Source organism: Rhinolophus sinicus, chromosome 4 (assembly GCF_057876585.1).
Source record: "Rhinolophus sinicus isolate RSI-liver-muscle chromosome 4, RSI-T2T, whole genome shotgun sequence".
Classification (NCBI taxonomy): Eukaryota; Metazoa; Chordata; class Mammalia; order Chiroptera; family Rhinolophidae; genus Rhinolophus; species Rhinolophus sinicus.
Window position 1 is genome coordinate 20,690,823 of NC_142504.1, and position 1,153,433 is coordinate 21,844,255.

The window sequence follows — 1,153,433 nt, forward strand, 5'->3', positions numbered from 1 at the left end:
TCCTGCTATCTTATTTTCCAGTCAATGCCTCAACTCTACTGAGACTTTCAAACCACTGACCTTACTTAACTTCTGTTGTCCACCATTCACCCTCACCACCATGTTCATTTTCCTCCTTATCTGGTTAGACTTCAGGGTCCATCATTATATTCACTTCCTTGTAAGTACTTTCAGACACGTGTCCCTTTTTCCCTCCAACATACCCCCCTCGTTTATTAGTCTTCTCTGGCTACCTAATGAAATACCATAGGCTGGGGAGCTGAAACAACAGAAACGTATTTCTTTAGTTCTGGAGACTGGAAGTTGAGATTAAGGTCTGGCAGGGTTTGGTCTCTATTGAAAGCACTCTTCCTGGCTTGCAGATGTCCACCTTTTCCCTAGAGTTGTCACATGACCTTTCTTCTGAGTGCACACTCATGATAGCAGAGAGAGAGAGAGAGAGAGAGAGAGAGAGAGAGAGAGAGAGAGAGAGAGAGAGAGAACTAACTCTGGTGTCTCTTCCTCATCTTATAAGAGCACCAGCCCTATCAGATTAGGGTCCTAGTCCTATGACCTCCTGTAATATTTATCACTTCCTCAGAGGCACTTTCTCCAAATACAGTCATATTGGGAGGTAGGAATTCAACATATAATTTTTTTTTGGGGGGGCACAAACATCCAGTCCATAATATACTTTCAGTCATTTTGTCACTTCTTTCCTTCAACATACTCTCCTAGTACAACACTGATCAAATACAACTCACATCTGCTCTTTCCCGTACCTAAGGACATACGAAATCCACATGACTGGTCTTCTTTGCAATTCATGATTACATGGGCTCTTCATGATGCCCAGCAATCATACTGTATTCCTGAGTCAATTAACTCTCTAAATCTTCTACCTTCTCTTTCTTCAAATCTCCATTAACCCATTTACTATTTACCCCTTGCTGATGACTTTGCTTCTTCTTATTTCCACTGAGAAAATAGGAACAGTGAGAATAAAAATTCCTCATTCTCCCATAATATAATCTTCCCATCTACTCCCACCAGTCCCTGATCCTATCTACCAGCATCTAATTCCCCATGTATTTTATCAAACCCCCTTGGACCTATTCAAGGACATCTCACCCACAATTTTCCTCTCTCTCTCTTTCTCACTCTCTCTCTCTCTTTCTCTCTCTCTCTGGTATCATCAGTTTTTTCTTATATTGGATTGTCGCCACCAGAACAAAAACATATTTAAGTCTTTCCTCTTAATAAAAACAAAACAAATAAAATAATAGTATTATACTATAATGCTATAATGTAACATACAAGACATAAAAATCATATATGCAAATAATGTGATAAACTCATACATTTTGTTACTTATTTAATCCTAATATCTGAGGGCAGATAGTATTATCCCATTTCATAAATGAGAAAATTGAGGCATAGAAAGATTAAAGAACTCACTTCAGGTTTATAACAAGCAAGTGACAGTACTGGGATTCCATCCCAGACAGGCTGGCTCCTAAGAACAGGTGCATTTAATAAAAACAAGCATTCAAGACTACCCACATTGCACGACCTGGCCTCAGCTCCATCTTGTACCACGCTCCACTTTTTTCTCCACCCCAGCCACACTGGCCTTTTGATTCCTCCAGTGTGCCCTGCTTGCTCTGGCCACAGTCCTCTGCACATGTTCCTCGTTCGGTGTGGCATGTTTTCCATTTACCTATCCCCTTCCTTTACCTGGATAACGCTTCCTTCTCTGCTCATTTCAGCTCCAACATCACTTTGGCAGGGAAGCCATCCCGAGCCCAGGCAGGTCACTATCAGGTTCCTCTGTTTACATTCTTATCGATCTGCCAGCCCTTGTTTCTGAGACCCTGTCTTAGTTTGTAATAATACATCTCCTAGGGTGATTATTTGTTTTTATTATTTCTTGATTATTGTGATTCATATGATTCGTGTCCAAACCCCCACTCTCCACAGCTGGGGCACCGCATTACGACGTGGTCACCATTTTATCATCTGTACTTACATAGTGCTTGGCACATGGCCAGTGATCAGTAGCGAATGACACAGTAAGTTTATGAATAGGTATCACCATGGCTTTTATGCCTGTGGCCATTCCTTCGCTCTGACCTGCAGCCCTGCTTTCTGTGGGAGGTTGCCTACTAGACTTGGTGGCATCGTCTTTCCTAGAAAAACATAAAATAATCTATTCCTTACAATTAATAGAGTCTTTGATTCAATGAACTATTGCGGGAAGTCCTTTAAAATGACATTATCATTCTTACAGAAATATCTGACTTTCACCTCTGGACCTTTCAACAAAGAGTTTGTTTTATAGTTTTCTGTATCCCTTATTATCTGGCACAAAAATTTACTGTATATGATATATTGCTTGAACCAAGATTTTCCTTGGCTCAAGAATATATACTCGTATACCTTCAATGAATATTTTTCAATGAGCATTCTTAATAAGTAATTTGCTGTATTTTCAAAGAACTTAATAATCTATTAGCCTCACAAAATTTAACTATTAAAAAACCTGTGTATATACCACATCTTCTTTATCCAACAGTCTATTGAAGGACACTTTGGGTGTTTCCATGTCTTGGCCACCGTAAATAATACTGCAGTGAACAATGGAGTACCTAAATCTTTACAGATAAATGTTTTCTGATTTTTTTGGTAGATACCCAGAAAAGGGATTGCTGAGTCATATGGGAATTCTATTCTTAATTTTTTGAGGAACCTCCATATTGTTTTCCATAGTGGTGATACTCTGCCATTAGAAAAGATGAAATACTGCCATTTGGGACAACACAGATGGACCTTAAGATTATTATGCTCAACAAAATAAGTCAGACAGAAAAAGTGGAGAACCATACGACTTCATTTATATGTGGGATATAAAACTGAAAGCACAAAGGAACAAGAAAACCAAGCAAAAACTCATAGACACAGACAACAGTTTGGTGGTAAATACACAGGGTAAGTGGGGGAAATGGGGAGGCAAAATATATGGTAATGGAAGGAGAACTGACTCTGGGTGGAAAGCACACAATACTTGTTGATGATGTATTACAGAAATATACACTTGAAACCTATATAATTTTACTAACCACGGTCACCCTAATAAATTTAATTAAAAACAATTTTAAAAATTATATAGTAAAAAAAAAAGAAAGAAAACATGTATAAAATAAGGGATTCAGTGGCTGTTTATTATTTTATTATCTAATATTAACAATAACAATCCTTTTCATTTTGTGAAAAAAAATTGTTTTCTCAAACTTTGTAGTGTGTATGATGTTCCTATTTAATGTCTTCTATTAATAATATATGAGCATCTCAGACTATAGAAGTAAAACCTACAAATGTTATATGCTTTCATATAATTCTGAATGTTTTACTCCTTTACTCTGGTTTATATTTTATTCAAAGTTATGAAGACCAAGCAGTTAACCTAAACAAATGCACAGGAAAGTACTTTCCTGTGGGTTACATCAATTTAACAATGATGCAATTTTTATCTTAATATTCTGATTTTTGAAATATCTTTCCAAGTTTTAAATTCTCTTTGGTCATGAACATCACTAATCATACAGCTTTGGCAGTATTTTAACATCACTAAGAGTAACAATGAATGTTTCACGTACTGAGTGTGCTCACATCCCTATTTTTGTTGTTGTTGTTGTTTAGATTACTGTTATTGATGTTTCTCCCCGAGAAGTGTATTTTCTGATGCCATCATATGTGGAAATGCAAAAGACTGTTTGCTCCCCATAGATGGCCAGGTGACATCCAGGAAAGGGAATCTAGGACTTTGTCTATATGTAAAAATGAATTTGAATGAGAGGGAAGGGGATCCGATTATTTAAACTAGTCTGTTTTCAGAACGAATGAATTTCTGTTTTCTGGACAAATTTATCAAAATGTCAAACTTATTTGTGTATCTCTTATATGCATAGTCAAACCCTCCCTAAGAAAGTAGAGGGCAAGCAGTAAGCACATCACTACACCTACTTTAAAGGTTCATTTATTTACTCTAACTGACCGAAGTTCAAATTCCTCTACATAAGCTCAATTTACTGCCATGGCACTGATGGGAACTGAAAATTTGAAAAGTACAAAATAATCTGCTTATTTTACTTGTTGCATTCACTAAGATGGTCTCATGGACAGCAGAAATGTGCGTTTTCATTTCTCTAACATCCCCATGGCCAAGTAGGTATTCAGTGGATAGTAAGAATCATTAGTAATTCCAACTATTAGAATAAATTAGGTTTCAGAAATCATGGAAAATAGGGTCTAACCATCACTGAAGAGAGTGATGTAGAAAGTCAAGAACACACTATATAACAGAATTGGCCAAAACATACAGAATCCAAAAGAGAAAAGCTAAAAATATAAACTCTCAAAAACATTAAGCAATGAACTACAGCTTAAACTACTCGTAATATCCAGTAGTCCAGTTAGCCACTTACTAATTCAGATTTATTTATTCTTTATAAAAATGTAACTGCAGTGCAGTATAGAAAGTCTATGTGATATTTATAAACTGACAAGAGATTGTGTTTCTTTGTTAGAAGTAGTTGATTAAATATTAAATTTTTTCCTTAATTTTTAAAACGTAACTCTATTTTGGGAAGCTACAAGAATAAAAACAAAGAAATCTCTCCTGCTAAAAAATGTTTTATATATAGCTGCCCCTTCCAAAGACAAATCGAGCATGTCAGACCAGTTGATTGGGATTCTGTTTTTAAAATTTCTCTTTTAGAGCAACACTAATTTAGAGCTCAGTAATTACCTCACAATGCTTAATATTACCACTAAAGTATTTCCAAATATACCAAAGTATCAATCCTCAATGAAATAATATGCATCAAAACCAAGCCCAGAATGGAAAAAGTCTATAGCATGTATTCCCAAGTAAAGATGTGATGGTTGAATTATTATTTGAAATACATTTGCATTTGCTGCACTGAAAAGTCATATGCAATGATTTATATGCTTGAAATATTTCACTGAAGACAAAATCCCAGGTACCTCTAATTCATATTGATGCATTATCAATTTTGAATTTGACATAAGGAAACATTCCTTTACCTACCTACATAGATAGATAGATAGATAGATAGATAGATAGATAGATAGATAGATGATAGATTTTTAAAAAAAATAGTTGGAAATATTTTAACCTACTTTGATATCCAATAACTATAATTATCAAATATATTGGTGCAAAAGCTATTTGATGCTACTAATAAAAAATGCTGAAATCAGCCAGAACCTCCAATTTACACGACTATGCAAGAATAGCACAATTTATCTCGTAACAAATCAGTATGTTCCTAGGTGCCCTTCCTAACATCTCAACAAATGTGCTTGCCAAGTATACAAGTCTTCTACCTGATGATAGATCAAAAGAGTAATGAAAACAAAGCATGCATTAGTTGGTTTTACATATTTTAAAAATTATTTATAGTAATAAATTCTGGTTATGTATATTAAGTTGTAGAGGTTATGAAGTCAGAAACATGGTAAAGACAATGCTTTCAAAATATGTAATTGGATAGAAGATCCTAATGTTCTAATATACTAAATTTAAGTTTTAAAAATCATTACTTGGAAATAATTGTGCTGTTTGTTGGATCCTGTTTAGGTTTTTCGTTGGTGTTTTGTTTTGGAGGAGGTAGATAGGTAATGATATTTGTCATAATAAGAATTAAAATATAAATAATACTGCTCATTTTTCCACATTAAGTACATCATTTATAAGAATTCCCTCCCCCTTTAAGGTAACATTGAATAAGGTAAAAATATCCACCAAAATTCTCTATCCCCTTGTGGGACACTTATGATGGTTCATTTGAACTTGACTCAACTCTGCTTCCCCATCCAAAATGGTGCTGGTTCCACTCAATGTAATGGTATGAGAGTCCATTCTTTTGGCTAAAGAAATTGGAAATTGTTCAGTGGAATTAATTGCTCAGTGTCTTTGTTGATATCACTGGAGTTTAAAATCTTAAGGTAAGATCATAAATGGAAGTTGAGCGAATGCTACCTTCCACTCCTATCACTCTGGTAATGGATTTGGGGATTTAGGTAATCAGAAACCAACTCAGGGACAGAGAAAGTAAAACAGATATTGACTCCTGCCTTACTTCCCCATTTCTGTTTACCCTGTAAGAAGGAGCTTATACAACAATTGGTTCAAACTCCACTTTTCAGGAATAGCTCAAACATAGCAATATTGTTAATGAACTGTTAAATAATGTGTAATCTCAAGCTGACCATTATGGATATGACACAGCTAATCATGTGTTCAACATGCCTTATAGAATAGGCCCCCCTTATCTGTGGTGGCCATGTTCTAAGAGCCTAGTGGATGCCTAAAACCACAGATAATACCAAACCCTATATACATCATGTTTTTTTCCTATATATATAAAGTTATGATAAAGTTTATAATCCATTTATAAATTAGGGACAGTAAGAGATTAAGAATAACTAATAATAAAATAGAGAAATTATAACAAAATGCTGTAATAAATATTCTATCTCTCGCTAGCTCTCAAAAGGTCTTACTGCATTGTGCTCACCTTTTCGCTGAAAGAAAACACTTCATGGCTTCTCTTTGGCATATCTAACTTGCCAGCATCACTATTCTTGTGCTTTGGGAACATTATGAAGTAAAATAAGGGTTACTTGAACACAAGCACTGTGATATCAGGACAGTTGATGTGATAACTGAGACAGCTACTAAATAACTAGTGGGCAGGTATCATATACAGTATGGATTTACTGGACAAAGGGATGATTCACATTCCAGGCAGGAAGGAGCATAAAGAATGGTGTGAGACATCATCGCTCTACTTAGAACGGCACATAATTTAAAACTTCTAAATTGTTTCATTTCTGGAATTTTCCGTTTAATATTTTCAGATTATGGTTCACTACGGGTAACTGAAATGACAGAAAGCGAAATGAGGAAGGGGACATTACTCTACCAGCTCCCATTCAAAGTTCCTATTAAATAGTAACTGCAGATCTTTGGTGTATTCTGAGGTCTTCCTCTTCAGCTATACTAATATCTGTGATGAAAAATAGTTCCACATAATTTATAGTATGACAACAATAATGTGAAAGTAGAACATTCTCTTTCCCAGCTTTAATTTCTTGCAATAAAATCTTACTTAGAAGTAAAAGAAATTCATTAGGTCCATTAAACATCTTAAATAGTGGTTTGCCCTACTATGTCAGTCTTTAAGAAAAAGAGAGGATCAAGTTATCTCTTCTTAGGGGATCTAATACTGACCAATGCTAGACTTTATCCACTTGTGCTCAATTACACGAATCTTTAAGAAATACCATATAATAATTTTATTGTTAATTCTCTCTATGAAAACACGAAATCTAGTTTTGCGATTCTTTCTTAAAGGAAGAAATTGAACAGGAATATGAGGGTAAAATACTATCACACAGAACAACTGAACACTGTTAACAGATACCTCCTAATGATATTTGAACCATTTGCAAAATTTGACATTCAGATTAGTAAATCAAGTCTTTTGGGTTGCCCATCACTGCAATTCATGAGGAGACATAATATTTTGGAATAAGCTAATATGGTCTTTAAAACTAGTTAACTTCAGCCTTAAAAAAAGGGCTTTCTAAAAAGACAGTTTGCTTTAGAATCAATGCTATTAATCACAGCTTCTAAGGGGAAGCAACTTCACAAAGGAAGTTTGTCTCTCACATACTAGAATCTGGGAGGCTAAAGGAAGTAGGGAGATTTGCCAAGAAAACAATAAGGGACATATGGGAATACCATCTTGTTTCTTTGAGTGAGCTCAAGGGAGCCAGGAAAACAGGAGCCCAGCATTAGCAGTATAACTGAATGGTGGACCCCAAAGCATGTGCACAGCTGCCAACCCTTCTCTCTGAAGAATCCAGAAGGAAGGAGCTTGATGACAGCACTGGAAAACAGTTCTTAGGGAGCCTGGCATCTGGGTCCCTAATGCCTAAAGCCTTGAGCCTGGCAAAGATGTGGCTGTAGGTAGGAACAAACACATTCATGAAAAGCCAGTATCCTGGTGGAAAGGAGACAGGGCATTTGATGTACTTATATTACACATAATTTGACTTGAATCCTGTATAAAAAATAATAACAATGGATCCACTATGAAGTTTTTGTTGTGTGTATGTATGTGTGTCGGGGGTTGGAGGGGGGAAGAGATCATCAGGATGTGGCTCTTGCTAAGGCAATAATAACCCACAGAAAGCAATTTGTTTATTTTATCAATCAGTGGTTTCAGTGGACAAAAGAGCCAACATTTTAATTCCCTGAATTTTTTGAAACATGACTGGTTTTTGGACCACACTGACCGAAAAAAATCAGGTATTTTTCATCATGTAAAAAGAGCCTCAGTATAAAAAATTTCTGAAAAAAAAATAAGTAGGGCAAAAACATTTTTGCTTTTTTTGCTTTTGCTTTTTTTTAAGAACAAGAAAAAAAACATTTTAAGACAGATGATCATAGTCTTCTGTGAAGATAACAGCACAAAGTAATAGTATGACATTATAATAATAGCAATTATAATATTGTTATAATAATAGTAAGATAATAGTAATGACCAAGACCTGAGCATAGATAATACAGGTGAAAAAGATTATAGCAATAAATGTGCCATGGTAAGATCACTTTTGTCATTATTCTCACATCTAACTACAGCAGATTTGCATTCAATCAATGGTGGCTCTAATATTCTTGGAATCTTTTGGTACATATATACAGTTATTCAATTAGATATATGAAATGAAAAATTTTAAGAGTAGTAATGTACATTTTATAACTATTATCAAAATGTCTGGGTTTTTAGATAGGTGATTTTTAACTTTGCCTGTATTATTCTTACTCTACTTATAAAATTTCTTCTTCCATTAAATTCTAGTTCTTCATGGTTGTACACTATAACAAGAACAGCTACCAACAATTAATTGAGTTGGTCAATTCAGTCAAAAGTAGGCAACTGAAGAAAAATTTCCAACAAAGAAATTAAATTATGTAGATTATGTACATAATAGCACCCTGTAGAAAGAACACTAAATCAATTGACCAGACTTTTAATTTTACAAGTTCATGTGTGTGTGTGTGTGTGTGTGTGTGTGTAATTTATTGCCATATAAAATTACAAAGGTGTAAAATACTTATGTTCTCCAAGTGTGTATGATATGTGTGATTTGGATACTGGTATCAGAAAGCAAAACAATGTCTTTTGCAGAAATTGAAACAAAAACGCAAGGAAACATCTGCATTATACATAAACCAGCAGGTATCAAATTTAAAGCTATCAAAGATAAAAAAACAAACATAAATTAGTTGGAAGATTTTTTTTGTATTATGTAACATTTATTATATACTTTAAATATCAAGGTGAAAATATAGCAGTAGAAAACCCTGTAAATAAATGCTAACTTGGAGACTGAAATTTATTTCAGGAAGCAGTCTTTCCCATCTTAGTTATTTTAAAAATATCACCAGGACTTTGACTAAGAGTATAAAGTAGGTATCAATGACTGAGAAAAGCTCAGCAAGGTTTAAAAGGAAGAGAGGTGTAGATAGTTAGATTCTGAGGGCAGATGCAACAATTTTTAGTCAGTATGAGCTAAACCACATACGAGTAATGAAATCTGGGCAGTCCAAAGCCAAGAACCAGATGCAGAGGCTGGAAATAGGCAGATCCAATTACCATGGAGCAGGCAGTTAAAACTACAAACTAGAAATTGAAATATTAGCCGTCAGAAAAGCAGATGGGCAGAATAAAAACCTAGAAGGAAGCAGATTGTGCAATGGGATCATGACAGGCAGGCCAACTAGGCAACAGGTCTTAGTTCCTGAGCTAAGAATCTGAGCAATAGGTAGGTTCACCTTTGACCTAATCTAAGAGTTTTAAAGTATTTGGATATTTGCCATTTCTCAAAGGTATAAAAACAGTTTATAAGTAGACTAATTTAAAAGTTTCCAGAAAAAGTTGGAGCACTTGGTACAATACGAGATGAGGTCAGGAAAAAGGCAGTTTCCCACAAGAGTAAACATATAACTGCCAAAGTTTCTCCCTTTGTCTGATGTTTGGATAGCCATTCAGAGTGGCTGTGCAGAGCGTATGTATATAAGTAACGTATTTGCCCTTTCTTATTTAAGTTGAATAATCAAATAGAGAAATAAGTCAATGTGCCCCACTTCTAATCATTGGCATTTGTTCCTTACAAGTATGAAATAAAATTTGAAACACAAGAGAACGTCAACATCCTCTCAAAAATATATTTATTGTCGAGATCCACACTTGATTTAGAAGAAAAAAAGTATGTACAAAACTTTAGTCCTACAAAAGTAACAATAAAGTACAGAATAAACCAAAAAACCATGTTTTTCTTTAAGTCATTAAAGAGTATTGGACATAAAGAAATTTTAAAAGAATTAAACCCCAGAGAAACAAATCCTTTCTAGCCTCTACTTGTTTTTTAAATACAATGCCTACAATATAATCAAATATTACAAGACATGCAAAGAAGCAAAATAATGAGTCATAATCAAGTAAAAAATAAGGTAATAGAAACATACTCACAAGTGATTTGGATATAAGAATTACCAGTTAAAGGTCTTTAAATGATTATGACAGACATCTTAAAGAATCTATGAGAAAAGATGGTGAAGAGAGATATAATGGTGAAGAGAAGGAACATTTCACAAGAGATCTGGAAAGTATAGAAATAACTAAACAGGAATCTTAAAAGTGTACACTACACTGTGTGAAATAAATAAATAAATAAATAAATAAATAAATAATATATATATATGCATATATATGTATATATATATATATATATATCTCCATATATATATATATATATAAATAAATCCCATATATATATATGATATTAATATATATGATTAATCATATATATATATGATTAATGGCAGCTTGGACACAACAGAAAACAAAAAGAATGAACTTGAAAATAGGTCAAGAGAAATTATCCAAATAGAAGTACAGAGAAGAAAAAAAGACTGAAGAAAACGAACAGTGGGTGTCCCCAGTGTCCACAGTGTGAAGTAATCAAATAAACATATAATTGGATTCTAAGAAACAGAGGACATAGAGAATGGGGTAGAATAAGGCATGTACAGAAATAATAAACTTATCCAGATTTTATCAAACATAGCAAGCCACTGACACAAGCAGCTCAGTGAACTCCAAGCACGATAAAAACAGAAAAAAAAACATACCTAATCACAAAACTACTAAAAAAAAAGAATTCAAGAATAAAAAGTCTTAAAGACAGAGAGAGAAAAGATGCACTAAATCATTAAATAAAGAGGTCAATGACAGCTGATTTCTAATCATCAAACAAAAGGAAAAGAGATAATGCTGGAAGGATACCTCTAAAGTTTGAAATAATGGTCAACACAGAATTCTAATCAAATATCATTCAAAGATTAAAGGAAAATTATTTTTCTTATAAACAAAAGATGAATTTGTTGCTAATGGAAATGCAATACAAAGAATGTTGAATGGAAATTCTTCAGACTAATAGGAAATGATACCAGATGGAAGCCTGGATCTACCCCCACATAAATATAGAGCACTAGAAAGATCTCTCTCTTTCATACAAACATACAAACATATAAATATTTGAACCTGTTTCAAAACTTTCAACTATTATAGTAAAAATAATGATAATTTATTATGGAGATCTATAACATGTGTAAAAGTAACATGTATGATAAAATTAATACAGAGGGTAGGGAGAGGTAAAAAGAATCAAACTGTTATTAAGTTTCAATAAATATAAAATAATACAACTCATATAAAATATATTTTATGACTGATTACAGAAAGATATATGGAAAAAAAATCCCCAAACAGACACTAAGTAACACAATTCTAAATAACTCAAGTGTCAAAGAAGAAGTCAAATGGGAAACGATATTTTGAACATAATGAAAATAAAAGCAGAAGATGCCAAAATTATAGGATGCACCTAAGTAGTATTTAGAAAAAAAAAAAATAGTTTATAATACTGTTTTGAATACTGGAAATTTACTTAGAAAGTAGTTTTCAGGTGCTCTTACTATATAAAAAAAAAGGCAACGAGGTGAGGAGGAAATGAATAAATTAACTTGATTGTAGTAACCACTTCACTATGTATACTCGTATGTATAGCAAATCATCATGTGGTACACCTTAAATGTATATACAAATCACCACTATCAGGAGTGAGAGACATGGCAAAACTACAGATAAAATAGTAATTACTTTAGAGAATCATTTGCTATTTTCTTATAAAGCAACATATAGACTCAACCTATAATTCAGTTATTTCTCTCCTAGACATTTACCCATGAGAAATAAAAATATATGTCCTAAAAACACTTAGAAAAGTATCCTCATAGCAACTTTATTTATAATATTTCAAAACTTTATTCATAGGTGTCCAAAAATTGCATAATATTCATAAAATAGACTACTGAACTATAAAAGTTAACAAGCTACACGATACACGCAATAGCGTGGATGTATCTCAAAAACATTATATTAAGTGAAAAAAGCCACACAGAAAAGTCTCCAGACTGTATACTGCCATATATATATATATATATATATATATATATATATATATATATATATATATATATACACATACATACATACACTTCTGTAATAGGAAAAATTAGGTGACTGAAAAAAATCAAATCATTGCTTGCCTGTGCTTGAGAGCAACTACCAAGGGGCACGATGGAACTTTCTGGGGTGATTTAAACATTTTATAACTGTGGTGGTAGCCAGGTGTAGACGTTTGTCAAAAGATGTACCTTTAAAAATCTGTATATTCTATTCATGTACATATCTTGATTAAATAATAAATTCCATTATCTAATTTTGAAAAATCTCAAGTGATTCCTAAACAACTTACAGACATAAATGGTGAGAATATTCAAGGAATTTCAGGAACTAAGGGAAGCAGGAGTCCCCCAAAAGAGGTCCATGTCCTGATCCCCAGACTCTGTGAATGTTACCTTGAATGGCAAAAGAGCCTTTACAGATATGATTAAGATCAAGGCCCTGGAGACAGAAAGGGTACCCAGCTTTGTGCAGGCGTTCCCATTCAAATCATATGCATTCTGAAAATGTGAGAACCTTTCCGAGCTGTGGCCAAGGAGAGATGCAATGACTGAAAATGGTCAAAAAAAATGAGAGCCTGAGAAGGGTTCTATGCCCTCTTGCTGGCTCTGAGACGTATAGGCTATGTTCAAAGAGCAGACCTAGGCCTCTGGGACCTCAGAGCAGCCCCCAGCTGATAGCTAGCCAGAAAATGGAGGCTTCAGTGCTTCGACCACATGGAAATGAATTCTGCCAACACCAGATTCAGCAATGTAACTGTACAGGGCTCACTGGGCTAAAATCAAGGTGTCAGCAGGGCTGCAGAGAGACCTGCATAGTTCTTCTTACCTCCAGGACTGAAAATAATAAATTCGTGTTGTCTTCAGCCATTAAATTTGTGGTAACTTGTTACAGAAGCAACAGAAAACTAATACACTAGTATAACAAATGGGCTGTATTAGGAATGGTATAAAAAGGAAATAGCGTGATTTTTCACACAGCACTAAGCTTTCTTTAGTCTGATATATTCCATAGGTTTTCAGATAACTTTCAGCTATAGGAACAGTCTCGTCTTCAGATGTTAAAAAGTTCAATTCAGTCTATTTAAACTCTTCAGTGTCACATCTAAAGCTTTCCCCCCTCTGACCTGCTGACCCACAGAATCAGACACCAGCAGTGGGCAACTATGGTGTCTATATCTATGTGTGCTGGGGGAGGAAGCTAAGAAGTCTATAGTTTATACTTTTTCCTTTCTTGGAAAGGAAAAAGCATCACCTTCAGGGATGCTTCCACTCTGGAGAGTGGAAAAATAAAAAGGGTAACGACTTTGGATTAGCAGTGCAATCCACAGATCACTTTTGGTTCTTCAAATGCTCTCTGTCATGGTAGGAATTCAAACATTGTCCCTCTTTAACTGGGGGCATTCACAAGTTTCTCAGAGACACTGTCAGTGACCCACGGTCTGCAAAGTTCACTGAGGCTGGCAATGCACTTGTTGGCACACATTGCAATATCTCATCAGCTCTTTCACACATCTCAAGTCTCCTTGTACTGGAAGAGGTCGGGGATGTTGTTTGCAATGAGAGGTAAACCTCTTTGGTGAGATCCTTTCAAAATGATTAAAATATGGCTCCCACTGAAAGTGGATGTCTACTGCCCAACAAGGAAAGGAAAAACAACTCTTGTCCCACCAATAGAGTCAGTTCCAGGGAGGTCGCTCACCCCTCTCGCTCTTCAACTGGCTGGCCCACACGGCAGTTTCAGCCAGCTTTCCACTTTGCACTCTCCAGGTGACAAACTCAGGCACTCTTCTGTCTTACATAGGTCAAGCCTTCTAGTGAATTCTTTTATGCCCCACCCTGGAAGTAGCCTAGAGTGATCCTACAAATTTCTGCAACTCGACACACATCAAGCGAAGGACTGAGAAGCCACTCCTCCCTTCTGCGGACGTAAGTGGTTTCTCTGGACACCTTCTCCTTCTCCTAAACATTTGGCTTAGGCTGGGAGAAAGCTCAGGAACAGAGAACAGCCAGAATACATCAAGTTCTTTTAAAGAAGCTTCGATCAAGCACGTAACTATTATCTCGTCTTTTGTTATATAAACTGGATTAAGGAAGATAATCACAAGCTCATTTGACTATCTTTTAATAAATTCCCTCAAATGGTGTCTATCATACATTATTAACATCTGCTGTCCTCAGCTTGAGACCTTCATCAAAACTGGAGTCAGTACAAATATTCCATTCCATACCTTACTTGTTGTCCCATTTTGGGATAAACAATAGTATAACATTTTAAGAAAGGCCAAATTGGTGGCAAAATGCATTTAAAGTGACAATGCTATGTAATGTGTGTGTGTGTGTGTGTGTGTGTGTGTGTGTGTGTGTGTGTGTTTTACATCCATTATCTGGCCGTTGACTCACTCTCTAACATCAGCTCCTACTAGCTACTGGAAGATAACTCAGATCCAGATACACTAGCCTTCTTGTAGTTCCTTAAACATGTCAAGACTTGTTTACTCCACCCTGTAAGAAAGAGTCTGCATTTGCTTTTTCTTTTGTATAGAATATTCTTCCCCCACATCTCTACATGATTATTTTCTTTTTTCATTCAGCTCAAATCTCTACCTATCTGTAAAATCTTCCTGACAACCTAAGCTACCAGATCTACCACTCTCCCTAAATTTCCCTCTAATTTTCTCAGGCGTTAATTTTCACCAATAGCATGTATTTTTACCTGAACTTCTATCATATGTATATTTGTTTATCTATTTATCCTTCTCCATGAGCACACCTAATTTCTCTGTCTTGGTATTTGCAGTATTTATCGTAGTTCCTGGTACATAATAGGTGCTTAATAAATATTTACTTTATAAATTAATAATTAATAATGGAAATCAGCAACGTTAATTTCAGCCTGATGCAGGTGACTTATCACAAAGTATCATCACAGGGCTGCATTACATTTTTGTTTTGCTAATATGTATTTTAAACCATTTTGAATTAGGAAAATCTACTATGAGACACATGGTAAGCAAAATACAGAATACCAAAGCCAAGAAGAAGACATTAAAAGCAATCAGAGAGAAAAAAACATCTATAAGGAATGACATTTATATTGGCAACCGATATTTTCCTTATCAAAACTGGAAGCCAGAAAAGCATGAAGAATCCTCAACGTGCTGAGAGAAACTGTCAAATTTGGACTGTGTACTTAACAGGACTATCTTTCAAGAATGAGGGCTAAAAGATATCATAGATAAACAAAAATGGAGAAACCATCACTAAGGAAACTTCTAAAAAATGTACTGGAAGAAAGAAAACAATCCCAGAATGGAGGTTTCAAACACAAAGATAAATGGTGACTAAGCAAAATAAGTATGTGGGCAAGTATAGAGAAACAGTAATAGTTTAAAATAGTAATGTCTCGTTAGTGATATATTTTTTTAAAAGACAGAGCTAAAATACTGAATTATAGTAGCATATAAGTTAGGATAGGATAACTGCCTTTATAACCTTCTAAAGTTCTTCTACTGTGAGTGAGGAGAATAAAGAGAGTGATTCAATTTTAAATAGTAGTTACTAAAACAATAGAAATAATGTGTGTATTGTCACAAAAGCTAAAGGTAAGAGAATGAGAAAAAAAAATTCTACTGAAAACAAAGCAAGTGGTGAGTGAAGGAAAGAAGACACACAAATAGTAGGATAAAGAGAAAAAAAATATGATGATAGAAACATATTTGTGTATACTACCAATCATAAGAAATAGAAATGAACTCCCCAGTTAAAATATATAGTAAAATTAGAAAAGAAAACCCAGCCATGAGCTATTCATAAGACACAGATCTAATATATAATAAAGAGAAAGTCTGCAAGTAAACGGATGGTAAAAGAACTAGGCAAATACTGGAAAAGGAAAAAAAAAAAAGAAACTAGCAATGGTACATGGAAAATTTTACTTGTGACAATTATTAAATATTAATAAAAGGTTTAAGAACAATATAACAAACTTATCTATATCTGAGAACAGATGTTTGTTAGAAGTGGGCATTTTACACCCACAAGATTGGCAAACATTTTAAAAAATCAAAAAATGGTACACATAGGCAAGAATGAAGAGGACTGGGAATTTTTATGTGCTACTTGGGGGCAGTTTGAAATTGGCACAATGACTGGTATTTTTTCTCTGTGTCATCTTTTTTTGTTGTTGTTGTTCCTCTATTCCTCCATTACTACCTTCTTTTAATTTAAATAGATATTCTCTAGTGTACCATTTTATTTCCTTGTCATTTCTTTTATTTTTTAGTTATTTTCTTACTGGTTGCTCAGTGGATTATAATTAACACCTTAACTTTCAACAATCTAGCTCAAACATGAACCAAATATCAACAGTATCCAAAAAACATCATGTGCTGTTATATAACTCCACTCCTAATGCCCTCCTTTGTGCAGTTATCGTCCTAAAAATTAATTCTGTATGCACTGTGTGCCATCAACACAGATTCATGGTTATTGTTTGATGAAGTTATCTTTTCATCTGAGAGCAAAAAAAGAGTTACAAACAAAAAAATACTATTGTAGTACATTTATGTTTATTTATATAGTTAATTTTACTGGTGCTTTTTATTTTTTCATGGGGATTCATGTGTTTTTTTTGCACGTCTGATAATTTTATATTGAAAACTGAGCATTTTAAATAATACAAGATGGCCATTTTGGAAATCAGATTTTCACCCCTTCCCAGGGTTTGCTGTTGTTTTGTTTGTTTATTGGCTTTTCTGAACTAATTCTATAAAGTTGGTATTCTATGTTGACTATGACACAGAAGTATTTGCTTGGTTAATTTAGTGGTCAGTTAATGACTGGACAGAGATTTCCTTAAATGCCTGGAATCAATAGTCCGTAGCCTTTTTCAAAGGAGGGAGGGAGAGAGGGAGGGAGGGAGAGGGAGAGGGAGGAGGAGAGGGAGGGGAAGGGGAGGGGAGGGGAGGGGAGGGGAGGGGGAGGGGGAGGGGGAGGGGGAGGGGGAGGGAGAGTTTGGGCACATTTTCAATATTCAGCCAGGCAGCTGACAACTCCACGTTGGCTTTCACTTCCATTTGAGCAGAACCTCAAACTAAGTGAGATGAGAGCTTAGGGCCTACTCTGGTCTGTCCTAGTGTTAACACATCAACCCTATCACACATGGGGCCTTAGAAATCTGATGGGGCATTTCATAACCCCACATCTTATGCACATCTCATTCTGCAGTTTTCCCTTTGAAGCTTTTGGTTAGTCTACTGTTTTCCCCACTGTTATTCAGTACTTCAGGCAGCCACGAAGCTAATCAGTTGCCTTTAATTTTTTTCAACAAATGCTTCTGGGGGAAAAGGCTTTTCATGTTTGGTGAACTCTAAGTTAGGTCAAATAAAGACAGTCTTGCAAGTGGGGTGTTGTGCTGAAGCACCAGAAAGGACAAATAATGGCAGTTCACTGCAAATGAGGCTTTGAAGACGCTCCAAACTCATGCTGCCCCCCTGGAGACTGCTCAGTTCTTAGGGTTCAGTGAGAATGTAGGCTGCTAGTTCTTCAGGCTAGTGTGGAACTAGAAAGGGTAAGATGAGAAAAGGGTGAATTGAAACACCACAAAGCTCACTGTTTCTACCAAGATTCAGCCGGTTTTGTTTTGAATACATGCTTCTTGAGTTGTTGCAAGCTTTTGGTTAATTCCCAGAGTTAAAAAATTTATCCTGACAAATGTTTGCCACTTTTGTCATTAATTTTATAAAGAAAAGAATTTTCAGAGGTTTAAATTGCCATTTTTGCTGATGTCTTTGTGGCAAAATGAATTTGGAATTCTACTTTGCATTACTTACCGAAATGTATTATGTTTCTAGCCTAGGAGCTTGCCAGTTTATTCATAGTTATGCCACAGGGAAAGAACATGCATATTCAAGAGTGTTCACAGCAGCATTGTTCAAAAGAGTGAAAACCTGGAAACAACTAAAATGTTCCACAGAAGAATGAATAAACAAATTATAAAGTATTACCAGGGAATACTTTATAGCAATGAAAATGCATGGATTACAGCTATATAAATTCATGTGGATAAATCCTTATAACATGATTTTAAGTGGGGGGAAAGAAATTTGACGAATAATACATTCAATAAGATTCAGGTTTTATAAAGGTCTGAAATATATGATTAAAACTATTAAATAAAGGGAAGGGAATGATTTTAAAAGGCAATAGATAAATGATTACTCCTGGGTCAAAAAGATAGGAAAGAGATAAATATGGACAGAACTTTAATTAATGTTAGCAAAGTACTATTTCTTCAGTTGGAGGGAGTGTTCATAGGTATTTATTTTATTATTATGCTTTGTAAGTTATTAATGTCACCTCTTGTCTTTTTTGTATGTATTAAATGTTTTCTAGTAATAGAAAAGAGAGAATATAGACCATTTGAAAGAGGTTGCTTTCACACTTTTTCTCTTACATATTTGTGCTACCTTTACAAATTACTTCTAGAATAGTTGAAAGAGAACATAAGATTGCTACAGGCTTTGACATTTATTTATGTTTATTAAAAATATAGCCAACATATAACATTGTACCAGTTTCAGGTGTATGTCATAGCTATTCAACATGTATATACCTGAAGAACGGATCACCATGGTAAGTCTAGCAACCAACCATCTGACACTGTACCACGCTATCACAATATTTTTGACTATATTCCCCATACATTACATCCCCATGACTTACCTGGAAATTTGGACCTTTTATTGCCCTTTACCTTTATCCGCTCTTTTTAAATTTTTAAAGTTCACATTCAATATTATTTTATACTAATTTCAGGTATACAGCATAGTGGTTAGAAATTTGTATAATGTAAGAAGCAATCCCCCTGACTAGTCCAGTACCCATCTGACACTATATATATTTATTACCATATTATTCACTATATTCTCTATGCTTTACTTTACATCCCCATGACTATTTTGTAAATACCAATTTGTACTTCTTAATCCCTTCACCTTTTCCACTCTGTCTCCAACACCCCTCCCATCTATCACCCCAATAAATCTAGTACCCATTGATACCATAGTTATCACAATATTATTGACTGTATTCCTTGTGCTATACCCTACACCCCCATGACTACTTTGTAACAACCAGTTTGTACTTCTTAATCCCTTCTACTTTTTTACCCACCCCTCAACCTCCCTCCCATCTGGCAAGCATCAAAGTGTTCTCTGTATCTATGAGTTTGTTTCTGTTTTGTTTGTTTTTTTGTTCTTCAGATTCCGTATGTAAGCAAAATCGCATTGCATCTGTTTTTCGCTGTGTGACATATTCCACTCAGCACAACACCCTCCAGGTCCATCCTTGCCGTCGCAGATGGTAAGAACCCAGTCCCTTCCATAGCCGAGCAATAGTCCATCGTATATATGTATGAACTCCTCTTTATTCATTCATCCATCAACGGAAACCCAGGCTGCGCAGCAATGAATATTTGGATGCATATATCCCTTTGAAGTAGCATTTTGTGTTATCTTTTGATCTGAAGTGAGTCTCTTATAGGCAGTGTATGTAAGGATTTTGTTTTCTTATCCATTCAGCCCTCCTATGGTTTTGACTGGAGCATTTAATTCATTTACATTGAAAGTAATTGATAGATAAGTAGTTATTGCCATTTTATTATTCATATTACTTATTTTTGTTAAATTTTTATTTATTATTTATTAATTTAGTCTTAAAGAAGTCCCTCTAAGTTTTCTTGTAATACTGGTTTGGTGGTGATGAACTTCTTTAACTTGTTCTTGTCTAGGAAGCTCTATGTCTCTCCTTCAATTTTAAATGATAGCCTTGCTGGGTGGAGTGCCCTTGGTTGTAGGTCCTTGCTTTTCATCACTTTCAATATGTATTGCCAATCCCCTCTGGTCTGTAAAGTTTCTGTTGAAAAATCAGCTGACAGACGTATGGGAGTTCCCTTGTAAGTAACTAGTTGCCTTTTTCTTGCTGCCTTTAGGATTCTCTTTGTCTTTAACCTTTGCTATTTTAATTATAATGTGTCTTGGTGTGGGCCTGTTTGGATTCAACTTATTTGGGACTTTCTGCAGTTCCTAGGCTTCTACATCTATTTATTTCACCAGGTTAGGGAAGTTTTCCATCATTATTTCTTACAACAGGTTTTCAATTCCTTGTTCTTTCTCTTCTCCTTCTGGTGCCCCTATGATGTGAATGTTGTTATGCTTGATGTTATCCTAGCGGACCCTTAACTATCCTCAGTTTTTAAAATTCTTTTTTTCTTTTTGCTCCTCTGACTGGGTGTTTTCTGCTACCTTGTCTTCCAAATCACTGATTCGAGCCTTTACTTCATTTAGTCTGCTGGTGATTCCTTCTAGAGCATTCTTCATTTCAGTTATTGTGTTCTTCATTTCTGACTGGCTATTTTGATGGTTTCTATGTCCTTTTCATGTTTGTTATCTCTTTGTTGAAGTTCTAAGTTCCTTGACTATCCTTATAACTGGTGTTTTGAACTCTGCCTCTGGTAGGTTGCTTGCCTCCATTTCGTTTAGTTCTTTTTCTGGATTTTTTCTCCTGTTCTTTCATTTGGGATGAATTTCTTTGTTTTCTCATTTTGGCTGCCTCTGTGTGTTTGTTTCTATATATTAGGCAGATCTTCTATGTTTTCTAGTCTTGCCAGGTGCTCTTATGTGGTAGTAGGTGCCCTATGGTGCCCAGTGGCAAGTCTCCCTTGTCACCTGTACTAGGCGTTCCAGGAGGGTCCCTTGTGTGGGTTGTGTGTGCCTTCCTGTTATAGTTGAGCCTTGATTGTTAATGGCATGTCAGCAGTTGGGATTGATCCTCAGGCTGACTGACTGTGGGGTTTGGCCATGTCCACAGCTTATGGGCTGCTGTGCAAGGGGCTTAGCCCATGGAGCAGGATTCATCTCAGCTGGCTCTGGTGCCTGTTGAGACCACCCTTCAGTTGTGCCACTGGTGGGGCTAACTGGGTGTGCTCTGCTGTGGTCTGAAGCCAATCTCCAGGTGTATTGTTTCTGGGGTCTCCTGGTAAGAGCTCTGGCGCAGGCCAAGGTCAGCACTGCCTATGACCGACCAGGGACTTACCTGGTAGGAGCTACAAAGCAATACACAGCTGGCTGCTGCTTGTGCTGGACCTGGGGGCATGTGGGAAAGGCCACAATATGAACTGAGGATGGCTGCCACCAGGACCAGGTCTAGGGTAGCTCCGCAAAAAGACAGCGCAGTCTGAGGTCTGCTGCTACCTGCCAGCTCCTACAAGATTCAGCCACTGATAAAGCCTCCAGTGGTAAGGAGTTGGATGTGGCAGTGTCTCAGGGAGTCACCATGGTGAAGTTAAGCGAGCTCACCAGTCCAAATCAGGTTCAAATTTGCCTATTGAGCATGGCGGGGGGCTCAATACAGAAAAGATGGTACCTGCCTGCCTGCTGCACAGAAAAGGGACCCCACATAGGGAAAACGGCAACTCTTCCTCCAGTCCTTGTTCTGAAGCCACACAACTCAGTGTCTCCCTGTATATCTCCAACACCCCCCATACCACTGGTCCCCCATCAGAGCCCACGGTGAGTGCTTGCAAGCAAGTGAGTCTTTTCACAGGCCCTTTAAGAAAATGTCTGGGTTTCCTGTATAGGCTTTGCCATTTATTAAACCGTGTGCAGGAATTTAAAAAGTTACTTGATGTCTCTGAGCCTGTATCCTATTGGTGGTACTTACTTCAAAGGCCACTGTGAGAATAACGGTAAATTACAAGTAAACTAACCAGTTTGTAGGAGGTACTCAATAGCAGGTATCACTGTGTTTCCCCAAAAATAAGACCTTGCTGGACCATCAGCTCTAATGCGTCTTTTAGAGCAAAAATTAATGTAAGACCCGGTACTGAATTATATTATATTATATTATATTATATTATATTATATTATATTATATTATATTATATTATACCTGGTTTTATGTTATATTAAAGTAAGACCGGGATTTATATTATATTATATACAACCCGGTATTATATAATATGTTATGTTACGTTATATTATATTATATTATATTTTACCCAGTCTTATATTATATTAAAATAAGACTGGGTCTTATATTAATTTTTGCTCCAAAAGATGCATTAGAGCTGATGGTCCGGTTAGGTCTTATTTTCGGGGAAACATGGTATTTAAGGTATACAGCATGATATTTTGCACCACATTTTGAACCAACTATTGAACCATTTATAACTTGAAAAAAAGGTTTGTCTTTTAGAGATATTTCTATTTCTACACAAAGTTTTAAAAAGGTACTGCAGAATAATAGAACTATTTTGAGATAACTATTCTTCCAATTATTGTTTCCAACACACGAAACATTTCAGCATTTTCAGAATATGTGTGTTCCTTAGAAATACAATCTGAGAAATAGCCCATTTGGGCATCTGTATATTTGAGAAATTTCCACTTGTGTGGGTTTTTAAAAAATACCTTGTTGCAAACCTAGAAAACTTGAAAGCCCCCATAATTTTTACTGAACTCCATTGAGCATGTCCATTCTGTACCAAAAAGACAGTAATTCACTGTCTTAGTTTGCCGCACAGGGTCTATTTAAGCATCAACATGAGACCCACTCCCTGTGCCTGGTTAATTCTAATTCTTCAGTCCATCAGTACCCTCAGGTGAAGAAAAGTCAAAAGTTAGGGAAGTGGTCACGATCAAGTTCAGCATCAAGCACAAATCCCAGGTAATCAAATTTGTCTTTGGCATTTTCCTTTTTTGTGCCCATTTCTTATCTCCTAGGCCCCCATCTTCTGAGTTCTGTGACCTCCCTCTATGACCAATTTCTCATGTCTCAGTTTAGCATTCCATCTAAGCCCACCCTATTTGAAATACAGCTCTTAATTCTCTATTTTCCGAGCTAAACTAGTATAGTCTCACAAAATGCAGTGTTATAATATGCCAATGTTGTTTCATTAAGTTATTGATTTACCAGGAGAATGGAGGCATGTGAGAACTGAATGCAGATGCAGAACATGATAAATGAAACACTAAAGGTTTCTCATGTTACATTTCTTATTAGAGAATAACTTACCAATGTCCTCAAATAAGCTTCCCTATTTTATTCCTAGATCTGAATGAAGTGATTCCACAGAGAGTTAATGCTTTTATCCAGCAGGTTATACTGGAGTCTGGGACAGGTAGACACTGAGTACTATTTTTGATTAGCTAGAGGTCCCTAAACATGGCTCTATACCTCAGTTCTTCACTGTGGCCACAAATCATTTGTAACCGCTACCTTTCCCAAATGGCATTCTCATAGGTGACTTCAAATTATTAGCAACTGCAGGGTTCGGTCTCTTAGCCTGTGAGCATCGGTGTCTTTGTTGAGATCTTGCCTGTCTTGGGCTTTTACTTTAGGCTTAACAATCAGAAAGATAAACCAGCTGCAAAATCGGAATACTCACCCAAGTAAGTAGAAATTAATTTTGGAATATCTACTATTTGGTGTGCCATAGAGTGTATTACTGAGAATCAGATCCACTTTTCATTTTCAAATAGCTCAGAATGTCTGCACCATGCATGACTTTTAACACGGTTAATTCCACCCTGCTGATCCTACAGAACAAGAAACTGGGGCCCAGAAAAGTTAAGTGATATGCCACAAATGACATAGAATTTAAGTGGCAGAGCCTGGACTAAGATTTCTTGACTCTTAAGCCGGCTCTTTTTCTCTATTCTTCTCTTCTTTTTTTAACCAACCATACCTGTTGATTTCTCAACAAAGGGGAGTAAAAACCATTTGTACGAATCCTGTTCTTAACATAAATAGCCAATGTTAGTACAGCTGGTGATCAGCATGTCCAAATTATATGTTATAGACACTTTGTTTGTAATTGGCTATTTTAAATGACTACCTCCTAAACATCAGAATTAGGTTTTCATTCAACACTCTTCATACACACATTTGGCAAGTCTACATTCTGTGAGGCTAATAATGATGATGATTTTGAATAATATGTGGGCATGCTACTTGAGAAGGTTTCTGAATTATTGATTAAATTTCCACAAAACCAAAAACATTAGAAATTGTGAATGCTAACATACTCATTATTCTTTGTTATGAAGTGGGTTGATGCCAGCACAGTTTTAAAAAAATACTGTAATACTGTGGCCTGGCTATTGTCTGTCATTTGAATTCTTTTGAAAATGAACCCTCAAACATTATTCTTTAAAAAAGTCAATTTATTCCAGTGCTACAAGTGACATACTCCAAAAGAAAGAATTATTGTTCAGGAACTATGGGGAGGCAGCCAAAACCTCTCCATAAGGCTGAGTCCTTTTCTCTTTTCAATAGCTCATTACCAAAGGTAAAGACTGAGTAGTAAACACATTAACGGTCCCATAAATCCGGAGATGAGTAATTAATGTCTTGATGCTAATCATGTCATCTGCACATAAGGCATACGCCAGGGGTGCCAAAAAATATATATACATACAACTTGCATTCATCTTTTGTTATCAGTATATATTATTACAATTTTAATACAGTTTTCCTTTCATTTTTTTGGCACACTCAATATTTTAGGAAAGGAAAAAAACTGTATTAAAATTGGTATACTCAATACATACCGATAACAAAAGATGAATACGTCACGTTTGACGTCTGCAATTACAAGAGGTGCTCAAAGTGGTTACCATTAGTGTCCAGACACTTTTAATTAGGCAAACCACTGCTTGAGCAACGTTGACCAAAGTGTCCACTTGTATACATGTTTTTGGCACCCCCAGTATGTATACATTTTTTGGCACCCTCTGTATATATGTATTTTATATCTAGCCCACTTTACCCAAATTATATTTCTGTAGATTCTGACTTCTTAAAGAGTTACAGCAACAACTTCAGGGATAGACAATACATTATAAAGTACACATTCTTAACCTGCATGTTTAATCACAAATAGAACAGGCAGGTGTAACTTAATAAACATTCATTAGACATAAAGAAAAATAATCCTCATTAGACTCTATTTTAGATTAACAAAACTCACAGTGTCTGTGTTGTTGATCATGATATATTTCCCTTCAGCTCAACAACTGCTAACAATACCAAATCAATAACCACCCAGATTTCATTATGAAGTGTGCAAACTACTACATTAAAAAGCCACGTTAGCACCAAGAAAATTTACTAGGCAAATAGTCTCAAGATGCACATGGCATACCTTTAAATAGCACTGTTAAAATATCAAATAAAATGTCATCATCTATCAGGTCTCTGGCTTTTATAAATTGTTTAGACTGGGAAACTTTGGATTTGGACATTGTTCTTTTCATGTGATGTAGAAAAGAAGAGACCGTAAAAAGAAAAGAACAATAAAGCGTAGCTCATTTTTGAAGTTCTTTCGTGGAAAAACATACTCTGGATCATTACCCTTCTAATCAACAATTTCCTTCTTCCTCCCAATCCTTCCCGTCTGGTATTTACCTTTCTCCCCCATCCCCCCTTCTCTCTGGGTGGTATTCTGAGCTTATACATAGTACTCAGTAATCATATTTTTTAAATCGCTTCAAAAGAGAATCCCAGGAGGGCATGACAGATATGTATGTACTGAGTATTTTTAACCTGGACCATAGCTTTTACTCACTATTTCTATACTCTTAAAAACACACCAGTGTGGCTTGACCGCAGAGTTCCCCCAAAGAGAGGAAGGCCCTTCGAGCAGGATCAGCTACTACCTACCTACAGACTAGTTATTATCACACCTTAGTGGCCATTTCCCTGCCCTCTTCCCTCCACCCCTTTCCTTTTATTACCACACCACACTCCCCACAATTCCCAAACAACAACATCTCTGTTTCAGTTTCTTCTCTGGATTTCCCACACTTAATGCAACCCAGACCTCACCTTCAGCTCTCCTGAGGCCACTTTGGAAGCCAGCTCGATGACACAGCCAACAGCCATGCGTGCAGCACCGGACGAGTGCAGCTCATTCCAAATGGTGTCACTGTCCACCTGAGCAAACAGTCAGCAGAGCCCGCAGAAAGAGAGGGAGAAAGACAAGGAGAAGGAGTAGATGAAAGAAGGGAGGACGGGGGAGGGGAGTGGCAGAGAGGGGAAGAGAAAGAAAGCAAATTTGTGAGGAAGGGCTGGCAGGGTAACAGCCTATGTACAATAACATTAGTCTTCCGTCTTGGCCAGCTGAAAAGGCCTTCTGGACATAGCTTTGCTTATATTTTTTCTCTACACTGACTTCTCCAATGGAAACACATTCCTGCCATGCCTCACTGCCATTCCCTGTTTAGATTTCTCATTACAAACAGCATTACATAGGCAGGATCTGGCGTGCTTACAGGCCTGCTAGAAACCAGGCCCCCGTAGTACATAGAGTAACAACTAACAGCACTTAGCTATACATAAAAATCGGATTTGCAAGTGCTAGAGGGGGAAAATTCGAATACCTTTCTGGCTGCAGATTTACAAAGGGCCAAAGACAATTATCAGGCAGGTAGCAGTAGCAGTCAGTGAGTAGGAAGCAGCAACCACAGTTAGGTTCTCCAAGCAAATGGAAGGAGTGTGTGGTCCTCACTCACTCACAGCATTAAACAGTCACAACGTTCAGCTGCAGGGAGCAATTTGATTTCCAAAGTAGAAGGTTAAAATTTTAACATTTTGTACAGTAATCTTAGTGCAAATTGGTATTATTAAAACTGGAGAGGACATTAAAATACATGGTTGCTTCTTTACTAGAGAACAAAGCATGAACCAATATTTTGGATTCAGCTTTATTAAATGCTGTTTACTCCTTCTCATGCATGCAGTAAGAGAACATATATAACAAGGACAAGAAAACTGCAATGGCGGTGGTTTATAATCATCATATATGTTACATGTTTTTATGTATAAAATATGTCATAGTACATAAATAACAGTATCAAATAGAAGTCTCTAATTTTAGGACACATAAATTACTTCGAGCGCTATGAAATAGTAAAATTTCTGACTGCAAATATCAAGACTTCTCAAATGGGTCAAAGAAGGGAAATCCCACCCAAAATAAAGATTTATTTTAAAAGAATTAAAGAGGACTAATGACATGAAACAAATATAATGACTAACAATAACACACATTTACAGTGCACTAAGTATTTAAGCATTTTCACATGCCTTTTCTCATGAAAAACTTACCAACTTAAATTGTGTCAAGAACAATGAATAAATAAAAATAAATGAGAATAAACAAATGCATAAATAAATAGAAAATTAAGTTCCTTTCAACAACAGCATAGTGGAATTAAACTGTCTGAGTTTTCACTAAATTATGGTTTTACCACTGGAACCTAAATGACAGTGGGCAACTAATGAATGAATGCCTCTGTGCCTTGGTTCCCTTACTTGTGAAATGGCAAATTTTCATAGTACCATCCGCATATGATTTTGGTGAGGATTAAATAAGTGACAAGCAAATGTTAGCTACTACTAATGTAGCTGCTAATACACGCATTCTGTAAAGCCTTGCACATAGTAGAGGCCTACTAAGTGTTTACCGCATGAGCACACTGCGGCTTAGAACACCTACTGAGCTGGGCCACGGACTCTCACGCTGACCTTTGACCCTAACAGCCTATGTCTTTCTACCACATTCCTGAAATGACCTTTGCTTCCTAAGGACATCCAGCCAGTCAGAGTCAACACCACCATGGTGAACATCATCAGCTAAAAAGTGCAAGAATCATCAAATGGACACTTGAACCGAATCATGTGCCCTCTAAATTGAAAGTTTTATTTTTTGCTGCACGAATACAAATTGTTATTTGAGCTTCATGTGGATATACCTTTGTGGAAGACGGTTGCATAAGTTGAAAAATAAAAACCAACATTTACCTTGCATTGCATAGTTTTTAACCAATTTTCAACCATTACAGAGCTATAGGTGCCACAGAAAGTCCTCCTTAATCCGATTTAAAATTACTGGGAAGGCAAGTAAACATAAAATAAATCAATAAATCCCAAAAGACTTAATGGTGACTCTATGGGATGTATCGTCCAACATTTATTTACTTATATTTGAACATGAAAAACAGTTTATCTAAATACCACTTCAACCTATGTTCTATGTACGTTTCATTTGTAACTAAATAGTAATAATGATCAAGGTTTGTGGCGACAATCTATTTTAAATGGGTAGTTGTATTCAATTCTGAATTTATTAACAGGTTTGTCTTGGATCAAGCTGCCATAACAAAATACCACAGAACGGGTGGCTTAAACAACAAAAATGTATTTCTCACAGCTCTGGAGGCTGGAGACCCAAGATCAGGTTGCCAGCCAATTCTGTTTCTGTTTGAAATTCTGGTTCAATTATCTTCCCGGCTTGCACATGACTGACTCCTCTCTATGTCCTCACATGGCCTTTCCTTGGTGAGTGATATATAGGGAGACATACCTGTCTCTCTTCCTCTTCTGATTAGGCCACCAGTTTTATCAAATTAAGACCTTACCCTTATGACCTTATTTAACCTTAATTACTTTCTAAAAGTCTTATAAAATTCAATCATATATGGGGTAGGGATTCAACATATGAATTTTGGGGGGGCACAATTCAGTCCACAGCAAGGTTATACCCCAGAAAGTTCATAAGTCAATTTATAAGCATATTTTCCCAAGATATTGTATTCCAATGGTGTTTCAGGGCCATTAACTACCAAAATTAGCCATCAAAGGCTACCCATATGTATTTGCTGGGTTACTTTCTAATAACAGCTCCCATGGTTTAACAACAACAAAAAAGATACATGGCTCATGAACTCTCCTTGGATATAAAAGATTGCTAAATCCACTTTCTGCCATTTTCAGTGGCAAAAAGTATTTCTCCTCTCCTTATGTTCCTTTTATTGGTTGGAGAGATTGCCGAAAACCTTTCCCTATATTAGTGCTAACATCAAGAAAAAAACCTTCATACGAGAGCTCTGACTTCAACGGCTGCAAGACTTCATGACAGTAAGAAACAACTCTAGATAAGAGAGGATGGTTGACTCCATAAATTGATAGTGAATCCTGGCATGGAGTAGGATACTGAGAGGCTAGAAAGGAAGGAAAAAGAGCAAGAAGGGTTCCATTGAGATGAATATATGTAAACAGGGGTAAAGAGCAGAGATGGCAATACAATAATGGTAGAAGTAGAGACGAGACGGGCTTAGAACTGTAAGAAGACTGGTGCTCTAGCATTTGGAAGTTGCAGGTATTAATAGAAAGATTGAGAGAGTGGCACGGAGTTGGTTCTGGATATGGGCGATAATGTAAATTGTAACAGATTACGCCAGGAAAGGGGAAAGAAATGGCAGTGGAACAGAAAGCAACCTGCTGACTACTCTAGCTGGTACTAAAACCTTGCCCAAGTTCTTAAGACATGCAAAGCAAATTCTGAAAACCAGAATTACTATAATTTGAACAACAAAAAAAAGTCAATAAGTCAATGTGCTTTTATGTTTTTTATTTCCATGAACCACATTTATTCCTCCTTGGCCTGCCCGCCAGTTCATTCTTCTGCCTGGAGAGAGGAAGGGGAGAGAGGAGAGGGAAGAAAGAGAGGGGAGAGAGGAGAGAGAGAAGAGGGAGAAGAGAGAAAAGTGAGAGGAGAGAGAAGAGTGAAAAGAGAGAGGAGAGAGAGATGTGTACACATGCACGTGCGTTAGGAGGCAGTGGTACATGAGCTGAAAGGGAGATAAGGATTGATATAAAAGAAATATAAAGAAATTGACATTCGAAATAGGATTTTCCATCAATGCACCCCAAAATCCAGAGTTAGTGGTGAGGGAGGATTTTTTCCCCCAAGGCCTTTACATGTCAAGAACTAAGCCTGGTGGTCTCAGATTATAGTCCTATGTTAGTGATAGCATCAAGACAATGATAGCTCAGTGATGAGACTCTCAAAATACGACAGCCAGGCACAGGGCTTGCTGACCTAGCTTATAGATAGGATATAATGAGAGGAAGAAAAAGCTAAAAGCCATCCCCCTGATCCTGAGCAATTGGACAAAGGCAAACCAAAGAGGTACAACAGAAGCAGGGAAAGCAGAGAGTGATAAATGAGCAAATCCCAGAAAGAGGAAATTACGTTAGGTAAACTGACAAAATAATAAGCAAGCCTTATTTACTTACACTTGGGACTTTTGCAATCCATGTCTAAATTAAACTGTAAGCACCCCATAAAAAAGTCTGTGAGGTAGTGTGAAACCTAAATGGAAGGTCATACTGAAGCTTTCCTAAGGTGCTCTGATATCCCGTGGGGTACAAATGGAAGCCTCAAGTTCCCCTAATCCTCCAAAATATGCCATGGGAGAGCCTCTGCTTGAGTAACTAAGTGTAGTTAGGGTCAAGTGGAGTCCAGAGCAGAAGCTGAAGGGTGACCCCAGTACCAAGGAGAGCCAAGATGAGACCGCTGGAGCCTGGGAACCCCACAAAGCTCCATCTTGCAGTGACATCAGAAACTGGGAGAAAATCAGCTGCTGACCTCAGCTTGAAATGCTGGGAGATCAGGAACAATCAGGAACAATCATGAGGTTGCCATGGAAACCTGAACAGCACGAGTACCCAAGGATCCCATCAGGACTCTATCCTTCCCTAATGATATCTTGGGAGAGCAAGCTGAGAGACCGAGCAATTACCTAAACAGGCTGTGTCCAACCACAAGTTGATCTTACAGACAGACTTTTAAAACTGAAAGGAACCTATGGCTCAAAGAGACTGACGTATTATTAATTGCAGAGATGATTAGCATAATGAAGAGAAAAAAGAAAGAGCATATTTATCACACATATGAGTGAGCCTTGGTAATTTTATGTTCCATTTTCAAGGTCAGAAATTTACTCTGCTGTGATGACAGGAAAAATATTCTAGCCAGGATCCTGGGCAGAAGTCCCCAAGGATATGCTGCATACATGGCTAGTGATATATAATTGTATTTTGGAATTAATGTGGAAACATGCAACTTACTGCCCCCCTCAGAATTCATCTGGAATGTTTACCAAGCTTTTCCTTATATACTATTCTAAAAATCAGTATGCTTTCAACTTCCAAATATCTCTGACAACGTAACTAATGTACAAAACATGAAGGCAGCTTTAGTAGTCTGCTGAGTAACTGTCCACAGAGGCCTTGTTTTAGTGCCAGAATTAAAATCTATCAATCTGGAAATAATCCCCCAAAAATTCAACTCACTTGATAAATATGTAGGAGGGTCTGGACCTAACATGTGTCCAAAACTGGGGATCAGAAATGTTAGGTGAAGCTGTCCCACAAAAAGTCTTCCTGTGTGAGGAACCAAGCAAATGTGGTGAGACAGGGTGGAAAAATGCTTTAGAACTGAGAATTATACAAGCTTGGCCCACAAGGAAGATTTAGTCAGCAGAGGAGGAGGTGCAATTCTGATGAGAACGCAAGAGTCTGGCACTGAGATCCAGCTAGCCCATGCTCTCAGAGACGCATGTTATTTACTGGGGTAGAACAGGATAAAGAGATAGAGAAGTAATTAAAACCGAAATAGGCAGTACATTTTTAAATCTGTAAAAAATAAAATAAAAAAAGGAAAAAAAAAGAAAAGAAAAAAGAAAAAGAAATTGAAGTAGAACACTTTCGTAGTAATTTGAAAAAAATAGAGCAGAAAGAGGCACAGTTTCCACTTCATTACGGAGCTCAGAGAATGCAGGACAACTGGCAACATGACAACCCCAGAATAATTAGCAGAGGCCTGCAGGACTCAGCGATTCTAAAAAGTAAACAAACATACAAACAAGGAGAAAAAGAAAGAAAATAACAGGAATGATGGGGACAGGAAGAAGTCCAGCAATTCAGAAACATCTAGCAATTATTCATACTACTCATTATCTGAAGCACCAAAAATAATTAGGAAGCCACTTGCTCTACTGAGACATGGAAGAACTGTTATATGAGGGAGAGTAAGAACCGAAAAAGCACTAGTTACAACCTGGCCACTAGATACTATTAACTGCATCTGAAAGAACACCAGGTTGCAATCTCTCTTACTATTAGTGAAAGACAATAAAGGATAATAATAACTAAGAAGGACTGCTGAAGCAAACATGACTAACCAATGGAAGAAATGTGATTTTATTCACTCGAAGTCATGGCTGAATGAAATTCAGTTAATAAAGACAGTAATAGGAAACTAATATGGACATTTCAGATTTTCAGTTTTATTATTATATTATATATTCTCCCACTCTATAAGGTTCTTGTCTTTATTATTTACAAATAATAATTTAATTTTAGTTATCACCTCATAATTACAGAGTGCTTATTAAGATCCAGGCACTGAACAAAGCTCTTTGCCTATATAAACTCACACACGTTTTATAACAACCATTGACACAGATGCTATTAGTAAGCAGTTTTACATATGAAACTCAGAGAGGTTATTCAGCTGGAAATCAGTGGAGTTGGAATGACAACCCAGAGGAATGAGTAGGAGCTCTTTACCCATACTGATTTTTATGCTAGTACATCATATTTGTAGAATGAAGTTTTCCTAATGAAATAAATCATCTGAGACATATATGAATGTTTTATCTTTCAAGTAACTGAAACTCTACCATGTAAAATTTTCTAAAATATTCAAAAAATTCAAATGCTACAAGGTGTATCTAGTTGGACTAGTGGGATTTTTGCCAAGTTTGTAATTTGTTTGCCATTCTTCTCATTCAGTGGTTCTCAGTGGGGATGGTTTTGTCCCCTGGGGGCTATTAGGCTATTTTTGGTAGCCAACACGGAGGGGACAGATGTGTTCCTGCCTTCTCTTGGGCAGGACACCAGAAAAGCTGTTAAACATCTTACAATGCAACAGGAGAGTATAACAAAGAATTACCTGGCCAAAAAAATGTCAGTAATGCTAAGGTTGAGAAATCCTGCCCTAGAAATATTGAGAACCATACAAATAACAGTGCCTCCTTCTTCATATTGGCTGCTAGAAATTCCAAAGCCAAATTTGCGGCCCTTCTCCAGTAAATGTAATAGTTACTACAGCACACACTTGGTAGACTAAATTCATTCCTGGCTCCTTGTATTTTCATTTTTGAATGATTACCACACCTACTTTATAAACACACGCGCGCGCGTGCGCACACACACTACTACATATTTGCTTATTTTGAAAGCTGCTTCAAATCCTTTATGGAACATGGCAATACTAAAAAGAAAATAGAAAGAAGGAATGAGAAGCAAAAAGAGAAAGCAGAGAGAGAGAGAGAGCCCAGAGAGTGCGGATGGGGAAAGGAGAGAGAAGTAACAAGGAGAAAAACACTTTATATTTTCATTGTTACTTTTTTAAAGTTGTGCTGTCTCTCTTGCTTTTTATTTGGAAAACAACCAAGAATAATTATTTTCAACATTGTTCTTTTTTTTGAATTTCTCCAAATAATGTTGTCTACTGAATAGAATCAACACTAATATAAATTTATTTTTAAGAACTGTTCTGCGCTTTTCAGTTTCTTAAGTTTCACAGATGTTAATGACAAAGCCAGGAATAAAACCTTTCAGAGTTCTCACTTTTTTTTCCCTCCAATCTCAACTTATCTTTCCTTAATACATCAAAGAACAAGACTACAATTTTTTTTAATGACTTCAAAAAGGAAATAATTATATAATGTTGGTGGCAAAATAAAAGATCAAGGACATCGTGTGATTATTGGTATCTATACGAAAAATGGAAAAAAAAAAGCAAAAAAAAGGAAGGAACAAAAGAGACAATTTCTACCTATTGAAAGCCAGGTCCCTGAGAAACAGCAGTCCCTGAGAGGGTTCCGTTTGTCCCTGCACACAGGGAAGGGTGGGAGGACATGACAGCCTCCTGCCTTTGAGTAGCCATGATTTATTTTGTTAAGTGGAAACACGTAAGTGACATTCTGAGTATATCCACCCTTCCAAATGTTCACTTCCTTTGAAACAGATTCTGAGCATCTGAGAGGTGGGTACGATATTTCAAAAGCCATTGTTTTCACAGTTTATTTGCTCCATTGTGAATTAGGGGCATGAAATTAAATGACCACAGATGTGTGATCTGGATTTTGTAAGAAATGAAGACGTTTCCTGAGTGCCCTCTCACCTGCTGCCTCTTATTCAGAAGCCTCTGTGCTTCTGATAAACTTTTGGGTTATCACCCGATGGTCTTCAGTGTTTTGGGATTTTTTATTTACTCTGAGAATGGCCACATAAAAATAGATGGCAAAATAAAAGTATGACACACACTACAAAAAATAATCTGAGTTCCAAGTAAGTTAATCATCCAAAGTTAGGTATGTCACTGGATAATATACATTGGCATATAATTTATGGTTTAAAAAACAGCAATAACAATAGCAATCTCCTTAAATATTCCCTCAGATCTGTAGAAGGTATAACTTACTGTTAACTAGGGTGTAAAGAATTTTCTTGGTGTTAAAGGGATTGATGACCAAAGTAGACAAAGAGTCTATGAACAGAGACAAAGTGAGAAAAACCTTGGAGAGACCTGGTACAGGTTAGGGCTAAAATAGTAGTCGTAGGTTCAAATGACTCCAGAAGTCCAACTGGCAATAGGGCTGTAATATATGGTAAAGAAAATGAGGTGGGGCGCTAGGTGCAATTTTTCAATCGTAAATATTGAGAATTCATTTAAAAAAAAATGTTCAGCCAAGTTCAAATGAAACCTATGTTTCTTCAAGATGGCTCCTGGGCTTCCAGGGTGTAACTTCTGTTGTCCAGTAGTGACTTATTTTCACACAAAGTTTAAAAATTCTAAAGCAGGAAAGGGCAACAAGTGTCTCAGAGGAACTACAATAATAAACAGCCTAACTTAAGAAGAGTTAGTCTTATCCTCAGGTAGGGCACCTGAGTGTGTAACTACATGGGGTGTGTTTATAAAGGATTCTAGCCCACGCCTGAGGGAAACACTAGAGCAAGGATGCTCAGGTTAACATCTCAAGCCAAAGTCAAAAAATACTCACAAGCACTGCAGAGAATTTCATGGTACTATAAAAATTTGTTATTTGAGAAAATATATAGTGGTGAAAATCATAATGAATTCAGCAATGATTTTTAAATCCATTTGAAGTATATTAATTGCAGCAATACCTACATGCATTTGAAAATGTAGCCCCATATTTTTAAGACGTAACATGTATTCAGTCCATGGACAATTTTGGGTGTGCATATGAATTCATGGGCATCTTGTAATTAATAACTTCACAGCCCTCTAGCAGTTTGTGAACACAAGTTAAGAACAATTGTTCTAAATATGCTCCACTGTTTAGGGCATAGACAGCTGCAAAGAATAATGTACTCCCTCTAATAATAAGAAAAATGCTGAATAAACATTACTGGGGGGCCATTCGGGAGCTGAGGTCACAGGCAATCAAATAACCTGTTGTCTAACACTTTCACTGGATTCTTGAAAGGAGGAAAGAGAGAGAAAAGAAGGCAGAAGAAATATTTAAGAGACAATGACTGAGAATTTCTCAAAAATAGTGAAACAACAGATCTAAAATATTCAAAGCCTAACTAGAAAAAAACCCAAAAGATTAATTACACAAATGAGAAAACCATATCAAGACATGTTACAGTCAAACTCCTAAAACTCAACAAAAATTCTTAAAGGCAGTCAGAGCAAGAGACACATTACATAAAGCTGAACAAAGACAGGAAGGTAGTAGATTCCTTAGTAGAAACGATTCAAGCTAGAAGACAACGGAATGACATTTTTAAAGTTAGCAAAGAAAAAAAAAAAAATAGACATCCCTGAAAAAGACATCCCTGAATTGTACATTAGTAAAAATACCTTTTAAAAATTACTTTGAGACAAAATTAAAGATTTTTCCGAAAAATAATAGCTGTGCTATCTATTGTATTGCCATCAAACCTGAGTTACCAAAAAACAAACAAACAAACAAACAAAAACAAAAACCAAAAACAAAAACAAACAAAAAAAACAGTAAAGGAAATCATTTAGGAAAAACAGTGTAATACCAGACAGAAACTTGGATTGATACAAAGAAAGGAAGAGTGCTACAAATGACAATAATGAAGACATGTATAGTGACTTTTTTCTTATTTTCATTCCCTTTAAAAAGATAATTGACTGCCTAAAAGCAAAAATAATAAAAATTTGTTGTGGGGTTTATGGTACATGTAAAAGTCAAATGTCTGACCACAAAAAGACAGAAGACTTCAAATAAATTGCTGTAAGATTCTTACACATGAAGCAGTATAGCATTACTTGAAGGCAGACAGTGATAAGTATTGAATAGTGTAAATGTTAGAGAAACCACTAAAAAAATAAAGAGGTACCACTAATAAGACAATAGTGGAAACAAATGAAATAATTTTTTAAAATATTCAATCCAAAAGAAGCAGAAAAAGATAAAATGGAAAAACCAACCATCCAACCAAACAACCCCCCCCATGGCACAAATATAAAACTAACAAGATGACATACTTAAATGTAACCACATCAAGAACCACTAGTCCAGAACCCGCTATTCAAAGTGTCCACAGGGTTTCCCATCCACAGATAAAGACAAGCAAGATAAACACAAGCAAACTTTCATAGCAATCTGTTTAGAATAATTTTTTACCTGTTGAATCTAATTAAAATAATTGAGTTTTTTATTGTATATGGTTTTGTATCTCATTTTTAGTAATTCTGTTTTACAAAGTATTTTACAAAGTATTGCTTTACAATAGGAAATGAAACATGAACAAACAAAATCTCTGCATCACCACACCATAATTTGAGAGCATTAATTTCCTAGAGAAAGTACTTTCCTTCCAAATTATACAAAGAAAGAACTCTATTTGGGTAAGAAAGGGGAAAAAAAGAAAGGTGAAGCTAGAGGTAAAATTAGGATGTGTTAAGAGTTTTGTTAATAAATTAGCCTTCTCAAAAGGAGTTGTACCAAGAGACAATGACTACTAATAATTTGTCTAAGTAGTACATCAATAGTTTGTACCTAGAGACTTCTACAACCCCGCACTTAGAGAAGTTTTCAGGCTTCCTGATAAACTTCAGAATAGGTATCCCAAGTAACCAATCTTTGAACAAAGTTTCCTCCACTTTACCCCAATCCTTTGGCTGGTAGCCTTGGCAAGGTGTCATCAACCTTTAGTGCAATAACACCTTATTTATTTTTGTTCACTTGAGACTTACAGACCTTGAAAACTACCTCTTCCACTTACAAGCCGAGCAAACTTAGGCAAGTTCATTAACTACTCCAAACCTTAAGAAAAACGGAGATAATATTTACCTTCCTCATAAGATTATTATTAGCATTAAATTAGTCAATTGATGTAAAGTACTTAACATAGTACAACACAATGGTGAAGTAGTAAGTGCTCAGTAAATGTAACCTATGAAAGAAATCATCCCAAAGTTTTGGTTCCAACCTTACTTTCTATTCCATAGCACATCAAAAACAAAATCATATGTGATAATGCTGGAAGCCAGAAACTATCTCCAATCAGAAAGCTACTTTTTTTTTTTTTTTTTAAGCTACATATGGATCTAGTTCAAATAGAGTTTCCTGAATGAATGTGGGCCTTTTCCAAGCACATCCAGCATAACTCAATCATTGGCACCCGAAACAAAGCTAATGCTCTCAAAAGCTACACATGATAGAAATTAAGCTACCTGTACTGAAAGTGGATGTGAAAGTATTTAAAAGGGAAACAGAATGACTTAAACGAAAAGGAATTTAGGCACAGGCTCCTTTGTAGAATCTAAGCCCAGCTTGTTGATTCCTTTCGGAAATATTCCCAGAGTTAAATGTAATACTATTGTGCCTGTTAACAGAACAGGCTTCACATGCTCTGTGCATGGCTCACATGGTGCACGATTCTTCCTCGGATGCCTTGAATATTTCACCCTGAAAGTTGGGAACCAAAACTGCTCAGTTAGTACTAAGTGGTTTAGTAAGCTCTTGCTTCTAGGCTATCCCGCCGCTACGGCTATGGGGCATATCTGAATAATTGAGTTTAAACTTAAATAATGATCAGATGCCCCTAGAAACCTCCTGACAGACACCAGACTCAACAAAGAAACCGGTTTTTCATCACAGTACTGATTTGGGGCCATTTTAACCATGTTGTATAAAAGTTGAACTGTAAAAGAAATGAAATCTCTTCAACTTTTATATCACATTAGGTAAAGCATATTTCTTAAATGAATTGTATATTGTGGAACAGATATTTGTGCATACAGCATCTTGATTTGGTAACTTAGAAATTACTGAATATTTTTTAAATCACTGAAATCATTTTAGTTTGATTTAATTTAATTTCTGAGAAATTTTAGTTTTAGTTTTTCTACATCGCTTATTCAGTTTTAAGCTTTATATAGTATGTATAAGGGTGCCTGCAAACCAAATTTCTTACTTGTTTAGGGAAACAGAATAATTATTTTTTTCCACTTATGAGGTATTTGAGAAGCTTAATCAGTATTTTTTTTTTCATCCAACTTCCACTCTTATAGCTAGAGTTGAAATTTCCAGTAGATACCTTCTATCTGAGAACAGTGTGAGAGTAGGACAGATTCAGAGAGGGGAAATCCTAATTTATTAGTAAATTCAGGGCAAATGTTAGTAAAGTCAAATTTATTACCCAAAGAAAGCAAAAAATAAATATCTTTGGTCAGCATCTAAAGAAAGACATAGGGGGCAGAATGGGGCACCTAATGAGTGCTGGATTCTGTGTTAAACACTTTACAAACATTACCCAATTTATTTTCCATGACAGCTTAATAAATGTACTACTTAGTCACTTTTACAGAAGAGGAAACTGAACTTCAGAGAGGTTAAGTATCTTGAACAAAGCTACATAGCTGATAAGGCACAGAGCTGGATATTAATCCAAGTCAACACCAGACATGGATATTATTATGTACTGAATTATATTCTCCCTGAATTCAAATGTTGAAGTCCAGTGTGACTGTATTTGTGATAGGGCCTTTAAAAAGGTAACTAAAGTTCAATTAGGTCATAAGGGTGGGGCCCTAATCCAATATGACTGCTGTCCTTCTAAGAAGAAGAAAAGATACCAGAGATATACACACAGAGGCCACGTGAGGACATAGGGAGAAGGCAGCCATCTGCAAGCCAAGGACCGAGGCCTCACTAGAAATCAACCCTGCCAGCACCGTGAGAACATACATTTCTGTTTGAGCCACCCAGTCTATGGTATATTTTATGGCAGCTGGATCAACTGATACACATATGAACTTTAAAAAGATTTTCTATATTGTTTGTTCTATAGATCTCTTTTTAATGATATACCATGAAAGCTAGTGTTAAGTGCTGTGAGTACAGGGCAATGAGTGTCTGTATCTTCAGGGTCTGACACATCATAGATGCTTAACAATTTTTTTGCCAAGGGAATGAATTAATTAATGTGAACAAATGCATTATACAGTGACATATTTCTTGTTCTAATGTGTTTAAAAAATCTAAGATATGAAATAAAAGTCTCTCCCCCATTCAGGCGCTGCAATACACACATAATTTGTAAAGAACCCTTCTCTCTTCTTCAGTTAGAACCACACCTAGACCTGCAGCTTTCATTTGCCAGCATCAGGTGCCTCCTTTCCCTGGCTTGGGAGTTAGCAACATCTAGAGCGCCCCTAGCACCCTGGACCTCTGTTGTCATTGTTCACCCCTACCCCTTATAAAAATTTCCCTGCCCTCTAACTGTCTGCCCAAAGGAGATAGATTGCATTCTAAGTCTTAGTCAGCAGATCCCCAAGAATGCCCCATTTGATTCCCAAAGAGCATGACAAAGCACATTTCACTGATTACCTCTATTCCATAGAAGTGAAGAAACTGAGGCCCAGAGAAAATAAATGATTTGCCCATTCAAGGTCATACAGGGTCTTGCCACTCAAAGCTTGGTCCATGAATGAGCAGCACTGACATCGCATGGGTGTTTGTGAAACATGCAAAATCTCAGGCCCCACCCAGTTCTGTTGAATCAGAATCTATACTTTGAGTTGGAGAAACACTTCTGAAGCAATGACAGTGTGGAGGCGACGAATCCAAAAGTTCTAATTTCCAAATCATGGTTCTTTGCCCATGTGCTTCATCACAGTGGCTTCTGAAAACAATGCCCCTTGCCCTCCTTACTAGTCTCCCCAAGGTGCCATGATTCTAATAATGGTAGAACATCACTGGGATAGGTACATCAGATGAGACCTCAGGGTTTCAGAGCTTTGAAGAGCTTGTAAATCATACCCTTGAGACAGCAGCCTATTTATTGTCTGCAAAACCAGACCTAATGAGGGCCACCTGTCCGAGTGGGGAAATGTCCAGTCTCTACACACACGGTTGCCATTGATAACCTACCCCACTATGTTTGGTCCTTACTATCATGCAATAAGAGGCCTGATTATCTCTCTCTTACAGATAAAGAAACTGAGGCTCAGAGAAGTGAAATAATTATTAATACTTTGCATTGCTGGCTTCTCTGACTCTAGGGCTGGGCAGAGGACACATTCCCTAAAATTATTAAACTGCTCAGGGACAGTTCTGTAGTTACTTAGGTAGCGACACTTCAAAAACTCGACAGCCCTCTGTAACTCCAGGGGACCATCACTTTTTCCCCCCTGTAGGATAATGATGAGAGTCATCTTTCTGGGCTGAGGACCTATGGCATTCTTTATTGTGTTCTTCTTCAGTTGGCTCTGCAGCCTGTAACAATGGGTGTTCTCCCTTCTCCCGTGTGATACAAGATGCCAGCTCTTTGAATGTATATATTCATTTCATGTTAGATGTTCTGCTGAAACCCTGAGACCTTTGAAATGGAGCTGGGATGGATTTATGATGACAATGGGTGGGTGAACCCACATGCTTTCTCTCTTTTGTTCAGTTCTGGGAGGAACACATAAATGACAGCCTATTCCCTTGGGATCACTTGTAGGTTATAATGCCCACACCTTAGCTTCTTTAGTCATGGTGAGATGAAAAAGAAACAGGGCAGCTCCAGGGAGGACCTTCAGATTCCAAGTAAAAGCATGGATATGATGAATGAATACTGTGACCAATATTCCATATGGAAGGAAGGCGTGAACTATTAATGCAGCAGCTGGAGGAGACCAGGGGCCATGCCACGTACGCTAATGCTCTACTACAAACCCCCTTGCACTGTGATCGACGGCTTTCTGGCAGCTCTATAGACCTTCCATGTGCAAGTTACTCTTCATCTTCAAAAAAAAAAAAAAAAAATAACCCTTTGCTATTTATGTTCTTGTAACAAGAATAAATAGAGGAACATGTTTGTTGTGACAAAGTGTTACACTTTGAGAATGGAAGAATCCTTGCTGAAGATACTGGTAGACTTAAGGATTTGCCAAATAATATATGGATTCCTGTGGGTTACGTGGTCAGTCAAGGAATTTACGAGTCCCCATTGTTGTTATTCGCAGTTCCAGTGACCTGCTGGCCAATCCTACCAAGACTGAGTTAGAGATGAAGCCAAGTAATACCATTTCTGTATTTTCCTACTGTTTCTTCATTTAATCTGATGTACATCTTGTGTAAATGGTATTTTGTAATATGCTGACCCTTTTATTCTTTAGACAGAACCCCATTCCTACCAAAAGCAGCTTAATAAAATGAACTCTGACTCGGTGTGTGAAATGAAATTCTCTCTAACTTATCCCACAGTGGTTTGGTCCAATGGCAGAGATTTTTCAGTGTTGTAGTTAGGGTTGAAATGCTGTGTACAGCTGTATAATTTTTTACCCCAAATGAATGATGTCTGAGTACATGGATTTAATATTTTACAGGAATTTCAATAAGGTAGAGAATACTTTTGGCAAAAGAAACAACAGTGCTTTCTTATGGCTAGGGTTATTCTTGTTTGGGGAAGGAGTTTTGAAAATCTCATAAGTGAGGTTGAAATTACGGCGAGTTGTGTGTATGCAGTATTGTGATTAAGAGCTTGGTAATGAGGAGATTTCTACTACACCACCTACTAATTGTGTGACTTGAACAACTTACTCCCTTCTCTGAGCCTCAGTTGCCTTTTTTGAGGATAGAAGCCTCAGCTACACCTTCAGTAGTAATAAAGCTCCTGGAATTGTGGTAAGGATTAAAAGCAGTAAAGTAGATTATCATTGGAAGCTGCATGTAGAGAATAGTTACTCTCTGATGTGAGGCTATAAATCAGCCCACTTATATGAGACCCAATAGGGTATGTCTTAATGGATTCTCTAGGCCCCTGCCTAGGCCAAAGGCCCTCTACCTAACAGACAATCCCATCGTTATTTTCAGTCCTTTGGACACCATTAGGGTCAAAGTTAAAAACCATTATTTTACTAATATGGTTAAAGTACAGCCCTAAGTAACTTAGCTGGCATTTTTTATTGATTTACTTCACTTAAGATTAAAGATACTGATGATCAGAAACTGACAGTTACTAGTAAGAAAAGTTCCTGGAATTCAGATTCCAAAGTTTGCGTCCCTTGCATTTTACACATATGCAACATGCAATTGACCGTGAAGAAATTGAGAAGTCACCATTTTTGGTCCATGCACTAATCAAACAGGATCGAAAATCAAGTACCTTGAATCTTTCAGCTCAGATATAAATCAGCAGGGACCATCCAGAGACAAATGAGCCCAAAATATAACAGTGTCATTCAAAAAGCCACTAAAATGCACTGGGAAATGTCACAGAAAATGTCAGGGTATTTTTGTTATACTTGAATATGGGCAGGTATTAGAATGCTGTACCTAGTTTGCAGCTGTACAATTTATACAGGAATCTAGGTACAAATAATGTCACCAGGGACTGGGAACTCCAAAGCATATACTGCTGCTACAATCTGGAACCACCCAGAAGTCTCATAGCCCAGGACCTGTTACTGAGTCCCAGATCTCAGAGTCTTTTGAACTGTGCCCCCACCCTCAAGTTCCTCTGGACCGCCAAGGTCAGATCTTAAGTGAAGTCTCAGGATCTCAGGTTGTGCCTGTAAATCCAGCTTGCCTGCCCCAGCACCACCACATCTAAATCCAGGAGTCAAAAAGGAGGCCAAGACTACGCATGTTCCAAGCATGCTTGGGAACGGCGTATGGTCCCTTGAAAGCTAAGAGCTCTCCACCCTTCCTCGGGAATCTTCATCCCTGAATCCCCCTACCTAGTACCCTCACCCTCCTTTCCCAGACCCTTTAAGACTTTACTGTTTACTAATTCCCCAGAATGGGGAAAAGGTATCTTTAAAGCATAAGATTGTCCTTCTTCATTCCTTGGCCAAAGAATAAAGTTTCTGACTTGCTTTACAAAACAAAAAAGAAAGAAGGAAAGGAGACCATGAGATGTCTGTGTGTTCTGGGTAGAACAACCCTAACGCCAGCTGTTCATATCTTCATGGGCGGGAGTGAAGATGGGGACTCAGAACTCTGAGCAGTCCTGACAAGCCCCTTCAAACCACCGGAACTGTAATTGCTTCCCCATCATCCTGCTTTGGACCCTCAGTATGCATCTCATTATTCCCTGGATCCCACTGTAAGTCAGTCCCACAAGAAGCCCAGACTCCCAGATGATCCCTCACCCATCAGTTCTAATCTTCAAAAGGCAACATTTACCAACAACACCAGGTCTGTCCCCTAGCCCGACCAGACTCCATCTCCCACTTCCCTTGCTTTCTTTTCTCCAGAACATTCCTGACACACACATATATTTAAACTAATGTGTATCTGCGTATCTGTCTCCTCCACCAGAATATCAGTTCCATCAGTATAGAATTTTTTGTTTGGTTCAGTGCTGTACCTGCAGTTCCTGGCATATAAGAAGCACTCAATAGTTACTGTATAAATAAATGAATAAATAAGTGCAAGAATGAATGAATTCTGCCCCAAGCTGTGGTAGCCACCAGAAGCTGGGAGTGTACTATACAGGCACTAGTATACACCGATTAGCATTTGGCATTTTACTCCTTTCCTACTTGCTATTAATGGAATAATGGACTCATGCTGGATACTGAACTTGATAACTCTCAGGATAAAGATTTGATGCCTCTGTCAAAGACAGCTGAGATAAAAAGGCTATTTTGTAGAAATGTTTCATTCCAAAAAATGACTGAATCATTCTCACATAAGACTCCAGATACTCTGATTACCTTCAATTAGTATCTCTATTAACTCCCAGGTCTTTCTCACTAAAGTTGATGAATAGAAACAGAAGATTTACACAGAGAAGAGGTGATATGAATAATAAGAGATATGAGTGGGAATCGAAAAGGGAAAAACAGACAAACATCGAAATGTAAGAGAAAAACATGAGGCTAGAGATTGTTTCATACTTAGCATATAGGAGTCTCTCAATACCTGTTTATTTAATAAATGAATGAATGGCTGTTGAAGTGTCTGAAGGACAGACGTGTTAAGTAAAAAACAGTGATCTCTTTAGTAGCAAAGAATTTCACTACCTGCAGGTCTTGTTTTTTTCTATTTCTTTGAAAGATCGCTGATAAACTGATAAAGGATCATTTTGAGAGGTTTTTACAGATGTTATAAAGGATATGTAGATACATGTCCATAGTAAATATTAATTAGAGACCATATAAATATTATTTAGAATATGGTAACAGAATAAATTAACCAAATGATTTTGGATACATATCATTCTAAATGTATGAGTCTTTTAATAGTCTTATTAGTCTTCATAAAAACAATGACTCAGTGTGTGCTTTGTTTCTAAGATAAGTTAGTCACTGCTTAGTATTTATATATGTTACTTATTATTTTATATTTAAAAATAAGACATTGCACAGTAATAATGATGCGCTGGCCTAGGAGTCAAGAACTATGGGTTCTCCTTGGGGGTTCGGAATAATTAACTCCTAGGGACTCGGCTGAGAACTGGCTGCTATGTCTTATCTGATATTTAGTAGTTACACCTCACTGAACTTTCTGTTAATATGCTTCACAATGACAACACCAATAATGATATGCCAATATTATGTATTCAATATTAATTTGTTACAAGGATGAACATCTGGATCTGGAATTATCCAGGGGTAGAACTACAACAAAGGGAAAAGGTAAGGGAAGTTTTTCACATTAAAATGAAAGGCTGAGGTTGGGCTGGATTTAGCTGCGTTTCAGGCTGCAGAACATAGAAGCTGTCCCAAGATTCCTTTTCTTAGATAATTCCCATTTCCTACATTTTTTTGACCCTAAGGGTTTATGTTTTCTTCATAGTCAGAAGTGGCAATCATTAGATGGTTGTATATTCAGATTTCCTTAAGTACGTTTAAATTTCTCAGAGTTTTTGTTTCATAGAACCGTAGATTTCCTGAGTCAGGTAGAAGCTTCAAGTTCACCAAATCCAACTGCAGAATCTAACTTGCTGATTTCAGCAACTGCAGAATCTAAAGTGCAATTTCTTCTTGTCTGAATGTTTATAACCAAGACACATAGGCAAGTGGAGAAAATTATTATAGAACAAAGAAAAATGACAGAACAAGAAAGTTCAGAAATGGACCTGTTTTCTTCTTCCCTGCTATTGACATTATTTTGGTTGATACATAGCACATATATATATATTTTTATAGATATTGTGGTCCTGAGCATGTAAAAAAACACATGCATAAAGCTTTGATGATTATTTCATTTTGGACAACAGAAGAATTTTAGTAGCTGTGTTATATTTGTGTTTATTTTCAATAAGAAAATGAAGATGCAATTTCAAAATGCATACTGTTGTCCTTAGCCATAATGTAGAAGCAACTGTAATTGAATTGCACATAAGATGCTACAGCTAAGTGAATTAAGGAGGAAATTAACGTTTTCATTTCCAAGTTTCCTCTTCTCTGCAACGGACATCAGACACTTAAAGGTTCTATAAAATTTTACATTTTATAGTAAATACAGAGTAACGTATACATGTTTATCTCTGTGGGGAATGTTGTCTACATCCCTACAACTATTAATATTATTTGAGTACACACAATTAGCAAAAACCTATGCAATACTGGAAACTCCCTTGGTTATTTAGAAGGAATTCCCTGTCTTGCATAATATTTTGTACTGTTTTCCAACTCTGGTGCAATGGGATCTTCTTGTGGAATCCACAGCATGAAACAAAATTCTTAGTTTCATTCAGGTGGTTTATCTGTTTTACTTTTTCCAGGTGCCGTAGGGTGTTCCTGCTAGTATCATTTGCATCAAGTTGGAAACTAATGAAAATCCAAAAACAGTTATGAGGGGGAGATGAGGAAAGGAGAGCTTCTGAATCAGGGTGGATCCTCTCATTGTGCTGGAGGGAAGAGGACTGTGGTGTATCTTTGACAACAGCAGTGGAGGAAATGAAGCACTGATTGCAAGCCAGGTTTGAGCTGAGCATTAATATGAGGGAAATCAGCATCATCCTGATTACTGCATGTGAGAAACAGATGCCACTACCTCCTCTTTCTGTGGACCTAACAAAAGGCATTGTGCCTGCTCAGGGAAACAGGTGGGGATAACTTAGGCTACATATACTTCTGATAAAATGAGGGGGGGTCCCAAGTCATTATCAAAGCTTTAGGAACACTCAATTTTTGGCAGAAGCATTAGGTTTTTGCTTTAGACTTTGTTGGAAGGAAAAAATAATTCCCTATTAATCGGCAATTGCTTAGTGCAATTGTCACAAACACGGTGTGTTTGTATAGCCCCAACTGCTAGTGCTCCGATGCCTGCCCTAAGCCCTCACACACCAACTCACACAAACACATTCATTCTCAGTTGTGTTGGAAGACTTTGCTTATGTCTGCTTGTAAGCCCCACACACAACCTTTCTTTCTTTCCTGTTCCGGAAGTGCCCTCTTCTGTGCTCCTGTAGCACAACACTTATCCAAATCAGCCCAATGAAAAGACTATGAAAAACTGAGAAAAGACGGTCTTATCTCATTCGTCTTTGCATTCCTCCACCTTGCTGAACCATTGGCAACAAATCTTATTTTTCCTGCTCTTTACTTCTCTTGTGATGGCATATGCTGTGCCTTCTAAAATACTGATTTGGTTTCCAAGAAAACCTTTGTAAGTAACATGTATTAACCAAACCTATCTGTTACATTGAATTTAACTATACAACCATAGATTTAGTCATAAAATAAATCATTCCCTGATATTATAATACAATAGAGAAAGTCAAAGCAGTCCTTTGAAGGATTGGCCACTAGAACTTTTTTTTACTGTTACTGGGGAGAATAAATGTGGAGGACCAATATGGTATATTAAATGGAAAAATAATATGAAGGTATAAATGTAGCATAAAATAAAAGAATTTTCTTCTGAATATATATGCACATATATAATATTTATATATGTATACTTTATATATCAGAGGGGAGAGTTCACATTTTAAATCTGACAGAATGAAAGAAAATTTGAGACATTTCATCCAAACCTGCCTCCTGTACCGTGAGTATAGTTAGTATAAAACTGAAATGTCTGCTGAAACCTCAGAGCAATTCAAATGAGTCTTAAATTACCTCCCCACAATCACCTAATTCTTTTCCCATCTCCCCCTCCCCAAATCATAAAAACGACATCCCTAACCCCCAGCGTGTGTCAGAGCTAGGTGTAATCCAACAGAATATGGACAGAGGAAAAGTTGGTAAGAAAAAGCCCGCTTCGTGTTCACAGAGTGAGTGAGTCGCTGCTGGAGAAAGGGCCTTGATGAAACCTCACAGAGCCTCATTTCTGGCACATCTTTGACCAGTTAGGCTGGCGCAGATTCTGCCCGTGGTCTGCAATTCCTAGACCCTCCTAGGGAATTGTTCTGCCTCTTCCACAGCTCCTCCTCCTCCAATCAAGGGTCTGACACTGCCCATTGACCACATTTAGTTTTCTGCCTTTTGGCACTAGGAGATTGTCTGTTGCAGGATAAAAGTGGAATTCTCTGCTGTCTGCAAGGCTTTCCCCAGGGAACAGAGCATGAAACCCAAACTTATATATAAAATCATATCCTGTTTGCAAACATCATATTCCCTTTGCTGCTCACTAATCTGGTCCTGTAAACCCCAGCACAGCTTGAGAACCCATTCCTCATCTAAACAAATGCCATAAGCCCCTTTATACTTTTACAACCATGTCAAAAAATAATATTGCCTGCCAATAGTGATGTGATTGGAGTTGCCTCCTCCGAGCCATAAAAGAAGTACAGAGTCTGTTATCAATTTCTCTAAGTGTATCAGGGGAATTATGGGTCGATTCAGTTCCAAGTTATAAATGACAACTCAAAAGCCGCAGAAGCGTTTGAAGCTGGGAGCTGATGACGACATTATCATAAAAGCCTGCTCGTCCTTGCTTTTGTGGGTTTTTTTGTGGCCTATCAAGTGAAGAGGGAAAAATAAGGCTGAGAAATGACTTCAAGATTTCTTCACACAGCAGCAGGTCAGATGGCCAGGAAAATGATCACTATTTTTAGTGCTATACCCTGAGGAGCGAGAACTAAAGTGGTCCTGCACTGGCTTTTGTTTGCAGAGTCCCTTAATTATCTGTTTCACTATATGATGACCAAGTCCTGGGATTTGGTAAAATGCTCTCTTCAACTGGTGCATTTTCTTGCAGTGCAATCACACAGTAATAAGAAATGAGTCATGCCATAGTAACTAAGCAAAATGAGAACCAAACACAAAGGAATTTGGAAACCTTGAGATGGCTGCTCAAAATGCAACTCAGGGGAGTCCAATTTAAAGCACCTTAAATACTGTTCACCCATTGAGCTACGTGAACAGCACTGCCAGATTATCACCTGGAATTTTGGGGGGAAATTTCTGATTTTGTAATGTCCCAGATAGTCTCCTCAAAAGCCAATTAATCTTCATCATTGAGTAAATATTAATATACAATAAACCCATCTCTTAGGAAGGTATATGTTCTAAGTGACTGGAATTTAACAATTGAGGAGCATTAAGAATTTTAGAATTTAAACCAGTGGGTCCACCTTAGATAATTTGAACCAGAAGTGTACCTGAAGACAAAAGCAATTTCAGTGGTTTCCAAGCTCATTAGGACAACCCCCCTATTGCCAAGTTGGGCCACTCCAAGTTCATACTGGTTCTTTTATATACTTAACGTCTCTAGGACTGTCCTGGAGGTAAAAATTGAGACTAGTACAAATCTAGAGGACCCAGAGTGTCTCTTAGGACTTAAATCAAAGCCAAAGATCTTAGGGGGCAAGATGGTACCTTACTATCTAAGAATACAATTTGGTTCCTGAAAAAAAGGAGTGAATCAAACTAATACTCTAGAGTGTCAAGGACAAGCATGTATTCTCTCTCTCTCTCTCTCTCTCTCTCTCTCTCTCTCTCTCTCTCTCTCTCTCTCAAATACTCACCTAGACCTACATGAACACCATCAGAAGACCTATAGGCCAATTTGATAAAGAGAGTTGCCTCTCTCCAACCCTTTCCAGCATTAATGGAGTCAAGCTAATCCAGTCTTCCTCCTCTTGCCTCTGCTTGCCCAAACTACATTTATCCACCACCACTGCTGTCACCATCAGGATTAGGTCACTGTTTAAGGACGCTATTAAGGACTTACTCTATGACACTCTATGCCAGAAGTAGCATTCACCATTCATTGGGTCCTTCTGAGAGGTTACTAGAGCAGTTCTGGCTAAAGATAAAAAATCACCTTGGTACAGAAGTAGAACAGTTGAGTATAGTTACTTTGTATTCAAAGTACAGTGAGTTATAGGCACAGCCCAGTTCAGACTTGGGAGGTGGGTCCTAGGGAGCTGTCCTCATTCCAACTCTGGGTCATGAAGTAAATGTACTTGTAAATGAGTGGGGGTTTGATGACCACCACTCTTTCAACAGTTTTGATTTCCTCCCCATCATCATACCCACTAAGTAGTTCTTAGCTTTGTTTTATTCTTTGCTTCATTTGCAGGTAATCAGCCATTCTCTTAAAATGGCCACTTGGGATGGTAGAAAATAAGTTCAAAGCCAGTGAAACCCATTTAAAAAGTCAGTTTGTCCTCTGCTTTCTAGAATGATTTTGTAAGTTCCTGGCTTCACGGGACGTTTGCTAAAAAATAGCAAGGCTTAATGTGGGAGTGGTGATTGTCCTGTGCTGGGGGTCAAAAAGCAAAGCTCACTGGCAAGCTGCCACACAGGGGACCACACTACATTAGCCACGTGGCTACACTGCTAGACTCCAGGGACTGTGGTTAGCCTGCTGCAGCTGAAAGCCATAGAAGGACCTAAAATGCTCTTTTGGAACTCCTCCACACGGACACACACGTCATCCTCACACTTTCAGCCTTTCACCCTTCACTGTGTGACTTCAGGAAAACAACCTCACTTCTCTGAGGTTATTTTGCAGGGTTCTCACCTGCAAAATGTTGTTAATAATAATGATTATTTTACCAAGTTATGAACCTCTGTTGTATGCTGATAAACTGTCAAGTCCAAACATATTGGTTGCAGTTGCCATTCCTATTTCTAGAGGGCAGAATCACGGGTAAAGGAATAGAAAGTCTATTCCTGATCAATCCAGCATCAAAAAAATGAAAGAATTAGCTGAAAATATATGGGAATTCCCTGTATAAACTTTAGTTATAGCAAAATATTGCCTAAAACATGACATACATAGGACCGGTTTTGTTTTTTCCCTTCAATATCCAAGAAACCTAATTGACTTAAATTCCTTAGTACTTGGAAACCTGATCTAGAATTATGTTGTCCTAACATGAGTTAGCACTTAGTTCTACAGGATGATGGTTTATTACTGTTAAGGGTTAACTTTAAATAGATTGCAGGCTATAGGGTATGTTCTAATCATCCACAAAAATGTAGACATTTTTCTTCATATGTCGCTGGATTTGAACAAATTTGTCCTTGCAATGTGGTATAAATATCCTGGGTCAAAAAGGCTTTGTTAATTATCGAAGACAAAATGGCCCCAAGGGGTTCACAAACAAAACATCCCACAATGCAAAGCGCTTTGTGAAGTTTATGCCGTTTTCATCAGGAGTATAATGTATGTGCATACTCAGTGTGACTCTACTGAAAATTGAATTCTGCTACAAAACTGTATTAAACCCTCTCATATTACCTGTTCTCCAGCTATATAAATATCTAGCAAAGCCAGCTTTGTGAACATGTGAACTGTGCAGTCACACAGCACCCTATAGTTAGATATGCCCTATACTTGGTTTAATTCACTATTGTTACCATCTTGAAATTCCTAAGTTTTGAACAAGTGGATCTGAGTTTTCATTTGGCATTGCGCCCTACAAATTATGTAGCCAGTCCTGAAGTCTAGTATAACGTTTACTGAGAAACAACTTTACACATAATTGAATAGATAAATCAAAGGAGATATTTTTGCAAGTTATTGTTTAAAAGCAGTAAACAAACTCATACTTACCCCAAGTCCACCACAGGGTAATGAAGAAAAAAACTTTTGAGAGGCATCACCTACACAATTAGAAAACATGAAAAAAATATATAAATTGGGAATATATCATTTTTTACATTTTAAATATTAATATTACTAAAAACTAATTTATACTTTTTCGATAAGTGTTTATTAACATATATTATGTCACATGGTATTTATCATTTAAGTCAGGAGGAAACTGATCAAATTTCAGACAGATAAGAGCTCAAAGCAAATGAATGAAAGTATTATTACATGTAGAGTCTATTGCCCTACATGAATACCTATGAAATTTGAGGCTCGAGATTTGTTTTAACTGCCCTAACATTGTATATTACAATCTTTTATATTTATAATTTATTATGAATAATTCAGTTATTCACTGTGTAATCCTCTAATGTGATGTGCTGACCTACAAGATTCATGAAATATATTGTCATTTTTTAAGCATTTCAAATATTAACATGTCTATTTAAATATATAAATTTATTTTTAATTTCTACTTCAGATATAGCTAAAGCCAAATATACTATAAGCCTCTGAAATATTCACAGTTTTTTAAACAAACAGGTCACAACACACTACAAAGAGGATACCACTATTTGGAGTTCTATATAATACAAATATAAATATCTTCTTTAAAATATATGCCAAAATCTTCCTTGTGATTGTCTCTTAGAATTGATATTTCATGGAATTTTTAATCATTTTGTTTACCTGCACTTTTATTTTCTACATTATCTACTACATGAATAGAGAAAACAAAAATGACTACTCCTAAATGTCTAAGACTAAAATCTGCCTTACAAAGTAACTAAAGGGAAAGTCAGTTGGCATTTCTATATCATAGTCAAATGGTTATGAAGCGACTCATATGGGTCATTCAAGAGATTAGTGGTAGAAACAGGTACAAACCTGCATTTCACCTATCCCAATTCATTTGTTCTACTGATGATCAATGAAATAATAATGAAAATTGAAAACAGGTTTGTTGTGGAATTCACATGCCACGTCAGTAAAAGTCTAAACAGATTTTAATGTCATGGAAAACAGTTTACTTGGAAAACAATAAATTGTATGAGTTGATTTTCCAGATGCAATTGCTAACAGATGGAAAATGATACAGGAAAATTTAGGTACAAACAAAATAATAAGATATTATATATGAGGATCTTCACGGAAAAAATAAGAAGTCAACAACAAAAAACAAGTCAAGAAAACATATTAAAACTGAAATACTAACATCAGTAAAAGATACATAAAAAAAAGTTTACGGATAGTTTGGGGAGGGGTAAAGTTTCCTAAGTTGTTGATCATAACAAAGATATTTCTGTATTACTGAATATTTTACAAGGATGACTTCATTTGTCATATGTAAAATTAAAATATATAATATTGTATATTTTAATGTCTGAACTCTTCACCCATAGTCAGTGAAAAGGGATAAATATTACAATGCAATACAGTGATTTTTAAATTTTAATTAAGCTGTAAGAGAATAAAGAAAATAAATACTATGCTGCTAAAGAACTGTATTTAGTAATTTTTACATAATACAAAAGAGCCAAATAACTAATGATTTAAATTTAGTAGTGTGTAAAAAATTTTAATTAGCTGAATTGACTGGATTTTTAAAAATAATGTTATATTGCCTTATCCATGAAGTGAGATCTGGCTAGTAACAAGAAAATGAAAACTGGTAGTAAGAAAGACAGGAATATTAATGCTAAGGAAAACCTCGTACCAGAAATGATTGGAGAGAATGTTTTTCAAGTGTCACCTTACAGGGTCTAGAGTATTTAAAGAGATAAATGGTGCCCATTTCATTTTCAAATCTAATTATTTTATAAGCTATAGATACCTTTCAAGATACAAAGACTAATAGGTCTGGTCATAACAAACTTTCATTTAAATCCTTCCTCCTAACTCTAGAACATAACTATGAAGAGTAGTACTATCAATTAAACTCGGAAATTTCATACAATTGAATGAATTTAAATTTAACGTGTGTGCCCACTGACTCCCCCACCCCCAATCTGAGTTGAAAGGGAATGGGGGAGGTAGAGGGAGCTACAGAAGTGAAAGAAAGGGAAAAAGAAAAATATCTTGATGGGAATGAATTTTTATACATTTATACATGGCAGCTTCAATCTGTTTTTTTAGATATAAACAAAAAGCAAGCCCCCAAAATTCAAATTTCATAAAGAATAGAAGAAGTATGAAAAGTTAAAAGAATGGGATTATGCACTTAAAACTAGAATCAAGGAAAAGCCGCTAAGTTTCCGGATTCACATGAGAAAGTGAAGTAGTTCAGAAGTGTTTTCAAAGTTGAATTTTGTACTTGACATCAAGACCTAACAACTCAACATCCTTGTTTATCTTTACATAGGAGCGTGCACACAATATTGAAACTGTTGCACTGATCCCTGACAGGTGCCTATGGAACTCCACATATGTATCTAAACCTAATTCTAAAATCATCAATTGTATGAATATTATCCCACATTAAATACTCAAAACTAATGAGGTAAGTGACCAATTTATTTGGATTAAAAGTTTTAAAAAATTAAATTATTGGTACTTGGTGCTTTCATCAAAGTACCAGAAGGATTGTCTACATGAAAAGGATTGTCCAAGGTCTAAATAATACATTGGAATTCATTTTTAAATCATCAAATTAAAAAAAAAAATATATATATATATATATATATATATATATATATATATAATATTTTGAGAAAATCTGTTTTGTTCAAGCATGAAATTTCATTAATAATGGTGGTATTGCCATGTTTCATAAGTAAACAGTTCAAAGTTGTCAAAGTTTGAACTTCATTTCTCTTACAAATATATCTTTTCTCTTAAAATGTGGAATAATGGTGGTTTTGGAACCTCTCTCGGACACCTACCTGTAAGTTCATCCCAATTAAATCCAAAATACCTTATCCTATGGCTAGGCTGATCTATAGTTTGAGACCACAGTTAAAAAAAAAAAAAAAAAAAAAAAAAAAAGGGCGGGCAGGAGAGGTTAGCTACTTGTTTTCTCGTAACTAAATTAAAAAATAATCAAAATGAACATAGTTTCCTATCTTTAAGTGTGTGAGTACTCTGACCTCATCAAACCATGAAAGTTAATGTCTGGTTTACTTTATCTTTGGGTAAACCATGTGGGACTATTAATTCATGTAAAAATAAGGACATTTATTATATACTGTGTCCCCCTCAAAATAAGACCTAGCCAGACAATCAGCTCTACTGCGTCTTTTGGGGCAAAAATTAATGTAAGACCCGGTCTTATATGGTCTTATATAAGACCCAGTCTTACAGTAAAATAATGGTCTTACATTAATTTTTGCTCCAAAAGACCCGGTCTTATAGTAAAATAAGGGTCTTACATTAATTTTTGCTCCAAAAGACGCATGCTTAGAGCTGATTGTCCGGCTAGGTCTTATTTTCGGGGACACACGGTAGTATCCTCAGCAAACAAAGTACTTTATGCAAAGAATCTGCATGTACAGAGATTGATTCAACAGAAAGAAAAAAAATAGAGTATACATGTTTATACTGGCTTATTTGCCTTTATATTAATATATGATTTAATTCTATAGAGATTGTTTTTCATCAAATTTTTATAACGTTTTCTAAAAACAGAGTAATCTTTACGTGTTACCCTTTCTATTTCTTCCCAGACTCCCACTATATCCCATGCATGCATGTGTGTGCACATATACACACTCACCCATATGCCTTTCTTTCATAAATTGAGGGACGCCTGCCATTGCTTTTTAAAAGGTAGATTGTAAGCATTATATTGGGTAACTGTTAATTTCCCCTTATTATTGATTTCCAAGATGCCTGCCTACTACATGTCATATACTTACTTTTGAATTGTTTAGGACCAGTTAACATAGAATTATTTTGAAACAATATTTGAATTATGTGAGAGAGTCCAATGAAATGGAACTGACACAATAGGTTTAGTTGAAAGAAAGGGACAAGAATAAGTCCTAAAATGCCTTTTCTTAGTTAAAATACTTTAAAAAATAACCTTTTGGCATACATCACCATGTCATGCATTGTTATTCCATTATAAAAAGTTATTAATAAACTTGATATAATAGAATTGTTTCAGCTAAAATAGGTCTTGTAATGAACTTTTTCCAAAATCTGTTATTTCTCTCATGTTAAGTTTATATAAAGCTGTGCAACATTTATTTTACCTTGAAATCTGATGGCAAAGGTTTGAAAAATCACACATTAACTCAAAATTATGTTTATTAGTTTTCTATTTCTGCCATTTACTTTACTATTTAATTCCACATTTAAGTCATGCATTGAAATGATTACATTAAAATTTAAAACAAATTTTACTATAAAATGCAGTATGCTAGGCATAGTAATAAGGAGTTTTCACTTAAAATAAGATATTCTGTGCCCTCTGCCTGTTAAGGTCATAGGGAAAAAAAAAAGAACCGAACAACACAAAACAAATGGAAAAGATGAAGATAAATTTGCATAAAGAATGTAAAAACATTTTTTTCTTTTAATTGAAACATGTAAGAGAACATACTCAATAATACAATTCTTCCAGTAGGCTAAAACACGGTGAACAAATGCTATTCCAATAAAGATTCATTTAAAAGAAAACATCATGGAACTCACATGGCTATTTTTTCTAATGCAAGATCGTTTTAATCTACATTGGCTACTATTGTAAACGACTCATTCCACAGAGCAATGCTGATGGAAAAGCTGATTTGTTGTCACACTGCTTGCCAAGTATTCTGAACTGACACTAGCCTTGACAAATGACAGTGCTGGAATGTGCTGTTCTCAGTAGAATGGAGGCCCATACAGACCTAGCAGTGTCCTGGGGTCCAGCTTCTGTCCGTCCAGGGGGTTGGTGCCATACAACAGTGAGTGATGTTCAGAATGAACAAGCTGTATTTCCTCCAGGCTGGCTTTTCGACCTTGAATTCGCTGAAAGAAAACAGCAGAAGCTTACAGTACTCCACTGACAACATTTAGAAGAAAATAAGGCCCCAAGTCACATTGAAGATGATTAATAATGGGCTGAGTTTCATCGTGTAGGAATGTGACACTGATTTGCTTAGTAAAGTACCATAATAATATTTGAAAAATGAACGCACGCAAGGTTCAGAACCAATGGATTGCTTATCTCTAAATGAGCAATTGACATAAAGCATATTCTCCTCTGGCATAAAAAAGAAATGTATACCAAAGAAACTAACAGTTAAGTCCTTTGTAAAAGTATCAACTTAGAAACAAATATGGTCTACTGTTTAGCTAAGAAGTAAATTCACTGAAATCTTACTTTACACTCAACTGAAGAAGTTGTTGAAATAAATTACTTATTGTTTCTTAAAGGACTTAAATACCAATACATTTTAATATATTTGATTGTAACAAATATGCTGGTCACTTCACGTGTGTGCACCTCACAGCAGTGTTAATCTAGACCAATGTTTCTCAAAGTGTGTGTTACGGGATCAGTGAGCGCCCAGGAACTGTTTACGAACGGTCTGTGATGAGGTCTGCATAGAAATTCAGAGTCAATGTTTAGAACCTCTTATGGTAATTTAACAGAGTATTTGTATGCCTGTTGAATCTAATATCCTATATCATATCTTCAGTGTTATTTCACTTTGGTAGTATTTCATTTTAACGTATTTTATAAAAGCATTCGGCTGTAACAGAAGGGAAATTAAAAACCTGCTACTTAACCAGAGATAGTTTGAGACACTAGACTCGGTCAATATTTTTACACACGTGCTAGGCAGAGACTTTCACTTCAGCTAAGAATGGTCCATCAACATAGACAAAACTGTACATAAACCTTGGTCAGTCAATATGCAAAGCGTTCTTCTAGTCACATTTCTCAGTTGGCACATTTGAGAGCCCAATCAATATCATGCTGGTGTATGAAGTTAATTAGCCTTACTTTTGAAAACTGCTGTGTTTCCTAAAATTACCTAGACCGTATTAATATTTCAGTTAAAATATGTATCACAACAAAGTACTTGTAAAGTAATATATTAGGAAAGAACTATGTACAGTGAAATTCAAAGAGAAATTGTTCAGGGAATGCTCTTCTGCCCTGTTCCTGACCAGGGAATCACGAGCTGACAAGGAAACATCAGGTGACAACACCACCTCTCTCAGGACAAGGACAATTCCCTATTCAAGTTCCCTAATTTAAGGGGCTATGGCTGCTGTTCATGTGTGGTTCACTGACGGAGCAGGCCAGGAAACCTCAATATACTGCTGCTTCTTGGGGGTTTACTGGGTAGAGAGCAGAGCTGCACTTGTCACTGAAAATAAATCACGTAACAGTGAGAGAGGAATCATGGGAGACCTGACAGGTAACAGGTCAAGGTAACAAGAGTGACAGAAAACAAAAACTTCTTGACACTGTGCCATTATGTGTCACAGAAACAAACAAATGCTTATGGAATTTTCTTTGTCATAGCATTGAAGTTCCCTCTTTTGGATACCCAATTTACATTTCTCAAAACACGAAAACACACTTTAGAGAACTTATTTCCAGGTACGTGCTGAAGACTAAAGCAAATTTAGTGATGGCCATCTGGTCAGCCATTGCTCTGGTCAACAAATAAACATGTCATTGACCTAGATGGCTTAATGGTAAACATTACATTTGGAAACATTTATGGAATACCAGAATAACCAAAGAAATAGAATGGCAAGTAATGAGATAAAATTAGGAAGAGAAAGTTCAAAGTCAATATTAAAGGGAAACATTCAAATTGTGCGATTTCAGCTGGTGGAAAATCCCCCAAGATAAACAGTGGTAACTCCATGGTCTGAGTCATCTAAAATTGGAATGAAAACAGCACTGGAAACCAGACTGTGGCAACCAGTCTTAGTCTGGCAGAATAATGAACACCATGAAATAATAGGGCTTCCAGTTCTCATGTCTATGAATCTATGAAATCCACAGCCACTAATATTTCATATGCTGATACACTGAAACATCTATCTATATCTTAAACAATGTCAGTTGTATAGCTAATAGTCACACCCTCATTTTGACTGAGATCGTAAAGCTTCATCTATAGTTTCCCTATGTCCTTTTCTATATATATTTTCTCAGCTCTAAATCGAAGTTTTGCCTCTGGTATGATGTCAAATACCATTCATAAGAAATGCATCTTTATGTTTTCATAAACTAGTCATATATATTTACAACTATACATTCCATGCTTATCCCAACTCCTTTTTCCTTTTCCTACAATCCCACTAGCATTCAGACTGAATAATCAACCACATGAAAATCTGCTAACAAGATTCAATTATTGACAGCAGTGCAAGTGCTTATAAATCAGAAGAGGACGCCTGCTGAATCTCAGTTATCCCCTTACGTAATAGCAGTTAAGCGACAGTAAGGACAGAGCTTCTGGCCCCGCCCGTGTAGCCTTTACTTATTCTGAGAGAATTCCATTCTAGTCCTCCCATCACTATTAAAATGTAACACAGTTCATACGTTTTCACTGTGATTTCTATTCCCCCCATCCCCCTACTTCCTTGACTCCCAGGAAGTATTTTACACTGGCTCTTTTTATTATTATAGAATATATTTCCTTAAAGAAAAAAATTACACTAAATATAAGGAATACTTATTCTTAACAATTACCTCTGTCTCAATGAGTGCTGGAGAATTAGACCCACATACAGGATATACATGTCTACAGAAAGAGAACAGTGAAGAAAACAATTCAATATGAAAAATGTTTCTACCTGGAAAAGGGATCTGGAGAAAGCATGTTTTGAGATTTATATCTCATAGGGGCACTGCTATGGGAACCGGGAGGATGACTAAGCTAAAAATTCTGAAATGGCAACAGCTTTCCTTCTTTCTGAAACTCATATATCTCCTGGAGTAGTTCCGTCTTACCTCACTTGTATCACATGTCTTCCATTTGTCAATTTCACTTTTTTTTTTCCTTTCCAATTGAGGTCTCCAACAGTTCTCATTTTCTGGTATTATCATCAGTGATTTATTATGTTATGTGTTTATGCTTAAATATAGATATTTTCATTTAATCCCGTCCCATATTTTCTATTTCCTGTGTACCCTTTATTCCTTCATTTCTCTCTCATGATGCTCTGGAGTCAAAAGTCAGCAGCATAATGAGTCACAAAATAGGATAAAGTGCTCCGATAACCATAATTTAGGGCGATACTGATTTCCGTTCTCAGAGATAGTTTGCAGGATATCTATCTCAAGTCATCTATGATTCTGACCAAAAGGATTTTTGAGAATTCTGAGTATATTTGGAAATGCAGTGCATTTAAGAGACGGCATTCATTTGGGTATTTCTTGAGATCTCACTTGAGATCCAAATATAGGTCTTAAATACCTTGCTAATATAGGCCTAGGAAAGAAAGTGTCTAGTTCTACTTTCATGTTCTTCATAAAGAAACCCTGCAATGTAGGGTGTGTGTGTTACTATCTTTTCATTCTCTGACTCGCATGTGGGCAGTTTCTTCCCTAAAAGGAACTAATGCACACTGAGTACCTACTCTGTGCTAAGCACCTGAGGAATATGATCTAATTTAGTTCAGAACCCAGTCTACACTCAGGTCTGAAGTTTGACTAATGTCATTTCAAATGACTATATCATTGAGTCACACAACACACCATGGTTCTTTCCTAAAGAAATAGTCTTTCTGAAATAAAGCCCGTTAATGCAACCTGATTAGAGAAGGAATGTTCTGAACATGATCAACAAAGTTATACTGTGACAGGATGAAATGCAGCCTACCCACACCCACCCACACACAGAGCACACACACGGTATAGATTCTTTTTTCTTTTTTTTTTTCCTGCCAAGGAGCAGAGGGAAAAGGAAACAGTTCTATTCCTTCCCCTCCTGTGTTCAAAGCCTGGATTGAGGCCAGTGTCCTAATCAGTTCTCATTGGCCCTGGAGGAATCAGAACCTTTTGTAAAATATAATAAAGGGCATAAAATCATGATAAAATGCATGAAAAAGCAGTGCCTTTGGTTAGGGAACTAGAAATAATTTAGCAGAACAGATGGATTGCATTGGTTTGGTCTTATTGAGGACATGAAAGGGCTCATTTTGTGGCAGTTCCAAACTAAGAAAATGTCCAACTTAAATTTGACAAGTCAAAGTACCTGCCTCTGCTGGGGGAGACCCCATTTTCTTTAATCATTTTCAAAGTGGTGACATATTAGGCAAGAATTTCCACTGAAATATCTCATTTTCTGAAAATATTTCATCCAGTGTCCCTAAATAGAAGGATGCGTTTTGGTGGGTTTTTTTTTTTTTTTTTTTTCCTTTCAAAAACCCACAGGGCTGCAGACTTACTGAATTAAAGAATCATAAATGACCTAGGAGTGTTAAAGTTACCCTTTGTTACAAATTCCATAGTTGACATTTAATGAATTAGTTCACGGCCTGTTCATTATTCCTGATACACTTTACTCTCTTAAACAAATAAAAAAAATCTGATCTTATGCTCATGCCCAAGTATATCTACTGGAGTTGTCAAATGCTACAACCAATTGGTTTTTATTACATAAAAGAGCGCTTCTATCCCCTCCCCCCAACTGCATTCTCACCTTCCCTAGATCCTTCATCTTCTAACAATCTGCTCTCCTCAGAGTTTTTTCTTATAAAGAAAGGGGAGTAAAAAAAGGAAGGATGTAAGCAACCCCAACAAGGCTTTGGTCCTTTCCGTGGGTCACATGGAAAGAAAGTGAATTAAAATTAGGAGCCCTGAATTCTGGGTTCCGACTCTCGTGTGTCCTTCACAGGCCCGTAAGCCAGACCTGAGGTACCTTTCTGGATTATTGCTTCTTCATTTATAAACATAAGGAGGTTTGACCAAGTTATTTCGAACCACTCCCCCTCCCTGGCCCTAAAATAATAAGATTCTATATGAAATAACCTTATACACAATAAAAATTCAATAAAATATCCTTTATTTTGATTTATAGATTTGCCTTAGGCAAGCAAATATAATAACTGAAGTGATAAATTATTATGGGTTGAGTGAGGCAAGAGAGGAGATCTGACTCAGAGTGTTCTCAGAAAGACTAACTGTTCTTTGAAGCCCATTTTTATATGCTTAATTATAATTTAAAATAAAGAGTAATTTTCAAACTCATATTCCAAGTCAGTGACAACTTCAAAATAACGAGCACATCCCTCAATTTTTATTTATTTATTTTTTGTAATGTATGTAACTTCTGAGTCCATGCCACTCTTATTGCTCAGGGAAATGCTTACTTCTGTTATTCTCCCATCTCCACATAGTTGACTCCATTCACCTATTTGTCTCTGCCTCATTAAGCTTATGAAGTCAAATCTTCATAAACTTAAGAAGCTGAGTTTCTGTGGCAGTGATTTTTGACACTGGAATCAGCTGCGGAAGTTTAAAAAGAATCAATGCCTGGGTCCTACCTCCAGAGCTTTTGAATAACTTAGTCTGGGTGAAGACTGGGCATTCAGACACTTCCAACCACCCAGGGGATTGTAATGGGCAGCCTAGGTCGAGAACCACATGTTAGAGGAACCTGTCCATTCTTCCTGTTCATAATTCAAGATACTGACACTGTACTGACCAACGTTTGGGACTACAATTTAAATAAATGGTTGGCACAGAGACGGTTGGGAAGTAAAAAAGGTCTACCGTATTTCCCCAAAAATAAGACCCAGCTGGACAATCAGCTCTAATGCATCTGTTGCAGCAAAAATTAATATATAAGCCCAAGGCTGGGTCTTATATAACATAGGACGAGGTATTATATTAATTTTTGCTCCAAAACACGCATTTTAGAGCTGATTGTCCGGCTAGGTCTTATTTTCAGGGAAACACGGTATCTGATCTTCAAAATGACAAGTGCTGTCTACTTGCATGTAATACTGTTTGGCTCAATCATTACAATTTATTTTAAAATATTTCACGGCATAGAGCAATTTCAAAGGCACTTTAGAAACAGCAAATCCCATTCAATAAAAGTGGTAAAAGCACATGTACTATATATTTTTTAAAGTTTTATTTTCATCCATTTCAAATCATTATGCTCATCAGGTAGTTACAAGGAAAGGTTATCCCTTAGTGTAACTGCTCAACTTTCACAATTTTTATGCAACTGAGTCTCCTACACTGTAATTATTTTTTAAAACAACATTGTAAATGAACATTTTAAAGGTTTATGTTAAATCACTGCTTTTTAAAAAATAATAACCATGCATAAAATAAATTTTGTCACAATATTTTGTGTTACTTCAGCATTATGATTTTCTGATGGTTGAAAAATATAACTACTTGTTTTTGTTAATAAGCATTTTGTTAAAAAGTTGCTGTTTAAAAAGAAAATCCTGTATCACTTTCCAAATGGACTCAGAAGGGCAGTGTGTCTTATTTCCTGTCATTGGTTGTTTTCCATATTAATTCTTCCTTTTTTGCAGAAATAAAAACAAAAAAATTCCTAATCATCTTAATTCTGATTACAGGCTGCACAACGATTTTAAACGTATTTTTCTGCCTGGGTCCACACTACTGTGATATGCAAATGTCTTTCAGAATAATGACATATTGTACCCTGGTTTACTCATCACATCTAGATCATTTGTACTGCTTCCCAAGGCTGCTATATCCTTAGAGACCATTCACAAGACTCCTTGTTTAAACTGCTTTGCAGTTAGATTCTAAGACACAACGGCTTTTTTTTCAAACTAAACAAAACAGTAAGCTGTTATGTGCTGCCATCTAGTTAGATTACTCTATAAAACAAATGTTTAATTGAATTTCCATTAACTTACAGTATTCAGTGCTTTGTATTATTGACGTCAGAAACCTGAACATTCCGAACGTGTTTCTCCAAAGGATACTGTATTTCTTTATTTAGATTTGCAAAAGGTATTTTAAAATCACCTGTGTGTGACGGGAAAGTGTGCTGGGCACCCTACTCCTGAGCATTTTGGCTTCTTAAGATTTCACACTAAACTTTTCTCACTGAAACTGTTGAGAAGTCACAGAAGGGCAACAGTAGCTTGGTTTTGTGTCCCAGAACTGTTTTGAAATTACTTTGTGTTAAAACATTTCAGCACAGTATGTTGCTTATGGTTTTTACTTATGAATTAAGCGAAACAAACTTATTCAATACTAGTCACAAAGAGGCAATACAAATTCTACATAATGTGTAATCCAACAAAAGCAAAATTATAAAATATTATTCTCAAAACAAATGTGAGAGCAAGCAAATGTCTGTGGGTGGCTTGGTTGGGCTGAGAGTCATGAGCACGTCTGGAAAAACAACTGCAAGTGCATTTCTAACAGGCTATGGGTCAATATCTGCAATTTTTTTCAGCACAGAAGAGCACATCCTTTTCTTCAGGGGGGCTCACACACACCTTGGAAACCTAGCGACCTAAGCCAAGCGCTTGTTCTTGAAGAGACAAAATGACCCCTCTAGATCTATTTCTTACGGTGACAAGAAAGCTACTGGTTTTGCTTTTCGCTCCCAAAGGAATCACTAAACTAAGTATGAATGATTCAACAAGGGAAACATTAAGTGGTATTGGCATGAAGGAGTACTAAGCACCTCAATTTTTTAAAAACAGTGCCACGTCATGCCAAAAGAAGTTAACCCATGAAACCACTGTAATCTAATATGTGGACTAATGTTTGCTCTGGCTGCTAATCAGGAACTAGTGAGCACAGCCAATTTACACTATAGCTTACAAACTAAAAGCAATGTGTTTACTACAACAGCCTAAAAATTTTGTCTACTCTCAACCAAAGTGTTACGTTCCAAATGAACTCCTTAGCCAGCTAATTTCATACAATATTAGAGCTGGAAGAGATCCTCGCAAATATCCTAACACCCTCATTTTACACATGGGAAAACCAAAGATCAGTAAGGTTAAATGATTTGACAAAAGTACACAAGTAATTAATGGCGGGACTAAGGTCAAATCTAATGTTGAACAATAACCTTTGAAGAGTCCATTTTGATTAATTTTCTACACTGCTAAAGGAAATGATACAATACATGAGTTTGATTTGTGGATTAGTCTATTGTTTTGAGACAACTGAGCTCTTTTAATGTTTTCAAATTGCTACCTTTTTTCCTATAATATCATTGTTCAATTGCAACATTAAAAACTACTCTGTTGGTTAAGGAAAGCTGACTCTTCTCTGTATGCCCGCAGAATCAAGACTCCCATTTTGTCCCAGGAACATGAAAAAAGACAGAGGGAAGGAGGGCAAGATCTGCAACATGAGGTCTGGGATACTTCCTCCTTTGCACTCTGACATGTGGTATCTCTTCCTCCTCCTGTTGCTCAGAGGGCCCCTCTGATGCTGTTAAGACTATGGAGGCTGCTGACCACTGTCTTTCCCATTTTATTTCCCCCAGCTCAGTCAATAAGAGTCATTAAAGTCATTGCAATATAAAACTAGTGATGCAAAATCCCTCAGGAATTTGTAACTATATACTCATATTTATTTGTGTGATGATGTGATTGTTTGTTGATCCCACCAGATGGTAACCTCCTTGAAGGCAGGAGATGCATCTTCTCAGCATTATATCTACAGTTCCTAACACAGAAGCCTAGAAAATTCAAATTCTTGATAAATACTATTGAATAGATAATCACTGCTTTCAAAGTGGGGTGCCCAGATCAGCAGTATTAGGACTGTCCAGACACATGTTAGCAATACGAATTCTTAGACCCCACTCCTATTGAACTATAACTCCGGGGTTGGAGCCCAGCAATCTGTTTTTTAACATCCCCACAGATGATTCTGATATATGCTAACATTTGAGCACCACTATAATCAATAAATGAATGCCATTTATCGAGCCATAGGTTTCTGCTTGCTGGCCAGGTATATGTCCACAGAGCTCTGTCACCTCCTTTTCTAAAGGCACAGGTTGATCCCTAACTATGGGTGGCTACACAGATCGGGCAGGAAAATAGCGTTCAGAGACGGCATGTTGCTATCTGGATATTGGGAAACAATACATTGACCTAGCTTGTCTGTGTTATATCTTATTTAATTATATCCTTTTCTACAAACTCTATTGAAAGTATTCAGTTGAGTCCTTATTTCTCACCACCAAGAGAGGACTTTGCCCACACTGCTTAAGAGAGAGTGATAAGCTAGACACGAAGGCTGGTATTCATATCCCTGGAGTCCCAGACGCATAGATTTTACCTTCGCAGGAATACTTTCTATAGACATAATCAAGGAAGAGAGCTGGACTTGAACATCTTGATAGTCTTAACTGCACAATTTAGAAAGGCAGGCCTGATTCTCCTTAAGTCCTTGGGCCATCATGGTAAATATTCATTCACATCCAAGCAGGAACCTAACTTCTCTTGAACTGAAAGTCTAGTTCAATTGGAAGATATGGTCATTGGCCTTGATCTCCTTAGAAGGCTCATAAACTGTAACCAGGAAGCCCATTAGCAAAGGAACTTTCTTGCCTTCTCAACCACATAATGCATCCCCATGTACCTGACCACTTGCCATTTATGGTGTGCTTTTCTCTTGGCTTTTCAACAACTGCTTGTAATGAGTTTTGGTGAATTGCTGAAACATTTGTGGTATATTGCTGGGTTTGTTTGTTTTTTCCCATAGCAACCGAAATTTTCAAAATAATTTAGCCTGAGATAGAAAGGTTAATTAGCATCCTTGCAGGAGAGTTTAATAACATATTAATAAACGTGTATGTTAGAACACGTGAAATCAAAAACTTTGAAAGAAAATCCATAACAAACATGTATCAATTGTTTCAGTTGTGCTTACTGGGGAGAGTACTGGCTAAGGGAATAAAGTCTACTACTTCTGAGTGGGTTTTAACTGCTTTCTAATAATCTCTGCATGGTCTCTTTTTATTTCATTTCCTCCCCTACTCTTCTAGTAGAAACAATCAAGAAGAGAGAATAAGTTATGTTTCTTTTGGCACTAGGTTGTACCTTATATAGAACCTGAAAGTCTCTACAAAAGGATAACACTTGTTTAGTTAATAATCACTTCCAAAAATTTCCACTTTCAATATTCCTAAAATCATTCACACAGACGCAAAGGGGCATTAAATTCCTAGGTGTCTTAAAGTTAATTTTTTAAAAATGGTTTTATGAATTCCATTTCATGTTTTGCATTAGGTTAGCATAAAGTTATAGATATTTGATAATACAGGAGCAAAGAAACACATATTTCACCACTTTTTAAGAAAGCAAACACCTGGTGAACTGTTTTCAAACTACGTTAAGAAAAAGCGTATTCCGTTTGCTTTATTGCGGAGTTTTGGGTCAGACTTTTGTGCTTAGTCTTCATTACGAGCAAATATGCTGATCTGGGCTTTCAAGTACATTATTTGTTAATTGTGTGATTGTTTGCCAGAGAGACTCTTATTTAGCTTCCTGGTCTGGGGCTAGACTCACTTATTCTCGTCAACCCCACAGTGCTTCTGACATTTCACCCTGGGTCTGCTAACACATCAATCAATGTGTTGTATAAATTAACTTTTATGGTTTCAAATAATACACAACTGAAATAATGTGATGTATGAGGAACTGAAAAGGAAGGCTGATCAGAAAGGGATGATAACAGACAGATTTTAAGACCAGTGTGGACCATATTACATCCCATTTATTTCTGCACTTTGCTCCTTTCATAAACAGTGCTGCTTTCGATCTGTTAGATTCCTACCAGATTTAAGGAATGCCACATTCTAACAATGTCCTTGAAGGCTGTGACCCGTCACTTTTAATTTGAGTGGTGGGGTAAGGCTCCAAGATGTAACAAAGACCTGAAAGTTAAAAAAATGTAAATAGCAACATCTCAGCTGGCAAAAGCACAGAAAGATTGCCAAGCTGGGAAACACGTATGGTAGATGCAAAGGTGAGATAGGGACGTTCACATGAGTAAATGTCCATTAAGACCAGTCCACCACAAACAAGTCCCCTTGTTGGTTTATGTACTCTATGTGAGATTGTGTAGACAACAGAGTGGTTGGGTCTCCAAACTGCATTATAACAACCATGAAACTTTTAAGATAACACTAAAATTTACCAAAGAATATGAAAGCCCTCTGCCATATAATATGGATGCTACCAATAAAAGATGAATAATAGACTTTCACTCAGGAAAGAATCAGAGAAATACATCTAGCTCAAGTTCTTTCACTTTGGAGTTTCTAGGTAAAATATACAGGTAGTCAAGGGCAGAATGTGAAATATTAAAAACATGCGATAATTCAATTACAAACATGTAATAAAACTTTTGAAAATCATCTGTAGACACCGCTCTGGTATATTCATTCACAATCCCAACTGCTGAATGACCCTTATTCAGCATTAAGGGTCATTATCTATGTTTTCATGTAAAGAAAATAACCACTTAGTTCCCCTGTAAGATGAGATATATTATTCATCTTCAAAAGAGAAAAATGAATAAAGAAAACGTATCCTTAGAAATGAACGCACTGAATGAATAACTGCATCTTCAAAACTCAGTTACTTTCAGTAGTTTGCAGAGAAGGATTAGATTGATGTAACTCACGCTACGAAATACAGGCAAGTATTTGCCTCTAAGAAACATTCTGTATGCTTCGGCATTTCTATTTCAAATGAAATATTTTACAGGTTCACTTTAAGCTAAATTGGCTTTGAATAGGAATTTTTCTTGATTACATTTTGGGCTGCCAAAAATAAAATAATTCAAAAGTAGTCACAAGAGATTGCTTCTTTATTTTATCAAAGAATAGTAAATTTAATAGGGTCTTAGTATATCAGTTTCCTCATGACACAGCTATAATCAAAATATTATCCATTCAATGTCTCCCCAAACTGGTGAAAACTACATTGGATTCCCTTCATTGATCTGCAAAGGACAACAGAACCAAATAGCAACATGAATAAATTGTCACTCTGTTAGAACAGGGACGATAGTTGTATTGTGAAATTCTGTGATTCTAGAACACATCTGGAACATAATATAGACCCAGGAAAAAATACTTTTGATCAATACATGTAGAAGTAATGTGATAAAATATACGGGGAATATTTTTCTTTTAAAAATGTTCAGACTCAAATATAGAATGTTAAAGGATCTTAGGCAACAATCAACCATTATACCAACTAAATCAACAGCTGCTGGATGTTATATATTTTGCACATTTGAAAATGGGAGACTTTCCAATTTTCACTTTTATATTTAACCTTTGAAAGAATAAACAAACAGATTTTTCTAAATGAAAAATGGAATTAATCAGGAATTTACAGAAATGAGCATAAGGAAATATTGATAAAAGTATTCAGACCTCTACTATAAAAACAGAGAAACAGCCACTCCAAGAAAGAGAAGTGACTATTATTGGTAACAGGACAGTTAATCTTTTCAATCTATTCATTTCCTTGAGACAAAACTGGCATATATCTGAGTTCAGAGTATAGCTGATAACAAGAAATACCAACTACGTAGCACTTAATATTTTGTGAAGTTTCTCAGACAACTGACTCAATAAATGATACCTATTTGGAAATGCTAGTATGCGTACAAAAAAAAAAATGCTGCAATAATAGTGCACACACACATCAGACAGCTGTCGTTCAGTCCATCAGACCATCAACACTGACTACCTACTGTGTGTCCAACCCAGAGTCAGATCCTAAGTTCTGTGCTACTAGTGCCTACGACGGCTCATCAATCATGGTGTTTGTGCTACAGAGTTAACATTTTTCTACGACTACTCAAATGAATACTGGCCTCTTTACATGATTTATTTAAGTAAGTAAAAGAGTGTGGCCAATTCAGGATTACCTCACATTTACTCAGCAGCCCAGTTTCTTGCAGCCGTGACCAGATGCTCTGTATTCGTCCAGCATGCTCAGGGTGGGTGGTGGAATTGCCACAAATGCACTGGTGTTTCAGCATCAGAGGGTCATAGGCAATTCCTTCAGGACAAAGAAAATAGCACACACTACTAAGTAACGATACAAGTTAGATGACAATATGATTACTCAAAACAAGGCCTTCTTTTTAAAATAAATTTACAAATAGAGAAATAATACATAGCCACAAATTCCCAGGAGCACATAAGAACTATTTAGTCCTGTATAATTGTGTGTGTGTGCGTGTGTGTGTGTGTGTGTGTCGGGGGTGCCAAAAAAATGAATACACATGACTTGTTTTCATCTTTTGTTATTGGTATATATTGAGTATTACAATTTTAATACAGTTTTTTTTCCTTTCTTAAAGTATGTATACATTTTTTTGGTACACTCTGTATACATGCGAAAAAATCAACCCACGGATTAATCAGTATTCAGACCCTACCTTGGTAAATCTTTAAAGTCCATGAACAGTAATATTTTAAGAAACTTTAATTTTAAGAAAGTTTAATTAATTAATGCATTTTATTCTCCCTGTGACTTAAGAGTATGCTGGAAGACTGTTAAGAGGAGGAAATATTTATCTCTGGGTATATTAAAATCACACTGAAGAATGCCATATGTATTTTGAAACTATGTGGTAAAAATTATGTCTAAACAACATATCATTTTGCTGGTCCAAATAATATCCATTCTTAAGACTCACAGGCCTTCAAAATCCATGCCTAGACCCGACTCTCACATTTTCATCCTCAGTGCTGAGCTTTCTCCTGAGCAGTACACTTGCACACTGTCTATGCAACTGACTACTCCAAATCTCCATTTGGATGTCTCATACTTTTCATAAAGTGAGAATGTCTCAGATTTGAGTTCATGATCTTAAACCACACACACAGTGTTCCTCATTTCAGTATAGGACACTGTGAACCACCATTGCTCATGTGAGAAATCAGTGTCCTCGACAGTCTCTGTCCAATGAACCAACAAGCAGTGTCTATTTTCCCTCCAAAATACACCTTGAATTACTCACTTCTCTCCAACGCCTAAACCATACCCAATCCAAGGTAAGTTTATCTCTCATCTGAACTCCTGAGATAGACTTGTAACTGGCTACCTGACTTTCGCTCTATTCCATTTGTCATGCAATAGTACAATGGCTACTTTTGCTTAAATCCTTTGATGATTTCACTGATGAGATTACATATCCTCAAGGTCAGTATACACAGGCCCCTCCCCTTCTTTCCAGCTTTATCTCACACACCTCCTTCTCTTGATCTCTATTTCTCCCACAAAGGCTTACTTTCCATTCTACAAAAAGACCAAAACCATACCAGCCTTGGGATCTTCATACATGCTGTTCCACCTATGCCAAAAATTCTCCCTTCCAGCCCTCATTTGGCTAATTCTTGCTCATTCTTCAAGGCTGTTTTAATGTCATTTCCTCGACAAAGCATTCATTGAGATCTCTAAATTAGGTCTCCTACTATATGCTTTCCTGGCATCTTCTTCAGAGCATTTATCACTATTACGTAATTGTACTATCTTGTTAATTGTACATTTCTTCACTATCTGGTAAGATCTATGAAAGCACAGACTAGAGTTGTATTGTTTACCTCTGAACTCTTAGTGTCTATTAACATGCCTGGAATATAGTATTTTTAATGAATAAATGAAAAACATAAATAAATGAATAGATGCAAGAACTAGATCAGAAATTTCCCTTATAAAGACTTCCTCGATGAACCTAACTGGTACATATCCTTGAACTCATGAAGTTTTTGTAGCCTTACTTCTTTAAGACAGTATCTTTTATTTTGTATGTCTTATCTTCCTATTGACAAGTACCTCTAATACAGGCTTTTATTTTACTCAGCTTTATTCTATGTGGCATTTTGAAAAAAAAGGAGATGAATAAATATTTTAAAATAAAGTCAAAATGAAGACATGATGGAAGGCAGAAAGGAAAACAGGAAGGCATAAAAAGTAACATTCAAAATATAAAGATATATAGGATATGTCTTCACAATTCAGATATACGAAGAATTTATGAGTTGTTATTCCATAACAGAAACTGTTTAACATATTTCAACTAGTTTCATACTACATAAAATAGAAGCTATAATGATAATGAGAAAACAAAAATTATAGCATCTCCCTCATTTTGAAAACATATCCTTCAAGAGTAGAGATTCTAATCAATAAGTTTCTTAACGTTTTCACTATTTCATCTCTTGACATATCTAACTTTACCCCATAGTAATTGTTCCTCCTTTAACAACATTTTCTCTATAAACCACTGCCAAAAAAAATTATGAAACAGGTTATAGTAGCTGGAAGTTACTGCCAAGTATCTGGAGATTATAATACAAAGTCTAGGAGCTCTTGGAAAGACATTTGAATTTAAGGGGAAATAAATAAAGTCTGGAACCCTAAACCTCCACTTACTCATCTTAATGATGTAGCAATGAGGTGTTAACAGGTAGACTGCAAGGTGAGACTTTAACCTCATCCTTCATCTCCATTCCTTTCCTATTTCTCTTTCTTTCTTCTCTTTTCTTTTCTTTTTTCTTTTTTTTTTTCCTCTCAGAAACAAAGACTTATAGGGTGAGAAACAATCCTGCTCTTCTCTTTGGGATTCATATGGAATTCTACTTTTCTTTGACCCTTTCTGCCCCACTGGTTACTACTTGTGACATAAACCAATGGATCAATCTCTCTCTTGATCAATGGGACAAGAGTTAAAATTAGGATTGGGGAAAATACACAAGAGTCTTAACATTAAGTCTTTACTTGCATTTCAAATCCTAGTAGTTTATTTTCTACCCAAAAAAAAAAAAAGTCAAAAAATTTTTATGTATTTTTTTAGATTAGCTTAGATTTTGTGCTTTCTGTGGCTTTCAGTTTTAATAAATGAGATAAGTATTTGAAGCACCCGAATTATTTTTAATGGCTTTCACAAATGTTGGTTTAGTGTGAGCACTGATTCTATTTCACATTACACTGACTAAAGACACAATGTTACAAAGAAATAATTTACTCACAGATTACATAAAGTAACAACCCAGTGTTGGGAGAAAGAAGGCCTTAAATTGTACTGGGTCATAGGAAAGATAAAGCCAATCAAATTTATTTGCCATTAAATTCTTCATTCAGTGAATCCCATTTGGCACAGACAAGCACAATTATACCATCTACTGTCAATGTCCCGTTGTGAAGCCATTGCCAAGCCTCATCTCTGTTAGGAATAGCTGAGTAGAAGAGATGCCTAAGATAAAATGCATTGCCCTTCCCTTAGTTATCAGAGGACATACGAGTATGCATGCCACGCTTTGGCTTTAAACAGAATGAAAAAAGCACCTCTTAAATAAAATATTATTACTCAAATTTCAGTATAACCTCAAATCTATTTGCATATGTGGCAACCTGACTCTACAGCACATGTTCTTCATTGTCCTAAGGCAGCTGCATGGCCACATGCTCTGCCTGTCTGTCCTAGAAATACCTGCACCGGGCTCGCTATAGGATCACCAGGCGGTAGCTACACATCAGTCTCTCTTTCTTGGTCCGTTCAAGTCCTCACAGGAAACAGACTAGCAACTTCCTCTTTCAACAACTGACTGAACTCAGACATTTTCCTCTTGCAACATTGTTCCTTCCAAAGGTAAGGAGGTGTGGCTACTCCAGTTGGCTGCTGAGAATCACATGGAAGGTAAAGGTTTGAATGGTGTGCCTTGGAAATTATGTGAGTTTAATATTAAATAACTTTTAAGTTGTGCGGAAAAGTATGGTTCTTACAGAATGCACAGAAGCAAATTTCCTACCTTTATAACGTATTTGTTTTTTCTTCCTACTTTTTAGTGGAACAACGTGTGAGATTGTCTTTTGGAAAAAAAACTTAAGTATTCCCGAAGAACATACTTGAAAGTCACTTATCATTTTTTTTTTTTTAACGTATCTATAACAAACAGATATTGGAGTCAAAAAAAGGAGTTTAATGCTTAAAAATATTTGTTTTCAAACATACTACAAATGAAAGCCTTAACAGTTCACCTGTAAAGTCAAGATCATTAGAAATACTAAAATAAGTTTTGAGATCAGGTGGATTATAAGAGTAAGCAGGTTACAGGGGACATTTAAGTTTGGATTAAAACCAGAATATGTGAAGTAGTAAAGTAAAAACTGTGCATTTCAGTTCTTTTGGATTTGTAAAAATACTAAATAAAAGTTACCAACCAAATATGTTTTTAATCCCAATGACAGTGGAGGGGCTTTTAGCTGATACATAAATTACATACTATGCATGATTTTAAAAAAAATTACTGAGCTTTTTTATTTTAAGAATTCAAATGTTAGGATGTAACATTTTTAAGGTGAAATAATATAATAGGCAGGGTTTTCTCCATTAAAGTATATAACCTTGAAATCACTTATTTATCCCTTAACCAGAATAATTAAAAAGTAACTTTTACTTTCAATGTTTTTAGATTTGAATTAGTAAATACATAAGTATTTGTGACTATATTTATATATATACACTATACAAAATTATTTGTTGATTCAACTAAAATTTATTGAATGCCTATTAAGTACAAAATCTAGTTTTTTAAATGTAAGTTTATATAATCTCTCATTTAGGTAAGAAATGTGCCTCATCAAGTCCATTAAATATAAAAATAATCTCAAGTTAATTTCCGTGTTCGGGTTTGAAGTATAAACTCTGACAAATACTAGGATACTGACATTAAGAGAAAGAAATTAGTCTGAAATGACCAGTCTTTATATTGAATGATTAGATCATATTTATGTCATGCTTCTGTTATTAGGTTTGCAGTTTCCCCTTTCACCTGGATTCTGCTAAGGTCTAAAAACCCTGTGCATTTGGCAGTGTTGTTTCTCAAACTTGCAGGATCGTTCTAATATTCAGAGATCTTGCTTCATTCATATTGAAGGAACATATAAAAGCAGAGGAAACCAAAGCATGTCAGAAAAGAGCCTCTCTTCTTAACCAAAAAAGAAACTCTATCAGCAGGATTATTAGAATAGTAGGCAGCAGCATATGTGGGAACAGTATTGCAAAACTTTAGGTAAGCTCACTTTTAAATTAAGGAAATGCTTCTGAGTGAATGGAATTGGCATTAGGATAGGATGGTTGTGACTCTGTGCTCTCTGAAAACTTAAGGCTGACTAAAAAACACTTTAAGGAGAAAGAATTGAGAACTATTTGATTCTTAAAGGCTATGCTCTGCTACCTACAAAAAACATTCCTCTCCATCACATATCAGGCTTTGAGCAAAAACTCCTGAAGCTCAGGGATAGAACCAGGCATGATTGATCCAAGCGGCTTCCTCTGCAACCGGCCTGTAGTCCTGGGTCATCTGAGATACTGGGGCAGGTTTGCTCTGCTCCACAAAACAGGGATCAGAGGCAGTGGCTAATGTGGTAAAAGAAATACATCCAAATATACCCAGCCTGTAGCTCCTAGTATGGAATGTCGGCCTGTGGTATAACACATTGTAAAAAGTAGCTCCTATGCATACTTTTTAAAGATGTCTGTCAAAGTTAAATAACTCGGCCATTTCATTCATTGATTTCTAAATAAAAGATGATATCACGGCTTAGGAATGTGATTACAGAAAAAATATTTTCCAAGCATCAAGAGTTGCAGGAGGTCACAGAAGTCACAAAAACAAACTGAATCTTGAAAATCGATTCAAATATAAATCAGATAACCTATGAGAGTCTATGGGGAAGGTACATATGGATGCTCCCCTCGCTGCATCCAAGTTATGAGTACCTTAGAGCTGCAGTATCTTTTATTTGATCAGCCACAGTTTGAGAGCATGGAACAAGAACGGGGTCCAACAGATAGAAAGAAGTATTTACAGCACAGTTCCTTTGTAGAGGGAATAGGACCCCTGTTTTGTGTGTTCCAGACTTGACCTTCCTCTGACCTTGGAACTATCTGGTTTGTTTTCCTCTGTAGCCAGGTTGTTAAATATCAAACACAGATGTAAGCAAAGGAATCGGTTGGCCAAATAGCCTACCCAGAGGTGCCATAATGTATGGAAATGGAACTAACGTATGTAGAATTAAGCCAGGCTTGCTTGGCACAATTGTGTCTCATGAGCCATTTGTATGGGAAATAGAAGAAAACAATTAAAACAAAACAAGTAAAACAAACTGGGGGAGGGGCACTCTTTAGATTCAAACGAAGCTGAGCATTATACATTTCCTAGTGGCCAGGGCTACCAAAAGGAAGAGACTGAGGAACACTGCTAAAAAATAGAGGGATTTTTGTTTCCAAAAGGGACCAATGCACCTGTTGATGTGTTTTCCAGGCCCTTGAATGATAACAATTTATGAGGCTATTAATGCTAAGCCCAAGATTTATCAGATGTGCTGTTTGTCTTGTGGCCAATATAACCTCATAAAATGTAGGTTGCACTGGGTTAAAATGGAGCGTTCTGCTATTGGAGTTATTCAGAGCATTTAAATCAGTTAATCCTACAAGAACGGTACATTTAGCCTGCCTATTAGGGAGAGTCTTTAGGGATTCCTACCAGTTGCAGAGCCAGGCTGGAGGGGGTGGTCCATTACTGGGTGATGCAAAATGGAGGCAGCAGGGGAGGAATGAGTCCTGGAGACATGATGATGTTTCTCTAATCCATCCATGCCAACCACAGCCAGCTGAGCTTGGCACACCGAGAGTGCACGTGTGTGCTGGGGTTCCAGGAAGGGCTGCTGCCAAGAAAAGAGCACAGTAGAAAGAAATGTGAGACAAGCACTGAGGAAGACACTGAGAATGACACGTCAACAAATTAAGTTCATCAGGTCAGCGACATAATAAACGTTGTGAAGGAAAAAGAAAAAAAAAATAGAGAAAGGGGGAGAAAAAACAAGATCTAGTCAATAAATCCATTCAACAGATGTTTTCACACTGACAGCCAGGCCTGCCTAAGGAGGAGGTGATGGCAGGAGGCCTGTCAGTTTGAACTGATTGAAAGAAACAGACCTTTAACCTCAAGAGGAACATCGACGTAGCCTCATTTCCTAGCTTGGTACCAACGTTCTAAATACAGCCCCAGAATTCTTGTAACACAAAGTGGGAGAACAACTCATTTGCTTTCAAACTGTCAATGAGGCTCTATTCTGAAAATTGGATCTTGATTTTGGTTCAGTAACATTGTTAATGAAATGTGTGAGATCCTAACAATTACCAATTAAAGGAATCTATCTTGACACACCTTTCAGTCTTCTTATCATGGTATAGGACAATGAATTTTTCATAGGTTGTATGGTATAATCTCAATGCTATAAAAATTATTAGTTTCCTTTAAAGAGTAGTAAATATATCTCAGTGATTAAACAGTGTTGTCGTTCTGAAGTTACTGAATCAAATAACCAGAGTTTGGAAGCTTCTGGAAGATTCACTTAGTCTATTCCTCTGTCTCCAGAAAAGACAATTTCTAAAACTCAGATAAGCAGCTAATTTTAACTATCAATACTACACAGTGAATATTTCCTCTCTGTTCAACATCAGGGAATTCATAAACTTTGTCTTGTTTTTTTTTTTTTTTTTTTTTTATGTTTCTTTCATTTTTAACACGGAAAATAAGTGAATAGTGATAAAAAAAGATGATCATCACATGCTTTGTAGGAGGAAACTGATACTCCAAAAAGTTACCAAAGTCTTTTAAATACAAGTCTAATTCCTATAATTTAAAAAATGCACATGCCCTTCTGCTTTCATCTACCTGGCTAGCATTTACTTTCAAGACTTGATGCAAACGTCACCTGTCCTTCATGAGGCCTTGCTGTAAACTTCCTGCTAGGTTAGGTGTTCCCTTAACACCCAACCTATGCTATTATGCCATCCTCATCTTGTGTTTCTGGCACCAGGCTTGGTGGTACAAATTACTGTGTACAAATTACTCACATATTGAGAATGCTAACAAATCTACATACAATACAACTGTACTCAATGCATATTAACTCGTTTTATGTCATTGTACTTTTCTCCATATGTGAGTTACTGGTACATATAAAGAAAAGAGTTATAATTCTAAGTATATATTTAGTTATAGATCATAGGCAGAGATTTCTCAATTTAGAAAAATATTAAGAATTATTTAAAATTAGCTTTAAATAGGTTATAATTAATGTATAGGTTATTACTTCTGAATTGATCTGCAGAATAACTGAACTGTCAGTCAACTGGAAGGCATCTGTCACATACTCAGGCTTTGGGCATTTGTTCTGATGATTAGGACAGCTTGCTCAAGATCTCGTTCTAGTTATAATAGTTTTAACACTTTTACAAGAGTCTAAATCTCTTGTTTTCTTGTCTCCATGTCAAATTCCCTGAGGATACACCAGTAAGATTGACACAGTCCCTCTTCTCACAGGTCTTACAATCAGAGAGAATACAAATATATAATTATGACTTTGGGAGTTTTCTTTCAGGAAAAGGCAGCTTTTCTGCATATTATCTAAAACACATGGGTAAATATGTATCTGAATGATTGTAATATCCATTCCTGTCTCTCCCCACTGTAATCTCCTTTTTAACCATCATCTAAACAAATGCAAAAGGCCTCTAACTGACCACTATTCCTTCCTGCAAGAATTTTCTTCTTGGAGTTCCCCCCTCCCACCTCCCGGAAGGAAAAAATTGACATAATAGTCCCTGAAGGTAAACTAAACTTTGAAGAACCTCCTCAGCCTGTCATTTGGTCTCCCCTTCACCTGAGACCAACCTGCAACTTCAGCCTTAGATCTATTCCTTTTCTAGGTTCTAGCCAAAATATCCATCTACTGCATAACAAATATCATCTGAGGGTTGCATTACTATTTTCATAAACGCTGGGCACTTTTGCCTTTTTGGGCCCCTTCCTCCATAAAAAAAATAAATAAATAAATAAATAAATAAAATAAAATAAATTACATGTTATGCTTCCATTGGCATACACTGGATTCATTACTGCATATTCAGTATTATAATATTCATTTTCTTCTGATCAAAAATTAAAATTTTAAATGTTTCGTGGAGCACTGAAAGTATTCTGGGCTCTGGGCGCAGTGTTTACACTGCACCTAATGGTTCTGTTGGCCTGATGATCCACGCTTCTGCCAATCTGTTTTTTCCGTATCACAGCCTCTAGGTGTGTCTATGAAACTGCACATTTAGCACTTATACACATCCTCAAAGGTCCCCTTCATATTTTACATAGAACCTTCTATGAGGTTCCACATTAAATCTGTTTTCACTTTCCATTAAATTCCCATCACACTGTTTTGCTCTCCTTTTCGCTGTCATAATCTGTTCTATATTAGACTTACTGCAGGCAATAACCACTTACTGAGTTCATATTTGGTACCAAACACATCATTGGTATGGTGAGCCTGTTTTATGTTGTCTAGTGAGAACACAGATCAATATTTCTAAGAAAAATATAATTATGAATATAATGAGTGCTGCATAGGAAAAATGCAGAATGGCATGAAAAACCATGAAGAAGAACCGGATGTAGAGGTTGAGGGAATTTCCATCTAAGAAAGTGATGTTTAATTTGAAATGTGAAGGAAAAATTGAATTAGCCAGGGGAAGAGTGTGGGGGAGCTCTAGATACATTGTGTGTGTGCGTGTGTGTACAAGTGAAATTATCTTTCCATATATAATACTGAAAGATTTTTAAACCAGAGGCTGTATCTGACTCATCTACGAACTTATTTTCTGCTGCCTTTTATATCTTTTCTTATACTTCCTCAAAGCAATATAATTATTTGTGCATTAAGAATAATTTGGAAATTAAAGGTCACATTTTTTTTCAATAACAAAACCATGTTCTAGCTGCGTAGGGTTACTAAATGTTTTATCTCTCAACAAACAGCTCAACATTATAAGTGCTTCATGTTAATAACAGCAAAGTCTTCCTTCTTTCTTAATAGTGCATATTTATCGCTTTAGTTGGGCTTCACATGAACCCTTCGAGATAATGTAATCACAGTTTGCTAATTGATAAGCATGATACAAATGTTATATTTTAACACAGAACTTCACAACCAGGTAAGCAAAATACTGCTTATCCAGTTTCTATTAGGAATATGGCAAGAGAGAAATCACTACTTATTCAATAGCAGTTATCTATTGATCACATATAAGTGTCCATCCACTATCTATTGTGCACACAGAACGAAACAGATCCTATGCTGGATTGTATAGAAAGGAAAGTGAATTAAGCATGGCTCCTGATCTGGTGGGTTGACAACCCAAATTCAAGCACTTTTTCCCTCGTTAGTAAGTTTCATAAGGGTATGAGCTTTGCCCACTGACTCATATATTCCCAAGCAATGTTTCACACAAAGCAGGTGTTAAAATATATATATATGCTGAATAAATAAATGAATGGAAAGGAGATACACAGTCATCCTTAAGATCTCACTATGAAAATAAGATAAAACAAGAAAGCATGTTATAAGCAATCATAATATAAAAGAACCAAGGAATGGCTAATGAAGAATATAAGAAAATAGAGATCAGACAAAAAAATTATCAAAGGATAATCCTCTGAAATTATTGTGTGTTAGAGCCAAGAGATAATGAAGGAAATGAGTGATTTGAGGATAATTTTTTCTTCGTACTTTTATGCAGTTTCCAAATTTCCTGCATATCATCTATATTAAAACTTTAAAATGGTAAATGTTGTTTAAAATAAACAGTTGAACCTTTCAAACACTTCATTAGGACAGATTCATAATCATTAGACCTAAGAGCAGACATGAGTCAAATATTTTTTAACCTTCTGCCAAGAAAAGGACTATAGAATTGAGAAGGGTTTATTCACTTTTAAGAGTGAATAAGTATACGCTTTTACAAATTATGGTTTTAATGCATTGGTAAAATCTTAACAATTCAGTAAGGTACATATTGTTATGGTGCATATCAGTCACCAAAGTATCACAAAATGGTAGGCCACTTTTATTTCAGATGGATATTACGCCTCACCAATAAAAAGCACCCATCTTGAGTTTTAAAGTTGAGATAATGTTTTTCTGTTAGACCTGGAATTGAAGTGTTTCACTAAAACATTTTTTTCTATTAGAAAATTTAAGGAGCATTTTGACCACTGTTATATTCCATACTTCTAACAAAGTACAAAAGTGCATGTTTCTCTCTTGCATTGTCAGAAAAACCAATTGTCAAATAGTTCAGAACCTATTGTTATTAAAAATTAGATGGCTACCCAAATTAACCTTTCATCTATTGAGTGCCATTGGAAAATGTGTTATCCCATTAAGTAAATAATAAACATACCCTCCACCCAGAAAAGCATTTTTTTATTCAAATATCTTATAAATATACAATATTTAGTCTGTTCCTTATGCATACGTTAGTCTTTCTTTTTTCCAGGTGATTTAATTGGAGGCTTTTTTTTGATTGGTTACTTTGCCAAACTGTCATTCAGGTAAATTTGCTCAGGTTACTGAGATGCAGAAGACAATCTTTTCTTATATGAAATGGTCTAAGGCCACTATGCCTGAACATCATCTGTCTTCTCCCACTGATAAAAACCAAATTACTTTCATGGGAGAGTTATTACTATACACCTATTTTATAAATTCTTCAATGATGCCTAGTAAGACATCAACGTCACTGGGGCCCAGAGCTTTCTAAGTTGTAGGGGACAGGCATTGCAATCTATTTGCAAAGTAAGTAGGAATAAGTTTTGAAGTTCTCTGTATGACAAGCATGATGTTCTTGCACAGAGTGAAATATTTATTTGGAGGTGACATGCTGATGGAGATTATGAGGTGATCAGGTCCCTGGACTAAGGAGACTTCAAAGTTCCATTATTATTATTATTATTATTATTATTATTATTATTATTATTTTGTAATAGCAGTCATTTTTGGTTTTGTTTCTGTTTTGTTTTGTTTTACTTTCTTGTTGCCACTGCTTAGGGACCTAATTTGCGGCTTCTGACTTTTCCCTTTGTTCTGGATGGTTACATGTGCTTCCAGACTTGTGGGTGGTTACTCATCGTGTGCTATAATCAATATCACCACACAATGTCAGCAAGATCAAATACAGAAATCATCAATTATAGCGTTTAATCTTTGAAATAATTATTGGACGTAGTATAATAAAGGATATGAGCAGCTAAAAGTAAAAGGAAAAATATCATGAAAAGTAATTAGAGAAAAAATAAACTTCCATTTCTAAAGCCATTTCTTCAAGTATATGTTCCTCCTTGTTTGAAGTTATAAGCAAACTGAATTTTCTTTTTGGTTTGCAGTGTTTCGAATTTCAGAAGTCTTGCTTTTATAGAAAATTATACTCGTAAATATGCCTAAGATTATCTTCTAAGATGCCAAAGGCTAGTGGGAATTTACAAGTTCTAAAGTCTTTGTATTATTCAGGATGAGTGTAGAAATATTGGTTGATTTTAGACTTTTTAAAGCTAAACATGCATGTATCATTTAAAAGTAACAAATAAAGAGAAATAATGTGCATAACTTTAAAGTGGACAAAATATTTTGAAAGAGAAGCAAAACCAGAAGCAATTTATCTAAAAATAAATGGAGAAAAAATAATAAAGCAGTTTCTGAAAATGCTGAATACAATTTACAAAATAAGATTCTAGAAACAAATCCCTATATGTCACTAAACACAGTTGATATAAATGTACTCAATTTACCAGTTAAAAAATGGAGACAGTCAAATTAAATTTAAAAAATAGAAAGTCTATATTCTTTGGCATAGCAAGATTAAGTTAAAAGGTTTTCTATAAAGACACATAAGGCAAATACTAATCAAAACAAACAAACAAGCAAACAAGCTACTAGGAAGTAAAAGCCTTGTGCAGCTATGGTAAAAACGGGCAAAATAAACTTTAGGTGAAAACTATTAGAGACCATACAAGGGTACCTATAAAATAAGTAATACAGAAGTTCAAATAACCAAAAATTTTTTTTCCTAAGGCTCAGAATGCAAAAAAGCATACCTTAGCAGAACTATAAAGAAAAGCTGAAAAATCCTCATCATGGAAGGGGTTATAACAAATTTATAACAAAATTATTGAGGTTACAAATAATTTAAACAACACAATTCACTAGCTTTGAGATGTATTGAATTTTTTAGCCAATAACCATCCATATATTTCAAGCATGCATGTACGAATTACAAAATTGACCAATACAACAAAGCAAGCGTCAACAAATTTTTAAAATTGAATATTTACAATGGAATATTATTATTTAGTTCAAGAAAAAAGGAAAACCTGATATGTGCTCTAACATGGATGAACCTTGAAGACCCTATGCTACGTGAAATAAACCAGTAACAAAGAACAAATATTATGTGATTCCACTTATATGACATATCTAAAGTAGTTCAATTCATAGAGACAGAAAATAGGATGGTGGCTGCCAAGGGCTGAGAAGAGGGGGAAATGAAGGGTTATTGTTTAATAGGTACAGAGTTTCAATTTGGGGAGACGGAAAGTTTCTGCAGGTGGATGGTGGGGATGGTTATGTAACAATATGACTATACTTAATGCCACTGAACTGTATACTTAAAAATGGTTGAAGTGGTAAAATTTTTGTCATATATATTTTACTGAAAAAAGATGAATTAATATACAGATCACGTACTCTGACTACATTATAGTCAAAAATGTAAAGTAAGTAGATGAACAGATACACTATATTCTGTGATAGAATCAATATCATAAAGATAACAGCTCTTCCCAAATTAATCTATAATTTCTGGAATATTTCAGCTGATTCTAAATTTTGTATAGGAGAGCAAAGGCAGAGAATGGCCAAAAGAATTTTTAAATAAAGAACATGTGGAAGAGATAAGCCCAACCAGATCTATACACACTAAAAACTTATTTGTTTAGGACAATAGAGTATTATACAAGAATGGATTAATGGACTAGAGAGCTGAGAACAGACCCATGAGTATATGGAAACTTGATATATAATAGAGATGACCTACAGAGTAGCAGGTAAATAAGGGATGTCATTAAATGATGCTGGGAAAACTGGTTATCCGTAAGGGGAAAGATGAATTTAGGTACCTACCTAATGCTACCTGCAAAAAACAAATGAAAGTGGATTCAAAACGGAAATGTAAAATGAATAATTTAAAAATTTTTAGGAAAAAATGTGGGTAATATTCTAAAATTTAGAAAGGAAAATAATTCAAATATTTCTATGTATTATAGCCAGAAAAATGCAAGCTAGAAACTGGGGGTAAGTACTTTCCAAATATAACATAAACAGTGTTTAATGTCTACAATACACAGCTTCTAAAAATAAACAGGAACAAAAAATGTACCAAAAGTACAAACAGAAAATTCCCAGTTAATGAAATATTTCAATAAGCCAACAAATATATGAATAGAAACAACCTCACTGGTAATCAAGAAACTGCAAATTAAAACCAACATGAGATACCATTTTATATTCATTAGACTGATCAGAAATTTAAGACTCATAATACCAAGCATTAGTGTAAATATGGAGCAAGAGAAACTCATAAACTGCTTATAGGAGAATAAATTGTTATATCCACTTTAAAGAACAACCCACCGATATTTAGTAAAAGTAAAGATGAATAGTAAAACCACAGTAAAAATTGGGAGTGAAAAAACTTATCAAAAGAATATATGAAAAAAACTAAATTTAAAAATATGCAAATGAATATCATATTGTTTAAATATAAACTAATGTAATAAAAATATAAGAAACTACATTGGGAAAATAAAAAGCAAATTCTGAAGAGAAGGAATGGAAGACAAAACAGGAGAGAGATACATCAAGTAAATAAAAAAATAACCCACAGATCAGAGAAAATATTTGCAAACCATATATCTGATAAGATACTTATCAGTACCCAACATATATAAAGAATTCTTACACTTCAATAATCAAAAGACAGCCTAATTTTAAAATGAGTGAAGTTTCTGAATAAACATTTCTCTAAAACAGCTACACAAATGGTCAATAAACACGGAAAAAAAAGATGATCAACATCATTAATCATCAGGAATTTGCAAATCAAAACTACATGAGCTATAACTTCACACCGATTTGAAGGATTTAAAATAAAAAAAGAGAGCTAACAGCAAGTGTTAGAGATAACAGCATCCTTAGTGACAATGTGGGGAAACTGGAACATTCATAAGTTGTAGGTGAGAAGGTAAAATGACGCAGCCACTTTGAAAAACAGCGTAGCAGTTCCTCTAAAAATTCAACATAGAGAGATCATATGTTCAGCAATTTCAATAATATGTATATAAGTAAGAGAAATGAAAATATATGTCCCACAAAAACTTGTACATGAATTTTCATAGCAACTATTTTCATAGCAACTATTCATAATAGCCCAAAGTAGAAACAACCCAAATGGCCATCAACTGAAGGGTAAATAAAATATGGTGTGATCTATATAATGGGATATTACCCAGTTTTTACAAAGTAAGTTTTTGTTTGTTTTATTTTGTTTATTCATAAATATACAATCATATTTGCTATTTTCAGGGGAGACAAGCATTAAATTGTACACTGATAAAATACAGATACCTAAAATTGCATAAAACTCAAAATATCACCTTAGAATAAATTTTAGTGAATTTTTAAATTTAAATTTAAAAATCCATAAACCTATCTATTATGTCAAGGTCACAAATCAAACAACCTAAGAGACCAGCAGCTCCTCACAGGGCACATCCTGGAGGCCAACAATGGGTGCCGCCGTCCTGGTGGCTAAATGTGCCCTACAGAAAGGCTGTTGTAAACTGTTGAAGCCAAACATTTAACAACATACAGTTGACCTGACAAAAAGGAGGAGGTAAATCTTAGGTGCTGGAGAACTTGGTTAATCAGGTTATTGGCAAAGAAAAAGAGGGCACAAGCAGAAGCTTCCAGAAGCAAGTGGAACTACATGTATGAGAGCCTCTGACCTACCTGTCAGCATCCCCGTGGTCGGTGTGCACAGCTCCCTGGAAATCGGAGGTCAAGAAGCAAACAGCTCAAGTCCCTGCCAGACCCCCAGACCCTGACAGTCCCTGCAAGCTGAGACAGATCTGTCCTCAAAGCATGTGGATCAGTTTCTAAAGGAATCCTAGTTGCTTCATTGTCGTGTCAGGTGGGCAGAGCCCATGCTGGTTGAGTGTGAAATCTCAAACCTCCCAGAAATGTTAGAGAAATGCACAGTGACACCAGCCAGCCAGCGAGAAAGAGGGGGATGTTCGTAATTCCCTGTGAACACAGCGTGGTCAATGTGACCCGTTATTTCGGTTCCAGAAGCGAGGTGGTCAGGCCTCAGGCTGTGACCTCCATCCCAGGTGAGGCAAACTCACCGTGGACGCCAGCTCTGCCATGAATACATGCGTGGATGGAACAGGCAAAACTTAGACTTCCCTTAAAATGATTTAAGAACTCAATCCAAAATGTAGCAACACTTGTAGATATTTCTGAAAAGTAAAAACATTGGGTAGCCTATCCATATGGGAAAGAGGAATACAAAGACCTGTCGCCTGGAAAATACAAACTGAGAAGCCTGTCCCAGGCCCGGGTCAGGCCGGGGAGCCTGGCTCTGAAGCAGGCCTGGTTTTGGAGCAGCAGTCCCGGCAGCAACGAGCAAGCGGAGGCCTCGGAGGCAGAGAAACCTGTAAACGTTCACACCTGGGAGGTGTGATTCCCGACCTGCAGACCAGGACCTGGAGAGCCAGCAGGTGACCAAGCGGGCACGAAGCCACTGGCGGCAGGGGAGGCCTGGGTTTCTTCCATTTATGTAGCCCCAGGAACGCTGCCGTCGATGATCTTCGGTGATTGAAAGGAGCGTCTGCCTCAGGCCGCAGCACCACTTGGGGAAACGCAGTGGAAGCCCCCACACAGCCAGCACACCTCCTCCGTGGGGACGCCGGCCTCACACAGTTGGGCCCCTCTTTCGTGTCCAGTCAGAGGTAAAAAAGGATTCACACCCCACTCTCTAGATAAACTGACAAAAGCAGGTTTCTTCTCCAGGCCTCACTTCCTCACCATGGCGGTTCGTCGCATGTTGGGAAAAAGGAAACCATCTCTTCCGCTGTCTGCACTGCTCCTCACCTCCTTGAACCCCGTCCTTGCAGAATGTTGACTCTCTCTCTGGGCTCACTGGTCGTGCCCTCAGGGCTGCTGTGCAGCTCCTTGGAAAGCACGGAGGAGCTCGGCCTGGTCTTCTTTCCCGTTGTTGTAGGAAGAGCCGATGCTGACCAGCTGCTCAAACTTCCAGCCACGGTGGACGCCACTTGCTGTCTCATTCTAGAATTTTGTCCTAAACTTCAGTGAGGCAATACTGTAAAATTCTGCTTCCTCCAACACTCCTTCCTCTGCAAGGTCATTGTTGACCCGCTTTCCGAGACTCTGAGAGATCAGGATTGGCCCAAGACAGGCAGGGTTTCTGTTGATTAAATGCTAGGCACCTGCTGCATCCCTGTCCGAGTCCAGGTGCGGGTCAGCCTGGCAGTAACCGGTAGAGGATGGATTTCCGGTCCTGCGCAGCATCTGCGCGGTGGTGAGGAGGTGCCCACTGGCTACAGGGAAAGGGATCCACTCCTACAAGCTGCTGGGCCAGGGCAAGCAGCCCCCAGCCCGCTCCAGGCAAGGGTGGGAACTGCAGCTACTATTCACAGTAATTCTCTGCTAGGATCCTAGCAAGCACCCGCCCACCACACCCCAGCACCTTTCCCCCATTTTGCCCCCCATCCTCCGAACCCCGTCACATCCTGCGGAAAACACTGCACCACAGAGAACAGGTTGGTGGTTGGGAGGGTGGGGGGCAAAATGGGTTAAGGTGCACAAAAGGTACAAATTTCCAGTTTTAAAATAATTAAGTCTTGGGGATGTAATGTACAGATGAGTATAGTTAATAACACTGTATTGTATATTGGAAAGAAAAAAAAGTAATGAAGCACTGATAACATGCTACAACATGGATAAACCATGGAAAATAATATGCTAAGTGAAAGAAGAAAGTCACAAAAGACCTTACATTGCACTATTCTATTTACACAAAATGTCCAGAATAGACAAATTTGTGGAGAAAGAAAGTAAATTACTGGCTCCCTTGAGTTGAGGCCGGGGCAGCAGGGAATTATTGGTAGTGGGCACAGCGTTTTTTTGGGGGGTGATGAAACGTTCTAAAATTGACTGTTGATGGTTACACAACTGTGTGAATATACTAAAAACTATTGAGTTGTACACTGAAATGAGTCAGCCGTATGGTATGTGAGTTATACCTCAAGAAAGCTGTAAAAACTAACACTTTTTTCATCATAGTACAAAGGGTTTTTATCCCATTAAATCACAAGATAAAATTTATTTACAAATAATGTTTATTTCACTTTTTGCCTCATCTTTCTTAATTTCTGTTTTTTGTACATGTTTTGTAACATAGAATACACTGATGTAGTACACATATAATTTGTAAACATATATTTTATATCTGTTTATATGTCTATATAATGATTATGTATAGATAAGTACATCCTAAACTATTTTTATTGCTTGTGATTTAAAAAAAAAATGTAGGGGCTGGCCGGTGGCTCAGGCGGTTGGAGCTCCGTGCTCCTAACTCCGAAGGCTGCTGGTTATTCCCACATAGGCTCTCAAACACAAGGTTCCCGGTTCAACTCCTTGAGTCCCGCAAGGGATGGTGGACTCCGCCCTCTGCAACTAAGATTAAACATGGCACCTTGAGCTAAGCTGCTGTTGAGCTCTCGGATGGCTCAGTTGGTTGGAGCACTGTCCTCTCAACCACAAGGTTTCCAGTTCAACTCTTCGACTCCTGCAAGGGATGGTGAGCTGCGCCCCCTGAAACTAGCAATGGCAACTGGACATGGAGCTGAGCTGCACCCTCCACAACTAAGATTGAAAGGACAACAACTTAACTTGGAGAAAAAAAAAAAGTCCTGGAAGTACTACACACTGTTCCCCAATAAAGTCCTATTCCCCTTCCCCAATTAAAAAGCAAAAATTGTAAACCAATGCATAAGAGTTGGAAGGTGAAGTGCTTTTATTAAAGTATAATTTTGGTAAGATACAGGGTACCTTTAAAAAATATGTAAGACTGTTTATCATACCTCCTCTCCCATAGCAAAGGACAGTATTTCCGAATACCAGTATGTAAGAGTGGCACACAGTCCAGGAGAAGCAGGATTAACAGGTTTGTGCTCACCAACAGGAAGCACACACTATTTCTCTACTAACCTTCCCAGAGCTAAGCTGTGGCCTCCAGTAGCAGAGGCCGGGCTCAAGGTAGGTGAATGATTACTTCCATGTACTCACTGGTAGCTTCCAGTGAGGTCAGTCAGTCCCACTCCCTTCTTCTCAAGTTCTTCTCATTCTAAACTAGAGTCTTTGTCTAGCACATTTTTCATGCCCACAAACAGTATACAAAAAAGCACAAAGGAAAGGTAAAATTGTATGTATCAAAAATTATCCTCATTTTCCAATCATGAGGAATCTATAAACAACAGTATGACTCACAAGGCAGGACTGTGGGTTGCTAAACACTACAGAGCTGTCAGCTAAAGCATCACCAGCAAAATCAGAGGAATTGGTTTCAAGTGTAACTAGTGTTTATATATGTGTACAGTGGGAGTGTGTGGTGTGTAGTTAACCCGTGATTCTGGATTGAGGCTTAGAGGTTTGTTTTAATACTGTAAAACTGAATCTATTTAGCAAAATTGTTCCTCAATTGGGTAGACTGTCGGTAAAAGTTACTATCTATATGTAGAGTATCTAAATAGCTTCTGATGCACTTATTAGATATCCTCAGATATAAGAGTTCCAGGGGAAAATGAATTACTAATTCCGTTGCACTATACTTCTTTATTTGTGAAAGTGTGGTTGCTTTAGAAATGTTTCAGATCCAGCCACTTTGGAGCACTCTTGGAAAATGACCACTTTAAACCAGTGGAGATTTCACTCCACTACCGCATACAAAAGAAACCACATTCAACTTTTGAAATTAAATAAGTAGTCCACAATGAGTAATTTTTCCCAATTATAAAAGAAAGAAAACAAGTTATATTTTTGTTCCTTTATTTGCTTTTCAGCTTCTACATTTTTACAGTTGCCTGTAGGAAAAAAAAAATGTTCAAGAGAGTGGGTTGAAATTATTTTAATTACATAACAGCCCAGAGGAAGATGAAATTGTGCAATGGCCTCGACTAGCATCCTCTGTCTGGTTGGTAGCCAGTGAACAGGACAGCATGAACAATAGTGCTCTGGTCTAGAAATAATAGCCTGAAGATAAAGGGAGTAAAAGGGGTTTCTTTTGACTATGATGAATCTTTTGAACACTTCCTTTATTCCTCCCCTTTGATAAAGTCCAGATATAAAACAAATCATAATGAGAGAGATGACAAGCAATATAAATCATTTCTATTTAAGACACATGAATTAGATGGATTTATCTTAAATAGGTGTTCTCAGTCTAGGATCTCGGGAAGAATTCTTGTGGATATAAAACTCCTGAAATTGTTTTAGAATTCTTGTGGATATAAAACTACTGAAATTGTGTGCAAAGTTGTATGGGTATGTGCATCAGTGAATTTTCTGGAGATACAGTCCACACCTTTCATCAACGAAGTCCTTAATTAAAAAAAAAAATGTTATGAACCGCAGCTCTCAAGGAAAAAAAATGCAGTAATTGGCCAAAATAATATCCCACCAATTACAACTTTTAGTTTTCTCTATTAATAATTAAAGTTTTAACAATGACAATATGTTGTGAATGGATTTTTCTTTTTTAATCCCAAAGGTTCAAACATGTCATAAATTGGGTCACATGAGTAGGATCAGAAATCTTGCAGAATCAGGCTAGAAGTTTTGTATCCTCTCCTCTCAGCCCAAGAAAGCTTCTTACTAAAAACTCAACATTAGCAGAATCACTATATCTCACTACCAGTCTCCAGATCCATTTGTTTGTGTGCACATTACCAACCATGTCAAATTCCAGAAAATGTGTGACTTTATGTCCATTTCCCCCTTTCTCCCAAAGTACACATGGGTCAAAGGCAAGATATTCCAAGCAAGTCTCTTTTGTCACTGACTTAGAAGAGAATTACGAATAGCTAGCTCCCTGCTAAAATATTTGGCTAACAAAGAAAGAATATAGTTTAACCTGTATTCCTTTTGACATTTAACCACAAGCTTCCTCTTAAAAAGCAAAGTTTTTTGCTTAAAATAGACAAGTGTTAAAGGAAGCACACAGCTCAACTCGTAGCATGTAAGAAAACATTCGAAGTAGAATAAACACTTGTCACCGTGGGTCGAACTGAAATTTGCTGTTTCCTCCACAACCAGATCTTTAACAATAATCCTAGCGTACATTTGCTAAGATGAATGTAACATAATACACCTCAAAATGCTATGTTTAATTTTCGAAAGGAATGCCTTTGTAAATATTGCCTCAAACCTAAAAATAACTATCACATAAAAGGCCATTGTAATTTAAAACAACTCTGTAATTATTTCTTGACTTTGGTGGGATTGAATTAATTAATTAATTTGTTCATTCATTGACTGTATTAAGAGTCTATTAGGTGTTAGGCACCACCAGAAACTAGAAGATAACAATGGTTAACAAAAGTGATATGGTTACTCCCCTGTAGAGTTTATAGTCATCAAAGTTCTGCGCAAATAAACAAAAAAGCAACTGAGGGAAGGGCTGTGAAAAGGTGATATCTGGCCTTAATTTAAGAGTCAAGAAAAGCTGCTCCAAGGAAGGGATACTTGAGCCAAAAGATGAAGGATGAGAAGGATTTAAGGTGACAAAGAGAGGAAGAAGAATGTTGCATGGGGAGGAGACAGAATGTTCAGAATAGCATGCACCAGGTACCCTGAAGGTAGGTACCCTGAAGGTAGGGTACCTGGTAAGTACCACAGTACAGGCACAGGGCTGCATGGCTATTCATAACAAGAGGAGGCTTCTGAGGTTGAATTCCAGGTGAAGCAGAAAGAGCCTGTAGACTGAGACCTTGCAGATTGTGCCTCCTGTCTAAAGAGGTTGAATCTCAATCCTAAGAGTGATAGCAACTCAATGAATAGTTTTAACTCCCAAGAGTTTAGGCCTGGGGATTGGACATTAGGTGGGGTTGATAAGAACAGATTTGTATTTTGAAATGATCATTCCAGCAGAATAATAACACATATTTTATGCAGGGTAAATGACTTAATCATCAAGCACCTTCCTAAGCACACTAAATAAAACTATTTTTTAAAAATATGTAAAAATTATATAATGGTGCCTGGCATAGATTCAGCACTGTACAATGTTAGTTGTAGTATAATTGTTTGGTCAGTTTCACTGGAGTATATCAGCAATATCAGACATCATTTGGAATTAATTCTTTAACCTTATAATGTGAAATTAATAAGTAAGACAATGTTAACTGCACTTTTATTGAAATTCTTAGTGTTCACCTTTTTTTTTCTTTACAATTGATCTTCAATGAGTCTCTCTTCCTTGAGATTGTTCTATTTGTCACACTACTGCATTTAAAATGTTTATTGATCTGCATTTACGCATTCCTACCTCCATGAACACAGACCAATAGATTTATTTTTAAAATTCAAAAGGGAATACCACTGTAACTCAGTATTAGCAAATGAACCTTAAAATATCTACAAAGAACAAATGGATAATATTATCAGACAATGCTTAACAGTTTAAGATCTTGTCTGGTATTATTTTGTTTTAGTATAACGGATTCATGCTAAACAGAATGTGCAAAAACAAAGTAAAATTCACTAAAATAAGTCCCTTGCTTACATGAATAAACTCTTCAGTTTAAAACTTATTTTATCTCTCTGAAAAATACAAAATAATATTATGGTTATGCACATAATAGTATTTATTCAAAGGGTATCAAAAATTGATATTGCAAAATTATATTTACAATATAAACTTGATAATATTCAATACATATGAATATTAAAAGTGGTTCTGTTCAATTATCACCAAACGTACTATATTTGATTTATAACATATCAATGAATCTGCAATACCTAGTGTTTACTGGTGTTATTTTTCATCTGCTTGGTTCCTCAGCAAAAGAAATAAATAGCAATAACAGTTCTCATCATTATGAGATGGTAAGTTTGTTATTAGTTATACCTTAAAATTTTAAATAGAAGCTATTTTTAAATTCACAGAAAAGAGGCATTATTATGAACTTACAGAATAGGTAAATATGGCATTCCACAATAGCCCTATGGACTACTATTAGCCTGTCCGACAATTGTTCCACATGCCATAGCCCAGCCCTTGTCCAGAACATCAAGTCTAAAGTAAGGTTGATGGATGAGGGTGCAACAGATGAGGGAGAAGAAAACTGAAAGTGGTTAATGAAAGACCTTGTTAACTATTTTTAGGAGTTTCAACTTCATTCTGAAGATAATGCCCGTATAGATAATGCTGACATATTTTAAGGAGTTGACAAGCATGATTATATTTGAGTTTAAAGAGGATCAAATGCTTCAGTTTAGTTGATTGGGATTCAAAGATTGGTCATTGGCATAGTTGATGAGTCATGACCAGTGTGTCATTGGATGAGTTACTTATCCTTCATCCTGCCCACTTGTCCCCTATCTCCATTGGACATTTGCATGGTTTATATGGCATCTATTTGTGTTGTTTGGTGAAGGAAAAAGGAAGAATTCTGGTGAGATAGGAGAGAAGAGATGAGAAAAGAGAGGAGGAACAGAGAGGAGTGAAAAAGTCTGGCCCCAGGGAGTGGTTATTTGAGCTGCAAGAGGCCAGGCCTTCCCTAAAATGTGAAAGAGCTGTTTTTATATGAGAATTAGGGTACAAACACTTCTTTTGTACTTCCTGTGGGAAAATAGGTCACAGAGTTTGAAGGAGGACATTCTTTTCATTTCTGGCAGAAGATATCATTGAGGACTAAAGGCAATGAACGGCCATTTGGCATGCTGAGGATTGTAAAGCTTTGAGAACCTAGGAGGCAACCAAAGTGTGGGCGGTAGTGATAGGCACGGCAGATCATGGCAGGTGTTGGCGGTTCTCAAATGGACACAGACTCGTTTCTGAACACACGTGAGACTCCCTCAAGGAACACACAGAAGTACTTGAGAGGCAGTGAATCGGTTCTTTTTCCAGAATAATGGCGTTAAGGACTATCATGACAGTGGAAAGTGGATAATCGATGCTAATGTGACCTAATTCATAATCACATGGCTTACAAATGGACCCAAAGAATCAGACTACCAGAGACAGGGGTCTCTGCAGCAATCTGGTTGACACTAGTCAGAGCCAGGATTGCAGCAGTGGTTCGAAGAGAGGAAGATGGACTGATGATACATTTAGAAGACAGAATCAACATAATTTGAAGAATTAGGAAGATGTTCTCTACTGGGGGGCAATCAGGAAAAATGATGAAAAGCATGGGTTCTGACATCAAACTGCTTTGGGCTTATTACGCCCCAGCTATACAATGATAAGCAAATCATTTAATTTTCTGAAACCTCAGTTGTCCCATTATTTTGAGTTTTTAAATTTTGAATAAAAATTGTATCTACAGCATAGAGATTTTTGTCAAATTTCAATGAGATGATCCCCTAAAAATATTTAGCATGGGGCAGGGCATATTCTAGTCACTGGGAACAAGTTAACAACTATTACTATATGTGCAGAGAGTATCCAGCTAGAAAGTAAACCAAATCATTAATTTTAAAAAGTCCTATTTGTATGTAAATTTGAAATGTATGTTATTTAAGAATATTAGTTTAAAATACATACTTATTTATATGTAGAAATATATGCATTTACATACATGTGTACACTTGGCTAATCTTTACCCTAAATAGTAAAGCAATCAAATGTGCTACATGGACTTTTTTCTCTATTCCATGTGCTTTTTGTTGTTATTTAAACTCAGTGGCTTTCCTCGTTAGAAGCACAGCACATCATTTTTCACTTCACTTAACTCATCAAAGAGCATTTTATGGACATTCAACTCCTAGATATGAATGCTAGTCATCTGTTAGATAAACAGATGTTTCAACATAGAAACTATCTCCAATATGCTAACTACTGATGGGATCATGTTTTTAAATATTTAATCTTCTTTAGGATTTGATTATGCTTGAATTTTCATACCAGAATACGTATGTGTGTGTATATATATATGTATATGTATACACATATGTATATGTTTATATATATGCATGTGTATGTGTGTGTTGTGTACATCTGTGCATGTGCATGTGTGTATAAGCTTGTGAAAATAAAAGATAAAAGTTTGAAAGCGAGATTATAAATGTGCATTCAGGATTTTTAGATAATTAAATAGATATAAAAGTAATATAAGATGAAATATTAACAAATGGTGATAACAAATATTCAAACCCTTTTTCTATTTCTCAGGAGGGCCCTGGCAGAACCCTAACATAAATCTTGGAATATGGTAAGGAATAGAATCACAGAGCAAGGAAAGTTCCCTATTATTTGTAAGACAATCCCTTCAATTCCCCCATTCGCTTCTAAACTTATGAGGGAGAGGAGTACATCAGTCTTGTTCACCATTAGATTCCCCAATCACAGATACAAGCACATTGTAGACCTCAATAAATGTCTGTGGAATGAGTGAATTAAACTATAATATTTGGGGTTTCTAAAACTCTGAGATATATTCTTTAATTTTAATCTAGTTCTTTATTTTATTTTCAGCCCTATGCCTTTTTTGTTGTTGTTTTTAAAATTATTTTTTAATTTTTCAATTACAATTGACATTCAATATTATTTTATATTAGTTTCAGGTGTGCAGCATAGTGGTTAGACATTTATATAATTTATGAAGTGATCCCTATGATTAGTCTGGTACCCACCTGGCACTATACATAGTTATTACCATATTATTGACTATACTCCCTATGCTGTACTCTACATCCCTGTGACTATTTTGTAACTACCAATTTGTACTTCTGAATCCCTTCACCCTTTCACCCAGCCTCATAGCTCCTTTCCCTTCTGGCAAACTTCAGCTTGTTCCCTGCATCTCTGAGTCTGTTTCTGGTTTTGTTGTTGTTTAGATTCCACATTTAAGTGAGATCATATGGTAACTTAGCTCTTTAAAAAAATTTTTATTCGCATTTCTCTGATTATTAGTGATGTTGAACATTTTTTCATATGTTTATTGGCCATTTGTATGTCTTCTTTGGAGAAATGTCTATTCAGGAACTATGCCCATTTTTCAATTGGATTGTTTGTTTTTTTGTCGTTGTTGAGTTGTATGAGTTCCTTATATATTTTGGATTTTAGCCCCTTATCGGACACAATGTTTGCAAGAATCTTCTCCCATTCGGTTGGTTGTCTCTGTATTTTGTTGATGGTTTCTTTTGCTGTGCAGAAGCTTTTTAGTTTGATATAGTGCCATTCATTTATTTAGCTTTTAATTCCTTGCCTTATATAGATGATTGGATAAAGAAGTTGTGGTATATATACACAATGGAATACTATCCTGCCATAAGAAAAAATGAAATAGTACCATTTGCAACAACGTGGCTAGATCTTGAGATTATCATGCTGAGCGAAATAAGTCAGACAGAAAAAGTCCAGAACCATATGACTTCACTGATACGTGGTATATAAAACTGAAAACAACAAAAGAACAAGACAAACAAATGAAGAAACAAAAACTCATAAACACAGACAACAGTTTAGTGGTCACCAGAGGATAAAGGGGGAGGGAGGTGGTAGATGAGGGTAAGGGGGATCCAATATATGATGGAAAGAGAACTGACTCTGGGTTGTGAATACACAATGTGATATACAGATGATGAAATACAGAATTGTAAATCTGAAATCTATGTAACTTTACTAACAATTGTCACCCCAATAAACTTGAATAACAAAAAAAATTTTTTAGTAGATCTAATTTAACCTCTTTCCCAATGAGAATTTTTTTGTGTGTGTAATTCAAGTTTATTGGGGTGACAGTTGTTAGTAAATTTACGTAGATTTCAGGCATACAATTCTGTATTACATAATGTATAAATCACATTGTGTGTTCACCATCCAGAGTCAGTTTTCTTTCTATCACCATATATTGGATCCCCTTAACCCTCATCTATGACCCTTCTCCCCCCTTACCCTCTGGTAACCATTAAACTATTGTCTGTGTCTATGAGTTTTTGTTTCTTCATTTGTTTGTCTTGTTCTTTTGTTGTTTTCAGTTTTATATACCACGTATCAGTGAAATCATATGGTTCTGGAACTTTTCTGTCTGACTTATTTCACTCAGCATGATAATCTCAAGATCCACCCATGTTATCGCAAATGGTAAATTTTTTAATGCAAAAGTGACTTGTTCATGATATAGAGCAATTAAGCTTCTGGTATTGAAACAAGGATCAATGTTCTGTTTGCTTGGATGGTAGTCCGTTTTAACAGCTACATTATTAATAATGCTTCAAATTATATACCTGTAGGGGTATGTATGTGTACACGTGTGTGTGCACGTGTGTGTATGTGTGTGTGTGTAGAGAGAGAAAGATTGATAGAGTACTTTACTTTAATCTACATGAAATTTTTGTTTTGTTTTGTGAGAGTTTCTGTGTTCCACATATGACCAGAAGGTGTGCTTTCACTGTCCAGTGACCATTCTAGCTTGGAGAGACCATAGAGACACTGGCTGACCTACACCTCTTACCTCCAACTAGTAATCTTTCATCCCTAGAATTTCACCCCCATGCTTAGCTGAAACCTCTCATTATTCAAATTCTCTCACTCCCTGTCTCCCATTCCTTTGGCTTGTAGACCTCATTGTGACTTCATTTCCTTCAGCTCTCTTCTGGCTTTATTTCTGTCCCTTTCTAGCATAAACTCCATTGTTTATCACTTCAAACACTCAAAAGAATGGTGTCTCTGCAGGGCCTCCCCCCAAATCTGCAACCTTCTGATGAGTCTCATTACTTGCGTTCTTTATTTTACAATTCATGTTGCATAGTGCTGTAAGAAAAAACCATGTGGATACAGAAATAGGTGCCCTTCATTAAAAATTCAGTCTTCAGCCTCAGCTGGCCTCTCAAGTCAGCTGGACAATCTGTCTGTGGGTCCCAAGTCCCCTTCCTCCCTCTCTCCCCTTAGTAGCCCTTCCAAATCCCCATCATTCTCTGTAAACCCTTGACCCCAATCAGCAAATGACCTCACCTTCCACTTCACAAAGGAAATAGAGGCCAACAGACAGCTCCTCCCTCAACTTCCTGCCCCCTCCTCTACATTCTTATCAGCACCCACATCCATCCTTACCTCTTTTCCTCATTTTTCAGTTGAAGTGATGTCTCTCCTCTTAGCCAAAGCTAATCCCACCACCTGTGATCTGGATTCCATCCCCTCCCGCTCCCTCAGGGATGTACTCCATCAATCATCCATGCTCCTGTATCTTCAACCTCTCGCAGTGTACTGGCTCTCTCCCCTCAACATACAAAAATGTTCTCATTGCTTCCAACTCAAATACACACACACACACACACACACACACACACACACACACACACACACTCTCTCTCTCTCTCCTTTTCCCTCCTTGTATGCTCTTCAAGTTACTGCCAAAACTTTCTCTTTTCTTTCTCAGTCAAGCCTCTTAAAAAAAAGGGTTTCCTCCGATTTTATTTGGAGAATAAAGATTTTCAAAGAAGAAACTAATAATTGCCCATTATGTATACCACTCAGGGATGACAACTGTTAATTTCTTGGTTTTGCTGATTTAGTTTTGTTTTTCTCTGCCTATAAAAAATATTGGTTATTGTATTGCATAAAAGTTTGCATCTTGTTTTTTCCATTTACTGTGACATTTTTCCAGTGTTAATCTCCCCTCAGAAACATGTCTGTTATTGCTTGTATAGTGTTACATTCTATTTGTCACAATTTAAATACATTCTTTATTAGACTATTTTGAGTCTAATAAACATGCTCCCTAAAGATAAATCAGTACTTTTTCTCTCCTCCCATTCAATTCTCTGCCTAAGACAATCTATCTTCTACCTCCTTCACTTGAGATTCCTTATTAAAGTTACCAATGACTCTTCAGCAATGTTAAAAAGACTTTTCTGGTTTATCTCCCTCAGCTTCTCTGAGGTACTTGACATTGTTAGTGATTCTCACTTTCTACTCTGGCTTCCAATTTCCTTAGAAAGAATCCATCTCCCTGCTTTCCACCCTCTAGTTCCTCCCTATCATTCCCTTTGAACATTCTTCTTCCTGGCCTTGCCTTTGAAAGTTGGCTTTCCTGGAGCTCCATCCTTAGGTCTTGGCTCTATTTCCATACTTTCTTCCTGGGGGTAACCAATACCTCATCCTTCACTGGTTTCCAACCTGGACACCCAGCCTAGCTTATCTCCTCCGGGGAGACTTTCCTATTTCTCAGTCATGCACTCTGGATTCTTATTCCTTTTCTAAGCTCATATGACATCCTATTCCTAACTCTTATTGTGACATACATCACTGTTATTTAAATTGTTGGTGACTTGTCCTTCTCTTCACAAGGTTTCTCAACCGGAGCATTGCTGACATTTTGGGCCAGGTAATTCTTGGTTGTGGGGCTCTGTCCTGTGTATTGCAGGATGTTGAGCAGCATCCTTCACCTCTACTAACTAGATGTCAGTAGCACCCCAGCTGTGATAACCAAAAATGTCTGAAGACATTGTCAAGTTCCCTAGATACAAAATCCCGTGTTTCCCCGAAAATAAGACGTAGCCGGACCATCAGCTCTAATGTGTCTTTTGGAGCAAAAATTAATATGAGACCTGGTATTATATTATATTATATTATATTATATTATATTATATTATATTATATTATTATATTATGTTATATTATATTATACCTGGCCTTATATTATTTAAGACTGGGTATTATATTATATTAAAGACCAGGTCTTATATTAATTTTTGCTCCAAAAAACGCATTAGAGCTGATGATCCGGCTAGGTCTTATTTTCGGGAAAACACGGTATTAGTTTCAGGTTAAAGTGTAAGCTTTTTGCCCACCACCCAGCCCAGTGTCCAGAATATAAATGGTGTCAAATGAAGCAGTGGGCCAAATTGCAAAGTAAAACTTGGAAAAATAAAAATTATTAGGAATAGGCTGTTTTCATAAAAACATTCCATTTTTAATCTCAACCATCAAGCACATATTATATTACTCACAAGTTTCCTTGATCCATGATAGGTATTAAAAATCAACGAAGTCCTTAACCTCAAGGAGTTTACAGTTTTGGAGAAAAGAAATACGTCAGACATGTCATCAGCAAGCATAAGGAAACTTAATTATACAAATGAAATGTTTAGATTTGCTGTGACAATTTGGAAATTATATTACTACTCAGGAAAAGGAAAGCAAAAACAGGAAACTTTTCAGAGGCGCTAGATCTTTTGGCACAAAGGCAAGAGGGATGAGACGTTTCCCAATCATAAGGGAAAAGACTGGAAAAGGTTTCATTGAAACAGATGAGTAAGGATTTAGGTCTCCAATGACAGAAGTCTGCCCAGAAATCAATGAGATTATTTCTTTCAACTATAGATTTAACTTAGCTACTGAGTATAGGTTCATGTTTTGCTCCAGTGAAATATGTTCTAATGCCTAGAAGTCTAAAATGCTTTAAATAACAGTTGACCCTTGAAAACTTGAGTTTGAACTGTTCAGGTACACTTAATGTAGGTTTTTTTCAATAAATTTACAGTTGACTTTCCACATACGGGGATTCCAACTGCAGATCAAAAACCGTATTTTTGATCTATGGTTGGGAATCTGTGGATGTGGAGGGCTGACTGTATGCATTGTTCTAGGCCATTTTATATAGAGGACTTGAACATCTGTGGAGTTTGGTAGTCATGGGAAGTCCTGGAACCAATCCCCTGTAAATATTGAGGAACTGTAAAGTTTTGGGGAAGTCAGAAGTCTTAAGCAGATTTTCTACTGCGCAGGATCAGTGCCCCTAACCCCCACTTTGTTCAAGACAAGAATCAACTACAATTCAATTCATTTAATAAACTGGATATATATATTCAGTTGGAATACACGATGTAAACCCATTTAGATAAGCAGATGTGAGCAAATGAGAGGGGTCATGGACACAGCATCTCAGTGATCCTCAGTGGGGGTGAATTTTGCACACCACAGGACATTCAACAATGTCTAGAGACATTTTTGGTTGTCCCAACTGGTGAAGGGGTAAGGAGGGGGGTGCTACTGGCATCCATTAGGGAGGAGTGAGAGATGCTGCTAAAATACTAAAAACGCACAGGAGAGCCCCCACATAACAAAGAATTATTGAGCTGACATTTTTGAATGTCAATAGTGCTGAGGTTGGGAAACCCTGTTGGATCCCATGTTTATAGTCCAGAACACCTATCTGCATGTTAAAGGATCTGGGCTCCTGTAGTAAAAGAAATAAATAAGTAAATAAATAAACATTTACTTTATGTCTTTAAGCACAGGATCTCACTAAACTATTTTATCATGAGCCCTGACAATATATTTAATACATTGGGTGAAACACATTGAATAAAATAAATGTATATTATTAAAAATAATTTTACCTTCTTATTTATTTTTTAAAGTGACTACTAGAAAATATAAAATCATATATGTAGACTCCATTATATTTCTGTTGGACAGTGCTGATCTATCCATTTCTTCATATCATTAAAAATAGTACTTCATTTTCTGTACAATGTTGAAATCCCTTTTTAACCAATGGTAATTGATATTTTATTCCTCTTTTCCCCTCTGTCTTAATTTATTATACTGTCATTCAGTATTAAACTGCTCGACATAGGTAGACTGTATGGACTTTAAAATATATATATATTATCCAGTCTGTGTTTATTCAAGAGAATACCTCTCCTGCTGCCCGGATGTTTAATGTGAGATTTAGTGTTTTATCAACTATTGAAATCACTGATGTTTAGAGTTCGAGCAAATTCTTGACTTTAAACTTGTTCCAATCCTATTTTTGAAGTAACTAAAAGGAATAGAATATAAAGGCCAAAGCAGATGAGAATGTCATTTGAGAATGTCCAATTGTCACCCAAGCATGTGGCTGTCAATGAGAATGTGTCAGTCATTTAAGGAGAATTCAGACTTACAAATTCAATTAAGTACTTAGAGCCACTTTTTAAAAATTTGAAGGAAAAATGGCTTGCAATAAAGCTTTTTGTTATACATGGAAGAATGCTGAATCTTAAAATTACAAAAGGTAAGGGAGAGCTCACAATACATCTAATATTTCTAAACGAGGAAAAATCCAAAATCTTCCAAAGTCAACAAGTCACGGAAGAAGAAGCTCGTGAGCTGAAGTGGAGGTAGCATAAGAGATGCACTTTTGGGAATCTGAGACTCCCCTTTTCCATGTGTGACAACCTAAATCTTGCTAAGGCTGTGCGTGTAGGCAGGCCAGGGAGAGAACACCATTGGGTCCTAATTACAGCAAGGACACGCCTGGGCTCTCGAAGAGGATTTAACAGCTGACAGTAGCAGGGTATCCTTCTTGTTTTGAAAGGATATTTTTGACATTGCTTTTCGCCCAGCCACCCTCCTCCCCTCACCCAGGAGTGGCAGGGATGCCACATTTGTCAAGCAGTGCAAGGTCAGGACTTGGCCTAGGATTGGTGGTGGGAATATGCAAAAGGAAGTGGCTAAAATTAGTAATGGTAAATGTACACCTGTGTTGTGGAGACGGAGGCAATGGAGGAGCACCTCCTGATCACACTTGTATTGCTCTGTCTGGAGGAAGAAATAGGAACATAATAACACTGCCCAGGAGCGGAGCGGGGTCTGGGACAGTGAATAGCACAGTTTTCTTCCCTTTTTATTTACTTTTTTTTTTTCAGACCTGTCTGCTACTTAATCACACTGCATTGTTTTCTCCCCAACGCTTTCAATTTGGAATCTTTTGTAAATACCCTATAATATTTCATCCATTAGCTCACTCTGTCTTAAAACACTGGGTAATATTTAAAAGATGGAATTGGGAACATACCAGTTTGTGCCTTTATGTAGAAGACTTGGGCAAGAGATTCAAACAGAGGAACGCAAACATTGATTTGCTCTAACATATCTTTGTCTTCTTAAAAATCAGTTATTAATTTGCATAACTGAGCATCTGACAATGGACTTTTACCCTTATTGTGACTTTTGATGTATTTTATTTATTTCAAAAATTAATTATTTGGGGAAATGGTGTATCCTGATATATGAATAGCAATAATAATGTGATGAAAATAGGAAGTCAGAAATATAATTACATTACAGCTTACAAAATACCATAATGTTTTTAATTTTTTGTTTGTTTGTTTCCTCTGAGCTTCTATTCAGAAATAAAACATTTAAAGTATGGGTTATATTGAATGGACATTAGAAAATCTTTTATTAAGAAAAAAATACGTAACATACTCAGAGTATCTAGTTTTCTTTGATTCAGTTTAGAGAGGTTTTAGGGAAGAGTAAAATGAACCAGGTTTTGAAGATGAGGTCATTGTAACAGATGTTATCTGCCATATGATGTGTAATATTTTCTTGAATTCTTACAGCATTTGTTGTTCAAATGGAATAAGTGTAGGATTCATACAATATGTGTAGATTTCAAAATACGTAATTGTCATTCAAATGGAATAAATTTAGGATTCATCTGGGATGTGAGGATTTCAAAAGACGTAATTTTTGTTTACTTTTGCAGCAGGAAGTACAAAGCTTACAATGGGATGTTTAAAGTTAGGCAGCAGTTTAGTAAATGTTAGGACAAAACCACAGTTTTCGTTGCAAAGAATAAAATGCGGGCAGAAATTTTTGATAAATGTCAGAGTGAAATGTTAATTCTAATTGTTCTGTGGAGTTGTCCTTGATTTGTGACAGGTTTGTTACTATGCAGATTTCCGAGCTGCCACCACCCATGTGGGGATTTCACCCTGTGAAGTTACCCAGATACACCCTCTTCTCCATCTCACCTCTTTATTCCTAATTAGCTTGTCCCTGGGTTCTCTCAGGGTAGCCTTATGGTTGTCCTGAAGTGTTTTTGATTCTGACCCACTGGCAAATTAAGCATCTAATGTTTAGCAAAAACACAAATTGAAATCACAGAAATGGTAAGGCCTTGCAGGCAGCACCCCAGTCGCTGACTTTCCTCCTGCTCACCCATCTACTTTCTGGAGGTGCTGCAAGCACCAGCGTATCCATGAACTCACTTAAGGTTTGGTGTTAGTATTTTAAGTTCTCATCATGGCCCCAGAGTGCCTTTTTCTTAAAGCAATAATAGCACTAGGGTCTGGCAGAGCAATCTGGTTATTAGTATGCAGTGAAATGATCAGGTCTCTGAAAACACAGACAAGAGGAAAATTGGAGAGAGGAGGAAACAACCATGAAAAGATGGATCTGGCACGGGTGCCAATAGTCTGTCCCTCTACTTGGGCCTATGACATTCAAACGAATCCAGAATCGCAATTTCAGTCTCCTTCCTTGCTCCCAAACTGCCCCATGAGCAACTTGTCAGGAAGGTTTCAACTGCTTTTAGTAGTTGAAGTAAATAGTAAGAAAACAAGTGAAAAAGAGAGGAGGAAAGGCAATAACACTGAGACTTTCTACATACCCTTTAAGTACTTAACTCCACTACATCCCTATGGAAACACATAGAATTGGAGGATTTTGCTCAAGGTTTCACAGTAACATTAGAGCCAGAATTGTAACCCAAGTCTGCGTCCAGTATGTATGCTTCTATCTCTATGCACTCTACAGATGGATTTATGGGAAATCATACCTATATGTAGGATACTACTGATGTGTGGGAATCTGGAATATCTTTGGAACTTGATAGATGTTCCCTATCTATTTCATATATGAACTATTGAGTGATGCCTTTATCTACAAATTACCCAAGGTTTTATCTTCCCAACATGGGAACAATATTTGTAATTGATTCTTATTTTAAAAAATTAAAAATTTGAAACAGTATTGCATTTTATGTTAGGCAAAACATGTAGTGTGTGTGTGTGTGTGTGTGTGTGTATACACACGCATAAAATCTATCTAAGAGCTGCTAATAAAATGATTTATCTTTAATAAACTGCCTTCATCTGAAACTAGATGTAAATACTAATTAGTTGAGTTTCATAGTACTAGTTTACAATAAATTGTTATTTTTTAAACAGATGGCATAACAGGATAAATTGTTGTGATAAATAAGAGAATTAAAAATGTCTTTTTGGCATGCCAGATCACCGTTGTGTTAAAACACATGCATTCATTATTCTCCTAAATATCTCAGATGACTAGAATGATAGCCTATAAAGCTGGGAGAAAGTCCAATTCTCTCACAGGGTTGGGTTTCTTGTTTTGTTTTGTTTTTGCTTAAAGAGAAAAAACACTACGTTATGTTTCTTTAAAAAACAAACAAACAAGTTTCTATATATTCAGGTTTATTGATCCTAATATGAATTTTGCAGAAACACACATGTAACAATTACTAAAATTTTGAAATTAAATCTTCTGTTTGTCTAATTGATACGGATTTGAGAAATTAGAGCGATGGTGATGGTATAATGTAGCTGCAAGTGTTCCCACTAATCATTCCTTTTTATACACATGTCTTTAAGCAGTCCCCTCTCATGGGGACTCTGAGCTGGGCCATGTGATATGTTTTGACCAATGAGATAATCAATAGCAAGCTTGACAGAAGCAGACACTTGAACAGTACTTGCCCACTTGGGCATGCCCCTTCTGGTTACTGCAAACCCTTGTACCACACTAGGAGCACACCAGGCCTACTCCCCTGGGAGATGAAAGACCACACACAGAAAGGACCCCAGCATTCCCAGCCATGCCAGCTTCCCCGACATGTGACAGAGGCCATCCTAGACTATTCTGCCTTACCTGAGCTGGCTTAGAACAGGAGAACCACCACCTCATCAGCAGATGCATGAGAAACAACACATCTTTATTGTTTTAAGCCACTGTGTTTTAAGCTGGTTTGTTACAGAGCAAAATGTAACCCACTCAATATCATTCCTGCAAAACTGGAACTATAAATCCAGCTAAGGCTTAGAGTGATTTAAAATTTTTACTAGCACACAGAACTAAAAGACAGCCTCAGCCCTGATTTCATCTTGATAAACAGATTAGCTATTGCAGTTATTTTCAGGAAACTAAACTCTAGAAAGGCAATCCTGCTGTCACCAATCTTCATGTAAAAGGCTGCAGGGGACAATGAAGGGTAACAGGGGTGTCAACATAATAAAGACAAGGCAGCTCATTCATAAGACTCCTGTGCGTTTCACAGAAATCCAAAGACTTCAAAAATTCTCCACCACCGTCACCCCCACCGCCACACACACACACACACACACACACACACACACAGAGTTGTGCAAGGAGAGGAAACATTCAAATTCCCTAACTGCTCTAAGACCTCAAAATTTTCACAAATGTTACCTCTCCAAAAAGGAGACTTTTTTTTCCTTTTTCTAGAAGCTTCCAATTCCAGGACAAGTTTGCCTGTTACTCTATCACCATCATCTATGAGACCTATTTTCTTAAGTAGGTATTCCTTTTTAAAATATACATGTACCTTTTTAATATATACCCATTTTCTTAAATAGGTATTAATTTTAAGGTATTCCAGTTATTCCAGAAAAATATGGTTTTGAAGAATAGTCAGTAACATGGAACAATGCTAAACTACATGTAGAAAAAAGCACTGTACAAGATTGTACATTTAATGAACTCAATTTTGTAAGAATTCTATATATTTTATATATAAAATAAACAAAAATAAAGACTTTAAAGAAAATGTATCCAAATAGTAAGGGACTTAAATGGAATTAGAGAATAATTTTATTTTCTAGTTTTAATCATCAGCAGATTTCAAATATATTAAAAAAATAAATTAGCATAAACTGGAAATCAATGGGGGAGCATCTAATATATATAAAATAATATTCTAAAAACTAGGGGGGAAAAATCAAGAAATATAGATAATTGTGGACAGTGAACATTCCCAGGAGTGGGTGTTCATTACAGTAGTAAAAGTATGTATATATTTTATATAAATAAATACATAGAGTGATAGATGAAATTGCATGCCATTCAAGTACTTCTCAATTTTGTAATCATGTTCTCCTATATCGATTTGTTTTAATATACTCTTCTTCCTTGCATTAAGAAATCCTCGCTGGAAATACATCAAATTACTTCACAGTTTTCTTCAGTATTCTATGTTACTTCTGTCTCCCTCCCACCATATCTCTTTTTCTTTGAAGACTCTAATACACAGAGAAGGTAAAAAATTATTTAAAAGCAACTCAATCCTTGTAATGTTTGGAAATGCTACCCATTACCCAGAATTCCAGTCTAAGCCAATATCCTAGAAATACATCCCTGTAGTCCCCTGCTATTAACGATGCAGAATACTTAAAACATAATGGTATTGAGAAATGCAATTTAAAATAAGACATGAATCAGAAGTCCAGGGTCTCAGTAGTTGCCCCAGTTTACAGTTATGTTAGGGGATAGAATCTGCATATTTGAGACTCTGAATCATTCCAGTGCCACTCATTTGTGTATGCTTTTTAGGTCGCAGAGATGAACAGATTCTGAAGATGAATTCATGGGCACTGTCAAAAAGTAATCCCCCCAAAGGTGTAAATGGAAGTTTATTTTTCCCCAATAGACAGGATGACTTTATGAAGCTTGTTGCTAACCTTTTCAGCCTTGCGACATGACAGAGTGTACCCTTTCTTGCTGAAATATATTTTGTAAATAAAATGTGACTTGGATTTTTAACAACTAATATGATTCAAGAATAATGACTATTGTAACAGGAAAGCAAAAAACAAAACAAAAAAAACACAAAAAAACCCAAAAACAGAAATCAGAATTGCCTCCTCCCTGAATGCAATATCCACCTATTACTGACCACTGTGACCTTTCTGGGAAAAGTCACTTCCATTGGATAGGGCAGTGGCCGCAAGGCAGCGAAACACCACTCGGAGTAATTCTTTACAGATGCCAGGAACCGGAAGTTTCAAGGGAAAAATGAAAGCCATTCACTCTTCCAATGACATAGGCCTTTGATACCACAAAGCCATTTGGGCTGAGAGCTCCAAGGTCAGGAAGGCACATAAAGATTGGTGATTAGAGAAATACTATATCAGCAAAGTGTGGCAAGCTATTAAAAGAAACTATAGCTTTTATGATTGTGTCGCTGAAGCTCCCCAGGGCTATTTGTATTAGATATTGAGTTAAGCATAACCTATTTAGTCCCAGCATTCCAGAAAACATTTTGATGTCAGCTACTGCAGGAAAGTAAACACAAAGCAAAGGAGGAAACAGAGCTGATCTCGAACAGATAAAAATAGTGTAATTTAATTTTCTGAACCAGGGCGTTTTAGAGCATTAAGAATGAGGAATTTTAGAAAGGTCCTTTCAACTTGAAAATAAAGTTTATTTAGCCGTTTGGTGGAGGGGGAGAGAAGGAACAAAGGGCTTACTTATATTACTATCAATTCCTTGAGCATATTTTAACGTCTGATTAAAACATATTTTTAATGTAATTAGCGAAATGTTCCCAGGGTTATAATCTGCATTTATGATAATGGATACGTTTCCCCTCTTCCTCTCATGACTTCATAATCCTATAATTTTTGCTCATGCATCTTTTCCTAGTAGGTCTAATCTTCGCATTATTCATGATGTCATTGGTTTATGAAGTGTTTAGGGTTCACCACACAATTCCATGACTACCCCATCCCCATTTTTTTTTTTTTTTTTAAGACAAGGCTTTAACACTGACCACACTCACCATGTGATATCCAACCCTAAAATGAAAATGTGTTGAGCATACCAAAAAATCTGTTTCCTTCCATTTTGAACCAGAGAAAGGAATGCTTGAACTCTGAACTCCTGGCTGCTCCCAAGATCCCTGAGAGGAATTTCCTCACAGGTTCAGTGACGACTGAGCAAAACTTGGTGACTCGGGGGACAGATAATAGCCATCTGAACACATTAGGAAGATCGATGTCTAAAAGATTAACCACTTTAAATAGTGTTAATGTATGTGGCATTGCAATTGAAAGAAGATGGAAAGGGACAGTATCTTTACCTAAAAATTTAGATGTTAGCCAAAGGAAGAAATATTTGCCATAACTGCAAAACAGCAAGGTAATTTGAGAAAGAGACAGAGAGAGTCTAGAAGGAAACATGCAAAAATGTTAACAGTATTTGCTTTGGGGTGGTGGCATTATGGGTGATTTTTCACCTGGTTTTTATACTCGTTTGTTTTTGCCAATTTTCTGCAATGATTAAAATGGAGGAAACACATCAATGGGTGGGAAAGCATGTAGGCCTTTCTAATGTGAAAGACGCCAATGAGCCCATCTCCCACAGACCAGGATTTGTCCTTAGGAAACTCTGCCTTGACTTCATCTCAGGGAAACTGCTGCAGGATTTACCGGCTGCTGCAGGGAAACTGCTAGACCCTTTTTAGAAGGAGATTCTTTGTAATTCAGTATTTGGGACTTTGAACGCATTCCTCAGGCCCTCTTTCATTCTTAGCCCAACTCTAAGAACTTGCATTTGTGTCTTCTCTAGCAAAGAAACTCTCCTGTTTTCTCTTATTCACTTCTCAAAAAGTTGGTTTTGTTTGTTTGTTTGTGGGAAGAATGAGAACTCCAACAAATATTTTGTAGTCATATCTCTTGCCCGAGGCTGATGATGTTCAATGAGTGTGCGATGATTGTTACTGCCTCTGCTCTGTGTGATCACTGCCAAATGGTTGTTGCATGTTGTGAATACCACAAACAACTGTACGGCCATACAATTCCTCATTCAGGTAATAATCAGAATGACCTCAGGTCAATCAGAATAATGCTCATATAACTATAATATAACTATATAATATATAAGATGTTCTGTTATACTATGTAATAATTAACAACATATAATTATAGTTATATAACTATGCCACTGTAATATGCTGTTACATCTTGGGTGAAGTTTGAGATAACTTAATTATAATTGCACAGCCAATCTATTTTAGTGATTAGTTTGAAGTGAAAGCCTGTTTGATTTAAAGACATTATCATTTTGGAATACCATGTAAGTGTATCTAGTGAATGGTTACTATCTGATTGAAAATACTAAGGAAAAGACAAAAAATTATATTAAAAATTAAAGCATCTATCACACTTTAACTATATGTGTTACAAAAAGCAGGATAGTTTTATGACAAAAAATAGTATAGATTCTAACTTTCAAAAATAAAGTAACAGAATGCACTCAGCAAAGTTGTCACATGTGAAATGGTCACAGAAAAAAGTTACCATTTAGGTACAATATATGCAAAACACTAGAAAGAAAACAGATAGAAATGTGAGAGAAAACTGAGATATCCTGTAGGTACTGGATTTTCTCAAGAACAGGAACAGTTCCTAAAGTTGTGTGCCTTTTATTTTTCCTTTTTTTCTTGTTTTTTGGTTGTTGTTGAAGTTCAGGTGAGGATAAGCTTCTGTTGGATAGTCATAAACCACCCATTCATTCTAAATTCAGAACACTAAGGAACACAAACCTGACATCAAGGTCAAAATAAATCCTGTATCTCTAATATTGGCAACATTTTGAAAACTCCAGAAAGATTATCACGCAAACCGTCTACTCAGTCTTTCACCATAGCTCTCTAAATTCCATGCTGCTCATTGAAAAGTATCACCAGGCTGTATAACAGGCTCCTTCTGTGTATCTCAAGAAGCATACACTCTTTCAAAAATCAATCTACTAAATGTGAAGTAAACATGGACTGTGTTGTCTAAACACAATCCTCATCTATTGTTGCAATTTTTATGTAGACAGTATTTGGTAAATAGCATGGCAGAAAAGATAGGGAAACATAGAACTCCCCATGATTCCAATATTTCCACCATGTGCATTTTCTTATGTTCCTTCCCTCAATAGTCCACATAAAGACATAACATGATTCTTCTTTAATCTGAGTGGTACCCAAGGTACATCTGCAGATGTAATTGCTAATAGTGCCACCATTTTTGCCCTATCACCCTAAGCAACACCTGTTCAGTTCCAAGACTGAGTTTCCTCCAGTCATCTTGGCTCAAGAGATCCAGTCTCAAGACGTACTAAAGTGTGTGACTTTGTTTAGAACAACGCTTATGTCTCAATTATGTCCTTGCTAATTCCATACAGCGACCTTCAAACTAAATGCAATTAAGCTTCCTTACATGAGGCCTCAACAAAGCTAAGGGTTTTAATAAAATACAAACAAAATGTCACCCTCATGCCTATGTAAATTAGAGAAAACAAGGAGTAGAAGGGAGGAAATATCAAATACATTTTCTTTTATTAATACTTTTAAATAGCAAAGAAACTCTCCCAAGGATATTGCTTCTTTGAAGATAAAGTACCATTTGCATAAATCGGACGGGCCTCTTGAATGCAGTTTTCATTATCTTGACTTCCAAGTGACTGATGTCAAGATCAAGGGAGTCAATCAGAGTAGATACACTCCAGGACACCCCAGAGAAATAAATCAGCCCATCCTCTCCATCCAGGAGTGTTCCGCTCGCTTCATGCAGGGGATTTGTGAGTCTCCTTTCTGAAGCAGGCGGCCAAGTTCCATTATTGTGAGGACTGACTCTCATTCCTTAGAAGTCTCTCATTCTTTAAGTTAATTGGGGTCCCCTGCATCGGTTATCTAATAGGCTAATGAAGTTTGGAGATAAACCAGTTCTTGACCATTTCTTGCCCTCTGAACACTCCCAGGACACTAACCCCATTCATCCTTTTATCTCATTATGTTAAAGAGAGAAAATTAACTCTGAAGAAAATGAGATAACAACCCCTTGGGTGTTAGGTGAATGTGGTATGGGTCTTGTGAGGAAGAGAGATCACCACATTCATTAGATTCTACATGACAATTGATTCTGCCTCCTCACCCATTTTCTCCCATCTACACTTGCATTTTGCCCATGGAGGGTCTGTTCCTTGGCCTTTACAGCCTCAGTTATCCAATTTGTTGAATGATGCAGCAGGTTACCCAGTCATTATAGGTGTGGGTGAATTAAAAAATGTCATCATTTGGTCTTTATTTCACAAGCTTGACTTAATGCTGTTTTCACTTGCAAAATACAAATGTGAAAACTATAATTTATTATGGTACTAGCAATTCAAGATGTTTTGCTTGGATCCTGTGTGTGTAATTGGTTACCAACATTCCAGCTGGTTTTGCTTTAGTTGGCTACTAGTTTACTACCCTCAATTTCATTCTCTAAATCTGTGTTTAAAAACAACTTAACGACACTTTGATTCTGTTTGGAAATGCAGCTATGAGTTCTTCTTACTAATGCATAGCAACATTTTAAATGTGGGTTATAAAATGTCATTCTAAGGCAGATGACAAGATGCAGATGACTTATTTAGTGATTCTTTAATTTTACACGTACAATTTGTTAGAGTAGATATCAGAGGCTGGGTCACTTCAGAAGTACATGAAGAGCTTATTTCAACTACAGACACTGAAGTGGCCTTGAAATCCCAGTCTCCTTGAAGTCATGAAATATGTACGAGAACCAGTCTTTCTGCTCAAGGAACAGCCCCTACTGGACAACCAATCAATTTGTGTTGCTGTAAGACTAACAGCATGTATTCTTTCTCATTTTTCTCCTTCTGTCTTCTCCCTATGGGGGTGGGGAAGTATTTTTAACTTTGCTCTTTAAAAATTAAGTCACATTCTTTTCTCATATCAAATACTTAGTTGAAACAGATATATCACAATAATCCTATATAGATATATTGACATTAATTTATACAAAATACTATGTTTACTCAATAATTCAATTAAAAGTTTTACATTTAATCTGTTCTCCCATTCAAGGGTGTTTTTTCCAGTACACAATAATCAAAGAATGATGTTAATTGCAATAAATGTAGCTCAAAATTCTGTTAGGAAAATGTTGCAATAAACTGGATAGAACGCTAGAAACAAAGATATTTTTGTTTGATTTGATTGTCTCTCCTTTAAACAAATAAGTGTCAGATATGACCCTTATCACAATTTATTTGTTTCCTGTGTGTCCCAGAGCTTTAATAATGTCTATTGATCTAGTTTTCATTCTTAGCTAATATTTAAAAATAAACTATGTTATGTATATTTTGCCTCCATAAAAGAATTAAAAAGTCCGCCCCCAAATTAGTATACAAAACATCACATTGAAAATGTATTTATCACTAGCTAGTGAATATAGCTATTTTCTTTCTCTGTAAATATCTAACTAGAATGTAGGATTTTTTTCTCTAAAAAGTGGTAGGAAAAAATTCATTATTTGCCAGTACTCAAATGATGCACTTTCTTTGTAAACTATAAAAAGCTACTTCTATAAATTGCTTGCAAAATAAACCAGATTGCCAGTTCTGGATGCTTTAAGTGCCCCTTTTTATGTATGGGACCAACAAACAACTGAACATAGCCACACCAGCTGAGAAAGTGTGGTGTATACTAATCAGATCTTCATTAGCTTTTTGTGGCCCACAAACTCTTTTTAAACAGAGATGAACAAGGAATGCCAACTTGGTCTAAGATAAATGGACTTAGACCCAAGTCTTCTTTTTCCCACATATCACAAAAAGAGTTAAGAGAGATAGTTTGCTATAGGTTACACTTCAGTTCAGTTATGTTACCTAAAGGCTAGAATGGGAGGAGCTTAGCGTTCTAGGTCAGTGTTTCAAAAAGTATGTTCCCTAGAACAGTAACATTTAAAAAATATCATGGTCATATTTTTTAATGTCAGGTTAAACAACATAAATAAATTGATTTGTTGGACTTACCAGAATCATCAATTTCCTAAAGTATATTGGGTATCTCCAAAAAGCTTTCACAGAATGCAGTGTCTAAAATTCATCAGACTAGAGAATATCTCTCTGACTGATGTTTCAAAAACCACAGTCTGGAAAATTCTAAGGTCAACCAGCCTTTCCATTTCTATGTGTGCTTAAGGAAAGTGATTCTTCATTCATTTTCAACTTACAGTTACCATACTAAGCACAGATCTGAAATATTCCTTCTTCTAAAGCTGACCATCGACCTCAGGAGATAGATGTTATCAACTCTATCTCATAGAGGAGGAAGTCATGACTCAAGAGTTTAAGAGGTCTCAGGACAAATGAGTGACTGACCCAGGACTCAAACACAACGTGTGCTCACTGCAAAGGGCACCATCTTTTTCAGTGAAAAAGAACTGTTCTCTTTTGGTGAAACTCTTCAGTGGCTTCTCTGGTGTGTCTTGTTCATGTAACCTGGTTGGCACCAAGATGGTTTACCCTGCAATGGCAATCCTGATCATTTGATCTTTTACCACTGCAGACTATGTTATCCTGAATTCTCTCTAGCATGGAAATATTAGCACATTTGATGATACTTTTATTTAGAACACTATCCATTGTAAAGGTCTGCCATTTATAACACACAGAGTGAGATGGGGGATGCATAAATGTGAAAATACTAATCAATGATAAATCTGGAAACAACCAAAAGAAATTTATGTTAAAAAGCAGTTGAAGATCAGCATTCATGTCACAGGTAATCTATGTCTTCCTCTGTAAACCTACAAGCCAAACACTACCAAGCCAGAAACCACCAAGCAACTCCTTCCGTCACACAGAAACAAGATATTAATAGCCCATGGGAAAATCTACATATAATTTAGTTGCTGTTCATTTCAGCCCTTCTACTCTTTGGTACTGAAATGAATATAAGATAAGAAAGAGCAATACAAAGAAACTAACAAACCCATCTGATAAATTTTGGGGAATAAATCAAATTTCTGGATCATCTCCTATTAGCATTAATTGGGACGTATTTTTTTTCTTACATTGCAGAGATGCTCGCTCGCTCTCTCTCTCTCTCTCTCTCTTTCTTTCTTTCTTTCTTTCCTTTTTTTAAATCAGGAAACAAAAAATAACCCTGACATGCAGAAAATGAGTTTGGGTCCACAAATTGAACTGAACGGTTTAATGTTTCTCAAATCTCCTAGAAGTCCTATCTCAAACATGTTCCCTCCCCGCCATTAATTATGTAGGTTCCATTCACAAACAAGAAAAGACCTTCTACACATGAGTAAGTATTCCAAACCAAATAAAATAAGCATTTTTCTCAGAATTCTCCAAGATAGAATTCCACAAGAGTAATTCTGAAATAAATATGCATTAAATAAATATCAAATAATATCAGTATTGTTTTGTGTGTTTGCCCTATAATTCCTTAGTAGGAAACTATAATCACACAGTACAAGATCACATGGAAATATGCCTTTTCCATGAGTAAGGACAGGCAAATTCCCAAAAGGACATTAAACATTTATATTATCAAACCTGACATTTTTTTTCTTTTTAAATTTTATTAAATTTATTGGGGTGATATTGGTTAATAAAATTACATAGGTTTCAAGTGTACAATTCTATAATACATCATCTGTATATTGCATCGGGTGTTCTTTCAATAGAAAAAAGGTACAATGCCAAAATATGCTAACTATATACTGTATGTCTTGTTTGCAAGATTAGTTTATTACCTTATCTTTGTTCAGTTTTAAAGATCAGTTTCTCTCTAAATAAATACAACTGTTCCTTCTCTAGGAAGAAATAAACGTGTAATGCATATCATAGCAATATTTTTTGAATAAGTGGTACTTTAGCAATTTGACGGTGAAAACAGAAGGTGCTTTTCCACTTTCAGAACAAGAAGAACACGAAAAGAGAACCAAGTGAAGAAGAAAACTTGGATGTAGACCTCTCCTAACAGTACAGAAATAAATGCCGGAAGGGAATTTTGTTCCACAAGAGAAGGATTGGCTAAAACGTTATGCTCACAGCCCCCTTTTCAGCCTTAATCTGCAAAGGAGAGTCAAACTTTAAAGATGCCATTTTCCAGTCACAACAAAAGTAAAATGCCCCAATAGTCTTATCAGACAATCTATGAACAGCTGTGGGATATGACTTGCAAATATTTGAGTTTCATAAACGCAAATTGCAGCTCTCTGCATCTTGGCATATTAATGACCAGTAACGTCTCCTTGCTAGGTATACTCAAAAACTAAAAGCACTTCAGTTCGCAGCTAGCTTTCTTGAATATGCAGTATGAATGAAAAAACCCTTCAGTTACCATCAGATAAGGGAACTCTTGCAGAAAGGGATGAGAAACAGGCAGCAACGTGCTGGCTGGGATGGAACCCGCAGGGTTGCCTATCATGCCTGGTGCCTCATTCCAGTCCCTGCTTCTATGCCTTTCTCAAGCATGCTCAGGCCATTTGATGAAATACCACTGTTTGATGCCCATCAGTCTTGATTTAAGGTGATAAAACTACCCACGAAAGAATGTCTTAACAACATTATAATGGAATTTGTGTCCTCCCTTGTATGATATATACAAGAATGCAATTCCTTAATAAAGGAATTACTCCCTTTAACGGGACGATGTGGATTATTCCCTCTCCCTAGATACAGTTAGCAAGTACATTCAAAATGCTTATTTTAAGTCAGCGATAGCCACAGAAAAATATAGCACCAACCAAATCGATGATATCCTGCTTAAATCAAAGGAAACTAGGCTGCTCACGGTCCTAATGGCAGTAAGCAAAACATGGACCGTAAATCCATCATGCTAAGCATTAAACCTGACTGCGATCCCTGATTGCACAAAATTCACTAGCACCAACATTGCTGTCAAACCATAAACCAACAAAAGCTTTACCCTTAGTGTGAAAATCTCTCAAAGGATATCGGGCACTGTTGTTTAGTTAGAGCACTTTCAATACATTTCTAAAACATTTTTGATGGGATCCTTTTCTTATAATTATTTTTCTTCCCCTCTGAATTTGAATCATTTTACTCTGACCATTTAGATTCTCTGCAGCAATTACCACTGACCTTGGTGACATTGCTTCTCAGCCACGTCCTACTAAAAATCCTACTAGAAAATTCAAACTTTCTGAATTTTGAAAATTGTAAGGCTGGACTTAAGGCCTGAAATCTCTGTGCTGCCTCCCGTGTCTTAGTTTAAACTCACTATTGATTCCATAGTGAGACAGGAAAATGTATTCATTGGGAATGTCTTACAATGTGTAGAAGAGAAAATTCCTAAAAATCCGAATTAAATATATATATATATATATATATATATATATATATATATATATATATATATATATATATATATTTTGCCCCTGAGGTTAGCAGGCTCTAGCAATACAATTTTGGCTGTTAATGGTATGTGTTTATGATGCTATTTTTCAATAAGTCTTCTGTGAACTGTATTTTTAATTTAGCTGCTCCTACATAATAGTTTTAATTTATGTGAGAGAATATAGGTTTAGAAACAATAAAATGAAATCACGTTTCAAGCAGACTAGAATTGAGTCTTCCCTTAAGTTAGACTACCTTCTCCTTACTTTATCTAAGCCAGTGATGTTTTAATTTATTTCAAAGGAAAATAGTCTGTGCCAGGTAGCTAACAACAGTCCAAGTGTCTCATGGAAAGATATTTACTTGTCTTAACCTTTTTTTGCAACTGTTAGGGTCCTTGTCATTTTGACTTCCTTTCAGCTAGTGACCTTTGCCCTGTTCCAATTTAAAGATAAACTAAAAGGCATTTCCCCTGAATGTGTGCTCCTTCTAGATTTTCTGTGGAAGTAGTAAGATTTCATTTTCTACCCAATTACCTCGTATTTGAACGGGTATGTAATTGTGTATTAAAAGAAGGAAGTTCAGAAAGAAGTAAACAGGAAAAAAATGATGTGCTAAGTCTAAGACTAAGCCCAGAATTCAATATCAAAATAAGAAAAGGAAAACTATGAGAAATTACAAATAACTTTTGTTACAAGAAAAGAAATTACAAGAAACTTTTCATGAGTTAGCTTTTATCAACAATATATGTGGTCATAGGTGATAACATTTCCAAAACAAATGACTTAAACAAGTAACTGAAATTGGAATTAAGCAAATCATCTTTTGCACATTTGCATATTATTCATAAAATATGAATATAAATGTGGTAGAAATGCAGCATTCATTATTTAGAAGTTTACAGACAAGCATTTCCTATGCCACTGGGAAGCTTTATATAACAGCATTTTTCCTTAGCTTTTCTTGCTGTCTGAGATATGATACTTCTTGGTGTTGCCTTCGAAATCCTATTGTTTACTACTTTTGTTGATAACAAGCTAAGAGGATTAATAATAGAGTAATACCAAAATGATGACTAGAAAAATAGAATATACACACACGTGAGTATGCGTGTGTGTATGTGTATGTATACATACATAAGCTCATATATATACATATATATTTCAAGTTCTATAGGTTATTTTTCAGGTTTCCATGCTTTTAGTTAGCTTATAAAGGGAAATCTGAGCCACCTCACTCCTTTACACATTACATTATGGCAAATCTCTATAAAGTAAAAAGAATATCTAACTAGATTTTATAGTAGATAATGGGGAAAATTTATTAAGTAAGGCTAAAATGTTCTTTATTACAAGAGATCATACCTCACCATACAATGGAGGAAAGTGTCTCCCTTGTGAGAAAACATAATAAAATACACCCATCTAACTAGCTGTGAAACCCTGAAGAAATACACAGCTTCCTCTCTCCCTCCCTTTCTGAATTCCTATTTATTTTGAGTCAGGCTATCTTAGGCCATTAATTAACCTTCAGGCCCTTGAGGTCACCTCCTTGGATCTGTTCTCTATATACTGAAAAGTTTTATTTCTCAGCGAGCATTAAAGCTACCTAAATATTGACTATATTGACAAAATAATGATGTATTATATATACTGAAATGCCGTGAGTTGTAAAAATGAAAGAATACAAAAGTCACTAAAATAATTTTGAATAGTGCAGGTGTTATTTACTCCAATACAGAAATTTCTCTCAATAAGACATCTATGATAGTCTCAATTATAAGGTAATATTGTTGCAAATTAAATCTTACACATTTCAATATCTGTTGTTTCTGCACTCTTAAAATAGTCTGTGGTTTTGCATGGGAATATACATAAAGGAAACCAGAATGACCAGTGAGTTGAATGGAAGGTTTATTTAAATTATATCTACTTAAAACAATTGAGCTAGTGCTACTTACTAGCTCATATATTGAACAGTTTATTGCCTGTGTTGGAAAATGTGAGTATTTTTACATATAAAGGACAAAGGATTCCAACCTTTCTTGTAAACCTAGTGTTTTACTATAAACAGAAAAAAGGAAATTATTTTGTATAAACGTTAGTATACAGAATTAAAACTGCACAATTCACTGGGCAGGTAGAGAATAGGTGAGCCAACTGCAAAGAAGTTATGCCAAGGTAAGTATTTAAATTTGTGCTTTTATATATACTAAGAGGCAAAGAAAATGAACATATATTGTAAATCAAAAACGAATTTAGTAAATAAATTAAATCTGACATCAAGTGTGAAAAGTAAGCATTGAAGAGTTGAGGATCCATTAAGGACATTTTGCAATGTCTTCTAAACCATGACCATTGAGGTTTATGAACTAGAGTTAAGTAGAAGAATTAAAAGTTGGTAAAGAATGTATTTAGTATGAAGAGACAATGCAGGGCCACAACTGTGAAGCCATTCTTACAATGGCTTCCTGACTCTTACTCGTTTCCGTTTTTCACTTTGACTTTACCTTCTACAAATGCTAGCACATTCTCATCAAAATAATTGGGAGGAGTAAGAAACAGATGGTTGAAAATTTAACACAGTAGTAAATTGGTTTCTGATGTGCAGATGATGGAAGTATATTTTGAATTTACTCAATGGTCTCTATTATAACATTACCACAAATTGGCTGTGGTAATAACATTACCAAAGATTGGCTGTGAGACTCCAAGCCATCTCTCAACCTCTCTGGATTTGGACTGGAGTTGGAATCTGAGCTCTACCATTTCCTAGATATATGACTTTAAGCAACTGTTTCACTATTCTGAAGGCTCCATTGCTTCATCTATAACTAAAGATGATGATTAAATGATACAATATATGTAAATTGCTGAGCATGGTGTTTGGCATTTGATTAACTCTCAATACATAATACCTTTATTGTTGTTATTGTCATGATCAAATATCCTTGCCAATAATAAATTTTGCCATTATGTACTATTTTTATACTGCTTTTATTAAACTTTATATATTGGTATTCACAATTTTTAGACATATTTTATGATTAACTTAGTTGGATTATTTTCACTCATGAAATCGAAAATTTTGTCAGCCCCCTCCCCTCGTCCTCACCACCCCACATCTCCTTTAGGGGGAAATCTATTTGTCTATTCTGCTTCAAAATAGTAAGTAAGCATTCACTTAACATTTCTTTTAACATTCAACACTTTTTCTTTTTTTTTGACCAGTTAGAATTTTGAAGGAAACCATATGAAAGTAAAAGAAAAAAAGAAAAAGAAGTTTTAAAAATAAGATGGGACATTCAACATTAGTCTATCTGTCTGATAGCTGTCAATAAAAGTACAAAACTTTATCATGTTTATATGTCAGGTTGGGTTACGTATATACTCATACATATATAGACATATACATACATACCTACATATGTTTGTGTGTGTATATATATATATATGATTACTTTATAAGCCAACTGCCCTTCAGGGTAGGAAATAAGAGTCCCAAGTCATTAAAAAATAACCAATCCATATCAGCTTTTAGGACCTTGATCTTATTAAGAGATGCATCATTTAAAAATTGGATATTTGCTCAAAGGAAAAGCACAATTATTAGTACATAGCTCAAAAGATGCCTTTAATCATCTAAAAAGTATTAGTTTCTGTGTTAATCAAGACCCTTTCAGTAATTTATTATAGCTTTGATAAAAGTTCTTAGTTGCCAATAAAATTTATTGAAATTGTTTTTCTGATCCTCATGAGTTAGTAATTACTACTCTCTTATTTTAGAGTAAATAAAACTTTAAAATTAAAAAGAGCTCCATAATCAAAGACAACAAAAGTAAGAATAGTCACATGGGCTTACATCAAACTTAAAAACTTCAGTGCAGTAAAGGAAATAATGAGTGAAAAAGTAATCTATGTACAGAATGAGAGAAAATATTTTCAAATCATATGTCAAATAAGGGATCAACATCCAAAATATAAGGACTCCTATAACTCAATATCAACAACAAAAAATACAACCTGATTAAGAAATGGGCAAAGGACTTAAATAGACATTTCTCCAAAGAAATATACAAATTGCCAGAAAGCATATAATGATTAATATCACAAATCATCAGGGAAATGCAAATCAAAACCACATGAGACATCACCTCATACCTGATATATGAACTATCAAAATAAACAAACAGGCAAACAAAAATAACAAATGCTGGCAAGGATGTGGATAAATAAGCACATTTGTGCACTGTTATCAGGAATGTAAAACACGGTGCATCCATTATGGAGAACAATATGGAGGTTCCTCAAAAAAAATAAAATTGTCCTATGATCCAGTTCTTGGTATGTATCCAAAACAGTTGGAAACAGGATCTCAAAGAGATAATTGCATACCCAGGTTCATTGTAGCACTACTCATAATAGCCAAGAGGTAAATGTAACCTAAATGTTTATCGATGGGTGAATGGATAAAGAAAATGTGTGTGTGTATACAATGGTATATTATTCAACCCAAAAAGGATGGAAATCAACATTAAGTGGATACTACTTCATGCTAAAATCATTGTGTGATTGTATGTGTGTGCCCTTAGAAAAACCACACTTTAAACATACATTTAAAAGAAAATGAAAATTAATCATATATAAAAAAAAATCTATATAATACAATGAGTCTGAAAATAGATACAATGATTGGATATTTAAGTGTAATTATATTGAGGAATTGAGGATGAAAATCATTAGAAGATAAAAGCATAGCTTTCACTTTGTTGTTGATGTTTGTTTGCCCTTAAACAAAACATAAAATCCATGCAGCTCCTGGGTCCCTAATAAGACTCATACTTTGCATGGCCGGTGGCAGCCATATGAACTATGAGGTCTTTATAAATGCCAGTATTATGAATGTAACTATGTTTAAGAATTATGTTGGTTAAGAGATTTACATATTTCAATTTGAATTTCCTTTTCTGTTGCCCCTTAACGTTTTTAAAATTACAAATGGATCAAAGGTAAGGCTCTTATTTGCAAATGCTATCCAAGTCCAAGCTGCAAAAATTCTCTTAAAAATTCCTAATATATTGAAAAGTAATACATCTAATAGCTTTAGAACAAAGATGAGACCAATTGTCATTTATTCAGTGTATGCCCTATGGTTGCTCCAAAGGTCAAGAGATGTCAGAGGGTAGGGGCTGTATCTTGGCTCCTAGTACCACGGTGCATGCTGACTAGATGTTCTGTCTCAGTGCACTAACAGCACACGCAAATCCTCTTGAAGTTCTAAACTGTGCATGTGTCTAACTTAATTAACTCTTTGCTGTGTTAATTGATTTCAAGATTTTTTCCAAAATGGCAAAAACGTTAAGAATGTCAAATCTGGGACAATCTCATTTTAAATGTAGATATTAAAATAAGTTTATTATCTTGGACAACTCACTTTGACTCAGGGAAGTTGTTGTTAATTCAGCTGGAAATTTAGGCAGAAGTCCTCATTGCAAATCAGATTCCTAAATTGCAGAATGTATTTGTTAATCTCTGTTTCTGTTCAAATATTTTTCACCAATGTTAAAGCTTGAAAAAATATTAGTACTATAATAGTGACTTACATATGATTAAAGAGAATTATTAAACTTTGAACATATCAATTAAAAATTAAAAGAGAAAATTTTGACCTTGAAAGAAAGATTAATATGTGGGGAACAATTCTTAAAGTGACTAAACATGTTAACCACTTTCTATGAAATCAAAACAAAACTGAAATATTCTTACCCAAAACATCAAATGAAATCTCTTCTTCAATAATAAATTTACTAAAAGATTTAGAGATTTGTCGAGATGAAGAAAATCACATTAAATATATACATGAACCAAAAAAAAAGGAGGCTTGATTTAAAATAACAGTTTGTCAGGGGTGGTCGGTTAGCTCAGTTGGTTAGAGCGTGGTGCTAGTAACACCAAGGTTGCCAATTCGATACCCACATGGGCCACTGTGAGCTGTGCCCTCCTTAAAAAACAAATAAAATAAAATAAATAAATGACAGTTTCTCAGCTACCTAAGTTAGGGTTAAAATGATACAATGATGATTATCTTGAGTTTCTACTAAAAAACTTAGTAACAAACAACTAAAATTTTCTGATTAGAAAATAACAATATTCTCAACACCACATTAAGCCACAAAGAGCAACAGCTCTTCTTCAGATCCTCAATATTTATTTTTTACCTTCTCAAGGCCAAAATGTCATCTTTTTTTGTAAAAGAAAATGAAAGCCAAATGGTAAAAATGCAAAGATTTGGTTAAACAAACAGTCAGAATTTCAGTGGTTTTATCTGCAGCATGCCCAGCAACCAAACAAAGCCACGATATTGTCCATCTCTTTGACAGACAAAGAGCCTCAGAGGTCCAAAGTGACATGCCCGAAGGCTGGCACGTGATTGGGCTAATTAAATTAAATAGCAGGAAACAGCTTTTCCATTTGCCACTGCCTGGCCACACACAAACTGTAACAGTAAATCTTTTATACTAGTCAAGGAAAAAATGTAACCATTAAAAATATACAGTATCAACACACCATCCAAGAATCAGAAGCTGTATATCCACATAAACTCCCTGGGACTGCACTTCAATGCCAAATGTCTAAGAACTTCCTAATTCACTTTAGGAGCCATCCAAAAGCCCATGGCAATTAAATAGGATGAAAAAAAAAAAGCTCCCCCACCCCTCAAGCATTACCAACACTTTAACTTAAGCCAATATTCTTAGTGCATTGAGGACACAATTCTACACCGAATTTAATCAAAACCTCAACACTTCTGAATTGAAGTTAAAATAAAATTTATTGCTCATTTCCCACTACTTTTATATCTTACCCCTTCCCATCCCCCAACTGAAAATTAAGAGGTAAACTGAAAAAATGCATAAAGCCTTTGGAATGTCTTAAGCAAACTCTTCTCCTATGCTCCCCATAATTTCTTACCCAATAACAGAATTTTCTGTAAGTTTGCTACTGTAGTTCTAGGCTTTTGTTTAACATAACATTATTTTAAATACATCCATACTTCATATTTCTACAAGAATTTCCCTGGGTTAGTAGGTACTTACTCATTTGTATTAATTATGGTTTTCATTAGCATTGATTTCTAATGTAAAGAACAGAGACTATGAAATAGTAACTGTCATTTTAGATAAAGTATTATGATGGAAAAATAGAGACAAGGAAACTGCTTTCTTAAGGATCTCAAAATAGAAGATTGCAAGATAATTTTAACTTAGAGACACAGCAGATTCAGAATCAGTGCATACCATGGCTTATCTGTTTAAACAGAAATGTATAATACAACATACATTGAATATGTAATATACAAAATATAAGCAGTATTCAATCTTTTTAAGTAAAAATTACATTTATGGTAGCCAGTTTTCCAATGTTATAAATATTCCCTATTCATGCTTTTCTAACTTGAGTTTAAGAATTTTAAGTAGATTTATTATTTCTTACTGTACAAAAGAGTTGATTGAACTAATGGACCATGATTTAATAAAATTATAGTATATATAATCTTTTACTACAAAAACACACCCAATTCATAGGGGTTCAATATTACTCAGAAAAAGAGAGAGAGAGAGACAATATCTAACTTTTTAAACAGATTAGAAAGGTTTTGAAAGTCAATATTACTGTTTTTTACTGGGTTTATTCCATGTAATTGTAGGACCAAATATCAACCAATATACATGGGTCAGCAATGCCTGTTCAGTCTGTGTTTGTGTACTACGCCAGAAACCAATAAGCAATTATTACTGTTTGTTTGCCCATGTCTGCTGTCAACATTAATATTTGATTGTAAAGATAACCAAAATCCAACAAATTCAAAGTCTAGGAGAAAACAGTCAAGCCACATAGAATAACTGACTTGACAGGAGCCAGTAAGTGACCAGCTTCAAACATGAAGCCAGTCTTAAGAGTGAGCTGAGCCAGCTCTTCTCCCCATCCTGCCCTCCCCAATGGATATATTTATCTCTTCACACCTTTACTGAATCCTCATTTGTGCTCCGTGGCCCTAGGCAAAAACTGATAAATCCCTGTGGTCATCCATCCCTGTAAACACCCAGGACATTCAATAGAGGCCCAGAGAACTCATGGATAAGGAGAGGAGAGAGGGGAGAGGGGAGAGGGGAGAGGGGAGAGGGGAGAGGGGAGAGAGGAATGGTTGAGAGTCAAGGCTACTATAGACCTGCCCTAAAACTTAAAATCAAGTCTTGAAAGTTTCAATGTGATCAATAATCTTTAAAGAAAGACAACAAATTTAAATTGTCTGCTATCTAATAAATATTTACTAGACAGTAAAAGGGGCTGGAAAATAATAACAATACTCAAGAGAAAAATTAAGCACTGATAGCAGACACAGAAATGGCAGAAACAAGAGAGTCAATAGTAAAGGATGTTAAAATGAATATTATAAATATATTCAAGGATTTAAAGGAAAACATGTATATAAGGAGGATATAGATGGAAAATATATAAAAGAACCAAATGAAATAAGCCCCTAGGTATAAAAAATACAGTATCTTAAATAAATAAATTTTGGACGTGAATAAAAGAAGTTTATCCACCAGAAAAAAAGATGATAGCAATAGAAACTATTCAAATTGAAAGAGAGAGAAGAAGAAGAAAAAATGTACAGAGATTTACAAACCAGTGAGACAATATCAAGTTGTCTACCCCAGGTGTAATTGGAGTCCCAAAAGAAAAGGACAAAAACTCACATTTTCCAAAAATTTAAAAAGTGGAAACCGACACATACACGAAGCTCAGTGAACCAAAGCAGGATACAAAGAAAACTGCATTAAGGCAAATAATAACAAGTTTCTGAAAACCAGTGATAAGAAAATCTTAAAAACAAGTAGAGGAAAAATACACCACCTGATTTTAAGACTTGCTATAAAATAATAGTAATCCACATTCAATGGTACTGGTGCAAAGTTAGACATATAGAGCAATGGAATAAAAGAGTTCGGAAATTTGCTTACACACATGTTCAACTGATTTCTAAAAATGGCAACAGAATAATTAAAAGGAACAAGGATAATCTTTTCAAAAACTGGTACTGAAAAATTTGGGTATCTGTGTAAGATAATGAACCACAGCCTTTCTTCACATCATGCACAAAATCATTGGTTCAAAATGGCTTTGCCTTGAATGTAAAAACTAAACTAGAAGAAGAAATGGAAGTAAATCTGTAATGCGTGGTGTCAAGCGGGGTCTCTGGTCCCGCTCCCCACATAAGAACGCAGGACATGGTGAGCTGATGGCCATCGAATCACAGTTGATGGCCATTTACTACCTGAGCCAGCACCTTTCTATGTGAGGCCGAGAGCCTGGAAACTGCTCTCTGGGGCTCTGTCCCCACAAAATCTTTCTTAGGTGGGACACTAAAGCACTAACCATTGAAGAAAAAAATCAATACAATCGGATCCATCAAAATTAAAACATTGTGCTCTTCAAAATAAAAGACAAGCTATGGGCTAGGTGAAAATATTTGCAACACATAGTATATGTAGAAATGGATTGAATCCAGAATCTATGTTACTCCTGTAATTAATAATAGAAAGCAGACATCCAATCCAAAAATGGGCAACGTAGCTGAATCAACAATTTACTAAGGAAGATATACAAATGATCTGTAAGCACATGAAAAGATGACATCAGGGAAGCACAATATAAAACCACAATGAGACTCTACTACACATCCACTAGAATGCATAAAATTTAAAAAATATCTGACAATACCGAGTGTTGGTAACAGGAACTCTAAATACAATGTAGATGAGAATGTAAAATAACTATCAATCCAAAGTAATTTGGCAGTTTCTCACAAAGTTAAACAAATACTTTAGCATACAACTCAACAGTTACACTTCTAGGTATTTACCCCAAAGAAATAAAGACAAATAGACAATGTCTACCTAGACTGGTATTGAATATTCATAGCAGCTTTACTCATAATCACCCACACCTGGAAATAACCAACATTTCCATCAAGAGATGAATGTTTAAACAAATTGTGGCATATCCATATAATGGGACACTACCCAGCAATAAAAAAGACCACATTACTGAGACACACTTGGATGGATCTGGAAGCATTTTCTGACTGAAGAAAAAAAAAAAAAATCAAAATCCAGACAGAAAATATCACTGACACTTTTTACATGGCTGATATATATGAGATTCTAGAAAAATAAAAACTAATGCACAGCGACAGAAAACCGATGAATGATTGCCTTGAGCTTAGTGGAGAGTGGAGGGTGGGACTTGATTAAAAAGGAGCAGGAGGGAACTCTTTGGATATAAATATTCTATATCCAGGTTGTGATGTATACATTTGTCAATATTCATCAAACTGTACATATATAATGAGTGGATTTTTGTATGTGAATTATATTTCAAAAAAAGTAGATTAAAAAAGTAAGATTTAAGGAGATAAAGTAACCGAAGTAAAAATCTCATTTCTAAATTTGAATTCAAATTATTATGGGGGGCTAAAACCTAGGGCATTAGATTTGGACTTTATTGAATCCCTAGAAGAGCTTCTTTCTGGGAATTTTTTTTTTTTTTTTTTTTTTTTTTTTTTTTTTTTTTACCTATTTCCATATCTAGAAGAATATTATATTGAGAAATAACCAACCAGTGTCATATATAAAGGTATAAAATATACGGAGATGCTTAAAGTTTGTATGAAGTAAAGAAAATTTAAAAAATAAAGGAATCACTTGAATATATTTTCACCAGTTTGTCAGATGATTCAACTAATAAATATCAAACCATTTAAAATATGCACCAGAACATTGTTAAATTTACTTTAATTCATAAAGTATAAAGAGGGATTTGATATCACCACCATCATGACAAAACATATGTAAGATACTGAAAATGTAAAATAGGCTTATTCTTTGCTGTGTTAAATGAAGGTAGTAGAGAGAGGGCTGATGGCTATTCAAAATTAGTGAGCAATTTACTTAAAATCAAGAAATCATTGCAGGATTTCTTGTTCCCAGATGGAAGTACCATAATTTAATATTCACCATCCTGGGGACAGAAAAAACCCTTCCCACCTCCCCTCATCCCGCGCCAAAAAAAAAAAAAAAAAAAGATTTTCAGTGCTTCTGTCAAAAAGCAAAGACACGGAAAAGTTGAGTACAGACAGTCCCGATTTACGATGATTTGACTTACGATTTTTTGACTTTACGATGCTGCGAAAGCGATATGAATTCAGTAGAAACCGTTGTTCAAATTCTGATTGTTTCCTCGGCTAGAGATAGGCAATAGGGTACACTCTCACGCGATACTGGGCGAGAGACATGAATACCGGGGTAAACAACCGATGCTCTACACTGTAGTATTAAATGCATTTTCGACTTATCGCTGCTGTTTTCAACTTATGATGAGTTTACCGGGACCTCATCCTGGTAAATCAAAGAGTGTCTGCACTTACTTATTTCATGCTGACTCCAAAGACAGGCAGAGCCCATGCAACTGTTAAAAGAAAAATCCCTTGTAGGCTACAAGGGAGGCCAGTTTTCTGATTGACAGCCTTGCTGCTGATAATGGGGTGGGAATGAACTTGAGAGGACAGCGGGGCTTAGATAGAACTTATCCGAAGATTCTCTTCCTGATCAGTATATTTTTCTAAATATATTCTTTAGCATGAAGATCACTAGGTTGATCATTCATACCTAGAGTTGGTTTAAATTGGACGAATCCTTAGTTGAAATCTGATTTTTAAAAAAATGGGCTTCATTTTATGGGAGGTAAAGGAGATGGAAGGCAAATGAGTGGAGAGGAGGAAGAGAAGTAATGTATTCCCAGGATCTCCCAAAGATCATCTCAACCTGGGTATCGCCCTAGGAGACAGCGAGAAAGGGTTACAGATGAGTCAATGCTGACAGCCACCTGCAGTAACTTAGTCTGTACACATACTGGCATTTTCTGTGTGTGTTGGGACATGAAAAGGTAGGGAAGCACTGTCCTAGGATGGATTTTTATTGACTGAAAAGCAAGTTATTCATTATTAACAAGAGAAACTGAGTGTGAGAAACGTTCCTACCAAGGAGAAGTTACTCAAGTCCCAAGTTCTTAGTAATGTTGTTAATACTGACATTTATAGCAATTGCTAACTTGTACCCTGCACCAAATCTGCTACCACATATTATATTATTTACATACATGAATCCATTGAAACCTCACAACACCCCAACAACAAAATAATGCAATTGTTAATCACCTTTAACAAATGAGTAAACTGAGGATTGGTAGAATTAAGTAATTTGCTTCAGGTGGAGTTGCTAATGGATGAAGTAGAAACTCCTGAAGTCCAACTATAGAATCAGCATCATAACCACTAACAGATACATCTGTAAGGCAGTTCCACACAAAGACAAGAGGCCACTGTTCAAGTTTGATGCATACGTAGTCAAAACAACACATTAATTTCCATGTTCAGTAATGGTTTTCTTTATTTAAATATGCATAAAATGAAATCAATTAACTTTTTAAGATTAATATGAATCATTTTGTCTTCTTTCCCAGCTCCAACTTTCAAAAATTATCTATAGAATACATGGATATAAAAAAATATGCTAAAGAGACCATGAAAATTATCTGATGCTGTAATTTTATCTAAAACGTGTCAGATAGTACAATCGAAGTAATAAGCAAAGATTCATATAGAATATAAATTACGAAAAATCAATCGAGTCTTGGTAACATTCAATTATAAATGCATCAAGAAAAACATTTCCATCATTTACCCCTGGCTGAAAATGAAAATTAAATAGCCACTATTATTACTAGAGTGAGTGTAAAGAAAATATTACTAATGCGGACATGCAGTACAAGAAACAGTGCCAAACAAGAAAAACGATTCTTCATTTCACACAGAAAACAAAAGTGAGCTTATAATCATCATATGGAAGAAAGTGTACTTTAGCCATTAAGAAATCTGAATAAGAGAAATGTGAAACAAAAATCATTCAAAAGAAGTTGAATTGAGCACTTCACACAGTCGTTGTGTGGTGCTAGGAACACTGTATATTATATTTCCCCTGGCTTCAAAAGGCAAAAAAGACATAGTAACACACAGGTAATGAAAAAAAAAATTACATGGTAAAGTGTATGGAACTGATTCCAAGTTGATTGACGAGTTCAGATGGCATAAAGGAGAAAAGAAGAAAATAATTTGGAAAAGGAAGTTACAGGATTTCCACATAGGGAGAAAAGCGAGATGAAACCCATGAGTTTGGAGCCCCAAGTTGAAAATTTGCTACACATGTTAAGTCATTAAGTTAGATTGGGAGGGATGAGTGCTTGGTCAGAGAATAAAGGTCAAATTATGACGGCTGAAACAGCGGTGTCATTCAGATGAAACAATTCAGAAGATATTGTAGGTTCGCCATAAAGGATGGAACAATGATATTGGTATTTTACAGTAAGTTAATTGAATTAGTATACAGATCACACTGAGGTGGAAAGAGGCTATTGCAATGATAAAAGAACAAATTCATTTTAGTATTAAGGTAGTGACTAGGGAAAGCAAAGCCAAAGATAAAGTGATATGATGGCTTGAAATCAGGAATAGGAGTACCATTTGCTTATAAGAGATAAAGAAGAGGAGACAATCAAAGAGGAATTCATAGTTATCCGGTGTCTAAATGGTGGTTCCATTGACAGAAAAAGAAGAGCTCGAAAAAAACAGCATGTTTTTCAGATGGTGAATTTACTAATATTGAGATGACTGCGAAGCATTAAGTGAATTGTCCTTATGACTGATAGTATTAATAAAACTTAATAGACTTTGAGTTGCCTTTAAGGTACAAAACAAAGAGATATTTAAACTCCTAAACCCTTAAGATGCCGCAGATCTCTTTCAACACTAAAATTTTATGCCTCTATGTTAGATTAAGTAACAGCAATAGAAAGATACTGGCAAGAGCAAATATTCATTTGTTCAGGTTTTATAGCTCACTTCTTTCCAAAGTGATGTAGTGAGAGGTCTATTAACATAATATAAAATGAGAGAAAGATGATCTAAAGCAGCATTCTACAGTAGAAAATATGTGAGCCACAAAAGGAAGCCACATACCTAATCTTAAATTTTCTAATAGTCATTAAAAAAGTAAAAGAAAGCAGGTAAGATTTTAATAATGTTATATAACCTAATCTATTTAAAATATTATCATTTTAATATGTAATCAATATACATCTTTGTTACTTCGATATTAATATACATTTTATACTATGTCTTTGAAATCTGGTGAGTGTTTACACTTAAAACATAACTCAATTCGTACCAGTCACATTTTAAATTCTCAATAGATAGATACACGTGGCTACCAGTTTGGACGGTACATATAGGGATCTTCGCAGAAATTCTGTCAACAGAGGCACAAAGTTCAAAGCAAAGACACGAACATTAGTTCAACATAAAACTTAAGTGCAAAGTAGGCATAAATAGAAATGAGTAACCAGGGTAAAATTTTAAAGCCATATAAATGAAAAATAACTCCGATTTAGTTTGTAAAAGTCACCAGAAAATAAAGGCATTAAAAAAAAATAAACTTAATGTTTTCTTCAGTTTATATTAGGTATAATAAACATCAATATTGTAGCATTTAATTGATTCATTGAGAAGAAAAAATCAAAATAAAAAGCTAGGAAGCAATAAGAAGCAGCGAAACAAAAGGCAGAAAAGCAAGACCAAAATCAACTAGAAATAAAGAAAACAAAGCTGATGCATGAGAAAATAGAGTCCACCAATTAAGTTCTGATCGCATTAAAAATCACTCAAATGGAGAGAAGAATATTAAAACAAAAATGTATATAACTCAAAATGGATCAAAGACCTAAAAGTAAATGCTAAAATTATAAAACTCTTACAAGGAAACATAGGGGTAAATCTTTGTGACATTGGATTAGGCAACTGTTTCCTAAACATGACACTAAAAGTGTAAGCAATAAAAGAAAAAAAAAATAGATAAACCTAGACTTTAACAAAATGTAAAGTGTTTGTGCATCAAAGGACACTATCAAGAAAATGAAAGACTACCCCACACAATGGGAAAAAAATATTTGCAACTCATATATCTGATAATGGTCTTGTATCCAGCATATATTTAAATACTCTTTGCAACTCAACAACAAAAAGACTAGCAAGCCAATTTAAAAATGGGCAAAGGACTTCAACAGACATTTCTCCAAAGATGTACAAATGTCCAATAAGTAAATGAAAAGATGTTGAATACCATTAGTCATTAGTAAGACAGAAATCAAAACAATAGGCTAGTACTTCACATCCACTAGGCTAGCTACAAAAAAAAAAAAAAAAAAAAAAGAAAAATAAAAGAAAAATAACAAGTGTTGGAGATGATGTGGAGAATTGGAACCCCTCATACATTGCTAGTGGGAATGTAAAATAGGCCACTGTGTTAAACAAGTTGGCGATTCCTCAAAAGTTAAACAGAGTCACCATATGATCCAGCAATTTCACTCCTAACTAGGTATATACAAAAGAGAACTAAAGACATACGTTAACACAAAACTTGTACAGGAATGTTCAGAGCATCATTACTCATAATAGCCTCAAAATGAAAACAGTCCAAGTGTCCATCAACTCATCAATGGATAAACAAAATATAGTATATTCATACCATGGCATATTATTCAGCCATAAAAAGAATGAAGTACTGATACATGCTATCATGTGGACGAACCTTGAAAACGCTATGCAAAGTGAAAGAAGCCAGACACACAAAAGGGCACATAATGTATGATTTCACTTATATGAATTGTCCACAATACATAAATCCACAGAGACATAAAGTAAATTAGTAGTTGCCAAAGGGTGGGGTGGGGTGAGGAATGGGGAGTGACTGCTTAGTTGGTACAGGATCTCTTTGAGTTGATGAAAATGTTCTGGAATTAGACAGTTGTATGGCTGCAGTCGTATGAATATACTACAACCACTGAACTGTACACTTGAAAATGATTAAAATGGTGAATTTTATGTTATATGAACTTCATCTCAATTAAAAAAAAAAACACAATGTACAACAAGTAGCTGAGAAATGGGGAAGAAAAATAGTTTGCCAAGTGTTGGTGAATTAATACTCTACAAACACACTAAGAAATTATTTCTATTAGAAGAGAAAAATAAGCAAAAAAGGACAAATATTATGAAAGAAATAATAGCAATAAACACAGTGAGAATAATCTATAGTTGAGTTAAAATGCAGATGGAACAGAAAAATATACAAGAAATGTGAGAGAGTCTATTTTGGAAACTATGAATTAGAGAACCCAAGACTCTTAGGTAAAAGCTATGAAAAATCAGGCCATATTTCAGGAAGTGGTTTAGGGCTCCTGGCCATCTCCAGAACACCGTTTCTGAATCATATTCTCCCAAAGGGCTTGAAAAATGTAGATTCCTGGGCTTCCTGTCAGGACAACAGAATCAGAACCCCTGGGGGGTGTGGTCAGAATCTGAATTGTCAACAGCTTCCTTCAAGGGGATTTCTATGCACCTTTCAATTGGAAAACCACCTAGGAAGGCTAGCACAAATGTCCCTATTTTCTTTTTCACAACATTTTATACAGACTATTATAGTTCAAAATAATTATCAAGTGCTTCCTGGATAGGTCAAAAAGTTTTTAAAAAGGCAACATCCTAATAGCTTAGAAATTGGAGTCTCTTAGTCTTGGTTTGGAAATCAAGGTAAAAAGTACTGAAGAAGAGCTATAAGCTAATTGAAATCTTTTCTCGTTCTCTCCCAGCGCAGTCTCTCTTTTTCTTTCCATCCCAGGACTGTCTCTGGTCAGAAACAAGAAACTCACAAATTTTCATGATTCAAAATGTTGCACATAACGTATACAAGAATTAGATCTCTCATCTGTGATTTAGAAAGAGTCCTACTAATCTCTTAACTTATAGCAAGGTTTAAAAGAGAAAATTGATTCAAAACAGTTTGGAAAGGTGGATGGGCAGTGGGAGAGAGAGAGACAGAGAGGGAGAGGGGGAGGGAGAGGGGGAGAGAGAGAGAGAGAGAGAGAGAGAGAGAGAGAGAGAGAGAGAGAGACAGAGAGAGACAGAGAGAGACAGAGAGAGAGAGAGAGAGAGAGAGAGAGAGAGAGAGAGACAGAGAGACAGAGAGACAGAGAGGAAGAGAGAGAGAGAGAGAGAGAGAGAGAGAGAGAGAGAGGAAATGAGTCAAAGTATCAATGAATTAATGAACTAGCACATGAAAAAATAATTGTTGCACAAGTATAGCATGGTGGTAAAGTTTGAGCACAAGTACTCTCCAGTTCTTGAATGCCTGGGTTTAAACCAGAGCTACACTTTCACTGACTGGGTAACCTTGATCTTATTTAACTTCTCTGTGCTCCAGTGCCCTCATCTCTGCAATAGGACAATAATTACCTACCCATAAGGTTGTTGTGAGGACTAAATGAATAGATGTAAAGTGCTTAAAACAATACATGCTACATTGTATGTTTGCAATAGTCGAAAAGTCTTCTTTGTAAATCCAGATGGTCTCCTAAAGCTTCCTTGTCTAAACCCTACAGTTTATTAAGCCTTAAAGAAGTGATTATAAAATGAGAGTAGAAACTCTTTAAATTGTTAAGTTCTTAGAAGTTACATTCGCAATATCCTGTTTTATTTGCCTGATTTCTTTGGTCGCCCTCCCGTACTTTCCCTTTAAAATTATCAGTTATAAAGGGAATTTACCTCTCAAACTCCTTCTCTTGCATTCCAAGTCTCTGATTATAATTGGTTACAATTTGAAGATCTCAATTATTTATCATTGTTAACCCACAATTATATACCTACAATTACATGCTTCCATTATTTTGAAAAAAAAAAAAAAAATCACAAAGAAATGCCAAATTAAAAAAAAAATACTGTTGTCTTCCTATGTAACTATTGAGCAGGTTTCAAAAAAAATGTTTAGTGTCTGAATTCCTTTTTTACATCCTTTAGAACAAAAATAATTATGAAACAAAAATTTCTTAAAAACTGTCTTTCTAAGATCCATGAAAAGTAGAAATCTCCATTTCAACATCCACCTTCATGAAGGAGAAGGCCGCTTTTTACTGCCAGAAGAGAAAAATCCGATTGTTATTTATTTCCAGTGCTGACAAAAACTATTTTCCTGAAGAAAAAGTTTCTAACATGCAATTTTGCTTTTCCTTAAAACAGCCACTTCACACTTTGGAGATCAGCTATACAGCATACAACCGTTACCTAACTGATTCCTCCAACTCTTTCTGAGGATCCCTAGTACCAAGTTAATCTTGTAATTTTTATAGTCCAAAGGCAATTTTCAGGATATTATGACTAGAATCAATGGTATTTCCACAATTTGGACCAACTTATCAAATTTATGGCATGATGGAATGTAATCCCTTTTGTAACAATCAATATTAGCTCCTGTATTAACAATCTAGTGCCATATTATTGTGACTTAGAGTAACTTTAATTTGTATGACTCTATTAAAGTTTATATTAAGGGAATCAAAGAATACAAAACAAATATGTGTAACCTACTGAACCAAATACACAGTAACACACTATGAAATATTGACTGATAAGTTTGGCTAGCAACTGGCTATAAGAGAAACAAGGTACCCCAAAGCCTATGTGATGTGTATGACCCAATTCTGTTTATCTGAGTCAGGCTCCTTATTTTTCACACTAGTATTATAATAAGTGTTTCCATATAAGAGGCGGTCATTTAATTTCTCTTTTCTCTTTAAATTTCTGTACTGTCCATTTATACTTGTAGGTCAGGCTCTCAGAGTTAATAGATAACACTATCACAATACATGGAAAATTACTCATTTTAACATTTGTTGAGTGCTTGTTATATTCAAGGGATTATATTAACCTTTTTAAAAATAATTTTTTAAGTTGTTCAAAATTAGGACCTGACATCTATTTATATAAAATTTTATATGCAGAAGTTAACATCAAAGATGATAACATATCATGATAAAGGCCACACTGGGGAAATGAAATGCAAAAATTTTATATATGTGTTTGCTAGTTGATAATGGCTATGTAAATAGTTTAAATTCATTATTGTTGGATTTATTTTTTTTTTAAATGGTATTAGAACTGCTGAAAATCTCTTTATTTTCTCATTTCAACAAAGAATGGTGATATATTTTGGTATAAGAGACCTAGTGCAGGAGCTTCAAATTCGATTATATATATCAAGTTTACACAAAGCCATATGTATGAAAGGGGATCTTTTAAAAAAAACTTTATTTGAGAAAGGAAGAGACTTATAACAGAAGGCAAGAAGAGAAACATACAAACAATATATTTACAACACAAAACAAGAGATCACCTTTAAGGGTGTAAATTATAATAAATACAGTAGATTTTAAAAGAGACAATTATCAATTAGTTCTAAGATTAAGTCCAGCTTTTATTTTCACTGGTTCCAGGTAGTTTATTAATTAAATTCAAAGACTATCAAATTCAAACAATTAATGTCCACCAACTGTACTGATGAAGCTCTCTCAAATGACATTATAAAAAATAGTTTTTTGTTTGTGATTACATATCTTTGAAGTGATATTAATATTATACAAAAGCCTGCTCAGCCACATGTTCCTCCCCAAATAAAATGTATTTTAAAAGATGCACTATCCCTTTTTTATGAGATTGAAAAAAAGACTTTATAAAGAAAATGTATATTTATGAGATGGAAAAAATATACAATTTTATGTTAGAAATGCCATATTTTAAATGCAAAACAACTGAAAAACAGTCATTTTAATCTGAAGGAATAGACTAACCAAAATATGTTGGTAATAGGAAGTGTTGCCTATTACAGCTATTTGTCAAATTATCAGGACTTTCATTATATGGAAAAATTTTAAACTTTCTAACGTCTAGTTATGTTAATTTAATTTGAATGGAGACTTTTTAAAAAAGGATAATGTATCTTTAGCAGTAACCTTTTTTAAGAAATATTTTTTAAATGTCACAGCAAAATGTAAACAATACATGCCAATAACATATATTTGTACAATGTCTACATTTGGCAAAACCGCTGTATCTCCTTTGAAACAGGATACTACACCTTAAAATACCTCCGATTTAGAAATATAAATATTTTAATAGAAAAACTTCACAAAGATTCTAGGTCAATTTGGATTATCCATATTAAAGGGGTCTTAATACAACGAATCTTTAACTAGCTTAACAAAAGTAAACCCATAAACCAAGGTAAACATATCAAAAGGGAGTATGAAGGAAATGTTCCAGTGAAAAGCTTCCTTAACAATTTCCCTACTTGTGGTGTTATTTTCTTAGACAATAAATCAATTCATAGAGTGCCCTTTAAAAACCGAACGAGTAAAACACTATCCTCCGTTTTTTTTGTTTTTTTTTCCCTACATTCCCCAGTACATGAATCACTTGGACTTCCTGTTTCCACAAGGCATTTCCTGTTCAGCCTCATAGAATCAGCTTTCTGTAGAACAGCAGGAACCTGACAAAGAACTGACTTAAATAAACAGAGTCTTCTGTTGCCTTCAAAGTTATTTGTATTTCATAGCATCAAAGGACACAGTCCTTCTGAAGGTGCATTATGTACAGGTAGATTCTTTTGTTAAACCTAGCTTTCCTAATTTTTTATTTGCCAGAAAGGTATGGCATATGCCGTGTCATTATGGAATTATATTTAAGAGATCCTAGGGGTGATGATTATAAAATATGATACACCTTCTTTTCAACATGATTTTGACTTCATAGCAGAAAATAATCATACTGTTAACTGTGTTTTCTACAAATGTAGATACAACATAGTATCTGATTAGACCATAAAGCTGCACGTTACTTCTTGCCGATATTTGCATCTGCTTCATTTGATGTGTTTTCATAGACAATGTCATCAAATAAAACAAGATAAAAGTAAAATGAACAGTGCCAGGTGAGACATAATGCAATATTTAAAATAGTACTGTACTTTGCATCTATATATTGAAAACCACCTCTATTCCTAATATTTTCAACTGCAATCTATACAGTGACCTAGGAGTATTGGCATGGGAGCCATAACATTTCACTTAACAAAAATGAGAAAGGAAGGAAGGGGAAGACTACCTTTAACAGTGTTCAAGACTGTAGTATGATACATTATGTACAATGATGTGAAAATTGAATTCTACATATCAAAACAAATCAAGAACTAATAGAATGTTTCATTGATCAGACTGGGAAATTATATCCAGCAGTCAGTGATCTCAACAGATAAAACTAAAACAAACAAACAAACAAACAAACAAAAAACCCAGTGAGTTCGTTTTCCTTAGAAGTAATTGGTGTGACAGGCTTTGGGATGATTTAAAGCCCATTAATTACTTGGATACTTAATGTAGTATAATTTAAGTGTAACAGGTATTTCCTTACCAGTGGAGTTTCAATGAAACCTTGATATCTACATAGAGATCATTATATAGAGAGATCTCTATATAGATATATCTGCATTAGTTAGAATCCTTAAACACTAAAATCAAATCATTCAGAGATATAAACAGATATCCATTAACCAAAACCTGCAGTGCATTCCATATTCAGATAATGACTTTAATTACAAATCCTGGAGCTAAATCTTTGCCTATTACCTGTTGCATAAAAGCAGCCTGCTCCCCAGATTCCATTTCCTGGATCTGAGCATCTTCATCACTGTCCACTGGTTCCTCCTTGACCTTCACAGCCCCAACTTGTCCCCGTGTGTCATCCACACAAGCACTGCTGTCGCTCCTAGTGCTGTTGCCACTAGAGGGCGCTCTGTCTTCCTGCATCGCCTGGTCCCCCTGAAGCTCTTCCTCTGCTTCCTCGAGGTGACTGCCTGGTTGCTTCAGTTGTTCAATAGATTTCGAAAGCAGCTAGAAGAGAGCGTTCAGGGGTTCAAAATTCAATAGTTTTCGGTGGTAACAGAGCAGCAAAACACACTTTGATCTCTAATGACTCTTTAACTCACTTAAAAATGGTGGAGAAGAGATAAATAAAATTTTTCTATGGAAACCATTAAACTTTCACAAGGTCAGGTTGTACTGAGTCAATTTAATCCAAATAAGCCTGAGAAATTTTTTTCTCAAAAGAGGAAATATAATGGAGACAATGCAAAGGTAATGAAAAATTTCCAAAAATCTCATTTTTCAACAAATGTCAACCACTATAAAAGACAGAAGCACAAATGCTAATAGTCCTTCTTGTCTATAGAATGTTCCTGTATCTAAATGGTCAAATGACAAAATATCTTCTTATCTATACTTGTAAAACATGCAAATATTGATTTTGAAATTCTGAAGTTTAAAAAGATGCAGGACTTAAAAAACGTTTGACAGCACTAAAAATATTTTATGAATATATCCAAAAGGAAATTAAATATTAGGAGAAAAAAAGAAATTATTTATTCACTTGAAAATTATTATTTAGACCTTTTATCTTGTAAATTAAATCATACTTAATCTTCAGAAGTGTATGAATTAACTGCTCATAAATTAACAAAGATAACTGAAAATATACCTAAATTAAACAATAGCATAAAATAGTATACAAGCTCAATACATGGGGAAAAATTCTCAAGATGAGTTTATCTCACACAGGCCTTTTGTTTTGACAGTGACCCTATTGACATCATCTGCAGATCTTGAACTGCTTTCAAAAGTGCTTCGTTTTCTGCTGAGTCAGTGCCCATGGAAGCAACATGCCAATTTTTGTAAAAAGCAGCATACTTAGAATACCACCACTAAAATCATAAACACAGATTTTTCTATGTAAAATTCAAGTTTACCTCCCACTCACACCTATATTTTTAAAACTCAATGCATGCACATAAGTTATTCAAACTTTGAAGAGCGATTTAACCTCTTCAGTTTGAGAGACTTTCCTCCAGTCCAGACAACCTCAAATGGCCCAGCACAGTCTGCGGAAGCCCTTCACTTTCACTGTAGGTAGAATTATTGTGAGTTTTCATTCACTTGTTCAATAAATATTTACTGAGTGCCAACTATGTTCAAGACACCATTCTAAGGGTTGGGAAAACAGCCATTGCCCTGCCCTCGTGGCACTTACAGGTTAGTGTGTTAGAAAGGCACCAAATTGATAAATAAACTCATTCTTCTTTTTAAGTATGGTATATGAAAAAAGGAAAGAAACACAGTTTGTTAGAAGAGAATACATATACTAGTTGGCATAGGAGTGGAATGTAGATTGTTAAGGAAGGTTTCACTGAGGAAGTGCTACGTGTAGGCTGAGACAGGAAAGATGAAGGATGGAAAGCAATAGACAGATGTGTGTGAGGGGTGGAAATAAAGGTCAAGAGCATTTCTGGCAGAAGGCATGGTGTGTAGACTAGAAAAGGAGCTCGGCACATTTAGGCCGGCACATTTGAGTTTTGTTGTGAAACTGAAAGACCAGTGGGGTCGGAGCACAGAAAGACAGGGAGTATGCTGGAAGATGATGTTGGATAGAGTGACACAGGTTATAATACATTTGGGTTGAGAATAAGATTTTAGCAAAATAACATATAACTTAGCGTAAACTATATATAAGACCTAAACATCACCAATCCTAAGGGAGACATGATCAAGCTAAGAGATTATATACCAATCAAAATTCCTATCAAAATGAAGAAGGCAATTTAAATATCAATTTCCTTTGGGCCTACCCTCTAACTTCTATTGTTCCTGGGCAGTCATCATAAGGAGGACATTTATCCCAGCATGCTTTAAATGTCATTAAGTACTTTTTCGAAAACCTTCTACAGAACTTTTGTACTGATTCTGAATGCTCCTCAGCTCTTTATGTCTTAAAGACAAAATACGTCGCACACTGCTGAGATTTTGGAGAAGAGAGACAATGTAACATTCCTGAACTTTGACTACACAATTGCGGAATCCCATTTCACTGGCTGTTGGAAAAAGAATACGTAACACCACAGAAATAAAACAGGATTTTAATGGAAAAGTCCCAGTTTTGGCTGGGACACCAAGAATAAGGACACTGGGTGACAAACATCCACTCATTCTTCAGAGAGAGAGATCAGTCAGTCCCGTAATTCTTACCTCCATCAACCACTTCAGACAACATACAAGAACAGGTTAGAGAATCTCGTGGAGAGAAAGGCATTTATCTACAAAAAGGTATTAGTCAGGTGAAGGAGGCTGCAGGAGCCCTTCAGAGGGACTGTCGGCGAGGAGATTGCTGCTATTCATTTTCTGTAAGGATGCTTGCTAAGCTGGAGAAACTCTCCCTCTCACTATTGAAGCTTAGTTCGGCAAATTCCATGGGAGCTAGATTGCATCAGAGTTGGTGGGCCAATGATACTTGTGAGTCAGACACCTCTGAGAGGTGTTCAAAATATCTTGCCTATGAGAGCCTCTATAAGGACAAGAGAAAAAAATTATACGGGGTTTGTGGTCACAGCACAGGAACTCAAGGCCATTCATGAAAGGTCAGTCAGAGAGCACATGACCAGGGTCCAGGAAATGCCATGTCAAAAGTCCTTGCATACTAAAGGTGACTCTGCATCTTATTCAGCTTCTAGATGCCTGAACACAGGAGGATTTAATAACCAAGAGGAAGCTACAAATACCATCTGCTAAGTAAAAAGACCTTTGTGTTGCTATTCCTGTCCTTCCCAGTCCCAGTTCCACCATGGCCTCTCACTGCCTTGACCTCCTAATATCTAGGAGTCTTGTCCTCTGCTCTACCTCAGCTTTCAGTACCATGATCACGCCCTAGACCTGGTCTTTATCCGTAACTGTATACTCTCCTAAATATGAGTTTCAAACATCATTCCTTTCTTCTGGCTCATCCTCAGAATATTCTGACTCCAACCATCCCTCATCTCTAGAAGGTCCTCCATGCGATTGGGTAACTAACTGGTTGGCTATTGAGCCAACCACATTCTCACTGCCCATCGCCCAACCCCCTCTTCTCTTACTTTCCTCCTTCCCGGACTAGGTTCAATTCTCCATCATTAAAAATCACTCCCTTACTTTATCTTCAATTCCCCTGCCGTTTTCAAAACTAAGACTTCCAAACTTGATTAATACTAAATCTCTGCCAAACCCAAGCAGGTGAGTAAGCAAGGAAACAAATAAACGATCTGCAATCATACTGAATGTTTCTCTTCAAATTCATGACCGTAACCCTCAAATGGGACTTTATGCTACCTCTACCTGGCAATCCTACTTCATTTCTCTAATTTACTCCCCCTTTTGCAATGACTATTTCAAACTACCTCCTCTCTCCTCAGATCTCTAATATCCAGACCTTTTCCTCAGTCCCTGCTGATACCTTTGCTTCTTATTTCCCTGAGAAAATAGAAGCATCAGCAGAGAAACTCAACTGTCCCTTTCACCCTTTCTCCCGTTACAATGAAAGCAGTGTTTGCACTCCTATCTCAGTCAATCCCTTGGCTTAATGCCCTGATCTTATCAACTCCTGCAATTACCCACTCTGTTGTCCGTCACACATTTCCCTCTCTGCTGGAGTATTCTCGTTTGTACGCTTTCAGTATTATCATCTGTCTTAAATATAACCTCCCTTGACACCCCCAAAAACCATTACGTACATTCCTTCACAACAAAACTCCTTGAATTGTCTCTTTTCATTGTCTTCATTTTTCTTTTCTCATTTGCTTTAGAATTCACAACACCTAGGCTTTCATCCCCACTATTTAACCAAAATCTCTCGTTACAAAAGTCAATAATGACTGCATAAATGTCAAATCCAATGGCAATTTAAATAGACTATTAATACATGTCAGTGAGGGTGAAGCATTTTAGAAAGGAAAACAAGACAAAATCATAGCATCTTTGAAAGTAAGAGATTAATATTACTAGTGTTGGTGCAGCCAAAGGCCAGACAAACTATGTGTGAATTTACTGGAATACAATTTCCCAAAGATAGCAAGTGTGTCCAAGAAAATCTCTAACACTGACAAAATGCTGAGTGTTCACAGAATATATCATATGTACATTTTAACAGAAAACCTTCTAAAATCCAACATGTTAATATATTTCTGAGGTCACTGAAGTACCCCAAAATCACATCATTTCATCGATGAATCAAATTTGGTCAGTATTTACAACCTCACTGACATAGATACGTATATGAAATTGTATATATAGTTTTAGTGTGCAGTACAGAAACAATGCCATTTGTTCCAGTCAGTTTCTTTGGCGACATCTACACTTCTGATGAACTAAGGGAAACACAAGGGAGAAAAATGCCAGAATGAATAATGCTGTGATAACTGAACAAGAAGTCCGAATGGCAAAATGATCTTCTTCCAAGGGCAGAATTCCTTCAAGGTTTGTAAAAGAAATGTAAAACAGTAACTTACGAGGGGAGATCATATAAGCATAAAATATTGGAGTTGGAAATTTCTAATAACATTCTTCAAACCCTTGTTTTGGGAGGAAGGAATTCCATGCCCAAGAAAAGTAAATCGTCTCCAAAACAGAATAGAAACTTTTATACCCTTCCACTCTGCATTCTCCTCTGAAACAGCTATATTCTGATGACAAGTGAATTAATATAAACAATTCTGAGGTCTCCCCTGAGCTCCAAACGTGCATATTCAGCTGCTTACTTAACGCCGTTGCTTAGATCTAGAATATCTAATAGCTATCATAAACTTTAAATAGCTGAATGAGAACCTTTATCCCCAGTCCACTCGAATGTATTGATCACCTAATTTTTCTCATCTGAGTGAACAGTTACCCAATTGCATGAATCAACAATCTAGGATTTATCCCAGTTTCTCTCCCACTCATCTTTTTTTCATAAATACCTGAAAACTTAATGTTGAGTAGCAATGCTTTGACACTTTTCTTCCCAGGTTATGAAGGGAATGACTACGTCTGCAGGAACAATAACCACCACTTATTCACCATCTCGGGAATCAAATGTGCTCTTTGTTAAGTTTCACAAAACATAAAAGAGATAAATGTGACCTCCTGGAGCTGGTATTGCAAAACATAAATGCATAGAGGAAGTTAACCTGCACTTCTTATTTTCTTTTAGGTATTTGACTCAAGCTGTTTTTGTTTAAACAGTCCAATTGGCCAGAGTGGAAAAATTAGCAATTAACATCAGCAAGGAAAATCTACAAACAAAAGTCATAGGAAACCTGCCTGCCAGGTTTGTCTTAGTTCAGACGTTTAAAATAGGAAGTTACTCGGTGATATTTGTAAATTTCTAATGTTTTTACTAAGAAAGTCAGTATGCGGATGATGTAGTGCTCTTTGTGTTTTTGAACTACAAACATGACCATCACGAACAGGGCTAACCCTTTTTGAATTTGTACCGTCGCTGAGTGGCCAGCTGCAGGGAAGAGCTGTCTGCTTATTCTCAGTGGGGTAGCAGGGTCTCTCTTGGGTTGAACATCTGGAGGTGATCCCCCAGCAAAGCTGAACTGTTGCCTGGCTGGCTAGAAAACACAAGACGAAACATCTGTGTGACAGATAAATGTGCAAGTCTGCGTGAATCTCGGCTGAGACCCCATCTGTAAAACACACGGCTTGTCACTCGTCTGACACCAGGTGAGTTACTTTGGTGGGGAACCCAGCTGAGAGGAAGAAACTGATGGCTGGCAGCATGTCCTGCCCCTTTTATCTGTGCTCGTACTCATCTGTCAGTGTGTCTCTGTATTCTCCATGCTACCGTCCAGCAATAGTACAAATACCAAGAACGCTGCCGGCGTCTATGACCATTCTGGGTTTGTAACACACCCACTTCCACACACTCAGAGATAGTCTATAGGCCAGAGAGCATGATATTTTATCCAAATTTCTAACATCTTCAGGTATTACAACTCAGCGCTTCCATTCTTATCAACCCCTGGCAGGGTCACGATTTATAGCCAAGTCCGTAATTGCAATGTTTTATATTCCATGTTAAAATCCTATGTTCTAGTGGCAAATGCTATAAAATTAAATAAATATTTAAAGGTGGTGCTGCTCATCTTTACATATTAACCACTTAAGCTCATTTCTGTGTAAGTTACAATGTTTGATAAATGTCTAGAAGTCAACACAGCATAAGTGCTTTTGAATGAAATATCTTTCAATTCTATTTTTTTTACTTTTGCCACCGAAAGCCTTCATTCCCCACAAATATCATCAGATTCTGAGTGGCAACTAAGAACAGGAGTGTGTAAGGAGTAAATCTGTTGCTGACAGACATCTGAGTTTCTGAAATTATCAACAAACAATTAAGCACAAATATTTGAATGGGATTATCTAATTATGCAAAATGACCTTCAACCCAACTCATCACTTTCTTACTTTGCCTCAGATTTTAATGCAGATTTTACTTGGAGAATGGCAATAGCACAAGTTTTTTCTTTTCTTTTCTTTTAAATTAATGTAAAATTCTTCCCTTGGAAAATAAAACCTTTCCCTTAAGCTCCAAGGAAACTAGATTTAAAAATAATGATATAATTCTGTCTCAATTCACAAACAGATTAGGTATATACCAACTGTTCTGAAAAACAACATAGAGAGCTTGGAAGGCTTTCAAATCAAGAGGTCTACTTAGAAAAGAAGCACTCTGCCTCAAGCCAAAATAGTCCATGCTATTTCACTTCTTTGCATTTAAGAAAATAATCAAAGATACCAAAATTAAATAGGAAAATTAAGAGAGAAAGACATTCTATGTATTGGTTCATTACTCACATAAACTAAAAATCTAAACTGAAAAAAAAAAATCCTTTCTTTACCAATATTGAAGATACATAAAATTAATCTAGGGACCAAGTAAATTCTTAATAAAAGCTTGTTTACAATTCTAAATGATTGTCTAAAACAATGCCTGCAATTAAAACAGCCTTTCTCTGGCTCTCAAACATTCTAATATTTCAGCAACTTAAGTGTTCACTTCTGGAAAGGAGAATGAAAATTTCCTCCTCTCAGCTAGTTTGAGAAAGTTTACCTTTCATTCATTCTACAATTTTTATTGAGCAGTGTCTATATGCCAGCCCCCGGGGAAGAGAGCGGTCAATTAGGCAAGCTCTCAGTGGGGTCAGCAGAAAATAAGCAATCGAAGACTGGAACTAAATGTGATCGAGAATGATGGGGAGGGGTGAGTGTCTGTGTCTAATGTGTCTGGGCTGGGAAGGCTTCTCTGAAGAGGTGAGGTTTGAGCTGAGAGAGACGCCAACACCAAGATGGAGTCATGAAGAGGCCTCGAGGTCGAACATTCCACACAGATCTGTGGCTAGCACAACCCCTGCAGATGGAACGAGATTCCCACAGACCAGAGAGGCCAATGTGGCTGGAGCTTGGGAAAGAAGGGAAGGGAGTAGGGGATGAGATCAATCTGAGGGATAAGAGCCAGACCGGGACAGTCACGTGGGCCACATGAAGATGTTTATATCTTATCTGAGAAACAATAAGGGACAAGTGAGGGGGACAAAAGTGGAAACAGGAAGACTGACCTTTCAGTACTTAAATTCCTCAGCAAGAGAACAAGGATTATTAGGGACTTTCTTTACCTAGTATACAAAGGAGCTATTTTTCCTTCTTTTACACACTATGTAATTTTACGTCCTTTTGTATTACCTAATAGGACTTTCCTCTGATAATCTCCTTTCTTATTTTCAGTTGACAATACACTTTCTTTTCAAGTTTTCTTTCCTTGCTCTTTAATGGTAACGGAGAGAGGTACAGTGAGGAAAGGCATCTTTATTATTATTATATTTTTTTTAGCTAAGTCTTGGTGACTTCAGACTGTGTCTCAGAATGGCGAAGATCTCACAGCCAGTGAACTTCAAGTCACTTGACTGATAAATACCTCCTGTTCTCCCCATGGATCAATCCCTTGCTTTGGTAAACTGGACAGCAGTGTAAGCCCTGTTTAAAAGGCACAACCAAGAGTAAACCCCAAACGATAATTGCCACGTGGACATGTGGGCCCACGGTGACCAGACTTTTACATTTTTCAGACAATGCCAGAAATCTAGATTTGCATTTAAAATATTTTCATTGTTTAAGAGTCACCAACAATTCAAATGCCTTTTCAGACACCAGGCAGGCCAAAGATGGCAGTTCAATGGGATGGATTAACTGCATAGAAAGCCGGTTTGTGAACGTTGAAAATCATCCCTATGTCCCGTCTTGATTGACCACCCTATGGTTTAAATCATTTAGGGCTGATGTCTGCATGCTCTTAAAATACACCATCGTTCATCGTTGTGATTTGTTCTACGTTCCCTACATGGTAAACAATCCAACGAGTTTCCCAGGGGGTGGAGGTAGGGACTGACTACAAAGGAGCAGCACAGGCAATTTTGCAAGTTGAAGGAACTGTTTTATATCTTGACTGTGGTAATTATGATGGCAATAGGCATTTGTCAAAGTTCACTGAACTGTACGGCAAAAGGAATAAATTTTACTGTGTGTAAATTATACATCAATAAAAAGTCAATAACTAACCACAATATTGTTCCAAAGAGAAAACAAGGTCAGCTTCATGATGAATACAAAGACATAAGAGAGAGCTGGAGCAAAGTTTAGTGGTTTGATTTACAACAAAGTAGCTTGATACAATACTTGAGACACGTAGGAAATGTGTGCCTTGGAAATAGTCTAGCCCTTCCAGACAACCATTTTCATTAACAAACTAAAAAAAAAAAATCGAACTATTAGTGCTATATAAGACTATAAATACTGACTTAGATTTCAGTACTGCTTACCACGTCTACAAAGCACTTTTGGTACATCCTTTCATGAAAGCCTCACTAGAAACCTCTAAATGTGCACATTCGAGAATTCTTGGACAAAGATGTTCGAAATTTCGACCAAAGATGCAAAACTAATAAATAATTGTGCAGAACCTCAGAAATTTCTCTTGGAAAGGCTATCAAGCATCCTTGATTTTGCAATTCAAATGAGCTATGTATTATGTGGAACTATCTTTGAATAGAATTATCTATTTACAGGTCTATGAGACCATTCAAGGCAAAGAACACACTTTCTCTATTTTCATTTCCGGTATGCAGTATAATGGTTGCAAATAAATCTTTGTGGAACACCATCAGTTACTCCATACCAGAAATCAAGTGAGATTTTATTGCTGGTTGAGACAACTAAATTGATAACAAGAGAGCAACAGTACATTCAGGATATGGAAGCATAGCCCTGGGTACAATTCTGAGTGCAGGAATCGGAATACTCGAGGCCATATGACATTCCAGGGTCACTATAATCCCTCAAATTTCAAAAGGATTTAGGGAAAGGGCAGAAAGATACAGGGAGAAAAAAAATCTAAAAATAGGGAACTTATAAGCAACCAAAATCTTTAACAAACAGACTGCTACACATTGGTGGTTTTCATGTCTACACATCATTTAGCTGTATTAAAAATTCCTTACTAAGGCTTAATTATTTCATTCTGTCAAATGAAACTATTTGTCAAGGTTGGGAAACAACCAAATTATTTAGCTTCCCTCTCCCTTTGAACTGCCTGGAATCAACATCAGTCAAACTACTCACATGGTTTAATTCCCCAGATATTTTTCTTTCCCCTATTTTCTTACCTCATAGTCATGTCCAACTATTGTTTTTCTCATTCAGTAAAAGCGTCTCTGACTAGATTAACAGTGCAGAGTGAAAAGGAAAGGTCGAGGTCCTTTCCCTTCGTCTTCAAGTTATGAAAGCAGCACTGGGAACGTTTATGAATGTTACACATTAATCCACTGAAATGGTCATTTAGTTTCTTTTACAAACACAGGATTTCATCACATCTAATAATAAAGCAACAAGCCATTTTCTGTATATTATAAACCATCAACTTGTAATTATATAGTGAAATGCTTCTATATGAATTCTCTGTGCTGATGTAAGCTGGTATTGCAGCATAAGTGGTTTTTTTGAAGCGCACTACATACCTACACGGATCTATTTACATTGGGCTAATCATGTCAAAATAGCATCTATTTAAGGGTAAAGTCAAAGTTTCTTTTATAAACCTCTATAGATAGATAAATAATCTAGAAGCCTTTTTACTGTTATAAAATTAAGACTGTCTTTCAGTGCTAGCTAAAGTTTTTGGACATACTATCCATCTAATGGGCAAAATGTAATCCGAAATTGGTGATTAAAGACTCTGCATGGAAACAAGCTGTCAAATGGATAGAGAGAAATTAAACCTGACAACAGTAATGCCTACTTTCTAAATGAAAGCCCAGTTCAAGTTTCTACTCATCCATTTTTCAAAACTTAAAACAAGGCATTTTCCAACCACCCATAGATGAGATGCCAAGATTTGCATTTCAGTTGAACTTGATGAAGTCAGTAGACTTTCAGCTTTAGACTTGCCCAAAACTCCTGTGAGAAGATGTTTGCCCAATCTAAAATCATGGCAATGTTACAGGAGAGAAAGGGATGAAATGTGGCCTGGCTGTTTTTGGTTCTATACTGCATTCACGTCGCACTGTTGGGAAGCCTTATAATCCAAAAGGATATCTCAATGTCCCACTGTCAGGTCCATGAAAAAAAAGAAAAAGTCTTCCAAGTTAGTAAATGCATGGAAAGTTGGGAAGAAGGGTCAGGAGAAAGGATTTCTTCATTCATCCCGGTTGGTTTCTTCAACCAACACCAAAAAAAAAAAAAAAAGTGACCTGCCTTTTAGATTTGTTTGCTTGCTTTGTTTTCAATTGTAAGTTTTCTACTTTTTGGCAAAAATAAAATTAGGAAACCCTTGTCTCCTGCTCCAGTGATAAAAACACTGAAATCATAAGCATGAGTGTAATTTAAGGACAGGCTTTTGTCTCATACATCCTATGTTGGAATTCCAGCTTGGTCAATTGCTGGTCCTGTCACCTTTGTCAACTTACTTGAGTCCATTCAAATTGACTTTCTTGATATTAAGAAAACAAACAAACAGTGAGTTGTTATGTTTGAGGAGATAATATAAGAGCGCTATTAGGTTGGTGCAAAAGTAATTGCGGTTTTTGCAATTATTTTTAACCTTTTAAACCGCAATTACTTTTATACCAACCTAATAGCATGGTATCTGAGCTCATAGTAGATCCTACATATAAGAGGGAGCTGGTATTACTTAAATGATCCTATACCTATGGTACCTATGGAGAAGGTGCTGAGAACATGGATTGTGCATAAAAGGAGGGAAAGATACACTAGGAGAAATAGGTGCAGCAAAAAAAGCAAAGATTGGTACACACTCCTCATCAAATTATACTCAAAATTGAATCTTCCCACAGGTAAGCCATTCACAGAATTACCTTTAGTAAAATAAAGCTCATACGAAGTGTTTACTTGTTTAATAATATGAAGTGTGACTCAGAAAAATGTAAACCTCTTGGAATGTACATATCTTAGTTGTTCTTGAAATTAATCTTCTTGGGAAAATACACACTTTGATTAATAGTGCACAAAATACCTTTATTTTATAACTGCCTTCAGGTATACTTTATAAGAAAAAAAATTGCGGTTAAAAAAAAAAAGGCAGTCAAAAAATACACACACACACATACACACACACGCACACACACGCTACATGCTATGTTTGTATGTGACCACAGGCATGAAAGAATTACTCTCCTGGATTGCTGTGGATGGATTACCGGGGACAAGGAGTGGGTATGAATCATGAAGGGTTATGGAGAATACGTAACATTTATGTTAGAAATTATGTCAAGAAAAGGAATAAAGGAATACAACAGATACTACTCACATAACGAGTCAAATTCTCTTCTAAAACCTAATGAAAGCTCCACATTTGCTCTGTTCCAGCATTTGAGCATAATTATATTCATTCCTTGCTTGTCAGACATAATATCTACCTGTTTTAATAAGGGCAACACAGGACATCTGCTTGGCCTCTCCTTTACTGGTCTTGTCTTAGATATATTTTTATTATGATAAAATAGCACTCATGTCAAAATGCCTAAGTATCATAGTAATAAATATATAATAAATACTTATATCTAGAGTGAACCTTGACATATATAAGATATCATCTCATGATTTATGTGGGTTTTTTTAAAAGTGTTGGCTGATATCCAGTCATAGGAATGCATAAGATATTTATCACAGAGCATATTAGAAAGAAAAAAACAAAGAAAGAGAAAGAGACACAAAAGAAAAGATATAAAACAGACAAGATATTCCAGAGAAGTAACTAAACAAGTCTCAAGTCATTTCCTCAAAGAAAAGTTCCTTCATCATGTCCCCTATCCTAATATTTCACACACTGTATTGCTGTTTACTTGAATATTTCACTCCCCCACTCCCCAGACTGCAAGCTCCACCGGGACGTTGTTTTCTTAGTGCCTACAATAGTGTCTGGCACAAAGTAAGAGTGCAATAGGATTTGCTAAATGAATATGTACAAGCACAACTCTGTATTTCATTCAAATAAGTACTGAATGAAGAAAGAAGTTTCTTAAAATTTCTGCTCATATGGATTTGGTAGAATGAATATGAAAAACACAGGTATTAGCAAAGGTGTTATAATTCTAGTTAAAATAGAAACTATTAGTCATGAATCAATGTTATTCTATTAATATTGTAACAGTGAAATAATTCAAAGGATAATGTCACTGGGCAGGGGGCAGAGATCTATGACAAATTATCTCATTACAAAAATGCCTGAAGATACTTTGGAAAATTTCTGTATTTCATTCATATAGTGATGTGACTAGAGATTTGCCTTTCTATTAAATAGGTAGTAGTCAGAATACTTCAAAAATTATAAAAAATATCCAAGTGACTGTGGTGTATTTTGTTTTCATTAATCATAGTTTTATTTTACCAGAAAATCTGGGGAATATTTAAACTCGAAATCGGCTCAGACGAAAATTGTCAATACCCTCTTTCTTTTTTATTTGCTCTTTTCTATTTATGAAGAAAATTCTATTCTAGAAACCATTTTTTCCCCCAATGAAAATCCAAAAGATATTGGCAAAAGCAACAGTCTTCTTTTGATACTATAATAAAGAAACTACTGGCTTTTTTAAAAGGCTCACAAGTCATCATTGCATGAGTGTACCATATATTGGCACCAGAAATTGTTTAATGCATTTCTTAATCTTTTAAATGTCTCATAAAACTAAAAGAACAAATGTTGTAAGCCATGATTTTCTTATGGTTAAGGTTCCCAAAACACTTTCAGTGAAAGTAGAATATTCATACCGTTGAGCAGAGCTAAATTATTCTGACAAGATTTTCACTCACCCATCTAGCTTGCCTCATTGTGTGAATATAATACAAACGCTATACAAACCCACCCTAAGGATATTTCTGCTAAGCTATAGAGTACTTACACCATAATTATATGAGGCAAGTAATTCCTACAACACACAAGTTTCCCATGTAAATGTCATTGTTAATCAGGCAACAAGGAGGTAAATTATTTAGTATGATTAACAACATTTATACACTGTATACGTAGTTAAAACAAGCATGAATGACAGCTAAATGCATTCAAACTACGGCAAGATATGAGAAAGTCTTCAAATTTTAATAAGTAAATCACTGTATAAACTACGCTCTGAAAAGCATAGTTTTCCTTCTAATTCTTCTAAAGATTATTAGCAATTCAAATATATCATTAAAATTTCCATATCGGAAGGACAATTATATTTAATATGATGCAGGTTTAGAGAGAAACCTACTGATTTTTTTCTTTCTTGTCACTCCATTTTTTGCTTCCCTAAATTCCTTGGGAAAAAAAACAAAACAAAAAAAGTTAAGGGAATAAAAGGAAAAGATATTTTAAAATATGCCATTTGCACACCTATGTCTTCATGTGCTCATGTTTCCTGCTATCTTAAGTACCTATCTCAAGAGCAGAGACCATGTTTTTATGATACCAACTATTTGGCTCCAGTTTGAATGGATTCTATATAGGTTCATCCAAGATAACAGGAAAAAATGACAAGGTTTCTGTGGTTATTTCTCATTAGCGGGTATTCTAAATGGCTATAGTATACATAAATATATTATTATACAGAAACTTGGTAGCTTGGACCAATCTAAGTTATGGCCCTCACCTAGTGTGAAATAAATGTTTTCATCACCTCACAAGGAAGGGTGAACTGTAGCAATTTGTTTCTTGACGGTTCCATTGTGAATACTTTAGAATAGGACAGAGGTTTAATAGTTCTTTAATAAGCTTCTTCTCTGTTCCCTTAGACAATTGAGGGCAGGTGAAATATTTTCAAAATCTGGAGAATACCCAATGTGTATATGCCATCTTGATTAAACATATGGAATACATACTTGGAGAAAAGCCAACTGGAGATTTCCTTGAGTAATCTAAACACCCAAACTGAGAGAGGTTAATACATAAAGATCAGCTTTGTACTTTGAAGTTTTCTGGACTTCATTTTGCCTAATTAAGACAAGATTTAATAATCAAACCACTGTACAAACATGTACCTAAAAGTGTAGGTTTGTTTCTAATTTGGGGAAGAATTTTTAACAGATTCCAAGGAATCAGCTCCCCATGGGGGAAGGTCTCTGATAAGATTTGCCTTTCTCATTGTTAAAATGGAAATACCTGCTTTTCATCTGAGTTTCTTCTATGTGACTGAGATTTGCATCACCTGTCAAAATCTCAAGGGGGGGGGGGGGAAGACACTAAAATGTAGATTCTGATACTCACATACCATCTGACTGAAAAAGTGGCAGCTCTAGGACAGAAAACATATATTCCAAAATATTCTTAAAGGTATTCATAAGAATCTAACAAACCTAATTTCAGATCAAAATGTTATAAGGCAAAAAGTAGGGTTCCCAGTTTTTCCTTCCACATACATTTTTCTCCCTAGACATTTTTCAAGAATACCTGGCAGTTTTAAGCAATGCTGAGAGACCACAAAACAAACCTAACTCTACCATAATACAGCAAACATATGCAGACTCACATTCAAGTCAACAATATTAAACACCATTGTACAAGGAATTTGGCTCTCTTATGATGAGGCTGATTTGATAGAAAATAATTTGATAAATTTAGAGAAATGCTGTGGCAATAAAATAGGCATTAATCTGATGCTATATAAAGAGTTTGCAATATAATGAAATATGGTCTGCAGTATAGAGAAAGGTGGCAGGCAAGGCAGTTGCCACCGCCATCCCTCCACACCAGCCCCAATCCCACACACATCATGTTTGAGAGCATCAAAAGACTGAGCTGAAAGAATTCCTTTTCAGTAGATTGATCTTCAGTCCATGCTCCCTTCATGGCTCTGCCTTGTAAGGGGGAGGCCACAGAGAAGAGAAAAACTCTAGGCCCGCCCACAATAAGGTGAGCGCATGATAAAGATTCCATTTCCTACGGCTACTTTTGCCCAGGAGGTTTTGCTTTGTTTATGTCACAATAAAAACATTTTAATACTAAGCCAATTTTTAGCTTTATATAAGTAAATAGGACATCACTTCTCAATATAATGCCTCTGTAAGATACTTGTAGGTGATACAGTAACAAAGGAGAGTGGACAGAATCTTGATACTCAGAATCTCAACATTTTCCAGGAATGGGAAGATTCTGCTTTGTAAGCCTCCTCACAGAGGGTAACAGCAAAACCGTACAGATGAGTTTTGCTTACATATTCAATGAAAATGCTTTACCAGTCTGTCTGATACTGTTATGTTGTAATCAGTGTTTCTTTGTGGTTGCCTCAGCAGGAGAGCTTCTAAGGATGTGGTGTGATACAGACATTCAGACATTCGCTGCCTTTTTCGGCCACAGTAAGGCTGCCGGAAAGAAATTATCACAAGTTTCTGAGAAACTGTTTTAAACCCTGGAGTGAGTGGGGCACAGTAAAAAGTAAATATAACATGGTTGCATCCAAGTTGCTGAAAATACCTTGTTGGCTATAACCTTGGCATATCGGCCGGCACCTGTGCAAACTTTTTGAGATGTCAATCTACCACATTCAACACTGCTGTAAGCCTTTTCTGCAATCCCGAAAAATGAGGCTATGCTCACATGTGCCTGTATGTGCTTATGTATGAAAACAGGCGCTCAGTCATAAAAGACCTTGCTCATCTCTAATCGCAGTTTGGCTACAAACATCCGGTGAATGTAATGATGGTGAAAACCCTGACACTACGATGGTGTCCTCGACCCTGACAGCAGGGCTAGGATGGCAAAGTCCTTTGGACTGCGATATATACCACCAGGCTCCTTCTGCATGCCCAGATCAGTGAAGAGAACCCCAATTTCCACACAGGTGGTGATGACAGTGTGACTTGATTGGGGGGCTTACTTTGTTCATGTGGATCTGCTGCTGGTATTGCTTCTGCTTCTCCAAGAACTGTTGGTGCTGCTGCTGGATGACCAGCTGAGCCAACGTGCTCTGAGGCAACGGTGCAGACTGGGTTCGATTCAGGGGTCTGTGACGGGGCAACTTGTGGGTTCCTCGGATGCCAGGTGAAATTCTCTCTTTTGTGGCCAAGGGAGACTGAGGATGTAAGGGAACTCCACCTGAAAAAAATGCACACACACACACACACACACACACACACACACTTAATTTAACAAGAAGCCACAGAAAACAGATATATGGGATACATTTTATGAGAAATAGTGATTCTACCAGGTAAACATCAGAAGAAGGCTAGGTTGGATGGCGTGAAGGCAGAAGTGCCAAAGCATTAGATAGGCATGTGTCTTACCAACAACTCACTGGTAGTCCACTTCGGTATATATAAAGGTTAAATAAGGTGAGGTTCCCGCACCCCCCCCCTGCCCCCACACCCATGGATCTAGAGGAATAAATAAGGGTAATAGCCATTCCCACAGCACCAGGTATCAGGGAAACCCTTGTATGACATGGTAAATCTTTACAAGGGTCTTGAGTTAAAAAGACATTACATTGGATCACTATCAAAATAAAAGCCCCCCAAAAGACTGACAAACGGTGCCCTTATTAATTACCAGCCACAAGAAGCTTTTGCTGTCGCATTTGTTCTTTCAATAATAAATGCTGCAGGAGTGCTTGATGGCTGCTGTTCGGCTTTCCCTCTAAAGCGACATGGGGGTGGCTTGAAGACGCCGGGATGCTGCCCCCGTACTGCCCAGGCAGAGGGATTCCTTGCCTGAGTGTCTGGGTCTCACACTTCTGTTTGTCTTTGAGCGAATTTGAAGCCTGTGTCAAGAAATAATAAAGATGTTAATTATCTTTCATCCATGTGGGTCATTGCATCTGTACATTATTAGATTAATTTTTATTCCATAGCACCTCACCAAAAAAAAAAAAAAAGAAAAAAAAAGAAAAAAAAGAAAACAACCATCTTACCAATGGCTGAGTATGGAAAATTATTAACAGCAAGACTTTTAAACTAACTGAATTAACAAAGGAGATATAAAAATAGAGTTGAAGCACTGGAGACAATCTACTATTGGGTAGTATTGTACTGAACTCAATAAAAAGATTTTTTAACATTAAAATGATGCTAATTTTAGGTTTAATAACTGGGAACTTCATTTCTGAAATATTTCAATATACTGCTGAAATAAAAGGTACACTGGAGAAGTAAAATTTATTCAAATTGCTGAACTAACAACTATGTCATACTGATTAAGAAGCTAAGGATAAAATGGTCTGAATTTTGGAGTCTTAAGCATAAGAAACAACCCAGCCTGTCTCTACATGTCCTCTAATAAGTTCACAGAGCTGTAAGTTTCCTATTTAATTTTTAAAACAAAATTATTCGGATAACTCAAGGAGAGGTTGCATAAAATATGCAGGGATTTGATTTAAACATGCATTTTCTCTTAATTCATACAGATCCCCAAATCACCAAATATTGAAAATGACACTCCAGATACTTTTGTTTAATAAAATAAACTACGAGTGAAATTAGATCAAATGAAAATGCTATTAAGAACTTGAAAAGTATGATAACAGTAATAAGGCAATAACAATTATATCATCAATAGTAATAATGAATTATCCTATTCAAAGAATTTAATGAATGGTGGTCATTTTAGTATTACAAAAGCAGAAGTCTAATACCTCAAAATTATGTGGCATGTTTCTTTTCAAAACTCATGTTTCATCTTTCAAAATTACTGTGCACCAGGGAAGCAAAGCAATTTTCAGTGATGGAGAAATTAAAGGACAAAGAGGTAAATGGTTTGTCTTAGTCACACAGCAAGTCAATGCAATGTTTAACCTAGAAGTGATTCCTTCTTCTGGCCTCTTTTCCTTAAAATTTCCCACTACTCAGTGGGGAAATGAAATATTAGACATCCCTTTGCCAAAGCAATGCTAAACTTGAAAAATTAATTGTGATGGCCTCATCCACACCAAAATGGAAGTAAAGAAAAATGAAACTTCAATCCAAACCACACTGGTTTATGCATCCAATAGTACCAAATTGTATTACCATCGAAACATTAAATGGTCTGGCTTTAGCACTTGGTCCTTTGAGAAAAAAATTCTCCCTGACCACATTAAAAGTGGTATATGTTTGCGTTAGCGGCTAGGAGTGAGTTAGAGCATGCGAAAAGGAGTGGATATAAAATGCCTATTCATGTGTCATAAGAAGTTTTTGTGGTAGTATTTACTAATCATCAGGAGAGATAGGAAAAAAATGGTATAAAATAAAAATAATTTTTAATAAGTGAATATTTGAAAATATCATCCATGGATATTTATGTTTAGTTTCATCCCTAATTCCTTATTTTCTTTTTGCTAGAACCAATTGTTTACAAATGTTTCATGTGTAATTTCAAGGGCATAGTTGAATTTGGTATTTTTAAGCCTTTCTTCTTCTATCCCCAGATATAAAACAACATTCAAATTTTGCTTTCTCCTCACTGGTATAAAATTACTATATCATATAACATTCTACTCTGTTAGAAACACCAAATATATACTAAGATACCTCTTAGATTGATTTTATAATATGTATTGAACACAACCATAAAATTTCTCAGGTAAAAATGTCACTATAGGCATGCTTATACATAAATTAGCGTACCATATACAGGTCTTATATTCTGAAAATAAATTAGTCACAAAATGATCAACTCTTTATAATTTCCTGATGTGGGCATATTGTAAAAGATGTGAATTTGACAAGCTGTACTCAGTGGAAGATTTGCTGCTAAAGACTGGTAAAATTAGTGCCAAGGGTTAGGACGAATCTCTGTTTAAACCTAATGTATCACATGACCTTTGCATAAAGTACAATTTAATTTACTATCATTTCACAGATGAATTATTCTAGGTAAAGCTTACAAATCTTTTACAATGACTAAAATTTATATTATTTTAGGGAATATGTATAAAATAATTATTGCTATCTTCTGCTAGTAGGACAATGACCTCCAAAAGACCCTATTTCAGTTGTCAGGACTCTTAAAGTAATTCATTCACTTTGAATCTCCTGGGAAGAGTTTAGTATTGTTCTTAGAGAGGTTTTCCAGATACATATTCTTCAGTACCACAGAGTCAGTAACTTAAACTCCCCAAATAAAGACATTCACAAAATAAATTCTATAAACATATGCTTCTGTGCTTTAGATAAGAAGCTACACCTCTCAGCACTGGCCTGGGTTGAGCTGCAGGGTTACTACTTACAGGTTGAGTGATCTTGGATTTTTGGACATTCCTGTTCTCAGCTTCTTCTATCAAAACATGGCCTGTAATCTCTGTTTCATGGGATGGTTGTGTGGAACTAATAAAATAATATATCTGGAAAGTGCTTTCTCTTTTACAAGCTATGAAGCATTACATAAATGTTAGTTATTATTTTTATATATTATTATGTGAACCAGTATAACCCTTTAATTTGAAAGGATTTTACTGAATATCTTTGAACAACCCAGTAAACAGCGAAGGAGAACAGACTCTACCAAGTTTCTCTGAAGTCTAAATATACCAGAAATGAGAGTTCCCTTGTGAAAATATCACTTGGATTGGTTTAGGCTGTTGCTGTATAAAGACTTACATTGAGTTGGGCTGGCACTGCTGGAAGTCCCAAAGTTATATTGGGTAAAGAGGGAGAGGTATACAGACTTAGCAGGTTCATGGAATCTTCGTGAATTAGAATGCGTTGCTGTGAGACCATGTGCTGTAAGAAGAAGAAAAAAAAAGAAAAAGAAAAAAAATGAAAGGGCAGTCTCCAAATATTACAATATCACAAATTTTCTGTAAAATGCTCATATTTCAGACAATAGGTTTTATAAGATAATAATTAGTCAAAATATTTTTAGGTATTTTAATTATTTTATAATTTCTGCATCCAAATAGTATATGTAAAAGTTAAATTAAAATTTTCTTCATTAGACATAAGTATACAATCTGAAGACAGGGCTTCTACGTTCATTTTGCAAAATTCATTTTTAAATTTCTAGCTTTATGGACCAAACTCAGTGTGTTTGTCATCAATTAGTAAAGTAAATTGATTAATTCTTGTGAGTATATATACTATTTTGTATTACTGAGAGATAAATATGCTTATACTGCTGTTGTCATCATTATCTTCATATGGGTTAAACATCATTTTACTGATGAGAAAACTCATGCAAAGAAATCCTAGATTAAATATCACCACATAGGATTTCTATAATAAACAATACCTTTTTAAATATAAACTATAAATAGACAACTCTGTGTTTTTTTAAGGTCATTCATATTCAGAAACTGAAGTAAATGTTAACATGTTATGAGCTCCCTGTGCCACAATAGCCTTCATTTACACTGAAATACCTGGAACATTTTGGTATCACAGTGCTTTTTACAACAAATACCTTTTTTTAAATCCAATACTAAGAGTCATGTTTTCCCACATGTGGCCTAATAGGGTTGCTTGAATTACATTTTCTGTTTAATTCTTGCTTCCCTCCCAGAACTCTTATACAATAAGAGTTACAAAGGTCTTATTAGACTAAGGAACTCTGGCCTGATATGGTTCCCAAGGGAACAACATCCCTGAAAAAGAATACTCCATGTAACAGTATGACACAGTGACTGCTTTCTTCCCAAACAAAAAGCATATGGGACTCCAATAATAGACCACCTCCAAGAGGGATATTGCACACACGGGCTTTGACTAAAGTAAATATAATAACTTGTCAAGCATGTTTGGGGGAGCTGTAGATTTTCCCCTGGACAAACCTGGGATATCAATTAACTGGGGAAAATATCATGTGCTAATACAATGCCAGCTCAGAATGTCACTGAAGAGTGATGCGCCACCAAAACACAGGATGTTATTCCAAAACATCACCTCAATCATACGTTTGTTTGGAGATGAGTCACAGTCTTACCATAATAAAAGCAGAAGGTTAATGTGGATTTTTGTCATTGAAACTTGGAATTCCAAGCTAACTCAGCTTTTGTTTTTTCTCAAGAGAACAAGTTGGATATTTGTGCATGAAAATCAAGAGTTATACTGAAATTTTTAACATTATGTTGAGGTTACATGCAACCCTTTACAAAGTTGTCTAAAACACCATATCATGAAGATTGTTGGAAAGGATTTTATCATTACAATGGGTGAGATTGCAATTTTATTTTAGGGTTTATCCCCAACAGTTGCATATTTGCTCTAATTAAAAAGATAAACTACTGCTTTGCTTACACTAATATACTTTCAACATCTGGTTCCCAATTTTAAGTATGGAATACATATCTGAACAAGAAAAGAATGTATGAGGAAATAAAAAAATATTTTAACTAGCTTACTGGCAGCAAGTGATAATTTATAATAAAGGGATATTTCATTCACTTCTCTGTTTCAAAGATGAAGAGAAACAAATGTGGGAAATATGCACTTTAAACTATGTATAATATTCATTCAAGGTTGTGTCTGCTTCTCACAGCACGGTGGGAATGACGGCAAAAGTTACCGCAGACCTCACAAAAGAGGTTATCTTTGTTTCCCAGACAGAACTTCTGTGATGTCCTCCTACTGCATCACGGGAAGCAAACCTACACTCCAGTAAGAACAATGTTTCTTCTCAGATGTAATGATGGCAGAAACACACTGGCTACTCGCACAGGCTTTGATCAAAGTGAAGGGATTTGGAAATACTCTTACTATGGGATTTCAGACCCCTGTAGTTTCATATCAAAATTGAGTGGCTCCATTTCCTATGACAGTGTGTTGATTTCTAGCACCTACCATGTGCCAGGATCTGCGTCAGAGATTTTTTTGGACAGAAACCTATTTCTCATAGATAATCTCCAGCTATCGTTATGCTCATGTTATGAAGAAACTTAGTGATTTCTCCAGTTCTAGTTCCCAATGGGATCCACAATAACACTTTTAAACAGATCAAGGTTATATGATTTGCTGTCAGGCACTGCTGCAGAAGCTACGCACCACCACTCTGCAGCTATTATTGAAGGAGAAGGGAACCATAAAAAAGTGTGGACAAGGGGGAAGCTTTAGAAGGAGAAGCAGCAAAATCAGGCCCTGAAGCTTATGGAGAAGAATAAAAGTGTGCAACTGGGAGTCCGCTGACCTGAAGAAAAGCAAAAGTCCTGGTGACAGTAGACACGAGGACCTTTAAGTCATGGAGTCAACTCCAAAGGAAGCAAGGGAAGTCCTGAGTCCCCCTCGTTCACTAGGTATAGTTGGTTCTCCCCACAGAGGCCAACTGGTATAGTATCCAATTAGAACGTCAGTGACTAGGATGTTACTTAGTTTATTCCCGTTGATTACAGATAAACTGGCACAGCATTTATGTAGACTTCCAATGGCTATTATTGCAAATAACACACCTAAAAACAAAAACGTTTTCCCCAAACTACCTTCTTTACATCGAACTTTCTTCAATTTCGCTTTTTGATGGGAGCAGTCTATCAGCTTCAGGTTAATGTGTCTTAATAAGAACCTGGGCCTGTATTCTATGTTGCTTAAAAGAATGCAGGCACAGTGGAAAACCAGAAAAACAGGTGGTGAGAGCTAGTAGTACCATTTCACTCAGACAATGGAAGATCCGGACCAGTATTCTTGCGATGCTGGACAGTGACGCTACCTTGGCATTGTGGTGAGCTCACAGGTATTTCCTGAAAAACCAGGATTTCTGCAGAACGCAGTTTTAAAACTGATCCAGACTTTAAATCAGTGCTATGCTAAGACGCCAGCATTTCACATCTTAGAACATGGGGAAGATGGTTTTAATTTGAAAATTTTCAGAACCAGAAACTATTGCTGTCATAAGATGAAATGGAAATATTAAATGTATAAATGGATATCACTTAATATTCACCAAACAATAAATTAAGTTAGATTAACAGTGTGATATTGGGTGGTAGGTGTACAAACATGTCCTAAACTACACGAGTTCAACATGCAATTCAGGTACACAGAAAAGTAGAGAACTAGTGACCTGTAATCATTACTATAATTAGAGCAGGGTTAAAACACGTCAGTGGCACAGAGGAGGGTGTCAGTTTTAAACCATGCTTTGATGCGTAGCTAGTATTTCACCAGAAAGAGCATGATGTTGGGAAGAGGGATATGACTGAGCCAGATGTTGCAGCAGAGGAGACAAACACATGTTTTAATAATGGCCTTCAAATTTAATTATATTTCTCACCATCACAGCAATTGGAAGCCATTCTTATGGATAATATGAGCAATTCAATGAATAAAATACACATAAACTGAAAAATTATATGTCTCTCAATAGAGCTATTTATTTTGCCACTAAAATCAAGGAGTTATTAGTAGCAATCAAAAGATTCAGAATGTCTTATACAATAGACACTGGCAAAAATTAGAAAAAATGGCAATGTCAAATGTTACAGAGATTTTAAAAAAGGTAAAAACTATCACACATTGCTGGTGGGACTGTAGACTGGTATAGTAATACTGGTGAACAACTGAGCGTTATAAACCAAAATAATTACACTATACACTGTGGGGGTTCAGAACAAGTCATCCCAAGATGTGCCTCTCTGGTATGCAGATTGTTTTGAGCTAAAGGCAACTTTAGCTGAAAGCTCAAGAGAAACTTCTGTCTCTCCCTTAACTAACCTAGAACTTGAATTAGGGGCCCTGCCTGTAATAAGAGATTATCAGAGATAACCTCTTTTGACCTATCTATAGGGCAGGGCAAACTTCTACTTACTAAGCATCTGCTCTTCTTACGATCCTGCAGGGAACCTTTGAAGCCCCCAAGGTGCATGACCTCATCCCTAGCTCCGGATGTTTTATATATCTCATCACCCTTCCGATCTCTGAACTTCTCATGAATGTGGGGTCTCTGATGCTCTCATGTATGTGGGGTTTCCATATATATATATATATATATATATATATATATATATATATATATATATATATATGTACTAAATTTGGTTAATTTCTCTTATTAATCTGTCTCATGTCTATTTGATTTTTTGATCAGCAAGAAGAACTTTGAGGGTAGTGGAACGTTTGGCCCTTGCCCACAATACCATGACCCAGTGATTCTTCTGCTGGGCATTATGTCTTCAAGAAATTCTCTTCCTAAGCTTATGGGGTGATGTCCATGGGTATACTGGGGGTGCCAAAAAATGTATACAAGTGGACATTTTGGTCAGTGTTGCTCAATCAGTAGTTCGCCGTAGTCAGAAGTGTCTGGACACTGATGGTAACCACTTTGAGCACCTCTTGTAATTGCAGGAATCAAACATGACTTGTATTCATCTTTTGCTATCAGTATATATTGAGTATTACAATTTTAATACAGTTTGCCTTTCTTAACATGTGTATACGTTTTTTTGGCACCCTCTGTATATTAAAGACTTTTTGGTGGTTAGTAAGAACTGGAGGCCACTGAGTCATCAGCTGGAAAATGGATAGGTAAAATGGAACAGTGCCCACGATGGACTGTTCCGGTGATTAAAAGCAAACTATTAGGTATTGCACCCGTAATGACATGACTAGATTTAAAAACTTATACTTAGTGATAAAATAAGAAATGGAATGAGATTGATAAAATTCATGGGCACAAAGCAAAAAACACATACAATGTAAGAACCCATGCTAACAAAAATACAGGAGAAAATGACTGCTTATGGGGGCAAGGAAAACAGAAGTGGGGATAAAAGATACAGAGGAAAAGATCAAGGAAAGAAGGAAAGAAGAAAGGAACGGAAGGAGGGAAAAAGAGAGGAAGGGAGGGAAGGAGGGAGGGAGATACCTTTTTTCTTTAGATGACAAAGGACCCTTGTCAATACTAGTTATGTAAATAATCACATACTTTTAAAGAAGCTCACAGAAAAAGTGGGTGCAGAATTGTCAGTTTATTGCATGTTCAAAATTACCTACAGTATGCATGAGCATTAGAAAAGGAACATAGGAATCTACGGAGTTTTGGTGAAAAGCTGTCTGAACTAGTGAAAAGAAGTGCAGACGAAACGTTTTACATCTGAGCTCTACTCACTGGCTTTAACTCTGGGCAGCTGCCTACCTTCCTTGGACATCAGATCCTTCAGCCTAAGACTGAAGCATCTCTGACTAGCTCCATCAGGTAATGATTGTGTGTATCGGAACAGCATCCCAGAACATGTGCTTGTAAACCTCAGTCTGCTTTGGCTTTAAAAGGTCCCAATCCCCAAATCGAGACTATCTAAAAAGAAGAGAGCCACATTAAAACCAAACAAATCTCTTAATCTTTTAATGTTTGCCTAGGGCTTTAGTTCTATTTTTCAAGGTAGTATTTATTTTCTACTCTCCGTTCAGACAGCAGATAGAAAATTAAAATCGCCACGTGATGAAGACATTTTTTAGGCAGTAAAAGTCTGTTGTTTTTATTTTTTTCTGGACACCCAAGAATGTATTACTATAAAATGATTTGGAGACAAAAATTATGCGACAAGGCTTCCTTTGCATTTAAAAGGCCCTGATGTTTTGTTAAAGATCTTGCTTTACTATACTGACTCATATTATTCCTAGTAAATGATTCTTTGATTATAGCAACCTCCCTTTCCCCCAGGCTGGGGAAAGCATTTTTATTTGCTGCCATCTAAAACCACAGCCATACACCCACTCAGAAGGGAGCATAGCATTTACAACAAATGTCACAACTATTATGAAACAATAGGTAGATGAGTCATGTGAGACTGGGGAAAAACAAGTGACATTTCAGATGATTTTAGAGTACCGAAACTTATGATTAGAATCCTTTTTAAAAAATTGTTTGTATCTGCTGGAAAAATTATTTTAAAAAATAGCACAGCAGAGCCAGCCACTAATGTTCAACTAGAAATAAACCAGCTGCTTGGCTACTGTTAAAATAGCTATCAAATAAATCTACCACATCTAAAATAATGGTGTTGATATTCATGGAAACATATTTGAACCCACAAGCCCACAGTATTAACAACAGATTAACTGGATAGGTAAAGACATCTCTGACTGGAGTTGGAAATAGAAACTCCTGAGGTTTCAGCTCACCAACCAAGTTTACAAAGGAGTTAAAGCAAGTAGCTCCAACAATCTGAGTTCAGGACTGAACACAGACGTAAGACATAGAAGAAATGGAACAGAAGTGGTTAGAAACCCTGGAGACTGACTCTCACATGAGATGTGCTGTCTTGCAGACAAACACGCTAATGAGTTTTCCCTGTTAGGAGTCAATATTGCTAACAACAAAAATGAATTTGCTTTGTGCTTTCAATTTACCACCTGCCTTACAAACACTGATTCCTCACAACAAAGCTGTCGGGGGAGGGGGTAATTATTATTACCTTTCACTAGATAAGGAATCTGAGGTTCAGGTCAAGTTTAATGACTTAACCAATGACGACAAAGCAGTTGGTTTTGGATCCAGGTTCCTGGGGAGCCTTCTGAACGCAAGACCCATACAGTAGAATTAGCTGTGCTGTTCCCTTATCCTGAACTTATGAGTGACTTCTCCTGCTACTTATGTCTTAATCTTTATCTAAATTATGCAGGGCATGTGAATCACAAATAGAATATTTTCTTTTTGCCTGCACCTCTATATCAGCCTGAAATCCAGCCTTACTTTCCTATTTCCCATTTGGAGGGGAGTAGAATCTCATTCATTTACGTGGACTCTGAAATAATTAGGTGACATGCTTTTCTACTTCCAAGTCACAGAATTCAAATGTCCACTGTTATACTATTTTAAAATGAAAACTTACCTGTGCTAGTGAAATAAAGATAGTAAAATAAGCCTATTTTGTAAAAGGTGAAGGATGCAACCAACTTGGTGTTCGAAAGTGTAGTTAAGAATGTAGTAATAACCCCCAAAATATTGTTTGATATGAAATTACATGCAATGATTAATCTTTAGAAGATGTCTGTAAAAATCATACTAAATTCAAAATGACTGTTAATCAAGAATTGAAAATAGTTTTTTCCTCTTTTCGCTAGTGTAAGTGGAAGCATTTAGTGTTACAAAGCTAGGATGTTAATTTGCTGTCAGTTTCAGTCTGACTTCTGCTGTCTCCTTACCTCTCCAGTATGAATTACACTAGAGACCTCTGTAACTGCAGTACAGCAGAAAACCACATGTTAGCCATCAGGGTTGAATTTTTTGTTCTGGGCCACAGAGAGGCTACCCATCAGTGCATAAAGGTCTGCCCACCTGGCCTTTTGGATCATAGTTCAGGCACACAATTAATTCATTATGAGCTAAGTCACTGCTTGCTTTTGAACTAGTCTTTCCAGCTTCGGAGGTGAACGTCCTGTCACTGACCTGAAGAAATACCTCTACTCTTTCAAACTCCATTAAATCACATTTCCTTCTGTTTTCTTTTTTTTAATGATTGGGTGAAAGGAAAGGTTTGTAGTGACAGAATATGCTCAACAATTAACTAAAAAGCTAGGGCATCTAAACAGATATTTGTGACAGTAAAGCTCTTAGGAATATAAAACAGATTGAAACAATATAAGCCAATTCCTTTACTTTATATTCTCCACTGTACAAGTTGGGTCTTTAAAGTCACAATCTGCGACACTGAATTTAATTTAACAGATCATAAAATGCTTAAAGTGAAGAGAAAATCTCTCCTTTTCCATTTATTTCCAATCTTACAAAGGTTGTACTAAGTACTGTATGCATATATATGTATTTATAATGAACGAATATATATATATATAAAACTTCTTTTTTAGTAACAAACCATGTCACCACCCTTTTTCCTCCCTCCTGAGAGATAACCACCATGCTAAATTTTGTATTCACTCCCTTGCCTTTTAAAAATATACTTTCACTACATATGTTTTCCCGATCAAAATACTGTGCTGCTGTTTCTGAACGTATAAAATACTATCATGCCATAAAGTGGTCTTCTGCACCTTTTTGCACTAACAATGAATTTCTAAGAATTATACATGCTGTTGAATGTAGTTTAGTGTGTTATTTTCATTTTCCAAGTATATAAAATTCATCCAGGGTCAATTTATAACCCAGATCCTTTAGTGTTTCTGCTATTACTGAGAATCACATTCTTCAAACTGAGAAGAAATGGAAATCTAAAGTTGTTCTTTTCCTAGAAATTGACTAAAGGGTTGCAGAAAACTGACCAATGTGGAGATATAATTGCACTAACAGAAATACAATACCTATAACCAATAATCCAAGAATCCTGCTTACGTCTACAGACACAAATAAATGTGAAGTATTTATTCCATCAGGTATCATGTTTTAGAAAGGATAATGAAAAACACAAAGATGGACGAAGTATGGTAAGAAACAGGAAGTACATGAAGAACCTGGAGATAATGTAGAGGCCTGAATTGTTACTCTTCTAATCGTTGAAAGATGGTTTTAAGCAAGAGAGCATGTATCTATCTAGTTTGCTCATTTTCCTTGGAAAATTGAGGGAAAACATTTAAATCTAGACTGAAGGTGTATCTCCCTACATGGGATTTATATTTGCTTTTTCCAGAGCTGTAGGGGAACTTCAAATCTGGGGCACTTTAAACCTAATTAATAGTTTGAAATTATGTAGGTTTGGGCTACAACCCATGCAAGGAATAGCTTCTGGTTATAACTTGTCAGGGAGAGATTCTGCCCTGCTTTGGTCCTCATCAAGACATCTCTGGGGGTGGGGGTGATTCACCAATGTAGCATAGATATGGGCCTTTGGGATTCCTGTTTAACGTGTGGAGGGTTCCTTATTAGCGTATCCTCCTTGGTCAGTACTGGGCTTTGGTTTCTGTCTCCTGAGTTTTGTGAGGCCCTGAGTTTTGTGAGGCCCTGAGAGCCAATACTCAAAGTTCAAGTGAACAAATGTCCTCAGAGCAAAAGTGACTTACTGGCTCATCAGGGATCTGGGTTTCTGTCATCTATTTTATTTTAGCCTGATAATTGTATAATTTATAATTGATTATAAATGTGCCATGTGTGTATGAGAGGGAGGAAGGGAAAGAGGGATGGAAGAAAAGAGAGAAAAAGGGAGGGAGGGAGGGAGGGGGCGACAGGGGGAGAGAGAGAGAGAGAATACAGAGACATAGACTAGACTGTGGCATAAGGTACAGAAAATATTTCTGTCAGTCAAATTCATCCAAACTTTGTAAATAAAATCAAGTTTAGTCAATTCCACCATTATAAATCTATAGGAAAATTAACTAAGAACAGGTGGCTTTAAACTTCAATTCAGTTGTTTTAGGGTATTAATGGAGGAGGATATGATTTTTTAAAAGAATCAAAACATTAAGCGTCTTACCTCAGCATGAGGAGTAGGTGGCAAAACCGAAGTCTCATTTTCAGTAACATTTCCCGTTGGCCCATTGTTTGGTGAACTTGGACCAGACCCCGGAGAACTGCTGCTGACTGAGGATTCTGAAAAACATTGTGAAGTACAAATATATTCATAAAAAACATACAAAGGTGAACGTTAGTTAACACTCTAAGTAACATATAGCATTGGATACTGTTTTTACTCCATAACTGAATAAATGACAAGTACTGTTTCACTAAATAAAAAGAACTGTGAAAATTTTGGAAACATTTCACCTTTGTGGTCTCATCCTTTTTATCTTTCCCTTCTCCAAATCATTCAATATTGTGACATCAAGTATCATTTTTAGGTAGAATACTCTCATGAAAGTTATATTTCTGTCCTATACCTGTCATAAATTCCAGCCTGAATCCCTTTGGAACGCTGGATATTTTTAATCTCTCTTTATATATGCATCAGTTTCAATGTATTCCAATATTAAATGTGCCCTGTTTGTCTTGGTTTATCACTACCCTTCGAGTTATTCTCACTTCCTTCTTTATCCCAAATCTAATCAGTTACTAACTAGGTCATTTCATTTTTTTCTTTACATTACCTCACATCTACTTCTAAGATGGACAGTTTCAAAGTTTATTTGGGATCTAAAAAATTTGAATCTGAGAGACAGACTCACGGGAAGACCTGAACTGTGCTCCAGGGAAGACAAAAACAGCTGGAGCTTATAAAGGCAAAAACCACCAACTGGAACAAAAGAAACTTTTCCCTTTGGCAACTAACAGGGTGTGGATGACTGGTTCAAAAAGATCTGGTTAGGTCCAGGTGATGAAACTCTGAGGTAAGAGGGAGAGGAGCAAGTCCCAGGATGTACTTCTAGGGCAACACATAAGTCCAAAAGTCCAAACCTCACCAGGGTACAGATGTGTGTAAGTATGACTTCCCTATTGCCCTCCAGACTCCATTTTAGGGCCCCCTAATATTAGCACTCCATTTTACTACGGTCCTTTCTGTGCTGCACACTCAAATTTAAATCACCTACTCTTCATAAGTGCCACTTTCCCATTTTATGCTTTTTTATCTACTTTTTCCTCCACCTATTTCATTGCAAGTCCAGTCCAACTTCTCAGCTCAAAGCCTGGCTCACGTATCGTCTGTTTCCCAGTGTATGGGAATTTCCAATTTCCAGGCAATATTTGCTTGCACTCCCTTGGAACACTTATAACTTCCAACTTTCTATTATAAATATTTCTCTACTCAGAAGTGCCATGCCAATGGGAAGAACATGAGATTGGTGACAGAATTTTGATCCTGCCACCTACTTGCTGCAGGATTTCATCAACTCATTGGTATCAAAAAATTCTTAAAAACATCTTGCTCACTACCTTTCTGTTTATAGATCTTGCATACATTTTGATTAATCTGCTTTTTACCTTTGCCTCTATCTTCATTACTTTTCTCTTAACGAAGGAAGTGCACATTTAAAAAAAACAAAAAAAATTCTCCTAAGAGCTTCTTTCCCCTGCCTGGCTCCTAATGCTTGTCTTTCTTGTATGACTAACTACTGATTTCCCATCAATGTCTTATTTCCATATCCTATCTTAAAACACAAAACAAAACAAACAAACAAACATTGTTTTAAACATTCTGTCTTGTTCATTTAAAGTCATATTATTTATATAATTTATGTGGTACTCAGACAGAAATATTTCCTTATGTAGAAATCACCATATGAGCACTAGAATTCTGTAACTACCATAACAGAAATCTTCAATATCACACTGGAAAGCGTCTGGAAGAAGAAGTAGCAACTGATTTTCTGGAAACTCTGAACAAAATCTCAGAAAAGAAATGATACTGCAACTGGGGCTTGAATAAAAGTAGTTGTTAAATGTGGGGACAGTGGAGAGGGGAGAGCGGTAAAGAAGGCACAGCAGCTAGAGGGACAGGCCAAGGCTTAGAATTTTCAAATAACATGGCTTTGGTGGGGAGAACAGCAGAAAACTTTTGAATTTGAAAATGAGAAAGATGGCAGGCAAGTGGTTTCCATGTCAACTGTTAGGAGGAGAGAGGTGGCGTGGATTTGAGAAAAAGCAAATTTGAAAAAAGCAGACATTGAACCTGTGAAAATGGGGAAGAGAGATATCGAGGTGAGAGAAAAGCAATAGCAATTGAACTGCTAAAATGCAATGATGGTGTCTGACTAGACTGCAAAAATAATCAGTATTAAGATCCAGAGCTCATCCAATTACATGAGAGCTGGCAAAGAAACGACGAGGAGTGCAGGTGAAGAAAGCTGTGTGTCCAGTAGTTTAGATCCTCTAAAGACATTTAGAATAAGTGCAATGAACCAGTTAAAAATATCTACCAAAGCCTCACAAGTCCCAGCTCATTGACCAGAAATGTGTGTCTAATAAAAATGCAAGCCTTTCTTTGAATATGCATTATTTCCTCAGATGACAAGGGGAGTCATTACCTCACAAAATTAGGAAGAGGAAAACATGATATTTCAAAAGCAAAGAAACTTGAGTAAAACTCTAGCAAATTATAACCTTTAAAAATGAGAATCATTGCTAAGATATGTATTGAGCTAAATTTCACTGCAATTTAGTAAGAAAGAAAGAGTGATTGTGGAGAAAATGTTCAAGAAAAGACATTAATAGGAAAATAAAAGAGAACATTAGGATAAATAAAATATGACTTTAGATAATAAGATTCTAAAGCAAAAACAAAGCACTGCATATGGTTTTCTATTTTCTGTTATGAGAGAGAGCCTACTTTCTCCAATTAAAAAAAATCAACTATATCTATTTATGTTAGACATTTGGTATGTTCATTATTCTTTACATTCATTAAAACAGATTCACTCCCCAACTCTCCTCACCCACCAGGGACCTCTATTATGAAAAATTACTTAAAATTTTTACTTAAATACAAACATGTTTCTTGGGGTAAAAAAGTCTTAACTCTAAATTTAGAATTTATTTGACCTAAATTAGTGATATTTGATACTGGAAAATAAATACAAACTCTAAGAAAATAATTTGTGTTTATTTATTTAATATTTCTTATCCTTCAAGGAAAAATACTAATTTTCCCACTAATACTTTTTTTCAGATAAACACACTAATCTGTCAGAGTTGCATAGGATAGTAAATGTTTTTTGTTCCTAAATAACCTGTCAAACTAATAAGTTGCATGACTGTTCTATACTTCTCTACCTCAGCCTCCACAGTTGTCCCCATATTGTCTCCCTAAACCAGATACTATCATGTCAAATGAGATAGAGAAAACAAATAATGTTTTAAAATCTGCTAAGGATAAGATCTCATGTTGGAGAAATTATGTATCAAATGACTACATTGGTATAAGCACAACTTTCTTTGAGAATGGAGAAAAATGTTTGCAGATTACCATTTCTTTATCGAAGCAATCCAAGGAAATGACCAGCTACAATGCATCGTTCTAAGTAGGTACTCAATAAACAGTAGTCGGTATTGTTTTGACTAGCTTTTTAAGTTCTTGTATCCCTAGGTCTTCTCTAATTTCACACCAGGTACAACTGGGACTAGGGGGCTTTGTAAGACATCAGGTTGAATTTCCTAACCTGTTCACCCCACTACTAACCTGGCAGCTAAAAAAAATAAGAACTCTTCCATTTGAGACTAGTGAAAATGACAGATTCTTTCCCTTCATAAAAGGCAATATATCCCCCTCCTGCCATAAGTCCCAGTTCACTAGTAAACACATAATGTCATTTATGAGTTCTGTAAATTTGTTGAAAAGTCAAGGTTTTGCTGTTCCATGTAGTTTAATTTTCCCAGATGTATTTTGTGCATTCATGTCTGAGTATGGGGGAAGTGTTCTTCTTGGACCTCCCTCTGCTCATTTCTCATCAAATTTCATTAAAAGTTATATTTTCCTGGTTGGCATTCCCAAAATGGACTGCCTGTTTCTGAAAAGATTAAGATGAGCTTTGGCATTCCCTAGTTATGCCTAGATTGACACAGTTCTGTTTTTCATTCATTTCCTGTTTAATACAGTGGGTGAATGCATGGCAGAGTTTACTGAACTACTTGTGAGTTTTCAATATCATTTCCGCTCAAGAAATGTGTCTCCTCAAAAGAACTTTTAATATGCAATAGGCATATTTATTCTAAACTATTTTTTTTGCATTCCGACTACCAGGATTTTTCAGTGTTGGCTGCCCAGTCCTCAATTACCTGTCACCTCAAACATTCGCTTCTTGAATGAAGTGACATTTCCATCCTTCCGCCTGAGTAAGGGGCTGCTTCTCCTCTCTGCCACTTTCTGTTTTAACCTGGACCGCACCTTCAAGTTGGGCTCAGAGGCTGGGGATTGAGACAAAGAAAATAGATAAAAATTAAAAATAGAGAGCCAATTGCTCCTGTGTATAAAAAAAAATGGCTCACACTTTTCTTGGTCCCTTCTCATTTCAAATGAAAACCTCAAGCATGTAAATAAGGCATTAACTCTAAATTAATTAAACAGACAAATATAGTCATTATTTTTATAAAAATGTTTGAAATGCTTTTCTACTTCTCTAAATGTAAAGTGAAAAAGAAGTAAAAATATAAGGTTTCTACTTATTTTATCTAGCAGAATTGGGATTGTTAATGGGAAGTTTAATCACTAAATATGTTTGGGTCAGAGTGGATTTATTATACTTCATTGTCAGTCCATTTAATTCTTTCAAGGGTGAAACCCAACAACCACAAAAACAGTACCCTAATGTGAATTTTAGAGACTCTGGCCTGACTTATGGTAGTAAGAAGACACCCTGATAGCATATAATTTATGTCTTAATTATGATTTCTGGAATATTTGTCAGTAGTTTCTAACCTGAGGTCCTGAGAAAATATACTCAGCATAATAACAGCAAACCAAATAGAATCATTATGAATAAACCTTTCTATACACTGAGTGTGCAATCAACTAGAAAGGAAGGGTGGCCAAGACTTAGAATTGAAAGTTCTGAGTTAGGTCGTATGTTCCAAAAAATCAAATGTGTATTATTCACACATGTGTTGTTATTTCTTTGGTTAAACTATTCTAAATACTGATGCTCTATAATTAGCCATTATTTATTAGATTTTTAAGTAATTGCACTGTAGAAGAATGGAAACACTGGACTGAGTTTCTTTGTAGTAGATATCAATAACAATGATGGTGGTGGTGGTGGTGATGATAATGATTATGGAAAGGATGTTTCTGATGATAGCTAACCTTTATATAGTGATTGCTATGTGCCACTACTGTTCTATGCACTTTGTCAATATTAAATTGTTTAGCCATAAAAAAATATGTGGGATAGATTCTATTTATACCCTGATTATATCAATGAGGGAACCAAAACACAGAGAGAGGGTAAGTAACTTGCCCAAGGTCATATAAATCAAAAGGGATGAAGTCAGGATCCGTACCCAGGTAGTCTAGTTCAAGTCTAGTCTTCTAAATAATGAAAATATTGCTCCTCTACCTTATGTATGAACACTATAACAATTATAAAATTGTTTTTTTCAAAGCATTATTAATCATCTATGTCACATAATGATATACGGTAGCTAGAAATTTTGATCAGTGAAAACGCTTTCTTTGAACGAGTTTTACATTATGTCAGATTACAAAAAGTATCAAAAGTAGAACTTAAAAAATGTATTTATTCATCTATTTATTTATTTTGTTCTTAGAGTTCAAATATCTATCCTTTTGTTTGTTCTTTTTCTTTTCTTTTCCCCTTGCCTTCAGCTTTACCTTGGACTGAGAAAGCTTGCATTCTAGGTTTTCTTGGAACTGGAAGGGTCAATAGGAATTTGAAAGAAATATCCAATTACAGAAAACAAAACAAATTAATTTTTCCATGTTGTACAACTGATTTTGTGCTTGAAAACAACGAAAAGTAAAAATGGAGTCCTAAAAATACTGTAGAAGTAGGAAATGGGGGGTGAGGGGGTGGGCAGACATTAGGATGAAAAACAAAAAGCTCAATGATTACACACCTGAAATGTATCCCTTCCTGAGCCTCCCACTTCAAGGGAAGAAGGCAAACAGTGGGGGAAGGATTAAGGTTCTTGCCCAGACCTTCCAGGAGTGTCAACCCCCTTTATCTTAGTGGATAGTGAATTTGAATTACTAGCATCCAACTCACCCAGGATTAAAGGGAGAAAATGGTACTGTGTTAATTTACTTAGATTTTTTTCCTGCTGTATATATTTATTTCAAAATTCCTTTAAAAACATGAATTTTGTCTCTGAAAAGCTATAGGTTAATAACTATATCCACTTAAAACCAAGAAACGAAAAAACGAAGCATCGCTAACTATATTGGTCTCTGTTGTTGCCTTGCTTATAACCCTAAGACAAAAAACACAGATTCTCAGGCTTCGATCTAGGCATGACTTTATGACGAAACCTAACGGATTAAGCATGACAGACTGGCTGCCCAGAGGGAGTAGGTCTGTTGATTGATCACTTCAAAAGGTGGAGTAGAAAAGGCACTGCATTTTCAGGGGGAAGATGTAGAGTTGAGTCCCCATGGCACCACTTCCCTGCTATGGGATTTTCAGTGAGACTCTAGTGCTTTCTGAGACTGACTCTTTATTTGTGAAACTTGAAAGTCTAATATCTTCCTTATTTCACAGAGCTGTGACCACTGGATTAAATACCTGAGAATATCTGTGAAGATCTGGGTGAATGCAAAAGGGAAGAAGAGGTTCAGAGAATTTTTACTATTGCTACTACTGTTAAGGCTGACACAGCCAGCAGCTAGCAATGACCAAGCCAGTACTGGGCCCCTAATCTCCTGATTGTCAGTCCAATCTTCCTCCCTCTCCTAACATATTGCACCAGCTGGGGCCGAGTTTCCATAATCAAGACAAAAATGTGCCAACAGCTTGGAAAAACAGCATACGCCATTTAAACATTCTACATGAAACCTAGAATTCTATAAGTTTTTCAGGAGAAAAAAATGACTTTTTAGGTCAGCAGACAGCTTTTATTCTTACCTTCGTCTATTTGAGAATGGGCTGGATATATATATCGTTTCCCCGAAAATAAGACCTAGCTGGACAATTAGCTCTAATGCGTCTTTTGGAGCAAAAATTAATATAAGACCCAGGATTATATTATATTATAATATATTATATAAGAGCCAGCCTTATAGTATAGTAAATATATTACATTATATATATTATATAAGAGCCGGCCTTATAATATAGTAAATATATTATATTATAATATATTATGTAAGAGCCGGCCTTATATTGTAGTAAAATAATAAGACCCGGTCTTATTTTACTATAATATAAGGCCGGCTCTTATATAATATATTATAATATAATATAATATAATCCTGGGTCTTACATTAATTTTTGCTCCAAAAGACACATTAGAGCTGATTGTCCAGCTAGGTCTTATTTTCAGGGAAACACGGTAGCTCTTAAATTTCTTTCCGTGGTCAACATAAAAAAAGTGATCACCAGATTGGGCAGGAGAACTGGTCTTGCATCTGTCAGCTACTAAAATCAATAACCTTGAATAATGCATAGTCTCGTGAACTTCAGTTCATTCATGCAAGTTAGCTTGAGTCCTACCTTTGCAGTGTATGTCAATAGATGTGCATTCAAATGCCTGCTCCATGCATCAGTTATTTGACTTTGGATAAATTACTTTATATCTGTAAACCTCAGTTTCTCATGTTAAAATTCGGGACAGTTTTTATTTATTTATTTTCTCCATTTGTCCCAACAGATTCCATTTTCTTTCTTTCTTTCGCTGAGCCCCTGGAGGCTGAATCCTAGCGTTGCATCACTCCTGTCCTTTGCTGGTGGGATTTCATTTGAGCTCAACTTACTGGTAGGACTGGCGAGTGAGCAAAGGATTAAGGAGGGGAGGGGCCAGGTATCCTATGGTCTCTGTGCTACAGTGCTGCATCATGGGTTATAGCTTTGTCTCTTCCTGTTTCATCTACCTCTGGAGGCCCTCGGCCCAAGCTAGATGGCTCTAGCTTTCCCTGCACTCCTGGAACACTATTTCCTTTCCTTGCTCCTTCAGCCCTAGAGGTGGGAATGGCTTCCTGCTACTATTGTCTGCATGCATCAATGTCCCTAAGCAGTTGTAAGTAGTCCCTTCATTAAAAATCTATGACCTTGGGTGGCCAGTTAGCTCAACTGGTTAGAGCGAGGTGCTGATAACACCAAGGTTGCCAGTTCGATCCCTGCATGGGCCACTGTGAGACTGCACCCTCCTTAAAACAATAAAAAAATAAAAAGTCTATGACCTATACTGTGTAGGTTCTGTTTTCTGCCAAGGGTCTGATTAACACAGTCCTACATATTTTGCAAAGTTATTACAGAATCAAGTGAAATAGTGTCTAGTAGAATATAAACTGGTGGTTCTCAACCTGCAAAAACTGTGACCACAAAGGACATTTGTCAATGACTGGAGTTATTTTTTATTGTAAGTATGGGGAGTTGTTAATGGAATTTAGAGGGCAGAGGTCAGAGTTTTTTTCTAAACATCTTATAATGCACAGTACAGCCTCCACAACAAAAAACTATCTGGACCCAAATGTCAATATTGCCAAGTGTGGGGTAAGCTATCAGTAAATGGCAGTTGTTAATTGGGATGATCAAAGGAGATAAAAATATCTGTTAGACATTTTCAAGGGGATGTAAAAAAGAGTGAAGGAAGAAAGGAAAGATTATCAGAAATCAGAGAGTGCTATAAGTAGCTTGAAAATACTAAATATTTCAATACATTTTCTACTTAGAAATTTATTTTAAAACATTTTTAATACCATTGTTATTTCTAAAGAAAGCAAAGCTAGTCAACTTCTATTGATTATAGAGATATTCAGAAAGATGTAATTTCTCAACTTTGGGAAGGATATTATTTGAGGCATCGTAACATTTTTTTCCTTTATTAATTGAGGACATAGCTTTTAAAAACCAGGAGTTATTGATATTCTATGAAGTACAATATAAATTTATGTTCTCAAAATGTATTATATACAACTTTTCTAAGTAAAATTCCATACCCACTGGTTCTAGCAAAAACTTTTACCTGTATTTCAATACTGGTTTTGAGTCACCAGAGGATATTAGTATGTCAGTGGTGAGGGCGAAGGTTGAAATGATAGACAACCATCATTTAGTCCTTGCTATGCTTTATAAACTCACTCCTAACGTTTCAGAAGCCCACACACCAAAGCTCAACATGATATGTACCCAAGCAGTAGAATTAATAACCTATTGTGCTGACTAAGTTTGCAGTTCGAGACAATTCCATTTTTTCACGCTCTGATCTCCCTAAAGTTTGAAGATTTCCATTCCAGTGACTTACTAATGGAATGCAAATCCTCAAGAGCCCAGAAAGAGATCACTAACTGGGGAGATATTCTGCTTGTATTTGAACATATTTCATGCCTAGTTGCACTAATTGCCTTTCTATTTTTACTCCACACCCATCACTCTCTACATCTCAATTAATCACAGAAACAGAAGCAAAGCTTTTTAGTGTGTGTGCCCATCTAAATGTACTTGTCTGCTGAGATGGAAACCCTGCATGAAAAATTGATGATCATTTACATGAAACAATCAATATAAAATAAAGAGGAGAACAGAACAAAAACCTTTTTCTCTTTTTACTTAAAAGAAAAAAGTGAACAAAAGGAAACCAAAAATGTGAAGAATGCCTCATAAGATAAATGTATTTCAAATCACTCTTCTCACACTCATCTCCATGGTACAGAATGCACTTCGGTGTAACAGGGTATGAAAATAAACAACATCAAAGAAATAGTACAGTTAGGTAGCAGAAACGCAGGTTAAAAAATTTGGATTCTAAGGCACATTAAATGACAAGGGGTACACTTGTCATTTCACTAAGAGATTGGTATGTATGAGTGTCATTTTCACACATGTACAAATACATATAGACACAAAAACTATCTTTTGTAGAAACAAGCACTTCTCTGACACAAATAGACCCGATTCAGATTTCAACGCTAACTTTTTCATGTATTAACTGCAACCCTGGGTGAGCTGCTTTATTTTCGTGAATCATTTGATCATCTATGATAGAGCAGTAAATGCCTACCAAGAAATGCCTACCAAAGATTAAAGAGGTGTCATCAAGTTCCTAGCTCAACTGACTATCAAAAAACAAGTTGTTCCACAGATATTAAATAGATAAATGTTTAAGGCAGTCCACATATAAGATTAAGGAACTTAAAAATAAAACAAAACAGGGGTGGCAGGTTAGCTCAGTTGGTTAGAGCGTGGTGCTGATAACACCAAGGTTGCTGGTTCGATCCCCACATGGGCCACTGTGAGCTGCACCCTCCTTAATAAATAAATAAATAAATAAATAAATAAATAAATAAATAAATAAATAAAATAAAAAGCAAATAAAACAAACAAAGTAAAAAGCTAAGTAGAGGGACAGAGGAGAAGGCTGCAATGGGACAACTCCCTTTGCCTAGTGCAATATTAACCTATAACAACAAAAATAACAATAGTCCTTCTGATCTATTACTCAGTATATTTAAAACACTTTTGGGTTAATAACCGACTTTACATGTTTTCCTCACTTTTTTAACTCTCCTATTTATAATTTATGCTCTATTTAGTTCTGTATCTTAAATGCATCACTATCTACTAAAAATGGTTACCTCCAGTGTGTGTTTTGTCTCTGTTCACTTTTCATGCTAAATTATGAGTACTCTCTACACCAATAACTTAGACAAAAATTCAAATTCATATCGTGGTATATAGAAATTCTTCATTCTCATTGGATATGACCGTAGGAGAAAAGGAATAAGTTTCCATTGAATTATTAAGATTACTAATTATCAATCAAGATTAAGAACTAGATTAATGTATCTTTATGTTAATACTTGGATATTCAACAATTCCACGTGTAGTTCATGTCTAGCCCTATAATCATAGGTGGTAATGCCTTTATCACCAACCTCAGATCCCTTGTCTGCCATTATCTGTTTTACCCTGTTATACTAGATATCTGTTCTTTTGTCCACCCAGCCTCTCTCTCTCCTGGATTTCTCCTTCTATCTCTTACCCATACGGCTACTTTAGGAGCTGCCATATTTTAATACTGTCACTTGGAACCAAGCACAGATAATCTATCACCCATTTACTCTACTCTGAATGTCCTTTATGAAGATTAGGTTTCCTGGAATAGTTCCTGCCCAAGTCACTTATCTGTTTTAGGCTAATACTATAGTAATCCATGTCATGTGTGAACTGTTCAGTCATATAATCATTATAATTATGAAAAAAACACTTTGGGGATACAGTAAATTATCTAATCTAGGTGATCTAAAGATACAGGTAACTCTAAAATTTCCATAATCAGACAAAAGCTATGTATTTTCAAAACTATGTATTTTCAGAATAATACAATATACAACCTATGGTTTTCCTTGGTTTGGATAATATGAATTTTTTTTTGTTATAAGTCAGATTTTACACATTCTGATATCGAGGAACAAAACTTCTAACCTAACTCTAATTATAACCATTTAATAATATGTAATTCATATATAACAGTTTTTTAAAAAATCACTTCTTTGGGAATTTTAGCTTCTAATAACTAGCTACATTTATGGTAATATATGAATGCAATTTCCTGGAGAAATTACAATACTGTTCTTTTTGATTCAGTAATACTTCTGTAAACATCTGTCCATCCTCTTATTGAGAATATACCAATTATGTCTATTTGTTAAAAGATAATTCTTTTGCAAAAAGCATATTAGTAAATATTACTCACGTTACTTAATTTACAGTTTGTTCATCTGAAAAGTGTTTATTTTATAAGAACATTTATTGCTTTCTTCGGATTATGTAAGTCATGCGTGCTCAGAATTTTTAGAAATGGGACAAATTGAGTATATCCTGTTTAAATGTTTCTTCTCTGTTTTATATGAAAAGTATTTGAAAATGAGAATCATATTTATGATCATATCCTGTTTGTTCACTAAATAAGGTATTATGAGTCCTTTCCCAGACAATTATATATTCTTTAAAATGATCCTATTTATTCTGTTTTTCATCAGCCTCAGATCCCTTCTCTGGTACTGTTTATTCTTCCCTGCTATACTAGGTAGCTGTTGCTTTACCCACCCAGTCTCTCTCTCTCTCTCTCTCTCTCTCTCTCTCTCTCTCTCTCTCTCTCTCTCTCTCTCCTGGATTTTTCCCTCTGTCTAGGCTCAATTTATTATGAATTATTAATCTTTTCCCAAGCAATTATATATCCTTTTAAAAATGTTATGTGGATATACAATATATTATGACACATTTACAGGTGAATACACAATATTTTATTTAAGCATTTGATAACACTGGACATTTAGGTGATCTATGTGTTGCTTTGAAAGAGAGAACATTGGCACATATGACCGTGAATCTATATGTGGATTTGTATTTCCTTTCATTAGTGTAAATGGGAATTTGATTCTTACGTTTGTCATACGTGAAAATGACCACAGAAACAACTACCTTCTTATGATTAGAAAAAAACAAACAAACACAAAAACAATGAGCATGCAGGGCAGGGTATTACAGAGTCCTGGGAAACAGCTCAGAGCAGTATAGAAAACAACATGGACGTCCTTGGTCAAGGTGCGTAGTGTGCAATGGGAGGGTTGTTAGCTCTGAGCAGACATTTTCCCCTTAGTATCCGTGGATGTCTCATCTCATGAACCAGAGCAGGGACCCATAAAGCCCAAAGGCCTATGAGAGGGCACTCAACTTCCTCAATCCAACAGCAGTCTCTATGCTGAATACTGTTTCCTCTTCTTCACCAGTGTTTCTTCAGAGTGCCCGCAGCTCAGCTGGTTTTGTCAGCACTCAGTAAAGAGTTTATTGAATGAATGAAGGAAGGAACGAATGCACAAATTACTACTTTTTTTTTTTTTTAATACGAGGACAAATGGAGAGGGAAATAACTATTTTCTTAGACTTTTTTAGGACACTTAAAGTACAAATTACCATTTTTAACAGATAAGATACTTTATAATCAAGCACTGTGATTCTGGACAGAAACAAATTATGTGTGATGAAATATTTCATCACTATAGCTAAAATTTAAACTTTTTATTTAGTTGGTTCCATTGTTTAATTAAATTCAATTAAGAGCTATTGAATAACAATACTGAGAACCAAGGTTGCAAGTTCCATGAAGATTGGGAATGTGTGGGAAACGTGCCCAGTTATGCTTCCATTATTTATTTAGCACTTATGCAGGGCCTACTACATAGAATAAATCTGTAGTTATTCAATGAATGAATCAATCACTGGGAAAGAGATGTGTTAATGTTGAGGCATCTGTCTCAGAGATAGGATAGAGAGCCTTTTTCTCCTAGGTACTCATAGTCTAGCAAGAGTGAATAATATATATACTAACTGTGATCAATGCCATGTGGTAAGTAGCGTGTTGTGGCTGTTAAGACTGAGATTCACTTGGTTTGAGGGGAAATCCTGGAGGCTGAGTGAGATTCTGACAAGTAGAGATAGGAGGGAAGTACAGTTCTAATAGAGGAAATCACCGTGTCCAGGGGAAGGTGCTGGCAAATTCAAGGAATAGAAATTAAATATGTTAGCAGGGTGGGGGAGGGATATGGAATGAAAGCTAGGGCTTCAAAGATAAATATCAAGCAAAACTGAGCTAAATTATGCAACACTAACAGAGGCTATTCAATCTGTATCTATAATACAAACTCCCTCTCTCTTCTGGCTTTCTTCTCAGCATGTAGACATGCTCAGATCTTTCCCATTCAAATAAAAATAAGCCCTCCTGCGATATAGATATTATTGGCTGCTGTCTGCATTTATACATTAATTCACAGTCAAGTTTTCAAAGTAGCCTTACACTTGAAACCACTACTTCCTCACCTAAAACCACTGCAATATGGCTCTCACCCTCACTGTTTCACTGAAATTACCACACAGAGCACTAAGAACAGTAAATGTAATAGTTAATTTTATGTCTAATCACAGTACTGAGCAACTACATAGACTTATGGTGGGTCTTACTAAACAGTTGTTGAATGAATAAATGCATGCTTGCATATGTCCATGCATGAAGGAAAACTTACATTAAAAGGCTGGTTTCAAATGTTGAGAAGAGAACTAGCTGAACTTCAACTTCTCTAATTTCTAAGAATTTCTTGTTGTTGAATGTATGGCAAGAGGTCTCCTATAGCAGATGTGGAATGGAGAAGGCATTTCATTTGTCTGGCAAGCATCAAAAATACAATGTTTGGGAGTCAAGGAAATCCATATCCCGTATAGTCTAGAATACTTTCATACGTTAATTCCTTTATATGCTTTAATTTCTCTAATATAATTTTTTTAACTTAAGATAAATTTGGAAGGTCTACATTTTGAAAATACAGCAACATTTTGAATGATCACTTCAATAAAATAAACTAGTTTAGGAGCATATTTCAGTTTTCTTCAATTTAGTTTCTAACATATTTTTTTAGCCTAAAGCCTAGGGGTTTATAATAAAGTCTTCTGAGCTAGTATTTCACAACTCGAATAACACGCTACTATTGTGGGAGTCTGAATTTAGAGATATATTTCCATCTTTTTCTTCTAAAAATCCTCTTTACTTCTAAAATCCTATACTTATATTCAGAATTAATACTCAATTCTATTAATCTTCTTTCAGTCATGAACTAATTCCTACCTATGCATGAAAAAAAATTACACCACGTATTTTACAGTTTTATTTATCTCGTCTATTAGATGTATCTTGTATATACTCTTTTAAATAGTATTATTTGTAGGTGTAAATGTTTTTAACATACTCTGTACCCAGATACTTCAGAGCTACACGTGTAAACATAGCTGTGAACTGATTTCACAACAGGGTGAGGACCATCCTGGTGGGTGATCACGGTCAGGCCTGGTGCAGCTCAGTGTTTGACACACATGCTGGGACAGCACACACTTACCCATACCGAAAAAAATTAATAACTGTCACCTGATAATTTCCTGGATATCAGCATAAATCTAACCTTTATTGCACTTATTTGTGCTCTCAGCATGATCCTCACCTGGTTACATTCATAAGAGTCTGGAGTTGTTTTCCAGTCTGGACTCAAATAGAAATGTGTGATTGGGGTAAAACATTCTTCAGTGTTTCTACAACTCAATTTTCTTGCCTGTAAATGTGGACAATTGATACCCTTTTCTCCTGACTTTAAAGCGTTCAGAGTATCAATAGATTGATATGCAATAAATATGCCGTGTTTTCCCAAAAATAAGACCTAGCCGGACCATCAGCTCTAATGCATCTTTTGGAGCAAAAATTAATATAAGACTTGATCTTATATAACATTATATTATATAAGACCTGGTATTATATTATATTACATTACATTACATTATACCCAGTCTTATATTAAAATAAGACCTGTCTTATATTAATTTTTGCTCCAAAAGATGCTGATGTTCCGGCTAGGTCTTATTTTCGGGGAAACACAGTAGTAAATCACGGTCTAATTTTAAATGTCATAAAACTTACTTTCTTCAAATATGTGACTTCCAACATTTTGTTTCTGGTGTTTAGCTGACAATTTTCATTTCATTCCCATAAAATTATAAAATCATTCCTAGCTTGTTTCATTTGTTTTCTTCTTACTTGGCCAGTTTACAGACATCCAAGAGCAGTCTCTTTCCTACAAAATACTACTGCAAATTAAGTTCTTAAAAATTAAGTTCTTAAAGAATCTTCCTATATTTTTAAATACTTAAAGAGATGTATGGTAGCTCCAATTTTATTCTATATATTTATTCCATATATTTATCTACGTAAGAGAAATTTCTTCAGTGCCTATTGTGAGCTCTCTGAAGATGCTGGAGTGTAATAACAAAGCAGCTATGGATTTTATCCTCAAGTATTTCTAAGCTAAGTAGAGAATTTTAATTTTAGTATAGACATATATGCCCAGGAATATGTCCTGGTATATTTGAGCATATATATTTGGCATAAAGAATGCAGTGACTATTTAGGGTAGCCTGGTGGGTGACAGAAAGGCATGAAGTAAAGCTTAACAGAGGGGAAGTATGTATCAGCTGAGCATTTAAAGACGAGTATAAACTATTCCAGCATACTCTTTAGGAAGAACAAGTACCATTTGAAAAAGCAGGTGTGAATGGCTTTGTGTGAGTGTGAAACAGAAAGAATTGTACATGAACTTGCAACTTGCTGTACTGCTAGGACAAAGGGATATGAATGGTGGAGTTGGAGAAAATCAGGGAGAGCTAGGGAGGGAGGGAGGAAAAGAGGAAGGGAGGGACGGAAGGAGGAAAGAGTTGGGCATACCATGGAAGGACTTTAGCCATATATATGATAGGAGAGGTATTAAATAATTCTTAAGTAGGAGAGTAGGAAGATTAGATTTAAATTTTAAAATGACAGAAGTTTGACTGGACAGGGGTATGGTAGAATCAGAGAATGGTCAGTAACTGGAATGGGACTTGAACTAAATAGGTATTGAAATACAATAGAAGGCATGATGAGAAAGAGAAGGTTTAAGAGTAAGCAATGACTGAATATCTGATGAGATGAAGGAGAACCATTAGCCCAATGGGACTCCCAGATTTCTGGATTAGGTCACTATGTAGAAGGTGGTACCACTAGTCCCTTTAGGGACTCCCATTTTCCAGCTTAGTTGGTGGCTTTCTGGTAAATCTTATCATGTCAATCTATTTATTTAAGGTTTAATTACTGCTACTTAGAACTGTTATCTGCTTCAATATAATTTTAGGTACTACCACTAGTGTATTTGGTCCTTCAAAACCCCTCAGATACTTCCAGTTGTCATAAATCAACAGTACCAATGACAAAATGTCAGTTGACTTCTGGTCAACAGGAGTTCATCTTCCACCCAGCTCAAATGCCACCCTGCTTCCTGTTCTTCTGTTCCTATTTCTAACATTCCAAGTCATTTGGGCAAGTCTTGTTGTTATTCATTTCCATTTGCAAGTTCTGATTTTGTAAACTTTATGGTTTGGGAATGTTCCTGGCAATTCGTTTCTGCTTTAACAGAATTCATAGCTTTACTATCTTTAGCATACATTTTTTATAATACATATTTATAAGGAAAAACTATTATCTATTTTAGGCTGATGTAAAAGGCGATACTTTGCCTCTGAATTTATAAAGGTCATCCCAGAGCCCTTCTCTAAACAGACCTTCAGTTAATTACTGTCTATTTAGCCAACTTTCTCTGGATGATTGTATCAATAAATTAAAATAAAACTTCACATAAAATGCTAAAGGAGTAGTAAGCCAAAGTACCCTACAGAAAATATCATCTTAAGAAAAACTCTTAATAAAAGCAGTTGAGGTAGGCAGAATGCCCCTTCTTCCCCAAAGATGTCTATGTCCTACCCCTCAGAATTTGTGACTATTATTTTACATGGTAGAAAGGCAATATAAGTTGCAGATGGATTTAAGATTGCTAATCAGCTAATTTAAAAATAAAGAGGTTATCCTGGATTATCCTGGTGGGCTCAATATAATCACAAGAGTCCTTTAAAAATATGGAAGAGGGAGGCCTCAGAGTGAGTGCTAGAGTGACGCAGTGTGAGGCAGACTCAACTATTCTTTGTTGATTTTGAAGACGGAAAAGGGGTTACAAGACAGAGAAAATGGGCAGTCCTCAGAATATGGAAAATGCAAGTAACCGGAATTGCCCCTAGAGCCTCCAGAAAGGAACACAGCCTTGCTGACACCTCAATTTTAGCCCAGTGAGACCCATTTTGGACTTCTGACCTCCAGTACAGTAAGATAATAAATATGTGTTATTTTAAGCCACTAAGTTTGCGGTAATTTATTACAGGAGCCATAGGAACCCAAATACAGCTGTCCAATGAATTCCAAAGTTGGCACCGCTTTGGAAACCTGAATATTCTGAAATACTGGTTCTGATGAGATCAGGTTTTACTGTGCTATGTTTTTATTGTATTATTTTTTAGGTAAGGAAGTAGGATATTAAAGAAAACTATTAATAATATATGCACATCACTTAGCAAAAATAACAGGACAACAATTTACTTAAAATTAGTATGTACCACTTTCTCAGATTTAATTTTCTATAAAAAGTAAAGGTTTTTATTAATATGTTTGCTTATTTGTAAAAAGATCCAAAGGAGAAAAAATATAGTTTTTTTCTTTTAAAATTTTCTGCTAAAGTTCCGTAAGGATGTAAATTAAGGATCATTTAACCCTAAAATGCTGAGTACTTTGTACATATTAAATAGCCACCTAAGCAAGCAATTTCCAAAACTCATTCAAGTGGGACCTTTTTACTCTTTTTTTCTAACTGATTCTATTTGAGATATTAAATTATTAAGCCAAATAAGAACTGTATGATAAGGCCCATTTCTAAGAACAATTTCCCTTTTTAGTGAAATTTAACTAAAAGGAGGGAAAAAAGAAAACAGTTTAAACCTCTAATTAACCATTTTCAAACTGTAGTTAATTAAAATAGTTTTGCTTTCACATATGATCTTTATGGTAAGAGATACAATTCCAGTCTCCTACAACTTAATCAGCTAAATATAAAATGTAACCTTCCATCTGGTAAATCAATTTAACAGACATAATTGTGCCCCACCATAACTCAATAAGACACTGAGGAAAACCATTGAAATGCTATTTCCTTTTCTTTAGAAGAGAATTATGTACAATTTCAGCATGCTTTGCATTTCTAAAAGCTAAAGTCAACAGGGAAGTATCACTCTCCTTTACATGAGTTTCCCATGAGAAAATCAACAGTAAAGTATAAAGCTTTTGCTGTTATTCATGAAACACTCCATAATACTAACTTGGCTTTAACCAGAACATATTATTTGGCAGCTAAAACCTTTAATTAGAGTTGTGGTTTGAACAGATTTTCACTGAATTTATATTCTATAGAGGCTCAAAGAACAACGTTGTTTTTCTAGCCACTTTATTCTATTTCAGGTGGCTAGGGGTGGAGAAAAAAAAGACTGTTGCTCTGATTCTTATTTTATTGGCTTTAATTATGATTCAATATTTCTGAGTGAGTACTAATAGCAGTTAGAAGACAAGAAGAGAAGAATGAGACACCCCTTTAACAAACAGTCACTGAGCACTTGCTGTGCCCAAGATTGTATACTAGGTATTATGGAAGAAAAAATACATCTGAAAAGATGATTCCTACTTTAAAAACAAGAAAGAGCTGGTGGGGAAAAGATAGTAATTTGGTGATGGACTAGACAAGAAGAAAGAGACGATGATGGAGCCAAAGTGGAATCTAGCTGTTCCAATAGGCACGAAAAACAGGGTTTCAGGGAGAGACTGGGGAGGAGAAGGAGGAAGTAAGGGGAGACAAAGGAAGGAGGAGATGAGATCATTTGTAAGAAACGGGGCAGTTACCAGACCAGCCAGAACCAGATTTTGGTGACTAAGAACAGATCCGGAACGCCATCTTGCCCCTCAAGCTAAACTTCAGTTACTTGTAATGGGTTATAATACTATTTGCATTGAGGGCAGGAAAATATCTCCACCCCCTCTGTCTGTCGCCATGATAGTTCCAACAAGGGCCAAGTTCAAGAACAAGGGAATCCCACATCCTGACAGGGAAAAGTAGTCAGGGAGGACCCACTTAGGAATGCCTATAACACCACCCCTAAATCTTGAATATTTCCCGCTCTCATTCTAATAAAATCCTAAGCCTCTTTGTTCTTCTGGGCAGTTGCTTTTCTCCTGGTCTGCCCATTTTCACACTGTTTTGGGAATGTACTCTCTTCCTTTCTTTTAATAAATCCACTGCTTGATTGGCTTTGCTTGCTTGGCTTATTCGGTGCATCCTTGAATTTTTTCCTGTAACAATACCAAGAACCCGTTTTTCTTCGGCAACAAAATGATCAAACCTGCTTGACTGGGCAAGACGTATTAGCAGAAATGAGGAAATCAGGAGGAGCGAGACTTGAGGTGGAAGATGAGAGGGTCAACTTTAAAACCCAGTAAGTTAAAATAATTGCAGACACCTTAGAAAGGTCAGTCTGGAGTCACTGAAAGGGTTGAATATCAGCGATATGGATTTAGACTACAAATAAAAGAACTTAAAAAATATGAAGATGGTCCTGCTGAGTGTTCATTGTATGAATGAGAAAGTTGGGTCAACCCCTACCATCAGAGCTACCTACTGATTAGATTGAATAAGAACAAGAATTAAAGCCTTTAAGATGGTGATGATAATTAAAACAATGGAACAACATGCAGAGAAGAGATAAATAAACTTTTAAAATGTTATATTTCATAGGCTGCAGATGTAAAGAAAGCATAGTGGAAAAAAAGGGAAAGCAGATGAATGGGAGTACAGCGCATAAAGTTAAAATTTAAAGGAGGAAGAATTGGTCAATGGGGTCAAAAGACATAAAAGGTAAAGAAAAAAAAAAAAGAACCCTGAGAAAAATCCACTGATTTGGGATTTGTAAGCAATTGGTGTCCTTTGGAATACTGTTACAGAAGAGAAAATAGGACTGAATGAGATGATACACATTTCTATAACATCATAACCTACCGGAATAACTAAGGTAGAATAGATCCTTAATAAATGTTATTCTAAACTCAATCATCTGGGTGATGATAGAACAGGCTCAAATTTTGACAACCAAAGGAGGATAAAAAACTAGATAACCATTTAAATGAATTTTATTTCTTTTTCATTATTATTATTATTATTATTATTACTTTTTTTTTAAGGTGAGGGATCGATTTTGAGTGTTGAAATTTGATTTGAGCTTGGTAGATGAAAGGCTTAGGAGATCCTTGCATTTGGGGGATAACTAAGCAAAGCCTCTGAGAAGCAGACACTGACTTCTTGAAAGCAAAGATGGTCTCTTAATCAACTCTATGTTCTCAGAGCAATCAGATTTTCTGGCCCAGAGTGAGGAATAAAATTTTGCTCTGAGATCCCTCCTCTCCCACCTCATTCAGCAAAACTGAAAGAGACAACTTGGAAAACTATGTCTTTCTTTGGAACAGCTTAAATTAGAAGAATGTTAATGCTAATGCTAATGAAACTCTGATAAAAATGACAAAACTTAAACTGATCTTTCCAATATAAAAATATTGCAATCTTCATTGTGTGAAGCAGCAGAAATGAAGCCTATAGTGTCAGAGGAAAATGGCTCCTTGACCACTCATCTCAATCTCTGAACTCTTATTCAACCCTCCCTCACCTTTAATTTCCTTCTAATTACAAATTAAGTATATGCAACATTTTCTACTACTATACATTTCAATATACTTTCCACCAACAAGTTTTAAAACTACTTCCTTCTAATCAGCCTGAAGTTTCAACCTTTAACATACTGAGGTTTTTCTTGAAACTCAAAAGTTCACTGTAAACTACATTTCCTGATTTTGTCTTTTACATTTTCCTCTTAGATTCTGCACCTTAGCAAAGAAGAGAGATCTAATAGTTATGGTCTTTTCTCATGTGGCAGCATCTCCATTCCCTTCTATGATGGAGTATTTTCCTATGTTCTCATATCATTCATCTCTAGGATTCATCCAGTACTACCTTTGGATTACAGAATAATATCGAATGTCAACTATAATTAAATATATATATATATATATATATATATATATATATATATATATGCCAAAAATGTATACATTTGACTTGTATTCTTTTGTTATCAGTATAGATTATTACAATTTTAATACAGTTTTTTCCTTTCTTAAAATGTGCATACTTTTTCTGGAGATATATACATATATATATATGTGGATATATATATATATATATATATATATATATATATATATATATATATACACACACGGGATGTGGAGTACAGCATAGGGAAGATAGTCAATGGTATTGTAACAGCTATATACGACGTCAGAGGGGTAGTAGATTGGGGGGAAGGGTTATCACTTTGTGAGGGCTACAAGTGTCTATTACATTGCTTTGTACACCTGACACCTGAAACTAATTTAAAAAAGGGAAAATATTACAATGTTTCCAATGCCTATCCTTGAAATATCTAAAATCTCTTTTCTCTTTTTACCTTCTGTAGCACAGAGCTCTTCATCACTGAACTCTCTGCCTCCTTACCTTCTTTCCTACCCAGTCCTCCCTGAGACTTCGCATGTCTCTAAACATTCACACTCATATCCTCAATCCTTCTCTGTGCCTCTCTGCCTCTCTCTCTCTCTCTCTCTCTCTCTCTCTCTCTCTCTCTCTCTCTCTCTCTCTCTCACACACACACACACACACACACACACACACACACACACACACACACATCTTTCTCTTCTAAAGGACTCAAAAACTCTCAAACCTTATTAAATTTCGATGTGACTCCAAGCAAACTCCTTTCTAAACTTTCGGTCTGTTTACCTAAACTACAAGTAATAAATTTTTTTCTGAAGCTGGAAGGAATCACCTTCTGCAACATGTTCAAATCAATTGTTTTTATTATTCTTTCCATCCCCATTGGAACTCACAGTGTAATGCTAATGCCCACACATTTTGGTGTCAGAAAAATTGGAAATTAGAATTCCACCTCTGTTTTTTACTAACTGTTAACTTGGATACATTCATAAGCTCTTTAACTGTTATTTTTTACATTTAGAAAGCTAGTTAGCTAAGCTCTCTACTTTCCATGCTCTTCTTTTATCCAGATTGGCACACAATAACCAAGATATATCTTTATAAAGCTTTTATTGTTTCATGTTAATCTCACACATAAAAATATATTGCACTGACTTCTTTGCTCCTCTAGTTATATCAGATTTCAAGAGAAAGTGAATTTCTGCAAACTGGGTCTCCTATGGGCTTCCACGATCTTTGCTACTGTATCTAGCTAAAATTTCTCTCAGCTGTCTAAGGTAAGTCCTCTGCACCTTATGAGGTTCACTCTTTATCACATTGCCTTTCTCACTTCTCCCTAACTCTTCACCTAGCCATTGTTCAAGACAGATTGTGAACTCATTCTTTACACTGAGACTTTCCTCATATTCTAGCCTTCACTCTTTGTTTATAAAACTCTAAAGAACTTAAAAATCTTTCAAAACATTAGCATCTTAATCATATAATATTCTATACCTATATCAAATCTTTCGGGGAATAAGATGGATAATGATTTTAAAAAATCAAATGAATACCTAAACAATCATACCTTCTATTTGTATTTATTGTGTTTTTGCAAATAGACTAATTATCATGAAACCAGAAAATTGATTTAATATACTATCTGAATTTAAAAAAAAATAGTACAATACTGAGCAATAAGAGGAACCATGAAAACATTTTTGGAGTTTTCTAAGTATAATTTTTATACTTTTAAAAATCATAAAATTTTTGAATTCTGGCATTACTAAGTATTCTTTAGGAAAATTTCACTTTGAACATATGTCCATTCAAGAAATATCATATACGCCCATGATTTGAGGTTTTCTTTTTTCCTGTTCTTGATAAAATTACAATGGCAATCTTGTAATTTCATTACGTTATGTTATCTATAAAGGAATTTGAAGATGCTTTCAAGAAATAGCATAAACTGGGATTTTAAACCCATAAAGGTTCATTAAACCGATGATAATTTAGGTTCTAGGGATATAGACATCTTTTCATTCACTGTAGTTAAAGGTGGAAAGTGAAAATAATTCTATAGAGTAGATAGAGTTCCAACCAGAAAACATACTGCTGGAAATCTATCCTATAAAAGTAATGAGCAATTTGATCAAAGGTGAACTTTTATAATGTTTACTGCAAAATCATTTTAAATAGCAGACACTGGAAATACTTTAAATGTCCAACATTAGATGTCTGCAAAGAAATTATAGCAAAGTTGTATAATAAGCTATTATTTACCCATTAAAATGACATTGGAGATTCATACTTGATATTAAAAGACATCAAAAAGTGAATGTTATCCTTAATGATACCAAGATAGAAATCACTGTTGTTTCTATTTTTTTATTTATATAATTTTTCTACAATTAATGTAAATTCCTTTTCAATAAAAAAAAACTGTAAAATTTATATTTATTATAATATACAACTAAGGAAAATCTCTGTGTAGGCTAAGGATAGTTACTTCTCCTGAGCCAACTGAATAGCTTAGTTTCTGACAGAGCAAGAAGAAAAATATAAATAATCATATAGCTGTAGTAAATAAGCATATTATTTCTTTAAGAAAGACAAACGTTATCCTAGAAAGAAATCCACAGGGAAATTATTTTATATGTATTTATATGTAATGGTAAAAGAAAACATAATGGATGAATCTTTAAGAAACATTTTTTAAAGCTGGAGAAACATTCTTCATTTTTTTTTCTAACTATATTATAAAATAATAATAAATTTAAAAAGTAAAATACCTTCTATATGGACTACTTAAGAACATATAAAATTTGTCTACTAAATCTTGTGTATTATCCACAAGCTTATCTACCCCCCTAAGGAAATCTAGCAGATTTGAAAAATAATATTTTCTTGTATAGTGACTACAAAGTATCATATTTTGGCACTAATTTTACATTTATAGTTTCTCAGAATTCTGTCACTGATCAACATATTAGCTTATATTTTTGTGGCAAACATATTTGGAAGAACCAAATTAAAATGACGATTTTTACTTTTGGAATATTTTATTTGTAAAACAGACTAAAGATTTACAAGCAGAAAGAATGCATCAATTTGTGGTTTTAAATAATTTGCTTTCAATGGAAAGTGTCTGTAATTGTATTTGGACTTATAAAGAATAATCCAAACTCATGTTATTTCTAAAATATTTAGAACATTAATCATCATTGCACCACAGTTAAATTATAAATGATACCATCTAAATTGTTATAATTCACTACTTTTATTAGGATGGATCAACATGGTGCTTTAACTTTAGCAAATTGCCTTTTTCAATGATACTGGATATGATTTATTTATGTATAAAATATAGGGGTTCTGAAATAAAACTCCATGTTTTCAAACCTGGCATTGCACTTATTGCTCATATAAATGAGACTGAGGAAAATTACTAGGCTCTCTTTGTTGCCTGGTCTATAAAACTGATGGGAAATAATAAGACGTATTTCAAACGCTGTTGTATGGAGTAAATGAGATATATAGCAAGATGCTTAAAATGGTATGTATCACATAGTAACCACCATATAGATAAATCTAACTAGCTGTTAACATTAAATTTCTTCAAATTATTATTTAATAAACATATTTAAAATACATACACATTTAAATATTCCTGCCAGTGGTAAACTCAAAATCCCATTTATTTCTGACCAACTCTCACAGCAAGGTAATTTGCTGCTCTCTTGTTTATCAGCGCTTCTCTGTAGAGCAACAAAACCTCTGGAGTTGGTAAACATCACAATAATGTAATTAATTTATCATTATATTTATCTTAATAGCATATTTTTTGCTCTCAAAACATGATTTTTATCACAAAGTTCTCAGTGCATTTCACTGGCAAATATTCATTTCATCAACTTTGCGTGATAATTCCCTATAATGTTTCACAATATGAGGAATGTGATATGAATCTACTGTGTTGTAAGCAGCATTTTAAAATAAAATAAATATAATATAGTAGGAAAGAAACACATGATAAAGGTATTGTGAATTTTGATTTTCTTTTTCAGGTATGTGTATGTGTTACACATTATGTGGTAGTTGGTCATAGCCAAAAAAAACGAAAGACACTCATATATTACATAAAAATACATACTGTGATCTCCATTGTTGAAGCCACAAAAATAAAGCACAAATCCTGCCACTTGAGTAAATTTCATTATGACAGAGGGGCAGTGTGCACATGGGAATAACTATAGGGCAAAAGCAAATTAAGATAGCTGAACTGTAAGAGAATTCCACATCACTGCTTCAGGGCAGGGAAGGTAGCAAATTTGGAAGATCTTCCCATAAGCTACAATGCTTCCGAAGACTTTGGAAGAATAAGTAGGCAAATGAGAGCTGAAGAGCCCACTGTGGAAAGGCCCAGAGCATGTGTAAAAATCCGCACAAAATTTTGAACAAGAGGATCAGAGCTGCCCTTTAGAAGGATGAATGCTAGTCAGCTTCATTCTCAGTTCACTTCATTCAAGAACTAAGGTAAATTCCACCCAAACTTCCTGGGTGGGCAAGTGACACAGGCTGCCAGCACCTCCCCACAGGATAACTGATCTCTCTGTGAGTGAGTGAATCAGGGTTGGTATACGACCCAAGCTGTTCAAGAGAGTTAGTCCTGGGAATTTATCAGAACTGTAATGAGGGGAAAGTGCTCATTTTTTGCTGTTCTTGTTAAGCAGTGAAGAGGTTAAGTCCAGGGATGTATTGATTATCTTAGTCACCATTTGGAGAGAGCATTACCATATATCAAGTCCAACAGAAACAGGATGGGACCTCATACTTCTAATAACAACATGTGAACACACTGAACTATTATACCTGGACACTTGGAAAATTCAGTTAAATGAACCCCTCTAAATCCCTTCCTTTTTTTTTTTAATTAAGCAGATTTGTATTGGTTTCTTGCTGCTTAAAAATGAAGAGTCCTGAAACATATAATTCTGCTCAGACATTTTATCTTCTTTGGGTGATGTGATGATGTCTAAACTCAGAGGGAAGAGTTTGCTGTGATTGATTAGTGATGTCTGCCTTGGGCACTGACTGGAGGGATTGTGTAGAGGCACTCAGGCCAGGTCATACATGCGCCTGCCTAAGTCTATACCTGTCTGTCCTATGTGATAGCCACTAGCTAGCTCCATGTGGATATTTAGATTTAAATTAATTAAAATGTGTCCACCAAAATTTATTGCCTCAGGCACATGAGCCACAATGTGCGTTCAATTTCAGGTGACTACATCTTCATAGTAGCTACTGAGTCGGACGCTGCAGATAATGAAGTTTTCCATCATTACAGAAAATTCTATTGGGCAGTACTCGTCTATACTATTTTCAAAGAACCACGTATGTGTGTATAGCTGTGGCAGACTAATAAATTCTCTCTGAGAGGATTTATTCTGTTACCTATTTTAAACTACGTCTAATAAAATTATAATAGATAATTCCAATTAAATATGCTGAACACTTATAACTAAAAAATGAATAGCTCCATGTCTTACCTGCGTTCTTCAGGTGGTGTGAAGCTTTGCTTTCTGGAAATGAGAAATAGTAGTTCCTCAAGAAGTAAGGTAGGTCGAGTGCTAAATTCTATTAACTTTCAATCAAGCTTTTCAAAACCTACTTCACTATGAAGACAGTGAACTCCTTAATGGCAAAGTCCTTTTTTACTCATATTGATCTGTTTAATACCCACTTATAGGCCCAGCACAAAGTGTGTGGTTTGTCAGATAAGGAATGAAGATGTTACAAATACTATCTTCAATGATATTTTTATTATCCAGTTGGGAAGAACAAGATAAAAACAACAGTATGAAATATAATATCTAATAACTGACATGATTGCCAGCTTTTATAGCAAAAATTACAATGATATGGGATACAGATAAGGAAAGTATCAGAATGACAGTTTTATGAAAGAATGACTTGTGAATTTATCTAGTATATGGATAAGTGATAATGAGTGGAAGAATCAGTATAAATATTGAAATAAAAAAAGCTCAAAAGCAAATAGTTTTATAAAACAGTAGATTGGTAGACAGAAATAAAAAATAACACTGTATAGGTAAATCAAGACCACTTATTGAAGAATCTAGCATGCCAGGATAAACTCTTATGTGCTGCCTTAAATACAAAGAAGGTTTCTGAGCAAACAGATAATGGCTTCCCCCAGATTTTTTTACCATAAAGGACACTTAAGCGTCAAAGTAACTCAGTGGATGGCTGAAAATTTTAAAGAAAATATAATCACAAATATTTCATTATCTATTTTGTTATCTTTTAATTTACTTCATTAGCTATGTCTAGAGATATATATGTGCATATATTTGTGTGGAATATTTTCCCAGTGTTTCAAGTTATATAATTATGAATAGTACAAATTAGGAGTCATTTTTCAATCATTCTCATGATTATACAACAGATGGCCGAAGGCTTTTAAAGTCTTAATTATTATTTTTTGCCAATTTCTCATTCCAATCTCATCTAAAGTGTCCTGCCTATTTCTAATTGAACATTTTATGGGGAGTGAAAAGTATGTCATTAGACTTTCCTACAGTTAATTAAAATGAATTTGAGATACAATTATACAAAAGCACCATCGTTTATTTCTTATTTATATAGTCTTCAAATCATTAACATTTTATCTTACTTTTCATGAAGCATGATGATATATTTTCTATTAGACTTATACTCAATATGAGGGATCATTTGGTCCAAATCTTTCATTTAACTGAGAAATCAAAGATCCAGTATCATAAAATGCTATATTCAAGGTGATATACTGGGGGTGCCAAAAAAATATATACACATGACTTGTATTCATCTTTTGTTATTGGTATATATTGAGTATTACAATTTTAATACAGTTTTCTTTTTCCTTTCTTAAAATGAGTATACATTCTTTTGGTATCCTCTGTATCAGTAACAGGGTTAAGACCACAACTCTAGACTCCTTTTGTCATTCCAATTCGTCTACAATTATCCCATGTGGCTACTATTAATAATTCCTACCACTAATAGCCCACTATTATTCTCAGTAATTCATACTGGCAATATGTATTGAGACTGTTTTATATATCAGGCACTGGGCTAGGCCCTTTCATGTACTACCTCTATTGTTTACAATAATCATTCAAGGCAAATCTTTTCCCTACTTGACACTTGAAAAACATGAGGCTCAGAGGAGTCCTGTAACTTGTCTAAGGTCACATAGCTCTAACTGGCAGTACCACATCAGAATTTCTCAGCCAGATCTAACTGCAAACTATAAGATTCTTTTTCCACACTTTGTCTTTCTAGGCTATATTAGCTTTTTCACTCTAGTTACCCCCACAAGCAAATAACTTGAGTTGGATTTTCAAAGTTCTTAGAAGTCTGATTATCACATAAGTCTCAATTTATACTTGCTCTTAACTTCAACTAGTTATCATATATATTGTATATATAATCTGTGAGACCAGTTTCTCATTTATTGAATTCCGAAACTTAAACCATTTTGTTCCTTGGTTCTAACTAGCCATACCTAACCTCTGAATAAAAATGTATATGTATATATATATATATACATATCTCAGGAACATTACTTTCTATTATGCTTTTTATAATTGTTAAATGAAAAATTAGATATTACAAGTTTGTGTTCTTTATCACAAGCAATCTTACTATTCTAAACCATTTAATTCTCCAGTAAATACTACAGTAATTTATCAATTGTAACATGCACACCACTAAGAAAAAAATTGCAAACAAACAAAACACATTGCTAGTTAAACTATGAAATATCCATTAGACATACTCAGATTTCATATTTGTTTGTTTGAAAAATGAGCATCTTAAAATTCAAACAAATATGGTAGTTTAAAATGGTTAACTTTTTATAATCTAAATGGTTAAATATATCAAAAAGGCTTCTTTTAAAAATCAAATTATCTATGTAAAAATTAAAAAGGAGCTAAAATTTCTAATTTGGGGGAAGTCAAAGAAAGATTCGTTTGTTTTTTTAATCTCTAGTGTTTGATATAAATCTCTAGTGTTTTATATAAGAAAAGTAGAAAAACAGTCCTATAATTCCCAAGTCTTGCTTATGTAGTAGTTTATATGCTGTTCCAACCCAATATCTCATCAAACTTATTTTCAAAGCAGCAAAAACCAGTGGAGTGTTGATTTCCATTAGGGAAAAGAGAAAGATGACATAGAGAAGAGAGCACGGAATAAAATACCATAGAATGAATCATTAGGCAAAGACTTTAGCACAAAGTATTACGTTCCTTCCAAAATATGATATAAAATGGTTTCGGTCTATTCTATCTCTGTTACAGCTTTTTTTAGCACATGTATTTGTTAGTCATGACCAAGCTGAGCAGAGAGTCAAATAATTGATGTTAATCTTTTAGAAGACATCTATTAAATTAATTAATAGGAATTATATTTTTTAAATATGAATTTGTCATCTCAAAAAGTTCAAAAGATTGTGTTTTGAAATATTATATAAAATATTTTACAAGTTTAAAAGTCAATGGCAGGTTTCTGGTATCAGCTCCAATATGTGAAGGGCTTAGAAATCTTTACTCCCATCCTCACCACAAGAAAAAAAGTAAATTGAAAAGCAAAGCAATTTTCTTAGATTCATCAGAGAATTGAGGTCTCAAAGCAAATCATCACCCCAAAACCGAGAGAGAGAAAAATACAGAAAATCACAGCTGAGATCACATTGGGAACAGAGGCCACTGAGTCATTAACTGATAGGAACACTTAAATGTTAATTTGACGAATTGCTGGAGGCTGAGCATGGATAAGCTTGAGAGTTAAAAACTCTAGGGTCCCAATCTCAGTGGGGACCCTACACATTCATGGGTTTTACTTACAGGAACCCAACCAGGTTCTCTCAGTGAAAATCAGTGAAAAATCCTCTCCGTAAGTGAGGCTAGAAAGTAGGGATGTAGGATGGGAGAAAAGTAGCCATTTGGAAATATGTTCAGGAGAAAAGTCACAATTTTAAAATATACCCAGGGCATTATACATAACAAAAACCTGGTCTCAAAGGGAAGATTTTTACCAGAGCTTTATCTGAACTGGGTGGAAGGGCAACTAGTCAACTGCAGCCCCTTCTAGCTTTCCTGTCTCACTTAAGGGGAGGATAAAGAGAAGCCAAGAAACAGTCCTGGAGACCACAGACCACAGATAAAAGCCCACTAAAAAACTGAGATTTAATCCTAACATTATAGAACAATACCCACCCATGACATCTTATGAAAACATCTACAGGGTTCCAGCACAATAACAGTGGATTACAACTGAGAGGGTTGCAAGACACACAGACTCTCTTTATGAAGATGTTCTTAGGGAAATTCCAAGAAAACGGGAAAAAAGCAAAAAAACAAAACAAAAAGAAACTAAAGGAAACTAAAGCCTCTGGAACCTACAGGCATAACAAACATTGAACATAGATCAGTTCCAGCCACATTAACATAAAATGTCACACCAAAAGCCTAACCACTCCATTTCTGTTTTCTAATATATCATATCTAGATTTAAAAAAAAACCAAAACTGCGAAGCACACCAAAAGGCAAGGGAAAGCAAGTGTCTGAAGAGTATCAGACGAGCATCAGATCAGACTCAGATAGACAAAGATTTTGGAAATATCAGAGAAGTTAAAATAACTATAAGTAATATATTAGGGTCTTTAATGGAAATAGTTGACAACATGCAATAATATATAGGTGAACATAAGCAAAGAAATAGATATGCTAAGGAAGAAACAAAGGAAATACTTGAAATCAAAGGCATAGAAATGAAGGATGCCTTTGATGACTCATCAGTTGATTGGATATAGCTGAGGAAAGAAGCAATGACCCTGAAGATATGTCAATAGAAACTTCCCAAGTTGAAAGGCAAAGAAACAAAGAAACAAGTACTCCAGAAATCTTGAACAATTATCAAAGATGTAATATATGCATGATGGGAATCTCAGAATAACAAGAAGATAAAGAAGCTAGAGAATATTTGAATAATGGTTGGAACCCACAGATACAGGGATCTCAGGGAACATGAAGCAGTATAAATACCAAAAACACCTAGGCATATCATATTCGACTACAGAAAACCAAAGGTGAGGAGAATATCATCAAAGAAACCAGAGGATATAGAAAGCAACTTGCCTACAGAGTAACAAGGCTAATAATTGTATCAAATTTCTTGTCAGAAATCATGCAAACAATAAGACAGTATAGTGAAGTGTTTACAGCGATACAAGAAAACAAAACCAGCAACCAAGATTTCTGTATTCAGAGAAATTCTCCTTTGAACATGAAGTAGAAATAAATATTTTCTCAAACAAAAACGAAGGAAATTTGTTGCTAGTGGACATGCCTTGCAAGAAATATTAAAAGAAGTTCTTCAGCAAGGAAGAAAAGGATATAGATCAAAAACCCAAATCTATATAATGAAAGGAATAAGTGAAGATACAATAAAGTATTTTATTTTTCTTATTTTAACAGATCGAATAGGTTATTGAAAATAATATTAAGAATATACTGTGTGAGAGTAGCTTATGGAAAAGTGAAATTAAAAACAGAAATATTACAAAGGATGGAGAGAGGAATTGGGGATACTTTGTTATAAGGTACCTATACCCATAAAGCAATATAGTATTACTTGAAAGTGGAGGTAGATTAGCTGTAAATATACACTTTAAACTCTAAGGAAACCACAAAAATAAAATTTTAAAGATGTACTATTGATATGCAAAGACAGTAGAGAACATAGAGTCATATAAAATGCTCAATTAAAACCAGAGAAGGCAGAAAGAGAAAGGATGATAAAAAAAGTAAACAGAGAGTATGTACTATGATTAGAAAACAGTTACAAATATAGTAGATATTAATCTAACTATACCAATAACCGCTTTAAATGTGAACGCTCTACTACACCAATTAAAAGAGACTGTCATAATGGGTTCAAACAAAGAAACAAACAATCAAAAAACCAAGACTCAACTCTGTGTTGCCTATAAGAAAACAATTTTAAATATAAAGACACAGATAGGTTAAAAGTAAACGGATAGAGAAAAACATTCCATGATAACCCTAGGACACTACCAATTAAAACCACAATGAGAAATCATGATATACCAATTAAAATAGTTAAAAATCCAAGAAACTGACACTGAAAATACCAAGTGCTGGTGAGTACATGGAGCAACAGAAACTCTAATCCACTGCTGGTGAGCGTGAAACATGGTACAGCCACTCCAGAAGGTAGTTTGGCAGTTTCTTACAAAATAAAACATACTCTAACAGTAAGATCTAGCTATCACATTCCTAAGTATTTACCTAATTAGTTGAAAATCTGTAGCCACACAAAAATCTACATGCAACTATTTATTAACAGCTTTATAATTACTAAAACTTGGAAGGAACCAAGATGTCTCTCAACAGGTAAGTGGATAAACAAACTGTGCTTCATCCATATAATGCAGTATTATTCAATGATAAAAAGAAATGAGCTTTTAAGCCACAAAAAGACATGGAGTAATCTTAAATGCATATGGACAAGTGAAAAAAGCCAGTCTGAAAAGGCTCCGTAGAGGATGATCCAACTATATGACATTCTGCAGAAGGTAAAACTATAGAGACAGTGTAAATATAAATGGTTACCAGGCGTTGGTCAGGGGGAGGGATGAATAGATGGAGCACAGAGGATTTTTAGGGCCGTGAAACTATGCTGCATTATACTGTAATAGTGGATACATGACTCAACATTACACATTTGTCAAAATCTATACTTTACAACACAACGAGTCAACCTTTATGTAAATTATGGACTACATTACTAATGTTATCAATAGTGGTTCATTAGTTGTACCAAATGTAGCACACTAAAGCAAGATATTAATAAGAGCAGGGACTCTGGGGAAGAGAGGAGAGTGATTTGGGTACCCTCCACTATCTGTTCCATTTTTCTGTACATCTAAAAACTGTTTGAGAAATTAAAGTCTATGAATTTAAAAATGAAGTCAAGGGCAGAAATTAGAACTCAGTTTGGCCCTAGTGAGCACAGAGAATCAATGAGAGTTCCTTCTATGGTAAAAGACAGAAACGAGTCTGCTGCTACTTTTGGACTCCATCCTGGGCTCTGAAATGCCAGGCTCTGTTCCCTTCTCGCCATTAGCATTGCAAGTTACACATAGCTTAAAATAAAAATGTTTTCATTTTCTCTTCCATGTACTTGTTCTAACAATAAAGGTGACAATGTGAGACCGTACAAAGACTTTCCACACCAGCAAGAGATTTAGTTTTAACCCGATGAAAATAAATGAAACCCAATTCCTTATCAACTAGAAACTTAAAGTTAAGATAAGCACTCCCGAAATCCCAGGTAGGATCCTAAGGGCACTCCATGCATTACTTAATTGAATCCTCAAAATAACTGTATGAACCAAGGGCAATAATTATTCCCACTTTGCAGATGAGGCAAATTGCGGCCTAAAGAGGTTAAATAAATCTCACAAGACAGAGGATCCAGATTTCAAACCGGCCGACAGATTCAAAGCCTGTGTGACTATGCCATGGTGCTTCTCAATTCTGGGAAAACTGGTATAAGTTTATCACAAAGAGTGTATTTCAATAACATTAAGCAAGAATCACCACAACAGTAGGACTAAGAGCACTAAGATATATAAAAGTGCTCCAGTTTTTTGTCAATCAGGAATAAGACTGAGTGAATAGTTTTATAAGCAGAAGTGCTGTCTGTGCAGATATGTGTGTGTGGGTCCATGTGTGTACATACATGTCTGTTTGTGTAGTAAAATGAGAAAGACACAGAACTAGAGAGAGAAAAAGAAGAGAGAAAGATTTTAAAATATAAAAAAAAAAGGTCTCCTTAATTCTGGATTATAATATTGAACAGGTCACCGAAGTACCACGGCATAACTTCTAACTGCTATACTGAGGGAGATTTATAAAGCTACAAATCTCATCTCTGTCTTCTTTCCAATTTACTCAGTGTGGAAAATGACATTGGCCTTCTAAAGCCTTATGTTTGGACCCCTTCCATCTTTGAGTCTCATGCTAGTGTTCCTGACCATTAAAACGAATACTTCAGTGGGGCTGGAACAGTGCTAGTAGCCCAAGCCAAGCTTTATATGGCTTGTGCACTTGAAGAGGTTCATCTTGCCAGCAAGCTGACTTTGTTCAGAAGTATTAAATGGAAAGACTATAACATTCAAAGAAAGGCAAAGTTCACTGGGTAAGACCCCAATCATACAATGGAGCACAAAACCTCCAGAACTTTCACCGTAATGTTTTATGAAACATATGCACACATTCACTGGAACAGAAGCCAATTCAAGTGGTTTGGAAGGTCAGTTCTCAGTCACCACATATGCACTATCTCTGTGAGAAATGTATACTATTTCAAAAGCGTCTGGACCCAGAAGCTTCCTTTCCCAATTGTATAGTTTATTATCAGTTCAGCACTGTACTACATAGATTAAAAAAAAAAAAAAAAAAGTCACCTACTACAACACAATATAATTTGCTGCCAAACCATAACATTCAGTAAAATATTCCAAATTTCAGTATCAACACATCCTTGTGTCATAGAATAAAAGGAATCACAGAGTCTAATTTTAAAAGGAAGTGCTACTTTAAGTGTGGGCAACAAATATAAAACTTAAAAACAATTATTCTCAACTTCACAACCAAGTATGAGAACCTTTGATGTTCATTGTTGTAAAAGAAGCAAAAAACTCAATTCCTACATTTCAAAGAAAAGTGATTCAGAAATGGGTCTGATTAGAGCCAACTATAGGTATTATTCTGATGTTTCCAAAATGCTCAAATTCTGTGAGGAACTATGATTCTCTTAAGGGGAAGGAAGTAAAGGTCCGCTTTGCATGACAAAGGTCAGATTTCTGCAGGCAAATGAGACTTCTCTGGTTGACTGTTCCTAGATTGCCATTGTCTGGCTGGGTCCTAAGAGGTCAAGAGAGATTCCAAATAGTGTTCACTGCTGAAGGGACACCCCTGGGGCCACTTGTTAGGGTCATTAAGATTGTCTTACTCTGGTTGCAGCTTTACTTCCTTACATCTTTCTTATACACATTGGCAATTGGTTACTAACTTAGTTTAAAAAGAAACTGAAAGTAGTAGTATATGCAAATCAAAAGATGGAATCCACTTACCGAACAACTCTTTTAAATCTAAGATTCAGTTCAACGAAATTCAAGTAGACCACAGGGGATGATAATCAGGCCCCAATGGGAAAGCTTGACTCTATCACTGCTGTCCTGGTATTTACATGATATGACCAACGCCACTACTCTAGATTTCATTTAATGTAACTTTATGTGTAAATTATCTTAAACAGTCTCCCCAGTCATCACATATGTTTAATTATGGTAATTTTGTTCACTTTCTTTTGTAATAACTATGCAGTCCTAAAATACAACAAACATAGAAGTAAAAATTATTATTTGTCTGTATTTCCTGGCTCTTCTATTTAGTGCAAATATACATCTAAATTTTTCTCACAGTGGATTGGAAAAACACCAAATAGATAATATTTATCAAAGTTGGAAGAGTTCTGCCTATTTGTAATTAATGAAGGGTATCTCTAAGTATTTTAGATAATGTGTGGAAAACATCTGTATTTAATTATAGCATATTTCTTTAGACAAATGGAAATTGAATTAAGGAATATTTTGAAACCTCTACAAATATGTAAAAGTATTAAAGGTTGTTCAAGAACTTTATTGGTACAATGCTAGAAAATGTTTGGTTTTTATGGATCAACAACCTGAAACTTCAAAAGTATCAGATTTTCAATATAAAGGGAAGAAATTGGAAATACTGCGCAAACACAGAAAATAGAAAAGATAAAGGCTGTATCTTTTCCCTGTTATTATACATCATAGAGATACAGAAAATGTCTTTCAGATTCGTACAGATTTGAATAAAATTCTGTAACATATATCCTGAGCAGGATTTCTCTTTGAATCTTGTTGTGGATTGAGAATTTCTCTAAGAATAAATTAACAGCTTGCTATTCATTCTTTACAGAGAAAAAATCCTAAACTGTTCTCATGGAAACAGTGGGACACAAAGAATGGGTTTTTAGTACTTGTCCTACAGTATTGAAAAGGAGTCAGATTTGCTTTCTAGATGCTGACTGGTTCCAAATGCCACTTCTTCTCAAAATCAGTGTCATTTCTGCAGTCAGTTTTCAATCTCCCAGTGGTAAGAATATATTCAAAGGCTGTGTGCACAGCAGGGTAGACGTCTTTCTTTGTGAATGTAACTATATCACTCATCAGTAACCTCCTGCCATAAGGGGACCTGTGTTTTCTTTCCTTTTAGTGACTCTGTGGGCTCTTGAATGCCAGTTACTGCCCTGAGACCTGGGGCAATATTCGCATAATCTCTGTCAATAGTTCCTACACATGCCATTGGTGCAACTGAATGTCAAGACTGCAGGTCAAAGACCGCACATTCTAAAATTCATGTCCTTTATGGATCAATTTTCATAAACTATACTCGATGTTTTGGAAATACATGGAAGCGCACTCTGCTTTCTTCCTTTTATCCCAGAGAAGTTTATTTATATAAAAGGCAATCTGATTTGTAGATAATAGTGTGAAATTCTGATACAATACATAAAACTCATTCTTCCTCTTGCACACCCTTTTTGAAGCATTTTACGTCTTGAAGCATTTTACTATACCTATCGTCTTGTAGTAGAAAAACACAGACATCTTTGGGCTATTAAAAGAAAAGGTCATGGATTGCTTTGTAATACTTGACTGTAGGTAACACATTCTTACTCATTTTTAAATCTTCAGTATGCTACAGGTAAATTATATGACAGAAAATAACTTGAGCATGTGTTTTTATAATCTATATCCATTTCAGTTATTCACAATTGCTTGGGAAAATGAATATAATTATTTGAAATCATAAACAAATTACATAGATCTATACTTCTTCAAGTAGACGAGTAAAGTACAATGGATCAAACTATCTTCTCTGAATACCTTGTCAGATCAATTGTGGATATAATTTTTTTTTTCTTTTTAATTTACAACTTTCTCTAAAGAGCCAGATTTGGAAAACATCATAAGATTTAGAACACAATGTATACACAGGCTATTATTTATGCTTATATCTTGATAAAGTTTAAATATACTTATTGTAGAGGAAAGAGCATATAACATGTAAAATACCGGGGGTGCCAAAAAAAAAAAGTATACACATGACTTGATTTCATCTTTTGTTATCGGGATATATTATTACCATTTTAATACAGTTTTTTCCTTTCTTAAAATGTGTATACATTTTTTTGGCATCCTCTGTAGATAGCATAAGGCTGAAATAGGAGACGATGGGAAAACAAACACAGGCCTTAAAGCCACAGGGCTGCTTACTAAATTCCAAATAGAAGCTTCATTGCCCCAATTCCCCTAAGCAAATTTTCATAGAATTACACGAGATTATTAGGTATAAAACTTCACTCTGAGTTCTCCTACAATGAGTGAGACATTAGGCAAGTCACTTACTCAGAAGGTAGCTTTGGCGTTATCTGTTTTCACCTCTTAAACAATTAAAATTTAAGATTTTTAGAATGTGTGAGGAAAAATAAGTTATTCCCATTTTTGTACGAAATGATTGAGGCTCAATAGAAAAATTAGATAAATGGTGACAATGATAGAATTCCTCATTAATGGAGAAAATTTAAATTTCTTGAGAAATCAAATTTCTATTTTTCATAATTCTCCTGTTTACTGTTAATAAGCTAGTTCGTCTAAAATCCATACATGATAAACTTTGAAGTTAAAAAGGTACTTGGATTATATACTGAATACACGGATATAGACCCAGAGGGTGTGTGTGTGTGTGTGTGTGTGTGTGTGTGTGTGTGTACCCCTCCCCCCCACATATCTGTTCATGCTGAGGGCAGGGGTGCACGGGGCATATCAGCTATGACTCACATCCTCTGACGTTCCTCTAGAGGCATGGCAAAATGAAACTACAGGTATGTTATGGAACAGCAAGTGGAATCTTCTTGTTTCACCAACTTACCAGTTTTTCGAAGTGGGAAATCGTCCTTTGCATCTTGTGCTCCTGGTAATGTGTATTTGTAGGATGGAGATGTTCCACTCAGGGGTGGAGAGCTTTGATCCAATGACGTGTGGTGGGCAGCCCTACAAAAGAGAAGAGGGTTCACCTTTGGCTCCAGAGTTTTACTGCACGGTGGTCAGCAATAATCAGACACACGTGCTGCACACGTGTGTCAGCTGTGTTTATGTTTAGTGTGTACAAACCACAGCCTCCCGTGACCAAGTTCACTTCAGCGGTATGTTACTGAATGATGTGGGATTCCCAAGCATGCCCACTGGATGTTTGGTTACACAAGTTACACAGAAAGTGTGTGTTACGAAAAGAGAGAATTCACCAAGAGCCTGAGTTTTGAAAATGAGACTATTGTGTATGCTTTCCTTAAGGGCCATGCTAGTGAAAAAGTCATCATCTGAAACTTTTTTAGTCAACAGTGTAGAACAACCAAGGTAAAAGTAAACTTATAGAAGGATTTCATTTTAAAAAATTGCTAGATCGCACATGAAAGTACCTCGTATGAGGGTGGCTTTTCTGCTAAAGAAAACTCACCAGCCTCAGGTCCCCTGACTGCGACGGCAGTTCCAGGGTAAAGACTGGAGATAACATCGTTATTCCGTATGAAACTAATTTCTCAAAATATTTTCTCTTTCCTACATAAATCCAGTGAAGGAGATGTGACTGCACTACTGGAGAATAATTTACAGAACTGAACAGAGACTAGCCAGCAGGTAGAAACGTCTATAATTATTATATATGAAGAAAACAATAGGTAGGGCATGGTATCACCACCAAGGTGATTACCAGTATTATTTGAGTCACACATTCTCAAGAATTACCTGATTTAGAATATTTCATCTAGCCATAACTGGCAAAAAAAGTATTAAATTCAGATTCCATAAGTTAATGATTTACAGTTGTCTGGAGTTGGACCCTGCTGAATTGAGATTCAGTACAAAAAAAGGATTGCTAAGTAACTTTTGAGAGTCATGATTAATAAAGCCAAGGGAACAGCTAAAGAATTTTCAGCTGACTAGTTGTTTGTATGTAGTTGTTTCACATTTAAAAAAAAAAAAAAAGGTATTATCTCTTCTGCAAACAGGCTTTAACTTAGAATGTGAACTGGTTATAAATTATGTATGTAATTTTAGGTAATAAAACAGTAGTTTTCAAAATACTTTGTGATGCTGATTGAACATTTGAAAATTTTCTTCAGGGACTGGTTTCTCAAGTGAACTGACATGCATGATAGAAATTATGTAAACCATTAAAAAGTATTTACGTAGCATTCTGGAATTTGCCTCAGTTACCTTCTTTATGGGATTTAGAGAAGGGCAGATACTTATAAAATAGAATTGTAAGTATAATAACAGTTTAAATAGAACTCCTGAGATACCTACAATTTCAGTGTACCAGTGTAATCAGATATTTTACTCTCTTACCTTTATGATGTGAGGGATTAAAACATATGTAAGTTTAAAATCCTATGGTAATTCAGCAAACATTTATAAAATGAGAGAAATGAAACTATTATCTATTAGTCTATTATCCAAACATGCTTTGCCTATCAGTTTTTGTCCTGATTTTTAAAAATACCACACCCTTTATATTTTATAGAAAGAAGAATTGTATATTGCATAGTATCTCATTCCTGGACTTAGGGAAACATGGTTCCAAAAACTGTAATACTACAGTGTATAATTTTATCAGCTTGTGTATCAGAAGCCAATCTACTCTCATTTTACAGGGTGGAAAGAAATAAGGTGATATGGTCAGGGTTAAACTAGTTACTGAAGACTTGGATTTATTTAGTTAGTTACCTCCCTTCTCTTATGCCTTCTCTTATGTTTCCTTCCCTTGTCTTCCTTCTTTTTTTTTTTTTTTTTTTTTTTTTGTCTTAAATGAAAAATCTTCTGGCCTTTTAAAAATAGCTCAAATCTCCATCTTATATCAAGCCAAGTAAAATACAATCTCAACCTGCCAAATCTTCAGAAATTATTGTAAAGATATCAGATGCACCATCTGAGAATAGAAAAATGCAAAATACAGATCAATTTCTACACCCTACCCCACATTTGTCAAAGTTACTCATTCAGCAAGAACATATATCCTTCCTGACCCACAAGATGGTACCTGCTAACATTTATTAAGCCCTGTTCTCTCTTACACCCTTTACCATATTATTTCATAGGACCTTTCCAGAAAGCCTAGAGAGCTGGTACTGTTATTTTTCCCTTCTTACAGAGAAGGAAACTAGATGTTAGAGAAGTCAAGGACCTTGCCCACAGCCACAGAGCTGAGAACTGGCAAGCCCCAGATCTGTGCACAGCTGAACACATGCAACCTGTGTTCTTTACCCCAGTAATGAAAATAGCCAAACACTGAACATACGTGTACCAGAGCTTGGGATGGCGGCTCACGGAATGATTTTTTCCATTAGTTGGAGTGTCTTTCGTTGCTGATTTGCTCAACAGGAATTCTTGAAGCTTCTGCTTTACTTCTGTACTTGCCACTGCCCCTTAAACACACACATATAGAAACAGATGTTCATTTGGGGTTTTGTCCTTTCATGACTCTAAAATATTTAACAAAACTTAAGAAGTAGCACAACTGGACACAGCATAGGAAATTTTTCTTATTAAAAGAAGAAACCAGAGTCTAAACAGGCTTTAGAAAATGGCATAGTAATGTTTTGTAATTACGATTAAAACGTCAATTTTCAAAAGAGCTTTGATCATTTTTTTAAACTGCATTTTTTTGTTTTTTGTTTTTGTTTTTTTCAGAAAGAGGCATCCTAGAATTAATACTAATTTTTTCTAAGTTTTAAAAAAATACTGCTGAGGAACAAAACACTACGTTTAACAAGTCAAGACATCTTGGGGAACCATATAAGCAATTAAACACATTAAATGATGTTTTCTGAATCACTATTTTGAAAAACTTTAAAAAACATTTTTTTAAGCATTAAACAAGTAAATATTGCTGACAATCCCAGTTCGTATCACCCAATTTTAAATTTAAAATTTTGCTACATCTTGATTTTGAACTGACCTCATACAGGGGAATTATTTGGATCTGTCTCCCTCTTGTGGATAGTTTTTTATTTTTTTTTACAAATGTTCTGCCTTAAATCTTCCCAAAGTCTTGGTACTCAAACATTAAACGGAGGCAAGGCTTGACTTACAGAACAATTATTACCTGAGCCAGATCAAGCCACAAGGTTTGATCGACAAATATGGTGAATGTTTAAATTAAAAGAAAAATTTTTATTACAGTAAAAGACACATTGCTCCAATTTCCCTCAAAATACTCGTCCTCGCTTCGAACACACTTATCCCATCGTTCCTGCCACTTTCTGAAGCTGTTCTGAAGTCCTCTTTCGTGAGTGTCTTTAGTTGCGCTGTTGTAGCTGTCTCGATGTCCTGAATCGATTAAAAAACTTTACCTTTCATGGTGATTTTGACTTTGGGGAAGAGCCACCGGTTGGCACCAGTGAATAAGGTGGATGAGGACACACCGTAATGATTTTATTTGACAGAAATCGCCATGTACCAGAAGCAATGTGTGACATGAAGCACTATCATGATGGAGGATGAAATAAAGACACTCACAAAAGAGGACTTCCAGAACTGCTTCAGAAAGTGGCACGAACGATGGGATAAGTGTGTTTGAAGCGAGGGGGAGTATTTTGTGGGGGATTCATGGCAATGTGTCTTTTACTGTAATAATTTTTCTTTTTGGTAAACATTCACTGTATTTTTTTAAATCACACCTACAATAGTGAGGAAATGTGGAAGTAAGGTTATTATTAAACAGTATGGCATAGCTAGATTGCTGTACTATAATATTATTTTTAAAATTTGAAACAACAGAAATTAGTATCTTTGCCAAACAATGCTATGTTTACTTCCTGAGATACTTTGCAGACTGAATGCAGAGAGCTGATACATGAAGTCAAAGCTTTCCATTTGGGGCTGTAATTCATTCATTTAGTTAAATGCAGACAATTTTGACAAGTTTAATTCCACTTTTTATTAGGCTTCTTTCTGCATGGCGATCCGCTAGCGATGAGGGAAGAGAGTCCAAGTGTTACCCTGGTGCCTCTTACTTTCTCGTCCTCTATCCTTGCCTCTGAGAGGAGGAAGTTGCTGCTCTCTGCGATGCCTCTCCACTTCCTGTTCTTGCCTCTGCTGCTCCAGTTTCTGCTCCTTTTCTAGGAGTTCTTGTTGCTGTTTTATGGCTAGAAGTTCCTGTTGCAACTTGCGAGAAGAGAAAGACATGAGAGTGTGCAATTTCTTCAGGCTTCAAAGTTATCACAGACCAAATCAAAATGTTATGAGCTTTTGGAACTTGTTTGTATGTAGTTTACATTTTTACCCACTTTTCTGGTAAATTATTGAAATCTAAAGACAACCAACTAACACCATAGGTGGTCTTAATGTCACCCATAAGCCAGTTTTTAGGTGGCTTCATTACCTGTTCCGCCAGTCAAAAATCATTACCAAATTCACTCAGATCTTTAGTTCCCTGAGTAACTTTTCTTTGTAATCTGAAATATATGAAAGAGGCAAAGGCAGGAACTGCTCAGAAGTCTATTATACCAAGTCTCTCTTATTATAAATAAGCAATTAAAATCTTCATTTCTTATCCCAAGAAATGGTATGAAAATCGTCAAACTTAATAGAATAGTGATAAATGATACAATTTTGGGGACGTCTACCTGAAATAGAATGAATTGTTAACAATTTCAAAACCTTACAGAGAAGGTTCTCAATAGATTAATGCAATCTGTATATCCATAATAGGCCCTTTTCTCAAAACAGCAAAAGTCTGGTTTGTTCATCCAGCACACAAAAACCTTCAGGTTAGAGAGATTGGTCAAAAAGAAATCACTTCCATTAAACAGCACTTTGATGCACTGTTGTTTGTTTGTCTGCATCCCTTGAATTTACTTCCAAACAATGAATAACATAAATATGAACCATTCTTAATAACCATTGCAAGATATCAGTTTTCTCTTAGACTAAGAAATAGACATCAATAAAAAATGTTAAATGTGCTCACTGAGGGATAACTAAAGACTCTGATTTCTACTTAGATTCTGGCATTACTAGATATGAGATCTAGACAACTTACTAAACTAAGCAGAGCCTTGGTACCTCATATGTAAGACAGATAAATAATTGCCCTCACACATCATGTCCATAATGTACATGAAATTTAATTTGTAAGTTTGAACCATACTCATTTTAAGTAGTATTACTATTTTTAACTCTCAATAGTAATGCAGTTAGTACAATTTTCTGTTTATATTAGATAAGTACCTAAAACTACAAAATTTATGCTCAGAAGTAATAGAATAAAAATAAAAGGCTTTGTGGAATGGCATCACAGTTACTCTGGAGCAACAGGAAGCCAACTCTGTATGTTAACCATGATAGCCTCACCACTTCCAGAAGGATATGGTTAGAAGCATTTCTGGTTACTCTCCATATTAAAATCTTTGGTATTTTGGCTTTGATACACTAGTCCTGCATTGGGTGTTTTAAAATATTCCATTGCAACAGAAAAATTCATAACTTTGCTTAAACTCTGCCTTAAGTGTTAATTCTATACAAATATTAGGATCGGTCAGATGAATTCAGTGCTTCACCCAAAGCACCCAAAATTTAAATGGAATTGAAATTTAGTCTATCTTAGAATCTAGAAACAGACAATTTAATTTCCATAACTACCCTTCATTATCAAAGATTGAAGGAATGAAGTTGGGAAAAATAGAAAGAAACAAAATTTCACCCCTCCAGTTTCAGATGTTTTGGTCTGGGGGACAGGCAGGAAGATGTGACAGCTTTGGAGACAGATAAGGTGGGACTACAACTACTGGAACCACCACTTACTAGCTGTGTGTCCTTGGACAAGTTAAAGTATTTCTCTCTGCCTCAGCTAACTAGGCGGAAAAATGGGTAATAATATCTGACTCACCTACTGTAAGTAAAGCATAATGCATTGCGTCTTCCCCATGAAAAGAAAATCTAAATGAATGTTAAAAGCATCAATTTGTAGCCTTACTCATAAAAAATGTAAAACAATTTTAAAAAACAAAAACAATTTCTTAAAACTTAAAATGAAATTTTAAGTATGTCTTTAGTGTCTGAGAAAACAACTTATTATTTTGGAAAATCATTTCAAAATCTAAATTTCCCTTTTAGCTACTTCAGAATCTTTTTTTTATCTCAAGAACCTCCTCTTTTCCAATATTTTCCAGATGTCAGTAAATCTACTATGTTATTTTGTTTGGGCCAAATTAACAATGACCTACTTGCTACCATTAAGTTTTAAGTAAAATGAAATAATAAATTACTTTAAAATTTGTATATTGCTTTTACAATTACAAAAGGCATCATCAAACATAAATGAAAACAAGTATTTAAAGAAAGCAGTAACTTCTCAATACTGCCCTCTGTTCAGGGCAACACGACTCACCTACCACAGCAAAATGAACCATACAGGTACTTAAATCTTAAAGTATGGGGAAGAACATAAATTTCACTCATTATCACTGCCATCCTAACTTGCCTAGAATGAATAAGGAGATCTGGACATCAATGTTCCTATTATTGTTTAAAAGGTCAAATAATAATGCTTCTGAATCACTCAAAAATATGCATAAACTAAGCAAAGTTTTCCTGTAATACAAAATATAACCATGAACTACTGATTCCATATGAGACATAAAACAAATTTTTACTCTTATTTTTAAGGCCTCTTTTAGATCAATAAACTACAAGAGATCTTTCAGTAAAGTTCACCAGTAAAAGAAATAAACTATTATAGTTTATATTATGCATCAAAGAATGTTTTTTGGAAAATAAGATAAAATGGGCCTTTTAGTCTAAGAAAATGTCTTATAAAACAAGGAACATAAGAAAATAGTTTTACCTTCTCAGGCACTGTAATATTAGTGTGGCAAAATTTTATAATAGTAACATAGATTAGTTATTTATATTAACTCCATAGAAATGTGTTTGTGTTTGATAGGCAAGTGAGCAAAAGATCAGTGTCTGTAATACAATATAATATGATATAACATTGGAAAGTTAGTAAATTAACATTTAATATTTAAAAAATAGTATTAGTAAATTAACATTTAAGTCATTTTGAAGGTGTTGGATATAATATGAATTTTTATTATAAATATTTGCTGCTCTATAGTAATAAATTCAAATTAGACATCTACTTAATCAGACCAAAATCTCTTTGTTTTAAATGTCTTTGTAAAGAAGTTGAAAGACATTTTATAAATAAAACTAAAGTAATACTTATCTCTGAGGATACAAGAGAAGAAATAGATACATAGACACATCTAAAATGATCTGAGAAGAAAATAGTCCATCGTCAAAACGTCTAGGACATGGACATATTTCTCCTAGGGTAATTTAAACAACTTGGGTCTCAAATAGTCAACTATTCCCAAAATTCTTTCAATAAATTATTATTTATAGTCTATTAGACTCATATAAAATACTGAAAATATTTGCCCCTGATAATATTTTCTTCATATATAATTCTCTTGAGCTTTTTATGTTATTATTTTGAATGCACACATTATAACGTCTTTTCCATAAGAAATATTGGGGGGGGGAGAGGAAGGCTCTTGCTTCATATAAACTGACTAATTTGTCCCTTCTGATAAATGCTATAAGCAGATTCTTTATAAACAAAATGGGTCTTCCCAGGCTCATGGTTCTTCTTGGTGGAGAGTAGATGTGACAAATAAACAAAATCATATGGAAGAGAATCTAAAAAAAGTGTGGGAAGTTACTATTCCCCAGTATAGAAGCTGTAAATTGAAGGATAAAAGAGTGGTAGAGACCCCCCCAAGAATCAAAACAGATTTTTAGCCAGTATTACCTACCCAAGATTTTTTGGTTTACCACCTACCCAAGGTTTTCACCAACCAGTACAACCACCACTTCCTTCAAGCCATACATGTTATGGGGGAATCCAACTTCCCCATGTTAATCAGTGAGCCTTCCCCCAGGGCTCCTCCTTAGGCCCTTGTCAGGTCCAGGCTCCCTGAGGGAAAAGGTCAGAGGCAAGGAGACATTTGCTACCTTGATGTGCTCCTGAAGCTGAGCCTGGTGCTGCCGTGTCAAGTTCTCATGCTGTTTCTGAAACTCTGCAATCAGGAGCTGCTTCTGGATTTGCTGCTGCTGCTGGATGAGGAGTAACTCCTGCTGCAGCTGCTTCTCACGGACCACAGGGTCCACCACGGGCATCATCATCCTGAGGTCTGTCCTTAGATCTAAAGGTGAGATGGGCTCCAGGCCCACAGGGACCTCTGACTTCACATCCACTGGGAAAACAGGAAGAAGAAAAAAAAAAGGGGGGGAGAGAATAAAGGATAGGAAATTAGGACATTGACATGGACCCACACAAAAAAGACACTATACCCTTTACAACAAATTTTTCATCAACAAATATAGTCATTTTTTTACAATGATGATAAAAAATCATCTGTATAGCAATTTTGATAAAATGGACCTAATTTTTACCCAGCCATAGGTACTCTGCCTTGAAACTTCCACAGTTCCCTTTTCCAAAGAGACTCCAATTATTCACTGGTATCCAAGTCGTTTATAAAACTTATCCCCCTGGACCACTTGACAAAAGTCAAGTCAAAGTAGGGCCAAAAATGCAACTCTCCTGAGGGAAAAGATGTCATGTTATCACAGGGAACTTCTAACACAACTAAATTTGTACCCTTACAAACATATTTGTTTGTAATCAAAGTCAGTAATACAAGTGACATGTATTATGTCATAACTCTTTTAAACTAAATATAATTTAGTCAACTACATTTATCAAGAACATTGCATTTCCTGGCATCAGTCAAGGAGGTGGGGTTCAGTAGTAAACAAAAGGTAAAAATTCCAGCCCTCACAGAGTGTGTCATCTAGTATTGGAGTTTTAATTATATTAGTCTCTGAACCTAATAGCAAAGACTGGTGATATACAGAGCAGAAGATGGTTGCATTTTGGGTGGAAATATGAATAATTTTCCCCCTTCTATGTTCCTGTATTTTTCCAAATTGCATCTCATGCTTTGACTACTACTGTAAAGTAATTTAGATTTCCAGATTCCAGGTCGGGGACTACAAAGTTAATATTCCATGCGGATTTAATAAGAGCTGTTTTCAGAGGTTCAGAAATCCTGTCTCTAAGAAGTTAAGGCTGTGGACAGTACATGAAACATTAAGGTCCTTGCTTAGCATTTGAATTGTGGGTGTGTGCCTGTGAGTGGTGGAAGGGTCCGGGCTGGTATCAGTCTTGAGTTGCTAACACTGATTAGTTTTCAATGTATTGATCAGAAGCTTGCATTGCTGGTAATGGCATTTTAATGAAAATTGTAAAACAATGTACTAATAAACCAAAGTTTGGTAGACACTATCTTCTAAAACATATTATTTGTGAAAGGAAAGCTTTTAATTGAGCCAAGTTTGAAATTAAATGAAAAGGATGGCCTGTAAGAGTTCTAGTTGCAGTGTCCAATGCAGAATTTTCAATCAAGGCATCAGAGTAACATGAGATTTTGAGCATTAATTTATAGAGTTGGCGTAATTCCAACCAAAAGCAATGGCTGTTAATGATATATTTCATTTTTACATTAAAAAGGCCAAACTGCAGCTTCCAGTTTTTACATGAAAATCCCAATAAACAAATATCAAAATTTAACCCTATAAAGACAAATATAAGATTTCGAGAGACCCTGGGACCTCCTCTTGCCGGTATTCTTATTATCCATAAACTGTAAACATCAAACCCCTAACCCCCTCCCCCGCAAAAAAAAAAAAAAGATAAGGAAAAAATTCCCATAACGCTCCAAAACAGCTATTGTAAACCTCAAAGGGTAATTTGACTTCTTAACCTGCTATCCCAACAGAAATGATTGTGTCTAACTGCTTGCCTTTGTTCAAAGACTAATCACTAAATTGTGAAAAATCACCCTCAACTTACAAAAACTGCTCTTGATTATAAATAATTGCCCAAGACTGAGAGAAAGCGGCAGGCAAGATCCCAGTCTTTCATCCAATTTATTCAGCAGCAATCCACATTCCATTTGTCTAGACTAAATATAGCAGCGTTTATACAAGAAATCAATAGTGCTTGCAGAGAGAAGAGCGAAGGCATGAATATTTCATCAAATTCCGAGAGAAATGGTAATCAGCAAACTGATGGTTCTGTGTAGGTCATCTCTGGCCTGCTGGATTAGTGCCTGTTACTGGGACAATAGCTCATCTCGGGGTAATCAGAATCAGATCATAGTCATTCTTTCTATTTTTAACATTAATTGCATTGTGGGTGACAAAGACTCATCGTATTCCAAAAGGAATGATGGATTTTTCTTACATCTTCTGTGACAGGCTAATAAGCCTCCCGAGGAGCAATAATAGTAACACAACACCAGGACTGAGTTTCAACAAGTTACAGTCCCTTTCATATCACAGAATGTGAAAGAAAGGGCATTGTCCACAGCTGCTGTATTATCATAATTAGAAATAATCAACTTACAAGGAATATTTAACAACCAGTTTTAACAGTAGGGAAATGGAGCCATCCCTGCTCACAACATTTCTTATCTAGGAACATGCAAATTCCTTACAAATTACTTAGAACAGGTGGTTAGTGACACATAAGTTAGAAGGAAGTTGATGACAACAAACATTAGTGCTCGCATTGGTTCTAAATGAATCATGTTTTCTTAACAGATCGCAAGACCTCATAACTTTTTTTGGACTTACCCAGTTTGAGATTTCAAATACATGCCAACATATACATGTTATATTATTATCCTAATACCAAAGTCCATTCAGAACCTTTCCACATTATATATTAACTAGTCTTGATTACCACTTTACAAAGTCCTATTCATTCTTTCTTCAGTGTCTTTCTTAATTGTTCTTCAATAGTTATTCCTTCTTCTGTTTAGCATTTACTAACTCATGCATTTTTTTTAGAAATAGTTTTTAATGGACATAGAAACAACAACTCCCATATCAAAATTTAAATCTCAGATCATACAGATGTTTATTTAAGCCACATATATACTTGTTCCGTTGTCACTACATTTCTGTGACAAAAACATTGCAAAAGAAAAAAAAAAGAAACACTGGGGGAAAAATTTTCTGTGACAAATGTTTTTCTATTAAATACCAAGATCATTAAAGAGTTAATTCAAGAATACTAAGGATAACCTAGTAGCCTTAAAGTGTTTCTTAATTCTTCACTTTAGATGCTGTTATTTCTATTAGATTGGTGCAAAAGTAATTGCGGTTTTTGCAATTTTTTTTTTTTTTAACCTTTTAAACTGCAATTACTTTTGCACCAAACTAATAGCACAGGTAAGTAGGAACACATTTCCTGTGTTCAAAAGCACGCATCTTTGGGTGCTACTTTATCAGCTGGTTTACAAACAAGAAGACATCCATTTTAAGAATGTTTTAAGTGAACAACTTGCAAGGCCCATGGATGGAAAAATTCTAGGAATGCAGAATTTTGATCCTTTACAACTATCACAGTTATGTCAGAAGACTGCTCATGATGTTTCTTTGAAATGAGACCTCAAAGCAGTACAGTGAAAAATACAGGTTTTCACAAAAAATTGCCATAGGCACAATCTCACCACCAATTTGTGTCAATTTAATCAAAAATTGAAACTTGAAAAACTGCACAAAAACTGGAACCATGTTTCACTATCTCAGTTAATTTTTGTAGTTACAGCAGCCACAACTTGGGACATAGCATCACCAATGCCTCCCTGAGCCAGTTTCTGTGGAAATTAAGTTCTTTATACCAAGGAAAAGGTTGTCCACAACCATTGGCAAGAGGGCGTATGAACAACAATTTCTACATCTGGGGAGAAACAAATGTTGCTCTGATTATCTGTTCAGCTTCTTCTGTTCCTGCTTTCAGGCACAGAAATCTGTGAGAGTTTGAGGCTGCTGACTCTGCCCACTGGAGAAAGCTGTCTGCTGTTCTGTTTTCTGCTTTAACATTGTCCAGTCACCTGTGTAGTTATATTGGTAGTTCAGGGTTCAGAAAAGAATGTGGAATAGCTGTGTCAGACACATGGAATCAGGACTTCCAAAAGTGTAGCCTTCAATCATAGTTTAAGCTACATGGCAAATTCTATGGAACTTCATCTGAAACTTCAGCAGGAATAGACATCTTTCACTCATCTTTCCATATTTGTTTCTTTTTTGCAGCCTTTGCCAGGACAGGCTGGTTCTGTGAAAATACACTAATATGTATCTTAATGATACCACAGCATCTCTGAAACTCTGCTCAGTACCGACATGTGCACGGATGCTGGCTTCTCAGAGAGTGCCAAAGAGATCACCATCTTCTATGTATCGTATGTACTTATGAGGAAGTTCCATCGTTTCTGAACCTTCTGGCCAAACCAGAACCAATAAGGAATAACAAAGTGACACTTTGTTTATCTGGTTTACCTGGTTACTGTCTCTGTGTATTAAACGCTGTACGCACACATGCAATTATACTGATCGTCTGGTAACTAACATAAATACAGTTTTCACTGTGAGCCTTGAACAGAAATTGAAGAGGTCTTGAGGGCTGTGTGGACGAAGATTCATAAGCAGCACATTATCGTCTTTGTCTTAATCATGTTACGCTAAGTGCGGTATGTCAATCTCACCTTGAAGAATCTTAACAGTTTGCTCTGGTCCAGCAACAAGGGAAACCTAGTTTTCCTGACTACCACTTCATTACCTCTTCCTCATCATTGGTTATGTGGATCGCTGGAGAGTTTTTCAGGGCGACTACATGGGCTTCGGGAAATAAACGGAACTTAAGTCTTCATGAAGTTGATTTAATTTCATCTAAATCGCCTTGATATTTCCTTTTCTGAAATCCTGCCACCACCTGCCATCCCACGTCCCCTTTTTAACACTGACTTAGATCTGAACACATACAATTTTCTAATTTTATTTACATTTGTATTCTTTATATCCTGTTGGTTATATCATAGCATAAAGCTAACGGAGGACAGAGCCTTGCCTGATGCCTGTTTGTATCTTGTTCCTCTCGTCTTTTGTCTCCTAACTACACTGCAGCACAAATTCTTAAGTATTACACCATGTAAAGAAAGCATCAGAGACAGTGTAGCACTGTAAGTATCTAAAATGACATTGAAGTCATTGTTTTTATCGTACCATCAGGTTGATATATGTTCCATTCAGCAAATATTTGTAAAGCCCTATTAAATGCCAAAACAGTTTTCAGTCAGCAAGAGAAGTACTGAACAGTCTTGAAGGAACTCATACTCTGATGCAGAAGAGCAACTCATCAACCTATGGAGAAAACACGATGCATTAAGGCAATGATGCCGGTGCTGCAGAATTCCACCCAGGCCCTCTTCTATTTTCTCTCCAGGTTTCTCCATGGTGATCTCTTCCATCCCCAGGACTTCATTTGCTTCCTATATGGTGAAAATTGTATCTCCTGCCTCAATATGCAGTCTAAATTGGTGAGCCATGTGTATAATTACTCCTAGCACTCTCCACTTAGCTGTCTTATACTATTCTTTCTCCTACAGTATGTCTGGTCTCAATTATTGCAGCCAGAGGAGAACATGGAACTGATATTTGATTCCTCTCTCTCCTGTTTATTATCCATATCCACTCGACAGCAATGATCTGTTCTATTCTTACTCTTATTCAAATATGTATTTTTTGAATGTTACTTTTATTCAAATGTTTTTTTTGCATTCATAACGATCTCTCCACGACCACTGCGTGTTTTACTAAAGCAGTCCTTCCTCCCTTTCCTGGCTACAACCCAGCAGTGGAACCCCAACCTTGACCGTGGCCAGTCTGGCCTGCCCCTCTATGCTGCGCTTTCTCCTTGTGTTTCCAGCCTCTACACCATCTACTCTCCCTACACATGAGTCACACTGATCTTCCTTCAGCTCCTTAAACACACCAGGCTCTCTTACGGCTCCACGATTCTTCACATATGTCACTTCCTAAAATCTAATCCCACCCCATTTTTCTAGACTGCCTCTTACTTATCCTCCATATCTTAGCTAAAAATGACTTGATGTAGGATGTGTATCTGACTGCGTTTTCATCTTACACCTTGCAATTCTTTCCATAACATTGATTTAACTGTCTCTCTTTCATCATGATTCTAAGTTCCGTGAGAGGAGGGACTAATTTTCAGATCTCAAAAATTTTTCTACTTATGGTGTCATTTCACATTTCCCAGACCCCAATGTACATCTTAAAACGCAGTGTGCTGAGAAGGGACAACCACCACTGGGTAAAATAAAACGTACCCATCCATGCTGTTTACCTCAGTAGGGGGATCACCAAGCACAGGCTACAATCCTGAATTATCTAAACAATAAGGTGAGTTTCATGAATGATTACACCATGTAAGATTATTGGAAAATCAGACCAGAACTCATCATCTGTAAGCAAATAATTTTTTTTTTAAATCTCCAATTTTAAAATCAAGGACTAAATTAGTAAATGTAAACAGGAAAGGATAAATCCTCTTAAAGTGATTTAATCAAAATTCTTTAATATGTTATCTAAAATAACCAATAATTGATTTAAAATAAAATGCTGAAGCACTTGTTATTGAAGGCTCTTCATTGAAATGTGTAGTATTATTTGTCTTGGAAAGTACTTTTTTTTTTTTTTTCCTGAAAAAAGTAAATCAATACATTTAAATGTGCCTAACATCAAAAAGAGAAATGGGAAAACAAATAATACAACCCCAGTTTGATGACAATACTACCCAAATTTCACTTCAGTAATACAAATATTCTTAGCAGATTTTCCACTATTAATATTTATGATTTCACCATCATGAAAATAAAAAGAAATTAGTAAGTTCTCAAACATGAAAAGCATAATTTTTATAACCATAATTATTTAAATTGATTAGTCCAGAAATATAATTCTCCCTCAAAGTGATTCTGTTCAAGTTATACATGTCTTTAGTTTCTTTAAAGTGCACTAATACATGGCATAAATGAAAAGAAAATAAATGCAAGAAGCAATCTGGGCTTTGATTTACTATTCTCTTATTTCCCAGGGGTCTGAACAGGAAACAAAAATAACCACAAATGACTAAAATATCAGTAGGCCTTGAAATATCAACATTTAAGTTAAAGAAAGCTAACTTTTTAATCAAAGCCTTACTATTTTGATTTGCTTAATTCAAATTCCCTCTCTGCAAATATGCTTTTGAATTAAGCAGTCATAACAAACCATAACACAAACATGAATTGCCAACTCATTTGTAATACCCACTTAGGTCTAAAGCACTGCAGTGTTTGCTAGTTCTTTACTATTTGAGAACCAAGTGAAAGCTTCATTGAGCTTCTTGCAGTATGGAAACAAAACCAAGCCAATTTGTGTGACTTCAAGGTAATAGGAGCTAAGATCCTAATCCATATTATTTTGTAATTTGAGAGAAAAATTTAATCTGATATAATGATACCTGTAACTGAAACCTTCGGTAGATGCAAAATTTTAGAGTTTTGAAATAGGAAATATAGGTATTAATCTTTTCAAAAGTTATTTGTTTAGCCACACAGAGCACTTTTGATCTGGGATCTAAAGCAAAATGGATTCTATAAGAACTACAGTGAAGGTGGGACAAACTGTCTCCTTCCCCACATTTTTTCCTACAACTTATATTTCTTCTATGTTACAGACAAGTACTAAGTTACTACTATTTGCAAATGGCTAACAAAACTGACTTCTCATTATGAAAACCTAATGTTTGAGGCAGAGAATTACTTTCTCACTCCAGAATCTTATCCATCACCTGACATGTAACATAAATTTAATTAATAAATTTAAGTTTAATGAATGTTGGTAAAACAAATTCACTCTCTTAGCAGATATCTCTCTCTCTCCCAGACTCATTTCTGAACACATCACGTTTGTTTATTCAGCAAATAAGTTTTTTGCAAAGAATATGTTATCAGTCTTCTATCAGGAACCCTTGTTTGCAGAAGTACCTAACTGTGTTCTGTTTTGATAAGGAAAAAAGAGCTCTTACTGGTTCTTGTGTCCTGCCAGCAAGAAAAAATTAACTTTAACAAATAAAAAACATTTCAATATTTTCTGAAAGCTTCATTGCTTAATATAGTCAAGACAATGGCATATGTGAAAAGGTACAGGAAAGTTGGGGGAGAAAAAAAGCAGAAATGCCATTCATGATGCTTCCTTCCTTTTCCTCTTCGATTCAAACGTGTCTTTTCCTTTTCTACCCTTTAATCGTCAGTCCTGAAAAATGGGAATAAGACTTCAAACAATGCACTTTTTTTCCCCCTCCAGACCTCAGTTGTTTTCTAAGTTCAGAGGAAATCTTTACTACAAAACAAAAAGTCTTAAAGTCCCACTAAAACCTTCGAATATAGGATTGCACTGGCTTTTAAAAAGCAAAAACATTTCTTGAAACAGCTAGGCACTTTCTTCAAATAAAACCTTATAGAAATGTCTACTTACCATATTATACACCTGAAACCAATATAATATTGTATGTTAGCTGTAATTGAAAAATAAAAAAAATATTTAAAAATTAAAAAAAAATTAAAATATTTTTTAAAAATCTTATGAATAGTCCCAACATATAAAACTAATACGAGTGTAACTAACTATTAAGGAGAAACTGATGTTCCCACTCACTCATTTGCTCTGTGGCCTCTTCCCATCGGAATTCAGAGTCCATGGGATTCAGTTTGAAAATCACTGCTCTAACTCCATTATTTCTTTATTTTTCAAATTCAAAACTGAGGCAAATTACGTTACTGCTCATTCAAAGAACAATGCATTACTGTTTCATGGAATTATGGAAATTTGGAAGTTTTGAAATGGAAATCATTAATAAAGTTTCACTTCATACATACAATTTTGAGGGAAAAGTGTTAACAAATAAAAATTCACCTAACGTTGTATAATTTCAAACCTTGCCAGACAAATTCATTGGCACCTGTGTTTATGTTATTGCCACATGGTGGCACCACTTTTTGCTCATAAGTAGAAATACCCACTATCCTTTTCAGGAAGAGATTTGGATATATGTTTTAAAATAATTATGCAAGCTTGAAATTATGCAAAGTTTTCAGGGTTTGAACATTCAAATAAAATGTGACTTCCCTGTGCCAATTCTAAATTTGGCTTTCTAAACCTGGGTAAGAACAAAGACTAATACCATAATGTTGGTCGGTGTGGAGAATTATTTTATTTTCATTTCAATTATGGAGCCAATACCAATACGACACTTATTATGTGCCAGACATTGTTCTGAACGCTTTATAAAACAAACGTTAATTCATTTATTTTTCTTTATAACACCATGAGGTTGTACTCTCTGGTAACCTATGGGGTAGACACAATTATGATCTTCATTCACAGGTGAGGAAAATGGAGGCTGCAGAGGAACCTGGCCAAGGTCACAAAGCTACTAAGTAGTTAGTACAATAGGAATTAGCACACACACCATCCAGCTCCAGAGTCCATGATTTCAGATACTCTACTCTTATTGTTGAGGTCTACACAATAGGTATCTGATTTAATTTCTGTGCAATTCCCCTTGGAGTATGCCTTCATATAAATGAGTTTGCAAAGTTGTCGTTAGAATAATACTACACATTTTTATGTTTAGAGGTAAAGAGAATCATTTACTTATAATTGCCAACATATACCAGAGAGAGGTGTATAATGGAACACATTTCTGCATATTTTGAGACATTTGAGTATTTTCAGGTGAGTTCAAAGCATCTTTCCTAACGTGTGTGTTTCAATGCTCTTTTAGGAATGCTGTCCTTAGGGATTGCAATTTTGGTATTTCATCCTTATCCTTTTCTTTTAGTTACAGAAAATTCTGTAGGGTTTAGACAACTCTTTAAATTCATCTTATTCTCCAATCTGAATCTATTAACTCAGGCAAAGACTGCCGAATAATGAAGTCATCGTTAGTACTTGATTAACTAAATCCCACTGGACTGTGTCAGAGGTAGAGAGCCTGAATCATAATTAACTGTAAACAGTGTTAATGAGGTTTGAATGTGTTGTTTATAAATTGTTAGATGACTTTTTTTAATTGAAGAAAGGAAGTAGTAACAAAAAGGAAGAGACAGCTGTTTTTTGACAATAGAAGAAAAGATTTGACAGGATAGAATGTGGTGGTTTATTTTTTTCTTATTTCAGGGCTTTGTTTTTTTTTGGGTTTTTTTTTTTGTTCATGATTCCCTGTGCATTATGAGAGATGATCACTAGCCATCAAGGCATAATTTGTTAAGTAAGTGGAAAGGTCTACCTCAAAGAAGAGCCTAAAGTGGTTGGAAATCTAATTTTTAAAAAATAAGCAAATAAATAGAAATCAAATTTTCTTTATCTGTGCATTCATTAAAGACATTCATAATTTGGCATAAGAAAATGTAATAATTTTTCTCAGTGGCTTGTCTTTAATTAGACTGTCATTAAAATTTCTATTTCTGGTAGAATTCGTAGTATCTGTTTATAGAACTAGCCTGTATTCAAAGAGCTGTCAGCCTTACAAAATGCTTCTCAATATTTTAAGCATAGCTTTGAGATGATCAGTCTATAATTTGAAGTGGTACAATTTGTACAAACAAAAGTACCGTGTTTCCCTGAAAATAAGACCTAACCGGAAAATAAGCCCTAGCATGATTTTTTAGGAGGACATCCCCTGAACATAAGCCCTAATGTGTCTTTTGGAGCGAAACTTAATATAAGACCCGGTCTTATTTTCGGGAAAACACGGTATAATAAATTATTTAAAATACTAAAAATGAACTGAACTCTAGAGTAGGAGTCAGCAAAACTACAATTCACAGGACAATCCAGCCTCCCAGTTTTTCTTGTTGGTTTTTTTTAACTGCTTGCTACTTAAGAATGATTTTAACATTTTTAAATGGTTAAAATAGAAAAGAAAAAGAAAACAGATTTCACGACATGTGAAAATTATAGGAAATTGAAATTTCAGTGTACATAAATAAAGTTTTATTGGAACACAGTATTACCCATGGCTGCTTTTGCTCTACATAATCAGAGTTGAGTGTGACAGAGGCAGAATGGCCTGCAAAGCCTAACATATTTACTATCTGCCCCTTACAGAAAAAGTCTGCCAGACCCTGCTGTAGAGAATCTACAGCCAATTTTTACCCTCACACAGTGACGCTTCTCTATGAAAATCAAATTTCCAAGCCACATCTCTACTCTCTACTGTACAGGCTTAATGTAGAAGATTAAAAATAACCGTAATTTATTTCAGCTGGAATAAAACATAATTAGGAAGCAGATTATGCTGACAAGGGAAACACCATGTAAAAGAAGCTCTAAGTATTTTAATTGGATTGATTCATTAAGTTTAGACTTTGTTGCTAGCTCTTTGCATTAAGGTGTAAACTGGAAAACAAAACTATACATAAGAATGATGGCATTTTTAATGGAACAATATGTGCTGAGCACGCGCTACCATTTTTTGCATGGATTTGTTTCATTTAATAGAACAGTCTTATCATTATTCCCATTTCACAGGTGAGGATATGGCACATTAGACAGGTTAGTGTTAATTTTTCCAAAGTCACATACATATCTTTTTTTAAGTGCTATGTTTATCTTGCTTACTTAAAATCATGGTAATTAGTAATTTAGAATGATGTCAACAAAGGCACGGTACCATATTCCATACTAAGAGATTCAGGTGGGTTCTCCTAATGTATCTCTTTCCCATGAGGCAGGGATAAAACACCTTACAGGAAACTAGATCTAGAACAAGTATTTGTTCAATTGGAATTTCTTTTAGTAAAATAGATACAGACTGCTCCCATCTGTGTAGGAATTGCTTATAATTCCATATATATTCTGAATGTAGATTTATATATAAATGACATAAATTATATATATAAATAATATAATATATATACCCCAAAGGCCAGTGCATCTTATGGAACTCAACATTTGAATGGGTTTAGGGAAGGAATGTTTGGAAATTACAGGATATTGTGTTTATTTGACATTAAAATTTTTGTTAATAATGTGTGGGTTGATTTAGTTCATACTGAAAATTTTAAAACCTTGAGGTTTTAAAGAAGCATCACTTGTACCTCAAAGCTACAATAATACAACTACAAGGTTGACTATTATACCCTAGTGATAGATCTGCAGCCAAACCACTAAATATATTTGGTGCCTCAAACAAAATAGCCCTAGTAGTTAGGCATTGTAAGGAAAAAAAAAAGAAAAAAGAAAAAAAAAAAGCCTTATGGAAAAAAATAGTTACCCAAATGTTCTTCCAGATATTAATGTAATTTTAAATTAATGTAACCCAAGATCATAGGAAATACACTGCTAAACATAGAGCTTAGCAAAGCCATTCTGAATCCAATGGTTTCAATTTTATTTTCCACAGAATTTATAATATAACTTAGATCAGACCAGTAGAGATTCAGCAGCTTGAGAACTCATTTGTTATACAAAAGTTTAAGGTCTAGTTTTCTTTTCTTTTTTTTAATGTTTTAAACCAATGGTTTGGAATTTGTAATTCTCAAAATGAAAAGTAAATATTATCTTAAACGAAAGAAATAAGGGAAAACAAAAAAATATTCCTGTGTCCTAAGAGAAATCGACTCGCATGGGGGTTATTCAGGTTTCATCTCCCTGCCTAGGAAGGAGGAGGAGTGAGGAGATAAAACCCCCTGTAATTCCTTAGGTCAGTAAAGAAATTCAATTGGCTACATTTGGCATGTTTCTGTTAGACTTACGTAGGCTGTTCAACTGATTTTATTCCTGTCAAGGTAAATTTGGCAGGATGCAGGATTTAGTCAAAGCCAAGGTTCAGAAATTTCTGGGCATGTCTGGAGAGCAGGTGGGGCTGGCACAGCAGATGTCCATTTGCATAAATGACTAAGGCACCTCCTAAGAAAAACTCACCTTCAGCAAAGAGGAAGCCAGACCTGACACACTTGACCTGATCACTAAGCCTCAGAGCCTGAGTGAGTCTGATTCTGAATACACAGTGCATCCCTCCTCTGTCCACTCTGACCTCCAGGTCCCAGGGTACAAACCTAGTTTCCACTTTCTAAGGTAGGCTGAAAAAGCTTTCACCAATCTCATCAGTATCGTCATATTGTTAAAACCAAGCCTTTGTCTTACTTGATTCTCTTAGTATCATGGGACACAGTTGTTTTAGAAAACAAAAAATGAATAAATTAATCTATCTAATCATCTTCTTTCAATCACTGGCTAATGTTCAATATCCTGACAAAAGACAGAAGCAGAACCTGGCAGAAAAACCTGAGTCCCCAGCTCTAATTGTTATCACTTCACTTCTGCGGGCCTTGGGTTCCTCATGTATAAAACAAATCAAACAAAGAGGCTGAATGTTAGCCTTCATTGAACTGTCCGGGTAAATCAATAACCAAGCAGGTTCTGACCATAGAGAAAGCAAGGGGTTCCAGGAGGGAAGTCAGAGACTCCCACCCAATAAGAGAAAGTAACAGAGAATGGAAATCAGGAACCCTTTTAGAAAAGCTTTATCTAATTAAAAATTACCCCAAAGAAGGCTTTACCTGAGAGATAAAATTCAGTTATGGTCAAAAGGTTTTATCCCTTAATTGTGTTGTTTGGAAACTTCTCCTCAAACCTTCCATTATAAACAGCAAAATAGTACATTCCATTTTCTGTTTCAATGAAAATATATCTTTTGGCACAATAGTTGTTTCTCGGTGGGGGGGAACAAACAAAAACATCTACATTTTGTAATTCATCATGTATGAAAATGAAAATAAACATTTTTCCTTAGTGGCAAAGTGCTACTATAGAGCAATACAATACCCAATTTGAGAAAAATCAGAAATATTATCTGATCCCATGAAAGGTGATGGATATTCAAAGACACCCACATTGCTTAATAACGTAACAGAAAGTTGCCAGTAATTAGAAACAAGAAAACCAACCAAAGTTGAAAAGTAAAACTGAAAAATAATTACCCACAATTTAAATATCTCAGAATTCCCTTTTTTGGTTAACACAATATTACTTGCAAAGGCCTATTTAACTAAATTAAGCCACATGAACAATTTATTTTTATTATTTCAGTGCATTCAGATATGAACTGGATCTCCCTTTTTTCTGGTTAAAAAGTCTCCCCCCGCCCCCTTATTTTCTACAGAAGTACCCGATATTGTCCAAAGCATTTGGTCCTGTTCAATAGTTAAATAACTCTTTTTCTCCCCCTTACTCTAGTTTGGCTTCAAGTCAATACTGTTTTTCTCATTCCAACTGTTTTGGACATATGCCGGCTCAACCAACAATGGTAAACACAGCAAGCTGTCTCTGATATAGTGTTGATTAAGTCATCTTGTGAACAGAGTTTGGATGTTAAGACGCTAGGAAAAAAACTTACTTTCAACAATTCTCCCTTTGAAAAATATTTGGATTCTCAATCTTAAATTAGATGATAAACAAACCATGGGATACTTGAAAAAAATACATTCATTGACTGTTGGCCTAGGAATGGAAGCTACAAAGAACACTAAGACATAGTCCTTATAGTCATGGATTTTACAGTTCAAACGGATAAGGGGAAGCATAGGGAACAGTGGAGCTCAAAGATGAGCTTACAAATAACTTTCTAGGGAATGGCACTTGCTATGTCTTAAAGGAAAAAAAGGTACAGAATTGAAACTGTGAATACTATGAATTGTATTTTAATATCTCATTAGTAAAATAATAGCACAAAGGTCTACTTAACCAAAATAATTAGAAATAGAGACCCATTGAACAACATAAGCATGTGGTACAAAATAATTGGGATATAAATATTGTAGTGTACCTAATTGTTATTCAGAGTGAAAGAATTATTTTTAAAAACTGGCATCTTAGATTCTGCTTTTCTACATTAGAATTGAGCACTTATTTTTCACTTAGCTTAGATTACTATATGCCAGCTTCCCCTCGTTATGCTAAAACCATATTGTAAAATAAAGCCAGAAATACAATTCGTTTAAAGTATACATATATTCTTGGAAGCTTAAGAGGAATAGGCATACCAGAAAAAAAAAAGTGACTTCAAACTTGAGAAAACTGTAATATCACATGTATTTATCACCAAATTAATACTATTCATAATTTGACAGACAGAAAGCAAAACAGATTAATTTATAATCATGGGCAAATTTTTTTCAGTTATATTCTTCTAGATTAACTCAGTTTTCTTATTTCTTAACTATGCAGACCCTGTAAATAGAAAGGTAAGGAGTAATAAGTAGTTGTTATCAAAAGATTTACAATCTAAGCAGGGTGGGAATCTAAGGGAAAACATGGCGAGAAAACATAACAAAAAGTATAAAATACGATAACGGCTATACCAACTATTTGAATAGATAATTAGCAAAGTTGATAGGTGCCAAGTTTTGAGAATTTTCTCTATGAAATGTACTGTACAAAGCAGCTTAAATACACTATGGGATCACAGAAACAGGAAAATTTACTTCTGAAGGGGTCATAAGAAAGACTTTGGGAAACAGCTAAAAAGCTAACAGCAAAAGCAAAAGAAGACAGTAAAAAGATAATCATCGAATAATTAAGGCTAGCAAACACAAGAAAGAAAGGTAAATTTAAGAGACATCTTCAAGGTATAGTCAGCAAGATTTGAAGACCAATTGGATGAAACAAGCAGGAATTATTATTTTTTTTTAAATCACTGATTATTTAGATTATGGTAGCACTGTTATAGCAACACTGAACTATTTCATTAATTGTAAAGTCGGGGGAAAAGAACACACAATTTTTTTCTTGAAGAGGCAAAATCTTGTGACAGAAAAAAAAATGGGAGCATGTAAATGGCAATTAACTATTTTATTAGTCATCACAAAATTTTTCTAACTGTACAAAACCACATTATAATATTTTAGAACTCCTTGGAAGCTTTTGATCAGTAAATACAATCCAACTAAGTAAAAGGTGAATAAAACATGACCTACATCTAAAAGAAGTAGCATTCTCTTTTAAATTAAAAAAAAAAACAAAAAAAAAAAACTGCAATACTTCTACAGTGAAATTATAAATAATTTTGGAAGGAAATTAAAGGAGATCTAAATAAATGGAAAGACATCACAGGTTCACAGATACTCTCCAAATTGATCCACAGATTCAATACAATCCCTATCAAATGCCCAGTTTTGCTTTGTTTGTTTTGCAGATATTGACAAGCTGATCTTAAAAGTCATATGGAAATGGAAGGGACCCAGAATAGCCAATACAATTCTGAAAAGGAAAAACAATATGGAGGAGTCACATTTCTTGATCTCAAAATTTACTACAAAACTACAAAAATGAAGACAGTGAAGTACTAGCATAAGGACAGATACAGAGCTCAATGAAATAGAACCAAGTTAGAAACAAAGCCTTACATTTATGGCCAATTGTTTTTTGACAATAGTGTTAAGACAATTCAATATGGGAAAATAAATAGTCTTTTCAACAAATGACGCTAAGACAACTAGATACCTAGACGCAAAAATGAAGCTGGAATCCCACCTTCCACCATACACAAAAAAATTAACTCAAAATGGATCATAAACGTAAATGTAGAGCTAAAATGATAAAATTCTTAGAAGACAGCATAGCAGTAAATCCTTGTGACCTTGGATTAGGCAATGGTTTCTTAGATAAAAATCAAAAGCACAAAGTGACAAAGAAAAACAGATAAATTGGTCTACACCAAAATTAACTTTTGTGCTGAAAATGATAACATCTATCCACACAATGAAACAAAATATTTACACATCATATATCTGATAAAGGTCTAGCATTCAGTATACATATAAAAGTATAAGAGTATATAAACTTGTTTTAATTTTATTTTTTATATTAGTTTCAGGTATAGAAAACAACATGATTAGACATTTTCACCCCTCACAAAGTGATCACCCAGCCCCAAGTCTACTACCCCTCTGACATCATATATAGCTGTTACAATACTTTGACTATATTCCCTATGCTGTGCTTTACATCCCGTGAATATATATATTAACATATATATGTATATACACTTAATTATACTTGACAGTCAATGTTATTCTACTTCAGCTTCAGGTGTGTATAGTCTATGAAATGGCATCTACAGTCTATGAAATGATCCCCCTGTTAAGTCCACTCAACAACAAAAATACAAACAACCCAATTTAAAAAATGGCCAAAGGACTTGAAAAGACATTTCTTCAAAAAAGATATATACAAATGACCAATAAGCACTTGAAAAGTTACTCAACATCATTAGTCTTCAGGGAAAGGCCATTCAAAACCACAATGAGATACCACTTCACAACTCACCAGAATGGCTGTAATCAAAAAGATATTATAACAAGTGCTGACAAGCACTTATGACCCAACTATTCCACTCCTAGATGTATACAAGACTAACGAAAGGCACATCCACACAAAAACTTGTACATAAATGTTCATATCTTGTTATGTATTATCTATTCTAGTGAATAAATAATCGATCAAAATAAATATAGGAAAATACAAGATTTGGGTCATCTTGGCCCTTTTTAAGTAACTAAACATATATCTAAGCTTATATTAAGGTAGTGCAGCCAGCATTACTGCCTCTGACAAACAAAGACAAAACAAATAGACCTTAGAATGTGATATTTGAATGAAAAAGCATCTCACAGACGGCATAAAAGTTAAAAAAAAAAAAGTTTTATTTCCAAAGCTGTTACTATGTAGTTGTCTCTATTTTGGCTGAGGCCTCAAGAAAACAGGCGTCAACTACTCCCACATTCTAGAGCACACATGCAGGATGGCAAAGGAATAAATTGAAAACTCATGTGGGGACCCTTGGCTCCTCAACACTCAAAGGTATAAAAGAACTGCAGTAAAACTGGCCAAGGAGTTGGAGCAAAGGTATGGAGAATTTCTTGAGGGAGAGTGTCAATGTGTCCCCCATCCCCACCTCCTCCTCCTTAGTGATGCCAGGCTTCCTAGTCCCTCATCTTAAGATTAATGAGAAGGGCTTCAGAGAACACATGCAGAGAACGGATAAGTTTCTTGAAGTTTTACAGACAGGGTGGACTGGTTTCTGACTCAAGTCTGAGAAATCTGAAGGATGACAGCCAAGGCTGAGTAGGTAATTGAATGGACTTGGGAAGAGATGACGAACCGGATGAGCTCGTCTAAGGTGTGGGTGTATCATGTCGCCCAGATTTAGGCCAGAGAAGAAAGAGAATGACAAGACTGACTTGGGACTGTGTTAGAATCTGCCCATGAGGGACACCTGATTGGTCAAGGAACCTTCTGCAGGAATATTCCAGAGGTGTACAAGTTGATGTGCAAAGTGTGAAGGAGCAGTTATAACTGGCCAGTTGGGGAGTACTTCACTTAGCTCAGGGAACTGTGGGTGAGTGAACCCTAATAAGTACCCAAAGGAAAAGAGCCAGCTTTAATTATTTTTCCGAGGCAGCTCACAGGAAAATCTAACACATAATACCTCTCCTGCCTCCTCACTGCACCCCAACTTCACACTGTTATGAAGCTGGTGGAGGAGGGATAGAAGCCAAAATTTGGGGAAATTAGGGAAGTTGACCATGCCTTTCTTTCCAATTTCAGGCTTATCCATGCAGCTGATATGAGAAACTTTTCCTTTGAATCAAGTTTGAGTGTTATATCAATAAATACTAAACAGAAACAATTTAGGGTTAAAGTGCCTTGAGGACTTTTAATGATCGGAGCGTGACCAGAAAAGTCATGGGACCTACAGTTCATACTCTGTTGGGACAGACGTCTCCTCCACTACTAGTTTGAATGGTGAGAGAGGAAAGAGATTCAAATTGGTTTTCAATTGGCACCCTGCAAATCTTACCTTTAATATAAAAGTTAGAATAGTTGTGAATAAAACAAATTAGCCCAAAGAGGGAATAAATCTACACATGATCTTGGTGTTATCAGAACCAAGCATCAGTGTGTTAGGCAAGGCACAACCTCCGTCTCCACACCTGTAGAGCGTGGTGTATAAATTTAGGGGATTAGTTCTGAAATTTAGTCTTGAAATGAGCCCTAATGTATAGCTCGTAAATGATGGCAAAATTCTCAGGATGTCATTCTTGTCACTTTTTATCCCTTGTATCTCTCCAGTTCCTTCACTTACCAAGGCCTATGGAAGAAAATCAATAATTGGAAATGCACTACACCTATGAATTATATGTGTATTTAATTTTAGTGGTAGGGATGAGTGTGTTCTGTGAAGATTCTGAAAATGAAATACGTGAAACAAAAGAAGAATAACGATGAATGATTGGGACAGAAAAGAGTACTGATTACATGAAGTTCTACATGGCCAAGATTGTATCCAATAATTTTGGTTTGTTATGAAAAGAAATGCTTTCTTTATCTGGGTGCCAAAGTTCAACAACAAATCTAAAAATATTCTTTAAACAGCTTTTAAATACGTTTAAAGTGTTTGTGTCTGTTTATTCCAGGTGTCGCATGTTGTTAAAATTTTTGTAATGCTAGACTCTTTCACGTTCAGCAGGTGGTAGGCACACTTTTAAAAATAAAAACAAAGGCAAGTAAATGCTGAAACATAATTAAATGTTTATTAAACTCATAATATGCCAAAAGCCTATTGTAAACTGATAATGTGTGTGTAAATAAATAAAATTTTCTCGTTTTTGTTTGAAATTCTAAAATTAACGGTATGTTCATGGCAAAATACTTCCAGAATATAAAGGATAAAACAGAAGATCAAAATTCCTTTCTCACTCCTTACCTCCTACCACTACTCCTAGAGGAAATTCCTATTAACCGTTTCTGTGTGTTCTTCATACGGTCTATCTCTCATGAGATGTTACGTTTCTGTCTCTGTGTATTATGAACAAAACAGATACCATTGCTGAAATGAAGAACATGCATAAGAATTATATATTTATTTTCACTTTTAATAAAGAAAAGTTAGGAAAGATGACTGCAAAATACACCAGGAAGATTTAGATTAGATATAAAGAAAACCTCACCACCTTGCCATTGCTTTAAAGTTGTCAAAGCCCCAGGATAAAACACTGAAAGTGTTTGCAGAATCTCCTTTGACCTACATCTGCTTTTTAAATTTTAAGTCAGTATCACATGGAGAATAGATCTAGAATGTTGAACTAATAGGACTCCAAAATAGCTTCTTCTGGGTTTAAAAATAACCATAATCATACTATTCCTAAAGTAGCTGGGAATTTGAGCACAGAATATCCTCTTAACTTAAAACTAAAATGTTAATGAAATCCATTAAAAATTCTTCTTGAAAGTATTGGATTCCCTAATTTTCTACTATTATCTGGTAGACTTTTCTCATAAGACAATCACAAGCCCTCTGAATAAACAGTAATGTTAATAGCTTTCTGAATTTACCATCTAAGAAGTAAATAAATATGGTTAAACCAAAAAGAAATCAAACTGTTTATTTGATTTATTTAATCACTTCAAAGAATGATTTATCACATTACCCCTAAAACCAATCTATATAAGGTAGAATCCAATTAGTTTTCTGCTGAATTATGTAGCATCACCAGTGATTTAACAAACACATGAAAATGTGTGGGGAAACACTGAGAAACAGAAGTTTTATTGAGTTAAATATTAAGATAAGTGACAGTAAATTTTAAAATATTCCATTTACTTCCAGAGGAATATTTTTCCATATGTGGAATTTGGCTGCTGACTTCAACATTGGAATGAGACAGAAATCAGGGAACCTAATTAAAGAGCTGAGAGAACATCTGGAAAGTCAGTAAATATTACTTAGATAGCAAAGATGCTTTGGACTTTTGATCACATATGATATTGCTGTCATAAGAGAATTTAACCTTCTTCCAACTTTTGACCCAAAGATAAGACAACAGTCAATTTTAGGTATCTCTTCTCTCACATTTCTTACTTCTGAATTCCAGGACCCAAGTGTATGTTCTATGTGTAACTGTTGAATGAACAATTTAATGAAAAGTAATATTAAGGAACCTACCTTTATGCTGAATTTATACAATTTTTATAACCACTTTTACCTATAAGAAGTTTGTAGACACTTACTCTACCCTTACAGAAGGCATAATATAATCCCCTCTGAACATGTATTTCTAGCATGAAGCATTGTTTTTATTTAAATAAAGTCATTATTTGCAACTATAAATTTTTTGAATTGCCTGAAAAAATATCCTAAAATTTTTGAAACACATACTAGAGCTTTCTAACAGAATTTTTGATAATATACATTTTCTCCAAATAAAAACTATTATATACTAATTATAGAAAAATAAAACAAATGTAAAAAAATAAAAGAAAACCACAGGATTTTACCATCTAGAAACAATACCTGTGACATCTACTTTTAGAGTACATAATGAAACCAAACTATATAAATGATTTTTTCACCCTGCTCTTTTCACTGAATATTATGATAGAAATATTTTATCATGCTATTAAAACTTCTCATATATGCTGTCTTTAAGTGTAATGCAATAATCTATAATGTAGACCAATAATATTTAACCATTATGTAACTGTTGCACAATTATGTAACTGTTGTTTACAATTCCTTGTTTTTTGTTTTTTTAACGACCTTTATTATTACACCTGTATATGGGTATTGTACAAAGTTAGAAAAAAAATAAATGAAAAATCAGAAAAGTATTAAAGTCAATTCCTAACACACAGAAGTTTCCATGGTTAAGATCTTAATATATCCTGCTGGATCTTTTATAGATACAGTAGTTTCCCCTTATCTGCGGTTTTGCTTTCTGAGATTTCAGTTATCCGCGGACAATGCAGTCCGAAAATATTAAATAGAAAATTCCAGAAATGAGCAATTCATAAAGTTCAGTGAGCTGTTCTGAGGACTGTGAAGAAATCTCACGCCATCCTACTCCGCCTTCCTCTGTCCTACCTGGGATGTGAATGATCCCTTTATCCAGTGCATGCACATTGTATGTGCTCCTTGACTGTTAGGCACTTACGTAGTAGCTATCTTGATTATCAAATTGACTATCAAGGTATCGCAATGCTTGCATTCCAGTAATACTTATTTTACTTAATAATGACCCCAAAGCATAAGAGTAATGATGCTGGCAGTTTGAATATGCCAAAGAGAAGCCATAAAGTACTTGTTTTGTATCATCAGGTCAACAGTGGCCTGCCCCTACGTCACAATACTTATATCATTCACCTCCCTGCATCTCATCCTGTAGGCATTGATTACCTCACATCATCACAAGAAGAAGGGTAGGTGCAGTACAGTAAGATATTTTGAGAGAGAGACCACATTCACATAACTTTTATAATAGTACATTGTTATAATTGTTCTATTACTAGTTATTTTTGTTAATCTCTTATTGTGCCTAATGTATAAATTAAGCTTTATCACAGGTATGTATATACAGGAAAAAAAACGGTATATATAGGGTCACTACTATCCTCGGCTTCGGGTATCCACTAGGGGTTCTGAAAGTATCCTCCGTGAATAAAGGAGGGCTAGTGTATACATTATCTGTATGTATTTGCATGTGTTTATGTGTGCTAAAATGAGATAATATACTTATCATTTTGTAGCTATATAATTTTTCTGGGTTAACAATCTCCATGTTTCTTTTTCAGAATAAATATATTTCCATCTAAAAGGCAGATCGTATGCACACTAAATTCCCCCAATTGTCTACTAGAATTAGTTTGTTGAAAATTAGTAAAGTCCCATTTTTATTATCCAGACTTGAAGATTTTCCAGCATTTTGGTATCAGTAACAGTGCTGAAATGGAGACTTTTGTGCATAAGCTTTTTCTATAATTAGACTTGTTTCCTTAGGAGAGGTTCCCAGAAATGGAATTAATGAATCAAATGCCATGAACTTGTAAATCTCCTGATACCTACTGCCAAATGACTTTCCAAAAGCATTGTAGCAAATTCCATTTCCAACAGCAGGGCATGAGAATTTTCTTAAAATGAGCACAGTTACACATTACAGGAGACTTATGAACACAATTTTAATTTGATGTCAAGAAACAATGAAACTATGCAACCGCATGGGCTTCCATGTTTTATCTGCCAAGTTCAAGTTAGTTTATTAAACATGTACTACATAGGTAGAATTTAGGTGGGAAAGATGTAGAGCATAGTTTCCACCCGCAATGAACATACAATCTACTGAGCAGCTGCCACTGATTCGTAACAGATGATGTCAATATAATGCTGGAAAACGATAGAAATGTGACCAAGGATTTGTAAGAACAAATATAGGGATCATCCAACACAGTCTGAGAAAAGACAAAGTTAATGAAGGCTTCTTGGAAGCTATAACACTGTAGTTTTGATTAGGTCGGAGTTAGCCAGGAGGATAAAAAGTAGGGAGAAAAAAAGAACATTGTCAAAGTTGAGAATCAGCATGAGCTTCAAGAGCAATCTGTAAGATAACTTGGTATAAATAGGGGTAACTGACCCCACCTTTTTTCAACGTTATGATATGTATCATTCCTTAACACTGTTTCAACAAGAGAGTTCTATAACGACTTCCTCTCCATGCAGAGTATACTTTGGCCCTCCCTACTGTTCTCAGCAGGAAAGGATGCAGTTAGCCTCTTTAGGGGACATTTGATAAATACATGACTATATTTCTCATTGTCACAATAACTAATGGTACTACTGACATTCTGTGGTCAGGAGGCAAGGATGCCTAACTCCCAGCAATACGCTGAACATTCCCACACAACAAAGAAGTGTCCTGTTTAAAATGCCAATAGCACCCCACCCTCCCTTCTTAAAAAATACTGAGCCAGACTGTAAGTTCCTTGAGAAAAAGATGGTATTTTACACATCTGTTCTCCTCATCACACCTAGAACACATGGAAGTTAAATATGTAATAAATATACACGGAATACCTCTTTGATAGATTAAAATGAAAATTAATAAAATTTCAAAAATAAATAGAATATTCAAAGCGCTTCTCTCACTATCTTATTATTCACGCACCCCCATGAGGGGCACCAGAATATGGTGAGGCTATAAACCACCAGTCTGTGAAATAAAATCAGTGTCAGCCACCTATCTAATTGTTTACATTGGCAGAGAAGGCAGATCAGCTTTAATTCCCTCTATCACTTGCCACGGGGCGAAAAACTTCCTAGAGACATTCAAGATCCGTGAAAACTTATTTTTAAATAATCGTGGCTCTAAACCCCCTACCAATGGGCACCTGGCATTGAAGCGTAATCTTCTGAAGTTTATGACCTAACAGATTATGGAAAGAGCAGAATAAAATGATAAGTTCAGAAAAGTACAGTTTGTTCTTAATTGTTTTATTAGACTTTTTGAAGTCGCAGCATGTATTACCTTTACAAGTTTCTTCTGAAAACAAAATTGCCATGATTTGTTTTTTACTAAATCTTTACACACCATTAACACACAGTCATTTAGCCTTTAAGACAACCATCCTGATCTTGGAGAAAAAACACCCTAAAACATAGGGTTCTTAAGATTTTTATTTTACAATAAAACAGGCCACAGGCAAATAAACACAGTTCTGAGTTAAAAGTGGCTGGAGCATTAGGTTTCAGAATTATCGTAAAACAGGAAGGTTGTGAGGGTGTAACATAGGATGAAAGCAGCCCTAAGCCTGGAGCCTTCCTGCTGATGCGGGCCATGCCAAAATATACAATGGTGTACACACAACATAAATACACACAAAGGTGCACACACTCAATACTCAAAGGGTAACTTATGAGGGATAGCTATTATCTTTCGAGAAGTGCAGTTTAAAGTAGAAGATAACAAAATAAAGGGTTCAAAGAGTTAATGCAACTACTTTTGAAAATAATATGCTGCCAGGACATTTGGATTAGAAATGGTTTTCAAGCATATGCAGATTAGCAGTTTCTATTAAGGCAATGCCATCTGGGAGAATGATCTCTCCTTGATGATAATTCTGCAAACACACAAACACACACACACACACACACACACACACACACACACACACACACATACACACACACGCCTGGAGAAAGTTGTACCTCCAATTTTAGTGTCGAGTTTCTCTCTGAACAATTGCTTCAAAACCACACCTCGTGGAAAAAGCTAAATATCTGCATTTGTAAATATGGCTCAAAATACACGTTGTGGTAAAGAAAATATATACATGGTGGTCAAGACTGCTGTACCTACAGTTATAGCCACATTCCAATAAAAGGAGTGGGAGAATATTCCAAATGGAGGGAGCAGTTAAATCACTCACCAGAAAAATAAAGAAAACCGGGTCATTATTTTTCCTTCCCTGCAATAAAGAAGCAGCTTCTGCTTAGTTTGGAACAGTCACTGTAAAAAGGGAAGCTTGTGTTTATTTAGCTTTGTTCTTCTCAGCAGTCCAGTTCATTAGGGTTTATAGATTTTGTTTTGTTTTGTTTTTTTGTTTTGGTTTTGTTTTGTTTTACTTTGTTACAGTAATTTGTGGGTACTGTAAAGCGTACCTGTAAGGTAGCAACTAAAAAGAATGCCCTGCAGATTAGAAGCAAAAGGCCACATACATACATACAAAATAACATGCAAATTAATTTCAAGATATTTTGCAGGCTCAAAAAATTTAGCCTTTTTCCTAGATAGCCCTTTTTCCTGTCTTTTTTTCTGACCTAGCCCTTTTCCTAGATAGCAAAATTGCATTACTAAAAATTCATATTATATTTGATATCCTTGAATAAAATATATGGAAAAATTCAATAAGAAGAGTGTAAACTTCCATATATTAGTCACTGCTTGAAATTTTTAATCAAAGTTATTATAAAGGATTATTTGATAATTCTAGGTCAAATGCTTAACCTTTTAACATACACAGACGAAAGAGAAAATGTAGCACAAAAAAGTGTTATTTATAAAAGATGCTAATAACAAACATGATCATAATAAAGATAAGAAGCCTAATTTATTTTTCCTCAAATGATTACACATAAAATATATTTCAGTTTAGCCTCCTAGAGTAAGTGTAATGGGTACCTTACCAAGACACTATACCATCAATTACCGTAAATAAGGGGTCAAATAAATACAGAATCACCATAGAAAAACTATTAACACCTAACCTCGTCCTGAAAGCAATTTAAATCGATGTTGATTCACTGTTTGAAACTTGAGCAACAAAAACCCAACGAATTTGGCATGATTAATTTTCAACAAAAAGTGATTTCGTTTCCCAGTATAAAAATAGAATTAAAAAAATAGGGGTGCAGCAAGATTTGAATCAAATCCCACCCACTTGCACTGATGGTAATAGGTATATTTTAACAATTGGATCCCCTTAGATTGGATCCCAAGTGATTCTTCACTTGGTTTAGAGGACACTACACTCTTTAATTTCCTTCTACTGGACTGGCTGCTGTTTCTTGTTCCTATTTAAAGGTTCCTTTTCCCCTCCCTGATGTCTTAATTCTGGAGTTTGCAGGGTTTATTCCTTGGTCCTTTACTCTATCGACAGTGACTCCCTTGGTGAACGCATCTAATCTGGTCATAAATATCACCGAATGTTGGCAGCTCCAAAATATTTCCCTCCGTTTTGGACCTCTCTCCTGAATCGTCGACTCACATAGCCACCTGCTGACAAGCACTGTCTACTGGCACGTCTAAAATATATCTCAAAATTACTATGATTAAAAATGAGCTCTTGATTTCCCCTCCTCTGCCCCAACTGTACTTGTCTTCATATTCATTGCTGGTAACTCTCTCCTTCCTGTTGTACACACCAAAAACTGTGGAGGCACTCTCTACATCTAATTAATAAGGAAATCCTTCGGGTGCTATCTTCAAAATACTGTATCCTGATTTTTTTATTTTTTTTTTGGTATCAATAATATGACCAATTCTGTAACTCCACCTCTATCATTGTCGTGTAAGCCCATGGCTTTCCCAAAGAGGTTACCATGGTCCTAAACTACCTCAGATCACATTGATCCTCTGAGGCAAACCCTACAACAGCTGGCCATTTTGTTCAGAGTAAGTCAAGACCCTCAGAAGCCCTGTCTGATCAAACCTTTCTTTTCCTCTCTGACTCCCTGTCCAGTTAATCTCATCTCACTGACTCTGCTCTCGCCACACTGGCCTTCCTGCTATTCATTTAACATTCCAGGCACCTTCCACCCTCGTTCCCAGAAAACTCTTCCCTCAGATCAATTTGTGGCTAAGTCCCTTACCTCCTCACACAGTTTCTCACACCATATTTTGTTTGAAAATTACAGCTTTCCTTTTATCCCCACTCCACACCTCCCATCTGCTTAGCTTTTTCTTTTTCTCCAGAGAACCTACTAACTTATAACATATGTATTATGTCTATTTTATTTATGACTCCCCTTTTGGGCTGTAAGATTTAGGAGAGCAGCAATTTTTGTCTGCTTTGTTCACGGGTACATGCCAAGTCACACAGAATAATACCTGGCCCATAGCAGATACTCAATACATACTTATAGAATAGAATGAATGGAACAGAATAGGTTGGGAAATGACAGAATAAAACAGAATGAGATGAAATCGAATCAAATAGAATAGGACAGAACAGAATAGAATGGTAGGGCAACTGCCTATTCTGGTTTGGTACCTATTTCACTTAATATCACTGATTCTGTTTTTGTTTATAATCTGTTGGAAAAAAAATCTGAGTACCAAAAGAACAGTAAGATAGCTATGATATGATCTGGACTTTTCAAAGTAGCCATACAAATTATAATCACAATAAAATTAATTAACTAATGGTACAAAATATTGTCTTTCTAAAAACAAACAAATGAAAAAAAGGCATTAGGAAGAAGGCCAGAACCAGTGGAGACGTATTTCTAAATGAGAAAAGTAAGAAATCTTAAAATCCTACACAGAAAGAGACAAATGATTTTGGCCAGAGTAAAATGCCTACACTTCCCATTAACTGCAAAGTAACGCTTTTCCAATGAGCAATAGTGTGTGTGCAAATTATGGCTTAAAATCTCTTCTATTTTGAAGTAATTTTAGAGTCACAGAGAATTGCACAAAAAGTACAGAGAGGAACCCTGTGTACTCTTTATGCAGTTCTCCCCAATGGTTACATCTTACATAATTATAGTATACTATCAAAACCAGGGCAGTGAACATTGATATTATATTACATACGCGTAAATGGAATCATATAGAACATGTGTGACCTTTTGAGATTGGGTTTTTTCACTCAGTGTAATGCTCTTGAAATCCATCCACATTGTTGCCTATATCAACAGTTCATTTATTTCTATTGCTGTGTTGTATCCCATGGTATGAACATATCACACAGTTTGTTTAATCATTCAGTTAGTTTAGTCATTGAGGGACATTATGGAGGTTTACTGTTTTGAGCTATTACAAATAGTTACAATAAATAATTGTGCACAGTTTTTATATGTGTGTGGACATAAGTTTTAATTTCTCTGGGATAAATTTCCAGAAGTGCAATTGTTGGGTCATACAAAAAGTGTATTTTTATATTTATTAGGAAAAAAAATCCTGTTTCTCAGAGTTCAGTATCATTTTACATTCCCATCAGCAATGTATGCGTGATCCGATTTCTCTGCATCCTTGTCAGCATTTGGTATTGTCACTATTTTTAATTTTAGCTGTTCTAATAGGTGCATGTTGATATCTCATTGTGGTTTTAATTTCATTTCCCTGATGGCTAATGATTTTAAACATCACTTCATGTGCTTTCTTGCTATTTGTCTATCTTCCTCAGTGAAATGCTTCATTTCTTTTGCAGTGTTCTAATTGGACTATTTGTTTTTTGTTGTTGGTTTTTTTACACTATTGAATTTTGAGAGTTACTTACACATGCTATCTGAGTCTTTTGTTATATATGTAGTTGCAAAAGTGTGTCTATTTTATATAGTCAGGGTTTCACTCATGGACTCATAATACATACACGTATTAAAGCAATAAACCCAAGAGCTCATTACACAACAGATACAACAATATTGAAATGACAGAAATTCCTCTTTTTTTGTTGTTCTTGCCTTTAGTTTGTCAGTGTCCACTCTGCTAGTTCTTTAATCGTTCTCTGCTTCCTCAGAAAAAAAATTTAAATAAAAAACTAAATTTTAAAATAAAACTCTATTTAAATGCACATCACACGTTCATTCACGCACACTGATTCCGTAGATTCCCAAGTGTATATCATTATAAACCCATACCACTCCTCACCCCTTCACCCCCACACACAGACATCCTACACGGTATTCCCAGCTTTTAAATGAATGGATCAAAAGCCTCCTGGTCAAATTTTGTCCTTTTGTCACTTGTTAGAACATGAACCCATGGATTCCCTGTTAATATATTTCTTGTCGGTCATAAAAAAAGAATGAAATCTTACCATTTTCAACAACATGGATGGACCCACAGGGTATTATGCTAAGTGAAATAAGTCAGACAGAGAAACACAAATACCATATGATTTCACTTATATGTGGAATCTAGAAAACAAAACAAATTAACACAGTAAACAAAACAGAAACAGACTCATAGATACAGAGAACAAACTGGTGGTTACCAGAAAAGGGAGCGGTTGAAGGGCGAGGAGATAGATGAAGGGGATTAAGAGGTACAAACTGCCAGTTATAAAATAAATAAGTCATGGGGCTGTAATGTACAGCATAGGAAATGTAGTTAATAATAAGGTAATAACTTTGTATGGTGACCGATGGTAACTATACTTATCATGGGGATCATTTTGTAATGTATATACATATTGAATCACTATGATGCAACCCGAAACTAATATGTCAATTATATGTCAATAAAAATAATACATATATATTTGTAAGGTTCAACAGTAATTTCTATTTTACTAAAAATTAAACTTACTCTCTTACTATATGTGATAAATACCTCACGTTCTTTTTGATAAATTAAATTAAGAGTGTTCATTTACGTGAATCCTTTGACACAAAATTAAAACCTGTCTACATTACCAAGTTATGTAATGTTTATGAGTGGGGCTCCAGCCCCTTTGTTTTCCCTAAATTTCTTTTAAATGTTAGGTCTTCTGATCTTTCAATCATGCTACTCATTATCACCAGTTACAGAAATACCATCATCATTGTTATTAGTGTCAATTCAAGGAAATGGAACCCATGCAAATTACTTCAAAGAATAAAATTATTATGGCAGAATTAGTTAGAGAAGTGTTGGAAGAGATGAAAGCAAAACAGAGGAAGGTGAGGTAACCCAGAGATTTAACAAGTGCTACTTGCTGCAAAGATTGGAGACCTCAGAAGCTGAGTTTGGCAGGATGGAGCTAGAAAGCCAGAAGGCCACCAAGGTGCCACCCTTATGGGCAACAAGGCCAGGGCTGTGAGATTCGATTTGGGGCTATGGAGAAAATGCAGTCATTTGGACAGATATGGAGCTATTACAGTGTGACCATCGGGGGAAGGGCTGCCAGGAGACCAGGTGGGACAGAGTAGGGAAAGGGGTGCCTTTCAATCTCCACCCAGTACTTCCCATGGGCTGAACCTAAGAAAGAAACAGTTGGCAAAGGAGCCTGGGAAATGGTGTTTGGCAACATCAACCACATGCAAAGCAGAACACAGCAGAGGAAGGGCAGAGACTGACCAACAAAATTGTGATCAGGGTTAATATACGGTAAACGGAGCTGAGGAAGTGAAGTCAGCCAGATTTCACAGTCAGGCTGCATTTTAGCAAGTCTGTAAAAAGCTCTGGTCCAAGTTAGAACTACTATATAAATTTAACTTTATTGATTATCTTGGAATATGATTATCCACGGGGCCTATGACCTCACATTCTTCTGGACTAGTTGTAACAACTGAGCATGACCAAGGAATGCACAACTGGGCAGACGTTTCAATGTGAACACTCTCAAGCTCCCACTGGAATGTGCCCCTGGTGACACTGGGATTCTCCAACTCTGTTCCTGCTGAGGCATTTTCTGTGATGTGTTTACATTTTATAATGCCCTACTGCTTTACACCATTCAGGGGGAAACTAGTACCAACAAAACTGAAATCTTGTATCTTTTAAAATGGTGCTATATTTGATCAGCTTTGTTCTAGGTTGTGAAAGTCCAACAAAGGAATACAAAAACGTGGAAGAAAGGTACCAGCACAGGTCAGGTTGAAAGAGAAGAGGAAGCCCCAATCTACTTAATATCTCTTCCGATGCCAGGTACGGTGCTGGGTACTTGCCATCAGCTAAACTCATCTAATTCTTACAACTCTGGGAGGTAAGAATTCTTATTTCAAGTTTACAGAGGACAAAACTAAGAATTAAAGAGGCTAATCACCTTGCTGAAAATGTCCTTCAGGGAGGGTGGTAGGCAGAGGATTGTTTAGATTCCTTCCTAAAAGCCTACTTCTTTCTGCTACACCAAGAATGTTTCGCTAAGGTTGTACTCTTAATTCATATTCTTATACAGAAAATATTCATTTTTACTTGAAACAAAGTAAAATTACCAAACCTAAGGAGAACATCTCTTTCTAGTATCTATGTAATAACTAGGCAAGGGCATATAGTGCTTGGCAAAAGGGACAGGAAGAAAAAGCAGCCAAAAATTTAGGAGATATTCAAATTGTTCCCTCTTACATATTCCTACAGAATAAGATCACAGTTGTGTTGATATGCATAATAGAAGTGAGAAAAGAAATTTGTATTGGTAAAAAAAAAATTGTAGTGGTAATCAGAGGAAGTCAACTTGAAAGTACTAAAATCAAGACATTATAGTCTTAGCATAAGTGCTATGATAGAGGTAGCCATTTGGCAATAACCTCCATAATGCAAACCCATTGGTAAATTCTTAATGCATTTGACTCAGATGATCACCTGCCCCTTCTTAAAACACTGACTTTCCCTGGGGTTCTACTATTCCCAACTCTCCTGTTTTTCTTATTTACCACCCCTTCTCAACCTTTTGTTAAATCCTCTTTCTGCTCTCTAAATGGTGGAATGGCCCAGAGCTCAGATCTTGTTTCTTCATAGTCTACGCTCATAGCCATATTAGTGGCCATAGCAGTACTGTCACTTTAACTGCAATCTATATGGTGATGACGCAAGTCGGTGTCTGGCTGGCATTTCACACCTAACACAGCCAAAACCCAACAGCATGTTCTTCTTCCTAAACATGCCTTTCCCCTAGTGTTAACCATGTCAGTAAGTGTCACCAAAATCCATCCAATTTCTCAGACCTAACATTTCAAGAGCTACTCCAAAAAAAGAAAAAAATCTAAGAAATCTGGTCAACTCTACCTTCAAAGTATCTTTCATATCTGATCAAGTCTACCTATCCCCACTGGTGTCACCTAGAACGAAGCCATCATTCCTTCACTTAACCACTATCACATCTTCTAACCGATTGTCTTGCTTCCACCTTTACTTCTACAATGCCTTCTCCACATCGCAACAAGGTTTGGTTTTAAAACTTAAATAACATTATGTGCCTCCCCTGCTGAAAATCACACTTAGAATAAAATTCAAAGATCTTAATGTGGCCTTCAGGACACTCTAGATCCGACATGTAGATGCTCCGCTGGTCTCATTTCTCACTGATATTCTCTCAACACCCGTCTCATAAACCCAATTTCCACTGCTGGAATATACTAAGCACGTCCAGGGCTTTATGTGGGCTGTTCCATATGCCTGGAATGTTTTTCCAGATATTTATGTTGCTTGAGAAGTAAACCAGAATAAGTTGCCATCAGACATGACTCTTTATATAAAAATTATTTTGAGCCGAAGGCAATTAAGAAGCAACCAGGGCAGGAAAAGCTCTCTCTACCCCGCCCTTTTTCTGCATAAAGGCAGGGTATAAATTCTCCTTTTACTGGAAACAGACGCTTATACCCCAAAGACAGGGCCAGAGGAATCTGCAAACAAACCTTTCTCCATTAGTTTCCTCTCATAGATTTACCTTCCCACAGTTTGTGGCCCTCAAAAGCCTAAAATTACTTTCCTTTGCCCTGTCATTTCTCTACAAATTTACTATTGTTCTTTGTTGAAGATACTAAATAAGCCGGAGTTCTAAGTCAACACTTGGAGTTTTTATTTGTAAAGGTTTCCCCCACATGATATGCACTGCATCCATTAATAAGCTGTTTGTCTCTTGGGACTCTATAAGAGTCCCAGCTGAAAACCGAAGATGGGTAGAAGTAAAGTTTTAACTCCCCTATACTTCCTCACTGGCTCTTCCAGGTCCTGCTCAAAATCACCACTTACGACAAATTTATTTTTTATGGTTTACTTGTTTACATTCCATCTTTTCCACTGAAGCGCAGACCCCATGAGAGCAGAAAACAGAAAATTTTGACTTATTTTTTTCTTTTTTTTATGCTCACCAAGACTATAGCCAGTACTTAACACAGCATCTGGCATTTAGTAGTAGCTCAATACATATTTGTTGAATACATGAATAGCACAGTAGATGAATGCATGCATGCAGGAATGAATGAATGAATGAATGAATGAATGAATGAATAGGTCTGTATGCTGTGCCACAAGAGTACACAGGGACAAAACATGCAAGAATAAGTGGGGTCCCGATGGTTAAGAAAAACTTCCTAGAGCAGCTGATGCTTTAGCCTGTTCTTGAGGAGAAGACAAAAGCAGAAATAGAAGAACAAGACTCCAAGATCAGAAAATTTGGGTTGCTGAGTCAAAACTCAGAAGGGTAAAGGAGCAAAGTTTATTCAGGAAACTCTAAAGCCGTCAGCAGAGCTGGGTCACTGGGCAGCCATTTTTTGTCTCTACAACATGCAATTCACCGTTCAACTGTCCATGATACAATCTTCGATGTCACTGTTTAATACAGATGCATACCCCTCTATTTATGGTGTATCACAATCTCATAAGGTGGGAAAGGGGAAGAAAGCCTAAGGAAAATAAATGGCTAGGTAAGTAGGAAGGGTTTGACAAAAAAATAACTTAAAAAAGTGAGTGTTTATGTGTGTATTCTCCTGCCTACCTAAAGATTTTTTAATATCATCGTGAAAGTGATGGGGGCATTTTGAACCAAGAATTACCATGGTTACAGCATTTTCCCTAGTTTATAAATATTATTGAACATGTGATCGCTACATATTGCATGATATAAATACACCATCAGTTATTTCATCATGCTCCTATTAGGTTACTTATTTTTGCCATCACATATAACAGAGAAATCAACATACTTCTTTATTAATTTTTTGAGCCTATCTACTCTCTTAGGATTAGTGGACATTTGGTCCTGTGTAAAACAACCACTGAGACATTTGGTCCATGACAAGAGGTCCTTGAAATTTGGTCCTATCCAAAACGTCCGTGAGTGTATTTGGTCCACACCAAATGGTCCTTGAGATTTGGTCCTGTCAAAAACATTCATGCGTAGATTAACATCCCTGGGTTCAAATAACCCATAACGTTTATTTATACTTTTGGTTTATAGGACTGATACATAAAAAAGACTATCATGTTTCATTTGGTCCAATAATTGTGTGTGGCTGTATTGCCAATAATAACCCTTCTTGCCTTGGAAGACTAGCTGATAATGGCACATGATCAAAGATCTTTTGGCATGAACCAAATGTCTCCTTGGACATTCTGGACAGAATCAAATGTCCTTCAAGCCTCCCTTAGGATACATTTCTAGAACTAGATTTACTCTTAAAGGCTATAAATATTTTAAAGCTCTGATACATACTTCCAAATGATCCTCTGGAAAGCGTATAGCTGCGCATTCTCCCAACACAGTGTATTAGTGCCTTTTTACACTGTTATCAATTTTAAATATTTTAAAAACCTTTCCAAATTTAATAGATTGAAATAGTACATCATAATGCTATCTTGTATTTTATTATTAATGATGTTGAATATCATTTCATGTATTTACTATCACTTGCATATCTCCCTTTTTAAATTGTCTGCATACATCCTCTGGAAAGAAGAATCTTAAGAGTTTCTTGTATCGTATGAATACTGCTAACATTTAACAATATTCCTTTATTATGGCAAACATTTATTAACTTAAGCACACTACGTGCCTCAAGTGTTCCAAATGGTTCATATGTATTAGTTCATTTAATGCTCACAACAGTCATATGAAGGAGGTTTTATTAATATATTTACTTACCAGTAAAAAAACTGAGGGATAGAGAAGTCAGTAACTTGATCAAATTACACAGCTATTAAAGGAGGGACGTAAGGTTTTCCCTCAGACACACTCTTAACTTCTCTAAAGGAGAAGATTTGAGTTGGAAGTGAGTTTAGTGTTTGCACATGTTGACTTTCGTAAGCCTATGGAACATTTAAGTTAGTGGTTCTCAACTGGGGATTGAATTATCTTACAGGGGTCATTTGGCAACTTTTGGAGACATATTTGATTGTCACAACTGAGAGGAAGGACTTGTCTTGTACCTAATGTGTAGAGGCCAGGGAGGCTGCTGCACATTCTACAATACAGAGCATATCCTCCACACATACAACAAAGAATCGGCCAGCCCCAAATGTTAATAATGCTGAGGCTGAAAAACCCTCGATCTCAATGGACGTGTTCAATATGGCATTTGGAACTCAGAAAAGTGGTCTAGGCCAGAGAGAAAGATTTGGTATAAACAATATAGAAGCACACTATAAATGGATTACATTTTCATGGATGGCTGTGAACATATGCTGTTATCTACATCTCCGCTCACTGGCAGCTTGTATCAAATTTATTATTAAACTTTCAGAATTAAATTGACTCTAAAAACTGAACATTTAGCCACATATAATACATTTCAAGAGCCCCCTTGTTTTTTAGTAATTGTACAGAGAAATTAGAATTTCTGTTTTTGTTCCAACAAAAATAATGCAAAACAAAATCCCATGTAATTAATTACTGTGTTTGTCACCAAAATACTTGCAAGCAAATGGGATCATTGCTGAATAACACAAAACAAAATATTTCAGACAAATTAGGCAATTCTGACAATAGGAAAACACAAAATTAAGGAAATAACACATTAGAATTCCAAGAGCATCATCGACAGACAATTAAGCGACAATCAAAAGCATTGGCTAATAAGCTAATAATAAAGGACTATTCCCATATCTATGGACATCGCAAGATGTACATGGTGGTTCAGAGAGGTTCTTCAGGAACTGAAGTGCTCCTTTTGCTATTTTGGAATCTTGGCTAGCATGCCAGGTTGCCAAGGTCACGTTCTGCTGGCAGGAGGCAAAGTGAAAGGCACTCATCCATGCACATAAGCAAGGGGCAGGGTGCCAGGGAGGGCATGGCAAAGGCTATTTGCTTCCAGAAAGGGGGAAAAGAAAAGTGTTTTATGACTAGTTGTATTTTAAATCAGGTTTTTAGAAATATCAGGGTTTCTTGATATTTGAAACATTTTATGCTTATTTCCAGCTGAAAACTGGAACAACCATGACTGTCAGTGCCATGTGTTTCAGTGAGATGGAACGTGAGCTCTGGAGTCAAGACTCCTGGATTCAAATCCTGGCTCTGCTACTTGTAAGTTGTATGATCTGAGGCACTTTGTTTAACTGCTCCATGACTCAGTTTCTTTATCTCTAAAACCTCTCTCCTGGGGTTCTTGCAAGAGTCTTGTTGGTTAACACATGTAAAGCCTTTATAAGTGTTTTACTTCACTTAAATACTCATTAATATTGGGTACTGTAATGTAATTTTTGTCTTAGTCTGCTTGGGCTGTTACAACAAAATATCACAAACTGGGTGATTTCAATAACAAACATTTATCTCTCATAGCTCTGAAGGCTGAGAACAAGGTGACAGTGTCTGGTGAAAGCTGTCTTCCTGATCTGAAGAAGGTTGCTTTCTTCTTTTCCCCTCACATGGTAGAGAGAGAAAGGGCACTAATCCCATTGTAAGGGCCCCTCCCTTGGGACCTCATCTAAATCCACTTACCTCATACGAGTCCAACCTTATAATAAGGCCTTCAACATATGGATTTTGGGGGGATACAAACATTTAGTTTGTAACAATTTTGAAACCAAAGAAAATATTGTGGTGTTTAAATAATAAATTTTGAAACAGAAAAGAAATACATTGTGGTTTTTAAACTATTAATACAATAGTCTTAAATAACAAAGTAATCTCAAGTTCTACACACCTCCTTCATGGAAATTCCTTATTCATCCAACCATGTTTACATCGCCTCAGAACTTATGTCATCATAATTCACTTTGCTAATACAGTCCTGATATTATCTTGAAATACTACGTAAATATTTCATGCCATTTAATTTCCCATATGCCCATGCTGATTCCTCATAAGAATTTTTTTTTATAGTATGTGCTTTCCTGTCTTGAAATAACAACTTGTTTTAACGTCTAGTACACATCAAGTTCTTGTGTATCTCCAAGTCTTAGCAGTGTCAAACACATCATTGGGATTCAATGAGTATTTGTTAAATGAAAGAACAAAAATATTTAAGAACCTTTTGTTGATTTGATAACAGGGTTATATATGAGAAACAAGGCTCTAACTTCATAGTCTAGAAATACTTTTTCTTGTACCTTATTATATTTGTCTTACTTTGCTTTTTTTTCATTTTTTTAAATTGACATGCAGTAAAATTGACTCTTTTGGTATACGTGTCTATGAATTTTAACACATGCATAGATTAATATAACACAATCAGAATACAAAACAGGTCTATCACCACCTCCCTACCCCTCAAAGAAAATAATAATAATTCTCGTTTGCTCCACTCACTGGCAACCACTGAACTGTTCTGTCACCATAAGTTTTACTTTTTAACATTAAACAAAATTTTAGCTTTTTATTTTGCAATATTAGATTTGCAAAAAAAGCTGTCAATGTAATACATCAAGTTCCTCTATAAGCTTCCCCTGGCTTCCCCTAATGTTAGCATCTTCCATAGCCTTTTTTAAGTTTTAAGACATTTCTCAAAACTAAGAAATTAACATGGATACAATACTATGAACTATATACTACAGATTTTTTTTGGATTTCATCAGTTTCCTATTAGCATCCTTTTTACCGATCCAAGATCCAATCCGGGGTCCCACACTGCATTTAGTGGCTGTGTCTCCTTAATCTCTAACTACAGGTGACAGTTTCTGGTCTTTCCTGATTGTTCATGACCTTCACACTATTTGAAGATTAATGCTAAAGTATTTTGTAGAATTTTCCTCAATTTTGGTTTGTATGTGGTATTTGCATTATTAGCCTGAGGATATGAATTTTGGGGAAGAACGCAAAGAGGTGCAATGCCCTTCTCGTCACCTCCGCGTAAGAACAGCAGATCCCTTCACATATCACTGGTGCAGTTCATCTTGGTCTCTAGGTGAAAGAGCTTTGTGCCAGGTTTCTCCACTGTAATAACTGTTTTCTCCTGTCTATACTCCATTCATTAAGTCGCTAACTTCCAGTTATTACTATGACTAGATTATTGCAAGCATAATTTATCCACAATTCTATTCTGGGAAAGGTGCTTTCCATTTATTCCTCATCGCATACATAAGACAAGTCTTATCATCTTGATTTTATAAGGGAATTGGGGCTCATGGGAATTAAACAGTGCTTAATTATTAAGAGGTAAAAGTAAAATTCAAATCCACGAATATATGATGCCCAACACATGCAGTCCGTTTACGAGCCTGCCCATATTCATCCACCCAAAATAAATGTCAATGAAACTGAAGCACTAAATTCCTGTCCATTTCTAAGTGTGCAACTCACATATTTTACCTTTGTGCCTTAACACACCAACATACTTGAACCAGTGTGTTTATTTCATTCGGCTGTGGCTGAGCTGTGTCATAATTAGCAAACTGAGAGGAGACAGGATCTGTCATTAATGGGGATATGAGGCAGCGTAAACAAATATTACCAAGTGCAGAAAGAGGGGGACTAAAGGGAAAGTGAGAGCCCATGGGAGAAATACATGCATGACCAGAAAAGAAATTCAGAGGGTTAACACCAGAGAAGTATACAAAAAACAATGGCAGAAAACAGTCATGGAAAAAGTTAGCATAGTTCTCCTCTTTCCATACAATCAAGGCTATAGGGGAAAATGGGTGGCCTCCTGCAAAATAACTCCATGGTAACTTGCTGAGCAAAGCCCAGAACGGAGATCATTCTCCACATTGAGAACAACACTGCCTAAAAGTTAAGTAGGGACTGAAGGTGTCGCCAATCCGCTGAAGGCTTAGGAAAGATGCTGGTCCACCTCTTCACCCTGTGGTCCAAACTGAAATGCTCAGGTGTAGGATATGGGCATTTTCAAGAGTGGTAATGTCCGTGGGCACTGAATGGTTAAAAAACTCAGATATTATCCTCAATCTCCTAGCCCTTAACTTTTTTCCTCCATAACTTTTAGGTCAGCTTGGATTGGGATATTTGTAGTCTCTTCTATATGCAAAGTCCAAGGCTTTCCTCATATTTAAGGGAATTTCCTGGGCCTTATAGGATTATGGGTACTTCTGGCTTTAACTTCCTGTCTCCACTAAATTATTATTTTCTGCTCTGCATTTTTCACTTTTATCCATGCCCTGGCATTGATCCTTTTGTTAACATTAAAAAAAAAAAAAATTATCCTTTTGATCGCTATAAAAATAAACCCACTTATTTGTGGCCTTTTTGTGGGAATTTAATTTTATTATAGAGTTGGGGATGAAGAATAGAGCATAAACACTATAAAATATGAATGTGTGACAAGTCTGCCTTTTAAGTTCATTGGCTTCTTCCTCTCATTACTTTTCCATATGTTCTCGTTCCTATTCCACGCCTTTTTATTCAGTTCCATTTCTCTAGGAACAACAATAACAAATAAATGTATCCCAGTGTCCTACCAGAGATTCGGCTCTCTCCGAAACCTGTCCAAAAAATCCATCCCTCAATCTCTTCCACCGTTTTCAGGTGGGAGATAGGTAGCAGGAAGAGGAAGCAGAGACAAACTCATTCCGATGACACTTAAAATTTTAGCTCTACAATCATTCCTGTCAATTTCTGTAGTAGAGTGGAAGTATGTTTTGTCCCATATTTCATATAATCCCAGGAGGGTTAGAAGAATGTGGAAATATGTTAGCAATCACGATATCCTAGTAAACTAGTTTCCAGAAGAAGCTAGGGAGAGTGCACACAGATATAAACATAGTATTCCACGTCAGCATTTATTGCAGTATGTGTGTGCATTATTTTTTAATTGTGGAGATTGCTAAGAGTAGTAACTATGTGATTAACTGCACTAATATTTTCACTAGTAAATTCCCATGAATTTACGGAGATTTAAGTAGGACTTTTATTGAACACTAGTAAGTTAAAGATCTCCCATTTTCTTAAAATACTACAACATTCACACGTTTTAATTAGCACAATAATACCTTGGATAAACAGAATATATTGAATGGAACTTAATGTTTCCGCAGTGAATGTGAGTCACCCTGAAAATTAAATATTTCATCTGTGTACAAAACACTGTCCTATTGAGGGAGATATAATGTATAATTGTTCCCAAAATCTAAGTGGTCCTTTCTTAGTTTGGGTTCCCCTAAACGAAGGCAAAAATTTTAGTGCAAACGTGGTTTATTTGGGAGATGAGTCTACCAAACACTAAGAGGAGAGTGGGGAAATAAGACAGTAAAGGAAGGCAGCCAAGACAAAAGCAAATTACCACTGTGGACAACTGGAACCTCATCTCCCTGGGGACCTCTGGTCGCCAGTGCACAACACATTCTTTAGACTTAACTCGACCAAGGGGCAAGGAAGCTGGGATATTTACACATCAACTCCTGTCAGTCACTGGTTGCAGGCTCCTTTCCGGTGGCATTAATTCTCTGGCATGTCTGCCCTGTCCTGCACCTATAATAGGCATTTGGTGTCGACTTGGGCTACCAGAGAAAGCCTTCAGGCAAAGAAAGTTCTCTACGGGCAAGAGCCAAACCAGAGAACATAAAAATGATGGAGCCCCAGGAGATTTGGGTGGGGTACCTACAGCTTCTGCTCTAAGTTCCTAAGAGGAATATGAGTTCCTGTGTTTACCATTTCTAGTTCTCCTGCCTGTGCCTTTTGGTGGTTGAGCATGTCTTAGGTTGTTTCTTGCCTCTGGTAGGCTTTCCTCTTCTTTTCTTGTGATTTGTTTTCTAACTTCTGTGTATTTGTAACACACATTTCAAAAGCTACTGTAATTGGTTATGAAATAGAAGTAAATGTTTTTTTTGCTTAAGGCCCTTATAGCCCATCCTCAGAGAAACATTTGCAGATTCAAATGTAATTTTGTATTGTTTCAAAGACGTTTCTTATACTTTCTCTGTTGTGGCATTTGTTACCAGTAAAATAAGACCGCTGGAAAGCTGAGTTCTGGACAGATGAGCTATTATTAAAGAAATGAAATTATGTAGATATGAATATATCATTGATACAGATCACAAATGTGCATCACAAATTTTAATTTTTATTTAAAATTATCAGGTCCCTGGTCATAACGGGCTTCTTCAGTAGTCTATTTTAGGAAATTCTTGAAAAGGTTCCAGTATTATCTTAAAATACCTCATGTTACAAATAATAAGAAAAAGATCAATAGTAGTATTGATAATATTAATCTGGGTACATGTGGCATGGGTACAGTCATGGGTGTATATTTTATGTGTATGGGGGGAAACCTCGTCATCGCCCTGGGCAAGGAAACAATACATAAGGCTTAAAATTTATAAACTAAGAATTTTTATGTGAGTATATTATTTAGACATATTAAAGTAAAAGACCAGAAGAAAGAACAATAACTGATGAAGGTCATTGCCTCTATGACCTGGAAAAAGAAATTGGAGACAGAGCAGAGGACTGCGATTTTCATTATACAAATTTTTGACTTTTTAAACTAAATTTATACTTTGCTTTTATTTAAAAACCTATATAGAAGTAATATATAACATTTAAATAATTCTACTTGTTAGAGAGAACCATAAATTCAAGATGGTGTTTAAGGCCTGGACAGCTCTCACTCTAATTAACGTCAGAGTTGAGAGAGAGAAGGAATAAAATGTATGTTTATGATAGTCCATAAAAATTGTATTAATTAAAGAATGCACAAATTAATTTTCAGAATTGGTATATTGTGAATAATTAGACCACTTCTCTTCCCATCCCTGTATTCTGAAATAATCAAATATTCTAATGTAGCTTTAGAAATAGACATTTACAAGCGCTTGTGATCTCACTGTAGACAACAATATTCTTGGATATTGTGGCTGAAATGTGATAATCAATATGGAAGTGTTTTAGTTCTTCAAATACAAAGAACACAACAAATGCTTTGGGCAAGAAAAATCTATTTTACAATATTTTCTTTCAGAATTATCAGTATTTTGACAAAACATAGAGTTCACTTTTTCATCAGGCATCAACTTTTTAAAACATTTCCTTTACTTGTTTGTATTGAAATGTAGTTCAGTATAACTCAGCAGAAGTGCGGTTCTGGGGGGTTAAAGGCATTGAGTTTTGCTTACACAAGCACTCAGAGACAGGATTACATTTGTATAGTTGATGAATCAGGAAGGAAAGTATGAAGGCAACACATTTTCTTTTTTTTCCTTCCCATTTCCTTATTTGTAAGAAATTCATCAATTTGTCTATTAAAGACTGTCAAAAAGCAACACAGACCCCATGCATTAATGCTAGGGTTGTGTGATTTTTTTTTTTTTCTCATAGGAAAATTTGACTTTCTTTTAAGTTTTTTTAAGAATCCATTTCTTATTTGGTTCTTAATTACATGCACATCAAGCGAAGAACCTGAAGAAATTAAATTAAGACAAATCATTTAACAATTTCCTCTGGTTTATCTCATGTGGTTTAACTTCTTATTTTCTTAACTAAAATAGTAATTTGAGTCTAACCACATTCCTTAATAAAGCACATTTATATGATGTTTTCAGTTTGCTAGTCTATTGCACTGTAGTCTTACATATATTTCAAATCTGCAATATACCTCCATAAACCGAAGGCCAGTGAAGAACCTTAGTATTCCTTAGTTTACTGAGCACTAATAAAAATTTAAGATACTGATGATGATAATAATAATAATAGTAAGTGGGAAAAAACTGAGAACAGTAATGTAACTGATATATATTATGAAGTGGAGGAGGAAAGGAAAATTAATGTTATTCTCATTACCACGCAACAAGTCAATAGACAATGTTTAAGGTAAATAAATCAAGTATCTTATTTAAAGATATAGAGGTTGTCACTAGAAGTATAAAGGTCAGAAATTGTTAAAATTGACTAAAATGGGAAGCAGGACCAGCAGTAAGGTGAAGTGGGAGAGAGAGCAGTTTCTTTTCCTTGTAAGCCTTTCTATACTGATTGATTTGATTTTTTAAGACTACATGTCTATATTTAAACTCCCAACACTGTTACATGTTATGTATATGCATTTTATTTTTACACACACACACACACACACACACACACACACACACACACGTATATATAGATGTATATATGTATATGTACAACTAAGCACCAGATACTTTTATAAACATGAAATATATCTTTAGAATTTTGTGACATTAGGTAGGGGAAATCCCTCAGAAAGCTGGGTGCACCCAGATGGTGAGTTTACAATGCATGACCAATACCCTATTTCTGATCTTTGAAAAAAAAAAAGTTAATAAATGTAAAATAAGAAACTTCACACCCTTTCAGAGACTTCTCACCAAGCATTTCTTTTTTTATTTTCCTAGAAGATTTTGCATTAGATGAAAACTCCCTGCTGTTTCACTAAATGTACAAATCGCTTGTTGGAGCCATGCAGCAAAAATGACTTTTAGCAAGTGCATCATTTTTTGCTCAACACTGGTATGTAAAAACATTGGAACGGTCATGGAGTTGGCTAACTTCACATGAGGGAGTCGCCCTCAGACCTCCAAGCAGCTTCCATAGGATGATAAGAATGTGCTTTCAGGTAGAATATACATTATTTTACAATTGTGCTACCCTTAAAGCACTAAATGTCTATTTCTAAAAAAAAATAATTGAACATACAAGGTGCTATATAGAGGATGTACTATAGAATTGCATACTTGAGACCTATGGAATTTTACTGACCATTGTCACCCTAATAAATTTTAATTAAAAAAAAAACAATAATTAGAATATAAATTAGATCAACTTTTATAGGTAAGAAATGTGGCAAATGGAGTAAAATGAATTTTATAATCATATTAAAAAGATAAACGTCATGGCAAATCATGTACCACACCAGGTCAATGGAAGCCAGGTGAAGGTTTAAAAACTTGGTGAATCCAACTAGTCCAAGTCTCTTTTCTCAACAATATAAAAAAAGCACTTCTTTTTTACCTAAAAAAAAACAACTGGAAAAAAAAAGAAAAAAAAAAAGACCTTTGCATAATATAAACTACATAATGGTTATAAGCATTAATGTGTATAACGCACACAACTATCAGTTCCTTTTCTTTTTTTAAGTGAAAGTCACCATTTGAAGCTTCTTAAATTTCTTTAACAAACCTAGGAACCGGTCTACTAACTTTCTCAATCTGCATTGGCATCTACATTGGAAATCTATAGGGGCATTCACATGTTAACTACCAATTCCTCCAAATGAAGTGTTTGATGGAAACTTCGAATTGACTAAAGTAATATCTCTGTCCTCACTCTGGTCTGGACCCTCTCCCCCGACCGCTTTTTATTGGTGGATTTCCTACCACATCTGATTTGCTTTTAGGTCCTATGCCAACTGATGACCTTAAGGAGGATAAAGAAGGAAAAGAAAGGGGAGGGAGATGAGCGGTATCTATTCCTGAAAGTTTACCTCAAAGCCACTTCACCATTACTCAAACCAATTTTTTTTTTTTTTTTTTTTTTTTTTTTTTTTTTTTACTTTCTGGTTATTTCCTGTCTCCTATTATTAATTTTATTCTTGGCTACAGAAAATTTTTACTCAGTGCTATTCTGCTTAGCTGTCTGAAACCCCCTTATGCTGGGTCATATAAGACAAAAAGCTTTATACCCAGACAAACATTTGGAATTCAAGAGATTCACAAATGGAAGGATGAAGACAAAAAGCAAGAACGTAGACGTGTAATACAAAAACTGTACAAAAACTCTGATGACTGAAATAGCTATTTTACCTCAGGTTCTTTACTTATGTGGTTCCTTTGGCAATATATACCATTCCAAAAATACACACTCTAGAGTAGGCAGGAAATTGCTGAATTCAAAGGGAAAAACAACAGAACAGAAAAGTATTACCTTCCAATGCTTCATATGCTGAACGATGATAATCTATATTCCATGGTAAATCCTCATTCTCATTGATTCCTATCTTTTTGTGTAGCTATCACTACCATAACATGTATTATTAATCTTATTAGTGCAAAGTCATTTATAAATTGTAACCATTCTATAACTTTTAGGAGTGACTTCCTAGAATAAAACTCTCCCCAAAGGGAATGCTCCAGTATATAATTGAGAGCATAAGTCATTTTTAATGCTCTATTAGAGATCACTGAAAAGTAAGTGCAAAGGCAAAGAAGAATAAACATTAATATTATAAATCATATCTCAGAATTTTAAGTAAAGGACCAAAAAGTCCACTTGGTTTGAAGACCTAAAGGAGAATTTATTTCATTTCCTTCATTAGGCTTATGAACATAGAGTTGATCCTTGAACAACTCAAGGGGTAGGGGCACTGAACCCCACACAATCGAAAATCCATGTATAGCTTTTTATTCCCCCAAAAGTTAGTTGTCCCTCAGTATCCGTGGGGGGATTGGTTCCAGGACCCTCCACAGATACCCAAATGCACTGATGTTCAAGTCCCCTACATAAAATGTCAATGCACACAGTCAGCCCTCTTTATCTGCAGACTCCCAACTATGGACAGAAAACAGCACAAGCATTTATTAAAAAGATTCTGCATATAAATGGACCCACGCAGTCAAAGGGTCAACTGTACTGGTTTATCTTAATATTTTTTTGTTTCCACTTACATATAATATGCTGTACTACACTTCTATTATACTGTACAAGTATTTACCATTGCTACTTATCAGATGCCAAAATATACTTTCTGAAAAGCAATCAATTTGACTTAAAATTATTTTAGAGAACCACTCATGGAAACTATTCTGTATAGAAGACAGTTTCCATTAAATGATTTTAGAGTAACTTTTTAGTCACAATTATTTATTATTATCTTCTACATAGAGACATACACAAGAAAAACATGCCAGTAAATTCATTTAAATTCCACATGAATATATTATTTCAGGAAATTCATAGATCGGCTCCCTAAAGGTATTTATTTTAATTTGATCAAACTTTTCTCTAAAAATTATTTTCCCGAAGTCATTACCAAATTTTGTGCAAAATATCAGACTTTTTATCTTAATTACAATTCTCAGAAGACTTTTGCATTGTGAACCTTAATTTAGAGAAAACCAAAACAGAAATTTTTCTTCCAGTATCATCACAAATCTAACTACCTCATTGAGCAACAATATTTCTTTCAGTGACTTTTAAATCTAATTTTGTGATATTACCCAGAGATGCCCAACAATTTTACAATGCTTCAAAAATTTTTTTTCAACATTAATTTACTTAATTAGACATAGTCCACATAGCAGAAGGAGAGGGAGGCAAAACAGGAAGAACAAAGATGGCAAAATTTACATCATTCAGCTTTAACTAAAATTACGCAAAAGACATGCAAGTTTCACTCTCCAACAAATTTTTCTCAAAAATGAGTATAAGGTATAGTTTCAAAGAGTAAAATAAAATACCAAAACCACTACCACTTTCTACCCCTTTCTTTTAATGTTATTCCATGTTTTTCTTAACTATAGTTCTAGAAAACAGGGCCAGACTGAGAATCACATGGAAATGATCTTTCACTATCAAATCCATGTGAATTTCTATTCAACCTCAAGAATTCTTCCACTCACCATTCTTTTAAAAGTTCATCTTTTTCCTTATTAAATCATTTTATATTGCTGACTTTTATTGTCATAATATCTAGACTGTAGATTATTGCTCTACATTCTGGCTTACCGTTCTTTCAAATAAATTTTTGCTGAATTTCTTATTGACTAGACAGAACATTTTTCAAAGCTCCGCGTAAGACCCTCTTTGCCTTTGAATCAGTTACTATACTCCATGCTCCTGACTGACCCTGTGTATCCATTTCTGTCAGGCTGTACTTCAGGATACTGTTAAGATATATAGTTGAGTGTTTTTCTTTTTAAGTCGTGTAGGCTATCCTCAGCTACAGATCCTTTGTACTACAAATAGAACTGATGCAGTTAATTGAAGGCTTCCTGCTGCTGTGTGTAGTCAGCTACAGAGATAGTTTGAAATTTCAGTCAGTTCTTGTAACACTGAGCCAAAGTTTAATTTTCTCTGACACCTTCATGAGATTAACTTTGATAATATGTTTGGTGACACACTGACAAGAATCGGCTTTTCCCACTTTTTTACACCTATTGTATTACACCTAGTACTAGAGTCTGAGTCCTTAGATGAAGATACAGACCAGTAATAAACATAGCGTCAGTTGAAATAGCTCTGACAAAAATTTGCCCTGCCCATAAAATACCATTCTGCTAATATTTTACTACCTTTACATGTGGTGGCCATTGCGTGCTAATAGTTTACTGGATAATATTCACAATATGCTCCTTTTGGCTGCGGGGAGCGGTCGGTGGGAGGATTGATGCATCAGTACAGGACAAATATGATTCAAGACACAAGAATTCTCAAATGTCATCTTAAAAGTGCTGCTATGTAACTCCTCCGAAAAATATTATGTATCTCAAAGTTCATATCATAATCCATGATATACGTTGGAAACCTTTCCCATGAAGATTGCAAGCTTCTTCTGGGAAGTGCTTCTTAATGAACCCCCCACAGAGTTTCATCTGGAGCAGAACAATTGTTGAGTAACATGCAAAGAGACAACATGGAAAAACTGCAGGACCTTACATTGTAGGTGGTGACGGAATATGAACTGCTGGAGAGATAGGACGGGCAGTGAGGACTCAGAGTCAGAGGAGCCAGAAATCATACGCAGAAGTAAAAGATGCCTGTAGAACAACAACCCAGGAGCGGTACATTCTCAAAGTGAGACGGACCCAAGGCCAAGATTCCCAGTACCAGAGAACAGGCTGTGGGCATCTTACTGTGCTCTGCAAGGCCAGACTTACCTTCCAGGAAACAAAGTCCTATTTTCAAAGAGCAATCCTACCTTCATTAAGCCATTAATATATTCTATTTCAGTAGCATTTCTAATTTTAAATGACACCGTACATTACCCGTGAAAAAGAAATATATATCCCTATATATATTCCTATATAAATACAGTAGCTTAAAAAAGGCAAAAAAAAAAAAAAAAAAATTCAGTGTTTACAAAAACATGAACTGGGCAAAATGGTTTAGAATGAACATTATTTAATACCCATATTAATTATTTTACTAAAACCTGAAGAGGAATTAGAGGATTATAGTTTATCAGACAGAATTATATTTATTTTCTGAAGACTCCTAAAATTTCATGGGTAGTGTATTAAAAACATTACATTAAATTAGGAAAAACAACTTTCCTTCTGTAGTATACACTTTTCTATTTTTAGTTCATACATATTTAAATCACTCAATTTCATTACAATCTTCTTCTACCCAACATCTTTAACGCAAACATTCCATGTATACTTTTAATGAGGTGTTGGGATGGTAATATTCTATTAAGCAGTGCCATAATTTGTGTCTACTGACTCCGATTCCCTCTCGCCCCCACCATCTCTCTCCCCCTGCTTCTCTCACACAGAGAGAAAAAGAGGACATATGCCTACCCTCTTAATCTTCCTCTTTCATCAAGCAATAACTTCATTTTCAATTATATTAATACTTTTTAAAATTTTATGCTCTTAACTTTAGGCTTAAATATCTTTAAGTCACAATCCATAATACGCTGCTCTCCTAAATCCAAGCATTGTACAAGTTGTGTACTTCCCGTAACTTGGACAAACTACTAATAACCCTGTCCAGTATAACTCGGATCGCAGGCCTCATCACAAAGTAGATAGCTGAAGCAATTTCAGTCCCTTCAAATGAGAAAAGGCAGTAGTTTACATCTGAAGTTCACAACTGACTAGTAATTCTGAGTTTAAAATCCCTGTGCATCTTAAGACTATAGTTAAGAATTTTCTTCAAGTATGAAAAAAATTGTTAACTTTCCGTCCTCAAAGGAATACACAGCTGTTAATTCCATATGTATTATCCTTCTTGTATTCAATACATGTGTGAATATATGTATACATGTAGAGGACTGTTATATGTGCATGAAGGTCCAATTTCCACCTATCTTTTACTTGAGAAATAATTGACATATATCACTGTATAAGGTTAACATGTGCCTCATGATGGTTTGATTTACATATACTATGGAATGCTTACCATAATAGGTTTAGTCAACATCCATCATTTCATACAGATACAATAAGAAGAAAAGAAAAAACTATCCTTATAATGAGAACTCTAAAGATCTACTCGTAACAACTTTCCTATATAACATAGAGCAGTGTTAACTACAGTCATGATGTTGTACATGAGATCCTGGTACTTATTTATCTTATAACTGGAAGTTTGTACCTTGTAACCATCTTCCTCCGATCAATTACCCCTCCTCCCACTCCATAAATCGTTCTTCATTTAAGTTGTTCAGTCTCTCTGAGCTCAATTTCCTCACTTTTAACCACCTCCAAGGAGGGCCCTTGAGAGGAACAAATGAAATAGCATACAACGAAAGTGCATAGCACTTCATTGACACTCATGCAACAGTACTATTTTTTAAGACACATCCTTGTTACTGTTTCGTTACTGCATCTAAAAGGTCTAAATAAAAAATTAGATGGGGCAAGAAATAAGAGACATGTTGTGTTTGTTTATAACCTGTCTTTCTCCTTTTAGTATTAGCAAATTAATTTATAATACATCTGAGAGAAAGCTATGATACGATGTCCTGTCGAGTAGGCCTGGGAAGAATCTGACTGGGAATAAATGATCAATCCTTGGGATAAAGGGAAGAAATGAAAATGTGGCCAGACGGCTGGGAGTGAGTCCTGAGTGCATTGTTAAAAAGGTCTAACTCCTCAGAATTTCCCAGGCTGGAGCCTTACCCCTGAAGTTCTCTACATCCTTATCGCTTCTCTGTGAAAATGTCCATCCTTTTATCTAAAGATGTAATCAGATACCTTATAATTTAAAATCTTTCAGTGTGTGGTTGTTACTTCTGAATGGCCCTAAGTGTTTTTGTGTTCTTGGAGGAGCCATTCACAGAGAGGCAATCTCTCTATAAATGAACAGATTTCCCCATGTGGGCTGTAATATATGCATAACACATTTCTCTCGGTGTTAATTTTGGTCTAACATCCTCCTGGTGGCCTTGATTACCTTGGAGACTCACATCCTGTCTTCTGTGTACATGTAGTTGTTAGTCACTTCTACTGAGTTGTCTCACCACCATTTCTCAAGAATGGTAACAGAAGACACAATATTTCAAAAACTGATTTTTCCTTTCAACAAGTATTTATTCACTCTCCTGTTTCAAGGAAATTTGCTAAGGCTTAGTTGAATCTCGAGCTCATGTAAAACAGAAAAATTCTGTTTAATGGTCCAGCTAACTTTTCAGTAAAAATAACTGGAACCATTTTAGGATGTTAATAAGTTTTATTTTGACTTATAAGTAAATTTCTTAATATAAGTTACATTTAACTTGTTTTATTATCCTTTTTCTTAAAAACTGAAAATCCTAGACTATTGTTTATGATCAGTCATATTATTGCTAGGGCTGCAACTCAAACACCATGTGAATCAAAAGTATCCTGAGAAAGTAACAGCACACAAATAAACATGGTGACACAGTGTGGCAATAACTGTCATGTGGGGTAGCACATTAAAGGTGAAAAGTTACAGTAATAATTTTTAATTGGCATTATTGGAGGCTTTATCCACTTTGCTTACTTTATTCACGGCGTGCTAATCAAATAGATGTACGACGGGGCACTGATTCCATGTAAACAATCTATGATGTTATAAATCTCAAGGCATCTACTTACGCTAGGTATCTCCCTTCGGGAAGTAAATGAAACTAGAAGTGTTTTGCTCTTAAAATCTGTACCCTGGTAGATAAGATCCAACACAGAATCAAACATCCCATTTAACTTTTCCAATGCCATGTTTCCAAAAGGAAATTACGTTTAATCCGTCCATTCAAAATGCAAAAAGCAAGACATCCAAGAATGAGATTTCCAGCAGAATGTAATTTTAAAGACATGATCCCCCCCCATCCCCCCATTACTGGAGATATCAAACATTTTAAAAGCCTGTTCTTTCATAATTGGATTCCAGATCATTATTTTTTTGGCCAAAAAGAAAAGTTTTCTGAATTCTTAAAATAACTAGGCAAGATTTCAAATCAAATTATCCAATTTCAAAGCTCTATTTTTCTCTCCCAAATGCCTGTTAGAAAGGACTGCCGATGACTAAGCTTTGTGTCATTCTCATGGCTTTATTAGGAGAATGTTCTAAGTCCTTCACTTTCTATGTAATCAGAACTATAATTTCTTCAGGTTATTTTAAGACCCAGCTATGGCTAAAGCAGGAAACTCAATTTTATTCTGAGCACTAGACATGTCGACACAGCAGAGCAAGGCTCCAGCTATCTGGGCTATCTTCTTTCAGAAACCCTCTTGCTTGGTGTGGGACGAAGGCTCTAGGCTAGTTGTACTCCACTCTGTGGATATCAGGTAACTCTTTCCAACACATTGAGGGTAGTAGGACTGTTATTTTAGAAAATGTGTGTTGACATATCATCACTCTACAAATGAAGAGCTTACTTGCCCAGAGAGTACTACTTACTCTTCCTAGCATGAATTTGAAAATCATATTCAACAGAAGGGCAGTTGAGAAACCCAGGTGCCAGAAACATTTGATAAAAAAGCAGAACAGAAAGCTCTAACTACATATGTCTACTTAGTTCATCACACTCCCTTAGAATTTTATAACTTAATTAACCAACTCTATTTAAGCAGGCTGGTTGCCTCTAATTATGCTAAAAAAATTTTCTGTGCTGCAAAGTGATATTAATAGTGAGTGACATTTCTGCAAGTAACAGGTAACCCACTTCTATAATCATGAGCTTTATCTAAAGTAAAGGAAGGAGATGAAGACAGTATAATAAACTGTAACTAAAATTTATCTGCAAGAGGTGGTCTTCAGAATGAAAATAAAAACATAGCATCAGTACCTTAGGTTTTTGATCTATATCAAAAAGGCTCTCCTAGACATGTGTAACTATCTTATTACTGAAGTAAATTTATTGATACTTTGAATTTTAAATTAACACCATGACAAAAAAAAAAATACTTTCTTGCTTTAAATGTATATATTATAGCTCTAACAAATTTATCTTTAACTATTTTTCATGCAAGTGTTTTTTCTTTACATTAAAATACTTATTTACTACTTTTCTACTTGTCTTATAATATGAAAATAACATCATAGATCTATTAGCTATTTGTCATCACACGCACACACACACAAACACACACACACACACACACACACAGAGGGCGCAAAAAAAAGTATACATATTTTAAGAAAGAAAAACACTGTACTAAAATTATACTGATGGTAACCACTTTGAGCACTTCTTGTACTTGCAGAAGTCAAATGTGACTTGTATTCATCTTTTCTTATCAGTATATATTGAGTATTACAATTTTAATACAGTTTTTTCCCTTTCTTAAACTGTCTATACATTTTTTGGCACCCTGTGTGTGTGTGTGTGTGTGTGTGTGTTTGTGTGTGTGTGTGTGCATTTATATATTTTGAGTTTTTTTCCACTCAATCATATATCTAGTCCATTGTTCCATGCTAATATATTCAGTCATTGCTTATTAATTTTAATGACTATAATATAGCACTTCAGAGTAGGATTATGGCTATTGATCTTTGTATTGTCTGATATTTAAATCACCTTCAATTTTTCATTACTACAAATAATGCTGCAAGTAAATATCGTAGTATGCAAATTCTTGTGCATTGGTGCAAGTATTTTGGTACAGCATTTAAAGGAATTATTGAATTGCAGAGCATATACTTTTTAAATTTTTATGTACTCAAATTATGCTTGTCCAAAATTTCACCAGTAAGTTCTTCCACTAATATATAAGGGTGCCTTTTTCCTTCAAACCCTAATCAACACTGGGTATTATGAGTTTTTTTTCTACTTTTACTAATATAATTGATACAAAAATAGCATCTCACTAATGTATTAATCGTGACTTAGATTGATCATCTACTCATTTATTTATTGGCCATTTGGGGTTCTTTCTCTGTGAAGGTGGTGTTCTTACTTTTGACCATCTTTCCACTGAGTTATTTTTCTTAGTGATTTATAGTCTGTGTTTATACTTACAGATATTAACTTCTTAAATGTTTGATACAAGGTAACTATTTTCCTTCTGTCATTTGTCACATAATTTGTTTCTGACTTAGAATGCCAAGTCAAACATCACTCTTTTTTAACTCTCTCTAGATAAGATTACACGGACAGAGATCTTTCCTAGAATGAGTCCTGATGACCTCACGCAGAAGCTCATTAATATAAATAGAAATATTTTTCCCAAGGCATAATAATATCTAAAGTATAATTTTCTCCTAGCATCTTTTTTATTTAGGTCTGTGAAGTAGGGGCCCTCAAAGCCAAGCCTTAAGTTCATTGTACATCAAGTGTGTCTTAATCACTTAATAGAGAAAACAACTGTGTGCAAAACTAATAAACCAGGCCCTGGGCTTATGGATACAAAGATTCACTTTCCATCACAGGGTAGCTTTAAGGGTCAGGGGACACATCCCACAGTCTCACATACTTATCTCAATTCATATGGGAATAAACATTTTGGATGACTAAAGTTATATCTTAAAATATTTTTAAATTATATTTTACTATTTTATGGGACTTTTTTCAAAATAGATTGTCATATCCTGGCTTTTAAAGATACCCACAAAAGGAGGACACAGGGTCATCAGTGGTCCCATCATTTATGGCACTAGGACACAGTGGTTCCCTTAGGGCTTGTTAGGCACAACGGTGGCCCTTATGGAATTAAGCTGCTTTTTGGTTTTAGTTCTGCCTTCACTTTTTCACTACTAGGGAGGGAGGTACTTCTTGCTTGCTACTGGGGATTGTGGCTTGCTACTGGGTAAGGCTAGTTCTAATACCTTCCCCTGCCTTTAATGTGTGCCTATTGACCAGGGGGTTGAGAACCCAAAGAGCCAAATGTGTTATCTAAAAACAACAAAAATCATTTTATTAAAATGATCACTTACATTTATTGGAGTCACAAATTTCCTTGAGAATTAGACATAGACTAGATAGTCTCTCAAGCAAAATGTGCGTGTACACAAATATATTATTGTGCAGATCATTCCATAGGATTCAGAAACTGCCTCAAGCCCATTCACAAATCCCTCGGGCTCTCCAGGTCGTTTTTTTTTTTGGTGGGGATTCACTTCAAACTTTTGATTTTGGTTCATATACAAGAGGTTCCCAAAGAACTGTGTCATTAATAGAAAGAAGTACTGACTGTGTCATTAATAGAAGTCAGTGTAGTTAGAGAAGACATCCCAATAAAATCAACTACTGGGGGAGACAGTAAACCAACAAATGAAAGATTATGTGAAATCATAATGAATAGTGCCCTTTTAAATTCTCAATCAAAGCACACAAATATGTGATGACTTGTCTATGGTACAATTTCCTCATGTTGTTTCAATAGAGTAAACAATAAGAACTATATGTGTGAACACTGTAAATGTGGGCATGTGAGTGTGAGGACTAAGAAGGGAAAGTGAAGAGGATCATTTGTATTTTTGAAACAAAAAATTGTACTTCAGCCAGAAGAGCTGTCATTTAAATGACAACTTCAGAAGTATAGTCAGAAGATTCTTCTCCTCACTGCCCTGTTTCTCATCAAATCAGTATTAAAAGCTCACTTGCATTCCTATTGTCATAATCCAGGCAGGAAACAAATGGATGAGAATGGGGGGAAAAGAAACAAGAACTAAAGCCCTCTTCTTTAACGAAGGTACCCTGGCTTCACTTGTACTCCTCTGCCTACAACAGCTCGTCCCTAAAGGTTCACAAGTGATCAAATCAGCAATGAGAAAAGCCTGGTTGAAAACAAGAGAACACCAAAGGCACGATGCAATGCGTGAAAGAAAACAGCTAACTCTTTAGAACAAATGTATAGAAGAACTAGGACACCTGTTGTGCTATTCGCTGAAAGCAGCAGAGAGGAGAAATGGAGGGGAGGAAATAACTCAAAGCATCTCTGAATCTTTAGTCCATTCACTTCCCATCGATGTTCTGGGTTCTCACCACGTGCAAGCCTTACATGAACCTCCAAGTAAGGAAACCAAGCATTCTCAGAACTCATTTTCATCATGCATTGTGAACTCTTATCACTCATAGAAACGGAGGCAGGCAACTCATTTTCTAGTCTCTAAAATCAGGTTATCGGTGGGACCTCCAAATAGACAGTGACAGTTGTCGATAGAAGTCTCAAGGCTAAGGAGTGAGGCTGGGGTTTGAGCTGGAAAATTGTGAGTTACCAGCATAGAGCTGGTAACTGAAGCTGAGTGAAGATGAGGTCACTGCAAAATGCATCAATAATAACAACGTTCTAAAAAGTTCCTGAGGAAGGCAGAATCGTAAGATGGTTTACATGACGTTCTCTACCTGGTGTTATCCCCATGATTGTGTTAGTTACCTGGCAATGGAATTTGCAGATGTAATTAAGGTGTGCTACTAATTAAGGGGATGTTACTAATCAGTTGATTTTAAGATATTATCCATGTGGGCCTAACTTAATTGTATGGGACGCTTTAAAAGAAGAGAGTTTTCTCTGGATGGTGGAAGAAGAAATGAAAGAAATGTGAGGCTTAAGAGGGATTCAATGAGAGAGTGTTTCTTCATTGCTGAAGTGGAGGGACCCATATGAAAGCACCTAAGAGCAGTGAGAATGAACCAAGCTGACAGCCAACAAAAAAACAGGGGCATATGTCCTATCACTCCAAGAAATGCTATCTTGCCGACAACATAAATGAGCTTGAAAAGGACTCAGAGCTCTGATGCCAAGTGGATTTCAGCCCCAGCCAAGTGGATTTCAGCCTTGGGAGATCCAATGACCCAGCTAGCCCATGTCTAGAATCTTCGCCCTCAGAAACTGAGAAATGTTTTTTTTGGGGAAAAAAGGAAACAAGCAAGATCAGATAGAAAACAGTGACCTGAGGTGATCATGAAGTTAAAGCCCATAAAGAGACATCAATGCCCATAGCGCTTAGAGCTCTTCACGTCGTAACTTTTCCAAATGTATTTGTCTGTAAACATTAGAAAGTGAATTTTGCTATGGGGGAAGTCACCAGTGTTGAGCCAAGAAAATGGGAATCAGACTAAATATTCATGTTTATTGAAAGAGAAATCAGAACTTTAGAGAATGCTGATGTTAGTCTTTTAAACTAATCTTTACATAATAACTTTTTATTACTATGACATAAGATGTTTGATTTTTCATCTAAGCCAGGTAAGATGCTCAATTTAGTATGAGCCTAGAATCTGAACTTGACACACATAAGAACGTTTTGTGGAGCTGTTTTCTGAAGCGGGTGGTGGAGGAAAGTTGAGTTGGGCTTTTCTTGATAGTTTTCAGATAAATAGGATACTGAGTAGGATAATAAGGCAATGTTCTTTTTTCTGGAAGATAGAACCCTAATAACATCAGGTATCAACAAAATACTAGCAACCCAACCATTTGGTCTCTTATTGGCCAAACGACATTTTCTATGTGTATGAGTTTAGTTAATATAGTTTACTCAGAAGAAATCCTTCCTAAGGGGCCATTAATGCTCATTTTAGAAGCCCAAGGAACAAGCTTGATCATCTAATTTTTTTTTCACTAACTACACTGTGCATAATAAATTAGGATAACAGAATGTGGCCCACTAGAAAGAGGCCTGCAGGAGGATAAAGAGTTTAAAGCACAGCTGCAAATGCCATTTTTGTCTGAAGGAAACAGCCTAAAAAATTCTTAAGTGTCACTGAAGGATCTCCATATTTGAATTATGACATAGTTAATAGTCATAAAAATAAAATGTACCCTTAATAAAAGCATCATGGAAAATGAAGAGAAGCTCTTCCTTACTTCTTTTAAATCAAGGGTTGGCTTTTAAAATGTATTCTTCATATATCTTTACACTTAAATAACGCAGTGCAAGGTGCCTAGAAACAAAGTGCAAAGGTATGTGCACGGTTAAAATATCAGCTGCAGTAAGTGAACAATTTTCAATTCATTAATTCACTTACTGATTCCACAAACATTCATTGAGCAATTATTATGTCAGGCATTCTTCTAGGTCTTAGCTTTGCTTATTTGAATTTGCTTGTTTTAATTAATTCAGGGATTTTTATTTTATAGATATTTTCCTTAAATGTCAATGAATGTGTTCAGGGATATTTTGTTCTCCAAAATTATAATGCATTTTTATCTCGTCCACAAAATATAAGGCTGATTAGCATCATTCTATTAACTGACTACAAATTTTGGTCTACAAAATTGTAGCCTGCAGGGTCCAATATAACTAGAACTCGATCTCTGTGCTGCGTGCTAATACGTAGCCCCAGATTATGTCTAACACCGTGGAGTTAGAAATCTTTGCAAACTGGCTTTTACCAACTATCCAAGTTGCTAAAAAATGTTTCATTCTCAGAATACTGAATATTTGTGAATGACTGATGTGTTTTTGGCAAAGAAGTGAATACTTCAGTAAGGCACACTATATTCAGCAATGAAATACACTTAACATATGAAAGAAACATTTCCATGCATTACATTTCAAAAGATTGGAATGAGAAAGAAGGAAAAAATACTGTTGCTATCTTGATTGCAACATGTAGTTTTGGCATCATTTAAATATCACCCACAGTAGGTGTAAAACCCAATACAATATGACTTTAGAATCAATAACCAATACAACCTTTCTCTCTTTTTAAATTCTAACCATTTTAACTAAAAACTGGGGTTTAGAAAAAATTGTGGATAAAAAAAATTCCTAAGGATTCTGCTGTACTTATTCCAAAATACTGTTTTTATGAAGAAAATTATTTTGATTTAAATAAATTGTGGGGTAAAAAACAGCTGGAAATGACTCCTTATCTGTTTAGCAGCTGACTTGCAGCAATTAATTATTTTAATTGGCAATATTTATTGAAGTATTTGACTAAACTTTTTGGTTATTTATAATAATTTCTGTTATAGCATTATTGAAAATGAAATTTCTGTTATACTTTAGTCCAAAATAAGAACTAGTTTTTTAAAAGTCAAATATATGGAGATGGAAGGAGAACTGACTGTGGGTGGTAAGCACACAATATATTATAGATGTATTATAGATGATGTGTTATAGAATTGTACACTTGAAAACCTATGTAATTTTATTAACCATTGTCACTCCAATAAATTTAATTTAAAAAAAAGTGAAATGCAATTCTGAATTAGATCTAGAAAATTCCAGTGCATATACTAGACAGAGAGAGAAAAAAATGAACACTGGTGACAAAACCCTGTCTTTCTGATTAACAGTAAAGTTATAATCTGCATCACTAAAATGGAAATAAATAACGGGTTCTAAACTATAATGTAGTTTAGTACATAGTCACATTTTTCCTTCTATTTTTGTTAGAAAAATGCCATGACTCTTACTACAGAGAAATAAAATTAATTCAATTATAATTGTAATACATCATTATATATGAACCCACACACAGGCATACATATGTGTATGTGGAGAGATGGATTTTGATTGCTTCAAAGTATCAAATTAAGCTAGATAAATCATAACAATTACTGAATAGTTCTTTGGAAGCAGGTGTGACTGTAATGGTTGGGGAAACGGTAAGACATTCAACACCAATCAGATATAGCACAAGCTTCAGAATACAGTTAAAATAAACTAGAGCAGAATGAGTTTCTAAGCCTAAAATATGTAGCATTATAAACGGACATGATCAGTGCAACCTATTACTGTAGCAATTTGCTCATCAAATCAAAATTTCTTGGTGTACCAGAAAGCTACAACGCTGTTTTAGGCAATTAGAAAGGTGCATCACTGACATTTTTACAGCTGGTGGGGATCCTGATAGTAATCTAGGCAACTCCCCTCCTGATTTACAGATGCCAAGAGAAGACAACTAAATTACCTACCTTTACACAAGCGGTGGCAACCCCTGAGCCAACACTCCCATAAGGTATATGACAAGGTCTGACAAATAAGTTTGCGAATTCATCCTAGAAAAAGTACTGCATACCTCATTGCTGAATGTCACTAGTCACCTTCGAAGTACTCCCCTTGGGAAGTTATGTATGGACACCAGCACCTAGTCCACCCTTCAAAGCAATTTCGGAACTCTTTTTCTGGAATGGACATCAGGGCTGTCATCGTATTACCCTTGATGTCCTGAATGTAATAAAAATATCTTCCTTTCAATATTTCCTTTATCTTCAAGTAAAGGAAGAAGTCACTGGGGGCCAGATCAGGTGAGTAGGGAGGGTGTTCCTATACAGCTATTTGTTTACTGGCTAAAAATTCCCTCACAGACAGTGCCATGTGAGCTGGTGCATTGTCGTGATGCAAGAGCCATGAATTGTTGGTAAAAAGTTCAGGTCGTCTAACTTTCTCACGCAGCCTTTTCAGTACTTCCAAACAGTAAACGTAGTTAGCTGTTGTCCAGTTGGCACAAATTCATAATGAATTATCCCTCTGGTATCAAAAAAGTTTAACAAAAGCTTTGCAACAAGTTTGCGAACTTAATTGTCAAACGTCATAAGCTCCCTGAGATCAAAGGCTGGTGTTTTCTTCACCAATTTCGTTATTCCTAAATATTTCAGTACCTTTACAAGGTTCATAAAAACATGAATGAACAGACACACCCAATTTTCCTGACTCCATATCTACTATGCCACACACCTCTTAAAACTGTCCTTGTATGCACTGGAATTAGAATTACCGTCTGTACATTTCTGGTATGCATGGAAAAATAAAAAGATAAAGAAACTTCCTTTCCTTTAGCATGTGAATGCTGCTTTCTAAAGACCAACAGCAGATACTGATGAATGGCACTGAAGAGCTTGTGAAATCCTATATTAAGAATGTGAAAAAAAATATGTCATTTTAAGTTGGTTGCAAAAGACAGTTTGGATGCAATATTCTAGCGGCCCAGGCTTAACCATTCATCTTTCCTCTGTTTTGTTGAAAATGCCACACTAGCCTTCATTCTGAAAACAAACACATTTTGGACATACGGGCCTTTGCACTGGCTGTTCCTTCTGTATGGAATGCCTTTCCCTAGACCTTTGCATGGCTGGGCTCTTCTCGTCTCTCAGGTCTCCACTTAAAAGTTACTTCCTGGTTGGTCTTTTTAGACAACACTCAGCAGCTACTATTTGGTTAGGCCTTAGTACAGTGTTATCTACCTTTCTTTCTTGACTGAATTATCACCCCTCTATGTCATTCAACGGTTCTCTTAAATCCGCAACTTCTATTTAAATTAATCTACAATCATCTTTTGAAAATTGGTGAGCTATATAAACACTGAGTAGTTCTGTCACCTAATGTAGCTAAACTTAACTAAAAATCCTTCCCATACTTTCATAAAATTCCTTCCCATTCCTCTATAAAATACAAGACCCTACGTGCATGATGCAGAAGCTTAAATTGTAACTTGTCCAACTGGATAACAACAACAGTACTATAAAAATGGATATATGAGTACATCCTTTGACCATGAGTTTACAAATTGAATTATTAGTTGTTCCCAAACCATTTAATTAATAGTCTGTCCTCTGACAAATGATTTGTGATGCAACTGTGTCATATACGAAGTTATTAAAAATAACTGTATTCTGATCCTCTGATCTACTTGCCTGGGTTTCTGCCCAAACCAAACCCAACAATCATTATTAATATAACACTGTATGCCATGAGAGCTATCCTTCTCATTTGTTGTTTTATAAAATTGCCGTTTGTGCACACTTACTCTTACCTGTGAATTTTAGAATCAGTATGCCATATTCCCTGATAGATTCTGGCGGAATTTTAACTGAATTTGGACTAATATATAATACATCTGTAAAGTACAGAAGAAATTGGTATCAAGCTATATGAAGCAGGGGACTGAATGCTGGTGGAAATGCAGTAAAAGTGAGATTCACTTTTTACTATATAATACCATTAAATACATTTGACTTTTATATTGTAAGTGAATTACCAATTTTTTAAAGAAAATTAGCTGTTCTAAAGACAAAGAGATTCCTAGATTAATTTGCGAATAACTGACCTTTTAAGGATGTAGTTGTCTTATTGATGGACAACGCATCTCTCAAATTTTCTTCAAGATTTCTTATAGCACGCCCTTTAATACTTTTATCAATTTCTCCATAAACGTTTCAATTGCTATTGTAACTGGTACCCTTTCCTTTTTTGTAATTACATTTGTGTTTTGTTATTTCTGGTATTAAGAAACCCTTTCAGTTTTTTTTGTTTGTTTGTTTTTGTTTTTTTATGTTGCACTGACTTGTACTGAGCAATCTGAATGAACTCTATTTGTTCAATTGGTTTCTCCTCCTTTCAAAATCTTGTATCTCTTACTGAATGTTCACGTCTTAAAAACATTAAATAGAGTCTCCAAAGACAAAGTTCCCAACATTAAAAAGAATGTGTTTTAATTTTACTACTAAATATGAAGTTTCAGATAGGACTGTGGTTGATAACACATACTTTCTTCTTCTATTTTTAGTTTAATAATAGTTTCTATCCTGGAAAGACACTGCATTTTATTGAATGTTTTTCTGCATCTAATGAGATGATCACACTATTTTCTTCATTTAATCTGTTAACAGGGTGACATTCACTGAAAGACTTTTTCTCCCTCTAAGCGTTTTGGCATTCCTGGGATTATCTATCCATAAAACAAAACCCAAATGGCTAATAACACATGAACCATTCAACCCCACCAGTAATCAGGGAAATTCACATAAAAAAGTAATGCTATGCCATTTTTCATTTCTCAATTTGGCAAAAATATCTAAAGTTGGACAATATCCAATGATAGCAGGGATTGTGGAAAAATGGCTTTCACATATATGACTGGTGAAATATAAAGATAACCTCTACTACATACTGGTTTAGTGCCCAAGGAACTTGACTGAGCAGTAGATAATGCAACACAGAAATGCTCTCTCCCTGTCTACAAGGCACTTTAATATATTTTCTAGTCATCTGAAAATGAACTCATATAAAGTTTTCTAGACTTATGTCTATATTCAGATTTACAACTATCTGCTGAAGAGAGAGAGAGAGAGAGAGAGAGAGAGAGAAAGAGAGAGAGAGGTATCATTGATCTTTCCAGGTCAATGATGTAGGAGAATTTCTATTTAGTTATTGGGATAATGGATAGTGAGAATTGACTCTTGATTAAAATCCGAAGGAAGTGATTTTAATCTAGGGACATTGTTTTTAACATGTTTAATCCTCAGTTGCCTGAGGTTTTTTTCCTATTATTTTCCTTCTCATAATATGCAAATTAGGTTGATATTCAGATAATTTTTGTAATATTTTTTTTTCATGTTCAACTTTCAGAAAAGAACACAAATGAGTGATTCCAATTAACTGAGTGTATAGCTCCAAAAATTATAATTCTCTGGAAATGGGCTTGAACTAACTCATTTCCTGGTAATGCTTAAAATAAGAATGAGAAGCTTCTAAATCCACAGCCAACCAATCTTGATTTGTTCCATCTCAATATGATTATTTCAGCTGTTAGAACCTTACCTTAGACTCACAATGACGAGAAAACACAATTGGCAGCATTTGCAAAGTCACTGAAAGAACACTGACATTCATTCATTCCCTGTACTCTGACAAGCTGAATCCAACAGCGATGCTGCAAAATTGGGTTTTATAATCCAACTCCTTTCTTGGCCCATACTTACATTATTAACTAAGTCAATTAATTTTCTGTGTCTTAATGCTCTTAATTTATCCTAATTTGTGCTTAGTTTTAAGAATAAAACAGCAAAAATGACGATATATATATATGTATATGTGTATATATATATGTGTATATATGTATATGTATGTATATACATATGTGTGTGTGTATATACATATGTACCTACTTATATACGCTATTCTCTTCACCATTCCTCCCCCATTTGTACATAAATATGTTTATTTCATTCTTCTCCTTGAATAGCTGTGCATACAGATTGATTCAATCCTTCCATCTGTTTTTCCTTAATTCTCACTCTGTGAATTCCCTATTCTAACATTTTACTTTAGATAATTTTTTTTAAATACTGATACCCTTGGCATTCAAAATGTGATTTAAAGTGTTTACCAAAAGATCTTCTCTCATTGCCCCTTTCTCAAATAACATAGCCAATTAAATTATGACTAAATAAATGTAGATGAACTCTAAATAGCAATCTGAGGTGTAGAACTGTTTCAAACTGATATTATTGTTAACCAAAACATCCATCCATTTTTGTCCTTTATGTAAGAAAACTGTCTCTACACAAAAATATCACCAAGAGAAAAATAGGATTACGTGTGAATGGTGTTTGAACAATAAAAAATACACCTGTAATCATGTGCACAACCAAATTTATTCTTTTCCTTGTATAAAAAAAGTATGCCTTTATATTCAGGCAGTCTTAAATTAGCTATTTCACACCTAACATTTTGAATGCTGACACATACATCATGAAATTTCTACTGGCATTATTCATTGAAAAATTGAGTCAAAGAAGAATATTCCAAAATTCCCTTTGTTAATAATTAAAACATTTAAAGAGTCATATACATATTGTCAAAGCACCCGAGGTCATTCTTGACTTTCACTCTATAATGAATGGCTTTAATGTCCAGTCTAAGGCTCTAACATCCCCCAAAGTCTGTATTTTTCAAATTTACAATGGAACTGAGGACTTATTTCCTGCATAAAAGAAGGAACCATTTCCACACACAAAAATGTGTGTGTGTGTGTGTGTGTGTGTGTGTGTGTATGTGTGTGTGTAAAGAGAGAGAGAAAGAGACAGAGAGAGAGAGAGACTTTGTGCACTCCTACTGTACTCTTCAATCACTCATTCATTTATTTAAAAATAGTCCCAGGGATCAATTATGTGCTAAGCACTGTAGGGAATAAAAATAGAAGTAAAACAGGATCCTTTTCCTCTTGGAGCTTATAATATAACTAATTGGGGGGATGGGGAACAGGAACATAAATAACCACAGTGTAAGCCAGAAAATGGGAATGTTCTAAGAGCGTAATAAAGGTCTAGGAGGGAGGGGGCAGGGGAGGGAGGGAAAGAAATATAATGGGGAAGTGTTTCAGGGGATTGGGGGGCGGGGGCAATTTGGAGACATTTGAACTGAGCTTTGTAAGGGCAGAGGGTATTTTAGAAAAAGGAAGTAATTAAGTATTAGTTCATGTACATATATATATATATGCATATATATGTATATATGCATATATATATATGAATAAAACAGATAAACAACTAATCTAGCTTAAAAATACAGCTAAGTACTCAATAAATATTAACAGAGGGAGACAATCTTTGGGGGAAAATGGTAACTATTAAACTATTTTCCTCAAGCTACACTGTGAATCCAACAAAGCATGTTGGTCAGGGGTTTGTTCAGCTCAGTCCCACCCAGTGTTCTCGAAGCTCTAGAAAAATCGTAGCTGACAGTCTTCCCCTGGCTCCCTTGCCTACCTGCTGATAAAGGCTTCCCCATCCCTTCCACAGGGCAGAAGTCAGTGGAGACTAAAATAGCCCCAGAACACTTCCTGCTCTATTCTACTTGTGTGCTCATTCCATTTGACTGAGACCACTTGGAATGTTGAGGGAAAACCCCATGAGGCATCAAGCATGTGAGATAATGTCAGTCCCTCAAAAATGTTTGTCCATCCTACTATATGTATCCCTCATTGTTCCCTATCCATGAGAAAGCAGAACATATGGGGAAAATAGCTCTTAGCCGTCACACTGCTGTTTCTCCTTTTTTAAAAAAACAGACCTATGCCTACGTGAAATACTTCCTTACTCCACTACTGCAACAATTTGTCACAAATCTACCCACTCTCCAACACAACGAAGACTATGCATTCTAAACATTTTGTTTGGAAGTTACAGTTCTACAGCCATCTAAAAGAGTTGCTTTTTAACCCATGATTGCCCTAAATTAAATACCTGGCATATTGTAGGTTCTCAATAAATATCTGTGTAATGAATACTGTATTTTATAAAAGTGTCCAATATTGGGTTTATGAGAAAATGTCCTCAGACTTCTAACTTCAGCAGATGAGGAATTACTGTTCCCCTTCTTTTTAGTCCCCAAGGGAGGAGGAATTATTTTGGTTTCACTAAACTACTAGGAAGGGTCATACTTCTTAGATAAGAAGTTTCAGCATAGTTGAGATTAGAGTTGGAGTAAGGTGCCAAGATGAATGTTTAGGAAGGAGCAGTGGTAAGGGGTTCTAAAAGGGCCTTAATTTCCAGTCAATAGCCTTAATCCTAGGAAGAAGTCATGTGATTCCAGTCTCCCTTTGGAAAATGGAGAAAATTATAGCTACCAGTAACAGCCTTCTCTCGGCTTCCTCACCTAACCACTGATAAAAGCTCCCCTATCCCTTGCACGAACCAGAGGTACCTGGAGACTAAAAGAGCCCCATAACATTTTCTGCTCTATACTAACTGTGCTTTCATTCTATTTGATTTAGCCCAAATGGAGTGTTGATAGAAATACTACTTTTACTGGGAAGATGTTCTTCAAATCTTAGATTTCTCAAAAGGCTTTACTTGACTACCCTAGCTAACATTGCCCCTGTGACTTTTCTATCCCATTTTCTTATTTTTTTCCTTAGTACTTATTACTATCTAAAGTAGTCTTATCCATCATCATTCAATTGAACAACCACAGAATGATGCATCTACTTGTCTTGTTTCATGGCTGTATCCTTGGCGCTAAGAATAATAGCTGGCACATGGTTGGCTCGCAAATGTTTTTGAGTGAAAAAATGAAGACTACTTCACCTCAGCTTCCAAAGCTTCAAACAATTACATCACCTCCAAAAATTTCTACCTGCTAATTAAGAGTGGTCAGGGTGCAACTGGTTCCTACAATTGCTTCTACTCCCACCCTCTAAATTTATTTACATCTTGGCTTCTTTGAGAATACATTGAGCTGCTGTGTTTCCTGTTTTTGTCTGTCATTTTGCAAATCCCCATTGATCAGTGGATTCCTTATATTGAGCATAAGTACAAAACTATTTATCTTTTAAAAAGATACTGTTTTGTTCAGTAAAAAATAAAATGAATATTCCTACAGAGCTCTAACTTATCCATTCTAAAGCATTTCAATTAACGTGTGACATAAAAATGTGTTAACCTATCACTTGAAAAGTTTTCTCATCTAACAATGAGTTCATAACCAGGAAATAGAAAATGCAAATTAAACAGATTAAACCACAATTCTCATTTTAAAGCGAAATATCAATTACTAAGATCTGAATGAAGCACACAGTTTAAGTAAGCTAAAAGAACCATTCTCAAATGTGAAATGACTTTTATTGTACATAAAATTGGTTGGGTCCAACAGAAGTTAGTTATACTAGAACAACTAGCAGAGACAAATACCTCCTCTTTTATATACTGAGAATTTTATTTCATCTGTTTAAATCAACAACTTACAGAAATGCATAATCATAACTGTTATAGTTATATTTTATATATCGCTGTGATAAAGCCAGCAGTATATATGGTATTATTTTACAAGTATTACAATTTATTATTAAGTCATTTATGATGTACATTCACCTATTCTTCCACATCTTATAGCCAACTTGTGTTTTCATTGTACTTATGATATTTGATGGTTTGTCATAAACCATCTCTAACATCCAATCTTCATGGGATTTCAAAAAATTACCTATTGGAGAAGCTTAATAGAATTTAGATTTCTTAGCTTAAAAAAGTTCTAATTATTTTCTTAATAGAGTCATTCTTGCAAATTGAAAAAAGAAAAAAGTGTGTGTGTGTGTGTGTGTGTGTGTGTGTGTGTGTGGTATAAAAGGTCATTTTCACTGAAAAGGTCACCGGTGAGGAGCCCTGTTTATGAGCCATATTATCACCAAATTGAGAGCTTAGCCTTGTCTGTTTCTAAAAATAAACCCTGCGTGTGTTTTATTGTCATCATCAACCACAGAATTCTGTGCTCTGTGACAGAAAGCATCAGGCTGCCTCTTTGCCTTTCCACAAGTATTATACGTCACTACTGAAAGCCCTCCCCTTTCTGTCAAGGTGGCGCTGATAAAAAGAATTCTGCAATCACCCTAAGCACACATTTAAACATTATTGCCCCTTCAGCAGACAGTTATCATGTTGTTTTGGCAGCAGGAAGGAATCTGTGGTTTCACTTGAATGTTATTCTTCTTTATTTAAACTACTAGAAATAACCCAAAAATGACAGAATGCTCTTTCTATAAATAATCATTCCAGTGTAGAGTTATATTAGGAGGTAACTCAGATGGCATGATAACGCCTAACAAGCTAATCTTAGACCTGCCATGCCATAAGATAGAAATACCCAGGCTAAGAATAACTGACCCAAAGGAGTCAGCCTGCTAAAGAGAGCCACAGTGGTGTGGGCATTTGCAGATTTTAATGCATTTAATGATCTTCTGAAAGCTACTGTCCCTTAGGAAGTAATAAATTATGCTGGTCATTAAAATGACAATCAATAATGCTTTCACAATGTATTGATTCATAAAAATGGCTCCAGATTCTCTCAGCAAATAAGATTATAGAGAATAGTTGATGGAACCCAGAGTTGGCTCTTAAATAATTGGATTAGTATTTAATTGGTGAATTTTGTGCATGTCACCCGCAGAACATACAATATTCACCCAATGACATAAAAATTTAACTCAAGATAGAGTAAAACATAATAATATCATGTTGGTATATGCAAACCTTGCCATCGAGTTTTCACCCAAAATACACAAATTGGACCAATACACATTCAAAATAGGTAGAATCTAAATTTTGTTAGCTAGATCATTCTTTTGGCTCTAGAATTTGCTGTTGCATGTTGAAATCAGGATTTGAGTAGAGACACAGACTTTATTGATAATCCCTCTCCCCCTTATTTCTAGCTAAACACCAAGGCAGGTAAAATTCAAACATTTTGGTGAAAAGAAACTAAACCCCACCACGCTAACACCTGAAAAGAAAAACAAAACAAAACAAAACAAAACACCTCTTCTGCTAAAATCCAGCAGTGAAAATTGGCTATTTTGAAGTGGTGCAAACCCTACCTTTACGGTTTACGAGACTATCGTGAGCATTGGCAAATGTATGCCCCATACACTGGGGATGTTGGTTCTGTCCACAGTGTCTGCTCATTACTCTGTGTAGCATCCATCTCCATCATGGAACTTTGGAGGTTGCCTGACGGTCCTTCCAGTCTTGGTTGGTGTTAACTTCACCCAATTTTATTATCAAACACTGGGAATGTGAAGTTAGGCTCCTCCAGCAAGCCTCTTAACAGAGTTGCCTTATCTGTGCCTTAAACTTCCAGGACTAAGAAGTGTGCTTCGATGTTTGTTTATAACTATCGCTGACTCTTAGCACCAAACAGATAGGACAAATATGATCCTATGCGAAATATTTTCCTCTTTGAGGAAAAATGGCAGGGACATGGTAAACAAAAACAAGTCCAAACTAGAGCCTGCCAGTTCCTGGCCCTGGTGAACCTCAGTAAGTTCCTCTGAATCTATTTCCTCATTTGCATAATATGAATATTGCTGCAACAGCCACTACCGCAGGCCTCTTCAACTTGGGGAGAGGATTAAAGGCTAAAACAATGTCTGATAGAGAATATATTTTGAAACATTAGCTTATTATATCAGTAAGAATAATGACGGTGATAAAAATAATGGAAAAATATGGGTCCAATCATCAACCTTTTAAATCAAGACTAAACTAGATCAGAGTTGAAATGGCAGAAAAAACATGATAATGATAACTGATAGTGACAATTTTTCTTTCGAATCTAACATGAGTCGTTCCTGATGTTAAATCTTGGATTCAAAATACACACTTGAATTTTATTTGTAAGCAGACTTAACACCATGAAGAATAAATTTTAAATGGGTGTTCAATTCACCAAGAACTTTTCTAGTTTACCCTACATGCGGTTCCCCGGAAACATTCTGGGTGAACATGTTCTTACTAAAGCAAGAATTCCCAGGCCACAAAATAATTTAATGGAAATTCAGTGAAATTTTCTTTTCATTTGTTTATTCGTTTGCCCTTAATTTCAAATTTTGAAAAAAAACCTTTATGACATTCTGATATTTTCACCCAGTTTGGAAATGCCATGCCTTAGACATCCACCAAAACTTACTTCAAATACTGGGAAATGACACCCACATGTCTACAATTGTGTCAATACTGAATATAAATTATAAACTGAATGTTTCTAACACAAGTGGTAGACCATGAGGGGAAGAAGCAAGAAAATGAAGTTCTGGGGTATTTCCAACCTTATCAACATGCAAAGAGTTTAATCATAAGTAAATGACCAGTTACATTCTGTGGTTGGTAAATTTCCTTCTTCCTTAAATGTAGTTTTCATTGGATTTAATTGTGGGGTATTTTAAAAGCACTATATATAAAGGCCCATCACTTATTTTACTATGGAAAATTTAACAGTAAGATAATGAATGAAATTGGTATTCTTATAAAACATAAGAATTCGTTTTGTAGTCATAAACCATAGCAGTACAGAGTAACCCTAAACATAATATTTCTGAAACACTTAAAAGTGTAGGTCATTTAATATTGTAGAAATTCTCAAGTTAAATTTCTTTTGTGTAACTGACTTAGTGGAAGAAAAATGGAAGTACTGTACACAAGGTATTTTCTCATCTTTTCATCTCCTGCTTGTCAACCTCCTTAGATGAGGAAAGGGAAAACTCCCCACAATAAGGACACCATGCATCCCAAGCTAACCACTGACAGGTCAACTTCCTTTCAAGAACGGAAAAGAGCGCAGCACTGCCACACTGATTTGAAGCACATGGCAAAATACCTTTGAATTTCATCTAGAGAAAGCTTGTTTTTAAAGCCATTTTCATGGGCTTTTATTCCAATTAAATTGTTTTCAAAGTATCCAATTCAGGAAAAAAAAAAAAAAGTTAAAATGCAGTTACCATTCCAGATTGTTAAAATCGTTCATTACTGTAAAATGTAATAATTATAACATACCGGCAAAGAAATTGCACTCCAAATATTTTTAAGATACTCCTCCTTTAACGTACTGAAGAATTTATACATGATTAGATAAATTTCTTAATATTCTTCATATCCCTCAAAGGAATATTTTACTCAAACTTATAATAAATGCCTGTAATGCACCAGTCCACAATGTTGATTTTCCTCCTTTCTAAAAAAAATGACTTACAACCTACAGAGACCCAGTTTTCTACTACAATAACTTCAGTCTCTTTATTAGGGCCCCTTCTAACAACAGATAGTAATAAGAAAGTCTGTCTACTCAATGCTACTGAAAAAAAAAAAAATCTAAGTGTTTACATGTATGTATATCTTCATGAAAATAAAGACCCACAATTCAGTTGAAAGAGAAATTACATAGTACACTTCCTTCACTTAATTAATTATATTTGGAGAAATTACAAACTAAAGAAAATTACAAAGGAGATTTCCACCACCAACATACACACTGTAGCAAATACTGCTGGTGCCTAGCAAACATCCATTCTTCTTGCCCTTTCTTCTTCCTAATAGAAACTAGATTATTAGTGGCAGCATTCACCCTCCCTGGCATGGCCCTGAGGAGCTCCCATGGTGGTCCCATTTTTCTTTTCAATGACTGGCTATGGGCAGGTGATGCTATTTTAGCCAATGCATGATGAAGGATGATTTACTTTTCTACTTTTGGATACATTTTGGGTAAAACTACCTTCCCTAAGAAAACACCCCCCAAAGCAAGGTTTCTCTTCTATGTCTCTGGAATTTATCAAGCATAAGTAGATGCAACATCTAGAACTATGACCGCCCACCTGTGGCTCCTGGGGGAAACAGCCCGGTGAGGACACCAAATAGAAGGTCAGCCGAGTGGAGGCACATGAAGGGCCTGCATGCTGCGGGTACTGACCACCTCGTGCTGCCTAACTATCCTGCTATTCCACTAAATGATCAATTCCCTTGTTGTGTGTCACTCTGTTTAGGATATTCTGTCACTTGCAGCGGAAGGCAACTTAACTAATATACCTACTACTCAACCATTAATCAGTGTTAGTACTGTGGCATAGTAGCTTTGTGTATGGATGTATAAGAAACACTGTTTAAAAGATATGTGCATATAATAAAAATGCATAAAGGCAAAAATGTCTGAGGATGAAAGCAAAAGTGCCCCTACCATCAGCACCACAACCACCACAAGTACAAAATATTTCCTAGTTTTTCTATCTATATACGAATTCTTCTGGAAATGAATAACTAGACAAAATAACTTTTAGAAAAACGAGATCATATCAGCAATATTATTTTTATTTAAAAATCATTAAATCTAAATGAATTTAACAGAATTAAAAATTGCAATTGAAGGGACTAGAGACATACTAAATGTTTCCTTCCTATAGGAGGAACTATTTCCAAAAAGATTTCTCTAAGGTTATATAAAGAAACCATTTTTAAAAATCAGTGTTTGGAGTCTTTTTATTTTTTTAAACTGTATGTTTCTATTTTAAGCAACAGGGAGTCTGTCCCTGCTCAGAGAAGATATCAGCATTTTCACACATCCCTCCATCTCACCTCTCCCCAATGCCTTATATTGGTTAGCTTTATGAATATTTTTACATTGCCCTACTTTATAAAATTTGCTTTCTGTCCTACAACCACAGTCTCATAGTTGTTTAAATGGATTCAGTGTTGCCCCATTAATCTTACTACGTTTTCTCTACTCATGATTTACACTTTTTGCTTTTATGTCCATCTCGTCGTGGGTTTCCTTGTCAAGCAGCCTAGTTCATATTTGATAATTTATTTCTAACTTGCACACCTATTTTCTCTATATTTTAATAACATCTTGCAAGGGTGGTACATTGGATTGTACTTCTAGAACTTCAGAGATTTTCCTTCACTATCTTCTGGCAATGAGTGTTGGATATATTTGCTAAGTCTTCTTGAGGCCCATACATTCCATTCCTTTGCACCCTCCCCCACCATAGATCTTTGCTTGATCTGAACCCCTGAAGAATTATTTATCATTTGAAATTCAGTGGCCCAGTCAGGATATGACTCTGCAGTGAGCACTTGCAGCCAATTTTCCTAAAAGACGGGAGCTTTTTCAATCTGCAGATTAAATTTTTTTTATCAGTGAAATGATCTTTCTTCATTTTCACAAAATTATCTTTTGTTTAAGTGTTTTGGAATATCAACTTCAGGGACATAAATACTCTGTTTGTTATATTGCCTTTGTCTTATTTATTGACTTCTCTCCAATTGCTTTAATCCATTTCCCCTTTTCATTCCCACTGATTGTCTCAAGCCTTTCCTCTTTGTTGGTGAAATTGTCACTGGTGTCTATTCTGTTTCCTGCTATTTCTAATGAATATTTTTGTTCTATAATCATCATGCTTTTTTCGTTCTCAATTTGTTTCCTTAGATTAAAATACCCTTTTTCAGCTCATTCTATTGTTTCATCATTTCATCTTTGAGTTCTTGTTTTATGGAATTTATATTCTCATTAAAGTGCTCTATTTGTGGGAAGCGATTAATTCCATGGATTCAACCAAGTTGAAGTTTTCTTCTTAGTAGAATCTCTAAGATTAGTTGGGGAAGGGTATTTCATTGCAAAGAGCTATGGATCATTTTCCCAATTTAGAGTGTTGCTCTGAAGCCTTCATTGCTCCAGAGACGTAGTTTTGTTCACCTTCCCCCATTTCTCTAGTTCCTCTTCCAGAATCCTTTCTACTGTTCCTCAGTCAGAAGAAGCAACAGCAACAATAAAAACAAACAAAAACCCTACAAAAGTGGAGGATATCCGGTCAGTTTGCATCTCTCCAGATTTGGGAACGTTAGAATTTTCCAGAAGTTGTCATCTTGTTAGTAAAATTCTAAGGAGGCCCTGTTAGGTCTCTCTGTTCTTTTCAAAGACCCCTGCTTCCATTTTCTCTTGATTTTCAGTTTCTGAGGTATGTATATTGCATCAGATCACATCATTTTCTTTGCTCAGTTATTACTAATATTGTGTGTGGGGAGGGGTATTTGCTGGCTTCTACTATTTTAGGATCACGTTATTATCAGTGGTACGATATTAGGTGGCACATTTTCAAATTTTTCATCTCCAAAATCAAAAATCACCATTTTTAAATTCATAATTTGGGTTTATTTTAGTCTTCGCAGGGGTTTTATTGAATTTTCTTACTTAATGGACAGAACAATTATGCCACCTGTGTCATCCACAGAAATAAAAAAATACTCATTCTTGTCCCCATTCTCAATGGGCCTACTTTAACTAGCTGTTTGATTGCTACCGATCAAATATTCAAATAGATAACAGCCTTTAAGTGAAGATTACCTGAGTTAGAGAACAGCAAAACAGTAATTATGGGGAATACCAGAAGTGATTCTTGACATGACAGGAGCATTTTACAGACTTACATTTTCATAATTAGATACTGCTTTCCAAGGAGACGTAAATGACTAGTGAATCTAAAATGTTCCTTTCCCCTTGACGATGTACACCAAGGGGGGGAAAGATATTCTCAAAGGGTGAAGATAGGGTTTCCATAAAAGAAATTCAGGATTTAGTTTTAAATGTTTTTCTTTTCTCCCCTAAAATAAGAATGAAATGTGAGTTGTCCTTATTGTAAACGTATTTTTCATTAATGCTGTACAAACTCGAGGAAATTCTTTCACAATAATTGTTCCAATATTGTCTGGACAGCTCTGCGGTCCGACGTGTTAAGCAACATGCCTGGCAACAGGAGAACACCCCATATCTGCCAGCTACTGCTCAGGGACTGGAGTCAATATTTGCTTCAGTTTCGGCCACAGTTATCACTTACAGTGGCCCCCTGAGCCACAAAAGTAGAGACTGACCTGGCAAAATGTATCACTCTTACTGAATTCCAAGATTCAGTATTATAGAGCTTTTTAACTAAAAAGACTTTAGCAGACTACCACCTAGTTCTACCTAACATGTTTAGCCTGGGTGGGTCAATGTTAGGAAAAAATGGAACCATATAAAACAGTTATAATTCAATAGTATATAAAGATCTCTGAATCAAAATCATGTGCATGGGTCAAGCCTGGACAAGTGATGGAAGCCTGCATTAATGCATTAATGCATAGCATCCAATAGAACTGGAATAACAAATGGGTACTGTAAAACAATGGCTAACAGCAATACAAAGCTTTTTAAAACAACTAATCTCAAGAAATCTGCTGTTGGGGTTTCACTGTTCAATTACATGTTCGACAACTACTTTGCCTTTGATTATTATGTAATGAGACATTTCATAGAACACATGCACACACACACACTAGCTATCCTGATTTACAGTCACAATTTGCGGAAGAAAAGAGTTTAATTCTTACCAGACCAGGAAAACCAGAAAGAAAAAGAAAAAGCTGATTTATAAGATTAAAGAAAACTTACTACAAAACAAAACAATAATTCCCCCATGTGACATACAATCTAATGCATCTATCTAGTTCAGTGAAATAGCACCTTATTGAAGAGCCAGGAGCCCAGATTCATTCACTAGAATTAGTAATAATAGTAGTGAGTACACACTTTAATAACATGTTGTGACATTTGACCCTCCCGTGAATGGCAAGAGGGAATCAGGAGGACACCCTTATTCTTCAGGTTACAAATACATAAACCAGTTACACAACCAGCTAGCAGCAGAGCTCTCAGAACACAGAGCTTCTGACTCCTAGAACAGTGCTCTCTCCCCCACCAGGTACTGCAACCATCTATTTTTTTTTTTCTGTCTTTCAAATCCAAAGACTCCATCCGTTTCTAAGCCTATCAATCACATCACGCCACTGATCCACAAGGGAGATAAAGGTGATTTGTACCTAAATTAAGACAAACACACTCCTAATGTAGCAATGAACTTAAAGGGCAAACCCTACTGAAATATGTTGCCAGCATCAATGTCACTTTCCCCTCTCCCCACATCAGTGACACTCAAAGTTTGCTGCATATTAGGATTGCTTGGGAGATTTTAAATATCCTAACACTGGGGCTGTTTCCCATACCAATTAAATCAGAAACTCTGGGGATAGGACCCAGGCAGCAATATTCTATAAAACACTCCTGGTGACTCCAAGATTGAAGGCCCGTTCCTCAGAAGAAGTGCACAATAAAAACTGGGGGAATTAAATTGAAGGATATAGTATAGCAAACAAAATCAAACATTACATAGCATGATAGGAAGGAGGCAAATGTATTTATGTTTCAAATTTTAGAAATCAATAGAACTTGGAGTCTCCTTCTTTATACCAGCCAGGTTTGGGTGTTAATGTCAACCTACGTCACGCGTCATTTAATAGCTGGGGTTTAAATGCTGCTTCCTGTAGAACTGACCATAGCATGGACAGTCTCAAGCACTGCTTGAGTCTCAAGCACAGTTTCAAGCCCTGCTTGAAAATATTGTTACTTTGTATAAAAATCATTAAATGTCAGAAAAATGATAATATCAGCTAAAATCAGAGGAAAGTTAGGTACGATTGTCCAAGGCAGGGGTGTCCAAACTTTTTTCAACATTTTTTACCAAGGGCCATATGTGGTAAAATATACAAAGAGCTGGGCCACTCACTCGAGGTGAAGTACGTATTGCCTCACTTGGTTTATTTAAGTAAATAAATACTTAATGGAATTTTATTTAAGTAAATAAATCCTTAATGGAATTTGCTACGGGCCAATAAAAAATGGATTGCAGGCGGCAGTTTGGACACCCCTGGTCCAAGGCATAGAGAAACAGTGAACTTGCAAACACCTGTAGCAAGATTCGATGTCAGCAGACAGTTGCTGCTTGAAAGGCACCACTCTGTTTCCACCCTATGAAAAAAAATATTAAAACTTGCAGCACAGAGACAGGACTCAAAGGATAAAGTGTACTACTGAAAAGATACCTAAAATAGTTATTTTTGAAGAGTTGGTCCATATTTAAAGAATAAAATGCAAAAGTTAAGTGACCAGCAGAACCCTCCCCAAGCTCTTGTCAAATTTACAGCCAGGAAGACAACAAACTGTACTGAAATTTGGGTGTGTTTGCTTTAGATAAACAGACAAAACTAATTAATATAATTACGGCCACTGAAGTGTAAACATACCAAATTGTACAAAACTGGTATTTTAGTCTAATTCCGTGAAAAAAATGGGTTAATGGAAGACTCTTAAAATCATCATTAACTAACCAAGGTTTAAAAAAAACTTGCTTGAAACATTGATCCATAGGTGGAAAGGTGTTCAACATTAAAATAGACATCATGCCAACCTGTGGAATATTTCTTTCATTTCTAGCCATACCAAGTATACACTGCTTTATGTTGTATTCTTATCATGGAAGTTTAGGTGGTGGTCTATAATTATGATTAAGCCCATATAGGAATTTAGAAGATGTGAAGGAGGAGAGTGAAGCCAATTCAGATTGAAGCATTCAGAAGAGGACCAAAACAAACCCCAATCTTTGTGAACTAGCTAGAGGAAATAAGTATGAAAAGCACCAATGACAAATAAGTGATATTGTCTGGAGAGTCTCCTCTTTTTAACAAACACAAATAAATAAAGCTGACAAGCTTCACCTCTCATCAGCACATCTCCTTGAAGGCACAAGCACATACACAGAGAAACCAGAAATTGGAATCTGTTACTGTTATTCTTTTAAGCATTGCACCTGTGTATAACACCTATACATGTGTGTTATGCCTTCGCATCTGCCTGACAATGTTAGACTCCCCAAATGGCTCTGAAGAAAATGAAAATAACCATCTGCTAATAATAATTTCATTTTACCCTAATTAGTTTCATTTTGGGCTGATGAGAAAAATCCACATTAAAACTACCTTCACAACTCCCTTGCAAACACATTTCAGAAGGTAGGTCTATAAATAGATGTGCTTCTGTATGCACGCTGTAAATATAAAATCATCAGGCTAGCCAAGGCTGCAATTTAAACTGAAGCCCCAGTATGAACTTACCTGATTTTTTAAAGTCCCACTGGTATACATTTACAATCAATCAGTACTGATCTCCTTTTTCTAGTTGCAGAGTAAGGCAAAACACCCCCAACTACATGTTACTTATCTCAGTTCCATCCTTCATCAAAAGCTGTGTGATTTCATTCAGAAGCAGCCGTCCCTAACCAGACTGAATATGCACAGAAACAGTAATGGAAGGGATCTAAGTTAAACCCTACAGACGCACCAAGAAAATAGCAACACCAACACCAAAAAGCAGCAAATCCTTGAGCGGTGCTTTTCTTAGCTGCATTTCCCAAGTCAGCCCCCTTTCAAGCGTAAAATGTCTCAGTTATGAGAGAGGCTCTTACCTGAGCTGATCATACTGTGCATTCTGTGCTGAGCCAAGAGCTGCTCTCGTCCAGCCACCCCATCTGAGGAAAAACACGAGTCACTCTCGTAAATTGTCTGCAGCATATTCCAATCACTCTTAGTTCAGCTACATGAAAGATTCATCTCTGCTCAGTGCACGGGCCCCAGGAGCTACCCCCGCTGGTCCTCCCTCCTCACGGAGAAGCTGCAGAGAATCAACTTCGACAATGATTTTCTTTCTGTTAAGATGGACAGACACTTTTTCGAAAGACCTGGTCACTTTTCCCATGTTACCAACCTGTGTGCAAAGCAGAAAGGACCAAGTGGATGCTATGACTCTGGAGTTTAGGTTATCCTGGAAACTAAAAGCAGGTGGGAAATAGGAATGTGCTTCAGGGTTATTGCTTTGTCAGAACAAGTAGAAAAATATTAACTCTACCCACGAGAAAAAGAAACCAATTAAACCTGGCTTAAAGTTCTTCAGGCTGCTAGAGTTTCATTGCAAGAACCGTCAGTCCCGCAAGTGGCTTCAGCCGGTGCCCTTCTCCTATCTGTTTGTGAGTGTCTTCCTCCTCTCTGGTCTCTCTCCGCTCAAGTTGGCTAAAGCTAGTGATAATCCATTTGCATATGAATCAACAACAGCATGGCCCACAGGCACAGAAATAGAACAATGGTCGGCCTGAGCCAAAAATAGGTCAAGCCTGGCCGAGTGATTGGAGCCTGCATTAATGCATTTAAAAATACACCAGCAAACCCAGCTGTCCAGCCTCTATCTTTCAAACCATAATTCTCTATCGCAGGGCCTTACAAGCAATTAACTCCTTCCTCCCTCCAAGCTTGCTTTACACACTGTTTCTCTATTGGCGATTCACATCCAAAGAAAGAAAGGCAAAAAAAAAAAAAAAAAAGAAAGAAAGAAAAAGAAAAATTAAAATCAAAATTAAGAAACAATTCTAAGAGGGCAAATGCACATACATTTCATTTTATTTTATTTTTGTAGTATGTGTTTTGGGAAGAGAGAAGAGAGAAGTGCAGAGCTCTGTATTGGTTCTAAAATAATACTGGAAGCTTTTGCTCATAATGTGGTTTCTGCCTCACCCACGCACAGCAATCCTGGTGTTCTATTTTTGTTGCCTGTTTCTCTGGCTACACTGCAGTTGGCTGTAGCACTAGAAGCATTTTTGCCTTCTAGTTTCAAGACTGACAGGAGATTTAGTAGAGGTAGTTTTCGGAAAATAAGCACACCCCAGAATAAAATGCACATAAAGGACTGGCTTGATTTTTTCACTTGCTATTTATATAAGGCAATTGTCCATTTCAGAAATCTAAATATGATGGTAGTAGCCCCCTATCAATTTTATTGCATCCAGTCTCTATGACATAGAAATTTAAAAAAATAGCTTAGACCTGAAAATGTTCCCTCTATTTCAACCTCAGTCTAAATTGTTTACCTGCAAAAGGAAGAGAAAGTGTGGTTACTTTCTTATGGATGGATGCAGAATTAGTGAGCACATGCACCTGTAGATCAATACATGAATAACTATGAATGTTTTTCATTCATCTCTACATTGGTTGCTTGAAATACAGACCTTAATTTTCTAAAAAAAAAATAGCATCTATAATAGTTGATAGAGTCCCAGAACAACACACATTGAGGAATTCATTTATAAAGTAAATGAACTCCTATGCAGTATATAGTACTAAGAACGCTATAGTCTCTTGTGAACTCCTCCACTCACTAATGACATCATTTCTTTATGAGCAATAAATTCTACATCACAAATTGGGTTGCTAGCATCTAGCTACGCCCATGGGCAAACCCCAAAGTAATAATCCACTGATTGTGAGGGGGTCTTTTCCCTTTTGTAAATTAGATCATCAAGGAACATATAATTCCTAAGGTATTAGTATTAACAGAGAAGGAAGAAGAAAAAACAGTGTTTTGAGGTTCCCAGAACAATCAGCTAGAGGAGGGATTTTGGTCAACGACAGAGTATAGAACAAAGGAAAAGAGGACATGGAGTTTTAGTGGAAACGAGGAAAGTTGTTAAATCATCAGGCAGATAACCCACTGCTGAAGAAAATGGCACTGCATTTTCCTTCTTTCATAGATTAACTCTTACTTCTTGCAAAATTTTATCTGGACAGATAAATTGCAAGATTTAAAAAGAAGGAGTTATTCCAAACTGCATTTACTTAAGCTAAACAAGAAAAATCTTACATTCCTGTCAGTGGAAAACACTATTTAATTCCATCTGATATTACAAGTAAACTTTCACCAAATTAAGAAATTTGGTGTATAAAAACGCAAGGGATGGAAATACTGTGGCTCTGGTAATTTACCTCAGAGATAATGTAACCAACCATATAATTTTAGGCCTTGGGGGAAATTTAGAGTTTGTCTACAGTGGTGTTCAAACTCTCTGAAGTACCTGGGAGTTTTCTCACAGTGTTCTCTCACAGCAAAGGTTCTTCCCCCTACCAGGGAAGCCTCACTTTTATCTGTTTACATTTGGGGATGTAAGGTTTCTTTTGAATAGTAACTTCTTACATTAAGAAAAAAATAATTGAAATCCATTCATCTAGTACAAACAAGCTCCCTATTTTATACATGAAAAAAGTAAAGAGACTTGCTCAAGGTTGTGACTAAAGAATCTTGCTTAATTTCTAACAGATCATCTCTGAGTAGGTCTAGCATTCACATTCTCAAGTCTGCCATCTTGTCCCTTACTAAAAGGATGCAAATAATTATCTGAGATATTCAGAATAAATTTTAATATTATCTAGTAATGAAAAATGGAATCATTGTCTAATTGTTTTAGAGTGATTTCGAACAATTTATGCAAAGTAGTGATAAGCATATGAAGGGATAACAAAAACCCCAGTATTGACATAATACACTCATATATCATGTGCCATGTTATACTTAAATTATACCCTCAAACTACAAAAGTCCCCCAAGCTTTTATAAGCATAAAAAATAAAACTCCAAAAGAGTGAGTTAGTAATTATCCTATTTCTCAGAGGGTCTAGAAAAGGGCATTCCACATAAAATAGTATAAATAATGTGCCTTCTTCATTTTGACAAGTTATTTAACTTGAGGTTTATTTATATTTCATCCCTGAATTCTTTTAGCATTTGTTTTCCCCGTTAGCAGCCTTGTCTTTCAATGCTTGATAAAAAAAACTTAGTTTATAGTGAAAAGACATTGACCAATTAATACCAGTTACTTCTGAAAAAATAATTATCATTAAAAACACCACCAAATACATTGATTACCATGCTCCATTATCCAACAATTTAAATATTAAGACTGTTGAGTTAATTTTTCTCACATCATCTCAACAATGTCGGTAAAGAAATGTGACTAGGTTTCTTTTTGGGCATTTACAAAACTGATTTTACTGGCTTGGAAAAAAAAGATATTAAATTTTATATTGTAAGAACCATAAAAAGCTAATGCAAATATCAACCTACATTAGATAGGCAGTTTTTAATATCTCAATATAATCAATTTTAATTCAATTTAATAAATGTTTTGGAAGCTGATCTAAATATTATATTTTACATTTATTCAAATAAAAAGTGAAAAAGAACAGGGGAAAAAGACAGGTTTCCAATTTAACAGAAAATGGGAGTGGGGGATCAAATCCTAATGCAAAATGTCATTCAAAAGTGATTATGAAAATTCTAATTCTTTTTATGCATGTTATAGGCAAAAAAACAAAACAAAACAAAAAAAATGTACTAAAAATCTTTATGGCATCAACATATTTCCAGAAATATCCTTAGACCCTAGCTCACAATAACCTTTTCTCAAATCAGTCTAGGTTGATTACCAAAGACGCCACTGGAAAGAATGGTGTGTAACCTGATTTATTTTACCACAATAATATGTCCTGTGTTCATCTGTAACCAAGCATAGACTTTTCATGTGGTATCAAATCTAATGATTCTAGAATCTAGGCAATAAGATGTAAAACTTGTTTGCCTGACATACTGAATAGTGCTTTACAGGATAGTTATAAATTAATCATCAAAAACTGTAACTCCTCCACTCATTCATGTCGCTGCTTCTTCTGGCCTCATATTTCTCAAACTATTGACAAAACAATAAAGTTATACACACTTGCCTGCAGGCAACAGACTTGGTTCCTATAGATTCACAAGGATAAGAAAGGAGAGGGAAGTACAGTGTACTAATTTTTATTTTGAACTAAGTAGCTTATTTATCTGAATTTTCTAGATCTTAGAGGAACATCACCAATTCTTATTAAATAGTGAATACTCAATTTATTATACAAATGATTCCTCTCACAAAAACAATCTAATTGGTTACCAAATGGTCTTCAAATAAGGAAATGTTGCTTGGACCCAAGAGCAGATAAAAGGTTTGAGAAAACACATCAACAATGTGTGTTTTATAAAAAAACTATTTTATATAGTGCAAGCTCTGAAGATATAAATGTATACAAGAATGTCCCAGCCTCTACTTTAATGGAATTTTCAGTTTTCAGAGACATACAGTCAAAGCAATTATTATAAGTTTGATAAGAAACTCTCTACCTCTAGATTTATTTCAGTATTCCTTGAATTTTAATTTATAACCATGGATTCAAAATAATAAACTGGCAGTGCTTTTATGAAGATTACAGAGTATCATTATCTGTCAAAAAAGTATTCAGTAGTGGCGGCCGGATGGCTCAGTTTGTTAGAGGACGAGCTCTGAGCAACAGGGTTTCCGGTTCGAGTCCCACATGGGCCAGTGAGCTGCGCCCTCCACGACTAGATTGAAGGACAACGACTGGAGCTGATGGGCCCTGCAGAAATACTGTTCCCTAATATTCTCCAATAAAAATATTTTAAAAAAGTACTTAATAAATAGTAGGTATTATTACTATAAATATGATTAATAAAATATTGTATAGATCTTTAATTCACAATTATTAAAATACTTGAAAACTGTTACTGACTTATTTTTTCTAGGAACTATACAAATTCTAACGAAGATTATGTAATCAATTAAATATTGAGTGCCTTACCTATAGCTACAGATGCTTCGTTTAGCAAATTAAAGGAATTTTACTTCTTATAATATTACCAGAGGTTAGTATAATATCCTGCGTGTAGTGTGTTACTAGATAAATACCTGTGCAATAAATGATTCCTTTTCCAAAGGATCCTAGTAAGAGGCTAGTGATCTGGAGTAAGTAAGATCTAATATTTCATTCTTTTTCATTTTAGCATATTCTTATTAAAATCTCAATAATTATCTTCAAATCAATAATAAATCATAATTTTAAAAAGCTAAGTAAATGCATGTCTGAAAAGATCTCTTGTTGAAATCAAGCAGTTTAATTATACTTTTTTTTTTGCATTTATTTTACTTGCCTTGTTGCTGTTTCAAAACATAGAATAACCACTGAAAAAAAGTTCAGACATCAGACTTCAACAGAAATTATCTTACATGATATAATTTAAACAAAGTTATCAAATATTTTTGAGTGAATTAAGTATTCATATGTTTTTCTTATGAAGGCTCAAAGATGTTGGCATGAAGAAATTAACAAAAACTGCTTTTGTAGGTCCACTTTATACAAATTGATCTCATAACTGCAGTGATGGCTGAGCTTTTAGAAAAGTATAGTTATCAATTACATTGGCTAGTGTCCACATGTCCTATTTTTAATTGGAGAATTCCATTGATTATACCATCCTGACTCAAAATTCTAAAAAATACATTATATGTTCAGACAACCTTCTTTGCAAAAGTCACTTGAGACACATAACACAATATTTTCTTACACTTTGTATATACAGTATTTCTGCTTTGCAGTGTATTTGGTCCTTCCAAAATGTCCACTGAGATATTTGGTCCATGCCAAAAAGTCCTTGGTATTTGCTGATACATTAACACACCACACATCATGAGATCCCATCTTCAACTTGTCCTCTGTGCATTTCTCTAACTGTAGCGCTCTTACTCTGTAGGCACAGTTAATATAAACCCCACTCTTCTGCAAGATTCAAACCTCGATCCATCCACCTAACCACATATGCAATTACTAGCTACACTGCAGAGCCAATAAGGGTTCTTATTGGCAATACAGCCACAACACAATTATTGGACCAAAAAAACATGATAGTATATGTATTAATGTGCAAGTATATGTATTATATATATATATATATATATATATATATATATATATAATACATATACTAATACATAGTATACATATTAATCTTGCAAACCAAAAGTATAAATAAATAAATATTATGGCCTATTTGAACCCAGAGATATTTTCTAAGTGTGGATGTTTTAGACAGGACAAATCTCAAGGGCCATTGGGCATGGACCAAATATACTCATGGATTACATTTCAAATTGGTGTGGACGATATATCTCCATGGGCATTTTGGACAGGACCAAGTATCAAGGACCTTTTAACATGGGCCAAATACCTTCGTGGACATTTTGGACAGGACCAAATGTCTTCTAATTGTTATTTTTGTAACTCTAAAACTAATATTTCACATACAAAAACTATTTCACATTAGTGCATATATATATATGTATATATATATACACATATATATATGCACATATATATATACATGTGTATACATATATATGTGTATATGTATATGTATATATATATATATATGAAATCTTGGTAATGTTTTACACTGATAACAAAGCACCATTTCTCTTTTAAGCAGCATTGACTTTGAAATACAAACCACCCTTGACCAATCTGTCCTATGTTTACTAAACTTTGTATGTACAAGGGATTTATGAAACCAGAGACTCTTAATAGAATTCTTAGTTTTAAGACAAAACACTATTTTTGGCTACAGGGCTATGAAAATAAAAATTCTGAAAGAATTCTAGTTAAGTAAAATTAGCCCTCTGATCTTGGATATTTGGTATGACTCAAGTTTATTTTATATTATTCTATAAAGTAAGTCTCCTACTATAGCTGAACCTTTAATATTTATCATCTTGGAAGTACATGGCATGCTGACCACCAAAATGAATAGTGATATGTAGCATTTGGATGCTATATTTGAGAGGTGTGATAAGAGTAATTTCCAAATGCTAACATAAATTATGGCAAACATCAAAAAACCAACCCAGAGCTTTTCATGTCATTTCTTGCCATAAAGGTCAAGTTGATATTTACCATACCAAACCATTACAATCACCAAGTTAAATCAAGAGAATGCCAGAAAGCATGCCTCTGAAAATAGCAACATTTAATTCATGTTGCAATTAAATTCTGACTTCATAATTTGATCTAGTTTGGTGCCAACTACCAAATTCAAGAAAGAGCAAGCACCCAACACATACTTTACTTATTTTTTGACTGATCAAAATACAGCAATGGACTATAACTAAAGTACAAACATTTGCAATTGGCCATATCACTAAGTTTATCAGACTTCCCAGGGGTATGGAACCTTTCCTATTTTAAAACACTTATTTCAGTGATGAGAGCAGAGACCATGAACTCTAAGGCCATTCATGTTCTCACCACAATCTGACTTAAGAACTTAATCCTTTATCTTCTTCTTCAAACTTCATGCCACAGACAATGTTTTGGTGTTACCACACAAATCCCTCATTCTTTCAGACTGTTCTTGCAGATGCTGTTCTTGTAATCCAGAATGCTCTTCCATTCTATTCTGTCTGTGAAACTCCTTTTCATTTTAACCTGGTTATGGTATCTTTCTTCTTCCTTTAAAATGTTTTTTAACCTCAAAATTAGTATAACAGACTTTCTTTTAGTTCACACTTGCAAGATAGATACTTTTTTCATCCTTTCATTTTAACCCGTTGCTTCCCTTTAAGTATGACTTTTATAGACAACATGTTTCTTGAATTTTTCCCCCCCTTTTACCTCACAGAAAAGTCTTGCATTTGGTAAGTTCACAGAAGGGAGATCTCAGTCCTTGCTGGTTCACCATCTTCTCAAGAGCAAAAAAGTAGTAAATCCTTCAAAATTCAGCCCCAACATTACCTCCTTAGCAAAGCTCCCCAGACCTGAGCTGTCATGAATGAGAGGACCTAACTTCATCCTTACTTCTGTCGCAACATAAATCATTGGATATTTTTATAATTTGGTTACATATCTGTTCCCCACACTAGACCTCGGCAAGTCAAGAACAGAGAAATGTCTTTCATCTACGTGCTTGTTCCACACTGCCTGGTAAAACATAGGCATTCTTTACGGGCTGATTAATGGGTATATGTGAATGACACAAATGTACACGATAGGTTTGATATTTATACACTTCCACTCATACTTATTTCACAAATAAACGTCAAGCAAATGATATCTACCATCTTCTGCATCATCCCTCCCCATTCTGCCTGCCACACTGCCCCAAATCTAACCTCTGGATTTTACTTTTCTCTCTCAGAAGAGCTCACCTCCCCAGACAGATAAGGATGATAATTATATTACAGACAGTACTTTTCAGGACAATATTGTAACCATACCTAAGTTTCATACCATCAGTATAAAACATAGGGATTATAAATGCTATTTTGCTTTATTTTCCTAGCATTAAACACGAGAAATTAGAATTTCAAGATTCTACGAAATTTACTTAAAACATTTCCATTTCTACATTGAAGCTATTTTTACTAAAAATGGATTTGGGAAGTTTCAACAATCGTTCCTGTATTCTAAAGGTCCTCCTTGGCTCTGTTCTCTTTGGCCAGCCGAGCTCCTGTTGCAATTCCTCTACAGGACACAGTGACATGACTCTTCTAAAAACATCAAAGCACTAATCAAAAGACATTTCACTTTACGTTCTCATCGACTTCAAGGGTTCCTTTTCAGTTTTAAAGAGATCCTACATGGTCTACGCCTTTTGAAGGAGGGCCTTTATGTTCACATATTTTGTAAATCATAGAGGGATATATTCTGGAAAACGTGGAAACTCCAGTGTCAGATATTAATTTATGTTTAATTCATGAGAACCACGAAATCTCCTTTAGATGAAGGCAACTGCATAACGTTCTAAATGACGTGGCTAATTGGATGGAGAAGAGGCTCCGAATTCAGACAGAATTTTACTTGAATTCTGTCTCATTATAGGTTGGATAAGTTACTTAACCTTTCAGTCACAATTTCCTCGTCTAAGAAATGGGGATCTTAACATCTGCCTTGCAGTGTTGTTTTAATATTTAGAAATAGTGAATATAAAATGTCTACCATTATCACAAGAGCATAATAGGTGCTCAGTACACTGTATTTATTATTATTATAGCACATTATTCATACGCAAATCAAAGAGTGAATAAAGGAGGGCCTACTTAGACTTCTGTATTCTGAACTAAGATAATTCCTGTTTCTCAAAATCAAGTATAACATTGTAAAAAAGAATATAATTAGTTTCCACTGTTTCCTAAAGAAAAAAATTTGTATATTAAACTTAGATAAGGAAAATCAGAATGGACATTCTCATCCTATTAATATCACTCTCCAGGCTGATAAATCAGGTGTGTTCAATAACTCACTGTAAAATAAAAAATGGAAATAACAAATAAGAGAATCAATGGTAAATGCCAGGCTATTTGCTATGTTTACTTTTTAAGGTCAGATCAGATATTTTAATATGAGGAGCATAGATTAACACAACACTCACATGACACACAGAACCTTCACTGGATACCCTGAATTATATCTGCATTTGCCATTTAATCGCAATCTAGGAATATCTTCAATCCACAATGCATCCCCCCACCACCACCACTAGCTAATGCTTTCATTCCAGATCCCAGGGACTGTCTATTTAAAAATCAATACCTAACATTAGTTATTTCACCTAAAGCTATAACAACCTGTTTTTTTCGTAATGAAATGGAGGCTGTAGTCTTCTTATTTGGCTATATCTAAAGGAAATTCTCCACAGTACATATAAGTAGAAGGGCCTGTTTGGCCCTAAATTCAAGACCTTAGTTGGATAAATATTTACTACTTATTGATAATTTTAATTATGCATGATTCTATATTACTTGATGGAACCCCACCTAGTTAAAGTAAACTAAAGTCTGGGAGTAATTAGTGTTCTGAGGGCTAAATGACGGGGAATTCTCAACCCTAAGTTAATGCTGTCCCTTTCATAAGCTAGAGGGGGAACACTAGTATGAAACAACATTTAAAATCCTCAGGTATTTCATTTCATTTAAAATATGCACTTCACTCAAAACAGGATCACTCATACATACAGCATTACATGAAACAAATAAAAATTAAAACCAATGTGTGGAGTGAGAAATGAAAACTCTTAATTACTTTCAGGGTCTATGATAATGTGGCTGGCTCCCTTTATATCTCGTGGTATAACACCCATAGCCATATTGTTAATATCCAATCATTAGGGTAAACCTAAAGTACTCTTTTTTTCTATTTTCAAATGAGTCATGGATTATTATAACATCTCAAGGGTGTTTAAATTATTAAATAGTAGAGTATATTGACATTCAGACATCCAAATATATCTGATTCAAATTAGTTGATAAGAAAGTGCAAGATAAAGATGATACTCAAAATTCTGAAGCTGTGCTATTGAGTACAACGTATATATAGACAGTCTTGATATATTATCAGCCTTTCTAATAAGAAAATCTATCAACTTTGTACTTTAACAATGTAGCATCAATCTTAGACAATTTGACAGAAAGGACAGAAAATACTTGATTTGTAAAAATTTTAAATAACTATTTCCTCAAATAAAAACTCACCCAGGAATTGCTATGTACACCAAGTAATAATTTTGACTTTCCAGAATAAAGCTTCTTAACATGGAATTGCACTGAATAAGAAGATGCATTAGACAACATGGCCACTCTTCATTCCAAGCACATTTTTCCCAGGATATTCCTATCATCATGACAATAATGATGTCTACTGACAGACTTCATAAATCAAAATACATCTGCTATTAAACAGATATCCTTTTGGAGGGTTACTTTCCCTTTTTATTTTTAACCTTGCCTCATTTTTCATTAGGTTCTTCACAATCCCAACTGTACATCAATGCTTTTTCAAATGTCCTTTCTAGTTGTTTAAAATGCTCTCTCCCTCATTTCAGCAGCCATCACCTTCCTTTTGAGACATTTATTCACACACCACCCTTGGACACCTTTGTATTTACACATAGAAATTAGACTGCAGCTTATCAAAGATAAGGACCATTTCCTTACCATTAGTGTCCTTACTCATCTCCCCTTCTTTCATCTGTCTATTGTAGCATATATGCAATACATAAGTCAGTGTTTTATTTCTTTGGCTATTTTTCTTATTGGAAAACTGCAGCTGCAGGAAAAGTAACACTTCTGACCAATACCTTAAAAAATACACTAGGCTTTGTTCTGTTTTTCATTTTAAGAGTTTCCTATATTTATACAACAAATATTGTTTTCTTCCACAAATATTGGTTCTTCCAAAGGCTTCTGGGAAAAAGGGCCTTAGGTGTTCAAGTGAAGTGAGGATGACCAAAGGGGAAATCATGTCATTTGAACCCTAGAACTGTGTCCTTGACAATGTACCATGCTGCTCCAGAATATAAATTAAAAAATAAGTAATAAGGGCTCAATATGAATTATGAAGGACTAGTTCATAATTACAAAGACAAAATTACAAATGTTTCTTCATAATGTATGTTTTTAATCCTCTAACAGGTTTATTTTTACCTTTCTGTCACATTAATTTCTAATATTTGAATAGTAGAATAACATGTCAAATATTTAGGGCTGAAAGATAGCTAAGATGAAGACAAAAATACAAACAATATCCACCTAAGGGGAAGAGCGTTAAAAAGTCATCCCTGAACTGTGGCAGTCAGGAAGGCCCTTTAACAGGATGACAGGGCATGATGGCATCCATTAAAAAAGACCAGGATCCATGGGTCTGCCCCTGTCTTTAGGTCAGACCCCTTCTCTTCTTGCCAGAAAGAGCAGAATCTGATCTTTTCCATTGCCCCAGCTTTGCAGAGAAAATGCAGAGCTCGGCCAGAATTAAAGAGGCTCTGGATTGTGCGATCATGCCTCAGGAATACACAACTGAAACAGGCATTTGATGAACATATTGCAGAAAAACGAAAGCCATTTAGAAATGTTAGTGGTGAGTGGTTGGCACTTAAAGTGACTCACAGGCAACACAGAGCCTAATGATTTTTCTGCGAATAATAGCAAGGGTCTTGCTGTGGGGGAGCAACAAGCAGACAAAAATCATCAGACTATAATGTGGCCACCCAGAAGAAAAACTCCAGCATTCGGACTGTGCCAGGTAACAAATTGAGACTGGACTTAGCTATGCAGTCCTAAGACAGGACTGAAGATTCATATCAGGGATTATCATTTTTCATACATAATTTTGCTTTATTTTATGTAATAAATTATGCAGATGTATCACATTAAATCATTTGATGATCCTCCTAAAGCCTTGAGTTAAAGAGAAATTTTCTAGGTTTTGTAATGGATGCCGGAGTAAACCCTGACTACTGGAGACAAACACTCTGGTACTCAAAATAAATGGAACCAAGTATAAACCTTATAAAATTGTCCCATAGGGTTCAGTAGTTCACAGTAGTGTTTGGTTATGAACACACGTTTGAGTAACCCAAAAGTAATATCCAAGTAAGGTAAGTCTCTTATTTGTAAATTTTGAATACCAATAAGGAAATGATAGGCCCATAACAATACATGCATGCCAGCTATAACACAATAATTGCATTCCAGAAAAAAATTCATATTATATTAAATATGCACCCTAAATAACTAGTATATGGGATGACAGTCATGAGCAAACTGTTCAAAACCCTATGTTGTTTTGTAAATGTACCATTATTTTCATCATCATTAGCATAATCTAATATTACTATTAATATTTATCATTGTTAATTGGGAAATAAGTTGGACCCTCCCATTCTGCACCCCAAAAAGCAAAAACCTTCAGCTGAGCTTGGCCACAGGCTGCCACAGTGGATGGACATTCAAACTAAAAATACAATAGATAAGACATGGCAGAGGAGTGGTGGGTGCTGAGCCATTGCTGAGAGAGGGTGAGGCAGGGGCTGCCTTTTAGGTGGGCCTTGGAAGACGTGCCTCCTGCTCAAGGCTGAGCACGTACATCTGAGTGAGGGACTCACTGGATGCAGGGACTAGTGTTTAGCTCTTAAATACAGTCACAATGGCTCCAGTAGTCAATGTATCAGCCCAATCAATAGCTTGTCCTTTCCTTTTCTTATTGAAAGTTATTATTGTATTTCTACTCTTCTGGTTCCCCATGCCTGGAAGAAGAAATCACATATGAATCCACAGACACTTTATACTTTCATTATCCCAACCACATTTTATTATACTTTTATTTACCAATCACATTTGATTTACTTTTTTGTTACAGGGGTGAGAGTTGTAGCAGAACAGACTGACCATCTAAAACTCCCTTTATTCCCCCTCCCCCCACCGCTCTGATATATGGGAAGTGCTTTTCTCCACCTGCCACCATCACTTTAGAAAGACTCCTCCAGGCCTAGCCCCTCTGTGCCTTTTTCTTTTCTATCCATCCACCCTTCCTAAAATGATCTGGCAAATCAGGAACTCCATGGCCCCCAGGATCAGGTTGTCTGGTTTTAGATTATGTCATGATGATACGTCAATTTTATGTCTTGCTATGTATTAGAGGCAAGGTGGTACAGAAAGAAAAGCAGACTGAGATTCAACCCCGACTACAGGGCCTTCCAACTTCATGACCTGGGGCAAGTTATCCCCAATTTTATCTCTATGTTGGTCACGATTATACATCCCTAACAGGAGTGCTGCTGTGATGACATATAAAACGTCTAACACGAATACTGGTACATAGTAGTAGCTGATCACTAACAAGTAACTAATTAATTATTGTGTCTTAAATCCATACTCAAAACCAATTTACTTTTATCTTAGACAAAATTCTAACAAGTTCATTGGCAACAGATTAGAAGAAAAGAAATAGAAAGAAGGAACGGGTGCTGCTAAAAACAGGCAATCACCCAATTTCAAAATACTTAGAGAGTAAGTCATAAAATAAAGGATAAGGAATATCTTCATAAATATAAAGATTTCTAATAATAAATTAGCATACTTAAAACTTCTCTAAGCCTTGTAATATAGTATACTTGAGTGTTGACACATACAGGCCTACTTATACACCTCAATATTATATAATAAGCCATTAGCATATTACATAATATTAAAATAATGTGAATAAAAATATTAATGATAGACTTGACTGATGGTTAAACTAAATTAAGTGCCCTCCATTTAAGCAGTCATAGATGGGGGTGGCCAGTTAACTCAGTCGGTTAGAGCGAGGTGCGGGTAGCACCAACTTGGCCAGTTCGATCCCCACATGGGCCACTGTGAGCTGTGCCCTCCTTAAGAAAAATAATAATAATAAAATAAACAAAATAAAATAAAATATAAAAAAGAAGTCATAGATGAAAGACAACAAAGAAAAAAATTAATAGTGAAATAGATTGTGTCCAAAGATAGAAAAAAAAGTATTTAATATTAATATCATTTTTAGTTGACAAGCTAATTCTAAAATTTGTATGGAATAGCAAAACTCTAAAGAAAGTCATGACAATATTGAAGGCAATCAAAATGAGAGTATGTACCTTATTAGCCTTCAAGATTTATCCACTAAGTTATAAAGAGATTGTATTATTGGTTCAAATAGAAACAAATAGGTAAGATAACAGAAGAGACCAACAAAGAATAGGCCCACATATATATAAAGACTTTACATATGTTAGTACTAGTATCATAGATAAGTGCAGATCTTCAGTAAATGGTGCTAAGATAGTTCTCTATGTTACATTAGATCCGTAGAAATTAGATCTCCATATTAAATTACATACACACACACACATTCATAACATCAAGATTAATAAGATTAGTAATCTATATACAAAAAGCAAATTTTTTAAGTTTTAGAGAAAAAAATATAAAAGAATATGTTCAAATCCTCAGATTAGAGGTAAACTGGTTAAAACACAGAAAACATAAAGAAAAAGACTGACAAATAAGACATAAGAATACAATTGTGCAAACACACCATTAGAAAAGAAAGATAATTAATGAAACACTGTGAGAAAACATTTACAGTGCATTTAATCGACCAACGATTCTTATTCAGAATATAATAACATTATTTACAAATTAGTTAGAAAAGACACAATCCAATAATGAAGTATGCAAAAGATTAAAATAGGCATTCACTGAAAAGGAAACTGTAGCGTCCAATTTAAGTATGGAATACATTTAAAATTGCTAATAATCAGGAAATTAAAAAATTAATCCACAAGGAGATACAATTATAAATCCAGGGGATAGGTAAAAACTGAGTCTAATACTAAATACTAAGTACTGGTAAAAATGTTGAGTAATACAAACTCTTACACATGGATAGCAAGACATCTTACACATTGGATAAGTTTATTTTGTTACAAACATTTCATTTAATGAAGGCTAGATTTTCCAAAGAAATTTCCATTTGAAATGGCAACACTTTGTGTTTTCTAAAACAACTAGATATTCTAGGTAAAATCCTAAATTGAATCGTGGCTAAGCTTACTTTTCTCTTCTCTTTTTTGCTTAATTTAAACTAAATGTATTCTTTTCAAAATTTTCTCATTGTAATTCTGCTGTCAACAATGAGAAATTACTGTGGCACTTGAAATAAAAGTTGATTTCCAAATTAAGTAAAGTAACATAAAAGGAAAGAGCTAATGTACAGCCCATCATTTCAAGAGTGCAGCTCAGAATTAGTAAATGCATAAATTGCTCTTCGAAGTACAGTTTCTTTTCCAAAGATGATTACTACTTTAAGCAAAGCTTCATGTCTGTTGATAGCCCTTGGGCAATTAAGTATTGACTGATGTTTGTGGTTAGTGTCAAAAGCAAGAATTGCTAAATGCAGATACATTCTGGATAGGCAAGCCCATTTTAACTTAACAAAATGAAAACCATTGGAACTGTTATTTAAAATATCTGAATAAATATACCACTGGCAGATTGGGCAGAAGATAGTTATATCCTGTGAATGGTTATCAATAAACAGAAAGAAAGGTATAAGTATTCTAAAGCTCTCTTGATTTTCATGAATGTTTGAGATAAATGTAATTTGAGAATAACAGCAAATATTAAGAACCAACATACCACTAAATTCTGGAAATCTCACTTTTGTGATCTGTCAGGTGATAAGCTCCTGACCAATTTTAAGCTGCAAGATTCATGAATGCTAGCAAATGTAACCGGAAATGCATTATGAGACCATCTTAAAGCTCTTAAATTATAAAAACGTACTTTACTAGCAAGGAAGTATTTCCTCCATTTTGTCCACATGTGCACAATTTGATCTTAATAAATAATACCCCATCTCAACTACATTTGGTAAATATAGTCTTCTGGTTCCTCAAAACAATATGTACTCCTATGTATGTTTGTTTATATGTAAAACTAATCACCTCCTCTGCCAGCCTTGGTTTAGAAATTTTGACACATTGGATATTAGGCGTCTCTGGATAGCCTTTAGGCATCTATTGTTAATTGTTAACCTGTCAGTTCATGGGGACCCAGTTAGCTCTCAGAGGTTATTATTATTTCCGTAACATTCAAGTTCTTGGGGAGCCACTTGAATAAGATAATATATAATCTAGTTCAGATTGGTCAGAGTTGACTGTAATATAATTAATTACTTTAACCTATTGAATGAAAGATCCATCACAAAGGATGTTATGTTCTCTTTGGAGAAAAAGCATGGAGCACAGAGGTAATATTGTCAGTGCTCACCTAAGCTCTGCTCTGCAGAGAGGAGGTTCAGTCCCAGAGGTTGGTGAATTCCTATAATAAGGAGTAAGCAGTCCTATTTTTCTTAGCATCAGAATGTTTTCCTAGGAATTATTAGGTGAAAACAGATTTGGCATGAAAGATGAGATCTCCAGGTGGCAAACTTAAATAGCAAAACTTTGAAAAGAAAAGGAAGGTTTAAGCAACTGCAGGCTTAGTTTTTCTGAGTAGGACTACAAAAATGGAGCCAGAGTTTAATTGCTCAGGACAATATGACATATTCCAAGGTCTATGTGGGCAGAGAATGAAAACACGTGACAGAGAGAGAGAGACAGAGAGACAGAGAGACAGAGAGACAGAGAGACAGAGAGAGAGAGAGACAGAGAGAGAGAGAGATAGAGAGAGAGAGAGAGAGAGAGAGAGAGAGAGAGAGAGAGAGAGAGAGAGAGAGAGAATGTTGTTTGTTGGCTGCTAGGAAGAAATGTTAAGGGAAGTAACAAGATATTTAATGGGGATTTTTAAATGAAGTTTTAGTGTGTGGTATTCATTAGGCTCTCCTCCATAGTAGTCTAAATCACTCACTAATGCTTGAAACCTTTAAAGTATAAGGAGTTAAATTTGCCTTTTGGGGTGAGTGCAACAAAGTCATATTGGGTTTGGGGCCAGATCTGAGGCTCTCTGAGGTGGTCTTGCCACATCTGGGTCAAAGAGGCCAACCCATCCAGTCATCTGAGCTTCATGTTATTAAACATTCAAACCATATAACTACCAAGCATGGGTTTCAGTCAAAATTCTGCCATCGACCTTCTAATTATAATCTGGTTTCCCAGAATTTGCTGGTCAGAGGTCATGAGGGTACTGCCCCTTAGAGTAATACTTTTCACTGGGACTATTCATTTGACATTCTGGTTAAATCCACTTGTCTCTGTGGGCATTGCTGATGTGAATTTGCCAAGGTAACGCCACCGTGTGGGGACACGCTAACAGATAATTGTAGTTGACAGGGCTACCTACTGCAAACCATCTTTAATCAGTGTTTTCTGAAAACATTTCCAAAGCAGAATGGCAAAAGAAGCAATATGACATTTGCTTCTTTTATTTAAATACCAGAGCATCCAAAGTCAAAATTAAAAAGTTCAACTTGCTTGGGACTGCAATAGAGAGAATTCTTGATTTCAGAGAATTTGCCTATCACCCATAATGGTGATGGGGAAATGCAATGAGAGGTTTCCTTATGGTTGGGTTTCAAGAGACGACACGTAAACTGTGCCATTAAAAAAACAAACAAACAAACAAAGGAGAAAAAAAAAAAAAAAAACACCCATGGAAAGGGACCCATTGCACCATAGAACATTCCTAAGTAGAACATTTTAAGATCACACAGACCTACATGCAGAAAAAAGCACGCTGAGAACACAATAGGACGCTCTAGAATATTAGTGACCTTAGTGGACTTTGCTGATATTTTGCTGTTTATGACTTGACATTTATAGAAGTTAGAACCTAACACAGTCATTCCAGAAGAAAATTTCCCTGCGATGAACAAAGCCCTTTTGTGCTTCTGGTAAAACATGACTCCACTAAGGCAATTAGCTATTTTAAAAATAAACTAATTCATTTTGGAGATCTGATGTATAATATGCAGCTGCATGGACTGGGGACGCATGGTGACTGGCTAGAGTATTAGCAAAATTAGGGGGGAAAAAAGCATCTCCCTGCTGATAGCTCAAACATTGATTTAATGTACAATTTCCACCTTTGCCCTGTGTGGAGCTACAAAATGAAACTCTCAAATAATACCCCAAAATTCTGACAATGATACTAAGACATCTCCAGGGACAGAGGGGGTATAGTCACTAAAAATATTTATCCAGAGCCAAGCTTCTAAGAAGCTTGGCACCCTCAGCAAAACTAACTCTCAGATCTCCATGAAAACATAACAAAGAAAATGTATTCTGTCATTCCATAGACAGAACTGCTCTGTACTAGTTCCAGAAGCAGACCATTAGGTGACATGACACTGTGTGTGGATTCAGGGGCAGTGGCAGAGGAACAAATGGTTCTTGCTCCCCTTTCAGAGATGTGTTACTAAGGCAGCAGCTTCCTTAGTTGAAAAGATCAAGGCCTGGCCACTAACCTCCACAGGATCCTTCCAAGTGTTGTTGGGCAAAGGGCTCTACCTGATCATGACACTGCACCTGACCTTGCTTGGAGGCTGAGCTTCTACAAAACCCACAGGGTAAATTCATGACACATGATGAACATGATTTTAAAGTTCAAACAGGCTTATTTGATTGCCTTTCCATTACATTATATGCTTCCCACTAAATGAAGACAGCAGTATTCTCACAATGTGTCTTTCTAGATTTCTCTTTCTTTGAATTATTCCTTCTTTCTTTCCTTTTTTTCTTTCCTTCCTTTCTACTTCCCCTTCCTCCCTCTCATCCAACCCTCCCTCCCTCCCTCCCTGCCTCCCTCCCTCCCTCCCTCCCTCCCTCCCCCTCCCTCCCTCCCTCCCTCCTTCCTTTCCATCTTTCCCTCCCTCACTCCCTCTCCCTTCTCGGACTCGCCAACCTTCCCCTCTCCTTTATCCCTCCCTTCCAATAATATTTTCATCCATGCTTCTTCCTCTGGGTATTCCAGATTCTTGCTATGGATCATTTTAAATGTCACTGTTTTTTGTCTCTGACTTGCAGACTTATAGTGTTCCCTAGTAGTTCTCTAATATCCTAAAACTGGAGAATATGAATTTCAGCTCAAGATAAACATATCAAATCATCATTATCTATTTCAAATGTGCTTTTAAATTACTTGAGAATGTAAAGGTTTATTAAAATTTGGCAATGGATCCGCCCTACTCTCCCAAAGAAAAAATTGTAGTTTAAAGATATTAAAATGTATATAAATAAAAGAATATACTAAAATTATATTGTTATAAAGTGTTACTTCCTCAGTATCATTTTGATGCACTCTAAAAGTTAGATACAAACTTTATTTCTTGAAATTTCATTTCCTTAGGTCTCCGATTTCATCATCTTAGTGAAGGCTTCCCTAGAGATTGTTGTGACGGGAGTCTCCCAGGGGAAAACAGATGCGGCAGGGGCAGCTATAGGTGGAGAACAGAGATGGGAAACCACAACTCTGACTGCCCTTAATGTTTCTGGTATTTTGTTCAAAATTTAGATCATTTAAAATGTACAGAAAAGGTGCAAGAATAATACAAAGAACTTAATATACCTTATATGCAGATTTAACAATTTTTAACTTGTTTCACATTATATTGCTGTTTTTAAATTTAAGTTAATTTAGTCTCTAAAGAATGTTTCCAAACATGCATATAGGGGAAAAAAAAAACTTATGAGATATTACCAAGGCTCACTATCAGTGTTGGGCAGAAACACAGAAACAGACTTCTCCAGACAAATATTAGGACACCATCCCCTTCCTCCATGTCTTCTTAGAAGGCCTCAAATAACACAGGATAAGAAGCTGAGAAGCACTAGGGCCTGCCGAGACCTAGTTATTTTATTTCTGCATTTTAAGTGTTGTGTGTGGAAACCACAAACTCATACAGGAGCCTTATTATTTATTGTACATTATTTACTGCACATTATTTATTGTGTAACTAATGCAGCCTAAGGTCTCTCTTAGACTCAACCCAAAGAGGTCCAAGAGTTTGATTTCTGAAGTATTTTAAACCCACTTAATACTATTTACAGTAATTTCACCAACAGGGTGATCCATCAGCAAGAAGTTAGTAGGAAAACGGGACAAGGCTCTCGCCAGTGAGAACTAAACCAATTACACATTACGACAGCTATGAATAATTAAGCATGCTGCTCAAGAAAAGGTATTAGGGGAAAAAAATAAAGCAGAAAACTCAGCATATCTTTGGTCTTTACATGTTTACCTCAAAAATTTCCGAAATAATTCTTCCTTCTAAGGCCGGGGGGGGGGGTCATTTTAGTGGCTGAGGCTCTGGCTTGGCTTGTGCAATGCTTTTCAGAAACGCAGTCGCCAGTCTATACACACATGGACATGCACATGTGGGCACGGGTAGCACATATGAGTAGAAAAGAATGTCCTGTAGAAACTTGTGAGGGTGATGTGTACACAGGTACTGTACACGGAATAGAACTTAGAAATGACTGGGTTTTATGAAAAGGATGAACCAAAAACAATTTTCCGAGTTAACGTCAGAGGTATGCCTTGCGCTAAGTTTCCATCATACCTACCACATAGTACTTCTTCCCAGCCTGCTGAGATGCTCTGCTGAGCTCAGCAAACACAGAGCTGGCACAGACGATGAGAAAGGTGACCCAAGAGCATAGGTATAAAAGCTGCTGCAAATTCTTAGCACCTTTCTGGAATGGGTGTTTGTTCCTCGGACCAGAGATTCAGCCAGTCCAGGGATCTCAGCTCCCCACAATCCCAAAGGTACTGATGGCTTAACTCTGTTCTCCCTGGCTTTGCTATATCCCAGATAGGTGAGCCTGTCTGGATTGCTGTGCCTATGGATTGTTGTATATCAAAGGTAATTGGGAAATTGCAAATGGGCCTTCATTCATTCGTTCAATGAGCACCTAGCATACCAGGCGCTGTTCTAAACCCCTGGGATATACCAGAGATAAAAATCTATGTTCTTGTGGAGTTTATATTCTAGTGTGTGTGTGGGGGGGAGAAAACCATAAATAAGTACACAAAGAAGTAGGATTCCAGAGAGTGATCATTGCAACATTGAAATGAAACCGGGTAATTGAATAGAGGGACTTAGGAGGCACAGACCATTTAGAAAGGGTGGTAGAGAAGTCATCTCTCCCTAAGGAGGTACCATGAGCTGAGATTGGAAAAACAGGAAGGAGTCAGCCTTGTAAATACTGGGAAAGGGACATTACAGGCATATGGAATACACCTCTGTGTATCTATAATGGAAAGCAGGCCAGTGGAACTGTAGCAAAGAAAGGAGTAGGGAGAGGTAAAGGAGACACTTAGAAGAGGAGAGCACTCAGAAGATGTCAGTCCTTGCAGATTACAACAGAGTAAAGAGAGAGATGGGGTCATACAGTACAAAAGAACTTAATTCTCACTAAGAGCCCCCACGCTGTAGAGCACATCCAGGACCCTGCTGTGACTGCCTGTCTGGGTGGCAGCTAATCAGGGATAGAACTAAAGGTGAATAGATTGGAGGGAGTGGTCTGAGTATGATCTGTGCTATTTCTTACCATGAAATTTGATTTGAAACCAGTCAGTAACAATCTTTTCTTGGAAGTAGGCAGGGATAGATATTATAAATAAATGTAATCGGAAAGCAAAAACAGGACTGAAAATCAAATCTTCCAGCCAAAGGCAGCTAAAGCACAGCTCCAAATCAAATCTTCAGGTCTAGAGGAAGTCCATAGCAATTACAGAGCAACACCACCCACAGCAGAGCAGCAGCATAGAGACAAATATTGCCATGGACCCCCGAGAATTCCGCAGCCTAGTTTGTGTTCGTAGCACAATTGAAAACATGGAGTGGGCTTTAGAAAACCAAAGTTCATAGTCATTGACAGTGTTTGTTAAAAGCAGCAAAATTAGCATGCCTAAACTAGTTGGGTCTTCCTAGCATCTCTTTATCCAATTCCCACATCCTTTCGGTAAAAGTCTCTGATTTTCTCTCCACAGTGTTGGCTACACAATAGTGCCCTCAATGGTCAAGTAACTAAACTAAACAATAGGCTTAGCTGGGCCAATCCCAATCTCTTTGCAGGAATATAAACCCAGCACAGAGCACAGCATGTGCCAAGGCCCCCAACATGGAAAAAGGTTAGGAGCTGAGTTATTCTGGATGGCATTCCAGAGAGAAGGTCCACACATCCCTGCTGCTGAAGTCACACCTAACTCAGTTTCCTAATAGATAGATACCCTTCTGTTTAAGTTGGCCATATTGATTTCTGTTGATTACAATCAAAAGAGCTTTAGTTAATATAATTATCAGCACTTATAAGTGTCATCCCGTTGTGCATTGGGAATGTTGGAACAATGATAGACTTGAGGGCAAGATTCATAAGCCCAAAAATTACTCAAAATAGACGGCACATTGGAGAAAAACTAAAAGATATGGTATAACAAACAGGAAAGATGTGGCTAGGACTTGATTGCCTGGATATCAAGTACAGGGACAGGGCACTTGCATGTAGAACATTATTGTTTACTGAGAATGAAGCAATGGAAAAAGTGTCTTCGGTTCATTCTACAAATATTTATCAGAACGCCTACCCTATACTAGGCACCTAACCTATTTTTAGGTGCTGGAAATATAGCAGTAAACAGGGGAGAAAAGGTCGTTGCTCTCTTAGAGTTTCCATTTTTAGACTTTAACTCAACAGAAATTTTCCCTTGATATTTTCTTGGTCAATTATTTGAAATAGAGTTTCCACCTGCTAAGTGTGTGCTGCACAAACTACAAAGTAGTCAAGCTAAATGGAAATCCCTCAGGGATACTGTCAAGACAAATCTGTGCCTCAGGGATCCTAGGAAGTAAAGGAAATGGAAGTTCTCAAAATGAAGTGTAAACAGTAAATAGTAATAATATTGACAACTGACTGGGTAAACATGCAGATTCCAAGGGCTCATTTCTCTGGCATCAGATTCACGGAGGTATGAGAAATGCTGTCTTTGCATTTTTAACAAATGCCATGATAGGGGTAAGGTAACTATACCAAATGCAAACCTCTCCCTGTTTTCTAAGTAAAGAATTATTGGAACACAGCCACATCCATTCGTTTACATATTATTACATATTATAGCACATCTATAGTTGTTTTCTTGCTAGAAAGCAGAGTCAAATAGTTGTAACAGAAATTGTATGGACCACAAAGCCCGAAATATCTACTATCTGGTCTTTTTAGAAAAAGTTTGCAACCCCTGCGTTAAGAGATTCTTATGCAGGTTACCTAATGTGTGTAGTAGAGAAAGATGATACTTCTACTTCTGCATTTTAATGCTTTTCAAAAGAAATTAGTTTTAATTTAATAGTAAGAAACAGAAAATTTCGTAACTGGCTAATAAGCACTGTGAACATGAATTCAAGGAAACATAAAGATTATCCATGCAAGGTATAGCAGTTTAAAATAAGTGACTTTTTGTTTTGCTTTTTTGTTTCTCAAATTTAAAGAAATATATACTTGTTTTAGAAACCATGAAACGGCTATAAAATCACTACTAATTAGCAACACACGGAGATCACCTCTCTTAACTTTCTGACATATTTCCTTATAGCCCTCTTTGTAATTGGCTTATGAAAGGCAAGAAGACATATTTAGGTGACATGATTTTATCCTCGAGTTGACCTTACCTACAATTCAGTAGATCTGAAATAAATGCTACGAATGATACACCTATCAGAGCTGAGTTCTTTCCATTAACTCAGCTACACTCAGCAAGGGACTGTAACTCACTCGTTAATTCCAAGTTCTTTCCATTAACTCAGCTACACTCAGCAAGGGACTGTAACTCACTCGTTAATTCCACAGCAACCAGGATCCTGCCTGGTACTTAGTGGGACTAGGAAAATGTTGATAGAATGAATGATAAAGAAAGCTACTAGGAGTTATGTTCTCACATGAGATTCTATGTGTGGGGACTCTGTGAATTGCTCTCATTCATGAAATACAATGTGGTGCCATTAGGTTGTTACTGCTGGGCACCTACACACTTTTCTCTTGCTCTTCTGAGCTTTCTGTGAGATGTGTCACCATTTGAAATGTGATTTTTTTTTTCTTGTTAATGGGAGTTTTGCAAGGTCAACCCACAGTTTCCCAAAATATCACTATATCTGGTGTTTCCCAGAAATAGCATATACACATATGACATTTAAAACTGCTCTTTGATTTATGAGATCTGTACTTGATGGTGAATAATAGTGAGAAGTCCTCACATTTGAACATAAAAATGTTCTGCTCTTCTCTGATGTGGCAGGATATTATAAGTAAGCTAACACTATTCCTCTGTGTATACACACACATACACACACACACACAGACACACACAAACACACACCCAGACACACACGCGCGGTTCCACAAACAAAATCTTCTCACCTCCTCATAGCTTTTGATTTAGTTACACTGGCCAATGCAGTAAACCTACCATGTTTCCCCGAAATAAGACCTAGCCAGACAATCAGCTCTAATGCGTCTTTTCGAGTTAAAATTAATATAAGACCTGGTCTTATTTTACTATAATATAAGACCGGGTCTTATTTCACTATGATATAAGACCAGGTATAATATAATATAATATAATATAATATAATATAATATAATATAAATATATATATATATATATATATATATATATATATATATATCATAGCATAACATGACGTAATATAATATCAGGTCTTATATTAATTTTTGCTTCAAAAGACGCATTAGAGCTGATTGTCCAGCTAGGTCTTATTTTTGAGGAAACATGGTAGATGTTACAAAGTCCTAGGTGTTTTGTTTCCTATGGAAAAGCACCAAGTCTACCACAGTTATGCTTGGTTCCGAATTAATATGGAATAGGTGATTATAAAACTTGAAAGGGATGGCAGTATGATTAAGAAGCACAAAAAAAGAAGTCTGGAATGAGACAGATACCCAAAGTAACAATGACCTCATCCTTCTAAACATGCATAGTCTGACAATACAGAGATTTGCTTGTTTTTTATACTTATTTTTATATCAAATGCTTTTCACCTATATAGTAGTCTGGACATAGAGGAAATGAAAAATAACTAAGCACTTAGAAAGTGAAGATAACTCAGGAATCATTGAATATTAAATAACTTTAATGTTATTTTCTCATCTTTACAGGTTCCATTAACTGACAATTCATGAATTGGTTTTTATAAGAAATAAATATTGATTTCTTTGAGGTGCCAAGTTCTTTGCTAACCTTTTGGGATAAAACCAATGTCACACCCATTCTCATGAAGTTTATATTCTAAACAGGAAAAAATTATATTTAAAAATTTACACCTTCCAATGACTAATGCTATGACAATTTGAACAACAAAATAAATAAAGCAATATTTAATTGTAACAAATAGGAATATAAAGGAAGACCTAGCGAAATACCTCAGATGTATTATAAAAATATTTTCTGTTTAAAAAATGAAAAATGGAAAATTTAAATAAAATGTACAGATTTCTAAAAAAGGAAAACATACAAAAGTGACATAAGAATAACTAGGAAAATCTGCATAGTCATACAAACATTAAAAATTTGAACCCATAATTAAAAATCTTCCCACAAAGAAAATTCCAGGCTGTCCCAGTAAACTGAACCAAAAAGTAAGGAACAAATAACACTAAATTCTTCCAGAAATGGAAAGCTCTGGGAACACTGACCAACTCATTATGCATATATATCCTGATATCAAACCTAACATGAGGATTCCAAGACAGGAAAATTATAAAGTACTCTCATTCATGAACATAAAAGCAAAAATCCTACACAAATATACGAAGTGAAATCCAGATATAAATAAAAAGGATAAATTGAATTTCTTTCTTTAGTAGTTATAGGAATCTTTAAGGAAATTCCAATTAAAACCAAAACTATATATACACAGGCATGGCTAAAATTACAAAGACTGGTGATACCAAGTATTGACAGGGAAGTAAAGCCACCAGTACTCTTGAACAGTGAGAACAGAACTGAAAATTGATGCAACCACTTTGGAAAACTGATATTGAATATTAAATTTGATTATACTCATATGCTATCCGATGGCAATTCATGGGGGACTATGCATGCCCCAAGATACATGAACAAAAACTTTCTGTAATAGCATTATTCATAATTGGTCAAAACTGGACATGACCTAAATACCCATCAACAGTAGAATGGGTAAATAAATTCTGAGACAGTCATGGAGTGCATACCATTTAGCAACGAAAATAACAAACTAAAGGTATAAACAACACTATGGATGAATCTTACAAACATAACTTAGTGTGAAAAGTTGAGTCACAAAACAATGTATACCATATAATTGCAGTATAATTTATGAGCAGTATAAAAACAGGAAAAATGAAATGACATTCATAGAAAGCAAAGTAGAGGTTACTTCTGGGGAAGCAGGTTGAAATAGAAATTGGGAGGAGACCTGATAGCTGCATTATAAAGTGACGGCATAATTCTATTTTTTAATCTGGGGGTTAATAACTCAATGTTCAATGTTCATTGAGCACTTTTCTGTATGTAGATTTTACTTCCTTAAAAAAAAAAAGTGAAAAACAAGAAAGACCCCTTTTTTTAATAGCATTTTTTTAAATAAGAGAGTAATAATGCGAACCTCATATTACAATAGTAATACTGTTATGCAATTAGATATGTAGAGAGAATGGATGATTACAAGAAGCCACGATACAACAAAGAAGATGAGGCTATAACACATAATCCATTTATTGGAGATTAAATACTGGAGGGTGACTATGGAAGTGGAATTGCTATAACATTGAAAGGTTAAGAAACATCTTGAAAAGTTAAGATACATCTTCATATGACAGATTTATAATTTCCAGCCCATTCTTTTTAAATTGTTAAGATTATAAATTTCAAACTCTGAGGTCTCTGATTCAATAATAGGACAGTTATATTAAATGACAATAATAAGTACTTAGTCCAACATAACCACTTACTAAAACAGTGATTATGAGCACATTACTCTACGTCTCCAGGCCTCAGTTTTCTCATTTTAATATAACACTTGGGAGGTATAAACGAGATAATCTATGTAAAATGTTTAGTACAATGCCTGGCACATAATCAGCATCCCTTATTGTGAGCTATTATCCTCATTATATAAAACTGACTAAAGTCATATTAGTTTAAACATTTTTAGTATCATAATCTTTTCAATCAAATAATTCAATTTATTCCAAATTTATTACTTTTTTCTTAAAAAAACGAAAACTGTCATATGCATACAAATCATAGTTGTATAAACCCTTCACCCAGCCCTCATCTGCATTTTATAAGCAATAAAAGGGTAAGGGGAGCAATTTTTCCCCCTAAAATACTGGTCTTGCTTTAATTGCTTAAATTCCACTTATTCCTGTGGTTAGATAGTACTGATAACTTGCAAAATAAAATGAATCACAGAAGATTTGGTTTGGGTTGATTGGGGAACAAAAGTCTAACAAGAAACTATATTTCTTCTACAAGTTTATGAAAAAAAAAATCTAACAGTAATGCAGTGGAACTGATCTTAAAATAATTGGGGGATCTCTTTTCGGATGCTGCCCTGGAGATACAAGTCGGCGATGTAACTCTTAGCAAAGTGACAGTTTCAGTCCAAATTTGCCAATAAGAAATATAAGATAGAAAAAGCAATTGCTTTGCCTAGTACGAATTTAAGTGTTATTTTACATGATAAAAAAATAGAAATTATATTATCAAATAGCAGACAGCATAATACTGCTGCTAACAAAATCATGTGTAAATGTTTAATAATTAGGTTACAATTTTATAAACATTTTAGGAAACATGGGATTTAACTAAAATTTTTTTAGCTTTTTTGGTCTTTTTCTGAATTTTAAACAAAATACTTTAAAATCCTTAAATTTTTCAAGAAATTTTTCATTAAAATCCTCTTTTTTGTCATTTAAGCTTATCTAAAATTACCAACATCTACTTCAGCATTGGGTAACAGAGTTTTATTTTTAAGTTTCATGTATTTTATAATTGGATCAATCTCTGTCAAAAAGAGTTCATTTTCATTTTAGAAATCAATTTATTAGTTTTCAGTATTTTACCAAATACTTAGGACTCCAAATTTTTTCTGACTACAAAGTCCATGTATGTGTGAGAGAAGTGTGTATGTATACACACACATGCACACACACAATACTTTTTGCTAGACTTTATTTGTCTGACTTTGTTATTCTTTTTCACAGTTAATAGGGTTCCCCACAGAAAGAGTGCCACTAATTTAATTTTCTCTTTTTGTTTTTTTCACTCTTCTCTAGAAAGCATGGTTTACTTTACAGAGTCTATTAAACAGGTTGACTTGCAAATGTTAGTCACAGTAAAGCATTCAGGTTTTTAAAATAATTTTTCTGCTTAATCTACCTCACAGAAAACCATAGTAGTCTTCTTCTTTAAATATTTTGTATTGCGGTTCAGGAAAATCCACTCTTGATACCACAGAATGGTGTCGAAAACCCCAAAAATACAGAAATCTATGAATTTTGCCTCCCAAATGCAGCTGTTCCATGGCCTAACTCCACAAAATTCTACACAATTAAAACACAATAGTTGTTTATTCTGCCCTGAAATTAAGCCTGGCCACTCTCAAATGCTTTATGTCCTCTTTATAATTCCATACATGTTAAACTACACACACAGGTGCAAGTACTACTAGGAAGCATTCTCTCCATGACCATGGGCTAGAACTACACATGGTGCTCATGACCATCTGTGATTGTCAGAAGCAAACATATGGCGGACTTTCTCAGTTATTCTAAGATAACTTCATCCATAAGCAGTGGGCAGACTGAAGATCTGAAATATGTTGAGACAGGAAAATCTGTGGGTTTTGGAGATTTTGTAGGTGAGATGAATGAATGCCCTTCTCAAAGATGAGGACTGAAAGATACGTTGTTAGAAAACTAAAAGGCAATTTCCTTTCACTTTAATAAGGAAGTTATCTGATGCAGCCCATGGGGCACAGCATACTCAGAGAACTCAGATAAAGCATCAGCACAATCCCCCCAAATCTACACTTGCAACTGTTAATTTGTAATTTGAACACTGTGAAAATTAAATCATCACCCTAAGCAGGCTGACTCACTGGCAAGGAAGTAAAAGCTGGAGGCCAAGGGCCATTTTCTATGGTTACTGTCAGTCAGTGATAGTCAGGAAAATTAAGTTTATCTTACCTATGAAAAAAAAAATTGCCTCTCCAGAAAACAGCCCATACAAACTGGAAAAAGATACCATTTGGACTACCAAAAAGTAATTTATTGATTTGTTCATTCTTTTCTTAGAAAACTTCTTTCACTCTCACTATTTCAATATACTGTTATATGCTTTCCTACCCAATTCCTATCCCACCACGGTATCTTTTTAAAATCATCTGAGAGGAAATGAGTTAATTCTTAGCTTTTTAACCTCTGTTTGACTTATATGTTAAAACTTAGTAGGAAGTAATGGATTTCAGATACTTGGGGCTACGGAGAAGAAGGAACCCAGGGGCCTGATGTAAGAGGTGAATGAATGAATGAATGAATGAATGAATGAAGATGTAAACAAACAAACAAACATACAAACAAATAAAAGTAGTAAGGAGAGGTGAAAAGACCCAAGATACACTTAACCAATCTGAGACTTTTGCCCAGCTGGTCACCCTGCTTTTTAACTCAAACCTACTGCCACGAGCAACCCCTCGGTCAGCCGTCTACAGCAGAATCAGGTCAGGCATGTTTGGCCAAAGTTGGGGCTGACCGTAGCTTTGACCAATAGTCTGGGAAAGAAAGTCACCCATCATGCTCAGTTCAACTCCAAAGAAACCAAGGATACAGGGTGAGGTCTGAATCTACCTCAGATGTAACTACAGCAGGCAGAGAACAGCACCCAAAGTAGGTTTTGAAAAACGTTAAGTTTACATAGAAATCCATTTTAATGATTGGTCAAAAGTATTGTTAACTGGCTTCCCTGTGTTTGAGCTCAGATTTTCAGGTGATGAGAGTTTTTAAGTTGATTTTTCTTTGCCTTTGGATCGGTCTTATTCTATCAGGTAGGAGCCAGATCTCTATATTTCCTGGAATAACTTGATGTTATTTCTTCTTTAAATTCTTGGTACAGGATATTGGTGAAAGCTGGAATTTTCTTTGTGGGAAGATTTTTAATTATGGGTTCAATTTTTTAAATGAGTGAGGTCTGCTGGGGTAGGAACGTAAGGTTTAATAAGGAAAAACCCTCCACGGGAGTAGCAAACAAGAGCCAACATCTTTACTTCTTTCTTTGTTACTGCTTTGGTTAAAAGTCAAGGGCTTAACATATATTATTTTGAAGTCTTGGCCAACTAAAAACATTTATTTTTATATCAAGATATTCTTTTGCTACATTTAACCATAATGTAGAAAACTGCAATAGGAAACCAAAATGCAGCCCATAGCAGTAGATATAAACGTTTTTGCCAATCCAGTCTTTGGGAATCGGTGTCCACTCCTTAAAAGGACAGTAAATTTTACTTGCTCTGGAAACAAACTGCAAGGGTATTAAGAATATTAGCGGTTAGTACTGGTTGTAGCACAAAGTGATTTGAATTCTACCTTTGTTGGTACAGTTTGGAGTCACATAATTAGCAGTTTCTCACAGTTTCACAGTAACCATTTTCTTTCAGAAACATTAACCATATTTCACATTTATTCATCTAAGTTACTGAGAATTCTCCGCTTGCTTGCTCATTAGCAATGACTCTGTCTAGTTAAGGTTTTCATTTCAATATATTCTTTTGATCATTTTTGCCAGTGAAGCATGGTCAAACATCCACATTTTAATTACCAGCCCACTGGAACAGACAGGGTGGCTGCTTCTTTTGATAACGTAACACTTCCCTGGGGCAAACTACCAAGGAGTTATCAGCACAACTGCACCTACTCTTTGATGGCCAGGCAGCAAATGTCACAACAAAGCAGATGTGATTCAGCCCTAATATTATGTTGGTGCAAAAGTAATTGCAGTTGAAAGGGTTAAAAACAATTGCAAAAGCCGCGCACCAACCTAATATTTTCATAAAACCCAACCCTATTTGAAGCATGCAGGTCTGTACACAACCTCGAGGTGAGAGAGAAATTACGCCAACACGTGGACCAGATTCCTCAGGGTCAGTGTGTGCATTTACATACATGTGTGCATGCTGTTCAGCTACATGTTCAGGGTCTCGTCCAATGGCAGAGGTCTAGACCCTACCTGGCAGAGTGAGACCCACCCAGTGGCAAAGAAGAATCAATTCAAAAATTCTTACCAGAAAATCTGTGAGTTCAAACACAGGGAATCCAGTTAACAATATTTTTGAGCAATCATCAAAATACAGTTCCTTGTAAACTTAACATTTTTAAAATTGCACTAATGCCTTAACAGGGATGTCAAACTCAGTTGGTATGAAAGAAAATTAATCACAGCAGATTTTTAAAACATATAGTTATGAAGACTATTAAGGCCCACATGCAAAAATCAACCAATTTGTAAATATACAGAGGCAGGCAGTAACTAATCAGAAAGACACAATTAAAAGCCTAAGAATAAGGGATTATTGTTTTTAAAACCATATTTTGCAATTAAAAAAGTTCAATTAAAATTTCAAAAGCAAATACAATACCTTCACAATACCTTATGCCATTCCTTAACTCATATATTCTCTGAAAAAAACCTTTTCCCTTTCACTTAATGGCAATTCTTTTCATTTTATCCTAAATTAAAAGAGTAAGGAAGTAGAAATTGATGGGATGAACATTATATAGTTCACTCAAAATACTATAGGAAAAAATGGAAGCAGAACAGTATATCCATTTCTGGCATCCAAAAAAAAAAAAAATCAACAAAACAAAACAAAACTGTATTCTTTTCTTGCTCATTAGAAAAGGGTTAAGCTGAGGAATGGACATGTTAACTAGTCAGGATTTCTGAGACTCAATGAGCATCTTCCAGGACTCCTGGGAAAGGAAATCTTATTTTTTCTACTAATCTAAGACCTCAGAAAGCGTAGGCACTTGAGCTGCACGGCCACCTTGCTATAACATAAAACTTGAGTATGGAGCCAACACCATAGGTAGTAAAGCTGAGGATGGAGAAAACCATTAGCTACATACATATAAGGCTGGTTCAGTCATGTGAGCCATTAAATATCCTTTTAACTTCAACTAGTTTGAGTTGGACACTTAGAAACTTAAATCAGAGTCCTTTAATGTCACATTGCTCTATATTCAATTTACAATCTGAAAAACAATTTTGACCAATCTCAGCTTGTTGATGGTCCCATTTAAAGTAAGCAGAGAAAAGGGGTTTGTTATTCCCATTTTATAGAAACAGAAAGAAGGAAGGCATTGAGAAAATCATAAGCTAAGCAGAGTGGCCAGATCTTCTTAAATTTAGTATAGTGTCATTCCCAAATTTATTTTCTTTTATTTATGTATTTATTTATTTATTTTAATTAAAGTTTATTAGGGTGACAATTGTTAGTAAAGTTACATAGATTTCAGGTGTACAATTCTGTAATACCTCATCTACATCTCACGTTGTGTGCTCACCACCCAGAGTCAGTTCTCCTTCCATCACCATATATTTGACACAAACTTATTTTCTAATGTCTTCATCAGCTCCTTTTCAGGGTCATGAATCTTGTGAATAAAAGTGGTGAATATACATATAAGCTCGAAAGCTAAATGTGGACTAATAATGCAAATAGGTTACTAATGTTATAGAATGAAATTGTCTTCACAAAACTTATTCTAGTTCAACTGTGCTTATTTCACCACCGATATCAACATGGAAATGAAATGTGGGAACCATATTTAGGTAATATGCTATTATATTTCTACCCCAAAGAAATTTTGGATATAGAAACCCGCAAATTCAGTTAAATTTTATTAAATCTCCTAAGCAGTTTTTTTCTTTTAAACAAAATATGCTTCTGCTTCTTTTAGGAATAACTTTCTTGCTTCTTTATTTTATCCTTTGGCTTCATTTTCTGGTTATAGCTAATGTTTTCAAAGTTGACACTAATTGATGATAAAGGAAATTTTTAAAACAGCAAGGGAAACACTTTCTAAAGATGCTTTATAGCTCTCAGTAATCTAATTTGTGGGAAATGGAGAGTGGAGCACCATAGAGTGCTTTGCAATAATTTATGTTGGAGATTCAGCTCCTAAGTTTAGAAACATGATTTGTGACCCAACTGTGCTGTGAACCTATTTGTGTAATTAGACGGCTGGCTACATCCTCAACCTGGCCCATTCTTCTTCCACTCTCTTCTGGGTCTGGAATAGATTCTGTACTTGGATCCATCCTTTGGAAAACGAGTAAATGAAAACACTTATTTATGATGTACTTTTTATTCTGATTATTATCAAAGCATAGACCTAGTTGCCGATCCTCATTGTCAGAATTTTTCCTTCTGAGTTTAGAATTTTTCCTTCTGAGTTTAGAATTTTTCCTTCTGAGTTTAGAGGAGAAGAAATAATCACCATTCCCACATTCTTTTGTTCGTTTCATTTCATTTACTTTAATAGCCCAGGATTTTTTAAATCATGTAATGAAACCAATGCTCTGGCTAAAATTTTACATTAAAAGGGAAGAGAGATCAAGGATATCATAAATATTTCTAGTTCAAGTTTTAGAGGATTCATTGAATTAGACATAATATTAAAAATAAAAAAGTATCTGAAATATAATCTTGAAATTAAAGTGAAAAAGCAGGAATTTTATTTTATTTTATTTTGCTTACATGACTATACTTGAACTACAGAACATTGCTTCTTACAACAAATAGGAAGAGGTCTGGTATTTTCCCTACACCCATTTCCATGTCCCTGACTCTGTTTATTGTCCAAATATTGGGCTTTGGATGAAGCAAATAGATACTCAACTTTAAAAAAGAAAAGAAACCATCCAGACAGCAGGCAGCCATAAATTATGTATAATCTGTGTGCTTGGGGACAACTAATTAGAAATCAGTTAAGAAAAAAGTAAATTCTGATACCATCCTCCATTTTTAGGTAAAAGTACACTTTTATTTTGAATATTTGTTGTCAGCAAGAAGCAAGACCCACAATGAAAATTAATTTATAATGTTCTACCTTATACAATTATAGAAAAATGATTATATTTAACCTGGTAATGAGATCAACAGAATTGTTAAATAAAACTTGTATAATTAGTTAACCATCAAATGCCACTTTTTAAGGTAAATGCTGAGAATAACGGCTGCATAATATGGTAGAAGACAATTTTGTTCAATTAGGAAATTAATAAAGCAAGTTTCCTATTATCTACATGTTCTCAATTGAGTAATAAGTAAAGTAAATGAATAAAATTTTATTTTGCCTTATAGTGACATATTTTAAGCTTTTTAATATATTATGTTGAACTTAATGTAACATTGAGAAATGATTTGGGAGTAAAAGCCTTAATATTTGGGTCTGACTACCAACTCTATTCGCTTTGTGAACTTAAGTAACTAATTTAAACTTTCTGAGCCACAGTTGCCTAAAATGGCAAGTGGAGACAATACCTGATGTATTTATAGTATCAAGTAAAGCATCTGAAAACATATCACTTTGCAAATGATAAACCATTCTTCAAATGTAAAATACTGCTCTTATGAAATTTTCTAAAGCTTTGATTTCAAAATTACAGTGCCCCTCCTAAAATCAGAAGGTTAATTACATTGACCAAGAAGAACTGCAATTGATTAAATTCTTAATTCAAATTTCTTTTTGAACTCAAAAGTAAAAAACAAAAGAAAAAACAAAACACTCTGATTTTGTAAATCTCCAGTATTTTTATAAATTAATAAATATACCAGACAAGTCTTAGATTTCTTTTGCTGTATCTAAACTGGCTTTCAATAATGCTGTAATGAACACAGCATTTTAGTAATTTTAGTAATTCTATAATTTTTAATTGAGGCAATAACAGTTTCTGAATAATATATCTGTTTACATGTTAGATTATGAGATTCTCAGTGTATAATTGAATTCTGAGAATACTTTCGTACTCGCTCAATAAATATTTCTGTAATTGAATGGAAAAGGAACAATTTCCCTGTGTATTCAAGGCTTAGAGTCCCTTCTCTTTATTCATAGGCCAGTCTAAATGAGACTCTGGTTTTCATCTGAGTTTGCTTGGGCAAGTACACTGTTTGAACAAGATCTTATTCATAAATGTTGATAATTCAGTCCCTGATAGCTGCATGCAATAATTGACATTCACTTAAAATATTTAGGAAATTATGAAAAGTATAACACAAAAATAGGCAGTTATTCTATATCATGACAGTGAACCAGTTACACTAATCGGTTAAGGACCGCTTTTAGACCAGGGCTGGCAAATAGGTGGAGTTTATGCCTGCACAACCTCCAGACACTGGTTCAGCACTCCCACATGAGTATATTACCAACTCCTTTCCACCTCACCTCAGCCTCTTTCTGAACACAGCCCTCCACGCACCTGCTACCAATTCTGTGGATTTGACACTAAAGGAGAAAAATATTTACCGCCTTATGTCTTAGATCATCATGTGCTTGCAGCAGTCTATTAGGCAGGGTCTTGATCTGTTTGACCAAATGGATTTTACCTCTAGAATTAACATTTGCTAAACACATGTTAGAATCACTTGTTTTTATATTTTATTTAATTTTGAGAAAAGATCATCACCCTTCCCCTCCCACCCCCTGCCCCCCAGTATACTATGAAATTTAAATTCACTAATGGCTTCTGGCACCTAAGATAATGAAAATCTCTAATTTATACCTCCAATATCATACTTTTTACATATGATTTTCCTATTATTGTATCAATGTGGATGCTATCCTAAGTGCAGTGATCATTTTTATACCTAGAAATGGGTGAATATTAGGAATAATCCCGGCGTGAAAAATGCATAAGAAATAAGAAGCAGGTGACTGTCTTGAATAAGGAAACTGTAAACTCCAGTCTTTGGAAACAGCAGACACATAAAAAGCATTTTGCACCCTGGCCTTATGAGGAAAGATGTTCCTAAGGAAAATTTTGTTTAGAATATATAAATTTATTCAATGAGTACTTTATAACTTATTTTGTGAAAAGTATCACAGTAATGAGAAAAAAGTAAAATCATGTTTAACCTGTATTGGGAAACGAGACTATCTCTTTATTGACTTTCCTTGATAGAGTGTCCAAGTTTATATTATACATGTCCAGATTCATATTCTATACTGGTGCAGCTCATAAGTCACCTGGCGACTCATATGCTCTGTATGCATAAACGGCAGGTCTGTCCACCTGTGGCTTCACACAAAGTTCCCTTGACAAATTAGGCCCAATCTCCAGCTTGTTAGCAATCACTGTATCGCCTGGGCCTCAGCTTCAGCTTTTAAGATTCACTTCTTCATATTTCTGGCTGTTTTCTACAAGTATCATACTTGTTTTTATAGGTCTATCCTGGCCAACATTCCTATTGCTCCTTCGCCTTTATACTTCAGCCATATCCTTAGTGCTCATTTTGGCCTGATCCTGTTCTGGAAAGACTGCTGCATGATGCTCAATGCGTGTGTTGCTACCAGGGCTCAGCCAGGACTCAGCCGAGTTCTTGATGCTGTGGTCACACCACTCCTCACTCTGCTGCAGCCCTCTGTCCTGTAACTTAATGAATTGCTCGACAGCCACGCAAACCACCCTAACCATCATCTCGAGGCTGCTGATGGACAGGGCAGACGCTGACTCCACCCTTCAGATGCATCTCATAGCAAAGTGCTTGAGACAATACCTTCATGCAACATGTTTTTCAGTTTCCACACAGACCTTTATTCCCCAGGATATGCATCTACCACAAGGATTGCTGGATCCAGGCAGAGTCAGTGAAACCTCCACACTGCTCCCAAACCACAATTCCCCCCAGCTCCCGGTTGCCCTGGACCCAGGTCACTGAGCCAGATTTCTTCCTTTGGATGATTTTTTCCCTATGGGCCACAGAGTCCTTCCTAAAATATTCCTCCTATTCTCTAAGCCAGTCCATGTCACACAGTTCACCAAATACACCAATAGGGCTGAATGGCAAACATTTTCCCTCAAGATTATCCATATCCAGATAAATCAGTGCCTACAACTAATGTGGAAACAGAGGATGCGTTGTGTCTGGGAACTCCACATGTGGGATGTGTGCAATCTGTACTCCTGGTCAGCTGGGAGTCCCTATTATTCGTGCACGTCTATCTATTAATATCTGTCTATCTATCTATCTATCTATCTATCTATCTATCTATCTATCTATACAAACATATACACATATGTTTGTATATGTAACCCATATTATTATATGTAATAATAGCTCATTCATTTTCATTGCTGAATGATGTTCTATTATATGAATATATCACAATTAATCCATTCTAATTTTGAGGAATATTGGTTTGTTTCCACTTTTTGGCCATTATTAATAAATAGGGCTGCTATATACATTCTGCACATATCCACAAGGAGACACATACAAACATATACACATATGTATATGTATTACATGTGTATTACATTTAAACTCTACTGCTTTCTTTCCCCTTCTTGAGACTCTTCCCTTCATTTTCCATGTCTTGTTGCATTGCATTCAAAGGGTAAACATAAGAGATATATAATCAAAACCCTAATTTCCTTTTGATTAAGAAACTGATCAATTGAAATATAAAATCCAGAGCTTTGTCTCTTCTCAAAAACACAAAGAAAAGGAACATATAATATTAATAATATTAGTTATGGTAGAAATATGAAGAAACAATGAAAATACAACTCAATGTCAGACCTCCATGCTCAGTAAGACAGAAGAGAAGCATTCTTGAAATAAGAAAGGACTTACTTCTTAAAGTATTAATCACATTGATTCACACATGGTTTAGTGAGGAGGAATAATAATGACGGAATCATAGGTTACACTTATAAAATACTTGGGTCATACAAGGAAGGTTACTAAAAGTGTCTACCCTACAACTAACACTACACAAAAATTATAGAGAATAAAAATAAACTGCACAAGTTCTGTTAAAAATTCTTCCATCACTGAAATAAAGCCATTTTTAGAGACATTTTATCTACCAATTCCCAAAAGCAAAGGCTCCAGGCAATATGAACAATGTATATCTTCTATCTTTATAACAATGACAAAGTTGATGAATAAATACCAAAGCACTGGAGTTCACCCAGAAATCATAGAAGTGGATATAGTAATTAGAATCAGGCAAGATCAATACACCAATTAGCCTAAGCGAAGATTTCACAACATTCTTGACTTTGCTGGCTCACATAGCCTAGGCAATCAGATTTGGAAGGATTTCCAAAAACATTAATTCATTCCACAGACATTATTGAGAAACTTTACATTCATCAGGCACTGGAGAGTCACTCTGATTCCCCTTACTTCTCCAGTAAGTGGCCACTAGCCTCAGCCTGAATGTTTCTAACAAAAGGAGCAAACTCTTTTGAGATACTTGTTTCATTCGGTAACAGGTTTGTTAAAAAAGTATTTCCTTAACTGGAAATAACTTAAATTCCCCCAAATAAGAAAATGGTAAATACATTTTGGTACTTCCAGTCAATGAAATATTCCAATTGAAAATATTTGTCATGGAAAATGACAACAACAGAATGATAAGTAAAAAATACATAAGAAGTATGATACTGGATATACTGGAGGTATAAATTGGAAATTTTCATTATCTGAGATACCAGAGGCCATCAGTGAACTTAAATTTCATAGTAAACTGGGGAGTGGGGAAAGGTAGATCTTTTCTCAAAATTAAATAAAATATAAAAATAAGTTGATTTTAATATGTTTAGTAAAATTCAGTTATACTTACAACTCTGAGCTCCTTTTTATAATAAAGTGTGAATTAAGTACTGTGTTGTGAGGAGGGCTGGTGAAGCTTTTTTCATACAAATTATTTTATTCCAAGGCTACAACATACATACAGAAAAGTGAGCCAACCATAGGTGTAGATCTCAGTGAATTAAAACAAAGTAAACATACCCAAGAAACCAGCCAAATCAAGAACTAAATTTTGAAAACCACAGCAGCCCTCTTTATGCACCTCTCTGTTGCAAACATGCTCTAAATAAAAGTAAGTACCAGCTGGGCTTCTAACACCGTAAGTTATGTTTGCCTATTTTTTAACTCAAAAAATATTAAATCATAAACTATGCACTTTTGTGTCTCTCTTCTTTCTTTCAACATTATATCTGTGAGGTTCATTGATCTTATTTTATGTAATAAAAGTTCATTCATTTTCATTGCTGTCTGATGTTCCATTATATGAATATATCACAATTTATCTACTCTAATTTTGAGGAACTTTTGTTGGTTTCCACTTTGGGACTATTATTAATAGGGCTGCTACAAACATTCTGTACATGTAATTTTGGTAAACACATGTTGGTGTATGCACTTCTATTGGGTATGTATCTAAAGGTATAACACTGGGTTATAGGGCAGGCATATGTTCAGATTTAGTATAAACTGTTTTGTGCGTATTTGTTACCAGCAATAATAGGTGAGTTCCATAACACAGTCTTCAGTATTGCCAAAATATTCTAGGGCTTTATCAATTTTCCCAAGAGTTTTCTTACTTCGCTGATATGCAAATTATTCTCCCTACATCTCCATTTTTTAAAGAAATTATCATGCCACAAATATTGTGAGTTTCCTCTCATTGGATCAATAGGTTAAATTCTACCAGAATTTCAGGAGCTTTGCTGTTCAAACTGTTTTCCAACATCACTCCCAGCAAGTTCATAAAATCCTGAATCTTTTTGAAAAAAAACGTAATTTGACTTTGAACCATATTTGCAGTATTTTGCAAATTTTAAAAAAGAGTCCTTCCCAACTTGTACCTAAAAATCAACACTGACTGAGAAGGAAACTGACTGAATGGGTGAGTTAAAAGACAAAAACAAACAACAACAACAGAAAAAACAACAAAGTGATGTTAGGAAGGAATATCTGAGTAAAAATAAATTTTATAAATGCTCAATTTGCAAAGAAATAGTATCTCCCTTATCTTCCCTTTGCAACCTAATAACTGTTAGAAGTCTAATAATAAGCACTCAAATAATTTGAATACAACTGTATATATATAAAAACCTTGAAAGAAAAAATACAAACTATTTCGTGGTGGTGGGATCAAAAGTGATAGTTTTATTTTAGTACTGGCTTTGATTTTGTACAATAAGTATGCATTGTTCGTATAAGCAGAAAATATCCATAAGGATTAAACTAAAAGTGAAATTTGTTTTCCTTTCAACATCTACCCATTGGTCTTAGTTCTGCTTTATTTAGTTAGACAGAATAAATTTAGCTTATTTCCCAAATGAGAACTCTTGAAATAGCTTATAACAATTATGGTTCTTTCTTCTTCACAGGATAAATACCTCCAGATTCTTCTACAGTTCTTCCTATAGCATGGTTTCAGGTCCCCTTGCAATTTAACTACTTTTCTTTGGACATACACTATTTATATTCTTCCAAATATATGTTATAATAGAAATATGTACACAATAAGTCTAAATGGGGACTTTTAAGCAATCAAACTTGTGGATTTCTAAAATTTGTGCTATCTTTTCAAATGTATATGGTGATTAATAATAAAGTTCTTGCTACAATATTCAGTGTGGATAATAAAATATAGCTTATAAGCACTGCAAAAATAGATATTTCTCCTACTCATAAAAATAATCTCCACTTTATAATTTAAATTTGCATAGCCATGGTCATTATTCTGATGTTTAATGTATTCCAAATGCTAGGCTTTAAATGAATAGAAGGAATGGCGGACATAGCTGCATTCCTGTTTTTCCCCCAAATGGACTAATAGAACAAATGGTTCTACAATGATTAAATTCAACACATCTTAATCTCTTCTGTTTTATAAATAACATATCATTATTAGCATTTATTTTTACCCTCAAAAACAAAAATCCAGTGAAAAAATAGAGTAATATTATAGATCATGTTTTTGGCATGGGTATAAAAATGTTTCTATGAATTATAGGAATAATACTAAACAGCATACAGTGTTTCTTCACATAGGAGTTATTTTAAGTGTCAATATATTTCATCATAAATCATTTAAAACTTATTTTTATTTTCATACCACTGACTCATAACTAGATTTGAATTTTTAAAAAGGTCAACGATGCCCTAGATACACTAAAGTCAATAAACATTTTTATTATTTTAAATACATCAGTAATCCTATATTATTTTTAGGGTTGCAAGAAATAACCTATCAACATGGGAATTCAACATTTATCCAAACATTCAGAAACTTTTAAAAAAGTGTAAAGCTCTCATGGTCACAAGCATTCACTGATTACTATGTATACAAATATTCATTGGGGTAATTTCTTTTAATAGATACAAATTGGAGACAGACTAAATACCCAATATTAGGGGATAATGTGCAAATGTTAAAATAAATTGAGAGCATTTGTAGATTTCAATAGAGAAGAATGCCCTTGATATTTTACTAAATTTAAAAAAAGGCATCTCTGGAAAAATATGTACACATCTCATACACACACATGCAGCACGCACGCACGCACACAGAGGATGGGGAAGCACATTTGTGTATTTCTAAAAGCAGAGGAAAAAGTTTAAAAGAACTATATTATTAACAGTGCTCTCCCCATGGAAGTGGAAGTAGAGGCGGAAAAGCAGCTTTCAACTTTTTTCTTTTTAATTTACTCATAAAATGATAATTTTTTACAATAAAGGTCTATTATTTTTGTAATTAAAAAACCCAAAATGTTAAAATAGTGTTTACATGGAGAGCAGGAATAAAGGAGAAGATTTGACTCCAAAATGTATCCCTAACGTTTTTCTTTTGTCAAGCCTTGTCAAATTTATGCTAAACACATTCTTTTTTATGTCTTTATTTAACCCACCCCCGCTTCGGCTTGTGAAAGAATAGTGACCAATGTTGCAGAATGGCAGGCTTTACAGCAGTGATGTCATATACACCAACCTAGGAAACCATGAATAAAATCTCACTATGACAATAAACTATTTTGGGCCATCTTCTGAATTCCAAATTAGATACAGTTGTCTAACTTTAGTGGAAGCTCTGTGTATGTGTCTGAGAGTGTGGGAGCCAACAAAGGGTAGTGTTTGTCCCACTGAATTTAAATGTCTCTGCATATTATCCTCTTGTCTGGCCAGATGACAGAGGCCCTTGCCAGTCCTACTCTCTTTAAATAGAGACCTACACGTTTTAAATAGAGCTTACTTGTTCTACAGAAAGGTTTTCTTTCCTCGTGCTCAAATTGTGTTCTTTAAGGAGCAAATGATCCTCTATGCCATCAGTAACGCATGCACATACACAAGACGTGTCTGACTTCTAAGCAGGTTCTTGCTCAAAAGGTTAAACAAAACTCTTCTTTATATTCTTCGCTTTTTATTTCCAGCACCTAATGAAAAGGTCAAATCATTTTCAGGATACTTCCAAATATTGCTGTCAACTCTCTTTTACCCATTTAACTATCCATGCATTAAAAAAAAAAAAAAAAAAGTATGTGATTCAGGCAAGCTGACTTTTCAAAACAAAGCCTTCATTTCTAACTATCTGTAAACAGCTCTGCCTCCAAGCATTTGGGAACAGATAGGCTTGGTTACAACACACACAAAAACAACTGCTGGCACTGCTGAGCAGTACTGGGTTTAAATTTTCATTAAAAAAAGCTCAGAAAGTTCTGTGAACATCAACTCGTATTATCATAGGCATTTCTTTCTTCAATAATGCGATGTGCAATCTAAACTACAACTACAAAGGCCACCGTGTCCTACATATTTTAGTGTTACTTACACCCTTAACAACATAGTTAGGGAAATTATTGAATGAGGAAACTATTTGCCAACATATTTGCAAAGTATGTAAAGTCGATTACCACCATCATATAAAATATAATTTAAACATATAAACAAATTAGAGCCCTTAATTCAAAATAGATTCCAGTGGAAAACAATGAAGTAGTCACCAAAAAAGTTAAAGTAACTCAATGTAATTGGATTTATATTACTACTTAAAGAAAGTTGTGACTTGAGCTAATAGAACTAATTTTACCTTCCATGATTAGTGAAAACTGATTATAGTTGATTAAGTAGGTAATCTGTTGCCATGATATGATTATTGTCTTAAGAAAATGCATAATTCATTTTTCTGCAGCTGTGAATTCTTGTATCATTGATATAGTGCATACAACCTCCTTCCTTTCTATAACATAATTGGCAACTGGGTATGACCTTCATAGGTCATAGAATGATTAAGCTCTTGAATAATTTAAGAAAGTCACATACAGCTAATATTGTCAGCCCTGAATCTTACATTGGTTGTATATTCTAGGGAAATTTAGTCATTAAGTAAAAGAGATGAGGAAGATAATATTTTCTATTCTGAATGTGAATTAAATAGATTAAAGTCATATTACGACAAAGATTATAAATAGTACTTGATGCTAGTGGTGAAGAAGAGGGGTTAGCATAACCCCTTTTGAAAAATGACAAGAGAATAGTGTTGTCATTCGCAACTTATATTTTGTTACCAAACATTTACCTTAACACTACAGTCGGCACTATTTTATTTATTCACTAGTGGTTCCTTTGGGTATGGCATAGTATGAAGAATTATTAACCTGCAAGGAAAAGAGTTCCGGCAAGGTCAAATTAAGCAGACTCTATTGTATATAGGATGCCATCATCTTATCCAATATTCTTGAAAAATGAATATATTTGGAAATAGCAATTTAAATACTAAAGTAAGTATGGGATAAACAATGTCTGGAGGATAAAACATAGTTGATCTAGTTTTCCACTTTTATGTACAAGATATGCCACTTGATATGTAGAAATTACTCTCATACTCAGATGTCTATTCAGAGCTATTTCATTATTGCTCTTGATAGTACATCACCATTCTCATTAGTAGCTACCATAGTCAGAATTAAGCTTTTCTCCTCCTTCTAGATAGACACATACACACATTTGCATGTGTGTGAGTATATGTGTGTATGCAGATCATAACCCTTATGTGTGTGGGTATATGTGTGTGGGTGTATGAGTGTACAAATTCAAACTGGGTTCTATAGTCATACAAAGCATTTATAAGATCCTAAATTTTATCTTGTAAATGAAAGGTGGTGCTCTGCTAGTTAACACAAGAGTTAAACATCTGGTTTTAAAGGTGTATGTGTGTGTGTATGTGTGTGTGTGTGTGTGTGTGTGTGTGTGTGTGTGTGTACGAGTATATATACACTATTTTGAAAGCTTTGCTAATACTCACCTCCAGGACTATTATTATTAAATGATAACATGTTGTTTTAGAATGGACCATAGCTAACACCTGGAGTGTCAAGCCTTTAAAAAAAAAAAACACCCTCTACAGTATTACTAGTGCTTATTTACAGTTCATTTAACTCTATTTCCTTCTGTGAGGTGTATGTCTATGCTCACTGTACCATAACCAGTTTCCAACCCGATTTTATGAAAGAGGTGAGACTATTTACCCATTGATCTTCCTCAGTTTAATTTCTTCCTCAGAAAATATAGTTACATTTAATTACTAAATAATTTTCTGTGATGTCACTGTACACAAAATCCATGCTAAAATATAACTTATCCCTGTGGAAACTGATAATCAAAAGCAATGATAGGAGTTCCCTTCAGAAAAATCTCAAGTCAGTAAAACACTTCAGGTGAAATAGGACCTTAGGATCCCTGGCTAGTCAGTGATTACTGAGATTCTATCTCAAGACAATGGAAGTGAGTGTGTATCGAAGCAGGGGCTTCTCTGAATTCTGTTTCTATCCGTAGTACCCTAACAAATCAGGGGTGCTCTTGAGTTGTGTTGGTTCAGGAGAATAATTCAGATATTAAGCATCAATCAGCCATCAATCTGGTGCCTAGAGCAAACACTGTAGCTGAATCCCGAACACACCTCCTTGTGAATTGAATCAGTCACATATCAAAGTCACCTTCCCTGGTTTGAAGCTGTACATTTGTGGCTGGGCTGGGACTGAATGAGTCTCTGAGGATGTGGACCAACCAGCTGCTAATTAACTAGGTGGTGTCTTGACTATCCCAACACCGAAAACCATAGAGAGAAGAAAAAACATACAGATTTCCCATGGCACTACAGCATAAAGAATTATACATAGATATTGCAAAGTAGTAAGCAGTATGGTGTAAATGCCTTCCATTCAAAAGGATAAAACCTATTATATATGTATAATTTAGTTCTATCACTCAGAGAACTGTAGGAGTTCAGAAAATACAGGTTCTTCTGAATACATTGCAAATTCAAGGTATCCACCTGATTGTAGGCCTCTCAATGGAGATAAAAGTGAACATGGGAATACATTAGGCAAGTCAGCGGTGGGGAGGGTGAAAGGAGGACAAACCAAGGTCACAGGGAGTACAAGTCTCAGCGGTGCAGGAAAGTGAGTCTAGAAATTGGGGGATGGGGAGAAGGAATGTGTATTTGACCTTTTCTATTATCTCGAATTTCTTATTTCCAAGCATTAATGTGAATTTAAGGCTGCATGACATAATGTATATTGTTAAAGGAATGAGTGTGACAGAAAAAAAAAAAAAAATCATAGTTCTACCCACCCATTCCCCACAACTAATACAGGGGTGGAAAACACTAAATTGTGATGGCCAAGAAATCCTGTGTATAATATCAACGTGTATAAGCATAGTTATCGGGGTCCTCTATCATGTTTAGTTTGCTCTCATTTTGAAGAGTCCCTGCATTGGAAATTGAAAATTTGTGTAAAATCAATTTCCCCTCTGTTTCTCTTCTAACTGGGTAAGTCCCTTTCTGTGTGGAGGATGGATAGAAGAGTGGGGTTGTTAATATAATTTGTTTTCTTTTGTTTTAGATTTCTAAAATGTAAGTCTCCTGAGAGTCTCAACTCAAAACAGGTGGACACTGAAAAATGTCTTTGGAATGTAAAGTAATTTGCAACTTATATTATGTGTGTGTGAAAATAAACCTGAGATGAATCACAGATTATTATTTATAAGCAAGTGTCGTACCACTATGTAGAAAAATATTTGTCTTATATATGCATATATGTGTGCATTTGCACACTTTTAATTCCTTCAAAATATACTTATTTAAGATTTTTAACATTTTGCTTTGCCATACAAGTGCAAAAATATTGAAAAGTCGTAAAAGATAAAAGTAAATCCAAAATGGAGAAAAAGACAAATGTCCAAGTAAAATATTACAATAAGAGCTGACAGAGGATACGGGTAAAGTGATGTAATCCTTTTTAAAAAAAAAACTGGACAGACGTCTACATAGCACTGGATATGAAAAGCTTATGATGTTGCCATGGGCAATAGAATGGCATGGACTTAGATATACAAATGTTACACCTTTGAAAGGACTTTGAGTCACAATCTGGGTTACTCCTTCCACTTTTATGAACATTTGATATTATTATATCCATTTTATAGACGAAGGAACCAGGTCCAGATAAGTTCTCCCAGAGCAGAGTGGTAGATTTGGAGCTAAAGGTAAGATCCTCTTTCTCCTAATTCTCTGTCTGTATCATTAACTCATTATGGCTTAGAAAACATTAATAAGGAAACCAGAAGGTCAAGCAGCTTTCAGAAAAGATAGGATGTAAATATAAGATTATCAGAGCTCGTCAAAGAGACATAGGAGAGGCTGTAGTAAGAAAAAGGTGCAAGTAGATTCCAGAGCTTTACATGTTTTGTCACGTCTGCTCATTATGGCAAACATAGTTATAGCTTTTGAGAACCATCAGCATCTCAGAGAGAGAAAAACTAAAATTTTGTAAATGGTACTTCTCTCACTATGTGTTGTGTGCACTCTGATACTTTCAATCCTGTGTTTAAAACACTGGTCTCAACCCACTAACTCGATTTCTCAAACTATGAATAGGTTTCCTTGTCAGTGAGAAGACAGCAGTATTGAGGGCAAGGACCTTTCAAGTTGTTGGATCAAAATATATCCAGGTTTCTTAGAGGATTGAAAAGAACAGACTGGAAGTGGACATATTAGTATCTTCGGTGCAGAGTCTGTAGGGACTGAATGGAGTAGAAATTAGATGGATATTGAGTTTTTATATAAGTGAGAGACTCAAATAAGATTGACAGCCATACAGGATTTATTTTGTTGCTTCTATTTTGCTGATTTGAAACACTTCAAAATTTAACATTACTATTAGGAAGTCCAATTACAATTTGCTTCCAGTATATATTAATAAATAAAACTATTTTTTAGAACTTAAGAAAATGAAAGAAGAGACGAAGAAAGAGGCAGATTGGATGAAATACAGTGTATAGAATCACAGAGAGAGAGGCAAAGAAAGAATGAAAGAGATGGAAAGATTGATCGAAAAGGCCTTTGTGTGGCACTTACCATTTTAATTTTCTGGGATTACCAGAAGAGAAATATTTAGCATCACTGAAAATCAACAGATCCAATAAGTAATAAGCTATGCAGGATAAATTAACTGCTTTTTCAAGTGGGGCTACTGAAATCCATCCAAAATTACATTATGACGAACGTTCTATAGAAATCCAGATACTAAGAATGAAGTCATACATGATATGCACACACTTTATATCTGCTTGGTACAAAAATCACTCTTATATTCACTGGTTCCCTAAAAGCTTAGTATGACTGTGATATAGGCAGGGATGATTCAGAACGTCTGTTGGTTTTTAAAATATTATTAAAAGTTTAGCCCTGTGAAGTCAAAGCAATTTAGATGTTTAGGGAATGAAAAGAAAAAGTAACGCCCTCCCAGGATTAACAACTGTTAACAGATTGTTGTGTATCCTTCCAGACCCCCTTTTCTATATATGTATGTGTGTGCGCGCACACACACACACACACACACACACACACACAACATACTATATAAGTATATAATTTCTTGTCACTTTTGCAATATGTCTTGGACAGTTCCATGTCTAGATATACGTCTCTATCCCATTCTAATGTATAGGTATATCATAATTTAACCCATCTCCAATAGTTTTGTGATTGTAAATAAAAAGCCTATAATGCATGAGTTGGCACAAATGTATAAATATTTCCATATGGTAAGTTGATTCACAAAAATCAAATTGCTTACAAAGTAGTATATTTAAAAAATGTAAATGCCAAATTGGCTCCCAAAATGTTTTCAATAATATATCAAGTGCCCAGTTTCCCATACTATTACCAACACTGGGTAATACTAATCTTCTAAAAAATTTTTCTAATGATCAGGGTGAAGAAAATTATCTCATATTAATGATTTTTTATTAAGCATATGTGATGTGTTTATTATCCATTTGTGTTTCTTCAATTAATTGGGTTTGCATACCCTTTGTCCATTTTACTTTGTGTTTGTCTAATGATTGATAGAACATTTTATATATTACTTATACATTTATTGTACATATTTACATGTTTACCCAGCATCCAATATTATGTGTTACACATATTATCTATCAGTCTAAAACATCAAATTTGCAGTCATTTTCCTTATGGCTTCTGAAGTGTATATTTTGATAGTAGAATTTTAAAAAAAAACAGACTACAGATGAGCTCATAGAGACTCAGATGGGTTTAAATGACTTGTCCATGGTCACATAGGTATACAATGGTGATTCAGAGGGTCTGACTTTTGTTGGCTGAAGTTCCTCTGGCTAGAGCTCAAACAAACTATAGTAACAAAAAAGTCATATGATATTTTTGGCAGGCTTTATCTTAGTGTTCTTGAATATATTATACATATATAAACACACACACATCCCACACACACACACATATCCATACACTCTTTTAAAATTCTCCTTTTACTCTCATACATAAAAGACTACTTTGCAGAGACCATTTTAGCTTCAGATGAAGTGAAATAGAGCCTAAAATCAACTTTAATTAAAATCAGCTCAGAAAACCTGATACTGGATTGCCAGGGCTAAGAGGAGATTTACAGAGTTTGAACTAGTAAGTAAAACCTCCAGTCCCATTGGAAGAGAGCCTTAAAAATATTTCTCGCTTCACATCAGCCTCACCCTAAATAGAATTATTAGTTAATAACATGTATGTAAGTGGTATTAGCAGTTAGATTTAATCATCAGTAAAAGATATTTACTAGGGTTTGAATTTCAGTATCAACAATGCTATTATTTCCAACAAATCAGATCTATTCTTTATTCATCTACTTCTTCCCTCAAATAAACAATGCTACACCACCTACTTTTCATGATCTGTTTATGCTAACACATGAATGATTTGAAACTACAAATTGCATATTAAAATAAAGCCTCATTTAGCAAATGCAAATTTTTTATGAAACATCTACTGAATTTGCAGTTTGCAAGGTACAACCATTCTTAGCAGATAGTAAATGTTTTATACTTTTTTTCTTACAAAGGAGTTAAATGAAATATTTATGGTATATGTGAAGTTTCAAACATTCCCTCATGATAATTCTACAACTTAAAATTATTAAGACAGATTCCTAAAGCTCTATCTTGAAATTAGTGTGAAAACAAAACAACCACATATGATTTTTTTTAATGAAAAAAGAATGGAATTGAGGAATTGCTTCCCATTTACCTTACCATTATTTACAAGAGTTCCTAATAGGATTATAGAAAATTTCAAATATTAGTATAGTACAAATACTATTTATTTATCTCTAGCTGACATAGTCTAGATAATCACAAACTTTGATCCTCCTATGCAAAAGCCTTCCTTTGAAATGTTTTGGGCATAAAAATAAAGAACATTTCATTGTGTATTCACTACGCAGAGTCAGTTCTCCTTCCATCACCATCTATTTGACCCCTTTTACTCTCACCTACCCTCCCTCCTCCCCCTTGATATATAGATGATGCATTACAGAAATGTACACATGAAACCTATGTAATTTTACTAACCATTGTCACCCCAATAAATCTAATTCAAAAAAAGAAATATAAAAAAATGACCATTTTTTAAATAAATTTCCAACATAATCCTCAGTGTTCAGTAGGTGGAAAGTAGCATTATTCCTGATTCCAGGTGTGCAAACAGAAGTGTATTTGAATGCTTTAACAAAGGCCCAGAATTGAGGGACTGGAGACAGCTTGTGTAACCAGGCTCGTGATGAGAAATCCCTGTCAATTTTTACAAAAGTTTCTCGATTCGTTGACTCGGCATTTATTTAGTGTCTACCACGAGCAAGGCCTCATAACAGGCTCTAGAAATGCAAAGACAAATTAGTTAAAATATCTGTCCTCACGGTAGTTCCCAACCTATCAGAAGAAACAGGTGCGTATAATGGTTACAAAACAACAGGGTTCTGCTCAAAAGAGGAACAGATGAGGGAGCTTGCCATGGTTGCAAAGAGCAAGGCGCTGCTTCCTAAGGGCAGAGAATCTGCCAGGTTTACTGCTGTAACACCACTGCACAGCTCAGAGCTCAATGAGCATTTGTTGAGTAGATAGACGGGTAGAAGGCTAGAAGCTTGACTCTTCCTTGGAGAAAGAAAGTCACAATTGAAAGATATGATTGGGTGTGTCAGACAAATTAGGCTAAACAGCTGGGCTGAGGCAAAAAAGGAATGGATTCACGTTTTATTCAGAACCCTTCAAAGAGCACTTGTCCAGGGAGAATGGGAGGAGGAATGCACAGGAGATGAGGTGGAAGAGGTAAAAGGGACACAGAAAGGAATTCTGAGTTTATGATGCAGGCACTGGAGATGGCACTCAGCACAGTGTTCTTTCCACATGTACCAAGTTCTCAATAAATGTTCGTTGAATAAACTGACTGAATGATTGTCTCGTAATAGAGACATGAATGCTGAAATACGGAGAAATGAATATGTAATTTCCAGTCATACTATTGCAAGAATTGTACTGTATTAAAACCAGTATATAATTTGCTCATTCATCGATACAGCAAGCAGTTATTTTATGTTTACTTTTTAAGGCATCACAGGGGTATAAAAGAATAATAACGATGTTAGCAGCAATGATGGGTACACCAGGAAGGATGCATTGCATGTATTTATTTAGCCCTTTGTTTTTTAAGCCCATTCATAGCTACCATCTTATTTGGTGTTTCCTTGATTTGTAGTTCATAGTGTTATTGGAGATATAATGCATATGTATTTTAAAAAAAACCACAAAATTAAAGCATTATAGCTTTTGACCAGATATCAAAATTAGTGACATAGACTAAGAAGAAATAAATGGCAAATTGCACAGGCATGGTGTGACCATATTACAGGAGTCATTTCCCCAGTTCCCATGGTCTCATCAGGCAGAGACTCCTGAAAATATTTGCGAGAAGGAATCCAAAGAATCTCTCTACTTTCATGTCCTCATAGAAGTCACAAAGCCTTTGACATTTCATGTATTATTTTGTATGATTACTATAATTCATTTTTCTATCCTCTTGTAGGTCCCTTAAGGTCTAATTTTGTTGCATATTTGTACCCACAGTGCTTCATGCATATAAGAAGCAGTTTCTAGAACAGTGTGTGTCTCAAAAATCCAATTTATTGGGTTGTGGGACAGGATGGGATGAGATGGGCTGGGTTGGGAGTGGATGGGGGAGGAGAAAAGAGGGGAAGAGAGTGAGGGCAGGGGAGAAGAAAGGAGACAAGAAGAGGCTAGGCACGGCACGGCATGGCAAGGCTAGGCTGGACTAGAATAGAATAAAAAATAGAGTGCATTACATATGGTAAGGGTATTATTTATATATTGAACTTATGCTTCAAATATGTGTATATGTGTGCAAATATTCATAACTAAAATTATTTTGTAATTGTGGGTTTGATCTACAAGTTTGAGAAACACTAGATTAGGGGAATAAGTTTAAACTCGTAATTCAGACTGGGTCAAAATCCGGTTTTGGCATTCCTGGCTCTGTGGACATCAACAAACCTCTCGGTAACCTCAATTTCTTGATGTGAAATAAGGATGATATTCTTTACATTGGTGAACTGTTATAAATTTTAAAACTTAAATGAACTAATACATTATGTACCTATAAGAATTCCTAACACCTGAGAAGAATTAATAAATTATTTGTATTATTTTATATTGCAATTCTTTAGTTGAATGTAACTGAAATGCCTTGTTTCAATATTTTCATTATATACTGAAAAAAATAATTTAAAGAAAAATGTAGTCTACCAAAAAGAATTTGTATTTGATGTCAGCTCTCAGACTGAATTGGAAATGTATCTAAATAGGAATTCCAATGATTTGATTCAAAGAAATTTTGAATTTCTGTCTCTCCAATTTTAAGCTTTATGCTTTGTTTGCATTCATTCTTGAATTGCTTATAACAACATGGGAAAGTTATATCAAGGACATGTAATTTACATTCCCTTTGTTTTTATTGCAAATGGTGTAAAGACAAGTGTAACACACACACACACACACACACAGAAATTCACACACACATACACATCAAACTTTCAGGGGGAACAAAAAAACTTTCAGGAGCCATCTGCAATTGAGAACATTAAAAGAAACACTGATATCTGGTAAAAAAGTGACCTTTCTACAAAAATGGAAGGATAGGTAGCACATTTGTAACTAAAGAGAAACAAACTATCACATTCTAGACATGAGTACTTGGCTGAATTAAGCAAGATGGTGGTGGGCGGTATAAGATAAACAAAAAATAAAAAGGAGACCGTAGACAAATTAATTATTATTAATTTTTTCTTCTCTGTCTCTTTTTTTCCCCATTCAACAATCCCTACTCATGGTAGGCATTATTCTATTCTAAGAGTATAGTAGTTTCAAAAGAAAGTCTCTGCCTCTATAAAGTTTATGTTCTAATAAAGGGAAACAGACCACAAACAACTAAATAAATATACATTTTGCTGGTTGGTGATAAGTGCTGTGGAAAAAGCAGGGTGAGGGGTAAAGGGGGTGGGGTGGGGTGCACTAGGGGTAGAACTGCTGTATCATACCGGGTTGTCAGGAAAAGCCTCTCTGAGAAGGTGACAATTGAGCGGAGATCTGAAGACTGAATCAGAGAGCAGCACAGTTATCTGGGAGATAAGCTCTATCTATCTAACCAGTAGGAAGAGCAAGTGCCTGGCATGCTGAGGGTACAGCAAGGAGGCCTATGTGGTAGGAAAGAGTGGCAGGAGGTGAATTAGAACACGGGGAGGCACAGATTCTTATAGACTCTGGGAAACACTTTCTGCTTTTGCTCGGAGAGAGATAAGATGCTATTAGAGGGTTCTGAGCAGAGGTGAGACATGGTCTGACTTCTGCAAGCTCACTTGGGCTGCTGGGTTTAGAATAAACTAGTGCCGTGGGCAGGGCAGCAAGGAATTTAGAGCAGAAGCAAGGAGATCAAGAGAAGACTTTTGCAGTCATCCGAGAGCCCTGGTGGAGGCCAGGATCAGCAGGGTTATAGCAGAGGTGGAGCTCAGTATTCAGACACTGACTGTGGAATGGGAGAGAAAGGAAGAGTCAAGGAAGATGGCCTGAGTGAAAATAGATACAGAAAAGTAGAATTCTAAAGTGAATGAATGAATGGGCAAATAATTAAATAGATAAGGAAGGAACGGAAGAGGAAGGAAGGGAAGGAAAAGGGAAGAAATGAGGAAGGGAGGAAGATTGAGTCTGCAAATATTTATATTTAGAGAATTCAAAATAAATCTTACCCTCGCTCACGACTAAGTAGTTACTGGTAGTTGTGGGTAGATGGCTAGGCAAAGGGCTGCCATGGAAAGATGAGGCTGTAGGCATGAACAAGCAACTATACTTCTTTAAAGTTTTAACTTATTACAACAGGAATTTAGGAATAGAACAGAGCCTTCAATTTGAAATAATCAGTCAGTTATTAGAAGCAAAGCACGTTAGGATGATGTCGTGCCTGCAATGATTGGTTGTTACTCTCCAGCCAGTTCATACCAGCCAGGCAACGGAGGTAATTGTACTAAGGATCAAAGAGTTGAGCTCCTACAGCGAAGCAAGTGCATGCGTTGCCAATATTTCATCATTCAGAGTTATTTTCCTTCTTTTTCTAATATGAAAGCTATAAAAGGAGGGGAAAAAAAATCCCCTGAAAGTGCTATTGTTAAGACCAAAAACTAATTAGTCATTGCTTCCCAAAGTGTTATGTGAAATGTCTCCAGAAATAATGGTCTGCTTTCTCAGATTTTATAGGTTTGCTGAGTCTAGTGTTCTCTGGAATTTCCTGTTTCCCTTGCTAGGGAAGATTGAGTAAACTTTACAAGTCATCTTGAATAACACAAAACTTTCAATAAAGGCAATCATTTGTGGATTCATAAAGTATACAACTAGACTTGAAATAAGGATGAGAGTGGTAAATAAAAGCAGTTCCAAGATTGTGTATATGAGTGTGACTAAACTTTTTGGTTATTATATGCCCGAGGTAGTCATTTTATACTCTTTGAAGATGCTGAATGAAAAATTCACATTTCCTTTCAGGGTATTCAAAAGTCAAATAAATTATGGGCCAAATATGGATACCCAATGCCCCTAATGTTTGTAAATACTTTGTGCCAATTCAATTGTAAATTATATAGATATCCCTGGATAAAAGTTGTTGTTTGATATTAAGTACCATTGTCATTGTATTATAAGTAAAATATTCAGATTCTATGCTTCCCACTAAGATTAAAACACTGTATTAGCATTTGTGTAAATGCTGTCACTGATATGGAAACTCACTTGGCAAATTGGCACTCCAAGAGAGAGAAAGAATGACAAATGACTTCTGCTCAGCAGCTGCCTTCAGAGGTTTCCATGAACAAAAGGTAACAAATATAAACCACTGCCATTTCTCTTCTAAAGCTCTTGATATATGCCAATCAATTCCCTGGAATCACTCTACCTTAGTCACATGTGGCTCATAATTATGCCGGACTTAAAAGAAATAACATACATGAGTTAATACCAAACAGCTAATGCAAATAATGAGTCCGCATGTCTGCAATTGTGTATCCACATATCTCTGAGCTAATTTATGGGGTCTATTTCCCCTGAGAGCCAGCGGCTACTCAGTCATGTCCAAAGTGAAAAACTATCTCTTTTGTGTTGTCTCTTTCGAAAGTCGAAAAACATAGGCTGGCTTGGTAGAAGGCAAGTTGACATGAATTCATTACAAGAGGATATAATCACTATAGTAAAAAACGGACCCATGATAGGACATCTGGTAATTTCACTTATACTCACTGATCACAAGGACAGTGTTAAAGAGAAGTGCAGTTTATTCTAGAAAAAGCCCAAACCTTGGAAGAAGCTGCCAGGGAGAAAGTTCCTCTCAATATTTTCTATAAATGTAATGTATAATGAGCATTTAAATGTTAACCCTCCAGAATCATAATCCTCCTGGCACTTTTCTGCTTCCTCCCAAAACATTGATGATTTAGTAGTAACTGGAAAAGGAAGACTCTGCTCTGCAACCATACGAAAGACTTCATCAAATGTTAAAATATGCCGAAGAGGTCATCCACTCTGACATTTTAAAAACCCCAAATTCAATTTAATTGACAAGCTTTACCATTGGAAAATCAGAAAGCAGCGCTCTCCCTAACACGTGTCACCTGCCCACTCAGCTGTGAATGAGAAGATGTGTCACACCACCTTCAGCTCTGCATTTTTGGTGAGCTCTGTCTTTATGGTGACACAAGCACTTGCTGAATAATCTTAGCTTGTATTCAACTTTCAAAATAGAGTCCTTGTGATACATCTCAGATGCAAACTGTCATTTAACAACTATTGCTATATTTGCTTGAATAAAACTCCCTGCAACAATAATTTTGTTAATAATAATTCTGCATTTTTCTGAAAAGTTTTTATCTACTTGGACATAATCCCACAAGCTGTCTACAAATTCCTGTCCAATTAATTTTAGTAGAGCAAAGGTTCAACTTCCTGAAGGCTCTTTTATGACAAGAAAAGAACGTGTCTATGACATCTAGAGATTAAAATTCATAATAAAAATATTTTCATAAGTCTTTCCTAGTAACCTACAGACATATTTGTCATAGAACATGAGTTCTGTGCAATTTGAATACACAATAAACATTCTTAGATAATCATAAAATACATTATTATCATTGATGTTGCTTCATTTAACTATTAAAAACCAATGGTGGGTCATTAATAGCCTTATTAATTTTTTTTGATGAACTTGTTGCAAAAGTCATATAATCATTTAATATCTATAAAGGCAAAATAAAAACTATACTAGATGCTTGTCCCTTATGAACAATGCTATCATTACAAAGGAGTAAGAAAAAGAACTCTGAAGAATTAAACCCCCATATAAACCCCATATATCAGTAAGCATAAAAAACTAAAACTTCAAGCATTTATATCAAACTTTACACTTTTTTCCTACTTATTTTGTCCTCCAAGTGTTTAAGGGAAGAATACTATAATTCTTCCTATCATAAAATGTGAGTAGAAGTATCCAATCCCAAACAGAGTAGGGCCTTATTTCCCCAAAATGTTCAAAAACAATTTTTATATAGGAAATTTAATACCACATTGAAGCAAAGTAGGAAAGGGAAAAACTTACTATTTCCCAGTATAGTGCCCCAGTGAGTGTATTATATGATTCACATAATTACTTTATTTAATTTTCCTACCAACCTGATGTGGTATGTATAATTATTCTCATAATACAAAGAAGAAAATGAAACCCAAATAATTTAAATAACTTGCCCAATGTATACAGTCAATGAGATGCAGGATTGTATTTGAACCAAATCCATCTGCCTCCAGATTCTTTTCACTACACCATAGTGAAGGGGTTGTTTTCAAAAATAGCTCAGTTGATTGCCAAGTTAATAACAGCGAACATTTGGAAATGGTCTGACTTGGGTGAGAAGCGCAGCTCTTTATTGTTAGATTGAAGATCAATAATGTGGAATGTCATAACTCCAAATCAAGGAAATACAAGGTCATAGTGTAGAATTAAGAGTGAACACAAAATTACAGCATGATATTTACAGGTAAGACGTATCAGTACCAAAAGGCCTTCATAATTAGGATGAGGAGTTTTCTCATTCTATTAAAGATATATTTACACAACGGTTATGCTAGATAGTCTCCCAATGTGGTGGTGAATAATTTGTTTCCTCCATGTAAGTGTTCACAATTCCTTCCAACACAACATGGAGTCCACTTCCCCTCTCCTTAAATCTGGGTTGACCTTGTGACTTGCTTTGAACCATATAATGTGGTGTAAGTGGTACTATGCCAATTCTGAGCCAAGCCTTTAAACACATCTAGCCTTTGAGATGCCTAGAAACTTCTGCTTTCACTCTCTTGAGATTCAGCCTCTAAGCAGCTTGGGACTACGGGTGATAGGAGGCCATATGGAGAAAGGCCCTGGAGAATGAGAGGTCACCTTGGACTTGCCATCCCCAGCCCCAGCTAAATGCCATGAGAGCAGAAACAGGCCGTCCTGCCAAGTACTGTCCAAAATGCAGAACCATGAGCAAATAATCGGTTGTCCTTTAAGTCAGTACATTTTGGGGGTGATTTGTTACACACAAATAGTGAATTAAAATAGTGGTTTATTAAATGTTTAAGCCACTGCTTTAAGTATGTTGTACTGTTTTATGAATACATATATTCATAAATATATTCTAGATATCCCTTATCTTGATGGGAAATCCAGTAGTAACCAGAAACTAAACTTTCTGAGTATGGTCATTTCTCAGTATTGTCAGAGAAGAACTAAGTTAGGATTGCTGATTTTCTAAAGGTATACATACACACAAACACACACACACACACACACACACACACACACACACACAGAAAATTTATATGGTGTAAATGAAACACAGTAAGTACACATCCAAAATGGGAGGGGAAAAAAAATTAAGAATTATTTGTTGAAATTTCACTCTGCAAAAGCTGTTGACTTTTAAACATTCATAAAAATAATCAAGGTATTTTAAAAATAAAAACAAAAGATACCTGTTCTGAATAAACTGTAGTGTTCCAGGTAATTGGATTGTAAAAACACAAAAACAAGTATTAATAAAATTAGCTAGTTTAAACCTGTTATAATTTTAGTAAAGTTTATCTCAATTACCCAATAGCAGCCAGCTATAAAGCGACTTTTGATAGAAAACTGGTGTATCTGTAGCTATTAGCTCAGTAGGGCATACACAGGACAATTAGATTGGAAGTTTTAAGACCTAGTCCCTTTCTCCTCAAACTCAAGGCTGTGGAGAGCAGTGAAATTATTAACATAAACCCCAGTAGGAAATGAGTCTAGAGAGGGGAAAAAATAACCTTCAACCCAATCTATTCTGAGGTTAGTGGCAGGTTTTTTTGCCTTTTTTTTTTTTTTTTTTTTAAGCTAATGACAGGTTGGGCTGTGGCCTGCTGCTACTTCTTTTGCTCTCCAAGTCCAAACCCCATGGTGACACCTTCCTTTCCCATGACCTCTTGCCATACTTCTGCTTTCTTTCCCTGCAGGCTTGGTTTCCCCCTCTTTGAAGATGCTGCTTTATAAAATCAATGCCTCATTCTTGCCTATTAGAGTGCTCTTGGAGACAGACCACCATTAGTAGTCAGTTGACGGACACTGGTAGAGTGAAGTCGATTCAGGTTTTCCTCACGTGTATAAGTACTTGTTTATAATCTATTTGTAATTTGCATACACATTCTCCAACCAGGCTATCTTGCCTGCCAATATTAAATCTCCTGTCATTGTATTGCTTGGCTGATTATTCGATGCCAATGGTTTCTCCTTCCTTTTCTCCTTTCTCTCTAGTGGTCATTGTTCTATATTTCCTTTAGTAAAATGATATAGGATTGAAAAAAGCAACCACATAGGGGGAAATAGAGGAGAATGGGAAGAGTTTACAGAGTCTTTTCTCACAATTTTATGGTCTACTTACTAGAAGACCAACACGAGGAAAGAAAAAAAATCTTTAGTGTACTTGGAAGGAGAATAAACTAGAACTAAACTAAAGCACGCACTTCCAGATGTGAGAATGGGTCCTCTTTCTATCATCTGGGAAAATAAGTGGAGTAAAAGTGAAATTAAAAGATCTGCATTTAGACACAGTGAGAAAATGAAATAGTACACAGTGGCTCCTAAAGATAGATTACAACGGAGAATGACATTATGCCAGTCACAGAAAAACAGGGTCAAGGCTTTAAAGATATGCCCAGACCAGGAGCCACCACCACCACCATGATCTCTTCTGGGGTTGTTCCAGGGCTCAGCCTCCACAAACAATAACAACCAGACTTTCAAGATTTAGTGCTGTCCTTACAAGTGACTGTTTTCACTCAGGGACCTCATTAATCTTACGCATTCACCCCGAGTCTAATCACGTAGTGAGCTAAGGTTAAGAGTCTGTTCTTGGGAAGCTAACTGCTTACTTGTGAGGTAAACTCACTCATCTGTGACCCTGAGCTACCAAGAGGGCAGTGAAAGAAATAATTTAGGAAATTATGCCCTGGAAGTTTCACGTTATGAATGTGTGAATCTGTCTCCCAGCTTCAAAGTTTCCTGGTTTGGGAAAAAGTTTCCCATATCTTTCCAGACATAAAAAGAAGTGTGTTTTTTCTTTCTTTCTTCATGCTTTTAAGAGACATTATACTTGCTAATGCTAATACGAGTTTTGAGATAAAAGATTTTGGGGGAATTGTTTTTAAATTTACCTGTTTCTTAAGCACTTTCAAACTAAACTGTTTTGTAACATTATTGCAAATGTGGAATAATTTCTCTGAAACACTGAAGAATCAATCAGCTAAAACAATATTTGTCTAGGCCCCTAACAATATAGTTTTCATTAAGAATACACAAAGTGGAAGGGTAAGGTGAGATGGGACAGAGTACAGAAGGTACATTTTGAACAGTAAAGGTGTAAGCAAGTCAGGGTAATAGATCAAGGTGACATGACGTGTGTCTAGCCATGTCCACATTGCAGCCATATTTTTGCATTAGCTGTCACCTCTGCTTAGAACACTCCTCCATCAGGTCTTTGCACAGCATCCAGTTTCTCATTCAGGTATCAGCTTCAATGCCACCTCCTTGGAGGGGCTGTCTTTGACTGCCTGATCTAAAGCCCGTTTCCAGGCACACTTGATTGCTTCGCTTTGTTTTAATTTCTCTTGAAAAATATCACTACCTGATATCTTCTTTTTTGTTGCATTCACCTCCACTCTGCCCACCCAATTAAAACATGAGCCATGAGCTCTACAAAAGCATGAATCTGATCTTCATTTTCCGTGGCTAAGTCCCCATGATCCACAAGAATGTCTGACAGAGATTAGACATTTCATAGAAATTTGTGGAGTCGATGAATAAACAAATAAATAACAGAATGCTTTCACACGTGTTTACTTACCCTGCAGCATAAATTTTACCAGCTATTAGTCTGAAAAACCTATGTCAAGAAGAAACTGAAGTATCACTGATACAAGCTGTAGATGGAACCATAAAAAAGGCAGGAACTCTGTTTAGTGTGAATAATTATGCCAGTACTTAAGCTTTAAATACAGTGTGATTTACCACAATTTTCCTATTACAGACCATGTGAGCACACTATTCTTTGATATTGTTGGTTCCAGCAATCACAAAAAGTAACGAGAGAGGTCAAATGATTTCTTAAAATAAAATAATCAATCAATTAATCAATCACTACAGGAAGTACACCTATTCCTGTGCCTGAATTTAGGCTTCATGTCAACAGTCTAGAAAGATAAAAAAATCATCCTGGGTAATAGATGGTGTGCTTGTCCCAAGTGCCGGGGGGGGGGGGGGGGGGCGCGGGAGGGAGCAGCGGAAATTTAGGAAGAGAATGTTTGTTCCTGCTTGGCCTTCCAAACAACGTTAGCAATTTATCTAATCTCAGTGGCTTATGGGTTTTGTTTATCTCATTGAGGTCCGTTTCTCTGTCTCAAACATTTGTGTAGAATAGCAGAAGTTTTCATTTCTTTTCCTTTCTTTTTTTTTTTTTATATAAAATGGGGGCTGTTCACTCAGTGCCTGTGCCTGAGGCTGGAATCTGCAGGTGCAGGCCTCCAAAATTCATGGGCAACCACTGGAAAGCTGCTCCCTTCCCCAAGTGCAGGAAACAGGCTACAGGAACTTTTCACAGTAATGGCAAATGCTTGTAATTTTTAATGAACCTACCCAGTGACAAATCCTTGCAGCTATTTTCACAAAGAAACCAGACGCTTTTATAAAAATGGAAATATTTTTAGGAGATCTTAGAAAAAGGAAAGATGTATTAAAAAAAAAAAAAAAAAAAAAAGCAGGTCATGCTTCTTCTGGAATGTCTGTTTTCTTTGGTTTCCAAACCTCTTCAAATGTCTACAAGGCGTATTTCAATAACAGAGTATAATTTATCATTAGCAACATTCTCCTTTTTAAATAAAAAAGCTGTGCATAATAACAGGAGCAATAAATAGTGCACAGAGTCGTTTGCTCCTCTTTGGAGATTCTGAATAGTGTCTGGAAAGGAACATATCGTCACAATTTGGAAAACACTAAAACTCATATCACATGGAGGCCGTGGAGTAGAGTCTGTATCCCACATAGACCTGAAATCTTGTCTATAGTTTTACCTTAGCTGTGATATCATGACCAGTTATTCAACTTCTTCAAGACTTAATTTTTTGATTTGCAAATATAAGAAAAATGATAGCCACCTCACAGAGTTGTTGTAAGTTGTGAATGATATAATGTATTTCTTAGTATAGCAATAATTGACCCTGTATTTATTATTATCATCATTAAAATATTATTACCATAATTAATGCCATCACTGACAAGGCATTTTTCTTACTGGCTGTGATGGTTAATTGTATGTGTCAACTTGACTGGGATGTCCAGATAGCTGGTAAAACATTACTTCTGTGTGTGTCTACGAGGGTGCTTCTGGAAGAGATTAGCATGTGAACTAGTAGACTGAATAAAGAATATCTTCTCACCAATACTAGCAGGCGTCATCCAGTTCTTTTGAGATAGAAGAAAAAGGCAGAAGAAAGGTGAATTTGCTCTTTTTAGCTTCAGCTGGGGCATCCATCTTCTCCTGCCCTTAAGACATCCTGGTTCTCAGACCTTCAGACTCCCACACAACACCCATTGCCTGCCCGATTCTCAGGACTTTGGACTCTGACTGAATTACACCACCAGCTTTTCTGGTCTTCTAGTTTGCAGATGGCAGATCATGAGACTTTTCACCGTCCATAATCATGTAAACCAATTCCTATAATAAATCAATCTCTCTCTCTCTCTCTCTCTCTCTCTCTCTCTCTCTCTCTCTCTCTCTCTCCACACAGACCAAACAAATGTATTCAAGTAGACACTTTGTTCAACATTGCTCAAGCAGAAGTTTGCCATAATTAGAAGTGTCTGGATGCTGATGGTAACCACTTTGAGCACCACTTGTAATTGCAGAAATCAAACGTGACTTATATTCATCTTTTGTTATTGGTATATATTAGGTGTTAAAAATTTTAATAGTTTTTTCCTTTCTTAAAATGTGTACACACACACACACACACACACACATATATATATATTCTGATTTTCTGAAAAACCCTAATATGTTGACCATATGTTCATGACAAAGAGGAAAGGGACTAAGTAAATTCCTGTTCTCCAGTTATTCAATAAGGATAAATAATATTGGGAAACAATCAAAATCAATCATCAGTCTCCAAATACTGTTTATAAGTATTGAGGTAGGAATTGAGTTGCTTAGCTACTATGAAGTGAAGAAAGAAAGGAAATATACAAGAGAGATATGGTCCACTCCACAAAGGTTCCATTACTTGCTTTCCTGAATAAAGTATTATGGTAATTGATGTTTAGATAAATTGATTATGGATAAAGCTGAAGTATTTGTGCATAGTCAAACAGTTTGCTCCAGAATACTGGAGTACCCAGAGCAGAAAATTAAAATCTTATGGGGAATCCACATAAAGTGTACCACTTGTACTTTCTCCAGGTAATGACTTAAAAACAAAAACAAAAACCTTATCATCCATCTGCTATCACAATAAAGCATGGAATTTTATTACGAAAAATATAGGAATGGCATAGTCAAAAACCAAAACAGTCTTATAAACAGAATAAATTTAGTTTTATGAACAACTCCCTACATTTTTCTTATACTTCTATGGGCAGGTGGAAACATCCTTAAAGATAAGTACTTATCCACAGATATGACTTTGGGAACCACCTACAAAATATTTTAGACTGCCCATAATCATCTTATTTCACTAATTTATTGAAGAAAATTTTGGATGTTTGTGGCTATGATGTTTTGATTTGTATGTTTTTATAAGTTTTTTTAATGAGTAAGTTATTGTTTTCTGAAAAGAAAAAAATTAATATAAAGATATAACCAATAGCCACAACACTCGGATTTATTCTCCCGAGTTTTACTTTCAGAGATGAAATTTCAGTATCTCATCTCAGTCTTCCCACTTCACCTTTGCACCAAGTGTCAAGTAACTACTGCTTTCAACTTAGATGGAGTTAAAATAACTGAATTTACCCTCTGTCTGAGACCACTAAAACCCTGACACAAACAAAACCAAAAGCTAAAACAATGGTTTTCATGGTACTGAACTCAAGGCAACAAGCGTAGTAATCCTGAGAGATAAAAATAAATGAGCCTACAATTGTCCAAGTTTGTTGCGTTGAGTTTCTAGGCGACAGCACAGGGAGAGAAAGCCCAGGATGAACCCGATGGATGACCAGACTTGAGGAAACAGATATGAGATTCAAAACAGATATGAGATTCAAAGGAGAAGAAGGCAGCTAGAGTTTCCAGAACAGAATACCAGAAATAGGAGAGGTACACAGAGATAGAACTCTGAAAACACACAAAAGGTTTCCACTAAGTATTCAGCAGACTATCAATCACTGCATATGAATGAAGAAACAACTTGAGGCTGGTGGGGAGGGGGGAATAAAACACCTCGAAAACCGAGAGGTAACAGGATAGGAATAGTGCCTACTCCCATCATTTAGGCCAGAAAAACCTCATACTGTAAAGAATATTGGGACGAATATCCAGAACGGTGCTGTGTCAGTACTGGGAAATACTTAGAGCAAAATTAAACACTAATCTAGTCCTGCAGAAAATATCTTAAAAGCAATATCTGGGGGGGGGGGGGGGGGGGGCAGAAACTGTTTACATGTGACTTTACTGTATCACAGAACAAAACAAGGTTTGTAGCAATACAATAATATCCAGAACCCAACAAGGTATAATTTACAATAACTGGCTTCCAATTAAAAAATTAGCAGATATTAAAAAAAAAAGCCAAAAAATATAACCTAGAGTGAAGAGAAAAACCAATCAATTGAAACTGACCCAACACTGAAACAGATATTAAAATTAACAGACAAGAGATTAAAACAGTTATTAAAAACCATAATCCATATGTTAAAAAAGTTAGGTGGAAATATGGAAGATGTAAAAAAGACAGAAAATTATAATGTATGAGATGGAAAATACACTGGATGGGATAAATGGAAGAGGAGACAATGCAGAAAAAAAGATTAGTAAATTAGAAGGCAGAACACTAAAGATTATCCAAAAGGAAACAGAGAGAAAAATAATAAAGTAATCATAAAAATAATAATAATACATGAATAAGCTATGGAATAGTTCTAAGGAATCTAATATATGTGTAATTGGAATCCTCAAAGGAGGAAGGAGAAGGATAGACAAATATGTGAAGGAAATTATCCAAATTTGATAAAATCTGCAAACTCCAAGCACAAGAACATGAAGAAAACTACATTGATATACATCCTAATCAAATTATTCAAAACCAATGATAAAGAGAAAATATTTTATAAATCTAGAGTAAAAAGAGACATAATGTATAGAGTAACTAATATAAGAATCAAAGTAGGTATCTCATATTGGAAACAATATGAACAAGAAGATAGTGGAATAACTTGTTTAGATTCAGGAAAAAGACACAGAGGTGACATTAGTACAAATTCTATAAATATTACAAAGACAATAAGGCAATGTTATGAACAATCTTTTACAAATACATTTGACAAATTAAAGGAAATGGACACATTCTTTGAAACACTATCTCCCTCCCAAAGTTCACTCAAGAAGAAATGAGTAACCAAAATAATCCTATATCAACTAGAGAAATTGAATATGTAATTTAAAACATTGCCACAAAGAAAACTCTAGGTCTAAATGGCTTCACTTGTGAATACTATCAAACATTTAAAGAAAACATATCAATTCTACACAACTTCTCCAGAAAATTGAAGAAGAGGTAATACTATTCAACTCCTTCTATGAGGCCAGGATTATCTTGATACTAAAACTTGACAAGGATATTACAAGAAAAGTATAGATTAATATCCCTTATGAACAGAAATGTGAAAATCTTAAATACAATTTTAGCAAATTTAATATATATAATACATAATGATACATCATGACCAAGTGGGGTTTACCCCAGAAATGCACAGATGGTTTAACATTTAAAAATCAACCATTATAATTCCCCATATTAACAACAACAAAAACACTAAAAAAAAAAAAAAAAAAACACAAAATGACCAATAACACTTTAAAGACACAATAGTACTTCCACAATGAGAATCCACAAAACCCATATAAATACTTTGAGTTACTTCAGAGTAAAACTTTTTAAGTGATCTCTGAAGGGAACACATTTGCAAAACTTTAAATAGATGTAGCTGCTAGAAAAATCTGAAACTGAATAATAAGTTCCTACAATACTACTTTCAGACATTTTCTACTACAAGGAAAAGAATTTAAAAGGAGGAGGAGAAAAAGGAGGAAGAGAAGGAGGAGGAGGAGGAGGAGCAGGAGGAGGAGGAGGAAGAGGAGGAAGAGGAGGAGGAGGAGGAGGAGGAGGGGAAATAGAAGAAGGAGAAGAAGGAGGAGAAGAAGAAATCAAAAAAAGCAACACCTGAAATTGGCATTCTTTTAGGAGATTAAATTTTCCATCTCATCATTATGAGAATGAAACAAACCTAAAAGATAAATATATTAGAGAGTCTGGCTCTGTATAAACCCTGAAGTCCCCGACTTAATCATTTTATCTTTCAGCAGCTAAATGCATCACTTTGATTGCTACTGGGCCAAGGTGTGAGGGTAGTGCAGATTGGGGAGTGGTTTGCAAAGGATGCACTGGAACATGTTAAGCAGAAGGAAGTACATTTGAGAAGATCCTAGCTAATTATTAGCCAGCATGAAAATATTTCAATATTGTGAACAACTGGTACAACTGTACCAGTGTGAACTGGCTAAATATCAGCCCTATGGACATTCTAGTTTAGACAGGACAAAACATACACATTAAGCAATTGAAAACTACACCATAGTCTATCAGCATCACCTTGTGATCTAAGAAATGACTCCATTGTAAAGTCAGGAAGAGGGATTCCAGTCAAGATGGATAAACACTGTGTTCACCTCCTCCTCTAACCATATTAAAGTTACAACTACATTATAGAAAAACCAATTTGGTGAACTATCTGAAGACTAGCTGAACAGAAGTCCTATAACTAAGGATATAAAGAAGAAGCCATGTCGAGACTGGTAGGAGGGGTGGCAGTTGAGAATTGGGGAGGGGTATCTCAGCTGCAGCTGTCCCTCCTGAGGAGCATGGGGTCCCACCCACACACTGATCTCCCCAGACCAGAATACCAGTGCTGGGAAAAGAAGCCTCCACAACATCTGCTGTGAAAATCAGCAGGAATTCCGACCATCTGGGTGAGACTGAAAGCTGCTGGAAACCCTAGGAGTCCTCTTAAATGGCCCAGACACAGATTGTCTCACTCAGAGGCACTCACCCTGGCCTCCAGTGGAGGAACAGCAACTTGGGAGGAACCACAGACATAACAGGGAGAGACTGAGCTGTGTGGCTGCAGGCTGAGGGCTGGACGGACAGCCATCATTATTCCTGTGTTGAGCACTTGTCTCCTGCAGCTAGGAGGTGGGCACCATCATCTTTCCTATGTTAGGCATCCCCCCACACACAAACATTGGCCTAGTGCACTCTGCTCGCTCCACCTTGGTGACTCCCTAGGGCCCTGCCCCACCAACTCATGCAATGCCAGAGCTTCTTTTGAGGCAGAAAGCCAGGCTTGGCCTACACTGTAGTCTTTCTTCACAAATCTCAGGGATCCACAGGCCCTAGTCAAACAGTGGTGGGCCTCGGTGTGCTCTGTGCCTTTTCCTGAGTGGCCGCAGGAGAACTCCCATAAGACTGTCAGCTGATTTCTCAACATTGAATGCCAAAAGGAATTGGAACAAAATATTCAAAGTGATGAAAAGCAAGGAACTATAATGAAGACCACTCTACCCAGCAAGGGCTATCATTTAAAATCTAAGGAGAGATAAAGAGCTTCCCAGACATGAAAAAGTTTAAAAAGTTCATCATCACCAAACCATTATTACAAGAAATTTTAAAGGGACTTCTTTAAGAAGAATAAGGGGGAAAAAGCACACAAATATGAATAGTAAATTGGCAATAACTGCATACCTATCAATAATCACTTTAAATGTGAATGGATTAAATGCTCCAATCACAAGACATAGGGTAGCTGAATGGACAAGAAAACAAGACCCACACATATGCTGACTAAAAGAGACCCACTTCAGATCAAAACACACAAACTGAAAGTACAGGGATAGAAAAGATATTTCAATCAAAGGGAAACAAACAAACAAAAAAGCTGGGGTAACAATACATAGTTCAGATAAAATAGACTTTAAAACAAAGGCTATAATAAGAGATTTTTAAAAAGAGACATTTCATAATTATAAAGGGATCACAACAACAAGAAGATATAACCCTTATAAACATTTATGCACCCAACATAGGAGCACCTACATATGAAAAGGTCAGACAGCTAAGTTCGTGAACTCATCCTAGAAAAAGTGCTGCATACCTCATTGCTGAATATGACTAGAGTCACTTTCGAAGGACTCCCCTTGGGAAGCTATGCACTGATCCCAACACCTAGCAATTTTGGAACACTTTTTCTGGGTTGGCCATCAGAGCTGTTGTCATATTACCCTTGCTGTCCTGAATGTCACCAAAATGTGTTCCTTTCAATATTTCCTTTACCTTCAGGTAAAGAAAGAAGTCATTGGGGGCCAGATAAGGTGAGTAAGGAGGGTGTTCCAATACAGTTATTTGTTTACTGGCTAAAAACTACCTCACAGACAGTGCCGTGTGAGCTGGTGTATTGTCGTGATGCAAGAGCCCTGAATTGTTGGTGAAAAGTTAGGTCATCTAACTTTTTCACGCAGCCTTTTCAGCACTTCCAAATAGTAAACTTGGTGTACTGTTTGTCCAGTGGGTAGAAATTCATAATGAACAATCCCTCTGATATCAAAAAAGGTTAGCAACATTGTTGCAACAAGTTCGTGAACTTAATTGTCAGACTTCATATATAAAGCAAATTTTGATGGACAATGAAGGAGAGATTGACAGTAATGCAGTCATAGTTGGGAACTTTAACACCCCACTAACATCAATGGACAGATCTTCCAGACAATAAAACAATAAGGAAAGAGCAGCCTTAAATGACACATTAGACTGGACGAATTTAATTGATATTTTTAAAGTATTTCACCCCAAAGCAGCAGAATATATATTCTTTTCAAGTGCACATTGAAAATATTCCAAGATAGACCAATGTTAGGCTACATAGCAAGTCTCTATAAATTTAAGAATATTGACATCATATCAAGCATATTCTCTGATCACAATGGTATGAAACTATAAATCAATTACAGGTGAAAAGACCCTGAAAAACAGGCAAACACATGGAGGTTAAATAATATGCCACTAAACAATGAACGAATTAACAATGAGATCAAGAAAGTATTCAAAATATACCTTGAGACAAACGGAAATGAAAACACAACAGCTGGAAATCTATGGGAGCAGAGCAAAAGCATTCCTAAGAGGAAATTCATAACAATAAAGGCCTACCTCATAGAACAACAAAAATTTGAAGCAAAGAATCTAACCTTACATCTAAAGAAACTAGAAAAAACAACAACAACAAACAAGCAAAGTCCAAAGTGAGTAGAAAGAAGGAAATAGTAAAGATCAGAGTGGAAATAAATGAAATGGAGTCTAAAGAAAAAAAGATCAGTGGGAAAAAAAAAAGATCAATGAAACCAAGAGCTGGCTCTTTGTAAAGATAAACAAAATTGTTAAACCTTTAACCCGATTCATCAAGAAAAATTAGAAAGAGAACACAAATAAAGAAAATCAGAAATGAAAAAGGAGAAGTGATAACTGACACTACAGAAATGCAAAATTATTAAGTAAATACCACAAACAATTATATGCCAACAAATTGGACAACCTGGAAGAAGTGGATAAGTTCCTAGATACATGCAATCCCCAAGACTGAATCAACAGAAACAAATATCCAAACAGACTGATTACTACTAATGAAAACAAACTAGTAAACAAAAAACACCCAACAAACAAAAGTCTTAGAACAGATGTTTTCACAGGTGAATTTTAGCAAATACTCAAAGAAGAATTAAAATCTATTCTTCTCAAACTACTTCAAAAAATTCAAGAAGGAAGCAGGTTCCCAAGCTCATTTTATGAGGTCAGTATTATCTTGATTCCAAAACCAGAAAAAGACATTAAAAAAAAAAAATTATAGGCTAGTTTCCTTGATGAACATAGATGCAAAAATCATCAACAAAATATTTGCAAATAACTCAGCAATACATTAAAAAGATCATACACCATAATCAAGTGGGATTTATTCCTGAGATGCAGGTTTGGTTCAATATCCACAAATCAATTAAGATTATATACCACATAAACAAAATGAAAGATAAAAATCATATACTCGTATCAATAGATACAGAAAAAGCATTTGACAAAATCTAGCATCTATTTATGATAAAAACTCTCAGCAAGAGAATAGAAGGAACATAGCTCAATATAATAAAGACCATAGATGACAAACCGACAGCTAACATCATACTTAACAGAGAAAAGCTAAAAGTGTTTTCTTTAAGATCTGGAACAAGACAAAGATGTCCACTTTCACCACTTTCATTCAACATGGTATTGGAAGCCCTAGATACAACAGTCAGGCAAGAAAAAGAAATGAAAGGCATCCAAATTGGAAAGAAAGAAGTAAAACTGTCATTATTTTCAGATGATATGATAGTATATAGAGAGGACCCTAAAGATTCCACCAAAAACTATTAGGACTGATAAATGAATTCAGTAAAGCATCAGGATACAAAATTAATATTTAGAAATCAGTTGCATTTTATAAATTAATAACAAGCTATCAGAAAGAGAAATTAAGAAAACAATCCCACCTACTTTTGTATAAAAATAACACAAAACCTAGGAATAAATTTAACAACGGAGGTAAAAGACCTGCACTCAGAGAAGTATAAGACACTGACAAAAGAAACTGAAAAAGACACAAATAAATGCAAGCATATACCATGCTCATGGATAGAAAGAATTAACATTGTTAAAATGTCCATATTACCCAAAGCAACCTACAGATCAGTGCAATCCCTATTAAAACACCAATGGCATTTTTCACATTTTTCACAGAACTAGAACAAATATTCCTAAAATTTATATAGAATGACAAAAGACCCCAAATAGCCATAGCAATCCTAAAAAAGAAGAACAAAGTTGGAAGTATCATGCTACCTGATATCAAACTACACTACAAGATTATAGTAATGAAAACAGCATGCAGCATGGTATTGGCATAGAAATCAACACATAGATCAATGGAACAGAATAGACAGCCCGGAAATAAACCCATGCCTATATGGTCAATTAATCTATGACAATGGAAGGACGAATATACAATAGGGTAAATAAATGGTGTTGGGAAAACTGTACAGATATATGCAAAAAAAAAAAAAAAGAAACTAGACCACTACATACAAGAATAAACTCAAAATGGATTAAAGACTTAAATGTAAGACCCGAAACCATGATAGTCCTAGAGGAAAACACAGGAAGTAAACTCTTTGACATTGCTCTTAGTAATATTTTTTTAGACATTTCGCCTCTGGCAAGGATAGCAAAGGAAAAATAAACAAATGTGACTATATGAGTAAACTAAAAAGCTTTTGCACAGCAAAGGAAATCATCAACAAAAGGAAAAGACAACCTACTGAGAAGAGATAATCACCAATGATACATCTTATAAGGGGTTAATATCCAAAATTTATAAAGAACTCATACAACGCAACACCAAAACAAACAAACAAAGCAATTAAAAAATGGACAAAGGACCCGAATAGACATTTCTCCAGAGAAGACATACAAATGGCCAAAAGACAATGAAAAGATGGTAAACCTCACTAATCATCAGAGACATGCAAATTAAAACCACAATGAGCCTATCACCTCACACCTGTCAGAATGGCTATATCAAAAACTCAACAAACAACAATGGTGGCGAGAATGTGGAGAAAAGGGAATCCTCGTGCACTGTTGGTGGGATTGCAAATTGGTATAGCCACTATGGAAAACAGTATGGAGGTTCCTCAAAAAATTAAACATAAAACCTTATGAACCAGCAATTCTATTTCTGGTTATTTATCTGAATAAATCCAAAACACTAATTCAAAAAGATAAATGCACACCTAAGCTCACTGCAGAGTTATTTACAATAGCCAAGACATGGAAGCAACCCATGTTCCCATCAAGAGATGATTGGACAAAGAAGATGTGGTACATATATGCAATAGGGTATTATTCAGCCATAAAAATAATGAATTGTTATCATTTGCAATACCATGGCTGGAACTAGAGAGTATTATGTCAAATGAAATAAGTCAGACAAGAAAAATATCCTATGATTTCACGTATGTGGAATCTAAAGAACAAAATAAATGAACAAATAAAACAGAAACAGACTCATATATACAGAAAATAAACTGATGGTTGTCAAATGGGAGGGGAGGTTGGGGGACTGGCTAAAAAAAGGTGAAGGGATTAATTAGTACAAATTGGTTACAGAATAGTCACAGGGATGTAAATTACAGCATAGGAATATAGTCAATAATATTGTAATAACTACGTATAGTGCCAGATGTGTACTAGACTAATCGGAGGGATCGCTTCGTAAATTATGTAAATGTCTAACCACTATGCTGTATACTAGAAACTAATATAAAATAATATTGAATGTCAACTGTAATTTTTAAAAAATTCAGAAAAAAGGATAAAAAAAATAATAAAGTCAGGAAGAGCAGTGTACCAGGAGACAGGAGATCAGAGTTCATGCTCCAGCTTGGACCAATCAGCAGCCATGTGAACTTTGTCAAGCTACTTAATGCCTCTGAGCATAAATGTTCTCATGTGTAGAATTAGGATAAAAAGATTGGAAAACAAAGTGAAGAAGGAAGGGGAACTACAAAGTAAGAAGAAAAGAAAGGTGGACAGGTCACAAAGAGGCAACGTGCAAAGGCATGGAAAACATGGAATCAGGACTGAATATGAAGGGATTCAAATAAGATTATTTTCTGAAATAAGGATGGAGCAAGAGGTTGAGGAAAAAAAAATCACCTTCTACTTCTGTATTAAATATAAATTTAAACAGAGTGGTCTCCAAAAATAATAAATAGCTCTTCTCCTCTTCCTCCTCCTCCTTCCTTCTTTTTCTTTTTATACTTATCCTTCTTCTTCATCATCCTTTTTTTTCCTCTAGTTTATTTCACTTAGCATAATGTTTTCATGGTTTATCCATGTTGCAGCAGGTATCAGAACTTCCTTCTTTTAATGGCTGAATAATACTCTATCATTATGTATAGACCACATTTTGTTTATCTACTCATTTCTCCTTTAAAAATTTTTTTTCGGATATAACTGACATGTAATATTATTTTAGTTTGAGATAAACAGCATGATTCGATATTTGTATATATTACAAAATGATTACCATAAGTCTAGTTAACATCCGTCAGCAGACAGTTACAATCTTTTTCTTGTGATGTAGCCTTTCTTTTTCACTTAAGGTATATTCTTTCTTAATTTCTTCTAAGAAATGTTTGTATCCACCATGACAATGTTTTTCTGTGATTAAGAGCAAATATTGATACCCTTATATACTGTCAATACACCTTGTTTACTCATTAAAGTCTAGACCAGCTAACAGAAAATCAGGATGTAAAATTTTGTGATATCTTGGAGGTCATGTCATTACTTATAATTTATTTCTTATACATATATAAAGATATTTTAAGTAGCTTACACATCCATTTTTAGCCAAGGCAACAAAATGAAGCCTGGATTGAAGGAGATATATCTCCGTTATTTGATAAGAATAAGTACAAAAGTTACTTTTTTATTGTTCCTTTAAAGGACACTTTCTCCCAATCCTACATATACGATTTTATCCTGCGAATCTTACAAAAGTGACATTATATGCGTGTAATGTAATCATCAAAATCTGTGCTACATCTTTATAAAAGTACAATGAAAGTAAATATTTTTCTTTAACAAATGAAAGAAATATAAAAGTTCTACATAACTGAAATGGTTTTTCAAGTTTTCACTTCAATGCATTTAAAAAATAAATGTCAACCATGTTTTTAAAATGCCTAAGTATCTTAACATCTTAGTAACAGCATTCTAGTTATGGCACCTCAGTTTTTAAACGTCATTCATTCACTTCTAATTTCTTCCCTCTGGCCTTCTAATTACCTTTGAAATCAATTTTCTCATGTGTGGTTTTACTTGAAGTGAATTCATTAGCAGTTTCACTAAAATCTCATCACAATTAGCTTACACAATATTCAAGGAAAAGTACAGAGTATGAAACTATGCTTAGCTTAACACAAAGATAAAGCACCTACCACACAGTTAATCATTATTATCTGATAACCCAAATGGTAAATATCTTGAGTGTCATGCAGCATAAACATCAGCCTGAGTTCCACGCTGAGACATGTACTCATCTAAATGTCTAAATATACAGAACAGTGATTCTCCAGCCTTTTCATTATTCCCTTTATTATGCTCTATTCCTCTAAGTACCCATTTGTTTCAAAGAGTTTGCCTAGCAAGCAAATTTTATAAAGTAAGAATTAGTATGATTTCATGTTTTATAAAGAAAGACACATATGATAGATAGCCAATCAGACCTTCTACAGAGTATGAAAGGTTATCATACTCTGTTAAGGTAGCAATGAAGAGTGAGAAAGCTCAAGGGTTTAAGGCTTCTGTAGCCCTAAATGGAATAAAAGAATTAATGTTAGGACTTATAAGTATTATAAGAACACAACATTTGAAGTTGGTGGACCCTTAAGAATCCAGAGAGGGACTTCAGGTGGCAATCATTAATTCCAAGAATTCTGCCTTTTTCTTATAGTTTTTAAGTTGAATCTAGAGAAATCAGTAGAATGTACTGTATTTATCACAACTTTTTCCTCACGTTTGCTATGTCTGTACTTTCTCCTGCTGTATTTTTTTGTGATGTCATTGTATGAAATACCAATTCATAGTGGAAATATTTATAGAAAATTATAAACTATTATTCCTCATGTCCTTCAAATTAGGTGAAACCTTCCCTATTAAGTTGATAGTTAAAACTAACCAATGCTTTCAAAAGAATATCATAGTAGATATATAACACTGACTCAGAAGTTTTACAATACACTTCTTAAGCCATGTATTTTTAATTAATCTGAAAATGAACATATTTTAAAACCTTGCTATTATATGCTTTAAATTGTATCATATTATGCTAGTCTCTAAGGTTTTTCAAATTAATACTCTTGTCAATATAAAGAACACATTATTGTTGTTTTCTCAAGTTTTCACTAGATGAGGAGTCTTCATTTGTTAAACTGTCATTTCTCCTTATTTATATACTATAATGTTTATCTCACAATTAAACCATAAAAACACAAGGATAGGTGTCCCTATCCGATGTGGCATGTATTTGTTTTATTTTTAATAACATGTACTTTGTTTTCTGCCATGTAGTAAAGAGCTCAGGCTTTGGAGATGTCAGACCTGGGGATGTGTTTCTAAGTGATGCAATGCCCAGCAAGTTACTTCATTCGTCTGAACTTCCGCGTCCTTATCCAATAGAAAGACAAGCATTTCTCCATCACAGGGTTCCTAGGAGACTAAGTGATGAAAATAAACCAATTGAAGGCACTTGGCACAAAGCCCTCCAGCTAAGGTGTAATCAATCACTACCACTGTCCACGTCAGTTGTTAGGAAGCCTTCCTTTGCTAAAAGCCTTGCCTCTGCTTTCCCCTCTGACTGATTTACTCCATCTCAATTTCTCTTGCGATTACAGTTTTCTCAGTGCGCTATTTTCGTTTGTTAGTTTTTCTGGCTAGGAAATAAAGAATGTATAATAGAAGACATATCCCTATTACTTATTTTTAAATATATATATTTTTCCCTCTAGACAGGCACCTAGTGAAAGACCTAAATATTAAAAGTAGGCCCTATCTAAACAATTACTTTTAATTAAAATTACGTGCTAATGAAAAAAAAAAAAGTAGGTCCCAATAACTATTGGGGCACGACTCAGATATTTCTCAAAGGTGAGCTACCCCAAATACCCTTAGCTGGAACTCTTTGCTTATTAGTTTATTAGCACCTTCCAAACATTAACAGAGAAGCCTATGATGCAAACTGCTTCTTGCGGAGCAGCTTAACACCTTTTCACTTTGCAGGAGATGGGTTTTCAAAACTGACTTTGATTCTCAAAGACTTCCTGACTGAACTGTAATCTATAGAGATGCTTTTATTTTTTAAAATCTTTCCTACAAAATGGAGTTTTTGTATGCTTCCCATATCCCACATCACAACAGTGCTCTTTTGGTAAAGCTTATGTGTACATTTTTAAAAGACTATTTCCTTGATAAGAATATTATTTGGAGAACTTTTTCAATTTAAAAATAATTTAAGGTAGAAATCAATATGCATTCCTATTCCCACATTCTTGCATTTCATCAGGTCAAAAGAACCTATAATTCTTCCTTCCTGTCGCAAAATGTCTTTAAAGAAGAATAGAAGTAAGGATGAAGGGAACAAATATTGAGAATAATTCTTTTTCATTCAACTTTATGGTATGCTGTATTTCTCTATTGTTACACATTTTAAAATGAGATTTTTAAAAGCTAAACTAATTTAAAGAAAGACATACACTGATTGTCAAGTCCTTAACGTATCAGTGTTAAATATATATGTGTGTGCGTGTGCGTGTGCGTGTGCGTGTGTGTGTGTGTGATTGTCATGGTCAGAAAGCATTCTCTGTCAAAACAGATCACAGGCTCGTGGCACACACAGTTTTGGACACCAGGTTCTCATGACTGATATTAGAACTAAAAGCTCCAAAAGGATTGTGCATCCAGTGCAGTCTTCTTTCTTCATTGTTAATATTGACCACGCCCTATCATATTTTAAAAGAATGAAGTAGAAGAAAGGTTTTGTTTTTCTCTATCAACCCCAAATGGATGCCATACCTTCAACCTAAAACATTATATATGTACAATATCCACCAATTGATTGATGACACTAAATCATAATCTAGTGTTCCAAAAGAACTATTCTTGGATTGTGATTTAACACTGAAAGAAACAAACAGAAATTCCCACCAAAAGTGGGTAAAGAGAAGTGTTGAATTAAAAATAAAATACTTTTTATTGTTCATTTGTTTCTACCCTTTCTTAATTAAAACTAATTCACTTCACTATTCATCTATGTTAAACCAAGCGATAATCCTAATTACAAAAAGCTACTTATAAGATTTTGGGGGAAATGATTAATTTATCCACTATTTGAGGGTTTCTCCCCTAACGCCACATAGGAGAAAGTATAGCTTCTAAAAAACTAAATCATATCAATTCTTCCAAAATTTAGTTTATTGTGTGGAATCACATCACTGACCCCATCATATGTCTTTATGTTTCCTGATGAAAAAGTGTACTACAAAATGGAAATATGCTAACATTTAAATATAATGCAAGTGTAACTAAGCAAACACTGTCTTCTGAGGAGAAAACTTAAAACGTCAGATTTATAGCATTTCATGTGGTAGAAGCAACTTCTGAAATAAGGGCAGTTTCCGAGGGTTGAGAGGTGAACGCAAAGGGTGTCACTAAGCTTTTAGTTAGTCTCAAAGAGGTACCACTGTGGCTAATTATTTTCTTCTATGCTTCTGTCTATAAGCATTACACTTTTCACTTTTCTATGAAAAAGACCCAAAGTTAATGAGAACCATAAAGATTCCTTAATCAGCTTATATTGTGAAAGAGTATTAAAGTCTCCACTTTCACAACAGGCACATGAAATACACACTTTTATGATATATTACTAGCACAGGAACTTACATCTCTCTCCCCTTGAACCACCTGCAAATTTTAATAGTCATGTATCGCCAGGGTACCAGAAACTCATAAAAGTTTAACCTGCTAATTAACAAGTAGGTAAAGTTCCAGCCCTATACCATAATGTGTTTGCTTCCAAGGCACAGTCAGCAAAACCTAGAAAATAATCCCTTGATTTTTTTTTTTTTTTCCAAGTCAACTACACTCTAGGCTTGATTGCTTACTAACGTCACCAAGAAGAAAAAGCACACAAATACACAGGAAAAAATCATGTCCTTATGGAGGGAATGAAGTTAGTAAAAATGTGGAAATCTACAATTTGATTATCTACACAAAGCTGCAACCTGAAGGATATTATTTGGACTAGGTTGCTCTTGTTTCGAATTCAATCTGTACTTTTCCTAGTGTTGTTACACTATTGATCTGTGCCATTTGTTTCACTCTCTTTGCCTAGAGGCGACATTAGAAATGATTATATATTTATTAGGACTGTTTTTTCCTTATGCAAATATCCAAACCAGGAACCCAAATGTGGGGCCCACAAAATACAGACATCTTAAGAAAGCACTGCAAGAAGGAAAAAGACTCCTAATTCTTTCCTGTAACAATGGTGATGGCTACTAACGACATTCCTATAAGATGACTTCAGGCTATGTACGTTCAATTAACGACCCATTACTGTCAAAGCCCTTGGTCTCAGGCCCAGCCCAGCTAATCGTACTAGGAATTACTGCCATATTAAGAAATTGGTTATGTTTCTGAACTTATAATCCCAAGCAGAGCTATTTTCTTTTTCTAGTGTGTTATTTATGTGACCTAGCCTCCTAAGAGAGTAATTAAACGATGGATGCCAGAAAGCTAGTGGAGGATTATATGATGTCTCATTCAGAGAAGAAATGACTCCTGGGTCGCAAAAAGAGATGATCAAATAGAACTCAGAGGCAATTCTAGAAATAGAGCAAAGAAGTCAATATATAGGTCAATAAAACCTAAAGATTTGGAAAGGTGTCTTCTCTAACATACTGAATGGGAAGTGAGATCTAGAATGAAAGAAAAAAAAAGAATCAGACCTTGGAGTTTGAGAGATTTAGAAAGAAATATATACAGTGATCAGAGATGTCAATGAGAGACTACCTAAGCTGTGCCCTACATTTATTAATGTATCTTTAATTGCTTATAGACATGGAGTTTATATAGTGGTATGACTATTTTCATGGCATGTAACCAAGCTGTTTCTTTATTATTTCTGGAAACCTATCTTGAGTGAATAATTTTAAACAATTCATATAGATAGATAGATAGATAGATAGATAGATAGATAGATAGATAGATAGATAGTCATTCCTTGCTGCATTTTTAATAGCCAGAGAAAACAATCAAGATAGAGATGAGGGAGGAAGGGAGAAAGGGATAGAGGGAAGGAGGGAGGGAGGGAGGGAGGGAGGGAGGGAGGGAGGGAGGGAGGGAGGGAGACAGAAAAGGGTAGGGAGAGAGAGACCAAGAACCTAAACTCTAGCCAGAAGAGAAAGGTTCCATACATTATGGTATAATTCCCAGATCAAAATTATGCATCCAAAAAATTATACGTAAAGGTGTTTTAGCAAAAATACTTATAAATATATTTGGATGAAAGTAGGACAATATTTGGTGTTCACTATGCTCAAAATTATGGAAAGTCTTACATTTGTGAAAAAATTAAATGATTTATAAACCATTTGGTTTAGCTGGAAAGTAGCTGGATTATCAGTAATTGTTAAAAATGTTTTTTCTGTTCCAAAAACTTTAGGTAACATAATTGTATTGCTTTTATATTTAAAAGATATATTTATAACCACAATGGTCTGAAGGCAGTTATGTGACAGTGTCTTCATGAAGCCCAGAAGTGAGGAAAGATAAGTTATCCAGTGGCCTGGTTGGAGCAAAGAAAGAGACTGCCTGGCTACCACAGAGGTCCTCGTAGACACCAAGGGGAGAGAAGCCGCCATCCACAGGCAACAGAGAAGAATCTACCTCACTCTTGGCCCAATAGCTGTTTTTTGTTTTTGATTTTGTGCTACAAGTTGCAGTGCTAAAGGTGAAGATGAGATTAAATTATTGTCGAAGTTAGAAGTGCTGTAAAAGACAAAATTCAAGTGAAAGTATTCTACCACTATCAATTCTGCCTTATTTCTCTTTCCAGCACATTTTTATCACTTGAAAGCTGTCTGTACTTTCAAATGCAGTTTTCTTACTTTTTTATGTCCCAACCTCCATCATCTTTCGGAAAGCATGACGATGTAAATTGGATATTTGTCTCAGATCTGAACAAGAGTTGCTCAATATGGGGAGGAAGAAAGTAAAATGGCTATTCCCACTGCTCCATGGCTGATACGTGCTTCAAAACTGACTGTGCTATATTTCCACTTGGGAAGCAAAAGGGCGTATAAAAGAGCGATGATTGTTAAAAACAGACAAACAGACCAGCAACAACAACCAAAAACCATGGAGAGACACTGAGAAACAATCAAAAACAGGAATCAATGATCAACATTAAATATGCCAAAGGAATACCTGGAAAACTGGAGTTATATTTATATGTGCTTAGGCCAGGATAAGGGTATAAAGTTAGCCAAGGAAGAGTTGGGGAAAGTCTGCCAGGGTTTCATCCCCCAATGAAGCTGTGCATGTATTTTGTGTTACTAAACACAGCTAGTACAAGAAACGCCTAAGTTACGCATACAAAGTGAAGGACAATTAATTCAACAACATTAGTCATTATATTATACACCTGCCAAGGCACCAGGGCTACAGTAGAATAACTTAGACATGGCCCTGCCCTTGTAGAACTCACAGTCGAGCATAACGCACCAATGTTCAACCTATCCTCGTGGGCCTTTTTTTTCTCCCCCACCCCCATTCAAGCCGTTGTTTCTCAGTCTAGTTGTTTTCTCCTTTTTTTGATTTGACATTGCTCTTGCACTCAGCATAAATCAGTAAAATGAATTCTATTTTTCGCTTTTAAAAACGTGTTCGATTTGTCCTTCCCAGGTAAATTATAAATCTCTTGAAGATTCTTATCTTACATTTTTTGCTGGTCTTCAATTTGTAGCTCAATAGATAGCTTTTGGTGAAGTAACTATAATAGATATTAACTATGAATATAATATCACTATTTCATGGCATTACATTGCTATTGCTATAAGCACATGAGGTCAAAACAGAATTTTAACCACATACATTGCCTAGCCCTTACTGTTCTCTGATCATGTTCCATTCTCCTTCTGTTTTCTGTATCTGCCTTCCTGTTCCTCCCATGTGCCACAGTGCTATAGTCCTCAAGCGCTTTCAGTTTCCCCTCTACCTGGACGGTCTCTGCCCTCTTCATTCAATCAACATTAACTCATTCTCCAGGGTGCAGCTTGAAGACTGCTTCTTCACAGACCTTTACCCTGCCCTTCTTAGGATGCTTCTAGTCTCTGTTAAGTACCCTCCGAGCACACCCTTCTTTTCCTTCACAACATGCATGCTGTGTCTTAATTACACATTTCTCCTGTAATTATGTGATTACCATAGGTCTTGCTCTTGAGAACCAGAACTCTAAAGGTGAGAATTGTTTCTGCTTTGCTTCCCATTGGTGCACGAGCTCAGAGCCTGGGATAGAGTAGGTACTCAATAACTGTTTATGAGTGAGGCCAACTCACCTATGGTCATTGACGTATTCAGTCATTCATTTACCCGTCCTTTATTGACATTTATTGACTCATTAATTCATCTTTCCATTCAATTCTAGCAAACATCTATGGAACAATTACTGTGACGAGGCACTGTGCTACAGTAGGCCCTGCCTTCAAAGTACACAAAGTCTAGAAGAAAGACACAGGAAAACAGTGAGGATGATAAGGTGCTTTACGTCCTATAACAGAGAGAAATATGACAGCACATGGGACAATAGTTAAAAAATAGTTGTCTGTTTTTCCTCCCACCAATAAATTATTGTTGATCAAATCGTAAGAAGATGCCACTCTATAGTAATGATGATTTAGCCGTAAGAGCCACTGAATTTTGTTATCATATCTTGTAAACGTTTCTATAATATTTGACATCAAATGGCAAATTAGCAATATCTTACTATGTAAGGACATACCTCACTATATTTACACACTTCACTGGGAAACTTAAGTCTGTGTGCACACACAGTCCATATAATTCTCTGTTCCAAATTTGTAAATAGAGAAATTTTGTATCCAACTTTCAAAACATGCAATCAGATATACAATAAGAAATGAAATGTAAACATATTTCCCTAAGCCAGTAATTTGCTATCAAGCAAGGAACTTTAAGGACCAAGCCGATGCTGACTCACAGCCATGCAATTCTGTGATTGCATTTTCTTAAGCCACATGGTAGCATTTTATATAATCACTGTTTAGAACATCAGATTTCCCATGGATTATTTTTTAGTTTTGCTATGCTGCCCCAATTTTTCTCTCTGAAGGTTAATATAATGTGTATGGAAATTTACTGAGTTTGTTCTTGAAACAGGTACCTAGTCAATGAAGAAGGGCATGAAAGCAACCTTTCATTCAAAGGTTTTCTGTGCTGTCATACGAGGTCAGACAATTAAGTTCGTGAACTCATCCTAGAAAAAGTGCTGCATACCTCATTACTGAATATCACTACGGTCATCTTCGAAGTACTCCCCTTGGGAAGCTACATACTGATGCCAGCACCTAGTCCACCCTTCAAAGCAATTTTGGAACTCTTTTTCTGGGTTGGCCATCAGAGCTGTCGTCATATTATCCTTGCTGTCCTGAATGTCATCCAAATGTCTTCCTTTCAATATTTCCTTTATCATCAGGTAAAGAAAGAAGTCATTGGGGCCAGAGCAGGTGAGTAAGGAGGTTGTTCCAATACAGTTATTTGGTTACTGGCTAAAAACTCCCTCACAGACAGTGCCATGTGAACTGGTGCATTGTCTTGATGCAAAAGCCATGAATTGTTGGCAAAAAGTTCAGGTCGTTTTCGTCTTAACTTTTTCACGCAGCCTTTTCAGCACTTCCAAATAGTAAACTTGGTTAACTGTTCATTCAGTTGGTACAAATTCATAATGAATAATCCCTCTGATATCAAAAAAGATTAGTAACATCATTGCAACAAGTTTGCACACTTAATTGTGAGACTTCGTACATACCAAATTCATTTCAACGAATATCAGCGATCCGAAATATTGACCAGCCCCCACTTCCAGATTCATTAGATACATTTCCATGAGAGAGAGTTCTCTATGCCAATAGTCTTGTCATGCCTCTGATAGGTCTGGAACCTTCTGGTAGTGCCCTAACACATTCAGAATAAAATGCAAGTTCCTGGGCCGAGCAAACAAAACCTTCCATGAACTGGCCCAGTCTTCCACTCATGTTTACCACCTGACTTACTCAATCTTGTATTTTACGCTCTGCTAGTACTGAAAAGTTCATAGTTCCTCGTACTCACCGTAATATCTCATGTCCGGTGCCTTTGCTCACTCTCTTTGCTTAAGTCAGAACTCACTGCTCTCCTGGCTGGTATTTCTTATCAACCTTTAAGGTTTACTTCAAGAATCCTTTCCTCTAGGAGGCCTTCTCTGAGCTCACCACCCCAGGTTAGGTGACGTTTCTCAGAATTAGCTGAGATGCCTGTATTATTATACTTATTACATCATATTGATATGATCTGCTTGCCTGTCATACTTCTGGCTAGACTACAACAACTGAACAACAGGAAAGCATGTCTTTTTTTTTTTTGTCTTTTTTTTTTTTTGTATCCTTCAACCCAAGTCAACCAAGTAACATGAGATTGGTGCCTAATAAATATCAGTCATTTCCTTTCCCTAAAAGATACTTAAGGAATTTACAAAATAGAATGGCAGGAAAGAAATGAGACAAGTACATAAACAGTCATAAGTTGGGAAATAAATATAAAAAGTGCCACAAAGGAGCGTATGGATAAAGGCTGATGGAAGTTGAAAGAGGAAACAACTGATTAAGAGAATCAAGGAAACCTTCCTAATCAAAAGTTGAATTGAATCTGTAAGAATGAGCAAAATCTTGATAGGAGAAAATGGAAACAGGCTCAGAGGAGTCACCTGTATGAATAAATGCAGGTAACAACAGACTGTGAACTCTGAATAGGGGCATTGGCCAGGAGAAGTATAGGGCGCTGGATAGCGTGGAATAAAAATGAAAAGGAGTTTAGGATGGAGCTAAGAGCATGGGCTTCTTTGAAGGCTCATGTATTTGATGAGTTTAGTCTATAAGATGCAAGTAAAGCAAACGCACTACAGACTTTTTAGCATGGTTTTGATAACAGGAGTGCATTCATGGTTCGTTGCCTACCTAATGCTGCTAAGACATTAGAGCTATCTCCTGTACCATCATCACCACTCCAGCTCTGGCATTTTAAATAGGGCTAAATGGGAGACACTAAGTGTTATTATGCAAAACACAAAGATACCAGGTTAGAGAAGGTCCAGAAGAGCTGGGTGTTTGTAGGAGAACACGCTCACCCCAACCTGTGGCACTTTTGCTTCCACTCCTCTCCCCAAATACATCTCCAAACGAGGTAAGCAGCTATAGAATCATGCAAAGCAACTATGCAAAAGGGAAAAGGCATGCCCAGTAGATGTGGAAAGATGAGGGAGGAGCTGTCCTTTCCTTGAGTACAAATCTTTTTCGTGGAGGACTGGAGGAGATCATCAGGTCATTTGGTTTTCTATTAGCCTATAAATTCATAACTGTGTCACACTTTAGATAAACGTACAGTATACTTCATAAAAATTCCAAGTCCCAGTAGTTTGCAAAGAGCAAATATTTGATATGCTCCACCAAAAGGACTAAAAGTAATGAAAGTGGGACAAAATATAGGAAGATTTATTTCCTCTAGAACAGCCCCCAAACAGCCCCAAAATGATTGAGTTTAGATTTAAGAGTTTCCCATCATTTTCATAACACAACTCAAGTTTTTCAGCCTAGCTTACGCAAATTGGACTGCTGTGTTTATTTAACATCTGATAGTTTAATCTAAACACTCATGCCCAACTCCATTAGGGAAGGAAAACCTAAGAGGAAAGTGTTTTTACAAAATACAGACGATTTACATGACATAATCTCTAGTTCTTGCAGGAGATGATCGCTGAAGGCTACTCCTCCTTGTCCAGGCCTCGGGACCCATTGCTGTCATCACACCTCTAACTTCTTTTCCCTCATCCTCACCTGGCAGAGCTCTAATTCATCTCCACCTTCTTCTACTTGAGTCATGCAAATCCACATATAATTGGAAGCAGGGCTCTCAATTTTTCTGTTTCACTAGTCAGCATCTTCTCCCATTCCAGAAACTGTCCACTAACCTCTTATCCACTCTCTTCAGGTTCCCGTCCACTCTGTGCGGCACCCTCTCAGGGAATGTCCACAGGTCCAGTTTCATAGTGAAACGGAGAAGTCATCTGATGGAAGGCAACACTGCCAACCCCGGGCTCCCACAGAAATATAGCTGTCTGACACCCATCCTTACTACCTGTCTCCCATATTAGTAGTAGGATGTGTCCCTCTCCCTGTCAATCACATCCCAACCAGTTCTACAGCTGTCAAATGGCAGTGTATCTACTACCTTATGTTTCTAACCAGATGATCCAAAAATATCTCTCACAACTACAAAGCACATGCCTTTACATTCTTGTTGTTAAATTGAATTCCAAAAGGAGAAATAAGTTCTTTGGCTACATCTGCCAAAGGCCTTATAATTGTTTTTGTCTTTTTACCTTCATCTAAGACATGGCTCTGAAGTAGCATCTTACTTCTATCTAATGTTGGTATCTCCGAGTATCCACACTAGCCATTGAAATAAAAGTAATCAAAGACAGACTCACCCATCACCTCTCCAAATCTCTGTAGTTTCTGATTCTTTCTTTGGGCTCTAAGGGAAACAGGCAGTATAAAGATGTCCTGTGTGCCTTTAAACAAGAAAGATAGAAAGGGGATCCATGATCCCCTAAGCAACCTTGCTGCTGTGCCTCCTCGCAGTTCCCCAGCCTGAAGAAGTACAGAAAGAAATGTGACTTCGAGCTTACTGTTACTAGAGCAGCCCGCTACCCACGTGCCTGGGTGTGTCATGCACCCTTGCTCCCAGCGTCTCTCCCAAAAGGTGGCCTGGGAATATCCTGGAGACAGGAGGGGTATGATGTTTCTCTCTGTCCTACTCGGCAAGACATCCTGCAAACAATCTGCTGAACCTCAAGGGAAGAAGCCTGGTTTCTCTCTATTAGAATGTTCTCCTGAAGCTCCTCTGAGAAATGCGATGCTTGGGAAGGAGGAGTGCACACTTTGAATGACAGCCACTTTCTGGGTTGCTATGATATGTCTTGCCTCACTCACAGTTACTACTATGAGGTTCCCTTGTCAACAAAACGGCAAATGAATATTGACTTTTATTGTGTTTTAAACAATGGGTGCCATTTGTATCAGATGTTTAAATCTATATTTAGCTGAAAATTTCCATATGCTTTAGTTTTTCCTTTTATAGCTCAGAATTTTTGTTGTGGTAGTAGAAATCTGGGAGAAAAAAGGTGTCATTTCCCCCCCCCCCTTTTTGTGACACTGGGGATAACTCTCACCCTTGTAAATGTGGTACAGAAGGGTGGGTTTTTCAGTTTCTCCATATTGTTTTACTCAGTACCACCTGATAAAAAGCTTATAGAAATTAGCTTTGCCACACACCACTGACCTGTGGAGTCATTTTTCAGCTTCATGAACAAGTCCAAAGGAGAGGAAATTATTTTTTATTAACCAGGTACTAAAAACTAAAGCCTTTTATAAGGGTTGCTTGCTTCTTTCCACTGAGACTAGTAGGCAAAGGAAAAGAAATCCAACTGCAATAACTTTGCCCATAGGCGGCTTTATTAAAATCTAGAAGGTGAAATTTTTTAATAGAATCAAATCATCATAAAATATGTTAGGTATTTATGGTAAATACAACTATTATTATACACCTTCCTCCTGTGACACCACCCTTGGGAGAAAAGGATTTTGTGTGTTTCAAAAATGTGCTATTGTAAGGTGCATTCGGGCTCCTCTAGTTAAGGTCAAGTTGCATTTTCCATTATAAACCCGTTTCCAGGGGTTCATTACTTCGTCATAAAAATCTGCTTGTGGCTGAAATATGGCAATATACAGTCTTAGCTCAGCAGCACATTCTTTTTAAAAACGTATCAGAATTGGCTAACCTCAGTTTAGTCACACTTCAATGATAAAATTATGACTGAAATATATCTTCAAGAATCCTATGGGCTAACACAGCTCAACCATTGAGTTGAGCAAAGGATCACATCCACAATCTTATGTCTTTCCGCTTGTCAAATGTGAGTAAGGATCTATAAAGTCTACTGCAATGCTTCCAAGAGAGGGAGCTGGCAAACATTTTAAGCTGGTAAAGGACAAGAAAATAAATAAATAAAATGAAAGAAAGAATGAGAAAGGAAGAAAGAAAGGAAGAAAGAAAGAAAGAAAGAAAGAAAGAAAGAAAGAAAGAGAAAGAAAGAAACTCAAATCAAAGACAGTGTTTTATTTTCTAAAGTTTAAAGTAAGAGTTTTCCAAGAACAAAGTCTTATTTTGTTTTATCAAAGATCACTGAAAATACTTTCTTTTCTAAAGGAAAAAGTAAAAAGACATTAGTTAAACTAGGAGAAAAATACTGAATCAATCGAAAAATTGATAAAGTTCCTTATTAAACAATGCTTATTTGTGATATGCCTTTTTTTTAAAAGTGTTCTGAATAGTTTTTGCTGCTTTTAAAATAATGTCTGTTATTTGAAGAAGGGTAGTAGTATTTTGAGGCAGTTGTGGAAAATGGTCATTAGTTGAAGCCACAAGGATTTCTTCTAGGATTGGGGTTTAGAAACAAATTATGCCACCCTATAATACAAATTTACTTTGGAATAAACTTGGAATTAAGATTTTGTATTGTAACCTTAGACAGTCACTTAATCTCAGTGGGTTTCAGATTCCTCACCTATAAGATAATGAAGTTAGATTCATGATTACTGGAATCTCTTCCAGTTCCCTCATTCTAGGATGAAACATACACACAATACCTGGTTTGGAGGTCTGCTATTTTGTGACATTGTTAAAATTGCACTACAGGAAGCTTCCTCTCAGGCCCTCCCGATTGATATAATAGTACAAATTGAGTCAATAATAATTGGATGCATGGAATTTTTTGCCTGTTGATTTCTGATGTAAACCTTACTACAACCAACTTTTTGTTACCAAGTGATGGAGGGGGAACTGTCACAGCGAATGTATTTCTACAGAGCAGAATGTTTAAAGATCACTTACATTTTAACTTTTCCCTGTAATACACGCATTTTTAGAAGCGTATTGCATTTTTGAATAATGTCTGGCTTAAGTTAGCACGAAAAGAATTTTGCATTCTCACAGACACCCATTAACACAGGGAGGAAGGGAACCTAGAAGTTTTCTTCCGAGGTGGTGGTGTTTAACTTTCCTAAAACAGTAAATAAAGTGAATGATTCACCCACCAAAACTTCACCTAGGGGGTAATCTCTATGCTGATCATAGGATGAAAAGCTTTATTGACTTCAGACTGCCACTTCCGGATCCTGTGACATGTTTTTCCTTCTGTAATAAACAAGCATTTGCTTGCCTCTCAATGTATTCTGAGTTGAAAATACACTAATATTTTCATCAACGACTTTCTTAATTAACTTAGTGCTAATGCATCTATATCCCTTTTTTTTCTGAGGAATAAAACTATCTGAGCACCGTTTTGACAGAACATAAAACGACCACTCCTTTCTTCCCCTCTCCTTTTTCACACACCTGCACCCATTTATACCTGTAAAGCCCTTTACATCCATGATCTCCATTAATCACCTACTTTCACATGCATCCCAAATCGACTTCCTCTGCTCCCTTCTTGTTCTGCCCAAGGACAGAAAGCAAATAGCATTTTTTTCCAACATAGTACTGACTTTTCTCCTTAGAAAGGTGGTTGGAGGGTGGGCAGTGAGAGAGGGAAGGCATCACATCATAACTCAAAAAAAAAAAGAAGAAAGATAGAAAAAAGAAACCAAAGCAATTTGTTTTAGGACACAATGACAACTACCAGCCCAAGTTAAATCAATCATCAAAGCAGCAAAAAAAGAATCAGGAGAGCTTGAGCTTGTATTTCCAAGGGAACATGCTAACTGAAGTACGTTTTGGAAGCAAAATTCCAGTATTTAGCGGTCTTTAATGTATTGGCTGAACACAATTATCACCACTAATCAGACACCTGGAATTTTTCAGCCTGGTCTCCATAAAGGAGTGTAAAACTCGGGGGCATCATCTCTTAATAGCGCCAGTCAGGGGCAAAAATTAACAGCTTGACCTCTGTCCTGTAAAACAATTTACAGGGATAGAATCGAGTTCAAATTAAAAGGCAAGAAAAGCCTCAAAGGGTAAATAAATAAAGTTACAGAGGAGAATGTTTGGTGAGGGAAGGGGAGTGTGGAATATCCTCTGTTTCTAAACTGTTGGGGATGTTAATTAGCTATTTGTACATCCTGTGTCTCATACCATGAGAAGAGCCCACCTATACTACTGCTTCTTTCTTCAACAACAGCATCCTGCTAATATCTGCATAGTCCTTGCTACGTCTGCATCACCTTATGCATTTTTAACCTGTTTATTGTTTGTCTCCCTCACTAGAATGTAAGTTCTATAGGAGTAGACACTTTGTGTTCTATATTTGCATCTGCTCCCAGGAGCTAGTACAGTGCCTGGCACACAGTATCCCTCACTAACCATTTAAGGAAAGAAGGAACAAAGGGAGGGAGGGGAATGAGAGGGAGTTTTAGAGTAATGACAAGCAATTCCACAGTCACTGTCAGGACAATCAACTTAACTAGTCATAGTAGTATAAGACTATCTATCCTTTTTCTACATCCTTCCTAATAGAATTAGAAGTATAATTCAAAATATTGTAATTCATCATGGGAGAAAACATAATCTAAGCTAGAATCAACTACTAGACTGATTATATAGATTTTTCTGAAGAAGGTATCTCCCAAGTTTTTCTCACATCAAAACAAAAAAAATTGTATTAGATGAAATTCTACAGCTCTAGAATTTTGAGGCCAAATTAAAAACTGCAGGCTTCTTCACTGTAATAATATAACGGTCTTGGGGGAATAGTGGTTGAAAGTTTCCTGTTTAAAAAGTCTTCTATGTGTTGGCAATGTCAAGTTTCGAATGCACAGAATATATCTTTTATGTAATCATAAGTAATACTAAAGAAATCACACTCTAGGGAGAATAATCACACCTGAGGACACACTAACAAAGAATGTTCTCCTTTCCAAAAGAGTGCAGAGATATTGACAACAATTCCCTTTTGGAAGGCTTAGGTTGCTAAAAGTATTAATGTGAAAATGTCTGGAATAATTCATTATTACTGTAATTCTACAATCTACATGCACAAAATTAATACATGATATAGACATATGTACATCATTTGCCAACAGAGAAAACATACAAAGTGAGTCTCAATCCAAATAATTAATAACACTACTGTATCTTGATGTAGAATTTCATACATCATCTCATTTAATCCTCAAAATAACCCTGTAGTAAAGTTGGTAAAATTAGTCCTATTTTAAGGTTAAATTACTTACCAGGCTACACTGGCAGGTCAATCGTTCAATATTTGAACTTACTTCAACTCCCCAGTTTATTGTAACTGCCTCCATGTACCAGTATTTTAATAAAAAATAATTCTCCCTCAGTAGGATGTCAAACATAGTGTAATTATCCATTTAAATCCACACTGTAAAAGTACTATCATTTTGATGGAATTTTTCTGTTAAATCATGTCAATCAAACATCATGTTAATCAGAATATTGTTAAATTTCCTAATATTTGTGTTTTTAACTTAGTGAAGTTTTTGGTTTATTTTATTGAATAATGGTAAATAAAATTTTTAAAACTAAAATACATAACTATTTGACAAATAAATACATAAATAGTTGTATTGTTCATTGATTTGTAAAGTGTTCTTTGATAATAAGTAATGACATTCATACATACAACAGTGCTACTAAATGTTTACCTTGCAATCTCAGAAGTAGTAGCACTGTTACAACTTGGCAAGCATGAAATCTGCAGTATAGTTCTGAAACAATGAAATTTGCACAAAGAAGGAATTTGGTATATTGTAATAGCCCTCAATCCTTGGATCTGCTTCAGAATAACTTGTGGAAGTTTCCACACACAGATACACACACACACATACACACACGCACACCCCATCCCCCTGAATCAGAATTTCCAAAAAAGGGCCCCTATATACACATTTTTAAGAACTCCACAAGGGATTCTGATTAAGCTAAATAAGTCAGATGGAAAAAGTCAAGAACCATATGATTTCATTCATATGTGGGATATAAAACTGAAAGCAACAAACAAGTCAAACAAACAAAATTCCATAGACACAGAAAACAGTCTGGTGGTTACCAGGAGGAAAGGGGGTAGGAGGGAAGTTGACAAGGGTAAAGGGGGTCAACTATATGGTGACAAAAGGAGGTCTGACTTTGGGTGGCGAACACACAATGCAATATACAGATGATGTATTATAGAATTGTACGCCTGAATCCTATATAATTTTATTAACCAATGTCACACCAATAAATTTAATAAAATTTTTAAAAAGAATCAGATTCAGAACCATTGCTATAAAGTATAAATTCTTTTCCTTTGACAATTTTTTAAAACAATATTTTATGGCATTACAGAAAAATGACGCTGAGCAGTATCTCTCAGGATTTCAGCCTTTGCTGCCTCTCAGAATTTCACAATCACACCACTCCAATGCACAATTTTCCCAGCCTCCTTTTTAATTTGTTAAAATCAACAAGACACCTACAGAATTTTAGTAATAAAATTAAGAAGGCCCCCAAGTCTGAGCGTCCCTTTAACAAACAAGGTATAAATGTAAAAGATAGCCTCTTCCTAAATATTTAAGGCCCCTTGTAGAAATGCTAAGTGGAGATTATTTAAAGACTTAAGTACACAGAAACCTGACACACTCATTTTTAATGGGGAGGTAGACTGTTGTTTATTTAGCTTTTGAAATCTATCCTAAATTTGGCTTTATGGAACCAAAAAAGTCTAGCTTTAAATTAACAGACTGCCTTCCACTGTCCAAGGGATAATTTGAACTTCACTGAGACATGTCTATGAATGGAAATAAAAATAACTCACATTAAACTCTAAGTACTTCCCCACACGCATTTCACTTGCCACAAGGCCCATTGTTTCATGCAGTGCTTTTAAGCAGCCTGTAGGAAATTTTCACTGAAACAATTTCCCATAACCAAGAAAAGGAAGGCCGAAATGATTTCACTTAAAAAATATATACTTCCTAAGCTTTCAGCATCTAGGGTATTAAAAGCAGCTCTGTCAGAATCGCAGGAATGGGAAATGTGAGGCTCACATAATATTCTAAAATGTGGTGGCTTTAATTTGGGCTCACTCTACTCCTGAACTTCTGAACAAAAATCTACTCTACACGAAGTGTTCTGCTCCCCGCTCCCACCTCGCCTTGTCCATTAAAATTTACAAACTTAATTTTAAAGTTAGAAATATTTCAAATGTCCAGGAAAGTAACGAAACTAATGCTAGAAGCATGGCTGATTTAAAATGGGTTAGTATTTTGCCATATTTTCTTCAAATCTCTTTTACCCTCCCTTCTGCTTTACCATTGGGGTCTAATCCATGGTATGGAAATGTCGCTGATCATATCAGTGTGAAATAATCGCTCCTCCAAAACTCTTTTTCAACTAATTGTAATTCTGACCAGTTTTATGTTTTGTCTCTTACCCAGGGTCGGTCTTACAAACTTTCCTAGTTTCATTCACTCTGCATCTTGGCCTGAATTATTTACTGCTTGCTGATCCTCCAGTTTTCTCTTTCATCTTGAGTTCATTTATGTTCCTCTTTTTTATAAAATCAATTTTATTTATGGTTTAAAAATTATTGGCACATAGATTTTCATATTTCCTTATGATTTTAATATCCTTGTCAAAGGACATTAAAATTGTTATGCCCACTCCCATTTCTAAGAGTATGCATACATACTTCTACACTGTCAAAAAAATAAATCTTGGCAGAATTTTGGCTATTTCATTAATATTTTCAATTGTTTTCTGTTGATCATACCCAAACCTACATTCAGCACCTCCCATCTTTCATGCCTTTTGTGCCTCCTAGGGGACTTGTTTACTCGGATTGTCACAGTTCAGCATATAAACAGGGTCAGCAGGAAAGTACATTCAACTGTTTTCCGTAGCCTTCCTCTGGCGTGCTCTCTCTCTCTCTCTCTCTCTCTCTCTCTCTCTCTCTCTCTCTTTTTATTTTCCTCTCTCTCTCTGTCTCAGCCTAAATTGTATCCAACTGAGCCCCTTCTATGTGAAAAGTGAAATGTTACGTCCTCCAACAAAATAAAAAGCACAAAATGTAGACCCTAACTTTAAAGCTTTTTTGATAAGAAGGCAGAATATAAAACATGTCAATAATGAAATGATGTCAATGTGTGATACATAGAAGTCAAGTTCTAATAGTTCTGGGAAAAATTATGTTACTTGGACTACGTGGCCAGGGGAAATGACAATGTGAGACTAGGATTTAAACTCATAAGCTAGCAAGTACAATAATAGCAGCCGTCCTCATTTGCCAAGCACCTATGTGTGCCGGTAACTGAGATGAGCACCGCCTACACAGAACATCCATCGTGTTTGTGCGTGTGTGAGCATGTGTGCATGTGTGTGCATGTATCACAGCAGTCACCGTAAACTTGTGGGTCATCACAATAATCCCAGTTTGCCAGGGACTCTGCCGTCAAGGCTGAGTAACTCACTCAGGTGACACTACTTGTAAACTGTGGTGCTGGGGTGAGAACACAAATCTAAAAACTGTTCTCTTTTCACTGTATCTTGCTCAACTCATTCAAGAAGATGTTAGCTAATGTATGAGGACAAGAAATTCATTTTATTTAGAGGGAAAGATAGAAGTAAAGGTAGTAGAATAGAAAGATAGAAAGTAAAAAGTACATGGAGGAGATAGTGACTAATAATCATGAGATTTACTGACGGCTTACTTCATGCCAGGCTGGGCTCTGAGCACTGAACCTGTATGAACTCATCTAATCCTGAAAACAACCTCATTGGGTAAAAGCTACTATTGTCCTCATTTGAAAAATTAAAAAAAGAAAAAACCTGAGGAAGAAAAAGGTTAAGTAACTCACCCAGAGTTGCCCATGTAGTAAGCGAGGAAACTTGGATTTATATCCCAATGTCTTGCTCTAGAGCTGCCATTCTCAGCCAGCAATAACAATGAAAAAAAAATGGAGAAATTTTTAGAAGGTCCTTAGTGCTATCGAATCTAGTTCACTGTTTTCAAGTGTGTCTGGAGAACACAATTTGCTTGGACTATCAATAGTGATGTGTGAAGAAAAGGATCTGATAGTCAATAAGGGAGGGGTATGTAGGATTAATTCCAGGTAAACAGGTCCCTTTGTGGCAGGACTTCTCAGAACCTTTAAAATGTATCACTATGCAATTTTAGATGACTAAGAAAAGGATATAATACACAGTGTTTTCTAATCTTCTTTAACCAAGAAATCGTTATTGTTTTGCAGAGCAGCGGGTGACACTTAGGGTCTCCTAAATGACTTACTTCTATCGTGGTCGTGCAGCTGATAATGGTAAACCCGAAGCCAGAACTGAAGACCTCTGGCTGCTTGGCTGGGCCTTGTCTAGTCACAGAAAGTTAGAGATCATGAAATACATGCTATGTAACGTGTACAGCAATTTAAATTTTTATGAGCAGGAAAAAGCAGGGTACAGAATATACCAAAGTGGAGAGACATTGGCCGCCATTACAAAACTACTGAAGGAACTGAGCTATGGCATGCAAAGTGGGCTAGTCTCGGAAGTATTAGATTAGGTGCAAAAGTAATTGCGGTTTTTGCAATTATTTTTAACCTTTTAAACCACAACTACTTTTGCACCAACCTAATAGCCGAAACAAAAAGCAGGGAGCAAGAAATGAAACATTCAAGAATAGAAGTAAACCTTCTGCGTTCCTGTTACCAGTAGTTCCTGTGAGACACGACGTGCTGACCTACTAGGATCTTAGCTATGACTTGGAAGAAGCCTAAGGGCTGGCACTGCAACCTACTCTCTAGTTCTATCCATTCATTTCAGGGAGTAGTCAGCTGCCAAGAGCTAGGCAAACATCTCATTGTTATCTAGGAATTACTTTTAAGTGTAGCTTTCCCAAAAAAAGCCAAGAAAATCATGGTCAAACCTTTGAATACAGTTTTGGTTCTCATGCTTGTCTTATCCTCCGCTGCCTTCTTTCATCAATCAGTTGTGTGTGTGTGTGTGTGTGTGTGTGTGTGTCTGTGTGTCTGTGTGTGTGTATCTGTGTGTGTGGTCTTTCCTTCTCTAGGGACAAGCACAATTGAGCTCTAAAAATACCTTATTTTTTCAAAACAACTACACTAACTGATATGTGTAGAGAATATGTTAGTCATGTTCACCACATGCCAAAATAAATAAAAAACTATATCTCAGGAAGTCGTACACTCTTTAAAACATACAACCATGGAGAACAACTTTTACTAACCCATACTTTCCTTTGCTACTTTCAAAATAATCAGAATAGTTATACCTTTCAGAGTCTCACAGATATTAATCATTAGTTCACAGTTCCTTTTTCACCTTTTGGTCATTTATCATCTAGTCATTAAGTCCAATTGCCTCTCAGGTGCTCATTCTTTTCCCCTCATGCATATTCTTGACACACATAAATTCCTTTCCACCATCTTGTGGCAGTGACCACTAGCTAATTATTAAAAGCTTCTCTCCTCCTACCATACATATCCCAGCCTCCCTTTCAGTTAGGTGAAATAACAACATTCTCTCCAATGGAATGTGAGCAGAAGTAACGTGGGTCACTCCAGATCCAGCCTCTACAGAAGGACCGTGAGCGTTCCTCCATATGCTGTCTCCTTTCCAGTGCCCCGGCAATACCGGAAGCCACGTGTGGAAGATTTCAAAACTACCATCCATGTGGGTCCATGAAGGAATGCTATTGTGCTGATTTAAACTCCTATACCCCAAGGACTCTTATGTAAATGAGAAGTAAAATTTTAGTGTGATAATCCACTGACATTTTGCAGTTTTTCTGTTACCATGCTTACCCTAGCTTAACAGAGAAATTAATGAACAACTTGAAATGAAATGGGACCACAACACAGGCCAAAACTATGGCTTAGTGGTCAGAATCAGGTAGCAAGGAAACAGATATAACAAGCGGAAAGCTAACAATGTGTGCCACCGAGAAACATTCAGTAGAACTGAAGACTACGATTACTCAAAAGGCAATTCAATGGGCCGGCCTGGTGGCTCAGGCAGTTAGAGCTCCATGCTCCTAACTCTGAAAGCTGCCGGTTCGATTCCCACATGGGCCAGTGGGCTCTCAACCACAAGGTTGCCAGTTCGATTCCTCGACTCCCGCAAGGGATGGTGGGCAGCGCCCCCTGCAACTAAGATTGAACATGACACTTGAGCTGAGCTGCCTCCCGGATGGCTCAGTTGGTTGGAGCCCGTCCTTTCAATCACAAGGTTGCTGGTTGGACTCCCACATGTGGGCTGTGTCCCCTGCAACTAGCAACGGCAACTGAACCTGGAGCTGAGCTGCGCCCTCCACAACTAAGACTGAAGGGACAACGACTTGAAGCTGAACAGCACCCTCCACAACTAAGATTGAAAGGACAACAACTTGACTTGGAAAAAAGGCCTGGAAGTACACACTGTTCCCCCAATAAAGTCCTGTTCCCCTTCCCCAATAAAATCTTTAAAAAAAAAAAAGGCAATTCAAGGGCCTAGTGAATATGCAGCTGTAGGAGAAGTTGCAAAAGGTCACTACATAGGTGTGTATTATTTGTTCCTTGCTGCTTATCGCAGGGTGTAAGATAAGCTCAGCCAAAAATTAAGTCGTTTCGAGACAGAAATGAAAGGGAGTGAAGAGTCCAGAAATTCTGTACTTTGCAGGACTGGAAAATCAGACTGCTTATGTTCCTCAAATCCTTTAAAAATTCCCGAGTAAACAAAAAGATTTCATTCTGTAACAAAAGTAAGACAGGAGGAACACCTACCACTTTCCCCAGGCTTTGTTTCAGACAGATTCAAGGGGGCCACACTGAACTGAAAAAGAAGCAGAGATGATGGAGGAAAGAAAAGGAAAGACAAAGGGCAGAGTTAAGAACTGTGTTTAGAAAAATATGGAATGTGGCTGTGAAACTGATTGGAAGCAATATATCAGAAGCTTACTAAATTTCTGAGAGAACTGCTAAAGAATCTACGAACCTATGGTAAAAGAACTAAGTTATCTGATTAGAATTTCCTTAGAGCACTCTGAAGCTAGCTAGTAAAAACTTTTCTTCCTTCAATCCTCTTCTAGAAGCTGTGCAAAACAAAACTGCGGCTCCTAACTTATGCTAGAGGGAAGTGGACTTTGAAAGCTGTGTAGCCCCCACAATGGAGGGTCATGAAGAAGGGAGAACTTTCCAGAGGACTGAGGTAGGGGCCACTGCAAACATCAATAAAATACTCTGGGAACAATTTCGGGAGTAGTATTATTTGATTATATTGTCCACAAATACAAACAAAACGACGTAGTTCTGGTCAGAATATGAATATTATTTGAGTAAAACAACCCCCATGGTTAAGTGGTATAGATTTTTTTCTCCTGGGAAAGATGAACTCCCACCTCACCTATGTAAAATTTAAAATATCATTGCTAGAATTTAAAACTAAAAGTTCAGGAAACTTTTAAAAGTACAGGAAATCACTGAGTTACTGCAATCTAATGTGAATGGAAAGCTTTTTTTACTTTTCCCCCCACAAGTTATTTTTTCCTCCTGTAACTTAATTTAAAACATACAAAAAATGTTAAGGTGTTTTTCAAATAACGAGTTGATATAATTTGTTGTTTTATTCAAATACATACAGTCTCAAAGCATATAACCACATAATATCATTGGAATTAATATAAAAAATGTCAAGAAAGGAGATGTTTTGTTCAATAGATTATCTCTACATCAACTACTATTATTGTTTTATCATTTACTTTGACCACTGATAGCGAGTGTTAAAAATTCACACTGTTGAGGGCCGGCCCGGTGGCTCAGGCGGTTAGAACTCCATGCTCCTAACTCCGAAGGCACACTGTCTTACTTATTTCTAAAATTCTAAAGATAAGCAATGTTCCTGTGCCACTAGCTTAGCTCTTTAAGTTGGAATTTCTCTCTTTTCAGCCTACCTCCTTCCTCATTTTCTATGAGTAGTCAAAATAGCAGAGTATCACTTTTGGAGTGACATGGCATTTCAGGAAAAGCCCACACGACAACTGTTTAAAATATTCTTTGCAAGCTTCTGACTGAGAAATACAACACAGGCAATTTGGAGAAGGCTTTAATTGTACTCAGATTCTGTAACAGCAGAAGAGAATAACATGTGGGAATTTTTATAAAAAAATGGACAGGATTATGAATCAATTTAATTGAGCACCTTCTATATGCAAGTCTTCTCACTGGGTACTGGCTGGCAATATAACATGAGCCGAGCAAGAATAGTTAGTTATGAACAGAAAAGACGTGACAGGGAAAAATTTCCCTTGACCCATCCAATGCTGAAACATGGAAATGGTTCTGGTTATAAAAAGGAAGATTTTTAAAGCAAAGATAAAGATGGGTACTCTTTTGAGCCGCAGATATATTCTTCCTCTTTAAGTCTTCTTCTATCCTCAGAAGCTAAAGGTCATGACTCCTTATCTATCAGCAGAAACAGACATGAGATTAACAATCTCCATAAAAGGCCAGATATAAGAGAGGTCCAAAGACATAAAAAGACGGGTGACTGCAGTATTGGGGGGAAGGGAAGATGATGGTGAGAGAGAGCTAAATGGAGAGCACCCAGGAGGGACGTCTCTGCCAAAACTAGAGAATGGATCTGGCCAAATGGTGTGTCCCAAAAAGACTGGGGTTAAATTCCATGAGTGGAAATCAGTAAAAGAGCTGAAAAGCCTAAACAAAGTACTCTAGAATCCTCTTCAACCTGGGGACTGAGTAGGAGTGGAAACAAATTGCTTAAACTGAAGAGGCTGAACACTCTCCTTTCCAGCTATGACTTCATTATCCTAGGCCACTCTATCACCCTAACAAGGCTCCACAAAGGGAGTGTGGAACCACCTCACATACTGCAGTTAAATGTGATATTCTTGTAGGTGTTTAATTCCCCTCCTCTAGTAGGTGAGGCCAAACGTAGGGCAGGTTCAAGGTGACAGTGACCTGAGTCTCAAGTTACAGTTGGGTCTCAAGGCCCTTTTGGCCTCAAAGTGTGTAAGTGACAGGCAGAGGGCCAAAGCCTTGTCTCCGAGAGGTCATTTCAAAGTAACAATTACAAAATGAGATTTCCAACGAAGGGGTGCAATGAACACAAGACCCCGTTTAAAGATGGAAAGCTGATGGAAAGCTGGTGGAAAAACAGAAACCAAATGAGGTGAGGAAAGAGAAATTATCTGGGGGAATGAAAAAAGAGAAAGAAGTGAGAGAATGGCAGGGACCCCACGCAGGTGTCCAGGGTGCATATTTTGGAGATGCCACAGGCTTAGCTGGACCCGCGTGAGACCTTCCAGAGTCTACACAAGGTGTATAGTATCGGAGGTGAACAGACGACCAGCATGGGTTGAGAGCTGGGGGTGAGGGGGAGCTCCACCAACAAGGAAAGTCAGAGAGAGCTGGAAGAAGAAGATACACCAGGAAATCAACATCATAAGGACCAAAGCAAATAGAAAACTAGTAAGTATCACTAGCTGAATATTGAGTGGTACAATTTTACTGGAGCAAAAGGTACATTAAATAATAAAAGTGGCTTTAAGTGTAGCCTTGGGCCATATGGAGTACGACTTTTTTGACAAGCAGTGGGGAAGCTGCTACAAATCTGGAAGGAGAAAAAGAGCTTCGGGAAAGGCCTTGTGTTAGGGAATTCTTTCCTCCAGCTCTTCAAGAATGTCAATAATGACGGCATATAAACGGTACTTAAAAATAAAAGGATCAGAGGCTTCAATGCAGGTTGGGAGGCTGTGAAACAAAGTGGTCACAATCACGCCATTTAGAAAAATTTTCTAAAGTTAACGTGGAAGAAAATTGCCGCCAGCAAATAGTCCTAGAGGAATAATATCCTAAATATAACTATAGTCTTCATGTTAGTTAGAAATTGGTTACATCTAGTTAGATGTTTTTAAATAATGTTCCCCTGTGAGCAGAAGAAACAGAGGAAAGTCTCCAAACTCAGGCTAGAAAATAAAGCAACATATCAATCACGATATACACAAAATATATTTCTAAAATACGTGCAAATTTACTTTAGGAGACTAAAATACCCCAGACCTAAACTGTAAGCTGGCTATATTGACTAGCATACTAACATTAAGTGTATTCATTTCTTATGGTGCTATTATCCAAAAGGAAAATGATGGGATTTGAGAAGCATGCATGCTGAGAGAAGAAAGATTTATTGAACATACACCTCTCTAGTATAATTAACAGTCTCAAAATGCTTCTGCACTTGAGAGTGCTTATTTCTCACCTGGAGCTGTAATGCATTTGTTTGATTCCATCACTTTGCATCAAGGTGCCTATAATATGTAGAACTGAAAGCTCCAGAATGTCTGTAATAAGGCAATGATCTCCCTATTTTTTTCCTCCAACATTAACACTCTTGGTAACCACAAGAACTCAAACACAAGATTTACAAGGTAGTGGGGCCAGAAAAAGAAGGATCGAAAGATTATCTTCAAGCATAGACTCAACATTTACAGATGGAACAGAAAGAGCTCACTTTTTACCCAGCTGTGATGTTACGTCTCCAAGAGCCAACCATCATCCCTGGGAGACATGCCGTTACTTTGCTACCCACCCTCCTGAGGGACTGAAGACAGGCACAGCAAGTAGGATAAAATCAGCTCCCTTCCACTGTTGAAAGATTAGGCCTGAATTTAAACTTAACTTTTTTTTCCCCCTTCTTTCTCTCCAATTCTGGTATCAAGCAGGACAGAGAGCCATTAACTGATGCCGAGTAACGGCCTGTGGGATCACACAAACCTCCAATTCAGGTCACAACTCTATCGCTTCCTATCTGAGTTATCTTGAGGCATTTACATAATCTCACTGAACCTCAGGTCCCTGATGTTAAAAAGTGGAATATTATTACATTCCTCAAGAGGTTATTAAGAACGTTCAGAAATAATGTCTGTAAAAAATATTGCATACTAGGTTTAAAAAAAATATTAGTTTCCTGTTTCCCTTCATAAATCTAATATATACTCCTTTTTTAGAATAATATTTATTGTAGAAAACTTTAAAAAACAAAATTATCCAAAATCTCCCCATCTTAAATGAGTGGCTAAAATATTTTTATAAGTTTCAATCTAATCTCTTTAGTCTGTATATGTGTATGTAGATACATATTTTCAAATATTTTACAACATATTGTAAAACATGCCCAGTATGTTTCATAAATAGTACTTTTAAGACATACAGAAATGAAAAATTTGGGGGTAATTTCATCTACCCACCCGTTCTTTTATTGATTTCTTCCTTTACTTTCATGCTAAAAAGACCTACTTTACTTTGATGTTAGATAAGTATCTATATTATCTTCAAGCTCTTTCCTGCTTTCTTTTTTTTACGTTCAATCCTTTGATCCATCTGGAATTTATTTTCGGATATAATGTAAAGTAAAGGACAACTCTCTTTTTTTCCAAAGAGTTAGCCAGTTTTTCCAGAATCATTTTTGAAATAATCCTTCCTTTCTTTACTAATTTAAATGCTACTTTTATCACATACCTGAGCAGAGTGCCTAAATGTTTGAATCCATGTGCCAACTTTGACAGCCTAATAGTGCCTGTCTGGAATATTCTGAGGCATGTCCGCCATGGCAAAGAAGATGGGAGAAGATGGTAACTGTGCCACAAATGTTCCATCTCTGTACTGAGTAATAGGTTTCTATGTTTTCCACCTCAATTCCAATTGCAGCTTTATGATATATTTTAATATCTTGTAGCTCAGGTACCCTTTTATTTCCCTTCTTAATCAAATTATTTATGGCTGTTCTTTAATGTTTATTATTCCAGATGAATATTATATTCTCTTTCCAAGTGTCTCAAAGAATTTTGTTAGAATTATAGAGGCAGTAAACTTATAAAAAATATGAAGATCAATGACATCTTTACAACAATGAGTCTTTCTAGCCAGAAACATAAGTTGCTCTATTTATTAGTCACGCATGCTTTCAATTAAAATATATATGTATAGGTATATATATATATATATATATATATATATATATATATATGTGTGTGTGTGTGTGTGTGTGTGTGTGTGTGTGTCTATGTGTGTATTCATACAGGATATACATACACGTGTACATTCATATCTAATTTTTTTCATTATATGTCCAGTACTTTCTTGTTGAGTTTGGTCCTATATATTTTATATTATTTGTTGCTATCGTGAATGGAGATGTGTCCCTTACATTTTTCTGCATGATTATTTTAAAACTATTACTTTTATACATATTTTACATCCTCCTAACTTATCATCCCCTCCTGTGATTCCCAATAATTTTTCTGCTGACATATTTTGATTTTCTAGGTAACCAATTATATCCTATCATGAGATCTCTAGCTGAAATCTTGTTCACTAGTTTCTTCCTTCATTGTCTTCTTCCACCTGCCCCCTCTAAAGGATAAACTTCACGGTAGCAGGGCCTTTCCCATGAAGTGGATACTGTGCATACCGTGTTCCCCCAAAAATAAGACCTAGCTGGACAATCAGCTCTAATGCATCTTTCGGAGCAAAAGTTAATGTAAGACTCGGTCCTATTTTACTGTACTATACTATAATATAATATAATAAGACTGTGTCTTATATATGACCAGGTATAATATAATATAATATAATATAATATAATATAATATAATATAATACAATACAATACAATACAATACAATACAATACAATACAATACAATACAATACAATACAATATAATACAATACAATACAATACAATACTGGTCTTATATTAATTTTTGCTCCAAAAGACGCATTAGAGCGCATTGTCCAGCTAGGCCTTATTTTCAGGGAAACACGGTAGCTTGATCTCAGTGTAACAGTGCTTGCCATATAGTACATGTTTAATCAATACTCATGAATGACTGTGGCTTAAATAAAGCCATCTTCCAAAAATAACAGCAATGTCCTCGCCATATTCCTAAGAGTGATATCTCAAAATTTCAGTTCCTAACTTAGAACCTTAAGAATACCAGTAGGGCAAGTATTTTTTCTTGTTCTTTACTGAGAATGTCAATGGTAGGTCTTTAGTATACATGATTAGTGCTTAAATATTGGGTTAGGAATAACTGGTTACTGTTTAGAAAGCATTATTTCTATGACTAATTTGTTTCTTGCTGCCTAAAAAAAAAAGTGAATACAGAATGCACCTGGACTCATTTTTGAAGATTTTCTACAAGAAGATTACCATGTAGGTTTTCCTTCTTTCGTCTAGCAAGGTGATGTACTGTTTCAGTGAAAATAATAATTTTGGAGGGTGGAGGGGTTTTCAGATCACCCTGAGATGCTAATATTGACACTACCCGGAAAAATAGCACTCACACGAGTTTGCATTTAACCTCTGAAGTCCATAAGTTTGTATAAAACGTGTATTAAAACAAGTTTTTTTTAATGAAAAAGCATTACAGTTTTTCATGACCTATCCAAGAATCCATATACTTAAGGCAAAAAACATGAAACAAGCAACCAAGAAACATGTAAAATATAAAATTTTCTAATACTAAATGTATTTCTAAATCCTGAAATAAGACCCATAATATCAAAATGTGTTTACTCTAAAGTGTACTCTTCAACTTATGTCTACTCCATTAAATTTGTCTCCAATCAATATTTCATTTTGAAAATTACTTCCTTCATATTCTTTCCTTAGCATAATTTATGTAAATATTAGTTTTGAGTGGATACTTTATTTTCATTCGTTCTTACTTAATAACAAAACATGGGTCTGAAATTTGCCTGTTAACTATAGTTCTGTTCTATCCCATACGTTTTGACACATGATCTCACCAGTGCCACTATTTCATTCACAGTCAGTAATTACACTTTTGATTTCCTTTTTGATCCCCAAATTTAGAAAAGTGGTTTCTGTTTGGTCTCCAGTATTTTTTAAAGTTTCATTATTAATTTCTACTTTATTATTGCTTTGTGTTAAGATCATGTAAACTGTGCTCTTTCTAGTTTGAAATATTTACTCCATCACATTAATTATATCCTCCAAGTTTTTTCCCAAACCATTTGTCAAAGACCCAGAATAATTGTGTTTCCAACACAACTAATCTCCTTTTTCAAAATTTTACTTTGCAAATATGAATAGACAGTTTTCTAGAAGTCCAGAGCATTGGAAGTAACGATATTTGGGGGAAGGCAGCACAATAGATACGCTTTCCCTCTAGATGAAGAAGTAACTTTGCAAATAGTGAGCTTATTTAAAGAAAAGAAATAAAAGGTCCTACTAGAGAAGTCTATAAGTCATTTAGGTAAGTTCTTCTGGAATGCTGATAGAAGCCTATGTGTCAACAGATTCCAACACAGCAAGACGTGAGCCTCCCTTTCTGCTCTGTGACGACCTCACCTGTGCCCGGACACTCAGGGCATCAGCAGTAAGGGCAGAGGAAAAGCCACACAGAGATGTGCTGCATCCTTTCTTCCTGTTCAGCTAACACTCTTCTATTTAATTAGGAACTTGTCTCAAATTTTATGACAAACTTATCACAACTAACGTGTTGCTCTCTTCCTTGCTAGTCTGAATTGCCAAACATGCCAATATACAATTTAATCAATGCAATTTTTTGTGTGTTGTCAGTACAGTGGCACAGTGTGTTTTCACTGTGGATGTTTCTTTAAATTCTATGAAACAAGTCCACTTTTCTCATTTAGTGCTGTTTTAAAATTTATATTCTATGAGTTGTTATATCAATTTCCCTATTTGCACTTAGCTGATCTATTTTAACCCATTATTTGATTTTAAACTTAATTGCGTCATTTTATTTTAGACCTTTTACAAACAGGCTATTTTTTTAAGCCTAATCTAGCAGAACCTCTTGGTCTTGTTAAGTGGAATTTTGATGTATTTGTATTAATTGGAATAATTAGATGTCTCATTTTACTTAGATCAAAGACTTTATTTTAGGATCTCACTGGTTTTAGAACAAGATTAAAATGAGTTAGTTCACTTATTATGCTCCAGGTGGATGAGGAAAAGCATGTGGGATAGCATTCACACTTTTTGGTGACTTACTTAGATCAAAGTTAGTTGCAAGATGCAAATCCAAGGGTATTCCAGGTAGTTTAAACCAATCCATTAGGAATTAAGCAGTCTACATGGAATGGAGATCCCTTAGATCTGTCACAAAACTACGGGTAAAAATCAGGAAACAGAAAACCATAACTATTTACCAAGAATGTGCTGTGAGCACCAGATAAATGACTATACAATGAGAAAAGACAACAATCCTCCAGGTAAAATAGAAAAAACAATACTGAAAAAAAAAAAATTCAGGAACCTTATGACACATTCTAAAACTTAGACAGAAGAGGGTTGCATACTTATGGCTAATCTTAAAATTTAAAACTGTGAAGTTATATTTTTGTGTGTGAGTTCAATAAAACATAATTGGTGAGCTACCCAATTCTTTACCTAACTCAGTCCAATTTCTGATATAGAACAGGCCACTTAGAGCTAGAATAGTGCAATATTTTCAAGGATCCATAAAAAAACTAGTATTGATTTCCCTAAGAAGATGTTCACAAAATAAACAGTTTTCTTGTTACAAAACAAAAACAGTTGTTTTTGTGGGGCCTATTTGCTGCATTGGCATAATTGTTTGCTCTACTGAAATACTCGACACTAAACAGCAACCACTAAAGTAAGATAATATAGTTACAATTTCAAACTATACTTATCTAGGAATCAATATAAACTGATCCATGACATACTAAAAACAATGTAGCTCTTATATTCATTCTCTTAAGTGCCTCTTCTATTATTCAGAGAACCAAGTTTTTGAGTGGTGATTTTCAAAAGTATTACTAAAGAGAGAAGTCACTTATGAGTTATGAAGTTATAAATTTCAAAAACTGCACCTCAACTAAAAGCATAGATCCCTATGTCGCAAAAATAATGCTTTTTACGTATAAATCATTCAAAAAATAAGCGTTGGTTTTATTTCAGTATTTGAATAAAACTGATGTGCCATAGATCAAATAACCAATTACAGCTTTAGATAAAATTGAATTAAGAGAAGGCTTTCCATATTTAGTTCTAGTAAAAACAATACAGATGTCATTTAATAAAAACAAGCTCCCTTTGCTATCTGTTTTATCGCTTTAATTGCTCAGATGTACTGAAGTGAAGGCATTTTATTTTGTTTTGGTATGAGCTTTGCTTTTATAAAATTCATATGTTTACGCCAAAACAGAGGCTATGCATATACATAAATGTACTTATATGCATATAAAACATGCATAAATAAATATATATCTATGTTAGATATGGATATATATATATATATATATATATATATATATATATATAAAATTCACTTTATTCTGGTCAACATCCACAGGAAAAATTAGATTACTAAAATTTGATTATCTGTGGTTAGGCTCCTTTCCCCCCAATTACTCTTAATGTGAATTTAATCCATGCCTAGATATTTTTATCTGGCATTATTATGAAAACACTATACTGTAATATGATCAACAATGAAGTTAAGTAAAATAAATGTTTTCTAAATATATATATATATATAATACACATTTTTGTAAATATAAAAGATATATACAAATATTAAAATATACAAATATATATTGTAAATGTTTATATGTATGTATGTATATGTATCATCTGTATATTCTCAAAAATTTAGCTCTGGCATTTGTTTGTGCTTAAAAGAACATCTATATTTGCTTTAACATTCAGACAGTTGAAATTCCTTTGACTTGTCACCTGCTAGTTACTTTAATAATGTCTTACATTTTCCTAAATCTGAGCAAAATCATCCAGTCATATTTGCTGGTCTCTTGTTCCTCTCAGTATGGGCTCACTAGACAAAGAGTGGAACCTAATTTAGCTTCCGTGTTTCCCCAAAAATAAGACCTAGGCGAACCATCAGCTCTCATGTGTCTTTTGGAGCAAGAATTAACATAAGACCCCGTCTTATATTGTACATGTAAGACGGGGTCTTATGTTAAAATAAGACCGGGTATTATATTATATTATATTATATTATATTATATTATATTATATTATATTATATTATATTATATAGACCTGGTCTTATATTATATTAAAATAAGACTAGGTCGTATATTAATTTTTGCTCCAAAAGACGCATTACAGCTGATGGTCCAGTCAGGCCTTATTTTGGGGGAAACACGGTGTTATGTCCTGTTTTTCAAGTCTCTAGATTTACCAGTTTTGTTCCACCTACTGAAAAATCTGACACCTCTTTGAGATTTTCTGGAATGAAAGTTAAGTATATTTCAATGTGTAAAGTCAAACCACCTCCATGTTCCCTTGTTTAGTTGAGGAACCAAGTTTGTACTTTAAATCTGGAGAACAAAAGGAGAAATAACAAAAAAACAACAACCCAAATTCTTATCTTTATATGAATAAATGTAGATTTTTAGATGCTTAAATGTAATGACATTCTGAACAATGACTCATTATTACATTATTATTATCCTTGGAGGATGACGCACTAAAGATTGATCAGAATAGCTATTCAATATATATCCTTAGGCCCCCTGATTTATTGAAAGAATAAAATATGCCTGAACTCTGGAGGCTGATATTTAAATTTCAAATCATACTAAACACCTTTGTCACATTCACTCTGATAAGAGGATTTAAACTTATAATACATTGAAATTATTATCTTTACCACACTTAAGCTTCAACTAAAACAAATCGTGCATAGATGTGGACATTGAGCACACTTTCCATTCTTAAAGGAAAATACAGAAATTTCCCTAAATAAGGAATTAATATACAATAATTAATAAATATTACTGACTAGTAAAACACCTATAGCATTTTGTAGGTAACATATTCATTTTTAAAGGAAACCTACAGAAAATCAAGATACCATTTTTTTAACAGAGAAAATGCATTGTTGATGAATTACAGTGACTGTACAGTAGAAGTTCTAAGCTTGAAATGAGCAAAGTGTTGGCCCATAGTAAGTATCCAGGTATTAACTGGATCCTAGACTCAGCACCTCTGATAGCTCTTTCTTACTTAAAGCAAAAGTATGGGAACATTACATTAGGATTACAGTTAATGGCCAGAAGCTAGTGTCAATATGGTGCCAGAATTATTTTGTGATTTCCAGGATCCCACAGCAATAGAAATGTACAATAACTCATTCAATAATTTAACAGTAAAAATGGAATTTGTAGCAATGTAGGGTGCCAGAGTGGGCAATATGTCAAAGATGACGAATCAAAGCATTCTGCATGGGAACCACAAGGGAAGTATGCATTCAAATCACGAATCAAGATGATGGCATGAAAGCAAGTTTAGTATTAGTTTTTGCAATATTTATGTCTTAGATGCAGAATTATTACAAATGGATACATTTGAATCATACATAGAAGAGAAACTATAATTCTAACTTCTAGAGTGAATTTGTTTTGATAAAATGTGTAATTGAGCAGAGTACCTCAGCCTCCAGTGTCTTTTGGCCCAAGCAAGATCAATGTCATGCTCTAATCGTAGCCTTTCCTGGTGACCTTTCATGTCTCTCACTCCCTCCAGGCCCTTACTTCTTAGAGCACCGCCTCCTTGGACCCCTTCTCAATCTTTGCTTGTTCTTCACACACAGCAGCTGTGGCCCAGAAGCATCACAAAGATCTTGTGGCGTCTTTTGAAAAACCACCCACATAACTAAAGGATAACTCTCAATGTCAATAATCAACACATTTTAATGATCTTGCCTATTCTTGCACAAAATATAATCTGTGTTACGCAGAAATTTGCATAATACACTAATTTTATAATTATTTTGTCATAGACATTTCATCTTTGAAAAAACATCATGATTAGCATTAGAGGACAGATACTAATGCCTTCTCTACATATAAAGGGATTAAAAAGTCGTTAAGTGACATGAAGAGGGTCATGGAGCTGGTTAAGACCAGGAAGGATTCAGCCCCAGGCTTTAGATTCTCACCTCAGGGCTCCAAGGGGCAAAGCCTCTCTCAGCTCAGGGTAGTGTAAACATAGTGACACACCAGAGTTTGAGGCTGATTAAAAGGAGGGCAGGCTGGATTTTAGCATCCAGGGATTCCTCAGCCAGCTGTCAATGTGCAGGGTCCCACCTGCACCACCTGTATGGTAGCCTGGCTAAGGATGGAGGGAAGGGACAACTTATTAAAAGCCTGCTATATACCAAGCCCATTCATTATGTAAATTATCTACTTTGTTCTCTCAAACAACCTTACAAAATAGGTGTTTTCATACTCATTTTATAGTAAAGGAAACTAAACCTCTATGAGTTTAAGTGATCCTGTTCAACGCTACACAGCTAGTATATAGTGAAAAAATAGAACTCAAAATCAGGTAGGCTTGACTGTCTACCTTTGATGCCCATTCTCTTTTCTTGGAACCCTGCTGCCTCTTACAACATATGCTACAGTAGCAAGAAATATATAGAGAGAGATTTAGGATATAGTAGATATATGTAGGTGTGAGTGTGTGCGTGTGCGTGTGTGTGTGTGTGTGTGTAGAGGGAGATAATAGTTTAGTGAGTAAACATTCAAATTAAAAAAACACACCTAACAGAGAACTATTCACATTTTAATTCCACTTGATGATTTTAATAATTTTATATCCTAAACAATTTTGCAGCACCAATAAACTAGAATAAATTAATATCTGCCATTATTTTTAGATGTGCTCAGGTTAAATATATAATTATAGAGTGCCTTTCGTATTTCTAAAAATATCAAGTATCAACCAAAAAAAAAAAAAAAATTCAAAGGGTCACAAGGATAAATCTATTTCTTTTAAAAAGTTAACATGTCTTAAATGCCAGAAAAAATACATTATAATTTTTTTCCAAAACAAGTGAAATTTCAAAGCAAAGCTGAAAAATATCAATGATTAGTAAGGAAGGGTTACCTCAAGAGTTCAAGTTTCGTTATGTTCCCTTCAAAGCTCCTTCAGTTTCACCTGGATTTCAAGGGAAGTAGCACTACAAATGTGGCACTTAAACACCTCATTTCTTGGCATGGAATCTCTAACCTACTATGAAATCCTGTTAAAGTAGAAAAATGTCTTCACTATTCAAATTTTAAAAAGTTCATAAAGATTTCTGAATTACTTGGACACAAACACAACAGAATAGTTATTAATATGGTTAACAGTCTCAAAATATGCCTATTCAGGTATTATGATAACCCAATGAGGTAAGCACTGCTATTATTCCCATTTTAGAGATGAGTAAACAGCACCAGAGATTTTAAATAACGCTTTTACCTTTGTCAGAAAAAAAATATACTCTAGGTCCTCATTAAAAATTTGATGAAACAAGATGGACTCTGCATAAATAATAACTGTAAATAAAGTCATTCCCCTCTTTTCTTACTATACTGCAAAAGTAGCATGCTTATTTAGAGCTCAGGAAGTACTTACTACAATTGCATATAAAAACCTCAACTCTTTTGGAACCAATTCATTTATGTTTTGAACCAAAATCAAACAAATGACTATGTAGATATGAAGTTTCTAGTGTATTAAAATCCACTGCTTTGGATAGAGAAATCATTTATATGGCTCATAACCATGCTGCTTGTACAGAATGCCTCCTCCTTCTTATAACCCATAATGCCTAGGCACCATCATGATCATCTAAGTCACTCAACACAACCAAGTCTGCCAGAGCTGGTTTGCAGGTCCAGAAAGCTTTTTCCAGTCCTAGTAGATCGTGGATTAGACTAGGTATGGTCTGAGCCCAGGTTCAGGTTGGTCTCATGTTTAAACTTTTGCAGAAAATAATTACTGTTCTGTATCTCTCACTCTTCTATAAAAATGTTTTCAACCATTCAAGAAGTGGGAAAGGGTGTCTCTACTAACCAAGTTAAAACCTCTAAAGAATGAAAAATTTTATTTAACTTCTGAAGTGAACTTGAGCTCGGGGGAATCCAAACCTGGTAACCACATTACTCTCTGCCGCAGGCTCAGCTATTGCTCTGTCATGCCTGTCCTTGCTCTCAGGATTGAAAAGCCCTCAGAAGACTAGCAAGGCAAGCCACCACTCTATATGGCTCACTGGTTTCCATGTAATTCACTGTTCTCGACAGTCTGACAGTCCCACGGTTGCGACCACACCCAGTGGTTCTCACATCGGCCTGCATACTGGAGTCACCAGGAGAACTTTCAGAAATACGAATTCCTGGGCCTCACTGACGGTCAAATCAGAATTTGTTAGGTGTGAGTTACCTCATTGGACTGACCGAACTCAGTCAGATTCCATGAATGCCTCATTTGTAGTGAGAAGAAAATAACTGATTCAAGATCATCAGTGTCCTTGGAGGGTACCATTTAATTTCAATTCAAAAGGGTCCCAAAGTTAGAATAAGATCTACCCCTACCTAGAGAATCTCATAACAGCAATAGAGTGTGCCAATACTTCAGTGTCCAAATTAAGCAAAGACATATGCTCAATGTCGAAAAATCTCTGAATTGTGTTTTTGCTCATTGCAAGGTAAGTTAATCTGAGAAATGGAACCAGTATATATTTCCTAGTCCGTAGTATCACGTCAGTGGAAATTCATTCAGAGTTCTTACAGCATTTGAGATACTCTAAGGAGAAAAAGGAAAAACTCAACAACCTTCATTCCATAATTATTGAAACGATATGAGAAAGAAAAGAAACAGTAGCTGTGACAGGATACAGCAATTAATAATTCACCCATTCTTCTCTGCGCTTGTATCTGTATAGCACTTTCAGTGTAATTAGTTTCTAATTTGTTTGTTTTTCAGTTTCTTGTAGGATTCCTAGTGTGTTCTAATACATATATACACACATAGGTACAATAGACCTAATAGATACTAAAAGAGACTCACTATATTATACCACAATCTATGAGATAAAATATACACACAAAATGATACTTCATCCCAAGCATTCATCTAGTTAACTCTTTTAATCAGAATTGTAAGAGAAAAATTTCGTTTAAAAATTCATTTATCTTCCTTCTTCGCATTAACTTTAACAGTTCACAATAAAAGTACTCAAAGAATTCTACAGAATAAATGAATAAAATAAAATTGTCTGCACCTACACAGCCACATTAAAGTTATTTTTTAAGGGGGAAAAAATGTATACCTACATATTGTTAAACTGAAATCCATAGCTTGATTATTGCTATGTGGAGTGACTGGCAAGGTTTATTTAGCAAATTTCATGCCAAGCTTCTGAAGTATGCACCCTACCCCTTTCCCCACATAATTCAACATAAACACTTTTCTCCTGACAGACATTTTGAAAGATCAAAGTGCAGAACAAAGGCAGAGTGACATGAAGCGCAAGTCCTGGACCGTTGAGATGAATGGATGGATTAGCCAGAAAATTCACGATGGCACCTTGGACCTGCAGAAGTGGTTCTGTTTATGTGATTACAGTTTCAGTGCTTAGGAGACCCAAGGCTCGAAACAGCAATTTTCCTCTATGCCCCTACAGGAAACCCTGCAATATTTCAACAAGCTCATCCATCACTGCCAATCAGTGCAATTCACCTGACATCTCATTATAGGTTTTAAGCAACTGGATGTCATCTAGAAGAGGACAAATAGTTCATTACACAAACCATTATGGACCAAAGAGAACCCTTATGCAAAATGCATCAAACCAAATCCAGTATATTGCCAGCAAGGGCTAGATAAAAGTCAAATAAAATAAACTGACTATTGTGGAATATGCTTCTTATACAGCATAATGATCCAATTGCCTCATACTTAGGATTTACAGACTTATATTATAAGAAGCAATGTTGAACTTGCTAAACAAAAAATACGGTTTTATGCATATATACTTGAAATACAGAATTAGATTAGGAGTGAAGTTTTAACTACATGGACTCTCTGATGTAGGAGTAGAAAAAAAGGGAAATGTTTGGGTTCACTAGCTGGAGTTCAATATTTTCAGCAATTTCCAGCCACCCTCTAAATTAATGTTTTCAGCAGTGTCGTATTCCATCATGTTGATTTCAGAATATGGCAAAACATCAAAATCCTGGCCAGTGTTACTCCTTTCACTGCTAGCTTGAAAGGATATGCAATTAATTATATTTCAGATTTATGGGATTCTAACTAGAACCACACTGACTGGCTTGCTAGTGAGTACAGGAAGAAGGTAACCCGCTCGGGAGTTGAAGAACCTATAGGACTACACGCACAATGGTTTCAGGAATAAATTACTTCCTTAATCGCTTGTGCTCCAGCCTATTAAAATTCATACTTTTTCCTTCTCAGTATCATTATCTCTATGGACAAGTATTATTGTAGTTAAAAAAAAAAAAAAAAAAAGGAACTGAAAACACAAGTCTTAAAGAGCTTTAAAAAAAAAACAAAAAAACCTTTTGAATATGCTTTGAACCTACAAAAAAAAAAAGAAAATGACTGCCTGGGCAGGTGGTGGGAAAGTTGACCTTATAATTCCTTCCCACCCTAGAATGATTTAAAGATTCTCTGTAAACCTTTTTTTTCCCCTCAGAGCAGCAGCAGTCACCCTGATGCAAACAATCCGGTTTCGGGATGATAGCAGGGACGGACTCGGGGCGCAGCACACTTCCTCACTCATTGCTCTGAGTCTCTCCTTCTCTCCTTGATGGACCATGAAATACTTTTCATGGCGTGCTCTGCACCATTCTGAAAAGCTTTTTACAATAACAATGCAGTTATCTTGAGTCAATCGGCCTAGTGTACAGCCTCCTTTAGTACAAAGCTCACAGCGTTGAAGGGAAATTTATTCTATGCATAATTAGAAATTGTACTGAAAGAGTCATTAAATCAATAAAGACTAGCAATGAAGCTCAAGATAAAGTAGTCCCAAGATTTCAATGTAAAGATACTACTAACTTACAGATATTTAAGAAAGGAAAAAAAGAGAAAAGGAAAAAAGGAAAGGAAGAAAGATTAGATCTTCTATAATCTAACCCTCTTGCTTCATTTTCAGACATCACTATAAGCATACTATTACAGCATTCTAAATATTACTACAAAAAATAATGATACGTGTTGTTAATTACTTTTTTTCTTGAATTTGAGTTCACAAAAAGGGAATTTTTTTAAGTGTAAAAAATGGTTTACATAAGCATCTCAATATTCTCTGGTTTCATGAGACAGAACGGACTCTTAAAATATTTCATTAGCAACAACCTAGGATTTCTAATTCAAAAAAAAAAAAAATAGAAGAACACATAGCATGGTCTAATGTGGGAGTACTTTTCACTTTAAATACATAAAGGATACTGAAGTAGAACCAAGGTAAAAAAATTAAGAAAACCCTAAATGTTCCATATATAAATAGTGTGAAAGCACTTAACCAGGTGGTAGATTTTCAGGGGCTGAAAAATGAGTTGCGTGGATTTTTTAAACTAGTAACAGATGGGAAAAAAAAGGGTAATTTATAATCACTGTGTCTAGATATTTATAAGGATTTTTGTCAGCAATACATTCAAGCATAAGGCTGTGCCTACCTAGTGAGTTCAATAATTATAATCCCTATTCTTGTCCCTCTTTGACTTGGCCACTGGTTATATGAGGGCTTCTATATTCATGGAAGAATATATGACTGAAGCCTGGATATGTTCTTGCCTCTTCAACACAACTCAAGTTATATGTAAAAAATGGTTTACATAAGCATCTCAAGTGTCATCATGAAACTTCAAAACTGGAGAAAGAGTGAATCCCTTATAACCAACACAAAGAAGGTAGAAGAGAAAAGGCATGAAATTGAACTGATTTTTCCATAAAATTGAACCTATTTTTCCATAAATTTAAACTTTTTTCAGAAAATAAAGCGCATTTCAACAAAACAATACATTTTGCTTTATAAACAGAGTTTATGTGTGAGGAATATTTCTCGTCAACCTAAAGGAGTCCGGAAACAACCTTGTGGTTTTTTTATATGACAAATTTGATACATAGCAATGGTAGCACTGCAGATCACTAATTAGTTTGGGCCACTTGGTTAACCATATGGAAAACAAAACAAAACTGGATCCCTACCTTATACCGCACACAAAAATAATCCCAAGTGGATTTAAAGGTAAAACATGATAAGCAATTTTAGAGTAAATACAGGAAGATAGCTTTATGACCTTTCATAAGAAATAATTTTCAAATAAGACATACAAGAGTATTAACGGTTAAAGAAAAATTAATAAATTTGTATCCATTAAAATTAAAAACTTATTTATCAAAGGGTGCTATAAATAAAGTGAAGAGACAACCTACAATCTGGGGAGAGCTATTGGCAACATAAAATTGACATAGGAGTAGTATCAGATTATTCCAACAATATCTACAAGTCAGTAAGAGTAGAAACAACCCAAAAGAAAAATAGACAAAAGGGGCCTTTCCCATTGAAAAAACAAACAAACAAATAAGCAAATCGCTAAGTTGAATAAACACATCCAAAGATGTTCAACCTCATTCTAATCAGGGAAGGACAAATTATGGTCACATTAACATTCTCCAGATGACAAAAATTAAAAATTCTGAATATACAAGTGTTGGGGAAAATATAGAGCAATAGGCACTCTCAGACACTGATGATGAGTATATAAATTGATTCCAACCAGTTTTTAATATAATTTGGAATTATCTTATAAAATTTTATGTGCCCCTCTTATGACTTAGGAATTCCACTTCCAGATATACCCTGAAAAAAGCTACACGGGTACCAGGAAACATGCATAAGCAGCACGTTTACAAAAGTATTGACTACAACAGCAAAAACCTAAACAACAGAAATGCCTATTAAGAGGAAAACAGATATGCAAACGTGGTTTATTCAGGTAATGAATAAATTCCAGCTATGCATAATCTTAGAATAAATTTTAAAACAAAATATTCAGTGAAAAAAGCAAATTTGCCGAAGTCTGCATATATTATCATGTTATATTTATAAAGTTCCAAGACAAAAATAAAATAAAATAAAATAAAAGGATTGTTTTAGAGTATATACAGATATTGCACATTTTGACCCAAAACAAACAGGACTGAGGAATACAAACGTGGTGGGTAGCAGTTATCACAGAATTGGGTTGGTGTAAAACACAGAGCACTGTATGTACTGGTGATATTCTTAAGTGGGATGGTGGGTTCACAACATTCACTTTATTATAAAGTACATGTTTTATATTCTTCAGTATGTATGAAATGTTTCACTAAAAATGACAAATACAATTGAAATTTCTGTTAGATTTTTACGTGTATAAAAGAAAGAATGAAAAATGTCTGCATACCCGTTCTGTTTGGTTTGTGTATGGTCTTCACTAATTTTTATGTCATTCAAATTTCAAAATGAGATAAATTATATTAAAAAGTCTGGTATTCTTCTCTTGAAACATAGGAAGAACTGGTGATCTGAAGCTCACATTCTTGCATGGTGTAAAGATCAGTGAAGCTAAGTTGCTCCCTCCAGTCCCTATCCAGCTTGATTCATTCATTCATTTGTTACCACCCCGGCCCCTCTAAGTGTCTGAGTATGCAATCCCTTGGAATGAACTAGAACTAACAATGGCTCTCCCTGAATGGTGGTTTTAATTCTTCTCTTGGCTTATCTGTGCTTCTTATCCTTCCGCCGTGAATATTTATTACTTATGAAGAAGAAACACAAGCGTTATTTTGATGGATATTCAAAAAAAAAAATAATAATCTCATACAGATGGGAAGAGAATGAGAAATAAGTTATCCAGAAACACAGTGAATGCTACATGTTAAGAATGCTATTTTAATAAAGCTAGCCTAATTTATATCATTTTAATTAACATGTTTAATCTAAAACATTTTTATAGTTGTTTTCTTATTCAATTAAATGAAGTAAACACTATATAGAAAATATGACTATTGAATTAACAGCATTACTTTTACATAAAAAATAGGAGAGTCAATTGATTGGAATTTCAAACTGAAAATGGAATATGAGCTAGGTGAATAGCTATGTGCGTTTCTCTTAGAAACCAAGTTATAGCTTTGCAATTACAAAGATGGAAAGCAGCCTTGTAGCAAAAGCCTAACAGCCCTGCCAAAAAATATCATCATCTGTCAGTGTCATATGTTCTTAAATTTTCTTGAAGAATAAAAAGGAAAAGGTGGTTATGAAATGTATGCATCCCACCCTTTGGCTCTCAGCCCTGCTCCTTTGGAGTGTATTCATTCATGTGAAAGTTCATCAGCCAGGGAGGTTCTTGGCCAAGCGTGACTAAAAGGCCCATGGAAGAGTAAGCACAAGTCATGATCGTCATTATAGCAAGTTATTTTGGGGTAGAGGTCTTCCACTGGGGCAAATTCTAGGTCCTACATCTAAGCCAGTTGCCATGATCTAGAAACGCTTATTCCCAAGCTCCTAGGCTACATCAGCCATTGTTTTCTTCTCAACACTAACAGGATACTGTCAGCTAATAACTGACCCTGTGTTTGTCATGGAACCTCTACTTCCATCAGTCACTTGGTAAAGAATTTGCCATTTTCCCAAGAAACCTTGCTCACAACTACTCTTCAGAACAACATCACCCATGATCGCTTTTCCTCCAGTTTATCTCCATATAACACATAAAGCAATGGAAGTTAAGGAGATAAATAACTAAGTTACAGTAGCAGGGAGGAATACTAGTCTTCCATTTTATTATTCAATCCTAATTCAGGATTCTTGGTTGCTTTGGGAGCTCACAGAAATAGAATAAATGGAGGAGAAATTAATAGAAAAAAACAAAAGAAGAGAAAGAACTAATATGAGATAATGCATCAGGCATTATGTTACATTCATTTAACTTTTCTTAAACTCTAGTTGGAAATCACTGCTATTATTCCTATGCTAAAGATGAGGAAATTGAGTTTTTCATTCTAGCAACAGGTTAACTATAATTTACCCAATGACACAGCTAATCACTAGTAGAGTTGGTATTCAAAGTCCATAGTATGTGTTTTTCCCATTAGACCACACTTTCTAGAATATGAAATTGTACAAATTCAGGCTTTATTTGCCTCTGCATGAAATATGGACCTCATAGTCAGGCATTTCAAAAATAAACTCATTGCTGCTTTACTCTTCTGACTACATTTTTTATTCCTAGGCTAAGTATTGTTGGAGAAAGATCAAATAATAGTGCAAAATGATTTACCATAAATTCATGTTAATGTAGTTTCTTCTTTTCTCCTCAATACTTTTCATACAATTCCAGGAGATCGTCTGTAGTAGGGACGGCAAATGTGTGGAGTATACAGCGCTACTTCTGCCTGATTTCCAAGGCCAGGGACTGCTTATCAAGCACAGCTCTCTTACCTATTTACATTATGGGTGCATCAGAATCCTCAACACAAAATTCCGTGCAGCCATTAATCAATCAATAACTCTAATCAATCAGAGTTAGCACTGATTCTAAAATTTATAGACCACTCTACTCCTATCACACTCACAGCAGTGGTTCCAAACCTATCAAAACACCAGTCACCAATCGTATCCCTGCCCTACTTACTCCCAGCAAATAGCCTTGCAGCCTATAAGACATGAAGGCCTCATCTACTGAGCTTCCCTCTTTTTGACTTCAAACTCCTTCCATCTTTGTCCTTGTCTCGGAAGAGGTGCTTGTCTCAAATTCAACAGTCGTCCATGTTTTTCTTCTCTGTGCCTCTCTTTGTCATCCATACTTTCATTTACTCATAACTTTTCAATCTTTCACCTACTATGTGATGGGCTACCTCCATGTGTAAACACATACTCAACTTTTCCTTGCTCATAAACATAAACAAATTTCCCCTCAATTCTGTTACATTTTAAAAGTATCATCTAACTTTTTCTAGCCCTGCTAATCTTTAAGCTCTTTGAAAGAATTATCAATAATTCTTTCTCCCTTTTATTTACCACCTATTCATTTCTTCCTTATCTCCACTTAATGTCTAGCAGTGAAATTCAATGGTTGGTTTAGTCTTAATCTCACTTATTTACTCTGCTGCTCCTCCAGTGAATTCCTAGGGATCTCTTCAAAATGCAGATTTAGATTCCTTGGGTCTTGCTCTGGCCTGAGATTCTGAATTTCTAGCAAGCCTCAGGCAAAGCCCATGTTGCTTTGAGTAACAAGGTTATATACAACTCTCTCATTCATGAATTGTTCTTCTTTTTTATGTCCAAGGCATATCCCCCTGCCGGTTCTCTCCATTTTCTAATTGTCCTTTCTTTGACGTCTTACAGACTTCTTTTTTGCTTCCTTGTGCCTCGACTTTTTAAAATTTCCAATATTAAAAAATAATAATATTATTTTGAGCATATTCTGTGCCAGTCACTATGTTACAAACCTTTTATTAATTATCTTAATCCTCAGAAAAAGTCCTGAGAGGTTTTTCATTTTACAGGTGGTAAAGCGAGGTACCAACACCAACACCGCACAGCCAGTGTAGAGCAGGAATTCGGCCCCAGCAGTTTAACTTAAAAGCCAGGATCTTCACCTTGGAAATCCTGCCTCACATCAGTGTTGCTCAAGAAGCCATGAATAAGCCAGTGATGTCAATCTTGCATCTTGAAAGTAAGTGGCCGAAAGGTGTGATACATAAGGGGGAAAGGCTGCCAAAAGAGGGATTATGAACTATTGCAGGAAATCTGATAGACAGAACAACATGAAAGGGTGAATAGATTACCTTTTAAAGTAATCTGATACAGCCCATCCACTCAGACTTAAATTTCTGAACCTGAAGAATCTTTAGGGAAAAATTGACTCAAAAAAATATTCATAGTAAGGTATTTCACCAGGGGGGAAGAGGGGAAACTGAAACTCTGGGGCAGTTCATGTCCTTCAATGTAAATCATTGAACCAATGGACACAAGGTGACGTCCTTTACATAAAAATGCAAAAGCAAAGCTCTCAGAATTAAAATCAACCACGTGCACAAAGGGCAGACACCTGGTAGTGGGGCTTTTGTCTATATTTATGCCTTCCTCAATGCCCAGTCTATTGGCCTTCTCTAATTAATCCTTATAACACTGAACTTCTGAGGGGCAAATTAGAAGCAGAAAACATCTCCATTTTGTAAATAGGAAGCAGATGCAGTGACTTCGTGGTACTTAGTGAATCGATAACAGAACTTCAAAATCAAGCCTGACTTAGATTTCATTGATTTATATGCACAACACAGCCTTTAGTAAGGTAAACTTTAAAAAAACAAAAACAAGAAAGGGTGTTTTCTTTCTTAAGAAACTGAACAACCAGGAGTCTCAAAAAATTATTTTCCTTCTTTTTTTTTTTTTTTTTTTTTGCCAATTTAGGCAAACAGGAAAAAAAAAAGTGCCAGTTCTTTCTCTAGGATTTTTTTTTTTTCTAAAACACAAATTACTAGACAGAAGTCTTGCCCATTAATCCTCACAATTAGCTTTAGAAGTATCTGAGATCAGACATCAGGAAGTTAACAAAAGATATATACCTCATTTGACATTAAGAAAAAGTAAAGAAGGAAATTATCTGAAAATCCACTGTGGCTAAAATAAAAGTCATGGATTAAAGGGTCTACAAAAAACCACCTTATTAAATCCCACCCTTCCTTAAAAAAGATAAATAGAATTAGTATAATTAATGGCTGTAATTACTTTTATAATGTGCTTGTCTTGACATAAACATTCTTTAATCAATCCAAAATGCAAAAATGCTTATTAGTGAGTTTACTATTTTAATAAACTTTATCAACACATGTCTAAAACGAGCACCTTCAGATACTTGAATCCATCTAGGAGAAATCTTTTCTCCCCCCATAAATTCAACTCTTTTGGTAATTGTCAGGCATAGAGTTTTTACTAGAAGAAAGATTTAAACTAAATAACAATGTATATTTTATGACCTTTAAAAACATAAGCAGAACTATCACTGTTCAGGATTGCTCGACCTTCAAATATGAGACTCACTAAAAATTCTTGTTAAGAGATAAATGCAGCATGAAAGCTGGGAAATGAAATTTAAAATCACCAGCATGATAAAGTGATGCATGATGCGAATGGTGGTGAACACAAAATATTTCACTATTCCTAAGTCAACTTTGCTCATTCTTCTGAAGAAAAATCACTGGCTTCACACTTAATACTTGCACTCATAATAATTCCAAGCTATTTATATGTACGTCTTCTGCTTACATACTATAAACACATACCATTTTCCTCTAACACAGACATATAGGGAAGTTAGGGTTACAGCACAGATTTCTATTCTGTGGCAACAGAACCCTTTAATTTCTGCTGTTCTGCACCGAAATTTGGAGATGAAGACTAGAACATCATAAATGCTGAAAGTCCACATGGCCAAGAATGAAAGTTTAGATCATTTGCAGCCTAACAGCTCATTCTGTTCTCCCAGAAACAATTCATAGTCAGTCAGGAGTGCTATGACTCCTAAGAGAATTGGGGAATTTGCTGGTGTTCCATTTGTCCCCCCACCAAAGGGACTTCTCAGAAGCAACAAAAGTACTAAGTTAGCTCAAGACGGTGGCTCATGCTGAGTCAGCATTTGTCCTTGAACCAAGAAATTCCAGAAGGGTGGGGAGCTGGCAAGGAGAGAAGCTTAGAAATAAGGACTTGGAAGAAAAGAGCATATCGTGTGCTGACAATGGGTCTCCCGAGTGTATCAGTAATATGGTTTTCTGCCAAAATGTTTTTCTCTCTTTCTCTGCAATAAAGGACATAGTACACTGAAGTGTTTCATAGACTATGGACAATTTGGAAAGTTACACATTTGCAACAGTACTGCTCTGTAAATTAATGTTAAGGTTTTTCTCCTTAAACAGAAGTAGTATTAACTACATATTCAACAGAAATCTGACCCTCAGTAAAACTTTATGCCTATTGAGGCAGTTAGTGTTTCCAAAATAAGAGAAATTAATGTCTCTTTTGGTTTCTCTGGTGTAATATAACTGAATGTAATTATTTACCAAATATACAGAATGAGAATGTTTAAATTAAAATTTAATTTAAAGGTTTAAGTTCTTCCTGAGTGGGGGAGCTACCCAAACAAGAAATCAATACCCAACTGACTAGATATTCTAAAGGGATAGAACACACTGGTCTTGATAACTTCAGGAGAGAGGTGTGTATTGGGGGTGGTGAAGGAGATCAGTCACCATCTATTTTCACTTACCTATGTATTGTTTCTCATTTTCAATTAGCACTTATAATGTTAGTAATTTAATATTTTAGGAGAAGAAAACCCAGTTTCTCTTCTTGCTATACTTGACCAGAGAAAAGAGTAAATCCTTCCACTTTAGAAAGTTCAGTACATTCTATAAAATTTGTTATTGTTAATAGTTATAAGGTACAGAGACAAAGAATCAGCTAGGAAAATAAAAAACAAATAAAAAACTTTGCTAGCTAAAACACTTTCTTATAATTCTATGAAGAGGAAGAAATACCAATCTGCTCCTAGGAACCAGGTTATTTTGGAATAAACTTAATGAACTGAAAAATTACTTGCAACTGCAGCACGTTACAACACTGATAGCAAACTATGATAATTCTCCTGCCATGTTTCAGGTGTGAGTCAGTCAGTCAATCAAGAATTATGTACAAAGAAATGCTCTAGACACTGTGGGGATAAACAAGTAGAACAAAATCATCCCAGCCCTTGGACAATATATGCTTTTTTTCTGGTAAAGCAAAACAAATAAGTGAAAATTGTCAGTACTGTATTGTGTAATAACTTGGACACGAGTGGGAGTAAGAGGGCTGTATTAACCAAAGGAAAAAAATATTCTCTGAAGGAAGAAAATGGAAATCTTCAAGAAGGAGATGAAATTAAAGTGGATCTTAGAAAAAGTGCTGAATTTATTAGATTGAAGTGACAATGAGAGGAAGAGCACTGGAAAAAGAGGCTGAGAGGGAGAAATGGTGATTCTGAAATTTTCTGTTTTTCCATAGCAAATGGGGAGCCTCTAGAAACTTTTAGCTGAAGAGATGTCTTCGAAAATGGAAGGGGGAAAATTAAAGTAGGAATAACAATCGGGAGGTTAATATATAATAGTTCAGTCATGAGGTTCATACATGTTTCTAGAGCAAGGAAATAAAGAGAAGATGCTAAAAACGACTAGCAATGAAGACTGGGATGGAATGACTGATGGAATAAAAAAACAGAGAAAGAACTTTAAATTTCACTTGTCTAAAATGAGGGAAATGATGACACAAACGAAGTCCACTTAGTGAGAGATGTGATGAGGTCAGAAAGGTTGAAAAGTCATTGAAAATATATACGCATATATAGGGTAGGAGGTCAGGACTGGAGAGTAGAGCAGTCCCCATCTAAACTGGAGTTACAGTTGAGTTTAAGAAAGTAGAAGAACTTTCTTAAAACAGTCTACAAAGAGCAGAGGACCAAGAAGTAAGGAATTGGTAGAAGAAAAATCTAGAGGACTGAAGCAGGTGATAGTATAATGTAGTGATGCTCTCTACAGTGGGAGGAGGAAGTGTTGGTCAGCAGTAGCCTCTATGGGAGAAGAAAAGGAGATGGAGAAAATGCTTGTGGGTTTGGTAGAGAAATGACCAAAGTTACCTTGGTAGATCACTGGGCACAGAAAGCAGGTCCTGGGGATCATGGCTACATGGGGGGTCACTGTACTAGTCTCTCTACTGCGTGATTTTGAAATTTTCCTTCTTAAGTTTTAGAAAATGTGAATGAGATTTGAAAGTGAAAGAAAGAAGTAGAAGGGCAGTTTAGGGGGGACAACAGCAAATATCTCCTCTTCCCTCTCTCCCCCACCAACCCATTACAAGAAAAAAGTACAGCATAGTTGCACTTTTAGTAAAGTAAAAGTACAGGCTTGGCACCAGACCTTGTGGGTTCACATATGTATCCTTGCTATGTAGCTGACTTGGGCTAATCACTCAACCTTGAAGACTATGAGACAGGTACTTTATTTCTTGAATATCAACTATGTGACAGGTCCTTTACATACATTATTTCATTTAATGTTCACATTCTTATAACATGCTTGTCACAGCTCAATTTTCTAGTTCAGGAGGATCAGTGAGAGCACATGTTTCTAAAGTTATAACTAGTAAGTGATCAAGCCAGAAACCAAACCTAGCTCTGTTGATTCTAGAGCCTTTGGTCCTAACTACTACATGATACAGAGAGGAAATAATTGAAGGTAGAATGTACTACGTGGTACTCTGTGTTGGGTCCCTGAGCGTAAGAACCAGACCCAAGATATGAGTGCCTTCTACTTCTTTGCATCTACAGCTCTTCTGTATCACAGTTGAAGTCAAATGCCTCCAAGAACCAGTTAGGTAAACATGAGTTTAGGGGGCTGGAGAGCTCACCACAACTATGAAATGGGGTTTAAGAAGTCATCACCGCTCAGCTATCAGTTAATGGTTGTCGTGTTTCCACATGGCAGTGTGGGTCCATGTTTACAGATCTTTAATTTTTTTTTTTTTTTTTTTAAGTATGAAAAATGCTGACAACTAACTCAAAGTGTTCTAAAACTACTAGGAGGGCAAACAAATTATGAAAGTCCTTCGGGCTGGGTCGCAAACTCAGCATGACCAGACAGATTCATTTTGACTCTAGTGGCTGCTAACAGAGCAATGCTATTTATATCTCTTACGGTTTCTGGCAAAGGACGAAAGGTAACAGAAAATGGCATGTCCAGGGATGGTACCTAAAACAGTAAATTCTGTGTTCCCTAAGAAATGCCCTATAGCACCTAATGGCACATTTTGCATTGTATGCAGCTTAACAAATAGCCTTGAGTGACTGATGCTTTTGGGAACACTAACAACATATATTGCGTCATAAGTGCCAGATACCATCCTATGTGCTTTTCATATCACAGCTCTGTTAGTCATCCCAAGAGCTGTATGAGCTATGGTAGGTGGATTTATTATTCCCATTACACAGAGAAGCAAAGTGAGACACAGACAGGTTAAGTAACATGTTCAAGGTCACAAAGCTAGTAACCTTCAGAGGCAAGATTTGAACCTAAGTAGTCCACCTCCAGAACGGGAGACCTTCACCCCTTTTGGCACTACCTTCCTAAATTTGGGGGCGGGGGAGTATAGGGTTGACGCTGCTGTGGAGTCTGGCTGTCATCTGGTCCCTCCAAGGTGCTGCAATGGAGATACGTGATACTTTTATTTTTAGCATTACATGTCACATTAACTACCTCAGCAGAAAGGAATCTTATGTGGTAGGTATAAAATATCCTAAGTATTGTTTTCCATATTATTTCTGCTCATACCAGACCACAAATATATACTTATACAACAGCTAAGCCGTATTCACAAGTCTGTAAATTCATATTATTTTAATGTATTATTGCAATATTTTAGGCATTCATGAACATAAGTATACATGCATTTGTAGATACATGTGTATAAAGTCTTCCTGGAGGACTTCATGGTATTCCAGAGGGGTTTTTTGGTGACATTTTTAAGTCTCAGTTTATTACTATATTTGATTAAAAGAGAGGTTCCTAACAAATAATATTAAGGGATATGTAAACATATTTATCAAGTTCTTAGCCTTCTCATCTACTCCCCTATATATCATCAGCAATTTTTAAAATTTCCAGCCTTCAGAGAGAGAAACACTTTTCTGAAGATGTTTGATTCGCTTCAGCTTTTTACAATCAATAGCAGCTTGCATAGAACTAGAAACACAAGATATTAATGTTTCCAAATGTACTTTTCAGTAACCCACTAATCATTAACTACTCTCCTCAATGTGGCCACGTTTCACAAGCTGAAAACTTCGTATTTTTAAAGAAACAAAAGAGAGCTTTCTCCTCTACTCCCAACAACCAGGTGAAAGTCAATTACAAAACCGTTTTTGTCTAGATTACTGCAACTGCCTCCTAACGTCTCCCACATTCACTTGAGCCCCTCTCTAATCTGTTTTCCACAGAGCAGCTGAAATGATCCTTTCGAAAGCTAATTTAGATGATTTCACTGCTTTTCTTTTGCTCTTTCAAGCCATCACTGCGCCCAGGACCAAATCGAAGCTCCTCACAAAAGCCTTCCTGACCTGGCCCATCACCCCTTCAATGGCGTCTGAGCCCACGTCCTCATTCACAGTGAGCTATCTACACACCTGTTCAGTTCCTAGAACAAGCCAAGCTCTTTCCTGACTCGGGGCCTCCCCTACTCTGTCCCCCTGCCTAGAATGCTCTTCCCCCAATCCTTTATGTGGCGGGGCTGCCCAAAATCTCCTCTCAGAAACCTCTATCCTGGCTACCTTGCCTAAAGTTGATCCCAAGAGTTGCTCTCCCTGTTCCTTTTCCTTTGTAGAACTAATTTCGATTCACGATGATGCACATACTTTTTGTTTCTATGTTGTTTTGGCTGTCTTTTCCACTGGCATAAACAGAAACTATGCTTATGTTTTCACCATTGCATATAGGTGGAACCTAACAGAATGCCTGGCACAAAACTGGCATGCAAAATTTATTGAGAGAAATGAGCAAAGGAAGGAGGGGAGAGAAAGAAAGAAAAAGGAGGTATAGGAGAAAAATAATTAACTTCTAGGTTCACTCAAATTTTATTTTATTTTTTTTTAATTTATTTTATCATTGGACAGTGAGGTCTGTTCAAAAAATGTGAATGTCTGTTCAGACAATTCTTAAGTTATTTTTTACTTTTTATTTTTTCAACTCTTTCACATAGGAACTGGGTTGGATATGTAGGAAGAATTTCTGAACTGAAGTAAATAAAAATACGACAGTGAAGGGGCCTTAAAATTTGTTTCAGATCCTTACACCAAAATCAATGCTTATAAATTCGGTTTGTTAAGATCCTAGAATGGTGTATTTTTGTAGATTTTTAAAAATTAAATGACAATAGGAAAATGCAATCAATTGTGAGGTACGAGGAAGCTAGCTAGCCTAGTCATTTCTTAAAATAACATGGAGGTAAACAACTTAATGCTAATCAATTTACCCTTTTAACCTTTATTTGGCGATTTCTACTGTATACAAGATAAATAGTTAAATGACAAGAACAGGGAAAAAAACAGAATGTTTACATCTCACAATTCAAAAGAACTTATAGTTTTTAAAATCCTACATTCCTAATAATTCATACATCGAAGAGAGAACACTAGCATCGCATTTGACTGATACTTCTAATGTGACCCTATACGTTTATGAGGTTCAGGGATTCATGTCACAACTTCCTGGATCTTCCCCTTGCCCGCATGTGCAAATACTGATTTTTGTTCTGTGACTGTTATCTTTACCTAAAAACCAAGCCTTCCAAAGGAACAGTGTTGTGAAAATCTCCAGGGAAATTGCTCCTACATCCCCCTGTAGATGGGGCCAAAAGATGTTTCTAGAACATAAGTTACCAAGGGACGACTGACTCCAACAAGTCGCTGAAGGAAGGCTCGATCGAGGCCCTAAGAATGAATCCTTAAAATTAATAAGTTTATCTAAAGCAATTTGGCATTCCTGATGCTTAAGTTACTGCAGTTTGTTTGAGGAAGTTAAGGACTTCTGAGAGGTCAGTATTTTCAATAAAAACACGTGCTGCCCTCTAGAGGCAACAAGGAAAAATGAATCAACCTCAAAATACGGAAAAGGGGAAAAAATAAAGGGAAAGAGGGCAGGAGGACACTTATATTTATCTTCACTGCTTTTCCGACCAAACATATGAATTTAGTATCAGTCTTTAAATTTGAGAAGTAAATTAATATCATATGGAGGAAATTTTGAATCTGTTGCAAATAAGTTCTCTTTAAGAACATAATTCTGGATCTTTAGTTTTTTACATGCATTTTAAAACAACTTTATTGAGGTTATATGCCATAAATGTACTCATTTTAAGAGTACAATTAAATGATTCTTTTTTAATATATTTAAACTGTGCTGTGCGACTACCACCATAATCCTGTTTCAGAATATTTCCATCACCCCTAATAACATCCCTCCTGCCAATTTACAGCTAATCCCCATTCCCTCCCCAGTCCCTGGAAACCACTAATCTACTTTATATCTCTTACTTGCCTTTTATTTCATTTTTGAAATATGAAAGTCTGGAATGAAACACTCCATAACATAACTATCAAGACTAGTCTTCCTTTTTGTAATGCTTCTCTTCCGAAATGTCCTGCTTTGATCAATGTAATGAAACGGGGATTAAATCCTTCACCAAATCAAACTTTTGGGGTAAGTACCTGTAAATACCTATTTCTTAATGCTCACCCAGTGTACATGTATATCTAACCTTCTGCAGTTTTGAAGGTGGTGTTTTATCTGTCTCCAATGTCTATGTAAAATTGACCATGGGTACACTTTTAGCATACAGGTCAACCGTCTTTCAAAGTCAGGTTTTGCAGCCCAAGCTTTTATAAAGGATAATGTTTTTTGTTTTTTTGTTTGTTTGTTTGTTTTATATTTGCCTCCATTGGGTATGAACAATCCATTTTTAATTAACTATCAAAAAAAAAAAATCCTAAATTATCCCTTTCTTTGATAATAGGCTCTTTACAAAACTCTCCATTTTGAATCTGTGGAGAGAATTTTAATTCCAGTGGCATGACACAGACCCCTGCTGAAAGTGAACATTCTCTCAAGAATCCATATTCTCCCAACGTTAAGACTGAAGGCTCTATCCAGACTGTCCTTTGGGGCAGGAATCCTGCTCTTGAATTTACCGTGTTATCTTATGCAGGGCACTTAATTTTCTGTACCTCAGTTTCCTCATCTATACAATGGAGATAATAAAAGTTTATGTGGGGTGTAAAAATGTTGAGCCATATGCCTGGAACATAGCCCACAGTGATTTTTTTGCAATCAGTATTATCTGAACGTTATGTTATCAGGAATAATTGCTGTCATTTATATTTAAGTAAAGAACAGATTTGTGATTGGTGGTGGAAAAATGACTGATGACAGGCAGACTGAGTATTTTTAATTATCAATTAATAATTACTCATATCACATGCTTTGTGGATCTTCAAGGCCAAGCTGTGTTTGCAGTTCATTTATTTTCAAGCCTAAGGAACCTACGAGGAGGAATTCAAAGGCGGTAACAATTTACTTCAGGGCATATGTGCCAAGAATGTGCTGACACACTTTCACACTTTTTCTATTTCCTGTTTCTTATTACCTTCTCAAGGGCATTTCCCTCACCTTATCCAAACAGTAAAGTGACTACTTCACAAAGGTCAGATTATGGAATCACAACGAGGTTGAAGTAGAATAAATTTGGGTCTGGATGAGTAAAATAAAACAAATCGAACCAAACAAGAAAGCAAAGTTCAGTATTAATAGTTTGATTTTTAGGTTCCTTTTTTCTAAGCAATTTATGCTTTAAAGCATTATTAAGTTGGGAACAGTGTGTATCTTGTGAGTCAAAACCAGTGGAGAATCAACCACTATAATTAATGTAACACGGCCTGCTGACTCACCTCCACTAAACACAAATCTCTAAGAGCCCAAATCTGCACATTAATTGCGATTAATGCTTCTCTCCTCTTTCAAGCACCATGGAGCAGAGTTTTATAAACAGCAAAGAGTGTTAATTTAAACAAAATATAAAAAGCTAATTCTTTCTAGGTGGTAAAGCTGTGTCTGCATATTTTCATTATTACATAATAGTTACCTTTAGCCCATAAACTGCAAGGTCATAATAAGGTCACAAAGAAGTGGCAAATGTAATAACTAAGAAGAAAAGTAATTAGAGACCATATTTAAGGTGACTTTTTCCTAGATAGGTAAATGAATGTTCTTTTAGTGTAGCTCATTCAATAGTGCTGATTTAAAATTGGCTTTCTATTTAAATCATTCATCTATATGCTGTATTGTAATAATATTTATTTTCAGTGTTTTCCCCCTCCCCCCTGAAAACATACAACCTAGAATTTACTATGGCCCAAATGGTGAGATTTAACTTAAAGGTTGAAGCCATCCTTGGCTCAGAATGTACATACGCTAACATTCAAAATGGGAGAATATGAAACAGGTCACTGTCAGACTCGTTGCGTTTCTAAAAAGCTTATCCCTGTACCAGGTGATGGTAAACTAATACCAAGAATTAACCATTTTAAAAGTTGTGTACCTGCCACTTCACGTTACAGAAAAGTGCAAAATCTTCTTAGGCAGAAAATAGCTCAAGATCATTCCATCCAAAAGTGTTGGTCAGCGTGATAACTGTGTGTTTTTTTCATTTATATACTGTTGATACCCAAGATACAGCAAATAATGTCATCAATTTCCTTCAATTACCTCATAAAGGATTCATTTGCACTCGGGGAATAAAAAGGTTGCGACAGTAGCTTCAGGATCACTCAGCAGCAAGAATCGACATTAATAACCATCCTCAGAGGCACAGAGGGAGGGAAAAAAGTCATTTACTTAACATTCTTTAATTCTTTGTGGTATAACAAGACTCTGTCATGATTTAGGGTTGAAAAGCACAGTTGTTTTGCTCATGAGAAAAGTCTTTCATAATCTACACATTTCTGTGACACTTGGAGTTATGAGATCTTAGGCAACCTTTAAATGTGGTATCCCCCTGCTGAAAGCTCTCAAACAGCCTTCAGAGGAAAAAGAAAATCCGGATATTACTTTACTCTTGAGACTTCAAATAGCCCAGGCCTTATTGTATAAAGACGTTTCTTTATCCAATAGTTAGATAGTGCTGAAGAAAATAACTTTTGTATGCCTATATTGTAACATAGGGTCATGTACAGCTAATTAAGCATTCTTCCTTTGGTTTGATTACATAAAGAGTTGGTTTTGTAATATAATAGCACGTGAAGGTCAGTATGATTATGAGAGAAACTTTAGATGCTGTGACAAATCCAATAACTATCAGGGTATTTTGTTCATAAAAGTAAAGCATTTCTCAAAATATTTTGCTGATTTGTTAAGGTACTGGGAAATATTTTGCTGGCTGTAGGGCTGACCTTCTCTACAATACTCTGTAGTGTCAACAGATTTGACAACTATACACTGTCAGCTACGCAAGCTGTCAATAGATTTTCTTAGAAGATACAGGTTTGCATTTTGGAGTAAGGTAGGGAATAAAACAAGGATAATTAAGTTGAGATACACAGGAATCTGAACCAAGGGGAAAAAAAGACAAATACCAGTGGGCTCCTTATTTATACTCCCAGATTCACCAATTCAGTATAAGCAATACTGATCACTTTTCAGAGGGGATTTTAAAGTCCTCTTTCTGTACCTTCCTTGACAATCTAACAGGCTAACCACCTTACCAGAAAAGATTTTACTTTCAGGTTTATGTCTCCTTTGTGTATTTAAAACAGAGGACGATTCACATCTTTGAATCGCCAGGAATCTTTGAAATGAACTTCAGGAAAAATTTAAAGCCACCCAACGCTCCTGCAACAAATATAAGACTGCACTGCCCTCCAGAGGTAACTCCTTGGCAAATACTTTTAATCAATGTGAGGACCAAGGAACTATATGCACGTATGCTGTGGCAATCCTCATTGTAATTTTATTCTCGCCATCTCAAATATTTTTTTAAAATATATGCCTAAAAATCAGTAGCAAACTACTCTTTTTCCCTAAGCAGAACATTATATTTTCTTGGTTCTTCCATTCTACCTCATTTCCTTTTGTCCTCTTCAAAAGGATTATTTGCTACAGCTTTTGCTAAATGTTAAATATTAATTTTATTTGTTTGTTTAGGAGGGTCTCTTTATTCATGTATGTTTTTCAGAGAAGTCAGATTGAATAGGAAGCCTAAGGAAACCTTAACACAACTGAGAAGCCTCAGGGACGACTTGAGGGCATGCAAAGGAATACTTAAGAAAACGAGAATTTTACAGTCTACTTATATTATCACCACTTAGCTGACACTTGAAGGGTGCCCAAAGCTATAGTGAGAAAAATATCAATTGTTTTGAATTCTTTTCTTCTTGAGCTTTTGTTTTCCATAGTTATGTAAACTACGTATGTTCTCTTCCACATGACACCTCAAATAAGGGACAATTTTGTGAACTGTCACTTTCACTGTGAGTTCAACATTTTTGAGATTTAAGACAAAGCTAATAATTTCATGATAAAGTTGTAATAATTAGTGAACAAGTGTATCTCAGACATCTAGGTGGGAAAGTTAAACTTTATACCGCTCTGTATAACAAGTATTTATGTAGGGGTTTGCAAATCTTAACTCATTTAATTGTCATAACACCCCTGAGATACGTATCATTCTTATCATTTATCTTTTACAAATGAGACACAGAGAGGTTAACTCACTGGTCAAGATCACACAGCTGGGATGTGATGGAGCAGAGATTCACAATCAAGTAGTTTGGCTCCAGAGTCCTGGTTCTGAACTTGAATTTAACTTAACTTTAAATGGTAACTTAAATATATAGTGCTTTCCCCCCACATCATAAAAAGCATTAACAAGATTTAAAATAAAGTTAAAACTTTTCAAGTAGCTTTTTTTTTTTTTTTTTTTATCCATGGCACATAAAAGCTTTAAAAATATTGAAGCCCTGGTAAATGGAAATACTGGAAGGCAGAATGAAATTGGAAATCAATTTTTTGTGATGACTTGCAAATATTTACTAAGCCATCAATCTTTTTTGGGGGGTGAGGGGAGCAAAGACCATATTAAAGCACTATGGAAGAATATTATCTTCTTTTAATAACAAAAATAAATAATTAAATCAGCAATTGACTTATTGAAGTCAATATCAAAAAATGCATCTCATAATGTCCATCGTTTACCTTTTTCAAATAATTGTGATTATTTTATGCAATAACAAAGAAATGAAAAACACCTTAGCATTCAAAGGTGAATATTAAACTCATTTTTTTAAAGAGAGAATTACTACGAGTTACTCTACTCAACCATAGAAGCGCCATTGCAAACCGACAGTCATTTAACTCGACAGGGATTATAAAATGTACTTCAGGTTGCACTTAAAAACAGTGTTCTTGCACAGAGCACGGGGCCGGCCAGTTCCCCAGCAGCTGGGTTCAGAAACTTAAAGACCTCTGGGAAAGCAGCTCAGTAACAACAAAGCAAACGCCGGTCCCTGCCCCGTGTCGTTATGGGGATTACACGGGGGTCAGGACTTCACCGCAACACCTGCGCAACTATGACAGAAGCTTATATCCTACATAAATCATACCCCCTCTGTTTTGAAAGCAAATAATAAAAAAGTTGTTCCACGTCTCTTGACCTTTATTTCTGGGAAACTTGGAGTTTCCCCTTATAACTATGGTATGTACTAACCATCTCCAGTGGGACACACTTAGAAACCTCTGTCACAGAATACACATATACACAGCCACCTTCTTGCTTCCAAAGTCCTTTGCATCTTACGCATCACTAAATTACTCTTTTTTCAAAAGTAGCTAAAAGTGAGGAGGAAAGGGAGAGTGAAAAGGAAGGAAACACAGATACCTGAAAGAGGAAATTGAAATAGTAGCACTGACGAAGATACATCACTGACCAGCTAGTGGTAAAGGGAAATCAGGTGGACGCTGAGGCTGACAGTTGCGAAACATGGCTTTGAACAAATGCCAATGAATATCACACCCAGTTAGTTCCTAAGATTTTTTTTTTTTTTCTCGCGGGGTCCAAATACTCAAAAAGACTGCCTCCCCCAAATAAACTGCTTTTCAAAACTTGGCATTCACATTACTTGAGGCATCAGTGAAATGATGTTGCTAGAACTTACCTGAGAAAAGACAAGGTGGCTAACTATATCCTTAAATCACTAAGTTACACACACGTACAATAATTCTGGGCACCTATAAATCTAATTTGCTGGAGGGCAAACTTCAGAGTAAAAACAAAATAACAGGTTAAAAAAAAGAAAAACCTGACACCTATTGAAATAGCATTACCAAATGTACACAATAATACTACTAATAATAATCAATGATGATCAGAGTTGGCACATAGGACATACTCCCTCGGCAGGTAGAGTACCTCCTAATACAGAGGTAGTGCTTAATACTTGTATACATTCTAATGCTCCAGCTTCACGGGAACCGTACTGAGTATTAATAGTGAATAGCTACTAAGTTACTTGAGCAAGGGGTCTTTTCAAAGACTCTTTTATTCTAGATATTCTATTTAGAAAAAGACATTTTATTTTCTTCATAGTGATATGCCTGTTGGTACAAAAAGTGAAATCCAACAACACATTTTTTTAGTCAGGAACTCTGTTATGGAAAGTATGCAGACTATCTTAGAATAATTACCAAGACATCACCTATGAGGCTTTACTTGCTCTGAAAATTATAATATTCCTAATATAAAGAATATCAAATATGTCCCCCAATTCAATGTTCAAGATTCAAATATTTATCGAGTCCCTGCTATGTGCTAGGCACAAGGGATATGGCAGTGGCATAAATAGAGCCACCATTCTTGAGGATTTATACCGGGGAGAAATACAAAAGAAACTTAAAAATCCACAGTAGACGTTAGCTATGGATCCCTGTTACAGATGCCAAATCAGCCAGCAAACAGGAGGGGCAATATCTGTGTGCAGAAGCTCTCTTACATAAGGTAATTAGGTAAGATGTCCGTCCCCAGTGAGGTGGAGGAGAACTGTGGGTTCTCTCTAGGGGACAACAGGAAGACAGAGGGTACAGGAAGTGCAAAGGTCCTTGAACACGTAAGGCATATGGTGCAGTGCTGTGTGGGCCTTTGGAAGTACTGAGTTTCACTTTCAGTGAGAAGAAAGCCATTGTGAAAATGGCATTTTTCGATCTTGGGGAAAAAAATGATTATTCTCAAGTTATAGGAATGGTTTATGTGGCCAGAACCATGGCCAGAACTTGGGCTTGAAGACTGCCATATCTGGAATGAAGTAACTTCTATTCTTCAATGTTCTGCTGTACGACTGTCTTAATGACTGCATTTGTCCTCCTCCATCCAAATGGTCATAAAACCTACATTGCAGTAAGATAGGGAAGATGTAATAATACAAACAGTCCCTAAGATTGTTCCTGGATTATAGCAAGTGCTTAATGAATAATAGCTGTCATTTTAATAGTGCTACAAGCAGCTGAAAAACGTGTTTGATATGAACTTAGGCAGGAAACACACATTTTAAAAGGTCTAAAGAGAAGGTGGAGAGAGGAAATTGTTATTAGGACAGGTTTGGACTCCTGGAAGATGTTAAGGGACTCTTGATGTCCAAATCTCCAAAATGCCAGTTCAGAAGAACAGATGTGTGGTTTTGTAAGGAGAACATGGTGTACAACAACAAAACCTAATTGGGATAATTAATTATTCCTACAGTATAACTATATGAAAAAAAATAACATTGCTGAGTAAAAATTAACCATGTTTAGCGTCTATCTAATTGAATCCCCCAATAACCTATGAGTAAGATATTAAACTTATTTTCAAAATGAGACATTGAGGTTCAAAGAAGGTTAAAAAAAAAAAAATGTCCCAAATCACACATCTAGTAATTGTGCTCAAAACCCAAATCATAATAAGTGCTCTACAAATGTTTCTTAAATGAATATATGAATTTTCACTCCAAATTCCATGTCCAAATTGGTTACACTGCCTTTACAATCATGAAACCAGATAAATGTTTCTCAAATTCTTCTGATTATAAGTCATCTGGAATACAGGTGTTTTTCCCTGTGTCCCACTTCAAAATTCAGAATCTTTTGTGGAGCAGTCTAGAAATTGATATTTTTCTTAAGTAATCCAGGAGATTTTTATGATTAGAGAATTTGGGGAAACACAGGATACTTACTGCATAACGCTCCTTTCGACTCTGTATCTCCTACTTAGCTCTTCTCTCTTTTAAAAGGGGAAATAAGAATATATGACCCTTTCAACCTTCTACCTCTTTCCAAACCCACACTTACCTTCCTACTTTGCAAAGAAGGAGGGCTCTGAAATACAGATTTGAAAAATGTTGCAATGTATCGACTTTGTCAAAGATCCCTTTGTTGACTTTAACTGAATGGGAATAAGTACAACATATGTGGGAGTTGTTGTTTTTAGTGTTGTTTTCCCATTACTGGCTACAAATCCAAGCAAATGTCTAAGGAAGAATTGTCTAATAATGGAAGTTTTTACAACGATTAATTATATCATAAAAAGCATCCCCTCCTGACCTCCGGCAGAGGGTTGTGATCAAGGACTCATAGTATCTAAAAACTTTTCTTCATGTTTTATTTCTTGGTAACATAATTAAGAGTGTTGTTGATGAAGTGTTCATTTTCCTCTACTTTCCGGTAAGAGTGGGAAAACAGATTTCATTTGGAAAGTTTTAATATGCTTTAAAAATACACACTGCTGTATATTCTGGCAACTGCTGAGTGGTACGTACTTTGCAGTGCTAGTAACCAGGATTGGATGGTGTTACATTAAAGTGGTGAATAATTATATTTTTCACAAAGTTTTGTGTTCTAAAAAGATACGCTATAAAATATTCATTTGGTGTGGTGCACAGAATAAGCAAGAACAATTTTTTAAACTCCCATCCCATGGTATGATAAAAAGAAATTGGCTGATAGATACCATTATCTTTGTGCCGCCAGATTGTCCTGTGAATGCCACACCCACGAATTAGGAAAAACTGGGGAGAAATTTTTAGACCTAGGAAACAAAATAAAGTGGCACACTGGCTATTCTACTCGCCTCAGACCAAGAATAATGATCTGAACTCATCCTCTGGATCCCAAGTAAACAATGGGAAACTCCCAGCTTCTCCTGCTTTGAGATTTAGTAAATATTAATGATGAGCGTCACTAATCACACATATCAGTGTCTATTGTAAATGTGTAAGGTAAAAGTGTCTTTCGATCCTATTGACTATTAGCTATCAAAAAGTAGCCACATCCTACAGATATCAGGTTGGGAAGAAGATTCTGAAAGAATGTTTCCTAAAAAATACCATTTCCTGGTCAGATAATTTTTCTTTTAGTGACCAAAAAACAAACAAAAAAACAAAACAAAAAAAAACAAAACAAAGCAAAGAAAAAACAATGTGAAAATGACAACATTTCTCTTCAACCTAAAACAAACAGCTCTCAGGAAACATTCATGTCCATCTTTTCGTCCAACATAAATGAAAGGGGAAACACGTTGTGTAATGGAGATTGGGGCATCCAATAAAAGCAAAATTACAGGGGCCAAAATGGCATGTGGCCATTTACTGAGGTATAAAATTATCCAAATTCTCTCATGAAGAAATAGCCATAAAGATTTAATGGCCATGGGTGATTCTTGTTTCAAAGCATTGTCAAAGTAAATATACTTTGAAATCATCTTGTTCCATTTGTAACAACAAGCTATCGATTACAAAGGTCTTATGAATGCTTTTAAAATGCAAACAGTTTTCTATTTCACAGCACAATTACTGCTATATGAAGAGGAAGAAAGAAACTTTCTTCATTAGGAATAAGAACATAAGTTTTCTTTAGCAAATGATTTTTAATTAAACCAATTACATTTAGCATTCGAACATTCAGAATGTCCTTTCTATACTTTTTAAATTAGCGTCAATCTACTCTAGTCTTTCCAGGAAATTTTTGAGAAAACTTAGTGTCTAACACTTAAAATATCTACCTTTAAACTTTTGGGGTTGTTTCTGCGTTTAGAACATAAACATTACTATACATGAGAGACATGAAGCTTGAACAGAAACCAACAAGAACAATTAACTAGAATCCACGGAAAAGATCAGCTCTAATGCATGCCAGAGGCCACCAGGGGGAGTAAAATCCCCAAAATATAGGTCAAATGAAAAATGCTGAATGGAGGTACAGCAGGGACCAACATGGAAAAGAATCAGTCATCCAATCAAACAACAACGATAAACAGATATTTAGGGCCTTAACTTAGAAATAAAATGAATTTGAATTATTCCTCATTCATCTTGTAAAAAAAAACCCACCTCTTTATATATATATTTGGGGGGCAAAATAAGCTAAAGGAATTTCTTCATCAGTCCACTGCTACCTTGAAAGATTGTCTTTTTCATCTTCTATTGATTAATAAAGAGAACTGCCCTACTAGAAGACAATTTGTACTTTTAAAAAATTAAGTCTATTTTTAGAACAGTTTTAGGTTCTTGAATCATGTATTTTTATTAAACAAGACTTTCTTAAATGAACAATTTCTTGAATTCTACTTATGGTCAGCTAGGACAATCATGATTCCTATGGTCAATGATCTCTTAATCAGCATTTGTTCTAGCACGTGAGAGAAAACAATACCTAACATGACCTACATGAATTATCAGCTCTGAAAGCACAAAAGGGGGGAAATTTCTGAAAGCAATTAAGAAGTAAGCCAGGACAAATTTTTCAGCAATAGGTTAAAATATATCCCATGTTAATAATATTTAATTTGAACACATTTTATACGTAGGGACTCAACATTATTTAGAAGAATGGAAATTCTGGCCTTTGTAAGCACAATAACCCTTTCAGATCACAGAATGACCAACTCACCTGATGAAAATATTACCTGTCAAATCTCTCAGGAGCACCTACTACCACCTGACAGGTGTTTGCTGCCTGGTTATTTCACTGACAAAGGCAATGAAGGGTTATAAACCACATCTTCTCTTATTTCCCTTAAGATGTGAGGCCATGAGGTTTTAGCAGAGACTCCAGATTATCCAAATTCCGATTATACAAACTCCATGGTGACCTCACTGATTACCCTTTAATAGGAGACCATGCTTATCCAAGACCATAGTTCCTTGTGTATTTTACTTATCAACCCTCAGAAGTTGGTAAAATAATTTTTTTAAGTTAAAAAGAAAAAGAGTTTTGCTAGAAAATCTTCAACTGTGCAGTTAACACTGAATTTGATAAACAGTACATTCCTAGTAACAAAGACCAAAATTCCAAGTTAAATCTGTGCCCTTGGAATAATGCCAAAATGCCACAGCATATTTGCACTTTGAACAAATTGCACATTTTTAACTCCTATTTTTTTCTGCCAAAACAAAGGCTCAAAATATGCAGATTCTATCTTCCCTGAAAACTTTACAATGGTAATTTGGATCCAAAAAAAAAACAAACAAAAAAAAACACAACGCTTTTGAGACCAGCAGAATGACAGATTAATTTGATTTACTATTTTAGTATTAATACTACCACAACTATTTCTGGAGATCATTTGTGAACACAGATAGCCTGAAATTGTCACTGTCATCTGGCTTGAAATTGGACAACTTTATTAGAATTCTTTGATACTTGGCCAATATCCTTAACCTCTCAGCCTCAATTTCTTTATCTGTCAGATGGGGATAATAATACCTCATAGGCTTGTTGGAAAGAGTCAATGAGACAATAAAAGCCAAGTGCCTAACCTAGTTCCTATCTTAGTTCCTATCCATAGTAACTAATCAGTAAATGATGCCCCTACTATGATATACTATTAGACATTTGTACCTACTGGATTAAAGACACTAATGGTAATCTAAAGACACAAATCACTGCAATCTGAAATACCTGATTTTGGACATTATATTAATGACAAACTCTGTAAAAAAACTGAATATTTTCTGTCAAATATACCATGCACCCCACCCCACTCCCAGTAATTACTCATTAAGACCCTACAAAAGGATCTCCCTATTGAATTGCCCACTACCGAAAAGAATTCTAGTAAAAGCAAACATAATTTGGTCAGGTCCCAACAGAGTTACTGAAAAAAATAAAAGTTCCTGGAAACTATTTCTGGGTTATATGAAACTATTACTTTAGTTATAAATATCATCTCTTCTTACTTTTTGATAAAAGAATACAATTCTTTTTGGTGGAAAAAATTATATATATATATATATATGTATATATATGTGTGTGTATATGTATGTATGTATATATATTCAAATAAAGTTGAGAAAACAAAAGAGTCTTCTAGCTAGGATCAAGGTTAGAAATTTATTTCTTATGCTTTATATTTTGCTGTCTTTTTGAAAGAGTTTATTTTAACCATATTTTATTTATAGATAAAAATATGAGAACATGAATTTGCATTTTAGTTTTAATTCTGATTTGAGGAATAGCTCCTTTCTCTCACTGTCAATATTCTGCCTATAGACACAGCTAAGCTGCACACCATACACATAGGCAAGTTTTTCTGTAGCCCAGATGATTTGAAATGTTCCTATTATTGTTTCCATTAAATTATGTCTAATATATTATAACTGTGCATTAAGAATTTATATACCATAAATTCCCTTAGTGGTTTTAAATAGCAAGTTACTAATTACCTCCCTTGCCAAAAGTTCATAAGACATGAAGTATTTACTATTAAATAGCTTCTATATTTCACCTTAGGGAATGCCAAAATGTTTCCCAGTGGGTAACTTCAGTGACCTAAGCATTAAAAAACTGATGAGTAAGGTACCATAGAGATATGTTAAAATCCCATGATGCTAAATTTCTTTTTATTAACAGTCCAGCTTTTATTGAGAAAGATAAGAATTAAATCTGCATCTTCCTTTACAGGAGGAGATGTTATGTAAGTAGGGAAAGGAGGTAATGGAAATCACAAATAAATGACTTTGTGAATTGTTATTAGGAATGTTTTGTCTAGATAGGGACTTTCGTTCCCTGAAGAATATTTTGAAAGTCGTATTAAGTACCCTTTAAAAAAATGCATCTCAATAAACTTTACCCAATTGTCTACATTAGCAGTTACCACTTGTCTAGATCTAAGATGCTACTCTCTTCAGTAGATCCATGTAACAGTTTGCTTATGACAGTTTGCACATAAGCTTGTTTAACAGAAATAGAAAATGAATCTAAGTAGATATGCATTTAAAAGTGAGATATTGTGTCTTGTGATTTTTAAAATGAAAATAATAATAACAAAATAATAATAATAAAATAAGTAATTTGTTGGGAGATTTCTATATGTTTCTGAAATGTTTTACAATTTTGTCTCTTTACATCTTTCAACAACCATGAAAGTGGGCACAAATATCATTGTAGTTTTAAACCATAAAGAAATTGATAAAATAATAAAACCAAGAGTTGTAGATGATAAGCTAACAAAATAAGATAAACTGGTATCAGTTTTAAAAATCAATTAATCAAAACGAAGGTACAAAAGGGAAAAAAAAGAAACAAAGAAGAGATAGGGAAAGTAGAAAATAAATAGCAAGGTGATAGATTCAAACCTAATTATATAATCACACTAAATGTAAGTAGTCAAACAATCCAATTAAAAGGCAGAGATTGACAGATTGAATACCAAAGCAAGATTCAACTGTATGCTACCTTCAAGACACACATTATAAATATAAGAATATAAATAGGTTAAAAGTGAGAGGATTGGAAAAGATATACCAACTTAACACTAATCAAAAGAAATCTTTTGGGAAAAAAACATTTTTTAAAAAAGTAGATTTCAGAGCAAAGTATATCACCAAAGACTGTTAATGTTACCAAGAGCTTCCAAGTACATGAAAAAACTGATAGACTTTCAAAGAGAAATACACAAATCCACAATTATAGTAGGAGATTTCAATACTCTTCTCTAGATATTTGGTAGACAAAGTACACAGAAAATCATTAAGGACATACAAGATTTGAATAGCACTATAAACTAACCTGAACTTATTAACATTTATAGAAAACTCAATGGAAGAACACACATACTTGTCAAGTACACATGGAACATTTGCCTATTAATGTGGTACCATATTCTGCGTTATAAGACAACTCTGAGTAATTTAAAAGAATTCAGTTCATACAAGCTATGTTCTGACCCACTGGAATAAATTAGAAATCACTAACAAAGATATCTGGGAAAATGTTCAAATATTTGGAAAATAAAACACTTATAAAAGATCCATGAGTCAAAAAAAAAAAAAAATCAAAAGGGAAATTAAAAAAGTGTTGTGTGACACCAAAAGCAAAGGCAACAAAAGTAAAAATAAACAAGTGGAACTACATCAGACTAAAAAGCTTCTGCCCAGCAAAGGAAACCATCAACAAAATAAAAAGGCAACCTGTGGAATGAAAGAAAATATTCACAAAGCACATATCTGATAAGGGGTTAAAAATATACAAGGAAATCATAAAATTCCATAGCAAAAAACAAACGAATAACTCAAGTTAAAAATGGGCCAAAGGACCTGAATAACATTTTTTTCCAAAGAAGGTATACAAAATGACCAACAGGTACATGAAGAGGTACTCCACATCACTAATCATTGGGGAAATACAAATCAAAACCACAATAAGATAGCAACTCACCCCTGTTAGAATGATTATGATAAAGAAGACAGACAATAACAAATGCTGGCAAGAATGTGAAGAAAAGGCAACCCTTGTACACTGTTGGTGGGAATGTAAACTGGTAGGGTCATTATGGAAAATGGTATGGAGGTTCCTCAAGAAATTGAAAATAGAACTATCATATGATCCAGCAATCCCACTGCTGGGTATATATCCAAAGTAAACAAAGATATCCCAAAGAGATATCTATACTTCTATGTTCGCTGCAGCATTATTCACAATAGCCAAGGTATAGAAATAATCTAAGTGTCAACAATGTATGAACGAATCAAGGAAATGTGATATAGATATATAAATGTATAGATACACACATAGTGGAATATTATTCAGTCTTAAAATAGAAGACAATCCTGTCATGTGTGATGAACCTGGAGGGCATTATACTAAGTGAAACAGTCAAACAAAGACAAATACTGCATGGTATCGCTTATATGTTGAAACTAAAAAAACAAACAAGCAAAAAAACTCTCAAAGAAACAAAATAGAAATGTGGTTGCCAGGGGCTAAGGGTGGGAAAATAGGCAGAGGTTGGTAAAAGTGTGCAAACGTTCAGTTATAAGATATTATCAGATGCATAAGGTCTGAGGATCTAATGTATAATGTGGTGACTATAGTTGGTAACCCTGTATTGTAAAACTGAAATTTGCTGAGTAGAACTTAAATGTTCTCACTAAAGAAGAAGAAAAAAAAAAGGTAAATGTATGAGGTGATGGATGTGTTAATTACCTCAACGGGAGGAATTCTTTCACAATGTATATGTATATCAAATCTTCACCTTGTACACTTAAACAATGTATTCTAAACAGAATGAAAATGAAAAAAACAACATATCAGAATCTGTGGGATGTAGCTAAAGCAGCATTGCAGTGGTTAAGGGAAATTTTATAGCATTAAATACATACATTAGAAAATAAGGAAGGTCTCAAATCAATTACATCAGCTTCCATGTTACAAAACTAGAGAAAGAAGAGCAAATGAAAACCAAATCTAGCAGAAGAAAGGCAGTGACAAACATCAGAATGGAAATTAATTAAATGGAAAACAGAAAAATAAGAGAGAAATCAATGAAACTGAAAGCTGATTATTTAAGATCTATAATACTGGTAAACTTTTAATCAGACTGATCATGAAAAATGAGAGAAGACACTAAAAATATCAGGGATAAAATTTGTGACATCACTACAGATTTAACAGATATTCAAAGTGTAATAAGAATATTACCAACAACTTTAAACTTTTGATAACTTAGATGACATGGACAAATTCCTTGAAAAATACAAACTACCAAATTCAAGAAGAAATGGGTAGTGTGACTAGTTCTACATTTATTAAAGGATTTGCATTTATAATTTAAAATCTCCCCACAAAGGAAGCTCAAGGCTTCTGTTTACTCTTGAAATCTGCCAAATATTTCAGGAAAAAATGATGCCAACTTCCTGCCAACTCTTTCAGAAAATTGAAGACAAGTGACTTCTTTCCAATGCATTATATAAGACCACAATCACCCTGATACCAAAATCTGACAAATGCATTACAAGAAAAGGAAATTGTAGACCTATATTCCTCAAACAGAATCCATTAATATATTAAAAGTATTGCATACCTTCACCAAATGGGATTTATATCAGTAATGCAAGATTGGTTTACCATCTGATAATCAATTAATGAAAGACACCATATTAACGAATAAATGACAAAACCACATGAAAAATAATAATCCCTTATACTTGCATAGTGCTTTATACTTTTCAAAGCATTTTCATATTGATTATGTTATCATCTAATTTAAAAACTCTGTGAGCCCACTAGAGAGGGTAGCAATATCTATATTTTATCCATGAGACAACTGAGGTCCAGAGATGTTAATTGATTTTTCCATCATTCACAGCTATATAATTTCTATATAATTTCTTCACAACCATATAGGTTATTTTCCACCACTTTCAAGTGTTAGAAAGAGAGATGGTTTCATAAACATGTACCATCTTTCTTGAATGTAATTCAAGTAATTGGCACTTGCCCAATTATTTCCTAAATAGGCTCCTTCAAATACACCCACGATAATGAAATCTTTTCAGTATGGCTACTAAGCTTTCTGCCCAATGGTAATAAAATTCACTATAGAACATACATACTTCTCAAGTCTTTCACTGGCTAAAGAGTGAGCAAGTGCCCATGTCAGGAAAACTCGAGATTAGGGAATTAAGAATTCCTATTATTATAACATTAGAATCCAAACTATAAATAATAGTTATTACACTTTCAATCTGTAAAAATAAATTTATTACACTTGTAATCTGTAAAAATAAATTCCCTCTACAGAAAGAACTTTTTGAAGTTTTATATGGGAGGGTTGTAAAAATAAATTGCTCTTAAGCTCCACATCAACTGAGCTAGAAAAATAATCATCTTAATCAATTTAACAGAGATTAACTCAAAGTGCTCAAAAGTATTCTGGATATTCTTTTACCCAGTTTAAGTAGAACTGCCTCTGCACAGCTGACAGGAAGCAATGAAGAAAGGTTTTCCTCTGCTATAAATAAAATACAGAAGTATGAGAAAGAGGGGGGCACTTGAAGTTGGTTAATTTGCTGTTCCTCTTTTAAAAGTCACTAAATTGAATGTGAAAATAATTCAACACAGTAAGTCGTGCATGGATTTCTCGAAGTGATAGCAAATCTCTGGAAAACAAACTTACTCTTTCACTATTTCTGAAATAAATCATATATGTATATTCCAAAATAATGTCATTGGGGAAAAACTAACAAAAGCATTAAGAAATTATGTTTCTAGGCACGTGCAGAGCTCATTTTACTTTAATTATACAGTTCTTTAATTTGGTAATTATAAAATACTCCCTGACAAAATTAGTTTTAGTTACAAACTTAGGCATGTAAATTTCAGACCGCCACCACTTTTTCTGACACACTGTCAGAATGTCACAGTTAAATAATGACAGTACGTGGTATGGCACCACTACTTTTTAAAGAAATACATCCACAAGAACTTACTGTTCAGTTGGCTTCCTCAAAAGAAAATAGATGAGATATAAATACTGGCAATAGATAGCCAGCTTATGAAACATAAAATTCACATGATAAAATGTCAGCTTTCACTCGTTAACAGCTGTGTGCTTTACAGCTATACCCACCTCAACTTGGAAAAGTGACTTTTTAGAACTATTACACGAAAGATTAAACTAGCGGTAATAGATGAATCTCTCCCACATGGCTAGGATTGCAACCAAATTTCTACCTGTTTCATTCATTAAAATAGACAGAGAAGGACTTTACATGTATTCACAGTGAAAAGTGCCTATGTTAAAATGAAGATATTGCTATTCATATTAGAAGACAATATAGGAACAGGCCTCTGTTTATGGAATTCATGGCCCAGCTGATCTGCACTTATGTACGTGGGCTGCATTTCCGTCAGTGTGTGCATATGAAAACATGAAACGTAAAAGCGAGGTTAAGGTATAACAAATGGATAATCAGAGTTAGACGACATCTCACAGGGAAGTAAAAATGAGGCTAGACCAAAATTCTTATAACAATAATAATAGTTATTTGATGCTGACAAAGCATGTGCTATGTGCTACTGTTATTTTACGGGTGGGGAAACTGAAGCACAAGAGGTTAAAATACTTGTCTAAGGTTCTACAGCTAGCAAGCCAGTAAGTGAAAATTTGATTCCAGACATTCTGACTAGAGAAGGCAAATTCCTGATTTTCCTAAGGAAAAATTTTAAATTGTTGTTTGAACTTTATATTTTTCTAATTATGTAATTTAAAACATTAGTGTGATATCATGAACAATATCATAAATGAGGGAAACAATCGCAAACTACAAAATGTCTGTGCAGCTGAAAAGCTTTTTGAATTATACCAGTTCATGACGTATTTACACTTGCCCCTTACATATGGATTAGCCTCCCAAACATAAAATCAGGACGCCTTCTCCACTCATCACTTCTATTGATGATGATTTGCAGTCATCCTACATACAGCATGGCTAGAAGGTCTGCCTTTGTCTCTACTTCCTTCTATGAGAAGGGCATTCAAAGCATTCTTAGAAAGATAAAATGGTTCAGCATGTATCCCCACCACTTACCTGAAAGAACATCTACTTTCCCTATTTATCTCTTCTATAATGTTCTTCTGACATTTTTGAAATTAGAAACGTCTCATTTACCCTTTTCTTCTTCCAGTCTCCAGTAGAATCTTGGAGGCTAAGGCAATGAAAACACAGGCCTATAGCCGTCTGTGCTGGACTAGGTTTAGCAGCAAATCCACCTACATCAAGACTATTGCGGGCCTGGTCTAATGTTGGCACTTGTCCGTGAACAATCCAGGAGGAATCTGGAGATGGGATCTCTCAGCCTGAATCCTCCCAGCTGAAGAAGCCACAAGATGGAAACCTAGGATTGCTGGTGGCATAAAGACTGTGTAGGACGAATAAATGGAAAGTCAGAGTGAACAAAGTCAAAGAAAGAAAGAATGAGAAAAGACTGATTGAGTCTAAGGCAGAGAAAAAGGATGTATGATAGAACATAGTACCCTCTTCTTGCTTAATTGATGTCATGAATTTCTTATCTCTCCGAGACTATTTTTAAGTTGTTTTAAAGTTTCTTCTGTTCCCTGCATTAAATGTATCCTTCTGAACTGTTCTATGGTTTGTTTTTGTTGTTGTTTTGTTTTCCTGTTTGTGAGGATTTATTTCTCTTTCTAAAGTTCGAAGTTCTTCTGGCCAGCAGGTGGGAGTAGGTTGACAATTCTCACATTCTATATGTAGACTTTTATTTAATCCCTTATTTATCAACTCCATTCCTCACCCACAGCTTCCCATATCCCTGGTGTCCCAACATCTCAAAATTCTATGGATTAATTTCTCCAAATAATCAACTTCACAAACCCTGCTGGGCAAGAATGATAGTCTCATAACTGCATAGGGTGGTGGGGCAAGAAAGAGGATGGTGACCTAACTGCTACTTAAACAAACTTTCAACTAACCATTATTTTCAGCCCTTTCCCATAATCCCTGGATTCTTTAGAGTTTGGGGGAACAAAATACCTTGTAAGTCAATGTTACTCTATCTGTAGTCATTGAGTTTGAGTTTCCTCTATGGGTCTAAATTAGTCACCCCTCCTATAGCTTCTTTTCATCTTTAAAAATTTTAAAATGTATCGACATCCCTTCTCCACAATTATCTCTTCTCCTATTCTCTTTCTCTTGTGGGTTTAAACTTTTAAATTTGTATTGTTACTTTAATGAAGTTTCTGAAAATAATGAAGATAAATATATGTTTTCATCAATACTCTGGAAAAACTATTTGACCTTTGGAAATAGTAGCTACCATTAATCACCTTTACTATGCCATCAAATTAAAAAATACACTCATTTTGGCAAGAATACCTCTGGAATTTCACACGAAGATATTGGCTAATTAAGATACATTTTCTTACATAATGAGAGTTATTTTATTTCTAGTTTATTAATATTTTCCCCCAGGAATAGGTGTTAGCTTTTTTCATGCATTTGATCCATCTCTAGTGAGACTTCTTTCTTTTGATATATTTCTGTAATATTTAATTAATAGTAATTATTAATCCTGACACTTAGCCTTCCCTGGTTGAGGTGAATGATTCTTTTAGATATTGCTAAATTTAATTTGCTATATTTTCCTTAGACTTTTGGCCTACATATCATAAAAGGGATCAGTCTATAAATAATATTTATTGTGATATATTTCCTGTTAGGTTTCATATTCTGATTCATGTGACCTTCAGAAATTTTAACTGGAATACTTTTTATCAATTTATATTCATGCAAACAAGAATTTACTTCTTGAAAATTTAAAAATCTTACTGGTAAAAATATTTTGAGGAGTAATTCGTAATGTGGTTTTTTTTTCAATTTTTTTCATTTCAGATATTACAGTTTTTTATTCCAAAATTACAAGTGGTCACTGAATGTTTTCCTGCTCTAAAATTTGACATAGAATAAGCTTATAATTTCTATTTTTATTGAAATGTATTTGTATTTCATTTCAACTTTTTATTCATTTTTTAATAAGTGTGATTTATATTTTTTCTTAGTTATGTTTATTTCCAAAGGTTTTTCAATTATTAATTTTAAGAACCACTTCCTAGTTATATGAAGTCTGCCTTTAGTTGTTTCTTTACATTTTGTTTTTTAATCTCATCCAATTCCCCTTGTTTAAATATATTATATATTAAATATTATATTATGTTCAAATATTATATATATTTTTAAATTCCTAAAGTATTTTCTGTTTTATTTTTTTGTAATTCAAAGTGAAATTATTTAACACTATATATTTGCCTCTGAGTACAGCTTTGTTTCATTTCAGGAGGGTTTTCTTCCCCCTGAATAGTGTAAGTATTTTTTAAATGCCTCATAATTGAAGTTTTAATTACCTCTGACCAAATAGTTTTGATTGCTTATTTCTTCCAATAAATTATTTATTTTGTTATAGCTTTTTGTTAATAATTTCTGGTTTTATTGATCAGAGAATGTGATATACATAGTAACTTTTAGTACATAATTCAATATCTAAATATAAGCAACTAAATTTGGCATGATAAACAGACTTCTGACTCTACAGTAAATATATGAGCCAGGGTAATTGTGTAAGCTTATATTTTCACAATGGGTGTTTTATCAAAGGGTCCTCCACTTCTGAAATGCAGCCAAGTCTCTACTTTCTCAGTGTTAGAACGCGCATGTTGATTCCTGTGCTCCTAACAAAACTATTAGTTCACAGTCTGTTGAACATGAAAAGGGATAACTTCCTATAGGTTCAACACAAAAGGCAGGCCAAAATGAGAAGTGTTTTTCAACCACTTAACCATCACCTAGAATTTTTATAAAGTATTTTACAGATGGGCTAATTGAAATCCACAGAGGCTCAATGATTTGCCGACAGTCTCACATCTAGTACAGAGTAGCCAGGGACAGAACAATTTTTTTGGATTCGGTTGCCATAGACCCCTTCCAAAGTGCTCCATTTTTTTTATTGGCTCAATTATGGAATATATTCACTAAGTTAAATAATTTTTCATTAATTTGATTAGAAAAATTATATGCCAGAACAGAAGCAACAATCAAGTTTAAGTAAATAGGAAGGGGATTTTTTTTAAAAAATCTCACACACACAAACACACAGACACACACACACACACACATACACACACACTTAAGCACAGCTACAAATTGCAGACTTCTGAAAAAATGAAAAATTATCTTTGAGATGGGATGAGGAAGCCTATTAGGGGCACTCTCATCACACCACATTATAATATTTACTAGTCAACCTTGTTTCCACCAGAATATTTTGGTTGTTAGCCTGAAAATGTTTAAATGAGGAAATTATGAGGAAAATTATTTAGTATCTCTGTAAAGTTCTCATTCTTCTCCTAAAAAGAAATTTAATTAGAACTCAAAAACATTGGCAACATTTTAAAATAAGTTTATCTTTTGAATGCCTGGCAAATGTGCTCATAGTAGGTGTACTGAACCTGACAAAGTCTGTTATGTGTGTGTTTCAGTTCTGCCTCTGCAAACCTTAGTGTCTAACTCTAGATGTTACTCTAGACTACCCTTTCCTGAGAGGCTTTGCACAGATGGCCCCATCATGCCTTTGAAATCAACTTTTGTGAACCTAAGTTTGCAAATGATAATGTTCTTTATTTCAGGTAATCTTAAGAATCTATCAAGCATCAGACAACAGTGCTAGGTAATGCAATATAGCATGAAAAAGGGTAGTTACGGCTCCTGTTCCAAAAAACGTATAGTAGTCTACACTTTCTTTACTTCAAATAGGATGATTATTTTATTATATTTAAAAATAATCATTATACCAATATGTTTTACTTATGCACACAACAGCCATTGTGTATTCCTTTGGGAGTTACTTAACAGTGATAAAAAAACAAACAGAAGAAATGTTAAACATTTCTGTTACATCCTGAAAGCCATAGTACAGGTTCAAAAAGTAACATTTTACCACACACCTAGCAAAGGTGCTACTATATTACTCAGCTCCGTTTTTGTCTATGATTATGAGAGCTATTTTAAGTTTTAATTGAAAATTTGTATTTCCTAAAAATAAGTTAACTGAACTTATTCCCTTTTCTTTTTATATAACAAAACCCAATCTTCCAGTATGCCAATAGTATCAGAGATTAATAACAAAAGTAAAAGATAATTAAGCAGGGTCATTTAAAATAAATGGAATTCAAAATGTATTACATGCTTGATTGTTTGACTAAAATTAAACAACTAATTTGAATATGACTGATGGGAATGATGCTGAAGGAACAATTAAAACAAAGCAACTCTGATAACTTCAATCAAGTTAGGTATCTTTTTATTTTTCATTTGCCTTTTGTTATGTATGCCTGAAGTGTAAAACCTTATGATCAGTGTATCATCTTTGTTTATGGTTGTGGTAAAAGAGAAGTCAATTGTTAACTGGTCACCTCAAGCTGTACTCACATCTGTGCCTCCTTCCTTGATCTTAAATTTCTTTATGATTCGCCTCAGGGTTATCTGCCTTACGTTAGTAAAACCAGGATGCCATAGTGCAAAACGTACTGCTCTGCCATTTGTTTCTGATTATTCTTCCTACATGCTCCATTTGCATAACTTTATTGTTTTGTGAATTCTAAGCTTGTGAATTTATTACCAAGGCACCTGCCAGTGTTACTGTATTTGAGGAACTGTCAGCAGTTTCTATTTTGGGGTTCTAAGTTGGCTACAAAAATTCACTCTGGGCTGAATTTTGGCATGTGTTATAGGGTAACAAACCAAGAGTGAGTTATTTTTAGAAAAGGGGGGGAGAGTAAAGGGGAAATAAGTTTTTTTGGCTCGGTTTTTTTTCAGGTATCGAAATATAAAATAGAAAACAGAAGTTGTTGGTTTCAGAAGTATTCTGAAAGATTGTTTCTTTTAGGTTTCTCCGAAGTTAGTATCTTTTCAACCCATTAGTCTACACTGCAGACTCAGTCCTTGAGGGATTATAGCAAAATATTAAAGTTATCTGTTTTATTTACAGGCAAAATATCTCATATATGCATTAATTTAAATAATGGGACAGCAGTTTTTGTTGTTGTTGTTGTTTTCTTTTGGGGGGGGAATCCAGTTAGTGAAGATTAGACTACAACCAACAAGTTTCAGGTTTCTGACAAATGACTAAGCATCTGAGTATGAACTCCAAGTGTCTCAGAAATAGGTTTTCCCAACCCATCCACCCACCCAAACACATACTATCATCAAAAGAGTATCTCTATATTGGGAAGAATTGGGGATACTCTAAGTTTCATTTAGTTTTGAACCTTCCTCTCTGGAAGGAGTCTTCACCATCTAAATCTTTATTGACTATTGACTAACAAATTAAAGAAAATTCATAAGCCCATCTAGAATTTTTGCAAAATAATATAATCAGAAAAGTTTTATTTTCCCAAAGTATGAAGACATAGGAATTAGGTATCATGGCCTTCCCATTACAGACACACACACACACACACACACACACACACACACACACACACACACCTTCAGAATGATGCAATAAACTATACCCCAAATATCTTGAAGATAAAAATTCTGTAGCTAGCTACATGATAGTGTCAAATGATTAAACATTTCTTGAGCACCGTTTTTGTGGGGGCCAGGCAGGAAGCCAGAAAGTTGATTTGGTAAGCTTATATGAAACATTGGGGCTGAGAAGAAAGTGTAATGTGAAATTGAGAAAAGAAAGGGAAATCTTCAAAAGATGTAATCTGCATCCAAGCCCTGCCGACAGGAAACAAACTCTGGCTCATAGGTTTGAGCAATTTGGTTCCTCTGAAGCTGCATCATGATTGTGGAATGGGAGACATCAGAATATCAGAAATCCATATCAAACACTGAACCATGCAATTCATTCCATTCCCTCTTAATATCTTACCAAGCTGCCTTCTACAGTTTAATTTTCCCTGTAGAGTAACTTCCAGTGAAATGCTGCTGAGGGGGTTCACATATGCATTCTAAGTCATTTGAAGCAAAGAATTCTTATTGTAAACTAATATATTTGCATTTTGGTTTATACATTCATATCTTGTGAGTTTGGTTAATGCAAGCCTGTCCCTGAATGAGAGTTCTACGTAGTCCCAGTATGCTAACCAAGCAAGTGTCTAAATCTTCATGGCCAAAGTCCACATCCTGGAATCTGTGAGTCCAGTGCTGGCATACCATAGACATTTAATAAACGAATGAGTAAAGGCAATGCCACCTCGTGAAAGCCCTTAGAAGGTAGCTGATCTCTCCTGGTGGCATGCATAAGTTGCTATGTAATTTTCTTTCCAATTTCAACAGACACTAAAGTTCAAAGAGAAAAAATACTCATGGTTTCAGTTTTTACAATTTCATTTCATTTTAACGAACTCCAAAAAAATGAACTAAAGAGGCCTCTAAACCATACCTCATTGACATGTTAATGTTTTCCAATCATAATTACTGCTTAAATAAATATTCTTTAAACCATGTTAGACTTTTTTTTCCCCTGTTTGTATGGCAGCCTATTGCTGAAAGTCACCTTAGAATATTTGGAACAGAATTTCCTCTTTTAAGAAGGAGCACGCTGGTGGTGTTATTTAATCTAATCCTGTAACAATAAAAAAAGGAAATAAGTACCAAAAGTAGATTAAAATAACCAAGAAGTTGTTCCTCACTAAATTAAAATCAGGAAGTTTGGTTAGTTTGATGTTAGTTAGGAAACACAAAATTATTTCAGAGTAATTCATATGTATTTTTTGCTGTGTATCCAACTTTAATTGGTATAGGCTTTCCAACTTTACCTTCAGTTTTTTGGTTATTAATAGTTTTAATTAGCTTTTTCACATTTATTTGATGATATTAAAAACAGCAAGTTCCTCAGAAATATGTTTTTATTTTGTTTTTGGGGTGTTTTATTTTTTTAGCACAAAAATTTGCACGCCAAGAGTGAGGTGTTGCCCATTCCATGTTTTGTTTTGTTAATGTTTTAATTAGTATAACATTCCATGTTTTGGCTTTTAGTATTAGGTTGAACCAAATGCAACTGTCATATCCGTAGGTCAAAAGTGGTCAAATATCAGCAATTCTATATGGCTCAAACTAATATTTACTGAAAAACATAGCCTTTGCTGCAAATTAGCTAAATGAAAGCATTACATTTTCTGGCCAATTATATCTAGGTTCTGATATGTACATCAAAAATAGTAATATTTTAGTTATTAGATTATATTTAATTCACAGCAAATAACTGCACTTAACCTGAAGAAATAAGTTTATGTCCCTAAACATAACTATTTGTAATCATATAAGCCCTCTATGTACTAATCAAAAATGAAAAACGAGATGTTACCTTACTACATGAAGCTAATCCGATAAATAATAAGTCAAATTAAAATGAGTTCAAATAAAAATCAATGTAAGAATTCATTGCAGAACTAATACATACAGCAAATAAAAACAGGCATAAATGGAGAGATTATTGACAGTAAAACTATAATAGTAGGGACTTAAATACCCTGACTTACATGAATGGATAGATCATCCAGATAAAACCAACATGAAATCATTGGCCTTAAGTGACATATTATATTAGATGGACTTATTAGATATATGCAGAACATTCCATCCAAGAAATAGTGGAACACACATTCTTTTCAAGTACACATGAACATTCTCCAGGATGCATCCCATGTTAGGCCACAAAACAAGTCTCAGTAAACTTAAGAAGACTGAAATTATATCAAGCATCTTTTCCGATCCAATCATATTAAACTAGAAATCAATTATGAGAGGAAAACTGGAGAAAACTACATGTAGAGGCTGAACAACATGCTACTACTAAACAGCCAATGGGTCAGTGAGGAAATCAAAAAATACCTTGAGACAAATGAAAATGGAAACAATGTTATAAAATCACAGGACACAGCAAAAGCCTTTCTAAAGAGGAAGTTTATAGCAATACAGGCCACCTCAAGAAACAAGAAAAATCTCAAGGTAACCTTACACCTAAAGGAACTAGAAAAAGATGAACAAACAAAGCCCAAAGTAAAAGGAAGGAAATAATAAAGACCAGAGCAGATGTAAATGAAATTGAAATTGGAGACCTTACTCTCCCTAATTTCGAACTATCCTACAAAGCTATAGCCATCAAAACAGTATGATACTGGCACAAAACCACACCAGATCAATAGAACAGAATAGAGAGCTCAGATATAAGCCCACATCTATATGGTCAATTAAACTTACAACAAAGGAGGCAAGAATATACAATGGAGAAAAATCTTCAATAAATGGTGCTGGAAAAATTGGACAGCTATATTTAAAAAAATAAAACTGGACCACTATCTTACACTGTTTAAAAAAATAAACTCAAAATGGATTAAAGACTTAAATGTAACACCTGAACCCTAAAATTCCTAGAAACAACATAGGCAGTAAACTCTTTTACGTTGATCTTAAAAATATATTTTTGGATGTGTCTCCTCAGGCAAGGGCAACAAAATAAACAAATAAACAAATAGACCAAAAGTTTTTGCACACTGAAGGAAATCATTAACAAAATGAAGAGGCAACCTACTGAACGGACGGCAGATATTTGCAAATTATATATCTGATAAGGGATAAATATTCAAAATATATAAAGAACTTATACAACTCAACATCTAAAAGACAATAAACCAATTTAAAAATGGGCAGAAGGACAGAATAGACATGTCTCCAAAGAATACATGCAGATAGCAAACAAACTCATGAAAAGGTGCTTAACTTCACTAGTAATCAGGGAAATACGGGTAAAAACCACAATGACATCACCTCACACCTGTCAGAATGGCTATCATCAATAAATCAACACACAAGTGTTGGAGAGGATGTGAAGAAAAGGGAACCCTTGTGCACTGTGGGTGGGATTGTAAATTGGTGCAGCCACTATGGAAAACAGTATGGAGGTTCTTCAAAAAATGAAAACTGAAACTACCATACAGTTTGGCAATTCCATTTCTGGGCATTTATCCTAAGAAAATGAAAAAACTAATTCAAAAATACATATGCAGTATTGTTTACAATAGCCAACAATATAGAAGCAACATAGGTAAAATATGGCATATAATATGTGTGTGTGTATATATATACATATATGTGTGTATATATATATATATATATATATATATATATATATACATATATATACATATACATATATACATACATACACACACACACACACACATATGGAATACCTGGAATATTACTACAGGTAATATTCCCATGAAAAAGGATGAAATCTTGCTATTTGCAATGACATGAATGAGCTTAGATGGTATTATGCTAAGTGAAATGAGTCAAAGAAAGACAAATACCGTATCATTTCACTTACATGTGGAATCTAAAAAACTAAACAAATGAACAAACCAAACAAACAGATTTGTAGATACAGAGAACAAACTGACAGTTGCCAGACTTGTTGGGTGGTGAGGGGATGGGCAAAAAAGATGAAGGGGATTAAGAGGTACAAATTGCCAGTTATAAACTAAATAAGTCAGGGGGATGTAATGCACAGCACAGGGAATACAGGCAATTTCACAGTAACTGTACAGTGACAGACGGTTATTAGACTTCTTGTGGTGATTACTTTGTAAGGTATATAAATGTCAAATCACTATGCTGTACACCTGAAACTAATATAATATTATATGCAAACTCTACTTTAATTCAAAAGAGCTTTATATTCCGGAAAAAAAAGGAGAAAGTGAAGCACCTACTTCATTTGCATAAAAGCCAAGAAAATTATATAAATACTTCTCAATATCTGTTATCCAACTTGTACTTCCTTCAAGCTTCCCTTATCCAAAACAGTTTGTGAAAAAATCCTAAGAATGTTATTTGTAAGACAAACATTATTTTAGGTAATTTTATTCATATATATATATATATACATATATATTATTTGAACACTTTATATAAGTTGGAAACTTCAATTTGAAGTAAGTTCTGAAACATAAAAGCCATTGCCAAAACCATTGCCAGACAAAACTGCAATTTGAAATAAAACAATAATAGGCCTTTAAGTTTACTAACAACAAACACAATATTAAATGAAATTAACCGTGAACAATTTCACTTCTGTTATGTCAGAATCACATAGGTCTAATTTGCCACCTGAAAATCACTTTCACTATTTACATCTGTGTATCGAGAACAAAACCCAGCTGAATTTTTTCACTTTCATTAAATACCATTAATTATAGCCAGTGATAAAAAGTTGAACACTTATTTCAGTTATTGTTTTTGCCTATATGAGGCCTTGTGGTTTTAGCACAACTTGAACTGAAATCTCCCCAAACTTGAAAATGTCATGTGATTATTTAAAAAAATAAATAAAAAAAGCCAAATACTGGTGCTGAATATTCAAATAAAATCCAATGATAATCTTTCATATTACTGAAACAGCTTTCAAATTCAAAGCTATCTGCTTTTGTGTAAACCTGACGATTTTCATTTCATCGTGGGAAGACACTGAATTTACTGCATGTCATGAAAATTATCTTTTCTGTCTTATCTTGTAATCTGTATCTCCTTTAGAAGATTTTTTTTGGATGTGGCAAGTGTAGGACAGTGGGTGTAGTTTCTCTAAAATCCCACACATATACACCTTTGCCTCAGTTATACTAAACAATGCCAGTCTCCTTATATATTTTAATAAACATTTAAATTAATTTTGTTGCTAATACTTTCAAAAATAACAAGTACATCGCAGTGATTATAAGAAACTTAATCATGTTATTTTACTAAATTGCTTTCCTTCTGGCTGTTCTGAGGACTTGCATTGGTAAACGTGATAAGATGAAATCAGTACCATCAGAGGAGAAGATTAAAAAATCAATATTTTGTTCATAATGACAAAAGGGGAAATTGCAGGTCCTTTTTTGTTTGTTTCATTTATTGCTTTTGAATTTAAAAAGTAGGGTTTGATTTTCAAAAGCACTGAGGATGAAAACTTAAGGTAATTGTAGTATTTCCATTCACAATTGTCTTAATCTTGGTCTTTTTCTGGGTAGTCTATTTTGTTTCATAGACTTAAAATTATTCCGTCATTTTTTTTTTCTTTACCTTTTGATACTTCTAGTACCTTTCCTTTCAGTACCTTTTGATACTTCTAGTACCTTACCTTTCAGGCAATGATTCAATTCATACTTGCAGGTCAGTTGTCCCTAATATGCACGAACGAATTAGCTCTCCACTTACATATATGTTAAACTGCAGTTTATAGCATTTGGAGGATGGCAGAAAAGAAAAAGCATTCATTGTAACTTCGAGAACTTTCAGACTTTATCAGTCAGAAAAGAAACTTTACACTATTTTCAATTTGAGCTTGAAACAATCTGTGGTATTTTCGCATTTGGCATGGCTGTCTCATGTCACTTATCACATTATAATTATTTCTGTAAACACTAAAGTTGTTTCAGGGACCTCTAAGCTCCACAAGCGATGAGCTATTTCTTGTTCATTTTTTTAATGCTTTACAAAAATGCTCCTCTAATTTAATATGCACAGGCATCACCTGGGGAACTTGTAAGGGTGCAGATTCAGTTCAGTGGTTCTGAAACGGGGCCAAAGCATTGCAATTTTGAACAACTGCAAGGTCAAGCTGCTGCTGCTGCTCTGAGAACCACACTGGGAGCTGCAAGGGTACATAGCACTCTGTACAAGCCATGGACCATTTCAAGCTATTCCTTTCCATTTTCTTCGAAAGAAATGCCTAGTTTGGGTAACATTATTGAATACCTGTAATGTGTGAAATACAGTTGATAACTCTCACATCCCTCTGGGCCTACTTAATCTCCATTTTACAGATAGGAAAATGGAGACACTAAGGGGTGAAAGAATTTGCCAATGTACCTGAACCCAGGTTTGCTTGATTCCAAGGCCTCAGGTCTCAATTCACACCAACATGGTCCCTCTTAGCATCTCATAGACATAATAAATGAGGTCGTCTTGGGTACACTTTCTCCCTTGTCTCTCAGGGAAAATCATTCAGCCTTCAAAGCCCAGCAAGAGGCTACTTCTTTGACTTTCCTCCACTGTGTGTAATTTCCTGGCTTCCCCTGAGCTTCTCCAGAAATTTGTTCATCTTGCTAGCTTAGCACTTGGCCAAAGAGAATTACAAATATCTGGGTGAGGCCCCATGGTCTTCCTTGCCAGTTATCAAAAGCTTGGGAGTTGGAATTTGCTCTCACTCATTATTGAAACCCCAAACCTGAGAGCGTGGGAGCTTTTAAAAGATATAATGCCCAAGCATCATTCCCAGGGATTCAGTTTGTCTGGTCTGGGTTAGAGCCAGACATCAGCATGTTTGTAAACTCCTCCAGGGGATTTTAATGTGCCGCCAGGTGAGAATCACTGATGGTGAGCCTCACAGGACATAGTGAGTGCTTGGATGTTCAGTCTGAGGGGAGTGGGTAAGCTTTGGAGGGTTTTGACAAGGTCCCTCTGGCGGATGTGTTGAGAGTAGTCTACAGGGGAGCAAGGGCCAAGGCAAAGGGCTCGGCTATCCAGTAAGACGCCACCGTAATAATCTGGCTAAGAGAGAATAGCGGTCTGGACCAGGGGAGTTGCAGTGGAAACAATGAGAAGAAGTAGTTGTGGGTCTAGCTATATTGTCCACGGTAGAGCCAACAGGGGTTAAAGACAAGTTGGCTGGGGGGTCTGGGCGATGGGAAGGGATCGAGGTTGACTCCAAGGTGTTTGGCCTGAGCATCGAGGAAACTATGCTTCCTACTTACAAAGACAAGGAAGAGCAGAAGGGGTAAGTAACATGGAAACATCTGACACCATTCCAGAAGGGGGCCAACCACCCCTGAAATCAGTGTTATTTACAATCAAGCCTGCCCTTTACTAGTGAAGTCCTTTTCCTGCCATCAGCCTTCTTCCCGGTGCCCTTCCCTACATCAGGCCCCTTCTCTCCCCTAAGACCAAGTCCCAGTTCTTCCCAGCATCCTTCTTTCCCTCCTAGGTCCATTCCCAAGTTTTTCTGTGCTTACTGGATGATTTGTTTCCAGGAGGGACCCTATTCCTGTTTCTTCCTCCATCCTGACACACGCTGCTGTTTTTCTCTCCCACAGAGATGCCACACTTTGCCCTCAGTCCTGGCCTGAACTCCCTGCTTACTATTATCCATCTCTGTTTCCTCCTCCTGTGCCCCCAGCGGGGAAAACATCTTGGAGGCTCCTGCTGAATCAGCATGCTCCACACCAACATACCAAACGTAAAAACAAAACCATTCCGCTCTGCCTGCAAAATTGAACGCTTTCAATATGAAAATATAATCTCTTGGTAAGTAGGAGAGGGAGAGCTGCAGTGTATCAAAGAGATATGCTCTCACTAAGAAAAACCTGAAAATTATTTTCCCTGACAACCAAAGATGTATCTAACTGGACTCCTGGAGGAAACTTGGACTCTGTGTTGTCTAATGCGATAACCCTCAACAATTCCCTTCTTGTGATGGTTTCTGAGCATGAAAAGTACACTCAATCTCCCTTCCTCAGTGTCTAAAAACACTTTTCTCCTCTGCCCCAAAGGCTGTGATTATGCAAAAGAAACAAGCTGAGTAATCCAAATTGTGATGCTTACATTTAAATCCCGAAGTACTGAACTAAAAAAAAGCATTTTTCTGATTATGCCACAACTTTCCAGAGGAAGAGCGTGTAATGCTGCTGAAGGGATGACTGTAATGTTAGCTTTACCTATAGATGAGATTTTTCTACACGTCATTGTCAGAAGACGTTTCAAATAAAAGAGAAAGGACTTTGGGTGGTTTAGGGACAAGGGAGGTACACGTGTTTCCCACTAGAAACCTCAAAGGAATTTTCACCTGAAAGAAGCAGCAAATAAATGTAACTAGTTTGAGAAGTTAAATCTCTCTTTGCAATTGAGGCTAATACATAATGGAAAGGAGCAACAGAACTTTTGTACTACTTTTTATTTAAATTCTAAGTAGAACAGTCCAAGCTACAAAAACATTACAGCTCTCCCATGGAAAAGAAATGGATGCCAACACTCATTTGGTTCTATTGTGCATCGGGTTGCATCTGATCTGGGGCTCACCACACAATCTGACTGGAAGTTGGCTTTGTTCGAGAGAGGAAAAAAAAGTTAATAAGGCAATTATGCATGTGCTACCTAAAACAAACAGGAATTTGAACTTTTTCAAAAAGGCACAGTATATAATGTTACTCTCAAAAGGACTAATCTTTCTAGAACTCAGGAACAATGCCATTTCAAGAGTGTTCTCAGAACCAAATCCAGTAACCACTTTCCCATTTAATTTTATTATCCCTATAATTCCACGATCTCACACACACACATTTTGGTTGAAATGGAATTACCTTTAACCACATTCAGCCCTAACCCCTATTTAAAATAGCCTATTGTTGAGTTTATCATCAACTTTGAGCTCGTGTTCCTATGCCTTCTTTTATTTTACCTCCCATTGTGCATGGAGTATAAGTGTTGAAAACCCATGTGAGACAGGTAAGGAGATGAATGAGGACGATAGATAAATGGATGAGAAGAACATGAAGGGTCTGAAAGAAAATAATATGAAAGAGAAGACAGAGAAAATTAAAAAAAGCTGTGGATATTAAGAAAAATTCCGATCTGCCTCACCATTTAGACTCAAGTCAGATCTGACCATGACAGTAAGAAAATCTCTATGAAGTCTGATATATAACCTTAGGTCCTGAGGGATGGATGGAGGAATCTATTAGTTTGAACCATATGAAATTGCCTAACCTACAAAAATGGCCATTGCATATGGTTAAATGCAAGATTAATATTTTTATAGTCAATGCTAATTAACCCCTGAACTCTCTCTCCTCTCTCCTCCTCCCAACCAGGACTTAGATACATATGCTGGGAAATGGGCAATTGTGAAGTTCATATAAAGAGGCTGAAGTGGCCCTGCTGGCCGTAGGCAGATCAGCGACCAGCAGTCATTGTTTATTCCCTGCCCTCTGCTCCTTTCATAACAAACACTGCTGCACCCGTGGTAGGGCCCAAAGAAAGAAAGTGGAAGGAAGACCAAATGTCAGGCTGAGCTGTATAATCGGAATTTCACTGAGGGACAAAATTCTATCTACCAAAATAGAGTTCCCTTCCTCCTCATGTACCAGGGAACAATGAAGGAATAAAAAATGAATCAGCAGAAACAGTGACAGACAGTTCCTTCAAGTCCCATGAGCTAGTGGTGTTTTTTCGAGTAAATTGCAAGTTTGCCAATTTCAAGAGTCCTCTGCTGGTAATTAGTCAATGTGATTGACAATAAGGGATAGTTTAAAGAGCCACCCATCCTGCCTGACACATCTTTCAGGGTTGGACAGGAGAGCCGGTGCAAAGAATTTTGTACCCTCAGTCATTATTACTGACCTGAGTAATAGGAGCTCATACCAGTCACAATACAGTTCTCCCTTTGGCTGGAAGTTAAAGACAGATTTCCAAGTCCCATGAAAGTGTCACTAGTGGATATAATGAAAGATCAACCATGGAGCACATGGAAGAGATGAGATAAAGAATATGGTCAAGAATCTGATAAACCCAAATTATAGAAGCAGATAATAGGGGTGGTGGTGGGGAAATGCTCAAAGCTAATTTGAAAGATCTTCACAGATCTCTTCACAGCCTCAAACTTGTTAGTGGGATAGATTGTTACTTGTAAGCATCCTTGGTGCTCACTGGGCCCCTCAATGTGGTTGCATTTCTTCAAGCCTTTTCTCTCACAAATGTATTGATGGGCCTGGTAAATGCAGGGCTGCCCATGGTGAGCAGCAGGTGCAGAAATAACGGGCTGTAGAATGAGAGAAAATCTTTTGTTCCCACCCTCATGAGTTGTTAAGGTTATAAAATGTGGGACTGAAAATCGGTCAACAACAACAACAAAACCCTGCTGCACTAACTAAAATAGATTCTATACGTGAAAAAAAAAATTACTTTTCTCACTCAGTTTGTGCTCCAAGGGGGAAAAAAAACATACTAGGTGAAATGTTGTCATTGTCTGCTGTTAAAGGCAATGCTATTATTTTAAATAATTGGTAAGAAACTTTTCAAAAGCCTTCAATAATGGTTAAATAATATTTAAGCCTAACTCTAGGCAGCAAATGCATCTTTACCTGACTTTCAAAGTTGGATGGCTAAACAAATTTTCTGAGGAACATGACAGAGGTACAACTTATTTTTAGTCTTTTCTATATTTTTGCCAGGGCTACATTACAAGCAATATATTGGTGAGTTGTAAAAGTCAAATAAAAAAATAAATTAAGCTTACCACAGTGTTTGCAATAGGGATTTCTCATCCAAACAATGATGGGAAACTCATAAAATGTAGGCTTTGCAAAAATAGCAGATTTGTTAGACTTACTTCTAAATGAATGGGAGTCAACAAATAGCATAGTTTCCAAATATTTTATTTGATCTGATTTTTTAAAATCTGGTTGGCATTTGTTTAAAACACAAGTTTCCATCTTATTGGTCACTAGATGAGCTTTTATTTGTAAATACATTGTGCCTACCTTTAAACAGTTTCTTTGGCATTAAAGTTTATTTTTAAATGCACAAACATATAAAGAAGGAGATAACTAAAAGCTATTTTAAGATCTGAGAGGCAATTTTGAAAGTTTTACTGAACCCCAAACTAATCTTCACTAGTAACAGAAATTATTCTTGTTAGTAATGAATAATAAAGAGAATATACAAAAAAGAAAACAAACAAAGATTATAAAATGTTTTTGTTTCAACCATGAGATGTCTTTAAGGTTTTTATCTGAGAATTGTATGTAAAGTACCCAACAATCATGACAAACACTACCAACAAATATTTAATGCTTTTCTATATTAGCACTTGGCACACTTTAATGGACAGAGGAATCTCTTCCCCACCCACTACAGAGATTCTGATTACGGAGGTCTGGGAAGGGCCTGAGATTCTGCATTTCTAACGATCTCCCTCATGTGATGCTAATTGCTAGTGATCTGAGGTCTGAACTTTGAGCAGCAAAGATCTATTATGCATTAACACTGTATTAGCCATATATGTTTACATTTAGCCTTCTTAACCACCCTATGATATGGATGGTATTATCCCCAACTATCAAACGAAGAAACGACAATAAAGAGAGATTTCATACAACTAGTAAGTGACAGAACCAATGTATGAACCCTGGTCTTTTTGAAGCCAAAGCCTCTTCTCTATAGTATTTCACTGCCTTTATCTCTCGAGAAAAGAATTCTCATTATCAGTAGTCAGTGCTATGTACTAATAACATGCTCATCCAAGATAAATTGATTTAAATCAATGGTTGAGCAATTTTTAAAAATCCAGATGCTTAGGCCCCACTTCCAAAAATTTATTTTTCAATAAGTATGGTAGAAATTGAGAATTCAGAATATTTTGATAGTTTCACCATCTCCACAGGTGACTCTGGGAATCACTAAAATTACTCACTTGTTATGCTACCTGAAGAGAAAACCCACTACAATAAATGCCATCTGCATTCCACTTGTTACTGAAAATGGCAAGTGTGAGGTGTGGGTGGTGATCCAGTATGTGGACTGAGGGAAAACATTTCCTTGATAAAAAAGGGGGTGTGGGGAGGTGTTTATTTAGCATTTTCTATGGGATGACAACACACAAAATGTCACCTGTCAGGTCACCCCTAGGCCTGAGCGATAGTCCTGTTATAATTCTCCCTTATTCAGGAAAGTCTCTGACCAAAAGATGCTGGTGTATCCAGTGGCTTATGCAGAAAACAATTCCATTCTAAAACCTCCCTCTAAGCCCAGGGCATTGGGATGGAGCTGATTTTGGATACGGTTCTTTTCCTGTCGATTTTCATGCTGTTTCAATAACAAGTGCATGTCATCAGAAAATAAATGATAAGTTAGCTCCTCCTCATGACTGTTATCATATTTTCTGGAGTATAAATAGAGCAGGCCTCTCTCCCTATTTCCATTTTTACATGCAAGGTTTTCTGTAGAACCAACCATTTTCAAGGAATTTTATACGGGGCCATTTCTGCAAGACAGAACAATAGGCTTTACACCATCAATTTTCTCCAAAGTGGAACGTTCTATCAGCCTTAACAACAATTCCATAGGTCGCCAGAGGCTTCTCACCTGTCTTAGCAGCAATTTTAGTCAACAGTTGATTCAGTAACTGTCAGAAAAACATATTTGGCACCAAGGTAGCGTGTCATCAATGACAAACTGGAAGCAATTTCTCAACCAACGCATGTTTGGGAAAGACGCATGTAAATCAGAGATTCTACTATTTTTATAAACATTAGAAGTGACTAGATATTCATATATAGTTTTTCTTCTTGTGTCTTCAAAAGTCTGCTTTAACATTCAAGTTTATCAGACACAAGTCCAGCATACTTAATTATAGCAATTCCTTATTCAAAGTATATCAAGAGCAATTCTCTCAAGAGATGATAAGAAAGTCACTTTTTGGAATAATTAGAAATCCATGGCTTACTATGATTGTTTTCAGCAGGAAAATCTGGCTGTCAGAAGTAAAAACATGACACAAAGTGACACAATCACATTTTTCATTCACTATTGCACAGATAGGGATTCTTTAATATGGGTAATTTTTTAATGGAATTTTATTCCAAAGAGGACTCCACATTGATATTGGGTGGACAACGCAATACAAAACTAGTATGCAATGCATTACGTCCCAATGAAAAGATTCAAAATGCAACAGTTGTCACAACTTATGTGTCGTATGTGCATATTTTAGCAGATAACTCCAAGCGGAGTGCAAAGATATCAATGAAAATATTCTGTTAACATGACATTTGAGAGGACTTATTAATAGAAACATCTCTTCCATGCCTATTTGGAGCACTCTGCTGTTTAAAGTGTGGTCCCTGGACCAGCAGAAGCATCACCCAAGAGCTTGGTAGAAATGCTAAATCTCAGGCCTCACCCCAGCCCTGCTAAATCCATGTCTGCATTTTAACAAGATCTCCAGTTGACTCAGGGCACATTCAAGTTTGAGAAACACTGGCATAGCAGTTGCCACGTGAAGCACTTAGTATTTGTTTTTAAATGTAATCCTCACAACAAATGTATTAGCTAGATATTATTCTTTTCATCATTACTATTTTATGTATCAAGAAATAAGACTTAGTAATCACTTTCCAAAGGTCATGCAAACAGGAAGAAACAAGAACAAACCCAGGGCCATTAGATACAATAGCCCAACTTGTTTCTGTCTTCTGTGCTGTCATTAGGGCAGAATGTCTTCATCTGGAGCCCACAGATGGGTGTTGGATAGTACGCAAACTTTAGTGCACATTTCTCACGAGAAGGTTAGTAATTTTCAACCAACTTTCAAAGGAGTCGATGTCCTAAAAATATTAACAATCACTTCTCTTGAAATCATTGTAAATCGGTACAGAAGCAAACAATTGAAAAGCAATCCACGACAACTTATTTTCTTAACATTAATACTTTAACCCTTGAAATGTGAAGAGGACCACTACAAATCAAACAGTCATATTCCAAGCAGCAATTTACATTTACTTGTACGTATTCCCTTTGTAAAATCTACAGCCACACAGTTTTTCTCCCCTGCTGATTTCAGGATGCTTACGAACTTAAATAAAAGGAGAAATGAAAATGAAGGGTACTTTGTGCTAAAACTTGAAGTCAGACTAAAATTTAGCTCAACCCGATAGATTTTTAAAAGCTTAGCGGTCAAGAGCATAGCTCTTGGAATTTATCCATTTTCTGGGTTTGAATTTCAGCTCTACCTCATGTTGGATATGTAATCTTGAGAGAGCCTGTGGTTTTCTAAATGCAAAAGTGAAGATAAGCACAACACTGGTCAGTATGCTTGTTTTATTCTGCAAGATAACATAGACAGTGGGTCCTGGGAAGTGCTGGGCAAAGCAGTGAGCACTCAGTAAATGCAGTCAGTTATTATGAAAGTGCTGCATCTTATCAGTGATTGTAATCTTATTAAGAGACTACTGGAATCTTTCCAGGGTCCAGGAAAGCTGTTCATCAGATTTTGCAATCTTCGTAAATAAAACGATGGATATTTAAAGAGTGAGCCCTGAACTAAAAGCAAAAGGGAAGGAATTTGAGGGGGTACATAAACTCTTTCTATTACATTTTCAGGGTGAATCAATCAGTGGTTCTCAAAGTGTGGTCCCCAGATCAGCAGCATGACCTTCATTGGGGCTTCTTAGAAACGTCAGCCCTGGGACCCTTCCCCAAACCTACAAAACCAAAACTCTGGGGGTGGGACCAGCAATCTGCATTATTTTATGAGTCCTCCAATGATTCTGATGTACATTCAAATCTGAGATCTGCTGTGATACGTGAAAAGGAGCCCTGGATGCACAAGGTCCATCCCTGACAGCAAATGCACCTCCACCCAGTCTCTAAAGGTCCTTCTTTATTGTGTGGACATCCAAAACTGTGATTAAATCTCTTGTGATCCACGACACAAGTCATCTTAAGGATCTCCCATGGGAGAAAGTCAGATGAGACTGAGGAGACAGAGGAAATGGATATTAACAAAAATACTCAACTCTCAAATTTCTAAAGTTAGGGTGTAATTCTCCTTAGGCACTCCCCCCACCTCACCCAAGGGATTAATTGAGTCACTAAATTATGTAGTGCTGTGAATATTTGCATGAAAATAACGTATCATCATTTTTCTACAGAAATAAATTTCAAGTGTCTGATCCTAGCTTACGGCATGTATTTTACTAGGGCAAACTGGTTGTCTATTGAGGCTTAAAGCATAAGTGTTAACTAATGAGAAGTGAAATGAGAGAGTATAAAGCATAGAAGTTGAGAGTGTTGATTGTGAAGTCCTGCTGGGTTTCCGAACCCAGCTCCCTCAGTTATGAGCTCTGTGACCCTGAAGTATCCTTTGCCCCCGTTCCAAAGGAATAATAATCATAGTACCCATCTCATAAAACGTCAAGGATTAAAGGAATTCACACATATAGAACAGTGCCTGTCAGTTGGTAAGTGCTCAATTAATTTTCGTTTTTAAGGAAGGTGGATTGAATCAGAACAACAACAACAAAATGTTAGTTTCTTCTGTTTTTGTTAGTCTTATAAAAAGGGATCCATTTTCTTTACCATGGGGGTTGAGACAAATGCCTTATGTTTCGATACTCTGCATGACACATACAATCAGATCACAACCTTTATGTGGTTATGGTTCCTTTTATTTCCTGTACTTTTGCCAGGTTTCCTTAACCAGCTTGCTAAGAACCAATGAGGACAAAGACCTTTCTAATATTCCCTTGCATCCCCCAATGTCCTTTCTCCATAGTATCTGCTAAACACATATTTATCTGTGATGATACAACATGAAGAATTAAAATCTGTATTATAAAAATAAATAATTTCAGCATTCATTTATTTTTAAAAAGACAGCCACAAAATTTGAAATAATTCATGTAGCTTAAATATTACTAAACTTATTTTGAATTATTTGCTAAAAACTAATCTGCCCGTCAAGTAATGTCTATAGTGTCAACCACAACAACTCAACCTAGTTGTTTCTCACAGAGCTGGATTAAATCCCCTTCTTAAAACATTATAAATAACCTACTCCTCAATAACATAAAAACCTATGTGTGGCATTGAAAACAAAAGACCCACGGTTGTACAATACAGCCTTTCTAACACTCCTGTAGGTTGTCTTACTGATGCTCCACCAGACATAAAAAAGAAAGTTATTACCTGAAATAAAATCTCAGCTTCAATTTATTGTCACATTTCCAGGCATTCCATATTAAACAGGACTATAAATGGTAGGATCCTCAAGCTGCAAGTCCAGTCTAATTTATAATTTATTTCCCCAGTATTCCTGTCTTTCTGTCCCGGAAGGCGTCAGCCTGAAACACCATCCTATTTTATAAGTTTGGTCTAGAAACAGTCACTGCAGATCCACAGCAAAAGGGACACTGTCCGCTTGGCTGGGCTGTGATGTGGAGATATGGTCGGCATATTACTATCTCCAAAAAACAAAAGCTTCCTCATCCACATTCCCCTCCCCTCTGTCTCAAGTTGCTAACAGCACAGCTACGGGTTTCTATAGAGCCTGTCACCAGGGACCTGTCCAACATACTTTGGCAAAGGAATTATCTCACCCTGTAAGAAAAGAGGAAAGGAGGGTACGAAAAAGGATAATGTCTTGCTTGGATGTTGGCCATCTAATTAAATTTAGAAGGGTATTGATGCTGTCCACTTAGATTAACTTTAATTGTATATATCGCCAAATTATAGATATAAATGAACTAATACAGATCCCTAAAACTCCTCCAAAAAATGTATCAAATATCTCTAAGTGAAATTTCTCAAGTGACTATGATTGCAGGCCAACTTGGATGATGAATATTTTCTATCTTAACATAAAGTTCCTAGCATCAAAGGATAAATTGAGGCAATGTATTAGGTAGAGTGGAGGCCGCATTATTTAGCAAAATAAGAAAGCACAAACTTTTTAAAATGCTCATTAAGGGGATGTTGTTATTCCAGAGATTTATAAAATATTCAAGAGAAGCATTTTAAATTAAATTGATGGCATGTGTAATAATTTCTCACCTAACACATCACACATTATAAAAGCATTTGCATATATTAAAATCCAAATATTCCAAAGTTCGCACATGGTGACAAGGATATCAAATCTTGAAGCCTAGGTTTGGCTAACCAATATCTGGTTAGTGTGTTCCACGTCTTTACTAAATGCTGAGCAAGAGGAAATGAACTAAGTATTTGGATCTGAGCCTTAATAATTTTCTATGTCAGGTCATAAATCTCCTGACAGGAAAATATTAAATTCTAAAAATCACTTCTCAAAGGATTTGCAGCATTGTTTTCTTCAGATTATGGGCAACATAGCACCAATTTTACCTCTGAGTTAGTGTGGATTTAATCGAGTCAGAAAAACATAGAGGGACCAAGTCACTTATCCCTACATTTCTACCAACTTTCCACTTGGTTGCCTTCCTGGTGAATTTCTTGTATAATTATCACTTATTAATGAATATTTTTTTCCTGAAGTTTGCTAAAACATTCTTAAAATGCATAAATGACAGGAAATGCAGATGGTGAAGAATTTTCTTTGAAAAACTGAACAGTTCCCGGAATTGTCTTCAAAGAATAGAAGAAAGAAACAGGTACCTAGGCATTTAAGAAAATACATATCTTCCTTATAATTTTCTAAATCTCCATGAATTATAGGAAAATAAGTCTGAAAAATTTTTAATGGCTGTGAAGAATAAAGCAGATACCACTTTCAGAGAACAAATATTTTGTCCTAAAAGTAAATACTCAACGTCCCTAACCAACCCACTAAACTGTGAGCAAATTGTTTCTTGAACCCTTTCAAGGGGACCACTTTAATCATCTAAGAGAAGGTCACCTAGGGCAAGATATAAAGATTTCTTACCATGATTACTGCTCAGAATCTAAAAATAGGCATCCCAAGAAAATTGAGATCAAGCTACTTTGGCTTAATACAACAGTCTGATGTTTATCAGTCCCTGCTGAAGACTCGTGGCGGTGAAGCTTCTGCTAAGAAAAAGAGACAACACAGAGAACTCAGAACCCTATGCACAATTTGCTTGTAAGATAATCAGGCTTAAAAAGGTTAGAAATTACCTAATGTCTGTTAATATTATAGAGACCTGTTAAGTGAATTTTAGAAAAAAAAAAAATCTATACAATGAAATACTATGTAGCTGTGAAAAAAAAAGGAGATAGGAAGGCACTTCTATATATGGAACGAACTCTAAGAAGTACTGCAGGGGGAATAAAAACAAGGCACAGAAAATGTCTTATGTTAATATTTAATACACACACAAAGACAGACAACACTCTGGAGGACTACACAAGAACCAGGTAGCAGTAATTGATTCCAGAGAGAGGAGAGGAACAACCAAGGAAAAAGCAGGAGATATAGACTTTTCACTCTATGGCTTTTTGCTTCGAATTTTGTACCCATATCCTCGTATCTCATATATACTCTAAAATCATATTTAATAGCTAGGGAGAGAATAATGCCTGTGTCCAAAACATTCAGTCAGGTTAACAATCCTTCACATTTAACTACACGAGTACGTCTTACAAAGAGTCCAGATAAAAAGCCCTACAATATCCAAATGATTTCCATTCCATCTTCTCCCCCACTCACCAGGAAGCGCCACATTATTAAAGACTGTTGTAACTTTGGCTACACATCTTTTCTACCTAATGTGCTTTGGATTGTTTAAAGTCAATTTCCCATGGAAGCACAAAGAAGGTGGTTTGGTGGCAAACGCCATTTTCCTTCCTTATGAATGTCCATCAGCCTCCTTACAAAAGCTTTCCAAAACAAGCACATGTTCTGAGTTAAAAAAAAATAAAAAGGTGCCAGCCTCCTTAGCCAATGTCCACTCTTCATCTCTAAACCCTTCTATTTAGGCATTCTTAGGCCAACACTACATTGTCCCCAGACTTGAGAGAAAACGTCCCCATTTGGTACAGTCCTCCCTGACAGCAGGTCAACGTCAGGGATGCTACTACCCAAAGGTTCTGGGTAGGCATGAGAGAATAGGGCGCTATGAGTGAGGGCTTTGGAGAGAGACTGCACACGTTTTACCCCTGGATTGGCCACTTACTAAGTAAACTTGGGCAATTTACGTAACCTCTGTAGGCCTATTCCCTTATCTGGAAAATAGGGATAATAACACTATCGAATCTGATAGCACCTTTCCTTCTGCAGGTTGCAACCCAGTAGTGTGAGTAATAGAATCAATTTGCTGAGTCATAACTGGAATTTATTTAATTGAATGAGACAGAATAAAATGGAATAGAACAGAAAACAATGACATGATTTTAAGCATACTAAAAGTTGATCATGATTTTTTTTCCGTTCGTATATGATATGTATACACAGAGGGAGTGCATGTGTACTAACTCTCAACTTCTCATTGGGGGTCATGTTCAAAAGCTTAAAAGCGTCTGTTATAGGTTGACTATGAGGGGGGAAAATGTAATAATAAGAAGTATTTAGTACACTGCCTAGCACTTAGAAAGCACTCTCAGTGTTACCTACTGTGATCTTTATTATAATAATGATAACCTATTTTTACCATTATCATCATTATCTGCAGAACACAGAGAAGCAAACAAGGAAAATCAATATATAATCGATGGTAGCAAAAATACATATAAAATACAGATCTTAGTAAAGCTTAATGATATTAAAATATCTACAAAAATAATTGTTAATGATTACTGGGAAAATTTCAAAACAGCAGAAAATGGAAAGAAATAAAGAGTAGGTTTATGTAACATGGTTCAGGTAAGAGAGACCCTGAATTGAGGGTCCCTCAGCAATCTGGTGTGTGTGTGTGTGTGTGTGTGTGTGTGTGAGTGTGTGTGTGTGCGTGTGTGAGTGTGTGTGTGAAGAAGATTCATTCAGATTCATGATGACCTGGAGAAAGTATCACCTTCTCTTTCCATGATTCTATGTTGGCAAAGGAACAGTCCATTATCGGTTCTACATCTCACCTGCAGAAGCATGCAGAAGGTAGGGGACTGAATCAGTTTCACCAGTGGGCCAATCACTAGACAAGGATATCCCCAACTCCAAAAGTTAACTCATGTACAGTAAGAAGAAGTGAGAGGAGTTAAACATGAGGGGCGGACAGTTTTTATTTTATGCTCCTCATTGTAATTTGATACATAAAACTTGCATTCTGATGTGCACATATGTTCCTTAGGAAGCCGGTGAGTATGAAGCTGTAGCGGAGACACTGACTTACTCTTACTTTACTGACCAACCTCAGTTTCAGAGCCACATGGCTAGAATAATATGAACACAGTAAGAGATCCTGTCACCCAGAGAAGCCTTTCTGGGCCACCCAATACAGGCCTCCAAAGAGAGATGTATCCCAGTGTTTTCAAAACTTTCTGTAGTGGTAAGACCCAACCTTAAATTCTGTAAAACAGAACAGCAAGGCTCCTCTCGCTGACGCAGGTTGGGGGAGAGGAGCTGGAAAACTTTCCTGATCATTCCCCACCAATGCCTTTCCTTGCATGTGGCAGACCTTGAAAGAGTTCTGAGAGATAGTTTGAAAGCCTCTCTTTTGTCTGTGTAGTTACCAAGCTATGGCATACATCAGAATGATCAGGAAGGCTTGTTAGAACCCAGATGGCTGCTTCAGAAGGCCTGTGGTTCATGAAGCCTGACCGTCTGCGTTTCTTACCAGTTTTTCAGGGAAGGCTGACACTCCTGGTCCAGCCACTCCAAGGCCCTAGCATATCTCTCCGACACATTTGCTTCAGGCAGTGAAAACAAGGATGGCCTGGCCTGTATTTTATTTCTCTGCAACTAATGTGAGCGATTTAACTATTTTTGTTACAATAGCATTCTAAAAATTCAAGATACAAAAGTAACTGGATTTGAGAGTTTCTTTTTCAACCAAGCAATGTTTAAATGCTAGTGATTTAACATCATTGATTGAGAACACACGCACCAGAGCACGAGAAAACTCTGATAAAGTACTATAGCAACAAATGTTCCAAAAACTTCTTTAGAGTCTGTTTGCTTACAGAACAATAAATGTTCCCTGTTTGGAAATAATCCCTCTTGTCTAAATTGCATGAATTCTTAACATAGGCAGAACACATATTGTAATCTACGACTGAATGGAGGCCTTTCTTTTCTCAGGGTGAATGAAAGGATGTTATTTTGGGAACAGCGAGGCTACCTTTACCTTTTTTTTTTTTCCTAACTGGCAAAATACTGCAATAAAGTATTGCTCAACTCAGACTGAAACAATTTTCCCATCTGTCAAAATATTTTAAATAGTATCAAGCTGGTATTACTTTGTCAAAACATTTCATCAGAAACAGTATCTAAATTTAAACAAGCAGTTCCTCCAACTATGTAAGTAAGGTGAATAAACTGTCACTGACACAATATATTTTTTGGAAAATCCTCAAAGTCTCATTAAAAAGACCTTGAAGGAAATGGGTGTTTAAATCAGGGATAAATGTATACGAGGTAGAGAAAAATGAATACTGCATAAAGGGCTGAACATTTCATTGTGCTAGAAATGATGTATTTCAGTTCTTCCCAAATAGTGTAACGCAAACCCAGCTTTACAAAGAATTCTGGCCAGTCTCAGTAAATTTACAATCGTGCGATACAATATAAGCGATATAGATTGATGTAGAGATCTCAACAGCATTAGGCAAGAGCATGGAATTTGGAATTAATGCTAATTCTTCCCTCACCAGCCACATGACTTTGTTCAGGTGTCCTGATGTTTCTGGACCTCACTTTCCACATGTTCACACACAGGTAAAACCTGCCTTATAAAGTAGACTTCAGATGTGGTCCCTAAGGAGGTATTTGATAAATTCTATTTTCCTGTTCATCCATAAAAGCTCATATTAAAATCCTCTGAATTTGAGTTTAAATTGGGAGACAGTATGAATAAAAGGTAAATAATGGCCAGCAACCTTTCATAACGACAATATACATAACATATTCTGGCTTTATATATTCTCCATGTTTTTTTGTTATAATTCTAACACAAGAAAAGGATTAACAGAACATTCTCTCCAGGTAAGACCTACCTAAGACTTCTTTCCCACAACCTAATATTAATAGCATATCTTGAATCATCTACAAAGGCTACCAACACTTTTACATCTTTAAAAAATTAAAATCCACTCTTATGTACTAAATGCCGGTCAAATATCATTTTAGGAGGGAGTACGGTGTATTTGTAGCAAATGATAAAGCTGTGAACTCCCCAAAAGTCAAAAAATTACAGATCAGAGTTCAAGTTTAACTGTCTCCTCACAAAGTTTCCCTTTCTTGTCCAAGGTCAAACAAACCTACATGACGATGAATGAAATAGCTAACATAATTATATTTTTTTCCTCTTTGATATTTAAAATATTCTATGTAGGCTTGGTTTTGCAAATTTCATGTTCTAAGTAATCTAGATAGGCAGAACCAAGTTCATTAAATGAATTAAGAAGTCTTTAACAATCAAAATTGGTTTGCAGCACAGTTATGTTTAAACTAGTTGGAATGTAAACATAAACTGAGAAAAGTACTGAAAATTTTACTTAAATTTAAGAAACTGTTTATGTATACATTAAGTACTTTTTCATCACTTCAGAATCTAACAAAGAATCAAACTCTTTTTCAATATTTTCATACATAGGTACTCCACACATATATTTTCTGGACTCAGAAATATTTCTCTTCTACTTCTTGCATGATTTCAATTATTTTCATTACCAACAAAGTACATCTGGTCAGATGGAGAATCAAAGATGTATAGTTTTCCTTTCCCACAGTGAGCGTTGATATTAGTCAATTGTGTATGCTGCTTTTATGTATGTGATTACTGTTTTTTAAATATCTCTATGATGTGGATTGTTACGATTTTATGTTAGGAACTATTTTTAAAATCTAAGAATGACTAAGCACTTAATTTGAGAAAATGGCATGGTGTAACAAGAAGGACTTTGGATTTTTTGTTTGTTTAAATGACCCTAAACCATTACCATTACTTCCACAAGAGTCAATGTTCAAAATGATTTCTCACATTAAGAGCCTTTTCTAATATGCATCAGGCAGCAGTTGTATTTATGTGCATTCTTTTTGTACTCTTGAATTGATCAGTGTGACTGTCCATACAGATTGAGGCATCAATTACTTGCCCACTGACACAAAACTCATCAATGATGGAGCCAGGATTTGAATCCAAGAAGAATGGCTTCAAAGCAGGTAGTCTTGCCAATCCTCACCCTCGACCCCCTCCCCACACACACATAACACACAAATCTCCAAGAGTATACAATCCAGTTAGGGAACCACGACATAAGCACACCACAAATTTAATAATAAAAGTGAGAAATAGTGATTTAAGTTAATAAATGGAAGACATGGCATAAGGTGCACTGTGCCGTGAGCATACAAAGCAAGACCACTCAGGCAACGGTGAGAGACCACTGCGTAGCAGGACTGCTGAAGTGGACATGAAGAATGGGAAGAAATAAGTAACTGAGATATGTTTCACGGGTCTAGACTAACAGGAGGAATGTAAGGAAACAATCTAGCTGGAGTGAAGGATTTGTGTGTAAAAATGCTGACGAAGCTAGAAACACAGTTTCAAGAAAACTGAAGTGTTCATAAAGGCTGGATTTAAGGCTTACTCCTGCCATCCCTGGTCTCTGTCGGAGGATTGTGAGCAGGGAAGTGCTTTGACCAATGGGTGTTTGAGAGCAAAGTGTGCAGCAGCAGCTGCAAAGCAATGTGTGTGGCGGGATGAAAGCTGTGTGGAAGGCTTCCCAATCTACGGGTCGCTTACAAATGACTCTCACATTACTCAACGGTAGTGAAACTTATCTCACTATCATCTTTTATTGTCTTACAAATACCGCTACTTCACAACCAAGCAAACACAGTTTGGGAGTGCGTCTAAAGCTGTTTTGCTCAGATTTGCTTCTGGAAACGTCCTGTAGCAGATGGAGCCGATGGCCCCTCCCTATCTACTTGCCTTTACCACTGTAGTCTACACTGGCCAGATTTTAATTTCTACCTGCCAGCGCCTGTATTTCTTTTCCAGTGGTCAGAAGATCTGGGGACATGACAACCCTGTGCACACCCTGAGCCCACACAGCACCCCTCAAGTGATGACGAGGCTCAAGAGTTGGTACGGAGATACCTCAGCTCTCTCGCCCCTGAGTAGAATATCTGATGTGCATATTGTACACTGCTTCCCTTTGTCCCCTAGTAGAATCCAGCTTTAGTCATCCAGCATAGTAACTTACTTGATATCATATTATTTGTTTGGCTGCCTTCCATTCCCTTTCTCATTTCCCCTATTCAAGTCTCCTGGAACCTCCTCCCGATAAATGACTTAAACTGGATTCTTTGCCTCAAAGCCTATTTAGGAACGGAGGGAGGGGGGTGGAGGGGGGGGGGACACAAACTGAAATACATCAGGATGTCTCAGCCCACTCACCTTGGCTCAAGGTACATTCTTTGTTCTAAGAGTCTCTGAAGACCAAAAAGTAACCCCCTTCTCCCCGACTCCAAGCTTTCCTGATCAGCCCCACCCACTGTGCCAGCTCCCATTCCTGAACCTTTAAACAATCACTGTCTTCACTTTCGATTTGTTCTACATCACATGGCGTGTTATGTGTATGGAGTTATCTTGTCATCTAGTAGATCCCTGTGAGGGCATAGAAACTTTAATTCTTTGTATCCTCCCCAAGAGTACAGCTCAGCGTTGTGTCATTCAAATAGCTATTGATTATTACTGCTCTCTGCTGACTTGCAGACCAGAAAACCTGCTGATAAAAGAGGAGTCATACTTTATTTAACTTCGAGTTTATATATGGTTCTTTGAGTACATTTGGTTTGGCAGTGAGAGAAGGTGAACGGGCCAGCACATTTGAATGCAGCTTTCTAACCTATAAGTGGATGTACTTTGTTCCAAAACATGTTTTCAGTTTCCTAATTTTTCAGGGTTGGTAAAGAATGTAGAGGAAATCATCAAAATTCATTTGTCTTTTACTTAAACCAAGTGTCATTCATCCATACTCTTATTCAACAGTTGTTTATTGAGTACCAGCTATATGTCTGGCACTAGCTTAGGAGACCTGTACATATTACTTGGGGGGGGATATGATTTTTTTGTCACTCTGGCACTTCCAGTCAAGGGCAAAGATGAAAGAAGACATGCAATATGCAAGTAAAAAACAAATACACAGAAAAATAAAATTAGAATGATAAAAAGTGGGTCTATAAAGGAAAAATACAGAGTCCATGAAAAGAGATTCACAAGGAGGGAAAAAGGTTACTCAGATGGGGCTAGTCAGTGAAGGTCTTCCTGCCCTAAAGGATGAGCAGATGAGCAAAGAACTTATTATTTTTCCTATCAAGAAACATCATTTAAAAATTGAGGCTCTTAAACATGTTTACCCTATGCCAATAAAACTGAAGACTATTGCACCTTCTTTTATGAAGACAGATTCCCTAGCAAGGGATCATGTAGGAGGGAGTGAGACCATATATGATTATCCAGGACAACACGCTTAATTCTGATACATCTTCCATTCACGGTAACACCCTACCATCCTGCTTGAGAATTCCTGTTGAGGAAATCACAAGACTTATTCTTAAGTAACTAAAAATAGATTACCACTCTGTCTCCACTGATACTGGTATATGTACCTGAGTTTTTATTATTTTAATGTAAACAGTATATAAGGTGATATATTCTATAATCTCATGGTAGATGATCTCAGTTATAAGATTCAATATTCCATATTTCCTGTTTTTGTCACAGTGAAGATACTTCTCTTCAACGTTCACACAGCATTTACACTAGAATACCTTGTTTATGTATCTGTGTCTGCCACACTATTAACCTACTAGACCTGAAGAAAAGGACAGCCTTGGGGTCCCCACAGCACAATCCATACGTTCTTACTTATTGTAGGTACTCAATTAGGGTTTGCAGAATGAACTACTAACACTATTCGTATTTACTGAAATCTTGCTATTTTCCTGGCACTGTGCAAGTTGTTGCTGGTATTGCTTAAGATGGTGAGCTCTGGAGTCAGACAGCCTGAGCTTAAAAACCTGACAGAGCCATTACTAGTGCTAGACCTTTGAGAAAGTAATTTACAATCATCATTCCTTAAGGGTTCCCATCCACAAAATCAAGATAATAATTCCTAATTCATAACTTGGTCAAGAACATTAAATAATAGTGTATACTGAAGATGCTTAGCACAGCACCTGGTGTTTTGTCAGTACTGAACTTCTAAACTCATATAATCACATAATAGTCCCACGTAACACCTCAAAGCACTGAGGGTTGGAAACTCAGAACACATTGCTCCTGATAGGCTGAGCCCAGATCAACCAAAATCTACGGGATCAGTCCAGATTTAAGTGAAGCTGTGGCAACAAACAAATCAAACAATACAGTGGTTTAAATAACCAAGAAGTTCATTTCTCTTTGGCGCAGCATTCCAGATAAGCAGTGCCCTGCACGACCGCTGTTCTTCTCATCTTTTGCCCTGATATTTTCTAGAGCACTTCTGTCAACTTATAGTTGAAGCTGGGTCAACATCATTTGAGGCGCCAGCCAACAAAAAGGAAGGGAGCATGGAGAATGACAAACTAATGTCTTAAAGCACAGATCCAGAAGTGACACACCACTTCCATTCTGTTCGTAAGCACTTAGTCACGTGCGCTCAGCTATAATTCTATGTCCACGGAACAAAAGGAAACAGATGTGGGTAGACAGCTAGCATTCTCTGTCCTGGACTCCAACACTTAGGCTTTTCAACATGAAGAGTCTAAGGTTGCATTCCATGACTATCCTTTTGGCATCTCTGAAAACTTAACAGCTTATTATGCTAGTTATTGGACTATGTTACGGTGGGATGAATTTTTCACACACTTAATATTTGCAATAACTCATGTTCTGCCCTTCCTATGAAAAACCATCAATCTCTTAGTGGCTAATTTATGCATTGCATCCAGTGAAATCATATGCCTTTAGGAATAGCCATGAAGAGATCAATTGACTAAATCGCATTTAATATTACATATGTGGGAAATTAAAATCTGAAAAAATTACTTAATCAAAATCTTAACTATTGTTAGCTAGTAAATCAACTAGATATAGAACCCCAGAAGCAGAAAAGCATGGAACTAATACTTATTGGACACTTACCAGTATTCTAAGTGCCTTAATTAATTCAAACAAATAACCACTGAGCACTCATTATACACCAAACACTGTACTAGAGACTAGACACAGTTGCCTTCTAGAAGGTTAGTTTTTAGTTTTACATAATTATTTCATCGTACGTTTACTACCACCTTACAGAGTAAACATTACAGATGAGGAAACTGAAACTTAAAATGTAAAAAGTAAAGTCAATTTATCTCTGTCATCTAGAAGGTTAAGTTCACGCTTTACATAAAGTACTTCATTTTACCTTCATCACCACCTTACAAAGTAGAGATTACAGCTGTGGAAACTGAGAATCAGGTAACGTAAATTTGCAAATGTCACTTAGGTAGTCAGTGATGTTGCTTGTGTTACAACCCAGATCACCTTGGGTTCAAGACCAATGCCCGGTCCATGATGTCAAGACCACCAGATCCAAATGCACCACATAAGTCAGCAAAGACTTAACCAAAAGAAGAATACATCACACACTTAACATCAGCATCAGGAGTTTTTTCGTATTTTCTGACTGAAACGATGTAGAGAAACTCCATACGCCAAGTGAGTCCCCATTGGAACCATGATTAGAGAACGGCGCACATAAGCATACCTCACAAGTGAAATTAAGTGCATGAAATCAGCCACACTGACCCAAGAGTGTAAATAAACCAGCAGACTGAGGAGTATTATTAATCACATGCACATTGTCTACTGAATTGCAATTTGGGCTCTTCAAGTTAAGAGACACATTTCCACTTAAGGAAACTGCCAACTGACGAGTGTCAGACCTCTGTTCTTCATATCTAAGTATTTCAGATTTTGGAGAACTACACATACGACTTCAGAGTCACCAGACATTTAAATGAATTACTTAGTCAAATACATAGGCACAAAAACACTAAGATTTATACACAATCCATTTTCTCAAATATTACATCAGGTGGTAGTTGTGAGGAACTAGGAAAGCATAGGTGTTTTAAGACCCTTGTCATCTGAAAACTTCTAAGTAACAAGATAGACCTTTTCCCATCATATCATTCATTAACCCTCATTACTAAACATGACTGTCTAGTGGAGAAATGAGAGAAGGGGCTGGAGCTCCTCATGTGAGGGAAGATTTACTTGATCTCTTGGTCTCCGTAATATGAGTTACAAATAAAGATAATATGGTGATGCATTCTATACACATGTTTATTGGTGTACATTTTTATATACATAAATTCATATATTCAAATACAGTAGGAGTCAAAGTTTTTATCTCTTTCTACATTTAAATGCTTTGATAGTGATATAAAAGGAAGTATTAAGCTATTTTACTATCTCAGTGGGATATTAAATGAAAACTAAATAAGTATCTGGAATACAATAGAGGATTAAATCACTTCATGCAAAAAAAATGTATGTGTCTAGATTGTTTTTTCAGTGTAAGGTTAAAATAAATAAAGACAACTTCATGTTTTATCATAAAATGCAATTTCAACTACCAGACTTAAATTAACTTCCTCCATCTGAGAATATAGACATTTTATCTTCAAATCACTTAGACAATAGCTCGTGATATTATCACCTTAAATTATAATTCTGATGCTTACATTGAGAATCCGGAAAGTTCCAATTGAACATTTAACTTGAGGGAAAATTCTTTTAAGCAATTTCATACTAAAGTATGCTATGGTCCTCAAAATGCATAAGCAATAACAGTTTATTTAAAAAAAAAAAACTGTATTGCAGAAAAAAGTGTTTCCCCTTAAAGGACAAAATGTTTGCATTTCTTAACTTCAGTTTTAAAGAAACAAATTAATTTCTTTAACTCTACTTAATTCTTTGACAGTATTTTTCTCAGCATGGTTCATGAAGAATTGTGTAAGCGTTTCTTTGTTATATTAACTAGAATCATAATTTCAGAGTTTTCAACTGCTGTTTCATGACTATTTCTAAAATAATTGTGTTTCTCCTAAAAGTAACTTTTTGTCAGTTATATATATGAAATCATCTTTGTCTTCCAAAACATGCTGGAAATGGCTTTTCTAACAGCATAGACAAGCAAAGGCTCTGCCTAGCTTTAATATAACCAACATGTTGACTTGAAATAGTCATTGTATAAAGTTTAAGAACTTTAAAATCTATATTTATTAATTTACTTATTTTTTCTTAAGAAGATATTTGCAAACCGAACCAATGTGTTCTTCATTTTGTTTTGATAAAAAAACTCTCTACATATAATTAATACATTGCTTTATAATCCGCTTTCTTCCATTTAGTATACAGAAAATGTTTTATATATTATTAAATATACTTTTGTAATGACTTATACAGCCTGCTTTTAATAGGTCCTTCGGTTCATTGTGTTTCTTTATTAAGATATTGGTAAGACAAAGCAAACATGATATTTATAAAAGGATACCGTGTACCTGTTAAAATCAGATCTTACCCTTGACATTCCTCGGGAAAGTAAGTCTATCTAGAGAGAGACAACACTGGGAGCAGGAAGACCTGAATTTTAGGATAGTGATATGAGTTCCTAGGAAAGTTACTTAATACCTCTTGAGACCTAAAGCACTTTGTCAGTAAAAGTCTAAATAATAATACCTTACATATGAAAAGAATCTCTTGAGAAGTCTTCAAATGTTAACATCTATGACTAAAATGTGCAGCTCACTGTAATCAAGGCGGGGGCAAGTGCCAAGGTGAAGGTGAACTGGGTCCCTTCCTTGGTGCTGCTTCCCTCTCCAGGGCAGAGCCCCGAATGACAGATTCTTCACTACCAGGCCAATCATACTTTTCAATCAAGTCAGAGTTTGTCCCTGCTTTCTCAAGCTGGCACCAACTCATTTTTCAAATAGTGTCAAGCCATGCATTTTATTCAGTGACAACCTTTCTTTTTCTAATCTCTCAAGATGAACACTTTTTTTTTTTTTTTCCTGACTGGAAAAAATCAAATTATGTCACCTCATTTCAAGAAAAAAAATCTACAATGGCAACCAGACTCAAAACACCATTTGTATGCAAAGAGAGTTAAACTACTGGAAAAGTACCCTTGCCAGTAGTGTGGTATCATTAAACACAAAACTAAATTTGAAGCAGAAGTACTAGAAAAAAACATATCTGGAAATGTGATAGGGTCCATTACGCTTCTTGATGAGATTACTTGCCTCTCCAATACATTACCCAAAGGTGCTTACAAAACTGAGGGAATATATTACATTGGAATTATCAGAACTTTTCTAAATAGGTCAAATTTCGAAGCAAAAGAGGCTTCAAAACTTATGTAGTGTTACAAAAAACAAACAAAAAATCTTAGAAGCTGTATAGTCAAGGTGCTAATAACTTTTTCAAGTATTTTGTTTTAAACTGTCTTACTCTGGTATAAACATTAAATACCATTTTACAATGCAGTTACACACCGGAGGCTGTTCTTTCACTGTCATCTTAATTCAGTTTTTTTATTAATAGACTGAATTTTAATTATACAAATATCTTTATTCGTTTGGCAACTTGAGAAAAATTGGGCTCCAAAAATGTTTAAAACCCAACTCTTATCATTTTGAATCAGGGAGGTTAATATAAAATACAGGTAAATATAAAACACTTTTTCTCCCACCTACTAGGTTTTCATTCATGGTACTATTACAAAACCACAGAATTCTGGTACATGATTCTCATAAAATTTTTGTTTTCTTATAGATAAATCTAAAATAGTAGGTTTACTACTTGTTTTTGTAACTTTTCCTATGGGGATATTGAAAACATCTAACAGCTATAGTATATGCCTAAGAGTGTCCTATGTAGCGTGCTCACATAAAAGTTGATGTAAGAACCTAGCCAATCAATTCAAAAATAACTTGAATAAAAGAATGTTAATCACTATAAATGTAAACATTTCTTTAGAAAATCATCTCAAGTACGAAAATTTAGGTCTTCCTTAAATGTCTAATGTTATGCTGATAAAGGTTAGATAAATAAGCACCATAATAATAAAAAAAAAAAAACACAAATAAATAATACAACTATAGACCTGTTTGGCTTACATCTGCCATGCTACCTGAAGAGTCCACCATTGAGCACTATTTTAGGTACAGGCAATGAAGCCCCCAGTGAAGATGCCATCTGGGAGTGAATACATTAGGCCAGTAGTAGCATATTGTGAATTGCTGTGAATAATACAGATAGAACACATTAGCATTACTAACTAGCAGGCCTCTGAGAAAAGGGAACGTACAGCTGTAACATTTAAATTTGATGTGAGGGAGGAAAGAGCTGAATCCCTCAGGCTTAGGCCCTAACAGGTAGAAAGGGGGTTCATGAAAATTAAAGGGACAGATGCTCAAAAGGCAGAGAAAATATTTTTAAATGATTTTACACATTATTTAGAGCAACTTCTTATTTTGAAGAGGAGGAAACTGAGGACCAAGAACATGAACAAAAAGGGGAATGGTATCCTAGAAACAAACTTTGCTGATGTCACACTTTCACCTAGCACTTATGCCAAATCTGATTCTTCTGATAATTAACTATACGCCTTCCAATTAGAACTAAAAACTTGTTCCAAGTCATATAAAAACTCCAAATCGAACCATATCATATGCACTGTCACAAGAATCCAACCTAGTTTTTAATGTGAATCTATTACAATGATGCACATTGTAAAGCTTTACACTTGGTACAATGTATTCACGGTTTAACTCTTGTTATAGCATATGACAGGATTTCCTTCTTTTTATGGCTAAATAATATTCCATTACATTTATGCATACCACATGATTTTTTTATAAGGGTCCCAGTTTTTTACATGCCAATAGTTATTTTCTGTTGTTCTTTTTTTTTTTTTTTTAAATAGCCATCTAACAAGTATGAGATGAAATATCATTGTGGTTCTGATTTATAGTTCCCTGATGATGAGCAACACTGAGCACCTTTTCATATACCTGTTAGCCATTTGTACATCTTTTTTGGAGAAATATCTATTCAAGTCCTTTGCCCATTTTAACTGGGTTATTTTTATTAGTAGTAGCGTTTATTATTTTATTTTGCTATTGAGTTGTAGGAGTTCCTTATATATTTTGGATATCAGCTCCTTATCAGATACACGATTTTCAAATATTTCTCCCATTCCGTAGGCCGCCTTTTCACTCTGTTGATTATTTCCTATGCTGTGCAGAAGCTGTTTAGTCTGATGTTGTCCCACTTGTCTATTTTTCCTTAGTTGCCTGTGCCTTTGATGTTGTATCCAAGAGTCACTGCCAACATTTACGTTATGAAGTTTTCCCCTATGTTTTTTCCTAGGAATTTTATAGTTTCAGGTATTATGTTTAAGTCTTGAATGCAATTTGAGTTGATTTTTGTGTATGGTGTAAGATAATGGTCTAATTTCATAGACATAGATAATTTTGAAACTCCAATTTCATACCTTGTTTACATATACATACATATGCAGTAAAACTTTAACACTAAATAAATAAACAATAAACAAAAGTTCAGAATTGTGTGTACCCTTGGTGGGGGTGAGGGCAGAGAGTCACCCAGGAGACTTCACTGGTAATGGTTAATTCAATTTGTAAGTTGGTCATGAGTACTTAGGAGTTTACTATATTCATTCACACACACTCAAAACTTTAGATATATGAACTATTTTATAATAAAATGAAAATAAAAATGTTTATCTTTAAAGAAAGAGTTAGGTCCTTGGAGGGTTTTTAAATTCAGCCCAATAATTTTTTAAATTATTTCTAATATTAAACTTCCCTGATATATACTTGAGCATAGGAACTAACTCTACTTAAAGGTTCCAGCTCTGCTGTAAAAAGTCTACCATCCATTGGGTGGAGCACTGCCTCTGTTTCCAATGGTCTAGATGAATTCTGTGGACAATTAATGCTGCAGAGGCAGTTTATAGAAATGCCCTTTTCTTTTATTTATTCACTTCTTTCTACCAAGTCCCAAGATGGAAACAAAAGTCAAAGACGACTTAGTACAGAAACTTACTGGTAGAGATGCTGACTCTCTTGAAGACAAACTCTAGTGAATAACTCCTACGGCCAATACTTCATGGTGGGTACTGAGCACGTCTGTGTCATAGTCTAGATTAGCACTATTGACATTTTAGGTCGAATAATTCTGTGTTGTGTGAAATTGTCTTGTGCATTGTAGACTATTTAGCAGCATCCCTGTCCCCTTCTCACTAGAGGCCAGTAGACTACCTTGCCCCCAGTTATGACATTCAAAAATATTTCCAAACATCGCCAAATGTCCTCTAGAGGATGAAAATGCCCCCAGTTGACAATCATTGGTTTATGGGAATGGCACCCCCAAGAGGTGCCCTCAGCAGTACCCAGGGACCTTGCCATTGGGAATAGAAATATGAAGAAGATGCTGATTTCAAACAGTTTACACTATAGTAGAAACAAATTTTAGACCAGCATAAATAGTTTATCATTATTTCCTTGAATATTATACAGTTAAATGAAAATAAAACAAGGAAATTTATAAGTATACTCCCTTAGGAAACTAACATGACTCTTAAATAGAATTAGTTTGCGTGTATTTATTCAATTAGTCAATAGTAAGATTGATTAGTCAATATGTCAACATGCATAATATTTTAAAGAAATTAAATTTTCTGCCTATTTATTGTATACCAATGAGTTCCATGTTACCAAATACCATGATGTTTTTAGATAATTTATAAGCTCTTTAATTAGTATTGGATATAGGTAATCACTCCTTTCTCCTGAACATTGTGTTTTCTGGTTTTCCCTATTTTCTGGCCATTACTTATCTACCTCCTTTTTACTGACTACCTGTCCTGTACCTGACTTCTAAATTTTGGACTTTCCCATGGTGAAGTACTGGGCCTTCGGCTTTTATCACTTCATACCATCTACCCAGGTAATCACATTTAATTACATGGCTTCACATACCATCTAAATGCCATCCATTGCCTATTTGATGTATTCTCTTGAATTTTTCAAAAGCATTCCAATTGAGATGGCTAAGCCTGCTCCTCTTCCAATTGTCCCCATCTTCATGTATGACATCGCCCCAGACCCAGCTGCTCATGTCATAGGATCATAATCGACACCTTCATCACTCTCACTTTCAGATCCAATTCTTTCCCGAGTCTATTGATTATACAAGATCCATCAGCTCCGTCCACTGCCCGCATCCCCGCTGGCACTACTTAGCTCATGCTACCATCATTTCTGAACTAGGCTACTTTAAGAGTTTTCTAATCTATTTCTATATGTCTATTCTTGCTCCTTGAGAATCTAGTCTCCACTCTGCAAACTAATTCTAAAATAGCATTCAGATCATGCCACTTCCTGTGTCAACTTTCAGTCACTTCTGATTGTACTTAGGACAATATGCAGCTTCCCTCCCATGACCTGCTGGGCTCTGCACAACCTGGGCTCTGCTGCTGAGACTTCCAAGCAACTCCCCGCTTTTTCCATCTTTTGGCCACACTGGCCTTTAGTCCCCTTCTCAGAGAAGCCAAACTCTTAATCACTTTGGCACATGCAGGTTCCTGTGACTAGAAGGATTTTTCTGTGTCATTCAGGCTCACCTTCAAGTGAACCTCTCTTGAGAGAGACTTTTCCTGATCCCCCAATGTATGTATAACATGCTATGTAAATATTTAGCATGCTTCCTCATATCCCATAATTCATAGTATGCCACTATGAGCTCAGGATCATTTTACAGGTAAAGAAATAAAGGCTTAGGAAGGTTAATAAAATACCTCAAATCTCAGAGTAATATGATTTGAATCATGGCTGTTTAATCTTCGAGTTTGGGCTCTTATTCACACACACCGCCTTTCCCAATGTAGTTAGTCCAGTGAAGACCGAATAGGATAGATAGAACGCAGTAATTTTATCAACTACAAGTTCACTCACTTCATACAGCTTTCTGTATGTGTTCTGAGGGTAAGAGTGTGATTGTTGACCTCTGGTGATTCAGGGCAGGTGATAATAAAAAACTGTGATGAAATGGTTGAAAGAAAAAGAGAATTCATCTCACGGAAAAACAATGTTTTATTTACTCAAGACTTTCAACAAAACATTTAATCCCCAAACAGCAGTGACATTAAAGCCATGACAAATGTTAAAAATTAGGACAGAAAAGGTGGATTTGGAAGCATGTGGGCATTGGGATTTAGTCATTCAGTGGTAACCAAGCCCATCAGAAATGACATTAGTGCACAAAGAAGGGGACCCTGACAAGATAAATGGCACTTCAGAACCTGTCTCTAACCATAAATGGATGTGGAAATTTCCAACGTTAATCCTGTGTTACAAGTTGTGAATGACGTGTTCTTATGAGATAAAGACAAAAGCAAAACAAAATAGAAGTGGTGGAATAATTCTGGAAAAAATGGTTTGTAGTTGCCAGTACTAAATAGCCTCTTTGCTTTCTCAAAGAATTACGGATCCAAGGATGCTTTATCATAATGATCCTTCCCATTGTACTCGGCTCCTCCACAGCCCCCCCACACACACACACAGCCTCAACTCCATTTATCTTCTCCCGTCTCTGCAAAAAGATAGCAGTATTTCAAATCTCTTCCAATGTTTTTATAAGTAAACTTGGCTGATCTTATCAAGACGACAAAAGTACTGTAGCCAATGAAGGAAAGATAAAGATTGCTGATCGTATCAGATTGCCTGATAAGAAAAGTCAATCATTTTATATCTGATGTTTTCATTTTTAGCTGGATATTCTAGAGAGTGTCCCTTTTAGTGAAGGAAAAATTTTTTTTTAAAGAACCATTACTCCACTGGAGGGGAAAAAAAATTCTCCAAAGTTGTGAAGTTAACCTCTCCCTCCATTCACACATTTGGTTCTATTTTTACAGTTGTACCAGTAATCTGAAAGAAAAAGCACTGAAAGTCAATTCCAGGTTTCTAAAACGTCTGACTGTGCATGCCCCAGTTCTTTTCAGCACCTCCCAGAAGATTCAGCCAATTTTCATTTCTGCAGTGCATCAGTGTTTATCGTTTGTTTTACAACAGCACTGCATGTTCTTGAAAATTGACTTAGATGAATTTCACCCATCGTTTACAAAAAACTCGAGAGAGACAAATGGCCTTAAAAACAAAGTCTACCACTGAGGTAGAGTTAATTTACAAAAATAGCAATTCTTTTTTTTCAGTCAGTTCAATATTTACTTCATTACAGTGGTAACTTTACCCTTGGCCTCCCCAGTGTCTGTATTTGTCAAGATTTATGACAAATTTCCAGCTTATAATTAGGTATTATGAAAATGCACTGTGGGAAAACTAGTGCTAGGCTAAAGCTTTTCCATTCAGTTTGCTTTAAAGGAATATTGATGGCTTTCACCTTTAGGAAGGCTAAGAGCAAAATCATGGATGCATTTTGATTGCATATGTGTGAATAAACTGATTTCTTATGGACAAATGCTCCAAGAAATGGTTAAGTTAAACCGACCTGGGACAAAATCCTAGCTGTCTCTTATTAGCTGGGTAATCAAAATAAGTGGCTTAATCTCCCCGTGCCCCAGTTTCCCTATCTATAAAACAGTAGGCATCACATAGCGATATTAGGATGATATCAGGATGATTAAATGAGAACATCACCCAGTGCTGTGCCAGGCACATAGTAAATGCTCAATAAAAAGCAGCCATTAGGATTTTCTTAGTAAGACAGAGAACTAACAAACTAGGGAAGGTCCTCACCTCCCCACTTGCCGTCTTCAGAATTTCACTGTCTTCATTACTAATGAAAAACAATAGCAGGGCCGATTGTGACCCGGGAAGGTGGAGGCCAGCATGGAGACCTACGTGTCTGAGAGGACAGGACAAGGTCTCAGACGTACAGCTGCCTCCCAGGCCCAGCAGATGTGCCTACACCCAGCTACCACACACCCCTTCACAGGGATCAGAGGAGCCCATGACTGGTACCTCAGATCAACTCCTTGCTCTGTGAGCTTAGCCACATTTCTATGTGGACAGTGATAGGGTGGACAGACAAACTGTGACACTATTTGTTTTCAGGGAGAGTTAACTCAGAACTGGTGGGGAAGAGCAGAAGCAGGGAGTTTCCAGGGATCCAGGAGGAAGTAAGAGATCTCAATGGAGACTCTTCCTAGCCTCACATCACCACATAAGTCATCAGGAAGAAAATCATGGTCAGAAAACAAAAGTGTGCTCAAACATGTGTTTGGCTTTCTGTTTAAACACATCTCATCTCCACTATCACTCTAACAATTTCAGCACACGGTTCTGGGGCTCATTTACAATGAGCACTCTCTGTTCTTGGCAGTTTGTGAAGTCTTTACAGGCACTGTCTCACTGTCTCCTCTCGTTGAAAGACGCGTATTATTATTATTTTCATTTTTCAAGTGAGAACGCCAAGGCATAGAAAGGTTAGGAAACTTCCACATGGACACTGGATTGCAATGGAATCAAAATCTGACCCCAAATGGTCTGTCTCCAGAGTCCCTGATCTTAACTACGATCCTCTACTCCCACTGTGAAAACAACCGTTGGAAACTTGGTCTTGCTTTCTCGGACTCCTAATTGAATTTTCTGTAATAATATTTCTCTAAACCTTGCATTACTGAACTGGTGCAAGTCTTCAGGAGATTCTAGGTCTCTTTCAGGTAATGTTCACAAGGGGCACATTTCAGATATTGTGAATCAACTAAACCTAAAGAGAGGGAGCGCACCGTGGAGGTGATGGTAGAATAACACAAGCCCTGAGCTGGAAGCTGTGTGACAGGTGCATGGGGGTCTGTACACCGTTCGTGCTTCTCTGGTTTGTGTTTGAGATTTTCCATAAGAAAAAGTTACAAGCGATAAAACTTTCAAGCGCAAAGAAGATAACTGAAGATCTTTAGCTGTTTCAGGATTCAGAGGAACATTCTGGCTCAGTCAGTCAGTGTCTCTGCTGACCATGCCACAGTCTGCATTTCAAAACCGAAGAGTGTAGAAACCTATTTATCAAAAGTTTTCCTAACACAAGAATCCTCCCCCCAGAATATCTTAGTCTTGTCTGTCTGGAACAATGAAGACATTCCCAGAGCTGAATCTTTTTTTCTCCCTCGAATGTGTTTGTTGTTGTTGGAGCCACTGCTGCAGATTGGAAAACCTTTTTGCTTCCCTCCTCATAACAGGTTTATCTTTCCACAGCCTACAGATTACTAGAGACTATTTGCATAGCCAAACTTTCAAATTTCCACCCCCATATCCTTTTTACAGTTCTCTTTAAAAAATCAAAAGAAAGAAACTTACCCGTTCTGTTGTGCATTCCCTCTTTGCCAAAGTGTGCTGTGGTTTCGAAAACTAGCTCAGTCCTTCTGAACTTTACTGTATCCGTTATAATATTAAAGAGCCACAAGGAAGGGAAGTGGTTAGTCAACTTGCTAATTTTATCAGTCCCTCCCTCTGGTTAAATAGTACCTGATGCTACAGATACAAAATCAGTTTTCCAGTTCACTTTCCTGCTACAGCATAACTTTATAAAAAGAGCATAACTTGAGGGGAAAGGGAGTGACAATATCTAGTTCACAGGCATGAGACAGTTACTGAATGAACATTTTATTACTATTAATAAGAAACCTAATAGACTACAGAAACCAGCGATTCAACAAAATGAGGAGGACGAGAGAGAAAGTGTCTGTCAGCTGCATACTCTAAGCAAACTCAGTCAGCTGGGTGGGAAGGCGAGTGATTTTTTTAATGCAATCAGAGGATGTGTGGGAAGTAGCTGGTGTTTCATTTGTTGATAAGTTATTCTGCCCTGGAATGGAGCCAATTTACCAGATATAGAAACTTCCACAACTTGAAGCCCTGGCTCAGACGATTCTCTTCCTCTGTAGTTTAGCAATTAAAACACAGGACAAAGCAGAAGATGTGTGCCTCCGGGTGAGGGAAAAAGAAATGTCCTCTGAAGAAGCTATGTACTGTTGTGTAGGTATAAAGATCTGCAATAAATGAGAGGAAAACACAGAGCCCCAAACAGATTTTAATGAAATTCAATACTTTAGATATGTTGATACAACTGCAAAAGGTTGCAACATACAAAACACTGTTACCCCAGAACCCTACATTATACAAATTTCTGAGCTACTTAAGTGGGTGGCATTTGATTGAATATAGAGTATTTACTTTGAAGTGTTACGTCCCACCATAACTAAAGATTATGGCATTAGGAACAAGGATGTCTGAAAATCAAATCATCAGTGAAAGCTCACTGACCCTTGCCTCTGATTGGTTGAGACAGTGTCCCTTCAGAGCAGTTTTTATATAGTCACATATGGTCATGGTGTTGTAAAAAGGGTTAAATTTGGTAAGCTGAAGTAGGCTAAGGAAACTTGCAATTTCATTACTGTCACTCTTCCCCTTTTAGCATTGCTCCCCTCACCCCCACTCAATATTACTTACCTAATAAAATAAGGAAAGGAAAAACTTCGGAGAACTATTGAATTTACTTTCCATCTCCGTAAGTTTGTTTTCTGATTAGAGCTAAGAAACTGTAGTATACTGAAGTGAAACACAAGTGATGCTAATTCTGAGATCCCATCTACAATGTCCCTGGACGAGCAACAACTGCATAGTTCTAAAGCCTCAAGGTCACATCATTGAATTTCTCTGAATTTAAGGTGAGAGCAAATACCTAAGATCAACACTTCATACCCACAACCAAGTTGCTTTAGTCCCTCAATCACATCTACAGCTTCTGTATGATCAAGGAAGGAAGAGGAAAGGATGGAGAGTTCCAGAGCAGAAAGAGGGAAGGAAAAATGAAAAAGAAAGGGAGAGAACCACCCGCAGTCTCTGCTTTTCTAAAACTATGCAACCTCCCCAAGCTTCTGCGTTCAGTGACACATCCACAACCTCTTCCAGGAGCCTTCCTCCCCCATTCAAACATGCTGACTTGCCTCTCTCTAAAGTCCTATAGCATATGCCTTCATAAAGTCTAAGTGTAGCCATAAAGTATGTCTATGGAAAGTGTCTGTAGAAGACAGTAAGCCTTGTTAGGACTTACATACGACCTTGATGCTCACCTAGAACATCAAGCTTGTCAAGCACAAAGCCCCTCACTTTTAATACAAGTATTTCGCATTGCCTCTTTTGCTAACCTAAAACGAAACTCCTAGATTCTAAGGCCAACCTCTATAGAATGTTTCTAAAAAATAAAGTTACACATTCAATAATTCCTCCCATGCTTGCCTCACTACCAATGAGTAAATAGGGATTGAAGAGAAGTAATACGAAGCCAGTCCTTACAAGAAGGGTAGGAGAGTGAAAGACGTGTGGGTTGAATGAACATTAGAATAAAATCTAGCATTGAAATAAGAAACAATAAATAACTTACAGGCACATGATAAAATAGAAGGAAAATAAGATGAAGTGAAGTCCAGAAGTCCAGTTTGCGACAGCAAACCACAGATTATGGAAGAAAACATGAAGAATGATTAATATTATCTCACAGGAACTGAAAATTATTCCCTATTCATAAACTATTCTAAAGGAGTCTCAACTTTCCTTTTTTCTATATTGAACAAGGCAGCTACAAATGCACATGGATAGAGCTGTGTGTTGGTTGTTCAGGTACCATGAGCTATGTTGTTGTCAGTGACATGGTTTTTCAAATGGTGAACAATTCACAGGAAAGCTTCTAATAATAAAACATGAAATTATAGGGTAGTCCTAGAAAATTCAGTGTACACTAAAACTGAGTAAAAGCAGTCTTTATATGTGCAACAGATTTTGTTTCTGGGCTCCAAAGATAATAAACAGGTGTTTTACCCAAATGACTATCCAAAGGGATATATGAAAACGCAGGACACCAGAAACATTCCTCCAGGTGCAGTGCTGTCTCTCACATTATGAGACCCGTCACATCCGGGAGACAGGTCTACTAAATACCAGTAGCACCCTCCAAGCATTGTAGCATCCACGTAACATTCCCACAAACTTCCAGTCCTTGCCTTAGGGATCAGAAGAGCCTTGTGGAACACCATTACCCCAGACAAACCTCTGTCCTTGCAAACTGAGCTGGTTTCAGGATTCAGGCAGGAACATGAAGGAGGGAGGGAGACTTGGCGGGGTTGGGGGGGTTGCAATGAATGCAGAGCACTGACTCAGCAAAGGCCACAGGCACAATCAGCTCCTGCTGACCTTGGCCAAGCACGTGAGGAGCAGTGCAGAGCCTCTCATCTTTCAAGAGAAAGTAGCCATCTGGGTTTTTATGTGAGATCTCCTTTTTCAAAAGATTGGCGAACACTTTTTGGACCACACCAAATTTGTCTATAGGCTAACATGATCTCTGCCTTAGCTACTAGTTGCATATATATATATATATACACACACACACACATATATACATATATATGTATATATATAAATTAATAATAAAATAAAATATAAATGTTGTAACGACATTTATAAAATACGTAATGTCAAAAATACGATATTCACTGTAACGCAGATGACCAAGCCCTTTGACCCCATTTTGTAAAAATAATTATACATGAATCACATAGAATAGACTCTGGAGTATCTGTCAACATGTGAACAGGAATTCAGAATGGATATGTGTGTGTATACATATATATATTTTCCCCCACTTTACTCTTTAGTATTTTCTAATTTTCCTAAAATGAACACAAAGTTTTAAGGTAAGAAATGAGCAACAGGAAGTATATTTAGTTTTTGAAAATTAGAGGTTGGAGCTATGAAAAGCTCTTTGAACATATTCAGAAAGAACCACGGTTAAAATGGACAAATGAAATGCCTCTCAAATACTCAATTCTGGTCCATGTCAAGTACTGGCTAAAGACCAGAAATGAAAATTAAGCTGTCTGCAAATCAGAATACAGATATGCTTAAGTAACTGGGTTTATTACCTTGTGTTCCAGATATATATGTCATTATTTTATTCCTATTATTAGTCAGAGCCCACACAGGCAGGGTCTAAGAGTGAATGCATGACATAGAAAGCACTCATATAATTGTGTGTCAATTAAAAAAGACCTAGAGCTTTAAAAGAGGTAAAAAAAAAAATAATAACTTTCCCTATGAGCTAAATAATAATAAAGTTAACCTTTATAATGAAGGTGCTTTAATACTTTAATTACTTTCTTCCTATTTACAAAATTAATATTAGAAGCTGAGTCCTGTTTAAATTCAATAAAATTGGGGCCGGCCCGGTGGCTCAGGTGGTTGAAGCACTGTGCTCCTAATGCCGAGGTCGCAGGTTGGATTCCCACATGGGCCAGGGAGCTGCAGGGCAGCCCTCTACAGCTAAGATTGTGAACAACAGCTCTTCCTGGAGCTGGGCTTCCATGAGCAGCTGGAGGTTGGCGTGAGCTGCTGCAGGCTGCTGTGTGCTGCAGTGGGCTACCGTGGGCGACCGTGGGCTACCATGTGCTGTCATGAGTGGCTGGTGGCCAGCATCAGTGGCCAGCAGCCAGCGAGAGCTGCTGTGAGCAGCTGACCAACGACCAGCGACCGACTGCCTCAGCCGGGGGGGTAGCGCAGGGCCCATAATACCAGCATGGGCCAGGGGGCTGTGTCCTACACAACCAGACTGACTGAGAAACAAATAAATTACATAAAATTATTTCATGAACTTCCTCTAAGATTTGAGAAATACTTTCTAAAACATCCCTTCTTATAATCCAGTTTTATCCTTCAATCTGCTGAAGACTTGAACACCATTTTACTCCTATAAAAACTTATTTCCACCCAAATTAGAAATATTTAATTAGAAATGTTTCAAAGCTGATCCTCCTAGGCAGCAAATATGACATCCTGGAAAAACAAGCTAACATCTTCAAAAATCATACATAATACGACCATTTAAAATACACATGTATACACACTAAAAATCCTGCAATTACTAGTGATTTTTTTGGAGTTTATAAAGATGCACCAAGAAACTATGTAGAAAGGAACTGTTAGAATCCTAGTAATTAGTGTGGCAACAATGATGTAACTTTTGGAGCTGTTACCTTTTCTTATTAGAGTGTACAGTCCGGTGAGTGCTTACTTTGAAAGGAAATTCACTCTCTCCGATCTTAAACTACACACTGACTAGAGCTTAGGTCCTTACATGTTTTCAAGTTTGTTCATTTCAATTCTGCAGAATCAGAAGATTATACAGTTTGTGAACCAAATCTTCCCTTTCAGTTATATTTTTCAATTTTGATGACAAAAGCAAATGTTTGCAGGTTTGAAAGTTGCCAGTTTGACATTGTTGGGGAACCCAAGGTAAACAACAAAATTACCAATGGCCCAGCATAAGAGGAGATTTGGAAATCTCATAAGCATCTTTCTAAAGAAAGCATCCCAAATGTAGCCTTTACAATGCTTTAAGCATTTCATTAAACTTGCTGCTAAGGTGATTATTTTTAACCAAGATCTTGCTTACTGACATATAGTCAAATAAATTTTTAAAAACTGCTATTGGAATACAGCGTGTCAAGTACTTGCTAAAAAAAAGGGACACCATTCTGGCTGTGTGTGCGTGCACACGTGTGTGTGTGTGTGTGTGTGTGCGTGTGTGTGTGTGTGTTGTGTGTATTCTTCAGCAAACAAAACACTATTCCATTCACTATTAATCAAATAAATGCAAATTATGAAAGATTAACATTTTTACTACTAATTGATGCTAATATATGATGATGACAAACATATGATATACAAGCACTCTCATATACTACTGACAGGAGTATAAATTGGTATACCTTTCCTGGAGAAAAAAATTGTCACAGTGCATCAAGAATTTTTTAAACAGTTCACACTCTTTGAAAGTGACTTTATTTCTAGGGATCATTTCTAAAGAAAAAAATTAAAGGGATGTGGATGGTGATTTACATAAATGAATGTCCATCACACTGTCATGTTAAAATATTGTTGAACACCTACACATTGTCTATATGCCCTATATAAGGGGAATAATAGAAGACATTATGATATACTTTCGATGAATTATAACTTCTACAAATCATGATATTGAAAATATTTAATGGCATTAAAAATATAATAACATTCCCTTTCAGTGTTAATTTAAGTAAGGTGAAAAGATACAAAAACATGTATGTATTATTATCCACGTCTTGGAACACAAACACACTTCACTCACCACTCACTCTCACACCTCATACATAAAGTCTATCCACGTACAGTAAGTCCTCATGTAACATCATTGATAGGTTCTTGGAAACTTCCAATTTAAGCCAATTTTAACATAGGCTAATTGATATAATCATGTGCTAACTCCATACTTCATATTTCTGGTCACAAATTATCTCCCGGCAGCTCAGGGCGCAAGGTGGGACCCACCCTGGACAGACGCCCTTCCATCTCAGTGCGCACTCACACTCACTCAGACGGGAACAATGGAGACACACAAATTCACATCATGTGTACAGCTTTGGGATGTGGGAGGAAATCGGAATCCCTGCAGAAAACCCACGCAGACATGGGGAGAACACGCAAACTGCAAACAGACGGTGACCTCGTCTGGGAATTGATTTTTTTTCTCATCAAAGTTAGAACAAAACAACTTTACACAAAATGACGTTATTTGAGGACCTGCTGTATTCAATAGAAAACAGACTGAAAGAAAAGCCCAGAATGTGAAAAGTGGTTACCTTTGAATGGTATGATTATAGATAAATTTTATAGTCTTCTCTTTATCTTTTCTTTTTGACTTTGAACATCAGGAAAAAAAATACTTCATAAATCTGAAGACATCAAAAATTTCTGCAGCACTTTTCATCAGTGCCAGAATCTACTCACATATCACAGTGCCCTTTACTTGGTTTTTTGGCTTCAGGAATTTTATTTTCTTGCTACTTTGGCTTGTGGATTTTTTATTTTACTCCTTGATAAAGTGAAGGCAGCCTGGCAACATAGGTGATTTAGGGTGAAACCCACCTCACATTAATGCAGTAAAGCTTGTCAGCTGGTCACCTTAGTTATTCCATAAAGATATTCAATTACATTAGCCCCCGCCCTCCTAATCCCCAGGGGATTCATCCCAAGACCCCAATAGATGCCTGAAAGCATGGATAGAACCAAGCTCTATATATACTATGGTTTTTTCTATGCATACATACCTACGATGAAGTTTAATTTATAAACTAGTCACAGTAAGAGATTAACAATAACTAGTAATAAAATAGAACAATTACAAAAATATACTGTAATTAAAAACTATCTGAACCTGGTCTCTTAAAATATCTTAGTGTACTATAGTCACCCTACTTATGTTGAGGTGAGATGATAAAGTGCTTTGTTAAGTCAAGAACTTCCACCTTTTCACTTAAAGAAAGCACTTTATGGCTTCTCTTTGGCATGTTCTAATTGCCAGCATCGCCACTCTTGCACTTTGGGACCATTAATAAGTGAAATAAGGGCTACTGGAACACAAACACTGCAATACCTGACAGTCAATCTGACAACCAAGATGGCTACCCAGTGACTAACATACACAGCGTGAATACAATATAGAAAGGGAAGACACACCCCAGGCAAGACACAGCATGAAGACATGAGATTTCATCATGATACTTAAAATGAGGTGCGATATAAAAATTATCAATTGTTTATTTCTGGATATTTTCCATTGAATAGTTTTGAACCATGGTTGATTGCATGTAACTGAAACTGTAGAAAGTAAAACCATGGTTATGGGGGAACCAGTATACTCTTAAAAACAGATTTATTGCAAAATGAATAAGCAAATTTTTACATGGGATGAGAGTTACAGTGAGAGTTAGATTTAAATCAAGTGAAGGAGAAATAAATTTGTCTTTGTCTATACTCGTCATAACACGAGACACTTGAAAATTTTAACTCATTTAATTATCACAACAATCCTGAGGGTTAAGTTTCCTTACATCTATTTTACAGATGGGGAGACTAATTTACCCAAAGACTGGGTAAATTGACCAAGATCCCATATTTGGAAAATGGAGAACTAGAACTGAGTACAGATAATTCTGACTACAAAACCAATGTCTAGCACAAAGAGGTTTCTTTTCGAATCCAGATGGTTCACCTGTGGTAGTCTTAAAATTACAGACAACTTGAAGGATAAATCCTTGAGGATCATGAAGTAAATGAGATAAAGAAATAAATGAGATTACTATGGCAAAATATGAAAGAAGAGCTAATAGAAAATTGGAAAAAAAGCATGCAATTGAATGCATAACTGAGGTCGTGTTTTCTGAACCAAAAGTCATAACACATAATCTGAACATATGAAATAGAAGTGGTTCCAGAGTTTCATGTTTCCTGTAGCCGTCATATGACTGTTTCGTGAAAAAAATGTGTGTGTGTGTGTGCATGAACTTAAATTAGCATGTTACATATTATTTGTAAATGCTAAATAAAATTCATAATTATTTGATTGACTTTAAAGGGGAAGTTTTAATTATTAAACAAATAATATATGATCATAAAATCAAATAATACAAAAAATATGAGCACAAAAGTAAAAATTGCCTTATAAAAATAGTGATTGTTAAAGTGGCACTTCCCAGATTTCTTTCTATGCACATATATAAAATCATAGTAGCACATACGAAAATGACAGTTAGGTCAGCCAAGTTGTATAGTTAGAGATACGGAGGCAGGGTCTGAACAGACATATTTCTGATTCCTATAATAATGTTTTTTCTACCCTGTCATTTTGCCAGGGGTAAAGTGGTGGGTAGGATACTCCACAAACACTGAAATTGAGGGAGGTGGTTGTTTTGATTTGTTTGTTTTTCATACTTTTCTAAAACCCAAAGTATTACATGGCCGATTCTATTATTTTACCACTGTTTCTCTTTGAGCAATCATTTCATTTCCCCAGGCTGAATGTTCCCATCCATAAACAATGGTGATATCTTCCAAGAGTTCTGAAAAAAAGTCCATGACTCAGTGACTACATGGAATTATAGCTTATTATTTAAAGATCTCTGTTTCAGAGCAACACAACATGCTTGACATATAAACGCAATGCGAACCTCTAGAATTTTAAATGAAGAATGCAGATACCATTTGGGCCACATGTACTGACAACCCACTCTGCAAAGCGGAATTGACAAGCAGTTCACCATATAATAGTCAGCCCACTGTTATTCTACATAAACTTGGTAATCCACCAAGTTTAAAAATAACTCAGATAACTTGGATTTCCTTTCTCTCTTCTTACATTATTCTTGTGCCCTACTATGGAATGTCATCTTGTGTACTTGAAGCATTAGGGCATCAAGGATCCGAACAGAGTCAAAGGGTTTCACTTGTTGCTTATTCCTTTCTAAACACAGTGCTTACAAATTATCCAGAAATTCCAGTATTTCTTTCAGCCCTTGTTCCAAGAATGAGAATCTTCGAGCATTCAAATAGTCTTTGGCTCTACTGGGTGCTGTGCACGTTGAGACTGGGCTAAGTGAAGAGCACGCCCTCCGCCAGGGAGCGTCCAGGTCCATTTAGTTATGGCCTCATTGTGAGATGCAGTTACAACATCCTCGTGCCTCCTGGGGTACAAAGGGACACATTCCCGACCACGTCACACACAATCCAAGTAAACTGGATTCTGAAAGAACTTTACAGCAGGTGATAATCACTTTCCTTCAGTGCAAGTATGTGACTTCGTTTTCTGGAAAGGGTCCTGGGACCTTGCGATCTCTTGTGCAATGCCCATTTCATGGAATTACTATGAACAGTAAATAAGGTTAATTATACAAAGGGCCTTCATACAATGACTAGCACATTACAAATGGTCAAAACTTGGTAACTACAATTACTACAACTAATCATTAACAATATTTAAACAGTCTTCTCTCCATTCTGAGAGGGGTATTATGACTGTGTGTGTGTGTGTGTGTGTGTGTGTGTGTGTGTGTGTGTGTGTGTGTGTTCTTTCAATATTTTTTAAGGTGACTGTAGGCTCATTTTGGCCCTTTCTCTAAAAGCTTTACTATATAGTTTTTAAAAGCCTTTTAAGATCCATAATCCTATTGAATCAGGAATAAAACATGTACTTAGTTTCAGGCAAACAATTGTTCAACAGAAGCTCCTTCATTTTTTAATTACTCCCTCTTCCCTCTCCGAGTTCACTGTTATTCTCTGACTTTTTAATCTTGAAAGCCCGTCAGGGTACATTATTTATGTTATATTCAATAGGGAGAAAAAGAAGAAAAGGAATTTTATTCAGGACACTAACTCTAACCTTGAAATGTTATTTTCTGAGCATTTGTTCTGCTCACTGAGCAAATTTTAGTCTTCAAGTCAGATGTCTAAATACAGTGCTTGAGCTCTGCTTAAAGGCTAAAAATACAGACTTCTGCACAAGGTGACGGTTACAAAGGAAAGTGTTTAGAATATGGTTTAATAGAAGCTAAGGTAATTGAGCATTAGCCATACAGTTCAGCCAGAAGGATTTCTCATCTACACTAAAGCTTTGGAGTCAAATCTTAGGTTATCATACTTTGAAATACATTTTCCTTGAAAGAGAGAGTCAATTAAGTAAGTGGTTTCCTGAAATCCTTTACCAGGTCCTCAATTTTCATCATGTGAAGACTGCAAGTCATGGAAGCCTTTGTCAGCCCCTCTCATAGAGTACCTACAAAAAAAGAATGCTACATAAAGCATACTAATTCTGAACAGTAAGACTAGCCACAAAGCCTATGCAATATTTTCTTCCTCTTGAGAAAAGTCTATTAATACATGTCAGTTATGTTGCTCACTAATACCATATAAAACATGGCCATCATATAGAAAGTTTATTGTGCTCCAGGACTCCAATATAATTTTGCCTGATCCTGTATTGGACTCAGACAAAGCTCTGTTCTTGAATCTCACACACACCTTCCCAAAAGTAAAGTACCAAGGTTGGGATGGAAATAGCAAAATAAAACAAAGGTCTAACATGGACAATTCTAACTCTGTTGTCAAATGACATGTGAAGTACATTTAATTTTTAAAATTTTATTTCTTTTGAGAAATTGGAAAACATAACATTGGATGAAGAAAGGCAGATTAGGGTACATAATAAAAATTTTGATGTGCTCATAAGCAAATATTGCCTGAATGCATGAACGAATGGAAGGAGTCATAACAATATTGGAAAATTTCAATATATTATAGTATTATCCCAATCCCCTATTTAAATATTTATTACATGTAAGTTTCATGAGGCTATCCGGTCTTTTTCAAATCTTTATCTCCAGTGCCTAGAAACATATCTGACAGAGGTAGTTCCCTAACAAACATTTGCTGAATAAATGTGTTTTCATTTTCTTTTTATTTTCTTTTTAACTGTCAGTCATTTTTATGGTAATACAAAATTATTTTCTTAAACCTCTGAGAATTCCCCTTTCAACATTCTTAGTCCCCTTTTAAACACTATACAGAGGACATAAGTGAAAAATAGAGTCATAATTCCTTAATAAAATTTTTATGTAAAATAATATTTGGCCAATTTATACATAATACGTGAGTTAAACCTTTTAGAAAACTAGTCTCTAGGCAACGTTTACCTTTTTTAAATGGATAAAATGTAGACACTCATATACTGGATATACATTTGACCAATTTTTTGCATCACCCTCATCATGGAGTCACTGGGTAAAAAAGTTCAAAACATGAAAATTCCCCTAATCATCTCATTTATTCTTATCCTATAACAATCAGAATTGCCTACCCATTTAGTTTTCAGTAGGAACAAAGATAAAATTGGTAGTATGAAAGCCAAGTAGGCAGGCAGCAAGAGAAAGCAGCTAACATAGGGACAAAAAAGTTTTAAAGTTTAAAGGAGGCTTCTATCCAGACTATGTCGTGTCAAGCATGTTTAATAAAAAATAGTTTGCAAAATTCAAACATTCATTTATAAATAACCTGTTTTGTGCATTGAAATTTCTCCTTTTTTTTTTTCACAAAGCTAAGTTTAGTTGTACTTTATTGTATAGGATATTAAATTTTATACATGCCTGAAACTGAAGGTCAGTATCTTTCAAATCTATGAATATTTGTAAAATGACATAAATTTACTTTAAAATTCCTAAAGATTCACATTCAGGTTGTTGAGTTTCCATCTTTGGACCTTCAGAATAGAATACCTCCTTCCATAGCAGAGGCAGCTTTTGTTATGGGGTTAAATGTTCAATAGAAAAAATCATTTTTCTTTCTTGAATTACCAAACACCTCTTCATACCTCTTTCAAAATGACCTTTTTAAATTGAATGTGAAATGCATGAAAGATTATGTCTCTGACCATATGCACATATCCACAATATCCTGGGGCTTTATTTCAGCAGGAAAATTCCTGACGGTTTAAAGTCAATTTAAAACAAACAAAAAAATGCTTAAGAGATAACTGCATCTTATAGAATTTTAACTTCTTCTCTTTTACCATGTTACATAAAAGGCGTATCTAAATTTAGACACATGTAGATAAACATGCAATCCCTGAAAAACCATAGACCACAGAAGTTCTAGGGAAAAGTCTGTATTATATTAAACATGAGACTCCACTTCCTTGTTTTGAATTATTGGTGCTGCTGTGGCAACAGCACAATAGAGAACTTTGTTGCACTCTCAGCAGAGCTATTTATACTATTTAACCTCTTCCCTGGGAGTTCTTCCTCTACTGAGTTCTCCCATTATTTTAATAAAGCAGTCCATTCAAAGTTCTTTTTTTTTTTTTTTTTTAAATCGTTGCTAAATGTGAGCAAACAAAAGTTACCTTTGAACTGTTTAGAGCAGATATTCGGGCCATGAAACTAATCTCTTGAAGTGATTTAAGTAACTGAATACCCATTTCACAGATCATGGAATTCTGAAATAAAAAAGATAATTCCCTGCAAGTGAAAGAAGTGTCCTATGATTTCTAAATGCTCTGAAAATTTACCCAAACATCCAGGAATGGGAAATAGCTCATTAAGTAATAATTAAAATACTTCAAAGAAGAAAAGAGTTCTACAAAAGAAAAGTTCAAGATGGCGTTCCTTCCTGATTGTAGGATGAAGCAAGTGCAGGAGACCAGGAGAAAGTAACGTCAGCTAGTTGCATAAAGGTACACATCCTAAAAATGTCTTTAATACTTACCCTCTGGAACAGTCAATTAGCCAAGCAAAGAGATAAATTAATCAATTTGATTTCAACTGGTAACATGTTAAACCATAACTAGAAGCATTTATTTTTCTTTTCTTCTTTTTTTAAGATTTTTATTAAAATACAGCTGATGTACAATATTATATTAGCTTAAGGTGTACACCATACTTATTCAACATTTGTATACCTAAAGAAGTGATGATCACCATGATAGGTCCAGCAACCATCTGACACCGATCACAATAGTATTGACTCTATTCCCTATGCTGCACATGACGTCCCAATGACTTAGATGTTTTACACCTGGAAATTTTAATTTCTGATTCCCCTACATCTCTCGTCCCCCTTTTTAAATTGTTCAATTAATATTGACATTGAATATAATTTTATGTTAATTTCAGGTGTACACATAGTGGTTAGACATGTATATAATTTAAGAAGTGATCCCCCTGAGTAGTCTAGTACCCACCTGGCACTATATATAGTTATCATATTATTGACTATATTCCCTATGCTTTACTTTACATCTCCATGACTATTTTGTAATGACCAATTTGTACTACTTCTTAATCCCTTCACTTTTTTCACCCTGCCATCAATCCTGTCCCATCTGCCACCCCAATAAATCTAGTACACATCTGACACCATACACAGTTATTACACTATTACTGACTATATTCCTTATGCTATACCCTACATCCCCATGACTACTTTTTAACAACCAATTTGTACTTCTTAATCCCTTCCCCCTTTTCACCCATTCCTAACCCCCACTTCTCCTGTCTGGCAACTATCAAAATGTTCTCTTTATCTATGAGTTTGTTTTTGTTTTGTTTGTTTATTTGTTTTATTCTTTAGATTCCACATATAAGCAAAATCATACTGCATCTGTCTTTCACTGTCTGATATACTCTACTCAGCACAATACCCTCCAGGTCCATCCATGCTGCCACAGATGGCAAGAACCCATTCCTTTCCATGGCTGTGCAATATTCCATTGTATATGTGTACCATCTACTCTTTATCCATTCATCCATCAACATACACCCAGGTTGCCTCCACATCTTGGCCATTGTAAACAATGCTATAATGAACATATGGATGCACACATCCCCTCAAAGTTGCATTTTGGGTTTCTTTGGATAAATACCCAGAAGTGGATTACTGGGTCCTTCTTGGTTACTTGTATAGCATTTGTTTTAAAGTCTATTTTGTCAGATATATGATATGAGTATTGCTACCACAGCTTTCTTTTTTCCATTTTCATGAAATGTCTTTTCCCTATCCCTTTACTTTCAATGTGTGTATGTCTTTTGATCTGAAGTGAGTCTCTTGTAGGCAGTATATGTAAGGGTCTTGTTTTCTTATCCATTCAGCCACCCTATTTTTTGATTGGAGAATTTAATCTCTTTACCTTTAAAGTAATTGTCGACAGATATGTAGTTATTGACATTTTGTTATTCATATTTTTGACTTTGTTATTTTTAATTTTCCTTAAGTCCCTCTAACATTCCTTGTAATAATGGTTTGGTGGTGATGAACTCCTTTAGCTTTTTCTTGCCTGGGAAATTCTTTATCTGTCCTTCCATTCTAAATGATAGCTTTCCTGAGTAGAGTAATCTTAGTTGTAGGTCCTTGCTTTCCATCATTTTGAATATTTCATGCCAATCCCTTCTGGCCTGCAAAGTTTTTGTTGAGAAATCAGAGGACCTATCCTGCCATCTTGACCAGAAATTCTATAAGCATTTCTTTTAATTAGTAAATTGCATAACCATTTAGTTGAACCAAAGGTAGACCTTTTAATAAAATCTTTTGAACACAGTAACTAAAATTAATTCCCATATTTGTAAATTAACCAAATCAGTTGAAAGAAGCCATTAGGAGATGAGGTGAGAAAAATAACTACCAGTGAGTCTTCTCAAATGACAAAGAAATGTTTGGGGTTGGGTTTAGTGTAAGAAAAGATATTAGAGCCAGGCAGGAACTATCAAAATAGAAAAAAAATAGGACTATAAATTCTATGTATAAATAAAATTCCACTTTTCCAGTTTCATCTGTCATTTCCCCCAAACACCTACTACTCCATGTATAAGGCAGTTCTCATTTTGCATTCTTTTCATTCAGTCCTCATTTTGCAACACTTTTCACTCTTCTATCCAATGGCACTTGCTGTTCCACCATTCTGTCTCTTCACCTCTCCTTTTTTTTTTTTTGATGGCAAACTCATTTCACTTTTTTTATACTTGGATTAATTGTATTTATTCTCTGTCAGGTTACTCAGTGTCCCACACTCAAGCAGAGCTTGTCACTGCTTCTTCAGTGCCACAGGTCATCATTCTTACTTCTTTTTGAGTACTCACATATTGTCATTATAAAGGTGTTTTTTTTGTTTGTTTTGTTTTTGTTTTAGATTTTTGTCTAGTTCTCACACTAAACTGTAGCATCCTCTAGGGCAGAGTCCACAAAAAACTCATTCATTCATCTTTGTACCTCCATTTTTGTTTTTAAGAATTGACCTATGGTTCCTGAATGAATTGACTGGTAATAATAGTATCAAAATGAATTTAAAATTAGCAATAAAAACTACGTTTCAAAAAATTATAATGTTTAAATGTGTTTCAAAATGTAAGTTTGCTCATATAACAGAATGCAAGAAGAAATGTAGGGTATATAAGAATAGTGATAAGAATACAAAAAGAAAGACTTAGAAGAAAAAGACAAAGAAGCCACTTTTGTCACTGTCCACTATGACTACAAGCAAACTTATTTAGGAAATATTCTCCTTTTAAATTTTTTTGTAGTGAATATTTTAAAGGCTACAATGAATAAGCATTATTTCTAGTTTTATATCTAGATAATGAATGAAAGTAAATTGGACAAGCTGTCATTCCAACTATTCATTATTTCATTATAAAATAAAACACCACCCACTTTCTATGGAAGAAAAAAAATTACATATTCTTTCTTATTAAAACCTATACCCTCTAGAGGTGCTCTGTCAAGCTGAGAAATGGCATGTCAGGAGACATAATATGCTGCAGAGACAGATGTCCCTATTCAAAATACATGTACAGTGATCAATCACAACTCAGAACATTCCTGAAAACTCAAGAGCCACACTTAAAGAAGAATTATAGAAATACATGTTAAAATAATATCAAGAAGCTGATACATGCTGAATGCATTACACAAGAAACTCAAAAGAGTTTGGATTTTGTGTTTTGCTAAGGTTCCATATAAGAGTTTAAAATGTATTGCTAGAGGAAATATAGTGCCAAGGTCCACACCTGCTCTGGGTGAATTCCACCTTGCTTTATCCTCCTTTGTACGAGCTTTCTATTCAATATACATGCCTGGCCTATCATTAATTCCATTTCTAATTTCAAAATGAATTTAGTATTTACCACACTGAAGCATGTAGTTGATTTCATTTCATATGTATGCAATCCTAAAAACAAAGCAGTATAAATATATCTTTTGAGGTTTATCAGTCATTTTATATATTTTTATTATATCTATTTATATGTATTGAATTTATATGTATATGCACATATATGCCTAGTTTATTCATTATCAAAGCCACATAACATTCCATTGCATGAATATATCTCAAATTATTTATCCATTTTCTTATTCATGGATATTTAGTTTGATTCCAGTTTTCCAGTATTATGAACAATGCTGAAATAAACATTCCTTTATATGTCTCTGTGTACTTATGAGAGAGTATCCCTATGGGATTATATCTCCCAGTAGAATTGCTGGGCCCTTTTAAGATACACAACTTGACTATATGTATGAATCAATTGCTCTACTACGTGGTACTAAATTTACACTTCCTATTATTGTGAAATTTGCTACTGCTCCATATCCTCCCCGACACTTGGTGGTGTTACACTTTATATTTTGTCAGTCTGATGGGTATATGACATATGACCTTGTAGTTTTAATTTGCGTTTCCCTGATCAACATTTTGGTTGTTTAGAGGCCATTCGGATTTCATTTTATCAGTATTGACTGTTCTTGTTTGTCCTGTTTTCCACTGGGCTTCCTTTTGATGTCCTGAATGTCAATCCTTTGTCATACTTATGTCACACATACCTTTCCCTGATCTTTGACTTGTTTCTTTTTCTCTTTCATTGTACAAATTGTAAGTTTAACATTCTGAATTATTGTTCATAACTAAAACTCCTTCCTTTGAGATTAGCGCCTTTTTGTATTTTGTTTAGAAAATGCTTCCGTTCTCTCTATCATAAAGATATTTTCCAGTTTGCATTTCCAATTTAAATCCTTATTTATCTGGTATTGCTTTTGTGCTTTTGCAAAGTAGGAATACAATATCAATTTTTTGTCCCAGTGTCACTTATTAAATAGCTCATTCCTTTGATGATCAACTATGCCACCTCTGTCATACCTGGTTTTTATCTATAAATTGTTGCTTTGTGAGCAATCCAGTCTTATTTATTTGGCTATGTACAATGTACAATATTATGGTTTTATAAGAAGTTTACATATGTTATAATGCCATTGTTCTCACTTTGTTATTTTATACAACATTGTCTTTTCTTTCCTTTGCCCTTTACTTCTCCACATACAGTTGAGAATTAGCTTGTCAAATTCCATAAAAAATTCTGTTGGAGTCTTGATTAGAATTTCACTGAATCCATAGCTCAGTTTGGGGAGAATTAACAATTTAACACTGAGTATTCGAACCTGTAAGAATAGCATGTTTTCCATTTACTTAAAATTTTTCAAATGACTTTCATTAAAGATCATTTTTGTACATAAAATACATTTTGTATCTTTTATTAGATTTATTCCTATATTTCTTTTTATTTTTGTGGCTAATATTAGAGATGTCTTCAATTGTATTTTCTAACTATGGAAATACAACTTTTTGATCCTTGTATACACATCATACACATTTAGTGCTCCTTGCATGTGTATTGATTATGAATAAATGAATGACAAACCAATCCCCTTCTCTATAAAATATTGTGACATTTAAATGAGAAATAAAATTCTATAATGATGGTAAACTATAAACACACTATTGGGTATTATTTTGTCCTAATATCAATTAAACTAAGGTTAATATATGAGAAAAATTCAGGCAAAAATTACCCAAAATTTTACAGACCAATTCTCAAAGAAATTGTGTAAGGAAGGGAGACAAAAGTTGCAGAAGGCTGCCTTTCAGAAAATATCAAGAAGAGAATTGCTGAGTCATATGGTAGTGCTATTTTTAATTTTTTGAGGAACCTCATGACTCAGCAATTCCACTCCTGGGTATTTATCCAAAGAAATTCAAAACACTAATTCAAAAAACTATATACATCCCTAGGTTTATTGTAGCACTATTCACAATAGCCAAGATATGAAAACAACCGAAATGCCCATCAATAGACGATTGGATAAAGAAAACTGGTACATTTATACAATGGAGTATTACTGTGCCATAAGAATGAAATCTTACCATTTGCAACAACATGGATGGACCTAGAGGGTATTAAGCTAAGTGAAATAAGTCAGACTGAAAAAAGACAAATACCATATGATCTCACTTATATGTGGAATCTAAAGTACAGAATAAATGAGCAAGCAAAACAAATAGACACACTGATACAGAGAAAAAACTGATGGTTTCTAGATGGGAAGGGGCTTGGGAGATGGGGGAGAAGGTTAAAGGATTAGAAAGTACAAATTGGTAGTCACAAAATATTCATGGGGATATGAAATACAGTATGGGGAATATAATCAATAAAGTTGTATAGATTATGTAGGGTGCCAGATGGGGACTGGACTTATTGTGGGGGATCACTTCATAGATTGTGTAGATGCCTGACCACTGCACTGGAGCTGATGTAGAATGACACCTAATGTCAACTGTAATATATATATATATATATATATATATATATATATATATATATATATATAGTACTTTATATCCCGTGACTATATATATATATATGTATATATAGTCACGGGATATAAAGTACAGTATAGGTAATATAGTCAGTAGTATTGTAACAGCTATATACAATATCAAAGGGATAGTAGACTTGGGGGGTGGTTATCACTTTGTGAGGAGTGTAAACGTCTAATCATTATGTTGTTTTGTTTACCTGAAATTAATGTAAAAAAATTAAAAAGAAGAAAAAGCTAAAACCAATAGAGAAAAAAATTATACAATTTTTTAAATAATCTGGTTCTATAATTATTTATTGTAGGAAAAAAATTATCCCATGGACTCCTTGAAGGGATTTTACTAAAACACACACACACACACACACACACGCACACACACACACAAAATCTTAACTATGTCCCCATCAAGAAAGAATTAATATGTTTACAAAGTTAAAATATCATTATAAGACTAAAAGCTGTGTTACTTTCCAGGTAAGAAAAGCAGCCTTTCACCACTAAGATCTTAAAATAATTTTCTCTTTTAACAGGAAATGTTTGACCCAAACATGAATACTACAATTCATGGGCAGCACTCATCCTACAAATAAAAAAATAAACATTTGGAATATGGCTATTGTATAACAGTTCATTGTGTCACTAAAATTCACATTTCCAAAATTCCACATAATCACATCAGAACTTTTGGTGGTAAAAGAAAAACTGAGCATTTGATGCCCTGTCGTTGTTCAGCAAATGTTGTACTACTCTACCTTATCTGAGAATTGCTTCTGATACACCTAATTCTTTCCTCCCAAAGTGGCTAGAATTATGACTTCTACCTTCATTCGTGCATGCACTGATTCGTTAAACATTTATTGAATTCTATCTATGTGCTGGGCACTTGCTTAGATGCTACAGATACAATGCTAATTGGAATAGGCCTGATTCCTGGTCTCACAGAAGCATACAGGGTCCTGGAGAAGACAGACATTAAAGGCAGGCTCACCATTCTGTATTACAGTACAGTGGCAAGAGAAGTACAGGGTGCTGGGAGCACAGCTTGGGATCCAAAAGAGTGGGCATCATGGGATGCCCATCTTAAGGACGTGTTGTGCAGACGAAGGCTTGAAGGGAACTTAGGGATTAGGGAGAAAAAACGTGTTTAGAATGAGGGAAAGGGGTGCATGAAATGCGAGATCACAGCATATCTAGGCTCCAAATTAGTCTATATAGTGGGATCAAGGAAAGCAATGGAGAAACCTGTGCCAAATGTTTGATCTTTGGCTTCTTACTCAAACATATGGCAGCCTGAAATATGTGGACTTTTAGGTCCAACATGATGACAAGGAGGCAGAATTGGGAATTCCTTATGTTCTAAGTTGTGTATCTTTCTAAGAATATATGTATATACCCAAAATGTACGTAGGCATGAGAACTGGAATTAATTCACAAAGAGCTTCTTACAACCTGACTTCAATATACACATCTACACATAGAATACAAGTGCAGGTAATACCACATGTCCTAATCTGTCTAATCATTAAGAATATGCCCTTTTTTTAAAAGTCACACTGTACACTTGGAGCATCTACATATTCTCCCCTAATTATAGTTCCTACAGGAAGATTTTAATAGAAGATACTGACACAGAACAATGGTGAGAGATAACACAGGGATGTTTGCAATTCAGACAAACTCTGTAGAAATGATTTCTTCTACAATTTAAGGAACTTCCATATAATAGTTATTAAATAAACCGAGTATTCTTTTCAGGTTGTGTTTTGTATACCAAATCAATTTTAATGCTACATTTGTTCTTGCTAAATAACAATGTTACAACAGAAATCAAATAATGTAACTATAAGAAAATTTAGGTAACTTAATTATAGAAATACAGAGCTGGTAATTCATTTTTGTGTTTTCATTAAAAAACGAATAAAATGCATTTCAAATGATGACATAAAATCCACTCAGACTGAGCTGGTTTTCGATTCATTTCTTTGGCTTTTCTAAAGACCAAAGAAAAAGAAGGCATCTGATCAGTAATGATTCAGAGGTGCACAGAAAATGCAATCATAATGCCAGAAGCAACCATGACTAATAATTTAACATTTTTCTTCCTGTTCTGTTTTACCTAAAAATTTTATTATTTATTTATTTATTTATTTATATTAAAAAACAAATCATTCTTTAAGTTTACAACCTACTCTTTACAAAAACAGTATCATTTAAAAGATTCGATAGATGCTCTATTTTATAAATGTGTAATACTCCACAGGAACAATGCCTGGTATTAACTTGGCCATTTCCTCCAGTAGTAAGCATTCAAATATTTTTTTCTGATTTTTTTGTTGTTGCTCTTTATAAATAATGCAGTATTGAGCCTTTCTATTCTATGACAATTCTACTAATAATGTGGGAAATCAATGGCAGAGAAGGTGATAGTAAAATAAACCACCTTTTTATCTAAATCATCTTTTTAAAAATTTATGCAAACATTTATTGAGATCCAACTCTATGCCAGGACCTTTGATAAGCACTGAGGATAGAGGGATGACTGAGCACCAATATCACTTGCCACAAGCTCACTGTCTGTCACAGTGGTTCTCAACTGGAATGAACTTACCCCACAGGGGACATCTGGCAGTGTCTGGATACATGTTTGGTTGTCACAACATGGGGGAAGGAGCTACTGACAGTGGGTAGAGGCCTGAGATATTGCTAAACATCCTACAATGCACAGGACAAGTCCCACAATAAAGAATTATCCAGCCCCAAAGATCAATAAAAAAAAAGGCGCTAAGGTTGAAAAACCCTAGTCTAGCCCTTTCGTGGGGTCTGCCCAACTCTATCAAACTCAAGGGCTCTTCTTACCCCTATGATAGCATTTAATAAGTTGTAAAGAACAAGTACGCCAATAATCTCTGTGAAACTACCCATTTAGGTCAACAGAATGTCCCGGTTCCATACTCACATTGCAAACAAAGTAACTCCATTTACTGCTCAATGAACTCTGGAGACTGGCAAGTATGGGGATTTACATCTGGGACATACGCTTCAGACTCTATTCAGTGTAGCTTCCACTCTCTTTTAATCCTTTAGACTTCACGATTTTCTCAGGCAAGGAAATGAAAACAAGGTATTTTTAACTACCTGCTCAATTGCTTGGAAAATTGCCTCTTAAAACATTTAAACACACACTTCTCATTTTTTTCCCAAAGCCCCAAAGTAACAAGTGATAGTAATCACTGGAATTCATTGATGAGGAAATGTAATTTTTCAAAGTTTAGACAGTTTGTTTCATTTTTCAAGGTGTTTATTTTGGAATAGACATAGATTCCATATTTCATATATTCCATGTATATTTCATACATTCTATATATTCCATACATATACTGTATATAGCACATATACATATAGTACAGATAGTATGCATAGCATATATAGTATATGTAGATATATTTGTACATTTGCTTGGCAGATAATCATGAACTTGCTACAAACCCTGCAGCAGCACCTTCTCTTAAATTCTAGAAGACTCAGTTCTGATAGGCCTACATGAGTTTTCACAGGGCAGCAAACTCATGATAGCGATACAAATCTACGTAATTATAAGTTCTTCAACTGCAAATGCAATATTTATTAGCAAAAGAGTCCTGATTTTGTGTAATGCTGTATGTAATGAGATTGTACAATTCCTTTAGTCTTCCATTTGTTCAAATAACCATAACACAGCTGGTGGAAATAAAAGCTACTCAATTGTTTTCTCACTGTCTGAACCTGGAATAAATGGTCCAGCTCTAGAAAAGAAGTTGTTCTTTTGTCTGGTGAGTTCCTTTCAAGTGGTTATCAATTTAAGTAAAAAGCCAAACAGCCCATCAGTAAAATACTTCATCACATAAAACATCAAATACCAACCACCCCCCATTACTGAAAACACTGGTTTGGAAAATAAACAAGGGCAAAATGGCTCAGTGCTTTTAATCAGTGTAATGAATACCATTAACTCAAACTGCAAACTCCCCATTCACTAGAAGTGAATTATTTAGTTCCAATATCCTTCCAATGGTTTCTTTTTTCTCTTTAAACTTTAATTAAAATCAACCACATTTGAAAATTGAGGAGTATAAGCCTAGGAAAGGATTTTCAGAAACAATTTTTTCTTTTAACTTTGGTTCTGGCAACCTCTGACATTTGAAAATCCTTCAACTCAGTTGGAAATGAGTTGTATAACTCAAACATCCATAAATAAGAGAGGGATAAAATTCAAGCTATGCAACAAACTTTTGTGGAGAAAATTCAATGTGTGGAATACTAGGGATAAGTGAGGAATAAGACATAATGACAAAAAAAGTACGTATCAGCTCAAGCAACTTATATATCAATGACACATTTGTCAAAAAAAACATGTAAAATGTTAAGTTTTTGACATAATTATGTTTTGGAAGACACTTTTAAAAGATTTTCTAATGTTCTCTTTCATTTCTGAATAATCTAATAGGTTTTGTGTTTTTATTGGCTCTAACAAATATCCAAGTTCTCATGAAAATATTGATTGATCAAGAAATGTATGTTTTAAATTACCCCAATACTTGCGAGTAGCACCGACATCAATTCAAAGAGAATTGTGTTCATTCATGGTGCTCAGCACTCTACCAGGTACTAAACAGAAAAATAATAGAATTGGAAATGTACTATAAAAATGGCTTCACGGTTTTTTTGTTGAGATTTTCACAGTATTCATGCACCCACCTGATACATATTGTCTACCATGTCCGTAGGTGTGTAAAAGACAGAACCAGAAGCACTAAATATTTCTAGTTGAGAAAATAAATGACAGAAGAGCCCTTTACAGGAATACACTGGATATCATGGGAGACATAAGCCCTCAGGCTAAAGAAATATGCACAGACTCACTTTCGGACCTAACTCTAATTTCTCAGTATTTATCAGCCGCAAACACAGCAGAAAACAAAACTATTTGTGAACTGATTCAATAGTCCTCTTTGGTGGGTATTTTGATTTTTTAAAAAAAAATAATGCCAGGTCTCCAAACTTAAAATTCTGTTAAAGAAAACAGTGTGAGCAGATAGCTCATAAGTTATTATTCCCAACAACATTTTTGTGAGTATCACGATTTTACCTTTGGTCTCCTATTTCAACAATCATGGAGATTATTATAATTGAAAGTGAAACATCATTCAACTGAAACACCCAATATTGATTTCTCCTTGTTCTGAAGAAAGAGCAAGTCTTCTCTTTGTACTTGCAGGATTTTTTTTCCACTACCTAACATAGACTGTAATTACATCAAATGCACTATTTATAATAAAAGTTCTTCCTGCTCTTCAATAAGCATCAAGACTGAATCGCATGTGCTCTGAATTTAACAATACATCATGATGGACGTACATAGACACTCTGAGCACAATACTTAAATATCCCTGGAGAAACTGAATGGTTTGTCCTTGATGGCACTAAAGTACATGGCTAACAGTAAATGAAAAATGATGTGGCCTAATACCATTAAATGTAGTTAACATTTTTAAGAAAATATAGCTAAATTTCTAAATTCACTTATACAAACAGATTTTTCTTACAACTTAAAATTTTGTCTAATTGAAACCTAAATTTAAAGTAAGGGTTTAAGATGTCATCGTACAGCAAATTATTCTTCCCCATAAGAACTAAGTAATATAGCAGGCATACACGGGTACAACTGTCTTAACAGGGATCATCCTAAAAAAGAAATGTGTTAATCCTTCAAAATGAATTCCTGCCCTCTACACCCATGTCCCTCTCACATAATGAGTATGCTACAGTTATTTTAAGCAAGCTAAAATCTCCCATACCTAATTTTACCATAGCTATAAAGAAAGTACTTTGCTTGTACAATAATAGTACAATAATTTAAAAAAAAAAAAAACCATAATGTGTCTTCAATTTATTTAAAGTAATTAATTAATATTAATATAGGTATGTTTGCCCTGTTTTGTTCACCCTGCTTTGTTTCTCTTTGATACATTGGTTATTTAGGAGTGTGTTGCTTAATTCCGACCTATTTGTGAATTTACCAAATTTCCTTCTGTTTTTGGTTTCTAATTGCACTCTATTGTACTTGGAGGATATACTTTGCATCTCAGTCCTTTTAAATTTATGGAAACTTGTTTTATGGCCCAGCATATCCTATCCTAGAGTCTAGTCCTAGAGAACTATACTAGAGAATAGTCCTCATGCATTTCAGAAGAACGTGTATTCTGCTGCTGCTGCTGCTGCTGCTGCTGCTGCTGCTGCTGCTGCTGCTGCTGCTGCTGCTGCTGCTGCTGCTGCTGGATGGAGTGTTTTATAGATGTTTATTAGATCTCGTGGATTTGCAGTGCTACTAAAACCTTCTATATTCTTGTAGACCTTATGTCCAGTTTTTCTTCTCCATTAGTAAAAGTGAGGTGGTGAAGTTTCCAACTATTAGAGTTGAACTTTTTTTCTCCCTTTAATCCTGTCAATTTTTGCTTCATATATTTTGGGGTTCTATTGTTGGGTACATGAATGTTTATAATTACTGTTTCTTCTTCATGGGTTGACACTTTTATCATTATAAAAGTACTTTTTTTGTCTCTAGTAAAAATTTTTGTCTTAAAGTCTATTGTGTCTGATATTAGTATTGCCATGTCAGCTCTCTTTTGGTTATTGTTTGCATGGAATACCTTTTACTTTTAACCTATATGTATCCTTGAATCTAGCATATGTTTCTTGTATACAAGATACTGATAGATGATATTTCTTATCCATTCTGCCAATATCTTCCTTTGAATTGGATTATTTAATCCATTTATATAAAGTAAATTACTGATAACACAGGATTTATGTCTGCCATTTTCTTGTTTTCCATGTCATGTCTCTCGTTTCTCTGCTCTTCCATTATTTGCTTATTTTGTGTTAAGTAGATATTTTATAGTGTACCATTTTAATTCCATGCCATTTCTTTTAATATAGTTTGAATTGTTTTCTTAATCCCTGGGTATTAAAATTATCTAAATTCACAACAATCTAGTTCAACTTAGTACTAATTGAATTTCAACAGTATTCAAAACTTTTGCTATTATATAGCTTTGTTCCCTCCTCATTCCCTTGTGATGTTGTCATATAAATTATGTAAGCATCCCTTAATTTGATGAGTCACTTTTGTTGCTTTCAAAATTCTCTTTGTTTTTGCTTCATCAGTTTCACTATAAAGTATCTAGGTGTGTTTCTCTTTGAATCTGTCCTATTTGGAGTTTCTGTTCGTTTTTTTTTCTTTCTTATCTTTTTCTCTTTTTTTTTTTTTTTTTTTTTGAGCTTGTTGGATGTTTAGCATCAAATTTAGGTATGGCTCAGCCATCATTTCTTGAAAAATAACTTCTGCTCCTTTTTTTTTCCTCTACTGTCCTTTTGGGACTTCCATTATGATATATTTGGTACACTTGATGGGGGTCCCACAGGTCTCTGAGGCTCTATTTTTCCTCATTCTTTTATATTTCTGTTCCTCAGATTGAATGATCTCAATTAACCTATCTTCAAGTCCACTAATATTTTTCAGCCAGCTCAAATCTCTGTTAAGCTACTCTAGTAAAATTTTCACTTCAGTTATTATACTTTTTTATTCCAAAATTCCTATTTGGTTCTTTTTTATATAATGCCCAACTTTTTATTGATATTGTATAATTGGTGAGACATACTTTTCATACTTTAGTTGTTTAGAAATGGTTTCCTTCAAATTTTTGAACATATTTATAATAGCTGATTTAATTTCTTTCTCCAGTAAGTATAATTGTTGGGCTTTTAGGGAACAGATTTTATTTTCTATTGACTTTTTCCTGTGTATGGGCTATACTTTTCCATATTTTGCATATCTTGTACTTTTTTGTTGAAAACTATTATAGACATGTTAAATAATATAATGTGGTAACTCTGGAAATCAGATTTCTCTCTCATCCACAGGGTTTATGGTTTTGGCCGTTTGTTGTTCTTGTTGCTTCTTCTGCTCTTGTGTCCTTAGGGACTTTTCTGAATTCTCTGAAGTTTGTATTTTGTTATGTATGGCCACTGAAGTCACTGCTGAATTAGATTTGTGATCAGTTAATGATTTAGACAAAGATTTCCTTAAATGACTTGAACCAGTATGTCTCCCAGCTTTTGCCAAGGGGCTCTGTGTGCATGTTGGGGCACAGAGTCAATGGTCTGGTGGGCAGTTTACAACTCTACCTTAGCCTTCCCTTCTTGCAGAGGCTCAAGGTTGGGCCAAGGTGAGAGATTAGGGCCTCCTTAGGTCTTTCATGAGCATGTGCACATCTCTATACATCCCCCCACCCCAAGTAGGCACTCACAAAAGTTCCCTTTTTATATAAAGTATGACATTGAAGTATCTTCAATATGAATTCTTATTAAATGACACAGAACTTAATTTATTATGGAACTGTCCTTTTCCATTAGCTAATATTTTTCTGCCTGGCTCTGAATGAATCATGACCCTATGCTTGTCAGAACAAATTTCTCTCTGCATATTTTATCAATGATTTAAAAAACACAGAACCAAACCCAAGCATTAAAAGTGAAAATGTTACAAAGGTTTCATATTTCAATAAATCCTTGAAGATGATAGTGTCCAGAAAATGCCAAAGTGCTTCTCTCTTCAAATTAAAATTCTAAACTCTTGTATGAAAAGCCCCCAAGATCAGCATCTTCTCCTGTATCTCACTTCCAGCCAGAGGGTTCGTGGTTTTCACACATGCTCAGCACCTATTGCCTATTTAGAGAAGGGCGTATATAACCAAAGGCTTTGATTCAACAGGCTTGTTCAGGGACCTTCCTGTGAAATGATAATTAAATCTTTCTAGTGCTGCTTTCTTGTTCAGAGACCATTATCTTATGAGTGCTCTCCTTCAGGATGAGAAAGAGCACACCATTGCATGAAACACACCCAACCCTTTCACTACCAGTCATCAGAGACTCTGTACTAGGACATTTCTGGGGTCAATCAGTCATCTTTCCACTTTTTCTCCAGATATAGCAAAATAAGAAGGGGGTAGACAAAAGAAAACTATGCTTGAAACTTGACATATCAAATCAATTCACACATTTTAAAAGTTCCACCTGACGAAATTCCTACAAAATGAGAATCTGCGTTTAAGATGAGTCATTGGATTTCATGTAATGCTGATGAAAGTTAACATGTTGATATTTTACATAGGAAAGCTTTTAGTTAATAAATAATATCTGGCTTAAAAATAGCTGACTGGTGACCACAGTTGGATACAATAGGTCTTTCTAAAAGATTTTATTAAACCTGGCAACACAGTTTTTTTTCTTGAAGTAAGTAAATTCATTCTTATGAAATGATACATAGTTATGGTAAAAGATCATTACAATGCTACTCTATTTTTAACTAGTTGGAAAGAAAAAAAGTATCATTAAGAGGGAAAATCTATTAATGAAATGTAAAGTGCAAATTTAAGCAAAAAAGAAGACAAAAGTTGAAGTCCTCGGGTTAACAATCATTTAGTTATGTTGAACTTAATGTGTGTTTAATTAGGCTATTAAGTGTGTATTTTAACGTACCACAGGTAAAATGCAAGGAGTTAATGTTTCTACGAGAATTTAACTTCTACACTTCCTTATTTCCCCATGTTTAAATATGCAACCTTTGGCCTATGAGAGCACTCTGCAGTTAATTGCCTTGTTTGGTTTTATTTTAAAAAGAATAAAGCAACTGACAGTGTTTAGTATTACTCATGTTTAAATGGTTGCTAGTTTTAAAAATAATACCTTATTAAGAGTAATACATTAGAGGATGTGTGTATATCTTTGCTGGGGCCAACCTGTTTGACTAGAGGGTTTTCTTGTGTGTTTTGTTTCGTTTTGTTTTGCCGGAGTGTGTTAATAAGCAAATCACTATAAATAAATCAAGAAAAATCATCATTTAGTTATATTATTTTATTTTTAGAACAAGTAGCTACAATGCATACCTGAAACCCTTAAAATTATCCCTACTTTACTTTAGCAGTAAGAACAAAAAAACTAAAGGAGCACAGTCATGTGCCACATAGGGACGTTTTGTCAACGACTAACAGCATATACAATGGTGGTTCCCTAAGATTATAATGGATTATAAGCAAAAAGTTTGTTTGCAATGTTGAAATCAAAGGCTGGGCCCAGCTACCACGCTGAATTTACTGCTAGCTCTGGGTAGTTGAGATCGATGAGGAGGCTTTCCATGCTGTGGACCTGACCTGCGTCACCCTGAGGACTGGGCCGGGAGTTGGTGAGGGAACAAGAGTTGCCAGCTGGGGTGGAGGGGCGCCTGGAAGCCCACCCACACTCACCCGCAAGTGCAAGTTCTCTCGAATTCTCCCTCTCCCTCCTCCCTCTTTCCTTTATTATTCCTCAACTCACACTTTATCTCTCTGGGTCTCTTTTGATTTCTTCTCTCACTTTCTCATTCTCTTCCTTCCCTCTTTCCCTTCCTCCCTCTCTCCTCCTGATGTCTCTTCACCCTCTTCCATTTGAGGTCTCCCTCTACAATCCTCTCACTGCCCCCCAATAGGTGCGCACACAGGCCCGCACAGACTTTATCTTTCATATAGTATTTTTACTGTACCTTTTCTCTGCTTAGCTATGTTTAGATACACAAATACTTACCATTGTGTTCCAATTACCTCCAGTATCCGGGATAGTCACATGCTGTACAGGCTTGTAGCCTAGCAGCAGTCGGCTCTAGCACACAGCCTAGGTGTGCAGGAGGCTAGACCATCTAGGTTTATGTAAGTGCTCTCCATGATGCTCTCACTAGGATGAAGTCGCCTAACACAGCATCTCTCAGAATGCATCCCTGCCATTAAGCTACACATAACTGTATGCCTTTGACTTTATTAACTCCACTCCACAAATGTTATTATTATAACATCATGCATATTAAAAAAATATGTTATTATAAGATACTTTTGTGCATCTGTCAATTCACCTAGCGCCTACTTTCGATGTAGTCAGAATCAATATTACTTTCTGCTTATTAAGTAACAGCGATACTATTTTTACGTAGGAATCCTACCATAGGGGGCATTGCATAATAATCTTGAACACTCAACACAGAGGTAAGGAATAAAAAATCTGGGGCAAACAAAATTAGCCCTTCAAGTTATTAAGAGAAGGAAAGCCCTAGGATGGCAAGGTTTCTGAAGAGCCACCTATACTAGTGAAGTCATCTCAGCAATTAAGGTTGCTTTTAATAATGCTTTCAAAGGTCTCTTAATCATTTCACTCCATTGCAGAAACTCAGAGCTGTCCATAGAGCTGCCTGGGTTTTAAGGCTACCCAGAAAATGGCCGGCCACATCTTATATTTCCAAGCTGAATGCTTTCCCATTATTCTGTGATGTATCCTATTCTCCAGCCAAATCAATCCTCTTACTCATTTCGAATGATTCCTCTATCATCCCCTTGTCTTGCACATACCACGTTCCCTGCCTGAAGTACTAGTCATGCCGCTTACGCAGCTAAATCCTATCCATCCTCCAAGAACAATGAAAATGTTCCTCCTCCATGATGTTATCTTTCCCTATTCTCCAACCTGAAAGAAGTCTTATTCTGCCCAGTTATACCACTTACAATCTGTCTCCTAACTCCTTACGAAATAACTGCCTTTGACTGCATTTTGTTTTTGTTTTTTTGTATATGATATCTGCTAACTGGTTAACTTCCTGAAGAAAGTTCTGGCTACTTTTTGTTAATATCCTGAAAACATTTACCTTACTCCCTACAACTTAGTCTTCAAATGTTTGTTGAATGAATCCATCAACAAACATTTATCAGCAGTTTTTATAAAGCAGAGAGAGGGTAGGGTTGTTTGTTTACTTGTTTGACTTCTGAAACATGCCTCCTTTAATTGCACCTACCTTTTATACGTATGTAGGTGTGTGTATAAGCAAACATTCATAATTTTGCACAACACACGTTCAATACATACAATATTCAGTCTGTGTATTCCAATTTCAATTATTCATGGCATATTTTTCCTTCACAGAGGTTCGTAAGAGCTACTCCTAAAATGTAACTCTACATAATAGTACTCAGCTGGGTAGTACTTCATTTAAGAAAACACTAAAAAATACACATAAAATTACTACAGAGTGCTCTAAATTACGGGATCTAAATGATTTTAAATGTGCGATTAACTGTGTTATAAAATTATTCTTTAGAACACGTATTTTATTTGTTAAAGAACATATGTTCTTCCTCAGAATAACTTGCTATTTTTGAACTATTACTCAGCTCCATACTTCCTACAAGCAGCAAAGGTTACCTCAGATAAACCTTGGTTTTACAATATTTGAAAGACTTTCCTCTGCTACTCAATGCCAACTGAAAATTCATGAGTCATAGATTAATAACAGAAGCAGTCGTGGAGGTAATTTTTCCTAAATGGAACTAACCTGAAATAAAATTTGTTTCACAATTAATATTTTAGAAACCCGCTTATATACATGATTTTGCTTGCTCACAGCAAAGACAAAAACAAATGCCAGTATTCCCTCCATTTTTCAGAGGACGTAATGAAGTCCCAGAGAAGTGAAGTGAATGGCTGGCTCAAAGATATATGGCTAATTAATAGCGTTGCTCAGATAGCTAACTCTTTACATTATCACATTTAGTTTAAGATTTGAGGCACCAAAGTAGTCACCTTTCATTTCAGTTTGGAACGTCTTTGGATAGCCATTTCTTTAAAAATAGCTGCATCCAAATTGGCCAATTAATTTGATACGTCTTCCTTCTTGCTATGTTTTTGGTCATCACTTTTTCATTTCATCCACAGACTTTGTGTTCAGATGAAAACTTTTGAAGTATACTGTAAGACTGGAACATTTTAAAATCAATGCACCATGTTTAAACACTGTGGCTGAGACAGTGCTGTATGTTTCCAAACCCTGTTTCCTTTTTGTCCATGGCATAGGGCTAGATTACATTTCCCAGTCTCCCTGAAGTTAAGTGGAAGCATGTGATTAAATTATGGCCTAGGGAAGGTGGTCAGAAGTAATGGCTCGCATCTCCAGGCCTGGACTAAAATAAAACACCCTTCATGACAATCTTCCCTACTTTCCTCTCTTGTTTACAGGCAAGGTGCAGTGGCTCCACTGGGATGGCAAGGTCTTCAATGACAACAATGTCACTCAATAGAACATGCCAGAATTCCTAAATGACTGGGGAGACCAAAGGGTTGCAACACCTGCCCCACTACCACCAACATTAACTGAATTGGATAATGTTGTGAGACATAATCCTTTATTGTATTAGCCATCAAGATTTGGGATTTGTTAGATAGTCATACATTCACCTACCCTAACTTAAGCATGAATGAATAACTTAATTTCTTTTTTAATAAAGAGAAGTATAGTTCTCTTTTTATAAACAGAAATACATATGTGCTTTCAGGTACAGATTCCCCAGCTAGTATTACCTTTCATAATCAAGTAATTACTTTTATAAGTGTGCTTTGGTGTTCGGTAGGCTTGACGCAACAAAATAAATTCAAGATGTTAAATAGGGATTATAGATAGTTCCTTTGAAACAAGGAAATAGTTAAGTATTCTTAATTTGGGTATTTTTAAAGTCATTCCTGACTATGTTTCATGCACCTTAGGATGTATAGGATATATAGGATATATAGGATATATATATATATATATATATATATATATATATATATATGACATATATATGGATAGGACACACACACACGCGCGTACACACACACACACACGTTGCCAAAAAATGTATACACATTTAAGAAAGGAAAAAAAACTGTATGAAAACTGTAATAATACATACTGATAACAAAAGATGAATACAGTCATGTTTGACTTCTGCAATTACAAGAGGTACTCAAAGTGGTTACCATCAGCGTCCAGACACTTCTGATTACAGTGAACTAATGCTTGAGCAGCATTGACCAAAGTGTACACTGGTATACATTTTTTTTTGGCACCCCCAGTATATAGATACATCTCTTGTTGGTGGCTTCTGGTATTTTATAATTTTTTGGTCTAACTTCTGTATTGAAATGTTAACATCATGAATGCAAAAGAGCCTGCCTTTTACTAATTTTATATTGCTCTGTGCTGGTAAATGCTAAGTGTTCTCAAGACCTGCTTACTGGCATATAAAACTCTTTGTAGATATTTTCTTGTAGGATAGTGAAAGAAGCGAAAATCTTGAGGAATATAAAAATGCAATGCATCATTTTTGGAAGTGTACTCTCAAGGGACATAAGTGCACATAATTTCCTTCCTTCAACTCAGACCTCAACTATAACAAAATAAGTTTTGGATGTAACTTCACAGTAGTTGCAGAATTGGGACACATCTAAATCTTAAAGCCACATATCCATATATACAAAGTCACTCACCTGTTATCTTGTCACTTAGATAGTTAAAGCATATATATTAAATGGAAATGTGAAGGTGAAAACATTGACTTGACACATTATTAAAAGCTGTCCATCATTTTTTAAATTGTAGGTAAAGTCCCACCTGAAAAGGCTCAAAGGATCAGCTGCTAAGTGTTGTTTTCATTTGGTTTTAATAGTACCACAAAAATTTGATCCTAGAACATTTCCACTCTCTACCTGCCCAAATTCTATCCTAGAGCTTAATACAGTAAAGGCCTTGATATTTGGATAGTCACTCATTTGCTAAAAAATATTTATTGAGCACTGACACTGCCAGACCCTCAGCTAAGCGCTAAAGATCCAGAATGGTCTACTAATCTTGCCCTCATGCTGGCGATAGATTATCGAGGACTATGCATCTGAAGACCATAATTATGAGTGAGAACAAAGGGATGATGGAAAGACAAGTGTTAACAACCACCAACAGCAACTGAAGGTTTCGGAACATAAAAGGAGAGAGGCTGGCGAGTGAGAAGCGTCCTCTTTGCTTTTTGCTGAGGATTCAGACTGCACTGGAAGAACACGCACAGTGTGTTTTTGGTCACCCAGGAAATGTATCGTCTTTTACTCAGACACTAGTTTCCTCTGGGGCAAAATAATCACTTCCTTTTAGATGTTGCCTCTTAACTCAATGCTGTTTGCTCTCCTGCTCCTTCTGATTTATCTTACCTAGGCCCATCCCAACTTCAATAATATGATAATTCAGAGAGATAAAAGCATTTTCCCAATCTTTACACAAGTATCATATCTAAACATGGTATGATTTTCCTTCTGAGTTCAATAGTCCACTGCTGCTGACATTGTTTAAAAAAATATATATATTGGCAGGGGCTTTTTAATGCAATTTCATCTAGGGTGTGACCTTTTTTTGTTCCCACTAGATTATTCAGAGCTAAACAAACATTAATATTTTTGGATTTCTTCAGCTCCTAGGGCAGAATCTTGCCTGAAACTAACAGGCATATTTATAATGGATTAAATCCTTATTTTAAAAATATTTGTAACTTCTCATCTTAGTTTTCTACCTGAAGAGGGAGTATAACCTACTCATTAACAAGAAATTAAGAGGTCTTAAAAAGAGATGTTAAAGACATTAGGTACCTAATTACCTAATTACTTAATTGATAATTTCCCCAGAAAAATAGAATTCATTGATGAGGAAGAGTTAATTTGGGGATGGGAGGGTAGGTGGCTTTGGCAGCAGCAAACACTGACAGATTCGCCCACTTGAAGGAACTGGAAGAAATAACTCGTCACCTGTAAAACTACCCACTTAAAAAAAACACATTTATGAAAATGTTCTATTTTCTATTTAAAACTGATTAAAATTTTGCCTGTTTAAAAAATACACCCGGAAATAGAAAAATATAAAGAATATGAAATATCAAAAACAAATTGTGGTTTTTCTTATGAACTTTGTGATAACAGATGTAATAGCTTTCCTCCCCAACTGTATCCCTAGATTCTAGCTGCAAGAAGTTTGAATTATCTTCGATTCAAAACTAGAAATGTAAGTGATATCAGGTAGCCTTGTAATTCACCTGATTAAATTACAAAGCAAAACATAATTATTTTTTCTATTTTCAACTGCTGAGATGACTGTTTATATATACATTTAATAATCTAAAGGATGCTGGATAAATGTTGATAGAATGAATAAGTTAATTATGGAAAGAATGAATCTGGCTCTCATCTTTGCATCACAACATGTAACACAATGCTTGGCACATAGTAGGTAATCAATAAATGTCCAGTGAAATCAACTCTCTGTTATATAGCCTGATGAGAAGTCTTGCAGAATCAATTCTCTAAGACTTCTCTAGCATCTCCTATTTCTGCTTCCTCCATTTCATGTAGAATGTGAAAGAAACTGACCTTTATTTGGAAATACTTAGGTTGTAAAACAATTATCAAATGAAAGAGTAGAGTAGCATGTCTCATCCAGTAAAATCTTCAGTTTTCAAGTACCCATGAAATTATCTGTTAGCGTTTATAAACATTCGTCACATATGTCAGTAAAGGAACAAGCTAGGCATGGAACAATGTACCAGATGATACTGTGAACCGTGATGGCTCAAAACTGCAAACAATTCAACCGAGTTTCACATCAAAATAGCATGTCAAATGAATGCAATGGTTCCCTTTAATGTATAGCTACTTTTCAGAAAATGCTTCTCTAAAACATTTTAATGTCATAAAAGCACAAAACTAGTTAGAATCTGTTTATTTGTAATACTGGTATTGGCGGTTGTCCAGTGTTCATTTGCTTCTCATTTACTGGAACAGGTAAGAAAAGTTAAATCTTTTCACTTCCACAACTTTAGAACCCTGTTTGTGATTTAAACAATTAAAAACATCAAACAGTAAATCCAGCTAGTAGATTTGCAATTGCTAAGTCTACCATATTTTAAAAATGTAATTATCCCATACAAAACTGTATTAGTGAAGTTATACATAATGCATTTCTATGTACCTAAATAAATTAAACATCGTAAAGGCCTTAAAATAACCATTGCATATAAGTTCCTGTTTTTCCAAGGGGCTGAGAGGAAAGACTTAAGATTCTCTCCGTTACTTTTAAGTTTTCCAAATTTTCTTAAGTTTTTGTGGAAATACTTATAAACTAACTTATAAGAAGGATATGAACACAACTTTTACAGGATACTTTTTAAATGATTTCATTTTGTAGAACATTAGGTTTATTATTAGTGATTCAGGAAAAAAATCTCCTCTGTGATCTGGATCTTACCCCTCGCTGTTTTGCTAATAAATTTATCTTTCTTTTTAAATGACAGGGATCGTCTTTAGAATCAATGGGGAGGAAAATGAAACAGTACTTTGCAAAGAAAAGTATCACTCACATGGATTAACTATATATTAATTTTATTGTAACATAAGAGATAATAAGATTTCTAGTGAAAGTGAGGCACTGAAGAAGGGGGTATAGCCCCCATTTCTTCTAGCCCTGTCCCAAGAAAATCCTCCAAATGTTTGTATCTACTCACTGTCCCCAGTTTCTCTTTCCCCATTTTCTCTTAAACCTATCCCAGTCTGGCTTACAACCTAATCACTCCACTGAAACTGCTCTACAAAATGATAGATCCAAGAGTCAGTCAATGCGTCTGCATTTCTGTTGACCACTGTCTCTTCCTTGGTTCAATTGTTTTACTTGGCTTCCAAAAAAATACACACCCAGGATTTTCCTACTACCTTGGTTCCTGCTGTTCTGGTTCCTTCTGTAGCCCTCATCATTTAAGGAGGACATGACCCAGGGCTCAGCACTTGGCTTCTTCTCACTATCTGTTCACATCCAATCCCTCACTGACGTGCTCCACTGGCACGGCTTTAAATATCATCTCTAGGCTGATGACTCCCAAAATTGTATCTCTACTCCAGGCCCCTTTCTACAAGTGTATACACACACACACACACACACACACACACACACACCTATTTACTTGACATTGACATTTTCATCTGGATGAACATACATCTCGAACTCAATCTGCCCTAATTGATATTTCCCTCAAACCTGCCACAATTTCTTCACCTCGGTTCATGGGAACTTCACCCTTCTAGCCACCAAGGTCAGAATCATTGGCGAAATCCCTGACTTCGATTTTCTATCACACCCCAAATCCAATTCATTAGCAAGTCCTACTGACCCTAGCTACAAAATAGTCCTAGAATTCAACCCCTTCCAAACACCTCCACTACTGCCAACCTGTCTGAGCCACCAGCTTCTCTTACCTTTTAATCAATCCTCTTCCTTTCACCATTGTTATAAACATGCCCCCCAATCTACTCTCCCATGGAGCATCCCATCCCTCAGTTTAAAACTTTGGAATGCATCTCCATTTCATACGGAGTAAAGTAAAAGCCACGGTCCTTACAATAGCTTAAAAGGGCCTGGACTCTCCTTTACGTCACTGACTTTCTCCCTTGCTAACCTCCCTGTCAATTACTATGCTCCAGGCCACACTACCTCCAAGGGTTTCATCAAAATGCCAAGCGCATGAATAGAAGCAGAAAGCAGAGTAGTGGTTGCCAGGGTCTGCAGGAAGGGGAGATGGGGTTGGTGACTGCTTAATGGATAAGGGTCTCCTTTTGAAATGATGAAAATGTTCTAGAACTCAATAATAGTAATGGTGGCACAACACGGTGAATGTACTACTAAATGCTACTCCATTATACAATTCAAAATGGTTAAAACGGTAAATTTTATGTTTTATGTATTATCCCATGATCATGATTTCAAAAATTCCAAGTACACTTCCAACCTTTACTGTAGTTGTTTCCTCGGCCCACAGACTGGTATTACCCCAATATCCACTTACCTAATCCTGTTCACCTATAAGTCTTTGTTCAATATCACATTTTCAATGAGGCCAATCCTGATGACCTTAGCTAACACCACAGACTTCTCCTTACTCTGGATCCTTCTTACCCTGCTCAAACCTTTTGTTTTTTTTCCAGAACACTTATTTTCTAATATACCATGTTTCTCCAAAAATAAGACCTAGCCGGACAATCAGCTCTAATGCGACTTTTGGAGCAAAAATTAATATAATATGTTATATTATATTATATTATATTATATTATGTCTTATATAAGACCCGGTATTATATTATATTATATTATATTATATTATATTATATTATATTATATTATATTATACCCAGTTTTATAATTTTTGCTCCAAGAGATGCATTAGAGCTGATGGTCTGGCTAGCTCTTATTTTCAGGGAAACACAGTACTGGATAACTTATACTGAATATATGTATTGTTTATTGTCTCCTTTGCTAGAATGAAGCTCATTTGCTAGAATGAGGGCAGGGGTCTTTGTCTATTGTGTTCAGTGATAAATTCCAAGTGCCCAGATAAGGGGACACTTATAAGTATACATAAGCACTCTGGAAATATATGTGAGTAATTAAATGCTCTTCAGTGTTCCCGGAGATAAGCAATGGCTAAACCAGTCATGGTAACTAATTTCTGGAAAGTATTCAACAGCCTGAATCATGTGAAAAAGATACAAGGCCTCCTATGAGCCAGGGAATTTGCTAGTTGTTAGGAATGAACTGGTGAACAGCCAGCCAGCATACTCCCTCTTCTCAAGTATAGCATGGACCTTATGGAGAATTCAGTGTGGCAGAAAACCTACTGAGAATTTAAGTTAGTCTTGCTGTTTTTGCAATTTTAGCTTCACTAAGGAGAAATAAAAGCTATTCTTTTTCCATACCGGCACTCCCCAGAAGGTAACCTTAAAAGTAACCTCAGTATCCTTGAACGGAGAAAAGGGAACCCTCGTGCAATGTTGGTGGGATTGCAAATTGGTGCAATCACTATGGAAAACAGTATGGACGTTCCTCAAAAAAGTAAACATTGAACTCCTTATGACCCAGCAGTTCCACTCTGGGTATTTATCTGAAGAAATTCAAAACACTAATTTGAAAAGATATATGCAACCCTATGTTTACTGCAGTACTATTTATAATAGCCAAGATATAGAAGCAACCCAAGTGTCCATGATTGAATAAAGAAGAAGTGCTATATACCAGGGGTGCCAAAAAACTGTGTACCAGTGGACACTTTGGTCAACATTGCTTAAGCAGTAGTTCGCCTTAATCAGAAGTGTTTGAACACTGATGGTAACCACTTTGAGCACCTCTTGTAATTGCAGAGTCGAATGTGACTTGTATTCATCTTTTGTTATCAGTATACACTGAGTATTACAATTTTAATACAGTTTTCCTTTCTTAAAATGTGTATACATTTTTGGTGGCACCTTCTGTATGTACAATATAATATTACTTGGTTATAAAAAAAAAGAAAAGAATGAAATCTTACCATTTGTGACAACATGGATGGACCTAGAGGGTATGATGTTAAGTAAAATAAGTCAAATAGAGAAAGACAAACACCATATGATTTCACTTATATGTTGAATCTAAAGAACAAAATAAACAAACAAACAAAACAGAAACAGACTAGATACAGAGAAGAAACTAATGGTTGCCAGAGGGGAGGGGTGTTGTGGGGCTGGGTGAAAAAAGGTGAAGGGACTAAAAAATACAAATTGGTAGTTACAAAACAGTCATGGGCATGTAATAAAGTACAGCATAAAGAATATAGTCAATGACATTGCAACAGCTCTGTATAGTGCCGGGTGGGTACTGGACTCATCAGGGGATCACTGCATGAATTATATAAATGCCTAACCACGATGCTGTATACCTGAAACTACCACAAAATAATACTGACTGCCAACTGAAACTAAAAAAAAAAAAAAAAAAAAGTAACTGCAGTATCCATGAATTTGGCCTTTTTGAGTGATTAGTCTGGAAAGAAAGTACAGCTGGGTAGGCACCCCCAAGAGAAACCCTAAGTGGGCCTTTCATTGGAAGGCCAAAGCTCTTGAGACTACTGAGCTAGAGTTTTGGTTTGAAAATGGAGGAACAGATGAGGTCTCGGTGTTCGAAGTGGCCCCCTCCCTTGGGAGGTGCTCAGAAAAGATGGGGATTTCAATACTACCGGGTGTAAGATGCAGGAGCCTATTTAATAATGACGCTTCTGAGCTGACAAATACCACAAGGAAATGCCTGCTGGCAGCCTGTCAGGGAGAAAGAATTAGTACTAAGCACTAAAGCTTTGGGAGCTGAAGCAAAATTTTACCAGCTGTCTCAGAGTGAAACCAGCTGCCAGTGGAGCCACCCTAACTGAATCGACACCACATGCCCAACTGAAGAGCCCAGAAGGGAGTAACACGGGCTGAGGGTCAAGTCCCATCCCTCCTCCATTTGCTGGAACTAAGTGGGCCACGAGATATTCATACATATGTAGGAAGAATCCCCAAGACTGAGTGATACTTGCTTTCTGGTCAGTCTTGGTTACAAAAGAAAACGGAAGATTGAGCTCTTTCAACATCGTATGAAGCTAAACTGATCTATAAGCTCACAGAAGGCAAGAATATGTATGCCATGTGCCTGTGCCTGTCGTTGTAACTAATGCAGCCCCTTTCACATACTAACTTGACAAGAAATCACTGGTGACTGAAAACGAGACGAATGGAAACCTGTTGGCATTTTGCAGTCATGTAATGCTTTTCTAGAAAAATACCACTTCATTTCAGCTGCCAGTATGTATGGTCGTGGATTTTGTTTCTGTTTGCGGTCCTGGAAAGGTTGTCTCCTACTACTAGAACTCCGTTCCTTATTGCGTACGAAGACCTGTCCCCACCCTTGTAGTCCCCCCACTCTCCTGCACAATTGCTTTTCTTTTACCCTCCCTCAGCTGTTCACTTGCTCCTATTTGGGAAGTTACTCATTTTATTTTAAAACTTACTTTTAAGCTCTTTCTTCAATAAAGATAAAGCCTTACTGTCATGCTGGGTTATTCAGCAACAATCTATTCCCCTCCATGGGATAAGCTCAGCCTTCACCCCCATAGTTTATCTGCTTTGGGAGCTGGGTTACTGCCTCATAAACCAGCACAACAGTACTATTATCGCATAATCATTATCATTACCTCACTTTCAGCCATACAGATTCTTCCAGTTCTGAACATCTTGCCTACTAATCTTGCTATATCTATCTTCTCCTGCTGTGAAACTGGTGTGTTCCATTTTCACGGAAGCTTAATGCAATCACAAACAGAAAAATAAAATATATTTCTTTAAACTAGGCTGCATTTTATTGATACCATTGTGTTATAGAGGAATTTAAAACAGCTCTATATTTCAACCAAGTAAACAAAACAGATGTGTGTGTGTAGTAGTGGGGGTTGATTGTAGCCTGGGTCCATGTTTTCTTCCCCCAATCTCATCTTTTGGCTTTTATCAGATTCTTTAGGACACATTCAATCTGACACTTCTGAGTGGGGGCTCCTCAGTCAGCAAAAGAATTGTCCCCACCCTGAGTGGAAGCCGGAAGAAGCACTGCCATTCTCCTGAGATTTACTCAGAGGCTAGAAGTCACCACTGCTTAATTGTGCCTTCTCCATGCCCAGGTAAAGTTACAAGGGATAGCCAGAGTGAGATACTTCCTTAACCACTTTGACAAAAAAATGGGCCATTCTAATTCTACCAGGAATACATAATCCATGCCCTCCAAAGCTTACAAAATTTAGGCATTGGACTTTAGGTCCTTACAACCAAAAAAAAGAAAGTTAAATATTTTATAGCACCATCAGTGAAATCAAATCATCAGAGTTCACATTTATTTCTTTGTGTCCATAGAACTTTTTATGTATCTTTTCCCACTTAGTGTTTGTTTTCAACACTAACACATACAAAAAAGAAAATAAAAATATACATAAAAGAATCAGTTAATGAAATCATGGGGAAAAAGACGAAAAAACTGTAATCACCCAAATTCCAACCACTCTCAAAACGTGACAGTGAATATTTTGGTATATAACTTCACATATCTTGTCATACATAAATGGCTAAAACAAAATATTTGTTTTCCAAAAAGTTGAATCACTCAGAATGCATTGTTCTGTGTTCCTTCACCCACTTAACAATAGAGCATAAAGGTCTTACTGTCAATAAATGTGACACAAACTTAATTTTTTTTAAATGAGATTCTTCCATCTAAAGGTACGTAACAGACCAAGAGATTCATAGAAACTGAACTCATAGATGTGGGAGCCAGCAGAAACATTTAAGAAAAATGTGAGAGAAGCACCAGAAGTGAAGGCAATAGAAGAAAATAGAAGGCAGAAAAAGAAAAATATAAAGAGCTACAATTAGCAAACAAATTTAGTAAAATTTTATTCTGATATTATGCTAAAACACAGAACACAGAGCAAATAGTTAATATTCACCCTAATCCTTAAAAATAGAGAATGATATAAATATATGCTTTAAATTCTTCTCTAAAGAAGAAAATAAGGACAAACACCAGAAAAAAAATTGAGCAAATATTATAGATGTATGGTGATCATCACATTAGATCACTGCAAGGGTTTAAATTCAATTCTATATCCCTAACTTTCCTATTCAGTCTTTTTTTTTTTTCTTTTTTCAAAGCAAGTCAATTAGACTCCTGTTTCTTCCTATAATTTAGGGTTGATAAAGTTCTTCCCATGCAAAAATAGTACAAGGATTAATGATAAGAAAATAATAACTGTAAATCACAGAATTTCAATTCTTCATCAAGGTATATCAAATGCTTACATATGAGGTCAGATAATTAAGTTCGCAAACCCATCCTAGAAAAAGTGCTACATACCTCATTGCTGAATATCACTATAGTCACCTTTGAAGTACTCCCCTTGGGAAGCTATGCACCAACACCAGTGCCTAGTGCACCCTTCAAAGCAATTTTGGAACTCTTTTTCTGGAATGGCCATCAGAGCTGTCATCGTATTACCCTTGATGTCCTGAATGTCATCAAAATGTCTTCCTCTCAATATTTCCTTTATCTTCGGGTAAAGTAAGAAGTCATTGGAGGCCAGATCAGGTGAGTAGGGAGGGTGTTCCAATACAGCTATTTGTTTACTGGCTAAAAACTCCCTCACAGACAGTGCTGTGTGAGCTGGTGCATTGTCATGATGCAAGAGCCCTGAACTGTTGGTGAAAAGTTCAGGTCCTCTAACTTTTTCACGCAGCCTTTTCAGCACTTCCAAATAGTAAACTTGGTTAACTGTTTGTCCAATTGGTACAAATTCACAATGAATAATCCCTCTGATATCAAAATAAAGGGTAGCAACATTGTTGCAACAAGTTCACGAAATTAATTGTCACACATCGCATACCAGAAACTGGGCTACATGTTCAGAAAGCCCTTCAAAGAACCACAGTTAGTGAGGAATAAATAGTAACCAGGAAATTCTAAGTCAGAGCATTGTGTATTGAGGAGTGACAAGCAGATACCACAATGGCTCCCCTATCACAGACTGAGGGCAAACACAAGATTCAGAAGGATCTGAAACAGGTAGAGCACCCACGGGGTAGGAAACCAGCTCTTCAAAGACCATAATCTAAAACTCCATCCATGCTATTCCCAGAGTTTAGCTAAAATCCTGGAACTGAGTTGGCATTACATACCAGAAGTTGGTTATGTAATAGAAGCAGCCCAGTCTCCAGAGAGTGTGTGCTCTGCCTTACCTTCCTCCAGATTATAGTACCTCCTTATGGCATGTATTGAAAAGCTATTGCATTTCTTAGCCCAAGAAGCAAGTCCCATTAGCTATGGCATGGTGAAAATTCCGGTGCACTTAGCAACGGCACCCAGTCAGGTAGAGCAAACCTGGCATGTAAACAAGGGTGGGACAAGTGATCGGAAAACTTCTAGCTAAATTATACTAAAATGTTGTTGACTTGAGCTTTTAACTGAATGATGGTATTGCCTTTAAAATCATTAATAAAATTTTTTAAAAAATGTTTTCTTTATTCTTTAGGCTGTGGCCTATGGCCTACTTACAGTGGACACCACAAAGAGGCAGCAATGTGAGGAGCCCAAAGTTCACTTCACAGAAACTGCTGTAAACAACACCTGAAACAGCTAAGGGTCAGAAAGAACAGAAACAATACGGGGGGGGGGGGGGGGGAGCCTTTTGGAAGAAGATACCTTTTCTCTGTGTAACACTAGGGAAGGCTATAAACTCATCTATGGCTATAATGGGGCATTTCCCAGGAGGAATCCCCAAAGAAAACATTAACAGATCACATTTTCATTTGAGAAGAGATGTGCTCTCTGAATTTTCGTATACACTTAGTTTCGTAGAGTAGCAATTAACCAATTAACCCACTAAATAGCTAAAGAAACATAGTTGTTAAACAATATAGTTGAACAAAAAATATTTGTACTTTGAACTTACTCACATTTTAGCTCCAGCTACAGGTCTCCCTGGCCCTTCAGACCTGGACAGGACCGCCTCCTCACTTCTGGGCCAAGGGAAACCATTAAGCCTCTTAAGAATACCTCCTTCTTCCTGGAGTAAAGCTTTCATGATCTAGACCCTGTATCCACCTGGGATAGCGGTGCTAGTAAATTTCAAATGCCAAGGAAGGTCTCAATGAAAAGGTGGCAGATGAGCCAAGACCTGAAGGAAAAGAGGAGTAGCAAGCATTGCAAATATTTGGGGGAAGAGGGCAAGGGGAATGCAAAGGGCCTGAAGCAGGTCTGTGTTTGCTCTATGCAAGGACCAGCAAGGAGGTCAGCGTGGAGTAAAATGAGTGAGGGAGAAGGCTTGGGAGATGAAATCAGAACGGTGTGAGTAGGCTGCATATCACGTGCAGCACGATAGTAGGAGGTGGGGGTTCGAGCTTTTGTTTGATGAAAAGACACTGAACGGTTATGAGCAGCGGATCACATGATATGAGTTTTAGGATCACTGACTACTGTGTAACAGAATTAACTGTACGGGGACTAGGTAAAAAAAAGAAAGTTAGGAGACTATGGTGAGAGTTTAGGCAATATTTTTTCCTAGAGGAATTCTACTACCAGCTGTTCAGAGAATACATAAAACATTCTTCACATTTTTACATTAAAAATAGAAACCTGAGTAACTGGTAAAGTACAAATAACTGCAATTTTTTGTAAGTTCCAATACCAGAAAGGCATTTTTTTCGGTAGAGGAAAATGCAGTATGGCATAGGAAATCACCACATAAACCAAGTCGAGCACAACAAAAGATAATAACCAAATCACAACGCAAATCCAAGATTCTAAACAGGCCATTTTTGGTGAAGGCTTCCATCAGAAGGCTTCCAAGGGGGAGGAATCGTGAGAAAACCAGGGTCGTTTTGATTGTATAGTATATGCAGGGAATACTAGAAAATAGCCCTACATTTTAAAAATAATTTACTCCAAAATGCCCGCATTTAGATCTCACATAGTATTTTCTATTACCTTTATAAAGTTCCAAGTTAAGAGATCTCTTCTGACATTGCTAAGATGAGACAAACCAACGGACATTAGAAACACTGGAATTTGCTGGATTAAAGACTTAAATGTAAGACCTGAAACCATAAAACTCCTAGAAGAAAACATAGGCAATAAACACTTTGACATCACTCTTAGTAATATTTTTTTTTGACATGTCTCCTTGGGCAAGAAAAACAAAAAGTAAACAAATGCGACTATATCAAACTAAAAAGCTTTTGCACAGCAAAGGAAACCATCAATAAAACAAAAAGACAACCTAGAGAATGGGAGAAGACATCGCCAATGATACATCTAAAATACATAAAGAAACATACAATTTAACACCAAAAAACCAAACAATCCAATTTTAAAAAGGGGAGAGGACCCGAATACACATTTCTCCAAAGAGGAAATACAGATGGCCCCATTAGACATATGAAAAGATGCTCCATGTCACTAATCATCAGAGAAATGCAAATGAAAACCACAATGAGATATCACCTTACACCTGTCAGAACAGCTATCATCAATAAATCAACAAACAACAAATGTTGGCAAAGATGTGGAAAAAAGGAAACCCTTTTGATGGGATTGCAAATTGGTGCAGCCACTATGGAAAATGGTATGGAGGTCCCCCCCAAATTTTTAAACAGAACTATCATATGATCTAGCAATCCCACTTCTGGGTGTTTATTTATCCAAAGAAATCTAAAACTCTAATTTGAAAAGATTTTATATATATATACACACACACACATATACACATATACATATACATATATATATATACACATATATACATATACATATACATATACATATACATATATATATATATATATATATATATATATATATATATATATATATATATTCCTATGTTCACTGCAGCATTGTTTACAATAGCCAAATGTGGAAGCAACCTAAGTGCCCAACAAGAGATGACTGGATAAAGAAGAAGTGGTACATATATACAATAGACTATTACTTGACCACACACACACACACACACAAAACATAAATCTTACCATTTGTGACAAGAATGGACCTACAGGGTGTTGCTAACTGAAACAGTCAGAGAAAGACAATACCATGATTTCACTTATATGTGGAATATAAAGAACAAAATAAATGAACAAACAAAATAGAAATAAACTCATATATACAGAGAACAAACTGATGGTTGCCAGGTGGGACGGGTGTTGTGGGGCTGGGTGAAAAAGGTGAAGGGATTGAAAAATACATATTGCCTCTTTTTCACTTTTTTGGAAGAGTGTGAGCAGAACAGGTATTAAATCATCTTTGAATGGTAGAATTCACTAGTGAAGCCATTTGGTCACGGACTTTTGTTTTTTGGGTAGTTTTAGATGCTTATTTCAATTGTCTTGCTGTTGATCAGTCTATTTAGATTTTTCATTTCTTCGTGATTCAGCCTAGGAAGGTTATATATTTCTAAGAACTTGTCCATTTCTTCTAGGTTATTGAATTTGGTGGCATATAGCATTCTTGTATGATATTTTGTATTTCTGTGGTTTCTGTCATAATTTCTCCTCTTTCATTTCTGATTTGTACCACTGTGTTCATTGGCCAAGACATGGAAACAATCGAAGTGTCTATTGATAGATAATTGGATAAAGAAGATGTGGTACATATATATACAATGGAATATTACTCAGCCATAAGAAAAAATGAAATTCTGCCATTTGTGACAACATGGATGGATCCTGAGATTATCATGATAAGAAAAATAAGACAGAAAAAGTCAAGAACCGTATGACTTTACTCATATGTGGGATATAAAACTGAAAGCAACAAATGAATAAGATAAATAAAGAAGAAAAACTCATAGATAAAGCCAACGATTTAGTAGTTACCAGAAGGTAAAGGGAGACGGGAAGTGGTAGAAGAGGGTAAAGGTGATCAAATGTACGGTGATGGAAGGAGATTTGACTTTGGGTGGTGAACACATAATGCAATATATAGATGTATTATAGAATTGTACACTTTTAATCTACATACTTTTATTAACCAATGTCACTCTAATTAATTTAATTAAAAAACAAAAATTGTCCATAATTAATTGGGAAAAAAGAAGTATATATTGACAGTTAAAAATAAATGTTACAGGGGTAAAAACATACAGCATAGAGAATACAGTCAATAATATTATAATAACGATGTATGGTGACACGTGGGTATTAGACTTATCAGGGGGAATCACTTCATAATTTATATAAATGTCTAACCACTATGCTATACATACCTGAAACTAATATAATATCGAATGTTAACTGTAATTGAAAAATAAAATAAAAATCTTTAATAAAATAAAATCCCTCTCTCTCTCAAAAAAAGAAGAAACACTGGAATTTGCTATCCTGGATTAAGTCCAAATTCTCCAGAGAAAATGTGTAGCCAAATCATAGGAAAGGCAAGCTGTACAAGGATTGTTCTTTGTAAATACAGCTTTGTAAATACAGCGTACATCACTTCTTTCATTTCATGCAATATTCCTTTAAACGTTATTTGTCTTTATTTACCTTGGAATTTTTACCCTGTATTATGATAAAAGGAGATTAAAATTCCGGGAACTATTAACTGTTCCCAAAAGGCACTCCCGTTCTCCTGTGGCAACTTAATATATTTGAAGCTGAGCCCATTTTTGATTAAACTATAGGAAAACTCTGCCAGGTCTCTGCCAAAATTTATCACTGTATTTCTCTTTCCTATCATCTGAAATGTTTTTGAAGAAAATCAAAGGTACATCTAAAATAGAACTTTATTTTTAACTTCTTTTACCACTTGAAAAGAACAGGGTTGTCAATGACGCTGATCTCTGGGTGAAGGAAAGAAACCAAGGTGGTCAGGAAGGCAGCTCAAAGTTTTCACAAAGTCCTTGGTCAGCTTTTATGGACATCAAAACGAAACCAATGGACCCTGGTGACTGAAAGCCTTCATCCACTCACAGCCTCTCTCTAACCTCCCCTTCATGCTGTGTGGTTACAGGGGCTCTTCCTTTCCAAGTCAGAATTCATATTCCTCCTTTGTGACAGTAAGGTCTGTTCAAAGTAACCCACATAAAATGGGGTTCCTTCTATTTCTAATGGCAATTTCAACTATTTTAAAAGGATGTGGCCTTCTGTTTGCACATGATCTGAGTTTTTCTCCAGTGTGCTGGGGATATTCTGTCACCTTTTATTGTGGGCATTGTCTTTCAGGGAGAAAAAAAACCAAGTGCCAAATGTGACACTTGGAACTATGATTATGAACTAGGTAATTTCCAACCATAAGTGAAGGGCCAGTGAAAAATCTTTAAGATACACTTAACACACCCATTAGCAGAAGGATTGTATCCAGGGTTACACACTCAGAAAACCAACTTATAAGCATTGTCATCAAGCTGAATGCCTGAGGCTCTGTCCCTGACCACCACAAAAGCCAGTGGATTGCCTCTGGAGTCGGTTCCACACCCTCCTAATGGGCCTGGAAGCTACAGACAATTAATTATTACATTATGTAACTCCCACTGCTAAAAGTTAGCAGAACGTTGTATGGTTTCACTGTGAGTGTGCTGCTTTTCAGCTAGGAGTGCAATTTCATCAGCTCGCTCATCTGTATCTTTGTGCTACTTAATCCTGGCTTCCCAGGGTTTTTCTTTAATTGGCTTAGCTTTCTTCTGTCCTCAGTCAGCCTGATTTTATTGTTGGGTTTCCAGTGAAGATAACTGACTCTGAAAATTTGGGTGCCGAAGTCTTATAGCAATGTCAGACACATTTATCCACCCAAAACTTCTATATTTAGGAAGACTGTCTTTTTGGTGATTAATGAAGGCACATCTTTACACAAGCTTCTGAAGTCTGCACTGTGCTGGGGAAATACTGGAGGAACCACTCATTACACCAGAGTTAAAGTACGGCAGCTAACTGTGGAAAGCACATTGGTAAAGGAACCGAAAGACCTGACTTGACTGCAATTTATTTCACCATGCTGCCAGGCATCACCCTGAGCCTCAGTTTCTTTATCTACAAATTGGGGTTTAAACCACCTGACTCAAAGAGTTTTGATCGGAGATAAAGGAAATAATAAACGGTAAAATGCTTTGCAAATTATAAGTGCTATAGAAATGAAAGGATTAGACTATTAGTGGTATTCTCAAACACTAATTTTCTTATCATTGTGGCAGTACACAGCTCTTGAGAACTTGATGATGTTTTATTATTAAAAAGTTAATTAAGAAGCCCCTTATTAGCATGTGCAATCAAGTTCACTGTTCTAATTGGCTCATTGAAATTTCTACCGTTAAAACAACATGGAAGGAACCATTGCAAAATCCTGAATAAATGCTTATTACATAGCATCAAAATGCATCGAGGAATAACCAGGAGACGTATGGTCACTGACACTCCTCATCTCAGCTGTCTGCTCTGCACCAGCTTCTACAACTCTGATGCAAGGCTACTAAGCCAGCACCAAAGTTTCAAAGCATCACCTGTAATAAGAGACTTCAAATGGCCCCATGCAGCTTACTCCTTTCTCCTGGCCTTAACCCACATCTCAAACCACTGGGAATCATCTGAGCTCCTGACATTTCCCAGCCCTAAAATTGAGTTCATTTCAACTGTCTAAATTTAGACTCGCCTATTTCTTTTTCATCAATGGCATCATCAGTCTCTCAATCACCCAGGTGAGTACTTCATCCATTCTTCCTTTAAAATATCTTTCAATAATTATTTTCTTTTTTTCTGGCCATTAATTCCCTAGTGTGCCTTCAGTACATCAATCCTAAACTAACAGATGTGCTTGCTCACCAGCTTTCTATAGCTCAGAAGCCCTGTAGTCTGTTCCACAAATGGCAGGATCAATTTTCTTAAAAATCCCTCTTTCAGGTATCATCCAAATAATCAATACCCAGTGTCGTGCCCAGCTTTTAGATTTTAAATTCCACCCTGAGTGATTTTCTTTAAATGATGCCACTCAACGGCAATCTTTCCAGGTTTTTGAATAAACTGCAATTAGTAATTTGGTTGTGTCAGTAATATGTAACTAGATATGTCCAAATCAGTAAGAAATACTTAACATGGTGCTAAAAATAACTACTAATCATGCCTTCTACAAATATCAGTTATGTGTACAGGCAGTGACTGTTTCACAGGAACTCTCAGTAGCCAGTTGCCCTGGAGTTCGCAAGAGCAGCACAAACTGGCACTGCCAGCCTAGCAGAGATGTGGGATCAACCTGCCCCACAGAAAGAAGCAAAGCAAATTCCCAGACACGGTCTTCAGTGGGATAAGATTAGGGTGACCAACTGTGCCAGTTTTCCTGGGACTAGGAGGTTCCCAGGAATGGGACTTTCAATTTTAAAACTGGGAAAATCTCAGGCAAAGTGGGGTGAGTGGGTCACCCTAGTTAAGGCCACAGCGAGCTATAACAAGCTGCAAGAGAAGTATAAATCACAATCAACCAGAGAAATCAAAGCCAGAGTTCATAGTGCCAAAGGCCAAGGAAAAGTCACCTGGGCCATATTTTGCCACAGCTTACTATTTCAAATGTTTCACCTCCTCACCTCACAGCTGTCCATAATGAATCTTAATTCAGTCAAGTGTATGAACTGCCATCTGACACTGTATGAGGTACCAAGTGTGTTCTCTTTATCTGTTTGGTTCATTCCAGGACAAAATTCCAAGTGCATCCAAAATGTACACAGGAAATACGATTTTATAAGCCATAAACCTGGGAGTGGATGCAGTGTAACTGTCTTAATTTCCCTTAAACAGAACTTAATATCTACCTTAAATCCCCAATTCCAGCTAACAGCAGACAAGTTAATTGACTCACTAAAGTAAATTCAATCAAATTGTCGATTACTCAATTACTCCTGATTTAAATTCTGTCAACTTGGAATGAGGCACCCACGTCTCTTCTTTCTTTTTTCTTTTTGGAAAAACCTATTTTTTTAACATAAATTTTATTGGGGAACAGTGTGTTTCTCCAGGGCCCATCAGCTCCAAGTCGTTGTCCTTCAATCTAGTTGTGGAGGGCACAGCTCAGCTTCAAGTCCAGTTGTCCTTTACAAGCTTTAGTTGCAGGGGGCACAGCGGCAACCTCGCTGTTGAGAGCTCATGCTCTACCCATCTGAGCCATCCAGCCGGCCCATCTCCCCCCATGTCTCTTCTTAAAGATCCCCCAACTTCTCTAGAGTTTCTGGTTCTGGGGACGGGGAAGACCTGGGGCTCTTCTCCAATTTCACCAAGCACCAGAATTGCCTGGAGGGCTTGTTGATTATAGATCAGTAGCAAAGTCCCACAGTTTCAGATTCAGGTCTGGGCTGGGAGGACCAAGAGTTTGCATTTCTAGCACGGCGCACCAGTAACCTTGTCTGATGTGATCATTAACCTTTCTAGAAAACGCAGCTGGCAGTTCTCTGAGGGTTGTCATTAGAATGTGAGAAGAGCCACACAGCTTTTGCACAAGACTGTTCAAAGAAGTTTGGTTTACTTGGAGAGCTACTGCTCCACTTTAGTGTGGCAGAAAAATGAGATTTCAACAATTCTTTTTTGTATTTTTTATTTTTATGATGAGTCTTCTTATCAATGGACAGAGACCAGCTAATTTGGCAATGAGAAGAAAACTGCATAGACTCAGCTGCCATCAGAGGAGATGTATGCCTCTCCATTCACGAGTGCCCTTCCCCTGAGATCTTCTCTAGATAACTTCCCCCAGTCTACAAGATGAAGAAGAGGAGTGAATGAAAAATACCCACCCACACAATCGTGTGCTTGCTTAGAAGTTCCTGTATGAAAAAGAATCATTTGAAAGCACCTGGGATGTCTTAGTTGTTTCACAGGATTCTCTTCTTTTCTTTTTAGAGGGAAAATAACATAAATTTAAAAGCAATTACAGTCTGAAGCACAATTATTTACCTGTATAAGAAAAATCTCTCATCTTTTCTGCACATTATAATTCTTATACGGGTTAAAAAGAAAAATACTTTGTAATGTCTTAGAACTCTCTAATAGTAAAAAGTGCAAGAATTTAAAATTTTTCTTTGATATTCTTATAATTCTTCAAAAATATTAAGATAACTATATGTTTGAGTAATTCTTTTAAAAACGCTAAATCTGAAATCAAGTGTATGGACTATTCGGCTTTGCAGAATTGGGAGAAAATAATTGGTTCATTGATTACTTATATAGAGAGACTAAGAAAGAAGCTATTAGTTGCTACCAATTTTATATTATAGGCTTTAATGTTTATAAAAGTATTTTTTATTTTGAATAATATTCATTTAAAGTTGTAAAAGAATGTTTGAAATACTAGTTGTAGTTCATTTTATTTTAAAATTGAAATGTTCATTTCTGAATCTTTTTCTCATCATATAATTACAAAAAGCTAATGTTTAAAAAAAAAAAAAGAGTTTGCGTTTCTAACAACTTCCTAGGTGATGCTGATGCTGTTGGGATGAGTCAAATAGTATAACACAAGGAAACAACATGGGCTTGCAGAAGCACTTCAACTCAGAATTATACTTTTTCTAAATCCATAGTGTCATTCTCTCATGAGTATACAGAGCTCCCCTTGGATGCATCCTGTAGCTTGGTAAGCAGTAGCGCAAAGAAAAATGACTTGACCAGTAGTCTAGAAACTTCTAAATTAGGCTTTGCCTCTTAATAGCCATGTGATCTTGGATAAGTTCTTTAAATTTACCAGATCTCAGTTTTCTCATTTATAAAATAAGGCTGATATTATCTTCCCTGCCATTGCAATTTCACAGAATATTTGCAGGACTCAAAGGTAATGTTTCAGAACATGCTTTGAAAATATTTAATGGTGATATTTAAGGTAAAATATCTGTTATCATGCACATAAATTTCCATCATCCTAAATAATTAACTTTACAAAAACTGGACATATATTTATGTGTGTGTATATGTGTATATACACATATGTACACATATACCAAGGATGCCAAAAAATATGTATACAAGTGGACACTTTGGTCATCATTGCTCAAGCAGTAGTTTGCCATAATCAGAATTGTCTGGATGCTGATGGTAACCACTTTGAGCACCTCTTGTAATTGCAGAAGTCAAACATGACTTGTGTTCATCTTTTTTATCGATATATATTGAGTATTACAATTTTAATAGTTTTTTCCTTTCTTGAAATGTGTATATATTTTTGGCATCCTCGTATATGGCAAAACTATATATATATGCATATATATATGCATACATATGTATATACACACATACATATATATGTATATATGAATGCAATATACCAATTTTGTATGTTGCTTCCCAACTCCACATTTAATGACATTAAGTTGGTAGTTCGAAATGGACAAATGCAATAAATAAGGACTTGTGTGTGGTTTCCCTGCTTATTTTCAGACAGCTAGCTGTTAAACATTTACGAGCATACCACTGCTTATACCACATATTGGGTCTTTGAGAGGTGTATTTTCAGTGTCAGTTTTTGAAAATGTGATAAACATATATTTTTCTTTTCCCTTTTATACTACACAAAAATGTTGTCATTTGAACAAAACATACTTAAATATATACAAATATGGTGTTTCACCAAATTCTCTCCTTTGACTGTGGCAGTGATTTTCAGTCTAAAGTGGGATAAGAATCATCTGGGGTACTTGTTTAAAATGCAATTGTCAGGACTGTACCCCTAAGAAACTGAACAAGAGGTCTGAGGAAGAATTTAAAAGGGGTATTTTCTAAAAGTTCTGGGGGTATCCCAAACAGGTGATCCTATGATGAAATGTGACATTATGGATAAAACACAAACCCCACATTCTGGGTTTCAAAGTCTTCTACCACCTGGTCACAAAATTCCTTCTTTCCATCTCCAACTACTCCCCAGTGAATGCTTGTCCGGGATTGGGAAGCTACCATCACTCTCCTACAACAGAATACTTGGAATTTTGTTTTACCCAATTTTCCAAGTTTCTTACATTATGGCTTGAGAGGTCTCCAATGTGGACCCTGAGTTGACAATATAAAATAAATTCCATAGCCTTTTATACAAGCAAACTTAGTAACTGTTTGAAGGACACATGCTGGCAATGCATCAGGATCAACTGAAATCTTGGAAGAAGTGGCAAGGAAAGGGGGTCAAAGAGAAGGATGAGGGTCTGTGTATACATCATTCCCCCAAAGACTACGGAATTATGCTGAGCATTTTGCCAAAGCAATTTTACTTTAGTCACAAAAGTCTTGCAATGTAAAAATAACTTGTTTTTATAAATTAGCTGTCAAATCCTTGGAGAAGCCAACCATGAACAATTTGTTGTTGGTTATATTTCCATTATTGTCACTATTTAATCCATAGGTTAGTGATTAATGGTTTTCTAAGAAAACTTGTTTGAAGTATAAAGAATGAAATCCGTTAAACCAAGTAAGACCCGACAAGATTCATTTCTCTTGGGGGTCTCATCAGTACTGAAACCACCATGGCATAATTAATGGTCCAAGAGATGAAACAGGACTCCTGCTCCGTCATGTCTCCTCTATTTAAGTCTTAAAAAATGAAAAATAATGAGTAAAGGTGTAAAACAAATTGCTTGATATGCCAAGAAGCAGAATAATCCCATTAAAATAATTAGAATTTTGTGTCGAATTATTAGACACTGCTGTTTCATTGGAGGAAAAGCCCTGTCTCGGTGATCCCCTGATATATGTGGGCACATTTATGACACTGCCATTAGAAATGTTTGAAAAGACATACTTTCTGAAGATTGACAAGAAGCCTCGAGACATACACCTCTCAGAATTGAAAGGCTACTTTGGGGCAACAATCTCCCAAAAGTTTGTTACTTAATAAAATTGCTTGTTTCTTTAGTTTAATTAAGAGCCTCCTACATATCTGAAAGAAGAAGAAGGAACACAAAACTGAATTTGTATTATGAGGCTATGCTCACAGAGTCATGGAAATGATGTTTGCAAATATACCAGACTGGAAAAGGCATCAGTAAAGATAACAATAGTTGATTTGTTCAGGAATAGGAGATTGAACATTAAATTTTTCATTGTACAATAAATACAAATTAAGAATGCCGACAGTAATTCAATCTGGCTCCACATACAGCATATTGGGTCAACAATCTGTGTCTCCAAACAGTTAGCAAGTGAACCATTATTTTCATCCAATTGATTTAATGCAATGAACTGTTTTTGAGCATCCACCATGAGAAAGGCACTTGCTAATATCATGAGGAGCAGACAAGGATTTATTAGATCCATGTCATCAGGAAACGTGAAATCTAGTGAGGAATTAAGACATGAATAGTAATAAGTACGATAAAAAAGTAAAATATGGTGCACTCTGGAAAACACTAGGGAGGAAGCGATTAGCTCCAAATAGGGCAATAGACAAAGATTTTTACAGAAGAGATAGCAAGCAACAGTGAGAAGCCTATAATTTTCCTACGATGTGGAGGCTTGCCACAGGTGTTGAAAGGTGCATCTCCGGAAGCATTGAAGACTACAGTAACAAGTGGAGAAACAATGAAAAGAGGCTATCTAATTATACTGCAACCCTGGGGGCTTGGGGGTTTATATCCTCTAGCATGCTTGGCATACAGCAGGCGTTCAACATGTTTTTGAGGAAGGCGATCAAGCCCAGCAGAACCAAGGAGGAAGAATACTGCAGCTAGGACAGCCACGTAAGTATAATATTCTACCTCGAAGATCACTAGTGTTTTCAATATGAAAGTGCAAGCTACGTCTCATTCCATGTATGCTTAAATGTCAAGTCTCATAATTATGATGAGCAGGCAGCACAAATCACACATGTGCTCATTATTTTATCTTCAGTGGAAATCAAGTTGCTGCCATTTTGCTATCATACAAAAAGTTGTCTAACTTATCAGTGTGTATCTTTCCATGTGTTCGTACATGATTTTACATGTTTTCATCGGTTTTTAACAAGGGAATATAAATACGTTTTTTGCTACCTAAACGATAAGAAAACCTTTGAGAATATTATACTCAAAGAGTACTTCAATTAATACATGTAAGTAATAGTTCAATTAACAAATACCCTTGGGAAAGGGTACCTAAACCAAAGCCAATGTAGTAAAAACCACTGTATCTATTTCCTTCTGCATCTATTTCACCCACTCCCTAACCACCAACTCATGTATACTCTGTCACTTCACATACCACAGTTCTATCAAAAAAATAAAAAGTCACAACTCCTACCATTTCATTTTAACTAGTACTTACATTGAAATTCACTATATATATATATATATATATATATATATATATTTTATTTTTAGAGCTCTTATTGCAAATACTTTTTTTTTTTTGTATTCTTAATAAAGAAAGGCATTCTCTCATTTTAAAGGACTCCTGAATACTTAGACTGTCTATTAAGGCTACGTAGCTGGTTCTTAGGTCATCCTGCATTAGCCCATATGTCGTCCCTCATGTGAGGGGATCTAGCTTGATCATCACAAAGTGGGGAAGAATGCAGATGTCAGTTGCCTATCACTCAATGGATCTGTGCAATGGAAAACCTTGCACAACTAAACATACCAAGTGGACCTGTTTCAAGGACAATCCAATTTAATTCTGTGGGAGGACGTGGGGAGAGAGGCACAAAGCACGGTCTCCATAAGTTAGACTGGCTCCTTGCTCCTCTGGGACGCTGGCTGAGGCTGCTAGAAACTTTAGAGAACAGAAGAGCATATGTTACATTTGAAGTAAGCCCACATACATCACCCCAGCAAAGGGCTGTCTGCCAACAGGTCCCTTCCCTCTGAGCTTGTCCCCAGTGGATTTTCCTTTCCCAAGTAGAAACCAAACCCCAGACTTCATCTCCTTTAATTTTTGCCTTTGTTTAAGACTAAGATGTTTTTACCGCTACTTAAAATTTCTGTTGTGTACTCTTGCATATCTGGAATGTATCCTTCTGCGTCCCAGATTATTTCTGCCTGAGGTTATGAAGTCTCTAACAAATAATTATGTTGTTGGAATGCTTTAATTTCATTAATAGAGCTATTACTGCACCCCGTAAATAATGTTGATGATGATAGGCTTTTTAAATCTTTTAAAACCACTTTGCGAGTTTTATTTATTTATCCGCTTTACCTACTTCCAAGACAGGGTTTGAGATGCCTTGAAACACAAAAGACCACAAAACCCATTAACGATGCATGCAAAACCAAACTCAAATAAAAAAAAAAAGGGAAGAAAGGAAAAAAGAAAAAATGACATCAGAAAACCCAACACTGAACTCTGATAGCTCAAAGGAACCTAATAGGTCATTTAGGGTGATACACACTATACTGGTGCTGCGATCAAAGAGGAATTTATCACATGAATCTTTGTAATTCACCATGCAACATAGTGAGTAAGGTCTTTAATAGCAGCTTTCATAAACCTTTGAAAAAGGCATCTTGCAGGGTCAGCTTCATGGGCGTGCAACCCACACAATTGCACAGCACGTCAAGCTTAGAAGAGCCTCACACTTGGTTTAATGCTCTGCTGTTGTCGTTTTGAAATTTTCAATTTTTTTGGTATTTTTCTTTTTTTTTTAAAACAAGGGTTCCCACATGTTCTTTTAGCACTGGGCACTGCAAACCACATAGCCAGTCTTGTCATTTTTCACACAGCTAGTTCTTACATCAGCCATAAATTTCTTGTTTTAGGATGTTTCCCCTTTAGCAATAGCAAGTACAGTATTTGCAGAATTGATCCTACATTTTTTTGAGTATTAAAAATAATTCACGGGCTGGCCCGGTGGCTCAGGCGGTTAGAGCTCCATGCTCCTAACTCCGAAGGCTGCCAGTTCGATTCCCACATGGGCCAGTGGGCTCTCAACCACAAGGTTGCCAGTTCAATTCCTCGAGTCCCACAAGGGATGGTGGGCTCCGCCCCCTGCAACTAGCAATGACAACTGGACCTGGAGCTGAGCTGTGCCCTCCACAACTAAGACTGAAAGGACAACAACTTGAAGCTGAACAGCACCCTCCACAACTAAGATTGAAAGGACAACAACTTGACTTGGAAGAAAGGCCTGGAAGTACACACTGTTCCCCAATAAAGTCCTGTTCCCCTTTCCCAAAAAAATCATAAAAAATAATAATAACAATAATTCACCATGGATATATAAACACCCTCCGCCAAACCCACCAATCTTAAATCTTACAAATACTAAACATAAGCAACAGAATTCTTTTATTTTGAAGAAAGGAAAAAAGCCACTATTTGTCTCCCTTCCTATATTTAAGCTCAAGATAGGTTTCATCAGAACTAACATATTATGATGATTTTTAGACACAGTTAGATGTCTTAGCTATAAAATCTATAAATAGATTTCTGGTTTAAAATCAATTACCCAGCTAGATGAAGTATGACTTCATCAAAATGAAGAATTTGATCTCTGAATTACGCCTTCCATGATTTCCCCCTGGATCCTTTTGTCTTAAGAAATAAAATTGTAAATGTGTTCAAAGAGAAGTAAAAATTCTCAGAGGGCATTATGTACCTTACTGGGCCTTCAGATCTGTTATCATTACTCTTCTTACCAGAGGGATGGACTCCTAGCCTGTTCTTTATGAATTTTTGCACATAGTGGAAACACATCTTTCCCATATATAACACACCAAGTACCACAGAACATGGCAGCTGTTGTCCATATGACCGATGAAGACTGTTTCTTCATGTGATCGTGCTAAAGGTTTCTATTAGCACATCAAGCACAGCACCAGAGCTGCTGTTAGAAGGTGCTTGAAGGTACCAGTAATCCCAGCAACCCTCCATTCTTGTTTAAACAACTACAGTCTTCCAAGCACAGTGCTAGGCACCCCGCATGCATCACTGGGCAAGATATCTCAGCCTGCCTGTAGCTTAGAATCTAGTGGACAACACAGACAAGTAAGTAGAGAATTACCACATGGTATATATGTGGCACGGTGGAATTACAAAGGAAGGAATCGGGCAAAGTTCCCCAAGAAAGTGACATCCAAACTAATTTTATAAAATATTTAGCTTTGTTATCAATTCAGAGTTTCACTTAATAGGTGGAGGTTTACGTCTGAGGCTAGAGGTGGACTCACTGTGAATTAACGAAGCTTAAGTTCCAGGTTCTTTGTTAGCATAGGCACCTTCCATGACATTTTTTTTTTTTTTTTTACTAATTTTGCATTTGTAATTCCATATCCCTTTTCTTAAAGAGGACCCCCAAACGATATAAGATCCACAACCCACAAAACTTGGGTCCTCCCAACTTTTGACCTCTGCCCAGCGTCACTTTGAGAATGACAGGCTGATACAGCTGCACGCTTTTAACTCATATTAGTTCCATTTTGCTACCTGTGGGCTTAGAAAGATAACAGGATTAGTTGAGAAGGCTGCACACTTGATCCTATTCAGTCTAATTCTCTCAGATTTCTCTCTTCCTGAGCTCAAAGTAATACTGCTAATTCCAGGCTTCCTCCTACTAAAAGCATAAAAACAAGAGCAAGAGGGCACCTGCATTTTCATGTTAATCCAAGACCCAAAGAGAGGAAAAGGGTAAAAAGAAGAAAACGCTGTTCTGGGAAGGAAGGGGTCTTTAGACTGCTGTTCCTTTCTTGAAGTAGAATTTCTCACTTCTTGATCCCACCCCACAGGCTGCTTGAGCTTTCCAGACAGCCTCACGAGAGGGAAGGAAACATAACTTGCCTATTTTTCTCCAGAAATATTTCCCTCTAATGTCACGGGTTTCCTTTTTAACAGGGACAGAACGTCAGAATTGTTGTGTGGGTGAAATTATGTTAGGGGAGGTGGTGCTTTAAAATGTTTCTTTAATCAAAAGTGTGTGGACCCATCACGAAAATGGAGTTTTAAGCTTAATTTTCAGAGACTCCATCTGCTTTATTTAACAATCAAGTTATCTATAAATAACAATGAAGTTATCTATAGATATAATTTTTCTTTATTAAAAAAACACACTTGGCAATAATTAAAAATAACAACATCAGATGAGGAATAGTGAATTCTTGGAGCATTAAACAATCACCTTTATTCTATGAAAGGGCATGGGACTAAAGGTGGGTTTAAAGGTGTTTGCAATTATTTTGCCACCGAACGTGAACATTTTCACCAGCTAAAGCACAGTGATTAGGAATTGTAAGCTAAAGAAATTCAATTCACATGATGCCATTTCCAGCAAAATTTATTTTGATTTATTCTGGAGAGAAATGCAAAGAAATCTTTTGAGCACACGCAGACCAAAAGAAGATTGCCATGAGACTTCGATATAATTATTACAACACAAGGGGAAGTGAATGAAAAATGTATTAGCACAGTGGCTTAGGAAAAGAGACATTCAAAGCATATAATTCATCCAGGAAGAACTAACAAGTCACACTGTTTCAATTCAAGAGTGCAAACAAAAGTTCTCAAAATATTAAGAAAAATCCTTGGGAAGCTATTATAAAGTTACACAAAAGTTATAAAAATAATAATATCATAGTATTGCTAATGGAGGAAGAATGACAGCCAGGTAGCAGGCTGCATTGTTCGCAGATGCTGAGGGACCGTCAGCTGGGTAGCACAGCATTATCACTGCAAAGGACCGTTTCCTATCATTTGGAAATTTTACCAGATATGATTCTAGGCTCTTTAGTTGCACCTCAGAAGAATATTGATAACTTACTATATTTTGAAATAGTGCAGCCTTTAAATGGTTGTCTTTTGGTATCATCTAACAAAAACTGGATATGCAATGTGTTTTGGGTATGATTAGGCAATTTTAGCAAATTCAGTTTCAATGGAAATATGCCTTACCAGAAATGAACCTAAACTTTCCTTTGTTCCCCCATAACCCAGAACACTTACAATATAGCAACTACATCTTGTAGCAAACAGCAGCGGTAAACAGTGAATTTTTATGTGTTTTTCAAAATTTTCTCAAGTGATTTCATTCAAATAATTGGATTCACCAGAAGACTAAAGAAAATATTCAAAAGTATTAGAAAGTTTGTATCCGAAGGTGACACGTCTAATTAAATTTACGGCTGCCCTAGCTTCACATAAATTCACTGATCAATATTTCAAATATAAGGCATTCATAATAAATTTACATATATGTACTTAACTAACCCTCTACACATCTTTACTTGAACGTCTTGCCCTTCAAGGACAAAATATACAAAATAATACTATCTCCAACACAACCCCTGCTATACCCTCCTTCCCTTGCATACCACTAACAGGTCTCCCTCTCCAATCCTGTTTCCCTCCACCTATAACCAGAAGGATTTTCCCCCTGAAATCTGATTATGCCATTGCTCTATCTGAAACTCTCCAAATGTTTACAACTTCCCTTCATTCACTTAAATTTGGCTCGCAGCGCACTCTGAGATTTGCTCACAGCCCACGTAACTCTGCTGTTGTATCACTCTCCATTCTGTCTCATACGTAGTCTGGGCTGTAACCAGCTCTGAATGCCATAGATGTATCAAATGTCTTTCATCTTGCCTTCCAAAAATCTTTCCTCAGCACCACCCCCTATTCTTTCAGCTTAAGTCTTACTTCCACTGAAGCCCTAGACGAGCTTATGTTCCCACAGTATTCCATACTTCCTTCTTCATCAACCCTAGCTTACCACATATTATTAATAGTCGGGGTGGGGGGGAATGCTTCTTCCCCATTCTTGAAGTTTCTCTCCCGTGAGAGAAGCACTTCTAGCGTGACATTCTTATTCTTCCTCCAAAGAAGGAGGAGTGACTGATCTGGGGAATTTTTAAAGGGCATCTCAGAGTTTCTCACCTTTTTCTTCCTGCGAGCCATTTTGCCCCCAGAGATCGTGTGTGTTGCTTCTAGATGCTTCACGTCTCACAGAGACCAAGTGCTTCTCTCTGAAGAGGAGCCTGCAGGTGTCCACCATGCCCAGAACATTCTGGGTACGTCTCTCACCGTCTTAGAAAGTCCACTTGCCCCTGAACACAGCTATATATTCTAATACCAGCATTCTCAGTAGAAAGGTAATATTAATATTTTTGTTTCCCATTCAACACACTCTCTTCTTTCGTTTCTCACCTGGTTCAGAAATCAGGCAGGGACAAGAGTAACTTTGGGAACTCTTAAACTCCCAAATTATAATCAATCATGTACTGTCTTTGGTGTTCTGAAAGGCAGGGAATATATGTCTGGTTTACCATTAGAGGCCCTGTAACCCAGCAAGTACCTGGCCAATTGGCGTGCTCCATAAATTGTTGTTCATTGAATAAATGAATAAATAATTAGATGACATCCTTCCAGCTTATTCACTACGATATTCTGGCACTGCTATTACCACCAGTTAAGTTGTAGCAACTCGAAATGGAGTTCTTACTTCTAAACCTCTTGCAACATTTTCTATCTAATAAATTAAAGACTCTTGACATAAATCAAATATACTTTTAAAATTCCTATTAATAGCACTTTATTTAAATAAGCCCTAAATTGGAAACATGAGCTAGCACATTAGGAATTCACTAATTTGCAGATCATTTTCATCCACTAGTTCATTGCAAAAAATCACACATTTAGAAAAATGTTTAGACACCAATTTCATCAACATTTCAGCCTTAAACTTCACATACTCTGAATTTATTTTACCCACGAACATACAAAAAAGTGTAGACATGTTACAGTTAAGTATAGTTCAAGATAGTTGAAAAGAGGCAAGTTAGAATTTTGGAAAGAACTAATGGGTTAATGAATTACCTTATGAGTAAAGTTAGGAGAGATAGGTTAATTCTTATATTCTGAGAGTTTCTCGAACTCTCATCTTTAATTTAAAAAATTTTATTGAGCCTAAGGACAATATTCTAAATACATTTGATAACAAATACTATAAAATTACTATTTTGTTCAAATATATTATTTTAAAAGGATTGATACATTCCTGAATATATTTTCTGACTTCTTATTTAAAATCAAGGGTAAGCTTTTCCTTTGATAAGACAAATCTATAATTTTATGATAAAATCTAACAGGAAAATATAAATCACATAATAAAAATATCTGTCAGGGAATTTTTTTCTTGTAAAATATGTGTTATTTTAAGTGAAGAATGCCTGCATAAACTATTTTGTGGCAACTTCATTTTTAGTCATTCAATTATATTTAAAAGTCCATGTATATGCATGAATACATAATTAAACATTTTTGTAAGATGTGTCTCCAGACTTGAAGAAAAAAATATATACATATTCTCAAAATTTCAGAATTATGATGCTACTGCATGAAACACAGTGAAGGATTATATGTCAATATCTTCCTTTGTGTGTATGACAAAAGGAAAAGAACTCCAAAAAAGAATTATAAATGAAGATTTAAGTTGTACAGGACAGGAAAAAAAAATGTGCAATAAGCAGAAGTCTTTTGGGATGTATTTTTAAATAGGAGGTTTTGAAAACTCCAAATTTAGCTTCATAAAAAGAGGTAGTGCAAGTGTGAAGCCTGTGGTCATTTTGGCATACTCTGTGTATAACTTCTCTCTTTACCTATATAAGGATATAATAAAGCCTCAGAAATGTGCAAAGCAGACATCCTCCAATACTGTTTATTCACTTTTAGTCAGGTAGTAAATGATCCTAATGTTCTACGAAGAAATCTTCAAAATGCACTACCAAAATGGCTTGCTAAAGAGAAATCAACTTCTTTAGATACTAATCAGTTTAAAGAAAAAGATTGGTAGGTTTTTGGGATTTTTTAAGCCAACTATATCTGCAAGGATCAGTCAGTTTTACTATATTTTCATCATCTTTACTTTATTGCATTTATTTTATACTGTCATGCCCCTTCTTCCTCTTCTAGCCCCATATTTCCCCCATATTCTCCAACTTCCTCTCATGCTTCTTCTTCTTTTTTTTTTTTTTTTTTTTTTTGGTCTCAATGTCCTTCATCTTTTCCCATTTAATCTCTTCCTTATTATCCTTTCTCCTTTTTTGGCTCCCTCTGGCTTTCTTTCACTACTGTAATTACTTTCCAGCCTCATATTCTTTTAGAAATTCAATTTCTAAGACACTCTCCATTCACTTCTAATTCTACAGTCCTTGGTCATGGTTTCCAAAGAAAATGTAAACTAAAGCCTACTTTCTCTCTGTTATCTGAAACACAGAGCAGCAAGGAAAGAAAAAGCAAAAAGTTTCTATGTGTGATGGGTGTGGTGTCACTGTGACCCTCAATTTCAAGGGAATACCAAACTCTTCCGACCCTACATGTATGGCAAAAGCACCTGCAACTGGGGGGAAAAAATCAAACCTGTTCATACAGAACTATTTGTGCTGACAATTTCAATGTGACATTTTGCTTATTTCAATGGTGCCATGTGACTTTCCGTTCAATTTTCAAGAGTTTTGGTCCCTAAAGATCACTGCAGCTTCAAGTATGATTTTAAATAGATATCCAGAGTTTGAATCAACTAATAATTATGAGTGTATAAACAAATCATATCATCTAAAGGAAACCAAATTTCCAGATACTAATAGCCATTAAGTAGAGTCTTTGGCCATCAAGACAGTGAAACCAATGCTTACTTTCTGACACTGAGTATACAAAAAAAAAAAAAAAAAAAGGACATAAAGTAGCATAATAATCATGAAGTGGAAATCAACTTGGTAAATATTAATGGCAGTTAACATACAGTCACGGTCAAAGTGGCACTCCACTCATACATTTGAACAGCAACCAGCACAATACGATTTAACCCAGGAACACACTTAAAAAAAAAAATGTCCAAAATCTAAATGAAGCCAGTTGTACAACTTTACTAAAAATGCTAGTTAAAAAACATACATGTTTCTGAATAGGATGATCAGTATTGTCAAGATGTTAATTGTGCAAATCCAACTAGTGCAATTATAAACTACATTGAAGGGAGAATTTGCAAATCCAATTTAACATATTGATTATGGAAGAAAAAGTGTGTAAGAATAGTCAAGAGGAGTTTTAAAAAGAAATATGATGATGGAGACTTTTCCTAAGAATTAAAAATTACTCTAAAACCAGAGTCACTTAAATCATATGATACCACCAAAGAAAAAGTATGGTTGTTATCCTAAAAAAGAGTCTACAGACACAGGTATATAAAAATTTAGTATAGGATGAAAATGAAATGAAACAGTTCGATTCTTACCTCACTCTGTTAAAAACAATATGAATTCCATAGGAATTATTATATTTAAATTTTTTCCTAAGGAAACAAATGCTAGAAACAATACAGGAAGTTCTGTTGTTTGTATCAGTAATCTTGCAGTTAGGGAGGTATCTAACTGTATTTCAATTGTAACACTAATATTTATAACTATGTAACCTTGGATAAGTTATTTACACATCATCTATAAAGGAAAGATTAATATCATCCTAGTTACAGGGTTGTTGTGAGGATTCAGTGAGAGCAACCACGTCACGTGCCCAAGAAATGGTAGCGTGGTTTTTATTCTTAGCATGGAAACAAAATCCAGAACCATAAGCAAAAAGAACGACATATGTGAAGATATCTAATTTTAAAGGAGTTTTGCAACAAATGTCATCACAATAAAGGTAAAAGAAAAAAGTATGTCAATGTTTATAACATATATCAAGGATATATATTTTAAATGCTCTTGAAATCATGATGAAAAATAAGTACCTTAAGAAAATGTGGCAAATGTCATGAAGAAGCTATTCCCAAGAGAACTATAAAGGCCCACAAACACATGACGTTTATTTTCAATCTCACTAATAATCTAAGAAATACATTTCCTTTTTCATTTCTGATTAGCAAAAACTGATTATTCACAGTACTGTAAAAGACTAAGGCAAAAAGACTTTCTTATGTAATACTGATGAGAGAACAAATTTGCAAAACCTGTTAGAGGTTTATAAAAATATATGAAAATTTAAATATGCATTACCTTTCTGTTAACAATTATATTGGTGTGAATTTAGCCTAAGGAAATAGAGAAGTGTGCAAAAACATATAAAATGGGTATTTCTTCACACTGTCATTAAAATAGTAAAACAAACAAATCAATAACCTAAGAGGTAGATTTGTAATTATTGAAGCAGATATATCAATAGAACAATAGAACAATAGAACAATATTCTATAAGAAAAAGCAAATTAAAGAATAGTATATGTAGTGTAATCAATGTATAATAGATAGCAATGTTTATCTTTGCAAAGAAAAAGTTCTGGAAGAATACATATTAAACTTTAATCAGTGGTCATCTAGATGGGTTAAGATTATAGGAAACTTTCACCTTTTAAATTATACTGTTCAGTGTTGTTTGAATACTTTTTAACTTTAAAAATTGCTTTTCTAATAAAAAATAAAATAGAAGATTAAGAAACTCATAATAATTACTCTCCTAGTTTCAGCTTCTCACACAATGCTAACAGCTACATGCCTTTTTAAAACACTTTTTGCTTAGGTTCAATAAGGTCCTTGTCAAGAATTAATATACACTTAAGTATTAACTTCCTTTTCAAAAGAGCTACAATTAAAAGAGCCATTTATAAAGGAATTCACAAGCATGTTTCTCAGATCAGAGTTTAACTTGCAAGTAACATCTCCATTAGTACTTGAAACCAAAAATTACAACCCATAGCAGGCAGAACATTTAAAGAAATCCTAATAACAGGAATGGGTCCAATTCAATTTGACTTTCAAAGTATTATACTTCAGAAACAAAGAGGTTCCCTACATCCTATAAAACCTGTACCTTTCATCAGAACTTTTAGAAGAAAAAGTTATTTCTTATCATGAATGGTAAACTAATTTCTTTCAGAAACTATAGTTATGTGGGAAATTCATAATTATTACAGTAGAAACAAAACAAGATATTCTTTTTCATCAATGAAGAGTTGAGAATCTTCTGGAGATTTAAATGTTTTGCATTTTCCATGGTTTTTAGCATTTTCACTAAAACAAGTTCTAACTATATTTAAATATGAAAAGCCACCACCCAATTTAGTGAAGAATTTCACTTCCTCAGGAAGCAGAGAAACAGTCCTCTGACTAGGTATTATATCCCTCAGAAAGAAAGTTGGATTCCTCCGAGACTCACTTCCCTAGCTCTATGACATAAAATGTGAGCATTACTGTTCTTAGCTTAGTACTCATTCCTCCTGCCAAAAGTTGTGTGTTCCCTAGATTCTCTTAGGAACATCATATTACAAAGCAGAGCAGTCTGTGCCAACATTCATCAGATGTCTAATTTTGAGAAAGTTTAGTGTACACATCTGTAAAATGGGAATAACATAACCTGCTCTACAAGATGTGTGGAGAAGAAATGAGATGCTGAGGCTAATATGCATAATACATTATGCTTCCTTTCCAGCTTGCCTGTAGCCAGGATAATTCATAGTGAGTACACAAAGAAAGAACAAAATGGTCAAATATTACACTAATTATAATTACATAGTTGTAGTATGCGATTTTCAAAGTATGTGTTTTCTTGGCCTACTTGAAATATAAACTGCTAAACTAAAAAAATTAAAAAAATGAAGTCACCCAAAGTTAAGTGACCATTAACCAACTATTTCACATTTAATTTCCATATTTTAAAACAATATATTCATAAGAGATCAAGAGCGCAACCTTAGAAGCTTCTTGAGCAGGACAAAAGTGATGGGTTCCAGCGGTTAGAATCTGATCACCTCAGTTCCTGGGTTAGTAAACGGACTTGCAACCTGCATCTTCACTTCAGGATTACCACAGAGACACTGCCCCACTTCTCCCACATTAAAGCCTTTAAACACTAGAGTCATGACTTCTTTCCTGCTCCAGAGGCTTCAAGCGATCATCTATGGTCTGCTTAATCTCTTCTGCTTGATAATCAATCAACCTGTATCCATACAGAATCCCAAACACAGATTCTCTGCTCTAGGTGAAGGTCAGGGCAATGTACTCACAGCAAAACACCACGTGGATATCAGTTTCGGTGCGAGTGTTCAGCCATCCCCAGACTTAGGGACACTCCTTCCCTTGCTCTTCAAATCTAGTTCAAGACCTACCCCTCCTTCCTTCAATGAAAGCATAAATGTGTATGTATTTATATATTTAGAGCTGGTTCCACAGCATTGACCACATCCATCAATTTCATTTTATGTTTGTACTACCAGTCTATGTCTTTCTTTGCCGGGCCTGGTCCTCAGTTCAGAATAGAGTCATGACTATTATTCCATGTTTAATCTTTTTAAAAATGTTTACATAAGTATAATAACAGCAAAATTGTTCAATGGTGCAAAATTAAGTATTTGTCTATGCCTTTTACCTGTCACAAAAATTATAGGTCAAAACTATGGCATAAATTTAGCATTCATATACAAATCACTGACATTTTCATTTTGTTTAGGTCTTGTGAAGATCACGATTTCCAAGAGTAGTATACATTGCCATCACTATTCTTGCTGTTTCATACATGTATCATGCATTTGTGTGTGCCAGTCACTATGTGTATATTATACAATACATTTTTTAAAACAATGTGGCAAAGTAGGCATTTTTACTCCTTTTTTAAAACAGGTGAGATAAGAGAGACAGAGAGCCAAGGTCATAGAGGAAGTAAGAGCTGACAGTCAAATAAGGACCTTCGGATTCCAAGGCCTCTCTGCTATAGTCCACTCCTGCCCCACCAGACAGTGTTTTCTCATATTTTATCCCTGTTCCATATCTCAGCCTCTTAACGACATTTAAAATTAAAAATCAATTATCAAAATGAATTTTTTTTTTTTTTTTGAGATCTAGAAAACTATTCAACAGGCTAATTTTTTTTTTTTTTTTTTTGTACAACACCGGGAACACCCATGATATGATAGTGCTAGGCAGGAAAACTTTTCAAGTAAATAACAGACACTCTATCTACATGGGAACACTGAGTATGCTATTTTTTTTTTTTTTTTTTTTTTTTTTTTTTAGACTAGACAACTCTCAATTATGCTTTTTTAGCTCCGGACAAATGTTCTTCAACACTCACCAAATTTTGGCAGATGGCTGACAACAACAACAAAAAAGGATCTTCTCAATTTCAACCCACAATTCTAGCACATGTTCAAACAATAAAGTACAAGTTAGGGAAACTTTAGTAACTATCAAATGAATTGATGAGTATTTTTAAAGTGCCTCAGTTATCCAATTATTTTTCAATATCTCCACGTTCACTACAGAACACTCCTATTGTGTAGCCCTAATGGAAAAGTCCAGTGAAATATACATTTTCAGAGAAAATAAAACATAACATTTTTCAAAGAGAACTACTTATACCTTTAAAAGTAATTATAAGAAAGATATACTTTTAAAAATCAAGAAGAAAAATACACTATATATGCAGGAATAAGCTTTTAAAACAATTCCCCTACCTGATTAGTAATCCAAAAATAAAAATCAAAACTATAATATAGGTACAATGTTTCCTATCATGTTTTTTCCCCCCAAATATAGTACCTAATATTGATAAGCATACAAGAAACCAGAATTGTTTTATTATGTCAATGGGAGCATAAATTTGATACACATATCCAGAGAATATATTGGCAATATGTGCATAAAGCCTTAAAATGTATATGCCTTGACCCAGCAATATGATTTCTAAGAATTCATTGTAGGTAAACGGCAGAAGAAGTGCTCAAGGATTTATGGGCAAAAAAATAGTAATAAATAACTTATAATAGTAAAATACTCAAAACAACTTGATTATGAAACAGTCGATTGATGAAAATAAATTATGGCATGTACACACAATGGATATTTAAGCTCACGTATAAAAATCCTATTTTAGAACAGTATTTCCAAACAGGAAAAATGTTTATGATTTGCTATTTTGTGAGACAAGGTTAAAAACAATATATGCTCTTTTTTCTTTTCTTTTTTTTTTTTTTTTTAAATGTTGAAGGTCATACCTGCATTGGAAGGGGAGAAACAAAAAACAACAACAACAAAACTACCCTGGAAAACCCACTATGTCTGGATGGTGTACCTGAGATAATTTTTATATCCTTAGGTATGGGTGGTGACTAGCTTTTAAGGTGACCCAATGCTATCACCTTCAAACATTCACTGTGTGTCATAACCTCCCACATTGTATCAAGATTGGTAGGCGGGATCGATAGAATGCAGCAGAAAGGATAATATGTCACTTCTGAGGGTAGTTCATAAAAGACATAGCAGTTTCTACCTCCTCACTCTGGGGAAAGTAGGCAGCCCTGTGGAGAAGTCTATATGGCAAGGCTTCTGCCAACAGCCAGTGAGAAACTGAGGCCTCCAACCAACAGCTATGTGAGGGAACCATCTTGAAAATTAGTCCTCGTTCAAGCCTTCAGATGACAATAGCCCCAGCCAGCAGTTTGACTGCAACTTCCTGGGAGACATAAGTCATTCTCAGGTTCCTGACTCTCAGAAACTGTGTAAGGAAATAAATGCTTATTGTTTTAAGTTATTAAATTTTAGGGTAATTGGTTACATAGCAGTGGTAACTAATAAAATGTTTGTCTATATATTCCAAATTTGTATGGATAACATGTACTGTATTTAAAATTAGAGAACAAAATGTCATTTCAAAACTACTAGATATCGTTTATCGGTGTAATCCTGATACAGATGTCCAAGATTAACTCCAGAATCAATTTTACAAGTTGATGTTTCCAAAGAATTCTTACCAGGTAACATATGTATTACCGTAGTCCGGCTGCAAAGATGTCCTACATCAACTCTAAATAGAATTCTGCATCAAGAATAAATTAGAAAATCTAACAAGTACCTGGAAAGGCACTTTGCAAATAACAAATAGAAATAAATTAACTAAATATTCAATGCAAATATGCACACAGCTTTCTTAACAAAGAGAACAAACTATATCTAAGGAAAGCAGGAGGAAAAATACTGAAGACAAAAACAATATTATTTTTTAAAAAGAGTAAAACATGTACATTCTGGTAAATAAAGCCAAGGGTATTTGGAGACGAAGAAGAAAAAACGAAAAGACAGCCCTCCAAACTCAAGGAAAGGACGAAAATGTAAAATAAGAAAATAAAAGAAAGATAAAATCACTAACACAGAAGAAATTAAAAGAATTATAAAGAGTGGTATGTACAGTTGATTGGTAACAATATTTTTATTTATTTCAATGAACTTCAAAGAGTCTCCCAGGAGAGAATCTTTATACATAAACAGACCAACAGTGCTCGAAGAAATTGAACTAAACAACTATTGCCAATTCAAGTTTCCTGACCATAATCATTTTATGTGTCAGTTCTTTTAAACATTGAAGGGATAGAAAAATATGGAAATGTTTTTTAAATTTATTTTAGGATGTTAAGAAAGGTAACCCTTACCTTGCTGCCAGCTGATATTGTAAATCTATTACAAAAAAAAATCCCTCCTCAAGATACTTTACTGAATTCATCTATAAAACTGCCATAGCTACACAAATTATGCTACAATAGGTGACAATAGTTACAAGCTGTATAATCACAAGTGATAGGCCTTGTAACCCTTACTCTAAAACCTGAAAAATAGCTGATGAAACAGAAAACTACAGGTCAGTGTCATTTATGATCACAAAGGCAAAAATGTTAGAAGAAATACACATCAAACCCAGCAGCATATTAAAATAATAATAAAACATGTCCAGTTGGGTTTATTTCAGGAACCCCAAATGATTTAATTATGGGAAAGCTACTAATAAACTTATATAATCAATAGGTCAAGAGCAATTAAAACAGACCCTCCCCCCCAAAAAAAAAGTAGTCAGCTGGATACATGTCATAGGCTAGTAAACCACGGTAATTCAATAATATGATAAAGCCTCTCTATGTTCAGCTTAGAGTCAGCACCCTATTAAACATGGAGCAGAGTCATTTTCAATAATGACAGATGTACATATGCCCTTCACTAACATTCACTAACATTCTTCTCTATAAAAAGGTAAAAGAACTAAGATTTATAAACATTGGAGTGACAGATTACATATGCATATAATTATGTTGCTTATTTTTAAAAAAACAAGAGATTTAACTGAAATCCATGAAAAGTAATACGATTTTGGTAAACTTTTCAATATGCCACCAATAGCTGTAAAGATTTCAGGAAAAAGCCTCAACTATATACAACCAACGAATAATTCAATCTCTCTCTCTCTCTCTCCCTCCCTCCCTCCCTTCCACCTTCCCTTCCTACACACATACACACACACACACACACACACACACACACACACTCACACACACACACCTCATACTGCTTCACACCTAGAAATTAAATTATGGTTCTCTAATTAAAACATAAAGGGGTGGGGAAGGCCTTCTAAAGAGGTAGAAAACAAGGTAAGCCATAGTGAAGAATTGACACAACTCTGGAAAGCTGTCTTACATGCCAATCTGATATATCTGACTTCTCTTGTTTCAAGAAATGAGAAGTGGTTCAGAAATTGTCTAAATACATATTTATATGATTGACAATAGCAACTTGGAATATGCCAGTGGAGCCCAAGGGTACAAAGCATACATTTTTCAGGCCAATACTTGTCTTTTCTTCGGGAAGAAAAAGGCAATACCCCATTGGATGAGATAATAAAATGTTTCCCTTCATCTACTTTATTTTCTTTGGAGTCACTAACCTTCAATAGGCATAATATGCTGGGACAATTTTTTAAGTCACATAAGAACAATGGCCCTTTTTGGTGCCAAGTACCAAAAGCTCCTTGAGGACAAAGACAGCCACTTCTTTAGGTGTTCAATATTTCCTTATTAAATCATTTAAATAAAGCTGACTAATTAGTAAGCCACTAAACCTTAACACAGTGAAAATCTTACCCACATTACCACAAACATGAATAAATTTGGTAGAGATTGATTTTCATGCATCCTTTTTCTTTCTAGAGTACCAATGACATCACCTCACACATTAATAGAAAACTGACATATACTAACTAAATCAGCCTTTTGGGTCATTTCAAGTTACATCTCTCCACATATAACAAAAAAAGGACTGAGATTCTCTTGATGCCAGATATAATGTCTCTCATCTAATTATGTAAACATGCTTTTTTAATTGGGCCAAGCAGGTATCTGATTTCATACTTGAATCTGTATCTTAATTGAGTATAACTGTGTGAGATATGAAAGAAGAGGTTAAGTGACTGTTTAAATATAATGTATAACAAAACAGAAATAATCAGTTTATTAGGAAGTAATATTTTCCACCCGTTTCTCTCTTTCATTTCCAGGAAACCACAAATAACATCAACTATTCACTACCACACAGCATACGCCCATTATTAAACCATAGTACTTAAGTACAAGCTTTTCTGTAATTTTATGTTATCTTTCAAAAAGTAGCCTTTTATGGCTCCATATGTAAATAATCACAACAAATAATCTCCCTAAATAGTCAGAAATAATAAAATATTTTCTATGATGCATCAGTTTGCTTTGGGTGGACAATCCCAACTGAGATGTCTGTGATAACCCTCTGCTTCATTTCCTGTTGCCTCTGGCACAATGTGTAGGTATGTGTTGCATTCATCACTGAATGTCTTTATCTTATTACTGAGCTTGTTAGATGAAGGCATAAAAGTAGGATGATGTAGCTTTGATACATTTTGTAAACATTAGCTTCATATACTGTTTCATATCATACAAGTGCTTACCAGTTTCTCCAAGAACTAAGTATCACGATAATTCTTATCCATTCATTGGAAAATCACCAAAATGAGATTTTCCCTGTTGATAGGACTTTTACTTTTAAAATATATCAGTTTAATGTATCTAATGAAGTGGAGTAAAAAGTTAGACTCCCATATATAACCTGAGCTTAAAATAAATTCCAAGAAGCATCACTGCTATACAAGGATGGACAGAGACATGTGTTTATCTCTGAAAAAACAGCTCTGGCTAAGTCAAATGCCACTTTTCATAGCTTAATGGGTGGAATTAAAGAGCATGAGTCAGACAGGCCATTAAAACAACAGTAGCTTCCCATTCTGTCTCTGACACTTTCTGTATGATGTTGAATAATTACACTCCAAATCTACTGCTTCTTTATCTGTAAAACAGAATAAAGATATACACTGTATAATGTTATGATGGCATGAGACTTAGATGTATAGATACAGTAATGTATAGAGTAATTAGCAGAGTTCCTGGTACTACAGGAAGAGTAAATAAAGTGATAGCTATTATTATAGTGAAGTTTAGGTTCTAACATCACTAATTTTGTAGATGAAATATCCACTCCTCTTTAAACTGGGTAAGGAAAGGAAAAAAAACCTACTGGCACACTGCTAAGCTCACAATGCTGGAAGGCTTGGAATTATGTAAAAATTATGATACAAGAGATCCTTGAGAAGTACTTTGCCATCTATTATTTGCTGCCCGGTAGATGTCTCAAGAAATAAAGCAGTGAATACTTCATCACATGCAATAGGAGACTAGAGCTTCGAAATGCTTTTCTAAGAAGTGGTGCCATCATTGAAAATAGAACTGCTAGTTTCCCATCTCTTAAAAACAGGCTATACCTGAGCTTAGGTCTTAGAGTGTGACTGGCCCAAGCATTCAACTTTGCCATTTTATCTTAAGTTGATTGAGAACTGGATGAAATTAAAACTCAGCTAATATCAGCATTATCTTCAGTTGATGAAAATCAATCATGGTCACATCAGGCTAATAGAAAAAAATCCTTCTCAAAGAACACGATCATAAAATTAAAATCCCCAGAAATAATACCGCATTAACAATGGTGTGTGGACAAACAATAAGTCAATAACTATTATCAGAGTTTATAGCAATTAGGTCTGTGTAGAAGAAAGTGAAAAAGCAGCCAAACCATCTTTCCACAGGTAAAGCAAACATGATTATAAAATATGGAAAATCACAAATGCTCATAAATACACTAGATTTGAAAAAGGAAAATGGCGAGGTAGATCATGAATACTCATCATTATTTAAATGCCAAACCTAAAAATTGACCACTGGCATACAATAACTCTTGAACAGTACTCTCTCCTGTGAACAGATATTTCTGTAACCTGTTAAAAGTATTCTTTGTCTTACCCTAGAGGGAAAAATTATTAAAATAAATTAACATTTTACTGGGTCTCTAATTGGAAGTGGCTGTTCTTAACAAATATGTTTATCAAACAGTGTGACTGGCAAAATGTATGACTGTAGCTGTAGTTATCCAAATTACATGCTGTCTAAAGCAAAAAGGGCAAAAGCCATCTGGCTCATATAACTTGCATTTTCTAGACAGCTTGCAGCTGGTTCTGATTAAGCAGCATCTCAGAACTCTGAGGGATCTATTTTTATCCTTGGGAGTGTATTTTTAGGGCTCACACATCCAAGGCACAAGGCACTGGCATTAATAAGTGAACAACTATCTTCGCTTAGAAAAAGGTTTATGTTAAACTGTGGTTTGGTCTTCAGCCATGCAAGATGGACTGCAAGTTGGACAGGACCGCCTGAAACCTAATGTTGAGAACCTGCTCCACGCCAGATGTTTCCGTGTTCCAAGGGAGGGACACAAAAAGACATCTCCTCTGTCTTACAAATAATCAAGGGAAGATAGCTCAACAAAAAATATGATTGTATTATTTTATCCATCCTGGGAGGCTGGTACAGTTATTATCCCATGAGGAAACAATGGTGTAGAGAGGCTAGATAACATACTCAGTGTGAAAAAGGCAGTGAATGAAGCAACTGGGACTCACACCCATATTTTCTGGCTCCAGAGCCTAAGCTATTAACCACCAGATTATGCTGACTGACCACTGGCAGAGTTAATAATGAATTTTAATAATTCATTTTATCATAATAAAAGTTAATAATATTATACGAAGAAGTAATCATACATTTTGACGGAGGAAACATATTAGAATATTCTAGAACTGTATTTCATAATAATAAAGATGATGAATACTAAATAAGGAAACTTTTTTTCTTCTAATTTAAATCTTCGTAGTGCTATCACTTATCATCCTAGCCATCATCAGCCTAATCATCAAAGTAGAATGAAGTCAGATTTGGTTGCTAGATAGAAACATGCAAGAACCATTTAGATTACTAAAAAAACATGGTGTTTTAATTTTTATAGGCCTCTGCCCAAGAAACATAGTCAATGAATCACTCATCCCAGTGAACAGCTTGATCTTTTAGTAACTAAAGAATTCTCTCCCAAGAAAATCCTGGAACCTTACCATTGCCTCAGGCCACTGTGCCCTTTGCTCACTCCACCACAGTGGGCTTTTAGTCCTCAAACAGTGACTCTCCCCCCACCCTCTATAAGTCCTCACACCCTGCCAAGTCTCCACTTCCTAACTCTCACTCCTCCTTCTCAGCTAAATGCCCCCTCCTCACTTTGCTCACTCCTTCCCCAGTATATACTAGTACAACACCCTGCACTCACCATAATAGAAAGAAAATCACAATGGCCATAATTTACATGAACACATCTATGGTATATCTTGCTTTAAACATCATTTTTCCAGCTAGACTGTAATGCCCTGGTCTACATAGTTTTCCTCCTCAGAGCTCAGCACGATACCCAGCACTCAGAAGTGCTTGCTGAATTCATGACCACAGAAGTTCTTCTTTCTAGGTACAGATTGGAAATACCCAGTCTCCTCCAGACGAGTTTTCTCCAGACAAGAGCTTTCTTCCTCTTCATCGTCAATTAAAGTGAACTCCTGTATAACTTTGTCATAAGGACCAAGTCAAATAAGAGCCGTAGAATACTATGACTGTATCAGAAGGAAATCATGAAGCTAGCGGCATTTGCATCGTTCTCACATGCAGGGGTAAAAGTCAAATCATTTCAGATGCCCTTGACACTGGACTTCCCTCAAAAGACCACAATACTGTTAGGCTCAAAACAAACAGCAGAAACTCACCCAGGGAGTGTCATATTTTTATTCAAGAGACAGTATCAGGACCTGAAATTCTAATTTTTTAAAAGCTCTTAGATTTATAATGTTGGAACTGTGAGTTACTGGGCTTCTCTGATGAGTGGAGTTTTACACAAGCATGAAGGTGCTGAAACACAGCCCAACAAGAGCTTTGTCAACTTCTTTAAAATGTAGATGAAATGTTGTGTAGGTGGTCACTTAAGGGATTCCCAAATAACTAAAGCAAGACTGACATTTTCTGCTTTTATTATTAGACATTCTCCTTCCTTAGCTGTAATTACATGCCTGTGTGTTTCCAAGGGGACTTTGTGTGCATTTTAAGTACTTATGGTCATATCTACCTTCATGGCTCCAAAGGAAAGGCCACTCTGTATAAAATTGTTAGGGAGTATTTCATTCCTATCCTTGACGTCCGTGCCATGCTCGCCTTACAAATAAATACCTTCTGATGGTAAAAACAGATAATAATGAATGGTTGCCAAGTTTCCTCTCCACTAGACTACCATGGAGTATTAAGTGCTAAAATGATGAGCCTGGCTATAAGTAAAAGGGATTATTTATTATGAATAAATAATAATTGTCAGTTTATAACATGACACACGATTTCATGCCCAAATTATAAGGGGAAAGACGAAAATTTCAATTAGTTTACTACCTTGAGTAGAACACTATTCATGTTAACTTAGTTTTGGTTCTACATAATACAGCAACTCCCTAAAAACAAAAACAATACTTTCCTGATTCTGGAAGTCTATGTGTCAGAGCACAAAGAAAGAAAAGGAAGTGACTAGTTTAAAATAGGCTTGGTAAGTGATTCAATTACACTATATTAACTCTTTTCAGAATCTTTTAGTTCTAAAGGTAAAATACGGGCTATACTTGAAAAAGATTTAAAATCATGGTACAAGCTTATTTACCCTACATTATCACAAATAAGAAATCCTTAGCTGGAACTTATATTCTTTATTACATAAGTTATAAATGCCCAAAGCTGATGATTCTAATAAGAAGTTTACTGAATTTGAATTCTTTGAAAATAAGCAATCACATTATAAATTCAAAGTTTCTCCAATAGACTGTAAGTTCCTTGAGAGTCAGATCTATGTCTTATTTAAGGCTGTATCACTGAACTAGCAGAATATCTGGATTATATTAGGTACTCAATAAATTTCTGATGAACATAACTAAATTTGAAAGAATTCCTATCATTTGTCTCACTTTCCTCATTGTATCAAATAGAAAGCTTATAGTATATTGTATATTGTTTGTAGTTGCCCGTAATAGTCAAAAACAGCATGAAAAATTACATACTCTTTTTCCCTTAAAGAAATGTTCCTCTTTTTTCTTAAGCTCCAACTAGTCTGATTTCAACCAAGGGAAATTTGATCTGACTTTTCTGTTTGTTGTACAGTCAACAACAATTATATCTTCCTCTCAATGCTTCAATTCCACAATTTGGCCCAGATAACAATAGCAGCCTTAGATTCAGCTTCCTTAATAGAAGATTACATGTCAAACAAACATAATTAATAAACAGAGAGCAAAGTGTGTTGTAAGTAAAAGTCAGAAGTGCTTAGCAAACAGAGCCATGGAAAGAACACTAGTTTCAAGGTCAAAGACTTGGGTTTGAGCCAAAATTCATCACTTATTAGCAATGTGATCTTGAGCTAGTCTCTCCCTATGATTAGTATTCTCCTATATTAAATGAGGACCATAAATTACTTGCCTCATGGAGTTATTATGGAAGTAATCTGTGATATGAAAAAGCTCCTAATGTACCTGTTACATAAGTAGGTTATCAATAAAGTTTTGTTCAATCAGAATGTCAATGGTCACAAAACCAGAAAAGTCATTAGCTCTTTGCATTAAAATATCCATGCCTACAATGGTATATGGGTAGTAACAGACCAAAAGGACTAAACCTTAGAAATAATGACCTAATAATTAAAGAAAATAAGATTTAAGGAAAGGGAAAACTTCTAAATAAGGCATGTTGAAAGGTTGTTTTTGTTTGTTTGTTTGTTTGTTAACTGGCAATTAAGTTGTATGTAATAAAAACCAAACGCCAAGAAATGAACATCTGAGTAAGGCAGGTGTCCTTTTCAGACTCAATATTATTTCAAGACTCTTATTCAAGATTTACATGCCACATTAATTGATATGGTATCTTCCAGTCTTTCATTGTTTATTATTACCTTTTCTTACTAGTTTAATTTTTATTATTCAACTTTCCTTTTTTATTTACTAATCAAATTTTTCTTTAAATTCCCTTTGTATACTCTATGTCAGGGGTGTCCAAACTTTTTTCAACGTTTTTCACCAAGGGCCATATGCGGTAAAATACACAAACAGCCGGGCCAGTCACTCGAGGTGAAGTACGTATTGACTCACCTGGTTTATTTATGTAAACTAAATATATTTTTGGAATTTGCTGCGGGCCAATTAAAAATGGATTGCAGGCCGCAGTTGGCCCACGGCCGCAGTTTGGACACCCCTGCTCTATGCTATCAACGATGACATTGCTATAATTAGAATGAGTAGAGTAGGACTCTATGGGTACAAATGACTAAGCACACCCCACAAGTTAAAAATGGTTTCAGATTGGGGGAGTTAATTTTGCTTTGTTTATTGCTGGTGCTATTAGGATAGAAGAGGGAGATGTGGAGATAGAAAAGGTGAAAGGTTGGGATCTGGGTCTAATAAAACATTTGAAGTTGTCTCTCAATGGAGGATTCTGTAACTTTTCTACATCATGTTTATCATGCCTGCTCTTCTCTCCCAAAATTTCTTATCCCTCCACTGTTAAATTAAGTGCTGAAGAGGTTGATCTGAAATCACCCACAGGTAAACCAATTCTTTTAAAGAGAACAACATAACAGTGCTACTAATCACATCACTTGGTACATGCTTTATAAGGGCCTGAATAAGAATTTCTTTTAGAAATTAGAGATTCACAAAGCTGTGCTTCTCCTAAGGAACTTTTATGCAATTTGCTTTTGTTTTAAATTACACAAATATAAAGATTTAAGATATATATAAAACAAATAATTGTAACACTTAAGTGTATATATTAAGAGACATGACAGGTATAATAAATATTTATTTTATTTTTTTATAGTTAAGACTTCCTACTTATTTATATTTTCCTAATAATGAATCTTCTCTATACTTTTCCTCATTAAGTTAAATATGTTCTTATAAGATGTCTCAAATAATTTTTTTTGAATGAGGCAGTGCATATATTAAATAAAACACTTGGACTAAATTTATTATTAATTGCCTGCCACTCTTCTCCTTGTACTTGAACTTACAAGTCACAGAACTGGGATCACTAGAACAATTTCAGTGTACCCGACAAAAACATCGTGCGGGCCAAAAAGAGAATTTTTAAATGGCCATCCATTTATTCACATCCATGGCCCTGTGTATGGCCATATTCTTTTTTATGATTCATCTAGGAAATGAACTCCTCATTATTCTTTCATCTCCTGGAGCCACAAGAATAATCGAGTAATTGAAAGGCTGAAATTCAAGAAATCTCTCTGGGCATATTTATCCCCCACACCCTTACTACTTTTTTATTTTTATTTTTTATTTTTTAATAATGGTATCCTGGCCAAGAGAAGTGTTCTTATACATAAAAAGAATAACACAAAAAAGAAACACCAAAGACAATCTTCCATTGGGATTTGTTTATTTACGTCACTGAGTGCCTGCTTATTCCTGACCTAATTGCAAATACAAAAGTATTTTTAAATAAATAGAAATAATTATTTAGAAAGCTGAAATAATAAATGAAACATTTTTCTGCATTTTAAAAGTAGGGTTTAAACAACTGATGTAAGCAGCATTCCAGAAATTATTCCTATTTGATGTGTGTCTATTATCCACAAATTATATTTTTGGCATATAACTTATATGCCAAAAACGATCATTTTAAAGTTTCCATGGCTATAGAACACAGATTGTTTCCCACAATTTCAACCAGATTTCATATGAAAGTGGTTTTCTCGACACAAGAATTTCTCATGGGCCTATTGTTGGTTGCACTTAACTATCAGTAAACATCAAGAACACCTCTACATTTGTGTCTTACGCTATGCTAAATCCTATCAAATCCCTGAAGTATTATCAATGAATGTTTGAGCACGCTCCAATGAAAAAAAGTTGCAGTATGTATTTCAATATCCCTGCAAGTGTTAAACCCAATATAAAGGCTTTTTAAAATAAATAAATCAAATATAGAATTTGCTGGGCAATGTCACAAATAATATTCCTAACATGTACATGTTGAACTTGAAAAATTTTTAACATGTATTTCATACTAAAGAAAGCTACAGAACTTAATTGGTAAGTAAAAAAGATGACAGAGTTAGAAGATTATAAGATTTAAAAAAATTTAAAATGTTCTCATTTGATTTTGTAGACATTTTGTAGACATAATAAAATATCAATCATAATTAAAACAGAACTTTCATTAGAACTAGAAAATACATTCTATAAAAACAAAGAGATGAAAATATACTAGTCTCCATATTACCACATATCTGTATTCACCTCTCTTTTATGCTTTTTATCACATTATGGTATAAACACCTTTTTACATGTCTGTTTTCCTGGCAAAACTTTATTACCAGGGTTGGGAAAACTGGGTAATTTTAATTTCTGTATCTGCTTTTTAGGCATATAACAGAAGCTCAATGATTTTTGAAAAGAAGAGCTGAACCTACTGGATTTAAACATATCATAAAGTATTAATCATTTAAATAATGTAGTTTTGATACCTAATTTGAAATAGATTGATAAATAAGGATAGAAAGTCCAGTAAAATATCTAATTATACATAAGAAGGTAATAATATGATAAAAGGAAATTCAAAACAATGGTGGAGGTATGGGGGAACAAAGCTATTTAATAAATGATATCGAGATAACTAGTTGATAATTTGAAGGAAAATGGAGCAAACTTTATATCATACTTTATAATACTAATCTCTCATCTCTCTATATATGTATATATATACGTATATCTATCTAAATATGTATATATAACCTATATAATTTAGCTCATAAAAATTAGCATAACAGAATTGAGTATTTTTGAAAGAATGATAGCTTTCTAAACCTTGAGTCAACAAAATAAACAAAAAAGCGTAAATTTTGTATAACAGTTTAATCTTTAATACTAAGAAAAGTAATAGTCATGGTAAAAGGAAAACAATATATTGTAGAAATATATTTATCAAGTACAAGAGATTAAAGTTTGATTTCTATGTTGCAAAGAGGGGATAAACAATCTGACAGAAAAACATAAAATTCAGAAGCGTAAGTCAAGGACACGTACAAGGGGAAATCAAATTACTAAGCACAAAGAAAAAAAGAACATTCAAGCATTTTATTTATCAAAGCAATGCAAATTAAAAGAACACTGAAATACCTCACTTTTAACTAATACAAAAATTCTAAGAAACAATATCCAACACCATCCAGATTCTTGGAAAAATAAAACTGATAAAGCCATACAATATTGTTGGCAATTTACATTAGAAAGCAATTTGACAACACACTTCAAAAGCTATTTCTAAAATATATTGTTTGACCCATAAAAATATTCAAAACCTTTAACCTAAAGTTAAAGACCAGAAAGTTTAAACTGAGTAAATAACTACAAAAATAAATTAAAAAAAGGAAAGAAAGCAAAGACAAATTCAAACAGATTTTTGTGGTGATATAATTTATAATAGCAAAACATTATAAATCTAGATCTTTAACATCAGAGGAATAAAGTAAACTACCAATTATCCAACAACCAACCGCTCTTGAAAATCGCTCATTAAAGAGTATAATTTATATAAAGGGCAATATAAATTGAAACTGAATATGATCTGAAACTGAAAGGAAACAGACAAATTGCACAAGTTGGTATGTTGAGGCAGAGTTCCTTTCTGGTTATACTATTGTTTATCTTATAATTAAAAACTGAGAGGAAATTTATTATATAAATTATTAGATGTTAAAAATTAAGGACACACAGAAAGATCACATATGGGGCCAAAGCTAAAAACAAAATTAATTCCTTTGAAAGAAATTCCTTTGAAAGTGTTCCTTCTACTTTTAGTTTGATTAAATGTCACAAAAATGAGAAAATTTGTTATGCCACAATCATTGGTATTCATATAACTCTACTCAGATAAACTACTGTGTTGAGACACATCTGGTGTGCCAGAAACAAACTAGGAAGCAATGTGTGGGAGGAAAGAAAATTAAAAGTTGTCAAACATATTTCTTTAGGCATTCAACATAATCTGTTATTCTAATTATTTTCCTGGTGTTTATGTAGCCAAGTTAATTATTACACAAAATAAAGTAAAACTTTTAGGTTTCCCCCAAAACTTTTCCTTCACTACTCCCTACATGATGAAATTGTCATAACCACATAACACCCCATACACATAAACACATAGAGGTCTGACAATTAAGTTCACGAACTTGTTGCAACGACGTTGCTAGCCTTTTTTTGTTATCAGAGGGATTATTCATTATGAATTTGTACCAACTGGACAAAAAGTTAATGAAGTTTACTATTTGGAAGTGCTGAAAAGGCTGTGTGAGAAAGTTAGACAACCTGAGCTTTTCGACAATTCATGGCTCTTGCATCACAACAATGCACCAGCTCACACAGCACTGTCTGTGAAGGAGTTTTTAACCAGTAAACAAATAACGGTATTGGAACACCCTCCCTACTCACCTGATCCAGCCCCCAATAACTTCTTTCTTTACCCAAAGATAAATAAAATATTGAAAGGAAGACATTTTTATGACATTCAGGACATCTAGGGTAATACGATGACAGATCTGATGGCCATTCCAGAAAAAGAGTTCCAAAATGGCTTTGAAGGGTGGACTGGGCACTGGCATTGGTGCATAGCTTCCTAAGGTGAGTACTTCGAAGGTGACTGTAGTGATATTCAGCAATGAGTTATGTAGCACTTTTTCCAGGATGAGTTCGTGAACGTAATTGTTTGATCTCATATACAGTATATTATGAAATTTTCTACTTGTAGTGTAATGCCTTTGGGTGTTATATTATCCTACATTCCTCAAAAATACCCAACTATTTTATGCTTATGGAGATCTGTCAACAATGGGAAGACTAATTCCTCAGTATATCCCTTCTATTCTGAGCAACTGAATACAGGACAATTTTCACACCAAAACCAATGCCAATGGCGAATACAATATATACAGTTTATCAGAGGGAAATAAATCGCCTGAAATCATCAAATAATTGCACACAGCCAAAGAGCTCAGGTTATTTATTAATATCAAATTATACAAAATTAAGGCTCACACTCTTTTAATGCACAGTTCAACTTTAACAATACAAGCCAGGAACACCTCAGAAAAGATCTTTCTAGTCCAGTTTTCCTAAATAATAGTGTACTGAGAAAAACACTTGAAAATACAGATGACCCTTGATCCATTAACCCAATTCGGATGTGAAGACTGCTTAACACCTAACATTCAGAAGATCACACAACACCTAACATTCAGACACTGTTCTAAAGTGCTTCACATGCATTAATTCATTGAATTCCTCACAAAAACTTTTAAAGTAGATACCATTAATAAGTCTGCCCATTGTGCAGATGAGCAAACTGAAAGAGAGATTATGAAAGTCAATGCTGGAACTGAGTTGTAAGCCAGGTACACAGCTCTGGAGCCCATGGTCTCCAGCGTTACCTTTTCTGCCAAGGCACCATCTGCTGCAGACTATGCCTACCTCTGTGCTATCTCCTGTGTGCCATCTCTTATTAATTTCTACTGTAACAGATACCTGACACGCCCACTAAGCGAAAACGTTTTGATGATTGAAGAGACCGTCAGCTAAACCACATCTGCAGAAATAATTCATTTTAAAGATGATGATTTTGAGTCCCAGAATGGTATTGGAACATCTTAAATCTTAACATCTTAAAACGTAAAATTTTAAATTTGCTCACCTGCAATTCAGAATCTCTTTATCTAAATGGCCTTGAACCTACTAAAAGGAACCAAAAGCCTAACAAACATAACAACAGTGGGGTATCCAGAACATTCAAATATTAGATTAATTTTACTTTAACTCTGAATTAAGTACAAGTGTCTGCACAGAGGTGCAGCCTGCTCTGTAAAACAGAAAAAAATCCCCTAACAGGACGGAAACTGTTAAATGTTCTCTGGGCTGTCATAGGTAACTATCGTAAAGACCTTAAATGTAGAGGGTAAATAAACAAGATAATAATTTAAAAATATCTGGGGGGGGGGATGAAGTAATGAAATCTAGTGGAAACCTACCTACATAAAACTGAAAATTTCAAGAGAGTTCTGTGACCTGAGATTTTACTTAGTTCAACTGGCCCAAAGGAAAACAAAGGCAAACAAACAAAAGAAGATCATTTGAATCAGCCTATAGATTGCTGGGAATATATTTATTAGAATTTAATGGTGGGTGCTGGAAAGCATCTAGCGCTTAAATCAAGATGACAAATGGAGAGGTAACAGTCTTCACCAGTTTTCTCTTCTTGAAAATGTCAGCAGAGGGCCTGGTGTTGACAGAGTAGAGAAGTTCCTCATTTCCCATAACTGTGAAGTATTCTGAGCATATGTATAAGGTGTCAACTCTCATTGCCAGCTGTTTCATTCTTTATTTTCCTCAATTGTAAATAATCAGTTGCCTACGCTGATTTCACTACCCTTGCTTTTTTCCACTCTATTCAGGAGAGTAATGGGGAAATAACTCATCTGGGGGAGGAGGGCAGTGGGGGGCGGGGAACGTAATGTAAATTTCATTGGTGTCCGAAAGCATGTGGGAAAAGCAAGAAAAAAGAAGACAAAGCTACTCACTCAACAGAAGGTGAGCTACTTGAAAGGAACTGCTTCCTGTGAGTTGGGAGGGGCTACTTTGATTGGCTCAAGTACTAGAAAGGGCCCTGATGGAGGGGAGGCCTTTGCCCCTGGGGTCTCAGAGCACTGGTCTAACAGTCCACTCTGAAGATCACCCTGCATAGAAGAGTATGGAAACCTACAGTTTCATATCCCACTTCCCATCTATAACTGGATGGTGACAAGAGAAAATTCTGAGATGTCCTAAATTAAATCATAGCGGGCCATAGCGTGAGAAGAAGAGCCAGGGGTAATTCACTAGTTCATAGCTGTGGGCCCACTAACAACAGACAGCTCATATTCTCGAATGTAAGTTGGAGCCTTGAATCAACTTCTGTAGTGACTACCGGATGCATGATCTGTCAGGATTGTTGCCTGCAACCATTCAAAAGTGGTAAATAGTTCCTCCTTATGGACTGTACACCTATTCTATCCCTGCTTCACGTTTTCCTGCCCCCCCACCCCCTTATCTGTAGCCAATGTAAATTCTTTCAAACCAACTTACATCTTTCTTCCATAAAATGTAATGTATAAAAAAGCCAATCATATCCAGGATGGCAGACATGTTGGCCGTTTTCACCTAGCCCTGCTGTCGGTGGTTCAGACTACATACCCTAGGACCTGGTCCTTTCTAGCGAGCATATGGCTCAATAAACCGTTTCTTTCAGAAAAGCTTTCAGCTGTGCAAGTTTTTTGTTTAACAGCAGCTAAATTCAATAGGGGGTGGGGGGAGGCATAGGAGGCTGGGTTCAGTCTAAGGTTCATCAGGGGGTCTAAAATCCAACATTATTTGTAATAAGGCAGTTACGTTGATGCCTTTCCCTTTCCTATTATTTCTTTGTGGCTAAGAACATGAGGAAAAGGGAGTAGTGCATAAAACTGTGGAATCCCAACCAAATGTAAAAGTTTTTGGTTGGTTTTCCGAATTAATATGAAGTATGGAAAGCTAAATTTGAAAAGGATTAAGGAAAACTACCCAAAGATATAAAACCTGAGACAGTGAATGGGGACAAACTTTTAAGCAGTTCCGGAGGCTTCTGTGGTAAGATTGTCATGACTTCCAGCCTAACAGTATCATAGCTTTCGGTGACAACTAAGGAACTGGGCTTGGTCCCCTTACATGTAAAGCGAGAGGGCCGAACCAAACCATGTGTAAAACACCTACAGGCACCAACATTCTCTGATGGTATAACTAACATTAACAGCTTTGGCAGCACCTTTAAAGTGAAAAATGAAAACCCACATTAGTACCACATCACAAGACTGAAGTCAGCCAAGAGCCAGGGCAATTTCTCTTTAAGAAGGAAAAAGAAAAAAAAAAAAAAAAAAAAAAAAAGGCTGTTGATCTACAGTAGCTTTAGAAACTGCTGAGGAGAGAAAAATTATAATAAGGAATTAAAATAGAACATTAACCTCTGTGAAAAGATTGGATACAAGAAGAAAATGTATCGGGCTAAAGGAAAAGTAATTTTTTTGTGTGTTATTTTTAAAGTAGGTATGTCCTTGGAAATATTAGAAATATTGAATCCTTAATTGACCGATGGTGTTAGCTCACTACAAAACCCAATAAAATCCCAAATTAGCTTGCAGATGAATTATGGCTTTCAGGGTTTATCCAGAATCCAATGTGATCCTATAGATGGGATGAGCCAAAGTCCTCAGAAAATGCCAAGAAACATTTGAGCCAGGCCAAAAAGTGCTGAAACGTTCCACTGACATAGAACCCACAAGTCAACATGAAGCTTTCACTGGAAGATACAGCTTTTGAGTGCAGTTTTCCAGGGATTCAGCCAAAACTCAGAAATTATTGAAAAAAATAAAAATAAAAAAGCTCTCAAAATGTTTCTAAATAGAGGTTTGTATTAGAAGAGAATTATGCATGGAAATTTATCATTCACAACCAGTGGATTCAATTGCTGATCCCATTACATCACAGGATTTTAATTTTTCCTGGAAATTCTTTGCAAATTACAGGTAACCACAGTCAGAGTAGAACTAGAACTTCTGTGTATTTTTAAACAAGTCAATTGTTTCAATGAGCTAAGTACATTATTTCCACCAGACAGATAATTGTTTTCTTGTTCAATTGCATTACATTTGTGTATCCAGGTATAAAATATTACAAATGGAAAATTACTGAGAAGCAAAGCAGTCATTAGTATGACTTATAAATGCAGCAAAGTTATCACAGAAGTTTTATTAATGCTTTTTTTATATTCCAGAATATTTAGATCTTATTTTGAAATCTATTATATATCTGATTTGCAGGGCAAATAGTAAAAGCAAATCTTTGTGCCTGTACATAATTCAAACAGAACTAAGATGTCAGCTGACCAACATAAATGGCTAAATGACTTGACTATAAATATACACAAAAATAAAATACACAAGGACAAATTACTTGCCTTCACAAGAAATCCATGTATTTGAGATTTGTGGGAAGTAAAAATAAATAACTTTAAAGTACTGCTACTGGAAATTAATAATATTTTTATATTTTACTTTGTAGATAGAGGAACTGATTCACACAAGCACCTATCTGATTATTGTCGTGACACTATTTATTCCCTGAGACAATTCTTAACTGTTCACTGTCCTCGAATAAGGTGCCTAAGAGCAAATAAAAGAGACATTGAATGAAACAAAAAGCAATATCAGCATCTTAGGAATTCAAGGTAGATTATTTCCAAATGGAAGTTGTTCATTGTAGATGGTCATTGAACAAGAATGGCCACAGAGAGTGGTCATGTATACCAGAAGGTAAGAAGGCAGACAGTTAAAATAATAAATAGCATCTAACACACAGCACGTATCCTGGGAGCAGGGTAAGTTCCAATTAATAAAGAAAATGTTAGATTTTAATGCTAGTACTACCTTTGGATTAAAGTTTATGGTATCTATTCCCCAACTGTTCGATAGTTTCTGAAGCAAATATATCAAATATACATGTTGTACATTCCTAAAATAGAGAAGTCATATTTTTCCCAAACTATCTTTAGAAATTCACCATATTTCAAGTACAGTAAGGAAAAAAAAAATGTTAAAGGGTATAGACTACAATTTAAATATCACACATTGATCAAATATCCAAAACTAGTATTAGATATGTCCTAGAAGGAATGTGTTATTCTGAACAAACAGTATTTTTTCAAAGTAAATTAAACATAGACATTGTGAGATTGTATGATTAAAATATAGATCTAGAAACATATGAAGAAGTACAATATAATTTTGAATAAAGTATGGTAAACAGGATCATTTTAACCAATGATTCATCTCTTCTTTAAAAAAATTACGTAAGTTAATTCTATGAGATTTTAAGAGTCAGAAGGCTTTGTAATACAATGAAAACTACATGAGAACCAAAATTTCTTTAAAGTGTTGGAATTTAAGGAAAAAATGCTGTATGTATGTATTTTTTGTTTGTTTTTGTTGTTGTTGCTGTTTTTATAGCTATATTAATTTAAAGCAATTAAACTAGGGTTAGGCCCCTTGTAAAAAGTTTTTTTTTAAATCATACCTTTAATATTTAGGAAGAATTTTTTTTTGTCCCAAAGCTGCTTTTAGACAAGGTTATATAAAAGCTTTGATTTATTTAATATATTACAATATTTTGATTGATATTAAATTAATAAAACCTCAAAAAAAAAAAGAGGTATGAAAGATTTGCTGTAAATTTTGATTTATTTTTTGAACCCAAGGCCACTTTCACAGCTTAGAACTTTCTTTTTCTTTCTTTTTTTTTATATACAGAGATTTTCCCCAGTATTTCTCAGCTGTAAGGAATCCTAAAAGTTCTTTATCCAATCTGCATATTTTTGGAAAAGGAAATCAAAGACCTAGGAATTAAAATGTCAAACTTTATTCTGATTCTGTACATGTACTTGAATGCTAAGTCACAAAGCAAAGGGATTCTAATTCCTGTTTCAGTTTCATTTAAAGTAAAAAACAAAGGAAAAAAGCAGTGTTTAGAGAGCTTGCATATCTGAACCACAATACTGAAAGCTGGGGAACCAGGTGTGGGTAAATTGTTTCATTCGTGGAGCTTACATTCTCCTGCAGGAGACAGATAAACCCATGTCAAAAGTGAACTCTGTCACCAACGAGTTATTTGTATATTGACTCATCTTTCTCCTGTAGCCCATAATTCCCACCTGGAAAGCCTCAAGGAAATCCTGTCTCTCACTTCCCCTGAGGTCTTGGTTCTGCCATGTGACTTCTGCTCACCTACTTGCAGATGCTTCCAAGTTGCCACACCCGGCCTAATCCACACAAGCTATATCTACCCTACTACTGCTGTTAAATTACTCTCACATGAATCAACAATATCATTTCAGAGTCAACAAAACCATAACCAAACACATTCTCCCTCAAAACTCGCTGCTTATTTCAACTTCCCCATTCCTATGACAACTGTCGTTATTCTCCAGATTGTCAGTCCCAAATTTTGTCATTTTGAATTCCTCCTTGACCTGTAGCTCCCATGTCTAGTCAGTCTCCATATCCCATGTATATTCACTGGGGTTATCCAGAGAAACAGAGATTTATGATAAGGAACTGGGTCATGCAATATGGGGTCTGGTAAGTACAAAATCTGGAGAGCTGGTGTCCCAGGTGAAGTCTGAAGGCCAGCAGGCTGCTACAGAACCAGGAAGAACCAATGTTCCAGTTCAAAGGCTATCACGCAGAGTCCTCTCTTATATTGGGGGTAGATCAGCCTTTTGTTCTATGCAGACCTTCCACTAATGGGATGAGGGCCACCCATATTCTGAAAGTTCAATTGCTTTACTCAGTCTGTAGATTTAAATGTAAATCTCAACCAAAAATACCCGCCCAGAAACACCCAAAATAATTTTTGACCACATACCTCAGGACTTGGTGGCCCACTCAAATTGACACAGAAAAATTAACCACCACATTACAGTTTTAGTTTTCAAAAGTTTCAGTCTTTTCTCCATTCTCATTCTCACCACCATTACTTCAGGTCAGATCCTTACGATCTCTGACTGATTTTCAACAAAGGCTGTAAACCAACCCCCTCTCCATCTTTCAGTTCAAGCATCACTGAGTACGCTGTGGACACATTTCTTTTTCTTCTCATAAACGTTGTTTTTATCCTATCGTTTCAGTTCTATTCCTCAACTCACAAAGGCATCTTACTCTAAAGAGATCCAATTTTTTTTTCTTAAAATATATCGCTCTACATAATCCAGCCTTACTTGTCCTACTGACCCGTTTCTTCCATCACTCTCCTAATTCAGAACTTCCATTATAACTGGCCAATAGCTTACACATCCTCTTCACTCATCAGTGCCCCTTCCTTCCTCAATACACCCCCCTCCACTGGAAAGCACTGTGTACTCTTCATGGCCTACTCCAATTCCACCTACCTGCCAAGGTTTCTGTCTGCAGCTTCAACTCTTCTAAAGTTGTTCTAGTTCTCCAAACCATACAAATCTTTTAATCTTCTAATGCTCATGCGTATTGACGCGGAACAATACCACTGTTCCTTTAAACTACTCTGTCTTATTCTCTAATTTACTTCTATTACACATCCCTCTTTCTTTCTTTTTTCATTCTAATTTTTTATTTATTTTTATTATTGGTTTCAGGTGTACAAACCAATGTAATAGTTAGACATTTACACCCCTCTCAAAGTGATAACCCCCTCCCCCAATCTACTACCTCTCTGACATCGTATATAGCCATTACAATTCCATTGATTCTATTCCCTATACTGTACTCCACATCCCATGAATATATATATATATATATATATATATATATATATATATATATATATATGTATATATATATATATACACATACATACACACATAATTATTATTATAGTTGACATTCAATATTCTTCAGTTTCAGCTTCAGGTGTACGGCACAGTGGTCAGGCATCGACACCGTCCATGCAGTGGTTGCAGGTTTCCGTAGTGGAGTGGTTATCATATTCAGCTAACACATCCCTGTTTCCTTGGTTCCTTATCTCCCCCTATCACCTACAAAGACACAAAGTCTATTTATCTGGAGCTGAAAACCTCTGAATCTGTCATGTTCCAAGCACTAAGTAAGGTAATGGATGTATGAAGAGGTACTCCTCTCAAGAACCTTACAGTCTGATAAGACAGATGGACCATCAGCCCTATCATGGATCAAACACTGCGTGCTACAGCAAAGACAGACACAGAGCTCTAAGGGAATATGGGGCCTGTAACAGAGGGAGAAACTAAATTGTCCTGATAGGACGATGTGGTAGAAGATAAATTTAACAGGAGGAGGAGAAGTAAAGGCATGTCAAATACTGAGAGTAACCAGTGCCAAGGAACAGAGACGACGAAGAACAGAGAGAGAAAATACAGACAATGAAGCATATATAGAGCTTAATGTGTGATGCGACATTTACTACAATAGAAAACATCCTGGGTATAAAAGATCAAAACTCAGGCACCGAATGGCTGGAAAACAAGAGACTTAATGCAGCAGGAGAATCATTGCATAACAGGTACAGAGCCCCAGAAGCAAAAATGTCTGTACTACCGAGACTGCTGAGTCACCACTTGCATGGGGCTAAGGAGAAGCAGGAGTGGCTGGAGCGCGATGCCAAGCCATTGCCCACTAAGGGAGTTGGAAGTCCTGAAAGTACGGGCGAAATTCTGTTTGTCCCTTATTCATGATCCTTAGAAACACAAATTTTTCATAAATCATTTGGTAACAAATCTAAGCTCATCTGGTAACAAAAATTAGCCTAAATATATTTATTCTTTACCTCAGTATTAATATCTAAGAATTTCACTGTGAAAAACATTCATTTTTTTTATTATTATATTCACTGTCTTACAAAGGAGCTGTCCCAGACCCCACGAAAGGTGACATGACATGTAATACAGGGTACATGTTCCATACTACCTTTTAAAACGCTGATAAATTCTCAGTTACAAAACATACCTGGCCCCTGTGGTTTTAGGTAAAAGTCTACGGACCTTAGATGTTGAGGTTCCACAGAACCAGATACACAAAGGAGTCTATTGTACAAAAAAGATTCCAAAGTCCGTGGAAGAATCATTTAGAATTGTTTTGTTAAACAGAGAAGTTTTCAGTGTCACACACATTCAACTACTAACCACCTTTGTGATCAGTGGCAAAGTTTATTTTACTTAAATAATATTAGTTAGGAACAAAAAATAAATTGCCAATTATGAATTTTTAAATCAATCTTTTTCTTCCCCTTACAATGCCAAGAATACCAGAAAAAAAAAATTGTATAACAACATTCTCTTTGCCTCCTAGAACCTTAATAGATAGTTTCCTGGAATTGTCTATTCAAATAGAAAATTAATTTCCATGCACAGCTGGAAATACCACATTGGCAAGCAAGGAAAACATCAAACACCAGTAGATTAAATAAAAAGTAGAGGAATTATAAAGACTCAACAAAATAGAACTTTCTCAGTATGATGGTCACATGAAAACAGCGTTTTGCTTGTTTATTTAATGTCTGAATACATCTTTTAAAGTGAAGTAGCAATAACCAAGGGAGATTTGGATCCAGAGAAACAATTAGGGGATTATATCATTCAACAAGTCTTTCTAGTGTATGAAAGGAGAAAAAGTGAGCACTCCCCTTGACAGGATGAAAGAGGTACTTGGACCTACAAAACACTAATATATGGTTAGGACACTGCCACCCACTTCATGGTATCCAACCATGGTTTTGTGGGGGTTTTTTTCACTTTCAGATGATGGGTAAGTTCTAAAAAGAGGTATTGGTGATAGTTGCACAGTAATGTGAATGTACTTAATATTATTAAAGTGTACACTCTAAAAGGGTTAAAATGGTAAATTTGATGTTATATATATTTTACCATGATAAGAAAATAATTTCAATAATACACAAAAGCTCTTACAAGTCAATAACAAAATAAAATTGTCTAAAAGAAAAATGGGCAAAGGGCACACACAGAAATTCAAAATGGGAAGAAAATCCAATAAATGTATAGAAAAAATACTCAAAAGCATTAATCATCAAGAATTCAAGTAAAAATGACTACAGTATTATGTTTAATCTCTCAATTTATAAATATTTAAAAGACTGAGAATTTTTTTTTAAAAAAAAGCACTTTTCTCCACCCACCGACAAGATCAGGCTCTGTATGCCTTTCCCTCCGTTGGACCTCAGGAGAATCCTACTCTGTGCTGACAGACATCAAGAAAAAGCTGGCTCGGGGTGGCTGGTTGGCTCAGTTGGTTAGAGCACAGTGCTCATAACACCAAAGTCGCCAGTTCGATTCCCACATGGGCCAGTAAGCTGTGCCCTCCACAACTTGATTGAAAACAACGACTTGACTTGGAACTGATGGGTCCTGGTAAAACACACTGTTCCCCAGTATTCCCCAATAAGAAAAGGCAGGGTTCTGGTGCCATCTGGGGGACTACTTCCTGATGCTGTCACTGCCTCAGGCAATGACTTGTGTGGTCAATATTAAACCAATAACCAAACTAAACAGAATCATACACTTTGCACAAACATTTTAAAAGCAAAAGAAATGACAGAAAACAGACACCGCCTTCAGGAACTGCAACACAGAAAGGCAAACAAGAAGCCATAACAATGTGGGAAGGACAAAACCCTATATGGTATCCAGGCAGTCGGCTACCTTTGTCCTGATGAGATTGTCAGAAAACAATTAAAAACCTCCATCAGTTCTTAGTGCAGCACTGACACTGTGTAAACAGTGACAGGTAGAAAGTTCAATAAAAATCAATGTTTTATGAAAGCAAAAATAAAGAAAAACATTCTACATGAACTTTATCTTTGCAGGACTTCCTAACAAGTGAAAATATGAGTTCAAGATATCAAGAATATTTCTAGGTAAAGCATAACAGAGGTCCAAAGTGGTATACTGTGTTATAAAACATAGCTACATCTCTATTATCTTTGACAAATAACCCGAAAGTACCTCCTATTTTGATAAATCCTCTGGAATACCACACAAGCAAAGAGAGGGATGGACGTACCATGTTTCCCTGAAAATAAGACCTAACTGGAAAATAAGCCCTAGCATGATTTGTCAGGATGACATCCCCTGAACATAAGCCCTAAAACATCTTTTGGAGCAAAAATTAATATAAGACCCAGTCTTATTTTCGGGGAAACACGGTAATTAATTACCTGAATATTCATTACACATATAGAAGGAAGGAAGTGGCCGGCAAATACCTGGCACAAAGCAGGAGCTGAATAAATATTTGTTCCACTGAACTGAAACAAGTAGTAGCAGCTAATAACGATCACCTGTATCTATTGGTGAAATGTACTATGGTTCCAACTTTCCACCTGACTTAACCTGTGTAAAATAACTGGTCTTTTCTGCAGAGAGAGCGCCAAAGGTTCTGTTCTCTTCCACATGGTATCACAAGTACCAACCAGTCACCCAGCATGGTGCTCAGAGGCTTGGTGAGGATTCATTGCCCCAAAATCAGTATCTTAGATCCAATTCCTTGTGACAAACATATAGAAATTTTAAAGCATGGAGTGAAAAAGTAGAAGATGCAAAGGTGATCAAAACGAAGATTCTAACAAAAGAGAGACCTGATGAGAGATAAACCACCTCCAGGAGACCCACTCAAATAAACTGGGAGTCAGCCTCTTTCATCTTCCTCATCTGAAAAGGATGGCAGGACTCAATCAGTGGCTTTCAAGCTTCTTCAACTATTATACTATTCACACATACGAAATTCATTTCATAGTAAACACAGTATATGTATACATATATGGAAACATGCTCACTTATATAAAACTCAAAACTTAATTTTCATAGATTAATACTTAATTCTACACTGTGTGTGTACTGTAGTATGTTGTAATGTGATTTATTCTATTCCATTATTTAACTGCAACCAACTAAACTGATTTGATGTACAACTAATAGCTCGTGACATGCAGTTTGGAAAACACTGGAATAGATGATTTCCTTCCAGTTCATTAAAAAAAATGATTCTACTTAGAAGCTATCTAAAAACAGCCATCACTCCCACATACCAGTTCCTCAATGACCTTTCCATAGCTAATCCTGAGTGAAATGATACAACCCCCATGATATCTTTAAGTTCCCTTCTTCTTCACAGTAAATACCCATGGTCCTTTCCACTCAACAGGCTTTAAAAGTGATTTTTCCCAGGGTGCCTGACTATAGCCAAACCTGACGGCAGAAGTGGGCACAGGGAATTTTGCAATAAAAGGTTAAACAACTACCAAAGGAACTCCCTTTTGGAAAGTCTAGTTTACTTCTTCCCATTACAGCTTAAAAACCATCTCAATCACTATCTTCTCCAGGGCATTACAATTTTCGCATGGAATACTAACAGTATCATTTGTGCTTGTCAATAATTTCAAATGCTTTCCTCTCAGCCTTCTCTTGCTTTCTAAGTCTACAGGGTAAAGAAGAAATAAATTCCACATGTATTTAATGGCACATTTGGATATTTTAATTGTTACAGTGCATAAAACAAAACATAAAGCCTGAAAGTTTTAATTTTAAAAAGCATTTCAATTCATAAATACAAAAGAAACGCTAATGTCAAAAAATTAGGTCCATTGTAATCCTGTAATCAAAGCATTCTGTGTATTTCCCAAACTTGGCAAGACACATTTTTATTTTTAATTTTTGAACTACTAATTCTAGAGGAAAAACAAACACCATTAACTTCCTCTTCAGTCACTAGCTGTCTGTGCCATGTGTTTTTATCGCTTCCTGCCACAAGGAAATACGTTTGAAACAAAGAATGATATTCAAAAGAGAGTTCTCTGGGTGACTAAAATCATTCTTTCAGGAATTTAGAAACCGTGTAAACACATTTTAATAATGGTACAGAGTGATAAAATGACTCAGAAAACCTTCACATATTTTTATTACATGATATCATCTACTGCTCAAAACAGGTCTACCACGATTACTTGATGAATAAACTGAGTTGGTCAAGTTAAATAACTTTTCTTCACTCACACAGCTAATAAATGGCAAAGTTAGAATTTAAATCCATTCTGTTAAATGCCCAACCTCATAGTGAAAACTTTTCCCTATGAGCCTGTTGATCAAATGTAGGTTTTTATTTTAGCCTATTTGTCTAAACCATCATTAGTTTTTTTGTATGAGTGGTGGGGAAAGTGATCAGTGGAGGCTATCGGTGATGATAAGAACAATGAGGACTGATTTATCACTCTATATCCTTTTTTTAATAGTTACTTATTGAGTCGTATGTACTACTAGGTAATTCACTAAAAAATGGGGAGCCTGAAGAAAGATGCAAATTATAGCTCTTACCCTAAAGAATTAGTATGAAATTTAGAAAAAAAAATTTCCAATTCATTTTGGTCTTTTATTATTTCGTATGTTGCTCTCATTACTTTGGTGGACAGTGTAGACATTTTGTAGACATAGTCTTAGTCTGCATGTACTGCTATAACAAAATATCACAGATTGGGTGGTTTCAATGACAGACATTATTTCTCACAGTTCTAGAAGCTGGGAAGTCCAAGATCAAAGGGCTGCTGGCAGATTCAATGTCTGGTAAGGACCGTCCTCCTGGTTTGCTGGTGGCTGCCTTCTTGCTGTATGCTTACATGGTCTTTCTTGGGTATATGCTCATGGAGAAAAAGATAGATCTGCCTCTTCATCTTCTTATAAGGGCACTAATACCACCATGAGGTCCTACCCTTATGACCTAATCTAAACCCAAAGGTCCCATCTCCAAATACCAACACATTTGGGGATAGAATTCAAAATATAAATTTTGGGGTGACATAAACATTTATCCCACAACAGAAACCCAACAGGTAAAACAAATGATCACAATTAGCTTGATACATGTACGAGGTCTGACAATTAAGTTCACAAACTTGTTGCACTGATGTTGCTAAACTGTTTTTGATATCAGAGGGATTATTCATTATGAATTTGTACCAACTGGACAGACAGTTAACCAAATTTACTATTTGGAAGTGCTGAACAGGCTGCGTGAAAAAGTTAGATGACCTGAAGTTTTCACCAACAATTCATGGCTCTTGCATCACGACAACGCACCAGCTCACATGGCACTGTCTGCGAGGGAGTTTTTAGCCAGTAAACAAATAACTGTATTGGAACACCCTCCCTACTCACCTGATCTGGCCCCCAATGACTTCTTTCTTTACTCAAAGATAAAAGAAATATTGAAAAGAAGACATTTTGATGACATTAGGGCTATCAAGGGTAATACGAAGGCAGCTCTGATGGCTATTCCAGCAAAAGAGTTCCAAAACTGCTTTGAAGGGTGGACTAGGCGCTGGCGTCGGTGCATAGCTTCCCAAGGGGAATACTTCAAAGGTGACCATAGTGATATTCAGCAATGAGGTATGTAGCACTTTTTCAAGGATGAATTTGCGAACTTAATTGTCCTACCTCACATATAGCATATAAAACGGAAAGCAACAAAGGAACATGACAAACAAACAAACAAACAAACAAATCATACACACAGACAACAGTTTACTGGTTACTAGAGGGTAAAGGGGGAGGGGGGTGGTAGAAGAGGGTAACGGGGTCAAATATATGGTGATGGAAAAAAAAACTGACTCTGTGTGGTGAACACACAATACAATATATAAATGATGTATTATGAAACCTATATAATTATACTAGCCAATGTCACCCCAATTCATTTAATAAAGATAAAAGACAAATGCACTCCCACCTAAAAATTCTGTATATATGTAGTGTGAGAATATAAGAGATTTTTAAAAAACTGGGTAATTTTGCTTATTATTGGTGTAAATTGGGTAGGATAAAAGAAATAGAGAAACAATGATCTTTACTTCACTGTGCTGTTTAATAGCCATTTCAATGATAATGTAGAAAGTTTTACAGAATAACACCTTTACTTCTTCTTACTTTCCAGTCACCATTTTTCTCCTGTTTTATAATCTTATTGTTAATGGATTTTATCTTGCAATATCGGGAGTCTTTTTATAAGCCAGTTTATATAATTTTCCAAGAAAACAAGCCACACATATATTCAGACACATACACACATCATGTACATATTTAACATATACAATTATATATGTATATGTCTCTCTCTCTCTCTCTCTCTCTCTCTATATATATATATATATATATATATGATTTAGAAATAACATATTTCTAACAACTCATGTATTAGCTAAACATTTATTTACAAGTTAAACTCCTTTAAATACTTCATATGCACTCACAGAAAAAATATCTCGTGCTCATACAAATGTGAGAATATCACCTCTTTCGATGATTCACTTTAATGAATGTGTCTTTGGGTTTTTTAGCACTTGGTTTGCACCTCAGTGATGTGTGTGAAAAGGGAAGCCAGGAGAGCTCAGGTACAACTAAATGTAATAATGTTAGGCAGTACCGGCAATTTTCCTCAACACACAGTGGCAGCAAGACGTCCATAGTGGTCATACCTGAGCACCTGTGCTCTGAGCCTATCAGAGGACCACCAGGCCTTGTCATGCCCCACGAGGCTTTGTGAATCCTTGATGATTCTGGCTCACTAAGTTCAAGTGGGGTCTGGGAACCTGTGTATTGATAAACCCCACATGATTCTTATCAGACAAGCCAGAAAGCACACTGATATATAGATGGGAAGGAGTGCATTGAGGAGGGAAAAGGCTGGAAATGTGGTTCAGCTTATACCCTGGATACTAGGAATATCTCACAAGTATCGGCAATTTTTGTAGACCATGGCAAGCCATGGAAGATTTTTGAAAACAGGAAAGGATTAGATTTGTGATTCAGTAGGAGTCACTGGGCAACACTGTGCAATTAGGATGACTGGAGTAGAGATTAAAACTAGAAAGACTAGTTGGAAGCCTACTACAATAGTTGTAGCAATAGTTGTAGTAAGGAGTGCTCAAGGTTGGCAACAAAATGGAAGATGGAGTCAACCAAGATTCAAGCCAACCTGACATGGAGGGGAGCAGAGTAAGAGTTTCAAAAATGGCACCACTTTTCGAAGCACAGGTAGCTAAGACGATATCTCTGATGTTCACAGAAAAAAAGGTCAAAAAGATGTAGACTAGGTGGAGTATGCGTAAATAAATTAATAAATTAGTGGACAAAAGACCATTTGCTGGGAGAGGAAACAGGGTGTTAATCCTTGTTCCACCGTGTCCTTGCTAGGAGGCGCTGGACACACCTCCTAAGCTGTCTGATGCTCAGTCTCATTTATAAATAATGCTAGTAAAACCTATTTTGCAGGATCGCTGTGAAGATTCAATAAGATTAAAAGTAACACTTGATCCATAGTAAGTTGTTAACAATTTCATTTTTGTCTGCTTTTATTTTCACTGACTTTTAATTTCAATGACCTAAAACCATTCCAGACACACAGTAGTCACTCAACATACACTTGTTGAATGAATGAGTGATGATTGCTCTTATAATTCTATTGAAGACTAAGAAAAGATCCTGGGATTTGCCCATTAGATAGTAATTGGTGCACTTAAGAGATTGCTTAAATGCCTAAGGGTTTTGAACAACTGGGTGAAGTAAAAGTCTAAGTGTTTTGGTGAGGATATTCTAACTACAAGTAGTACTGTAGAGTAAAAGTTTTCATGAGTTTTATTGCTTTTTTTTTTTTTTTAATTCCGCATGGTAAAGAAATAAGAGCTTCTAGCTAGAACACAAAAATCTGCCTTCTTAAGATTAACAGTTTTAAAAACACCTTATGCTTTATTTAGAGTTTTGACAGTATATTATCTCATTTGATCTTCAACCCCTGGAGCTAAGAGATTCTGTTACTACTACCATCATTTCTAACTCAAAGAAGAGAAAAACTAAGATTCAGAAAAGTTGAGTGACTTTTAGGATATGAGTGTCAGAGCCAGGAATGTAAAGGAGGTATTTTGACCACAAGTTTCCCAAGCTTCCCACACCCCACTCCTCATGCCCACTCACGGTAGTCCAGATGAGCTCTCGTCTATATTTCCTGCCACCCTAAGTTTTCTCTCCTACAATGTGGAAGTGAAGGGTGGGGCAGAGTCTCGTGGACTTCGGGAAGTTTTGAGAGTACTGCTCCTTCCTCAAAACCCAACCAACACCAGAAAGCACCCATCCTCCCGCAAGCCCAATGGCAGTGGCAGAGGTTCACCTGGTCCCTCTTAGCTTCCACAGAAAAATCTGCTGTTCTCTTGGGAAATATCGGGACTGTCTTTTTGGAAAGCTTTCCTGGGAAGAAGGTAGCTTACAGAAAAACTTGTCTTCATATTGGGTTATTGTTATCTGGTACCACTGCCTATGGCCTTGAATTGTTTGAATTCACATCCTGGCTCTGACCCTCACTAGATGCACAACTTTGGGCATGTTATGTCTTTGAGACTGGTTTTGCATCTTTACAATGGGTTTTTAGAAACCAGCACTTATTCCATAGGGTTTTCACTATGATTAAATGACATACTGCATCAAAAGCACTTGTCACACTTAGAACTTAAAATATATTGAACACTCAATACGTGGTCATTGCTATTCAGCAATGTGTGATATCCCAGTCTTGCAGAGAAAGCAACCCAAGCCCAAAATGATCAAGATATAATACTTTGCACAAAATACCAAACTTCACTTTGTAACAGTACCCGTGCTTTCCTCATGGAGAAAAATGTCCCGAGATAATCACTGAATTTTTCATTGACTGCAAGTGTCACATTCACTCCATTGATTTCAAGTTATTCATTTGTAAATTAACGTACATTTTCAGTACATAAATTGGAATAATGGGTGTGGGGGACTAGACCCATAGTTGAGATTCAATAATCTTACACATAAGAAAATAAGTGCGTTTAGAAGCACACAGAAAAACATAAATATGTACTCTTTTTAAAAAACATAAATATGTACTCTCACTTATTCCTGTAACAATTAATATTAAAATTGGATTAATTTGGCTCCTTTCAAAATAGAAGAACTAAGAGTTTAGTTTTCATAACTAATTAGACAATATTTCCTTTTTTAGAAAGTATATGTCATCTCTTAAATGGTGAGAATTTTATATTTACTTTCTCCTGTTCTTTTGTAGCCTGATGTTTCTTTTAATAGTGGTTCTCAACACTGCTTGCATATTATAATCACTTTGGAGGTTAATGAATACCCAATTCTGGGCCTCACAAAAGTCCAATTAAGTCAGAATCTTTGAGGTTGGGAGCAGTCCCAGTTCAGGTTTTGTTTGTTTGTTTGTTTGTTTGTTTGTTTGTTTTAAGCTTTACAGACGATCTTCATGCGTTGCCCAAATGGAGAATCACTGACTTCTCTGGTATCTTTCAAACAACAGATTGATAGACATTTTGTCTTGCTGATTGCCTGCCGTCTGTAAATAAAGTTGTTTTAATTCAAACCATAAAATTGCTTATTCTGAAAGTCAATCTTGACCTTTAATGTAAGTTAGCTTGATTTCCCTTGATTCTAATCAAACTCTTTTGTAAGCATCTCATTCCATTAATTTTCCTAATAAAGTTAGGTGGGATGAGTTAGGTAAGAAGACCTCATTTACACAGCACTCAATTACAGTACTAGAGAAAAATAGGACATGCAGGATACAGATTATAGCTCTCAGGTATTTTTTTAAGAGTTTAGATATGATGTGAATTTTGTAAACTTGAAATTATAAATCAATGAGAAAAACGTGATTCCATGAAAACCAGCTCAAGAAACATAGCATTGCAACATTAAAATATTTGAAACAACCATATAGCTTATTCTGGAATCCTCTTTATTCAATACCTGAAACCCTTCGAATTAATATGCTGAAATCAGGTTGTGGAACAATAAGGGTTTAGAAGAACAAGAACAAGTATAGGAAGTTTGATCAGGTTATACAGACAAATAACAAAAAAGAATATATTTCAAAGGCAATCATTTTATTTTCCTGGGTTATTTAATAGTACCTTTTTATGCATATTCTGTGAGAACAGTGGGATGAAATGAAGTTTCAAGTACTCTGAGAGGAGTGGGAGGAGAAAGACACTTAACAGATAAGATACCTCACCATTTATGTGCTATTTGTCCTTTCAGTGTCCTAGTTTACGAAGATTTAAAATGACAAAAATATTGAACTACCTCTGCCAATCCTCTTATTCTAGCATAACCTCTCTACAGAGGAGCCCTTTCTATTGGGGAAAACATGGAATAAGGTGGAAAAATGGAATCCAACAAAAGTCCCAAGGATTTGAAACTGAATCAGGTTCACCAACACAGGTAACAGAAATCAAGAAAGCGTTTAGATTTGTCTCTTTCGAGCCATTGAAGTTATTAAGTTGAATCTTAAGCATACTCGTAGGTAGAAAAAATCTGGATGGCAAGACTGTTTCATTTGCTTTTTGAAATATTCAAGAACTTTTTTGTTTTTCTTTTTAATGAATCATGTGTTGAGTGACTGGTAGCCTTAAAGAGAGAGACAAGATACTCTCCGTGAAAGTTTCAATGAGGCTTGGTACTTGTCCCTCTACTCTTTTCTCTTTCTTCCATCTTTTCATTGATAAGGTGACGCTTGCTAATTTGAAGCTACCCATGTTTTCAACTGTGACCTCTCTTCAGATGATTCTTAAACTCTATCTTTGGGTCCAACTTTTCTTCATCAACTTTACTCCTAAACTAGCCTCCTCATAACTAGAAGAATGAGGGTTAACAATACAAACTCTGGAATTAGGGTACCTAAATCTGAGTCCTAGATGTTCCACTCAATTTACTGGGAGACCTTGATAGAGCAAGATATTTAACCTCTCAAAGTTTCAATTTCCGTATCTGTAAAATAGGGATAAGATTAGTATTTACCTCAAGAGTTCTGAAAAGAATTCCATGAAATAAAGAAAATGCAGTAGTAAAGGCCCTGGTTGGTAGACAGAACTCAGCAAATGTTATCTCTTCTGTCAATATCCCTCACTTCCACTAATTCTAGCATCATTCTGAACCTTCACAATTACCTTTGTTACTTCCTGCTGTATTTTCCTGTCTTCTAGTCACCATATCCTGGCTATTCTTCTTTTGAAACATTTTAAATAAAATCGTCTTCTTCATTTGTATTTCAATGAAAGCTGTGCCTAGTATTTACAGTACCTACAGCAAGACTACAAACAGAGGCACCGTTTGTCATGTTTCTAAATTTTTAAAAAGTGTGCATCAACCTATCAGCTGTTAAATATGTTCTACTCTCCTACCTCGAAAAAATATACTTTCAAAATGCCCTAGAAGACCAGGTTTAAATTTAGATTTCTCAGACTCTTCTGGCTTTCAGGCTGGAAAGTCTGAGCAAAAGGAGAACTGGTGCCTGGATTTTGGCCCCTGGCCTCTGCCTCCAGCCATGTCCCACCTCCTTTTCCCACCTCCACACCTCCGTGGACTCTCTTCCCACCACCCTCCCCTAATGCCCTTTGAAACCATAAACCCATCCATCAAGGACATTTCAAATACCTCCTTCTCCAAATTTCCCTGGAGCCAGGTATGATCTCATCCTCCTCTGAGGATCCAAATTATGTTGTGTCTACATATCTTAATGAAAGTTACGGCATTTTGTCTTGCATTTTTATCTGTGTGTTTGTTTTCCTAGTTACAGGCAACTTCTCCTGCATCAGAGATTCTCTGTGCTCAATGCCGGCAGCACGTAAAAAGATGAGCTTAAGAAAAGCTGTCCGGGATCCACCCAGAGCCATGTACCATGTGGGGTCCGTGGGCAGGCATGGGCATCTCCTAACGCTCTGCTATTGATGTGGATGGGCAGCCCAGGGTGATAAGAACTGTGTAAGGTTATAAATTCCTTGAGGGGCAAGATTTATGCTTTATTTTGTACTCAACAAATTCTCGCGAATTTTAGCTGAAACATTCCACCCCCAGCCCGTCCCCCACCCGACCTGCAAAACACTTTCTGGTCCACAGGCTACATGTAAGCTCTAGAGCTACAGTTACCAAAGTACTTTATGAGCACTGAGGGATGATGGTGGCTTATGCTCTGGAATCAGGCTAAAGGAGACATACCAAGAGTTAACGTTATAGTCTGGACCAGTCATCTCGCTTACCTTTATCTCTGCCTTTCTTCTGTATGTTACGTGGACAACACGATGACCTTATCGAAAGCACTGGCCCTGTCTTTATTAAATGTGTTATTCCTCAGACCTAGTACAGGGGCTGGCATATAGGCATGAAATAAAAGTGTGGTTACTGGGTGATGAATGAGCAAATGCGCGAATAGAAATTACAAGCCAGCAGGACGTCAGAAATTATTTCAGGTGTTTGGTAGACTGAATAATGACCTCCATCCCCAAAGATATCCACATCCCTATGCCTGGAACCCGTGAACATGACCTTATATGGGATAAAAAGGACTTTGCTAATGTGCTTAAAGAACTTGAGATGGAGAGGTTATCCCGGGCTATCCAAGTGGGCCCTAAATGCCATCGCATGTCTGTTATAAAAGGGAGGCAGAGGGAGATATGACCCAGACAGAAAAGTAGACGGTCATGTGGGCACAGAGGCAGATAACAGAGTGATGCAACCTCTAACTAAGGTGTGCCGGCAGCACCGGAAGCTGGAAGAGGCCAGGAACAGATTCTCCCCTGACACCTCTGGCGGGAGTACCGCCCTGCTGACTCCTTGATTTGGGCCCAATGAAACTGATTTTGGACTTCTGGCTTCCAGAACAGTGAGAGAATACATTTCTGTTGTTTTAAGCCGTCAAGTTTGTGGTAATTTGTTTCACCAGCCACAGAAACTAATACAAGATAGGAAACTGGTATCCAGAGAGGTGAAGTAACTTTTCCAAAACCCCAAGTTAGTCGGGGCAAAACTGGATTTCTAACAGAGATCCCCTGACTCTTCCAGGTACTCTCACTCTTTCTATATGACTGCTGCCTGCTACAGATTATAGAGCCCAAGAGTTCTACAACTCTTTGATCTAAACCTGGGTACCAAATATAACCTCTTCTAGGGCCATGCGATGGAAATTGTAAAAATGATAAATCCCTCACACGCGCCAATGTTATCTAAGTTGACCAAAAACAAAATCATTTACAAAAATGACAAAACAATGTTGTTAGTATAAGGTCCAGAAAGATATTCAGGGCCAATATTTTCATTAACAATGTGTCATCAATATATCATAGCAACTGTCCAGAAAGCAAGGTGGTGGGGCTCACAAGAAAAGCTGGCACAGCAAACAGTGCAAAAACACACAAAAGAGTTTATATATACAAAGCAAGGCAAGAAAGTCACTCACTATTGGGGGTGGGATAAAGTGGAGAGCTGGCATATAATAAGAGGAAAGGAATGATTCCCTTGGCTCAAAACTGAACAATCTGAGACAGAGACAAAACTGGAAATCGTGATAGAACCTGGAAATGATCATCTTTCTCATCAGTATGGAAAGACCTACCGACCTCAGAGTTTACAGTGATATTCACAAAAAGGTAATTACAGGTTACAGTTAAGAAAAAAAATACAGTTATGTGTAATAATTATAAATGAATACTAGATCCTTTATTATCTTTTTTTACAATTATACCTTTTATGTCCTGATACAACAAATTCATGACATATTTTCCAAATAAGGAAACTGGAACAAAAGGAGATTTAGTGAACAATTAGATAGATGACAGGTAACACTTGTTTCCAGAGCTTATGTTTAAATCCGACAGATAAGGTAACAAAGTATCCAAAGCAAAAGATATGGGTTTATTTAGACCTCCTAAGTGTGAACTTTTTTTCCATAGGGGTGGGGAATAGAGAATAATAAGGAATATAAGGGAAGCAAAAGCATAAAGACCAAATCTCCTCACCTCATATATTGGTTGAAAACATACAATCACAAGAGGATGTAAACATTTCCTTAATGATCCTACAGTTATAACAAGCCAAATAAACAATCCAAGCTTAACATGTCCCTGGTCCCCAAGGATGTCAGGTTTACTTTGTAGTTTAAGAATTAGTCACTCATTTAGAATGGGGCAAATCCCTATGGATTCAGAGAGCTTGCAATCAACTAATGGGTTATGGCGTTATTGTCAGTGGATGTTAGCCCACAGGAGTCTGGACTATTGCATCATTTAGGGTAAAGACATACTTGTTATGTGTGTGCCAAACAAAAGCCTACCCAAAGAGGTTCCCCAGAGAGTTTTGTGTGAAAGACATGAAGTTGTTGCCTGTTCCACATCTGTTCTTTCCATGATCTTTAGAAAAATGAACTTCTTGAGCAAGTGAGAAAGGAACCCCAGTTGACTAGATATGCAAAGTAGGAGATCACCTGTCTATCAAACATCATACTGCAACACTCTGAAATAATAAATCCAAAAGCTTATCTGTAATGGAAAGACACAGAAAGTTTAAGATCCTAATTTAATCTTTCGGAAGACTTCAACGATTGCATAGAAGTGTTTATAAGCTCATCGTTTTAAATAAGAGGAATTGAAAACATGTGTAGATTGAAAAGTCATGAATTTTAAACCTGTCTTTTTATACATATTTTATTGAAGGTCCTCAGAAACACAGTATATAAAAAAGTTACTGCTGGGCCTGCCCGGTGGCTCAGGCGGTTAGAGCTCCATGCTCCTAACTCCGAAGGCTGCCGATTCGATTCCCACATGGGCCAGTGGGCTCTCAACCACAAGGTTGCCAGTTCAATTCCTCGAGTCCAGCAAGGGATGGTGGGCTCCGCCCCCTGCAACTAAGATTGAACAGGGCACCTTGAGCTCAGCTGCCACTGAGCTCCTGGATGGCTCAGTTGGTTGGAGCACGTCCTCTCAACCACAAGGTTACCGGTTCGACTCCTGCAAGGGATGGTGGGCTGCGCCCCCTGCAACTAGCAACAGCAACTGGACCTGGAGCTGAGCTGCGCCCTCCACAACTAAGACTGAAAGGACAACAACTTGACTTGGAAAAAAGTCCTGGAAGTACACACTGTTCCTCAATAAAGTCCTGTTCCTCTTCAAAAAAAAAAAAAGTTACTGTTCATAAGACCGCCATGTTAATAGAACTGCCAGGTTGCAAAAACGCATTAATTTTTAAGAGTTTAAAGGATGTTGGACTAATGAATTCTATACTAACTTAAAACAATTTCCTACTTAACCACAATTCATAGTCATTTTACCCATTCCTCTATTCTCAACTAAACCATGTAATTTTTGTGGGGAGGGAGATAGCTTATAAGTGTTAGAACACGGAGAATTCCAAGTTACTAAAAGGAAAAAGGCTGGTAGGGATGCTTCTTCACCACTCTGCTAGCTAAAGGAGTTCCAAATTTAAAGACTTCTCCACATTTAGGGAACTCAGCATGTGGCCACAAGTCTTGCAAACAATAACCGCCCTACTGCAATGCTAATTGTTCAAGGAATAGGCAAGCCACTCTAGAAAGAGAAAAACAAAAAACAAAAAAAAATTCAGTGGGTAGCAGTAAATAGAGGTAAAAGAACATCTCAAAACTGTCATTCAGAAGAAGTGAAAAGAACAGAAAGTCAACAAATGAGTAAATGAGAAAAAACAAACGGGGAGGAACATGATTTACCAGAGATGAAACAGCTTGGTTTTGCTCTGACATTTCCTCCCTTCTCCCCACCCTCCAATGATAGCACCACTGTCATGAGCCTCCTCAGTGTCCGTTTTCCCCCTCATTTATTTGGCTCCTTTTATGTGCTAGGCAGTGAATTAGGTAAGTAAGCAAGCAACCTTAAGTAAAGTAGCCAATTGTTTTCCTTTATACCAAAAAAAAAAAAAATCTCAGGAAGCTGTTCCTTACTCTCACAAAGCTTAGTCTATTACTAAGACAAACCCCAGCACTAAGAGATAAGTTTCATAGTCAACAGAGGTAAGAGATGCCAAAGAAGCCCGGGGTCACCCAGGAAAACTTCATAGAAGAATGGAATTGAAGTCAGGTCTTGATGATAAGTAAAGAAATGTCTCAAGAACTGTGGGAAAGGGTCGGTAGGATGTGGGAATTGAGGGAGGGAGGAGGGGATTGATGGTAGGAAGAGGACACTCTCAGCTGTGAGAAAGATGCATTCAAGTCTGCAGGCAGGAAAGCAGGACCCGGGGAAAGCATGCAGCTATTAATAAATGTAGTGACCAAACAGGGTTCAGGGTTCACTGAGGAGCAAAAGAAAGACAGACCTGAAAAGGGTATGGGATCCTTGTGTACCCCAGGTAGAGGCGATGAAAAGCCACTGACATTTCTTAAACATGGCAGTGACTTGATCAGGTTTTGCCTGAAGGAAGATTAATCACATCATAGAAAACAGACTTGCTATTAGGAAGCTCAGAGACAAATCTCTTCCTCTCCTAGCAACTCTATGGAACTTGAGTGTATGTGCAAAAGGTGTTTCCTTCATTCAATTTTCTCTTCCTTTATTTCCTTTCCTCTCCATTTCCTCCTTTTTAAGACTTATTATATAGATCCCAAATCCTTTTTGGAGTTAGGCAGGATAGAAGTGAAAGAAAGAAAAAAAAACTAAGAAAGGTAGGAAGGCAGATGGCTAGGCGGATTATCTGTTCTCCCAACAGAAGGGAAAATGAACTCTACTTTGACATATTTTATTGAAATTCAGAGATTCAATAGCACACATTGCCTAACACAAGTTATGCTATGCATTGTTTTTCCTCTTTCTATAATTGGTTTCCTGACTTTTCCTGCTAATTTCTAGGTCCTTTCACTGATATGTTATTACCTTTAAAATCTGTTTTTTTTTTTCCAATTTATTTAATCTAAAACATAAAGCCATTCCTCTTCATTCAAAAATGAAGCACCATATAAGAGGCACAAAGATATAGATACATTAAAAAATAACATAAAGATAAACACCCCCAGAGAACCATGTGATTTCACTGATATGTGGTATATAAACCAAAAACAACAAAAGAACAAGACAAACAAACGAGAAACAGAAACTCATAGACACGGACAATAGTTTAGTGGTTGCCAGAGGGTAAGGAGGGTGGGGGGGGAGGTGAGGGTAAGGGGGATCGAATATATGGTGATGGAAGAACTGACTCTGGGTGATGAACATACAATGGGATTTATAGATGATGTAATACAGAATTGTACACCTGAAATCTATGTAATTTTACTAACAATTGTCACCCCAATAAATTTAATTTAAAAAAAAAAAAGATAAACACCCCAAAGAATTTTCATAGCTATGTGCTTTTATTTTCTTAAAGTAGTTGATAATCTCTAATTATAATATTTTTTAATACAATACATGATGAGAGGAGGCTGGATTTCAAGAAGAACCTTCTCACAATCAAAGGGTTAATAATTTATTTCAATAGACAGTATACCTTGACTGACAGTAACATTCCCCAAACGCCCATGTCCTTGAACACATAAGGCAGACATTTGGGATCCCAGTGACAAACCAAACAAATGAGTACAGTGATTTGATATATTTTTTTCCTATCAGATAGAGATTTTTAAAAGAGGGGTTCGGAATAAAGCTCTGGCTTTGCCCATCTGTATAGCAGTCTTAGCTCTCCAGAAAACATTTGAAATCTCAAGAACTGAAAAACACAGGTGAGATAATCAAATAGTCTTTCCAGTAAACATAAACCCGGAAGATGTCACCAGTTTTTATTAACCATGCATACATTCCCAGCGTCCAAACCCTGTAACTAGTTTTCCTTATTAATAATTTGCTCATATGTCATTTAAGCATTGCTTTCTGAAAAACAATTGCCTCTAAGAATGAAAGTTAAAGACGCATGCCTACATATATGCCACTGTGATTATCTGCCCTCTCTCAGGACTCACATAATTACAAAGAGGGTGGAACTCTTAGGGCAAATAGAACTGCAAAGGAAATTCCCCACCTGGCTAGTTGCCAGTGAAACTTTAATATCAATATGAAGAGAAAGGCATCTTGGAAGTGAAGAGTCTGGGGAGAAAAGGTTAATTATGCAGGGCTACCTAAGGAGCAGCCATCTATCACAAGAGGAAAGAGGCTTATATAATCAAATACCAGAAAGTTCTCATGAAAAAAAGACTTCAAACAATTTCACAGACCATCTCAGTTATTTCATTTTCTGTATGTTGACACAGATTTTAAAGACAAACTCACCAATAATTTACCTGTGAGTCTTTCATTTTGGATATTAAAGTAACTCTGAAACAACACAAATCAACACATGGAGATGCATGGATAAAACTTATCAATCATAATTTGTGAGGACATGCCTGGCAAAATCAAAACCATGGTAATGCCTCACCTATTACAAAAACTCAGAATTTTGTTAAATCTGTATAGTAAAGACAGAACCAAGAAAATAAGAGGTGTCAGGAAACAGTTCAAATATAATTACGATATATAAGAAAACCAAACATGTCTTTTACTCATAAAAGAGACGTCTGTGCATTTCCTCAGAAATTATAGAACTTATCAATAAATTTATTTAACATAGTTCTTTGCTTTCTAACCCTACAACAAATAGGTGGCAATAAATTATAAATGGAGAAGACTGCTATACATTGACAATCTCAAAAGATGGCACAAAAATGAAGAAACGAAGAGAAAACTATAGAGAGTAAAGTATATGTGTTATTCAGTGGAGGGTATAGCCCTACATACCTCTGTATTTCCTCAGAGTTAATATAGTATTGCAACACAAACACAAAAACAGGCAAACACCACACAACATATATATATATATATATATATATATATATACACACACACACATATACATATTTACATATATATACATATATGTATGTATATATATGTATATGTGTATACGCATATATGTATATATAGGAAGTTTTGGTACTCTTACGAGCAAATTTTAAAGTATACAGAGAAAAAATTCTATAAAGATCTGACAGAATGCTACAAACAAAATGGTGTCCATGTGTGTTTTGCAGAATTACCAAAATTTTGCTCATGGACCTTCAGAAAATAAAGCCTAGCATTGTTTTAGAATTGTGTTCATGAAAAGGTGCACATAAAACAAGTATTTATCAACTGTTGTATAGTTGTCATACATTTTTCATTGTAATAATTATAACTATGCGGGTGTTTAAAAATATGACACCAATATTCAATAAAGAGCAACCATAAGAATCGTGAATATTAAGTGACTTCTTCCTCAGCTTATATGCAACTATAATTTCAGATAAACTGATATGATCTTTTTTTTTTCAGTCTTCAGCTCTCACTGACATGACTCTTATACACTAATTAAGGACACTTAATATTGTACATGATGCATATTATTCTCATTTTCTGGAGCGTTCTCACTAACAAGAGTTTGAATTTCCTAACAGCTACCCTGCTTCAGTATTTAGCATGATTTATAAAGAAAGGCTTTTAAGCAGATCTTAGAATATGTAGATAAGCTGATTTGCCCTGATTTTAACGTGTTTCTATTTCTTTAAAGGAACCTTACTTAACTCTTTAAAAATTGGCTTACTCAAGAGTACATTATAAAATACTCTACCTTTCATAAGCCATACCATGTTTGCACGCCCAGAGGTAAATGTTTAAGACAAACATTGTAGGGACTGGCCAGCTATCACCAAACCTGTTTCCATCTCTTCTTGGACTACTGCTGGACTACATTTCCCAGCCTCCTTGGTAATTAGGTGTGACTATGTGTCTAAATTCTATCCAATAAACTGTGAACAGAAGCAATATGCCTTTGGAAACTTCCCAAACACACAATCCACTTCTTCCATTTCCCTTCTATCAGCTTGTGAGAGATGCACATTGATCTTAGAATCCACTACTGAAGAATTGAAGAAGTACAAGCCACACGTTAGAAGCTGTCTGGGGCCCTGAAATACCTACCACTAGTTAAAAACAGCCCAGCACTCAGGAAAATCTTTTTAGTCTTTATGTGAATGAGAAATAACCTTTTCTGTTTGAACTACATTATGGGGGTTTGGGTAGTGTTACAGTAATGAACACAATAAGAAATATATAATTACCCACCAAAATTCACTGTGAAAAGCAAAATTGAGAAAAAATAAATGTGCAGAATAAATTTAAACTGGACATTTTGGGGAAAGGTTTGGGCCTCATTTTCAAAGCACTGTCACTCAGGAATTGGAGAATGAATAAAACACTCTCTCTGGTTTATGTTTCAAACTTGACAATCAGATTGAGAAGTTTAGACTTAGCAATAGAAAAAGAATGAATCATTTAACTGTGAAGTTATAATAGTAAAAAAAAAATCCAAAACAATATTTAATACATTTACTATTCAGGGTTTCCCACTAATACCGTATATGTTGTGATCAAATTCTGTTACAAAAAACTTCAAGGGATTAATTTATTTGATTATCTTAGAATGTTTTTCTTGAACGCCACTTGAAATAGATAATTAACCAGGAATCTGAACATATTTTAGTTACACAGAGCTTATCATAATGAGATTTGACCTGTATTTCATTAAAAAGCCAACTGATCAGACTCATCTGGGGAAGCCATAAGCTACTTGATTTGTCCTATGGCTCTGTTTCATTTGCTATTCATTTTCTATGGTGACATATTGTGAACAAACTGAAGAAAACCTCCCCACTTGGAGATTATATTTGTTTGTAGATTTGTCCTGGTTTTAGTTTCCGCCTTAATGACTAAATGGCACCACAGTGGGTAATGCACTAGAGTAAACGTGGTGAATCATTAAAGAGTTCGTAAATTTTGAAAACAGGGGCAGGCCTTCTGGGCCCCATATGTGTCTAGAAAACCCAATGTTGTGCTGTATTAATTGAACTGTGAAGCTTTTATTAGTCCTCTTTAAAAATGCTTGCAGAAACGCTTTTATTAATGCTTGCCCTCAAATTGTTTATACTACTTAGCATTTCCATAACAATTTTATATTTCAAAGAACTTTTTGATCATTAGCTAAACCTACTCTACATTTCTATAAAAGAATTCAGCTGTTTTAGCAAAACAGAGGCATGAAGGGGAAACCCTTTTTTTTGCCTAAGTAATTTTTGCCTAAGATTTGCCAACGAGAAAAGAAAACGAATAGAATACAAGATTGTGCCACAAACGTTTAGCTTATATAAGTAGCCTGGTCCTCTCACTCCATATGGGTGGAGTAGTTGTTATGTGTTCCCCATAATGAGAAGAAAAGAGAAATTAGCTACTTTTATGCAATGGACTTTGAAAACTAATGTTATAGTACTTTGCAATAACAGCTACAGCAACTCCACCATTCAGAATCACCTAGAAGCATACAAAGCTGTATCACTGCATAATTCCAGGGAGCGTTATGTACCTCGTGTTCTATGCTTGGAAAATTCCTTTGGGTACATTTCCATCAAAATTACATTATATAAATTAGATTACTCAAAATTAAAAGTCATACTGGAATCATTCTAGGGTTGATGCAGCCTAATTTGTTTACTCTTAAAAATGTACAGGCTCAAATCACGTTTTCTATAATCATGGTATCATGCTATAAATCTAATCTGAGTTAAAATAGAAACTGGTTTTGAGGTGGAGGGGGAATTACTCTATCTATAAGAATCTCTTTGGTTCACCTCCACAGAAGAATGGGATGGCTTAGGTAGCAGACAATACATATAAGCCACTAGAATTTCTCCACAAATTATTACTTCCTCTAGGTTTCAACAGCAGTGGCTTTTTATTTATCAGAAAGCAAAATAACTGAATTATATCTTAGCTCACAGGAGAAAATACTTATATTGAGATAGGATTTAATGATGCACTTTTTGTTTACCTAAAGTCCCCAAATAAGAAACACTAGTATTTGTTAGAGAGATTAAAGAGCAACTCTGCATTCTGCCAGGTCACAGTGAAGAGCGCTATGCTGTACGTTATCTAGTAGTCCCCTCCAGATCTATGGCATAAATCTCATTAGGGGAAGGGTCTGAGAACCTGTATTTTTAACAAGAGCCTCAAGTGGTTTTTATTATTGGACATATTTGGAAAACTTCAGATTAGAGATGAGCCCTAAAATCTTTCCTTGTGAGATCTGGTAATCCTGATAAAAATTAAATTACTAGAGAAATGCATCCATACTGCCATAGAGAAGAAATTAACTTCTGCTCATATATTTTTTAAAATACTTAGCACACTGACTGGACCAAAACTATTTACACTTCTGTCTCTCCCAGGAAAGGGTGTTGCAAGGGTAGAAACCCTGTTTTAGTACTCTTTATGTTCCTACAGAATAACACTGCCTGGCACAAAATAGAGGCTTACTAAGTTTTGAATGAATGGTGATCTCAACAGTAGCAGCTAGCTGTCAATCTTATCCAGATTGTCATCCCTCCATTCAGGCTCCTCAGTGCCAAAAAAGCAATACCCAGTACCCTAATTTAGAACATTATCAAGGCAGCAAGACTGAAATAAAAACCAGTGATTCTATACTCAAAAATCAGCACTTATTGTTTGATTGAATGCATGATCAAGACAGTGGTATTTAGTACTTGATATCAACTATATTTGAATATGGTTGGAAAACTTTTATGAGAATGGTGTCAATGCCTGGGGAAAATAAGAATTCACACTATCTCAGGACCAATTTTCAAGACAAACATAATTACTCTGTCCAAGAAACTGACTATTAAAGAATTTCTGCAATAAATGGAGTGAGTCTGTTTTTCTGGTGCACAATTCCTTACAGTCTTTTGTGGAACAAAAGCAAAATAAATGGATGGCAATTGCACAAGACCAATTTAATTCTCGTTTTAGGTAGATTTTTTTAAAAAAGAGATGTAAAAACACTTTTTCTAAGTCAAACGATTAGGTTCTTTCTCAACAGTTGAATACATGTGGTGCCATAAGATACAGACTAATAACAAAATAAAGTGTTAATGTTTGTGGCTGAACATTTGCCTTTATATATGCAAAGTGCATTTCAGGTCTCTGATCATAGTTTGTACTTGCAATAAACAGAAAAGATTCCCACCCACCTGGCCCATTTGCTGTGACTTTCCTCAATTCAGATTTCATTCATTCATGAAATGCTTCTCAACAGAGCAGAAATATTTATAAGAAAGAAAGCACATAAGGAAATGAAGGACTCTAAAGTCAAGTGAGCCTTCCTCATAGTTGTATCATTTATTACCCACTTTTTCCCTCCTCCTAACTGAACCATTATCATTGCTGGCAAGAACTTCCTCATTCAAATAGCAGCCTCAGAGGATATTTTCATATTATAAAGTCAATATTCTCAGGGGGCAGGTTATGCTGATTTCAGAGGTCAAATATTACTAGTTGTGAGCCACTGTCAGGTAGGTATATGTAGAATTCATCAAAGTAGTTGGTATTATTTTACTTTATTTTTTGAAAGGAAGTCCAGTGTGTTTGACCATCTTATGTATTACAATATATTTACATACAGAACCTGAGTTTTAAGAAAATGCTACAAGTTGTTATCATCTTGAATATAAGAAGCTGAGCTATACATAGTATTCCCGCCTTCTCCATATGCACCATGAAGCATGGATTCACATTCACTTTCTACATGACTAACAACCTATGCTGGGTGGACAGTAAGATTCCTATTTAACCTCAAATCCCCTTTAATCATGTCTCTTCTCCCTCAGGAGGAGTTAGGTACATGGATTCATCTGTTTTCATTCTCTCTTTTACCTTACAAAGTTCAGTAAGTGTCACTTCTTACCATCTGTTCCTTACATACGTGTATATACACCATTTCTATAGTTTTCTTGTCCGATATACTTTACATCTTAAGCAGTTACCGCAACAATAACAAAAAACTCACGCCCACCTCTGTTCCACACATAAGATGAGAAAAGTAAGAATGATATTACCTTACACAGGCCTCCCCCAAAACATTACTTTTAGAATGAAATTAGATGTAATACAGATCTACCTGAGAAGTTCTCTAAGGTACCCACAGCTTGCACTAAAAATCACCATAAAATTTCTCACTTGTTTATCTTTCTGCCATTTGATCCATTTTTCTTTAAGCAGGTAGAATTTAAAAATATTTCTTATTACATTACATTGATTCTCTTTTTCAATTAAGGTTGTCAAAATATTTCTGTATTCATTCACTGCAAGTGAGTTACTTTTAAATAGGCCTTGATGGGCTAAACTGGGAATCTAAACACTTATACTAGTTTTAATGGGATTGTGTGTTTCTCATTAAAAACAAATGGGTTTAATTCTATGCGTGTGAGAAAGATGGTAAATAAAAACCATAGAAACACTGAATAAAAAGTCTACTTCTAGTCTTGAGAATTAAATACAAACCCCCATATATATTCTAGACAATAACTTCTAGAAATGGAGGAACTTTCCTGCCACTTCTGTACTTAGCCAATTTCTTCCTATTGCTTTTGGTATGTTTTTTTTTTAATGATTCCAAGTCATTCTACCACAAGAAAAAAAAAGTGTTTTTGACTATGGTGGTTCTAAATCAAATGTCTCTTAAATTATGCAATTTTGAAACATTAAATTTGCATATAAATGAATATATATAATATATATTTAAAATGCAATACGCATAACATTTATAAAATGCAAACAGGATTTTAAGTTCATCTCAATAGAAAGAATAAGAGGGCTATAGTATAACGGTGGTGAGCCATGCAGCTCACACACAGGGCTGTCTGTGAAGGTGGGGTGGGGAGTAGGCAGGGGCAGGGAAGGTCAGGTAGAGCTGGCTAGACCAGTGGTTCCCAAAGTGTAGTCCCCAGGCAGCAGTAGCATCAACCTGGAAATGCTGCCATTGTTGGGCCCCACCTCAGACCTTCTGAGTCAGAAATTATGGGACAGGTTTGTGTTTTTTTTACCAAGCTCTCCCAATGATTCTAATGCCTGCTAAAGTTTGAGAACCGCGGGGCTATAAGGATTCAAAGATAAGTGGCCTAGGTCACTCTTCATCTGCTTACCCAGATGATGATACCAAGTATAAACCATGATTGTGTCTAAAGACTCTGGAATAGCTTTTCCACATCATTTAGAATCAACAATCATAGTTATGCTCTCCAATAATTTCAGTTCCAAGTTCAACATACAAGCTGGTGGCCTGTCGGGGATATGGGGAAAGGCTGATGAGGCAGTGAAATTTCAGAGCAGCTAATCCCTGTGTGGCACTCCACAGAGTGAAAATCGTGGCAAAAGATTTCCCTTTATAAGCTGTGAATCTAATATTACATTAGCTTCCACCTTGGAAGTTGGATAACTCAAGGATATCGATATGCTGAAGGCTTTAAAATATATATAGAAATATATGCTCCTATAATATTCCAAATAGAAAATTCTCTTTACATTTGTTTAAGCTAAACATGTGATATCAGACCTTAGTCCATCATTCTGAAGACTCAGATTGTGTTTGTTCCAAAAGCGACACCCTATTCCTGCAGGAATGGGTGTTGGCGGTGCAGATCACAGCACTGCCTGAGCCACACGTTACACTAGATTCAGAGGAAGCAGGTGCTGAGATTAGAATTAAATATGTACATAGGAAACAGGAGTGACAGCAAAGAAGGGTGGGGAGGACAAATATCCTTCCTGTGTGTCAAGAGATGAAGGACGAGTGAATCCACAAGCTGACTTCCAAAGAGCACAGAACAATTTAGAAGCACACAGGCACGTATTAGGTCAGAAAGACTATGGGTGTGAATTAGGTGTCCAGATCATGTGTAATAAATATTCACAACTTCATAAGACTTAACCCAAATGTTACGCTAGAAACAGAAGAATTAAAACCCAGTGCTAAGATAACAATGCAAATGAAATTAGTTGCCTGGAAAGCAAACTGGGTTATGTAAGAGAGGACTAACTATAGAATACAAAATTCAAAATTCATGGTATCACCCAATCATCATCAGACCAAAAAAGTCCTTCCATGACTTAAATTTTTGATGTGAGGCAACACAAAGCAACATGTTTCATATAAAGTTTGTAAATGGTTTTAAAAAGCAATCAAACTGACCGGGCTGCACTGGTGAGCTCATCATGGAAATCAGGAGAAGGGCTGACAGGCTGGGATGTGGATTGACAGCCTTCCTTCAGCTGGCCACGTCGGTCCACGAGACACTGGTAGAGGAGAAACCTAGAATGCAAGAAAAATGGATGTGCATGATATAGGTTATGTCAAGCCACAAAGGAAAAGAAACAGAGTCTCGGCTCAGCCACAGTTCGACCATGGGTCTTTGAGGAAGTCACGTCAACATCCCAAGTGTCTTAAATCTTCATTATAATTATCTATGTCTATATAGATCATCTATTATAGATAAATAGATGTTATACATATACATATAGTAAATTTTGTTTATATATTTATTACAATTTTATCTATAAAAGAGCACATTTACCAGTCTTGCTTAAAGCACGGGAATATTGTGAACACCAAAATAAAATAATAGGTGTGGATGGAATCTGTGAGTGGGAAAGCAGTTCACGAGATTATAATTATTAATAGTTTCCTATTTAAGAGTCACTATAATTTGTTTGCTGTTATCACTATTACAGAAAAAAATTTTTTTTTTTGGATTTTAGATATAAGTATCTTATCACATAGTATTATCATTCATTGTCAAATATTTACTTCTAGAGATAAGATCTCTTGGCGAAATAATTTTAATGGACTGAAAAAGGAACAAATAAGCCATAAACTGTAAGAATGACAGAAAACTCCCATTACAATTTCTACCTCTTCATGAAGTCTTTTGCAATCTTGTTCCAGCTAAAAGTAACAACAGTCATAGTGTTTCCTGGAGTGGCCCTTACAGGATGGACTTCTTGAAAGGAATTTAAGGGACTTTCTGCTTCTGACTAAAAGGTACTCTCACTTCTAGGCATTTCGGCAAAGGAAAAGCAATTGGAAGGACATTTTCCTCACAGTTTACTGGAATTTGTCAAAGTTCAACAAAAGAAGAGGAAGCTTTTAAAGTCGCAGTTAATGGGTTTCTTACTAAAATAGTATAGCTCAATTGCACTATTTTTATACACCGAATACTGTAACTCTGAGAATTATACACCTCTTTATCTTGAGAATCCAACATATTTACCATGATTCATTTTCTCATCAGTATTTTGAAAGTGTTATTACTATTTTTTCCCCAAATGTATAAAGCAAGATATAAATAAGTAGTTCCATTGAAGAACTATATAACCTCACCAAGAGTACCTACAACACTTCAGCCGGTCTCTAAGAGAATTATGCTAGTTATTAAAACAGTTAAGTAGAATCATCAGTTGTCGCAGGCTATTTCACATCACATCTTTAGTGCTGGACATATATTAGACTTAGTGACAAAAACATACATATATTTTTATAAATCTCCTTCAAAAATTATACTGTGTATTTTATCAGCATTATTTAAAGAATCTTAATTTCCATGTTGATTAGGAAGCAGCATTTCTTTAAAAAATGAAAAATGAAGAACAGAGAATTTTTTTGATTTCTGTATCATAAACAGATATTTGGACATTGGCTTCTAAAATAAAAAGATGTCAGTGTCATATTTTAAAGTAAAAAATCATTTGCATCGTTCTTAATAGTTACAAAGTACTGTTATTTTATTTTTTAGTACTTTTTTTAATTTGATTTTTATTGGGGAATATTGGGATACAGTGTGTTTCTCCAGGGCCCAACAGCTCCAAGTCCAGTAGCTGTTTTCACTCTTAGTTGCAGGAATTGAACCAGCAACCCTGTTGTTGAGAGCTCGCACTCAACCAACTGAGCCATCCTGCCGCCCTTGCAAAGTACTTTTAGACATACACTATTTCATATCATTTTCACATCAACCATGCTAATAGATACTTGTAACTCTCCCTGCCCTCCTTTCCAGGTGAGAAAATTCAGATGTCTTCTGCTTCATAATTAAAAGGTAATAAAGCAAAAGCAAAATTAAAATTGAGTGATATTTGAATTTATAGGGTATCTAAAATTAATGAGCGTGGACTTTGAGGTTTTTGGCATTTTTACTTTTTTGCAGTCTGAAACATTTCATAAATGCTCTTGCAACATTCTTGATTCTCAATGGCACAGTATGATTTTAAATTAAGAATAACAAAAACCAAGGGACTGGAAACCTTAAGAGAATGGAAGTAAAGCATCACTGAAAGATGCCTTCCATCAGAGGCATAGACACTCTGCTTAAACAAAAAACTTTTCATCTATAATGTCACTTTGTACAATTGATACTTGTATATTTAAAATACGACTCAATTTAACCAATAATGGCCAACGGTTCAGAGTGGTAAGACTAAAGCAAAGTTTGGCTACTTGTCCCCAAATCTAAAATTAAAAAGATGTTTTTATTTTTACACATTTCTGCCATTCGTTTCCACAAACATACGTAACAATGATCCATGACATGCTGATTCATGGCTAGTTACAAAATTGTTGGGTTTTGCCTTCATAGTCCTGGACTTGAGTTGCAAAGTGAACCTCAGCTGAAAATATGAATTTGGCTTCTAAAATATCATCGTTAAATACCTTCTTAAAATTTAAACTATTCTCTTTGCGATTCAACCTTTAACTTCCTAATCATGACATATTCTTCTAACATTATGAAAGCCTTGTTAAATGAACAGTTATAAAGAAAATTAATATGCATTTCTATGTTGATATGTTCTAGTTTCCAATTATTGCATCTCCATTTCTAATGAGCCACATGAAACCAAAGTTATCACAACTATAGCTGCATAACTGATATATGGTAATTTAAAGAGCTCTCCTAAATGTTTCAAGGGTATCATCCTGTACACATACACACATGCACTGTGTGTGTGTGTGTGTGTGTGTGTGTGTGCACGCGCACACTCGTGCATGCATCATAGGCTATATAAGCTTCCCTTTCATCATGGCCAAGAAAATCAACAGATTAGCAGTGCTAATCTGCTAATCATCTTTTAGGGACAAAATTGATACAGAATTTTACACAAATGAAGACCATGTTTTAGCTGCTCAGAAAACAAAGTGGTCAGTTGGGGAACATCTGTCAATGAAAATGGACAATTTATTCTTAAACCTTTTCACACTTCTTCATTCAAATGGGTTTCAAAGAAACAGATTATTTTCTGAGAATGGGAACATCTTCCCCGCATACATTAGTCATCCTCACAATAAGCTTCAACCAGAAATAATAAGCAACTGACCTTCAAGTGGGTAAATGAAAAAAGGAGGAAATATAATACTGATTGTGAGTACAGATGATCAAAGCAGATAAAGAACTATATCTGCCTTCGATTAATAATTTCAATTAATTTGCACATTAATTTGCCCATGCTGTAATAATTTATATGTGCACATTTAAGGAGACCAACAGAAGCACCGCAAAGGTAAAGCTGCTGCTTTGAATCTTTTCCCTAATGAGATTCAAGAACTGCTATTTTGGCCCTTAACTATATTCCTTGAGTTTCCTGGATCCATGATAAGGGACTAAGAGTCTGCTTCAAAATGATCACTTCTGATTACAAATCAATCAGCTGCCTGCAAGTAAGTTACTGCTGTAATATATCCTGGGATAGAGCAGAGGAGGTGACATCTTGCATGTCTTAGCTGGCCTGTGCAGCCAGGGAAAGAGATGGCACTATCCCATTACATGGTCCTAGCCCACACTGCTCTCACTAACATGATTGTGGCGGTGAATCCATGAGTCCTTTAACCATTCCACCTACAAGGCCTGTTCCATAGTCATAAATGGCAAATCAGCAGAGCTTTACAAGTCACAGAGGGTTTGCTCAAGGATCGTTTCCTCTGATCTTCACAACCACTTTGGAATAGACTGAGTAAGCCATTATTGTTCCCATTTTACAGATGAGGAATTTGAAGCTTAGGGAACTTCAGGAATTTGTTCACAGACATGTCAGTGGGAAACGAGAGGGCTGGTCTCCTGACTCTTAGCCCGGTGCTCTCTTGTGTTGCGTCACTAGGAACTACAGGCCATTCTAGAAGAGCTGCTTGATTATCAGGATTCTCTATCGTGCTTCACCAAAAATAAGACCTAGCCGGACAATCAGCTCTAATGCATCTTTTGGAGCAAAAATTAGTATAAGACCCGGTATTATATTATATTATATTTATTATATTTTATATTAGACTAGATTAGATATTATATTAGACCCAGTCTTATATCATAGTAAAATAAGACCGGGTCTTATATTAATTTTTGCTCCAAAAAACGCATTAGAGCTGATTATCGGGGTAGGTCTTATTTTCAGGGAAATATGGTACCTAGTCATCACAATTTCAGTAATGACTCACTGAATTACAGGTCTTCTTTACTAAAGAAACTATCTAGCCAGTGAAGAGACCGAACTCAGTCATAAAAAAAATCATACAACAAATCAAAAAGTTGGAATAAATGTGTACAAGAATTCTCACAGTATAAGCTTTCAAGTCTTACTTAGACTTCATGTTCCTACCACAATCTTCCTGCTGTTTTTTAACTATAGCCCGAGATTCTCGTTACATTTTTTTTTTTTCCTTTTGGGCAATTGGTATTATTTTGGACAGTATGCCACTAAGAAAGCAGAGTGCTTTTGTAGTCTATTCTGCTAACAAAAACTATGTGCCTCTAATATATTTTCCTAGACTTAGGGCTAGTTGTAATGTACAGTTCAATCTACAAAGCAATTCCCATTCATCTGCAGGTCCCTCTTTTCTTAGATGGAGTCATTAGCCCCAATTCCTCTATAGAATAGACTTCATGAGATGACTCAATTCATAACATCCTCTGTACAGATAGTGTATTGGTGGAATAAGCCTACTGTGCCAGTTCACTAAGTAGCAGGCGCTTCATCAGACCCAGAGTCTCTCTCTTATGCCTCAGAGTCTGAGATTCTGCCATAATTTCATCTTTCAAGAAAAATACTAGAAAATTGCTCTTAACATTCAATTCAACAAACTCCTATTGACTACATCCAAGACACTCCATTACCCATTATGGAAACCTCAAATTTTATTTCATTTCTCTGTTTCTTCCATTTCCCATATATAGTTACCAAAGCCAGTACACTGATGTCTTAAAAATATCTTTCATACCTGGGCCCTACTTTCCATTTCAATGCATGCTGCCTTGGCTCAAGTAATCATTCATTCTTGATTAGATTTTTTACCTAGCCTTCTATCTGCCTCTAGGGAATGGCTGAATGAATGAATGAATGAATGAATGAATGAATGAAAGAAATCTGCTGCCCTGTGAACTCCTTAATGGGCATTCAAGGTCCTTCATCATTCATTCCTTTCCACCCCATTTTCTTTCCTTCCTCCTTTCCCTCACACATAACTCCTATGGTTTCAGGAAATCTCATTATTCCAATATTATTAACTACCGCTGAGGTAGGTACAGGTGCCAATTAATCAGAATGAACACTACGTGTGGTTGTACTAAAGTACGTCAGCTGACTGTTGAGTCCTGATTATTGCTCTATAGTATCATTGATATTTGCATTTCCACATTTTTGTTCCTTTGTCTGCAAAGGATATTATCACCTCTTCTCTATCTCCTCACTCAAATTCTTTAAGGCCATGTTCAAATGAGAATTCTTAACCGACCACTAGAAGTAAAAGGTCAGCCTCCTCATCTTTGTTCCAGCTTTGTCTGGTACCCTACCTATGCTAACTTCCCTTATATTAGATAATAATAACACCTCTTATGTAAATGAAGTACTTTTATCCACCGTGAGACTATGGCCCTCAGTTCAGGGATTGTACTATTCATCTCAGTAACCCTCACACATTGCACAGTGCCTGGTGCACGTAGGTACACAATAAATTCTTGATGAGTGAGTCAACAAAGGGGAAGGGCTAAACCCATGAATCTGTAGTTGCCTGACTTAGGGGGAGAACCATTTGTCCAATTTGTTAGTAGCGAGTTTGATTTAGACCAAAGAAATAAAGAAAAATACTCTCGAGTTTGAGCCACCATCTAGAAAAAGCAGACCAAGACAGGGTGGATCAGGGGAAGACACCACCACCTCAAACAAATTTGCCCTTGAATTATGATGTCCAAGGTACTGCCATTTCCTAGGCTTTGAAATTGAAGTGGTTTCTTAGATCATTGGAAGGGTTCAGCTTCTCACCTTCTTATTAGCTTCACTTTTTTTCTCCTCCAAAGGAAATCCATTTCTTAATTAGACAAGCTCTACAACTTCACAAACACATCAAAATAATCAAACCGCTATTCATCAAGACACAGGAAGATGGGAAACAGAGATTTAAAGATACTTGTTCCCTTCAACTTCAGTAGCAGAAGCAGAAACCTACAAGTAATGTTTCTGACAATATTGAAGTTATTTTAAGTGATAGGACCCTGGGGACGGGGAACCTGAGGGGCACAGATAGAGCCACACCAACCATACAGTGATTGAACCGCTCCTAATACAAGAGCTGGCACCTGGTGCTCAGAATCACTGAACACACTAGCAAAACTGGTACATCCCAGCTCATCCTGGTCTCTAGGCAGTTACCTACAAAAGACTATTTGTTTCGATGCCCATCTGTTTGCCAGATATTTGATGGCTTCCCCCTTAGAGTACAGCTAAGAGCAGAACATGTCTCCCAGAGGGCCACACATCTCGCGTGCACTCTCTGGGCTTACATTTTAAAATCACATAAGCTCCATTCTAAGACTTATAGGAGAACCGTTTAAGCACAGGCTACGTTGTAGGGTATAATATAGAGCAGGAATGCAGCTTGGGAGGTTAGTTATGCATCTATTTTGCATATTTAAGATAGGATTCAGTAGTCTATACTATAAATATAACTCAATGGTAACATCTAAAAATACATAACATAATCAGGAATGGTCTGCTGGATATTTTATTTCATAAGAAGAAATTATGCCAACTACCGTACCTGCACTAATAAAAACAGACCTTTTCTTAGTAAGCCTTGATTTTTTTAAAAACTGGGCTTAACCCCAGGCGCTCTAGTGTCCAAGAAATATCCCAAACAGTTTCTCTATAATAAAGACCAGTTTTTCAAAAAGACTTCCTTCACTGATTTTTTTTTTTTTTTTTTTTTTTTTATCATCTTTGAAGGCCCCTACCTGCAACTTCCTTCCTTGGACAATTGGGGACAGAGAGTAATAGCCACCATTATCATCAGTTTGTGTTTAAAACGAGATTCACAATGCCCCAATCCCACAGGACATACAAGGCTCCTTTTCAGCCATGGCAAAGGGGTTGTTAAAAAAAAAAAAGGCTTTGTCTACCTGTAAATACACACGAGACAGAAGTCCAAAAATAGAATTGTGAAAAGGAAGTAACAGTCGAAGTGAAGGAACTTGGAAGAGACAACCTCTGATACCTGTGCAGCGGGAGGGCTTTGAAACTCATACACTATAAACCTCTCTGCAGAAAACTGCCTGGTCAAACAGGCTTAAAAGAATCTGGCCCAGGTCTACTACCCTGCTAGTGCGGAGACCTGGGTGATGATGCTGGCGAAATACAAAAGGTCTTTCTCCATCACTGCAATTTAGATGGACTTGGTTCTCTCTTTCAAACTTCAATATTGAATATACATATATACATATATATATATATATGTACATATATATATACACACATATATTTATTTATATATATGTGTATATATTTGTTAATGTCTGTGATTTCTTTAATGCTACAATCTACCTCTTAAAGATCTGATAATCCCTTCGTGCAGCAAAGTGCCCATGTGAACGTCTCAATAGACAGGGTCAGGAAGTCAATTAACCTCTCTGAGCCTCAGTTGCTTAAAAATGAATTATTTCCCTTACCAGGTCATTGTGAGGCTTAGAGAAAATGAATGTAAAGTCATCGGTAAGGGAAAGGTGCTCGAAAACATTGGCTGTTTACTATTAGTCTGGAAATTGTGATTTACTTCAGGCCAACTTCCATCCCAGGAGAAAACAGTGACACTCCGTGCCTCTCACCCTGGAACAGAGTTCTGCCGCACAGCTATTAATCTTTCTCACTCCACTAGGGCTACAACAGGGATCTAATTACTAAAGCTTTTTTCCCTTTCTTTGCTTCGTTCTTTTAGAAGGCAATGGGTACTCTAAGGAAATATGCTGTGTTATTGTTTGCTTGTGAATATACTACATTTACCCTAATCTTTCACTGATGTTACTAATACTTAAAAAAAAAAAAATCACTTGGGTATTGATGGAAAGGAAAACAAAAATATAAAAAACAGTCAGTTAGGAACAACTATCACTTTGTAGAAACTCGAACATAAATGTGAAGTATATTCCCTGAGTACGGTAAAAATCCTTCCATAAAGAACTTTTCTATCATTTTAACAGATCACCTTGGGAATTTCAATAGACTAAGGCATCTCTATTTTGAGGAGGAGTTCACTGATCATTTTATTCACTACTCTATTTATTGCTAACTGTCAGTCCAACTCAAAACGAGCCAAGACACATCTCCAGACATGGGCAGATATGTACCTCAGGTAAAGAAATGACAATAGCAGAATGCCCCCACGATGAAGAAGGAAACAGGATAAGCTGTAAGTCCCACGGCCACTGCCAAAGATGTGAGGTGCATGGGACTCCTCTCCAACCAATACGCATGTTGTCACTGACTCCTTTTACTCCTCATCCCTCTATCTTTGACCCTCTTTCCCACTAGCCTTCTCCAGGATCTCTTCCAACTGAACAGGTCATTTACTTCTTTGATCCCTTTCCAAAGAACCCGCTTCACTAACCAACTGAACCAACCTCCCATCCCCCATCTCTACCTCCTTCTCACCCACTCCCAAAGAACTCTATTTTATACTAAACATTCATCTCAACTCCATCCCTTTCTGGTTCTTTTCTCACCTATGATTTTCTGTTTTCTACACAGGTTTTCTTTCAACACACACTGGTATCTTAGGACACACCTAAATTTCCAAAATACACAGATACGTAAGAAATGAATCTTTGAACTTAACCCTACCAATTAGTACTGACTTTTCTGACTTGCACAAACTTTATATTCAAGTTAAGATCAACCCCGGTTCATGTTTTGGAACTTTGTGGGCTATATTTATCGTAGGAGCAAGTTCCGACCATGCTTGAAGTTAGCATGTTCTTACTGAGTGCTTACTATGAATGTTCAGTACAAAGCAGAGTTGCTTTGTATGGAACAGCTCAGATAGTTTCTGCCTCACAGATTTCAAACCAGGAATTTCTCAGAGTTTGGTCCAAAGACTCCCCTAAAGATGCAGTCTTATCTAAGACCTCCTGGATCACTGAGCTAAAGTATGAGAACTAACAAAACATACAGAAAGAAAGTAACACACTGAAAAAAGTGCACTGGTTTTGGGTCTGACAGACCTTAATGCAGATTCTACTTCGTTGACTTTCTTGCTGTATTTTCCCAGGCAAATTACTTCATCTCTCTGACCTTCAGTCTTCTTGCCCAGTGAGTTGCTGGCTCTGATACCTACTTGCGGGATCACTAGGGACAAATGACAATATATTTAAAATACTTAGCATAGTGCTTAATAAATGTGAACTATTATGACAGTCAGGGTCTCTTTGTTGCCAATTGCCCCTGGAATTGTGAAACACTGCAGCCCTAAAAGGTATTATTTCTTGAAAGGAATAGGGCCTACAAGTGCTACAGGAATTTGGAGATGAGAGCTTCCATTGCAATTAGAGGTAGGAGGGGAAGGGACTGTGGAAGAACTGGCATACAGCTTTAGGCTTTGAATTTTATTCAAACATACATGGTTGGCAAAAATGTCCTCCATTCCCAGAAGTTCCCCAAGTCCTAATCTCAATGATTTGTAAATAGTTTCAAGAAACAATTTTAAAATTACCTGGCTGTGTCCTTCTACTAGTTCATGATTAAAATCACCTATTTTTATATTCCTATATCATAAAATATTTTCAGTGTTAAAATTATCCTTAAAATTGCCTCAAGTTCTGTGCTAGAACAGGATGCTGGTAGTTTGTTTTTTGTCACACATTCCATTCCCAACAGGATGGTAGAATTTTATACAGACTGCTTCTCATGTTGTTTATATACAAAATGATAATGCTGACCTCCTGCCAGGATGGGGCACTCTTTGGGTTATTATATTACTATTACTGATGGGTTGTAGCTTTTCTATCATCTCTTGGAAGAACCATGTGAAAGATGTCCACTGAGAGTCAAAAAGGCTGCCTTTAGCAAAGATGAAGGTTCAGAGATGAAGCTAACTGGCTCATGACGAGAACAAGCCTTTTGATGTCACTAGTAAAACACATTAATCAATTAAGCCAATTCAGAGGCAACCTGTCGTATTAAACCTTATTATTCCTGTGAAGAATAAAGAGGAACTAATGCTCCATTTCAAAAAATGGAGAAAAGTTTCAAATCATAAAACCTGCAAACTAAGGTAACAATTGTTGAGTATATAAATATAATCTCAACTCAAAACAGGCTCAGCACTCAATCCACAGGACATGTATCCCCTCTGAGTGAGAAAGCCTCCTTTGAAACTGAGTAACTGTATAAAAACAAAGGGGCTAAAACAACTCATTTTATTAATGTCACATAGGAGAAGAGATACAGCCTTTGCTTTCGTATTCTAGTTCTGCTGGCAAAAATATGCATATATACATATATATTAAAATAGACCACGACAGATCAACACATATAAATAGCTCAATGCAACATCTGTAGCAGTCCTTAAGATTGTATTAAAGTTCTCGCTGTTTATCAGGTTGGTAAATCATATCAGCTCCTAGTCATTTAAATTGCTAGTTGCTGGGCAACCACATCTTCTGTCAACTGTCACTTATTCTTAAGTTCCTCTGCAACACTCCTTTGAGAAAAAAATAGTGAAAAATTATTGAGATGCTTATATTGAGCATAGGAAATGCACTTAACTTAATCCCTGAGCTCAAAAAGTTTGAGAATTGAGTGATGAGAAAATAAACATGTGTAGTGAGTTGGAGGAGAGGCAGTATATGGTACAGGTAGTGATGTAGGTGAGTACCCAGATACAAAAGTTGAGGGATTTTGCTGAAGTAATATTTGTGACAGAAGCCTTCCAAAAGAAAATGTGCACTCTGGGGATATAGGTGATTCTCAACAAAATTTATGTCTAGTTATTTTTGTAAGTATGTGGTCATCACTGAAGGATGAGTAAGTGTTATAGTCACAGTAATCAACTATTCCTTGTTTCAGATGCTGCCTTTTTTTTTTTTTTTTTTTGAATAGTCAGAAAGAAAGTGATTTGCGACCATCTCATGAAAATTTCTACTATGTAAATACTGTTTTATTTTCTTGGATGTAAATCAGCCTCCATTATTTTATTCAGTCCAAGAGTTGTTATTTACCAGTAGTATAAAATTTCTCTTCAAGGTAAGGCAGGCTACTCAGCCATGAAGATAATATAATGCAATATCTATACAGTTCACTCTGTCAATATAAGTTGTTCTAGAACTGCTCTCCCTGTCTTTCTGGGCCTCGATTTTGGACCAGATCACCTCAAAAGTTCTTCTAGCAATAATATTTCATAAACCCATAAATCTGTAAATTATGTAGTGCTCAGTTGCACCCTATATAAAACTGAGCTAACCGAGTAAATCAGACTTGTTTGTGTTGCTATATCTCACATATACATCTAGAAACAAAGAAAATAATTACAATGTATAATTTGCTTTGTTGCACAAACATTTAAAAAATAAAGAGGAATATCTTTATGTCTTTAAGTAGGATATTATTTCTTAAACATGACAGACTTTGTCTACTTTGAAATTAAAACCTTTGTTCAGTAAAATAAACTCTTTTTATAAAGAGTAAAGGTAAATCACATTGAGGGAAAAAATAGTGCAATGTAAATAATCAACAAAGAATTAATGGGAATATTTTAACAACACCAATAAATCACTAAGAAAACAAAACAGAACAATTTAGAAATAGGAAAAGGAAAGGAATAAACAATGAACTGAACAGAAAACTTCAGTAGTCAATAATTATATGAAAAGACGCTCAATGAGATACCAATTATATTCATCAGCTTGAATATCTTTTTAAAATCTTAAAATCCTAGTATTGGCAAGAATATGGAACAACTGAAATTCTCATTCATTTTCAGAGAAAGTGTAAATGCACACACAATTTAGAGCAGCAATCGAAAGCTATGTAGTCAAGTGGAAGATTTATAATACACTATGACCTGTGGGTACAACAAAGATGTTCATGACCTAATCTCCAGAATCTGTGACTATGTTATCTTATATTGCAAAGGGGCATTAGGGTTGCTAATAAATGGCCTGAAAATGGGGAAATTACCCTGGATTATTCAGGTGGGCCAGTGTACTCACAAGAGTTCTTAGAAGTGGAAGACAGAGGCAGAATATAGTCAGACAAAGACGTGAGTATAGAATAATAATGAGATATAGAATTGCTGGCTTTGAAGAGGGAGGAATGAGGCCACAATCCAAAGAATGTGAACACTATCTAGAAGCTGTAAAAGGCAAGAAATAAATTCTTCCCTAAAGGTTCCATATGAAATATCCCTGCCAAACATCTAGATTTTAACCCACTGAGACCCATGCCAGGTTTCTAATCTCCATAAGTGTAACAAAATAAATTTGCATTGTTTTCAGTCAGTAGCTTTGGGGTAATTTGTTTCAGAAGCAATAGGAAACCAGTAAATGATTCAGCAATTCTACTCCTAGGGAAATTCTCCCACATGTGTCCTTGGGCAAAATCACAAGAATGTTCATAGAAATTTTGGAAACAATCTTCGTTAACAGGAGAATGGGTATATGACCATCATAATAATCTATATAATAGGATATAGTAATTAATATATAGGAACTAGAACTATATACATCAACATGGATACGTCTTAAAACATATGGTACATTAATGAAATAATAAGCTAATGTATGATTTTTGTAATATACCATTTGTATAAGGTTCAAAAACATACAAAATGTTATGTATAATATTTGTGGATAAATGTATTGTAGTTGAATAATAAATAAATGGATGGGATAGATAAACATCATATTCAGGATAGTAGCCATCTCAGAGAAGTGAGTGAATTGTACAGAGTGCTTCGAATACGTCTTGAATGCTTTATTTATTTCTTGAAACAAAAAGTCCTGAGGTAAATAAGACAAAATGTAAAGATCTTTCAAGTCCATAGTGAGGAGATGACTATTAAATTTATTGTTCATATTTTTTCTGTACCACTGGAAATATTTTGTAATAAAAAATAAACAACATATGCTCCAATGATGTATTTTCCATGTGTCCACTAGCAAACAGGCAACTTATGCCTCCCAACTTCACAGAAAATGATCTCACCCAAGGAAGTATCCCTATTAATTTGCCAATAAAAAGACAAAAATACCAAAAAGCAAATATCAATATTTGACCCAATTTTTGTAACCTTCCAAATGTACACTGAAACAAGCAGATTTTTATTTTTCTGTTTATTTTAAGCAATTTCATCTTCTGTCTGAAAGCCAAGAAGTACTTCAAATTGGGAGGATTTTTTTCTGCATGTCTCCAAATAGACACACCCAGCTGTGAAGAGGTCCATTTGGAAGTGGGTATTTATGAAATGGACCATGATAAATATGTTGTCACCTCTCAAACAAAAAAGTGAGATGGTTCATTTAGAAATACAGTGTGTAAATAAATTGTTAAATAGACAAAATAACATTATACTTATCATTGTCAAAACCCTACATCAATAAGGAGCAATAAGCCTATTAGCTACAAATGCAAATATTGAGGAAAACATATAAATGTACTTTTTGTGGTTTAATATTTTCCCTTTGTTATTTATACTTCTATCAAATATGCTTCAATTCCTATTTTTCTCTTCTTTTAGTGGCAATGTCTGTTTAATGCCCTGAAGGTATTATGAGAAAATTAGGAAATGACTATTTTGCTTCTTGGGAAAATGTAAAAAATTGAGGGGGTTTTCCCCTTTAACTGCTTTACCTCCTGAATTGAAAACTTTTAACACTTTCTTTAGAAAGCACTCATAACTTAAAACACTGGCACTAAATTGTTTTTTTCTGGAAGGAAAAAATAAATACAAGAATAATCTAAAAATAATGTATAACAAATATATGACATGGGTAAAAGTAGAAACATTGTATTGCAACACATTATTATTCAAATAAAGCTTTCTTCATATCTTAAAAAGCCAAGATCCATTTCTTTTAAGCCTTTGAAAACTAAATTGATTATATTTACCTCTGCGTGGCACACAATTTAATAACCGTGCCTGCCAAAACACCAACCACAACTAAAAGGCAATAACAGCAACTCTAAAGAAAACCATGTTTCTTTCTTGTTTTCCTAACTAAGCCAAACTTGAATCCAAATAAATGTATGTCTCGATCAACAATTCAGAATATCAAAAATAACGACTGCCATTTTACTATGCTTAAAAAAAAGATAAACATACTATTCCAATTTGCTTTAATTTACATAATACTTCTTAGGGTACTACGGGACTAAGAATTAGTACCTAAAAAACAGTGACTTAAGAAATATTCCAACCAGATACGATCTTATAATCAGAGTCCCTTTAATTGATGCCTTGCATTTATGCAGAGTATTACTGCATTAAACATTCCAGAATCACTTGATAGAGACTGTCTTCCTCAATAAGACCCTTTCTGTTTCTTAAATCTTTGTCTCTTCTTTCCATTTCCTTCATCTCCACCCAATTAGCATGAAGTCCCTTTGATTGGTGGATCTATGCCCTTACATATTTTCTCTGTGCTCCTTCTCCAAAGAAATGTCTTCTCTTCTTCCATCCACTTCTGGGGGCGGGGGGAGGGGGGAGCTTCCTTGTCTGGCTAGGATCATTTCCTCTTCGAGCACCTACTTCTATTCCTTCTAGGTCAAGTTCCCTAAAAATAACACAATAGGGATCTCTGAAACCATCTTGGCTGATATTCTCTCCTTTAGAGGAAATTCCTCACTGACTTCTGACATATCATCTCTGATAGTTCTATTTATTCATCTACTTCCTTCAGACTTCTGTGATCCAGAATCTCTTTTATATTATACAGTCATTCAATTATTTGAATGCTATTATGTTTCCTTCAAATCTTAAATACCCTCTCTTCATTCAAATAAGCCTTTACCCCTAGTACCACTAGCCCCATAAATATGCACAGTTCTCACTACCAGTTGATGTTAACCAAAGACATGATTGGCATATGCCTGGAAAATACATCGGCATATATGACATAGCACATCCCTTACCAGTTCAGTCAATCTAACGCACCCTATCCCATCACATCACCCTGGGTTTAATACTTCAAATTATGTATCTCCATTTGAAATTATCATTGCTTCTGTTGAGTGGGTGTCTCTGCTGCCAGACCACAACTCCTTGAAAATAAAGATAATGTCTGTCTAATTTACAGGAACCAGAGAACAGTGCCTGGCATATGATAGTTAGTCCATATATACTGGTGACTGTTTAAATAAAATCTACTTAAGATATTACTTCTCAGTATTTTTCACCTGACACATATTCAGGATCACTTACTGATCTAAATCATCCAATGGCTAAGTGCTGGCCTTAAATCACAGAAACACAAAATGAGTGAAACTTAGTCTTTGAGGACAGGGAGAATTCCCAGAATGACAATCTGAGATCTGTAAGAACAACAGGAAGGTGTCATGCAAAATACGTATTTCTAGTAAACACACATCGTCCTTCTGTTTCACTTTTTTTGAGGTTTGAGACTTCCAGACTTCGAGGAGCTTTGTGACTTCAAAGAGGTTGGGAGAAAAGGTATTATAGGTACAAGGAACAAAACGTGTGAACATCGTGGAAATAAGAAACGATAGTGTAGAAACTGCTGCCTGATGACTGAGGTGATGGCTGGGAAGATGGGGAGAGGAAAGGGTGGAGGCTGCGGAGTTACCAGGGCAAACCACAAAAAGGAGGGCAGTGGAAGCCACTGGAAGGATTTAAACAAGAGTATGACTTAATGAGGTCAACAGAATAAGAGAATATGCTAGCTTTAGAATGATGCATATTGCAGAGGCGGTATGACTAGGGGCAGGAAGACTGGGTAGGAAGCTGCAACGGGATTCCAAAGAAGAGATGGAGGGAGACTGAACAAGTATAATGAGAGTAGGGTTGGACAAGAGAGAATGGATCACAGGGACATTCAAGGAAGCAGGACCACTAGGGCCAAATGATGAAGGTGTGAGTGAAAGGGGAAGTCAAAGATGACCCCCCCAGCTTTCTGATTTGGTGAACCAGAAGGAGGTCCCAGTTACATAAATCAGGAATAAGGAATGAGGAGCAAGCAACTCAGAAGCCTTCACTTTCCCTGAGCTGAGGGAAGGAAATACATCAATATGTTAATGGCTCCCTCTGAGAATTGGTATTTAATTGGTGATTGCATCTTCTTTAGCCTTTTTTAAATTCGAAGTTTTCTTTAAAAATGTATTTTCATAATTAGAAACTTCTTATTTATAATTTTTTTCAATTTTATTATTTTGTTTATTTACTTCCGATTAAAGAGTATTAAAAGTCACTGAGGGGTGGCTGGTTAGCTCAGTTGGTTAGAGTGTGGTGCTCTTAACAACAAGGTTGCCGGTTCGATCCCCACATGGGTCACTGTGAGCTGCACCCTCCACAACTAGATTAAAACAACTACTTGACTTGGAGCTGATGGGTCCTGGAAAAACACTTAAAATAAATAAACGTTTTAACAAAAAGTCATTAAAATCAAAACCAGGTGTGACATGTAGATAGATTTAGGGGTTTGGAGATTTTATTTTATTGTTTTACATTAATAAAACCAGCAATAGACTATGACACTACCAGGTGATCCACGTCAATTTGGCTTTTTCTCTTCTAATGAGATTACGTGCCATATGCCACAGAATTTTTGTGTAATGGCTCCTCTTAGGATATGTCACGCACAGCCATACTCTGCACCAAAGAAATACGTAAAACAAAAGGGACACTCATGTCCTATAAACGAATTATGTTGCTTTCAATTTTTACTTCATTGTAGCAGCAACTCATCTTAGTTATATACTTAACATCTTGACTTGGTAATTTAAACAGCGTCTGCCATCCTGCCAATAAACAGACCTTACCATCTTCATAAACAGACTGACAACAAGCATTATACATAGTTTTCTCAAAAGTGTCTAAAAGTAGTCAGTTGTGTGATAAGGGTCAACAAATATTATAACTCCATCTCTGGATTTCTTTGAGGAATTTTCCCCCCAGGTTTTGGAAAGAATTGTTAGTAATGTTTGCTACAAAACGCAAAAATGCCACTGCAGAGATTTAGTCATTCAGCAATAGAGCTCGGTGCATGGAACACACCGGTTTACAAAAGAGACGATAGAAAGACTCCCTGCTTTCAAGTAGCTTACATTTGGATCAGAAAACAGCATTGGGTAGAGTTTTGGAAATATCTCCACTGGGTTGCTCTAAACCTATGAAATCTAAAGAGTGAGATTAAAGGATGCTGGTGGACAGAATTTACCTGACAACTAAATCCAGTGCTTCTGTGGATACTGCAGATACAATGGAAACTTTTAAGGGAAGAGGCCCTCTCAACTTGGTGCAATGTTTGCTGTGATAAGCATACTCCACAGACTTGGAGGCAGAAAGAGCTGGAATCTCAAGATGTGAACATAAAACCAAATACTTTTGACCTGTCAAACCTCGTAGGATGGAGGAAGGTGACTGAGCCACTTCAAGAGAAGTAAAAATCCACAGCCCTATGGGCCATCCGAGAAGAGGGTCCAGGAGAGGGCGAGTTGGGAGGCTACCAGATGGGCCTCAGATGAGCTGGTCCCAGAAAGGATAAAAAAACTATATGGCTAGTTGCCCCTTCTGCTAGAAACAGAGAAACAACTAAGGAATGAACAGAACTCTGACTAATTCTCTTGCATGATGAAGGAAGAACAATAAAATTTTGTGGAAATGTTGACCTCATCCCAGTAACACCAGAACTGAGGTGGGGCAGTGCATAAGACTCCAGTGTACTCAGTCTTCAAACAAGTATATTAATATTTTCAATTGGGAGAAGAACCTCAGGGATGAGAATGAGAACTGCCAGTGAGTGAGGCAGGGAGGATGAGTAGAAGTGACGGGTCCCCACCGGGGATTATTCTGCTCTAATTGATTATTCTGGAAGCGTCTTTTATGTTGAAAATAAAGTTTCTTTGGGCCCAATTAAGGTACTTTTAATCCCTTCTACATCCTCTAAAATATGCTTACAGGGGTTGGGGAATTGGGGGAGACTCTTAGAGCTATGGGTTGTTTGTGGCTTAGCCCCACCTTCTCTAGAAGACAGAAGAATAAGTCCTACACAGAGAGCAGGTGGGGGGTGGAATTCTTCAGGTAGGACTTTTTACTCAACTAGGATTTAGGAAAAAAAAGTTCTGAGACGATACAGAACTAGGGTGAATTCAATAAATTAAGAACCCAAGGATTTGTGTGGGGAAATCATGATGCCATGAACTGATCGGGTGTTCTAGACCCTCTCTATACTCCAAAGTTGGCTTACGTTAAGTTTGGGGACAGAGTCCCAGAGAGCAGTTTCCGGGCTCTCGGCCTCACGTGGAAAGGTGCTGGCCTGGCTCGGGTAGTAGATAGCCATCAGCTGCGGCTAATTGACCATCAGCTGTAACCAGTTAGCAAATCAGCCACTGATATAACTGCCAGGGCTACGTTGGTTGGTTAGTCAGTCAGTTGGCAGGCAGAGAAGCAGACAGCAGGTTGCAGGTCGTGTGGATCCAGCCTCCAGTGAGACTATAGTGCCTCCAGTGAGACTATAGTGGTATGACTCCCCATCTATGGCTCTAATGGTGTTCCTTTTTGGCCTACCCATATCCTACGTTCTTATGTGGGGAACGGGACCAGAGGCTCCACAGGCCGCCTTGCACAACATTAAGATATTTATAGTCTATAAAGCAAACATTATAATGAGTAACATCTTACAACAGGACCAAAACTGTGGTTATCTCAATTGTTAATAATGAAATGACACAAGTAACTAAGAAGAAAGAATATATAAAAATGCAGAAAGAGGAAAAGTTGAGCTCCAATCCCTCCTCATCACCCCCACCCTGAGACTCCCTCTAGAAATCCCACCAGAAAAGCCAAGTGAGCTCCAAGTGCCCCAACAGTTAACGTTTTATATGATGAACATTTTAGATGATCAACACAAGTACCTTGGCGTCATGAAAATTTGCTCTGGTCATTCAGAGATGTTAGCCCTCCGCTGGACTTTCTGAAGACCAAAGTTTTAAAGTATTTACCATGCAAAGTTTCCTGCCCAACCAGCAGCTCAGGAAGCACAGTCCTGCCTGTGGGCTCTGATGGGTTTTTAGACTCTATGCACCTGGGATCAAAGGCAGGATTTTCAGATGATTTCAAAGCCCTTGCTCGGGTGCTCAGGAAATGTACGAGGTTTTCAAATTTATCACCAGACTGGGGGGAGGAGGAGGGATCTTTTTTCAATAGATAATTTTCTTGCAGTCCAAAATGTGCTTTTTAAGAAACCATAATCACCTCACTCAGATGTACTGTAACTGGCAAGGGAACAAATATAGTTTACTTTTGAAAGGACTCTGCAAAATACTCATTACCAAACAATAGAAACTATGCTTCAGCTGGGCCCTCAGTGCTTGAGGCCTAGTGTGGCTTGCTTGCTAATCAGGGCACACAACTCACCAGCTGAAGAAGCTTGTTTTCGTGGTGGCTGGTTTATTCGAAAGAAAAATGCTGCTCATTGAGAATTTTAGTTTTAGGAAAAGAACAGAAGTCAAATTCTATTGTATCCACTTCATTAAAAAGACAAACAAAAACAAACAAACTAACAAAAACTTACAATTTGATCTCCCATTCAAAATATGAGTGACCTCCAAATTAAATGCTATGTTAACAGAACAGCTTTGTTTTTAATTAGATATTTATGACTAGAGAAATTTAAGGAAAGAGGAACAGGAATTCAATGTCATAGGCATATGAATTAAAATATTTGGTACTGAAAAGGAAAAAAAACTAATTTTATTTTCCAAAGTATTGAATACTAAACAATAACTTTAAAAAAAAAAAGTAAGTTATTATAATTAGATGTGTGTAGTTATTTGTGGGGACAGAGTCCCAGAGAACAGTTTCCAGGCTCTCGGGCTTACGTGGAAAGGTGCTGGCTCGGTTTTTAGATGGCCATCAGCTGTAATCAGATGACCACCCGCTGTGGCTGGGTGGCCATCAGCTGTTACCGGTTAGCCATTAGTCACTAATATAACTGTCGTGGCTACACTGGCAAGGTGGTGGGTTGGTTGGCAGAGAAGCAGATGGCACATTGCGTGCTCCTGCATCTGGAATCTCCAACCCAGCTGCCAGCGAGAATATAGTGGTATGACTCTCCTATCTATGGCTTCATTGGTGTTCCTTTTTGGCCTCACCATATCCTGCGTTCTTGTGTAGGAAGCGGGACCAGAGACCCTGCATGACATTATTTGCACTGCTAAATAAAAAGAAAATCTTGAAAAATCAATTGTCTAAACATAATTGCTCACAACTTCTCCTACATAATAGTTTTGACGCAGTTCTCTAACGTTGTTTATTAGAATTAAAATAACAATAAGAGATGACATGAAATCTGGAGCTAGTCAAAAACAGACATAATTTTTTCTAAGTTCTGAGGAAGATGATATATTACTTGTCTTACTTTGTTATGCTCAAAGGGAAAAACCTGTAAAATAAGTTGTATGCGGTTGTCATGCAGGGACTCATGCAGGGTCTCAGGTCCTGCTCCCCACATAAGAACACAGGATATGGTGAAGCCCAAAAGGAACACCCACAGAGCCATAGATGGGGGAGTCATACCACTATAGTCTCACTGGTGGCTGGGTTGGAGACACAGGAAGCAGGAGCCACACTATCCGCGACCTGCCGTCCACTTCTCTCTGCCAACCAACCTCACTTGCTAGCTGCAATCCGCCGTGCTAACTGCAATCCACTCTTGCTAGCTCAGCCACCATCTTCTTGCTAGCTCCCAATTGCTGCCAGCATAGCCACAGCAGTTATATTAGTGGCCAATGGCTCACTGGTTACAGCTGACAGCCAACTACCCACAGCTGATGGCCATCCAATCACAGTTGATGGCCATTTACTACTCGAATGAGCACCTTTCCACTTGAGGGCGAGAGCCTGGAAACTGCACTCCTGGCTCTGTCCCCACACTGGTATTCTGATGTAAAAGAAAATACAACCAAATCCATAACATGTACTCTCTTCTTTAGCTCAATTCTGTCTTTGAGATAGTGGCCATTTCCCTATTGCCAAGGCACCCTAAGCAGGGGACTATCCTGTTAGCACGGGTTTCTCACCAGAGCCTCCTTTTCACAGGTGGAAGGGCCCCTGTATATTTGAGATTTCACTTGAGCAAGGTGAAAGTTTTACCTGGGCAATGAGCGGCCTAGCTTTGGGGGAAAACGTCTGCATCCTGCCCTTGCTTTTTTCACAGACTGAGGTTGGTTGAGGGACTGGATTTCTCTGTGGTGTTGTACTCATTTCTGAGGGCTGCTGTAACAAATAATCACAAACTGGTGCTCTACAACAATAGCATTTATTCTCTCACAGAAATTCTGGAGCCAGGAGTCCAACATCAATGTCACTGCACAAAATCCAGGTGTCAGTGGGGCCACAATCCCACCAGAGGCTCCAGGGGAGAACGGTCCCTTATTGTTTCCAGCTTTTGATATCTGTTTGTGTACCTTGGCTTGTGGCATCACTCCTATCTGCCTCCATGGTCACACTGTCTTCTCCTCTCCTGTATGTATCCCTCTGCCTCCCTCTTATAAGGAGGTATGCAGCTGCATTTAGGGTCCTCCTTGATAATACAGAGTAATCTCATGTGCCTTAATTGAATCGTATCTGCCACATCCTTTCTTGGCCAGATAAGGTGACAATTTCAGGTTCCAAGGACTGGGATGTGGACATTTTATGGGGTGCCATTATTCAGCCTACTACAATCCATACAATGTCTCATACAATCCAATATATTACAAAACCATTTGTAAAGCCTGCCAATTTACTTCTCCATGATTCTCAGAAAACAAAAGAATAGTCAAACATAGTATGTGTAGATGACAACTAAAACATCGTATGTTCCATAATTTCTTAGTGCTTGAGGTTAAAATAAAATGTCACGCAAAGTCCGGATTATAATGATATGATGATAGCCAATAAAATTATATATTTAATACTCCTAAGTATACTTATCATTCTCTAACATAGATCATTAAAAAACTTAAACACATCTGATTCTAAGTTTGGAAATGGAAGATAACTAGAACTGCTAATAACCACAGATATAATCATAACATTTATATGTTGGAATTTCCCCATGTCTCATACTAGACATCGTTATTCTAGAGTGCCAGGAAGTGGAACAGAGAGTCAAGAACTCTGAATTGAGACAGGCCCAGATTTGCAACCCAGCCTTGCCTCTCACAAGGTGAGTGACTGCAGGCAAGCACTTATGCTCAGTTGCTAATCTGTGAAGTGAGAGATGTCCCCGGGCATTTCCCTGCCATTCAAGATCCATAATGAAACAGACTTGAGCCTACAATGCTTTGGCTGGTTCAAGTCCAAAGAAATCCTATCTCTTTTGCTACCAGTTCCTGGGAACGTTGCAGCGTCACCCTCTCTGCTGCTAGAGCTCTCTCCAGCATTGGGTCTACTTGAGGCAAGAGTCAAAACGTGCATAATAGTAATACTAGAAATAAAAACTCTATCAAAATCTTCCCACCATGTTTACCTTTGGCTCCCTCTCTTCTCCTCCTCTCACCTCTATTCCACACTCCCTCCATCTCAGATACACCCAGAAACTCCAAACCCCACTCATGCTACTCTGCCATCCAGTTCTCACTCTGAAGACTTGGCACCAGTGACAAGAAGAGAGGCCCTTGAAAGGAGAGAGGGGGGAAGGAGGCATCAGGTAGGTTAGAAACTCATGGTCTCACCAGAACAATTTTCAAGACTGCAGACGAACACATTGTGGGGACAGACAGAGCCAGGAGCGCCGTTTCCATGCTCTCGTCCTCACGTGGAAAGGTGCTCACTCGGGTAGTAAATAGCCATCAGCTGTGGCTAATTGGCCGTCAGCTGTAACCAGTGAGCTACTGGCCACTAATATAACTGCCAGCGAAATGGGGGGCTAGCAAGGAGATGGTGGCTGAGCTACCAAGGGCGGAGTGAGGGTTGCGGATTGCAGAGATGTGGACGGTGGGTTGCGGATAGTGTGGCTCCTGCCTCCTGTGTCTCCAACCCAGCCACCAGCGAGAATATAGTGTTATGAATCCCCTATATATGGCTCCGTGGGTGTTCCTTTTTGGCCTCACCATATCCTGCGTTTTTATGTGGGGAGCAGGAGCTGAGACCCCGCTTGACACCCTGCATGACACACATTTCTCTTCCTAAGAGAAATTTTTATTTTTATCAAACTGATAGAACATTTTCTCCACTTTGTTATACTTTCAATGGGTTAATACAACCCACTTGGAAAGGTACTGGTAAAAATTAAAAGAGAAAATAGATGTAAAACAATTTAGCACATTGTCAGATGCACATTATGAACTCAGGCAGTACCATCGCTGTCATCATCTTTATTATTACTATTATGCTACAGGAATTAAAATTAGACCTGTTTAGAGATCAACCATATCAAAAAATTTATAGTCAATATTCTTAAACTGACTACCAAAATCACTGAAGTCAAAAATCATAGTTTGATTCAGTGCTATATACTAAAGGGTTGTCATGCATAAAAACAAATGCCAATGAATTCCATTCTGAAAACAATTTTGCATAACTTTATTTTTAGTTTCACAGAACTGGCCTGATTTTTCTTTTCCCTGGGTGCACAGAATTCCCTCTGAAATCCCTAAAGTAGCAAATAAAGAGAGAGGTATATTTCTGGTTTCAGTCAAATATTATTTGGGTTGAGGGCGGGGATGGGTGTGGAGATGAGGCTGGGAACAAGAAACATAACCTGATACAGATTCACTCTCAGTGTTTAAGAATGAGCAATAAGGTAGCTCGCTAATGTTGACAACTTACAATTGATCTTCTTCTCTTTTCCTTTTATGCAGTCCCTGTAACAAATGTCTGCCTTTAAAGAGTCATATCCTATTTCTACTGCTTCAAATAGGGCCGTGCATGAGCATCTATAAGCTATATTCAATCCATGAATTTTGATAATGACAGGTATAAGTTCAGCTAATGGTGGAAATTAACCATTAGTTTCATTGGTTTTGATCCATCAGAGTTATAAATGGATCTATATGGTCACCCCAAGCTTCATTTCTTTCCCTAGCGTCCTTTAATAACACTTCTTAATTAATATATACTATGACACTAGTGAAAAATAATGTGCGATCCAGCAGAATTAGGAGTAAAGCTGGTTAATTTTGTACTGCTCAGCCACACGAGAATTTACTCTCTGAAATACCAAGCCTCTTGGTAAGGAGACTGGAATTTTAAAGCACTCTAACAGCACGGACACAGAGTACGTTATGGTGCCAAAGATCCAGCACAGTTACAGGAAACTTCCACAAGGTTATTCACACAATGGTTGTAATGGACCGATTCCAGGAAGGTGGATATTATAATCAAAGCTAAATTTTACTCTGTTGGACCTGCCTGAGAAGGGTCACTCAGGCATTTTAAAAATTCGATAAAAATAAATAAATATATGTGTTGGTTGTATGTATACACACAGATATATATATATATATATATATATATATATACACACACACACACACACACACACACACACACACAGATATATAAACATAGTATTTTTTAAAGAATAACTTCAAACAAGCAAACAAGAAAATAAAATAGAATACCATAGAAATGTGACATGCTTCCCATAGCAACTTCCAATAACCAAGTGGTTTTCACTGAGAAGGTGACATGAAAGCATTTACAGAAATATGCTGCTCTCCCTTTTTTCTACAATAATTTTTTTTTTCCAGTTGATGCTTTTGGTTATCTGACTCAGGTGCCATAGTAATGCAAAACAACCAATGAAAACTGAGCCCATTAACTCATTAAAAATGTGTTCATGTATACAGAATATACTAAGCAAAAATGTTCAGATCTGCTGAATAACCTGTATGTCCTATAATTGCAAAATTAAGCCCAGAGATAATAACCACGAAAAACAAACATCACATGCTGCTAAAAATCAGCTGATGCCAACGCTCCCAGACTTAGCTCCTAAGTCTCCCTAAAATGACAAGAAGTCATGCTGTTTCTAGTTTCAAGTCATGGATATTTGACAAGTCTTCTCATATGTCATTTAGAATATCACTACCATTTAACTAAAAGCCCAGTGGATTTTTTAAAGAGGGTGATAGAAGTCATGAACAGCTCTAAATATATATTATGAGGTTCTGATGTGTCCAAAGACTACAATTATTTTCTGTGATTAATCCTGTTTTTTTACTGACATGCCATGAGTAATTTGGGAGGAATTTGTTATGCTTTGAACCAAAGTTCCTATCTCTGTGATTTTTGGCTATTAATTTCCAATGCAATTTATGACAGAAGCTAAGGATGATGAGTTGGGGAGTGAGGAGGAGAAGTATGAATCAAGATTCACTTTCCTTGACAAACAGACTACTGGTACCAACTGTTTCCATGGTGAACAGAGTGAGCAGTTTCATCTATATTAAAGGCGGGAGGACCCAGTTAGGCCAGGGCCCAAAATTCATAGCCAGTTGATTTAATTCTGAGAGTTATTTTAAAAGACTGTTAACCTTAGTATGTTTTAGAAAAAGAAACTCAAATAAAAGATAAAGGCATCTTATTCAGGGGAAGGGAAAGGAAGCAAGGCACATTGGGATTCTGATAGAAAGAAACAATATCACTTGAAAAAGCTATTGCTCATTGTCAGCCTTGCAAACTCCACCTCAGTAAAACTGATTTTAGGCTCAACTCTTCATTTTTTGGATAATGAAATTAAGTCCTCATAGATCCAAAGGACTCAGCCAAGGTCACTTAATGATTTAATGCCATTTTTTGAATAATGTTACCTAAAAGAGCATACTGGTTTTTTTGGAAATTATTCATTTCTTCCACTTAATTCAGAAGGTAATGTTAAGTTTTTTTGACCCCATAAAGCATAGGCTACAAACTTCAATCCCAACTTTTCAGTGCACTCAGATATGACAAAATATTTTGCCTATTATTCCTCCTATCACTACAACCTTATGAGAGTTTCTAAACACCTTCAATGCAGTTATATTTTACTTCTTGTCATTAGTAATTTAATGACATTGTGGATTTTGGAAGCTACTAATTGTCTGAAGAAAAGAGAAATACACTGACACAGTAAAGGCAAGAAAAAGCACTTAATTGCTGTAACTTGGGAGCCAGAGAGGGAAACAAATGAACATGCAAGAGAGAATTTTTAAAAAGAGGCGTGTGAAGGTGTTAGAGAATGGAACACATTCTACTCTGATTTCTCTAAGTCTATAATTACCACCTGGCCCAATGAACAAGCAGTGATTCTCCCGAATCTATCTGGTAGGCATTGGCTGAAATAGCTCTTAAATACTACTTGACATCAGCCTCTTCCCCAATTTGCCTAAAACACACTGGAGAAGGGTTCGTCTTAACTTTTGACTTCAATTATCTATCATTACATCGTAATTTTTAATTTTTGTATTGCCTGGATTGCAAAGACAAAAGATGAGTGAGCACTGCAGAGAGGGTCGAAAGTCCTCTGTTAGGATTAAACCACTCACTGCCTTACGACGGCAGTGTGGGCTTTCACCCTCCTCCCTTGCTTAGAACATTGGAGATTCTTTTTCCTTCTCTGGAAGGGGGGGTAGAAGTGACAATGACCAAACCTTTGGCCCTGGAGAGACATTGGCTCCTCCTTTTCTGCCTTCAGAAGATGATTTCTGTAACTGACTTCAGAGAGTGGTTCAATAGTGTACACTGTACCTCCCATGCCACCCCACAATGATCTAGTCAAAAATAAATGAAGATTAATACTTCTTAATTTCCTTTACTATGCAGGAAAGAAAACCTCCCAATTTCCCAGAAACCACAGAACTCTGATTGGTGCTACTAGTTTTTCAACTATAGCATTCTGATTTTCAGCAGACTGTAGATATTTAACCAGCAACCGAGTAGTGCTATTAGCTATTGGTCAACTAATCAAGTGCATATTAACAATTACTGAGCACAGAATTATCACTGTTCTGTCTTTAAAACAAGAGTCCACTTTTAGCACATAATTGCAATAGGCTCTATTTAAGTAGTTTTCCTTACCATCCAAATCTCCAAAATGCATACTCCCCAAGGTTTCCCCTTATTTAGAGGGGCAAGGAAGCTTAATGCAAGGTGTACACTACATTACAAAGGTTCATTCCACATTGATCACACTTTTCAGTGAAAGAGCAGATTTGGGTAACAGACAAAAGAAGACCAACTGATGACCTGTAAAGATTTCTAAACAGTGAATAATAACAAGTAACAAGAAAGACAACTCTTCATCAGTGTGAATGTTACACTCCACCCAGAAATCTGGAAATCGTTCTGAATTTGGAAGTTGCTGAGGGTCTGAAAGAAAAATCACATCACTGGAACAAGTCAACACACTGGAGGCAAGAAAAAGCCTATAACTGTGGAGACTTGGAGGCACAGAGAGGGAAGTAATAAACATGAAACAACAAATTTCAAAAAGAGGCATGACACAGATGATCACATCTTATGATTCCATAGATATCAAAAGTCCAGAATAGATCCATCTATAATGGCAAAAAGTGGCTAACTGCTTGCCGGGGGCTGGGTGGATGGAAGGATTGAGGGGGTGACAGCTAAAGAATATGGCGTTTCTTTGGGGAGTGATGCAAATGTTCTGAAATTGACACGGTGATGGTTGCAAAGCTCTCCGGATGTATACTATAGATCACTGAATTGTACGATTTAAATGGATGAACTCTATGACATGCAAATTATATCTCAATAATACTGTTAGCAAAACAAAGAGGTCTATGAGGGTGCCGGGAAATGGAACGCCTAGAGAAACACCGGCAAGGGCGTAATTCAGTAAGGAAATGAAACATCTAGGAAATGTTGACGAACAGCATCATCCCCTTTCGTGCCACTAACCCCCATGCTTAACTTTCAGTTCTTCGAGCCCACATGTCTTTTTTCCCACCCCAGGGCCTTTACCTCCACTATGTAATATGCCTGATGCCCTTTTTATCAGTTGTTTTGCTTTGTTTTTATCTAGCCAAGAACTACTCATCCTCCAGAGCAGATCTCCCTTAGCTTGAATGCCACTTTCTCAGAGTTTAAATGCATCCAATATAGAGAGGGTATCGCTATGATGCTCTCATTTGAACACTGATGTTCTTCTTCTTAACACTTATCTCAAGTTGCAATTACACATTTCCTTACATTTACTTTTTTAGGTCTTTCTCCTCCACTGACCATAAGCTTCATGGTAACAGGGACCATGGACAGTTTAGGGAGAAAGTAAATATTTAGAGAAATGAATATATTAAGAAGGGGTGAGTGGATACCACAATCAATGCTTTATAAGACTTCACAAGTAACAGCTAACTGAATATGCAAAAACGGATAAACAGAAAGTAAGGCATTTGATTCAAATATAATAATAAATTTAAATATTCCATTTCTTCATATGTTAGTATTATATTTAAAAATGGGGGGGGGGGCAGCCGGTTAGCTCAGTAGGTTAGAGCGCGGTGCTCTTAACAATAAGGTTGCCAGTTCAATTCCCACATGGGCCACTGTGAGCTGCACCCTCCACAACTAGATTGAAACAACTACTTGACTTGGAGCTGATGGGTCCTGGAAAACCACACTTAAAATAAATGTTTAAAAAAAAATGAAATAAAAAGGAAAAAAACCTGGACACAGAATTGTAACAGCTATATACAATGTCAGAGCGGTAGTAGATTGGGAGGGTTATCTCTTTGTGAGTGGTGTAAATGTCTATTACATTGCTTCCTACACCTGAAACTAATAAAAAAAACACAAAAACTGGACAGAACTATAAATCAAATGAAAACTAGTTAAATTTATGTGTACCACTATATGTACTCATATATGATTGTGCATTAGTATAGTAAAAGCCTACTAAATATCTACCCATTTTATAAGTTCTATAGGCCTATTTATTAGGGTTTAAAAGATGAACAAAACAAGGTCCTCCCTCAACAAACTTAAAATCTAGCGTGAGAGAAAGACACTTATAACTAATTTAGTAGTGCAAAGAAAAGAAAATTCTACGTAGGCACATGAGGAAATAATTTGTATAGTACTATATACCACTTTAAAAAGTGCTTGCCCATAAAATTTCAGAGTTAAAGAATCCTACTAGTGCAGTAGGATTATATTTACATTTTAGATATAAGGAAATGCATGCAGTGACTTCTCCAATAGTCATAAAATAGTAAATAACGAGAGGACATAGGATTCAAACCCCAATCTTCTTGCTCTAACTACAGCATCATTCTCTTCAACATATTTGAAAGGCTTAGGTGCTTGTGTTCTCTTTTCTCCCTGGTTAAAAAGCATGTGGAGAGAAATTAGCTCTGGAAATCCAGATAGGCAAAAAATATAACTATTTCTGGAAGACTAACTTCTAAAAGTCCCGTTATCATCATTGCTAAAATGGCAAAAAAGGAAGAAAAAGAAGGGGCTGAGAGAGGGAGAAAGGGCGAGGGGGAGGGAGGGAGGGAGGGGAGGAAGAGATAGAAAGGGGACTAGAATCAAGGTCAGATGCATTAATTATAAGGAAAAAGAGGCATGGCACAATTAAAGACCTTTAAGAAGATATTCGACTCAACTCCCATCATTTAGATGAACCATGTCATTCAACCCAGTGATTATTCCTGCCCTGCCGGTAGCCCAATCTAAGTACAATACTGCCTACAGAGACCCTGGAGAATCACCTTTTCCCATCTACTGTTTCTACTCCAATAGAGCATAGTGGAGGTGGTTTTTGCAATCACTTACCTATCCTAACATATCTTGAGAAGTAGTTCTGGAAAAGCTTCATATGCCTTGGGCTTCTCAGTTTGGTTGGAGCCAGAACTAAAGTAATAAAGACCTCAGAGGTCTCCTAGCCCCACCCCTGCTATACTCGTATTTTACCGATGAGAAAGCCAACAGCCAGAGAGATGAAATGAGTTGATCCATATTTTATGGTTAACAGCACACCATTTCTGCTCAGTGGTCTGAAAAGAGTTTGGGGCCCCTCTTAAGTTCTTCATGGTAACTAGATAATGAAATCATCCCCCTAATGTACCCAGTGGTTTTCTTGTCCAATCTCTGTGATTTCTTGGTAAAGATATGTTTCCTAGAGTTTGGGCAGAGTATGTTTCCTGTCCAATCTCTGAGATTTCTTGGTAAAGATATGCTTCCTAGAGTTTGGGCAAAGATGCTGGCTTGGATTAGCTGCACTGAGGACCTCCTGGTTTCTCCTACCTTGGTTTATGGCTAAGCAGTTGGATGCTGAAAACTCTTACTTCTTCCACTGTGTTCTGATAGCTCAAGAAAAGGATTTGCTGCAAAACATTAGCTTTCACTAAAAGTGAAAATATAGTTTCAGAATTGTTAGAAATCTTAATCATCCACTAAGTTTTGAAAAAGTATTTTATAACCCAGTTTGTTGGGAAAAGCACCAAAACTGTCTTTAAAATGTGTGAAGTACAAAGGAATCATAGGAAGACAACAATTACATTAATCAAATTTTGGATGAAATTAAAACTATAGTTAAAGTTACAAACAGGTTCTATGAGGAAAAACACACTGCCAAAGTAAATTAAAACATGGTTTCAAAACTTGTCTCCATTTTCTTTGCATGGGGTCTGAAGTCCTGGCCTCCGGAGTAACTGTGTGTTAGCAACGGCATTAGCAACGGCAGGTCCTGTTAAAGAAAATATGCAACGTGGAAGAAATAATGCATGACTCCATTAGCTCTGATAAACAGATTAACCTACATTACTTGATCAGATTAGTCACAGGATACTTTGAAAATCAGCAAGAAGAAGGTCCTTACTTAATGGTCCTGAGCAGGTCAACTTCAAACTAAAAATACAAATAATGGGATTTGTTATAGTCTGAATGTTTATGTTCCCCCCAAAGTCATATGTTGAAATCCTAACCCCCAAGATGATGGTATTAGGAGGTGGGGCCTTTGGAGGTGAGCAGGTCATGAGGGGGGAGCTGTTGGGAGCGCCATCAGTGCCTTTATGGAGACCCCTTGCACCACAGCAGGCTCTCACCATATGCCACACGTTTTGACCTTGAATTATCCAGATTCCAGAACTCTGAGAAGTAAATGTGTTGTTTATAAGTCACCCAGCCTACAGTGTATCGTTATAGTAACCAGAAGGGACTAAGACAGAGTTAATAAATCTAAACCAGCCACACAGTGGGGGCCCCTGGACAGCACGAATGCTTAGGAAAGGGAGAGGAGAAAGAGGCACTACTAGGGTTGCCAGGTTTAGCAAATCATGGTAATTCGGGATGCCCCATTAAATTTAAATTTAAGATTAACAACAAATATGTGCAGTATAAATATGCCCTATGCATTATTGCAGACACACTGATTCTAAACAATATTATTTGTTGATAAGAAACAATTCTAATTTAATTGGGCATCCTAGATTTTATCTGGCAACCTAGACACTGGAAAAGAGGAACATAAACTCACAAGCCATATGACTTTGGTTCCCATCCCAGATCCATCGCTGCCCTTATGTTATCTCTTTAAATTCTCAGAGAATCACTTGGAACCTGAAAGGGTTTTTGCAACACCAAAATCAAAAAATATTAAAATGCCAGTGCATCGATAACTATCCATTTATCCTCTTGCCCTCCTGCACTTAATAATTCTGTCTGGAGCTGACCTGGACTCAGAAGACATTTTTTATGGAGGTTACTAATTTTATTCCCAATTGCTCTTCTTTGAACCCAAACAGTACATAATGTACTTCAAACCTTGGCTTATAACTGATCTACTAATATCTTTAATCCAAACCAAAACACAAGTATGACTTGGGGAAAATGTTTATAGCAAATTGATAGCCAGCATTAATAAATCCCTCACCCTCAGAAACTGGTAGTTTCCACAGAAGAATTGGACTTTCTCTGGCCAATAAACTAAATTGAAAAATCTCCAGCCAACTGTAATAAACACAGAATTGAAAGCTAATAAAACACCACAGGGCATTTCAAGGTAACTCAGCGGGAGAGAACTCACCAATATAGATGTGTTTACAGATGGTGACTAAAGATATAATAATTAATCTGCTTTTGAACTAATAAACAAATCACATGCTTCCTTAAAATACAAAGCACAAAGCTCTTAGCTGCTAATTAAGTTCAGGAGTGGAATAAACACTTGATTTGGAATAAAGGATAAGGCTCATAAACAGTAATATGCAGCCTTCCAAGTCTTGCCTGTATGAGTCAGAAAAAAACAAGTGCCCTATTCAGGATATAAAAACTAACGTGACATTATCACGCACCTGTGGTTTTCAAGTCTCAACAAGATCATTTATTATTAGATGTAATGTACTTCCTTAAGGATCTTTTACAAAGGAATTACTCCAAATTGGTTATAGTCGTGCTAAATGTATAATCATATTTTAAAATCATGTTGATAACATTAAAAGTTTGTACAACTTCAACCATGCAAAACAGAAGTGAATCAATACTAGAGATCCAATAGATTGGCTTTATAAGGGTTTAGAGCAGTTGACTACATGAATACGCAAGAATTCCTTGCATGGAATTTAATGGAATCAGATTCTTGCCCACAGATGGAAAAGGAAAGAAGGAAGATAGATAGATAGATAGATAGATAGATAGATAGATAGATAGATAGATAAGTAGACAGACAGACAGATAAATAAATAGATGATAGTCAAAACAGGGTGGACAAACTACAGCCCGAGGACCAAATCTGGCCTTGGCCCTGTTTTACTTAGCACGGCCCACAAAGAAAGAGTAGCTTTTACATTTTTTAAATGATTGAACAAAATGAAAAGAAGAAAAATATTTCATGACACATAAAAATTATATGAACTGGAAGGAAACACAAGGAAGTTGTCCATAAATAAAATGTCACTGCAACACAACCCATCCATTTGTTCACCTGTTGTCTATGGTGCTTTTATGGTGAACTTAGGACACAGGCCACATGGCCCACAATGTGTAAAATATGTACCATTTTGTCCTTTGCAGAAAAGTATGCCACTCCTGAGGTGCACAGATGTGTAGCTAGATAACACACACCGTAATCCTCTGCTACCTACACGGCCCAAAAGGTTTCACTAGAATTCCAAAGCATCCTAATTACAATCACCATAGTACTTCAGAGTGCATTTTATCATCGCTTAAATAAAAACATATTTATTATAAGCCAGTACTCGTCTTATTGATACATTTTATTATACAGAGGCTGCCAAAAAATGTATACACACTTTAAGAAAGGAAAAAAACTGCATTAAAATTAAACTGATGGTAACCACTTTGAGCACCTCTTGTAATTGCAGAAGTCAAATGTGCCTTGTATACATCTTTTCTTATCGGTATATATTGAGTATTACAATTTTAATACAGTTTTTTCCTTTCTTAAAATGTGCATACATTTTTTTGGCACTCTCTGCATGTATACTTTCCCTTAGAAAATGGACTTTCAGAAAAAGCCCGAAATCTCGGGGTGCAACAGCACTTCTATTCCCTCAGGAGGGGATTTCAGTCTTCTGCCTCCCTTCCCTCATTACCCACAACCTCTGATGTTGCCTGCAGTCCCTTCCCTTCTCATGACCCTGATCCTCACCCGCACGGCAGCCAGGCAGGGCAGTGCCCTGGGTGGCAGGAATGGAAATGGCTGAGACAAAGGATAGACGATGGGAGGGTAACCTCCTTCCTCAGTGCTCCTGCGGCTCTTCTCAGTCACCGTCTCCAACTCACTTTTCTCCTTCTTCCTCACCAAATCTGGATATTTCTTGGAAATATAAGTAGACCTTACTTCAATATCTTGTATTTAAGAAAGCATTATTATTATCTTCATGCTCTTTTAACTTTTCCTACAGGTCATGAGAAAAGGTGAAGAAGTTCCCTGCATACCACCACCATCATCTATTTCCTTTATTGCTAAAAGTATATATTAAAAAATTAGAAAGTATCAATCAAGTTATCTGTTCCTCTGGGGATAGAAGTATAAGAAAAATGCAGTGAGATTGTGCCTTGTTTTAGAATGGGCAATGACACTTCCCCTAGAGTTTATACTATTAGAAAGCCTTACATGTCTATCATCCTACCCCAATGCCCAAAGCTTTACCACGGCAGCTTGTGATTCAGAATCACATAGAAACATAAGAGAGCTGGGGAAGACTGTTGAAGATGCACTGTTATATCCTCTGTGCCTACAATGCTGCTTGTAACAAAGTAGATGCTCAATGAACCCTTACTGAATGAATAAATCGCGGAATACATGAGTCTATCCTACCTCCTTATTTTATAGGAACTGGAGTCAGGGGAGTGAAATCACATGACTTTCTCAAGATCACACAGGGAGTTGGAGAGAGCTAAAACAAAAACTCAGATGTTATGACCTTTTCCTTCCCCAGGCCTCTGTCCCCCAGGGGCAGACAGGGTGGAAGACATGGGTGACGTTGACCCAACATACTGTCTCCCTTCTTGTCTGTCTACAGATCTCCAAATGAACTTGGCAGGATGCTCAGAGAAGGTGGGCATCAGCGCCACCCCCTGAAGATAAACTAATTCTATAAGGCTTAGACGCTAAGCCAGTTGTAGCAACCTGATTTTCAGTGGGCAGTGATTGTTTTAGCAGCAAGCTTCTGACTTAGAATTCTGGCCAACAGTACGTAAAGGGCACTCTGCTGAGGCGAGGGCCTTCTGGGAGATACTTTCCGACTTAATAAGATTACGAGACCACTCCTCCTTCTTTTACCTTTCAGAGCTTATTATGCAAGGACAAGATTCTTGTGCTTACACATAACCATGAGATTATAAAAATTTCAAAGAACCTACCCTAACCCAGAACCATGACTTCACTGAGCTGTTGAATTAACCAATGTCAAAACTGCCTCCCAGACTTCTCACATGAGGAAGTCAACCCGGTTATTTAAGTTGAGTAGTCTCTTGCTGGCAGCCACAAGCATGTTGAATCATGTAACCACTCTTAGAAGATGCCCCATTCCCTATCTTAGCCTTCATCCTACCAGAGTCTTCGCCCAAGGTCATGGGAACCATAGATATTATCGTACAAAAAAAGATGCTGATTCTCTTTGCCAAGCTGTCAAGAAGACTTCAAGTGCCCAGCTCTACCCCAGTGAAGTTCTGATCTATTCTAAGCCAAACTCCCAATTGCATTTTCCCAGTGAAATATTATTATATATGTTGTGTGGGCCCCATGATGATTTTAGAGCAAAAATTGTACAATATGGTTTAAGTAGGTTTTTGTGGGTTGGCCTGGAAACCTAACATTGTTTCTATGGAAAAATGTTTCAAACTACAAACCACTCTGTTCCAAATGAACTTTTGAATGCAACCTGTTTAAATTGGGGGGTTGCATATTTATTTATAATTAAAATATACAGGGATGAAAATGAGTTATCAGCTGCAAAAATCACATTTGGATTTCTAGCTTTAAATTGATTAATGTCCCTTGGCCATTTTGGACAAAATAGTTCTGAATAAAAGCAGTACCAAATAACAATGCAAAATCAGAACTAAGATAACAGCAGAGTCCATTTTGAATTAATTTTCTGTTGGTGGAAGGAATTACCTTCCAAGTTAAATAGTGCCTATTTTGCCAAAATCTGTCATTGTAACCAACGTGTCTTTAGGGCTATTGAGAAATAGTTCAAACAGTAATTTGAATGAGTATATGAAAAATCTTCCCCCCAAATAAAGAAAAAAGCCAAAACAGCAGAAATCTTTGAATTAAAGGATGAATCCAAACCCTCAGAGTTTTGTGTTCAAGTCAACAAACAACTACAACTTGGTCTCCACCCCCTGACTTGAAAAATCTCCATTTCTTGGTCCAGATAATAGAGAGCGACTAGGGTGTAGCAGAAAAAGTACTTCTGAGGCAGCCAGATGGCTCAGTTGGTTAGAGCGCGAGCTCTCAACAACAAGCTTGCAGGGATGGTGGGCTGCGCCCCCTGCAAGTAAAGATTGAAAACAGCCACTGGACTTGGAGCTGAGCTGCGCCCTCCACAACTAGATTGAAGGACAATGATTTGACTTGGAGCTGATGGGCCCTGGAGAAACACACTGTCCCCCAATATTCCCCAATGAAATTTATTTTTAAAAAGTGCTTCTTAGTTATTGATGCTTTTTGTCTCTATTCCCTCAACTGTACAAGGAAAACAATGCCATCTAGGTCCCAGGGCTCTTGTGACATTTATGTGACATAGAGGACAATGTCAGGGCCATTCCTTTCTATGCTCTCCTCTGCCTACAAGAATACTGCCCTTGGGTAACAAATCCAAATTTTCACCAACTGACACACATAACTGACAACCAGAGTTTAATCTACTGGTAAATATGTACATGGTCTCTAAAGAAAATCAAGTCTAGCATAATCTGTCAACTGTATATGAAAATGAATTAACATTTCTCTTGGCCTTATATAAAATATTATGATTGAAAGCTATGGGGACTTTTCAATGCTGTAATTACTATAACATCTTTAAATTCTGCTGAAACCATGGATCTTGATGGTGGTTTGTGGGGAATTGGCATGGTGAAAAAACACAGCAGTCGCTTTGTTTCATAAAAGGATGGAAAAAAAAACACCACAAATTAACAATTGCAATTCAAATCAAGGTTTCATACAATGTAGAAACTCTCATTCTCATCTTTTCCTCAAGATCTCCTCATCTTTTCCTTGTGAACTATTAAGTTTCAGAGCATATAAAACAATTCTCAATAAATACAGTACCTTTCTTTTACTTAAAAATAAATTGCATAAAAAGATAAAATAAAATAAAAATTGCAATGATCAGTGAATGCCTGTGAAAACGATGATGTCTGTAGTTCCCATAAGGCAGTAAAGATTAGACCTGTGTTCTTAGAGCTTTGAAATTAATGCTGAAAACCTAGAATCCATTCTTTCAGTTAACGTGACTGCCACACTGAGCATATCTCTGTGTATTGCTCCCTTAAAATGCTCAATTTTTGGATGCTGATTAAAAGCTGCCTGTTTTCAGCTCCTCTATAGACAATTTCAAAGTTGTATTTGCATATTGTGATGGCACTTACCTTACCTTGGCTGCATGTCCTGTCCCTTCTCTGCTTACTAACTCTACCAACTGACAGAATGAACACCAGGTAAATCAAAGAGGCACCCTTGTTCTGGGTGTTTACTGTGCAAAGCAACTGAAGCTGCTGCCCCACATCTCCAGAATAAAATTCGACTCTCTGTGAAGACATAAGACTCTAGGGGCAAGTATAACCCTACCCAGGGCAGCTGTCACTATATTTCAATGTACAAGTCCCCGAATACACTATGCAAAAGACAACGTAATATTTTGGCAAGAAAATTAATATTATAAAGGGATGAGTCGCGTCAATTTCCTAAGCTACACTTCCCACCCATCAAATGTAAGTTTTCTAATAAAATAGTTTAAATTAACTTTTCTCCACCTTGTACTGCAGTAACCTTATTTATCTGTTGCACTTCATCCCAAAATTGAGATTTATCAGTGACCAGAGAAGTAAATAAAACATAGTGTCCTCATGGGGCTCTCCGTACTTCTCTCCCCAAAGTGCAATTTGGCCTAGCTCACGTCTCTATATATTCTGTTATGCTTCAATTCCAAAACACCCCAAATCTACCTTACTGTCTACATGGACGTAAACTCTCATCTTTAAGTACCCACAAAGAGTCTTCAATTCCTCAACAACCAGCAAGCTCTACAAATCACCATCACACCCAAGAGAAGAGCAAATCAAATTGCTTTTGAAACATACAAAGAGAAGCAGAAACTCAAAGCTCTCATTCTTAATCTAAAAACAATGCATATGTATGAGCAACACTAAACTCTAAATATATATTTTTGTATTTCACCCACACTGCTTATGACTACAGATTTTTGCCAAAAATATTACATTTAAGTATAATATCTTAACTTTTTAAAAATCACCAACCCCCCATCTCCCCTCTCCACTACTACCAACCCCCCAACCAAAATACATTACTACAGACTTCTAGGCAAAGGACACAAAATCTTCTCGTATTAAAGATGAAGAAACTGAGGTGAAGGATACATCTCAATGTTGGGGACGGGGAGGGGTAGGGGTTTGTGTTTGGGTACCATCTCTTTGTTTGAGAAGAACGGGTTTTAGGGAGTGAGATGGAATGCCTGCTGTGTGCCTAACAGTTCAACACTGAGAAATTGACTTAGCCTTTTTGAACCTCAGCTGTAAAATGGGCTTAACCTCTTCTATGATCATCATGTATAAAAATCAAAGATTGGCTATAAAGCAGGGTTCCTCAGCTTTGGCACAACTGGCACTTTGGGCCAGAACATTCTCTGTTGTGAGGGCTGCCTTGAATATTAAATGATATTTAACAAGACCCCTGGCCTCTCCCCACTAGAGGCCAGTAGCACTCCCCCCTTCTGTGGTGACAACTGGTAAGGTCTTCAGAGATATTTGATTAAGGTCTTCAGAGATATTTGTCCCTTACGTGCCAAATGTCCCCGGGGGGCAAAGCCTTCCCTGTGGAGTATCAGTGAGCTACCTGGCCCATAATAAATGCTTACTCATTAATGGCAGTACTCATCAGTATTATTACCCATTAGATATTGGTTTCCAGATACAAACTGTGGTATCATCCACATTACAAACTTCTCATGTGTTACCCGTGGAAATGTTCTTTGATGGCACAGATGGCAAGCATGGTAAGGTCACGGCAAACATCCAGGGGCTTGCTCAACATTTGATGAAATGCATTCTCAACAATGATACCTATGATCTTTTGCAGGTAGAAAAGGAATTTTGCAAACGTTAAAGAAAATGTAAAAACCCAAGCTTCGACACATGAAGAACGTTACTGCCACAAAGCACCACTTCCCAGGCCTTCTGTTAATTTGTAGCAGAGCTGTGACCAAAATACTGACACACTTACTCCCAATCCAACAGATATTTCACTTCACCATGACAGGTCTAAACGGAAAATCCAAATTAGACAGTCAGACTTTCCAGTGTCTATTCACTGTGCAAGTGCGTGTTCCCAGAATATACTCCTGGTAGACTGGCTAAGCTCCTTCACCTCTTTTCCTGTTTCCTACACGAGACTGCCCAGTTCTTCAGGAGACTGACAGTTCTCTAGGGGCTAGGAGACAAATTTAACCAAGGCAAGTTTGGGTAGTAAGAGGCTGGTGGCTTCAGTCTCCCTACTGTGCCATAACAAACATTTTCTATGGCAGACATCCTCGGCTGAGATAGAACAGGCAGTCTTTCATATTTCACTTAACCAACGTACACTGCTTGGTCAGATCAGTTGTGCCTCTAAGACCTACTCAAATACTACTGCTTGCTGGATTTTCTAAGAATTTTTGTACGAGAGGCATGGGACAAAGTGTCCATGAAAGAAACAGCATGGAACAGACTTATTTTGCACTCTCATTTCAAATAGAACATTGTTTCTATTATAGGGTTGTAACCTACCATGAACTGAAAGGTTCATGGTAGGGATAGAGTGTAAAGCTTGTTCCCATGTTCTTGAGTTAAGCAGGAAACATTCCATTTTAGCTGGGCCCTAATTATGGTAATTAAGAATAAATTAGTCCAATTCTAGAATCGCTTTAGATTAAGTATTCTGAAAGAAGCCAAGTTCATCTTTGATCTCCCCATGCTGACATAACTGGGGTTCTCATGTTGTGCCCCGTCCCCAGGTCTAAGCTATTCTATTCAGCGTACTATTTTTTAGATGTTTTGGGATTTGCCATACTTACATATCTTGGCTGGTATCCTCTTAGGGCCCATATTCCTAGTTTCAAGTTAATCATTTATCTGATAAATTAATCCATGTCACTGTGTACACGGCCTTTTCTTACAAGAACATACAAAAATAGACCATGGAGGCCCAGTAGACAAGGATTTGAAAACCAGTCATTTTGACCAAGTTTCTCTAAGCCTCAGTGTGTAAGCTGTGGAATAATATCCCCTATCTCATAGGTTGCTGTACCTAGGCAGTGGTAGCACACAGCGAATGGCAACAACGTCAGTCACATCATGAGATTCCCGTATCGTATCATAACTTGAAGTAGCTCCAATAATGAAATTTTTAAGCAAGCCAGAAAATAAGGAAACTATATTAAAATATTTTCAAATAAAAAAGGGGTAAGGTCTAACAAAGAAAGATCATTTTAAAAATGAAAATATGAACCTTTTATTCTGTACATGAAGACACTGTGATATGGCCAAAGAGACCATAGTACCATGTTGATGTAACATCCCTTTCCAATGGTCTTCACCCACTTCCTACTCTGATTAAGTCAAGTTAGGTGTCTGTGTTTACCTGTCTCATCAAGGATGCATAAATACACTATTTTAGCTCTGACTCCCATGTTCAAGTCACTGAAGGGATAAGACGAGAAAAGGTAAGACGTCACAAACAAATGCCACCATTTGGCTCACTTGTAAAGTAGGGATAATAGTAACACACTCCTCACAGGATTCGTGTAAGAAGTAAATGAAACCCTCCATGTTAAGCACTGAGCCCTCGGCCTGGATGAGGAATGTTGGCCATTATTATTATTCAGAGGGTGGGAGATCTTCACTTCACCAATGAAGCAAATGAGACCGAGGGAGATTAAGTAATGTTGCAAAGGTATGTGATGGCGGGAGAAACAGAACCCAGTATTCTGATGTTTATGATAATAACATGGGGAGGAGAAGGAAGATGTGGAACTATGGGAGAAAGCAAAATCCACAGGGCACTACCACTGACTCTCTCCATCATCGCTCCGTTCTGACCTCTTATATTGGTTTCCTAGGACGACTACCATAACTACTACCAACTAAGTGACTTAAAACAACAGGTATTTCTTCTCTCAGTTCTACAGTCCAGAAGTCTGAAACCAAGGTGTAAGGCCATGCTCCCTCTGTGCCTTGGGAAAATCCTTCCTTGCCTCTCCCTAGCTTCTGGTGGTTGTGGGTCTTCCTAGCATCCCTTGGCTTGCTGCTGCCATCACACCAGTCTCTACCCCTGTTGTCACCAGTGTTCTTCCTGAGTGCTTCTCTATTTGTTCTTTTATAAGGACACCAGTCAGATTGGATTAATGGCCCACCCTACTTTGGCACAATCTCATCTTAACTTGATTATATCTCTAAAGACCCCTTTTCCAAATAAAGTCACTCTCACAGGTACCAGGGGTTAGGACTTATACATTTCTGGGGAATACAATTCACCCTACAACAGCTCTCTCATCCGGAGACATTTTATTTTGTTTTTGTTTGGTTTGGTGTTTTGGTCAGTCCAAAGCTACAAATGTGAAGTTCACTGAAATGATATTCATGCTAATAGGCCAATTCAGAATTATTGTAACAAAAAGGCAACTATGTCTACTTAACCATGTTTACTTCCCAAGCTCATTAGTGGTTCCATGTGGTGAGAAAAATTTCCCACTCACTGTATCAAATTTAGCACATTTATTTAGTCTGAGTCAATGCCTGAAATATCCTTTCATACATTTAAGCCAATTTTCCCCAAGGTCATACAGCAAGATAGAAGTCACAGATCTTTCTTCTGTGAGTCAATCACTATAAAATATAGCACTGAATTCCAGTGAAAGGGAGTTAGGTGATGAAATGTGCCTGGAATAATATAAAATTGATTTTTTTCATGCAATAATTTTTATTGTATTTAATTTTATATACATTTGAGCCAAAATCAAAGCACCACTGATCTAGAATGAACTATAGTTTCATATGAATGTTTCTATAATGAAGTAGATTATTTTTTGAGACTGAATAGCAATCACATTTTCTTTCCAATCACAATTCACAGTATAAGGAAGTGCATACTACTTTCTATTAATATCCTTTAAGCAAAGTGGTACTTGAAAAATAAAAATGATCACTTTTCCCTTATCCTAAAACATCAGCATTAACAGAAAACATAACTTTTCCAGTCAGGCATAATCTTTCATCATTGTTGAATTTCGATGTCAGATTCTCTCAGCCAGGAATTTTTCTAATATAAATTTAGTTACTTTTGATAAAGAAAAATTCACTCAGTCACCTAAGAAATGAAACTAATCTAAGCTCTGGCCATATGTGTAAGACACAAAGTAATCCATATCAAGTTGTTGTTAACGTATACCAGAAAAATTGCGACCCAATTTGATCTAAGAAGAGGAGAGTCGTCTCTCAGCAGGAAACCATCGAGAAACATGAGAAGGTTTTCTGGTATTTTACAATGTGGAAAAGTTTCTCTTTAGAAATAAACATTACATTTTATAGACATACAAGTCAACACGTGACTAACTATGCACAAACAGTTTAGTTACATGGTTAGGGTCCAAATGCAGTCTGGTCAGACTGCCTGGGTTGGAAGCCACGCTTTGGACATTGCGAAAAATTGAGACAGCTATTGAATCTCTCTACTATTCAGTGTTCTCAGCTCTAAACTAGGGGTGATGATAATAGTATCAAAGTCTAGGATTTTAATTAATAATAGATGACATGAACATAAAATCTTTGGCATATTGCCTAATTGTTATTATTATTAAGAGCACAGGTCCACACCTGGCAGGTATGGCAAACTGCCTGGTTTCAAATCCCAGCTGCTATGAATTACTGGCATTGAAACCTTGGACAAGTAACTTCACCTCTGTGAGCATCAGGTTCTTCAAAAAGGGAAAAATAATATTAACTACTTCAAGGATATAAAATAACATGTATGAATCGCTTAGCACAGTACTGGAATACAATAAGATCTCTGAGAAAAAAAAAATATATGTATATCTCATTGCATCTTCACAATGGAATTTAATTTTGCATACAAATTAGTAATTTGGCTTTTCATTTATATGCACTGCAAATCCTTTTGTCATTTAAAAATTATTCTCCTAAACCCAAAACAATCATTCTATGCCCAGAGGGTCAGGAACATTTTATTTTTGCAGGTGTGAAAAGTGGAAGATTTAGACATGCTCTAGACATGAATTGGAGAAATACATTCACTTCGGATCCATTCTCAGTGCTCCCAAGTAGTCCATGAACAGTTTACTTAAATGTCACTCTTTTCTAATAATTTTTAGCCTCAAAGAAAGAAAATAACATATTTCAAACAACAAGTCTTGATGTACAGTCCCACACCAACCAGAAAACAACCAATAATGTATGCAGCTATTAGTTCTTCAAATCATTCAGATAGAAAAAGTATTATTGGTCAGATTCTCAGAATACTTTCTTCCTTACCGGTATTTTTTATAGGAGCCTTCCCAGCAGCCTCACTTGGTACCAAAGTCTGTTAACAGTGGTTCCCTTTCAATTTCAGGGTTGTGCCTTAATTCCGGGACTGCTCTATCAAGGCTGATACTGAAAAAAAGAATCCTCTCCTCCAGAAGGAACTGTCCCCGGGCCTTACTTACCAATGAAAAGTCTAGATAGGGGTCAACAACGTTTCTCCCAAGCCTGCAGGTAAGGAAACTAAAAGGGCGGCTTTCTAGGTAAGACAGCCTTAAATTGATGTTATAGAAATGAAAAGGTTAGAGCTAGACAGGACTTGAGATCCTCCCCTTTGGTAAACACTGCTAACTGGCTAATCAAAGCCATTCTCTACCAACTTCCCCTTTGCTATCTCCCCCTATAGATGTTGGGCAGCTAAATAATCACTTTCCAAACACTCATGTACAGAGGGATGGCCAATGAGGTCTAAGCAGAACTCTGCTAAGAAAGTGTCTCTAAAGCTTTTGCTTTCATGGTGAAACAGGACACACATGTGCCTGGCACTGTCCCCTACCCTTTTTTCTACCTTGAACACTAACATGATGTTTAGACCACCAGCAGCAGCAGCAGCAGCAGCAGCTTGCAACCACGAATCAATCAACAAACAGAAGGACCAGCGGCCTGAGCAGGGCCACAAAAGTGTTGTAACTCTACCAACACCAGTACAGGTTATTCTTCCAAAAGTCAAGGCGAGACTTTGAGCTCCTCAGCCAGATGGATGAGGTGCTATTAAAATGCAAAGGCGGTAACTACAATGTTAGGCTCAAAAAATGATGGCAACTCAGGGCTAGTCACATGTAATATTCAACACCAATACCCATATTTAGCACCATCAGTGCCAGTACCTCTGAATATGTGGGATAATTATTTACTACATCTTGAGAAAATAGACCTGAAAAGACTTGAAATGTTAAAGTACTGTGAAAATATAAAATGGTTCTTTATTTTACTGTATTTCAATTGAGGGAAAAATAAGGATTGTAAATTTCAATAGTGGAAAACTAATAGAGCTGAGACAGTGTAAGCAAAATGTTATGCATTCTTTGATTGAAGCATATATATAAATATGAGTGTGCTAAAAGCAAGAATCCAAGTGAAAAGTCATAAATTATAATGCTGAAGAAAGTCATGTTCCAAAATAAGACTTGTTTTCTTCAGCAGTCTGGATAACATTTTACCTTGTGTTCAAACTCCCCATGCATGCAATGAACGCGTTTTAGTCAAACTCAAATTATACCCCATTTCTGATCATCGAGGAGAAACTCAACCTGTGCCTGTGGAAATTTAGCAGTACATTGCCGGGCTAAGTAAAAGAAATAATACTTGGCATTTAAATGCATGAGGTGTCTTTAAATCATCTCTTTTTTTTATTTAAAAATCTCCACCTAGCAGAAGAGACTAAGAATACAACACAGTGTTTCAGAGATTAAATCCTCATGAACACTTGCCCTGGTCAATCACCTCTTACTCTGTAATTTATTCATAAATTAACAGCTATCTTTCTGGGTTGATTTTCTTGAAGTCGTCTTACCCACTTCTTAAATGGCAATTCACTGATGTTAATGTACAAGTACTTGAATTTATCACATCCTATGTTATCATTCCTCATCCATACAGGAATAGGGGTGCTCCCTGGGTTCAAGGCTCATTTTCCCACAATAGTCTGTGTTCTTATTTCCTCCCGTTCCTCTGTCACCTTCTCCCAACATTTATTTCTCTCTTTTTCTGTACCACCAATTTCTCCCTCTCTATGGGCTCCTCTCGTTAGGATTACAAATCCATCCAAGTAAACACACACACACACACACACACACACACACACACACACACACACATCCCCAAACCTGCGGATGTCTTAAGGTTACCTATATGCCTAGTACCCAGGGAATATCCCTCCCCTGCCATGGTTTTCAAAGGAGTAAATCCCACTTGCTTCCATGTACGAGATATAGCCATCATGTGCAGGTAAACGTTTAGCAATCGGCTTTCATAAAAATAAATATGTGTATATGTATGTATCAACATACAATTTACACATGATAATAAAATTCACAATATTCTCTACTGTAAATTCCATATAGTCAACTGTTTCTTGCAAAATTCTTTCAATGTTATTTACCAAATCTGGTATGTTCTGACATGAATGTTGGCTATTTTCTTTTGTTTTAATAAGTAAGATGAAAGTGAACTAATGACTGTATATGTCAGAACTTCTCTTGCTCATAATAGAAGCAACTGCTTTGTTGAATTGGATAATAGTGTACATAGTTGTATAATTATTTGGAAGAATGTTTCCTTAATTTTTGTGCCATTCACAATGTAATTGCTACACATCCAACATATTTTTGAGTTTAATCTGCATTATTAACAATATATCTCACCTTCTTAAGTCGATAATCAACAAATAAAATCTCTGATTTATAGCATTTGCCAGTTTTTATGGTGTAAATACTCTATGGCTAATTTCAAGATACAAAAGTGAAGTCAATGAAGACTTCAAAAGAGATGTACAGCAGCACACAATTATAGAGTACATCTACCTTTCGACAAAATAGCCATCAGTAACCTTAAGAACATACATACTAGGAAAATGTACTAAAATAATTATGGAGGATGGATTTTTATGCGATTTTAATGTAATTTATTTGTTAGTGTACATAATTTAATATTTTTTTAAATTATTTTTCAAATATAGTTAACATTCAATATTATATTAGTTTCAGTTGTACAACATAATGATTAGACATTTATATACCTCACGAAGCAATCACAATTATAAGTCTAGTACCCATCTGGCACCATACATAGTTGTTACAATATTATTGACTATATTCCCTATGCTGTACTCTACATCCCCATGACTGTTTTAACAACTGACAATTTATACTTCTTAATCCCTTTCACCTTTTTCACCCATTCTCCAACCCCTCTCCCATCTGGCAACCATCAGTTTGTTCTGTGCATCTGAGTTTATGTTTTGTTTGTTTATTTTATTTTTTAGATTCCACACATAAGAGAAATTAAATGGCATTTGTCTTTGTCTGATTTATTTCACTTAGCATAACACCTTCTAGGTCAATCCATGTTGTTGCAAATAGCAAGACTTTATTTATTTTTATGGCTGAATAATATTCCATTGTATATGTGTACCACTTCTTCTTTATCCATTCATCTATCGATGGACACTTAGGTTGCTTCCATATCTTGACTATTGTATATAATGCTGCCATGAATACAGGGGTGCAGATATCTTTTTGAATTAGTGTTTTGGATTTCTTTGGATAAATACCCAGAAGTGGAATTACTGGGTCATATGAAAATTTTATTTTTAATTTTCCTAGGAACCTTCATACTGTTTTCCATAGTGGCTGCACCAATTGGGAATCCCATCAATAGTGCACAAGGGTTCCCTTTTCTCCACATCTTTGCCAACCCTGCTTGTTGATTTATTGATGATAGCCATTGTGATGGGTGTGAGATAAAAAGCTCACTGTGGTTTTGATTTTCATTTCCCTAATGATTAGTGATATTGAGCATCTTTTCATGTGTCTGTTGGTCATCTATATGTCCTCTTTAGAGAACTGTCTATTCGGGTCTTCTACCCATTTTTCTTTTTTTTTAAATCAGATTTTTTTTATGTTGAACTATATGAGTTCTTTATATATCTTGGATATATCCTTTGCAAATATCTTCTCCTATCTAGTAGGTTGCCTTTTTGCTTTGTTGATGGTTTCCTTTGTGGTATAAAATAGTTTAATTTTAAATAATGGCTATATTTAATAGCCAGCATGCATAATTCCTGAAAATTGAACAATCTGGCTCTCACAACTCAGTGTAAGCCAGCTCTAGTACACCACTGCATGGAAATATGGCTTGTATACCTACCACTCTGCTGTATCTGTTCCTGCTAGAGCCAACATGGATATGCAGTGCCAAAGCCAATGAACTTGGATATAGCTATCTTTTTTCACCTCTCTGCCACATTCTCAACCCTTTCAATTACTCTGCCATTCTTTTTCAGATTCATCTTAGGACTTTATTCAACCACAATGCTCCTTAAATGTTCATATTATTCTAACTCAAGTCCCTTTTCCTGCTCATTTTACAAATCCTGTCTAGGTAATCTCACTAATGACTTCAGTTAGCAACTATTCACCAATAACCTCCAAATCTCTATCACTTAGCAGATCATGTTGTTCTGCTAAGCTCCAGAATGGATTGCAAACTGCTTTATGAGTTACATCCCCTTCTTATTTACTTACTAATGAAGTAGATAGTTTGTTAATTAGTTGCTTCTGTCAGTCTCTCCCACTAGGCTGTAGCATCTGGGGCACATGGAACATTGTGACTCTTTCCTTGCCACATCCTTGGAGTCTAGCACATTATCTAGCACAGAGCAGTTACTCTGGGACTCAATGAAAGTACAAATGAATAACCAATAAGTATTCAAATTCAACAAGTACAAAACGGAATTCAGTAAATATCCCTCCAAACGTATTTCTCTCCTGAATCCCAAACACAACGGACTGGTGCCAATATCCAATCCGCCCCATCTGAGAGAATCCCAGACTGTCCTTGGCCTTGTTCTTTTCATCCAGTCATTCATGACAATCTACCTCCTCATCTCCTAAATATTCTTCAGAGCAATTTCCTCTTCCCCATCATCACTCCTACTACTTTAGTTCAGACTCACTCTTGCCTGGACCACTGCAGCAGCTTCCTGAGCTTCTTGCCCCCTGTCTCTCCCTATTCCAACTCAACTACAAAGTGCTACCAAAACAATCTTTTAAAAATTATGACTATGGCTCTCTCCGTTTAAGAATCTACCAATAGTGCTCCACCACCTAGAGGATAAACCCCAAACTCTATGCCCAGCACTTACACAGCCCTTTGTGTCAGGGCTCCTCCTGGCTTCCCAGCCTCATCAACTTCCACTTTCCAATGAGAAGCCCACAGTCCACTTGCGCTCATGTGGCTGCAGCTCCTCCACCCTCTTTCACGTCTCTGAGCCTCCTTACATGTACTTCTCTCCACCTGAAATATCCTTTCTCTGTTGTCCATGTGGCAGTCAAGGCTCATCGTAAGTACCTTTGCTGTTGGGAAGCTTTTTTCATCCCCAAGGCAGACCCCTCCTCCATACTTTCATAAATAACACTCTGATCCTTCGACGACTGCATTTATCCCCTTCTATCATGATTACGTTTGAGCATTTATTTCTCCTCCACTAGACTGTGAACATCTGTCCCAAATCAACTCTATCTACCAAACGGACAAGCACATAGTAGGAACTCAGCAAGACTTGTATGATTATAAAATGACAAACAAACCATTTATTCTGCAGAGGAAATACATATTCAAGTAGCTTCTGTCCCTTTTGAAACCACTCACCTTGAAAGTTATGACTTAGTTTAATGACAATGGCATTATTCCAAGCACTTTTGGAAGTCGACTTTTGAGAATTGTCCAGGGAATGTTCTTTAAATTATTTCAAATGTGGCCAAAAAAACCATCATTCTGAACAGATCTGAGGCCTAGAAACAATCATTGGATGTGTGATAAGATTGTGTGTAGAAAATGAGGAATGAGATATGTAAAAGATCACGTAATGATTGATGTGGGGGGACTGACTAATAAACTGCCTCAGAGGCATACCTAAAGAAAGAACCTCAAAAAATATTTTGAGCAAAGCCCATACTTCTTAAAGACATTTGCAAGTTCTTGAGATGATTACTTTGCTAGACAATATTAATGCGGATGTATAAGCATTGTCAACTTGCTTGATCCAACTCATAAAGCTCTTTAAATGAGTATGTCCCAAAGAGTGGCCTATGTGAACAGGTATTACATTGGGGGGTAAAAGAGAGAAACTGGTGATTAAAGAAATTTAATACACAGTATTTAATAAAGTCAGAAACATTTCCCAGACATCTCAGCACTGTAATATCTGAAAGTGACTCTCCATCAAATCTACCTATGGTACACAGGGTTTCTCAAATTCTTTTAACTTCATAATCTGTTTTTCTTGTAGATGTTGTGGGATTGATGTTCCATATACTTGGGGAAACGTTGCATTGTGTAGGGCTGGATGCATCTTAGGGCAATATGATTTGTAACCTGAAACTGCACTGATACCCAAAGCGATGGATGAGGCTGCTGAGAATTTTCTTGATTCTCCCAGCCTTACATAGCGTATCCCATTTATCCTTACAATATATCCTTACAATAATCTTATAGTACAGGTGGTGCTTGTGCCCCTGATTTACAGTTTAGGGATGAAAGGCTAGGAAAACTTAAGTAACTAGTCAGATACCACTGTTCGCAATAGAGACACAATGTCACCCTGTGCAGGCCAACCCGTGGACTCGAAAGCTTAACCTGGATATTGAGTAGGTTCTTACTTGCTCTACCTGTTGGATTTAACAAAAGCTCTCATGGAATGCACTGTTCCTTCATAAATTCTCTATTTCCACATAGCTAATTCCTATTTACTACTTGAAGGTTGATTTTATCCACTTTCCCTGGGACCCCTTCACAGCCAACTGACTAAAAATAACCATCCCGATGGTACCTTTTTCCTTTCGTAGAACTTATAAATTTACTATCTTATACAAACTGCACAGAAAGGCCAGATTCACACAATCTAAATTTTTGAAAAAAGAAGAAAAAAAAGCTTTTGTCTGGCTAATAAATCCCTAGTAAGAGACAAGTTTATCTAGCCTAACTGCATTTCTACTGCTTTCTTAGGGTAAATTTGGGTAAATACTATAATAATAAATTTGAAATATTACATTAAACATTTCTAAGTATTTTGGGGACTATCATGTCATTTTATCTCAACTCTGAAAAGAACATAAGTTTTTATAAACAAAGAACCTGAGCTTTAAAAAGCTAAATGCCACAACAAAGGGAATGGGTAGATCCCATTGCCTCGCACAATATCAGGCACATAGTAGGTACCTATCTGATGATTGTGTAAATGACTGAGCAAGGCTACATTAAACTCTGATACTTTTCACATGGTAGCACTCCTTCCACTGAGGTGTATCAGCTCCATATACAGCAGACACTGCTGACGCCTGCCCGCATCCCCTCACCATCACAGCTCGAATGTGTGCCCACAGATTCCCAACTGCCAAGACTTCCATTTTGTTGCCCGAGGGTTTTCCCTGGACCTGCACAGCAGCCTGTAAACAGTCTTCGACTAACGAGTAATGGTTCTATGGTGTAAACCCCAGCTCCCTTGCTTATCAGGTAGACAATTCTAAGGGGTGCTACGTACAATTAAACTCCAATTGCCCCAAATGATAGGTGGTTTAATACATGCCTTTTCTGACTGCCTTCCCCATGCCTACTTATGTGTTCTCTGCGTCCTAAATAAACTACCTGCTATCAAACCTTTATCTCAGGGTTGGACTCTGGAAACCCAAACCATATACTACAGAATAGAAAAGAAATTTCTAGTTTTAAAATCTAAAGGTTAAAAAGTGAAGGATGACATAAATAAGTTTAATCGCATTTTTCAAACAAAAAAACATTAACTAGCCACTATTTGCCACTGCATAGTAAAAAGATCTAAATTGGGAGTTAATGTTAGTACATGAATTTTAACTTAGGCATTTTCTGACACAAAGAGGAAAGACGATTTTGAAAAGTACAGAAAACACTTTAAAAATCTGTTGGGGAAAGTGCCATTTTAATAACCACAGTAGGCCTTAAATCTAATACCTTCCTCAGGTACATAGGTTGAGAAAAGTGAAAATTCTCACTTTTTTTACTCTATTCTTTTTGAAATAGCTTTTTAAAGGGTGTGTGTGACAGAGAGGGTGGGGAAGAGAGAGAGAGCAGGGGAGGAAAGAGCAAAGGAGAGATCGGGTTGTATTGTGATGAAGTCCTCTAATTACATAGCATTTATTAAACAGTCCTCAGATTTCTGATCTTCAGTAAAGCAAATGCAAACTATCTCCCCATATACCTACATTTGATGTCCCTGAGGATGTCTTTTCATTTATTCAAAATTTGCCAAACTTCTATGGAGAATCACTAGGATTTACTTGTATAGAGAGAGAATGAAAGACACAAGAGGTCTCCAAGCTAGATGGGGAGACAGAGAAGTAAACAGATAGTTACTATTCAGGGTAAATGGAGTGCCCAGGGTATTTGAGGGTCACAGAAAAGATGCTCCTCACTTACACAGGATGGGGGGGCGGGGGCAGGTAGGTTGAGGCAACAAAACTGGATGAAGATTCTGACATGATGCTTACTTTAAAACATGGTTCCCCACACTGAGCCCACCATATTTTATTTAAAATTAAAAACTATAAAATATGAACACCTTACATTTACCCTAAAATAAAAAGACCTTCTTTTTAGATTTTGTGATTGCAAAATTTGGATGAGCTCATCAAAGTGGGTCTCTGTCATGCAGGGTGTCATGTGGGGTCTCTGCTCCCGCTCCCCACATAAGAACGCAGGACATGGTGAGGCCAAAAAGGAACACCCACAGAGCCATAGATAGGAGAGTCATACTACTATATTCTCACTGGCGGCTGGGTTGGAGACACAGGAAGCAGGAGCCACACGATCCGCAACCCGCCATCCACTTCTCTGCCAACCAACGTCACTTGCTAGCTGCAATCCGCTCTTGCTAGCTCAGTCACCATCGTCTTGCTAGCCCCCCATTTTCTGCTATCGTAGCCACAGCAGTTATATTAGTTATATTATAACCAATGGCTCACTGGTTACAGCTCACGGCCAACTAGCCACAGCTGATGGCCATCCAATCACAGTCGATGGCCATTTACTACCGGAGTGAGCACCTTTCCACATGAGGGCGAGAGCCTGGAAACTACACTCCTGGCTCTATCCCCACAGTCTCTTTTCAGTTTGTAGTGTATTCTTCCTTAGCTCTAGAGAATCTACCTAATCCCTGTCTTAAGTAGACAGCACTGGTGTAGAAGAAGGAATTTCAGAAATAAGATCTGAACTAAAACCTGAAGGAAAATCAGGAATTCTCTAGATGGGCATAGGGAAGGGATTCTTCTAGCAGAAATGTATAAATGATAACACTGAGCGATGACTTGGAACTCTTAGAGCAGTTAGATTAGTACAGCAGCATAAGACATGTATAACTCCAGAATATTATTATCAATGCAAAACAGAAACCCATATTGTCTTTTTCGGTATTTGTGACGCGAGGCAAAATGAGCAGCAAAATCTCCTGCAACACCCTCTACGAGGCGAAGTGGCAAGTCCTGCATGGAAACCAGCGCATGTGTGGGAAGGTTTTGGAGATGGTGGGGCTCCAGATCAGCTTGAGAAACTATGACCCTCAGAAGGACAAACACTTCTCGGGCACCATCAGACTTCAATCCACTCCCCGCCCCCAGTTCTCCGTATGTGTTCTGGGGCCCAGGAGCCTTGTGAGGAGGCCCAGGCTGTGCATACCCCACCTGGACATTGAGGCACTGAAGAAACTCAACAAGAGTAAGAAACTAGTCAAAAAGCTGGCCAAGAAGTATGATGTCTTTTTGGTTTCAGAGTCTCTGATCAAGCAGGTCCCACAAATCCTGGGCACAGGCCTGAATAAGGCTGGCAAGTTCCCTTCCTTGCTGACCCACAATGAGAACATGGTGGCCAAAATCAAGGTAGTGAAATCCACCATCAAGTTCCAGATGAAGAAGGTGCTGTGTCTGGCGGTGGCCACTGGCTTGTACACAAAATCCACTTAGCTTTCAATTTCCTGATGTCATTCCTCAAAAAGAACGGGCAGAATGTTCGGGCTTCATAAAGCAAGACCACCAGGAGAAAGCCCCAGTGCCTGTACTAAGGCACAGCTTAATAAACCATACTGCTACCAAAAAAAGAAAAAAAAGAAAGAACGAAACCCATATCCATTAGCAGTCACACCCCATTTCCTCTTCCCCAGCCCATGGCAACCACTACTCTATTTTTGTCTCTGATATCTTATATAAAATGAATCAAACAATATATGACCTTACAAAAGGCCTTACATGTCTAGCTTCTTTCACTTAGTATATAGGTTTCAAGGTTTATCTATGTTGTAGCAGGACTCAAAACGTCATTCCTTTTTTATGGCCCAGTAATATTCTATTGAGTAAATATACCACATATTGTTCATTCATCAGTTGGTGGCATTTGGGTTGTTTCCAGTCTCTGGCTATTATAAATGGCTATCAACAGTCACGTACACATTTTTGTCTAGAAATATGTTTCAATTCCCTTGGACATATACCTAAGAGTGGAACTGTGGGGTAATACGGTAACTCGATATTTAACATTTTGAGGAACAGCCAAACTGTTTTGCAAAGTGATTGTACCATTTTATATTTACAAAAATGCTAAGGAGTCTGAAGTCATCTAGAAGGCAGGTGAGCTACTCAGTCTTGAGGCTGGATAGAGTCGTATCAAAATTTTAATTTCAGAAATGTCAGTTTGGAGGATGATTAGAGGATCTGAATAAGGCATAAAACTCAGTTAAGATTCTACTGCAAGTGAGCTAGGTGAGAGAATAAGATAGTCTAATTAGGACAGTAGTAATTGGAGTAGGGAGGAGGAATTGGAATTGAAAAGAAAGGGGAAGAAAAGGGAAATTGCTTTTAGAAAAGATTAACTTAAAACTTAAATTACCCCCAAATTATGAGTATCATAAACTTAAATGCCTAACTGATCAGGCAAGTAAGGAAAATAAATAAAGGCAAGTAAATAAATAAAACAAGACATAAACAATAGGGAATGGTGGGGACTATAACACAGAAGAAAGAGCACGCCTGATCTGAAGGAAGCAGGTATGAGTGGCCTCCGACCACCTGACGCTATGGGGAACGGAGGTGTAGTGCTGTCAGATCATCTCCTTGGTCAAGAAAAGCCAAAATCTAAGTTCTATGTTAAATATCCTGATTATTAAATATTGCCAATTAATGCAACATTTCTTTAAATTCTATGCAATATCAACAAAACATGCCTACAAGCTGCCAATTTGTGATCTCCCTATCACAAAGTAAAAGAAACAGTGAGCCAAGAGTCAGAGTATGCCTACCAAGAAGAGGTGGATGAAAGAAGATTCCGTAAAGGAGACCAAGGAGAGAGCAGAGGCAGAGGAGGAAACAGTAAGGGTGTGACGTCCCAGAGGCTCAGGGATGACAGTTTCCAGAAGGGGGTGTAGTAAACAGTGTAAAATGGCACAGGGAGCTACTTCACACTGGGAATTGAAAAGCAGGCTTTGGGATTTGATGACTATGAAATACAAAATATGAGGAAAAGTGAAAAAATATTTGGTGACTGGAAGCAAAGTAGAGAGCTGAATAACTTAGCTTTTACTCTTTTCCCAAACCTTGTTTTCTTCAAAAGTCAGCATAAACTCACGAACACCAACTCTTCAAGTCTCTCAGAAAAGAGCCAGATGGGATTAACTGCATTGTCCTCTTCTGCTGATAGTAATGGACTAATCCAATTTAAAAAAATGCGGTCCTTTAAAGACGTTTAGATCTCTATCTGTGACACTTGGTCCTTTCAAGCTTGCAGTTATAAAAAGCGACTACTAACATATATATATAAACAAGAAAATGTGGGAACCGTGTATATAGCTTTGCCTGTGTGTAACGGAGGCCCAAAATAACAGTAGCTTAGACAAGATAGAAGTTTCTTACTCGCTCACATGAAACTCCAAGCTGTTATAGCAGCTCTGCTTCAAGAAGTCATCATCCTTGCCCCAGGCCTTTTAAAAAAGTTTGTTGCTCTGCCATCCTTAGAGAACTTGCCTCTTTAGCAAGGTTTAACAGAGTAGTCCCCCACGTCCAGCAAGGGAGAAGGCAAAGAAGAGAATGCACCCCTCTCTTTTGTCGGCCCATCACGAAGTTGCACAAATCACTTCTGCTTACATCCTCAGGTCAGAACTTTGTCACACAGCATAATGCCTAGCTGCAAGAGAAGCCAAGCAATGTCATCTTTATTCTGTGAGGGTCTGTCCCCAGTGAAAATTCAGGGCATCTATGTCTGAGGATGATGGAGAAAGGGGTATGTATCGGGGGAGACAAATTGCAGTCTCCACCACAGAGTGGTGTTCAGTTTTTTAAGATTCTGTTCTTAAAATTCTATAAATAATTTATATTTTGGTTCAGTTTTACAGGAGAATATAAATCTGGCCTAACCTTTATGCTTAAATATTGGAAACATAGCAATGTAACATTGCTGCAATTTTGGCTTCAGCATGCTGGTATTTATGACAGTACCGAAGAAAGTTAAAGTTAATTTTAATTTGTTCTTACAAAATTATTTTCCTAAGAATTCTAAAGCAACTCTACTCTTCTTGCCATGCTTAACAACTAGATTTCAAAAGACTACATTAAAAACTCAAATCATAAAATTAAAAAAAATCACTGACATATTCCTACAGCATATGGAATGATACTACCTCAAGGATTCTTTTAAATTAACACAGTCAATTGTGTCCTAACTGCCAGAAAACTCTTGAAGCACCACAATATATGCACTATAGCAAGACATGCTCCTGAATTTTGACACTTTATTCTCATATTAGTTCACAGTACTATATTTTGCCATTCAAATTCTAGAGAAATTAAAAATAAAATAGTTCACCAGCACATAGATCACTACTGTTTGATATGTGAACATTCTAAAGGCTGACCCATGAAGAAGAGAATCTCCTAAATGAATATAAAAAGGAACTCCATAAAATATGATACAATTTAAAAGACAGTAATTTATTTGTAGATCACTCTGATCTACAAACTCAAGAGTATATTATTTCAAAGCTACTTGGCTTAAATCCTTCTAAAAAACAAGCTAATGGGAACAAAGTCCTTCACCATAGTAGCATCTTTTATCTCCTTAAATGCGTGTAAATTATTATATTTAGCAAATTTAACTTCTAGATGTATGACTGGCTTTCCTTAAAAATGGTTTTAAATGGCTAGGGTGATGACCAAAATCATTACACGCAACACAGGATGTAGCTGACTATTATTAATTTTTGAAAATATATGTATAGTACAAAGTGTTCATCATAGAAAGTTTGTACACCACTGAAAAGTAGAAAGAGTATCACAATAAACTGCACTACACTGAGTATTAAATACTTAAACGGTCTCCAAAAATGATCTTGACCAACAAGATTTTACCTGGAAAAGAAAACAAATACAGAAGATCCACTTCCAATAAAGATAAGGTAACAGGCATGGAAATCTCCCTCCTGCTTGAAAAAAATGGAAGTGCTGTACAAAATATATGAAACAAGTTTTCAAGACACTGGATACCAAGCAATGATCCTTGAGAACGGGGAAATAAGGCAAACCCTAAGAAATGAGAAACTGATGACATGAGCCCTATGACTGTCCCAGCTTCCAGACCATGGCCCTGGGAAAGAAAACCGAGACAGAGCCCAGCACGATGCCTACACTGAAGAGATGTATGTGAGAAACCAGGGAGGTGAGAGCAGCTAGAAATCTCAGGACAGAGTACCAGAGGGAAGAGGGCTGAACAAGAGAGATTGCCAGAGATCTGTAAATACCCCTCAATATTTAGCAAAGTACAGCTGAGCACATGTATGCAAGGAAACAACCCATGACCAGGGAAAGAACCACCTGAAAGGATTAGAGGGAGCAGTACTTTGCACTCACATGGGGCTGGGAATGGTGCCTGTTCCCACCAGCCAAACTGGGAAACTTATAAGTCATGGGGTTTGGGGTGAATACTCAGAAACTTATCTTAAAAGTGAGACCTGAAAGAATCAAACTGTTTCTCAGTCTGTAACTGCATCTCATTTTTTAAAATGCTCAAAAAGGTTTCTAGGGATATAAAAATATCCAATACTCTACAAGGGAAAATTCACAGTGTCTGGCATCCATCAAAAATTACCAGGCATGCAAAGAAGTAGGAAAATATAACCCATACTAAGGAAAAAAATCTACCAAACAAAGTTGACCAAGAACTAAAAAAAAAAGATTTTAGAATTTGCAGCCAAGGTCATTGTAACAGTTATTATCAACCTACTCCATGGAGCTTCAAAAAACAATGTTTTAAAACACCCAAATTGAACTTCAAGAGATGCAAACTACAATGTAGGAGGTGAAAAACACACTGCTAGTGCACTTGAGACAAAGCCATAGAAACTATCCAAAATGAAACACACAGAAAAAAAGAATAAAAAAATAAACAGAGCATCAGTGATCCTAATATACATGGTGTTGGAAACCAAGAAAGAGAGGAGGAAGAGGAGGGAAACCAAAAAATATTTGAAAAAAAATAACTTTTTTTTTCAAATTTGATGGAAATTATAAACCCAAAAGTTCATGAAGCTCAGTGAACACAAAATACAAGAAACATGAAGACAGTTATACCAAGATATATTATAATCAAATTATTAAAAGAAATGAAAAAGGGAAGGTCTTTAAGGACATGTTGTATATAAAAAGGAACAAAAATAAAGATGACAGCAGATTTCTCATAAAAAAACAACAATAATGTAAGTGAGAAAACAGTACAGCAACATCTTTAAAGTATTAAAAGGAAGAAACTGTCAATCTAGAATTCCATATCCAACAAAAACCTTATAAAATGGAGGCAAAATGAAAATATTTTCAGACCTGCAGGCCTATGCTACAAGAAATTTTAAAGGAAGCTCTTCAGGCAGAATAAAGGTATGAAAAGCACAAAAGGAAATGAGTGAATGAAAGCAATGAAGAGCACTGAAAATGGCAACTACATGAGTACAGTAGTTTCCCCTCTTCTCCACAGTTTCACTTTCCATGGTTCCAGTTACCCATGGTCCACCACGGTCCAAAATAATAAATGGAAAATTCCAGACATTAACAATTCATAAGTTTTAAATTGAAGGCTGCTTTGAGTAGGATGATGAAATCTTGGACCATCCTGCTCCTTCCTGACTGGGACATGAATCATTCTTTTGTCCAGTGTGTCCACACTGCATACTGGTGTACGAGCAACCTGCCCATTAGCCACTTAAGAGCCATCTTGGTCATCACATGAACTGTGGAAGTATCACAGAGCTTGTGTTCAAGTAATCCTTATTTTACTTAATTATGGCTCCGAAGCTCAAGAGTAGTGATGCTGGCAATTCAGATATGCCAAGGAGAAGCCATAAAGTTCTTCCTTTAAGTGGAAAGGTGAAAGTTTTTGACTTAATGAGGTATTTTTCCATCTCACATCATCATCATCATAAGAAGGGTGAGTACAGTACAAAGATATTTTGAGAGAGACCGTATTCTCATAACTTTATTATAGTAAATTGTTATAATTGTTATATTTTATTATTTGTTATTGTTGTTAATCTCTTACTGTGACCAATTTATACATTAAACTTTATAATAAGTGTGTATATATAAGAAAATATAGTATATGTAGGATTTGGTACCATTCATGGTTTCAGACATCCACTAGGGGTCTTGGGCTGTATCCCCTACAAGTAAGAGGGGACTACTACAAACATAAAAAATTTGTTTTTATTATGACTATCTCTTTAAAAGATTATTTGCTGTACAAGCAAAAATAATAATGTAATGTGGGGATCAGAAGATAAGTAAGAAAAACAGAATAGAGCATGAAATAAATTTTAATGTGTTTTCAACAGTTACTTGAAAATTATAAATTCACACAGGAATATTTTAGATTTGCTATTCTAGAGAAATTAAAGCTATAGCCATTATCTGAAATCCCATTCCATTTGGCTTATCCTTTCCCATTTGGCTTGAGTGGTCTTAGCATTATACTTTCAAAAACGTAACTTAAGTTGAATTCATTAAATTTATTTTCATAGAGAAAAAGTAGTAAGTGACTCCAAAAGGTGTTCTTGTTAGTAAACAAGAATAGGTTTGGCAGTGGCTTTTGCTGAACTTTATAAATAAAGGCAAACTATTACTGTTTCACTACAATGCTAAACTCATCAAATATTTATTTTAATGTAGGCAACTTTTTTAATTTGGGTCAAACAGATAAGTAGGAGATTTAAAAATGTATTTATAGCACAAATCACAAAACAAAGTTCTCCTCCTCACTCCCTCCATCTTGCCTAAAATGAACCTAATGCATAATATACATCAATGGGGATTTTTAGGAGAATTCAGGAAGGCTAGGGGAAAATAACGAAGCGGTACTAGCTTTTCACCATTAAGAGGCAGATGAAAGCAATCAAGAGACCAAAACACAACTGGTGATTCACAAGTGCAAAATCCTATAAATTGCTACTGAGTTTTTCTCCTATTTTGTGAAACCTATTCAGAAGCATATCTACAAGTTCTCTCAATGAGTAGCCCTGTGCTGGAATGAAAGTGGAAATAAGGAGATACAGAGGAGAGGCATCTTTTGGGTAGTGAGAAAAAAGTAGGTTCCAAGATGAAAATCTAGTACAAACAAAACTGCCTTGGAAAATGAGGTAACTCACTATAAAGTACAGCTTACAGTCTTTTGTGTGTTTAGCCCTGAAGAGAAATTCTGATGCACACTCAAGTTTGGGAACTACTACGCTAGACTAAAAAAATGAACAAAAGGCAAGAATGCAGGCTGAAATCTGTGCATTCAAATTCTGCCATTTAAGACAACTATTAAATCTCCAGCAGCAGAGAATGAGTGGAAAATGCTGAAGTGTTTCTGCTTCTCAGCAGAGTTTATTACACTTTATTTGAATATTTAGTCTCTATAACCACTATATATCACTAGATGCAGCATTCTTGGAAGACATGAGACACTCTATGTGAATACCCAAAACTGGGACTCAATAAATGTATGATGGATTTTAATCTAAGTCTTGCTCTGGAAGTGCCACCAGTTGCATAAAAGACGTGGCCACTTAGAAGAAGTAATTCTTGACTTTCTAAATGGAAAATCCTATTGTATTGATTTCATGCATTTTGACACCAGCTGTGAAACTTGTTATGGTAGGGTTACATCTTACATAAGGATTGAGTTATACTTATGTTTAAATACCTGTAATGCTTCTTCGTTCTTCACCTGTACCAGAAAGAGTAAAAGGACAAAAAAAGCAATGGTAGAAGAGAAGGAATATTTTTAAAGAGTATAGTAAATTTGAAATTTGTTCACAATATCAGCAGACATTAGTGCATCAAATATAGGCTAGCATAGCATAAACATCATTTTATACAATGCTGATGATCATGACGATGACATAGATAATCCAAGGTTAAATGGCTTGTTAGGAAAGAAAAAGATTATAACAGTGGAACTAAAACAAAACACAAGGAAACCTGGGCCATTAAAAAAATTTGCATGTAAAACTTATCTGATACAGTGATCAGTGTCAGGCCTCTAGACTAACAAGGAAATGATAAAAAAAAAAAAAAAAAGATCCTATGATGGGATAAGTGACGAGATGACATGCAATGTTGTTGGCCATTTGGGAGAAGAATGAAACCAATTTGATGGAACATATTCCTCTGTGTCAAACGTGAGATAATTTACTTTGTCCATCTCATAACAATATTCAAATACATCCCATTACAACCAAAAAATGTAGTTGTGCTGGAGATGTGGGCAAGTAAGTTTGAGAATAGAGTCCTTCTGTCTGGACCTGGGCTGTCTACTAGCCTCATGACACTATTTTATAATTCAAATTAAAATAAATGCAGCCGCTTATCCTGACTATTTGCATTGCTCAAAGGTCACACATGCCTATGACTATGGTACTGGAGAACACAGATATAGAACATTTCCATCATGATAGAAAATTCCATTGGACAGTACTGCTCTATACAATTGTTAGAAGTGCCTTGTGTACGAAGGATGAGATCTAAAAGGAGACACACACATGCATGCAGCTTATAATTCACTCTTTTGTTCTTTCAGAATATTTCTCATGTAAGAGTTGCTGTGCTAGGCATTCAGATTAAAACAAAACTAGCCCCTGCTCTCAAGGAGCTCACAGTACAGTAGGAAATAATGATATATAAACAGTTGGTCAATCAGCAAACATTCATTGGTCACCAACTTTCTGAAATGCACTTAATACTGTGGAAGAAAACGAAAACCAGTAAGCAAGTTCTCTCAGCCTTCAGAGGGCTTACAACCTAGTTAATGACGTGTAAAATGTTTTAAGCAGCAATTAATATTTGGGACTAGGTACTTCAAAGTGAAATCCATGAGTTTGTCATGCAATTTTTTTTTTCCATTTTAGGTTTGCACCAAGATGATAATCTGAAAAAATAAAGTAAGTATAAATGTATTCTAATTAATTTCTGAGTAATCATCTTAAAACTAAATACGGCCACTAAATTTTTCACTCCCGCACTAGCTGTTGGTGTTCTCAATCATAAGGCCAAATAACATGTAATTTGCTAAATGAATAAAGTCTGATTAGACAAAAGGTGAAGATGAATTGAGTCATCACCGAACACATGGTAGCACAGGCATCCAAAGGTACCTGCAGTATATGGTTAAAATCATCATCATTTGAGAGTGAAGATGATGTGTACGTACATCAATCTCTGAGTAGTTTCTATACAATCTGGTCTCCATTGCTGCAGTCTTTGGACACGGCTTACACATCTGATTTGGAATTCAGTAACTTCACAATGCTAATCACATCTTTAAGAGACCAAAAAGACGTGCGAGTTCTCAAGCGATACCTTTCAGTAAAGTTGATATCTGATGATTTACCGGTACAGTTTTGGTCATGTATGAATTTAGTCCGATTAGTCTGAACCAGCAAACAAAGCCTTGAAGTTAATACTGTTTTCTTTTAATCTACTGTTTAAAAGGACATGTTGTGCATTTCTATTAATATAAAACACAGAAACAGATTAAATAAGAACAGGATCTGAGGCTACATCTCTTTACTCTTCAACACTACTACACTGGCACCGTAATTTCAGCAGCAGAATGTATTTGCCACATCATTAAATGTTGTTCCTTTTCATGTCATCAGTTCTGTTGTTCATATTTAATATTTGCTCATTGGTTTTTGGTCTTATAATTTGTGAAAGCTACAAGTGACAGTATCTGTATTTATGTTCCTACATACTTAATTAAAAGGCTTAATTGGAATAACTTAGGTTCCCACTATACAGAGTTCCCACTATATAGAAATATATTTTAACAGTAATCTTGGTTAAAATCAGAACACTCTTCCTGTGGCATTTTATTGGAAGAGAGGGTGCTCATTAGAAGGCCAAACCTTCTCTTCCCTCCTTTCCATCTAAGCATGGGAGGCCATGGATCTCTAGTGGGTCACAGAGGAAATTGAAAGAAACCACAAATACATATGTAAATCACTCCATATATTAAGCATACTACAATTTTTCAAAACTAAAAAGATGCTGGGTAATAAAATGCGAATTCCTTTAAAGGCTTTACTCATACAGTAGACTTTTTATTACAATTTCCTAATCAACTAATACTATAATTCAACTTGTAAGCCTGCGCGAACCATTGACTGTAGTCCTAAATTACTGAGGGAATTTAGAGAAGAATGAGATTGTGGTCAGGTGCAGAAATCAGAGAAAGCACCACAAAGGAGGAGGAACATGAGTTTGGCCTGGAGGAAAAGGACAGCACAGGAGGTGCAGCCTCCAAATGGGCAAGTCTCCAAAGAAAACCCCAGAGGAGCAGAAGTCGGATTTTGGTGAAGAGCTGGCCATTGTCAGTTCTGGAGGTAGCAGGCTCAGAAAATGCACTGAGAATGCGAGGCTGAAATAAATCTGTGCTATTTCGTACTCTCAGTTGCAAAGGGCAGAAACTCAATTTATGGATAATTTGCTGCTTACCTAACATAATCCTAGAAAAATCAGCTGTACAACTGCTTCAAGATTAACTAGATGCCGAAACTGAAAAGCTGTCATTGTTTGTTTCCTACTCGCCGCACGCACGCGCACACACACACACACACACACACACACACACACACACACACCTTGACTTTTCTTTACATGTTGATTTGTTCTCTGAGGCAGGTTGTTCCCATTATCTAAAATCTAAGCCACTTGCTAGCTCCAAGTTTAGGGCTTAAATCCTTAAAGCAGAAAGGCAGGGAGCAGCAAGAATTAAAAATGGAAAGGTAATAAAGATAGACTAGGTCGAGTCCATGAGAAAATCTGGGTGACATGCTAAGGAGTTTGGGCTTTAGAGTTCAATCCAGCCTCAGCTAACTAGAACACCTAAAACCTCTATGAAAAAAATAAGTTTATTTCAAGAATTCCTGATCTGTTGCTTGCTCTAGATTAGGTTGTTGTAGTCTATCCTTATCAGGTGGAGGGTGGTCAACAATTCCCCTCCTGGAAAACAGTCTTACTCGGGAAGGGCAGACATCTGAGCCCAGGGGGGGCCATCCCAATACCTGGTCATAGTGGAGTGGTCCATTGATAGACACTTGACCTAACAAGCCAATCAGTGCGTTTTGGGGTATTCAGTTTTAAATGTTTACATTTTGACTCAAATACCCAGGGAAATCTTTAAGTCTTCTTTATACCGTGCTGGGACACAGGGCACAACTCAGTAAAATTAACAGAATACAGGTGAGTTCCCACACTGAGCTTGTAGAGCAGCAAGGGGATCTGGGCCAATGATTCCAATCAATGGAACTAGATCCATTTAAAGAAGAGATTTAAGTGCATAAAACAGAAGAGGAAAAAAGTAGAATACCTATGAATAGGATACAGAGGCACCACCGAGTAGAAAGAGGGACTGAGTAATAGAAGAAAAAAGGAGGAATGTCTGAATAGACTTTTCAAGTAGATCAAAAACTGAAAAAGCTATAGAAAGAACCCAGTGGCCAAAGAGGCGATGAGAATTCATAATGTTGCCTGATTGAATTTAATAGTGGCAATCTACATATAGGAGAGAAAGGATACACAGAGCTTTTGCTTTTAGCCAGAATGATAAGTAGAAATAAAAATACACAGCCTCCACTTCACATTCTTACTTTTAGATGGAAGAAAGACCTGTAATGTGTACTTCCTGCTGGGAAAAGAAAAGAAGGCATGATACAGCATATTCTCTCACTCCTCTCTTTAACCTTGATCTTCCACTACCCAGTTCTTTCAAGATGAATGAAGGAACCCAAGAGCAACTGTAGTGCTGACATTCTCTTCAGTAGGAGAAACAAGTTCCTCCCCTGGAAACTTCACTTACTGCTTGTGAGTATGGGATGTATATACTACAAGACTGTGGGCTTTGCAATCAGACCTTGATTTCATATCCTTATAAGCTATTTAACCTTTCCAAGTCTCCATTTACTTGGGGGGAAGACGGGACACAGAACTAGGGAAATCTGAGCTCAGTTGTCAATGAGGAGATACAGATTAGGAAAAAAAAATCTTTCCTGTGAAGTGGTTGGAGCAGCAGGCTGTGCTCAACAGACCCTCATGTCCCTACACAATGTCCCACAGATCCATGTACAGTGGATCTGAGACGGTCTCTGGCTCTGTTCTCTCCTGTAAAATAAGGGGAGGCCACGCTGCAGGTCCCCCAAAGCACAGTGCTGGTTCCCTACAAGGATCAGTGGCACCAGTCCCTCAAATATCTTTTGCATATAGAATACATTAGGGACTAATTAAGTCAAATCCTAGACTAACATAGTATGTGCTAGTGATTCATCTTTTTAAATATTTCTACTCCTTTCTTACCACCGCTGTTCCTAAATGAGGTCTCACTACCATCATTCTCCTAAATCCTAGAAAAGTTTTCTTTCTAAGGAGTTGCATAATTCCAGCTACTCTCCAATTCAATCCCATCTCCCGATGGTCATTATACCTATCCTGGTCAAAAACTTCAACATTTCATTAAGCAATGATTTGCTCATATTTTTTTCTCCTTCTTTCCTTCAGCAGTAGACATTTGTCATTTGTTTTGGCCATCAGCAACTGAACCCCATTATTATATATGGAGAATCCTCTCTCTGATGATACAGAGCCCACTTCCACTATAGAAGCTGGTGTGCCAACACTGACCACACTATCTCACTGAATCCGTTTTTCAGAGCGATTGTGAGCATTGTTTCTGATTGAGTGGCTTCTAAGCCACATCTCCTGACTATCCCAGAGACTCTATGAGATAGTGAACGTGATTGACACATCCACAGGTGGCCGCCGATAAGTCATGCCCTCGTATATAGTCTCCTCCCCTTAAATTTGGGTGCAATACATGACAAGCTTCTAAACCAATAGAATATGGTAAAGGCGATGGATGTTACTTCCTTGAATACATTATGTTATATGGCAAAGGTGATGTCGACATCACTCCTAAATGTTACAGAAAGAAGGAGATAGGTAAGGACTAATACGAATGGAAAAGTGATGACTGTCTTATCATACTGGAACATGAGATTCTTCCTTGCTGGCTTTGAAAAGTAGGCTGCCATGTTGTAAGACTGTCTGTGAGAGGGTCCCATGGCAAAGAACAGCAGTCAGACGGAAGCCCTGTTTGTGAGTGGCCTCTGACTGACAGCTAGCAATAAAATGGAGACTTCAGTCCTACAACCACAAGGAGATGAATTCTGCCAACAAGCTAAAGAAACTGGGAAGCAGATCTTTCCCCAGTTAAGCTTCTGATAAGACTGCAGCCCTGATCAACACCCGATAAAATCCCTGAGCAGAGGATATGGTTAAGCTATGTGTGGATTTCTGAGCAATGAAACTGAAATAATAAATGTGTGTTGTTTCAAGCTGCTAAATCTGTGATAATGTGTTACCAAACAATAGAAAACAAATAGAGACAATATCCTCTAATACATTTATTTAATGCTTAAATTCACTAATTATTTAATGCTTAAATTGACTAAAGTTTGTTTCGATTTGCTAACAAGTATCTTGAGTGATTTTTGAGTGATCCAAATCTTAACCTTCCTTCAGTGGCCATTTAAATTCAACTCATCACTATTCCATTCAGACTAAACTAGCCCACACCCATCTCCTTCTTCTGTAGAAACAGGAAGAAAGTACCATTTCCAGCAACCTCAACTCTTCTCAAACTCACTAACAGCATGCTATACTCTCTCTGGTGCAGCAAAGAATATAAAGAATGGGAGTTTTCCTCTCTTTGGGGCTCTAAGCAGAATTAATTATAATAAATAGCAAACCACACTTGAATAGTCACTTTTTTTAGCATTTCACATTCAAAATGATTTGGGTAAGCTCCTGTAAACCACACATTTAGGGAAAATGACGGTAGAAAACATTATTAACTTAATAGAGAGAGCCTGGTACTGTCTGCTTATTCAGAAATGCCGAAAGTATTTTCATAAAATACATGCGAGCTTGCAGAAGATTATATATTTCTATGAAAATACAATGCTTTCTTCTGCATCCTGGATAATATATTCCACTTTTGAATTTAACAATAGTCTATCACCTTGATTGTGGGCAATTGCCCTGAAAAATTCTGGTGAGATTTGAAGGAGAAGCTATTTGGGAGGATGAAAAAAAAAAAAAAAAAAAAAAAGTCATAAGAATATCTTCTCTAGAGAAAAAGAAGTTGCTCTCTGTTTATTTTTAAGCCTGATTTATCCAGATACGAGATCTACATGGACAGAAATGAGTAGATAATTGCATAAACCCTCTGTTCACTTCTATAAGTTCAGCTGAGGAAGCAGAGCTAATAAGAGAAGGTGGGTGTCCTGACACCCAGAATAACATGATCCCTAATCAGTATTGGCTGGCTCTCGAGTGGACAGTCCATTGCTGCCTTCTGTCAATATTCTCTCTTCTCAAAAAATCACGTTCTCAGTTCCATCACCAGTGAGCCTGATGATTCTCAAGCTTGACAACTGTGCTAACAAACTTCAAAGCAGCATTGGCCAATAAAAGGGCAGTGTGCAGTTGATAAAGTGGGGCCGGTGTGGGCAGAGGGATGTGAAAGAATGAATATCCCTCAGTGGTGAGTATGCTTGTTTTAGCGCTAGCTATAGGACTCATGGTTCTCCTCCATCAGCAGGTAACAATAAGGGCTTATCCCCTTATGACTATATTGACTGATATAAAATCTGACCTCCACATCTACAAAGTTAAGCGCTTTAAAAATCTAAGAATGTATAAATTTATGAAAATGTCATGACAGCCACCAGAGAAGCTTGCTGTTATGAACAGAGCACAGGAAATATAGATTTATCCTTAGCTTCACACTGATTCACTAGTGTGTGACCTTGGATCTATCAGTGTACCTGCTGCCTCCTTCCAAAAATAAGACCAATATGTCTTCCTACCTGTCTCTCAAATGTTTTGAAGAATCACCGAGAAAGGTAAGAGTTATAATAACAAGCTAGGAAACAAATGTACATATCTGAGGATGTGTGCAGTTTAAATTAAGTATGATGTCTTTATTGAAAGGGAAGGCCTTTAAACAATAAAGCCCCCACCAATTTAAGCATTAATATAAATTACATTTTAAAACAAACAAACAAAAAATTCACTGAAGCAAAAGTTAAAAGCCACATTTGGATGCAATAACAAAAAATGTCCATAACTACAATATTTCGCTAATGAGAAGGTACAGATGCTACATACAGAAGGATTTTATGATGTCCATATGTTTCTCAAATGGCTCTCCTTGTTAGCTAGTATTTCTTCACATCTCTGTTTAACAATAACCTACACCTTCCCCACTGCATGGGTATAAATTACAGCATGATATGTTAGGATATTTAAACAAATTCAAACTAGAGGTAATTCTAATAAAAAGAAATGATTACAGTATAATCCTAAAACAGCCTTAGATGCAGATATTAATACAAATCCGAATTTCTTGTATCATCTAAACGAGTTAATTAAACAGGTTATCTGGTCAGTTGGTCTTATGATTTAAAACTCCTTAAAACCCAACTATATTCCAAATACACCCCAAATATATATAATAAGTAATTATGTATAGTGGCAATAACTTCATAAAGCAATTCTGTCTACTATAATGTTGGACATAATAATGGTCACAGAACACTCAATCACAAAGGTCTGTGACAATGTATAAAATTATCTTTTATAATTTCAGAAGGGCCATCATTATTTTTACAGAAGATGGCAGTTTAATATGCTAACCACTCTCTAGCCAAAGAGTGTTTGGTCTGACTTTTTAATAAAGGCCAGCCCAATAGGCTAAATTGCAAGGGGAAAGAAACAGGAAGACTAAAGTTAAAAAAAAAAAAAAAAAAAAAATCAGAGAAAAAACCCCTCCTAACCATAATTTAGTATATAATTTTAAACTCTTAACTTCCTTCTGTACAACCTCATGTGCATCTAACGGTGTCAATTCTGTAGTGAAGATGATCAGTTCAGGAGGAGACCTGGGAAAGCATCTCTGCCTCTAGCTGGCAGCCTAATAAGAAAGGTCAGACTCAGGATTTCCACCCTACAAGCACCTGTTTGTGACTGGAACCTACATGAAGACATTTGCTTTTTCCTACACAGAAAATGAGGTATTCCCAGCAAATGGTCCTCCTCTTCCTGAGACTTGTCTCATTCAAACACAATGGATGAAAATAAAATTACAAGAACGTTTTACAACCGACTACGTTATTTGTTGTTTTGGAAATACAATATTTTTGTTAAGCATTTTAAATGCAAATGCTTTCCAGAAGGCACATCAGTGATTTGGTGTTTGGGTAATTAAATTGGTCCAAACTAGAACAGTGGTTTAAAAGGAAAAAGAGGACTAATTATCTGTGGTAAAAAGCAAATATGTTGAACAACAAATTTTCAGTCACAATAATTTCCATAATAAACATCCAAAGTACCAAAGAGTAGTTCAAAAGATATCCTTTCCAAATATATTTTAATTGTCCTCATTTACTAACTGCAACTCATTCTGTGCTGTTATTAATTACAGGATTAAAAAGATTTCTAGAGCATCAGAAAATAACATCCAGACCTTTTCAAGTGTCAAAAGGTTTTCTTTTCAAATAATTTAAATTACTTTTTCTTTAATATGGCTTCTCTATATACTTCTTTTTCTTAGATTTCAATAATGCTTGCAAGGCTTGAAAACATTGCTTGTACTCCAAATACCTGTAATTCCTAAATCTTACCCTTTATAAGAAATCTCAGCACACACCAAGAGTATTTAGTTGTATAAGCATTGTTATACCCTTTGGGGAGGAAAAATTAACTCTTCACTTTCTTTTCCAGTTGAAGTTAAACTTCTTAAGCCTTTGTATGCCACTCCCACATTTTGCATACACATATACACATACAATATACACAATATACACGTATAATGGGATATATGTAGATCTCTCATTTCTCACAGAATTCAAATGTTATATAGTTACCTAATGTAAAGTTCCTTTTAGGAGATTACACACACCTCCCTGCCACGGAAAACAAACGCGACAGATCTTCCTGAAATTAGAGCATAAGAGACTCACTAGAAAATTTCCAATTCCATATCACACTAACCGCGTCCTAGGCTCCCCGCTGTAGGCCACCTCTCCCTGACAACCGTGCCTGGAATCTGGAGAGCAGCTCGGTCCCACTCGATCACACCACGGACGCACAGGCCTCTGACACCAGCACCACTCACTGCGGACAAGTGGGCGAGGGCTTCAAAGCCAAACAAACGCTGCCCGCCAGGCGTTCAGGGAACGCCCCCGTCTTCTGACAGTCTCGGCTGGCGTTTAATTCGCTAGTTTACCTTAATAAGCTGACGATTCATCACTCTCCTGCCTCTAGCAAGGAACTGCTTTATCTCCCATCCCCCAGGCTCCGGAACTTTTCTAAAACCCAGTATTCTGATGTATAGACTTGGAACTGAAGTACCCCACGAAACATCAAAGGTACCCCCACTAAGGAATGCTCCCCTCAAGCAACACGTTGGCAGTACAACTTTTCATTCATAATTCGACTCCAGCATAAACTGGGTATGTGTGAAGGGGGAGTTCGGAGGTGGGGGGGTGGGGGGGTCACGCAACCGACCCCTCTCCTAGGCTTATCCAGCCAGTGTAAGAGTCTACACCAAAAAGATCACCTGGCACCGAACTTCTGACAAAGGTCCCCCTAAACCACCCAACCTCTGGGTAGCTAGATGCAAGCACAGCGGCGTCGGGGTCCGGACTGGGGTGCCGTTAACCTGGGGAACCTGGGCAGGGAATTCAGGGGCGCATCCACGGGACACTTGCTTCCCAATTCCCAGGGCATCACCCGAGCACAAGCCAAGGACCGAGCTGTGGTGCCACTCACCTCCGCCCGCTCCTGCTGAGGCTGTCGCGCCCTCCTTCTCCCGGCTCCCGCGACCCCCTAACTTCTCCCCCTTCTCCAAACAGCCATCTTTCGAGAGGAGAATGGCGAGGCAGAAACCAAGGGGGGATTGAAAGTTGACTCGGGGACCGCCGCTGCTCTGCCAGCAGGGACTTAGCGATCGCAGCAGGCGCCGGGGCAGAAGACCGCGGCGGGCGCGGCGGGAGCGGCGGGGCCGGGTCGGTGCGCGCTGTGCGGTGTGCGGGACGCGCCGCCGCCGCGGTCGCCGCGCAGGGGTTGGAGCTCCGGAGGGCGGCAGCGCGCTGCTGCGAACTGGGAGCTACGAGCTGAGCGGGTGGCGGCGCGCTGAGGATTTGCTAAAAATAGCAACACTTGGGGAGGGGGGGCGGAGGTGGGAGGGAGACGGAGAGGATGGGCGGGGCCGGGTGGGAAGCGAGGCAGGACCGGCGGTGGGAGCGCGGGCCCAGGCGCTGGAGACCCACAGGCCCGGGAGGCGCAGGCCTGGGTGGGGGACGAGGGGTGCGGGGACACCTGGGTACGCTGCCGAGGCCCGGGAAGGAGGCACTGGGGGCAGGAGGACCCAGAGAGCCCCCTTGGGTGGAGCGGACGAGAGCTCAGGGCTGGACCAGCGATTCTCCCGAGAGCCAGGACCAGGCACCCAAGATTTGGGATTTCTCAAGCGAAATACGTCCACGCGAGGCGCAAGGTGATGGGCAGGCGGCTGGCGCACGGGCTTTTCCTGCGGGACCCCTTGGCAGCCAGCGGCGCCAGCGAGGACAGTGCGGGGAAGGAGCCCAGCCGCCGCCGCGCCCGCCCTCGCTCCCAGAGCCTGGCCGCTCAGGTGCGAGCCACTCGGCACCCGCTGGGCCACAGCTCCGCGACTTCTTTTTGAGAGAAGGGAGCGTCGTGGGGCGGTACCTGCAGCAACCCCACATATGCTTGGGGCTTAAAGAATCATTCAGGGAATTTAAAAGAAAATGCTACATTTGGGCGTTTTTTTTACGGACCAAATGGGGAATGTGAGGAAATAGGGTGACTGCTGTTGGAAACCTGAGTTAGGTTTGTCGGGATTTTAAGGCTGAAGGGAGAGCACCATTCGCTGTGAAACCAACCCTCATAGAAGGAATGCAGAGTTAGGAGGTGGGAGAATTGACAAGGTGGTCCATTGAAGTGGCTAGTATTTTCACATTGTGGAATTTTTTTTGAACTGCTATAACTTAGTCTGTATGCGTATCGCTAATACCTGTAAAATCATCTTTATAAAGCATAGAACACTGAAAGATGTAAAAAAGAAAAGAAAAAAAGTGTAATCCTAAACATACTCGTCAAATGCTAACATCTGATCACTCAAAGAAACTAATATTGATCGTGTGTATAATTTGACCCTCAAAAGAATTAAAGATAGTGTCTCTACATATGCACTTACGTTTTCCTCCAGTTCACCTAAAACATACCTGCTTCGTAAATTATATGGATGGAAAGAACAAGAGTATTGTAACCCAATGCTATCATTTTCAGAGGATGGAACTGGATCCAGAGGACTAAAGGTAATTTGCCCAAGGTCTCACAGTTAGTGGCAGGGTTCAGGTTAAACCCTGGAGGGTAGTTAGGATTAAAACCAAACTTCCAATGCCGTAAGACTAGGATAACTTGGAGAATAGTATAGGACACCATAGCGGTATTGTGTCTGTAATTTAATTGAAAATACTTCAGCATTCATAGTAGAATGAAGGCATGTGATGGTCAGATTTAACTCTCACTTTGCTCTTATTAGGAATTCACAGTACAGGGGTGGTCAGCTATCCCTTTAAATAAAAAAGGTCACACTCCTAAGGCTGGTGGTCCTAGAGATTCAGCTAGTTTACCTTTCTGTCTACAATAGGGATTCTGTTAATTATTAGTATGATGAATCTAAGTACTGGGTTCTCAGTGGTGAGATCTATTGTGTTGACAAAAATATTTTGCAACTCTTCCAAAAAATTGCAAAAGAGACAATACTCCCTAATTCATTTTATGAGGTCAACATTAACCTGATACAAAAACCCAGTAAGGATAACACACAAAAAAGAAAATTATAGACCAATATCTTTGATGAATACAGATGCAAAAATCCTAAACAAAATTCTAGTAAATCGAATGCAACAATGCATTAAAAAGATTATTCATCACGACCAAGTGGGGTTCATCCCAGGGGCCCAAGGATTGTTCAACATATGCAAATCCATCAATGTGATACACCACATAAACAAAATAAAGGACAAAAATCATATGATTATATCAATTGATGCAGAGAAAGCATTTGACAAGATACAACATCCATTCATTAGTGAAACACTTAATAAAATAGGTATAGAAGGAAAATACCTTAATGTAATAAAGTCCATATATGACAAACCTTCAGCTAATATCATAATTAGTGGTGAAAAACCGAAGCCCTTTTCTCTACGTTCAGGAACACGACAGGGCTCTCCCCTATTCCCTCTGCTTTTCAACATAGTGTTGGAAGTCCTCACCAGAGCAATCAGGTAAGAGAAAGAAATAAAAGGCATCCAAATTGGGAATGAAGAAGCAAAATTGTCACTCTTTGCAGATGACATGATGCTACATATAGAAAACCCTAAAGACTCCACACAAAAAAACTATTAGAAACAATAAATGAATACAGTAAACTTGCCAGCTACAAAATTAACGTACAAAAGTCCATTGCATTTCCTATATACTAACAATAAAATCTCAGAAAAAGAAATAAAAACAACAATTCCTTTTGCAATTGCAATAAAAAGAATAAAATACCTAGGAATAAACTTAACCAAGGATGTGAAAGACCTACATGCTGAAAACTATAAGACATTTTTGAAAGAAATTGAAGAAGACACAAATAAATGGAAAGACATTCTATGCTCAGGGATTGGAAGAATCAACATAGTTAAAATGGCCATATTACCCAAAACAATATACAGATTTAATGCAATCCCCATCAAAATCCCAATGGCATGTTTTTAAAGAACTAGAACAAAAAAATCATCAGATTTGTATGGAGCCACAAAAGACCCCGAATAGCTAAAGCAATCTTAAGAAAAAAGAACAATGTTGGAAGTATTACACTCACTGACTTTAGCTTGTACTACAGGGCTACAATAATCAAAACAGCATGGTATTGGCAGAAAAACAGACACATCGACCAATGGAATAGAATTGAGAACTCAGAAATAAACCCATATAAATATAGACAGATAATTTTTGACAAAGAAGCAAAAAACATGCAGTGGAGAAAAGACAGCCTCTTCAATAAATGGTGCTAGGAGAATTGGATAGCCACGTGCAAAATAATGAAAATGGAGTTCTGTCATCATGTACTAAAATTAATTCAAAATGGGTCAAAGACCTAAGCATCATGAGACCTGAAACAATAAACTGCATAGAAGAAAACGTAGGTACTAAACTTATGGACCTTAGGTTCAAAGAGCATTTTATGAATTTGACTCCAAAGGCAATGGAAGTAAAAGCTAAAATAAATGAATGAGACTATATCAACTTAAAAGTTTCTGCACAGCAAAAGAAACCATCGACAAAATAAAGAGGTAACCAACTAAATGGGAGAAGATTTTTGCAAACAATGCCTCTGATAAGGGGCTAATATCCAAAATATACAAGGAACTCATACAATTCAACAATAAAAAAACAACCCAGTTGAAAAATGGGCAGAGGACCTGAAGAGACGTTTCTCCAAAGGGGACATATAAATGGCATATAGACATACAAAAAAATGCTCAACATCACTAATCATCAGAGAAGTGCAAATAAAAACCACAATGAGATATCACCTCACCCAGTTAGAATGGCTATCATCAACCATACAAATAGTAACAAGTGTTGGAGAGGCTGTGGGGAAAAAGGAACCCTCATACACTGTTGGTAGGAATGCAGATTGGTGCAGCCGCGATGGAAGGCAGTGTGGAGGTTCCTCAAAAAATTAAGAACAGAATTACCATATGACCCAGCAATCCCTCTCCTGGGTATCTATGCAAAAAAATCTGAAAACATTTATCCATAAAGACGTGTGTGCTCCAATGTTCATTGCAGCTTTATTTATGGTGGCCAAGACATGGAAACAACCAAAATGTCCTTCAATACATGAATGGGTAAAGCAGTTATGGTATATATACACAAGGAATACTATTCAGTGGTAAGAAAAGATGAAATAGTACCATTTGTGACAACATGGATGGATCTTGAGATTATAATGCTAAGCAAAATAAGTCATACAGAAAAAGTAGAGAACCATATGATTTCACTGATGTGGTATATAACACTGGAAACAACAAAAGAACAAGACGAACAAATGAAGAAGCAAAAACTCATAGACATAGACAATAGTTTAGGGGTTACCAGAGGGTAAGGGGGAGGGGCCTCTAGAAAAGGGTAAATGGGGTCTAATATATGGTGATGGAAAGAGAACTGACTCTGGGTGGTGAACACACAATGTGAGATATAGATAATGTATTACAGAATTGTACACCTGAAATCTATGTAACTTTACTAGTGACTGTCACCCCAATAAACTTTAATTTAAAATTTAAAATATATGTATATATATTTTGGAGATACTCCCCATTTGTATATATATGTAATATAAGCAGATAGAAACATCTAGTGACCTTTCACCTTCTACCTTACAAAATGGAGTCCTTTCTGAAATGGTCAAGTGTCCAATCTTTTTCTTTTTTTCTTTTTTTTTGGGGGGGGGGATGGATAATTTTATTTGTCTACTACTGACTCAAAGGGAAACAATTTCCTCTCAAGAAAACCTTCCATGTGAAGTGTGGTTGAAACACGAAAAAGGACAAATTGCTGAGCTCTCAATAGAGGTTTGTGTAATAAAGGTGTGTATGACAGAATTTGAGCTGAAACTTGCATTCACCATTTAGGAAGGTGGCAGTAGTTTATCTTTACTAATCTCTAATTATTTATGTCTATCATATCTAGGTCATTTTACAACAGGGAGCTTGTCTTCCTCAGCATTCTCTTAGGTATTGGAATGCTGACTTTGAACAAGGCACTTGCTGGGTGCTACTGGAGATTCAAATATTTTCAGGTATGGTTTAGTAGAAAAGATTATACTTTCTCCGGATGGGGCTCCCACATCGCTCTGTTCAAACCTATATTGTAGATATATGACATTGTATTACAGTTTTTCTGGTTTTATTCTCTCTTCAACTGAGCTCTGGGAGGACAGAGATAACTCATTCACATTTTGCAGGGGGTTTTTTGGGTGTTTTTTTTTTTATAGACTGTTTTTTAGAAAAGTTTTAGATTTACAGAAAAATTGAGAAGATGCTATAGGGTGTTCCCATATATCTTCCCACATACACACACACAATTTCCCCTGTTAATTACATCTTACATTAGTATTGTGCATTTGTTACAACTAGTAAACTAATATTAGCACATTATTAACTGAAGTCCATAGTTTGTTCAGATTTCCTTAATTTTTACCTAATGTCCTTTACCTGTTTCAGGATCCCATCCCACATTATATTTAGTGGTCATGTCTCCTTAGGCTCCTCTTGGCTGTGACAGTTTCTCAGACTTCCCTTGTTTTTGATGACCATGACAGTTTCTAGGAGTAATGATCAGGTATATTGTAGAAGCCACTCTTTTGGAATTTGTCTGACATTGTTCTCATGATAATACTGAGATGGATTTTGGGAGGAAGATCATAGAGGTGAAGTGTCATTTTCAGCACATCATATCAAGGGTACATTCTAGCAACACGACTTATCACTGTTGATGTTGACCTGGCTGAAATAGTGTGTGCTGGGTTTCTCCACTATGAATTTATTTATTTTCTCCCCCTTGCCATAATGTACTGCTTGAAAGGAAGTCACTATGTGCAGCCTGCACTTAAGGAGTGAGAGCTAGTCCTGCCTCCTCCAGAGCAGAGTAGCCTACGTAATTTATTTGGAATTCTTGTGCACTCATTCATACATTTTTCTCCAGGGAGCAACATAGTGCCTTCGCCATAGTAGGATTTTATGGATTGCAAGATTAGGTTTAAACAGAACCTTTCCCGCTAAGAAAACTAATAATATTTTCTGTGTTTTAGCAGGAAAAGAAATGCCTCATGTTAAATCTCTCTCTCTGTCTCTGTCTCTGTCTCTCTCTGTCTCTCTGTCTCTTTCTCTCTCTCTCTCTCTCACTCTCTCTCTCTTTTTTAATGTTAGGCATAGAGGGGAAGATACATGAGGTGTTTGTGGTGGTGGCAATGGTAGATGTTTTGTAGTTGTTTTTATAGGGAGAAATACTGTGTAAATTTTACTATTGTTTGAAATATTTGTGGCCCCTCCCCTAGGGGCCAGACCTCCCACTCCACTGATATCTGGCTTAGTCATGTGACTTACTCGGGCCAATGGAACTTTAGCAGCTGTGATGTGTGCCAAGTTCCAGCAAAACCTTTAACAGCCTTCCTGTGATTCCTCCATTTCTCCTTGCCCTCAGCCATTAGATTAGCAAATTTTTCCCAATTTCCAAAAACGAAGGCCACCTGGAGCCTCCACCAAATCACAGAGGACATGCACATGAACAAGAAATAAACCACTGAGATTAGGGTGTTTGTTGTTACCACACCTTTGCTTAACCTGTTCAGTATGATTGTACAGTCCTTTCTGAGTTCCTAAAATTCTCCCAGCAAGTGCGAGTGCTATGCTTGAGTTAATTCTCCTCAGTGATCACCTTTGGGGTGGAGCCTTTTAAGACTTGTTTGTGTTTTGTTATGACACAAGTATCTTTAAAAACGGTTTTCTGTTATGTTTAAAAATAAACGTTTAACCAAAATATCCTATCCTTTGCTTATGCCACTGTCAACAAAATTAATGGAACACCCACTGTGTGCAGAATGCTGTAACGGATACCGTAAATTTTTTATGAATATTAATTTTAGGGTGATGCTATTTTAAAAGTAAAGATATAGTATTTAGAAGTAATAGGTAAAGAAATTTAGCCAGAATAATATACTACCAGGTATATTTTACCAGGAAGCTAATGAAGCTTAGGCTTCAGGGACTCTAATTTGCACAGGTTCCTTCCAAGGTGCAGTATTCATAATTTAGTATAATTTTACTTAAAAGGACCCCAAATATGTATAAGCTTCAGACCCCACCAAACATGGCATTTTCCCTGTACACAACACAATAAGAAAGAATGAAAGCAAAGAGCTGTAAGAATTCTTAGGTCTCTTTAACACGCAGCACGCGTACAGTCTGTGCACCTGACCTGTTAGAAAGGGTTCTGTACAAGGTAGAACTGTGTTAAGGTTCCCCAGTCAGATTTAAAACTGAGTCAGCAGGTGCATCTATAATAAGAGAGGAGGATATATTCAGCATCAGGCAGAGCTTTCTGAACCTAGAAACTACCCAACCTGCAAGGCCTATGTCTGTATACGCACTGTAGCATTTTCTCAACATATGGCTTTCTTTTTTATTTTGTCACCAAAAAATAAATAAATAAATAAATAAAAACTAAAAAAATAAAAAAATCTTTGAGCACATTATTAGTCCTCTCCATAAAAGTTTCAGTTTTCACTCAGGTAATTTTTTCCTAGAAGTCATTTCATTTTGAAAATAATCATTCTCATGTTTGCTCATACTTCCTCAGGAGGTTTAAGTGACTATTCTTTTCTCAATTAATTTTGTCTGTTTCTAGGTCTGCAGCAATGGATAATTGTATTGCTCATATCTGTTTAGGAATTCCCCATTGAAATGAGAGGTCTGTGCAGTAATAGCGGTTGTAATGTGACCCATTAAGGATTTCTTTCCCATACTAAATTTTGAATGGAAACTGGATGAATATTCTGCCTCTATTTTTAATAATTCCTTTCTTATCCAAAAATGTGTGGGTCATAGTGAGGTCTAATCACAACCATTGCTTATTTATGAAACACTGCAATTAGTCACATACAAATGTGAAGTGCTGTTATATGCATGTTAGCAGGCTGTCAAACCAAGTTCTTGAATTATATGAAACAATCGAAGGAAAGCCTTTGCCTTTAATACTTTCATCATGAGGTATTTTTTAAAGAATAATTTTATATATATTTTTATAAATATTTCACATTAAGGTGATCTGTGTACCTGAAATATATAGCTAATCAGCTTACATTGCAAGAAAATATTTCAAAATCTAGATATATATTTATATGTACATGCCTATATTTAGGCATAATGTCGGCAGGTAAATTAAAGTCCTTATTGGAATATAATTCCTAACATAAATAAGTCTTATGCCAGTTAAGTTAGAGGAAGAACGTGAACAAATTAATGCTACTTTGGGGTGGTTTTCCAGTTTGCTCGGACTAACCACTAAGTTATAATTCAGCTCTAATATGTTACCTCATGATGTGAAAGTATAAATTTAATGTTACTTTTTGAATGTAGGGTGTCCGACCAGCTGCATAATGTTGTTTGCCACATGAATAAACATATACAAATTTTAGGATGCCTTCTTAAAGGAATCTATTTCAGTCCTTCTAAGAGTTAGGTTTGCTTTCAGCTGTGGAAAATCTAAATAAGCAGTGGCTTGAGCAAACTAAAAGTTGTATTTATTTTTACCAAGTCTGGAGATAGGAAGATACTAGCATTGCTTTGGTAGCGCAATACTAGAAGGCCAAGGTTTTTTTTTTTTTCAAGGCCTTTTTCTTATTGTCACAAAATAGCTGTTGCAGCTCCAACCCTCAAATCTACTTTCTAGAGGGTAAGAAAAGGCAAAGGTGAGGGGGAATATAAAAAGAGTAATACATGTATCGAGGAAAACAGAAATTTTCCCAGAATTCTGAAACAGACTTTGACCTAGTTTTCACTTGCCACAGCTGTGGCACGTCATCAACACTGTCTGCGAGGGAGACTGGGCCAGCAAGTTGTATGTCATATACATTTATTTATTATTTATTTCTCCAGCCTCGATACTAAAGAAAGACAAAGGAAAGAGTTTAAATGGGAGAGTGAACCAACTTGTAATATCTGCCATAGTCCCCAATGTGCTTTGTTATAGAATTTCATACTCTGTTTCCCCGAAAATAAGACCTAGCCAGACAATCACCTCTAATGCGCCTTTTGGAGCAAAATTAATATAAACCCAGTCTTTTATATTATATAATATTATATTATATTATATTATACACAGTATTATATTATATTATACCCAGTATTATATCATATCATATCATATCATATCATATCATATCATATCACATCATATCATATCAGACTAGGTCTTATATTATAGTAAAATAAGACCGGGTCTTATATTAATGTTTGCTTTAAAAGACGCATTAGAGCTGATTGTCCGGCTAGGTCTTATTTTTGGGGAAACACAGTAGTTTCAGAAGTTCATTACCCTTGGCTGTATGCAATGTCAGATGGGTAGTAGATAGGGAGAGGGGGGTTATCACTATGTGAGGGATATAAATGATAAATGTCTAACTATTACATTGCTTTGTACACCTGAAACAAATAAAATTAAAAAATGAAAAATAAATAAACAAACCAACAAAAAACAAACAAACAAAAAAAGTTCATTACCCTGATTTTTATATCTAACTATCTTAATTTTTGAGATGAGGAAACTGAGACCCAGAAGTTTTAGTTAACTGGCCTAAGACCACAATCAAGTCTTAATTATTCCAGAAGTTAAGGTCCTCTCTGATGTAACACACACTTATGTCAGCATCCTCCTCCCAGAGTAACCCTTACCCACTCTGTTATTTTTGTTTAAATATTTAAAAAAAAAAAAGTATGCCTGCCATCTTCCTCTAACTTATTCCCTTCTTCTGAGGCAAAATTCCAAATACGTGGTAAAATTTTTTGAATACATTTGGTATTATGTACATTGGTATTTTAAGCCTCCTTTTCTGCTGTCTCATTCTAAATCTTCTGCTGTTAAATTTGCAGTTGTTATTTCTGAACGTTAAGAATGTTAGAATGCACCTTCCTTCTCTAAAGATAATTGTAATTGCCTATAAAAGAGTATAGTATTTTCTATAGTTCCTTGTGGCTGTCTAATAAGAGGACACATCTGTAAAATAGTCTTAAGAAAATTCAAATTTAGGAAAAAGATGAATTGGCAGAATGATTGTGAACAAAACATTATCTGTGTTACACTAGTTTTGATTATTGCAATCTATAATCATGTACTGTTAAATATAATTGGAAAATGCATGGGAATTTTTCTTAAAATTTATGAAGTGTTTAAAAAGTTTAATCTCTGGATTTTATTATCTAATGAGCTCTTCTAGTGATTTCTGAATTCCTAACTTTTATTTTCATGCAATTCAGGAACACACAGAAAGCATTAAATAAATTAAATTAATTTATTAATTAATTTAATAAAATAAAATTAAATTAACTAATTAAAATTTAAATTAAATTAATAAATTAATTCTGTGTGTGTGTATATATATATATATATATATATATAATTTCTTCTATGCAAAAGAATAGCAATAAACAGCTTTTAAGTTATCTGAGTGTCATTGGCAGAACATACTTAAAAAAGAAAACACAAAGATTTTATACCTAAATTTTCATCGATTGCTATACTACAGAGTATCAATACATACGACAATGATGGACCAGAGCAATGGCTAATGCAGACTTGTCTTAAGGGTGTCACTGCTCAGAAGTCAAGTCTTCTAGTGGTCAAATGACCTACTTCACTACAAGGCCATAGATGTATACTCTCTCTATAAAAAAGAAACATAAACAAATACCTACAGATACAAAGACAGTGAACAAGTAACAGTCTGACAATAAATTCTGATGGCATGAGGAATGTATTAGCTTTCTTTAAACTATGCACAAACAATCCCTTAAATCTCAAACGTGTATTTGATGTTTATGAAACTGGTCCTTGATTGTTCAGCTGCTGATCTCCTCATGGTATGGCTGTTCCAGGACCTCGACATATAGAGCACCACTATCTGGAAAGCACATTTTCGTGGCAGAGAGCAAAGCTATGGTGGACACATGCACTCACTCTAAAATCTTCTCTTTGGACGTTTCATACATTAATTCCCTTATTTCATTAGCAAAAGCAAGTCACTTAGCGAAGCCTAATTTCAATGCAATGGGAAGCATGATTCCCTCACAGTGAGGAATCTCAAGTAGCACTGATAATAATATAATAATGGTAATCATATTTATCAAGAATTTCTATACACCAGGCACCAAGCTAGGTGCTAGTAAATAAATTATCCCATTTAAGTTTTACAACTACCATACAATTTGGATATTTATAATTATCACCATTAAAGAAGAGGAAATTGATACCGAGTAATGTTATTTAATGCTAAAATCCCACCACTAACAAGTGAATATTGGAGCCTAAATTCAGACAGAAGCAGTCTGACCCCAGGGCCCACCTCCTCACCAATGTGCTAAAGTAGCACACAGAGTCTTACTTCACAGCTTACTGAATACGGAATGGCAAAAGGTGCAATATTGAGAAATATGAGACAAACAAAGGAAGCTCATAAGGTTTTAGTACCAAGTCAGCAAGTCCTGGTAATATACATATTTAGTAAACTTGATTACTTGCAAAAAAAAGCAACCCATGTATCCCTTGCAATATCCCATGTAGGGAAAGGGACATTCCTAGAGATTCAGATTAAGAAGATCAAGAAGAATAATGTAAGAGACATATTTTAGAAATATACGAAAGAACAAGACTAAGGGGACTTCAGAAATTAACTGAGATGTGTATCCCTGGCCTTTCAAGCTAGTGAACAGCCTCTCTCCCTGGTTTGGAGGGATTTGTGGTCAAAACTAAACTCATACTGAATTTTTCTTTAACTTGTAGTTGTCTATAATAAGTGTTATCTTAAATCTTAATCTAGTAACAGTTTTGTGTATAGTACATACTCGTGACTCATTCTCGAATGATGCCATTTTATCACAGTAGAAATTTAGTAGGTACTGCTCTCAGCAATACTAACCATCACAAAAAAACATTCTCACATTGTCATTGGTGTCGTCATCATCACAGCCGCTGACATTCAGTGAGATTTAATAAACGTCAGGCATTTTATCCTGTATGCACTATCTCAAGCAATTCCAACAATAGCTTTTTGAGGAATGCACCAGTATCATCCATCTTCTGCACACGAGGAAAGCAAGACTTAAGGGGTTAAGTAACCTGCCTAAGGTCAGAGAGCTGATCAGTGGCCAGGATTAGATGCCAGCTCTGCCTGACTCTGCAGCCCAGCCTTTACATTAGTGCTTAGGCAGCCACCTCCATTGTCCTACTTGTATCCGTCCAGAATGAGTTCAGAAGAGTAGGCAGGAATGTACAGTTAATTAAAGCCCAAATTGACGAGAAAGGTATGTAGGCTCAATCAGTAAGTTTCTTTTCCAAACCTGAAACTTTACTTTCCATCCTTTTCCACTCCATTGGCTCCTTCGCTATGTCCCACATCCATCAGAAAAAGAAAGATCTGATACTGATTCTAGTCTAGTGCAAATAAATGTCCATTATTGTGCTCACTGTGGGGAGGATAAGCTCACTGCTGTTACTATAGATTTGGTTCTCGGGACTGAGAGAAAACAGATCAGTATGTAATGCTGCTACTCGCTTTTCCAGGTTGTTGATCCTATTCTTTCCCTACTAACCTAAATTGGCCAAGTCCTCTCTTTATCCCAACAGGTCCAGTTGCTTCTCCCTTTTCTTGAGTTCTTCAGCATTCAATTGTCCAAGCATGTCTGCACATGCACTTACAACTTAATTATCACATAAACTTATCACATAGAATGTTGTATATTTCTTTCACTCCTATTATTCCCGGGTTCTAATTCTAACCCTTAGATATACTAGCAAAGGGGAAAGTTTGTTTTGTTTTTCTTTTTAATTAAAAATTAAGCTAGGCTTTGTATATAAATCACAGTCCATGGTAAACCACTTGTCGTGAGTAGACAAATAGATGACTGAATGGATAAATAAATGAACACAATATTGACTGAGCATATTATTAAATGTGTCAATTCATTTTGGGTTCCAACCTTCACTGTTCATTTATGCTCTGCTGCTCCTCATTTGTGCCTTTGCGGAATCAGTCATCAGTAGCCGAGTCTAACTGCGTCACATTTTTCAGTTTAATTTCAATATAATTTCAGTTTCATAGTAATCGGACCACATTTTCACTTTGAAAGGAATATTTCATCTATTCCCTCTAGACCCACTCTCTTCTCCATCTGGCTCTGTGCCTGGAAGTTTGGCATCTGCAGGCTGTATCACTTGGACTGGGTTTTGCCAGCGGGAGGCTCAGCGAGAGAGAGGTCACACTGTATTCAGTGCCACCACTGCAGCTCTGCTGTCTGGGCCACAGTTTGGCAGTGACTACATTCTTCTTCAGCCTCCAGCTCCCACGGACACAGATCTCCTGGGGTTCTGCTCATGCTCTCGCCCCTCAACACGTCAGGCTGAGGGATGTTGAGGACTTGCACTAGTGCTGGGCCCTGGGGACTTCTCTGTTACTTGCTGATGCCTCTAACACTGCCCACACCTTTGTGTCACTCAGACTCTCGTTGCCCCTTTGATCGTGTCATTTGTTTTCCTGCTTGGACTACAATAGAGGTTAAAAACCTCCTGAACTATGAATGAAGCTTTAAATCAGTTGACCACACAATGCCCTGATGGCAGCTGCCATATATCTGACACCATCACCAGAGTAAGACTGAGTAACTTTTAAGGTACAACAGGGAGCTCCCCAAAGCCTAGAATCCCAAGAACACTGGATTTTCCCATTCAACATGAATCAAGGTATCTGGGATATGTTTGTGTATTCCTCCAAGCTTTAGCCTCTTCAGCAAGGGAAGGATCAGTGTGTGTGTGTGTGTGTGTGTGTGTGTGTGTGTGTGTATATGTGTGTGTGTGTGTTGCAACTTAAGATGTACATGTGTGTCTTCAATGGGTATATCTAACACAATACTAGTAATACTGACATGACAAGTTACATGAAAGTGAATTATCCATACAAAATATGTAAATTACGGACCAAAAAGAAACATGTTTTTGAAATACTTAGCACAGAAAAACATCTTTCCATTACAACGTGTTCTTAGGGGCCATGATCGAAGACAGCCATATTCCTGTCAGTCTTCAAAAGAGGTGTTCAATACTTTCAATCAGGCCAATTTAGAACAGGGAGAACAGGAAAGTTCAGGCCAATTTAGAACTGAAAAAACAGGAAAGTTCAGATTTGATGCTAACTATGTATAAAGAAAAAGGAAATCATGTGGTTTATCTCCCATTGGGTTGTTTCATTTGCATAATGGTTCCTATCAAAACTACCAAACAACTGAAACAAGGCAGTTGTTGAAAAAAGTCAAAGTAAAAAATAGAAATAATTTTTAATGATTGCAAAATAATCAGCAAAATGTAGGTAACTCGGTGAATGGGGGTTAGTTCCCTAATGCAGTAGGAAAATTTTGAACTACGCCCGTGGGTTCTGAACTGCATGTTTCCTTATTTTTCCTCCAGTCTTGGTATTTATTTGTTGTACCTAATATGGACATTTTTCTCTCTTTATACCTTAAAGAAATGGACTTTCTCGGAATGAACCCACAGTGTTGTGAATCCCCAGTCCTAGCAACACATCTTTCTACTCTTCAGAAAGAGACTTTGATCTTTTGTTCTTGAGCAAAAATTTTCTAGCGTCAGTTGAAGATTTCAAAAAAGTACAATTCGGCAACTATATTTTATAGAGTATTACTCACCGCATAACAGTTACATACTTCAGTGCTTTTAAAAAGCATTTTTGATTTGTAATATATTTATTAAATATGTATTATCTGCTCTCCACTGCCCTGTGCATTGCTGGGATTTGTCCACTTAATACTCAAAAACAAAGTACTATTTTCCTTCTTTGGCTTGCTAGTGAGAAAGGCATATTTTGTCATGTTTAAATATGCAATGCATCCATGATTTTTTTTTAAATGTTACTTTATAGCCTGACAAAGACTGAGGTAAAAAGAAAAAAAAAAAAAGAAAAGAAAGGACACGAGAGACATATACTAATGTTAAGAAAATCTTACTGGGAAAATTTTCTTTCCTGCTTGCTTTTCTCACTTTGAAGTTTTGAAAGGATGAAGAAGCCTTCCCCAGAAAGGACTGGGGAATTTTAGAAGAACGAGTAAGCTATATTCACAAATCCTTATATTGAAAAGCTATTTTAATGTATTTCATAGGGAGTTATAGCAAACCTTTTTTACTCCAATTGCAATATGATTTAAGCTCAATGGTAGACAAAATATTTATGTGACAACAAATTCTTTTGGAGTCTAAGTCCTATATGTCATAATGGTGACTTTTTACAATTATTTTATAAACTTAGGGTTTATGAGGAAAAAGTTTAATTGAGAATATAATTTTTGGAACTTTGAGTTAAACATAGTAGATTGAATATGCATTTTCTCAGGTTCTCCTAAAACCCCATTAAAAATGGCAATATAGATTTTTTAAAAACATATATCTATGAAACCAAAACAAGTGGGAAAGAAGATGATAACAGTACAATTGTAGAGGTTGGAAAACAACATGGATGAATTTTAACTGATTTAGAAGCAAGAGAAAACTAAAAGCAGATATAAGTCAACTCACAACTCAAGAATTAGAAGTAACAGTTACCTCTACAAGTGGAATTGGCTAGTGGATATGGTATTGGAAAGTGCAGAGTTAGATAATACTGGCTCAGAAAATTTTTATTTGCCCTTAAAAGATCATTTAATAGTGAACCACTGGATGACTATAGAAACTGAGGAGACATCTCTGTACATTACATTGATAACTATACAGCATGGTGGACTGATTTGAAGTGCCAGCACCCATGTGTTACTGTCCAGTTGATGCCCAGATTTTAGGAATTGGATTAATACTCCTTGGAATGGACTGAGGGAGATGATCTTAGAAATCTTGTAGGTTGAGGATGGAATTTTCCTGAAAAAGAAGGAAGAGATATGCTATGGATGCTTGAAAAAGGAAATGTTTATTGCAGTGTGTGTGTGTGTGTGTGTGTGTGTGTGTGTGTGTGTGTGTTGGGGGCAGAACCAAGGATTTGAAAATCAAGAACATAATAAAGAACTGGGGTGTGTCCATGAGGGTCCCACAATAATGGTTTAACATTCTGTATTTTTCTCCTTTACACTATGGAGTCAGCCATATTTAGTTGCAATAGCTTTCAGTTGCCTGAAATGCTTCACTAATTCAGATATATCCTTGTATGCTTGTGTGGGAGATATTGGAGGAAATGAAAACATAGGACAGTAAAAGGAATGGTTCCTAACCCACGTGGAGTCCTCTCGAGAGGCTTCTCGTGGGAGGAAGCACAGAAGTTCCAGGAAACGGCCAGCAGCAAAGTGAGTGGTGACAGACAGGAGCACATGACAAGGAGAAGCAGCTGAGGGCAGGCAGCTCCAGAACAGGTGAGAGAAAAACTCACTCAATCTCAAATATTCTGGAAGGAGGTGACAATTAGGGAGTGTTGCAGTGGATTTCCCAGAAAGCAGACTTGGAGATGGAGATTGGTGTACACAAAGCTTATTAAGCAGAGCTCTGGGGACCAACCCCTGTGGGGGAAGGGGAGATGGCAGGATTGGGGAGAAGAAGGGCTGCGGTATGACCACAACATGCCTTGGCTGATGCCACAGGGGCCTCTGAGCCTCGGAAGGGATGGCCCTTCTGAGTTGTCCTACATTGGGGTGAGAAGCCTGAGCCATTTTTATTCTTAGTTCAAAGGAGACTCCTCTACTGGAGACTGTCTTCTGTAGAGGACAGTTCTTCCCATCGGCTGAGGGGATGAGTCCCTCAGTTCTGAATGGAGGATTTGAACAGCACTCATGATGCTGGAGAAGACTAGTGTATGGGAAAATGCTAAAATAGAACATATATTGGTTTATATCCAGTTACCCAATGATGCATATTTATATGGCAGAGGAAGAGAGTTTGAAAATAATTATATTAACATGAATAAGTGATAGGATGGTAAAGATGAGTATATAGATCGTGAAGATACGATAAAAAATTTCTTGGCATTTTATATTGTTCCTTATTCAAATTATGACCAAATAAAAATAACATATTTTCAGCCTATGTTATAGTCCTTAGCCAAACTTGGGAACAAATGAGTACTGATTTGGAGGGTTCCCTCTTCAACACCCAGCGTGCCTCCGTGCCTCTCTCTCTCTCTCTCTCTCTCTCTCTCTCTCTCTCTCTCTCTCTCCCTCTCCCTCTCCCTCTCCCTCTCCCTCTCTCACTTTTTCTCCCTCACCCTCTTACACACACACACACACACACACACACACACACACACACACACACATTTAAAAGACAAAGGGCTGCCTTCGATGCATCTCATAGATTTTGGGTCATTGTGTTTTCATTTTCGTTTGTCTTGAAATATCTTTTGATTTCTTCCTTGATTTTATTGTTGACCCATTCATTATTTAGTAACATGTTATTCAGCCTCCATGTGTTCGTGTGTTTTCCCATTTTCTTCTTGTAATTCATTTCTAGTGGTCAGAAAAGATGCTTGATGTGATTTTAGTCTTCTTAAATTTATTGAGACCTTTTTTGTGGCCTAGCATGTGGCCTATCTTGGAAAATGTTCCATGTGCACTTGAGAAAAATATATTCTGCTGTTTTGGGGTGAAATGCTCTAAAAATATCGATTAAATCCAACTGGTCTAATATGTCATATAAGGCCACTGTTTCCGTATTGATTTTCCGTCTGGAGGATCTGTCCATTGTTGTCAGTGGGGTGTTGAAGTCCCCTACTATGATAGTGTTACTGTTGAGCTCTGTCTTTATGTCAGTCAATATCTGTTTTATATATTTAGGTGCTCTTATGTGGGAACAAAGTGGAAGGTATCAATGCTACCTGACATCAAATCATTCTACAAGGCTATAGTAATCAAAACAGCATGGTATTGGCATCAAAACAGACACATAGATCAACGGAACAGAAGAGATAGCCCAGAAATAAATCCATGCCTTTATGGTCATTTACTCTCTGACAATGGCAGTAAGAATTTACATGGGGGTAATGACAGTCTATTTAATAAATGGTGCTGGGAAAATTGGGCAAACACATGCAAAAGAAAAAAATGAAGCTGGACCACTTCCTTATACCATATACAAGAATAAATTCAAAATGGGTTAAAGACTTACATGTAAGACCCAAAACCATAAAACTCCTAGAAGAAACCATAGGAAGTAAATTTGTGGACATTACTCTTAGTAATGTTTTTACTGATATATCCCCCTGAGTAAGGGAAGCAAAAGAAGAAATGCACATGTGGGATCACATCAAACTAAAAAGTATTTTTCACAGCAAAGGAAATCCATCAATAAAACAAAAAGGCATCCTACTGAATGGGAGAAGATATTTGCTAATGATACATCTGATAAAGGATTAATACCCAAAATTTATTTTAAAAATCTCATGCAACTCAACACCAAAAAAACAAACAACCCAATTAAAAGATGGGCAGAGGATATGAAGAGACATTTCTCTAAAAAGGACATACAGATGGCCAATAGATGTATGAAAAAATGCTCAATGTCACTAATCATTAGAGAAATGCAAATAAAAACTACAATGAGATACCACCTCACCCCAGTCAGAATGGCTATCATGAATAAATCAACAGACAAGTTCTGGTGAGGATGTGGAAAAAAGGGATCCCTCATGCACTGTTGGTGGGATTTCAGATTGGTGCAGCCACTATGGAAAACATTATGGATATACCTCAAAAAATTGAAAGTGGAAGTACCCTATGACCCAGCAATTCCACTCCTGGATATCTATCCAAAGAAATCCAAAACACTAATTTGAAAAACCATATGCACCCCTATGTTTATTGCAGCGCTATTCACAATAGCCAAGATATGGAAACAACTGAAATGCCCATCGGTAGATGATTGGATAAAGAAACTGGTACATTTATGCAATGGAGTATTACTCAGCCATAAAGAAGAATGAAATGTTACCATTTGCAACGACATGGATGGACCTAGAGAACATTATGCTAAGTGAAATACGTCAGGCGGAGAAAGACAAATATCATATGATCTTACTCATATGTGGAATCTAAAAAACAGAATAAACAAACAAAACAGAAATGACTCAGAGATATAGGGAGAAAAAACTGATGGTTGCTAGATGGGAAAGGGGTGGGGATACAGGAGAAGGTAAAGGGATTAGAAAGTACAAATTAGTAGTCACGATATAGCCACGGGGCTATGAAATACAGTTTGGGGAATATAATCAACAATGGTGTAAAGATTATGTAGGGTGTCAGATGGGCACTGGACTTATTAGAGAGAACAATTCATAGACAGTGTAGAGGCCTGACCACTGCTCTATGCACCTGAAGCTGAAGTTTAATAATATTGAATGTCAACTATAATTTAACTACATATATATCCCCCCCACACAATGGGAGGTGGAGTGCAATACAGGGAATATAATTGATGGAACTGTAACAGCTATATTCAATGTCAGAGGGGTGGTAGATCAGGGAGTTTTCACTTTGCAAGGGATGTAAATGTATAACTATTACATTGTTTTGTACACCTGAACCTAAAAAAAAAAATTAAAAATTAAAAATAAAAGACAAAAGAGTTATAGTAGAAGGTTGCTAAGCTGCTTTGTGAGAAAAGTAGATTTGGTTAAATGTAGGGAAAGGTTTTGTTTTGAGGATGGTGGAAGCTAAGCAAGACTAAAACAAAAAGTGAATTGTTTGGCTAGTAAAGTTTCCAAGAGGCAGTGGAAGGGTGAGGAATAGAATGAAGGTGTGACATCTGGTAGCTTAAAAAAAAACCTTGAGGGGGCAGAACAAAGAAGGTGGATATTTTGTTACATTTGATCTATGTAGTGTGCTGTGTCAACTTTCTTCTCTGTCAAACCATGAAATCTATAATATATTTTTCATTATTCACCAATATATTGTGAAGTTGGATGTTTTCTGCTCTGTTTCATTTTGTTTTACTTTGATCTGCAACCAAATGTGAGTAGTGTCTCCCAGCGGTCTTGAGGTTAGAAGGCCTAGACTTCTCACTCGTGGTCAGCCCCATATGGCAACAGATGCATTCACAGTGAAAATGATGGTAAAACTGGAAGTTAAAAGTAGAAAAAAGATCTATGTTAAATATTATCACCAGACAAATTTCAAGTATGCTAAAGCACCATAATTATCAGAAAAGACAACAGCAGTGTGTTGTGTGTGTGTGTGTGTGTGTGTGTGTGTGTGAGAGAGAGAGAGAGAGAGAGAGAGAGAGAGAGAGAGAGAGGTAGGGGTGCAGGATGGGGAATAAGGATTTAAAAATCAAGGATCTGGGGTGTGTCCATGAGGGTCCAGGAAATTTTATCTAATGAGCAAAGAGTCTTATCACTTTAAATACCACCTATACGTGGAGACTTACCAATGCACATCCTAGCCCGTATCTCTCCCATCATTCCAGGCTTTGTGCCTGCTACTCAGCAAGTCCACTCAGATGTCCAAAACCAGGGGTCTGATCATCCCTCTGCAACCCAGCATCACGTACGGTTTTTCCCATCTCAGTTAATCATTCCAAACTTCCCACTCCTCAAGCCAAAAATTTGGATTCATGTTTGATTTCTCTCTTTCTCTCATAAATTACATCAAATCCATTAGCAAATCCTGTTAACTTGACCTTCAAAATATATCCAGAATCTGACCATATCTCACCACCTCTACCATTCGCCCCCAAGCTATCACTACCTCTCACCTGATCACTGCAGTAGCTTCTTAACTAGTCTCCCTGCTTCCACTCTTGTCACACGACAACTTATTCTCAAGACAGAAACCAACACAAATAAAAGCCAAAGTCTTGATAATGGCCTACAAGTTCCCTAGATGATCTACTTCTCACTGACTTCTTCTGACCTATATCTTAGAGCTCTCCATCTCTCATTTTCCACTGGTCCCTTTGCTTTCCCTTGAGCATACCAGTCACACCATTGCCCAAACCCTTGGCACTTGCTATTTCTCTGCAGCAATGCTCTTCTCCCAAAATTCACAAAACACATCCCCTCTAATACTTCAGTATTTATTCACAAGTCACTTACTTAAAACTGACCCCCCCTCCCCCATTCTGTTATTCCTTATCCATATTCCTTCCTTGTTTCTGGGCACCTATCTCTGTTTGATGTACTATGTTCTTTACTTACTTATGTTAGCGCTATATGTCTTCCCTCACTTCCAATAGATGCAAACTCCACAAGGTTAGAGACTTTTGTCTCATGTAGTGTTGTATCCCTAACTGCCTAGCACAGTAGGCAAGTGATAAAATTGAAATGATTTAGCAAGTTAATTTTACACTATGAGTATTTGAGATTGTTAATGTCTTCATCTTGATCTTTATTTTGAGAATTTTATCGTTTCTCGATATTATATATCTTCTCACGAATCCTCTCAAAATAGGAAAGTTTCATTTTGGCTACTTCATGTTCTCGTACTCCAAGTTTCTCAGGTTTGCTGTTAATGCATGTTATCTGCCTAACTTAATCTTGCTGTGAGTATATGCAGGAGGCCATGTAAGAGATGCCTGTGGTTCAAACCCCAAATCCCAACCTACCTCCTGCAACTCACTCCTGTGTAAACACAGAGTTCCATACAACATTTCTAATGAAATGGAATCATTTGGGGAAGGTAGAATGGAAAATAGAGTGGGTAGCTTGAGAGAAAAACACTGGAAGTCGTAATTTGCCTTTCATAAATTCACACAAGTGAGAAATTCATCTAAAAATGGAAATTCCAAAACAACTAGAAAAAAATATGATGTTATGAACCAAATCTTTGTTTTTCTTCCTCCTCTTTTATAAAAGTGGCTTCCATTTTCTGTGACTTCATTACTCAGAAGGGGCCATCTGTATTGGCAAATGTTTTACTTGAGAACATCCGTCCTTGTGCCCCATTGATGAGCAACACAGTGAGTGCCCACTGTTGATACTAGATATTGTGATGTGTTTAAAAAGAATTAGACACATTTCTTACCCTCCTTGGCTTTTCCAATTGGAATGAGGAGCATTGGAAAGCCAACAAATACCTCTTTAATTCCCATTGTCCTAAAATTGAGTTTTAGTTATTCAGAAGGCCAGGTTATATATATATATATATATATATATATATATATATATATATATATATATATATCCACTATCTCTAAAGAAAGGCTTTGTTCAGGAAATAAATTTCCCACAAAATTTCATGAAAACTGTTTAAACTATCTTAGGCCAAAATTTCAAGGGCCTTCAAGCATTTTAAAATACTCGTTTATACCCAGCTCATTGTTATGCTATTTAGAAATAATTTGGATTTATTGACTTAGAATAAATCAGCAAAGGGCATCTAAGCCAACACTTCTTGTAGACCTAGTTACAATACCTTCCTTACACTCTGACTGTTTGTAAATACCTTATCCAGATTTCACAAATTTAGGATAAACAACTATTAAAGATGTTTGAGCCTGTATTCATTGCTTGGATAGGGCAAGCCAATGATAGATGATTCCGCAAATAAGACTGATTTTCAGCAATCTGGTATAGGTTTTAATATAGGTTTCTCCAATAGATGCCCACATTCATTCGGAAGACTCTCCTTGCAGAGATTCGGGGTAAAGGAAATAAATTATACCTTCATTAGTAGTGTCCTAGCCTTAGACAGTTATTCCCTGAAATAAAAGAAATCCCTAGGCACTTTAGTAGCCTTCCACACTCAACTTAGAACTACGTTCTGGCCTTTATGATAAGCAAGGAAGATAGTCCAGATAATTTTATCTTCATATTTAAAAAAAGTTAAATTTGCTATAAAGCCATACAGCAAAAAAGGAATTTATGGTACTCATTGATCAGTAGCTATTTTCTTTAGAACAGCAGCAGTATGTGTATATCATTCTTTTTTAAAGTGAATTCTTACATTTAAAAGTGTATTTACACTTAAGTGTTTACATATGTTATTTCATTTCATCTTTATAGCAGCCAAGTAAGGGATAAATATTATTACCATGTAAAGTAGATACGACTATTTTTGAAAACTGTCTTAGAGGACCTATGGGACTAAACCAAGGTCAAATTCCTAATAAATAGGGAAACCAGATTCAGGTTCTAAGTCAAATTTATTCAGCATTCAGTAACTTTTATATCAAGCATACATTATGTGCTAAATATTATGCTAAGTTCTAGGTCCATAATTACTCTTTACTCTTTAATGGTTTTCATTCTTGAGGCCATCGTAGAAAAGCAACAAAGTCATCACAGTACAATGATGAAGGAAGTTTCATTCATCTATTTAGTATTAATTAAGTATTGTGTCAGTCAGAAACCATTACCAGAAACCATGGAAGAGAGGCTTCCTTACAAGGGCTGTGGCCAGAGAGAATCACTTAGGGTCCCAAGAACAAACAGGTGGTACTCTCAAATTAGAATAATTTAACTAAGGCTTAATAAAAGCATGATTTACAAAGGTAGAATAATGTAGTTCCCCAGGATGAGTAACAGTGGAGCTGTTACCACCTTGAAGCCTAAAGACCCAAGGTAAGAATGCTGTCGCTGGAATCCAGGGGAGTCCTATAGAGAGGGTCACATTGACAAGAGCTGTATCCTTTGATTGTGGAACATCATCACGAGGATAATACTCCAGGAGGAAGGCAGAGAAATAAATATGCTAAACTCACTCTCCTCTGACTCCTAATGAGATGCCCATTGGCTGAACCCAACTGAAAGCAAGAAATCAAGGGAACCTATAGATGTAGCCCATACAGAACAGCCTCATAAGGCATAGAAGAGGGTGGAGATGGTTAGAATGTAGGTATGGAGAGGCCAACAGTTCTAGAGGGCAAAAGTCTGAAATCAGCTTCACTGGGCTAAAATCAAGGTTGACGGGTTGTGTTCCCTCCAGAGATTCTAGAGAAGAATTTTTTTCCTTGCCTCTTCCAGCTCCTGGTGGCTGCCTGCATTTCTTGGTTTGTCGCCACATCACTGCAATCTGTGTCTCCATCGTCATAGTGCCTCCACTTCTTCTGTGTGTGTAATTCCCTTCTGTCTTCCTTTTATAAGGACACTTGTGATGGCATTCAGGGCCCACCCAGAAATTTGATATAAATCTCTACATCTCAAAATCCTTAAGGTAATCACTTATGCAAAGACCCTTTGGATAAATGATTAAGTTAAGGTAGGTTCTGAAAATTAGGGTTTGATATCTTTTTTTTTTGGTAGGGGGGCATTTTTCTGCCCACCAATCTTCCTTTTTCACTGTGAGAAAATAATATATAATACCTAAAACTGAAAAATCAAGCAGTAACAATATAAGAATATTTTTTAGTGACATGAGGTAAATACCGAAAGTATCAGCTGAAAAGGGTAAAAGTGGCTGTCTCTATGGAGGGGGAAATAATTTGTGGGGAGGTCATTCTCAACCAGGGTTTCACTAGAGTAGAGATTTACACCTTAAAGCCCAAAAGCATCCATTGTATGTTATTAATTAAACTCTATCCTATTCATCATGAAGGGTACTATCATTCTATTATTCTTGGTAGATTTTCTCTGTGTGAGATAAGAAATTTTACCTAATTCTACTTCATTCCCTATCTATTATGACTGTCACCTATAAAATGAAGCCATTAAGATACAACTTCAGAAGATCACTCTCTTTTTTTAAACAAGTAATCCAACTTCACCCTGGCCATTGAGTTAACATCAGCTAATAATCATTTTCTGAAGTGTTCTATTCAATTTATATCTCTCATCTCCTAGAAGGAAGAATGTTAGTGATGAGGAAAGCTGTCAAGTCTCTGATTACTGCCTACAAATGTTATCACTTGCTACCATTCAACAACATTCTGATGAAAATATTACTACTACTGAAACAACATGCATATGTTCTTAGGATAGAAATAGTATCACTACATTCTGTTTGTTTACAAGTAAAGTAAATTAACATTGAACTGAGGTGAAAAGTAATTTCTTGAGCAAAGTTCTCATGAAACTTTAACTCTGAATGTATACATGTCATAGAGGATTGCAACAGACTTCAGACTTGAACACTTTTCTAAATTAAACCTCATCTCTCAGTAGATGAGATCTCAAATCTCATCTCCCATCTCATCATCTCATTATTACAGAATGAAAGCAGTTAATGCTCTTCCTGATGACCAATTTCATATTTCTGAGTACACTGCATTGTGTTTAGTGTCATGAACTTTCCCTGAGGGGCTGACAAAGGACAAAAAAATAGAGCCAGTAAGCACCATCAAATCAATCTACAAGCAAATTTCACACACACCAGCCATGTCTCCACTTCTTGTTCTTAAATTCAAAGCAAATTTTACAAAAGTGTGTCCACTATCTTTAACGATAATGATAGAACTGCAAATTTAAACGTAAAAGACTTTTAGAGTATAGCACAATAAAAAGTAAAGGGTGGGTACATACAAGAATTTTACATAAAATGAGGAATAGCAAAGACATTTTTAATTTAAAATCATAGGAAATTTATAATACTTAGCAAGAATCGTAAGCTTTTTCACGTACTTGAATCAATAATTCCAAGAGTGAGACTCTATTCTAAGGAAATAATTTGATGCGTGGACACTATTTATAGGTAAAGATGTTCATCACAGCATTATTTTTAGTTTAGAATTATTCTTAGTTTTAAAAGTGAGGAAACAAACCAAGTATCTATGAATGGGAGAGTGGGAGTGGGCAGAGAGGAAAGGTTATGTGCACTCTACCACATCTATTCAATGGGATTTATGTAATCATTGAAATTCTTTTTATAACACTATGTAGCTGTTTAACAGGGTAAACAATAAATATGTAGATGATAGAAAGATATCTAAAATGATGTATTAAGTGATAAATGTAGGCTGCCAAAGTGTATACAAAATGTGATTGCAGTGATATACACACACACACACACACACACATACACACACACAGAGATTTGTGTTTAAACACATGGGCAAAAATTTGGAAGGATAAACACTAAATTTTACTGCATTTATTTTGGTGTGTTGGGATTATGTATTATTTGAAATTCCTATAACATGAATTATTCATATAATGAGAATAGGAGACAAATATCTATTTTGCTTTAAAATTATGTTTGCTAGAGGTTTTAAATGACTAAAGTAAATCCTCTGTGTCATAATATGAAATGCAAAAGCAGGATATGGAATTGTATCTAAAGTTTCCAATATACAACAAAAGAAACGAAAGAAATACGCCAAAGTGAGTAGTAAGATTTTAAGTGACTTTTTTTCCTACTCAGTTATAGCTTTTCATGCTTTTCAAAATTTCAACAATGAATGTTTATTAATTTTAAAATAAGAAATAGACCAACATAAAATTTTACAGAAAGTGTAGAATTATATACCAAAATAAATAAATAAACTAGGAACTAATGTTCACCATTGAAAAATCCCTACTGATACATGCTCAGTACAGTGTTTGTGAAAGCACTTCCTGCCAGGTGTTCATTTATTCTTTAAAAAAAAAAAAAAAAAAGATCTTGACACTTTTTGTAGACTAGAACTGCCAAACGTCTAGCTTCTGGGGCTACAGTATGGTTAACCCAATCAAGTACGAACAAATCAGTGGCTAAGGTGGCTACATTTTTATACCAAAGACTAACCATTCAAATAATGTGTCCTTGAGTCATTATGAAATGGACAGTTATAAAATATAGATAAGAATGTTTTAAATTCAGGCTTAAAAAAGAGGATCCTACTGTGACTTAAGAAAATTTTATAAACTGGGGGTGAGGGAGTCGAGGAGGGCAACTCCCATTATGTCTGGGACTTAAAATGGGTTTTTAAAGGATGGGCAATATTTGACTAAAATTGGGGAAAATATTTCATATAATCATCATTTACACATAAGTGGGTTGAAAATTAACACTTTACCAACCAGATACGCAAAGAAAATAGTTTTTTTGTAATGGTCATAATATTTATCTTAAGCCCAATACTGCAGGGAGTTGGTGGGGAGAGTGCTATTGGTGAGGGACACAAACTTACCAAATGTTGATTTCTTGGTCACTTAAACCCTTACTGATGACTCATTTTAAAGATTAATGCTCAAGCAGATTTCCTTCTGGAGGCAATGGAGAAAAAAGTATTCTATGTAAAAAGAATAGTTCATGTGATCACAAGATTGTGAAAGTTCCTGATTGTATTTCCTTCTCTGTAGACCCACCAAGGTAAAGTGGAGGCATGCCATAGCCTTTCAATAATAGACTTGTTGAATTTTGTCATGTTATCTTTACCAAGAACATCCTAAACACTGTGACTAGAAATGTTTTCTCGATTAATGAGGAGCCTCCGCCTTTCCATATTATATGTAAAATGTCACATTGATTTCTTCTGTCTGAGGAACCCTATGGAGAAATAACCTCTTCTAAGGAATTACAAGGCACTTTCAATGCTGTTCCCTTGTTTCTCTAAGAAAGAGCCCAGATTCTAAAAATTTCTTTAGGCTTAGTAGCTTGGAAATGTGGGGAGTCAGGGAGACCACAATGCCAGTCTTTGCGTTAAGCATTCTATTCTTCCCATTCAGTTTTCCAACTGTGCTGCCCTTCTACATTGCTGACCAAAGTGACTAATTGCTCATCATTCACTTGGTGGCTCTCAGGTGTATGTGTTCTCACTCATAAGACCCCTCCCTGGGTTCTGCTACAAATCCTGAGGAAGGAAGAAGTTGAGGAGAGAAGATCTGGCTGAAGGACCAGCTACATGTTATACCTTGAGATTCATTCAAAATTGCCTTTCCCTTCTGACCCTCATCCACTATCTCTGCACCAAGTCTGTGAACCTCAGCTCCCCTGCCACGTAGGATGCACTCATTCTCCATCAAGCATACTACCAGGGAAGTGTGAGCATAGCTTGTATTATCAGCCTGGGAGACCAACCATCAAGTGCAACAACTCTAGTCATTGGCTTTCCCATGAGGCCTTCAATCCATTTCAAGAAGGATGGGATGTGTCTGATTTCTCCATATCCCAGCTTAGGTCTCTCTTTGAGTCTCCATATCCCAGCTTAGGCCTAATCAAAAGTGTCCTGAGCATCCACACCTGCCAGGTCCTGAACTTCAGCTCAAGTTGGAATAAAAGAGATGGAAAGGCATGTCTACACGGAAATACATCAGAGACTAAGGAGGAATTAAAGACAGATGTGGAAAAAGTCCATCTTAAGACTGGACTGTACAGGGTCTGGGAATGCTGTGGGTACTGGAGGTATCTGGATGGTAAATTGGGGCTAGCTTATGGAGAACCTTTAATTCTGAGCGAAAATGATGAAATGTGATAAATCTTATTTCTTAAGCAGTGGTATTTCTGTGATTTATGTCAACAGTTTATTTTTGCATCTTAAAAAAAAGTTATTTTGGTCACTCTAAATATGCCACAGCACATTTTTAAACTCTTAGATTTTGTTAACACCTGCAGCTTTGTCATTGTACAAAATAAGTCACATTAAATGCTAAGTGGAAAAGCTTAAATTAAGTCTTTCCAGAATAGCCTCATCTGGAAACCAGTGCTTATGCTGAGGTTTTGGAGCGCTGCTGCTCTTATACTGTACTTGTTCTTAAATTTGACTCCGTGATGGAACCTTAAGGAGATGTGAACAAAGGAAGCAAATTGCTTGCTGGTCATTCATCAAAATCATTAGCGAGTGTCTATTAACAAACGCATGATGCTAAGTATTGTTTATGAGGAAGTTAAAAACATGGCTCTCCCCGTTCACATTTAGAATCCTAAAATGAATTTAATTCTAAAATCACTAATGCCTGAAATCAAAATTCATATTGATTTTCAGCCTATCATCATAAATCTGTTACACGATCTTCCCTCTTTGAAGAATCCCCCAATAATACTAACTACGTTTTAGTTATTGAGGGCCTCCTTTATTATTTACTGAGCACCCATCATGTGCTTGACCTTTACATATAATACCTAATTTAATCTTCTAAACGACCTCGCGAGACAGACTTTACTATCCTCATTTCAAAACAAGTAACCTGACACTCAGCGAAGTTAAGTAACAGGGCTTAGTTACACAGCTAAAAAGGACCCAACCCAGTTTTTCCTGACTGCACAACCTGTGCTCTTTCTCCATCACACATTGTCTGAGCATCAAGTTAAGAAAATATAATATAGAGAGGATTGCACTGAGGATACACTAGCATCCCAGGCATGGAAGAGTCACAAATATTGGCATGTTTGGTTATACCTAACAAAGTCAGTTAGCAAAAAAAATCTCCCCATGGAGAGGGAGAGATGTAGGTCCAGGAAGAAAGGATAAGTACTTTACAAGATAGAGGTATCAGCATGTTCAAAGACAAATGTAAGTGAAAAAGCATGTTGCTTTCAAAGACCTTCCTGTGATTTCATAATGTTAAAGTACAGAGTGAGCCTGGAGGAATGATACAAAGTGAATTAGGCAGGGAATAAATCATAAGAAGCTTCAAAGTGTTTTGCTTGATAGGAATGTCTTGTTTACAAAAAAAAAAAAAAATCCAAGTTTTATTTAAGGGAATTCTATGGTTAGAACTGTGGTTCCTATGCTCAAAGTGCCAAACAGAAAATGTGGCACGCAGGCAAAAATGACTTGTGCATTCACTCGCCATTAATTGAGTATTGTAATATGCCAGAAACTGCTAGGCACTGGGGATACAAAGATGGGTAAGATGCTTTCCTATTTAGGATAGTCTACAGTAATTGAGACTGAGGTTGACTTTCCATCATCCATCCCAGCAATGATTTTGGTGTAATAACAATGTAACTTCGAGGATTGACCCTAGTCATGAGGCTGCATTAATTTTCCAAGTCAAATACAGCAATTCCACCTCCCTTTCAAGTGATTGATTCAGAAAACCAGATTTAAGCCAATTGGAGTTGGAAATGTCCTTGAGATAAGTTTTGTCCATAGGTGGCCTCATAATCCAGTTTTTATGAGGTTGATAGATGGATTGATTGGTACACTACTTTATTCCAATAAATGGATTTGAGGCAGCCTGCACATATGCATGCAAAATAGCAGGATAAATAATAAACTGATGAAAAATTGAGAATAAAGGCAACAAAAGAATAGTGAACAGCTATCAGAAGAAGCAAATTTCATCCTAATGTTCATAGGGAAAAAAGCAAAAAGAAAGCATGACTAATTACAAGAATCCTCAATTACATGATAAAACAATAGTAATAGTAATAATAGTAATAGCTTATACTTATTAAGTATATATTCCAAGCACTATTCTAAGCACTTATGATATATTAATTTAATCTACAGAACAACCCTATAAGGTGGGTAAAATTTTTATCCCCACCTTTGAAGCCAGAGAAAGTACAGCCCGTAAAGGTTAAGTAAATTATCAAAGACTGATCTAATAAGAGAAAGAGCTAAGTAAAAAGATAAAACAAATGAGTAGCTTAGGGGAAACACAGTATTCTTAACACAGTGTCGGAGAGAAAGGGTTCCTTATTGAGGTAGATTTTGCATTATAATAGATAGCTTGGTTGTGAGATAATGCATAAAATTCCATGATGGATAAATAAGATTTTTTTAAAGTATAGGGAAAAGTCCGTGAAGGATAAGATTTAGAAGTAAAATCTGGATGCTCTGAAAGATCTTTGTATTTCCTCTCAGCAGTAATGATCCTTTTCTCTGCCAGATGAGTAAGGTTTCAAGTTTCAAAAATACAGGCTTAAGCTGATTGTGAAATGAATCCTTCATTGGGGACTGGAAAATCTACTAGCTTAACAACTATCATATATATATGATAAATATATATATATATATATATATATATATATATATATATATTTGAATTTCCAATAGAATTACTATTTTGAGATATAATTTCTGTATTCTTCCTTACAGCAAATATAATGGGGAAAAAACACCTTAATAGCGCATATATATTCACAATCCAATCAATCATCTTACATGTATTTTCTTTATCATCAACTTTTTGTATTGTTTCCTACTTGGACAATGGTTCTGACATTCAAATCATGGGTAAATCTCTAGTGCTCTATTTCCAGGTCTGTGGCCCAGACAGACTTTGCCCCTTCTGATGGTGTCCCTTCTCCACACCTGAGTCACTCAGTTCCTCCCAGGCTTTCCTCTTCCCCTATTAAAAGCAGTTATCAAGAAAAGATCTAAACAACTCATCCCCACTAAGGTTAAATATAGGTGAGGCTTAATATCTACGTATTTACTTTTTAATCATGGAAAGAACCCAAAGGATCCAGTCTCTGAATGTAGGGATTGTGTGAAGCTGGCCAGATCTAGCCTTTTGAGGAAATACTAAAGATCGAGGGAGGGGAAAAAGGAAACGCGAAGCAAATTGATTAAGGTTCATTACTGTTCACGTTTCACTCTTATTCAACACTATAAGAAAATGTTTTCTGCAAATGAAGAGGTGTATGTTTTCACTGTAATATCACAGCATTGTAGGTGTTGTAATATAGTTATTTTTGATAAAAATTGTCAAACTTACAAAAACAATAGTCAAACTTGCTGTTCAAGACTAGTGCAATTCAATGTCTTAGCCACAGATCACTACAGTTCTATGAACTCTTTGCTACCTGTTTATGACAAGCATAGACATTGAGAAAAAGTTTGAGAGAAATAATTTTAGAACAGTTTGACAAAATGGTGTCTATTGAAGCAAATAATTTTTAAAATTGGATTTGCATATTTTTTCTTTTTAAAAATATCCTTTTTCCTTGTAATTATTTTTTTTGGTATTTTATAAAAGAACGGTATACAATGAATTGGATATTAAAAATAAAAAAGAACTGTCCCTTCACCAAAATTAGTTTAAGAAACACTATATTAGAACATAAACAATTTTGTGTTAAACGGAACACTGTCATATTTTGTTCTAATATAAACAAATGGTACTAGGTGCCAGAGGTTTAAAAATATTCTACTCATTAATTCAGCGTGTGTGTGTGTGTGTGTGTGTGTGTGTGTGTGTGAATTAGGATAATATTATTATCTGTATACTCATATGTACATCCAGGAATCAATATTTGAGAAACACTATAATCGGGTAATAAAAATACAAGATGATAGAAGATAAAGCAGTTCCAAAAGTTATTAGAAAGTAACTAACGGAAGACTCTCTAGCGACTGGGGCTGTTGCATTTTTCACAAATGGCTGATACTGGAGGAAAGATGAACAGAATCATAAAAAGTTAGAAATCACAAAATCCTACTTCTTCATTTTGACAGATGAGCTCAGAATAAGGAAGAAATTGTTGGAACTAAAAAGATGAACTAGTGGGTGAGAACTGCAGTTCCCATTATATATACAGTTTACATATATAAATATAGTCCTTGTTGCTATTTTATAATATCCAGAGTCACATAATATTAGAGTGAGAAGAAATCATTGCTATCATATAATACAGCTTCTAAATTTTACATATAAGATAACAAAAGACTTAAGAGGTTAAGTGAACATGACTGGAACTGTCCAGTGCTTAAAGAAAGAAGACTAGGAAGATAGAATCCAAGCATTTTGACACCCATTTCAGTAACTTTTATGTGTCACCATTTTATAGGGGACTGTTAAGTGAGCTACCATATACATTCCTCAGGAAAACCCCTATACTCAGTAAGTAAAGTAGTACATTCCCTAAGAAAGAAGTTTGGCTTCTCGAAATCAATGAAAAAAAATAAGATTCATTTAAACAAGTTAAATGATTGACCATAGTGATAGGACTAGAGGAATTTTGCCAACTAATGATAATATATCTGGGTGAATGATACAATTTATGAAAATTAGAGAATTTTAGGGTTAAAATAAGCCTTAACTAACCTATATGCACTAACTAGAACTACCATCTAGCCTACCCACAGGAAGAATGGCAATGGATCCAAACCCAAAATGTCTATGTTTTTGGACTCAGAAACTGTGCTGACTTATAAAAACAGAAGTTATTTCATGAGTACTCTATAATCCAGGCAGCAAGCTAATCCTTTATTTAAAAACCTCATAATAATCTGTGAAGAAGTTACCATTAAGCCCATTTTATAGATGGGATAGTTGAAGCTGGGAGAAGTCAAGTAAGTTGTAGATGTTAAAATGTAGGAGATCGGACTTCACTCTGCTTGTATACTCCCTCACTCATATCTGTCATACCATATTGTGGTCTAGCCAGTCAGTCAAGGTGATATCATAGACCGTCATGAGGGCCTCGGGTCAGACTGCCTGGCTTAGATTTAGCATTTATTGCATACGGTGTGACTCTGGAAAAGTTGCTTAACCTCTCAGTGCCTGCAATTTGCTTTCCTGTAAAATGGCCTTGGGACTTTGGTGAAAAATTCTAAGTAGTTGGCATGTAGTACTCAGTAAATGTTAGCTATTATTACCAAGGGCCAATACTAACAAAAACAGTCCTGGTTGTTCTGTACACAGAAAAAACAGCATTTTGAGTCTACTGTCTTTAATTACCCTGTCTGTAGGCTCTCTGTCTGATAGAACGAAGGCAGTCCAACTTCAGTAGTACTTCTCAATACAGTTATATACAAAGGCCAGACAATTAAGTCCGCGAACTCATCCTAGAAAAAGTGCTGCATACCTCATTGCTGAATATCACTATGGTCACCTTTGAAGTTCTCCCCTGGGAAGTTATGCACTAATGCCAGTGCCTAGTCCACCCTTCAAAGCAACTTTGGAACTCTTTTCTGGAATGGCCATCAGAGTTGTCATCATATTACCCTTGATGTCCTGAATGTCATCAAAATGTCTTCCTTTCAATATTTCCTTTATCTTCAGGTAAAGAAAGAAGTCATTGGGAGCCAGATCAGGTGAGCAGGGAGGGTGTTTCAATACAGTTATTTGTTTACTGGCTACAAACTCCCTCACGGTACCATGTGAGCTGGTGCGTTGTCGTGATGCAAGAGCCATGAATTGTTGGAGAAAAGTTCAGGTCATCTAACTTTTTCATGCAGCCTTTTCAACATGTCCAAATAGTAAACTTGGTTAACTGTTTGTCCAGGTGGTACAAATTCATAATGAATAATCCCTCTGATTTCAAAAGAGGTTAGTAATGTCATTGCAACAAGTTCGCGAACTTAATTGTCATGCTTCGTATTTTTCTTGGTGAGGTAAACAGGCTCAGACATCTCCCCATGCCAGAACTTGCTTGGAGGCATCAGCCTCTGCTTCTCCCAGGGGTTACCACTATTATTTTCTAAACAAAAAGAGATATTTGAACATGGTAACGAACTTGTAAAATTGTAAACCAAATCAATACACACCGTAAGAAACTGAATATCATAATTCTAATCAAGAAATCTATTGTTTAAAACAGTGGTTCTCCAAAGTGGCTGGACATTAGCTTGAAAAGCTCTCAGGGTTCAGGTGAGAATTATGCTCACTCGGAACCAATTACATCAGGATCCCCGGAGATGGGATGAAGATGAGGCATCAGGTTTTTGTTTTTTTTCAAGCTCCCCAGGGGATTCTAATGTGCAGCCAACATGGACAATCACTGGTTTGATGCCACCAAGTGAAAAAAAAAAGTGTCCCAGAGTTGAGTCTGGAAATCTGCATTTTCAGAAAACAACCCAGATGATACTGATGGTTATCCACGTTTGGAATCACTGGCTTAGGACATGTAACACCCCAATAAAATAGCCGAGGGCCTATTTTCACGGTTATGAAGCTTGAGGAATTGCCGGTGGAGCATTCAGATAGAAAATACTTGGTAATAATTTGAAATCCAGATCATGACATTATAAATAGATTCTTAAGATACTGCTATTTACTAATCTATAAACAGCATGTAAGAGTTGGAGGTTTAAGGTGAAATTTAAATGTGTGTTTCCTGCGTCTGTTTTACTTAAATCCTAACTCTTAACCCTAAACCAACACAATATGTCTTTTACCTACCAGGAATTATTTTCATATGCAAATTGTATGAAACCCAGCCCTTATGATACAGAAGAGACAGCACGAAAATCACAGCTAGGTAGCTAGCAAGCAAAAACAGTGCTGATTTATGAAACTTCACAGACTTAGAAATAGAAACAAAGCACTAAATATTTATGAAGTCTTATACAGTGAGTGCACATAAGTTACATCTTAGTGATTTGTAACTTAGTTATACAGAAAAAATAATAATCTGAGTACATCTAAACATATGGAATCTTTCAAGTGTTCAATTTCGCTAATTTTTGGTCCTATTTTAATCTGAGTTATAAATAAATTATGGATATGTTATAAGTGGTTAACCACAATCTAAACTTTCCAAAGAAAAGTAAACAAAGATTTCATCAGCAATATAAGAGAGTAACTATGGACAGAGGATTTCATGAAAATCTGCTCTGATTACAATATTTTTTAAAAAGTGATAAAAGCTCTTTAAAGACATAAAGATGCAAGTGAAAAGCAAATAAAATTTTGTTATTCAAAAAGCAACATCATAACCTATCATGCAAACAGAGTTAAAATAACAAAACAATCTGGGCCATGTACTCTTTGGATTAATCCATAAATGCAAGACAGAATGTGATAGCTAATACAATAATCAAGGGAATCTTAAATTTCACTTGCCAATTTTGGTTCCAGTTTCATAATATAATTATCCCAATTTTATTTATACTAATGACAGCTGCAGACTTCAAAAACAAACACTAGGTCTACAATCCACATTTAAAGTAAAAAGATTAAAAACATGTCATTGGTGAAATCTAACAATTCAATCCAAGATCGATTTATTTATTTCAGATACAGTGGCTTTTTAAAAGAAACATAATTCAATTAATTGCTCAAAATCCATTTTTTTTATCCTTTTTGCACCCTCTGTTGTTTTTTTTCATCCAATGTGCAATAAACCATAATTAACCACAAGTAGCTCTGGAACATAGTTCTGTTCTTTAACAACCGTTAAAGAATGTGTTTAATTAGAAAGAAATGTACAGTCAAGATGTACTCTTTTGTTTGAAGGGAGGATATTTGTTTTTAAATGGCCTTAGTTTACCTGTGACACAAATAAATGCTCAGAGATAATGTATCACATCCATTAAAATGCTTTTACTGTTCTTAAAAAAGCAAGTTTGATACCGGGATGTATAAATAGTAGCGAAGCATTAGTAGGAATCTGAGGTGACACATCCAGTATAATACTACACTGGTCAGACCCACAGGAGCACAAATTGTTTAGATTCAGAGACTTAAGCGAAAAGATGGAGAGCAGTAGGAAAGATCAAAAGATTTATAAATAGAACCTATAATGAAAGCCTTTGACAAAATGAGATTATTCAGCAAAGGAATTTTTAAATAATGGATCTGAGATATATGAAGAGGATGATATTAGGTGCTCTCCATCTCTATTGAGGAATAAATAAACAAGAATGAGATTAAACTTTAGGAGCGTGGACATAAGTGAGATATAAGAGAATTTCCCAAATGAGTTATATTTTTTAAATTATTTATTTATTTATTTATTTTAATTAAAAAGTATTTGAGCTGACAATAGTTAGTAAAATTACATAGGTTTCAAATGTACAATTATATAATACATCACCTATATAGTTCCCAAATGAGTTATATTTTTTTAAAAAGAGCAAATCATCACCAGGGTCTGTGGGATTTCCTTCCCTGGAGATATTATAAATAAGATATATATGTCCTTGTTCAAATGTTTCAGCAGTGTCTTACTGGGAGAAATAGGCTACTATCAGAGAATCTCAGGATAGGAAGATCATGTTTCCCAGTCATTATTTATTGCTATAAAATATATTAAAAATGGAGACTTAATATATAATTACAAGAATTAAACATTGATATATCAAGAGATTTTATGATCTGTAGTTAAAATATGCTGCATCCCTGAAAAATAAAGTAAGGAAAATGAGAAACTATCCTCTTTTAATTAACCAATAATTTTCCACATGCCCTGATGTCTAAACTGTGTTTTTAGGGACTTTATTCTATATGTAGATGTGGAGAGAGCTCCTGCCTTAAGGATGCATTAAAATGTCAGTGGTTTCTCGACTCTCACTTGACCTGACATAGTAGTTCTTGAATAAAGACTCACTCTAAGTCAAGGAGTCAGTTCATGGAACCACGCATATTTTGGGGCAGGCTATTCAGCATGTAACCCTCTCATCACAGTTCGCTCTAACCACATGGGAGAGAAATGCACACAACAATAATTTTCCCATTCTACTATAGTTATTGCCCATCCAGGAAAGTAAGTGGCAAATAAAGAAGAATCTGGAGCAGGTCTTCATGTAGACCAGGTTCTACTACCATTTTCCAAAATGTTCAACACCACCTGTATCCTGTATACATAAAGAGCTAACTTTATAAGGTACATGTGATATGCATATATAAAGTACTGTTACTAATGATTTATATTCATTCTGCTAATTTAATCCTCAGAATCCTAAAAGGTTGGTACGACTATTGTCATCCATTTTACAGATGAGGAAATATTGGCAAAGTAATTTGCCCAGTGATGCAGATATTAAGCTATTGAACCAGGATTCAAAACCAGGTATTCTGGAACCAGTGTGTGTGTGTGTGTGTGTGTGTGTGTGTGTGTGTGTGTGTGTGTGTGTTGCAAATCCACAACTTCAAACTGCTTCTCTGCAGTTGGATTAAATTTACAGGAAATAAGAAATCAGCTATTTCCATTTTACTCCTTATACTTGAAAACACCTTTAATCACTATTTTTCTAGCCCCCAAACACAGAGCAAAACCCTCCAGAATTAGTGAAAATAAAATATTGCCTTGAAAATATATCATTTTCAAGAAAAAAACACAATAGCTTATTGTCATAAATTCATTTATCCACTGGCAAAACCTCTTTTCTTATGTCTACAAAAGGAAGAAAACAGGTTGACACTAATAAGCTGTTTCTTGTTTTTCATTGTATTTTATTTGAAACTAGAACTCATGAATTGAATTGATAAGAAGTAAATTAACATATAAGGATATGAAGCAGAATGTGTTTACACAAAGTGACTGTTGGTGAAGTAAACTGCTAAAGTCAACAGCAATCACAAGTAACATTTTAAAAGACAAATTACTGGAAGATAGTATATAAAATATATATTTATTATATGTGTTTAGTCTGTCTTATCCCTGACCTTGAGTTTATCATAAATAGAACCTTGATTTTGAAGGTCCTAGCAGTCATGGGAAAACCAGGTTAGAACTGTAAGCATCATTATAGTGGCACAAGCTTACACTAAGTCCAGACATTAACCCCATCTCAAAGTGTCCCACAGTGAGCTATTTCTGACCATTTCTCGGACTACTGGTTTCTGTTACTTATACAAGACCCTGCAGATTCATCCACTCCAGCCTCTTCATCAGTCACCATGGCACAGCCTCTGCTCCCACTAATCTTCCTGGGATGACTTCTCCCCAAGGACTGATGTTCTTTGCCAGTGACAGTTGTTGCTTGCTGCCTCCGCCATTCTGGCCTCAGGGAGGTGGATATGAGTATAGCCTCATCCTAAATTCTTGATACAAGAGCTAAGACAAGCTATAATTACCTTAGGTTTCATTTTTATGAACTTCACGAGTCAATGGCAATGCAAGTTAAGGCCCAGGGCCTGCCCAAGGTGAGGCGTCTTATAAGAGACCTTCTACTCATTAAAATGGAACTAGAAAAGCTCTCTATCTTCAGAATACTTGTGGTGAACCACAAGTAACCTCCCTGGACAGACCATAGTTGGGAGGAATGACTTGATAGTAAGCATATAGACAGCAGAGAAAAATAGTGTAGGAAAGGGGGGTGAAAGGGTTGGGAGGAGTGGATCCCTGAGAAGTTGTGTCCTTAGGCTATTAGGCTATATTTGCACAGTCCTGCAGTCTGGGGTAATAGCATGTGGGTAGTCTGGGAAAACATAAGCGCTGTGTGTGGTTCAAAGTGGTCCCAGACTAATAGTAACTCCATATAGGAGACAGAAGCAAATGCTCTCTGGACAAAAAATTTTCATTTGAGCCTTCAAAGAATTCACTCAAGCAGAATTTCATATGCCATGAGGGTACATAAACATAAGCAAGCACAAAAGAAAAACCCAGCATGAGCGAGAAAAATAAACAGCAGTTACAGATTCCAGAAACTTCAGACATTGGAATTATCAGATATATCTTATAAAACAACTATTATAATTATGTTTTAAAAAATAGTTTGAAATAAGAACCCATTGGAAGATATGTTTAGAGAATAATAAACTCTAAAAGTTACCCCAGAATGATTGAAAAAGAACAGAACAAAATGTCTGTCAAATGAAAAATACAGTAACTAAAATTAAAAATTCAATAGAAATGCATACCTATTAGAATGGCCTACATCTAGAACACTAACACCAGATGCAGCGAGGATGCAGAGCAGCAAGAACTCTCATACATTGCTGGTGGGAATGTAATGGTACAGCCACTGTGGAAGATGGTTTGGTGGTTTCTTAGAAAACTAAATATACTCTTACCATATGATCCATAAATCACAATCCTTGGTATTTACTCAAAGGAGTTGAAATTTTATATCCATACAAAAGCCACCGCATGGTGATTTATAATAGCTTTATTCATAATTGCCAAAGTTTGAAAGCAACCAGGATATCCTTCAGTAGTTGAATAGATACACAAATTGTCATAATCTAGACAATGAAATATTATTCAATTCTTAAAAGAAATGCGCTATCAAGACATAAAGGAACCTTAAATGCATATTACTAAGTGAAAGAAGTCAATCTGAAAGCCTACATGCTGTATGATTCCAACAATATGACATTCTGGAAAAGGCAAAACTATGAAGACACTAAAATGATCAGTGGTTGCCAGGAGTGAGGGAGGGGAGGAAGGACAAGTAGGGAGAGTACAGAGGATTTTTAGGGTAGTGATAATACTCTGTATGATATTGTAATGATGGATACATGTCATTATACATTTGTCCAAACCCCTGGAATGCACAACACCAAGGGTGAACTCCATGGTAAACTATGGACTTAGTGTAAATATGATGTCAGTGTATGGTAATCATTGGTAAAAAAAATGTACCATTCTGGTGAGTGATGTTGAAAATAACGGAGGCTATGAATGTGTGGGAGCAGAGGTGTATGGGAAGTCTCTGTACTTTCCTCTCAATTTTGTTGTAAACATATAACTGCTCTAAGAAAGTAAAATCATTAAAAAAAGAAAAGACCCACCTCAATCAACTGCTTTTATAGCACAATAGACCCAGATGAAAAGAGAGTAAAGGAAGTGGGAAGATAGGTCTGAAAGAGAGACGCAGAATGCAACATAGAAAAAACAATTTTTTTAAGGAAACTATGAAAAAGAAGTTCATGGAAAACAGAATGAGAAGTATATTTTAAGTTTCATCAGAGTCCCAGTAGGAGGAGCGAGATTTTCACAGAGGGAATATTCAAAGAGATAATTAATGAGAATTTTTTTCCACAACTAATGGAAAACACCAATCCACAGATTCAAGAAGCCAAATCAATCTCAAGCATGTAATTACTTAAAAAAATCCCACAGTAGACATATAACAGTAAACCTGCATCAGAAAGAGAAAAAGAAGGAAGGAAGAAAGGGAGGGAGGGAAAGAAGGAGGGAGGAAGGAAGATCTTAAAAGGCAGCTAGAGAGAGAAAATGTGTTATCTTCAAAGGAGTAACTTCAAAGCAGACTGAGTTCTAAGCAGAAACAATGAAATCCAGAGAGGGAGAACATGATGGCCTCCACTGACTGAAAGAAAATAACTGAAAACCTGGAACTGTATACCTACCAAAAATATCTTTCAAGAATGAGGGTGAAATGAAAATGTCAGATCAAAAGAAAAAATAAGAGTTTTTCAACAGCAGTATGTTGAAAACGTATAAGCATACACTTCAGGCGGAAGGAAAATGATACCAAACAGAAGGTTGAAGATACAAGAATAAAATTGGAGCAAAGAGAGTAATATATAGGTAGATGTATCTAAATAAACATTGATTCCATACAACAATAATAATGTGATTGTGGAAGTGAAGGAAGGAAAGAAAGAAGGAAGGAAGAGGAAGGAAGGTAGGAAGGAAGAGGAAAAATGATAATACCTGATGATACCTGATAAAAATCGATAATAGTCGAGATGGGGTAAAAGAAGTTAAATGGCATAAATTAACATGAAGTTGAATGACATTTATAAGCAAGGCCTCTAATATATACAGTAAGGCTGAAACTAAAAGACAGGAGGAAAAAAACAAATACTATTTAAAAGATAGGTAATATAACTATATTATTATCAGACAAAACAGAATTTAAGGCTAAAGGCATTACAGTTGATCCTGGGTATTCACGGGGATCAGATATCAAAATCTGAGACTGCTGAAGTCCCTTATATAAAATGTCATAGTATGTGCACATAACCTATACTTGCACCTAGGTTATATGCTGCAAGGTACACCTATACATCACTTCAATCACGTGGATTCAGCGTAGTGCTTGGCACATGACAGATTCAAATTCTGCTTTTGGGAACTTTCTGGGATTTTTTATTTTTTTCAAATATTTTTGATCCACGGTTGGTTAAATTTGCAGACACAAAACTCTCGAATATGGAGGGCAGACTGTACGAGAAAAAAAAATTTCTTTAAAATAATATCTCAATTCATCAAAAAGTTCCAGCTTAAATTTTTAGATAATTAATAAGCTTCAAAATATAAATAAAAAAGAGAGACTTATAAGGAGAAATAGATACATATCAATAATCACTGTGAAAAATTTAACATATTTCTCTCATTATTTGATAAAATAGGCACACAAAATTATTGGTAAAGATATAGAAGATATAAATAACATTACCAACAAACCAGAGCTAATGTGTGTGTATGTATATAGCACCTAACCACTCCAGAGTACATATTTTTCCTAGCACATGTGGAATGTTTATGAAAGGTGATCACTGAGGACCATAAAAAAAGTTCAGCAAATTTCAAAGGAATCATACATAGCATGTTTTCTGACTACAGTGTGATTAAGCTAGAAACCAAAAACAACAACAATATATTTTAAAATCCCTTATATATCTGTTAATTAAGAAATAAACTAAATAACCTCTGAAACAAAAAATTTCCATCAAATTGGAAAATAGTTTTACCTGAACACCAACTTAGAAATACTATAAAAATATTAAACATAACTCTTCAGTTCAAACAGTACTTAGAAGAGAAATATACAGCTTTATATATTAAGAAGTAATAAGCTAAGCATACATCTTAAGTTAAAAAAAGAACAGCAAAATAAACACAAAGAAGTGATGAAGGAAAATACAAATAATCTTAAAGTCAACAAAGTTTGAAACAAGCAGCCAGTGAGGTTGCATCAACAATTTTGAACATTGGGTTTTTGGAAGAGACTGATAAAATTACTAGACTCTGGTGAAATTGATAAAAAAGAAAGAATCGTTAAAAAATCTAATACCTAAAGTGACAAAGGGGATCGCATTAAAGATGCTGTAGAGACTAAAAATAAAATAAGAGGATATTATGAAAAGCATCTAGTCAGTAAATTTGAAAATTTAGATGAAATAGGAAATTTTGTAGACAAATAAAATTGACAAAAAATTGGAAATTCTGAATATAACCAATATAACCTGAATGTCACTGATAACCATTTGAGAAAATGGGTCGGTAGTCAAAAAATCTTCTGGCCCAGCTCTACTTAATGTAATAACTTATTCAACTCTTCCATAGGATAGAAAAAGAAAAAATGCTCTTTCTTTTTTTATACATACTATGTATGTATACTATACATAGCTAGTATAATCTTGTTTTCTAAACATAGTAGCAAAGATAAGAGAATTATGGATCAAATTCTTTCATAAAGATACATGAATAAATTCTAGATAAATTATTAGCTAACTGAATCAAGTAATATTTAAAATGGATAGTGTGTCATGATTAAATTGGGTTTGTCCTATGAATGTAAGGTCTGTTTAACATTAGGAAAGAAATTATTGTAATTTATCATATTAAAATGTTAAATAAGAAAAAACATAATCCCAAAAGATAAAGAAAAAAAGCACTTGACATAATTCAAGTGCCTTTCTTAATTAAAAGAAAAAGAAACTTTCAGCAAACTAATAATAGAGAGGACTTTTAAAATCTAATATTTTCTGATAAAATACAACACACAAATATTATACATAATGGTAAAATATTAAAAGTTTTACCTTTTGAGATTAGAAATAAGGCAAGAATACTCTCATGAGTCTAACATAATACTCAGAATTAAAGTCACATTTCTGAATCACAAAATTGTATCCTTTTCTCCTACTTGCTTCATTCAGCTTTATTTACCTAATCACTAGCTGCATATCTATTGTACAAAATGACAGGTTTCCAACAAAAAGCTCAGTAAACACACACAGTAGTCAACTGAAATTGTAAACAGTTATAAAATGAACTTTAAAGAATTTCTACCAATGTACAGTTCTGTGGGAAATTGCTTTCTCAAAGTATTGTGGATGATTATTATCAACAATAAATGAGGGAAGGTAATGTTACAATAATGATCTGGAACTGTGAGTCGAATGAGTAAGATTAAAGACACAAAGAAACTCTTCTTAATAAACAAGCAGATAACTGCTGGAAAGAAAAATATGTTCCTTGTTTGAAATTAACTGCCAAACATTCTCAACCTACACAAAGCTGTCATAAAGGACATCTAAATCTGTCCTTGTTTGTAACATGTGTTGTGACAGGATTTGACAGTTTATCAAAGAACTATAATTGCCACCTAAACATCTAGCATTTTGTCAACTGCAAGAATGTTTAGTAAATGCATTTATTTTACTTAAAGTACAACAACCATTTTTTTTCTCCACTTTTGAAAGAATTGACTGAATATCTTTTCTCCTTAGCTGATCAAGCTGCATCAGGGATCTCTTTGAATTATTTATATTGGAATTGTGAAGGGTAAAAGAATAATCAGTAAAGCAAGAAACTATTACCAAGGTAATATCTATATATTCTGGGTATTGACTCAGAAGACCTTCAAAACACAAGAATTCTCACAGATCTGTAGAAAGTACATTTAAATACACTTGCCTTGAGAAGGAGAAAGGTAAGCCATTCTCTCTATATCACAATTTCTGTTTTCAGAATAATTTATTAAGAAACAACGTTTTAAATAGAGAGACTGTATTGTTTAGTAGGCATCACTCCTACCTGTAACTTTTGTCAGAAACAATCAATGATAAGATAGATGTCTCTCTCCACCTACAGAGACTAAAGTAAATAGGAGCTAAATTCCCTTGCAATAGATCCGACCCATGTAACAGAAATGTCAGAGCAAAAAAGACATATCCGTGACACTACTAATGGTTCATTTCTCTCCAGAAATAAATTTTTAAAGTAAAAGAATTTTCCAGTCTCAGGTTTAGGGTTTTGTTCTTTGTTGTAATTGTTTGATAAAAGTTTTTATGCAAAAATTCCTGCACTTTTTAATTTTTCCTTCATTCTGATAAACCTCAAAGAAAAGGCATAGAAATGGTATAGTGAGAAAAGCCCTACTTGAAAATTCAGAAATCCCACATTCTAGTCCACATTCTGCCTCCAATTAGCTGTTAGATCCCAGGCAAGTTATTTCATTTCTCTGGGCCTCAGTTCTCTGTCTGCATTGGTTGTTAGATTGACTGGTCTCTAAGGCCATTTCCATCTTTAACATTTTATGATTCTAGAAAAATCCCTGAAACTATGAGGTGTTGCAACAGCCAGAGCTTAGAGCAAAAATAGCATCAAGACAAAATTTCTCCTACTTAACACATCAAGGAAAATGCAACCAACTATGGGTTTTTAATGTTTACATTAGCATTCAGTCCTATTTAGGTAATATTAAGTCTATTTAAAAGTCTGTTTTGTTTTTCTTTAAAAATTGAAAACTGTGTGATACATTAAGAACACTAGGAGAAAAATCTTTTTAATTGGAGCTGCAAGTACTTTTTAGTGCTGCGAAATTAAGCCACAGAATTTTCTTTAGAAATCACTGTATATAGTCTGGCTGAGGATGAGAATTACATGGTATAGGTGGGTCTGTTGATTTTGTAATAGGAAAGAAGGATTGTGGACAGAAATGAGCCAGCAGGCACTGTCAACCATGAAGTGTCTGAAAGGAGGAGACAAGTATGTTGATACTGGGAGAGATGTGATTAGATCAGAAGAGGACATTTTGATGTAGCCATTTTGACATAGCTCTTTATATAGCTTTATAATAATAACACATTCAATATATATAACACTTTTTCTAACAAAGTAATGTGTTCACAGACATTGCCAAATCTTACCATTCCTTACCCCATTCATAAGCTTATCCTATCCATGAACCCAACCCAGTGGAGAAACTCAAAAGTGGGGTGAGAAAATATATTCAAAAAATTATTTAATAATTTCAAAATATGAAAAAGTGATGATTTCGTTTTAGGCTAAATCAAAATACCACAGAAACAAATGTCAGTCTCACAATTAGCAGAATAAAAATGTATGATCTATATCTAACGCCTCCATTATTTTTATGACACAGTCTGTTGGTGAAATTCCTGGTATCTGCGGTCCCTTTCACTTCTTGCCCCATTGCACTTGTCCCAATGCACTTTGGAAGCTGTATGCTTAAAATGTTCTAACAAACACTATTACCATACGTATTTTGTCAGTCTTTTTTAAATTATAAAAATAATGAAAGTTCAAATACTATATTAATAGATGGCCATAAAACATGACAGTCCTCCTTCATTCCCAACTCCCACCAACCTATTTCCCTCTCCAAAGATAATCATAATAAAGATGATTAGATGCTTTAACTATTATCTAATTTTTAAATACATAAATATCATACTGTGCATATTTTTGTGACTGAGTTTTTACATTTAAAAATATCTTGGAGACATTTCCATATCACTACACATAAATCAATCTCTTTAATGGCTCCTTGTGTAGGTACAATATCTTATTTGATAATTGGCCTACTGATGGACATTTGTTGGTGGTTAGGTTTCCATATTTTTTATTTTATGAGCAATTCTAGAGAGGTTACTATTTCTCATTCACCATCTTTTATTTACTTATTTATTTGGTTTTCATATACTTTTTGTTCTCTTGAGAAGCATAAGATTAGTTCCTGCTTATTTTTTTTCTTGATCACAAAAAAATTGACAGTTCATAATACTTGTAGTCTCTTTACAAGCACTAGTATTGGTATTGCAGGGGTAAAAAATGGAAATATAGTATTGCGATTATTTAAAACTTTTCCTTAAAAATGTAGAGTTAAAATTATTTGCATTTAAAAATAAATTGTCATTCACCATCTTATACCCTGTAAGTGGTACAACACCCGACACATAGAACACCTCAGGAAATATTGACTGAGTAAATAAATACAGCAATAAATGCCACTATCGATATATTTTTGAGGTACTTGTGAATATTTTTATGAAATATTTTCCTAGAAGTAAACACATTGAGTCAAAAGTTATGTGCAAAAATTTCCCTTGCAAAATCTATATATTCACACATTCTATTAAAATAGAAATTATCTAGCTTATAATTTTAACTGATATGTGAAAATAATTAGCATTTTCTTGATTACTAGCATTTTTCATATAATAATTACTACTTATTTTTTCCTGTGAATTGCCTATTTATACCATTTTCAAACTTTTAAATTTGATTCCCTTTTCTCACTCAATTGGAAGAACTCTAAAATATATTTTAGACACGTTTTCCAGTTTGTAACTTTCCTTTTAAACTTACGGTTTTTGCGCTGTAGAAGTTTTATATATATGTATTTTTTACTTATTGTATTTATTGGAGTGACACTGGTTAGTAAAATTAAATAGGTTTCAAGTGTACATTTCTATAATACCTCATCTATATTTTGCATTGTGTGTTCACCACCCAGAGTCAGTTCTCCTTCCATCACCATATATTTTTATGTATCCAAATTTATTTATAAAGCCCTGGGAAACTAATACAGGAACTAATAGGAGAAAAATAATCCATGAACTGAAGACTTGATTCTTTAGTTTAAAACTGTGAAGTGGGTGCAAAGCAGGATTTTTCTTTTTTCTTCTTGTTTTTTTAAGACTCAAGGGCAGTTTAGAGCTGCGCACAGCGGGAAGGGACAGTAACCGCCAGTGACAACAACGAGAAGCCGTTACAGTCTGGTCTGATGTCGTTCCAATAGCGGTGGCAGCGGTGACTGCTGGACCAAGAGTGCCCAGGGTAGTTGACCAAAATGCCAAATATCAAAATCTTCAGCGGCAGCTCCCACCAGGACTTATCCCAGAAAATTGCTGACCACCTGAGCCTGGAGCTGGGCAAGGTGGTGAGCAAGAAATTCAGCAACCAGGAGACCTGCGTGGAAATTGGCGAGAGTGTGTGTGGGGAGGATGTCTACATCGTGCAGAGTGGTTGTGGTGAAATCAACGACAATCTAATGGAGCTTTTGATCATGATCAATGCCTGCAAGATTGCGTCAGCCAGCCGGGTGACCGCGGTCATCCCGTGTTTCCCTTATGCCCGGCAAGACAAGAAGGATAAGAGCCGGGCCCCAATCTCAGCCAAGCTTGTTGCAAATATGCTGTCGATAGCAGGCGCGGATCATATCATCACCATGGACCTACACGCTTCTCAAATTCAGGGCTTTTTTGATATTCCAGTAGATAATTTGTATGCAGAGACGGCTGTCCTGAAATGGATAAAAGAAAATATCTCTGAATGGAAGAACTGCACTATTGTCTCACCGGATGCTGGGGGAGCGAAGAGAGTGACCTCCATTGCGGACTGGTTGAATGTGGACTTTGCCCTGATTCACAAAGAGCGGAAGAAGGCCAATGAAGTGGACCGCATGGTGCTGGTGGGAGACGTGAAGGACCGTGTGGCCATCCTTGTGGATGACATGGCTGACACTTGTGGTACAATCTGCCATGCAGCCGACAAAGTTCTCTCAGCTGGAGCCACCAGAGTTTATGCGATCTTGACCCATGGAATCTTTTCTGGCCCAGCCATTACTGTCATCAACAGTGCACGCTTTGAAGCTGTAGTGGTCACCAACACCATACCTCAGGAGGAGAACATGAAGCTTTGCTCCAAAATACAAGTGATCGACATCTCCATGATCCTTGCGGAAGCCATCAGGAGAACTCACAATGGGGAATCTGTTTCCTACCTGTTCATCCATGTCCCTTTATGAGAGAATAACTTTGGTGTTGTTCTATTTTAAAATAAAATAAGACACAAATATAACCTGCCTGTTGTTTTCCTTTGGTATTTGATGAAAAGTTCACCTGAAGACCCAGCTTCTCCAGTGTGACTTTCTACATCCACATCAGGTATATTAGAGTTCATCTTAAATTGGGGAGAGACAGATTGAGAAATAACTACTGAGATTTCCTATCTGGGTTGCCTCATTCTGGCTTCTTCAATGATTTTGTGAGCCTTGAAGCATTAACTATGGGTCAGCTGCTCATTTCAGACTTTGAGGGTATTGTATGGTGGTGTTTGAAAGTGACTGGGGAAGCTTAGACTACTTCACATGTGAATGCCTCAGGGTTTGCTTTGTTCAGAATAGTTAACATGCAGCCAACTCAATCCACCATCACCACCCTCTTCACTCCCCAAACCTCCTTCCCTTCTTCCTCTTCTATCCCCCTAATTTTTCCTAAGCCTGTGCTATTGCATCAAGATCCATGAACAACCCCAAACCTAGTTCTCCCAGTTGCTCAGCCCCTTGCAAGGCAGGAGCAGCTGCTTTTAGCTTGAACAGTTACTGGGTGGGATAATGAGAGGAGGTTACAAAGGGCCACAGACGCTTCTTGAGAGGAAGAAGTTGAATCTATCACCATCTATTTGGAGACTATGCATCTTGGAGTCTCTGCTGTACCTGTTCCTTTTGATTTAGCTTTATCTCCAACCATCTGACCTTTTCCTGGTCAAATGTCTTGTTGGGCTCAATGATCAGTTTACCAGTCTTCTGAAGGCAAACTCACTTCCTGGTATGTACTCTCTAAAATTTGGATTAGATGTGTTTGCTGTAACTTATTCTGAGCCATGGTAGTAGATTTTACTTCCAAACTGCTATTCAGATTTTCAGGTGGTGTGGTAGTGCATTTTGATTAAGCATCTAGTTTTAATCTTCCTTCCTTGTATTTGGTTGGCCTCTCAGATGACCTCAAATTTATATTTAAAAATTGATATTATTGTCTCCTATAGGGGACAAGATGTCTGCATTTGTGTAAAAAAAGAGATGTGAAATTTGGGGGAAATTGCACACAGGCCCTAAAAAGCTTCTAAAGACAAAACATAAACAAGACAGGTTTTTTTTAGTGTTTTTTTTTTTTTTTTTTTTAAGATTTTATTGGGGAAGGGGAACAGGACTTTATTGGGGAACAGTGTGTACTTCCAGGCCTTTTTTCCAAGTCAAGTTGTTGTCCTTTCAATCTTAGTTGTGGAGGGTGCTGTTTAGCTTCAAGTTGTTGTCCTTTCAGTCTTAGTTGTGGAGGGCGCAGCTCAGCTCCAGGTCCAGTTGATCTTTTCTAATTGCAGGGGGCACAGCCCACCATCCCTTGTGGGAGTCGAACAGGCGACCTTGTGGTTGAGAGGACGCATTCCAACCAACTGAGACATCCGGGAGCTCAGCGGCAGCTCAGCTCAAGGTGCCGTGTTGAATCTTAGTTGCAGGGGGCGCTGCCCACCATCCCTTGCGGGCGTCGAGGAATCGAACTGGCAACCTTAAACAAGACAGTTTCAAAGAAACGCTATTCATTGCAGCTTTGTTTACGGTGGCCGAGACATGGAAACAACCAAAATGTCCTTCGATAGATGAATGGATAAAGAAGTTGTGGTATATATACACAATGGAATACTATTCGGCGGTAAGAAAAGATGATATAGGAACATTTGTGACAACATGGATGGATCTTGAGAGTGTAATGCTGAGCGAAACAAGTCAGACAGAAAAAGCGGAGAACCATGTGATTTCACTGATATGTGGTATATAAACCAAAAACAACAAAAGAACAAGACAAACAAATGAGAAACAGAAACTCATAGACACAGACAATAGTTTGGTGGTTACCAGAGGGTAAGGGGGGTGGGGGGTTGGGGGTGGGAGATGAAGGTAAGGGGGATCAAATATATGGTGATGGAAGGAGAACTGACTCTGGGTGATGAACACACAATGGGATTTATAGATGATGTAATACAGAATTGTACACCTGAAATCTATGTAATTTTACTAACAATTGTCACCCCAATAAATTTAATTAAAAAAAATTGTTAAAAAAAGAAACGATATTCAGATTGCTGTCAAACTTCTCATTTGATCTTCCAGGCAATAAACAAAATAGATAAATGTTTGTGAAGTTCTAACGTAATATTATTTTAAACCTAGATTTCTGTGTCCAGCCAAACTACCATTTAAATTAGAGGGCAAAATTAAGGTATTTTTATATATCCAAGTATTCAGAAGCTTTGTCACTGTGAATGCTTTCTGAAAGTATCACTTGGGGATACTTAAAATGAAAACATATACAACCAGAAAGAATATGTGGAATAAAAGAGAAAATGGTGTACAAAGAAAGAAATGAAACTGATAGAAAAATAATTTTTCATCAAGTTATTGTCAAGATTATCACAGTAAATAAGGCAAAATTCACACAAAAATTGAACCACAATATAAAGCACATTATTTTAAAATCTGTAAATAAAATTTCCAGTGGTATCTATAAAACATGGGAGGTTAGGAGATGTTCAGTTTAGTATAAGTATTTTAAGGATCTCACCTAATTTGGGAGGCAGATTACTGACACCAATGATTAACATTATAGAAAAACCTTAGTTTAAATGTATTTTCTAAAATTCCAGGACACTCAAGAGAAGAAAAGAATGGGATAAATTACTTCCAAACTGCTTTTCAGAAAGAAAAAAATGGCACAGGCAAAACTAAATAGATCCAGCTGAAGATGGAAAATAAATGAGAAAGAAAACATAGCAAATATAAAACGCCAAATATATATTATCACAACTAAAGTCAATATGTTAAGTTAATCTTATAAAAGACAGATTATTACATGTGATCGCAAAATATCTAATGATATGCTGTTTAGAGGAGACATGTCTAAAACAAAAATTTGGATATAAAAGGATGATGAAAAATATACCAAATAAATGCTGACAAAGAGAAACTAGGTGAGATACAAAGTAAAAGTGGAATGTGTTTGTTGATTAAATCCCCTAATAAGTTACAATTATAATGAATCTTTATTCATCTAAAAACTCAACATTAAAATATGAACAAAAAAAACAAAACAGGAGCAATGTATAATCTATATACATTGGGAAAATTTAACAAATTCTCTGATAAATCAAATAATCAAGAAAAGATGTTATAGGATTTAAATAACTACTATCACAATTTAATAACTATATGTGGAAATTAGGTAATTAACCTTTTCCCAGCCATGAATGAAATGTTTATAAATATTAAAAATATAATAGGTCACAAAAATACTTCATACATTTTTAAAAGGAATTTATATAGACCATATATAGTAAAGTAGATTTTCTATAATCATCTTGACAACATTGTGAAAAAATAAAACTCTCAGTAAAATAGAAACAGAATGAAGCTTGCTTGACCTGATAAAGAAAACTTACTAGAGACATACAAAAATATACTTAATGATAAAATATTGAAAACATTCCCATTAAAAGCAGACAAATTTCTAGGCCTGTGGAATAAGGCAAGAAAAAGAAGAGAGCAATACTGGGGAAAACAAGAGGCAAAACTGTCATTATTTTCAGATGTCATGAGTCATGATAAAAAAAATCAAATAAAAGAAATACCACCTATTCCTATAAGAGGTCAGTAATGTGACTGAATATAAGATATATAAAACAACTGCTTTCCCTAAAAACCTACAAAATATCATTAAAAATATAATTGAAAAAAAGTTCCCACAACTAGAGCAATAAAATTTAAAAGAACAAAACAAAACAGTAATAAACTCCAAAACCGTAGGACTTGTATAAAAAAAAAAAAAAATGTTACTAAAGAACATAAAATCTATTACGAACCTGGAGAAAAAGAAGAATATAAGAGTTTCCCCAAATCATCTAGTCAGTATAAGCCCAGTGAAAACACTCATCGGATTTTTTAAAAAGAGAACTTGTCAAGATTGTCTTCAAGTCCATCTGGAAAAATAAGTGATCTGAAATATTCAAGCTCTTTTTGAAAATGCTTTTGTACTTCAATATATTAAAACATTCTAAAGCTGCAGTAATTAAAACTGTTGTATTGATGCAGGAATGGACACATAAATGAACATTGCAGAATTTATATTCCTGAAACAGGCCCATATATACTTACAGGAATTTAGTACACACACCCTATTTAATGGAGGGACTGTGTTACTGTAAAAGTAGCATAACTGAATCAATTCTATAGGAGAATCACTATTACATAGTCCCTATGGAGATGGTTTCCTGATATCCTTTATTGGCAACCACTCCTGCAATGTACTCAGATTCTCTGAAGTGGGCATAAGACTCCTGCCGTAGTTTTTTCCTAAGTATCTTCATGAGTTGTATGGTCAATCCAGATCACAGTGATGCTTATGATGGGCTTCTTAATGTTTATTGTCACTTACCATTACCTAGCTTCTTGAGGATCTTAATTTTCTGCTTTCTAGAGTAGAAAACACCTACCCCCTCCTCAAAACGTCCACTTTAAGGCCCTTTATAACACTATACTTTGAAGTGTATCCAATATTATTATTTACACTCACTCACTTTAGCCATTATTGGACAATTAAGCCCCAGTATACAAAATGAATGAAAGAGAGGCCACCGAATCTTAAATAACAAGCACTGCATAATACATTCACCCCACGGTTAGCTAAGTAGCAGATTCCCCAGCTAAAAGCTATAGTATATTTATTGGCCGAGAACTGTTTTATACAGTACATACCAGCTCCCATTGGCGGAGAGCTCACAAGAGTACTTAGAGCCTAAACACGGGAAATATAGAGAATTAATTCTGCCAAAGTGGCATTAAATCAAGTATACATATATTTGATAAAACTGATACATCCTGTCACTATATAAATAATGTACTGATCAATCAACTAAATATCTGACTATTGATTAGGAAACCAATTTTTTCTCCTCCTTAAATGATGCAAAAAAATACCTTCTAGAAGTAATGGTTGTAAAAAAACAGAACTGCAAGCACTGGAAGAAAATGTGAAATAACTTTTATACTCTTGTAACAGAAAAGGCCTTCTTATGATGGATGTAAAACTCAGAATTCATAAAAGATAAGATTGAGACATGATTTCTGGGCTTCTACAGGCAGGAAATGGGCTGATAGAGCTATTCAGCTACAAATATGTGCTTACCATTCAGTAAGGGGGGCGGGGGGTGGGGGGTGGGAGATGAGGGTAAGGGGGATCGAATATATGGTGATGGAAGGAGAACTGACTCTGGGTGATGAACACACAATGGGATTTATAGATGATGTAATACAGAATTGTACACCTGAAATCTATGTAATTTTACTAACAATTGTCACCCCAATAAATTTAATTAAAAAAAAAAAAGGAAAGAATGCCTCCATGGGCAGAGCTGTCCTTGGTGGTCAGTGGGACCACTGAGAATGGCCCAAAGGACCCTGGGGACATGTGAACCCAGAAGCTGAAGGAGCCACTGCTGCAGGCCCAGAGTTTGAAACCCTGGACTCAGGATTATTCTCAGGCCTTAAAACCTAATGAAATTTGACTTACTGAATTTCAAAGTTGCTTAGGACAGGCAACCCCTTTATTCCTTCTCATTTCTCTTTTTTGGAATGGAAACATATATCCCACTCCTATCCCACCATTGTATTTTGGAAGCAGATCATGTATTTTCTGTGTTCACAAGTCCACAGATGGAGATGAGTTTTGCCTCTGGATGATTCACCCAGTCTAACCCATACCCATTTAGATCATTTAGATGATAAGATTTGGGACTTTGATCTGATGATATTTAGATGAGATTTTGGACTTAAAGTTGATGTTGTAATGGGCAGAGACTTTTGGAGATGTTGGGATGAGGTGAATCTATTTTGTATGTGGGACAGATGTGAATTTTGGGGGGGCTAGAAGGCAAATTGTAGTGGGTTGACTAGAGACCCCCTCAAGAGATGCAACCATGTCATAACCCCCAGAACCTGTGAATGTGACCTTATTTAGATAAAGGGTATTTACGGATATAACCAAATTCAGGATTTCTGGAAGGGATCATCCTGGATTTAGAGTGGATCTTAAATATAATGACATGGAAAGAAATTCCTTCCTCATGGACTGAAAGAATCAACATAGTTAAAATGGACGTATTACCCAAAGCAATATACAGATTTAATGCAATCCCCATCAAAAATCCCAATGGCATTTTTCAAAGAAATAGAACAAAAAATCATCAGATTTGTATAGAACGACAAAATACCCTGAATAACCAAAGCAATCCTAAGAAAAAAGAACAGTGCTGGAGGTATCACACTCCCTGACGTTAGCTTGTACTACAGGGCTACAATAATCAAAACAGCATGGCATTGGCATAAAAACAGACACACAGATGAATGGAATAGAACTGAGAACACAGAAATAAACCCACATAAATATGGAGAGATAATTTTTGACAAAGAAGCAAAAAACACACAATGGAGAAAAGACAGCCTCTTCAACAAATAGTGCTGGGAGAATCGGAAAGCCATGTGCAAAAGCATGAAACTGGACTGCTGTCTGTCACCATGTACCAAAATTAATTCAGAATGGATCAAAGACCTAAGCAGAAGACCTAAAACAATAAACTGCATAGAAGGTTTATTGTTTTAGGTACTAAATTTATGGACCTTGGGTTCAAAGAGCATTTTATGAATTTGACTCCAAAGGCAAGGGAAGTAAAAGCTAAAATAAATGAATGAGACTATATCAAACTTAAAAGCTTCTGCACAGTAAAAGAAACCATTGTCAAAATAAAGAGGCAACCAACTGAATGGGAGAAGATTTTTGCAAACAACACCTTTGATAAGGGGCTAATATCCAAAATATACAAGGAACTCATACAACTTAACCACAAAAAAACAAACCCAATTGAAAAATGGGCAGAGGACCTGAAGAGACATACAAATGGCAAATAGACATAGGAAAAAATGTTCAACATCATTAATCATCAGAGAAGTGCAAATAAAAACCACAATGAGATATCACCTCACCCCAGTCAGAATGGCTATCAACAAGGCAAACAGTAACAAGTGTTGGAGAGACTGGAGAAAAAGCAACCCTCATACCCTGTTGGTGGGAATGCAGATTGGTGCAGCCGCTATGGAAGGCTGTGTGGAGGTTCCTCAAAAAATTAAGAATAGAATTATCATATGACCCAGTAATCTGTCTCCTGGGTATCTACGCAAAAAAAATCTGAAAACATTTATCCATAAAGACGTGTGTGCTCCAATGTTCATTGCAGTTTTATTTACGGTGGCTAAGACATGCAAATAACCAAAATGTCCTTCAATACATGAATGGGTAAAGCAGTTGTGGTATATATACACAATAGAATATTATTCGGCAGTAAGAAAATATGAAATAGTACCAGTTGTGACAACATGGAAGGATCTTGAGATTATAATGCTAAGCAAAATCAGTCAGACAGAAAAGTTGAGAATCATATGATTTCACTGATATGTGGTATATAACACTAAAAACAACAAAAGAAGAAAACGAACAAATTTAGATGCATGACCACCAAAATCTGGTCCACTACTCCCAATATAAACTTTCTACTCCATTCTTCTTGGTCTATTCATTGCCCCAGAAAATACTTGCAAATCTCTGCCATCATTTCTTTACACACATTCACCAAACCTCTAATAGCCTCTCTGTTATCCTCCACTTGACTAAATCTTACTTTTCTTCAAGGCCCATTTCTTTCTCAATATTTGATCTCTTTCTCTCTCTTCTGTAAATTTCTGTTGTCTGCAACATTCTTTGCAATGTTGCCTTCTCTTATGAGATTAGCTTGAGTGGTCCTTAAAGGACTGGGAGTATTTCATATATATTTTTTTGGTATCTTCAGGATACTTTATATAATATGTAATATGCCTTATATAATAATATACTACGCAGTCAGTTATTATGCTTTGGTTGACTTTTTAAAATTGATATCAACCTTAACCTGATGAGGGGTAAACCTAGCAGTAGCTAAGTAGGTGTCTTAAAAACCAACCTAAGGATTTTTTTAATTTATTTGAAAAAACAATGGAGAGCTATGGTACTATTTTCAATAGATGACTGATGCAATGAACGTAGTTCTTTCTGAAGAGAATGCAGCAGCATTGTGTGAAGTGAACTGGCCTGGAAAGAGTCTGCAACTGGGAGATCAAATGAGTCTAGGTGAGTTCTATTTTGAGAAATTAGGCCTATATATTTTTTAGAATTATACTAAACAAGAAGGCTTCATTGTCCTAATTCCTAACACATACAAGAGATGTTTACTGGAATTCAGCTTGAGTATAAATTTCTAAATGTAATACTGACAATATCTCTTATCAGAGGACATGATTAATGATGTTTTCCTCAGAGTTGCTTCACTTAGTGTTTATTAAGATGCTTCCCAAATCCTAATGCTATTTCAAAGATGCAGTCAGATGATTATACTTATGAGCACCCTGCAAGAATCGGAAAAGATAAGGCAGTGATTGAATGGTTTTCAATAACACATTTTACCCAGATTTAATTATTATGCAACTAGTGAGTTTCTTCTCCTCTGTTTTTATACTCGTCATTCTGTTTCTTTCTTTTCTAGGAAAGCCATTGTTTTGTTTACCCTGATGTCGTTGCAGATGCTGGGCAATGCCTGGCATCACTCATTGCTCAGAGCTAGGAAGGGGAGCTATCCTTTTACAACATTAAAGAGTCTCTGGTTGTCAGAGAGGCAATGAGTAATGTCTGCTTCACAGACTTAAAATTGTGCTTTTCTTCTTCCTCTTTGCTTTCTATTTGGCTCTTTTACTCAATAGCCCTACTACTTAAGAGAGGATGAGAAACACCAGCCCTGTGAAGTCTCCAGGAATGACATCCCATGCAGGGGAACAACAAGGGCAAAGGCTTTGAGGTGGGAACACGCACTTGTTAGAGCAACAGAAAGCTAGTGTGGCTGGAGTAGAGTAAGCGAGAGGAAAAGCAGAGGGAGATGAAGTCAGCAAGCTGGGCAGAGTCAGGTGAGGTGGGTCAGCTATCACACGCTCTGAACTTCTCTGATCACCCATCAGTCACCATCCAATTGGTGTGCTGTTTGCCCCTGGTGTATGTGCACTTAAATTTCTACCAGAAAGAGTATGTCTTAAGTTATTACTGCTTAATAAGTTAATGTTTGTCCTTCACAGGGACTTCTGAATACAAAAGCAACTCAAATAGTCTCAAACTTGCCAGATCATAAAATTCCTGGCCTTCCACTCTTACCTCCTGAATCTCCAGATAAAAGGCCCAGCAAATAATATTTTCAAATAACTACCCTAGATGATTCTTATGATCAGACAAGCTTAGGAAATACTAAGCCCCCAAAATAAGATTAATGGAAAGAGTTTTGAGTATAGAAGGCAATTTTGAGCGGTAGCATCCCAAGTTACTTACTATCTACTAATATTTGTGGCAGCTCCTACCAACACGCGGCACATGAACTGCCATTTTCCTATCCCATGACCATGGACTTCATCTCTAATGGGTCTCAAAGCTACTTCCTGCTGACTCCAGATAGCACCTCAGATTTCTTCTCCACGCGGAGATCCAGACAGCCATTACCAATAGATAAGACATAGGAAATGAAACTTACATGCCATTCCTCTTGTAGGGTTATCCCTAGACCGGCGGACTTTTCAGTTGATTTTTATTTGGGGCTGTCGTGCGGGGGACCCTGCTCGCTGCGCCATTTGTCGCACAGGGTGGCCTGCAGGGTCGCTGGTCCCACTCCCCACATGAGAACGCAGGATATGGTGAGGCCAAAAAGGAACACCCACGGAGCCATAGATAGGGGAGTCATAACACTATATTCTCACTGGCGGCTGGGCTGGCGACACAGGAAGCAGGAGCCACACGATCCGCAACCCTCACTACTCCGCTTGCTAGCTCAGCCACCATCTTCTTGCTAGCCCCCATTTTCTGCTAGTGTAGCCACAGCAGTTATATTAGTGGCCAATGGCTCACTGGTTACAGCTGACAGCCAACTAGCCACAGCTGATGGCCATCCAATCACAGTTGATGGCCATTTACTACCTGAGCCAGCACCTTTCCACATGAGGCCGAGAGCCTAGAAACTGCTTTCTGGGGCCCTGTCCCCACAGGGGCAATATTGAATTATTACATAGCAAAATGTGTTTATTTGGGGGGTTTGATGTGTAGGGTTAACTTTATTGTATTGACTCAGAAATATATATATATATATATTGTATTGACTCAGAAATATATAGATATAGATATAGATATAGAGATAGAGATAGAGATAGAGATAGAGATAGAGATAGAGATAGATATAGATATAGATATAGATATAGATATAGATATAGGCTTCATAGCTGCAATATCTGAAAAAAATGAATTTTGAAATTTCTTTTAGGAAAGCTTCTTTCTAAAGTATGGGACACTGAAAACAAAAGTAGGCTTTAGAACTAGATAGACCTTAATTTTAATCCTGGCTTTTCTGCTTGCCAGCTATATTAATACACAGTTAAGATATGTCCTTGAATCTCTGATTCCACATCTCTATAATGGAGAAAAAAATATCTCATTCAATTGCTGTGATTCAATATGAACATATGTGAAACAGCTAGAAAAGTTTTGGTCACATGGTATGTACATGAAAGAAAACCTATATTTCCCCCTTGTCTTTGCTTGAAACAGAAACTTCCCTCTATTAATAGACTTGCTTATAAGACTTTTTCCTGTGTGCTTCTACTTGGTAACTGTGGGGGCAGAGCCCCAGAAAGAAGTTTCCAGGCTCTCGGCCTCATATAGACAGGTGCCTGGCTCAGGTAGTAAATGGCCATCAACTGTGATTGCATGGCCATCAGCTGTGGCTAGTTGGCCGTCAGCTGTAACCAGTGAGCCATTGGCCACTAATATAACTGCTGTGGCTACGCTAGCAGAAAGAGAGAAAAAGAATGGGGGCTAGCAAGAAGATGGTGGCTGGGCTGGCAAGCGTGGATGGCAGTTTGCGGACAGTGTGGATCCAGCCTCCAGTGAGAGTATAGTGCCGCCAGAGAGAATATAGTGGTATGACTCCCCTGCCTATGGCTCCGTGGGTGTTCCTTTTTGGCCTCACCATATCCTGCGTTCTTGTATGGGGAGCGGGAGCAGAGACCCTGCAGGCCTCCCTGCACGACAAATGGCGCAGTGAGCAGGGTCTCCCGCATGACAGTGACAGAATTTGGATTGCATAATGTGGAAATTTTAAGAAATACTCTAACGTGTTATTTATTGCAAGTTTGATAACTAATATGTAATCAAATAAGCAAAATCTTCAATTAACCATTTTTACATGTATGGGTGATGCCCTAGACTTGTAAGAAAACCATGGATCACACAGTCCCTTAGAGTTAAATGGGACTCTCAACATCATTAGTACAATATTCTGAATTTCTACTGCCAAACGATGAGAAAATAAGTTCAAATTGGGGACTTATTTATAAAAATGTATGTCTCACAATTAACAAAGAATTGTCTAAAACTACACTTTGTGCTTGTTCAGTGAAGAGTAGGGACTATGAGTTATGTACAATCTTCAATTATTGAAGTAACTTAACTTATGTGCATTATACCACCATGATAAGTCAGGAAAGCTAAGCTAACCAAAGAGAAATAAATATAAGAAGAGTTTATTATACCCAAGAAATTTTCTCCATAGCTCAAATACTCATAAATCTAAATGTATCATAAAAATCAAATCCCCAGGCATGATAGTTATTCAACATTTTGCTCAAGTTAAATATAAATGCCTCTCAAGTTTTCCCAACTTCTCTGTTTCCTCTGACCTCAGGCATGTGTACTTCCTCAAAACAAATTCTTGTATCCCTTATAGGACTTAGGACAGTAATACTAGGCATGAAATAGACTGATAAAGCACGTTTGTTTGGTTTCAAATGGCTCCTGTAGGCAAACCTTTTATTTCTAATGAAAACACGGTGGTCACTAAGCAGAGTAGTGATTCAGTTATGTATGATGTAGTGATTCAATTGTGTGGTGCTTTCCTCTGTCAAAATTATCTAAGTATCAAAGAAGACATAAGGTGATCCCACCTGTGTAAAGCTGAAACAGGTGCACAGGTGTTATAAGGGTAAAAACCTGTCTGCAGTGGTAACTGAGATGATGGTATCTGACTCAGCTGAATTAAAAGACCTGGGAATAACTGTTTCCTGATGATTTCACTCACAGAGAATTCTTAGGGTATTTATTTCAAACAGGGCAGAAGACTGAGGAAGGGTGGAAGATGATGAACTGTGTTCCTAGGAAGAAAGAGAGAGGGTGGGGGACAGGGAGTGGAGGGAGAAGAATGAATAGAAATATAAAGATTCTTCTATGAACCAGCTAAGAATTTAAACCGAAAAGGTGGTATAGGAGAGCAATGCCTAGCAACATTTTCCCTGCATGTAAACAATACAGTGCTGATAAATATTTAACAAGCTGCTCTCTGGAAAACAAAAGTCCTGGTTTGTACTATTTGCACATTTCCATGGAATAAAAACTCTCACTGCCAGATTCAAGCTACCAAGGTACCCTCACTGAGCATGGAATTAGGAAGAATGCACAGTCTGGTTCCTGCGAGCTAGTGGAAGCCTGCTCCAACACACCCTGGCATAAAAGTGTAGGACAGCCAGTATGAGAACTTTCTGAAATTCACATGAGGACTTACACATTTTCTTATATTATTCAGTCTCCTGAGGTGGTATGCAGTGAACTCCTTATTGGAAAGGGCCTAATTGGTTTTCTTAACATAAGACAGATGAAATAGTGTTCCTGAAAGACTAATTCTATTCTTCAAATAGTCTTTGGAGGCAAGGAACCCAATGTTGTAGAATATATCAAACATTTCCCATCAAATTTTCTGTTCCTGAAATAATCTGTTTTATAACTAATAATGTTTTTTCACATAGCTTTCTTGAGCTGATTTTTAAACTTTACTGTGAGCCAGCTTGGTCCTAACAACTATTTTAGGTGGAGGCACACACACACACGCACATGCACACGCACACACACACACACAAATCAATAGCTTGGTCCCTGCCTGCCTCTCAGTATCTTAAAAATGTCTTTTCTTTTGATAGAGGCCCTAGAACATTCCTTTGAAAATAATTTGGTTTTTCACATTAGTAACCTGTCTTAGTCAGTTTTGGCTGCTCTAACAAGATACCATAGACTGGGAGGTTTAAACAACACACATTTACTTTTCACAGTTTTGGAAGTTGAGAAGTCCAAGACCAAGGTGGTGGCAGATTCAATGTCTGGTGAGAGCCTTCTTCCTGGTTTGCGGCCTTCTTGCTGTATGTATCCTCAGAATGTGGAGAGAGACATTTCGTGTCTCCTCTTTTATAAAGACATTAATCTGATCATGAGGGTCCCACCCTTGTGACCCAATTTCAGCCTAATTACCTCCCAAAGACCCCACCTCCTAATACTATCACACTGGGGTTTAGAGCTTCAACATATGAATTTGAGGAGAGATGCCAGCATTCAGTCCATAGCATAACCATTTTCAGACATGTATGACCAATAGAAACAGAGAACGATGGCCTGTGGCCAGATTGGGGACACGAGGTAGCGGAGGAAGGATACACTGAAACAGAAAGCCTGGTAGAGAGCTCAGCTTAACTGAAAACAAAATCTTTCTTCCTTTGGACCAACAGGAACAATAACCTAGCTATACTAGTTGTATGAAAGTGACAGTAATAAACCCTTCAACAAGTAGTTGACCAAAAAGTAAGTAAATTGATCTAGCTAAAAGGTTACAAAAATAAATTGATGTTGGAGTGATCTATATAAAAAAAAAAGTTTGGACAACTTTGATTTATTTAAATGAATAAAAACAAAATGTTAATTTATGGACATCACTCGGTAGGCTAATTAGTCATGCAATACAGCGTTGCCCTTCGACAGTTTATTTCCATCAGCAGAATTAATCACAGCAGAGCAGATGTAGTAGGGACAATCCAAGGTTAAAACAAATGATACAAAATAATGAACTAGAGCACAAGATGATAACCTGGAGAAAGTAATGATTTATTATTCTGCCAGAGCCTTCTGTGGATTGTGCAGCCACTTTATGCAAGCCTGTCTCCCTTTTAACCAGATATCTCTGATTGTAGTGATCGTTTACTTTGCATTAATTTTATCTGCCTTCGAAGGTAATGTAACTGTGATAAGAGTCAATTAGTTTTGCACCATTGAGAAGCACAATGAAATGTGACTTAAGAAAACAAAGATAAAATTAACTATTTAAATGAGACTACAAGGCAATCTCATCTTTGCTATTTTCTTATAGGGCTAGAGCACCATACGTTCAGCATCATAAACTGGAGGACAACTCTAAGGATATTTGAGTTGCTTCAAAGACATGCTGTAATGAACACAATTCTTCCAGAGGAACATTAACCGGTAATTTAATGCTAACTTTCCACAGGACTTGAGATCTATATGTACAGATTACATTACAGACAAACACAAATGTCAGGGTAGCACGAAGGGGAACCAAATCCCTTTTAAACTTCATGTTTGGGATTTTGATTATGAAATTAAATGAGCAAGAGGGCCATCCGTTGAACATCATCGGGATTTATTATGCCATCATCGCTGTTTCTCTGTTGCTTCATTATACCCAAGAAAATTACAGCATTTGAATTTCAGAGATGTTGCAAAAAGGAAAAACTTTGGTGGAGTTAAACTTTTGCATGTCTTTTGTGTTTTTTAGCTCATGCTTCTGGTAAGAAATAGATGCAAATAATGTTTAAATAATACGAACCCATTATATTGTTCTAGGTCTCATTTATTTATCATAAAAATAACAAACAATTGATAATGAAAGTTTGTTGTTCTTTTAAGTCAAGAAACTGGCATACATATCAATGAAACAGACTAGGGAGCCCAGAAATAAACACACACCTATATGGTCAATTAATTTACAACAAAGGAGGTAAAAATATACAGTGGGGAAAGGACAGTCTCCTCAAAAAACGGTATTGGGAAAACTGGACAACCACATGCAAAAGAATGAAACTAGACTATTTTATACCACACAAAAATTAACTCAAGATGGATTAACGACTTAAATGTAAGACCTCAAACCATAAAACCCCTAAAAGAAAACATAGGTGGTAAGCTCCATGACATTGGTCTTAGAGATTTTTGGATCTGACTCCAAAAATAAAGGCAACAAAAACAAAAACAAACAATCAGGACTACACCAAACTAAATATCTTCTGCACAGCAAAGGAAATCATCAAGAAAATGAAAAGGCAACTTAAGAGAAAATATTTGCAGCTCGTATATTGAATAAAGGGTTAATATCCAAATATATGAAGAACTCATACAACTCAGTAGCCAAAAAAAAAAAAAATCTGACTAAAAATTTTTACTGGTGTTTTTTAAAATAATGAAAATTTATCAACCACCTTAAAATATGTCCATTGAGAAAATAGTCATTAAATAAGTTATAGTGCATCCACTCAAGGACACTCTAATTTCTCTGTAATTTAGAATCATCTGAAGATCTATTAAAAATTCCAAAGCGCAGGTCACATTCCATACCAATTAAATCATAATTTCTGGGAATGAGGCATAGGCATTGTTATTTTTTTAAGCTCCCCATTTGCAATGTGCAATGTTGTTTGGAAACTATTGCAGTAAGGTGATATCATAATTTATTATCAAGAAAGCATGTTCACAATATATTGCTTTATCCAAAAATAAAATGAAGATGCAAAACATTATTGAGGATATAGCAGTGTCCTACAGACCACCAACTTGTGTTCTACTTTCAAGGTGGATTGTCTTACTGAAGGAACAGCGTCAAGCCTCTGGTGATACACTCCACATGGACCAAATCTGATTGGGTCAAAAGTAAGCTACCAATCTATAAGCAGCCAGTTTATGGGCTGGCCAGGAACTCAGGGTTGCTTGGCATCAAAGTCTCTGACTGAACAGAAATAAATTGGGTCAATCAGAATCTTGCTGTAAGGAAACAGCAAATGAGAATTTTGAAGGAATCCGGCAGGAAGACCGAAGCTGAAGAGATGTCCAAAGGAACGTCTTGAGGCAGAGAAGAAACTGAGAGAAAAACTAAAGCAATGGAGAAGCTGAAAGCATTAGTAAACAAAAGCTGTGAAGTAGTCAAAGAGAGACTGATGGGTGAGCAAGCAGATGGTAGGAGAGACGGTTTGAAAAGACAAGCGAAATGAGCAAAGACAAGTGAGCACCTGAGGCATTAGGGAAGTTCCATAAACACGTGTGGAGGGTCTCCAAAGCTTGCTTTGATTCGAAAGACCCACTTGGGCCCCATCTCCATGAGGCCCGGTAGAATCCCAATGAACATTGTCAAGGTAAGTGCTATGCATGATGAAGAAAGTCTCTGGGAAGTTCCTAGGAGAGAAGAAGCTGAAGTCCCCAAAGACCAAGAAGGCCACACCACAGAAGAAACCAAGGAAATAAACATTGGTCAAAACTACAGAGAATAAATAGATACAGTGAGGAGTCTAGACTTCAGGTTCTGTGAAATCTAGATGAATTTCCTGGCAAGAGGCTTTTTTGCCAGAGACACCCCTTCATCGATGTCTCTGTACCTTGTGCGTGGCAACTTTTGAATTCTAGTTTGAAATTATATTAAGGCTGAACTTTAAACAATAAACATAAGAGGATTTCTTTCCTGAGCTGGCTCATAAAAGAGGACACTTGAGTGGTAATCCCAGTTACTTTGTTACCACTAACTATGCAGGTTACATGGGAAGAATCCGTTCCCTCTCTGGGTGTCTCAGCTTCCCAGCTATAATCAAGGGATCGAGCTAGTCTCCAGGTGGGCCATAAACGGTGATGATTTGATTATGTAACGTAGAATTCCCGCTCTCTGAGTAACCATCTTAAAAACAAACATGTTTTAATAGTAATCACTTAAGTCAATGTATTTAAGCAACTGTTGACTTTTAAAACCCTAGTGCACCAATGATGACCTAAAGGCAGCCTGTCTATAAGCTGGCCAGAAGCTCAGGGTTCAACCCAAGTTTCAGTTGTTTGGGGGGTATTTGAAGGCACTCCATATGGAACACAAGTATTGACAATTTCAAGAAAACCAGTTTCCAGATCCTTATATTTTAAATGACTTTTTTCCTAAACCCGAGAATGCCTTTGATCAAAGTATCATGTCTATTTTACTTTTCCACCTTCACTTTCCCTAATGCCCTTTCCACATTACCAAGGGAAGGCACATCTCTTGCCCATCCTGCACTTAGAAAGACAGCATTTCCCCAGATTTAAAGACTATGGGGTGCCAAACAAAGGGCAACTCAAAATTTTGGTGTCTGTGAAGCCTCTTCCAATCAAGACACTAACTGGGTTTCTGTTACTTTTTTTAATGACTTCAAGGAGTGAAATATTCTATTTTTAATTCCCGTGTCTCTACTTTGAGTAAAACAGAACAATGGTGGAGGTAAGTTTATGAGTTTTTTGTTTGTCTTTTTTTTTGCATGTACTCAGATTCAAGAAGAAATATTTTCATTAATATTTGCTAAATATTTGCTAAATATTGATACTGTACATTCACGTGTCTTTTCTTTTGGTAGGTCTCCTGCCCACCATCATGTCAACAACTGCTCTGCTTGTTTTTCTCATTTCTGCCACATACTTATTTGATTTGGACTAACTTAAAGGGGATGTGTTGTAGCTTCTTCTGTGAATAATACACTTAGAAACAATCATGAGGAAATTTCAGGTAAGCTGTACACTTATTAGTGACCTTTCATTTAATTTCCACTAAAACTTTTCTCATTTTAGAAGTAGGGAATATTTATCCATGAATATACCAGCTATTGAAAAAAACCTGCATACATCATATTAAGAAATACAGTTCTGACAAAACCTTAACCTTAATGTGTAATAATTATTCATAAAAAGTATCAGGGGGTACCAAAAAATGTGTACGTTTTAAGAGATGTTATCTATGTATTACTTTTTGAAGTTGAATTGAATTACGGTAGCGATGTGTAGTATGAGGTTTGCTCAAATGATGACGTTAATCAAATGAATGCTAGCGTCATTAATTGTATTACAATTTTAATAGATTTTCCTTTCTTAAAATGTGTATACTTTTTTTGGTACCCTCTGTGTTTTGATTTCTTTGATCAATTATTTAATATAAATATAATCATAACTCAATACAAAAGAAATTTTTTTAACACTTAGAGCTTTATGGTAACAAACAATAAATGAGTTTTCAAATGTAATTTTATGTATATGTTTTGTTTCAGAAAGGTAGAAAGAGATAATCAAATATTTTTAAAACATAACTAATTCAAACATAAAAATAGATTATATTAGGATGAAAAAAATCAGTGGGGTATCTGATAAAAAAATCAGTGGGGTATAAGGGCTATCTGATTATTAGGAGTGTAAAGTCATTCCTAATGTAGACTTAATGTAGAATGTTAAGTTGACTACTATTTCTGTGTTCTTTGGGTTCTTTATTTTTCAGTTAAGGTAAGTAACTTCGGTACACTTTCTGAAAAAAAGAGCTTGTTGACATATCTTTCAAATATACAATTGTGGGCATCAAGTCACTATGTTATTAGATTATATTATGTATATAAGAGCGCTGTAATAGTTTTAATTTAAAACGTTAATATTTTAATATTGTGGAAATGGCTCATTTGGTAACTATTAAACCCACGATAAAAAAAAAATTTAAATGTTGACTTAAAATGAGCAATTGAGTACCTAAATTTTTCAAATTATTTGTAGGGAATAATAAACTAAAAATTGAAGATTTGTAAATGGAATACATTATATTTAATCTTTAATGTTTTATGCCATTGCAAATGGTCTTATCAAAGACATGGGAAAACATTCAAAATACATTGCTTACTAAATGTCAGTTGTAATATTATGCATTGCAAATTTTAAAATATAGATGTTATAATTTTAACACTATCATCAATTTTAGCATATTTTGTCAATTATTTGAAATATATTCATTAGATTACAGTATTAATATTAAATATTAATGATGGTTGTCTCTGAGTGGTGGCAGTATGAGTGATTTTTACTTTCATTTTAGTATATCTTTTATAACCTGAGCACATATTATTTACATCATACGAAAACATTATTTTAAACAGTAAAGTGTATTCTTGGATCTGGACATCAACAGCTTTTTAAAGCAAAAACAGTAACAACAACAAAACAACAACAAAATCCCTGCAAAGTTAGATTCTTTGATAGTAATTCTGAAGCTTTAGCCATGACCAATGCTAAAATAAAACCTTGCTTCTTGATCTTAAATTCAGCTGTCTTCATTCAGGATTCTCAGGACATTTATTCTGAACAAGTAGTGCAGAATCAGGCCCCCTAAGACCAACGGTACTGCATCACTAAAATATGCTGCATAAGTCTTTGCAGAAAGGCCAATCAGCAGAAAACATACTCTATAAAGGCACCTCCTGCGTGGTCCTGAATTATACTTACCTTAACTGAAAAATATAGAAACTAAAGAACACAGAAAGAGTAGTCAACTTACATTATACATTAAGTTTGAATTATTATTCTTCAAGGAGTTCTGAGGCTGTTCAGTGTGTATTAAATCTCAAACAAGTTACAGGTTTTTGGAACTGAACAGTAATTGGTTTGTAAAACTGGCTTAAGCATTTCCATCTGCACACATAAAATTTTGATTAATTTTCTTTCTGGCTATGTGGTGAAGCATAGCAATGTATTTTGACATTGAGCTCTTATCCACATTTAGAGGACTGAAAGGTCATTATACTTTCACTCTGTGAAGACATTTCTTGATAATAATAGACTGTACAAAAATAGTACCAGGTGATAGTTGGCTCACAGTCAAATGGAGCTCTGCTTTGTCTATAACTACAATTTTCAAAGACCTCAATTCTACAAACACTTGAATGAACATTTTGGTTGTGTTAGTTTCATCTTGCATATTTGGAAATATTCTGACCAGAGGATATCCCGATAACCCTATCAATGCCCATCTCAACTCCAAGATATCTCCTTAATTTAAAGTATAGAAAACAAAGTTTTGCAGGAAGTGTAAATAGGAACATTCTAATAAACAAAGATGAAATTATACTTAATCTAGCTCAGTGGGTTAATGAAATAGAACTTTGAATGCCAAATGGGATATTAAGGTAAGATTCTCATGTCTTTACACGTATTTCAAAGGTATAGGTTATGGCAATTCTACAAGTTGTATCTAAATACTTAAGGAACAGAACACTTGAGTTTCATATAGAAATAGAAGATATTAGTTCGTAGAAATGAGACTTTAGTTGAACTAGAAACAGCTTAAAATAAACAGTGATGAACAATTCTAATGCACTTTGATTTGAAATGAGGACTGATGGAGAGGAGAAACTACTAAAGTTTGAACTGCCCACCAAACCAATCCTCACCTACAAAAAAATATATTTCTAATTTTAATATGTGATTTATTTGTCCAAGATATTGCCACCTATTATTTATTAATATATAAAATTCTACATAAAAGCATATTTTTATGCTAAATTTTGCTACCTCTTCTATGCTTTTCCATTATGCTCTCAGCCTGTAATTGTTCACACAACCTCCCAAGAAACTTCCCTACTTTATTTAGACACCAACAGTGAGTACAATAATTCCATAATTGCTTCCAATAAGGTGTTAGGAGCAGTAAATTAAACACCAGAATTTGAACCCCAAAGCTAATACTAACGGGATGTTTGACACTTGACAAGTTACTTAAATGTCCAAAACATTTGTTTCATCATCAATTAAGTGAAAATAGTAATATCCACCTCACTCTGGTACAAGGAATAAACGAGATACATAGGAAAGAAATCTACCATCACTTCTAATACATAATAGTTTCCTCTTTGAGAAGTGTTCTGTTATACTGTGTCCTACTGTACCACCCATTGGATTACATTTATTGAAAATCAGTTAGGACAAAATCTCTATAGAAATAATACTAAGATATGAGTAAATGTGAAACAATATCCTTCTGATCATGAAGTCCATTGGATCAGGTCAGAAATAAATCTACATTAAAGTGAATTCCTGGTGATACCTGGCTTGATCATGCTCTGTATTAACCATCACATGCCTGATTGGTGCATTTGTTTAATGGATGTCCTTAATAGTTCTGTCAATATCAATGCAGTTTACTCTAAACTTCTGAATTGTCTTTGGACTTCAGTTAGGACATTGTTGTTACATTAAAATGAGAATATAATGCCTAAGAACTTCAGTGTTAAACAAATGTGATTTCATTTGGCTAGAGGTCCAAAGACAAATGGTGAAAAAAGAACTTACTGCTATGGACAGATTTATTTTCAGTGAATATCAAATTACTGAAGACTTACCACAAGGGAAAATGTATTAATAAAAATTTTCCTACAAATGTAGGATTAACCTAAAAGCAATTAATGAAAAGCGAATGTCATTCACATGTGAAGAAAGTATTAAACAGTCATTTCAATGCTGTTGTGACCTTTAGTTTCCCCAGACAATGAAACTATTTTGGAAGCAATCAAAGCTTCAGCAATGATCACATTAATAATTGGGTCCAGTTGCCATACAGAATTTTTCCTGGGACTGCAAATTCTCTTTTCCTGGTGGGGCTATTAAAAAAAATTAATAGTGCTAATCAATTATTGCATGGAGTGCTACTCTGAAAACTTCCATGGGTATTTTAAAAGGGAAAGTTAATTAGAATAAAAAGAAACAACTACTGGTTTTCTTCATCAAGTGCCATCTGTTAAGAACTCATAATTACAACATACTTTCACTGATAAAAAGCACAGACAGATAACAGCAAACAGAAGGGAGATTTACAATCCCTTTGCCTACTGGAAAGGTTCTAGCTCAATTCCCCTCTAACTGGAACACTGAGTAGATAAAAGCTTAGTGTAGTAAAATCTCTACTTATTCAGTTCAGCATCACCATGGAAACATCTCCCCCTCAGTGAAATAATGAGATGGTAATGAAAACAGCTGCCACATAATGAACCTAGGCACAAGCAGAGGCCGAGTTACTCATGCCAAAAAGTGAGTGACAGGAGGGTCGAATAGGCAAGGAGTGGGATGGGCAAGGAGTAAGAAGAAAGCCATCATTGGGCATTATTGGAAAAGTCAGAAAGAACTGCATAAAATTCTAATACTGAAACCCTCAGAATCTGATTATTGCAAATTTTGGTACTGAATTTGTGGCATTCCCATTGCAGACAATAGAGTATGTAACTTAAGTTTTTGACTATCTGATTTCAACCTGAGGTTTTACACATAACAATCCAAACTCAAAATATGTAGCTTGACCACTTAGGGTTCTATATTCTGTTGGATCCTAAGGAACATGTGTGAAATGGGAAAAACATTAGAGTGCCAGGGGGACGGTTACATGTTGAGGGAGTGAAAGGATATGATGCCTCCTATTAAAGCACTCCCAAGTCAATAGAAATTATACCCTCCCCTTCCGGGGTGATCTGGGCTCACCAATTCTAAGATTAAGAGCAGAAATAGGTTGGAACTGATTAATAGACTTGGATACATAGAGCAAAGAGAGGCAAATAAGAAACTCTGTCTTATGGAAAAATTCACATTGAAAGGCGTGACTCCAAAAGGTCTGGACCAAGAATGAGGAACAAGGAATATAAACATGGGGGGGGGGATATATATAATTTATATTATGTTTATCACACACACACTCGAGTATATGAAATTGGTCTGAAAATTCTCCTTAAGGAGAAAGCCACTTTTGTTGAATGAATGTACTTGATTAACCCCTGGGAGACTGGGTCTTCAGGGCTGTGATACACCTGGTCATTAAAAGTGACCAGAAAATCATAGATCTTGCCCTAGATTTTACCTATAGAGTGAACACTAATCCCAGAAAACATGTTTCAAAGGAGAGTGGGTGACAAATATAAATGTTTTTATTATATACTACGTAAGCTATACTTGCTTGATGTCATAGTTTTATCTGGTAACTTGTTGCATCCATGAGATAAGGGAGAGGAAGCTGTTACAAAAGGAGAAGCTGGCACAAAGAGGGGAAATAATGAGTTTAATTTCCAATGAAGAGGGTTTCGTCTCCTACCAGAATTTTAAAAAACTTGTTGGAGATGGAAATCTCCATTTGTTTCTTCAATGCATAAATGCATTCATTCATTAATTGAATAAAGCTTTAGCAAATGCCTATGAGCGCCTTCATTGTGCTAAGCATGGAGGGTGAATGGGCCGAGCAGTAAACAAGATAGATGTGATCTCTGTCTTCATGGGTCTCCCAATCTCAAGGGTGGAGAACAGAGGTCTTTTGTAGACTATTCTTTCATGAAGCTTCACTATGAAAGTGAAAAGTGGAAGTACCTGGAAGGAATGACCAGGTGAATGATTTTTTTCTGAAGAGGAGAAAGAGTTGACCATATTTATACCCTGGAAGGAAAGAGCTAGTAGGGAGAGATTAAAATACAGAAGAAGGGATAAATGATAAAAATAAGACCTATAAGAAGAAGGGAGGATCTTCTGGACTTGATAATTGTCACATCAATAGCAGGGAAAAGATGGTGGTAAATAAAAGAGGCCGGGGAAGGAGTTACAGTTGCTTCAGTAGGCCAGTGTCTCCTCCTGCAGTGATGTAAACTGTACCGTAATTGCTGAAAAGAACTGGAGAGCAGGAAACCTCCGGGTCTTTAAGAGAGAACGGAGAAGTTTTGAATAGCCTGTTGGGAAGTATGCAGAGCCACCTAGTGGCCAAAATGTGTTGTTCTGGAGTCAAAGAGGAATTCATTTGAACTCTGGCTCATCTACTAATTGTGACTGGGAGCAAATGGCTTGGTGTCTCTAGTCTTAAATTTCTTCACCTGTAAGATGAGATCAAGAATAGTACCAGTCATGGGGTGCTTGTGAGAATTAAACGAGATAATCCTTGTGAAACACCTATCACAAGGAGTGTTCAATAAATGCTAGCTCTTATTTATATTAATACAAGTAAAAGGGTTGACAGATTACTAGAGCTTTGAAGAAAATGTATATTGACACATGACATTTTTTAAAAGGATATTCACATGGTATTAAATAATCAACTGAAATTGAGAGTCTATATTTGGAGTGGCCTCATTCTCTACAGTTAGGCAATGTTTTAGAGTTATGCTTTGCAGCCTGGATAACAGGAAACACACACGCACACACACCATATAATTGGCACAGAGTTGAGAATTTGCAGGCAGGGTTGACCAAAAAACCTTTAAGGGTGCTAGTGAGAGAAGAATTGTCTTCCAGTTTCCACTGTGAGGTACATTGTCTGTAGAGAAGCAAGTGTAGCTAGCAGAAGTTGGATAAAAATGAAGTTGTTAAGAGAATGCAGGTATCCTTGAGTTGAAGGAAGGTAGAGAGAAAGTTAGAAGAAATCATCTAAGACTTGAGGAAAGAAGGTGGTTAGTGAGAAGGGGGAGTAGCGCCTCATAGGAGTTCCCTGAGAACCCTCTCTGTAAGCGGTGTGCTTTAGAAAGCGGGTACAGCTGGTTGAAAGTCCAAAATGTGGTCCACAAAACCCACATCGTGAGGTCAATTTCATAGCTGCTCCTGACCAAACTAGCTCCTGTATACTTCCCATCTCCTGTTCTACTGGCATTCAAGTGGCTTTCTCAGGATCACTCAGGATCTTTTTCTTTGGCCAACCATTATTGGATCCTGGTCTCTCCCCATTGTGCAATTCCTATCCTGTAAGGGGTTCTGTGAGTCTCCTCTCTTTGGATTCTGCCACAGTCATCGCTCTGCCCCCAAGGTGTTGGTCAAACCCTTCATTTCTAATCCCTCTCTATAGCCCAGCCTTATTCTTGATTAATAGCATCCTACCGCTGAGCCTTTCTGCTCTCCCCTTCCTCAGTCTGGCTTCCTCTCCAGCTTCCTGGAGATCACCATCAGTGGCTGGTACAATGTCTCCTCCCTCTGACTAACCTTGGTTGAGGTAGACTGGAAGAATGCCCCAAAATGCTCACTGTTGTGTGTGTTAATGAGAAAACCTCTCCTAATGACAGAAATGGCTAATGAAAGACACTAGCCATTAATGTGTCACTTTGGCAGTTGTGTTTAGTAGGTTTAAATCTTGTTGTCATTACTCAAATATGCAGAAATGATGGTGAAAATCTTATACTTTTATCATTTCAGTATCTTACATTCTTCTTTAAATTTTAAAGTCTTTCAAGCAGTAGTGGGGGAAAAAATAGTTTCCCTTCTCCTCTTCTGCCTCCTCTTCAGTCTTCCCTTCTCTCCCCGAAGTGAACTAGGTTCCCTGGGAACTTATGTACCACCCTGGTGGATTTGTGTGTTGAGGGTGAGGATAGGGAATATCCGGTTTAAAAAATGTGCTCTGGTTAGCTGTCTCTTGTCCTCCCTGGTTTTCGCGCATCATAACTTGACACTTGCTGTGTTTAGCGACCCTTACTTCACCTTGTGGTATTACGAGTTGGCAAGTGCTACTGATATCTGTGATACCTGTTATGGTGTCTGGTCACAAGATCCTGTGCATTTAGAGGTTTTCTCATCTGAATTTTAGGCCTTTGTTCAGCCCCCAGGCCTCTCAGCAATTCTATATACCTCTCAAGAACGCAAGGACACTCAGCTGTTTTCCTCTCCCATGCTGGAGTGTGTGGGCCTGGAGAGTGTGCCTTTAGGTTCTGCTGCCCAGACACCTCCTCCAGCCATGGTCCTCAAAGTCCTGTAGCACCAAGTCTCCTGCAGAGCTTCTCTAAGGCGCCTGTGGTCTTCTCCACCATTTTCACTGAATTCCTACTCAATCTATTTGCATTTTCTAGCTAAGGCAGGATCTAAATCTAAGTCCTGGCCCTCTCACCTTCTTGAGAGTTACCTGAAATATTATCTCTTTTCATAGTGGTGAGAAAGATACCCTGATATTCAGTAATAAATTCTTCCTGCTTTACGTTTTATAGCATAAACCATAGATTTTCAAACCATAAATTGTGACATTAATAGGTTAAAAATCAATTTATTTTTGTTAAAATTAAATCAAATCAAACAGAAGAGAAAAATACTACTCTATCATGTAATGTTGTAGGTATTACTTTGTAAAACTTTTGTGTGTCTGTGTGTTGTACGTTAGATCAAAATGTAAAACATTTATTTCTGTGAATTATTGTCAAAAAAAGTTTGAAAGACTCTGGTATAAACTCTCCTCAGTTTTCCAAACTCTCATCTTTTGAAACCTAAAATATTTTTCTCCTTCAAATTGTTTAACTTTTGAAAATCAAAGTGCTTTGACCTATGAGTATCACTGGTCTTTGCCATAAAATTTCAGAATAAGTATTAGCTCTTTATCCCATATTCTATCATATCTTCCTCTGAGGCAATGAACAGCACTGAATGATTAAGTAAAGATCTTGTGAAAAGAAGAAAATGAGGGAAAAAAGAAATCTTGGACTTAAATCTTCATAAATTTTCCTATCAATTGGTCTCAGGATGCATGCCAACAGTTAACTTCTCAAGCAGGTGGAAACAAAAGAAGTCATACAGTTCCATATAAATGAACCTATGATCCTTTTCTGTAACAACGATCTATCACTTATTGAACATCTAACATGTGCCAGCATGGGAACACAGAGATGAATGAGAAATTTTTGCTCACAACCTAGCTGGGTAGACAGACAAAAATAATTAATAATTCCGTAAATGCTAGTAATGTAATTCAATGCCAAGTGATAAAAATCCCTAGAGGAAGGATGGTTACTCCATTAAACTCTGAAGATAAAGATATGTTTCCCAGGCAAAGAATGGAGGAAGGGTACTCAAGGCCGAAGCAACAGCGAACATGGAAATAGTATACCAACACACAGTGCATGTTCAGGGTGACTAGACAGAAGGTCCAAGGCAGAAGTGTAATGAGATGAGGTTTAAACGCAAAGATTGAGGACAGACTGAAAAACTGAGGTTCTTAACAGAGTCTTCATGATAGTATCACACATTATTAATTTTATTGTTATGTGCCATGCTTAGGAATTTGTACGTACTTTTGTAGGCAGTTGAGAACCAGAAAGTTTTAAGCAAGCATGTGATGCTTCAATGTGTTTTAGAAAGACAAGTGCAGTGGAGAAATATGGCAACGTGAAGAAAGTTGGTAGAATCAAAATGAACATGATGGAGGGAGGGAATGAGGGAGCCAAGGGCAATCCAAATTTTCCTAGCTTAGGTAAATGTGTAGATGGTGATAGCAGTACCTGAGATGTGGCTCATAAGAGAAAAGAGCAGACTTGAGAAGCATGGGATTTTAAGTGTAGTGGTATGCAAATAGAACTAAAAGAAACTATAAAGGTCAATAGTGGAAGAGAATTTATTCTAGTGTGGGCTTTCAGGGAGAGAGGACTGACAACAAAATGTGTGCCAGTCATAACGACATTCCTTCTCATGGGTTTGATGATATCTTCTGGCTGCATCAGAAGGGAGTGGGGGAATATATAACCTGGATATACTGGGGTAAGGCACGTGCTGAGGTGATAAACCCAGTTGAATGCTGAGGAAGACTGTGGCACCTGGAGTGGATAGAGACAGGTAGTAGGTGGTGGTAAAGGCAAACCCCTGGTAATGAGGAAATCTATTGCAATCAAAGGGAAGTGTCTGTTGTACAACCAAACAATGATATAGAATTCAGGGAAGGGTAATATCTGGGAATACCAGCAGGCAGACAACTATTAGAGGAAATGTCTGTCAGCAGGTGACCCACCCATTGGATGGGATGTTGGAAGAGAATTCTAGTGCCTGAGAGGGAAACTAACAAGACATAGAAATGGAATACTATGTGGATATTAAGTAGGGACCTCAGTAGGGAAACAAAAACTGGGTTCCAAGTATAAGGCTCTGGATGTAGTTTTGGAATTGGGTCTTGGAAACAAGATAGAAGCTTGTTACCAGCTGACCAGGAAAGTTGCTGATAGAGTACCGAATGCTAAAGTATCAGCCAATGTTTCTCAAGCTGGCATGTACATTATTATCATTAGGGAAAAATTTGATCAAATATCTTTGCCTAGTTCGCAATCCAAACCAATTAAAATCAGAAATCTATGGAGTGGGGACAGGGCATTGCTATTTAAAATAAAAACTATCCAAGTATTCTAAGCCAAAGTTGAGAAATGCTAGTCTAGAGTGTTCTCAACTTTAACTGCTCATTGTAATCACCTGGGTATCTTAAACGATAAATAAATACTAAAGCCAGGTTCTACCCCAGTTAAGTCTAATTTAATGTGTCTGGGGTTTGACTTGGACATCAGGGCTCTCAAAAGGTTCCCAGATGATTCTAATGCACAGCCAAGTGTAGATTCATGGTCTAGAACTACATTGTCTCCAGTACGGTAGTGCCTACCCACATGTGGCTATAAAGCACATGAAATGTCATTAGTTTGTATTAAGATGTGCTGTACATGTAAAATACACACTGAATTTCAGAGACTTATTATGAAAATAATAATGTAAAATATTCATTAATAATTTTGATATTGATTACATGTTGAAATATTAATATTTTGGATATATTGGGGTAAATATAATTAACTTTTATTTATTTTTTTTACTTTTTAAAATGTGACTAATAGAACTCAAAATTACACGTGTGACTCACATATTTCTGTTGGACAGAGCTGGTCTAAATCTTCTTACATGTTTTTAGTCTAGAGTCCAAATTGGGGAGAGATCCGAGATGGCAGAGTAGATAAACACCGTACCTGTGCCCTTCCATGAACACGTTAAAATTAAAACTAAATTATAGAACAATCAACCTAGAGAAGCATGGGAAGTCTAGCTGAAGTCTAGTCCTATAACAAAAAATATAAAAAAGACGCCATGTCAAGACTAGTAGGAGGGGTGGAGACACAGAACAAGCCCCAAACCTCCCTATGGCAGTTGAGAATCAGGAGGGATACCTCAGCCACAGAGGATTTCCCCTGAAGGAGCAAGAGATCCTAGCCCCCCATGCCAGGTTCCCCAGCCCTGAGTACCGGTACGGGGAAGAGGAGCTCCCACAAAATCTGGCTGTGAAAAACCACTGGGATTCCAATCATTTGGGTGGGACAAAAGGCTGTGGGAAACCCAGATGTCCTCTTAAATGACTCACACACAGACTCACTCACAAGCACTCACTTTGGGCTCCAGCAGAGGGACAGTGACTTGGGGGGTGGGGTGAGGGGTCTCGGAGACTTACGGGAGGCAGACTGTGGCTGTAGGGGGAGGACTGGAGGACAGTTGGTATTTTCCTGGTGAGGGGTCCTCTTTCTCTGCTGCCGGCAGGTGGCTGCCATCTTTCCTATGTTGAGCCTGCCCTCACAGGCCAAATCTGAATCTAATTGGCTTGGTGAGCTCCGCTGCTCTTCCTTGTTGACTCAGCTGAGACATTGACTCACCCAACACTCTCATCACTGCAGGCACTTTCTCTACGAGCAGCCAGCCCCTGCTGCATTGCACTCTTTCTTGGAAAACTATCAGAGTCCATGGACCCCAGGTGGGTGGCGACTGGCCTTGGTGTGCTCTGAGACTTCTACTGAGTAGCTCCAGGCTCAGGACTGGCATCCAACCAGAGCCTATGTTAACCTGGTGACCACAACTCTTCCCACTCTAGAGATTCCCTGAGACACTGCCTCACTTAACTCATGTACTCCACGAGACTTTATCAGTGTCTGAACCTTAAGGGAGCTGGCAGGTGACAACAGGTCTCTGGGTGTCCTGGCTTTTTGTGGAGTTACCCCAGGCCTGGGACTGGTGGCAGCTGTCCTCGGTTTGCTGTGTGGCCTCTCCCACGTGCCTCTAAGGTTACCACAGGCAGCAAAAAACTGTGAATCACTTTGTAGCTTCTACCAGGTAGCCCCTAGCCAGTCACAGGCAGTGACTGACCTGGGCCTGCACCTGAGCCCCTCCCAAGAGGCCCCAGAACCAATATACTTGGAGGTTGGCTTCAGACCACAGCAGAGCACTCTCCAATTAGCCCCATAAGTGACACACACAAAAGACAATCTCAACAAGCACCAGAGCCCACTTGGGTGAATTTGCTCCATGGGGTAAGCCTCCGACACAGCAACCCATAAGCTGTGGATATGGCCAAACTCCACAGCCAGTCAGCCTGAGGGTCAATCCCACACACTGATGTGCCAATAGCAATCAAGCCTCATCTATAATAAGAGAACACACACAACCCATAAAAGGGACACTCCTGGAGCACCTGACTCAGGTGACCAGGGAGACTGTGCCACTGGGCCCCACAGGATACCTACTATATAAGGCCATCCAGCCAAGACTGGGAAACATAACAGATCTACCTAATACATAGAAAAAAAATGCAGAGAGGCAGCCAAAATGAGGAAAGAAACAAATATATCCCAAATGAAAGAACAGGAGGAAAAAAATCCAGAGAAAGAACTAAACAAAATAGAGACAAGCAACCTATCATAGACAGAGTTTCAAAATAATGGTTTTAAGGATGCTCAAGCAATTTAGTGAGAACTTCAACAAAGAGACTGCAAGCATAAAAATAGACATAGAAACCATAAAAAAAGAACCAGTCAGAAGTGAAGAACACAATAACTGAAATGAAGAATGCACTAGAATGAATCACCAGCAGACTAGATGAAGCAGAGGATCAAGTCAGTGATTTGGAAGACAACGTAGTAGAAAACACCCAAACAAAACAGCAAAAAGAAAAATGAATACAAAAAAATGAGGATAGTTTAGGAGACCTCTGGGACAACATCAAGAGTAACAACATTTGCATCATAGGGGCACTAGAAGAAGAAGAAAGCAAGAGATTGAGAACCTAGTTGAAGAAACAATGACTAAAAATTTTCCTAACCTGGAGAAGGAAATAGACATACAAGTCTAACAAGCTCAGAGAGTCTCAAACAGGATGAACCTAGACATATTATAATTAAAGTGGCAAAGGTTAAAGACAAGGAGAGAATCCTAAAAGCAGCAAGAGAAAGGCAACTAGTAACTTATAAGAGAGGTTCCATAAGTCTGTCAGCTGATTTCTCAACAGAAACGTTGCAGGCTAGAAGGCACCGGCAAGAAATTCAACGTGATGAAAAGCAAGGACCTAGAACCAAGACTACTCTACCCAGCAAGGCTATCATTTAGAATTGAAGGACAGATAAAGAGCTTCCCAGACAAGAAAAAGCTAAAGGAGTTCATCACCACTAAACCAGTATAACATGGAATGTTAGAGGGACTCCTTTAAGATAGAAAAAGAAAAAAAAAATCAAAATTATAAATAATGAAATGGCAGTAGCTGCATATCTATCAACAATTACTTTCAATGTAAATGGATTAAACACTCCAATCCAAAGACATAGGAGGTCTGAATGGATAAGAAAACAAAACTCTTACATATGCTACCTATAAGAGACTCACTTCAGATTGAAAGACACACACAAAGACAGAAAGTAAAGGGATGGAAAAAGATGTTTCATGAAAATGAAAAAAAACTACAAAAAGCTGGGGTAGCAATACTTGTACCAGACAAAATAGACTTTAAAACTAAAGCTATAAGAAGAGACAATGAAAGACCCAGTAATCCCACTTCAGGGCATTTATCCGAAGAAACCCAAGCTACTTCGAGGGGATGTGTGCATCCATATGTTCAGTGCAGCATTGTTTACGATGGCCAAGATGTGGAGGCAGCCTGGGTGTCTGTCGATGGAAGAAAGGATAAAGAAGAGGTGGTACATACATACAGTGGAATATTGCTTGGCCAAGGAAGGGAATGGATTCTTGCCATCTGTGGTGGCATGGATGGATCTGGAGAGTGTTGTACTGAGTGAAGTATGACAGACAGAAAGACAAATGCAATGTGATTTCGCTTATATGTGGAACCTAAGAACAAAATTAACAAACAAAACAGAAATAAACTCATAGTTACAGAACACATTTTGATGGTTGCCAGATGGAAGGCGTGTTGGAAGTGGAGGTGAAAGAAGGGGAAAGGATTAAGTACAAACTGGTTATTACAAAATAGTTATGGGGCTGTAGAGTATAGCATAAGGTAGATAGTCAATAATATTGTAATAATTTTGTATGGTGTCAGATGGGTAGTAGATTTGTTGGGGTGATAGGTGGGAGGGAGTTGGAGGCAGGGTGAAAAAGGTGAAGGGATTAAAAAGTACAACTTAGTAGCTGCAAAATAGTCATGGGTATATAAAATAGAGTATACGGAATATAGTCAATAATATGGTAAAAACTGTGTATTGTGCCAGGTGGGTACTAGACTAGTCAGGGGGATCACTTCTTAAACATATAAAAGTCTAACCACTATGTTGTACACCTGAAATTAATATAAAATAATATCAAATGTTATGTAATTGATAAATTTAAAAAAGGCGGGGGGAAGGAAAGGAGAATAAGAGGTGTTCAAATTTGCAGGTATTATACAAATAAGTCATGGGGTGTAATGAACAGCACGGGGAATGTGGTCAATAATATTGTAATTGCATGGTACCTTGTCTGACGGTTGCTATTCTAATCCTGGTGATCACTTCTTTAGGTATGTAAATGTTGAATAACTATGGTGTACCCCTGAAACTAATATAATGTTGTATGTTAGCTATATTTTTAATAAAAAATCTTTTTTAAAAGAAGTCCAAATTGGTCCAAGGACTGTAACTGAGCTGAGTCTGAGGGAGACCAGCTATGGGAGTCAAACAGCCTGTGGCCAAAAACACCTTTCCTTTATACGATCCTTATCTCGCCATAAAATAAAACAACATCAAGGCTAAAGGGAGCATTTGAGAGTTATCCAGTTTAAGTCCTTCATTTTATAGTAGGAATTAAGGCTAAAGAAACTATTACTCACTGACATAAGAACTCAAACTAATTCAATGAGATGCTTTCCTCATAGTACCCACAAGAAGGCTGTGGGGGAGGAAATTTGAGTTTGGACTCTGGTAGAGTCCAAGACAGAGATAAGATAATTGGAACCAGTGAATGTCCTGGAGCATAGGATGGGCCTCAGAGAGGTCTTACAAAGTGCCCTTAGGGCAGGAAGAAGAAATTGTGAACCTGTGTGAAGGAGGAGGAGATAGTGAAAAAAAAGGAAAAATATCTTTATACTAAAAGGGTATCAGGAAGCTTTTTATTTCAAATTTTTTTCTGTTTCCAAGGAAACAAGGGAAAGAAAATTAGACTTCCTTTTTTGCAGTTTCCATAATACTACAGTCTAAAGTTTAGTGATACTGAAAGTTAAATAGGCTTTTTAAAATTAAGAATTGCCCATGTAGAACACTGCTAAATGGAAAATTCTTCACAAAACTCAACTACAAACAGCAGCTGGACTTTCTAAGTGGTAGCACATGGAATAAATCTGGACAAAACTAAGCATATAATGCACTCAGAGGGTGGTAGCTTTATAGCTTAACGGTTTTGCAACTTTGATGGCTAACATCATTGAGTTGGATTCATTGGATGGGAAGGAAAGTGTTCATTTTTCGTTCATATACCAGAGTCTGTCTTGATGGTCAGTTTAGAGAATCGAGAGAGTAAAATGGGCCTAGGAGTCTAATTAGTGACTTTTTGATAGCCAATGTTTTTTTAAAAATAAATTCAGTTTCATGTACCTTGAGAAAGGTTTCTGTTTCTTCTATCACTTCCTCATATTAGATTGTTGATCATTTAAAACCAGTTTTTTTATGTGTAGCGTGTAGCAAATGGTAGATTCCTCTTTAAGGTGAAGCATCCTGCTTTTGGGTATAAAAATAGAACCTCAGTAGAGTGGTAAAAAGAAACTCTAGTCAAGCAAAAGAGGTCATATGAAGAAATAATTTTCAATTAATATTCTATTCTAAGTGTGTTACTAGCTCTCTCTCTCTCTCTCTCTCTCTCTCTCTCTCTCTTTCTCTGTGTGTGTGTGTGTCTCTGTCTCTATCACACAAACACACACACACACACACACACACACACACACACACAAATAATCATCACGAGAAGGCCCAAATTTGACTGAAAATTTTAACGCTAAGTGAAAAGTCTAAGTGCAAGATCAGTGTATTCAGTCAATAGATTTATGGATGCTTAAGTCTTCCTTGTATCTTGGGAGCTTTATTCTTCTCAGGTTTACAAACCAAGATCCACTGCCCAGAACTTTGACTATAAAACTGCTTTCTGACTGAGTCCCAGAAATGTCTCTTCATGTAATATAATTCATTTAAAACCCTAAGGTTTTTTTACGAATATCTACTTTTCTCAACTTTATAGCAGTGATTCCACCTGATTTAACCAGGTATATAGTCAATTGCCTCTTTTCAAAAAGAATCTTTATTGACTCCCAAATTATAGGTCTGTGAGCTTACCAGATTTTTCTTCTCAAATGTAAACTGATCCCTTTCTCGATTAAAAGATAAGTTTGTGATTCTCAGAGTTCATTAGGAACTATAGTTGAGGCACAGAGAAGCCACTGCAAGAAAAACAAAAGATACTCTTGTAAGACACTAGCATCACTAAACCTCACAAACACTTTAGAAAAATGTGGCAATTATGCAATTTGTTGTGTAGCAAATTCCCAGCAAGGCTTTTACAGTTCCTGCTTCATAAGAAGTTACTCCTTTTAAAAATTCTTATAATGCGTACAAGTCTAACTTATTAAAATAACATTGGCCCAAATGAGCAACTATGTTATAATCTGTAACATTTCTAAGCAATACTTTAGTAAAAGGTTGTCACTTTCACTTGATTTGGTAAAACAATATCACTTTTCCTATGATTATTAATGGAACTCCTGGTTTTTAACTGAATACATGGTCACTCCAAATAAAGACTATATTTCTCAGATGCCCGGGTAGCAAGGTATGGACACTAAATAAGCTCTATTCAATGGGATAAAAGTGGAAGTGATGAGCACAACTTTTAGAAAGTATTAGTAAAATGAGAGAGTATAGTGGCTTAAATTATCATTCAACAAAAGGTATGTCCACGTTGGAAACTGTACGTTTGATCTTATTTAGAGCAAGGGTCTTTACAGCTGTAATTAAATGAAGGCTCCTGAGACAAGGTCATTCTGAATTTATGGTGGGCCCTAATCCAGCGACAAGTGTCCTTATAAGAGAGAGACAAAGGGACGTTTGAGACCCAAAGACACACTGGGCAGATGGCAATCAGAAGACAGAGACTGGAGTTGTGCAGCTCTAAGCAAAGGAATCCTTGGAGCCACCGGAAGCTAGAGGAAGCAAGGAAGGCTTCTCCAGTATCTTTGAAGGGAGCAGGGCCTTGTCCAAACCTTGATTTTAGATTCTGGCCTCCAAAACTATGAGGGAATACAATTGTTTTCTAAAACCACCAATTTTGTGGCAATTTGTTAAAGCAGCCCTAGGAAACTAAGGCAGAGGGTATGCCATTGTTCTTTCCTGTCCCCTTTCTTGCTGACTGGTCATGAAGACTGCAACCCCAAAAGCCACATGTGACCATGAAGGAGCCTTGGAAAAAAAGCCAGGCACAAGAGAGTAACCCTGCCTCCCTGGGTCACATTTGGTACTGACCACCCTGAGTGTTCTTAACATGGAAGATAAATCTCTTCTTTAAGCCATTGCTGTTTTGAGTTTCCTTCTTACATCTAAACCTAATGCCTACCAGTACCTCTTGTTCGATCCTTACTTTGTGTGGTTAGCTTTTCACCTTCCTGAGAGCCAACCTGATAGAGGATTCACCTTTGTGTTCATTTTAGGTGTTGATGTTAGTGCCTTACATATTATGTCCACTCAGTCAATATTTGCTGCTCTTTGCAATTCTAGTTAATACTCTTTATTAATTAAAAATAGGAACAATAAGAATAACTAATATGCACAGAATGCCCGTTGCCAATTACTGTGTATCAACATTATCTTATGCCATGTTCACAACAACACACAGAAGTAGGCACTGTTATCATCCCGCTTTTTAAAGAAAATCTAATTTTAGGGCAAAGTTTAAATCCTTATCCATTTTTCTCTTGCTAGGACTAAAAAAAATGACAGAACTATGAAGTGTAGCAAGTTATTTGGGTGGGAAGTGACTGGAGTTATTCTGCCTATCCCATTGTTGGGCCCTTACAAATATAAAATAAAACACCTTATATAGATGTGGGGTTTTCTTTGTGGGGGATGATTGAGCTGGAGGAAGTATAGTTTTTAATTGGGCAGCCTGAGCATTTTGGTCATTGACAACCCAATTAAACTTTAGCTTTGGCTATTTCCATCAATGAGATGCCAAGAAACACAGATATAAGTCATTTTCATTTTTTGTAGGATATTTTTCCTTTAGTAAATCAATACAATTAAACAATCTCAGAAAATCCAGTCTTGAACATCCCTGATATTCCTGAAAATTATTTATCAAAAAATTATTTATACTAAATTCTATTCTGCATGATAGAAACACAACCTTGACATAGAAATGTTGCATTATTTGACAATTATATTCCTAAAAAACAACTGGTTAAAACGTTCATCTTTATTCTTTTTTTGCTTTATCCCATCAACTTAATGAAACCAAGAATGACAAGATGCATGGAAAACCTGCCTCTTAAGCTATGATTTTATTCCTAAAAACAAATCTATTTTTAACAGCTATTGAGAGCCAAGGACTAATTTTTACACAACATTATGCATTCATGGAAAAACTGTGAATGAATCTACTGCTTATTAAATGAACCTAAGTAAGTGATGGAGTAAACTGCCACCTAGAGTTGAGATTTTAATTCAGTTAAAAATACAATGTAAAAATGACTATCAATCTGAGATCTTTTAATGTCTCAATATTATATGTACACAGAAGTCCCTTACTTCTGAAAGTTTGTGTCTCTTTATTTGAGCATTGTGCGAAAAAAGGGGATGGGGGTGATATTTTTATGAGGAAAATACAAGACTACTAGAAGTAAAATATGTTGATATTAATTGGCTATAGTTTAAAAAAATTGAGCCTTTTGGAATATGTTTAATATAATTATATGTTAGTGCTCCAGAAACAAAAAATCAAATTATTTAGAATGTCTTATGTTATAAATTCCTAGAACAAAAATATTTCCAGCCCAACTCTTCCATTCATAATTTATTTGATTTCTTGCTTCACTTACAGTCACACTGGGAGTGAAAGGCTTCTACTGCTTGCCAAAATCACTGCCAAAATCTGAGTGAACTATTAAGATTTAAATATGACAGCTATTTGTTCTAAGATCTCGAAAGCTGATATTTTCACTTCCTTAACTAGGTTGCTGTACACTCAGATCCTTGTCCGAAATTAACACAGTAGCCATAAAAGGACCTAGCTGGCTTAATAAATTGTGAACAGCACATTCTCATCCAAAATTTGTACCTGACCACAAATGTAAAAAGGATCTGTACATCTTAACCATTCGTGTTGGGCATGGATCAAGCTGTAACTCTGTGTGTGTGTGTATGTGTGTGTCATACTGTAAATATGGGTTTTCTGGGTGAAAAGCAGAGTGTCCATGAGATGTGGGTTTAGAAGTAAAGTATATAACTCTTTGCCAGCACAGTTCTATGGTTTTATATTTATCACGTGACTACCCTTATTTTTCAACCCTGGCTGCGTACCTTATTTATCTTTAAGTTCCTTGATGCATGGAAAACAGATTGTTGACTTTTTTCTGCCTCATAGAATGTTCTACTTCTTTCTCCTAACTCCACTACTTCCTCATTCTTATATTCCCCACCCACTCTCCCAGCAGACATTTATTATCTTCATTTTTATCCATAAAATTATTTTGCCACACTCCTTTCTCTCTCATTTCCATTATTTTCTATGTGACCTCCATGTCCCAGTCCCCGGAGGGCAAATCTGTGTTTAATCCTGTCCATTTCTCATAGCTTCCCTCCATCTCTTCTGAGCTTTCAGCAGATGTCTTTGCATCTCTTACAGTTTCCCCTAGGAAACTCTTGCCTTCATGGCTTCTACAATCAGCTAGAGAGGAGGCAAGGTAGGTTTCCTCCCCGCCCCTTAGCAATTTCTGTATTGTTGAATTGCATTCTTTTACTTCTCATTCCTTGACATTTGCACCTTATTCCTTTGGGTCAACTTGCCTACAAGTTCCTATGCACCTTCTCTTTTCTTTCTTTCCCTTCCACTAAGCCATTTGAATCTGCTTTAGAGGATTTCAATCCTCATTGCCCTCCTGGTTTCTACCCCCCATATCTAACTGTCATAGTAGTGTCTTGTCATTTATGAAATATCTTACAACATCAACTGAACACTCCCTGTGTGAAAGGCATTATTCTATGTGCTTTGCAGTATTTATTAATTTTAAAAAGCTCCATGAAGTAGATATTATTATTGTTCCCATTTTGTAGATAAGGAAATTTATGCACAGAATGTTTATGTAATTTTCCCAAAGGAACACAGGCAGTAAGTAGTCAAGCTGGAATTTGAACCCTAAAATGTTAGGCTCCAGAGTCCATGGACTTAGTCACTAGGCTGTGCTGTTTCCACGCCGCAGCACTTAACTTTTCTTCCCAATTATTTCTACTGACTAATATTCTATGTAAATAAAAATAATAGGACACACCCATTTGAGAAGTGGATATAACTCTGCTTTCAAAACTGTATCTTTTCAGATTTATGTAATAGATTATACTACTGACACACCACCAATTGTAATTTAGTTGACTTTGATCAATATTAGTTTCCTTTTTTTTTTATCTGAATGGGGCTCTCAGAATATATCCTATAAGGGGAAATTTAAAGCAATATCAATATTGCTTTAAAAATATAGATCAGAACATTTCCATACATTAATGCATTTTAGAGAACACTGAAAGTATGCGGTAAGAGGGTGCATTTACAATGTGTTCAAAAAACAAAAAATACCGGGGAGTGCCAAAAAAAATGTATACACATGACTTATAGTCATCTTTTGTTACCAGTATGTATTATTACATTTTTAATACATTTTCTTCCTTTCTTAAAATATGCACACATTTTTTTGGTGCCCTCTGTATTTTTCTAGGGGATTATATCGGTGTGTATTATTGCGTAATGTCATAGTCTAACCTGGGCAAAGAAGAAATCTGGGAACTGGTCTGGTCAGTAAAATAGGCCTATGGCAGAGTTTCTGGTCCTGTTTGAATTCAGGAAGTGGCAACAAATGTGGGCAGAAGTTTCAGGAGCAGGTGTACACCAAAAAATGCACACCCACAATTGTTCTGGAAGAAAAAAAATCAGAAATCCTCCATGATCTTGATGCAAGTTGAATTAGAAAATAGATGGGAAAAATATGAGTTGAGATTAAATTTTCCATACAGTTTGCCTTCTAAAGTAACTAATTTTATTAACCCAGTCACATACAAAAGCTTTTCCCCAAGTATGCCGGTACCTTAACGGCATTATTCTGCCCATGAGACCTACAGAGAAATTGTGGGTGTCATAAAAAGATGCAGAGAAACAGGGTACTGTACCTCATGCATATTCAGGAATACTGCGGGACCCAGGAGCCACCAAGGTTACACTGAGTGACACTGCCATATCAGTAAGCTCTGTGACTGCATTTCCTTATCTGTAAGACAGGGATAGGAATAAACCTATGGCATAGGGTTGTCCAGAGAATTTTAAAAAGGTAATACGTGGAAAAGCACTTTGAACAGTTCTAGAACACTGTCTTTGCTCATTGGATGGTAGCTATCATCATCATCATCATCATCATCATCATCATTTGAATTTAAATTTAAAAATAGGCCATTTGAGTACTTGTTCCCTGGGAGTCTCTTCCAGTGATGGTCCCTTTGAAAAATTCCCCATCTGCTGTGAAGTGTTTCACCTTGTCATGGAATGGACATCTTACCATTTTCTTTAACCTGAGATCATTAAAGACATAGCAATAGAGAGTCCTTCAGTATTAGTGAAAGAGAGCCAACAATTATTTTCTTCTTTACATCTATTCCAGCCTAAAGATTGAAAAATCACATTGCTTTTGTCAACACAGCTCCCAAGGAAGTTATGCTCATTCTTCGCGTCTGAGAAGGGCTTGATATTTTCAAAGCAACTTCAAATATTAATTAAACAAGATCCTTAAGAAGCAGGTCAGTACATTCATCTTTCAGATAGGTAAACAGGACACAGTGAGGTAAAATAATAATTTGCCTTAGGTCATGAACTAGCTCATAATTTGAATTGACTTCCTGTCAGTTAACGAGTCTGTGGTTCAGTCTGATAGGCCAAGCTACAACAAACAAAATATCAAAATACTAATTTGTATATTATTATATTCAGTGAGTCATCCATGGATCCTCTGCTAATGAATCTGAGCTTTGCATCTTGTGTTCTCACTACCTGAGGTGACCTTCCTTCATTAGCGTCCATATTTTTCTAGCTAATTTCTACTCATGCTTTATAACTTAACTCCTACACGACCTCCTCTAAGAAGGCTTTCCTGCCTTGCTATCTGATTTAGAGTCTCATAGCACTCTGGATCTCACAGCCTATCTCTATTATGGCACCAACTATACTCTATTGTGGCAACGAGTTCTCTGAGAATAAAACAAAACAAAACAAAAAACAATTCTCCTTTTGTTTGTGTATTCTCTAGCACAATATCTAGCACGTGGTATTTGCTCAACAAACACAGCCTAAGTTTATTTCTCATTTAGTAGAAACGTCCAACACAGGTCAGAAGGTGTGTCTGCCCTAATAACCCAAGGATACAAGCTGACAAGGCTCCACCATATTGTGAGGCTGGATTGTCCAAAGTGGGTAGACTGCTAGGTTGCTCAGACAGGAAAAGAGAATGTTGGAGGATCACTCACTGGAAATTAAATTTGCCTGTAGTAGTAATTTCCACCCAAAAGTCATTGGCCAGAACTACTCATATAGCACCTAAGATAGACAATGTCTTTCTCTGGCTTATCCCCTTAAACCCCAAGTCTGTGTGCATTCTGTGGCCGTTACCCATGGCTCTTCTTCAGGAACTTACCTTTGAACTACTGGAACCCTTCTGCACAGAGTCAGAAATGCTTGGCATCCGTATGAATATACCCTCGAGTGGCTGTTGATGAATGACTGTCTTGTGCAGGAATATGAGCTCAACTTCCTTTCCTCAGCTGAGGACAGCTCGGAGGCATCACTCAGCCTCCAGGATTCTCCCGTGGGGTCATGCGAAAGCCTACCTTCTGTGGGACTTTTGCCTGAGCTTATACTCTTGCTTGACTTTTTTTCATTCCTTATTTTGCTTCCCTCATTCTTTACCAATCTCCCTTGGGAGCATTTTTCTTTCTTTTTTGTTCTCAATATTCATTCAGTTATTTTGTGTGTTTTTTTTAGATACACGCTTTTTAAAGTTTGCTGTTGTTGAAAGGGTTTGTTGCAAAATAGAAAAGCATTATGAAATAACAAATAGTTACAGATTTCCACCACATGATAAATGATAAAGTTGCTGTAGCAAGAACATTTGGAGTTTTCTCTGTACATAGTTCACATTCTGCTCACCTGTTATTTACCACTGATCCCAGATAACAGCCTCAAAAACTTCTTCACCACCACCTAACACAGGACTTGGCCGTTCCCAACCACTCCAAGAGCAAGTGCCCTAAGTGCTGACTTGAGAATGAATTTTTTTTTTTCTGTCTGTGACTTTTCCTATTTTGTTTTTCACTGAGATATCGGTTGGTAACATTATATAAATCTCAGGTGTACAACATTATATATATATAATTCGATATCTATGTTCTCTATTGTGTGCTCACCACCAAAAGTTAGGGAAACAAATGAGTAACATTGTGAGGGGTGAAGGAAGGCTGCACTTGATGGGCACACATTTGCCCAGGGTGCACACTAGATACTCCAGCACACTGCTCCTGTAGTTACAGGATTCATCCCAGACTCCCGTGACCAGTATTACTAGTCACTCATATTAGTGACTGATTTGTCCTGCTCTGCTGAGGCTACATTCAATCTTCTATTGAATAGAAATTCCTTCAGCAGTAAAGGCTGGCAAGTCAAATATTGTCTATGAATGTTTCTGGATTTTTGAGTCATAGAAACGCTTTCCATACACCCATGTTCCAAATGAATTCACCCATGTTTTCCTCTAATACTTATGACATAATATTTTACACTTAGATATCTGATGCATTCATAATTTTCTCTTTTGTATGGGTGAGGTGTGCATCTAATTTTGTCGTTTTCAAAAATTCTATGTAATATTTTATTACAATTTCCATCACCGCACCACCCCCCACCCCAGTGACTCAAACTGCCACCTTTATCATTTACTAAATTCTACATGTAGTTGGATCTATTTCTGGACTCAGTATTCTGTTGCATCAGTCTCACTATTCATACATCTACTCCCTACTTTGTAAACTATAGAAGCTTTTTAGCATGTTTTTTATCACACAGGGCTAGTCCCCACTCATTAGATTTTCTTCAGAGTTCCCCTAGCTATTCTGGCATTCTGGCATTTTTATTTCTCCATATATACTTTAGAATCAACCTATCTTCATTAAAAAACCAAAAACAAAAACAAAACAACTTCAGGGTATTTTTATTGGGCATCACATTAAATTTATATATTAACTTGGAGACAATTTACATCTTTATGATACTGAGTTGTCCTATTTACAAACAAGGGATGCCACTTCATTTCTTCAGGTCTACTTTCTGAATTTGAGAATTTAAATGTTTTCTTTATCTAAGTTTAGCACATTTTTCATTAAGATAGTTTCTAAGTATTTATCTTTTGTTGTTAACAAATATTTTCTCTTCAATTATGTGTTTTAAGTGAACATTTTTCTATTTGTGAAACCTGTTGATTTTTGTACGTTCATTTAATATCTGCTACCTTATTCAATGTTTTTTCTTATTTGTGTTACTCTTAGCATTGATTCTCTTCTGTGGTTTAGACATACCTATCATATCATATGTTATTATATATCATTTTCCTCTTTCTTTGTCAATTCTCATACTTCTGCTTATTCTCTCGTGTATGATTGAATTGGCTAATACCTCTGGTCCAAATATAATAGTAGTAGAGCTAATAGGCATCCTTGCTTTGTGCCTTACATTGGCGGGAATACTTTTAGTGGTTCTCTATATATTCATCATATTATGGAAAGGTGTACCAATTTATAGAGCTTTTAAAACATATCTAGGCCTGTGCATAGATTTGGGCCTGAGCATCTGTTTAATAAATTTCAAAAGTGATCCTAATAGAAAGTCTCACTTGAGAATATTCTCCATAACAACATAAGGTATAAATAAGTAAATTAATCAATTGCACAAACATTCAAATTACATTTTGGGTAGGATCTATGGATAGAGACAGGCTTTTTTCTTTCGAGGCTCTCAGTTTAGTAAAGGAGAAAGAGCTACAAAATAATGATTGCATACAATATGATTATTACATTATAAAAGTGTTTCATTAATGGTTGCTGAAAGTTGTCGGTCTAGAGAATGCATAAAATATTTACTCATAAGTTTTATAAAATTGAATCCTATAATACTACCAATGAATTTCTGCTTTTTAAAATAATTCAAAATTGGCCTTCATCAACAGTCAATGACTGAAAAAATTATGATGTCCTACAGAAATTTTACATTTCCTGCCCTGCTTCCCCTTACCATAATCAATACAGTTACAATTTGAAAATCCCACATGTTATTTTCAAATTGTAGCTGTATTGATTATGGTAAGCAATCTAACTCATTTGTCAATTCCTGGTATTTTACTAGTTATTTTACCATCAAAGACCAATCAGTTGTTTATTAAACAAAATTATGCAAATAAATGTTTTTGAAAGCAAAATAATTCTCTTATTTTTGTTTAAGGGTTTACAATTAAGGGCTTTAATATTCTGTTACCCCAAATCAACTCTGAGACCCGTATTTTTCCTCTCAGTGACTATTGACTTCTTTCTTTTTTTAATTTCTCAGTTACTTTCAAATTTAGAGAAGAGTACAAAAGATGGTCCAAATGCTTGGGGTGGGGAATAGGAGTGCAACTTTTGGAAAAAGAAGAGGTGAGATTTTAAACCTAAAATGGGCTGTAGAATTTAAAAAGTTAGACATATTAGGGTAAGTTTGTAGCCTCCTATGTACTTTAGCTTAAATTGGTACAACATTTGGGTGTCTTGCTCCGCTTGCTGGCTCTACCTCTTTGGTCTGAGGGACCTTCAGTTTGGGAATTACTCATGAATTAGAAAGTCAGGTACAGCATGAGAAGAGAAAACACAAAGGTGGCTGCTTATGACTAATTCTAATTCTAGGTACTGTATTACAGGAGAGACTAGTACAGATGCCTTTAAGATTTTTCTTTTTTAGCTTACTTATCTTTGTTTATTAAAATGTAATAAGGGCAAGGGACCCGGGGCAGAGGCTCTTTCCAGAAACAAAGGTTATTAATTTGTCTAGGCTGTTATTTTTCAGGAACAAGCTTGCAAATGAGAAATAGATGAAAGTGAAAGAAGAAACTCAGTATAAGATAACCAACAGGCGTCTAGCAGAAATCCTGTCAGCTATGGAAGATGTCACATTATTTGCCTTTCTTCTGGAAGTGATAATATTAGTGGCATTGTTGATTGGTTTTTGCTCTTTATTTCCAGCTGTGTGTGTGTGTGTGTGTGTGTGTGTGTGTGTGTGTGTGTGTCTCAAGGGGACTTATGCAGCTATCTAACTCGTATGAAATAGAAAATGGTATTTGATCATTACTCTTCTGAAATATAATGTTAACTTCCTAAACATTTAGAACACTGTTCATAATTTCCTTTTTGACAGTTTCTTTACACTTCACGGGGTAAGCGTATTAAACATATCAATGAACCATGCATATCATCTGCTTATAATTTTCCCAAACAATATAAGGGTGAAAATCTCCTGACCTTTCATCGCTGCTGTGTATGGGTGAGAGTTTAGGGTTTTGTATGTTCCTTAGTATCTATCGTGTTTGCTATGAGGAGTTGCCACATGGATTTGTTGGTTATTTACTTTGATTTTTCGATTCCGTCTCCATGTCAGTTAGAATAACAAATAGGTGCCAAGCTCAGTTTTACAGTATTTTGTGTCGTTTGGGACAAATTACTACTTTTGATATCACGGGTAAGTTATCTTTTGGAAGAAATGAATTATATCAATAAGTAGATGATAAAGAATAATGAGTCACACAGTTCTTGTACCAAAACAGATTTCTTTGCACCTAACTTTTTCTTCTTGGAGCCGAACACCTTTCTTTCTTCTTAAAGCCACGTTAACCTGCACTTCTATTACCATGAACTATCATGGAGGTCTGAGTTCTATGGTCCTGAACATCCAGGGGCCAGTTCCGTAATTTCATTGGACCCAAACTTTTCTTTTATCTGTATATTAAAAGATGGTAAAATATTGTTTCTGTTTTGTCATTAGGGCCTTCATAGCTTTGTGTCATGCTTATCTATCTATCTATTTGTACACGTTTGGATTAATATTATAGCTAATAGCATAAGAAGATTTGTAAAGACAATTAGAGATTCCAAGAATGTGAGCTTGCCTTAAAGGTCAGACTAGCCCAATCACCCATCACATAGGTAGTACCTACTGCAGCCTTAGAATTAAGGATAGAATTTCTTTCTGTGCATCAATTAACCATTCTCAACTGTAACTGACAGTTTATATGATTCATAGAAGCAACACTAAATTTCGAATAGGGGTAAAGTTTAACTCTTGCAAATTTTTTCTTAAAATGGTCCAGTTAATTTGATAGCTTTCTCTCCTAAGCTCTCATTACCAGACTTACCAATTAACCTGATATCTTAGTCTAGTTGTATTCAGTATAAGCCTTAAACCTTGTTTATTCACTTCAACCTTGACAGGATATTTATATTGTTCTCTATTGATTCTGATTACAAAGTGATTTTTTTTCTTTAGAAACTTTTAAAAATATGCCACATTTTAATTTTTAAACAAATTTATTTTCAAAAAAATCTTGGCTATATTACTTTATTGTGTCTGTTATATTTTAAATGAGATTTAAATAATTTCTTTTTTGGTGCAGTAGGTACAACCAACCAAAACTCTTACAAAGGCTAACAAAATATTGCTTCAGCTGGGTGAGCAAAACCTGCGTGGCCTTCTGTGTCATGCTTATCCAGGCAATAAATTACTTTTTTAGACAAAAATCATCCTCTGAAATTGCTTTAGCTTTTTCTGAAGTAAAAGATATTGAATGCATAGTATTGGGAACACTTTATTTTGCTTTTCATCAAATTCAATTATTTTCCACGTGATGGCTAACATCATAAGAGAATAAGATGGGTTTCTTATATTTTACTGTTTTCTCATTCATACTGAGTTCAGTTTTAATTTGTCCCAATAAAGATTCTTCCCACCCTATAACTTAGCTCATTGTCATCTTAACCCAGAAGTCATTTTGAATCTTAATCTCAAAACATCTGAGATATATTTATTAAATTTGAATTGAGTGCCTGATATTATTTCCTTGAAAGTTATTTCTAAAGATAGATAAAAGTCATTTTTTTGAGTTTTGATAGACTATAGATACTTGCTTCTTATTAGATGTTCATCTTCCTTGAAGTTTCATAAGGCAAGTGAATAACAAGTGTTTCCCATTTTAGCCTCTCTTGAGAAATATGCTAACGATATCACACATATACAAATAGGCTAGGATGTGAAGAAAGTAACAAGAAAGGAATTAAATGAAAATTAAATGCCTTTGGGATTTAAACTCTTAGGAAGCCTTAAAATCTAGGTTAAAAACCTCAGGCAAAGACAGACTCAAATTCCTACTCTGGTGACTATAACCACCTCTAGGATGGTGTGCTATATGTATGTATGTTCAGCAAATTCTGACACAGAAAGCTGTCTGTTTAGTTTATTTTGATTCACATTAATGTAAGTCAGCTTTTGTGGGTTTATATGTCTTTTTGTGACTCTGAGAGAAGCTATGAACCTTATTCCTTGGGTTAATAATGCACTTAAACACAAACATACAAAATCTTGCATATAATTTCAGGCAGTTTGCAGACTCACTGAAGCCTGTCCATTAACTATATAGACATTTGTATAAGTCAGGACTCTAACATTGCAAGTATGAGAAAAACAGCTCATGTTATCTTAAGGCAAAGATAAAGGTATTGGTCCGTGTAGCTGGGAAGATACTGAAGCAAGTCACAGAAATGAAGAAATGCCTATAGGAAGAACTGGGCCTGGGAACTTATCACCAGGACATACTCTATCTGCCACCCATTTCTGACTATCTCTACTTCTCTTGGCATATTAATTTCATTTTCTCCCACTGCAGAGATGCCTTCTTCATGTGGTAGAGAACATTCCTGCCAGCAGATCCTGGTTAGCAATCCCAAGACAAACAGTATTCTTGGGTATCCAGTTATCAAAGTCAGAGAAGAACTCTATCTCTGCTTAGGTTACTTGTTAATCCACTAATCACTGTTGCTAAAATTAATCAAATCCAAGTTCCATGGCCACTTTTGTGGCAAGGGAGGCAGAGTCTTTAACTACAAAATGAGGATAGATCACCTTAAAAACTATAACCAATATCAATGGGTCCTTGCATTAAGAATCTCAAAAATAGAGGTAAGCGCCAAGAAATTGCCTTTTTCAACCTTTTATCTGAGAACTCTTTCAAGTCATAACCAATCCAATGTAAGACTGGAGGAGAAGGAAATAAGCTGACAACCAATGGGTAAACTGAGGCTATGTGAAGGGGCTCAAGAGAAAGTCAGTCGTAGACAGTGGTGGGCTGGTAAACTGGATCTCTGGAAAAAAGTATATGCATATATTTATAGGTGCCTATAAAACATATACTATACTGATATAAAGAATGAGTAGCATACAAATTATTTAAAATGCTACCATGCTCAATATTTGTATTATTTGCATCAATTGATTCTCTTCTAATGCTTTTGTTGAGTTTTGCTGAATTCTTGTATCCTCGCTAAACTATGATTACAATGAACAAACAAGTGTTTGATGAACATGAATGTTGCTTGATGTTTTCTTTTTCCTTAACAAGTAAGATGTTAGTTAGAAATTCATTCATTGGTCAACGGTACGAGCAACTTCTTTTCTGAATTGGATAATAGGTTTTTAATACTCGAAGGATAGTTCCTAAGTGTTGTGTGTGTGTTATTCACAATATAATAGTCATAACACCTGTTCAGTGTAATATACATTATTAAAATGTTGTTGATCACTTCCTTCATTCTAGAAAATCCACAAAACAATTACTCAAGCCTTGATTTGTAATATTTGCCAATTTCTATCATGCACATGCTCCTATGCCAGCCTGTTTAAGCTACAAACACAACATCCCTAAACAAAGAGTTGGGAAGAGACGTGAACTAGCAGCGTACAATTCTATTTTTACCATACAATAAACATATATAACCTCAAAAACATAGATAATAGTAAAAAGTAGTAAAATAATAAGGAAGTGGAGATTTTTGAGTATTTACTACCTGTGTTTTATAATTTATGTAATTGTAAGCTTGTAAACTTTAATTTTTAATAATGTCAATATCTAAAACCTGCCTAGTAAAAGTCCAAGAATCTCAACAACTGCCACTAGTTCAGGAGCCAGTCTGAACCAGTTCCAGCATATCACCTGGAATGGTTTGCATGATTGTAATGAAGAAAAGGACAGTTAAGAAATAACAACTTTGAGTTATTATAAAATAGAGAGCTGACATGTGAAATCAAGCTTCCTCCATGCAATCAGTATGATTTATTGAAAACAATATACTCAATAATATAGGTAGGTGGATAGCCAGGATTAGATACACTCAAATTGAATGGCTTTACTTTATAGCTTGACAAGTTTTAGATTATTCACCATTTTGGATTTTTCAAATCCTTTATGTATTGGTGCAAATGATTGAGAGGTTATTTTTATCATATTTACAAGAAGTGTAATTTCCAGAAGCTTTATATTTTTGTTAGAAAAGGAAGCAAAAGCAGAATCTCTGAAAGCTTTTCTGCTCCTTCAATGATGTGTGTGATTAAAATCTAGCTTCCATTTCTTCACATTATAAACTCTATCAGAATCTCTTTCATACTTTAATAATATTTTTAAAAACTGTACTAGACAGAGACAATGAACACTAGGAATATGCTATTTATCTTAGATATACTGCTGTCTTTCAGTGAATATTGAATATGATTTGGCTAAGAAGCAGGAATAAAGGAAAATAACAGTGTGAAACACTTTTGATATTTTACTTTACTTTTGTGTATTTAGCATTCAATGCAGAAAATTCTGCTTGTTGGCTTTCCAGCAACTCAAACTCTTATGTGCTTTAAGCAATAAAAGAAATGGATAAATGAGAGTCATTTCTGAATAAATTAATTTGAAAACTGGATAGCAGTTGTGTCACTTAGTAATTATTTTGTCTTTGATGTTATGTCAAGTACAGTCTTGTTCCTTTTAAATATTGTGCAGTTGTAAAAACCTACTGGTTTTCTTAGTTTACGTTTTAAATTTTAGTGTCTTTATTTCTTAAAATGAGCAAAGAAACACATAATTATGCGAGATACAGTATACCAAACATGTTTTTAAGGAAAATTGGTTAGGAAGAAAAGGATTAAGAAATGGGACTAGTAAGTAAGGAAAAGATAGTGTGGACCTTAGGAGAAAAATCATCAGAAATGACTGAAAATAATGAAAATAAATTTACAGTAGTTGTCTGCAATGTCAAAAATGGAAGACTTTGCAATGAAACCTGGACTTAGCTTCTTGTAATATCCATGTGCTGCAGCAAAACAGGCCTGCTGATGGAGTTAGTGTACAATTTGCATTTTGTGGTGTGCTCTTTTTGGTGGTTACAGATCAAAGGTCATCCATTTCTGCTCTAATGGGGCTCCAAGAGGCAGCCGAGGACCATGGTCATGAAAGGGACTAGGGATTTGCCTAAGGAGGAAGCGGAGGAGTTGATTAATGCTAGGCTTACCAATGTCAGAAGCAGATGAGGAGCAGGAGATGCAATTGGTCTAGAAAAGCACAAAAGCATAGTCCTCTGAGGGAGAAAAGCAAAGGAGAACAGAAAGAACGTAGCTCGAGTCTGACAACTCCCTTGGAAAGGGAGGCAGACTGAGAGAAATGGACCTGATCCTCTTAAGTTACAGTAGACGCATGGCCTGAGGCAGGGGCCGATAGGCATGAGCGAGATATATAAATCACATGTCAACAATAACGAGGGCTCAAGTGGGCTTTGTGAGATTAGCTGAATGCATAATGGACGCCAAGCAATGAGAAAAATGAAATAAATATGTGAGATTAGCATTTTACAATCAGGGTGGGTAAACTGTATTTACATTAGAGTAGAAATATGGTTAGATTTTGACAAATTAACAGAAGAAATCAGATGAAACTCTATTGGACTCATACTCTTGTCTCTTCTTATATGAAAGAAAGGGGAAAGTGGATAAACTGGAAAAACAAGTCATCATGTAGTTTAGATACTCATAAGATTTGGACTGTGAAAAGCAGGAAATACTTGGGAAAAAGAGATAGACTTTTATTGGCCATTCAAAGAGGAGATTAACTCTTAGATCCGAGGCCGAGCTTGTGGGAGGTATAGTAGAATAAAGAGTAAGTTTCAAATCAGAAAAAGTCTAGACTCAAACCTATTGGCTATTTATTACGGGAGAACTCCAAGGCAAATTAAATAACCTTCTGAGCTTTCATTTCCTCATTTTAAATGTAGGGCTAACAATACTCACCCTGAGGATTAAAGGTGGTCAGGTACATAATGCATCTGGCACAGAGGAGGTGTTTAATAAGCATTAGTTCCCTTATTTCCCAGTGAACTGTACAGTGTGGGAAACTCCATCACAGGTGAGGAGCACCTGTCAGACATCCCCAGGGTAAAATCTGCCCCACAGTCCAGGTGACCAGAAAGCCATTCTTTGACACAATTCCTGAGCCAAACATCTGATGTACTCCCTCCTCAGTTTCCAATTTGGCCACATACTTTGGTAATGACTATTGAAATTCTGGAAAGGCTGTCAGGATTTTTAAAGCAACAGGTCCTTGACTTTGGTTCATTCCTGTCTCTTGTTCACTTTTTTTCCCTATTCCATTAACTTCCTTAGTTTTCTTCTCTGGTAATCTAGATGGAACAGGGTCTTCAGCCAGTGCCTCTCTCCCTCCCAGAAATCTTTAAGTGCTCTGTGTGCGCGTGTGTATCTAATCTGTCACACCCAGGCCATGATTTATTAAAGTGGTTCTCCTTAAAAAAACATGTAACTATTGAGGATCTACTTACATAATATCACTTAAAACAGTCGCCTTCTCTGGGAGGTGGGGCAGAGAGGGTGAGAATTTCTCAGGTTAGACACTCTCTGCTCTCAGAAAGTAGAGTTAGAGAGTGTTTTATTCAGGGTATGTATTGCTGGCTGCCATAACAACTACCCATAATAATAAAAAAATCCGTCACTCATGTACATTCCAAAGATTTTTTTTTGGATCTAGTGGACAGGTTCTCCTGTGAGGTCTGTCTTGAGTCTCTATTATCTCAACCAGTAGCATCCAAGGTCACCTTGGAATGTAAAGAGGGAAGAGGATTGCTACATTCCATGGATATGAGCTAGTTACACTACCCCACCTACATAGGCAGGATTTGTAATCTCCCTCAGTGCCCAGGAGGAAAATGAAATGACTAGGTCAACACAGCATCATCACGCCACAGAATGATTTAAAGAAATATTATGAATCATTCCCTCTTTCCCAAAAGCCAATAGCTCATACATTAACAACTTGCTGCTAAACACAAAAATGAAATTTGGAAGACAGAAATTCAATTATGTTTTCACAGCATAGAGTTAAAGTGTAACCAAAATTTCTGGTATAACCATAAAGCATAAACTGGATGAATTACCCAGAGACACAGTTTCAAACAAAATAAAAGCTCTTGTTTAAGAAATCAACAGTGTTTCACAGAGTACTACAACACAATTAAGATGGTGATAATATATAACTTAATTTCAGGACAATAAAATTACATTAAAAATAATTCTGGAATTCTTATTTTAAGCTTATGATAGCCAGACTGGTGTGTGTGTGTGTGTGTGTGTGTGTGTGTGTGTGTGTGTACAGTTTTAAGCACAGCATATACCACAGTAATATTTTATACGGATTTGCCTGCCAGTGATATTTCTCCCATCAGTTTGCTTCCCTAGATAGTGCAAACAATAATATATAAAGAGTAAGATAGCTTATATCGATCATAAGATTTGAAGGGAAAGCCAGATCTCATCTATTGCTCCTTCCCCCCTTTCTTTGAAGCTAAATTGTATCAGGCAAAAATGTAAAGATGATAAATATCCTCTTTGTACCTTCTAACCACTAGAGCAGGGGTGTCCAAACTGTGGCCCACGGGCCAACTGCGGCCCGCAATCCATTTTTAATTGGCCCGCAGCAAATTCCAAAAATATATTTAGTTTACTTAAATAAACCAGGTGAGGCAATACGTACTTCACCTCGAGTGAGTGGCCCGGCTGTTTGTGTATTTTACTGCATATGGTCCTTGGTAAAAAACGTTGAAAAAAGTTTGGACACCACTGCACTAGAGGTTGAGTGGTAATATGTAGTACAGTGTGAATTCTATAACCCTGTGATCTTTAAAATTTGAATAGTTAGCTCATTTAAGTTTCAGTGAATACAATAAGGTATAAACAAAGTGAGCAAATTACATGATTCTGTTAGAGGATTCTCTGGTAAACAGCCAATCATATGCTTTTACCCAGAAGGCAGACATCTCACTTATAGAAACACAGTTTTAAAAACTGGATTCCTTCATTCAGCGTCCTGCCACGCCTACCAATAAAAACACACACAGGTCCCATTCAAGGCAGAACATTAAGCTCTCTGTGAACAACAGAAAGCACACTTCCCCAGCAACAGGAAAACTTGAAAAGGACATCTATTTTTAAAAATAAAATGTGAAGCCCTCAGCATTTTGCTGATATAGTGAACAAGATAAATATTATCCATTCAAATTTGGTGAATGACCTATAGATTTCAAGAATAAATAGCCTAATTTTATGTGCTTTCTGTTTATCTATTTGGTTTTTATACACTGGCCCTTTTCTTGACATTTCTGCTGATTTCTCTGTTCATGGGTATTTACACAGGTGACCATGACAAGGAAGGAGGTGTCTCATTTTAAGTGGAAAGGTGGTAATTCAAGTTCATTACCATATGCAAAAACAGTTCACAGCAGAGTGTGTCTCTGCTTGGTAGCAAGCTTTTTTTAAAAAAGGTGATGATGAATATACTTGCTGAAGAAAAGTGATAAGAAAATGAACTGCAACTTACTTGCTATCATAAGTACCAGTTTTAAAATCAAAAGAAACCTCAAAGAGCGTTTGATCTTGAGCCACAAGACATTTCCTAATGCTTTAAATAACAACTGACTGTGTTAATGTACATGGCATATTAGTGTTAATCTAATTATATGTTTCAACCTCTTAACTTTACAGAAAAAGATACTGAAGCTTAACAAATGATGAATTTTCATCTAAGGTTTCATTCTATTTAATTGCAAAGACAGAACCACAATACAAATCCTCTCAGGCTTCTGTTCTTTTCATTCCACAGCCAATATTATGGGGCATATATCTAATAGCTCTTTCACTTAACTGTGTGTTCATCTACTACAAATAGTTTTAAATTTAAAAATTTTATTGAAAACAGAACGATCACCATATATGTAAGTGTGAAGGTATGTCAACGTAACTTTGTGCCAATTAGTGTAATATATTACCATTTAAAAACAATAGTGATTCTTAGAATACTTTTATTTTTTTACCTTAGTTAAGCTAGTAAAGTAGGAAGAAATATAGTAACAGTCTTTGATTTCACCTTATTCTATAAAAATGGAACTAGCTGAGGTAAGACTTAAATCTCGGGACGTATTAGATTTTTGTCTGAGTACTGATTCCTTTTCTCATTTCCTCCTTTGGTTCAAAGCAAAAACAGGAGGTCAAAGGCCCATTATAGTTCTTATGATTCATGAAAGAAATTGGGGACAAGATCATTGAAAATTTTTAGTTTTTAAAGTTAACTTATTTAATATACTTGAAGACACAATATATATAATACATATCGTTCTGAATTATATAATTATACAGGATAAATGTACACACATACATGTATGCATATATTTCATTTTTTCTTCATTCAGTATTCATTCTACTACTAGTTGTGTTAACTTGGGCTAAAAATTTTAACTTTGTACCTCGGTTTCCTTTCCTCATTTGTAAAATGGGAATAGTAACAGTTCCTGTTTTATAGGATTGTTGTGAAGCACTTATAACAGAGCCTGGCGTATGGTAAGAACGTAATATTAGGTATTACAGTGAATTATATATCTAATATGTATGCATGCATGTCCTTATTGATATCTCTATCTATATCCAAATGAAATTTCTTCTATAAAATCATCAGTTGTTTAGATCTACAGATAAAAATGTAAAAATAATTTCATTATGCATATCCTTTTTTCTTTATGTTTTAGGGCTGTGAAACTATTCTGTATGATATACCATTATGCATTTGTCAGAACTCAGCACAAAGAGTGAAACTTAATGCATGCACATTTAAAAAAATCAAATCATTTAGGAGGTTGGGGAATCTCAAGAAAGAAAGTGGATTGCAACAAGAGAATCTAACAGTATTATAAATGTATGAAACAACCTCACTGAAGGGGATGGAGAACGGTGCAGAACTAAGCAATTTTGGAAATGATTGAAGTTTTTAAGACAAAAGGAACTGCATCTAGACATTGTACTCTAGTTGAAAGGGGGTATCGGTTAATAATTCTGGTACTAGTATACATGTATACTGAAATTAAATGAATAGCGGATTGTAAGAACCAGATTTCTCATGGTTGGGAATAGAATTTACAGATTAGCAAAGGGGAGATGATTCATCCTAGAATGATCCATCTAGTAATGGGTTAGTTGGACACATTAGTAGAACGTATGTTTAGCTTAATGTAGATACAGATGGTTCCAAACAGAAATATTCATAGATAGGTGTTCATATATGGATTAATGTACATGCATATATTTCCTTGCTTTGTCAGCTGCACGGGATCAAAAGAAAGGACACCTTGAGCAATAAAGAACACATCTAGTGCATAGATCTTGATTTCTAATGCTGTTCTCCAATAAAGGAGCCAAAGTTCCTTAGAAAAATGGCTGAGTATAGGGCTGGGGTATGATGAGTCTGGAGTATTTTGTAGTACCAGATAGTAAAGAAGTGCTCGAAAACAAAAACAAAGAAAAAACCACCCTACATTGATGGGGATTTATTAAAAGAACATAGGACCACTGAACGAGGACAATTTGAGCAACTAAATAGTATTGGATTTAACCCAAAGTATAAAATAAATATCAATGAGTCCACATTCATATAACAAATGATTGAATCAATAAAAAAATGAAAACTTTCCTATGCAAAATATTAATTCTTGTATATACTCCACCCTCAAGCAGGAGAATAAATCCTTGCTCATTAAGTGTAGGCTATGCATAGTGACTTCCTTCCAAAGAGTATAGTATGGAAAGGGGGAACAAAGAGTAAGTTTGCTGTGGAGAAACCTGGCAAATGCTACCTCAGCCAGGTGATCAAGGTCAATATCAAGTGATAAATCATGTTGATAGTATGTATTCTTGATAAATGACCTGGGGCAAATTACTAAACCTTTCATGGCCTCTGAGGGTAATAAGATCTACTGTGATGGTCTTTGTCAGTTGTTAAATAATATGCAAAATGCCTCCCACAGCACCTGGCCTATAATAGGTGCTGAAAAATAGTATTCATAATTGAGAATTAAATGTTTGAAAAGTGCTCTAGGTCTAACTATTGTGATGTAAAATATTTATTTTAAACATAATTGACTGGGGTTGCCAATGATCTAGTAATACCTGAAATATACTACAGACCTTTACGTGTATGTCTGTGTGTGTGTGTGTGTACAGATGTATAAATAATACGTCCCTTTCTCTTTAGATCTTGGTACTGTTGTGGAGCTATTATTGAAGAAACTTGTGATCATTATTGTTATGGATTCATCTGCTGTTAGCAAAGCTTCATATTATTTGTCTCTGCCTCTTAGGCTTGAGTTGCCTCAGTCTTTCCTCAAAAAAAACATGCAAGAAAAAAATGCATGCTGGGATATTTGAAGCTAGACATCAGAATACTCAAAACTGCCCTGAGATTTCTGCTTACTGCTGCCCTACGAAAGCTGCAACAAAGAATTGAGATATCCTGCTGTTGTCTGTTCTTAGAAAGCGTCTCCTCTGTTGGCAATGCATTATTTCAATACTGATTCACTGGCTTTGAAACTGGACCTTGTTAATGACTACATAGTACTATTTAATGTTCAGTAGAAGTGGTAGGTGACACTGATGACATTGCATTATGAAGAAACTGGAGTTAATAAAGGGCTTAAGAAATCAAAAGACTAAATGTGACAATTGTTTGATAGATGCAAGTTGCTTGGGAGGTTGATACTATACTTTTCCAGTTTCTCAGAAGAAATTGTAGCCAATTTATGACAACCTGGATATGTAGCAGAACTTTGTGTTTAAAACTGAAACATAAGCAAACTGGATATTGTGAATTATTGCTTGGAGGTTTAGAAATCACTGACAGTGGCCTGTTCAAAAGCATGACTTGATTTTTGCCTCTGACCTCTTTGTCATCCTTTCCTGTATTAATTGGACAGATTGGACACTGCTGTTGGCGAATCAAACCTTCTGCAATGATAGACACAGATGTATCCTTATCATGTGTTTCTTAAGATGGATTGCTCCATTTTGTTTTAAATTTCTGATTGATAGCCAAAGAACCCAGCATCTCAGATCAGGCTGTCCCAGGTTCCCTCTGTAACAACTGATGCGATGTTTTTAAGACCACATGGAATGAAACTGCAATCTGCCAAATTAAAAGATTACATATTTTTTTTGAGCTAGCTTCTTCTGTAAGTCTTCTCTTGCCCAACTATATAACTCCTAAATTTCCTAACTCTCTGAAATGACATACCTTATTCACTTTGCTGCTTCCCATGTTAGCAAATTAAATGCATGCTTAAGATATAAATATATATGTGCTTAAGATATTATACTATATATATATATACATATGTGTGTATATATATACATATATATACACACATATATATATATACACACACATATAGGTATGTTTTTTAACATATTTTATCTTTATTATCTCCCCTCCCATTACCACCACGGAAAGTATCAGCAGGGAAGGGAAAAGTGTAGCTCACAATTCTGTCATAAACTTCTCTCCAGCATTCTAGTGACAGTAAAAGTAATTCCCCCATAATTGCAAGATAAGGACACACAAGATAAGGCCAATATTTTTAAAAAATTAATCTTTCAACATCAAGGAATTTTTTTTTATCAGTTTTAATTAGGCCTTTTCCTTTTGGGGTCTTTTAAGAAGTGATTCATCCATTCATTTAAGAAATATTGTCTACTATGCACCATGCACTATTGAATTCTAGGTGCCTAGGAAACATCATTGAACAAAACAGAAAAATCCCTGACCTCATGGAACTTCGATTCTAGTGGAAGATATTAAGAAAAATAATAAGTATTTATGTTAGAAGGTATAAGTGCTATGAAGAAAACTGAAACAAGGAAGGGAAGATGCTGGGTCTGGGGCAACATTTTAAATGAGATGGTCAGAGTAGGCTTCCTTGAAAAAGGTGAGGAAAGATGGCACAGTAGTGCGGGATCTAGCCATGCAGTTATCTAGTGGAAAGATCTTTCCTGATAAAGAGAACAGTCAGTGCAAAGGCCCCAGGGCAGGAGGATGCTCTGCTGTCAGAAGAGCAGGGCACTGGAGTAAAGTACTTACTAGCAGAAATGAGGTTGAGACAGGTGGATGTAGGGTGGGACTTGGGAGGCGAGGTTTTATAGGTCACAGAAAAGACTCTGGCTGAGAAAATGAGAGCTAGTGAATTTGGCTTGCTCCGAGATCTACAAACTTCTAAGCGTTAAAAGCGTATCTATGTCATATTACAGGTTGGTATAAACCTCAAGTTGTGTCTACACTTAATTTACCACCTTTTAAATAAGTGAAAATTGCCTTCTGGAATGGGAAAAACATATGAAGACAATTAAATACTCAGGCCAGACGCCTAAATTACAGTTTTAATTCACTAGCAAGTATCTTAAATATTAACGAGCCTCCTTCTGTTTTCTTATTTACAGGTTGGAACAGTATCTTTTTCCAAGTTCCTTCTTGTCTCTTGTATCTTATTTTCCCTTAATATCTCAGTCCAGATAGTATTTTCCAATCTTATTTCCTATTCATGGTTTAATCTGTCAGTACCAGCAACATATATTTTATGGAGGTCAGAATTTTGCTGGCCCAGAAATATGGAAATTACATACAGTAGATTAAAACAACAAAAACTAATTGGCCTCAATTATTTGAATTGAGTAAAATCAGGATTTTTCTTTATAATTTCTGCCTGACAATCTAAATAAACCATTTTATTTCCTTGGTGAGGACATAATACTAGAGATAACACAAGGTTTGTTAATGTCTTTACTTAATGTTTTAAGATTGTAAGAGTAATGCATTAAATAAATTTCAGTTCCCACCAGTTACTAGGTGTTGCTAAGGAAGGAGGGCCAAGAGGGGAGACACTGGTAAAGCGGAAGGAACCACCGGCCTTAGTTTTCCAAAATACCTTTGTGACCCTTGGAGGGAGAGAGAGAGAAATTCTGCATGTCAAATCTGAAAATTTACTTTTCAGTTTCCTTGGAAACTGGTTTCTACATCAGGGTAACACACTTTGGCACCAGGTTCAGCAAAACTACTTTCATTACCATTGAGGTAGAGGTGACTGCCTTCAATGCCCCACGTTGCAACTACTGGCAGGTTCCGAACGGTGTTTCAGGGGCTGCCATGCACACTGCGCTCCAGAGTTCAGTGCCAGGTAAGTTGGGGCTGTTTACAATGGCACCTACTGACGTTTGCTCACCTTGATACGCAAACACGTCGGATCAAGAGACCAGTAAAGCTGCAGACGGATGGCTGTTAAAAAGCAGAAGTGGCTTTAATCTTTTTTAGGTCTCTAAGCCCTCATTGTTATACAGGTGCTGGCCAATCAACTAATCAGCGACAGTCCTAACTGCTGGGATCAGGGTAAAGCTGATCCGCCTGTATCAGTTCCACAACCTGTCGCGCACCCCAGTAGAGAACACACTGAGGATTGATAAGGACAAAGGAAAGTTTCTATCAAAGTTTAGGACAGAGGGACAGAGCGGGGAGCAGTTTCAGATCATAGTCAAGCCCCAGACCGGAGAGGAAGCCAAACCTCCCGCGTGCCCGCCTCGGGGGCCAAGGAAATGCGACAGGGAAGTTTTTCTACAGGACTTCTGCCGCCTCGTCCGCGAGAGGCGCGAGCACCGCAGCGCCGTCAGTCGAAGGCTCGGCCTCTGCCGGTCTCCCTGCACCCCAGGGCTGGCCAACCCCGGCGCGCGGCGGAAGACGAGCGGCTCCCGCAGGCGTGCACGCCGGCTCCCCGGCTAGCTTGGCGCGGGGCCCTCCCTTCACTTCCCTCGGTCCCCTGTCCATCTGGGCGCCGAGCTCCGGAAAGCTCGCCGCGGGCGCAGACCCGGCCACCGAGCGCCCTTCTCCGCTCCCCCGCGCGCCGGCGCTATGGAGACAGTCACGAGACGCCGGCGGTTCCTGCGCCCGCCAATGGGAGCGCACGTCGCGGGGAGACGCAGACGTCGCTCTTCCAAGATGGCGGCGCGTCCGTCGCGAGCAGCCGGGCCCGGGGGAAGCCAGCGAAGCCGAGTAAAGCCGCCGCCCGGGAAAGGACTGAAGGAGCTGTTGCCACCGTTGGCGGCGGCTCAGGCGGTTTTCGCTGCTGCTACGGCTGTTGCCATGCGGCGAGGCTAGGGAGGAGCTCACTTCCCCGGGGTGTAATAATGTTAACAGAGGTAAGCGGCGACGGCGGCCAGTGTTTACCTGTAAAATGGGGAAGGGGCCCGCGCCAGCCCGTCAGAGAACATCATTTCTCCGCTGGCTGGCCCGACCCTCCGCAGCGGGCCCCGGGGCCCGAGGGGCAGCGGGGATCCTACAAGTGCTCCCTGACTAGGAGCTGTGCTGACTCAACAGAGCCCCACCACCTCCTGCTGCCTGTGCCTCTTTCGCAGTTGCCACTTGCCCGTCGCCCCGGCACTGGTCTCCCCCTTGCTGTCGCTGCCTCTTAACTCATCGCTTCTCTCGTGCGCTGCTCTATGGCAGCGTTGGTCTCTGCGTTGCCGCTGGTTCCTGCTCCCCTACGGTTTGCCCGAGGTCTCCCTTCAGTCCCTGGCCTCCAGGGCCCTCCACTTGCAAGCTCGGTCAGCATCCTGGGTTTGTCCCTCGGCCAAACCGGTTTGTGTCCCACCCCCTCTTGACTTGAGGTGGACCTTCTTTTACCAGCAGCGACATTTGGGTTATAACCCCCTCTCCCACGCCCAGTCACCGTTCGCTTAAACCGTGGGAATAAAGTTCTGTTGAGCCTCTACCTTCCTGACTTGCTTAAGGCTCCCTTGGTACTTACTCTTCAGTGGAAGTTTTTTCCCTTGGACCTGAAATGGAAGTAGGGCAACTATGTGATTAGCCAATCAGTTTCCCTTTTCTAGTGCCGAATGTCCATTGCAAAAAGACTTTTTGAAGTAGAGTTTGCCTTTATTAGCAATACTTGGAGGGGAAGAACTAAATTGATGTCACTAGATGCTTGACCCAGTTATATGCCGGTGTAGGCATCACTGAGGATAAATTCTGAAGCTTGTGGATTTAAGGAAATATTTTAGAAGCTGCTCTCTTGCAGTCCAGTGAGGATTGCGATGTCAGCTGTCAGGGGCTAGTTTGGGTATCTTTGGGGCTGTACAGAGGACAGGAAACAACTTTAATCAGCAATGGGAAGTATTCTTATTTAGGCCAAAAAGGAAATAAAAACGTTTGTAGATGAGTGGCTTTTGTTGTGTGAAAATGTGATAATAAAGGCCTTAACTTGCCTTTCCAACTCGATTAACTCTGAGACACTTGCTACTTTGCTATTTGTACTTAATAATCTATGCATAGAACCTGACATATGATGTGTCTGATAAATACTGGTTGATTTTTAACTCAGGAACTACCTATTTCTAGTAATTTGTAGTTCACTTTATATTTCTAAATGCCACCGATTTTTTCATTCCCAAAGTGTGTTTCATTCCCATAGATTATGGTATAAGGTTCTGTTGTCATTAGCAGTATTAGGTTAAAAACCAAAAAGCCTTATAAGTACCGGAAGTTCTATTTGTACCTTCAGTGTGATATTTTGGGGGGAATCATTAGCCTTATAATAAGTTTTCAGTGGTGTTTCTAATGTACAATATTTTACGAGGTGGTGTTTTGATAAAATTTGGCTTAAGTTAGCACCTTTTAAAGAGTTGTAATCCTTTCACCTAAACTCATTGTGTCTGCTAGTAAAATGATAGTGTCTTGATTGGGAAAGATTGAACTTTCTAAGCTTCTATATTTTTAAATAATTGTGTGTTTCAGTGAAATATTTTAAACAACAGGTCAATGATAGGAAGATATACTTTAGTGCTTTGTGTGTGTGTGTGTGTGGTGCACAGCTTGTAATCGGCAGTGCCAGACTTCCAACCTTGGTAGTCCCTGCCGAGTCTATTAACCACTACCCTGAATTGGCTCCCCAAAGTAAGGTCTAGAAGAAATGGAACTTGGATCTTATTTATGATTTTTAGTAGTCATTTTATAGATTAGAAAACTGAAGTCCAGAGACTTGTCCAAGGTCAAACAATTATTAGTGGCAAAGGTGAAACTAGAATCCCATCTCTTGACTGTCAGTAGAACTCTGACCATTTTGCTCTCTCTCAATGAGTAGTTTTCAGCTCTTTTGATAAATTTTAAAATATATTACTTTCTTGTCTGAATATGTATGGTCAGGTAGATAAACTGAAAGTTATTATCACTTGAGAAAGACTTTTTGCTTTACCTTAGCTTTTTTTTTTTTTTTTTAACTAGGCTCAGAAATACTCCTTTTGTGAAATATTATAGGTACAAAATTTTACTTAATATTAGTTACTAAAATTTAATAGTCTGGGACTTGAATTTTGCTGTTTCTCTTCGTGCTAACTTTAGATCAGCAAGTTTTAGGGAGTGTAATTTAATTTGTGTTAGTTGTCAAACTGTGTAATGATGAATTGTGTTATGATAGATTCTTAAGTTTTGTAAGCATACTCTGAGTTCAGCAAGTGGTGAGTAGTTGTACTATCTGCCTGGTTCTTTTACACGTCACCATTGCGGTATGTGATACTATCTCCAGGAGACCAATGAGGAAACCGAGATTGAGAGTTAAAGTAGCTTGCTTAAAATCATGTAACAAGTGGTGGAGCCAGCTGTCACACCTAGGTCCTGGCTCTTATTCCAAATTATGTGTTTTTGTGGCTCAGCGTGGGATGCATCATTAATTTTTTGTAGCTGATAATCAACAGTATACTATTTTTAGGCTTTTTTAAAACCAAGGTGGGGTTTCCAAGTATGTGGATACATAATAACATAATAATGATAAACATTCATATGAAACTTTTCAGTTTTGTCAAAATAGATCTTTGAAACCTTTTCAAAGAAACCATGTAAGTGATCAACTAAGGGCTATATTAAGTTAAGCTAAAAGAGAAAATTGCTCAATTGAGCAAATACGTACGTTGAACTTTGAAACCTGTGAAATATGATTGATTAGTATGAGCTGAAAATACAGCTCCAGTAGGTTGTCTTACATTTTTTTTAAACGTTCAGTTATTTTTTCTTCTACTGTCTTTGCTGCTGTTAGGACTTCTTACTCTTAATGTCACTCTTACTACATTTGGCAAAAAATTTGTTGTAGTATACTTGAAAATTATTTGTTTAATACCTACTCACCTTTAACCCCACCCCCCAAATAAGAGTAAACTTCCATATATCAGAATTAGTTGGGTATGGATGTTTACCTGATAATTTGTTTCAATTAATCTGATTGGTCACAGCATTGAATATAATGAAATTTGTATCAGTGAGTTTTCATTAAACACACTTTGAAACATTTTTGATGTTTCAAAAGCTATTGGGGTTATTACTCTGAGCATTTATTATCACAGAGAACCAAAGGTACAGAGGATATAGGAAAACATGCAGAATTCGTAGCAGTGCTATGGCATACTCTGGAGCTTGTTTTTATTATACATAAAACCAATTACCAGCCTGTTGACACTTGTCTTGTGCTTTTAAAAATAGTGAATAAAAATTGTAGTTATTTAAACTTAATGGTTGTAATTGTTTGGGTTGTGTGCAAACATTAGTAAATGTTAAATAAAATGGTTTATAAAAATAAAATGGTCTTGATGTTGCTTCCATCCTGATTTATTGCTTTATGTATCAGCAATAATCACTGATTTTGTGGTTAACAAATATGCTACAGGTGGGAAAAAGGTATAACCTGCAGCAGTTTTAAAAGTCCCAGGTTAATAGTTGTTAAGGGAGTAAAATTTTGTTGTTCAAATAAATTTGGAAGATAGTTGCTTAAAGGAAGTTAAATAGGTTTCTTCCCTGGAGGACTGCTTAGAGCTTTTGGTAGGTGATTTACTCTCAAAGAAGGTGATAGAATTTTGTGTCATATTGCAAAGTTGTTTAATTTAGTCTTTTTCTGGAGAACCCTGACTAATACAGAGATTTATATAGAGGGTCTTGTATTTCACTTTAGGAAATCCTGAGATATGGTGAATTGTGCATCAAGGAAGAGTCTGTGGACTGCAGGGCTCTTTTTAAACACATACACACTCTCTCACACACACACACACACACACACTGTTGCTTATAAGTGCTTAGTAAAAAATTAGGACTTGATTTTGTTGCTTAATGTATTTATTAATAGAAATACTCTTGGGATGGGTTAACTCTTTAACTACAGGAGCTATTTAATTATTAATTAATGACATTGTAAAGGCTACTAACTAGAAAAAGAACCTTATAGCCATTGCCATTCAAAGGATGTTAAGAGGGAGGAAAGATTTTATGAGAGTGGAAGGACGTTACTATCTACAGTGATCCTGGCTTGCCACTCCACACACAGCATTGTTCAGCATCTTTTGACAAGCCAAGTTGAATATTGCTAACCTTTTTTTCAAGCATTTCAAAGGGCCTTTGTTTCCCCCCCACCCCCGTTGAATCCAAGTTTTCAGGGCGTTTATAAGTAAATTATATTTATTTAGTAATTATTTCCATTGTATTTTGTTATTTCAGCACATATATATCCTTTGTTCATCACTTCATATCAGCAGCTAGCTAGTTGATAGAATTGCAAACAAAAGCAAAGTTGTGTGATTTTTTTTAATTAAGCCCTACAATTTTATATTAGATAAACAATGTCTTCCATTAGGCATTTTGAAATATTACAGTAGAGGTTCTATATTTCTATAACTATCCTTGGTAATTCTATGTAGGGAGATACTAGTATATCTGACTCTAGTGTTCAGATGAATTGTTCGAAGGTTTGTTGACCAGTTTTCCATAGAAATTATAAAGGATAGTTTTTTGTTCACTGTATTATGTTTGTGATTAAAAGTATTGCATTAATTGCTACAAGTTTATGAAATTACTTAATTTTATTTGAGGAAATATGGAATTAAATTTGGGAGGCCTGGGAAATAAGTAGAATTGTGTGTAGTTTTATATAGATTAAAAATCTATAGTTTATAGATTAAAGGCGTTGGTTTGTGTATCATAAGGCCACTGCAAAACATGGCTTTTCATCGTTTATGTAGTAATTACCAGCATGTATACGGACTTTTGCAGATTATAGAGGGTGCTTTATGTCTTAATTTAATCACATTGGTAGATGTGCTGATGCTTGCTTATATTGTCACATCTAGTTTATGGAATAAAGAGAATTCTCTTAAAGGGAGAAGAAAAAGGGTATGGGAGGATGTTTGAAATATTCATAGACTTCTTTAGGTGGTATCAACTAAGCAGTGTGAGCTAAATAATAATGGAAAAGGAGGAGGGAGCATGAGCTTTTGGAAGAGGAATAAAATAGGTTCCATCATGGGGAAGAGGTTCCAGTGCTGGCCACTCACTAACTAGCCATTTGGTGACAAAGCTAAATGACTGTGGCATTCCCTGAGGTTCTCAGAGTATGGCTTTTTAAATTGTGTTTTGAAATTCTGTAGTTTCACAGACCATCAAGTGCTCCCTCAATTGACAGTAATCTGATTGCCTTTATTTCTGAGTCAGTGTAATGTTGATGTTACAAGGCCTTAAATGTTTGTGAGGAGAGGGAACTTGGAGTAAAGCAAGTGGAGACAGCTCTTAAACATACCATTATCCAAAGTGGTTGAAATTGAGTGAATATAAAGCTGGAGTCATGGCAATGCATACTTATTTCTATCAACAACTTATACGTATGACAGTAGTGAGGTTAACACACAAATGACCTATACGAATGAGTCCATGTCCGTGGCCTGGGTAGAGTGGCACCTGGTTTGGTGGTGCTTATCTCACATTAGCCAGGGACAAAGTGACTCCTTGTTTATCCCAGCTTGGCTTTTGGTCTGTGCCCATGCCTGCTTTATGCCCTGGACACATGAATTAAAAAAAAAAAAAAAAGAATGAGTCCCAATTTCACGATTCATTTATGATGTGACATTGGGGAAGTTGTTTATTTCTGAGCTTTAGTTTCCTTCTTTGTAAAATTGGAATAATAATAGCACCTTGCTAAGCTGCTCTCACATTGTTGTAAAGAGCAAATAAAGTGGAAGAGGGTATTTAACTCTTTGTAAACTATCAATCGTTATACAAATATTAGTGGCTAATACGTCAGGTGGTTTTTTTTTTTTGGTTTTTTTTTTAATATGCCTTGTACTAATATGAATTCAAGTCCTAGGCTCCTAGGCTCACTAGCTTCTCAGTGGGTGGGTGGATCACAGGAGAAAGAGGAACCTCCTTTCTGGGGGTGGGGGTGGGGGGTGCAGGGAACAGACTAAAAGAAGTGACAGGAAAAAAGTAGACTGAGAGCATGTCCTGCAAACTAGTAATGAGAGTAGTTTATTGTGTGGTTGGTAAACTGATTCCAAAGAATTTCTGAAAGGGAAGTTCCAAAATATATTTTGAAAAAGGTTTCTTCCTTGAAAGTCAGCAGTCATTTGTTTGTACATATTCTGAAATATTTGTGGGAAATCTTTCAATTTTAATCAACCCTGATAAATTTTTAAAATCCTGGTACATTCTTAAAAGGAAAAGCTGTTGTTTAGGATAATTTTTATAAGGCTTTAGTTGTAACTTCCACTGGATATTAATTTTTGTGGATTAATTTGTTCACCAAACACAAATACACCTACTGTGTGGTAGGCACATGTTAAGTTCTGATGCTGAAGGGGTGAGTCAGACCTGAAACCTGCCCTCCGAAAATTCACTATCAGAATTAAATTTTGGCCATAATTCAGTCAAAGCCTTGTTTGAAGTGTTTTGTCGGAATAAAACAAATAGCATAATTAAAGGGTGAAAAAGGAAGAAGAAAATGTTGGAGAAGGTAATTACTTGCATTAGCTTTATAATTCTAGGTAAAGCTACCAGTTTTGATGAGATGGCAGCCCTAAAATGAGATTCTCCTTACAACTGTAGTCAGCCCATCTCTACTGTCTGTATTTGCTCCAAGCTAATTCACTATGAGAAATGGGGGGGGGGGGGGGGGAGGGAGAACAGATTCGTTTATTTGCTTATTTTATGTTTCTTCCCTACTTGAATATAAACTCCTGAAGATGGGGCTCACAGTTGTATTCCCAGTGCCTGGAAAAGGGCTTGACACTTCGTATTCCTCATTAAATATCTGTTGAATGAATGTTGACTATTCCCTCCAGTAAAATTAAGGTAAAAGTGAAAAATTACTAAGGCAAACATTGTCCACAGTAAATTTATACCATCACTTTAATTATCCTTCAACGATTGGTTACTATATATGTCCACAAGTTTTAATAGTACACTGTGGTTTAATCTTGTGTTTGGGATCACAACCCCTCCTCAAAAAAAAAAAAAAAAAAAAAAGTTGAACACTAGGCTTTTAGTTAGAATGTAATTCTCATTTTTTCCTGCAGGGAAAAATCTGATTACATTGATGTTATTTTCATATAACCAATTTTAAATGGAAGAACAACTTAACTTTTATTTTATATCTCACACTACTGAATATTTATTAGGATTTCATGTGTACCACCTTAAAATGTATTCCTGAACTGGGTGAACTTAAAGAGAGCTTTGTTTATAATAGGGCACTAATGCTGACTTTTGTGGCACTTTGTTGAGTGTTTCGCATTTATACTAAAGCTATCTTGAAAGTTTTCAAGTGTGAGTGAAAATTTGGTCATGGATTTTAGAAAGTTGGAAAATTTGGGGCACATTGTCAAGGAGGGCAGCTGCTACCACAGTATATTGACTAAAATGCCTCTCAGTGTCATGGTTAGAGACAGTATTGTTAGATCCTTTCAACCCATCTACAATTCCACTGCATATTTAGAAATAGTATCTGCTAGAAGAGTTCAGTAAAATAATTCCACTGTGTTCAACTGTGAAAATTAAACTGGTTTAAAGATCTTTAAGTTAGTACGAGAGGCTCATATACGTCAAGTGGAATTGGCTTATTGCACTGTTTTCTCCAGTTTTCTGAGGGACCTTTTCAGTCTGATGCCTCTTCTAAAATCCCTAGGTGAATCCTGCTTTGCTTTTGACCTTAGCCCTGCATTGTTGGAAAGTCCTTGAATGTTACTCCATTTAATCCTGAATTCCTTTTGCTCCTGGAATCCTGGAGATATTTTTAGGTTGGCTGTGGTTTGGCACATGAGAGAGTATGTGATTCTTTGTATTGTGACTTCTTTTCAAGCTAGAGTTGTGTGACAACATGCATTGTGTGGACAGTGGCTTTTGGATTCACCATCATTTGAGGCTTGGAAATTATAAAACTGATTGAAGTTGTATAGTTTTAATGGAAGTAAATTTAATGGGAGTAAGTTTTAATGAAGTAAAATTTGACCTCATGTTACTGATTACATAAATTTTGGGAAGCATAATATTGTACTTTAGAATTTGTTCTTGATTTCTCTTCCTGAGTTTGAGATGGCATGCATTTTGTTCTCAGAATTTTTCTCAGGATGTTTAGTCAGACTGTAAGTATTAATATAATGAGCTACTTTTACATCTGATGCTAATTATTAACATCTGATGCTTTTTATTGAGATATAGAGTACCTAAGTGCTCACCACTTAAACGGTTGCAATAGTCTAATCCTGGTAAAAGTTAGCAGAATAAGAGGAAATTGGCTAGAGGGAGGTTGGAACTTGAAAGGTGGAACACAGCAAAGAAACAGAAAAAGAAACTGAAATAATGTACTTTATAAATAGTGGTGTGTTGATTACGTAAAAATTTTAGAAAAATCAAACAAGAGTATTTTATAATTTATAAAACTGTATTTTATGAACTAAAAAGCTGTGCAAGTTAATATTTGATAGCTGAGAGTATTCAATCAAGTAATAGGCATTAATGCAAAATTTATAGGACTACTGAAATTAGTGAGATTGTCTTTGTATTGGGACTCAGAATGTTAATCATCTGTGTCTGTATATCGTATGCTTCAATTAAGTAGGAGTCACTGCAGATATGCAAAGATTGCTCATTCTTTAGAAATATGTTGTCATAACTGATAACTTTATTAATTGGTCAATGGAGAAAAAAATTCTGAGTATTATAGGAAATAACAAGTAGACATTTGATAAAATCAGCTTCTATTCCTGAATAAATATATATAATAAAATAAAAATAGGTGAATACTGTATTAAAGATTGTATGTTAACAAATGTCAACAGGATACTTTATACTTTTTAATCTTATATTTAGCTTTTTAAATCATGAACAAGTTTGGCTTGTAATTTTTCATCTTTGCCTATCACAGAGGTAAAAATTATACTCTTGCTTTAAAAGTTTGGATTTCTTTGATTGCTAGTGGAGTTGATAATTTTTCTTATGCCAGGCCACTTGTATTTTTTGTTTTGAGTTGCCTGTTCAATTTCTTAATGATTTATAACTTCTCTTTACTCATGGATTTTAACCTTTTGTTGTACATGGTGCATATATTTTTACAATTACATATATTTATGGATTTTCTTGCTATTAATATAAATAAATTTTATGTTGTTAAATATGTGAATCCTTTCCTATAGATTTTATCATTTTTAAAAAGACCTTTCCTGGCCCTAAATTATACAATGATTTTAATTGTTTTAGTAAGAGTTTCTAAGCTGTTTTCTACATATTTTTAGTATTTTTTGTGAGGTATTTTATAGGGGGAAATACTCATAATTTTAATCAATTTTTTTTTATAGTGCAAAATTTCAAACATACAGAAACCTTGAAAAATATTGCCATCAGCACCCAGGTACCAATTACTTAGATTTGTTAACATTTTGTCCTATTTGCTTTAGATCTGATTCTTTATGTTTTTGTAGCTGAACATTTTAAAGTAAATTGAAGGTATTATGTCACTTCTCCTCAAAATACTCTCCTGAATCTCCTAGAATAAGGATGTTTTTTGATATAACCATAGCATTATTGTCATACTTAATAAAATTACCAGTAATTCCCTACTGTCGTCTAATAATCAGTATACGCGTATACAAATTTCTCCAGTTTGAACCAGGATCTAATCTAGCAATATCATTGTTATGTCTCTTTAACAAAAAATAGCCCCATCTTTCTTCCTCCTTCGCTTTCTCCTCTTCATTATTTTGGGTGGTTGTCCATTGCGTTACGATGCTGTGTAGAATGTCATTGATAGGCTCCCCCCACAGCCAAAAATGTTTCCCTACATCGCTAAATGCCTCGTGGGGGGGCAAAACTGCCTCTGACTGAGACACTACATTAAAGGTGGTACCTTTTCTGCACTTTCACTTTTTTAGATAAAGTTGTTGTTTCTTAGAATTGGTTTTATCTGACTCCATTCTGTTCCATCGACCTGTGTGTCTATCCTTTAGCCTGTTTTGCTTATTTATTTTACTTTCCTTTGTTGTTTAACTAGTAAGTAGTAATTTTAAAAATAGTTTTATTGAGATATAGTTCACACCATACAGTTTATCTAATTAGAGTGTACAGTTCAGTGGCTTTTAGTACATTCACGTAGTTGTGCATTCATTGCCACGGTAAGTTATAGAACTCATTACCCCAAATAGAAAAACCTTTATGCTTGTGCTCATTTTAAAATTGGATTATTTGTCTATTTCTTGTTCATTTTTAACAGTTCTTTGCATATTCCAGGTAGAAATTCATTATCAGATGTATGATTTAGAAATATTTTCTCCCATTCTGTGGATTGACCTTTCATTTTCTTGATGGTATCACTTGGATCACAAAATTTTCTAATTTTGGCATAGTCCAATTTATTTTTCTTTTGTTGATTGTGTTTTTGGTGTCAAAAGATTTAAACTTTGTAGTTCATTTTTCTTCAGTTAGCTTCAGATGGTATCAAGTAGCACATAAGCAAGACTAAATAAATAGACAAAAATAGGGCCAAAATTAAGCCATTATCATTTTCCCCAACTTGAATTTTGGAAAAAATAATTTTTTCGTGAGTTTTATTATCATATCTAGATTGTGCATTTGTGTGTGTGTGTGTGTGTGTGTGTGTGTGTGTGTGTGTGTGTTTATATAGAAGACTTGGCTGAGAATTTGAGGGCAAAAAGGGGTTGGGTTTACCTTGTAGCAGTGGATAATTACCAGCCAACCACTCTGCTCTGCCATGGGGAAGCTATTATAACTACAGTAACCTAGAATTCTACAGTGTTTCTGTCTTCAGTTGCCCTGCTGCCAGTGTTCATGTTTAGCAACTCCCCTGAGGGGAGGGAGGAAGAATTCTGCAAAAGCAGAGACCATGTATTAATAATTCCAGCCCTGCCCTCTTTTGCCTGTGTAATCTGCTTACTCCTCTTTGCTGAATTCCTGTCTGCATTATCTCATGATTATTGGGGTGTTTTGTCCATGACTTTTTTCTCCCAGCACATTCTGAGTCTCTGGGTCTTACTTTGGAGATCTCTTACTAGGCTGGCTGGTTCTTTCAGCAGCACTCCAGGTTCAGGAATCATAACTCAGACCATGATATTCTTGAGGACATCTCTGTTTATGGTCCAGCTGCCTCTTCGCAGCGTTTTCCTAGTTATTGCCATAATTTGACCAACAGTTTTGTTTTACTTTCTCAAACAGGATGTTTCATGTTTTTCACTTGGTGGAGAAGTTTTATGACAGCTTTTATAATCGTTACTTGATAGAATAAATGTGAGTGTATTCACTTAAATATTTTAATTGCCTGCTAATTGAATATTAATAAAATGAGTTACAGATATAGTGTGTCTTTTGTAGGAAAGCTGGTATGTGCAATCTAAAAATAGTAAGATAATAATAAGATAGTACTTGCAATATTTTTTGTTAAAAAAATTACATGCTTCTTAAAACGTAAACCAGTGAAGTGTATTTAGTAAAAAGTAAAAGTTAGTACGTATTTGCTTTTTCTGTTTTAAAAACTGCCTGGGTGCTTCTGTACCTTTCTCATTTAGACAGACATGAGAGAAGTTGCATTAAATTTTTAAAAATTGCTCTTAAAGATAATGATATGAATTATCTTTTTCTGCTTTGATAAGTTTCTCAAGTGTTTAATTTTTCCAATAGTTTCTGTTTATTCTTATACATTTTCTACTCTTCTCACTTCCCCTCTGCCCTATAGATAGTAGTTGCTCAATGAACTGATTGACACAGAAACCAAGGGCAAATGGAACCTAAGTGTTAAGATGCCAATTAATTAATGATTGGAAAGGAAGATAAACTGGTGATTATCACTGGGGAAAAAATATTTATGTAACATTGATTTAAATCAGAAGATCTGTGTATTCAGTATATAATTATTTAGAGCATACTCTATGTGCCAAATGTTATACTTGGTACCAGTTATACATTGTTGAACAAAACATACACAATTTATGTCCTCATGAGTCTTATAGCATATGGTATATGCAGGAAAATAAACAGACCATCCCAACGTAATGTGATAAATGAGGATATTGGCAAGAGAGTGGTTGAAATGGTGAACCGTGGACTCAGTCTCAGCAGGGAAGTGAATACGGAAGTGGGCTAAGTCGGGAGAAAGTAGAAGAATCCAGTGTCTGCAACAATGAATGGAAATGAAAAGTAGATGCAGTTGGTGTAACCAATTTAGAACTGGAAGATGTGGTCCGAGAAAATATAGTTAATTTTCATATTTCCCATTCAGAGACGACAAGGTGATGGTGAAGTTAGAGTGTGGTCTACGGTGGCTGACATGGAGTTGCAGGAAAGTTGCTGGAGGGGAAATGCTTATGATATTAAAAAACAGACTCCTGGATCTATTATGCTTACTTCTGTTGAAGTAATTTCAGGTTATGTAGTACTTGGGATAGAGAAGAATGTTGTGTACCACGTGTCAAGAGTTTTGAGTGAATAATTAGGAGTGCCTTGAAAATCCGTGGTTCTCACTGATTGTGGCTGCACATTGGGATCGCCTGGAGAATTTATAGGCAGTGAATGCTCTCTCCTGACTTTGCTACACGTTGGAAATTCTAATGGCTAGTTCCCACCCCCAGCTAGTCTGTTTTGATTTGTATGGAGTATAACCTGGGCAGTGGGATTTTAAAATGCTCCCAGGTAATTCTAATGTGCAGAAATTGCACAGGGATGGAGTTTTTTATAGGCAGCTGGCTGGAAGTTACAGTTGAGAACATGTCCTTGCATCATGAAGTTGGGGTATGTAATGAATGAAAGAATAAGCAGCCTTTGAAAGGGCTGCAGGAGAAGCAGCTTTTACTTAAAGCAACCAGTGACGTTTTTGAGGATACAGGTGTGTTTTTTCCCATGGAAGAGAGTAAACCTAGAGCGAAGCTTGGGCAGGGAGGGAAGCAGAGGGAAGGAAGACGTTGGATAAAGGAGGAAAAAACAAGAACAGTGCAGTGGTTAGAGTACAGGAGAGGACTGATAACTGAATAAATTTATCTCTTGGAGGTGAGCAAAGATAATAGGGCATAGTGGGTTCAGAATTAGTCTGAAAAATACATTCAGCAGTTTCGTAGTGGACGGGTTGAACTTCACTGGAAGTCCTAGCTTTGTATCCTTCTCTTTGTTAAAGGGTTTGGATGGTTTGTGCAAGGTCATGGAGAGGCCCAGAGATCCAGGCTGATGGTCCACAGGCTCCTAGGGGAGTCGTTAGTGGCCAGTCTGTTCTGACGCCGCAGGAGGAGGTGCTGGGGCCGCAGGAGGAGGTGCTGGAGGGTCAGGCTTGGTCAGTTTTGCCCAGTATAGCTCCTCTCACTGCAGCATGCTGCTTGCCTGAGTTTGAAGCTCTGCTGTACCTGACAGTGGTAAAGCCTTCACTGTTTCTTTACTTTTACACGTGATGCTTTTCAGGAATCATTTTAATTGTCCATTTCCAAATTTGTGAGCAACTACTGATAGGTATCTTTTTTTTTTTCAATGTAGAAGAAATGGTATAGACTTAGAAACAGTGAAAAGGGACGTTATGTATTACCTATGAAAACTTCCCTTGTTTACACAGAGAATTGAAATGAGTTTCACAAAGAAACGACTCAGCCTAGGTTAACTAAAGTGCAAACTCTGTATGGGACTAGAAATTTGTAATTGTTACACTGATTCAGATTTCTTGTAAGAATAAATCAGATTACTGCACTCATTTTATTAGACATGAAACTCGATTTTTTTGTCCTGTTAAACTTGGAAAATGAGAACATCAGACATCACTGTCAACAGAGTGCAGCAAGTTTATTTTTCTTTTAAAACTAAAGAAAGCTTTTTAAAGTATAACACTTACAGTCTTCAAGAACTACCCGAGTTGTCTAAATGAGCTATGAAATTACTTTTGAATGAAGAGTTCATTCAAAACATTATCAAAATTTCTCAGTATATATTTGGTCAGAATAAGGTAAGTAGTGAAGTAGTAAATTTGGTAACAGCTTGATATACAAATAAGAAAATTATATGCTTAGTGGAAAACAAGACTTTTGCATGATTATAGTGTATCATGTTAACTAGTAATTAAAACCCATTGCTTTTACTAAGCAAAATATATGACATAATTAAAGCTTTTGTACTTTTTTAAATTACATGATTTTGCATACAGTGACCTTATTTCACATGCGTATGAATTATGAAACTAAAAGTAACTTTGCGAGGCTGTGACACATAGTAGATGAAACTTTTGATGGGTCATGGGGATTTATGCGACATGAAAAAGATGCTTTTAGCAGCTGGGTTTTGACATGCATTTTTATATGTATCTTTTGTATGAATAGTTTTCAGATGTGCTTAGCAAGATGGAAACTGAGGAGCAATTATGTTAAATGGTTCTTGTTTTCCTTTTCCCATTTTGGATTGACTTACCTGATAGTCAGGTGGATATGAATGATGCCCATTTTTCTAAAAGTCAGTTGATTTTTTATTAGAACCTGCACAACGAGTCAGTTGTCTCAGTCGTCTGCGGTACATTTCACAATTCAGTTGTACAGACACAGACTGTTCAGAGGAATGTTATTAAGATTTTCTTTGGCTGTGGCAGCTGACATCATTTGGCTTAAATTTTCTAGGCCAAAATTATTTCTACTATATTGTATGGTGGGAAATTAGGATAATGCAGGGCAACATTTGTTATGTTGAAATATATCCAAAGCTGTTTCTTGAGGAAAATTTTAGCTTTGCTCATTTGGCTTTGCTGTAGTCTGCCACCTTATAAAAGTAGGTCAGGAGAATATGAGTTAGTTTCTTTAGTTTTTATGGCTTATCTGAGTTTTAGATGTATACGGATTAACTCTAAATCAGAAATATACACTGCCAACACTCAGTGACCTCAGACTAGATCACACTCAGTACCTCTCAAAGCCCAAAAGAATTGATAGTAGGGAAAATGCCCAAGAGTTATTTTATCCAACCTTTCTTTTAGATTGTCTGATTTCATCAATTTATTTAGATCTTCTAATTTCTATCCCTGGATATAGTTTGACTGCTAGAAAACGATAATCTTAGAACACATTAGTTTTCTCCTTGTAGAATTGTCTTCATTGAATTGCCTTTTAATATTTATGTCCACTTTTGTTTAAAGTCATCATGAGAAGCAATTTTGTTAAACTTTCTAATGACTTTCCTTGAAATTGTTGCTGAGAACATTAACCAGTACTTCATGCTTTGTTTTTCAGATAAATTCCTATATGATACAATGCTTTAAAAAATTAAGAGCTGCAGTATAGAGCACCAGTTAATGAGAGGAACCTTGGATATCATCTGTTCCCAACCTGTTTACAGATGAAGAAATTGAGGCTCAGAGAGGTCAGCTATAAGCAGCTGGTCTAGAACCCTGGTCTAGAAATTGTGCTTCTAACAACTGACCCAGTTTTGTTTTGTTTTGAAGTTTATAAAAATTGGAGGTGAAATTGAAATTGATATAATATAAAGTTAACTATTTTAAAGTGAACAATTCATTGGCATTTAGTACAATCAACAGTGTGTGTAATCTCTATACAGTTCCAAAATATTTTCATCACCCCAAAAGGAAAACCATCTATTTCAGTTGCCCCTCATTTTCTTCTCTTTCCCAGCAGTTGGCAACCACCATTCTGCATTTTGTCTCTATGGATTTCTCTGTTCTGAATATTTCATATAAATGGAATTATGCGATATGTGACCTTTTATGTCTGGCTTCTTTCACTTAACATAATGTATCCATGTGGTAGCATGTTTCAGTACTACCGTGTTTCCCCGAAAATAAGACCTAGCCAGACAATCAGAGCAAAAATTAATATAGACCCAGTATTATATTATATTTTATATTATATTATATTATTATATCCAGTCTCATATAAGACCCGGTAAAATAAGACTGGGTCTTATATTAATTTTTGTTCCAAAAGACACATTAGAGCTGATTGTCCAGCTAGGTCTTATTTTCGGGGAAACTGGATACTTCATTCCTATTTATGAGTATGATTGAGTAATACTCCATTGTATATAGATACTACCATTTGTTTATCCATTGATTCATTGATGGCTATTTGGGCCATTTTCCACATTTTGGCTATTGTAACTAGTGCTGCTGTGAACATGTGTGTACATGTATTTTGAGTTTTCAATCCTTTTGGGTATACACCTAGGAGTGAAATTTCTCGGTCTATGTTTACATTTTTGAGGAACCACAAAACTGTTTTACACATTGGATACATCATTTTACATGTCCCTACTTTGTTTGCTTCACCTCTACTCCACTATGGTAAGATCATGGAGGCTTGAAAAAGAAAATGAGCCAAAGATCAGTTTGTTTTTGTTTTCTTTTTGTAAAAGGTACGGATTCTAATTTAGAGCATCGTATGCAATAGGTTTTTCAACCAGGTTTATCTTTTTTCCCGTGGTTTATTGACTATAATTTTAGTTTGTTCCTTTCATTCAAACTGTGGTAAAGTTGCACTCCTTCATTTCTTTTCCCTCAGTATATTTATTTTCTTAGAACCTACGAGAATGGTTTTAGGGGGTCTGAGTAAATGCCAATCTGTTTATTGTACCAAAAAAAATGAAAAGAAAAGGAAAAAGCAACAACATAAATAGTCTTGGGTACTTTCAAGGTGTTACTTACCAGGGTTCAATTGACTTAGGTGCAGGACAGATTTCTTCATCTTCTACTTTTGCTATAGGTGTCAGTTGGCAAGGCTTGGTGATTATTCTTTTTTGAATCTCTTTAAATTTGAGGCCATCCTATCGCTATAACATCTTGTTTAAACAATGCCTGGTATTACCCTTGATAAATGGATATTATAGAAAATTTAAAGTAAGTGGTTTAATATAGGTTAAATAGTCATCAAAATCTCTTAGGAAACCAATCCCCCACAGATCCTGAGGGATGACTGTAAACTTACATATGTACATATGTAGTACTGAGGAAAGATTCTGAGGGTTATTATTTTTTACTTTAGTTTTAGAAGATAGAGACCTACTAATACCGTGTTTCCCCAAAAATAAGACCGGGTCTTATATTAAGTTTCGCTCCAAAAGAGGCATTAGGGCTTATGTTCAGGGGATGTCCTCCTGAAAAATCATGTTAGGCCTTATTTCCGGTTAGGGCTTATTTTCGGGGAAACATGGTAGGTAGGTCTGAATGCGTTACACTTTGTTAAAAATATCAGGTATCTTAGACTTTTTAAAGGGTGCAAGTCACAAAGAAATTCTGGAATTACCTTAGGTGATAAGAATGTTGTTATAAAGGTACATGGTGAAATCAATAAAATAAGCCTTATTAGATAGCCAGGTTTCACAATAGAACAGAAATGGTGCCCTGCCTGGTTTCAGATAGATTGAGATATAGACTGGAGTTATGGATACAACACATATCTGACCACCAGAAGGTAATTCTGTGTATATAATACAGATCTAGCTACCTGGTGACCCTGTGACCCTCCTAGTATTAGGCTTTTGTCAGTCCTGGTGTTATGCCATTACGATTGACTCTCTGTTGTCTGCCTGCTCGTTTGTCCCTGTCACTACCAACTGACTGTCCCAAGACAAGATCTCATTGATTAGATCAGAGTCACCATTTATCTCGGTTACCTGTACTATTTGATAGAGCTTTTTTCCCAGGCCATCTCATAGACCACTAAACTGGCTATAGAAATCCACCCTTGTAGCTGTGGCCTGACGCGGTGGGGGTCATTCATGTGGCTCAGAGCATGGTGACCTATACTTAACAAATCCCTCAGGGGCATATAAGGTGAGTAATTTGTCCTGAGACGAAGTTTCATGTTTTTACATAGATAATACATTTGCTACAGGCACTGCTTTTTGGATTTCTGGTAGCCTTAGTGATGATCTCAATAGCAAAATAATTTATCATAACCTAACTGAGGGTCTTAGGAAAGAGCCATTTTCTACTTGTAAGAATGTCCAAACCTGTAAGTGATTTTTATCACATTTTATTTGAGCCAGACTTACCATAGTTGCTGGGAAGCAGGATCTCAGATGTTCCAGAGAATAATGACAGTTTTGCAGTTTCTTTAATACCTTTGGAGAAAACTTAAGGAGAGACTTTAAGGACGATTACATCAAAGTGGGAGAAAGCAAGGTACAGGATCATTAACAAGATTATGTGCTCTCTTGAGGGTGGTTACGCCTTCTAGGGGTCTGGAAAAGGGTTACTTCTGGCATTTCTAATGTGTGTTAATCTAGATGCACAAGAACAATGGGCTTGCTTAAGCCGTTCACTAAAGAAGTTATATGCCTGGGGGTGACCACCCGCCAAGACCTGCCCAGTAAGAAATGTATGATAAAACCACCTGTGAGGTCACTTTTGGTTAGATTTATTACAGCACCCCTTTTTTGTCCCCATCCTCCAAGTTTGCATTCTTCTTGTAGTTACAAAAATTCACAGGAGACTTCTGAAGAGTTGCTTTGAGAGTTTATCTTTGAATTTGTTGTGTATACACACACACCCCTCATGCTATCAATTCAAGTTAATTTTTAAGCCATTATAGGAAGTCTGTAACCAGTTCCTTCTTTTAGAGGTGAGTAAACACATTTTGAGAGAGATTTTGATTCCCGAGGTCCACATGATATCTTATAGCAGAGCTAGGATAGAAACCAGAATTTCCAGCTACTTCTGTATTATAGTGTGTAGTGGCTCCTTAGTGACTTATAAAAAATAAAAATGACTTCTGTATTCCTGGAATTTATCTAATCTTGTTTGGGATTTCTCCTTTGGTATTCTTGATTGTAAGGAACAGAAATATACCCTAGTAACTTCATAAAAAGGAAAATCCTGTGACGTAAAATGGAATGTAGCTGGTGGTATGGGAACTGAAAAACTGACTAAGGTCTCAGCTCTGTCAGAGAACCACAAAGTCTCTCATGGTGGCATTTTAGGGTATATCTGCATCATTTTCAGTTTTTCTTTCAATTGGCTTTCTCACTTATCTATTGGCCTGTATGTCTCCTTAAATAATGGCCACCCCAGCCCAGCATACACATGTTCTTTTTCAGGTTCAGTGCTCACCATTGGATGGCAACAATTTGTAACTTTTCAAGTTAACTGAGAGAGAGTCTAGCTCAGATCACTCACTTCTGGAAGTATACATTGTTTGCCACACAGTAAGTTGGCTGTGTTTGTGTCAGGTCAAGACCAGGATGTGGTTGGGGGAGGGAAAACTAGATAGGATAGTACGATCTCACTGCATGCGAGGATGAGATAGGCACATGAAACCTGCCTTTTACAGTAGGTAACAATTACTGGTTTCATATTCAATTGTTTAGTACACTGGTAAATATACTTTATATTTGGATGGCAAAGATTGAATAGACATTAACATGGGGCATCACTAAGTCCCATGCATTTGTGCATTATTAACTTCATTGATTGTGAAAGAATCTCTAAAGAAATAACCCTCAAGGGTGGACATATGTGCTGTTACAGAATATTTCTTTTTCGGCCCACTTTTTAAGTCAAATTGGTTATTTTTATGCTTATTTTTAGTATTTTATAGTCCACTGTTTTGTGAATATGTTTAGTGTATTAGAAAGGGAGACTCCTGAATTCATTCATGTATTTAATGCATCTCACAGAATCTTGAGTACATACTATGAGTATGTTCCAGGAATTCTGCTTGCTATGGGGAGATACGATTGAATATGGTGTGTTCCCTTCCCTTAAAGAACGTTATCCTTTGAAAACTGAGCTGTCCCTCTTGCTGTTATTATTAGAGGTCCTACCCTCTGTACCTTTGAATCTTTCACCAACTGCTCCATGAGTCATACCTTATCTCACCTGTGCTCTCCTTTACTGGATCCTTCCCTAGAGTCTGACAAGCATACAAATCTCTTCCCACTCATTCCTAAACCTACTGCAATCTGATTCTATGCTCACAGCTCTATTGATGCTGCTCTCAGTAAGATCAACAGATACCATCTAGTTGCCAAATCCCCTGGACATTTAGCAGTTTTTATCTTACTGAACTATTCAATCTGCTTTTGGACACTGCTGATCACTCTCTTGTGGAGCTACGATTCTCTTAGCTTCTGGTCTACCCGTTACTGGTTCTTTTTATATCTTTCTAAGCATGCCTTCTCGGTCATCTTCATGGGCTTTCTTTTTCTTTTTCTCCCCCTTAAGAGTTGATGTTACCACTATTTCATCCTTGACTTGCTACTTTCTTCATTATCTACTTCATTTTCACCTTTCAGATTACTATATGTGTAGTAATAACTTCAAAATTTTCATCTTCAGAGTCTTCCATTAAATACTAACTTCATCCAGTTATTTGCTGGCTGTCTGCACTTGAGGTCCCTATGTATTTTACCCTTAATATGCCCCATACTGAACTTCACTCCTTCATCCAGAAAACAAAGCAGCAAACACACTGTCCCCCAACCCTGTTTTCCTATATCTTGTTTGGGGTGACTAGCTATTCAGTCAGTTATTATTCTAACTTAAAAAGCTATGATGATGGCTTTCTCATGCTCCATGCAGTTAATGATAAGACCTATTGATTGGGTCATCTAGATATTTCTCCAATCTACAAACTTCTCTCCTCAACTATCTCTGCCCTGTTTCTAGCATTTAGATAATATGACTATACTTGCCCTTCATAGGTTTTCCTGCCCCCAGGTTTGCCTATTTCAAATCTTTCAAAACGAGAGAATGGTTTATACTTAAATGCCCCACTTGCTTCTCACAATCTATCTTGTGAAAACAGCCTTCATTGTTTTCCCCATGGAACATTGTTCCTTGCTTTAATGCCTACTCCTGTTGTCTTCTCTTTATCAGTTGCCCTGTTCTTTATCTGGCTATGTCCTGTTACCCTGAGACTAATCTTAGGTGTCACCTTTTTCAGATGCTTCCTCTCATTTGTCATCCCTGCTCTCTCCTGCAGAGTGGGTCAGGTCACATGCTCCTTCTTAGTACCTTGTAATAGCTGACGCGTGTCCTGTCCTTTTCCTTACTGTGTTGTACATGCATCAGCGATAGTGGGCACATGATAGATCTCAATAAATGTTTGGTCAATGAATAAAAGAACCTTTTATGTAGAAAAGGTGAATCCTCGTATATATAAATACTATGGAATTTTAAATGGTGTGGTAGAGGCAGAGAATACGCGGACTGAACCTTCTACCTGGGAAGAGAGAGGTGCTTATGAGGGAAGCCTTGATTCACGGAAGATGGAAGTTTTTGAGCTCTTCTTGAAGGGAACTTGATAGAGGCTCTTGCTGGAGAGGGAAGGTAATCCGTCCTGCATAACAGAAGAGAACAGGTCCTGCTCATGGAAAAGTTAGGTGTTTCAGAATCTTTTTTCCAAGGTCATTTTGTAAGGAGGATAGAATAGATGGCAGACAGGAATCCTAGTCTTGCAGGCTATAAAGAAGGTCTGTCTTGTCTGAGGTTTTGGTGGTGAGAAGGGGAGGGCACCAAGAGATACTTAGGATATAAAATATAATTAATTAGTTGGATGTGAGAGTTCGAAGAGGGCAGTCCAAGATAACTCTGAGATTCTCTTTTCAGTAATTGAATAGGCACTGATGCCTTCTTTTAAATAAGAGAATATAAGAGATTTTTGGGATGGGTAATGAATTTAATTTTACACATGATGAGTTTGAGATACCCGTGAGAAATTAAGTCAGAACTGTTCAGGATGCAGTGGTTTTAGAGACTCAAGTGGTATGTCTGGGCTGGAGGCACAGTTTTGGAAGTCACAGTACATATGAGATAGTTAAAAGTGCTGGATTAGAAAACAGGGTTACTCAGAGATTGTATGTACAGTAAGACGATGGAAGAGTGAAGACAGAATCCTGGGAATTGCAAGCTTTCTCCTGCTTAAAGATAATCAAGGATATATGTTCAAAGCAATATTAATTTTCCTTGATCTCTTTTATTTCCTTTTATTCTTTCCTACTTTCACAGAGTTCAGAAGTTTCCTCTTTACAACCCCCTATTTGTGATTTTCTAATTTTCATCCTTCCCTTCTTCACTGGATTCTTCTTGAGGCTATTAGTTTATTCGTCTTTGAAGTGTTTGTTGTCAGGCTAAACTAGCGAAAAGCAAACGCTTAAATCAGATATGTGAATTCAAATCCCTTCATGAAATGGGCGTATGTATTTATACTGTTACTTCCACAAAGAAAGAGGCTTTCTGCCATTTTTTAAACATATTACTCTATTGGTTTGTTTATCTTTTGTTTCCCACTTTGATAGCTACAAATAAATATTTTGTTTCTTTCACCAAAACAGCTGTCAGAGTATGATGATAAATCACAGCTTTGGATTCAGCGTCAGGTAAACCCTATAGCTAGTGTTGGTACTTGGCAATACTGAAGAGTTCCTGGCTCATTTTCATGGGGTTGTTGGCACTCAGCTTTATGCCATGTGCCTTGCAGGAATGTGATTCCACTCATTCCAGAGTTTTCTGTGTTTCAAGAAAAGTCAGAAATCCTGATTTTTACGTGTTTTTTTTTTTTTTTTTTTTAATTGTTTATCCAGAATTTAAAAAAAAATACTATTTGGCCAAATAAAACATTACAGTTTTTGATCTCCTCAAACCTTAGATTGTTTGTAACAAAGACCAACCAGCATCGCCTACTTAGGTATTCGAGATGTGTTCCTTCTCTTGCATACTTAGGGTAAGAGGAAATTTCACTGGCGCCCCAGAAGATTGTGGTGGCAAAGGAGACAGGCTCGATCCCTTGGTTTACAAGACTGAGTACTAATGGGGCTCTCGAGTCAGATGGGCTGAGGCCTGTCTCTACAGTAAGTATCCCGCAGTGAATCGTGCCGCCTTCACCTCATTTGCTGAGGTGCAAATACTGGGCACCTTCATCAGTGACTGGAAACTGGAGCGGTTGGTTAGGATACTTTCCTGTTATTTTATCCTGCATGTTTAAGTACAAAATAAAAACACTTATATACTCTTTGGTGTTTTGTCCCAAGAGTGTACCCACACGAATAATGTTTTTGTCAGTGGGTTTCAAGTTTTGAGCACTGATGTACTAATTGAACTTGGAGTATAACTAATTAGGACTCTGTCTGTCTGTCTGTCTACAATTGATAGGTAATTCAATCTACCTATCTACCTACCTATACCTACCTATTTTTGTTGAGTCAAATAAAAGAATTTGCATAGAAAACCTCCTTTTCATTACATAGGAAAATTGGGGAGATGTGTTGGAACTGACCTTTGGCTTTTCTGTTTGTTTTCCTTGGGAGGGAAGAGTAATGATTCTTGGCAAGTGAAACTTTCATAGTTTTGATTGTGCATGTTGTTCCCTTTTAGCAACCGCTTTCCTTTGTAAATAAATTCTATTTGTATAAAAATTAAATCTTACAATTAAAAATATTTTTAAAAATGGGCCACAAAGTGTTATGATTTGATTGCTGGTTCTTGATCTAACTGGCTTTTGACCACATCAGATTAGATCGTGAGAAATTTATACAGTAGTCATCCCAAGTAAAGGACGAGTGATGTTCTTTGGCGGGGAGGGGAGTCTAGGTGGAGCTCCTTGAAGTATGTGCTAATGTATCATGTCAACTAAAATTTTGATCATCTTAACAATTTTCCTTAATTAAATGATACATATTTTACTTATGCTTATAGTTTCTCTTAAGGTTTTCCGTATCAGTTTTTGCTCTCTAGTTTCCTGTTCTAAGATGAGAGATTATGAAATGTGTGAAATGAATCTAGTTAATTTTAATATCATGTAAAAATAGGGTTTTTGCATTTTATTAAAAACTGAATCAATTTTGAGCCGTTTGACTTTTAGCATTGTTTCTTTGGGGCATTGATAAGGCTGAATATCAGTTTATTCTAATTTATGCCTGGTGCCATCTGTCATCATTCTTTCTTTTTGTAAAATCATCTTGTACTTGTGATTGTTTCTATGTGGTTTTTTTAAAAAAGACTATTTTTATAGAGCAGTTTTAGATTTACAACAAAATTGAGAGGAAGGTGCAGAAATTTTCCATATGTTTCCTACCCCCACACATGTACAGACCTCCTTCTTTATCAGCCTCCCTTACCAGAATGGTAATACTTTGTTTATATCAAGGATGAACCTGTTATTAACACGATAATCACCCAAAGTCCATAGTTTAACTTTGGGTTTTACTCTTGGTGTTGAACATTCAGTGAGTTTGGACAAAAGTATAACATATATCTGTCATTATAATATCATACAGGATATTTTCACTCCCCTAAAAGTTCTCTGTGCTGTGTCTGTTCATTTCCCCCTCTAGTCCCTCTTCAGCCATTTTTTCCATAGTTTTGCCTTTTACAGAATGTCATATGGTTGGAATAATACAATATGTAGCCTTTTCACATTAGCTTCTTTCATTTTGTAATGTGCATTTAAGGTTCTCCATGTCTTTTCATAGCTTGATAGGTCATTTCTTTTTAGTGCTGAGTAAAATTTCATTGTGTGGATATACCACAGTTTATGTATCCACCTATCTTAGGACATCTTGGTTCCTTCCAAGTTTTGGCAGTTTTGAATAAAGCTTCTATAAACATCTGCATACAGGTTTTTGTGTGGCTATACCGTATTTTGTTGTGTATAATACACTTCCATGTATAATGCGCACCCACGTTTTTGGCCCAAACTTCCAGGGAAAAAAATCTTTCATTTTAATTTTTTAATTCAAATTTTTATTTGTTTATATTTATGTACTTGATTTTTGTATCATAAAGGAATTTTAGCATTTATTTTTTAATATACGCATATTATGATACAAGAAATTTCATGTACTGGTAACAAATTTACGATACTCACCGTAGAAGGCCAAGAACTCTTCATAGTTGCAAGCTCTTCTAAGTTCAACAAAGCCTATTATCATAGTCCAGCGTATTATTTTAAATATGGATATTGTTTTTGATTTCTAGAGTTACACTTTTTAACTCATAATCATAAATAAAATGCACATCCTTATTTTTTCCTCATAAATTTGGACAAAACAGTGCACGTTATACACATCAAAATACGGTAAGCCTTTAACTCCTTGGGGTAAATACCAAGGAATATGGTTGTTGGATTGTATGGTCAGAGTCTACTTAGTTTTGTAAGAAATTGCCAAACAGCCTTGCAGAGTTGCTATATGAAGAGCAGTGTGTGAGAGTTCCTGTTGCTCCACATCCTCGCCAGCATTTGGTATTTCAGGTGTTCCAGTTTTTGTCCATTCTAATAGGAGTGAAGTGGTATCTCCCTCATGACATATGATATGGAGCATGTGTTCAGATGCTTATCTGTATATCTTCTTGGGTGAGGTGTTTGTTAAAGTCTTTCGCCCACTTTTTAATCAGAGTTGTTTATTTTCTTACTGTTGAATTTTAAAAGTTCTTTGTATACTTTACATAATAGTCCTTTATCAGATGTGTGGTTTGCAGGTATTTTCTCCTAGTCTGTGGCTTGTCTTTTAATTATGATACTACCTTTCATAGACCATAAGTTTTTAATTTTAATGAAATTCAGCTTATCAATTATTTCTTTGATGGGTTGTGTCTTTCGTGTTGTATCCAAAAAGGCATCACCATACCCAAGGTCTTCTATGTTATCTGGTCTTCTCCTATGTTATCTCCTATGTTATCTGCTGGCGCGTAATAGCTCCTTTGTGTTTTACATTTAGGTCTATGATTCATTTTGAGTTAATTTTTGTGATGGGTATAAGATCTATGTCTTAGATTCATTTATTTTTATTTTTATTTTTTGGATGCAGATGTCTAGTTTTTCTAGCACCATTTGTTAAAAAGACTATCTGGTTATGTGTAGTTTTTTGGAAACTTGAATAGTGCATTTATCCCTCACAACTTACTTTATAAGTAAGTTCCATTTATAAATGGAATCTTTAAATATATTTAGACATAAAAGTATAAATAGCCTTGAGCATTGGGATTAAGTTCAATAAACAAATGATATTCTGTGTCCTACTTTTGTATCGAAGAGTCCTTTCCCAGTGGCGCACTCTTGAATAGCCTTAGCATTTGTGAATCTTTGTTCACTTGGAGTTTTCAGTTTTGAAAATTACAAAAACTTACAGTACATAAAGTTAGTAACCAGCTTGGGGTAATATAATACCATTTTGATGGAAAGAAGTGGGTAACTGTAATGAAAAGAGATTGATTTTTCTTGTTTCACTGCAAAACTGCCTTTTAAAGAAAATTTAAGAGTTTCAATACTATTTAAGCTATGGAGACTTTATCTTTTCTGTATCCCCAAACACTTTATAAATGTTTTTATTATGGCACTTATCACATTACTGTTATCATTTCATGTGTATTTTACGTCTTTGTGAGCATATTGAGGGCAGAACTGTCTGATTCATCTTTATATAATTAAGGCCCAATAGATAGCTACCTAATTATTATATGAAATCCCCAAAATAATTATTTTGAAGGACAGTTCTTACATAAAATGTACGCATATCACATACAAAATAGGATGTTAAAACTCATTACTTAGTTCAGTATTTTAAAAAAAAATCTTTTTGGTAATTGAATAGGCAATACTATCAATTCATCATAGGAAAATTTTAATCCCAGCTCAATTCCCTGGGCTGTAAACATGCAGCATGCTTGTGGCCTGTTTATTTCCTGCAGTGGTTGCTTAAGAAACACAAGTGTATTTACTAAGTGAATTTTGTGATTATTGTATGTGTTTAAAAAAAATTTTAATGAAAAATTTCTAACATTAAGTGTAGAAAGATTAGTATAATGAACTCCCTTCCTCAAGCCCAGCTTAGACATTTATCAATTCATGGCCAATTATATTTCATCTATGCCCATTTTCACTTCCCCCCACTTTCTACTTCCAGAATTATTTTTAAGCATATTCCTGATATATGATTTCATTTGTAAATATTTCATCATGCATCTTTAAAACATAAGTATTCTTTTTACTAAAATCGTAATACCATTGCACTGGCTAAAAAAAAGTTAGTAACTTGTTAATATCAGTAAATACCCAGAAAATGTTTAGAATTACCCAATTTCTTTTTTTCCTCTTCATCCTTCTTCTCCCTCATCTCCTTTTCCCACTGTATTATTATGTTTTTTAAATCAAGTTGAATAAGCTCTGCATATTGCAATTTGAACCTACAGATTCTCCTCACCCGCTCCGCCTTCTTTCTTTTTCCGTTGTCCTTCATTTGTTGAAGGAACTGGGTGGGTCTTTTGCCTTTTGTGTTTCCCACAGTCTGAATTTTGCTTAGTTCATCTTCATGGTGTATTATAACATTTTCTCAGTCTTCTGCATTTCCTTAATTAGATTCAGGTTTGATTTTTTTCCTTCCCCCCCTCCCCCCAGCAAGAGTCATTCATAGATGGTGGTGTGTATTTTTCTTTCTAGAGGTATATAATGTCTGCTTCGTGTTAGTTTTCTCTTCGTCTCCCTCTCCCTCGCTAGATCCCTAATATATTAAGGATTGCAATATGGTGATATTCTAATTCTATCATTTCTTCTTTATTACATGGAGTATTTCCTTAAAGAGAAACTGAATTTTCATCAGCTCTCTGATTAGCCTGATAAATGCCTAATTCTCTATCACTTTTCAAAAATAGTTGGTTCAAAATAGATCACTTTTCAAAAGTGATCTTCAATGGAATGAAAAAAAATCTCTGATTTCATGAACTCAAATATTTGAAGTGCTCCAACCCATTGCATTGAATTAATCATTCTTAATGATTTCTTCTTTAGCCATTGGAAGCCTCTTCAGTTTGTCTCCTGAGTCCTTTTGACATACCCTCAAGTAGTCTTTCTGGTGTGGCAAGGTGCTCCAGGCCTATCTTAACTCATTTCCTGCTCTAGACTTCGAATCATCTTCCTCCAGTAGCCCTGGTTTGTTTTAGTGGAACTAATTTTTTTTTTTTTTTTTTTTTTTTAACTGATGAGATTTAAGATGGTTTTTTAATTTGTTTTTGTTGTTGTTGTTCTTAGGGTACATACCACTAACAATTCAGTCAAATTACCATACTGTAAAATCAGTTGAAATAGTTTTCTCCGTGTGGTTATTCTATACTTTTTATATACAATATACAGTTAGATTTGTTTGTTTCATTTTGCTTTTGATTTTGGGAGAGATTGCTTTTATATTTAAAATATTTGTGCTATCATAAAATCAGATCTACAGAACTAGGTATTTTCAAAGTTGTCTGGTTCTTTCCCCGTCCCCTCTACCCCATTTTCTCCATTCCTTATACATCATTATTTTTTAAAGTTTCTCTTTGTGCATACATTTAAAAAAACTAAGCAAGTATGCACATTTATAACTGTCCCCTTCCCTTTCTTAGATGATTGGTAGCAATACATACTTTATGTAATTACCAGTATATAATTGAATTTAAAATGATAATCAGGATAAATATTCTGATACAAAAACTACAGTTTGTTTAAAATATGTAGAATTGGTATTTTCTCATATCTTGATGGATTCTGTTTGCTCCCATAATTAGAAATTTAACTCTCATATTTGGTAGCTTTAAAATTTTTGCTTTAATTATTTTTAAGGAATACTCTTTTGTATGTCATATACACATGATTGCGTATATTTGGGAGTGACACATACATATGTACACACACACCTTTATCTGTCAAATAGAAACATAAGGAAAATAATCTATTTTCTTTCTTTTTGATAAAGATGGAAAGTTTATTTGAAAAAATCGTTACTATTTATTTATTGAAAGTTATTAAGGCACAGGAACAATATGTATAGCTAGAAAAATACAGTTTCTAAAAAGCTCTTCTGTTTTATTTATTTCAACCTCGTGTATCTACTAAACCTTTTATCAAAATTCATGAAACCTTGGTAAAATAGTTTTGCAATTTGAGGCTTTGAGTATTTCCTAGAAATCTGTCAGAACTGTTCTTTGCTATGTTGCCCCATCCACATTTTAAAAACTATATTATTCTTCCAGTATAAAGAAAGCATTAAGTAAATAGGATCTTTAGTTGTTTTAAAACTTAGTTGCTTCTAGTCCCTAATTTAGTGATTCCCTTAGTATGGGTTGTGGGGGTGAGAGGGGGGTCTGCAGCCTAACGTAGCTTGTATTCTAAATAAACAAGTGTATATAATGAATGTATCTACTGTTATTTCAAATTGTGTACAAATATTTTGTAAATGATAGAATCTAGTTTAAAAAACACTGAATTTATTGTAGCTTCTTATATTTTCTTTGTCATTGGATACTAGAAGTCTTAATTATGTGATAGTCTATGACCTTTCATAATTACTGCTCTAGTTTAAAAAAATGGTTTTCCAGGTAGTCACCTACACATATGTACATAATTCATTCTTGAAAATGTGTAAAACTTGAACAATAAACTTCTGTTATAAGGGAGAGGGTTCTATTATCAAAGAGCTAAAAATACATGAGGGGTAATGTGTATATATGTATGTATACCCTAATTATCGTGGGCACCCCCACTTGGGAGAGGGAAGAAAAACCCCACGGGTATCCAGTGGCCATTATCTTTACCAGCTGGGCAGTTAGCCAACTTGGAGAAAGAACAGTTGATTGCGATGTCTTCCCTTTCCACAGACCGTCGGTCCCCCGTGATTGAAAACTTGTACCATGCGACAGTAGTCTTTAGTCATCCTCACAGGGATATCTTAAATAGGGGTGAGGGGAAGAGGATCTTTGTTCCCTTCTTCCTGGAGCATGAAAAGAGGGGTTTGGGACCAGTTCACCCAACAAATGTACTGACTGGCCACGTGTGTCTGCTTCTCTGTGGTTGCCTTCCCGAAAAGGAAGTAATGATGCGGGTTGGTGTCTGCATATGTTGAGACAGCCAAAGAATACTGTTTCTGTACAGGAATCCCATGAGAGAACAAGCTTTTGGATGACTTTTTTGGAGGGTGGTGTTTGGTGTGGGTATGGCTGGTAGGAGTGTGTGTAGTGCTTTTTAAAGTCAAAAAGTGGGGGTGGGAGGAGGAACACTTCAATTTAGGGTTCTTTTTCACTTTTTCTTCACCTTTTCCATTTATTGTCCTTTTCCCTTTCTCCTGTCTTCCGCTTTTCTCCCTTCTTTTCCCATTCCATCCCCCATTTCACTTCTCTAGTTAGTAAGTTAATTAATTCCATATTTAGTGAGCTACTTGTTTGTATCAGATCTTGGTTAAATTACATAATGTTGAACGAGACAAGGTTCCACGTCAGGAGCACATTCTATTGAATTACTTAGAGAAGAATTTCCAGCTTACTGTAGATGGAATAAGGTGGGAGGAAAATAATCTATAGTTGCAATAAGGCCACTCTTCATATGGGCACCTTTTTGTTGTTGAACTCGTGTATAATTTCCGTGACCCAAGTTGGCACTGAAGTGGTATCATCTTTAAGATTCTCAGCCCTATCTGTCTAGCTGCCCTATGCCATATAAGATGTTAAGATATACCAAGTGAATATAACTGAGAGTAGTTGACACACGCTAGTGAGACTCATATCAGAGTCCAAGGACCGTTCTGTAGGAGCTCTGACAGTTTATTCTTCATGTGGTCTCAAATAGCTGTTTCTGCTTAGCCCCAGTTTCCACATGCAGCCAGGACAGTCTAGGCTGGCTCTGCATGGAATTAGCTGTGTCATTATGAGCCCAGTTACTTAACCAATCTGCTATGGGTAGACTTGACTTGAGAGATGCCCCATGGCGATTTTTGAATCAGAGAGCCGTTTAGTGATTTTGCAGAGGTTACACAGAAATTTAGTGGCAAACTGGAACCTGTAATTTCTTTATGTTCTTAGTACTCCATTATGCTCCCTTTCCTATCATGAAAGTCTGTGGTGGGGATCAAATGAATTAATTGTCAGCATGGCTTGCTAGGCATAAAATATCATGAGGTAAATTATTTCCACTTGCTTTCTATTGTCAGGAGGCATATGCAAACTTTTGCATTGTCATTTTTTGATTCTTAAGCATCTTGGCAACAGGGGTCATTTTTAATGCCTTTGTGTGTCCCTGCGCTTAAGGCTAAACTGATACATGTAGTTATCTCGGCACACTAATATATTGGCACCCTTTGAAACCAAAATTCTTTCCATTACTTATGTAGGGCTTACATGGATAAACTGATCGTCTAATAAAAATTACACTATATATTCAGACCAAGGATTTATTACATTCATTACAACTAGTTTTCTTACTAATTTCTTGGGAGGCATGTTAAGCTGATTAATATTGAGATAAAAGAAAGTATGTATTTATGATTTTAGCATTTTTTTCTTATTGTCACTTTTTAGGCATTTGTCAGCTGACAAATTTTAAGGTTCATTAAAGAATCAGGATTGGCCTAGGATCCATTCTCATTTTTATACTTGGTGTGATTGTGGGCAATTTTTACAAACTTCTCTGTGCCTTAGTTCCTCTGTTGTTAAACTAGGAATAATAAGAGTGATTAAGTTAAAATTTGACCACTGGCTCATGGATGGACTGATTTACTCTCCACAACAGCCACATGACATAGGTGAGGAAATGAAGGCATGTAGTGGTTACACAACGAATAAATAAATAGCAAAGGTGAGATTTGCGTTCAGATAATCTAACTCCAGAGTCCATACTTTTTGAGCACTAAGCTATACTACTGTCTTGATTACTTAGGAAGTTCTGAGAAGTTAATGATAGGGTATGTGGAATGCTTGTTATAGTTCTAGTTTTCACAGCTTTTTGGGTTATAGAATTGTATAGTTATGTGGACCTAGAGGTTAATTTAGGGAGAATTATAAATATGTAAATTTTCCTTGGTTCTAAACAGTGCTGGTAACTTGTTAGAAATGAAAGAATCACAGACCCAAACTCAGACATACTAGATCAGAATCTGCATTTTAATAATCTGCATTTAAGAACCCTAAAGTTTGAAACTACTGCAGTGGATGATCTTGAAGGAGTTTCTTCCAACTCACAGTTAGTGGATCAATTATAATAGAGCAATAGCTAGCGTGGACATTTCATAGTTGATTATATATTTAGAGAAAAATGGTATATATCAAGGATTATTTTAATGTAAATGACTGTAATGTAGATTTATTTCTATATCTGGCTTTCATTTTAAGTCAACTCTAGATTTTTTTCTATATTTGGCTTTCATTTTAAGTCACTTCTTGAAGTAATACCTCTTTGAATTTATACAAGGTTTCTGACATAGTACAAAATTATCCTAAACTTTATAATCCTGTATTATCTTAGGAAATAATTAGAACTCAAGATTTTTAAATTGTATTGTATGAGGTTAAATGTTTTTTTTAATTAATCTCACCAAATAATAAGATTGTAATATCAGCCAATTATATTTATATTTATATATATATATATATATATATATATATATATATATATATATGAACACTAAGAATAACATAAAATGATTATTTTTGGACAATTCACTATTCTGTCAATGAACAGTATAATATTGAAGTTAACTATTATAAGAGATTTCCTTCAAAGCAAATGAGCACCTGACTTGCTTGATTGGAAATGTTCAATTTTATTAGTCTGTGGAATATAAAAATTTCTCTCAGACTTAATTAAGGAAAGGGTCTTCTCTTACAGATTTTTTTTTACTGTCACATTTGTTTAAATGTGTTTTTACTGTCACATTTGTTTAATTTATTTTTTGTTCACTGTTAAATCACTACCACCTGACACGTTGTAGGCATTAAAAATGTTTGTTAAATGAATGAATAAGAGTTTGTTTTTGATGATTTTACTACCATTTTCAAATGAATAAGAATAGACTTGTAAGATTCTGAAAATAAGTTTTTAGACAATTGAATGTCTTCCCCATGTTAACTGCTTCATTAAATGATCTTCCTCGTATTAACTAATTGTGATTCTTTTTTGAAAATTTCTTTAATTATGGAAGATATGATTCAAACAGAGTAAATAAAGCACTTATGCTGTTGTAAGCAAACACCTGATTAAGACATAGAACACTATTAAGTATTTGAGAAGACCCAGTGTCCGACGGTTGCATACTCCCTTTCTTTATTCCCAGGGATAGCTAAGCTACTTGCTTACTTTCATTCTTAAAACCTTTGAATATATCTGAATGTATCCTTAATAAGTTGTTTATCCTTGAAAAACTGACTAGCAAGCATAAATCTAACTATGTAAAGAAAAAGTAATATTGTTAATATTAGATCAAATCTTACTGGAGGAGGTTGGTTGAATAAAGTATCTGGATCATAATCTGGTTTCAGTTTTCATGAGAGTTTACGAGAACTCTCTTCAGAGGAAGTTAGTGGGTTAGATTTTGAGTGAATTTTGGGAAATAGCATCTGTTTCCCATAGTTGGGCATCTGGCAGTACTGTCGTGTGTCAGGTAGCGGATGTTCAGCACAAGTATTGTCAGAGGGACAGAACTGCTCTCTACTTTATTCTCAATCACCGTGCCGACTTGGAGCTCTTAGAATTACGTCAGAGGTGAAACTTCATCAGCAGTCATTCCTCTGGTTAAAAAGATGAGATTGGCTAAGATGAGAAAAAAGAGTAACAAAAATACAAATAAAAAGTTCGCCAGCCTTACGTAGAAGAAGAAATAATAATAAAATTCCACTGAGTGTATTCTCCTTAAATAAATCTTGTCCAAGATTTCTGTTCATGTGTCATCTAATCATTGAGAGCTTCTTGGACCAACCAAATGCTGTTGCTTTATTTTTCTCTGTAGTACTTATTCCCATCTGATATAACTATGTATTTACTTATTTTTGTCTTTTTTTCCCCTTCTGGAATGTAAAGTTATGAAGATATGTACATTTTTGAGGACATGCTTGTCTTTCTCCCCTTACTAGAATGTAGACTTCCGAGAGTATGTTTTATTCATTGTGGTTTCCCCAGCACCTTGAACTTAGAGCACATGGCAAGCAGTCAGTGACTGGTGAATGAATGAATGAATACAACTGTCTTTTCTCTCATAATCCACAGCACTTATAGTCTATTCTATAGTTTTGTGGTCATTAATTTTGTTCAGTTTAGCATCTTATAATGCTTTCTATTATTTTCTTTTGGTTCAGTGTCTAATTGTTTCATTCTGTAAGACATTCTTCTCTGTGCTTCTTGATGGCAGGAGTGAGAAAAGTGCTTCCTTTGTATACCTCACAATACAAGGCAAATGGATGTAGGGACTTGTTGAATTGAATACATTTATTTATTCATAATGACTTAAATTGCTAAAATCCAGTTTTGCTTTGAAAAATATAGTAAAACTGTAAAGTACAGTATAATTCTAAACAAAATAGGTTTTTTTGTTTAGTTTTAAGGATGGAGAATTTTTGGAGATCTTTTGTTGAAATGGTAATTTTGGTATCTGGAAGTTGGAAGTTTTGCAGTTATAATTTTACAAATTTCTGCACACAATATGAATAATAGAAAAATACCACATTTTTCAATGAGATATGGATTTCTTACCTTGAAACTTTAATTTTTAAAAAAGTTTTGTCATGGTATAGTTATGTTGATACTTAGCTTTAAAATGAAATATTCTAAATAGGCACAATTTTGTTCTAAATAAGCACAATTTTATAATCTACACTTTATGTTTTGTGTATATAAATATACAAATGTTTTTATACTTTGTTGTCATTTTTCATGCCAGCATATTTTTCAACAATTTGTATAACTGTTTCTTGTTGTATCTTTACATTGTCACTAGTTTATAAAAAAATAATTGCTGATATTCTATAAATCTCTTTCTACATACAGATTTTGTATATTGTCGCTTGGAAATAAATGTCCAAAAGTGTACTTAGCATTTTCAAAAGTAAATATTTTAACATTTTTTGAAACAATACTGTAAAAAGAGAAATTTAAAACTTTAAAAGTTTTGCTGGTTGTCTTCTAATTCATATTTATTTAAAAAGAATTTTTTTTTTGCTTTATTTCAGACCAGTCTGTCCATATGGGGATGGGGAAGCCTTGGCATTGTCCTTTCTCTAATAACCTTTGGACCCTTTGTAATATTTTATTTGGCATTTTATATCCTCTGCTTTGTGGGTGGGTAAGTATATTTAGTGATAATTTTATAATAAATATATCATGTTCTGTTATGCAAAATTGAAACAGATGACCAAGAAAAATGGAAGTATGATTTATTTGTGAATGCTATTTTTACAAATTGTTTTTACCAAGTTTGAAAACGAAAATTAAGATACCTATAGAAATAAAAATAATGATGGTTATTTGTACCAGAAATGTGGTTATCTTTAAAAATAAAATTTACGTTTTCAATGATATATACTTTTTTGTGATAAAAGGGAAGTTTTAAAGATTTTATTCTTTTTGGCTGTTACTCCTCCTTGAAGGTTGAAATTTCCTTATCTATTATAACAAAATAAATTATATTGAGATGAAACATCAAGGTTCACATAGTTAGAGATTTTGTGTCATTATTAGAGTTCAAACAATGTTAATTATTTCCCTTAGGGAATGCTGTCTTTTTTTTTAGAAAATTCAAACACCTGATTTTTCAGTTTTCTCTTCATGGTTATTCAGTTTACAATGTTTATGCTTTTTACCTTGCATTGATGAAACTTTATAAAGAGAGGTGTCAGTCATGATTTAGTATAGCTTCCTGTGCAGATCATTTGGTATCAGACATGAATTATATGTAAGAAAATGTATAGACAAGAGATGCTTGTGATTTACATACTCTAACCAAGGTAGCTTAACTGATATGAATGTTGTTAATAGATGCGTGTGTTCATATGTATGTGTGTATATATACATATATATATCAGGGGTGCCAAAAACATGTATACAAGTGGACACTTTGGTTAGCGTTGCTCAAGCAGTAGTTCGCCGTAATCAGAAGTGTCTGGACTCTGATGGTAACCACTTTGAGTACCTGTTGAAATTGCAGAAGTCAAACGTGACTTGTATTCATCTTTTGTTATTGCTATATATTGAGTATTACAATTTTAATCTTTCCTTTTTGGCACCCTCTGTATAATAACATTACTGTAATTATTTGTGAAATGAATACCTATGGGTTCTTTTAAAAAAATATTTGAGACCCTCCCCCCAAATTTGGAAGAGTTGCTTGAGCTTATAGGTTTAGAGGACTTAACTGAATTGAATAGCATCTGTAAACTGTGGCCTGAGAGACTATATAAGACACTAAAGGGGTGGCTTCTGAATATATCTACCAACTATTGCATCTTTTAGGATATGGGTTTGAAAGTCATGTCTAGCCATTTTGTAGGGACCCTACCCCACTGATTGTTGAATGAGTGAGAATTAGTTAAATTGAGCAACTACCTTAAGAACTATTTGTAAAAACTCCTTTTTATTTTAGATTTAGTATTATCATTAAAATTGCTTAGATGTGATACTGTGTATTGAAACAATTAAGAAATAAGCGGTAAGAATCAGATAAATGGAGTTCTGAATATCTCTACTGATTATAAAGATGGTTGAAGACTAGATCTGTAGCTAGTTGGCTTCCTAAATTGTACTTCTTAGTCACAGATTCAGGCTAGAGCTGCATGGATGCACCTCTCCTCCATAGGGTCATGGCTCCTTTACTGATTGGGAAGAAGAGTGTCTCGAGGAGATGTTTCTTTGAAAGGAGAGATTTCTTCTGTTCCACTCATTGAATAAGCCCATGGCAAAAGTGAAGGAGAAGGATTTCCCAGTACTTCTGAGAGAGGAAATTGCAGCTTTGTAGAGGAAGGTAGGGGAGCCCTAGGAACCCTTGAAAGATGCAAAATTGGAGAATTATTTATTTTAGACTTAACCGCTTCATTTAAAATTTGGGAAAGGGAGAAGGGAGATGAGCCCATTAATTTTAAAGTCACAGATATTTTTGTTTGTTTGTTTGGTTTTATGCATCCCCATTTTTATTCCTTTGGTGTTCTGGCATTTCCAAGTTTGCAGTAAAAGTTTCAATATTAATTTTTTTTTCTAGTCTGTAGTGGGGCAGATATCACCTTAAGGAGCCCATTCAAATTTCAGTAAAACCAGGCACTTACCCTAAGGAAACAAAGAATTGCTGATACTCTCACGGGAGGTGTTTCTGTGTTAAAAAGTTTAGAAAGTGGAAACAGAGCTCCTGGCATGGAATTCAGAGGACTTTTCAGGAAGGCAATGTTAGCAGGCTTCACCCTGTGGAATGCTCACCAGTGTGTGAGCAGGGCAGGACTGGGGACCACAGCTGCTTTTGGACAGCCTTGTGCAGAGTGGTGAGGAAGTCACCAGAAGATCTTTTGTCACATTTTTTTCAGGGTCCAGCTTTATAAGCTAGTGGCCTCTGAGTATAGGGTCTTCTCATCAACACTTTGAATATTATAGGAAACATTTTCTTTCCTTCAGTTTTATCAAGCTGGCTATTTATCACAAGAACAGATCAGAGGGGGACAGGTGTTTTAACATCCATGTGGAGATTGACAGTCATGACAATTCCCGCAGCTATAATCGCAGACATACCAACAGTAGCATCAGTCATGGTTGCATTGGCACCTCACGAAGGAATGACGAGTAAAGGTTTTGCAGTCTTGATTCCTTTGAGTAAATTTATAACTATGTGAAGCTATGAAGGCATGTGTATCCAGGAGCCATCTTCACGTTTCTTCATGAATTGGTCAAAGAGGAGTCTGAAGTCCTTGCCCCAGTTGGTGTTGGGGAGAGAATGACTTTCTCAGAAGAAAACAACCTCTGCGTGGGTCCTGGGTTTCTCGCCAGCCCACCAGGATCTTTGCTCCCTTCTTCAGTGTGCTAATTTATCAAGGAATAATTTTCTAGTTTTTTTTGGATACTTATAAAAGATCTGTAAAAATTTTTAGATAAGATGGGACATTGAAGGGTGTAGGAGGGCCACTGAAATCTCTAGATAGTATTGAGTCACATGGTAGGTTCTGAAATTCCAAGTTTCTGCTGTGTCACAAGTTGATCTGATGTTCTGTTCCAGACTGTTGATCCCAGTGAAACTCACTGCCAGAGAAAGGGACTTCTACTTATGTACTGGCAAGCTTCCCCAAATCATCTCATGGGGATTAGGTGATTAAGCGCTGCTCATACTGTGTTTCCCCGAAAATAAGGCCTAGCCGGACAGTCAGCTCTAATGCGTCTTTTGGAGTAAAAGTTAATATGAGACCCGGTATTATATTTATTATAATAACCATGTCTTATAGTAAAATAAGACCGGGTCTTATATTAATTTTTGCTCTAAAAGACGCATTAGAGCTAGGGTTTCCAGGTGGGAATTCCCACCTGTTCTCAGGAATTTTTTTCGCTTTCCTGTTCCTGAATCCCGTGATATAAACTGTTTTCTGTTCTCCACGATGAATCGGTTCCACAAAGTGACTTCCAATACTACCAACCACCTGTGTTCTAGGAGCTGATTTTCCCGATTTCCCAACCAACTTTTCTTGGGATTTGGGAATGGAAAAGGGAAAAAAAATTACCGAGCACAGGTGGGAATTCCCGATTGGAAACCCTAGAAATAAATAGGAAAAATGTCCCAGAGATGCATTGTGAGTAGTACATTTATTTCCCATTGTGAGTATTGCTGGGTTCAAGGAGTCGATTTTCCCGGTTTCCCCATCAACTTTTCTTGGGATTCGGTAACGGGAAAGTGAAAAGAATTCCTGAGAACGGGTGGGAATTCCCACCTGGAAACCCTAGTTAGAGCTGATTGTCCGGCTAGGACTTATTTTCGGGGAAACACTGTAGGTTATTCAGTTATGGTCAGTGAGTACCTTAATTCCTGAGGCAAATCTTTCTTATTTTGGCTTTAATTATGAAGAATGATTGTCCCTTCGTTAATGTAACTTAGTATAGTTTAATGAATGCCTTATGAATCTTAAAAACCAAAAAAGGCTTTTAAATAGCAATGTCAAATGAAAACATTTCATATTAAAATCATGTCATAGTTTTAGTGTGTGTTTTTTATTGTGTAAGTTTTTAAAGAGATGCTTTTTTTTGTTCTTTTTCTTATTTCAAATTGAAGTTTGAGAGGTTTCCTATGGAAATCACTTTTTTTTTTTTGCTAATATTTAAGTTTTTAAGTCCTGCAGTTTACCTGCAATGTGAAAAATGTATATATTTTGCTTATAGTCAAAGCTAATCCCTTATTTTCTAGTATAAGAATATTTTTGGAAAGAAACCAGGGTTTTTTTGTTTGTTTTGGTAGTTATTTTGCTATACCATTTATACAGTATTAGTATTTATGTAGTTATTTAATGGCATTCTCTTGTGTTTGTTTAGTTGTATAGTCATTTGTAGCAATTGCTTTTACTTAAACCTCAATGCTAGTTATTATTGTTAATTAGGTTCTTTGTGATAGCAGAGAACCTTGGCCTACTGTCACATTGTGGGCAAAGGTTAATGTTTTATCAGTCTGTTTCATAATGACATTTTTAGAAATACATTGTTAACTTAATACAAGTATAAGCATTTTATTGTGTCTGTAAACGTGCTTATAATCAGGTAAAGCAAATACAGAGCCAACTTGATTCTTAGTAATATCAGTTACAACACAGATAGGTGAAATTTACTGATAATTCTGAGGCCGGCTTTTTTAAAAAGAAAAACAGAATTGATGACATGAGCTGATTTGTTTTTATCTGTGTTTTCCACCCTCCTTCCTGCTTTTGTGATGCCTGTAGTGAAGAGTGGTGAAATGGAAGGTAGCCACAAAAAGCACTTCCTTGCACTTCTTTTCAGTAATTGAGACTGACCAGATTTAATTTTTCACTGTTTCTTCCTTGTCACTACAATCTTTGAATGACTGTAAGATTAAGATCATTACAAAATTAAAATTTGTTTTTCTTCTTTGTGGATTTCCTATCTACTTAGTAGTGCTTAGATTTAATTGGTAAACTTTAAATATAGGAAATATTGATAACATTTAGTCAGTACTTTATAGTAAAGTAGTTCTAAACCAATGTTTATCTTACCTTAACTGTACTTCTCCTTTTTTAATTCCAGGTGTATTTAAAATAAATCATAAATTGGTTTACTTTTTTTCTGTAAAGCTTTTATTTGTTCTATAGTCACAGTGGCAAGTTACATTAATATCATGTTAATTAGTTAACAATAAAGAAGTATGGGATTTAGCTATAGATTTAGATCTCATTTGTCTTTGTCCTTGGTTATTAGCTAGCCTATTATTTAATGAAGGCTGATTTTCCTAAAGTTTAAAAATGTTGCCTGAGATTTTAATGAAATATACTGGCTGAAAACTCTGAAAGACATTATTGTAGAAATTAACAAATGTTTATACGTAGTTCTTTTAAACTTCAGAACATAGCAAAATCTGTCAATTCCTTGCTTTGCCAAAGTCACAAACTGACATTTTAGTGAACGATAAGCCATTTATTACATCTGAAAAATATATATGTTAATAGCTATATAAAATTTTGTTTTTGTATCTATAATTAATTTTTTTCAGGGGTTTTGTGGTTACTCTCCTGTTTGGAAAAACAAACTCAGAGAAGTACCTAGAGCAGTGTGAACACTCATTTCTTCCTCCAACATCAACTGGAATCCCTAAGGTAAATAGGGTAAAATGTGAAACCTCAGTGTCTTGTTCTATGCACTGATAATAATGTGATCATCTATATGTGGCTTGGCAGATTTTCCTGTAATTTACTAACGCTCACTTTAAATTCATGGGGGACTTTGTGATCATGCTTACAAAATGCATTTTAAAAGGTTACCTTGTATACTTTTTTAGTGTTAGATGTTAAAAGTGGGAATGCAAATTTGAGGAAAAGACAAAAAATTGGGTTGTTTTCCTGCTATCGTAACATAGGTTTTCAAAGCATCACATGCATTATTTGTGTCAATGAATACAGATCTGAATGAAATCTGGAACCAGCAAGGGGGGAAGTGGGCACTTTTTCTTTGACTCACTTGAAACATATAGCTTGCAATTAGGCTATGTATTATCTATAATTTTAATAATTTAGCGCCAATTTTATATCATCTTGAATATTGCTATTCTGGTTTTTTTTTTCAATATCATATTCTCTAAGTAAAATTGGAATTGAGTACCATAGCTAGGCTTCAGATTTGCATTGCCTTTAGTTCTTTTTGTTAGGATAGGGGTAGTTTCATGTTTTATAAAGAGACCAATGGTCTTGAGTTGATGCTAGGAACTTAATTTTACAATTATTGTCCAATTTGTGTTAAGGTGTAGGAGATACAGAGAAAGTAATATATAAAGTAATATTTTACATTACTGAAATTTAAAAAACCCAATCCCACTGATTTTCATATTGATAATTCTTTTCTAATGTTTACTATAACTTTTAAAATAGTCTGAGGCTTTTTTCCTTCTTCCTTTAGGACTCGCATCAATATGTATTCTTTGAGTTTGCTCGCAAATCTTTCTAAAGAAATGAACCTTTTGTTTTTTTGACTAATTTCTTAGCCATCCATAGTTTCCATTTGTCTGAGTGATAAATATAAAAGATGGGAACTGTATTAAAAATTAAGATCCCAAATAGTAATAAATCCTAGTCAAGACTGGTTACGTCTTTATAATCTGTTTTTTTTAGTAGATGCTATAAAACAATAGTGATTTTTCTAAAATGATTTATAAACATGTTTTATGAAAAAAATTCTTAGAGGTTGAATGTTATAACTTGAAACGTGTTGTGTGTGCACACTCTTTGGTTTGTATTTTTAATTAAAGAGTTTTCCACTACTTTTCACCCTATTTCCAGGTCACTGATCTTTCTGAAGACTGCAGGGAAATAGATTAATTTTCTTTAGTTGCTAAAAATTATCCCTAAATAAAATCAATTAAGAATATATTCATTTGGCAGTTGGTATTCTGTTTTAGGCTTGGGGGACGGGAAGGGAAGAGTGGGAGCTTTGGATAGAGAAAATTAATAATTTAACTCACTTGAAACACTAACTTATGGTTTTAAAGTTTAATTGAAATATGACAATATGTCTGTATATTTTCAGTTTTCTCACATCCTAAGTAATGTTTGCTGATTTTATTATATTTTTGAAGTTAAAAATAGATTTCTTTTCCTGGATATGTAGTTTTGTTAATTTGAGAAATAGTGTTTGGTTTATACTGGAGTCTCAAGAAATAAGGTTATTAATTTACTTGAAGATAATGAAAGAAAAGTTACAATGAATATTCAGTTAGAAGTGTACTACAGAGATTTTAAATCAAGAAACTATGCAGTAAGATGTGATGGTTTCCTTTAAGTGCTTAGAAGAAATGAAACGGGAAGCCAGGACTATAAAGATCGATAGAAGATTGACGGGTGCCAATATAATTGATGAACCTCTCCAGCAAGTGAGTTTCAGTATGTGGTATTTGAATTTCATATATTGTGTGCTGGGTGTTTTTCTTTTGAAAATATTAAGTAGTTTTGCTATTTATATAATATGCTGGAAATGCATTATAATGCTGTCGTTAGTTCTATACTTAAAGATGCTGCCTTATTTATGAACTAATTTATAATCAGGTGGTTTAATTACTATTAAAGCCTTTTTATTTAATTTCCATTTAGAGAAAAGTTTTCACTGACATTTGAAAATGTTTCTAATTATTTTATAGTTCAAGTGTTATTCTTTACCTGATGAATAAACTTAGTGGTTTGGTAAATCAGACATTTTTCTTTACTAGTTTTATTAGTTTTTAAAATGGATATACCTACTTTGATTCAACAATGTTAAAAAGTTAGAATTAAAAAAAATTTGTTCAACCCCAAATATTTTCACTGATGTTTGGTTGATTATATGATTATTATAAATAATATGTACTTTAAAATTCTAACATTTGCTTTATAGATGAACCCATATTTAGTTTATCTGATCTACAAAAACATTATATATTAAGTTGTATTATAGTATTTGCTGCTTATTGGCTAACTTAATACTGTTAACAGATCAAAGGCATTAGAATTAAGTAACTATGTCATTTTTGTAATTTGACTGCAATGAATCCGATGATATAATCTTGGAAAAATAGTTTTCTTTTTGGGACTTAGGGTCCATTAGCATTACTTTACATCTCATTTCATCAAACTGGTTACCGTAGTTTGCTGTGTATAATGTGCTCCCGTGTATAATGTGCACCCATGTTTTTGGCCAAAACTTGCAGGGAAACAGAGTTAATACTACCTATATAGTACTTTTCCCCCTCACAAATTTGGGCAAAAAAAGTGTGCATTGTACATGGCAAAGTATGGTCAAACTATTATTGCATTGAAAACTTACTTTTTCTACAAGCTCCATCTTTATGAATTCTGGGTGGCCTTGGCCATAGATAACTCTTTAATTTTTAACAAATTTGGGCAGTGTATGAATTGGAATACCAAAATAATTTTAAAATTTTTGAAGTGGTTTTTTGGCATAGTAATCCTTTTTCTAATGAAGACCATTGTGTACCACCACAATTTAGTGTATAAAGAATAAAATATCAACTGGCAAATAATCCTTTTAGGTTTTAGCTTGCAACTGTTACTTTTTAAAACCTAGTTATATTTTTTCCCCCAATATTCTTGTTTTAGGTTATCCAGTTTTCCATGAGGGATTATGTCCAGTATTGGTATTATACACTAAGTGATGATGAATCTTTTCTTCTTGAAATTAGGCAGACTCTTCAAAATGCACTCATTCAGTTTGCTACTAGGTAAGGTCACTGCATTGTATTCTGCAGAAAAATGTAAATATATTGTTTGTACCAATAGGGAAAAGAACTTCTAAATGGGAAGGCAAATTAATTACCATTGACCCTTGAACAACATGGGGGTTAGGGGTGCCGACCCCCACACATTCAAAAATCCACATGTAACTTGATTCCTCCAAACTTAACTACTAATAGCCTATTGCTGACCTGAAGCCTTATGTAACGATAACATAAGCAGTTGATTAACAATTTTTGTATATTACATGTATTATATATTGTACTCTTACAATAAAATAAGCTAGAGGAAAGAAAATGTTAAGAAAATCATAAGGAAGAGAAAATACATTTACAATACTATACAAGTTGATTTTTAAAAATCTGTAAGCGGGCCTATGTGATTCAAACCCCACATTGTTCAAGGGTCAGCTGTATTAAACGGTAAGTAGAATAGTAGATTATTACTGTGGGATAACTCAGATTGTAGAATTAGAGACCTAAAAACCTTTAAGTGACTGCTTGAAATTTAACCTTTACATTTACAAAATGTTTACCTTGATTAAGCTCTGTTCTCTCAGTCTGTATGTCATTTTCTTCTTCAGGGTCCAAGGATGTGACTTTTCAAAGTCTTTCAGCCTATTTATTGATAATTTATTTTCCTCTCTTACCCAGATATTCTGTTTATTTGAGCTATGGAAGTTATTTGTAGTATAAACTGCTCTCTTAGTTTTGGGACATACCTAATGGAAGTCTTAGAGTAAGAATAACCCAAAGGAGCACATGGCAGTGGGAAATAACTCAGTTTATTTGTTTATTTTTAGAAGAAAAGTGTATTTTTGATGATTTTGCTTTAAGAAACACCCACCTGTATACTTTCTCCTATATGACAAAATATTTTGACCTATATCCTTGTAGTTAAACTACTTGATCTTTGTTTGGGGGAGGGGTTGGCATTTTATATCTAGAAATTATTTATTTTTGAGGAAAAGCATTTTGTTTGTATACGTTTTCTTTTTTTTTTAATCCAAAGATTTTGCTTCCCCATACTTGCAAAGATTTCCCTAGTTGCCTGTAGCCTCAGAGCACGAGGCTGCATGTCTTAGCCATGAGTACGCTCACAGTTGAAAGTGTTATTTTCTAGCCAACCCCTCTTCTTCCCCACTTAGGTTCTAGAAATATAGTCTGGGACTTTTCAGTTTGAGAGTCTTGGAGGATAGATCTCTGCCCTAAGGCTCTTACTATGCTTTTATGTCTGTTATGGGTAAATATATTGGCTGCTTTGCCTTTGAGTCAGCTCTAACTCCTTGTGACCCTATGAATGAGGGAGGTCCACAATGTCCCTCCTCAACAGCCCTGCTCAGCTCCTGCAGACTCACGCCTATGGCTTCTTCTCTGGTATCAACCCATCTCATATTTGATCTTCCTCTTTTCCTGCTGCCTTCTGTTTTTCCCAGAATTATTGTCTTTCCAAAGAACCCTGCCTTCTCACCATATGGCCAAAGTAAGACAGCTTCAGTTTTGTCATTTTTGCCTCCAGTGATGTTTCAGGCTTCATTTACTCTGCAGTGCACTCCGTGTGCGTAGATATTTCCAGCTTATGCTGCTCTGTCAGGATTTTTCCTCTATAACTCAGTTGATCCTAAGCTTTAGAGTGGGAGATTAGTTCCTCACCTCAGGTCGTTGGGGAGGTCTGCAGTAAGGGTTATGGTTTGAACAATAACCTTACTTGTAGAGATTGATTTGAGCTCCTCCCTTATAACTTAACAGCAAGCATTTGCAAAGTATTAGATTGGTGCAAAAGTAATTGCAGTTTTAAACTGCAATTACTTTTGAACCAATCTAATAGCTAGCCATACATACCACCCTGGAACGCAGAAAATATAATCAAATAAAACCAAAGAAGGTCAGAAATTGGATTTTATCTACTTTATTTCATACGTGTAACATTATCAAGTATTAGATATTCTTTTAGATAACTCTTCTGAAATCATTCGCTGCTTTCTATAATTACATCCTAATGATTTTTTTTTCTTTGAAAGGGCAGCAATAAGAAGAGTTCATTAACTTGTGTCTGACTGCCTAAGAATATATTAAAATATAACAAATTTTAGACCTAGAAAGAACTTTGAACTAGTAATTAGAAGACTTGAGTTTGCACCTGCTCTCCCACTTTGCTGTGGAACTGTGAGCAAGAATTTTAAACTCTTTGAACCTTGGTTTTCCTCATATGTAAAATAAGCATGATGTTACCTACCCTGTTCTGCATCCTCACAGGGTTATTGTCAGGATCAAATCCATCTATTCAGCTAATATTTTTGTGCCTACTTTGTAGCAACCAGGTGCTGTGGACACAGCACTGAATAAAACAAAAGTCCTGTTCCGTGAAATGTAATGAAAATAATACTTGTGAAAATGTTTTGAAAATTGGGAAGGAATTTAGAAATTTCAGTTGTTACACCATCCAAGAGCCCTAATTTCACAGATCAGGAAGCTAAGGTCCAGAAAGATTAAGTGTTTAGCCCAAGGTTATCCCGTGAGTTGGGGGCAGAGTAAGAATTAGAATCAGATTGTTTTTAACAGTCCAGTGTTCTTTTCCCCCATTCCTTACCAGGTGTATTATGATCTAGATTATTCGTCTTAGTCTCCCAACCTTCCTTCTCTTTGCAATGCTTTTCCTCGTTCAGATTCCGTCACCTTTTCTTTAAACTTCATGTCATCCCCACCCCCGCCCTTACCCCTTCTGTGACGTTCTGTACTACCAAGCTAAATATTTGGGTGATTACAGCAGGAAGAGCCAGGTTTCTTCCATCCTAGACTGTCCTGAATTTACATCTGCTTTGCCATTGCCCTTAAGTTTGGGGGCAAATTAATCAACTTCTCTTGAGCCTTGGTTTCTTTTGTTCTCTGTGAATGACTATTTTTGTTCATGTTTGACTTTTTCTATTATTGCTGCTACAAATGTACATCTTAGTAAAGATTCCATTACTGTTTCCAATGTCAGTATCATGAAAATTAGGTCTATTTACAGTCATTTGAATATTTTGTAATCCTTGTTCTGTGCTGTCTGCTGTGCACCATGGAGCACATGGCAGGAGCGTGTGTTACTGCCCCTATCCTTCCAGTTACAATCTTGTATGGGGTTGTTAACCAGGGGCCCATGAAGTCCTGAAAATATATGCAAAACTGTGTGTGTTTTTTTCCTGTTGAGTGGTTCCATAGGTTTCTTTTTTAAAAAGGGCCTATGAACCTAGAAAAAAAGTTAGAAGCACTGAATTCTAGTGTTCATATTTATTCATAACCTTGGGGAAACAATTATAGAATATTAGCTAAAATGAAATGCTGATTTTGAGACATAACAGGAAGAAAAGGACATACTTAACAGTCTGAAGTCTTGACTTTGAGCTTTAAGCTCTATTATTGATTAAGCTCTATGGCCTTGAATGGGCAAAAGACATAAATTCTTTGAGTCCAAGGATCACGCATATGTACTTATCAGGTTGTTGTTAGGATTAAATGACATCACATATGAGAAAGTATTTTATAATGATAACACCTTATGTTTACATTGTAACAGTATCTGTTACTCCAGTAGCAGTTTGGGGAAGGAAATCTTCCTATAGCAATCTTGAGTTTTCCTTTGTGGAACCTGGGCTTGAATTAGGCTGGAGGCTTCGGGGATGAATCCTTGATAACTTTTGTATTTTTATTCCCCCTTCAAATAAGATATAATGAGATAGGACAGAAAGCACTGAGAGATCTGTATTATAAGCCTACCTGTACCATTAAGTTATAGTGTATTTAAAAGAAAATTTCTTAGCATCTGTTAGTAAAATAGTAATGCTAATACTTGTAGCAACTTTGGAGTTGTGAGGGGCAACTGAGATGATCTGCATGAAACATTTCATAAAGTATTTGTTAACCAATAAATAACATTTTGAGCAAGTTACTTGCCTTTCTGTGCCTCAATTTCTGCATCAGTGAAATGGGGTAATTATCCCATAGGGTTATTGTGATCATTATGAGGGAAAAGTACATGTAAAACAGCACAGGATCTGGCAAATAATGTGTTCAATAAGGTTAACTTTGTTGTTATTTTTGTTACTATGTTTCTAGGAAATATATACAGATTCTTTGACCTTATCTTAGATTTTTGTCTTTTTTTTTCAGGGGGAAGGGAGACAAAATTAAAGCACATGAAATGGAGAAAAAATAAAGTAGTTATTTGTATGGCACTGAGAGCTAGAGATAGAGTGGGCCAGAGTAACTGATGAACATCTCATGTGGCTTGAGGCCAAAACTGGTATATTGGGATAGAGAGAGAGATAAAGGACGTGTTAGGAAAGAAAAATAAGTGCAAAGTTCTAAGAAAGGGGATAAGGTTAGTGTGGCAGAAACCATAAGGAGATTCAAATGAATAAGGAACCCTGTTGCTCTCCAGAGTGAAAGGTGGTTACTGTCTTCATTTTGGGGATTCATCTTAACCCCAAGATTAGTAGAAAGGAGATATATTCTAATGCCACTGCGTTCCCTCTTGAAGGGTTTTCCCATGGGTATGGATGTGTAGGCCCCAAGATTCAGTAGTTATGATAGTATCCACTATCATTGTTTCTGGAGTGACAGAAGGGATATGTTCTGAAAGTTTTGCCATTTTGCCCACTACCTTTTGCCTAGAAATTATAAATCATATGTTCCTAGACTTGTTCAAAGACAAGCATAACTCAAATAATGGACATTTGCAACAGTCAAATTTTACACTTTTTTGCCATTTTATATTCTTTGCCATTTGAAAACTTAGTTCAAAACTAACATTAATCGGAAAGATGATTGTTGTCATATTTACTATAGGAGAGCAAAAACAATAAGGAACCATCTAAATATTTAAATAAAGAGGAAGTAAGTTAATGGTTTTATGCCCATAGAATAGCCGGGCATAAAATTGTAAATTGTGCAGTTGATCCTTGAACAACATGGGGGTTAGAGGCGCTGACCTGCTGCACAGCTGAAAATCTGCATATAACTTTTGACTCCCCCAAAACTTAATTCAGTCCTTTCTTAGTATCTGAGGGGAATGGGTCCCAGGACCTTCCCACAGATATCAAAGTCCACAAATATTCAAGTCCCTTATATAAAATGGTGTAGAACAATACATACAGTCAGCCCTCTGAATCCTCGGATGCAAAACCTAGATGTGGAAGGCCGACTGTGTATTTATTGAAAAAAATCCATGTATGAGTGGATTCAAACCATGTTGTTCAGGAGTCAGCTGTATATTTATATAATTCACATACTCTACAATTCACCCACCTAAAGTCAGTGGCATTTAGTATATTCACTGAGTTGTGTGACCTTCATCACACTCAATTTAAGAACATTTTAATGACCCTACAAAGAAACCTTGTATCACTATTGGTCACTCCTGTCCCCCCAAGACTTTTAGCTCTAGGCAATTACTTATCTACTTTTTGTCTCAGTGGATTTACCTATTCTGGATATTTCATATGAATGAGATAATAAAATGTGTTTTTTTGTGACCATCTTCCTTCACTTCGTATAATGTTTAAAAGTTCATCCATATTGTAGAATATAGTAGTCCTCATTCCTTCTCATTGCTGAATAATGGTCCATTGTATGGCTGTGTCACATTTTGTTTATCCATCAGTCGGTGGGCATTTGGGTTGTTTCCACCTTCTGGATATTATGAAGAATGCTGCTATGAGCATGCACAGGTTTTTGTGTGGACTTACGTTTCCATTTCCCTTGGTTGTATACTTATGAGTGGAATTTCTGGGTCATATGGTAACTCTGTTTAGCTTCTTGAGGAACTGCAAACTATTTTTCACAGTGGCTGCACTGTGTTACATTCCCACCAACAATGTATGAAGGTTTTAATTTCTCCAGATCTTTGTCTGCATTTGTTATTGTCTGTCTTTTTAATTTTAGCCATCCCAGTGGGTGTGAAGTGGTATTTCATTATGGTTTTATTTGCATTTCCCTGATAGCTATGATATTGAGTATCTTTTCATTGTGCTCATTAATCATTTGTATATCTTTAAAGAATGTCTGTTCAGATTTTTTCCCCATTTTTAAATTAGTTATTTGTCATTTTGTTTTTGAGTGTACTGCCACCTGTTTTTGTAAATGCAGTTTTATTGGGCAGTCATGCTCATTTGTTTGTATTTTCTCATTGTTTGCTTTTGTGCTACAATGGCAGATTGACTAGTTGTGACCGAGAAGATGTGGCCTGCAAAGCCTAAAATAATAGCTATTTGGCTCTTTAGAGAAAAAGTTTGCTGACCCCTGGAATAGATAATTTTGCAGGTATTAAAATATTTGGGAAGTATTATTTAAACAAAAAGGAAATAGAATAAAAAAATCACACAAAATAGTGTATACTATATGATTACAGCTGTGTAAAAAATTGTAACTGTGTGCATTGCAAAGGGACTAAAAGTAAATACACTATAATATTAATAGTGATCTTCGGATTGTGGATTTATGGCTGATTATAACTAATGCAGAAAATCTAAAGAAGGAAATTACATTTTACAAGATGGGCATGTACTACCTTTATAACCCGAGAGAAATAGAAACATTTGGTAATCAGCAAAAAAGATATCTAAGGTGGCTACTTAAAAATCAATTCATTTTCCTGTTTCTGTTTGTATGTTCTTATAAACTCATAAATATAAGAATAATTTTTCAACTATAGGTGATGTATTTTGTATAGATAGCCTTTATCTCTTTATTTTCTTGGGAAGTGATATTTTTTGCATAACAATGTGAATGTGTTTAATGCCACTGAACTGGATATTTAAAAATGCTTAAAATGGTAAATTATATTATGTATATTTTACCACAATAAAAAAAGAACAATACGAAAACAAAGAAGCACGCAAAATTGAAAAAGGCTTTGTTAAGAATGAATAGAGAGCAACAGTGAACTAACTGGGATAACCTCTCGTAGCCGAATGTACATATTATTGGAGCAGCCGAAGGGAGGTAACACAAAAAATATTTACAGAAGTAATTGCTGAAAAATTTCCAAATTTAGTGCAAACCACAAACCGACATCCAAGAACTTGCTCAATGATTTCCAAGCACAAGAAACATGAAGAAAACCAAATCAAGGCATATTATCATTAAAATGTTTAAAAGCTGTAAAAAAAGAGAAACTTCAAAGCAGCCAGAGGGGAAAAAAGACTTATCATTATGTAAGGTGGAACAAAGATAAAATATAGGAACACATTTTTTAATTTTAATACCTTGTTTTGTACATGATGAAATAGTGAATATCTAATAAATTTTTGTTAATCAAATTCCCATGTATTACTTTCATGTTAATTTTTTTTCTGTAATATTTTACTGTTGGACGTAGGTATTTCATTTACCAAGAAAAATTTACTAAAAATACTGTTTATTGAAATAGTTGACAGCATGACTAATTTTTTAATACTTTATTTAACATTGTACTTAAGAATTTGTGCACTTAGCCCCAGGTTATTTTTTTTCTTTCCTGTAGCTTAATAAAAGCTTTCAGTTCTGTGTTCTTTATACTCAGCCTCTAAGATAGGTGAATATACATCACGTGTGTTCCTCTGTCTAGGTTGTTCGTTATATTCTGAGACCCAAGTCCTTTAGAACATCTTGATATTTGATGGCTTTGAAGCTTTGGGACACAGAACTGGACTTAGGTGGTATTGTAGTTCACTAAATACCATTTCTTTAATATGGTTATATAAAACTGCAAGCCTAAATTTTTCTCCACGTCCACCATTTTTTAAAAAATGACCTGTATGAGGCAGGAGGGTTCATATTGTTAAGGTGTAGGAGAGAAAACACTGAATTGAAAATTAAGAACCCTGATTATTATTATTCTTTTTTTAACAAAGCTCTTATTTTACTATATAATCGAGACTAAGTGAATTAAGTTCTGACTGAGGGGCTTATGGTAATCATTTCAGATCCCTTTCAGTTCTGACATACTAAGATTCTCTGGTCAGGTTGGTACTAATTTTGATTTGTTTGTTTTCAGTCCTATCTCCTCCTCAGATCACTCACTCACGTACTCCTTCATACCCTGTATTTCGAATACCATTTGGGGATTTAATTTTTTTCCGCGAGTAGGGTTGCTAGTTAGATTTAGTTTACTTTGGGATTAAAGTACTCCTCTGATCTATTGTTTTACTAGTAAGAGATATTGGAGTAGGATGATAATAAAGTTTATTTAAACCTTTTGTTATATTTCTACATGGTCAGAAAGGATGCTTGATTTCAAACATAAAAGATGTACTAGACTAATCTTTTCTCACTGTATAAAAATCTTGTATTAATGAAACTTGAAAAATTTTTGATTATTTAAACTACTGCTATTTATAGAATGCTGAAAACACACAACACAAAATTTGTAGTTTTATAAGTCGGCTACTGTATGTTTATGAGGTGTGAATATTCCTGCCATGCTTCATTGTAAGCGATCAGCATGAAGGCAGTGAACATGGAGTTAGGAAAGAGCTGTGCACATTGGGGTCTCGCCCTTCACACAACTGGGAGGAGGTGCAGCCAAGAAAAGGGGGCAGACAGATTTGTAACCATGAAGTGAAGAGACTGGCTTCCTTGTGTGGTTGCTAATTTAGCTCCTGTAAAATAGGAATTCTCCATATGTTTTTGAGGATTATAGGTGGAGAGTAATAGTCAATTTAATGTAAGTTTAGGAGTGTTATGAAAAAAATCAATACTTACAGTTAAATCCTGAAAGTAGATTTTAAAAGGGAAACACAGGTGCTCTAGAGAGATGTAACATGTAGTATTTATGAGTGAATTGAGATTGAGAGAAGGGGAATTGTTTTAATGGAATTACGAGCAAGTTTACAATTCTGTGCCTTTATTTTGCTCAAATTCAATTTCAGGTTGAAACTTTTGCATTGTAACAAAGTAGTCTCTCAGGGACTCTAGAAGGATGGAAACAAGTAAAGGTTTATGTATTTTAAAGCATATATCCTTTCTAATAATGAATTATGAGGGGAAGTTACTGCCTGATTCAGTGGCTCAAGGAAGAAGGAATTTCTTCTTTCACAGGTAGGCCACCTTCTTTTGGCAAGGTACCTGTGGATCAATTCATCAAAAAGCCTTCTAGTGGAATGAAAGTTTTCTCAAAATCTCATACATGCTTGTCAGAATCTACCCAGAAAAACCATGAATTTTACTGCGCAATGATTTTTTAAGAAATCTTATTTTTCTACATAAAAAACCTTATATAGGAAATTAATACATATTTTAATCTTATGTGTTTGGTTATTATATTGCCCTTATTGATTAAGATACCTTTTAAAAACTTTTATATATGTGTATATGTGTATATATATGTGTGCGTGTATACATAAACAGTCTATGTGCCATTCTTTACTGTTTTTAAATAAGGTCTTAGTCATTTCTGTGAAAAAATAATGTGGCATCAGGCACATAACATTTATTATAGAATTGTTTCTGTGGGAAAATCAGTTTTTATTTTTGTCATTTTGACATAAAAGACCTTTTCCAGGAAAGTATTCTGCAAAGAATGTGAGGATTGCCTTTGCTGCCAAATAGTCACCCGCTTCTCTAGTCAGGCAAGTCTACGTGATGATGCCACACAGCACATGCTCATTCCCCTCTTGCTTGTTCCTATATCCTTTCTTTCCCCATTTAGATACTACTCACTTAGTAAGACTTGTTTTAAGCATAGCTTCTTTAATTAATCCTACTTAAGTTACAACATACCACTTAATTAACCTGTACTTATTTCTGTGTATGGTTGTTGTCAACAAAATTTGAAGCTATTTTTGGAATGGTACCAATTCTGTGTTACTGTAGTAGAAATTCATTCAACTTACCTGTAGTTAGTACTCTCCATTCTCTTTGTAAGACATACTGACTTATGCCCCTAGCATTTAAGGTCGGTTAATAGACCACTTTCTGGTACTTCTGTCCACTTCTGTTCTCATCTTTGGAGCTTTAAGTTCATCAAAAGTCAGTTGTGTGATGCGTGGACCCTGCCCCCATAAAATCAATAATTGATCTGTGGTATGAGCTTAACATACATGATTTAGAGGAGAAAGATAATCAAGCTTGTTAAAAGAAAAAGTTGCATTTGTTTCTGAACCTGTGTATGCCAGTTATACTTTAATTATAATGATATAATTTAATTTACTTCTACAGAGACTGAAAACAAGAGTATGGCAAGGTAGTTCCTGTGAAAGCTAAATCACTTTGGAATTTTACTCAAAGCTGGTTGCTAGATAGATGACAACTGAAGTAGATGTATAAACTATGAAATACTGGTGAAAAGTCATAAAGGGCTGTTCATTTGTATTTGTTCACTAATGTCTTTAGTTGTCATGACATTTAAAAGAAACTGGAAACCATAACTTTCACAGTGTGGGAATGATTTCTTCAAGACAAAGGCCACATTAATATCCCTAAACAACACCTTAGTCAATTAAAAGGTCTTAACCTTATGTTGAAAGATTAATGATTTTAAGTAAAATGAAATATACTCATGATTCTCTCTTTTGATCAAATATTTTTGATTTACAAGTACTTCACCCATTATCAGTTTTACGTGTACTTTGTTCACGTGTGTGTGTGTGTGTGTGTGTGTGTGTGTGTGTGTGTTGGGATGAGTATTTATGATCATACAGTCTTAAAGCTGTAAGTGTCCTTAGAGAAAACAAACCTTGGGAAGTGATGTGACTTGCTGGATTGCACAACGAATGAAATGGTGAATCTTCTACTTGACAGGGGCATATATGCTAGTCCACTGCTCTTTACAGGAATACTTAGTTGATTTTGATGTCTTTTTTGTGACAATAAGCTGTTCACTGCTTAGATAGAACCAGTGAAACAATTTTTATCATCTCAGTCTCAGCTCACATATTTGGGACATTCATTGCCTTTTTTAGGCATTGGCGTTAAGTAGCTTTGGGGTTTAGAGAGGCAAAAAAAGCTCAGTTTATGTTCCGTTTCGGAACTTGAAGGAGTAAAGAAGGAACTGTTGTGTGAGTCTCATGTGGCCTTTTTCAAGCTCCTGTGAACAGTGCTCTGACCCTGAAAGAGGAATCAATAAATCAATATGTATTGAGTGCTTCCAGTGTTCAAGCACGTTACTTAGCCGCTGTGAACAAAATGAACTCAGTAGAATAAAACAAAGTCCCTGACTTCCTGAGATTTTTATCTCAGCAATTGAATTTATTTCTAGCAATTGAATTATTTAACTGCAGGTTGTTAAGTGCTATAAAAAGTGAAAAATTTGATGCTATGAGAACGTATAACCGGAGATCCAGACCTAGTCTGAAGAAATAATGCAGAGGGAGAGGGTGAACGAAGGCTACTGTGTGGAATTAACATTTTCGATGAACTCTAAGGGGTAAGTGGGAATAGTCAAGTGAATGTTGGGGAGAGAAGGGAAATTTATTGCATGTGGGCAGGGGTGAGCCAACTTGGCAGAGGGACTAGCCTGTCCAGAGGCACTGAGATAAGAAGTGGCGTATTTGAGTTTGAGAAGTGGAAAGACAGCCTGTGAGTCTGCAGATCAGAAGGGAAGGAAGAGGGTGGGAGAGACTAAGAGGAAGTAAGCAGTGTCCTGGGTGTGCAAGATTTTCGAGAAAGTATTCCTGCTTAGGCCTGAGATCAAGGGAGGGTTACTGAAGGGTTTGGTTTTTAAAACTTGTATTTGTACGGTCATATCACTCTGGGTGCTCTGTGGAAGATAGAGTGGAGGGGAAACAAGGGTGGATGTGGGAGACCAAGTAAAAGGTGAGGGACAGGATGCTGGTGGTAGAAGGGGAGATAGAGGCATACAGCATACATGTTCAGAGAATACACTTACAGTGTAGTGTGGCTTTTGCTTTTGTGCTTAAATTAAAACTTCATTGATAGTTGCATTCCTTATTAACCTTCGTAATTCTTCCAGCCATTCAGTCAAGATATGTAAGCTCCAGGGATCTACTACTATAAAGTTTCTATTTTCAGGGTAGGGTTAAATACATCACTTACTCTCTTGGTCGTATAGGCAATGTGCTCTCTTATTTTTAAATTCAAGATGTGAAAGCTCATAAGTAATAATAAAATGAAAGTGCAGCTAATATGATTCATTATGTAATAATCCAGGTGTTTTCATTAGAATAGGAATCATGTGTAGGGAATATTTTTAAACAAAATGAAAAAGAGCCTTGACTGTAGGCATAATTTAAGAATAATTGATATTAAGAGCGCTAATGGAAAGCTACCTGTGGATCAATAGAGGGAAGTGTGCCTGTTATATAAATTGAATGCTTCTTAAGTTGATTTATATTCACGTTTCATTTATTATATATTTATCATATACATATAATTTCACCAAAATATTTTCAAATTGTGTTTATACAAATACTACTAGGAATTTATAGTAGATGTTTTTCCTAATTCATGAATGGGAAACAATATATTACTGTTGTTCTTCCTAACCTGGAAAAGTCCTTTTGAGTAAAGATTTACTTTAGGTTTTGCATGTATATTCAGTGGACATGAGTCACGTGGAGGGAAAATGATGACCTTGGATACATATACAGAATACTGTGTTCCATGTTTTCCCCACTCTCAACAAATGTACATATTGAAAGTAGAAATCTATATTTAAAATATAAAATAATTTTATATATTTGCATCGTTCTTTAATTTTCACTCATTTAAAATGTCATTGTATCTTCTGTAGTGAATTGAGATGGGTTTAAAAAGTGCCTTTTATAATTAATAACTTTTATTAGAAAATGTCAGGAAATTATATGTATTTCATTGTACCATGAAACAGAGTAGATGTAACTTGAAAGATCATATATTCTGCTTCTAACTTTGTTAGAAGGAACCTTTTATGGATTAATAAGGTAATGGCCTATGCTAAGTAAATTCTGTCTTTATAAAATTTTCAAGTATATATGATTTTGTACAGATATTTATATTAAAGGTTTTGAAAGATGCTTATACAGTTTGTGATTCAATTTTAAATAAGAAAAAAAGAAACTCTAGCAACTATTAGGTTTAAAAGTTTATTTTAGTTTTTATGTTGAGGCTGAATATTGTTACCGAGTTTAGTGTATGCTTATATGTATTACATGGCTCTTGTATTTTAAAGAATGTTAACTTCTCTGATCCCTGAGCTCAGATTACTTTTTAATATTAATTTGTTTTTGTGTTCATGTACTTAAAATATACTCTTTCTTTTCATGTATATAACAAAATTTTAATTGTGTATTTAAAAAATTAGTAGATGAGTATTAATGACTTACATTTTTATTTGAAAACAACTCTCTGTTATATTTATCAGTGCCATCACCACCTTTAAAAGCTTTCTCTCAAACAGTGACAGTAATCAAGTCAGTTTCTTCACTAGCTTCTTTATTATACATGTGTGGTAATTAACATAATGAATTATGGTGTACCTTTTTATGGCTCTCTCATTGCCCAGCATTTTCATGAATAGACTCTTTGTCTTCTATCTACTTAGTATGTTCTTAAAAGCGTGACTTAATTTTAGTGCTAATTTAAGGAAAAATCATTAAAAATGTTTGTTTAAAACTAGCGCTTAACCCAAGAAGAGGTATAAACTGTTTTTGGCTTATCTGTTGTATTTGTTACCTTTTTTCACTGGTATACTAAATATTTCTTAAAGTCTGTTGCTTTTGAGATAGAGTTTTAGGTAACTTAATAAAATTATTAATCACCTTTTTCATGGCTAAGTGTCGCCATATTCTTTAAACCATTTGTGTGCTATTTGAAATGGCCAAGCTTTTAAGTGCTAGTATATGCAAACAGAAACCAGTCAGATTCATACCAAAAGAATTTAGTTCAGAACCTGACCTGTATAACTAAAAAGAAGAATGTAGATAATTCAGAAATGGTTGAGAAGGGACCAAGAAATGTTTCAAACGCTCTTTTTTAAAGCAACCGAAAACATTCTGAATTCCTAATGTATTCTTGTGTCTAGGGGAAAAATTGCACAATATACCTGTTGTTAGACTCATTTCAAATTTAATTGGAAAAAATATTTTTTTCTATTTAATTTAAGGACTTAGATATTACCTTTAAGCTTTGACACATTAAATACTTCAAGTAATATAGCTCGAAGACTTAGAAAGATTTGGTACGCCTTGGGTCTTGTGAAAGGGACTGAATGCTAAGATGTAATATAATTAAATGAACAAACTTCAGTATAAATAAATTTAGTCTGATAATCATGTTGTCTTTCAGTAGTCTTAAAATGAATTTATATTTTTTGATTATAATAATTTACATAATGCTTTTATGGAATGTGGTTTTTTTTTTTAAGGTCAAAAGAAATAGACTGGCAACCTTATTTTACTACACGTATTGTAGATGATTTTGGCACACACCTACGAGTATTCAGAAAGGCTCAACAGAAGATAACAGAGAAAGATGGTCAAGCAACAGGTGATATCTTTATTCCATTTGAAAATTAGGATTTTAAACTCTGTTTTTCTTTACCATTCACTATATCTTGAATTGTTTCTTTCTTTGTCCAGGTACAGCAGAAGATCTTGTGGATACCTTCTTTGAGGTTGAAGTTGAAATGGAGAAGGATGTTTGCCGTGATCTAGTTTGCACTTCTCCCAAAGATGAAGAAGGTTTTGTTTCCAATTTAACTCTTTTCGGAACAGTGACTGTTCATATTGTTTAGAGACAAGTTAGCAGAACCAGTGAACAAAGATAAGGGTAAAATCTAAGCGTGAAATTATCCTTACAGAACAGGTAGCATAGTGAAGACAGTTACTAAATCATTTTATTTTTTAGCTCTTAAAAGTTGTTTCCAAATTCTTTTTTTTTCTGTTTTAACAGTCATCTTTAAAATTTAAAGATGATAATTAAAGATTACCTCTTGTCTTTTTAAAAGATGTAATAAGTATGAACATTTTATAATCGTAAATTTACTTTTTTGATCCATAGTGATTTATCTTCACTTTGAACTTACTGTTTCTAATTCAAGAATACATCTGTTACCCTAACATATTTTCTATAGGCTTGATTATAATGATTTCAAATAAAATTTAGAGTTGAGTGAACTTGTCTTCTTTATGGGAGGTTAGACCAGATAAGTCTTTTCCTAGTTTTGTGATGACTAAGAGTCTTTCCTACTTGGCACGTTTTTTGATTAACAGGACCAGCTATATAATTCTATTCCCGTGAAGTGTCAGCATATGAACAACCACAGAAAAGCATTTCTAGTTGTGGGAATTGTTTTCTTTGATTTTTAAAATGTGCTTAACTTAATTTTTTTAATTTGCTTTTCCTTTTCTCTTTGTCCCTTTTCTTCTTTTCTCCTTTTTATATTTATTATGCAATTCAATTTTCAATTGCCATTCATTAGCACTGATATGAAATAACTAAATGTAAGAAGTAGATATAATGATATGCAATACTTTTATGTAAATCGAGCCCTTGTAAATCAGTAAAATAGAAGAACATACTCTTTTTTCTTTTCTTATTACCTGCCAAAATAGCGATGGTTCTTTCTTGAAAGAAGAGTTACAGGTATATTTTTAAATGTGCAAATAACTTTTAAGTATGCAAAGATAATTATTCTGGTAGAAGTGCAGGATACATGGTACAAGTAAAGTTGTTTTGTGGGCACTTTTATAATTGAAATTTCTCAATGATTCAAAAAGTAGGATGAAACTGAACAGAATAACAAAAATACTTGTTTGATTAATGAGTGGTTACTATTTGGAGAATAATGAAGGAATTTTTAATTAATATTGATAATGTACTAATTAATTACTAAAATAATAAGCCAGTATAATCAGGAAACTGCTTATTTCTATCTTTATTTATGTGTTTTATATTAAGAGTAGGTGGAGACTTCATATTTTCTAATGTTATTATAGCTACCTTTTTTATTTCTAGGATTCCTAAGGGATTTGTGTGAGGTCTTATTATATTTATTGCTACCTCCTGGAGATTTCCAGAACAGGATCATGCGATACTTTGTCAGGGTAAGCTTAAATTCATACCAAATAAATGGCTGTAAAGAAACTTAGAGGAGTGTTTCTTAAAAGTGTTGGTCTCAGGACCCTGTTACACGCTTTTAAAAATTATTAAGGACCCCAAAGAGGTTTTTTTTAATGTGGGTTTTATATATCAGTATTTACTGTATTATAAATTAAAAGTAAGAAATTGGGAAACACAGAGTACACAAGCACACTTTCCATTAGTTGATTGATATCGTATCAATAACAATTTAGGAAATATTACTGTATGCTCATCTCCCTCTATTCTCCAGAGGTCCCAGGACCACACTTTGAGAACTGCCCACCTTAGAGTTAGGTACTTGGATTTTTGGTTATAACAAGGATATGTTTAAAATTTTCATTAATATAGCATTACCTATAAATTTACCTAAATTAGGCTAATTAAAATAATACTTCCCAATAGACTTAAAAAAAACACAAAACTGAGTAGCTAAGATTTTGCTACTTGTAATTGGAAAATGGATAAATTAGATGAGAACAGTAGTCTTGGGCTTTTTATTACCTGGCTGTAAACCTTTGGAGTAAAATTCTGTGTACAAATGTAAAGGAATAACATTTTTTCTTTGCTTCCTGCTTATGATTGAGAAATACTAGCTACATAAGCCCTTTTCCTGGTTGAATGGGTGAAACAAAAGTATCCAATTTTTCTAAAAATGAAAGCTTATGATCTCTTTAGTCTACCATCCTGCAAAACAGATGCCGATTTCTAAGGTGTGCTTTTATGCTTGCATGTTATTATTTAAGCAATAATAACCACACAGTTTCCTGATACCTACCTAACATGAATTCAGTGCACTTCTCAGGTAGGGTAATGGTGCAGTGACGTGTGTGGAAAATGCTTGGTTTTGAGGGAAGAGTCTAATAGATTATATGTTGTTAAGACCAATTATTTGGGCTCGTCATTATTGAGGGTGGTAAATACCTGTCATGTCTATCATTAGATTGACATCTACACTGTAGGAGGATGTTGCTAATCAGTCATAGCCCTCGTTCACACTATTTGGCATCAGAATCTTTGTCACCTGGAACTCCAGACAGCCGCTGTTAGGCAGGGTCTCAGCAGCACTTCACAGGGCTGGCTGTCTTTTCTTGAAACTGTCTTTTCTTGGCTTCCATGTGATTGCTCTTTTCTGATTGTTCTCCTCATTTGGACTCCTTTTTAGTCACCTTTATATGCTTTAGCTGCTACTTTTAAATATCCAAGTTCTTCAGGCCTGGGCCTTGTTGCTCATCCATCACTTTGGCTTTAAACACCATCCAAATGCTAATGTTTTCAAAATTTCTATCTTTAGTCCAGAGTTTCCTTCTGAGTCCAGGCTATTCTGACTCGCTGCTCCCTGAAATCACCGTTTGATTGACTCACAGCCCTTTTAAACTTTAAATGTCCAACATGGAAATCTTATTCTTGCTTCCATATCCTGTCTGCCTTTTAAGTCTTTTCTCCATCCCAGTAAATGGTATGACCATCCAGCAAAATTTTCTGAGTGGGATGTGGGTTTGTTTACCTCTCTGGTCCTCATGCTGTGTAGTCACTTTATTCCAGCCACACACTTTCTTCTCCAGAAGTGCCATTTTCTCCCTAGCATACGGCTGTCTCACTCTCCTTTTCCTCTGCTCAGAATGATTCCCCTATTCTCTTGGTAAATTGTATTCATCCCTTATATCTCACTTCCTCAGAAATACCTCCCCTGACCACCCAATCTAAAACCCTGTCATAATTCCCTATTACTCTAGGTAAGTGCCCAGTTGTTTTCCTTCGTATTATTTACCATATTTTAAAATGATAATCTGGTTGTTGTGTTTATTTACTTGATGCCTCGTTCCTCCACTAGAACTGTAACTCCCATAAGAACAGGGGCCATATATATTTGTATTTATCATTATTATGTATTTGGTTATCACAGTAGCTGGCACATAGCGGATATCCAATCAGAAAATCAGTTTTAATGTAAGAGGAAACCTGTTTGCCCTCCTTCCTGGCTGTGGTGCACACGTGACTGTAGCTCCCTGAACATTAAGCTGGTTTAGGATCCATGAATGAAGTTCTGCCTTGTCACATGAGGTTATAGTTTAAATTAAGTAGGATTGTTTGAAGAGCAATTATGTTTTTGCTATAGATTGTTCTTTTAGACCAATATTTCATTTCTTTTTGGTAGAAGCTAATTGAGTGAGTGTAACTGTAGAGCACTATATTCAGCAAGTTTTTTCTTTTTTTTCTTTTGACTTGATAGGTCTTTATCAATTTTGTTGCTAATTAAATCCAAGTTTTCTCAAAGGATGTTTTTTCCAGATTAAATAGCAGATTACAGACTTCTTCTTTCCTTTGTATGGATCCTTTGCTGCACTAGAACCTATATAGATAGTAAATGTTGATTCATGATTACATCTTGACTAACCGAACCCTTTTTGAGGCAAATTAGGAGATCAAAGTAGTTTTCTAACTAATAAGAAGCATTAAATTTATTTAAAGTTCTTCCTCACATGTGTTTTTATCATTTTGGGGGGAAAAAGGAACTTAAAAAAAACAGTTTGTGAATTTTCTTCTTTCAAAGTACATTTTAAAATTTGAGCATATGGGACCAGAGACAAAATTTAAAGGAAGGAATTATGTAAATACTAGCTTAATTTTAAAGAAGTTAGAGACTAGAGCAAATCTTGAAAGAATAAGCCATTCCTTCTAATTTGAGACTGTAAGATGTCTCAAAAGGCACTTCAGAAAGTTACTGGAGCATTTATTAGTGCATTTTGGAAATATTAATTCTTTATGGGGTAATAGTTGTCAGAGACTTGTACAGCTTACAAAAGTAGAATTTATATAAAATATTTCTCTGAAGCAAAATCAAGGCGGCCTTCTATGAACTTACCCCACAAACTGGCCCAGATAAATTAGAGATCTGGAAAAAGGAATAAATAAATCAGTCTTTTGCTTAGTAAAGTGAAACATCCTTTTAAGTTTGTAGTTAGGTTCTCCAGTATTAAGAAATGACATTTTATAAATGTAGATTTCACAGGCATAAAGGAGTAAAGATTAATAACAGGTGAAAATATTATATTCATAGAACCAACACTAAATACTTAGTTTCTTTATTTCCATTCATGTCATATTTATCAAATGTCTGCCGTATTTAAAACAATGACCTTGAGAAGATTAAGGGTAAGCATTTTTGAAGATAGATAAATCAGTAGAACTGACTAGTCTCACTAACATGCAAAAGATTCCTAGAGAGTTGTAGTATATTAGAGAAGTAGAAGATACACTATTACATAGTAAGTGATAAATGCCATAAATACAGGGCATAAGTATATTTTAAACATGTAAGTAAAAACAGTATTTAACTGGAATGGTCAGGGTTTATATAATTGGGGAATTGACTCTGTAGTCAGTCCTTGAAGGAAGGGAAGAGTTTTAATAGGTAGGAGTATGAAAAGCTGGAAAGAATGGGAAGGTATATTTTAGAAAATGGTGAATAATTGTATTAACATGTTTTATTTTCATTATTTTCTATTAAGAAAAATTTCAAACACGGATAAATATAGAGAATAATACAATAGACATTTATGTACCAACCACCCAGATTTAACCAATGTTAATATTTTACTATAGTTGCTCTGTACCTCCCTTGAAGGTAACCACTGTTCTAAATTTGCTGTGTATCTTTTTCCTTTCCTTATTTGTTTTTATACTTTTAATAGGGATATAGGAATCCATAAGCACATGTACTTCCATGTTTTATCTTTTAAAAATTGACATAAGTGCTAACATACTAGAGGTATATTTTTTGCTTTTCTCCACTCAACTCTAGTTGTCATTGTGAATATGTATCCAAGTCGATACAGGTAGCTTCTTCTCAATTTGTTTTAACTGCTGGTATACTAGCTCATCTGTTTATAAGCTTATGTTGGTTATCAAGTTTTACTTTTATGTGTATTGTGCTTTTCTTAAGTAACAGCATTGTGTTGTGAAATTTACATTATGCTATTGATTTGAGAAGTATATTAGATTAAATTTGTTTTGTTTTGTTTTCATTTTTGTCCAGGAAATCATTGCACGAGGAATTCTTCTTCCATTAATAAATCAACTCAGTGATCCTGATTATATTAATCAATATATCATATGGATGGTATGTACTTTCTAAATTATAACTCTATTTTTAAAGCAGTTTTTTTTAAATGTAGAAATGTGATTTGGAGATGAGGATGCTTAAGCAATAATTTATTAAAGAAATTACTATAAGAATATATCTAAAGATAATCATTATATTTCCAATGTTTCTATTTGCTAATATGTTGAATGTGCTAGCCAAACTCTCTTTAAGAAATGTGTTGATATGGTAATCTTTACAATTTTGGTGCTGGTACTACTTACTGAAATTTTAAAAAGGATATTTTTACGCCTGTGTGTATAGATGATGAATATTTTTTAAAACTGCTATTTGGTTTTAAATACAACTTGTGATCTGAACTACTTAAATAGTATGTATGTAGTTTACATTTTACACTGTGGAGGAGAATGTGGAGAAAAGAACACTACACTGAAAATGAGAAGATCTGTGTTCTGGATCTGTTTCCATCAGTGGCTTAGTGTTTTTAAGCATATAGCTTAGTTTTCTCATCTGTCAGGCATACCAAAGTGTTAGTGCTTACTAAGCTTACTAGCTCTAACTTTTTCTTCTTTCTTTATCATATGTTTTCTGATTTTATATGCTTTTCCTCAATAAATTCATGGTCAAGGAAGAGTTGTAAATGAGCTATTGCTAGTAATATTTTGATATGTACGTCTAGATCTTTGATTCACTTTCTTGAATCTAAAATTTCTTTTCCACAATTGTCTTCTATTAACTCAATCTAGCTTTCCCAGGAAGGAACCACTTGATTGTTTGTTGTTTTTCCATAACCATTATCAAACTTGCCATTGTTCTATTGTTGTTGTTGCAATATTTGTCTCTCCTACCAGATTTTGGGTTATTTGCAGGCAGAAATTATCTTTTTAACTTTGTATTCCTAGATCCTTTCATGGAGGTCACAGAACTTGATTCTTCTTTTCGTTTGTCAACTTTTATCGAGTCCTGTGAGACTCTACCAAGAGCTTTAACAATGTACAATTTGTATAATTAAAAATTTTTTAAATACATATCTTTTGGTTAGGAAGTCTCCTGAAATTTATTCTAAACAAGTTTGTAACAATATTTGAGCAAGTATGTAACAATAGTGTAACAACATTTCATATAAGCAATGAAAACATTGCTTATAATACTGAAAAATTGAAAGCAATTTAAGTGCCCCACATAGAGGATTAGTTTAATAAATTATGGCCTACAGATACAGTAGTATACTATGCAGCCATTAAAAAAAGTGGTGGTAGTATATCTTTATGAATATAAAAGGATGTTTATATTTTTATGTGATAAGGATAACTAAAAATGATGTCTGTAGATATATAATCCTTTTAATAGTAAATAGACAATTATATATTTATGAATGACTATATGATTCTGATAGGATATATACTGACTGAAATGTTAATAGACAGGATTATGAAAGCTAATTTTTCTCTTGTTTATATGTTTCACTTAAAAGGAGTATGAGTTATGTAATAAAAAATTTCTTAGGAAGCAGGAAAACAGGTAAAATTTTAAAACAGTTCAACTATAAAGTAAGAGAAAATGGTGTTAAAGTTTTTTTTGTTACACAAAAAAAAGATATTGTATACTAACCTTAAATAATCAGGATACAATACTCTATAATTTTACCTGTGGTATAGAAACGGATGCATGATCACTAGAATGTTATAGGTATGTCTCACTCTGTGGGATTAGGAATTGTTTCTATTGATATCTTTGTTTAATTTTTGATTTTTTTTTTTCCTTAGCTTGTGGTAACTCTATAATAAGTTATAAGGTGAAAATATTATGGGGAGACTAAAAAAATACTCTATAAAATGAATTTAAACCACAAAATTTTACTTTATCTCTCTATAGTTGGACTACTACTACTATTGTGTCTTTATTAATGAACAGGAATTGATCACTATTTTACTTTGCAATAAAATATCAGAAAATATATTTAAAAGAGAAAAATTCATCAGTAAAGGATTTTTGGCCTAGTTTGTAGTCTGGTTTACACACTTTTTACATTATTTGTGCAGAAAACCCTTTATGCATAAGTCATATAAAGATTAAAATGAGCTCTGTTCTTATTCTTTCTCTTAGGTAAATTACCATATTAATGATATCTAACTGTATAGTTCATTTCTATTTGAAAGGGAAAGCTTAGAGCAGTACAGTGGTAACATATATTCTCTGTATATAAAGTGTTAGTGTTTTCCAATAATAGTTTTAAGTTTTTAAGTTATTTCTACAAATAGTTTGAATGGATTTGCATTATTCGTTTTTAAACATACATCGTATTTCTTAAGTTCATGTTAAGTCCTGTCTCTGACTGTGGAATAGATTACCTAATCGGTTCATATTGTTATCTCCAACTAGAGCAGATAAATGAACAGCAGTTTACTTGTTTCTTAATGTATTCTTAGAAAAATCAAGTCCTTGACAACCAACTTCTTTTTCTTTTATTATTGAGGTAAAATTTATGTAAAATGAAATTTAACACACTCTGCCAAATGGTCTTCCAAAGTTGTGTTACAAGTTTGCATTTCCACGAGCACTATTTGAGAGTTCTTTCTTCTCCATATTTTGAACATTTGGCGTTACCATTTTGTTGTGGTTAACTTGCAAATGCCTGATGAGTACTGATATTAAACTTCTTTTCTTGTGCTTATTGGCCAGTTTATTTCATAGTGCAGAACTTACACAATTCCCCAGCTTTTTGACTCCTATTGAGGATGGAATATCCCAAGTCTGCTACCTTTTCATTCCTCCCCTTACTGCTTTGCTTGGCGTAAGTTTTCTTGACAGTCATAAGTCTTAGTCCCTTCACAGCGTCCTCAACTACGTTTTTCTCTCTCTTTTTATTTGCTTGGAGAAACCACACGCTGGTTACATCCAACTTAACCATCTACTCTATTCCTATTCTTAAACAGCAAGTGGCTGGAGAAAAAGACAAAGATAACAGTTACTCATATCATCGCAGAGATTTTGTTAAATTTAGGTCAGAGAATTCCACTCCTCTGTTCAAAACCCTCCAGTAACTTTTTTTTTTTAAATTCAAGTTTATTGGGGTGACAATTGTTGATAAAGTTACATAAATTTCAGGTGTATAATTCTGCATTATATCCTCTATAAATCACATTGTGTGTTCACCACCCAGAATCAGTTCTCCCTCCATCACGATATATTTGATCCCCTTTATCCTCATCTGCCACCCCCCTTCTCCCTTAGCAATCCCCATCAAAATCCCAATGGCATTTTTAAAGAAATAGAACCAAAAAATCATCAGATTTGCTTGGAACCACAAAACACCCCGAATAGCCAAAGCAATCCTAAGAAAAAAGAACAATGCTGGGGGTATCACACACCCTGACTTTAGCTTGCACTACAGGGCTACAATAATCAAAACAGCATGGTATTGGTAGAAAAAACAGACACATAGACCAATGGAATAGAATTGAGAACCCAGAAATACAACCACATAAATATGGACAGATAACTTTTGACAGAGAAGCAAAAAACATACAATGGAGAAAAGACAGCTTCAATAAATGGTGCTGCCAGAATTGGAAAGCCACGTGCAAAAGAATGAAACTGGACTGCTATCTGTCACCATGTACCAAAATTAATTCAAAATGGATCGAAGACTTAAGCATAAGACCTGAAACAATAAACTTCATAGCAGAAAACATAGGTACTACACTTATGGACCTTGGGTTCAAAGAGCATTTTATGAATTTGACTCCAAAGGCAAGGGAAGTAAAAACTAAAATAAATGAATGAGACTATATCAAACTTAAGAGCTTCTGCACAGCAAAAGAAACCGTCAACAAAATAAAGAGGCAACCAACTGAATGGGAGAAGATTTTTGCAAGCAGTGCCTCTGATAAGGGGCTAATATCCAAAATACACAAGGAACTCACACAACTCAACAACAACAAAGAAAACAACCCAATTGAAAAATGGGCAGAGGACTTGAAGAGACATTTCTCCAAAGAGGGCATACAAATGGCAAATAGACATATGAAAAAATGCTCAACATGACTAATCATCAGAGAAATGCAAATAAAAACCACAATGAGATATCACCTCACCCCAGTCAGAATGGCTATCATCAACGAGACAAATAGTAACAAGTGTTGGAGAGGCTGTGGAGAAAAAGGAACCCTCATACACTGTTGGTGGGAGTGCAGACTGGTGCAGCCGCTATGGAAGGCAGTGTGGAGGTTCCTCCAGTAACTTAATTTCACTCAGAGTGAAAACCAAAACATATACTATACCCTACTAGGTTTGCCCTCTGTTACCACTGATCTCATCTTCTACTCCTCTGCCTTGCTTTGGTATAGCTCTAGCCGTCATGGCTTTCTTGCTGTCATCAAACATTCTGAACACGTTTCTCTACTTTCTAGCCTGCTATATATTTTATTTACTTTGTTTACAATTTGTGAGCCAGGAGAATGTAAGTACTATGAGTACAGAGATGTAATTTTGTTTCTTTACAAGTACTGGGGATATGGCCGGTTGTGCCTGTCACATGGTAAATAGTCAAAATTCTATTTTCCCTTAATAAGTGAGTCCCCCTCCCATCTGATTTTTAAACTTTATTTTTCAGATACGTGATTCTAATTGCAACTATGAGGCCTTTATGAACATTATTAAATTGAGTGACAGTATTGGAGAGCTAGAAGCAGTCAGAGATAAGGCAGCAGAAGAATTACAGTATCTTCGTTCTCTAGATACAGCTGGTGATGGTAAGTAGTTAAGTATAAGAATGTTTTACTTTATTGATTGCTAATTTTCAAACTAAACTGTAATTTACCTATCAATTTATGATATCAATTGTTTTTACCTTAACTAAATCTAAATCTTACGTTAACGTGCTAAGAATAAGGTCTTGCAGTTTTCTGAAAGTGAGACTATTTTTATTGCAGTTATCTCTAAAAGTAAAGATAATTGGCATGGTTTAATTTCAATTAAATAATTTTACTATAAAATTTCAAGTTATTTCGTTTATTAAGTAGTTGCTGTATGCATTGGTTTTACGTTAAATTGTAGTGAGTTTGTGTTTAAAATATTTTGCAAATATTACCACTTTCTAGCTCATAATTAATTTGTTTGTTTTTAGATATCAACACTATCAAAAATCAAATAAATAGCTTATTATTTGTAAAGAAAGTATGTGACTCAAGAATACAGCGGTTGCAGTCAGGCAAAGTAAGTCAAGTATTTTTGAGTTAATGTTTAGTTATAAATACTTTATATCCTTTAAAATGTCTAGCAGGGTGGGGGATGGGAGCAGAAGGTGAAGGGGATTAAGAAGTACAAATTGCCGGTTATAGAATAAGTCACGGAGAAGTAATGCACAGCACAGAATATAGTCAATAATATTGTCATAACTGTGGGGCAGATGGTGACTAGACTTATCGTGGTGATCACTTCAGAAGGTATATAAATGTCTAATCTCTATGTTGTACACCTAAAACTAATACAGTACTGTATGTCAAATATAATGTAAAAATAAAATTTTAAAATGTCTAGCAAATGACAAAAAGTAGGATATTAACTAGTGCAGTGCTCCACAATAAAGAACTTTTAGAAAAAACTTCTCTTTACAGTATAATAAAATTATTTGTTAAACCAAGCTATAGAGATTAAAACACTGCCTGAAAAAATGCTAGAATAATTAAAGATTTTATTTTATTTATTTATATATTCATTACTCACTTATTATTTATTCAAAATTCAACATTTATTGAATTTTATATAGTGGGCACCATTTTAGATTGACCTAATAAACAAAATCTCTTCATGGAGCTTACATTTTAGTTGCAGAGTCAGAAAATAAGCCAATTAAGTTAATTGATACATAACAGTATAAAAAAAAAAGTAAAAATGTAAGTAAAATGTGAAGAAACATTGTAAAGCAAAGTTAGAGGGATAGAGAATGTCTAAGAGACTATCTAAGTTTTAGATAAGTGCTGAGAAATTTGGTGATGTTTGAGCATAGAGAGGCCTGCATCACATGAGAGAGTCCTGTGAATTTTTCTTTTTCTTTTCCTTTTTTTTTTAATAGAATCTTTCAGGCAAAGTGAGAGTAAATGCAAAGGTCCTGAGCTAGGAAAGCGATTGGTGAGTTAGAGGAGGTCAGTGTGGCTGGTATGGAATGGATGAAAAGGAGGGATTGTTCATAGGAATGAAATTGAAGAGAAAACCTTGAGGGTTAGATTATATATGGTTTTACCTGCTATAGTAAGATTTTTCTTAAGATTCTGATTGTGATGGGAATGCATTGGAGATTTGGCCTGGTGAGTGATGTGATCTGACTTATGGGTTAAGATAATTACTTTGTTCTTTGTGGTGATGAATAGATTGTGGTGGAGTGGTGGGGACAAGAATGGAAAGTAAGTGATCATTTAGAAGACTGTCGGTTTAGTCCAATAAGAAATGTCTGCAGAGGTTGTGAGAAGTAGTTAAGAGACTGGATATAATGCTAATAGGATTTGCTGATGGATTAAATATGAGGTGAGAAACTAAAAAAGGACTCAGATGATTTGTAGGTTTTTTTGGCCTGAGCAAATGCTGTGAATAATGTTTTGTTTTGTTTTGTTTTTTACTGAAACGGATAAATCTGAGGGAGGAGGATGTTTGGAAGAGAGAATCTAATTTTGGATGTTTCAGTTTCAGATCCCTGTTTGACATTCAGGTAGACACGCTGATTGGTAGACTCAAGTTCGAGGGAAAGTTTAGTGATGGAAATAAACTTTGAGAATCCTCAGGATTATCAGATGTTTATTGAAAGTTAAGAGACTGTCAGAGGTTACCTAAAAGAGGGAGTGTAATTAAGAAGATACCAAGGACCCAGCCATGAAGCACTTCAGTTACTAGAGTTTAAGACAAAGTAGATCTACCCAAAGATACTGACTAAGTGGCTGGTGAGCTTGAAGGAAAACCTGGGAGAGTGATATCCTAGAAACCAGTGTGCAGAGCGTTTAAAGAAGTGAGAGATCAGGTATGTCAAATGCTACTAAGAAGCTGAGTAAGATGCAACTTACAATTGATCATTGTGTTTGGTAAACCAAGGGTAGTTGGTGATCTGGTGATAGCATTTTGGTGGAATAGTGGAGACAAACCCGGATTGGAGTCAGTCCAGGAGAAAATCGGAAGAGATGAGTTAAAAACAATGATTACAGTTAGCTGTTTGGAGGAGTTTTACTATGAAGGAGAGCAGAAATTTGGGACTCTAAAACAGAAAAAAACAAACCTTTTTTTTATTACCTTTATTTAGTTTAGTGTAGTCACCTGTTTGCTCTGTTTATTCTATTTGGGGGATTTAGTTATGACTCTCTGGTCATGTAATTTTGCAATGTATTTAAAATTCCTTCAGGAATGGAAGATATACTTTTTAAAAAATTGAGTTTGCTATATTATTACTCACATTGCTTGAGGCCCACTTTGTCATATACATGTGTGCATTTGTATATATGTCTTGCTTTGTCTCAGTTAACTGTATTTTAAAATTAGTTTGTATACTTATACAAATTCAAAATAGAAAAATGTGATATGGTTTCACTAGTGCTTATTGTTTCTTTAACTAGTTACATTATCTAGATCTTAGAGTTAGTGATCCTTTAGCATCGTTATTTAAAGTCTATTCGCCCAGACACTTTTTTATATTGAATCCTTTTAAAATTTAAATACCTTGTTTGGAAGCCTGTCAGTTCTATTTTGAATATCAAGCTTTACCGCTTTAATAGCTCAGGTCATACATTTTCCTTTGGAAGAAACTTCAAAATCCCCACAGAAGTAGTTTTTTTTTTTTTTTTTTTTAACCATGCTGCTCACCTTGAAATCTTAGAAGACGCTTTGTCCTTTTTATTACAAATAAAGTGGCAGTGAATACTCTTCTCCATCCCATTGTCTGTGGAGCTGCTGCTGGGCAAGAGAAATCATGTGCTGGCACTGGGTTACTTTATGCCAGTCATTTTAAGTCACTTATTATTCAGTACTTACATGAAGGGAGATACTAATTACAGAAGGAAATGCTTCCTTCTATCTTCAAATTGTCTTCCTTCCCCTTTATGTATCACCTATGCCTAATTTAGTATTCTAAAATAGAGAATAAGGCAGCCTTTCTCACTTTCAGAGAACACCTATCTTTCTTTTTTAAGTAGAAGGCTGTGCGATACGGATTTGGGAATATGTATGCAGAAGCTAGTGAAAATAGTTCACAGAAACATGGGTTTTAGAGGAAAGGGCAGTGGGCTTTGAAAACACTGACTCATTCTTACCAGCTTTGTGATCAGAGGCTACCGCTCCCATCTTCCAGCTTTCTTACCTGTTAAATGGCATTGGTGATACCATCTAATAGGATTGCTGTGGACATTAGATGAAGTAATGTGTGTAGTGTACCTAGCATGGTACTTGACATATAGATAGATTCTCTAGATTTTGAACCCTTTTTCATATGTACTTAGTTACTGTACTTTATAACTTTGAAAAGTATATGTAATGTATTGTTTACATAGTCTGAGAAGAATTACATTTTCTACATTTATATTTCTATAAAATACATTACAGAGTTTTTACTCTCTTAGGAACAAAATTGCTCTGTAGGAATATTTTCTGTCTTCCCAGTAGATAGACTTCAATCTATACTGAAAAAATGTTGGGATTTGTTTATTCTTGGATATATTAAGCATTATAAACATCTTCTTTAGCCCCTAAAATATTCATTTTCATTTGGAGTATGTAGAGATAGAGAACAATTGAAAATACAACCATATGGATTTATTTTGTATTGGAAGAAATGAATATATATCACACTTTTAATGTGTATTTGTTAAGCAGCTCTGAAAATAACGTTCACTGAGGTGAGACTATTTTATTGGCAACCTACATGTACGAGAAGGGAAAAACCTTATTTTTATTCCTTTTTTTTTATGCCTACATAAAGATCTTTAATCTAATGAGTGAATAGATGAAATATTAACCTACATTCGCTTATATTTGTAGGAAATAAATACTGTGAAACTGGCAGCAAACTTTGGGAAACTTTGCACAGTCCCTCTGGACAGCATTCTTGTAGACAATGTTGCACTACAATTTTTTATGGGTAGGTAAATCCATTTTATGAAAATAACATAGCCTTGACATTTTTTTAATAATTATAAATACTGTAAATTTTAAATAATATTAAGCATGCCAAATCTGTCTCTCTTCCACTCCTATTCTCTGAAATGTTCCTTTTTCTTTGGAAAACATTGAGGTGTGTTTATGAGAAATAACACAGTATATGTAACTTGTTTATATCATTGAGGGAGGGACTTTATTTTTAATACCATTTTAAAATATATAACTGTTAATTTTATTACTGTTACAGCAAATTGCTTTTATTTGGAGGGCATGTTCAGCAAAACTCTCTGATTCCTCCTTTTCATGATCAAAAACATAAATGCATGGTTTATTGAAGAGTTCAATCATTGTTAATATTTAAAGAACTATTAATATGTATTATGATTAATAATCTTTATTGATAGCAGAAACTGAATGTTGGTGAAGTAGTTTGTTTCTGATGAAGCTTTGGTGTAGCACTTTTATCCCCTAGAGATTTGGTCATTTTTATCAAAAACTTTATTTAAAAAAAATGCTTTTATTTGTATTTCCTACATAACTGGTATTTTTAGCTTAACCAATTTGTGATATAACTGTATTTTCACCTCAGACATTTGCTAAACATTTTTAAAATGTAGAGTTTTAAGTGTTTGAAACTTCAGTCCTTCTTACTTGTCATATAGTTGTATGCAATCAGAAATGTGTGACATTAATAATCTCTGTTGTGGATTTTGTTTGGTAGATTACATGCAACAAACTGGAGGTCAAGCACATCTCTTCTTTTGGATGACAGTGGAAGGATACCGAGTGACAGCCCAACAGCAACTACAAGTTTTATTAAGTCGTCAGAAAGATGGAAAACATCAAACCAACCAAACCAAAGGTCTTTTAAGAGCTGCTGCTGTTGGAATTTATGAGCAGTATTTATCAGAAAAGGTGAAGATTTATTTTTGTTAACTGTGTTTTTATCTTCTTTGGTAGTATCATTAGTAGTAATTTTTATAGTACTTGTAAATATCCATTACTCATGCTAGGCACAGCTAATTCACAAAAACTGTCTCATATAATCCTGATAACAGTCTTATTGTGTATCATCTTCATTTTATAGGTGAAGAAACTAATGTTTAGAAAACTGAATTAACTTGCCAACCAAGGTCATGAAAATACTAAATAACAAGTCAAATTTCAAGGTCACACACACTTTCGATTGAAAGACAAAATAGTTGAAAGTAAAAGGATGGAAAAAGATAAACCATGCAAACAGTAACCAAAACAGAGCTAGAGTGGCTATACTAACATTAGATAATAGATTTTAAGGTAAAAATTGTTACTAGAGAAAAGAGGAACATTTTATAATAATAAAAGGGTCAGTTGATCAGTATTATAAAACAGTTATAAACATAACAATACCCCCAACATACATGATACAAAAACTGACCAAATTTAAGGGAGAAGTAGATAATTCAACAGTAGCAGTCAAAGAGAATACCTGTTCCCCTTAATTGATAGCATAATTAGATAGAAAATCACCAAGGATACACAAGAATTAAGGAACACTATAAACCAATTAGACCTTTCACACCTGTAGATTACATCCCCTAACAACAACATAATATACTTTATTTTCAAGCACACATGGAACATTCTCCAGGATAGACCATATGTTAGGCCATAAAACAACTCTCAGTTTAAAAGTATTAAAAAATTATACAAAGCATGTCCTTTACTTATAATAGAATTAGAAATCAACAACAGAAGAATTTTGGGAAATCCATAAATATTCGAACATTAAACAGCACATTCCTAAATGGTCTCTGGGTCAAAGAGAAATCAAAAGGAAATTAGAAATTATTTAGAATTGAATGAAAATGAAAATACAATGTCAAAATTTATGGGGTGTAACTAAAGCAGTGCTAAGAGGGAAAGGTGTAGTTTGAAATGCCTAAATAGAAAGAAGAAAGATCTCAAATCAACAGTCAATGTTCTCACTTTAAAAATCTGCAAAAAGAAAAACAAAATAAATCTAAGGCAAACGGAAGGAAACTAACGATTAGAATAGAAATCAGTGAAATAGAAAACATAAATAGTGAAAATCAATAAAACAAAAAAATTTGTTCTTTGAAAAGCACAACAAAATTGACAAGCCTACAGCTAGATTGGTCAAGAAAAAAAAAAAAAAGACAGATTCACCAATCATGAATGAAAAACAGAACATCACCACCAACCCTATAGAAATTGAAAGGACTATAAGCAAATATTATAAACACCTTTATGGCATCATATTGCACAACTTAGATGAAATGGACAAATTTATACAGACTCAGATTGTCTAACTACCTCAAGAAGAAATAGAACATATAATAAATAAACAAATGTAATTACTAATTAAAAATCATCTCACAGAGAAAAGCCCAGGCCTACACACTTTCACTGGTGAATTCTATTCGACTTCAAGAAGAAATAATACCAATATTTCATAAATTCTTCCACAAAATAGAAAAAAAGAAACCCTTTTCAACTAATTTTATGAGACTAGTATCATTCTGATACCAAAGACAGATAAAGCCATCACTTAGAAAATTACCACTAGCATGAATGTGGACATCAAAATCCCCAAGAGTACTCCAGTACTTTTAATGACTATGACAAAATACCTTTTAATTTATACTTAGCACAAAAATTGTATTTGAATTTTATTTGAAAACTGCTCATTAGTGTACTCGCTTACATTTTTGCCTTATTAAATACATCATACTTAAAATAGTGAACAGTTCTAAGAATAATGGTATAACAAACACCTATATACCTCATCCAGCTTAAGAAATAGAACAGTCAGTATAGTTTTGAAGATCCCTATATATTCTTCATATGTCCTCACCCCAGGTTCATCTGCTTCCTTCCTTCCTGGGGAAGCCAGTTTCCTGTAGTTATTCACTTACTTTCCCATATAGTTTTGCAATACATTATGTTCTAAACAATATATTGCTTAGCTTTGTTTTTAAACTTTATATAAATGGGATGATACTGTGTGTATTGCTTTTTCCTCTTTCACCTTTATATTTGAAATCCCATAATGTTGATGAATGCAGGTATAGTTCATTTTCAGTGAAGTATTTCATTGCACAGGTACAAGAATTTATTTACTTTTGATGATGCTTATGAGTATTTAGTTTCTTTCCATTTCATTTCTATTCACTGCTGCTCTGAATATTGTTGTTCATGTTTTTTTGTGCACATATTTAAGAGTCGAGTCTGCTGTTTGAAAACACTGTTTTAAAGTATATATCTAAGTCTTTTGCATATTAATTGTTAAAGTTAGTTATAGAGTAAATTATACTGTAGTCCAGTAGTTTGGATTACAATTATAATTGAAAAATCAGGAAATTAAGTTATTTAAGTCAATTTCAGCATTTTCAAGATATCATTTTATAGTTTTCTGGCTCTTTTTTGTTTCTGTTAAAAAATCAACGATTAGTTTGTTATTCTTTGTAGCATTGAAAGACATCCCATGTCTCAGGAAATTCTTCAGGACACAGAAAGTCCCAGATTTTAGCCATGGATGCAGAAGGTTGAGGAAAACGTACAAAACCCATCCTGTGATTCCAAAAATAAAGGCTGAAAGCAGCACGTTTTTGTGTCAGATAATGTCATGAATTATCTCCCTTCTGTAGTCATTGCTATTTTTTACCTTGACCCCTAATGTTGGCAACCATTATTTCCTCCTCGTGATAATGGACCCTCTGTTGTGTATCACTCTGAGTGCAACTTAAGTGCATTGCTATCATGATTGTTAGCAGTTCATCTTTCACTTTTCCTATCCTGTGCTTTGTATTTTGATAGGACTGTTTAATTTTTTTAACATTATGAATATTATAACTATGTTTTCTAAAAGTTCAGATAATAAAAATGAGAATAATTACAATACCAATACCATCATGAGCCAAACATCACCGAAAGAGAAGACTAAATGACAGGGTTCTTTTAATGACAGATTGAAGGAACCATACAACTGAATTAGAGTAAATAACCAAATAGACCTTATTGCACAACGTGCAAAAAATACTTTGGGATTCATCATGGTGGAGAAGGGGATATGAAAGCAAATATGGAGACTGAATGTTGTAAATACTTTTAAGTCAATAAAAAGTTCTTTACGTCTCCCCCAAAGACCCCAGTGATCACTTGAAAATAGTGGCTATTGAATTAGTTTGGGCATACTGCACAAATGAACACACATTGGCCTATCTTCCCTTGATTATTTTGTAAAAAACTGAGTAGATTACATTTCATGATTCAGAGGTTTCCACTGAAATATCCTATGGGTAGACAAGAGAAAATTTTCATGAAGGTGATTTCGTACTTGAAAGTTTAGAGCAATTTCTGTCAGATCGTATCAGCAGTCATGCTTTCTATAGTGTATTGTATTACATCAAATTGAGGCAACACGAGTATATTTTCTATAGCTCCTAGGTACTTTGATTTGAACACAGGGAGTTTTAGATGTTTTCTTGATTTCTCAGATTTTTAATAAACTTCTAAAAACATAAACTGTGCTCATCTGTCTGCATATTCAGCAGACAGTACGAATGTAAATTTTAACAAATTCCATTTAGTTCATAAACCATAAACTTCTTTCCAAAAAAAACGAAAAGATCTTACCTGCTAAATACCATGTGCTTCTTCTATACAACACGGCTAAATGGGGATATCATTCGCTATGAAAGCTTTTGGTCAGTTTTTAGTTCAAAACATGTAGAAACAATGAGATTTTTGACATTATATGAATGTCAGGAGATGACTTTTTTAACATTGACTTTAAGATGGTATCGTTGTTGCCAGTCATAGAAAAGATGCTGAAATATTGGCTTGCAGTAAAATCATATTTTCAAAAATTCGGACAAGAATAATACCTCCTTTAATTCAAAAATAGATCAAGAAAGTGTATGGTGAAAAGAATTACAATAAACAAATTTGTATGCTTTTTCTACAAAACTGTTGCATAATCTTTGAAGAGGCTAAAAGGGACCTTGAAAAGGACGGACTGACCTGAGTTGTTTATGTGTAGGCTATAATAAAAACTCGTACAGTGAAAAAAATGACTCATTTTTTGGAAATAAGACTATTTGAGAATTCAAAAAAAATATTATCAGAGACAGGCTCCTTAAACCGAATTTTCTGTTTCTTTACTAAAACTATAATTTATTTAGAATCTACCTTCAATCTTCACAAGTTTAAAGGATCTGTGTGTTTTAAAACCATTTTCTTTAAGAAGGAGAGATTTAACTTACGACGTCCATTATACTGTGAAGTATTTAAAAATGGGTATTTTAGACATGGATAACGTATGTGAAGAATTCACAGATGCAAAGGATCTGATTGAGAAACAGCTGGTCTACCAAACAAGCCTGTAAATACAAAGGCAATGGACGTGTTTTGGAGAGCTGGAAAGAAATCTGTAGAGCACTAAAAACCTGCTATTATTGAAAGTAAAATCCCATCATTCTATGCCTAAATATTTTTTTTTTTTTTTTTTTTTTTTAAGGGGAACAGGACTTTATTTGGGAACAACTGTGTGTACTTCCAGGCCTTTTTTCCAAGTCAAGTTGTCCTTTCAATCTTAGCATTCAGCTTCAAGTTGTCCTTTCAGTCTTAGTTGTGGAGGGCACAGTTCAGCTCCAGGTCCAGTTGCCGTTGCTAGTTGCAGGGGGCGCAGCCCACCATCCCTTGTGGGAGTCGAGGAATTGAACTGGCAACCTTGTGGTTGAGAGCCCGCGCTCCAACCAACTGAGCCATCCGGGAGGCAGCTCAGCTCAAGGTGCCATGATGAATCTTACTTTCAGGGGGCAGAGCCCACCATCCTTGACAGGACTTGAGGAATTGAACTAGCAGCCTTGTGGTTGAGAGCCCACTGGCCCATGTGGGAATCGAACCAGCAGCCTTCGGAGTTAGGAGCATGGAGCTCTAACCGCCTGAGCCACCAGGCCGGCCCTATTCCTAAACAATTTTGATTGAAGTACATTTAACTTGGTGTCATCATATTGGACTTGTAAGGGAAAGAACTATGATGTAGGCTTAAGAGCAGAGCTGAGAGTCAGTGAATTTTGCATTTGATTGTACTCAGTTATACAGCTATGTAAAAGAAAAGGGTATTCTAAAAGCTGTGGGTAGATCAGAGTTTTATTAAAAAAAAGGAAACAGACAAAGTAAAAAAATATCTTATGGAGAAAAGCACCCCTTTTCCCCTCTGAAGTGAAACAACCACCACACAACTTTCCTTAATCCACTAACAAGAATTTTGAATTAACAAGAGAGCATTAAAAGTTCTGTAGCCCTTTTTCTACACATTTATACCCTGATATTTACTTATTTTATTTTTACCTTTTCTCCTTTTGTTGATTTCTTCATTGGGTTCCTTAAATATTCTGTTGGATAGCATGGAGAAATTATTTAAACAATACATTCTTTTGTTAGTTCCCCTAAGAGTTACCATCCTTAACCTTCCTTTTCTCCAGAGCCTTCAGAACTAAAATTTCAAGTTGACATACTAGAGATGACCATATTCCTAGCTTTTCAGCATTTTTTGTCCTTTCAATAAAGTAATTTTGCACATTGAACATCAGATTTTAGAAATTGTTGGAACACATTAACTTTTCAGATTTTTTTTCCCTTTCATATTACACTGGAACTTTGCTGTAGTGTTACAAAACCAAATTTACAATAAAGGTAGTCTTTTTTAAAGCTCATTCAAAAGGATTATTTCTAGTAGTAAATGATAAGTAGCAAATGGCTATTCTTTTCGCAATTGTAGTAAATACACATCCAGGACTACTGAATGCTAAACACTAACTCCTAATGACAGTATTTCGTATGTGCCAGACGTTGTGCTTTTATGCCTTATGTAAATCTTGTAATCCTGTGATAACCTTATGTAGTAATACCTCCATTTTGCATATTGAGTAAATGTTTGTCTACTTATTATATACCATGTGATGGTGAGAAGGTTCTAGCTCTTATTTCAGCCTTCTTAATCATCAAGGTGTCATTTACAAACCAAGGATTTTCTGCCAGTTACTTTCAATAATGATTCCATTATTTAATTATCCTACTATCAAAGCTTAATGTGTATTTGGAAATTCCAAAGGTCATTAATACTATTATTTTTCTGTTTGTTAGGCGTCTCCAAGAGTTACTGTTGATGATTATTTGGTAGCAAAATTAGCAGATACTTTGAATCATGAAGATCCAACTCCTGAAATCTTTGATGACATTCAAAGAAAGGTATTAAATACAACATTCATCATTAGATCTTTCTTAAAAATGTTATCTTCTATAGGCACGTAATTTGTTTTTAAAAAGGTTATTGAAAATTATAAAAGAGGTAACTGAAAAGATGAGTTATGGTAAAAATACTTTTCAATTACCAAAAAAGTAGACCAGTTTTGTTTTCTTATTTAATTGACAAGTGAAGAAAATGCTTATTTTAGGCTGTTTTTTTTTTTTTTTTAATCTGTCTGAAGAGCCACATAAACAGTCTTAGAATTTCATGAATTGATGATGTATAAATAATATCACTCAAATTTATTTTAATAATGTTCCTTGAGCCTTTATGGGGACTTGTTTCTTAGAGAATACTACTTCCTAGAACATTATGTATAACCCGCTGTCATGTGACTTGTATTGCAGTAGGACCCTTTCCAGTGCAATTTAGGAACTAGAGGGACAGAAGAAATCATTAGTTGTGACATAATCTTACTGCTGACATCTTGTAAATATAGAGCCTGTGATTCATTATAGCAAGACTTCAGTCTAACTTTTGGTGAACTCTTGTTAGTGAAAATGAGTACTGTATCTGTATTGATGATTGAATATCTTCATTTATGCAATAGGTGTATGAATTGATGCTACGAGATGAAAGGTTTTATCCTTCCTTCAGACAGAATGCACTTTATGTGCGCATGTTAGCTGAGCTGGATATGTTAAAGGATCCTAGTTTCAGAGGATCGGATGATGGTGATGGAGGTAGGTGACACACATTGCATGTGTATGTGCATGCGTGTGTATTCCTATATATTCTGCTTACCAAAACAATGACCTTTCAGATAAAAAATAAAAAATTTCTTGAAGCCCAAATAGAAATTGTAATGTATTTAAAACTATAAATGAATGACAAAGTTCAGTTACCTTACTAAATGAAAATGTTGAAAATTTAATGGCAGATTAGAATATGTAACTATAGAAGCCTTGAATTCTTAAAGAAGAATGTTTTCCTGAGTTTTGTCACCCAAATAGTTTATGGTAAGTAATAATATTATGACTGACACTAGGATTATTGAGAAGATTAAATGAGAATAACAAGTAATGATTCTGAGAGTGTACTGTAAATTATAAAGCATTATTTAAAAAGTACTTTTTTTCTCGCTTTAATTATACCCTTTTCCAAATCCTGTATCATAAGCTGGAAGAAACTACAACAGTCTTTATTCCAATCTTTCCATTTTTTCAAATGTGGATACTATGAGCTTGGTATAGTGGAAAAAGCAGACTGTGAGCGTCAGAATATTTAGTCTTTATCCCTGGTCTACTGCTTATTACCTGTATGATGTTGGCCAAACACTTAATTTCTTTAAGCCTCATTTTTCTTAGTTGTAAATCTGGAATAATATTCTTCTTATATAATATATCTTTCCTCATAGTCATTGTCAGATTTAAATGAAATTATGTATATAAAAGTAATTTATGTACTAAAATACAAATATTGGTTTTTATTAGTAGGAAACAATTAGTTATTTAATAATAGTGGGGAGACAGCCCGTAGAGCACAACAAGGCTGCAGATTCTTGGGCCTGATGACCATTTTACTTGTGATCCAATTCAGAAGTTCTTATTCAACTGTGATTAAATGCCTAGGGTTTGATAAACTTCCTGGTATGGTCTAAGCAAATAAGCGGTGTAAATGACAAGTAAATGAGAAAGACTTGACTAAGTAATATTTTAAGAGAGTACTTCGATTATAATCATTTCCTTATGAATAGGTTTATGGACCAGACCATTTGGGGTTGGAGATGCAGTAGCGATTTTAGGTGGTGAGCACTGCATTAAAAAATACCTTTATAATGGAAGTTTCCTAATTTTTAAAGGTTAAAATTCTTAATTTTAGCCTTCTCCTCTGCCCCCCCTCCAATCTACATTAGTGAGATTTTAGTTTTCAAATAATCTTAAGAAATCTAGTTACAGAAGTTTTCATTTGAGTTATAATAACTTTTGTATTGATTATTGGTCTAATAATTTTGGGTTTTTAAATTAATACTGTTTCTGGCTTATTTATTTGTAAAATTTGAATACTATTTTAACCGGATTTGATTGCATACTTAAGGAAGTTTTTTCTGTTTGTTTTTTTAAGGAGTACTCTAGGGGAGCTGAACAGTAAAATTCACTAGACCTCGAGTTTACTATATAGTATATCTGTATTTAGTGTCTGTTGGAATATCTCTTATAGAGCTGCTGTGAAATTTACAGTAGCAATTCTGCTTCCAGAAAGGATTACTATAAATACTTTTAATGTTATCTACTTTACACATTACTTAGTATTGTGAAATCTATATCCTTTATGATCCTGAATGAGAAAGGAAAATCGAATCATAATCAACAAATTGTATGAGCTTCTAAGTAATATATAATTTAAAATGATAATAGTAGCAATATATTCTGTGGGAGTAGTTTTGGATGCTGTAGTGTAAGAACTCTTCCAAAGTCTTCTAAATGGACTTTTAGCTTCCACTCATATCTTTCTAGCCAGTCTATCTTCTTTTATGCACCTAATGGAAGCAAATTATGTCTCAGCCATCTCAAGCTTCCCAAAACCTTGTACTTACTTAAAACACAAAGTAGATTTAATTTTTTTTTTCTTTTTGCATCTGGTTTTGATCTGAAGTAAATGTACTTCTCTAATACATCAGTCATTGAGTAATCCCTCCCATTGGAATCATTGATTGTAGTTTGGAATTACATGGTATGTATCTTTTGTATTTCTAGGACATTGCTTTTTAACATTCAGTGTTCTAATTGATGAGCTTTTATATATTGTATCACTCAGAAATTGCCTAACCGTTTTTTGAAACCATTTGAAAAAATGGGGAATAATGCGTATAATATGAAACATTGTTATTAAAAATAGCTGTTAGATTTATTGTCTTTATCAGTGTTTAGGCTTTAGGAAGTTAGTACAACTTTTTCAAATAGTAATGCTTATGATTTTCTTGTTTTTATAAGATCAGTTAGTCAAAAATAGGCCTCCCCCACATTTTTTGCTATAAATTCATTTTCTGACTTTCAAGATTAAGCTTCTTGACACTTGACTATATTTTTAGACATTCTGAAATTTTGGCTACTTTGCAGGCATTTATTGAAATAATTGTCTAATCCAGTGTTTAATGTGTAGCTGATTGTTAGAAAATGCAAGCTACAATTGAGCCTAAAATTAATAGGCCAGTCCTTATCATGTGTGATAATACTCTGGTGGTTTTTCTTTGCTGGGGAAGAAGTTTCATTCCTATTTAAACTTCAGTAGGTAGGTAGGTAGATAGCTGGATAAACCATCTCTCATCTCTCTCCTCTCCTCCTCCCCGTTCTTCCTTCTCTTTCTCCTTATTTGTGATTGCCTTCTTTAGTTCAGCTTTAAATTATTTTACAAGTAGATATTTTCTTTTTTATTAAAACATGTTCTCACAGTCTTTTAAAATATTTAAATTGTTTTCTGTTTTCAATTTTGTCACATTATTTTTCTCAACATGTCAAACTGTACTTTTTTTTTGTTTTCTAAGATTTATAGGCAGTTATCAAATTCTTGATTAAGTGTGGACCTACATTTATTTTAAACTTTATTTCTGCATCTTCTTATGTTGATCAAGAAATTAAAACATGCCTTGTTTTTCTCCTGATTTCACTTTTAACTTGACTTGTGTTTGGTGGGAAGCTTTAAAAGGTGGGCAAAACCACAGAGGTAGGAGGAATATTATTTCAGTAAGGAGAATAGAGAACTGTTTGTTTATTCATTTCAGTTATCACCTTGCTATTAATCAAGGGGTAATCATAGGTGAAATTTCCTTTTTACCTTTTGTCACCAAAGGTCTAAGGAATGAGGAAAAGTTCTTGGGCATTTAGAACTGTTGAAATTGGAAAGCAATACCAGCTGCCTTTTTCTGAAAGTAATGGGCATTTGTTTTGAAAACTCCTTTAGAGATCCAAATTCTCAAATAATCTCTTAAGTGCTAGAAACCATATATTAACTTTATAAACTATAAGTGAATATTGCTTTGCCATACATTTGAGTTTTTGACGAGGGATATCTTAATGGTAACTTAATTTGCTCAGATATAGATAAAATCCTAAGGGAAAAGACATTTTAATAATCTATAATTGACTTACAAACATAGTTTTAGTTGCTTATTAAATTAAATGGCATTGCTTATGGAATTTTACGTATCTTTTGTTCTATTAGTTATATATTTTAAGAATCTATACAGCTAATATTTTTGAGCCAAGTCTACCAAGAATAAGTAAACTTAATAGATATATCAAAAATGAATCTGTTTTTCACACTAAGGAATAATTTTATTGGTAGTAGCTCTTAATCCAGTGAGACAAATAACAAAATACCTCTGTCATATCCTAATGGACTTCACTCTGCATGTTTACACTGTATTAGACAACTTAATATGGTACTATGAGGATGAAATATTTAATACTTGCTGTCCTGTACATGAATGCCTTTTTCTGTGTGTATGTGGAGGCAACACACACACACACACACACACACACACACTTTTTTCACTGAAATTCCTGACTTGAAAAACCATGGGACTTAAGGGAACGGGTGTTTGGGAGTAGTGTGACACAATTTTTCTTTACTGTTCTGTTATGTCTTGGCTTGTGTGACTTTCATTCTTGGTATTTGAACCTTAGATAAAGCAATTGTTTCAAAAGTTTTTGACTGTATCCTAAGTTGAATTTCCCTTCCCACAGAATCATTTAATGGGTCTCCTACAGGAAGTATAAATTTGGTAAGTACTATTATGAATACTTTAATTATTAAAGTGGCTTGAAAATTATATGAAAGGCTGAGCCTTAACATGTAAATAAATGATATATTAGAAGCCCCCAGGCATCCTTTAATATTATAAGAAGTTATGCTTTTAAAGAAATGTTAAATTCACATGTAAGGCATTTGTGAATTAGAACTTAAGAGTAAAATTTTCATTTTTAAAAATGGGCATAGGTCATAACTGCATAATTCAGTTGTATTTGATAAAAATTGATTTCATTATTTTCAATCTCAGCATTTCATATTTTAAAATGAGTGATTAATGCTATAATAGGCAGTAAATTTGTGACATAGAAATGTCTTCATTAGAATTAGTTTTCTCTTGTATTTGGAAAAGAAATGTAAAGCTAGCTGAGGTATCTGAAAACTTGTAGATATTTCTTTAAGTTTACAATATAATAAATGCAGGTGGTTATAAAACACATTTTTAAGCATAGATAGTCTTACAGTGAATTAAGCAACTAATCATATGATTACAGTTTTAAGAATGACATGTTTTTAGCATATGAGCTGTCATTGGCATTTCATGTATACAAGGTGAAGTATGAAATAATGAACATTTCAGTTTTTTAATAGGATATCCATCCTTGCCATTGAATAACTTATTTCATAAAATGCTACTACAAAATATATATAACATATATATAACACACATATATAACATATATATGACATATATGTATATATACATATATACATATGTATACACACACACATATATATGTCATATATGTTAGTGTTCTGTAAAAGTTTCAGTTCAGAGTTTGGGGGTATATATAGGAGGAGATTATTTTCTTTGTTTTTCCTTCTACTTACATTACTTTTTCTTCCAGACTTTTTGTAATAACTAAGTGGTTTAGAGGTCCATTATCTTATATTGTCTTCTGTACTACTACACTTATTTCTAAAATCACCTTATTGAGTAAATGTTCTATTACTGTACAAAGTATAACATTTAACAAAACACTAAAGCAAATCAGCCATACTGATATGTCAGTTATTTTGTAACATTTAAAATTGTTTCCTCAATCATTTGGTATCATTACCATTTATTTTTTATAATCCCATAATTTTATAACAAAACTTGAAGTTGTGGAACGTGAAGACAATGTTAGCAATAATGTTCATTATATAGAAAAAAGTTTCCATATGTGATAGAACGTTTCCTTGCTTTGAAATTTTCTAGTATTCACATTTGTAGTGCTTGTACAAGTGTTGAAACACTAGTAAAAAAATATTTTTTCTTTTATTCATATCTGGAATAAATGCTTTTTTAAAAAAGAGAGACCTCTTTTGTCATATAGTGATATAAGCCAGAACAGTCTTTGGATAGAAAAAGTTATACTTGAGGTCAGTAGCTTGCAATATTTTATTATTCAGATCAATCAATTAAATTAAAGCTTTAAGTAGCTGGAGATTTTTGGATCCTCTTTTTTAATACATAGGCATTTTAGTGGATAGCTGCATTTAAAAAACTTTTTTGAGGTTATAAACTAGATCGTGATAGTTTATTCCAAGTTTATTCCAGTATACTAAACAAAGAAAATATTTAATGTGTGGTGTTTTACTCATTTTGCAATTGAGAGTGGCAGGTAAATTATAAGCATTTGTAACAGTGCCTTTTTAGTTGTTTTTGCTGAGTTCATTATCATAGTAAATTTGAATTTTCGGTTTTTCTCTTGGCATAATGTTAAACACTTTTTTTTTTTTTCAAATTCAAGAACTCCTAACCCAAGGATTACTATATACAAATGGGATTTTATTTCAGGAGAGGATTATGTGTTTCTTTGGAAATCAGTTTTCTATTAGTAATCAATACTTACAGTTCTAAATCAGAATGGAGTTTTTAGTTACTGTTTTCCCGAAAATAAGACCTAGCTGAACAATCATCTCTAATGCGTCTTTTGGAGCAAAAATTAAATAAATATAAAAATTTTATATTTGTATTTTATTAATATAAAACCAATTAATATGTAATGGTTTTATAGTGTATTGTATTATATTATATTTATTATATTAATATAATTATGTTAATTATATTGGACCCGGTCTTATAGTAAAATAAGACTGGGTGTTATGTTAATTTTTGCTCTGAAAGATGCATTAGACCTGACTGTCCAGCTGGTTCTTATTTGCGGGGAAACACGATAATTAATATTCTTTCATCAGTGTAACTTTATATAAGTCTACTTGATATTACATGTAGTTATAACTTTGATTAATGTGTAAGAGGTGTTTCATCATACTGTTTTTATCATATTTAATGAAAATAATACTTATTAATTGTATATTTTAAATGTGCTAAAAGACATTTATATACAAAGTCTTTAACAACTTATGGATTGCTAGTATAAGATGCTGGCATGTTTAAAATAGTAAGTAGCTTTTAGCTTTATAAATGCTACCCTACAAGGGAAGGCTACCGATAATAATAATAATGCTTTTTTGAAAAAGTTGATTGTTTTTAATTGGAAGAAGATCAGAGTAGATAACAATCTGTAGTTTGTAGAATACTCCCATTTCCTCTGATTCTTCTTTCACATAAATATAATATTAAAGCAATGGCTGTGCTATTTCTATCATAATGTTTTAGTGTAGGTCATATGAGCACTTGAAAATAAGTGCATTCTTTTTTTTTTTCCCAAAGTATTTTCGTTCACATTATATCCTGACAGAGTCATATAGAGCAGGTGTTAATACCGTTATACCATTGGGAAAACTGAGATGCAAGAAAGACTAGGTGATATGGCTAAAGTCCCTTATGGTATCAGCGATGATGCCTGGACTAGACCTAATTTAAAGATTTCCCACTTGACTTGACCAGGGAAGTACTGTGGATATCTGTATGGAATTTTCACATTTTGCTTTCTTAATTATCAGTCTTCAGCATATATGCTTTTGGCTTTCTTCTTAGAATACAGTTGCCTTAACTTAAATGCCTTTATGTCATAACTGGCTGTATTAAAGTCATTTAGATGACTTTTCTAGTAATGATTGGTAATATCACATTAGGACTCCAAACTTCATTCAGAGCCTGTGGTTTTTAAAGTGTGAAATATGTCTGAATCACGCCTGTTTGTCTGAGTTCCGCAACACCCTTCCTAAGTTCAGTGATTTACCACGAGGAATCACAGGCCTACTCATCCTCATGACTAGGAATTATGACAGCAAAAGGATATAAAGCAAAATCAGCAAAGGGAAAAGATGCACGAGTAATGTCCAGAGGAAGTCTGGCGCAATTTCCTCTCCCATAGAAGTCACATAGGACAAACTTAATTCCCCCAGCAATGACTGTGACAACGCATGTGAGATATTACCACTAGGAAGCTCAACTGAGACGAAGTGCCAAGGTTTTTATTGGAGGCATGTCACATGCCTAGTATGTACCAAAATTTCAGATTCCTGGGAAGAAAGCAGGTGTTCAGCATAAACTACGAGGTCGGACAGTTAAGTTCGTGAACTCATCCTAGAAAAAGTGCTGCATACCTCATGGCTGAATATCAGTACAGTCACCTTCCAAGTACTCCCCTTGGGAAGCTATGCACTGATGCCAGAGCCTAGCCCACCCTTCAAAGCAATTTTGGAACTCATTTTCTGGAATGGCCATTAGAGTTGTCATCCTAGTACACTTGATGTCCTGAATGGCATCAAAATGCCTTCCTTTCAATATTTCCTTTATCTTTGGGTAAAGAAAGAAGTTATTGGGGGCCAGATCAGGTGAGCAGGGAGAGTGTTCCAATACAGTTATTTGTTTACTGGCTAAAAATTCCCTCAGAGGCAGTGTTGTGTGAGCTAGTACATTGTCATGATACAAGAACCATGAATTGTTGGTGAAAAGTTCAGGCCGTCTAACTTTTTCATGCAGCCTTTTCAGCACTTCCAAATAGTAAACTTGGTTAACTGCTTGTCCAGTTAGTATAAATTCATAATGAATAATCCCTCTGATATCAAAAAAAGGTTAGCAACATCGTTGCAGCAAGTTCGCGAACATAATTGTCTGACTTCGTACATTGTACAAACAGGTCGTGTGAGCCACTCTTAGCAATTAGGGAATCGTGGGAACCTTCCCTAAATCTAAATTCCCAAACGCCATTCAATGGCCAGCCTTGCAAGCAGTTCTTTCTAAGGAAAGCAGCTTCAAGGCGGCTATATTAACTCTTTTATAGTCTGTCTGCATTATATGATTATGTTCTTTTCTCTGTGTATGTGGGTGTATGTATATGTGGCAAATTTTTAAAAATTTAGACCCAAAGACTATAGTTATAAAAGATGCATTCTGGGTCAGTCAGTAATCTTTGTTTGTGAAATTATTTTTAAAAATTAATTATTTAAAATCTACTTTAGGCTATGGATTCACTTTGTTGAATAAGTAATCATAATAATAGCTAACAGTTTTTTTGTATTAGGCAGTCTTCTAAATGTTTTAATGTCTTCTCATTTAAACCTCACATAACCCTATGACATAGGTGCAATTATTCTCATTTTACAGATTAAAATTATTTCCAAATTAACAAAAGTGTTAAATAATACAGAGTGGGCTCTATTATTTTTCAACATTTAAAAAAATTGAAATATTAACTTCAGAATATGTCCATTTATTTTTATCCACATTTTTTCTTGCCATATATTAAATGTAACCGAGAAGTAGTAGCAAATCATAGTATATGGACAAGCAATAAAGGAAGAAATAATTTGATTTATTAAGTTGATTTCTAATTTACTTTGTTTTATACTTTCCTAATCTTGGCTCTTCGCTCTCTCCTGCGGTATAAATAGAATTATTGTTGAGGGATGAGGATACTAATAATATAAAACTTACATGGGGCAAAGATGAGTGATGCATATATGATGTAGAATTCTTGAACACCTTTTTCCCTGTAAAATTAAAATACCTTCTTTCTTGATTTTTTTTTTTCCCCCCAGTCTTTGGATGACCTTTCAAATGTATCTTCTGATGACTTAGTACAACTTCATGCTTACATTTCAGACACTGGTAAGAGACTTTAATATATCTATATTTATTACTTAAAAACTATTGATTATTGTTACTCTTACATTATTTTCTACATTTATTTCTACAAACCATTCTTCTGTTCTGTAATCATATTTTTAAGTTATTTTTTTCTTTTTGGCAGCATGTTCTTCATTAAATTCTATGACGTTGATTTCCTTGTGTATGTGGGTATTTCCTTTTCTCTAAGGTTGTCAGTGCTAACATTTTAAAAAGCTCAAATTCTAAACATTTTGTCATTGCTAATAAACTCTGAAAGCAATCTTTTCCTCTTTGTTTGCGTCTAGCTGATCAGTGTCCGCATAATTGTTACTAAATTGTTTTGGGGCCGATTTTAGTTCAATATTTGTTTACATGCATGCAGAGTCAGATTAGACAACTGGGTAATTGAAGCTTTTAGGTATTGGAGTTTGTAGAAGTTCTAGACATGCTTGGATGAGGTGAGAAACCTCTAAGATTTTGTGTCTCAATCAGCATATGTGCAAAATGGTTAGTGAACTGAGGGAAAAAAATCAATTTTCATCATTGCCATTCGGTTATTAGATAAGGTTAGTAAGTAGTAGATAATGATGGTGTTCTTATCTGGCCTCTCACTAGTCCTAGAATATAGGAGTATTTTGTCAGATTGCATGTTGAAGTATAAATATATGAGATATATACCTCAGTTCAATCTCATGCTTACATTTTAGATACTGAAATGAAATTATAGTGGAAGTGTAGTTTAAAAGATAATTTGCATCCATTTTTTTTTTTAATTTTCTTTTTTCTTTTGTTTCTCACTGGAACTGGAGTCTCATTTTGCATTCTGTTCTTTGCTAAATTTCTGGGATAAATTAATCTGTAATTGCTGTTTCAGTAATTTCTTTATCTTTTACAAATAGTTGGTACACACATTACTCTGCTCTTAAAGATCGGTACATAACACCCTTCCTTGTCAATAAAACTAGAGGTCTTGTTGCTTTTCTTTCTAGCTTTTGATACAGTTGTCGCACTTTTTCCTTCCTTAAAGTTTTAAATTCTTTTATAAACCTCTGTTTTCTTTATTGGCTTGTCTTCCAAATGTGAACGCTTTTTTTGAAACGCAAACGTTTAGTATTTATCCTTTTACATCTTTCTTGAAGACCTTAAACTTTATGTCTAGAGGAAGGCACTCATGTCCATATTTCTTATATGGATCTTTCTCTTCTCTTAGGATTCTGATTTTTCTGGCTACCTTGTCCATTTATTTAACAAGTATTCTTAAAATGTATGGAAGCACTATGCTAAGCATTTTTAATAAGTTGTTATTCCTGTCAGTCAGGCTTAAGTATAAATACTAAAGAAGCAGCATAATAGAGTGATTAAGAGCACAACTTTCTGTCCAGATTCTTCGGTCAAACCCCAGCTCTGCCACTTAATACTTGGGTGAACGTGGACATGTTCCTTAACTTCTTTGTACGTCAATTTCCTCATCCATAAAATGGGATGATAATAATAATATAATAATAAATAATACTTACCTCATAAGGTTGTTATAGGACTAATTAACTCATTACATTAATAATTAGATGGTAGGCGTTATATATTAGTGCTTGTTCTATAAATATTTATTTACCAATTGGCCTCCAGAATCTCTTTGAGTCTAGGTCCCATATTCTGAACATCTTTATTACAGGAAATAGAACTGAGAGTTTAGTGCAGTGTTACTGAAAGATTGGTCCATGGACTGACTAGTCCTTACTGCTTCCTTCATTGAGAAATCTTGCTTTAGAAAATATTGGCTGAATTAAGCATTGTAGTTAGTGACGAGATTGATTTTTATCCTTCTGGTTCTTGTTTCTTATCCGATTATGGATTAGTAACAAATAGTATGCATGTCACCTGCTGTGAGTAACGTCCTAATGAAAACAAAACCTACTATTTCCACTATAATATCTCACCATCATCTCAAAATCAGTATATATGTAGCCACATTTATGTTCTTTTAAAATTAATTACCTTCTGTCTTCGGTGCTTCTTTTATAATAACCTCCTTATTCTTCCTATTGTGCATGCACCCTGGTCGTGAGCTCCCCTGCCTAGCAGTTTTTGATGAATCTGATTATTCTGTTTTAGAATGCTTTCTTACATTCTTCTTTTCTTTCCTTTTCTGTTCCTTTCTATTTTCTTTGTTCTTGTTAATTCCTAATTGGTTATGGTTTCCTACCTAATGGTTCGCTACCAAACTTATCTTGAACACAACAGATAAGGCCATTCCCTTGTTGCCATGTTAACTTTGTTGGGTGGTGGTGGTTCTCTAACATGACGTTTGTTCTGCGTAGGTCTGAAGGATGATTAGAAGAGGTAAACAGTGAAAAACAATGTGACCTTTAGTTAAAGCCCCTGAGAGGAACATGGCCAGTCGATCCCCAGTTTTATATTTTGTCAAATGGGGAACACTGATATTAGATGGAAAAAGAATGAAGGCAATTTTGAGTAGAAAGTGCAAATCTTAGAGAAAAATTTTGATAAAAGCCTGAGAGAGGTTTCTGTCCAACTGCGTTTGCCAATGTAGATTTCTAGCTTTCATGTGTTTAAAATAATTTACTAAGAAACTACACAGACCATTCTTTGCCTAGTTATATACGAAATAAAAAATATTTAGTCAGCCCCAAAATTGGACACTTATTAATTCACAATATGAATCAGTGTAATCTCTTATTAGAAAAGCAGTTTTGGTCATTATGGTAGTTTGAACTCTTAGGGGAAATACTACCTCTCACACATAGAAAGGCTGAAAACAATAAAATAAAAATAGCTAACAAGGGAAATCTACAGACCATCGCAGACCACAAGGAAAAACAAATTCAGGTAAATGAGGCACTATGGAAGCCAAGGAGCTCATATGAACATAAAGGCTGCTGTCTTTATTTTGATAGCATTTTTTATGTCCTCAAGTTTAGAAGAGTCAGGATGGGCTAAGGCCGTGGGAAGTTGATGTGAAAAGAGGAACTAGAAAAATTTAGCCTACTGTCAGGGAAAAGAACAGAGAATGTGAACATCATGGTTGGAAATGGTATCTATCACCCTCAGGAAATTGAAAGCCTGTCTTGTATCCCAACATGGGTATGTCTAGATTCAGCCGTCCTCAACTGATTGCATTCCAAGAATCTCCTAGCCTTGAGAGTATGTGTAGAATATTCATAGAGATAAGAATGCAGCACTATGTAAAAAGAACCAAGTAAAATTATAGAAATCAAGAAACATAGTGATTGAAATTAAGGTCAGTGGATGGATTTAAAAATAGGCCAAATACAGATGAGTGGAGTCAATAAACTTTTAGAGACCTGAAGAAATGATCTAGAATAGAATAGAATACAGAAAGGTAAGAAAATGGAAAATAGGAAAGAAAGAAAATGCTTCAAAGGGTACCTCTTAAGACTAGTACAAAATGTGGACAGGTTTTGATTTTAGACCACCAGACTTGGATGGTTTATGGCAAATTAGTAGGAAAATGCCTTTTTTTAAAAATCTCCAGAATAAACTACACTTGTTAATTGTTGAATATTATAAGTGAGAAAGACTTGACCAAAAGAGCAGATAAACCTTATCCTGTGGCTTTTTCATTCTGTTTATTTGAAGAGATTTTAATTGAAATACAACTAAATAGTGAAGACTAGTACAAAAGGTTATTATTTTGTTTCTGTTATATTTCCTCTGTTAAATTAAAGACTCTGATGCTATACTGTGAGATGGTACAGTGGTAACATAACCAGTAAGAGGTATAAGCTCCGGGAAAGCAGTCCAAAGTAGCCATCACCGTGTAGTAGGTGGGGTCATCATAACACCATAGGTTATTTTGCAACGTAGCCATCATATGTAACACCTATGGATGCCACTATAGAGGACAGGAATCTATCCTTTGGTGACATCCTTTTGTCTCAGTCTGTCATTTCAAATTCTTCTTCATTTCATATTGTCCTTTTTGTTTTTGTTCTTCATCTTCCTCCTTTTTGTGTCTTTTGTTCCTCTTCATTTTGTTTTAAATGATTAGTATATGCTGACTATGACCCATATGCTGTGGCAGGCGTTTGTAATGATCATGGCAAGACATATGCATTGTATGCCATCACTGTACACCGGCGCAATCTAAATAGTGAGGAGATGTGGAAAACCTATCGTCGTTACAGTGACTTCCATGACTTCCACATGAGAATCACTGAACAGGTAATTAGGTTTGTAACGTTTGTGTACTTTAAAATTGTTTCCTGATTCAGTATTTCATTTTGAGTATTTCTGAGCATGCTAAGGTGTTGATCAAAGCTAATGAAAGAAAATAAGGTAAGAATATTTGTATAAGTAACATAAATGTTACGCTGATTTTGAACATTTAACCAGTAAACTTTAACTAGTTTTAATCATTGTGGACTACACAAAATATCAATGGTATATCTTGGAAAATTAGAATGAGTGTCTGTGTCTCATTTTAAAAGCTCTCTCTCTCTCTCTCTTTCTCTCTCTTTCTCTCTCTCTCTCTCTCTCTGGATGGGTGTGTATGTATGTGTGTGTGTGTGTTTTATTCTTTGCAGAGGTATTTGCGTTTGGTTTTAAAGTGGGGATGAGGATCACTGTAGGACATTTTGTAGTTTTGTTTTTGGCAGCGTAATTCAGAACTATAGTCATTTTAAATGGCATCCTTATCCACTAGTGTAACCGTTAAATCTTTGATATTGTATATTAAGAACCACAACCTAAATTAAACATTAGCCATATAATGTTGTTAATTCTTACTAAAAACCTTCTTGTTTTACAGAAGTATAAAGACTCTTAAAGATAATAAATATAAGCAAATTATTTCTCTCTTCTATTTTTTATTAGATATATTTTCTGTCCTTAACTTAGAAAAAAATAAACTATCACCAGATGAATTGAAGTAGGTGATCTATGAAATTCATAACTCCTGAGAGACTTTGATTTCATTCAAAGTTTTTAAATATACAACTGGTATTAAACCAATAAAAATTGTAATAGTGGTGACATTTGATTGAGTGGACTAAAGCTTTGAAATGACATTGTACAAGTTTAGTACTCAGAAAATATATTTTTCTGGTCAGCACTGTGATAATCTCATTAAAATATTTTATGAATGAGTGAGATAAACTATTAACAGCTCGAAAATTATTAAAAACAGAAGGTTAGTGTTGACTCCACAGACCCATATTAAAAGGACTATTTTGAGTTATATTCAGAAGGAAATTAAAACTGGACATGTTTGTTCTTCTGTTTTGATTGAATACATCTTTATGCTTCGCTTGATTTGTTTGCAGAGGTGAAAGAATTTTCTGCCCAACGTGGAAGAAATAATTGCTTTAGTTTTTCAAATGTTATCTGTTTGATATTATTTTAAAATCCAATAGCTTATATATTTCTTCTCATCCTCACTTTACCCAAACATAACAAATTTTAAGATAATTTGAATTGCTAAGAGTAATTTTATTTACTTTCAAATTAATGGGAATTTGCTATAATATGAAATTTTCTTTGTGTGAATATCTCTAATTTTCTTTCTACTATTAAGAAGAATGATTGTTGCTTAATTTAAATGTTCTAGGCTAGCACTGTAAATATTATATTGACAGGTACAAGTGAAGAACATACTTTTAAAAAACTTTATTAATAAACCAGTTTGTACAGAGATTTCCTTTTCAATACAGCACCAGAAATTAATGAAATTGATAAAGCACTGTTCATTTTTGAAAGGGCTCAATGCAGGTGAAGTGGATGTTTTGGCTTAGTGTTTCCTATAAAGTCACAGTCGTGTGTGATTACTTAAACATTCCGATTGCTCACAGAGCTTACAAAATTAAAATCTAAGCTTGTGCGTGAAAATGTAGGTTTAAGCAAAATACTAAGCATTTGTAAATAAGACTCAAGCTGTTTCCCTTTTAGCTCTGCCTTATCTGTATTTTTTTAAACTCAGATCCCCCATAAAATAGCAGAAGAAAAATGTAATGACTTGTAATTCACCAGTTGGTAACAGTACAACCCATTGACACAAATTTTAACTCCATAGAGCTCTTCAAGTATTAACTTTATTTTAAAGCAGGCTTCATTTTCTTAATTTAACTTTGTGATGTAAACTTTTTCCAGTCTAAATATATGAACTATCATCTATTTTCTTTAAAGATTTTTCAGTAGTCTAATTTGATGTTTTATGGATAAAGATTTATAAAATTAAAAGAAAATAATTAAAATGTTAAATGTCATATTGTTTTAGAAATGGCTTGAACTACCCATTCATTTATATAACAAATATTTATTGAACTTATCACCTGTGCCTGGCATAGTTCTCAGTGCTGGGAATATAATAGTGAACAAGACAGACCATTCTTGCCTCTAGGAGTTTACATTCCATCAGCCATTGCAGTTTTGTTTTATTGGGTGAACTGTATATAAGTATAGATGAAATACTAGTGATTTAAAAGATATTAAGTATGTGTTAGGGTAACTGAATAAAACTGTTTATGTACCTAGATATAAACACACTTTGAATCCTAATATAAAATGTCAAAAGTGCTCTTTAAATTTTCTAGTAATGTATTAGGAATCTTAACCTGGCATATTCAGTGTGGAAAGATAAAATCTTTGATTTTGGAATATCTGATTTACACATAGTATTTGAGATCTTTGTGAACATTGCAATACGCTCTTTTAATTTTTGTGAGTTCTTTAGGTAAATTTCTAATTTATTTTACATGCCTTTAAAAAATATTTTTATGAAGTTTTGGCAGAGGGAATTATATTACTTTTCAGGAATGGGCTACCTAATACTTAAAATAGTATTTTATAAACTAAGCTTGTGTGAGTTAATATAGAGGATAAAATTTTCCCATTTTTTCCTTTTATAATAATAATATTTGAAAAAAACTATTGGTCATATATGCTTCTGTTCCAGACAGATAATTTAAAAAAGAATTTGGTAGTTTACACTTTAAGAAAATAACTTATTGTAACTTTTTTTTTATTAATAAGGTTTAATATTTTAAAGTTACTGAAATAAATTGTTTTACTGGATACTTTTATATTCCCTTGGTGTATCAGTTCGCTAGGGCTGCCGTAACAAAAGACTACAGACTGGGTGGCTTAAACACCAGAAATCTGTTTTCCCATAGCTCTGGAAGCTAGAAGTCCAAGATCGAGGTGTTGGCGAGTTTGGTTTCCCCTGAGGCATCTCTTTCTGGCGCAGTTGACTGCTCTGCTAACTGTGACCTCACATGACCTTTCTGTGTGTGTGCTCTCATCCCTGGTGTCTCTTTGTGTGTCCATATTTCCTCTTCATGAGCACACTAGCCAGAACCTAAATTAAATTTAACATTTAATTTGGTAGTGCCCCACCTCAAGGTTTTTTTTAATTGAATCACCTCTCTAGAGGCTCTTTCTTCACATATTGTCACGTTCTGCAGTGCTGGAGGTTAGAGCTTCATTTTGGGGTACTACGAGTCAGTTCATAAACTGAATCTGTAGTGTAAGAGAACATGGATAAGTAATGTTCTAGGAAATTAAATATCTTTTAGGGTACCTTGAAAAAGTAAATTTACTTCCATAAGATATGATTAAAAAAAAAAATAATTCAGAAAATCAGGTATCAAAGAGGACCCATTCTAATACTTTTGTGAATCACCAAGTTGGTGAATATCACGACAGCATCACATTTTCCCTGTAAATTGCCTCTCCCCTTTTTTTGTTTTTCTTGCCTTGGCTGGGACAAAAAAGCTGCCTTTACCTTTCACACGGAGCATACAATGAACTTGTTCACATTATAGCTGCAAGCAACCATCTGATTTGTCATTCCATTAATAATTTATCAGATTTCCAGTTTGGGGATGAAAATGATCCTACACCTTTTTATTTCCTCTTCTCTTTAATTTCTGCAGCTGGAATGAATGAGTTTTTAAACAAAGAACATTTTTAGAAAGTGTGTTTCATTTCAGAATGTGTATCACATGGGAAAAGCAGTGAGGCAGCTTGAAGTTTTAGATACAAGGCTGCTGGCCAGGCGCGGTCACCAGTTAAATGACTTTACGCTTAAACTGTTAGCAGCTAGCGTGGTTCAAATCTGTGCTTTGGTAAGTCACCGCAGGTTACTCCACATCAGGACCTTGAAGGTGTTCCCAAATGTTAAGTCTATAAGTGCTAGACTTAGAGTATGTATATTAACTTTGTGCTTTTGGCTTTACAAAGATACGCTATAAGCTGATGGCTCTTAATTGTTTTTCTTAGTAATCTTAGAGTTTATTTTTTATGTGATGGATGGGGAAGAAATATCAGTGTTTGTACTATAGTTGTATATGTACAGAGTTGTAATATAGCTCTAAGCTATATTTTTAAATTTTCTTTTTTCCTTTAATAGTTTTACAATGATTAATTGGTTTGAAGTCATCAATATGAAAATATTTCGTTATGAAATTTTTTAACAAGCCAGGAATTCATAACTTTGATCATTAAAAATTTATTTGCTAATACTTTATTCTCAAGTCACAGGGGTAGTTCAAGAAAATATTTTCAAAAACCTTTTATTACTAAATTTGAACAGTCTTACAATTAGAGAAAGTATTGAAATGAAACCGCATGTGATCATCACCCATCTTCATCAGTTATCCCTGTTAGTCATTCTTAATTGAAAATACCTTATAGTAAGGAACATTAGAACTGTGGTTTGGACATATTTGGACAGTATTTTTTCATTTTTCTGATTTTTGATTAATACAACATATTGCAAAATGATCTGTTCAACGTTTCTTTGATACATAGAGAAATTGCCACTTGCAAAATACCTTTCTCTTTTTTGTAAAAAGTTAAGATTATTGAATGTATTTTGTCTTCTAGTTTGAAAATCTGTCAAGTATATTGAAGCTTCCTGGTAAAAAGACTTTTAATAATATGGATAGAGATTTTTTAGAAAAGAGAAAAAAGGATCTAAATGCATATTTGCAGGTAAGTTCATGTTTGTTATTACCTATAGATTTTCATTTTAATATAGCACACAAATGTAGTAGATTTCTTTATTAAAGAATTTTTTTTTCTATAATAGTGGGATAACAGTCACTTTTGAGAAGCATGTCAGATGTGACATGCAATCTGCTCAGTAATTTGTAAATACTATTTTTCTGTTTATTTATTAACTAAGAAGCGTTCTTGAGACTCAGTACTAGGGATTTTGGTTCAGGTTTTAGATGAATACACACACACACAGGCAGGCACAAATGTGCCTTCTACATCACTATAAAGGCTAGGTATTTCATAGTAGACTAGACTGAGTAGATAGTAGTAGTTCTTCATGGTATATCTACAGCTAGCTGATCTTACTTCTCAGATAATTGTGTGTAGCTGCTTCCCATGGTCCAGAATGAGTCTAATGCTTCTAAAATTACGGGATAATTCAAGAAAGAAAGAGATCTGAGGGACTACTTCTGATGTGTAGCATCTTAGGCATGTAGATTTCTCTTGTGGCATAACAAAACATATCCCACAAGTTACTTACTGCATAAGGTGTTAGGACTCCTAGAAATAACTTTGTTTTAGACCTGGGTACCCTGATGCCAGATATAATAAAATTATTATTATAGTTTTTTAAATACTGATGAATGATTTATAATGTTTTCCATCTATTAGACAAGGCTTTAACCCAGGTACATATATAGTGTTTCATTATTTAACTCCCCACTTCATTCTCTAGAACAGGGGTCAGCCAGTTACGGCCTGCAAACCAAATCTAGCCCACCACGTGATTTATTAAGAGTTTTAGTGGAGCATAGTCACCTATTTAGTTTACAGTTGTCTCTGACTGCATTTGCAGGACTACAGTAGAGTTGAGTAGTTTCAGCAGAAACTCTGTGGACAACAAAACCTAAAATGTTTACTATCTGGACCTTTACAGAGAAAGTTTGCTGAACTTGCCTTAGTATTTATATGTAGTACAACTTAGCTAATACTATACTGGATATTTTGTTTGGAAGGTTTCTCTCTCTCGTAAACATTTATATGTTTGATTGGGTTTGTTTATAGCCATAATTGCAATTTCCATGGCATTATTTATAATTGTAATTTTAATACGTTGTTATTTACTGAAAGGATAACAAAAACATAAATTTCTGCTGTCATTCACCTTTGTCTTCTGGCTTAAATTTGAATGTCTGATACCATTAATTGACTCTTGTCAAATGTTTTGATTTTTATTTTAAATGTATAACTTCAATTGCATTAAAACATGTATCAGTTATTTACAAGATTTAGGAAATCACCACCGTTTCCCAAATCAGATGCTATAAATGTATCTTTTAAATGTGGTTATCCTGTATACTTCTTAGCTAATGATCTCAGTATGTCAAAGCTAGAATGTTAGGTTATATTAGTAACCGTTGTGAAAGCAATATTTTGTTTTATAACACTTAAAAGTTTTTGTCTGGATTATTTTATATACTTTCTGTTAATGTTAAATTTAAAAAATGGAATATGAATAACATAACAGTTTACTAATGTGGATCTTAGTATTAGCTATAAAACCTGAAAATGGAATAGTATTTAAATATATTTGGACAATGTTCATCTTAGATGTGCTGAAAGTCAAAATAGCAGATGGAAGAATATCTACCAAACTGTTGATGGTCATAGAATTATTGATGGCTTTAACTGTATTAAGTGGTTTTTAAATATAAAATTAAAATTCTTTACATTCTTAAATTTCTGCCAGATGAAATTATAAAAAGTAGCTAATTTCTAGTACCCTATCAATGTGAGATACCTTTTTTTTTCCCCTGTTAGTTGCTATTAACTCCTGAAATGATGAAAGCATCCCCAGCTTTGGCTCACTATGTATATGATTTCCTTGAGAACAAAGCCTACAATAAAGGGAAAGGGGATTTTGCTCGCAAGGTAAGCAGACCATTGCACTGGTTTTCTTTACAGATCTATTTTCATACTTTGATCTTGAAAAAAGAAAATAAATTTATATTTGTATGTATGTTTTGAGACTAGAAAAGTTTATTAAATGCTCCTTGGCATGTTTTTCTTCTTTCTGTGCTTTATTAAGCCTACTGTTATTGATAGTTGTGTCTAATAAGTATAAACTCCTGTTTTTACGTGGAGATTAAAATCCAGCAGTAACTTCAACAAAAGGGAAAAAACTTTTGAAATGATGCGTTAAGGAAGGTTTGCCTAAGACAGGTCACCAGCTTTTCATTAGCTTCAGAAGGAACTCTTTCTTATTGGGAGGAAATGTCTTCTACTTGAAGTAAGATAAGAAAAGTGTTAAATAGGGTATGATTTTTATGTCTCTTTAGTGAAATCTTTATTATTTAAACTTCATTTTGAGGTACAAGACCTATACTTGAAATAAGATACTAGGTTAAGACAATAAATGATGAAGTTCTCAAATTGAGCAAGATAGTTTGGTGGGTGAGGGCACAAACTTTGGGATCAGACCCCTGCTCTGCCATTTACTAGCTGTGACCTGTACCATGTTACTTAATCTGTTTGGTCCTTTAGTTTTCTCAAGAAGTGAAGATGTCATTCCTCATTTTAGAGCATCTGTGTATTGCAGTATACAGAGGCTCATAACCTCTGACTAAATGTTGGATCTCAGTAGTAGCAGCAATCGTAGCAGGAGCTGTAAGAGTAGGGGAAGCGGGGTGAAGGGTATGTAGGAACACTGCGTATTATTTTTGCAACTTCTTAAAAGCCTGAAATTATTTCCAAATGAAAATTTAAAAGGAAAAAGACTCCCCTACCACTTCTCCCTCACACCCCAAAAAAAAAGATGACCTTTTTTTTTTTTTTTTAATTAAGGAATTGGTACAAAATGAGTAAGAATTAGTAACTCTAAGCTTAAGAATTTCATGTGATTAGGAGGTCAGTTTTAACATTCAAGTGGATGTTAACATTTCCAAGTGAAATGTTTTAATAACAAGTTCCAGCTTTTATACCTTATGGTAGGGAAAAAATGTAGTCTTATCTATGTATTTCATGATTGAAGTAATTGAGTTTAAATTCCAACTCTCAATGGTTTTATTGTCAATAGAGATGCATTCCAGTATTCTCTTTTTCATGTTTACCTCATTTCCGTCTTAAAATTGCATCAATTTTAAGATAAGCTAATAGTTGATAACAGCATTTTGAGATAAAAGAAGCATTGTATTAAATGTGCACAATTTCTTTTTACTAACCAGCAGTAGCATATATATATCTATCTCCAAACAGTTACATATCCCTTTTTTAAAAAAATTACTGCTGGAGTCTAAAGATCCTTCTGAATGATTTCTGGAAATGCATAACATACATTTTTCATAAATCACCTTAGTAATTACCAGGGTCATCTTGACAGCTTTTAGATTGTCAGAATAATTTTTATGCATCAAAAATTAGGGGTTTTCAGCTACATTTCCTTTTTGGTTGAATTATAATATTTTCCCTTAATTATATTTCACTGTAAATTAAATAGCTATTAGACAAAAAATCATCTGTAAACATTTATCCATGGCTATTCGGAGCTTGAGAAATAATACTTTATAACACTAACTTGGTCGCACAATTTGGTTAGCTTTGCAAAATCTGGGGGCCAATTCCTAGAAAAACTAACTGACAAGCCTGTCATGCACACAGTATGTCTCTGTCAACTTTTATATCATGGTGTGAAAGCATTTTAAGCTATAGTTAAGGACCTAAATTTAAATTAAAATTCCTTCATTCGTGTTGTTATCAATACAAATTACTCAACTGAGGTGGTGACTGGATGAGTAGACAACATCTTTGTAAGTCAGGCTAAGTGTACACTTTGGCCGTGATCCTTGATTTACTCCTCTGCTGGGTAATTTGCAGATTTGTTTCCGTTTTTGTTCTGAACATCTGTTTTAAGACAAATCCTGTTTTTAAAAATGTTATCATATGGTGATGGACTCTGCTTTTATGCTTCTAAAAGTCTACTTCAGGGTTAGGCGTCAGAATCTCCTGTGGCGGTTTTTCCATCCTCAGTGGCTCCCGCTGTCCCAACCCCAATACAGATAGATGCTTAAGCTTTACCCTCAGAAATTGGGGAAAGAAAAAATAAAAAGAAATGGATTCTGTAGGTCTGGGGTGGTGCACAGGCAACTATTTTAAATCATTGTCTAATTCATGGTATAGACTTAGGTTCTCTTAAAAGAGTATCAGTGATAGTTTAGCCTTGTACCTAGATCGCGCATGAGGTTGTGTTCATTTAACCGTCTCTAAAGGTTATATTAGTTGAACCCACATCTCTACTGTGAAGTGTAAGATATATAAAATTCTAAAATATTTTTGAGGATATTCAAATAGTTTTTAATATCGGTTGTAGATTAAAGTGAAATTCATGCCTTCTTTGCTTCTGAATTCTACCTCTTCTGTGAATGTTTTAACTTAGAGAGGAGGCAGTTTTCCCTGAAGCTGTGCATTTTAAATGTGGTATTCTTATGTTTATCTCTCTTTAAGAATTCTACTTGTGTTCTCATGAATTAGTTTATTTATAATGTTATTACAATTAAAAATCCACTTGGCAATGATGTCAATATTGGAAATAATGTTCTGATTGATTTGAACACTGTTCTAGTTAACCAGAAACTACTCTTGATAGAATTAGAATTACACACACACACACACTCACACACACACGATTTTACACACACAGGCACACATGCTCATGTGAGAGTTAGCTTCGTCTTTTTGCCCTTTTTATTTTGTATCTCTTCACCAGTGGTAGTGTTTTTCAAACCCTTCTCTATCCTTGTTTCTGTCCTTTGGTTCGCCTCTAAATTATACTATGATGTTTCCCCACAGGTTGCTTATTCTGTCTATCAAGCATCGCTATAGCACTATTGGCTCACCTTAAGCCAGGGAGTAACCAAAACTCCCAACCCTTTTATAGTTATCTTGTAATTCAGTTTTTGTTGTTGTTGTTATTACTATACTTATTTTAGCTCTTCAGAAAGTTTTCCTTGATGGAAACTATGAAAGCATACTAGTGTGGCAAAGTTTTGTCTTCTTGATACCATCTATTAACATTGTGCTATATTCCTTACACAATGGAATTCAGTTTTTACTATTTGTTGTTGTTTTCTTTTTACATGGAACTTAATTTGTTTCTGTGGTAATTTTTATGAGACTCAACACTTTCTGGAAAATATTTTTGTAGTTTCCTATGATTGGTTTTGGGTCCCTTTTTTCTTTTTTCTTGTTTGTTTTTGTTATAAATCTGAGAAAGGTCCATATGTAGCTACTTTGGTTTCTTTACATGTCTCTCCCTTTCTTAATTGAAATTACCTGACATTTGTACAGTCAAACGTATGTTTTAATGCTTCTAAACCCTCTGGACATCATTCCTTTTTGTATCTCTGATCATATTTTCTTTTATAGTTTTTCTATTCTCCCTTATTAAAATATGGTTTACAGGTTTGATTCACAACTTCTCTTTTTCTTCTTCATAATGGATTCCAAATTCCCTCCGTAGGTTCTAACTGTGCATGTAATGTATTTTTAAAATTATTTTTTAAAAATTAATTTAAAGTTGTAGCTTGTTATCTATTTGAGCTGTCTGGGTTTTTGTTTGTTTGTTTGTTTTTCTTCTTGTTTACTTTTCACTATCTCCTCAAAATATCTCTGTCATTGTTGCCTTGAACTGTGGCAGAAGTATGTTGTGACTAATTCCACTTTCATCAGTTTCTGTTTTGGAAACTTCATTTTTTTCAGAATTTTTAAAATAAGGCAGCCAAAACTTATTTTCTAGCAATAACCTTATCACTTAATTTTCTTAGTCATATATTTGTGTGTGAAAATACATTTTTAAGACACATTGAAGACAACAATTATATACTTTAAAAATGCAACAAGCTATTATAGACTGGAAAATTATTGCATCTTTCATGTGTCACACTGTATTTTCCTAGGCTTCTCAGTTGAATAACAAATCTGATACAATAAAGTCATGGTATAATATCTTTTCCCCTTTAGATGGACACTTTTGTAAATCCTCTTCGAAATTCTATGAGGAATGTCTCAAATGCAGTTAAATCCCTTCCTGATAGTTTGGCAGAGGGAATGACTAAAATGTCAGACAACATGGGCAAAATGTCAGAACGATTAGGTCAAGACATAAAGCAATCATTTTTCAAGGTAAGAAGATGTTTTCAGTAATATCTAAAGCAAACTATTTTTAAATCAACTAAGATTTATTGAGCTCCTGCTTAAATTTACCGTATTTCCTTTCAGAAGACTCATAGATACATGGTCTCATAAAGAATAGAAAAACTGTTCAGCTTCAGCTTCAGGTGTACAGTGCAGTGATCAGGCATCTACACCATCCCTGAGGTGGTCTCCCTAACGAGACAAGTGTCCATCGGATACCCTACAAAATCTTCACAACATTATTGATTACATTCCCCAAATTGACTTTCGTATCCCCGTGGCAATCTGGTTACCGACTATGCTTTCTAATCCCCTCACCTTCCCCCTTATCCCCTCCCCCGTCTCATCTCACAACCCTCAGTTTTTCCTCTAAGTCTCTGAGACTGTTTCTGATTAGTTGATTCATTTATTCTTTTATTTAGATTCCACATATAAGTGAGATCATACGGTATTTGTCTTTCTCTGTCTGACTTATTTCACTTAACATAATGTTCTCTAGGTCCATCCATCAACTATAATTTTATATATATATATACAGTTACAAGAAGCGGAGGAATAGAGACAGTGGAAATGTAATGGCTGTGTGCGATGTCAGAGGGGTAGTGGATGGGGGGAGGGGCTGTCACTATGTGAGGGATATAAATGATAAATGTCTAATTATTACATTGTTTTATGCACCTGAAACTAATTAAAAAATGTTAAAAAAAAAAAAAAAAAGAATGGAAAAACTAAAGAGAATACATTCTTATCAGAAATGGACACTATAAAATCCAGTCACTTCTCAGTCTCTGCTATGGTAGAATTTTAAAATCCATTTAAAACAAATATTTAAATTAGTGAAGTTAATGCTTTTTGTACTCTTTTATTCCATTACGCAATTTTTATCCTATAATGCTATTAAGTTTTATAGCAAAACAAGTAAATGCTATTGTGAAAATTAGTTACACTAGTATTCATTAGGAAACAAAGTCTAATTTCACGATTCACATGATCAAAGGGAAGAAAAGCCTTTCGCCATCATCTGGCTCTGAGGCGATACCTGCTAGTACATACCTGCAGGTATATACCTGAGAGTGGCATAGAAGAGTTTCCTAGGAACCTTTTTCATTACGTTAGCAAATATAGGTAGTAAACCAAGTAGATCTTTGCTTCTTAATTTGTCCTTTCTTATAATTTAGACCTAGTTGTTCAAGGTTATAATCAAGACTATAAAAGAAAACATGTAAGCTATTAAAGTTTTCTATTAGATCAATTTGAATGAAGAGGAAATATAGAGAAACAATTTCTTTACTGTAAGAGACAATTCCCAACATAGTATATATAAATCATAGTTTTTTGTTAATTCTAGTACTTTCACTGATGCTTCATCTTTATTTCTAATCCTGAAGAAGTACACTAACACTGAAATGAGGATTTCCCAGTGCTGCTTCTGCCAATAATTAACATGCTTTCAGACAAAAGTCACTGAACTTTTTCAGGTTTTTTTTTTTCTCACCAATGACATGAAGGGTTATAACAGGTGATCTTGATGGTTCTTCCTGTGCTAACAAATGAGTATCAGCTTTTACCTAGCAATCAGTTACCCAGCAATCAGTTAATTAGTTCCTTCAGCCTGTTAACATACTATCAAGCTCTTTATGGTAAAAGAAAGAAGATTGGAGTTCTAGTCCCTGGCTGTGCTACAACTTTTGGTCCTTAAATCATTTAGGCTTTTTTAGCTTTAAATTCTTCTAACAGGTATGGGAGTTTGACTAAGTAATCTTCCTTTCCAACTCAAAAGTTCTTTTTTTAGAGGAAAAAAAATCTCTTGGTAATTAAATAATCATCCTTTTATATTTGGATTCTAATTTTAGATTGTTAATACTTTTTGATATATATATATATAACATATATACATGCATACACACTTTGTTTATAAGTGTTCCCCAAAATCAAATCAAATGCTGTTGATTGTGTTTGATATTGTTTTGCTTTATTATCGTATTGTGTTCTTTCACTAACTGCCCGTATGTGTTTACTTTGTTCTTCTTTTTTTTGTTAGATGCCTCCTTTAATTCCAAAGACTGATTCAGATCCCGAACATTGTCGAGTCTCGGCTCAACTTGATGATACTGTGAGTCAGTTTTATTTTTGGTAGTGCTCAGTGGTAGTGATTCAGATCATACTTGGCAGATCTTAACATTTTAGTGAAGTATAATAATGTATGTCTGACATTAGTGTGTGTATATATTAATAGTAAGTGTTAAGTTTGATGAATTCTTGCAAACTGAGTATGCCCATGTAATCAGCACTCTAAACAAGAAACAGATTGTTGTCAGTACCCCAGAAAGCCCCTAATGCTCTCTTCCTGTCACTGTCCCCCCCACCAAGGATAATCACTATCCTGAGCTACCCTGCTTTTATAGTTTATGTAAATGAAACTGTAAGGTATGTATTCCTTTAAGTCTGGCTTGTTTTGTTCAACATTGTGATATGCGTCTACGTTTTTTGTGACTGTAGTTTCTTCATTCTCGTGGCCTTACAGTACTCCATAATATAAATATAATACAATTTATTTGTTGTACTATGAAGAGTACTCCTGTGAACACTCTGGTATGGTACAAGTGTTTTGATTAAAAAAATAAGGACATGTTTCCGTTGGGTCTATATCTAGGAATGGAATTGCTTGGTCGGAGAGTTTGCAAAAGTTCCGTTTTAATAGATGCTATCAAATAGTTTTCCAGAGTGTGCTCCACTTACACTGCCACCAGCACTGCGTGACAATTCCAGTGCTCCGCAGCCGACCCGTGTTGTAGCCATTCTGGTGGTTGTGTGGATTTCCATTTCTCTGATGACTGGTGAAATACGGAACCCCTTTTCATATGTCCGTTGGCCATTTGGGTGTCTTCTTGTCTTCTGTGTTTCGCGCTTTCCCCCATTTTTCTGTTGGCTTGTCTGTCTTTGTCTTTTGATGAGTATGAGTGTTCTATATAATTTGAATATTGGTTCTTTGTCAGATGTATTTGTGTACGGCAAATATCTTTATGTGTTTTTCTTCACTGTATATACAATCTGTGCCTATTGCAAGGTCACAAAGATATTCTGTGATTCTCTTTAAAATGTTTTTGTTTGTTTTGCCACACCAAAATTTAGATTTATGTTCATCTAGGATTGATTTGTGTGTTTGGAATGAGGTAGCAGTCCAGTTGACCCAGCACCTGTTACTGAGAAGGCCCTTTTCCCCTCAGTGTACTGTATTTCTCCTTTGTCACAAATCAAGTTGTTGATTAGGTTTGGGTCTGGGCTCTGTATTTTGTTCTATTAGGCAGATTTATTTTGAAGTTATAATTATCACCCTTCAATTTCTCATTGAATTTCTTTATAATCAACTGTCTTTAAAAAAGGTAATATTTTTGTTTTTCAAGACTATCTCAGAATGTTTTATTATGAATTGTGCTGGTATAATATCCGTAACATCATACCTTTTGTTAAGGGTTTTTACAGTTTAACTGTTTATTAGCATTGCCATGTGGCACCAAACTCAGAAATATACTTGATCAGAGGATAGAACAGTATTTATTTTGCCTCAGTAATGGAATGTCTCTCGTTCCCCCCACCCCCTCTTTGGTTAAGCTGTGAGCTTTCAATATGTGAAAGGGAAGGTGTTCTAAGAAAATGTTTACAACATGACAGTTAAAAATGTATAATTCGTGCTGATTTCCCAATATTTAAATTACAACAATGAAGAAGAAATATTTGGAAACAGTATCTGAGTGTTGAAAGAATTATAAACTTACTAGCAATTATATGCAGTTTTGTTGTAGTTGTAAATCTGCAACTGTTTTAGGCTTTATATATGTTTTTTCACATCAAAACATTCTGGTTGTCTGACTTAACTTTTTACATCGTTAATTGAATAGTCCCATGAAAAGTGTTCAAATTTTTGCTTGTTAAAAGTTAAAAGAAAATTCTAGTAGTTGAGTGAAATATGCCTTTTATAATGTTAACTTAGCTATGTACTAGAATTTATTTAGTTCTTTCTCCTGAAAATACCTAAGGACATACAACTCACTAGCAAAGCAAAGCACATTATTTTGTATAGACTGTGTTTTGGTGTATTAAATAAGGAGAAATATTGAGAATATTTTCTTGTCTTGGAAAAGATGTCCCAGGAAATAGGCAAAGGGGCTAGCACTTGTCTTATCAAACTAGTTCAGACCCTACTAAAAGAGCCAACTCATCTTTCCCTAAGACCATCATGAATCCACTTTGAGAATTTTGTTCATTATAGCTGTGGAGTTTACTCATCATTGTAGGGTTATAAAATTCTGTATTGTGTCAAAATGGCCATTAAAAATGTCGTTTCTAAATTGGAATGAAATGCCAGGTTATGAAAGATACAGTACAACTTGTTCTCTAACCTGTGAAATAGTAGCAATGATTTTATAAAAGCAACAAAAGTATCCATCTATAAGAGATAGGTAACTCAAATAAACGTATACTTATTTCTTACCATGTTTTGTCAGGTGGATGACAATATTCCACTTAGGGTGATGCTGCTTCTCATGGATGAAGTATTCGACTTAAAAGAGAGAAACCAGTGGTTACGAAGAAATATCAAAAACCTACTTCAGCAGCTTATTAGAGCCACATATGGTGATACTATTAATAGGTACCACATTTTTCTTCTTTTTGTCTACTTAGAGCTGATCTTACTTAGCTTTAAAACTGTTACTTGTGGAAATAAGATTGCTCCACCTTTATAGGAGAATTTCCTTCTCTGGGCCTTTTAAGAAGATCATTGAAGCAGTCTCTTTCTCTCAGATAATTTGCATACAAATTAAGTGGCCGGCTCCATGAAAAGTATTTTCTTTATTTCACTCACCTTCTAAAATTTTGACCTTACTTATTTAAATTTTTTTACTTTCAGAAAAATAGTTGACCATGTTGACTGGATGACCTCACCTGAGCAAGTAGCAGACTTAGTGAAACGTTTCAGGTATATCTTAAGACACAGTCCCTTCTTTTGGGTAGTACAGTTCAGCATTGTTATCGCTCGCTGAACATTGTTAACTTTGATTTTTGTTTCTTCTGGCTGTAAAGTTGGTTTAGTCATCACTGACAAACAAAAAGACTTATAAGAATTATAATAAACATTTGTCCCGTGGGCCTATTCATCTTTGTTTTCTTTAAAAGCAGAACAAAGTATAAAAGAAAATTCTTGAAGATGTTAGGCTACACTTTATCACAATAATGTGGATTTAAAGTCATTTGAAATATTAGTATAGAGAAGACCAGGTCATATACTCGAATACCTAGTTTTGGGGGTTAATTTTTCTCAGTTGTATTTGCTAACCTTAATTTTAAATGAAAATTTTAAAAATATGTTTATCTTTGGCCATAGTCTAATTTTTGTAACTATTTGAACCTCTGAAAAGAGTACAGATTAAGAGCAGTGATACTCCAATTCATACATTCATTCTACAAAAGCATTCTGAGCCCCTCCCCTATCCTAGCACGTTGCCAATCAATCACCAGGGACTGAGAAATACAGTCCCTTCAAGGAAAGCACATCATAGCCGAGAAATGAACCTCTTTTCTAGAAGTGAAAGATAAGCAAGGTATAAATATTCATGTCATCGTGTGTTTTGAAATAACAGAAGGAAGAAGGGAGCTATCAGTATTGAAAACTATCTGCTGGTATAATGCCAACTAGTACTTTATGTATACTTTCCGATTTTATCATGTTTCACGAGGTAGGGATTTTGTTCTCCATTTTGTTGTGAGGAAGTTGAGGATTAGGGAAGGTACAGCCTGCCCAAAGACTCACCTGCTGGAAAGTAAGGAACTGGGTTTCTCTAACCTGAAGTGAAGTGTCTCCTCGCGATACCGTACTGTTTTCTAAAGTGGGACCTCCGGCCCTGGCATGTTGATACTGATTCAGGGCAGGTAACTGGTGTCCTCAACTCTGGCTGCACATGGGAACCACATGCAGAGCTTTAAAAAGCCCTGATGCGTGAGCCCTACCTCCAGAGAGTCTGACTTAATTAATCTGTTGGAAGGCCTGGACATTAAGATTTTTTTAAAGCTCCCAGGTGTTTCTAATGTGGGAAGTTAAGAACGACTGCTCTGGGGAGCCTCTCCCTCAGACCACATTCCCAGATAGAAGCATAGTTACTGGGCGTAATTCCTGCCTTTGGCCCGAGAGCTAGGGAACAGGAATCAGGCACGCTGTAAAAGTGAAGGAGGGTGGGTTATATATGTGAAAGGAACATTGTAATCACTCCAGCTATAAGATGTGGGTGCAGAATTTGTTTTATATTGGCTTAGTTATAAGGGAATTAAAGAAGGGTAACTGTAAGGAATCTCAGTTCAGGATATTTAGGTGAGATGTTCAATCTCAGTGAGGGGAGAGAGGCCTCCTTTAAGTGTAAATGGGTGTACATAGTCATCTTTGGGTTCTGTTTTGCTATCTTTATCATTTGTTAGTGTTTATAAGTTACTTCAGGACATAGTTCTTCTGTCTTTCTTGTATATATCCTTTTACACCTAAAAGTGAACCTTATAATTAGTTACTATTTGTTGAAAGTCATACCTATATAAAAATTTCAGAAATGTTTCCTCCTTATGTTTATATTTGTGTTTTTTATATTTATGTTTTCTGTAGGAAATTAGAATAATTTCCCTAACTTGTATCATTAGAAAAATGAAATGGTTACAAAATGTATTTAATCTTTTTCATTAGGGATGCCTTTTGGCCAAATGGCATTTTAGCAGAAACTGTTCCATGCAGAGATAAAGCTATTCGAATGAGAACAAGAATTGCAGGAAAAACTAAACTACTTTCAATTATGCCAGGTGAGTAAGGATTGTTGGTCGAAATCTCATGAATTTGTAATAGTTCTGAATTTTTGGCATTGAGCATGCTAGTTTGCTTATGATAATACCATTTGATTGCTTATTGTATCTTAGGCACTGTTCTAGGCATTTCTCATTTTTTCTTAACTAATGCTCAAGCCTCATTGTGAAGCGTGGCACTGTTAATGTTACAGCTTTTTATGGGAGGAAACAAGCTCCAAGAGGTGAAGTCAGCCTCCCAAGGTTTCTAGATGTAGTGAGTGTTGGGATTCTGATTCAGCTCTGAGTGACTTAAAAGCCACTGCTTTCAACCACTTGGGATAGAGTGGTGCTTTTAGCCATTTCACTTTTCTGCCTTGAAACATTTTGAGAATAAAGTTGATAAAATATGTAACAGATGAGAGAGCTAGTAAAGGCATATGAAGTTTGAGGTTTTCAGGAAGAATATTCTACTTAAGAGCACAAACAGATTCTTTCAAAGAATCCCTTTACATAGGAACAACTAATGGCCCATTATTAATCTTTATTAAAACATGATCCCAGAGAAAGTAGATGTAGTGGCATTCTGTTGGTTTAATTTGAGTTACTTCTTTAGAACACCGCTGTCTCACTTAGATTCACTTTGTCCCTTTTGTCTTCTCTCAGTAAGAAAGACTATAAATTGAAAAGCAGTCTTGTGTGCCTGGGTGGTTGTTTGATTCCTTCTTTGGTTATGAATATCTTTGAAAATACCTAGATATCTCCTCTCCACGTTTAGGTTATGGTTGTAGAGAATGGAAAAGAAATATTTGTTAAGGTTTTTAATATCATATGATACCTATTTATTTTCCTATAATTATTTCTGTAATTTAAAACTATATTTCCATCATAGATTTTAATAATCAACTTCTTCTGTCAGTTAAATGGGAAATTTGTCATGTAGCTATTAATTCTGCCTTGTCGACTATACCGTTGCATTTGGAGATAAAAAGCAAATTCTAGAAATACATTTCAGAAAAATATTAAGAAACGATAACTTAGGATATAAAGTAATAAACTATTAGAATAAACCAGATCATGCTATAGACTGATGCAGTTATGCAACTGGAAGAAACCTCCCTGCATTTATTTAGTGACTGTGGCGCGTGTGTCATGCAGACATGGTCTTTGCACTGACCTTTGCCCTCTGACGCTTACATTCTAGTGGGGGCAGAACACAGACTACACAGGTAAATAAAGCACAGTGTGTTGGACAGTCGTAAGTGCAGGGGAAGGGAGAGGTCAGGGGGGATGCAGCTGTAGGACTGGAAGGTGACCCCGAAAGACGACGTGTGAAGACTTGAAGGCACTGAAAGGAGAGATAAAAGTGTTATATTTTTATACATACACATAGTCCTTCTCTTGTTTTTTAATAAATTCACAAACTATTTGCTGTATGTTGTACCCCTACTTAGAAACATACCCTTTGGAAGTTGCATGTTTCTTTGGAAAGCAATAAAAGACTATTTAGTGCTTTCGCGGCCCTGATTTTGAATCACTAAGAATAATCATACAGGTTGTTTCCATGCTCAGATATATATCTCTTGTGACTCCATCCTGCCTAGGAGTAAGCTCCAGACTTGCCCCCCTGGCACTCACAGTTTCCCATTCTTCGCTCCACTTTCTCCACAGGAATCCTAAAATTCTCCAAACTGTACCTACCCCCCATTTCTTCAACCTGCCTTGTTTCTTTTCCCCTTAGTGCTCATTGGCTCGTGGATGTGCTTTCCACCAAAGCTAGTCCTCCATCTGTTTGCACCTATCAAAGTCCTACCTGGGGAACAGTCTACTTCAGTTGTCATGTCCTTGAAAGGAACCTTCCCTTATATTCTCATGTAGAATTTTACCCATTCCCTCCCCCAATAAACATCTTTATACTTTTAGTATTTTTATGGCATTGTTAACTGTGTTGCAAGTTTTTTGAGATCATAGATCAGCTTTCACACATCATTTCCTTATAGCATATTTCTCATTGTGCATTACACACACATAGTAAGAATATTTGTATGGTGTTTTAGAGTTTATAGATCACTTTTCACATTGTCTCATTAAAGCCTTATAAATCCTTACAGTTATAAGCATATTGGTTATTATTAATCTCCATCATACAGATGAGGAAGCAGACACCTCAGGGTAGGTAAGATACAGGTATTAAAGGACAGGATTGTAATTATAATTCAGGGTTTCTGAGTCTAGATCCTACTTCTTTCTCCTGTGCTCTATTGTACCATGTTGTATTGTCTGTTGTATAAGTGGATAGATGCATGTGTGCACACATATAAATTGTGTCTCAGTTATAATACATATCTGAAACACATTAACTTAATACCTACTCGTTACTAGTTACCTACCTTGCTGTGTACTTTACATAGTTTATTTAACTTAGAGCACGGTTTTAAGCCTTGTGTTTCCTTTATTTGAGTAATGAATTATGTTATTTCCCCCTCTGCATTTAGATGAACTGAAGCACATAATTGGGGCTGAGACAACACGGAAAGGTATTCTTCGTGTTTTTGAAATGTTTCAGCACAACCAGTTAAATAGGAGAATGGTTTATGTCTTCTTGGAAGGCTTTTTGGAAACATTATTTCCACAGTATAAATTCCGCGAACTTTTCAACAAACTGCATTCACGGTCAAAGCAGATGCAAAAATATAAACAGAAACTTCAAACAACTCAAGCGCCTTCTTTACAAAAAAGGTGACACTCCAATCTATGAAGCTGGTGTTCATCTTGTCCATAACTAACTGGTATGGACAGATCTTCTGGGGCTTAACTCATATACTGTTGTGTCTGCACCGGTCTTTTAGTGTCTCAAAATAGATTAATAATACATCCATAAGACTGTGGTTCTTCTCATCCTCATCTGTAATCCAGACACTATCAAGAGAGTTGCTGTGTCTTAAATGATTTGGTGCATATTTTTGCAACATTGAAAGGATACTGCCCCCATGTCAAGCAAGAATGACGTCGGTCTCTTTCGTTTTAAACTAATCAGCGTTCTGCAGCAAAGACGAAGTGCCAGACTGTATATATGAGAGCAAAGGAAAGCACAAAACAACAGTTCACAGATAAATTGGCTGATTTGTTCAACAGTGGAAGACTGTGCAATGCACAATTTGGAGGGATTTATTTTGCATAATGATTTTATGGGTCTTTGTCAGAATTTAATATAGTGTGGATTAGCCAGGTGAATGATCTTTGGAACATCTGTTTTGGGTCTGGGGAAAATGACAGAATGCCACTATAGTGTGAAGTATCCTTATACCCAAATTACAGATTTGTGATATAAAAATAAAACCTAGTATAAAATAAAACCAATCAAAACCAGAATTTGATTGGATTTGTTATTCATTGGTATAAAACACATTTTAATGGATTCTTATGTGCTTTAAGGGCTCTATTTTGCTCTTACGGTACTCAATCATAAGTTTTCTTTTGGCATTCTGTGTGTAAAAAACATATAAAAGTTTCAAAATTATTAGTTTTCTTTACCTTTAAGAGATTACTGTTTATACAGTAGGGGGTATAATTTGTTGAAAGAACTGCCAAATGAATTCTGTCCTTCTAAAAATATGAAAACTGAAAAACAAAAACAGTACTCTATTGAAAGTTACCAGATGATAATTTTATTAAATTGTGTGACCTAGACATACCTTAGGTGATTGCAAAAATAGCAAATCAAAGGATTAAAGGAGCTTATTAGTCATATGTAAACATACAAATTCCTAATTCTATTATAGTGTACATATATGAAAATAATGAAAACAGAACTATAATATTTTTAAAAATATGCTTTTATTTATATTTTGCATAATGTAAAATTCTACTAAATAAAGCAGGTTAGCAAAACCCCTCAGTGTATACATTTAAGTCCCTAAAGTAATTTTATACCAACAATAACAAATACCTTTTCCAGTTTTGGAGCTTCTGCATTTCCTATAGTTTTCTCATTCTCCATGTGTCCATCTTGGAAGTCTTTATATCCCTTGTATGCAGGATTCCTGCATAGTTTTAAATACTTCCACTGACTGAGGATTTGGGCGTGTCAGCATTTTTTGTTTTAATATTTAACACTAAAACCTTAAAATAGTGAAGCTACTTATCACACTGAGCCAAGATCCTGGTATTAAAAGAACGTCTGGGTGCTTAAGATAAAGGGACAAAGTATTGGTATCCCAGTTATTTGGGAGCTTTAAGATTGGAACAAGATGTTAGTGTCTTGTTTTCACTGAGCTCTACTTACAGAGTGAAGCCTAATACCCTGTTTCCTCGAAAATAAGACCTAACCGGACAGTCATCTCTAATGCGTCTTTTGGAGCAAAAATTAACATAAGGGTCTTAGTTAATTTTTGTTCCAAAAGACTTATTAGAGTTGATTGTCCGCTAGGTCTTATTTTCGGGGAAACACGGTAACAGAATAAAGCCTTCTTTTAATGCTTTATAATAATCATATTTATTAATAATGCTGTTGTGCATACTTGTAGTATGCATATATTCAGTGTGTGTTGCATGTTTTCAGAATTGCATCAATGAAATCCCTTTCATTGCAACTTGCCGATGAGAAAAGGACCCCTATTTGACTCTGGTGGAAGAAATAATATTTCTTCTTCTCAGTGTGTCTCCCTGCCCTGGTCCGTCCCCATGCCCCAGGCTTTAAAAGTGAGGCTGTGTGAAACGTCTGTAAAAAGTGTCAGCATGGCCAGAAGTGCAATGATTTTTCAAATATGCCCCTGCCCATCTCAAGTATATTTTTGACATAAATAAATCTATGGGTAAACAGAAGAATTCATGTAAAAGTCTAGGGTGTACATGAGAAAAAACATTTCTAGATAATTTAAGGAACACTGGCCATCAACCAGGGAAAGAAACGTCATGCAAGATTGCAAATTTTCATAGCAGCACCCTGCAGGATAACGGCGTCATACCAAAAAATAATTGAGTAAATGAGTTTTTAAAATAATTTTTGTTTAAGAGTTTATATTTCAAAAGCAGAAATGTCAAATGGTAGTCTGCATAAACGGTTGTGCATCTTCTCTGTACACCCCTATGTTTTACATCAGAGAGAGCCGTGGTCATGCTAAAATTAGAGATACTCTTTGAATGACTTGGTCAAGCTGTGTGTAAAATATTTAACCATAAGTCAAGTACAGTGTACTATGTATAATAAAGTTATTACATTTAATGCATTTATTGCAGATACGAATATACATAAAGAGGCTTTATGTCTTTTGATATTTGATTTTTGAATGTGTTTTGTTTTTTAAGTCAGTGGTGCCTTTAGGCAGGAATCTTCAAAATTAATCATTCTTTGGGTTTTCTTTTTTCAGGTAACACATAAACTATTTAGAAACCATCATTATTAACTTCCAATAAGTTCATTCACCTAAAAAAATTGATTGTATGATTTAAATACAGTGCTTAGGTGGGCATTTCCTATTATTAGGTTGTTCTGAATATTTGCTGAAAACAATTGTGCCATTAACCAATGGATGCACTTGGTTAGCCTTAATTTTTAAAAAAAAAAAAATTAAAAACTTTCTTGAATAATTCAGTTTGCTCATTTTAAGTTTGTGCTCCTGGTGTTTGGGGAAAAAAATCAAACAGTTAAATGCTACCAGAAAGTGTACCAATTTTTTAAAAATTAAGAACAATATCAATTTCGCAATCTAAAATTTTAATTTTGTGCAATATTTTCATTTAATGCATGTGTATTTGAGTAATTGTAAAATAAATGAATTTTTAATGTTTTGAGATCTAGTTTAAACTGTCTTCTTAACCCAACAACTTACATTCCGTTGTTGTTGCATCCTTTTATTTAAGGACTTGTTTTAAAAGTCTTTTTTTGTCACTCCTTATAAAATTCTTTTGTTATTAGTAAATTTTGCTTATAGGAGCATGACTCCTGTATTACAAGGGGAAAATATAAAGAGCACATCGTAGGATTATAATTGTTAAAAGATAACTTGTGCATCTCGTTGTGCAGTAAGTGTCAGCTGTGTGCCTAACTATTCTATCAGTACTTTCCTTCTTTAACAAAGACAAAACAACAGTCAGTTATTTTTATTGAACTAAAAAGAAGAGTAAGAATTTTATTTGGTTTGTGTTATGTTCTGTCCATTAGAAAATACTAATAAAGTGTTAACAAACCTTTTTGTTGAATTTATTTAGTAGTCATGTATTTTTATTACTTTAAAAAATGCTTGCTCAGTGTTCTTATTTTTAGTATCTCTGTATATTTTCCGTTTCATTTTAGAAATCAAGCAATGCTAGTTCCAGGTTGGTAGATGAGCTATTGACTACTGACTTATGACTAACTGAATTTAATTCTTCCTTTTACGGGGCAAGTAATTTACGATCATAATGTTAAAGAAACTTCATACTTCCCTGTCATTCAAAATTATAAAGTAATTTTCCCATAGAAAGATCTATAATAATCCATTAACAATTTTTATTTGATATCATTTTTAATTTATAGTCTGCCTAATATTTTAGATGTGTCAGTTCTAAAAGCAGTAGATTCAGTACTCAGCAATGTAGCTATATCTGGTTGGTCATAATCCTTGCAGCCCCTCTTGGACCTGTATCCACAGATTTCTCAGACATCAGATGTGATTCCTTTCACCCTACCAGAGGCAGGCATGGTATTTCTTGAAATGCATGCTGTAAAATATTGGTCCTTTTAAGATGTTCCTGGGTCAATAATTTTATACTTTTATGTAACTTGGGCAGATCTACATGCTATCCAAAGCCCTAAAATGTTCTTCCCAATTCAAATGGTTATATCAAAGGCTCTGAAAAGCTGTATAATAAATCAGTTTAACTTTGTTTAACTCCCCAAACTTAGTTAACCACAGAAACTTTTGTCATAAACACTTAATAGCTTGAAGGTAACGTTCCCTAGGAAGGTGGTTTGAAAATGTTAGTAAGAGAGAAAAGGTGAAGTATCTTTAATTAGGGAACATATAAATTCTAGGAAAAAACAAGTGGATTTGGAACACGAAGATTTTTTAAATATTTTAGCTTCTCATTCCAATGGAAAGTTCAGTTTTTGGAAGAAAAAGGAGAATGAAAAAGTAATAGCTGATTATATAGCAGATATTAGAGTTGAATTTGACCCTGAGTAGCACAATAATTAACTCAATGAGGGATAATAGAGTATGTCTTACAAGAAGTGAGAAAGACACTCGCCAAGGATCTTGCTGATCTGATAAAAAAAAAAAAGTAACTAGAAATGCAAAAGGGAAGAGAGAAGTGTACAGTTTAGTTTTTAAAGTGTGTGCCAGACACTGACCCATATATAATGGCAGGTAGTATGTCTGATCTAGGAAGCATTGCAGCAGATACTGAGAATGTACTTCACAAGAAAAAAAAAAAAAAATAGATTAAAAATTATACTTACTCATGTCTACCAATAAACAGGCTATCGTAAATGTATGAAGTGTGATAATTAAGTTGATAAACGTGACCTTTTACATATTATCGAGTGGAATAAAACAATAGAACTGTTGGAAACCTCCAAGACCACCCTTCTGTGATTCACTAGGAGGGCTCGTATAACTCAGCCTATAATCATACAGCTAAGATTTATTATAGCTTAAGGATGTAGAACAAGATCCAAGGGAAAGGTGCATGGGGCAAAGTCTGAGGGAACCCAGGCACGAGCTTCCACGCTTCTCCCTGTGGAGTCTCGAAGGACACACTAATTCCCCCCAGCAATGAGTTGTGACATGTGTGAAATGTGAGCCAGGGAAACTCATTTAAGACTGCCTACTATGATTTTTATTGGGGGCACATCCTGTAGGAGGCATCCTCAGCCTGGCACATACCAAAGTTCTGGATTCTCAGAAGGAAAGCATGTGTTCTGCATAAACCATATGCTTTGTACCAACAGTTTAAGCATAGTGACTACTTTTATCAGTTTGGGGAATGTAGTTCCCAAAATCTTAAATTCTCAGATACGTAAGAACAAGGGCCAACCTTGTAAGCAAACCTTTCAAAGGACAGCAGTCATACCTGCTATGTTAACACTTTTCTGTACAACTAGAGAGGGTGCCAAATAAAAATGTATACACATTTTAAGAAAGGAAAACTATTAAAATTGTAATAATATATACCGATAACAAAAGATGAATACAAGTCATGTATATATATTTTTTTGGCACCCCCGGTATATACCTTGATCTAAAATGGCTAATAGAAAGTGATGAGTTGCATCGAAGGTCAATAAGATTTATCCCTGTGTAGAAGCCTCTACATAGAGGCAGAGGGAATGTAGATGTAGGTAAAAGGGGACAAAGATCAAGTGATATTGACATGGATATGTATCTCAATCCAAGAAGCTGGAAGAACAGATTTTTGTGTCCAAAGATTCCCATAGTAAACCGTTATGTAACACTTGCCACAACAACTTTTTGAGGTATAGGTTCTGTTAACTAGTTTATAGATGGAAAAACGCAGGTATACAGTGATTGAGTCCGTTACACACAGTTTCACAACTGATAAGTGATCAGGCTGAAATCTCAAGCCAGGTGGTCTGAGTTTATACCGGGTTTTCAACCGCAGTGCTATTGACGTTTTGGGCGGCATGAGTCTTTGCTATGAGAGCTGTCCTGTGCATTCCAGTGTGTTTAGCAGCACCCCTGGACTCTGTCTGCTAGATAATGCCAGAAGCGCGACCCCCCATCCTCAGCTTTGACAACCAAATAGTGTGTCTCCAGACGTTGTCAAATGAGCTGGTCTGGGGGCACAATTGCCACTAGTTGAGAACCACTAACCTAAGCTCTCAGTCACAAAAACAAGCTCAAGTAGGGACTGAAGCCTTCTGGCTGTCGGTCTTTATAAGAAAACACCTGACAAATGTGTGGCTTGCGTTGTAGGGAGAATGTAAACAAAATGCCTAACTCTGCCTTGAGAGTGGGGGCAGGCTGAGACAGCAAAACCAAGTATTTTACCTTGCCTTTATTTAAGGAAGCATCCCATAGTTGAGGAAGGAGGTGTAGGGAAGGACTTCGCAACCCACGATAAAGAGAAAAAGAGGATTTTTCTTGGAATGTGAGATGGGTGATTAAGAAAATTGCTGTTTTATGACCAGGCTATTAACCTCGGTAACATTCATACTTGTGGGATGTTTTTCTTTCAAATAACTGCTGTCCTTTATATTTTGTTAGGAGATTTATTAAATATTTGAACACCTGAAAATTCCCTTGCAGTCTTTGCAAGGAAACACTTTTCCTAAAATGCTCTTGTTTCTGAGTTTTCCTTTGACAGGTGGTCCACCCACGGTGATGCCCAGGTGCCTCGCCTTCTGCACTGACTTTGCCTTTGGGGATGAACCTCATTCAACAATTAGGGCTTTTACCTTTGCTGTCTCTTCTACTTTGTTCCCTCTGGTTGTTTTTCTGGTTATGGGTCAAATCTGGCTGTGGTTTTGATGAGGGCACAGCTGCTTTATAACTCCGTTGGTGGCAGCTGATTTTTGTGGTCTGACCTTCTGATGCTCTGTCAAGCAGCCATTTGTCTTTGTGGGTCTTGAGGATTCTTAGGATCTGCTGGCATTTGAGACACAGGTTTAGTCAGGCCAGTACTAGGTCTTACCTGTGGGATTAAGGAGGCGTTCATGTTGCGGCCTACACCAGTAGTGGTGCTGCTTCTGCCAGAGGGAGTATCAGCCATGTTGTTTGCCTCGTTTACATAGTAATACAAGCAAAAAACAAAAACAAACCGTACAAAAGTTTTTGTGCCTGCTGGAAATCCTGTGTCTGCCGTTTCTCCTTCCAAAGCTGCTACAACAAATTGGTGAGTTTTGTTCTTTATTTTTGATTCATGGATGAAGTCGTAAAAGTGAGCCTGCTACTTCTGTGTGTGTGTGTGTGTGTGTGTGTGTGTGTGTGTGTGTGTGTAACTAGAAGAAAAAAAATCTTGTAAAAGAAAAGTAATTAGCCTTTTCCAAATGGTCTGTTTTAATTGTAATACAGCATTTGCAGTTGGCATTCACCTACTTTATTGTCTCTCAACTTCTGGAAATTAATTGGGGATAAGCACTTTTTTATTTATATGCCCTACTGGGGATGTCTAATTCAAAATTACATATTTACCACCAAATAGGAGAGGATGCATACAAAAATTTAAGAAAACGTTGAAATTAGTTTCATATGGCTTCAGAGTAAGAGATGAGACTTAAACATTTTTCTGGTTTTTGTAACAAATCAATGAGTATGTGTCTCGTGGGAGACCCTGCTCGCTCCGCCATTTGTCACACGGGGCAGCCTGCGGGGCCTCTAGTCCCGCTCCCCACATAAGAACGCAGGATATGGTGAGGCCCAAAAGGAACACCCACGGAGCCATAGGTAGGGGAGTCATACCACTATAGTCTCGCTGGAGGCTGGAGTCACACGACGAGCGACCTACTGTCCACTTTTCTGCCAACCAACCAACTGACTCGACTCACTGGACCCACTCACCAACCAGTGCAGCCGCAGCAGTTACATCAGGCTAATTGGCTCACTGGTTACAGCTGATGGTTAGTTAGCCACAGTGGACGGCCATCTACTACCCGAGCCAGCACCTTTCCACGTGAGGCTGAGAGCCTGGAAACTGCTCTCTGGGACTCTGTCCCCACAGTATGTATGTACTCTGTCCCCACAGTATGTATGTATGGAGCAGTGGAACAGCAGATTGAATGCGGGAGGTTACTTCTGGTTTGGCAGGAGCTCCATGACGTCCTATGCGACCAGAAGGACGCTGACTAGCTGGTTTTCTTTCTCATTTCTTTAAAACCAAACAAAACCCCACCATGAACCAGATAAATATGTGAAAAAAAAGCTTTCTGTTAAAAACAAACAAAACAAAATACACGTGCATATATAAGGAATTAGGAAGAAACCCAGCACCAAACTCCTCCCGAGTCCCCTGGCTTGCTCAAGAGTCAGATCAACATTTTTTTATCACATGAATATGAAGTCTTTTATAAATGTGTTTGTTGATAGATGTGTATACTACTACTTATCTCCATAGGTAATTAATAAATTAGGTTTATAAAGTGTCTTTAATGGAGCTCCTATTTTGATTGCATAGGTAGACTGAATAGGATTTGTAAATTTAAAATTAAAGAACCAAATAATTTTCAAAGAGAAAGTAAAAGCCCAGTGGGAAAAATTTGCTAGCTCTTTCAGGAAACTCAAATACTTGCTGATGGAGGTAGGTAGGAAAAGTTAGCCATTCTTTAAATTAATGGCCTTGATTGCTAGGCTACAAGAAACAGGTATACATGTGTTATTAATTAACAAGAAGAAAAATGCTAGACCTTGTAGGTATGTAATTAGGTATGCAAATGTAGAAAATATTCAGATAATATTACTGAACAAAATGAATATTTGGACAAATTAGATAGTTTCAATAATTTTGGTTTCAAATAACTAGATACCTTTGCCCTAGGGTGAAAAGTAATATTACTCTAACGTTTCTAATTCATACAAAACTTGGATATGTTTTCCCATGGAAAGCCTCATTTGAATGCCATAAATTTCCTACACTGGTTTAATGGATCAAATAAGTTTTCTTTATCTCCACACAACATTTAAGATGATGAAATGTAAAATTGTGTTTGACTAAATTTGTGATTTTTCAACTGGGGTGAGTTTACCCCTCATGGAACATTTGGGAATATCTGGACATCTGATTGTCAGGACTGGAGAAGTTGCTACTTGCATCTTACTGAGTAGAGGCCAGGGATTCTGCTAAACATTCTGCAGCACCCCACAGAATTGTCTAGTCCAAAATGTTGATAGCACTGAGGTTGCAAAACCCTGAACGAAATAAAATTATTATGGCTTTATACAGAAGGATTTATTCCTCTGCTGCTACAAACCATAAGACAATGCTAGGTAGATAACTATTGCATTTACAGTACCTATGTAAAACAAAAAGTGTCATTGTTTTAGAAATTCATCTACGAGTATGTTGTTGCATATATGAGGAACTCATCCTTTTTTATTGTTAATGATATTCCATAGTTTGGATATACCCAATTATTTTATCTACTCACCAGATGAAGGGCATTTGGGTTATTTCAAGATTTTGGTAATGGTGACTATAAACACTGTTGTATAAGAAAGCATTTGACTGGCCTCTATCCCTGGTTCCTGGGAGGTGGACTAAATCCATGGGCTTTCCTGAGTAATAGGAGTGTCTTTGCTATTGATGAGACCCTTAGGTCACCTGAGTTGACTTGGGATGGGAGCTGTTCAGCACAGAGTTGAACAATGTGATGAAAGTTTTGGGAGACTTGGAGCCAGCTGACCTCTGGGGACAAGAGGGGGACTGGAGGCTGAGTTCAATCACATGGCCAATGATTCAATTCATTCTGTCTCTCTAATGAAACCCCCATAAGAACTCTGGACATCAAAGCTCGGTAGAGCTTCCTGGTTGGAGAACACGTTGCTGTACAAGTAGCGTGACTCACTAGGACTCCCTGGGAAGAGGGCATGGAAGCTCTGCATTGTGGAACCTCCCAGCCCTCACCTGTGTGTCTCTTCAATTGACTGGTCCTGATTTTACATTCTTTATAGTAAAACCGTAATCATAATTATAATGCTTTTCTGAATTCTGTATGTAGTTTTAGTGAATTATCGAACCTGAGGATGTTGTGGGAACCGCTTGATTTGTAGCCAATTAGTCAAATATACAGGTGACCTGGGGACCCCAGGTGTGGCTGGTACCAGGAGTAGGGCAGTCTTGTTGAAAACTGCCTTTAACCCTGTGGAACGTAATGTTAACTTCGAATGGTTAATGTCAAAATCATATTGTGCAGTACACCAGTTGGTGTCAGAATAAGCATTCATGCACAAGTCTATGGACATATGGTTTCATTCTCTTCCCTTGGGTAAATTTCTAGGAGAGAGATTGCTAGGTTATATGATAAGTATATGCTTAATTTTATTTGAAACTGCCAAACTACTTTCCAAAGCGGCTGTAGCATTTTAAGTTCCCACTAACAATTTATGACAGTTTCAGTTGCTCTGCTTCTTTGGCAGCACTTGGTATTATAAGGTTTTGTTGTTGTTGTTTTAAATGTTTAGCCATTCTAATGGGTATATGGTTGTCTCTTACTGTGGCTTTACTTTCCATTTTTCTGATGACTGATGTGCTTTGCATTTTTCATATGCTTATTTGCCATCCTGTCTATTCTTTGGCTAAGTATATACTCATAGATTGCTCATTTCTTTTTGAGTTGTTTGTTTTCTTATTAATCAGTTCTGAGAGTTCTTTATATATTCTGAAAACAAGTTCATTTTTTTTAATCAGATGTGTGTTTTGTATAGAGTTTCTTTTCTCGCAGTTTGTGGCTTACCTTTTAATTTCCTTAACAGTATTTTTCAAAGAACAGGAGTTTTAAATTTTGATGAAATATAATTTATCAATTTTTCCTTTTTGATTCTTCTATCTTGTCTAAGAAAACTTTGCTCAACTCAATACCACAGATATTTTCTATGTCTTGTGTATAAAGCATTCAGAAGTTTTCTTACCTTTAGTTCTACAATCCGTCTCAAATTATACTCACATGTGGTGGGAAGCATGAGTTGAAGTTCCTGGTCCCCACTGAATTACCTCACATGTTTGTTGAGTATCAGTGGACCATACAGGTGTGGATCTATTTCTGGATTTTTGTTCTAAGGATTTATATATTTATCCTTTTGCCACTACCATACTTTATAGCTCTATTGTACGTCTCAAAATTCTCTTGTGTGAATCCTCTAACTTGGTATTGATTTTTCAACATAGTTGTATCTATTTGGGCTCCTTTGCTTCTCTATATAAATTTTAGAATTGGCTTGTCTACAAAGCAAAAACAAACACAAAACCCTCACAGGGCTTTGATTGGAATTGCATTTAATCAATAGCTCCATTCAGTGAGAACTGACATCTTAATATTGAACCTTCCGATCCATGAATATGGTATGATCCTCTCCTCAGTGTTTCGTAATTTCATTGAACAAATCTTTTATATATTTTGTTAGATTTAATCAGTGTTTCATGTCTTTTTGATACTATTGCAAATGGCACTATATTTTAATTTCAACTTCCAATTGTTCATTGCTAACATATAGAAATACAATGTTTTATATTTACCTTATATTCTACAACCTTGCTAAACTCACTTAAAGATTCCTTGGGATTTTTTGCATAAACAATCATATCGTCTTAAGAAAGAGTTTTAAATTTTCATTTTCAATCCGTATGCTTTCCCCCCACCACAACCAGCCCCCACCGCTCTCTTGCTTTATTTCCCTGGTTAGGAACTCCAGTATATTGCTGAATAGGAATGATGAGAGTGCATATCCTTGCCTTGGTTTTTTACTATTAACTTTGGGGATTAGCTGTAGGCTTTTTGTAGATTCTCTTAGTCAGACTGAGGGAGTTCCCTTTTATTGCTATTTGCTGACAGCTTTGATCACAAATAGATGTTGAAGGTTTTCAAATACTTCTCTGTATCATTTCAGAGATCGTATGGTTATTGATTTTTAGTCTGTTAATATGGTGAATTACATTAATGATTTTCTAATTAATTGCATTAATGATTTTCTCCTGGGATTAATCCCAATTGGTCATGATTTGTTGTCCTTTTTATATATTACTGGATTTGAACCACTATTATTAAAATTTTTATGGCTGTGATCATAAAGAATATTAGTCATTGGTTATCTTATGTCTGGGTTTGGTAACAGGGTAACAGTTTCATAAAGTGTCCTCTTTTTCTATATTCTTCAAGAATGTGTATAAATGGGTATTATTTCTTCCTTATTGTTAGAATTTGCCTGTGAGGCCATGGGGTCCTGGACTGTTCTTTGGTGGAAAGTTTTGAACTATGTCATTTTGAACAGTGTTATTCATAGATATAGAACTATTCAGGTTATTTTTTGCTTCTTGGAAAAGCTTTGGTAGTTGAGGTCTTTTAAGGAATTTGTGCATTTCATCTAAGTCAGGTTTCTCAACCAAAGTGACATTTGGGCAGGATAAGTATTTGTTGTGGGAGGTGTCTTGTGCATGACAGGATGTGTAGCTGTAGCCCAGGCCTCTACTCCATAGATGCTAGGAGCAAACTCCTCAGTTGTGACAAGCAACAACATTTCCCAATATTTTTGCCAGATGTCTTCTGTTGGTTCAGAATCACTGATTTAAGTTGTCAAATTCATTGGCAGAGTTTCTCATAACATTCTCCTCCTATTTTTTAGTGTCTGCAAGATTTGTAGGAATTTCCCCTTCTATTTCTGCTGTTGATAATTTGTATTTTGTTCTCCTCTCCCTCCTCTACCTCCTCTCTGTTTCTCTCATCAGATCGTCTAGAGTTGAATCAGTCTGGTTAATTTTTACAAAGGACTACTTTGGTTTTCATTGATTTTCTCTGTTGTTTCTCTGTTTTCAGTTTTATTGATTTCTTCTCTTTGCTACTTCCGTCCTTCTGCTTGATTTAAGTTTATTTTTTTTCTTTTCTATTTTCTTAAAGTGGAAGCTTAGATTATTAATTTGAAACCTTTGCTGTTTCCTAGTATAATAATTTAATACTACAAATTTTCTGCTATATTTTAGTTGCATTCTACAAATTTGTAATTATTTTTTTATTCATTTTTATTCAGTTCAAAAGATATGTCGTTTCTATTTGACTTTGTGTTTACCCATGGGTTATTTAGAAGTGTGGTTAATTTCTAAACATTTTGGGATTTTTCCATATATCTGCTATTGATTTCTAGTTTAATTCCGTTTTGGTTAGAGAAGATACTTTATATATATATATATATAATGCTTTTTAAAATTTATTGAGGTTTGTTTTGTGGCCCAGAATAGGATCTATGTTGGTGAATCTTTCATGTTTACTTGGAAGAATGTATGTTGTATTACTAGGAGGAATGTTCAATGATTGCTAGTTAGATCAAGGTGATTGGTTGTATCGAGGCCTATCCTTTACCAATTTTATTTTTCTGCTTTGTCTTATAATAACTGAGAGAGAAATGTTGAAATCTCCAATGACAATTGTGATTCTGTTTCCTTTTAGTTCTATCAGGTTTTACTTCATGTTTTTGAAGCTTTGTTTATACATTTAAGATTTTTATGTCTATGTAATGAATTGACACATTTATCATTGCCTGATGTTCCTCTTTGTCCCTGCCAGTAGTCTTTGTTCAGATGTCCAGTTTGTCTGATATTAGTAAAGGCCTGAAAAAAACATACTGCCTGTTGGATTTAAGCTCCTGACCCTGTTTTAAGAGGTTTCTTTTTGACAAAATGTAGTTGACTGTTTTTGTTGTTGTTAGTTTGTTTTTAATCTCAGTCTTTTAATTTGCGTATTTAAATCATTTATATTTACTTTAATTAGCATTATGGTTGAATTTAAATTTACCATTTTGCTAGTTGTTTTCTATTTTTCTCATTTGTCTTTTATTCCCTTTCTCCTCTTCTTTCGGATTGAGTGTTTCTTATGATTCCATTTTGTGTTCTCTAGTGGCATTTAGCTTTACCTCTTTTAAAAACTTCATGGCTCCTCTAAGGTTTAAAATATACAGCTTTAACTTATCGCAGCTGCCTTAAAATAATATTATATACTGCTTTATGGTGTAAGAATTGTACAATAGATTTCTACTTTTTCCTCTATTGCTTTATTGTTATTATGCACTTTATTTTTATATATATTATAAGCCCTACAGTAAACTGCTTATTTTTTTATGTTAGTCAAATATCTCTTAAAGTAATTAAACACAAGAAAAAGTATCTTTTATATTTATTCATTTTTACCGTTTAGAACGCTTTTCATTTCTTTGTGCAAATCCAAGTTTCCATCTGGGAATACTACTCCTGCTTGAAAATATTAAATGTAGCTTTCTTTGTAGTACACGTCTGCTGCCATTGAGTTCTCTCAGTTCTACAAAAGTCTTCATTTCACCTTCATTTTTGAACATTGTTTTCACTGTGCATAGAATTCTGGGTTGAATGTTTTTTCCCCGCTAGTACTTTAAATATGCTAGTCTATGACTATAAAAAGACTAGTGGTTGTCAGGGATTTGGGAGGAGGGGGGAGAGGGATGACTAAGAGAAGCAAAGAGGATCTTTTTGGGTGGAGAAACTATTCTTTATCAAATAAATAGTAGATACATGTCATTTGATATGTGTCAAAACCCATACAACTATACAATATGAAGAGTAAACCTTAATGTAAATGGACTGTAGTTAATAATGTAATTATTAATACATTCTTTTTAATGGGGTAGGTATATGGACCTCTATGTACTATCTCTCAATCTGCAAATTAAAAATTACTAACAAAAATAAAATCTATTAATGATTTTAAAGATTATGTCACTCGATTGTCGGTCTTGCATGGTTTCCTATGGGAAGTCACGTAATTCTTTTCTTTGTTTCTTTATAGACATTGTATCTTTTGTTTCTCTAGCTGCCTTCTTTATCTTTCCTTTATAGCAACTTGACTATGATGTGTCTAGGTTTGTGTGTATGTGTTTTGATCTTCTTGGAATGGTTATCTGAGCTTCCTGGATTTATGGTTTTATGTATTTCCCTTTCATAAAATTATCTTCATATATGTCTTATTTCTCGGTCTCTTACTTTTTCTGTGACTCCACTTACCCATATGTTATCATAATTGATGGTGTCGTATATTCCTGGAATTTGTTTCCATTCTTTTTTCTCTTTGTGTTTAATTCAGGAGAGAGGATTTGATTGATTGATCCAACTAATATCCAGTTTAGGGCACTTCCGTTGGGTGGAGATTTCAGGACAGACCACCTCAGAAGTCAGTCTTGGGTTAGACGCCATTCTTTGTCCAGTCATCTACGGCAGTGCTGTATGGTATGGTGCATGGATGCCTACAGCTCATTCTCTCAGCAGGGTTATCAGAGGCAAGGAAATTTCTGATAGAGAGATGTCATAGGCATGGCCAGCACCCCAGGAGTGCCACTCTCCTGTGTAATGCAGGTTACCAGGGATGGCACAGTAGGAAACACAAAATCATCCTTTAGGAGAGGGAAATCAAGATAGTTTTCATACTCCTATCCTAAACCACAGAAATATTGTACAGATGCTCATCCCCTGGATGTCTGTATGAGTTTGTAGAAGATAGTTACTTCCATTTTACCTAGAGTTTATATGCGGCAGAATTAGGAGAGTTACCTTTGAGGAGGCAGAGGAAAGCTTAAATGATATCTACAATCATGCAGTTAATAATATACTGAGGATTAGACACCAGCTCTGGGTTCCTATTAGAGCAGTATCACTCATCTCACCAAAACTGCACTTGTCTGAAGTTGGTACATAGAAAACAGTTTTTAAGGAATTCACTAATTCACCCCCTCTGCTGAAGGGTAATTGTGAGGAAAGAGCCTCTATTCCTAGCTGTGGTGAGACTGGTCCCGTCCTGACTACTGAGCCTACTTGTAATCGATTTGCACTTATTACACAGAGGGAGGCAGTACGCAGGGAGGGAAAGACACAAGAAAAAGGGCATTGGAATGAGACTCTCATGGCTAAAGGAGGAGGTCGGTGATCCACCGGCTCTGTGACCCTGGGCAATTGCAAAATAGTTCCTGGGCAGTAGCCGGCTTGAGCCCCAGCCGTGCTCATTCTCAAATTCAGATGCTTTCAGGCACATATAACTGATGTATGGAGAGGCTCTACCGGTAAGAACATTCTGGAAGACAGTGTGTCCTAAGGGAAGTGAGAGGGAGTCTGGGTTAGAAGCTTGGTCAAATAACATTGCCCAACTGTTCAGACAGGAATAACAATACTGAGAGAAGCATTTCAAAGGGAGGTCGTTCCAAAATCTCTGCAAGACTTTGGAGTCACAGGGTAATTATTTGGGACCCATGTAACCAAGAGGGTGGCTCAGAGATAGAGCCGATATGAATTCGCCTCTCTCAGCAGAACAGCTTTGGTGCACTTGGGGCTCTAAAGAACAGAACACCTTTTGGGCAGCTGTGAACCACTGAAGCACAGCTCTGATGGACCCAAGGCCCAGCCAAACGCCGCCTAGCCTATCCTCTCTGCATTCCTTTGGGAGTTATTGTCCTAAGTCATTTGTTTTTCTTGTGAGACTTTTCACATGTTAGGACTTAGGCTCTCTAGATGATGTCCACACATTCTTTTGAAGAGCCATTTATATGGCTTGAATTACTGCTGAGCTTAAAGATAACTCTAGGGGATTTTCTTATGTGGATTCAACAGATTCCAATAGTAAGTGGTAAAGAAATGAATGATTCTGTTATTTCAGTCCATCTGCTAGCTGGTGCTTAGAGCCACTCTCTTGTCTTGGTGCTATGAAGAGGGCAGTGACAGGGTCTTCACTTTATGGAGTCATGTAATTATTTCTATTGAGCTGTAGTCAAGGAGATAAATTTACCAAGAACCAGTTTACAACTTATACAAAAAGATCCAGGTACTTGTACATTACATCCTCTAACTCTGTGCTTCAGAGTAGCCCTTCCAAGCATGATTCATAGGACTGCTCTTTACTGAGGGTTAATGGCTGGCTTTTCCAGAATAATAATAATCCTAGCTAACATTTAAACAATGCTTGATGCTTGAAGTGCTTTGCATATTTTGCCTCATGTAATCCTTGAACCGCCCCCCCCATGAAGTCAGCATTATTATCGTCACCGCCTACATTCTGGAGCTGCAGGGGCTCCTTGGGGTAAGGTACATACTCTGTGCCAGGTCACACAGCTAAGACGTGGTGGAGCTTGAATTCCAAGTTGCTCCATCACTGTGCCATCTTGCCTCCTAACAGTGAGCAAAGGGCCCCTGGGTGCAAAGCCAAGCTTGAAAGCGAAGACACTGGATTACGAATCACAGTAGAGACGAGTAGCCAGGACACGGAAACCCATGACTCATGCAGTATGAGCATAGGACATTGACTGGTTCATGGATCGTGGAGCCCTGAAAATATAACACCATGAAGAGGATAACTCCTTGAAAACTGGGCTGGATATAGGAAATGTAAGACATTAGTCATGCTGTATATCCATGGAGGGAGCTATTTCTATGGTGTGACATGTGTGGGTGCAGACCATTTCCTTTGAATGATGAATTCTTCCTCCCCTCCAGTGATTTGGAATATAGGTGACTTCCAGTATTTATCAGGGATAGAACTATTGTTCCATACCCATAAGGATTATACATTCAGAATGACAATTTAAGGAAGAAATAAGATTTTCAAAGTTGTTTTTATCTCAATGTTGCTTTTATCTCAATGTTGCTTTTACTATCATAGCAGAAGGCCTACATATGTTAGTGGTAGGTTCCTAGCACCTCCTCTCAGGACAGAGGGCTGAAGAATGTTAGGCCTCAAGAAAAGAGCCTACTCTGTCTGTCACTTATTTAGATGGTCCTCAAGTCCTGTTTCTACTTTGTGTCTCAAGGTGAAGGCTATAATGAAAGGATCAGGTCAAAATGAATCCAGCCAGCATCCCGAGAGCACAGGTGCCAGGAACTGGGGTGCCAGCACCAAGAGACAGCCCCTCAGTGTGGAGCTCAGGGGTTTGCAATGTAGACATAGAGCTGTGGTAATGAGGACCTCAGCGGCCATCGTGGTCTCATCTACAGGCATTAATCAGCACAGCACAGTGAGCCAGAGCAGGCAAGGAAGAAAAGGTTGAAAGCTAAAGGGTAGCCAAGAAGACCAGACCAAGGAGCACATGAGCTGCCGCCTACGATAATTCAGGGGGAATTCAAGACATATGAGGATGTCCCACAAGGGTGAGTGGAGCCAGAGAACCAGTCACAAGTGGTCCTGCTGCCACCCAGTAATAACCTGTAGGCTATGCTGACCAAGCTCAGTGTGCAGTGGGGTTATGTGGCTATTCCCTTGAAATGTCGCCCTTTGGGTCTCTGACTTAAAATTCATGAGTCACCAGGGGCACATGAGAGATGCTTTGAACTATGACAAACAAATCAGTGCTATTGTGAGGCAAGCTCGCAACCTCCTAAGGCCTTTCTAATAAAAAACGTTCAGACTTAAGAGAAGATAACCCTCAGACAATAAATTATAAAATTACAATGGAGAGACAGTCATACTGTTCAGCTAGTCGTTGTAGAGGTTGCTTTCTAAAAGACACGCTCTTTCGATCCATACACAGTGTGGAATGGTTGAGCATGTGAGATGGCTGGGAAACAGAGCCTAACATTCCCTTGGAAAAGTCTTTCATCGACAGGTGTTATTTCTTCCTCTCTTCAGGACATCGAAAGGTTAAAGGAGCATGAAATGTTCCCTAATGCAGCTTAGCTGCTAATCATACACAAAGCTATGAAATTGTGATGGAGCTGTGAACAAACGCCCTTTGGCACCTGTTTTTGCCATCTTGGTTTGTTTTCTTCTCACAGCATTTTCACTTCTAAATTTAATTTGTGACTTGCCCCTTCCTCCCAGCTGTTCAGCCCTGGAGACACACACACACACACACACACACACACACCAGTTGTGATTAGCAGGGCTCACCACTGGGTAGGGATTGAGCCAAGAGCTCAATCACATGCAGACCTTGAGGCCCAGCGCTCCTGCTGCCTTCTCCGGCCCACTATGCACTGGTAACTTGAGATTGGGGCTCCTATATGGAGTCTGCAAAGTTCAAAACCGTCAGCAAGTCTATCCCATTCAAGCAGGGCTTTCTAGGGGTTTAAAGGGACTTTGGGTCAGAGTGGCCTATGTGGAACTTTATGATATGAAAAATGACTTTGGTTGGAGTAGCCCTTGTGGCATTCTCACCCTGCTCCTAAGTCAAGCTGCCATTTTGTTATGGTTTCTGGGGAATACAGGCAGATCTTGGGCGCCAGCAGCAGACACACACCTACCCAATTAGGAGTCTGGACAATTAGAACGTTTGATTTTGATTCTATGCTTTCACCCAGTGTCAAGGAGACGTGAATGACCAGAGCACTTTCTCTTTTGGGCTCCAGACAGTGTGAATTTAACCCAATCTTCATGCCTGCTATTTTTCCAGAGAGTACCTATAGGTGAGGGGACAGAATGATATGAATTTGAAACTCTCATCAGATGAGTGGCACACTGTCTACAGGGCCTGTGTTTTTTCTAGATCTGTTTGCTTCTGAAGCCATCACTGGAAAGCTATTGTTTGTTACTTCTGTAACATCCCCAATAATGAAGGATGTTGCCAATAACACGGTACATTAAAGAGGCCACAAATTTATCTCCAAGACGGAAATAATATTTGAATACAAAGCCTGCCTTGTAAATAAAAAAACATAGTCCCCAAAGGGACCTAGTAAGTCCAGATGTAATCCAAAATACATAAGATAATTCTCTTTATGATGGAAAGGGCGTCTCATAGTGGGGCAGCAGAGGCAGAAGATGGCAATTTAATAATGGATGTTGTGAAAAGGGTGAGCTTATTTATAACTTACCTGTATATCAAAATACATTAAAAATCCAATATTTAAAAAGAAACCCTAAACATCAGAAGAAAATATTAGGAGAATTCTATTTGTGTCCTTGAAGTGGGGGAAGGTCTTCCTAATGATGGTTTAAAATGCAAATACCATAAAATTAAAAATTAAGTACATAAGTATGTAAAGTACGTAAATTAAGTACACAAATTAAAAATAACCTTTGCATGGCAAATTAGCATATCATAATAGCTTATCAAAAATCAAATGAGAAACAGAAAAATTGCAATGATCAAAGGCTAAACTCTAACTACATAAAGATCTAACAAAATCAATTTAAAAAAAGAAAAGCTTTAAAGCATAAAGAACCATATGTTATACACATTCTGCATCTTGCCTTTCAGCTTAGTGATAGTTTCTTTATACTTTTCCACCATTGTGTTTCATTGTTCTGGTAAATCATAATTTCTTTACCCAGTCCCCTAATGATGGACATATGGGCTTGTTTTTTCCAATCTTTTGCTTTAAATCATTTTTTTCAAAATGAAGAATTGTAATGTTCAAAGCTTAGACGCTGAAGTCAGGTTGCCTGTGGGTTCAAAGTTTGGCTGTTATCAATTTCAAGCTATATGACCTTGATCTTGGGCCTCTGTTTCCTCATCTGTGTAATTAATTTGAAGTTAATAGTATCAACAACATAAGGTTGTTGTGAGGATTCAATGTGTTAATATGTAGGTAAAGGACTTAGAACAGTACTTGGCCCATGATAATTGCTATGGGCCAAACAATATGAATTTTACTGGCTTTATAAACTTCTGTGTTTATAACATCTAGGACCCATTGTAAGAGAGAGAGAACTTAAGAGGGAGATGCCGTTTCCTAAGGCAAAAGGTGGGATCCAGTGGTGAGGAAAGAACCCTCTTACTTGCCATTTCTTGCTTTTTAGTAAAGAGCTGCTTAGAAGCACAGTATGACAGGCACCAGACCTGCATGTCAGTAAATGTGGAGAGCAGCTCAGGAATCTGCCTTTTAATAAGCATTCCAGGGGACTCTGCTGCAGTTGATCCCACGCAACATTTTGAGAAGGTACTGCTAATTGTCTTCTGGGTAGACCCTCGAATTATAAGCACAGTGACTTGGATAAACTGATTTGAAGATTCTTAAAAATGAACCCACTGTTTAACTGTAGCAGACATTATAAACCAGTCCAGGAAAGAAAGTGTAGACTTTACTGAGGTATTATTACTTTGTAACTGCCTTCAAGGTATGTTCCTTCTTTGCATTTTGTTTGCATCTAATTTACTCATATATTGCAAGTCCTTGAGGTCAGTGAACTTGATTTCCAGTTTTGTCAATGTCCTCCAAGTCCAGTACATATTCTCTTAGCGTGTTCTTGTTACTATTTAAGTGATGGTTAGAGCTACTAAAGAAAGAAGGAAGTTCTAATACTGCTTCAAGATTTATTGTTACCCTGTAAGATTGAGACTTGGTGGCATAAAAGAAAGACCACAGGCTTCGTAATTAGTCAAATACCAACTCGATTACTAAACTGAGACATGTTGGGATAGTTACTAAATTTCCGTGAACTCAGCTCATTTATAAAATCAGTATGATAATGCTTAATGCCCACAATTATTCCAATGACTAGAGGTAATATAAAGAGGATGCCACAGAGCACGGGCTCAGTAAATGGTAGACATTATTCGATTAAGGCTGATTTTTCCAGGGGATTCTCTTCTATTGTCTAATGCCCTCTCCTGGACAGCCCAGGACCTGGATTAATCAAAGGTCAGCTCACTTGCCTTCAAACTAAAAGTCATGCAGTTTCCAGACGCAGCATGTCAAGAAGACTCTGAAACCAAAGCCAGATAGTCCAACCAAGAAGAAAATCCAGGAGAGGGGCACTGGGATGGAAACCAGAGAAACCAAGTAAGAGTGGAAGGCAGAACGTAGAATTTTCCGAAGGATAATATCAATTATGATAATTACTTTCTGCTGTTATTTACATGTCCAGAATTTAGATACATTACCTCAGTTCATCTTCACTGAAATTCTGTAGGACATAGGAGCAAATATTTATGACCTTGGATTAGGCAACTATACCAATAACACAAGGAACCAAAGGAAAAAAAAAAACAGATAAATTGGGCTTCATCAAAATTAGAAGTGTTTTGTTTCAAAGAACACTATCAATAAAGTGAAAAGATAACCCACAGGGAGAAAATATTTGCAACTCACATATCTGGTAAGAGACTTGTGTCCAGAATATAAAGAACCCTTACAACTCGCTAATAAAAACACTAAGTACTCAGTTAAAGAATGGGCAAAGGATCTGAACATTCATCTGAAGAAGATACATAAGCAGGCAATAGCACATGAAAAGATGCTCAATACCATTAGTCATCAGGGAGATGCAAATCAAAGCCACAATGAGATGCCATTTCATAGTCACTCGCATGGCTTTAATCAAGAATACAGACAACAAAGATGTGGAGAAATTAGAGCCCTTATACACTGCCGGTGGGAATGTAAAATGGTGCAGCCACTTTGGAAAACAGCTCGGCAGTTTCTCAAAATCTTAAGCATAGAATTATCATATGACCCAACAATTCCACCCAAGAGAAATGAAAATGCACATCCACATAAAAACGTGTCCATGAGTGTTCATGGCAACACTATTCACAGGCCCCCCAAAGCTGGAAAAAACACAAATCAGCTGATGAATGGATAAACAAAATATGGCATATTCGTACAATGGAATATTGTTCAGCTATAATAAGGAATAAATATTGGGACATCCTACAAACCTTGAAAACATACTAAATGAAAGAAGTCACAAAGGCCATAATGTATGATTCCATTTATATGAAAAGTCCCAAATAGGGAAACCTATAGAGACAGACAGTCAATTAGTGGTTACCAGGGACTGGGGAAAGAAAGGGAGACGAAGAGTGACTGTTAATGGCATCGAGTTCCTTTTTGAGGTGATGAAAATGTTCTGGAATTAGGTAGTGGTGATGGTTGCACAACCTTGCAAATATACTAAAAAGCACTGAAGTATAATCTTTAAATGTGTGAACTGTACAGTATGTGGGTTGTATCTCAATAAAACTGTTAATAAATAAGAATTCAAAAAAATCTTATGAAGTAGGTATTCTATTTAATAGATCAAGGAGCTGAGGTTTTCTGGAGGCCAAGTGGGCGGCGATGAAGCCAGAATTCAAAAGCAGGCCATCAGCTCCAAAACCTGGATTCTTGACCAAAATGTTCTAATGCTCTTAGGCTTTCCTGAGCTAGAGAGAGAGTCTGAAGTAACTTTTACAGAGACCTGTGGTTGTAGAGCTGCTGGAGAGGGAGCCATTTCTTACTGGTCAGGCCTCTCTTCCAAGACAGTGTTCTGACAGTGGTTCTGGTTTAGCACTTCGTGGAGGAGCGAGCTCAGGGTGCTGAAGTCATTCATTGGTTGCTAAGACTGTGATGAGACCAACTGATACATAACGCACAGAAGGCTCTATTGTGTTGCTGAGAACATTCACTGGGATACACTGAGTCCAGATGCCCTGAAACTTTGGTGTGTTTCAGCATCACCTGATAATCTTGTGGAAAATGCAAAAACATCCATCCCCCGCCCCCGCCCCGGGTTATACTGAATTGAAAACTGAACATCGCTTGCTGGTGAGTGTTGTCAGCTGTGTGGGAGCAGGGCAGAAAATCTGGTGGTAAATGACAGGGATCTGCAAATAGGTGTTGCTAACTCAAGAGCTCCAGGGGAGGTTATTCCAGTTCCTGCCCTACGAGTGCTCTTCAGGGCAGTGGGCTGCTGTACGCAAGAAGCTGAACCCGGCTGTTGTCTGAGGCACTCAGGAGTTCTTCCTTCAAGTTGGGAACCACAGTAATTGCCCAAGGAGCACAGTTTTCATTTGGGGAGATTTAATCCATGCTTTGACTATGTTGATAAAAAAACAATTGTCTTTCTTGGAAAGCTACTCAACTAATCAAGCAAAAAAAAAAGTTTTGAGTAGAATCCATCCCATATCTTTTCACCAAAAAAACCCCATCATTTTATACTTTGATGATCACAATCCTGGATATGACATGACTCTGAGCCTAAGTATGTGTAGAGAGAGTCTTAAGCAATTTTACATAAATGGGATAATACAGTCAATACATGGTATCATGTAAACTTGCTCTCAGTATGTTCAGAACCCCCATGTTTTCGGGAGAAAATACTCCATTTTTAATGAAAGAAAAATACCTTGGGTTTGATTTTCTATAGTTTCATAACAGTCACCATTTTATTTCAAATGTACCAACAATCCTAGTCTTAAAGTATGGGTCCCAAATCAACAGATTACAAAATTTTCATTGATGTTTGTCATTACTCTTTTTTCCCTTTGTGTATTGTAAAAGCTAATAAAAAATACATTAAAATAGTTCATTTCTACCATAAATTTTTAGCCGTACAGGAAATATTACGGTTGTCAAAAAATTTTATGAGTTATTGCTAGATGCACAAATGCATACAGGTCCTTAGAAATAAGGATTGTGATGTTTGAGAGTTTATAAATTTTAAGCTTATAAATTATAAAAAAATTATAATTTTTTTATATGTAGAAGGACAGAATGCTAGCTTTTTGTCACTGAGTTTCTTTGTAATTCTAAAATTCTGCTGGGGGAAGAATCAACTTATAAGCTGTTCTATAAACCTTATTATACTTTGTAGTAAACATGTACTGAAAATGTCCCAATAAATGTTCACTGTCAGAAATTCTAGAATTTTAAAAAACCAAACTTTATGTATGGATAATCATTTTTCCTGTATTCAGGGAATTCAACAGAGTATATTTTGTGTTTGTGCTGGGGAATATCTACTGGAGACTGGAATTCTTTGTTCTAACTGAGAGCGAGAGGTAAATTAATCTAAAAAATAAATTAGATGAAAGAAATTTTGTTTTGAAACATGTTTTTTTTTATTTCTCACGACATAGAGCCAGTCCTAAAGACATTAGCTGTTTCTCAAGAAAAATGCTCAATTTCATCTGCAAAATAATGAGAAAAAATAAATCTTTTTTATTCATGGTTAAATGAACTATTAGTAAATATTAAGGAAACATCTGGAACAAACTGACAGAAATCTCTTACACTAAATGTTAGCACATTTAAATATAAATACTACAAGTAGTTGGCACTTTTTTCTCTAGATATAACTGCCTTTTCCCACTGTTGACATGAATCTATATTCTCTTTTTAGAGGTGTATTCCTCCCTCTAGAAAATTCTCTTGGGATATTTATAAATAAGCCCCCCCCAAAATGTGTTTGTTTGTTTTTTAATTTTAGGGCATTTTGCACATAATATAACTTTTCTGCTTGTTACCACCTCCATTCTTGTAATTAGACAGATTGATAAAAGTGAAAATTAAACTTTGTCAAAACAAGCATAGAAATATTCATCCCTTATTAAAACCTTTTTCTGTTTATGTGCTCCAAGGGACCATGTTGGCCCTTAAAGTCTGCTAATCCATAGCACACAAGATCCTTTGAGTTTTTTCCTGAACCTGATGGCTGAGAAGGGGACAGGAATGAAAACAGTTTCTAGTTTTTAAAGGGTTAATGTTAGGAGTTCAACTGTATATTTGATCATTTGCTTTTAGCAATTTTGGTTACTAGCGAACCAACGATCCCATGTAGGTAGAGAGAGAGCAAAGAAACCAAAGAGAGAAAACGTTGGAAGACAAAAGTGTCCATTAGCATTAGCAGTACTGAGCATGTCCTACTGTCCTTCCAAAGAACAGTGTCAGCGTGACTACAGAGGGCCTTTTCACACAGGCACATGCATGTGGGCACCCCAGTGGGACAGAAACTCCTGCTCATGTGGAAAGGATTCTGGAGGTTTTCCTTTGGAGGTCGAACCTCTGTGCCCCCAAACAGCAACTCTTGGGGTGCGAACTCACAGCTTGAGTGCCCTTAACACAGAAGCCAAAGTTAGGATAACTGAACCGGAAGCCCAGATTTGGGTAGTCAGTCTTCATGGATGCCGCTTATTTAGTGACAGATTCCTTTTTTTTGTTTGTTTCCTTCAGAAAAATGCCAGTCTAAGGTTATAGGATCCTTCAAGTTGACAAAGGCTTTCTCATAGGCCACTGAACTGCACTCAAAAGGAAGAGATAGCACCGAGGCAGTTCCAGGTTGCCTCGCTGGGGTTTTCTTTCACTTCCACATTGAGATTATGGCCAAAGGCAATTAAATCACTGAAGGAAGTGTCGGGCCTGCCTGAGGGAATCAAATGTCTGGAGGTAGCGTTGGGAGATGAGCTGTGGGAATGGGATTCACCACTTTCCACGTGTATGTGCTGGAATGTCAGTTACATCGGAGCTGCAGACGCCTAACCAGGAGCCGTGGCAGAGTGACAAAAGGACAGAGACCGAAATATGAGAACCACGGGACCACGTTGCAGAGGACACCTACTGCAGTGACAGCGGTTAGATGATAAACATTGCAGACCTCTTATTTAGGTTTATCAAAATGGTAGGTCTTTCAGAGACCACCTAACACACTACATGTTCAGTTCAAAGGGTAGACTAGAGTTGGGTGTTGTGGAAAACATAGCGTATCTATTAAAATAAATAGATTGCATTCCTAGCTCTCGTTAACTAGCCCTGTGACCAGGACATTTCCTCTCTTTGGGTCTCATTAACCCTATAAGAAATTAATGTAAAATAGATGAGCATGCAGTTTCCAAATTACAAATACATTATTATTAAAGTTATGAGAGCTATGTGTACTTGAGAGAGTAGGATCTTTGATAGCCTGCAAGTTTCCTGAGACATTTCAACAGTCTAACTCATTATGAAATCTTAATATCAAATGGCAAGATGGCATCTTGAATTAGGCTCTGAATGGAAAACTACCATCACCATGAAAGATTGATACACTGAACCAAGTCAAAGATGGGAGTCAAATAATGCCTTTGACCGAGATGAGCAGGCTGAGCTGAGAACCACTCTGTGATGAAGCCGCCTGCCGAGTCCTGCTGTACACTATTGTTATTAATGGATGTGACAGGGAAAGGATGACTCCGTCCTGGATTTTTCTAATCTAAACGTTATCTATGGCAATGCTACTAACCTTTGGCTTCTGGCAATAATAGAGTAGTTAACTGAAGACAAACGCTGGCACTACATACATCCAGAAATACTAGACAAAAGAAACAAACATCGGTGTTCAGACATTAGATTACTACCAAGGCAATCAGAAATGGGGGCACCAAGATCCCAGAGATTTACGCGATCTGAACAGAAACCAATGTATATGTGGTGATGGAAGGACACCTGACTCTGGGTGGTGAGCACACAATGAAAGTATAGATGATGTGTTACAGAATTGTACACTTGAAACCTATATAATTTCACTAACCAATGTCACCCCAATAAATTTAGTACTTTTTAAAAATATTTTACATTAAGATATAATTCCTATAGCATAAAAGTCAGCATTTTAAAGTGTACACTTTTGGTTTTGAGTATATTCACTGTGCTGTGCAACCATCACCATTACCTGCTTCCAGAACATTTTTATCACCACATAAAGAAACCCTGTACCTATCAGCAATTAGTCCCAATCCCCTTTTCCCCCCATCCCCTGGCAACGACTAGTCAACTTTCTAACACTATAGATTTACCTATTGTGGAAATTTATTTATTTGAAATACCTATTTATATGAAATCATATAAATGAATCATACAATGTATAGCCTTTGTGTCTGGGTTTTATCACATAGCATGGGATCTCTGGAGATTGTCCATGTTGTGGCATGTAATAGTGCTTCGTTGCTTTTTGTGTCTGAATGATATTCCATTGTGGACATGCCACAGTTTGTTTATCTAGTCCTCAGTTAGTGGTCATTTAGGTTGTTTCCATTTTTTGGTTATTTTGAATAAAGTCACTATTTGTACACACACACACACACACACACACACACACACACAAACACACACATGATCCCAGGAGAAGGGAAGTGCACAGAAGTGCGTACCTTCCCCCTTAAAACATCAGTGGATTTGTAATTGACACCAAACCAAGAAGCTTAGAAGTCAAACAGCTGCTGCTCCGAAGCTAGAAATCCAAGTAGAGCTTGGAGCCATCTCCCAAAGGTGAAGGGATGAAAACAAGGATTTCAGGGTCTGCCAAGGAGTAGGAGTCCTGGAAGCACCCAAACTTCCAGGAAGGATGTCAGAAGAAGCTATACCTCAGGAATAAGGGTTAATTGGAAAAATGAAAACATAAGCCCATTATGACAGAATATTTGAGTAACAAAATTATCAAACTTGACCAAATAACATATAGTGTTAGATGTGATAATGGAGTATTGGTTATATTTTTTTAAGTGTGTTTGTTAGAGAAGTATACTAGAGTATTTACAAATGAAAAAATAAAAAGGCCCTGAGGACCGTAACCTTAGCTGAGTAATGGGGACGAGAGGATGGATTGGAAAGGAAATGGAAACACAGGCACATTAGAGAAGCAGTATGGCCTGGACTTCTGGCCACAGTGTGAGAGTAAGACTGAAAAACAGCAGATAATATACTTCCAAATACTTCCAAAATGTAATTTTCACAGCTTAGGTGCTTATCATTATGTTTCAAATATTTTAAGAGTATGACAATCATATGAAATAAATTAAAGACACTCTTATCAGTAAAACGCAATAAAATCCCAGCTTTTCATGTATAGCTGCTAATTTAAAAAGGTTTTGTTGTAAATCCGTAAAAAATGGAGTCTCCTATCTCTTCTCTTACAGTACACTGTTGCTTTGATATTTGGCGACATCTTCACTTTTCCAGTGAAACCTTTTTCAATTGAATATGTAATTGGAAATGCTATAAATAAGTAATCTAGATCTTCCCAAAGAAATAAGTATGAAAGTCTTAATGGACCCAATTCTTTTGTAGTTACCCTACTTAAATTATATTTTAATCTCAAAGTCGGTTTTTTTTGCTTAATTCTTCCTGAAATACTGGCTAGCATGTTCCATTTCGTTTTACAAATGGATAAATCCCAGAAAAGCTATTGTAAAGATTGTACAGATCTGTAAATGTTATTATCGTTATTATCAAATCTTTTTTAACAGCTTCTGATTAAGAGTAGTATATTTTCAAATCAGTAGTTTAAGCCAATCATTTTCCAATTTTAGTATATGTGCTGCCGAAGTGAGCACAACCAATCATTTTCTATTGCTGCAAAAACAGGAACTCTGGAAATTCTGTGGGCAAGCTTACTTTTAAATTATGTAAAATTGTCTATTAACTCTCATTAAGCTTTCTTTTACTTTAATAATCTCATTTCCTTCTGGCTTAAGAATTCCAGTTAAGCTTTTAAATATATTTTAGAGGGGTTCTTATGATTTTGTAGTATTTTAGTTTTATTGCTGAACTTTTTTATTTGGTAGAATCAAAGTGAACACTCGCATCCAACATTAGTATCAAATATTAAACCAAAACACTCAAATGACTTTCTTTGGAGAGTCAACTTATTTCCTTTTGTAGGATAAGATACAAATTTCTTCCTATCATTGAGCATTTTATAAAACAATCTACTATTTAAAGGATTACTTTTATAAATACAGCTAGTAGCATTTATCGATCTGTCGAGCCTCTCGCTACAATTCTTAGCAATTAATTGTCAAGGACTAATATAAAGAATTGCTGATCAGGAATCTCCTGATCAGCACTTAGTTGTGTCATCTGCCCCCTGTCCCCCTGCTGTCTCCTAAAGGAAAGTAACCTTGCAATAAACACTCACATTTTTACCTGGTGTAACTTCCTTGTTCCCACTCCCTTCTGCTTATAAAAGTCTTCCATTTTGTATGGCTCCTCAGAACGCCTTTCTATCTGCCAGGTTGGAGGCTGCCCGCTTCAAATTGATTTTTGCTCAAGAAAACACAAAATTTTTAATATGCCTCAGTTTATCTTTTAATATGTTGCTAACCAATTGTAGTTACAATTTTACCTTTTGTAACTTTTAAATCCATTGTCAGTAATTTTAAAAAATAATTCCCTTTATTACTTTTCCCCCCTTAAAACTGTTATACAAGTATAAGACCTTGTTATCAAGTGGAATACATGTTCACTTGACTGCTATTTATTGCAACGTTGAATTTCGCTATCTTTCACCATCTTATTAGTTATAATAAAACAGTATTATTTTTAGTGGAAAGCACTACATTATTTCATTTAGATTTTCTTTGTCTTTTGTCACATTAAAAAATTTATCCTATACCTGGTAAGGTCACCATTCTTTAAAGCTGGGTGCTTTACCTCCTGTGTGATCATCTGTGCTACTTGATGATCGTAATCTCATTAGAAGATTAAAACAAAAACATTTCCAGTGGCAATATTTATAATTTTCAGACTTCTCTTTTAACTCTTAACAAGGATGATAACTTTATTAATTTGTATCTTGTAAAATGTTCAGTTAGTCGTGATGATTCATTGCCACCTCAAAAACAATAAGAACTACAAAAACAGGCACAATTTGTGGGCTGATAGATGGTTTGTTCCAATACGGACATATTAGTTGTTAAAATAATGAAATCTTCCCACTCTAATTGGTAAATAATCTCTGTTCTGTGTCTCTGAGTTTTTAAAGCAGTACGTTCATATGTAGTTTGTATTCATATGTAATAACAGCAATAGCATCTAGGCTGAGATGTTTGTGATCAGGTATAATTTATGTTGTTGTTTTTGTTTTCTTTCATTTTGTTTTTAGTCCATGTGAATGTCTGGAGAAATATCTGAGCATTCAGAAGAACGTGGGGCAATTTTTTTGTGTTGCTGGACTGTTTAGCATCCCTGACCCCACATTAAATACCAGTAGTGTTCCTCAGTCATTGGGAGAATGAAAAATGTGTCTACAAGCTTCCAGAATTTTTCATGTAGGGCAGTACCTCCTCACTGAGAAATACCGGATTAGCTTATATTATTAAAATATTAGTATATCTCCTGATTCAGCCCATCAAGATGACTTAAGTCAAAACATTTAGCTTGAGTTGCTCTCTTTAAAAAAAAAAAAAAAAAAGCAGAATAGAATAATCCATCTTATTTCCATATAAACAGAGAATGTGAGTTAAATGAGCCTCACCTCCTTGGTGAGGGGCAGGGAAGAGTACGTACCAATAAGACATTTTCTGAAATAAAAACATTGTGAGCTCATGTGATTTTTCCACAACAATGATGATGATAAAATAATTATAATTTATTGAAGAATTATTTTGTGCCAGGCTCTGTGGTCATTGTTTAACATTTTTGAATTTTGTTTAATCCTTCCAACAGCCTAATCTGGAATAGGTATTGCTACCCATGTTAGAGGAAAGGTATGCTCTTAGGAAAGCTGCCTGCTACGTGCTCTTAGCCTGATGGCTGGTTCCCAAGTCTGCAGGCTCTCTGAAGATGGCGGGTTAGGAGCTTGTCTCTCAAGGCTACTACTTTGCTCAGATCCAGGAAATATACAGTGAATGGTTGAGAATACAGGCAATATCATCCTGCTGTTTTTCTGCTCCACTATATCCTAGGAGCTTAATTTAATGTGAAGTTTTAAGTCTCTTCCTTTTCGAAATTGAGCTATTAACTTGAGCCAACCATGTTTGGGTTTTGATTTTTAGTATTTTTGTCATACAACTCCTTGAATTTTTGGACGGATTACCAGAGTTTTGTTTTCATATAGGAGTAATTAAACTCTTTCTGTATCTGATTATTTCTATAAACAGGCAGAAATTGTTATTTGGAGATAAATGATTTCTAGCAGAAACTTGGAACATCAATATATTGGATAGAAGGAAGCCATTTAGTCCAAATATTGGTTGGAAAAAACAATGTCTTTGTTAAACCCCATCATTTGAAAATGAAATGTTGATTCTTCCCCTAAATTCAGATCTGTTGATATATCGTTGATGGTGACATTTGGACTCAGAAATGTGTAAGATAAGGCAAAAAGAATGTCTTATTTGGACTTCAGTCAAATGCATTCTAATTGTGTGATGGCATTAGAACATAACTGTGGAACTGCAGATGCCCTGTTAGAGCCTCACCACAAGAAGTTCTGGTGAAGATAGCATTGCCCACATTAATTGATAGGCTTCAGGTATGGAAATTTTTTTTTTAACCATAAGCAGTGTTTACGGTAACTCTAAATTTTACCTCTCCTATGACAGGAGAGACCAATATTAAAAAACAAAATAGCAAATAATAATAAACATTAGTCAGTTTATTATTTCTCATCAATAAAATATAAGTTAATGAGGAGAGGAAGTGATAGTTGATACACTTACTTACAGATTTGTTATCTGGATTATAAGAAAAGATTAAGAAGTTCTGATACATAATATCTTCTGGTGATGGCATCTGTCACTGTTAGTCCAAGGTTGTCAATATTTGGGTTCCAAAGGCTAATCTAATTTCAAGGGTCAGAGTCTCTGGGGTGGGGGTGGGGAAGCCATCAGGAACTCCAAGAGAAATTAGTGAAAATACATGTACGTACAAGACTGGAAAATAAATGTAATAAATACTAAAGAGCATTCCAAGAACTGGGAACACATATACAAAAGCTTTGTGTTGCGAAAGGGTGTGTGTGACGTGGCCTGACAATAGGAAGAAGCTCACCAAGGCTTTGTGTGAGGAATATTGCCAATTAAAGTGGCCTCCCATGGGGTCTGGACCCAAAAAACACCACGTTGGTTCCAGACTGTCCCCTAAATAATTTGATGTGTGTCATCCTCCAGTATAAAGCTGAGACCCAACTTGATTGTAGTACATTTTTAATTTAGGGGGAAAATTAGGGGCCAAGGCTGAAATCTAAGAGGATGATTGGAAATAAGTGACCTATTTTTACATATCGGCATTTTAGTCCAGATTCTATAGAAAATAGAGCCAGCAAAACCTTACTTTGGATACATCATTAAGGAGGACAATCCCAGGGAAGCAGGAATGAGGGAAATTGAAAATGAAGCAAAGAAGGAGGAAGGCCAAGTGCAAGGAAGTGCATTATAGGACTGGCCACATTTGATATCAAGAGTGAATGACAGCTCTACCCCACAGAGCCATTTTCTGGGAGGCTATATGAAGTACTGCATTTTAGTAAAGTCCTTCTGAAGGAGAAAGGAGAATTTATCTCACAACCCCCATTTCCCGTTGGTCAAAGATTTACCCTACAGGATGTTAACTCTTCATAGGATATTAACTCCATACATCCAGGGTGCACACACTTGACCACTAAGAGAATCCCTGGCTTCTCATGCTATAGCAGCAATAGCTGGAGAAGAAAAAAGAGGCATGAGCCGTGGGCATGAAGCAAGGCACTGTGGGCTTGTGCCATGGGAGCTCATGAAAAAATAAGTGACCCCGGGTCCTGGGCATAGGTGCTGCCAAGGGAACCTGAGGTAGCAAATATCAGACCTGATTAAGAGGTGACTGGTGCCTGGGCTGTCTAGCCCTTGAATGCTTGGCCCCTCAACTTAAGTTAAGATAAAATTCAGTTAACACCATGTAGAGAAGACCCATGATAAGAGAGGCAGGCTCTCTTTGGTCCCTTTTTAGGCATCAGGACTGGTATCCGGTCCTCATTCTTCTCCTGAGCTGAGGAGGACCCAACTTTCTTGGTACGCCATTATGGATTTGGTGGAAACTAACTGGCAACTCATGGTAGTAGAACATTAAGGAAGCATATTAACTCAGATAAGAGGAAATCTAGAAGATGGTGGATTTACCAGCTGAATCATGTTCAAGCTCTCTGCTTTCAAGTAAGCTACCATCTGCCCAGATTTTCTTCCTTTTTTTTGAGAAATAAACAGTCATATGTAATATGTTCTAACATCATAAATTTTCCTATTTTGCGTTATACAACAGCCTCAGCACCCTAAGGTACAAAATTCAACTGTTTTGTCAGCTGTGGCACAACTTTCTAAGAAAAGGTGCCAATTTCTCAGCTACATAAATTAGTTGGGTTTTTATTTGTTTATTCACTGTATTTTCCAGTCAAACAAATCCCCATTTTATATTCCTATATTTGCCATATCTCCTCTTCATATTTTGTAGTTTCGTATCTTATTTTGTACTTTTATTATTTTTGGTTGCAAACAACGGTGAAAATGTGGCTTATTTAAGCTGAAATTGAGTCTATTGAAAGTATATCTTAGCTGACAGACTCTGGGAAAGCTGGAAAAAACTTGGGCAGAAATCATGAGAAGTAAAGAGCAGCCAACTTTCTGCCACAGAATGGTCTTCTTAGGATATCACTGCTAGTGGCATTGCTACCCTATACCTTCCCCCATACAGTTGGACCCAATGTCCCTGCCAAACCCCTCCCCATCTTGAATCACCTCACCCATCCATTGGGTAATGATTTTTCATCATTATCCCTTGTCAAAAATAATAAAAAGTTAATAATACTTGCGTTTCAGAAGCAGAGAGCTTTATAATTGAATTGATTTTTCTTCAGTCCCTGTTGCCACTAAAGACTTGGTTTATCAAATTATGAATCTTAAACATTATCCAATAGCAAACTTAATTATTATGTGAGCTGTTTCCCTCTTGGGGTTTCACTACAAACAATTGATGTTTTCTCCCCATTGGTTTTACTACAGTTTTAATCAAACATAATCAGATAATTTGAATGTTCTGCCAGAGTATTTGGCATGTTATCTGGCAACTAACTGAATAAATTTATTGAGTGTGCATAGCTTGAAATTTTCTGGTGATAGTGTTTTATTGATTTGCTCTTTTATAATTAAATCAAATAAGCGAACATTTCTAGGTACCCAGGCAGAGAGAACATGACTTAAACATTTATTGGACTGCATTTGTTATTTTGTGGAATTGGCTGATGAACATACTGAACCATGCAAGATGAGAAATGAAATGTAATAAACCTCATATATCATCCACTGAGCAAAACCTACTTCTATCTAAGCTGTCCAGATTTTTTAGCACCAGCAAAGGAGGAAAAGGCCTGAGTTATCATAGTTATTACCTGTATGAGTGTGATTATAGCTAGAAAAAAATTGGAATCTTTTCAGCCTCGAGGGTCTTTCCTCCAAGGAACCTCAAAATTGTAACTGCATATTGCAGATGTTTTCAATGTGTTTAATTAAGGAAAAATAGTAGAAGTCAGTCAATAAATGTGATTTTGGAAATGGGATCTATAAGCTTTATAAGAACAACACATTTGACTGACTTTTTAATCCTTCAGCCAGCATATTTAGATATTATGTCGAACTACTCAAAGTTTTTCATAGATACTGTATACTCCACTGAGACTGAGAGGCATTCAAACATCAGAACCAGAATACAAAGGGCCATAAAGAACTGCTTGTATTCACAAAGTTAATTAACAAAAACCAGTGACTAAGTTATTTTGCTTTTCATAATGTGTAAGGAAACAATCCCCACCAGGCCCTTTGCCATAACCACAGCATAAGACAGGCTGTTCACTGACTTGATTCTGCTAACATTCCATATGGGAAATTCAATCTAAATAAACATAGAAACATAGTCTCTTCTTTTCTAATCAAGGAAAAAGACCAGGGCACGAAGAGTAATGCCTTGAACCAGGATGTCATTTATACATGAAATATTTATAAATGATATAAATATTTATATCATTTATCGCTGCGTGATTGGTGACTTTGTCCTAGAGCAAAATGGCAGGGGGTTGTCCTCTTTCTACCTGATGGCAGCACTGGAGAAACAAATGGGGCCAATTTGGAGAGCATTCATCATTCTTTATGGCCATTGCTAAATGAGTCTTCTCGAAAAGCTCTTTACCTCTTGGAGATACTTCAAAAGAGCCCGTGGGAACCTGGGGAATGCAGGTTTCCTCCACAAACTTTAAAGGGCTGCAGGAATTACCTGAGTTTCATGGGCCAGAATGTATCCTGTACTTGGCAGTAATGAAACTAGCTGAATCAGATCCATTACAAACTCACCGGAGTCTGTGGCTCTTGACCTTGCAAAGATCAGGCGCTTGCTTTCAAATGCCTGATGTTGTAATCCTAGTTGAGAGGTACAGATTGGGGGTGACCTGTGATTTTCAAGTTTCCTTTTGATCTTCCAGCTCGTCTCATTTGCTGCCCCTCCACATGTGTGTTCCAGCACAGCAACTGTCCCTGCACCTTCCCTAGAGAGCTGCCCACCTGCTCTCCACCAGCCGTCCCTTTGAAGTGAAGGGCTTCAGTTCACGGAGCTCCCCCACCCTTCACCCTCCTACTCCCTCAAGCCCTCCCTGTCCCATTAAACACACACACACACACACACACACATATACACACACACACACACACACACACACACACACACACACACACACCACAGCCTATGCTGGGCTTCTAGTTTAGACTAGGGAAGCTGATGTGATCTCTTTATACTTTGACTTCCCAGGGAAAAGTAGACCATGGTTTTTAATGATTTTGTAACCAACCAGAATGATACCATTAAAGAAATTACTCAGTGGCATTATTAAATCAGACCTCTGTTCTATATGGTGACCCACATTACCATCAAGCACAGAATATTTCTTGGCACTTTTCGTTTTAGTTTTAAGTTATAAGAACACTATTGTGAAGTTCATATGAACTCACCCATAATTTTCAAGTTACTTTAATAATGTATCAAATCATTTAATCATTTATCAAATGACCATCAGTGTACTTATTGTTCTGAGTGTGTCTTTTTAGAATAGTGACTAACAATGATTAATTACTTGATCTATGCATTATGTATTAGCACTTATTTAACAGCAAAACAAAATCTTCGTTTCTCCATTTCTTAGTGGCAACTGGAAAATAAAAACACACACCAATTAAAAAAAGAAGACCCACCTCCTTAATTTAATCAAAATCATTACAGAATGCAGAGCCTAGAATAATGCTGATGATGTTTTTATCTTGGGGCCTCCAACATTACTTTATATTTTAAAGCATGTTCTGGTTCAGGGGAAAACAAAATGGAGTCTTGCTTCTTTGTTTAGCTTGGGACAGGTTTCTTAACCTTGAAGAGCCTCAGTTTCCGTATCTATAATGTGAGGATAATGATTATTCCGTCATAGGGTTGAATGAGAACAGTGCCCTAAAAGTACTGGAGCCTGCTTCATAAGCAGGAATCCTGAAACTGCTTGTGTAGAAGGCTGACCCATGCTGACTTCCTCTTCCTGAGGAGTTGGTGAAAGTCTATGAATCAGGTCTTTTCTCTAGTGCCTTCTGGTGAGCTACATCCTCCAGGCTCCCCTCTTCTTTCTTTTCTTAATTTCTTACTCATTGCCTAGCCATAGTCACCTGATCTAGCAATGCCAATTCTGCAAAGCACAGGTCTTTAAAAGACAGCATTTGCCACGTCCTCGGGACAAGTTGACAATTTTTTTCCCCACTATCCATTTTGACATTCATGTTTTGAGACCCCCTACTGCCCCACCCTAGTTTGATAATGAAGATGTTTGACCAAATGGCTGATAACTGCAATATTTTAATGGAATTGGACCAACATTGAAGACTTTTCACAAACTTCTTTAATTCAACTGAATTATTTGATCAAAAAAAAATTTTTTTTATATAGTGCACTTAAATCCCTTAGTGATTTTTCTTACTAGTTTTCTTTTATTGAATTATTTTCACCAGGATCAGTTATCTTCTATGAAAGTTGACAACAAAATGTTCATTTATTGATCATTCTGTTTTTCCTCATGTCAAATTTTTTTTTTACCTATTGTTATTACAAGGGTTTGTGGGTGAGGGGTATTGTTGTTGCTTTATTATTATTTTTTTTAATGAACGTATTTTAACCCACAGCAAAGTTGAATAAAGAGTAAAACACATGCTCATATACTCCTTTCATAAATTCATTAAATCTTACTACAATTGGTCCCACTCTTTAGCTCATTTTCCTTTCCCCAAACCATTAAGAATAGGATGCATAGTCACAATACTTCACCCCTAAATACTTCAGCCTGTCTGTCACAAGAACAAGAATGCTATTCTGCAAAATCCAATTCCTTAGTTGCACTGGGTTCATAGTTAGGAAGGGGAAAATGATTTGATGAACATTAATTTAATAGCATCAACTAACATAAAGTCCTTATTGAATTTTCCCAAATTGTCCCCAAACTGTCATTTGTAGTTTTTTGTTTATTTGTTTTATTATTTGATCAAAGGTCCAATCAGCTTCATCCTTACATATGGGTGGTATTTCTCTTGTGGGAGCAAAACCCATACTCTTCCACTATCATGACTCACATAAGCCATCACAGTCAAGAGGAAAAGTACTTTGCACTCTGAGGTAAATGAAAGTAACCCATGTATGATTCTGACCCTAAAAGCAAGCCAACAGAATAAATTTGAACATTTGCCATAAACCAAAAATCCCTAGGAAAATCAAATTTATCCTTAACTTTTACAATATTAATATTGGAATATATTTCATGACCTCTGTTAGTATGTTAACCATAAGTTGCTGTATTTCCATGTTAAGTAGACTATTGCAAACTTGGTAACCTTAAGAAGTTTTGCATTTTTCCTTTAAATGCATTTGTAATTTATTTATTTTCTTCTTCTTTCTTCCTTTTTTTTTTTTTTTTTTTTTTTTTTGTGGGCTGATTTCCTTAGGTCTCTTTGCATGTCCTTTAAATATTTGCATCTTTAAAACTTTGGGCCCTCATTAGTCTCCCTCAATCTAAAACAATCCCACCACCTTCCTCTCTTCTTAACACTGACTGTTTTCAAGAGTTGAGACATGTTGTCCTGCAGAACATCATTGTTCTGTTCAGCGTGATAAAATCCGTGACCATATCACTACTCTTTTTAATGACAAAATTGTTCCAAATTTAGCCAGTGTGTGCCACAGGAGTTAGCCAACTCCTGTGTCCTGTTAATATACACAAATGAGTACTTACTTGTTTTCTAATACAATAAGTTGTTCCAGGTTTATCCCAGCCCTGGAATCAGTCCTGCTTCCCCTTTCAATGGAGAATGATATTTAGAAATCAAGATTTAGGCCCTTTCAATAAATAGAGCTAGGATAATAATAATTTTTAAAAAATCAGTTGGTATTATTTCCAATCAAACTCAACAACACATAAGTTTTCCCTGCTTTCTCCCATTCCATTTTATATCCTTTTTCTCTCACCAGTAGTGAAACTACTAGTTCCTAACAATATCACTATATTTACTCATTTATTCCAAACTGCAATACACCACATTTTCAGAATTATAACACCAATAACAACAACCCTACTTAGTACTTCAAGGTGAATCTGCAGTTCTTTTTGTCCTTAGAATGTATTGCACAGTACTGTGTTTTAGTTGGACATATTATTTTCTCTGTGTGATTATATTATTAATTACATATAGTTAGGATAATTAGTTTCTGATTATATTTAATTTTAGAGTTTACTTTTTCTATCATTTCTGATTTAATTTTATTGATTGGAGATGTAAAACATTTATATGGTATAAAGGTCAAAACTGAAAAATAAATTATAATCAGAAAAGTTTTGCAATCGTTTCTGCTTCATTTACCCCATTCCTACCAATTGCTGCTGATAACTACTTTCATTAGCTGGTTTATCTTTTCCGTGTTTCTCATAAGCAAAGCAGATATTTACTTTTCCTATTATTTTATTATATAACATGTAGAATTATATATATATATAATATATCAATTTGAATTTTACTTTTTTTACTTAACAGTATAGCCTGGAAATAATTCCTGATTCATAAAACTTTCCTCATTATGGCCATTAATGCTATAAACTTAAATTCTCTTTGCCTAAATGGATTTTTCTATCAATTTTAAATCAATAAATTTACTATATGCAGTTGATGTCAATTATGTTTTTCTCCAGTCAGTTTTTCTTTTTTTTAATTTCATTGTCACCAAGACATTATTATTCTGTCATTATTTCATCAAATTGTTTTTCTATTGGTTTTCACGTTCTTATCATAATAGTAAATTCAGTATTTAAAATTTTTTTTAAAATTATGTATTGTTAATTTGATAATTAATCTGTGGTTTATATTTATTTTTCATCTCATCTATGAGAAGATTTTAAGCAGTATCCTTTAGGATTACTCTATTGTTCAGTAGTAGGTGACAAATCAATTTTACATTCTTTATTGCACTTTGGTGATGAGTAGTCACTGACTACATGGCTGGCTAAGCAAAGATTTAGGGGCCTGAGGTCCCCTGGTTTCAAATGGCAAAGTTAAATGGTGAGGTCTTATCTTCAGGACAGCTGTATGGAGAGTCTCTGCTGCTTCATTAAATGGATTATTCTCTTCTGATCTGTAGCATGGAAGATTCATCCAAGTTGTCTTTTGACATTTTATCAGATGGCAAGAACCTCAGTGATCATTATAAATTAGAGTTTTCTAGTACATTACTAAAAGAATTTCGTGATTTGGTCGCTCTATTGCTCAAGCCTAAAAATCTCAAAAATAAATCCCAAAGACTACATTTGCTTGTGTTTGTGCCAGTTACAACATGAGCTTTTACCTACTGCTGTTGGTTTTACTCTGAAAAATGCTATTCTTCAGTAATGAGGATTTACTGAGCAAATTCCAATGGTTTCTTGAGGAAAACCCAAACTCATAGCTTTGTTGCAATTCTTCCACCAACTTCTTTCTCTGTGACACTCAACTTCTTTCACTGTTATTTATAGAGGAGAAATTTACCTCAGGTCTCTCCTCTATAAATAACAATTGGTACAAACTGGCAATATTGGAAATGAGCCAGTGAGGGTGAGTGGGAAATGGGGTGTGGAGAGGAGTGAAATAATCTAGGGGTCAATTTTCCTCTCTTCCATTTCACATTGAGGAATTACAATATTTTTACAGAGTTCAAGAGATTGAAGTTCTAGCTCTGCCACTTATCAGCCATTTTAGCTCAGGCAATATTGTGTAACAGCTTTTCATATGTAATATTTACCCTGTCAACTTGATGATGGTTGCTGTACACATCTAAATTAAACCATGCCTATCTATAGACAAGCAAGAGAGATGCTTAAAATACTTTTATAAATAAAGGTAAGGCATTTTTATTATTGCTGTAGCTATAGAGCAATACGACACCATTGTACATTTTCTATATCTAGCTCCATCATAATATTTTTATTTTGGTGGCTGTTGGAGTTTGCCAGGCAGTAATACTTGAGAAGTGAGTATGAGTTTCAGAGTTTGATATGATGTAATATGGTGACTCTCTAGAGTCATTGTGTATTTAAAACTTGAAAAGTGTGTCTAAGGATTCACTCTCTTTCCTTCAATGTTAGTAAATAAGTCATTATGAATATCAAGCCATGTTAACAATGTACTTTTCATTTTGGTTAAAGGAGCTTCTAGAAGCACATATCTTTGGATTAGAGCCCACTAGCCTATGGTACGTAAGTAGAATGGAGATCAAAGTTTGACCCTTAGCATCCCCTTTGACTTTAGACACATGTGGGAATGCCTGGGATTGTGGCAGCGCTCCTAAAGCGAGTATTTTCAGGAGGAAAAAAAGTACTCATTCAAGTAATGAGAGAGTCAGAAGACGCAGGCCTGGTCCAATAAACAAGGTCTGGCTTTGGAGTGGAGGGTAACATGACAACAGTCAGGTGGTGGTCTCCTTTGGTTGGTCCACAAATTGATTTCATGAGGTTTTGAGCAGAGCAGAGAGGCATTCACCGAAAGTCTCACTGAGAGCTTAGGGACTTGAGACTGCTGTGTTTTGAGAACTGTGTACTAGGAATAAGGCATCCTGGAGTCTCACTTTATTAGACTGGGAACTCTGGTGCTAGCAGTTCTGGCAGTGACAACATAGAACAAGTGGCATCCACATCATCTGAGACTCCTCTGGGACGCACTCCAGAAACCATTATGAAGTAGAGTGTGCGTGTCTGTGCGCATGTGCATGTGTGCATGTGTGCTTGTGTGTGTGTGTGTGTGTGTGTGTGTGTGTGTGTGTGTGTGTGTGTTGGGGGGATGTGTGGGAGGAGGTATTTAAAAAGGTCTATTAGTCCTAACATGGCAGGTGGAGATACAGCCAGAGACACCATTTTTTACTATTATTTGGACCCTTTATTTTGTCCTAGATTAGTGTAGTAGTTTTTTTTAATAATTTAAAAATAGAGAGAGAGTGAGGCACAAAATGTGACTGTACTTAATGCCCATGAACTGCATACTTAACAATGGTTAAGATGATAAATTTTATGTTACGTGTGTTTTACCACAATTAAAATGTTAAAAAATGGTGTTGGAGGGTGGTGGTGGAATACAGGTGACTTTTCCATTTAAGGGAAAAAGGGTACTTAATTTAATAAATAGAACAATGTGGGACAAAGGACAGCCTCAAAGGGATTTCTGCCAGCCAGGCTGAATAATAATCCACTCTGGTTGGGTCATTAGCTTTCCTGTCTGGTCATTAATCCCTGTACCTTGAAAAAAGACAAGTGCCAATTGCAATCCTTTCCAATAGGATATCCGAATTACACTCACTCCATTGAACCCTTTCCAGACCAGATGTTTAAAGACTTTTCAGTCCTCTGGATAAAAACTGTCCTTTATCTTCTTGATTTATGACAGTTTTTCATTTGATGATCAAACGGAGCCACTAATAATTCTGCTATAGATGTCTCAGCAAGTCCTCAGCAGAATATTTATACCCCATAGGCTTCTGTACTGCAGTCCAGCTTCACTCTTTCAGCCCCACAGGCTTTAGGGAAGTATACACTTTCTCCCATGTTGGAATATTATTGACATTATTGTTCTTTTCCTTTAGTTCTTTTAAGATCAGGGCTCTGTAGGGTGATGTGTGAAATGGCAGTCACTTGGGGGGAAATGCCTCAGGCACTACACCAAGCCACTCATGTAATTTGACCTCTGTCAAGTTTTGCCATTCTTCTATCGTCACACTGATTGTGGTGTGATGAAAGGTTTTCTGTTTTACCTACTCAGTGAAGTCAGTAGGTTTGGGAAATGTAATTCTTGTGTGGTGAGGAATAAAATGACTATGCATGATTTTTAAGTCTGTATTTTCTTTTAGAAGAAAGATCATGAAAGGAACATCTTTTCTTTGGAATGAGAAAAGTTGTGAAAGGTGGTTGGAACATTCAGAAAAATGCACATTTAAAAATATGACTTGCTAGTTCTACTTGATTTCCTTCCTGGCTGTAAGAATAGAATCTCACCAACAATGAGAGGTCTAGTATTTTAGTCTTTTTAGACACTAAATCACATAGCCCATGCAACAATTGATTGGAAAACAGTTTAATTTTGGATAAAGTCACAGACCAGTGAGTATTTATTCAAAAAGGTGGTTACAGTACTGATAATTGTGAAAAAGAATATCTGCAATTTTGAGTGCATACGTGAACCTATACTCTCCAAAATAGCTTTCTTACTTATTGTCAGGTGTCTGAAATAATGTTATTATTACTTTTTCTTTTCTATACTTTAAGACCTTATGCACAAATGTCTCTGGGAGGAGTTAAGGCACTTTTTCTAAAGGTGGGACTAGCTGTTTTAAAATCACCTAGGGTACTTGTTAAAATGCAGATTTGGTACCCAAACCCTTTGAACCAGAAATTTAGGGATCTACATTTTAACATGCCCCCAGGTCATTTTTTCTTACCAAATATTGATATCACTCTTTTAATCTGTTATTAGTCATGTTGACATAATTGAGTTATTGTACTGAGGGCACCTGTTGGTAGGGAGGAGACCTAGAAGGCATTCAGAAGGAAAGGGAATGGGGAGGAGGGGGCAACACTCAAGGGAAGCAAAAAAGGAGGTAAAGACTGACTGGATGTAGACAGATTGGTTTGACCCTTGGAATCTGACATTTGGAAGTATCTGGAGGATGTTTCAGAAATTTCTGTACAGGAGAATTAAAGAAGAAATTTCAAACTCAGACCATAGACAAACTGGAAGGAACAAAGTAGAATCCTACTCAACAATGGGAGAATGATAACTTGTAGGTCTTGGAAGCAATACAAAAAAAATCACAAAGTGAAAGAGAACTGAAAATGTCATATAAACATCCCCAAACAGAAGAACATATATGTAATTGGCGTAAAAAAACAAGCAACAACAACAAAAAAAACACACTCACACCTGCACACATTTATGAAACAAAAGAGAGACAAATTATGAAAGGAATCTAATATGTACTGTGAACCTACTATTTGCCAGGAACTTGCACATATTTATCTAATTTAATCCTTATAACTGCCTTACAAATCCTTGTTTTTATGGCCAGGTTGAGAACATGAAAAAAAAAACTCAGTATCAGAAAGTTTAAGTACCTTGCCTGCTATGATTGATAGCCAGATGGGTGTCTATGTTCTTACCATGGAGCACAGCAGTTCTCACATTGTGGTGGAGACTGACAGCTGCTCACCACAATCCATATTATCCTCTTTTTCCTAAGTAGATAGATGGGCTCCATTTCCTAGAACTTTGTATTGAGGTGGTCATATGGCTGAGTTTACTGAATGAATTGACAGCAGAAGTGTTCCACTTCCAGGCCCGGCTTAAAAAATTCTCCTTTGTTTCCTTTTCCTCTTCTTGCAGACTGGAATGGAGATGCATGCAGGGCAGCTTTGGAGCTTACCTGCTAAAAATGGCAGCGCTCCCACAGACTGAGGTCCCAGTAACTATACAAAGATTGACCTGTATAAGCAAAGAACAGGTTCCTCATGTAGTTAAACCAGGGCACATTTAGACCTATTGCTTATAGTGATTATCCTGTCATAACTAATGTTCATGTAAAGAAATCATATAACACCTCTAAAACTCCAGGGACAAATGACCAAATGATATATAAACAAAAAGTTTGTGTAATGGGAAACATACTCAATGGTAAATGGAAAGAACCGTACTCTACCTAGAGAATAGTTCAAGAATTGTAAAATAAATTGTGAGATCTTTTGACAAGACCATGGGGATCAACATACATTCACACAACACTGAGGCATTATATATTGGTACAATCTTTTTTGGAGGGCAATTAGAGAACATTTATTACGAAGCATTGTAATATTCATCCTTTTGGAACTGAAAACCAGTCCTTGATATTAATCCTAAATAATTATTTGAGATAAAATCATTGGTATAGGGTTTTATGTGTGATAGCAAACAAACAAACAAACCCAAATGGAAACAAACAAACAAACAAAACCAAAAAAAACACCAGTGTATTAGTTAGGGTTCTCTAGAGAAACAGAACTAACAGGGTGTGTGTGTGTGTGTGTGTGCGTGCGTATGTGTGTGTGTGTGAGAGAGAGAGAGACACAGAGGGAGAGAGAGGCCCTAGAGTGAAGTTGCAATTTGAGTCCAAATGTATAGTCTGCTGGCAAAATTCCCTCCTTTTCTAGGAAGATCATGCTTTTACTATTAAGGTCTTCAACTGATTTGGATGAGTCCTACCCACATGTGGAGAGTAATATGCTTCACTCAATGTCTACTGCTTTAAATGTTAATTTCATCTAAAACACATCTTCACAGAAATATCTAGAATAATACTTGACCACATATCTGGGTACGATGGCCTAGCCAAGTTAACACATAAAATTAATTAAACTAGTATAGTTAAATATCTAAACAAGGAAAAATGTTTTGTTAAATTATGGCAATCAATTTAGTGAAATATAATACAGTCACTTAAAATTATGATTATGAAAACTATATAGCAGCATGGAAAATGTCATTTTCTCGTTTCATGGAAGCTTATTGCATGCCCTGGTTGTCGGCTTGTGTGTGTAGGATGGAAAAGCCACAGCTCCTCATCTGAAGAAGTTCATAGCGCACTGAGACAGGCATCCTGGGAGATAGTATCTGGGAGAGGCTGTGCTGTCTGAAGGTGGGGATTCATGACAAATGAAGCCAAGGGGGTGGGCAAAGATCAGCCCATGAATGACTGGAAGGTGAACGTGTTACTGAGGCATTTGGGCTTTATCCTGTAGCTATAGGGAGCCCCTGCAGTGTCTTTAAAGAGAGCAGCTTTGCCTTCATGGAAGATGATTTTGTGGCAGATAGGGATTCATGTGGAGCAAGGCCTAAGACAAAGAGATTAATTAAATAGGACTGGAGAGAAATACCTTGAGCCTGGATTAAAGTGGTAGCAAAATAGAATGGGAAGGGGGGAGAGATTCCATGGAAATATATGAGAAGCAGAATCAATGGAATTTGATGACAGATTAACCATAGAGGTTAAGGGAGAGGAAAAGCATTGGAAAAACCTCTTAGATTTCTGGCTTGTTTACTTCCCAACAAAGATACAGGGCAGGGTAGGAAAAGCAATTTTGGGGGAGGGGAAAATGAGATTTTGTTTTTTAGTCCATTTTTAATATGTTTCACTTTTTTGATTTATGTGCCTTTGGGACAACTACTGTCAAGGTCCAGTGAGAGAACAGAAACCAAATCAACTATTTTCGCAGAAGGAAATTAATATAAATAATTAGTTAAGCAAGAAAAAGCTAATGAGGAACAGTAAGATAACACAGAGCTACTAAGTGCAGGAAGCGGCTTCCATCCTAAGATTGAAGTAACAAAAGGGAAGAAATCAGAGTTTTTAGACCAAGAAATTTGGAAGAGATCTCTGTGGAGGCAGGATAGAGCTGAGAAATGATGATGCGGCTGGACTGAAGGGCTGAAAAAAGTTGTTGACTAGAACCCACAGGTGCTGCTGGGATGAAAGGATATTGGGAGGCGATGCTGACAAGATAGGAAGGACACAGGAAAGACTGACTCCCTTCTTCCTCCTCCAGCCTTGCTGTCTTCCTTGAACAACTCCTATTTGCAGACTAACCCACTGATGGAGGGAAACTGTAATGCGCACAGTACAAGTCCCAGCATCACAGAGTAGAGAAGGATGGGTTTGAAGATGAAAAAAAATAATTTAGAAAACTTAATGTTAGAAAGAAGAAAGGCTGAACATCAGTGATCTTTAAACTAAAAGCTGGTAAACTTGGTGTGACGCATCGTGAACAAAAAAGAGGACATGGCAAAATTCACCAATATCATGGCCGAAGTAAGCATTTCCCACATAGTCACATAGCATTAAAGAGAGAAAGAGGATATCAAACAAACAAACAAACAAACAAACAAAAAAGCCAACTTAATCCAATGCATTTGAAATTCCTTGAAAATGAAAAACAAAATAAAATGCTTCTTTGATGTATTTTGGAGGGAGGCCAAATCCTGCTACATCAGGGCTGTTCTGTCATTCCAGAAAGAACCCTCTGATTTTAGAAAATCTAATAAGCTATAGCACTTTGGGTTCTTCTGAGATGAGCAAGTGCTCATTAACAGGACTAGGAACATATTCCTTGTGGTTTATTCATACAGTGACTAAAGTTATGACACAGAAGAACATGGAAGAATCTCACTAACATAATGCTGAGCAAGAAGCTAGAAACAAAAGAGTGCATTGTGTACGACTCTGTTTAAAATTCAAAGGAAGGTAAAACTGACTGATGATGGTAGCAACCAGAACTGTGGTTGCCCTTGGAGGAGAACCAGTGACTGGGATGAGGCATGAAGGAGGGTTCTGGGGTGTTAGATCAGTATGTGGTCATGGGGGTTTATTTGATCTCAGAAAATTCATCGAGCTGTACTTGTATAATTTATGTACCTTCCTCTAAGCATGTTATACTTTAATAAAAAAATATACTTTAAAGATTCAATTGGGATAGAGACTGAGAGAGGGATGCTGTCTTGCTTTAGTCTCATTTCTTTCCTACTCTTACTTGACTTTGCCTTGTCTTCTAATTTACTTCCGTGCTTCCGTCTCAACCAGGTCGGCAACCTCTTTCATCAGGAAGGATTTGAGGTCTGGTTTGCAGTGACTGGAGATGTTGAAATAGAGAAATACCTTTTGGTTTTTGTTAGGAAGACATTATTGGCCGGATTTCATCTGTACTGGCTGGTTGCGTTGATCATTGTTACTTTGCAAGACTGTCAATAAGTGAAATGCAGGAAGAGGGACTCTTTCCCAATGTCAATGCACTCAACTAAGACCTTTGGCAAAATTGCTTGTTCAGAATGCTGGACAGGTGGAAAGTTTATAATCTTGTGGGATCTAAAGAAGAAAAACAAATCACCCTCAAGTCCTTTGTGCTGTGGTGTTTTTCTGGTCTTTCACTAACAAGCCCTCAGACGAGAGTTCTGAGATTCAATGCTGTCAGCTTGCTGCTGTTGAAGTTCTTCAGTTTTGCTGTTGAACTTCTTCACGGCTACTTGCTTCTAGGTATTACCTACATAGTAATAACCTTAACGGATTGAATTTAAAAAGTGTACATTGCGGAGTAGCTGTATAAAAATACTAAGGACCCATTAAGATACCCACACAGACCCACACACAAACACATATTAGCACTTTTTAAAAGGTCTCCAGATGTGGTTAAATTGGGTCGATTTGGAGGGAAAAAAAAATTAAGAGCAATTAGATAAGTTGTCATAGAAGCTAAAATAGTAGATCATTGATTTTTTTACCTTTCAATTGTGTGAACTAGTTTCATGTAGGTAGTTCATACATTTGTGTCTTTCACATATTTGCAAACACATACATTAACAGCAATCTTTGTATTAGTTAATCAAAGCTTTGATCATGTTCTGGCTCAGTCCTCTAAAAAGCTGCAAATGGGTGTGGGGCTGTGAGGTGGGTTCAAGAGGAGAACACAGAACTAGAAGCCTGCGGAGAATCCATTCACAGGCAACGCTATTTGTTAGTTTTCAAACACTAAGAACTATTTTCAGCAGATGACAATGGACACAAAATCCCAGACAGGCCACTTCTTGGTTTGTTGCTTTCATTTCTGAAAATACCCGGAAGCTCAGATCCTTGCCACGGACAAAAGTGCAGTGTTTTGGAGGTGCTGTTAGTGCTTCATCCACAGTGTGATGATGTGAATTCAAGGCAAGCAATAAGGCCTTTACGAGGATTATTTAAACAAACTGCTTTTATTTTTTAAAGTTTATTACAGAAAGATTCTGACAGACCAGAAGTACAAAGACTAAGAGAATATAAACTCATGTACCTACTGCCCAGATTAAGAAAAACCGTATTATTGATGCAGTTGAAATAGTCCGGCATGTACTCCTCCTTTTTCTCACAGTCCTCCTCCGTCCTCCAGGGGCACCCATTTCTTCAGGCAGATGTTTATCATAGCATTGATTTCTTAATACTTTAGATATAGCCCTAGTACTTAATTTGTTAATGCTTTTAATGTATATTTTACTAGGAGATACACACCCACACACACACTCACACACACATACACACATACACACACATACACATACCGGGGGTGCCAAAAAAATGTATCCAAGTGGACACTTTGGCCAACGTTGCTCAAGCAGTAGTTTGCTGTAATCAGAAGTGTCTGGACCCAGATAGTAACCACTTTGAGCACCTCTTGTAATTGCAGACGTCACACGTGACTTGTAGTCATCTTTTGTTATTGGTATATGCTATTACAACTTTAATAGATTTTCCTTTCTTAAAATGTGTATACATTTTTGGGGTGATATATATATATATATACACATATATATATGTATGTATATGTATACATATATATGTATATATACACACACACATATATATACATGTATATATTCTTAATACTTAATCCTTTAATATGTTATATATAATATACTTTCTGTGTATGTGTAGTTTTGCTTTTCATTTAAAAAAATTTTATGGACATGGTCTCATACTGTTTACTTTTGTTATTTGTTTTTTGATCAAGTTTATGTTGATGTAAGACAGATTCATTTGTTTTCACTGCTGTGTAATACTTTGTTGCATTAGTATATTACTATTAATCAATTTACCTGTCAATGAATATTAGTTTATCATAACTAGTAAGATGAATATTCATGGAAAAAAGAGAAACCATGTTTTGTTTGCTTTGTTTTGGTTTGTTTTTGGTTTAGTCAATAGCTGTTATTTTCTAATCAGTGTATATTGAAAAACATCAGGTCTTTGTCTTCTGTAAACGTTATTGGGAACTGGGTTGAGAGTAAATTTATGGTGCTGTTCTTCAGTCTAACATTTTAATAACCTCGTTTCCACTTTCATCTCCTTCATGGTTGGGAACATTGTGCCAATGCCCATTCTCTCCCCCTTAATTGAAACATAATCCACATACCATAAAAGTCACACTTTAGAGCATAAATTCAATGGTTTTTAGAATTTTTACAAACTTATGCAACATCACCACTGTTTAATTCCGTAACAGTTCATCACTTCAAAAGTAGACCCCATACCCATTAGCAGTCACTCCCAATTCACCATTATCCCTGCCCTTGAAAACTACTAATTTACTTTGTTTCCCTATAGATTTGCCTATTCTGGAAATTTCATATAAATGGACTACAGTATATGGCCTTTTGAGGATGCTTTCTTTCATTTAGCTCAATGCTTTATTCATGTTGTAGCTTGTATCAGTACTTCATTCCTTGTTGCAGATGAATACTATTCCATTGTATGGATACTCCATACCATATTTAGCTGTTTGTCAGTTGATGGACAGTTGGGTAGTTTTTACCTTTTGGCTTTACAAATAATGCTGCTATGAATATTCGTGTACACATTCTTACATGAACATGTTTTCAGTTATTCTGGGTATACACCTAGGAATAGAATTGTTGGGTTCAACTTTTGAGGAATTGCCAAAGTATTTTCTAAAGTGTCTGTACCATTTTATATTCCCATCCGCAAAATATGAGGGTTCCAATTTCACCATATCTTCACCAACACTTGTTATTGTCTTTTTAGAAATTAATGTTATAGCCATCCAAGTTGGGTGTGAAGTAGTATCTCATTGTGGTTTTGATAATCATTTTCCTAATGACTAATGATGTGGGATATATTTTCATTGGTGCTTATTGGTCATTTGTATATCATTTTTGGAGGAATCTCTGTTCAAAGCCTTTGCTCACTGAAAAACTGGGTTATTTGTCTTTTTAATTGTTAAGTTCTAAGAGTGCTTTACATGTTCTGGATACTCGATCCTTATCAGATATATGATTTGTGAATATTTTCTCTAATTCTATAGATTGTCTTCTCACTTTCTTGACAGTGCCCTTTGAAGCACAAAATTTTACGTTTTGTTGAAGTCAGTTTATGTTTTGTTTTTTTATTTTCTTTTGTGGCTTGTGCTATGATGCCATATCTTAGAAAACATTGCCTAATTGAAGGTTACAAAAAATGTATACCTGTGTTTTCTTTAAGAGGTTTTCCGTTTTAGCTCTACATTTAGGTCTTACGATTTCATTCATTTTGAGTTAATTTTTATACATTTAATGAAATAGGGGCACAGATTTATTCTTTTCAATGTGGATAAGTTTTCCCAGCACTCTTTGTTGAAAACATTCTTTTCTCACTGAATTGTCTCGGCACCCTTGTCAAAAATTAATTGATCACAAATGTTTGAATCTATTTTGGATTCTCAATGCTATTCCGTTAATCTGTATGTCTACCCTTATGCCAATACCACATTCTTGATCACTGTCGCTTTGAGAAATTGGGACGTTTGAGACCTCCAACTTTGTTCTTCTTTTTCTAGATTATGTTGGCTATTCTGGATCCCTTGCATGTCTATATGAATATTAGGATTAGCTTGTCAGTTTCTACAAAAAAGCCATCTGAGATTTTTATAGGAACTCTAGTCAACCTGTAGATCAATTTGTGAAATATTACTATCTTTATACGTTTGGAAGATTTTTTTCCGACATTATCTTCTAATCCTTGAATTTGGGACATTTTTCTATTTAGCTAGGTCTTCTTTAATTTCCAATGATATTTCATAGTTTTCAGTTTACGAGGCTAGCACTCCTTCCATTAAATTTATTCCTAAGTATTGTTTTTATTCTATTATAAATAGAATTGTTCTCTTAATTTAATTTTTGAATTGTTCATTGCGATGCAGCACATTCTGTTTTGTCCAAAAATGAACTTTCGATTTGATGGGGAAATAATCCTCAGGGATTCACTGTCAAATACAGCTTAACAGAAAGGATGATTGTTGTGACATGAAGAATTCAGAGGGAACATTAAGGCCGCATAGGTAATTTTTTTTTAACAGTGCAATATTTAAACTCACACTGATGATATTGAGCTTAGTCTCTTTAGAAGAGATAGAGCTTATTATATACAGATTTTCACAGCAAGTTATCAGTGAGGGCTTTGTGGACTGTGCATATTAAGCAAGGCACACAAAAGCATTCATTCCCCAAAGGAGAATTTTAGACAAATCTTATTCTTCAGACTTCATTTACTGTTTCATTAGTACCTTTTCTTTTGTCCATATAGTCAGAATGCTATAAGTTTTAATTGCTTCCGTAAGATATGTTTCTGTAAAATTTATCTTAGCTTTCCCTTGAGGATAGGGTCATGTCTCAGGGATACCGTACTAAGCACTTATGAGTCCCTCAGGAATTTTCACAGTCTCCAAAAGTGCCTATAAAGTGCATTATCACCAAAAAAGATTTCACTCATCCAGTTTATCCTGGTGCTCAGTTTAACCAACTGATGCTCTCACAATTCCTTCATTTTCAGGGTTTGAAGCAAGAGAAGCTGTGGCTATTATGTCAGGATCACTCTGTCAACTTCTGAGAAGACAAAAGTTGACTTTCACTAAGATTTTTCTTACAACAGGGCAATGGACAAAACAAAATTCTGTTTCACCTCTGTTGGGATAAACTCTTGAAGTGCACAGCCGGCCTTCCCCTGACGCCCACGCAAAGGCACAATCGTTAAACAACACTGCCCTCTAGTGAGAAAACTTGAAAAATGACTGGCTTGGAAAAGTCCCCTCAGTGCAAATTCTGCCTGTTTATAACAAAACTGCAGCCCAATTGGAACCTAAATTTTGCGAACCACTGACTTACTACAAATTTCTGTCACAGGATCACAGAGCCCCTGATACTCAGTTATCATTCTAAAAGAACGAGAAAATTTCCAGTGTTCTAATAATCATGACCCTCCTCGCCCTGGCTCTCCCACCCCCGAGTTATTTAATGTTTCTTCGATTTTGAAAACCTCAAAGTGTTTCACCATGTGAATGTAATGAAATAATATCAGATGTAGTTTTTCCTCAGGCATGAATGCTTCATGACAGCAGGAAATTGAACTATGGATGAAAGCAGGAAAATCGAGGTAGATGGTCAGTTTCTTCCAGAGATGCTCCCCTTTCTTTCTGTGGATGAGAAACCAGAGTTCTAGCTAAATGTGGGAATTATCAAAGCACGTGATTCAGAATCCTTGTCTCTTGTGTCTCAGTCCAGCCCCATTATCGCTCCAGGGTGTTCCAGGATGTACTTCCTTAAATGCAGCAGCTGCTTATGTGACATTTCTGTCAACCAGACAGAACATTGAACATGGAGAGTCTTCACTCATCAAACTGGACTCTCATTTTTAATCTCTATTCCCTGAGCCTTATCCATCCTCCCCTTGAAAACACTGACTTTTTTTTTTTTTTTAAGAAAGAAGGTGTAAGAAGTTAGGTAGAGTTAAGCAAGGAACTAGTGAAAGGGGTATCCTGCAGTGGTCTGCACCTTGTAAAGCAGAAAAGGGGAATTAAAACTATGGAGCTGGGGGGAGTGTTTCTTCTCCCTCTTTTGCTCTCTTTCTTTCCTGCTCTGTTTCTTTCCTTTTCTTTCCCTCTTCATCTATTTTTAAGTAGTTGACCAAAATGGGTGTTGTTTTTTTAATGGGAAAATACATTTGAATACATATAACTGACAAAGTATTACTATCCAGAATATATTAAAATACCTGCAAGTTATTTATTTTTTAAATTAAATTTATTGGGGTGACAATGGTTAGTAAAATTATATAGGTTTCAAGAGTACAGTTCTATAATACATCATCTATGTATCACATTGTGTCAATTCTCTTTGCATCACCATATATTTGACCCCTTTTACCCTCTTCTACCACCCCGCCCAAAATGTGTTTTTAAAATTACCAGTTGACATCATCCTTGACATAATTACATCATCTTGTCTCCAAATTGACCATATTTGTTTGCTTTACCCCATTGTACTGCTCTCTCTCTCTCTCAATGCTCCAGCTGGTGAAAAGACATACTGCACAAGCCCTGGTTGAAATTTATGTATGACTGGATCAGAAGTTGGGAGTTGGTTCAATGATCTTCTACGATGAGGGATTAAGGTTTTAACCTAATGTGATGGTATTAGGAGGTGGGGCCTTTGGGAGGTAATTTGGTTTAGATGAGGTCATGAGGGTCGAGCCCCTTGAGATGGGACTAACATCCTTAGAAGAGACATGAGATCTCTTTCTCTCTCCACCATGTGAAGATACATTTAAGAAGACAGCCATCTGCAAGCCAGGAAGAGAGCTCTCACCAGGAACCAAATTGGTCTTTACCTTCATCTTGGACTTACTAGCCTCAAGAACTGTGAGAAAAAAACTGTTGTTTAAGCCACTCAGATGATGATATTTTTTTACAGTCGCTCGAGCAGACTAATACAGTCCCTTCCAAGTGCTTTTCCCTGCACCTCGAAGAGTTATATGCCTTATTGACTTAGCTCATTTCTCTTCATCTCTTAAGATCTTGTTCCCACGTGACTACATCCCTAGGGTTAGTTATCACTGTAATGTACTTGACTACCTACGTCCTCTTTGGAACATCCTGGGCGCTCAAGAAATGAGATTAAATGAATACACTGACTCTATGTTAAATATGTGAGAAAAATCTACTCCTGCTTTTTCAGAGCTCCTTCTAGAGAGAGAAGGTCACATCAAGAAGGATTGTTCCAACGCAAACATTCGTGCTACAAATAGCCATACTAATCAAATGACAGACATTTGGTGGATATGTGCAGGTGGGTAGAGCTAGGGATAGAATCCCCAGTACACAGGCTGAGCATATTGCTTAGATCACCAGTATATAGGGACATACAAACAAATAGAAAAAAAAAATGTTTTGGAAAAAAAAAATTGGTACTGCAGGAAATGCATTGCATTCTTATCATGGTAAGAGTTTGAACTTTGTTGAAATTCCTTTTCCTTACTTCAGGGTTTAGATCTTTAAAAAGAAATATGATATTATACATGGTAGGTGGTGGTGGAGTGGGAAGCATCATCTCCAATTCTCAGATCTTCTGAAGATGGTCTTCCAGCCCTGGGAGGGTGTTGTATCAAATCTTTGTCAGAGTTTAATTTCCTGGCCTCCGATAAATCGTCCCTCAGTTTCTGAGCTCATACGACAGGGCAAAATTTCATGGTTCTGCAATGAAACTTGAAGGGGTTGGAGCTTGAGAGGACAGGTAGTACATCCTTACATTAAGGCAGAAGATTAGCTTCAAGAACTGGGCTTTGCTGGTGACTGGGGAGCACTCAGGGACAAGGTCCCAGTGGAGAGGAGGACAAAGACCTCCCCAGTTGGTGACCTCTATTCAGCTTCTTCTGCTGCTCTGGAGGCCAATGTGATTGGCCTTCCTCTTCCCACACACCCCTTAGGTAACAGGATGCCCTTCCTGACCTACGGTCTTCATTTAAGAATATTCTGGAGGCACCTTTGTAAAGAATTTAATGAGTGACCCTGCCGTAAGCTTTATTAAGACGCAGAAATCTCTACAGATGTCCTTCATTGAAAGGATTTCTGTTTCTTGCAAAAGAAAAAGAAAAGGCCCAAATTAAGAGAAGTAGTGAGATGTGAGATCAGAGATCAGAGGAAATTTACAGGGGAGAGTTAACAGATTCAATCATGACATAAAGCAAAGATGGAGATGTTTAACTTAGTGTAGAGGGAGAATACAACCACCCGGCCAGAAAGAAAACATGGGGAGACAGCTTATTAAATTAAATTTTCTACTGTTTATCAACTTGAATATCTTCATCTTCCCATTTATTGACAGAGATTTCTCTCTGGTGAAATCATGTTGGTGACTCAAAAGGGCTTCATCCACTGGCCGTGTGTCGGCTGAGGGCCCTGTGGGACGCCCGTCATTGTTTGCACTGCTGGATGGGAGTGATGCAAGACCCAAGCAGCAACCTGCAGCAGTGCTGGTCTCAGACTGCCTCGGGCCTTGTTCTAGACACTATTTCTTTTTGGGCTAAGGGGTGGCAGGCTGCCCACACCGCTTTATTCCCAGTACCAAATGAAACCTTCCTTAAGTGTTACTACATGTTAATAAACATAGTCAGTGAAACCCACTTAAAAAGAATGACCTGTTTATGAAAGAAACCTTTTGAAAGACAGAATATTTTTCCCTGTGGGCCAAAGCTTAGGCAGAAAAACAAAGAGCTCTTTCAAAGGCTTAAAACATGATGGAGGATGGATTCTGACTTTCTAACTACAAAAATAATACTTTTAGCTCCAACCTGCTCCAGGGAGCTGTAAATATACTTTACAGGCACAGGTTGAACCTTTCCAACTTTCTACCTCAAATGCTCTTCGAACTTGTAAAGGGAGAGTAGCATTAGCCCAAACGTATACACTGAGAGACTGAGGCAGCAGAAACTTAAGGGATTTGCCCAACGCCACTAAGTAACTTCCAGGCAAAGTCAAGAATAGAGCAAGCTGAGGTTGAATATTTCTGTGACACAGGAATACCTCCTGACATCAGGACTAGCTGCCTTCTTTCTCTCATTATCTTCTTTTCTCTTTCCTCTTTGTCTTCCATTTTATTTCATTGATCCTTACCTCCTGCCAATGAGTTGGGCACAGCATGTCTTGGTATTTCCGTCATTAAGCCTGTGTTGGTCCAGGAAGCGAAGGACCTCAAGCTTGTATTAACAGGCTGGTTCAGCTTGTTGTTATTTCTATGAGCCATGAAATAGTAATAGTAAAACTAATCTTGAAAACAACATTCTTTAATCCTGAAGCACTTTGTATTTCTAGACCTACTACTACTCTAGAGTATAACATTTTGTACATGTTTTAATCTCCAGTGTTTGATGGACACTGTTCTAAAGAAATTATGTCTGAATAATTCTGAATCCCCCTTATGATTAGTCTGCCAGGTATCAAATATACATTTATTCACTCATTCGTTAATGCTTTTGTTTGACAATTATTATTTTGAACTCACTTCTGGAGCAGTACTGGGCTTAGTCATGAATATTGTAGAGCAGATTAAAAAAAATTCTTCTTTCTTAAGAAGTCTGTTTAAGGAATGGGAGCTTGTGTCTGGTTCGTTCCTCTTTCCCAATTAAAGTACTGCAAGTTGGTTTAATGGAAATAAGTGTCACTTTGTGTGACTAGCCATTATTGATATAGAGTCTAATACTATTTTGAAACACATTAATTATGGTTTCTCTTGTGCATGCCTAGGTAGAAAACCTTCCTGAAGTAAACCAAGTACCCCACTGCCTCGGGAAGATTAGGTTTCTAGAGATGCTTAAGAATAAGGAAGAATCTATATTCAGCCTTGACACGATCAGACCAAAATAAATCCTGGAGACAATAACTGTTAAAGCTTTCTGTTTGAAAGAACTTTGTGAGTATATTTAAAAACATTTTTGCTAACAAATAAAAACCAAACCAGAAAACATATATTTACACAAAAACTTATATGTAAACATTCATAGCATCATTATTCGTCTTAGCCCAAAGTGGCTGAAACCCCCAGCGGAGCCCCTTGGGTTGTTAACAGGCTGCCCTCAGAGGGAAGACCTAGCAGAGTGAGGCCCACAGTGTACCAGGAGGTGCCCTCATCAGCTCCATCAGCGCTCATGGCTCCTCTGTTAATGCTCTCTGTATACTGCCAGTAGGGACTCTGCCTCTCGGTCGTCTTCAGCAGAGGAACAGGGAGAACCATCCCATCATGGACAAGTGGCCGATGGCCTACAAGAAGGGGATAGTTCATGTTGCAAGTGTCCAAATATGAACAGGGCTCAGTCTAAGGTGTGGATGGTCAAGAGTGCGGATTGTCGAGCTAGGATGGGCATTCTGGGTAGGACTCCTGAGGGCACTGATCCACATGACAGTCCCTAATCACTCTCTTCATGCGTACGATACTTCTGCCCCATTTTAGCTGATGGGCCATTTTAACAGGATTCAAGTTCACGGTGGGATGACTCTTCTAACAGTGCATGCACCTTTTGCAAATTAAAGCTTTATCTGGAAACAGATGATATGAAAAAGTTCTGTTGAATTCAAAGCCAATTTGCATTATTTTGGAGAAATTTGATATTAGTCTGTCGATGAAAGAAAAGAAGAACTGTACGAAAATGTTCTCTTTCTGTGTGTGCCCTGATGTGGAGAGAGATGTGAGGAAAGAAGAAGTTCTCAACTCTCTGAGCCTCAGTTTTCTCTTCTGCAAAAGAAATGCAATAGCTCGTAATTAATTTAGGCTAAAGCTCAGCATGACTCTCTTCTTGCCATGCCTTAAATTAATTAGTACGTTCTTTTTACATGACATGAATAAAAGGTTCAAAATTCCAAGAGACAGACATCAGGGAGAAAGGATTTTTTTTCCCCCTAACAAAGTCTCTATTATTTTATACTCAAAACATTAATTAATATCAAACATTGCTCATACTGTTTTCTCAACCGTCTGTTTGTGAAGTTTTCCACTTGTTTCACATGTTGGAATAGTGGAAATCTTTGCTCCACCCACTATTCCCGGGATGCAGACGTGGAGAGGATCGTCCACAATCCAGCTCCAGGAACATGGTCTGTTCAGTGCTTCTCCCAAGGGTAAGGTGACTGCCTCCTTCCTTTCAACTCATGTTTGATCTACAGGGATGGTGTCCTGTTATAAATGCTTTCCTTTCTCTTTTGCGTATCTGAGATGTGAGCTTGGAAGAACCCTCATGATACAAGGCAAAACAAAGACTGTAGCAATCGCATACTTTCGACCCCTCCCTTCCTTTATTTCATATAAATTATCTCCTGTGAATGGAATGGCCCAACCCTTGGGGAATTATGCATTCTGATGACGTCAAATGCATCCTGTTCCCTCACAAAGGGAGAATTGTCACATGGCAAAATAGCCAGGGAGCCTTGGCCCTATGAGGATATGCACATGCAAGAATTTTGTGATGAACAATCTTGTGGGGAACAACATTATAGGGTTATTGTGAGGATCAAATGTGGCTATATGTGTGGGAGCACTTTGTACAATCAAGCCCTACGGATGCATGTATGCTTTATTATTGTTGTTTTGGACAGAAAGGGATTGCTAAAATCACTCACCTTCTCTTAACATAGTAGATTGGTCTGGAATGAGAATACTTGGGGATGTGACTCCAGGTTAGATGAGGAAGGGTGGTGGGCCAGAGTTGGGGGGTGGGACAGAGAGTGGGAGAGACCTGCTCTTTCCTGGTGCATTGTTTACATTTTCCCCCACTGAACTCAGAGAGAGAAGTGGTTTGCATGACAACTAGGATCTTGTTTTTATACCTGAAAATGGTTCCCTTTTTTTGAGTATTCCTTGAGCAGGATGGCTGCTGTAACGAGAGGTAAGTGTTATCACAGCGAAGCATCAGTGGCCTTGGGCCACCCATCCCAACTTAGATGAATGCACAATGTGAGGCAATCCAGACAGATTCCCCACCAACACCCATCACTTCAGTGGTGCTTAGTGCCAAGAATAATTCTGGAAATGAACTTTCTAAACCACATTCCCTATGCTATTCTTTCTACCCTACAGGTGGTTTCAACAACTCTAGAAACTTACAGTAGTCTCAGGGGAGACAGGTGGGAGCTGGGGGAATGTCTTTCAATGGAGCCAAATGAGAGTTTTCCAGACTATATGTACTCCTGGTGAAGGTCGTGGAATCACACACCAACAGAGATCACCATAAAACGGCCAATACATCTTAATGCTTAAAGGCTTTATTCTAACTCACACACATTTCTTCAACAAAGGAAACTCTTTTTTATGTGTTGCCATTGTTCCAAATTAGCTAGCAGCTGAGTCTGAAATCACTATTTCATCAAGCTAAAGCAAACTGATAATCTGAGCAACTGAATGAAGACATCTTCTTGAATTTTAATGATGGACAGAAATTTCATAATACATGTAAATGCTATTACACAGTTGGTGAGGAGTGTGGGCCAACCACATTATAATTCAACAACCTTGATCATTCCATGAACCAGTGTCAACAATATGGACTCAGGTCTTGTTGGAAATTCTCCCCTTTATTGATGGATGACCTTGGTATTTGGCTGCCCCAGGCATTAGTTCATCTACATGTTTTTATTGAGTACTCACAGGCTGAAGGATCGTCATACTATTCCCTTATGTATGAAGCAAAAGCAGTATTAATTTCACTCCATAATACAAAGTGTAAGAAATGTCATTCTTTTATTTGTCTAAATCAAATTTAACCTATATTCTTATTCTATAATGTGGGTGGGAACTTCAATCTCTGTCATCTGGAGTGTTCTTTACCTTGACCCCAGGGTCATGTGAAGATCCCAGGTCCATTCATTGACCAGAGCATTTAAAGAAGACTATTATCTCTTGAGTTTGTAGTATTCACTGCTGACAATTTAATTATCTCGGCCCATTTGGTTCCTGGAAGGCCAGAAGCTTGACTGTCTTTAAGTCAATCCTGGACATGGGCTTAGGAAAGACAAGGAAGCTTACTAAGCTATACTGCAGGGACTGGCAAAACTTTTACCTCTTCCAGTCTTGCGATGAAACCATCAAAATCATATGCTTCCTTCTGACATGCCCACATCTTCAACTCCAAGCCCATATTTTCGTACCCTCTACCTCTCAGACTATCTGGCATAATTCTCCTGAATGAGATAAATGTTCTGTAAATAAATATCCATGGTCGGTGGGTGTGAGGTAGCGTAGTGGTGTGACATTGGTTTCCCCCAGAAAGTCCTAGCATAGTGCTTGGAATATAGTATCACTCAACCAATATGTTTCGAGTGAACGAAAGAAAATCTAGGCCAGATTTAATTTTGGGGACCACCAGGAAGGGGCCAGGAGAATCTTAGACACTGATTATAACACAGTGAAGCGTATTGAATGAAGGCCAGGCACTGCCTCCCTCCAGACTTGGGTTATATGAGATAATTTATTATATTTTGCCTCAGCCATTATTTGATGGGTATTGTGTGACTTAGAGCTAAAAGCAGTACACTTTTTTCCTGATATAGTTCCCAAAGCCATAGAAATAAAGAAGAGAGCTATTTGACTCTAAAATCCAGCATACCACACAAATAACACAATTCAGTGTCTAAACCTTCAGTCAGTACTGAACTACTTATAAGTAAGCACATAATATCCATAGTTTGAAAAAGGCTGGAGGAAAAATTGCATAGGTGTTAAGGTACTATTAGTAGAGGGGTGAAGACCCCAGCACAGCACCAGACCTAAGCACAGCATGAATGCAACGGAAGAGTGGAAAATGTGGCTTTATCTTGCTTCAACAGGAAACAATTTCAACGTATTGAAATCTGTGTGGACAAAACAGTATGGGCATCTGAGAACTGGCTGGGGTGATTACCATTTTCAACAAGTTTGAGTGGTTTGTTTGTAACCCCCATGGAAGTGGAGAACCTTTGTGTTTCATGAATACCTATGTCTGCCTCTGACAGAGACGGGCTGCAGCAAATTGCCAACTAATTCATATCTACAAGCCGCTTAGAATTCCTGCCAGTTGATAGCTCTTTGGAGAATATTGAGAGACCTGTGGTTCCAAGGACAGTAGTTCTCTCCATCTAAATTCATTTTATCAAAGTGGATGAAAAGCAAACTGGAAAATGCCCTCTCAGATCCATTTGGAGCCGGCCGTGAATAATTGGGTATGTGTCTTTGCAATGCTTTTCTCCCTCAAGTCATGCTGAAAAAGAAAACACTAAAAGAACTTTAAGGCCATTCCCCCACACAGCCCTTAATCAGAATCCTTGTGTTCTGTGGTCTGTATATTGGCATGAGATAAAATGACCACCTCCAACTCTTGCTTTAGAGCATGTGTGATTTCCCCAGAGGTGTCAAAGATCTGATAAAACAGAGGTCTTAAATAGCAGGCATGTGATATGACTATAACCCTATTATATACTTAGTATTTTTAAAAATTGGCTCATTTTGTAAGTGTATATATATTTTAAAACACTAATATCTGTGAATTAGTGGGTCTGTTGGGCTAGTAATATATATTTTTCATTATATGTAAAATATGTAACAATTTAAAATATAGTTAATCCTGGTCACCTGAACTTATTTTATATTCTACCAGAGCTATTTGGGGAAATATTATAAAAGCTCTGGGAAGTTTTAGTTGAAAACCCATGTATGTAAAGCTGCTGTTTACAGAATGATATTTCTGGGTGACTGTGATGTCACCATGAGAAAGTCTCAACTAGTTCATTTGACCTTATTAAAAAAAAAAAAGCATTAAGTGTGATTTCCTCTAAAATTCAAGGAAGTTTTAACTACTGATATGTTGTCTTTTTATATTACAGTGGCCCTGATTAAATGCCTTTTTTTGGTAAGAGACATTTCAGTCTAGGGTTTGTTTGTTTGTTTGTATGGGTCAGCTATAGAACTTTTTGCTTTTATTTTTTTTAATCTAAAAATAGATGGGAGGTATTGAATGACTTCCTAATTATCCCAAAGGAATTCTTAGCTGAATATTTGTTTAATCTTATATCTTGATTATTCCTTAAAAGTATCCAGCTCCCAACAAGCTCCAAGTCCTTCCATGTGACCACTGAAAAGTTAATTCCTTAGCATTTCAATTCCCTGCTTTAAAACTTTCAGTTGCTCCCTTACCCTGGTATTGGAAAGCCTTCCCAATACTTAGTTTATCTATCGTGTTTCCCGAAAAATAAGACCTAGCCAGACCATCAGCTCTAATGCGTCTTTTGGAACAAAAATTAATATAAGACCCGGTATTATATTATATTATACTATACTATATTAAAGACCCGGTCTTATAGTAAAATAAGACCGGGTCTTTAATATAGTATAATATAATATAATATAATATAATATAATATAATATAATATAATATAATATAATATAATACCGGGTCTTATATTAATTTTTGCTCCAAAAGACGCATTAGAGCTGATGTTCCGGTTAGGTCTTATTTTTGGGGAAACACGGTATGTAGTTTATCTTCAGGTATCTTCCCCCTAGCAGGACTGAGCTGCTTATTTTTCTTATACAGTTAATGCTTTTGAATGTTCTTAGACTCACGTTTATACTTTGAAATGGCCTTTGCCCCACCCCTGTGTCTACGCATTCTTTAAAGGTCCAGCTTACCTATCATGTGATTTTTCTTGAAATCTTCTTTTATTCTCATGAGTTAAAAACATTGCTTCACCTCCTGAAATTCCATCTCATTTTGTACACCCTTTATGGCTTTCATCGCAGGCTTGCATTGTCATTACCTGTGTAACTACATGTGTGAACATTCTTGGGCTTCTCTGACGTTGGAAGGATATATATATATATATATATATATATATATATATATATATATATCAATTTCCTGTAGCGAAGCCTAGCACACTGTGTGGCACAGCATTTGGTAAATATTTATAGTAAAGGAATACCTGAGCATCCAAAGCCAGCTTGTCTGAGTGTGTGTGTGTGTGTGTGTGTGTGTGTGTGTGTGTGTGTGTTTGTGTGCTAGAAAAGTACCCAAGGCTTAGGAGCCACCACATACAGAAGTAGATGTTTAAGATCTACCTTTGAAGTACATAGAAATTAAATCAACTTGGTGTGAGTGACGTAGGTCTCATGGCAGCCTTTGGAACTTAGAAAGTTTCAACCGCAAAAATGTTTACAGCCAAGGCTGTAGCTGGGCTTTATGAACAGTAGCGGGGTCCCTCAGACTTACCTAGAGTCGTGGTCCTTGGAGTGTGGTCCCTGGATCAATAGCATCAGTGTGTCGGGCCCTATCTCTGACCTACACTACATCAGAAACTCTGGGGGGGGGGGGGAGCCCAGCAACCTGTTCCAACCAGCCCTGCAGATGCTTCCGGTGCATGTCCAAATGTGAGAACCACTGGCTCACAGGAAGCTCTGGGAGGGCTACTACTCAATCTTAACACCTCTGGATTCAGCTAAAAGAAAATGGGGCTTTTAAAGCTCTGGAAGGACGGAATGTGAATTTTGTAAGTGAGCATGCCATAATGCTTGTTCCGTCTCAGTGCATGAATCCACAGATGACAAGGTAGGAGCCTACCTTTGACATCCCAGCCTCCCTCATTTGTTGCATTGTGAGAAACTGCTGCTCAGAGGAGCTTGACAAGCGAACAGTGATGCATAGATCCAAGCACTGTGTGCTGATGCTGGGAAATTGATGTGAAAAGGGGCAGAGACGATCAGCTTCCCATCACCTGACTGGTGAAGGTCTTGGTGGGACTAATAATGTCCTATGTTACAGGGATGTTCTTTGACTCTGAGGCACCTGGCAGTCCCTACTTTCTGATCTCTTCCGTTTCTCAAGCACATTACTACCCTAGTGCCAGGTTACACTGCGCCAAGTCAGCAGTCAGAGCTGGTTGATTTGCCCAAGATGCTTTTTCCCTCTTGTCTGCTGGCAGTATCTCTGTTGGTTTTCTAGTGTCCACCCCTCCTCCATGTGGGTCAGGTTCTGATTTGTCAAAGCCAATTATGGTGGTTCCATTCCCTCAACAGTGACTCATGGAAGATTGGCAGGTGATCTAGTTGTGGGCAACAAACTGAAGGCAAGTCTGCTGGTAGGTTTCCGTGTACGTTTTCTTCATTTTCAGTAAGAGATGCAAGCAGGGAAAATGGTTCAGGCCTGGACTTTGGTGTGTGAAGATGCGGTACTTGGGGCTGAGACAGCTTTCTTGGCACCATAAAAGTATCTGAGACAACCTGCTGGGGACAGCAGAATACAGAAAGTGGAGGAAATCTGGCCTCTGATAATGTTGAGCCATTGACACAACTACCCCAGAGCTGCACATATAAGGACTTATGTTATAGGAGATGGTAAATGCCCTTCTGCCTAACACTAAATATCAGGTATTTATTGTTGCCATTTCTCGCTTCTTAATTGCTCTTGAAAAATAAAAGGGATTGATGCGATGACAGATTTAAATTACTTCCAGCTCTAACAATTGATGATTTTTGTTCAAAGCACCCTTGTGGGGTGTTCCAAGGTAAAAAAAGATTTGGGACCTGGAAAGGGGTGCAAGTATCCTCTGAACTTGGGTCAAGTTTGTCTGAGGTGCAGGATGAAGCATCAAGGTGAGAAGCGGGTTCAGCAGCACGAATTCCTAGGGAGAACTTAAGTCCTTAGCCCCAAAGCACAGCGAAGTCGGGAATCCAAAGGAAAAGCCAGGCCTTGCAGATAGTAGTTGGGAACCTGGTATGGGACAAGCCAGAACAATTCTGATGATTTGCTTGCCTGCGATCAGAGCTCCCTTGGGGCCCCCTCAGGGTTCCAAGCAGGGGTGATATGATAGCACTGAGTACTACATGGCCAGAGATCTCCTTGGAGGCATTGCTGGGATCCGGAGTCCTTTGGTCGTTCAGATGCACTGAATTTCCTCTCTGGCCACTATTCCCTGAACCCCTGGGCCTGGTCTGCTGTTTCGGATGACCTCTGTTATTTCATGAGAACTGAAACATGTGGATTTCGAAAATCATCAGTAAATGGACAGTTGGAGGAGAAAGACAAAGTGCCTCATGAAATAACAGAGATCCTCCGAAACAGCAATTCTCTGCATAGCAGTGCAATTTCTAGCCTTTTCGGATGTCCTGCCCTTCGAAAGACACATTGAAATAAGCCACATAAGTGAAAGAGGATGTTTACATTGGTTTCTAGCGTTTTTGGGTCAACATTGCCACCTAGTGGTAAAATAGTCCTTATATCTGTGTGTGACTTGAAACTTTTTTGTGATTGGATATTTGATTTCAAGTATCTTCAAAGGATACAGTTTTGAGCAAGAGGAGACCATTATTATGATTCGACTTAAATGTATAATTTTAAACATGAGAAAATGGAGACAGTAAAAATCATATGGAATCCAGTGTCCTTTAAATCCACTAAACTAATTATTGGGCTAATGGCAGAACTTCTTTATTTGCTCTCAAGGTTTTCATTGCTCCCTCAGTTTTTCTCCCTAACGTTTTAATCAATCCTTATCCAATTTAGTAGCTACTTCTTGGTGGTAATCATGAAACAAAACAAAGCAAAAATAAACAACAAAAATCAATTTCAGATGAACCAAAGTTATATAACTTTCCCCTCTTTGACGTGCTTGTTTTGTGTCTTTCCCCAAGCCTCTCTTAGTGACTTGTCAGTTTATGAAAATTTCATCCTCTCCTGTGTACGTTTCAAAAAGGTTGAACTATTTGAATATAACCTGGACCATCATCTGGCAAGATTTATAGTTTGGGGCTGGTCTGGGGTGAGGCCTGAGATTCTGAATTTCCAAAACCAAGCTTCCCCAAAATGTCAGTATTGCTACCAGGGGACCAAACTTTGAATCACAAGGCTTCCTAGAACAATGACTACATTCTCAACAACCCAAACTCTTTCATCAGGAAGGATCAGAAAATGAATGCGACACATAAGGGAAAACTCTTGCCTTAAGCAGCATCTCAGCTGAAGTGGCTGTTTCCCTTTTTGGCTGATGTGGGGGTGGGGGTTTTTGCAGCCACATGAAACTGCTGCTGCTTGCACTACTTAATGAGACAGTCAGGAAAGTTCCTGCATGCTGCCCTGACCACTGGCCTCTCTGGGGAATCTGTGAGAACTGAGTCTGGCAGATGGCCTCCCAGCAGTGATCCTAGGTTAGACAGTCACATGAAAGTGCTACACTTGGTTGCACATTGGAATCACCTGGGGCGCTTAAATACCTACGTACTGATATTTGGGTTCTGTACCTGGATGCCAGAGTTGTAAAATCTCCCCATGTGATTCTAATGTGCAGCAAGTCTGAGAACCACGATGACCCTACAGGCGTACCACTTGTCACCAGGTCAGTCTGAGACAGACTTGGGGAACCCTCTGCTGGCAAGGGGATTCAGCTCTGAGCTGCTCTGGCTATTATTTGTTCTCTCAGGTCTGGACTCTCTATCTGCACCCACGGGTAAGAGGACTCAAGTATCTTGAGAGGAAAAAATTAAGAATTTCTGCTGTTAGCCCACTAATTAGTGTCTAAAGGACACTGGTCACCATATGATTTTCACTGTCTCCATTTTCTCATGTTCAGCATGTAACTCACAATAGGTCTATTTTTGAATGTATGAAAAATAAATGTAATATACATTTCAATGTTGTTTTAGAAATAAAAATAGTAGTAGTGTAGTACCTATTAAATGCTAGATAATGTTCTAAATTATATATATGTATATACATATATATATTCATTTAAACGTCAGACCAACTCCTTTGAGACTAGTGCATTATCCCCATTTTGCAGATGAAGAAACTGAGGGACTGATAGGTTAAGTAGATTCCCAAGGTCACACATCAAACCCAGGCAGACTGTCTCCAGAGTTTATACTCATAACCTGTTGCCTTACTGCCTTTCTGTAGCATTAGAAACAATTCTTTAAAAAAGTTGCAGAACTATATGTGAATCATATAGAAAGTAACCTTGTTTAGAGTTACCCTTTATTTTTGACTGTCAATAATAGCTACTCCCCCAGAATAGAAAAAGATTTCTCTGTGCTTGGAGGGAGGGGTAGAGAAGAGGAGAAAATGTCTGTGGATCCCTTATCAGTGGAGAAATGGCCTAACAGTAAGTTGAAGATGGGGGAAAATTTGTGGATAGAAGAAGGCCAGTGATAAGAGGGCCCCTTCTACCCTAAAGGTATCTTGGAACTGCAGAGGGTTCTGGAACTACACCATGAACTCATTCATCATGGTTTCGGCTGGACAGGAAACCCCAGTGATTGAGTTAAATTTTCCCACCTGCATGACCTAATGGGAGCACATCATGAAATTCAATGACTTTTTCGTATATAGATAGTTGCAAAAGATCTTGCACACATAGATGACTTTGTGGAGTGATGTGTATCCTCTCCCCACATCCTGTAGAAAGCTGCTTTCTCTCAGTATAACTGTGCTTTCTATAAATTGTGTGTTTCTAAAACTTTGTTGATTGAAGAAAACTTTTAATAAAATCTGGCCTGCTTCCAACTCGGGCCAAGTCATTTTTGGAGAACGATTATCATCTGACATCAAGCTTTAGAATGAAAGGGGAAGGAGGTTGCAGATATGCAATTGAAAATTGCAGGTGAGTGTAATCAGAATGGTTGCAGGAACCCACCACAGAGAGAGTCAGCCTGTCAGTTGATAACCTCTGACATCCACGAACTATAAGAACTTTGGGGTGAGTAGTGGATCACAGGTAAAATGAAAACTTTTTTTTTTTTTGGTTGTGTTTGCTGTGGTCTCCAGTGTTCATTTTATCTAGTGTAAACACTTCTTAGTGTGTCATGTATTCTATGGCTACTATTTAAATAGCTGTTGTGCTCCTGAGTAAGACACCAAAACCATATCTCAAGTGTAACTCAGAGAGCCGAGGTTTTGACTGGGGACTATTGAATCAGAATGTTTACATTGTCACTTCAGCTTGGTTACTTATATTTTTAGCCAAAGTCTATTACTCTGGAATTGTGACAACGCTCCTATTAACCTTTCTTTCTGGAGGATTTATCTAACATGTTATTTTGTAAACTTTTTTTTTTTTTTTAGCATTTCTGTAGTTTTTTTATATGCGCTGCATTTATTTATTCAAATATTCAGCAAATTTTGCTGAATGCTCCTGTGGGCCAGTTATGGGGGACACAAAGAACAAGGCAGGATTTTAGAGCGTGGTGGCAGAAAGAGGCTGTAAACCAGTAACCGAGTTGGGTGCGAGCCAGACACTGTTGGTTCTCAGCTCAACAGCCACTCTTTCTATCTTCCAGTCTAACAGAACCTTGATTTAAAAACATAAAATAAAATTAGGTATGCTCAGAGAAGGTGGACTCCATTCAGGGGATGAATCATTATTGGTTTAAGCCAATCAAGCAGTCTTTGCCGTGATTGGTTGTAATGGCCACTTGACGCTGTTCTGGCCAATGAGACAAAAGGTAGAATATTCTGGGGAGTACCTGGAAAGGGTTTCATCACTAATTAAAAACGACAGAGAAGTGGGTAGAATGCCTCTCCTCTTTCTGCCTTTGAATGTGATTTTTGGGGTGATAGTGGTAAGAGCTTGAGGGACAATACTGGGGATGATCAAGTGGACAAATGGAAAGCGGGTATGTTCTTGATGACTGTCGAACAACGAAACCAACTGTATCGCTGACTTTCTCCAGGATTCTTGTTCTCTGAAGTAATCGTGATCATAATCTTTTGATTGTTTCAGGCACTTTTAGTCAGCCATTAGTTACTGTCACTAGAGAAAAATCCTAATTGATAGGTGTTTCAATAAAGTCAGGTACAAATCTTTCAATTTTTTTTGGGGGGGTGGATAGTGGGGAACAGTGTGTTTCTCCAGGGCCCATCAGCTCCATGTTGTTGTCCTTCGATCTAGTTGTGGAGGGCAAAGCTCAGCTCCAAGTCCAGTTGCCTTTTCAATCTTTAGTTTTAGGGGGTGCAGCCCACCATCCCATGCAGGAATTGAACCAGTAACCTTGTTGTTGAGAGCTCGCGTTCTAACCAGCTGAGCCATCCGGCCACCCGTCAAGAAGCTCAGTGGCAGCTCATTGCCTTCAATTTAGTTGTGGAGGGCGCAGCTCACTGGCCCATGTGGGAATTGAACAGGCAACGCTGTTATTCAGTGCTCGTGCTCTAACCAGCTGAGCCATCCAGCCGCCCCTACAAATCTTTATCAGGTACAAATCTTTAAAGAAACACAGAGTACAGGGAGGTAATTTGGCCAAGGGAAATCAGGGAGGTTTTCTAGATGAGGTAAACTTTGAGTTGCATTTTGAAGAACAAGTGGAAATCCACTTGGTAGAAAATGTAGAGAGGGACATCCAGGTGCAGGAGGGCACATGAAACGGCTCAGAGGTCTGAAGGCACGTGGACTTTTTAAACTAATTTATGGTTTTGAGGTATTTAGAGTATTTTGATTCTCAGTAGAATAAATGTATAGCACTGGTGGATTTAGCATTCATTTACATGTGCTCTTTAAAGGTTTTTAATTAAGCTTATAATCTAAAACATACAGTAACCTGTAGTTTGTCCAAGACTTGAATATAAACTTTGGAAGTAGAGTGAATCGTGTGGGCAGTGAGTGAGTCAGGCTGACTACAGAGCACACCGTTCAGCTTCCCAGTTTTGTGCCCATAACTCAATGACTTTCGTGAAACATTAGAAATTTGCTTCCTTTGTTAGTCCTGGTTGTCTGAGAAGCAGAAGCCAGGTTGACATTAAACAGTCAAGGACTTTTATTAGGGAACTGCCCTGGGAAAGAAAATGGGGAGGGAGCCAGGTGAGGCCATCAGACGGGGATGCAGTCGCAATCCACATAATCAGAGGAAAGTTTGTGTAGAAGTTCCCAGGATACCATGCAGTTTAAGGGAGTTTCCCGCACGCCATGGAGGAAATTCTTGAGCCAGAATCACCAGCAGAGACTTTGTCCCTGTCTCGCAGGAATGGGCCTGCCTCAGTATCCCTGCTCTACTCAAAGCAGCCAGTGGGAAGAACAACCTTAGCACACATGGCTGTGGATTACAGAGCATAGCACCTGGAACCACTGTCGGTTATACTCCCCGCAGCTGAAGGCTGGGGAGGCTATTCTCAGTTTCTTTTCAAACAATTGTCTTATAAAGAAAATGACTCAGACTGCTGATGGAAGTAAAAGAAAAAAGATAAAATATTTGTACATTTTATGGGTAATGTTTTTAAATCCTGAAAAATGACGCATCTTTGTAATTCTAGTTACAAAAGTGTTAAGTGTCTTTTGCCTGAGGCTGTCCCACCACCAGCTGCCAGAGTTGAAATTCAAACCTGGTCCAACTGCCTCAGCCTGAGCTTTTTGCACTGCACTGTCCCTTGTAGTCTCCATCCTCAGCTCATCTCTGAGAGCTGAAACCAGACCTCAGAGTGTGGCCCTGTTGCATCTCCACCAGGAATGCGCTTGTTGGAGTAGCCACCCATGCATGACTACAAAGCATGAGACTATTGATTGTGGTGTCACAAATAAATTTCAGCTGGTAGGGAAATCCACAAATAAGGAGGGTTGATTGTATAAGGTAAAATAATGAGGAGTGACTGTAGAAGGTAAAAAAAAAATTGAAAATGTGCTACAGGCCATACAGTGAAGAATTTGTCTCCTTTTCTTCTTTATCCTCAGATACCCCAGTTCTCTCAGCTCCCCCACTCCCCACTCCTCAGGGACCTGCCAGTTATCAATCTGTTATTTATCCTTTCAAAGGTATTCTAACAACACCTTGGAGGAAATGAGTTGTCAGAAGCAGGGGATTTGAATTTAAACAGATCTAGCCTCAGAAAACATATGCAGACTTGGGCAAACAAGGTATTCAAATTCTCTAGGCCTTAGTTTCCTCACCTCTAAAATGGGGGCAATAATCTTGCCTGCTAGGCCCCCTGAGAGGATTAAACAGTGTCATGTATACAAAGTACATGTGATGGAAAACAGCATGTGTGATAACCATGATCTAGCTTCCCAAAGCCTCCTAATTCAACACTGAGGTTCTGACTTTTCCTGACCAACTGCCTGGGACTGACTCACGTGTCCTCCACCTTGGGTCCAAGTTCACAGTGAAGGGTTTGGCTGGAGGGAGAGAGCAGTCAATTAACTGTAGCAATTCTGTGCCTATCGAACCACCACTTCTAGTGAGAGGATTTATGGAAAAGGTCATAAAGATTTTTTTTTTAAGGGTTGGTATAAATCAGTGTTTAGCTTAGCTACAGACAAACCCAGAGACAGGAGATAGGAAGATACAATCTAAAGGAGAAGAGAGAAGGCATTGCCTCATTCAAATTAGCAGGATGGTGTTATCAAGCACCCAGTGTAAGCACCCAGTGTAAGCACCCAAGAACGCACCAGGGATCCTACTGCCTGTCACATGGCAGTCTGTCCTTTTCTAGTGGAGAAATCAGTTTCCTCCCAGGAAAACTAAGCACTCTGCTGCCTTTTCCAAGTAAATCTCAGGCATTGATCCTGCTTGAAATGGTCTGTGTAAAATTGATTCCCTTGAGAGAATCAAACAGCTTTCTTCCCTTCAGAAATTAAAATTATTTTTCAATTATGCATGTATTTTCACTTACTAGGTGTGCCACTGTTGGCAGAGGCTTTAGACAGGATTTAACAGAGGAGCTAGCATATCCTTAAAGAAAGGCTAGGCTTTATCTGACTCAAATCTCTCATTCAGTCAATCAGTCAGCATATAAATAAATGTAAAAATAAAATAGAAAACCGTGCCATGGGCAAAGGAGTTTGTATTTGAATTGTTTATCTGCTGTAAGTGCCCAGGCAAAGCTGTCTGGAGCTTGGCTATTTCTAGAAGAGCTAGAAATACTGATATTTCCCTGCCTTGTGTATCTTTCAGATTTAATTCCTGTTGACTTCAAAGGGGAAAATGATGGCATTTACATGAAGCTTTTTGTTTTGAGGATGGTTTCAGAGGCTTGTCTGCCTTTTTAGAGAAACTAAAAGCCGTTGTTTCCTCACTTGCTCAGGAGCAGCTACTGTGTTTCCCTGAAAATAAGACCTAGCTGGACAATCAGCTCTAATGCATCTTTTGGAACAAAAATTAATATAAGACCTGGTCTTATTTTACTATACTATAAGACCAGGTATAATATGATATGATATGATATGACATGATATGATATGATATAATATAATATAATATCAGGTCTTATACAATATAAGATCAGGTGTTATATTAATTTTTGCTCCAAAAGACGCATTAGAACTGGTAGTCCAGCTAGGACTTATTATCGGGGAAACACAGTATGATCATAAATGTAAACTCAGATTTCTCACTGTTTTATGTTTTAAGTTAGGAACAGACTATCTAAAATATGCTTGTGCTTTTTCTGTATCCTTTAAAGTAGGTAACCCCAAAACACTTGAGTTGAAATCAAGGGTGTACAATTTATTATGGTCATTAAACAAGTAATTTGTCTTCTCCATTTTTCAAGACTCAGCTCTGAGGCTGTACTTTGGAGACTTTTACTACTTTGTTCCCCAGAATTCCTGACCACAAATATTACCGTGGGGGTAATCACTGCCTGCCCACCCAGCTCCAGATCATGGTGTTGGGAAAAGCTAATCAGATGCTGCCCCAACTTTACTTCTTCTGACCTATTAGCTTCATGACAGCTAATTCTTTCTGGGCAGTCTGTAATCTCTTAAAATTACTCACAAATGCTTTCTGTTTGCAAATCTCAAGGAGATGAAGGGAAAATTCCAACCTTTTCATTGAGCTGTTTATATCTTAGAAAATTAATAGACAGAATGCTTTTGTATTGCTCCATATCTGAATACATTTTTTAAAAAATTCCTATGTGCTCCTCATGAAATTCTTTTTCCTTTGTGTACATCAAATGGCCCTTAATAGGGGAAAATAGTTCCCTACCTTTCCCAGATGATGATTTTTTATTTCCCTTCTAGTATGAGACTAAGCTGCAGTCCATGGAAGGAAAAGGAGAAATATGGTTCTGTTATCAAGATACTTACTGTTTGGCTAGTGAGCTCACACATGGAATTATTTGCAGGGATGTAGATATGATAAATATGGTTGTGGTTTAGATAAGTGGTTCTCAACCTGTCTTTCTGCCACAACACACATAAAAATTGAAGGTCACAGATGTGATACACACTCATGGGTGTAATCATGGTTAAACACAGTTCTTGAGGAAGCAGCTATAACCCCACCCCTTTCTCTCTTTGTCCAGAAAACATCAGAATGCAGGGGAATTCTTCTGGCTGGGGTTTGTGGGAAAGGATCTATGAAGGGCTTAGAATTTACTCCATAACTGACCTGCCTTGCCTCTGTCTAGGCTCAGACGCATTTAAGCACTAATAAGTGCATCCTTACTTGAGATGGATCAGTAATCAGCTGCCCCAGCAGTTTGCTCAAGCGACGTAGATCAAGGCAACCATGACTTTTTGTGCTTCCCAAGTCCCCGTCGCTCATGATTCCTTTCAGTTACCAGACTAAAGGAGACACTCAGGGACTTGTGATAGCAATAGGGTTTTTAATTCAGGAATTGGCAAATGGGAACAGGGAGGTCCTGGAAGAGACTGAGTAGTCAACCCTTCTGTGGGACATTGTCATGTCAGAGATGGGCACCCGCAAGCACAGCCTCCGCGCTTTGGGGCACACGTATTGCTGGATCCGGCGGGCAAAAGGCTCGCCCTTGCAGTCACCTGCTCAGTAGGTAGGGCCGGGGGCGCTGAGGAGGGTGAAGGTGGTGGGTGCACCCAATCTTGAGCTTCCCAGAGCCCAGGCACAACGGTGGATTGAGAACCCCCACTCCGTGACCCCCATTCGAGGGCTGCATTAGACGCAAGGTGGGAAAGCAGATGGTGTTAAGGGTCAGGCCAGCTGACTGAGAACCCATCCTGAAAACATGGAGAGATGTGGGACACAGGCCTGCTGGTGAGCTGAGACTCCAAATTCCTGCGCAGATTCAAAGCTTATTACACGTAAGCTTATTAAGAAACTCAGGATGGTGACCCAAGAGCTGGGCCCTTTTGAGCGAGGGACCCTGTGCAACCTCCCTGGTCACAGGCCCCTGAAGCCTGCCCTGAGTTTAGGGGTGAGTCCTTGCTCCTCTCCCAGTGACACCAAGGGTACTTGGGCTTCTCAGTTTATAACTGGTGTTGAGGATTTCTCTCGAGGTTCTTGCATGGATAAAGCAAATCAACCTATTGGACCAAAATAATATTGCTAATCACTACATGTTTTTGATCCTTTACTTGTTAAGTTTTTGTTCTTTTGTTTTTTTTTATTTTGGTGATGAGCAATGATTACAAGGTGCTATTAACCGTCTAAGTAATTGTTCCCTCCCTGTGGATCCTTTAAAGAATTTTCTTTTTCCTTGTAGACTCCCTGTAGACTTAAATCTCATATGCCCACAGGGTTAACATGGTCTAAATGTAGGGAGACGACATGGGCTTCTATTAAGGGAGACCACATTCACGTTTGATGTGGACATATAATATCTTCCACATGTGACCACAAAGCAACCCAAATGCTGCATCACAGAAGACATGATGACGACTTTAAGTAAACCCAGTCAGACAGCAGGTGATGAGGGCAAATAAAACTGGTAGGTTCTCCTCGCCCCTGAGGCTTCCCTTCAATAATTAATACAATGTTAGAAGCCACTTAAAGATACTCTCTGGGGATTAGATTGATAAGAGCAACAAGATGTACTATGTATTCAGGTTTTCCTTGTCAACTTGAATCCACTTTGCATGCTGTTTCTTGCCAAGTCAGGGTGACATTATGGTCTCATGACTTTTCTTTTTTTTTTTTGTTCATGACTTTTCAAGGTGTGTGACTTTGTGGTGTATGCCGTTCATTGATTCTAGTGTTTTCAGACCTTGAATGAATTCCAAAGGAAAAAAAAAAAGTGCCTAACTGTATATTCTGTGTAGTGTTTTTAAACTGAAATGTCTTGAAATTGCTAGGATACCAAGGACATTTACAGTTGGAGATGCTGAATGGCACAGTAATGGTAATCTTCTAAGAGAAAATGAATAAGAACAATACTCTCAATTCTCAGAAATCTCTAGGATTAAGTAGAGATGACTTCCAAGGAAGTTATATTTTTGTGCATGGAAAAAGGAGGTGGTATGGGGTGATTCTGTTCTGCTTTTTGTAGTTGGGGGACTAGTATGTTAGAGAGAAATGTAAGTCCTTTGTATTAATCACATTTCCCTTCTTTTATTGTTTGTGTAGATTCAGTTCATTTCATTACTTCTTATTTTTCTTTATTCTTTTATTTTTGTCCATCTGACTTGCCATCATCTGACCTATTACTCGTGTACTTGATTATTTGTCTATTGTCTGGCACCCCAGTAAAACATGAGCTTCATAATAGCAGGGACCACGTACTTTGCTTGGTTGTGTATACCTACCACCTAGCACAGTCACTTAGTGACAATAATTGTTGTCAGCATAGCTGACAATAGCTAACATATACTGAATGTGCCTGACAACATTCTAAAACATTTGACATTTATATGACTTGATTCTCACAATAGCCCTTGGAGATATGTAATATTTCAATCCCCATTTTATAGATGGGAACATCGAGGCTTAGAAAAATTAAGCAAATTTCCCAAACTCATGCTTTTGGTACATGGGTGAGCCATGATTCAAACCCAGGCCGAGTGGCTCCAGCCCTTGCACCTGCCATTTCATGGGGGCAGGGACCTTGACTGCTTTGTTTCCTACCGTGTCCTCTGCCCCCAACACACACTAGGCTCTCAATAAATATATTTTTTTAAAGTAGATGAATGTTCAGCCTGAAGCATGATGTTCCTGTCACTATCCAGGACAGTGGCCATCAAAACTGAAAGGAGACTGAAGTGTCGCTGGGACCAGCTTCCTCTCAAGGAGTCAGGTGTGATGTTCTCAAGGATAATATGGAGGCTGCTCCCATCCTTTAGGCCTTTGCTTCCCCCGTCTTCCTCTTCTTTCCACCCTTCCTTCACTGACGCGTGGGTGGCTGGGGGCAGGGGATGCTATAGATTCAAAGAGGTCAGCTGTGGGGGAAAGCCTCTCAGGGCAGATCTGCACATACATCTGGGTAACTCATTCCTCTGATGTGCAGCTGAGTCTGTGGTGTCAGCAGGGCCAGCCTGTCCCCAGATCAGTGTCCTGGATCTCATCACAGAGCCCCACAACTCGTGTAGCCTAAAAAAATGTGTGGACTCCATTGACTCATGGGTATTCATTTGATGTCCTTCATTAAGAGCTCCCCTCTGTCTGGGGAGAAGCCTTCCACTTCTTCTTTTGGTCAAACTAAAAATGCTTTGATGTGTGTGTGTGTGTGTGTGTGTGTGTGTGTGTGTGTACTGTGGCTAGGCCCAGAAAGCATTTGCATCCACTTTAAAAACAGTTAGACATTTAATTTCCTTGTTCTCTCTTATTGCCACACAGCTGTTGAGTTGTAAGAGAGTCCAACAGCAGCTTTGGGAAAAACAGTACTTCAGTGTGTGTGTGTGTGTGTGTGTGTGTGTGTGTGTGTGTGTGTGTACGCGCGCACAGGCTTGTGCCCCTAGGTGGGAAGGAAAGGGCAGGAGGTGGAGATGTAGCGACAGGGCAGTCAGATTTTAAATATCAAAACACAAAGGTGTTGCTTCAGTTGGGACGTTAAGCTTTGCAGCCTATTAACACACACAGTGGGTGGCTATTGCACACTTAGAGTACTTGGTGGTAACATATAGCACCCCTCCTTGGGCATAATGGCTGCCTTGGGAATCAGGTTGCTCACCACATTCGTGGGACGGCTTTTCAACTGAGAAGGAAATGATCAGAATAAAAGAGGCCTTTATGTGTAGGTACATGACAAGCTGAATCCTGCCTCTGTTACCAGGGAAATTGGTTTTAGGATCAAGGTATGATATACACCCACAAAAACTAAACAAAGAAGTTGAATTACTGATTACCAATCAAGTTTCTGATAAATGTAAAGTGTGCCTTGGAACTCTTCCCTGCTTCCGCACAACAGGAGAAGTATGTAATAGTATAAAATTCATTTGGCAGCCAAATACCCTTATTTCATATTACGTATTCTCACATGTGCATTTGTGAGCTTTTGTTTTCCTTAATTCACCTAATAAGGAAATGCCATCCAAGTTTTCACTTTATATCAGTGTTTTTGGTTTTTAAGTTATCTTCATCCTTTTCATTCTAACATTCTGGTGCAGTGAGAAAAAGCCCTTGGAAAAGTCGTGACAGCAGGCATGGTTTACCTCTGCTTGCCTGATCACCATAGACTGTGTAGACCTTGGCACTATAAAATCTCGTCAGCTCTTCAAAAACCTTGAAAACTGTGATGTTAAATAAAGAGTACTTATAAAGAGTGATGTACCTGACTGGAGTCCATGTTAACTATTTTCATATGCTAAGAGAGGGTTATGATGAGCAATAAGCTCTTTGTAGATTATTATTGAGAGCAGGCTCTTTCATTAGACATTTGCTAAAAGACAGAACAAAAAAGATACCTTTTCTCTCTGACAGTCTGCATTTTTGTGGAGGAAAGAGCCAATAAACCATAGACAGCATACATAAGTAAAATATGTGCTAATTTAGAAGGTGAGGAATGTTTGGGATACAGAAAAGTAGTAAGGGGAAAGAAAGATTAGGAATGGGGGTGGGAGACATATGGCAATTTACAAGATGATGGTTAGTTAGGCCTCATTGAGAAGGGGACGTTTGATCAAATACTTGAAGGAGGTAAAGGAGTTAGTCGTGTGGGTGTCTAGGAGGAGAGCATTTCAGGGAAAGGTAGCAGCTAGTGCAAAGGCCGATGTGTGAGCACATCCAGCATGTGTGAGGAATAGCCAAGAAGCCTATGGGGTAGGATTTGAGGTCAGGGACAAGGAGAGTTGTAGGATCGTTTAAGTCGTGTAAGGACATTGATTGTTACGCTAACAGACAAGGGGCTATTGTAGAATTTTGAAATCAATGGATGACTTGATCAGACTTGTTTCACGTGGGGAAGACACCAAAAAGGATAAAGTAGCTGAAACTATTCTAAAAAGTACAACGTGCTAGACAGATACAAGTAAATCATGGTCACCCATGTGGGCATAATAAAAGGAATAGCTTAGTTTTAAAGAATGTTCATTCCAAAAGATGACACTGATGTCAGTTTTCCTGGGCGGAGAATGTGAGCAGGGCTGGGCAAAGGATGGAGCCCTTTTGTCTCTCCATGCGTCTCATGTGTTTCCAAGGTGGGTGGAAGCACAAACTAATCCCTGCTGTGGCCTGTTTCTACACAGTATGGCAGCACTCAGATGCTACCCGGGATAAAGCCACATTAATTTTGACCTAGAACTCAGTAATTGGAGCTGGAGAAGAAAGGATGGTTGGAAACAGATGGAGAGTTTGATTTAATAGGGCTGGTTCTGTTTTTAACCAAGAAGGCATGTGACCCTGACAAGAGAGAATGGCCTCAGAGGACCCTGCAGTGGCATGAGGTCTGGTTCAAAGTGAGATCCACCAGGAGGTAGAAAATCCAGGGTAGAAGTTGAAGGGTTGGACCAGGCTGGCTAGTTGAAGGGAGAGTACAAGAAGTTGTCTGTAATGCACTAATAAAACAGAATGTGGCAAAAACCTTGTTGACACTTGGCTAATGGAGACTGTGACAGCCATTTTAATGTTAATATAGAAGTTTCAGCTTTCTCATGAGTAGTTTTTGCATGGTAGCTATATATTTCCCTCCTTTTATTTTATACTATCTATATACCTTTATATTTTAAAGAAGTTCTTTGGTACCATATAGTTGAGTGTTGATTTTTATTTTATTTTATTAATCTAGTCTGACAATCTCTGCTTTTGAATTAGTGTTTAGATCATTTATAGTTAATGTAAACGGCAATATGATTGGTTTCAAATTTATCATTTTGCTCGTTATTTTTTATTTGTGCTATCTGTCCATGTCTTCTCTTTTCTGCTTTCTTTTGGATTGAGTATGTTTCAGGATTTAATTTGATCTCTGCTATTGGTTTATTAACTAGACTGCTTTTATATATTTAGAAATTACTCTAGGACTTATAATATGAATTTCTAACTTATCACTGTCAACTTTCAAATAATATTATATCATTTCACTGTATGAATCTTATAATAGTATACTTTCTCATTTCCATCCTTGATGCTATTGTTGTGATAAACTTTACTTCTACATATGTTAAAGACCCTATCATACACTGTTACTGTTTTTGCTTTAAATAGTCAATTATCTTTTTAAAAAAATTAACAAATGAGAAACAGGAGCTTTTTATTCACCCACATATTTACCATTTCTGGCACTCTTTATTCCTTTGTGTGGATCCAAATTTCTATCGTATCATTTTCCTTCTGCCTGAAAACATCCTTTAATGTTTCTTATATTTTAGTTTAGACAATGATGCTCTAAACTTTTGTTTTTCTAAAAATGCCTTTATCTTGCCTTCATTTTTAAAGATGTATTCACAGGGTATAGAATTCTAGGTTAACATAATATTTGTTTATTTTATTTTTTTACTGTGGTATAAAACATAATAGAAAATTTACTATCTTAACCATTTTTAAGTGTACAGTTCAGTAGTGTTTAAGAATATTTACATTATTGTGAAACAGATCTCCAGAACTTTCTCATCTTGTAAATCTGAAACTCTATACCCATTAAACAACAATTTCCTGTTTCCCTGTTTCCCCTTCCCCCAAACCCCAAACCTATATTACTTTCCATTTCAATGAATTTGACTACTTTAGATATCTCATATGAATTGAATCATACAGCATTTGTTCTTTTGTGACTGTTTGATTTCCCTTAGTATAACACCCTCAGGGTTTATCCATGCTGCAGTGTAAGACAGGATTTTCTTCCTTTTTAAAGTTGTGTAGTATTGCATTGTATGTATATACCACATTTTGTTTATTCATTCATCTTTTCATGGACTTTTGGGTTGCTTTTACTTCTTGGCTATTACAAATAATGCTTCCATGACCAAGAATGTGCAAGTAGCTTTTTGAGACTCTTCTTTCAATTATTTTTTATATATATCCAGAAGTAGTATTGCTGGATCATATGGTAGTTCTATTTTTATATACTTTTAGGAACTGTCATTTTGTTTTCCATAGTGGTTGCATCATTTTATAATTTCACAAACAGTGCACAAGAGTTCCAACTTCCCCCCATATCCACCAACACTTGTTTTGTTTTGTTTTATGGTTTTTAAAAATTTATTTAATAGCAACTATTCTAATAGATTTGAGGTGATTTCTCATTGTGGTTTGAATTTGCATTTCTTTGACAGTGATATTGAACATCTTTTCATATGCTCATTGGCCATTTGTATGTCATCTTGGAGAAATATTTATTCAAGTCCTTTACCCATTTTCAAATCAAGTTGTTTGATTTTTGTTGTTGTTATTGTGGAGTTATAGTTCTTTACATATTCTGAATATTAACCCCTTATCAGATATGTGATTTGCAAATATTTTCTTCCATTTTGTAGGTTACCTTTTTACTCTGTTCGTTGTGCCCCTGGAGGGCCAAATGTTTTTAAGCTTGATGTAGTCTCATTTGTCTATTTTTGCTTTTGTTTCCCATGGACATTTGTTTATTCTTTTAGCACTTTAACATGCTCTTTTGTTGTCTTGTAGCTTGTACAGTTTTTAATGAAAAGTCTGTCATATTCTTATTTTTATTTATCTTTTTCACTTAGTGTGTCTTTTTTTTCCCTCAGGCTGTTTTTAAAGACTTTCTCTTTATTATTGGCTTTAAGAAATTTGGTTATGTTGTCTTTTAGTGTATTTTCTTTGTATTTTTCCTTCTTTGGTGGGGTTCGTTGAGCCTCTTAAATTTGTGAATTTATAGTTTTCATCAATTTTTAGTATATTTTCCACCATTATTTCTTCAAATATTCTTTCCATTTACCTTCCTTCTGCTTTTGGAATTTCAATTATGTTCAAGCTCTTGATATTGTCCTATAAAACAGTGAGGCTCTGTCAACTTTTTTCAGTATTTTCTCTCTCTATGCTTCTTATTGGATAGTTTCTACTGCTGTCTTCAAGTTCAGTGGTCTTTTCTTCAGCAATCTTTTAATCTGCTGTTGATCGTAGCCAGTAAAATTTTATTTCAGTTATTACATTTTTCATTTATGTTTTTACTGACTGATTTTTTTCTTGGTTATGGTTCATATTTTCCTCCTTTTTTCATGTCTAGTAATTTGTGTTTATATCAAGTTTGTAGACAAGTTTTCTCTGTTTGAGTCTTTTTCAAAAGCTTTGTAAGGGCAGATCGTGAATAGTCTTTACTCTTGAGCTAATTTGAACTGATTTATAAGATGTGACCCTTCTGTGGTTTCTATTGCATACCTCAGGTATTTCATGGATCTCCATACTCTCATTGGTGGGAGCTCAAACTACTCCTGCCCCTGTGTGATCTCTAGGAATTATTTGGCTTATAAGTTCTCCGTACATTTTCTTTTCCCAGAAGTTATTCTTTGCCCTGCCTCATGGTGTTTCATGCTCTGCAAGTGCATATTGATATTCAATAATAGATTTTAGAGTTCTCCTACACAGATTTATGGAACTTATTCTCAGTATAGCTCTATTTTTCTCAGGTATTCTGGCATGGAAATTATAGCCACTTTGGCCCCTTCGACTCTAATCTTTGTCTCCTCCACTCAGCAAGACTGCAATATGGATTTCTTCTCCTTGCTCAGCGGTTGAAAAATTGCCTTTAGGCAGAAAGTCTGGGCAGTCATAGGACTCACTTCATTTATTTCCTTTCTCTCTGGGTCCACAGCTCTCTGTTGCCTGTTGTCCAACGTCTGAAAATAGTTATTTCCTGTGTTTTGTTCTGCTTTTTAGATGTTAACAGGGGAAGGATAATTCCAGGCCCTATTACTCTCTTATAGCCAAAAGCAGTTTTTCCTTAAGTATATTGAAAACTCTCCTCTTACAGACTTTATACACTTCTATGACTGGAACCGGGTAATGGAAGCTATTTAATAAGAAATTTTTGAAAGAGTTGAATTAATGAAGCCTGGAATTAGGTTGAACCATATGAAATTGATAATAAATGACCATTTTTAATGTGTATGATTCATATAGTTCAACCTTATACACTTCTAATTTGGATTAACCAAAGAGAGCAGATTCGAGTAGAGGTGGTTACATTTTCAGTGTGAAAGCTGAGCCAAGGATGGATCCTTCGTGTTTTAAAGGATGTCTGGAACTGTGCATCTGGAAAGCTTAAGACAGTTTTGTTGACTTTATTCTTTAAACATAACATTCTAGGTCTACTTATTTGGGCTTTGGGTTTTTGGGTGAACTTGGGTTGTTTTTGGAAAGGAGGACTCTTTCTCTGATTGAGTTTGTAGTTGATTCAAAGAGTATATTTTTGTTCTTCGTAGGATCAATTGAGTTATATCCCAAGACAATAGATTTATAAGAGGAGAGTTCTATCTTACCTTCATTGGAGTAACCAAGCACAGTGACTCATCTCTCTATCCTGGGTTTGGGATCTTTCAGCAGGAATATAGTTGAGCTCTTGGTGAGGAAAAGAATCTCACTAAGAACACAAGAATGTTGGTTTCTGAGTTGTGACTACCAGAATGGACAGAAGATTTGAGGAAGTATAATGGAGGACTATATTTGTCTCACTGTTAAATACACAAAACGGAGAATCAAGCTTGGCAATTACCACCACAGAGACAGATTGAAGATAACCTGTTGTGGTTTTAGTTTTACTATTTCATCATTTGTACAATAGAGAACACTTCACATACATTTATAAGAAAAGGTATTTTGTGGGTAACCAGATTGCAATGAATTTCATTTAGCATTATAGGATCATTGCTTGTGAGGCTATTCTGTGAGCTTCCTTCGGAAGGTATTGCAATGACACATGGCCCAGTGGGTTTGCCATCTTTTTCTTCCAGAGAGCAAACCACCCTTAATTGTTGGCATCTGTGTTTACCATATCAGGTTGGATAGAGGATTGTTATGGGTTGAATTTTGACACCCACCATTTATATGTTGGAGTCCTAACCCTAGTACCTCAATGTGTGACCTTATTGGAAATAGCATCTTTACAGAGGTAATCAAGTTAAAGCGAGGTCACAAAAATGGGCCTCAATCCAATATAACTGTTTTCCTGATAAAAAGGGGAAATTTGGACAAAGAGATACACATAGAGGGAAGATTATGTGAAAAGACATAGGGAGAAGATGGCCATCTACAAACCAGGGAAAGAGGCCTGGAACAGATCTTTCCCTCACAGCCCTCAGAAGGAACCAACCCTGCCAGCATCTTGATCTCAGACTTCTAGCTTCCAGAACTGAGGGACAATAAATGACTGTTGTCTAAGCCCCCCAGTCTGTGGTACTTTGTTATGGCAGCCCCTGAAAACAAGGGTTAATGCACAACAACATATATAGACTGACTTGGTAGGAGGAAAAAGCATGTAAGGAACAGTGGGCCACCATGAAACTCCTTGGACACTGCTAGACTGTTAGGGTGGACAGTCCATCATTGTTATCATCCAGTTTGTGCATGGATACAAATGCCACCTAGGCCGAGAAGAGCAGGGCAAGGCAGCAGGCCTAGCCAGAGGTTTACTACGAGCTTATGATTTTGTGCTCATCTGACTGGGAGGGATTTAGACGAAGAAGCAGAATAAGACCTGAATTTTCTGTGTGAGTGGTGAGGCAATTTGATGGCTTCAAAAGAGAATGCTTGGAGTGCATAGATGGTTTGAAAGAAAAACACATAAATACTTTTGCCATCGGCATTTAAAAGACTTAATATTATACTACGACAGGGTTATATTATACTCCACTGCTCTGAAGGATGATGAAATGCATAAAATATGTATAAATCTTTCTTTAATTGAATGTTTAGGACTTCTAATGGCCTACCCTCTTTCTTTCTCTGCTTCTCTATCTCCAAATTATGTGGGTGACAGTGCAGATGTTTCAATCCCTGACTCATCCTTTTATGGTACCTACTTGCTCTTTTGTTTATAATGAAAAATTTTGTTGCAGTCAAGGTGGTAACTGGCCTAATATACAAAACAAAGAAGGAGGTCCAAATGTTACCTCCCAAACCATGGGACTTTATTAAGAGTGGAAATAGAACGTCCCAAAACACTGAGCGGGTGAATAAGGCAGCTGGAGGAGCCCCAGGCCAGTCAGCAGTCTGTTAAAATTGATGTAGGTCCCTTTACTCTGGCCATAGTATAATTTAAAACTAGGTTGGCGCTTCTTGACTTGATTACAACAGTTCCCAGGCTGTGAGGAGTTAAGCCAAAAAGATTTTTATTATTTGCCTTCTCCCTGAAGATTTTAGGCTTGCTGTTTCAAAGAAAGCTAGATACCACAATGAGCCAACTATTTGGTGAGAAGTTTCTCCTCTGGGAGAAAGCCGTTTGCTCAGATTCCAGCCTTTCAAATGTCAAATGTTACTCATCCTTGCTTTGGCTCTTGTAAGCATGGGTAGTCCTTTTTTATTTTCATTTGAGAATGTTTGCTTCCACTAGTAGCTCAGGGAACTTTTACTTGCTGTTTGAAATCTAACCCTGGTACACACAAAGTATGACTAATCCTACTTACTGGAATTTCAATGTTTTCATCAAGGCCGCAGTTTCCATTTCCAATTTTATATAATAAGGGCAAAATACCAACTGGCAAACACACTCTTTTTCTTTTTCAGTTAGTGTACATCAAAATATCTACTGTGTTATAATAAAAAGGGGAGTTTCATAGTGGTGATTTTTGCAATTGAAAGAACAGTGTCTCCAAGTGTGTTTAAAGAGAAGGTAACTCATGATATGTTACCCAGTTAAGACATTTACTCAATGAAGCACTTAAAGTTAACCTGTCAGCTGTGTTTTTTTCATCTTCTAGATAGCAAGGATATTAGGTTCTCTCTAGGCAGGAGGAATGGTATATATACTGGAGTCATGGTCAGTGGAAAGATTTTAGAACAACATACAAATACTCATGCCACAGTAATTGACTCAGTTAAGCAATCATTGTGATGGCCATTGGAAAGATGAAAGCATGTCAGCTAACCAAAACCAAATTTTCGTCTTCTTCCACAACAATCTTTTATCACTTCCCTGTGTCATTAGTGCTCCAAATACGGATTTCTGGAATGCTGTTGGGAAGAACTCTTATCAGGAAGCTGGAGTGGAATTGAATGAGACTTACTCACCAGTCCACTCCTTTAAGGCAAGTCCTGAGTAGCTTAAAAGGAATATAGATATTAATTTGGAATGGCCTAAGAGATTTCCAAATCCTGCTCAAAAGGACCACCTGGTGATTTAAGAAAATCTTGATGCCCAGGTCCCATTCCTAGAATTTCTGGTAGAGTGGGTCAGTGCGTATATCTGTTTCCAGATCAAACATTTGTTTCCAGATTATTCTGGGCTCAGGGACAACAGAGAACCTCTGGCCCCAATTGCCAGTTTGCATAACTGACAACAGAGAAATTATTCTGAATGATCGAATCACTTATGTAGGGTCCGCTGAATTTGGCATGCAAAGGCGAAACTTTGTTCTTTTGTTTAATCTGTACATCATCCCAAATCTCCTGCTGTTTATATGGCTTCTTTGATTCCTCGTTGGTCATTTGTATGCCAATTGATCAGCAATTGGCAGAAATGTTTCTTGGAAAACCAATGTTCTGAACCTGCGTGGATATCAGAAACACCCGTGGGGCTACTTGAAAATGTATTTTCTCCAGACCTTCTAAATCATAATTTTAGGGAGGTGTCCCAACCTCCATTCTCATAAAAACCTCATAGTTGATTTTGAAAAGCAGATACTTTTGAGAATCTGATTATACTAATGGGAGAAGTGCTGATTGCCTGGTGTTGGGTACTAATTGAAGCTGAACGGCCTCTACAGAAATCATATTAATTTAATTAAGATGATTAAAGCTATTCATTGCACTGTTTTATTATTAGCTTCTGCGTTTGATCAATAGTTATTTGGTAATGGTCCTAAATACTTTTGAGAAGAGCAGGAGGGATCTTTAACACTTGAACATATATAAACGATTTCGGATGCAGCTTGCAATGAATCTTGACTTATGGGTAGGGTCTGAGCAGGCCGTGGAGTAGGGAGCAGAGAATTCCAGGTAAGGAGCACAAAATGAGAGAAGTGACTAAGATGGGAACCAGAATTCCATGCTAGTAGGACAGGGAATTAAGTGAGCAAAGCACATGCAGTGGGAGATAGTGGAACATAAAATTGCACAGAATTAATTGGGGCCTGGGAAATGGCTTGAAGTTGCAAAAAATCAGGAACCATTACAACATTTTTGTGTGTGCACAGGAGTAAAGTGGTAACGTTTTATTTAGGTAGGGTGTGCAGAAGTTCAGGATATAGGGGTGATAGTAATGCAGAGTGAGGAGATGGAACTTGATCTAGGGAAGTGGCTGGGGAATAGGAGGACAGAGTTGGTAAATGTGTGTAGAAGTAGCATGATTTCCTTCGCAGATTATTTAGAATTTTTTTTTTTTTTTTTTTTCATTATTTAAGAAGAAACCATATCAGGCATAAGAAGACATAAAATACCTATTTCCACAATTGCAAAATAACTTCATTGGTCAGATTGGCTGCTTGTTTAAATGGACAGCAAAAACTTTCAGACATAGTATTAGCAAGATTTTTGGTTATGTCTGTGGGTGAAACCTTTTCAACTTAATATGATTGTGTAGTCAGTCAGGTTTATTCTTCATAGAGCAAGCAGACAAGCATTCAGGTATTTGAATATTGTGAATAAGCAGGTAAGATAAAAAGAGTATAATTCACTGCAAAGTGGTTTGAATAGGTTTTTTTTTTCTCTTTATGCGTAACGTTTGCAATTTTTAAATGATTATGCACACAGAGTGACATTGAAGTCAAAAGACAAAGATCCTGGAATTTTCCTGGCTTTCTCCTGTCAGAGCTCTATCTTTCAAGAGCCATTTCAAAAATTACCTTGCAGGTGAATCTTTATTTGGATGCTCCTTTATGTACCTTACCTCCTGTCATGCAGGGTCTCGGGTCCTGCTCCCGCTCTTGGCAGGTGGACACAGAGTATGGTGAGGCCAAAAAGGAACACCAACGGAGCCATAGATAGGGGAGTCATACCACTGTATTTTTGCTGGCGGCTGGTTTGGAGACACAGGAAGCAGGAGCCACACGATCCGCAATCTGCTGTCCACTTCTCTTGCCAGCTGACCAACCAACCAACCAACCAACCAACCAACCAACCAACCAACCAACCACCCACCCACCCCTGCCAGCGCAGCCACAGCAGTTACATTAGTGGCTAACCGGTAACAGCTGATGGCCCTCTACTACCCAAGCCAGCACCTTTCCACGTGAGGTTGAGAGCCTGGAAACTGCTTTCTGTCCCCACACCTCCAGTCTGACAGCTTGGATTGTTCCTCACCCCTCTTCTCTCATCCCAGACCCCTAATACCAAACGATTCACTCACTAGAAGTCTTTGGCTCAAGGTAGCAGATGGACATTGTAAAAATCAGTGGGCGTCTGCAATGACAGTGATGGAAGGGAAACCCAGAGCAGCTGAAGTGGACCCCTAGAATCTGTAGCTCCTACAACAGAATGGGGAAGCAATGAGAGTCAAAATAACTTGGAGAAACCTGCTTTGAATTATCAGGTCCCAAGGTTACAAAGCAGCTGAAAAGTGTGAAAGTAGTTGCTCCACAGAAATAGTCTTCCTGTTCAGTCCCACAGTCATTCATGGACAGGCTTTGGGAAGATGGCACTGAACGAAGGTGGACGGGGTCTTTGCTCTTGTGGAGATTTACCTCAAAATGAGCTCAGTTTATGAAAAAAGGGGATTTTAGAATATATACCAATCCATTATATTCTTTGACCTTATGCCTGTCATGTGCGAATAACTTGAGTCTTGCTAGAAATAAAGCCTTCAAACCTTGTTAGATTCAATGCTGTGCTTCTTCATGTCCTTAACTGTGAAAATGAAATTGAAAGGTAGACATATCTGAACAGGAAAGATATTGGGTGCCAGTGGAACTTAAAGTTGAAGTAAAGGGCTATGAGGTGGGATTTTCTTATAGCCTTGGGGCTTTTTCTGAGAAGACCTGTCCAATTTGTGTGTGTGTGTGTGTGTAATTATTTTTTTCATTCTTTTTGGAAATCCCAAGATTGCAATGGTACGAAGCTCAGGAATTTTTTTGGTATAAATTTGTCTCCAATCACCTGGTAAAGAATGGCCCCAATTATTACTAGAAACAAAACAGGGGAAGGATAATTTGTCAAACATAATTTCAAATACAATAATATCAATTTGAATTTTCCTTAAATGATGAAAGCATCTATCTAGTTACAAGAATCTTTTGGCTAAATGGTAGCTGAAGATTGGACTTTGAGCTAATACTTAGGTTAATTGTATCTAATGTTAATATGTCTTAGTGGGGGCAATTAAGTGGAATTATAACTTGTCCGTGTTATATGTTTTGTCTTCCTGATTCACCTGTGAACTCCTATAATTCCTCTTTCTGTCATGTGTCTGTTCCTCCATGTGGGAGAAAATGCCAGGAGACTCTATCCCAACTGTGTACTCTTTTATAGCTTCACTTACTTTGACAGGGAAATATCAGTATTCCTCTTAATTTAAGCACTATTGTCTCTCCTTGATTTCGGAGCCACTGGACATGTCACTGGCTTGCTGGATGATTGGTACCCGTGATGGCACTTCTACCCTATACCTTGGTCAACCCTCAACTGGAATTTAAGCTTGAGGTTAGAAGATGCTCTTTACCAGCCCTCAAGGATGTCTGGCCTAAACTTAGAGCAGCTGCCCCTTAAATATGAAGAACAATCAAGCCCAATAAATACTTTGATATTTTTTTAAAGGAAATGAAAATTTTACAACATTCAGAAACTCTCTGAAGTATAAGCACGTCCAGAAAGAATGTCATATATTTCAAACTTTTCTTTCTAGATGTGTGTTTAAAAGGTGGATAACTCTATGTTAGAATGTTAATTCATGTTTTGGGTTCAGTTTCCTAGCTCATCATTGGGTATTTATTATGAGTTCAACTGAGGGTTATTTTGTTTTATTATTATTTTAACAATACAGTTCCCAGTCTGAAAGATCATTTGAGACATCCTCTCCTTGCATTGTTTCCCTTCTCCCTGAGAAGTGATAATATCAGATATTTGGCCTTTTTTTCCTTCCAGTGCCGGAAACTCCCAGCAGATGTCATTGTAAGGCAGATTTGTTTAGCAAGGCTTTTATAGAATAGCAAATAGAATTGTTGCATGTAGTAGTGATGCATGTATTGGATACTGGATTTAATTTATTCTAGTCTCATCTAGGTGTGGGTTGTTATAAAAATGCAGAGACTCCTGGGATTCTTGCCTGCCTTTCCATACTGTGGGAGAATTGTTTTCCTTCCACATAAATTAGAGAACAAAGAAGAGCAGCCTTGCATTTCCTGGGGTACCCAGCTCAGCATAAGGCATGTCTGTGCTCTTTGTGATACAGAGGGCCACAGGGGTGGGGGTGCCGGGTGGGAGACAGTTGCTGAGACGCAAGGATAGTAAGTGAGACAGTTGGAATTTAGAATGAAGAAGCTTCATGATTCTAGACTCCATACCTTTAGTGATGAAGGGAAAATACAAAGGGCATAAAATATGTGTCCTTAACATGCCCAATAGAGCACATGACTGGTCCTTATCTGAAAAAAAGAGGGGGAGTTATATTGGAACTACCTTACTTATTTCATGAATAGCAATTTCAGGTAGAAAACATAGTTTCTCCCAGGTAAGGTCAGGGCCCATTTACTTATTTGCTGTAAATGTAAATGAAAGTCAATCTAAATTCTCATTAGTTTACAGCTAGACAAATAGTGATATTTTTTCCAGCTTTGTTGAGGTGTAATTGAGAAAATTGTATGTATTTAAGTATACAACATGATTATTTGATTTACATAGTAAAATGATTATACAATTAATTAACAACCATCACCTTATCTAGTTACCTTTATTGCTTTTTTTATTTGTTTGTTTATGGTGAAAATGTGTAATTTACTCTTAGAAAATTTCAAGTATACAATACAGTATTATTAACCAAAGGTCACCACGCTGTACGTTGATTCCCAGGACTTATTCATCTTAAAGCTGAAAGCTTTTAACCTTTGATTAACACATCTCCCCATTCCTCCCTCCTCCCAGGCCCTGGCAACTACCATTCTACTCTGTTTCTATGAGTTGGACTTTTTTCCCCCCAGATTCCACGTATAAATGATGTCAAACAGTATTTATTTTTCTCTGTCAGGCTTATTTTACTTAGCATAATGGCCTCCAGGTTCATCCAAGTTGTTGATTTTCTTCTTTTTTATGACTGAGTAATATTCCATTCTGCATACAACTTCTTTACCCACATATCTGTTGATGGACACTTAGGTTGTTTCCATGTCTTTGCTTTTGTAAATAATGCTGTACTGAACATAGGAGTGCAGATATCTCTTTAAGATACTGATTTCATTTCCTTCAGATATATACACAGATGTGGGATTGCTGGATCAGATAGTAGTTCTGTTTTTAATTTTTTGAGGAACTTCCATACTGTTTTCCACAGTGGCTGTACCAATTTACATTACCACCAAAAATGTGCAAGAATTCCATTTTCTCCACATCCTCACCAGTATTTATCTCTTGTGTTCCATAGGTTGCTTTTCCTAGGAATTTATCCATTTCGTCTATGTTGTCCAATTTATTGGCATAATAGTCTTTTATGGTCTTTAGTATTATCAGTTGTAATGTCTCTTGTTTCTTATTTTATGTATTTGAATCATGTCTGTTTTCCCCTTAGTCTAGCTAATGCTTTGTCAATTTTGTTTATCTTTTCAAGAAAACAAGTCTTAGTTTTATTGATTTTCTAAAATTATTTTTCTGGTCTTTATTTCATTTTTTTTTTGCCCTGATATTTGTTATTTCCTTCCTTCTGCCAGCTTTGAGCTTAGTTTGTTCTTCTATTTCTAGTTCCTTGAGGTGTAAAGTTAGGTTGTTTATTTGAGATATTTCTTTTTTTTTTTTTTTTTTTTTTTGTTTCATGTGTTTATCACTATAGCCTTATCTCTTAGAAATGCTGAATCTCATAAGTTTTGGTAAATTGTGTTTTCATTTTCACTTGTTTCAAAACATTTTTTTTTAATTTCTCTTTCAACTTCTTCTTTGACCCATTGCTTTTTTGTTGAGGAGTATGTTGTTTAATTCCCACATATCGGTGAATTTTTCAGCTTTTCCCCTGTTATTGATTTCCAGTTTCCTACTATTGTGGTGAGAAAAGATACTTGATATGGTTTCAATTTTCAATTTGTTAAGACTTGTTTTGTGACCTGCCATATGACCTATCCTGAAGAATGTTCCATTTATGCTTGAAAAGAATGTATATTTTTGTGCTGTTGGATGGAATGTTCTGTATATGTCTGGTCTTCTGATATGAAGTACAATGAACTGATTCATGGAGTTTTCTAGATGGGAAGTCCACTTTTTATGCTCTGTTTCATAGTATTTGATGTAACTTTCCAAATCACTGCAAATATTAAAAATAGGTGTATGCATAATTCTGATCTTACATCTTAGCAAAACTATGATATTAGTGGTAACAGTGATGACACAATAATATTTTTATTGGTTTGCTTCCATCAAGTTTAATTTCAGAGTTGTTCATGTTTACATTAATCCTAAAGTGGGGAAGGAACAATATTTCAAAAGGATGAAACTCCTTTTGTTTGAGGGTGGAGATGACAATGGAAATTCAGAAAAGAAGATGGAAGGAAGAGGAAAAAGGGAAGGAAAACAGACAGCTTACTTAGAAGGTGAAATAGCACTTCTAGGAATCAGTTTACTGCACTTTAATTTCTACTGAGAAGACCTTTGCTTATTTGCATTATTAGTTAAATTAAATTGAACAATAAGTACTGATCATTTAAAGTCTAAATCTATACAAACCCTTCCTAGACATTTTAAATTAAAACTCCCTCCCCCCACCCCAAGCATTTGGTCTTGTAAAGGGAAATAGCATAATCAGCTTGAGAATGATAGCTTGAAAAATGTTTATCATCATAAGCGTATCCTGTGGTAAACAGGGCAAGGGGAAAATCAAATTCCAATTGCCATTCATTCTCCATCAGAGAAATTTAATTATAGTGTATATAAAATTCATATTTCAAAGAAGGCAACATTTTCTAAAGGATAAGAATAATTACTCCCATGTAACTTAAAGACTTTTTCCATTGCTACATTTAAGCATCTGGGGAGAATTCCCTGAGCAACTTTAGGCGCATCTGAAAATGGGATTGAGCTTTCAGCGTTAGGGCCACAAGCCAAGATTCTGAGGACTGCCTTTCTCTGTCAGTGGGATATTGTTTTGGGGTGAGATCTTACATAATCTTGGCAGGGAGACCCTCATTTTCTGCTTCTGGGTGAGTTGCTGGAGCTGAATTGTTGGTGTTCCTGGACTTTGTTCCAACCTCAACACATAATGACCCTAGAAAGCCTGGGGTGGGGAAAAAGACAGCAAGCCTCTCAAAGCTTCAATTTGGGAGTCAGGCAGTTTGAGGTACTGGAAAGGGTGCTGAGCTGGGTGTTAGGAAAGGTGGGTTCTCATCTTAGTTCTGGCCCTACTGGGTTATCTTGGCTCCAGTACTTCAATTTGAGGATTCTTTCTTCAAGGTTTAGGAATATGGACAGGATTTTTAAAATCTGTGGAGAAAAATTAAACCTTAGCTGTATTATCTTTCTCAGGAATTCTTTCCAGGGTTTTAAAACTTGTTTTAGGGGCAAAAAGTCAAATTGAATGACATCTGAAATTCAGTTATGTGTTACATTTTGGATGCTCTGATTCTAATTTGTACACCCGTAATCCATGTTATTGAGGAAGAAAGTGGGGCAGAGATGGCCTAAATTTCTAGACCACAGTCATGACCTGAGGTGATAATAGAGCCACCCCAAGTAGCCTAAGTTTTGATTCTGTTATTTTTAAATTCTGTTATTTTTAAATCTGTTATTTTTAAATCCCTTTCTAAGAGATTCCCTGTTTAGATTGGACAGAATTTTGTGCCATGTGATTTTAATGTGGTTGAAAAGATTGGTCTCCCATAATGAAGCATGGGCTCCAGACACAGAAGCCCAGAAGTCTGGCTTAAAGAGGCCACTCTGCACCCAAAGAAGTCTTACATAGATTTTTTTTTTTAACTTAAAATATTATTGTTTCAAGAAAGAAATAAGCAGTAGATTCTCAGGGCAAACTGTAATGTAGATCAAGATGAAATCCACGTAAGTAAGTTTCTACTTCTTCTTCTTCTTTCCCTTTTTTTTTTTTTTGTTTTTACCTGCAGGATTGTAGGCACTTTGGTCCAACTTCCACAAATCCAGTCTCTGCTACATTCAATTAAAAAAGGAAAAAGGTTTGACTCTGACGCAGCAGACATAGTAATAGCTTTATAACATCTCACATGCATGGACACTTGTAGATACTTGCTCACCGAGCTCAGTAGCCCACACATGTCATTTTGATTAGTTCTCACAGGGTCCCCATGAGGCAGGTCTGATTATTTTCCATATTTTACACCTGAGGAAACTGAAGCTTTAAGAGATTAACTAACTTGCTCAAAATCTAAACCCACCATTTTTTTAATCTTTTTGAAGTGTATAATCTATGTTTTACCAAATACTCTTTTATATTTCTCTTGCTTACTATTCCTCCTGTGCCCCCTATTTTTCTTCTTTTGTTTTTGTTTTTATTTTTGTTTTTTGTTATTTGCCTCTGAATGACTCCAGTTAGGAAGTGAGGTCAGGTACTTTTATTTCCTGGTTTTCATGGAACTTTATGTAGATGAAAAGAGTTTAGAAATAGTATATCACAAGTAATTCTTCAAACTATACAATTTAATATGATCAAATACATGAATTTAAAGATCAGGAGAGTCATTTTATCATATGGACTAAATTTTAGTAGAGTTTACTCTAAGAAAATCCTATGTGGGAAACTTGACATTAACTCAAAGAATAAATGATTCAATGGTTATTAATTATTTACTTTACAAAAACATTTTTTGTTTAAAAAGATTAATAATAGGACTTTTTAACTGTGGTATTCTTCTAGCACATTAGGTGCTATGTGAATGGATTTAGACTCTCAGAATTATAGTGGAAAAAAGAAATGCCAACTTTTTGTGTGTTTAAAAAAAGGGTTGGTGTGTGTGTCCATAGTGGGGGAGGTGCATGTGTGGGAACTGGAGGACATGGGAACTCTCTATACTTTCCATTCAATGTTGTTGTGTACCTAAAACTGCTCTGAAAAATGAAGTTTATTAATTAAAAAAATAAGGAAGTGCTTAGAACTGCAGCTCTGTGACTCGCTGTGTGATCTTGAATAAGTTATCTCTCCGAGTCTTAGGTTTTTATTCTGAAAATGAAGATAATAATAGATACCATACCAATATTGAGACGGTTCACTGAACATATGTCTCTCTCTATCTCTAGCTCTAGCTCTATCATCTCTATCTCTGTCATCTCTATCTCTGTCTCTATTCTATCATCTCTATCTCTACACCCATGTATATACCTCCTACTTCATTATGAGTACTCACAAAAATGCTGGTTCCTTTCCCCTTAAATTCCTTTGTGTCACACTCTAGGGAGATGGTAAGTTTAAAGCAGAACAGGACTGAGTCCAAATATTCTACTTCTTTGTCTAATGCATTTTTCATAATCCCACACACTTCCCAGAAACCCAGCATTGTGTGCAGCGAGAGCCGCCTGCCTGCGCAGGTTGTAACTTGTGTGCCCTGCATCATGGGGGATGCTCACTAAGTTGGTTGACAGAAGAAACCATGTGGTGGATTCCATTTGTTAAGATCATCCCCGGTAAACTGTACTGGGCACATTTTTCAGGATAACCCTGTCCAGTTTCCAGGTAATCATTTTGAACAGCCTAAAGCTATTAAGGGGGTCTCTTAAGCAGTGTGATAAGGAACAGTGGTGTCCTCTCCATCAGAGATTCTAACTATTTTCTGTAGTCTCGGGGAAGAATTGAAGCCTAGTGGTTTTGACAGGTGAAAAGCTGTGCACTTTACTCATGGATGAGCCACTTCCAGAAAAGGATAACTCACTCTATCTCCTGGATGGTTTAATTGCTTAACTGCCAGATGGTTTCGTCTAGTCCCTTCTAACTTTATTAATTTGATTCTCCAAATCACAAGCACATCTATTCTACAAAGCGGAGGTTTTTAACCTCTTGACATCCAGAACTGCTTTGAAAATCTGATGAAAAGCACTGACTTGCTCCTCAGAAGATGCACGTGCACACACACAAACACACACACGTACGCACACACACATCTACACAGCAACTTTTACAAAATGAATTGAATTTCAGGGAGCTAAACTCTGGCTGTAAACAAACACAGACATCAAAAACACTTAAATGTGCACAAAGGATGCAGAACTAATATTGGAAAATAAAGTGAAATATTGAGCAGTTGCTGCTCTCACTTCAAAAATGAGCCCCTAAAATGAGCCACCTTCAAGAAAAACGTTGAACCCAAAGGATTCCTTCTTACTGCAACTGAACAGGGTTATGTTTAGGCTGCCCCTGGATAGTGGCAGCCAAGAGCAAAGGTGGGTCAGCAACAACTGTCTCGGCAAAAAAAACCTCCCCTAATTCTACTAATTCTAATGAAACAAAGGCAAGCAATATTTAAATATTTATGTCAATAATAATTCTTAAGTAAGTATGATTCTCCCTTCCTTACATCAGAAGAATATCCTTGAAGCTTTAATCAACGTATCTAGAAAAGACAGTACACGTTGTAGCAAAAAGAGTGCTTCAGGTTGGAAATCTACAGGTAGGAGAAATGGGATCAATAGACTATCTGATATATTTGACCATCTGTAATATTGTTCTGAGAGGCTGTTTGAGAGTGAGGAAATAATTAGCTGTAGTTACATAGAAAACTAAACAAACAAAAAAAATTGAAGAAAGTGTTACTTTCTGGAAAAATAAAAGTTGTACATGTAGGAAGTCATTACAGCTCACCACTTGATTTAGCAGTGAACAGTTTATACATTCATGGCAACATAAACAAAAATAATGGGGGGACAGGTAAGGACACTGTCATCTTTCATAATAAGAGCTGAATAGATTATACTTAAAATTGATAAGTCAAGAAATATCAGCATAAGCTCAGTTTGTAGAAATGTGGAAATAAGTCTTTGGAAAAATATAAGACATTAAAAGTGCTTAGTTTGGGGATTTCAATTAGAGAGTCAGAAGTGTGAGGCAGGGAACAGCAATTTTTTAACATGACTTTTTAAAAGTCATATAATGGATCCTTAAAAATAAAATCAAGTTTTATGCAAGAGCCCATGTTTCTGGGTCCTCCTGAGTAATTATAAGATCTGAAAACACTGGACTCCATTAAGCCTGTTCTGGACCTGAAGATTTTACAAGGGACTTCCCCTTGTCAGCCAGCCCCATTCCCTCTGCTGGCCTCCTGTGTGCATTTGTGTTTCCAGACCTCTCTTTGATGATTCTTTTAGTGTTACTGTCTATTAAGAATCCTTATCAAGGTTCAATAATTCCAATTCATTTTTACTCCAATTTCTGTTTCTTCTTTTAATGCAAGTATATTTTTTAAATATATATTTAAAACTTGCACATATAGTGTAATCGTCATCGTACAGCATTCTCTCTATGCACCTATCTCTAAAGTTGCCCTGAGGTGTCTGAAATTGTGTTCATCAAAGAAAACATGGGCTAAGCTAGGAAGAGGGTAGGGGTGATTTATTGCTTTCTTTCTGTGTGATTTACTATGCTGTTGATTTTTTTTTTTAAGTGCTGTATTGTGTTTAACTTAAAAATAACCTCATCCACTCACCAACACATTTTGAAGCTCTATTTATTAGTGAAGTAGTATCTTTTTCTCTTTTCCACGCCACAGAATTTGTTGCTAGGACTAGTTTCTTATCAAGCTAAACTTTTATGTTTTCATCAAGCTGTATTTGCAAGTATATAAGCTTTCTGAAGTCAGATATTTTGTGTGTGCGTGTGTGTGTGCATGTGCGCATTCATAACTATATCTCCAGTTCCTAAAACAGTGCCAGGCACATAGTAGGCCCTCAGAAAACATTGTTTGAAAGACTAAATGGATAAAGAATCTGAAGCACCTTCCGTAAGAAGGCATAGAATTTTGCCATTTGTGACACCATGGATGGACCTAGAGGGTATTATGCTAAGTGAAATAAGTCAGACAGAGAAAGACAAATACCGTATGATTTCACTTATGTGTGGAATCTAAAAACCAAAACAAACGAACAAATGAAACAAAACAAAAACAGACTCATAGAAACAGAGACCAAACTGATGTTTGCGGGGCGGGGGGAGGTGAAGAGGAATATCGTCAGTAATAGTGTGGTAAGTTTGTATGGTGACAGATGGGTACTAGACTTAGTGTGGTGATCACATCGTAAGGGATTTAGGTGTCAAGTCACTATATTGTACCCCTGAAATGAATATAATATTGTGTGCAAACTATACTTAAGAAGAGGAAATCATATGGTATCAAAAAATGTGTGTAAGGAGTACACAAATGTTACTAGGTGTCCGTGCCTTTTTGAAGGAACACAAAACACCTGATAACTATTTTTCTCTGAGAACAGTTTTGTAAGGCAGATAGCTATCAGGCCCCTGGGTCCGGAGATTGTACTTGTGTAACTGTCCTTGGTTGTCCCTTGCAACTGTCCCTGGTTGTCCCTCAATTCCAGTGCTGCTGACCAGTATAAAATGGGTGTGGTGCGCATTGCCTCTTCAAAGGAGCTCTGTGGGGAAGCAATGACTCATAGTGTAGTGAGAAATGGAAATGACAACCCAGATCAAAAAGGCCTAAGCTATTGGTGAACCTCACTGAGAGAAACCAAGGGTGGCAGGGGGAATCCTCATGTGCCCACTGCATTCAGTGTCAGAGCTGTTGGCTGACTGATGGAGCCATTCGCAGGGTTGTGGCTCTGACTTGAGCAGGATCCTTGCTCTCTGCTTCCTTTGGTTCTCAGGCTCCAGGGACTCAGTCAACTTCCCTTTTCTCTGGAAACCCAAGCCTGGCTATAGAGTAAGAACAACTCTCCTTCCTTCCCAGGCCATGGCATTCTCCTTGTTTGCTTTTGTAGCATTTTGGATATAAGAAAATGTGCTAGTTTAGAACTTGCATTCTAGGTTAGACAGATTTGGGTTTGAATCCTTTGCCCATTTACAAGCGTGGACAAGGCCCTCAGCATCTCTAGAGACTCTGATTGTTCATCTGTAATAGTACCTACCTACAGGATTTTTGTGAGCCACTAATTAAAAATATTCACATGAAGCGCTCAACATAATATGTCTAGCAAACAGGAAGTGCACAATAGGGTTAGCTGGTATAGCTGGTACAAGCATTGTTACAAATATTTGTTTATATATTTGTCTCCTCTAGTAATGAACTTTTCCAGGACAGAGATCATGTCTTAGTTTCCATTTTTGGTATCCCATTCGCCTATCAACATAATAAGTTGAGTGTAGAAGTTGCTCAATAAATCTTTGACTAATGAGTGACTGCGTATAGGTGTGTGTACATATTATATTTTTTATATGTGTGTATGCACACATATTGATGCATGCATATCAAATGATATAAAAAGGCCATTGAATGTCTAATGTACTTATGAATATGGATAACATTATTAGAATAGTTACATATAGCTCTACTAAAACCATGATTTAGTTAGATTGGTGACTTTCTAGCACCGTAATTGGTCATTTGCCAACTTTAATTACTCTGGGCCTCAGGAAATTTGGGTCTTCAGGGCAAGATGCAGTCCCCAAGAAAGGAGGCTGTATATCCATCCTCTAAGACTGCACATTCTCTGGACTGATTTTGGATGGAGTGCTTCAGGACAGCTGATATTTGGGGGGCAGGGAGGTCCTGCCGGTCACTCCACAATGGCCAACTCCTCCCCAGAGCCAGATTTTTCATAGTAGGGAACTCGACAGGGACACTAGTAGGGTCACTGACAAAAACTGGAAACTCAAGAAGGTGGGGTGGAAGCTACTGACATTTTGAGGTGGATATTGTATTCAAGTGGATGTGTCTAGATGACAGAGGAGGTAAAGTTGTGGCTGACAACACCAATGCCATGAGAGATCACAGAGGCTGAGGATTAAGAAAAGGTATCTGAAATCATTTAAAGCTATATAAAGCCATTTCTTTCTGGATATCAGTTCATCTGAGTGTGTATGTCATGCTTGTTAGTTGGCAAAAAGAACCGCGTAGTCTAATTAAGATAGAGCTGGTTTTCATTCCACAAATAAATTGCGGAGTTGAGAATACGTTGTCAGGGAGAGCTACAATAGACCTCTGTCTCCATATACAGGACAATGGGCCCTGAAGCTCACCACAGCTCTTGGCCACCCTTGTTTCATAACCAGTAGTTTGCAACAGAGGTGAACTCCTGGGAACGTAACTGCTGACCTTCATGAGCTCATTTTCGTTTATGTGCATAAACCATATTCAGCTGTTTGAGAGTTAAGGACTGGAATCATTGGAGCAGATTTCATGCCAAAAAGAGTGAGGAAAAGGATGAAGAGGTGTAAAATTATAGATAGATGATCAATGGAAGATTTTATGAAAATGCCAAGGTAGTATGGAAAGAAGAAATTAGTGGAGGGAGGCAAGATGGAAGATGCTGGAGAAAGAAACAGGGAGTGAAGTCCAAGAAGAAAAATGAAGGAGCAAGATGGAGAGATTGGGCAGTTAGTGTGGAAAATAAAACCATCTTCCTCTGAGCCTTGAGGGAAGAAGGAAATTATACAAGGAGAGTTAAGGTTATTTTGCAATTAACAGGATATTTAAGAGATAGTCACATTATTGCTATATAATTATGTAGGTTATAGCCATTTTATAGGGGAAGAAACTGAGTCTTAGAGAGTGGAAGTAGCTTACCGAAAGTTATACTGCAAGTAAGTGGACAGCTTGAGCGCACATATCTGTATGACTTCCCAACTTGCCTTTTTGCCAATTATGAAAATCTGATGAGAGTGGAAAGGTCAGTCCTCTGATTAAAAACAAACAAACAAACAAACAAACAAAAAATGCCCCAAGGCCCATACATATTACATTTTACACGCAATTGCTGGAATTTCATGATCCACTGAAACCCATCTATGGGCCCCTGTGGATGTGTTGATACCAGATTAAGAGCAATGAGCCAATTTTCAACAACTTCTAAATATGTGCTAGCCTTCCAACTTGTCACAGCATGATGATGTTCAAAGGACATTTCTGTGGCTCTGAACATTTCTGGAGTTTGAGCTTCAGAATGTCCTCAGAATCCTTTTACTGGCCACAAGAGAAAATCAGTCCCAGTTACTTACTTTTGTTTTCTCCAAACAGTATTTGTTGTCCTGCCTTATTCATTATCTTTGGTTTCAAATGACTTTTGGCTATTTTCAAAAATGCAAACCATTCTCAAAGGATTCCATCACTGAAGAAATCCAAAGAATGTGCAATTCGCTCAGAAAAACAAAACAAAACTGTAAAGGGACATTGTAGAAGGGGTTCTATCTAAGGTGAAACCTTTGGGTAAGGAACTGTTCTCAAATACAACCATTTGATAGCTACAGATGCTGTTTGTGGTTAGTACTTTAATGGCAGTAACTCATATTGCAGTCTATGAGGTACGGTATGCCTTTAAAAATATGCTAAATTTGATTTTGTAAGTTACCTAGTAAAATTTACTGCTTTTTTTATTTTTAGAAATAATCAAGTTTTTTTTTTATTATTAGAAATAGAACCTCTCACTTGTGTAGGAACACTTAATGTCACTTTTGCCAATTTAATCCTTCAGTTAACCTTCAGTATACTAGAAATAGTACATATCTTAATGTTGCTTGGTGTGTTTGTTTCTATAATATAGTTAATTTTTAATGCCTCTGTGAAGTTGTTGAATAACTGTACCTGAAATAATGGTTTTTAAAAATTGTTTCTGGTAGCAGTTCTTGGGATATCCTCTTTTGGTTCTTTTACTGATATATATATATATATATATATATATTTAAATTAATTTTGTTTGGGGAAATATGATGTTACTCCTTGGACTAATGGGAATAGTTCTAGAACTGTTCATGTGAACTCACTTCAGATATTTAAGCTATCAACTGTATTGACTAGAAAATTGCTTCTTTCTGACCCCCTACACTTAGGGTGCTTAAAAAGCCAGAAATCATATATTTTGTACATAAACGTCAACATCTAGAAGGGTGTGATTAAAATTTCCAGAATCTCATTCTGTCCCCCATCCCACTTAAATACTGACTTTGCAGGTGTGTGTTTCTACCAACCGGACGGGCTCCCCTTCTGGAAAGGACTCTAAGGCCACTGAGCTGCATATACTTCTGACATTACAGCAGACAAATACTTAAAGCAATGCTTCTCATTTTTTCTTTAATGACACATGTTCACAAGTTCTCATGGGCGATCCCACCACCTATCCCCATCAGTAGCAAACTGTTGGGTCATTATCATCTAGGCGGTGGTGACCTTGGGCGGTTTCAAGGTCAGGTACTCCTTGTAATTCTATTTCTTTCTCATGGAGATAGTCAGACTTGTGTACTGTTGTACTATGGTTCACAACTGTTGGCTTAAGGGATTGACCGATGATGTCCTGCGTATTTCCTCAGGTTATTTGGTGTTGATTCTTGCTGCTCGAGGTGTGATCCAGGAATAAGCAGATCTGGGAGCTTGTTAGAAATGCAGAATGTCAGTCCCCACCTCAGACCTACTGAATCAGTATTTGCATTTTAACAAGATCTTCCTCCCCGCCCCGTGACTTGTGTATACATCAGAGTTTGGGTACCACTGACTTAGATGGTTCTACATAAGCTCATACACATAAAGTTGCAGAAAATACTGAGTTTCTGTATGTTGGGTAATGGATATTGACAAAACAACAACAACAATGAACAAGCAAAAAACCACAAGCAGACTGAATAGACACAACAATTCCCTCTTTGTCAAATGATGGGTATACAAATATGTGAAATGGTTAAATTGCAGCTATTTGGCTTATTCATTTTAGCCTTTGGCATTGGTTATTTTTCCATTTCTACTGCCTTTCATCTTGAGTTTGGGCTCTGTTCTGCTCACGTGGTGAGACTGACTAAAGCTCATCATCCAAATCAGCATTTTTAATTTGCTTTTCCTGGGAGCAAGATTTTGTGGTTTCATTGCAAATGAAACCACAGTTCTTGAGAAGTAATGTAGTTTCATTTTAAATCAGTAGCAAAGATTAAGGATGTGACCAACTGACCAAAAAATATAAACCCAAGATACAGCCACAAATCTGTGTCAAAAACAAAATGCTGTGCCTGGAAAGTCACATTCCATGGGAGACTCTGCAGAGCCCTGGACGTCTAGCTGGAGCCCAGTATAGCACTGAGTCATTATTTGGTGGGATACTGAAGTGGATCCCCTTTCTCTCTTAGGAGCACAAGTTGGTATTAGCATTGTAGGAGACAACTTTGGTAAACATGTATCAAAAGCCTTCAAAAATGCATATTCTGTGATCTAGCAATTACACTGCTAGAATTTTATTTAAAACTAAATATATGTATGGATTAGTACACGAGGTTCATGAATTCTGTGAAGACATGGCTATAGTATCTATAGGAAGCAAAAGCATACTTCTCCCTGCTCCACCATTGGCACCCCTCCTTCTGCTCTTGGCGAGCCCCACCCCCACCCCACCCCAAGTCATCTTCAAAGTAAATGAAAGTCTTCTAGTAAATCATTTGCTCTCACTTGGGACTTAGTTTCCTCCTTTGGACAATAAGAAGTTTGGGAGAAAGGCAGTGTTTCTCAGAATATTATCTATGGAGCAACTTGAGTGAGTATCATTTCACCTGCTTGTATGAAATGCAGATTCCTGGGCCAAGATCATCACAACACCCTGGAAAGGCAGGGTTGTTTTCCTTTCACAGAGCAGGAAACCTGGCTCAGAGAGACTTTCATTTTACACTTGGTGAGGGGTGGAGCTGGGATTTGAACCTGCTTCTACTGATTTAATTCCAACGCTTGTTCTATCACTGTTGGTGCTAGGTGAGCAGACAGGTATAGACCCCTGCCCTTGGGAGCTCACATCCTAGTAGGGTGGACATTGAAGATTATTGTCACGTGCCCCACAGAGTTTCTTAAAGTCGCTTTTCTGGTGAAAATATTTTTGTAAATCTTTAATTTACTACCATGGAAATAGTATAAGATCTGGTTTTAGTTGTAGTTTTTTTTTGTTTTTTTTTTTTTTTTTTTAGTTATAAAAAAAGGATTCTATCTACTCTCCAATTATTTAATATTCAGTAGCCAGTGAAAATGGCCCATCCATGTTGTCACAAATGGCACTATTTCATCTTTTCTTGTGACAGAGTAATATTCCATTGTGTATATGTACCACATCTTCTTTACCCATTCATCTATCGAAGGACACTTTGGTTGTTTCCATAAATTATGCTGCAATGAACATCGGAGTATGTATATCTTTATGGATAAATGTTTTCAGATTTTTTTGTGTAGATACCCAGGAGAGGGATTGCTAATTCTATTCTGAATTTTTTGAGGAACCTCCACACTGCCTTTCATAGCAGCTGCACCAATTTGTATTTCCACCAACAGTGTATGAGGGTTCCTTTTTCTCCACAGTCTCTCCAACACTTGTTTTGTTGATGATAGCCATTTATTTGTTTTGTTGATGATAGCCATTCTAACAGGTGTGAGGTGATATCTCATTGTGGTTTTGATTTTCATTTCCCTAATAACTAGTGAAGTTGAGCATGTTTTAATATACCTGTGATGCTAAGCGAAATAAGTCAGACAGAAGTTGCGAACAGTGTGACTTCACTCATGTGGGATATGAAATTGAAAGCAACAAAGAAACAAGACAAACAAATAAAGAAACAAAAACTCATAGACACAGACAACAGTTTAGTGGTTACCAGAGGGTAAGTGAGGGTAAAGGGAGTAAAATATATGGTAATGGAAGCAGATCTGACTCTGGGTGGTGAGCACACAATGTGATATATAGATGATGTATTATGGAATTGTACACTTGAAAGCTATTTAATTTTACTAATTATTGTCACCCCAATAAATTTAATTAAAAAAGAAAAGAGAAGAAAATGCTACATATCATTTCTAAGTTACAGACCTCTCTAGCAGGAGAGTATATTGCTCTGTGTGGGAAGATGGTGCTACTGTGAACTGAACAGCACTGGCACTCCTTCTGTGGGTTGTTTTTACTCCAAATGGAGGTACAAGCTTTGCCTTTTTATTCTAGGAGAGCCATGATTTCATGTCTAGTTGTAGGTCTGATATCGCCTTTGACCTGTGTTGTTTCTATCTTCATTATACTTTCTGAATTGCTTCCCAACTGTTGAAAGCACATAAATCTCCTTTAAAGTGTTAATTAAAGAAATACAGAGGGTGCCAAAAAATATATACACATTTTAAGAAAGGAAAACTGTATTAAAAGTGTAACACTGAATATATACTGATAACAAAAAAAGTCACATGTGACTTCTGCAATTACAAGAGGCGCTCAAAGTGGTTACCATCAGTGTCCAGACACTTCTGATTACGGTGAACTACTGCTTGAGCAACATTGACCAAAGTGTCCACTTGTGTACATTTTTTTTTTGGCACCCCTGGTATATTTATTGAGCGCCTTTTATGTGCCTGTCATTGGGCAAAGCCATGGGGCTACCCAGTGAACAAAGCGCCCAAGGACTGATGGCCTCATGGGTTCAGATAACTTTGTCAATAGACCACTTTTAAACCATTTCTTCCTCATTTTGTTAAGGATCACTCTAAAATTTAGTTGAGAAAATGCTCAATTAAAGTGACATTTTGTATATAATCTAACTCATTGGAAGTGCAGTGGTGTGCAACATCCTGTACAACTTAAAGATTACTTCCAAAGAGGAAGACCTACAACATGTGAAGTCCCCATGTTAAAACTGAATAATAATTATTTTTTTTGTAAATAGAGTCACAGAATCTGGTTGCTTTGAAAATTCTGCCATGCTATTTAATGCTCCTTCATTATATTTGATCTTCAATTTTATGGGCTGTTTTGGTTAGTGATGGTAATGGCAGAGAATTATTGTAGCCTTCAAGGGGATGAAAGGAGGGATGGAAATGATTAAAAATAAGTTTGCTTTTTCATGTACAGGAAGGAGGAATAGTGAAGAAGCTGCAATGCATTCTTAAAGTGATTAAGTAATTTACTAAGGCATTCTGAAGCCTCATTAAAAATTAACAAATTGATCTTAATGCATCTCATCTCATTGTGTTGGCTGGTTGCCCAGTGCCTTGAGGCTCTGGTTAATGGGCTCAGAAGATAATCTGTACCAAATGGCAGTAATCTAACATTTGAAAAACCATCTTTCCTTTCTGTTGATTATAGTGAGGCAAAGACAGAAAAAGGTGGGCCCTTCCTTAGAGTAATTTTTGTAAAATTTAAATTATTGATTGATTGCACAAAGAAGAAATCTGCCAAGAGTTGCTATTGCATCTGTGACTTGTTGGCTCACATTGAGATTATAAATGCCTTTGCTGAAAACCAGCTACATCTACCTACATTTAAGTAAATTAGATTAGAATAAAAATTCTAGATCTCTACGAACTGCTTAAATTTGTCATAATAGTATGGAAGTATCAAGATAAGTAAGCCAGTCTGGCCCCATAGCCCAGTAGCAGGTGCAGGTCAATGCTCTCTCGGGCTTTGTCCCTACATTTCTGCTCAAAAAGCCAACATCCGTTGGGGTGTTTGTTGTATTCACATCAGCAAATCAAGGAGCCTCTTGTGACTATCCATGCTCTAATCCATGTTTAATTTGCATAGGACAGCAAGCTTCTCTCGTTTTGCATGCATCGTTACTTCATATGAAAATCTATGATTCCAAGAATCATTGAGTTAGATAGGGCCCTAACAGATTCTAATTCAAGTCTGTGCCTTTAATTTTGTTTCTATATCCCCATTTTAGGCTATGTCCCTTGCCTAAAGACATAGAACTATCACAAATGGAGAGAGTCACACCAAGTCTCCTCCCTTTGCTCATCATTGCCTGGCCCCCAAGCATTGATCAAATCATTCTACCTTATTCATTTATTCAGCATGTATGTGCGGGGGCACGCACATGCACACAAGGGATAATCTGATGACACTTTTGGAGCAACCTCCTAGATATGACTTTAAAACATTAAAAAAATTTCCCAGTATTCCTAGGCAACCCATCCATACATCATATATTAGCAGTGTTTTTTTCTAGTGGCCTGTATTTATAAATCTTTCCAAATCATCCATTTTAGTTTTTCTAGAAATGGAATTCAGCTGTCTTTTTCCATTCTCATTTCATGGGTTTACATAAAATTTAATTGACTGTACATAATTGAATATTAAGTGTGATTGGAATTTGCAGTTCTGAACAAGTGACAAGTGACAGCACAGCAGTTAAGAGTGGAAGTGTGCAAAGGTACCGGAGATGAATGTAGTAGCCAGAAGTGCTCAGTATTCCATCGGCATCAGCAGGCGTCAGTTCATCTGAGTGATTTGCTTAAAAGGAGATGGACTAAGAGAGCTGCAATAACTTACATTTATGGAGGGCTTGTTCTGGGCCAAGCCCTGCATTAATCACTTAACATACAGTCTCTCATCTAATCCTTAGTGTAACTATAAAGATTAGACATCATTACCCCCATTTATACAAAGGGGAAAAATACCTTTGCTACGTAGTGTGTCCAAAGTCACAATGCTAGCAAGCAACATTAAGAAAAAAAATGCAGATTTGCCTGCCTCTAAATACTTTACTTTTCACTGTTTTGCTATGTTATAATAATGGATTTTGACGATCTAACAACTCAAAAAACTCTGTATCTACAGAGAAAATGCAGATATCACGAATGAAATCTCTATTTTAGTCAAGAGCTATTCATTTTTCCCTACTTGGTCTCAGTTTGTTGCTATTTCTGTTACAGGAATTCACAAGAAAAGTTTTGTTGAAGGAGCCTGGAAAAACACAGGCAAAGACTTTTGGGTTATGCAGACATGAGGGCAAATAAACAAAATGTCTCCTCCTGCTCTAAGTTATTTATTAGAAAGCTTACAGTTTCAGTAGTGACTGATGTCAAATTTAATATATCCTCAGGACTTACAAAAGTTCTGTAAGCTTGCAAATTTCTAAGCGAGGAGCATGGGGACTTTATTACACGTTTGTTTTCTTGTGGTTTTTTTGTACCGTTGCTCCACCCTGTTAATTTTAAGTCCTTCAGTTACAATGAAAGCTTTGATCTTTGATGAGAGAATAATTACAATAATTCGGAAACGTTTGTGATTTGTATTGGTTATTTAGACAGGATATATATATAGCTAGCCTATGGGATAAACCCGATTTCATACATATATATGGAATTAAAGAGTATTAGGAATTAAAGAGTATTTAAAAAATAAATTTACTTTAAATAAGTTTAAAGTAGAAAATTGACCTTTACTTTAAGTCTTGGAGTAAGCTAACCATTTCTTTTGGGAGGCTTTTAGAGCCGTTGAAGAAAACTGCCTAGAAGTACTTGTCATGAGTGGATCAGAGGCTCAATGGCTTCTCATTTGTTTAATGCAGTCAGGATAATCCTGGGTTTAATAGATTTTTGGAATCTCCTGTAATGGAATTCTGTTGCGTTAAATGAATTTGGCACTTAATTTCCAAGAGCACCTTTATCATCTGCATATTTATTTCACACCTTTTGTACATTTTCATGCATTAAGGAATTACTGCTCTCATTCTTTCCTCTCCCTCACCCACAGGTGTGCTGGTGAAGGATTAACAACAGGCTTTGAGTGCGGGGCGGGGGGGAACCCAATGCCCTGGCTCTGACGGTAGCATTTGGTGATTTCCACGGTGTAAATACTCTGCTCACGGTCTGTGTGAAGCTACCACCATAAAACCACTGAATGCTGCCTGGGGAAGTGAAGTGCACAGTCAGCCCGCACGAGATGGTCAGAGCCTGCTCCTGAAGAGCCCTGCTTCACCCCTTCTGTCCTTCCATCAATAGCCAGGGCGGCCTCACTTCTGATGTTGTTGACCAATGGGGAGGCAGCGAAACGTTTTCTCTGCCTGCACTTGCTTGCTGAGTTTCCAAGTTATTGTTTTATTAACTCTTTTACTTACTGGTTCAAATGCACTTATAAGTGAAAGATTTCATTTTAGGGCTGATTTGTGTGTGTGTGTGTGTGTGTGTGTGTGTGTGTGTATTCACAATGTGTTTTGTTTTAGGCTCTCAGTTTGGGTTTTGACATATTATGTTTTCTTAGTATTTTCAAGGGTCTTCAGCCTTATCTGTTCCACTTGTTCTCTTCAGCCTCCTGAATAGTAAAATCAGTAATAAAAACCTAAGCATGAGCCTATCAGTGTGAACCCTTTCTCCCAGTGTATCGTCACAGAATTCCCTACTGCAAACTGTTACTATGGAAAAGACAGGCTTCAAAGGCTCTGCTTTTTTGCTAGAAGGGGAAAACTAGACAAATGTGATATCAGCCTGTGATTTTATGCAAGGCCTTCCTAACATTTGAACAGGAATCCCAGTGAGAGTAAGACGGTTCAAATGATCTTTTAATGATGTCATGAAATGCGGTTAACTTTCTCATCAATGTCTTCTGTTTCCCCTGAAGCTCCCTATGTTCAATTCCATGATGTCAGCAGGATGAAATATGAAGAACCCAATCACACACTGGCCCTTCCTCCTCAGGACAAGATTTCCAAACATGAGATAGATTTGCTCTCCTTGGATAAGCTAGGAGTCCTTTTACAGTTGGTACAAAAGAATGAGCACATTAGTCAAAATGATGCAGAGCGCTCACACTTTGATAACCCCTTTTGCCTCAAACACATAGAAATGATAGATAGAACATAATAAGAGAAAAGAACAGAAATCAAAAAAAGAGACATAACTGCCTTAAAAAAAATAATGTTTTGGGGGCTGCAAAACATTGCAGAATTGCCTGAGAGTGAGCAAAGCTGATGTTGCCGTCTGTCTTTGGCATCTTCCTCAATGCCACCCTCTCAATAAGGCCTACTCTGGACACCAAGCTACTGCAACTCCTCTTTCCTCCCACTCTGGCAACACTGCTTCATTTTTATCCTTAGCACTTAAGCTCTTCTAACATATACAGTTTTACTAATTGACCTTATTTTCTGACTCGGATTGTCAGCTACACAAGGGCAGGAATTTCGTCTCGCAAATATCTGTGAAGGAATAAATGAATAACAAATGTAATGCATTTACCAAAGGACTAGCGTGTTGGAAGTGTTCAATGTGTGTTGTTGTTGTTGTTGTTGTTGTTACTATTATTATTAATAGACAAGTCTTGGTGCTGGCACAGTCTGGCGTTTCCTACCTCATTGATGTCTCCCCCCATCCCTCTGCTGCTTTTGCCTTTGTATTTACTGTTCTCTTTTCTCCACTCCTCTTTCTTTTTCCCTCTCTGTCCTGTGTTGGATCTGATGCCTTGTGTCTGTGGAGAATAGCGGAGGCCTCTGCAGACCCCCCAGTTTCCCAATTCAAGCTGCATGTTGGTATCTGGTAGCCAGTAGGAGAGGGGGTGGTTGGAGAATAAAGAGGCTCATGGCAGGGACCAAGGGTAAGACCCCTTCTTATTCCTCCCCATCTCAAGTTCCCTGTGACATCCATGGGCTACCTAGCTCTGATGAGAGCAGAGCCTAAAGTTCTTCCTGATTCACCTCGAACTACACACGTAAAACACAATCCACTGATTTTTTTTTTTTAATTAAAGTTTATTGGGGTGACTATAGTTAGTAAAGTTACTAGGTTTCAAGTGTACAATTCTGTAATACATCATCTGTGTATCACATTGTGTGTTCACCACCCAGAGTCAGTTCTCCTTCCATCATCATGTATTTGATCAATCCACTGCTTATGAGTTTTAAGGATGCATTTCTGTGGACTGAAACCTTCATTTTAAGGTGGAGATAAATAGAAATTTGTGGGGTGAAGAAGTGAGACAACGTACAACAATGGCATTATGGGAGGAGTATAGGGTATCAGGAATTTGAATTTAGTGCTGAAACAATTTATTTTCGCTGGTTCAGAAATGTAGTGAAGACAATAAACACAGCTTCCCTCCCATCCCCAGCAATAGAAGAGGATCTCAAGAGACATAAGGAAGCTTGATAGTGGCTTTCCTGAGGTTCTGATTACCTAGATCCTAGTCCCAGGTAGCGAGGAAGCAGTGTACATGGGAGGGTGAAATAATGAATCTCTTGCATTCGATGAGGGGGAAGTTAGTAACTTTTGCTTGGTAAGAATAAAGGGAAACACGTGGCCTGTCCCTATTAGCACTTTGTGAGATTTCTTGTACCTTTTACACTAATTCTCAGCAAATAGCAAAAGTACTTTTCAGAAGTGACTTAGGGATTTTTATCCCCCATAGATAACATGTGGTTGAAGAAATTACAAGATTAACAGCACCAGCAAAGCAAGGTGTTCAAGCTAAACTGAACATTTCATTCTATTTTCCATTTTAAAATGAAGATGAAATAGCTCATATTGTCATGCTCCATACATCTAACTACCGTTTTATCAACAGATGTTTACTATACGGATTTCGAAAACTTGAGCAATTCACTTCAAGGTAATGCTCACATTTGCTAAGTCTCTGTGGGTGGGATGAGGGAGAGGTACTTAGTTCTCTCAAAGTAGCAGCAGGAAGTGGGAGATGTCCACCAGACGCCTCTTGAATAAACGAAGACCCCTCCAGGTGATATATTCTATTATTACCCTGCCTCGCTACTTTGGCTGATGCCCAAAGCTACTGGAGCCACAGCTCTGGGGCTGGAGGTGGTGAAAATTATTGAGGAATTTCATGAAGCAAGAACTTTTTCAATAACAGGCACCCCTGTGTTAAGGTGTATTGACTGTCCATCAGTTGTAGGGATCATTGAATTTCAGAGCTGAGAGGAGCGATGGAACTTGCTCTGGTGTGTTTCCATTGCCACAGCCTGGTGAAACTTGTCCAGGCTCTGGGACTATAGAGACTACTCTATGTAACCAGCTCTATGACTTTCTGGAAGTCACTTAAACTTTCTGAGCCTCAGTTTCTTCAGTTGTAAAATGGAAGTAATGCTTGCTTGCAGCGCTGTTATGACAATGGACATTTAGTCAGTTAATTGTTTTTATTATAAATTTTTTTAAATGTAATATGCCAGACCTGTGTTAGAGGATGGGAATCCAATAGTGAGCAAAAGAAATACTTTCCTTGCCCTCATGGGACTTATAATCCAGCTGGGAAAACAGATATTAAATATCACCTGGCACAGAGTAGGGTCTCAAAAAAAGATAGCGATCTCATTATTCATTAAAAAAAGGAGGACACTGAAATTCCACAAAGTTAAGTGACATGTTCCAAATTTCACAGTTAAACCTGGCAGTCAGGACTTTATGTTAAGGCCTATAATGTAAAATCAAATACTTGTCACAGAGGCTGGTAGCAGTGCCCAGCGTCTTGGTGACCAGACTGGATGTTTTGATTCACTGGGAGGTAGCGTTTTTCAACCAGCCGCTGAGGTAGCTTGGGTTCCCACAGCGTTGCCAGGTATTGCCAGGTCAGACTTATTTCAGGTCAACTGGAATAATTTAAAGGCCACAGTTAGTTTATTCCATATGGAATTTGTTACACTCTTGTAGGTCCTTGGAAAATCTGCACAAAGGTCAGTAACATAAGTCATAGGCCAAGGGTTAAATGAACATTGATTTGTATTGATCACTGAACTCATTGAGCAGAACGTCTGTGATGTAACTCAATGATTCCCGTTAAAGGACTCATGTGAGAAATTTGAGAATTCATAGCCAACAAAAATTTTGTTTCCTCCTTTCTTACAGCGAGAACCATATAAATAATCATGTTTGCCTTTTTGCCCAGCCTGCCAAAAGTGTTGGACTCAAAATTAGTGCTTTTTCACAGAGAATGCATAATCCGTTGTGGTTGGCATGTATGTTTCCTTTTTATTTCCTTGGCTCTGATATGTCTTTCATTTCTATTGTTTTATTGTCTGTATGTCCTTTAATCCAAGTACCAACATAATATGTTAAAAAAGAACTGTATTCCCTTATAGGGCAGAGAATGCCAGTATAGGGAAAAAAATAGAAGTATTGAGGGAGCTAACGGGGAAAATCATGAATGAGGATGCTCTCTAGACCAGGGGTGTCTAAACTTATTTCAACGTTTTTTACGATGGGCCATATGCGGTAAAATACACAAACAGCCAGGCCACTCACTCGAGGTGAAGTATGTATTGCCTCACCTGGTTTATTTAAGTAAACTAAATATATTTTTGGAATTTGCTGCGGGCCAATTAACAATGGATTGCGGACTGCAGTTGGCCCTTGGGCTGCAGTTTTGACACCCCTGCTCTAGACAATCATATCGTCATAAATCTCTTTCACCAGTTAACACGTATGGCCTTTCTGCTGCTTCTGGTGGAACGAAACCCAAGGGCCTCTGTTCTCTTGGTTGACCTGGATCTGATCTCAAAATGAATGCCTTCCAGCCCTTTCTTTTTCCTCTGTGCGCATTTACGGGAATATCAGATAAGGCAAAGCAGTTAAAAGCTTTTTGGTTCCCTATTTCCCGTTTATCTAGATTTGCAAGGTCAGTTTAGTCTTGGCTTCCAGTAGCTTGTTGTCATCAGGATTTCTGTTCTCCATGATCAGAGCTATCTTAATTTACCTCTATTTTCTTTACCTTTGTGCACTAAGTTCACATCAGTTTTCTGCACAACGTCATGTTTTCTGCAGAATTGGCTCTTCTGTTCTCGTTGCTATCGAGAAGGGAATACAGATAAAACATTTGGACTCACTCTCAACTAGGAATGTTTTGACCAAGTAGAGCTATGAAAACATCATGAAACCACTCAGATTTACCCTGATCGCCAGACAAAGTAAGGTCATAATAAAAGAGCGGAATTGATTGCTGGGCCAGCCCAATTACTGATTTTGCGGCCTCCTAAGGTTCTTCGTAGTTGACGGGGTCACTGGGTACCCCACAATATGCTCACCAAAGCCCATGCATGACCTGCCTTCTTTTTCTGCCTCAGGGTCACACTGTTTGATCTGCTATGCCTGTTCCGTATTTCTCCAGGGATCCTCTTTTGGCTGCAATTCTTGTGACTCTCTCTGAGGATAGTGTTTCCTGGTGCTCCATCCCCCGGCCACAGGACTGGAGCTGTGGTTGTAACCACTTCTCTGCACCTGTCCCACAACCTCCAGGCTCCCTCTGACCACACTTATACCTTGTTCCCAGGCTTAAAACAAATGTTCCTATGTCCTCAATTGTCTGCAGGCCCTTTAGCATGACTATCCTTTCACTTGATCTGCTCATTAGTTAAGTGGGCTAGTGTGGTAACTGTTCATTATATGCCCAGATCTGTTCTTCACCTCTTCCAAATAATATGGCTGCCTAGTTAGAGACTACTTTTCCCCAGTCTACTCTGAAGCTAGGTAAGGCCATGGAACTGAACTCTCACTGACGAAATATGAGAGTTTACATTTTTGGTCCTTACTTAAAAAGAAAGTGTTCGCCTTTTATATTATCTTTCCCCTTTGCCCCTGGGGAACGTCAACCAAACTGAAGAAGACAGCATCCTAATGTAGTAGTTCTTAAAGTGTATTCTGCAGACACCTGGAGATTCCTCAGGCCATTTCAGGGAGTCTGGGACATCAAAACTGTTTTCATAATCATATTAAGATTTTATTTGCCTACCTTTTATTTTTGTGTTATTTTTAATTTTTTACTGTTTTGCACTTGCACTGATGGTGCAAATGCAATCGTGTGTAAAAGTGTTGATGCCTTAGCATGAATCAAGGCGGTGATACCCAAATGTACCAAGACTAATCATATTCTTCACAGCCTTGTACTTGCAGTGAAACAAAACAAAACAAAACAAAACAAAATTCCTGTTTCAGTTAAGAATGTCCTTGAAGAAGCATTGCAAATAATTTAATGAAATCATTGCTATTGAGTGCATGTCTCTTTAATATTCTGTGCAATGAAATAGAAAGCATGTATAAATAATTCTGATGCATACAGAAATATGTTGTCTCAAAGTAAAGCACTGTGGGACTGAGTGGCAAGATGAACTATTTTTTTTCTCATAGAACACCATGTTTATTTGAAAGAATGATTGACAAAGTACGTTCATTCAGACATTTGGCATTCCTCTTTTGGAAAATCAGCTTGTCACCTCAATCAAGAAAAAAAAGTCAGATATTTGTTACCAATGATAAAATTTGAGTTTTCAAGTGAAAATTTGAATTTTGGGAAATATGTATCTGCCACCATGAACTTGGCAGCACCTCAATTGTTAAAAATTGTTCTGATGAGGTTGGTGGTGATATCAATGAATGTGATTTTCTGATATTTGGTAATAAAATGTGTCAACATTTGGAAGTTCTACATAACTCAGTGAACCGATAATTTGTAAAGGACCAGTGTGTGATGTTACAACATCATGCATGGGTAAAAGACCCATTGGAAGCGTAAAATAAGAATTTTGTTTGTTTGTTTATTAGACAAATTTTGACAAGTGTATCAGTTGTATAATCACCACCATGCCAATAGATTTTAATGTAGCAGAGTATAAAAAATGTTTATTGATATGGTTTCAGATTCCATATTGTAACTAACCAGTAAGAAACCACCACTTGAGTTTTGGTACAGTATTATATCAAAGAACTATATTCACAGTGATCTGAAAGGGCTTAAAATAGTCCACATTTTCTCAGCTATATAGTTGTATGAGGCTAGATTCTCTTCACATACTTTAGCTAAAACAACTTATTGCACAAATTGAATGCTTCTGCACTGCATTCAATCATCATCAGTATCATCACTATCATCACCATCATCTTCCATCTTCTATTGTTAAGCCAGATAGCAAGAGATTTGCAAAAATACCAAATAATGACACTCCTTTCACTATTTTTGAAGACATAGATTTTTTTTATAAGATAAGTTAGTTACATTAGCACACAATGGTTTTTATCATGATTTTAAAAAAGAAATTAATAAACAAATATTTTAATAATTTTTCAGTTCTAATCTAGAATACAGTAAATATCAATACATGTTACTCACATAAACAAATCTCTCTGGGGTCCTCAATAAATGTGTAGTGTACAGGGGTTTGAGACCAAAACATTGAGAATCCCTGCCTTTAATTATAGCAGAGCTGCATGATGGACTCAATTTGGACAACTGAGTGAGCTCTTAGAAGACAGCTGTCTCCTTCCTGTCTGGTATATGAAAGAGAAATACACTCTGTTTCATTTGAGCCACTTATATATTGATGACTCTTTGCTATAGCATCTTGGCTCATATGTGAAGGAGCATATTGACCTAGAAAGTGATCTAATGGACACAATTAGGATTGTTTTTTCTCCTTCAGTGCCCAACAAGTGTCTCTAAATTGAGCTTGTATGCCTTGACTGTCCCAAGAATAGCCGGGATAGTTGAGCAATGACTTTTTTCTTAATATTTTAGACAAAATCAGCCCTGGGGCACTTGTTAGTCTTAACATAGCACGTCAATTGTCCTTTGAAGGACCTCAGGATTCTGAAATGGTGGAATTTTTAACAAGCAAACTGCCTGTGTCTATATTTTGGGATCTCTTTTACATAAGGTTTTAATCTACATTCTATCTTTGTTCTCTTAATGTCAACATGTTTGGTCTAGTTGTTATGGTAATGCTATTTTTCTGAGACAGCAATGAAGGGATGTGGTTTAACAAGTAAAAGGATACCATTCAGTACAATGGAAGAGTCCTTGATTTGAACCTTTTTGAGAAAACTCATCATTGTTGGTCATCATGTTTATAATAAAATTCCCTAGAATGTGGAAATCACATCTCATTAATTTCTTTTCACTAGATTTTACACAGTGGATAAAATTGATATACTAAGATGCTGTTTAATCATAGTGTTCCAGTTCTATTGTGTAAACTAAGGTGTATAGAAACTCTCACAAATCCCGATTACTTAAGAGAGGAGAGGAAAACTTCTGGTCTTGTTCCAAGTTTCCCTTTTTATGAACCATGTTAGATTTTCAATATTTTATCATTTATACATTCAAAATATTATAAACGGATACTCATTTTCTCCAAGATCAAATCCACTTTCCATTCTGGGCATTTAAGGCTACATAATTTGGCGTCATTCTGCCCAGCCACTGGAACTCTTCACAGACAGCACAAAACCCTATAAGTAGTTGAGTCCACAAAGGAGGAAAGAAGGGAGAGTGTAGTTCCTTGGCCCCTGGCTAGCACCACTCTCTTGAAAATCTTGTCTCCAGTCCTACTCATCTGCAACATCACAAGGCTGATAACATTAACTTGGCCTACTCTGAACCTGGTCTAACAACTGAGCATTATTGGAGAACCTCACACAACGGTGCAGACTTTCTCCCTTTAGAATCATAAACACAGATTTCAAATGGGTACCCAACAAAGACTGGCAGTCCTACCAACTTCTCTCATACCTTTAATCTCCCACTAATTGAGCTGACATCTTTTCTAACTTCCTCATCTGATGACTTTGACTCATACTGTATGTTAAGAAGAATAGATAAAACTGACATGTGTCTGCTCACACAGATTTTACCTTCCCTCCTTTCAGGAAGAATTATCCTCAGTTCCTATCTAAGGACAAAGCTCCCCATCCCTGGTCCCATTATTGGTATTTGTGTACCATCCCTGTGAAACGAGAGAGAAGATATTTCTATGCTCTCCAGGAGACAATATCTATCACAATCATTCCCATTCATTATGTCACAGACATATTGCTTTTCTTTTGGTCTTTTAAAATTTCTGTCACAGGTCTCTTGCAGTTGCTCTTTTCTCTGCTTGGGATAATGTCCATTTAGGTTTCAGCCCAGATGTTATTGTCATTTTCTCAGAGAAGCTTTCCTTGACCATAGTAATTAAGGTAGGATTCTGTATTATTTTTCTAGGGTTGCCATAACAAAGTGCCACAGACTGGGTAGCTTAAACAACAGAATTTTATTTTCTCACTGTCATAGAGGCTAGAATACCAAGATCAAGGTGTTGGCAGGTTTGGTTTTTTCTGAGGCCTTTCTCCGTGGCTTGTAGATGGCTGTCTTCTCCCCATGTCATCACGTGTTTTTTTCCTCTGTGTCTAAATTTCTTCTTGTTGTATGGACACCAGTCATATTGGATTAGGGCACAAACTAATGACCTCATTTTAACTTAATTACCTCTTTAAATGTCCTATCTCTAATGTCACATTCTGGGGTACTAGGATTTAGGACTTCAATATATGAATTCAGGCCATAACAAGAACTCTCTATCCCATTGTAACATTTTTTTTTCTTAACATTTATCATCATCTGAATTTATATTGTTCCTCTATTTCTTCATGTGACTGTCTTCCCCACTAGAAGTTTCCTCATGCCTACAACAGTGTCTAGCAGAAGCTCAATGAATGTTCATGGAGTAACTAAAAAGACAGAGAGAAGAGGGAAAGAATTATATATGCTGTGTTTCAACCTGGTGGGGGTTTTGTTCTTATTTCTGCACTATTTTGTTTTTTTTTGTAATTCTCCTACTTTTAATGCTTCTATTTTCTCTTGAAATCCTTCAAGACTTATACTAAGTCAGCCCTCTTTCTGCAGATCTTTCCAAATTATATAGCATAGATTGATTTTTCCAGTCTCTGAATCTTTTATAGCAGCTATCGTCTCAATTACTTTGGCACATCACATCCCTGAATATTACTTTTGGTGGTTCTTTAATTGTGTCCTGTTTTCATTGAGTGCTTTGTCTATACAGTGAGGTAGTGACGTTCCCAAGGGTGTCAACCATTATTTATTTATTTGCTTCTGGGTGTACTATAGAGCCCTAAGTTAATAATGAAGCTGAATTAAACAGGTTTGGATGCAATTCCATTCCTCATTTAACAGCAAAACAGACACCTCTGGGCAAAGAACCATGAGTACAGGCAGCAGCTCTGTGTGATATGATTTCTAAGGCACTAAAGAAACCCTCTGCTCTGTTTACACATTTCTGCCCCATTCTGCCCTCCACATTTGCTCATAGATGTTTAGTGGCAACTTTCTGAAAAACTTTAAGCTAAAACAAATAGTGCAAGGTTTTTTCTGTTTTGTGTGTGTGTGTGTGTGTGTGTGTGTGTGTGTGTGTGTGTGTGTGTGTTTTAACTGCTTCATTGAGGTATTCTTCACATACAAAAAGCTGTGGATATTTAATGTACCCAACTTATGTTTGGAGCTTAGTATACACCCTGTGAAACCATCATCACTGTTAAGAGCAAGGTGTTTTTTTTTTTTTATTTTTTATTGTGTTTTTTTTTTTAAGAGCAAGGTGTTTTAAATGCAAATATTTCTCAAAGGAGGCAACGTAATGACCTGACTGATTCTTTTCTAGAAAATAGACTTAATGGAGGGTAGGGAAGGGTTGGATGTCTGAGGTGGGGAAAGTGTGCTGAAAAAGGAAGCTGAGTACCAAGTCAGCCCTGGCCTGGACTAGAAGGCTGAATAATTAGAAGATATTTCTTTGAGTTAGAATCAGGTGTGGCTGAATCTCTGCTCTAAGGAACCATAACTCAAATCTTCATTCTATGAATACAAGCCATGTGACCTTAGGAAAATTACTAAACTTCTCTGGGTCTGAGAATCCCCATCTGGTGAGTGGGGTTACTTCCAGGTTTATGGTGAAGATGCAATTAATGTTTAATACATATTAACTGAGATTTTAGGGCCCTTAGTTTAAACCATCCTTACTGTAAGGAAGAATAAACCTGTTCTCTGAGAAGTGGTGTAGAGGGTGAGAGATTCAGCTCACTGATTTATACTTCAAGGATTGATAATTCCTTCCCTATATGCTACCGTATTAAGGGCAGTGGTCCTCCAACTGTTGGAATGGAGGAGTTACTTTTTATTTTCCAGAAAGTTTGAAGTTACCAGGATGTAAATGTGAAGGGGAGTGCAGTTAATGAAAAATCTCTGAGCAAGCTGGAGTGGGTGTGGGGTCATGGTGCTGATATTGTCTCTGACTGATATTACCCGAGAGAGATATTGCAAGGAACTAATTCCTTCACTACTGGGAATTCCAGCAAGCTATGGAAAGAAAGCTAACCCTAAAAGAAAAGTAGGTCTAAGATCACTCCCATTTTAGAATAAGCTAAAGCCTGGTGAACTCACTTGAATGAAGATCCCACAGATGAACTCCAAACCAAGTGATTTCTTGATGACTTGATGCTGCTTTTCCCACACACTTCAGATATGAGTTGAGCTGCAAAAATGCTGAAACCCAAAGAAAATTCTAGAAATCCATGTGGAACCTCTCAGAGGTAGATTTAACCTCTAATGTAGAGTGGGGGGGTGACCTTGTAAATAGTTTAGAAACACAATCTTCATATTACATCAAGATTTTCTTAGGCCACACCTACTCTGAGGCCAATTTTATGCTCTGGAGACACATACTACTTCCTGCCAGCTACCAAAACAGCCTTGAAGTGATGGGCATAATGACTCATGGTCACGTAACATTCCTTTAGACACATATCAGCATATTTGTTATTATATGACTGCCCAAACACCCACAGAATCTCAGGCAGTAAAATCGGATTAATGTTGATGAATTTAGTCCCACCCACTTTTCTTTTATTCAAGTCAAATTTTTGGAATGATCACTGTTGGGAATTCACTTTTGCTCTTAATAATGGATAAGGGAAAAATGTGTGACCAGCCTGGTCTCAGTGTTTGGAGTCAAGTCATATTAGGGAACTCTTTTATTTGGAAACCACACCTAAGTCAGAGCAAGGAAATCATCCGACATGAATCACATGACCCAGCTTGTATGTGTGGAACTGGAAGGAATTGGCATTAGACAGTACGGCATATAATGGCAATCAGAAGGTATCCTATAAAATGTCCATTAGCTATTCAAGGTAAAAAAAATGGCTTGCTTACAGCTGAATCAGGTAATTTGGGTCAATGAAATGGTCAGATTTACCTGTCTCAGCCATAAATATCATACCATAAATCATGGTCAATGATCAAACTCTTCTACATGATTTCCTTAAAGTAGTATAAAATACCTATAATACCTACAGTGTACATTGGATTAAGGGAATGCATATTTTATGTCAACCAGAAGGCCTAAAATTAGTAGTATACAATGAGTCAAGTAAATGTACATTGATTAATTTCATATAGTTTGTTAAAATGCTGAAAATGTTTTAGTAGCCCCCCAAATATTTATTTTTTTATTTTGCAGAGTGTTAGAACATTCATTTATTTATCCATTCATTGAGTATTTAGAATACTTAATCTTTACTAATTGAGTGACCTTTGGCAGTTGCTTAACTTTTCTATCTCAGTTTCCTCATGTATAAAATTAAGAAGATAATAGTACTTACCTCCCAAGGTAATGATTAAAGAATATGATCATTGAATGAATACATATGAAGTTCTTAGAATATTGTCTCAAACATTATAATCACTGACATTTATTATTTTTGGTATAGGAAACACATTGATCATTGCTGCATAAATAATTACCCTAAAATTTTGTGGCTTAAAACAACACATGTAAATTATCTCACAGTTTGTGCAGGTCAGGAATCTGAGCATGGCTTAGATGGGTCCTCTGCTTCACAGGCTGCAAAGTGTCTACTAGGCTGTAGTCATCTTATCACTGAACTGTGGAAAAAAATCTGCTTCCAAGCTCACACATAGTTGTTGGCAGGATTTAGTTCCTCAATAGTTGTTGGCCAGCATTTGCTCTCAGTTCCTTGCTGTTTGAATCTTTCCAACATGGCAGTTTGCCTTATCAAAGCATGCAACTTGAGAAATCAATAGCTAGCAAGACTCAAGTCATAGTCTTTTACAACCTAATCATGGAAGTGATATTCCATCACTTTGCCATATTTATTGATTAGATGTGAGTCACTAAGTCCAACTCACACTTAAGGACAGGGTATAACAAAAGACCATGAATACCAGGGGTCAGAGATCATTGGAGGCCATGTTTGAAGCTGCCTACCATAATGGCAAACAATAGAAACTTAAGAATTATGGTTTGTTGGGGGAGAGAGACATTAAAAATCATTCTCGGGGCTGGCTCGGTGGCTCAGGCGGTTAGAGCTCCGTGCTCCTAATGCCAAAGGCTGCTGGTTCGAGTCCCACGTGGGCCAGTGGGCTCTCAACCACAGGTTGCTGGTTCAACTCCTCGACTCCCACAAGGGATGGTGGGCTGCGAACCCTGCAACTAACAATGGCAGCTGGACCTGGAGCTGAACTGTGCCCTCCACAACTACGATTGAAAGGACAACAACTTGACTTGGAAAAAATCCTGGAAGTACACCCTGTTCCCCAATAAAGACCTGTTCCCCTTCCCCAATAAAATATTTTTTAAAAAATCATTCTGGAATAAAATAGCAATTCAAAGTTGTGGTAAGCACTATGAATTGGAAATACAATGTGGATGACCAATTACAATATTGGTACCTGATTTGAGCTGGCATATTTCAAAGGAAGGTATCTCTGAGGAAATACTTTTTGTTTCAGATGTGAAGGATGAGTGGAGTTAGCTAGAGGTGGAGTAGAGAGATAGATGAGCCCTCTCAGAAGAGTGAACAGTGGACGCGTAGGCCCTGAGACAGATGAGCACCCACAGTGGCTTTTCCATGGGACTTGGGGTTCTCACAGATGGTGGCTAGTTTCTGAGATACAATGCTCCGAGAGAGTATTCCAGGAGGAAAGAAGCAGAAGCAGAAGCTGCCGGGTCAAGCTGCAGGGCAATCCTTGCACAGTATTATATTGATCAAAGTAGTTACAGGCCCCGATCAGAGTGAAGGGCAGTGGTAATAAGTACTCCCTTTGGAGGAGCAGCATGCTTGGACAAGAACCAGCAAATTTGTTTGGGGGCATCCTTGGAAAATAACCACATCGGTGATTTTAGCGAGACTAATTTAGATTTGAGTCAAAAATTAAATAAGAAGTAAGAAAGCAAAGGAAGCATGTGTAGATACCTCTTTAAGAAGTTTGGGCAGGGCTGGGAGATGAAACTTAGATGGGTAACTGAAAGAAGATGGGTAAAACGAGGATTTTAAAATGATGTTTGTGTGATCCCCAGAGAAGAACGTGAAGATCATCACAGAGATGGGCTAGTGGGTGAAATAGGTTTCTGAGATGGGAGGGGAAGGAATTTAGAACACAGATTTGGGGGATTGGCCTTTGATAGGAGAACTTTTTCCATTGTAATAGGAAGAAAAGAGGAAAAGGTATGAGTGGATGCAGGTAGCTGTTGAAGGCTGATTTTTCCAATAGTTCGGAGATCAATTGTAGAGACTCAGCAAGACATACAGAATGCAGAAAAGAAGCCTGTGTGTAAGATGGGAGAACCGGGTACTGCAACAGGGTGGGGAAGTGAGGAAGAAGGGAGGTATAGATGCTGCTGAACCCAATCCAGGCAAACATTTTTTTTTTTTAGTTTACTGTAATTGTATGTTGGTACCTAAACAGGTTGTTGTATGGTAGGATTTATTCTTATTTTATCTGCTGAATAGGAAAAAGCACAAGGAAAGTTTTATTCAGTTGCATGATCTCTGTTCTCTTCTTTTGGGCTTCCCTCTAAGTTAAACTAAGCTGAACAAAACGGGAAAAATTCTTTTGAAATGCAGAAGGATCCCTGTATTTTGTTCTTTAGCTTGTGCCTTTTTCACTTGTGGAATATCTCACTGGGACCCAATCAACCCTGTTTCCTCAGCTTTGGTTGAAGGCTTAAACAAGAAACACAGATATGAAACAAATGCTGAACACTGTTTACTGCCCTTTATCACATCCATTATTTCTTATATAAGGCCCTGCATAATTGACTCTTTCTGAACTTGGCTCTCAGAAGTTTTTATCCCTTCAAATAATAGGCTATTTCTTTTGTTAGATAATTAAAATGTTGCAGCAATCACTGTGCTTTACCTTTTTTTTTCTTTTCTTTTTTCTTTTTTTTTTTTTTTTTTGCATTGTATGTCAGGATCAGACCTAAATGTAGTGCCACATCACAGTATCCATGGATTGTCATGGAATAGAATATAATACAAAGATTTGGAAGTTATATTTCTGTAGGCCACAGTTTTCTCATCTGTAAAATACTATGTTTTGAAGCCTATCGTATAGGGTTATTTTGAAGATTAAATGAGTTAATACATATGAAGTACTTAGAATACTATTTGCATTTGATTGTTAACTCTATTGGTCTTAATTGTATCCTTTGCTTAACAGTGGGGCTGATGTGCAAATACAGAACTTCACAGTTTCTGGGCTTACATTTCTATAAGGCTACATTTGTCCTACATAGACATTTTTTTCTTTCAAAATATTTTCCAGATTTTTTTTTTTTTTTTTTTAAGATCTCTCTATCCCTTCCTGCAGAGGCTAGACTAGATGGTTTGTGAGGAATCAACAATATAGATTTTATGACTCCTCTCTGTGGATAAAGAGGAATAATATATACTATTTAAGACAAGATATAATCAATATAAATGGTTCTAACTTAACACTGATGTGATTTTTTTTTTTTTACTTTTGAACTGGAAAGTGGATATTGATGTAATACTTGTGATTGTCTTCCGGTAAATTTTCTCCCTGCCTGGTGTGAATGGATGGGCTCTGCAAGCAACGGGTTTGCTGGCTCATATTATCTCATAAAAGGCAAGGCAAGGAAGCCTTAAAATCCTTCAAACACAGGGACATAGTCTCCACGTAGATGAAAAACCCATCCATTATTTACCATTAATTATTATTTACCATTAATATTAGGAAAAAACTCAAGGGGATACATATCATTTGAGGCACCCAGAGATTTACTGTTGTGAGATAGTCATTTTCTTGTTCAAACAAAGTTGATGACCATTTTTTCTATGATGTTGAGAGAATTGATACATTAAGTAGAAGATTGGGATAGATAAGTTCTAATGTCCTTCCAGCTATTAATATTCATGCATTTATGATCTCGTTTTCAGAGCATTCAGTCTGGAATTTCTCTACTCACAGTTCTATCGCCTCATTGAGACTAGGTGAATCATTTGGATTTCATAGTGAGGCTGGGTGTCAGGGCATCCCAAACACAGGCACTCAGACCTTTCTCTGTGTATTTTTAATTAATCCCTCTGAGGCCAAGTATAACTGTTGCTTCAAAATCTGGCTCTAGGTTTGCATTCTTTCATATCACAGTATTTTTCCTCTCTCACAAAAAGGGTTATCAAATCCTGGTTAAGGGTTGGACAGGTTAGGTGTACTTTTGCATGAAATCAAGGATTTCTTTTTCCATTTTGCATCTAGCTTGGCACAAAAAAAACAGATATAGCAGAGGGATTTCTTCTAAAGTTCACTGGCTGCCTCCCAAGGCTTTCAATCAGGCTGTGGTCTCCTTATCAGATTTGATACTTCATTTGCACTGTTATGTTATGCGGGTGTGTGCTTGAAGTTAAAGGCATGAGTATGGGTGGAAGGAGGCAGTTATCTAGTGTCTAAGGCGTGGGCGTTGTGAGCAGCTCTCCTGACACCCGGAATCTTCCAGAATGAAACACACTCCTGAAAGTGCCAGGATGCTGTAAATGTATCAACATTCCACTCTCATACTGATCCTGTATTTGAAATAGCCAGATGCACAAGATGCCAATTCCATTGCACAGAAAGGGGACACCTGACTTTGGCCTGCCCAACATCCTGGTAGATATTACATAAATACTAGAACAGTAGATAATCATTGCCAAGGACTGCTTTTGATGTATGGCATTGAGAATCAAAATGTGTCTGGGGCTTCCTCTTTTAGTTCTTGACAATGTCAAACTTTCTAGGAAATTATGAGGAAAAACGTATGAATTTCAGGTTGCTTCTCTTTAATATGCCTTGTACTAGGCTATCAGGCTTCCCCCCCCCCCCCCACCACCACTATAAACAACCTTGTATTGTTCTCTAATTGTTTAAACTATAGACTAGAAGCATTTCCATGGCAGGCACTGGGCTTCTTTACCTTCTTTTTGTAAGTTAGTGCCTTCTCAAGACTAGGTCGAAAGTAAAAGTAGCCAACCTCTTGAGACTTATCCTTTGATTGGCTAACCAATAGGATTTGGTTCCAACTGTTAAAAAATGATTAAAGAAGACACTTCAGGTGATACCAACAAACTTTATTGAACTCTTCATGAAGTGGAAAGTCTCTATTCAGAGGACTGCAAAATGGGGACTGCAAAATTAGGATGAAGGGTCCAGAACAAGGAAGAGGAAAATAGAAAACATCTGATTGGCTGAGGCTACATAGTCAACTTACCGTGCTTGGGTGTTTGGGGTGAGAAGAAACAAGGAACTAAGCATAGGGCCCAGAGCTGGCTTGATGTTTGGGGACTGGCTGAAAGGATATACTGCATTTCTGGTCAAGTGAAACATTTACAGGGACACATAAATTCATCTAATTTTGGTTTGCTGATGTGACACCCTGGGCAGGAGTGGCTTCATCTTGGGCTTAGAAAGTTATTTCAATACAACTGATACATTAAAAACTGGACTTTTAGGTTCTAATTTCTTAGACTATTCTAGGTGCTCTAACAATTGAAAGGTGTGGAATGTGGCTGCACCCTCTCTCCCCAGTGAAGACTTAGTGTATCAAAATGGAGGAGATTGGAGAAGGCAGGAGGCAAAGAAGGATGGAATGAGGACTTGATTCCTTAGGCCCTAGGACGTTGCCTACCGAGTATATTATGTCCACTTGGTAGAGGATGGTTGACGAATGAATGTATGAAAGCTGAATTAATCTGGACAGACTAGTTGGGTTAGCTCCAAATTTTCCCTCTTTTCTCAGGAAAGCTGAATTAAATCCAGCTGTTCTTCAGACTGCCAAGGCACTTTTGAGCAAGTTCCTTTCTAGTTCTTCCATTTTTATTCATTTTCCCCTTGAGTGCTGAAGAAATAAATGCTGCAGCAATTATTTATCCTTTATAAGGGCTAGCCCTCTGTATTGGACATTTTCTTAATTGTTCACATTCTGCATGTTTATTTATTTTTCCTAATGCTTTTGCATTCCCAGTAACATCTTACTATGTGACTCTAGTGATGAAAGTGCAGAGATTTCCTATCTGGGTTTCTTATCTGTCCTTTCCACATGTTTCTGCTACAGATTTTCTCTAATACCAATTTTCTTATCTAAGCTGACCTTTAACTATATAAATGTGACTTTGAAGTTTCAAATGACTTGAGGTGTTGAATCTCCTGCGTTTAGAAAAAAATGTTTCAAAACTAGAGATATGCAATTCAGCTCTTTCTCAGAAATTCTGCTAGGCTTTTGGAAGGTATACCCATCAGTCAGATTTACTGATCTAATGTGACACCTGACCAGCTGAGTAACGATATATCTGTAAATAAATTTACACAATGTGAGCAGCTTCCTGGCACCAATAGGTCCGGCAGGATGCAATTATGGAAACTAATAAGGGAAAACAGAAAAACTCTGAATTGAAGCACCCCCTGGCACATTCAACCTTTCAACACCCGTTAGCCAGCATAATTTAAAAAGAAAACACATTAGCATTAGAGTCAATATTAAGAAAAAGAAGAAAAAGGCATTATTTTACTTTACAATGCCATTCATGATAATATGTTCCACTTCTTGTTCACATACTACTATTTTTAAATAGTAATGATTGCAAGATGTAATTTTATATTCTGTTCTCTCCTTGACCTTACTTTATATCATTGCATTTTCTTTGTAGTTATATCACTTACAGTTTACCTAGTTTCTGCTCTAATGTACCATATCATCCCCTTCCTTCTTAAATACAGGTTAATATTATTCCTAACTTTTGAGTTACTTTGCAATCCAATGGACAAAGCCAACCGAAGCGTAGCCATACTCAATTTCCTCCATCCCTCCTTTTCTTCCTCTTCTCTCATTCTCTTCCGCTTCCTCCTCCTCCATTTTTCCCTTCTCCTCCTTTCTTTCTTATGCACAGAATAGGACTGATTTAATGAATCATACTCCTAAGTTAGTAAGAAAATATCATAATTTGTCTAGGCGTAGCTTTTATTTTATGACTTTTCTTTACTTCATCCCCAGGCTTGGGTACCACTGAAAAAAATATCCTTATGTTTAGGTGGTCATTTGGGGCGTTCCCTGACTAACAGATACTTCAGTGTTCCTGGAGCAGGTCTTTCCTCCTTTTTTGGAATGAGGAAGTGTTCTCATATTTTCCACATTCATTGGATTGTGCTGGTGTCAGTGAGAAATACAGTAGAACAGTGGTTCTCATATTTTAGTGTGTTTGTTATCACCTGGAGTGCTCGTCAAAACAGATTGTGGGCCCCACACTCAGAATCTCTCCTTTAGTCGATCTTGGATGAGGCCCAACAATTTGGTTTCCAGATGATGTTGATGGTTATGATCAACCATCCTTTGAGAACTGCATTAGAGGATTTCCACCTTTATACCAAAGAACAAGTGAAAACGAATGGTACATTATTTAAAGGAGAGTGATTTACCTCACATTAAAAACCTAAGGATTTACTCAGCGTATATATTATTCTAAACCTGGAAGACACTTCTGCTATCTAAAGCCATTTAGCCACACTCCACCAATCCAGGGAGATGGTGTGTGCTTTCATTGTTTGTTTAAAAATAAGGCCAGGTTTGTCCTTTAATTTATGAGTTATACATTAAAGCCCACCATAACCCTATAACCCCAAAATTAATTGCGTAAAATGTAGGATTCCATTATTTTCACATTAATGAAAGAGCCATGGAGAGCCAACTTGTAGGGTAAGGCTGTACAGCCAATGGTCTCCTATCCAAACGTGTGTTAATTGTAGGCAAATCATCTGTGGGTTTCATTGTAACATTTTGGTTATTTCTAATCATTGGCCTCTTCAGACTGGGGTAATCAAAAAAATAAAACTTTTAAGGTGTGGAACGCAAAAAATTAGTTGATTTGGGCTAGCAGTGAAAAACAGAGAGGAAGAAGCAATATTAGGGATTCAGCAAGACAGAGAAAGATGCAGTTTGGGGAAAGTTAAAGAGATCTTCCCTTAACTCATCACTTTTCCTTTCTTTTGTAGTTCTTTCTTTCTACAAACATTTATTGCAGCGATGAAAAAGTGAACAAAGCTTAAACCAGAGCCAGGCACATAGTAGATGTTCAATAAATATTTGCTGCATAAACTAAAAAATAAATGAAAGAGCTAGTTGATAAATGCTGTGGGAGTGGAGAATGGGCTGATGACATTACTGCGGAGTGTTATTGTCAAAGCCTGAGGGGACTTTAAAGATCGTCCTATCTCAAATATTACTGCAGAAATATTATTCCACAATCCAAGCTCATGCAGTCATTCGATCTAAGTGTATAGTCCACATCTTCCGGAGAGCATGACATGATGATAAATTATTAACACCGTGGTGTGAATTAGTGTTTCCTACCAAATGTGATAGGACCGGGCATTTTATGGAGAAAGGGAGATCTGAACAATTAGGAGAGAGATAAGGGTAAATTTTGGACCTGAGGCATTTCCTGGGCAGGCCGTCACCAACAGATCCCCTGGAGTCTAGGTTCACAGAGAAAAGACTGAAAGCTCAGAGAGGGCGGGTGCACTAGATAGGAGAGGAATCATACGATTGGTCTACCTCCTTGAGGATCAGCCTTGCTGCTTGGATTCTTTATGCCAGGAGTCGTCAGATTGCCTAGAGGGCTTTCGTTAAAACACAGATTGCTGGACTTCATCCTCAAGATTTTGATTCAATACATGTGGGAGGAGCCCCTGAATTTGCTTTTCTAACAAGTTCTCAGGTGATGTTGATGCTTCTGGTCCAGGGACTACAATGTAAGACCCATTGCTTTAGTCATATCTGAGCAAAATACAGTTTGTAGTTAATATTTTAGCTTTCGTAATGAGGCTAACAAGATTAGAAATGACTGCGATTTTATATTTTAAAGAAATGATATGGTTTTAATTGACTCAAGTTTACTAATAATGTCTTAAAGACCTTCTGTTCTTCCCAGGAGGGCATATGATTTTTTAAAATTGTATTAAGGTTAGGTCCAAATAACAAATGTTAAAAACTGCAGTTGTTTTAATTAAGAAAGGTTAACATTTGTTATATATTGGGCAGGGGGGATGGGGCGCGGAAACGTGGCTGTGTCTTTTGGATCTTTATTATCTTTCAGGTTTAGTATGTAATAAATTTCTTACTCCATTGAACTTCATTAGAAAAGGAAAACCGGTCCCCCAAACACAAAAATTATGTGGCCAGTGGTGTGTGTGTGTGTGTGTGTGTGTGTGTGTGTCCACAAGTAGTCACAGAGGAAAAGGAGACCTGTTGTAACATTTCAATAGCATGAATGTTTTAGATAAGTTAAGGAAAATATTTGTAATTTTCTATCTTAGCTTGGGAAATCCAGCACACAATAACCAGAAGTTTTCTATAATAGTAAAAATCTAATCTTTTACATCCCTTTTATGTTTTAACAACAGTTGCTTGAACATACACTCTCAGTGATTTTAATCTAAATGGAATCAGTCTTATATTTATTTTCCTTTTGATAAATAGCTCTGAGGAGAGGATGCTTTACATGAGTTTTATGACAGTGACAGTAACAATAATCATAATTTATATTAGCTATCTAGTTATTCAGGATACAGTTTCATACAACCTGTTGTTTCTTCTGTTTACCATAAATAAATCAGGATGCTGATATCAGCTCACTAATAGTATAAAGTCACTTTGAAGTACTCAAAAAGCAAATATTATCATTTCCATGTTACACATTGGATCCAGGAATCCTGGACAATGAAATGGGTTCCCCATTTATTCCATACTCTGGCTGGGTTAATATAAGAGAAATAATAAAATCAGAATAGGTGATCCAACAATTTCAGTCAGCTTCACAACCGAAAATATTGATTGCATGGGTAGTCGATATACAGAAATATGTAGGCGACCCACTAAGAAGCCAGATCAGTTGAATAATATTGTGAGTAAAAACACCAAGTCAATGCAAATTAATTGAACATTATTGTAGAGAAAAAAATACATTTAGAGGACTATAAAGTCACCTTAATTTCTATCTGGTGTACTCATCACTATATAAACATTTAAGTATGTTAAGGGCTATAGCTTCCTTAGGATCATATTTACTTTTATAAAAGGGAATTTTGGAATTACTTAATAGGGCAAATTTCCCTGATAACGTATGCTTAAAGACGGAGTATAATCACTCCATCAGCTGCTTCTGTTGTGGAAGGAAAATAAGAGAGTTGAAGAACTTGCTGTAGATTTAAAAGTAAAATAACACACACCATAATGATAGAAGTAAACAAAATTCCTGATTTTTAAATTTATATTATTTTATGTCTTTTCTATTTATTTTCAGAGATAAGAAAAATGTCACATAGGAAATCATTTTAATGCTAAGTTATTTGGAACAGAGTGGGAATTTTAGAGGCATTTAGGAAATAGGAAAGAAAATGTGACTGGGTCATGTGACTTGGTTTTAGAGAAAGGGTACTTTCTGGATGGGTGATGAGGAGGGAAAAATATTTCTACAGATATCCCTCTATTGTAGGCTCTCTAAAAACCTCCACAGTCTATCAGGCCAAAGTGAAGATTGTAAGAGTATGGAGGTCATTATTATCATTGTTACTGTTGTTGTTATAATTACTTGTCTGCCTATCAGCTCTCCCACTGTCCTTTCTCTAGCTACTGGAGTATGTGGTAAGTGGCTTACTGGTAAGTGGCCAGATGTGGTCACTTACCCTACCCCATCCCTGGGGCTTAAAAACAATCTAAGTGGAACGTGTGATGCAAGAAGAGCCAATGAGCATTCTTCCCTGTGGTTCATGGGGGTGCAAGGCTGGGGCTGCTATCAGCCCCTATCTCCTGCCAACAGAGAAGGCTAACTTCCAGAAAAAAAGAGTGAAGCCAACACATGAGGAACAGCAGCGATGAGCAGATATGAGAGATGAATGGAGAGAGAATCCAGGAGGCACAGAGTCCAGGGTGTGTTGGTTCCTGCAGCTGTTTCCTCAATCTTGAGCTTACCCCAGTAAACATCAATAACTTCCTTTTTTTTGCTTCAGTTAGTTTGAGTTGGGTCTCTGTTACATAAATGAAAACAAGTCCTAACCCAGGTGTCCTTCTTCCTTCATCTCTTCTCACCTACCTTTGCAGTTGGCAAACTGGTGTAGGAAAAACTTTTAGAATGCTACTTGGCAAATATTCTTTCTTTTCACGAAACTTCTTTGGTACTGTTCCCTATGATATACAGTCTATATTGCTTTGACTTAATTTCAAAGCCAAAAGAGATATTATTGGTGAGCTTCCAAGACTTCAAAGCACTAAATCACCTAGAGTATAACCTACGAATAACGAAACATCAAGTTCCCTAATCCATTTTGGAGGCTGTAATGAGTTTGTCTCTGAGAATGACAGAATGCTTTAATGTTGTCTAGTGGAATGTGATTTCCATCATTGATGACATCTGGGCTGAATCTGAATTTAAATTTTGTACTTAAATGAGTTCAAACTTCAAGACTTTCCTTGGGAAGGATTGGGGCTTTCAGAGAAACTGAAAGTTTTTCTTACTCGTCACTGCTACACGCCGGAAAGTGGACTAATCTGAGAAATGTCGGAGTTCACTGTCTCCACAAGTGCATTTCCCAAGTCATTCAGGTGCCTTTTTCTGGAAAACTTTCCATTCCCTAGACTTCTTTACAGCAGTGATGGAACACTAGAATACAATTTCCAAATCCTCAGCCGTTTCTTAGAAGATTGGGTGTTCGACACTTGTGGAAATGCCTTCTTTAATGCAGAGACAGACAACCCAGCATGTGTGGGATTCATAGCCTGTCATGATTTATTGCTTAAAGATCTGGGAATTAGCAGAGTGTTTTCTGCTAAGCAGATTTTCCCTTATTTTTTTGAACCAATGAGTTTTATTTGAAGGTATTAGAATTCATATGTTTTTCATTAATTTGTGATTAACTCATGTCATGATGTTATTTTATAAGAGCAATTTAACATCCATCAAACCCTCTGAGTATTTTTTTTTAATATGCTCTAAGTTCCTTTTTGACCTTAGAAGACGTTAGGCATGGTATCAAAGGCAGCTGACTCAAAGGTGAAGACATGGATTTGGCTCAAAAATGAGAGCAGGCGATCACAGTAAATAGTGAACAAAGAGCCAATAAAGTTTAACTAAAGAAGTAGTTAACTAGAAATTGAAATCTTGGTTCCAATTTAGCTAGTTGTGAGATGATGAGCTTTCTTTGCCTTGATTTTCTTTTCTGTGTAATGGCGCTCACAGGGATCTGTTCTAAATAGAAAAGGACACAAAATTATAAAACATCTTGAAAGATGGCACACAATTCAATAAAAGTAAGCACTATAATACTTGTAGTCCATCAAAGCTTTCTTCCTCAATGGTGTGATAGACTCATTTGATATTGAGAGGAATGCTACCTCATCCATGTACTCCCCAAGGTATAAACTAACATCCCAGTGCCTTTATTTTATATTTATATTAATGCAAGTTTTGAAGTTCCAGATTTTGAGTCATAATTGCATATTTGAGACAGAGGATTGAAGGCAAATCAATTCTGTTCCTTCGATGCTTTTCTTCCTCCTTGGAGGAACATGAGGGCAAATGGGGGTGATATGAACATGTGGGGAATTTGCCTACCATGTTTCCCTGAAAATAAGACCGAACTAGAAAATAGACCCTAGCATGATTTTCCAGGATGGCTTCGCCTGAACATAAGCCCTGATGCATCTTTTGGAGCAAAAATTAATATAAGAGCTGGTCTTATTTTTGGGGAAACATTGTATAAGACATTGCTTATCTACCTGCCTGAATCAGAAAAAGGGAAATAGTTTCCTTTTCAGAGTTGTATATTTGATATACACATTCATGTATAAATATATGTAATATAATCTAACGAATAATTGATAATGTAATTTTCACTGGAAGTTATTAGGGTAGAAATCATTTAACCCACTTTAGTTTTATTCTCAGTACTCTGTTGCAAAGAGATTGTTCTTTTGCCTACTAAACTCAGAAAATTCTCATGATATCTCTTCACCCAGAAGACTCTTCAGAGAGGAGGGAAAAGGTGCTTGTAGCCGCAGTGGGGAGGCAATGCCTGGGTTACACCTCAGTTCTTCTCACTTGGACTCCTGTATGAATCTTCTGATTTTCCTGCCCCTCCTTTCCTTGTTCCCAATTAGCCTACAAGCTACTGCCAAAAATTTCCTTCTAAATTACAATACTGATTATGTAATTCCACAGAGCATACAACTTGATAACTCCACGCTGACTATTAAATTAAATAGAAATGTATCAAACTGACATTCTGAATTTTCTAAACTATGATTTAAAGTTTTCTAGACATCGGCTAAGACCCTTTAGTTTTTATTTTTTTAATGCTCTGTCAAATTATATTACTTGCTCTTCCCCAGATATAGCCTGCTTCCTTTCTCTAGAAAGATGCTTTTCTCAAATCTTTCCTGTTGCATTTCTTTTTATTATGTATGGCCTACTCTGAAACCCACCACCTCCATGAATCCTGCCATGTTCTCTCAACATCTATGTGCAGAAATGAAGACCTTTCCTCTGATGTGAGTTAGTGTAAGCCTTTCAGAGGCAGGTGTAGTGCATGTCGTCTTTGTCTTTCACCATATTAATAACCTCCAATGATGAGTTCTTGAACTGAATATTGAGTTTGAATGTTCTCTTCAAAATGTCTCCACTCACCTCATTATTGCTATCCCCTAAAATCAAACTCAGGCCTCCCTCACAGATTCTTCTCCATTAAGCTCAGCCAATAACTTCCCTCCTTTACATGACAACACATTTTTTGTTTTTGTTTTCACGATTTCTCCCACTGTTTGACTCCAAACTCTTATATCCTGTTTTATGTTCCCTTTGCTTCTTTTCTCATGGGTTGGCTCCCCAAATTGCATTTTAAATTCCTTAAAAACAGAACTAGTTTGGATACATAGCTCCTTTCAAAGTACCTGGAGAGTGCCCGTTATACCAGGTGCTCAATTGCTGATTGTTGATGGACTAATTCCAACAGTAGGAGAAATGGCCTGAAGGAAGAGGTCAATTTTGTCATTTGCTGTGTTTGGGCCTCGGAGAAAATACAGATGCTGTAGACCTTTAAGAAAGGAGTGCTAATGACCTCAGAACCACAACTTAGCCTTGATTAATTTACAATAAATCATTATTGAGCAAATTCTAGTTCTTATTTTTGGAAGGGTTCAGGATGCACTTAGATGACTTAATTTAAATTAATACAGGTTAGAAATGTCCAGGCTAGTTTTCCAGAGGTTGCTAAGTCAAATGATGGACGGCTCTCAGCTTTCTCAAGAGAGAAGGGTTGTATTGGCCGATTAATTCTTCCTTGGGAGATAATGCCTACAGTTTGGGGAGCTGCCACCAGAACAATGGTTTAGGCTGGTAGTTATACTGGCAGATGTATATCACCTCTGAGGACTTCACATGTTATATAATACACATTTCTGAACCCCACCCACTTTAGCAGTTTCTGAGTTAAATGATTTAAATTGGGAACCAAGTATGTTTTGTTTTTTTGAAGTTCCCATCTGATTCTGATGTACATCGATAGTTAAAAGCCATTGGTTTGGTGTTTGGGATCACTTGGTGCCCAAGAATAAGGTTTTCTTCGGGTAAGAATAACTAGAACGAAAGGTTTAGAGGCATAAGCACTTGACTTTGCTATTTCTATATAGTTTGAAAAAAATTATACATATATTGATGAGATTATTTTGCCCTCTTATAACATCTAAGTTAGAGTCAAAGAGAGAAAGTACACATGGTGTACTTTCCAAGTAATAACTGATACAAGCTCTGAGTATTTAAGAGTTTACATTAATTTTATCTTAAAGGAAAGTTTTTAGTGTTCTCTCAGTTATGAGAGAATTTTATGGCTCCATGCCCTTTTCCAGCTGTTCCTAACTTCCATTCAAAGGGAGGGTGTGATTTTTCTTCTGGAAGTCTCCCTGCTGTTCTGCAGTCCTTAATTACCCTTAATTCCTCTTGCTTTTGTGCTCTTTGATCTGTGGACTGCTGCTTGGTTACTGATCCTTTGAACACATTCCCTTTCTCTCTCTCTTTTTTTTCTATCCCCTGCTCTGAATTGCCTTTTAAAAAGAAAAGCGGTATTTGTGGACCTATACTTGTTACTAATTTCCTCATTCGGTGCCCCGTTCTGTTTATTTATTCTATGGTCCTCTTAAAAAGGGCTACACTCTTTTAAATTTGAATGCTTAAAAATCATCAAGCAAAGCTGTTTTTAAACAGAATTATATAGATGATGGATGGCGGTGATTAGTATGGACTGTGCTTAAAAATTGCTCAGGAAACCATAAACATTCATCTGGAGGGAGGTAAGGTACTGAATATCCTCCACATCAATGCTATACAGATGCTTTCTCTATGAAACAGTCTTTCAACAAAGTGCTTTTGATACTTACGTCCACTTAAATGGGGGTTATTGAGTAGAATTTTATTTCAGAAAAGTGTTTTATCAAGATTGAAATTCTATGAACGTTTGAGTAGCTCCTGTGTCAGCCATTGGGGAAGGCATGATGTAATCCTTAAAACAGCCTCAAGAACAGATGTCACTCACATATTTTATATGAGAAAACTGAGGATGAGGGAGTTCCATAATTTGCCCAAAGTCAGTATTACTGCTTGGTAAGCATTTCATTTCTCATTCATTGCAGTTTAAGCCAGAATCCACTTGGCCCACTAGCCATTGGAACCGAGGCTGAAAACACAGAAATTGTGAAGGAGCTTAGATCAAAGTGTTTGTCCATAGTGTTCCTTCATTCTACATGAAGGGCACTATGATAGCTTTCTGATGATGCTGTTAAAATGAGTCTATAACACCAATGGATGTGTCGTTTGGTGAATGTCTTCCATTTACCTTCCCCAGAAATGAACTGCCTCTGCAAAAATGGAAACACTCTTAGGAATCTAACAGGTTTATTTAGAGTCTCAATTCAACTAAGGAGTTAACGTGATGTTTAATTCCTCCAATTCTGCCTTCGACTTTATTGATTAGAAGGCTTTTTTTCTGTTAGGCAACACTTTGGCTGGATTCTATACAATTCTTGTCAATTTTTATTACTGTAACTCAACCCAGTTTTCATGTTTCAAGTTCACATCTAATCCAAAGCTCTATATTTTCTTGCTCCATCTTTCAGGCCCGATCATCTCCAGTGTCTTGGAATGGGAGGCGGGACAGCAGAAGGCAGAAGCATCTCTTTATTCATCTGGCCCTGGTTTAGGTCTCTCCAGTTGGTGTTAATGCTTCTCTACTGGCAGCCACTGCCTCTGTGGGGGCAGCCGCCAACTGTTGACCTTATCTTGGGGCACAAGGGTGTGTGTGGTCTCCCCACTACCCAGTTCTCTGATGTTGGAATCCCTTGTTTTCCAGCCCCCGAGTATACCAAGTGAAGTGAAAAAAGGGCTTGCTGCTTTCCTCAGCTGTGACCCCTAAAAGGCAGGTGTCCGTAAAATTAAACAGCACCAAGTATTTGTGCATTGAACGAGCTGTACGGTTAGGTTCAGGCAGCTTGTTTTCTAGTCCTCCCTTTCCAGGACGAATAAAAGCAGACATTGCATGCAGTCCCCTCCCCCCTCCCCTTCCCTTTTTGCTTGTTTAAGGAATGCACAATGCTGAGGCTTTTTTGTTGTGGTTTAAGGAGTCATGGTTTTGTTGTAGTGAGATGCAAAATGAGTGTAGCTGAGGAAAGAGAAAAATTCCATCTGTGAAAATGAGAAACACAACCAGTTCTAAAGTTTGTGGAGAAAAAGAAACATTTTGATATAGAGGTATCAAAGTGGCTTAGTGACTGGAAAGGAAAACCTGTCCAAAATCAGGAAATTTTAGTATGGAAAGAACATAGGATTTAGTCAGGAATCTTGTGTTCTGGCCTTGACTCTGCTACTGACTGGGTTAGAGAGGCAGCAGTTAGTAATCTGGCTAGTAATCAGCCATCCTGGAACTGATCCTGGCTTTGCCACTGAACAGGGGACATCTTTCCACTTCTCTGTGCCTCAGTTTCCTCATCTGTAAAATGGGGATCACAGTGGCACCTACATCAAGATTGTTATCAGGATTAAGTGAGTTCTAAAATGTTCTATGTAAGCAGTTGCTCAATAAAAAATACTAATTAAATGTGAGCAACTCATTGGACCTTTCCGCACTTCAATTTCCTCCTCTCTAATGTCTCTGAGATCCCTCCTTCTAGTTCAGTGTAACGATCTTACACGGGTTTTGTATTTTCACTTTCCTAGTTACTTACTTTTTGTTTATTTAAATGCAATTGCAATGGACTGAATGCTTGTGTCCTCACCCCCACTCCATTTGTATGTTGAAATTCTACCCCACAATGTGTTGGTATTAGGAAGTGGGGCCTTTGGGAGGTAATTAGGTCATGAGGGTAAAGCCTTAGGAATGGGATTCGTGCCCCTATAAAGAGACCCCAGAGAACACTCTCTTCCTCTTTCTGCCATGAGAGACTACAACGAGAAGTCAGCAGTTGCGACCTGAAAGAGCGTATCACCAGAAACAATCATCTGAGCACCCTGATCTCAGATTTCAAGCCTCCAGAGCTAGAAGAAATCCATTTCTGTACTTATAGACCACCCAGTCTATGGTACTTTGTCACAGCCACCCAAACTGACTAGACTACATTTAACACTCCAAAATTGCTTGGGAAATAAATACGGCAATATATCTTTACCAATGGGATTAATCATATCCCAGAACTTTGATTTACTTAAAAACTATTATGATAATTACAAAATAATGATCTGCTGTTCAGGAAGACCATTCTTGAGTCAGAAACAGTTCATTATAATGGATATACCATGAGATTAAAGAATTAAACATGGATGAAGAAAAGTCACCGGTGTCCTCTACAATCTAATCAAAACCTCGTGATGCTTGGCTTTATGTCTTGGGTCCCACTGCCCTTGTTGCCTACAAGGCCCTTTGCCTCCAACAGTGCTGACGAGAGTGGGGGGCCATCTTTCACTGACTAGTTGAAATGCCTCCTTCACCATAGCTTCCTTGATTTCTCTTGTTGGAAATGACGGCTACCCTTTCTGAGTTCCTTCTGTAACTTGGATCAACCTCTCCTGTGGAAATGCGGCATTATCCTCTGAATTATAGTTATTTGTGTACTTGTCTTTGCTCTTCACCTTAGATTGTGGAGCGTGTGGCTGCACCATAGAGTACGGTAGCATATACATGGACTGTAAGTGAAAGAATTTGAGAGGAAGCACAATTTGCATTATTCCAACTTAGTTTTTTTTACCTGAAAAATTAATTAACACATTAGTGACTTTCTTCTTTGTAACTCAGAGGCCCCTAAGTAATTAAGATACTGATTGTGGTTTATAACTAGGTGCATCACACTATTCAAAGTTATTTTACTGCAGATGCTGTAGTGCATTGTTTTTTAACATAATTCTTCAAATAGTTTGAAGTACCTTGTATAACATACCGAGCATAATATAATACCTAATATTAAACATATATACATATGTATATATGTATATTATATATTTTAATAATTTAAGATTAAGTATGATATTTATTTACTTTTTCTCATTTTCCTTAAAAATTAGAAAATGAGTTACATTTGTGCTTGGGGCAGGAAGTTGTAGCAAATTTCTTTCTGTATTATGTTTATATATCTGACTTAAAAAATGTCACCACATTGATTTTTGTAATTTGATTCCATTTTTTCTAGAATACCAAAGCAATGTCAGTTTGAATCATGCAAACAGTAATTTTTTGTTTCATTAGTCATAGACACCAAGATAAAACTTTATGTTAAAAAATCAACAGAATTCTATTGCAAAGGACAGTAAATGTAGAAACAAAAAAAATTTGAAGAAAAATATAATTACTCTAATTACTTATAGATCCATGGATAAGCAGGGAGAACGTTCCATGTGAAGATTATTTCCTAACATTTATTCTCTCCAAATCATTCCAATCTTACTTGAGAAACATTCAATTTCTGGCTGTGATGATTTATTTACCTGCACTGGAGCAAGAGATAGCAGATTATTTTTTCTCTGCAATTTATCATTGTGGAAGAGCTGATCCTAGAACCTTGAGCTAACCAGCATGGCAAGCCCCTTGGATTCTGATACATTTTCCAGAATGCCTATGTTTTATGTATATTTTTAAATTTAACTTGTCTTTTTTTAAAGTAAAAATTTATCCAGACATATGGTAAAATGTTCAAACACTATAATAAGATAAACAATAAAATGCAGGTCTGTTTTCCCCCTGGGTCCTCCCTTATCCTTAATCTCCCCAGTCACCCCCTCACTTCTACCCCAACCTGACCTCCTTACTCCCCTCCCCCCTCCCGCCACTGCTGTCACCTCTCCCATCCCAGTCGAGAACTGTCATTAGTGATTTCTCAGGACTCAGCTTAAATCAGAGAGCAATGCTCCTCCGAGTCATTTTCCTTATTAGAACACATTGTTTTATTTTTATTATGGCACTTATCACTATCTGATGGTTCTTGTTTCAGTATCTGTTTATAATCTGCCCCCTCCCACTCCTAGTTTAGAATGTGAATCCATGAAAGCAAGCACTTTCTTTGCTTGCTCAGTGTTGAAATGGTTTGTCTTAGAAATGTGCCTGAAACAGAATAGGCACCCATTAAGTGTTTGTTGAATGTTAAATCCTTTTGTAAATGTTACTAAAGTATAACTTATGTACAATTATATTCACAAATCTAGGGGTACAATACGATCAGTTTTGACAAAAGCATATAGTAACAAAACTGCTACCATGATATGGAACGTTTTCATCACCCTAAAAACTCTCTCTACCCGTTTGCAGCCAATCCTCCTGGTAACCACTCATCTGCTTTTTTTCATCACTATAGTTTTGCCTTGGGTAACTTTCAACTAGATGGATCTGTATAGTGTACAATCTTTTCAGTCTGGGTTCTTTCATTTAGAATATATGCTTCTAAAATTCATCCATATTGGTGTATGTATTCATGGTTCATTCTATTGTATTGCTGAGTAAGATTACATTTCGTGGATATACCACATTTTGGTAGATATTTGATAGACATTTGGTTTCTAGTGTCAAGAACTGTGAGTGGTCTACCCTACCTACAAACTAACCAGTTAATCTGCTATAGTTGCATGGATTCTGGCAGATGACAGGAGAATCTTGGTTCATAGACCAAGGATAGTTTTTTTATTCGTTGTAACAACATAGCCAGTCTCAACATTGTTGTCAGGTTTTTGAGTCCTTATTCCCACAGGTTGACATGAAGAAGGCCAGTTGATGGTTGCATGGCAGGAGAGGAATCCTGAATTTAGGGAACTCAAATCTTTTATAGTGAGCAGTAAATGTGCCTGATCTTTGATCCAGAGGAAGACATTATCTTTATTGGACTGTACAGCCAAACAAACTTCTCCTTTCCATAGAGGAAGAAACTGTGTCTTCCAAGGCTGTTTGCTCTATACTCATCCTTGAAGAGACAGAAACAAAGACAGTCATTGTCTCTACTGTCAAGACATGCAGAAATGCAGAAGACTCATGGAGAATTAACACTCAACATCCGGTTTTGGCTACTCTGAATAAAGCTGTTATGAACATTAGAATACACGTTTTGTGTTGCCATATGCTTTCCTTTATCTTGGGTAAATACCTAGCAGTAGAATTTCTGGGTCACATGGTAAGTGTGTGTTTGACCTTATAAGAAAATGTCAAACTGTTTTCCAAAGTAGCTGTATCATTTTCATTCCCACCAGCAATATTTGAGATTTTCAGTTGCTTCCCATCTTCACCAACACTTGGTATTTTAACATTTTAGCTATTCTAGAGAGTAGGCTGGGGCTTTGCATTGTGGTTTTAATTTACATTTCTATAATGACAAACAATGTTGAATGTTTTCCATCTGCATCTTTTTTGAAGTGTCTGTTCAACTATTTTGTTAACATTGTGGGTTGTTTGCCTTATTATTGAGTTCTGAGAGATCTTTATATCGGACTCGCGCGCGCGTGCACACACACACACACACACACACACACACACACACACATACACACACACATTTGGACATTGTTGGAAGGTAAGCCTCCATGAATCTCTCATGTTTCTGCCGATTTTGTGAGCAGAACCTCTAACAGCTATGATTCCAAACTATCTTTTTAAAGATGTTTTATAGCCAAAAAGCCTTAGACAATTGAGGTAGTGTTGCCTTTTGGAGGAAGGGGACATTTGTTGTTGTTGTTGTTGTTGTTGTTGTCTAGGATAATAAAGATAATATCTCCCAGGTTATTGTAGCCCTTTAACAATGGGGGGCTGGAGGGCTTTCCCAAGCTTGGAGTTACTCAGCTGTGATGCACATCTACTGCCTAGGTAGCATCCACTAGGGCCCAGCTGCATATCAATCACCCTCATAGGTGCTTGCTCTGCTGTGAGTAACAAAATCCTTTGTTTGTGACCCAAGAGTTTTAGGTCTCCTGCCAGAATCCATGAAATTGTGGCGGGCTAACTTGTAAGTTTGCTAGCAGCAAAAAATTCTCAGGTCTTCCATAGCTCTTGACAGATACAAGTTTTCCAAAAATTTTTCTCTCACTCTATGGCTTGCTTTTCCATTTTCTTAATAGCAGCTATGAATAGCAAAATGTTTAAATATTGATGAAGTGTAATTTACTATTTTTTTCTATCATAGTTCTTACTTCTTTTTCCCTGTAGTAATCAATCTTTTTCTAACCCAAGGACAAAAATAACTTTTTCCCCTATTCTCTTCTAGAAGTTTTATTTCACGTTTTACATTCAGGCCTATGAGTCATTTTGAGTTAATTTTTATATACGGTGTAAGATTTATTGTTTTTACATAAGGAATATTCAATTGTTCCAGCACCATTTGTTGAAAAGATTATCCCTTTCTTATTGAATTCCCCTGGCATCTTTATGAAAAATGAACTTGCCAAATATGGGTAGGTCTATTTACATATTTTGTATTCTGTTCCATTCATCTGTATATATATCTTTAAGTTACGCTATTTTGGTTACTGAAGCCTTATAATAAAGTCTTAAAATCAGGTAGTATAAGATTTACAATTTTGTTCTTCTTTTTGAGAAATGTATTATATATTCTAGATCATTTCCATAGAAATTTGAAAACTAGATTAACAATTTCTAACTAAAAACATTTCTGGAATTTTTATTGGGATTGTGTTGAAATTTTGGATGTATTTGTGGAGAAATGACATCTTCACAGTACTGAACTTTATGATTTACTAACATGATGTATCTCTTAATTTCTTAGGTCTTCTTTAATTTCTCTCAGCAATGTTTTGTATTTACCACTTATATATCTTATAAATATTTGTTAAGTTTATCTCTAAATATTATTATTTCTGGTGCTATTGTAACTGGTAAAGCTTTATTTGAAGTATAATTTCCAACGGTTCCTTGGTAGCATATAGATATACAATGGATATTTATACATTGAGTCTGTATCTTGCAATCTGTCTAAACTCACCAAATAATTTTAATGGAGTTTCTCTGCAAGTAGATTCTGCAGGATTTTCTCTATAGACTATCATATCCCAGAATATCATATATTCTGGGAATCAAAAGAGCTATAATCTTTTCCCCCAATCCATATACATTTGATTTATTTTTCTTGCCTCAAGGTACTAGATAGGACCTCCACAACAGTGTTGAATGGAAATAGTGAGAGTGGATATCCTTGTCTTATGCATGAACTCAGAGGAAAAGCACTTCATCTTTCAACATTTGGTATGATGTTAGCAGCAGATTTTTCTTTTCTTTTTTTAAATTAAAGTTTATTGGGGTGACAATTGTTAGTAAAGTTACATAGATTTCAGGTGTACAATTCTGAAATACATTATCTATATCTCACATTGTGTGTTTACCATCCACAGTCAGTTCTCTTTCCACCACCACATACTAGACCCCCTTTACCCTAGATGCCCTTTCTTAGTTTCAGGAAGCTAATTTCTACCATGTTTCCCCAAAAATAAGACCTAGCCAGACCATCTGCTTTATGCATCTTTTGGAGCAAAAATTAATATAGGACCTGGTCTTATGTAACATAATATAAGACTAGGTCTTATATTAATTTTTGCTCCAAAAGACACATTAGAACTGATGGTCTGGCCAGGTCTTTTTTGGGGGGAAACAGGGTAGTCCTAGTTTGCTGAGAGCTTTTATCATGAATGGGCTTTCCCTATATCTATTGTGCTAATTACATGTTTTTCCTTTCGTAAGCTCAAGAATTGATGAATTACATTGATAGTTTTTTGAATGTTAAAGCAACCTTGTTTTCCTGGAGTAAAACTAATATGGCTGTGGTGTTTTATTTTTTATATATAATTAGATTAAATTTGCTAAAATTTTGTGAGGAAATTTTTTGGTTGCAGTCATGAGAAATACTGGTCTTTAGTCTTTCTTTCTTTCTTTCTTTCTTTCTTTCTTTCTTTCTTTCTTTCTTTCTTTCTTTCTTATCGGGTATCTTTATCTGTTTTTTGTATTAGTGTAATTGTGTCCTCGTAGACTGAGTGCTCTTTATTTTCCAGTAGAGTTTGTGTATGTATGGTGTTGTTTCTTTCTTCAGTGTGTGGTAGAATTCACAAGTGAAGCTACTGGGTCTGGACTTTTCTTTTGCAGAAAGTTTTGAAACTATAAATTCATTTTCTTTAATAAATATAGGACTATTTAGTTCATCTTTTTCTTTTCAGTGAGCTTTGATATATCATGTTTTCAAGGAATTGAATCATTTCATCAAAGTTGTCAAAATTAATGACACAAAGTTGTTCATCATTTTCCTTTATTATCCTTTTAATGTCTATATGTTATATAGTGATGTCCATACTCCCTCTGATGTGGTAATTTGTGCTTTACTCCCTCTCTCTTTCTTCTTCCCTCTCTCCCTCCCTCTCTCCTTTCCTCTGTCTCACGGTATCATTTCTAGTATTTTTCATTTTTCTGTGTATATCAAAAATTTCCTCTGGAATCATTTTTCTTCTTCTCCACAAACTATAACTTTTTTTTTTTTTTTTCGTGCATGCCTGGCAATGAATGATTTATTTCTGTATATCTGAAAAAGCCTTTATTTCACCTTCGTTTTTTTGAAGATAGTTTTACTTGGTGTAGAACTCTAAGTTATGTTTATTTTTATTCTTTTCATTGTCTGGCTTGCAATGTTTTTGACCAAAATTTCATGTCATTCTTATCTTTGTTCCTTAATATATAATGAATCTTTTTCCTCTGGTTATTTTAAAGTATTTTTTTAAATTATTGATTTTCAGCAATTTTATTCTGATGTAACTTGGTATAGTTTTCTTTTTTTTAAGCCTTTGAATATTGTGATTATTAGACTTGTAGCTTTTTAGCTTTCATTAATTAAAAAAAATTGTCATATCTTTTAATTTGTTTCATCTCTCCCACTTTTCTACTTCTGTAGATAGAGAAATTAAATATGAATATGTGACAATTCTAATACATCTAGCCTTTTATAAGAAGGCTGATACTGTGAAAAAGAAAACAAATCAATTTAAAAAGTACCCTCTTTTTTACCTTTTAATGACATTTGATAGTAAAGTTTGTTGAGTAATATGATTATTTCTGTAGAAAGTAGGTAATATACATTTATCTTTCTAACACAGGACATACTAGACAATTGCTCTATAAATGATCCCTTTGTCTTTTCTATTTTTTCCTATTGCTTTGTTAATAGAAAAAAAGACTTGCTTTTAAGTGAATCTTATTTTTATATATTTGGGGACTGAAAATTGATGTGAGTCTAATGATTTTTATAAGCTTCTGTTTAAGAATTGTTGCATCTATGTATTTTTTTAGAACACTGATAAGTTTTATAAAATAGTTTATGCAAATACAATATATATGTATTTTTTGATAAATGGATAAATTGTTTTATGCTATAATCTTGTGTTATTTTAAGGATTAAGAACAGAATGGACAGATTAAACTGAGCCTCTGGGAACTTTGTTTGAATAGTTTTGCAATATTGTAGACATATATTGAAACTGTAGCATGTTTTTCTAGAATTTTATCTTAAGGAAATATATAATTTTACTGTTTGGCTCTGTACCATCAGATTGTCTCATGGTTGAATGACTGTTGATATATATTTTTCAAAAAGCCCTTTAGGCTAATAACCCTGTGCTCAGGTCAAGCAGAAGTATAAGAATCAGAGATCTGTTATGTACCCCCAAATAAACTAGTTTTGTGGCTGATATTGCCTGGTTATGTAGCAAGAAGATTACCTGTTTTATCTAAACTGGTAACTGGGTATTATTTCTGAAGTGTTTGAAACGGAAACAAATATTTGATGGCGTTGATATGAGTAATACTTTAAAATATATTGGTAATTTCCTCAACATCCTATGAGGTAAACAGGAAGGCATTATTATTATGTCAACTTAGTATCTAGGACATTAAGAATTCAGGTAATTTTCCAAGACTGTACAAAGAGTCAGGATGAGAATAACCTTTGGGTTTTCAACACAGATTCTTTCTCAAAATCCTCGTCTCTGATGAGTCACATGGGTGAATAACGTGAATAATTCAGAGATGTTTAGAGATGTGGAAAATGAGTCTCAGGGATCAGTAACTTGCCCAAGTTCTCACAGGTTGTACAGCCTTGATGGGAGTTCTGGCAACCATTAAGGATTGGGGGATAACATTTCTGAATCCATTCCATACAACTAATATACTGGTACTCCACCCTGGCTCACACTGAATCACCTAGGGAGCTTTAAAAATATACAAATGCCTGACCCCACATTATTATTCCATTTAATTTAGATCTCTGGTGTTGGGGCCCAGGCCTTGGTATTGTTTAAAAATAAATAAATAAATAAACAAAAAAAACAAGAACTTCCTCAGGTGATTCTCTTGTGCAGCCACAGTTGAGAACCAATGATTATGCTGTAGACCTAAGAATACGATTAATTGGCTTGTTAAATCAGGGTAATCCATAATCAATGGGTTCTCAAACATTCAGATCATGTGGTATTTCATGATCTGAAAGCAAATATAGACAAGTTCCTTGTGTCTTATTTGAAATGTTGTTGTCATGTAGCATCGTCTTTTCTAGCCATTTTTCTTTTTTCTACTTTCAAGTGAATGACTTCATGCTGAGCAGTACACTTATTTCATGTTGTAACTTGGTCCTTCACCTGGTTGTCCCAATGCCCCATTTATCTTTGTGATTATGGGCATAGCCTGGAAATTTAGAACAATGCAAGTCATTTAGAAATTCAAAACATGATTTCTGGTAATGCTTCGGGAAGTATTTTAAGGTTAATTTTCATTTCCACAGTGCCCTGGACTCCTTCCTAAAATAGATTAAAAACTGGTTATTGGCAGAGAAAATAAATGGGTGGAAGGGACTTTGGCTAACACAGATGTGTGTGATTAGTACTGATTTAAATGTTGGAAATGACTTGAGTCACTTATGGCTTTTCTAATTCTCCACCTATCTTTACTGGAATATTTATTTTAACACTACCTGGGTAAAGATTTGTAAGGGAGATCAACTTGTTCTTTTTAATGGAACCAAGAACTTAGTTTTATCACACACACACACACACACACACACACACACACACACACACTTTCTTCCTTTTAGGTAAAATGGGGGAAAGGACAGAGACAAATTCTGTTAGCTATATTCTGACTTAGGACAAAGAATCCAAATATTATGGTCATCCCAGAGCCATCCTTTGCCTAAACCATAGGTTGACAAGTTGTTAGTTTTCTACGGTGCACAATTTATCATCCCGGTCCTCACAAATCTTTGAGATTATGTGTGTGTGTGTGTGTGTGTGTGTGTGTGTGATTATGTACCTTTAAAAAATTGTACATCACACTCCCCTCCCCCACTTAGAGCAGTGTTGCTTTGCTAAAATGACTCACTTGAATCTCAAACTTCCTATTTATCAGACATGGAATTTCAAACTAATTGCTTAATTCCTCCAAGCCTGAGTTTATTCATCTCTAAAATGAAGATAAGGCTATCCAGGGCTTATTGTGGCTATAGGCATTAGAATGAGATAATTAATACAAAGCACTAGTATGAAGCCTGGAACACAGAAGTTCCTCAGTAAATGTAATTTATCTTCTCTTTTCTTCCCTATTCCCTCTATCAAAATATATTCTTAGGGAGAATACAATGCCAGTCTTTTACATATACGTAAGTGCGAATTTATGCCTTTTTAAAAATTTCCTAGGGTATCCTAAAGAAGTAGACTTATAATAATAGTAATGATAATAATAAGACAATTATAATGCTTCTATGTACTTTACTATGAGAGCTATTGATTAGATGGCATATGCTCTTTATAGAGATGTAATGTCATTGAGTGGAGACAGGTTATTTTTGTGTGTGGTTGGTTGGAGAACAGAGAAGTCACTTCACGTGGGCATCTTTCTAATCTACATATAAGGTAGACACATCCCAATCACATTCAATGATGTGTTTGCACAGGCAGCAATTAATGACCATCATAGGACCATCTATCGCCAGAGCTCTATCTTAACTGATTGAGGGTAAGATTAATCATGAAAGTCAGGATCTACAAGACAGGTTCTGGGAAAGATATCAGGCTGAATTTCTATGAAAATTGTGGCAAAGAAGTAACAACGACTAGGAGATTGGGATATGTGACCTTCCATTATTTGGTTCCCTGGTAGATATACAACAGGCTGGAGGATGTGAGAAAATCTGTGCAAGGGAGGTTTGAACTGTCTTTTAAATATTTCTCAAAGACACTCCTGCTGGGATACTTGTCAGAAGTGCACTAAGTCTATTTTTCTGGAGACATGGAACCCTTTATTCAAAGACCTGTAGACTGAAGGCAGACAAGGCTTTAGATTCTGCTCTCTCATCTTCTTGAGGGCATACCTTATTTACAAAAGGAGATTTAGATTACATGATCCCGTAAAACTTAGTGTAGAGAAACTGAAAGCAAATATTTATTCTACGTGGATGGGTTAGCAGTGTTAATGTCATGAGATTTACCTTTAAAAAAGTTTCACTTGTTAATGGAATGACATTATGTATGATTTAAAAATGCTAAGAAACTGCTGTCAGATTTCTGGTGTAAATATTTAACTTGTGAATAAGACAACAGAAATGGAATAAACCTTCTCCCCCTCCCCCCGCCAGCTGCCACCCAACCAAAAGTCACATTTTTCATTTGGCTCAAAGTCAGTAGTAAGATGTTATTCAAAATAAGATTTTGTCACATAGAATTGTCCTCTTTTTTACTGTATTTCCTTCAACTTTCTGGGTCAGCAGTATGGGAAAAGCGTCCAAACCTCAAAGAACCCTCAGGTAAGTTCGCTCCATCCTGCTGATTCATACAAAGAAACATAATACCCAGTTTTACTAAAAATACCATAAATTATGCCTTAATCTTGATTTGGACTAAGGAAAAACTAAAGGTCTTTTGCTTCTTTCTCTCTCTGTAGTGTGTATATATGTATGTATGTATGTAAGTAAGTATGTATGTATGTATGTATGTATGTATATGTGTGTTTATGTATGTGTGTGTATCTGCATGTATGTATGTATTTAACAAAAAACTACTTGCAACTTTGTTAAGATCCTGAATGCTAGACAAAGTTTCCCTGAACAGATTACTGTGTTGTGTTGAAACTTCTTTCAGTGCCAATTCTACCTGATTAGTTACAGCTCTTTAATAGCCTGGAGGTTGTGATACCTGATGTCACAGAAGTCCACAATATTGGCACATGAGATCAAACAAAAGATCAAAGCAAATTTGCAGAGGAGGTCTAAGTGTGTTCTGTAGCTGCTGGTAAAGAATGTCACACATTCATGATTCATTAATTGGATCTACACCACATAGAACGAAGTGGAAAATTTGGTCCTTGTCTAGTTCTTAATTTGTTATCCATCTACACTGATAGAACACATTAATTAGATTAATTGGTTAATGGACTGAGCTGTATTTCACTATTTGTTTTATAGACAGTCCTAGCATATAGATGGAAAATGCGTTGTTCTATCCAATTCTTAGGATGACTTTTGGCCAGTCTAAACATTGCCTAGGAATTGTTTATCATGGTTGATTTAATACTCTTCCTGAAGCATGTATACTGCTCATTTCTGCTTAAGAATCTCCAACAAAGCAAACATTTACATGAGAGGGTGATTCCCCTCTAGCTGCAGGGATGGACCAAGCCAGTGGTACCAAAATAGATATGACTGTGTCGAGGTCCCAAGACTCTAACCACATTTAGTGACTGTAAAAGTTGTGCCAGGAGGAAGATGCAATGTCTCTCTGTGCCTGGGCAATATATCTTATTTCTTATTGGCAAGCCTGCAATAGAGGGGCTATACTGTTGTCTTCTCCCCAATTCCATTTACCAGCTATTCATTGAAAGCCAAATTTGGTATATTTAAGAACATTGAGAATAGGACACAACAAAGGAAGAGGAAAGATGTTAGGATAAAGGGAAGTTTCCCACAGGAATTACAAAGAATTCATTTCATAGAGGAAGTCCTTCTCAATTGCTTTGTAAGCATGGAAATCTTGTCACTTGTCTTGCCAGGGCCTTGATACTAATTTCTGGGAGATGTTAAGCAATCCAGAAAGTTTATTCATCAATTTTAATTTATCTTAATTAATGGAGAACAGAAAAATCAAATTTGCCCTCTCCCAGAAATCCAAGTTTTTTAATACCTAATAGCTTGCTCCCTACCTAGAGCAAACACATTAGTCAAACTTGATATATTGACTCATAAATTACATATTAGGGCCAAATATGTTCTCTTATGACAAATTAAGAGTCTCTCTTAACACATAAGTTGGTTCTGAATTTGAACCTGATAAACAACACCGTTTTTGTTTGTTTGTTTGTTTTTTAATACCACATTTGGAAACTAAATTGACATATGGGCAGTAAGTGATCTCTTCACCTCTCACACATATCATAGAATTTAGGGGAAGAAGCCTTGTGCATTTGGGCCTCCTTTATGAAATCAACACCCTTCCTTAGGTTTTCTGACCCAATGAATTTGAATATGAGGTTGGGATAAGTTCTAATGACTCTGGCTATTGCAAAGAGGCAAGAGAAAGGAGCAGAATCTGCCTTACAGAGGCAGCTCCAGGTCCAGTGTGAAGTGCATCCTTGCTGGGTGGACTTTGACCTGAATTCTAACACCTCAGAGACCGCCACAGTCTAACCATTGGAACCAAAGCATAAGAGCTGGGATGAATGAACTACACATGATCTGCACTCATGTTATTTTGGTAACTATGAATCAGCGATGCTAGAAATACTTTTTTAAATGAAAATATTTGAGATCTGAAGAAAGAGCAGACCAACAGCTGACTCATTCTACTAAATAAAGTAAGGCTTCAAAGAAGTTACCTAATCAAGACAATGCATTTCCTGGTTTTCCACACACAAAAAAAACAAAACCAAAAAAACAAACAACAACAAAAAAACACACATAAATAAAACATCTGGTACTTTTTAATTAATAATAAAATAAATCTATAACCGTAGTTTTCTTCCTCTTTGAAATCAAGAGAATGCTTTAACTTAATGAAGATATTATATTCATCTCCCTAATTCCTTGTGGGGATTTTAGATTTTCTCTGTCTTTATAGATAGCTTTTGATATCTTTATAGAAGTATTCCAAACAGAGATGTTTTCAACTCTTGTCAATGTCAAAGCAACACTTACCTGCTCCCTGTGTTTTCAAAGGTGCTTGGCCCTTGCTCATTCCCTTGTTTTTCCTCAGGGTCAGGCTGACCTTTGAGTGCAAAAGCCCAGGGAAACCAGACCCAGGTTAGGAGCAGGCCGACTATGTGAACGAAGTTACTATGTGGCACCGTGCCATGTATGCAAGGGGTGCAAAGTAAGACACATTTGATGGCAATATGTTTGATGAAGCCCATTGACTCTGAAAGTCAATAATGTGTCTATCGAATAATTCAATGTTTTGCTTTTGTTTATTTTGGGCATGAATATCTACTATGTGCCAAACACAATTCTATACTATCTCCTGGTGCTCTTGGCATCATATACTATGAGAGTAATATACTCTGAGTCCTTCCTTCATACTCTATCCTAATGACATCGTGGTCTAATGGAAAGTAAAATGACTTTCAATTAAGGGTGCCAAGTTCATATTTGAGGTGGGGCCCTCACTTATATGACCTTCTGCTACGTATATTACCTGAATCTCAGAATTCTGACTTATAACATAAAAATAAAAGTACCTCATATTTAAACTAGTTGGCAAGATCTGTAAATTTTTTTCTGGAGTTCCCATTTTATAAGGAAAGCATTTAAGGAAAATGGCGGCAGTAAAAAGAAAATAAAGGCATGGAGGTTAGTTTAGAAAATACTATTTATGAGGAAAAATGAAACACCAGTTGTGACATAGGTGGCTTATGAACCAAAGTGGGATGTGTTACCTGGGAAAGGACATTAAAGCATGTTGCTAAATGAGCCAATTGTATCCCAGAATAACCCCACTGCAAACATGTATGTGTAGGTTTTTGTGGGAACATAAGTTTTCATTTTTCTTGGGTAAAAATCGAGGAGATTGTTGGGTCCTATGGTAAATGTATGTACCATTAAGAAACTGCAAAAGCATTTCCTAAAGCGGCTGCATTGTTGAGCGTTCCTACCAGCAACACATGAGACTTGGTTGCTGCTTATCCTAGTCAGTGCTGATATTGTCGGTTTTGTGGGTTTTCTTTTTTTTATTAGTCAAGTGGGTGTGTAGTGTCAGCATGGTGTGGTTTTCATTTGCACTTTCCTAAAGACTGATGATGTTGAGCACCTTTTCATGTACTTATTTGCCATATTATTTGTATATCAAATCTTTTGCCTGCTCTTTAAAATTGTTCTTATTATTGAGTTTTGAGAGTTCTTTACATATTCTAGATACAAGTTCTTTACCTAACATGCCTTTCAAAAATATTTATGTCAATGTGTTGTATCTTCATTTTCTTAACAGTGTATTTGGAAGAGTAGTTTATATTTCGATAAATTTCAATCTATCAGTTTATTTTTTGGGGTTGTGCTTTTGGTTTTGCATGTAACAAATCACTGCCTCACCCAAGGTCACCCTGAAAGTACTCCTTATTCTGATCTCGGTTTTTTCTGACATTAATATAGTCACTGCCCCTTTCTTTCAGTTAGTGTTTGCATGGTGTATCTTTCCCATACTTTTGCTTTTAAATTATTTGAGTCTTTAGTTTCACATTGGTTTTAAAGTAACCAGCATATATTTGTGTCTTGTTTTTTTTTTCTTTCTAATCAGATAATCTCTGGTTTTTGTTTAGTTTGTTTTGACCATTTGCCCTTAATGTAATTATGGATATGGTTAAATTAAAATCTATCTTGCTTGTTGTTTTCTGTTTGTTCTTTTTTTCCCTCTTTTTCTGCATATTTTTGGATTATTTTTTAATTTCCATTTTACTTATCTCCATTATTGGGTTATTATTTTTACTACTTTTAAAAAAACGTTTTTATCTCATGCTCTAGCACCATATACTTCTCTAATTAATTGCATTCTACCTTCATCTATATTATACCACTTAATGTGTAAATTTAAGAAGCTTACAACAGTGTACATCCAATTTTTCCCTCCCAACTTTTAAGCTACTTTTGCCATAGATTTTATTTTTATATATTCTATAAACACAATAATTTGTACTATTTTTGCTTTAGATAATTTTCTTTTAGTGCCATTAAAATTAAAAAAGAAAAAGTTTTCTGTTTACTTTCATTTTAACCATTTCCAGAAATTTTTAATTCTCTGTATAAGTTTAAGTTTCTGCCATGCCATATTTTTTCTGCCTAAAAAAAAATTCCTTTTACATTTTTTAATGTGTGTGCTGCTAACAAATTCCCTCATTTTTTTCTTTGCCTGAAAAAGTCTTTAATTTCCCTTCATTTTTAAAGCATATTTTCATTGTGTATAGAACTTTCAGCTGCCGTTTTCTTTCTTTCAATATGTCTTCATGTTCTCTTACTTTCTGATAAAAAAAATCTGTTGTCAGTTTTACCTTTGTCCCTCTATATGTAATGTGCTCTTTTTCTGTGGTTATTTTTAAGATTTTCTGTTTCTTTTTGGTGTTCACCACATTGTATATATGTCTATTAAAAAAGAAAAAAATCCTGCTTTGCAATCTGAGCTTCTGGGATATGTGCATTTGATGTCCTTCATTATTTTTGGAAAATTGTTGACCATCATCTCTTCAAATATTTATTCTATCTCATTGCCTCTCTTGCCTTCTTCTGGGATTTCAATTGGTATATATTAGATCATTTGATATCACCTTATAGTCCTTGAATGCTCTCATCTGTTTCATTCCCTCTCTCTTTGTGTTTCAATTTAGGAAATTTCTATCGACTTATTTTTGAGAAGGCTTTTTTTTTTTTTTTCAGCTGCATCATGTCTATTGCAGTGACAGTTGAGGGCATTCTTTATTTCTGTTTTTGTGTATTTGTTTCTAGCATTTCTATTTGACTCTTATAGTTTGCATATGTCCACTGAAATTCAGTATCTGTTCATTCATGTTGACCACCTTTCCTGTTAGATCTTTCAACATGTTTATTATAGTGATTTTAAAATTACTGTATTATGGGCCAACGTATGGGTCATCTCTGGTTCTGTCAGTTGCTTTTTCTCTTGTCAATGAGTTGTTTTGCTCTTTTGTATGTCTCATGATCTTTTATTTAACAGTGGGTATCAAATGTAGAACCATAGAGAGTAAGGTAACTAGTACTTATGCTTGGAAATGTGTTCACCTGTCTTCTGTTAGGCTGTTATTGTGAGGTGTTATGTCAATCTATTCAGAAGTGAGCTGGGTTTGGATTTTGTTGTTGTTGAGTTCATTCACTGTATCCCTGGCTTCAAATTCCTCTAGCATTACCTTGTGTTTAGGGTGGGGTCTCTTTTGCCATTGTGTTTTCTTAATGTTCCTGCTCCACCCTCAGTAATAAACCTTCTCTGTGTATCTGTCCCTCAGAGAGGTTTTCTCTCCATTCTTGCCACTCCCATAGAGGTAGATTGCTGTTCCTTGTTATTTGGTTTTTGCTACTTTAGGGGGCAGAGGTGATCTCTGTTTTATTAGTGGAACATTAGGGAGTCATGGAGAAGAATGACTGAGGTGGTACAAATTCTCCTTGCATCTGCAGTGTCCAGGGGTTTTGTGTATTCATATGGACCCACCCTTGGACTTTAGGGAGTGATTAAAATGTTTAACTGGGTTTGTCTTACATACTTGTAGGCAGGGTTGGCTTCCTTTTGTTTTCCATGATTAAATTTCCTTTCTCTTAAAGACACTTGTCTGTTCTTAGGCTTTGACTTGTTAGATTCCCTACCACCTCAGTTTTCTAGGTTCAAGACAAATTAGGACTTGTAGTTTATCCAGACTGTTCTAGTTGATAAGGTAGGAATGAAAAACTCTTTCCATATTTCTATCCCAAGAAGAAGCCAGAGTATGAGCTTTTAAAGAAAATATTTTTTCCCCAACATTTTACACTTTTATTCATTGTAGAATAGATCTTGAAACTGTTTTGATTTGACTATTTTGGTATTTATTCTGATCAAAAATAGTCTGGATTATGAAGCTGTGAGCTCAGCCTGTACAGTTCTAACAAGGAGACAACTATACATTCTACAGAAGGTGATTCTGCTTAAAGGAACTACATCCTTGGGCAGTGAGTTATCCCATAGTTACTGGGTAATCTGCCCCCTATTAACTTCCCAATTATGATCATAATGAGTCACAGGCACATTTCTAAACATAGCAACAGCCCTGCAAAATGTTTCAGGGACATATCCATCAATTATGGTCATGAGAAAGGTCATAATAGTACAAACTTTCATCATAACTCAGTGCTCCCTCACCAGTTTGCCTTGGGTATGTGGAAATACTGTGACTCTTCAGTTAGAAGCATTGTTCATTTTTGAAGATGACTTACTGGAAATGAGTAAAATATCTGAGGGAGGCCATCCCACTTAAAGGCTTATTTCTTCACTCAAAAGCTTTTTTGTATAATGAAAGTATCTCAAAAACGCTTCTGTGAAACTCACCAAACTCATTCTTCTAAGCCATTGATAATAATCTACAACGTCAAATGAAGAAAAGATTCACTGTGGACTTGGATGCCAGCCATTTTCACTGAATTCCCCTCTTCTACACTCCTGTAATAACAAAAGCAGTGTTAATAATACTGCTATGTCCCTTCTTTAAAGCATGGTGGGTATTTCTGAAAGTGTAACTCTGGCAGCATGAAACAATCCATAAAGTCCTCTGGCATTTTAATGTGGCTATAAAATAGGGTGGGATCATACAGAAAGCTGCCCCCCCCCCCCCAAATTAGCCTTGGATAAAAGCAAGTTGTTCTGAATCCCATTACTTTCAATAGTATTCATTCCCTTCCTACTTAAAAAAAAAAAAAAAAAAAAAAAAAAAGCAAGTTTCCACAGACTGTATGAATAAAATCAGATAAGAAGGATTAGGAAATCAGAAAACGTTTCAAAATTAAATATTAAAATATTTTTAAAGCCAATACTCTTAACCTATTTAAAGCAGTTCAAGCTTTCCTTTGCTAACTTTTACTCCAAAATCATATGGAGTTGTCAAACCTCAAGAGATTATTTATTAAAATGATTAATTTCAGTAACTTGTTTCCATGTTCTGGCCATAATATGGCATATCAGTTTTCCCCTGAAGATTAAGTGTTATATTTCCACATAGTATTTAGATAAAGGATTCCAAAAAGAAATCATTCTGTTTTCTCGTCTGCTTATAATTTGAAACTCATACATTTTCCCCTTCAATTAATTTGGAGTCTTTCTTTTTTCTTTACTTTCTTTTTTTTTTTTTTTTTTTTTTTTTTTTTACTGTACTTCATCACTCATTGTTATTCATTTTCCATGTACTTATACTACGAGTGGTGAAGTTCTTAAATTACTAAGTTTATCATCAGCCGCAGCTCTGTGAAGGTCTGGAACCACATCATAAGTCTTTTGACACAAAAGTAGAATATGTTTATTTTGGAAGAAAAGCAATATTAGTGAAAACCAAACTATTTGGATATATTTTTGTTTGTATTAGAACTAAATTAATGAAACCAGAAAAAATTGCCTAGCAACATATGACATTAAAAAGATTCCAAAACAAAAACTAAACCACATGGAGGATAAGATAGAAGACAGCCCAAGTCTTGTCTAGATAAGAGTCAGAGTCTGTAAATGGAGCTGACTTTACCACTAAAGAGAGAAGGTAGAAAGGAAATTAAAGTTAGATACAGAGGAAGAACCAAGTTAATATAGGCTAACATGTATTGAGTGCCTGCTAGATTTCAGATCCTGTACTAGGTGCATTCTATATGTGTGATTTAATTCTCACAAAATCAATTATCTCCATTTACAGAGAAGGGCTATGTAGTTAAAGACCAGTCAACACTTAAAGTCCAACGTCTATCTGTTTAGATTCTTGATAGATTCCTTTCACTTATAGGAATCTAGGCAAACTAATTATCTGCAAATTATAGCCAGAAAGTAGTGTATTTTAGAAATACAAGTTTTACAGGATTGAAGTAGAAAGAGTAAGTTACTCAGAAAGTTATTTAACAAGATGGCCAATTTTTCCAACTTCCTAATTGACTAAGTTCTTTCTATTGAAATATCCATAGGTGGTAGGCCATATTTAGTCAGACTTCTCTGGAGGCAGCACCGATGGTAAAGCTGGCCATGGTTATTGTCACTTCATGGGGAGGGTGATTCTAAGAGTGAAAACCAAGAAGTGATGTTTGGTGCTGGGGTTGGAGAGTTTTCCAAAAAATAAACTAAATCCTGTAAATCACAGAATTAAAGTTTTGTTGTTGTTTGTTTTGTTTGGTTTTGGTTTTGCTAAAAAAAAAAAAAAAACCCACAGAGAGCAATCAATACCAAGTTGTAGCAGAGGAAATATTAGGCTGGTGCAAAAGTAATTGCAGTTTTTGGAATTATTTTTAATCTTTTAAATTGCAATTACTTTTGCACCAACTTAATAAAATAGCAGCTTATCTTATTAGATAAGAAATATACGAAAGAGTTCTTAAGAGGTAGCATTTTACCAAGGTAGGGAATTGGAGAACATATTATTAAGGTATTAATACGCAGGCATGAGGTAGTGGTAGATGGAAACCCAGCAATGGGCAATATTTGATACATAGATGGCTTGGTTTCTGGTTTATAGGACATTGGTTTCTTGTCTATTGTTTGTGAGGCCATGGGGAAAGTACAGATCCAGTAAAAAATGCGAATTTTGTGAGAGTTTGTACTCTAGGTAATTGCATACTCAATATTTGTCATTTTGTTTGTTAATGAATACTTCGTTATTTTGCTTCATGAATTATTTGGCAATCTGTAAGATTTTTTCTATATAGCAACATTCCTAAGAATGCTAGTGGAATATAAGGAGAATAAGGGAAGAAGGTAACGGCCTGTTTAGGGCTTTCGGAAACTATGACCATGATTAGCTTTCAACATGCAATCCACCATCTTGTGATTTGTATGGTTTAGATATTACTTGGATTTCTTGGTTGGTTACATTTTTGGTGTGTATTTTTATGCATGTGTTGTGTTTTTGTTTTTTGGTGTTTTTCCTGTGTGCCATGCTCTAAGCCACACAGCACCCTGTAGAATTTTGTTTCACCAGCCTCAAGAGATTACAAGGCTTAGAACAAATTAACAAGGAACATACAGCCCTACAAAGTTACAGCCTTCTCAGTAGGCACTCCAAACCTCTCTCCTGATAGGTTACTGTGTTGTCTTTAGGTGAGCAAAACTTGGCTTCCCGTTGAACCCTTTATCCAGTCTGCATGGACCTGTCAAGAAGGTCATGCTATCCAGGCCAGAAAGAAAAATCAGAATGAGATAGGAGAAGGATCTTAGAAATGCTTAATGAGTTTAATTCTACTCTTCAAACTTGGCAGGGAAAAATTTTTGTGTCTCTTGGCAGATGGGGAGAAGATCCTCTCTATTCATCTTCATGCTGAATTCATCAAGAACGAACAGGCTAATTAATTGGCTCCCCTGAGAGTCACTTGGCCCAACTTCTAACAGTATTATGAAAAAAATCTATTCTTTCTACTGAATCTCCTCAGCTTCAGTCTTCCTTCCCTCATCCATCTTTGCATTTTCTCTCCACTGAAAAACATACCCAGGGGGCGGCTGGATGGCTCAGATGGTTAGAGCGTGAACTCTTAACAACAAGGTTGCAGGTTCAATTTCCACATGGGATAGTGGGATGCGCCCCCTGCTACTAAAGATTGAAAATGACAACTGGACTTGGAACTGAGCTGCACCCTTCACAACTAGATTAAAGGACAACGACTTGGAGTTGATGGGCCCTGGAGAAACACACTGTTCCCCAATTTAAAAAAAAAATAAAATTCTAAGCTCTTTTTTTTTAAAACAACAACAACAACAAAAACATACCCAAACAAATATCCCTCATAGATAAAACATTCCACTCCGGGTCGGTGGGCTTAGGGACACAATCCTCCCCTTTCTGTATCTGTAAGTAGTCCAGGAAGCTTTCTAGATGCTTTCTTAGGAACTACCCTTAAGGAGTCTGTAACTTTCAAATCCACCCTAAGAGTATTATTTGTGAATCTTCAAAGTTATCAAGTCCAAGAGAAACATAGTAGTTATGATTATCTTCTAGCATGTTTTCTAAAAATTACACAGGATGCAAAACACACATATGATTCTCATAGGTAAAAGTGTGCTCACTTTTACATGGATTATAAGTTGAAACAGTTTTGTATAATCAGAGCTCCAGAAGAACTTTGTCTGTAAAAAAGGTAAAAACTACAACACTGGAAAATGTTTAGTCATGTTGTCGAAAAATCCTGGGTTGTTATTTTTTCCTCCCCCATTTATTTATTTAGTTAGTTTATCTATGTATCTATTTAAATCTTATTTTGTGGTAATAACACTTAACATAAGATCTACCCTCTTATCAAAATCTTAAGCATATAATACAGTATCGGTGATTATAGGGACTATGCTGTACAGTGGATTTCTAATACTTGCTCATCTTATATAACTGAAAATTTGTACTCTTTCACTAATATGTCCCCATTTCTCCTACCCTATAGCTCCTGCAACCATTTTACTCTCTGCTTCTATGAATTTTACCCTATAGCTCCTGCAACCATTTTACTCTCTGCTTCTATGAATTTTACCATTTCAGATATCTCATATATGATCCCATATAAGTAGGATCATGTAGCATTTGTCCTTCTGTGTCTGGTTTATGTCACTTAGCATAATGTCCCCCAGGTTCATCCATGATGTCACAAATGGCAGGATTTCCTTCCTCTGAAAGGCTGAATAAACATATACATTGTATGTAAATGCTACTATTTCCCCCATTTATCCATCATTGGGCATTTATTGTTTCCATGTCTTGTGGATAATACCACAATGAGTATGCGGGTGTGGATCTCGCTTCGAGAGATTCTGATTTCAATTCTTTTTGATATAGACCCAGAAGTGGAACTGCTGGATTGAATGGTAGTCCTATTTTTCACTTTTTTGAGGAAGCTCCATACTGTTTTCCTCAGTGGCTGTTTACATTCCTACCTGTTTACATTCCTACCAACAGTTTACTGGAGTTCCCTTTTTTCCATAGCCTGGTTTTGAAGGTTACTCGGAATAAAGTATCGTCCCAGCTTAGTGCAACTGATTTCAGTAGAAGTGTGGATATTTGGGAGTAAATACTTGATATGTGGACAGTGTTTTTAAAGCTTTACATTTAGATACAATCTCTGGATACCATGGTTGATTTCTAGTGAACCACCCTGAGAAGATTTACGTACAGCAGGACCAGCTGCAGGTCAGTGTTGGGCCAGACCGGGTGGAATTGCAACGTAGGTGAAGTTTTGTCTTATGCCTGCCTGACTGCTTCTTTATACACACTCGCAGTAGCACATCTTTCCCCTTTCCCCCCTCAATGTAAAACTTCACAATGAAGTGCCATAGAACAGGTCATCCTGTCAATATAACTGTGGCGGGGGTGGGGGCAGAGCAAGGATCTTCTCCACATCAGGAACCGAACCTTTCTCACTCAGCCCTACCTCCCCAAGTGGCCTTATTACCCACTAAAGATTTCTCTGGAAGTATGTGTGTGTACAAAAGAGAAAACGGGGGAATGAAAGATGTGGGAAAATGGAATGCGGCCTGTGATCTTTAGACCCAAATGTTTCTTAAAAGACTGCTGCTTATTTTCTTTCCACATTCTTCACACACAGACACCCCTGGAGGGTAGATTTATTAAGCACACTACCACAGGAATGTTGGTTTTCTGTCCACTTGCTCCAAATTGACCAGCAGATAATTCCACCTGGAATCCTAAAATTTCAGACACCCTTCAGCAGCTAAGCCAATGGTTTTGCTTGATGAGGATGACGTGACCAACAGGGGAAGATCCACTCTGTCCTTTGTCTGCAGACCTTCCTTAATCCCTGCCGCTGAGGACTCAGTGAATTGTGGGGAAGGGAATTCCTCTTTTGGAAAATGTTTCAGTAATTACATGGTATTCCTTAGTCATTGACTATCCCTTGTTTTGGAAGCAGATGCACTGTTATATTGATCTGGAAGCCTTTTTAGTGGTGCTCAGAAAATTCGGATAACACCAAAGAATGGGGGGAAAAAAAGACCTATAAGATCACCACCAAGAGATTTTTATTAATATTTTGGTGACTATCCCTCCAGTTCCTTTTTAAAAAGGTGAGGGAGGAAGAGAGAGAGAGAGAGAGAGAGAGAGAGAGAGAGAGAGAGAGAGAGAGAGAGAGAGAGAGAGAGAGAGAGAGAGAGAGAGAAGAGAGAGAGAAGCATATTTGTCACAGTCATTATAGTCTTCTTTCATCTGTTAGCTCTTTTTGGACATTTTCCCATGACAATGAGCATTCCTCTGTAACTGTGATTCCAAATCAGGGGCTATTTTCACTGCCTGAAGACATTTGGTAACATCTGAAAACAATTTTTGCTTCAGGCATCTAGTGGGTAGAAGCTAGGGATGCTGTGAAACATCCTACAGTGCACAGGATAATCCCACAATGAGGAATTATGTAGCCCAAAGTGTCAGTGATGCTGAGGTTTAGAATCACCCTTTATAATATTATTTTAAATAGCTACTTATTATTCTATCCTGAGGTAGAATTATCCATTCCTCCATTGTTGGAAATTCATACTGTTTCTGCATTTTTTTTGCTAGTATACACAAACTATTGAATATTCTTGGTCATACATATTTGTATACAGTTATGCTAGATTGAACTAGAAAAAACACTTAGACATGAAAATTGGTGGATGAAAGAAAATATACTTTTTTGAACCAGTGTTCTCAATTTTTTTTTTTTTTTTTTGTAGAAAGATGATTTCACTTAATGCTCCCACTAGTATGATAGCTCCGTGTTTATGCCTTTTTCGTTAGTAAAGTCCACCTTCCTAGAATGTCTCGTAGTTTATTTGAAGGGAGTTTTTAGCTTTTGCTCAATTCATACAAGATTCATCAGAGAGGGACAGGAAAAGTTAAGTAGCATCTGTGGGACCCAGGCTTCACTCTGACCACTCCCAGGGAGTTTAGGGGAACGAAGAAGGTAAAAGCAGAGATTGGTGATGCTCTCGTTATTCCAGATCTATCTTTTGACTAAAGGGATTGTGTGTCTAGACCTTGCTATGGACAGGGGGAAGAAAGCAAAATGATTTGACCAGAATTTACATATAGGCATTTGTCAGACGCAAATCTAAACCATCAGATTAAAATGGAATATATATCAAGTGGTTGGTACAGAGCCCCAAAGGTAATAAGCGCTCAAAGCATTTTGGCTACATTTTAGAGTTAGAACAATTAAGTCCTCCAATTTACCAAAATTTTCTCTGTTAGGTCCTGCAGCAAGTTCAATGTGGACATCCCATTATTATTTTCTTGGTCATTGATTATCCTTTCAGGCATGACAGCTCTCTTTGGTCAGAGCCCACACAGCTAAACTTGGGTTCAAATCACCAGTATGTGTAGCTGAGCTTGGAGAATGGTAATCACTAAACAAATCATCCAGCTTTTAAAAAAGGCATTCTCTACATTATTGATTATATTCCCCAAACTGTTAGATGGGCACTTGTCGTCTTACGGAGACCACTTCATGGACGGTGTAGATACCTGACCACCGTGCTGTACACTTGAAGCTGCAGCTGAATAAATGAATGTCAGCTATAAGTTAATATATATATATAGTCACAGGATGTGGAGTACAGCATAGGGAATAGAATCAATGGAATTGTAACAGCTATATATGACGTCAGAGGGGTCGTAGATTGGGGGTGGGGGATTATCACTTTGTGAGGGTTGTAAATGTCTAATTAGTACATTATTTTATACAACTGAAACTAAAACAAACAAACAAACAAAGTATTCTCCTATGGCAGCACATTATATAGCCACAAAAAAACCCCAAGTGAATATAGGTATGTTTTTCTACTTCAAATTAGTAAGTTTTAAAATTATTTCTTCAAATTACTGATTTGTATTGTAGGTTGATTGTTTTTCTTTATATTTTTCTTCATCAGGAACCAGGCATAAGTTTATTACATCAGTCTTGACTGAAAATTCATGTTGGTGTTAAGCTTTTTCTATGACAGTATTCGTGATATTTTTCCAAATGTCCCTTGACTTGTGCTCAGATGTCTGTATATCACTTTTTAGCTGTCTGGAAGAGTACATGTGCTTCTGATTTCTACTAGACTTAAAACCCCTTGAGAAAATGGTTCATTCCCTTTCATCTCTATACTCAGTGCCCAGCACTATGCCTGATGTATTATAGATGCTCAGTGTGTGTTTATTGAAACAAACTGAGTATGATACATTCCTTGGCATCTGTTGTACCATACCTTATAAAGGCTTAAATAAAATGAAGAAAACAGTTATTTATTTTTCCTTAACTCATTGAATCAATCTTCCCTTTTCCATTTCCCCTTCCTTCTTTCCTCCCTCCCTCCCTCCCTCCCTTTCTTCCTTCTCTCTCTTTCTCTTTCTGTCTCTCTCTCTTAAAAAATTGTTACATTTCAGGGGCTGGGAAGGCAGTGGGATGTAGTAAAAAATCAGAATAACCAATTCTCTGGCTGTTTTAGATTTTACCAGTTGTGTTTACATTTGACCTCTAATATCCTTGTAAAAATACTGTTAAATAGGAAGTGCAATATTTCAGCGTGTTTGTGCTGTTTTACCTTAATGGATGATAAAGTACTGACCACATACAATTATTTTTCCTCCAAGTTCTGCTGTAAAGTAGATTGCTATCGCTGTTTTCAGAGAATGAAGGCAGTCTAATTCCAAAGAGTTCAAAGTATTATCTCACCAGAAATATTACATTGCCTAATATTGCACAATAAATATCAAGGTTCAGTTTGTACTAAAGAGCTTCTTGGGAGGGTGTTGGTATTCCCAGCTCTTCTTGAAATATTAGTAGTATTTGCATGTCACCAGAAAATTTGGCAGTTGCTCTTTGCATCTCTGAGAAAGTATATTAACATTGGGATCTTGAATCCCACCAAATTCTCTATCCATTGCCTAATGAATATATGTAGAAATGCTGCTCGGCTAAAATAAGCACTGTGCAGTTGTTAGCTCCGTAGGATGATAGCAAGCATATTTGTCTTGTGCTTACTCTTATGAAAGAAATGCATTCACATTTGCCATCATATTTGGGCATAGCTTCTATAGACACACTTTATCAGGTTCCTTTCTATTCCTAGTGTTCTTACATTTTTTTTTTTTTTTTTTAAATCATGGCTACTACTTAATTTCATCTAATGCTTTTGCTACACCTATTGGAATAATTACATGGTTTCTCTCCTATAATCTGTTAATGTGTTGAATCACTGATTTTCTTATATAATACTAACCTTCAATTTCAAGCATTTTGTATTCAATGCTGGATTTGGTTTGCTAGTATTTTATTTAGGTGCATCTGTGTTCAAGAGTGAATATTTGGCCTTTTGGTCTCCAATTTTTACTAGTGTCAGAAAATGAGTTGGGTAGTGTTTTTTATTTTTCTCTTTTCTAGATTAATGGTTGTACGATTTGCTTATATGGACCTTAAAATAATTGGTATGCCTTGTCTGTCCTGTCATTTAGTCTTGGCATTTTCCTTGTGAGATGATTGCAAACTATTGATAAATTTTATTAACTTTAGTCTTTTAGTATTTGGAGTATTTCTCCTTGAATTGATTTTGTTAAATTATTTTTAAAAAATTTATTCATTTTAGCTAAATTTTCAAATTTAGTGATATGACATCATTCTAAAGATTCTCTTAATAACCTTTTAACCTGTGTCATTTTTATTTTTAATGTTTGTGAATTTTTCTTTGTTTTCTCTAACAATTTTACCACTGTTTTTCTATTAGTCCTTAAAAAAAAAAGTTTAGACATTTGATTATTTCTATTGTATCTTTGTTTTCTATTTAATTCATATTTATTTCTGTTCTTCTCATTAATGTTATTTACCACTTTCTTTGGGTTTTGTCTGTTACGTATGTTATGTTCTTGCATAGTTTATCAATTTTCAGATTTTTATATTATAAAATTTCTTAAGGCAATCAATATCTCTAAGTACTGCTTTAGCTATGTTCTACAAGTTTTGATATGTATTACTACATTTTGTTATCTCTCAGTTCTAAATATTGTCAGTTCCTATTATGATTTTTATTTGTGTTTTTGGTTTATTGGAAATATGCTTTTAATTTCCAAATATATGATTTTCTAATTATCACTGAATTATTACATTAAAGTCAGGTAATGTGATTTGCATGGTATAAATCCTTTGAAGTTTTTTGAGGTTTTCTTTCTAGCAACTTTTATATATTTTTTTCTTTATGCATAAAATGTTTATTAGGTATAATGGATTTTATATGTCTATTAGATTAAAATAAGTACATACACTGTTCAAATCTTTTATAGCATTACTGATATTTCTGTCTGCTTAACTACTAATTAATGAGAATATTTTTAAAATCTTCCACTTGGTAATGGATTTTTAATTGTCATTTTATAGTTCTGTAAATTCTTGCTTTATGTATTTTGATCTATATTATTAGTTTCATACAAGTTTAGAAACTTTGCATCAACCTGTGATTTAAACCTTTTATTATTATATTACCATATTTCTTTCTAGTAATATTTTATCTTAAAATATGTTTTATCTTACATTAATTTAGCTAATCCACCCTTTTCTTTGGGGGAGAAGGGGCAAGGGGAACTTATGTTTGCCTGGTATATTTTCTTCTATTCTCTTACTTTCAGACCTCACCTTATTTTTTCTTTAAAGGGCACAATTAAATGATTTTAGTACATCCATCACCACAATATGGTTTTAGAATATTTCCGTCACCCCAAAGAGTTTCCTCATGACCATTTGCAGTTAATTTCTGCTCCCATCTCTAGCCCACAGCTGATCTGCCTTTTTGCTCTATAAATCTGCCTTTTGGACATTTCATATAAGTGCAGTATATACTGTGTAGTCTTTTATGTCTGGTTTCTTTGACTCAGCATAATTTTTCGACACTCATCCATTCTGTAATATGTTCACTTCTTTTCATTGGTGACTATTATTCCATCTCTGGCTATGTTGAAGATCTTTTCTTTGCTTCAGTATTCTACAATGTTATTATTTATCCTTCTTGGGATTCACTGGCATTCCTAAATCTAAAACTCTCAACAGTTATGCAAATTTCTCAGACATCATCTTTTTGAATACTAACTGCTACCCTGTTCTCTCTCTCTTTTTGTATTACTGGAACTCTGATATACATGGATGTTAGGCCTTCTATCTCATCGTATATTCTGGACGATTTCTTTAGATTTTTCAATCAGTATAATTGTGTTCTCATCTTCTATTTCTAATTTGTTGTTTAACTTGTACATTGAGTTTTTATATCCAAATACACTTTTTTTTTTCCATTTCTAGAATTTTTTTGTATTTCTTTGCCAGAACTGCCTCGTTATTCTTTTCTTATGTATGTTTTATTTCTATAAACATATGCAGCACATTTATTTTGTATTTGGTAGCACATAATTCTAAAATCTGAAGTTTTTATACACTTACATTTGCTATCTATTTTTTTCTGATAACTCTCACTCATGCTGTCCCATTTCCTTGACTTCAAAATCAGGATTCTTGCTTTAATGAGCTCTTTGAGGTCTGACTATAAGTATATTTCGTCAGAGCATATTTGCTTTTTTTTCTTCTTGGCAGGTTTGGTTTATAATTCACTAGTGATAGAGTCAGGTAACTCTAGAAGGAAATTAAGTTACCAGTATGAGACATGAATTTTTTGTTTTTTCTTATTTCTTTCTTCTATCATTTTCATGTTACAGTCTAGGAAAGCTGACACTGTATCCAAAATTTTCCCTTTTATAAACTTTGTTCACTTTTTCATTTCTTATTTAATGTTTTTAGTTTCCAGAAAGAAAAGATTTAAGATTTTGAGCTAATTGAGGGGATTTGAAGCCACGTAAATGCTTTAAATAGCTGGTTTTGGACATTTTTAACTAAAGGCCAAAACTCCCTGATGAGCTAATGAAGCAGACGCTTGTCTCTCTATTTTATAGGGCATGGCTAATGACTCTGCAGTATCCACTCTTTATATCCTGTATGTTGTAATAAATGATGTCATCAGAAAATTATCTCTTTGTGCAAGAGAAGGTATTAGCCCTTGGATGTTACTCAACCCACAAGCTAATTAAATCCTTATTTTTCTGTTTCTTTTCTTTTCATAATTGTATAAATCATTTAAATATAGTATATACATATTTTGTAGGCATTATTGTTAGGGACACCCTATGACCAAGTGGTTTTTTCCACTCACTTGCCCATATATAGCAAAAGCAGTATTCTATGTACAGATTGTAAATTATATGTTACAGTATAAAGAAGCAGAAGGACAGCATTAAATCTGAGTCAGATTCACAACATTTCCTTTGAATTGCTTACACAAGACATGTATTTCAGTATTTGTTCTGGAGGAAAACATTTCTATATTTAAAGTGCTATCATTATTTGTGGATTAGAGACTATTAAAATTAATATATTGAAAGCCAATGCTGTCATATATTATAGTTGTGATTTTAAGAAAGCTCACATAATAATTTTCTTCCTTTTAAATCTTTCTTTCAAATAACCTAAATGATTTTCATGAATATGAGGATTTTTCTTTCCTGTGTAAAAAACAACAACAACAACAAAAAAGAACAAAACCATATATATATGGCCCTTAGTATGTGTTTAACAATTTTTTTTAGTGTGAATGAAATGAATGTCCCATTTTTGTTCTGGGAATTCATGTTATGTATCTTATCTGATGCTATAATTTTGGAGGTATAACTTCAAATTCTGTGGAAAAAAATGTTTTGTAATTCAAATAGTTACTCTTCACAATACCTATCATATTTGGTGGTGTGTTGAGGTTGGGGAACCCTGTGTATTATGGCATCACAAAGTACTATTGCGGCTATATGCAGAAATTGGAGGCAGTCCCAGTCCAACTTGTTTTCCTCCCTTACCAAAAGAATAGGCAAATTTGAATATATTTTTTAATTTATTCATGTACCTGATATAAAACGAAACAGATATTTCAAATTCTTAAAGCTGTCCACTTTGTTTCATTTTTGAGTTGAAGATCTTTGAATACCAACATAAATGTTTCCTTGACCATGTCAAGTCTCACTCCACATAACAAGGTACCTGGTGAAAAGGGATTTAATGTTTTTCTTTTTTCTTTTTTTTTGTCCATTTAGCAATGTATTTGCCATTTTGTGGGTGGGTGGGTGGGTGGGGCAGGCTGGAGAGTGTTGATCACTGGCAATTTCAATTCCTGGAAGTGAAAATGTCAGAGGCCATCTTGGATTGGAAATACTGTGTTTCCCCAAAAATAAGACTTAGCCCAACCATCAGCTCTAATGAGCTTTTGGGAGCAAAAATTAACAGAAGACCCAGTCTTTATTATACTATATTATATTGTATTGTATTGTATTATATTATACCTGGTCTTGTATTAAAATAAGACCGGGTCTTATATGAATTTTTGCTCCAAAAGACGCGTTAGAGTTGATGGTCTGACTAGGTCTTATTTTTGGGGAAACACGGTAATCAGCAGGATTGACACTTTGTTTATACAAATGTAGCCAGGCATCCACCACCAACCCAAGATTGTAAATAAAATTGAAGTAATCTTCTGTCTGTATGTAGATATTGGGTCTTGGTATGTCATGCTTTTAGTTCAGTAATGCAACATGAAGGTAATTTGTCTATAATTTGAGTAGGAAGAATAAATGGTTTTCTGAGAAGAGATTGTATTAGATTGTAATAGACAGAGGGTTATTTAAGATGGATAAAGCAATATTTTGGGGAATATACTATACCACCCTTGGCTGGGCAAATTCCTCTACTTAATCTTCTAGTCGTGCAGCTGGCTGTATCTATCATGATAATCAATCTATTAAATAATTTTTTCAAATCTTTTATTTTTCATCTCTACTGGCATCTCTACTTTTTGTAAAAAATGACTTTCTTCTCCCCCACTTTCCCCCCACCCTGACTCCACTCCTCTGTTTCTTGTTTCCAATATCCTCTTTGTCTCTTTGAGGGTATTTTATATGCTTACAACGTTCAAATCTTGTTCTTGGTTTATTAATTCTGCTTTAGTACACACTATACAGATTTTTTCTTTCAGTGATTATGATTCTAAGATGTCCCATTGCTCTTTCTTTTGAGTTCATATTTCCCAGAGCACATTAGCTATGTTAAGTAGTGATGTGTAAGCAGACTCTCTTAGTGAGTTTAGTTGGTGGGGTGGTTATTTTTCCCTAGGAGAGTTTTAAAAAGGCCCTTGGGATGGCAGACAAAGTGGGAGAATGGGAGGAGGAAATACTCAAGGGTAGACAGATTTGCTTATCCATGTAGTTAACACTTTGCCTCTCAGGCCAGCTAGAGCTGTACCCTAATCAAACTCCTTCACCTCCAATGGACACTGGACTATCTCCTGCTTTTCTGCCTCATGGTGGTGATGGGTAGGGTGATGATCTGCCCAGAGCTATGGGGGAGAGGGAAAGCACACACACACATCTTTCTGTTCTCCATCCACTGTGTCCTTGAATCTCGAGGGTTGCCTGGGTTCTAGTGGAAGAAGCTAGGAAGATGGAAGATTGCTGTAGACAAGAGAGCGGTAACTGAGGGATGACTCAATGGTTTGGCTGGACCTCGTGTATGTTAGGGAACAAGGAAGTGGATATTTGTGCAACACATATCACTACTTCCTGGTCTTTGCTATCAGTAAATTAATTCTTGGAAGTACTCCCTCCCCTATTCCTCTGTTTCTGTGACGGGCCAGCCGCCACGAGTCGATCAGTACCTGAATGGGGGAGTGGGAATGAAATAAAAGACACACACAAATGCTAATGCGGCCGGTCTTCAGTCATGCTGAAGCCCTGAGTTTATTATCTCTAACCAATATATACAATTTGAGTACGTGCAGTTAAACGAAGAAGATATGCATTATCTCAGTGAAAGTAAATCTTTCCAGCTTCAACCTTACTTTGACATAGAAGATACAAGGTCACTGAAACTCACAAAAGTAAATATCTCAAGGAGACAGAATCTACTAATTGTCTAGAAAGCCCTTAGTTTTCTGTGTCTGGGAACTGGCCGTTTTCACCACATTCCTCAGCAGCCGTTAGGCGCTTCTCAGATAAGGCAGAGACAATGTTATGGGGGCAGAAACCGAGCCAGTCTGCAAGGTTCAGGGCTGCAAGAAACCATGGCTCCCCACATCTCCCCCTTTTTTATTTTATAAAAGCAAAGTCCATCCAGCCAGGATGGCGAGGTGACGGTGCCTGACTTAGGCATCCCAGGACGCCTGCCTCAACTTACCCGTCATTGGTACTCATATTTTATTAATACAAGCCCTGTCTTAGGTGTTGAAGCGGCTCCCAAGTATTTGCCCGTCGTTGACTAACCCATCCCTCTAAATGCATGGGGGAGAAAGACTTAAGGCTTCGCCTTGAGCTCAAGCTGATGGATGTCAGCTCGTAAGTCTAACATCCTGCTGATGAAACATCTGATGAGGATGGGGAGTAGGCACAGAACCAAGCAGACACAGATGCTCAATGTAAGAAATATCATAACAGAATGGATAATATAAGGCATAGAGGGCAAAACACTCCTAAGAACATCAACAAACTCAGAGGCAGCCTGAGCTGCATCAAATTTTAAGGGTTCAGCTTTTCTCATACTTTGAATTTCATCATGAAGCCAGCTTTCTTTTATACACACAGAAACAAGAAGGTTACATAAAGCGGCTGAGGCAGCAAGTACAGATTAGTTATGTTTTCTCAAAGTTTGACCCTGACTGTCTTTATCTCTTTGGTAATTTCTCATCCCCAGAACAGCAGGTGTCTGTTTTTTATGCTTATCGGAGTTTCCCTCAGCCATCCTCCCAAACTCTGCTTGAAGTTACATTTTCTTAACCCTTAATGCTCCAGCTCCCTACATATCCCCCTTTTTTATTTTTGAGATCGTGTCTGGCTTAGGTAGTCAGTACAGACATTTTTACTTACCCGTCATTGGATATCAATCATCAAAGCGATCGACTCCTGTCTTAGGTTGTAAAAACGCTTACTGATCATTACCCGTCATTGGCTATCGATCTCCTTTGAGGAAAGCCAGAGACAGCAGTGGCTTTTCCCAGGCAGGGGGAAGGGGAGGCAAGGCTCCTTTTTGGATCTTTTAAGGCAGCTCATTGGGGGTCCCCACTCGGTTTTGCCTGACTTAGGTTGTATCTCCCGTGAGATATCTTACCTGTCTTTGGCTGCAAACCATCTTTTGGGGACCGGACAGAGAGACATAAGGTGTAAAATATAGAGATAAACAAAGTTCCTAAAAAGGCACAGTCTTACTGGCTCTTTTTAGTTTTTGAAGCATGAGAAACACAGAACGTGTAGTTATTTCATTTACAGCCTGTCGGAGGGCTATTTGTCCACATCTGAGGACTATGTAAAATAAACAGAACAATAAACAGAATAGCAATATCTCCAGCAAACCCTCTACCCAAAGTCTTTATCCATTTAACAGGGTCTGAAGTGGAAAGTCCTTCTGCAGCTGTGGAAAGTGAGCTTTTTCACAGCCTAGGGGCGTGGATGGGTATCTATAGATGTCTTTTCTTCTGTGGGCTGTCGCTCATGGTATGGTTTAACACCGACCAGGAATTCACAAAGGTTTTTTTTCCGGACCTGGAGAAATACAAGCAAAGCCTCTTCCCCGTGTTATCTCGCGGGGAGAAGTAGGATCAGCTTCCCCATGTAATATTTTAAACAAAGGTTGTAATTCCCCGGTTGTCAACCGCAACTGAGGTCTAATCCAGTTAATGTCTCCCAGTAGCTTTTGGAAATCATTTAATGTTTTTAAACAATCTCGCCGGATTTGTATTTTTTGAGGCACAATGGCCTGAGGCATTAAACAATATCCCAGATAAGAGTAAGGAAGCACTTGCTGAATTTTTTGGGGGGGCTATAACTAGCCCATAATTGTGGAGTTTTTTTTTGTAAGTGAGCAAAAGCAGCAAGCAACTTTGGTTCACAAGAGTGGGCAAGAATTATGTCATCCATGTAGTGGATGATGTAAATATCTGAAAATGTCCTTTGGGTAAGTTTTATTGTAGCTGATACAAATTTTTGACATAATGTAGGGCTATTAGCCATTCCCTGAGGTAGCACTAGCCAATGATATCTCTTAAAAGGTCTTTGTAAATTAACAGAAGGAACACTGAAAGCAAATCTAGGGCAGTCATCAGGATTTAAAGGTATAGTATAAAAACAATCTTTTAAGTCCAAAACAATTTTATATGTGTTTTTTTGGTATGGCTGCAGGACAGGGCAAGCCTGTCTGTAAGGCTCCCATTAATTCCATGGTTTTATTAACTTTTTGTAAATCTTGTCATAATCTCTATCTACCAGATTTTTTCTTAATAACAAAAATGGGAGAATTCCAGGGAGAATTGGAGGAAGCAATGTGTCCCTTTTAAAGTTGGTCCTGTACTAGCAGCTTGTAAACTCTTTTGTAGGGGGGACCTTTGATCTTTTACGCCTGGTAATTGTCTCATTGTCACAGGGGCTACAACAGGGGCCTCAGGCTGTGGATCCAGCCCTGCAACTACACTTGGAGGAGAGCTTAATTGTAACCTAGGCTTTTATTTTGATTGAGATTTTAATAAAGGCCCAGTCTGTGGAGCCTGAACTAACTGCATTTGAACAGAGAGGGAAGTGAGTGCAGCTTGTAATCTTTGCACCTCTGCTTCCAAGGGGGATCTTTACCCCGAGGATTCCATTGATTTTTAAAAGGAATCTGGGGACTCCGAGGACAATTTTCTCCATCCACAGCAACTTTGAGCTCAATCAGCTGTCCCTGAATCTTTTTTAGCTGATCTGCAAAAGAAAGTGTAGTGCCTGCAGGTTGTCTGCCTTCTTGAGCCATAGCCACCAAAGGAGGGTATTTGTTCCTATTATATTTGGCTGCTTCATCCTCTAAGTCTTCCTGATCCTGAGGGTCTAAATCTTCCCAGTCCTCGACCGGAGGTTCATAATAAATAGGCTCTGTATCTTTAAAAAGTTCTTCTGTGGGTTTGGCTTCCTCCCCCTTTTCTCTCTCTGCCAGAGAAGCGGCAGATGAAAGAATTTCTTCATTGCCAGCTTGTTTTACTTTCTCTAGCTTACAGCTCTTACGCCTGAGATCTAAACAATCTCTAATCAAGGTCCACAACCCGAATGTTTCTACAGGGATCTGCTGAGGTCCGTGGGCAGCATAATAATCTTGTAACTGCTCTCCCATTTTCTCCCAAGTTTCCAGACTGACAGTGCCTTTTTCTGGAAACCATGGACAAACTTCTTTTACAAATTCTAAAAACTTATCTAACTGTTCTCTGCTCACCCGACTGCCACGGGCGGCAAGCAATTTCTTAAGTCCTCTAACATACAGGTCCTTGCTGCTAGCGTGACCCATCCTTCACCCTAACTCGGCCCTTCTTTCAAACAAAGAAAACACTCTGATGCCCGTCTGGCCGTGCCCCTCGCGGAGCCAAATCCGTCTTGGCTAAGGCGCTCCGGTATAACCCCCCGGACAGGTGGATAGAAGTCCAGTCGCCGTTATGCCGTATGACAGAACCGGAACCGCAGATTAGGGCCCAATCAAGCTCCGTGACAAGAAGTCGTGGAACTATCACTCACTCACACATTCATTCGACCGAGGGGTATTGTGCCTTACTCACCACGCATCCACTGATAAGCTCTCTACGAGCTGGGCCCTCGCCACGTGGTGTTCCTCACTGTTACCCCCGTATTCAGGTCCCTGTTCGGGCGCCAAGTGTGACGGGCCAGCCGCCACGAGTCGATCAGTACCTGAATGGGGGAGTGGGAATGAAATAAAAGACACACACAAATGCTAATGCGGCCGGTCTTCAGTCATGCTGAAGCCCTGAGTTTATTATCTCTAACCAATATATACAATTTGAGTACGTGCAGTTAAACGAAGAAGATATGCATTATCTCAGTGAAAGTAAATCTTTCCAGCTTCAACCTTACTTTGACATAGAAGATACAAGGTCACTGAAACTCACAAAAGTAAATATCTCAAGGAGACAGAATCTACTAATTGTCTAGAAAGCCCTTAGTTTTCTGTGTCTGGGAACTGGCCGTTTTCACCACATTCCTCAGCAGCCGTTAGGCGCTTCTCAGATAAGGCAGAGACAATGTTATGGGGGCAGAAACCGAGCCAGTCTGCAAGGTTCAGGGCTGCAAGAAACCATGGCTCCCCACATGTTTCATTGCCCTTACCTGAACAACAAAATTCGTCCTGCCTACAATGAACAAGCAATTCCAGAAACCCTTCCTTAGACCCTTACCTTCATTGTCCCATGGTCCACAGGAGGTTATATGATTAATTACTAGTGGGCCTTTTGTGTTTCATTATTCATGTTCCTGTCTGATGAGTAATCCATTGTATTTTTTAGGCAGCAGATGTGGCAATTATATCAACAGGCAGTTATAAAAGCCAAGCATCTATAAATCCTCTTGATAAATATTTGTGAAGTTTCAAAATCCTCACATCTGATCACTAGAAGTCTGTCCGTAAGACAGCCTCCTAGGAAAGCCATTTGGAGACACAGTAGCACATTCTAGCCATGGGAACTTACTCATGGGGGTGAGGGGCAGGGAACTCAGAAGAGTCTTCATCAAAGATAAATTAGCCTTCACAGAAGGCAGACACTTTCAGATACTGATGCTAAACTTATTGAGATCCGACAGTAAGAGCCTCACTTTGGAGAGTGGGAGAGTTGGGGGGGATCAAAAGTCTAGTTTAAGTCTGGCCATTTAAGTCTAGCTAAGAGTCTAGAAGAGGAGTCCCTGAAGTTTTCTCTCCTTGTTTCATAGAAGAGAGGTGATAGTCTATATATTATTATGAGGAAGAAAAATTTAAATTGTTATATAAATTAAAACTGTAATTATGCAAAATAAATATACTTTAAAATAGTTATAACCTTTGGGATATTTTCCTGAATTTTGAACGTGAAAAAATGGAAAAAAATTCCCTCCTTTTTTATTCAAGTCCTCCCTAAATACTGACTTATTAGCAAAAAAAAAAAAAAAAAAAAAAAAAAAAAGGAAAACCCCCAACTGCAAACTGCACCAACTAACCAACTAATTGGGCTGGACTCAGTCATATAAAATTAGAAAACATATTTATTTTTCTCCTACCATTTTTGAAAAAGTTTCTGTCATATTCCTTCCTCACACATGGGTGATATTTTCAGGTCACTTTTATTTTTAAGGTATTGAAAGTACAGTCTGAATAAAACTGAATTTCTCATATCCAGTTTCAAGCTTTTCCCTTTCTCTTGGGCCTGGCCCAGAGGATTGGGGAGGGATATGGTGAGTCTTTTCTCTTTCTTGCTTCATATCTTCCTGACTTGCCGTCCTTTGCCTCTGGATCCTTCAAGGTTGGATGGGACAGTGGAGTAAAACATAAAGAAAAAAAAAAAGTCTTATTTATTAAGCTGGTGCTATTCATAGATTTTACTCAGCTGTCAAGTACTTGCTGGCATGGCAGGCTCCTAAGGCTCGCTCTTTCTTTAATAGGGCAGCATTGTGGGGTTTGATTGATTGATTGATTGATTTTTATCTTTTTTATCTTTGGCACCACGCCCTTCCTCCATCTCTGACACTGCACTATCTCTTGCTATGGAAAACATTCTCTGTGACTAACCCATTTCACCTCGCTCTCTTTGTCTACTCTAGAAGTACCTGCCACTCCACAACTTTGCTTGAACTAGGGTCATTCCGTTGTTGGCAAGTGACAGGCTGTCTTGGGTGACACAAGGTGACTCAACCCTGTCGTCTTCTATGGTCTTCCAACTCTGGGAATTGAAGCCATGCCCAAGAAGTTTTTCACCCTTTCCACTTAATATCTTACAACATAGTATAGACAGGACCACAAGTTTCTACAGCTTAGCAAGTGTGAGGATAGCAGGGTTACATGGATGAGACCTCAGCAGTCTTCCCTTATCCAGCCAGATCCCATGAAAGGCACCATTTTATAAGTGGAACAAGGCATAGGCAAACTAATTGGTGATAGTTACTTTGTTGTAGTTCAATATCAAGACCAAATAGTAATACTAAGTTTTCATTGGATAAATATGGATGGGATGGAGGGCAAGAAATCAAGATGACAAGGCATTTGATGAAGATTAGTTTTGAAAACAAATGGATGTGTTTTGAGACTCAGCTGAATCTGGGTTAAGGTCTCCCTTCTATATAGTACTACACTGAAGACCACTGAACATCAGTCTGAATCACATCCGTCTGTGCTGATTGGGTCAATTCAGTACGAAGGAGAGTTGAGAATGTTTTTCTCTGAAAGTGCCTGTAGATGTCACTAAAGTAAATGACTCTTGTATCCTTGACTTGAGAGTGAGGCAAAAAGTCCACCAAGTAAAGTAAAAATTGATATTTTGTAAAGTCCATCTATGTTGTTATATTAACAACATCGTACAACATAGCAACAACACCATAATTCACAGGAAGTTTGCAAACGGTCCTTCCTTTTTATAGTTGTGATATATTTTAAACAATGAAAGTGTACTCAGAAATAATATTCACTTGCTAGCAGGGAAAGAAAATCCTTCCATCCCCTCTTCCCTTACAGACATGTCCCTTTCAGGGCATAAGGTACATTTCATCTCGTTTACCATTAGAGACACTGTCCTAAAGCTAAGAATATTGATACCTCATGAAAGAAAAAAGAAAAATCACATAGGTATCGACTGTAAAAGAAAAAGGAAGGTGGAGAGAACATTTTAAAACATGCTTGGGGCAGCATTCGATTCTAAAAGTATTTAATTTCTTTTTTTTTTTTAATTTTTAAGACAACTGTAAACTTTGATCATCTAGAAAAAAATATACCCCCTCTCCTTCTAGGGAAGGGAAACTCAGGGCAAAATGGCCAACTAGGAACTCTATATGAGCTTTCATAACCAGGGAGGATATTTAACAATGTCACCTATATTTTGATGCAGTGGAGGGGATATTTCTGACTGGGACTATATTCTGTAGGCTATTCTTCTCATCAAATGGCTACAGCGTGTTATCACTTGTGACCAAGATTGAGACCTACTGAAAGAAGAATGCGCAACGAAGTGGAATTTAAAGATTCAGTGCCGTGTTCACAGAGTAGGAACAAACTTCCTTATATTAACAAGAACGTTGTAGTCCTCATGGAAAAACAATTCTCTTTAGAAACCTGTGGTAGTTAAAGTGAAATCCAAGCAAGCGAAAAAGTAGACACCGAGGACAAGAACTCTGAATAAAAGTTATGTGTCAATGAAAGATGGCTCAGGGCAGGAAAGGCACAAAATACTGAGAATTAACGGTAGAATCTAGAAGAAAAAAAAATCTAGACAAAACAGAGACTAATCTTGTAGTTATTCCAGAATAAATATTATTTGTTCAGTGCGAGGAAGAATTGAAAGTTGGCCATAAGACCCATTGTACATTCCTTATACATTATGATGAATCTTACATATTTCAAAGTAGTATATTCGGTTCTAATTGTAAGGATTTAAGCATTTTCTATTGATCCTATTTTTGTCCTTATAAAGGCTGTGCTTAAGAACTCTTTCTGGCGTTATTACTTACAGGTATTTAAACAGAAAGAGAATGGACCACCCTACTTGCATAGCCTGGTCATGATATCAATTATCAATGAAATACATGATATGCATTTCATGCATGATATCAAGTAAATAGCATCCTTTGCAAAATTCTATCTTAAAGAGTCTTATTTATGCTTGGAATTTTCTAATCTTTGGTACTATTACTACAAAAAGAAAATGATTGCCTTTAGTTGATATAGTAAAATTAAAAAATTACGCGTTCAAATGGTTTCCCAAAAAGTTACACAGAATTACCACATGGCCCAGCAATTCTAGTTCTAGGTATCTACCCAGGACAACATATGTTCACACAAAAACTTTTACATGCGTGTTTAAAGCAGCATTATTCATAGTAACCAGAAGGTAGAAACAACTCATATGTGCATCAACTGATGAATGAATAAATGAAATGTGGCATATATATATATATATATATATATATATATATATATATATATTACATTTATATATTATATATTGTATATAAATTATATATATTGTATATATGTTATATATAATATGTATAATATATATTGCAATATTATTTGTCAATGAAAGGGGATGTGGTATTGATACCTGCTATAACAAGGGTGAACCTTGCAAATATTATGTTAAGTGAAATAAATCATTCAAAAAAGAACAAATAGTACATAATTCAATTTAGATGAAGTGTCCAGAATAGGAAACTTGGCAAGTCTATAAAGACAGAAAGTAGATTAGTGGGGTTGGGGGTGGGGAAGCATAGGGAAGGGGAGATTAGGAGGTGATTACTAATGGGTATGAGGGTTACTTTTTGAGGTAATGAAAATGTTCTGGAATTAGACCATGGTGATGCACAACTGTGAATATACTAAAAAGGTCACTGAACTGTATACCTCCATACATTGAATTTAATGTTATGTGAATTATGTCTCAGAGAGAGGTGGGTGGGATGGATTGTCTGTTGGGCATCATGAAATCAGTTTGAGCTTCCTTTGTTTCCCCAGGAAGGGAACGTTTTGCCTTTGATTAATTCAAGCATAACAGGTTAATTCATAAGTTTCCACCTCTCTTTTTTACTGCAGGAGTAGAGAAAACCATCCGGGAGATATGCGTTATTCTGGGGTAGAAAGAGGGATGTAGTCTTTTATTAATCATTCTTAAGAGGACCATTTTCTCCAGTGCAGCCTGACCAGTGAATATAAATGAGTCACTGAACAAAGTAAATGAGTCACATTAAATTTGAGGGTGGGGGTAGGGGTGGCGGGATCCTAAAATAGACAGTGGACTTACATTAAACAACACATCTGCAGAGTTTGTGTGTATATGCACAGTAATTATATGGGAATCCAATTTAAATGTTTCTGTGTTTCTGTTTTTGTTTCTTCTGGGCAGAATATAATTATACCACCCCCAAGTCTTGATAAATCACTCTAAAAACTATAAGCAGAATTATTTTAAGGATAATATTTTAGCAGAAATCAAGATAAAATGGCTTTTGCAGTAACTTTACCCTTTCAAACAGTATAAAGGAATTACATTCGGTCAAGACTGTCCTGTTATTACATAGTTTATTCCAGTGCTTTCAGTAAAAAGTGTGTTTATAAAAACCCAATGGAGTTTTATAACTAGAAAAGCCCCAAATATGCTCCTAACTATAGCATGTGGTGTTCGGTCAGCAGACTGATGTTTTGAAGTATTTTCTCATAGACCTGGGGTAGCTTCTTTGTTTTACCACGTGCTTTTGCTCCTCTAGCTCAGGATGGCTTCGTAGGGCTTGGCTATTGGCCATCAAAAGTCAGTGAATTAGTGACTATTGCTGTGATGACACGTTATTTTTATTGGATTGTTTATTTCACTTCATCCTTAAGGTTTTTAAAAGTACACTTAGGAAGTGTCTAAGTAATTTTTTTTTTTCCTGCAGGAACAAGAAAATTAATTCAAGAACAAAACTTCTACAAAATTAGTTGCATCAAAACTCAATTAAAAATGTTTATTGATTTATCATCCTTCTTGTTTCCAAAGGACTTAAGGTAGAGCACAGTCATTTCACTATGCTAATATCAAAAGAGAAAAATAGAACTCATACAATAAATAAAGGTAAAAAAGAAATACACAGATGACATATATGCAAGAAGTGAAATAGAAAAATATTAACATTCTAATCTAAGAATTGTTTTTGATAGATTTTAACCAGAGAATGTAAGATGCATTTTTTTTTTTACTTAAAACTAAACAATACTTCTGATTTATAATGGTAGCGTTAGCACAGGCATTTCTATCCCTTCCCTCTTGAAATCCCAATATATGACAGTAAAGGAGTCAACTCATAAAATGGAGAGAATAGGAGAAATATTCTTGAAAAGGGTTCCCATAGATTTCTAGAAGATTCGAGGAAGGTAAAACTCCATTCGCAGACTTTAAACAAATAAGTCATAGCAGCCCAGAATACACAGACAGAATGCAGTAATAAAGAGAGGCCTGAGCTATATAGCAGAACTCCAGAGATGATCCCTGCGCAGGAGCAGTAATAACATGAATGAGAAGGAAAGCCAAACTGGGCGAGTAATTGAAAAGCTGACTATTGAATGAAGAGTAGGATTACAACCCCTTCCTCCCTGCCCTTTCTCATTCCAAGATGGGTAGAATTCAGGTATTTCTAGGCAGCCTGTAACTTGCAGGCAAAAACAAAGTCAAAACAGAAACAGACAAACAATTTTAAAACCATTTCTCTAAAGAAATCAAATGTCCTGCAGGTAGAACATGAGGTCTTCCGGTACAAAGCACTCCTCACTGTGGTGTTTGGAAGCTCTGTCCCCACTCCAGCCTAAAATGTCTCTCCTTTATTGCCCACTCTAAGATGAAGCCTGCCAGTAAACAGGTTCTGTCCACATGCACTGAACTTTGAGTCAGTCATCATCTTTGGGTCAGAGACCTAGCCATAAAATTAAAATATATAAGCAACAGCCTGGAAGATTCACACTTTTTATTTTAGAAAATTAACCAAATTCACTGTACTTCTTTATAAATATCATGCCAAAGATCATTAAAAAAACTGTATAAAACCAGCAGCATGAAAGAACAGCTCAAAGAAGAATATTTATTTCAGAAGAAACACAGATAATTTAGGGTAAAAATGAGAACTATACAAAAAGCTACAATAATTATCATCCCCATGAAAATCTGAAAGGATGTTGCATCCAAAAATAAGAAAAGAAAGCTATAAAAAAAGGAATAATGGAGAACAAAAATGAGTTATTTTATATTAAAGATATGATTACAAAAATTTAATAATTAAAAGTGAAGTTAGAAAAACCAGAACAAGAGAAAAAAGATGAGAGAGAGAAAAAGAGAGGGAGAGAGAGAGAGAGAGAGAGAGAGAGAGAGAATAAGACTCATGGAGGATCAATCCAGGAATCTTGATATTGACTTAATAGAATTTCTGGGGGCGGGGGCAGAGGAAAATGAAGGAAAGGCAGTTAGCAATGAAAAAAAAAATGGAGAACACTTTCCAATGCTAAAGCACAAGAATTCTTTGAATTGTAAAGTTCTACTGAATTCCCAGGATGATGGAAAAAATTCATATCTGAAATTTCAGAATACAAGGAATTAAAAAAAGAACTTTATATTTCACAATTGGGATGCAGGGGGCATGTCATATTTATGATTCATGAAAATGAATCAGTTTGACATCAGACATCTCACCAATCTCACCCACACTAGATCCTAGAAGCAATAAAATGTTGCCTTTAAAGTTCTGAGGAAAAATTCTAGGCTTAGTCATGACTACAATCAAGTGTGATGTTTTTCAGACTTTCAGAAACTTGTCTAAGAAGTTTACTTTTGAACTTAGATCCTAAGTTCATGAATTCTATAATTTTTTCTATGGAGGTTACATGAAGATTTGTTTGAGCAAAACAAAGGTGAAAATCAAGAAACTGAAAGACATGGTGGGAGGAATACCAAAGAATTAACCCAGGAGTAATTTGCAAACAAATCCTAATATATCAATTATATAGATCTAGAAAGCCATTGGCCCCAGTTATAGTCAGGCATGGTCATGACAGGGACCAGCCTGCCTGTATCAGAGTAAAGGCCTGGGGGTAGAGGGAAAGAACAGAAAGAACTACAGACTAGGACAAGAAATGACTGTAAAGTTGTCAGAGATAAGTTATAGTTCATTCAGATTGTGTGCTTTTTCTAAGAGTAAATGTTAAATAATAGAATTGAAAATTATTGGCAGGTAGAGACAATGCATTAATTAGAATTAGACTTGAAAGCATGTGACTGCATAAAACTTAAATTAATAGTGGCTTACAAAGAAGTTTTGTTCTTTCTACAAACCAAGTCCAATAGTCAGAATCCTACTACAAAATTTCCAAGAATTCATCAAAGCCTCAGTTTCCATCCAGCATTTTTCTCTGCCACCATAAAGTATGGCCACTGTCAGTACTGTCTTCATTCCCCCCACGAGGAAGGAGAAAAATGGAGGCAAAGTGCACCACCCTTCTTTGGTGGAGACTGATCACACCATTTCTATGTATGTGGTGTGATAAAAAACTACAGTGAATGTTTAAATTAAAAATATATATATACTACAGTAAAAGACACATTGCCATTAATGTCCCTCAAAATGTTCCCCCTCACTTCAAACACACTTATCCCCATAGTTCTTGCCACTTTCTAAAGCAGTTCTGGAAGCCCTCTTTTGTGAGTGTCTTTAGTTGTGCTGTCATGGCTGCCTCAATGTCCTGAATCATTTTGATTTGGGGGAAGAGCCAGAAGTCACACGGTGCCAGATCCAGTGAATAAGGTGGATGAGGACACACCGTAATGTTTTTATTTGACAGAAATTGCCGTACCAGAAGTGGTGTGTAATGTGGAGCCTTTCCGTTGTGGTCACAAAATACAGTGAATGCTGCTGCGGAGGGCCATCCAACGGAAAGGCAGTGGTCTTCAATACAGGAAGCAGCGTGTGGGACCTTAGTAACAGGGTGTGATAAGTTTCAACTTGTTTGGTGCAGTCAGTCAGGTGTGAGCTACAGTTGAGAGAAGGTGTGTTTTAAAGTGTGCCATAAATCATCCTCCATCATGACAATTCTCTGTGTCACACATTGCATCTGGTATATGCCAATTTCTGTCAAATAAAAACATTACAGTGTGTCCTCATCCAAATTATTCACTAGATCTGGCACCGAGCAACTTCTGGCTCTTCCCCAAAGTCAAAATGACCATGAAAGGTAAACGTTTTGAATTGACTCAGGTCATCGAGTCAGCCATGACCACACAACCAAAGACACTCAAGGAAAGTGGACTTCCAGAACTGCTTCAGAAAGTGGCAAGAATGATGGGATAAGCATGTTTGAAGTGAGGGGGAGTATTTTGAGGGGGATTAATGGCAGTGTGTCTTTCACTGTAATATATATTTTTTTAATTTAAACATTCATCATATTGTTTGATCACACCTCGTACATCTCATTGATTAGAACTTAGTCACATAAATGCACCTAAGGGTAGTTGGGTGGTACTGTATACCTGCTAATATTTGGGGAGCTTGCAGGATGCTATTTTTGAAGAAAGAATGGAGAACAGATAATTGGGGATTGTAGACAGCCTCTTCCACAGACCCCAAGGAAAAGTCCTTCCGGTGGTTATTCTGATAGCCCTTAATAATCATATTTTATTACCCACGGTATTTCCTTTAAAACTTTGATTGTATCTGGAGAGACATGGAATGAAAAGATCTTTAAAATGAATAGATTTGCTAAATCAGGGCATTAGACTTTTTAGAAGTGTCCATGAACCGATATGAATATGTATCAAATATTTGCATTACATTAAAATCTTACATATTACTACTATTCATATGGGTACAATTCTGACTCAAAAAATGCAATTTCACTTAACTGAATTCATTGTAGTTTATTATTGCATAATTTGTCAATAGATACTTTTGCAATTATAATTGTTATCATGCCTGTGGGGGGACAAATTGCAATTTGACGGTATAAAAATTTCTAATTTTAGAAAACACAATATTGTAATAAAAGGGCTGGAAACTATTCTTATCAAATTTTATTATAAAGATTTGTGTTTATGTATTCTTGGCTTTGTTTTATAAGCTCTACCTTGTTTTGATTTTTTGCCTGGCTTCTTTCATTTCCTTTTAATTTTTATTGTCATGTTACGATGTTTTTGTGTTATTTCTGTAAGACACCTTATAGTGTTTTGGAACAGGGTGGGTATAAACACAAAATCTGCAGCCAGGTACTGGCTATTGGCGTCAAAGACGTCCATATGTAGGAATTGTAAAAGGCTTCTCATCTGGGTGTAAAAGAGGTTATTTCAAATTTGCATTGACAGTAGACTTTGGATGTTTAATTGTCCTTTGTACCTACATTCAATGTTGCCCTCTTCGTCTTTGAAATGGCTTAAAACTTGTTGTCAGTTGCCAGCTGATTTCCGGTTTCCAATTTCCTGGAAATTATGGTTTCCCTTCAAAGTCTCTATCCGTCCTTGCTGTCCCCAGACTTTGGCAGTGCCTTCAGTTCTTCATCACCTTACTGATCTTGTCTTTAGAGTATTTCGCTTCCTTCCCTCCTTTTTTCATTTTTGTTCTCTGGATATTTAACATTATTGTCATTTAGCGTTGTTGTCATCTATGGTCAACTCTTTGACTTCTGGGTGGTACTATTTGCTTTGTCTCCCTTTTCTTCTCCTTCGAAGATGGTTGTGAGATACCAAGTGCTTTCCACCCGGGAATTTCCAGTTATCTTTTATATTTATTTTTAGCCCGCTCTGGGGCTATTAAATCCAGATTTCCTCTCAGTTAATCCTGTATTTCTATGGATTATCTCGTCATCATATCTAAACATAACTGCCAAATGTACAATCTTCCTTTTGGCTCCAGTCAATCCCCCTGATCTTTTATGAGCTGCACTGAGACCTTTGAAGTACTATTTCCTCTTCCCACTGATGGTTGCTGGCGGAGAGGCTGCTGCCTGGGATTGATGGGGGGATGGGCAGGCACCACTGCCAAATAGCTGTGGTATCGTAAACAGAGCAGAGTGCCTTTCCAAAGACTACGTGTTGACCTTGTTTGGCTTCCAGAGCAATGAGGTAAGGCTATTGAAATAAGTTAGAGATTGCAAAAGATTAGACTACCATCAAGGTCATAAAAGTAAGGTAATATTTCTCAACAGAGTATGCAACAAATTTTTAAAAGGAGGGATGATTGTCACTCTGTACAAACTGTGGATTTCCATTTGTCTTGAAGAATTTGACATTTGCAATTATTTACCAGAATCAGTGTTAATGGACCTAAGCTGAATATAATCTAACCTGTGTAGTAATTCCAGTCGTCTCCATAGATAGGAACAAAGAATGCGTACAAAAGGGATCTTATGGAAGGAGAGAAAACATACCGGGTTTTAAATGTTTATAATTTACTTTACATAGAGAATGCAGGCTTTAGTAGGTTAAGCAATAAATCAACAGTGCCAAAAAAGAAAGCCACTGGAGTTCTGATGAGGAAGTTCATAACACATCAGTGGCTAACATAAGTGCTTCTATTTTTTTGTCTCAGTTGACAAGCATTATGGGAATAATGATGATAGCATAATGATAGCATCATAGCATAATGTTGATCAGAAATTAGCTTTTATTGGTGAAGTTGGCAGCTTATAAATTAGCATAATTACACTGCTTAGTGAAATTAAAAGTTTTCAAGAAAAGTGAGTTGGTTAAAAATGTTTTGGAGATATTCGTCACACTTATATGAATGTAGAATAAGAAACCAGCAAGGCTTATACGCTGGCTTTAAAATAGTGCCTGATGGTTGATTGCTAAATGGTCCTGTGGCCAACCATTGGTTTAAGAAGAGTTTAGGTTGTTAGGTGTTGACTACCAGTGTACTACGTCCTGCTTCTGGAAGGTTGTCATAGATCTGTCTTTTGTTAATTTTCTGTGGATGTGGGGGGTCTATCTGGCTAAAAAGACAGAGGTGGCATTTAGTGAAACTATAACATAGGTTGTATTTTTGCCTGCTTGTTAATGAATGTTTGTTTAGTAATTGTCTGGTAAGTGTGGGAGAATGATATGAGACTTGTTTTCATTTGAGACTTGTGATAATTTGGTACATCATTTTACTGAATGGTTAACTTCCAAATGACTTCAGAAAACATGACAAAGTACGCAGTACTAGCTACTCTTATTGTTTAAATGTCTACTATTTTGAAGAATGAAAACCAAGTTATTTTCTTTAATTTTTTTTTTTTTTTTTACTTCTTTGATTATTATAAGGAAGAACATTACCTTTAAGTGTTAGCCATGTGTATTTCCAGTTTTGTCAATGCTCAGTTCATGCTCTTTGGTGATTTATCTTGCAAATATTTTACCCAGCTGTGTTGTTTCTGGTTTGTTTTTTTCAATTTTATTTTAGATATTTAAATCTGACAATGTTTCCTTGTTTTTGAGCTTAGGCTTTTCTTTTTCTCCCATGACAGACAAACTCGCTTACTTAAAATGTATTTTTTTTAATGATATAATGTAGTGTTAGTTTTTTTCTTGCATTTAATTTTCATCATTATGGAATTGTTTTTGAACTTTTTCTTTTTCTATGTAGGATACATTTTTTTTTTCTTTTTCAGAACTATTTGTCAAGCAAATCTTCCCCTCTTCATTATTTGGAATGCCTTATTTATTAAATATTTAATTCTTATATATGTCAGAGTCTGTGTTTTTCACATTATTAGTCTTTTATAACATGTTTCAACATTTGGTAGGGTTAAATTCCCTTTACTAATTCTACTTCTTTTTCAAAATTTCTTAACTCTTTTCATCATTCATTATTTCATATTAAATCTAAAATTATTTTGTCAAATTTCAAAAGAAGCACCTCTTCAAATTTTGATGTAATCACTTCATATTTATAAATTAGTTTTAAAAGAACTGATATTTGATAGTATTCTACTTCCTCATCCATGTACATGTGATATTTTATTACCACATAGTCAAGTTGTTGTTTATATAAATAACCCAAAAAATATTCATGATTCTTGTACATGTCTTAAAAGGCAATTTCTACATGTCTTGTTTTTTTTCCCACTACTATGTTTCTTCTTTCTTATTTTTTAACTGTACAGATTTGCCAAGGACTAATCGGTTTTCCTATTTTATCTTGTGCCTTTCTGATTTACTGAAATTTCTTATGAAGTCTAGTAACTTTTCAAATGATTAACTTGGATTTTCTAGGTAGAATAGTATCCCTCTTTTCCAATACTAAATATTTCAAGTTCTTTATGTTCTAGGTTAGTGGCTGAAATGTCTAGGAAAATTCTAAATGTTAGTGGGAATTGTGAACTTCCTTTGCCTATTCTAGAATTTAGTGTTTGGGGCTGCCTAATAGAGTTTCCCTATTAAGAAAATGGCTATTGATTTTAGATAGAGCGATATTTTTGCCGTAAATAAAACGCTTTTTCATCGTAGTTTTTTAAAAAATTATAACCAGGAATGGGGCTGAATTTTACCAAAATAATTCTTAACAGCTGTGTTGAGAGAATTAAACATTTTGTTTGTTTGTTTTGGGTGTTTTGATATGTCACATGAAAAGATTCCCAATTGATAAACTCCATTTATCCAAAGAGATGTTTTCAAAAGTTAAAACTCAATGAACACCAGAATACATAATTTATCAACTCTCTTGCATAGAGAACATAATTTTATATATTTTAATAGGTGAATTTTACCTGAATGTTCCTTTTTGCTTTTATTAAACAGCTCTCCAGTTATATCTGGAAAGAAAACTATTTTTTCTCTACTATTAAGGCTGAACTTTCCTTACCTTTTATTTATTGACTTACTGACTCAGGCTCAGACATGGATATTTAGTTTAGAAAGATTTTTTTTTTCTCTTTCCAATTATATTTAGACATTTTATTGTTTCAGAAAATGACTTGCTATTTTTTTTTTCACATAGCTTATTCCTTTTTGTACTGGTTTTAGGAAATTATCTGTGGCTAAGGCTGTTTTGTTATTTTTGTTAGCATGTCCTTCTGTCTTTCTTCTTTCATTTAGTTTTAAACAAACTTAAAGAAAAAGATCAAGAGATTCAGTTTATGCAGCAATGAAAACAATTTAAAAAATAAATATATAAACATTGATATTAAAAGAATCATTATTGAACCAATAATTTTGTATTTTGTATAAGTGTACTATATGTAACCCAAGTATTTTGTGAGCGATCAGGGACTTAAAGATTGTTATATTTTAAAATTATAATTTGCAGGTTGAGGTGGTTAATGCCACGTTTCTAGGCGAAGCTCACATTAATCACATTTTTCTTGGGATTCAGCTTTTGTGTCCCTTGTTAACATTTTGTACAAGTTCAGTATAAGTGAATAAGATGAGGAGAGTCAGTATATGTTTTAAAAAGTCTCTTCAGTAAACAGTACACCTTGGATAACCTGAAGAGTCACAGGTACATCTCTATAGAATACAAATTGCAACTCTTTAGTATGGTCGTTTGTACCATTTAGACATGGATCAAGTATGTAGAAGACATTCCATAGGTAAACTACATACACTAGTAACTGGCATTGAACATGATATTGGTTAAAATCATTACAACTCTGGGGCTATGAAATAGTGAGAATCAGAGCAGTTCCTTAAAAATGGGAAGTCAATCATATTATAAGGAAAAGAAATTCAACATTTTTTAAAACCAGATTAAAGTTTACAGTTTGAAAATAACAACAATAACAACTCAGGGATTCTGTGTCATGCAATGGGAAGAGTAAAGGAAGAAAACAAATGTGGATGTGAATTCCCTCTGCCACTTACCTGTATAGTTGGACAAGTTAACCTCACTCAGATTCAGTTTTCTTATTAAGGAAATGCAGACAATAACCATCTGCTAGAATTGTTTAAATTAGTGTATATGTGTGTATTCTCTCCCCCACCCCCCGCCACTAGTCCTTTGCTGTTCAAAAAAGTTCCAAACAAGTAATATGGACATTACCTGGATCCTTGTTAGAAATACAGAACCTCAGCCTTACCTAGACTTATTGAATCAGAATCAGTTTTTTAGCAAGACCTCCCAGGAGATTTCTTTTGTACACTAAGTATGAGAAGCACTGCCTAGTCTAGCACAAAGCCTAGCACATGGGTGGTGCTCAGTTAATACAGTTTTCTTCCTTTCAAATTAAATAATTTTAACACATGAACTCCCCCCCCCCCAATATTAAAAACAACTCTGACAACTGTAATCACAAAATAGAGGTTTGGCATATTATCTCATTTGACCTTATGTAGTCCTTCCATACAGAATATATGTTTGGGATTCCCTCCTCTTTTTCATTATTTGTGCTTAATTCTTGAAACAAGAGACTAAAATTAAGGTTTGAACAAGACACCAAGACAAAATAGATGTGAATTTTCAAAGACAGATCATAAATACAGAATTCACCACTGACATAACTCTTGGACCCTCCACTAGTTGGAGGATATAGGACTGGGTCAGTGTGGACCAGAAGAGTGAATTTTGGGCAGAAGATATCCTTGGAGAAAGCTGTGCTGTGAGCCATAGCATGTGGGAAGCAGAGTGCCTGCTCCCCTTCATGAAAGCTGATAGTGAGGAGACTTCCAAGGACAGCTTAATATACGACTCCTTCATTGAGGTTTTCTGTGATCTGGCTCCCACCGGTGTATTTAGAGGGCAAAACAGTGCCAGCTGCTGTGATGGTGATAGAGCCAACAGGAGAAGCAATGTTGGGACCCGCCTGTATTTCTACAGTTTGTTGGGGCAAGGGATGGTTAAGTGTTGGCCATGGACTCAGTGCTGTGTTGAAAAACTGATTCTCAAAACAAAAACAAACAAAAAAACAAAAGCAGTGCTTCTCTGACTCCTATTTGTAGTATTTGTCTATTTCTGTGGTATAAATATTGCCAATATTTCTGTGGTGTAATTTATTACCAATTTCAAGCTATCGGCATGGTATCACTGGATATGGAGTTGGAAAGAAAGAAATGAACACATTTCTTTCCTGGTGAGGATGTAGAAGCTGGCTTCAGCGTACCTTGCCATGAATAGAGGGAGAGTCAGAGAAAATGCAGAAACCAAATGACAAGGGTTATACTGGGTGGGGATCCCAGCAGCAGTAAGATGGAAAATGTACCTGCTCAGAGCAGAGAAACTGTGCTCAGACTGGCTAATCTGAGACTCTTTGGAGAATCCATCAAAATGCTCTTTAAGAGAGTCAGCTTTAAAACTCTCTGGGTCCAAAAAGTGTAAAGCCTGATAACAACCAAGGCACCCGGTATAGTCTTACCTGTTCACTTTTCTTACCACCAACCACTGGAAGGAACAAAAACAGGTCAGGGAAGCAGGCTCCAGCTGGTGAAAGAAGGAAGAGTTCATGTTAAATACAGTTCACCATTTTGATTACTATCTTGGACCAGACATTCTAATTACTAGATTGAGTTTGTGTTTGTCGTGAAGTGACCATGGGACAGTTTATTATCTAAGAGTGAGTTTTCATCTGGTTCTAGAGGAAGCCACCCCTACTGAATAAAGTTTACAGGATAATTGCAGATATAAAAATCAATTTATATTTCAATTAAGTCCTGAATTATGCTAGTTCAATATACTAGTTACATACATAACTTCAAGAACCAGGTTCTAGCTCACGATTTTACGTGTAGGTCAGTTCATCCCAAGAATAATACTCCCTCCCAATGCCTTAATAATTAAGATGTGTTTTGTAGTATGTTGTATAGTAAATGTTTACTATTTAAGATGCTCTTGTGAACTCTTGATTTTTTTCTAGGTTTCTGTATGAATGTTAAGATTATAGACGATTATAGATTATTTCTTCTACTTTATAACTTTTCCTTCACTAAAACCTTCTCACCCTCATTTCCTGGTAAAGGTTGGCAGCTGCTTTTTTAAAGAATGGAATTAAGTTTTATTTTCCGTGATTTTGTTTGGGTTATTAAAGCAGAAATGATTAAAAATACACATGTAAAGAGGAGAAATATAAATTCACTTTTACTTTACTAAGCCTTTATGGCAAATCTGGTCTTTAACAAAAAGAATATAACTCTTTTTGTGTTGTATTCTTGAAAATGGCATGTTTGCAATTGACATGGTTATTGAAAGTATAATTTAGAAATTACTACTTTTTAGGTTTATAAATGGTAACATTTCATTCAAATGCTTTCTAGTTTCATCGTATTCTCCAAATGAGCAAAGAAGTTTCAGGTCCTTATGATGGAAATTGAGGTCTGTGGTAAAAAGAAATTTTATAAAAATGATGTGTCCTAAATATATAAAACAATATTTGGTATTAGAAATTTAATATTCTTTTACTGCTTGTATTTATTTTAAACTTTATTGTGTTATATAATGTGACAATTTCTTAAAGGCATGACAAGTCAAAGGTATGACTAAGTTAAAGGTATGACTTTCACTCAGTACAAGGGTCGTGCTCTGTGCCTAGCCTTCCCTATATAGGAGGTGCTCTACAATATCGAATCACATTCTTTTACGTCTTCCACAAATATAATAAAATGAAAATGTATATGTATATGATTTATATAATTATAAAATTTATAATCTATAATGTATAAAATTGTAAATAATATATAATTAAATAATTTATAATATATAAGTTATATATCCATTTATAGAGTCTATAAATACTACATAATACAAATATATATTACAGAATATATAAATTATATAAATTATAAATTATATATATGTGATATATATGTGTATATATATATCACATATATATAAATCATCTTTCAACATAACAGCTGTCTCCACAATTCTTAGAAAGAGAACTAGAAATGTTACTTCAAGAGCTCTTTGAGTAGGAGGTTAGATTCCCAAGAACTTGGTATTGGCTGGCACCAAGGTTCAGGGAAAAAAGGCAGACAATGACTGTACCTAAGAAAGATGAGGAAAGAAATTTGTACTTTTTCTAAGGAAGAGGGAGGAAATAAGAGAACAGAGAGAGTGAAGGATGGAGAGAAGAACCAACAAGGTGAAGAAAGCTGAGATTACATAAAGCGGAAGGTCAATGCCAATCACTGGTGATGATGTAATCAAGGGGAATTTTGAGTGACACTTATTATTTAATTTCAAACTGATTTTGGTGACTGGAACATAAATCCCTGTATGCTTTCTATTCCAGAAATCACTTAGCCATCTACTATGCCTTCAAATTCTTACTGTGTTGGATTATTTACTTGTTTTGTAGAAATCAAAGAACATATATTTCAAGTTTGAGTTGGGGCAAAAGAGATATAGCAAGTGTGAAAGCAGAATTCAAGATCAAAAAGCCAGAAAAATGATCTTCATCCTCTCTACCTATGCCTTACTGAATTTGTTGAGAATATGAGGAGGGTTTATTTTTGTTTGTTTGTTTTTATTCCCCAAATACCTGGACTCGTTTGGAGTGAAGTGGTAAGTCCAATTAATGGGGTGTTGTTCAGCTGACATTTGGGTTATGGGAATTCTATTACTGCCTACGTTTATATTTTGGTTTGTATTTTAACAGTGCTTCCTTTTGAAAAGACATCTAACAGATGTATTGTAAATCCCATGCCTATGTCATGGCAACCTTTTTCTTGAACATTCTTGAGGTCAAAGCATTAGGAATTATAAAACAGCTTTCTTGGGAAAAGCTTAGCCCAGATAACATCATGATTCATCAACTTCAACAAGAAAATTTTTGAGCATCAAATTAATGGCAAGTAAATATTAATCAGCTGCCCATGTTAGCAATATGGCACAGTGCCTGACATCTGGATCTGTGCTGTACAACATCAATATCTTTATACACAGAAAATTAGGAATTGATGAGCCAGAAAAATCCATTGTTATTGTGTAAGTCCAACAAAATTAAATTGTTCTAATATATGAAAATAAATGAGGCACTATGAAGGAAAAAAAGACAAGTTTTTTTCTTATAAGCTACTCTCTTTTTTAAGGTTAAAAATAAAATTCCTGGTTTAAGTCTACTTCTTTTCTGTTTTCCTCAAACCTTGTTTTTATCTTTTACATACTCGTCTATCCATATTTTCACTTTAACATAGTGCATGTCATCCAGTAGAAGTCAGAAAAGATAGGTTAACTGGAAACAAGGTACAGATTAATTGGGTCTCTCAGGTATTTAGTGATTTTATGTACTCATGGAAACATGACAATTTGAGTACTTATGTAGTAAAGAAAGAAATCTCCACTTACAAAATTATAAGAATGTTAGCATTCTACATGGAAGAAGATAAAAAATAGTCCACAAAAGAGATCCACAGCAGTAAATTATTTACCTTGAATTTTGGAGTGGACTTATCCTTGAACTATTTTAATTTTGTTCTATGGAAATCAGACCTAAATCAAGGAAACCACATACGTTGTATAAGGCAGTGTTAAGTAGGCCCAAAATTAGCTAGTTCTATACGATGAACTTATTCCTTCTTCTGTTTTGTTGTATTTTTATATTATTAAGTTGGAATCAACATTTTTCTTTTGCACAAGAGTTAAATTTTAATGTTTAATATTTTGACTCTGAAATTTTTAAATAAAAATATCAAGTAAATTCCCTATGATAGCTTTATACTCTATAACTTTTTAAAAATGTTTCAATACTCCTTTCTCAGTAATTGATTCAGTAAGTGAAATGAAAATCATTAAGGATATAGAAAAATTAATTGGCATTATTAACAGCCAACTAGACCTAATTAACATTTATAGAGCATTTCACCAAACAGCAGCAGAGTATATAAACTTTTCAAATGCCCATGCAACATTTATGAAGATATACTGCATGTTGGGTTATAAAATATGTCCTAATATATATAAAATAATTAGAAAATATATAAAAGGGATGAAATCATGCAGAGTTTGTTCTCTGATCACAACAACTAAATTAAAACAAATAGCCAAAAGATATCTGAAATACCTTCAAATATTTGGAAATTAAACAATACTTTTTATAAAAAAACACAAGACCAACAACAGAAAAAAAATCACTATTAGAATTTTAAAATACTTGGAATGAAATGAAACCTAAAACACAGCATATCAAAGTGTGAAAGATTTAGCTAAAACCGTGCTTAGAAGAAATTTTATAGTTTTAAATGCTTATTAGAATAGAAGGAATTATGAATTAAATTTTCTAACCCCTCATTTTAATAGACTAAAAAGAGAAGAGCTACTTAAACTCAAAATAAGTAAAAGAAGGAAATAATAAAGAACAAAATCAATTTGAAATCAGAAAAACAAGAGAAAATAATGAAACAAAGCATATTCTTTGAAGAGATCAATAAAATTAAAAATCTCTAGGGAGATTGAAAAAGAAAAAATGAGAAAAAACAAAAACTGCTAGTATCAGAAATTTTAATAAGGGGAATCACTACAGAGCCTACAGACACAAAAAAAGAATGAGAGAAAGCTGACACTCCCCTTATACCATAACCAGAAAAAGACAAAAGAAAAGAAAAGTATAGGTCAATATTTCTCATGAACATAGACATAAACACTCCTAAATAATCCAGCAATTATTATAAAGATGGGAAAATACATCATGACCCAGTAGGATTTATCTCAGAAATGCAAGGGTGATGTCACATTTGAAAATCAATCAATGCAGTTCACATAATTAACAGAATAAATGTGGAAAACACATCACAAGATCATCTCAATAGATGCAGAAAAAGCATTTGATAAGATTTAACACCTATTTATTATACAAACACCCAGAAAACTAGGAATTAAAGGGAGCATCATGTACCTGATGAAAAACTTGTAGGTAACATGATTTTTTTTTTAATTAGAGTTTATTGGGGTGACAATAGTTAGTAAAGTTACATAGGTTTCAAAGCTACAGTTCTGTAATGTATCATCTATATATCACATTGTGTGTTCACCACCCAGAGTCAGTTCTCCTTCCATCACCATATATTTGATCCCATTTACCCTTATCTACAACTACCCTGCCTCTTACCCTCTGGTAACCACTAAACTATTGTCTGCGTCTATGAGTTTTGTTTCTTTGTTTGTCTTGTTCCTTTCTTGCTTTCAGTTTTATATCCCACATATGAGTAAAATCATATGGTTCTCGACTTTTTCTTTCTGACTTATTTCGCTTAGCATAATAATCTCAAGAACCATCCATGTTGTTGCAAATGGTACTATTTCATCTTTTCTTATGGCAGAAAAGTATGCCATTGTGCATAGATATAGATATAGATATAGATATAGATATAGATATAGATATAGATATAGATATAGATATATATCACAACTTCTTTATCCAATCATCTATTGAAAGACACTTATGTTGTTTCTATGTCTTGGCCACCATAAATAAAGCTGCAATGAACATCGGAGCGCATAGATCTTTACAGATAAAAGTTTTCAGATTTTTTGGGTAGATACCCAGGAGAGGGATTGCTAGGTCATATGGTAATTCTATTCGTAATTTTTTAAGGAAGCTCCACACTGCCTTCCACAGCGGCTGCATTCCCACCAACAATGTATGAGGGTTCATTTTTCTCCACAGCCTCTCCAACACTTGTTAGTATTTGTCTTGTTAATGATACCCATTCTAACAGGTGTGAGGTGATATCTCATTGTGATTTTTATGAATTTGACCTCAAAGGCAAGAGAAGTAAAAACTAAAATAAATGAATGGGCCTATATCAAACTAAAAAGCTCTGCACAGCAAAGGAAACAATGGAAAAAATAAAGAGGCAACCAACCACATGGGAGAAGACATTTGCAAATAATGCCTCCCATAAAAGGTTAATATCCAAAATACATAAGGAACTCATACAGCTCAAAAACAAAAACACAAACAATCCAATTAAAAATGGGCAGAGGACCTGAATAGACATTTCTCCAAAGAGGACATACAGGTGACCAACAGACATATGAAAAGATGCTCAACATAATTAATCATCAGAGAAATGCTAACATGATTTTTGAAGGTGAAAGTACTTCTACCCCTAAGATCACAAACTAGGCAAAGATGCCACTCTGAGCACGTCTATTCAACCTTTTTTTTTTTTTTCAATCTAGTTGTGGAGGGCACAGCTCACTGGCCCATGTGGGACTCGAACTGGCAACATTGGTGTTATGAGCACCAAGCTCCAACCACTGAGCAAACCGGCCACCCACCAGGGGCTCAGCTCCAACATCAAGCCATTGTCTCTCACTGGCCCATGTGGGAATCAAACCTGTGACCTTGGTTTTATGAGCACTGCGCTCTAACCATTGAGCCAACCGGCCGCCCTCTATTCAACCTTTTACTGAATGTCTTACCTGGTGTGGAAAGCAAAACAAACAAACAAACAAACAAACAAACAAATAAATATTTTTCCTCTGAAAGGAAAAACTAAAACTTTTTATTTGTAAATTATATGATCAACTTGTAAAAAATACAATAGAATATATAAGAATTACTAAAACTAATAAATGTGTTTAGCTACCTCTAATCCACAGTGGCAACTGACCAGAACTGCAATTTCAAAATGGAAATAACAGAATTTACTTTATTTGGAGGCTGGTTATCCAGACACTATTTGTCCTTCACTTGAGTATTTATTTTTGTCTATATCATATCTCACATTCATACTACAATTGAGTTACTTTGATCTATATTATAAAAGCTCAACAACCTGACTTTATTCCTTGCATAGATGGCTAGCTGATAACATTCTTTGGTAGACAAGGTTATGAATACATTTTGGGTTTGTTTATTTAATTTAATACTTCTAATCCCAGAACTAGTTTTCAATTCATATTTATATTTTGAGGAGAATGCAAAGGAGACATTATTCACTGTAGGTAGAATTATTTTCTGAGAATGAAAGCTATCATATCCCTGTCTTTTGAAATGTAGAACAAGCATTACTCTGGGTAGAAGAATCAACATTTGCATATTATTTTTCACTGATGGGCATTTGTATTTATTATATCGGCCAATGTCAGATTTTGAAGTTAATAGTACACTTAAAACACACAACTTGAGGAACACAGCATGGTGTTATTATAACAAAAAAATGTCTTAATTGCTTAGTTGCTTTGATATTTGTTTATTTCCATCATAACTCAAATACATTTCAAAGAGACTAAACTCCAAACATCTGTGGACGTTCCCTACATCTATTTCTGAAAATAATCACTGTGCATCTATAGTTTACAACTATTGGCATAGAGTCTGATTCTCCCAGTATTTATATATTGTAAATCTGCCAAGCTGCCTTAGAGTTCATGAATTGTCAGTATTTGAAGGGATCAAGAACTAAAGATGAGAGTTAGTGGCTAGAAATTGGTAGAGAGTTAAAAGCTTTCTTGTTGGAATGAGATGAAGGATTTGGGAACCTATCAACAACAAAAAAAGAGGTTGATGCTTTGTCATTTAATTTCTCCTATTTTATTGTATAATATCCATGTGCCCACGAAAATATGAATCAAGTTTAAAGGCAAAGAATTGAGAGTATGGTAGCAGTTTATAAATATTCAAAAAGTATAAATGTCAGGAAAAGGCAACCTTTAACATAGAACATGAAAATAATGGTGGAACTTGAAGGCAAATGAAAATATAGTTCAAGTATTTAGAAGAAAAATTGTTTTATGAGTAATCATTTCCATTAATTGTTTTGATTTGAAATGCTACGTTATATTAGTGAACATGATGTTTTCCTTATGTGAATCTCAAGTCTCCTCTCACTCTTTATATTTTAAAGAGCTCTGGCCCATTTACAGGTATAACAGCTGAGTGAAACAGACATTTGAGCCTCATGAAGCTAAACCATAGCAGATTAATTGGACATCTAACCACAAACTATTCCACATGAATAGAAAAAGCTTTTTGGAGATACAGTTCGGGTGTTATTGTTAATAAGACACTGGAATGTTTACAGAAGGGGAAAGGGGCATTTTTAAAATCTCTATAGCTAGATAAAACATAAGTCAATAAATAAGGCATTATTTTTTACACAGTGTCAGAAATACCTGTCAGCATCTGTCTGTATTAAAAAGTTTTTCTGTGTCTTAACGTTTTTTGAACTCTTAATAATGTTTATGGCTTTTTTTTTTTTTAAATATCTGTGCAGCTAGCTCCCTAGCGTGAACCATTACTCCCCTGAGATTGTTTGTCACTCGATCTCAAAAAATTATGAAGCAAGCAAATGAACCACAGAATAAAAATGCTACAAGATTTTACATGTGGCTACCTACAAGATGTTTTCTCCTTACCACAACTATGTCACACTGGAAATCATAGCAATATCCAATGTTAGTTACTAGCTGAGTAAAATATTGTACCCTGAGCAGTCCGATTAAAGGGGAAGCCCCTATAATTCAATGTCAATTAAGCCATATCTGGATTCTGTAACTACTTTAATTTTTCCTGGAAGTTAAAATTAAAATGAATATGATATGCAAAAAAACATTCTATAGCTTGCTTTAGAAGAATGTATATGTCCTTCAGTCACTAAACATTGAAGGGTTAGTTCTCTTTATTTTTTAACATCATGTTATATAATTTCTCTCTTATAAAATCATTTGATTTGCTGTGCATTTGATATATCATTAAATGGTAAGCTTGCTAATACATGGGGTATAGAGTATTTAGAGTTGGTAGCCGGCGTTTTAAACAATTTAATATTTTGGTGACAAATAACTATGCAAGCCACCTGACAGTTTTGGATAACAATACCATCTCACCATTAAAACATACAGACTAATCTTTTAACCAGAGGACATAGACTAAGTTTTTCTGAAATAGGGGTGTACAAACAACTCCTACTGCTAGGTCAAATGTGGTCTGCCGGGTTGGTAGCAAACGCTATTAGAACATGGCTATGCCCGTTTGTTTAGGTGTTGTCTTTGGTGGCTTTCATGTCACAATGGTTGATGTGAGTATTTGCAACAGAGACAGTATTGCCTGCAAACCCTAAAATATTGATTACATGGCCTTTTACAGAAAAAATTTTGCCAACGTGTGCTCTAAAACAACATTAGCGTAGTAGTCCTTTAAGTTATAAAGAGAAAAGTGGACTTAAAACAATCTTTAAAATGTGATGTTTGGATTTAATTTTTGTCTGAGCCATTCTTGTGTTGGTTTTAAAATGCAAATTTTGCAGATACATTAATAGTTGGATCTTATGTTAAACTCGCATAATATGTTCCGTATTCAAATTCGGTTCCTGCCATCAAGGCTAATAGTAGTTAAATGAAACTGAAAGCAGTCTTACAAGGCTCTTGGTGGAGTGCTCATGCTAACAAAGTAGCAGGGTAATTGCACCTAAAATCTACTTGATCTGAATGTAAAATATCAAGGAGAGAGCAAAAGCCATTTTCAAGAAGTCAGAACAAAATTCCCTGAGCATCCAAACGTACTTTACTGAGAATCTCTTGATCTGTCACAGCCATCCCAACCCTTCAGACCTAGACATTCTGGTTATGTCCCCAGACTTGGAGGTGGCTTTTGTGAAGTTTAGACTGAGTGAGAAATAGTCACTTTAAATGTGACCTAAAAAACATCAAGGGTGGTAGTAAACAAAGAGAAGTTCACTATTAAGCGTTCTGCAACCCATTTTTCTTTTTTTTTTACTGATGTTTATTGGGGTGACAATTGTTAGTAAAGTTACATAGGTTTCAGGTGTACAATTCTGTACATCAGAATTGTAACCCATTTTTCTTGATTTAAAGTACAAGTGAAGTTTCTATTAGTTATCATTCAAAGTGTTATATTGCTAAACCTCATTAGCTAAATGGTTTTCTAATTAAATCATATAGTTACCCCCCACACCGGAAAATGGCCCATAATAAAACAACCCTCTAAACCCAAGTCATCTACGTGTGTAGTTTTGGGAAATGCCATTAATAATTCGATTATTTTGATTTTTTTGAAAGAAGCCAATGTTTAGGTTGGTACGTAGCCTATACAGGATTTATAAGATTCTTGAGTTGATATCAGACATCAAAATAATTTTATACACCTTTATAAAAGAAGTATGACTATTCAGACACACAAAAGTTATTTTAAAAAATTTAGAAAACGAAGCAGAAAATTCAGTTTTAAAATGAGCACGAGCTCACTTAGTATCTTATAGAACTTACTGCAAGGAATTTTTGTTTTGTTTGTTGTGTTTCTTTGATTTTTGGTTTTTTTGCAAGGAATTTTATAGCAAAGTACATGGTCCAACTATAACAAGGTCATAGGACTCCATAGCGTGCAGATTTTTTATTTACATAATTCATGATTTTATTTTATCCTTTCAGTGTCCCTTTTTATTTTAAAGGGGCTTCTATGTCTACTTCCTGCACTTGTATTTCATGCACTCTTGAAAGCTGCCCATAATTTTGGGGGGAAAAAGTGAGAGAAATGCTTAATTGAAGTAAAATTCATTTTAAAAATAGCCATCCCAATTTGCTAGGTTTTTCATTCATAAAGTCAGAAAAGTAAAGAACCTCAAAACTAAGATACAAAAGAATCAATTTTTTATTGGCAAATTGTTAGATACATAAGTCACTAGGATAAGGCCTTTGTGTTGCAAACTATACTGCTCTATGTTACAGGAAATGGAAAACTGCATTTATGAGAATATTTAGCATTCATCACACACCAAACGCATAACAGATACTTTACATGCATTATCTTGTTTAATTGTCCCAAAACACTATTATCATTCCAATTTTATAAATGGAGACATTGTGAATTAGGGCAGGTAAGTAATATCATAAAAAGTTGAGAAATAGTTTCACTTTTCCAAAGTTGTTGGAGTGGTTAGAGATCTTCATTGGTAGCTGTGGCTTAAATCATTCCACCAGCATTCAAGAGACCAAGTTTTTTGAAAACCAAGATAAAGTACACCTGACAAATTTCTCGTAGGAGCATCCTTTGGTCGCCAAACCAACAGATTTATTATGGACATTATAATTATTTTACATGAAAATGTTGCATCTAAATTTATAAGTGAGCTAGATCTACAGTTTTTATAAACAATCTTTAACAAGTTGTTAGTGTTAAAATAATACCGTTTTCATGGAACGATTTAAGAATATTTCCTTTATTATGGTCTGGGGTGCTTTAAGTGACATTTGAATTGTCTGTTTTTATTTTTGGAACTATAGATGGAACTAAGTCATAAATCCAAGTGGCCCTGGTATCTTTTTAATGGAGGAACTTTAACAAGTGTTGAAATATCTCCTTTGGTAATGGTAAGTTCATGTGTTCCACTTTTTCTTGGGTCAAATTTTGTAATTTATACTTTTGGGGACATATATTAAAAATAATATCATATGACTAAGTAACTTTTATCCCAATAATTTTCAATATTAGGAAACTTGTCAATATAATTCATTATTATAAACAAAAGATAAAAATCCAAATGTCATAGAGTAGGTACTTGTGGAATTAACTGTTGGATATCCCTCAATACCTGCTCTACACATCTTCAATGGTAATAAAAATCACAGTTTTAGCTGGATGAGTGACTTCCCAGAGTAAAGAATGCATTTCTGATTTCTGGTTTCTGGTGCCACATGTAAGGAACTTGGAAGCTGCCACTCCATCCTGACAGCAAGTAAATGAAAGGAAGCTGAAAAATGAACAACTTTACTTGGATCTATAAAAGAGGGGTAGACAAAAGGCAAACCATTGCCCCAAAGATTGGAGAGACAGGCAAATGAATATGGGGTGTCACTGCTTATTGGGGAGAGACTCAAAGCTGAAATGGCCTGCAGGAATCAGTGCCGGCGGGTGGTGGGGAGAAGGGGGGGAACTGTAACTGTCAGATTGCTAGAGGCTCAGTGTGGGTTGAGAGGTAAAAACTCCAGATTGACCCAGTCATAGGGGGACCCCCACACTATTGTGAGATTTACCTCTAGGAGTGACCAGTTTCCTACAGTGAATATTGAAGAAAAATTCCCTTAGGCTTTGGCATGGGGAGGAGATATGGAACCATTTTGAAATACTACAGAGCGCTCTGTTCTTAACGAGACCTGAACTCTGGAGAAACTAGTTAACCAGAGTCTAACTGGCCTGGGGGAATGGAAATCCCCAACTCCAGCCCACTGTAGCCATCTTGTCTCACCTAAGAGGGAGGAAAAAAACTGAGAAACACTGGTGACCTTCACAGTCCAGAGGCACAGGCTCACTAAAAGACAGAGACCTAATTGTAGGATTGTAGAACATTTCTCTCCTTCATACTTCACTGCCACATTACTAAAGGCCTATTTACAACACTTCCTTTTACGTAGTCCATCATGTCTGGCTATCAAGGAAAAAGTACAAGGGGCCAAAGGCAAAAAAAAAAAAAAAACACCATTAGAAGAGACAGAGCAAGCATCAGAACGAGACATGGCAGGCATGTTGGAATTATCAGGCTAGGAATTTAAAATAATTATGATTGATATGCTAAGTGTTCTACTGGATAAAATAGACAGCATGCAAGAACAGATGGACAATGAATGTCAGCAAAGAGATGGAAAGTCTGAGAAAGAACAGAAAGAAATGCTGGAGATAAAAAACACTGACCAAAATGAAGAATGCCTTTGATGGGATAATTAGTAGACTGGACACAGCTGAGGAAAGAGTCTCTGAGCTAGAAGACATATAAATAGAAAAGCAAAGAGAACAAAAACAGGGACTGTGCATCCAAGGACGGTGAGGCAACTAAGAAAGGTGTATGTAACATGCGAAATGAGAATACAAGAGGAGAAGAAAGAGAGAAACAGAAGAAATACTTGAAACAATAATGACCAAGAATTTCTCCAAATTCCAAACACTAAACCACAGATCCAGGAAGCTTAGAGAATACCAAGTAGCATAAATGCCAAAAACTAACACGTGGGTATATAGTTTCAGTGCATAGAAAATGACAGAAAAAGAAAAATCCTGAAAGAAGCTAGAGGGAAAAAGCACCTTACCTATGGGACAACAACGGTAAGAATTACATTCTACTTCTCAAAAAGCAATCAAACAAGAAGAGAGTAGGGTGAATTTTTAGCGTTGAGGAAAATACAAAACAAATAAAACAACACTAACCTAGGATTCTATGAAATTATATTTTAAAAATGAAGGAAAAATATTTCCTCCAATGAACAAATATTGAGGAAATTTGTTGCCAGTAGACCTGCCTTGCAAGAAATGTTAAAAGAAGTTTTTTAAAGAGAAGAAAAATAATATAAGCCTTTATTTACATAAAGGAAGGGCAATAAAGAAGGAATATGTGAAGGTAAAATAAAAACTTGTTTTTCTTAAGTGATCTAACAGATGACAGTTTGTTCAGAATAATACCAATAATGTATTCGATTATGTATGCTTATGTATGTACACCTGTATAAATGAAACAAACGATAGCAATAACATAATAGAAGAATGAAAGACTGTAATTCTCAGCATCTCATGAATTCAGGCATGGCCAGATGACCAATTTCTGACTTATCTAATGCAAGCAAAAGTTGTGTGCACATCTTTTGGCAAGGTTTGTCAAATGAAGGGGACTTGCCCTTTAGTTGTCCATTTTCTTCTTTCTGCTAGCTGGAATGACAACAGGGTGACTGACCCTGAGGCAGCCGTGGTACCACAAGCTACTTGTTGAGGTATCAGTAAATAGGATAAAAGTTGCCTGGGTCCAAATGATTGCAGATCAGTCTTCCAGCCCTTGATTTACTACATTTTATACATCAGAGAAAAGTGCAGTTTTGTATGTTTTAAGACACTGCTTTTTTCAGTTATGGGCTCTTCACACCTGCACTTGACCCTATATACATAATGCAATACAAAAAAAAAAAAAAAAAAAAAAAAGACTGTAGGACTACAGGTCAGCAGCTGTTAAAAAAAAACCAAACCAAAACAAAACAAAAAAACAGCAACAACTTAAAGAAAAAATGAAAATAATTTACTTGAATGAAATAAAGACCATTCACCAGAAACCAACACGTAATATCTTTCTATATGGTAAAATACTAAATTATATTTAAATTAAAATCAGGCACTAGATAATTTGACAGCTATTGCCATTGCATTGGTCATCCTAGCAAATGTAGTAAAATAAGGAAATGTAATAAATTATTGAGAAATAAGATATAAAACTTCTCTTTTTTGCTGACATTTTATATTTGTAAAGAAACACCACTAGAACAATAAATGTACTTGGCAAGGATGAATACAGGATAGATATAAGCAAAACCAGTAGGTTATCTTTGTGCCAACAATAACATGGTGGAAATGAAATGAGAAAACATTTCATTTATCATAGTGATGAAAACTATAAAAATATTTAGCAATAAATTTTACCACAAAGATTCAGAGCTAGTTGTACAGAATTTTATCAAGGGTCAAAAAAATTTTAATCTTAATTAGAAGGCATACTATATTCTGAGATGGGAATACTTAGTGATAAGATGAAATATCAGTGTTAATTTTATATAAATATACAAATTTAATACAATTGCTATTAGAATCCCAACAGAGTTTTCTGTAATGAATTGTATAAAATGATTTTTTAAAAAGCATGTGGAAAAATTAATACCCAAGAATAGCCAGTAATATTTTGGAAAAAAGGAAAAAAATTAATAATGAGAGGGGAGTTGTCTTACCAGATATTAGAATACAGAATAGAACTACCTATGAAATCAATGTGGTTTTGACATAAACACAGAAAAGTAGGTCAGTGGGGCAGAATAGAGAATCAAGAAGTGATCCTCATTATATGTAAAAGTGTGTTTTAATTCAGAGGAAAAATGTATGGCTTCTTTATGAAGTTGTGCTACACACTGACTATCCTGAAATAAAATAGGACCCCTAATTTCTACCTGTTCCATACCATAAAGGGCTTGAGCTCATTTCTTTGAACATTCCTGCCCACATTTTCAGGCTCCCTCCACACTCCCCACATAAATCATACTCTTGGCTACCTCTTGGTCTTAAGTGATACATGATCTTACAGACTTTTCTGCCGTCAGAGGGATGGACTCATGGAACAGGCCCTCACAGAGTCCATTTGGGCAGGAATTCTGAAATCGTAGTATCTGCAGCACAATCCAGTTTGGGGTAGGGAGAGGTGCGTAGGCTCAGAAGGGACATGGCCCACTGCTTATCCCATTAGAAGGCATGTGGCCAGGGGAGGGCCAGATCCATGCCTTCTATAAAGCATGGACTAGGGCAGGATATCTCTTGCTTAGGTCTTAGCTCAGTGGCGTCACCATATTAGTTTTCCTTCTGCCAACACAAAGGTAACAACCTCTCCATCAACCAGAATCTGGGAGTGAAGATAACTTGGAGCAGAATTTCCTAAAATGGAAATATATCAAAATGAAGATATAAATTATTATTGTTTATATTTTGGGTTCATTTGTTACAGCAGCATAACCTAGCCTTTTTTTACTGAACAGCATGTATATGTATGTCTCTGTGTGTGCACACGTGTGTGTATATATGTTTATGAGCATATAATAAATATGGAAGTTTATCAACTAGCTCGTTAACATAGTTTATGCTTCAGGAATGATGTGCACATGGGTTGGGAGTATAGAATGAAATGGTAAGGCTAAAATAAGCAAAAAAATAAAAGAGGAAATAGTAAGACAACAGACTACATTTTTTCAAAAGCATGTAAAATATAATACCATTTATCAAATATAATACCATTTATCTAACATGCCATAGCTATGGGTATTTGGCATAAGTCATAAGTAGATGCATGAAAAGGTGGGCACTAAATGTTCATGGTAATGATTTCAGGGTGGACTACCAAGGGATATTTTACTTAGAACTTTATGTCATTTGAATTTTCTAAATGATCATTTATTTAAGGATCAAGAGAAAAACAACGGCACCATTTTTTTAAAAAGAAAAAAAAAACAAAACATGGGAGCCAGTTTCTCTCCTTGAATTAAATGTCTGACTTCCTTCTGGTCCCAATGACTGTGACCTTCTTTCTCCTGGTAAACTGTGGTTTGTTCCCAGAATTTACCCAGAATGCAACAGTTTCGTAGACTAGAAATCATGACATTTGCTCAGTTTCCTTAAATAGAATGTATAATTTGTGAGGAAAGAAGACCATTTTCAGTTTGCTGTCATGTGTATTCATATGTTAATCACAGGGGCGTATTAACTTTATGCTGAGGGTGTATTTTTAGCTTATAGGTTGATTCTTTTACTTGGCATAAAGGATTCCTGATAATAATCAGACTTGCCTTTCAGACTTATTTCGCAATCAAAAGATTTATCTAGGGAGGAAATTTAGGAATCAGTTGTGAAGATCTGGAAGAGAAGTAAAATGCATAAGAAGAAAAAAATATCTTTCAACATGGCTTGTGTGGAGCCTAGATCAACCTTCCAGATGCTTCCTCTTAGCCAATGTTTCTACTTGGCATTTATAAATGTTGGGTAACATTTAAGAAAAAACAAAAATTATATTTTAAAGTAGATGATAAAAATAAACAAGATAACATAATAAAATTAAAAAGTAAGATAAAGTGGCATAACATAAGCACTATAAAAGGGCAAAAATAAAATGTGATAAAAATTAGAAATGAGGCAATAAAAACTAGAAACCTAAAGCTAAAGAAAATAAAGTTGAGTTAAAAAGCAAATACTATTAGCTAGAGGAGCAAACTAAATGAAGTCATGCAATAAAATATATAAAGTAGGTTGGAGAATATAACATAAATGGTTAGAATCACAAGTGAGGACAGAATCTAGGGATGAATTGAGACCCTTTGGTCTGAGGCTGCTGAAAAAAGTGCCTGAGCTTCAAACTGCATTCATCTTCCTAGGCTGTAAGTGTGTTGGCAGCGATTTCTGAGTTTTGAGGCTCCCAGATGGATGATTTCAGGAGAGCAGAGCCCTGAGGTTTTGGCCATGAATCTCCTGTCTTGTATTTTCCTTATCATGACCCCACCCATCATTTCCAGTTAGGGTAAATTGACACCAATAGCTCCACAAACATATGACTGATGCAATCTTTATGTGAACACATACTCAAATATTTGCATGTCTTTATATTAGTTTCTTTGGGCAAAAAGAAACAATAAGATAAAACTTAAACTTAGCAAAAGTCCCTAAATTTTACACTCAACCCTTATTCTCATTTTCAAAAGAGAAATCACTCTACACTTCAGATTCTCCCAATTTGTAAAGCTGGGTAAAGTAGGAACTTTTGTGCCAGGACCAATTAATGTTACAAAATTATAATGTTTATTTCATTTTACATACATGAAGTTCTTAAAAATCTGATTTTCCTTTTATTACCTACTGTATAATGCAAGTGGTACAGACAGGTTTGGATTTCAAAAATCTATGAATAATTTTACCAATGCTTGAAGTCAGCAGTTTCATTTCAGTTTTCTAAACAGATAAAACCAACTTTTCTTAAATGGAATTGATATCACTAAGATAGGAACAATGAACAAGCTTTTGCTTTCTTGGAATAGCTTGAGATCATTTCATTAGCTCACACTGCAATGATTATGTCATAATTAAAATGATTTGCATTCAACAAATGTCCTTGAATAAAATTTCACCTTGACTTGTTTCCCATTTGACTAAATCTGTTGTAGTAAATCTACATGTTACACATAAACAGTACCACATGCATGTATTTCCTATAAATAGACAACAGATGGTAAACATCAGATTGAAAGTGACACACAAGAGCAATTGTGGTTTGGAGAGATCATGAAATCTGGGCAAATTTGATGTCGCTCAGCCAGAGAAGGCCAGCAATGGGACTATTGGGAGAAATGTGCATGGACTCTTGTCTCCAGTTCATTCATTTCTGACCACCTTCCTTGAGGAAAGATTTCAACAATATAATTTACCTCTTCAGAAGGAGTTAGTCATTCAAGAACAACAGCAAACTTAGGAATGTCTCTTAAGGATTAGCTAAGCCTCATATTTTAGTTCAACATTTCAAACCTTGGATGAGCTTATCTCAAAATAGTCCTAACCAGTTTAAACTGGTTTGGAGGTCTCAGTTCTAAGGTAAGACTAGATATTGGTGGACCTATTAAAAGCTGAGAAAACAACAGGTGTGGTGGTGCCACCATACAGACTCCATGACAACATTGCCTGGCAGACCACTGGAGCAGCCCTAAAAGAGCCACAGAACTCAGCATATACTGAAGGGTCACCTGCACTGCCAGGGTTATTTACACTCTTCCTATGTCATGATTCACTTTGCTGAACCAGGTTAACAGGGATTTCGGATGCTTCTGAATCAAGCGTGCTTGAAACACCACTCATATTCTGATTCCTGAGCATTTGGCGGGATTGTACTGTTAGAGCTCATTTTTAGCTTCCTTCCTTTCTTGACACCATCATAATCATGGTGGTGGACCGACCCCTTTTATCAGACATTATTTATCTCAGACAAAACAGCACACTTCCTGCAGCGAACATTTAGCTGGACCGCATACTCAAAATTATTGTTTTGAAACCTGGGCCCCTGATCATGTCTTCCTCTCAGAGGAAGAACTTGGAAGAGTTTGCATGATTATTTACAAACTTTTCTGCATGCTGAAGCACAACAGAGCCTTCTTCTGGAATTACAGGTGTTACGGGTATCACCTGTAACTTCACTGCTTTGCTCAATGAACCTGGATTGTGTCCAGTGCTTAGAAAAGATTCATACAATCTCTGCTTTCCACTCCATACTATTGTTGCTGGCACCCCACAATGAAGAAAAGCCATTGGCTCAGAAGACCAGGCATATGCACCCCTTTTGTCTCTTTTGTACAGTTCAGCCCTGCCGCAATTTCAAGAACAGGCATGTGGGCCTGTTTTTGTTGACTGATCTTATTATTGTCCTGCTGACTTCTTTGTTCTGCCCCGAAAGATCCTTTTATGGAAGCGCAGCTGTGAAGCCTGCCACAGTGACTGAGGGGAAACCAGAAAGTTTAGACCAGGCAACCTGGGCTCCGAGGGCTGTAGAGACACAGTCCCTGGGAAACAAAAAGAGCCCTCAGCAGAGGAACTCATTTGAAAAGCCCACTATAACCCACACTCACTTGATTTTGTGGCAGCCTCTGTCCATCTTTGCCCAGCCTGCATTAAAGGATAACATGTAGTTTAACTTGCTTCTTTAAAATCCTAGCCATGGATCCCAAACTAGGGAGCTCATAGATCAACATCCCAGTGGATGCTCAGTGTTTGCCAACAAAATGTCCCTGTTTATGTTTTCTTCCACCTCTTGGATTCCGCATTTTCAGATTCGTCTTCTCCTGATCCTGTCTCTGTGAGAACCAACTGCATGTTTTCCTGACTTGACTTTGGATTCCAGAATTCTGATCGTCTCTTACATTTCACATAGTTTGTCTACAACACGGTAATATTTTTTGTGTTATCTGTCTACTTCCATATCCGTGTACTGTTCTTGCAGACATTTCATTTCAGGCATGTCTCACTTGACAGGTAGGCATGGTACAAGACTAACACCAAGAGAAAATTGGTGAAAATGTTTCAATCCAACATAAATCAGTTCAACTCAGTTCTAACTTGAACAAACCAGGTTCAAAAGGATTGAAACTAGGTTAAAGTAGCTAAAACTTATCTTTTAACAACTATCACATTTTCAAATTGGAGATCCAATTCCTCTTCCTCCAGTTTCAGTTTGGGCCAGTAACCTGTTTAATATGCAATAGAAATAAATTAGAAGAGGAACGTTTTCTTCTTTTGGCACCTTAAGATCTTGTGGCTATGAAAGATTTTTTTACTCAAAAATTTATTGCATTTATATCATCAACCTATTTTGAGCCTAAGGTAGTAATTTAATTTTGAGAAACACCGGATGAAATAATTTGATTACTCAAGTCTTAGAAAATCTTGGAAAAATAGAGATTAGAAAATATATAACAGTTCCAATATTATTCTTTGAAATATCTAAATTTAAAAGTAAAATCATCCATGTCTGAGAACATGAAGAGAGAAAGCAGCATAACTTTAAAATCCAATATTATTAGGGAAATGTGGAAAACAAGAGAATGTTGAAACTATGAAAACTAATTCCATTTGAGATGTAGTTCTTAAACTTCCAAGCTTTGACCTACACTTCTTAACATATCTAATCAACACCAAAAAGTCTATATTTTTAGGCACGAAATTGTTCCAAAGTTTAAATAAAGGAGTCTTTTTCTATTAAAAGGATAAAGAAATATGATGTAAAATTCATTTTCCTTTCAAGCAGTGTTCATATCCAGGTTTTTTTGTGTGTTGTTTTTTTTTAAACCTACCTAAACATCTTTTCATGCACCATATTTTTTCAATCAGTTTTTGGCAATATATCTTAAATTTAGAATTGAAACTGTTCCATTGAAGGCTCCCAGAAAAGAGAAAATGAAAAATTAAGTGCTGATTTCAGACTTATTGAAGTCTCTGCCTAAATCTGCTTTTGAGAATTAATAGTGCCAAAGTTATTTCATTTGTAACTTATTTACCATTTGGCCGAAATAAAAGGATAGAAATTATCTTATCACATCTTTGTCTCCAGGGCCAGCATTTTCCCTTTGGTAAATGCCTCCTGAGACAGTAATTTTTATAGAAAAGTGATGTTTATATTAGGAAGCAGATATTCTCTTGGTCTCTACTGGAGATGTCTCTTTACACTTAGTGGATGGATGATGCTTAAACTCGTGCTGTCCTTTGTGAAAAGCTTAGTACTTTCATACTTCTTGCACACCACACAAAACAAGTTATTGTGCCTCTCGTTGCCATTAAGACCTAAGTAATGAAAATAAGTGGTATCACCACATGACTCTAAGTGATTTGAAAGCAAACGACCTGGGAAAGCTGAGAAAATGACGTATTACTGATACAGAACTTTAAGAGATAGAAAAGATCTTTGGGATCATTCCCTCCAAACTTATTTTCATTAGAGTCAACAAAATTAAAATCTAGATAGTTTTGGGTTGTGCTCCAAATCCCACAGATTTTTTAAGGCAAGAACCAAGACGAGCTTCCAGAGTCCTGTTCTGGAAGTGAATAAAATAAAGGTCCACAGTGTACTTTTAAGCAAAAAGGAATCTCTAAAGTTGTTCAGTTGCCCACAGGCACTGTCAGTCATGCTGTATATTGTGAATATCATGATTTAGTTAGGAAAAAAGAAAAAAAAAAGCACTTCTGTTTTCATTTGAAGTTAGGCCACAAATACTCAAACATGCAGTTGGCAGAAAGCTAAATTTCCATCAAAGAATTGTGTTTTGTTTAGCTGATTTTTCCCATATGATCCAGCGGCCGAGCCAGCCAATTTTGAACTTAATTTAAGGGCAATATTGGATAGCCCTAGGTGATAATGATAATAATTACTGTACGTGATTTGTGATGCTTACTACAATTCTTTGAGTGTAGTTTCTTCTCTGTGTTATGGCTAAGGCAGTAGTTTTCAACCTTGAGCGAACATTGGAATCACTTAGGGGGGCTTTGAAAACATGAATGTCTGGGTTCCAACCACTGAGATTTGTATTTAATTGGTTGGGAGTACTACGTGGGCATCAGATTTTATTTTGAAAGCTCTCTGGGTGATTGTAATGTAGAGCTAAGATGAGAACCACTGGGTAAGAAAATGTGGTTACTGTTACTGTAGATTGGAGGCCCTTGGAAATCTCAACTGCTGCTCCAGTCTTCTTAAGACTCTATTTCTGCTCTTATGTCTCAAAGCTAATCTGGTGGGCTACTCACTGTGTTAAGGATCTCAAAAGTGGGGGATGATTTCATTTCTCCTTTTGACCGTTAAGGATCTTGTTCCTGAGGAATTTCTATCGGTTTCTAGTATTCTTTTGTCTTAATGTGGCCAAGGTGTGGAAATACCGGGGGTGCCAAAAAAATGTATATGCATGTACAATTTGGTCAACATTGCTCAAGCAGTAGTTCGCCATAATCAGAAGTGTCTGGATGCTGATGGTAACCACTTTGAGCACCTCTTGTAATTGCAGAAGCCAAATGTGACTTGTATTTATCTTTTGTTATTGATATATATTTAGCATTACAATTTTAATGCAGTTTTCCTTTCTTAAAATGTGTATACATTTTTTTGGCACCCTCTGTGTAAGTGATGTGTACCGCCATGTTGCATCAGAGTTCCCCATGTCATGCTGCCTGACCATTAGGGGGCGCACATATTGATATTTTGCAGGATGCTCACCGTCAGCAAAGCACTGCTGTGACACATCCCTTTTTAATTTCTTTTAGACCTTGAACACAGTTTGATATTGTTTTGCATATTGTGGTTATTTTGCATTATTAAGGTACTTCATCATATGAGTGACAAAAAGAAAAAAAGGGCTAAGGTGATAATGTGAAAGTACCTCCCAGTTGCCAAAGTTATAAAAGGGTCTTGTTGAGTTTTTCTCTATTCTGAAACTAACTCTAGAATAATATATATTTGTTACATTTGCAAAAATATTTTTCCATATTACTCTAATTTTATACCAGCTAACCTCCATATTTACCATAGCAAATGAATATAACCCTCATGTTAACTTTAAAGCTCTCCAGATAAAGTTACCTGTGTGAGATGGAGCTCAGTTGTAAGTCAAAACCTGCCCCTGAGACTTATAAGATGGGGTTTACATTGAAATCATGTTTTCCTTGGCTCATCATATTTTATATTAATGTCACTTCTCTCCTGTTTGGCTGTCACCAATCCTCTGGAGCTGTCTCAGTTTTGATTTCCAACAATGACTATTATACATGTCACATGGGCTGGTTTTCAGTTAGAGTATTCCAACATATCTTCCAAATCTGGGGGAAAACTAACATTAACTTATTTATTTATTTATTTATTTATTTTGGTATTGAGGTAATAAAAATCAAGTAGCCACCCATTAATTAATTTATATTGATGATAAGGTAATTAATCAATTTCACAGGTTCTAACAGACTCCCTCTTTTTCTAGCACTATTTTATAATCCTCTTTTACTTGTCCGAAATGAAATTCATGGAATATACAAATCTACTTACACATTAATTTAAAATAATACATATTTCTTTAATGTAAAGGAACATAATGAAGTACAAGAAATATGCTTTATAATAAAGTCAGATACACGCCAATATGTATGTAAATACACAGGCACCATTTCACTAAAAAGTAAACAGCCTCACACATTTCTCAAAGGTACCAGAGCGACCAGTCTTGCCTATTTGTGAGGCATTATCTGTGACATGTCCTTTCCTACTACAATGCCCAGTCTCAACCCCCCAAAATTCTCCATCTTTTAGTCCTCAAACTATTCTACTTCCCAGGACTGTATCCAGTTTTCCTCTTTGCACAGAAACAATAGGACTTGTTGCTCCAACTCTTTCTCCCAATGTTGATAGACAGCCTGCGTGGTTTCATTCTTACATTGGCGTTTGATGCAAATGCATGAACTCAGACAAGGGAAGGGTCTTGATAGAATTTGAAGTAATTTAAGAAAGTAAGCGGTGTTCGTTGAATACTTCAACAGTTTTCTAAAGAAAGGGCCGATGAAAAAGAGTTTAAGTTCTTCGCTTTCACTGCTTTGACTTAGTATGAAGGAGCTGGAAATCTTGGTTCTGGCATGAAAGTTCCAGTTTTTTTCTTTTGCTTCTGATTTGACAGCTCTGATTGTAGCAGTTTGAGGCAGCCAAGTTTAAAATTTTAACAATCTGACCTCTTTGACAGAAAACAAGCTGATTTGTTACAGATTGAAAGAAAATACATTTGAGATCCATATGAATTACTTTTTCTCCCCCCAAACTATTTACTTATTATATATTCAAAGGTCACCAGTACACATCAGTGTTTCAACTTTCTGGGAATTTATTCACTGCTGGTAATTTAAATGAGGCTACCCTGTTTTTAATTACTAGCTGGTATTTTTAAGTCTGTGAATTCCGAACTTGTAATTTAGAAGCAGAACAGAATAATTTGGTTTTGACATTTTGAATCATAGCAAAGAAGTTTCATATTCCCACAAGGACCATAGGAACCGGATACGAAGTTACCTCCTTCAGCAACTAACATTATCCTAAACAAGAGACTCATATTTTGGCCACATTAGGCTAAATCTGATGGGTGTAAGTTTCAGTTAAAACATTGCCAACTTTCTGTTTGAGCAGGATAAAATGCTCTCTTTCAGTAATTTGTTTTTATTCTCTCTTTAGAAGCACTGTTATTTGGATGGAAGAATAAACAGTTATCAATCGTTTTCTCCACATGGTGGGATCACGTGCCGTTTCCATTTGCCTGGTTAGGCTTTACCGTATTTTAAAACTTGTCACTATACACAAGATTTTTTTTTTTAATAATTAAAAAGAAACCTGCCACATATTATCACAATTATAATCAATATTATTCATTTTTTTAAAACGAGTGTTTTTATCATCAGTCGTTCTGGGCAGGATCTTGAGGAGGAAATTTGCCAAGACTCTAGGACTTCTTACACTTTAATATGCACAGAGATCACCTGGGATGTTAGTAAAATGTAGATTCTGAGTCAATAAGTCTGAAATCCCTCATTAACCTTATCAAGTTTTTGGTGGTGCTGATGGTGCTTCAGAAACTTTATGATCACTGTGCCAGGGCCCCGTTAAACCAGGTCTGGTTTCTGTCAGCCTCAGCCTCACTTGGGAGAAGCTTAGGCCCCACTCCAGACCTACTACATCAGTACCTGCATTTTTCACAAGCTCCTCAGGTGATTCGTGCATTAAAATGTTAGAAGCACTGCCTGGACAGTCTCTTAGTTGCTCTAAATCAGTGACTCTCGACTTTAGCTGCCTATTACAATCAACTTGGAGGTTTTAGAGCTCCTGATGCTCAAGATGAACCTAAGAATAATTCCATCAGAGTTTCTGGAATGGGGCTGAGCCCAAGGCATCATTAGTTTCTAAAAGTCCCCACGGGATTCCAGTGTTCAGTCAAATTTGAGAACCACACTGTAGATGGAATTGGAGAATGGAAAGGTAGTATTTTGGTTTTTTCCTCAATAGATAGAGGCTTGGAGGCACTCGTGTTTCCTGTTGCCACCTTACCAGACAATGTGTCCTCAGCCGTTGGGCCAAGAGGAAGCATTTTGGGCAGAGAATTAAATTGCTTCGCTCCACTGGATTTTCGGAACCTAATACACATTTTGGCTCTGTTGCCTGGTCTCACTTTGCTCTAGCTTTGTCACATAAAACAGGAGCTAACTTTTCCTGTATTCTGCCATCTCTGGGTGAAGACCTTAGAAATATAGCCCATGGGCATTTAGGTTATTTTGTTCTACTTTGATATTCTGTTCTCTAACAGATTTTAATGGGAACAGAAAGATCTCCTGTGTGGATAGTATGTTCCAAGAGCAGATTAAGCTATTTAAGACAGATAAACAGTATAAACAATACATAATTTAACAGACATGACAAATGATTTATGTGATAGATTAAGTAGAATAAAATGCTGTCGTTGACCACATACGGGTCATTTTCCCTAACAGCAAAGATTGGTCTTGTGTGGGTATGTGAGCTGGAATGAAAACTTGCTATTATAAGCCTGTTCTAATATTCTCAAGCTGTTAAACCTTTCCTAAGCCAACCAATGTGGTTTGTGGTTGATTGATGATTTTGGAAGAAAATCATGCATTACTCACCTATAAAGAAGTGTTAGATTATTATCATCTCTAGGGGCGTAATAAAGACTGCTTTTAATTCTGGATAATGTTTCTTAATTTTATGTTCCAGGGAAGAGTGAACTGGATTTCCACATATGTACCGTAGGAATTTCTATATGCATCAGGGCCCTGATCTATGTGGTTCTGGCCCGAGAAGCATAGCTTACGGAGAGGTGGAATTTATTTCAAATCCCTCCTCAGAGATGAGGAATATGTTTGAAATGTTTTTTCTTCCTTAGTATCTTTGTCAACTTTTAAATTTATTTAAATATTTGATTCAACTAATACCATCTGTCATGCTAAAAGGTCCCATAAGTTTACCTACCACCTGTTGTCTGTACTAGTATTCCTTTAGTTTTTCCTAAGTTTCCTTACCCTACGAAGGCAAGATCTGTTGCTCTTGGCTCCTCCCTCCCTTCCTGATTCCAGTTAACAGCATTGCTGTCTCCTGGCACCTCAGCCATCTCTTTCATGAAGTGGGGTTCCCTGTCGGGATGCCCTCTACCCCATGCTGATTTGCTCGAGGGTGGCAGTGCAGCTACACACAGAGTTCCAGATGGGGTTTTGATTGCAGCCAGGACACAACTTTCCTATTGGCTCCTAACATCATTCCCAAATGTGCCCAGGATTGTGTTGATTTGGGGGGTAAAGAGTTTTATTTTCCTGGTGTTCTTATTCTGTTATACATTTTGGATGTGTCAGGAACAAATCAGTTCTTCCCAGGTCCTTTTCCTGGTTGTAGCTGGGAGTCCAATGGCATCACACTATAAGGATTAAAGGGATTCTTTTCCCCAAACTCTATCACCCAGATCAGTCAAATTAACCAAATAATTGCCAAATGGTCCTTTCCCTGTGGCTGATGGGACCTGACCACATTTCCCTCAGGAGAAGTTGGGGGGTTGTGTGACAGATGGATGAGAACACAATACCATATTGTTAACTATGGGTACAGTCGTACAGCAGATCTCTAGAACTTACTTATCTAACACAACTGAAACTTTATACCCACTGAACAACAGTTCCCATTTTCCTCACCCTTAGCCCCTGAAACCACTATTGTGTTCTCTGATTCTATGAGCTATGACTGCTTTAGACAGCTCATATAAGTGAAATCGTACTGTATTTGTCCTTCTGTGACTAGCTTATTTCACTTAGCATAATGTCCTCCAGGTTCATCCATATTGTCACAAATGGCAGGATTTCTTTATTTTTTTAGACTGAATAATAAATATTCCATTGTATGTATAAAAAACATTTTAAAAACCCAATTATTTGTAGATGGACAGTTGGGTTATTTTCATATCTTGGCTATTGTAAATAATGCTACAATGAACACGGGAGTAAAGATAATCTCTTCAAGAGCCTGATGTCAGTTCTTTTGGATATATACCCAAAAGTGGGATTGCTGGATCATATAGTAGTTCCACTTTTAATTTTTTTAGGCAACTCCATACAGTTTTCCATAGTTGCTGCAAGGTAGATCTCATATTAAGTGTTCTTAGCGCGCGGGCACACACACACACACACACACACACACACACACACACACAATCCAAAGGGAAACAAGGCAACTTTGGGAGGTGTTTGATATGTCTACCACCTTAATTGTGCTGATGGTATCATGAGTGTTTATGTATATTTAAACTCATTAAATTATACACATCAAATATGTGCAGTTCTTTGTATCAATTATATCTCCCTAAGTCTGTTAAAAAAGAGAGAGATGTATAAGGGACTGATGCATGGCTTGGTGGCAAAGAGTAAGAGAAGGGATGCAATGAATCTCAAAAGATAAGATTTAAAAGGTTGAGGGAGACTGGATGCATGTGTTACCATCACATTCCAATGAATACTGAACTCCCGCAGGGGAATCCCTACCAGTATTAAAAGCTGAGAGCCTAGAGCCAGCTGGTAATTACCTGGTTAAACATTCTTACCTCGTATTATCGCAGACCCTTCTCTGCCAGACTTAAAAGTATAGGTTTAATCCTTAAACCATTGCAAAATATTGTAGAAACCCCATTTCACTCAGTCTGAAAACAAAATATTATAAATATAATGGAGAAACTTATTGAATAAAACAAACAGTAAACCATGGCATTCTTATTTACATGGAACATGCAAAAATAAAGGTCCTTAGATAATCCTCCTTGTCTCCTCTATAAATGTTAGCAAATGTTTAACAGCCATGTTTGGAGGTGACAGTGAGGTGACTTATTTTTAGCATTTGCTAATTTCTGTGCTATAGACTCCCATCATGACTGATTTCAATCTGATGAGTAGAGATGTTCAGAATAGACTCTTGCAAGTGTGTTTGAGCTGGTCCAGGCCTCGCATACTATTGCATATGAGGTACCAAAATGTTTATGATTTTTCTTTCTTTTTTTTTTTTGCTTCTAGACCTCATTTTTCTCTAATTTTCAAATGCTACAGAGATTTATTAGTCAGAGGGTGTCTCAAAGATATATTTTCTCTGGAAGATGTTATCTTCATAATCTACTCTTGTCTCCTGTACTACTCTGTTCTTTTTTGTTTGTTTGTTTGTTTTTTCAGGATGGTTTTAAAATCATCTAAATATTCTCCAGGATAGTGCATTTTATCATCAGGCCAGCATTCCCAGAGTTCCTACAAAACTCTGATGGTGAAAAGCAAAGCAGCCCAGTTAACAGCTGATAGTATATTCAGCAGTCAAGATGCAGAGCATAAACCATAAGTCACAATACTGTAGGGCTGATTTAAAAGGCATCACCTCACTGTCACCTCCAAACATGGCTGTTAAACATTTGCTAAGGTCATGTTTCTCAAAGAAATTATTTCTTGTTACATCCACGTAGGTTCATAGCTATTAAAAAATAAACAAAAATGTCATGGACTCTTAGAAATGTTATGTCCTCCACCTCACAGCTGAAACCACAAAATCTATCTGTGAACATTGATACCAGTTGAGATTTTTGCCTATTTTATACTCTGTAATTTAACTTTAAATTTATTGCTTTGAAAAGAAATCTATTTTAATACTCAATGAGATTTTGTTTTTTTAATGTTTTATTTTTCAATTACAGTTGTCATTCAATATTATATTAATTTCAGGTGTACAGCATAGTGGTTAGATATTTATATAACTTACGAAGTGATGCTCCAGTAAGTCTAGTATCCACCTGGTACTCTACATATTACAATTTTACTGAGTATATTACAATATTACTGAGTTATTACAATATTGCTGAGTATACTCCCGATGCTGTACTTTAAAATACATATGCCCGCTTCCTCCAGCCTCAAGATTCCAAAATGCTTGGGAAGGGATGGATAACAATGTGACAGATCCCCACTTGTATCTCTACTTCTCATTGAGAAACTCTGATCTAAAGACTAAGCAACCTGCCAGAAGTCACCAATAATAATAGCATGTAGGAGCAGCCCTTTCCTAGTTGTAGAAACAGAGAGAACACAACCATCCAGTTAATAAGACTTCATATTAAAACACTGATGTATACGTTTACATTTTATTTTATTCTTCTGAATGGCAAAACTTTTTGGAAACTAGTTTAGTAATTTGTAAAGTAAAGCATTCATCGTAAAGAAAATTTTACTTGTGTTCTAATACAAAGTTTATGGTTAGGTAAGTCTCTGTCAATAACCAATACAAATACAATTGCATAGAAAGTTAAACACATTAGATGTTGTTTGGAATATATGGCATGTTTCTTAGTCTAACATTAAAATTGCATTGAATTCTTGGTTCCACAAAATAGGCATACTTACCCTGAGCAGGATAGTACAGAAGTTCTGAATTGGCAATAAAATATTCAACAGCAAAATTCAAATTTGTTCATTGTTAATTTAATAGCATTGTTTGGATACCTCAAAAGACTTGGGGGACCCCAACTAAATGTGGTGAAGAAGACACAATTGTCCTAAATAATCCACTACTTTTGAATATACATATTTTTTCAGAATAGCAAAGAAGCATTGTATGCAAGCTACTTCGTATAAGACCTAGATTTTGCCATTATTTTGTGTATTGGCACTTGAACATGTGAAATGTGAATTGCTATCATTTTTTTTACTAAAGAAAGTACACTCATAATTGAAGTTTGTGGTTAATGAGTTTCTAGATGTTAGTTTTTCATTATACCACAATTGTTTTGCTAGTGATGAGCTTCTTGCTTCTAAGAGGAAAACTTATTCATTGGTGAGCAATGTATCAAATATAGTTTTCTAATGAATGGATTCCAATTCTGGTTAGTTTTACCTTAACAGGAATGTCTTCTCTCTTAGCATAAGGATGGTAGAGTTTCAATGCAATATTTTGGGGACAATTTATACCTCTAGGATTGGTATATTTTCTTACTGAAACAAATTTCTTTCTTCCTTCCATCATCTCTTAACAACTCAGTTTCCAACATTTTACAAGTCACATGACATTTCTCTATATATGTATATAAATTGTTGGTGTCTTTCCTTCAGAGTTGGATAAACTGGAGTGTGAAGTTTGCTTTGTCACTTTCTCACCAGTGAGTTTGGACAAATTATGTCTTTTAAACCGTGTTTTCTAAATCTGGAAAATGAGACAAACATTTGCCTTGTAGGGTTTTTGTGAGGATTACATGTGAAAATGTACACAGAGCATTTAACACAGCCCTAACACTTAGCATATAAGATATTACATGTACATGTGCAACTAAAGACATAAATGTAGAGCTGTGCATAGGGATATATTAGTCATAAATATGAGTAAATAGACATAAACATAACCCTGCACAATGGGATGGAAACCATTTGCACAGTCCCTGCACAAGTTGCCATATTTCTCTGGGAAACTCGAGATAGCTTTTTAATTTTAAGCCTAAATGTCCTCAGAGATGATGTGAACTACTAAGAATACGAAGGAGAAAGCATTAATTCTTTCATGGCCAGAAAAAAACTCCTATTGCCTATGACTAGATATGACAATATGTTATAGGTCAGGAATTTTTCAGTTTGGTTTCAGCAAACTTGCTGCACATTCTTATGCCTAAGTGTCCGGTGACCAAACAAGCTGTGTCAATAGCCCGATAGAATGAGAGCTGGAGGAGTGAGCGGCATCACCTGGTCCAGCTTCGTTTACACCGGAGGAAACTGAAACCTAGAGAACTAGAAAAATAACATTTGAAGTTTCACATGTTGAAATTGAGTACAGAATGACTTGCCTTTTCATGTTGACAGTTCTGAAGAATTCATTTCTTGTTGGGGCTTGTATGATCGTAACCCAAAAACACTTTGAAGACAATGTGCACCATCCAATCTGGGGACACATGGAACAAGTTTCTAAAGCTATCTCATAATCCACTTAATAGTATTCAATTAGAAGCAAGGAAACATAGCAGAAGCAGTGAAAGATCTAACCACTTTTTTCAAAGGTCATATGTTATGGTAGATTAATTAGTGTGAGTTTTTTCAGGTTAGGAACAGTGCCTAATCCCATAGTGAACATGGGCCCGTACGAGGCACCTCATATGTTTGTACTGTGACGCATCTAGAAGACTCTAGGTTCCCAATTAATGTGTGAAGCCCTTAGCATATGCTGGATAAAATGTTTGTTAAATGAAATTGGGAGGTTGTTGTCATGGCAGGCCTCCTGGCACAATGGTAATTATTTTTGCATCATCATGCTCATAAATTCTCTAACATGGAAGCAAAGAAGGGAAACAATGAAGAGAGTAAGGGAAAAGAAAGTTCTCCCGCCTCTGCCTTATTCCATAAAGTACAATTTACATACAAATGCATGAAACAGAAATAACACTGGCAAAGGCATCACACTTGGAACGTCATTAAAGACAAGTCCATTTGTAACGTGTTTGTATTCAACAGTTTTACTATTGGCAAAACAAACCTTGCTTGAAAGATAAAAGGTTTATTTTTCAAATGGCTTCAAATGCAGCGAGTCTCTATGGAGCAATTAATTACCAATAACGTTTTAATGTATTAATGTAACTGAATACAAGATACATAAACCTGAATCTCCTGAATGCCCATGTGATTCAAAATGCATGGAAAAGATACTTTCATAAAAATTTTGGGTTTTTTTAATGGACTCAAACAGTTTTTAAGGAGTCTGCTGTGCAAAGGGTAGCAATTATACAAAATGTACAAAAATGTATCTAAATTTGGATATCCTTCGTGAAACATTTATTCATTGCTGCACACACATTCTTTGGGAGCATACAGTATTCCAAGACAGCAAGTAGTGGTCATTGAGGGACTGGACAAACCTTCCCCTGAAGGGCTTTGAAAGCTAGAAATCTAAATTAAGAAAATGTTCTCTTAATTTGTTGTATCTTCTTGACCCTGGTACTTTGTGTGGACGTGATTGGCTGCAGTAGGCCACAGGTTTGGTGTTAACTTAGCTGAATTAGGCTGTATCTTGCAAACAAGCCAATAATGGACATTCCCTTACATCATCTATTTGGATAACTCTGATTTTTTTGCTGCATTTGCAATTACACATACTTTTTTCCTCTTCCTTGTCTTGGTTGTAGTCGTAAGGCCTTTATGTTCAATACCATATTTCATTGGTTTCAAACTTCATAGGGAATTCCAGTAGATGTCTCCTGGATCCGTATTGCCTTTCCCTGACACTTAGCTTCTTAGATGGAATAGATTGGCTGAACTCTAACAAACCCTTGGAAAGGCTTTAGGACCAATGTAAACACTAGTAGAAAGAGGTTGCTATCACTATGAGTCATTCAAAGAATCATAGATGGTTTTATGTTTTCTAAGTGTGCTGAAAACCCTCAAATGTTAGAAGAGTTGAGGCATGGCTCTTACAGAAATCAGATTTTGGAAAACCAAATTGATGTTCCCAAAAGCTGCTCATATAAGAATACAGGCTTGACCGACTCTAGGATCACAAAACCCTAGAAATTGTCCTAAGAAGGTAAAAATATTTTATAATATAAAGAAGGAAGGTAAGCTGTTAAGTACTTCTGAGAAGTTGGCCCATACCATGTTGTGAACATGCCATCATCCTAAATAACTTTAGACTTTGGGAGTCAACATACAGCATATACATAAGCTCCTGGTAGCTAATATGCTAAATATTCTATAAGATTATACAAACTAAATTTACAGGTGAAACTTAGCAGATATCTAGAGTAGTAGGTAGAAGGTGAGGAAACTGGATCAAGCCAGGAGCAAAGAACAGAACTTTTTCCACAGAAATAACAATACATACCCTTACTATACAAAGAATGCTTTCTGTGTGATGGATGCTTTCCAGTATTTTCTGTCCTGTTGCATATCATCTGTCAAAATACCATATCCGTTATACAGATTCCACTAAAAGATGATGGTTATAAATTGCAGTTTGACAAACACTGCAATTGAAATTCAAATCCAAACCCAGAGTTGGTACTAGGGGGAAATGCTGTAGACGTATGGAGGGCCACTAGGATGAGGGTGGTGATACAATTTTAGGAAGTACATACTCTAACATACCAGCCTTTTACTTATATGACCTGTGAGATGCTTTAAGCACTCCACCAAAGAGCCAGGCTTCCTGTTTTTTCATCCTTAACATGAACCTTCATCTTCATGGGTACCAGTGGTCCATCTCCACTCACAAACCTCCACCTTCTGCTTCACAAACACAAATAATAGAAAGAATACTCATGGGAAGAGGAAGAAAATGGAGGAGGAACATGAAGAAAGGGAAAAGGGAAAGGGAAGCAATTCTTTCCTAGAAATCCTCAACTGAATTCATTTTGGGTCTTATTGGCCAGAGCTATCACACGATTACTCCTAGCTGCAAGTAAGAGCGATGTATGTTCTCCAGTACATTATTTTGTACACCTGAAACTAATTAAAAAAAATAGTGAGGCATGTTGCTTTTTATCTGGGTACATTGCTGCCCTCTTCCAAGTGATGGGATTCTGTTAGAAGCAATAATGGAAGAATGGATAAATACCTAGTGTTGTCTGCCACATACAAGAGAGGCTAATCCCAGAATGACCAACCCATTTAGAATAGGTAATTGAGAGCAACTGCTAGTAGAGGAAGTATAATACATGTTTTCATTCCCATTTTATACTGCGGCTTAGAGGGCAAGCAGAGCAGGACTAAATTGAAACTCTAGTCTGTTTGACTTTAAAACCAGATTTTTTCCATGACTCCATGATGCTCTCCAAGGGTAAATCAGCATATGTCACGTTTCCTCTCCTCCAAGTTTTTATCTGCAGGCCCATCTGGCCAAATGTTCTTTTTTATAGAATAAGCAGTGGAAACATCAATGAGCTGGTGATGCTCACGGAGGGCATAAGGTTGGGGAAAGTGAGACCCTTCAGGTTCATTATCAGAATTTTGATTCTAGAGAAAAGGAAGGCAAGAAGGAATGTCATAGTTTTGCCTTTCCTCTGGAGATTCAAGGAATCAGAGGATGTGGTTCAGAATATTTTGGGGAGTCCAATGCCAACTCCTGGGCAGCAACATTTCTCAACACGTGGGCCAGGAGTCCTCTAGATCAGAATCACCTGGTCTCTTCTTTAAAAAATGCAGATTCTAGATACATACTCTTGCCATCGGAGGTCAGTACATCTGAGAATGGGGCCTGGGAATGTGAATTTTAATAATAGCTCCAGGTTAATTATGATGCACCACACCGTTTGGGATCCATTGATTAAGTATCAATATGTGATAGCATTTATTGAGCACCTACTTCAGCAGACACTGTATCAGACACAGATGCATATTGTGTAATCCAAACACCCTTATAAGATCCATCCTCTTATTCTCATTTTACTACTAAGGAGTTCAGGTTCTGGAGGTTAAGTATCTTAACACACTCAGTTGGCCCTTCCAGCATCTTTCTTCCTGAGCACTAGACTCAGTAAGGATAGTGGGAGCATTTTATGTCGTTTCCTCCATCCTTACTAGATAGCCCACCTAAGTACATTTTCTGTCTTCATAAGTAGTTGAGGGAAAAGACACACAGACAAATACTGCATTAGTGTAAATGGAGTGAAAAGAATCACAAATGGAAATAGTCCTCTCAAATTTCCACACTTTAATTTTGGGGTTACAGCAGGGTTTCTCGACCTTGGCACCATTGATATTTGGGGTCTGATGATTTGTTGCTGTGGGGGGCTGTCCTGTGCATGGTAGGATATTTAGCAGCATCCCCAGACTGTACCCAATAGATGCCAATAGCAACACTGCTCTGTCCCCCTCCCCACCACTCCCTACCAGTTGTGACAACCCAAACTGTCTCCAGACATTGCCAAGCAACTCCTGGACGCAATTTTGCTCCTGGTAGAGAACACTGAGTTGAAATATAAAACTTGGTAAAAGCCCAACCTGGTGGCTTCGCCCATAGAGAATTCTACTTATGTGTGGAGACAGGAAATAAGGTCAGGCAGAAGCCAGAGGGGACCCTCCAGTGTGTTCAGGTCTGCTTGACGGACTCCAGCCCTGAGAATGTATGTTAAAGTAGGCCCCTTCCTTTCTCTGAGAGGCTAACTGTAAGGAAGAGAAAAGCAGGAACAATCACAGATGGGCCAGAAATCTGCCCCTGAATCAGGGCTGACACAGAGCAAGGAGAGAGAGCTCTCACATGACGTTGAGGTTGTCTTCTCTCTTCTTCGGAAAGTCATTAAAAAAAAGAAAGAAAGAAAAACAGAATCATTTCATGTGAGTTGGGAAAGCAGTAAATAATTAAGCTAATTCGTTTGTGACTGTGGTTCAGAGAAGCCTCCAGACACTGTGATCTCAGAATTCTGAACGGTGAACTGAGCACAAAGGCTCAGCCTCATTGGTGTGTGGTGCTGACTCTGGGATGGGGAAGGATGGGCGTTAATTATTCATCCCCAACATCTGCAAGGTCAATTTGGCTCTTGCAGTTTGATGATATCTCAGGATTAACGTGCACTTTGTTGTTTGTAAGGCCAGGATTAACTATTTAAGCACTCAGCAAATGACTTAAGTCCATGGCTAATAAATATATCAACTTAGACAGGGGACAATGGCTATAAATGTATCTGTATTTCTTACATGTTCTCTCTGCCCAGACCAAGTTTTCATTCTTCCCTGTTTTTGTCTCTCCTCATTTATTTCTTTTCTTTTAGGTATATTTTTCTCTTTTGATCCTCAACCACCTGATGTCTTTGTTGTTCTTTGTCACATGTTCTCTCACAGTTCCCCATTAGGGACTCGGTGCTGTCCTCGGGGTTCCCAACCATTGATCTGTGAAGCTCTAGGCAGTCTGTGGAAAGTCTTCCCCAGGGTCCTTGAAATCCCTGAAATCATCTGCCACATTTTGAGGGGGTGGACCTGCTTTTCTCTGCACAGTGGGTCTTTAGACCCTCCCTCACACCCCTACTCTGGTTCCCAAAGTGTGCTTGACCTGAAAATGATTAAGAGCCACTGTGGGGACAGAGCCAGGAGTGCAGTTTCCAGGCTCTCGGCCTCACATAGAAAGGTGCTGGCTCAGGTAGTAAATGGCCATCAACTGGGATTGGATGGCCACCAGCTGTGGCTAGCTGGCTGTCAGCTGTAACCAGTGAGCCACTGGCCACTAATATAACTGCCATGGCTACGCTAACAGCAAAGGGGGCTGTCAAGAAGATGGTGGCTGAGCTGGCAAGCATGGATTGCAGTTAGGACAGCGGGTTGCAGACAGTGTGGCTCCTGCTTCCTGTGTTTCCAACCCAGCCGCCAGCGAGAATATAGTGTTATGACTCCGTGGGTGTTCCTTTTTGGCCGCACGACACCTGTGTTCTTGTGCAGGGAGCGGGAGCAGAGACCCCGCAGGGTTCCCCGCACGACACATGGCGCAGCGAGCAGGGAACGGTGCCGGCCAAAGCTCCCCCAAGGGCAGTGGAGCAGTTTGTGCATATGAACACTCAGTCTCAGGAAGACCAGGAAGAGCAGCTGCTGGAGAGCTGGACCCCCGTGGAGGGGTGGGAAGACATGGACGGTTCCCCAACCAGCGTAGGCCGGAGAAAGCAAAGGACATTGCGGCCCTGTGGGCTGGGAAGTGCTTGCTGAGGCCCTCACCCCCAGGTTGGGGAGGACTTGGAGCCCTCGCCCTGTGGAGAGGGCACACATTGTGAGGCTAACACGCAGCCCTGGCGAATGACTATGGACGGTGGGGAATTGCCTTCCATCCCTAATTTAATGGACCGCTTGACTGTTTGCTTGGGAACATACCACCATGTAGTGGAACTGGTGGATGTTTGCTTTTGTGTCTTGACCAGCAGCCATTGAGAATATGTAAGCACCTTGACTGTGAGTCGCTGTTGTTCCAGCACGGTACCCTGAGAGGCCCAGAGACAGTGGCAGTGCCCTGAGAGCCCTGGCTGAAGTCCAGGAAGTCTGGCTGTGCCCAGAGAGAGTGGCGGTGCCCTAAGAAACCCTGGCTGAGTCCAGGAAGTCTGGCTGTGCCCACAGAGAGTGGCAGTGCCCTGAGAGCCCTGGCTGTGTCCAGGAAGACTGGTGGTACCCTAAGAAGCCCAGTAAGTCTGGCTGTCCCCAGAAGGACTGGTGGTGCCCTGAGAAACCCTGGCTGTGTCCAGAGAGCCTGGCTGTGTCTAGGATATTGCATTTACCTCCAGGTTCCTCACACAGGGTCCCTCTCGGAAGATGCTTGTTGCGTAGATTGTGAGGCGAGAGCCTATAGGGGTGGAGTGTGGGGACAGAGCCAGGAGTGCAGTTTCCAGGCTCTCGGCCTCACATAGAAAGATGTTGGCTCAGGTAGTAAATGGCCATCAACTGGGATTGGATGGCCATCAGCTGTGGTTAGTTGGACGTCAGCTGTAACCAGTGAGCCATTGGCCACTAATATAACTGCCGTGGCTACGCTAGCAGAAAATGGGGGCTAGCAAGAAGATGGTGGCTGAGCTAGCAAGCATGGATTGCAGCTAGCATGGCGGAGTGTGGGTTGCAGATTGCAGAGAAGTAGACAGCAGGTTGCAGACAGTGTAGCTCCTGCTTCCTGTGTCTCCAACTCAGTTGCCAGTGAGACTATAGTGTTATGACTCCCTTATCTATGGCTCCGTGGGTGTTCCTTTTTGGCCGCACAACACGTGTGTTCTTGTGCAGGGAGCGGGAGCAGAGACCCCGCAGGGTCCCCCGCACGACAGCCACTCAGGAGCATTTGCTCCCAGCTGACTTCCAGCCTAGAAGGTGGAGGCATGTGTGTGGGAGGGCTTGATATTTGGCAGGATCTTTGCCCTGTTTTCTCACTTACCCACACAGGCTCTAGATGATATAGGTGGTGTTATTGTCACAGATAGTTGAGGACATGAAGACCTGCAGAGAGGAGCCAATCACCAAGGTGATCCAACTTTCAAAACGGCTTGGGGGTCAGAATTTAAGTGGCTCTTTTCAAGACTGACCCACTAGCCTCTTTCTAGGACTTGAATAAGATTAGGCAACTGGTAATCAAGCTGAAGCAGAGTAGAGGGAAGAAACAGAGACGGGTCCCTTTGCCATCCCGAGGACACAATAAGCAGGACTCCAATGGGCTATGGTCAATTGCCCAGAAAGTGGTTAGAACAAGGACAGTCCACATTACATTAACACAATATTTTAATAGACTGTGCTATAAATATCGTTTGTACCTTCCGAATGCCATGTTAACAACAGGTGCTATGCTAGCACAGACGGTGATTTCAATAGACATTAGAAGAAAAAAGTCCATAATTCAGTTTCACTCATTTGTAGAAAACTTAGTTTTTAACATCTTTAAATTCATTTCAAAATATATTAAAAATATTTAATATCAACTAACAATCAGTACATGTCAATGGCAGGTTTTTATATGGTGAACCTTAAAATTGTAATTTCACTGAATGATTCCATTTATATTGCCTCCTCCTGTCTGCCATAAACAAAACGTTCATTAGAATATGGTCTTTCTCACAATTATTTTTAGCAAAGAAAATGATGAGCCACCATTATTGCTGCTATTTTTGAAAAATTTCTTCCATTCTTTGTTCCCCTTAAGCATTTACAATTATATGTCAAACATTTCCCCATATTTCTACATTTTCCATGTTTCTATATAATTATCTAACTGTTATTTTAATGGCTGCATAGTAGTCCATTATGTTGATTTACAATAATTTACTTAAACACTTCCTTATTGTAGGATGTTTCAGTAGTTTTGAATATGTTGACATTTTAAATGATGTTGAAAAAACCTCCTTGTGCATATAATATTTTTCTTTTTATTGAATCATTTTATTCCAGGGTAAGAAATTTGCAAATCTATTATTTGTCATGAATGATGAGCTTCTATCAGAGATTTTAGAAATGTAGTCCTTTTAAATAACCGTAAAAAACTTAGAATTGTGTATACATATTGACCCAGCCATTACATTTTCAAGAATTCATCAAAAAGCAATACTTTTGCATGTGTGTTAAGATTAAATAAGAATAAACCTCACACTTTTGTTTACAGTGTGAAGGAAATGGTCACAACCAGCTTAATAATGATTAACTAGGATTAAAAACAAAATTTGTTAGGCTTAATAGCAAAATTAATAAAATTGACTAAAATAAAATCTAAAGGTCATGTAACAGGGATCAATTAAATAAAAAGTAGGAGAACAATGAAATAAAACATCTATATTCTGCTAAAAATTATCTTTTAGGCAAATAATAGTAATAGTAGACAGTAATAGAAGGACAACAGCAACTAATATTTCTGAAGCATTTAGTATGGGTCAGGTATTGTGGTAAGGTCCTGTGTATGGTCTTATTTAACACAACTCTGAAAGGGTTAATTCATTCATTCATTCATTCATTCATTCATTCAGCAAATGTTAAGTGCCTACTGTATATCTGTATTGTACTAGATGCTGAAAATACAATGCTGAGCACCATATGGTGCTACAATCATGCTGGTAAGGACTCTGTGGACAGTATGGCAGATAGACATTAATTCTGTCACTGGAGAGAAAGAAAGGAGACAAGAATCTAGGGTCCCTCTGCTCTCCAGCCATCTCTATTTCTCCTTATTAGCCCCAAGTACTTCCTCTGCTTTCAGGAAAGAGTGAGCAGCTGTAAAGTGTTGGGGAGGGGCCTATTAGCCCTCACAGAGAAAGGTGTTAAAGGCCTGAGGCTCTAGAGATGGTTACCTGAGTTCAAAGTCTGACAGCAACTCGTACTATAGTAGTAGCCTTAGGTAAGTTATCCAACTTCTCCTAACCCCAGTTTCCTCAAGTGAGAAGTAGGATTAATAATAGCTTCTACTTTTGAAATTGTGATAATTAAATTATAATTCATTTGAAGCACAGAATATTGTGCTCCATTAACTTTAGTTATTATTATTGCTAGATCTCTTGCGATTGTTTTTGGAATTGGAAAGTTTTCCTTTTCCTTTTCCTGATGCCAACATCTGTCAGTGTTGACTTCATTATACCTTATTGCCAATTACATTTCTGTTAAAGGCAGAATCAGCACCCGCCCCCCAAAAAACTGTATTAAAATTGTGATACTTGATATATACTGATAACAAAAGATGAATACAAGTCACGTTTGACTTCTGCAATTACAAGAGGTGCTCAAAGTGGTTACTATCAGCATAATTTTAATACTTTTTTTATTTCTTAAAATGTGCACACATTTTTTGGCACCCTCTGTGTGTATATATATTATATATAATATATATATACCCCCCTTACCCCCACACACACATACACATATATACGCAACTATTTGTTTGACTTCATATATACAGATGTCATATTTTTTCATATACACAGATTTCCTATATACAGATTTTCATTTTAATTTCATATATACATATATACATACGTAATTAAAGAAGTCAAACATGACTTGTATTCATCTTTTGTTATTGCTACATATTGAGTATTACAATTGTAATGCAGTTTTTTCCTTTCTTAAAATGTGTGTACATTTTTTTGGCACCCCCAGTATGTAATATATGTATACATACATATATGAAATCAAACAAATAGTTGAAACTGTGGACACTGGATTCCACATAACAGTTTTATGTCTTACCAATGGTAGGAGATGAACAGTTGAAAGATAACAGGCACTGCTGTTTTAATGATATAAATATCTGGATGTACTGAAAATTTGTGAAATAGAGATAATTCCATTAAGGAGAGCAGCTGTTTCTGGAAGTAGACATTAGGGAGGGAATTCTGTAAACATAAACATTCTGAATTTCAGCGCCATGTGGCAGTTAAGTGAGATGGCAGCTATGCTCTAGGAGCCAGTAATGACTTCTCTTTTGAAAAGAAAAGTGGCACGATCAAATTATTCTCTAGCGGTAAAAGGAGTATGTCACAAGAAATCTGTAAGCATTCTCCATTCCAGAAATCTATGATATTGGTGTTCTAACTTGGCAATTATTTTAATGATGAGGATATAACTTTCTAAAATTAGTGTTGAATACATTAATGTTGGCCTGCAGTTTGAAATGTGAAGTCATCATGATCCATAACATCATCTGTACTTTTGAAACATTAAGTGGAACAGTTGTTTACTGTCATTCTTGCTGGGATCAGTAATCTGTAAATGCCAACATCAGTTGCAGTGAGAGACAAAGGAGCTGACAAGTACAGAGACCACACTTCCATTCTCAGCTACCAGCAGAAATTTCCAACTTACCCTCTTGTCACCTGTGCTCTGAAGGTAAACACTGTAAGCTGCTATAGCATTCAATTTAGATAAGCATTCCGATAAGAAGGTAGGGATGATGATAAAGATAATGAATTTTCATTGCCTTTAATCCGTCATCTGGGAGAATTTAAAAGGATTTTTTTCATGAGAAAAGAAAAAAATCTATCCAGAACTTTAGTCAATTCTACAATGAGGAGTTATACATAACATCTTTTAAAATGAGATATAATTCACATACAATAAATTCACCCTTTTAAGTGCAATTCAATGGTGTACATACTATTTTAAAATGAGATAATTTTTTCCATTTTTTGACAATTTTATTTTTCAATTACAGTTGACATACAATATTATGTTAGTTTCAGATGTACAACGTAGTGATTAGACATTAGTATAACTTGCGAAGTGATCTCCCTGATAGATCTAGTACCCATCTGACACCATACATAGTTATTAAATATTACTGACTATATTCCTTATGCTATACCCTATATCACCATGACTACTGTGTAACAACCATTTTGTACTTCTTAATCCCTTCCCCTTTTTCAGCTCCCCCAAACCTCCTTCCGGTTGGCAACCTTCAAAATGTTCTCTGTATCTATGAGTTTATTTCTATTTTGTTTGTTTATTTTGTTCTTTAGATTCCACATATAAGTGAAATCATGGTAATTGTATTTGACTATCTGACTTACTTTACTCAGCACAATGCCCTCTAGGTCCATCCATGTTGTTACAGATGGCAAGATTTTTTATGGCTGAGTTTCATTGTATATCTGTACCACCTCGTCTTTATCCATTCATTCATTGATGGACACCCAGGCCGCCCTCAGATCTTGGCCATTGTAAACAATGCTGCAATGAACATATGGATCCATATGTCCCTTTGAAGTAATGTTTTGCGGGTCTTCAGATAAATACCCAGAAGTGGGATTACTGGGTCTTTCTTTGTCTCTTGTTATAGTGTTTGTTTTAAAGTCTATTTTGTCTGGTATAAGTATTGCTACCCTAGCTTCCCCCCCACCCCACCCCCATTTTAGTGAAATATCTTTTCCCATCCCTTTACTTTCAGTTTGTGTGTGTCTTTCAAATTGAAGTGAATGTCTTGTAGGCAGCATTTGTAAGGGTCTTGTTTTCTTATCCATTCTGCCATCCTATGTTTTGACTGGAACATTTAATCCATTTACATTTAAAGTCGTTGTTAAGAGGTATGTAGTTATTGCCATTTTATTATTCCTATTTTTTATCATAATTTTTTTCCTTCCTTTTCTGTTAGAATGCTCTCTAACATTTCTTGTAATACTGGTTTGTTGGTGATGAACTCCTTCACTTTTTTCTTGTCTGGGAAGCTCTTTATCTGTCCTTCAATTTTAAATGACAGCTTTGCTGGGTAGAGTAATCTTGGTTATAGGTTCTTATTTTTTCATCACTTTGAATATTTCATGCCAATCCCTTCTGGCCTGCAAAGTTTCTGTTGTTGAAAATTCAGCTGACAGTCCTATGGGAGCTCCCTTGTAGGTAACTAACTGCTTTCCTCTTGCTGCTTTTAAGATTCTCTCTTCATCTTTAATTTTTGGCATTTTAATTATGATGTTCCTTGGTGTGGGCCTCTTTGGGTTCCTCTTATTTGGGACTCTCTGCACTTTCTAAGTTTGTATGTCTATTTCCTTCACCAAGTTACAGAAGTTTTCTGTAGATTTCTTCAACTAGATTTTCAATTCCTTGCTCTCTCTCTTCTTCTGGTACCCCTATGATGCAAATGTTGGTACTAAAATGAGATCATTTAAAATGGGTCTGACACACAAGAGCCACTCCATAAATATCAGTTCCCCTTTCCTTTTCCTACATCAATATATTTTGAACTTGAAACAAATGAAATAAAGACACAAGAGATATTTAGAGTGGTTCTGTGCTGCCTTGTCCCCCATGGAGTGCTGAAGCCTTCTCATGAGAGAAGGTTGTGCCCATCTCTTCCCAATTCTGAGTTTACTGATATCACCTTGGTGACTTGAAATGGGCTATGGTGGGGATATTTATACCATGGAAACCAACCAGTTCTACAAGTCAAGGTTGTTTTGTTGTTTGAGAGCTGGTAGTTAAACATTTACCAGAACACCACTTGCTAAAGTTTGTCAATTTCTTCAAGACTAAATTTTATCATTACTGAGGGCCACAGTACATGGCATATCTCTTTGTCATGACCAACAAATTTAACTAAGTTCTCATCAGTTGGAAACAGAGAATCTCAACTGGATAGTATCATATTCTTAACTAACAAGTTACTTTTTGTGTGTTTTATTTTTGGAGGCGGTGGGGTGGGGATGGATGGTAAAAAACCCATAACATGAAATTTACCATCTTAACCATTTTTAAGTGTACAGTTGCAACAGTGTTAAATATGACTTGTTATTGTTGTCTAGCATGGTCTGTGTGGTAGAGGGTGGGCATGATTATAAAATGTATAAATGGTTTTATTATTTCATCTGTAAGGAGGTGGTTACTTTCTATTTTGATCAGACTCACACACTCACAATTAGTTTTTTGTTGCTTAGTTTCTGGCTGGTCTTTCAGAATTTCTTGCAAGCAATTTCACATCAGGCCAACTCTTAGGGATTTTGGTCTCCAGGGATTCTGGACCTCCTTCCTGGAACATGGCAGTTATGTAATTCAGCCTTAATGATCCCGCAGTCTCTCTGACTCTCAGTCCCAAATTCCAGGTTTCTAGGACAGGACTGGGATTCACTAAATGTTGGTCCAGAAGACAGTCGCACGGTTCCAACGCTGGCTCCATGGCAGTCATTTTGAACAAGGTGCTAGTAGAGGCAGAGTTCAGGAGCTGCTTCTTCCTGGAGAGAGATCCTGGAGTGTTAAAGCACCCAGACTAGTAAAATATGCTTTATGTATTAGATTATGATAAACAATGGCTTTAAAAATATTTAATCAAGAGAGTTGGTATTTTAGTTAACAATGTCTAGAATATTACAGTACAAAATAGATAAAATTATCACAAAATTTCTATAATCTTAAGAAGAGAGAAAGAAAGCAGTTAACATAATTCACTTGGGACTATATCTGGTTAAGATTTTAGTTTTATAATTATAAAACTAATTCCTTGGTTTTAAACAAGGATTATACTTTTGGACAGTTTCTGGTGTGATTTAAGTATCAACACATGTACTCTCATATTGCTCAAATGAGAAAGAGGGTTTCAGATATTTTTTAGCCCCACTTAAAGTGGACAAATTGTGACAGAAACAATTAAAGTGAATGATTTCCAGGCACACAACAATTTACAGTGTTGTCTAGTGTCTTCTCAAGACCCATATAGGCATTTCCTCAAAAGACAATCGATTATGGTTTAGGAGACAGAGCCTAGAATTTGGCCCTGAGATTTAGACTGTTAATCACTTCTACTATTTTTACACCACTCAGTAGCTACATGATCTTGAACACATAATTTAACACTTTCTGAGCCTTAATTTCCTGTCTGTAAAACAGAGATAATATCTATTTTACAGGGTTATACCGAAAATTAAGTTACATAATATATATGAGTATCCTTGTGAACTATAATGTTGCTTTCAAAAAAGTGAAGTATTAATACTTTTACTCAGTTTTCAGTTACAATATATTTTCTCCATGTGAAGCCAACAATTTATAGACATCTAATGTCTACTTATTACTTCATCAACCATTTTTTGTTACCCACCATGTGGCAGACACTGTGCTGTACCATTGGAATAACAACATCTATCTAAAATGAACCCTGCCCTCAAATAGCCAAACTCAAAGCTATTGTTATTTAATCTGAGTAGCTATCACCAGTGTTCATATTATAAAGCTATGCCTAAAAAGCGCTAACCCCAAATCTACAAACACCAGGTATTTTGCACATGGTTTTCATATTTAATGAGCTATAGGTTATGTAGTTTTTGCCATGAAATATATAACAAATACCATGTTTCCCTGAAAATAAGTCCTAGACGGACAATCAGCTCTAATGCATCTTTTGGAGCAAAAACTAATATAAGACCCGGTCTTATTTTACTATAATATAAGATTGGGTCTTTAATGTAATGTAATGTAATATAATATAATTATAATATAATATAATATAATTAATTTTTGCTCCAAAAGACGCATTAGAGCTATGTCTCGCTAGGTCTTATTTTCGGGGAAACAGGGTATCCAGCTTGGAGGATGGCCTTTCCTGGAAGGGTACTTCTGGAGGAGAATTCTTTGCAACATTGAATGTAGGTAGCCATATCTTCACTCATGACTATATATCTTCTGTATACCTAATACACTCAGATTTTTAGCTCATCAGAAAACATGTTCATTTCTCTCATCTTGATTTCATTTGCAAAGACTCTATTTCCAGATAAGATCACATTCATGGGTACCAAGGGTTAGGACTTGTTGATATCTGGGGGGACAGCATTCAATCCATAGCATCCTGATTGTTTATATTATTATTATTAACAAGACATTACTATGTCACTTTCAATAATCATTGATATATGGTTCAGGATAATTTAGTTTTGGGTGATCATATTCTCCTTATTGACTATACAGTCAAGGGAGAAGGCAGTGGCTTATAAAACAGCTCAGAAAGTAATAACCTTAATTAAACTCAGTAAGCTGAGAGGACAAGCGGGATATATTTTCTGTTCCAAGGACCAAGAACGTATCTTGAGCCCTCTGCAGTACTGCATTTCACTCAAGAGTATGAATTCACTGATTTCTTAAGAATATTTGGAGGCGACCAAAGCAAAAATAAACAAGTGGAACTACATCAAACTAAAAAGCTTTCTGAACAGCAAAGGAAACCATCAACACAATAAAAAGGCAATTTAGGAAATGGGAGAAAATATTTGCAAACCACACATCTGATAAGGGATTAATATCCAAAGCATATAAGGAACTTATACAACTCAATAGCAAAAAAACAACCCAATTCAAAAATGGGAATGGGCCCAAATAGACATTTTTCAAAAGAATATATTCAAATGGACAACAGGTCTAGGTAAAGATACTAAACACTACTAATCATCAAGGAAATTCAAATCAAAACCACAATGAGCGATTACCTCACACCTGTTAGGATGTCTATTATCAAAAAGACAAGAGATAGGAAATTCTGGCAAGGATGTGGAGAAAAACAAACCTTTGCACACTGCTGGTGGGAATGTAAACTAGTATAGCCACTATGGAAAACAGTATGGAAGTTCCTCAAAAAATTAAAAATAGATCTACCACATAATCCAGCAATCCCACTTTGATGTATATATCCAAAGGAAACAAAATCATTATCTTGAAGATATATCTGTATCCCTATGTTGATAGCAGCATTTTTCGCTATAGTCAGGGTAAGTAAACAATCTAAGTGTCTGTGGGTGGATGAATGAATCAAGAAAATGTGGTATATATCTACAATAGAATATTATTTAGTCTTAAAAAAGAAGGAAATGCTGACATTTGCAATAACATGAATGAAACTGGAAGGCCTCATGCTAAGTGAAAGCAGCAATGCAGATAAAGATAAATACTGCATGGTATCGCTTATGCGTGGAATTCTTAAAAAAAAAAAAAAAAAAAAGTTGAACTCATAGTAACAGACTAGAAAGGTGGTTACCAGGGACTGGGAAGATAGGGAGCAGGGGGATAGGAAGAGATTGGTGAAGGGTATAAACTTTCAGTTATGAGATGAATAAGGTCTGAGAATCTAACATCGTGTACATCAATACAGTGTTATCTATACTTGATAACACTGTACTGTATAATTGAAATTTGCTAAAAGAGTAGAACTTAAATGTTCTCTCTCTCTCATACACACACACACACACACACACACACACACACACACGAATTATTTGGGAGGGATGTAAATACCCTTGTTGTGACTCACTGTTACAAGGCACATTCTGAAACTATTTCATAACATGGTCTCTGAATTTTGACATAACAAGTGCCAACACCAGTAGGCTGCTTACTGCCAAGAGTGGCATTTGGTATCATGGAGGATGAATAACAAGTTACCACAGAAACAGCCACAGCAGCAGCTTCCCCTGTTAGGGTGACAGGAACCTTTGCATCTTGTCGCTCTTCTCAGACCGTGTGGCACTCTGCCTCTGGTAGCTCTGCTGGGTGAGCATGAGGCCTGTGACATCTGGCTTCCAGTGCTTCGCTGTGATCCTCTCCTCTTTTCTCTCTGCTTTTTCTCCACCAAAAGTTGCAATGAAAATGTCTATCGAGGGGGAAAATGACATAAATCATTGCAAATGAAAATAAATCATTTAATGGATAAGAGAAGCTGATCTGGAAACTAAGGGATAATTGGATAAAATGAAATTTTACACTCATGAAAAAATAAAACTTTGTGTTTTTGTTTTATGTTCTTTGGGGGTGGGATATGACAGTGTTCCTTATATTTGATAAAAATAAAAATTATTTTGTAAAAGCTGAATAAGAGGTATAAAGGAAGAACTTTTAAATCTGGAATCTCCTAAGAAAGATATAATGAATTGTACTGAGCCTTGAATAGGGAGCTGAATAGAAATTATTATTATTATATCATTATCTTCTCATGGCATCTAGTGGTCATAAATAGTGACAAAAAAATGAAAGAACTTGAAACTTTAATTGTGTCCGAAGGTTGTTGGTAAAAATAAGAACATCTTTTCATTTGACAAGAGAATATGTGTATTCTAGACTAGGGGTTGATGATATGAACTGAGAACTTTGGATTCAAATTTACTATGAATTTTTTTAATCAAGAAAAAAGTTATTTCCAACAGAAATAACTGGCTCGTGGTACATGAATAATTAACTTGAGCCCAATTTTAATATCTTAAGTGTAAATGAATGCAAACCATATGGACCACATCTTCCTTCAAATATCCAAGTGGAAAAAAAAAAAGGAGAATATGTGCTTGACCAAATGATTGAGTGTATTTCAAATTACTAACACCCACTCACACACTCTGGCTTATTTAGCCATTCCAAATGGATTTCATGGTGCTATTTGTAGAATTTGTTTTTTGTCACTTTTTATACTATAAAAAATTGTCTTTATTTTAGAAGCACTACAAACATCATTTTATGATATTTAAATAAATTCAAACATCTCCTTGCCTTCCATTCTTTTCAATGTGATGCTAAAACTAAAGGAATGGAAATAACGTATTCAAAATATAAGGGGATTTCTATCATTTTTTCGTCTTCTTCAAAGTCCACTCATCTTAGATAAATATATTTTCAGTCCTGTGGTGATAATTCCACTCCAGTTTCAGATACTTCTTTCAGGTTACATCTGTGCCTGGAACCATACTTTTGCTTCATGTCTTTCTTTGGTCTTCCAGCTTGAGAAGCATTCTCTATTACTAAAACACTTCCTAAAATATTACTTCCACCAATAAAGTTATTTTTAAGCTATTTAGAAAAGAGATGACATTTTTATGAGCAGTATCCAAAAAATTCGACTGTATAAGTTTGATTTGCCAGGGAAACTCATGGTTCGTTCCTTAGATTCAACACTACTCATCCTAGTCTTGGAAACTATTAAGCAATCTAAGAAAGGGTATCACCTTTCTAGTTTAAGCATCATCTGAATGCACTCCCAGCCCCTGACAATGACAGGTTTGGGTAGAGAGCAGCATTTTGGCCAAAGACACAGTAGAGATGTAGATCTAGAACCTAAGGGTGACAGGAGTGCCGCATCTTTTGAATGCTTAGTTATGGAGGAACAGAAAGTCCTTTTCTGAAAGTGGTTGAGAGAGCTTAATCGTATAAGTGCTTGCTACTAAGACCAAAAGCCAAACAGCAATTTCTGACATAGTCCACTTAGGTCAATGTGCAATAGTTTGGCCATATTGTCTCTTTAGAACACACATATTCAAAAACTAAAATGGACAAATTTCCTTCATTTGATATAAATATTAAGTCCTAAGGGGAGGCAAATATATTCCTATGTTCAAGTGGTAGGGGTTTTTGCTTTAGGAATCATTAATCCAATACCCATTTCTCATAGTACCATAGGAAATCAACTCTAGTCAAGACCTACCAGACAATTTTTTTCTACTTCTTTCTTCTAAAATAAGAATTTAAATGATCCAAATTCTTTACAACATAAAAAAGCATAAAGAATAAATAAGGGTCCTTTCATAATAGTTGGTTTATTTCTGATTAGATGCCATTCTAAGTCTTACTTTGCAGAATCTTATATAACCTTAGATAATAAATTTATGATTCACATAGAAATATCTGTTAACTTTTTCCTTAAAGATGTCCAGAAAAGAATTTTATTCAGCTGACAAGAATGAAGGTGGCAGTTGAAAAACAAAAGGTAATGGCATTATTTAGTTTGTCAAGTTTATTACTGATTATTCTTCATGTATTTGTAGTTGATAAATATTCTGATCTTAAAACTGAATAAGTTTTCAAGTGCTATTTTCAAATATTGATTCTACCAACTACCCGATGAATGATCTATGTCTAGTCACCCAGTCTAGCCTTGCAAACATTTTTTTCAAAATTTTTACTTTCATAGAACATAGTTTCCTGAGGTAAAAAATATGGATAAGAATAAAAATATTTACTTCATGGTATTGTTGTGAGAAGCAAACAGAGAATGTTTATAAAAGAGTATGGTTAATTTTTAAAAAACAGCAATAATGGTTGTGTTAAAAAAAATTGAACTGAGCAAATTTTAAGGATCTTACTGGCTTTATTCAGGGATTCATAAATCAGGCAGCATCCGCTCTAGAAGCTAGAAAGGAGCTCCAAAGAGCTATATAAGGCAAAAGATTTTATAGGCAGAAGGGAACATGAACAAGGAACTTATACCAGGCAAAAGCAAAAACAAAACAAAGCAAAAAACAACAACAACAAAAAAACAGATTGTTATTGCAAGGTTACTTTCCTTATAAGGAATGGCAGGACTCTATCAGGCAGATTATCTAGTTTATACTAATTTCCTGATTAACTGGTTTAAGATTCTATTTCTAGGAAAGCCAACACTGTAATTAACTCAGTTTGGTGATATGGGGCTTAGCATTACTTACTCTATTTTGGGCCTGTTTAGTTATTACTATTAACAAAGGAGTTAGGTTAGTAATTATTTCAATGTGATTAATAAATTTCTGCACTATTTATGATACTTACTAGAGGAGCTAATAAATACTTTTTATACATAAATTTAGTAAGAACTTTTCAAATACAATTTCTAACAAAAATAGTACTATTTGTCTCATAAAAATGTGCATTAGTGATCAGATAAACATTTTTCTTTTTATTCATCGTCACATCACTTGTAAACTCAAAACCTTAAAACCTTAAGGAGTCTGAGCTTTGGCTGAAAGTCAGATTTATTTTCATCTTGGACACAACTAAGAACCTGCTTCAGGGCAATCAGATAGTAGAGGTAGTTACTCAAAGAGCACCCACTAGAGGGAGAGATTGCAGAGGAACTGAGAGTGCAGGTAAGAGAGGAAATGGGCCATCACAGAGGAATAGGAAGAGAGAGGCCCCCTTCTCGCCTCCCTGCAGGATGCCTCAAGTGTTCCCAACCAGTGAGGCAGTTTTAGGTCAATATCTAGTATCTTGACATTTGGGCCATATTCCCTTGATTAGGAAGAAGTCCAGGCTGTTTCCCCTGGACCTCCCTCCCTTGGCATCTGGTGTGTGCGCATGGGAGGTTTGGGGGGGCAGAGGCCATTTCTAGGTCCTTATGGCTAGTCCACGCTGCCTGGGCTCCCCACTGCTCTCAGCCTCCTCTGTGTAAATCAGCCTCCCCTTCTCTACACGCTGCCCTGATGCTGCTGCTGAGCTCTCAGAGCCACCAACCCTCAGGGCTCCTCTCTGTCTACGGAGAATGGAGAGAAACTCTGTTCCCATCTCATGACCAGCTTTCTCCAAGAAGAAACCTATCGTAGGACTGGAGACCCTCAGCTGCACAGTCCTCCCCAAGCCAGGGAGAACAAGAACGCAGGGCAGGGAAGGAGGGAAGGCTGGTTATGTGGGGTGGTCAGGTTGTTTCCCCTGCGCCTAGCTCTATGCTTTATCTGATTTACAAGTCTACTCCGAAAAACTTCATCTCTCCATCTTCATGGTCAGATTTTTTGTTTGTTTGTTTCATTTTGGTTTTTGTTCTTTTCCTGAGGCTCTCTGTTGTCTCTTTCTTCTGTTGCACCCTGTCAGCCAGACAGGTCCAGAGATGTCAGACTTATTAATAATGACCATCACGACCGCAAAGTGAGCTTAACTGGTTTAACCCAAAATTAGGGCATCTGTGAATACTTCCCTTGAAGAAGTTGCATTTAAAATAAGGTAAATATTTTAATAGCTGATTAAATTGTTAATGGTCTATTTACTAATACAATAATTTATTATACTATTAATGGTTTAGTGATGGATGTTAATTAAACTTACGGTGGTAATCATTTCACAATATAATACATATGTCAAATCATTATGCTATACACCTTAAACCAGTACAATCTTATATGTCAATTATATCTCAATAAAACTGGAAAAAAATAAAGCAAGGCAATTATTCCTACCCTCAAAGCTATTTATTCTTAAAAAATACTTGTAATACAATGCGCAGTAAACACATTAGATAAAGTTTCTATGAACCACTCCCAAATATTTTGCCCTTGGAAGAAGATACAATGTGCATCTGTCTTATATTTAAGAAAAAACAGTAGTAGTTTTTTGAAGATGTTCTTAAATAACATTTATGCAAAAGAGACATAAAAAGAACTCTGACACTGTTTCTCCTTACCATATATGTATATATATATTTTTTTCCTTTTTTCTTTTTTTTGCTTATTATAGGTCTGTAGAGGTAATCTGCCTAATGAGAAAAACCTGAATTTTTGTTTGGTAACTGTGGGCATATTTATGATGTGTTTGCAAAGGCATTTGTTAAAAAGTTACGTTGGAATTATTTATTTTAACCATTTCTCCGAGGATAGATTTGAGCAAAGAACTGTGACTATCGTTTTCTACTCCAAAGATAGAAAATTACTGATATTGAACGTAAAATTTTAAGTCAATAGATACACTATTGCCATGACTCTTTGTCCACACAAATAAATTACATTTGAAAGTAATAGATTATTTTAATCCTCATTTTAATAGCCACATTAATTGATTACCAAAATCTCATCCTATCTTTTATTCATTTCTTAAAACTACTTCTTAAGCAACTACTGTGTGCAAGGTGCTGAGGATATAACTCTGAAGAACTTGGCCTTGGCTGCAAAGGGACAGCCTGGTAAAAAGGACATTTTGATGCTATGCTGTATATTCTCTATGGGGGTCAACACAAGATGCTGTGAAATCACATGGAAGAGGCCTAAAGCCATCTGGGCAGGTGGTGGACTGGGGCAGGGAAGTCCTACTGGAGAAGGTAATTTCCAACAGATGAGTGGGAGTTACCAGGCTAACTAAGGCATATATAAGAGGTCAGGGTGTTTCAGTCAGAGAAAACAGTGTAGAGGGGGATGTGGTGGGTTTCATTGGGAGAGCTGCACTTATAATGGTGTTTAAAGCTGAGTGGTTGGACAAAAGGGAGGCCAGAAGAGAGGAATGGGAATGGTAAGAGGTGAGGCTGAGTTATAAATAGAAGCTTAATCCTGAAAAGTCTTTAGAAGATATGCCAAGGAATAGGGAATTTGAACTACTGTGTGTGTAGGAAGGGGTCACCACAGAGTGTGAAGCCCAGAAGAGACAAACTAATATTTTTTATTTAGAAAAAATGACTCTGATTTTCAATGTAGACAATGGAAATTTTGTCGATGAGTATTAGCTACCACAAGATAGCTAAAATATATTCAACTAAGCCTGAATTTTCCTTAGATTACATTGTTAAATATTTAGACTATAGATCAGTTATTCTTAACATAAGTAACAATCAATTGTTTTAAGAAACAAAATAATTTGGATTAGTTATTTGAAAAACAAGTCTTTCACTCTTTTCCCATTGACTAGGAAATGTATCCGTTTTGGACAGGGAAACTATTGGATGGACATATTTTTATTAAGACATTTAAGCACATTTTTTCTTTTGTGTTTCTCCTTTTGGCTATTCAGTCATGGTAATTTAGTCTTTATCAATTAAGACTCAGTTTGTCTGCCTTTAAAATAAATATAGTAACAGATATTAAGCAAGATATTGTGAACAAGGCTCCATGAGCCTCTGTGAGACATATGACATCTGACGTGGTCTCATGCCATAAGTCTCTCACCTTATAATTGGAGAAATAAAAGACATAGACAAGGGGGGAAAATCCATAATAATACAGGATAATATGTGATAAATGTTAAGTTACTAGAACTGAAATTAAGGATGTTTAAAGTTTAGGGAATGCAGAGAACACTTTGAACATGATGCAGGAGAAACTAGGTTCTTTAGCTTATATTCAACAAGTATTTATTGAGAAACTTTTCTAATCTTGGCATTCAGCTAGATAATGTCCCTGTTTTAATGGAGCTTACTTTCTTTAAGGGAGGTAGACATAGTCAAAATTAAAAAAAATGAAAATAAAAAAAAAAACTTTAGATAATAACAAGTTTCATTAAGAATATGAAACAGGGCAAGGTGGACTAACTGAGGGACCTGGCTACTATTTCACCAGGGAGGCCTCTCTCAGGAGAAGACATTTAAGCTCAGACTGGATGTCAAGGGGTCAGCCAAGATGTGAGGAGAGAGAATTCCAAGCAGAAGAACAAGTTAGCCTAAGACAGGAATAAATTTAAGGTATTCAAAGTTCAGAAAGAAGGTAGTGTGGCTGGAGGGATTGCAATAACCAAGGAGAGACCGATAGGAAAGAAGGCTAAATGATGTAGATCATGACGGATGATGGAAGTCAAGGGGGAAAGGTTTGTATTTTGTTTCAAATGAGATGGAAAGCTATTGCAGGAATTAAGGAGGGGGGGGAAATAATGTGTAGATCTATTAAAAAGACAATTTGTCTGGTGAGTGGGGAAAGAGAAGGAAAATCAACTGTGCCGGTGCTATTGCAAGTACAAGGAAGTCAAAGCAATACCATTGGTCGCGGCAATGTGGAAATCATTGTGGCTTTGACAAGAGCCACTTCTGTGGAGTGGTGGCATGGGAACTCCCAACAGGAGTTGCTTGAGGAGAAAATACAAGATGAGGAAGTGAAATCCGTGAAACACATCTTTGTGAAAAAAATTCTGCCAGGACAGTAGGATCACGTTCAACTTGAAATCTTTGCACCATGTAGCACACCCCCAAAATAACATGTTGTAAAGCAATACGTTTTAAAAGTTAGAAGGAACTTTAGCGATGATCTAGCCCAACGCTTCCACTTTACAAATGGCTGAAATGAGGTCTGAGGAATTTAACTAGTGGCAGCACCAGAGCGAGATGCCTCACTTACAGTTTACCATTCTTTCTACTACCCCACACTGCTCCTAATAACTAGCATTTATTGAATGCTTACTAGGTGCCAGGTACTATTCCAAGAGCTTGTCCTCTATTCACTAATTTAATCCATTATAAAACTATGAAGAAAGTTCTATTTAAATCTCCATTTTACAGCTAAGAAAACTAAGGCACAGAATACTGAAGCATTTTGTTCAAGGTCATACATCTAGTAAGTTCTTCAGAGCCAGAATTCAAAACCCAGGTAATGAGATTCAGGAGGCCACACTCCTAACCACTGTGCTATTCTATTATTCCATTGAGTTCCAATCCTCAAGGTTTTATTTAGAATTAATATCTACATAATTTACTGTATTAAATTTCTGAGGTATCATTACATGTCTTCCCATTTAAGTTCTACTTGAGTATTAATTTTAATTTTTTTTTATGCATATGGTAGTAAAAGTAAATAACTACCATACTGGCATGAAATCATTGCTCACTGAAACAAGCTTCCTGGGAAATTGGTTTGTCATTTGCACAAACCAATTTGACTGACCACCGTAAGAAACCTGTTTGTGAAGGTGATAATGTAGTAAGAAATCTTTACTCATGTGACATTACTCATGTGAGTGCTTGTTTGTCTCTGAACTTCACCTTTATCACATTACTCATTCAATTGCCTCTTCCCAACATTTATATTGTAAAAGGAATAAGACACTTTGGGAGGATGCTTCAGAGCATCTATCACATGAGGATTAAGCAGTAGGGATTCAACATTTCTGCTAAGAATAAAAATAAAGAAAAGGGATTTTTCTAGTTTTTCAACCTCTTAAATAAAAACAGGGACATTTCAGGAAACAATATTACTACTCTGGTGTCCCTTGCTTTTTAAAGATCTGAACTTCAAGATCCAGCTCGATTTTCATTGAAATTTCCCATGTTCCCCTCCACAGCTGTGGTCTCAAAATACCATTTCTGCATTTATTTTAGCCTCGGGAATAATTGGTTGGAGAAACCACAGAGTCAATCAGACTCAAAATGCCCCAAATCCTTCCTGCTTTGGAGTTTTCCATCTATAGATCAAAAGATTTTATGCCCGTCAGCAGTTTTTTTCTTTTTTTAATGCATTTGCTCCTCGTATGCACAACTTCCATTTAAAGACTCTCCTTGGCTGACTTCTCTGATGAAGTTGTCTGCTTGCCAGGAGAGCAACATTAATGCAAAAGTTACGAAGGAAACTTCAGGTTCTCTTTGACATTGACCTGATAGTTCAGATAATGTCCAAGTTCACTTCTGGAGAAACAATCATTCTTTGTGCCAGGGACAAAGGAATTGGTTTTCAGTGTGTGCAAACTATGAAGATAACAGAGACCAATGCAAATCGCTTAAATGAAAAGGTCATTTAAGAAGAGAATTAGAGATACACTAGACACAATTACTGTAATCTATCAAAATAATGTCATGTCATTTAGAGTGGATTTAAGAGTCGTTTTAGTTTAAGCTTGCATATGTGCAGTGGAGTTGAAAAAACTTGGAAATGGTTTTCTTCTTATCTTTTTTTTAAAACTCTGAGTTTATTTGAATAGTCTCAATTCCTTCTTTTAATGACAGGAAAAACAATACACATAACAATAGATTTGGAAAGGAAAAACTGAAATTCCCAAGAGTGATAATCTTTTGGAAAAAGTTAATATTCATGAATTATGGGAAGCTGATGGGAGCCAACACATAACTTTCTTTGCTACAAGTGTTCAACTCTTTGCCTACAGCCAAACCAAGCCTTATAATAAAATCATGATTACTTTTAAAAGGAGGGAGGGCAGCAAATACATATTATTGAGCCTTTATAACCTCAACAATAATAAACTTATGGTTTATATTTGCATACCTTAAGCTCATGCTAAGTCTTCATGTAAAACTTCCATCTATTTTTTGAAAGCAGCTTTTTCTTTGTTTCATCAAATCAGAGTATATCTATACTAAAAAAAAAAAAAATGGTTAAATGAAGTTTGGCCTACATATGAGTATCCTTCTTGCATTTCTGTATTTGTCCTAGGTCAGTAATAACACCAAGGTTCAGATTCAATATTTGGTTGATAATGCATGAACTCGCTAATTTACTTATTGAGTGTTCATTCTGTACCGCATAGTATTTACAACTATACACAATGTAAAAATACATCTCTGCTTTTCTCAAGAGTTCCCATTCTAAGAGTGCTAGGTTAAGGAGATCTAGTTCAGCCTTTTGTCCAATTTTATGTTTCCTTCCTTCCCTTAGGAGGAGATTTATAGTTTCTGGAAGGATGGGCACTTTGTGGGGGATTTTTATGAAGAAGCAGGGAATAAAGACGTGATCAGTTGGGAGAGCAGGGCTTGGCTTGGCAGTGTGGCACTTCAGGACATGGTAAGAGAGAGGGTCCCTCTCAATTGTATATGTAGTTCTTTCAGGAAAAGATACATAGCATTGTATTTGTTTTTCATCTTGTTCTGACATAGCAAAGAAAACCAACTAATGCATTCACAGGACTGCTTTTACTACACGCAGAGTTCTCACAGAAGTACATTTCTTGTTTGTTCAATGGATTTGTAAGCCTGTAAAAGGGCAAGAAGTTCAAGACTACAAATAAAAGCTCAAAATCATACGGGTTGATCTCAGCAACAGGCCAGAAAGAGATGTAGAATGTAGAATGTCAGATGAGCATGACCCCAAACTAATTGATGATCACCCAAAAACATGTGTATATATTTTGAGTAATTATTGGAGCGATCGATAGAAAACATATATATTTAATTAGCCATGTGGTTTGTTTTACTAGAATTGAAACTGCATGTTTCTCCCACTGTTTCAGGCTTTTAGGACTTCACAAGTTATAGCTACATACACACTTATATTTAATTCATTTTGATTATTCAGAAAAGTGAGCATAATTAGCATAATATTCAAATCATATTTAGCCAAGTTGTTTGAAAAACTAATTGAAATATAACATGGGTATTCCCATTATATAAGTAGTGGGAAGTCTGGAAGCTCTATTGGTTTCTAGTATATGAAGTACACCGTTTCCATTCCTTTACATATTATAGGTAGTAAGTTAGAAGTAGATGATTTCAAGAATGGTGGCAAGTTCAAGCTTAGTAGTCCCATTCTATAAAGTTGACTTTTCAATTTAATCAAAACTCTCGGAAGTCTCTGATGTAATGTATACCCTTGTCCCATGCCCAACAGAAGCAGCCATGGTCACAACCACTATTTAATGCAAGTTATCTCCTGAAGCCGGATAATGAAGAATTTTTCTATTCATGAAATATTAGTCCTGTCTACTCCAAAATTCTCCTTAGAAATGTGAGGAAGAAAAGTTGCAGTTCTTTCTGAACCTAGTCATCAGCCTCGTCCCTAATAAAATGCCAGTAGGTACCCCTTCCCTATGTCAGGGCTCTATGTAGGTCTCTGGCAACATACTCATCATAGGTCAGCTTCGTCTGGATTACAGAAGCAGAGATGCTGTTTTGGTATAATTACGTAGGTGGTCCTTCATATCAATTGTGTGATTCCTGTTCTTGATATTTTATCCCTTTTCTCCTGTAGAAAAGTTACCAATCACAATATACGATCGTCCTGACCTTTTCAGGAGTTACTATGAAATGATGTTTCTCAGACAAGAAAACCGAAATATCACAACACTCAGATTTTATTAGTCGCTTTATATAGCAAAATAATTGATACCTTCTGTATCGAAATGAATAATGCTTAATCAGGCTTTTCTTTTTTCAGGGTGCAGGTGACGTTTTATAATTCAAAACAACAATGAGGCTCATGAGAATTTGACCAAGAACTCACTGTTGACTGTAGAACAAGTTATTTGGATTGCTCTGTCTTTGATTGGGCAAAAATGCATGGTGACTTTTTTTCTAGCTTCTTCACCAACTGTAATTAAACACAGAATTTTGGCATTAATCTTTTCACAAAGGCCATGAATAATCTTTGAAGGAGTGATGATTATTTCTTTGTGTTAAGTCTCTGCCCTAAGGCTATCAAAATTTCATAGTTGAGTTTCTCCACATTCTTTAAAGCTTTCTCTTTCAACTTTGGCTAAAAGCAACATGACAGGGCAAGATTCATTATCTGGGTCTATGAGTTAATCTGCATTCAAACACATGGTGGTTATAGCACTTAAACCTGTTAATCAAAGCACATGGCTTTTGGAGAAAGTATCTTTGAAAGTTGTGTCTATAAGAAGGGTAGAATAGACGGACTTTATCAGAGCGTTTGGACCACACAGCTATCCATCCACATAGAATGTTGGGAGTAGAATTCGCTGCCCCCCACAGAGCAGCTGAGTTTATGAAATGGGTAAAAAGAGACCAAAAAATCAGAAAATAGTATTAGTTATCCGTTTTTATTATTCTGGGATTCTATTTCTAGATTACCAAAGGATCAAAAGCGTTTTCACCTCTTCCTGTATTGATATCTAGAACTTATTTCCCCACTAGTGTGACAGGACTTATGTGATGAAGATTCAGCCTTCTATATCCAGCTTTTAGCTAAGCTTATTCTTTGTGTAAACTGACTATCTTCCCATTTCATCCTCTTGAAATGGAAACCAGACAAAACCTCTCTCTCCTGATCTTAATATCTTTGTCTTTGCATGGCAATAAACCTTCACAATTATTGCTCTTGTCACATTTTTGTTTTCTGTTTCCCACCTTCCCTTAACCACTCCTCAATTCCTTTCTTCTTTTGTCTTGCTGCCTTCTTCCTCATCTCTCCTATCTACGTGCCCTGCCGCCATAGTTCCAAATGCTCTTTAGAAGGCTCCATAACTCTTTATGCCTATACTGGTCTTCATTGGTTGGCACAGGGACTTGCTGCTTTCCCAGAGACTTCTCAACATAAAGAAGTGTATGATAGAACAGAAAGGGAAATATAGTCAAGCAACTTAGGGATGGGAAAGGTTTAGGAAAAAAAATAAGATAACCTTATCGAGACAGAGCTAATGGGAGCTAAAGATTGTTTTACAGTACACATTGACTTACAGTGCCTGAAAGCAAAAAACAGCCGATCAGTCCCCAAAATGGTGCTAAGTGGGAAAATTATACAGGCTACTTTCATAATGTCGTTATGAGAGACAATGTGAATGGGAAGACAAAAGGTAAAACCAGATCCAATCTTAAAATGGCTCAATCATACATGAAGATAAATGGATTAAAGCCCAAGAAGAATACATTCTCCACAGGTGTCCACTGCATTTTCACATCACTAGTTTGGACAATTGTTTCAGTGCCTAATATGATTTTTGAATGGATTTCTGTCCATGTTGTTGACCTGACCATGTGTATTATTCTCATTCGTTATCTTTGCTGTTTATTCTGTTATGTGCCAGGTGCTTGGAACATACAAGATGCTTCTAAAATTAATTGAATACCTACCTGTATGAGGCCCATATCAGATGTTTTATATTTGTTAGTGTAATTAGTCCTGAGAGATGAGTTGGATTATCCCAATTTTACAGAGGATAAAACTGAGTTTCAGGGTGGTTAAACAGCAAGGTCACCTGCTGATACATACTGAAGCATGAACTTCAGTTCAGGCCTGTCTGACTCCATTGCTTTGGCGTTTCACCTATTCTTTGTATTTACAGCTCTAAGTCCGTTATCAAAAACCATGGTGTTCTGTCAAGACATTTGGGGTTTTAAACACCAATTCCAGGAAGGCTCAGGGATATATGACATAAAAGGATGGGAGTTGTAATTTTTAATTTTCAGGTCAAATGATGTAACAGGATCAACACATCATGGAATCTTTACTCACTTAACTTAAGCTGGTCCTTTTAAACGAGATGACATGGCTAATTAGGATCCTCCCTTCTGGAACAAGGTAGAGAACAGTGAAAGTTACAGTTACTTAGCTATTTAAGGATAAGTGTCTTACATTGATTTACTTGACAAAGTTAGGAGAGACCTATTATATAAAGTACGATGTGGTAGACAGTGGTGATGCAAAGTAAATAAGAAATAATCTCCGACTTCAGTGTCTTTTTAGTCTCAGGGAAGGAGTAAACATGCAAATAAGTGCACATAAATTTCCCCCAATTTAAGAAACCATTGATTTTAAGATGCCCCCCAGGAAAAAATCTGTACAATAAACTATGTCATGCCATCAATGATAGGATTTGAATGCACATATTAGAATCAGTTAAATAGAGTGAGTGCCATGCTACATGTAAATACATTCGCAATGATGGTGTTAAGGCTGGGATGGGGATGGAGAAAGAGGAGAGCCAGGAAAATCTTTCCAAATTGACCTTTGAATTGAATCTGAAGGTGGAGTAGGTGGTAGTGTGGAGAAAAGATGTGAAAAAAGGCTATTCCGTGAACAAAATGGAATGAGTGAAAAAGGTGTGCCTGTCTCGTTGGAACACAGCCTGGTGTGCCCTGGGATAAGTACACAGGGCAGCTGGACCATTGTGGGAGGATTGGGCAAAGGGGCATTGAGGCAGTATGGTGGTTAGCAGTATGACTCCAGAAGTTCAGGCCAGACTAAGGGGTCTTGAAAACACACTAAAGACTCTGCTTCAACCTAGTGTGGGCAATAGGAAGCCACTGAAGAAATTCAAGCAGGAAGTCAAGTCTGTCTTGACATTTTTTCCTTCATTTCAGGCACTTTCTTCCATCCCTTCCAATGAAGGGCTTCACAGATAGCTGCCTTTACATCAAACCATTGCCACCTCAAACTTCATGCAACTTGTTTTCTCTGCTGCACTTCTATAGTCATGAAGATATGATTATCATAATTTTTGACTCAAAGATTTGCTATAAGATTCTAATAGTTTACTCCTTGGAGTTTTATCTTATTTACCTTTGCTCAGATCTTTATTCTTTGAAATCTTACTCCTTTCAAAGGCCCATATCAATGGTCACTTCTCCTAGGCACTGTTTCCTGATCTTCCTCAAATGTACAACAGCTCTCCAACATTATTTGAATCCCATTTTACTTTTTAAGTCTCTCTTTATTGACCTTCTCTTGATTTATGTTACATTATGTGGCAAATTTTCTCTATTAGACTGAGCTGTTTGAGTGTAGGGCTAGGGTCTTAATGTCTTATTAAGTCTATATTAGTATGTGTTCTGAGCTCAGTCTAATGGAGGTGGCATAACGAATAATATGACAAAATTCTGCTTCACGTAAACCCTGCCCTGCCTCTGAGGAGCAATAGGAGGAATAACATGCCCTCTTTCTTGGATCACCTTGCCCTGGGGGAAGCCAGCTGCCGTGACATGAGAACACTCATGCATGTGTAGAGGTACATGTGGCAAAGAACACAAATAGCTTGACAATGGCCAGGGACTTGAGTAATTGTGTAAATGGATCTGTCAGCCATGGGTGACTACAGCCCTGGCCAATAGCTTGACTGCAGCCTTAAGAGAGACTTTGAGTCAGAACCACTCAGCTATACTGCTCTTGGATTCTTAACCCACAGTGACTGTGAGATAATGATTATTATTTTAAGATGCTAAATTTAGGTGTGATTCATTATACAGCAATAGCTAACTAATACACTTAGCAAATGTCATTCTAATTTTATTTGAACTGAGGTTTTAGGCAGACAGGAGAAAAGAGAGTTGAGTACTGAGGTTTAGAAAGCACAGGAAATTACAATCAGATTTCTAATTCAAAAATATATGTATATTGTAGTCTTGCCTTGGCTTAATTTTAAGATAGACTTGTGTCACATTTCAGGTTTAATGTTCAGTCATATATTGCCTAAATGTACAATGATCTATTGGGTACCCTAAATGAGACCAGAAGAAAAGAACTGTGGACTGGTGGAAAGAGGGATGAGCTAAAATTCTCCTTCTAAGAACTAAGTTTTTGTTCCAGCTCTGTCACTTGCTATTTGGTTACCAATAGGGAATTTATTTAATCTCTTTTAAATCATGGTTTCCACACCAATAAAAGGCATGTAATAATTCATACTCTGCATATATTGAGGATTAAATGTGTTAGTGTGTGTAAAAGAACTTTGTAAATAGCAAGACATCATCTAAATAGAAGGTCCTTTACACACTGGGATGTTGACATGTTACTGGCTCAACCACCCCCATTTACTGAGTCAACTAGAGGATGGTTATTTGACAACACAGAGATTCTCCCCTAAGGAGACATTCGGCATGCTGGTAACTTGGGTTCCAGGCAAGTATGTGCCAATCACAAATGTCCTTGCTTACCCTGGCTCAGTCCAGGATTTTCACTCTGCAGCCCTCTGTAGCGAACTTAATTTTGACAGAAAGGCACCACAGATTGTTAAGACTAGCACATGTCTCTCCTGACCAGGGTCAACCTGATGCTGTCACTTAAAATTTAGGAAAACGTGGGGCTTTACACTTGAAGCAAGAAAAGAAAATTGTAACCATATCACAAAGAGAATCAGTTGCATTACTGAGATTGCTTTCTAAGGTTGAATTATTCAAAACAAAAGGAACAAAAGCAAAAATAAACAAGTTCAGCTAGATCAAACTAAAAAGCTTCTTCACAGCAAAACAAACCATCAACAAAATGAAAAGGCAACCTTCTAAATGGTAGAAAATATTTTCAAATCATATATCTGTAAGGGGCTAATATCCAGCTGATTTTATTATAACATGTTAAAAATGAGTATTTTCTATCTTAAATTTTCAGTACACATGTTTTGTGAATATTCATAATTTCTAATATAGTTTCCCCCGGCTTTATTGCAATATAGTTGACATATAGCATTATAAAAGTTTAAGGTATACAACATAATGATTCCATATGTGTATATATTGCAAAATGATTATCATTTTATTTAGTTAACCTCATCACCTCACATAGTTACATTTTTTTATGATAAAAACTTTTAAGATCTACTCTGTTAGTAATTTTCAAACATACAGCACACTATTGGTAACTATATTCACATTATATCCCCACAACATATTCATCTTATAACTCGAAGTTCATACCTTTTGACCACATTTACCCATTTCCTCCTCCACAACCCCCACCTCTGACAGTTACCAAATTGTCCTCTGTTTCTATGAGTTTGGTTTTCTTAGATTCCACATATAAGTGGGATCATACAGTATTTATCTTTCTTTGTTGACTTATTTCACTCAGCATAAGGCCCTCAAGTTTCATCCATGTTGTCACAAATGGCAGGATCTCCTTCTGCTGGATAAATTCGTGTGTGTGTGTGTGTGTGTGTGTGTGTGTGTGTGTGTGTGTGTGACATTCTCTTTATCCATTCACCTGTTGTTGGACACTGAGTTTGTTTCCATATCTTGACTATTATAAATAATGCTGCAGTGAACATGGGGATACTTGAGAAAGTGATTTCATTTCCTTCATATATATTCCCCAAAGTGGAATTCCTGGATCATATAGTAATTCTATTTTTAATTTTTTGAAAAACCTTCATAGTGTTTTCTATAGTGGCTGTAGCAATTTACATTTCCACCAACAGTATAAAAGGCATCCTTTTTTTCTATGTCCTCTCCAGCATTTTTTATCTCTTGTCTTTTTATAATAACCATTGTGACATATGTGACAGGTGATATTTCACTATGGTTTTGATTTGCATTTCCCTGATGATTAGTGATGTTGAACACCTTTCCATATACCTATTGTCCATTTGAATCTATTCATCGGGAAAATGTCTATTCAAGTCTTTTGCCCATTTTTAATTAGATTATGTGTTTCTGTTATTGAGTTTTGTGGGTTTTTTAAAACATAATTTGGGTATTAACTCCTTATGAGACTTAAGGTTTGCAGATATTTTCTCCCATTTCATATGTTACCTTTTCGTTTTACTGATTATTTATTTTGCTGTGCAGAAGTTTTTTAGTTTGACGTAATTCCTCTTGTTTATTTTAGCTTTTGTTGATTGTTTATGTTAAGTGCCATAACTAAAAAAATTATTGCCAAAACACTGTCAAGAAAATTTTTCTCTATGTTTTCTCCTAGAAGATTTGTGGTTTCAGGTCTTACATGTAAGTCTTTAATTCATTCTGAGTTAATTTTTGTGAGTGGTGTAAGACAGGGGTCTAGTTTCATTATTTTGCATGTGAATATCCTTTTTTTTTTCAGTACAATTTACTGAGGAGACTATCTTTTCTTCAGTGAATATACTTGTCTCCCTTATAAAATATTAGTTGACTATATATGCAGGAGTCTATTTCTGGGCTCTTGATTCTGTTCCAATGGTTTATGTGTCTGTTTTATGGCAGTACCATACTGTTTTGATTACTATAGCTTCATAGTGTAGTTTGAAATCAGAAAGTGTGATGCCTCCAGCTTTGTTTTCCTTTCTCAGTATTGGTGTGGCTATTCAGGGTCTTTGTGGTTCCAAACAAATTTTAAGATTTTTTTTTTTTTCCATTTCTGTGAAAAATGCCATTTTAATTTAAGTCAGAATCGCATTGAATCTATAGATGTCTTTGGGGAATATGGACATTTCAACAATATTCTTCACAATCCATTTCTTATAAATGTTCAAAACATACTGGAACTTTTTGGTAAAATTCTTTTTTTGTGACCAAATAATGGCTTGCTTTTATTTATCAATGGCATTAGAATTTTTCCATAGGCCTGGAATCCTAGAATTACAATAATTCTGACAACCACTTCAGCCATTTCTCAAAAGGAATGGATTTTCAGAAGTCTTGTCAGAGGCCTATTTATTTTGAAATGTTTTCAAGCAAGGTGTTGCATAACTTCTTTAGCAGGTTCTGTTGGTGCCCCACTCATTCCTTCAGTGCCATACAGTTAGACCACTTCTTAATGCAAACCCCTGCAACTCTCAGCCTGAGAGCTTTCTCGGACTGGAGGAGTGAGCTTGGTCTATACGTGCATGCATGGGGAAGGTCAGAAACTGAGTAGAGAACATCCCCAGAAACAGCCTTTCCCCAACCAGTGACAGGAGTTACAGATATAAGAAATACGCCAGCTTCCTCATGTCTTAGGTGGGACAACTCTGAGGTGTGTTCTAATGGGGCTGAGCTCTAGTTGCGTAGAGTGATAACCTGTTCATTAATATATCCTTTACTTGCTTCCTTCCTTCCCCACTCTTCTACCAGGGCTTCCTAAGATCACTTCCCAAATAAACTGTGAACTCAAATCATTATCTTCAGTGCTGCTTTTCGTGTGTGTGTGTGTTTGTGTGTGTGAGTGTGGGGGAATCCTACCTAAAAACTCCCTCAATGAAATATTCTAAAAATATTTCCAGCCAGCTACAAATTATACATTAAAAATTTCCCTCACCAGTGATATTTACATGAGAAAATGTGTCTGGATGCCATTTCAGAAAAACTTTTCACAGTTATCCAAGCCAGAACAGTGTATCAGAATCACATTTTTCAGTTATCAGTTGGCTGCATAATAAAATAGACAGCATATTCTAAAAAGAATTTTTTTCAGATAAATGTGCTTTTTACAGAATTTCTATATCTTCTTGCATAATGAAAGGAATAATTTTTTGCAGGTACCTTTCATAAATTAGGGTTCAATGCCTTTCTACTTCTCCTGGTTCTGATATATCATCAATTGCTTCACAGACACAAGTGGGGAAATATTGGGAGGGAAGTAGATGTGGTGGCAGGTCATGTATTTGTTATTTTGCAATACTATTTAGTCTAATGGTAATGTAACTGCATTTTCCCCTGCTTGGGAGCTAGTGGCCTGGGGGTGGGGTGTTAAACTGATTTCTCTGCTACCCTCCTAATTTAGATCAAGTAATTAATTTTAACATCAATGGAATTGAGATGAGGATGGAGATGAGCTTACACTTAGAAACTTGCATAATATCATATTAATTTTTCATTAATTTGTTGCTTACTTCCTACATATATTCATTTCTCTTAGGTCAAG

The 1,153,433-nt window shown here is 36.1% G+C and overlaps 4 protein-coding genes, 2 long non-coding RNA genes, 2 other non-coding genes and 1 pseudogene across 22 annotated transcripts; 6 read left to right on the top strand and 3 right to left on the bottom strand.

Moving 5' to 3' along the window:
• Nucleotides 1-136,526: 136,526 nt before the first annotated feature.
• Nucleotides 136,527-674,204, bottom strand: LOC109445154 (histone deacetylase 9). Of its 10 annotated transcripts, XM_088797707.1 has the most exons (15): nucleotides 673,873-674,197; nucleotides 612,504-612,627; nucleotides 603,176-603,295; nucleotides 293,571-293,633; nucleotides 292,017-292,078; nucleotides 215,849-216,090; nucleotides 211,843-211,993; nucleotides 210,132-210,252; nucleotides 207,702-207,823; nucleotides 173,165-173,293; nucleotides 168,933-169,048; nucleotides 159,244-159,366; nucleotides 156,221-156,431; nucleotides 155,550-155,767; nucleotides 136,527-139,179 (listed from the first exon to the last, which is right to left on the bottom strand). In XM_088797707.1, exons 6-15 carry the CDS (start codon nucleotides 216,017-216,019, stop codon nucleotides 138,865-138,867), a joined length of 1,677 nt encoding a protein of 558 aa, XP_088653833.1. In that variant the 5' UTR covers nucleotides 216,020-216,090; nucleotides 292,017-292,078; nucleotides 293,571-293,633; nucleotides 603,176-603,295; nucleotides 612,504-612,627; nucleotides 673,873-674,197; the 3' UTR covers nucleotides 136,527-138,864. The 10 variants fall into 10 exon arrangements, with proteins under 10 accessions (XP_088653833.1, XP_074196920.2, XP_088653835.1 ...); XM_074340819.2 differs by lacking the exons at nucleotides 292,017-292,078; nucleotides 612,504-612,627 and having other exon boundaries at nucleotides 210,126-210,252; nucleotides 673,873-674,203; XM_088797709.1 differs by lacking the exons at nucleotides 292,017-292,078; nucleotides 612,504-612,627 and having other exon boundaries at nucleotides 210,126-210,252; nucleotides 211,843-211,984; nucleotides 673,873-674,009.
• On the top strand, nucleotides 535,798-536,812 carry LOC148758335 (apelin receptor early endogenous ligand-like). The gene has a single exon (XM_088797596.1). It carries the CDS (start codon nucleotides 535,978-535,980, stop codon nucleotides 536,137-536,139), a length of 162 nt encoding a protein of 53 aa, XP_088653722.1. The 5' UTR covers nucleotides 535,798-535,977; the 3' UTR covers nucleotides 536,140-536,812.
• Nucleotides 577,848-577,975, top strand: LOC141567029 (U6atac minor spliceosomal RNA). The gene has a single exon (XR_012489428.1). It is a non-coding gene; the product is annotated as a U6atac minor spliceosomal RNA (small nuclear RNA).
• Nucleotides 655,909-656,534, top strand: LOC109445179 (large ribosomal subunit protein uL1 pseudogene; annotated as a pseudogene).
• Nucleotides 674,205-721,197: 46,993 nt separating the features above from the next.
• Nucleotides 721,198-722,154, top strand: PRPS1L1 (phosphoribosyl pyrophosphate synthetase 1 like 1). The gene has a single exon (XM_019726656.3). The coding sequence runs from the start codon at nucleotides 721,198-721,200 to the stop codon at nucleotides 722,152-722,154; it is 957 nt and encodes a 318-aa protein (XP_019582215.2).
• A 1,147-nt stretch (nucleotides 722,155-723,301) lies between these two features.
• Nucleotides 723,302-781,366, bottom strand: LOC148758336 (uncharacterized). 2 transcript variants are annotated; one of them, XR_016021060.1, is made up of 4 exons: nucleotides 781,228-781,366; nucleotides 761,656-761,753; nucleotides 756,565-756,668; nucleotides 723,302-723,691 (listed from the first exon to the last, which is right to left on the bottom strand). It is a non-coding gene; the product is annotated as an uncharacterized LOC148758336 (long non-coding RNA). The 2 variants fall into 2 exon arrangements; XR_016021061.1 differs by lacking the exon at nucleotides 723,302-723,691 and adding an exon at nucleotides 755,656-755,955.
• Nucleotides 779,628-900,483, top strand: SNX13 (sorting nexin 13). Of its 5 annotated transcripts, XM_019727220.3 has the most exons (27): nucleotides 782,056-782,194; nucleotides 797,546-797,675; nucleotides 817,225-817,337; nucleotides 822,729-822,831; nucleotides 824,508-824,597; nucleotides 825,817-825,938; nucleotides 840,271-840,392; nucleotides 840,485-840,586; nucleotides 841,863-841,951; nucleotides 846,025-846,108; nucleotides 850,706-850,844; nucleotides 851,219-851,307; nucleotides 855,106-855,205; nucleotides 855,947-856,140; nucleotides 862,378-862,482; nucleotides 863,091-863,223; nucleotides 867,226-867,263; nucleotides 872,228-872,297; nucleotides 876,328-876,500; nucleotides 881,160-881,267; nucleotides 883,095-883,205; nucleotides 887,289-887,450; nucleotides 889,504-889,575; nucleotides 891,968-892,113; nucleotides 892,372-892,440; nucleotides 894,187-894,299; nucleotides 896,774-900,483. In XM_019727220.3, exons 2-27 carry the CDS (start codon nucleotides 797,652-797,654, stop codon nucleotides 897,019-897,021), a joined length of 2,919 nt encoding a protein of 972 aa, XP_019582779.2. In that variant the 5' UTR covers nucleotides 782,056-782,194; nucleotides 797,546-797,651; the 3' UTR covers nucleotides 897,022-900,483. The 5 variants fall into 5 exon arrangements, with proteins under 5 accessions (XP_019582761.3, XP_019582769.3, XP_088653839.1 ...); XM_019727202.3 differs by lacking the exon at nucleotides 797,546-797,675 and having other exon boundaries at nucleotides 779,628-782,194; XM_019727210.3 differs by lacking the exon at nucleotides 797,546-797,675 and having other exon boundaries at nucleotides 779,628-782,194; nucleotides 876,361-876,500.
• On the top strand, nucleotides 787,735-787,870 carry LOC141567021 (small nucleolar RNA SNORA48). The gene has a single exon (XR_012489421.1). It is a non-coding gene; the product is annotated as a small nucleolar RNA SNORA48 (small nucleolar RNA).
• Nucleotides 900,484-1,129,205: 228,722 nt separating the features above from the next.
• Nucleotides 1,129,206-1,143,523, bottom strand: LOC148758337 (uncharacterized). The gene is made up of 3 exons (XR_016021062.1): nucleotides 1,143,438-1,143,523; nucleotides 1,134,193-1,134,400; nucleotides 1,129,206-1,130,999 (listed from the first exon to the last, which is right to left on the bottom strand). It is a non-coding gene; the product is annotated as an uncharacterized LOC148758337 (long non-coding RNA).
• Nucleotides 1,143,524-1,153,433: the final 9,910 nt, after the last annotated feature.

Excerpts from the sequence above, each read along its gene's own strand:
- LOC148758335 (XM_088797596.1), top strand. The coding sequence starts at position 535,978 with ATGAGATTTCAACAATTCTTTTTTGTATTTTTTATTTTTATGATGAGT.
- LOC109445154 (XM_074340819.2), bottom strand. The coding sequence starts at position 603,200 with ATGATGAGCTCACCAGTGCAGCCCG. Across the intron at positions 293,634-603,175 it reads GAGCTCACCAGTGCAGCCCG|ATGGGGTGGCTGGACGAGAG; the intron begins GTCAGTTTGATT and ends GTTTTTCCTCAG. Across the intron at positions 207,824-210,125 it reads CATCCCAAGCTCTGGTACAC|GGCTGCCCACCACACGTCAT; the intron begins GTATGTTCAGTG and ends TCTCTTTTGTAG.
- PRPS1L1 (XM_019726656.3), top strand. The coding sequence starts at position 721,198 with ATGCCAAATATCAAAATCTTCAGCGGCAGCTCCCACCAGGACTTATCC.
- SNX13 (XM_019727202.3), top strand. The coding sequence starts at position 781,595 with ATGCGACAGGGAAGTTTTTCTACAGGACTTCTGCCGCCTCGTCCGCGA. Across the intron at positions 851,308-855,105 it reads AGCGGTTGCAGTCAGGCAAA|GAAATAAATACTGTGAAACT; the intron begins GTAAGTCAAGTA and ends TTATATTTGTAG. Across the intron at positions 887,451-889,503 it reads TAAAGCAATCATTTTTCAAG|ATGCCTCCTTTAATTCCAAA; the intron begins GTAAGAAGATGT and ends TTTTTTTGTTAG.